The 1,153,433-nt window shown below is 40.9% G+C and overlaps 1 protein-coding gene and 1 long non-coding RNA gene across 19 annotated transcripts; one reads left to right on the top strand and one right to left on the bottom strand.

Moving 5' to 3' along the window:
• Positions 1 to 149,601: 149,601 nt before the first annotated feature.
• Positions 149,602 to 166,231, bottom strand: LOC309369483. The gene is made up of 3 exons (XR_014168170.1): positions 166,122 to 166,231; positions 154,907 to 155,111; positions 149,602 to 149,680 (listed from the first exon to the last, which is right to left on the bottom strand). It is a non-coding gene; the product is annotated as an uncharacterized lncRNA (long non-coding RNA).
• A 353,623-nt stretch (positions 166,232 to 519,854) lies between these two features.
• Positions 519,855 to 1,146,208, top strand: PCDH15 (protocadherin related 15; the record flags this gene model as incomplete). 18 transcript variants are annotated; one of them, XM_081912937.1, is made up of 42 exons in its annotated part: positions 519,859 to 522,287; positions 591,647 to 591,871; positions 686,314 to 686,392; positions 712,494 to 712,630; positions 739,729 to 739,762; positions 750,834 to 750,898; positions 850,843 to 850,961; positions 881,175 to 881,189; positions 882,177 to 882,242; positions 908,388 to 908,548; positions 912,019 to 912,174; positions 931,395 to 931,514; positions 935,008 to 935,118; positions 938,412 to 938,582; positions 955,398 to 955,506; positions 964,145 to 964,257; positions 972,793 to 972,999; positions 981,168 to 981,302; positions 982,873 to 983,022; positions 994,001 to 994,194; positions 997,340 to 997,472; positions 999,402 to 999,481; positions 1,004,016 to 1,004,109; positions 1,010,809 to 1,010,937; positions 1,021,651 to 1,021,956; positions 1,023,402 to 1,023,626; positions 1,035,219 to 1,035,335; positions 1,045,345 to 1,045,485; positions 1,050,473 to 1,050,585; positions 1,064,135 to 1,064,244; positions 1,064,357 to 1,064,497; positions 1,078,170 to 1,078,297; positions 1,091,886 to 1,092,101; positions 1,096,010 to 1,096,098; positions 1,105,766 to 1,105,942; positions 1,112,446 to 1,112,664; positions 1,117,783 to 1,117,893; positions 1,133,258 to 1,133,279; positions 1,134,807 to 1,134,845; positions 1,137,760 to 1,137,833; positions 1,139,405 to 1,139,516; positions 1,145,386 to 1,146,208. In XM_081912937.1, exons 7-42 carry the CDS (start codon positions 850,871 to 850,873, stop codon positions 1,145,935 to 1,145,937), a joined length of 5,127 nt encoding a protein of 1,708 aa, XP_081769063.1. In that variant the 5' UTR covers positions 519,859 to 522,287; positions 591,647 to 591,871; positions 686,314 to 686,392; positions 712,494 to 712,630; positions 739,729 to 739,762; positions 750,834 to 750,898; positions 850,843 to 850,870. The 18 variants fall into 18 exon arrangements, with proteins under 18 accessions (XP_081769065.1, XP_081769063.1, XP_081769056.1 ...); XM_081912930.1 differs by having other exon boundaries at positions 1,139,381 to 1,139,516; XM_081912940.1 differs by lacking the exon at positions 519,859 to 522,287 and adding an exon at positions 523,396 to 523,510 and having other exon boundaries at positions 1,139,381 to 1,139,516.
• Between the last annotated feature and the right edge of the window lie 7,225 nt (positions 1,146,209 to 1,153,433).

Here is a 1,153,433-nt window from a genome sequence, read left to right as displayed (position 1 = left end):
TTAATTGCACCTTAGTTGGCCAACTAGTGTCTCATCCAGACTTTCTTTTGTGCCACGTTTCTAGGCACAGGTCTTAGCTTCAAAGCTTCATGTCTAAGTGGGGTTTTATTTTTTGGTCCTGGCATTTTGCCAGGAAAACCTGTTTTACCGCTGAATTGGAGCAAATGGCAATCTTTTTCTACGGATTGCTGTTCACTTTGATTCAGTGAAGAAATGTGGGTTTTCTTGGGGAACATACTGAGACAAAAGTGTAACAAAACTGCTCAGACACAGAGCTTTACAGCACAGTCCTGGAAAGTGCAGCGCAAAAGGAAATCTGGATGAAAACTAAATTAATGTACTCAGGAATCCGAAAGCTCCTCTCTATAAATATGTGTGTGCAGCAGCTGTACTTTTAGACAGTCAGATAATCTCAACAGATTTAAACAACCAACCTGCTCACTCCTTTGTCCATTTAGTGTTGTAGTAAGGAAGAGAGATGAATAGATTTTCGAGTTTTGCTTTCGGAGAAGAAAATTATACAGAGTAGTAATGCTACATATATGCCTTCCTGCAACATTCTTATATATATATATTGCAGCAGTACATGGGAAGGCAAGAACAAGATAATATTAGAAATCCTTATATTACGAGTGCGTGACTTGAGATTTGTGTGTCAATGGCCTCTAATTCATGAATAGCTTCAGGTGATTGAGAAAATATACTCACCGAAGATTGTCATGCACAGTGTTCCTGATCACATCATAAACCATCTCGAAGAGGATCATCAGTCTGAACATTCCATTACAGAAATAACTTTTCCTAAATAAAAAAAAAGGAAGTCATTTGAGTGCTTAGAATCCGACTCCTCAGCCTTGAAGACATGAGTATTTTAAAGCTTAACCTTTAAGCTCAATTATCTGTTAAATGAAAAACAGTGATGTTCAGGAAGAGATATATGAAGAGAATGCCAACCCCCCTCCCAATAATAAAATAATTCTCTGACATTTTTATGCTTTCAGCATTGCATATCCTAAAATCTTCTCTCGGATTTCTTTAAGATCCAATGCTGAACACAGCAAGTTAAGGTTGCTAGTACATAAAACTCTTATTAAGAGACTTCTGTAACTGTAAGTTCTATAAAACTGGGCTGTTTATTTTATTGGCCCATGGTTGGTAGATTAATGTCTTGGGATTCTCCTAGGTGGTATCTGCTTGGGTGGTATCTGTACTTTGAGCAGAAGCCTAACTTATGCATGTTTATGGGCTTGGTGCAGGGGCGGAGGAAGGGGGTGCACTGGGGGCGGATCACCCCGGGTGTCACCACTGAGAGGGGTGACAAAATGCTGGGCGGCACTCACCACAGGGCCTGCAGCGTGCCCAAGCCACATGTCTCTCCTGAGAGTGATATGGTGGCTTGGGCACCCACAGGCTCTGCGCTGCCCCAAATGGTCTGCCCTCTGCCTCCCCCTCACCTGCAGGGTGGCTGAGTGGGAGGAGGCAGGCAGACTCCCTAAAGGCCCCGCAGAGTGTCATGCCCCAGCTCTCCCCACCCCCAATCGCCACTGGCTTTGTGCACTCAGTGGACTTGATGGGCTCCACTGCCATATTACAAATTACTTTTGCAAATCATCTCCACTCTGAAATAAGCTTCTTGTTGACATCTTCGTGTTTAAGAAGATTAAGTCTAAATATCCTAGCTTTTCTCCTAGGAGCTAAAGATGGCACATATGGTTCCCCCACCCCACCAACTTCACCATTTTATCATCCCACCATGTGAAGTACATTCGGCTAAGGTGAAAATGCTTGGCCCAAGATCCACCCATTGAGCTTCATGGCTGAGTGGGGATTTCAAGGCTGGGCCAAAAGTACTGCTCTAGTTTCCCAAAATACTCCCACTGCAAAAACAAAGATTGATTTTTCTATAGCTTTTCTAAGGAGGGGAGAAATGTCTCTGAAATTTTTAGGAGGGGTTGCCACTTACCATATTGGGTCTTGCCAGGAAATGCATCCAGTGGGAACATGTGGAGAGAGCCTTGTACCTGATCGTACTAGCCACACTTCCCAGAATGTCTTAGGAACAATGGATAGCATATGGATGGATAGCATATTGTTTTAACTGTGAGCTGCCTTGAGAATGCCATGAGGTACCAAAAAGCAAGCAAACCAGGTTGAAAGTCTATCTTCCATAACATTCAGCCAGATAGCAAGGAGACATCCATATGCAACTGGAAATAGTAAGATGTTAGGGAGCTATACATTTCTCTTCACCACTTAGCAGAGCATCAGAGATGGTGCATTCCAGATGACCAAACTACCTCAGCAAAAATTTCCTCCATTTTTATTATCTGGTCAAATGGAATTTTACCACCAAGCAGGTGCAGACATGTAGTAAAATTGTCATCTTTAACCATCCAGTTAATTGTCTTATTATCATGCAATTGCATAAACCAATGTGGGAAGTTACCATTTGGTGAATGAATGCCTGAAATTATGTGCAGATAAGTTAACTAAGGCATTTTGTGATGATCTCCAAAGTTTATTATTTGCATATTCCCTGATAAGTCTTTGCATCTTTAGTCAAATAAGCCTTTGAAATTGGTGAATATCAAGCATAGATATTCAGCACGCAGCATTAAGCTGGCTTTTGACAAATCTGCCATTTCAGTCTTAGTCCTGACATTGTGTTTAGGCTATGGTTTGCCAATATCCTGAGGTCCAGTATGGTGACAAAATGTAGTTTCCATTTATTTGCTTCTAGGCACTAGCCTGTCTTGGATGACATGCTAAATCACACCTTGGTTTGGCAAGACCTCACACTCCCTAAACAACAGAGTAATAACCTACCCTTTGTAAAGTATGCTAATTTGAAATTAGTTTGGGAGCATTGGACTATGTTGCAAGACTTGCTTACTAAACCCAAGCTGATATTTCAGGTGCATCCCCATAAAAACTAACGAACACTACTTGCACATATTAAACTGCACTGTCAGAGAGCAGGCTGTAGCCTAGCCTTGGAAGTGCTAGTCTTGAACGTGTGGGCGGTTTTCTACATGAGAGAAAGCACATCCCATCATTTAATGCCTCCACTTACACTTTGAAGTGGCTGCTGATTGCATCTTTTGTGCCTCTCAGTGTTATTTTGGTACATGTGAATTATAGTATGGGACTGGGAGCAGTCATCATCATCATCTTTAAACATCTCAGCTCTGGTCTCTGAGTTTGCTCCTAGTAATGCTTTCAGAACAATGAGAGACGCTGCCCTTTTTGAGTTTCTTGAGGCATTGTTAGGCTGCTTTTGTGGGAATTTGAACCTTGGTGGTGAATACCCACCGGGCTTGCTCGAGAAAGCAAAGAGATTCACGATGGGTTACTTACTAGGCTTCAGGTGAAAAGCCACACTCCAAGCAGCCAGTGCTCATATATTTTTACAAGGAAAGCAGATATTTTTTGCCCCCTTATAGCCTGACTTGGCCCAGGAGAAAGGATGTTAAAAGCTTGATTTCTTCCATCTCAACCCAAGAGGTTTCTTCAATGTTTATGTTAAGGATTCCCTTGGTTTTGCAAGAGTAAACCTGCTTCGGGTGTTTATATTTTATTAAGAACAGCCACCCCAACCCCTTTCAAGCATGCTTTATAAAAAGCACACATTTTCGTATTCGTTTTGCATCAGCAATGTTCTTTGCACACAAATGAGTGACTGGCTTGACAGTTTGGTGTTTCATTACGCAGAGCGGAACGTATTTTTTGACTCTGCTTTCCTTCTCACAGGCACAAATGGTAAAATACGAGCCATAAAAAGTAATTGAGTTAACCGTCTCTGTTTAGCATTTGGGCTTGGCAGCTCTGCCATTGCTGAAGGCAGGCCTTGTGGACACTGCACTGTAAAAGTTATTCCGAGGGCTCATTCTGTTACTGTGGCTTGTTTCCACTTCATTCAGTGGTGCAAAATTGAGATGCAGTTCAGATTTTTTAAATTCAGAATGTGGTTGCCCCTGAAAAACCACTGATTTATAGTTAGCTCTGATGCTCCACTGGAGTCTGGAACACTGCAAAAAGCAGTCACATGATGGAGGTGAGTGGAACAGCTGACCACAAGAAATCAGTTTGGCAGCTCCTATGTGTATATAATTAGTTCCTGGGTCAAAATCTACTTGAAGAGGGAAGGAGGAAGCCCATGTGGGTCTGGAGACAGAGAGGTAAGCGCACACACAATAAAACATTAAACATTAAAAAACTTCCATCTACGGGGCTACTTTCAGATGTCTTCCAAAGCTTGTATAGTTACATATCTCTTTGGCTTGGGAGTCACAAAACTTCACAGCCTCCAACATTTCTCCGATGAAAATAGGGATTTCTTAAGGAAAAGTGGGACATTCCAGGATCAAATCAGAAACTGAGATGGCTTCTGTAAATCCGGGACTGTCCCTGGAAAATAGGGACACTTGGAGGGTCTGTCTCTGTCTACTTTGCTTAAAATATTAAACCATTTGTAACGAATGTGTAATGAACAAGATGTGCAATTCCCAATCTTTTCAGGGCAGAAACCTACAACAGAATGTTCTACCATTTCATTTTCAGGCCTTTTCAGATGTTCCAGAAGCTTACTTTGTAAAATGAAATCCACAGTTCTTTTAAGAAGAAGCTGTTTCTGTTCTGTCACCTATGGTACTACTTGGCGAATACTGTTTGCGCTAAAGGTAAAGGTAAAGGTACCCCTGCCCGTACGGGCCAGTCTTGACAGACTCTGGGGTTGTGCGCCCATCTCACTTAAGAGGCCAGGGGCCAGCGCTGTCCGGAGACACTTCCGGGTCACATGGCCAGTGTGACATCGCTGCTCTGGCGAGCCAGAGCCGCACATGGAAACGCCGTTTACCTTCCCGCTGGTAAGCGGTCCCTATTTATCTACTTGCACCCGGAGGTGCTTTCGAACTGCTAGGTTGGCAGGCGCTGGGACCGAGCAGCGGGAGCGCACCCCGCAGCAGGGATTCGAACCGCCGACCTTTCGATCAGCAAGTCCTAGGCGCTGAGGCTTTAACCCACAGCGCCACCTGTGTCCCACTGTTTGCGCTAATAACTGCCTAAAAACAAATGTGTGTTTGCAATGCAAGAAGAGCCTGCTGGATCAGGCCAGTGGCTCATCTAGTCCAGCATCCTGTTTTCACAGTGGACAACGAGATGCCGCTGGGAAACCTGCAAGCTGGAGCCAAGCACAAAAGCACTTTCTTCTCCTGTGGTTTCCAGTTACTGTTATTCAGAAGGATTACTGCCCTAAACCATAGATACAAATCATGGCCACTTGAAGCCAAGATCATGTAAATTAAATTAATTACTTCCATTTGTATACATGATGGGTATATATGTGTGTGTTTAATATATAAAAAAGCAAATGACTGTACCTTAAGAATAGGTACTGACTGACTTCACTTGATTAAGAGATTCTGGCCTGGAAAATAATATATGATTATTAGAATTGTGGTTGCCTAGTAACACTTACTGAACATAAGCAGCTGTTACCAGCTTATCGAAGGTTTTTTCCTCTCACTTTCAGGCCTGAAGGAGAAGGGCTTTCTCTTATCAAGCAGTGGTTGACGGTTGGGGAAAATATGAAGCACCAGTTTTATGTACTTTGAAGAGCTTTGCTGCTGCCTGTTCCCATGGCCAACCATGGCTGAAGACTTCAGGCAACTGTGAGCTTCTTCTAGGATACAAAGAAGGGAAGGGTTGAATGACTGCCTAATAACGATGGAGTTCTTCTTCCTGGGAAACAGACATCAAGCCAAGGTATTGGGAACAAGGATAGGGGAATTCAGCTTCTTGCAGATGGTCGCATAGGACCTACTTTGTAAATACTAAGAGCTTCGATAGCCACCTTGGCAGCAATTGGTGCAGTGACTGTGTGACAGAATCTAATTAATGCTATCTAATCATTTATGGGAGAAGAAAATATCACCTAGGGTGCAACAGAGAGGGCCATCACAGGGTCTGCAAAGAGCCATTAAAAAGCAATAAACAAAGAAATAAATAATGAACATCTAGGAAATCATCCCCACCACCAATCCTTTTGATGCCAAATGTTTTTGGAAGACAAAACATGGTGTCACCCTAATAATAATTGATAGTCACAGTTATGGCTTTCCAGTAATGACTCATTCAGCAAATATCAGGGTTGTGGATATTAATTTGCCATCTATTGGATTGGTAGCTGGAGTTAAAACTGGATGTATATTCATTCCCTCCCCACACCCCAGTGATGGAACCATAACAGTCTGCATTATGTGGGTGTGGGGAATATAAAACACTTAAATTAAAGGTAATTATTACTGTGTGCATGCAGGCCACCTAATCTCCCTTGGGGGAAAATTAAGTGCCATAAGAATATACTAAACATGATTAACAACTGTGGGATCTGGGCTCACCATACTAAGCTGAAGACCTAAAACAGAGCATAATTAGCAAGAGCAAACTCTGGCAAACTCCCAAGAGTGTACTGTGCCATGACAGAAAAGATTTTGGAAAACATTAAGAGCAGCATATAAATTGGAATTGCAGACAGTGTTGGAAAGGAAATTGGATAAATATGGAGGCATAGTTTTATTTGCAAACAAATTGCTTTCCACTGGCCATAACACATCATTTGTCAGAGATCTTCAATTAAATAGTCAAAGTAACCAATGCAGTGTCCTGCATTTTTAGACATGAATCTGCATCCTCCCCCACTTATTCCTAAATCTATCTCCAACTGCAAGAATATCCAGATTAGGACATTCTTACCCTGGATTGCTGCAGTAACACCCTATCATGGGATGTGGGTGTGTTAGAATGATCTGCCTAAAGCCTTGCCTGGGTAAAGGAAGACAAGTGACTCAGTTGAGCTGTGAAATGAATTGGTGAGAGGATGAGACAGCTTGTTGCTCTCTAAGTGTCCGTACAGATGGGTGGACTCTCTGCTTGATCAGCTGCAACACCACAGAGTTCTAAGATATAGAAGCACATAAGAAGAGCCCTGCTGGATCAGGCCAAGGGCCCGTCCAATCCAGCAGCATCTTTTCTACAGCACCCAATGAGAAACCTACAGGGGTTCATAAAGGCAACAGTTCCCAATGGTCGCCCTCCAGAAACTGGCAATTAGTGGCTTATACAAACTCTGAAATGTTGAAGCTACATATAGCCATCACAATTAGTAGCCATTGATAGACTTATGTCCTAAAACTATAGCTGATCACCCTTTAAAGCCATCTTAGGTACTGGTGGCCATCTCTGCATCTTGTGACTGCATTATAGGGCATACCTATGAGCTGTGAATACAGTGGACGCTCAGGTTGCGAATGTGATGCTCAGGTTGCGAATGTGACGCTCAGGTTGCGCATTCGCAAGTGCTGAAACTTGGAAGTAACCCCGTTCCATTACTTCCGGGTTCAGCACGGTGCACAACCCAAAAACGTGCAAGCGGAAGTGTCTGTAACATGAGGTATGACTGTAATATAAAGTAGCCCTTCAGTGAGACAGACAGCTGCCTGATTGATCTTTATCATGGGTAGGCAAACTAAGGCCCAGGAGCTGGATGCGCCCCAATTGCCTTCTCAATCTGGCCCACGGATGGTCCAGGAATCAGCGTGTTTTTACATGAGTAGAATGTTCCCTTTTATTTAAAATGCATCTCTGAGTGATTTGTAGGGCATAGGAATTCGTTCATTTCCCCCCTAAAAAATATAGTCCAGCCCCCCACAAGGTCTGAAGGACAGTGGACCGCCCCGCTGCTGAAAAGTTTGCTGACCTCTGATCTTTATCATGATACCCACTTAACTGGGAGTAAAGCCCATTCACCATTGTGATGCTTAGGTGGGCTACATTGCAGTGAGGCAAGCCTATCTTGGTGTCTGTGAACCACCTCTAGCCAGTTCCGTATGGAAAATGGTGCTTCAGTACCAGATATGGCAATGTTGGTTCATATAGATTACTGCATTGTATGGTTATGAAAACTTAACTCTGATCTTGACACTGGTACATTAGTACAGGCTGTGATGTTAAAGTAGTGCAGACATATTTGTGAGCCATCCTGGCTACTTTCCTGCCTGTAGGGTAAGCACCAAAAATAGAAAAATGTTTCTCAAAATAGCCCAAAAGGTAATGGGTACAAGGCCCATGTGCTCAAAAGGACTTCAGCACAGTTCTACCTCTTTATGTGGTGTGTACAGTAAAAGGATGAAATCCAGGGTCAAAATTGAAAGCATTAAGGAAGACTATTCACCAGTGACCATGCTGTTCATGGTAAATAAATGTTAAGTGGTCCATTAGCTCATTCCCGCAGAGATTCAGCAGGTGTCTTGTTTTAAATGTTTGCTGAAAACTTAGGTTATGTTGTCAGGGTAATGTAGACACAAAGAAAAAAGCATGTATTTATAATTTTTAAGTGTTTTTTTATTGTTTGTATAGTTGCTGTAAACCTCTTTGACCTTTTTAAATGAAATTGTGATATTTAAGTACTTTTGTAAGTGAGTGAATGAATGAAATAAATAAGAATAAGAAATAGTTTCAGCAGAGAGTTGGAGTCATTGGAGTCACCAGTTTTTTTGGGAACTGGGGCACACTTGCAAAACTTAAAAAGTGTTGTGGGCTCCCCTCACGTGCCACACACTTGTCACTGATTTTTGAAGACACACCTGTTTGCAATGACATTCCCTTGATCCCTATGCTTGAGTTTCCTGTTTAAATTGCTGTGCTATTTTTATTTTATTGCATATTTTAATTATGGTTGTTGAATTTGGATGTTTGTGTAACTGTTTTTTATACTTTGCAAATAAAGCTTATTTTGGCATTACAGTGGTACCTCGGGTTAAGTACTTAATTCGTTCTGGAGGTCTGTACTTAACCTGAAACTGTTTCTAACCTGAAGAACCACTTTAGCTAATGGGGCCTCCTGCTGCCGCCGGCCGCCGGGGCACGATTTCTGTTCTTAGCCTGTAGCAAAGTTATTAACCTGAAGCACTATTTCTAGGTTAGCAGAGTGTGTAACCTGAAGCGTATGTAACCTGAAGCGTATGTAACCTGAAGTGTATGTAACCCAAGGTACCACTGTACACGGTATAACAACAACAACAAAGCAAATGCCACAACCTATTCAATCGCCAACAACAGAATGCTTCTTTCAAGCTTGGTTTCGGGGTGGTGGTGGAGGGGGAGGGAACCAATGGGGTCACATGACCCCTGGTGTACTTCATACAGCAGAAAGGTACTGTAGGCGAACTGACTGTCTGATAGTTGTCTAAAAGCTTCAAGAATGACCCAAACACCACTTAAGCAAACTTTATTTTTGCTGAATTAAAAACACAACCGATTTACTGAGTAAAATTGAGAAAGCTAAAATCCAAATTTAATACAAGGATGAAAGACTAAAGAAGTCTATGCAATTATTAAGAATTTGAATAATTTTGTCATGAATTACCCTTCAGTCAATGATTGTCTCTTTAATGGTGATCTCATTGACAAGAGTTCAGTTAATGCCACACAATGATATGCTCATGTTCTCATGAGTACACTTTCCTTAACAGGTGCATGAGGATGGAGGTCAGCGGGCAAAAACAGGAGAAGCAGTGACATTCTGTGCATATGAATTAATATGAGCTATTAGTTTTAAATGAAGTGGAAAAATGCTTGTGCAATCAGAAGACAGACACAGGTGACAGCCTTTAAATATTTACATCCTTGTCCAGTTTCATAGCTCATCTTCAGCCTATATTTGATTGTGGCATATATTTACAGGTACTTCTTGATAGAATTAGCTTGGTGCTTTAACTTAAATGCTCCAGGAATGAATACCCTAATTTTGTTAAATTCCAGTGTTTATTAGCTGTAAACATTTTCTGTGTCCTTAATTATAAGCATAATTTGTGATGTAGCCTTCACACTACTTTCATAAATTCCTTTGGTCAAGGTGGTGACAGATTTTCAGCATGAAGGAATTGTTTTTCTTGTGAATAGCTTCCCAAAATATATCTGTGTAATCTCAACATGCATACATGCTAGGACAGAGACATTATGATCAAGAAGACATTGTTGACTAGCATTTGAGACAGAGTGACGTTGGGCCAACCACTCTCAGTCTCTCTCACCCTACGTCACAGGGTTGAAGTGAGGATAAAACAGGGGGGAAGAAAACTATGTATGCCACCTTGAGCTCCTTGGAGGAAATAAATACATAAATAAATATTTTCCCCCATTCTTGTATTATCTTCCATTGGATGGGAGCAAATGCTGGTCTCTTTCCTATGCTATGATGATAACACCAGAATGCATGGCTTCCTACAAGGAAGCCTCATTGTAGCATCTCCCTGACAACAAATAAGAATAAGTCAAGTCAAGTCAAATAACATTTATTGGCATCACATAAGAACATTCAGAATACATTTAAAATAGATAGGCCAGTGCGATCATGTCGCCACCCCAATGGCACAGCAATCCGCCTCATCTCTGAGGGTTTCCAGCAAGGGCAGGATCCTGTAGCATACTTCGGTGACAAAAAATCAACTAGAAGAACTTAGCTACTGTCTTGGTGAGCTCCTGGTCTCTCCCCTGTAATAAGAAGTGCATAACCTCTGTCTCTGGTTTCCATGTTGGAATACATAATAAGAATAAGTGATATGCCAGTGTTGTACCTCCCAGAAAATGGTGCAATGCTGGTGTGGGGAGGAGCCTCCAAAGACTGGAGAGGAGTCACACTGCACAGATAATGTAAAACCTCTTTTAATTCTGTTAGGTTTGTTGTCTGAGAAGGTCTAAATCTGTGGAAAGTGGGGATGAACATATGGCCCCATTTCAAGTACTTTGATGATCTGTTGGAGCTAACTAAAGGTGGTGCTAATGAGGCTGGATCTTAAATGAGTTGAGGCACAACTACAGTGTAATGCCCTCCCCTGCCCCCCGGCCAATGCTGGCTCAAGACATTTTGTTACCTGAGGCAGAGAAGCAGACAGCACTTCTCCCTTCCCCAAGTCTAGGTGCATTGTATCTAAGGGCAGTTACATTATTTCGGCACCTGAGGCAGAAATTCCGACAAGCACAGCACCACTTTTCTGGCAGTAAAATATACAAGAATAATAAATTGAATATCTAACAATTTCCTTCCTGTCCTTTCATGACACTCAGAACTAGTTGTCTGTGGTGGCCATCTGACTTTGCCTGGTGTCAGAGCTGTCCCTGGTTCCTGTGTACAAACAGGTTCCATTCAAAAATGGCATACAGGTAAAACAAACCCCTTTCTTCAGCTGCAGTTCAAGTCAGCTTATTTTATTTTATTTTGCCACAATTTTCCTAGGAGAGATGATTCCCTGAGGTGGTTTCATGAAAAATGCAGTTCTTCCAGTTTCTTGGGAAGGGTTAGTAATATACTTAAGTACTCACATGCCCTTGGCTAGGCTTTATCTTCATTGGCAAGTGCATAAATTGAAGCAAATATTACCAGAGACGAAAATGAGCAGTGGATTAGTTGTATTTGAGCTACTAGTGGTTATTAGGACAGTATGCCCAGATCATGCAGATCTGAGGAACTTGTTTCAAAAATAGTACATTATTATTTTTCCCTTCTACCCGCAGAGCAGAGTTAACCAATAGATAAGTCTTGCAACTTTGCCTAGGGTGTGGTCATCACAACGGACTTTGTGTGTTGTATATATTAAAGGTAAAGGTAAAGGGACCCCTGCCCGTACGGGCCAGTCTTGACAGACTCTGGGGTTGTGCGCCCATCTCACTTAAGAGGCCAGGGGCCAGCGCTGTCCGGAGACACTTCCGGGTCACGTGGCCAGCGTGACATCGCTGCTCTGGCGAGCCAGAGCCGCACACGGAAACGCCATTTACCTTCCCGCTGGTAAGCGGTCCCTATTTATCTACTTGCACCCAAGGGTGCTTTCGAACTGCTAGGTTGGCAGGCGCTGGGACCGAGCAGCGGGAGCGCACCCCGCCGCAGGGATTCGAACCGCCGACCTTTCGATTGGCAAGTCCTAGGCGCTGAGGCTTTAACCCACAGCGCCACCTGCGTCCCGTTGTATATATTACCTCAGTATAACTCCTTGCACTCCCATTAATGAGTAAGAGCAAGGTTGTGTATATTAGAACTTGCCGGGTTGCTGAACTGAATGGTATTCACTGCCAGGGACTTTAGCATCCCTTTATATCCTACTTATAGTTTTCTCTGCAATTCACTGACCAGACTCTCCATTTAGAACCAGTATCCCTGATAAGCACTGCAATTAAAAAGTGCATACTTGAGCAAAAACTAATGCAAAGTCATTAAGGATATGTAAAAAGCAATATATCAGCATATTACCAAGCAGAGACTCTAACGATCCTCAGAGGAGATAAGAAGACCCAGGCCTCCTTAAAATCCTAGCATTAAGTTGTCTGGACATAGTGGACATAATTTTATATTTATTTCTTTAGAAAATAATAATAAGCAGTTTAATAATAACAAAATATCTAAGCAGTGTACATAAAATAATAGCAAACAATTATCAATAATCTACAGGGGAAATTGATTGTTTTTTTAAAAAATAAAAAACAACAACACAAGTATGCATAACTAAATTTTATGTCTGGGTAGGCCTGCTGAAGTGATTTTTTTTTTTTTGCAGGTTTCTAAAACCATTTGAAACCCACCACATTTTGAGTTCCCCATCATAGGTAGCCTTGTAAGCATGTTGAAATGAACATGTTTAGAAACCTCCTTTCAGGACTTGGCACCAAACAAAAGGCTGTTGCTAGAGGGGAGGGGGCTACAATGCACTGCTCCAGGCCATGAACATTAATAATAATAATAATAATAATAATAATAATAATAATAATAATAATAATTTATTTATACCCCACCCATCTGGCTGGGTTTCCCCAGCCACTCTGGTTGGCTCCCAACAGAATATTATTAATAATAAAAGTGATAAAAGATCAGCATTAAAAACTTCCCTAAACAGGGCTGCCTTCAGATGTCTTCTAAAAGTCAGATAGTTGTTTATTTCCTTGACATCTGATGGGAGGTTGTTCTGAAGGAAGGTTGTTGCTTTTACTACCATTGATTGTCTCAAAGTTTGGATTCTGTTTCTGGCCCCATGTAGCTAAGGATATTATTCCTATCATTTACGAATTGCTTCCTATGAAGCATCTCAATACAATGTCATAATAGAACAAAAACACACATAAAAACAATAGCAAAAACAAAAATCCCAGTTAGCTGCAAAGAGGGATGGTAAGAGGATTTCCTGGGCCAGGTGCCTGGATGCCTCTGGAGGTGGGAGCAGGTACTGCCTTTGTCACAGCTTACAGTGGGGAGAAATAATTCACAGAGTGGTGCAAACTTCAACCAGTTTTTAAGGAACAGACGAAGCCACATGATAAATAAAACATGCAGGCAGATGACTACGTATGCAAGGTGGCCGTGAGTATGTATAAGTAATTCCAGCAGCACTGCCTAATTAGCCCAGATAAGAGTGAAACCTCAGATCTTGAATTTTCCCATAAATATTTAAAAATTCTGCTCACTGAGGCAAGCACTGTCCTGGAAATAACTAAGCATCTCTCCTAATGCTGTGAAGTGGAGTTGTCAATAGCACCCATCTCCCAGCAATGATTAGCAGGAATAACATTCTCATTAGGAAAAGAAAGGGTTGCATTTGGATGCTTATTTCCCTGTGTGGGAGCTGAACACTACCGCTAATGTATTATTTGCTTATTGACTTACCCGTTAAACAATAGGTGGCTGGCAGTGTGTATTACAGCATAATTTGCGCCCCATGTAGGGGGAATGCTGGACCAAAATAATCTCTAGTGCAGGTTAGCACATTGCCCATCAAAGCACTAACATTCTGGGTGGGCTGAAATTCAAGGGGAATATTCCAAACAACACATTATTAGGGGCTCAGTTTACATATGAAGAGAGATACAGTATGTTTCTGCTGACAGTATATGAAGCAACAGCACCGGGGATTGAGATTTTGCTTATCAGCTTGCAAAGTAAACATCCTCTGTATGAGAAGAAGAAGACCTACAGCAGATTTGATAGTCTCTTGCAGAGACAAAGCTTTTCCCCAAGCCTGAGAGCAGCATTCAGTTGTGGACAACCTTCTGGAGGCCAGATATAATGAGTGGGCAAAAGGAGCAGTGCTGTATTCATTCCAGCTCCACACAAATGGGAGGTTGCCACAAATGCATCTCTCCACCCACCAGTGAAAGGCAGAGTGGTGTAGTGGCTAGAGTGTTGGACGAGGACATGGGAGACCAGGGTTTCTAGTACTGTGGCCCTATGATTTTAACACTGTGGTGCCTCTGGTTTCCAGTTAGTATAGTCACACCTTGGATCCTGAACGCCTTGTGAGTTGAACATTTTGGCTCCTGAATGCCGCAAACCTGGAAGTAAGTGTTCTGGTTTATGAATGATCTTTGGAATCTGAAGGTCTGATGTGGTTTCTGTGGCTTCCGATTGGCTGCAGGAGCTTCCTGCAGTCAATCGGAAGCCACACTATGGTTTCTGAATGTTTTGGAAGTTGAATGGACTTCTGGAAAGGATTCCATTCAACTTCTGAGGTATGACTGTATATGGATCCAGTTTAAGGGATTGTGAAAGTCCTCCATGGTCTGGGAACTACTTACAGAAAAGACTACCAGTTCTCTTACATCTCCCCCATGTCAATAGAGATTATATTTCATGTAGCTCTGTTGGTAGAGCATGAGACTCCTGCCCCACTTTGGGCAAAAGGTTCCTGGATTGCAGAGGGTTAGATTAGATGATCCTCATGGTCCATTCCATCTCTACAATTCTATGATTCTACTATCAGGATGACTTCTTTGGGGGTGCTTTTCTTGTGGCCTCCCAGAATGTGTTTAGTAGTAGATGACAGAAGCAATGAACAAGAAGGACTTTATGCTAGTTTCATAATAGGTAAAGGTACCCCTGCCCATCAGGGCCAGTCGTGACCGACTGTAGGGTTGCGCGCTCATCTCGCTCAAGAGGCCGGGAGCCGGCGCTGTCCGTAGACACTTCCGGGTCAAGTGGCCAGCGTGACGAAGCTGCATCTGGCGAGCCAGCACCGCACACGGAAACGCCGTTTACCTTCCTGCTAGAAAGCTGTACCTATTTATTTACTTGCACTTAGGGGTGCTTTCGAACTGCTAGGTGGGCAGGAGCTGGGACCGAACGACAGGAGCTCACCCCGCCGCGGGGATTCGAACTGCCGACCTTTTGATCAGCAAGTCCTAGGCTCTGTGGTTTAACCCACAGCACCACCCGCGTCCCAGTTTCATAATACTTCTTCTGTTTATTTTCTTTGAAAGATTTGTTCCTAATGTGCTCAGCTTTCTACTGTTTCTTTTCAGTGGGAACCTCCCTCTGCTAAGTTGCTTTTTATTTTTATTTTTTATTTTTAATAAGTAAGAAGACATATATTCATTTATTCATATGTGTATTTCAAGGCTCTCAAAGTGACTTACTGATCTGGTAACAGTACAATAAAACACAGTAACATTAAATCAAATCAGATGATGTTCAATTAAACAGTCAATAGCAGCATCCTTAACAGCAAAAATTATGCCTTATACACAACCACTTGAAATGCTGTTCCACTTTCACAGAGGAAAAGCTGGTTTGAGAGAGGAGCTTGGAGTTGGAGTTGCTTAACCCTTTCCCTACATGATGTTTTTTCCATGCAGTTTGTCAGATCTTGTGACATCACTCTGATCCCAAAATACAATGCCCTGGTTCTCATGTCACGGTAAGCCAAACTCCAGGGGTGTTGAACCTGTGGTCCTCTTGCTGGATTAGAACTTCCACCATCCCTGCCCTTTGGCCAATGCTGGCTGGGGCTGATGGGAGCTGGGATTCCTGCAATACCAGGAAGGGCAAAAGTTCCCTACCCTAGTCTTAGCAGAACTGTGAAAGTGTGCAGGCCCCTGGAGAGGTTCCCCAGTCCTTTTTGCTGCTGTACTATGCTACACTGAGTTAAGCCAATTAAACTCAACGGATATGACTTCTTGGTAGCTCTATATGGATTTGCACTGTAAATCTTATATACACTTCTGCTGTATTCAACCTGTATCCTGGATGCCCTTTCATTCTAGTAAACAAATCATAATGGTCAAAGATGCCCCAAGAAATCAATCTTTTAACATCCTTCTCTAATTTGCTGTTGTACCCTTCCCCCCCCCACAAAAAAGTCAGGGTCAGCACCCCCTGCCCCTCCCAAAAGGGACTGGGAACAATCTTCTCTTTTTCTTCTCTAATTGGGAGTAAATTTTCATCTTGGCAGAAGATCTTCCATGAAAATCTCATTAACATTAATAAGGATTGTGCATATAAGCCTCTGTTAAGGAAGGTGAAAATTTACCCCTTGCTTTCAACTGCGAGATTCAAATTGGTTCCTCTGCAGCCCAAGGTTATTTAATCTCAGCAAAAAAAAAAAGTATTAAAAAAATTGACATTCTAAATGTTGAGGAAAGCATTTCGAGTTACTCCCCCCCCCCATTCCTATTCAGAAAGTTATTTTCATTTTCGGTGTGGATTTCCTTTATGATAAAATACATTTTTAATTATTTTTAAAGACAATTTTGGTAGGCAAGAGCTGACAAATATCTGAATAAAATGTCCGTGCATAGAATACAGAGGGTGGCATCTCAGATTGTCATAGGCTTGTTTTCATTATCTGTAACAATTTCCCAAAAGGAGGAATGAGGGAGGGTTTTGCTACAAAACATCCTGTTGTTCAGAATCCAGGCTTCTGCATCTCATAAGACTGTCATTGATCCTTGGAGGAAGTTGAGCCTATGAGAGCCCTTTCATCACATTTAATTCTGTTATGAGCTAAAAAAAAAATCAAGTGACAATTGACAAAATTGTTCTTAGTTGGGTTAAAACAACACGCACACGCACACACATTTTTAAGCAGAGAAATCTTTTTAAAAGTAGTGCTTATTTTCCTAGTTTATAAACAGTAAATGTTGCCTCCAGATCTGTCAAACAGTAAAAGAAAGCAGAATCATTGAGCATTTAAAATGATATTTTTTTTTAACGCAATTGTCCTTCTTCCCTTACAGGAACTAATAAAAATCAGGCTGTCTGTTAAATCCTAGCACATATCCTGCATTCTCAAGAGGAGAACAAACTCAAGCAGCTGCCAGGATTATAAAGGCTCATCGGTTCTTATCCGATGGATAACTTGGACTTGCACTAGCATTACATACACTGGGGACCTGTACGGGTTTTTTTGGTTTTTTTACAAGGTTGGATTGTCTTTAAGCAAGGAATAGCAGAGACATTCCATTCTACCCTGCAGGAACAGAAATATGTTATATTTAATTGCTATGCTGAAAATACTGCAATGCTAAACATTTGTCCTACGTGTGTGTGCACATTCAAATATGCAGACCAAGATTCAAGTGTGGTATTCATAGATTACAGAACTCATCTTAATTCCAGTGTATATATTTTTAGATAGAACAATCTGCTATCTAAATCAGAGCTGGGGAACCTGAAGAACGTCAGCCCCAGCCAGCAAGGCCAATGGTTTGGGATAATGAAAGTTGTTGTCCAGCAATATCCAGAGGACCACAGGCTCTAAACTAGCCTGCACACACACACACACACACACCTGTTTCCAACAACCATTACCTGACACAACTCTGATGGTTTTTGTTAGTGATTATGATTCCGAATTAATGTATCCTGTAATCAGTTCCCATTGGGAAGTTCTGCTTCAAAGCTTTGGTGGAATGAATGGCAAATGTAAAGGTAAAGGACCCCTGGGTGGATAAGTCCGGTCAAAGGGGACTATGGGGTCGCGGCACTCATCTCGCTTTCAGGCTGAGGGAGCCAGCATTTGTCCACAGACAGCTTTCTAGGTCATGTGGCCAGCATGACTAAACCACTTCTGGCACAACGGGACACTGTGACGGAAACCAGAGAGTACAGAAACACCATTTACCTTCCCACTGCAGCGGTACCTATTTATCTATTTGCACTGGTGTGCTTTCAAACTGCTAGGCTGGCAGAAGCTGGGACAGAGCAATCGGAGCTCGCTCCGTCACGGGGATTCAAACCATCGGCCTTCCGGTCAGCAAACCGAAGAGGCTCGGTGGTTTAGACCACAGCACCACCCTGAAATGAATGGAATGTTTGTGGGAGGGCTGTGGCTCAGTGGTAGAGCATCTCAGCTTCAATATCTGTCATCTCCAGGTAGGAATAGAAAGCTCCCCTGCTTGATATCCTGGAGAGCCACTTGCCAATCAGTGTACACAGTACTGAGCCAACCTAGATAAATAGGTACTACTGTGGCGGGAAGGTAAACAGCATTTCTGTATGCTCTGGCTTCTATCACAGTGGTCCATGCACCAGAAGCGGTTTAGTCATGCTGGTCACATGACCCGGAAAGCTGTTTGCAGACAAACCCTGGCTCCCGCAGCCTGAAAGCAGAGATGAGCGCAGCACCCAAAAGTTGAATTTGACTGGATTCAACCGTCCAGGTGTACTTTACCTTTGCTGAGCTAGGTGAAGCGATGGTCTGACTTGATATATAGTGGCTTCCTATGTTCCTGTGAGCCCCCGTTAATTTAAATGTGGCTTGTGAGGTACCTTGCTTCAACTGGAGTATAGTTTCCAGAGAATATTTGCCCTCTAAAGAAACTTTGGCAGCACAGTAGCTCAAAATTGATTTACCTTTTCAAGCTAAGTATGAGAAGATATCATCTTTTGGATATTTTTAAAGGCCTCCATCTCTGTTCCTATTTTTCATTCATTTTCTCCGAGTTTCGTGAACTCACATCAATATCTCCTCTGAACTCTTGAGAGTTGTTTTTAGCTCTGTTTATATACCTTTCTCTCTCAATTCATTCTTCTCATCTCCCTTCATGCATCCCTTTCCATTTGACTGTCTTGACCCTGGACTGTCTGTTGCTTTTGGATCTTCAAGACTGTGGTTAATGTGCTGTTGGAAGCCTTGATCTTTCCACTTGTCATTCTGATCTCTCTAATCTTTTTATCCACTCAATCTTTCTCTTTACCATTCCGGGTCTCTTCAACTTGGCCCTCTCAGTAAGCACCAATGTTCATGAAAACCCACCTGAGCTCAAGCTTGATGAATTTTGCAACATTTATATTGAACAGTGAATCCAGTCCGACTTTGATTGCACAGTAGGATTTCCTGTGCTAACATGTCCATAATGCGATAACCTGAACACCTGTGTTTATGAAAGGCAACTGGAATGGGAGGCAATAATCCTGCTGCAAGTCACTAAGATTTTTCATTTCAGCAAGTTTGTCAGAAGTATTTGCCATCAGTCTCAGTGCCCCCTTCATTTATGTCTGACTGTCTTTTCATTTAGTAATACAGTGCTATCTTCAAATTTGTGCTGCGCTGCAAATCTCTTCCACATTTCCCCCAAACATTCTCCTGAGCGGTTTTAGCCCAGTGTACCTGAAGGAGCACCTCTGTCCCCATTGTTCAGCGTGGACACTGAGGTCCAGCTCCAAGGGCCTTCCGGTAGTTCCCTCATTGTGAGAAGTGAAGTTACAGGGAACTGGGCAGAGGGCCTTCCCAGTAGTAGAATGCCCTCCTGTCAGATGTCAAAGAAATATTATATGACCTTCTATAGACATCCGAAGGCAGCCCTGTATTGGGATGCTCTTAATGTGTTGTTGTTGTTGTTCCATGCTCAAAACCCTGCAATCCACTGAAATTCTAAATAAATCCTCAAGGGCCTTGAGAATAAGCTAGAAAAATGGAAACTTCTTTCACAGGAGAAGAAAACTTTTCAGAAATTGGACAATAAATTTCAGAACAGTACTAGTTCCTAACATCCCAATTCCAGTGACCCACTGGGCAAATCCAAAGCAATATGTATGTCAATATAAATGATCTTTTAAAATAAATGGAACATTCAGGGACAGCTTACTGGTGCTAGTTCTTCAGATCATATAACAATGATGTTGTTCTCACTTCTTGACTGCTAGTTGTAAAATGTCTCTGGTGATGGGGGAGGGAGGGATGTTGTGTGACATCACAGGCACTATCCAATCAGTGACATAACACAGCAAGGTTAGTTCCCATTTAGAATGAGCAGACTGAGAAGCTGCAAAATGGGTTCCTCAAGAGTTTCCCCCAGGGTATAAGAAAGGTACATTGGATTAAAGGCAGCTAAGGTATTTTCAGCCCTACTGCTCTACAGATGTTACATCCAGTTTCACCCTAAAGCAGCCATTTAAAACATAGGAACACTGTACACTGCTCTATAAAGTGAAGTAGATATTTTGTTATACTACCAATATTTTCTACACTCTGTGTTCTCTAGTGGTACTATTACATATGGGTTGGTTGTATACTTGTTTTTCTTCTTCTTGGTATCTGTGCAGTAAAACTCAAATACCCAGACTCAAGATTGTTATTGTTCTTAAAAAAAACCCAAAACAGATGCGAGCCTCATAACTTGCTCTTTTTTTGCCATTACTTCATCCCATGATCTCAGCCATTTCTGCTCTTTTCCAAAGATCACAGGTCTCTCATAGCCATGGCCTAAGGCCTCTTCGGCTCTTAACAATTTTCAGATTTCTCACACTCTGCTGAACTTCTCCTTTCAGCCTGTCCACATCCTTCTCGTGTTTATTTCTCCAGTATTAGTTCCCTTTGTCCAACTTTCAGACTCTTTTCTCTTAAAAACTGGTTTTATTTGGTTGTAAATATGAATGAAATAGAGCTTCTTTCCTTGCTGGCCACTTAACTGGAGACACTGTCTATTTGATGCAGTCTTATCTAGATCAGGTATCTTCAAGCTTTCCAGACCCAGGGCCTAATTTTAACAGAAGCATGCTTTTGGGGACCCAGTCCTTCATCTTTTATCATATATTTGCATGGTGGCAGTGCTCATGTTGTGACCCACCTTGGATCAGGCCACTAGTTGGTCCAGACCCACCAGTTGAAGACTAGTGTGCTAGTTGCTTCTGTACTATAATACCCCAGAGCTTACATACCTAATGAACTCTAGGCCAATTATTATTGTGTGCATTTGTAGCTTTGCTTTCTCATACATTTAAAGTGATTCTCAATATATGACTACTCAGAACTAAGTCCCATGGAGTTCAGTGTGTGCACACTTGAGAGAAGACATGACTCGGTCTCTTTCATGGGGAGGGGCTCTCATGGATCACATGAGCAGGAGTGCCCCTTAGGAGGGGATTCATCAGACTGTTATTGAAGTCTGCCTATGTCCTCTCCATCACTTTTGCAGCACCCATCTTCCATGCACAGTGGCTGGTTTGTTGTTGTTTTTTTGCTAGTGGCCCTTTCAGGGGGCTGGGTAGGAAATTTTGGGTGAGCCCAATTGGCCCTTGGGGCTTCTCTCTTTTGCCTCCTCCTCGCTGTAGAGTTATTTGATTTGCTCTTGATATATGTACTTATTTGGTATGTTTGGCATTCAGTGTAGGCAGGTAATGGAACCGAAGAACTTAATTGACAGGCATCCTGAGGAATTATAGGGTTTAAGTGCAATCTTGAGCCACCTTCCACAGCCTTCAGTGTGGGGGAATGGTCCTTGGGGTTTAGACCTGGCATGCACAGCTTAGTGAATGCAGGGCGGTGGGACCTGAGTGCCATGTTGGGTTCACATGCCCGAGACTCGCTTAGCAAGGAGGAAGAATTTTCTTCCAATCCCTAGCTGAGGAGCCACAGAATGTGATTGTTTACATGCCTAGTTGTTTATATGCTTCCTGAATTAATTCAAACCCACCTGCCCATACTTACATAATTTGGATATTGTTTGGCAGATCTTGTGTTGTTATATTTGAATAAATATGACAATTTCACCATTACTCTGTCTCTTGAGTCTTCTAGGATGTGTTGGCAACTGCACACACGTCAGGAGCTTGTGTGCTGCTAAGGTAATGTTGGGAAGTAGCTCCTACTTTGCATTGATAGTGACTTTAATAATGTCAAATTATAGGACCTCATTATCCCGTGAGCGATGATCTCAGGGGTAATTTACTTAAGGCTAAGTCCCGTTGTGTGACTACTCCTTTCTAGGAATGGATTACTAGGGGCAGACTTACCACCGGAAAGCGAGCATATCAATCATTAGCTTGTGTTAATGAGCATCTCTGCTAGTTGCTGTGCTCTTATTGACTACAACTGCTACAAGAAAGTCATTTATCAGGACAGGAAACATACCCTTTCAAAAAATAATGTATGCAGGCTTGTTGTATGTTTTGCCACGGTGAGAAACTAAAGTGTAATTATTGGTATGAGATCTATCACATCCCATAATTAAGTTCTGGAGAACTGTTTTCCCATTAATATACAGCTATGAATGAGGACCTTCATTACTTAGGGAAACTGCAGGTCAGATTAATCACTAATCATAAGTGCACTGGAAATGAATTTGACAATGCAGCCTGTTCATTTTTTGTGATATAATTTATCGTTTTAAATTCAACAAAAATTAGCAATTGCTATTCTGTTTCTGCAAACTCCCGTTAGAATAACTCTTTTTCAGAAGATTACAAAAAACACTCGCAAAACAAATGAAATATCTGTGTTGGCAAGTGACCCTCAAAGGGTTGCCAAGAAGCAACACGGCCCCTGAGCCAGAAAAGATTTATTGCCCTGGTCTACCTAGGCTGGTGGCGGTTGTCTATGGTTTTCAACAAGACCTTTTTCTAGCCCTACCTGGACATGCCAAGGGTTGAACAGAAGACCTTCTGCATGGTAAACCAATACTCTGCCACTGAGTTACATCCCTTGTCTAACTCAAGCATGATAGAGGATGTAGGTTTTTTGGGGGGAATCTCTTGGAACGTCAAAACTTTATTGCAAGAAATTCCACCCCTTCAAATATTATGATGAGCTGGATGGAAAGCCTTGTCTCTCCAAGAGAAGATTTCAAGTGCCGTCCAAGTGCCACTATTTAAGCAGGACGGTCATGGTTTTCCTACTGCTGCCATGCTTTCTGTCTTGCTCCCGGGGTACCCCAATTTCTCCCTGCCATCAAATGGGGGCCACGGAAACAGCCACTGGTGCATCTGGTTTAAGTATGATGGTACAGGAAACAGGCAGTTCTGCAGGAAACAGGCAGTTCTGCAGTCATACTGTTAAAAGGATATACTTTTTCTTCACATTTTCATTCTGGCAATAGGCCCGTAGCTAGATGAAGATGAAATTATATAGAAATACATATCAGTGGCTATACAAATACAGCAGTGGTTTTCATATATAGTAAAGCTATATATTAGATGACCTTTGAAGAAAGCAATTCTGATTGCTGAGGACTTTTTGTCATGGGTACAAAAGAAGCAAAGCAACAACCCAAACTGCATGATGATCGGTCACTGAAGACAATGGAAGAGGAAGTTGAATCAATATGAAATGGGAGTGACCTGCTCATTTGTTAGCAGGAAGAGGTGGGAAGGAATTTACATTCTTAATCAGTATGTGGGGAGGTAAGGGCAGCAAGGAGCTCTGTGAAAATTAATGACTTTTTTAAAAAAAGCAACAATTGCTCGGTTAACAGTGCAATAACAAAACTGGCTGGAAACTTCCTTATCTTGAGGGTTTGGTTTGTGACAGTGTGCTGAAAATAGCAATGAGGGCAGCAAGGAAAAGTGCAGCTTTTACAAAGGAGAGGAATGAAAACAAGGGATCAATGAGTACTTTGTGGAGCTTAACACAGGAGCACTTCATTAAGGTTAGCTAAGCAATCCAGATTGAAAGCAGATAGCTTTGGCCTATGGCTAGGAAGGCAGGTGGGCATAGAAATTTAAGTACACTCTGCTTTCTGCATGATAATTATTTTTGTACCTTACTCTGGGGATCTGGGCAATGGTTAATTCTCCCCTTCTGTTCTTCGTACTATGGAAAATGCTCCTTTCTTCACTTGATTAGCAAAGAAGAAGAAGCAGTTGGCACTAAATGTCACCTAAACTGAAACTTCAAAGTGAATTTGAAGATTCCTGCTTGGGGAGAAAAACTTCTAAGAAATGGAAAGGGAAGGCTTTATACTTTTAATAAAACTAGGGGGTTTCACACATCTCTTACCTAGGGATAATGCATGTGATTTGGAGGTTCACAACCCATTTTTGCAATTCTTGTTTCTTGACATCAGGCAAGTACTCTTTTAAAAAAAACCATTGCTTGCTAAAACCATTTTTGTTTAGGCAAGCCTACCAAGACATATAGAAACTGTCATATTTTTTTAAATCTGCCATTTAGCCCATCACTGATTTTAACTTTTTAAACGTTTGTAATGCTTGTTTTAAACTGCTTTTTACTGATAATTTTCTTGTTTTATTCTTTTTTGGAAAGCTTCTATGAGGTTTTATTGTAACCAAGCAGTATATAAATATGAAATAAATTTTAAAAATTAACCCCGGGAGCACGGCCTTGCTGTAAACTTATGGTTCTGATTGAGACTGGCAGTATTGCTGCAATAGGGCCTCAAGTCAATGGAGATATTCATTTTAAGTGGCAGTCAACTAAGAGCAAGCTTTTTCATTTCCTAGCTTCAGTCCAATTGTTGGGTGATGATGTGACAAAGGACAGCACAATTTCTCATCTGATCATAGTCACAAGTGATGATGACATTTTGTCAATTCAACTTATTAAACGATAAGGGATGTTATCACTATGATTAATGTAATGTCCCTCTTATGATGCATTAAACCTCCCAGACATCTGAGTAAAATTGTAGGCTTTCCATAGCAACTGTTGAAGTGCTCATCATTATGATGGCATGTGTTCATTTTATCCAGAGATATAGTCATATCTATAAGAGAAATGAATGTACAGTGGTACCTCGGGTTAAGTACTTAATTCGTTCCGGAGGTCCATTCTTAACCTGAAACTGTTCTTAACCTGAAACACCACTTTAGCTAATGGGGCCTCCTGCTGCCGCCGCGCTGCCGGAGCACGATTTCTGTTCTTATCCTGAAGCAAAGTTCTTAACCTGAAGCACTATTTCTGGGTCTGTAACCTGAAGCGTATGTAATCTGAAGCATATGTAACCCAAGGTACCACTGTATGTATTTATTTTTTGAAAATAGACCATTTCCCCTTGTTTAACCCCAAAGTGATTTCTATACAGCAAGCAAAGCAATGCCAATAAAATATGTGAGATTCCATTAACATCAAAGACAACAGCAATCTATACAATACAATTACAGAGTAGGAAGGCCTAATAGTGATCTAACATGGCTTCCATGGGCTGATGACACCACTGCAGATAAAGACACCATTGAGATAGGGCAAAGCCTGCTTCTATCCCTGACACCAACATAGCCAATGACTGGAGTCCACTGGACCCGGAATGTTTGATCAACTGCATCTTTTACAGAAATGAAGGATGCCTTTCACTTCTATGGGAGATCATTGCATTTGATGGTTGGGTTTCTTAAAATGTAAGCTGTTCACCTATTTAGATCAATAAATTAGCATAGCTGTTCACAAACAACAACAACAGCAACAAAGAATGAAAGGAGAGAAAACAATACATGCCGTCTTGGCCATACAGTGATCACTTAATTGATTTGATATCGCTTTAGCCAGCATTTTAATAAAATTCATATCGGGGTGGGGAAACTGTGAACTTCAAGACCTGAATCAACTCCAGCTTCCAATATTCCTTCCATTGGCCATCCTTGCCGGAGCTGATGGGAGTTGAAGTCCAACAACATCTGGACTCTGGACTCCAGGTGAGGTCTGACCAGAGCAGAATACAGTGGCATTATGCTATATCCCATGCATTGTAAGCCATTCTGCAATGTTCATATTGATTTTATTGATTTCCATTGTTGCGCAATGGACATTCTAGGGCAATTAGGTTGACAATAAGCTGTAGGTTTACTCATTAGATGTCTTCTTATTTACTATGCTTACCCATCAATCCATTGCCGTAGTAATAGAAAGCTCATTTTCCTATCCTCATCATTTATATTAAAATTTCTATTCCCCCCTTCATCTGAAGATCAAAGGACATCTTATAATATAAAAACACAAAAATACATACCATGATATCAAACAAATACAATAAACCCTCTGTCACAGTTAAAAGGCCATAGATTGTTTAATTAGCCAAAGGCTAATTTAAGCCAAAGATCCTGATCTGTAGCTCAGTCTACAGTGATGATCGTTAACCTGTGCTAAAAGGTTATCATTTTCACCTTCTGCCCTGTCTTCTCTCACAGGCTGAAAGCATAGGCACTGTTTATGGGCAAAACCTGCAAATGGCAATGGGGTAAAGAAAAGGAGCAAGCATCTGGCTGCTGGGACAGCATTGAACCATACGCTAAAAGATCACTGCAGTAAATTTACACAGTGCAATCTGGCGTATGTCTTCTTAGAAGAACTCAAGTAAGTTCAATAGCACTCACTCTCAAGTGTTTATAGGCCTGTAGCTTCAGACGTTTCCAACACATTCTCAAAATAAAATTAGCTACACGACCAATGAAACTGAAAGGGTTATTTGAGTGGAAGGGGAGAGCCTCAGTGAGTTAAAGAGCATATATGTATATAGCCCCAACAGCCCCATCCAGGCACAAGAAGAAGATAGCCTGAGATTTTTCAAAAGTTCAAAGATCTTAAAAGAAACACTAAGCAGGGGGTGGGGAGAAACTCCAAAACAACAACAACAACAACAACAACAACAACAACATATTGTTACGATATGGATGCAATCCAGCTGCAAACTGCTAGCTTGAAAACATCACATGATGGAATGTTGGGACTGTTCCGTGGGAAACAGAGGGACAGTCAATTCACAGGGCAATGCACTGTGTAATATGAGCTCTTCCTCTTGTTCTTGAACAGGAAGTACAGGAAGTGTTTGTCTCTCGACTGCTGGAGCTTGAAGAGAGCAGTCATGTTTTCTGTAATGCTGCAAAGACAGAAATAAAAGCATGTAAATACATTTCTGTCTATCTCCTTTTCCCTGCCGGGGGAGCAGGAGTGAGTGAGTGTGCTGTTCCCACACTGGGAAGGGTCGCTTATCGAGACCTAGCCTGGATCTTGCTGGGGAATGCAGCCAGTGAGGTCAAAGGAGACCAAGCCGGGTGCCTGGGAGTGTTGCCAGTTACTCCTGATATAGGTTTGATTTCCGACACATATAATATAATATTTATACCCCGCCCATCTGGCTGGGTTTCCCTAGCCACTCTGGGTGGCTTCCAACAAAATATTAAAATACAATAGTCCTTCAGATATTAAACATTTCCCTAAACATGACTGCCTTCAGATGTCTTCTAAAAGTCTGGAAGTTGTTTTTTCTTTTGACATCTGATGGGAGGGTGTACCACAGGGCGGGCGCCACTACTGAGAAGGCCCTCTGCCTGGTTCCCTATAGCTTTGCTTCTCTCAATGAGGGAACCGCCAGAAGGCCCTCGGCGCTGGACCTCAGTGTCCAGGCAGAATGATGGGGGTGGAGATGAAATCCTAGAATCATAGAATTGTAGAGTTGGAAGGGACCACAAGGCTCATCCTGCAATGCAGGAATCTTTTGCCCAAGGTGGGGCTCAAACCCATGACCCTCAGATTTAGAGTCTCATGCTCAACCAACTGAGCTATCCGGAATGGAGTTTCCTGTAACAGGACTTGGCTGGTTAGCACTCCGCACAGGAATAGTTTACACTGCAACATTTTGTTTCCTGTTCCAGTATACCAATGCAAAATTCAGTTGAATAGAGAAGGAAGCATGATATCTTACTAGGAACAGTCCTGCTGTAAGCAAAGGGTCCTGACTAATGTAAACTGTGTTGATTTCAATGGGGATTAGTTGTGACTATTTTAGCTGGATGGAGGCCAGTTCCATTGATAGGAAAACAACAGAGTCCCTTGATCTCTGTAAAACAGCTGGCAGGTTGAAGGAGCACTAATACGTACAAAAGGTTCTGTTGACTTGCTGTTATTTAGAAAATGCACCTGAATTCACTTCTGCATTTCTCCTTTTCAAAGAAGCTAATCCTCACCGAACACATAACACATTTGGGGAATGAACAATGGCATGGCTCATGAAAATCTAGACACAAAGAAGTTTTGTTTATGCAACAGGGAAAATAAGCTTCAACAAGGACACCTTTGTATGGTATTTTATAGAGCGGTCTCGTTGTGGGTCCAGCTGCAGTGAAGCTGCGGACACTGGGGCCAGGCAGGGTGAAGTTGCCATGGACGCAGTCCAACCATTTTTAGGATAAAACAGGCCACAACTTTGCACCGGTTTTTCCACAGGCATTGGGTGCACATCCAGTGTCAACTATCCCACAGCTTGTGACCTGCTGTAGATGCTGCAGCTGCCCTATTGACTCCAATTCCTCCCCAGTGAGGTTGCTGGCACTGAAAAGTGCCTTTGTTTCAACTCTTGACACTTAAAAGTGCCTTTGGTTTAGCACCACAGCAAAAGGGGGAGGGAGGAGGGGCAAATCCAGACCCCCAGTACCTGGATACACCACCACTTTGGCCTCTTTGGTGGTCATCAGACTTCCACTGCCACTTCTTACGAACACTTCTGTCACCTGCAAGGCCCAGCACATCGCTGCTGCCACTGCTGCTAATCTCCAGCTGTTTCAGAGGCTCCACACACCTCCGCCACCATCTCTGCTCCTTGGCTGATTCAAGGCCCAAGACTCCATCTTCCATCTTCACAATTTCTTCTGGGTTGCCAAATCCAGGCATAGGCAAACTCGGCTCTCCAGATCTTTTGGGACTACAACTCCCATCATCCCTGACCACTGGTTCTGTTAGCTAGGGATGATGGGAGTTGTAGTCCCAAAACAGCTGGAGGGCCGAGTTTGCCTATGCCTGACCAAATCTAACACTGACTGAGGCCAAATGTGTGGCACTTCTGGCTTATTTAGGCCACACACCCCAGCTTATCCACAATTGCTTGAAAATATGGGTGATCCCTGGCAGCCTAGCACAGCTGGTGCAGGGGGGTTTGATGCCCTCCTCTGGCCTGTGCCAACACCAGAAGTCTGTCCGTCATGTCTGTGCCAGGCCGCAATTGCTGCATCTTCACAGCAGCCGGTAAGCGGTCCCTCTTTTATGGTCATAAATGGAAAGTTCCTTGCCAGTGTTTCTGTGCTTTGTACATTTCATTCATTTGCTGTGTTCTTTGGAATACGTTCCCATGGCTCTTACAAATGTCAAGGAGAGTTTAGGATAAAGTTCAGTCAATTTAGGAGGGATTATGCTCACAGATCAGAAGTTGCTCTTTTTGTTGAGAGTTGCAAAATGGCTCCGCCACTTACGAGCACAATTGAAAATAACCCCAAGTTTATCCAGCCTAAGATGTGGCTGGTTAGTGGAAACTATTACATGAAGAGTCTTCCTCACTTCATAGGAAGTAGTTTTCCACTGAGTCATACCATTGCTCCATCGACCTCAGTATTGCCTACATGGACTGCCAACAGCTCTCTGGAATTTTAGAGAGGAATCTCTCCCAGCCTTACCTGGCAATGTTGGGATAGAACCTGAGACCTTTTGCTTGCAAAGCAAATGTCCTGTCACTGAGCATCACAACCCATCCCCTGCAGGGGCCCATGATTGCCCCTCTTTGCTCATTTTCTCCCAGCTGTGCATCCTCTGACAGATCAGACCCCAGCCTTATTTTATTTCATTTCATAAGATTTATATACCACTTGATTGCAATAAAAGCTCAAAGTGGTTTACAAAAAGAATCAAACAATTAAATTATCAGGAGGGAAAACAGTCTACAGACAACTACCTGGTATTTAAAACATTAAAAAATAATTAAAATAAATGATAAACTAAAGACCAGTTTAAAACATGTATCAACATTCTATACGTTCCAATTGGCTTGCCTAAACAAATATGCTGTTAACAGGTGCAAAAAGGGATACATTGAAGGCACCAACCTGATGAGTTCCAAAGTTTGGTGCTGCCACACTAAAAGATCAGCTCTTACAAATGCAGAATCAGTATTACATAGCACCTGTAATAGCACCAGTCCTGCAGCTTGAAGTGGTCACATTGGGTAAGGCAATCTTGCAAGTAAACTGACCCCAGGCTGTTAAGGGTTTTATAAACTAATAGTAACATCTTGAACTTGGTCCAGTAGCAGATTGGCAACTGGTGCAGGTGTCTGAGCAGAGGTGTTCTGTGCTAACAGGGTCTCACTCCAGCACCAACTGCAGCTTCTGGATCAAGAGCAAGGGAAGCTCCACATATAGCATAGACTCACAAAACCATAAAATCATAGACTTGTGGAGTTGGAAGGGACCCTAAGGATCATCAAGTCCCACCCCCTACAGTGTAGGAATATGCAAATGGGCATTGAACTTGCAACCTTGGTGTTATCAACACCATGCTTTACCCAACTAAGCCAATCTATTATTGAAGTAACCAATGCCTGAACTGCTATGGCCCAGCTTTTCTGGTCCAGCTTTTTCCTGTCCCGCCCTTCTGCAAAGGTGATCCATCAAAGCGACCAAGATCAATTCAGTTCCATGGCCAGATCCGAAATGAAATCATCCATGTCATCCGAGAATGCTTGCAGCAATTTCCCCTAGTATAAGGCATTTCTATACATTCGTTTCACTAATATAAGCAGTACTGTGCACTCCCTCCTAATATTCAGCTTTATTGCAAAAGATTTTGGACTGGAGAACTATGTCAAAGGATCTGGAGTTGTGCAACTTTCAAAGGTTAGCCTATTTTGCTTAATATATTGGATTGGAAAATACAAATTAGGTAAGTTTGTATTAAAATGCGACTCAAGCATACCCCTGTCCCAGCCTTAATAGAAATTGGCTGTAAGTTACCTTTAACCCCTTAGTAAGCACCACATAAAAGGGACACGGGTGGCGCTGTGGGTTAAACCACAGAGCCTAGGACTTGCCGATCAGAAGGTTGGCGGTTTGAATCCCCACGACGGGATGAGCTCCCGTTGCTAGGTCCCTGCTCCTGCCCACCTAGCAGTTCGAAAGCACGTCAAAGAGCAAGAAGATAAATAGGTACTGCTCCGGTGGGAAGGTAAACGGCATTTCTGTGCGCTGCTCTGGTTCACCAGAAGTGGCTTAGTCATGCTGGCCACATGACCCGGAAGCCGTACGCCGGCTCCCTTGGCCAATAAAGCAAAATGAGCGCCGCAACCCCAGAGTCAGTCACGACTGGACCTAATGGTCAGGGGTCCCTTTACATTTTCCTTTAAGCGCCACATGTTTAAAAACTGCATTAATTGAGTCAGTCCAACCTAGTAATTCCTCCCCAGTCTGCATCGTTTTCTGCACACATTCTAATACAGAGGGTAGTCAGCATGAATGAAGATGGCTGTGTTCAGAAATGCTGTCGTTATTGAAATACCTAGTTAAGACTCTTTGTAGTTGGAGCACACACAGGGCAGGGTGGATACAGGCATTGGGTTTCTTTTCCATTGCTAGAATGCACCCCCTCCTTTTTTTAAAAAAAAAAAGTTGTAAGTTTTAATTTTTCAATTAGAAAAAGCATTCTCACTTCAATCAATATCTGTCAGGAGTGGCCATTAAGAGAATATTATGTCTTGCTTGGGGCGGTGGTGGGATGCTCTTACAGATTAGGTCAGAAGATGAGCATTAACACTCTGCCTAAATGCGCTGCCTGTTTTTTTTATCCGCAGGTTTCTTCTTTTCAGAGGCACAGCTGCTGAATTACAGTGCTTGAACCCTTCAAGCAAAAGCTGGAATCGTGGCAGTCCATCACAGCACTGTAGCCCTGTGCCCTTGACCGCCCTTGGAGGCGCCTCCCCCTTTGCAGTTCAGAAGAGAGGGAAAGTGGGGACCCACATTGATTTAATGGCCCTTGGCTTACTTAACAACAAAATTGAAAGTGAAGGTAAGATAATTGCTTTAGTACTTAAGAGAAAGACTCACCCAACTTTGCAATTTAATCAGGTGGCCCTCCAGATGTTGCTGAACTGCAGCTCTGCAACTGCAAGCATTGGGCATGCTTGCTGGGGTGATGGCAGTTGCAGTTCAGCAACATCTGAAAGGCCAAACATTCCCCATTCCAGTTGATGGAACCAATGGTGAGGCTTTATAACAGGCAGGTCTATCCTATCAATCAAGCCAGCAGCTCCCAAGCCTCTCTCTCCCTGAAGTCAGACTTCTGAAGCTGAAATTCTGAAGTTTGGTGGGAGTCATAAAACCTGAAATGAATAAAGATAGAGCAGAAAGATGCTGTCCAGGTGTTATGTACTGAGTTGAATAGGATCCAAAATGCAGCAGTCTGATTGGTCCTAGAACAATAGGATCCAAAATGCAGCAGTCTGATTGGTCCTAGAACAATGCAGCCGTATGATTGGTCCGCAGGAGGCACCCAATGAAGCTCCAGGTGGAAGTGAATCCACAACCTGATTGGCCTACAGGAGAATCCTGGAATTAGCCAATCATGTGCAGCCTATTGTGTAAAAAATGTATATAAAGCAGATATTGTGGGGGAACTTCCCTTCCTCCTCACCACTATGAGCTGAATAAAGAGCATGAATTCCACTCTCGACTCCGAGTATATTTCACCAGGACTGAAGAGCTCTTGGCAAAGTATCCCCCACCCCAAATCCCCTGCTATACCAATTCACCAAGTCATGGACTTACCTGGCAGCCACAGTGGGCAGCTATAAGGTGTTATTTAACATTTCCTAGAGTGTATGATCTCCCACAATTTAAACAGTAGAACACATACAGGATTGCACTATAAATGAATTAACTGTTGGTGGAACACCAATGGAAAGCGTACTTAAATTTGTTTGCAGACAATCCATAGCTGAGGAAAGTGGTGTAGTTCACTGTAATTCTAGTTGACATTCCAAGGCCACATTCCTTGACCTGCCCCCTTGGACATTAAGCCCATTGAAATTACTTCTGAATAAACATGGTTTAGATCGGTCTGTGAAAAGACCCATGTAAATTAGCCTGAAATCAAAAGAGCAATAACCTAAGGCAGCAATCTAGCATTTACTGAGGTGAATGGTAAAACTTTCATTGATTGTAATGGAGCTGTTTCGCACACCAAGAACGGATATTGATTGCTTCAAAGCCCGTGAACCCTTTGTTAATTTTCAAAATGTCTGGAGCTGGGTTCTTAGGTCTGAAATCATTGGTACCCACTGAAGAAATCATGACCCAATTCCAGGATTGCTACTTCTTACTCCAGACACTGTTGGTTTCCTTCTAAATTCCAAATGAAGCAGACAATAAGGCAGCCTTAGCTCCTTCATGGCTTCTCCTGCTTATTTTCCCAGTTCTCATATTGTCCAGTCTGCTGTCACATCTACTGGTCTACAGTCAGTTGTCCAAATAGGAAAGGGTCATGGCTCAGTGGGACAATAACTGTTTTGCCTGCAAAAGGTCCCAGGTTCAATCCCTGACATCTCCAGGGCCAACAACAACAACAACAATTTATACACTAAAAGCAAGACCTTAGACTTAAAATAGAATGTATTCTGCAAATCCCAGGATCATTTGGGAGAGCCATGTCAGTTAATCTGATAAAAAGGGAAATAAGTTTGTAATGCATGTACATCCTCAGTGTCTGGTTTAGGGCTTTTATTGGGATCTTTGGAAATGTGCAGCTCTGTCTATCCAGTTCTGTTTTCCTTTGCTCTTACATGCTCTGCTGTGATAATTCAAGGCAAACTTGCTTAGTGTATGAGATATGACCAGAACTGTATTTGCAAATGCAGAGAAATATACTGATGAGTTATGGCATTCTCCCCCCCCCCCGTGACTTTTTTCCATGACCTTGTCCTGTAGTTTGCTTTGTGACCAATTTATTAGGCAAGCCAGGAAAATAGAACAAAATTTAATTTAAGCAGCAATGTTGGGCTGGTTCTCTGTGCTGATAGCAGAAATGGCCTGTTTTATGTTATTGTTGCAAGAATTTCTTGAGCTGTTTTCAGCATCTCATAGATTATTTGCAGAGAAGCATCTGGGTAATTTTCCATCTGCTATAAATGGCTCTGCAAAGATTCAGCATCCCAGGTCCTCCAGTTTCCTTAATTTATTTCCATTTTGTGTCTGTGAATCTGTGTATGCAATTCAGTTGTCTGGATCTGCTTAATTTGCTCCCTCCTTAGGAAAATAATATCTGACTGAACATTCCCTTTCAGGGTCATACATTAGATTAAGGAGTTGTATCTGGTGGAAATAAAACAGGATGCAAACTTAGGGTTCAACTAGCAGCTTCCCATTTTCAGGTCCATTGAATTCACTGGGGTACCAAATGCAATAGATTTGTTAAGCAGCATTGATCTGATTAGTGCTCAGCTGAGAGATCACTGGGAGCCATGTGCTCTAAAGGAAGAGTGGAGTATCATTATAACAATGTAGAATTTCTTTGGACACTCAAGGTTCTGCCATAGCTATTTTGAAAGAGGAAAATATCTCGGGCAACAATGTTTAGCTACCACCTGAAATTTTACACCTGCAAATGTCTGGCTGCCCCCAGGCAATATAAATGCCTCTTGTAAAGAATGGGATGTACAAATCCATGACTCTCTCTCTCTCTCTCTCCCCAACACACATACACGAGAGAGAGAGACAGACAGACAGACAGACAGACAGACATACACACACTGTGAGGAATTCAGTCTTGCACACTTTCAGTAGTTTTATCTGTACAAGCTTTGCATTGCAGCTTGCCAGATGAAACCATTCCCCCCCGCCTCTTCCCTGTGCTGTTCTGAGGTTTTCCTGACCGCCCCCCACCCGAGCCTATTTCAGGGGCTGTGGAGGGCATGCACTATAAAGAGAGAGGAAAATGTCCCATTGCCTTGCTTCCCATCTAGTGATGGGAAGTGAATACTGCCCCCGGTATGTGCTTACATACACCTGTATATTTACTTATTTATTGGTACCATGGCCATTGGCTGAAATGACTGAGAGCCAAATCAAACATTTCAGTGCCAGCTGCTGCATTCAAAGATGACACAACTTCTCACATAAGGAGAAGCAACCTGGTTGGATGTCTCATTCTATAGGGACTGTTCCATGCGTGCATTTTAAGGGCAGCTCATGAACCTATTTGAATATCCCATTGGGACACGGCCCCGTGCTTTAGATGTCCTCCTGACAGTATTAATTAGCTCCTCAAAGCGTTTCATGGGCGCAACTTCACAGAAATGAATGGCACTTGTACAAAAGTGCGCCAGCTGGAGATTCATGATGTTCCATTGCTTTCATTGTCAGATTAGCAGAGAGAAGCTTAAAATAGATTTTTTTTTTTCCTGGTTACAAGTTTGAGAAAGGCTGTGACCTTAAACACCCTGACTTGGAAGAAAGTTCCTTTAAGATTAAAGGCACTTAGAAACAAAAAAATGCATCGGTAATGAGTGTCTTCCTTTATAAATAAAAATGTAACAGGAAAGGATGGTGGCTTCATAACTGGGTGGAAGGTGAACAGGTGCTCAGTGTGTGGAAGGAGGAAGATGCAGGAGGTTACCATGGGATTGGTTTGTGTGCAACCGGGGGGGGGGGGGGTTGCACAAAGGGAGGTGGAAGAACCTATGGGCATGGGGTGAAAGTGAAAAGTGGGGCTGAAAATAAAAGAGGGAAGTGAGTTGGCAGGGTGAAAACTAGGCTTAGTGGTTCTATGGGGTGGGAAGAGGAAACTCTAGGGTGTTAGTGTGGGAGAATGGCTGAGGGTGGAGGTTGGCAAACAGGGTGAGCAGGAACACAGCCCCTCGTCATACTCTCTTTTTCTGTGACCACCTCAGCCAAGGCCTGGAAGCAAATATTCCTTCTTTGCTGAGAAAGCCCTGGGTATGTGAAACCGACAAGCACACCCTGACTCTGCTGTCCATGCCAGGTCTTTTCGTACTTCTGTTGAATAGGTTTCCATTTATTCTTCCTCGTGTTATTTTTCACACCAGTGTATTGTAATATGGAATATAAAACAGGGGGAAATCAATAAAGCTCTTTTTTTCCCCTTCAATGCCTCTCCACAAGGAAAAGTAGCTATTCATAAAGTGATGCTTCATTTGATGGAACCTGGAAACACTAAGGTATTCGACTATGAAAAAATGCAAGGGGAAACATATTGGTTAAAACAACCTAAATCTCTCTTTCTCTCTCTCTCCAACACACACACACACACTTTGAATCTTGTCCAGCTACTGCTGCTCCAGAAATAAATCTCGCTGTCATTATGGATAGTTCTTTGAAAACATTAAATAATCAGTGTACTGTGGTCATCTAAATGACATTATCTTAGGGATTTTGATGTAGGATGCAGAAACTCTCGCTCTTCTTGTATCTTTCAAACATATTAAAATTCCATTGCCTCTTGGGCATGATTCATATCGAATATTAATGATATTGACAATAATCTGTTATTGAAATAAGCCAGATATTTCAAAATGACCATGCACACACATTTTAAAGCCACATATCCCTCTTCTTGGCTTTAAGACAGCATGTAAGGGTCAATCAGGCTCTCTGGTGTCCCAGAGAATAGGTCTAAATGAACACCCACACATTTGATTGATTAGGTGGCAGATGGCAGGAGCAAGAAAGCTTATAGTGTAAGGATCACAATTTTCAGGGAAGGTAGCAATTATGAGCAAGGATAGGGACCACAAAATAGGAAGGGTATTTTCAGGGGTAAACCAAGGCCTCTCCGTGGGTGAGGGAAAATGTCCTAAGACAGAAGGGGTAACGATGAAGAGATGCATGTGTGCTGCTGTCTCCACAACCAGACCACATACATATTTGCACAGCGTCATTTTTGGATGTGATGGAAGACCGAATATTGTTACATATTGTGGTCACTTGATTTTCATTCGGAATGACAAGCTTGATGAAAGATTACCAAGTTTAGGGGTGGAGGGGAGAAATAGCAACAATATGGTTTCATTTTTCTTCCTCTGCAAACAAAGATGTGTCGCCGTGGTCTTTTTTTATAAAAAATATGACACGGCAAGAACTGTTGTTAAAAGTTGTTTCCTATTACTCCAGAGCCAGATTTCCAGCAAAGTAAGCACAGGTTGTAAGTAACAGGGCTATTTTATTTGGCAACTGTGTAAAGGTTATTAAAAAGTAGAGAGCAAATTAAAAAAGTTAATCTCTTTAGAGCTGGCTTAGGAGCATTAACAGCACCCCCTATAGCTAATCTTTGGTCACGCGATTAGTCTATAACAACAGAAGCTGTAAATCTTCTGCACTGCTGTTCACCTGGTTTGCCTTTCTCTTCAAGTAGCTGGGCTGTCACATCCTTTTCTGCAGGGGTGCTTGACTGGGGCAATAGCCATTTCTTTATCTATATAAACATTTCTGTCCTGACCTTCTAAGTGCACCGTTCACTATTCAGCACAGCTTTCGACAACTTGAAATTGCTATGTCATATTAAAACAATACATCGTACATTAAAGTACAATGGGTTGGAACCATGCAATCCTCCTCACATCTACTCAGAAGTTAGCCCTGTTGAATTCACCAAGTCTTATGCCCAGGAAAGTAGGGTAAGTACCACTGACTTTCATGGGTATGACTAAAATTGGATTCAACTTTTGCTTTTTGTAGGAAGACACCTACAATATTTGACAAAGAATTCTGCTTCTTGTGGTTTTCAGCAGCCAATGTAACTTGCTTAATCTTGTCTGACTGTCACCTTGTACATTTGCAGGCCTGTACAATGGACATGTTATCTCTTGAAATCTTGAAAGTCAAGCGTTTCCCTTCTCTTAAATATTAGGCTCTGTCGCTTGTCTTTTTGGTGCCTATTGAAGGTTCTTCTCTTTCAAGAAGCCTTTTGTATTGGAAGCATGCAAAAGCACCTTGTTTTCACAAGGAGGGAGATGGCGTCCAACAGGTTATCTTTTTAATGCCTTATTTAGGGAGTCTGGAACTTCTTAAATCTGTATGGGAGAATCACTGGAAGCAGGAGCCATCTATACTCCTGATACCAAGAAGTGATCAGTGTGCGTCGTGCAATCACAGTGATACGGGAACTTTATAGTGCTTGCAGCAGAAACAAAGACAAACTGCAAACTCAGTTTATTCTATGCAATAAGCAGTGGTGTACAGCGGTACCTCAGGTTACAGACGCTTCAGCTTACAGACTCTGCTAACTCAGAAATAGTACCTCAGGTTAAGAACTTTGCTTCAGGATGAGAACAGAAATCATGCAGCGGCGGTGCAGCGGCAGTGGGAGGCCCCATTAGCTAAAGTGGTGCTTCAGGTTGAGAACAGTTTCAGGTTAAGAACGGACCTCTGGAATGAATTAAGTTCTTAACCTGAGGTACCACTGTACATTGTACAATGCACAAAACAGTGTACAATGTACAATGCACAAAGCATTGTACAAGTATTCAGTGGTGGTGCTTCATGCTCTGTCACCGGGGGGCGGAGAGCAGGTGGGGGGCTGGTGCGCATCCTGGGGGCGCGCTGTGCCACCCGTAGGGGTGTGGAGCCCAGTGTGGGTGGGTGGGGGGTCAGCCACAATGACCACTGGGATTGTGCAGCCGGGGCCCCCCACGCACGCCTCTTCCTCTGCCAGTGCAAGTGTTAGAAAATTAGCATTCTCTATTTTTCTTGTATACTATGCACATTACATGATACATTGTACAGTTACATATACAAAAATCAATTTATTGATTTCAGGTTGACTTTTCCCCAAAATATTTGGAAATGACAGTTCATTCCTTTGTTTTTAGGCAAAAGTTCATCTAACTAAGCTACTGGAACATGAGGTTGTAAAAAAAGTTGTACCCTAGTGTACATTTCGCTGAGACCCTTTTCTGAGTCCCACGTATTATGCTTGTATAAAGATGGGTATACCCTATACAACCTTATGTGGCAGTTTTGAGCTTAGATTTTTTTTTTGGGGGGGGCAGCAATTACATCATGCAAATTTGAAGGAAAAGGAGGCAATGGACAAGAAACAGAACCATTTGGCTCTTGTATCCCTTATATGCCCTATATCACTGAAGCCAAAATGTTCATTTGGGACACTCTAGTTAAAAATGTCAAAATCTGATCTGATGTCAGCAAGTCACTTGACAGCAGATGTTATAACTAATTTAAAGGCACCTTTAAATGAGGGTGCCGTAAGGTTGTATCAATTTTTCATGCCAATGCACTTCAATGCGTTTAAATAGGCTTCACTCCCATTCACCCCCTGATTTATGTTTGGGAGGGGGAAAGGCTAACCTAAACTAGTAGTTAATATAAAGGTTAAAGAAGATACCACTAAAAAGACACAAATAGAAATAAACTCAGTAGACAAATCATTTGACATTTGAAAGGAGCGTTCATGCTCCCAGTTTTCAAGTTCCAATTTTCTGGTTCCCAGCACAGAGGGTTCAGTCTAATTGAATTTGCTTAGGGATTGGCAGATCTATCAATGTTGGTTTCTTCTCAGTTTCTCAGTTTCCCAGTCTTACATTTCCATTCTCCACATTTCCACATTAGTTTGAGAAACAGTTTGAGAAACAAGTCCTCATGAAATTTTTTTCTGCATTTTACATACGCATCTTTGTATGTACTTTCCCTTAATAGACACAATTTTACCATGCATAACACAAAACAAATTTACCTAGTATAGTGCAGTTTTATATTTTCACTGATGTATGCATTTTTATGCATACTTTAGTACAGTAGCACCTCGGCTTACGCTACCCTTGGGTAACATAAACTTCGGGTTGCGAAAGCGGCAAACCTGGAAGTATTTCGCCGCATGCGCATGCGCAGAAGTGGTCCCTCCGGTTGTGGAACCTTGGGATCTGACTGGAGCTCCGGAAAGGATTCTGTCCGCAACCGGAGGTACCACTGTATATGAATTTTTGTATACATTACACGGTTGGAGAAAGGCATTGCAAAATTCAGGGCAGTGCAAATTACAGAGGATGGCTGTCGTTTTTTATTGATTCCTGTATTGTTTCAGAAAGTGCAAATTTGAAATGGGAAGTGAATCAAATTTCTCCCCCACTCCTACATTTCCAGTGTTACCCTCCTTTTGCAAGTAGACTGCTCATGTGATCAGATGGTTGATTTGATCGCTAGAACCAACGACAGCCTAGAAGATCAGTGTGTCAGATTTGTGCCTGACCATTTGACCATCATTAAGTCAAATGTATCCAGTGGTATTTTCCCTCTTCCCTTCCCTACTGGTGCCTTTAACATATATTTATGGGGAACATTGGAAGCTGCCTTATACCGAAACTAATAGAATCATAGAACTGTAGGATTTGAAGGGACCATGACAGTCACCTAGTGCAATACAGGAATACTTTGCCCAACGTGGGGTTCAAACCCACAATCCCGAACCCTTGGTCCATCTTCCTTAGTATTATCTACACCTGACCTGGTTCTTTCCTAGCCCTGCCTGAAGTTGCAAGGAAATGAAGTGGGGATCTTTTGCATGCAAAGGATGTGTCTGATCACTGAGCTATGGCCTTCCCCTCATCAAAGTATAGTCACATGTAGGACTCAGACATCTATGTTTTTTTAGCAACGAACTACTAAAGCACTAACAAACATCCCCTTAATCGAAAAATATGCTTGTTAATGTGCTAGTTGTGTCTGTTTTATCTCAGCGTGCACTGACATAAACTATATGTTACTGTTCCTTGAGCGCTGCTTAGAGCAAAAAGGCCACGCAGCATGACACGTTTCATACATCAAATGGCAAAGGAATGACAAATCGACTTCATGATGAAATTAAATGTCACATAGGATTGGATCCAAAGGTTCTCTTCTTCATGCAGAATGCGCTTTCCACTCATGCACGAGTTGTTTCACACCTCTGACATCAGAGCGTGCAGGAGAAAATTAAAACTATGCCCAAAGATGGTTCTCTGCAGAAGCATAGTAATCGCTGTAGAACTTGCCTATTATATCACTGTGCAAGCTCTTCCCCCCACATTCTGGAATGTCAACACCCAGTAAATGGGTTGAAATATTAACTGAGAACATGAGAAGAGCTGGCTGGATCCAACCAATGGCCCATCTGGTCCTCACCGTGTCCTCAACATGGCCAACCAAATGCCTGTGGTAGCCAAACACATGACCACTTGCCCCTCCTGCAGTTTCCAGCAACTGGTATTCATAAGAATGATTTCTTCTGACCATAAAGGTAGAATATAGCCGTTGAAACATTTATCCTCCATTATATGCCTAGTCCTTTTCTGAAGCCATCAAAGTTGGTGGCCATCACTGCCTCTTGTGGAAGTAAGTTCCATAGTTTAACTTTGCACTGGGTGAAGAAGTCCTTTCTTTTGTCTTCCAACATTCAGCTTCATTGAGTGCCCATGAATTCTGGTATTACAAGAGAGGGAGGAAAACTTATTATCTATCCACTTCTTCCATGCCTTGCATAATTTTTCTACCATGTCTCTTCTTTCTCAGCTTTTCCCTGAACTAAAAAAGTCCCAAATACTGTGGCCTTTCCTTGTACTTGCTGAATCCCCTTGATCCATTTGGTTGCTCCTTTCTGGATCTTTTTTCAATTCTACAAGATGCTTTTTGAGGTCAGATGTCAGGTCTGGACTGAAAAGGAGAATGGTGGAGCCCCCCCAATTCTCCTGTAGCTTCCAGAGAAGAGGAAGGCAGTCTCCAATTACAGCAGGGCTTTGAGGAAGATAACAGCTCAGAGACAGGCCAACAGCAGAGTTATGAGGTGTTAGGAGAAGGAGGAGGGGAGGCAGAGTAGCTAGCTGACACGTCACCAGACAGCATAACCAACCTCCCTTCTTCCAAAACGTGGTGTTTGTTAAGGCCGCAAAAGCAAAGGGCACAGAGGCAGTTGTCCACAGGTGGACACTGTAGAGGCAGGTGTTGTTGTTAGAAGGGAAGGGGGGAGGAACTCAGTGCTAGCAACGCCATCATTGAGGAATGATTGTACTTCTTTGTCTTTCACCGTGATTGAATAAATCATAAGTAAGAACTTTCTTGTTTCCTCTCTGATTCTTGGTGCCATCGGGGGAGGGAGAGAATTCCTCATGCCTGACATAAGGTGACCAGAACTGTCCATAGTATTCCAAATGCTGCTGTACCATAATTTTTACAGCACCATCAGCAGTTTTATATCCAAGGATTAGTGTTAGACCCATATTTGAATTTTACTTCGAGACCCCCATGCTTAAGGACGTTTCAGTATTTTGCTTGGGAAACGCAGAATGCTTCTTAAAAATAATAATAATAATTCATGGGGATGTTTACAACGTTAATTATATATGGAACATTTCAGGCATCTGTTACCAAACAAATATCAGGAGGTAGTTAAGAATGGCTGATGAAGCAAATGTAAATGTAAGGCTAAGGAGAAGCCAGGCCTTGAATGAGAACAGGCTGGTTTATACCTTCTTCCATGCTGCAAAGAGATGCTGATCACGGAATGAGAAACTTTAATGAGGAAGTCAAGAGGCCTGACCTCAGACTCCACCATGATTATCAAGATTCTGCAAAGTCTTCAGGTTTTATCAGCTGCATTATTGTCCTTTGATTCTGATTAGAGAAAAGTTCATCACAGCCTAGACGAAGGGTAACACCTATTATTCCTTGCCTGAGAGATGCTCACTGTGACGCATATGGTTGAAGTCCTGAGACAAGGCAGCTTTAATTCTCTTTCATCGCAGCTGGATTTCATACTGATTAGCTATAAGATTTGCATGTATCATTTTTTTAACAAATCAAGCATATCTTCTGTGGTTCAGGTATTTCCATGAAAAGGAGGACCTCAGTCAAATCTTCACTGGGTCGAACAGATCTCAGGGAAAAGGTTTGATTGCTGTCTCATATATTCAAGACTGTAGAGGCAAAATTAACTATCAAAAAGCCAGTTCCACTGAGCTCAAAGCAAGAGAAAAGGAATCCAAAATACACAATACCTCAGTGGTACCTTGGTTTACGAACTCAATCCGTTCCGGAAGTCCGTTTTTAAACTAAAGAGTTCTTAAACCAAGGTGTGCTTTTCCATTGCAGCGGAGGACTCAATTTACAAATGGAACACACTCAACAGAAAGTGAAACATGTTCTTATTCCAAGGCAAAGCTCACAAACCAAAGCACCTACTTCCGGGTTTGCAGCCTTCTTAATCCAAGTTGTTCATAAACTAAGCTGTTTTTAATCCAAGGTACCTCTGTATTAGAACTAGGGATAGGGTCATCTGATAAATAAAGCATTGATCTAATGTAAGTGGATCTCTCCCACCCCCTTTATCCCTGTCTTGCCTCCAATTATACATGTTATTGTACATATAATACTATATTGAAATGTGCACACATTACTGTACTTATAAAATTATTCAACAACCCTGAAATCAATATTTGTTGCAAAATGTGACCTCAGCTTGAAGCTGTCTGGATGAATCAATGGGTTTTGACTTTTGAATTCAGCAGAACACTATTCTCTATGATAAATAGATCACCCAGATTTGAATTTGTTTAAAACTCTTCTATTTTATCTCTTTTCCCAGAGCAGATTTTTGTTTCTGTGGTCTTCTTTGCAGAGATCACCTCATTTTCATGTTTGTCTTTGCTATTGCATTAGTGCTTGAGTTGCCTATATAAAATGTGCTGCAGTTTTAATGGCATGAATCAATTGCCTTGAAACACATATTTAAATTTCTCTGTCCTTTGGAACAGATCACAATGGAATATGTATGACCAAATCAGAATTAGCAGGGAATCATTCCAGACTGTGTGAATTGCCATAACAGCTCAAAACAATTCATGCTTGTTTCCTTCAAATACCTCGAAGAAGATGTTTCTTTTTTTTTTTTTTGGTCAATGCATCTTGGTTTAGGTCAAGCTCATGCATCTTTTTAGAATTACAATTCAGTCCACTGTGTTTTAATTGTTTAAACAATTCTTTTGAAAAAACGCCCTTATCTTGAAACCGCTTGGCTCAAGCAACTCACATGAAATAGGACTAATTGCAACATGACCAGATGGTTTTCTTTATGCAAGATAATATTGGACACTGGCTGAAGAAAGAAATCCACTAAATGTTTTGCAGATGGATCACTGCAGCAAATGAATAGGGTCACATATGCAATGGAAAGCTAATTGGGGGAAACAACGATGCACGACTATGAAGCAAACAACTTTAATTAATAGCAGTCATGGAGCCAAAGCACTGTGAGTGGAAGGAAAAATACATTAGTGCTGCCGATCCATGAACTCTTACACAAGTGGTAGAAGAAGACTGTGCATGTCACAATGTTTCAGTATTAGAAACACAAGGTTGGATCCAGACCATCAGGGGAATTATTACCACTCTGATTTGTGGCACAGAGTTTGGATTCATCAAAGTTTGAATTGCATCCAACGTCCTGTCCATCAAGGTGGAAGGTGTTGGGCAGTTTTCCTTTCTGGATGGATCCAAAGGCCTTAGTGCCCAAATGACCCATTTTATGGGTTTCCATTGCTGGAATCACCACTGGTGGTAGCTCAAAGCTTCTGCCGCAGTGGAGTCCCCTTCACCAGCAGTGCATCCCAAGGAAGAGTTATGTTTCAGTGGTGGAGCATTTGCTTTGCATGCAGAAGAACCCAGCTTCAATATCCAGCTAAGGCTAGGAGAGGTGCCTGCCTGAAATTCTGGAGAGTCGCTGCCAGTCCGAATGTAGACAGCACTGGGCTAGATTGACCAATGGTCTGACTCGCTATGAGACAGCTTCCAATGTGCTAAACTTGGCCCTCTGGGACTATGCTCCATCTCAATCTTCCATCCATTAACATTGGGAGTTAGGACGTCCCTCTCAGTTGCATCAGGTCCCATTGAATGCAATTGGTCATATTCATCATGGCTTTAGTTCCCATTCATTTCAGTTTTGGCCCACGGAAGAAGCAGGCTAAACCTCCCCTTTTCCTGACCCTTCTACATGTTCCTTAAACCATTTTTTTAAAAATCTTTCCAAGAACCCCTTCCATTCTCTTCAAACCCACAAGCATCATATGCAACCTAAACCAACTTATTTCTGAACTCAAGTCAACTCTAAACTCTTTTTTCCATTACTGAGCACCAACCAGCCCTCACCTGCCTGCCTTCTTTCTTCGAACCAGTCCAGGGGTTAAAACTAATTGTCAGCTTTTGCTACAACAGCAGCAAGAATACTTATCGCAAAGCATTGGAAGACACAAGATTTACCCACCTGGGAAGAATGGCAGATGAAGTTGATGGACTACATGGAACTGGCGGAAATGACTGGCAGAATCCGAGACCAGGGAGAAGAGTCGGTGGAAGAAGATTGGAAAAAATTTAAAGACTATTTACAGAAACACTGTAAAATTAATGAATGTTAGAAGGATGCTGGAATGAAGTTATATGGCTTTAGCAGAAATGTTATAAAGAATTAAGTAAAAATAGATTGTCAATGGGCCAAAGGGGAAAAAGTAAGGTTAGATTGTGTTAAGATAAATTATAGGACAAAAACTGAGAAAGATGGAAAGGATTTGCTGAAATAGCTAACTGAACTAGAATACAAAAAAGGGAGGTGTGAGGAGGTCGTTGAAACAAGTAAATGAAAGATAAGATATGAAAATATTGCATGTGTTTTTAATTGTTTCTGTTTTTGTTTCTGTTTTGTTAAGATAAGTAGTGTGTTTTTTTCATGTATTGTCTTGTACTGTTTTGTTTTGTTTAACTTTTTCTTCTTCTTTTTGTAATCTATAAACTCTTAATAAATATTATTTTTTTAAAAACCACAACTAATTGTCAGCTTTCTCCTCATGAATGCCAGTGTTGACCTTGTAGCGGAAAGAAGGATGGGGACAAAACTGGAATTAGTTGGCTCTGCCTGACATTGACTCTGGCTTTACCAGGTTTTTTTTTATAATAAAAATTTATCAAGACTTTCCATAATACAATAAAAAACAAACCAATCTAAACCAAGAATAATAAACAAACTCTACTAGTTCTGGATGTTTTATTGCGTTTGATGTTTTAATTTACTAAAAGTCACCCAGAGTGGCTGGGGCTACCCAGTCAGGTGGGTAGCATGTAAATACATCATCATCATCATCATCATCATCATCATCATCATCATCCCCATCACCTACTGTTGGGCTCCTTGCTTTCTGCCCCACCAGTTTCAATGACCACCAGTTTCTGTGAACTAGGATTAAGTATTCTGGTGTCCTTTGTCCTACGGTTTCATTTGTTTGTCTCAGAAGTTAAAACTTTTTTCGGATGGTAGTAGTGGATCGGTAATGGCTAGTTATTATAAAATAGGAGTGGAGTTGGTATTCAGAAGCCGGTGCAGATGCAGGCATGTTAATTTTTTTAGTAATTAAAGCAAAACAGATGGTTTGTTTGCGGCATTTTATAATATTGCTCATTTTTATTTTGATTCATTAATGGTGGCCATAAAATGCTACAATGAAGCGCAGAAATCAAAAAGGCAAACATGGAAAGTCAATGATAAACAGTGCTTATATTACCCAACCCCATAAAAATTAACTAGTAAACATAGAAAACATAACTGTCAAATTATTTATAGAGCTTCCCTTTGCATAAATATTTTGGAACATTGGCAGTATATAACAGGTGCAGCTGTCAATAAGCCTGTGTGAATCAAGGCACTTAGAGATAAAAGGAAATCACTCAAGCTCAGAATGGTTAGCAGCAGAAAAATTGCAAAGGAAAGAAAGCGAGGGGCGAGCTCCTGAATGCATTTTCATTCCGGGTTGTGGTGTTTTTATCTCCTTTAAAATAGATGTGCTCTTTGCGCCCCCATTAAATAAATTACAAGATTACTTATCAACTTTATCTGCAATCCAGTTAAACGGAAGTTCAAGCATCTAAGATAGTGGAGTCCCATGGACTTCAGTGAATAACTAAGTCTCCTCATCCTATGGAACCCAAGCAGCTAATACTAGTCAAATATTGCCCAAGTGAACCACTGTCAAAAGCAGCTCCCCCCAACCTACCTTCCAGATGTTTTGAACTCCCATCAGCCTCAGATAGCAGGTGGTCCAAAACATATGGAGAACACCAGGTTGGCTTAGTTAGTTAATTAAATTTGTATACCACTCTTCATCCATAGTTGTCAGGGCAGCTCACAATATCAAAATATAAAATTTTAACAAACACAAAATACATAATAAAAACAAGAATGAAAACAAAGAACCCCCCACCCACAACGCAATTAAAAGGATTTGGCTATTAACCAGCCCAAGGCCTGGTTGAAGAGGAACGTTTTCACCTGGCACCAGTCGAACCACCCTAGGGAGAGCATACCACAAATGGGAGCCACTGCAGAAAAGGCCCATTCTCATGTTGCCACCCTCTAGACCTTTTGTGGAGGAGGCACACAAAGAAGGGCTTCAGATGATGATCTCAGGGTCTAGGTAAGTACATATGGAGAGAGTCAGTCCATGAGGAATTGCGGTCCTGAGTTTTTAAAGGCTATGTAGTTATCTTAATAAATGTAACATTTATTAAGGTATCTTGTTATTTAATAATAAGGTATCTTAATAAATGTGAACATTTCTAGAGGCAAATGGAGAAGAGTCAATATATCCTAGTAAGGCTGCATTGTTTCATTGACTACATTAATTGGCAGTGGAATTGTATATAGCAAGGTGTGGGTGATCTATACAGTGGTACCTTGGTTCTCAAATTGAAGCCATTCCGGAAGTCCGTTCCAAAACCAAAGCATTTAAAAACCAAGGCATGTTTTCCCATAGAAAGTAATGCAAAATGCATTAATATATTCCAGACTTTTAAAAGCAACCCATAAAACAGCAATTTAACATGAATTTTACTATCTAACGAGACCATTGATCCATTAAATGAAAGCAATAAACGATGTACTGCAGTCACACAATCAATCAATCAGTAGTTGAAGTGGGTTCCACACAGTCACAAAAACAAAACAAAAAAACTGTGAAAACAAAAACGCAAAATAAATAGCAAAGGCAGACAGTCCTCAGCGTAACACTCAAAATGGAAGTGTGGCACTCAAATCGGAAGCATAACACTCAAAATGGAGCACATTCGGCTTCCAGAAAAAGTTTGCAAACCAGAACACTTACTTCTGGGTTTGCAGTGTTTGGGTTCCAAGTTGTTTGAGTACCAAGGCATTTGAGAACCAAGGTACCACTGGACATGTAATTTAGCAGCAGACAGCTCACGGGGCTGTGCCACTCATCTGGCAATTTGACTGAATTGCCTACAGCATATTGAAAAAGAATAATACATTTTGCTGTTCAAAAGGTGATGGGGAAATGCAATGAAAAGTGCGGGGTGAATGACTAACAGGAAGATGTGTTAAAACCCTCCAAGCAAATCAGGATGGATGCTCCTTGTGATATGTCCACCCCGCAACAGATCAGGAGGAATATTCAACGAAGACCAAATATAATCTCATTTGTGCAAGAAAATAAGGAGGAATGCTGTAAATAGGATCTGGAGGATCCCTGAAATGGCTGGACTTGTTGACTCCTGTTTACTCTGCTCTGGGAAGCAGAGTGAAGTCTTGAAATATAATATATCTCCTCCATAACTTCTTTTTTCCCTGAGTTCAACTCGAGTGTATTCTGGGAGAATTTGCATAGCTATATCTCAATGATACTTCAGGACCTAGTCTATGCCATTTTATTACCACAGTTATGCAAAAAAGTGGGGGAGGAAGTATGATTTATTGAGCACTTCATCTGTAATTGTTATGGTGTAAATAGAGGGTTTATAATTGATTAGCTTTATCTTTGTGAGTTAAGGAATGGTGCCATAACACACAAGCAGCTGTATCCTTTAACAAGGGAAGATGAATGCCTTGTATAAAACAAACTATACTGTGTGATCTTCATACAACAGCAGAATTTAAAATGTTAAAAAAGTGCTAGTCAAAATGCTGACGATGTATAATGTTCTGTGGCGAACTGAAGCAACAGGCTTAGGCTACAAATACATTTATGTCTGCTCTTTGCTTCAAGGATAAATGCACTATCCAGTGCTAAGAAAATGATCTGTTTTAACCAATATTTTGCTAGGTTTTCATTGGTACAGGATCTTTACCGCCACTGATACTGTGAGGTTTAAGCAGCAAGGATATCTTTGCATTTATTGATCGGTAGGTGATGGGGGGGGGGAATTAATTCTCAATTTCTAAACCAAAATGTGAACTGAAACACAGCTGTCCTTTGAAATTTGCATTTCTTTGAATTTTGTGGTGTAGTTCTGTAGCCAAAAACACCATAAGCTGGGGGGGGGGGAGTGCATGCAAAGATGCATATATTTAGGAAAATAACATACAAAATGTGTTGTGATATGGAAAACTGCTTGTAAAATGGATATATTAAGCAAAAGTACATACAAAATGGAGTATGTAAAAATAAATGTACACTAATTTTGGTACAGACTTTTAAAATAAAAAATCACCAGCTTATGCAGAAAATAAGTGATCTGGATTTAAGACTGAAGTACTACGGGAAATCAAAATGGACAGATTTGTGCATCCCTGTTTGTGAATCTCAAATCCTCTGAATACAAAGCCAGGCTCTGATGGATTGAGTGGACAAGACCAAGAGTGGGTCCAATGGTCAAGAAGATGATTTCTGCATGTGCTGTATAGGGAGGTGAGGGGCAGTTGGGGCTTGTCAACCAGGGAAGACAGCCCATCTAGGAGAGGGGAAATGTTAAAACGTGTGTGTGTGTGTGTGTGTGTGTGTGTGTGTGTGTGTGTGTAGGGCCAGTGGGAGGAGGGAGAGGGAGAGAAAGTTCTATTGCCCAAGCTTGCACAATGACTTAACTTCTTCTCAATCCATTGTATTTGCTTTCTTCTCCTAATACTGGATCTTTCTGTAGACCGAAATCAGATGCAACCTTAAATTAAACCGAGTTAATGGTCCTTCAACAAAAGTACTCTTCTCTTTTCTCTCAGGAAGCTCATGCTTAATTAACGTTTTCTAAACACGTCTTCCTAAGCCTTGAATTAATGCTGCAAATGGCTATTCCATCCATTATTTTTGTTTCCCATTTCCCCCTGCTTTTGGTCATTTTCTACCTGATGTACTCTTGACCTTAAGATGCATTTGGGATTGTCCCATCTCAACAACTCTGCTACCTCCTTCTGCCGCACTTGCAAATCTAGTTTGACTGGTGAGTCCCACAGGAACAGAAATGTGTAACAGTGCAATCCTGTTTAGGTCTACTGAGTTCAATGGGATTACTCCCAGGTTTGTGTACATGGGATTGCAGCTTTAGTCAATAATCCAGTTCGGAATATCCACTATCTACCAAATGGTGAAATGTATTGTGGTTTGTTGGAGGAATGGCCTTCCTGACATTGTTAGACTTCAGCTCCCAAGAGCCCTCCTCATGTTCAGGAATGATGGAAGTTGTGGATCTCTAGATTTTGTTGGACTACAAGTTCAAGAAGGGTTTTTATAGGGTTATATCCTTTGCTTTGTGACGCGGGTGGTGCTGTGGGTTAAACCACAGAGCCTAGGACTTGCTGATCAGAAGGTCGGCGCTTCAAATCCCCTCAAAGGGGTGAGCTCCTGTTGCTCTGTCCCTGCTCCTGCCAACCTAGCAGTTCGAAAGCACGTCAAAGTGCAAGTAGATAAATAGGTACCGCTCTGGTTGGAAGGTTAACGGCGTTTCCGTGTGCTGCTCTGGTTCGCCAGAAGCAGCTTAGTCATGCTGGCCACATGACCCGGAAGCTGTATGCCTGCTCCCTCGGCCAATAAAGCGAGAAGAGATGAGTGCTGCAACCCCAGAGTCGGTCACGACTGGACCTAATGGTCAGGGGTCCTTTACCTTTACCTATCCTTAGCTCTGCAAATGGAAGGCAATCTCACACCATAGATTTCCCCCTTCCCTTCTGTAGCCCCTTTTGGAATAGTAGAGTCTGGGTCATACACACTGGGCAGAGATAATCGTCTGAATTTGGGCAAAAGAATTTGGTCCAAGATTCCCCCACCCAGTGTTGGATGATTCCACATAACACAACTATAAGGCTTGGTCGCTCTCCCTGACCCTCTGGAGAGGCTTTACAGGGGTCTGCAAGGGGAACGAGGGGAAGGAAAAGGTCTGCTGTGTGAGCTGCTTTCCAGTTGCACAACATTGAGTGCCACCCGCAGTCTTCTACGCTAATGTTTATGCAGCTGTTAATGAAGTAAAGCAATATTAACAGCTTCTGAGTATTAAGCTCCAGCGCTACCATTTGCTTAAATGCATCAGTTGAGCAACTGTCCCCCAGAAGAGTGTGTTTGCCCATGCTGCAAAGCAACAATGAGGATTATGCTTTGGTGCATGATTAATAGAAGACAACAAAACATTATTTTATTTAGCCATGAAAAATGGTATTCCAGGTGTTGCTGTCTATTAATAGCAGACTACAGTGGAGATTAATAATACATAGTAGCAGAAGGAGGAGGAAATTCAGAGTTGTTGCAGGACAACAGGAAATGGTAAATTAAGAGTATTTATTTAGCCAGGGATGTGATCGGGTTCTATATCTTGGATTTAACTTACAAGGCAACTTTGGAAAATGGAACTAAGAATGTACATCACCCAGATGCCCTGGATCCCCAGTCATAACAACATGTCAGAGAGTTTTACATCTCTGTAGCCAAAACTATTATTTTTCTGTCAAGCGTGGCTTCTTGCCACAAACAGGGGCTGGAAAATACAGACCACAGAGATGAAGTGTTTTGTTTTTAAGATGAATTTCAAGCACAGGCCCTGAGTATTTACAGCCCTCTGCTTTGTGCCTGCACACTTCCTTTTGCTGCTGTGTGCTACATTAGCAAACCTGCATTGTTTTGGAGGCCGTTTGTCATGACAAATTCAGCTCTCCTCCACCTCTTCCACACAGGCACATACACCCTTGGCTTGTTCATTGTTAAGCTTATGGTTTTTAAATATATTTTTCTGCTTATGACAGCATGACCTTAACTTTAACTAAATGGAGTGTTTTCGTCCATAGTAATAAGTGCCACCATTAATAAAAAGTAAATTCTGAATGGGAACTTTAGCTGAATAATTAACATAGAAGACCAACCTGCATTTTATGGGAAGATGCCCCTACAAATATACGGACGTTTAAAAGAAATATATTAATTTTACAGTTGGTGTTTTGTTTCAGGGATATCCTTAGAATTTTATTGGAAATGACAGGCAATGTTTGAGTTGTTAATCTTTTTTTAAAATGCTGGTCCCCCCCCCCCATTCTTATTTGAAAAGTTTCTGTTCTAATTTTCAAAATGTCCAACCTGCATTATCATTCAAGCATGAACTCCAGGGCAATGTACATAAAATATGAATAGATTTTTAAATTTTTTTAAAAAAAATGCTGTGCATATGCCATAATGTGTAAACGAGTCATTTGTGTGTATGGCATGTGGCAAATAAACATGACTGCACCACTTGAGTGGCAACCATTGAGTCAATATGCCTATTGAACATAAGTGTGCTTTTCCTGTCCCACAGTGCAATTAAACATAACACTTTGGTGAAGGTGCAAACGAGCCTAGCAAGCCACATCAAACTAGTTGGCATCTGTCTGTCTTGGGAAACAATGGGTGCTGCCACCTTTGAAACTCATAGAAGAGCTGGACTGTCAGGTCTACAGGCGGGCACTGAAGTTCAGATAAGAATTAAAGAGTGTCTGGCAGGTTTATAGCCATTTATTTGCAATAACACATGGAGAGAGGCATGGTGCCAACCCCTCTCAAGGAACCAGTTGTTCACTCTGAGTCTTCTCCCCTGCAACAGGAAGCACGCCAATTCTCTGTGCTCCCTCCCCTGTGCTTCCGTTGCTCCTTAACCCATTCGTACCTCCTAGTCCAAGAGGAGGGGGGCATCCCCCGCTCTCAAAAAAAAGAGCCCTCCAAACTCCTCCCCCCTCGTGGTTGCTCAGCAACTATGTCAGACCTGTCTATTTCCTCCTCCAACTGAGAGTCTCCTGAATTTACTGCTTTCTCTGCTGGGAACGTGACAGGAAGGAGGGGCAGCTATCCTCTTCCTCTTCTGACAAAGGCTGCTCTGTCTGTGCCTACCTTCCTTCCACTGCAGAGTCAGGGTAGCCTTCTGCACCCGATTCAGCCAAGCCCCTAACATGGATAGAGTATGATGCACCTATTACATTCTGCAGGTAAAGGTGCTCGCCTTTTCTTCCCTGCATGACATCTAGCTGCCTTAGATAACCAGCATAGCAAGCTGCCTTAGATAACCCACATCAGGCTATTGGATCTAACTCAGTATTGTCAACACTGACTGGCAACAGCTCTTTAGAATTCCAGAAAGGAGTCTTTTACAGCCCATCTGAAGCTGCCAGAGGTTGAACCTGCAAAGCATGTGCCTTACCACTGAGTTACAGCTCTAGATTCTCTTCTCAAAACTGGGCGTAATATTGTTGTCATTCAATAACATTGAGATTTTGGCCAGCATCTGATAGACACCTAGCCCAACTGCAGATTTTGCAGAGTTTCCTGCTACAGTCAGAAACCAGAGGTAGACAGATATCAATCAATCAATCAATCAATCAATCAATCAATTAAAAAATAATGTATGTGTCATGCATTGGCAATGGCATCTCCACAATGCTGCCCCCTGGTCTCTCCTGTACCAACCCACTTCAATCTCATCTGACGGCAGAGATACTGTTTCCTTAGGCCTGGTTAAAAACAAAGCCTGTAACATTAAGACAATGACCAAAGTTATTCAGAGTGCAATGAGCAAGAACAAGATGAGTGCTGAATTACACAAAGTACTGCTAGCACAATTTCTCTCCTCTCCAACCCCTGGCTGACTTTGAGAATTAGAAGGACTACTTCAGTTGTTGTTCGTATTGTAGGTTTTTTTTTGGCATATAAAAGGTGAAAGCTCTCCTTGAGTGTGGAGAAACATCAAAAGTGATGTGGAAGAGCAGACTGCTATTTCCTGAATCTTCAAGGCAGAACTTTAATTTCAGAGGCTGAATACAAGCCCTGTGGCTTTGAACAGAACAATAACTGAAACTGCAGAGCAGCCATCCTACCTGGGCTACAGAACCATTAAAGCACAGGGGAGATGAAGTATCTTCCCCTTGGAGCAACCCAAACCCCAATGCGAGTGGAGAGTGAAAAGCTTTCTGCAATTCCCCACCCCTCCTCTCACACTGAAGTACTTAAGCAGCAATAAGAACATCTTGCATGAAAGCCAGAGTCAGTTTATGGAATTTCCTCTCTTTCGATCTGAAATTACAACCAAAGAAGGCAGCTCCTTTCCGCTTATCACCATGGCTTATCACCTTTCCGCTTATCACAATGAACTTGCATTACTGAGCAAGTGCTTCTCTTGCCTTCCCCCATCCCATAAGCTCTGTGTCAGGTTTTTCCTTTCTTCCTCAAGAATAACATGAAGCTATAGCTCAGGAGTAGGGAACCTTTTCCAACATGAGAGCCACATTCCTTTGTGGGCAAGCTTCCAGGGGCCATATGCAAGCATTAGGTGGGGAATCCAAGGCCAAAGTGGATAGAGCTATGAAGATGGATGTTTATCTTTGTACAGTAGACATTTCTTCATACACTCTCACACCCTTCTCTGCCAACCATCCAGGGAAGCAAGAGGCATCTCAGGGCTCAAGGACACATTCCAGTCAAGGAGAGTGTGAAGCAAGACCACTAAGGTGTGTGGCTTGGGATGGGATATGGTCCGGGGAGAGGGGCGGAAAGAGAGTGCCAAATTTTGACTTCTTGTCCTGAGGTTATGCACTCCTGCTATAGCAAAACATGCACTGAAATACAGCTCAAAATAAGGTCTGGCATTATTAGAACATAAGAGCTTTGTTGGATCAGGCCAATGGTCCATCTTGTCCAACAATCTCACAGTGACCAACCTGATGTATTGAAAATCATAGAATCATAGAATCATAGAGTTGGAAGAGACCACAAGGGCCATCAAGTCCAACCCCCTGCCAAGCAGGAAACACCATCAGAGCACTCCTGACATATGGTTGTCAAGCCTCTGCTTAAAGACCTCCAAAGAAGGAGACTCCACCACACTCCTTGGAAGCAAATTCCACTGTCGAACAGCTCTTACTGTCAGGAAGTTCTTCCTAATGTTTAGGTGGAATCTTCTTTCTTGCAGTTTGGATCCATTGCTCCGTGTCCGCTTCTCTGGAGCAGCAGAAAACAACCTTTCTCCCTCCTCTATGTGACATCCTTTTATATATTTGAACATGGCTATCATATCACCCCTTAACCTCCTCTTCTCCAGGCTAAACATGCCCAGCTCCCTTAGCCGTTCCTCATAGGGCATCGTTTCCAGGCCTTTGACCATTTTGGTTGCCCTCCTCTGGACACGTTCCAGTTTGTCAGTGTCCTTCTTGAACTGTGGTGCCCAGAACTGGACACAGTACTCCAGGTGAGATCTGACCAGAGCAGAATACAGTGGCACTATTACTTCCCTTGATCTAGATGCTATACTCCTATTGATGCAGCCCAGAATTGCATTGGCTTTTTTAGCTGCCGCGTCACACTGTTGGCTCATGTCAAGTTTGTGGTCAACCAAGACTCCTAGATCCTTTTCACATGTACTACTCTCAAGCCAGGTGTCACCCATCTTGTATTTGTGCCTCTCATTTTTTTTGCCCAAGTGCAATACTTTACATTTCTCCCTGTTAAAATTCATCTTTGTTTTGGCCCAGTTGTCTAATCTGTCAAGGTCATTTTGAAGTGTGATCCTGTCCTCTGGGGTGTTAGCCACCCCTCCCAGTTTGGTGTCATCTTCAAATTTGATCAGGATGCCCTTGAGTCCATCATCCAAGTCGTTGATAAAGATGTTGAATAAGACCAGGCCCAAGACAGAACCCTGTGGCACCCCACTAGTCACTCTTCTCCAGGATGAAGAGGAACCATTGATGAGCACCCTTTGGGTTCGGTCAGTCAGCCAGTTACAAATCCACTGAGTGGTAACATGAGAAATCATGAGAAAGCAAATCTGGCCAAGGAGTGAACACTCAAAAGGGAGCTGTTACCTCAAAGGATCTCTGAAGAATGTACTATATTTCCATGTTAGCCTCACATGTAAAGTGTGGAGTTGCCCATATTTTAAAACCAGTGTTGTTGCTGTTTAAAAATTGGATGCTATCATTTACCAATTGTTTTGGCACATGCTGATTCTACTGGCATCAAGTTTGAGCAGGAAATAAGAGTAATTTCTGAGATGCTTTCCTGGGAATACGAGTGCCGCAGTAACTGCAGGAGTGATTGTGGTTTCATATCCGCCTACCTACCCCTGAACAGATTCACTTAGGATTCATGAAACTTCACCTTATCTTCTCCTCCTGGGAAGCCTAAGCAGTACCCACAAACTGCTTCTTCCATCTGTGCCCTTGGAAAGCAGAAAAAGGGCTCCTCAAACATCATGCTTTCCTTAGCTACTTGTTAGAGGTGAGGCAGTTTATAAAACAGAAGCTTGCATCTTTGCAATGGTTTTAGGATTTTCTACCTATTCAACAAACATAAAATGTAGCACAGAATATTTTTGTGATAATTGCACTCTCAGTGAGAGCTGATTCTCTGTTCATTCTTCTTCATACTGATGCTTTCACTGTATTCTGTGAACATTCCTTTGTACAGAGAGGCTGAGATCTGAAGAGACTTTTGAGTCCTCCCTTTCTATCTCCTGAATATCGAGGACCAACACAACTTTTGATGTGACATGAAGAGCTATAGCTGCACAGGAAGTCATGCTTCCTAACCATGAGTATGCACAAAGTGCTTTGTGGATGCTTTTGGACCTCTTTGAATCCAAATTCATTATTTCCTTCCTAAAGAGGCCTCAGAAGTTGGTTTGAACTTGGGACTAATTGAAAATAGGAAGCCACTTTATAATGTGTCAGTCCATTGGCCCTACCCAGTTCAATATTTGTCATGGACTGGCTAGATGCAGAGGAGTGGTGGGAGACACAAGCCGGGGAAATCCCCAGGGAACCCCCAAGGGAAAAAGCTCAGAGCCAGTGGATTAGTGGTGGGATGCCATTGAGTGGTCAGAGGGAGAAGGAATAGACTGGGTGGAGGAGGTGTTGGGAGCAGAAGAAGCAACAGGGCATAGCGAGCAGGAAGAGGCTGTGGTGGAGAGCAGTGCAGACTCAGAGGTTGGTGAGGAGGGGGATCTAGAGCAGTGTTTCCCAACCTTGTGCCTCCAGCTGTTTTTGGACTACAATTCCCATCATCCCTTGCCACTGGTCTTGCTAGTCAGGGATGATGGGAGTTGTAGTTCAAAAACAGCTGGAGGCACAAGGTTGGGAAACACTGATCTAGAGGCTAAGTGGAAGAAGACAGGAAATCTCCCCTCCTGCTGTGACTAGCTCTCCTCCCCCTGATCTCCCAGAACACATAGAGAGATGAAGAGGGTGGAGCAATGAGAGGCAAGCAGGCGAAGCCTTAGGCTGCTGGGGAAGGAACCGGTGTTTGGGTATGTGGGTGGGTGGGGGGAGCCTTAAAGAGTGAAGGAAAGGCAGGGGCCTTCAGTCCTTACAATTGGTTCATTGGGGCATGATCTCCTGGAAAGAGTTGCTGAGACTACTAGGCCTGAGCTGTGGTTGTTTCCTTGAATAAAGAATTAACTTCATAGGCCTCTGGTGATTAATTGTTTTATTGCAGGTTTTCAGGCAGGAAACTCACCCAGCCCTACCTGGAAATGCCAGGGATTGGAGCTGGGATCTTCTGCAAGAAAGCAGATGCTCCACCATTGAGCTATGGTCCCCCACAGTGCTAAGGTTATTGCAGGGCACCAATGGGATCTGTTCTGCTAATTGCAGAGCAGGAGGTGTGGTTTCTATCAGAATCATAGCTGAGGTAAGAATCAGTTTGAATAGGACGTGTCACCAGCCATATCTAGAATTCATTCTTATGCACTGTGGTGTAGCTAAGCCCTGCCACAGATATAAAGAAGTGGAAAAAGAAGAACAAAGCACCTTTCTGCCATGTTCGCTGCTGTGATGGGATGCAATGCCTTAAACTATGATTCCATCAAATTTCTGCCAGTTGATTTGTGGCCGTGTTCTCTGAAAATTTGTCCTTTGCAAGTTTTTCCCCCCTCTCTCTTTTTTGGAATACAATAAATAAAAAAAAGAGATAAGAACAAAGAGCCATAAGCCACTTTTCAAGTGATATGACAAAAGAAATGAAAGGGATACAAGCAGCATCTGGTGTGAACTGTTTTCAAAGTAAAACATTATTAACAAAGTTTCCCTCCCCTCACATAACTTCAATGATACAATTTGTTCATTGCTCCAGGAATGGTGTGTTCCCAGCAGAGTCTGGGTTAGAAATACAGTGTAACAAATAATGTGCAAAACCTGATTAAAATAACAAAAAGAAAGTAACAAGAGCTTGAAGCTTTTGGAAAGAAGGTCAGAGAATTCTCAAAGTGATCTCTATTATTATGGTCCAATACATAAGCAATGGAACTTGTTTGAGACCTTAAAAAAATTTCTCACTAAAATGGCAATTTTGGCCAGGAGGGTGGTAGTTGTTGGCGTCAAAAAGAATAACCAACATTATGTGTATTGTCCCTCAAATTCTTCTTGCAGGGTTCTTTAGGTAAAGGGACCCCTGACCGTTAGGTCCAGTCGTGGCCGACTCTGGGGTTGAGGCGCTCATCTTGCTTTATTGGCCGAGGGAGCCGGCGTACTGCTTCCGGGTCATGTGGCCAGCATGACTAAGCTGCTTCTGGCGAACCAGAGCAGCGCACAAAAATGCCGTTTACATTCCCACTGGAGTGGTACCTATTTATGTACTTGCACTTTGACGTGCTTTCGAACTCCTAGGTTGGCAGGAGTAGGGACTGAGCAACAGGAGCTCACCCCGTCGCGCGGTTTCAAAACGCCAACCTTCTGATTGGCAAGCCCTAGGCTCAGTGGTTTAGACCACAGTGCCACCCGCATCCCTTAGGGTTCTTTAGTAAGGTTCAATAACCTAATTAAGAGACCATAGTCAAGTTACAAACTTTCTAATGGTATTAGGGGGAATTTATTGTTCCCCAACATCCCAGAAACCATAGTTCTCAGCTACCCTGAAAGTACTATATGTGAGTACATATGCAGCAGCATTCATGGCTTCAGCCTCTCCTCTGCCCTTTTAAAATAATATTTTAATTCAGTAGAAAAGAAAGCATTGCTGTGTCTCAGATAAGTGAAAGGATATGGAAAAGGCCCCACTGGTCCCATTGATGCCTGTAATAGCAACTGAAGCCCCCAGGCTCTGGCACACACGCAACTCAGGGGTGCAACATCTGCTTTGTATGCAGAAGGTCCCAAGTTCAGTTCTTGCCATCTCCAGGTTCGGCTGGGAGAGACTCCCAACCTGGAACCCTGGAGAACCTCCGCCAGGCAGTGTAAACAATACTGACAAAGGTGGTCTCCCACAGCATAAAGTAGCCATTTTTTGCTGCTCCTACCTGTTCAGCATCAAAGGAATCAGTGTAGATCCATTTCTGATTGAAATGAGACCCAGGGTAGCCTAACCCACTATAGTCAGAAATGGATCAGCATGTGGCAGGCAATCCAAACCTGGGTTGAAAATCCAATCCCTGTGTAATTTGCTGCCACCTCTGATTCACATTTAAGCCCCAAAGGGCTCAGCATAAGATCCTGCTGCGAGTTATCCAGCACCGGAAGAACTGGGCTGTGGTCCAAAATGTCAAAAAGGCAACACACAGTGTAACGACATCATTAACTTCTGACACACGGCGTTGTTGATTGATGAGTGATCAACCACACTAAACACTATTACTGTGTATGCTCTTTCCTACGCTTGTTGTCCTCCATGTCCTGTGGACTGTCACGAAACATGTAATTTATGAAACTAAGAGGATGTGATAATGATTTTGGAATCACCATTAAACTGCAAATCTCTATGAGTGAGCCTCCAGGATTCTGCCGATACACATTTGAGGCAGCGTCCTTCAAAGGCTGAGGAGGATTGACTTGTAGATTGGAGCTATTTTCTAAAACCCAGGCAAAAGACTTCTGACAAGTCCTTTGAGTAAAATGCTACTCTAAACCATTGCCTTACATTGTAAAGCCGTCCTCTCTGAATGGTCCCCTACAACCCTCTAATCCTCGTATTTATTGCACCTGTATAAGGTTGACAGGGTTACTTCCTAAGGGGATAAGCCATTTTTCCTGCATTGAATGCTATCAGTCTTTATGAATGGAATCTAGCAGCATGCTATTTGATTCAGAGCCATGAACCTTGCTTCGCTGGAGGAAGAAAATGTTGCTAAAGCCCAGGGCATTCATAAAAGATATGTGGTGTAGACTACACTTGCAAGCATCCTAGCTTATCCCTCTCTCACCTAGAATAAATGCCTTTGTGGATATGGGAAATGCAACTGATAACATATTTGCAGCTGCTAGACCCTGCAGGACCTGTCAGGATGCTTGGTGGTTGGAGACACTGTAGGCAGATGCAACGTCTGCGGAAAGGTTAGCTGTAGAAGTGCTGAATCAGGATTGAGCTTTGTCTGTGGACCTCAGTCCTGAATGAGTATTCTTTTATAGGTTTTCTTTCTTTTTATGGATACTTCCTCTGTATGACAGACAAGACTTCATGCTTTTTCTGTCACGAAGATACAGTGAGGGGAGTTCGGTGCATGATGAATTTCTTCTGCTCATCAGCCAGCTAATGAAAGGGACATCCCCTCTGCCCATAAAGAAGATGGCAACCTGACCTGCTGGTGACCAAAACACTTCTCTCTGCTTCACCTGTCTTGCTCAACACTGTCTCCCTTCCTCTTGCTTCTCCTTTAAAATGCAGGCAAAATGTGGGGGGAAACTGCTCTACTTGCAAGAAGGGTTGGTAAAGTAAGTTGCCCTGGGAACTTACTAAGGACTGGATTCAAGTAACTAGTTGTACTAGCAGGAGCCTGTGGGACTTTCCCCCTTCCCTCCCCCAATTGTCTAGGGGGGGTGTCATGAGGGGAGGGGAGATGTTTGCCCTGACAAAACAATCAAATTAGTGTGGGGTTGAATTCCTCCATACATAAAAATGGGTTGGATATAGATATGGCTTGTGGAACCTTGATAGCATTAAGATTTGATGACTCTTGAGATGCTACCAGGTTGTTCAAAAGTAGTTTATGACATGCTATGACAGTTGGCTTAACAAAATCATCATCATCATCATCATCAAAAACAACAACAACCATCCTTCAGGTCAACCATCCATCCACATCATACTTCAGGTGTGCCTGAAGTAGCAATTGAAAAAAAATTCTTTTCCCCATCAGTCTTTTCAGTTCACCCTATTTCTACATCTGTTTGTGGTTTTTAAAATAACTGTTTTAAGAGAATTTGCACATTTCTCCTAATATTTATATGCAATTTGCTTGATACACACATTTTTGGTCAGAGAAGGACATCTCTAAATTCAGAGAAGTGCAAATTGAGAAGGGGTGGCAACATTTTAGTTCATGGAATGGACCCAGAAGCATGAATTGGGTCAGTTTGCATTAAAATGTAAACTTCTCATCCTTAGAACTTTGGTTATCCCTGAAGTAGATTTTTGGAACTTTACCTAATTTAAAACTGCAACCTTCAAACTGCTCACATCAATCTGATGGCAATGATTTTCTTGTTCCTGGCCAGGATTCCTGGTATGCATTTCTTGCCTGGTGGAAGTTCTTGATAGATTAGACTGTGGTTCAGTTGTTGCCATCTCACCCAGAGTAACTAAGAGCTCCCCACTTGAGGCTGGTTCATAAAGAGGGGAGGGTTAAAATGGTTCATGTTACCACATCCATGAACCCAAGCTGGATCTGCACCTCTTAGAATCAGAGGCAAGCATCAGAGCACTGATCTCTGCATATGGAGTGACTGCTTCTTTTCCAGTCTCCTTCAAAACAGCCAGCAAAGTACACTTCACAATAAAAAGAAGCCAGTTGGGTGCTGTATTTACATTTGTGTTTTTAAAAGTTCCACAGGCAGCATAACTTTTTCAGGATGGGTGAGCTATGGCTCTTCACTGGTGGGATCAAAGATACCCTTAAAAGAAATCCATGGGCACAGAAACATAAAAGTTCGGTATTACACGATTATAAATGAAGCAAAGAAAGGAAGCCTTTGAAAATCAAAGCGGAACTGTCTTCATGTCATCACATAAAAGAGCTTGTACACTTTCCCTTTAGATTCTCCCCTTCCTGCCCCCACTGAAGAGCAGCATCGCACAGACAAGTTTACTGATTTTCAAATGTGGTTTGAAGTTCAGCTGCTGAAAGTCAGCATTGCTGTATAAGGTGGCCTCTTTGCCCTTCTCACTGGCCCTGAGGCAAGAGAGATGTTCTCCACGGGGTGTTGCTCTACACTGAAATGGCATTCCGGTATTGTGTACTCTTTTGACCACCCTGGGGCAGTGCTCTACAGAGCATCCTTGAATCCCAGTCAACAAGAGGCCTCCGCGTGGAGCAAAGATAGGAGGCGATATTGCGGCACAAATCTAGTCGTTCACTGAAGTGTGTGAGGTTCTTTCTTTTAATATTAATAATAAATTAAAAGAAGCATTTAAAGAATGCCATAGATGGTTGCTGGATCCATTAAGGAAGCAGAACTGTTCTTCTAAGAGTTAACAAGAGTTTGATATATGCTGTGCCTGCTTGGAAATTGTTGCAACCTTGTCATGACACAGCGTTTGATAAGAACCCATTAAGTCTAAAGTGGTCTGAATGCATTGCCTCTCTTCTTCCTAGGAATCAACCTCCACAAACACTTCAGTCTCTGGTATAAGGCTCGGCTTCAGATCTGTTGAGGCCACCACAATCCTAAGCATAGGATCCTAGTGCATGCATGTCTAATTGGAAGCTATCTCAAAATAAAAATAAAATAAATAAATGACCATTTAAAGTGGTATCACAATGTTTTAATATAGGGTGCGAATGTGGCTGTCCATTTTCTGGACACGCCCCCTCTTAATAAAGCGTGTTCTCCTTCATGGAGAGCACGTGTTGCGGTGGGCGCCGCCAGGACACTCCAAAGTTGGGGGCGGGCTAACTGATCGTTGGCCACTGATGCAATTGGGGCTTCCCTTGTTGTTGGGAAGAAGTTAATGTTGCCATTTATTGAATGACAGCCAGAAATACTAAAACTCCTTGCACGAGGCTAGGGCTTCCTCTTTTCGCCCGTGCAGCGGATTGCCCGTCCCTCCCTCCCTAGAATAGGGTTGTTGGCTTTGACCTTGCTATGCCTGTCATGGGGTCGTCTGCTTTGGAGCGGGGGCCTGGTAGGAATTTTGTCCATCTGGCTGATTGGCTGGGACCATTTGGTTTTTGCCTACTGCGTAGCAAATCGTCACAACTTGTAAGGTTGCGGTTAGGCATTGGTATATGGTTTGGTTGGTTGAGGGGCATGGATTGGCTGTGCCTGCCCCTCTAATGCTGCAAGGGATTCCGTTAAAGGAATTGGGGACTAACTATTGCTTGTCCACTCTGTCAAGGGGGCTCGGGCCATAGCAATGAGCTCCTGGTTGCATTTGGGGTGAGGGCAGGTTCCCTGCTCCGCGTAACCCCCAAGTGTATTCCCCCATTCTGACTTTCGCATCGTGCGGAATGTCAGTCTGTCCCCCATGGTGGGGGCAGATAGTCGCAACCAATGCCTGGTTGCATTTGGGGTGAGGGCAGGTTCCCTGCTCCGCGTAACCCCCAAGTGTATTCCCCCATTCTGACTTTCGCATCGTGCGGAATGTCAGTCTGTCCCCCATGGTGGGGGCAGATAGTCGCAACCAATGCCTACGCAACCACTCACAAATTTGTATTTTAATAAAGTTGTGGCCAAAATTATTGCCAAAAATCTTAAACAAAAAATTCTGTGTGATGTGTGTTATTGGGGTGGACCTGGGGACCTCGACACGCAACTAAGAAAATGATGTCAGACTTTGAAAACCATATTTAACTAAGGGTACCTGAGAAAAATGTTCACCTTAAATGTCATTTTCTTTTCTGAGAATGGGGACGGGGGGGGGGGAGTATAAATTAGTCAATGTGCCTCAGTTTTCAACATCTTTTACTTTAAAGAATATTTATATGGTTTTTTTTTTTTAATGCCAGACTGAAGAATGAGATAATTTCATTTCCTTTGAATTACTTTTTTGGGATTGCCAAGTTAGCTTGTCTTCAGACTTTATCACAGCTTGTTAGCAAAGTTCATAAACTCAGTCAGCATTTGAAGTATATATCTAAATGACCTCAGTGCTGCAAATTTAATGGGAAATCATTTATTCCCCACTCTTCTTTTTAAAAATCACCATGTATTTTAGTGGTCATAAAAGAATAAACAGTGCACAAATTGGTCTGGAACTACAGAAAATTCTTCATAAAACATGGTCTACTTTACCTTCTGGCTGTGCTGGAACTGCTAATATGCATTTCTCCGGGAAAAGGAAGATAATTTTCTGAAATTGTTTTTTTTATGGAGAGAAACAATAAAGGTTACTATTATGCTAATTATACTTCATGTTCAGGCTTAGCTGAATGTGCAGCCCTATTCATTTGCTTAAATTGTATGATTTTATTGTATGATCCTGTCCTCCATTTTTTAAAAAGATGGAATAAACTAGGGCGGTTATATGTAAAGCCAAATGACTTTATCAAGGAAGGGTTTATACAATGCGGAAAGAACCTTTGACAGATGCATCCCAGCTGTATGACAGAATTGCATGCCCGATGGTAACAGCCAGCATGGCACCAATGTAGCTGTATTTTAAAAGCTGAAATCCTGGGGCTCTGGGAGGGGGATCTGGGTCCTAGCTTGATTCTAGCCTGCCTTTGATTCTAGCTTCATTGAATGCATTGATTGGGTTTTCCCCAACTTTTCCTTACCTGTGAAGCTCCCATTCCCCCATCCCAATTATTTCCTAAGTGTTGAGTGCTACACAACAAAAGTGGGACTGGGAAACAAATGTCCCCCATCTCTACACCCGGGGAGTCGGTCTCAATTTCTCATTTTTCCCAGCCTTAAATTCAGTTCTCCGTATTTCCATACCAGTTTGTAATTTTTGCTTTTTAAGAAAAGAAGTGCTTGGGAAATTTCATCAGCACTATAGCTTGAATTTTCCCTAATTGTACACATTTTTGTATGCAATTTTGTCTCATATACACTTTTTTTTGCAAAGCAATTTCCTGTAAGATGATGTGTGGTAAGAAGGATGTTGACCAGTTAGAACGTACGCAGAGGAGGGCGACCAAGGTGATCAGGGGTCTGGAAACCAAGCCTTATGAGGAATGGTTGAAGGAGCTGGGTATGTTTAGCCTCGAAAAGAGGAGACTGAGAGGAGACATGATAGCCATCTCCAAATGTCTTACGTGCTGTCACATGGTAGATGGAGCATGCTTGTTTTCTCCTGCTCTGGAGGGTAGGACTCAATGGCTTCAAGTTAAAAGAAAGGAGCTTCCGACTAAACATTCAGAAAAACTTTCTGACAGTAAGAGCTGTTCAGCAGTGGAACAGACTCCCACAAGAGGTGGTGGACTCTCCTCCCTTGGAGGTTTTTAAACAGAGATTGGGTGGCCATCTGTCATGGATGCTTTAGCCGAGATTCCTGCATTGCGGGGGGTTGTACTGGATATTATTACATTTCGAATCCAGATAGAACTGTATTCCATTTGTAAGATGTTATGTGTTTCATTCTCAGCTTTCAACCCCTTCCCCTGTATATCAGTGTTTCATCTCACAAAAACATGTATTTATTCCATATTGATTGCACTTTTATATTCTGTTCTAAATATTCAGCCTTCTACATCTCTGCTTCCAAGAAATTTAATACCTTGTACTTGCTGCATTTGAGTGTTCAGATTATATTCAATCTAATCCGAGTACTCGAATTTTGCTCCATTGCATGCAGCATATTGTAAGCTATTACTGAGGAAATAATCACTTCTGTGTTTACTTGTGCTACCAAAAACTAGTTAATAATCTTGCCAGCATTTTAGCATTTTAGGATACTGTGGATATTAATAGCCTAAAACTAAAGTCTGCTTTCTGCTCTGAGATTTTGCTGTAACTCTTCACGGAGAGAAACTGCATCATCAAACTTTAAAGGACAAAAGCCCATAAAACAATCTGTTAAAAGACAAGGAGCTGAGGCAGGAAAACCAGCTCTTTCACTTCGTTAAAAAAACCAGATCAAAGAGTTATTTGAATTGACACTTGCCATGCAATCTACAAAGAGCTGTGTTCCTTTTAACTCCTGACTTGTCACACTGCATAGGGTATGTCATGTCCAATTCGAATTTCAAGCTATATAGTCTTTCACACACACTGCTTTCTTGTTCTGTCTCTTATTGACTTTCATATACTTTTTACGGACAACGGGAGGAAAAGTAAAACCCTGCACTGCTCATCCTTTGCTTATTTGTTTGCTTGCGCATTTCTTTAGAGAGTATTTGCTTTGTGAAATGAGGAGTGAAAGGGATCGCTGTAAAATTATTCATTTCCAGCAGTTGATTACTGTGTATATATATCCCGTTTAGCAGTCCAGAACATCATGAAAAAGGAGATCTGGTGAAATGTTAGCCCACAAAACATTTTTGCTCTGTTAACAGAAGGACACACAAGAGGAGAAAATGTTTCTGAGTATATATGTACGTGTTATTTGTCATAAATGTATTCGCCAGCATTCAAAATAATATGGGTTATATCCGGTGAGGTCCACCTGGTTGCGCAGCAGAAATCCACTTCCTCAATAAGATTTCAAGTTTCTCTTCTCCCTCTGGCAGCCCCACACTCTGCTGCAGAGAGTCCCTGAACCCTTCAGAGCATTTTTTGCAATTATACCTCGTCCCCAGCAAAAAAAAGTTTGCTACATAAGCAGTATGTAAATTTGCACATTTGTATGTGATGCCTTAGCACTCTAAGAGTGAAGCTCTTACTGCTAGATAGTGCCACCTTTAATATGGAGTGTCTCTTGAGACTGCAGAGGGCGGCCATTTCTTGTTTTCTGTCTTTGGTGTACATGTCGCAGGGGGAAAATTCTTGCACTCATGCAGGGACCAAACTTTTTTCAAAGCTCTGGCACAATTGTGCTGTTGCCCCATGACAGTTAAGTATTCCCAGGTTCCAGAGTGACTCCACTAGTCCTCATTGCCCATTGCTTCTCCTGTATTTAGAATAACTAGTTCAGGCTGGGGCTTTTTCTGGGCAACAAACTATGACAGGCTCCACCTTCTGGCTCATACTTCTGCAATTACAGATGACCAACATTCTCCAAGGTCACTATTCAGCATCAACAGAGGCTGTTTGTAGTGTGGACAAATCAAATTTACATACATAATCTCTTGCATATGTAACCTGAAGTCATTGCTATTATTACAGGCTGTTTATTTTTCTTGATAGGCTAACTACATCTGAATTTTTCTCGCTCTCCCAAGTTTCATTTTGTGAGCTGTTGCTCAGCTCTGGCACCAGGGAGTCTTGTGGAATATTAATAGCGAGAAGTGTATTCATGGCATAAGCTTTTTGAGGACTTGAGTCCACTTCATCAGCTAGTGTTTAAGGTCCCACAAAATTCTCAGGCTTTTGCAGCACGAACAACAATCCAGGCTACCCCTCTGGAAATTGTTTGACTATAAATTTGCTGCAAAAGCACATTTCTCCTTTCTGCCTCTTCTGAATTTAATGTTGATAATTAACCTGAATGTTTTAATGGCTGTATTGTTTATCAAAGGAGAGATGTGCTTTTGTAGCAGGCCAGGGAATAAGAGAGGCTGAGTCAGCAGCCTCACAGGGGAAGCCTAAGCACTGGCAGCCTCCCAGCCACTGGCTGGAAACGCTGAATCAGGAGCCCTGATCTATTTGTCCCTTGAAGTCAGAGCAGCAAGACAGCTACTGACCTTGTGCTGACCTTTCATCATCAACTTTCACAACAGAATTTCAAATCTAGAGACAGCAAGTATGAAGGTCATTTGCTTTGATGTCCACATAATCTGAGAAAAGCGGTGGGTTTTTTTTGCTACAACCTCACGCTGTGATACTCAACTGAGTACTGTTATCTGAGTAGAGAATTTTAAATGAATTAATCATGTGTGTTTTAATTGATTATATGTAATCAATTGCAGTGTTGTCTGAGCAATTGTACGTATCCAAATTCTGAAATCTAATTGAGCCTAAGTAAGTCTTCTAATTGAGCCTAAGTAACCACAGAGCCTAGGTCGGAAGGTCGGCAGTTCAAATCCCCATGACGGAGTGAGATCCTGTTGCTCCGTCCTAGCTCCTGCCCACCTAGCAGTTCGAAAGCATGTCAAATGCAAGTAGATAAATAGGTACCGCTCCGGCGGGAAGGTAAACAGTGTTTCTGTGCGCTGCTCTGGTTTGCCAGAAGTGGCTTAGTCATGTTGGCCACATAACCCAGAAGCTGTCTGTGGACAAACGCCGGCTCCCTCAGCCTATAGAGCGAGATGAGCGAGCAACCCCAGAGTCATCCATGACTGGACCTAACGGTCAGGGGTACCTTTACCTTTACCTTTAAGTCAATATAGAAGAATATAAAATGTCCATTTCATGGACCAAAGAAGGAATGAAAGGAGACTGAGGAATGATACAGGCAAGTTCCAGAGAATTTCACAGGTCAAATACAAAAATGCCTGTTATGAAAATGGCTCCACCAGGAAAAGAAAGACTAGCATAAAAGTGACCACATGTGGGTGGCATTATTCACAGCTCTACCAGAGCATCAGATGCAAGGCTGATGTCACCTCAAACTCCTGGCATACATTGTTGAAGGCAGGAGAAATCAGAAACCATAAACCAGGCAAAGGCAAACTCCGACCCTCCAGATGTTCGGGACTACAATCCCCATCATCCCTGACCACTGGTCCTGTTAGCTAGGGATGATGGGAATTGAGTCCCAAACATCTAGAGGGCCAGAGTTTGCCTATGAGTGCTATACCTTGTCTGTGCAAAGGAGAAGGTTGCTTGCAATAGTTCGTCTACTGTGATGGAACCAGAAATAACGAACCTCTGGGTGATGCGGTACCTAATGGAGCATACCAAAGAAATATTTTCAAGTCATAAGAAACAGGCCTCAAGTGATGTACATGACTGATCTGAGCTCCGTACTGACTGCATCCATTGCCTCCTATGGTGTTAACCTTGCAAAAGATTCAAACCAAGAAAAGCATACATTGTACATAGCAACATGCGTTTCTTGGAGTCCTACACATATTTCCTTATGGCAAAGGGAAATTGCTTCTGTATCCTGACAGTCCCTCATTGTCTAAAATTGTCTCTCAGGTGACAAAAGAAAGCCAGGCCCCAAAAATCATATTACGTCATCTAAAGCCTGTACTTACTGATAATGTGGTCCAGGTAGCTCTACAGATAAGAAATGGCACCCCAAATGTTCACTGAAGCCCTGAATACATTCTATTATCCAAATATCTATTATTCACTGGAAGTCGCATCCCTTTTACTAGAAGTTCAATTTTTTTCTATATAAAAATGGTGTGACTTTCATATGAAATTGTGTACATTTAATATTAAATTATATAAACATCACAGGTTGGGGATACTGCTCAGAAATAAACACACTCCCTAAGTTCCTGTAGGAGAAGCATGTAGTAAAGAAGATGAAAGCACTCCTGAATATCTACATGAAATTTATTTAGGTGAATGTACTGTGTTCTTAGAAAGATCAAGCATTTACCTGATTATGTTAGATGTAGCAATTGCAAATCAAATCACTCCTGGGCACTTCAAGGAACCTTATCTAGCTGACCCCAAGTGAATCTGTGTACTCCCTGAGTGCATGAATGATAAGTCTCCAAACAGCTGAGCCTCTAATGATTGGAGTATCACAGACAGCAGCGGAGAGGTAATTTATGAGCCAATGGCACTGATATCTGAGGAAGAGCCTGTCTATGAAGAGATGGCCCATTTAAGTTGACAAAAGCTGAGGAAGGGGCATTTTCATGCGGAATTCCAATTGTTGAAGCAGTCCCCTTAAGGGGGAAGAGACCAGTTTACTGGCTGAAAGATTATGACAGCAAAGTGGTACTGGGGAACTTCTACTTTGAGGAATTGTGAATTGTGAAAGGGGAATGCCAAAGAAACAATTCTGGTCAAGTAGCAAGGGTTGCCTGAAAATTGTAATAACTGGGTAGACACCATGAACAGTATGAATGACAGGAGTTTTTACATCACACTTTCTTGCAACGACCTGTTTCCTCAAAACATAAAGTATGTATTTACACAACAACTAGCCAGGCCTCTGGCTAAAGGTAAACCAGTTGTGGGGATACTGTATCCTACTTCTCAATCCTTCCGTAAATCCAAAGCAATGGGTAATGATTGTGCCCCAAAACTATGTTGTTTTGGGAACAGAATTAGCGCACAATAATATCAGATGCTACTAGAAACAATTACTACAAACTGAGCTTGACAATGGCTATGAATAACTCATGACAGTTTGCTTTTCTGTAAGTTGCTTTAGAAACACAGACACAGAAACACAGACAAACACAAAACTTCAGGCAAAGTTGAGGCATCTTTAATATCCACAAATGACATAACTTTGTCTGAATTTTTTAAATAAACAAATTAGAAGATGCAATTACTCAGCATGAACAAATATAATATACTACTACAGCTAATTAGCCAAGTTTTAGGGTTTTAAAAAATATATTGCAGAGAAATTATATTGTTCTCAAAAATATATTCTTTGATATACTTTAAACCATTTTCTGAAGCAGATAAGAGGCTTGAGAGACTTTAGTCCCATCCAGCTTTTAACAGTAAAAACTTTCATGGATGTGCAGTAAAAATGACATTAGACCAGAACGAAAGAAAAAAGTAATAATTCATTCAAATAAGATGAGATTTTATAGGATGATTATTGCAACGATGTGGCCAATCTCACTTTTGAGATTGGAAAGAAACAGATGAAATTTTAATGTTGTATTGTGCTGACTGTGGGAAATGTTTGTGCCTCGTTCCCATTTATATTTATAATGCCTTAAATTATGATGGCAATTCTGCGTTGATAAGAAAATGCTTCAGCCACAAAATTATGCCCCCACCATCATATCAAAAGGAAATGAAAGTTAAATGGCAAAAAGCACCGCATTCCATAAAATCATTGTCAATAGAAACTACCTACCATTCAGCATGCCTAAAACTCATTGCCTTCAATGAGCTGTTGACCTATTGATGTGAATGGGAAGTATCATTTGGTTTCTCTTTCTGAAATGGTAGGTACCTTCCCATATGAACTCTCATACTATAATATTTTGATATGGCATTTTAAAAATTGTATTATTAGCTTTATTTTCATGCTGTTTGGATTGATGGTTATTAGTTGTCTTGAAGTCTTTTGGAGGAAAGGTGGAATAAAACTACTTCACATAGAATAAGTTGTTTGCTCAGCACTAGGGATGTCTTAGAATTCCAGCAAAAACAGAAACAGGAGTGGAAATTGCCACTGTCTCTTATTTGCCCCATGTCCAGAGTTGAAATCAATCCAGTAACAAAAATCGGTCTCTCCTATCGCTCTTGCTTTTAGTCTGCTGCCTGTCTGGTTACCCAACTGTTCCTTCCAGTTCAGCTTGCACATTCGTTAATTAACAGATGCTACAAAGCCACAGCTAACTAAGGAAACTCACTACTCTGTAAATGACTGGCATGGAATTTTGCACCCATGGAAATATGAAAGGAGCTTCCACTGTCTATAGGCTTTTGTACAAGGCAATGGTTTCGGTCTGATCCACAGTTCCTTGTGCACAAGGAGCAGACTGCATAACAGTACTGCACGGATATTGCTGTGGACAAGGATCTTTCTATCAAAGAGATCAAAAAGCACTGTCAGCTTTGATACTACTGTTGTCTGTGGTGGAAGAGAGGGAAGTGGATTCAGTTTCTTCTTGCCACTGGTATTTGGTCCGGTCAAAAGCTGATGATGCTGACATCTCTTTGGTTGGAAGGCTCAGTCTCTTTGGTTGGTGGGGTCCCACTTCTGTCCTAGCAAGGGAAAATATACCCATAGCCCTGGGTATAGCATTTAAGCGATACTTCGGAGTATCTATGTCCAGCTCAATGTGATTGTTTCTCTCTGGCTGTAATAGAAAAATCAAGGGCATTAATTTCAATCTTGTTCTTTTTTCTCCATCACAATTTTATAGATTCAAGAACAGAAGGCAGAACATTTGTTCTTTCAATATGCTTCCACCATACTGATTTTTTTTTAAAAAAAGAAAATTAAATCATAGGAATAATTCATTAATGCTACCCATCATTTTCATTCCAGCAGCAGGAAATATTTGCAGTCTCTGAGTACAAAAACCTGGTGCAGAACATCTTACACTATCTGTGCAGCTTAGCCATACGTTGTGTTTTGAAGTTAGGAGAGATTTTGATCGATTTGTCTGAAGTTATTTTCTTTTGCTCTCCAGCTCTGTCAAGAACTTTTGCAGTACATAACAAATGTTGTCAGTGTTGAATTGGGTTAGTTTTGTCATATATCCTTGGGCTGTTAGAGCTATTTGCATAAAATGTGATAAGTACTCAAAATAGAAAGCCAAAGCAAACTACTTTAAAAACACCACATGCTGTGTACAAACTTTTCTTCCCTGCAGAACCCTCATCTTTTAAGGAGTTTCTTTTGGAGGGAAAAGGAAACTTTATTGTTATTTCTGGAAATAACTCTTTTTCTCTCCTTTGAACCATCTTTATAAAACAAAACAGAAACCCACTCTGTTATCCAGAAGCCATGTGGCCCAGAGTTATCCTGACGACTTTTAAGAAACATCAGAGAATGTATTACATTTTACATTTATATCCTGCCAATTCTCCAGTGGGTCAGGAAAGGACATATGGGACACTCACATACAAACAAAAAAACAACAGACAGACAGACAGACAGACAGACAGACAAACAAACAAACAAACAAACAAACAAACAAACAAACAGAGAGCCTGTGTGGTGTAGTAGCTGTAGTTGGACTAAGACCATGGAGACCAAGGGTGGATCTACACACAGGAAAAAGCACTATAAATAAGTCAGAAAATAAATCATTATAACAAAGGGGGGGGGGGAGAGACCTATGGAAAAATGCTATAGAAAAGTTTTGTGCTCTCTGGTGCCATTTGGAGTTGCATGTTTATAATGCATTCAAATAGCTGTATTTTGACTAATGTAGCTGAGTCCCAGGGCTCAAATCTTCACTGAGTCACAGGGGCGACCTAGGGTCAGGTACAGTGCTACCTCGGTTTACGAACTTAATCCATTCTGGAAGTCCGTTCTTAAACCAAAGCCGTTCTTAAACTGAGGTACACTTTCCCGAATGAGGCCTCCTGTCACCGGTGCCCTTCCACCATTCGGCTTCCATTCTTAGACCGAGGTAAAGTTTGCAAACCCGGACACTACTTCCGGTTTTGCAGAGTTCGTAAACCGAATCGTTCATAAACAGGACTTTTCTTAAAACAAGGTACCACTGTACTGTCTCTGAAACACCTACCACACACTGTTCTTTTGAGTATAAAACACAGAGACAGGGATCATGTCTTGAGCTCCTTGGAGGAAAGGTGGATAACAACAACAACAACAACTCAGTTGTCCCTATGTGCCCCCAGAACAGCAGATGCAGGGAGGACAAGGGAGATCATATTATCAAGCAGTGACTTCCTTAGTGCAACATTGGATTCCTATTATTATTATTATATTTCATACCCACAAAGCAATTGGCATGCTGGATATTCAGGCCTTCCTATACAGCTATAAGCATTATTCCCCTGCTTTATAAACTGGGTCCATAATCCCCCTCAAGCTAGAAAACCCATGTTGAAGATAGTACGGAAAGTGACTCCAACACCCAATCAAATGTTCCCCTACTTTGCAGCTATCGAAGCTGCAATACCTCAAGCTCCAGTGACAATGATAAAATGGTGGTGGCCTACAGCTCCCATGGTATTAATTCTTTTCTGAGCTTATATTAATGCATAATATTTGCAGCTGTGAACAGCCTGGAATTCTCTTTGCTTTTAATTGGCACTGCAGTCACAAAAACTGGCTGATGTGAGGCCCATGCTCCTCTCAGAGCAGTTTATGACATTAAAATGTCAGTGCAGGAAAAGGAACAACAGAAATACATGAAATGCACATCATTAATAGCACACGTATTCCGAAGTAAGTTTTTGTAAGCCATTTCCCCTTAACAGAATGGATTTTTGAATGCTGTTTCGCTGACATACTCATTTTTATGCACAATGTTTTCTAATATATGGATTTTTGCAAGCACAGCTTGATTGGGGAAGTGCATCACAAATTTTGGGTAAGTTTACATTCTGAAGGATTAATGCATTTCAGTTCATGTATTGTTTTAGGAAATTGGTAGGAATTTGATAGACTTGCCTTTAAATGCAAATCAATGCGGGTGAGAAAGAAAATATTGGCTCCTTAATTTCTATGGGTCAGGCTGCTTTTCAAGGATCAGGAATGAGGCTACCAAAAAGCAAACCCAACAACACTAAGGGGTGTGTGCGTGCATTTCTCTGAGGCTCTGCCTTTAGGGCACAATTTGAATTAAGGTGAATTTAGGCTGTGGGTGATGTGCACTGTCGTAATTGATATTTGTGCCTCTTTCTGCGCTACTGCTTGCAGTTACATAGCTGTTCAAAATCCAGAGCAAATTAAAATGCACTTAGCAACTCCGTTGGATTCAGATTCAAAATAAGGGTATTGTAAGATTTAAATGAAGACAGAAGTGCCTGGTGTGCTCTGGTCCATGGGGTCATGAAGAGTTGGACACGACTAAAGGACTAAACAACAACAACAAGATTTAAATAAGCCCATGCTAAAGCAACTAAATTAGGCATCCGCAAACTCGGCCCTCCAGATGTTTTGGGACTACAATTCCCATCATCCCTGACCACTGGTCCTGTTAGCTAGGGATGATGGGATTTGTAGTCGCAAAACAGCTGGAGGGCCAAGTTTGGGGATGCCTGAACTAAATCTTCCATCTGGGATCCCTTTGCACTGTGCGGCTACTGAGATGCACTCCCTAATAAACACAATAAACATTTGTTCTTTTTTCCTGTAAATCTTTTGTCAGGCATTTAACTAAGTGTGGAAAATGGCCTGACACATATGCTCTAGCAATGATGCAAAAAAAGGGGGGCACATGTTTCAACCATTTCTACTAGTTTAGGATTTAGAGAAGCATAGTTCTTGGAATTATATATTCCTCTTTGCACATCTTTCGAGTGGCATCAGGGAAGCAGCTGTGCAGCAGCAACCAAGATAGCAACGGCCATGCCAAAAGTTTGCAGATTCTGGTTTGCACACTGCGGGATCATAGCTGTCAACTTTTCCCCTTTCTTGCTAGGAATCCAATTTGGAATAAGGGAATTTCCCTTAAAATGGGGAAACGTTGACAGCTATGTGCGGGATCATTACCGTATGAATATAGCACACACATTTGTAATGCCTATTCCTATCTGTGTAGTACACTCCTATGTTGGTTCACGGTACGTGTAAAGGTGGGGAATCCAGTCCACATTTTATTTTTTTCCCCAACTCACCAGGGTTATTTCTGGTTCAAGTTTTACACAGCGCTCTAGAGCAGTGGTTCCCAAATGTTTTCTCCACCAACCACTTGAAAATTGCTGAGGGTCATGGTGGACCATGTGATTATTTTTCTGCCTCTTGAGGACTTTATCATGTACTGTGCTGGATGATTTCTAATTGCATTTTTATTGGTGCTTTTATTTCTTGAATATTGTATTTTCTTGAATTATAATTTGAATTCAACCACACATCCACAGACACAGTTGGGACCACCTGAATGAAGCTCATGAATCACATTTTAGGAACTCTTGCTCTAGAGACCAGACCCTGAGGATGTTGGTTTCTGGTGGACTTTTCTCATGCCTAACGTTTGTTCGTTCTGTGTAAAGTATCTTTTGGTCATCATCTTTCATGCAAAGAGTACATTTTGCACTAATATGGGGAAATTCTAAGGCACATTGCCTCCTTACATAATCATAGCTCTGTTAACAATCATTTACAATATTTTTTAGTGGGATTTCCTATTTTTCTATTTTTAAATAACAACAGCAACATTGTTTTGATATTCTGCTGACATTAGCTTGTGAGGGAATTCGTTCAATATCAAGGAACACCTATTTTCTGCACACTGATCATTTGACACCAGAAAGGAAGGTAATCAACATTTGAAGCTGTAAGTGGTGTAATTGTTAATATATTTTCTGACCTCAGCAATGATTGCTTGCACTTCAAAGTAGACAAGTTAGGTATTTATTTGAAAGGTTATTTGTGCATCAAACTTCACAGAGTCTCGATGACATGAATTTAGTGTTAAAAGAAATGGAAAGGTTACAATCAATTAGAGCCATACAAGCTGACCTGAACTTCAAATTATCTCATTATTCATTTTGTGTGAGATTAATTTGTCTGATTCGGTATGGGCTGAGCCAGTTTGGATTATTCAAGATGTGTACCACAGTTCTTGGTGATCCACATAAGAGAATTACCATCAAAACTACAGCAAAAAGAAGGCTGAAGTAAAAGGTGGCAGCGTGATGAGAATTATAGCTCATTGTAGGGTGCGCTATAGTTCCCAGGAGTATAGCTCAGTTCCCCTGAAACCTCTTACACAGAAAGGGCTGTGATGACAATTATGAGGGTACTTATTTTGAACATTTGTATTCTGCTCTTCAGCCACAATGGCTCCCCAAAGAGCTTTTATTAAATAAATTAAAATAAGACAGCCCCTGTCCACAGGCTTAGGATCTAAAAACAAAACAAACAAGGAAAAAGGACAAGGAGGGAGGGAAGCAAAGCCAGGCGCCGATTCTTAAAAGATTAGCTCTTATAAAATGGCTTAGAAACAGTTCAGGGGCAGGAGGAGCCTTATGGACTTTTAGAAAAGCTGAGGGAATTATGAGTAGGGTGATTACATACTAAGAGGAAATGTAGATAGGATACAGACTTGTATAAGATTTGCATATGCTGATTCATATGCGTAGCTGCAAATTTAGAAAGAGCGATGAATTAAGTGGAACTACAATACATTTAACCATAGTAGTGAAGACTGTGACTAGGGCTGCATATACCATACATTCAAAACACATTTCACACACATGAGTTCCTCCAGTAGTTTGTAAAGGGTGCTGCGAATTATAGCTTATTAATGGGTACACTCCCAGGAGTCTTTGGGGAAAGTCATGTGCTCTAAATGTGTGGTGTGTGGGCAGCCTAGGCAGTCAGTGTGCCTGATCAGTCCGCTGTCCAGATTGGCAACTTCAAGGCCAAACCCTGTTCTCCATCTTTAAACTGGCCTTAATGCAGTTTAATGCTGTCCATTTAATGAGGTTATTAAGGAAAGCATATAGTTGGAAAACATGTATTTCACAAGCAAAAGGCTCTATAATGTGCCAAGTGGCCTTGGTGAACTGGGCAGTATAAAATACCTTTAGTAAGCGCAAAATGTGTCTCTGCTAGAAGCTGTGAACCATGGCAAGCCCTCTCTGAAGCATATGTAAGTTGCCTCCTTTCTATGGCTCCCAGCTGGATCACAATGTGGAAAAGACAGTGATACCATTCAAAAAACATCAAGGCCTACTCTGATCTCCTTTCCTCTGACCTCGTCAAAGTGGAGACCATGTGCAGAAAATAGTGAGAACTAAGAATCTCACAGCAGGCATTATGTATAAAAGCACTCAGAGTTTTGGCATCACCTGCTCACGGCTACTTGAAGAAGGCGGCAGAGGGCTGAGAGACATTTCAGATCCTGTGGATGAGCTCAGGCAGGAGAGAGAGAGGAACGAGGGGAGAGAGGGTGGGTGTGAGAGAGAATGGCTCCTACTGAGATTATGGATTGACACGGTAAATAGAAATTCTCTTTCACCATCCTTGCATTTCTATGATCACTTTTTGCAAACTCCTTTACAAATCTCTCAGCATCTGGGGTTGGATCGAATATAAGGAACTGTGGCAGTGGGTGGAGGAGAGCATCTTTTGCAGCAAGACAAAAGAAAATGACTGTTTACTGAATTTGTTGAGAGCTGACTGGCTCAGAATGTTTCAGTCACAAAATTAGAGTTTCTGTGCAGCATTTGCTACCTGCTCAAGTAATTGTGCTGGCTTTTAGCTTCGCCAATCTTCATCCACAATGGGGGAAGTTGGATACCGAATAACATGATACTGAAACAAATCCTGCTTTCCCCTCTCCAACCATTTTTTAGGGGAAATGATATATTATGTAGAGAAAGAAGCTGAGATAAACTACAGACTAGTCAGGGGTTGCCCCTGCCGCCTAGGCAACACCTGAGATTTCCCCCTTCTTTTTTCTTGGCCTACAGAATTCTGAGGCAGAGCTGGAATGGGCTTGCTTCATATGTTTTGACTCTGAAATTGTCTTGTATTGCATACCCTCCAACATTTCTCTGATGAAAATAGGGACATGCTAAGAAAAGAGGGACATTCCAGGATCAAATCAGAAACTGGGATGGCTTCTGTAAATCTGAGACTGTCCCTGGAAAATAGGGACATTTGAAGGGTCTGGTATTGGTGTACCATGCTTCTGAGTGCTTTAGAACAATGCAACGTGAACTTTATAGTCAGTTGTTTGGGTCACTGTCCATCTCATGCTGATTTTATTCTTTTCAAGGCAGAGTTCTGGCGCAATACACACACACACACACACTATCCATCTCAAGAACTCTTTTCAGCTGTGGCTTCTGAAAAGTCAGACTTCCTGCCCCCCCCCCAAAAAAACCCCTGCTTGTCAACTGGACAAAATAGGAAAAAGTTAATTCAAATTACATCCCGTAACACTGATGAAAGAGGAACATTAGAGATTTTGCGGAGGTTTTTTGTATTTTTATTGTTCTTATTTTAAATGGTACTTTCATGTTTCATCTGAGTGGACGCTGCAGTGAGATAAAACACATTCCAATTACTTGTAATAGGAAACTGAAATTACGTTCCTTAAGAGAAAATCCTGATAATGTAAAAAATGCAGGAGAATGAAAAACAGTTCATTACCCAATACTACAGAAACATTATACAGCGTTATATCTGGATTTTCTTAACAGTGATTCACTGTATCCCACTGTCCTTCTAAAACCATCTTGTCAAATGGAAGACCACAAAACCAGTGAAGAAAAATATGAAGTATGGAGTACCCTTTGTTTAGCCCATGTGTAGGAAACCTGTTGTCCGCCAAAAGACATTGGATTCAACCCATGTCAACTTGGCCAATGGGCAGCTGTAGTCCAAAGACATCTGGGTAGCCACAGGCACTTCACCCATGATTGAGCCATTCTAGCTGCACCAACAGAAATGTACTTCTTCTCATGATCAAAGGGCTTTTCCAGTTGGCATGACTCCTCAATTTCTCATATGGGGCACCAGCTCAATACACCTTCTGCCTCTGTATTTTGGCTGTACATTTCTTGGGTGTCCAGCAGTGAGGAGGGATGTTTCCAAAATTCTCCTCCTCTGAACTTCTCCCAGAATATTGGAGTGCTAAATTACTTGATTATATTTCCAAAGTAGAACCAATACATTAGGAATCCTTCAATATTCAGTTTACATTACATTTTATTCCAAATTTTGCACAGACTGCTGTTTGCTGCAGCTTTCAATTCCATCTGCTTATTTGTGCCTCTCCTCTCTTTACATTACTGATGCACACATTAATTGATAACACACTGGAAAAAGTATCCTTAATGTGATCGTGTTTGAAGTGCATTAATAAAATGTTGCAAAATAAAAAAGCTATATATAACAGCTGTATAGAGAATATTGTGTAAGGTGTGCTCTTGTACGTAAACTACTTGGGGTTGCCACAACCTTCCTTAACAGAAAACAGTTTCAAAATCATATTTGTGGCAAAGGATGTGGACATGTCCTTTGGTGCCTTCTCTGCGGTAAAAAACTAGTGTTCAATTTAACTTTGTTCTGGAAAAATAATTGATAGCTGTGGATGCACATGCACTCTCCAATTATATCCCTGAGGTGTGGGAACTAACAGATTGACAACAAAAATAGATTCTATGAGCTCTAATGGTGGCTAAGAGACATACTGTATATGATAAGGCTGGAAGGACAAATACCTACCACCTAAAGCTCATTGATCTGAAGATCTCGCTATCCATTCTGCATTTGAACATGCATTGGCTCATGGTCATCAATCTGAATCAGTCAGCTATTGGGCTGACTGCCCACATACATTCAAAGGTACTATTTTGGCAGCAGGTGAACTTAAATAAATCATAAGCATACATTTCAATTGGGATTGATGGAGTTTTCTTATAGCTAACGTCAGCTGGGTTTGTTAAAAAATCTCCCCCTTTTTTGTTATAAAAAAAATCCCCCTTATATATATATATGAGAAACAAAACTACATTTGTATGAGTTTATGTGAGGACTACTTTACACAGTCACAGCTGCTGCCCACTGGACTTGATAGGGCTACTAGGAGATACCAGGAGCATGGCCAAGTTGTCCTGGTTTTCTTGCCATCTTCCTCCTTGCAGAGATACTGTAGACACTTAACTATTGCCGTTGTACAAACATAGTTAGCAACTAACTACACTGAAAAGTGTCTTCCTTTGGTTCAGAAGGGGTCCCTTGCTGTCACAATTCCAGATGTGAATCTGTGCCACCATAACTGTACCTTACTCAGAGGCAAGCCCCACCGAATTACATGGAGATTGCTCCCTTATAAGTAGGTGCAGGAATTAAGCCTGAACTGATTAGTCTTGAAGGTGGAACACAAGACAGTTAATGAGGGACCCCATAGATTTCCAGAACCTGAGAGAAACAATTATTCCCCTTCTCTGTCTTCTTTACTTGTACATCTTTTTTACGGAATGAGGAATAAGATGGAAGGCTGTTAAGTGAACTGGGTGACTCACTTTGTGACCTTGGGCCAGTCACTGCCTCTCAGGCTAACCTACCTCACAGGGTTATCATGAGGATAACATGGGGAAAATGAGACTCATTAATGCCACCTTGAGCTCCTTGGAGGATAGGTGGAATGGATATGAACAGTGCCTGTTTGGGCAAAAGCAATGTTTGATTTGTCTTTGGTCAGTTAGAACTGGTGAAGGGGAACCAGAAATGAAAGGCTTGTATGCAGCTCTACCCAGAATTTTTCTACTTTCTTTCATGCTCTCCTGAAGGTACATTAAGGGGTGTGGGTGTGTTAAAATCCAGCAATATATTTTCTTTATTACCTTCTTTCTTATCAACATATCATTTCTAAATATGTTTATATCTGTATCCAAAGCTTCTCAGTATTCCAGCATATATATTCATAGGTTTTATTTTCCTTCAGTGGCCTTGACACCCCTCAGCTTGAAAACTCACGTTGCTGATTCAGGGATATTGTGCTTTGAGCATTTAGAAGTTTGTGCAATTGGACAGGATTATAAATAAGAAAACGGAGGGGAACAATATGCTAAGAAGCCTATTTTGCTTCAGGCTAAGTGACACTATTAAAAAGGTGAAATGTAAGGGCCGTATTGTATAAATATTCTTAAATAGTCTTTAATTTTTTTTTCAAAAAAACTTCTTGCAGAAAAACTCCTGTTGAACTGAGTCAGCTTTATGATAAGAAGGACAATGAGAAAATGTGCCCTAGCCAAGGAGAAATGTTTAATAGCCATTTGTCCTCATCTCAGTATATTTGCTGACTTGGACAATTCATACATGACAGCAATGGTGAGTTCTGAGAGAGCCACTGTTTTGAGCAAAATATCTTGCTTTCTCTTTGCTGATTACATCTGGAAGTCACCATGCTCACCTTTCAGGGTATATTGCTCAATATGCTCTGTCAGCATACAAAGAGAACATTTCACACTATGTTGTGACACCCACCCACACCCCGCACTTGCCGAGAGTTGTGCTATGCAGGGATCAAGCCCAGGTCCAGATATTGCAGAGATTCACCTAGGAAAACTGAGACCAAATTGCAAATCATACTCGCAAATGTTTATGCAAACTTATTTTGCAGTATCAATAACGGCTGTTTAGATTTTATAAGATCTTGTGAAATTTGCTAGAGCCAACTGGAAGCAATGTTCTGAACAGCCCAAGAAATCTCCAAATGGAGTGAGGGTCTTTTCAGTTTTGGCTTCCTATTTGTGGCATGCTCTCTCCAATAAGGTCTGCCTGGCGCCGTTACTAATATCTTGTAACCTTTTCCCAAGGCATTTGAAGCCTATTATGATGTTCGTTTTTGGCTGTTATTCATATGATTTGTTGCTGCCAAAGCTTTTGTAGCTGCTTTATTGCAGGTTGTTTGTGGATTCTTGGATTCTTGATGAGTTTTTTTAAAAAACCCATGAATTTACATTGTGTTCTTTTATATTCATCGCTTTATGCTCTTTAAAATGTTTATGTTGCTTGGAGTAGCAAGTGACTACGTGCAAGAAATAATGATAATATGAGTGATGGAGAGCTCGTACAGGAAGGTCTAGGCCTTGTCCTTCTGTGACATGGGCTCTTAAGAATGACAAGTTTCACCGTTCCTTCCTCCTGCTATTCCCTGTGCACAGGCAGGAGAGTTGTCAGGGCTTTAGCAGCCATCTGGCAGCAGGAGAGAAATACAAGCACCCCAATTACTTGCTCATTGCAATGCCAAAGGTAGTGGGAGTCATTGCTACTGATAGCCCCAAAATATAGGTGATTTCGATCTCCAGAGTGCATAGAAGAACTGAGATATAGGATGGTGTCCGAGGGCTTTTGCCACATAGGTAGAATTGCTATACCTCTGTGTCATTCAGCCATGCCTAGGTATAAATACAAATCAAGGGAAGAGCTGTAGCTCAGTGGTTAAAAATCTGACTCAAATTCTGGAAAGCTACTCTCAGTCAAATGGACATAAGACAACTTCCTAATATCTTGTGATCTGGAAATGTAAGGAGTTTAACCATGGTACATAGATAAAGAACAGTGATCCTCTATTTTTTTTATTCCAAAGCAAAACAGAAATGGAGGTGGGGGGATGTCTTACAAGTTTGTATGAGTTTACACATGCACACATCATGTGTCTGTGGAGAAGTTACCACCGTTCAGGTTTGTTGATAGAACTTTCCTCATCACAAGAGCTTTCAACAGAATTGGTTCCCAGAATGAGCTGCTTGTCATCTTACATTGAATCATTAAGTGATGGACATAGAATGTGTGTCAGAAGCCACCAAGGCATGAAGAGGGATACCTTGGTTCTATGCCCAGCCCTCTCATGTGGTGGGCACCCCAGAACCACAGGAAAATGGTTTCCCACAGGAGTGGTTCTGCCCACTGAGCCTGATCCTCAACAGGAAGTAACCCCCCTGCCCTGCCTAGGCTGTACCAGTGGGGAAGAAGAAGCATCCAAATGAGCAGAGTTGGGGGTGTGGGTGACCCAGCCCCAGGTTTGGAAGGCACATGTAATTAATCATTTCTTCCCCCATTAGCAGCACTTTTAGAAAGAAATGACAACAACTGCAGCTTTTGCTTTTAGGGATATCATTGCTTTCCCTTCCCCATCCCAATTTTTAGTTCAGCTTCTCAATTCAGGAAAGCCCCAGTGGTTGGTATCTGTAATGCCTCCATTTGGTACAACGCTTTGGATCAAGTGGAGATTATATTCTAAACTGGCTCTTATGGCCTGACATCTAAATTGCAGATCGCAAGGCAATTCTACAGTTGATTTACCTGTCACAGGTTCTTGGATTCTGAGTTGCACAGACCCAAACACCTTAATACTCTGCCATCCATACCACAATGTTAGAGATCAGTTCCCATTCATTTTTGATACGGACTATTTGAAGTAAATCATATAGAAAAGGACACTTTGCCTGGAAGTAAATGTGTGTGAAAACCTCTATAACTTTCTAATCTTAGTGATACCCTTCAGCATATTCTCTCCCCCACCCTCCTCCTTCTTCATGGAACACTTCCCATTTCTGTATACTGTGATATCTTCCGCGTTTGGCAATATTACTTAGTTTCTTGCTCAGCTGCACATGCATTTTCTCTCTCTCAAAACCCATTACCCTCTCCCCCCCACAATGGTATAATTATGACCTGGACTACACACACACACACACACAGTCATAAAATGTATTTGTAGCATGATGTGAAATTCTGCCAGGTTCCTTGCAGAATTACAAAAGATGGAAGTGTGTTACTTTAAAACATTTCTAACTCATAATTTCCATATTGCTCAACGCAGCCTACTAAAAACAACATAAAGCCCCTGACTAGTGGGACAGCCTATGGCCAATAAGGTCAAATGGGTGGGACCAAGGAGGTGATTTGGGTGGTAACAAGTTGTTCTAGTTTTCTTCCCATCCTCCCTTGCAAAGGCTTAGACACAAAAGGATTGCAGTTGTAGAAGTACTTAGTGCCTAACTAAACTGAAAAGTGTCTTTGGTTTAGAAGGGGGCCCTGCTGTCAAAATTTCTAGTGTAGGTTAATACCGCAATAACCAGGCATTACTCAGAAGTAAGTCCCACTAAATTCCATAGTGATTGCTCCCAGATAGGACTGAAACCTGAACTGATTATTCTTCAAGGTGCAACACAAAACTGTTAACTAGCCCCAACCCCAACTTTCAGCCCCATGGGAAAAAATTATTCCCCCACCCCAAATTATTTACTTCAATGCCTTCTTTCTCAAATGTAGTGGGATTTTTTTAAAAAAAAAACCCTGTAGGAGAACAGGGTTTAAATCACTCATCTATGAACAGGGCCAGCCTAAGACATTTTGGTACCTCATGTGAACCACAAATGGTAAACCACAAAAGGTGTCTCCCTAGGGAAGAAGGGGTAAGTGAAGATCTACATCACACTCTATATTTCCAGATAGAGTCTTCTTTGCAGACAGATGGTGTTCCCACACTTTCTCAAGCAACCCTTGCCATCACTGTACCAGTACAAGTCACACCATTCATTGCAAACTGTCATCAGATGGATATTATTGATGGTCCAAGAGACTCCTGATAGTCACACTTCTGTGTCTTATTTAGTTTTTCTGCTTATTTATCTTATGACGAAAATGATGTTTTCAACTTCCACAGGCGCTGAGAACTTCCTTCATTGCTGTTAAAGATAATGACTCTAAAGACCTGCTTTCTCTGACCAAGATTTGTTGGCTTTCAGAAAGCATTTAGGATACCGGGCCTTTTTATACTGAACACTAATATTTGATTGTTGCCTAAGACTTGGAAGCACTGGATGACGACAAGCTTTAAACTGAAGTGCCATAAGTCTGCAGTGGCTTGATAAGAAGCTCAACAGCTGAGAACCTTGCTAAGGTTCGTAAAACTGAAACACTGGAGAATAACAAATCCATTCGTTCCCACTTACAACACTTCATTTCTGAGCAAAGGCTATACCATACTTATAGGATTACAAAAAGCTCTAGATGCCATTTAAATTCCATGAAGATATTTCTTGCTGACCAAAAGTAGCATTTTAAAATGACTTTTTGGGGTGTGTGAATTGAATATATGAAACACCCTGCATAGGCATTTTGTGTGTGTATGTGCAGCAAACAACCAGTTCTCCTGGTAATTAAATCAAGTGATATCCTGCTCACTGCCATTTGAATGACAAGCCCACCTTTATGTAAAAAAATTGTCTGAGATGTAGATTATTACCAGCAAATAGATGCATTTGATCTTTTCTGTGATTCATCTGATGAGGGACTGTGACAGAAGTGTCTAATGCTTGCTTTTCAAGTGTGACATGTTTTCGCATGTGATAATAAAGTTATATTTATATCACTCATATCTTTTGGTTCCAGAGAGAGCCTATTTCTCTCAAGCATAATATCCTCATAGAAAGGGGATGGTTAGACAATTTGTACCTGATCTAAAAATACAAATGTAGCTATCAGGATAGATGTGGTGAAATGTATAATCGTAGCAAGATGCCCAGTAACTTACTTGTGCAATAATATTTTTTAGTTTTCATATAACAGTTAAGTGTGCTGAAAGGGCTTCATATTCAGTACATCCTATTTTACTTCTAGGGCACGTAGAGTAGCTGAAACAAATGAGACAATTAAGTCAATCTGATCCCAATAGCACGCGTGCTACCTTTTTGTGTGTCATATCACACAAATACATAAGTCTAGGTGAAAGTTGGAAGAATAAGTTTAGCGAAGGATTAAAAGCTGTTGAAATGATTGGTAGACGCAAGCATGCTGATCAGAAGAAGTGGCACAGCACTGGAATTATTAAACAACCTTCGGTATATAAGAGGATAACGTGCATACATTGCATTGGGAGTTGGATATCTGCTTGCAGAGATTAAGGTGGAGTAGGGGGAGAAACAGAAATATGCTACTTCTTTATATACAAGAAGAATTTCAGTTTATTTTCTAACAATATGTCCCTTCTGTCACATGGACAAGTGACTCACATAGACAGTGGATCTGGTCTCCCCTTGGCATGATACCTCAATGATCAGTCACATGCATTATGTGCAGCAGGACTCCCCCATGTTGTTTTCCAGGGACTGGTTCTGAGAGGCATCATGCCTCCAGGGGTTTATCCTGGAAGTAGCATAGATCCATCATGACTAGTAATCATACATCTTGCCCTCTGATACATTACATCAATTTAGTATAATGCCGTCCCATTTTAAATCAATATTAGGCTCTTTAAAATAAAATTGGCAGGACAATAAACTATTACCTTTATTAGCACCAACCATCGCTGCAGCAGTGTCACAGGCAAGTTGCAAGGATTAAAGGATATTTCTTTATTTCTTTAATGTATTGGTACTCTGCCATTCCTCCAGACTAGAACACCTAGCAACTTAATTCACAAAATACAAACCAAACAGTAATGTAGAACACAGAATAGAAGCAACACAAAGCCTAAGCTCCAGCCAGCATCAACATCACCAGGTTCCAAAGGCATGCAAAAAACAAAACAAAAAGGTATTTATTCATCTGTCACTATTTATAGCTAATGCTGAAGACTGTCCTATCTAAATCAGGAGAGGGTTCCGTAATGAGGTGTTACTACCAAGAATGCCCTGTCTGGTGTCTTTGTCTTGTCCTCCACACTGGTCAACAGGAACATGAACAGTGATTCTCCAGGAGATCTTAAGGATTGGAGGGATAGTCATCAGGAAATTTGTTCTGTTAAATTAGGACTGCCCAGTAAATCAGTTGTCCAATAGTTTACTATTGACTCATCACACTGAAGCCAAATTTAAAGTAAGAAATTTGAAAGGGGCCACTGAAGTATCTAACGTTGTAAAGGCGACTCTCAACTTACACTGGGGTTACATTCTGGGGATGGCGCATGAAGACAAAATGGCGTACAATCAAAACACATTGGATTCAATGGTGAGTGGGATTGCCAAGGTCTTTTTTCCCTGATGCCCACCCACTTTCCGCCTCCTCTTTGTTTAATTAATTTATTTATTTTGGCATGTAAAGCTGAATGCACACATGTTAAATGTCCATAAGTTGCCAGATATCTATACCAAAATTTTATTTTGTGGAAGTAAATCCGAATGGTTTCAGTGGAACTCATGGTTGCAGCTTGAGTTTGTTAGACTGCATCTAAATTTAAGCAAGCAGCTTCCCTTTTGTGCATGGGAGTGCAGACTGGAATCCACAAGCATGCTATCAAGTAATCTGCAATACAAGAGGACCAAACTAAAAGAAAATGCAGCAGTTCAAAGACATTGCAGAAGACTGGGATATCAAATTGAGGCATATGGTTTTCTAGCTCCCGTCCGGTTTCACTACTCTGATCTCTCATGCAGGCTCTGATACAAGAGGCCAAAATTCTACTGAAAGGCTGCAGAGTGCCAGGGAAGCATAACCTTAGAAACAGGATAGATTTCTAACAGAGCTTCAAAAATTAAACGTAGACTATTCTGTTCATGCACAAAGTCATTTAGGTGACAAGTGGAAACACAGAAAGGGCGAAACACAGAAAATATTCCATGTTCATAAATAATTGAAACACCTGAAGGCAAAATAGTCCTGTTTGCGGTAGATGAAATCTAATGAAAGCAGAAGGAATTAAAAACAAAAGAAGATGAAATGGGTGAAAAGAAGACAGAATACCCTGAATAATGTGTCCTAGATGCATTTCATTTTCACCTGGTCAGTTGGTTAGTATTTCTACACATTATTTTTGTAATTTACAGGATGCATGCAAAGCACGGCAGCAACCTTTCTCATTGCTCATTTCAGAATTGCTGCAGAGAAGCCGCCACATATATTCAGATAGTACCACTTTGTCAAAGCGCTAAAGACCACTGTGCAGGTTTGCAAAAGTGGGCAAAGTGAAAGTCTGATCAGACTGCACATCATGCTTTAAGCATCTCTGTTCTGCGCCTTACATAGGTCACAGTCATATCAGACATATAAAGCTCTTTAATACCACTTTAAACAGTCATGTCTTCCCCAAATAATTATGGAAGCTGAAGTTCATTAAGGGCACTCGGAGCTGTTAGGAGACATCTATTTCCCTCCAGGCAAACTCCAATTCCCAGAGTGCTCTGGAAGAGGGATTGGCCATTAAACTACTCTGAAAATCATAGCCCTGTGAGAGGAATAGGTGTTTCCCAACAGGTGTGCAAACCAGGCCATTGAGAGACATCATCCAATGGGGATTTGAATCTGGATCTCTGTGGTTTAAGCACAGCACTTTAAACTGCTATGCTACACCGACTGCACTTATTCTTTGTTGTATGGTAGTGGTTTTCTCAAAAATCAGTTCCAGAGTGTCCTGGCACCCAATCTGGGAATTACTGCTGTAAGCAATTGCCACAATTGGCCCAATAACGTATTGCCAATGCACACTTATGATTTAAGCAGTGCGTGGCTCTTCAGGGGAATGGTTTCAGTTTAGCCCGGCCAAAAATCTGGTTCAATCTGTATTTCTTTAGGTTGTAATTTCCTTCTGAGAAAGGGTGAGTCACTTAGATTGCAAAATCAATCTGTTCTCCATTTTACAATTGAGGATTAACTGCCTGCAGGGGTGCTGGTGAATGTTGTTCTGTTCTTCGCCACCTTTGGCAATTTCAGACTTCATGAGCCTTAGTAATGTGGACTAGTAAAAAAAGAAAGAAAGAAAAGCATGGGACATTAACCTCTAATAATATGCTTAAAAGCTTAGTTGCAAAGGGTAAATAATGCTGCCATGATAATTATACTATTATGATGGGGTCATGTAGGGGAGAAGTCAGCCTTTCATCTCCTTATTTCTTAATCTGAAAGCTGTATTTCCTTCTGTTCTTTTCCAAATGAAATGGCACAAAGTAGCATTTTTGAACTTTTAATGTAGATAAGAATATGCTTGGGATGAAAGATAATGTTGTGGAATGTCTGGGAGGCTTTAGAGTGTCAATAACCATGACATATAATTAAAGTAATTGAAAATGCCTTGTGTGTGTTCTGACGGAAAAGCAGTAAAAGATCTTTTAGAAGCAAGGTCCCATTGCAGCATCCGGGAAAACACTCAAGATATTTTAAAATCAATCTCTTTTATTTTTTAAACCTTCTCATGGTCTAAATCACCAAAAAGCCAATCCTGTATCAGCGCCTTTGGCGATTCCTATTGGGAGGAACTATCTAGGACAGTTTTCTGTGTGATCCCAGTTGTTCTGTCAAACACAACTGAAAGGCCATGCTCTATGAATGGTTAGAGTATGGCTGGCACTTATTCAGAAGGGGTCACTCTTGTCTTCTAGACAGATCCGGTACTAAACTGAATTCTTTCCAAATGCATCTGCATTTGCATCTTATCAAATGGCGATCTTGATCTGATTTGAATTTAACTGGAAAGAGTTGGTCCTTTAGTTGGGATGACAAATCATCCAAGTTTTAATCACAGGGTACATTTTGCTATCTGATTAATTGGAGGAGCTGACAACAAAGGCCACAGTCCTAGCCAACCTGGGAGTAAGCTCCACTTGATTCAGTGGGACTTACTTATGAGTAAACATGATTAGGCTTGCAGCCGAAATATGTGGAATTGTTGTCTCCAAAAAGAGGCTGCCCCTGTGTTGTGCACATACAAATATTGTCATCTGCCCTCCTCTTTCAGCTGAATTTGATGAAATAAGAAATGCTGGATGCTATCCGATACACACTTACCCAAGAGTAAGCTCTGTTTAACTCAATGGGACTGCCAAGTAGGCATGTTGCCCTGTTAAAAATGACTTCTCGGTCTAACTTAGTACATTCTACAAGGTCACCAGTGAACTTTGTGGTTGTGTGGCAATTTAAACTCAGAACCTTCTGGCTTTAATCCAGCACACTGCTCTGTGTTCATCTTCAGTACCATGGTAGTCACTTTCTCAGAATCAGTTCCAGTGTGCCTTGGCATCTAGTTTGGAAATTTCTGCTGTAAGTAGTCATCACAATTGGTCCAATAATGTATTGCCAATGTCCACCACAGGGAGAACCTATAGTTGTGTTCCTCCTGACAATAAGAACTATAAACCACAGAAGCAAAGAGTGGTTAGTTGACATACATAGGTGAGGAAACTGCTGTTGGTAGGCTCTCTCACCCCCAGGATAGCTTGGTCACCTATATCATTCAGCCATATCATAAGGATAATTTTAGTCCATAGCAGCTGCCTCAATCTTTCACGACACTGAAAAGCTTTGAACCCTTTTTGAAATCCCTGTGGTATGTTCCCGTAATAAGGACTATCACATGTTCCCAAAACTGAGGTAGAGGTTTAAAGAAGTAATTAAGTTGCTATGGGATTTGCTACCACAGCACAGATGACTTTAAAAGGGGATTTCTATATTCATGGAAGATAAGGTTATCTGCGAGTTCTAGTCATGATGATAACTCTACAGTCTCCATGATCAGAGGTAGCATTTCTTTGAATACCAGTCACTTGGGGGGATGAGAGGTGGAATAGCAGGAAAGGGAGCTATTGTACCCATGTTCTGCCTTGGCAAATTTCATATAAACCTTTGGCTGGCCTCTGTGGGAAGCAAGTTGTTGGACCAGATAGGCCTTTGGATTTGATCTAGCAGGCCTCTTCTGCCTATCGCGCTGCTCAGAAGGGACAGGACTTTACGAACTTCAGTCAGTGTTTGATTTGCTGTTCTGCTTGTCTGACACTTCTGTCTTAAAGATGGACTTGAAGAATACTGTGACACCCCTCTTTTTATATCACATTTGTCATGCTTTCCTTAGCCAGACGCTAAGACTGGAGAGATGTCATCAATCCATATTGTTTCCTCATGCTCCTAGATGTTTATGTATTCAGATGCAGAGAAGTGATTATAAGACACCCATATCCCATAAGTTATGAAGGGTACACATGTTTTTAAAGCACAGTTTCCCCTTCAAAGAACTCCTAAGTACCAATGATGCCCTAGTTTGCTAGTATTTTGAAGGTTAATGACCATGACAGAAAATGTAATTAGGGTATGAGAGGTCTCAGGTTTGGCAGCTTGCTAAAAAGATATCAAGTAGAAATTTGGGAAATAACTCTGTTGGATACCCTAGACAACCAATCAGAGTGAACTGTACTAAGCTAGATCAGGGGTGGGGAACCTGTGGTCCTCCATATGTTGTTGAATTACAACCCACCTCATCTTTGATCATTGGTTGTGTTGGCTAGGGCTGATAAGAGTTGGAGTTCAACAACTTCTGGTAGGTCTCAGGTTTCCCAAATTGTCAAAAGCTGTGTCCATACCATACATTTAAAGCACATTCTCACAGAATCATGGGACCTGTTGTTTATCCTTCCCAGAACTGCAGTTTCCAATATTTTAACAAACTACAGTTCCCCGGATTCTTTGGAGCGGTTGTTTTAAATATGTGGTGGTGTACATTTAATTGTGAAAAACCACCATTTATACAAATGGGGCATGTCTATGTTTGATTTAATCTATAAGCACTGTATGTATCTTAGTACAAGCTGTCATACAATGTGTCTACAGAACAGTTGGGGGAATTGAGGTGGATTTCCTAATTTGGCATATCTATTTTTTAAAATATACTGTGAAATGCCCTAACTCATCTACAAATTTCTTACAGCCTTTCCCAGTTGCAGGTTTACTGACATCGATATCAGCAGCTCAATATTATGAATAACACAGCTAATTGCGCTCTGAACATGTACTCATTAGATACGTACCAAAAAACAAAACTCATACTTGTGTATTTCTGGAGGCAAGAAACTAAATGCCAGTGAGATGGAGAGAGGAGATAAGGGAGAGGGTGGTTTAAACATTTGTGTTGGGGTTTTCTTTGTGTGTGGTTTTTTTTATTGGTGTTTTCATTTTTCAATTACAAACATTAACTCAATACATAGCTCAGCCAGGAGGCAAAGATAATATTACAACTGATATAATACTTGCTCGAGGACCTGCAGAAGTGCTGTAAAATACTAAGTTGTCATCTGCAACCAAAATGTAACAACTAAAGATTAAAATCATGAGAACACATTCCCGAGTAACTTGTAAATGGTTACATTGAAAAACATGGATTTTCTGGTTTCTGAGAGTGCATTAGCCGTCGTTCTGCTTTATTCACTTTCTCTGTGGCAAATTCTGTCTTCATATATGTAGTAATACTTGCTACGGACATGAATTTGCAAGGTGGGGAGGACCTTTATTCATTTATATTTCTTCCTAGGCTGACCTGCCCCATAATAGTACCAGCCTGAAGAAAGGGTTGTGATCTTTGGAAAGTCCCAAGGGTCCAAAGAGAGGCCTGGGACTTGAGAGTCCCCATCCCTGTTGTAGACCAACTCTGAAGTGCCATTGTAATTCTGAATAGAGGTGCAAACAAGAGAGCAGGAATAACGGGTGGGAGAAGCACCATCGCTTTAGGAAAGAAGAAGATGTGTTCTATTATTCTTTATTAAATTTCTTAGTCACTTTATCTTGCCCACCACAACCCAAAGTGACTTTCAACTATTACTGGGCGTTCCTTTGAGTTATGCCACAAGCTTTGCATCATAAACTCAATCCTTTTCTACTTGTGGTGGCAAAGCCCTGGATTATTATGCAAAGACAACACATTTCATCTGGCTTTTTCAGCCCTTTAACTGGAATCATTAGTTTTTGACCCCGTATATCATGGCACCAGGGCAGCTGCATACCTACCAGCTGCAGGTTTACGGCTATGACAACCTACAGATGTTTCAGGCAAGATTCCCTTTGGACTACTACAGCATCCCCTTCCACAGACAGACCGCCCTGCTTACTGGAAGAGGGACTTCATTAGTTAGATTAGCTAAAGAGAACTTTGCTGCAAATATTTATCTCCATTTCATAGCTAACACACATACAGACTCTCTTGTTGGTCTGCATTTTATTCCCTGATGGTATAGTGACCAGGATCTTTCACTGTTACTGGTAAAGAAAATATATTGGGGCAAGGACTATAGCTGAGTGACAGAGCACTTGCGTTGCATGCAGAAAATCCCTACAATTTCCATTTGAAATGATCAGGTCTCGGGGGTCTTAACCATCTGAAATCCTTCAGAGTTTGCTTCTAGTCAGAACATAGAGTACTATAGAGTACTATATTGATGCCCCAGTGATCTGACAATATAATGCAGCTTCAGAAGTATTTTAGCTGCATTTGTAGTGTCAGTCTATAAAACACCCCTTTTCAGTGTACTATCTGCTGTGCAATTTAGATTATCATCATCATCATCATCATCATCATCATCATCATCATCATTATTACTACAGCACTACAAAATTTTAGGCTCTGTCCCAACAGCATAGTTTCATGTGAAAATTCACTACCTCTATGAATGTGGTATATAACATCCCCAGCCCAACAAATAAAACAGAAATTGGAAGGAGGGGGAAAAGAAGAAAGGCTGTCTGAAGCAATTTTACAAGTGAATTCAATGTTGACACACTTCCTTTCAAAGGAATATTATGATGGATTCCAGATAAAGCGGCAAAAATGAAAAAACAACAAGGCATTTGGATGAATTTGCTTCTTTTGCCCAGATATAAACCTCCCAATGACAGCTGGGGTCTAGAAATCAGAAAGCAGATGACAGTCTGTGAATGAACTAGTGAGAAAAAATGCATGTTCGCCAAAACTGTAGCTGTTTTGCATCAAACTCAGCTGGCGTGACACATGAAGGCTTCACACACTGAGATTGCCTATTTAATAGGCCAAGATTTAATAGGTTGGGCCAGAATTCCTAGTGTCTCCTTTGATGGTGAAGCAGTTAACATCTTAAAGTATAAAGTAAGCATCCCCCTCCAACATTTCAAGCTTTCCTTGAGATGCTTCTAGCATGTTGCCCTAAGAGGAGCTTGAAGAAATAGTAGTGTTAATGTTCCATCTGGCTTGGTATGGGAATTCTCTTTTCAAGGGACTAGATGAGTAGGATACAAGAAAGTTGCTTTAAGGTATGTCAAAAGGCCTGCATATGCCTAATGGGATCTTTTGATTTTCCTTTTACCATTTCGAAACCCCAGGTCATCCTTCCTACATCAGAAACTCCTTTTGAATGTCCCCTCGGTAGCAAAGAGTTTACCATCTGGCATGAGATAATGCCGTCTGGCATATATAGCATTAGTTTTGCAGTTTGGGGTCTGTATTCCAGAATCCAGTGTTACAAATCTACAAACACAAGAACAAAAATGTGCAATAGCAATAAGAAAACTAATACAGCAGATTTATCATGAAAAACACACACACCAATTAAACAGATATAGACCAATACTGGTAGCACCCTGATATTCTGCTACACCATGCAGTAAGGAAGGAAACATTTGTTATTCAACCAGGAGTTGGGTCTGTGAAAAAACCTTGTTGAATTTTTGCTGCTCCTACTTGTTTTAAATTAACATTGATTTTCATTTGTTTAACCTTGTTTCCCATAGGCTGCAAAGAAACTCCATATTTTTTGTGCGTACAAATTGTTAGCTATAGACTAGGTAAATCTTTCAAAAGTTGGCCAGTTTTGCAAAGGAGCAAGAAATGTTCCAGAATTATCTCTTCTGTATGGCAATAAGGTACTGTGAAGCACCTCTTTGTGCACCATTTCATTGTATAAAAGTACAATAAATAAGGCTAGTTTCTACATATAGTGCAAGCTGGAGCTCTCAGGCGATATAACTACTTGGATCCTTTTTCACAATAAAGCCGCGGTATGTATATAGAGCAGGGTTTATAGTATTCCTGCTAGGCTGAGATTGGGGCTGTTTGCTGAATTGTAAAGCACCTTTTGCAACATCTATGATATTTTACAGAGGTCCACAGTTGGCCAACAATAGGGATTAATCTTCCCACTACAAGAAGGAAGACACTTATAAGATTATATACCCGGTAATTTGTAAGCAATGCTGCCTGAAAACCATAGAGGTTGCAACAACATGACCAAAACTGCAAAAATCAGATATGCTTCTAGATGGGAGAAGATGGCAGTTAAAAGTTAGTAATGAGATTCTGGAGCCAAGCTGTATTGCTTTGAAGTTGTAATGTCAACATTTTCCTGGTGGCTGTGTGAAAAGCCACATACTAAGTAAGGGCACAATTCAGCTGGTGAATAAGCTTTCCCCATTACTGCATCTGCATGCCAGGAAAATGTGTATCTGTTGCATTTATGTGTCTCGTAGCCAGTAGTGCTGTCAGGGCAAAGACTTGGGGAAAGACGTCCAGGGCTCCAGTCAGCAGAATGATCAGGGAAGCCCCTCAATGCAACAGAGGTGGCTTACCACATTTAGAAGTGCATGAAGTAATACATCTTCCCATCTAAAGAGCAAGCAAGCCTGCATAAGACCATCAAGTGCAGAGTTTAAAAATGCTTAAGTGCACCAATGCTTGTACTGCCACAAGCTGCCTCCACTGTTGTGGAGCATCTGAATACCAGATGTTTCACTTCACTGAAGTACACATAGAACCATCCTACTTTGGATCCACTGTTATATTCATGCCCTGCCCTACCTCCCACTGGTGGGTGGTGTTCATTGGGACTGGCAGGGTGGCTAACACTAGGTGAAGGCAGAGTCAGTAAGAGGCAGAGACAACTAATTCTACTTTGGTCTCCATCCTCTCCCTTCTGAGTTCTACAAGGGCAACACTGAGATGAAGGAGGAAGAAGCTGGCTGACCGTGGGCTTGTGGGAAGTAAGATTGCAGGCAGATGGGAGCTGGCTGAGGCCAGGCTGAGGCTAGAGGGATAGCACCCCATTTGCCCCAGTGGACCAGCTTCCACTGCTACCTTTTACAGTACTGGAAGTATTCTACAGTTGTTTGCATGCCCAGAATGTTAATACTCAAAATTCACCACAGGATCACTGCTGCCACCACTTCAACATTGCCACCACACACCTCCACATAATGGATCAGTCACCATTTTGAAAAATGCTGTTAATTTTGCTGTTGTTGTTGTTTAAAAATGCTCATTGCTTGTAGGAGGATATTGGACGACAAAGGCAAATAATCTTGCATAACACAGGCAAAGACGACATTAACATCCATGAAGAGATCACATCTCCTGCTCTGGAGGACTTGAACAGATGAATTCAAGTTACAAAAAAACCACACAATATTCTGATTAAACATCAGGAAGAACTTTCTTATGGTAAGAGCTGTTCGACAGCAGAACAGGCTCCCTTGGGAGGTTGTGGACTCTCCTTCATTGGAGGTTTTAATCAGAGGTTGGATGGCCACCTGTCATGGATGCTTCAGTTGAGATTCCTGCATTGTAGGGGGTTGGACTAGATGACCCATGGGATCATCTACAACTCTGTGATTCTATGATTCAAATAAACTTTGCTCGTTTCCTCTATTATAGGTGACACAGACCACCTCTTAGCTCTTAGCCTATATTGCTATAGTGCTTCAGTAAATATTGTCAAAACCAGTCTAATTCTCAAAGTAGGGATTTGTGCGTAAAAAGGAGGCAGCAGAGCAATTGCTCCATCGTGCATTTTAAATTATGTCAATACAATATTTTAAATGACACATTTATAAGGATATGAATTGCTGATCATCAAAATGATAAGAGGCATTAACATGATTGCTTAAAAAAAATCATGCTCCTATTGGAAGCTGCTATATTATAACTGACTCAGACAGTTAAACATCCTGTGGAAATGGAGACCACACCCAAACAAAGACGCCACAGTCTAAAGAACCACAGAACTACCTCCACAGCCGTGAGAGAGTTTTGAGTTTGTGTTTCTTCAGTCACTGATATTACAGGCCACATAATATTGCAAAGTCCTTGGGTGTTCTTTAATTTGTTCTTTGGATGCCAGCCATAGTTTTAAAAGCAAGAACAAAAGTCTAATGCAATGTGGGTGACACGCCACAGTCACTTTTGCTGAAATATTTACAAATCACATTTCTCTACCAGAGTGAGACCCAAGCTGCTTAAGGAATGCTGATTTATCAGTGATTTGTTGCTATGTTGGTTGTTGTTCGGGGGTGGGGGAAAGAGAAGTGAACACCTAGAGTGTGTACGAGCTTCGATGCTCTAACAAGCATGAGTGCATGTTCAGCCACATTATAACAAATGCATCTATTTGGTTCTTGTCTCATTTCCTTTGTTCCTGATGAAGGCTGATAGATCTTGTGGAGTGTTAACATCTATAATGAGCTTGTCTAATATGATAATAATAGCTTCAGAGGAACCAGTAGTGAGATCATTAGCAGCTCATTGTTTGTGGGGAATGTTAATGCGACTGTTGTATGTCTCTTGTTGGGGAAAATATGACAATCAGCAGTTTTTGACGTCCCCCAACTTTAACAACTGTAACTTGACTGTCTTATTTAATTCAGTATTACTGAGTGGCATAATGTTTAGACTGTTGAATCTTCTGTTGCAGTTCCACTGCTGCAGCTCATTATAAATGGGGATCCTTTTGCTCATGGGCCTAATGGATTCCTTTAAGAAAGGATGCCAGAAAAAAGTTTTTCAGTGGCAAGACTGCATAGCAGCATAGTTTGGGTTATTTTTCTTCCAAGGTGCATCACTTTGTAATTATCAATGCTAAATTTAATTTCTCCATTTGTTGCCAGTGAACCAAGTGCTGTGACATCCTTCTATAAATCTTTGTGATCTGCTTTAGGCTCAGCAATTTTCAGTATTTTTTTAACACCTGCAAAAGTTGCTACTGTACTATTCGCAGCCTTTCAGAGGCAAAAAAAAAAAAAATGCTTAAAGAGAAAACAGGACACAAAAAATATATAACGTGTCTTAAAAAGATATTTACATTGCCTCCCTTAGTAGTAAATGCTGGGAAGAGAAGTGATCCATACAAAATGTTGTTTTTGCCAGGAATATGTCAATATAGATAAGGGATGGAGGACTGCTTTAGGTTTCATCAGAGGAAGCAAAGAAACTGGAGGAGGAAAGGTTAATCCAGGCATAACCTTGCTTTTTGACACTTTCATGGCTGAATTTCAAAAAACAAAACAAAAAACGTTTTAAAGATGTATTTTAAGGCTATTTGTTAAATTACTTTCTTGTTTGCCCTTCAGTTATTGACCAACTGAATTTCACCATAGATGAAACAGCTTTTTCACACAGACAAAGACACACAAATGTATTTGCACCTTCGGCACGCTATGTAGTGCTTAGGGCCATTTTATTCTTTATAAGAGATATATGGGAACTGTGGTCCTTCAGTAATGATGTGAGTTATAGTGGGCCACCGGTTCCCCTGTCCTGATTTATAACAATAGCCATTCAGTGTGTAGGATCAGTAAGCAGTTCAGAGATATAGGTGGAGTTTGGGGAGAGAAAATGCCCCCAGCTGTCCCCAATGCTGTCAAAGGATGTTTTCCTGTGCATTACTAAATGTGTTGTCTGTTGAGGCTAGACCATTAAGGCATGTGGGGTCACTGCCCCACAAACCTCAGTCTTAATTCATCCAAGTCAATCTCATTTCTTATTTTCAGTCACTCTAGAGGGTAGGCCTGGCTTTTTGCTTTCCCCTTCCTGGTCTAAGTTTTGCCCTTGTACAAATCATCAGGGATGAAGACAGTGACTCAAATAGAATTAACTGGTTCCATCTGTCATTGGCTCCACCTACTGTCAGCCTTTGTGATTTCTACCCTACAGTCTAAATAGGCAACGTACACCAACCACTGTGTGCTGTTAAAGGTTTTCTACTGTGGTTTTGTTTGCATTACCTGTCTTCAAATGCTCAAGTACCAATTCTGATAATGTTTACATACCAGAGTTGATAGTTGAACATACCTATGCTTTGAACTCCTTCAGGCCAATATCCTTTAGTCCATGGCTGATTTTACAAGGCTTACTGATATCATATCATATCATATCATATCATATCATATCATATCATATCATCATATCATATCTATATTTGATTTTAGATTTGCTGAGAATCTCCTATGTTTGGACCTTATTCATGCCCATGTCCACAGTGTGGACTCTTTGAGCTATATTTTGTAGAACTAGGACTTGTGACAGGGCCTTCTTGATGGTGGCACCCTGCTGTGGAATATCCAACCCCCTCCCACCACAAGGTGACACTGGCACTGAGTAGTTTTCCATCCACACCACGTGAAAACATTCCTCTTTCTCCAGGCCTTTGGTGATAGAGCGTAATGTATGGAGCCACCGTGTTTGCCTTGGGAAGGAACAGGAAGCTGCCATCTACACAAGGCCTTAAAAGAGCCATGTAACTTTAGATCTCCTGTGTTTTTGCTGAATTAGTCCTTTTTTTCAAGAATTAAATTTGTAGAGGATCTTTGGAAGTTGCCTTATACCAAGTCAGACTACTGCTCTGTTGAGCTCAGTATTGTAAAAAATAACTGGCAGTGGCTCTTTAGGGTTTCAGATGGTTGGCATTTCCAGCTCTACCTGGAAATGCTGGGGATTGAACTTGAGACCTTCTGCCTGCAAATCAGATACTCTGCCAGTGAGCTATGCTCCTTTTCCCGAAGAAATGTATTTCTTCAGCCAAAGTACCTGTAGCTTCCAGAGTATCTTGTTCCAAAGTCATCTGGGTGAGGTCAGGTCAGCCAAACTAAGCAGCAATAAATCTAAAGCCTATTTCACCCACATTGCCAGGAAACAGGGATGGTAAGAATTCTAATTTCAAATAGTACTTCTTGTTTTTCTGGGGGTCTACTCTGAACAAAGGCCAGAGGCTCGTAGTACCTTCTTCTGCGACAGGGCATAAAGAGGCAGTGAATGCAAATCCACTGTCTATGCAACTGCTAAAAAATAAGTGTAAGCTAAAATATAGTAATTTATCCATCAATTACAAAGCAGGGCCATATTTCATCAACCTATCAAAGTTCTGCCCTCATCTCTCCACTGGAACCATTTCCATTTTGCTTCTAAGGCCAGAGTCACAACTCTCTTCCAGTATCAAACACAGCTACTGTATAGGACTCCTGGATTAATTCTGAACTTCTGCAGCCAAATGACAGGATGTCACTCCTGTGCTGTCAAGATCTGCTAGGGAGCTTCCAGTTGAAAACTGGTGACCCATATGGCCAGCCACTTAAGGCTACAGAATATGTATCATTATTTTATTGCTTTCAAAAAGAAATGAAGTTATTGGGTAGATTCTAATGGACTCTGGAGCACCTGAAGACAATCAGTCAGGTTGTGTATTCACAGCAGGGACCAGAGGAGGAAAGACCGCTGGGAGGACTGCAGAGAGAAAAAGCACCTGGATGCCTGGACACATCAGCACAACTGGATGCCCTCATCTGCCCCAGCTGCAACAAACCATGTCTCCTCTGTATTGGTCTCCACAGCCATGGCAGGTACTGGAACTGTCCAACGGTTTGACTTTACCTCTAAAGGCACACTCTTCCATTGCTTCACAAGACAGATGGATGCCAAACAACCAAATCATGAGTGTGGGTTGGGCCTCTGGAGTTCATGGGACTGTTTAGGTTTGGGCTAAAAGGCCTCTAGAGTTCAAGAACACAGAACTGCAGAAATGGTAAAACTGAGGGGATTTGCCTTTGTATCAAACTTATTTTATGTTAGCTTTTAATAAGCTGTGACAGGGCTTTGGGAACAAAGCATGACTAATAAAGGGGAAGGTAGAACACAAAACTTGAAATAAATTGTATGCATCTATGGTTCCCACTGGGCTCCTCGTTATGTGGGTTGCGAATTATCTCGAAGGGGAAAAATATATGATTCAGTGCAGATCTGATTGCTTTACTGTCAGCCATAGAATGGTTATTGGCAGGAAAACCGAAGACGGCTAGGAAAGCATTAATAAACCTGACATCCATAAACAACATCTGAAAATGCTAATGAAGATATTACACCCTTGACTGAAATATAGACAAATTGAGCTGTTCAGGCCTTTCCTATATGCTCATTTGTGCATGCTTTTCTTTTAGCTTGAATATTTTCCCTATTAGTTCTAACAGATGAATAATGCGTGGAATCCTGTGAATGTTGTAACATCAGCAGCATGTATTGTTTAATCAGTTCGGTGATCAGGTTAAATGAAAGCACGCGTGCTTCTATTATGTTTATATTTTTGATGCATTTTGGCAACCAACACCTGCTTTTATTCTGTAGAATTAGAAAACTACTTTTATAACCTATTTGTCAATATGAATAAGAGAACACTTTAAAAATAAAGAGATATGAGTTTGTGGCTTTCTCCCCCAAACCTAAATGTGGAGCTTGGGGCATTTTTAGCAGCGATGGAGGGAGGGGAGGGTCACAGCATATAGTGAATACTTTTCTTTTCACTTTACTGATGCCAACAAGCCTTCTTTCAAGCCTAGTCGGAGTTCAGGGGACAGTTTTAGTGGTGGGGAACTTCACTTGGGAAGAATTAACCATTTCCTCTCCAACTACACCCTTGAAAATGGCTGCCTGTGTTGCAGTCAGCCTCAAAAAAAGTCTTATATTGGCTTCAAAAAGAAGGGTGTCCCCCCCCCCCAAGGTAAATCTGCAGTGTATTGGGGACGGGTTAGGGGGAGGTGGTGATGCTGCTGCATTGACCAAATTGGGGATGGGAGGCCTCCAAGAACTGAATCCAGCCATATAGCCAGTACCTCATGCCTTGTCTCTGTTTCCTCCTAAAACTTGTGATGTCATCTCACATAGTATTTCCCACTCCACCCTCCATGGGGCAGCCAGTGGACTGACACTGGAATGTGGAAACATAGAGCAAAACATCACATGGTCATGTATCTGCTTTTACGTTTCCAGAGACGTATGGAGAAAATGTGCCTTGAGAACGGCCACATGTCTGTGTAATTTGGGCCTCTGCCTAGGGAAATCACTTGCATTTCCTTGCATATCTGAGGGATTTGCTGCCTGCCTATAGATCTGACAGCTGTCCTTCTGCTTTAACTATCAGTCATTTCTCAAGCCATGTGGGTCTGGACCTCTGCTATCTCTCAGTTACAGAAGGCCTCTATTATCTCTTACTTGAATATGGCATTTGGCAGTAGGGCACAGAGACCATGAATTTAGGTAGTAAAGGCCGGGATAGAGTGTGGACTGTAATTACCTGACTATCAGTAAGAAGATGCCTTTGTATGAGTGGATCGTGCCTACATGGTTCATGTCTGTGACCTTGTGCCATCATTCTACATTCAGCTTGTAGATTAGTATCAGCTCAGACACCTTCAGAGTCTATCATGCACTCTTTCTTTCATACAGCATGAATTCTGGTTTTAAACCCTTCTGCTAAGAGTTCACTGCACTTTGCATGGATTGGGTTTCCAGACTTGGACCACGGGGCAGTTCTTGGCTTGGGAATCCTTTCTGCATCTCTTGGTAGCACAGAAAAAAACACCACGTCGTTAAGTATAAGACATATTGTTAGAAATGTGCAAAGAATGATGGATTTTATTGCTCTGCCAATCCAGCCATGTTATAGCGGCAGTGTTTAATGTATTATTGATGTTCCGACCCATTATTTTTAATCCCACTGTAGACGGCGTACACGCAAACATGGGATGGTTGCAGAGCTGGAGCTTATTACCAAAGTGATATAATCTCTAAGAAGTCAATCTTGTCAGAGTGTCTACATGGCTAGGGTGGGTGCCCTTTGTTTCACATTGATCATTAAATATACATAAGACACTTGGTTCTCTACATGGGAGATAATGGAGGGAGTTTTAATTAGTTCTCAGTTCCATTCCCTGAGCTGTATTTTGAGCTTTTCCTCAGACCACCTCACAGTGGTAGCCATGGTAGCAGACATGTTAAGTCTTGGGGCATTTTTCAATTGGCTAGGTGATATTGCCTTTACAGCTTTAGGTGAGAAATTAATTACCAAGGCAGTATCACACTTTAATAAAACAAAGATGGGGCAATATGCGTAATTAACTCTCTCTCCAACTACTGTATGATGGCTTGCATTTTTTTTATTAAAAAATCTCAATCATTTCTTACTTATAAGTGGCAAAATATTTGCCTGATCTGGTTTCTATGTTAGGAAGGCTAAGTTGGTTGATCCTCAGTGTCATAGGAATAATGGGCCCCTCCTTTACCTGCTTAGATAAAGAATAGGATAAATTGGCTGCACAGCTTGAATTAAATTCCAGTAAGAAATCTGGTTGGTTTGCAACTGATTTGCACATTCATTCCTGTCACTTAATTTATTTGCACTTAATTGCACTACTTTATATCTGGGCCTGGTTAAAACATGAATGTACATAAATTGATTACTGTGTACTTGGTGACAGGCTGCTGAGTTTGTGACTTGACACTCTTAGATGGCATTGAGCTTGAGACCATGTGAGGTGATATGAACATTCTGTCTGTGATGGCACATTTAGACAGTTAAGTCATCCCGATAATAATCAGCTGCTGGACATGCATGTGTGAACCAGCTCTCGACAACTGATGGGTGGAAAACTTTGCACTGGCAAGAAGCAAATTGAAAGGAAGATTCTAAAATTCAGTGATTAAAAACCTGCCATTGTAAGAGCAAGCTTCACAAAGAAGACAACAAGCGCCTAGGAACTATAGCATCTCATTTACTGAAGTCACAAGACAATGCCACACAGACAGCTTATATTTCCAATTAACTCATGTCCTTTATAAGAAGTCCTGGGAAGGTTGAATTCAAGCCACTTTAAAAGGAAAATAAAGAGCTAGCCAGTGATCAAACACTGTATGGCAATAAGAGAAGCCATATGATAGAGGGGTGATATGATAGCCATGTTCAAATATATAAAAGGATGTCACATAGAGGAGGGAGAAAGGTTGTTTTCTGCTGCACCAGAGAAGCGGACACGGAGCAATGGATCCAAACTACAAGAAAGAAGATTCCACCTAAACATTAGGAAGAACTTCCTGACAGTAAGAGCTGTTTGACAGTGGAATTTGCTGCCAAGGAGTGTGGTGGAGTCTCCTTCTTTGGAGGTCTTTAAGCAGAGGCTTGACAACCATATGTCAGGAGTGCTCTGATGGTGTTTTCTGCTTGGCAGGGGGTTGGACTCGATGGCCCTTGTGGTCTCTTCCAACTCTATGATTCTATGAAGAAGGGAAGGGAAAACTGCACGTGGTTACATCAGCATAATGGAAACACTGAACTGTAGAGTTGGAAGGCACCCAGTGGTCATCTAGTCCAACGCTCTGCAATGCAGGAATCACAGCTCAATGAATATCAAGACCCCTTTGCATCATTTTTTCCAACCAGACACTGGAAACCTTGCCACTCTCTGTATGTGTTACATTTCTCCCAATTTAACAAAAGGGAAAGCCTTCTTGTACCAGCTAAATGACCACAGGCAAATAACCTGAAGGCTCACAAAGAAACATCCTCATTAAAACTAAACCAGCCTGAGTCCTGTTGTCTCCCCCATAGAAGACTGCCTGAGAACTCTGCCTATGCAGCCTTGCATTCTGGAATGAAGGAAAGGCAGTGTATAAATGTAGCAGATGAATAAACAAATTTAGGGTGTCATTGCTTCTCCCCTCCTCTTCCAGCTGCAAATACTGCTCCTTTAAAAAAAGATGAAGTTATGGTTAACAATAAAGCTTCCAGCTGCATAACAAGTTATGTAGAAGAAGAGTGTTTCGTTTCTTGACAGATTTGCAATGGCTGTTTTAGGGGATTGCAGGACTGGTCTTTGGTGCATAGCCCCGAAGGGCATAAATGAAGAAACTGATTCTAATTGGTCAAGTGGGAGAGTTGCTATATGTATACCTGAGTCAGACTTCATCCTCTATTGAACTAGCTGCACAAGCAAGAAAACATAAAAGTGGAAGCTTGCATTTTAAATTTATTCCTGAATTTTATCACAAAGGAGTGACCTGAAAGAGCATGGACAGAGATTCTAAGCTGTGCGGCTTATGAAGCCAGGGGAAGGCTCCAGAGGCCATGACAAATATGTTCATCTCTGATCTACGGCTGCTCTCCTGGGCTGAAATACAATACAAAATATTAATTAATCCTAAGAGATGAAGCTTGCCATGCTCATTAAAAACATGAGCATCAGGCAATATTGTGTCTGAATTAAGCATGTCTTAGACCAGTTCATTTCAACCAGATAATTAACGATTTTGGGCAGATATGCAAGAGTCATATTTGGTTGTATGCTTTTATAACATGACCGTCAGCGATGCTTATACAGAGATGGGGGAAATGACCCAGGTTGTCCATGGAAATGAGGTTCAGTGGATTCAGATTTTTGATTAGGAACGTCATCTACATTTCATCCCATTCCAGATTTCAGCCACCCACTAAAATTTTACCTTAGTATTATACCCCCTCACCCCCACCTCCATTGTAATAATTTTCTTTGACACCACAGCGGTGTTTTTGTTTATTTTTTTTGGGGGGGGAGAGGAAAATGTGCAGGACATGCAACACAAAATGGATTTTTCTGTGGAGAAACAAAAAAGTCAGAGTTCTCCACATGATTTCCAGCTTACTCTGCTGAGAAGCTATATCGTACACAATTTATGAATTTGATCGGCTCAGGCATTCACCTGGAAAAATCATTATCTTTATTTTTGGTTTACCTTGCATGAGGATTCCTAACCACTGGAACAATTGTCACCTGCATCACAATTGTTCCAATTGGAAAGAGGTTAGTAACAGACAAAAGGAGTAAGAAAGCTTGTGTTTTGTTTTCACTTTGAAGATGGACATCCACTTAACATTTCCAACCCTGATTTTGAGTGAATAACGCACCAGTTGCATACCTCCAACCAGAATGCATTAACAGAGGGTAGGATAGGATGTTGTAATAATTCCCCATGCTGAGAGGGTCTCTCCCCTCCAACAATCAAGTACTTTGAGTGTAATCCTATGTACATCTATTCTGAAGTACCTCTGAAGCACCTGTAAGTACCTGTAAGCTCAGTGAGGCTTACTTCCAGGTAAACGTGAATAAGACTTCAGCTTTCATTGTTCATCAGCCAACATTGCTGTTGTTTCTTCTTGAGAGTTCCATATTTGCTAATTGAAAAGTTGTGGGAGGTGGAGAGCTGATTATAAATAATCGTATTTACATGGGCTGCATACACTGTGAATTTAAACAGGCTGTTCAGATAACGTCCCCTCATTCACATCTTGGCATTCTGGTAGAAGGCATCAATGCTCCCGGCCTAAAAAAAATGTACCTGGAACTACACCGGAGTTGTCCTTCAGTGCATCACTTCTTGAAGAAAGTTTAAACACATTACTGGTCTAAAACGACCAATGGCCTGAAAGGCTTCTTCCAATATTAATTTAATTATATATCAACCACTCTCTTTTTTCTCTAAGCAGTTTGTTTACATGAGTGGCACCCCAGTGGTCTCCTATTCATGTAGCATACAGGGCTGGTCTGCTCAGTTTCAGTGGTAGAAATGTTCTATTTGCCCTTGTAGTTTTCTCTCGGTTGTGCACGGCATGGAGTTTCAGGAATAATGTCTTCTCTAGTAGCAGCTGGGTAGATTATTGTTCAAGTCAACAAATGGGCCACATAACGTATGTTTTTGCAGAAAATAGCCCACCTGACACATTGCTTCATCTTAGTCTGTGCCTCTAGACTTAATATCTGTTTTATGAAGAACCATCTTGTGTCCCTTGAAATTTCATATACTGCTGCCTATAAATCATAATAAAATGTTAAGCAATTAAAATATAATTAAAATCTACTGAAACGGTTTTGATGGAAAATGTGAGGCTTTTTGTATTGTAACAAAAGGCAATGGCTAGTAAAACATTGGGCTGAGAAGATAAATATCTGTATCCCCTGACAGAACCATATTCTCATTATGTTTCCATCATTAATCATATGTGAAGAAGTCTTTTCTGAGTTAATAAAATTGTTCAGGAGATACTTTGTCTGGAAATTGTAATAAATGTTTTGCAACGGTAGAGCTAATTTCATATGATATTCAGGCATTATGATAAACATCTTTTTAAAGGGTATTGCTAATTGCATAGCCTAAAATGTTTACAGTAAGGTCTAAAGAGTATTTACTTAGAAGTAAATACTTAGAAGTTCTATTGCTATTAGTACTTAAGTCTGGGATGGCATGCTAAACGATTTAAAACAAGTTCATCCACTTGATTAATAGAGGTATATTGGACTCCGAATATATTCTTTAGGCTAGCCCATTGGAATTTCTTTGACTTATTTTCTTTGAACTGGCAACCCCCATGCAATAAAGGGATTTCTTGACTCAGACGTGAATGAAGCAATCCTTGCTCACACGGGGGATGAACTGTTGGAGGAACTGGACTTGGAGGAAGGGTGTGGTGTAGTGGTAGACTCATAATCTGTGTCTCCACTCCTCCACATGCAGCTGCTGGGTGACCTTGGGCTAGTCACACTTCTTTGAAGTCTCTCAGCCCAGTCACCTCACAGAGTGTTTGTTGTGGGGGAGGAAGGGAAAGGAGAATGTTAGCCACTTTGAGACTCCTTCGGGTAATGATAAAGCAGGATATCAAATCCAAACTCTTCTTCTCTTCTTCATGAGCGTAGATCACCCCATGGTCTGAGATAAGGCAACAGGTGCAGGATCAGCCAGGCCAGTTGCTATGGTAATGCCCAGTACCCCTATATAAAGGGATACAGGTGGTGCTGTGGTCTAAACCACTGAGCTTCTTGGGCTTGCCAGTTGTAAGGTTGGCAGTTTGAATCCGTGCAACTGGGTGTGGTCCTGTTGCTTTGTCCCAGCTCCTGCCAACCTAGTAGTTCAAAGGCATACCAGCGCAAGTCGATAAATAGGTACCGCTGCAGCAGGAAAGTAAACAGCATTTCCTGCTGTCCAGCACTTGTCACGGAGTCCTGTGAATCAGAAGTGGTTTAGTCATGCTGGTCACATGACCCAGAAAAGCTGTCTGCAGACAAATGCTGACTCCCTCAGCCTGGAAGCGGAGATGAGCACCATACCCCATAGTCAAATTCAACTGATCTTAAAAATCCAGGGGTCCTTTACCTTTGCTTTTAACTTCACCTCTATATAAGTGATTAAGGCATGTCAGCTCATTAGCATCTGGGGTCTTGTGCTAACTGTGTTTGGGTCAGCCTTGAGAAGTGAGTCAGAGTCTGTGTTATGCCTTGAAGTGCTGGAGCAACAGAAATATTTTGTATTTGTGTCTATATCTGCAAAGCATACAAACTGTGTGTGTATCTATGTCCAGAACTGCATTACTGAAGCTTTTTCTTCTGCAGCAGTAAAATATTTTGGACCTTAAGCTATCCCTGTGTCATGGTTGGAACTAGGTGCAACTTTAGCCTCAGCTTCCCAACAGCTTCAACGGCATGTTTGAACCCATGTGTGTGTAGTGGAATGGATAAATGGGGGAAATAACCCTGGATAAAGTGATGGGAAGGCCATGAAGACTGCTCAAAAGAAGGCAAGGCTTTTTTTAAAGTGTTGTGAATAAATTCATATCACAAACCACTTGTGCAACTCCATTTTAGTTTTAAAATCCTTTTACCTTTCAGGGATGCTTGATATAGAGCTAATCCTTTTGCTTGAGAAATACAGGTCCAAGTACACTTAGGCGCACAGTTCCATAAATTTTTGGATCCTGGGCTTTTTTGTGTGACATTTGTTGGATTAATCAGCTTCCTGGATTATTCAACAACAACATCTTCTGATAAAGGTCAGTATAGTTTTGAAGCAGCATTATATTGAAGTATCTTTTAGGGTTGGCACTTATTTCTGTGTAAGATGTGAGTCTTTCAGAACTGCGTCATAGTTCCTGTGTTATAGTACCTGTGTCAACCGGTACAGTTTCCCCATCTCTAGGCTTCCATGCCTGGAAAGAGCTGACACTATTAAATCACTCTCTGCAGTGTAACTTTAAAGGCACACGGCAACCCTAGGGCCATTGAAAGGAGAGCATTTATAGCCTGGTTTTTAAAGGCTTGTCCGAGCAGAATGATAATAAGGAGGCTCAGTATTAGAGGTCAAATCTGGATCTAGTTCAGGCAAGGGATTCTGGACCAATTTCCACAAAACATTACTTCAAGGGAGGTTATCCAGACCCTCTGCAAAAAGAAAGGGGAGAAGAATTGAGCGCTGTTTGGAGAGGTATGGATTTTGAAGGATGGTTGTGTGTTGTTTCACATACAGTTTCATAAAGTGCAAACTAGGTTGTGTCACCTTTAAATGTGAACTAAACTGTCTTTCTCCTCCATTCTTACCCCATGCACACTGTTAACATACCCAGCATTTCATGCGTCCGTGGCCTGCAGGACATGATGAGTAGTTGCGAGCTTGACAGCTTTCATGAGAAATTATCCAGCATTAATGATGTGTTGATTGAGAACCTGCTGATAAGCTTCTGCGGACTCCCTTAATTCATTGAAACACAATTTAAATATAAATGCCCTGGAAGAAGAGAGAGTGAGATCAGGCCAGGTTTTGAGTAGTAAAATGATCAATCAACATATATTTTGATGTATGAGACGGACAGTATAATCTTATACATATTTACTTGGAAGTAAGCCACACTGTATTCCGTGGGATTTACTCCTGGGTAGGGATGGGGAAGAGATTGCTTAAGCTGACATTGGATCTGGTATTCTCTAGATACTGTTGGAATACAACTTCCATCAGTCCCAGCCAGTGGCGCAGCTTAATGCTCCGGCACAGGGGGTGGAGAGCAGGCGGGGGTGTGGCTGGTGCGTGTCCCAGGGTGCATGGTGTGTGTCCCAGGGGTGTGGCATGCCTCCTGCAGGGTTGTGGTGCCCAGTGCAGGGGGGCAGCCACAATGGCACCCCACCAGGATCATGGTGCTGGGGGTGGTGCGCTCCCCCTGCCCCCCTCTTCCTCTGCCAGTGGTCCCAGCAAGCATGACCAACAGTCACAGACAGTGATTTTCTTCTGGAAGAAAAAGGTGCTGGTACTATGCATCCTTGATTACCCCCAGAAAAAAAGCACTGGCCATAAATGATGGGCATTGAAGTCCAACAGTGTCTGGAATATGGTGCTGTAGTGTATGAGAGCTTCTTATATATTTCTTCTTTAATGCATAATCATTTTTCAAGAGATTGATGTGATAGTGCTGTATTTTGCCCCCCTCCCCCAATATCCAGATTCAACAATTTCAATTGTTATCCATTAACACTTGAGTATCCTTGTGTGTGCAGAATGGTAGATCATATTGGATTTCTGTGATGAAAGTGATTGTGGGTTTGGAAGAGCACAATTGGATCTCTCCTATCACGTCCTCTTGAAGTACAAAGAGGTATTACATTCCTGTAAAGTGTATGCTTGTAATACCTGTAAAGTGAAATTACCTGGAGAGAATTAATCTCTTGAACTGCAGACCTTCAGTGATATCTTTCCACAATTTCAACATTTTATTACGGTTGTAATCCTTGTATGCTGCTAATGTATCTGTTCATTTCTTAATCTTCCCACAACACTAATAAAGATATTACATTTTCTAATGTCCCAGAAGGACAAAAAAAATGTCCTAACCCATCTGACATTCTAAGCTGATTTTTATACTTCAAAGGAACATGAGACTCAAAGCTCTGGTAGGTCATGTACATGCTGAAATGATACATGAATACATGGGACTTAAATATCAGCTCATATTACTGTTCCTATTTGTAGCACAGATTTTTGGGGTGCGTGAGGGCAGGAAAGGGGAAAAGTTCCATTGTGGAAACATAAATCCTTGTATTAATGCAACGAACAAATGAATGGAGCCCATTTCTTCTGGGGGACATGGGGTGTGTGCCTTACAAACAGGAGGCAGGGAGAGGGCTTTGAGTAATAATGAACAATATGTGCTGGTGGGTTTCAGGATGACTTACCTACAAATAAGCATTTATTGTATTCCAGACTTTATAGGAAAAGCAAAAGAAGAATCATTTGGAGAACAATGCAAATCCTTTCCTGGATTTAAGGAGAAACGACAATACTTCTGGCACAAAACTGACAATAAATTTTGTTAGACATTATGTAATTAGTGTGGATGGAATAAGTCTTCTGTTGCCAAGGTGATAACAGTAGACCTGAATAAAAATATCTTGTTTTGTCTGCTTTTGCTAATACATTCTTAAGTACACTACTTGTTACTAGACGTTGCTAATGCTTTTCTTTTTTTTTTTATTTTTTTTTTTGCTCATATCTACCTTGAAGCTTTGCTTACTTGCTTTAGTGCCTTCAGCCTCACTGGATCTAAAATACTGAGATGATAACCTGGGTTTATTGTCCAGGAATGGACACTTCATTCCCAGGAACTGTCCTCAGTTATGATATTATGACAAAGATAGGAGGAGGCGGTAATAAAGCCACTCCTCAAGAAACTCTCCCTGAATTCAGAAAATCTTAGAGAATTACCAGTCAGCTGCCAATCTACCCTCCTTAAGCAAGGTTTTGGAGTGGGTGGTCACAGACCAGATTCAGGCACTGTTGGAGAAAAGTGATTTTTCTAGATTCATTTCAGTTGGGGTTTAGACCTGGTTATGGCACAGAAACTGCTTTGGTTGCACTGTATGATGGTGTCTGTCAGGTGAGTGACAGCGGAAATGTGTCCCTGTTAATACTCCTCAAACTCTCAGTGCCTTTCATACCATCAGTCATAGCATCCTTCTGGAAATTGGCTCCACCTCTTTGTGGGGATGAGTTGCGGGTGAGCCACCAAGCCTCCCCCCTCAGCGTGGCGGGCTGTGGTGGCACACAGCTCTCGTTCTCCTTTACATCTGCAGGTGTGGCAGTGGATCTGCTGGACCAATGTCTTGCCTTAGTAATGGACTAAATGAGAGTCAACAAACTGAAACTCAATCCAGATAAGACTGAGGCGCAGTTAGTGGACCATTCCCTAGACCAGATGGATAAAGATACATTTCCTCTGAAGGAGCAGGCATGTAGCTGGGGGTGGGGGTAATTCTGGATCCACTGCTGTAGCTTGAGGCTCAGGTGGCCTCATGAGACTCAGTGACTTCCATCAGCTTTGGCTGGTGGCCCAGCTATACCCTTATCTGGACAAGGATGTTGTCTATGCTCTGGTAGCCTCTAGATTAGATTATTTGAAACGTGTTGTGTGGGGGGCTGCCTCTGAAAGCAGTTCAAAAACTTCAGCTGGTGCAGAATTCAGTGGCCGAGTTGCTCACCGGAGCAAGATGATTTGATCATATAATGCCAATCCTTGCCCGACTGCACTGGTTGCCAATTAGACACACAGCTCTGCTTCTCCTTTACATCAGCAGGGTGGCAGCAGATGTGCTGGACCATTGTCTTGCCTTAGTAATGGACTGAACAAGTAATGGACTGGTTGCCAATTACTGCCTATGGAGTTAGGTCAGTGGCAGCAGCTTTCAGACAATTAACATAAACTAGCCATAAGTAAGACTGTGCATAGAAGTGAATTCTGTAGGACTTCAGCTTGTTAATTGCTGAGAAATCAAAGCAAGAACTGGAAAGAAACAGTTGATAAAGCAAAAGGAAGAGAACATAGAAGGATCATTTGGACACACTGGCTGGAAAATTCTTAAGAAAATCCATTTTATTTTGTTTTCCTTTAGAGATAATTGTAAGAGAAACTTAGGTTCAGGATCCCTCTATTGCATGACCTAATAAAACAATAGATTGAATAATATTAATGGAAGTTCAATATAATTATGCAGCAGAACAAGCAATTTAATTTTTAATAAAAAAACATTAAGAGGTTCACTAGCAACAGAACAGAGGCTCTCTTATCTTTAATTTCTAATTAATATTAATTTGAGGGTGAAGTTTCAATACAACCATTATCAAATAAGAATGTGCACATTCTTGAGTCTTTTCATCTTTATTTCATCAGTAACTTATCACTACAGGTGTATTAAGAAACATGAAAGGTTTCTTTCAGCTTGTCTTTTTAATAATCTCCTTGCTAATAAATAATCTCTGGAAGAGGGAGTCTATCAGAACCATCAGATACTGTGCACTGACAGGTGCATTATTAAGCCGCAAAGTTAGCCATTGTGTGTGTGTATTGAATGAGAAAAATACATTAAACAAAAAAACACATTTTAGCTTCAATTACTGAAAACAGTGGGGTATTTGGATTATTATGTGCTTGTCAATGATTATGCCAATCACTGGATTGCTTTACCCACATGCATGTTAATCAATTGATTTCTCATTGGTTAAAGTTGCCTAGAAATTTGGAATTCAGTAGCATCCATATGGTGATGGCACCCAGCTCTACCACTGCTGTGGATTAGATTCCAGGAAGGCTGCGGAGGTCCAAAATCAGTGTCTGACACCAGCAATGATTGGAAGCGGGCTGTCCTAATGAACCTTAATCCAATCAAGATGTTTGATGGCATAACTAGTCTAGCAAAAGGTATACCACCTGCTTTGGATGACACTCCACTTTCTGGTTTATTTTTTTTAAAAAAAACAGTTTTGCTGCTTGGGAAATTTCCCTGACCTGGTGCTTTTGTCCATCTTAGGGTGATATACCAGCTTCCCTGGGAGAGGAAGAGCTAGGCAACATCACACAACCCATTGGTTACATCCAAATTAGAGTGTTGCAATGAGCTTTTTGTGGAGCTGCCTTTGAGGAATGTTCAAAAACATCTCCTAAATTGAACCCAGATGTAGCTTCTAGAGGGCTGAAAATTGCAACCTTTCAAATCATGCATCTCTAGAATCATAGAATTGTAGAAGAAGAAGAAGAGTTTGGATTTGATATCCCGCTTTATCACTACCCTAAGGAGTCTCAAAGCGGCTAACAATCTCCTTTCCCTTCCTTCCCCACAACAAACACTCTGTGTGAGTGGGGCTGAGAGACTTTGAGGAAGTGTGACTAGCCCAAGGTCATCCAGCAGCTGCATGTGGAGGAGCGGAGACGCGAACCCGGTTCACCAGATTACGAGTCTACTGCTCTTAACCACTACACCACACTGGAGTTGTAGAGTTGGAAGAGACCATGAGGATCATCTAGTCTAGCACCCAGCAATGAAGGAATCTTTCGCCCAATGTGAGGCTCAAACCCACCACTCTGAGATTAAGAGTCTCATGCTCTAGCTTGTCTTCATTGGCTTCCAGTGTTTTCCTCACCTGAGATTCAATGATTTAAAGAAGTCATTTAAAAATAAAATTCCTGAGATTGTTTATTTTCTTGCACCCAACCCTCTTCCCGAAAAAGAAGGCAATTCTCTGAAGTTTTCTCTGAATATTCTCCACCATTTTTGTGGCGGTTGCTATTTACCCTACACAGAATGACACTAGACCTAGGGCATTGTGCCATTTATAAAACGGTGGACGAGCTGCCACAGAATTGCTCCTGTTGCCCAGATTAAAAATAAATAAAATGCACTGTAATATGTAAACAGGATGAAGTGGATTTATGAGTAACACAGATTAAAGTGACACAGACTAGAAACAATAGCCGGATTTATCCATCCCTATGCAAACCTGGCACAAAGTAGAAATCCCAATATAGATGACCCCATAAAAACTTCATTCATCAAATTTGAAGTAAATAAAACAATTGAAGAATCAAAAGTTCGGTAAAGGCAAAGGTTAAAAGGATTCCCTGAGAACTGATAATTTTGTGGAAGCTTCGGCTCTTAACTCATTATCAACACCTGCCCTTTTTCATGTCTTACAATTAAGCTTTTGTTTGAAACTAAAATGTAACAAGGTGTTGCCATAGGAACCACTGGTTCCATCTTAAAGGCCTTTGCTTTCCCTGGACCCTTTACCCTGTCTGAACTACTGTGGTGGCTTACCCAATGAACACCTCTTGAATGATTTCACTTTGACAATAACTGATCCTATGAACTCTAGACAATTGCAGGAAATCATTTTACAATATTGATGTGTTACTGGTCTCAAAATCTGTAAAAAACAGAAAACAGATAGTTGCTAAATGAGGTAATGCAGAAAATTGAATGAGAATTGAGATACTACCAGTGCATTTACAAGAATTGTGTGTGGGGGGGGGGGGAGGATAGAGAATTTAAATGCACTAAACCTTTTCTTTTAGAGCAGCCATAAAAATGAGAAGGCACCCAATCTGATTTGGGGCCCAATCCAGTGTTTCGGAGTGACCCTGATCTAATATTGGATGATCTGGGACTGAACTGACCCAGTTCCAGCCCTGGAACCTATTTTGGGGCTGCTTCAGAGTTTGAGGTTAAATCCTAATTAAACATCCAGCCGGGAAAAGGGAAAAATGGAGTATGCATCTCCTCCCACCCTTTTCCTTGCCACCAATCTACCACCACCCTGTTTGAAAGTCTCACAGACCTCTAAGTGGACCTCATCTGACCCAGGATGATCTGAGACTGCCTCAATCTGCTTCAGTTTAGTGTTCATCCAGATTTCCTTTAGTACCGCACTTCTAGCCACAAGTCCAGGGTTAAAGCTCTGTATTAGAGCAGTTGTCCCCTCCGCCCCGGTGCTTTCTCCAGGAAAACCCACATTTTACTACTGAATGAGAGCAAAGAGCAATTGGGTTTTCCTGCGCCTGGGAAGTGCAGTGTAAAAGGAAGTCTGGATGAGCCCTAAACCTCCAGGGCAAACCAACTCAGCCCGATACATTTCAGGATTTGGGACTTGGCTGGAGGCCAATGCACAACCCTCCTTCCAACAAGTTAGTATGAATCTCAACTAAGAAACTGATTGAAATTAATAAAGTAATGCATATGGATCACAAAAGAAGTTATAATACAAGCTAGAGAAAATGAGGCTAAGGGTTTCTTGCCACACCAGTATTATTAACTGGATGTATAGTCTAAAGAAAATCAGCACTGAAAATGGAAAAGCAAAATGTCCATTTAAACCTCCAGGCCCTGTAAACTGGAAGCCAGCACTTGAACAAAGAAAACTGCATCTTATCATTGGCAATCTGATAAGTCGAAAAGAAATAGACAAATTTAAAGTTAGTTCAGCTGAGTTGCCAATAGCAGCATTTATTTATTTAGATTTCAATCCTAATGGTCAATTAGGAATGTGTTTGTGTGCGTGCATGTGTGTGTGTGTAAGCAAGCAAGCACAATCTATGCATATTGATTGATTGAATAGGTAATAGCAGTTAAACACATATGAAGAAATTAGAGACAAAGTGGATGATTAGGAACTTTATTGGTGCAAGTATCTGGAGCAAGGCAATTACAGAAGCAATCTTTTCTGTCAACGAAGTTCACGAAAATATCAGCTAATAAAAAGTATGTGGTGTTTAAAATCTGCAATTTGCTATGAAACTGAATAGGTGGGAAATGTCATAATTAGCTGGGTGCAAGATTTGGGTCATCCTATAAATGTCAGGGTTGGGTAGAATATATTGCTGTATGGTAATAATTTCCTGTTGTATATTAATGTAAGCAGAAAAGGATACAAAATAATGTCCAGGTGGTGTATCAAATCTGCAAAAAAGTGTTTTAAAAAGTGGCATTTGTTATTTGTATTCTGAAAATATATACAAAGACAGTAGGGACATTTGATTATCTACACTTAATTATCTTAATGCTAAAAATACTGGCAAGCTATTAGTTTAACAATGTACAGAATTACTGGTATATTTTTAAATCTGTCAGGAGTTGCCACATGACAGAATCATGCCACATGACAGAAGCGGTTTAGTCATGCCACATGACCTGGACAGCTTTCTGTGGACAAACGCCGACTCCCTCGGCCTGAAGCAAGATGAGCACCACACTCCATAGTCGCCTTTGACTGGACTTAACTTTCCAGGGGTTATTTACCTTTACCTTTACTGAACTACAACACCCATTATCCATTGGCCAATGCTTGCTAGAGCTGATGGGAGTTGTAGTTCAGCAGCATCTGGGGGAGCCAAGGATTCCACACACATGTTCTACATGGTTGCAGCTTTGTCATACTTCTTCCTGTCATTCCCAATAGCAGCACAGCACAACAATATTGAAGCAATATTGAAGGCAGCCGATAGTGTTTATCCCTAGATGAGTTTTTATTCTGGAAGAGATGAATCAGCTTTCTCAGAAACCTTTGAGCTTTTATTGACCCCTATGCTTACCATTCCTAGGAGCTATTAAGAAGGATCTTATATATGATCACAGTAGCAAGGGTCTTATATGCCATATTTTGGAGAATGAGGAAATTCTCACATAAAAGAATGGGAAATCACATATGTGAATATCTCTTGTGGCCAAACCAACTTATTATGTATGCAAGAAGGCTTCCAGTGGTGCAGCAATAAAATTGCTAGCACATTTGTGAAGTTAAGCAGGGTCTGGAATGGTTTCAAATTGGATGGGGAACAGTGTGTAGAGATTGCTATTGCAGGAGGTTAGACTAGATGACTCTTGGGGTGCCTTCCAACTCTACAATTATATAACACAGACATAAATGTAATAAATTTAATGAGAATGGGTTACTTTTTAATAATCATTAATGAATACTCATCCATAAACATTGAACCATGTATCCAATTTACCATATTGCAAAGCAGCTGATGCGTATGTCTGAGATAAACAACTGTCTACATACAGTTTTATAACATGACATTTTTTCATTTCAATAAAAATGTTTATTAGGATTATTTCTAGGATCACAGGATGGCAGTTTTGCAGATGTGCCTTTTTAAACAACACACTATCTCCTTGCAGTGGAGATAGGTTGTTGTTCACATAGCCACAGTGAACAACAACCACACCTTTTTTTTAAAGGATTGTTTTCAACATGCCATGTTGTCATCCGTTCAGGGACTTGCACCCAGGCATCTTGATGTACGCTGCACCCTCTGCTATCATTTTGTCACTGGTATAAAAGAAGGAAAGTGTTTTGGGGGTGGGGTGGGGGGAGAATGCAAAAAGGCAGTTGTGAAAAGTAAAGATAAAAATGCAAAAGTTCAGTTTGAAAATATTATCCCGATAATTGCTAAGTGGTAATAGTACAAGAATAATCATGAGAAGTATAGCTCTTTAAAAACATTGGATGAAACCATAATGATTGGATTCCTCTTTTTTTTTGAAGGAAGGAAGGAAGGTAGTTAAATGAATTATAAACAATACACAAATGAGATACCTACAGAGAGCACAATTTCTGAAGAAACTTGGCTCTCGGGTCATTAAGGGAATAGGTACATTAATTACGTCTCCTAACGGTAAATAAAAGGAAATACTTTTCTGTTTGATGTAGATGTTACATGCTGTGTGTGATAATAATGCTACCTAAGATGTGAGGCTTCATTCCGGTTATGGCCATGACCAAGAGATGATTGGATCACAAAGATGCTTTGTTAGAATCCTGCTGCTCTAATCTTAACTGAAGACAGCAGTGTATGCTGTCATCATCCCACACTCATCCTTCCTCTGTATCTGTGTGGCTGAGCTGTGCAACGTTTCACCCTGTTTGTGAGCAGAGTAATTGGGGAAGGGAATAATTTCACTGAATTTCTCCAACAATTTCTCATAGGTGGGGTAACCATTAGCAATGGCTGTAGCACTGTTTCTTCTTTATCCCCTCTCCCTCCCTTTTTGTTGCTGCTACTCCTTCAAGTGGCAGCAACTGTGTTGACAACCTAGCCACCATGTTGTGCATCTCCCACAATGCCCTAGTTCTAGTGTTGTTCCAGGGAAAGAGGTGGTGCTGAAGGAGCTTTCACAACAGGATCGTACAGAATATTCAAGGAAAATTCTGCAAAGTGGCCCTTTTTCAGAGAGATGAGAAAGAGAAAGATCTCAGAAACCTTACCCAAAAAGAAAGGAAAAGCCAAATTTTGACTCAGCTGTACTATGTAGTGATCATCCTGTCTAGGATCCTATCTGTCAGGAACTACAGTGACAGATACAACTCTGTTAACCAAGAACATTCACAACTTTCTGATATGTGCCCCTAAGAAATCTTTCTTCCTCTTTTTCCTTTGGGGAAAACTTTGGGGTTCCCTTTTTAAAATGCTGTTAGTTGTTAGAAATGCCATTGTTCATGTTTTAGACACCTTGGAGCTTCTCTGGGCTCCTTTTGGAGGAACGGCTGGAAAGAAAGGTAATGAATGAATGAATAAATAGTCTGGAAATTAATTCCATTAGTAGATGTAGATGCATCTTGATCAGATAAAAACATTGATAAACAATGCAGCATTGAGTAGTGCACAGCCTGCCATTTAAAAGCCCACTAGCTGATAAGGTTCGTTTTGAATTGTAAATATGATAACTGAAGTTTTGTCTAGGCATTTATTTGGGTAGAAACAAACATGAAGGAAGGGGAAATTGGTAGCACACCCAAAGTAGAATCTGTTGGTTAATTCCACACAGTGTATGAAAACAAATGTTTAAGGAAGCTTTTAATGTTTAATAGACTATTGTATTTTCATATTTTATTGGAAGCTGCCCAGAGTGGCTGGGGAAACCCAGCCAGATGGGCAGGGTATTATTATTATTATTATTATTATTATTATTATTATTATTATTAATTTGCAAAGCAGACAGTTAAGTATAAACGATAGGTCTGCCACAATGCACAAAACAGAAGTTTGTATTCATATTTTTAAAACGTTTCATCTCTATACTTCCCTTTCTGCTAGTTATAACAAAATCCTCAAACAGAGAGAAATCTTAGAGGCGGGGGAACAGACCACTTCTGAAACCTATTTACAGTTCAACGTTATGGAAATGGGGCACTGAAGTGCAAGTTTTTCAGGAGCAAACATGGCTCTTAAATTGAATGCTGAAAATTGGATATATTTTTGTGATTAATGTATGCCTAGGAAAAGTAAGAAAGGGCGAGTATAAGAAAAAAAGCTGTTTGTACAAATCTGCATGCAAGAGAAAGACATTTGAGTGTACAAACAAGAAAGAATGGAAGAAGGAATGTTAATATGCAATGAATACATTTAGAAAATAATGACTGCTACTGTACTCTTAAACCCCAAGGCTTGAATGCAACAATTCCTACTATGAGTGGAATCCCCATTCGTTGAATAGAGGCTATGAACCAGAGGGGTCTGCTCTGATTTAGAATTTGACGACTTTCAGCAGAGTTCAGTTGCTCTTTGTCATGCTAAGAGTAATGTGTAGCCCAGCTCACAAAGGAACTCTGAAACTCCATGGAGATTATCCTGGTCGACTCACTTCTGTCCGCAAGTCATACACTACATTTCACCTGTGAATTAACAAGGTGTTCAGTTCTTAACTCTTTAAAATATTTATATTCTTGCCCTGGTATTAGAATAGTAAAATTTACAAGTCAGCTACAAAAAAAGAGAGAGATGTGGAGGGAGGGAGGAAGAGAGAAAGAATATAATTGTGTGTACCTTTTCCCTGGCAGTAAAACAATGAGCAGTACTGAAAACTTTACCCCTGACTGTTCTAATAAATAATGCACAATGGCCCTATCTGTTCAGAAAACTGCCAGGAAAGACTCCATAGCAATAAAGATAAATCTAATAAGTCCTAATTAAATTGCATAATTTAATGAGGATGAGAATAAGGGATTCCTAAAAGTCACTTCCCTATATGTCAGAAAGCATTCTAATCAAAATAAAGATGGAGAAAATGGAGAGTCAGCATAATAGAAGCCATAAGCTGATGATCAAGATAATGTTTAAATGAGGCAGATACAAAATACTAACTTGCTAAATATGGAATTAAGCAAAACATACTGGGGTGGATAGTTACTTAGCAGAACTCTTTGCATTTCCACCCCATTAAATACTTTTATAGTTGCTTAAAAGAAGGATAGGGAAAGAGAGATACCATTAGCAATTCCCTCAGTTACCCACTTTTACTGCCTCTGTGGCAGAAAAGTGGCATGTCCATTTCAATACAAGTAAATACCGGTAAACAAAATGCACCCACAACAGCCTGACCTGTTACAATAAGAACATGCAGTACTTTCTCTCCCTCTAACCATTTGAGTCAGTTCACACCTTCAGCTGCCAGCCGTCAAGTGTTGGGAATTCACATGCTGTCCATGCATGTGTGAATCACCTCCAAGTGAAGGGGGTTGGCAAAATACCCTAGGGGCATTGGCGGAGGAAGTGGAGTGCGGGCGGAGTGCACCACCCCCAGCAGCACATTCCCGGTGGGGTACCATCGCGGCTGCCCCTGCGCTGGGCACCACGCCCCTGGAGGCAATGTGCCACGCCCCCAAGACACACGTCACACCCCCAGGATACACGTCACACCCCTGTGGGCAGCGCGCCACACCCCCGGGATGCACGCCAGCCCCGCCCCATCTTCTCTCTGCCCCCCCCCCCGGTGCTAAAGCATGAAGCTCCACCACTGCTTAGGGGCAGTGCTTTTTTTTCTTTAACAAAAAATGTTTAGGAGTACTCTTATTTTCCTACTCATATTGAAATACTGCCCCTCAATGAGGCCAAACTTAGATTCACAAAATGTTTAGGGGTATGTGTACCCCTGCGTCCCCCCAGGAAAAAAAGCACTGCTTAGAGGAGAAGGTGTTTCACTGTGTGAAGCAGGGCTGAGAAACTTCAGGGCCGGGGGTGAGATGGGGCCCTCTAAGCCCCTCTTCTTTCTGGGTCTCCCCAGACCACATGCCTCATTCAGGTGCTTTTGTCTGACTTACATGTGTCCTTGGACTGTGGTAATGCCTTTTGCTTTTCTGGAAAGGCGTGCCTGTCTGTGTGTGTGTGTGTGTGTGTGTGTGCGCGCGCGCACGTCTGTCTTCTGCACAGCTAGAATGGAGTCTTCTTCACCATGGTCAATTGCTCCACTCACTTCTGCCTCTGTCCTTGAATGTGAACCCCTAGAAACCAGGCCACAAAGGAAAATGTCCCTTGGCTTGGAAAATGATCCGTGCCCCTGGTATAAAGTAATGTCACTTTCTAAGCTCAAATCTCCAAGACTTCAGTAGAAGCAGCAACGCTGTTGGCACTAATTGGGACTTAGAAAAGACCTTGGAAGCTAGTTCAAAAGACTCCGGATGGTATTGCTCTCCCCTCCCCGTTGTTAATAATTGTTTGCTTAGTGTTTCTGAAGCTTCTGAAAACTGAGACATGCACACATACCCTTTTGTTGTTGCCCCAGTTAAAACAAGGGATCCTTGGCACTTTCATCTGAAAAGCTTTACTTTTGCAGTGCATGAACATAAAATGGAGCTGCTGTCTCAGGAGTCCACGGCTTGCAATTCTTGCAGGAGTTACTTGATCAAGTCTTACCTCCTGCTATCAAGGTAGTGAGTCATGTAGAAGGCATCTGAGGCCAGATCATTCTCTTACTGTTTTTACATTGGCTGTGACTGGAGTTGTCCAGTCACAAGAGATTCAGATGCTATTTGTTACATTTCTATCCCGCAAGGAGCCCAAGGTGGCAGACAAGGTCCTGTTTCACATTTTATCATCACAACAACCCTGTGGAGTCGGGAGCTGAGAGTTGGATTTGGACATAGTAGTAACACAGGTAACTCCAGATTCATGATGATCTTTAATCATTGAATGTATTTATTTCTCAGAGTCCACACAAGCAGTTTTTCCTCACACATAGTTCTGGCATCCCGTTGTTAGTTCCTTTAAACTTTGTATCTGTGTTAGGTCCTTCTGAGTTCAATATAAAGTACATGCAAACCTGGCCTGTAGTTTCTTAAGCAACCAGCCAGAAAATCACTTAGAGCGCTCCCAGCAATGTTGAATTACTGTTTAAGGAGAGCAAATGAGATCGGAGCCCTGATCTCTCATCAGCTCCCCTCATGTGACATCATCATCCTGGGATTGGCTTAATCATTGCTATTTCAATAATACTCCCGTGCTCAGCAATTGAGACACTTCTTTCATTTGAGCCTTGGGTTTATTTAGAAATTGTTCTATTTAAATAGCAGTTCAGGGCTATTGGCAAGGCTGCACCCTGAGGAAAGCGGCTTTGGCTGAAACACATCAGCTCTGCTGATGAATGAAATGGGCTTGTTGAAGCAGTGAAATAAATGAGGCCGAAATAAAAGTGCATTGAATTTTGCACACACCCTGTAAACGTGCTAATATTAGCAGTAGGAAAGGGAGATGCTTGTATAGATTTATAAAGGCCCGCAGTGGCAAGTGCCCTAGTATAGCAGTCACTGGGAATACCACTGATACCAGTAGAACTGGAACAACACAGAGCAAGATAAATGGCAGGCATTATTTATAACTCACCCTTCCTCCAAGGCAGTGAAGGCAGAAGTGTGCAGCATAACATTCTCTTTACTCAGATGTAAGTCACCTTGAGTTCAATTGAGATTACCCTGTGGGGTTGTAGCCATGCAGTGCAGGCCAATACATGTTAACTCAGAAGAAAGTTCCATTATGCATAATGGGTTGTATCCAAAGTAGCACTAAGAGCATTCCATCAATGCCAGGATTTCTCCTTCTGCAATGGAACATTCTCTCCCCCCTGCCTGATGACTGCTAAATCTGTTCTGGGGTTCCCACAACCTTTCGGAGAAGATTTGGGGAGGCACAGTGCAAATGTGAGTCGGGGGGGGGGGGAGGTAGGAAAGTTCCACGATGGAAGCATAAATTTTTGCATTATAGGATGAATGTTATCCCAGGGGTCTTGCTCCAGTTCAAGGCGAGAGGCACAACAAACTTATGAGATAACTTGGAAATGGACCCTCGGAGAACTTGAACGTGGCTTTTCCATATTGTTCAATGTAGTAATAAACTCCAGAACAGAGCTGACATTTCGGAGATTTGTCTCAAGATTTTCTCAAATATTCTCCACCATTATCACAATGGCTTGGAGCTGACTGAAATGGAGTCAAAGCAGGACCCCTGAGAAGCAAGGGAGAAGCATCAGCATCAACATGCTTGGGGTATAGAGAGCACTGAACTAGACTAGCCAATGGTTTGATTCAGTACTAGGCAGTTTTTTATGTACACTCGAGTCATAGAATCATAGAATTGTAGAGGTGGAAGGGACCTCAAGGCTTATCTAGTCCAACCCCCTGCAATGCAGGAATCTTTCGCCCAATGTGGGATTCAAACAATGCTGAGATTAAGAGTTTAATTCTCTACCAAGCGAACTATCCCAGTCCTCCCTTTGTCACGAGAGCTACTTGATCTGCTTTGCTTGTTGTTATTAAGTGGGGATGTTTTCCTCAACCCAGCTCTTTCCCATTATGTTTTTTCTCATTGTAATGTCATTTCTTGGCCTCTTTTCTTTCCAATGCTTTCAAAGTCTCAACCGTCTATTAAAGCTATTCTTAGTCTTTTGTGATTTTGCCATTTCTCACAAATTCCCATTCTTTCTCTTGCAGAAACTTGTAGTGCCCCTTTTTAAATCTATTACCCGCACAGCCTTGTGCTGTGATTCTTTCAGTCTTCCCTGTAACACTGGAGGGTGGAGAGTAGGTTGCTCTGGTTTTCCACGTCTTCATCTTGCCTTCAGCTTTTGGTCCTTTCTTCTTGTTGTTCTTTCCCATTGTATGGCATTTCATTCAAGGTGAGTTCTCTGTCTGTTTTCAGTCTGAGTTGCGGTGCTTATCACTGCCAGGCTCTCCTGTTCTTTTCTGAGCTTGAAGGTGTCCAATTGTGCTGATGCTACAAGCTTCTGTAAGAAATGTCCAAAGATAGATTATGGTTATTCCTCCCCCTCCTACCCTCATGCATGTGTCCAGAGATAGTGCTACTGGTGTGACCAACCTTAGAACAGGCAAATCCCACTTGAAAGTTTGGGCTACCAATCGAAGACAGATGGTATCTGGTAGACCACTTGTTGGATTTGAGACTGGAAGATCTGGTTTTCAAAACCTAGTTCAGACCTGCGATTCACACTGTATCTTGGGCAAGTCATGCTTCTTCGGTCTTAGTACCCAAAAATGGTCACTGTGTGGTCAAGGAACATACTGATTAGCACTTTCCATATGAACAAGTGCTGGAGAAATGGTAGGTAACAGTGATAATTCTGGCAATTAAAATATGCACAGTACTTTTGTTGAAAGGTACACTGGTATCTCGTGATGCCGACTTGGTTGGCAGTGAGTCACTGGGTGTGTGAGATTATGGATTCTGTGAGAATACCACCCTATTAATCTCAAGGAGTTGCTGATCAGAGCAAAGACAGATGAAAGAGAAGCAAAATGCTGGTGGATGAATTGTACTAGCATTTCTCAGGAGGGTTCTGTAGAGAAAAAGCCCTCTTAGGGATATTCAAAGAGGACCAACTCTACATTTTGACCTTTCATTATTTTCAAAAGTATTTCTGGAAGATAAGGGAAATTATACAAGCAGTTCTACCCCATTTCCTCTGAAGGGATGAGGGAGGGGAAGCTGCAGGGTGGCTCAGGGTGTGCTCCTGTTCTGAATTGGTTAACCCAATTCAGTAAGATGGAATGATCCTCCCTCTCCTTCCCCTAAATCCTGTTCTGGGGGTTCTCTAGATCCCCCCAAAAGACATTTTCAGGGGCACAAGCGGAAGAGAAGGAAACCCCACTGCAAAAGTATAAGGTCTTGCCTGGGCATCCACTGCCAGGACTCATTAGCTGAATCCTGCACCCAGTTTCCAATGAAGGCTAAGAGCCATTTAAATATGATGGAATAAGTTGTAGCTCGATTACCCGCTCTAGTACCATACTCAACTTCTGTTTTGTTGTCCATCCTCTTTTCTCCCATTAACTGGAAACCTGAACTCTTATCTGATGCCACTTTTGAAGAGTAATTCAGAATGACACATTTCCACGGCTACATTATTGGCATTCCTCCAATTGCTTACGGGTCCCTTGGTTATGTGCTGTGCAACCGGGTGAAACATTGTTATCACCACCACTAATGATGTTGTGGTTTTATTTAGTCTAGCAATGCTGCTGCATTGAATAGACATCTCTGTTGAAATGAAATATTAGTTAATGTGCTCACTTCAGAAACCAGGACCTAAGAGGGCACTTAGGTAGACACTACCCGGGAAGAGCTTTAACTCAATAGTAGATTATATGCATTGAAAGCAAAAAGTCCCAGGCTCAATCTTGGAATCTTCAGGAAGGGCTGAGAAAGGTACCATCTGAAATCTTGACATTGCCAGTCAGCATATACCAGAGTTGGGAAACTTGTGCTCCTGAGCTTAATTCTTTGCAGCTCTTGGCTGAATTACATGAGTGGGGCAAGGAGAAAAGAAATTGGGGTTGACAGAAAGAGGAAGAAAAGTGGGGAATGAGTATAACAGACAGTAATGAGAGAAAGAGAGGGGGAACTCCTGCTGTTGACTATGGCCCTATCCACAGACCTCACCTACTACCAGAATGTGGCTTCTAACAGATTACCTACCAGGGAATGCAGCCCCTGAGGACCCCCCCCCCAAAAAAAACTGTTGCCAATGCTTGTTGTAAATCAGGTGTGAGGAATATTTGGCCCTCCAGGTGCTGCTGAACAAGAATTCCCATCATTCCAGGCCATTGGCCATGCTTCCCTAGGGAGCTGGCAGTAGTTGTAGCTCAGCAACATCTGGAGGGTCAAAGATTCTCCACACCTGTCATAGACAATACTGGGCTAGATGAACCAAAGGTCTAACTTGGCATAAGAAGACTCACTCTGTTCCCATGGCATGTAAAATCTAATTCAAGAAATTGAAGATTTCAAACATATCTATCTCTGGTGCTTTTGGCGATGGCTCCTCACCCACGCACTGTACACTAGGATCCCTCCCGATAAAATGTCTGACTGAAAGTCTGCCAGTTCAGTGGCTAGCATCATTAGGACAATGGTTTATCTCACACCAAACAAGCTCCTCTAGATGACTTACTCCACTTTGCTGCTGTTGCCTAGTAGCAGGGCAAGCTCAATGCATTTCGCTGCCTGAGGCAAAGGACAAGATGGTGCTATACAGAAGCCAGTTGGGTTGGTGGTCGAATCTTACTCCAATATTGGTGAAAGGAAAGTATCTTCCACTTCACTTGAGGGCAGCCAGCTAGTGCAGAGGGTACAGGGCAGGCCAGCTGCATGGTACTCACAACTCTGTCCCCTCCCCATCCCTCAGCATCTGTCATCTGAGGCAGATGCCTCACTCTGCCTCATCCTAGGGCCAGCCCTGACTAGTGGTCACAGCCTGTTTAATTTAGCCATTCTTCATGTTGGTGAGTTTTGAAGTTCTGAATCATGTGCAAGATGATTTGAGGAGGAAGAAGTAGGACCTGTGAGACAGAATGACAAAAATAGTAAAGCTGAAGAATTAGTTGACATATTATGTTTGATGTATTATACTAATAATGAATATGCTATTTAGCAGTGCCATAGGCAGCAGCCTACAATTTCACAGTCAGATACCAAAAGCCCAGAAAGAGAAACATGACGTTTATTTGGGGCTCTTTCAGCAGCTACAGCTGGAAAGGCTGAATCACTTTTCCCCTTGCTGATAAGTAAATAAACTTCCTTTGATCATTGGGCTTTCCTGTTCTTTTTTTCTGCCATTACCCCCCTACTGCTCCATTTCTACTGGTGGGTAATTGCCAATTTTAATGCAACCCCCACGGCTAGTATCTGTCATGCAAGTACTTTATTTACTTGAAATGCCTTTTGCTTATATATGTATATATGTATATAAATCAACATCTAGGAGAACTTATGAAGCCAAATAATATTTGATGTGGTTTGAACAAGATTTGACTTGAAAGAAAATCACCCAGTCTGAAACTCTTGCTTCACTAGCCTATCCTGTTAATGCAAAACCTTCTTAGTCAAAACTTTACTTACTGGTGTGTCAGTTAACAATATAACCCTACATCAGGGATGGGGAAATTGTGGTCCTCCAAATGTCATTGGTCAGCTGCCTTTTTAGCACCATGTTGGGGGAATGCAAATCACGCTGGCACATAATAAGCACATAAGCTTGCAATAAACTCAGTTCAAAAAGCAAGCAGAAGTTCATTTTCAGGGGCAAGAGAGCTTGCGTCAAAATGATTTTGTGTATTGGAAATTGGGTATACTCGCACTGCAGGCCCAATATTCGCAAACCATCACCATTCAAAAGAGAGATCATTAAAAAGAAAAAAGAAAAACAGTGGTAAAGAGAAGAGAAAACAACACAGCCTGCAAAGCAAATCTTTGCTCAGCCCTGGGATGAAGGATACCTCATGGAAAAGAGTATGGCTAATAAATTTAATGCAACAGTATGTTTTTTGTCAGTGTACCTTTTAATTGATTTTATCCTTCACGTTGTTGCACTCAAGAGGTGAAGGAAGGCTATAAAGCTAGCTGCTGGAATATATAAAACTATTTATACTGTATATAAAAGGGGCATTAGCATTAATATTTATTTTGCATCAGATCTTCTCTTCCTCCTGTATTGTCACCAAACAGCTTCCATTTGTTGCTTCCATTAATTAATTTCAGTTGCAAAAGTTCTTAGAAGTGTGACAGCTGGATTGTGGATGCTGAATTTGTGTACTTTTCCCTTTCCTTTCCTGTCTCCCCACTGTGTTCATTACCTACAATTGCTGCTGTGGCAGAAATTCACTTTGCTTTTCTTGTACCTGGAGTCTGACTGAGTCACTTAAAGGTTAGCTGAGATACCACTCAGGGACAGATAGTAAAAGAAGGCCTATGCAAACTGAGAGAATCGATAAATCAGCCCTCACAAACCAGAATCATTATTTGTCAAAAAGCAAGCAAACGAAAAAACACCCACAGACCTTTAATATGTTTCTTCAGAAAATTCATTTTATTTTTTAGGGCTCTGTGAAGTCAAGGTCCATACTCTGAGCCCTTGCAGTAAGATTGTTCAGGTCACCAAAGTCTCCATCGCAATGTGCAGTGACATTCAGATGTGCGAGACAACAAAGGTCTAAAAGTGATTAAAGGGGACAAAGGAATGGGATTTCCACTTACAAATGCATTTGGATGATTATCTGAGCAAAGCTCCCTTTCCTTCTTTCCAAATATCCCACTGACACATCATGGATCCCCCCTCCCTTCTTTGCCTCAGGTAGTGCTGTGTATTAAAATGACTGAGAAAGCAACCTTATATGATTTTATTTTCCTTGCCAGTCACAAGAAGAAATAATCTATTCTTGATGAAAAAGATAGTGCTCATTCCCTTGCTTACTGAATTTGGGGCAATCTCATGGTATGCTTGAAGTAGATTCTGAAGCCTGTGATACTCAAGCCAATGTAACTTTAAAATATTGACTAACAGTGTGGCCTTAACCATGTCTACTCAGAAGTATGGATCAATAATTCTGTCAATTTCAGTTCCCTCAATTTCTCATTTTTGCAACCTGAAATTCAGTCCTTCAGTTTGCATATTTACTTTTAATCTGTTAACAATTTAGCGTGAGATTCTCTTAATAAAGACATATTTGTATACAGCTTTGATTAATATACACGCATTTGCAAGAAATTTTAGCCAGTGTAGGACATTTTTACATGTTCTTTTCACTTGTGTGCATTCTCCTAATATTTGGTTTAGTGCAAAATTCAGAGAATCCTTGTGTTTCAGTTGAGGTTTGTTTGTTCGAGAAGTGAGAACTAGGTTGTTTCTCATTAAAATGCTGACTGAATCTCTCTTCAGAAGTAAGTTCTACTTAACTCAATGTGGCTTACTCTTAGGTAAGTGGACTTATGATTGCAGTCTAAGTTAGGAAGACCATTCCCACTGTTTCCTCAGTGTACACTAGTCCCAATTTCAATACTCATCAGAGTTCTATTGAACTGGCTAGATGTGTCTTTTGTTGTTTGTCACCCTTTATCTGTGGTTTACAGTTGTTATGTGTGACTTGTTGAACATATCTGCAGTTGGGTGAGAGAACAGATACTTGATGAATTTGATATTCATGGATTCAGATACAAACGGACTTAAACTTCACCTTCCAGTCCAGTGTGAGGATCTTTGTTCTTCCACCAGTTTTCATACTTCCCAAATGATCTCATGCAGTTATCCGCTGCAAAAAACATATCAAAATACATTTATAAAACACTATTTTAATACCAGGTTTTGGTTTCTTTTCTTTTCAAATGCAGATCATTGTGACTCATGGATGGTGCAGTCATGCAGTCGTTCACATTAGCATTGCTTGCTTAGATCTATTAATACACAAACACATTGATAATGGAACCCCTGGGTGGTTAAGTCCAGTCAAAGACGACTTTGGGGTTGCAGCGCTCATCTCTTTTTCAGGATGAGGGAACTGGCATTTGTCCACAGACAGCTTTCTGGGTCATGTTGCCAGCATGACCAAACTGCTTCAGTCACAACGGAACACTGTGACAGAAACCAGAGCTCATGGAAATGCTGTTTATCTTCCCGCTGCAGAGGTACCTATTTATCTACTTGCACTGGTGTGCTTTCAAACTGGTAGGTTGGCAGGAGCTGGGACAGGGCAGCGGGAGCTCACCCTGTCATGTGGATTCAAACTGCTGACCTTCCAACCAGCAAGCCCAAGAGGCTCAGTGGTTTAGACCACAGTGCAACCCACATAAACAAAGAGCTTGTCAGACTGCACAGAAACGTACAACCTTCAGAAAAGAGGTGAATTCCCAATGTTTATTTATATTAAGGATTGTGTTCAACGCCGTCATTCAGCTGCCAATGAGACTGCCATCTGTGGAATAAGGAAACCATTTCCATCAACTTCCCCTCTTCTCTGCAGAGACACTGAAAACAATTCCCTTCTTATTCCACTGATGGAAGCTTTACCGACAGGGAATGACACCACTGAATGTAACCCTACAACTTTATTTAATAAAAGGTGTATACCACTTGATTGGGGGGGGGGGAGAGCATTATTTATTCTCCTCTTCCTTCAAGGAATGCATGACAGTGTACAGTCCATTGTTTCCTTACAGCAACCCTGTGACATAAGTCAGGCAGAGATATAGTGACTAGTTCAAATGAACTTCACATGGGTTGGACCTCAGTCATAGTCCAGCATAAAGGTAAAGGTACCCCTGCCCATATGGGCCAGTTGTGTCCGACTCTAGGGTTGTGCGCCCATCTCACTTAAGAGGCCAGGGGCCAGCGCTGTCCGGAGACACTTCCGGGTCACGTGGCCAGCGTGACGAAGCTGCTGTGGCGAGCCAGCACCAGCGCAGCACACGGAAACGCCATTTACCTTCCCGCAATAAAGCGGTACCTATTTATCTACTTGCACTTAGGGGTGCTTTCAAACTGCTAGGTGGGCAGGAGCTGGGACCGAAAGATGGGAGCTCACCCTGCCGCGGGGATTCGAACCGCTGACCATATGATCGGCAAGTCCTAGGCGCTGAGGTTTTACCCACAGCGCCACCCGCATCCCCTGTAGTCCAGCATAGTCCACACTAAACCACACTGTTTGGCTTTTCATCAGTTCCACTTTCAAAACAAAGCCTGATAACCAAGAACTACAAAATCCAGAGAGATATTTTGATGCGGTGAATTTTGTAGACATCTTTGGGTACAGATAGACCTTTTTCAGTGTCAACTATACACATGTGGCATTCCAGTCACATAAGTGCATCTCCTTCCTTTTACAAAACAGGACAATATATGTAATGAAACCTAAGTAGACATCAGCTCTTGTTGTCTTCAGCTGGGATATTAATACTATTCACAAACCTTGCTGCTTTGGATTTTTCTTCCTTCTACGAATGGCTCTGACTTAGAAAAGCAAGTCCAAATGCAAAAAGGCAGGATGGATCCCTTCCTTGAGTGCTCTTGGGAGCGAAAGAAGGACAGCAATATTAATGCAGTGTTCTGTGCCTGTCTAACCAAATTTTGTGCTCAGTTACATGCCTGCCACTGAAATAAAAATCTAGCTCAGAGGATCTAAATAGGTTGGAATGGTTCCCAATACATTTTTTTTTAAGCCCCACATTATTTCTCTCTGCCTTGGCAAGCAATGTTGGAAGACAAACTTGAATGCAAAAGGGTTACCAAGATGACATCTGACCAAAGTGTCCGAACAATCTTTGTATTAACTGATTCCACAAGTTCAGAATACCCTTTGCCAAGCATTATGCTCTGGGCTTTTGTCTTTGGAATAGAAATGGAGAAGCTGTGGTCTCCAGATGTTGTTGGATGTCAACTCCCATCAGCCCCAGCCAATGATTAGGGGTGATGGGCCTGGAGTCTGGCAACATCTGGAGGGCCACAGCTTATTTGCTGGGAAAATTTGGAGCTAAACTGCAATAAGAAGTAGCTCATGGTAGGCATATGATGCCATTAGCCATTTACAACTCTTTAAGGACACTTCCATATGGCAGTTTAGGACCAGACTGGCATTATTGCAGGTGTATACAGCAACTTGTTCTTGACACAGTGATAGTGCATTAGTGGTGGATATATTCTGCTTTGGTTTGTTCTATAATGCCTCCCCAATGCTACTACATCATTGATGTCTGGAGGGGCTATAGAGTAAGAAAACTGCAGACGAAATAAACCAGAACATTTGTAGTTTTTAAAAAATGTGGATTTCAGCAGGAAATGCAATAGTTGGGGATGAAGCAGTGTGACTCCCCCAAAATACTTGCAAGCCTGAATAGTATTGGAGGCAGGATCACCTGTGACTGTGATAGTATTAGGAGCACAAATAATCATGAATGCACAATATAAAAAGATTATGGAGTGTTCTGCAGTGGCTATGCGATGCATTCCTCATCAAAATGCCATTTGATATTTCTCTCCCTGTTTAATCTGAATTTACCTTTTATTTTTTATTTTACTTCTTGTGTTTTCTGTGGAAATTGTAAACCCTGATTTAAAGGGAATGTGGAAGCTGCACAAAACCTGCATCAATGAAGAACACTGAGTCCAGTACCATAAAAGACAACAATTACTTTTCTCACTCCCCCACCTTCACCGAACTATCCTTCTGAGAATTAAATCCATCAGTTTCAATTAGATATATAAAAACCACCATCTCCATCAGAGTAATTTCTTGGGACTCAAAGTTTTTTCTTTCTCAATAAGTTATACTGCAACATTTCTCAATTTGCAAACCAGAGATAATTTATTATGTGTACACACACACACTTCATTATCAAAAAGACAAATGGTTTTATTTCTTTTTTTGCAGAATGGTAAGCAGAAATCATTTAGACTGGTGAGAAAAATGATGTCTGGAGGAGATTTAAACAAAACAACTTACATTGCAATCCTTTACATGCCTTTTCCAAAGTCCCATTTAGTTCAGGCAGGCTTGATCCCAGGTAACAGGGTATGGGATTCCAGGCTTAAGAGTGCTAAGAAAGGATCACAATCATTAAAAGGATAACAGTTTGCCATCAACACATCACCTGAACAATCGATCAGATTTCTACAAACTAACATTAATGCGCTATCTAGAAGTGCTAAAGAGCATATTAACCTTGGGAAGTAAACACTTATAATGGGGGGGGGAAGTATGTGGTGATGTGTTGGTTTTATGAATTGCAAGGAATATTCTCAGGAAAGCATCTTTTATGATGTTCAGTTAAATTATTCACTATGGGTAACTATTATTTTGCATTGCATAAACCAACCACTCAGGCATGAGATTGAAATCATGTTTGCAATAATTAAAAATATGTACATGGATTTGTGCTCGAGTATCCAAGATTAAACTGTACATTACAAGGACATAGTTATTTACCTGTTCTAGTAAGCTATGCCTAGGAGATAAGTAGATGCTTCCTACCACTCTGTATGCTTGTAACTTCCTTGTTTGCTTATGAAAATCGTGGGAAACACACAGTTCAATGGCACCTGCTTTGCATGCCAAGTCCTAGGTCCCATTCCTGGCACTGTCCATTAAAGGGCGCTCCTCTACATAAAAAATACCTCTGCTTGGAACCTTTGAAAGCTACTGCCTGGATAAATGAATATACTGTTTCTGACTCTGTATAGGAAGTTTCGTATATCCACATATTTTTCTTTCATTCATTGCTTGATTATGTATGAAGATGTACACGGATCCGATAAATTTTCCTGAACCTCAACTTTCTGAAATTCTAAAGCAATATCATCACTATAGTTCCACTTAAGGCTGTGCATAGTTCCCCACCCCATCCAGACCTGGGCTCCCGAATCAGGACCACTTGACCCAGGACAACACAATCCACTCCTGAAATATTTTGGGAATTGGACTGATCTTTAATAAGGACTGATCTTTTAAACATATGGATGAGAGGAGGCAGGGGAAGGAGGGACATTATCTACTTCCCCACCTCTCAAATGAAAACAAGGAGGTTCAATCCTGCAAGAGAAGTGGCATCCTGCTGCCCACAGAGGATTTAGTCCTGTGGAAGCACAACTTCTCAAGAACCTTCCCTCTTGCAAAGCAGCATTCTGCAGGATTGGACCCCTTGCTCTTGATCAGAAGGAAGGAAGGAGCACCCTACAGCCTGAAGGATTTAATTCTACACTGAGCAGCTGTTGGACAGAGGGTGCTGCACCCTCCGACTCACAGAACATAAACTTCTGCTCAACAGCTGGTGGTAGCCATCTATTCCCCCCACATAACTTGCGATACAAGTCTACTTAGATCCAGAGTAGACAACGTGGTGCCTTCCAGGTGTGTGGAACTCCAAAACCTATCATCTCCAACCAGCATGGCCAATGGCTAGGAATGATGGGAGTTCTAGTGCAAACATCTGGAGGACTACCCTTAACTTAGATGGCATTTTGTTTAGAATAGAAACACAGGACTATCAAATAATAGTGAAACTGCAATAGGTTTGTTATATATCACAACTATTCCAAATAGCCTAATCCATGTAGATGGTGCACTTGCAGGCAGGAATGGGTAAGGAATTTCATCGGGCAAATTCCTTCCTGAATTGGATCTGATCCACATCTCAAGGACCAATGTGCACAGTTTCCCACCAGATTTCACACACCTGTGAATTTTGTGGTGGAGTTCTTGACTTCAAAAAAAGAGCAAAAGAAAAATGCATATGAAATTGGTATTTTAGGATTGGATGCATTTAGAAATGAGTACTTAGAGAGAAAATTTGCATATGTATTTAAATATAAATTGTGTGAATTAAACAAAAATGCAGATTAATGTGGAAATTGGACAGAAAAGACTTAATGAATACATCTGCCCATCCCTTTGGGTAGCACACAAGAACAAATTTTAAAGACTAGTTGGTATCAATTAGGCAATTCCAGAGAAAGTAATTTGAAAACCTCAGCCTAACTCTCTAGTTTTACTCCCATCTGGGGACGTATACCCCAATTACTTCCCTGACACGCTGGATTTTATCCTTACGTCCATACTTTAATTATACAGATGGAAGCTTGATGAAGTAGAACAGTGATGTGCCAAAGGTCACTGCAGGAGAAGCAGAACAGAAGTTCCCCAAATGACAAAGTGAATTTCTCTTCACGCTGTAACGTTATTCACTGATTAATTATCGATCTCTTTTAAGTCACCTCTAGAACTTTCAAGTCTCAGTCAAGATCCTTATGTTGCATCTTGAGCACATTCATTCCTCTCCCTTCCTCTGTCTCTGCAAGAATGATGAGAAGCACCTTTCTGTTGCCTCCATACTCAGCATCTCAAACGGAATAACAAAACAATCCTACGGAGGTTGTAAGGGAAGCGAGATTCCTTGGAGGAGAAACTGCAAATTTATAAGCCCTGCCAGGGTGGAAAGTGTGGCGGAGTAGCTTGATCCACTCTCCCACAGATGGGTGTTTCCTAATTTTCCTCTGATTGACTGTAGTGTTGGGGTGGAGGTGAAGGGAAATTCATGCTGCCAGCTCCAGAGCTGTTGAAGGCATTTTTTCCTGCCAGGTTTAGGTGCTTGTAGGTATGGGTGATCAATTCAATTCAATTTGCATCCATACCTTCTGAAATAATGTGCAAGCTGAGACACAAGCCATCCTTCAAAACGTACACTTCTCTGCACTTTCACAACAAAATTCTTCAGCCAGGAAGTGTTTACGAAAAGTTACATCTGAGGTGTGCATACAGATGCATGAATTATTGGGGGGGGGGGGAATGCATCATATTGCAGAAAAGGGCTTTGCAAAGGCGTGTATATTGCATGCAAAATATGTCTACATTTGCAGACATCTACACTGAAATATTGACAAGGACATTTAAAAGAATAAGAATAATCACAAGCAAATGTGGAAATGTGGAAAACTTAGTTTGAAATTGGAAAAATGAGAAACCGAGAGAAACCAAAATTGACTGAGTCACCCATCTCCACATACGTAACTGTCAGGGGATTGAAAGGACTTTGTATTCCTGAAGGAACACAAGGCCAACTCTGATCAGCCCTGGCATGCCCCTTTTCAGCTGTACTGTCATCAGAACACTGATGGAGGAGGAGAAACATGGGTGGGGTCACTTTCTGCCGCCGCAATAAAAAAAGTCTCTGGCTGTGGAGCTTCTCCTCCTGACCACGGACTACCTCTCCCATGCCCTCTCCCAGGGAACTAAGAATGGGTTTGGTTTTCTTTCAACTGGTTTGATAAAACGGCTTGAATATTTCTGCATGGTCTCTTTGAAACCATCTGTGAAGGCGCATAACGTTGTCTTTGTTTGTGCATGAATGTAAATTAGAAGTAAAAGCCTCTCAATTTTCATTTCATTGAACTTGACTGAGTACGGCACTTACATTTTCGGCCCCTTGCTGCTGCTTTTAAAAATGTCTGTCGGTTCGTTGTACAGCATCGTAATTTCTGTTGCATGGGGAGCATTTTATGACGGCTGCGGTGTTCACAGTAGTATAAGCATGGCTTCTGGCAACACACATCCTACCCGAGTCACCATTAGGAGGATTCTAAAGATAAGGAGGGAAGAGGAAAGAGGAAAGCATTGCACACAAACATTTTAGCTTCACAGCTGGGGTAGATCAGTTCTAAACTATTAAAAACACCCAGAGAGAAAGAGAGAGAAAGTATATCTGCTTTTAAGTCATCACATTATGTACCAACTAAATCCCTTTCCTAATAACAAAACCCAGCAAAACAAATTGGTGAAAAAATAAGTTTGATCACCCTTGGTAATTTAATAAACCTTTGCGCAATTGATTTTAAACAGGACTCCCCGCTGACCAAGTTCTGTCTAAAAAATCAATGCTGAGATATAGTGTTTTGTTATTAAGACCACAGAGATCTTTTAAACTGTTGTTTGTAGGTTTTGAGTGTTGACTTCATAGAACGGCTTAATGGTATTTTTGAGGCTTAGTATTTCATACTGAAAATTATAGCATTCACATCAATCATTTACCTGATTCCCTTGCAGCCATCTTTAAATTATAGTTTGCTTTGATTGGAGCTGTGACTTCAGGAACACCATGGTGAATTCCATATATTTTGATGACTTGAAACTATGTGGATTAAAAAGCTAACCACCATTTCAAAAGTGCAGTTTCATTTTCACTACTGTACACCATCATCAATGGGTCATAGTCAACTAGGTTTTAGCCAGAGCAGATCTAGGGAAATTAATGACTAAGTAGGGTCCATTAATTCCAACAGGTCTACTCTGAGTAAAAATTAAATGATTACCACCCAAATATTATGCAGGGAGTCTCGCCTGGTGTCTTCATTATACATCTTTAGGTGCCAGGCGAAAACGTTCCTCTTCAACCTTGGGCTGATTAACATTCCATATCATTTTACATGCATTTATTGGGGGGGGGGAGGGTTAACCATATTTTGTTTTTTTATCCTGTACTTTTATGCTTTGAATCGCCTGAGATCTTCAGAAGAAGGGCGGTATAAAAATGTAATACATAAAATAATAATAATAATAATAATAATAATAATAACAACAACAATAATAATAATAAATTCACAGAATGATTTCTTATTTAGGTTCTTGATTCACATACACATCTGGCCATAAGAAAAGCCTGTCATAGCTTCAGGAAGGACTGGCAGGGCCCATCACAGGCCATGGAATATTGAGGGGATCATTGAAAATTTGGGGGGGGGGCCTTGATCCCCGGCTCCCTGCCCCCCAATGTCTCCTTGTTGTGGAGACTTATTATGCATCCAATGACAGTGATGGATCTAGTAGTCCCAGATTACATACCTTTTTCTTCAGAGGAACTAAACTCCAGAGCAACTTAACTGCCAAAACTTCATCTGGGAACCACCCACCAACACAGCCTGCGATTAAATCTCAGATTATTCACTCCCACTTTTCTTTCATCAAGACAACATAACCAGGTGCTCTTCCATTCAGACTCAGACCTTCATTTCAGCATGGTTACTTCTTCCTGAAAACAAAGTCTGGATCAATTTCACCCATATAAACTAAACAAAGCTGAGCCTCCCATGTCAACATTCAAATTTGGTAATAAAGGAGACAAACATGAAATGCAAGAAAATCCTTGTAGTAGTCCTCCTCCTCCTCCTCCTCCTCCTCCTCCTCCTTCTTCTTCTGCTGCTGCTGTGATCATTAATAGCCGAGTAAGATTGTCTTCCATGAAAACGGTCTTAACAGTGAGTCTGTAAGTAACTGTGGAGGCCAATTCTGGATCCATAAGTCCTTCCACTGTGGGGACATAGGTTTCTGGGCAGGAGTTGATCATGGTGAGGGTTTGCCAAACATGCCTTCCTCTTAGCACATTTCTACCTTTCGTCCTGAGTTTGAGCATCTTCAAGCCCATGACACCTTGGGTAAAGGCTGTTCTTCTACTGGAGCATTCCCAACTGTTGGTGTTTATACTACATTTTTTAAGATTTGCCTTGAGAGAGTCTTTAGACCTCTTTTGTCAACCACCAGCATTACGCTTTCCATTGTTAAGTTTGGATAGAGTAGTTGCTTTGATAGACGATAATCAGGCATCTGCACAACATGACCAGTCCAATGAAGTTGATGTTGAAGAAACATTGCTTCCACACTGGTGATCTTTGCTTCTTCCAGTATACTGGCAATAGTTTGCCTGTCTTCCCAAGTGATGTGTAAAAATTTTCAGAGACACCGTTGATGGAATCTTTCGAGGAGTTGGAGATGGCGTTTGTAAGTGTTCCACATTTCACAAGCATACAGTAAGGTTGGTAGTATAATAGCATTGTAAACAAGCATTTTGGTTTCCCTGTGAATGTCCCTCAAACACTCTGCACTTCAATCAGGAGAAAGCTGCACTTGCAGAGCAAGAGTGGAGTCCCCAAAATGGCTAAATGGCACCTAGTACACCTGCTTCTGGCAACACCTGCAGCCAAGCTGCTGCCGAACACATTGCTCTGATTTCCTTAGAACCACATCAGCGAGGCTCAGAGAGGGTTCTTGTTGTCTGGGCAGCTAACACAGACTTCACCCCCAGAAGCACACTCCATTGTCTCTCAAGACAGGTAGATGTCAACAACTAAGCACATGATCTTCCAGCATGCTTCATGTTCATGTTACACTCTGCTTTACCCAGTTGTGTGAACAATGGCATTTTCCACTGAAAAAAACCAGAGCAGGCCTGTTGTTGTTGTTTAGTCGTTTAGTTGTGTCCGACTCTTCGTGACCCCATGGACCAGAGAACGCCAGGCACCTCTGTCCTCCACTGCCTCCCGCAGTTTGGACAAACTCATGCTGGTAACCTCAAAAACACTATCCAACCATCGAGCAGGCCTGTACATAAAGCCAAAGGCAGTGTGTGTGTGGCTGGTGTCATATGGAGCATTCAGCTCAGTGGGTCACAAGTTGTGCAGGCTGACATGGAGAAAACAAGTAGGTGGATGCATGCAATATTATCATATCAGCTTATCTTAGATGTCACTCCACATAATGGTATGATACACACTGTGCTCCTCTGGGTTATTCACCTGTAGGCAAAAGAAATGATGACAGTAAATTGCTGCCAGCTCTTTTGAACCACATTGTAGTGTTCAGTTTATGATGTGATGCCCTTCTTGGAACCAAAGCCCGCAGAGTTCACACAGCTCTAGTTATGGCTTTAGGCAGAAATCATGCTAGGAGATCAAAGAGGGACAATGTGGTAATGTACCTTCAATGGCTATGATTTTGAGCAACAGATAATACTCTATCTTGAATCCCAGTCTCATCCTACGCGTCATGAATCTGTGTTTGCTCTTCTTCTTCTTTAAGTTTGTGTTGCATAACTGTGGAGGATTGAATAATGTGCCGTTCAGAGGCATTTGTCAGTCTTTAACATCTTGTTCATGGTTTCGCTCAGGTCCTCCTTTCCCCACACGAAGTAAATACTTTTTTGGGGGGGGAGGGGGAACAAATGTATTTGCTGGGTTTGATAAATAGTTCATCTTATGCTTGATTTATGCAGCTCTGCCTGACTACGCCGCATTCGGTGACTGATTCCCCACTAGCAGTTTCATTTGCCACATTTCCCTTTGTTCTTTATAAAACTAACTTTACAATAGTCTTCATTAATATGTTTTTGAAGATCTTTTTCTCAGCGGGGGGATAATTCTGCTCCCATTTTCCTTCTAATGCAAAAATATATCATGCTTTCTTATAAATAATATACTCTCCCCTTGATGTTTTGTCAACTGTTCTTATGCAGTCATTTAGAGAGCTGCCTGGGAGCAGGTTTCTGATAACTGCTTATAGTCAAGTAATGCCATTTACTTATACCATTGATAACATCTTTCCTCTTTGGTCTGTCATAGATGTCAGAGGGACATTCACGTTTCTTGAGTTTACAATCATAGTCACCTTATTTAATGAATGAGGAATTGTTTTGCTTCCCTTTTGGAGTGAGGGGTTTCCAAAACTGCTTGCAATAAGAAAAAAAGACCAAATTTCTCAAGGAATATGTGAGGTTCTTTTTCTTTGGTATAGAACCCAAGGCAACTTTCTCGTGTCAAAATAAGAGGCTGCAAGTAAGGTAAGGATAAGTTAAAGGCCCTGTGGATGATTAATTCCAGTCAAAGGTGACTATGGGGTTGCAGCGCTCATCTCACCTTTCAGGCCGAGGGAGCCAGCATTTGTCCACAGACAGCTTTCCAGGTTATGTGGCCAGCATGACCAAACCACTTCTGGTGCAATGGAACACCATGACGGAAACCAGAGCGCACGGAAACACTGCTTACCTTTCCGCCACAGTGGTACCTATTTATCTACTTGCACTGGTGCTTTCGAACTGCTAGGTTGGCAGGAGCTGGGACAGAGCAATGGGAGCTCACCCCATCGCACGCAGGGATTCGAACTGCCAAGCTTCTGATCGGCAAGCCCAAGAGGCTCAGTTAGGGACACTTGAGGAATTCAATCTTTGTGAAATCGTATATGAAATGACTTGATCTCCGCAGTACAAATATAACAAAGCAACCTGTGGTGCATGTTTTGAATGGACCTGCATACTTAAATACTTATTTGGAGAGGATTTGTAGCTTAATGCAGAAGCACGATCAGCAGTGGATGCAATGATAGAGCTGCACCATTCACCGGATGCGCATCTGGCTGAATCACTACAGCATCCTGGCGTGCAGAGGGGAAGGGGCATGACACACCTTGCAAATGGAGCCATAAAAGACCGCAGGAGGACAAGACGTGTCACGCCTCCCTTTAACTATGCATGGGAAATAAAGAGGACTGCCCTTATGTGCTCATGGCAGCTGCCACCTTTCCCCCCCACCCTATGGTGGCTGTAGCAATGGGTACACGGGGGCACCCATCAGTTCTTCCCCCCCCAGCAGTATTCAGGGGTTCTGCAAGTGACTATATACATGCATACAATGTGTGCAAAATGAATGTGTACATTCTCTCTTAATACTCGTTCAAAGCTACCGTTCACCTTGTAAAAATCTCACATCCACCAAAAGTGTACTATACTATGGCTGAGATCGAAAGTGTGACTTGAAGCTAGCTCAAGGGCTTGTGATCACCCTGTGCTGTTTCCCACTTTCTCTCCTTTGAATTAAAGACCCCCCATGATGCATCACAAATGGTTTTCAAGACTGTCCTTAGTTTCAAAAGCCGTTTGCCAGCACAGGTGTCTGGTATTTGAAAGAAAACTGACAGGCCTCTTGGATTACAGACTGCAGAATGCTTGGCACCTTTCATTCCCTAATTATTATTAGTGGGAATGAAACAAAATGTTGCAGTATAGCCTTGCCCCTAACAGATCTGCGTGCTCCCGTTCAGGATTTCAGCCAGCTTCATCCTCCTCCACAACACTATAGGTCGTAAAGAACTGGAACAGAATACCTCCCAGACCCTCCAAGTGTCCCTATTTTCCAGGGACGTCCCTGGTTTAGAAAGCCGTCCTGGTTTCTGATTTGATCCTGGAATGCCCCTCTTTTCCTTAAGGTGTCCCTATGTTCATTGGAGAGATGTTGGAGGGTATGGAGTTATTCAATCCCTGAGCCATCTGAAGGTAATCCTGTATAGGGAAGGTTTCAAAATGTTTTCTTATGTTATTTATATATGTTGGAAATTGCACAGCATGGCTGAGGCAACCCAGTAAGATGTGTGGTGTATAAGTAGTAAAATTATCACTGTCATCGGAGAAATGTTGGAGGGTATGACCTCCCCTTCAGAGATATTGTTTTCTAATTGATATGCAGCTACTGAGCATGTTCAGTCTTCACTGAGTTGTGCCCCCCCCCGAATTTTGCCTCCTTTCTTTGGTCTCCTTTTTAATCATCATCATCATCATCATAATTTGTGTTTCTGTCTCCATATCTCATATTTCACCCAAACGTGCTGATACCACCCTCTTGTTTCTCAGCAGCCCTGTTTTGACTCCAAGCCTGTTGGCACCCACCCACCTCAGTGTGGAATGATATATTGCAAAGTCATTATTCCATTGCCCTCCAAGTAAAATAGTTATGCATTGCCCTGATTTTGGGACAAAACAGCAACAGTTGCACAAATGCTGCAACTGTAACTATTCAGTATTGGGCAACTGTAGAGATGCACCCAAGCAACTTCCACTTGCAACAAATTTCAGTAGTCTTATCATATTTATTGATTTATTGATTTATGGGTGCTTCTCTCAAAATATGCCAGATGCTTGCAAGAATAGATATATCCAACTTTCACTTTACATAAAATGTAAAATGCCATAAAATGGGATGGCAACCTGGCATGTCTCTCTCCTGTCCTCCTGTCTGTTTATTACTGGTGCTACTGGGAGCTTCAAGCCTCTGCCCTGATTTCTGTGTTGTTGCAACACACATCCAGTGCCGGATTTACGTTTAAGCTAAACAAGCCATAGCTTAGGGCCCCACTCTCTTGGGAGCCCCCCAAAATATACTTCTTCTTAATTGTGTTTCACTATTAAAATACTTCTTAATTGTATTTCAGTTCAACAATTACTTTGATAAAATACATATTTTGTTATGTACAGATGGCTTTAAATACCTATTAGGTCCATAAATTACCATATAGCTTATATTAAACATGAAAAACAGAGACAATTGGTTGTTGACAAAGGACAGCTGGACATATAAAGGGGCCCATTACCTTCAGTAGCTTAGGGCCTCATCAAACCGAAATCCAACCCTGAACACATCCCCTTTGAGTCAGTGCTGTGGAAGCAACACACACTGGGTTCCCTGTGTCTCACCTCTCCCTCTCAGTAAGCAGCAGGAATAACTGACATGAGGAAACCAGGTGTTCAGTGCCTCCCCCCTCACCTGTGCCACTCCACCAACCATTGCTGGTAGGCTCTTTTGCTTGTTAATAATTTAAGAAAAGTTAGAAAAGTTGGGAGCCATGTTGATACTTCTGCTTATGGTGAGCCTCCTAGAAATATCTACAGAATTTGGGCTTCCTGAAGAAAACAGCTGCCTGAATTGAATTTGTTAGGGCCAAAAGCTGTAATTTCTGTATTGCTGGGAGTTGGGCCAGATGACCCTTTGAGTCCCTTCCAACTCCACAATAAACTCTACAATTCAACTCTATGATTCTATGAAATGTAGCATGAAAGTAAGTAATGCACAAGTCGGAGAATCCATCCTGATTGGGGACACTGAGCACCCATTCCCACACCCAAATAGTTCTAATCCAGTTGCTAAAAGAAACCCATGTATGCATGGAAGTGATTGAATTGTTCTGCCAAATCAATCGGACTGCATAGCTTTCCCCCTCTTTCATCACCTTATATTTGTCATCACACACTTTGTTTCAAGCTGTCAACGGCAATGGAAAAAACTGTCCTTGTTCATACCTACATCTCCTTCCCACCAGCCTCCCCATCGATGAACAGAGCATTATTGTTTCTAGCAAGTATTAAAGGTAAAGGTAAAGGAACCCTTGGCCATTAGGTCCAGTCGTGACCGACACTGGGGTTGTGGTGCTCATCTCGCTTTATTGAGTGAGCCGATGTATAGCTTCTGATGTACATGTGGCCAGCATGACTAAGCCGCTTCTGGCGAACCAGAGCAGCGCACGGAAACACCATTTTCCTTCCCGCTGGAGTGGTACCTATTTATCTACTTGCACTTTGACGTGCTTTCGAACTGCTAGGTTGGCAGGAGCAGGGACCGAGCAACGGGAGCTCACCCCATTGTGGGGATTCGAACCGCCAACTTTCTGATCAGCAAGCCCTAGGCTCTGTGGTTTAACCCACAGCACCCGTGTGCAAGTATTACACATGGACTAAACTTTGTGCGTCGGCACATGCACTGAGTTCTTCCGTCATCGGTACAGCAACTACAACCGAAATTATAATGAGATTCATGATTTTGCATAAACCCTAGGAGGCAATAACTTTGCCTTGTGACACCTGTCACCGGCGTACACACAGCACTAGTGTGGATCAATCTTTCCGTACCCCAGAGTCTTCACATTTATTTGCAAACTGTATAACACGGGCTAAACAAGGATTTCTCAGAAAGGGTTGGCTATCGTTCTTTTCTAGCTTTTTTTAAATTCGGCAGCATTACTTTTCACTGCTGATGACATTAAGATTTTACGTGAATGAGGCCTAATTCATTAAGGAACCACTTTTTACAATCTCATTGAAATGCAGATTTCTTGCAATAAAATAAACAAGGCTGTGGGGAAATATACATGTTTGAAATTGTATAATGTATAAAAGGAGGCTGTGCCAAGTAGTTGACTCTTGCCAGGATCCAAAGAGCTCCAGGTATGCATGGCTAGTACCTACCCAAGCACTTTCTTATATACACTGATGCTTCTACAGCCTCCATAACATCTTATGGGCCAGGGGAAGCAGGGTTCTCTCACTTTCTTATCATAAAATAATTAAAAGGTGGTTGAGTAGGGAATGTACTCGGGTGTACCCTCTCCCCCTTTTAATGCAGCCTTTCTTTCTGGTGATTGTCTGTGTCCAGTAGGCCTTTACAAGCCTCCAATTATTTCACAGAATAAGGTCTATCTTGAGGATTGCCTGCTGATTTCTGTAGAGTTCTGGTTTGTAGTTGTTTTATTTTTGCTTTGTCCAAGCAGAGCACTGTGTGTATTTTTTTAAAAGACATTTAAATGAAGGTTTTAACTTTTTTTTAAAAAAGAAAATCCTCTGCTTAACAACAACAACAACAACAACAACAACAACAACAACAGGCAACATTTAGGATAATCTTACCTTTTGCAAAGCCCATAGACCAAGAGAAAAACCGAGATACACAGGTTACATAGGAAAATGTAGAACTACACAAGGCAGAAAAGCACAATTGCAGAGTAACATGAGGCTTCAAAATACTCATTACTCATGAGTGATGAGCCAAGACATTAAATTAGAGGCTATTGCTGATCTGTTTGAGTTTAAGGTTATAAGATAAGGAAGACATTTGACAGCATTAGGTTCTTTCCATTAGGATCTCCTTGAAATTGGCCAAGCAAGCTTCTTCTCTACTGGGACAGCTCAGAGCATTATTGTGTAGGAAGGTTTTTTGTTTTTAAGGAAAAAGCCTTACTCCAGGTCCTTAAAATCTCACATTCTGGTTAACACAAGCACCCCAGAGTTTGCTTAACTGCTGAGCTGTGAGAGCTTATCTAAATGAAGCATATGCAATAGTACTTGCCACAGAGACACTGCCAAAAATAGGCCCCCCTACTGTAAGGACATACCTTTTGTCATGGAGTCTAATCTGTCTCTGACCCCACAGAAGACAAAGAGGAAATATGTGTATTTGTGAACATTCAGCAGGACTCTGAGGAACTGCCTTTTGAATTAGTTTCTCTGAATTTCTCTCCTTTCACTCTCATTCTTTGGAAGTTGGTAAATCCTCTCTGTTTCCACATGATGAATTTGGTTGGGCGTAGGAGCCAACTCTTAGGGGCCAAGGGGGCTTCGCCTCCCCCAATAAAATATTTGAGGGGGTCCCAAGTCCCGCCCTCAGGTTGGTGGGCATTGCCATTCAAATGGTGTGTGTGTGCACTTCATCATGTGATCAATTATCTGGGGTTACCTGGGCCCCCCAATATTTTATTCAAGTAGGCACCCCTTTGGTTGGGCATGGATTTTCTTCTTCATGGGGTTATTTTCAGACCAAGGAGCCCCGAGGGTACATTTTAACATTGAATGCCAATTTATATGTCTTTAAAAACAAAGTAAGCAAGCATTAACAAAAGAACCAATGAGCTAAGGAAAGTAGCTATATGATTGTCAGAGTCTTCTTTACCTAGAATATTAGCAGTTCTGGTAGAGGCAACCAGCAGTCTGGGAGCTCCATTTTATTGTCTCCTGTGCAAATGATGATGATGATGATGATGATGATGATTTATTTATTTATTTATACCCCACCCTCCCTGGCCAGAGCTGCCTCCATTATGTTCACTTCTTACAAGTGGGCTACAACAGTTTGTATATATTTGTATATATTAAAGCTAACCACACAGTTCCATTGAAGCCTATACCTTTGGAGGTCTTTAAGACAGGATGCCAGCAAACTCTCTAAATGATTTTTCTTGGAACTGAAACATTCTGATCTGCAGATAAACATGTTTGCTTTGTACTACCAGTGGCTGCCTCAACCTTCCACTTCCCACCCTTTCTGTAAGAGTTCTCCCTGATGGCTAACCTTATTTCCAGCATGTTTCAAAGAATCTTATGGTATGGTTGTGTGTTAGAGCCTTCAATGCTTCCTTCAGCTATCAGTAATGGCCCAGTAATTCCCCCTTTCAAGATGGTATGAAAGATACATATATGTATCTAAGTAGTGATGCAGATCCTAATTGGAGCTACATTTGCAGTTGACTTCTTTGCACAACAGCATGCAATGGTTTTGTTGCTACTTTTTCTGTTGTGTGTCTAACAATTTCAAACCAGCTTCCTATTCAGGACACTTATCTGCGGATATGCAGTTTTTGTACTGATATGGAAACTCTCAGATATTAGTGGCATCATTTGTCATCGCTTTAGTTGGTTTGCTCTGTGTTGCTTTGGGTTCTGCCACTTTTCCCGGTATGATCAACTGATATGCACAAATTAGATGTCCCAGCGTTGTTCCAATCTGTGTGTGACAGAAGGCAGCCTTGCACCGCATTTGCTTTTCTTTCTCCTTTCCTATTAGATCATGAAAAATTTTAAATGCAGCTTTTAATTGAAACATTACAGCACTGCAGATAGTGTCACTATACAATGCAGTTAATAACTTCCTCCAGGCAGTTCTGGGCACAGTCATTACCTGACCTGGAATTCAAAGTGGGGGGGAAAGTGACATTATTGGACAGGTGTGACGATATCTCCCTTCCGAGAACCTACTTTTACATTTTAGTATGGAGCAGAGCTCGCCTTAATATTTCATTGCTCACCACTGGAGAGGACTGTGCTGCATTCTTAACATCATTTGCTGGACACAGCTTGGCACAAATTGGATTTTAAGGAATGGCTGATGTCCATGAAATATTGAACAGAATTTAAGGGAACAAATATATATGGGCCCTCTCTCCTGAAATTCATGGCTTGGTAGACTGACGACTAGGCATCAAGTTATAGACGCTAAGGGTTGATCCCAGGGCTGGCCCCACCCCTACGTTGAGTGGCATTGTTGTTGAAGGCAACAAAAGTTAGAGGGGGTTGGGTGGGCAAGGGGCAGTTGCAAGGTTCTAGAGAGGATACAGCTGTGTGCACCATACATACTGCCCTGAGTCAGTGCTGATGTGCGATTCAACTGCTTGCTTGGTCAGTTTCAGTCCCTGAAATGGTGGGAAGGGGTGGCATCTGACTGAATCATACATTGCCCTTTGAATTTGGAGGTGCATGGAGCCAACCCCTGACTGCTACTACCCAGAGCTAGGCTGGATCACAAAGAGAGTAAGCAGCCTTTTTCCAAAGCTGGAAAAAGTGGCATCAGCTGGCGATCAGGCCCATATGTGAGAGAGCAAGTGGACTGGCAGACTGGCAAAAGCAACCCAGCACTCCTGCCAGTGCTCTCACAGCATTCAGATCTTGCCATTGCCTTGCCCATCCTCTTCCCACTAAGCAGCAGCAACAACACTGCCAGGGGGCTATAACTGTGACCACTAAGTGGGCTAATCTTGGTGCTGACCTACAGCTGCCACCCTGAACCCAGTCTCCTATTGTATTGAGAGCTGGAAGAATCAACAGGAGGTCCACGATGGGCAGTAACAGGAAATGACCTCACTGAGGGAGCCTCCAGCTAGACTAGTGGCAGGCTAGTCCTAGGAATAATGTCCACTCAACACTGCTTGTCCATGCTACACCTTATTTTAAGTAAGCTGATTTGAAATGTTGAAGTTTCTCCACCTGCAAAAACTGCTGGTTTAATTCTCAGGAGATATTGAGGCCTTTTACACCACCATACTTGGCATCCAGGCAGTACTAGCCTCTTGTCAGCCTCTTCACAGCCCCCCATTTGCCCTCCTTCTTCTGAGCAATAGTGACATTGTCACAGAGCACCAACCAGATCACATCCCTAAATTACAGGTAGAAGGAAAAGAGTAATTTAATAAAATAAAAAGTGGAAACCAAACAGCAGCCTAATAGTGTGAAAAAGATAAGCTTTGAGATGTCTTTTGAAGAAACATGTCGGGTTTCCCAAAAGCTCATTTTTGTGCCAAAAAGGTTCAATGGAAATCTTTTTAAGCATTTCTGCTTAAAATGAGGGTTTCATTTATTTCAGTAGGCATGTATAATTTCCAGGGTTGGCGTGAGTCATTTATGGATATGGCACAGCAAAGTGAAAAAGAGAAATTGGGCTCCTGGCCTAGCTGAATGAATCCACCCTCAAACATGCTATTCCCTAAGCTGATATCAAGGGTGACTAAAAAGAATCATGGAGTGATTACTCTATTACAGGGGAGAAAGTCAATTTTATTGGATATGTGTACTGCTCAGCCCACTGTGCTTAGAAATTCAAGCACAGAAAGAGAGCCTCTGAAGACAAGTCCTCTGAGACAATCATCAGAGAGCTGACAAAGCAATTTTATTTTCAGATAAACTACAAGTGATGTGAAATGAGTAAAGATGTATCATCTGTGGGGTGATGACTGATGAAGACAGACACATTTTAATATACCATTCTCAGTGGGAAAAGGGAAGTTGGGGGTGTGTGACTTCAGTGAAGTGTGTGCCAGGAATTTCGTCCATTCAGAATTTTAATGGGAGTGTTGGTAGTGCTTAATTTCTAGAGAAAGCGATGATAGGACTCACCTTTATCCGGAAACAAACACTTGGTGATCTGAAAGCCCTTCCCTAATATTTGATGAGTGGGAAAACTCTGTAGTTACTAAGTAGTAGAGGAGTTGCACTCTGTGTGTGGTCATAGACAAATACATCCATTCAAACCTTCTGTGTTCTGAGATTGAGTCTTGACACTGGGGGGAAAAGAAAAAGTCAGGACCAAGCTCCAGTGATCCCTGGCATAAACCCAGTGCCAAGTGCAGAAGTCAGTGATTGAATTGGTTTCAATGCTGGGTTGTTAATATCACCACCAACACTGGTCCATGTCTAATTGGAAAACATATTGTATCAATTTGCATACTTGATACACATAAGTTGTTTTTAGTCATTAGGAGGAATCTTGCATGACACTTGTATATTTACAATCTATGAAATTAGGGAAGCGAAAACTCATTTTACTAGGCAACATTATACTGGTGTTTGTCAACTGTTACCCAGTGTGAGAAAGTTGTTCATCATGTGAGTAATATAGGAATGGTGTGTATGTGTGGTATGAGCATAAGAGATTGTGTGTGTGTGTGTGTGTGCATGTTGCAGGAAGGGCCATAGCTGAATGAATGCAAAAGGTTCCAGGTTCAATCCCTGCCTTCTCCAGGTGGGATATGCCCTGCCTGAATCCCTGAAGAGCCACTGCCGGTCAGTGTAGACAATACTGAGGTAAATGGAACAATGGTCTGACTTGGTAGGAGGCAGCTTCATATGTTCCTGCTGTGAATGGGGAACTTTATGGGCAGCAGAATGGACACAATGAAGATATTGCACAAGGCATTCCCTGGGTGAAGCAACAGACAAAATTGTGCCTACTCACACCACTCTGCTCACAGAATGACTGGACTTGCAGTTAAATTTCACTCCAGTGAAATTATGAGGAAAATGTATTCTCTTCTTATTTGGCTGCACTACTAGTATCCTGATCTAGAACATTTACGCCAGAAAAGGCGCCACATCTCTGAAATAATACCATGTTTCCTAAAGCTACCCTGATGTAACTGTTGCATCTCCCCAGTCTCAAACCCACAGGCACTGCCATTCAAATAGCAAGGACCAGACTGAATGGATGTCTATTGTAATTACTGTATATGAACCATGAAGTCCCAGTCCAGCGTATGTCCACTGTGATTGCAACTCGGTGGTAGAACACACACTTTGCATGTAAAGATCCCAAGCTCAGCCCCTGACCACTCCTGGTGGTGCTGAGAAAACTGTCTTATCTGCAAACCTTGGAGAGCTTGGTGTAGCTAATACCAAACTAGACAGATCAGTGATTGTGATCCAGTGTAAGACTACCCTGCCACTAACTTTACTCTGATTGCGGTACTTTCTGTGAGACCCAGCCATGATTAACTTTAGCTGGAATAGAATCCTTTAAAAGTGATCAGTCCAAAGCATGAAAATACTTATAGATGAGTAAAATAAAGAGGTTGTACCTATGTCTAGGTTTTCTGGATATTCCAGGAAATTATATACAGCAATAAAAGAAGTGCTCAATGTCAGGGGCTGGACTGAGGAATGGTGGGAGCCACCACCTGTGACATTAACATATGAGAATCCTGGAGGTGAAATAGTTAAACAGGTTACCCAATCAGGACCCAAGGGGGTGGAGTCAGAGGGACTATAAAACCAGTTCTGGGAGGGGCAAAGGGAGGAGTTCGTTGGGACTTGGGTTGTTGGTTGGAGTGGGAATGAATTGGGATAGAGTTTGTGGGTAGGTTTAGCTAGTGTAGTGAAATAAGCTGGGTCAGGAATAGTTAGGGGCTAGGAAGACAAGTAAATATCTGAGAGGTGGTTTAGTGAGTGAGAGCAGGTAGCAGAAGTTATAGGTCTGGATAGGCACCCCATGATTGTAATTGACTGATACCGTTTGTGAAATCATATGCTTGTTAAACTGCAATAAATAAACAAAAGTTTATGTTCCAATTTAACCCTGACTGGTGGCAGCGAGAAATAATGTGGTGGCACAGGGATCAATAGACAGTGAAATGTCCAGGGACCCTGTGTGATCGCCCCCCCACCTTCCCCAGAAGAGGAGGACAGTATAGATTTAGAACAGTGGTTTGCAGAAGGGCATAGTGCAGATACTGCCAAGAGAAAAAGCTGGGAAATATTGGAGCAGCAGCAGCAGGAAGGGGAAGCACCAGAGGAGAGACAAATAACAGATTCAGTATCTCTTGAAAGCATTCCTGACCCCCCCTCCCAAAACCAAGAGAGTGAGAGTAGAGTAGCAGAACAGAAATCTGAGAGGCAGATAGCACTGACTAGCCAGCGCAGGGGTAACGTAGATTAGGAGGGACTGAAGGGGTGGGACTTTATTTGGAGCAATGCTATTATCTAAGAGAGACAACATTCCTTTGTCTCTCTGTGTGAATACTGAATAAATTATGTGGTAAGAACTCTTTTTGGTTATCTGCTTTTTGACTGCTAGCGGGGGGAGGGATCATAATTCCCTGAACCCAGAGTGAAGACACTCTGCTACGTGGATGGCTATTCTCTATGTACTTTGGGAAGAAGGAGAAAAATGAGTTCCATTTTGATTAATGGGATTTGCATTTGCATTTTATATATTTGAAATGCATATGCATTTATTTGTTATTGTTATTTACATGAGGATTGTATTTAAATGCTTCCTTTGAATTTGGAAGCTGCTCTTGAAGTTCATTGATGAAAAATACACTAATACACTCCCAGAAGGGTTTTTTATTTTGCAAGCTTTTGTTTTTATTTTTTTACCATCACCCTCTCAACTGCAGGGTGCTCTTTATGTTTAGAGGAGTTTAAAACAATAGGCACCTCTGTTGAGTGCTAAATAAGAAGACGCTCAATAAAAGATATGTATCTTGCTAATGATGGATTCTGTACTATGGAAGGAAGGAAGAGTTTAAAAATTGCTAACAAATATGATGAAAAATGACTTTTTTAAAAAAAATATATATAAGGGGAACAGGAATACCAGCTTCCAATAATGCTCCTCATAAAGAAAACTGTGACAGGTTTTTAATGTGATGGACATCCTTTTCTGCTGCCTGGTAATAATGACTTCTAGGAACAATGCTTCATGCTTTCATCTCTAGAAGTTAGTTCCATAATGGCCTGAGCTTCACATTTAACCTTTTTTAAGCTATGGAAACTGCCGGAAGAATATATATTTCCATAGTTGTTTGGAGTGTTGTTATTTGGAGGCCTAGAAAAGTGATACATGGTATCTTTTATGAAAGCTGGCATTTGTGGATCTAATTAATGGTCTACTCTTGTCTATATGTCATTTTAAACGCCAGTCATATTCAGGTATTTTTGGATGCCCTTTCTCCCTAAATATTTAGACAAATATTGTAAGCTAATAATATCTACACAAGGACAGCGAGGTAAAATATTGAGACAATGAGTAATAGAGAACGGGGGAGGAATTCAATTCAGTTTGCATTTAAAAGCAAATCTATTTGCACTTACTAAAAAAAATGTATGTTAGTCCTCACTCTGGGGAATGAACACAGTTTGGCATAGAAAGGTAGCTTGAAGATAATGATGGCTGGTGATGACAAGAGTAAAACACCATGAAAATATAGACAGGGCCGGTCCTATAACATTGCATTGGGGGGAATGTGCCTCAGGTGGTAGATCATAAGGTGTGGATCATTTCACCTCCATCCGTTACCCATGGGCCTGCTTACCACTATATTTCAGTCCCATCTGCATGCATTTTTGTACACATTACTGGGCTGCAGAACTGCGTCGCAAAATTCAGAGAAATGGAAATTTTGAAGGATTGCATGTTTCACTTTTGAATATTGTTTTGAAAAGTGCAAGTTAGCTCAGTATGCTTTTAAATGCTAGCTGAATGCCCAGCCCCAACCCCACAGAGTGATTCCGTGCACCCAGCTGAATGTTATCGCCGAAATATTTTTCAGATATTAGAAATGCTATGAGTTCCAGTTTCACTGCAAATTGCAAAGGGATTTGGAATTCATGCGGCAAATTTGCATGCATCTTGACCTCAGCGCAAATCCTAAAGAAAATTTAAAAGTGACATTGAATAGCTCTAAAATAAAGAATAACTATGGGAATAACCATGGCAGAGGCATCTCTACTATTTCTTCTTCATAACTTTCTTTGACAAAGGGGGCCTTCCTTGCTGGCTAATCCCAGCCCTGCCTCTTCCCTCCATCGCCGCAGGCCAAGTTCATCTTCACTCCAACACAACCACCCCCCTATGCAGCGTCTACTAAGGAGACAGCCGACATTCTTATCAATACGTTTTTCACTGAAGGGTGACTCAAAGCAAGTGGTATGAAAGAAGTTTCTGCTACAAGAGGGAGAAATGTAAGTGGAACCACTGGTAGGAAAGATTCATGTCATTTGAATGTCAGTGAATGGATACAGCAGGAGGCAGGCAGAGATTTTTCTTTTTAATCATTAAGATGCCATGAGCATTCCAGGGAAAGCAATATAGCAAAAGACAGCAGCAGGTTAGAGAAGTAGCTTATTGCTTCAATACAGTTTCTAAAAGTGAGGGGTATCGGGGGAGTTGACTATGGTTGCATGGTAGTAAAAAGAGGCTCTCTTCACAAAATCTCATTTTTATTACAATTGTTTTTATTATTACATCCATGCATGACCTTTTAGAAACTTTGGGATTTGAGGACTCAGACCCTCCTTCCATTTGGATGGGCGTTTCTAGATAAAGTCTGAGGACCTCTATGATAGATGCCATGTAGCTATGGAAATGTATTGATTGTTTTAGTACGCTATTTTGAATTTTTTTTAATACAATGTTCAAATATACTTCACATATTCCAAAATACCATTGACACAAAAATCAAGGACTGAAACTAAACATTTCTGAGCCCTTGCTCAAAAATATTAAGGTCTATTTGGTGAGGAAAATGGAAACTCTTATATTTCATACTGTTTTAGGTTTCATAGCTGACAAAAGTGCCTCTTGCTGTTGTTTAAAATATATCATTCTGTTATGTTAGATTCTCTATTCACAGAAAATTAAGAAAATATACCCCTGGGGTTAAAAACAAAATGCTAAAGTGAGGGATTTTTTTATTGAAAATGTAAGGAATGATGATTAGTTAGAGTGATGATTAGTTAAAGCAAAAACTTCCATTAAATACAGTGAAAGTATTTCTCTAGGCAAGTGTGATGATGCAGTTTTGGTGTCTCGTGCATTGCTATGGCAACAGAAAAATGGAAGAAAGGGGGGAACTGCCACCGGACATGTTGCAGCTGCAATCTTCTTCTGAAAGGATAGGTGGTGGTGGTGCAGAATATTCACAACATATTTTTTTGTCTGACAGGAACAACTGTCTTTACAGCAAAATACCATAAAGGTGTCTCAGAATATTGCAAAATTAGCTCACCTTTTAGCCTGCCTGTCACAAGAGAAGCATAAAGACATAATTTCACCCTGTCATTCGCGTATCAGAGCGTTGGCTTTTCTGTTCATTTTCTTGACTTCTTCAGCATCTCATCTACCCCAATTATTATACTCAGCACAAACTTGCTGCTAATCAGTACTTGTGAAAAACAATAGAGAGGAGGGTAAGAAGGCTTTCACCCTGGAAACTGAAGAGGAAGAAGACACAGGTAGATATTATAAATTGAAAAGGAGGCATCAGTGCATCCATGTGTCTGAAAGTACATTCAAGACACTTCAGAGTGCCAGGAGAGGGACTTTGAAAGAAGCCAGATTTAAATGGCTATTGTCGGAGACAAAACAGTTGAAAGACTGAACACCACAGTCCTAAAGATAAACATAGGTGATATGGTACACTGATAAGTGGGTACCAGCATTCCAACAACAGAATCATTGTGTGAGGCAAAAGGGAGAAAGCTAGCCCATCTTCTGGTCTGGTCAGTACAAAAGCCATATTGGTTGCATATGTTTCATAGGGATCCTGGCAGAAGAACGTTGACCTTCATAACCTGGCCCCAGGCTGAAATTAAATGGTGCAGTGGTCATGTGACTAGGGCCCATGCAGCCATCTTGTTACCTCCTTCTCTCTCCCCCCGCAACACCTAATAACAATTGAGTTTACATTATTGTGTTGTTAGTTTTCCATCTCTGCTCCACTTTATTGGCTGCTGTTTGGAGGCCTGGACAGACTATCAATGTAATGATGTCATGTTGCAAGCAGATGATGTCATATCACATTGTGGAAGGGAGGGGGAGGAGTGCTAGACTGTTCCATCCATACAGTCTTTGCAGCATCTAATTTCAGCCTTTTCTGTTGTGGAAGCCAGGCTCAGCCCATCTGCTAGAGTTTCAGCCACTATCCTTAATCTACTCGTTGTGCCAGTCAGCCAAAAAATGGGGCCTGTTGGTTTTTGCCTTTTGAAATGGCAATAAATGAAAATGACAGTAGTACCACTGAACCATTAAACTCACAAAACATACAATCAATCAAACATCATCAGAGGATAGTGAAGAGTCCCAATTTATCTCAGAAAAGCTATTTGAATTATGATGCACTATTCGTTGCAATCCACTTAGAGTGCCTATTAGAAAAGCAGGGCACCACCATTCATTCATTAATTCTACTTTTTATGATTTCCATTTATAGACTGCTTATTATCTGAAGAGTGGTTCCCATTTAGAACTGTATTGCTATGTAACTAGCCAGGTCTACATTCCCATTCATGTAAAATCCACAGTGTACAATCAGAGCACAAAAATAAGAGCAATGGGAGCTGAAATCCTATAATCATTTACCTGGGAGTAATCCCAGTGAGGCTTTTTTCCATGTAAATATGCATAGGATTTTGAAGTAAAACACTAAGAAACAATGAAGTAAGCATTTCAGCAAAGTAACCTTAACTCTGTGCTAAACTTTATCCACTGTGAGCTCAGAAATAGTCAAAACTTTATGCAGCATTAAAGGAACCTGAAATAAATAGGCAAATGCCACAAATCTGTGATGATTAAAGCAAAGCTACATTGTTCAAATTTGGTTTACGTTGGTTTTTTTCCATGCGAGTTAGCACACTCTTCTAAATATTTTACCATTTTCCTTCCTTCAGAATCTGTAAAAATAACCATTGATTTTAAAGGTGTCTGTCCAGCTCAATTTCTATCTTCCATCCCGTTTCAACTAGGAACTGAACAGAATCTAACTATAAAAGACAGTCAATTTTCTTTGCAGTAATCTTTAATATTTTTCATCAGCGTCTTGCTCCCCAGACAAGGTGTTAGTTTTCCAATCCAAACCCACTCATCAATGAACAGCTAACGAGATTAAAGTGTTGACTTTCAAAAGTAATCACAAATAATAGAATGTATCATACCACCAATAAAGCTGATATTAAGATGGACTGCAATCTGAAGTATCATTGTGCTAATGCACAAAAATATTTGTTCCCCAGCCAATAAAATGGTTTGGAAATGCATCCTAAGAGTCAGAATAAACCTCTCCACTGAAACAGATACTATGGGTTGTAGCCAATATTAAGTCTATTCAGATAGACCTACTATCAAAATAAGAACAGGACTCATATAGGTCCATTGATGTCAATGTGTTGGTTCTGAGTAGCTTGATACAACACGATGTACATTATAAGTAAAGAAATAATTACGAATGATATATCATAAATTAAATAAATATTAAAAATTGAGTAGTTGTTCAATCTAGATAGGCATTTTTTTTAATACAATGCCTCAAGCTAATGTAAAGATGCATTGCTACCCACTGGTAATCAGTCTCAGGAGTGGGTATTAAAATTGTTCACCATTATCTAAAAATTTTACCCATGCCAACATTTGAATTGAAAATACTTGGTGTTTATCAATGGGTTTTCCATGGAACAAAATTAGTTTTCTCTTAATAAGACAAAAGGAGCAGAAATGTCAATTACTATGACTTCATTTTCACTATTATTTTCCAATTACTTGAAGAAGCCTATTCATAGCTTAGAATGGTAAGAAGTGCAGAAGCCTTTCTTTGCAAACATTTAGAAGAATGCCCAGGGCACTATATGTAAAGCTTCACTAGCTGTTCCTAAAATTTGAATCCCGTAAAATGTAGCAGCGCTAAACAATTTATGAAGCACAAATTGCAGTGGTTATTGGCTTTTTCTCATTATGTTTTCAGTTGCTGTTAACGTTACTGGAAGTAAAATATTGATGCTTCCCTTTAAGCCTTAAAGACCTTTTCCTGAAGGATGGGGCTGTAGACTATAGTCCAAAGTGCCATGGTGGTCAAAAATGACTTGTGGCTCAACTTGAACCTTCCATTTTCACATCCTGAAAACCTACTTACCCTTTAACCTGCCAAAAGTAAGAGAATGATCTTATTTTGGTGGGCTCATCCCCAGCTCACACTGAAGCATTAGCAGTGCGGTCTTATACACATCTACTCAAAAACACATTTCAATGAGTTCAATAAGGCTTACACCATAGAAAGTTAGGCTTGCAGCCTCAGTGATCTGACTTTTTTCCAGGCCCTGTTGCATACTCTCCAACATGTCCCAGTGGAAGACCAAGACCAGTGTCTTCTGGGGCCATACTCCCGTGCGAGTCATGTGATCTGTGTGGGAGTATGGCACCCCAAAACACGTTATTTGGACACCGTGTTCTCACATGAGAGCATGCCAAAAATGGGATGCCCTGATTCAATAAATTTAATTGGGGCAGTTGAGGGATATGCTGCTGTACACCCTACTGTTGGTGGAAACAGAAGCAACCTTACCTACAACGTGTGGGGGACATTTAGCCCTCCAGTTGTTGCTGAATTACAAGTCCCATCACCCCAGCAAGCATGGCCAATGACCAGGAATGATGTGAGTTGCAGTTTAGCAAAATCTGGAGGACTAAAGGTTCCTCACACCTGGTCTAATGAAACACCTCCAATTGAGATGATGGAGGACCTCCCTTGAACTGAATGGATGTAGAACAGTGTAGCTCAGGAGTGGGGAAACTTTAGTCTTCTAGTTGTTGCTAAACTACAACTCCCATCAACCCCAACCATCATGGTCAATAGTTTGATGAGAGTTGCAATCCAACAACATCTGGAGGTTCTCCTCTCCTGATGCAACTCATGTGGAGAGGAACAGTGGCCCAGCATCAAGGCAACTGAGGGAAGGGAGAAACGAAGTTGTGATGGTTCTTGACAGAACGTCTCTACCCCGTTATCTAAACAAGAAGGAAAGGGAAGGGAAGTGTGAGCTGGAACAGGAATTTGTCTTCTTCTTTTCATGTCACCAAGGTCCTTCTAAACACTCAACAACAGTTTGCATTTGTGTGTGAAAGAAAGGAAGGGAGCTGACTGAAACCAGAAGCTTCCTCAGAAATGGCCTTCACCACATCAATAAATGATGAGCACAAGTCTGCTCTGCTTCTTTGAACTAGCTTTTTGAAAAAGGGCACGAGGGCATTTTGTTGCAAAGGTTCATGGTGGTTTCATGATGAATGTTTGTGCTGAGGACTCGGGGTGGGCATGCCATCTTTGAAAGCAGCTTTTTGTCTGGAGGTACCAAGGCTCTTGGGCTGCAATAGCGAATAATGTTCAGTAGCACTTAAAATGCCTAATATGTGCTTTATTAGCTCTTTGTACAGTTATGCTTGCCACTGCAGACTGGAAAATGGAATGGGAGTATGTACTTCAGAAAATGTTGAAAGCTCAAATTTTGGCTAGTAGGTTTCTTTATTAGGGACGGTATCAGAATCTATGTTGTTCAGACAAGCTCACTTGAATGGTCTTCCTCTGAGGCGCCCAAATAGCACCCACATTTCTAGAGGATTAGATGCTCCCATTCACAGAGTCACCTATTATGGCCACAATACAAGCTGTAGTGAGGCATTTTAATTTTTTTCCTCCATGCAAGTAGCATTGTCTGGAGAGATAGTGGGACTTGCCTCTCTGTTGCATCCCTTGACAGCTTCTCTCCCACCCCTGCACTGTCCATGGGGAAAATCTGCTATGTGATCAGGATTGCACCTCACAGGGTCCTTCCTTGTGGCAATTAAATGAGGGGGAGCACCATGTACTCCAAAATAGTCAGTGTGGCCCAGTGGCTAGCGTGTCAGATTAGGATCTGAGAGACCAGAGTTCTAATCCCCACTTGGCCATGAAGCTCTGTGGGTGACCTAGTGCTGATCACTGTCTCTCAGTCTAACCCACCTTACAGGATTTAAGGAAGAGGAGGACAACCATGTAAGTCACCTTGAGCTCCTTAGAAAAAAAGGTGAGCTATAAATGCAGTAAATAATTATAAAAAATGGTTAGTGGGGTGAACACAACTGTGCCCCCAAATGCAAGCAGGTGAGATGGATATTTAGTTGACATGGCACTAATCATTTCCTTATTCACTCTTCCTGTCACTACCCTACTCTCTTCAGAGCCAGACTCACACCACAGTTTAGTTCCTGAGTTGCACCTTTAATATTAACTAGGTGAAATGCTTCAGACTTCTTTAAGCATTTCTAGCCCCTGATCCAGCAGGTATGTAAGCTTGGTGTTGTTTTGGCTGCCTTTGACTGACACTGGGTTTGTGTGTGGAGGTCCCCAAGCCACCCCTCAAAATAATTCACAAATCACACGTAATTTTAGTTTAAGGTTTTTGGCACTATTTTGGCCACAACTTTATTAAAATCTGTGAGTGGTTGCTTAGGCGTTGGTTAATTCTGTCCGCCTGGGACAGAACTGACTATCCAAACTCCATCGGACGCCAGTGAAGGGAAAACAATGTTGGGGATCAGTTGAGCTGAGCGACAGTCCCTCACCGCTCACCCAACCAGCTCCCCAAGGCTTGCCGGCCGTAGTCCCATTTCAGGGATTGGACAAAATCATGGCAAGCCCCAGGATTCCAGCACCATTGGAGGGGCAGGCCCAGCCTAACCCGACCCCTCCACCACCAATCTTTATAACCAATGCCTAACCGCAACATTACAAGTTGTGATGAATTGCTAAGTAGTAGGCAAAAACCAGATGGTACCAGCCAATCAGCCAAATGGCAAAATTCCTACTAGGCCCCTGCCCCAAGGCAGACGACTCCATGACAGGCAAAGCAAGGTCAACCGGAACACAGGGTGATCCGATGCACATTGCGAAAGAGAAAGCGGAAGCAGTGAGCTCCAATATTTAAAGCCTAAGGTCCCACCCACCCAATTTGCTACATGCAATTTGCCCCAGCAACCCGGTCAGCCAATCATTGCGCCAGGCCATAACCATTAACCTGCCTGGCAACAGAGGGCCAGGCAGGTTAATGGCAACAGAGGGCTGGCGTGGGAGCCCCCACCGCAACCCGTGCTCTCATTTTAGGGAGAACACGCTTTATCCACCATAATTCAAAACCAGCATATTTAGAATCAGATCCAGAGGGTTGAGTTCCACGGGGCTTCCAAGCTACTGTTTTTCACAAGCTGCCCTATAACAATTGAAATAGATTTTAATCTTGCTTATTGCTTTTTCTCTTGTTTTAACAATGTTGTGGCTGCCAGTTTGTGTCCATGCGTGTGTTTAGTATTTGCATTTTAATTGCTTTATTCTTTTCGTAAACTGCCCTGGGAATATGACTGTAGGGTGGTATAAAAATACTTCAGCTAAATCGATAAATAATAAACTCTTCCCTCAAAATGGGGAGGGGGGAATTATGGACTTCAAGTGCAGCCTACGACAGAACAGGAGGCTTGTGTATATCTTTAGACTGCGGCTTTAATCTTTTTAAAACTGGCATGTCTCCTATGACTTCATTTACTACATAAATCTGCAGCTGTTGCTTTGGTTGTTCAGGCTCCCCCCTGTCCTCCTTCCTCTAATCCTTGCTTTATTATACTAACCTTGTGGTCTTTTTCTTTCCTGGGATATTGAACTCTTCATTCATTGACTCATGTCTATTTTCAATTACAGCCTTGCTGCGATATGACTCGAAAATAAAGGCACGTAAGGTCTGAATCCATAAGGTCTCGTAAATGCAACTTCTATCACAGACTGACTTTTCTAAATATGGCACTCGCAGGATGGGAATTTTCCCAAGGAGATAATCTGAAGCATGTGAGCTGAGTGCCTTTGTGCTGCCTTCTCTTTTGAGTCCTGATTGAATATAGTGACACTTGCATTCTGACATTCAGAAGAAAAGGCTGTCCAATTCTATAAAGGGTATGGTTTGTGCATGCTAGGGTCATTTATTTCTGGGGCTCATAGTTCTTAATCGTGATTGCACATCTTCCTTCTCAGTACACCAATTGGCAAGAATCTTGCCTTTACACTCCCTCCTCCTCCGAAAAAGCCAGCCTACCAGAAGATTGAGGGGCCTAATTTAACATTTCTCCTCTCTGCCACAGGGTCATTGGATGGTATTGGATACATTACTCCAGTACCCTATCAGACAAAAGGGTTAAATAAATAAATAAATAAATAAATAATTTATACCCTGCCCATCTGGTTGGGTTTCCCCAGCCACTCTGGGTGGCTCCAGTCACTCTGGACAGAAGTGAAATAATAGTCTAGTAGTACTTCAAAGGCTAACAAATGTATTACTACCTAAACTTGCATAGATTACCAACAATGAGCATCTGACTCTAGCCCAGGAAAACTTACACCAGATTCTCCTCCTGCTCCTGCTCTGTCTCCAAGGTTCTAAAACAGTTCCATTTATTGCACTACAACCCACTTTACAAAGTTGTTGTAAGGGTGAAAGATTATAAAACACAGTGGCATATTTAAAATGCTGTTATAAAACATTGGATGGTTCAAATGAGAACTCAATGTGCAGAGCATGGGAGCATGGAAGCATGGGAGCATGGGAGCATGGGAGCATGGGAGCATGGACTGCATCCTGCCTGAACATCCCACCCAGCTAAGTCTGTTACATCAGGCAACCACAGATTAGATGTGCTGAGGGGCCATATGAAAAGTCTGTTTGTGGGCCTGAATATGCTGGTTGTGTCCCAGATTCTATTTTCTTTTATTTTCCCCTCCCCATCGTGATTCCATGACCTCAGAGGTCACACCCCATGACTACCTAGCAGCTCCACCAGGTCTAGTGAGTACCAACCACCTTTGGAAGTAAATGTGTATAGGTTTACAACTGGGCAGCATAATCCTATGCAAATTTACTCACTGTGCTCAATGGGACCTTGCAAGTGTGTTCCCTTGCAAGTGTGTTTAGTAATGCAGTCATACAATGCAATCCTATGGGCATCTACTAAGAAGTAAGTCACCTTTGAGTTCAGTGAAGCTTACTTTCAGGAAAGGCTATTTTGAATTGCAGGCTCTGTCTAGCTAATTTTCAGTACTGAACTTTCGATCCTCTGAAAATGAATATTTCTGGAAGAGGCCAAATTTAGCTGTATCATTTGATGTCTTCTGCATTTAGACAAGTGTGTGAAGATATATAACACCATGACTTTAGAGACCAACAGATTAGGAGCTTCTACTCAAATGTTAATTACTTTTACAGATGGACAGCCATTAAGGAAGACCAGCTCTTTGATATCAAAGGACTAACTTTGAATATATGTGTGGCTGACCACTCACAAAAACTAAACCACTTTCACACACTTGAGCCTCAATATATTGGAACATCTTCAGTGCCTTTGATGTGGTAGATTAAATGAGCTCCCCCAAGTACTGTATCATTTCAAAATGAGTTTAATTTTAAGTTGTATATTAAAATGCAGGATCAGCACCCCTAGCCTACGGCACTGAAGCTACAGACCTTTTTCTATTTCTCTTGTGCCACACATTTCATAAATGTTCAAAGTATTTTTTCTTCTTATTAAGTGAAAAATGTCACCCCAAATCTTGCTACATTGGGAGGACCAATACATTAGAAATGTGGGGTGTAGATGGACTTATTAGACATCCTAAAAAACATATTTTAAGCCCTAGGGCAGCAATCTTCCAGGACCAGCATGCCAGTTGGTGTGTTTGTTTTTGTACAGAGAAAAAGTGGGCATCACAACAGGCGTGTCTCTTAATTTTTGTACAATTGGCAACATTCTAGCCATTCAAAAGTGAGAGCTTTCACAAGCATCTAGGCATGCCAGAGTCATCTTCACACTGCTGGATAACAGATTTGTTTAGTTTAGAAGACTGGCGCAAATTACTCATTTGTTTTTATTTCATGGTATATTTCACAACTTATTTTCAGACATGATCTTAGTTGTAATACTTGTATGTAATGACTCTAGAAAATGTGTGACTATGAAAAAGAAGTTTATTGAAAATCGATGTACATATGCACAAAGCCAATAAAAAAATTGGGGAGAGAGCCTAGGGGACTAGGCTACGCTCTTAAATGTTCCCTTGGCACCTCCTTCTCAAAACCCAGGAAGCTTCTTCCCAGCTTAGGGAGTGAGGCGCGATGCTCATGTGCGTGACGACACCACATACGTTGCCCCCTCCCAAGTTCCCACCTCACAAGTTGGTACCTCTGACCCTAACTGTTCCCCTAAACAAAATTTCACTGTACACCACTGGGGGAGAGTGATCCCTCCCACACCTTTCAGCCCAAATGGTCCTGTCAGATGGCAAGGGTGGTTACTCATGAGTAACCAGGCAGGACTCCAACCTGTCTTTTACAGGTTTTATTTAGGTGCAAACTATTTACAGTGCAGAACCCCATAGTTCATGTCTGCCTCAATCGCTAGCAGAATCCGGGAGTTCCTGTTTCCTGGACCTCCCCCAGCATAAAAGCCTCGTTATGCCCAGCCTTTTTCTTCCCTCTTTGCGCTTTAGACTTCTGCGCAGGGTGGGCAATGGAAGGAGCGTGCTTCCTTCCTGGCCGGCTTTGCCAGGAGTGGTGCGGAGGCTCCCACCAGATTCCTCTGGTCCTTTCACCTCTTTCCCACTGGAGGTGGGGTTTTCCTCATCACCGGGAGAGGAACTGCTTAGCAAGATTTTCGGAGGCTCCCTGTAGCACAACTGCCCCTCTGTTTCCCACCCCTGTTCTGAAGGCAGTTCCCTGACAGGTACAGTGTATGAAACGTTTCCTACATAATTCTGCTTATTGCATAAGATAGCCCTAATATATATATGCAGCTGGACTTTAGGAGGAAAACACTGTTTTGCCAATCTCATAACAACCAGTTGATGAATTGGCCTTGACTCTGTGACAACACTGCACATCAAGGGTAGAAGCATAACAGGAATCTGAGAAGAAGCACGCACAGGAACCATTGATGCAAGTAATAAAAGACATGCCCCCTTCTCTTGCCCTGATCCCTCAGTATAGTCTTCTTGTACATTTTGGTCTGCTGCATATACAAGCTGTCAGATGAAAATCCTTCAGTCCTAAGACCTTTGTGTTGGCAGCAATAAATATAACTGATTCCGATGCAAGTTCTGCTGTGCTGCAGGTAAATTATGGAAGCAGACAGGTTGTCCTCATTTATCCTGCATCATCGGAAGGCAAGGTGTATACAGAATGTCAATATGATTTGGCATTTGGGAATGGAAACATTTCCAGGAAGGGAAGAGCACTCCTGCGCTCACATATCCAGGTCCAGAAACACGTTGCTTCTATGTTGAGGCAGCAGTTGCCAAATCCAATGGTAACTTATTAGAGGAGAGGGGAGAGGAAAGACACATGCAACCAGAAATGGCAGAAAAATAACAGATACAGCATCCCTCTGTTACTTACCAATCAGGGACTGTGCTGCCACCAATGCCCACTTGTCATTCACAGAGGTAGCCAATAAGCTCACAACAATGGGGACATGCCTGAGAAACACTCCACTGTATAATCGCCCAATGAAGTATGCAAATCAATACAACTCCCACTCCAGCAGCCCCAGTGATCCAGCCAGGAATTCCCAGGCACCCTTCCAGACATGGGTTCAAGTCTCTTTCTCCTCACCACCACTGACTTGGAACTCCACACAAACAAAGGGGAGGGAGATCAGGACACGCATCCCCGTGTCCTGGCAGAGGACCAGCAGGAAGCAGTCAAAGCCTTCCTGGGACAGAGGTTCAAGACCCTTTTGTCAAAGAGAGGAGCCATGGCACACACTGATAGCATCCACCAGTGGCTCACTCTATAGGGAAGCAGGAAACAGGAATTTGAGCCCCATTAAGATGAAAGGAAGAAAATGCATACCCTTGCCTTTTGCATGCTGGAAAAATATATACCAGGGCAAAAAACTACAGCTCTCATCAGCCCAGCCAACATTACAAATGATCGGGGATTGTGGGAGTTTGCCCAATGACATCTGGAAGACTGGGCACCACACTGGCTACTCCTTAATTGAGTCACTCCCATGAATCTATTATCTAAGCACCTATCAAATTACATAGTGCTTCAGGACATAAACAGAGAGATAGGTCCCTGTCTCAAAGAAGCTTAACCATGGGGAGATAACAGAGGGAGAGAAGACCCCAAGATTGCTGAATTTCTTTTTCTCATGTCCAGATTGTTCTAAGATGCAGGCCTAGCAAAGAAACTTAAAGGGAATCTTAACTTCAGCCCTCACCCACTTAATGATTTTGCCAGCTATTAAGTGGGACTAACTCTTGAAAATCTTCATCTGTCTGATGCTGCAGAAGGAGGGCAGGGGAGAGTGGAAGCTGAATAAGAAAAGGATTTAGTCCATTTCCCTTTCACCATCTGTAAAAATATCAAAATCCCAGGCCCACTCACCTCCACACCTGGTGTTCTGCAGCCGATATTATATTGCACAGATCACTTTCCTTAATCTCAGCTCATTAAACACTGCATGCATCTCTTCAGCATCCCATCGAACATCTCTCTTGCAGTCCACAATTAGTCAGCAATCCCATAATAAAAGACACCACAATGGACATCTCTCAGAAAAACCCAGCTAAGGTTGCCATAGCAGCCTTTCCTCTGTGGGGCTGCCATCTGTGGATTTGAATGGGAAAAATTAGCTTTCCAGTAACTTCGTTGTTTTCCACTGAGTCTGTCTATGCAGTAAGATGGTATTAGAATTCTCTGTGGATGGTGGGTGGAAGAAAGTTCAGTAAAGTTTAATTTAACAAAACCTTTCTGAGCTCTGGCTGCAAACTATAAGGTTAATAATGTTTTTCCTGTTGAGACCATGTTGCTTTTCTACTTGCACGAAAACTGACAGTCATCTTTGAATGGAATTCGTTACAACAATCCCAGATTTCTGTATGTGCTGGACTCATCTTGTTTTGCATTCAGTCACTTTGTGTGATTATATATATATGTCTTCTGAATGCCATCCATTTTCCTATACACAGTATTAAGGTCATCTTTATCCAGCAGTCTGGTGTCTTTTGGAACAATGTGTTTGGGAAAGCAGTTCTATTCAAAAAGCTACTTCGGTGAAAATTTTATAGCGGGCATGTTTGCAAGTCCTAGCCATAAAAAGAGATTGAAATATAGCATCTAGTAGCAGCTCCCTTTTTCACCTATTTGTGTTAAAACAAAAACAAACAAACAAAAACCACCAATTTGATTTGTGCTATATAGTAGCCTGCCCAATCACGTTTTTTAGTTGTCACAAATACTCTCCTGTGTTTCCTGGCTGTGTTATCAATACATTCTCTACTTTCTACAAAAAGTTGTTCTTGCATACACCTTCCAGACTTAACTAATTTATTATGGTTTCACAGAGCAGAGTCTACTTCATCAGATACATAAAGGTGACAGATACATAATGGGTGTAAGAGCAGCCATGATCACATCTGAAATGGACCATGAGTAGAATCCATCAAACAGGGAGGAGTGAGACCTGTGCTGATGAAGAAAATGGGTGGATAACCAACACCTGGAGAGAATAGTAGGATAGCACCATGAATTCCTTATGCTCACATTGTAGCCATCTGCACAGGGGTATGATTAAAACAAAGCCTGGCTGTGCTTGCTGCAACCAACCATCTGTTAGTCAATCGATGACATGGTTTTGACAGGGAGTAAATATAAGTGCTTACCTTTCTATGTTTGGACGACCTGGCTTCACTGAGTTCTTTTCTTCTTAAGTTCATTGAAGTGATGTGAAGCAAAGGCTCTACTAGGGGGAGCAACTGAATGACCCTAGGAAACCGCAATATGGTGCCCATGAGACTATAGGTCACAAACAATATACAGTAAGATGAAGTTCTAAAGGTTCTTATAGTAAAGAAAGTTAAGAATGCTAGATGCATGTTTCAAAGACACTGAATTGCTGTGGACTGGGACTTCGGCTCAGAAAGTTGGGACACATATTAAGAGTGTCTCATTTGGAAAGGCTTGGAGTCCAGTTGGTATTTATTTATGACATCTGTATGCTTCCCCATAACACAAAGTTCTCTGGGTAACATATAAGAAAACAATGTAAACACAAATAAGACATCAAACTATAAAATCGAAGATAACATAAATACAACATAAACCAAGTCCAATTGCACCTCCAAAGTTAAAGTCCAGAGAGAGGCCCAGACATCATTTATTTAAAATAACTGAGTGAACAGAGAGGTCTTTATCTGGCACCAACCCCACAAAGAAGGCACCAAGGAAACATTTTGGGGTTTGCTGTTCTAGGGAGCATCATCACCGAAAAGGCCCTCATCTTTGTGGTTAACTGGTGAGATCACTTGGTTTACGGATGCAAAACGACCATGACTTTTCTTATGGCATTCTTTGGAGGAAGACGCAGCTCTTTCTATTACATTAAATTCTATTACATTTTTTAAAAAAATTGGCAAGTTTTTTAATTATAAAGGTAAGTGATATTTAAAGAGAGATTACGCTATAAAAGAGAGATGGTTCCAGTTAGCCCTCCATCAATTAAAAATAAATGTTAGGTTAATTAAGGACATTTCTCAGACTTATCACACTGGAATTGAAACAACAGGATGCATTAAAATTATGCTTTCCCCGCCTGCTTAGTTAATATAAATGCACTCCTCAGACATCCTCTGTGAAAATGAAGACTACCAAAAACATAATTCCTGGAATTCAGACAGAGTTGTAAGATTAAAACAACTCTGGCTCAAATCCATTCTCTTACCACAGCTGAAATCAATATTGCAGGACAAATAGTTCCTGCTATTAATAAAACATTGGACCACTTTTCAAACAATGCCACACAGCCCAACCTTATTCATATATTCTCAGGCATAAGCCCTTCTACACTCATTGAGGATTGCTCCCAGTTGACTATGAACAGGATTGGTGCCTTAACTATTTCTCTCTTTAATATACCATTCTTCGCTCCATAAGACACATTTTTTTCTTCCTAAAAAGTAAGGGGAAATGTCTGTGCGTCTTATGGAGCGATTGTGTGGTCCCTGGAGCCAAATTTCCCAGGGGCAAAAAGCAGATCATGCATTTTTTTATTTTATTTTTTGGAAGAGGGAAGTGGGTGCTGAAACAAAGTTGCTGATCGCAAGTGATCGGAAGCTAGATAAGGGACGCTAGCAATAAAAGAGGCTGCCTGGGAGGGGGGAGGTAAAGACAGCAAACTTGTCAGGAGAGGAGACAGGAAGACTAAATCAATGAGGAGAGAAATTAAAAGAAAAGGAGGAGCAAAAAACTGCTCAGGAGACAGTGGAGGAGTGCTCCATTGTGCTTTGGGACAATGGAGAAATCAAACTGTTGGAAGGTTACAGCGCCTGCTGTGTCTGTAGGGACTGATATGAGAGAGACATGTTTAGTTGCAAATTCAATATATAAATTAACAACAACAACAATTATGTGCATTTACCTGCAAGGTGATGGCTGTCAATGGATGCAGGGGGCAGAACTCAGGAGCTAAAGTAAATTTAGAAGGAGGTTCTAGTTTGCAAAGTTTATGAGAAATTGGACTGTGGAATCTGCTGACAATATTCAATGTACCTCTTTTTTTGTTACCCTGCGACTCTATTAGAAATCCTGTTCTCCTCAGGTCACTATATAAACAATTTCAGTAACTTTGTGGGTGGGTGGGAGCCTGAATAGCTGACAAGTCTCACTATCACTAGGATAGTTATATAATCAAATGTCTCAGGAGAGTCTTGTGTACAAAATGTAATAACGTCATACTGCTTTATATAAACTGAGGGCAGAAGTCAAGGAAGCAGAGAACAAAGTCATTACCACTCTTTCATCGTGGGACTCATAATTCAATTACCCTTATTCCCACCTTGTACTCCAAAAGATAGCAATTTCTTTAGATGAAACTGGCAAATGGAAAGGCTGGTGTAGTGTTCTATATATTTGCAAGTCCTCCTTTTTCACCTTTCCTTCCACATTACTTTCCCTTTTGTCTTCTTTCTTTGTTTTCCAGTTTCTAAAAATGTACATAACGAATAATCCCCATACAACCCCCCAAGAAACATTCCCATGCATATACAATGGAGTCAAACATTAAGTAGGTTTAGAAAGAGTTTAGAATTGATTGCATCAGTTATATGTTTTTTGTACTCTCCGTTGCTTTTCCACTTTTCAAACAATGAAAAATGACACTCTTGATAGTTTCAGAACATGAGTCAATTATTAGGGTTCTTAATTTTGATGAGTTTTAGATCCTGATCCCCAGTTTTGCAGCAATTGCAGTTTAGAGCTTTGGGTAGTAGTAGTGGTATCCAAAGGTAGACAAATCTGTCAATTTTGCTTTTTCTTGGGTTCTTGTTTTTCCAATTCTACACATTTTCACATTAATTTGATTTTTTTTTTTTAAAAAAAGAATCATTCATGGAAATTCTCCAGCATTTTGATGTGAATTTCTCCTGGCCTACTTTTTTTTTTTTTTTTGCATTTTGGTGTCACAAGTATCCTAGCATGAAGAAGCAGGGATGTAAGCCACCACTAACACCTCTTTCTTCCTCTCAATGATTCTCCCTGTTGTTTGCAGTCCCCCACTTCTAAATCTGCTCCAGAAAGTTGAGGGGCACTCCAGAGCTAATTTAGAGGGGTGAGGGAATCCCTGAAAATTGCTTCCTTCCTCAAAGGAAGACTTATTGTCAACTGAGCAATACCGCTGGATACCGTTGGATACAACTCAATATATTTTGCTAAAAATCAAGATGTAGGTAAGGGGGGAAACCACTGCATGTCCTAACAGCCCCATTCTGCAGAAAATACTACCACCCCTCCTGCTTGGCTCATTTCACAAATATTAGAAAGATGCAACTCATAGCTTTAGTTCAGATATAACACCTCAGACAGGGCAGTAACTGTTTCATTGTTTTATTTTGGGATAACTTCTGTGTTTTGGTTTTAACATCTTATGTAAAGAACTTTGGGATCATGTATCTTAAGTGGCATAAAAATGTAATTAACAGACCAGCACCTCATAATCTCCAAACAGCGGCCCAGCTTTTTCACCCAAAAATGGCTTGTGGAACATGATGGAGAATGCAGAACTTAGCCAAATAATGACACCACTTTGTTCTGCTTAGAAAGGCTCCATGTTAACAGCCTATCACCTGAACTTTAGCAACATCCCTACTAAGTATGGCTTATTGAACTCACCAGTGTGTTTTTTTCCTAGAAAAATAGGCACTGGTACTCCTCATGAAGTTGTTACAGTAAGTGCCACACTTTTTAGCAACAAAAAAGAGGTGCTGGTACTGCATATACTTGAGTACCCCCTGAAAAAAGCTCTGGTCCTCAACCTGATTAAGTTTCTGGAGATATGGATAAATCTTGGTTCAGCTTGCCTTCGGAAGGTGTGTCTAGAGCAGGGGTGGATAATCTCTTGCTCTCCAAAAACCATTGGATTATCCTCTTGGACCATTGGCCATGCAAGCTAGTGTTGATGGGAGCTGAAGTCTAAAAGCATCAGGGGGACCACAGGTTAGGCAGCCCAGGTATAAAGATATATAGCTGCAGGATCCACTTTTCATCTTGCTGTGTAGCAAGGTTCAAGAGGGAGGGATACGGGCTCATTGGATTGACAAGAGTTTTTACTGATTAAAAATTAACCACCATAATATCTACAGTAAACTATAAGTAATAGTTGCTTACAGTGTTTGTTTATAAGCAGATTGCATATTTATTAATAAAGTTCCTGCCCCTGCTTCAGAAATGAACTCATTAGATAGCTTTGTCAAGCCATTATCTCATGGGCTCTGTGCCTCTTATCTGCAATATGTGGGTAATAATCTACTTCATCAAGTTGTGAGGGTCACTGAGCTAATGCAGATGGACATCCAAATAGCACTATATGATTGCTAATTATTATGTGTTGTTTAACTGCGTCTGCAGTTCCCGTCCATTTTACTCCAGAGGTGTACTAGTAAAGACAGCAGGATAGCAGGCGATTGGACTAGATGGCCCCTAGCGTCCCTTCCAATTCCATGATTCTATGGCATTCCAAAATAAGAGCGACAATGTGCCGTAAGATCAATTTTATATGCATATACATGGCAATATGAATCATTAAATGTAACAGGCTCAAAATCTTTTATACTTTGCAAACTTAAGGGGAGAAAAACACACCTAAGGATTACTTTTTCATTCCCATTTCTAGGCTCTCTTTCAAATACAGTATCATCCTACTGGAATAATATTTGCAATTCCAAGATCTCTCTCTTTCTGATTGGTACAAGTAAGATCTCCCTGTATGCAAATGTTCAATTTTTCTTTTAGAAAAGATAGTGACTCTTTCAAGCTCTAATGTTCAGATAAGCTCAGTATTAAAATTGACTCTATTAGTCACATGTGTTTAAGGAGAAATAAATGAATGCTCTGTTATATTCCCCACCCCCCCAGTTTCCTCCACAGTTCTCTTTCTAGCCTTCCATTACTATACAGACTAGGCTTCCTCATTTCTTGAAGGCACTCTAATTTACTGAAGTATTTACTAAAGGTAAAAGGTAAAGGACCCCTGGATGGTTAAGTTCAAAGGCAACTATGGGATTGCGGTGCTCATCTCACTTTCAGGCCAAAGGAGCCGGCGTTTGTCTACAGACAGTTTTCCGGGTCATGTGGCCAGCATGTCTAAACCGCTTCTGGAGCAATGGAATTTACAACCCACTATTCTTTCTATGGTTTTAGCCATAGAAAGAGAGATGGCTTATCAGGAAGGAGAGGAGCAAGGTTTTACAGCCAATGCTCCATTTTGGCACTCCTATCAGTATGTTTACAGTATGTCCACCTTGTTCCCCTTCCCCCTCCTGATAAGCCATGCTGCTCAGAGGGATGGTCACATAAGTGCTGTTACTCCACTGACAGTTTCCACCAAAGTTCATACTTTCATACACCTCTGTTATGCCCCCATTATTTGCCTGTTTTCTCAACTAAGAGCTCATCCACACTTCTACTTGTTCCATACCTAGGAAGCATGGGTCCAGGTAGTTTTCCCCTTGTCCCATTCCTTCCCTAGGGAAAACTTGCTGTTTAGTTTTAAATCGGGGCAAATGTCAATGGCCGTTTGCTCTGAATGAGTGCTAAAGATCAGGTTTCCCCGGGAGAATGCGAAAAGGCAAGCAGAAGTCTGGATGAGCCCTAAGAAGATCCAAATTGTTGATCTAGACACCGCCAAACCTGCAGAACTATCAAGTTCAGCAAACAGATGGACTAAAATAGGTGACAAGAATGGGGGGTGGGGGACATAGCTCTGTACTCCTTTTGTGCAGGCTGCTTGGAATATTTCGGGGATTTACAGTGTCAAACTTGTGGGACTGTGGCATCATGGATGATGATAGCTTTATAGACAGCATCATAACACCAGCATAAATAGGGTGACATTTGCCTTTAGAAAAGAAGCATATCAGTCGTCAAGAACCCTAGATTAAGGATAGCACTCATGGCTTGAAACTGTTTTGAACTGGATACTACATTATCCCCTGGACCTTAAAGGTGTTTTTATTTGGGCTCCTATTCTTTTGCGATGGTTGGGAAGTGGGACAAAGGACAGTGAGCTTTTCTGAAACAGAATTAGGTTGTCTCCTGGAAAGGGGATCCAGTGGTACCTTGCGTTAAGAACTTAATTTGTTCCGGAGGTCTGTTCTTAACCTGAAACTGTTCTTAACCTGAAGCACCACTTTAGCTAATGGGGCCTCCCACTGCTGCGCCGCCAGAGCACGATTTCTGTTCTCATCCTGAAGCAAAGTTCTTAACCTAAAGCACTATTTCTGGGTTAGCAGAGTCTGTAACCTAAAGCGTATGTAACCTGAAGCATATGTAACCCGAGGTACCACTGTAGTGTAATATGGAACCAGTCAAACTCTGCTACCACAGGTTTTTCCTCCACCCTCCCAGTCTCCTGCCTCCCAGGTCTGCCAGTCTAGTGCTTCTCCACCATGCCACACTACTGCTGAAGCTTGTTGCCCATATCTGCCTGATAGGTTATTGTCTATCATATTATCCCCCCCCCCCATTTTTTTGCCTGAAAGCTTTATTTAATTGCTCATAAAATGGGGGTCCTTTCCCCTCCCCTATCTGAAATCTGGCAGCTCTGATTTTTTGGAAGAGTAGCAGAATGCTAGAACAATTTATGTCAATAAGATGGAAAATACCAAAGTTGCAGGCAGCAGAAGAGCTGCTGGGTCTTTAGCACAGAAATTAGGAGGCAACGAAAATGAATGAGAATAACGAAAATGTGACACCCCCCTTTTTATGACATTAAAATGATCCTAACAAAGGGATAATAGGACAAATGAAGGTTTTAACAATGATAATGACTCAAGTAACAAAGCCATGTTTTCTCCCATTGCACACCCCTAATTCTGAGGCTGAATCTTATTTGATATGTTAATCTTGAGTGAATAAATAAGGAGTCCCTTGGTGCTTGCTTCACAATTGCTATTCAGAATGCAGATTTCCACTTCTGTGCTGAAATGTCATTCTTCTAGCTAGAAGTCCTTTAGGAAAGTAAAAACTCTCCCAACAAAAGGAGAGAAAAGATTGGCAATTGAAGATAATAGAGGGATAAAGCATGCAAGGTTATGGGAAATAAAGTCTTTAAACTCAGATATGCAAAATGAGATGGCATATGCCTCTGCCAGCTAACACTGTCTTAACTGACACTGCTTTCTCCCCCTCCTTTCCATGAATCTTCTCCATCCAGTTCTTATTTCTGGTTTGAACAAAAAGGTTCAAAGGGAAACTCCAGCATGACGTTGATGAGCAGCTCATTAGCAAATATAGTGCTGTTGCATTTGGTCTTAATGAGAATAGCATTCACACCAAAAAAAGCAATAGGTGATTTAAGGTGTCAAGGTTATTTACCTTACAGTGCAGATTTACCACTAATGACTGGTTTATTTCTAGGTACCACTGGCAGCTAAATGGATGTTGAAATCATCTCTGTTTTGCCGGTCTAATTCTGTCACTTGTGGTTTCATTGCCTTTAGAGATCCACCGTGTACAGGTAGTTTGTTTTCTCATATGCACCCTTGTTAATCAGCTGGAACACATAAGCATCTGATGAAGCAGGTTTGAGCCAGTGTGGTGTGAGATCCAGTGTAATGTAATGGTTAGAGTTGTTAGCATCACTCTGTCTCATAAGACAATGGAGTGCACCTCTGCAGGTGAAGTCAAACTTCTGAAGAATCACAGTGCTTGTTGTGGCTGCTTAGAACCATAACTGTTGGCTCCTGCATTGTTTTTGTTGTATAAGCAGCACTGAAGTGACATCTCTGGGCGCAAGTCTGGGCAGTGTGTATGGAGGTCCTGGGCTGCCCAGATGACAAGACCCCCATCTTGGCCTCGCTGATGTAGTCCAAAGAAAAGCAGAGCAATTCATTTGGCACCAACTTGGCTGGATGAGTTGCTAGAAGGAGGTGTACAAAGCACCATCCTACTGTCTTAGAGACTCCACTCCACATTTGTTTACTCCTTAGGCCTTTTCTTTCTTCTCTCACCTGGTTTAACCACCAGTTGAAGTTGTTCCCAGGGTGTGGCCACTATCACATGCTGACAGCTTCTAGGAGCCACTGGCGAGAGCTGAGTGCAGGGTGGGGACCAAAGGTGGACAAACTACCCCCGAAGAAGCACAACGTGTCCCCCACCAAAGGTACTATTCCTCACCTAACACCCCCTACATCCTAATGGTTAGAGCGATGGACTAGAAACTAGAAGATCCAAGTTCAAATCCTCATTCAGCCATAAAGCTCACCAGGTGACCTTGGGCCAGTCATTCTCTCTCAGCTTAAACTACTCCACAGGTATGTAAAGGTAAAGGGACCCCTGACCATTAGGTCCAGTCATGGCCAACTCTGGGGTTGTGGCGCTCATCTCGCTTTATTGGCCGAGGGAGCTGACGTACAGCTTCCGGAGGTCATGTAGCCAGCATGACTAAGCCGCTTCTGGCGAACCAGAGCAGCTCACGGAAACGCCATTTACCTTCCCACCGGAGCGGTATTTATCTACTTGCACTTTGACGTGCTTTCGAACTGCTAGGTTGGCAGTCAGCTTAAACTACTTCACAGGTATGTAGTGAGGATTAAATGGGGGGGGGGTGAACCACATGCACCACCTTGAGCACCTTGGTGGAAAGGTAGGATTTAAATGTAATAAAAATCATTTCTGTATTAACACTTGTGCTACACCCCCAAAAGAAAAGAAAAGCCAGAGGATTTTTTTGTTTCTGTCTTACTGTGTCATTACAAATGATTGATAGATGACATTTTTGGTTCCTGTCTATCAGACCTTGTGGCCCCTTAGGTCATGATTATCCTGTCACAGATGAAAACATCCTTAGATTTTAAAACTCAGTTTAAATGAGCGGCATTAAAATGCTGTTCATCCAGATTTGTAAAGGCTGCCCAGGGGAGTGCTCCCCTGAGGTCTTGGGTGGGAGAAATGAGATGTGTCTGCTTGGTTTCAAATGTTGTCAGCTTCCTCACTTTAGGAATGCATGGGAAGTTGGAAGCCAAAGGGGTTCTGATTCCCATTAGGATTCTCATTTGCAAGACCTTTGAAATCTTTGAGTGTCAGATAGAAATTCCAAACTTTTTTAAAAATAGGAGAGAAATCCTTCTCCCATCCTACCAAGTGGAAATGTAAGCTGAGTGCGCCTTCCATTTACATAACAGAGAAAAATGTATATGCTGGGATTTTCTCTGTTGCTGACTTTCACTTGCCAGCCAACAAAGTAGCTCATTCTTCATTACTGAATGTCACCAAGTTTATCCTGTGTGACGAACCCAGTATAATTTATGGATTACATGAACATTCACCGAACAGAAGAGTTCTTATTAACTGAAGCCAGCTACTGCTGAGGAATGCAACATAGTTACTAGGCACAGAAGGGTGTCATCCTTAGCTGCAACTAACAATCAGAATGAGATTTTTTTAATTATTATTCCAAAAAGAAAAGAGGGTGGTGTTTGCACATTGATCTATCCCCTACCAAGCATTTATCTTCGCACCACGGCCTGTGGCAAATCGTCCTCTTTGTTGGAAAATCGAGGGGTTCATTGCTGTAAAAATAATCCTTTAAATCAGCATCCACATGTACATCTACCTGGGAGTGAGCTTACTTATCACAGTGGAACTTATTTCTAAGGAAGCATGCATAGGATCGCACTGTTAAGCAGCTGAAATTATTTCTTTTTCATGGATGCATGACTGACAGGGCAATTTCTAGCTGGAAAAGAGCCTACTTTTCCATTACGTTTTGGGCATTTTCAAGGAGCACGTACACAGTCTTTGGCATTTCTCTTTTGACAGTTGTGTTGAATGTGAGCAAAAACTATTTAGAGTGAAGACTCACTGTGCCTTCTGAATCAGTACTGCACTGCCTTCAGTGATGATGTTGCCCAGCAGCCAAGCATGATTAGCTAAATGGCATAAGGACATTTGTGCTTCCTGAATAGTCTTGGGTTACCCATTGGCACTGACTCATTAAGGAACATAGGAAGAAGACTTATTCTACTCCAGATTATTTATCCACCTTGTGCAGAGGTAGCCAGTGTGCTGCCCCCTAGATGCTGTTGGACTACAACTTCCATCAGCCCATGCCAGTATCGTGAAATGTTGGGGATGGTAGGAGTTGGAGTCTAAGAAGCTCTGGAGGGCATCACTTTGGCTGCCCCAGGCCAAACTCATCTTTGCCAACTCCAGTGCTTTTTTCTGGGGGGGGGGGGGAAACGCAGGCGTACTCATACCCCTGAACATTTTGTGAATCTAATGGAAGAAGAAACTTAAAAAAAGTAGTTTCTTCTCTAGCACAGTGAATCGTCAGTTTTGTTGAATAGCATGGTGAATGGTCAGTTCTCTTGTCACCCCTGATGATGGCCTCATTTCCTGTCACAGTGTTTCCTGAGTCTCAGAAGGAAGCGAGCTTTTAATGTGTGAAGTAGGAGTTGGAATCTAGCCTGGAATCGGGAAGATGTTAGTGCACACAACCTCATGCCAATGTGGAAGTTACTGCGAGCTGTCAGTTGTGTAATATGACGTAATGCAGGTTCTTTGTACTTTTGCCCATTTACTGTATTTATTTTCCCCAATTTGAACTATAAGATGGTGATTTTCTTGAGTCAAAATGAGAGTACCCCTAAACATTTTTTTAGGGGAAAAACACTGGCCAACTTGACTAGCAGCAGCTTTCTAGGGCCTATTGCATCATGTCCTACCTGTCTCCTGCTAAAAAGAAAAACAAAACAAAATAGCTGACCCATTAGGACCAAAGGGACACTGGTGCACCAACCTCAGCCACCATTCAATCTTCTTGCTTACAGCCAGTCCGAGGGGTCACCCTGCCTGCTGGCTTCCTCCTCCTCTGTAGTCTCAGTGTTGTCCTTGTAGAACTCACCAGGGAGGAAAATGGGGACAAAAACATCAGTCATTATCTCTGTCCCCACCTACTGTTGGGGCTCCTTGCCTTCCACCCCACCAGCCCCAACAGGCACCAGCTGCCACTGCAAAACAGGAGTTGTCAGGAATTAAACCTGGGATTTCTACGGGCAAGGCAGCTGCTCTGCTAATGAGCTCTGCTTCCCCCAAAGGAAGAAGAAGTACTTGCAGTCATTAAAAGATTGGTGCAGCAGAGAAAGGAAACAATAGCAGCAAACAGAAATGGATAATGGCAAACATTCTCACAAGGAAAATGGTCCTGTCTCCCGTGCACTATTTTCCAATGAAAATTGAAACAAGAGAGCACTTGGCACAGCCCTAGTAATTTTCCAAGGCTGCCAATTGTTGAGTGAGTGAATCCATTGATTTCTGATTAGAGAGCCCTTCATATAGAAATCTGTAGGAAACTAACCCAACTCCTCGTGATGCTGGAATGTCTATGTCACGTAATGGAAAAAGATCACATCACATTTTGTACAACATAAACGGTAGATATGTTAGGGCTGAGCTGGCTATAAAATAACATGAAACTAAGTAGTCTCATTAAATGTAGCAGTAGGGAACCGATTTAGAGAAAACTTGCACTCAGAAAACCTGCAACTGCCAAGCTGATACTTCAAAAACACACCATGTGTAAAGGGTAGGAACTCACATGCTTCAGGCACATCACAAAGCTTGAGGTTGCTACTGTTATGATGAAACAAACACATACTTTATTTGTTAGGCATTACATCTACAGGTACAAAGGTATGTGGACATTGCCAAATTAAGAGGGTGGCTGTAATTTGGTTTGCATATGGTTTTGGAAAGCATTAATCAGGCAGGCTGGCCTTTAAACACACCAAGTGGTTTGGCTTTTATTGACTGTTTCTGGAGTTTGTCCTTGTGTTGGGTGGTATTCTGCGTTCCAATTGATTTTGGATGAACACTTCTTGTATATTTGTATTTGTGTTGTAAATTTGTATTGTGTTTGGGGACGCTTTATTTTGTATTTTTGTGCTTTACTCTCTTGTAAATGGCTTTGAGACACCTTTCAGTTGTGTGAAGCAATCCATAAAATTAATAAACCAAATTGAAAAGAAACAGTATTGATCCTTCACACATACAAACCTGAAAATAGTCCCCTTGACTGAGAGCTCCCCAAGCACTGCATTGAAAACATGAAGCTCCTGCATAAATGGACTTCCCTGTTCACTGTAATGGAGAATGTAGTGTGACTCAAAAAAATGGGGAAGCCCCTGTAAGGTAGAAGATGCTCATTAGAAAAACCATAGTGCTCCCGAAACTGAAATAAATTACGTTCACAATAAGCCATGCTGCACTTTCTGCATGAAGCCCAAAACTGACAAATACAGCTGATATGAGTCACACAATACCTAGACCTCAGATGAGTAGCCAGGCTTGTTTCAAAACTCTTTTAACAACAACAACACACAATTGTTTGGGGGAGAGAAGCTCTTCCCCATTTCCCCAGCATAGAAAACACCACTCCACCAGTGGTAGCCCTATTAATCAAAGCTTGACAGGGCAATTGGGCTTTGTAAATGTGAACATTGGTAATTTTGTGCAAAACTTTCTGGGAATACAAACTGGGATTTTTGATTTGGGTATATGGCATCTCCTTTGTCGAAGAGAAAGCTGACCTGCTCTGATTAGGGGAAGAGGTGACTTTCCCTGTTTTCCCTTCCTTTGTTACATGTTTTGTTGCACTGATTTGACAACCCAGGTGACAGGCTGAAAAATTCAAAGCCTACTTTTCTGAATAATGTGATGGATTCATAGGGGCAAAAGTTAGTTGATTCCATATTTGCCTAATGCTCTCTGACAAGTTTGTCACTCTCATTCCAGCTGTTTTCTTTGGTGGCTATCCAAAATGCTCTTAGGCAAACTTAGTCTCGTTGACTACGTTCAGGGGACTTTAACCTCATGGAGCACATTCCAGATCGCATTGTTTGCACATGGATCTTCTCCAATTACAAATCTTTTCTAACAAGGCATAATAAATGTCCTTAGCTAGAGAGTCATTTTCTATGTGTTGGCCACCCGGAGTGCTACATCGCACTGCCAAATCGGAATCCCTTAACAGATAAGAGAGATTAAAGAAATGTTCAAATACTTTGCCAGAGTTAGTAGAATGGCATGTCCAGATCTTTTTTTTTTTTAAGTGTCTAAAACAGAAGCTTTTAATGCTCAACTCTGATTGGAAGTGACATCCTTTGTTCTGTAAGCCTTTGTTCCTAGTCCAATTATAAATTGTGTGGCTTGATTACCGCTGATAATGGTCATCTAATTAAAAAAATAAATCCAAGAGCTTCCATGCACACTGTAAGACCTGTAGCAGTCTCTTTCACAAGTTGCTAAGTAAAGTACCATTAGTTTGGGCAACACAGAAGAAGTTTTGAGCACAGCCAGTTAAATCTTAAGCACGAATGTGAAGCTATTGTGGTGTGGAGCCAGTGTGGTGTAGTGGTTAAGAGCGGTAGACTCGTAATCTGGTGAACCGGGTTCGCGTCTCCGCTCCTCCACATGCAGCTGCTGGGGCCACTCACACTTCTCTGAAGTCTCTCAACCCCACTCACCTCACAGAATGTTTGTTGTGGGGGAGGAAGGGAAAGGAGAATGTTAGCCGCTTTGAGACTCCTTTGGGTAGTGATAAAGCAGGATATTAAATCCAGACTCTTCTTCTGTGTTGCATGCTCACAGAGAGATGACTGCTCTGACTGCTTCCTGTAATGTTAGGTGCTAGTCTGGACTTTTTACGTGGTTTAGTTTTATGAATTGTGGCACCAGTAAAGCTGGCATAGCATAAAAGGTATCCCCTCATGAACTATCTGTGATTCTGGGACACCTGCTATCTCATATGTGAGCTAAAAGAACAGCAAACATCCACACCCTAATGGCTACAGAAAAGATCAGAGCACAAGTCCTCTGAGCAGAAACTGGATTTCAAACAGAGAAGACAATCCCACTTTTAGGATAAATTCAGGAGAAAGATAAGATGTAGTCTTCCACAAATTAGGACCGAGTCCTTCTTATTGCAAACATAACTCACAGGAACATAAACTAGGAAGAACAAGCGTGATTAAAAGGACATTGTGTCATGTTGTTCACTCACTAAGCAAGCCCCTGTTACATTGAAGTTAAATTCAAAGTATAAAAACTGGAGCTCACAGCTGCTATGGGAGCACAGCAGTTCCACTGTGCCTGGTAAGCTACTTCTGGTTGCTTCCAAAGCTTTCCTTGATGTCAAAATTCTGTTGGTCCTGGCTTATCCATTCAGTTAACCAGAGATGTAATGGGTCTTTGTATTAGCAAATGCCTTGCCATTTGGCACAATCTGAATATTTTCTGCGGCTTTATTTTTCCTTTTATCTTTGTTTCTTTTTTCCTGGTGTCCCCCCCCCCACACCTCTGCCAAGCATCATTGGATTGATAGCAGGAAGACTGGAGGGTTGCTTTCTTATTATTCCAGGAATATCGAACAATAACTATTGATATTGGTTTGTTTTTGTTTTTTCCATGCTGTATTTTGTGCTCTCATTTTGTATTTCTATGCCGTAAGCTGCCCTATGATCTTTGGCTGAGGGTCAGTATACAAAATTTATTATATTATATTGTAATAAATAATAATATGAATCAATCTCCCTCCATGGATGTTCCGCTTAATATACAAAATGGAAGACAACAGAATAATTAGAGTTTAAGATGATTGAAAAATGCTTCGCCTAGGGGGGAAATGCTGGCAATATTTTTTTTCTGTCTCTGGTGTAATCAAGAGCATCAGAGTCCAAGATCTTTGTCATAATGTATTTACACTTGTGGAGAGGCCTAGGCTTGGTTGGAGGGGAGGTTGTAGCCTCTGCCTGCCCCTTCATGGATAAGGGTATCCTGTTAAAAGGATCCAGGAGGAGTGGCTCCTGTCCGAAGCCCAGACAGGGGCTAACACTCCTCTAACAGGGACCGGTTTGGGGACACCCCAATTTGACGTAAATCATGGGGCACATTCCCCACTGGCTTTGCCCTTGGAAACACTCCCAGCAGACAGGCAGGATGCAATGACATGCACCATTGCTTACCACAATGCCTATGGCCAAACCTCACATCGGTAACCAATAAAGTTTTGGCCTTATTTGATCCCCAAACTAATAAGCTGTTTGTGGTCTAATTTTCACCTGAGGGGACAGGGTGGTCACGGGGCCTTGATACACAAATAAGCATGCATAGTCTATGCATACTCATCCTTTCCTGGTTCATAATCTTCCCAAGAGCCATTTTGAGGCACAAATATTTAAAACAGCTGGTTTAACTTTCTGGACTCTAAGCCATTATTCACGATACGCCATGATATAAAACAATGTTGAGGAAGAAAAGAGCAACATAATGTGTCTTGTTTATATCTCGTTAGAAAATAGCTCATTAATCCTAAAGGCCACTATGTTGTGTTCATTTATCACATGTTGTTTACTACAGTATGCATTTTCCCCCATTATGACCTTCTGGAGGAAACAACTTTGGCAGGACGGTTCCAAGTAAGTACATATAAAGAACCTTTGTTCATCTCAATAAGGATGTACATAATTCCTCCTTTAATGGTATACTGCCTTTCCGGTCAATAAGTTATCCAATCAATATGGTATCCAAAGTAGTAGGATTCCACTTTTTGTTTTCATATATAAGAATAATATACTGGAATGAATGCATACTGCTGATAACACACTTGAAAACTCTGGATGTCTCCACTCAGTAGCTTCATATACTCTGCAAGCTGCCCAAATGGGTGGGGTAATAATAATAATAATAATAATAATAGATGATAGAGAGATGGATAGATGATGATGATGATGATAGATAGATAGATAGATAGATAGATAGATAGATAGATAGATAGATATAGATAGGTGATAGATAGATATAGATAGATAGATATAGATAGATGATAGATAGATGATAGATAGATGATAGTTAGATAGATAGCAAATAATAAGGGGATAGAAACGAGCAGTAAGGGGCTCCACACTGAAGGTCCCATGCTGCTGAAAAACTCCAAGCATCAACCAATGAAGATGACCATCCAAGTAGGACAGGATCAACTGCAAAGCAGTTCTGCTCACTCCCAACTCAGATAGCCTCACCAGAAGGATACAGTGGTCAGTGTTATTGAAAGACAACAAGAGGTCAAGGAGGATTAACAGGGACACATTGCATCTGTCATCATATATGGCATCTAGCAGCATCATTTTTAGCATATGCACTGCCAGGGTGCAAAGATCCCCCCAGTGCCCCCCGAATGTAGCCCCCTAATTAACTCTTATTATGCATATGTCAGACACCACGCTTACGCCTTATCTCTTCTTTATGAAAGAAGGGAGGAAAAAGAAACAAACTCTTTTATTTGCTCATTTATTTACAATACACTTATACTTAAGTTTACAACACCACCACACTTAAACTAATTTATTTAGGCACCTACTTAGGAGAAACATCAGTCGTGTCAAAGGTGCCACTGACCCCGCTGCTGCAAAGCAGCTCAGTACAATACGTAACATAATATTTTGATGTAAGAGTTAATTTCGCATGCACGGTACCATTGAGAATGACAAGCGCTGTCGTTGAGTCTGACAAGTGCCGCCGCTCGTGCGGCGCATCTTTGGTAAATTAGCGCACCAAGTCAAAAGTCCTTTAGTGAAACAGTAGGTATACATTTTGGTGATACCTAGGTATGTAGTATGTATTTTGTTTTTCTAGCTTGATCAAAATTATTTATTATTTCATAACAGGTAGATAGTTAAGAGCTTAGGCGGCTTCAGCGGTGGGCACCTGGTGCCTCCCAGAATTCAGCGCCCGGGTGCCCCACATACCTTGCAGCCCTGGGTAAAGAAGGACAGGGCAACTAGGTCAGTTTTGGAGCCAAAGCCAGGCTGAAACCTCTATTGAAATGCATTTAGAAAATCAGTCTCCTCCAAGAAGGCCTGGATTTGGTCAATGACCAACCGCTCAAGGACCTTGCCCTAAAAGGGAGGTTGGCAACTGGCTGGTAATTACTTAGGTTCTCAAATGACAATGATCGTAAATCAAACGTACATTGGCTGCCATTTCAGGACACAGGTTGTTGTTGTTTTTTTAAAGTCTTCATGAAAATTTGGAATGTTTTTAGTGTGCAGTTCTCCTAATATACACATTTTGTATGCAATTTTGTCCATTTGTTTTCATTTTTGGAAACAATTTCCCCAAATACAACACCTTTTTTGGTTATATTCATGATTATATGCATTTTTACAAATTTTATTTGGTTGGAAAACTGCATTACAAAATTTGGACAACTGCAAATCTGGAAAGACAATTGTGTTGGTTTCTCTCTCTCTCTCGGGGGGGGGGGGGAATGTGAATTAATTCAGTTTGCATTAAAATGTGAATTAAATGAACTTATTCTCCCATTCGTAAGACACGTACACACGTACACAAACACACAAATGTAGCCAGACTCCTTCTAAACTCTCTGCCTGGCCCAATTTCAGCATAACTTTGTAAACAGCGATTGTGTCACGTCTATGTTTACTGAAATAATTTATATGTCTCTTGAACCATTTGAATAAATGAGATGGTACAGTGTGTAAAATTGAAGCAATCAATTAAATTTGGCCCACAATCTGCATAACTAATGCAAAACTTCTTCACCTAATTAATTTTTCTCATCCCTAGTTACTCTGCCTTATTTGTCTTTAAAATAAAATTGTTTGCTATCATTAATCACACAGAGAATGAAGGTCATACCTGCTGGTTTTTTTAAAGTCCAGGATAGCACATAAAGCAGCCATGGAGAGATGTGACAGGTTGTGTGGAAGTTTTATGGCACACACAGGGATGGAATCCCAAAGTGAACTTTTACTTAAGGATGCCGTTTACATCCAAGTCTCACTGTGGCCAGCAGCCATCTGATGTTTATAGAAGTACCAGTGGCAATTATAGAACCAAGTTGCGATTGCAGCTGGGGAACAAGGGCAACTCTCTCCAAACAGAGAAAATGCCAATAGAGTGGAAGATTCCAACTCCCGGGACGCACTTGCAGCCTTGATAAAAATAGATGAGAACTCAAGAACAGCCCTGCTGAGTCAGACCAAGGGGTAACCTAGTTCAGCATCTTGTTTCCCAAAGCAGCCAATGAGATGTCTCCAAGAAGCCTATAAACAGGGTGCAAAGGTAACAGCCCTCTTTTTATACCTTAATGCAGAGATTTGGTCTGCTAATGGGGAGGGGTGGGGTGGGGTTAGAGAGACAGACAGACAGACAGACAGTGTTTGCCACATGCTCCTGCTCTATGGGGTCTTCATAGGGGAGGCAATTTGACATTGGGGGAAGGTTCCTGAAGTACTAATACCATCAATGTGGGGGCTACTTTAGGATACTGTTAATTGGCCTGTTGGTAAGCTTCATGCTCACTTTGTTTGCTTTACATAAAATGAATTTATTTGATGAACCCTGAGTGTTACGTTGTAGTGAGATTTACACACACACACACACACACACACACTTATTTATTTTTGACAATTATTGTACTCCTCTGTTTGGACTGTTGATTTCCTCTTTGAGCACAAATTGTCTGTGGATAATTTGGCATATAAATAAACTGACAATGGCTACAAGCTAATGATACGGAGTGAAGATATTCCTCACCTTGCAATCCCAGGACCTCCTGCTGATTGATTTATTTTCGTGACCTTGAAGTCCTTAATGAAAAAGGAGAAGAATATCTATCTGCTTAATACAAATCAACATTTTATATAAGTCTCTACATTAATGTTCCCCATTCGATTTCCCCACTGCTAAAGGAAACATTCCCAAAGACTTCAGGCAGCCAGACTCAGGGATGGTGTTCTAATCTCTTAATAACTTTGGGGACTCTTTCCTAGTCTTATTCCAGATGGTGGGTGTCACCAAGGCAGACTTGGGGGCAGAGGTTCCAGGCCCTGTTCAGTCTGTCCCACGCACAGTGGGACTAGGCTGTCCCATGTGAAATAAGGGAGGTAAAACACATTACCATCTGAAGGGAAGAGTCCCCTTAAGACCATTCAGCTACATGTTTAAAATTACATAACTGACTGTTTTCCCCAATACAGTACCCCCTTTGCGAGAGGACAGCCAGAAACATACACAGCATTGCAACATAGATTCGTATATGATTTCATAATATAGAACATTTTAATTCTGATCCCCAGTCATTCCCAACATGACAGGGAAACTCTATGCCAGGGAGTTCAGCACCTATAACATGCATTGCAAAAAAGGAGGGATATTGAAACAAATAGATCATTTATCTGGCAAATTAAAGGATGAGTGTGGTGTGTAAAGGTAAAAAAGGTAAAGGACCCCTGGACGGTTAAGTCCTGTTAAAGGTGACTATGGGGTTGCGGCGCTCATCTTGCTTTCAGGCCGGGGGAGCTGGCATTTGTCCGCAGACAGTTTTCCAGGTCATATAGCCAGCATGACTAAACCACTTCTGGTGCAACAGAACACCGTGATGGAAGCCAGAGAGCACAGAAATGCTGTTTACCTTCCTGCCACAGCTGGACCTATTTATCTACTTGCACTGGTGTGCTCCCTAGTGTGGGGTGTATCTGTGCATGGTAGGGTTGTGCCTTTATGATTGTGTTTGTGGGTTAAGGGATTGTGATTTTGTCTGCCCCCCTCCTTTTGTTCTGGCTCAGAAATCTCAATGTTAAACTCCACAGGGAAAGCACTTTGAGTTTTCCATTCTTCTCAAAGAATGTTACTTGCACTGAAGAGAATTAGCTCTGTGTATATACAGCAGATCTCCCACTTGCACCATCAGGCAGATGCCTCCCATGAGACAAATGTGTTAAAATATAAGAGACTTCTCTAACAGGCATGCCTGAGTGAATAGGAACAGATTTACAGACAGTATGTTGCAAAGCAGGCATGGAGCTACATGAGGGAAATGATCATCACCAGAGTTTATCTATGTGAGAGGGTAGTTTTGTCACTCCCCTGGCTTCCTGAGTTTTTGGTGTTGCTCATATGGCTGCATTCACTAGAGAAAACTAGAGCCAGGTAAATGGTGCTGCCTAGATTCACCTTAAATCTTCATTCTTGGGATTTGGGTGAAGTGATCATTGATCAAATGACAGTGGAAAAATGAATGAAATGGTAAATACATAAGGAGTATTGAATTGTTTTAAAAATGCAAATATTAAAATAGCCTTAACATAAAATACAGAGAAACCACTTTTAGGCTGCAATCCTACGACCGCTTACTTGGGAGCAAGCCCCATTAAATACGGTTGGTTTTTTTTCTGAGTCAGTGTGTACAGGATTTCACAAGACTGATTCTGTTACAAGCGACACTGCAAGCTTTCTGTAGTGAGGATAATTAAAGATAATCTATGCATCACTCCTGCATTGCAGCAAAACAGAAATTTTGAAGATGGTGATAATGCTAAGGCATTTTCTGAAGCATTTTTTTTGGATAATAATCCCTGCAAGGGGGATCTAAATACTAACCATTCTCTGAATTTACAGCCTTAAGTAAACAGTGATATGATGTGCCACACTCAACCCAATCAACTGAGCTCTGTGGCACTTGAAAAGGCAGCATGATCCTTTATAGACTAGAGCCAATTTAAGTAGCTTTGTGATCACCTCAGAGTGCCCCCAAACAGATACAGTTAATCATTAAAAGTCACATTCTGTTCAGTTGTTTTGCTTCAGTATGTTACAGGTCTGATCCTAACTGGTATTGACTCTACAGTGGCCCTGCCTCATTTTTTTGGAGCCTGCAGGTTAAAAGTTTACATTAAAGACATATATTCCTTTGTGCAGCGAATAATGCAGAAATCAACTGGTTTTTGGTGCATCACTCTTGCAGTCAAGTTGGGTTTTCCAGGCCTTCACCCAGAGGTGACTTCTATCTCTTGTTTGGCACTGAAGTAGTGACAACTAACCCCTCCTGACAGTTGCCTTGCTTCTCAACCAGTCCTTTGAATGGCTTGCCCACTCTCTTAGGCGGCCAGTGTTGGGCCAAACTACAGCCCTGGATGCTACAAGGAGAAAGGAATGGGCATATGAGCCTGGAGTTGTAGGTGAGAAGTCAAATGACTACGTAACCTCTTAGTTCTGTGAAACATTTAAAGAGATCAGTACTAATTCAGAGGGAAGACCCCAAACCGTATGTATGGGGTTGTGTACCTCAGACCTGGGGGTCCTCTATGTCTCTCTCTTTGGCTATCTCTCTCCCATGCCTCACCACTCTGTGTCCCTGCTTTGGACTCTGAATGCTTTTGTCTCGATGGAATGTGTCTTTGAACTCTGAAGAGGCCTCTTGCATGTCTGGATGTAGGCTAGAGAGGGATGTGTGTGTGTGCATGTAGAAACAAGCCTATTATACAAACCTAACATACATCCAGGGCTCCACCTACTTTTGTCTCTGCATCTCACTTGCATATGGCCCCCCAGAATGCTGCACCGAAAGGAATGTGGCCCTCAGCCTGAAGAGGGATCCCCACTCCTGATATAAACAAAACAGGAGCTAAAACCCCAAGAAGGAAGGATTCAAACTATCCTTACAACCATAAAATTGTTTCTAAACTAGTTTTTCTACAGAAGCAACAAGATTTATTAGGCTGCCAGATAGCCATTTTAGATGTGATGTTGTGGTGGAGAGGAAAAGGAAGTCTGAAATAAATCTTGCGTTATCCCCACAAGCGCACGGACACCTTGCTGTGAGAGATGCACAGATATAATTTCATATCTGTTCCTGGGAACAGGAAGCACAAATTAACTGTGTGTCCTATTCCCCCTCATCACCATCAGCACCACGACCAGTGAAATGGCCCTGAGTTTGTTTTACTCTCGGTATTAAATGTATTCCTTGTCCTGTCTGATAGTGGAACATTTCTACAGGCACCTCTGCTATACCCCAGCTGGTTCTTCAGCCCTCTGCTTCTTGCTTTCCAATATCCACTGACTTGCACTACATACAGTTTAAGAGCAGAAAATGGCCCCAAGGCAGCTTTGTGCTATCTGAGGAATTGTGTTAGCTTCCGTGGAATATCAACTTTCTTTCTTTCTAAAGTAAGTCTATCACCTCTCTCTTCTAAACACTTGGGCTGTAAACTTCATAGAATGAACATTTCATAAGTCTGTTTCTCCCCCCTGTAGTCACAGTCTGTTCTTTTGTACTATGTTTTATAGTTTGTAAACACACACACACACACACACACACACACACACACACCTCCAACCCAATAGGTTGACATATCCTTTCAGCTGCTGTGATATAGGCACAGAATTGTGAGATTGCTGAGCCGATATCACGTGCTAGATGAAGGCAAAAACATTCATTTCTGTCCTTGAATCATTTAACATTTCCATTTTCTAGGGCCTCACACTACTTCGTAGTTAAATGTAGGTAGTTGTCAGCAAGCACACACTGCAGCTTTCTTGTGTTGTGATTCTATGCTTTTGTTTTCTATACTTCCATTAAGAAACTGGAGATGTCAAAGTGCTAGGGGCATACTGTACTTAAAAGAAAAATAAGGCTGAGCTCCTCAGTAATGACATAGATAAGATCACACAGTTAGGCAGCAATTCTAGAGACAAGGAATGTCTATGGCCCTCCACATTTTGCTCGACTACAACTCCCATCAGGCTAGACCAGGGGTAGTCGACCTTTTTATACCTACCGCCCACTAATGCATCTTTCTTGATGGTAAAATTTCCTTACCGCCCACCAGTGCTCGATGGAAGGAGGATTCAGCTTGTGCCGTAGAACCCCCCTACCGCCCACCTAGAATCCTGAAATGCCCACTAGTGGGTGGTAGGGACCAGGTTGACAACCCCTGGGCTAGACCATTGTGTATGTTCACTTGGGCTGTTGAGAGTTGGAGCTAACCATATTTGGAGATTCACAGGTTTCCCATCTCTGTTAACCACGCTTACCTTGTAATAAGCTCCACTGAGCTCAGTGGGGTTTGCATTTGAGAGGACATGTACTTATATGATTGTACTGTTATTTTTTATTTTGTTTTATGCATTGTTACAGTTTTATCCCACTATTACGCCAAGGTGTTCAAGGTGGCTATCTGGCTCCCAACCCTGTGAGGTTGGGCCAAGAGACAGTGAATGGGCAAGGGTCACAAAGTGAGCTTCATGACTGAGTCAGGATTGGAGCCCAGGTTTCCCAGGTCCTAGTCCAACACTCTAACCACTACACTGTTAGTAGCCTTGACCATTCTGAGATAGCTCCCAGAATGCTTCTGTTGTTGCATAAGTATGAATATTATTGGAGCTTTTACATCACTTTGTGATTTTTAAATATTACATGTGAAAAACAGAGTTGTTCCTTTTAAATTTTTGGAGACCTGATGCTCCTAATCAACAGGTCAGATAAATTAGGATGACTAAAGTTAACTAGAATTACCATTTGCACTTTATGGTGGGAAATCTTGAAAGTGTGCGTGGACTGGAAACGGATAAAACACAATATTAAAAGAACTAAAAATAAAGATAAAACTAGGCAGACATTTGAAATCTTTCACAGCAGTATTTTTTATGAAAGGGGAAATAAAGTAGGTAGATTAGCTTGCAGGCGGATAATAAAACAGGAAAACAGATGGCTGGAATGAGAAAGGATAAAGCAGGGGTTATGGTATAGCTCATTAACCACAGTTTGTAATTTGTTTGCAAATTTTTATGAGAATCCCTGTAACAAATAAAAGTCTGAATTGGGGGGGGGGGGGGAATAGCGAAAATTTAAGGACACTAGAACCAGTCCTATTAGAACAAATATAATACACAGGGGGGTCAGAAAACATTTTAGATTTTCAAAACCAGAACATGTGTTTACAGATTTCTTGCAGGTTCCATAAGGAGCTGAGGTGGTTGCGTTAGAATTGTCAAACCTAACAGCCTAATTGTGATTGATGCTCACAGTCCCTGTAAAGAACTGCACTAGTGCTTCAAGAAACAGCAGCCCCTCCCCAATCCGGTGGAAAATTACAACACTCATGGAATCTGATACATGATCTAAGCAGCAGCATAGCTGCACATAGAATAAAAGTAGCCATGTTGGCCTATAGGGGAAAAAAGTGAAGACCATATTACAGAAATACCATCATTAAGCCAGCCTAATGTATTAACTTGCTGGGAATCACAAAGGGGGAAAGCTTAGTCAAATAATGGAATGCCTTTTGTTCACATGAGTATCTTAGGAATAGTGGCAGACATGCTGCTACATATTAAAACCAAGCCTTGCTTTCAAGGAAGATGGAGCCTTTTTCATGCCTTCTGCAAGCCTAAATAAAAAGCTTGGCATCAGCTTTTTTTGTTTTATTTACACAGACATTGACAATGGAGCCAATACCGCTTGTTGATCAGTTTCCACATTGGCTGTGCCAAGCTGCTGTGTGCACATTAACTTCCATGTGCTGAAGAACTGTGTATTTTCTAGGAAATTGGCCCTGTCCTTGGTAACTACTATCATTAGTCACAACATGACCAGTCAGCCATCAACGAGTGCTGCTCTCCGAGCAAGGCCATTACCCCTATACTGGAAATCAAATTGGGAGGTGATAAGCTTATCATGAGCTGGCTATTGATGGATATTTGATACATGGGCATTCATTACAAAAAAAGGAAAGTCCATTCCTTTTCATTTTGTAATGTTAACTTTAAGGTGGAACTAGACCTTCAATAGACTTGTGTTTTTCTTTACCCTATTTAAAAAAGAAAATGGCATTGCCAAGATTGCATGGGGCAGAGAAAAGTGGACTAACTTAAGGTCTTACCTCTGCGCGTTTTCACTGCCCAAAATTAACGACCCAAATCTCCTTTCCTCTCTATGTACAGTTTACCTGTGCACATTTCCTTTAAGGCAGTTCTTTCACTCAGGTTGCAATCCTGCATCTCCACTTACCTTTAGGTTAGCCCCACTGTGCATGCTGGGGCTGACTTCTACACACAGGATTACACTGCAAAACAGTTTGCCTGGGCATCCAGCTGAGCAGGCAGACATGTCACCTTGTCACATTCTTCCCCACTATGGTGAGATGCATTGTATTTCTATTTTGATCCTAGCAATTGTTTCCAAATTAGCATTTTGTCCTCTTTTGGGGTGATGCACTTCCTCTTTGACGATGTGGAATTAGTTGCCCTTGTCTTAGCCTAAAACATCTTTCCTTACCCCACACTTACAAGTAATGTATGTAACTGTCCATATTCATTTCGGTTGGTTCAGGAATATCCAGACACTTGAATGTATTTAGGTATCTGTCAGCTATATAAAAAGGGTTGGGATTCTTTTTTTACCTGCATAAATTACTGTAGCAAATTTCTTACAGTAAATGTAATTGACTTGCTGAATATCATTCCAGTACTGGATCTGGGATTTCTTTGCATTTTCATTTCTTTTAAATATAATCTCATAAATTAACTGGGGGGTGGGGAGAGAATAATGAAATTTATCAACATTTCATATTAAGTATTACCAGAAATAGATAAAGGCAATAACAAGATGGAGCAATTGGGGAGCATAAGGGAAATGACAACTCGACATCTGGATTGGCTCTCAGTCTATTTTAAAACTCCATTATAACTCATCCATTGACATCAGAACTATCTACCCATCTGTCTTCTGTTCATAATGGGTTTTTCAAAACTAGATGGGACTAGAATTAAGGCTGACCCAAAATCCTTCCACAAGTTTCCAGAACATATTCTTCCCTTGTGAAAAAAGCAGGGGAGTCAATTTATTTCTGCTTTCTCGAGGTGGGAGAAAATTATCCATGCATTTGTATGGATGGCAACCTACCTTCCTGAGGATTCCTAGGATGTGTGGGGCCACCTGGAAGCTGTGGGGAGAGCCTGCTAGATTTCCCAGAATGCCTTGGGGGGTGCAATGCAAAGTGAATTGATATTGCTCCCAAGGCATTCCAGGAAGTCCAGGTGGCTGGAAGCTGTGGCAGGAGCCGTTCTCCCAAAAAGTTATGGAGAAATTCCTCCACCCCACAAAAAGAAAAAAACAAATCCAAAACTGTTTCAGGAGGGCTTCAGTTTGCCCTTCCTCCAAACAACGAGAAACTCAAAAAATAAATATAAATATGGCACGATTCTAACTTGAATACTCTCTATGACACATCACCAGTTGCTCTTCTTCATACAATGGGCAATCGCTAGCCACTGGCTTCTATAACAAAGTACATTTAATGATGAAATATTTTTTAATCAATGATTTCTCCTTCTACTCTGTTCATATTAAGATGGAGTCTGTACAGTGAGAACTAAAACAACTGACACTGCCCAGCTATTTGGCCATTAGCAACAATCTAAGTCCTCAGTTTACTTAATGACACTTATGGCAACTAGGAAAAATAGCACACATAGTAAAGCTACTGCAGTTTGTACTTTCCTTATCTTGATAGTAGTAAAAGAACTCTATTGCAAGCTTACAGGATCCAGTAATGAAATGAGAAATTCCTAGGAACATTGACATTACCAAAGCATATTGCAGTTCTGGAGAGAAGCCTGTACCAGATGCTTCAAAGAACAACAAAATGTTCCTAGACAATTGCACCATGATATATCAGGGGAAATCCCTCCTGCTCTCCAACCACTTGTACACATCTAACAGAAGCATTTTGTGTTGTAAAATGCATGTGTTTTATCTTACAGAGTTCCAGCTTCTTAGACTGTGATTCAGTTAGACTTCTCCCTCCTCTTCAGCAGCACTTAATTTTCCCTGGGAATTGAGGTACACGTAGCTGTGCTTGGATTTAGAATCTTAGTAAGATTGTTTAGATGCTTGGTAAGATTATTTATCTTAGAATTTAATGTGAGCATTACTTCTGGGGAGAAAGCATTGATCAGTCAATTGGTACAATCACTTAATTCATTTAGAACTGTTTAGATGTGGGTTTTTCATTGGCTTTTAAACAACACCATCCAGGGAAATAGCACTCAGTGCTGATGACAATCATTTAAACCAGAAGGCGACATTTTTAGGGATTCTCAGCTTTCTTTGAAGCTTAACAGTTCACAAAGCAGAATTTTCTCTGGAAGGCAATTTGGCCTAGTTCAAACATAATGATCCAGGTTTCATAAAACCATAGTTTATAAAGCTGGGAATGCCAGACTCACAGAATTGTAGAGTTGGAAGGGACCACAAGAGTAATCTATTCCAATCCCCTGCAATGCAGGAATCTCAGCTAAAGCATCAAAGATGACCATCCAACCTCTGCTTCAAAATCTCCAAGGAAGGAGAGGCTGCCACCTTCTGAGAGAATCTGTTCCACTGTCAAACAGCTTTTACCACCAGAGATTTCCCCCCTGATATTTAGTCAGAATCTCCTTTCTTGTAACTTGAATCCATTGGTTTGGGTCCTACCCTCTAAAGCAAAAGGAATAAGCTTGCTTTATCCTCCATGTGACAGCCCTATAGATGTTTGATGATAGCTATCATATCTCCTCATATCATATCATCTCCTTATCTTTTCCAAGCTAAGCATACCCAACTCCCTCAACTGTTCCTCATAAGGCTTGGTTTCCAGACCCTCTGTGATCCTGGTTGCCCTCCTCTGCACACATTCCAACATGTCAATACCCTTCTTAAATTGTGGCGGACCACCCCAGGTGTGGTCTGACCAAGATAGAATAGAGCAGTACTATTACTTCACTTGATTGGGACACTATATGTCTGTTGATACAGCCTAGAACAGGCATAGGCAAATTTGGCCCTCCAGATGTTTTGAGACTACAACTCCCCTCATCCCTAGCTAACAGGATCAGTGGTCAGGGATGATGGGAATTGTAGACTCAAAACATCTGGATGGCCGAGTTTGCCTATGCCTGGCCTAGAGCAGCATTAGCCTTTGCCCCCCTGCTGCTGCATCACACTCATGTTGAGCTATGACCCCTAGATCCTTTTCACATGTACTACAGTGGTACCTTGGGTTACAAACACTTCAGGTTACAGACTCCGCTAACCTGGAAGTAGTAACTTGGGTTAAGAACTTTACCTCAGTATGAGAACAGAAATCGCGCGGTGGTGGCGCGGCGGCAGTGGAAGGCCCCATTAGCTAAAGTGGTAACTCAGGTTAAGAACAGTTTCAGGTTAAGAATGGATATCCAGAACGAATTAAGTTCGTAACCAGAGGTACCACTGTACTGGCAAGCCAGGTGTTCCCCATCTTATATTTGTGCAGCTAGTTCTTCCGGCCTAGGTCTAGAACCTGACATTTGTCCCAAATGAGATTAATTCTACATTCAAAGTCATGAGTTTCATCCCACCAGGTCTCAGTAATGCCTATTAGGTTGTATTTCCTTTCCTGTTTTATTAGCTGAAATCCTGTTACATCCAGTCTCCTTTGCTCTTCACTCATTGTGTACTGATTTTGGGTTGCTGTTGCTTTTTAATCCTGGTTAAAGAAAACCATGTGATTTTGGTTTGAAACTTGAATGACTTACAGTGGAATCCTAGGAATGTCAACCTTGAAGGAAGCCCCATTGAAGTCAATGGGATTTATGCCCAGGTAGGCATGCTTAGGATTTTCTAGTCTTAAGGAAGGAAAGATTGGCATATAGGTATGGGAGATTAAATGCTTGGAGTACCTTAAAAGGCATTACTTCCAAACAGCACCTGTAAATGGGCTCCTGCAGAAGCACTATTCAGATTCTTCCTATTGACATGATTGTGAGAGACTACCTTGACAAGCTCAACTAATGTTCTCCTAATCATGTGAAGCTATATTTTTAGTTACTGGATAGCTTGCATTGTTGACAAGTTTCATTAGAAGCACAACTCAGATAACGCAACAGCAAAATCACCCTTCAGTATTGCCACTTGTTATACAATGTATTTAAAATTGCTACTAATTGAAGAGTTCCATAAACATTTCTCTTTCGAAATACAAAGATAATATGTTGAAAATGTTCCGCTGCAGTGGCAGGTCTCAGCTGAAGGGCCTCTCACTAAACATGCTTTTATACAACGGACAAATTCTTTCTTCCCCCTTCTCGCCCACAGCAATCAGATAGATCTCTCTCTCTACAATTGCAAACTTGTGACAGTGTTTCACACTGGGGTTGTGGATAGATCTAGAATATTAGTAAGCTAAGTGCTGAGCAAAAGTCTGTCCCTTTCCACTGAGTGGGTTTATTTACTTTTATTTAAAGCATTGCTATGCCTCCCTTTATCCGATGCATTCTGGGGTAGCAAGCATGCATAAATAATATTATTTATTTATTTATTTCAACAGTGCTGCTTAATCACAAGAAGACTAAAGATGTGTTAAAAATATAAAATCAGAATTCAGTTTAAAAGCCTGCTGGAATACTAATACAATGGTACCTCGGTTTATGAACTTAATCTGTTCCAGAAGTCCATTCTTAAACCAAAACCATTCTTAAACCGACTGACTGATGAGTTGCTCGAAAAATGGTAAAACAAGGATGTGGCGAAGGGAAGGCATGGGGAAGTCAATTTTTGTTGTTTGTTTTTGATGTTTGTGTTTGTTTTGTATTGTTATTAATATGTGTAAAAACTAATAAAAATATTTTTTTTAAAAAAAACCATTCTTAAACCCAGGCGCGCTTTCCCTAATGAGGCCTCCCACCGCCAGTGCCCTTCTACCATTTGGATTCCGTTCTTAGACCAAGGTAAAGTTCTCAAACCAAGAAACTATTTCCAGTTTTGCAGAGTTTGTAAACCAAATCGTTCTTAAACCAGACTGTACTTAAACCGAGGCATCACTGTAAAGGTATTCAGTAAGTGCAGGTAGTTCAACAGGGGAGGGGCTATTTGACCTCAGGCAGAAAAGAGTTCCATAAAACTGGGCCCACAATATAATAGCCATGCATCCAAGCCATGAACAGATGGGAAGATGGTGTGTAATGAAATGCAGTATGTTTAAGGGGGCATGTAGGAAAATCCAAGCCAGGAGAAATAGGAGCTAAGCAGAAAACAGAAAAAAGTGCATTGTGGACTTTTAGAGGATATTTACTGACACCTTTTCAGTTATCATAGGAGCTACTGGAAGGCACATTAGCACCCATGGGCTATTGGCAACCCCTGACTTAAAGTAAGTCCTCGTTTAGTCACAAATGGCAAACAATATCTACTGTTTTAGTATCTTAACAGCAGCAGAAAACTGCCCCCCTCCAATTGCAATATCTCTTCTATGGTCCTTTCTCTTTTCTGTGTTTGGTTCTTCTATGAAGTCCCCTAATTAGCCCAGAGTCTGCATCTTGAAGATACATTAAAGCTCAAAGATAGACCTTGCTCTAATTTTGCATTCTTCTTTAAACATTGCTTGATAAATCATTGCCCATCAGAGCTGTCTGTTTTAATTGCACTAATTGATTGCACCTGTAATACGTCCCTGTTACTTCTCAGTCTGCACTCAGATGATGATGTTGTTTTATAGCAGTGAAGTATTTCAAAAGGAAGGGCAGAAAATGGGAATGGTAGTTTAGCAAGATCTGGAGGGCCAAAGGTTTCCAATACCTGCCTGATGTTGTCAATGTCGGAATGTGCGTTCGACCGAGCTGATAAAGCTCATCTTCTGGCCGAGTCGCCCCCGACAATAATTAATGACCTGAGCCTCTGATAAGGCTCCAGGCACATCCCATTCAGCAGAGAATCCAAAACAGCAAATGGAAGTGATGAGATTTATGGATACATGCTATGCTTTATTTCTAAGCTACGCAGACAGCAAAGAAATATATATCCTCTCTTTATGAAAGCAGAGAGCAACTGAACCAAAAGAACAAAGGAACAGGAAAACCAGTATGTCACATCCGTCTCCCGTCTCCTGTGAGACTTCCAACAGTATGGAATGCGTGGAATGTAAACAGAGCTTTGTGACTCTAAGCAGCTGCTCAGTGGCAAACAGAAACTAACAGTCAAAACACCACCAATCATACATAAATGCAGAGTATCAGCATGCTTGGGAAACACCAAGGTTTGTGGAAGTGCAAAACATTGGGTGGGAGGGGAATCTAACACAGGAAAGACCTCCAAAATAGCCCAGTGGCTACTGAAATGGCCATGGAATGATGGCTAAAGGAGATGGGTGCAAGAGGAAGCTAGATTGCAGGTGGAATGGAAAAGAGAATCATGGAGGCAGGCATGGCTGGCTGAAACACTGTACCATAGCACTTCATATTCCAAGTTTTTGTTGCAGGTAGCACTTCCTTTTCTACCTTGTTCAGTGATAATTATTTTCAACTTTACTTGGCTTTTTTGTAGCCTTTTAGAATTGATGAAGTGGAGGTCATTTGAATCTTTAAAAATAATTTTTCCAGAAAGCCAATCATTACTTCTTTCATGCCCAACAACGAATCTAGAAGTTGTTTAGCAGCGAATAATATCTGTGCCCTTTGCAATATGTTCCTTAAGTCTTTAAATACTTCCACCCCCATGCAGTGCAAATTAATATGTGGAGATACACTTTCCCTTCCATAACTATATACTGCAAGGTGATGTATACCGGGACTCTTGGAATGGAGTGCTTTACAAAGTACATTTTCTTTCAACAGAATTTATTTTGAATAATACTTTTCTCCACTCTGCCATCTGTTTTCCACTTGTCAGGTCTCATTGGAAGCAAGCTATTCTCACAGCTTTGCTTACAGCTGTTTTGCACAGACATATTTATCAGAGGCTTTTTTATTAGGTTTCAACAAAGAAATGTTTGTACAAGATGGGATTAGCTGTCATATTTTAAAATGTGTTATAATAAAAAGTAATCCATTAAACGAAATATCTCAAAACCTTTTATACATCTTTTGCTTGGAATCTGATTCCCCACTGTGATCATAAAAATGGAATTATTTACTGGCACATTGGCATTTTTATCCTGCCTTATAGGTTCTTAATTATTTAAGTACTTAATGGTTTTTATCAAATTAAGCCATTGCAGAATTTTTGCAATGTTCTCGAAGCTACCAGCATGAGTTAGACCAAATTGCGGAAGGCAGTGGAAGACAGGAGTGCCTGGCGTGCTCTGGTCCATGGGGTCATGAAGAGTCGGACATAACTAAACGACAACAACAACAAGTGCTTTGCATATTTACTTAGCAGGAAGCATCACCATCATCATCGTCATCATATTTAGGGCTTTTTTCAGCTGGAACTCACTGGAACTGAGTTCCAGCATCTCTCAGGTAGATGCCATTGTCATTATAAGATAACAAGGGAGGCATTCATAGTGAGTTCCGGCACCTCTTTTTCTAGAAAAATAGCACAAATTTATATTTATTTATACCTTGCCTTTTCCCCTGAGAGGTCCTAATATGACTAAAGTGGCTCACTCCACATTGGAGAAATTAAATTCAGATTGGATTCAAAGGAGAATTCACCAAATTCACACTTTCTGAAACTAAAGGCAAACCAAAACACAGCCAATTTTCCAAGCAGTCCTCCAGCCAAGTAAACTGCACAAAACTGCATATACCTGTACAAAGTGTATATAAAAATGCACATATTATTGAAAACAATGTAGAAAAACACCTTGGTTTCAGTTTTCTTGCTTTGCAAAAAAAGTATTTGTTTGTTTGCTTGTCTGTCTGTCCTGCCAATGTAGTAAAAAACATATTGGTCAAGGGCCAATGTAGTAAAAACATATTCAAAATATTTTAAAGCAAAAGCATCTTAAAAAATTAAGAACATTATTACTACTACTACTACTACTATCACAAAAAGTTGTCCCTGACCGCTTGGAAATCATCAGGGATGTGCAGCTACTCTACTTTTACTAGGGTGATCACTGTTTTTGGAATATTCAATTAATTTACAAAAATACAAAAAGAACATAAGCAAGCAGCACAGGCACTCCTAGCAAACAGCAAACCTGACACCTTGCATCAGAAATGCAAACAGAGGTGCCCTTGTATTCCCAAATACTTTCATCCAGATCAGCTCTCCCCCTCCCACCTCACTGTCTGTCCCAACAATGCCTAGTTTGTTCATTTTTTTCCACACTCACCAGCCCTTAGGCTGCTGATGGAATGTTGCTTGCTTGGTTTGTAGCACTCGGGTGGCTTACAGTCCTTTGTCAAATTCCAGACTTTTACGATGTCTTGCCCGAGGGCAAAAGCAAAGTGATCAGTGCCCGCAGTAATCAGACAGCAGTGCCACAACACATAGGGATAGAATCTGCCTACTACACAGATTAGTATTTGTCCAGATTAAAGCTCAGTGTGTCCTCTAGATCTACAAGTGTTTCAGAATTAACATACACTCGCGCCATTCAAAATTAATGCTAGGTAAGATGAAGTGAAGTGATGAGGGTGGCGCTGTGGGTTAAAGCACAGAGCCTAGGGCTTGCCGATCAGAAGGTCGGTGGTTCGAATACCTGCAATGAGGTGAGCTCCCGTTGCTCGGTCCCTGCTCCTGCCAACCTAGCAGTTCGAAAGCACGTTAAAGTGCAAGTAGATAAATAGGTACCGCTCCAGCAGGAAGGTAAACAGTGTTTCCATGCACTGCTGTGGTTCGCCAGAAGCGGTTTAGTCATGCTGGCCACATGACCTGGAAGCTGTACACCCGCTCCCTCAGCCAATAAAGAGAGATGAGCGCTGCAACCCCAGAGTCGGTCATGACTGGACCTAATGGTCAGGGGTCCCTTTACCTTTACCTTTAAGATGAAATGAAAACTAGTTTGGAGCTGTTTCCCTTACTTCCTGCATGCCTGTGAACCTATTGGATGAACACACACATTGCAACATGGCCAGTCATTACCTGTACATATGTGTTGATCTCATCTGTAGACCCATTTACTATTATATTCAGTAGATCTTATACAATGTAAGCAGTGATAGATACTACTCACATGGAGTGCTGTCCAAAGCTTACTGATACAAGGCAAGATTCATCCTCCTATGTGCGCAGCTGGTAGGAGAATGAGGCTGCAATCCTATGAACATTTACTTGGAAACATGTGTCCCATGGAATTTAAGGGGGATTAGTACTCTTAGCACAATTCCGTGCATGTCTACTCAGTAGCAAGAACTATTAAATTCCATGAGATTTGTGCCTGCAACATGATGCTAGTATACCACATAGTTGAAGGGAATACTGTAAGGTAAAGAACCTGTTATTTCCATTTTACTTTAGCCTGGAATGTTCCTTTCACAAAAAGAACAATGGGGAAAATGGTGTGTGTGTGTGCGCGCGTGCACACGCATGCACACACACACACACTCCAGCCCAGTGCCTCTATTGGCCTCTAAAGTTGTACTGCTGGGTGTTGTTCAATTTAAAAACAATTAAAAACAAAATAAAATTTGCAATTTTATTGCAAATCTGCCAGGGGCCTCTAAGATACATTTGGCAAGGCACACTGGAAACCATCAAAAATTCCAATTGCTTCTGAGTGGCTACAACAACTTTGGGACATGGTTTCTCCAGAGAAACTGTGAAGATTTCAATAGCCTTAGTGGTATTTGTCGTGAAATGATTGGGCTTCCTGGCTTATTAGAATTAGAAATGCAAATAGTATTATTCATTTCTTTAGCGTTATAAAAAATATATGCAGTGACTTGGATCGTAAGTAGCACGGGCAAAAGGAAGCTTGCATAAAAAGGAAGCTTGACTTCCTTGTACCATCTTACGATACACACATCCCAGTACCTTGGTGTGGGAAAGGAGTTTAGTTCATATTTTAATGCAAACCTACCTAATTTGCATTTCCCAAAGCAATGCACAAAAGTATGATATGCTTAATTCCTGGATATGTATGTGTATGTGTGTGGGTGTGGGTGTTATTAATGAATTCAAATTCCACTCAGAGGCCGCAGGTAATTAAGAGCCAGACCTTCGGCTTTTAATTTATAGTAGCTTTGAGTGGGTGGGATGTTTTAATCCTGCCTTTTAAAAATAGGATTGAGTTTGTTAATTTTCTTTGTTTTCTTTTATGATATTTTAATGTATGTTGGTTTCTTTCATGCTAAAATATTGTAAATCACTTAGAGTTATGTTGTAAAAAAGTGGCGCTATATATATATATATATATATATATATATATATATATATATATGCTTTCGTAGATTTTCACGGGTACAGGAATGCAGGTTTTGGTGTCCTCGGGTGTCTTCCCGTGTAAAAGTTGGGGTGTCTAGGCGACGTTTCGACAGCTCTGTTCCAGTAACAAGAAGCCGAAAGCACCAGCCTGAAGATGACGAGTGAGACCTCGTCGAAACGTCGCCTAGACACCCCAACTTTTACACGGGAAGACACCCGAGGACACCAAAACCTGCATATATATATATATATATATATATATAACAAATGCAAGGACATGTCCTGGAAAAAGAGAGCATACGACAATCCTACAATGAAACTAATGTGCAAAGATAGCAATTCTGTTATCAGTTACATGTTTATACCATTGATAATTGAATCTGTTTCAGAATTGTATCTTTTATCAGATTCACTGTTCAGTGCTACTTCTAGATCCCTATACATATTCCAATTGCTAGTTTTGAAGTTCACTTTCTTTTGATGCTGGCTTTGCAAGACTTAACAAGCTAACTGTGGCTCACTGATCCAGTGCCACACCCTCCTTAAATGCTTTTGCTTGGCTGGAATATGTAAGGTTGCCATATTTCAAAAAGGGGAAACTAACCCCAAAATAGTGATTTTAAGCTGTTTTAGCTGCTTCTGTTGCTTCTTCCAATGCATTGCCATACATCTAGGTTTCCCCTGACATTTTGATGATTCGGCAAAATTCCCTCCTGACACCATTTTTATGCTCGAAAACCAGGGCATGGCAGGAATTTTCCTGACATATGGCGAGCCTAGGAATATGTCCTTGAACTGTAATAATGGCTCCTGTTGCCTAGTGTACAAAAAGCTACACCTGTTGCTCCAACTATTATTTTTTGCCTCCAGCACTATCATGCACCGCAATATGGAAGGAAATGAAGCTCTTCAGTGAAGAAAAGAAGAAGAAGAAGAAGAAGAAGAAGAAGAAGAAGAAGAAGAAGAAGAAGAAGAAGAAGAAGATTCTTTATCCCTCCTGTAATCCAATAGCAGCCGCAGTTTTCCATCCCAGGACTGGCCTAACTGGATGAATGATACTCAAGGTAGCATTGTATGTTCACATATGTGAGTTATAACAAGCTTGAAAGTGTTCTTTTCAGTTCTTAACAAAAACAAGGCCCGGCTCTGTCATTAGGTAGAGTGATACTATTCCTCAGGCAATATATGTTGAAGCGTTGTGGAAGTGGGCAGTAGCCTATTGCCATTCCTTCAAAGAAGTCTCTTAGCCATTCCTTTCCATTGAAGTATACAGAGTTGTGTGCATCACACTGTTCTGCACCCCCTGTGCTAGCTTGTGGTGTAGGGCTCCTTCTCCAGTATTTAAGAGCAAACTTCCAGTCTTGTCTGCTACTATGTGTGGAATGGAAGGAGACCGCCATCTTGTCCTCTGCCTGATGCAGCAAACTGACTTGGTTCGGCGCAACCCTGACAATTACTTCTGGTCAATGTCACTTCATTTGTGCCTCTCGTTCAGTATTCCCCATAACCTGGGACTTTCTAAATTTATCCTTTTCTGGAAGAGATGATTTCCCGGCAAGCCTGCCTTTCTCTCTGGCTTTAATGAGCAGTCTCTAACCTTCCTATGCTTACCAGCTGGATTCATTTTCTTTCAGCCCCTAGGTAAACTGAAATATGTCTCTGTGTTGCCCAGCCACACACAGCTGTTTCCAATTAAATGTTTAAAGCCACTCAGCCAATTAGGGGGAAAGAGGGCCTCTAAAGCAGATGCAGAAATATAGCATTTTATGGACCCATTCGTCCTGATGAGTCCTATTACCCAGCCAAACCTATATTTTAATAACTATCATTACATTTCTACTCAAAAATGATGAAACCAAGGGGGGGGGATGAATAATTTCTAAAAATTTAAATTATTTGGGCACTATCCAGCAAAAGTTAGGAACAGGGAAGTCCTACTGTTCTTAATGAGAGAAATTTGCACACATCCTTAACTTTCTGATTGACATCAATGGGACTTAAATTTGGTTGGATAGGGCCCCAAATGTTTTTAGTTTAAAGTAGGCCTTTGGGCATCCTGTTGCCACCAAATTTAATTATGGCTCTGTTTTCAGAAGACCTGCTTGGGTCATTGGTGGGGAAGACACAGGGTGGTATTCAACTACATTTTATGGCATTGCTATCACAATTCATGGCAAGGGACACCTATCTGTCTGTCTATGATTCCTCTTTGTTTCTGAGTAGGGAAAGTGGGAGATAGATCTAAGCTAGTGGCAGCTGACTGCTGTTCCCTACTGTAGACTCCCTCTGTCAAAGCTGTTAATGGAGAATGACCAAAAAACAACCAAGTTAGTCATAGTCTTAGAGATCCATGATTGTGGTCCTTTGTGTGGGTGGGTGTGTAGGCAGTTATTTGTGATTGGGGCAACATACAGGATTATATTAATATAAAACACAGCTTAGGGATTCCATGCGAAGATTGGAAGGTTGTGTTCTGGTTCTTATTATTACTATTATTATTAATCAAATTTATATACCACCCTATACCCATACTTCTCAGGGTGGTTCAAAGAATAATTGATCATGGCTTCTGCATCTGCAATGTTCTAAAAATCCTGTAAACTGGGATTAACCATGTGGCTAACCTCAGTTTGGCCCTTTGCTTGGATTCTCTCCCCCCCCCCCCTTGACAAAGCATTTTATGATGTAAGCCACTACTTGCAGACTGAAATGGTACAATCATTTTAACTGGTCTCGGCCAGTTTTGTTTTCTTGTTGTTCAAAAATCTTTTTCAGTCCAATCAAGTCACCTTGCTTCCCCAAGTGATCCAAGTCCCCATGTCCTCTGGAACCGTTCGTAAAAAGTAGGGATGTTGAGCTTTAGTCATCACTGGGAAGCCAGGGAGCTGTCCCCCTAACAGTGCTGAAAACTTAGAAATTAGTCAGTATATTATGTTTTAAGTCCTTGGCCCCTCCTATGCATTCTGGGTGGTTCTTGTTTCAAAAGAATAATCCAAATTATCTATACCAGTGCAAATCCACTGTTAATCTTCTATAGGAGTCAATGCTCGGAAGATCTCTGAAGAACTTGCACTACAAGAGTGAAGATAATAGATCTTCCAGTGGAAAATAAATCCCTCTGATTTAACCCTTCCCTCTTTTGTGCTTTCTCTAATCTACCCCCAATTTTCTATAAACCCTGCTATTAGATATAGGAGGGAAGATGCAGGATCTCCCCACCCTCCACCCCAACTTCAGATCACTGCATGAGGCTGTGAATTAGTCAAACAGAACCAGCAGGAGATATTAGCTATGAATCTTCACCATTGTATCTACTTTGTTCTCAAACTGAAAAGCTTTAAAAAGGCAAGTCCATACTGCTTTGGAGTATGTGCACTTTTAAAACTTAAAATGAATTTTAAAGTTATTTCTAATCTTTGGGAGTAATCCTTGGGAAGTATCACTGTATGACCCAGAGAGTTAGAACTGTATGCTGTGTAGTCTCCAGCAGCCCCTGATATAAATGTGAGTTAAAGTTACTTATTTCCCAGGATTTGTTGCAAGAACTACACAGTGGCACTGGTAAAGCACTGTGTAAGTTAATGAAATCGCTTTCCCAGGAACAAAATAAACTTTAGGACCTGAAACCCTATCCCAAGTTACTCATGTGTAAGTACTATTAAAGTTAATGGGACTAATTGATGTATAACTGATGGCAGGATTTCACCTTTTAAGAAGATACATTGAGTGTGTGTGTGTGGGTGTGTTTTAACAAGGGAGAACTGCAGTGTTGGGGGGGGAGGGGGCCATTTAGAGTGTCATGTGCAGAAGCAATATTTTAGTCAGTACTGGCTGGTGAATGCAGATAGGTCAAAACTGATCTTAAGACCTTTGCCTTGTACAACTGTTATCAATCTTGGCAGCTAACAAAGTTACTTCTTTAAATGACTAAGTTTATAACTCATAACTTGTGCTTAAATGCTTGTTTGACTTCACAGCACAGGAGATAAACAGTTATGCATTTCATAGGCATCCCAAATCATTGTTGTTATGACAGCTATAAATGTAGTTTGTTTATTTGCAAATCCCACTTATTGACAATCTCTCTGGGCTCTTGAATTGCCTTATATTCCAGTTCAGCTGCACTTCATTTTGCAACTCCCATCATCCTTCACTATTGGCCACACTGTCTGGGTCTGATGGGTGTTGGACTCCAGCAACATCTACCCACATTGCCTACTTTTGATCTAGTGAAATCTCGAGAAAGATTTGCTAGCAGCTACCTGGACATGAATTCTGCACTCAGCCATCCCTTTGTACATCTGCCAAGGGGGTAATGCCTAATTTATAGACTGCATGAACAATTGGACTAGATGATCCAAAGCACTGATTATAGAATCTTACTATCAATTTGTGCACATATACAACCACACAGGGAATTATAATGTGAATAAAGTGAAAGTGTTACTACCATTTCTGTGACTGTGGCTCCACTTTTTCTAGCTGCTCAGAGCTAGCTCAGAGCTAGGTAAAGGGACCCCTGACCATTAGGTCCAGTCGTGGCCAACTCTGGGGTTGCGGCGCTCATCTCGCTCTATTGGCCGAGGGAGCCAGCGTACAGCTTCTGGGTCATGTGGCCAGCATGACAAAGCCGCTTCTGGCAAACCAGAGCAGTGCACAGAAACGCCATTTACCTTCCCACTGGAGCGGTACCTATCTATCTACTTGCACTTTGACGTGCTTTTGAACTGCTAGGTTGGCAGGAGCAGGGACCAAACAACAGGAGCTCACCCCGTCGCAGGGATTTGAACCGCCAACCTTCTGATCAGCAAGTCCTAGGCCCTGTGGTTTAACCCACAGCGCCACCCGCATCCCGCATCTAGCTCAGAGCTAGAGGTATGCAAAAGTTCCCAGCTGCGATCCCCATCTGTGATCCCCATCATTTTAAAGCAGGCTTGGAAAAGAGTGCCCTCTGAAACTGTGGAAAATATCAGTCAAGTAGTTTGGATCGGAAGTTAAGTCAGCTTAAGGAAATTCATGGTTTCTCATCTCAGCGTCCTCCCTGCAGCTACCTGTTCACCACCCAAAGCCCCTCTGGTGGGTGGGTGCCCTTTCTGAAAAAAAATGTGGTGTGAGAGATGGGTGAAGAATCACCTGAGATCAATCTTGGACCCTAAGGTAAGTCAACTAGAGGAAGTTTATGGAAGAAATGTATCCTCCCTCCTGCAGCTCCAGACAACCCATCTCACATTAGTCAAGGGGATCCAGTGGACCCCCAAAGAAGCTTTTCAGGGGGTGCAGAGGGCTTCAGGGGAAAGAGGAACCAAGGAAGACCCTTCCATGAATATCCTCAAGTTAACTTATATTTGGGTCCAAGCTAGTGTAGACAGTACTGAGTGAGACTGACCAATGGTCCATAGGCAGATGCCTATATTTGTAGAAGGCTGAAGGAAGACCAGATACTACTAAAGATACCAGCTGGGGTGAGGGGTATATTTTAGCCTTTGTCAGCCTGCTGCTCTACAGATATTTTGGACTACAACTCCCATCAGCTGTGCTGGTTGGGTCTGATGAGAGTTGTAGTCAAAGCATCTGGAGTGGACCAGGTTGGCAAAGCCTGATGTAATTCCTTAAGAAAATTCTAATTGATGTGATGTGTGTGGAGACTGAACCAACTTTTTATGCTGCTTTTCTATCACGCTTATAATAAAATTCAGTCTAATGGAGGTTTTTTTTTTGGTAGTTAATGCCTGATTATATTCTCATTGGGAAATGACTAGAACAATTGGAGCTGGGAGTGTTATTAAAACACAATGGCTTTTCTTTCTGTCTCTTTTGGGTCCCCCCCCCATCATGTTTTCACAATTCAGTTACTCTTAAATGATCTTCTACTGACTTTCTAAATAATTAAAGTTCTGTAGCTGTCACTTTCCGCCACATAATGTGTTTTTTAAACCGGGTTGCTATGGCTCCTTTGTTGCCTTTTAGTATCTTGAGAGCTATTTCTTCCCTATTTTGCCTCAATATCTGCAACCAATGACTTATCAAAAGCAATTTGTATACTGCTAAGGAGTTCTGAGGTTGTCTGCGGATGTGCTGTTAGGTCACTTGCCATTGTCAGAGAGAAATTACTAAGGATGCAAATTAAAGCAGGCTTGCCATTTTAGCAGAAAATGTGACATAAATGCTGAAAGAGAGCCAAAGTGGATAGAAATGGACAAAAGGCTATGCTGCTGTGTTCTCTCATTTCTCCCCCAGGTAAATAATTGTTCCTGTCTTGTCCCTATTTTGCATCATTAAAATGTTGCTAGTGTGAATTCTATTTCTCTCCCCTTCAGGATTTTGCTTCCTCTTAAGGATCATGAGTTGTTTACAATGCGATGTATCCTACACATATCTTTTCAGAAGCAAAGCCAATTGAATTCAGTGTGGCAGACTCCCAGGTAGGTATGTACAGGATTGCAGCTCCAGTCTGGGGAGTTTTGCACCCACCCCATTTACTGAAAGAATGAATTACGGGAGTAATTGGGCTACCTCAGCTAATCTTGCCCCCACAGTATTATTATTATTATTATTATTATTATTATTATTATTATTATTATATTATTATTAATTATTATTATTATTATTATTATTATTAAAATTTGTATACTGCCCTTCATCTGTAGATTTCAGTTCACAATAGAAAATTATAATATTAAAAACACAAAATACAGAGTAAAAGTAAGAACAAAAGCAAACCAAAAAATCCCCTCCCACAACACATAGGGAAGGGTATTGGATGCCAATTACCCAAAGGCCTGGTTGAAGAGGAAATCTTCTCCTGCACCTAAAAGTGCTGCTGCGCAGAATAGAAATTCTTCCTCACTGTCCTCATGGTTGGCCAGAGTGAGAAAGAGATCACTTGGTTTTGTCCCTTCAGGACCAATCAGGGATTCTATTCACGTGAAGGAGTTTCACGTGGATACATCACTTATATCCTGCCTTTCACTATATGCCTCAAAGTGGCTTACAGACAAAGCAAAGCATACAACAACAAAATTAAACTTAGATTAAAACTTCAGAAAATAGAAACATTAGAATGACATTCATAGTGCAAAGGCCTCCTGAAATAAAACTATTTTAACCTGGTGTTGGAAAATTAGCAGTGGCATTGCCTGCCTGATTTCTAAAGGCAGGGAGTTCCCTAGATGTGTGCCCGCTATACTGAAAGCATGGCTCTGAATCACACATATGGTAAACACAGGGAATGGTTTGCTGTTAGACAGCAGCCTTCTGCAATTTCACCTAGCATCTCTTAACTGGAGATGGTTGGATTGTACCCTGGACTTTGTGCCTACAGGACATGTTGTCTACAAATACCAAATATTCCTATTCCTGTTGATTATATGTATCTCATTGTATGGTCTGGTGTTTTTAAGAAGCTGAGATCAGTGACAGTGAAGGACAGGAAGGGCTAAAAGTTTACTGCATGTATGTATGTATGTATGTATGTATGTATGTATGTATGTATTGTTGTGAACCAACAGGGCAAGGCTCTCATCTTCCTCCCCTAACAGTTCTCCCCCCACCAACACCCCCCAAGAGGCAGTTGGTTGGCTATAGGTGGAAACATAAAGGTGAACTAGACAGAGAGAGAAAAACACATCATAATTAAATAATTTTAAATATCCATTACAACAATGTCGAAAACATCAACAATAAAAATATTCTTATATAATTTGCTGCTGAATGTACACTAATATCAGGAAATAGGAAATAGGGATATGGGGACTCAGGCACCCCCTTCATCTTTCCATGTACTGGCATTGCATGTTTAGGATACATCCCTGCCAAATCTGACATGTTGTTCTGAATCATGGGTTTGAACCATATGCATGTTGTTAGCGACAATTAGCTTAACTGTGCGTCAGGTTTCCTATTGTAAAGCACAGACATCTACCCTTCCCAACATTTTAATGCTGATCTGAATAATTGTTTGTATTATTATCTGCAATTAGCTCAATTGTGCATCCAGCTGCCACTTTTTTTTAATTGCTCCAACAATTATAATCTAAAACTTGGTCCCCGTTTAGAACATTTATCTGCAAATATAAACCCATGCTTTTTTGCATCCAGCAGAATAGGAAAATCACACATATTCAAACCATCCCAACCATGGAGTGAACCTCACATGCTTACTCAGCCAGGGGGAAGTGTCACAGAGTGCTATGTTCCCATTTTGGATTTTCTGGGGTCTAGTAAAAGGGATAAAATTTTCATTTTTCTTAGATTGCTTTGTGCTACCTGCCATGTCAAGAAGAGGTTCTCTATGAAACTGATCACCACTCATGGGCTTTGGCCTTAAACCCCAGTTGGAGAATTGGAAGATTCCAACTTCCATCACGCCAAACCAAGATGGCCAATTGCCATGATATATTGTGTGTCACGGGCTGTTTTAACACACATACATACAGTATATCCTTCCTTACTCTACAGTGGTACCTTGGGTTAAGTACTTAATTCGTTCCGGAGGTTCGTACTTAACCTGAAACTGTTCTTAACCTGAAGCACCACTTTAGCTAATGGGGCCTCCCGCTGCTGCCGCACCGCTGGAGCCCAATTTCTGTTCTTATCCTGAAGCAACGTTCTTAACCTGAAGCACTATTTCTAGGTTAGCAGAGTGTGTAACCTGAAGCGTATGTAACCCGAGGTACCACTGTATATAGCAGTAGGTGAATAGCTGGTGAAAACAGCAACAACTTTCTCTCCACTGATTGAATGCAGTAAAAACCCCATAAGAATTAACCAATCATCTTAACCCCTTGATTTGCACATTTGCACCTATTTACTTCAGGAATGTTCCTCCACATTAGATCTTACTGGCTTAAAAAAAACATACCCCGCTATATTTTTCACACTAACAGAGAACACAGATATTCAGTGCTATGTCATCGAAACAACTAATTTGTTCCAAGCTGAGAAGGGAGGTCTGAAGGGGTATTCTGAGTGTGTTTATGTGACTGCACTGATAATCAGGGAAGATGCTAAAGGCATGCTTAGAATATTCCTTCAAACTTTTCGTCTCAATGTTAGAGGGTTTGAAGTAGGGCTGACACAAGTGTGGATGTTGAGAGAGGGTTCTCAAAGGACTCCTATGTTTATGCCTGCCAATGAACATCAGAGTAACTTTCTCCCACTGTTAGGTACAATACCATAATTGTTGACAAGTTTGTCACAGTGATAAGTACTGCTGCTTGAGTTAAAGAGTCGCAGCCCCATGTGCTAAATACTTCATGCAAATGTAGTTTATTTTTTCATAGTGTATAGCTTGAACCTTGCACACACAATGATGAGTTGTAAATTGGTTTGGGGCTCTTGGAGTCATAGTTGAAAGTTTGCTGAAAGCATCCACTCAGTGTTAAGAGTGAACAGGAAGGTGTTTGAAAATAAATGCACAAGTATAGTGGAATGATATGGTCACATATTGTATATAGTTTTGGAAGCCCCATCTGAGAAAGAAAAGGTGTAGTATAGGGGTTGGGGTAGAAAAGAGCAACTAAAATTATTAAGCTGTTTCCTTTGACGAAAGGCTAAAAGAGATTGGTATTTTCACCTCAGAAAAAAGGCAGTTACAGGTCTGTAAAATTATGAATGGTGTAAAGTGAGTGAAAGGATTCTTCCCCACTGCTCCACTCTTTAGTAATGCTAGATCTTGAGGTCATTTGGTGGAACTGATTAGCAGTAGGTTCAGGACTGAGAAAAAATGTACTGCATCACACAATGTACATGAAACAGGTGGAATCACTGTAACAGATGGCTTCTAGCTTAGTGGCTTTGAAAAAGAATTAGAACCGGACTCCATCAACGTGTCTATTAAGGGCTATTAGCCAGAATAGCTAAATGTTCAGTGGTTGTATGCCTCCCACAGGGATCTGAATGTTGGAATAGATAGGCCTCTGATCTGATCTAGCCGGGGTCTTCTTGCATTCTCCATTTAATACTGTATGCTATCTTTTAGGATATTTCCATTCCTCCTTAAAAAGGAAGCAGGCCGTTGTGTGTCACAAGCCTGCGTACTTCCTGCTCACAGGAAGTTTCCATTTTGTATATAGCTTTTGTTTTCCTGCTGATCTGTTGTCTAAGCTTGTTAACAGAGAACAACTTAAGGTTTCTGTACAGAGATTGCAATTGGGTTGAACCACAGGTACTACAGGTTACACGGAAAGGGGGAGGCTGTTAGGGTATTTCTGTTTCTCCTTAAAAAGGGAGCAGGCTGTTGTGTGTCACAAGCCTGCGTACTTCCTGCCAACAGGACGTTTCCGTTTTGTATATAGCTTTTGTTTTCTGTCTGTTGCCTCGACACGAAGGCAAGCAGTCATGTTTTTCCTTTGTTCTGACCAATCTTGACTAAAGTTGTAAATATGCTCTTCTGGGTGCATCTTCTGCTGAAAAGGGCCTGCACGGGTCCTGGAATGTGTCTGAGGCTCGTGTTGCTAATTGACTGATGCTGTTCTACGGGAGATCGATGGATCGTCTGGAGATATCGTGGAGGCCTGCCCGATGGCTAGTGGTCTTTGTCTCCCTGGCAGTATCCCAACACTGTCTGTATCCTCCAGAATGAAAACATAGCCCATAGTAAATATGTTAAAAGATAGGCCACAACTATATTATATTCCATATTTGATTTGTGAGGTGTGGTTTCCTAGCCTTCACTTTGGTAACGGTTGCTCCTACTTAAGTAGACTAAGTATGTTAGAAAAGGAAGAATAAGTATGAAATAGATTTATGGGCCCAATTAGTTGATTGCCAGGACTTGCATAGTGATAACAGGTGGGCAGCCCATGTGGGTTGGGAAGATAAGGATCGTGCCCATTGGCCAGATCCAGTTGCCCCTCCCTGAGTTTAAGCAGTTGTGCCTTATTTACACAGTGAAAAAGCCAAGGCTGAGTTAAACTAAAATATTTAATATATGCAAAGTGACATAGTTAGTTAAGCCCTACTCTACTGCCAAATTAGGAATGGAAGCAAAGGATTTGCCATTCTGTAGGAGCACAATCATTGAGCACACTGACACACAGACCCAAACAACATGCATACATACACAAAGTGTGTTGGAGAGGGCCAGTATATCTAAATGGCTCAGCTTGTGAGCTTTCCAATGTGATTGGCTCTTTGGGGAGGCTCAGAGCTGGACTAGACTGACTTTTCGTTTGATGCAGCAAGATAAATCTTCAGTTCTTTTTAATCATTATTTGAATTTCATTCCAGAATTCCTTCTGTCAAACAGATTTTTTAAAAAAACTTAAACTTGCCCTTGTGGATTGCAAACTGAGGAAGTCCTATAAACCCAAAGCCACATTTGAGAATCCCCTCATCTGCAGCCTAAATCCTTGGAACAGAGTGTTGTGGTCTTGTTTTGAAATGACCAGCATTGCCTCTATTATAGTTCAAACACACGTTCTGGTCAGAATTCAACTAAGTCATGCTCAGAGTAGGCCCACTGAGATCAATGAACTTAAGTCCATTGACTTCAATGAGTTGGCTCTGCATATTACTTAGTTGAATGCAACCCTCTATGGTTAGCGTTTATGTTCTTTAATAAACATCTGTATTCTGAATCTTTTCTTGTTTTCTTGATAGAAAATGTCCTTATCAGTGCCTAGCACATGGCAGCAAATAAGCAATGAACATCCTTAATTAAAGCACTGTCACTGTCAATGTTTTATGACATTCTGGGTCATCGTTATGTGTTCTCTTATTGAAATGGCAAGTGTTTAAAATCTCGTTTCCTTCATACTATCTTTAGAAAGCCAGTTTAACTTACTATGCTGAATGTCTATGACTGCTGAGAAAATAATTTTTCCAAAGGAATTAATATTGTCTAATCGTTTTATTGAAATTTCTCTTGAAAATATTTAGCATTTAGCATTCAACTTAGAATTATTTCAAACAAGAAAAAAAGAAAAACCTAATTTATAAGTAATGAAATAAACATACACAGTACAACTAGTCTCACATAGTCATAATGAAAGACACAGCTAGAACTGATTTTGCCACACCTAATAAAAACGAAGGTCATTTTTTGAGAATGCTAATATCATGGGAATGATGTCAGTGCAAACAATGCAATCTCAGTGTAATCCTAAAAACATAGACTCAAATAAGTTAAGTTCCATTGAGCTCCATAAATATGTGTGCCAAGAATTACAGCTTTAGTGATGTGTGAGCTGAGTAAAGTATTGAGGTTTCTTCGGGATTTCTTAGAAAAAGTTTGTGTCTTTTCCTTGACTCCCCCTTGCAACACACAATTTCTGAATTTCACATTTTTTAAAAAAATCAGTAACAAAGTAAACTATACACTGGTTCTTCTAGATAGGCGTTATCCTTAACATTACAGTGGTACCTCTAGTTACGAACTTAATTATTCTGGAGGTCTGTTCTTAACCTGAAGCTGTTCTTAACTAGAGGTGTGCTTTTGCTAATGGGGCCTCTTGCTGCCACTGTGTCGCCAGCACACGATTTCTGTTCTCATCCTGGGGCAAAGTTCTCAACTTGAGGTAACTCTTCCAAGTTACTGGTAGTGGAGTTTGTAACATGAAGCGTTTGTAACCTGAGGCGTTTGTAACTTGAGGTACCACTGTATCTTAATCATTAGCATTTGAAGCCTTGCAGAAATTATATTAATCTCATTTTCCTACTAATTTTGACTGTGCTCCAGTGTTCTGTTAAAATGTTTCAAGTTTTAATGGTGTACAAGCACAGTTAAAAACTGCAACATGGTGATTCAGAGAGCTTGCAGTAATGGCTGATTATCTTTTGGCTTCAATGTATTTGAATAATAAACAGTATTCCCACACAGCATCAAAGGTGACAGAACCTCAGCAGGTATCAGGAAATTTAGTGCTAGTGGACTCTTGTTGACTAAGCTTCAGATAATTAGAGCTGTGTGATATTCAGATATACCCACATGACTCACATTCTTTCTTTCTTCCTTCCTGAAACAGACAAAAACCCAACAACCTTTTTGGAGTACATGATTCTTACATGAGCAATCCATCAGTGATGATCCAAATACTGAGTGGTTGAAAACATCATTGTTGCACAATGTTCATGAAGCAACTTGAGACAATTGTATTGGGTGGCAGACACAGGGGAGTGGCAAACTGACCCCTCTCTGGCCCACTGTTTGCTTGCCTTATTGTCCACCCAGTCTAGTGCTGGCCATCTGCCCAGTGAAGTTCTCTACTGTGTCCACCACATCATTCCTGCCTCACTATAAGAAGGATCAAGGAGCATTCTGAGTGAGGAGGCTAGGACACTGTCTGTGGTACTGCCACAGTGGCTATAAATGTTGTTTAAACTTAAATAAAATATTTAAAGTACCTAATAATAATACTCCCCACCCCCAAGTTTAAAGAGCCTTTCTAGCTGCCATGGTAAACCACAAGGCTATTGTGGAAGTACTCTCTCAGCCACCTCAGCCAGAATGCCTTGTTTTTTACAAAGAAACTCTTTTGCCCTTCCAAGAACAAGGCAGGAAGGAGGCAGAGGTGGAGGAAAGCTGGCACTGCTAATGTGGTGGCAAAAGACAAAAAGTGGCCAATGAGGTAGAGCCAGAGGAGGACGAAGAGGATGTGTAGAGTTGGTGGTGATTCAGGTGGTGCATTCTCCTGTGCTGGCGCTGATGCTAACTTCCCCCCAGTTTAAGAAATTCACCATTACAAAATGCCAGTATTTGGGGGACTGGAATTGGAATTTGGGAATGGATTGGAATTAGTTGGTTGGCAATTAGCAAGCACTCCCTTCCTGCATCTCTGCTGCAGAACATGGAAGCAGGGTGTGCAATGCTCAGCACAGAAAGGCTTCTGTTTCCTCTGGCAAGACTTGTTGGATTATGCAGTAGGGGAGCAGATTTTTGCAGGAGGGAGGTACAAGATGGTAGAGGCTTAACAGCCTACTTGTTGTTTACCCACAACAAACTGATGGGCCCATGGCATTGTTTTGCTTCTGGCATTTTGCAGGAATTCCAACTGTATGAAGTCGTTGGTTGAACTACTTCTTGCCAAATGCCATCTTCAGGCATTTTATATCAGGCAGGTCACAATGTCTGAGAAATTAGCCAAATTAACATTCATGTACAAACAAAGGGCAGTGTTCTAGCACCCTGAAGTTGGCCTTGAAACTAGCTTCCCATCTTACATGTGCCACAACTCGTGGTAAATTAGTGAGTGAATTTGGCTCTTCAAAAAATGAATGTTTTATTTGTAATTTAAAACATAGTGTACATTTTTCTGACCTTCCTGCTAGCAAATATCTTACTTGACCATTAACTTGTACAGCTAGTTCTCTTGGCCAACTCTTTAGTTATTCAAAGTACCAATCTCTCAACAAAAGAATTGGACTTCGCAAAAATTCCCTCCTTAATAAAAGAAGCTGGTTTAATCATGTTTTGCCATAGACCAGCAAAATCCTACTTTTGCATTAAGCACAAGACAAAGAGGACAAATATTTCGACTACATGTAGGACAGTAAGTTGACCCCAACTGCTTCAGATCAATAAAGTACTTCATTTTTTTTAAAAAATATCCACCCTTTTCATTAATAGAATTATGAGGATATGTACATAATTCTGTACACATGGATCTGTACACTTGTAAAATCAACCCAAGTGTTTCGATTTCTTTTCATCCTTTCTTAATGCCTCCCTCCAATGGAGCCAAGAAAGTTGGAACAAGGAACAACCCTTCTATTATCCTTCTGGTTCTGACACTGGGTAGCCATACAGCTTGCTTGAGAATATCATTGAGGGCCATCAAACAAACTCTGTTCTTCAGAGGAAACACTTCCCATCACCCTTTGAGCTGCTGTTTACATGGATATTTATGCATATCCAAGATAAGGTGTGAATAATGAACTCCTGCTTTCACTGGAGATGTGAGTGTTTTCAGTTTGAAGTGTAAATGTGAATATTAACTCTGGCCTTGAGTTTATTTCCCTGGTCTTCCCTGTGTTCCCAGGCTCCTTGGCTGTTTGAGCCATGTGCCTGCTTGCTCGCTGATGCATTCCTCATGCCCTCGGGTGGTCTTGCACTTGACTTCCATAATAACAATCGGTCGGAATCATTTCCTGCTCTCGATGTAAGAAGTAACAAATGAATCTGGGCACTCCGTGTCTGCCCCCACCCCCACTACTGCAGGCTGAGAAAATAAGTAGCTCATGCAGTAAATTTGAAAATATTTGCAATGATCAGTTAGCATAGTTTCAGAGAAAGAATTTATACTTGGAGAGCTTTTACGGAATCAAATAATCCTCTGCAGTCTTTGGTGCTGTTTGACTTGGATAAAGTCCATGTTCTGTTTCTTTTGGTTTTTTAAATCTTTTCTAATATAGGATTTTAATATACATAGGATTTTAAAAGCCTTTCCTTGTCAGTCTTATGGTATCTTTCCAGTTTATAGTTTATCTCCCATTTTGATGCATTCTCTTTTAGCCACTTTTGGGTATAAAGTAGTCTACCTAAAATGTTGGTGGGCCCTCTTGTCAAATTTATTGTTTACCTCATAAAACAGTCTCTGCAGAGGCTGAAAGCAATAACATTTGACCTTAAGCTCATGACAGCTATAGGTAGTAAGTATAGCCTCCTTCCTTAGCATTTTTCTCTGTACGATCAATATTACCTGTCAGGGTTTCAGGGAGAGAAGGGCAGATGGGGGAGGAGACAGAGAGCGAGGGGGAAGAATCCCAGAGAGACGAGGAGGAGGATGACAATGACCAAAGGTCGTCCATGAGTCTGTCCAGTGAGTCAGAGGACTCCCAAAAGGGAGCCCCCCTGGTCAGACCAAGGGGAGCCCAAGGGGGAAGCAATCAGGAGCAGGGGAGCGAAGGGAGAGCCCCCAGTGGGAGTTGGAGATCGGGGCCGGTTTCTCCGCCGGAACGGAGTGAAGGGGGTGGAGTTACCAGTGTGTCAGAGGGAGCAGAGCAAGAAGGAGACAGGGGAAGGAGATCGGAGCAAGACGTTCTGCCGGAAGGGGCGGAGAGTAGCACCGGGAGCAGTGTAGCGGTCGAGAGGAAGGTCAGAAGCAACGTACGCGCGCCAAGTTCAAATGTGGAGGCGCGCGGAAGTGAGGAGAGCCCTGGGGAGGAGCCCGGCCCCAAAGCACGAAGGAGGGGGGAACAGGCGTCAGAGGATTCAGCCTCGGGCGAGTCCCGGCGGGAGGGAACCCAGGGGGGCAGAAAGACCCTGCGGAAGAGGAAGGAGAGGAAGAGGTGGTCCAGCACAAACCTCTTAAACTGGTGCAGGGGCGGCACGGATTCAGAGGGGACTTCAGCGATCTGATGTCACAGACGTAGAGCCACGGAGATGGAATGTAAAAGCAGCAATGCTCTTCAATAAAGACTTTTGTAAATAAACTGGATTGGACTTAGGTCTCTTGTGAGCTGGGACCAACGGGTGGCTCTGACATTACCTATATTGACTTCCAGGAATTCTCTTCTTCCCTCCTCCACCCCAAGTGTTCTTTATTTATCATCTCTGATTCATTAGGTACATAAAATCCCCCTTCTCTTCTCTCTCTGATTCTTTGATGCTCACATTCTCAGCAGGTACCCATATGAATGGTTTTCAGACCAGTAGGTTGTATCATTATCTTGAGCAGAATGGGATTTTAGCTCTGTGCAAGAATAGATGCTCTCCCTCAGCTGCCAGGTTTAAGGTAGTGAGGCATAAGGCTCAGCACTTCCTCCTGAGCTCAGCCAGACAGCACAGCAACAGCTTTGAATGCATAACCCCAAAGGGCCTTGCACTCTGCATTCCCTTTCAAGTGCAGCAATCTTTTGTAACACAAATTATAAGGTCACACCAGCTTTACCTCTAATGTTGTCATTTCAGGCTAGCTTTGCTAGGATTTATTTTTTCTTCTTCAGCACCGTATGCTTGTTCCAGCCTAGAAGTAGTTAACAAATAAGCCATTTGTACCTGAAGCAGAAAAACAGGCACAATGCCAGGCATTCATTTGACTTTGGAGGCATATTTTTCTCTTGCAAGGGGTGCAACAGTTTCAAAGATAGCTCAGAACCCTTCTAGGTGAAAAGCAGGGGGTCCGCTAGTTCAGTGCCATGCAATAACGTGGCTGATGATTGGCTAACAGCATGCAGTGCAGGCTGTGATGTCAGTGGCCATAGTGGCCAATCAGGAGCTGTGTCTTTGCATCAGGCTGACCTAGCAGCCCCTGCATCCTTGCTTCCACTTCAGAATGCCTACCAGAAAATGTTGTGATTCTCCCTTAGTTGATGCTCAGGGGTGGCAGCCTCACAGTTCTCAGTTCACCACCTCACTGCCCACTGCCGAGCAGTCATTGCTAATCACTTAAAGCAAATGAAAAGAGGCGACATGTTAGAAGGGTATAAAATGAAGCATGGCATGGAGAAAGTGCAGAGGGGAAAGTTTCATAACACTAAAACTCATGGACCTCCAGTGAAGCTGAATGTTGGAGAATTTAGGACAGACCAAAGAAAGTACTCCTTCATGAAGTGCATAGTTCAACTATGGGATTCCCTCCTACATGAGACAGTGCTGGCCATCAACTGGGGTGGTTTTGAAAGAGGATTAGACAAATTCATGGAGCTAAATGCTACTAGTGGCTACTAGTCACAGTGACAATGTTCTGTCTCCCTGACCAGAGGAAATATGTGTCTGTATATCAGCTGATGGAAACCATAAGAGTGCTCTTCTGCTTGGGTCTTGCTTGCAGGTTTCCCATGTGGTTGCCCATTGTGCAAATAGGATGCAGGACTGAATGGACCAAATATATTTGCACAGTGCCATTTTTCTAGAAAAAGAAGAGCCAGAACTCACCATGAACGCCTCCTTTGTTCTCTTATAATGGCAATGGCGCCCACCTGAGAGGTGCTAGAAGTGAGTTCCGGATAGCTCCAGCTGAAAAAGAAAAAGAAAAAAGCCCTGTATTTCCACTGGAAAATACAGAATGAGAATAAATTGAGGGAAAATCCTCTGTACCTTTAACCTTAACACTTATTTCTGTTTCTTATTTGTCTGTTCCTTATTTATGCTCTTTTTAATCCATGGTTTATGCTGTGAATCATTTTAATTACTTATTTTTGGTCATTTTACTATTTTAAATTGTATTTGTATGTTACCTCGGAGGCTATTTCTTAGCAGAAATGTGGCACAGAAGTATTTGAAATAAATAAATACCTTGCACTGTATTAAAAAAAGAGCGACTACCTATACATTTTTTAAAAAATGCATGTCAGGAAGAACATTTTGCTGGAACATTCTTTCTCTATGGCATGGCACGTTTTCTAGGTGTCGGAACCTTTTACTGTGGGCAAAAATTCAATCATACATTTCCCTACCCAAAGTCTGAAATGGTCTGAACTCTTTTCTCATGAATTGTCTCCAATGAAGCCAATGTATAACTGGAATGAGTTTTGCTCATGCAAGAGCATTTCCCCTCCCTCTCATCCCCCCAAGCCCTGCACAAATCTGCTTTTTTTGGGGGGAAGAACCCCCATTTCTCCAGAGAAATTGGGGTTGTGGGGGATGTGTAGGGAGAAGGAGGAGGGAAAGTTGAGTTGCATGAATTGGAAGTTGTTTCATTCACATAGTGACTTCATTGGATTCAACTCCATGTGATTTAACTGCATGTGTAAATTGGCTTCTGGTCTCAATTTGTGTATTTAACTACACCATGCTGACTCAATTCCCAGCTCAATTTCAGGATCAAGTGAAATGTCTATGGAACATGGAATGAATATATCATACAATTTTTCTTCTTCTTCTTCAGAAAAGGGCACTTCTGTGCTCTGTAATGAATTGGCAATAATGTGTGATTTTGGGGTAGTAGGTTTCGAAGATGCGAAGGTTAATGTAGTTCACAAAACATCCAAAGCACATTTTCCTCCTGGCAAACTGTGGGATCATTTAGGGGATTGTTTGTATTTAAGGCCGTGGACTTTCAGAATCATGCTCCTTAAGCTCTGTCCTCTGCGAGAGACAGGATAGGCAGCTAAAGCTGTTGGGGCTTTACCAACTGCTCACTGAAAAGCTCCAGAGCTTGACAAACATATTCCTCACCTAATTTATTTAACACCTTGGGACATAGATATGTACTTTTTGGCTTAGCAGAAATGTATTCCTGAACTCTTTGATTAGGTACAAAATTGCAGGCTGGTTTCTAAAATAAACAGGATGCTGGAAGGTTGAGGACGGTTGGTTTTTTCTGTGCACGGTGGAATTCTTCATTAGTCAGGAACTTGGCTGGTGTAGCCCTAGCTGGCCACTTGCTGTGTTAATGAGAAGGTTTGGATTGTATATATTCCCGTGTGCAACTGCTCTCTTTCCAACTTCCTCTTCGAAACAGAACAACACGCCTGTTTCTGCTTTACTTTTGTGAAATCAAAAGGCATTAATAAAGGTAGTTTATTGAGGTATAGTGATACACTGCCCCCCCTCAACCCCAACTCCCCAAATTGGCTATTTTGAAAGGGAATTCTGTAGATGGAAGAGAGGCAGAAGGGATCTGTTAGCTGAACTTGGGGTCATTTGCTATAGATTGGCAAGGTTTCTGATTCAAGGTAACAGCTTGAGATTGGTAAATAAATTGCAAAGACACACACACACTTGCCTTGGGTGGCCTTGTGCTAATTACTAATATCTCAGTCTGAACTTCCCACACCTGTAAAGTATGAGTATTAATTGGTTGCCTCTGGTTGCCCCAACACCTTTGTGTGGATCAGTGATCACATAGCGTTTAACTCTGTGCACAGATTGTCAAATATTTGACGTAATGCCCAAAATAGCTTTGCATAAATCAGGGGCATTGCTAGGTACATAAAAGACTTGGAGGACAGGCTCGTGACACAGATGTGAGAAAACTTGCATATGCTAATTCAGTGTTTCCCAACCGGTGTTCCGCGGCACACTAGTGTGCCGCGAGACGTTGCCTGGTGTGCCGCGGGGAAAATTCGAAAGATTTTTTTTTTTTGTAAAAGTCAAATTAGGTCCTAATCTATCCCTCGAGCGCCTCTTGTCCGTTATTGTGACGCATGAAGCGTGTTCCCGCCCACTCCCCACCCTCCCTTGCTTCTCTCTCTCTCTCTCTGTGGCGTTCTCCGCCGCTTCCTGCTGGGCATGCGCAGCTCGCCTTGCGCTTCCATTCCGGCCCCTCCTTCCCCCGACTACCCCGCCGCTCCGTTCCTTTCTCTTTCTCGCGTGTCAGAGAGCGGCGGCGCGAGCGCGGCGGTTCCCTCAGGGCTGACGGAGGGCTCGAGGAGGAAGAGGCAGGACGTGGAGGCAGAGAAAGCGGCGGCGGCCACCCCCCACCTCCGGCTCGAGGCCCGCGTAGAAAGCTGAGGGGGAGAGATAGATAGAGGTGGGCGGCGGCGGCAGCGGCGGCGACCACGACCAACCGCCACAGTAGTTGTAGCGGTGGCGACGGCGAGCAGGGACTCCCGCTCTCTCTCCGTCGTGTGTCTCTCTCTGTCTCTCTCTCTCTCCCGGGTCCGTCCGTTGAGTCTCCCACGCGCCTCGGCTACAAGATGAGCATCGAGATCCCGCCGGGTCTGACTGAGCTGCTGCAGGGCTACACGGTGGAGGTGCTGCGGCACCGGCCGCCGGACCTGCTGGCCTTCGCCGCCGAGTAGTTCGCCAAGCCGCGCTCTCCTTCCTGCCTCGCTTTGCTGCCTCCTCCCCCCCACCCCCAAAGCTTGGAGGTTCCCCTACACCGACCCGCAGGTTTGACCCCCTTCTCACACCTGTTCGCGCTCCTTGCACGGAATGGGGCGGATGGGGAGGAACGGGGCTCGCCGCTGCCTCCGCTCGCCCTCCCCCCCTCCGCCGGCGGTCCCGCGATTCTTGGCTTTTTGGCGGTTGGCACAGAAGGAAGGCAAGGGGGAGGGGAAAAAATTGAATCTTACACTTTCCTGCGTCCCTCCCGGCGTGACGCTGCGCACTGACGTCACGGGGCTGTAATGGTGGTGTGCCTCGATATTTTTTTCATGAAACAAGTGTGCCTTTGCCCAAAAAAGGTTGGGAAACACTGCCCTAGTGACATTGCCTCCAGAGTGAGTGCCCCCTTCATCATTTTTAGAATGAGCTTTTGTACCCTTTTGTATCCATGAAGAAGAATCCCTGGAAAAGAACAATATATTTTTTACCTTTTTCTTTTCCTTCTTCTATTACTACTACTACTACTATACTTTTTCAAGCAGTCCCCCCTAATGTAAGTGCAAATTTCAAAAGATGGCTTTGTTTCAGTTCAAATATTGTTTGGGGAGTGGCGAGTTAGGTAGTGAACTAAACTGAATTTATCTCTCATCCCTAATAACAACACTATCTACGGCCTAGCAGGACATGTCATAGTGAGATGGCATAATCCTTGAGTGTGGATTGTTGTCTTGAGAGGCAGTGGAGTGATAGAACAATTAGAGACAGTGCTGTGTTATGACAGTGTTAGAAAAGCTATGCATATTCTTCCACTCATGAGAAATAGTTGTGCCTTATCATGGGACAGGGAAAAGAAGGAACTTCTGTTGCAGCAAGAAATATTAGTTTCAGGACATTTTAGAACAACCTTTCTTTGGGGAAACATTTTGCATAGCTGTTTCTTTCAAGTGCCCAAACTTATTTAGTAAGTCCTATGGCTTTCCTTCTTCCCCCCACCAGTTGTGCTTTTCCTGGCTTTGAGGTATTTTGTCTTCCTCATCGTGGGATTAGAAAAAGAGGTGACAGGGTTGTGGTTGCGGCTTGAAGCCACCTGTCAGTGGATGAGAAGTACTTAATGATAAACAATCAGCACAAGGGATTTAGATCACAGCCACAGCATCTGAGTGCCTCCTGTTACAAATGTTCCTTTCCCATATAGTTTGGCATCGCCTTCTGGTGATTCCTGCCAGCAGAGTGCCTTTGAGTGGAATGTAGCAAAATATTTCTTTCAGCACAAGGACAGCACCACCGCCATGGAGTGCAATTCAAAGCAAATATGTAAAATGCAACCTGAACCCTGCAGGAAATAACCAAATAGAAAAAAGAAAACCCAAGAAAGAACAAGGATTCTCCCCACACACACCCCTGCGTGGTACACGGGGTTACTTAGTTTGTTTCTTCAAGAGGATATTTGAAGCAGTGGGCCTTATCCAATTTTCTACATTTGGCACAACAGGTAAGAAATAAACATTGAGGGCTATTAACACTATAGGCAATTTCCATTAGGATAGATGGGGAATTAGCCATATAATTCTCATTAATTTGAAAATGGAGTTGCACTGATGATCTTCATGTATTTAGCACAGGTGTTTATGTAATTGTCTTCTGCTCAAAGACAAAATTAGGCTGCTACATGCAGGAGGGGGGAATGGGAGAAGCCAGCAGTAAGGGCACTCCGTGAAAACTTTAGGAAGTTCATCTCAGGTTTGCTAGCAACAAAACAAATACCAAAGTTTTCGGCGAGGCTGATTTCTTTCGGCTGTGAACAATGAGCCAAAGTGGACCTTAAGCTTAGGCTTTTCGTGAATATCATAGTCCTGCTCAAAAGACTTAGGGCACAACACAAATTCCCTTTGCACTGGGGTGCTTGAATTGGGCAGAGGTGGTCCTCCAGCTTCTGCCAGTCTGTACTTACACAGGTAAAGGTAAAACTAGATTGGCAGGAGCTGGGACAGAGCAACAGGTGCTCACCCCATCGCGGGGATTCGAACCGCCAACCTTCCAAACAGCAAGCCCAAGAGCCCCAGTGGTTTAGACCACAGCGCCACCTGCATCCCTATTACACAAAATTACACAGGGATGCCAGCATCACTCCACTTGGAGCTCCCATTTCCACTGACCAAGCATGTGAGTAGAAATGGGAAGACCTGCCAGTCGCAGCCAATGGAAAGTTCTGGAACAGGTTGTCCTGTGGGTGGGGAGGGGCTGAGCTGGCTCAGGGTCCTGTGGGTTTTGATTCAGCCCCACTTCCATTACATGACAGCATCAGGCCCTGATGTCTGCCTTGGCTGGCATGTGCAGCAAGGCTGCATATGTAGCAGTACCCCTACCACTTCATTAAACCCCACAAGGCAGTAGCCAGAATTTGGATTGTGGCCATATCTGCTTTCAGTAACACGTAGTGTGAGAAGGCTCAACCTCCACAGGTTCAGAGAAGCCTGCGTACGCACATATTATAAATGTGTGTTGGCTCCCTCAATGCAGTCTGATGTCTGGAATCTCCAAGGCCCAGAACACATAAAGAGAGCCTCACCGTGCAATTCATATTAGGCTCTGCATTCAGATTCAATTAACCACGTCGAGGCTGAAGAACAAGCACATAGGTCATGTGTAAGTTCACTGATTGTAAAAATATCTTCTGAGCAGGGTTTTCGCTATTACATTTAATGGTTTAGTTTTCACTTAGGTCATCAAAAAAATGTTTGCACTTAGAAAATGCCCATTCTTTAAGAACATTGTCTTAAATACAGATAAGTATGATATAGCTACACATATAAAATTGTGTATAGAGAAGTAATTCCAATAGGATGCTTCCCTTATAACAAGGGAGATTATTCATTTCAAATGAGCAACCCTGAACTGTATTTCTCTGTTGCAATAGTTTTAAAGGGCCCCCTTTCTTGCTAAAACCTGCTAATTCAGTGCCTCCCTTGTTTCACCACAAAGCCCAGGTTATTTTAATGTTGCCAAATCCTGAGGTTTCACAGACTTTTGCCTAAGGAATTGTCTTTTGCTTCTAATATTTAGGCTATTTTGTTTTTAGGCAACCATACCTCTTAGGTTGAAAAACAAATTTTTGGATTGAGGGGTATTCTGAATTGCAATCTTTCATTGATTGATTCAGCAATTAAATTCCAATAATACTTAGCTTTCAGGCAAACTGTACATAGTTTTCTAAAGAAGATGGGGTGTGAGGGGGAGAGAATTAAGCCTGAAGTAATTATCTATTTTTGCATATTTCAATGCCAGAAAATCAGCTTTGGGACCTGTAACATTTTGCCTCTAAATCTACTCCGCTGAAGCTCTGTTGAGCTGTTTCTTTTCATTGCTTACTGAAGCCTGGTGTTATTGGACTCCCATCAGCCACAACCAACAAGGCTAGCATTCAGGGATAATAGGACTTGGAGTCAAACAACATCTGGAGGGCCACAGTCTCCTCACTCATGGGCTAGAGGCACAGTGTTCAATGCTTCCACTTATCTGAAGAATGAGAAGTCATGAGGCATAGCCAAGAGAATACTTGAGACTCTATCATCTATCTATCTATCTATCTATTTATCTATCTATCTATCTATCTATCATCTATCATCTATCATCATCTATCTATCATCTATCTATCTATCTATCTATCTATCTATCATCTATCATCTATCATCTATCATCTATCATCTATCATCTATATCTATCTATCTATCTATCTATCTATCTATCTATCTATCTATCTATCTATCTATCTATCTGCCTGTCTATCTATCTATCTATCTATCTATCTATCTATCTATCTATCTATCTATCTATATCTATCTATATCTATCATCATCATCTATCATCTATCTATCTATCTATCTATCTATCATCTATCTATCTATATCTATCTATCTATCATCTCTCTATCTATCATCTATCATCTATCATTTATGGAATATTTTATCTACAGATATGCAGGCAGATTTTACTGGAACCAAGCAAATGTCTTTAAAAAGGCAGCAAACCTGCTGATCTTACATCAGATTCCTGAGTGTTACTGTTTTGGTCTCCCAATCTCCAACTTAACTTTCCTTAAATTCAGCCCTCTGCCAGCTAAATCTAGATTGCACCATTGGCTACACACTACGTGTCTGGGCCCTTTTGATATAATGCTACACCTTGATTTGGCATTGTGTGTATGAGCTTGTACAACCTTTTGGCTCCCTCTTCCCCCCTGCTCTCTTCATGTCTGGCACATATGTAAGAAGGAAGCATCCACTCCCACTTTTTCACTAGGCCTAAACCTAAGTTAACTCTGGTAAGTTAATCAGCTATTTCAAATCACATTTTATGGTCCTCGTTTGTTCACTATCCATAGTTTAAAATAGCCACAGTTTACTGATTTCAAAGGGTAGTGCTTCTTTGTAATATTGATTGCATTCCTAATTAAAAGCTGAAAATAAATTTATTTATTAGGAGTATGCGTTGGCTGTGTGTACTTTCCAAGTTAATGTTTTCGCACACATATAATGAATACAGAGAAGTATGGAAAATTATGCCTTTTTACTTCCCTACTTACTGGATACCCATTCATAGTATTCAAGTATTCTCATGACAAGTGTTATTTCAGGGAGCTGAAGGCAGCTTTACAGAGCTATTCTTGCCCATTGTGTGCAAACTCCTCTCATTATCATCTCAGGACAGTTCTTTGCGGTGCTTCATAAAGCGACTTCACCAGAGATGGCAGCCCTGTTTAGGGAAGCTTTTAATGTTTGATGCATTACTGTATTATAATATTTTGTTGGAAGCCGCCCAGAGCGGCTGGGGAAGCCCAGCCAGATGGGTGGGGTATAAATAATAAATTATTATTATTACTATACTTATTATTATTATTATTATTATTATTATTATTATTATTATTACTACTACTACTACTACTACTTACTACTACAGAATAATGTATACATCACAGGCAACAATGCCTATATCACCAACTTTACATTTCTTAAAAATAGTGTCTGGCACAAGTGACAAAAGCTTTTAGTGAAATGCTAGCATGCACACAAACAGCTGTGGTGCTTTATAACTGAGATTTGGGGTCTGGATGTAAAATATTGTGTATTATTACTATTTTTTCTGGAAGATTTTCTCCCATGCTAGTTGAAGCAAATGGTGTAGTTATCTACCTCCTCACTAAAGTGGTACCCCTTCCCCAAAGTACCCAAATCTATTGATCCATGAATACTTTTTACGTACTAATTATACAAGATATTTTCTTGGCTGTTGCATAGATTAACCATGTTGAATTATCTACAGTTTATGTTCAGCACAGATAAATTGCAATAAAAGCCCATGCATGTGGGACCTCTGTACAATATCAGGATAAATTAGAAACAAAATGTTCATACCCACCTACAGAGACTGGGTTTATAGTTATCCAAGCTGAACTGAGTAAATGGAAGTTTGCTAGCACACATTGCTATTGGCTGCCTGAGATATGCAAAATTAAACATAAAATATACAAATTCAAAACTACCCCATTTTATTTTGTTGTCAAAGCAGAGGAAACTGACCAGCATGTCTTTAAATTGCAAAACAACTGCGTAGCACATTGCCCACAGCTTTAAATCTGCTCAACAGAAGTAATGGCCAAATAAAAACCTTTATACTGCCTTGTGCCATACAGAGCATTTGGCATTACTCGGTAATAAAGTTCTGGAAAGGTAGTGTAAACTGCCTAATAGGTGACAGCTGGTACCACCCATTGGGATTAAGAGAACAGCCATAACGGAAACAGACATAACAGGCAATGGAAATGAAGGCTTGCCTTATATAGCCCTCTCATAACAATAGATTGCTGCTGATAAGGTGACTTCTGGTCCAAGTGAGTTTCTAGAGTCAAAAAAGTGGGCAGCACCCAAAACCCATTAAGTCCAACCTCCTGTCTTGATGCAGAGCCATATATGTATTAGCCCCTCCATGATCTGCCCCCTGCAGTCAGTGATGCTGTGGCTGTCAGGAATGAGCCAGCTCCCAGTGAAGGTTTGCAGCAAACTGTAGAAAGCAGCCTCTCTGTTCCTGGCTGCTCTGATCTTAGTCAGACAGAGGAAAGCTGGCAGCTGCATAGTTTGGCTCTTCCTGAACTTGAAGTACAAGCTGATAAGATAGCGGAGCACAGGCTAGAATGCAGTCGAAGCTCGCTGGAAGCACAAACAGGTGGGAAAGAGTTACGAGACAGCTTCTCTGAGAATGGGGAAGAGGTTTGAGCTGACCCCTTCAGTCCGAGGCACCGGTGAATGGGAGGACTTCAAGATACGAAGGAAACCCAACGATGTAAGATTCGTAAGTTCAATTACTTCTGGTCATGCCCGAAGCAGGCATCAGAAAAGTCATCTTGATTAATGGAGCTGAAGGCTGTGTTAGGCCCGTCCGGAGCTATCTGTTTGTTTTTGCAATAAATCCAGCTTTTTAATTAGCTTCGCTTACTTTGTTATCAAGCTGGGAACCTGGACTCTTGACAGTGGCCCAGAGAGCAGATGCATCACAGAAGGACACCTTCTGTAAGAAAACTTCAAGAGTTTCAAGTGATTAAGGTAAGACAAGCCACCAGTCGCAGGCAAAAGTAATGCAGAATAAAATATCCATTGGCATCAATTAAAACGTAGCAGCTGCTCAGAGCCATAAGATAGCCACATCAATTGCTACAATTGGGAAATTTCTTAGTCCGCCCCCCCCTTCAGGGTTTAACCATATACATGTTGAAATCTGAAATGAACTCCCCATCCTCAGCTCATTTTGGACAATAGTATAACCAACCAATTTATTGTACAATATATTTATTATACACATAACCAAACAATTTATTTGCTTTGAAGACTTCAGTGGGTACAGGTGTATTCAAACAGGTTTAAATACAAAGGTATATTATTATTATTATTATTATTAAGCAGTTATTCTACAGAATTCTTGACAGAAGACAAACAAAATGTTCATAAACGGAGAGCAAAAGAGAGCAGCCCAACTTTAGCATTGCCTCGTGAGGAGGGTCTCTATTTTCATTCTTCACGCATTCTTTTCCCCTTTTCTTTGTGGGCTTGTTTATCATTCTAGATCATAAATTTTTTTGGGGGGGGGTTAAGTACATTCTGTGTTTTAGTATCCTGAGGTGGGTTTTTTAAGGTGCTTAAGAAATAATCAATATTGTTATTTATGCCCTTAAATTGCAGGCTCTTATATATTTTCCTGCACATGCTACATTTGCACTAACAGAGAATTCACATTAATCTTTTAACAAAGACCTCAGTTAAGACCCATTTGGGATTGCAGTACCTTCTGCCTAATAGCAACCTGTACAAGTCAGATTCATCTGTGGGGATTACCAGACCGATGCACTTGGGAAGTATTCTAAAAATGGCTTTATTGTGCACACAATTTTGACCACAAATCTTAAGAGTTATGCATTTTTTAAAAAATGAATTTGGTGTTGCAGAAATGTTTGAGAGGGTCAGACATTTGGACTGAATTGGACTGAACATGCAATTTGAACTAGGCTCTCTGAAATTCCCCAAATGAGTCTCTGCAGGCAGAGGGCTGTACTTTTATCCAAAGATGTCTCTCCAATCCATCAGGGTGTAGGAGATCGTTGTTGACAATTCCCCTTCTCTCTAAAGCCCCGCCCCATGCCTACCTCTCATGTTGTTATGAAGGGTTCCAAAACCATCTGAAGCAGATTTGTGGTGGTGTGAAGTAAAACTGATGAAAATCGGTCTCCTTCCCTTTCTTCTGATGAAAGCCTCTGGTGATCAAAGTGCTCTTGAATCAATGGAGGGGCACCACTGTATATTTGATCATTGTTTAGGACTGACCAGGTCAGTCTTCCTTTTTTTCAGGAAGACTTGCCTTAGATCCAGGACAAAGCACTGTTGAAATCCTGGAAAACCCAGACATATGGCAGCCCTAGAGCTAGTGAAAGATCAGGAACGATAGCTGTTTCCTCCATTTTCATTTGTTTGCCTGGGCTTTTTGATTCTCACTCAGATTGAACTTGACAGTTCTGCTTAATGCTTAATTTCTGAGCAATAGCTCTACTTGCCTCCTGGCTTTGCCCCATTGTTCTGTCCTTTGTTCATTGATTCTCCATCTTGCCTTCTCCATTGCTATTTGCCTTCTCCTCCCCCTGTTCTGACTTAATGAATTCTGCTGCCGGTTGTAAACCTCTTTTATTCATCTATGAGTGACATGCCAGTGGAAAATCCACCCACGTGGGCTGTTTCACCCACCTCCTTCCCCTTTTACCTTGAGTGGGAGTTTCTCTACTAAACCAGAAACTGAATATTGTGAAATTTATCTGTACACTTGTTGGATTAGAATAGTTTTGACTGCAGCATAGGTTTTATTCAGTAGCAACTACTGCTAAGCACATTCCACTGCTTTGCTGTGACATATCCTCTATTTTCATAGGCCAAACTGAGCCTAGGAAATCGAGTGAGGATACATCAACAAATATAAAGTGACATTTTCCCAGACATATTGAATTTTCTGTGTTTCGGCTCTCCACTTGTTTGTATTCTCCACTGAGGGTTCACATTTCTTGTGAATGTTTTGTTTTTACTTCAGCAGATGCCCCCTGGAAATGTTTAATCTAAAAAGAGCAAGCGGGTGTCCCATTTAATTTCCCTTTAATTAAAAATTATGTAAAATTAGTTTGGCCTACAGAATTCTTTGTGCCTAAGGAATGCTTTAATGATTTGCCCCAATAGTGAAGCTAACATGGACTATGGGAATGTTTTCGCTTTAGAGCCCCTAGCCACTGTAATTACAGTTAACACCACTTAATAACCTCACAGTGCAATCATCTACATCACTACATAGCAGAAAGTTCTATGGGGCTTTTCCCCAGCTAAGTGGATATAAAATAGCTGTGTGTGTGTGTGTGTGTGTGTGTGTGTGTGTGTGTAATATTGTTATCATATATTTCATGAACACTCATTCTGCCTCTTATCTTGTCAGGCAGTTCTACAACAACCAAAGCTTACCTGGAAAAGTGATAAGCCTTGGCAATCACAAAACTGTTTGATTACAAGGGGCTTTCAAAGAGCCCTGCACTCTGCACTGAAGTCCTGACAACTGGGGCTTCAAAGCACAGCATCACCTGACATGACTATGTCAGGTTGAGATTCCTGCATTGCAGGGGGTTGAATTTGATTACCCTTGGGGTCTCTTCCAACTCTACCATTCCGTTATTCTATTACTATTGCACCAAGTGATTGGCAGGTGAGCGGCACCACTAACCCATCAAATTTGGTCTACCAGGGGTGGAAGAGATAAAAATTTGGCCCTCTAGTCAGAAAATGTTCCCCACCCATGATTAAACATTTTGTAGCTGACTTGATTACATGAACTAATTTGCATAGATTTTGGTAAGATGAGGTAGAAACGCCTTCCCCTCAGTACGTTGTTCCTCATTGTAAATTGCATTCCACATCTCATAGTTTTTTCTTTAAAAAGAAAAAAAGAAAATAAACTTTCTCTGAATCTCTTCACTGGCTTTGTAAAGTTCCACCGCCTTGTATCTCTTGTTGCTGAGGGCTGATTCAGACATGCATATTCATCATTCAGATAGTTCATCTTCAAGTGATGATTTGCATGCAAATTTGCTGCAGCTTCTGCTTTTCTGACACCACACAATGCTTTGCAATGGAAATATTTCACACATTCAGGGCTGGTCTGCAAAGTACATTGTTTGCACCCTGGTCACTTAGTTGTGGGGATGACTGTCCCCCTTCTGTTATGTCTAGTAACAGTCACTATGTGATGGCTCTCCATCATGTGGACATTTTCTGCCACTTGAATTTTCCAACACTAGATACCCGAGGGATACCTAACGGAAAGAGTGAAATTGGTAAGGAACGTCTCCTTGCAATAGGAAAGTGTTATGTATTTACTGATATAGCAAGGGTTACCATAAGGAAAAAACAGGCCTATTTAGAGGAACCCAGGTGACAAACAAGTCAGGTAGGCAGCCATGGACCGCTACAGCTGAAATCTTACAGCCCTGGCTGTCAGTGGCATGGGGCATCCAGAAGCTAGGAGAGTCAGGGATCAGGTGGGAAACCCCATGAAAAGACTGAAATCTAACATACATCCTAATTAAGCATGAGCCCTGTTCCTTGAACTAATTCAAGACTGGTTCCAGGGCCGAATGAGTGGTCCTCAGGTTGGCTCAGAGTGGTTTAACCTGATTGGGGACTTCAGGGTTGGGGCCACAAGGTAGCCCTAACCATAATTCACCATAAAGATGTGGTCTGAGAATGGAAAAATGGAACATGTTACCCAGCTATTGGCAATGTATCATGATGTGATAAGTGAAACATCCATGTTTGAGCAGGGGTAGTCAACACAGTGTCCTCCAGATATTATGTAGTAGAACTCCCCTCCACCCCAGCCAGCATGGCCAATGACGAGGGACGATGAGAGTTACAGTCCATAACATCTGAAGTGTGTTTTGTTGGCTACCCCCCTTTTTGTAGAATAGGTAGATTGGTCTATAGTTTATATCCCTTAAACTGTAAGATTCAGTTTAATGGTTCTTTCCCCCAGAAATGGGAGATGCAACCAAAGTTCAGAAGGGGATGCTCAAAATAACAAACTCAAGGTCTTGTCTCCTGACCTCATTATGAGGCAAGCTATCATCATTGCAAGAGATCTTCTGTTAAGTGTTTTGCCTTTTGATGCTGGATTGAGCTTTCCCTACCTTTGGACTTCAATGTCTGGGGAAACCGTTGAAATTTTCAACTCTTGTTCATGATCAACAGAGAAAGCATAACCAATGAAAAGAAAGTAATCCATTCTCGACCAGAGGATGCCCTCCTGATTGTGTCATCATGCTTCATTGCCCTCAACTCATCTGATGTAACTTATATTACAATACAGATAGTTTGAAATTAGATGATGTGAAGGTTTCAAAGGTGGTGATAAGTTTGTTATGCCATTCTGAATACTGCAACAAGTCCTTTAAAACCTGCATTCAGAGTCAATGTAGTTGTTGCTACAATGACTAGCAAGTGGATGGTTTCCATAGTTGGTTTTCCCTACTCTCCATTTACCTTTATTATGGAGTTCAGGTAGGTAGCCATGTTGGTCTGACACAGTAGAAATATATATCCAGTAGCACCTTAGAGGCCAACTAAGTTTGTTCTTGGTATGAACTTTCGTGTGCATGTACACTTCTTCTGGACATTTTTAAAATAATTATTTCTCTTCAGTAGGATACTGACCAAGGTCAAATCCTGATAGGTGCATGCCCTCTGTGCATTTAGACAGCCTAAAAGTTATAAATATATTATATATATTGATTTTCCATATGTGATAATTTCATCCTGCAGCCTCTAACTGTGCTATTTTACTGATATGGAAATAAGCAACATCCTATTAAACAAAGAATATTAACTCTTGTGTTAGATGCTTTTGATGTAGGACAGTCTTCTAATATAAAATCAGGGACAGTGATGTCTCATGGCAATCAGCCTCTCATAAATATGTATAATATTTAGCATTTTAGGGAAGGAAGGTTGTGAGTTGATTCTAACAGGAAACATCCAAGAGTCACCTGTATTCTTTGTGGCTTTAAGTTCACACAGCTTTGTATATTTTACTCTTAGCAGACTCTCAGTTGTATAATTTGCATAATGATAGTTTATTCACAAAACAAATACCAAAAGCATAATGCCACTAAGTATTGAAGGCACTTCCTGAAAACATCTGGCCCTACAATTACAAGTACAACTAATGAGAGATCCAACATCACTGCAGGAAAATTATTGACGTATAATTATGAGAAGGCACTCATGGTGCCAGATGGCATTACTTAGAAGGTGTTCTCTTAGTGGCATGGAGCTACAGACAGAAGCCATTAAATGTGATTAAATGCATATAGGTGTCAGCAAGCTTTGCAGAGTGGCATGGGTCTTTTGGCTGGTGGTTTTACTCAACAGGGTCCCTTGCATTGGTGACATAAGCTAGCACAATGGACAAGGTGCAACAGAGGTCCAGGCAATAAGGTGGTGGTGGTGTTTTTTTGCAATGGAAATTGAGATGGTTTGGGGGTCAAGGACATTTAGGAAGTACATATGAAGAACATCCATGTGCAGATTCCACCCAGCTCTGTCTTTCTGCTTTGTTTGCATTGGGAGAGGTTTCAGAGGTGTAAGAGCAATGCTTAGAGGTGGTGGTAGGCTGGATGTGGGCCAATAAATTGAGGTTGAATTCTGAAATGACAGAGGTATTATGTGTCCTGAGTTCTCAATCCAGGAAATGGGTTGACAACCTGTCCTGGATGGAGTGAATACACTCCCCTATAAGGAGGATGTCCGTAGCTTGGAGGTGCTCCTTGATGTAAAACTGTCACTGGAGAGTCATGGCCATGGTGACTAGGACTGACCATTTTCCAGCTCCAGCCAGTTCACCAACTAAAGTTTATCTAAAGTTATATATGCCTGGAATGTATTTCTAAGGAAGGTGCCTACAGTCAGGTGATCTTGTGATCACATCATTCTGAAGTGGTACAGTTTAGAAAGAGGACTATCTCCTCAATGAGAATTTGTCAAGATTGTCATAATCAACTGTACGGCAGCTTCTCCCAGGAATGCAATGTGAAAATAAGAAGTAGGAGAACAGTACTAGGAGAAAAATGTGGACTGGGTGCACACCATACCTTTAAACAGTGCTTTTTCTGGGGGTACACAGGGGTATGTATACCCCTAAACATTTTTTGAATCTCTGTTTGGCTTCATTGAGGGGCAGTATTTCAATATGAGGAGGAAAATGAGAGTACCCCATATTTTTTTTTAGAAAAAAAGCACTGCCTTTAAGGCACATTCAAAGCAGAGAGAGAGAGAGAGAGAGAATCCTGAGAACTGTGGTTTGCTAAGGGTGCTGGGAATTGTTCTGTGAGGCATAAGTTGCAGTTCCTGGTGGGTGTGCTTTGTAGGTGCTTTAAACGTATGGTGTGTACATCTGTGGTTGATAACTGGGCCATTCACATTGATGGTGCCTGTACTTCTTGGCCTGTTGTTTAGATCCTCATAAGAACACAAGAAGAGCCTGCTGGATCAGGATCAGGCCATTGGGCCATCCCGTCTAATATCCTGTTCTCACAGTGGCCACCTAGATGCCTGTGGGAAACCCACAACCAGGACCCCCAAGCACAAGAGCGCTCTCCTCTCCTGTTTTCGCCCCAGCAACTGGTAGCTGCTGAAGAATCAGCCTGGAGATTAGCATAATCCCTGTGTGTTAGACACTCTGCCCAACATCCCAGAAACTCTGTCACAAAGCCTGTAAAGTCAAACTACATTAAGAATGCTTCAGGAAGTTGATCTTTGTGAATTCCGATGTGAAGCTACTTCAGCTGCACCTCCCAGAGCAATGTACAGATCAGTTATCCACTGACACCTGCAATTTCAAAATGTTCCAGTGCTGTTCTCAGCTGGGAAATGTATCAGAATCTATTTGAAAAGGCATATTTTGAGAGAACCTATATTTAATGTGGTATCCAGTTAGTATTGCTCTACCAGTGGTAGGCATCTGTCAGTAGAACAAAGTGGGAGGTATTTTTCAGTGAATGCTTTCCTACCTCTGCACCTCAACGTCTATATACACACACATGTGTTTTGAGAGGAAATAAACTTGTCTTTTCAGAGAAAACAATTTAACAAAGACATATTTGGAAGTGAATTTTAATTATGTCTTTTTTAATAATTTCAGATTAATGTGGTGGTGGAACAGAACAGGCTTATGAGCGAACACATGCAAAAGTGAGATAGACTCCAAATAGGGCGAGTTTTGCATCTCCAAGCTACCCACACAGTCAACACATAAGCTGTGGACTAGAGTTGCTGCTGCATCTTAGAATTTGTTCAGTTCAAATGGACTGCCTTGATCCGTTCCATAAATGAAGCAAATATAACTTCTACCAGAGTCACCAGTGCGCTTCTTTTCTAGGTGCCCCTGAAACAGTAATTCTTCACATAACCCTTTAGAGATACTTTTAAATATCCTGTGGTTCCAGCAGCTTTGTATATGAACAGCAGCCCCCAGGGATAAGCTCTGTCAGTTCAGAGGCTGGACTGATCAAGAGACTGATCCAAAATGCATTAGTTTCTGGGTGGGCTTGACCTGTGGAACAAAACACCACAGCTTGAATTCGCCACGGCATCAAACACTACCCCATGTTTAGAACATTTGGACGTATAATTTATCATATTGATTATGGCTGTTCTAATGTAGAAGAGCGTAAATAACTGAAAAGTCAAGAGAGAAGTGTTGAGCAATTTCTCATGTGTTTCACAGAGCGGCGACAGCTGAATTTAGAATGAAGTGTTGGCTGCTTATTATACTGATAGATATGGAGATAACCTCTGTTGGTGGCTCAGAAAAAGGTGTTTTAGACATGCATCCTTTACTGCATCATGGGAAAATCCCTAGGAGGATATATATAATAGTACAGTCCCTTTCAGTGAGGAAGAAATGTGAACTGTATCGCAGCAGAAAATATACTTGGGGACATTTTTTTGCAAGCCATTTTCTCTGATATAATACATGTTCCTTTCACTAGTATATGCACTTGTATGTTTACATTACCTTAATACATGTATCTGGTACACATCACCTAGCTGGAGAAGAACACTAGAGAATCTGTTTTCTGTGTTGGACAAATAATTTTATTTTCCTGCTCAATGTTACTAGATGCCAGAATTGCAGTATGAATAGTTTGCCAACTTGTTGCTCTTTGCTTTCTCTGCTCCTTTTAAAAATGCAATTGAATGAATCTTTCCCTTCTGATTCGGAAGACATAGTGCGATTGTTGAAAATTCTGAGCCCATCAAAATTTTTTAAATCCCACAATTAAAATGAAAAGGTTCAAATCCAAAGTAAAATATGTAAGCTTGGGTGCATATTGCTGTGTGTGTGTGTCCCTTCATGTTAAAGTGGCAAAATCCATTATACGTACTTGGGTTTTTAGAGCTTAAAGGTCTTAATATAGACTACAGAAGAAAGAGCTTAGTGAAAATCCTCTCTAAGTTTATGAGCATAGCGAGAACATAATTAAAGTTAACCATGAGAATAAAAGGTAGGAGAAACCAGTACAAAAATACTATACAATCCACCACTGAGTTATCTTGAGATAAATCCAAATGAAGATTGGCTTTTAACATTATTTTATTTAGAGCTGCATCTGCACCATATTATTAAACATCACCATTGATCCTTCCAAACTTCAATTGTTTTTAATGTTAACCCCATAAAATATTTAAATGGTGAGCAACTTCCACCATGAGTTGTCCCCCCCAGTTTGAACCAGCGGTGCTCCTCAGTAATGCCTCAGAAATTCCAACCAGTTTTGTCATACACAATCTGATACTCTTTAAAGAAACATCGGAAGCTGCCTTATATTGAGCCAGACCCTTAGTCAGTCTCAAGGTAAAGGAACCCTGGACGATTAAGTCCTGTCAAAGGCAACTATGAAGTTGCCACGCTCATCTCGCTTTCAGGCCGAGGGAGCTGGTGTTTGTCCACAGACAGCTTTCCTGTGGCCAGGATAACTAAACTGCTTCTGGTGCAACAGGACACCGTGACGAGTGCCAGAGCACACGGAAACTCCATTTACCTTCCCACCACAGTGGTACCTATTTATCTATTTGCACTGGCATGCTTTTGAACTGCTAGGTTAGCAGGAGCTGGGATGGAGCAATGGAAGCTCACCCCGTGGCGGGGATTCAAACCACTGACCTTCTGATTGGCAAGCCCAAGAGGCTCAGTGGTTTAGACCACATAGCCACCCGCGTCCGTAGCTCAATACTGCACACTGACTGGCAGAAACTCTCCAGGATTTCTTCCATTATTTAGCTGTCTTTCTAGGGGAGCCAGGCCACAGAGGAGTCATAAAGACACCTGTGCGTAATGTCTAGTTTGGACCCAAGAAGCTGACCTTAGGCTTATGGATAGGACAACAATCTGTATTACAATCAAATCAAATGACAACTGTTATTTGCCACACTCCCACCTTTAGACTCCTCTTTTACACAATATTTTATAGCTCATTACATTTGCTTATATAGCTAGGTTTAGTAATATGCACATTTATTGGCGGTATTAAAAGCCATGTTTAACAACTAACTCCCCCCCCCCCATCTTAAAATAATTTGAGAGAACCACAAACTCCATATGCTAATAGCAGCCAAAGGAAGGATTTTCCTTGCTGGAGTTGTCTTGTAAAGTTTGCAGATGATACTAGCACTACTCCTGAGTTCCTTTGATGCTAAAAATGGCTAGGTAATTTACTTTTCCTGTTGTCAACTCTGAAGAAATTAGATTAGGCATTCCCAGAATGAATGATGTGCATTTAAGACTTGCACAGCCAAGTCTTGGTGGCGTAAAATATGCTATGCCCAATATCTTTCTTAAAAAGCTTCCCAAACCTCAAGATTTCACATTGCACATCTGCACTCAGTAATGTAGTGAAGCTAAAGACCATGCATAATGTATCAATCTCATGGGGCTAGATGAGCAATGATATCTATTTGAACAAGTGTATGTACTGCAGAAGCATCCTTCAACACATTGGCTGGGTATGAGGAGATCTGAAAGTTATTGTGGGGGAATGTCTCATTGCCTGGAGGCTAATATTTATCTGCATTGAAAAAAGAAGAGGAATGCTCCAGTGTTCTATCAGAGGAATAGAATATTAGAAGGAAGCAACAATGTGTCGGCACAGCGGAGAATTCAGCCACCAGAAGCAAACCGAATGGGGAGGCAGTCCATATAAAAGCAGTGTTGTTGTTTTAAGAAGCTGAAGCTGTCTGCTACTTTTGTCTCTGTCTAACGCAATTGCCAATTAAAACCCAGAGTTAATATGAAACTCAGAGTTAATATGTGGCACTGAAGAGGCTTAGACTGTGAAGGGGGGGGATAAGAAAAGGCATTCATTACATTACATTACATTACATTAGAAACAAAACAACATCTAAGCAGATGTTGCTGTTATTATCATTACCATCATTGCCATTTATTTCATTTATTAATCGCATCCTACAAAGTACCTCAAAGCGATTTTACAACAGAGTACAATCATACAGCGGGTTTGCTTGCTTGCTTGGTTTTGTGGTTCAAAATTAGGTAGCACAAAAGGGAGAGAGGGGACGGTACAAATATATATAGAAGCATAGAATTATAGAGTTGGAAGGGACCACGTGGGTCATCTAGTCCAACCCCCGAAAATGCAGGGATCTTTTTGCCCAAAATGGGGCTTGAACCCACAACCCGGAGATTAAGAGTCATGCTCTGCCAGCTGAGCCATTCCTTATAAGTAATCTCATGTATGTACATTGGTACACTTATTAAATCACATTGACTTCAGTGGAATTTGCATTAAAATACTGTATCCATTTACCTGGGGGCATGTTCTGTTTCACTCAATGGAACTAACTTCTTTCAGCAGACATGTCTAGGGATTGCATTCCCAGGCTCCCTGTGTTCAGGACCGTAGTCTTTGCAACTCCCTTGCAATTGCATTGATTGAGAGCAGGCATGTCCAACTTTCAAGAGACTGAGATCTACTCCCACTGTTAAAAAAAAATGGCAATGATCTACTGGCCGTGATCTACCACAATTGTTGAGCTTTTTTTAGGGAGCCAAAGGGGGTGGTCCTGAGATCTACCACGGGATCTACCACGGGACACACACACACTCCCGTGATCTACCAGTAGATCACAATCTACCTGTTAGACATCCCTGGTCTAGAGAAGGTAGTTACTCATGATCCCACTTTTAGTACCGATTGTGCCTGCAGAGGTTTTGGGGTGATGATCATGCCTTGTTTTCACTTGGTGCTTGCCCCATTGTTTCCTGCCGAAATCTTGTGATTTTTTTATATCACAAATGTTCTGGATGGGCATCAAACTTGTTATCCCTTATTTATTATATGAGGAATATGGAGCTTGAGATACTTAACCTGCTACATGTCCTCACCTGCTTCTTTTAACATGAACAACAAAGGTGATGCTGTTGATTTTCCAGCTTAGTTTATCGTGTATTCTTCACTTTGTTTGAAAATCACACGGGGATTGTTTCTGTGCCAGCTTGGACTTTGCTTTTCCTATCTCAGGGACAATATTTGGCAAGGCTCAGTCTGAAACATCTGGGTCATTCAGCTGACCAGAATTTATCCTTCTTTTGAGTATATTGAAAAGATCATTATATATGCATGCACTCTTTATTTTATCAGGTACAAATTGACGTATTCAGCACCTCTTAGGCCAATGTTCATGTTGCAACAAAGCTATCCTTTGGCTTTCCAGCACCTACTAAAGACTTATTATTATTCCTACAGGCATTTTAACTGAATTATGTTATTATAGTTTTAACTGATTTTCCTTTCATTTATTTACTGTACACAGTTGTGATTAAGTGGTATCTAAGTTCTCAAAATAAATACAATAAAATTCACACAAGTTCATACTTTGTGCATCAAAAATGTACCCAAAATATGTCTAAAAATACATATAGAAATGCGTACTTTCTGAGAAAATGGTTGATAGCCAATGTAAGTCATTATCAGGGTACACTTTCAGCAGATGTTCTCTGAGTATTATTTGGTTGTATATCACTCAATATAGGTTTTAAAACATGTATTTAAAGGCATATCTAAATATTTCGTAGCAGGTTTTTTTTTAAAGAACACATCCAAAACCAACATGGACCAGAAACAAACAGATCCTTACATCTCTATGCAGATTCTTTTAATGTGTTGGAGGCAGCATTGCACCAGCAACTGGAGTCACTATGAGGTGTTTCCAATGCTAGTCCTACTCAGAGTAGACCTATTGAGGTTAATATACGCAACTAAATTAAGTTCATTAATTTCCATGGGCTTACTTTGCACAGAGCTCAGCTGGATACAACTTTAATGGGAATTTACACTTTTCTTCTTCTAGAAGGAATATGGAAAATATTCTTTGAACATTAGTTCATTTGGCAACTTCTCTAGGTTTAAAGTTGTTCTTTATGTGCCAAATTAGCAGACCTTAAAATACTGTCATTTAAAAAATGATTGAATGTGTCATTTAGATAATGTATTATTCAGCTTTTCCTCCCCACAAAATTATATATATATATATATATATATATATATATATATATATATATATATATACTTTATAAAGTTGAAAATGTTTAAAGAAGGATTTTGGTTTTGTTTGTGATTCTGCCAGGCTGGACCATCTGTCATTCTTCTCAGCTATCTCTCCATAGGGATAAGCAGATGAAAATGTCTACAGTGTTGGAAAAAATTGATTTTAAAAAAAAAAGTTTGTCAATTTTCAAACAAATTGATAGGGCTGGGTGATGCAAATACATTCTAACACCATTAACATATTGCATTTTTCTTCTTTAATGTGTAAGGGATCAGTGGAGATTGGATGTGCATGCACCTTTAAAATGTTTATTTACCTAAAAATGTATCTCCTGCTTTTTGACAAACTCTGGAGAATACTAGGAGAACTGTCTAGAAGTATAGTATAGTCCCTAAGCCTAGACCAGGCTTCCTCAACCTCCAGATGTTTTTGGCCTACAACTCCCATGATCCCTAGCTAGCAGGACCAGTGGTCAGGGATGATGGGAATTGTAGTCTCAAAACATCTGGAGGGCCGAGGTTGAGGAAGTCTGGCCTAGACTAACTAATCAAGAGAGGACGGACATTAAGAAGCAATACTTATGGTAGTCTTCCTCAGATACTCCTTCTGATGCCTGATTGTTCTGGGAAAAGATACAAAGACATAGGTGCATATATCAGAATAGAGTGAATTGCGCCTCCGGATAAAAAGTATACTGTAATTGAGTCATGGGTACCAAGGTCTGGGAAATACAGGCTGAGCATATTTTAGTCTGTTTGTGCCAAATAAATATTAAAGCGCGAAAGAGAGCCTAGTCTGACTATTAGATGCTGCAAAATCACTCAGAGTTATCCAACCTTTACCTGACAGCACATAAGCCTCATGGCTTAGTAAGTTTATGGAACTGGGTTGATTAATGCATTAATGCAGGAATGTCATATAACATTTAGGAAACTTCTCCTCCTCCTTTGTAAACTGTGAGTATCAATGTTTTCAGACTCACTATGGTGCCTGAAAATATAATAATGAAACAAAAATTATTCAACACTCAGAGGCCACGAAAGCTGGAAACACATATTGTATAAAGTGACATAATTTTCAATATGTTATAACGCAGAAAGTCATTTGTATTAGGATTAAAGAACAGAATTGCTCATTGATGAATGCTAAGTACCATCTTTTTCTCCTCATTTTCTCCCTGCATTTTTCTTATAATCTCCCCATGCAGTCTGAACTATCAATTCAAATGGCACTTTAAAAGACATTACAACCCAGATGTAAACACAGAAATAAATTAGTTGTAGGGCTGTGCTTTGGTTAATCATTTATTCACAAAGTTGTACCTAGAGTGATTGACGGGCGAGGTATGCATTATAAATTTATCTGGAGGACACTGAGGGGGAAAGTGCCCATTTTCTGTGACCTCAATACTCATTTGCAACTGTAAATCCCTAATTTATAATTTCTTCTGAAGCAAATGAAAATCCATCTGTTTTTCCCTTCTGCTTGCCAACACTGATGGGCAGTTCAGATGCTATCTGGTGTGACTTTGAGCAGATGCAGCAGGTGCAAAGCTTCATCTCTGCCAGAGTTTACCAGAGTTTCATCCGGGAATGTATGCTCAATAGAAGGCTGGTCCCTGGAGTTAAAGAATGTATGTATTTTTTAACAGCCTCTGGATACAAGATAATGCCATTCCCACATATTTAGGTTTTGGGTGAAGAAACTGCAGGCATACAGTACTATCCAAACAGTCTCTCCTTGGAAATCATACACCGAAGGCTCAGCCCTTCAATATCCCTGTGGTACCTCTGTGCACTTTGGGAAAGTCGGAGGTCAGAGAAATTACCATGGCAAAGCTATAGTTAACATGTTAGACATGGCAGCCCAAAATATTTGGAGGAGTGAAAAAGGACAAAGTAGGTTGGGGAGGCAAAAGATAGTGAAGAACGCACCTTCGTTGGTTAATGAACTCCTGGTTCTTAAATTGTATTCACAGTATGTGAACATTTTTTACAACCAGCCTTTTTCTCCTCTGAAACAGAATGACGTGGCTTAAGGCGCAGAATGGATATAGCAGGGTGTTATCAGATATGCAGCAAACACTGCCGTTAGTCTGTCTTTATGCTCCTGAACATGACAGGCATTAGCTGAAAACCACTTGCAGCACTCCAGATCAGAAGATCACTTGGGAATAATTAAGCAGGAGCAGTATTGCAAGCTTCAATGCTGTATCCAATTAGGTGGAAGGTAACTCCATTGAATGCAATAGAATTTACTTCTGAGTAGACATCAAAGGGATTGCACAGGCTCTAGGGATGGGCAAATTTGTCAGTTTGGTTGCTCTTGATTTCTCATTTTTCAAGCTGTAAGTGCATTTCTCCACATTTCTGCAGCAGTTTGCATTTTTTGAAAAAAGACTTCATGAAAATTCATCAGTATTTTAGTGCAAATATTTCCTAATATTCACATACTTTTGTGCAATTTTGATTGATGTGTACATTTTTGCAAGCAAACATCCTTAACATGATGCATTGTGCATATTATTTCCACTAATGGATGCATTTTTATGCACACTTTCCTCCAATATACCAATTTCTATAAACGTTGTTTGGTTGGGAAACTGCATCACAACATCCACATATGTCCAAATTTCAAAACAGAACTGTGAAATCAGTGAACTCAAGTTACTTAGAATCATAGAATTGTAGAGTTACTTGTGTAAATGGATTTCAGTGGGTCTACGCTGAGTATGACTAAGCTGGATATCACCCTTCATCAATTAATCTGCAATTCTAACTGCAGTTACCAGAGGTTGTAAGCTCCACTGAATAACTTCTGAGCACACATGACTGGGCTTGTAATGTAAGACACTCATACGTTCTGTGGCAGGTGTCACTGAGATGGTTGGGATGCCGCCATATACAACTGTTGAGTCACCATTTTTGATAATATAAAATCCAGCAGTTATATAGACATCTCCATCCTTAAGCAAAACAAACAGGTTCCTTGTGGTGGAGAGGAGCAAGTTTAAGTCTGCCCTGTCTGAAAGTGACTTATCCCCTTCCTTGTATTTGACCAACATTTAAAATCTCTAGAGAATCCCCTGGCATTCTGAACGCCTTTACTGCCATGTGCTGCTAGGCTAGCTTTGTATTAGCACTGCTTGACTGAGGGGATGCAGCTTCAAATGTTTTTAGAGTGTCTGTCATGTTGAGAGGTAGGGTGTAGCAAAAGTGGAGCACCGTAAAATGCTAAACCTTTCAAAGACTTCTCATTTCCAAGTACCACATGTGGAGCCTTTGTCCTTCAAGGATGAAAACAGCACCCCTGGGGACCAAAAAGCTGCTAGCGTGTGAGAAAAGAAAAAGTGTGCAACCAAGGTGAGAGGATACCAGAAAGATGACGATATATGAAAAGGGAAAGGGAAACAAGTCACATTTAGAAGAAGGGGAAACGCCACAGGTTGGTGGAAAGGTATGTGGTAATGTTCTTAGTCTTCAAATGCTGAAAAGTAAAGAGGCTATTCAAGTTGTGCTTCTGAGCAGAATATATCCTAAGATGAGATTAGTTCAGCTTGCCTGGTTCCTCACGGTTTTCTCACCCCACTCCACTTCAGAACAAAGGGGATTTATTGAAAAGGAAGGTCCTCCTTATGGTTGAACATAGTTTCAACCCTGTTGATTTGAACTGTCCACTTCCCTCAGGGGAGCAAAGCCTGTCATTCAAATACAGCCATTTATCCCTTTAGGGCAAGGCAGATGTACCAGGCAACCTTCATTGTTAACATAGGGAACATGTGAGAAATGCCTCATCTCTCACACAGGCTGTAAGGTTGCCATCCTAGCCATGTCTTCTCAGAAGTAAGTCCTGTTAACTTCATAGGGATGGAGGGTTGTTATTAGGTTGTTCTTATTTTTATTTAGATTATATTCTGTGTTTTTATATCGTGAAATTATCCTGTGAAATGCCCTGAGACCAGCAGGAACATGGCGGTATACAAATAATAATAATAATAATAATAATAATAATAATAATAATAATAGGCAAATCTGTAATGAATTTCTGCCCCAATGCCTACTCCCAGGTAAGTGGGGTTAGGGTTGCAATTTAACATATGTTTTTAGTGATATTGTCCAATTGAACCATCCAGGTGTATTTCTAAGCTGGGGCTTTGATAACTGTAAAAGTTCTCCCATGCACATAGGAAAGGATGATTGTGCTTTACTCATTTATTTATTAAAAGAGAACTCTTGAGCTGAGGACACTGCTGCTTTTTAGCTGATAAGTTTGGACCTATGGGAGATGGGGTGTTTGTAAGCTGCCCTCCAGCATGAGCAAAGGGAGCAAACTCTGCTGGAATAAAATAGGTATCAAACATTGAAATTTAGCCCAGGAGACTCACAGGTGCGGCATATGCAGGCACCTTCCTCAATATATTGGGGTAACTTCAAAGACAAATTCTCTGGTGGCTAAAGTGTGGCTTGTATTGTCAAAATCCCTGTGAAATACGATTAGATTATCCACTAAAGTATTTCAGCCTGAACTTTGGTCTTTCTTTGAGAAAGCCCTTTAGCAACAGAAGGAACCTCTGTTTCAAGGGGAAATGTAAACATTTACAAGTTTCTTTGTTAAAAAAAAGAATGCTAAATAGAAACTGTTAACTGCCTGAAGAAAATCACATTAAGGTGTGCCTGTGCATGTATATGCCTGAAAATATATTTATAGGAACAATAACAGCACCCTCCTTTTCCTTGGTCGCACTCATGTGAATTGTGTTTTTCTAATTTGTTTCTGCTACCACAGAGATGGCATGAGCTATACATCAGCAAGGGGTGGACTCTTTGCAGATGGTTTACCCCAATACATCATCCCAGCGGTGGCATGTTGATAATATAGGACGTGATCTCTCACATCAGGAGAGCACTATGGCACTAAAGAGATGCCACCTTTAATTATTTATTGCCCCCATTTATCATCCCTGTGTGTTGTCACCTGATTTGTGCAAACATGGCCCACTTGGACACAAGATATTTCACAGTACTTTGTACAGAACAGTGATGTGGACCTGCATGCTCATTATATACCTGGTGGCATGACACGCCACAGCTCCACAGTCCAGTCTCTCTTCTGGTGGTGAGCATGCAGGCTGTTAGGGATTAATCAGGATATATTGCCCTTACTCTAAACTGGGGGTGCTAGCCTTTGACTTTTCAGGTGTTGCTGAGCTACAACTCCCTTCATCCCTGATGGTCAGGGACTCCGAGCCTTGGCCATACTGTCTGGGACTGATGAGAGATATTGTTCAACAACATCTGGAGGGCTGCAGGTTGAACATCCCTGGCTCTATAGAATATAGCTATGGCTGTTAATACTATGTTCTATAGCAGGCACATCCAACTTCCAAGAGACTGCGGTCTACTCCCACGATAAATAAACTGGCAGTGATCTAACCATTGGATTGACCAGAGTTGTTGACCTTTTGGGGGGGAGGATGAGCCATGGTTGTTCAGCTTTTTTTTTCTTCTTCAGGATACTGCGATTGACCATGATCGACCACAGACACCGGTTGGACATGCCTGGTCTATATAAATACATTCTTTCTATGTATCGTCTCTTGGGCACTTGGGACAGATTGGGAATTTTACTGGTGTGCCATCCACATTAGTGTCTATCCGTTTTCCCTGCTAAGCTAATGAAGATAGGCTACATATGGTGTTGATGACTCTCAGGATTATTGCCCAAGGCTAGTTATGATGTCCTATATCAGTGGCTCAGCACTGTAGTGGACTGCATGAGGACCAATAAACCCCAAGAAGATGAAGGTACTGTAAGCTGGTGGTTCTTTTGCCTAGCTGAATGGTGTCCAGTCTATTCTGGAAGGGTCGTATTTGCCTTAAGGATTCATAGTGTGGACAATGGTTTTGGAGCTAGCATTGTCACTGGAGCCGCAGGCACCTTTTGCCATTTATACATATGCCCCTACCAGGACAGAGATAGTCTACCTACCATTATCCAGACTCTTACAACCTCCCATCTAGATTGCTGCAGTGCATTCTATATAGGGCTGCCTTTGAAAATGGTCCAGACACTTTATCTGATCCCAAAATAGAGCACCAAGACTGTTAACTGCAATTGGCCAATATGATAATATCACAACATAACGTTGCCATCTGCACTACCTGTCAGCCCATGTCTTTAAAATCCTAAATGTCTTTCACGTGTATGGGTTATTTTATATTTGCGATTTTAGAATGTTTATTGTACACTGCCCAGAAGACTTACACTATTAAGTGATATAGAAATGCAAGGAATACACACATACAGCTGCTAACATGCAACTAAAATAAGGCTATAGCCTTCTGTCTCTAAATATCTAGATGTGATGGTCTCTGCACATACAAGGTACAATGAGTCAGATCATTGGTTCATCTAGGCTTTGTTGTTGTTTAGTCGTTTAGTTGTGTCCAATTCTTCATGACCCAATGTTGTTTAGTCGTTTAGTTGTGTCCAACTCTTCATGACCCCAGAGCACGCCAGGCACCCCTGTCTTTCACTGCTTCCCGCAGTTTGGTCAAACACATGCTGGTAGCTTTGAGAACACTGTCCAACCATCTTGTCCTCTGTCGTCCCCTTTTCCTTGTGCCCTCCATCTTTCCCAACAGCAGGGTCTTTTCCAGGGAATCTTTTCTTCTCATGAGGTGGCCTCATCTAGGCTAGTACTAGGCAATTGGCAGAAGGCAGAGGCCTTACCTAGCCTTGGTAACTGAGATCTTCTGAGCAAGATATCAGGGAATGACCCTGCTTTGTACCTCTAGTGCTATATATTTCAGAGAATACATCCCTGGCAAATGCTATTCAGTATCTCTGAACATTAATATTATTTATTTAGGTTGTGAAACATCCCCCTCATTATATGCAAGCAGCACAGAACACAGTGCTGCACTGGAGGTCCCTGTTCAAACAGTGATCTACTCTAGCATCTTTGATAAAGTGACAAATTGTGATCTATTTGCATTTGTATTTCCCTCTGAATTTATTTCCGTTTCAGTCTTCATAAATCCGAACAATGCCTTCTAAAGTCTTGTTTCTCAGCAGGCATGATTGACACTTATTTAGTGCAGACTTCTAAAACAAGCATGACTCAGAGCCCCTGGGCGCATAGCGCATGGAGACATTGTTCTTTGCACAGTTGAAATACAGAAGAAGGAGGATGGCATAGAATAAACAAAGCCATTTCTCAATTTGTTTGGGTTAAGCCTAATGGATTGGTTTAAAGTACATTCAAATGCAGTGAGGCACAGTCAAAACAAAAGAAAAACCCACCAGAAGCCAATTAGAGCTGTTTCATGCCATCACTGGAAATGTGCTACCAGAAGTAAATTCTAGTTAAAGAGCTGCCACCCACATTTTCACTAAAGTGATACCCAGTGCCAAATTTGAGGTTTTCCCTTTGAGGAAAGCTCCAAGAATTTTAATAAGACTGGTGGAAATTCTGGCTATAAGCAAAATATTTTGGCACATGCAGAATTCAAAACAAAGGTGGAGATTCTCTTTTGCTTCTTCATTGCTGTCTAACAAATTAGATTAGTACATGCAGAAACCCAGAAGTGAACTCAAGGAGCAGCAAACTGCATGTGTGTGATTACAGTTAAGTGCAACCCTCATGTCTTCCTTGTGAAACATTTTCAGAATTTCAAGGTTTTTGCTTTTCCAATAATGCTAGCATGTTTTCTGGGAACCCTATTTGTTTACATAAATGTAGACCCACTGAATCAGGGATGGATAGACCCATCGATTCAGGTCCATCTGGGACTGGGACTGATGGATAGAGTAGTTCAAAACATGCAAGTCCCCTACAGTGGACAAATTCAAAGAGTCCAAAAGACTTGGATGTCACCATGGGAGTTAGCAGTAGTTCTGCTTGTCATTTTTAAAGCTCTTAACTCTCACACCCCCAGAGTAATCCGGTTGCCTATGTGAGCCAAACTGGAGTTGTGCAGCAAGAGACTCAAACCCACAAAGTAGACAACCATTCTTAAAAAAAACACACACACCAGAAAAGCAAACTGAACCAAGCTCAGCCCACCAAATCAAACACAACCCACCAAGCAACCACAACAATAGCCCATCTCCTTCTTTTCTCTTTCTCTTTCTTACCAAAATTAGAGGGACACACTAAAGGGGTTGTCTGAGGGTGGCACAGTGCCCACAGGCAGCATGTTGGGGACCCCAGCTCTAAGTACAGACTTACACATGAAAACTATTGTGCCCCACCACTTTGAGGACAATGGGCCACATGGCAAGTAGTTCCAACAAGACAAAGCTCTCCCAGTTGCAGCAGGGAGGTTCTTTGAAATCTTTAGTAAAGTTCGTTAAAAATCCAGCTACCTTAGGCTATTGAATAGATTCACTGGAAAATGGATATGAATTGTATAATGCAGTTCTGGTGAGATATTATACATATTTATGCCATAACAGAATGCACTCTCCTGGCTGATTTGCAGATGATGTGACCTCCATTCTGTTTTGTTGTGTTCCCTTTTAAACATTTCTCTACTGAGATTTTTCAGCGCTCATGACACTGAATTGCTTGCCAGGTGTGGATAATTACTGGCACCCTGATGAGATGAGGGAGCACCAGCTGTTCAGTGTTAAGAGCTCCAGCATCTTCTCCGAGAACAGTGGCTGAGCCCTCTAATAGTTTTCAGTGTTTACTCATCTTTCAGTTTCTTAAGACAGAGAGCCAACAATTGATTAACTCAGTTACTGATACTGTTGTAGAGGCACCAGGCAATGTTTGTTTGACTAAGTAAGCAGTAATGTACAACAGCAAGAGCAAAAACACTTCATAGTCTGTCTTTGACCTTGTAATTTCCATTTGATGGCTGCAGTGACACAGCAGTTTGTTCCATTTTCCTGACGTTTCCCCTAACTGTTAATTTCTGCATTGTATTTGAGGCTTCTCATGAAGTAAAAGACACTTCCGGGAAACTAATGGACTATAGTGCATGTTTAGAACTCATTTCCCTGTTATTTGATTCCAGAAAAAATCCATTTGCAGCCCCCTTAACCTGGAAAATTGTGGTAATATAGTGACAAAATCCAGGGCAGTATTCTGGCCAGAGGTGCCATCTTCAGAAGCACATTGAGGGGGCCCAACACAACATCCTGATGTTGCTCCATGTTCAGCTCAAACAATAAGAGGGCGGCTCCCTCAAAAAATTAAAACTGACAGATTCATCCATCCTTTCTACTCATGATAGAGCCTCCAACTCTTACCCCAAAAAGCCCCTTCATTGTTCCAGAAATTACTACAGTGTCATTGTGCACAAGGCAGATTTAGGGCCTTGTGATAGGTTCTGCCTCAAGGATGCTGCAAGGTGTCAAAACTATGACATAGTGAATTGAGCAGAACGGAAGGCAAGAGGGAAGGGGCAATGAACTTTGGCCTCACACAGGGTGCTGCTGAAATTTGAAATACCAAAGTCCACCCCAGTTGTGCATGTTTGGGGGATGTAAGAGCAATGCACAGCTACCTGGGACTTGCTTCTACCATGGACCTAAGGTCCTACCCTATTCTACACAGCGGGTGGCACCATGTACCCCACCCCACATTAAGCAATTCTGCAGCTTCAACTCTCAGTCCCTATGGATTTCTACATCTAAATGCTTGCTGGTCCATTAGGGTAAAGAGGGGCACTTCCCCTACCCACCTTGATTCCTCCAAGCCACCAGCTTTCTTACTTATGACCAGTCCAGGGGGTGGCCCTGGCTTTCCGCTTCCTTCTTCTTAATCTCAGCTTTGTCATTAGAGAACTCAGCAGGCAGGAGGATGAGGACCAAAAGCAGAACTACATGGTTCCACTTGTCATTGGCTGAAGCTCCATCTATTCTTGGTTTGCCTACCTGATGCCTTAGTGAGCACCAAACACCACTCATTTATTATATTTGGGCACAGGGCTGATCAGAAGTGTATTTAGAGGAGCACAACCAGTTCAGTTGCACTGGATGCAGAGCCTCAGGGTACTGCAAGGGCATCACAACTATGAAGTAGACTAGAAGATGAGATGCAGCAGGGCGATGAATGTTGGCATCACTGAAATTTGAGACCCCAAGGTCTGCCACTGGCTTCAGCCCTTAAGCCAACACACATACAAAGACCCCAATGGCTACACTTGATTCATATTCATTACTTCCTCTCTTTACATAAAGATTGCAATGTCAGAAAGCAGGGTGGGATGTCTAATGTATTTTGCATTTTCACAATCCAACAGCTGCCCAGCTATTTGAGTTCATCTTCACCTGCACCCAGAGTTAAATAGCTTTTGTTAAATTATCAGCTTTACAGAGTGACAAAGCCCCAGGTATAATTATGCTACAGGTAAGGTGTTAAAGCTGATTTTTTAAAAAACCACATTGCCCATGTGACATTCCTCTCCCCAGAATTTTATAGAACAAATACAGCATTCATCACAATTCATTTGTAATATTTTTATTGCACTGTACAGGGGTTTGTTTTCTCCCCTTTAAATACCTATTACTGTCACTCCATGGCTGTTGATGGTTCCAGTTTACATCTTGCTGCTTGGTTAATGGTGATGATTGGGGAACATTTGCAGCCCTTTATATTTCATTGCATTGTTAATCGATTCTGCTCAGATGGTTAACAGCTCTGTCACAGTAAAATGATGATATTCCTAAAATCCGATCTGGGACTAAATAGGATTGATCACAGACATGACAAAATGTAAATTCCTATTTGCATTCTGTAACAGGGAGTGCTGGGCTTGACCACAATAAATGGAACTAAGGCTTCCTTTAAAAACTTTCCTATTTTTAGGCTTATCTAAACATGGACGTGCCAGCTGTCCCGAAACCATTCTGATACAGACTGGGATAGGCAGCTTTTGTTGTCTTTGTTAACTATGCAACAAGCGGAAGATCAAGTGGCTAAGTTTTTTTGGGGGGGTTGCAGCATTGTGCTGTGGGGAGAAGCATCGTCTGTTGAGTTTCTGTTTGTGGTAAAAACTTTGGCTACTCTAGCTATTTTCCTGACCATCTCTAGACAGCAATTTAGGCCAAGGAAGTGATTCTAAACAGGCACACATAGGATTGCACAGTTCAAAGAGGCTGTAATCCTAGGCGTCTGCTCGCAAAATCTCTGTATAAAAATAAAAGAAGTAGGAGCAGCCCAGGTTTTACAAAGATTGGCAGCTGTAGCTGTGTAAAGACTTGCTTCTGCTTTCAGTGTTCACTGCAAGTATGTGTGGATGTAGAAAATAGATCTGGTGTCATAAATCTCTCTCAAAGATTTTGTCCTTTTATTTGTTATTCAGAGGGAGGTTGCCTGTTATTTTAGCAAAGTTGGCCTTTTTATTCTTTTCAGTTGGAATTTCTGCAGCTTTATTCTTACCAAGGAACCTAAAGAAACCTTCTTATCCCCAGTGGAGCACATAGGTTGTGGGCTTCAAGGTATCTTTATAAGAAAGTCTCTCCCCCCCCCACACTTTTTATATTTTTGGGGCACTTTCCTACTCACAACATATGGTTAAAAGCCCTCTTCCTCTCAAGCCTACTTCAGATGCTTTGAAGAAGGTGGAATTGGATTTGACTTAAGCGGCTAATGCTGTGTTTAATAAGCAGTGACAGTCAATTGACCCTGAGCCAGGAATTGTGAGAGAGCTTATTATTTTGGTAATTTTCCAATAATGCAGGAGGAACATTAGGCGTGACTTGGTGATCAGTATTTCCAATGAGAACCTTTCAGTGATGGAGTGCTATAATTTTTCTTTTTATCCTAACAGAGTGTGAGGAGTGGATTAATCTCCTCTACCAAGGTCTTCACTTAGTGAGCAGGTATGTGGCCAGAATTTCTTCTGGGTGAAGCAACAAGATGATTGTGAAAATCTGGCTTCTTGCCTCTTAATAATGATCCTATCCTACGCAAGATGTGCTAATTGTTTTGAGATTAATTCTGGTCACCCAGATATGGAAACATTTAAATTTAAAAACACATTGTGGAAGAGATGCTCAATTGGGGGACGCATTATAAGGTGCTTGGGGAGAAATTATTATTTAAGAGTTGGTTGGGGACTAAGAGAACTGGCTGATTATAGTGACTGTAGCTGAAATCCTATCCTCACTACTTGGGTTAAGTTTCATTGTGCTTAATGGAACTTACTTCTTGAATAGGATTGATTTATAAATCAGGAACGGGGAACCTGTGGCCCTCCAGATGTTGCTGGGTTCCAACTCCCATCAGCTCCAGCTAGCCTGGTCAATGGATAAGGATGCTGAAGGACAGCAATGACTATAAGGCCACAGGTCCCATCCCCCTCCATGGTGGTTTGTCATGATCTCAGCCCTAGACACAGCTACCCATGAGGAAGGATAGACAAAGCTGTTAATCTCTCAGTTTTACATTTTGCCTTCAGTTTGTCACATTTCTGCTGCAATATGTGGATTTTTTAATAAAAGCACTTTGCGAAAATTCACCAACATTTTAGCATTTAGTGCAAATTTCTCCTAATGTGCACATCTGCAAAAAGAATCAGGGAAAGTTTGCTGAATGGCTGGGTCAATAGTTTGATCCCATTTATTTCCAGGATAGATGAATCTGCCCATTTCTGATCTACATCACTTCTACTCATCTTCACGAACATGTGTGTTCTGCACCATTTCTGTATGAATCTGAAGTAGTAGTAGCAGCAGTAGTTGTTGTTTGTTGTTGTTTTAAAGAAAAGCCAACCCCATAATTCACAATTATATACCCACTTAAGTATTTGAAACATATTTCTATTCCACCTTTCATTGCCAAAAAGGAATCTGAGAGCCCCTGACAGTCATAAAACATCCAGACTTGGTAAAAACCGAACAAAATAAGCATCCAGAAGAACAATAAAGGCTTTCAAAGGACAAGATGGAGAGCCTGTGCACCACCCATCACCTCTGGCCAGTGGCAGTAACTACACAGAATACTCTTAGAACAATACACCAATCAGATCAGGTGGTATTACCTGGCCTGTTCACTGGTAAGAACAACCTGAAAACCTGTTCTTGCTCACCTCAGACCACTTTTGTTTCCCTCCCTCTCAACTCTGATTCACTACCTTCTACTGCAGAGAAGCCATGTTTTATGTCCATGCTCCATAATCTCCTCTGTAAGTCTTCCTTTGTATCAGAAATCTAGTTTCCATAGAATCACAAGGAGAGGGTGTACATGTGGAAACAAACAGCTGCACCATGCCACTAGGACTGTTTCCAAGATCATCATCCTGCTCCCCAATGTTTAAGGCACAGACATCTACACATGTAGACTTCTACTTGTGTAGGCTTCTACAGATGGAACCCCACACAATCAAGGGTACAGCTCCAATGGAAGCTATACTCATATAGGCCTAAGTGCACAGACTTCTGCCTCTCAGATGTTCAAGCTTATTGTGTGGATGTTGGGAGTGAGACTAGTAGCAGCACAAGTCCACTGACTACACATGGGGCCCAATTCATGTGATGAATGTATGAAGAGGGTTGATGTCTCAGTTCCATAGCAAGCCTTCATTCTGAGAGATATTAAGATGATGTGCAGCTATGGCCATCTGCTCAGAATCACTCCAGCCGTATTCAAGAGTTGCTACCGTATTATGTAGACGAATGATGACGCATACAGGATCACATACTGAACATAGTTCACTCTATATAGGCAGGGATTTCAGTTCAGGTGCTGCTTATCACTATTGCCTGTAGAGGGAAACCAAACCCTATGGTCAATTTCTCTGGAAAAAATACTTTGCTAATGTGGTTTAAAATATTTAGACAGGTTAAGCCCATGCTAGGTATTAGTATACAATGATAGATCCCAAGGGCTTGTGGAGATTAAAGGTTTGTTTCATGTAGAAGAGTCAGAATACTAATGCAACACAATGAAAACACACTCAGCTCTCCAAAGGATTACAGAGACTTTCAAAAGATTTCAATCTACAATGGGTTCCTAATTATTATTATAATGACTTTCTAGAAATATATCTTTCAAGTTCAGTGAGCTTCCCCCCCCCCTTTTGAAGCAAATATCTTTTGTTCAGAAAAATAAGATAAAGTGTCAAGAATTGTATCTTAAGATAATAATTTTAATTAACCTATGACTGATCTCATGGCCTGTAATTCACCTGAGGCACAATAGGGGTGACATTAGCTACATTAGTGATTGTTGTAAAAGCAGTTTTGTGCGTTGATAAGCAGGCAGGGGGCGGGTATCACTTTGCTTGTGATGGAAAGATTGTAAGCAAAGGAGGGACTTTTAGCTACCCCACTCCACATTGCTGTGCTTGTTTTTGCTCCTATTCAGTAGAGGACGCCTGAAGTTTAACTGTGGTGCACCCCTACTGATTATGTTAATTACAACCAAAAAGTGAAATTTGAGGAAACACAAAAATCATTTTGCTTTCACTTAAAATCCAATAGAATGTAACTGTATCCAAAGAAAGAGATTTCGGTACAGACTGGTGAAAAAAGAAATAAACAACTTTCTCACTTACTTTTTAGCATCTTTAATGCAGAGGAACCCTCATGCATGCCACGTGGAGAGCTTAGGGGGTGCTGCATGGTCATAAAGTAAGCCATGCTTCTTTTCTTAGTTCTTTCTTTAAAGTCATTTTGGTTATAGGTCTGGACAGTCCCTGAATCACCTGAACCCCAAATATTTATAATATGAAGTAGAAATTCCTAAACCCCACCCCATGTGACAGGGAAAAAAATGTAATTAGTTGCCCTGAGGTACATTTTCTTATTTTTTTGTTGCTTGCTAGCAGATACATCTTAGAACACATCTGTATGCTTCTGCAGCATTGGACAATTAATTATCTGCTTGTTATGCTGCCTGGCAAACTTTTGTTTGGCCACAAATGAAATCTGAGTATATAACAGATCATGAGATGGTTTGTACCTTTGTTCATCCTTCTGATGTAAATTAAAAAATAATAATTGTACATTTGTTTGTTTTCTTAGAATCTTCCTAAAGTCTGAGATAGATTTTAAGTATTTATTACTATCTGTATTGTTTTGGGGAGTGTTGGATTTCTTGTTACTGCTTCTTTGCCTGCTTTTATATATACCGGGTGTTTTTATTTTTGTATCCTTGCTCATTTGGAAAATGCTGAGCATTCCAAACGTTTTCCCAGCGTGGTTGGTGGAAGTTGTCCAGGAACATCTGGAGGCAAGCAGGTTGGAGGGAAGCCTGTCCAACTACTTCTGTCCCTTGAAACTCACTTCTTTGCATCAAGAAGGCATATTCTGAATTCATATAGAAAGTGGAACCTGAATCATAGAATTTGTTTCATAGATCATGAAGAAAGGTTGAGCATCACACTTACAAATCTGTAGCATGTGCAGTTCAGCTTCATGCATCCTCTAAATCAAGTATGTGTAATAATCAGGGTGGTTGTTTTTTGTCGCCGGAATTCTCCAGAATTAATTCCGGCATCTTTCAGGTGAGTTCCAGCACCTTTTCCCCCCTAGAAAAATAGTACTGGTAATAGTAGTAACAACAACAACAACAATGGTAAGAAACCCAATATTGTTTCAGCATAACTGCTGGCAGATGCTTTATTCTGCATATGATCTATTTGTATGTGGTTATCCATTCTGCAGAGATGCAGAGATTAATTCTGATGCTTTGTTCACAGGTATGGAAATATATATATATATTTTTTTTAAAAAGGCACAGTAAAAGCTCTAGCACAAACTTATGGCCTTGCCATAAGTAAACACTTTTCAATTTGAAACATGCTTTTTGGGAAAGACTCTAATGTACTTTATTAATTTGCATGTCATTAACAGCCTTGTTTTTCGTTTGGAAATTAGTGCTGCTTATTCAGAATTACAATATGTCATTATTGCTATATTTTAAGCACACACAGTAAGCTTCTCTAACAACTTCCAGCAGAACAAGCCATAATATCCGGTAAGTGGCAACTGCCACGAATGCAAAGAATGCACAAGTGTTAATGGCTTGTTAATGTCAAGGCTAAAACATATCAGGAGCAATTATGATGCAAATTTTTATGTGCAGCTGAAACCCATTTTGTGCATCTTTCTAAAAGACAAGCTCGTCATTTGATCTCTTAATGTATCTCTTCACAACCTGCTCAGACAAATCAGTAATTCCTAATAGACTTTTGTAACACTACTATTTATGATTCAGCAGTAGCTGGTTCTTTATACAGATGTAGTTAAGCAAAATACTGAACACTTTGCTGATAATGTTTAGTCCCAGAAACTCACAACCCACAAAAGGGAAGGAATTAGGAGTGCCATCATCCTGAATATTTGAATGTATACGCTTTGATTTTAATGACACTTTCCTTGTGCTTTTGAGATATTTTCCCCTGCCTTGTGCTTTGAGCTCAGAGCTCTGCCTGTGTTCTGAAGAGTTTACGACTTATTAACTCCTGCTATTGACATTTTAAGTATTCTTAAGGTATACAAAACTACCTGTTCTGCAGTTCTCAGATAAATGTATGAATTGGAAGCCCCGTTCCATGCCCAATAAACACAGGGTGACTTTGTCTAGCAGCACTCTGGCACATAGGTTGCAGCAAAATACTGGGCAAGGTTTTGCCCACTATCTTCTCTGTGTAATGGCCTCATGTGAAAAGGCTGTCCCATGAGCCCTTGCTGAAGAGGGAAGGGGAAAGCCTATATAACGGAGCTCACAGCCATTTTGCTTTGAGAGCTTTTCTCTCTCAACCTGATTTGAACTTGGTTGGGATTTTTTTCACCTTTCCCTCAGTGAAATTATGGCTTTCCTTTGTTCGGCGGAAGAACATTGTTTGTATGAAGGTGGAAATGGCATTGGGCAGCATCAAAATAGTATAAGGGGCCCCCAAAAGGGGCCTGAGGGGAGGATTTACCACAGCAAACCCAAGCGGGGGTTCAGTATCTGCCTGTCTAGAATCTGCACCCTGGTCCCCCAGTGAGACTTTGCTTGCTTGACTTGCACCACAGCATTGTTTGACACTGGCCAACTCCCATCATACAGATTTGGAGCAATCCAAACCCAGTGGATCCATTCCATCAACATGGCGTTGTGGAATGATGAACTGATTTGGGGGCCCAATGCCATGCCAATCCTTGTCCCTGCCTGCTGCTGTCAATAAAGATTTGGCCTGGTTTTATCCCATCGCCATTGTACAGTCTGGTTATTGTGCTGCTATAATTGGTCACATAATTGCCTGGGCAACATCCAAGATTTCACACTTTGATTTAAGTTATTTATCTAACAGGATTTATACACCATTTACAGGCACAATAACTCCCCAACAGTTTGATTTCATCCCCAAAGGCACAGTCTTCCGTTGTTTCCCAAGAAAGACAGATGCCAACCAATGCATGTGGTTTACATAAAATATTAAATATGCTGTAAAATTATTTTTTAAAATAGGTGTGAAGAAGTCAGGCAAAAACACAAACCAATAACCCCCCTCCCATCCATGTCCCCTCCTTTTGATCTTGTTTTTATTATGTATTTTGTGTTTTTACCTTGTATTTTTATGTTGTGAACTGCCCTGAGATCTACAGATGAAGGGCGATATATAAATTTAATAAATAATAATAGTAATGATAAATAAATAATAAAGTTACATATTAAAACAAACAAACAAACAAACAAGAACATTTCCAGCAGTACAAGGATGGTACCTGTCTAAAATCAATGGTCAGGGAGTTCCGAAGTGCATGTTCCTTGCAAGGGCAGAATGAAGGATATGTAGTCGGGGGAAAACATTATGTATAAAAGTGCCAGTTCTGCAGATTGAAGAGGTCAAGTGGGCATGTATGTCATAAGGGGGCATATGTTTCAGCACAGTTCTTGGCAGCTTATAACATGTCAAAGCACACGTTAAAATGTTTATTTTTCTGGGGAAACAAATGCATTCAGATACATATTTTGAGGGGGAAATGCACTATGGCAGAGCAACCCCATGGGAGTGGGAGAGGAAGAAGCTGTAGTGGTAGACTCTGCCTCATCTTGAGCCCTGTTGGGGGTAAGGTGGTGTGTGGCTCATCAGGTGAGCAGGAACTGGGTCACTACTGTGTATCAAGGGAGCTAAAATAGTCTTTACGAAACCTAAGATGTGAGAGGAAAAATAAAATCCAAAACAACCTTGGAGGGCAGGGGGACAGCTTCTTGTAAGATCCCACCTAATTTGCAAACATGTATGAGTAAAGGGGAAATGCCTTTGTCATTTTGATGACTATTTATGTTACGCTAATGCTTCTTGTTTTTTTTTAAAGGCACACAATTAATTGAGGATGATGCTTTAGTCAATGCAGCTAATAAATTGATCAAATGCTGCAGGCAGCCCTAGAAACAATATGCTCAATTTACTATCCTATTCTTTCTCATTCCTTGCCACCTAAAAAAGCCCCTGGGTGGGAGAGGGACTCCCAGACTCCCAGGCCCCACCTGTGGCATATCTCTTAGGGGTTCCAAAGTTGCAGGACAATTGTGTTCTGCTTGTCCTGGCAGCCTCAACTTGCTGTGTTCACCTCTGGGCTTCACAAGATCTCAGAGAAAGAGGAGACTCTGTTGTTGTCCCTAGCAGTTTTGAGGTTCTAAAGGTAAAGGTAAAGGTACCCCTGCCCGTACGGGCCAGTCTTGACAGACTCTAGGGTTGTGCGCTCATCTCACTCTAGAGGCCGGGAGCCAGCGCTGTCCGCAGACACTTCCGGGTCACGCGGCCAGCGTGACGAAGCTGCTCCAGCGAACCAGCACCAGAGCAGCACACGGAACGCCGTTTACCTTCCCGCTAGAAGCGGTACCTATTTATCTATTTGCACTTAATTGTGCTTTCGAACTGCTAGGTGGGCAGGAGCTGGGACCAAACGACGGGAGCTCACCCCGCTGCGGGGATTTGAACCGCCGACCATGCGATTGGCAAGTCCTAGGTGCTGAGGTTTTACCCACAGCACCACCCGTGTCCCCTTTTGAGGTTCTAAGTCCAGGCTAATAAACCCTCAGAGACTTCTACACAGGAAGAGGCCTTATTTTAAAGGGGCTGAAGTGTGGAATGGCTACATCCTGGCAGGTCTCATTTCCCTGTTTCAGTCTCACCAAGCTCATCCCCAGGACCAGAGGCTGAATGGAAATGTAGAAGCTGGCAGACATCCTGAAGAAAACACTCCCTGAACCCTAGTCATGAGGAAGTTTCCCTATTCTATGTGCTCAAATTCAACTGCAACACATGGCTAAGGGACCCCTGACTGTTAGGTCCAGTCACAGAAGACTCTGAGGTTGCGACGCTCATCTCGCTTTACTGGGTGAGGGAGCCGACGTACAGCTTCCAGGTCATGTGGCCAGCATGACTAAGCCGCTTCTGGCGAACCAGAGCAGCACACAGAAATGCCGTTTACCTTCCCGCCAGAGCGATACCTATTTATATACTTGCACTTTTTGTGTGTTTGTGCTTTTGAACTAGCAGTTGGCAGGAGCTGGGACCGAGCAATGGGAGCTCACCCCGTCGCGGGGATTCAAACCGCCAACCTTCTGAACGGCAAGCCCAAGAGACTCGGTGGTTTAGACCACAGCACCAACCGCATCCCAAAACACATGGCTAGTAAGTATTATTAATGTATTATTAATGATTAGATCATAATCCAAAATTTACAAATCATAAGCATCCACCTATAATGTATGTATAAGTCTATAAACAAGAAACAGCAAACATAATAAATTGCTATCAGGGAACACCACGACGAAGGCAGGATGACTTTCAATAGATAATGTCCAACAATATTGTAGTGGTGGGTGCTCTATTCTGTAAGTGGTCTGGGCTGAGGGCCCGGACAATAAGCTAGGCAGAGATGGAGCAGCAACACTAACTTTGAAGCTCCTCAACTGAAGCCTGGCCAGTGCCGAAACATCTAATCTAACAGTGCTCCCTGCTGGATGGCTTCCCCGCTATCCCAGGCTCCTGGTTTTTACTTGGGAGATAGCTTTTGCTAAGGCCGGTTATGTTGAGCTGCTTGGCAGCAACACAGGGATGAGACAGAGACACTTGAGGAGATGCACTCACATTAACAACGTGATGTGTGCCTTGGTGTATCCATAGATACTGCTGCAGCCTCCTAGCAGTGAATCCAGCAATTGTGTCAGCATATTTTGAAACCACTGTGATCATTGGAATTGCCTCCAGGTAGCTGTGGTTGTATCCATGGATACACTGGGTTGCACATTATTTTTCTCCATGGGAATGTGTTCCTAGGGATAGCTGTGAGTGTCATATGGAGAAGATATTTAGCCCCAAGATACTGACAGTAGCTGTGAAAGTTTGTTATTAAAGGATGGTTGGTTGGATGAATAAATCACTCAAATAAATGAATGTGGGGAAATGCCTTCTTTTGTCCAGTCGCAGGGCATCTGTGCTCTGCTTTCCTCATTCATCTAAAATATATGTCAAGTTTTTTTATTTATTACAAAAATCTTATTCTCTTCTGTATTAGCATTTTTTTTCTTTTTTTAAACTTAAAGGCCTCACCATTTTAATGAAAAGGCTCCCAGCAGAATTCTCTCATGCCCTAAATTCATTGTTTTGAAAAGATTTTACCATGTAGTTGACAAGCCAATTAAACCCAATAAATTTCCAAAGTCTGCTGAAATCCATGATGCTTTTTTCTTATCCTGCAGATCTTCAGAATTGTATTGCAGCTCAGACTCCCCGACAGTTATGAGTCGGCATTCTATGGCATTGTCATTTCAGAATCACCACTTTATTCTCCTGCACATCATTTCTTCAATTCCCTACATACTTCAATAGGCTGACTCACTTCCAGTTGTCACTTAAATGACGTCTCGACTGGCATTTCACTAAGCCCCTAATAAACTCTCTGCATTCCTGCTTCTGCTAAAGCCACATTCCCCCTTTGCAGTAAGACTCTGCTTGGACAGTTATTAAATTTGCTTCTTTGTGTTGTTTTATACTCCTCCTCTAGCTTGTTGCTTTTGGGTGTTCATCAAGAACTGGCCAGCAAAATAGTCTTGATGATGTTTCTTAAAAGGTAAAGGTAAAGGACCCCTGACAGTTAAGTCCAGTCGCGAACGACTCTGGGGTTGCGGCGCTTATCTCACTTTGCAGACCGAGGGAGCCGGTGTTTATCTGCAGACAGTTTTTCTGAGTCATGTGGCCAGCATGACTAAGCCACTTCTGGCGAACCAGAGCAGTGCGTGGAAATGCTGTTTACCTTCCCCCGGAGTGGTACCTATTTATCTACTTGAACTTGATGTGCTTTCGAACTACTAGATTGGCAGGAGCTGGGACCGAGCAACGGGAACTCACCCCGTCGCGGGGATTTGAACTGCCAACCTTCTGATTGGCAAGCCCTAGGCTCAGTAGTTTAGACCACAGCGCCCCCCCCCATGTCCCTGATATTTCTTACCGAGCAAGAATTCAGAGGAATATGGGGTGGGAGCTGTTGATTTACAGAGCAATCCTGTAGATTTGGAAGTCACTCCCACTGAGTTCAAATGAGACCTACTCCCAAGGAAGTAGATCTAGGAATGCAGCTTTGATAAGCCTGGTAATTCACGTTGTTCATGGTATATGCTTTGAGATTTTAATACTTCACTCACATTTTAACATTTATTTTAAAAGTTGTATCATCAGCTGCCTGAGGAGCTACTAGTCATACAGCAGCATGTAACTGTAGGTTATGAATAAAACAAAATGGTGTGGCTTGACAATGGAGGGCAGCACAGTGCACAAACATGGCAGGAGAACTAGATTGTCTCTGCTGGTGCATTGCACCACACTGACTTCCCGGCCACCTTGCCCCTCTCGGTAGGCAATAGTGATCTACTTACCTGGAAGCTAGCATAATGGCTTCACCCTAGACAGTGAGCCGCTTATGGACCAACAGCCAAAGATGTTGGGAGTTGTGGTTCAATCAACACCTAGAAGACGCCACATTGCAATAGGCTGACACAGGGGTAGCCAATCTGCAGTTTTCTGAGTAAAACTCCATTATATTCCAAGATCCGAGATGTGGCAAAAAAGAAAGCTATAATCCAACTAGTTGGGGAAGTTGGGATTAATTCTGTCACCTGCCCGAGGGGGGAGGGGGAGGACAGAATGCTGTGCCAGGTTATGACTGCTCATATTTTACATATTTGTCAAGGAAAGCTATTTCCCACACAGTTTACTCATGGTGCTCAGAAAGACTTACAGGAAGCTAAAAACCATTACAGAAAAAGTAGTATAGTTTATTGTATGTACTGTAGAATAAAATGACAGACAACTGCAGCAGACGAAAATAACTTTTAGAAACATGGATCAGTTCACTAAACCCCCCCAAAACAAACAAAAGTCCTCATCAGTCCAGAGGTCAAATGCCTCCTGAAACAAAAATGTCTTAGCCAGGCGACAGAGAGGCCATTACAGAGGGGAACAAATGAACTTCTCTTGGCAGGGAGCGCAAGCCACAGAGAAGACTTTTCTCCCCTGCATCCCAATGAATTGTGCCTCTCCTACTGCTGAGATGTGAAGAAGATCCTCCCGTCAAGATCTTAAAAGAGCTGTCAGGCATCTATGGAGGGAGATGGTCCTTTCCATTGAAATTAGTGGGTGTAACGCTTAAGCATGTTGAAGTCCCTCCACAAAATTGCATTGAATGTCTTCAATGCAGTCATTCAAGAGCAGCATCAGCACCTGAATCCCAATTCTCAGGCGCCTGCCCTGAGCCGGCCTATTCTGACTTGGCACAGGGATGGAGAACCTCAGGACTGGGAACTAAATAAAGCATTTTGTCTGGCCTTTGGGACTCTACATAGGCACACCCTGCACAGGTGGATTGCCTGCATGCAATGTCTTTCAGTCGTGACAGTTACACACACTTGCCAGGACAGAGGATGGAGAGATGGGTTCTTGTGCAGAAACGTGTCACTGTGTGTGACCAGAATCTAACCTACTGTACAAATGCCTGAGAAAATTCCCTATTTCAACTCAGGTGCATTGTGGGAAAGTAAAAGAGTGGCTAGACTGAGCTGCCCGTTGTTGGTTGCTATGCTGCTGCTACTGTTCCGTGCCATTGCCAGGTGTGATGAAGGCTGGCATTAAACCTATACAGTGGTACCTCAGGTTACATACACTTCAGGTTACATATGCTTCAGGTTACAGACTCCACTAACCCACAAATAATACCTTGGGTTAAGAACTTTTCTTCAAGATGAAAACAGAAATCACGTGGCAGCAGCGCAGCAGCAGCAGCGGGAGGCCCCATTAGCTAAAGTGGTGCTTCAGGTTAAGAACAGTTTCAGGTTAAGAATGGACCTCTGGAATAAATTAAGTACGTAACCAGAGGTACTACTGCAGCTAAAGAATGGTAAATCCAGGGTTGGCTTAAGACAGACATGGCCAAACTTGGCCCTCCAGATGTTTTGGGACTACAACTCCCATCATCCCTAGCTAACAGGACCAGTGGTCAGGGATGATGGGAATTGTAGTCTCAAAACATCTGGAGGGCCAAGTTTAGACATGCCTGGCTCAAGACCTCTAGTGTCCACCTCTTCCCTCTCCTCCTTTCTATTTTTGAGCATTCTTTCTCTAGGTAACATTACAAAAAGTTTGCTTGCCCTTCTGCCACGTGTTAGCTCTTCTGATTTAAGAAGTTTGCGTTAAACAATTCAACAATTTTGCAGGTTAAAGTAAGTGAATCTAAGAGTATCCAATTAATTACTTTGAGTGTAAGTTAATCTTTAAGAACAGTTTATGCAAATTGTTTCTACAACTTTCATTATATAACGGCAGATCGTTGAAGCAGAAGTCATTTTATTCACAAGTTACATTTACATAAGCGTCCAATCCCTCAGCTGTTAATGCTTGGCTTGCAATCAATATGTTGAAATTCTTTCTACATGTAATCCATTAATTTTTAACTTCACCACCTCAGGCTACCGTTGCCTTGAGGTGCCATTGCTACTTTGCCTATAATTGCAAAAACTTTTCTTTTCTTTTCTTGATGGCAAATCCTAAAGCTGCAGGATGCCTAGATCTGCTACAGCAAACTTCCGATAATTAAATACAGTGAAATATTAATGATTTTAGTTTTGCATTCACCCCTACTGCATCAAATGAAAGCATAATAAATTTTAATTGTTCAATAAACAATCCTGTTAAGCACATAAAAACCACAAAACAAACAATACCTTTTGGCATATTTGCTAATTTTTTGCATCTGGGTATCATCTCATTTATTAATTACACATCTCACTATGAAATGTGTGATCATTATTTCCAGTAATGCTATTAATTGTTAACTATACTTCCAGGGCTTGCTTGATTCGGCATGATTTCATTCTTCCATTTCTAAACAGGTTTGTCCTGTAGCACAGTTTTGATTTTGACACAGCAATCCATGCAGCTTCTCCTGACCTGGCTGGCCCTCTTTTCTTTCGTTGCTAAGCTACATCTCTGGTCCCCAAATGAGTCATAACTCACCAGAGGAACATAAGAGTCAAGGGTGGTTTAAGAGATGACATCAGTCAACACTGGAGTACAGCCAGGGCAACATGAAAGGCTAACCAGATACATAAGAGTAAAATAAGGCAGGCAGCTAATAGTTTTGCACAGAACTGGAGTTTATTCATTGACTACAGGACTGGCGCTTGCAGGGATAGGGGACAACCAAGTGGCACACTGTCCCATGGCTCAAATTGTCGGAGGCACTCAATGGCCACCCTCTTCTCCACTGCCACAACCAACTGCTTTGGGCGGCAAACAAGTGCTGCTGCTGCAGTGGCAAAGCCTAGCAATTCAGAAGGAAGTGATACAGCTGTCTGGTTGACTGCAGTGGGGTAATGCAGTTGCCTGATTAGATGCACTTCGGATAAGGGCCTCTTCACCCTTCTCTGCCATGGTGCAGTGGTGAGGTGACTGTTCTCTCTTCACTGAAGCAATAAAAGGGGAGCTTCACAGATCAGCTGAGGAAATCTGGTGGAATCTGCTCTTCTCTCCCCCATTCCATGGTGGGTTCAATTTCTCCCATCCTAAGACAGTCCCCCACTCTCTCTCTCCCTCTCTCTCTCTCACACACACACACACTATATATAATGGTGCTAATTGGAAGAAAGTGTGATTCCTGGCTGTTCTCTCAAAGGATGAACCAACATTTTAGATTTTAAAAATCCAAAATGTTCCTGTTATAAAAATACTTTCTGTCTCGTCAAAAGTTTTGTGCCTAACCTTTATATGATGATTTAGCCTTTTCAGACACAATCCAGTTTTGTCTCTTCCCATCTTTCTCCCCCCAAGAACTTTACTCTGGGTTTTTTTGGAAAACTATTTAGTACTGTTCCAGTTATAAAAATACTTGCTGTCTTGCTGAAAGTGGTGCGCCTAACCTTTATATGATGATTTAGCCTTTTCAGACACAATCCAGTTTTGTCTCTTCCCATCCCCCGCCACCGCCACCCAAGAATGTAAAAAGTTCACTGGAGCTTACCTTTCTTTTCTGTTCAGTCAATGAATGAACTTTACAAATTCCAGAAAGACCCTTCTAATGATACCAAGTGCTTGGAAAACTGCAGTACGTGGTTCCTGTTGTTGCTCTCGCAATCAACACAATGTGCAGTGTCACTGCACAAATCTCTGGAGCTGATTCTCTGTTGATTCCTGGATCAGTGCAGGTCATGCTGGAAAAAAGAGAAGACTGTTGTAGTCTTTAGAAATGTTGCAATACTCAAAAACGAAACAGATTAGGGTTTATTTATTTATTTGTATGGGTGGGACACATACATAATGAAAGAACATAACATGAGCTTGCTAGATCAGTGGCCAATGAGATGCCTGTAGGAAACTCACAAGAAGGACAACAACATGTCCGCCTGTGATTCCCATTAACTGATATTCAGAGGCATACTGCCTCTTGACAGTGGAGGTAGAAAATAGCCACCATGACTAGTAGTCATTGATAGCCTCATCCCCCATGAATTTGTCCAATTCTCTTTTAAAGCAATTCAAGTTGGTAGCCATCACTGCCTCCTTTGGGTTGGGGGGAGTTCCATTATTTAAATATGTGTTGAACAGAGAAGCTCTTTATTTTATCTGGCTTATTAATTGCTTTTGCAAAACAAGGCTAAATAATCAGTCACCCTCATTTAGTGGCTCCTTGAAGGTGCAGGAGATCTGATGTGCACGTGGTGCTCCCCTGTTCACAACACTTTCCCCATTTACTTCAGAGATGGGTATCTATCAATATGTGCAGATTCTTAGAAGAAGAAAATGCATTGCCTGTGATCTTTAATCAGGCCATTGAATTCATGTATATGCTCCTTTAAAGATAGCCAGCTCTCTATAGGCCAAATCACCAACTTCACCTTATTATAACAGGTAAACGACACACATCTATCATATTTTTTTTGGCAGAACTGTCCTAGTAAGTGCAAAACCAGTCATAGTGGAAGGAACACTTTTTGTCAGTATTTCTTCATTATTATTATAGATCACCTGTCACTTAGATCTTGTGCTCAATAACACTGTGATTGCTGAACTTGACACCAGAGAAAAATCTGCCTGTGCAGTGGACTTCATAATAGGAAATGAACTCCTTTTTCTATTCTGAGATCATGCTCCTGATCTTTCCCGTTATTTACCCTGACATTTTACAAGCTAGTAGATTCAAAATTCTGGCTGAAACCAGCCCTTTAAGAATAAACTCACCAACTGTATCCTTATTCCTCTTGGTGGTAAAAGGTAAAGGGACCCCTGACCATTAAGTCCAGTCGTGACTCTGGGGTTGAGGCGCTCATCTCGCTTTATTGGCCAAGGGAGCCGGTGTACAGCTTCCGGGTCATGTGGCCAGCATGACCAAGCAGCTTCTGGCAAACCAGAGCAGCGCACGGAAATGCCGTTTACCTTCCCGCCGGAGCAGTACCTATTTATCTACTTGCACTTTGACGTGCTTTCGAACTGCTAGGTTGGCAGGAGCAGGGACCAAGCAACGGAAGCTCACCCGGTCGCGGGGATTTGAACTGCCGACCTTCTGATCGGCAAGTCCTAGGCTCTGTGGTTTAACCCACAGCGCCACTCACATCCCCCTCTTGGTAGTGCTAGGAAAACTTGCTTGGAACAGGGCTGAGGACCTATGAGCTCTCTGGATGTTGTTGGACTTCCACACCTATCATCCACATTCAGCACAGGGACAATGGGAGTTGTAATAAAACAATATATCTGGAGGACCAAAGGTTTTCTACCACTTTCTTTCTACGATTTGTCTGAATGTGTTGAACTGAAAAATGAAAAAAGTACAAGTGACACCAAAGGGATTTTCCTACTAAGTAAACATATTAGAGAATGGGGTGATAGGAACATGATAAGCTCATACCATCTCTGAATTAAACAACTGGCATTTAATAACATAAGTTGCATGGAAGAAAGTCAGCACTGGCTCTATGCAGGGATTTTTATACATTTGACATTCTGCAGTTACCCCTGATTGTGGCATGCCCAATTTGAGAGATTTTGCATGTTGCCTTATTATCTACACTGGCAGAAGAACTTTGGTCATTTGCATCATTTGCATTTTGGCATTCCAATCACTGTCAAATCCTGTACTTGGATTCAGCCAGTGCCTGTACCGCAGCCGTGCTCTCATTACACTTGACAGCATGAAAGACTTTTGACAGATGCACAAATGCTGTGAAAAATATGTCCCCGGGTCAATAGTGTATAGATATCAGTCCCCTTCCATTTCTCTAACAGTATTCAATTTTGGCAAAGAAAGGAAGTCAAAGTAATTTCTGCTAATAATCCCCATAGTTACAAAGCTACTAGAGGCCTCAATTTGCTTCCTCCAACATGGTGGTGGAGAACTTCCTTCAGTGAGGGACTCAGCCTTATTGGAGAACTGAAGATGAAGAGCACAACCCTCTAAACTCTTACCTAGTTGGATTTCCCTTGCTTCATGCCTAAGAAAAATCTGATGCCTCAGCCTGGGTAGTACTACCGTATAGTTAAGAACATAAGAAAAGTCCTGGTGGATCAGACCAAATGCCCTTCTAGTGCCACAACCCATTTTCCACAGTGGCCAATCACATGCCTCTGGGAAACCCAGAAGCAGGACATGAGGATATTAGCTGTCTCCTACTCATATACTCCCACAACTGGTAAATTCAGGAGCATGCATCTCTGAACCTGGAGGTAGGAAATGCCCTCTGAGCAGGGGTGGATATCACAGATACAACCCATTGGATTTTGGGGATAGCTCAGTAATGTTCACTTGGACAGAGTCCTGTGTGATAAACAACAGAATGCTTATGGGTCTACTTTGACCCATACTAACATTAGTATTAAACTGTTTACTGGCTCATTCATAAAACCATTGCTGAGGTTGAAAAAACATGTAGGGTGGTATTCAGCTAATGTATCTCAGCACAAGGATTTACACATGTGTAATGGAATTTCTCCCTTTCTTACCGCCATGTATGGTCTACCCCCACCCCCACCCCATTGGAATCTAGAAGGCAGGGAGAACAGAACAAATTTAGAGGGTGGGGGTGAAGGGAAGTACAAATCCATGCATTGACAGGATGCGTTCCTTTACAGTACATTGGATACAACCCATATTCTTAATACAAGTTTCTTTACCTTTTTTTCTGAAAGCAAGTGTTTTCCTAGGAGAAGACAACATTTTAAAGAGAAATGCTTCCCACAGCAGCATCCCATTTTCACCGGCTCTAGAGCAGAAACCAAAATACCACAGAAGTGAAATCTGCAAAGAGTTCTGCGTCCAGCATCGGCCCCTTGCTTTCCTAGGACCTTAGCGTGTACACACACTTCCCAGGTGTTTGCCCAGCCACACAAATGAAGAAAGGCAAACTTTTGCAAAGGTTAAAGTAAATGCCTTGTGAGCATTCCACATTTCACTGAAACCAATGGCAAGCCCTTCTTTGATTTGAATGGTTCCGGATTACACCTATTGGATTTAATATGCATCAACAATAGCAGAGTTGATAGGATTAGAGTTATTCAATAAAAAGGGATCAACAGGAGCGGGTCTGATAGGATTAAAGCAGTTCAGTTATTATTATTATTATTATTTTTTAAAAACCATACACACACAACCCACAAACATTTACAGCAGAGCCTCTGCTAATTGGCAGGCTTGATGAAGCCAATAACTTGTCAGGCAACAGGCTTTCAAATGAACAGGTGTTTAGTACTGAAAGGCGATTAGTTCTGACCATATTAAGTAGCAGAACTTACCCCAAAGAGCTAATTTGAACAGCTGATTCACACTGTGTCCTATTAAGTGCCAGACCATCTGATTTGCACCGAGCAGCTGAATGAGGGCAGCATGTATCTCCAGGTGATTATTCAGGCTGCAATCCTATGCACATCTACCTGGCAGTAAGTCCCATAGAACTTAATAGGGCTTAATTTTTGCATAGGATTGCACTGTCAGTTTCATTCTCCTAAACCAGGGTTCTGCAACATATATTTTATTACATTTCCCAATAAACTACTAAAGTTAGTGGAGCAGGTACGTTAATATTTATATTCCATGCCACTTTGTTGTCTAATAATTTTGCTGCATCGAATTAGATTATAGTTCTGCCTCCATGACTCCCAGTGGGGAAAGGCATCATCAGTGCCACTGTGAAAGAAGCATCTTTGCCAGTCCTACTCCCATCTATGAATGATGTCTTAGGTGATACCCTACCCCTGGTAGGCAAGGTAAATTTTGACTATTTCAGATATCAGATGCAACAAAGGGGCAAAATCAAGCAGATGGCCCACTGCAACCAGCGTTATTTCAGCCTTAATAATTCAAGCAGGGATGTTCATCTAGGTTCCTGCACAACTGGGATGGAGTTAGAAATGGAGACAGACAGTGCTTTTTCTGGGGGGGGGGGGATGCAAGGGTACACATAACCCTAAACATTTTGTGAATCTAAGTTTGGCCTCATTGAGGGGCAGTATTTCAATATTAGTAGGAAAATGAGAGTACCCCTAAACATTTTTTTAGGGGGGGGCACTGGAGACAGCTATTTGCTATTGCACATCTAACAAGTTTAGTAAATGAAGAACTCTCCAGTCACTGGTTTTTTAAAAATAGATAGATAGATAGATAGATAGATAGATAGATAGATAGATAGATAGATAGATAATGATGATAGATAGATAGATAGATGATAGATAGATAGATAGATAGATAGATAGATAGATAGATAGATATAGATAGATAGATAGAGATGATAGATAGATAGATAGATGATAGATAGATAGATGCCCAATGTCCCCCTATTTTTTATTTTTATTTTTTATTTTATTGCATGAGCACTTGGCTTTTATGGACCCACTGAACTGAAGCTGTGTGCTGCTACACATGGCACGTTGGTTCATTGTGATATGTTTGTGTGTGGTATGGTGCTACATATTTCCACCTGATGATTTGTGTGCGAGTGAGCAAGAGAGAGAGATGAGCTGCTGTGAATTTGCTTGTTCACCACTTGGCTTCCTTCCACTCAGAGGCAGAGATAGCAGCTCCGGCTCCAGGAGCAGCACACATGCTGTGCACCCCAGAAGTGTCCCAGGAGTGTCCCAGGAGAGTGTCCCAGGAGGGTTCTGCCTGCGGCAAACGTCCCAGAGGGTGAGCCGCCCAGGGGGGCGGAGTGAGCAGCCCATGGCGGGCTGCTTCTTGGGGGGGGAGGGAGCTGCACTTCTTTGCCATCAGCCTTCCTCCCTTCCCTCTTCCTTTCGACAGCTTGGGGGAGGCTCCCCCCCAGGAAGCAGCCCAGGAGCAGGGGGCAATGGCGCACTGCCCACACGCGACTCCCAAGCCTCCCCAGTGCTGTCAAAACTAAGGGGGAAGGGGGGAAGACAGCTTCTCCCCTTCCCCCTGATGGCTCCGGGTAGGCTTGGGAGTCATGGATGGGCGGCGTGCCAAATGTCACCCCCTCAGTATTGACACCCGGGGCAACCCACCCCCACTGCCCCCTTCCTCTGTTCCAGCTTCCACTCATGAGCAGCTCACCATATCTTTTGATATCATTGCTATGCTCACTTGATTTGCAGGCGGTGATAACAATGACGGCATTCCAGGGTCACTGTAAGCCTCTCTGTTTGAATGTGGTGGGCATATGAAACTACCGACACTTGTGTAACACTTATATAACACCATAACTTATTTCTTGTGCACCATTCAGACAATTATATCATCAACACTTTCTTAAAGCAACTTCACATGGTGTGAGGTTTTGTTTTTGTTTTTAAACCCAACCTGAGACTTTGTCAGCTGTGATGTCTCATTATACACTATAAAGAATCAATAAAACTGTCATGCTCTGAAGTTTCCCTACTGTTATTGTTAATAAAGACTATCAGAAACAATGACAGCTACTTGCGTCCTTTTCCATCTCAAGTGTGAAGACAATGGTGACAAGCCTGGCAAGGAAGCAGGGCAATAACATTCATTTTAGGTGCCACCCTCATTCTTTCCTTCTTTATTGCCCTAAGCTGAAGTGTGTGGGGAGGGAGAAATGAGTGACTGCTAAAGTTATTGTAAGGGAGAATGGAACCTTCAATTTTGAATTGCTGAACTTCCCCATGCAGTTATTGAAACATGTAATGCAACTGAATGAAATATATACCATCTTGTGTTCAGAAAGCTGGAGGAGTTGCCTAAAATATCTAAGCTTTGGGTGATGCTATGAAAGGTTCCAAACACTTGGGATGATTCAGAATATGGTAGAAAAGGAGACGCGTTAGCTAATAGCTCTTCTCATTCTGTCAATCAGAATAAATGGAAGCAATATACCGTACTTCATAAAATGCTTTAATGGTGCATAGCTACTCAAAAGAAAATCACATTGATTTCAATTATCTTTACTCTCAGATAGGAGTAGGTGAAGCTGTCGATTTTTTGTGTTTCAGTTGCTCACGTTTCCACTCTCAATTTCAGCTCTCTACATTTCCACATCTTTTGTTTTTTTTAATCAAATGGTCTTCATGAAAATTACATTTTGGTATGCTTCCCCTGCCCCCATATATGTACATTTTTGCCGTTGCCCTTTTGCCACAGATGATCTGACAGCAGAGGAAGAACAAATGGAGCATGGGATGGGGATACTGCAGATCAGAGTAGGCTTTGAACCTGTTAGATCCAAGGCGATCATTCTATAAACATCAACAGGGTCAGAGGGTAGCAAAATGCACCCAATTCTGGGGTTGGCAAATGTCCTTTCCTTCTAACCAGCCCTCCTCTTCTGGCCTGGTGAGTGTGTAGGGATTTGGATCTGGTGACTCTGCCACCACCAATTTTCTCTGCCACCCTACCGCCGTGGGATTGTTCTCTTAGCCTTTTGGGCACATAGTCAACCGTTTTAGAAAGACGTGTGGAAATTTGTAAAACTGTGACCTAGCCATTCATCCATCAGCTCGAGTTAAATCAGAATAAGAAATTTAATTAAATCTGCTTGCAGTGACACTTGTAATTAAATAGATGGAATTCTGCATGTACTCAACCCCCAAGAGCTTTTGCTACACATTTCTTAAGACCTATTCAATGGATTTTAACCCAAAGAGAAAGCAGCGTTGCCCATACCCCTCCTCCCCTGTCTCTCCTCGCCTGCTAACAGTTGACTACTCACATAAAGAATGTTAGCTAAATGTGAGTTGTTATCGCCACAAATAATAAGAGTTGGAATAGACACTCCTTGATGTATGCTGTCAAGGCTTTATGATACACTTTTCACATCCCTCTTTTGAAATAGCCCTAGTGCTTTGTAGCTGAGAGATTTAAAAATGAAAATTGTTGTTGTGGCATTGTGAAGATCAGCTTGCATCAGGCAAAGGGAGAGAGGGCTGGTGGGAGATGTAGGAGGTGCCATCAGACATCTTATTTCCCTTACCCTCACCCCCGTTGGGCCCGTAAGATGTTTGCAAACATACATGACTGGACATGAATGTGAACAATCTTCACTGCCTATAGCCAAATGCCACAGTAGTCCAGAATTAAAATAATTCTCAGTGTCAACGGTGCCCACCACTTGGGGACATGGAAACATGATTTTACATGTTATGATGTAAGAACTTACTGTGAGAATGCAGATTCCTGTAGCGAATATAAAGCCCTCCCCACAGCTTCAATGAATTGCTTTGAAAACAATACAATTTTACAAGGCCACATTTCCTTTCTGAGTTTAAGAAATTGCATCTAATTAGCTCTACCAACATCTAATAAGGAGGTAGAGCTATGTGTTAAATTATATAGAAAAACCCTGTTCCTAAGTCATTCTGACTTCTTTATAGTGTAAACTCATTAATATTAAACTCCCAATGTTCTCACAATTTTGGAGTGAATAATCACTGTCTTAATGACGTTCCCGCTTGCTTCCCAGCAGTATATTCCATTATTTCAAACTGATGGTAAAATTAACTCTCCCCCCGCCCATTTGATCAAAAGAATGAAAACATTATTGAACCCTAGTGATGGAGCATTACAGGACTGTAAAACACACACAAGTCTACAAGAGCTCTAAAAACATTTGTAATTTTCAATGAAAAATCATAGTGGTGCTGATGAGCATTTGTAGGCTGCAAACCAAAATGTAGGCTGCAAACCAAAACTCTTTGCATATGAAAAAATGAAGAGAGAGAAATAGCAAACAATCTGAACTATGCCCAAACTGAAATGGCTGACCCAAGTCACCATTCCTGCTGAAATGGCTGACCCAAGTCACCAATACTGCTTTGTGGTTTCCCATTCAGACTCTTTTCTTCAAGATAAGTCAACACCCAGAATTCTGAGACATTTCTGGTGAAATGTTCCACAGACCATTTCCTACTTTCATTCAAGCACAACTTCTTGCTGAAATATTTCCTTTTTATGGTTCAGTTCGCTTCTCACACACCTTCTGGCACAAGGGCAGGGCAGGTATTTTTAAGATTTGAACCACTAAGACTGCACTAACAGTAGCTGATGGTTCAAGGCCCACAACAAAATGTTGCAGTGTATCTTCCTGGTGTTTCCCCCCCTCCACAACATTCCCCCGCCCCAAACTGGCACCCAAACAGTCTGTGGCAACTGAGCATGCCCGATCTTCTTGAGCTGTGGAAGACGATAGTGTTTGGGAGGGGGCTGCTGCCTTTGAATTTTTCTGGAAAGTCGACAAACCTTGGCATTTCCCTCAGGATGCTGACACCTCCCCCTTTGTTTCTCAGCAGCTCCATTTCTATCAGCGCTCGACACCTGTGTTTGCTGTTAGCAGGAATAGCAATAGCTATGCGCAAGAAGTACTGAATTTTCTGCATTAATCCTTAAACTGCCCTCTTCCCACTTCTTCCTTGGAACATCATCCCCTCCATGTCCTTGAGAGCCCTTGTCCCTTGTAACCTGTCTCATGGTAGGCTCTGAAAAGAATGCAACATTTTCCATGGCCTTTTCCTATTTCCATGACCTTTAAAGGATTTACTGTCCTTTAACCTTATGAAAGTGTGAGGATATCAGGCAGTTAAAATGCTTGTGTTGCCGTATATGTTTAAAGGGCTTATGTCTTCTTCTTTTTCAGCATTTGAGACGGATAAAGTGCTTAGGCTGCCTTCAGGCATTTGATTTTAACAAATAGAGGCTTCAGTCTTGAAAGGAAGCTCAACATCGCCACAGGGGGCTGCCTGTTTACAGTTTATTACAGGATCACAGGGTAGGAATTGAAATGCAAAGCCCATGTTAATGCAGTATTAAAAAATGAAACCATAAGGAACTGCCAACAATTTCATTCAGGAAACGCAAAAGAAAAAAGTATTGTAGCTACCGTCCTAATTTTGTAAGATTGCCCATTGCTAAGACACTGGGAAGATTTTATATTCACCGTTAAAACGTGAAGCCGTAATTGAATGCTGTGCAGAAAATGGAGTTTGCTGTAGAAAGTGAACTTCAGTTGTACTCTAAGTCATCCCAGAGGACTCAGCAGTTAGTTTTGCTTCCTCATATATTCTTTTCTTACTAAGGGTTATGAGAATTAAGCATAGATGGGGTTAAGGGATGAAGAGTTAGAAATATATGGCCTGCTTCAACTAATGAGTTCCGAAGAGGAAGGAGAAGTGCCTGGCACTCACTAAAGAGATCTCGTTTCCTCCCCGGCAGTTTTCTTATAAGGAAAGCTTGGGGAGAAATGTTTCCATTTCCCCCCAGACACTGTCTGCAGCATTTCTTCAACACTTGAACCTCTGGGGGCCCAAAGCCCTTTGGAGGTTTCCACATTAATTCGGGGTTCAAATGCTGAATTTATCCAAAACAACTTTGGGGTTATTGATGTAGGATTCATCAAAATATTTGCTTATCCCCAGCCATAAATAATTGAAAAACATATTAGCTGTCCTTCATTGACCCTCATGATGTTTGTCCAGACATGCTGCGGGGCATCCCTTTAAAGCTTCAGAGCCTGCAATCACACATACCTGTTTTTAAATCTAGCTGGGAGGGAATGAAGTCACTTTTTAATGGACAAACTAGAGCCTCTTCCTGAAACAACATTTACACCCGAATCCAATGCATGCTAATTATCTATCTATCATCTATCTATCTATCTATCTATCTATCTATCTATCTATCTATCATCTATCTATCTATCATCTATCTATCTATATCTATCTATCATCTATCTATCTATCTATCTATCTATCTATCTATCTATCTATCTATCTATCATCTATCTATCTATCTATCTATCTATCTATCTATCTATCTATCTATCATCTATCTATCATCTATCTATCTATCTATCTATCTATCTATCTATCTATCATCTATCTATATCTATCTATCTATCATCTATCTATCTATCTATCATCTATCTATCTATCGCTATTGATAAAAAACCCAAAGCAGTTTACAATCATACATCTATACAGTGGTACCTCAGGTTAAGTACTTAATTCGTTCCGGAGGTCTGTTCTTAACCTGAAACTGTTCTTAACCTGAAGCACCACTTCAGCTAATGGGGTCTCCTGCTGTCGCCGTGCTGCCGGAGCACGATTTCTGTTCTCATCCTGAAGCAAAGTTCTTAACCTGAAGCACTATTTCTGGCTTAGCAGAGTCTGTAACCTGAAGCGTATGTAACCTGAGGTACCACTGTACAATGAAAGCTTACATATATACAATGAAACAACAGTTAGCTTTTCCACTAACTATTACAGAAGTATATTTTCTTAAGTGCCTGCATAAGCTTGGCAGTATATAAAAGTTTTCAGCAGACATTTAAAGGGTTGTTTTTTTTTAAAAAAAGGGCACCACCTGAATTTCTGTTGGCACAACATTCCACACTACTGGGCTGATGGCTTGGTTTCTTGCTTCTGTCCAAGGAGCCTTGCCAAGTTGGAGGATAACCAGTGATTTTCCTGCAGATGATCTCAGTGACGGAGCTAGGATATACAGGTTCAGGTGGACCAATGAGAAAATAAATCCTGTTAGATTCAATAGGATTCATTCTCAAATAGGTCTGACTAGGACTGAAGTGTTTGGTACTTGTGTCCAGTTGACTGAAGATCAAGCTTGCCAAGGCCAGCAGTGGATTACAGTATCTGAGGGCATTCATTTGTAACCAGGAGTCCTAGCTGGACATTTGAACTAGCATACTTGACTCTCATTGTTCCTCTGTGATCTGTGCATATGTTTCCACAAACCTGACAAAAGCATCCAGAGACAAACTGAAGCAAAGCAAAAAGGAATGAACTTTGCTGAACAATGCTGAGTACACTGGTGGAAAATCATTCTGCACTAACAAAATGAGTCCAGATTTGGGTCTATTGAAGAGCAACAAATGAGCCCAGCACAAGCTATCTGTACTAAGAATTTGAAAAGAATACAAAGGCCTGCTGCTGAAGTGTTGCCAGGAGATTTTTGTTTGTTTGTTTGTTTTACAGACGCCGTGTTTTGCAGACAGATGTGCAAACAGTTTAGATTACATTAACATGGTGCTCTGCTAGATTTCTGAATTTGATTTATGACGTTCTGGCCTTTGGGCTAGATTGGAGTTGCTCTGTGCATTCGCAGGGCCCAAAGTAATCTTAAAACAGATTCACTTCTGGGAAATGTAAAGGATCAAGTAAGGAACCCCAAAATATCTGTGGGAAGGTTCAGGTCACATGCTATTCTTACAGCTGATTCAGCAACACATCGCAAAGCATTAACAACGAAGAAGAGAATCAATACACAAAGCTTTGAATATAACATATGGAAATGTAGTGAAGTAAATAAATCGATAATGCAACTAATCTGAATAAACGGATTTTTTTTTTCAAAGAGAGTCCTTGATATAGCTGATCACATGCTGCTGGCTGTGTGTATAAGTTAATGGGGCAAATGGTTGAATAGCATGCTTTACATTGGTTGCAATTTGACATTGTGCTGCCTTGTAATGCTCTCTGGCTTTATATTGATATTATGTTTATGGATATGGCTAGTTTGTTTATGTATTTGTGGGTTGTTTGTTTTGAACGCCAATCCTTTCACATTGTTTTTATTGCACATATTGTGTTTCTGTATTTATGCATTTTTATGTATCACAGGCTGCTTTGAGATCTCCAGATCTCAGTAGCCTGTAAATGAAATCTATAAAGTTCAATGAAGCTTTGTTGTTGTTGTTTAGTCGTTTAGTCGTGTCCGACTCTTCGTGACCTCATGGACCAGAGCATGCCAGGCACTCCTGTCTGTTTGGTCAGACTCATGTTTGTAGATTCGAGCACACTGTCCAAACATCTGTCCACTGTCCAACTGTCCTCTGTCGTCCCCTTCTCCTTGTGCCCTCCATCTTTCCCAACATCAGGGTCTTTTCCAGGGAGTCAATGGGGCTTACTTTCAGGGAAATGAGTAAAGGAGTGCAGACTTAGGATGGATTAAGAATTTAAGAACATAAAGCTGGTACTGGAGGGATCAGGCCAAGGGCTCTTCTCATCTAGCATCCTGTTCTCACAGGGCTGGTCAGATGTCTGTGGGAAGCCTGAAAGGACCTTGGCACACCATCATTCTTGCTACTTGTGATTCCCAGCAACTGGAATTCCGAGGGATGATGCCTCTGATTCATCTGGATGCGTTCGGAAAGGGTGGAATGTAGTACAGAGACTCTTCCCTCCAAATGGTTGAAATCAATTGTTTTCCCTCTTTGCCTGGATGACTACTGTCTCACGTTTTACAGAATGGTTACATGTGACCATTATTACTGTTGTTTTGTGGTTTGTATTCTGTTTCCTGGCTTTTGCTATGTGCTACAGCTTTTGTTTTTCAAATTTCAGTAAACCGTTGGGTGCCTTGCCAGTGACACAAAACAAGGACATGGTATTGGAGAGTATGAGCTTTTTCCCCTCCACAGTTCCTTACTGTTTTTTGTGGCTGCAGCCACCTGGCCTGGAGGTTCTATTCCCAGTGCTGGGTTGTTGATGGTTTATTTATTATTATTTTTTAAGGAAGGCTGGAATCAAGCACAGTAGACTCTCTGGAACACATGGAATCCGGCATTTCCTCCTCTAAGGCTGGATGCTTACATGGGCCCTGTGTTAACAGAAAGGTGATCCTGACAATATGGTGGCATGTGTCCCATTCCTTGGTTGACTGAAAATACAAAGATTCTTCTGCATTATAAGCTGATAATTGAGAATTAAATTTTTTGGCTAAGAAGATAAACAAATGAAAAATATCAGCAATCACATTCATGGACCCAGGAGAGAGAAAATTGTTACAATATTCAAATCAGTGTTCACAGAAACCATTTTTGAAAATGTATGTTGCTTTGTTTGCCTTCCCTCAAGTACATGCTTATTGCGCAAATTACATTTTCCTCTCCCCGCTATGTTTGTACCAAATAACAATTCAGCATCTTCCTACTGTGAAAAATCAGGTTGATTTAATACAAAACAATAGCACGTCTTTGTACATTAAGGCCTGTGGTTTCATTTCTGAAGATATAATTATCAGGCACCTTTTTGGGACATACTGTTGCTCGTGAGGGGGGGGGGACCCTCTTTCAAGTAGGCATTTGTCAAATCAAACAGTTACCACTGAAAAAACAAGACTCAATCCTTTCGGTGCAGAATCCAGGATTTGTCTTTCATTAACACATCCATAGTACATGTGTTACTTTGTTGAACAAATCAATTGCATGACATGGAAATTTGATCCTGTGGGTCTCTATCAACTCCAGCAGCATAAGGAAGAGGTTACAAAATATTTAAAGGCAGTGCAAGTAAAACTGCATTATAAGCTCATTAGCACAATAAGACATTCACAACACAACATGTGCAATTCTTTGATAAGTACACAAAGAACCCTACCCCCAATGCACCAGTAGAAAAATTTGGCAGAGAGCACCATTGTGGTCCATCAAAAAGTTAGGGGGAAAGGTAGGTTTTTACTTGGCACTGAAAGGTTATCCACACAAAAATCTGTTTCCCAGTTCCAGAATTCAAGAAATCATTTTGTCCTTAATATGGCAGTAACACTTAGTAGCACTAGTTATGTTAAGGTTAGGTCTTTACACTATCAAGGCTTATGGTTTACCAAGGTGCTGCTGCTGATGGTGCTGCTGCTTATTTAAAGTTTTTGGACTTTTCCTTAATGTTTCCTGAATGTTCATGCTAGCTGTGATCTACTAAGCATAATACAAAATTCCAAGGTAATAGTAGACGAGGTGGCACCTTCCATATGTTGTTGGACTACATCTCTTATCATCAGCTATGCACAAGATTTTGGTCCCACTGCTCATCCATTAGAAAAACAACCCACCTGGAATGTAAACGTAGTTAGGCAGTTCCGGGGGGGGGGGTGTTAGCATTTCAAAATTCAACACTTGAATTCAATTGTTTGATATATTGGTCAGAGTTATGTTGTAGCCTCAAACCTGTTGGCCAATTTAGACTGAGGCCAAGAGTGTTTTCCCAATGGGAGCTCTGATGTGATGAAAGATATCCACAATGAAGAGATTACTTCCAAGATACTAAAGATGCTGTGTGATATCCAACTTTACTCATACCCATTGAAATCAATGGACTTCAGTAAATTGTATGATTTCAATGGAACTATTCTGATGTGACTTTGTTGAACATCATGACTTATGTCTGAGGAATTGTTAGTATTAGGCTAAATAAAAACATATGCTTAGTGCCTTTTTGTTTATTAGAGTTAAAGAAGAAGGTTATAATTCTTCCCATTTAACTTACCCAATAGCAGTTCTGGTGTATTTTTTAAAGCCTAAAAATAATAATTGCTGCATGTATTCCCCCCCCCCATGGTCATTTTTCCTGTTTCATTTACCCTATTCTGTATTTGCCCAAATATCTTCCAATTACGAGTTGGTTCGTATACAGAAAGTAACTAATGGCCTGTTCCTACCACTAAAATATACTGCCACTTATGTGGCCATACAATTAAAATAAAAGCTATAGCTCAGGCTTAAAATCTATGCAAATCTCTATGAACCTATTAAAGGAGAACTACATCATGGGACAAGCCAGTAGACTTAATAGGGAACAGTTTTTGGATGATAAAGCAGTTCAACATCCTTTAAAAATTACACTGGGTCCTTAAAAAACCCACAATCAGTAGTTTGAATGACTACAGACCAGTTGCACTGACTCCAATCATCATGAAGTGTTTTGAGAAACTGGTGCGCCGTCACATTATTTCCTGTCTTCCATCAACTTTTGACAACTATCAGTTTGCATACAGGGCAAATAGATCCACAGAAGACGCTATCACCACCACTCTCCATGCTGCTCTGTCCCATCTGGAGCAGCCGGGGAGTTATGTGAGGCTGCTGTTTGTGGATTTTAGCTCTGCTTTTAACACTATCCTCCCCCATAGACTGGTGTCCAAGCTAGAGGCGATTGGACTCTCCAACTCCACCTGTCTCTGGGTTTTGGATTTTTTGTCAGAACGTTCTCAGAGGGTTAGAGTAGGGTCACATATGTCCACAGCCCTTAGCCTTAACACCGGCTCACCACAGGGTTGTGTGTTGAGTCCCCTGCTCTATACTCTCTATACGTATGACTGTACAGCCATCTATTCCAGCAACAAAATCATCAAGTTTGCTGATGACACTACGGTGGTGGGGCTCATTTCAGGAGGGGATGAGTCCGCCTATCGGGACGAGGTGGAGCGGCTCTGTGTTTGGTGTGGAGAGAACAATCTGGCTCTTAATACGGCTAAGACCAAGGAATTGGTGGTGGATTACAGGGGAAAAAAGGCGGACATTCAGCCCTTGTATATCAACGGGGAACGGGTGGAGAGGGTGGTGGAATTCAGGTTTTTGGGAGTGACTATCGATCAGGGCATGACTTGGAGCGCAAATACCACTGCTCTGGTGAAGAAGGCCCAGCAGAGAATTTATTTCCTCAGACTTTTAAAGAAGAACAATCTGAGTGAGAGACTGCTGGTGTCCTTTTATCGAGGCTCCATAGAGAGCATTCTCACATACTGTATTTGTGCTTGGTTCTCCAGTTGTACAGCTAGGGAGAGGAAGGTGCTCCAGAAGGTCATAACCACAGCCCAAAGGATTATTGGTCATCCTCTCCCATCTTTGGAAGAACTGTACGGTTCCCGTTGTCTTAGGAAAGCAAACAACATCCTGCAGGATTCATCTCACCCGGGATACAGTCTGTTTGCACTACTGCCTTCTGGCAGGAGATATAGAAACATCAAGTCAATGACAAATAGACTGAAAAATAGTTTCTATCCAAGAGCTGTGGCCTTTTTGAATGCTGTAACTCGATAGTGTGACCTGGGAGTTTGATGGGTGTGGGTGTGGGTGTGGCTGGAATGTGGTTTGTTTGGTTGTTGTTGTTGTTTTTTAAGGGATGGCATCCAATTTCGTTGCACTTGTGCAATGTTGCACTTGTGTAATGACAATAAAGAATCTATCTATCTATCTATCTATCTATCATCTATCTATCTATCTAAAGGGGAAGGGAAAGAGAAGCTTCCACTAGTGTATGATAATAGGAAAAAGAGTGGGGGTTTGTTGTTGTTCTGTTTTTCATTTATTTTAAAAATGCATAGACTACTTAATCAGCAAAATAGCTAAGTGGTGTACATATTAAAATAATTATCAATAAAACACAGAATAAATCAGCAACTTATTAGAAATAAATATACAGAAAATAAATTAAAACATCAGTTCAGCAAAACATTTAAAATTTATCAATATACCACAGATACAATCAGCAAAATGTTTTAAATGAATATACAGAATCTGTTGAGGCCTGCTGAAATAAATAAAAAAGATTTGTGCATGAGAGAGTTCTCAGAAACAAGTGCTATTTTCAGCAAGCATGTTATGTTTATTCCTCTTTTTCAGGCTGTATCTCTATTTGCATATGATTTAATAGGACTCTTGTTAAAATACACACACAGCCCATGAATGGATAAGGGATTTTTTTGCACAGAGGAGGATAAACTCGTGAAGGAGCTGTCCTTCTCCAGCCAAGAACTACCATTTTGATAAATGGACAACATTAATTCAATGTTTGCCCTTTATTTGTACTAGCACATTGCAACTTCCAGAATTAATTGTGGCCTCTCCACCAAGTAGCAGCGACCAGACTATTACTGCAGTTTCTTGGACTACAAGGAGTGGGAGTAAGGAGTCACACAAACAGCCCTTACAACCTAGTTTGGTGTTTTTGAGCATTGCCATCACAAGATAGCAAGAGGCCATGGTGAAGCAGTGGTGGTAATGGTCTGTGAGAGCCGCTTTTAACTGGGATATGATATTCACCTCAGTGAATTCCCCAAACATGCTGAGCAGAAGTTAAGCTACTCAGGGGCAAGCAACAAGCTAAGTGTTACCCTGAAGAAGATAGCTGAGGAAAAATTTGCATTATGATATATTCCGCATCGGATGTCTTGTTTGTTTACAATGCTTGCAAAAATTGATGTTACAAAATCAACAGAGGGAAAGCGTGCCAAACTGCCTGTAAATAATTCAAGCAGCTGGCAGAGTGCAGTTACATGGGGACTGTGAGCACTTAACATTTTGTTCCATTTTCTGTCATCTGCTTTAATATGGTTGTAGAGTCTCGCCGCCTTTTAAAATATGGATCTCCCAGGGTTGCCAATTCGTATTCTTCTTTATCACACATTTTATTTATCCTACAGTGAGGGAAGAGCTGGAGGGTCATTTTAAAGCAGGTTCTCATGTAGGACAAATAATGGTAGGGGTGTGGGTGTGTAGAATTGCGCAGCCAAACTTTATCCATGTTTTCAGTGGGAACTAGCATCCACAGGCTTTCTGCCAATTTGGCTTGCAGGCCTAAAGGCACATATGGGATAAAAAGAAAGGAAGGCACATGAGGTCATTATCCAAGAAGTCCACAAGGGACCAATGTGTCCTGTAGAACATCTGACTGCTCTTGGCTATTTCCATCATATGTGTTGGGCAGAGGCGATATGAGCTCAGTGACAAATTGTTTTAGCTGTTTTCACTTGGCTTCTTCTCAGGTGGCTTCAGGATGCTGATCAAATCATCCAGACGGTTGCAGTTCTGGAAACAGGACATCTGACTCAAGTTGTGCTCCAAGCAACACTTCCATTAATGAAAAGAAGCCAAAACTTGAAGTTGTGCCCATAAATCAATGGCTGAATTTGCTGCTGTTGCTTCTGCTGCTGCTCAGGATAATTTACCAAATTGATAGATAAAGTGATCAGGTGTGTTGTGCTAGCCCATTCTTTTTTCAACATTTCATTTCTCTTGCTGAAGCTTTCCAAGTCCAGGTTCTGTGCCATGGTAGCTTAGGCATCCCAAAGCAGTTAAGGACAAGTGATTGTGCCCAAACCCACCAAGCAGATTCATTAGATGAAACACTGGAATAAGGGCTATATTTCTTAATATAACCAACTTGGAGGATTTGCAAACTTTACTAACCAAACTGACCAAATTCAGCAATCATGGGTAGGTGAGGATTTTGACTAATCCTGCTAGGGAGGAACCCTTCCAGACCCCTGGGCATCTGATACAGCTTTGTTTTAAACAGAAAAGCAGAGGACTCAAAATAGTGAAGTAGAGAGAACACAGAGCAACTCAGAAGAAGAATCTTAAAAGGCACACAGATGCAAGTATAAGGCAAATACTGTGTGCCATGCACATCCCTGTATGTACACAAACATGCACACATACCTATATCTAGTATACTATATATCTTATCAATGTAATCTATTTCATATGTAACTTGATCTATTTCTCCACACTAACGATATTGATGATATGCTTCATGGCATCAAAGGAAGACTAAAGAAAATAGCACTTCATTAAAAAATATTTGCTTACAATCACTTTGCTCCCTTACAGCTGTAATGTTTAATTATAAACTCTTAAATGCAGTATCTTCATTTTTATGTGCATTTCCATTAAGAGACTCAAAATCAGAAAGACTCATGAAGGTCAAATTCCAAAAATGCAGTAGACACACACATCAAGAAGTTTTAGCCTGCCACAGTTTCTTGGGGCAAGTTCCCACATTTAAGAATTTGTTTGCCCTTAACACTTGTACATTTTTACTGAGAGAACCACTGGTGTAAAAGCAGCAAATGTGAAAGGGCTGTAGTTTAGTGTTGGAGCACATGCTTTGTATGCAGAAGTTCCCAGGCACCTCCAGAAAGAGTTGGGGAAGATTCCTGTCTGAGATCCCTTACCAGTCAGTGTGTCCCAGGCATGGGGAATCAGTTGTCCTCCAATGCTTTCAGACTCCAGATCCCAATAGCCTCATCCAACATGTCCACAGATCAGATTCCTCATTCTTCATGTAGGCAGTTGCTGAGAAAGATGGAACAATAGTTTGATTCATTATACAGCAGTTTCATATGCTCAACTGCAGTATAAAGTGTGACAAAGCTATTAGGACAGCCCCACATTTCACGCAATAATTCTGTTTGGTGTCAGTACTGGAACACCAGGAAATAATGGTCTAACAATGGCATACCTGTGACAGCCAAGTAGCTAAATAGGTACCACAGCAGTGGTAGGATAACGGCATTTCCATGTGATCTGGCTTCTGTCAGTGTTCCGTTGCGCCAGAAGCAGTTTAGTCATGCTGGCCACATGACCCAGAAAGTTGTCTGTGGACAAACACTGGCTCCCTCAGCCTGAAAGCGAGATGAGCGCAGCAACCCCATAATTGTCTTTGACTGGACTTAACCATCCAGCGTCCTTTACATATTTTTTTACATTACACCTGCAGCATCCACAATTGTCACAGAGTGGAGCCACTCTGAGTTGAGAACCTAGCATCTTGAGTTACAGCGTGCATAAGAGAGTCTCCAACCTGAGATCAAACTCCCTTGACGTGCTAAGGGCTTGTTGACAACACATTATCTACCTGACGTGATGGAAACATTTGCCTTGTAAATGAACCTGTCTGCCATGTAAGCTTAGCTTTAAGCTACTTTAATTCACTGAACCTTTCATTTCCCCCCACCTTATTTCTGCCTGAAGAAAAGACCAAGAGCTTTGCATTCTATTTCATCAGCTGGCAGTTCCAGTCTTCCAAGGCAGTTATTATTATAAGCTTACTAATGACAAAATGAGGGATTTGCAAACATATTGACAGATCTGTGGAAAACAGAAGCGGTGGCAAGCAGCACCATGTGGTGGAGATAGCACAGGTGAATGTTTACCAAATAGATATTCATATGGCAGGGACTTGCAAAAGGGCCTTCTATTTATTGCTGCTGTTGCATTTCAATCGTACCAATTTCAAGTTTTTTTCTTTGTAGAAAGACAGCTTATAGAGGCAAGAATGTTATCTTCATCGTGGAGATGCAGAACCATCCAGCAACACATTTTTCATCATTGCTAGAGCTCTACGAACAGTTGAGGCTTTTCACAAAAGGTTTCTTTCTTGGGAAGGGAAACACAATTTCCACATGGGGGAATTCACAAATATACCCAAGCTTTAATTTCTCTTTCTCTTGCATCTCTCCTCTCCCATAAATCTCTTCAGATGTTTTTGTCATCTTCTCCTTTTCCTTCTGAAACCTTGACATAATTTTTTGGGTGGAAAGTCTGCAACAACCAAAGCAGGATGTTTATAGATTCCATGTTTTCTTTATGGTACAAATCAATCATATTGATATGTTTGCATATACAGCTTCCACCTTGAATAAATTAATACACATACCCTGCAATAAGAAGCAACAACATGCAAATGTGCATTGCGATTCATATTTTCATGAGAAAATTGTTACCATGGCAAATGCTTTGTGTGTGAAATGCTGCAAATTCAACAGAGATGCCCAGAGAAGCATAATGTTGTCGACTGTCTGATTCTCAAATATAGGGTTTCCTATTGAATTTATTACTATAGCTTTCAGGATGAAATGTAAATGACATTTTAAATTCTGAAAAGAATTATTATGCAAGCAGTCACTTCAAAAAAAGAGAACAACTTTCCAATCATTCTAGGCTTAGGCTGGAAAAAGTGAGATTTTTGTCATGTTAAAATGAGCAATTTTATGGTGTGTAAAGATTAAAAAGTAATAAGAATGGTTTTAATTCTGAGGGTTTTGGTTTCTGATTTGTTTAAATGAGGCCTATTCATTCTTTCCCACTCCACTTTTTCAGTTCATGTCACAACTTAGGCCCATCTCCATATCTGACCTTCCAAGTATACAGATTGTCATACTTAAAGTAGACCCATTGAAATTAAGTTAATCGTGTCCACTTATTTCAATTGGTCTACATGAATATGACTCATATTAGATATAACCCAGAGACTCTGGCATGAGACTCTTCATCTCAAGGTTGTGGATTTGAGCCTCATGTTGCGTGAAAGATTCCTGCATTGCAGACAGCTGGGCTAGATGACTCTCATGGTCCCTTCCAACTCTACCATTTTATTATTCTCTGATTTTATGTGTTTCCATGCATGTAGGCATGCAGTTCTATATAGATGATCTTGTATGGTGATGAATGCAAATGTGTATGTTCTCCAAACACTTGCCCCTAAATCCACTTGAATAGCTTTGATATACCCAATCCTAGGGCTTGCCAAACAGAAGGTTGGTGGTTCGAATCCCCGTGATGGGGTGAGCTCCCGTTGCTTGGTCCCAGCTCCTGCCCACCTAGTTCAAAAGCACGTCAAAGTGCAAGCAGATAAATAGGTACCACTCCAGAGGGAAGGTAAACAGCGTTTCCGTGTGCTGCTCTGGTTCGCCAGAAAGCAGCTTAGTTATGCTGGCCACATGACCTGGAAGCGGTACACCGGCTCCCTTGGCCAGTAAAGTGAAATGAGCTCCGCAACCCCAGAGTTGTCCGCGACTGGACATAATGGTCAGGGGTCCCTTTACCTTTACCTTTACCCAATCTTAGAAGTGAAAAGTCAACAGACTGATTGCTTCCTTGCACTTCAGTGCTATAAACTCACACAATTCAGACCAAACTTGATTAAAAATCCACACACTTTCTTAGCATAATGATGACTTTTTTTGGACTTCACCAGCCAAAACCTCTGGGAATGGAAAGTTGCTGATCCTCCAAGATACATTGAAGTTGCATCTTGTCTTTTAACTAGGAGAGAGAAAGCAGAGGAAGAAACTACAAATACAGATCAAAAGGTTGATATCAGCATTTTTTAATGACCTAGTTCCTGTACCATAGCCAATAGTTTTATATGAGGAATGATCAGCTGAAAGACTTCCGCTGGAAACAAAAATAGTTTCCATCATTTTATTCTGCCTGAAGCATTATGAATACAAGTGTTGGGTACAGTGTTGCACAACAGGACTTGTGTAAACTGGTGTATAGTCCTTTGGTCTAGTCATTTGTTCATAAATGTGATTTGGGGCTATATTTTTTAAAATGAAGTTACCTGTAGATATTGGCCGGGGTGTGGGTGTATCAACACCTTTCAGATTTCGGTCCAATATGTGATATTATTCTTTTAGCCTTCAGATCTGATTTGAATAACTTTGAATTATTATTTTTTAAATGTTAAGAACATTTTAAAAAACAAAGTAACTCCATCAGATTAAGTCCACACCGCTTTTAATCCTTCGGAAAGCAGGGTGGGTTACACTATTAAAATTCACTGATTGTAAACAAAGGATTGTGTGCCCCCCCATCTTCTGTTTGCAATCAGATTATGACAGACCCATTATTGTTTATGCACATTTTTTTTGCAGCATGTGTGCAAACATAAATGAATTGCTACGTGAGCTATGTTTAATTGGATCTGTAGCAGTCATTACATAGAAAAGTGTCTGGGAGAATGTGTGATTCAAAAGGGTTAAACTACCACAAGAATGTAGATATGAGAAGAGAATGGGAAAACAGAACATCTGTTGATTACAGTACATCAATGGATGTAAAACATGAAAACATTTTCCTCGTTTCTTCATGGATAAATATCAGGCAAATTTACAAAAAGTTTAGTGGCTTCAGTAAACTTTCCAAATTTATTTCTGGCCAATACAGTGGTACCTCGGGTTAAGAACTTAATTTGTTCTGGAGGCCCGTTCTTAACCTGAAACTGTTCTTAACCTGAAGCACCACTTTAGCTAATGGGGCCTCCTGCTGCCACCGCGCCGCCGCAGCACGATTTCTGTTCTCATCCTGAAGCAAAGTTCTTAACCCGAGGTACTATTTCTGGGTTAGGGGAGTCTGTAACCTGAAGCATATGTAACCTGAAGCGTATGTAACCTGAGGTACCACTATACTGGAAATTAGCGGGATGGTAACATTCAAGTCAGAATTGTGCTTTTGGCAAATTTCTGTCAAAGAGCTAATACAATTCATTTTACAGATAAACTCATAGTCTTACTATAGTAAATACGGTATGTGGGCTTTCTTAACACCAAGTCCTCTCAGATACTCACTTTTACATCAAGTGAGTTGCAGCTCAGCACGGCAAAGTGCAAATACGGTGTCAGGTAGAATCTAATATAATAATTTATTATTTATACCCCACCCATCTGGCTGGGTTTCCCCAGCCACTCTGGGCGGCTTCCAACAAAATCTTAAAATACAGTGGTCTGTTAAACATTAAAAGCTTCCCTAAACAGGACTCCCTTCAGATGTCGTCTAAAAGCCTGGTAGTTGTTCTTCTCTTTGACATCTGTATTGGCCTGTGTATGCACCATACATTTAAATCACTTTTAAAGCACATTGCTGCCCCCAAGGAATCATGAGAACTGCCATTTGTTAAATGTGCTGGGAATTGGCACTCTGTGATGGGTAAACTACAGTTCCCAGGATTCTTGCGGGGGCGGGGGAGTAATGTGCTCAAAATGTATGTGGTGTGTAGAGCCTTACTCTATTTTATCCTATTGGTCATAGTTGACATAGATTTTCCTCCCGCAGGAACAGGTAGAAAGACAGTATGATTCTCCATATTTTCAGAGTCTTTTTTGGTCTTCAGAGAAGCGAGGATTTCACTGAAGGGGTAAGTCTTTGAGCTAGGAGTTTCTGACAGCCAATATCTGAGTAGTGAATTAGAGTGATGCATGGCAAAACAGCATTATCATAGCTGCATTTTCAAAAATAGCAAGTCACTTAGCATTCTATCTAGGAGGATGATTTGGGGTTCTCCCCCTCCTAACTGCTGCTTTCTGTATCACCAAGGCTGTCTTCTTGACATTATCCTGGAGAAAGATGTCGTTGCAGAAATATCATCTTTTATTGGCTTAGCATCAGATTACAAACAAGGTCTTTATTTTTCTGAAGGTATCATTGGCTGACATCTGTCTGAAAGGCAAATTAGGCACAGGCTTGTGACAGAGGGAGACTCATTAATTGTAGCAGCCATTTTAGCCATGATTCATGGCATTAATGAGGGGGTGATAGCGGCTGCTCTAGAAAAGTTTATGAAGGGGCTGTGTCTCCCTTCATCTTCCTATCAATAGGGGCTTTCCACTCCACATTCATTCACTTCAGTTAACACATACATAATGGGGAGAAAATGCAGGAGGGCTCCTAGAGACAAATGTTATTTTTAGAGCTTAGTACTGGGTGGGGTGGGGAGGAATCAAACTGAAGAGCAAATCAGTCTACATTATGCAAAGCTTTGAACTATTCATTTTAGAGCCAGCAGCCTTCTCCTCCATTACAATAATTCAACATGTAAACAAATCTAGCACACTTTTTAAAAAATTTTTTAACCCAATATCATTTTTACATACTAAGTAGCTATTACTTAATCTTCAATGTTATTGGCAAGTAGTTTACATTTGTTTTCAACCAACTTGTATTATTATTATTATTAACCCAACAGGAAGAAGAGCTTGAATGTCCAAATTTGCATTTTATACCATACCATCATTTAGGATCCTGTTCATTGTGTCTGAAGCAAGGCAATTGATGAAAGTGTGTGGGAAAGGGAATATACATGTGAGGGGCTAGCCAGCTTCTGTTTTACTTTTATTTTGATCAAGAAATGGTGAGTTGCCTAATGTGTACACATTAAATGGTGGTTCTGCCTGTTCACCAAAGTACAATATTGCTGATTCATCCAATGTTAGTTGACTAGATTGATTACTAAACCAGACCAACATGTCAAACATTAATGCATAAAAATTTATTCACAGCTGACCTAGTTGTCTTTTTCAATAAATTCTAAATGTTCTGTATAGCAGACAAGATTCCACATTCTCCCCACCTCAGAAAGTTAAGGAACACAGTTAATGGGTTAATTCCATTCGTGAGGAAAGAGCTGCCTCATTCCTGAGATGCATCTGTCTGAATCTGGTGACTTCCTCATCAGGTTACTGGGTAGATTACTAGGCACACAACTTTGTGTTATAAAAGGGCTCAGATTACATGGGCCATGAGTTGTGATCAGGAAGGAGTGGATTGCTGCTGGACTGTGGAGTTATCAGAACACTTTGAGGGGAGCTCGACTGAAAAGAAGACTTGGAGAAGTGACAGAAAACAGAGAACTATAAGCTGCTGCACAACTCTGTGCAAATTGACTTAGAAATTGTGTGTGGCCTTTGTTCAGCAAGGTCTTGGAGTACAGAAACCCCCTCTGGGACCAGAGGGAGAAAAGCCTTTGTGTAACCAGTATATGATGTGTAAATATAGTGTTTTTCTTGCGTGTGCTAAGTAAAACAACTCGGCTGAAAACAACCTGTTTCTTGTTGGTGAGCTTAACTGCTTTCCTAAAGCTTCCACATTGCACACATACAGATAAAAATTTATAGGTTGAGGATAAACACAAACCCTAACAAATAATAACAATTTTATGGCTACAATCCTATACATGCTTGCTTGAGAGTATGTCCAACTGAACTCCGTAGAGTTTACTTCTGATTGGACATGTATCAGATTGCACTATTCTAACCAAATCCATTTACAGTGGTACCTCAGGTTACAGGTGCTTCAGGGTACAGACTCCCCTAACCCAGAAACCGTACCACGGGTTAAGAACTTTACTTCAGCATGAGAACAGAAATCGCGCAGCAGTGGCAGCGGGAGGCCCCATTAGCTAAAGTGGTACCTCAGGTTAAGAACAGTTTCAGGTTAAGAAGGGACTCCAGAACGAATTAAGTTCTTAACGCGAGGTACCACTGCTCCTCCAATGAAGTATCCTTAGGAATGCAATCTGTTCTTATTTACTGGTTCCTGTTAAAAAGTCTCCTATTTCTTAAAATACGAATGCAATGAATACGAATGCAATGAAAAATTCCAAGTGACAGCACATTTCCAAATACATTTATACATTAACTTATTGCCAAAGATCACAAAAAGATGTGACGCCAACGTATGATAACTGGAACTGTTGTTATTTGCTAATCCTCCAAAACAACCTTCATATTTTATAGGCTTTAAAAGGCCTTTATTGCAGTCATACAATTTAAAGATAATAATAATCAGTGATGTTTGTTTCCTGGACCATTGGTTTTGTTTCTTGGACTGTTGGTTTAGCTCATGGTATATAATAGAGTCTGTATAGTTAAAGCTATGGTTTTCCCAGTAGTGATGTATGGAAGTGAGAGCTGGACCATAAAGAAGGCTGATCGCCAAAGAATTGATGCTTTTGAATTGGAGGAGACGCTTGAGAGTCCAATGGACTGCAAGAAGATCAAACCTTATCCATTCTTAAGGAAATCAGCCCTGAGTGCTCTCTGGAAGGACAGATCCTGAAGCTGAGGCTCCAATACTTTGGCCACCTCATGAGAAGAGAAGACTCCCTGGAAAAGACCCTGATGTTGGGAAAGATGGAGAGCACAAGAAGGGGACGACAGAGGACAAGATGGCTGGACAGTGTTCTCGAAGCTACCAGCATGAGTCTGACCAAACTGTGGGAGGCAGTGGAAGACAGGAGTGCCTGGCGTGCTCTGGTCCATGGGGTCACGAAGAGTCGGACACGACTAAACGACTAAACAACAATATAATAGAGTCTACACGCAAACTGGTACAGTGTTTATTTTTCCTCAGTATTTTCTAGACATGTATGTGTTTACATTTATCAGAACCCCCTCTCCGTATTGCTAAGGCTTTAAGTGGCTTTGTAGCAGTTTCCCTGGCATCATTTTCTTTTCATATAAATGTCATGTTCATCATTTGTTATCTCTGTGAAAAACCTCTGCACTCCTCAAGGAACGGGAATGGACAGCAGCTGAAGAGGGACTCGAAGGACCATGTGAACCATTTGCCCTGTCAGAAATTTTGAGTCTTGAGCATAAGCTATTCACTGTCACTTCTATATCTACTCCTCCCTAATCTTTCTGTCTTAGAAACCCTCTTGCTCTCTCCATAATTTGTAAGCATCGCCAGTCACAAATGCCCTGCAGCAAACTCTTTCCCCTCACCCATTTCTTAAGTCTGAAGTGTGCCCCCAAGAAACAGGCAAGAGTTGAGCTAACAAGTGCAACTTCTCAACATGCCATTGTCCTTCCTAATCAACTCTATTATAGCCAAGATTTGACAGAATCATTTAACTTCCCGGGAGCTGGCCTGATTCCATGCGGATGTCCTGCTGCTCTCCCTCAAGCAGGAATCAATATGAGAAAGACACATTAATAATGAAAAATATTATTGGCATGGTGTTGTTTTGAGAAACTAACCTCCAGGCTGAACTCAGGTCATATATTAGTTAGAATATGCAAGAAATTTCTGAAACTCAGAGAGGCAGGAATGGGGATTGTTGGTGGTTTCTTTCAGGCATGGAGGTCATCCTGCACACATGTCACAAGCTAATTGAAATTTCTTGCTGAAGTGACGACTGCTCGCTTCTGTATTGCTGCATGCATGAGTTTCAGTCAGGAGAGGAAGACTGCACAATTCTGGTGTAATGAAAGGTTCTGGTGAGGTAGAAGAGTCCAGCTATTGGCTCCCTGGAGAGAAAACCCTATTAAGAGGAGCCTTAACAGACCATGGTGCCTTTGACTCCCCCTCCAGCTATTGCCCTTAAGTCCTGCTTTGTGAACCAAATGAGTAAAGCGGGCAAGGAAACTTCACTTCATCTGCCTCTCTCACTCACTCACCCTTCAGTACTCATGTATTCATCCCTGCAATATATTCTCTTTTTTAAAAAAAAATTGGACAACAGAACAAAAATAAAAATAAAACATTGAACAACAAAAATTTATTGAACAATGGTTGTCTTTTCATACCCCCCTTTGTAATTTTATAATTGCATTCATTGCACTCACTCTTAATTCTTGATTTTCCTTTTGACCTAATTATCAAAAGCTCCAACATATATTCTGACTGTTAATCATTGCTGCTATCCTAATTGGATTGCTTCTCTAGAGTTTTCTAGCTGCTACACCATGTCTTATTCCCTGCCCCCACCCTTTCTCCTGCCTCCACCCTGCAGATATGCAACGGATGGTATTAAACTAAGTTGTCCTCAGTGTAGACCCACTCAGATCATTGACCATTACCAAGTTAGGGCCTTTCATTCCAATATGTCTACTTTGAGTAAAACTTAGTTAACTACCACCCTAAATGTAGCAGCCTTCATTCCTTTTAGAATTATCCTTCCTTTCTTCTTATCTCTTTTTATGATCCCCTCCCCCCATTCTTCCCTATGAACTATTATAGATCATATTTAAGGACTCGGGGACAACCATACTATGTCCCAGGAAACAATATTACATGATATCCTAGCAGCATATTCAGGGACATCTTCTGGTTTCCCATGTTTAGGATGGGTTTCACACACACACACACAAGTTTGGAAAACACCAAACATTCCACTGGAGGGATGTTCAGATGAGCCTTAGTTCTAATATTGTCCAAATACAATAGCCATCATGTCCATTTCTTTGCATGTCCTCATGTTTTCCTTTCTCTGTTCCCAATACTGTCAACTCCATCTATCCCAGAGTGAAGTATATTTTATTCTTGTAAGCTGCTTTGAGACCTATATGGTAAAAAAAAAAAATAGAATAACAAAATAGCAAGCAAGGATAAGGAATAATATTCTGCAGTACTTTCTCAGTTCTTCTCTCCCCACTTCTCCACTCTGCCTCTGCTGCTTTCCTTGTGTCAAAACCAAATATGGTTTTTAGTAGACATTTGGGGCTTAAAGCTTGAAACTTCAGAAACATCTCTTCATACATGTTACCCCAATAGAACAGTGTTCCAGGTAACCAGGATGTTCTACCCAGAGCTTCAGAACTTAACATGTGACTGTAAGGGTAGTTTTATGTAGCATAAAGAAGAGGATTGACATGGTTTCAAATAACCACTGTGCATGACTCTGGCTACAGACATTCTTTTAGGATAGGCCCTACCTACCGCCACGGTTGGGTCACCTCAGGAAACCATTTTGTCACATTTCACCACTTTATGAGTGGTGAAGTCCTCTTCCTTCTAATTACCTCGGTTGACAGACCAGGCTATGTTGACTCTATGTTGACTCTGAACCCATTGCTAAAGCTAATTGCATGTGTGGATTCATTCTGATTTATTTCGTTGGTTGAACATAAGTAGAGTCCTGTTGGATCAGACAAGTGCCTAACAAATTCAGCATTCTGTTCTTACATGACTAACCAAATTGATGCCTGTAGGAAGCTAGGAAGCAAGACTTGTGCACAACTGCACCATCTTGCTTGGGATTCTCAGCAACTTTAGTATTCAGATGGTGCCTCCGAAGTAATATAGCCACCAGTGAACTTTAGTAACATTTAACTCTCAATAGTATCGGTTTTTTGAATGTGAGTAAAGCTTTTGTCCTGAAAATGAGCGTAAATGCCGGTAAATGGCTTTAAGCTTGTATTATATTTCTGTAATTGGTCTCAGTTTAAATGCTTGTTTTCTCCCAGAAACGTGTTCATTGTTCTCATAATGATGTGGTCATCTCCATTTTATTCTACATAAGCGGGTTATTCCCCAGCCCCATCTTCCCACTGATTGTAAATCCACTGGTAAAGACAGCTAATTCCCAGGAGAAGGGAAAGCCCTGGTGGTAGCAATGAAATGCTTATCATGTTCATTACTACCTGTGGTTTCACTGCTTAGACAAGAAAATATATCTAATCCTATAGGGATCTGGTTAAATTCCCATCCAGCTGCCACATCTGAAAGCGTGAAAATGCCTTTGCTGGCAGAAAAAAAAATAACAGCAGGAAGACTAAGAATTCATCTCCCTAGACATACAAAAATATTGCCAGTTATCTGATTGGTCAAATGGGTATTCTCTTGATGGAGAGTAAATTATATTATTTCTTGATTAAACATTGCATTTATTTTCCATTTATTCCCTCTTTGTAAGGCCTGAAGACTGCAGTGAGTCCAGAAGCTGAGATTTCAGAGAAGTTGGGCAGGAAACCGTCCAGATCAGGAAGTCTGTTAATAACATTCGGCCTGATGGGTCAAGTGGCATTCTGGGAAATGTGATGGGACTGCTCTGTTTTAACCCTGTGATGTAAGTTAGGCAGAAAAGGATAGGCTATCTGCAGTTATTCCAACTAGGCATGGTTCAAATGCTTTCATATTGCTTTGTGATTTGTTATCATACTTAACTGGCAAAGTTCTACATTAGAATATCTGTTCTAGGGGTGGGGAACCTGTAGTCCTCCTGCTGTTACTGGTCTCTAGCTTCCATCATCCCTGTCCATTGGTCATGCTTGCTGGGACTTAAGGGAATCAGAATCTAACAGTATCTGGAGGGCCACAAGTTTCCTACTGTCCTATGCTGCCTGGAGGGCAAACTCTGTGGTGACCCCTAAGCTGTAGAACTACCTTCTCACAGAAGTGAGTCTGGAAACTTCATTGTGCTACAGCTTTTAGTGAACGCTGAAGACACACTTACTTTTTTGACACAGTTTCATGACCCACCTTATTTCTCTAATTTTAAGTTGTTTTAAACTGTTTTTAATATTGTGTTTTAATTGTTGCAACCGGCCATTGGACCCTGAGGTAAATTTACCTTGGGGTAAATTGCAGGGGTGCCTACTTGAATAAAAATATTGTGGGGGCCCAGGTAAGTCCCCCCCATAATTGATCACATGACACAGTGCACTCACACTATTTGAATGGGAATGCCCATCAACTTTGTGGGGGCCCAACCCCCTCAAATATTTTATTGTGGGGGTCGAAGCCCCCACGGCCCCTAGGAGTTGGCTCCTATGGTAAACAGTAAGAATTGTAGTAAGAATAATGGTGGTGTTGGTGGTCAATCATCCTGTAATAAATAAACTAGCACACACAAGACTTTTTCTTTTTGTTATGGAAATACCAATAAGACATGAAAAATGATCAGGTTTTTCTTTGAACTAAGCTGGGGGAATCAATTTCATGTTCCTCCTTCTTGAATGTGCCACACTGAGCTTCTCAGTTGTTTGCATGAGGAAAGGGAGGAATTGATTTGATTTTGAAGAAACCTTGACATTTCTTTCATACTGAGATGGATGTCTAAGGGACTCATCTTGCCTCACAGAACTTACCCAGCTAGGTGGAGATAGAATTTTACAGTTCAAGTGCAAACTGAGAAGCATTTTGTGGATTTTATGGAAACAGTAACGGCATCATTGCTAGTGACCGTTGTAATGGAAAAGCTGCCTTGCTGCTTGAGAGACACTTTCGTGTGTTTAATTTTCTCCAATTTTCAAAGGTGATCATATTAATTCCAACACAATATAGAAAGTCACATTGAATCTGAGACAGGAATGCATTCAGCCCAGTTTAAGAAATCATCTTTGGTTCCACTTCAATTTCTGGAGGGAAACTAGAAGGTGACATCGAGATTTCAGGATATCACAAAATGGGAGAGAGCAATTGTGGAATACTCTCCCTCTGGAGTGCCATTCTGCAATTTGACTGCATTCCACACAGAGAGAATGTATGATATGGGGAATGTAAATTGAACATTTAATATGCATCAGAACTGACCATTGTGCATATTCAACATGCCTCATGGAGAATATGAAAATAATCCTTCAATATAGAGAAATTTGAACACATTTCCCAGTCAATACACATAACCTCAAACAGGCTTTGGGGAATGTGTATACATCAACTGAATTTTGTATATTTTCCAGCCATTATCTCCAACAGTCTTTCAGGAATGTGTGTGAATTTTTGTTGAATTTTGTACATTCTCTGGCTATTATGCAGTTCCCAACAGACCTTGGGGAATGTGCATATTTTGACGGCATTTTGTACATCCTTTGCACATATGCACATTCTCTGGTCAGTATGCACAGTATCCATGAAATATATCCCTTTTTAAAAAAATACTGTTCCGAAGTGTGCAATCTCCACTACTTAGATTGATATTGGTGCGTAAGATATCTTCCCACTGATCAGACAAGGAGGAAATTGGGGTGCTTCAGATAAAAACTATGCAGTCCCCTTTTCACCTGTCTTAGCCATTGCCTGGTCTGCTGAGCAGCACAAAAGGGATGGCAGGGAAAAGACCATTGTAAACCTTTCCTCTTTCTCCCAGAGTTATGAGGGAAATTGGCCCTCATGGTGCTATGATGCTTATGGAAAGGCTAAATAACAGCATGGAGTCAGCCATCATGGGAACTGCAGGGGAGGTTTAACCAGCTGAAAATGTGATACACAGCAGGGAGAAGAGAACTGGTAGATAAAGAGTGAAATATACCTCTGATGGTACCCACCACCATTCCTGGTGCAGTCAATAGCCAGCTGGAGCCTGAAAGGGGAAAACAACCATGCTCACTTTAGGCCACCAAGAGCCAAATAAAGCCGAACTTTGTTTCTGTAATGAACTTCAGATTGAGGGGTGCATGTTAGTTACATGTTTGAATGTTTCACAACAACAACAAGGAAAATTTTCCCCAGCCCACATAAAAAGGATGCATCAGGCAGAAAGCTAGGCTCTCCCAAGATTTTCTTTTTCTGTGTTCAGAGGTCTGCTTTGTTGTTGTTTTTCCAGGAGGGTACATTCAGACACTCAAGCTTCTCACTTATATCCCAGATATCACCTTGATTCTGCTGATTTGTAAAACTGGTCCTCAGCACTACTGAGTGGTGGTAGGGAAGTTATTGAAGAGGGACAGCAGGCCTTCAACAAATATCATTCGTATATATCCAGAAAGGGAATATTTGGCTAAGATTTTCATTGAAAATTGAGGTTGGATGTCTCCCAGTCCCCAGCCTTAGCCAGCTTGGTTTATTAGCCCTTTCTTTCATACATGGAGGCAGTCATCAAAATGTATACAACGAAAGATCTCTATTGTGAGAATAGCCACAGGGAAACAGGTGTGGGCTTTCATTCCAAGGAGATTGACTTGCCTTTTTATGTTTAAGACAAGTTTCAGCTGCTTTATCCTTTAACAGCCTTGCCTGCCTCATACACAACAGCAGATTCCCTATTTTGTTTTCATCACACTCTCTGACAACAGACAAGTTTCTTTAGGGTCACTAGATAAAAGCTTCCAATCTCCTGCTGTTTCTTGGAAATAGAAGTGCCTCCCCCATACCTGATCATTGAAGCAGCTCTGCAGGAGCATCTCTGGGCAAAATATACCAGACCTCTCTTTCAGTTTACCACTGTAACCTTGAGGAGACAACTTAACAATGAAGTACTCAAATAAGGGCTGAGTCCTACAGCCTCCACTGATAGGTTAACTGCTGGACACATGTGGCAGGAGCTGATGCAGTTATGTGTCTGCCAGTGCCATTGATGGTGAATGGAGATGGCTGCATAGATTGCCTTTCTGTTTCTGTAAACAACTGCAAGGGCTTAGAAAGCTATTCATGATTGTCAAAGCCAAGAATTTGGATACAATATTTCTTGCAATGTAGAACACATTCCTCTTACACTGTGATGAACTGCGATAACTGCATGCACTTCTGTTGAAAGCGTTTCACATATATAACCTCAGTAACCCTTCAAAACAATCTATTCAACACATGGATGAGTGTTACTGCATATCAGGGTTGGGGGGTGAGGAGGTCGAAAAGACTCAGAGGATGCAGAATGATGTAAAATATGCATGTGCTGATTTATAGGTATTGTTGAAAATTTAGGGGGAAACAACTATAATTTAAACAAAAACACAATACAGCTCTGCATAGTGGGGAAGACAGTGATGTTTTCTAGATAATAATAGTTTTATTTATTATATAAAACAAGGGCCTTGAAGTTGCCCATCAACAGTTAGCACCTGGATGGAAGACAGACCAGGCACACAGATTATGAAGCCCAGTTTTCAAATTACAGCAGAGGGAGTTCACTCATAAATAATTTTAGGAGGCTGTTGTGGTGGTAGTTTATTAAAACATATGCTAGAGTTAAGATGGGCACCAACACAGATATTGTCACATTACACTGAACATGTTTTCCTTCCACACAACTGCACCAGCTTCCATGTAGGAAAAAAGTAATGACCATTGGCTTGAAACGCAAGGCTAGTCTAAGGTCATCTCCAACATTCCTGCATTTGCTTACACATGGGCATATTCAGGATTGCTTCAGCTGACACATTTCACTTGCATCTCAATTCTCGGATAATAATTGGAGAAAAACCTATTGACAAGCTGGGCAAGTTCATCAGATCCAAACAAGAACCAATTGGGTTGAACTTGAATTGTCACCAGTCAAATAATGAAATATTTCAAAAAATGGATGGATTTTGCTACCAAACATGCACTAACACACACACACACACAATTGTGCCTGCACAAGTTGAACACGAACAGGTTAATGCAAAATTAACTGTATGATTTAAAGGCATTAATTGCAAACAATATGTTCAAACAACATTGGCCAAACATCTGCATTTGTTTTTTTTATCTAGTTTAAAAATACACAGAACAATAACTTGGTAAAATCCTGTCACTTAAAGTTTCCCCGTCAAACTTAGGAATTTGCATTAGATCAATGAATCTTTGAAAAAAGAGATCTGCCATCTGGTACATTTGCTAAAAGAGAGGAGGATAATTAAAACTCATCCTTACCAAATGTGACATGGGCCCCTAAACTCCTATTTTCATACAAATTTGCAAAACAGATGAGGAAAAACGTTGAGTCTTTTGATACATAGGTGCTGCTGAATGCAACTTCAAAGCAAGTTTTTCTGACAAGAAGGTGTTGGGGAAAAAATCATACACAGAAAATGGCTCTAAGTTGATTCTCCTTGTAGAATAAACCAAAGGCTCATTATCTTACAAACTCTTGTGCATACAATGTTCCAATCTGAAATATGGTAATTAGATCAAAACCATTTTTAAAAGGACTAGCACCAATTAGTTTTATTACTGGTATCAGAGAATCAAAACATAGCCCTATTTTCTCTGACAGCTCAGTAGAGTTGTCTGGGGATGCATAATAGGGGAAGCTCTTCCACAAAGGTTTTTCAGCATCCCACTATTATGACCATACCTGCACTTTATATTTAACTCTGTATCATACCAGTTTAAATAGCTAAAAGTAGAAAATTGCCCAGCTTTACTCTGTTGTGGTCCCCTTCAGGACAGACATGTGCGTCTGTAACTGACTCTGATATAGTCCATGAGATGGAGAATAATAGTAGCAGTAGTAGTAGTACAGCAGCATATGCTGCTAAATTCAGATTTAAGCAGCCCAATCTGCAGCACAGAAAAACCAAATTTTTGAAATGAGTTGTCAAGGTATTATTTAATAAGATGCTTCACCTAGAAATGTACAGTACAGAACTTTATTTGTTCTGGAGGTCCGTCCTTAATCAGAAACTGTTCTTAAGCTGAGGTACCACTTTAGCTAATGGGGCCTCCCGCTGCTGCTACCACAGTGCCGCAGCGCAATTTCTGTTCTCATCCTGAGGTAGAGTTCTTAACTCGAGGTACTATTTCTGGGTTAGCAGAGTCTGTAACCTGAAGCGTCTGTAACCCGAGGTACCGATGTATTCATTTCTTGAATGTATTTATTCAAGAAATATATTTAGTTAAGAAAAACAATGGGGGGTGTAGCAGAACAATCAAAGTTTCAGCTAGGCAACATGATGAACACAGAAATGTACTACATATTTATTTTGGCTTCAAAGGCTTGATGTGGGTAACAGCAGATACAGACCTGGAGATCTGCTTCTATTGAGTGTAAACAATGCTCAGCAAGATGAAGCAGTGGCCTGATTTGGTAGAAGGCAGATTTCCATGTTTTTGCTTCTCTCACTTTCTCATTAAATTCAGTTCTCCACATTTCTGCAGCAATTTGTGATTTTCAAAAATCCTCATGAAAACACCCCAGCATTTTAGTGTGCATTTTTGTGTAATATAACATTTTTGCAAGCAATTTATATTTTTATGCTATTTTCACTGTTGTATTTGTTTTATGCAGTTTCCCTCCATACATGCAATTTTAGAAAACTGAATTGCAAAATTCAGATTAATGTGAATTTCAAAGGATGGGTATGTTTCAGTTCTTATGCTGTTTCAGAAAGTGGAAATTTGATAGATTTGCTTTTAAATGCGAACTGAATTGAATTTATCTTCCATTCCTACTTGCAGGTACAATACAGGTAGTCCCTTGTTCCTGAAAAGCTTGATATCTAATTTCTAATTGGATAATTTCTAGTGGAAAACTGGGTCAATCACTTCACATTACAGATGGAGGTTTACACCTCTGGGGCCAGTCCAACCATTAGGCAAAATGATGCAGCCGCCTGAGACAAATGATGCCAAGAGACAGGGAAAAGCAGTGATGCGGAGTAGAGGAACAAAGCTGTATGTGCAGTGTGCTCTGCCCTCTCCTAAACTAGCCTGCAGACCTCAGGTACAAGTGTATGCTTTCCCATCCTCAGTGTTTAAGTAAGATTCCAGTCTGGTTGGCTTTTGTTCACAGAAAGGAAAGAGGGACCATATTGCCCTTTGCTCGGCCAGCAAAATGTCTTTGAACAGCCTTGCTCCCTGCAAATAGAAAGAAAACATGCCAGGGAGAAGGGTGGTATTAGATCTTTGCCCTGACTTCTAGTTTTCTGTGCAAGCATTTTGTGTGTGGAATGAGAAATATAATTTACCATAGATTTTCCTCACAAGGTAGAAGAAATCTGCTCTCACCAAGAGAAGATGCATTCAAACATATTATTCACCTCGTGAAATTAACATAGTGGGAAAATTGCTTCCATACATCATCTTGAAAATCAGTCCATAGCAAGCATGTGTGTGTGTGTGGAAGTGAGAAGAGTTATTCTATTTTTCTTCTTTTTTATTATAAAGAAAAAAACCCCAGCCAATCATATTGATTCACTATTTCAAAAAGTGTTCAATTGCACAGTTTAGAACACATTACTTTACTTCTTGTTCCATGCACCAGATGCAGACAACTCTGGTGCCAAATAAGGTGTCATTTTCTTAAAGAAATATAGAAAATTAATAGGGAGAACTGTTCTAAATACTATCAAAAGAACATTAATTTGACACAATGGAGAAGAAAACAAAACACAAATATTCCCCCTGAGCAGATGGTATTTAAGAAGTGGGTGTAGGGTCAGGAAGAGTTTTTAAAAATGTGTTGAATGTTGGGAAGTTAATATATTGTTCTTCACAAGTATATCTCCCTAATTTTTAATCTATTGACTTTTATGTGAAATACTATTGAAGTAATTCAGTCCCACTTCCCAAGCCTCCCCACCAAAAGAGCTGATGGGCAGGATTTAAATGGTGGGAATTTAAACCTTCCCCACACCCCTTCTGTTTTTTGTGGAGCCTTGCCTGAAGAAGGGTTCTGGAGCACTCAAAAGCTTGCCACTGTTTTGTTCCATTTTGGTTGGTCCGTAGAAAGTTATTGCCCGATTGCAAATTTTGGGGGGCCCCACCCTTTATGGACCAACACACCTATCTTTGTTTTTGTAACATCTTAATATTGCTTCAGATATCCCAGACAAATTTCTTTCTCCATTTCTCAGCTTACTGTTAGTTACTAAAAGCTTACTTTAAAAAAACAAAACACCTTCAGTACTTTTCAAAGATATTTAGGCTTTGATGTGTCTTTGAGGGAGAGAATTCTGTAGGAGCATCTCCTGAAAAGGCCACATGCCATTTAGAGGGGTTGTACATTATTGGTAAGAAGGCATTCTCTGGCAATCTTCACGGGTGCAATAGTTCAGAAAGAAGGAAGTGAACTCTTGTCAACCAACGGTCGGGGTGAGACTGTCTGACTGTCAATTTACTGCTGGGTATGGGAGAGACACAACAAAAGGCTTGTGGAGTTGTGAAGTTGACTTGTACTGAAACATGCTATTGGCCCATTTCTGTCTCCTCTGAGTGAGAACAATTTTCCACATTCTCTCACAGAGTTCTTTACCAGCTCTGCTTACCCAGTTCAGGGATGGGAAATATCAGGCCAGTGGGGAGACTGTATACCCCTCAACCATCCTGTTTTAAGCGGGACATCCCAGAATTACAGAAGCCATCCTGGCTTCTGATTGGATCCTGAAATCTCTCTCTCTCTCTTCTCTCTCTCTCTCTCTCTCTCTCTCTCTCTCTCTCTCTCTCTCTCTCTCTCTCTCTCTCTTGTTCCTGCATTGTGGCACATGTCAGCTAGCTTGCGCCAGAGCACCAGACTAAAAGACACTCTTTTTTTTGATCTCGTGGATCAACTGGCTCACACAAGAGCTCGGGACCCAAAAATGAGCATCCTGATTTTGATCTGTGGGATGTTGGAGGGTATGAGAATGAAGTGCTCTAGGTCTCTCTGCCAGGCCCTCAAAATTTTCCCCAGGCCACAATCCCTCCCCATGTCACTCCCTTTATAGAACTTCTTCACACCCTACTTGAGTATTTTTGCCTTGAACTGTAAGGGTGCCTCTTGACTTCCTGGCCAGAGGAGGGGGGTGGGGGTGGGGGTGGGCTGTAGAAATTAGCCAGCTAGACAAAGGTAAAGCTCATAATATGCACTGCCCCCACCAACTTCTTCCTGTGGTCTCTTCTATCGGCATATGGCTCCCTCGTCCACAACGGGAATACAGTTCATTGGCTGAGAAAGGTTCTCTAGCCTTGTTTTAAGTGGTTGTGTCAGGGGCTGAAATACACACGTTCTTCATGCAAAGCCTATGTTCTAATGGTTCACCACCATCTGTATTTTAAAGCTATTTTGAATGTAGAATATGCATGACATAACAGCCGAATTGCTCAGCTGTACCAAGTACATATTGAGACATTCCTTGCCAATTCCCTAATTTTTCTTTAAATTAATCTGAGCAATTATCTGAGCAACTGTCTAATTTTTCTTTGAATTGCATCTGAACTTTCCTCTATTGGTGACATCAATTAACTAGATTATCTGGATTTCTAAAATGCAATTTCTCTTTATGAATCAGTGATTACATATTTGATGATTTTCCATTGTCCGTTTAAACTTCAACATCTGTAGTAGAAGGATTCTACTTCAAAGGTATTCTTCCACTGAGTTTTGTCTTAATTCTGACTGACTCGTTTTCCTGTACTCAGGCTACTGATACTTTGTCTTATCAAGTTGGAGTTAATTGTACTTTGTGTTACCAAAGTCACTTAAATATATCAAATGAAGTCCAGTGAGAAAAGTTCTAATAACAGTTTACTGAGCAAACTGAAGAAAAACTGTGCATCATTTGAAGGGAATGGAACCGAGAACTTTTGTCATTCTTAGTTCAATATATGACAGGGAAACACTTATTCAAACATACAAAGAAAGTTCTCACAAAACAACAGAACCAATCAGAGCACATGTGCAGCTCGTACCACTTTTCCTGGTTGCCAAGCAATACCCCTCTGCCCCGCTCTTGGCTACTTGTCTTTAACACTAACAGAATTAACCCTTAACTTAAAAACTGCATGATCTTGCCTGTTGCAATTCCAGCACTTTGTACTCCACGCTTACTCCAAGGAATTCGGTACAGTCACTTGTAGACTGCAGAGCCATCCTAAACATGCTTACTCAAGAGTGGACCTCTCTAGTTCAGTGGGACTAGCTCCCTAATAAGTGTTGCAACCTTACCCTTACAGCAACTACAGAAGTTGGTTCAAACAGAATAATTTGTCTATGGCTGAGCTTCATGGGAATTTGAACCAGGGTTTCCTAAATACAAACTTAACACTAAGCACATCACCACTATCCAATAATCAGAGCCCTAACCTGAGACTGGGGAAGAGTTTACAAATGGGAAAACACTCTGTGAAACTTTGACTGTGGCTGTTTGGCCTCAGTCCAAAGCTCTTACCATCCCCACAGTCTTATTCTTGAAATGCATTGATAAAACAAAGAGCGAGAGGTCCAGGAGGTTGAAAAATCACCCAGATTAAATATGAGACTAAGCCTCTGTTTATTACTGCCCCACTTCTCGGAATTTCATGGAACTTCAGGATCCCTAACCTGTATGAGAGTTAAGAAAGAAATGAGATAATGACAGCTAGAATTGTTGAGGACCAGAATTAAATATGTGATGATCCAAGTCTCCATCATAAATGTTAATATGTCCCTTGAAAGCAATGTTGACAGCTAGATGCATTCAGAGTATTCTGTAGCCTATGATACTTCCCAATGTAGCACAGAGGTCTTCTACCTGCCCTGACTCCAATTATGCATTTCAGAAGCAATAAAGGATGTTTCTGTGTTTCTAGGCAACCATCCACCTGGTTCTCCACATTTCCTTCTGTCCCTTTCATGTGACAAGCTTCATGGTCACATAAAGCCAATCGTAATGTTACAACAGCAATGGTAGAATCAGCAGGAGTTCAAGGAAATAGCTTGGGCTTTGACGCAACCAAATTTCAAGTTCACCAAGGCAGGTGACATTCCTCAGAGCTATGGGGAGAACACGTGGAAAGGGGGAACAAAAACCTCCACTTCCTCCCGCATTTATGTCTCTGCAGAGAATATAAAACCTGAAAAATAAATATGGAGAAGGCTGAAATAAAATACTATATGTTTCCTTTAAGGACAAACATGGATGGTGAGATGTACAATCATTGTAAAATGCATTATATAGCTTCTGCAGCATGTAGAAACAGCTAAATATGCTCCCTTGATAACTGGATTTAGGGGCAAGAGTGAAGATTGTTGCCCACTGTTTTGGAGCATGAGTTTATAATAGGTACTAATACTGGGATCTGAAGCTGGAGCTTTCGGGACACTTGGCCAGTTGTATATTTGGCTTTCTTTGATAAACATGTAGCTAGATAATTGAACAGTGATCCTTCAGAATAAGAATACTTCCTGCCCCCAAGCCCAGCAAGTGAGGTTGGGGGAGCAATTTCAGCCATTCCTGGATAGAGAAAAAACTGCACAGTAATGTGTATGTGATGCTGGTTAGCGTGGACAGAACTAGCAGGACTGGATAAGCCTGAGTGGTTGGCTGGTTCTTGTCTCAGCCCAATTGGCCCTGGTTGGTAGAGTCACCTACTCTACACTGCTCCTGAAGGGCAATGAGTGGTGGTATAACTAACTAAATCAGCCTCACAAGTGTAGAACAATGCAGTGAGGCACCTTTACAAGGAAGGGAGATTCCTGAATGGACTGTGAGACCCAAGAGTGGGGAAAGGATCCATTTTGAGGCCCAACTGGAACACACATCCAAAGTCATGGGGCCTGGGTGTGGATAGTGAATTGGAAGGACCTCCATCAACCAAGAGGTGGGACCCAGGCAGGTTGTACCCAGGCTTTCCCTTAAACATACAGAGGAGGAGGAGGAGGTAGCAGCTGATTCTCACACAAATGGTCAGTTTTTTGCCCGGCAGATCTTTGCTCACTTAATAAAGGTATGATCCTCATTTATCTTGGGATTTGCCTCTTAATTCTGAATAGTGAGCACAATTAAAATGATTCCATAACAGGCCTTCCAGGAAAGGTATCAACGGTTTGCCTACTTCTTTATTTTTGAGACCCTAATACCAGATTAAAGGTAAATGTGTTTTCTGGTCTTTCAGAGGCAAAACAAAGTGAGCAATTTATAGGTTTTGGTTTGAAGTGTTTTGGAAAAACATTCCGAAGGGTTTCTACACCCCTGCCAATCATACGTCATAAGCTGTTTCAGGTTGTCAACTAGAATGCAAGCATCACTACTGCAATCAAGAGCACTTTAAGCGATGGCCATTGTAAAACCCCATTATGGGATTTCCCCTCAGTCATTATCTTTTTTCTTAAAGGCTTCTGGGCTACCATGTTTCTTTGAGGGATAATTTCCATCAGTCGGCCACATAATACAAAGCATAGCAGCAAAAATGTCAGACCGAATGAAGCTGGATAGAAGTTGGCTGAGAAGATTGCATACATTGTGAAGATAGAAGAGACTTCATATTGTGACAAACTAAGTCGTATATGCTATGGCTGATGGGGACCATGACATATATCTGTCCTAGTACTGCAGCTTGTTGATATCTCTCAAAGACAGTGTGGGATAGTGAATGGAGTGTCCGTTACAGCCAGGTTTAAATCCTTCCTCAGCTCACGGCACTATTTCACAGAACTGCTGTGAAGCCATAATGGAGTAATCCCATCTATGCCACTTGGGAGGTCCTAGATAATAGGTGGGATGCGCATATGACAGACAGATAAATCACAGTTGCTGGGTATTTAATAGATTATAAAGTATTATCAAAATTCCATTCACATGCCCCATGGCAGTTTAAAATACTAAAACTGACCAACGGTCCAAAATTAGAAATAGCAAAACACTCTCAGGCTGTCTGACGACTTCTCCCTGGCTTGGGCTTCTTCACTTCTGCCTTTTAACAGGGCACAGCTGGTTGCAAGGGACTGGCCACAGGGAAGGGATGGGCCAATCAGGGTTCTAACTGCAGTGCTCTAATGTTGCTTCAGTCTTAGACAGAGCCTTATACAGGAGCAGTGGTTCTATCTCAGTTGTCTATTTCTTCAGTTAAAGGAGCCAAAAGAGTGTAAGAATATCTGGTTGTACTGGGGCTTCTGTAATTGAGTCCTCCAAGCCAGAGGATGGCAGTGCAGGGACGCGGACTTATAAAAAATATTGGGGGGGCCCGGGAAAGCTCATGAATAATAAATAAGCTCATGAAAATGCAAATAAAGTGGCGCCGCCTCCTCGTGAGCGAATAGGGGAGAGCGTGCTGCGCCTATTAATCAGCTCCAAAGGAAATTGGGTGGAGCTTTTGCTCGGGAGGGAGGGCAGGAGGCATGCAGCCCGCCCCTCCCTGTGCATTTTGGGCTGGGGGAGGGGCGGCGATGGCGCTCTGCTGGAGGGGCGCTGGAGATTATTGGGGGGGCGGAGCCCCCCCAAACGAATTTTTGAGGGGGCTCGGGCCCCCTCAAGCCCCATGGAGTCGGCGCCTATGTGGCAGTGCAATGTTCTCAGGCTGGAGGGGGCCTTTTTCAGGCATGTTTCTGTGTGTGGCCCCTGTGTGTAATTCTCCTTCTGATTCAGAGTCCTTGATCTCACCCCTAAGGAAGGGGATTCTGATTCTAGGGTCACAGCACTTAGGTCACCTACACACTAGTCTCCACCCCTCTTGTTTCATCACTTGGTGCTCAACTATGTACCAGGGGACCATGACAGAGAGGAGCAACTATGCCTAAGGTCTCTGTTATCTCACTGTTCCACAGTAAGACTAGGGCTTCAACAGGAGAGCCAGAGCAATTGAGAATCCTTCAGGTTGCAGAAGTCTGTTGGGAGGCAGAACTTCTTAATCACCTGCCCCACTCCCAAGCCTACAGTGAGCTGGGGGAAGAGTGAGAGCCGCAGAGCTGCTTTGCTGTGGCTCGTCTGAGACCCAGCCAGAGAGGGAAGGGGTAGGGTGCTGCCAATTGGTGCAGCCGCACCATCTGCCTGCCCACCGGGGCTGCCAATTGGCATGGCTGCTCGGCTTGCAAGTCATTAGTTTGGGAGTCACGGGGGGGGGGGCTGAGAGGAGAGGAGTGGGCTGCCTCAGAGCGGGGAAGGGAGTGTGCCCTAATTCTCCTTCCCAGACACTCAGGCTGTGACACCCTCCAAAATCTGGTGCCCTCGTGCCCCGACTAACATCTATGGGTAAGACAAAGTGAGAGTTAGGTCGGGTGTTGGATGTGGCAGACCAACTTCCTTCAGTTCTCTTCTCTCACCACACCTCCCTTAAACACTGCTTGTTTGGGCCATTAGATCTATAAAGTCCAGTTGAAGCACTATAGAGGGATATTACTACTACTACTACAGAACAGAATCAAAAGAATTCCTTTTCTCCTTCCTGAATCCAGGGGTGCTCCTACACTCCTACCCAATCCTTGCCATGTTCTTCAGAAGGCCAAGGCGGTTGCCTTAATTTTAATCTTCAATCACTTTTCAAGCAGCGTGTGAAATACTTGAAATGCGAACATCATTCTAAGCTGTTCTGATAGATTCTTGGCAAGCAGATGTGTGGGGAGAAAAAGATCAAAACAGAATTCATAATGTGTTAAATTAACGGCATTGTTTGCTCCATTGTTTAGCACTAGTAGGGAACTTGGGAGGCCCTAGGAAGAACACCACAAGTCAATCATGCAGATTGGCTCTCCCCTGCCCCTTCCATGTAGCAGCCTTTCCCAATTTGCTGCTTTCCAGATGATTTGGACTATATCTCACATGAAACCCAGCAAGCGGAGGTGCAATGGCTGAGACTGGTGGGAACTGTAGTCAAAAACATTTGGAGGGTACCAAGTTAGAGAACACACACACACACACACACTATACAATCATACCTCTTGTTACATTCGGTTCAGGTTACGTCTTTTCAGATTGTGTCCTGCAGCAACCCGGGAGTACTGGAAAGGGTTCCTTCCGGGTTTCGCCACTCGCACATATGCAGATGCTCAAAATGACATCATGCGCATGCGCAGAAGCGGCAAATCATGACCTGTGCACGTGCAGACGTGCAGGTGCGGGTTGTGTTCTACTCATGTTGCGAATGGGGCTCGGGAACTGACCCCGTTTGCAACCAGAGGTACATTGTATACACACATACACATACACACACTATTACATTTATTGAGACCTGCATATACCAGGGTAGGTAATATGATAACATTCCAAATGTCATGGGACTCCAGTTCCCATCACCCCCAACCAGCATAGCCATTGGCCAATGGTTGGGGGTGATGTGAGGAACAGCTAAAGGACACCACATTGCCTATCCCTGCCATATGATATGAAACAAACCTTCCATAATATCACTCTTAGGCCTGTAGTTCAGTCACTTGGAGACCTCTTTGTATAAAGCGATTGACAAATGCAATACAAATAAATGGTGTGGGGTTTATAAATATACATAGAATTATTTCTAAATTTGCATCTGTACATATCAGTTAGGCTATGCCATTAAAAAACAACCACCTGTTTTGATTATGCATTTTCTCTCTTTTTTGGGGGGGGGGGTGTGCACAAGTAGCCACCCTACAAAGCCTCCATTTCTTCGCTTACTAACTTTGCTTACTAGCTGAACAGAACTATAAGGAAGTGATGATACAGATGAGGCAAGAAACAGGCACGTTTTCCAAGGATTTTGAGAGGGAAAGCAAAGTAGAGCAAAGCAGGTTGGGAAGGGATTTGCACATGTATCCCCCTGATATTTGCCACTAGCAGCCCATGGCTGCTTAGGGACCTCAATCTAAAATATTTGGACTCGGTTGATTGAAAGATCTACCCAACTATAAACCCCTCAAGTTTCAACTAGATATTTATATGTATAGGAAGATGTTGGCTTTGGATGCTTTATTCCCCAAATGTCTTTTTTGTTGTTGTTGCTGCTGCTGAAAGATATTCAGTTGCTAGATGGAAACAAAATAAAACAGACCTCATGGAGCTTCTGTTGAGGAAAAGTTACTAGAAGATTTTAGTCTCCTGCTGCTTCTAAGGAGTTGTAGCTTCCTTCCTATATATGGCCACTGATTGAGGATGCTCTTGCAGAATGCAGAACTTTAAAAGCAGCTTGTGGTCTTTGAAAGGAGCTTTCTTTAGGCTCATTAGATATCCTTTAAATGAATGCATAACCAGTGAACATGGCAAAGAAGCAAACAGATAAAGTGACGTCGACTTAGGAAACAAAACTCCTAGACTTTCCTTGTGTTCTTGTTTCTTGCTTTCCTTCCTGTTACAAACCACCAGATCACTTCAGTTGTGCTTTGCTGAATAGCTACTTTCATCTGTAATTTAGCTCTCAGTAAAATTACCTGTGAATATGTTCCCCCTTGAAATCAATGCAGCACAAGCAGCAATGCAATCCAATTTGATTAAACTGAGAAGCCCCACTGAGCTCAATGGGATTGATAAGTGTGTAGAGGATTGCACTCTGTGTTTAGCCATAGTCACTATCAAAGGAGAATATATACCACCAAAAGCAGGTATATCTTTAATAAGGGCAGTAGTAAAGTTTGTGTCAAGCAGCCCTTCGACTTAGAGATGAATTAATTAAATGTCTTAGAGGCCTATCCTGAATCATATTCTAGAGCCTCAATTCCTTCCTGTCTATAAACCACTTTTTCTTCTCTGCCACTTCTCTTTTCCTAAGATGCATTACTCATTGCATCTTCCTCCATCATGCAAGCCCAAAGTACCTTTCACACGCCTATCTGCCTCATTCCATTTTATCTTTAAGATACTCTGCTGCCATCAGCATTTAATTCACCAATGTATCCATTAAATTAGACACCAAATTTCTCATCCCCGGGGCTTACTCTGTGTTTTAAAATGCATCACAGTAATACCAGTTAAAATTCCCAATAAAGAAATTAAATCTAAAGACTGATTAAATTGTGTCCTATCTGCTTTAACCTAGCCAAATTAAAAAATGGCATTGCAGTGTTTCTGAAAACATACCAGCTCAAAGGCTAGTTTGGATCAACTGACCAATTAAAAGAATGCAATCTGGTCATTTATCAAGGGCAGTTGGTTAATCTTGAATGTTACCAGTAAATGTCAGAATCCTTAGAATTAAGAGAAATAGTAAAATCCACTGTCAGTCATTTACTGTATTATCTCTCTTGCTATGACTAGTGGCTAATGCAAACAAAGTATGTATGCATGTATGTATGTATGTATGTATGCATGCATGTATTATCTCTCTGTGTACACAGTGTATACATACTTCTCAGCATTCTTAAGCCAGAGAAGCCAGTAAGTTAGTCACAAGACAGCTGTGAGTTTTTTTTAGGTAACAAGGTTCTTGTTGCTTTCAGTGAGAGCTTTCCCCCCAACAAACATCAAGAAACATGAAAAGCTTTCCTTTGCATAAACTGAGCCAAGTTCACTTGGAATGGCTTCCCTCATGCATAGGATGTGAAGGTTTTTTCTTTCTATGGAAAGGAAGAGAAAATTATTATTTTCTCTACAGTATGAAAATATAGAGGAAAATCTTCATAAACTGACATACTGAAATTCTCCACTATCCTGTATTTCTAGTCTATATCCTTTCCAAATATAGAACACATAATCAAGCATCTCAGTGTTTTCTCACATGTGTGTCTAAATTTCCTTTCTTAAATACACCAACTATTTTTTAATAAAGACTAGTTAGAAGGAGCCATAAATTTAATTCAGTGTTGAGAGACAGAGAGAGTCTGAATGCAATGGCTTGATGTGTAGGGTAGACCACTCATTTTTCAACAATCTTGTCATCAGAAGAGGCCTTAAAAAATAATCTCATATTTTTGCCCATGTGTATGTCTTACTCTTCAAACAGCATCTACCCTGTCAAGAAAAAGTATACTTACAACATGGGAATTTTAGAGTTTGATGCCACTTCTGTGGACCAGTAGGGGGAGATCACAGTCTGCTATTACATTTAATTGCTCCCAACTCTGGTGGGCTAATTTTCTATCACTGGTGGTAGTATGGTAGCTATAAAATCTAAATATACACTTAATATATCTCTTAACCAATCTACAGTTTGTCTCAGTGCCAGAATTATTGTATTAAAGATCACTTAAAATGGATTTATCTATCTCGCTTGGAAGGAAGGTTATATGTTGTCCAACCCAATTTTCTCACTTGGCACAGATCGTTTTTGGCTATGCTGATCTCAGGGAATAAGAGATACATTGACTATCCCCTTCTGTTGAAGAAAAATATGCACCAGCTTCGTAGAAGTAGAGCAAACCTTTGGCATATTCAGGCTATAAAAGCCATATGGTTCCAAGCCATCCACAAATTGTATCTCTCTACATCACAATGAAACGTGTGGTGTGTAGGCCTGTGACATCAAGGCCTCCTTGGGCAGCATGACTTCACAAGTATACAGCTTCTCAGTACTAATAAAGATATGTTCTCATTGGTAAAGGTCACAGCCAGCTCAAGGTTTTTGTGGGTCCTGGACAACAGGTTTATCAGCAAACCCACTTTGGTACCATCCATTTTAACAGCTACTCCTTCTTCCTCTAACCACACCACATCCTTCTTTGACACTCCTACCATTTGACTCCTCCTCTTTATTGAACCACAGTCCTTCCCTCTTTAGCCCTGCCCATTTGGCCTTTCTCCTTTTCAGATACAAATCTTGAATAAAATGACCCTGCTTTAAAAATTAAAATGGTACAAACTTCTGAACTTCACTGGCTGGCCATTCTTTCGTAAAAGCAACAACCATGAAACTTCGCCCCATAAGACGCACCAGACCACAAGACGCACCTAGTTTTTGAAGGAGGAAAACAAGAAAAATCCCAGAAGCCAGAACAGCAAAAGCGATCGCTGCGCAGTGAAAGCAGCAATCCCTCTTGCTGTTCTGGCTTCTGGGATAGCTGCGCAGCCTGCATTCGCTCCATAAGATGCACACACATTTTCCCTTACTTTTTAGGAGGAAAAAAGTGAGTCTTATAGAGCAAAAAATACGGTAGATATCATTTACCTATAAGCAGAAACCATAACATCAATAACACAAAGCCAGAATAAATTAAATCTCTCTCTCTCTCCCCCCCACACAAACACACACACACGCAAATACAGTTAGAACTCCAGTTTCATATCACTGCACTGCAACAAACCTCCCTCCTGCAATCCTGTGCCCATTTACTCAGAGTAAGCCCCACTGAACTCAACCAATTCTGCAATTCTATTCTCACTTTTGTAGGCATACGCACAAGCGAACACAATAGTGTTTGCTTCTAAGTAGAAATGCATAAGGTTACATTGTCATTTTTCCATACCAACATTTCTCCAATGAAAATAGGGAAGTACCATTCTATAATGATAATTTTACTATTTATACCCCGCACATTTTACTAGGTTGCCCCAGACACTCGGGGCAGCTTCCAACAAATATAAAAATATAATAAAACATTAAACATTTAAAAAACTTATTTATACACAATTACCTCCAGACAGCTCAGGAATCGAATAACTCGATACTCTCCAACATTTCTCCAATGAAAATAGGGACATCCTAAGGAAAAGCAGGACACTGTGGGATCAAATCGGAAACTGGGATGGCTTCTCTAAATCAGGAACATCCCTGGAAAATAAGGACACTTGGAGGGTCTGGGATTCAGCTAGGTCTTCTTTCTGACATGCTATACTTCTAAGTGTGAGGAAGTTGCTCCTTTTTATTTGTATTGGAACTTCAAGGTAAAGTTGGAGTAGAGAGTTTTGGAAAGCAGGTTGGTAATAATAAAGGTATTTTCTGTGAGCCCCAAACAACTCCACCCCACCTCTTGGTAACTTTAAACTGTCTACAAAGCTGGGTTGATAGGATCAAAAGTCATCAAACTTTCACAAAAATGAAAGATCACAGCAACTGGGTAATTTTAATGAGAAAAGCCATATGAGCATAATCTTCATCTTATTGCCACTCCAAAACTTTCAAATTATAACAATTTTTTAAATGTTCCACTGGAGTCAGACTTTAAATTTTATTCTTACTATTGTATGATGAAGGAATCAATACAACCATGGAAGAACAAGCTATATTTCATTCAGCTTTCTACATCATTAAAACAACTGGTAGTTAATGTCTTGTTCAATAAACTGTAATGATGTGGTGGACAATGGTTTTTCAGATAATAGGGGCTTACTTGGAAGTGAATGCCATTGAACAAAGTGGGACATCCTTCTGAATAAATAGGCATAGGATTCTGCTGCATGATTAATTTACTGTGCCATTCATTTTAATAATGAAATAATGATAATAATAAATAATAATAATAAATAATAATAATAATAATAATAATAATAATAATAATAATAATAATAATAATAATAAACAAATTAGTGTTACAAGGATAGAGTGAGTAAACACTCTTATTAGTCAGCAAACAGGAAAAGGTAGTTCATACTGATTAAATATAACATTGTTTCTCAATGTATGTAACCCATGTATGCTGAGCTTCTTAAAATACAACACTTTACCACAACGTAAAGCTACAACAGTGACCATGATATTGCTGATCAGGTGCCAAAAGGAGGTCAAAGGCTAAGAAAGGCCACATTCACTGCACACATTTAAAGCAGTATCATACCATTTTCAACAGCCATGGCTTCACCCAGAGAATTCTGGGAGCTGCGGTTTGTTAAGGGTGCTCAGAGACAGTGTGGTGTAGTGGTTAAGAGCTGTAGACTCTGTGAACCGGGTTCGCGTCTCCATTCCTCCACATGCAGCTGCTGAGTGACCTTGGGCCAGTCACACTTCTCTGAAGTCTCTCAGCCTCACTCACCTCACAGAGTGTTTGTTGTGGGGGAGGAAGGGAAAGGAGAATGTTAGACACTTAGAGACTCCTTCGGGTAGTGATAAAGCAGGATATCAAATCCAAACTCTTCTTCACTTCTTAAGAGACCCCTATTTCCCTTGCCAGAGCTTTAATTCTCAGAGCAGTTCAACAATCAATCCTTCTTCACATGAAATTTTGGGAATTGCAGCTATGTGGGAGAAATTGGGGGGGGGGCTCTTCTAACAGCTCTCAACACCCTTAATAAACTGCAGACTTGCCAGGACTGTTTGAAATGGTGTCATAGTGCTTTAAACAAATTGTGTGAACACGGCTTGAGAGATAAAACATTAAGAGCAGAAAAGCAATGCAGGTCTTTGTTGTTGTTTTTCACCAGATGTTTGCAACTTAGCGACAGAGAGAGGGAACTGGGGTTTTTTTTATTACTGCTATTTAAAGTGGTCTCTGTTGCCTTTTCAAGAGCAAGAAGTGTTGTGGCAGTGGAAGACAAAGAGCTTCTTCGTAACCCAAAAGTTATGGCTTACCAAATACTAACATTCCCTTAACAGCTCCTCCGCTTGCCATCTTCAGAGCTTTCAGGAATAAGCCAGGGAAAAACACTGGGGAAACACATTGTTGTTTTGCTGCATTGGGGCACAATGCAAAAGGTATGCACAGCTGGCCCACTGGCTTGAACAGACATAGCTGCAGCAGTCGAAAACTTCCATGAGGTTCAGAGCTAACAGCTGGAAGTGCATAAAAATTGATAACTGAAATTAAGATGGGGGTGGGGTGAGGAACTAGCAACAACAACCACAACAACAACCCATACCTGACCTTGATCATAAGGTCCCAGAGGAAGTTAAAACAATGCAGAAGTACAATACTAAATTTGTTTAAAACAATTTATGGTCAGAAGAATAGGGTTAGTCCTAAAATGTCTGTCTGTCTGTCTGTCTGTCTGTCTGTCTCTCTCTCTCTCTCTCTCTCTCTCTCTCTCTCTCTCTCTCTCTCTGTGTGTGTGTGTGTGTGTGTAATACACATACATATATCAGGTGAGGGTAAAGAGGTGCATCTTCAATTTCAACTTTGTGTAGCTTCTACCTCTTTTGGAGAGGAAATTCCATGGCTTAAGGGCTGCCACAGATAATGCCCTCTCTCCAAGGCTATCATCCCCTGAACATCCAAAGGCAGTAAATTTAACAACTGAGACCCACCCCACCACAGATCTTAAAAACCCAAGAGGGTCTTTAGGAAAGGAAGTAATGTTCCAGACATTTTGGGTGAAAGTATTTTACAGTTTGGATAGAACTGACAGATCCATTCCTAGATTGCGTTAGAGAAATGCACAGGGAAGAGAAACCTCAAGTGCCTCAAATTTTCTGCTTCTGCACATCTCCACAACATCTAAATATTGGACTTGAATTAAGTCTAAATAATTATCCATATGTTTCAGATGAAGAACTGAGAGAATAATGCCTTGCCTAAGGCTGCCTACTAAGTTTATGGATAGAGTGGAATTTGAAACACGGTCTTTCTGGGCTCATAGCCTTAGTCACTCCTCAAGTTCTTTGTCAAATAAGGAAAAGGGGGAAATGGCGAGGTTTTGCAGAAGAGGTCAGATATTTCTGGTCCTTCTCTGTGTTTTTTTCAACCAAAGTGAATAGTGTGAAGGTATGAAAATGGTGAGAGAACTTTGGTTTACATCCAACAAAATCATTGCAGCTGTGGCACTCCTTTTGCTCATGCAATGGAACTCCCGCTGTGCTCCACCCCTGCATGCCACAAAATGTTCTGGAACATTTGAGAAGCCACCACCCACCAAAAACCCAAGCAGATTTAGGAGGCTGCAGATATTGAGGAAGTTCCATTGCGTGAGTGGAAGTCATTCCGCAAGCACAATGACTTTATTGGATATGACACATAATCTCTGTTATGGGAGACATATTTTTTAAAAAGTTGAAAGTGCTTACCCAAAGTTGGATTTTTATACAGTAGGAGGGGAGTGGGTACAAAAGAATAAAATAAAAGTCAATAGATAAATATAAGGCATTGCACATAGGCAGGCACAAGCAAGAACTAGGCGAGATTGTGTTTTTTAAAGAATCTCTTGCAAAAGGATAAATAGCTTTAGTGCCAATATTTTTGTGTGAGGCAAACACGGGAAAACTGCAAGTTCTACTTCTAAGCTAATAAAGACAGGATTTTGCTAGTCTCTGAGGCAGCTAGGCAGGAGATTGCAAACAAATACAGAAAGAAAGAAGCCTGCCAGAGTCAGACTTAAGACATCTGTCTTTTAAAATGCTGTTGTTAAAGCATTTAACTACAGTTCATTTTATGTGCTAGCTAAGCATAACTGTCGAAAACTCTGGTTCTCTCCGCCTGCTGCTTTCCCTTTCAAAAGGCCAGGAGAATGTTTGAAACACTAACTCTTCGGAACAGCCTCGGTAGCTACTGTTCCCGCAAAATCCTGCTTATTCTGTTGATTTATAACAAACGATGAAAAATACAGGGCAGCATTTGCCTAACAAACCCTGGTAGTGGAAGCTCTGCACAAGGGCTTCTGCTTGTGCAACAGAACTCCCCTCCCTCTTTCCTCTGCCCCCCTGAAATTGGTTCAGGGGGAATCAAGAGAACCTCAAGAATGGTGTGCATGGGAGGTTGGCGGGCGGGTAGTTCAAGGGGATGTGACTCTACATTCACCCAAATGCTGAATCAAAGGGCCAAACATACATCCAACTATCTATCGGTGTGTGGAGGGGGACAGTTTTGGGAATCACAGCACAGAGGAAGGAGAGCTTTATTCCTTCTCTTCCCAACCACGCCCCTTCTGAAAACCCCTACCATGTGGCCAATAGGTTTAAACTGGGGGCAGGCGGGGGGCACACTCCCATTAGAATCAGTAGGGGCCCTTTTGAATTCTTCTGTAGACTGTTTGAAAATTTCATGTATTAAGTGGCCTATAAGTAAGTCACATAAATAATAAACACACTCTTTTAGCTGTGCACAAGAAGGGGGTAATTTTCATGGGGAACCTGGAGAGAGAAGGGATATATCTCCCCTTTCTGTGTCCTGGGATCCTAACAAAGATCTGCCCCCCACTCCGTGCTGCACTTGAAATCAAAGAAAGTTTGCAATAAGCATAACTCAGTTATGTTTTGCTCTTCAGATTCCAGAGACAAATAGGCCTTGGTTTAATCTAGCAAGGCGGTTCTTGTGTTCTTATGCTATGGTGTGATGGAGACTGGCCCCATGATTAGGTAAGGTGAATCCCTTGCATTAGGCCACACCTGCCATCCCAGCTTCCTCTGTGAGCCCTAGTTATTCACCATCTCCTGAGAAAAACTCTGTTTTTCTCTTGCTCCTGGAGATGTCTGGCAAGAGAAATCATGGAAGCTTTTGCATAGAAAAGAAACGGTTCTTGCCTAAGGGCTTCTCAGTCTCATTGGATTGGGTAGAGAGAGTGCGGAGCTCTGTGTTTGAACAGGCTATTGGACTAGCATAAAGCCTGTCATTTAATGGTATATGGTTGGGTATGAAATGCTAATGGCCAGCCATCCTGAGACTATGAATATGCATTCGAACTTTCCAAGGTTATTTGCACTGATCATCCAGTGGAGATGAAGAAGCACAGCAAGGGCTCCTTGCTGCTGCTGGTAGCTCTCTTTCTCCTCCTCTCTTTTGCCACAGTCACACCATACATTGAAACGACTACAATACCATTTTAAACACTCCTGGCATCCCACAAAGGATTCTGGGAGCTGCAGAGTTAGGAAACCTTTATCCCCCTCCCGGAGTTACAGTTCCCAGAGTTCCCTGTGAAAAGGGATTGACTGTTAAACCACTCTGAGAATTGTAACTCTGTGAAGTTGTCTCCCTGCCCCCCACCCCTGCCAGCTGTGGTATTCAAGAAAGATTTAAAAACCCACTCATTCCAATGGCTTTTGGTGAGGTTTTTTTTTACTAGATATGTCACTATTTTTATTACTGTTTCATAATGATGGCTTTGGAAATGGCTTTCTACAATGTAATTTATAAATTACATCGACTTGGGGTTCTTTTTTCTTTCTTTTTAATTTGCACGGTTTTTATTATAATGTTGCATTGTTGTATTGATGTTGTTTGCTTATAAATATTTGAAAAAGACAAAGAAATATTTCGAGGTGAAACACATAGGGCAAATCTCATTCAGATCTTATTGAACCTAATTGATGGGTCTCTTGATGAGGTCAGAAGTGCACATCTCTGCCTTGAAGCACTAATCCTTTTTAACAGGCAAGACCAAAACTGGATCTGGGCTAGAGACATTAACTTTGTGTACTTTAACCTTTTCTTATCTTATTTCATTATTCAGAACTTGTGGTTCATCATAAATCAGTGAGCCCTGAAACTTTATACTCCTTGATAAGAATGATATGTAGAACCTCTCTGGTTTCTTAGTGGGATCTGTTATCATGGATTGCAATGGAGAAGTGAGTACAATACTGTTATGCATTTGTGAAGTGGGTCCCCTTAAACATGTCATGGGTTTGTGCCAGATCCTCCCCATAACTCTTGGATTTAGTAAAAGTTAGAATTATGCAAAGTTTAAACTTTGCCAAACACAGAAACCCCTGGATTTAGTTGTGCTAATGAGCCAAGTCAGCTCGGCAGAACTAACTGAATGGGCCATTAGCAGGAGACAAAGGCTGTCTTTTGAATCCAAAAGTCTGTAACCTGAAGCATATGTAACCCGAGGTACCACTGTATATACAACTTAGATGCAGGGATTGTAGAACATTCACATCCTATGAGGGTCTGGCTTCCCACTTAAGGACAGCAAAGTGGGAAGCCAGACCCTCATAGGATGTGAATGTTCTACAATCCCTGCATCTAAGTTGTATATACAGTGGTACCTCGGGTTACATACGCTTCAGGTTACAGACTCTGATAACCCAGAAATAGTATCTCAGGTTAAGAACTTTGCTTCAGGATGAGAACAGAAATCGTGCTCCGGCGACGTGATGGCAGCTGAAGGCGCCATTAGCCAAAGTGGTGCTTCAGGTTAAGAACAGTTTCAGGTTAAGAACAGACCTCCGGAACAAATTAAGTACTTAACCCGAGGTACCACTGTAAGTGTAAATAAAAGCATATATCATAAAGACAGCACAGTCTCTTTTGTGCCTCATTTTCCCAAAAGGGAATGTGTGCCTGTGGCCCCTTGAATCTTGCACTACTCATGGAGACTGGGGTGGCACCTAACACTACATTGGCAGAAGGTAATGTCCTCCTATTATTTGCTACCTTGCTAATCTGCTCTGGAGGAACAGCCACCACTTTCCCCTGCCTTGATGGCTCCAAAACTCAGAGGCTTCTCCCACAACCAGTTCTATGATTAAGCAGGAGTGGCTCACCTAGTGGGGTGCTGCCACCTCCATGATGTCTTGGCAGTAGAGTGCCTGCCACTTACCTAGAGAGAGAGAGAGAAGGGTGGGGGTGGGACAAGGTGGTAGTGAGGTCGAGGCTGCATGGATGCACCTTCAGAGCCAATTTGGCACTTCCATCGGCCCCCTCCTAACTCCTCCCCACTCTCTCCCAGTAAGATGTTGCAACCAAGGGGCTATTGCTGTGACTGCACTGCTCTTGGCAAGCCAGTATAATGAGTGTAAGGCATTCACATCAGGTGGTAGATGCTGGGGGTGGGGGTGATGAGCAGCAGAACTACGTTGAAAGGAAAGAGTTGTGTGGAACACACAGCCGGCCATTTGGCCTCCTAAGCCAGCCTGTTACCTTTAAAGCTGTAGAAGTCGCTGTCCCTCTTCCAGTGCTGAAAAACAATTCAGTCTGGTTAGTTTCTATAGATCAGGGATGTCCAACAGGTTGATCGTATTCAACTGGTCGATCCCCACAAGGTTCTGGTCGACCGCGGGCTCCTTTTCCTTTGTGATAGCATAATAGCATCTGGTGGCGCCCCCTCACCCTGTCCTCCATTTTTGCATGATCGCTGAAATGGAAGATGGAGTTTTCACTGTGAGGCAGATAATTTCCTTAGCGATCTGTTGTTGAGTTCCCTTTCCTCAAATTCGACATTTACCTCTCCGTAATAGGACATTCCTCCCTAAAAAAAAGCTCCACAACTTTGACCTGAACTCCCCCCTCCAGGACTTTCCTCCCTAAAAAAAGCTCAACACCTTTGGTCTGAACCCACCTTCCCGCCCCCCCAAAAAGAGGATTTTTTCTGTGAGTAGATTGCTGTCTCTTGGGAGTTGGATGTCCCTGCTATAGATAATGTGGTAGCTAATGTGGAATGGGGGGGGGCACCACTTTAACCTGCACCAATGTCTTGGATATGATGCAGGATGAATCCATTTCCCACAAGGGTTTATGAAACATAGGAACCTGCCTTATACTGAATCAGTTCATTGAGGGCTTCCGGCTGCTGCGATCTCAGTGCAAGCAGGGTTCTCACCGGGAGGGAGAACTCGAGCTATTTTGAAGGATTGGGGGCAACTCTAGGGCGCGGAGACCCCCCAAAACTCTCTTGAAGGGTGTTCAGAGAGTCTAGTCCCCGGCACGGCCAGAGAAAGACCAAACCGGCTGCCAGGTAACCTCGGAAGAGGCGAAGAGCGTGGGCGGAGAGGTCTAGCGGTCAAGGGGGAGCCATTACTCACCTTCAGATAGCGAAGCCCTGAGCTTGCAGGGAGAGCAGTACGCTCTCAGAACAAAGAACTCCGACTCTTGCAACTTTGTAATTAAGATAAAAAGAACAAGGAAGCCTCGGAGGGAGTAAAGAGAAACAAACGGAGTTTAGCTGATAGCCGAAATCAATTTAGACGCGGAAAGACGCCAGTGCGGGGAAAAGAGAAAGGGAGTCGCCTTAGCGGTTACGCTGTTTCCCTTTCTGTATTCCTCCCTCCAAACAAGCTGAATAGAAGGAAAAGTATGCTGGAGAGGAAGAGGGAAGAAAGGGGGCCAGAGACAAAGCATTAGGACTTGGCGTTTTTGGTGAACCGGAGGCTGTGAAGAGGAGAAGGGGTGTTTCTCTATCTTAGCGTCAGAATTCAGGAGAACGAAGCCGGAAGAGAAACCCCTGCCACCATTTGAGACTTTTTGTGCGTGAGTTTGTGAAAAGCAGAAAGAGGACAGTGATAATATCCATATTGGAGCTAATAAGCATACTGTTCTCCATCTCTTTTCCCTTGGTTGGAGACTAGGGTTTTTGAACTTCTGGGAGCTCCTGGGAACACTTTGGGAACACTTTGGGAATTGGCGTCAGTGCATATCGGTTTGACGGCCTCTTGTGTTAAAATGAAGTTGGTGTGATTTGAGACTGGCCTCCGCTCCACCTGCCCTTTTCCTTTTCTCCCCTCCTTCTTCTACTCATCACCCCCTATTTTAATACCCCCCCCCCGTATATCTACTATGGAACATGGACTAGCCTGATTGGAGGCGGGACAAACCCCCGACATTGGAGCATTCCGCCTTGAAGGAAGAGGACTGTACAGTAAGAACTTGACATCGATTCTATATATACAGACTTCGATACTGACTTTTGGGGAAATACATATATAAAGAATTGGGAATTCTGAACAGTAACACTAAAGAAAGAAAGAGGGTATTACAAAAACGGACAAAGCGGGCGGTATAAAGGAAATCATCTGAAACAAACTCAGGGGGCGAGAAATTATCGGGGACAAGGGGAGATAAAAGTGTATAAGTATTTAAGATGTCACATACAGGGAAAAAAGGAATGAATGGTGGGACCCCTGGGGATAGGAGGGGCTCTAAGCAAGAGGTAGACTTTAAGTCGGATATTTTGAAGATGTTTACAGAGATCAAACAAAGCCAAGCCAATTTAGAATATAAATTAGAGCAAGTGGATAACAGGATCGGGAAAATGGATAAAAAAATGGATGAGACTGTTAACGAACTTAAGGGCCAAATAAAAGAAATATTTAGGAGAACGCAGCTTACAGAGGAAGGGTTAAAGAAGACAAGGGTAGAATTAAAGGATATTAAGAGGGATAAAGAAAGGATTAAAACTGAAATGATGGACTTAAATAAGGCTCAGGAAGAGATGAAGGACATTATTGCGATGAATGAACTGAGGCAGAGGGAGGTTAATCTGAAATTTAGAGCTGTGTCAGAGACCCAAAATGAAAATATTAAAGAGAGATTGACAATGGAGTTAGCAGAATGGATGGGTTTACCAGTGGAGGAAATGGCCAATAATATACAAAATGCATTCAGAATGCGCGTTAACACAACAAGAGGAAGGAAACTTATAGGTGATTGTCTGATTACATTCAAGGATAAAGAAATGAGAAATAGGATCCTTCAAAGGAATAGAGAAAAGAGGTTGAATATAGATGGGAATTATATAATTATTTTTAAAGATGTCCCGATCAGACTACTCAAACGAAGAGATTACTATAAATCCTTGGCGCAGGTACTGAGAAGAAATAAGATCGAATTTAGATGGGAATTCCCGGAAGGGATATCATTTGTATATAGAGGTAAGAGACACAAGTTGTCAAGTCAAGAAGAAACCGGGAAGTTCTTGAGGAAGTACAAGGAACTTAAAGTGGAGGTAAATGGAACGGGGGCTGGAGGAGATGAGGGGGCCCCATCAGGAGAGTCAGGAGAAGGGGATGAGGAGGAGGAAGGAGGAAGTAGATTGGGCGAAGAGGCAGAGGAGGAAGCGGAGGACTCAGGGAACCCTTAAAGGAAAAGAGAATTCGAATAAAACTCAGGCGAAAACTTAACTTCTGAAGTGAAAGTTAAGCATCATGGGATTAAAAATCTGGAACTGGAATATTAATGGGATGAACGATAAAAATAAGAGGAATAAAATTGAGCAATATTTGAAAAAGAAAAATTTGGACATTATCTGTCTACAGGAAACGCACGTTGCTAGAAGGCATAGGAAAGTGTTAATTAACAAAAGGTTGGGAAAGGAATTTGAATCCTCAGATAAGGTAAAGAAAAGAGGTGTGGTACTGTATGTTAAAAATAATTTAGAAGCCAAAACAATATTTAAGGATGAAGAGGGGAGGATGATAGGGGTCAGTATTAACTGGCAAGGTGAAAAGCTGATGGTAGTGGGGCTATACGCCCCAAATGGTAGTAAAACGGAATTCTTTAAAAGATTAGAAGAGAAGTTGATGGAATTTGTGGATCAAAAAATAATTTTAATGGGGGATATGAACGGGGTTGTTTCACTAGAAATGGATAGACAAAGAGAAGGAACAAACAAAGAAGGAAAGTTACCAAAAACCTTCTTCTCCATGGTAGAAAATTGCAATCTGGTGGACATCTGGCGTCTCAGACACCCGCTTGACAAACAATTCACCTTTCATTCTGAGCCTAACCAATCGCTGTCGCGCATAGACCAGATATGGGTCTCAAAGGAACTGTGTCCAAGAGCTAAATTAATAGAAATAAGACCAAAAGTAATTTCAGATCACAGCCCAACAGAGCTGGAACTGGAAAGCCTAGAGACAAGAACCTTCAGATGGAGATTAAAAGACCACCTTTTAGATGATCAGAAAGTTGTGGAAAAGGCACAGAAAAAACTGATAGATTATTTTAAAGATAATGGTGATAAAGGAACAAAGGATAGCGTTGTCTGGGATGCGAGTAAGGCTGTAATAAGAGGGTTCTTTATCCAACAGAATGCAATCAAAAATAGGAATAGAGAGAAAAACAAAGAGGAAATTCTAAAACAGATAATGGTTAATGAACAAAAACTATCACAAAAACCAAATTGTCAAAAAACGAAGGAAAGAATTAAAATTCTACAAGCCCAGTTTGCTATAATAATAAATAGAGAGGTGGAGTGGAACATTAAAAAACTAAGGCAAAAAAATTTTGAATTTGCGAATAAATCAGGTAAATGGCTTGCCTGGCAAATAAAAAAAAGGAAGGAGCAAGGTGTAATTAATAAAATAACAGTGGAGGGAGTAGAAAGAACTGACCCCAAAGGAATTAAGAGCGAATTCCTCAGCTATTACAGGAATTTGTATAAAGATCAAGAGAAAGTTGGTTTAAGGAGGATAGAGAGATTCTTGAAGGATAAAAGGGTGCAAAAAATCTCAATAGAGGAAAAGCAACGTTTGAATACACCAATTGGAAATGAGGAAATAGAGGAGGCAATTAAAGATTTAAAGAGGGGTAAGGCACCAGGCCCTGACGGATTCACAGCCGGCTACTACAAAGAAATGAAATCTATTTTGGTGGGACCTCTAAAAACGATTATGAACAATATCTTAAAGAAAGGAGAAACCCCAGAGACCTGGAAAGAGGCATATATTACGTTTATCCCCAAACAGGATGCAGATCCAACCCAGGTTAAAAACTACAGACCAATTTCACTCCTGAACACAGATTATAAGATATTTGCAGGAATTCTGGCAAGAAGGCTGAAGATTTTGCTATCAGAAATTATTCACAGGGACCAGGCGGGATTCCTGCCAGGTCGGCAGATGAGAGATAACACAAGAAATATAATTAATATGCTAGAATACCTGTCTGTTAGGATTGACAAACAAGCTATAATGGTGTTTGTAGATGCCGAGAAGGCATTCGATAACGTGATATGGAACTTTATGTTGAAGAACTTAGAACACATGGATGTGGGTAACGATTTCTTTAATGGGGTAAAAGCAATATACACAGAGCAGAAGGCCAAATTGATCATAAACAATATGGTGACGGAGGAGATAAGGATACAGAAGGGAACAAGGCAAGGATGTCCGCTTTCCCCGTTACTATTTATAACTGTGTTAGAAGTCCTTATGAACTCAATAAGACAAAACGAGAATATAAAAGGAGTATCAGTAGGACAGAATGTTTATAAGACCAAAGCCTTCGCCGATGACTTAGTAATAATGACAGAAGAACCAGCAACGGCAATAGGGGAAATATTAAAGGAAATAGAACAATTTGGAGAAGTGGCAGGCTTTAAATTAAATAAGACAAAAACGAAAATGATAGGAAAAAACGTGGACCCAAAGATAATTGAAACAATCCAACAACAATCGCAGATAGAGATGGTCAAAAAAGTCAAATACCTCGGCATCTGGTTAACACCCAAAAACATAGACTTATTCAAAAATAATTATGAGCCGATGTGGAAGGAAATAAAGAAAGATTTAGAGAAATGGGGAGGGCTAAAATTGTCACTCTGGGGAAGGATTAATGTAATTAAGATGAATGTCTTATCAAGGTTGATGTTTCTATTCCAGACCATCCCTATAATTAAAGGGAGTCGAATCTTTAAGGAATGGCAAAGGATAGTCTCAAGATTCATATGGCAGGGCAAAAAACCCAGAATTCAGTTCAAATTACTGACAGACGTAAAGGAAAGAGGGGGCTTTGCCCTGCCGGATCTGAAACTGTACTATGAGGCATCATGCCTATGTTGGATAAAAGAATGGGTAAAATTGGTGAATACGGAGCTGCTCGACTTAGAGGGCTTCGATAATAGATTCGGCTGGCACGCGTATTTATGGAAGAACAAAAGGAAAGTACACAAGGGGTTTGCAAATCACATTTTTAGAGGGCCGCTTATCGAAGTTTGGGAAAGATATCAAAATTTGTTAGAGCCGAAAACACCACATTGGCTTTCACCTCTCGAAGTAATGAGTATAAAAACCATTAATATGAGAAGCAATTGGGCAACTTATGATCAGCTACTAACTAAGGTTGAAGGGAAATGGAAGCTAAAACCGTATGAGCAAACAAAGGAATATGTTTACGATTGGCTACATCACCATCAGGTGAACCAGATGTTTAGTAAAGATATCAAAGAAAGAGGTTATGCAGATAAAGACTCAAAATTCCAGACAGAAATAATAAATAATAAAGTGAAAATTATATCTAAGATATATAGGATGTTGTTGGACTGGAATTTAGGCGATGAGGAAGTCAAATCGGTGATGATCCATTGGTCTAGGGATATAGGTCATAGCATACAGTTTGAGGATTGGGAGAAACTTTGGAAGGAGGGGGTAAACTTTACGGCGTGTACTTCGATAAGGGAAAACGTCATGAAGATGTTTTATAGGTGGTACTTGACACCCATGAAATTATCAAAAATGTATAAGGTGGATAATAAGTGCTGGAGATGCAAAGACATAGAGGGCTCCTTCTACCATATGTGGTGGGAGTGCAGAAGGGTGAAACAATTTTGGGAGAAAGTACACACTGAATTGAAGAAGATATTAAAGTACACGTTCATAAAGAAACCAGAAATCTTTCTTCTAGGGATATTAGGACAAGAGATAAAAAAGGAAGATCGCAGATTGGTATACTATGCGGTTACGGCAGCAAGGGTAGTATTAGCCCAGAAGTGGAAACTACGGGAAACCCCAACGGTGGAGGAGTGGAGATCTAAGTTGTCGGATTACGCAGAGTTGGATAGATTAACAGGAAAAGTTAGATACATAAGAGACCAAGTGTTCACCAAAGATTGGGAAAAGTATGTAGATTATCTGGAATGTATTAGCGAAGGGCAAATAACGCTAAAGGGATTTAGAGACGCACTGTGAAAGACTAAGAGTTATTGTGCAAAGCAAATAGGAATTAGGAATCGGTATAATGACAATATAAGTAATGAAACGTGTAATTTTATTTATTGCTTCGAATGATTTATGGACAGGCTGAAGGAAGTCCCGTAAGAGACGACTATGTTATATGGATGATATGGAAATGATAATTGCTGTTTATTATTTTTAATTTTTTTCTTCTGTGTATTTTTTTTTTTTTTGTATTTGTGTGTTACCTTGTGTTCTTTTTGGAAATAACTAATAAAAAAGAATGAGAAAAAAAAAAATATATACTGAATCAGTTCATTGATCCACTTTGCCCAGTATTGTCGATTTTGACTTGCTATGGCTCTCCAGAGTTTCAGACAGAGATCTTTCCGTGCCCAATCTGCAGATGCTGCCAACTGAACTTGGGATCTTTTTTATGTCAGGCAGACGCTCTACCCTGAGCTGATCTTCATCCCATTCCTCGACTCTGTCAGGGACTGGATGTGCCGACAACAGTATCTACTACCTCAGCAAGTTGGAAAAAAGCAAAACCTCAATATAAGCATGAATGCAGCCAGATCTAAGAACTGGAAAGCAGAGTTGTGGGGAAGTGTGGCACGCAAACAAAGTGATTTGCACAATTTAAGAGAAATGCCCAGTGGCACAGCTAAGATTGCCAAGCACAGAAGGCTTGCCTGAGACACACCACACACTCAGTGTGCAAATTTTATCAGTATTTAACACTGAGAACTGCCCCCTTCTCCCAGATAGAAAAGGTCATTGACTACATTGCATATATTAATTCATTACAAACTTGAAAATGTTAATTGTCCCACTCATTAAGGAAAAGTGTAAGGGTGGAAATCCAAATGTCAATGAAAAAGCATTCAGGCCCATTCTAAATCTAGTGGAAATTCTCAATTCTATGAAAACTCTCTAACTCTCTCTTTTCCAAACTCCAGGACACATTTCACTTTTCGGCTTCCCCCAAGCTTTTGTTCTTGGACAAATGTTGGAAATACAATGGAAAGCATACAAAAGGTTATAGCACTCACCAATCAACCAGATACTGTCCATTTAGCTGGACACCCACAGAAGCCATTTTCCCTTTCATACCGTTCAGATGTCATAGAAAAATCCACAATACCCCATTTGCCACTAAAGTGCACTTTACTGTCGTTTCGAATTAGCCACGTTAGCAGCAAAGTAGGGAGTTGGGGGGAGGATAGAAAGATTTAAAAGTGATGTTCAGAAGCAGCACCTCTGGATAATTGGCCAAGGCACTTAAGGAACACTGGTGAAATTGGTGTCCTAAAGAGCTTGTTAAACTACCTTCTACCAATAAGTCAGAGCAATGTCAGAATATTCATTGCCATTGTGTCACTCTGCCGTTTTCATCCAGCAAACTAAATAGCCCCACAGCTTTGCCCTGCAGTTTCTTTGACAGGACTTTGTTTGCCAAGGTACATGGGGAGCATCACATTTCAGGCAACTGGTCCTGTAAAGAGCAAGTTCCTTTGCTTAGATGGAGTGGGTGCCCCAGTCCTGAATTCACATGGCCCTTTTATGCATGCAAGACTAAGTGTATCAGGCTTCCTCCGCTACAGCCAACTGAGCACTTTGCAGGATCTTTTCCATGTATCAGAAGCTGAGGACAGATTATTTGTGGCTCAATAATTTGAGCATGTGGAGTGCACATCACCCTGACCAGAGTGTTATCTTGTCTCCCTAGCTTTGCTCATGGAAGAGATCAGAGACAGCCAGCTCTATAGTACTACAGTCCCTCCATGGATTAGCTTCAGACTAACTAGAATGACCCAGGAAGCTGTCATAAGTCATAGGCAGGGCTTTTTTCAATCTGGAACTCACTGGAACTCAGTTCTGGTACCCTTCGGGTGGGTGCCATTGTCATTATAAGAGAGCAAGGGAGGTGTTCATAGTGAGTTCTGGCACCTCATCTTCTAGATGAATAGCACTAGTCATAAGAGTATTACTAGTGAAGAGGAGGAGGAGGAGGAGGAGGAGGAGGAGGAGGAGGAGGAGGAGGAGGAGGAGGAAGCAGCTATAAGTGTGGAATCAAGAAGGGTGCAGTCAAACTAGCTCAGTCAGTAGAGCATGAGAGACTTAATCTCAGAGTCATGGGTTTGAGTCCCATGCTGGGCAAAAGATTCCTGCATTGCAGGGGATTGCACTAAATGACCCTCATGATAGAGAAAGCATTGACCCCCTGCTAGTGAGGCTTGCTGACCTCCTGGTAAAGCAAAAAATCAATCTTCTCCTGTTAGGCAAAGACCAAAAAAGACCCGGATTATCGCCAGATTCTGTGCACAGATCTGTAGGCGCAGACTATCCCCCAATTAAATCTAGTTTGTTAAGAAAATTCCCAGTGAGAGATTTTACTTTCTTGGGCTCCATGATCACTGCAGATGGTGACAGCAGTCACGAAATTAAAAGACGCCTGCTTCTTGGAAGAAAAGCAATGACAAACATAGACAGCATCTTAAAAAGCAGAGACATCACCTCGCCAATAAAGGTCTGTATAGTTAAAGCTATGGTTTTCCCAGTAGTGATGTATGGAAGTGAGAGCTGGACCATAAAGAAGTCTGATCGCCGAAGAATTGATGTTTTTGAATTATGGTGCTGGAGGAGACTCTTGAGAGTCCCATGGACTGCAAGAAGATGAAATCAATCCATTCTTAAGGAAATCAGCCCTGAGTGCTCACTGGAAAGACAGATCCTGAAGCTGAGGCTCCAGTACTTTGGCCACCTCATGAGAAGAGAAGACTCCCTGGAAAAGACCCTGATGTTGGAAAAGATGGAGGGCACAAGGAGAAGGGGACAACAGAGGACGAGATGGTTGGACAGTGTTCTTGAAGCTACCAGCATGAGTTTGACCAAACTGTGGGAGGCAGTGGAAGACAGGAGTGCCTGGCGGGCTCTGGTCCATGGAGTCATGAAGAGTCGGACACAACTAAATGACTAAACAACAAAAAGTCTATCTTAAAGTTTTTATGTGTTCATATGCCTATCACATTTTTAATCTTAAAATCCATTGTTGTATATTGTTTTAAATGTTTGTTTTGCTATTGGGATTGTGGTTCCATTTGAGTTTCTCAAGCTGGTCTCTGACCATAATAAATTTCATGTCATGACCCTCATGGACCTTCAAACTCCATATTCTAGGATTCTATGAAAACACACACACACACTAAATCAATGATTCAATTAGGCTATCCCTAGACTTAACAGTTTTTGTAAGGGGGTGATCTCTCTAGATCAGGCATCCCCAAACTCGACCCTCCAGATGTTTTGGGACTACAATTCCCATCATCCCTGACCACTGGTCCTGTTAGCTAGGGATGATAGTTGGGGGTGTCTGCTCTAGATGGTTATTATTGCTTCAAAATGTGCAAGTCTGTACTGCTGCACTTGTGAGCCTTTTTGCCTCTTCTGCCCTGAATTTCTTTCCACAAAGTCCTGCCTGATGGTACCATTCCATTATGATGCTGATGCGAACACACTCTTTAAATATTTCAAACTGTGAAAGGTTTTAACAAAAAGAGGATTTTTGCTTGTCCAAATCAAACCTATGAAATATAAATTATAAATTATATATCATATATATATGAGAATTTACTTTGAAAATGCTTGGTTCTTCCTCCTGTCTGTATAAGAGGAGAGATGCTTTTGAGAGGCAGCTCATCCTGAATGTCATTACAATACATCCTGCCTTGCTGCAATGCATCAAAAACTGAGAAACATCTTTAATAAAAATTGCTACTTTTGGACAGCAGGATGAAGAACATCTAGGGGTTGTTTATTCTTTGAATCTGTGTTCATGAAACATGAAAGAAGAGGTTGATTAACAAAACAGAATTTCAGATGAAGTAATTAACACCTTTCTTTGCAAAGTCTAAATAAGAATAGGGATGGGGGGAAGATCCTTGAGGACTACAATATGAAGAACAGGAAAATAAGTTAAGGGAGTACAATGAGTACAAGTACCAACTGCAATCCTCATCAAATAAATGTTTGATCAATTTGAGGATCAAAGCTTATGTTAAAATAAAAAGAAAATAATAATATTGCCACATTTTTTAAAAAAATATATGATTGACATCCTTAAGAATCCAGCCTTTTTGTTGTTGTTTAATGTCATTTTACCTTGGGGAAGGATTTTTACCTCTGAGAACAAATTGATGCACTTTTTCCCTTTAATGCTGCTGTATTTATTTGCTGCATATAAACTATTTTAGGGAAGTGCTACATCAATGAAAAATGTGTCTTCATGACCACAAACTAGGTTCTGCAGATAGATCTTGCGTTTGCTTTGGTATATCCTGAAGTACCAGGTTCACCTGTACCAGGTTCTGAATGTTTATTACAAATATTTCAGGGGGGGGGAGCAAAACTGCATTGATTTCAGTGGATATAGGACCCTCAGATATATATGCTGTCTAACTGTACCTATTTGGCATGACACATTAGTGTCCCTTGTGTGAGACTAGTGGCACAGCAGCAGTAACATGGAGTTGCCATTATCAGTACCTGCTGCCCTCCATATATTTTGGATTACAACTCTAATAATAATAATAATAATTTATTACTTATACCCCACCCATCTGAGCAGCTTCCAACAGAATATAAGAAACAAAACGAACCATCAGACATAAAAACTACCCTAAACAGCCTTCAGATGTCTTCTAAGATAGTGGTTTATATCCTTGACATCTGATGGGAGGGCGTTCCACAGGGTGGGCGCCACAACTGAGAAGGCCCTCTGCCTGGTGCCCTGTAACTTCTTGCAATGAGGGAACCACTAGAAGGTTCTTGGATGGACCTCAGTGTCCGGGCTGAACAATGAGGGTGGAGACGCTCCTTCAGGTATACAGGACCCAAGCCATTTAGGGCTATAAAGCTCAGCACCACTAGTCACTGATCATGCAAGACATCTGGGTGGCACCATGTTAGGGAAGCCTGATTTACATTATTTCCTAATTCATTCGCTTAAATATTTATATGCCACCTATCTTTGGTCTAATGCAAAGCAGCTCACTAGTCAAGCAATATATAAAAACACAACACTGGAAAAAATGTTCATGAAAGCCTGCCTTCTCATAAAATCAAAACTAACAACAGAAGATGGTAGTAGCTTTAACATAGAGAAAAACAACTCAGACAGCTGGCATCAATGTGACACGCTATCCATTAACAGTCCTGGGGAATAAAAAGGCTTACACTTGTCACCTAAATGAAGCAAATGCTGACACCTCCCTACTTGTCAGAGATGTGATCACAGGTGGCTCTTTTTCAAGCTGTTGCAATCAGTGATAACTCAAATTGCGGTGGCTGCATCAACAGCCTCTGTGTTGCAGTTCCATTTACTCACAAACAGTCCCTTTCCAGAACTGTAGCAAATCGGAACTCAGCCGAAGTCTGCGCCATCAGAATTCTTAACCTTACCTGTCTTTTTGACAGCCTCTCACGGCTTAAGGGCCCATATATTATGTGCATATTGATGGGCTAGTTCCTATTATTTAAAATACTCTGTGCAGAAAGCCCCTATGGACACAGCCACAGAGAGGAAGCAACATCTGTTTTGGCGTGATCAGAATTACGATCAGCAACAGTGCTAGGAAGCTCCAGTGGTCAACATGTTTGCACTGATTTGAATGTTACTTCCCCCATGTGGCTGTGTTCATAGACACCCTGTGTGCAGGGTTGCAGAGCCTCTGAATTGGTTCAGTCTCTTTTAGGTACCTAATTCTGTTACTGCACACACTAAAAGTCAATTTTTCACCTTTATACATTATACTTTTACAGACCCTCTAAGTGTACCTATTTTCCAGGGATGTCCCTGATTTAGAGAAGCCATCCTGGTTTCTGATTTGATCCTGGAATGTCCCACTTTTCCTTAGGATGTCCCTATTTTTATTGGAAAAATGTTGGAGGATATGGCTGTCCACTCTGCTTCTACTATATGTGACAATATAAATAAATAAGAAATTAGGGAAATAGTGTTCATAAACACCAGAGAGCACTTGCATAGCAGTTTATAGGGAAGGAAAGTTGATGAAATTTTCCATGCTGCTGAAGAGAACAGAGGATGGAACCTGCTTGAAGAAAAGTCATCCCTTGAACAAAAAAATTTGGGATCAGTTTCTCACCTTACTCTGTTGGCAGAAGGAAGGAAGGAAGGATTCCTGGATGCCAAGATCCATGTTTGGGGCAAGTACTGTTCAGTGAGAGAACCCCAGCAGAGATTTAAAGTCACAAAATATGCTGTAAAGTGTGTAAATATAGGCTGTTAGACATCTGAAATATGCTCCTCCAAGTAAGTTCCAAAATGTGCCCTTCAAAAGTTTCTTTCCAAAGTTTCACTTTTCCTGTAGCATAGAAAAAGACCACATATTGGGTAAGTTAAAAAAATTGTTTCCTTACAAACTCTTAATAGGTCAGGTTTCTGTGCTTCAGAATTAAGCACGGCTTAATTACAAAGTGGTGAAAGTTCATAGATTATTAGTATAGGAACTCAAGAGAGGCTGGTGAAAGCCATGTGGTCTGAGCTGGAGCCTGAGATTCTCAGGTAGACTGAAGGAGAACAAGGTCTTGATTACCAAGGTGAGAGGAAATGGATATAAGTAAGCCCTTATGTATTAATTAAACTTAAGCATGTTGGTTATATGAAGCTGTTTATCCCATATGCTTTAAAAGGTGGAACTGTGTTCTCCTCTCTCCACCTTAGTTACACATAGTACTTGCATCAGCTTTACTGCTATGAACTGCCAATCTAGCAGCCGCAATACTATTGAGATATGTGGGGATAAATAAATGAATGGAGATCATTCCAACTCCAGCATGATTAACACAGCATAGCTTGGTTTTTCTGTGTCTAAGGGAATGAGTCATGTTTTTAAGACAGGGATGGCAAACTACTAAATATCTGAAATCCATTCTCTTCTCCAGCCAAAGTATATTTTACCAAACAATCTGACCCCCCTCAGAATAAAGAGATGAGTCACTTGACACTGGGGTAACTAGGCCGCAGCCTTAGTCATAGTGGAGTTTCTGAGGTAAAACATCACTGGATTATGAAGAGAATCCAAAGGAAGGATGCAAGAAGACTAGTCTAATTTCTCCAATGTGGCAGGTAGAAAGGGACCCTAATTTTAATACTTTGCCTGCCCTTTGCTAAGCCTAATTCTCCATATTCGTGTGCCCTGAACAAAACATCTTGTCACACTCTACAAATAGCCTGGCATTCAACACATCCCAGTCATTTTTGTTGTTGCTTCAATCGGCTCTTTGTTACATCTCTCTAATACTGAATAATGCAGCAGTCTCATGAGAAGAGCTCAGTGCACAGGTGATTTTCTTGAAAACGCTGTACTTCCTAGTTTTGAAATACACAATACCTCTGTTACCATAGTTATTTCATGCTGACTGTCTCTCAGTCAAGTTGCTCCTGGTACATGACATTGCAGGAGTTCATCCTGGAAATGAAATCATTAGGTGTTCCGGTTTCTCTCCCCAACTATCCATAGGCCATCCATTTTCATCACTGTTTTTGTACTGAGAACTGATTGATTCACACTGTGCCATACTCTGTTCTTGTTAAAATCCTTGGAACAAGAGCGACACACAAGCGTGCACTCACGCGCACACACATCCATCCCTGCTTTGTATAGTGGGAGAGAGACAATAGCCAGGTAGATCATTTTGAATTGTAACCATCCATATATTCTTTTTGCTGGCCATTCCTATCTTTCTTCCCTATGCTGCCGAGATTACAAAAGGAAGAATAAAAATGACCATTCTGTGAAATTATAGAACATTGAAAAGATTAAAGTAGCACAGTTTACTGTTATCTTTCAAAGAATATAGGAGGCTATAAAATCCTGCAACTTCATTCCGGCAAGAAAGATTGTAACAAGGACAGAAAAATAGCACAGCATAAATCCAATCTTGCAGCTATGATTGTAACAAGAGCGAGATATGGACAGGACAAATGTAATCCACTTTTGTGGCAGCTTGGAGATTGTAATCGTATGGTTAACATCTATAAAATTTTGGGTGGGATTCGTTTTTTCCAAGTCCTTACACAGGGCATAAACATGGAGGTGTGGAATAGAGGGGCTTATACTGTATGACTGAAGGCAACAGTGTGCAAGAGCACTGAATTTGTTTTCAGGTGTCTATACCTTGTGTTGTAGCAGTGGAGTCTGATATGTGAGTCAGAAATTCTAGGTAGCCTTAGGCACCACTGTTTCAGCCTCCAATCTGCAAAATGGGGATAATGACATTCGATTGCTATGTCTTTTATTTATTTATAATATTTACATGCTACCCTTAATCAAAATAGATTGCAGCACACTTTGCAAATACACACACACACAAAGTAAATAAGTCACAAGTATAAGTTAAGCCAGCAAAAAAGAAAAGAATATTTCAGCAAAACGAGTACATGAAGAGATCCGGAACACAGGCAGGCTGATATTTTCTACCAGCACTACCAGTTGCTAGGAATTACAAAGTGCTGTTGCACCCCCTGTCCAGATTGCAGGCTTGCCACAAGCATCTTGTTAGCCACTGTGAAGCATATCTGGGTCCCAAGCTGTTTTGGGCTTTGATGGTAAACACCAGTCCTTTGAATTGGCATATTGATGCTTAGCATTGTTGTCTGCCAGTCCCCGTGTCCTCCTATTCCCTTTCTCATTCTTTGTTCATATATTAATTGTACAAAGTCTTGCAAGTTCAACAGTCCTAATTCTGGAGAACACCACATTGGTTACCAGTAGTCTACTGCAAGAATCAATTACATGCATGCACACCAATTATTAGTTAAAGACTCTTAATACCTCTGGTCATGAAGGAGGATAGGTAGAGAAGAAGATTCCAAACAGTTGATCAGTGTTGGTCTGTAACTGGACTATAAGCTGTACATATGTACAGCCCTAAATGGTAGATCAGGTTAGAGAACTTCCCTCTAAGGAGATGCTTGCATGCAAAATTCCTTATCACTTATCATCAAGGAAAACATGTAGGGGATTTGCTTCCATGCATCTATCGCCTCCGGTTGGATCAAGATGAACAGAACTTCTGCCCAAGCATTTTGATAACCTGTTGAGATTTAGGTTGGTCATGTGTCCTACTTTACAGAGGACAGTCCATTATTTGAGGGCTATCAGAGGGAAGTTTTCTGTCTGAACGTCTCCATTATTCAAAGCGCTGTCTGGTTCAAGTCTGGTTTAATGATAAATAACCATAAGAAGTGAGAGCAAAGGCCTTGAAGGCACCTGTCAACAGTAAGCACCTACATAGCAGGCTGAGCAGGCACACATCACCTTGATCACAGGCTTCTCTATTGTGGCCAGACATATGCTATTTCTATTTAAATTAAAGTAATAATTTATAAATATGCATCTGCACATATCAATTAGCTCATGCGACTTTTATGCAGATATGTGTGCAAGATTACTCACTGCCTTCCCTCTGGTACAAGAGTTTTGTTTAGGCTCAGCATTCCCTCAGAGCCCCAGAAACCTCTGTCTTTTACTGAGGGGTAAGTCCAAGACTCTTCTCATCATAGGGCACCCACATGTAGCAAGTGCTGTGTTTGTCTGCCCCATTCTCATTACAGAACCCTTCTCAGAATTCTGCCCTGTATTTATGGTGTTAACTTCACACCTCTTATCTTTAACTTTCCCGCCTATATTGTAATCAGTTCTCTAGTAAAGGTAAAGGGACCCCTGACCATTAGGTCCAGTCGTGGCCGACTCTGGGGTTGCGGCGCTCATCTTGCTTTATTGGCTGAGGGAGCCGGCATACAGCTTCCGGGTTATGTGGCCAGCATGACTAAGCCGCTTCTGGTGAACCAGAGCAGCGCACGGAAACGCCGTTTACCTTCCCGCAAGAGCAGTACCTGTTTATCTACTTGCACTTTGACATGCTTTCGAACTGCTAGGTGGGCAGGAGCAGGGACAGAGCAACGGGAGCTAACCTCGTTGCAAGGATTCGAACTGCCGACCTTCTGATTGGCAAGTCCTAGGCTCTGTGGTTTAACCCACAGTGCCACCCACGTCCCAATCAGTTCTCCATTCAAGGTTAATTTATGGGTCTGGTATTCTACAGCATCCCCCTGCTTTTTGCCTTCAAAGTCAGTTGCTCTCAGTCTAGGTTGAGCCTTGGTTTCTCCTTCCTTCCCCCTGCCTCACCCTTCCCTTATATATTGGCAGGTGATTACAGGGCATGAGCACATAATCTGTCCTTTTCTTCTTCTTTTCTTTTTGAAATGCCTCAACAGCCACACTCAATAGCCATTAAAGCCACAATCCAGAAAATGAACATGAATGAGAACTTTAGAGATTTACTTCTGGGAGATTATGTAAAGGAGACCATATTAAAATAGGGTATTCACTCAGTCAGCACATGAAAAGTCTTTGCTGAATCGGCCCTATTAAAATGGAATGATATGTAAGTAAAGCTTACAGGATTTTAACATATAACTTTATTAAAAGTATACTATCTTTTAAAGAAATGTATGTAGACAATAACCCAGGAAAATATTTATACTGTTGCAAGACAAAAATAGTTTATTTCTCTCATTTATAATTTGTTTTCAGAAATAAAACTACATTAGGTTAGATTCAGAATATAATAAAGGATACTTTGTCATATGCTTAGCTGTGTATAATTATATTAGCAACTTCACTCTGTATGCTTGATTCAACAGTTTTCAAGAGCTTGTTAACCTTTCTGATTAGATTTGTGCTATCAATTATACTTAACAAGGAACTTTTTATCCCTCCTTTTTATTTTCCTTTCATTAACTCTATAATTTATTTTAGGTGCACTTGTAATGTTATGACCCTGGGCATGTATATAACACCCTGGAGGGATTTCAACATGGCTGGTTTTGTTCTTGTAAAGAAAGCATTTTGGTTCTTCTATCACAACAATGGATTTCATGGACAATGCTACCATTTGTGATGTTTACATTTAAATAATTCCTTTCTTTTTTAAAATTATGATGCATTGGATAGTATCCAGCTACATCATACTCAAAGCAGACCCATTGAAATGAATGGAATTCAAGGGGTCTACTCTCAGCATAACAATCATCCATTGTTATAATGGGTAAGTGTGTGTGGAAGGAAGGCTTTTAAATTTCAAAGTTTGCTGAGAAAGGGCTTTGATCACCTCTCTGTGTGATCCCTGTAGGTAACCACCATTACAGTTTAATTTTTGAAAACAAAAAACGAATCAGCAATAAGTTTGTGGGGTTTTTTGGCCAAGAGCAGGTTTTGCATCTACAGTGGTACCTCAGGTTACATACGCTTCAGGTTACATACGCTTCAGGTTACAGACTCCACTAACCCAGAAATAGTGCTTCAGGTTAAGAACTTTGCTTCAGGATGAGAACAGAAATAAGGCTCTGGCGGCACGGCTGCAGCAGGAGGCCCCATTAGCTAAAGTGGTGCTTCAGGTTAAGAACAGTTTCAGGTTAAGAATGGACCTCCGGAACAAATTAAGTACTTAACCCGAGGTACCACTGTACTACAATGGTGCTGAAGTGCAGCAATGTTAACAATACTTCTGCAGAGCTTTTTCAAGTGTTCATGTGAAATGATTTGTTGTAAATCTTATAACAGCCAGATAAGGTAAGTCAGTAACATTATCCCCCATATTGTAGGGGGAGGGAAGTGATGAGAGATCATGGCATGCCTAAAGCCTGGGTACATCTCAATCACTGTTCACCGTACATTTTGCTGGAACAGTGCTTGCAATATGATATCTCAGTAAACAGCAATACAACTGTATCATTTTAATTTCTCACGCATGTGTGAATTTTACATCTTAGGTCTGATCTTAACTAAACTCCCTGCAGCTATAAGCTAATAAACTGGAACAAAGCTCGTTTTCAAATATTCCTGGTGCAAGCAATCCAGATAATCTTATGCACTACAAAATCTGTAGCACAAAAAGAGCTGCATTATCCAGTCTGAGTACAAACAGATTTCCTCTGCCGTAGTTAGATAACCAGTCAAAGGAGAGATTGGAAGAAGATTGCTATGCTGCCGGCAGGCTGCTCTTTAGCAACAGCTGCTGCTTAGAAATTTGTGCAAAGAACTGCCCCACAGCAACTCTGAGTAAACTGACAGAGTTACTCAGAGCAATTCTGAGTAAACGTGGTACACAGGGTGGTTTAAAAGGCGAGGTTCTTTGTTCTAATGCTTGTGAAAAGTGTTGGGGACAGGACAAGCATTAACTGTGCATGATGTGCTATAATAATACTTTACAAAGATCCCCCCCCCAATCCAACAAGACTTCTATTATGGACAAAGTCACACATATGCAGTAGCTCTGATACATACATAGTTAGGATAAACACATAGTTCTGGTTAGAGCTAGGTATTGTCCTAGCTCTAGGGATTGTCCGCTGAGTTTGGATTACTTCTGGACTCCCTTGCTCACCTCCCCCAGCCAAAGTTCATTGACTCCAATTCAAGGCCCAGACCAACAATATTTGCTGATAAATGATATCATCAACCCACATCAGTGCACCCAGCAAGGAATGGAACTGCTAAGTTTTACTGCTAAGCTCCTGATTGAAAATTATTACGAGTTTTGAACCTGACGGCAGATCCTTACCTGTGCTCCATCCTGGTACATTGGATGCCTGACTGACACCACCACAATGAACTTAATTCATTCTGGAGGTCCGTTCTTAACCTGAAACTGTTCTTAACCTGAGGTACCACTTTAGCTAATAGGGCTCCCTGCTTCTGCCATCGCTGCGTGATTTCTGTTCTCATCCTGAAGCAAAGTTCTGAACCCAAGATACTATTTCTGGGCTAGCAGAGTCTGTAACCTGAAGCATCTGTAACCCGAGGTACCACTGTACCTTGAAGACTGCAGGTTCCTCATCTCTTTTCAACATGGTATTTATTATTTCACCTCACTGCTACTATTTAACAATCCCTGTGATTTCTCCCCTTTATTTTTCTTAAACATGCAAATTGTTATTGGATATAGGATTTGAGAATGAATGAATATGGAAAAAAAGGATGTAAAAGCCTAGATATCTCCAAAGTTCAGTCCTTTGTCCAACCTAAGTTCAGATCAAATATGTTTTGGAACAAATCTTCAGTTCATGGAGTGTTTCCCTCCCCAAAGTCTTCTGCTTGCCTCCAGAACTATTGACTTTATGTTAGGAACTATGACTCATTTCTCCCTTATCTGCTCCTTCTCTGGCCAAGGCCAACTGCTCTCATGGAAGCGGATCATGAAAATGAATAGTGGGATCCAAATGAAGGACGTGCATTTAGATAAATGTGCAAATTAGATAAAAGCTTTTAAAATGGGCTTTAACAGTTGCAAAATTAAACTACTATTATTCACTTCTAGCACTATCCCACCATAAACCTTTAAACCCTTTGCCTAAGCCTGGAATGAAATCTGCATTTTGTGATGAAGAGGCCCCGATGCAAAAATCAACGGCTTAGTCATTGATTATGTTCTTTTCTGAGCTGAAGTTCGTTTCCCAGCATCTATTTCTAGAAAAGTCATGGATCTTTCCTTTTGCCAGTCAGCTATCTTGATATTCCAGTAAACCTCTTCAGACATTCTGATTTATCTCCTGAATATATTATTTTTTGTTAATTAAGTGCCAGCTCCTCTAGGAAATCATGCCCCCTTTGCAGTACATGCTCTTTTCACAAGCAATGTTTTTGGATAGAAATATATTAAAAAGAATCAAAAGAACACTGGTATTAATAATAACAAAATTAGTTTGTGTGTGTGTGTGTTTATCTCCTAAGGATGGGGCAGATGCAAATCAGTTCACATTTAAAGATAGACCAAACTAACAATTTTGGAACAATATGCTACGTAAAGCACAAGCACTCTTCCAAATTCACATTTCTCCAAATTTTGCAGTGCTGTTCTCCAACCAAGTAAATACACAAATAATTTCTGCATAATATACTGCATAATTTCATAATAACATAGCAAAACAAAAATATAAATACAACCCCCCCCCCACATTTCATGCCTATAAATATATCAAGATTACTTAAACAACAATAGCAAAAATAACAAGGGAGCTTCACAGTTGCACTTTCATCCTCGAAACTGCCCTCCCATGATGGTGATCACCTGAAGTGGGAAGTCTACATGTCAAAAGCCCTAATTTTAAACACAAATGCCCCCTTTGGTCCTAAACCATAGCCAACTATCTCTTTTCCCTTGAGCTCCCTCATAACCCGCCTCAGCTGTCAAATTCTCTGAACCAGTTTCCCCCAAACAGGACTCCAAAAGGGGTTTTCCTCACTTAGATCAGAGGAAATTCCCCTGTCAATCATGCAAGATTCAGAATGACCTCAAACAACACATCAGTAGAGTCAATCATGCCACAATGCACAACCCCACAACACACACATCATCTACATAACAGTAAAATAATACTGCCTCCCAATATACAAATTTAAAATCCAATCCCATATAATTTTGCCACAATACTGAACTAAGCAATTATAAGCTTCAGTGGCATAACTAATATGGTGTCTGATAGCAAAGCTTAAACAGCGTGGTTTGAATTTTCAGCTGGGCTGTCAAAAAGGGATGAGTGGTTTCCTGGCAAACAGAAATATCACATTCCCCATATAGTTGGATATCTGAACTGCTTTTTTAAAAATGAAACAAATAAATAATAGTGGCTAGAACTGGGGAAAAAAATTAATTCTCATTTGAACCCTTCACTTTTACTCAGTCTAAACTAACCATACATGACAGTGGCCACAAAATGAATAAGGAGAAAAGGCTGGTGACATTCCATGAGTAACCTCCTTTATTATTAATGGCTGTGATTGTAGGATTTATCAAGAGATAATTGACCTTGTCAGTGTTAAGTCATTTCTGTTTTGCTTCAGGATGCTCTGACTCCTAAGATGATCAATTATTTCCTAGCTAAGCCAAAAAGACAGGCTTTTGGCTCAGTCGTAGAATGCTAAACACAAATAATCAAAACTCCGTGTGTGTCTCAGGTGGAAAGTCATTTTGAATAGCAAGTTGACTCTAGCAATGTAACTTCTGAATCTTTGACATAATCTCTCATGTCACAGCAGCCCGGCAGCAGCGCCTTCAAAATAGCTGTGTTGTAAGCGACCTCAACAGCCCTTAAATTCTTAGTTGGTGTGGGGAAAGAGGGATTGTTGTTTAGGATTATTTGGAATCCCACTGCAAAACATTGCTAGGCTTTCTCAGAATGCCTTATGCTTCTTTTGAATTTTCTCAGCTACAGTGGTACCTCGGGTTAAGAACTTACCGTAATTCGTTCTGGAGGTCCATTCTTAACCTGAAACTGTTCTTAACCTGAGGTACCATTTTAGCTAATGGGGCCTCCCGCTGCCGCCACATGATTTCTGTTCTCATCCTGAAGCAAATAGTACCTGAGGTACTATTTCTGGGTCAGCGGAGTCTGTAACCTGAAGCGTCTGTAACCTGAAGCCTCTGTAACCCAAAGTACCACTGTATTTCTTCTAAGCATTTCTTCTTGAAATTTCAACAAAGGTGAACTTTGTTGACAACTCTAGCCCTGATTTCAGCAACTTTGTTGAAATAATGAAAGAAAAAGATAGGTTGACCATAATGAAGTCTACAAACTCCTCTCTCTCTCTCTCTCTCTCTCTCTCTCTCACACACACACACACACACACACACACTCTTAATTATCCACTGGGAAGTATTTCAGGTAACTTGGTCCTAAGTTGTTCAGGGCTTTATATGTTCACAACAATACCTTGAACATGGCCCAGTAGCTGGTCGACAGCCAATGCAGTTCCCTCAGGACAGGTGTAATATATGCTCCACTCAACAATTTGGCTGCAGATTTCCGTACCAGCTGCAGCTTATGGACCAATCTCAAGGAATGCCTCACAGGGAACACATTGCAGTAGTCCAGCTGCAAGGTTACCATTGCATTAATCACAGTGCCCAAGCAATGGGGGATGGAGGTAATGAAATACAAATGCAATTAACAACTTACAAATGCAGTTAACAACTTACTCTCCAGGCCTGATTTCCAAACCCAACATCCAGTTCTGCTGAGGGGCAATGACAGCAGAGCTTGGCTAGCAATCTGCATTAATATTTTCTGTGGGGCCTGATATAGATCAGTATCTGTAGGTATGCCTTGGATGGGAGAGGCCTTATGCTTACTTATTTTTTTACTGTAGTCCATATTAAACAAGCAGGTTTATATCCATGCATCCATTACCGGATCAGAAATTGCATAAGCAAAAGTTTGTTCTGCATGTGGCTTTAATGGCTGATTCATTGCACCAGACACTTAGAGATGCACAGTTCCAAAACTGAACTGTGTTTCCTTTCGCTTCATTACAAGAAGAATCTGGAGTTTTCTAGTCTCCGAGCATGTGATCAGTGTTGCCAATGCTGATAGTGCCATCTGTTGGATGGCTAGACAGTTATAGATGAATGTACTCAGCAGTGCATAGGAAGCACATTGCCACTTACATGTATCTCAGGATTTGGGTCTCTACATTCTCATTGCTGAAAACCAAGCACTGCTCTGACAGCAAACATATACCACATAAAATACACCTTAAATTATGCACAGATGTCAGATTCAGCTAGGAAGAGTGTAGGCTGGGGAGAGAGAGAGAAAGAGAGGATAATATCCAGGTTTACAGATGTGTAAAATGTACTAGGGATTAAAATGCTCATCATGTGTTCCTGCAACCAGTGACTGTTGACATTAAGCACTGAGTGTGTGTTTTTAAAAAAATAACTTTTAGACACTGCTATGAGAGAACTACCATCTTTTCAGTGATCGGAATGCAAACAAGTTCCCTCCCTCCCATCCTTGCGACAGAGCATGGATTTTTCATTTTGATTGAGCTCTGGCAGATATGCAGAAGTTTCAGAGCTGGGTGGGAGAATTATATCAAGTGACAAATGCCAGTGTCAAAAAAATCTAACAAGCTGAGCCATGAAATAGACATTGATTGAATCTTTATCCTCTTTTTCCTAATATAAAAATGTAACATAAGCACAGATTACAATTCTGAATCCTTTACAGATTAAAGCAATTTGGGTGGTATGTTCTGCAATATCCAACACCCTGAATGTGAAATCAGAGGAGCTGGTGATATTTACATGCTAAAGACACCATCAACCTGAGGGAACCTGATTTCCAATATGCATGAGCCAGTGACAAGAGACCATGATGAAAATATTGTTTTCCCAGTTAGCATAGTGATAATCGATGACACAGTTCATGAAAGCTGTAAGGAAGAGAGAGAACATGCACAAAGTACTTTTCCTTTGCTCTTCCCTTCTTTTAATCTGTAAATTGTTGACATGCAGAACTTAACTTATTTAAAATGAAAATTTATACGATCCATGCTAGAATAATAGTTAGCATTTGTATAGTGTTTAAAGTAATTCACATACTATTTTTTTGTAATCTTCACAACAGAACTGTAAGATAGGTCAGTGTTATGATTATCATCATGTTGGACATGGAGAGATGGTGCTGAGGGGAGAGTGTTTTACCCCTCTTGAGCTCATAAACTGATATCCTGGTTTGTTTTTGATTCATAGGTTGCTCTCTTAGCTGCTACAGCACACCAGCTCTCAGCATATCTATCCTGAATTAACCTGGATTTCTGTGCTACTTAACGCTGTGATATTTTGCCAGAAGGACATAAGGGTGTTAAAACTCTAATTAATGTTCTCTGCTATTGCTCTCCCTAATGAAGCTTCCCTCTTAACTAAAATATGTAATATATCATGATAGTTGCATATTCTGTGTTTGTTTAGGAGTATCAAAGCACAAATCAGTTCACTGCTAGATTAGAGGAAGGATCCACATGGACTTAATTTCAGACAAGAGGAAGGAAAACTAGGCAGGTGTAATGAGGGGCAGAGATCAGAGGTGCTAATAGTTTCCCAGGGGAAAATTACGAGTTGGCAACTTCCCAGTGAAGTAGGCTTATGTATCAGTGGTTGAGTCATAGGATTCTGCAGGACCAGGAAGAAATTTAAGAAGCCTTATAGTGGCAGTTGAGTCTTTCTTGAGCAACAAGGGCTTCTAGGTGTGCTTCTGTATCCTTGATGGTGGCTTGGTCCCAACTACTAGTTCGCTCCTAACTCCTGTCCCCTGGTTTGCATTTAGGTTATTTCCAGAGCTAAATGTACCAAAAAGTATAATTTACGGTATCCCCAGGCTTCATCATGAAGCCAACTAGAAAAAGTGATGTTTCCTGTCTTCTCTCTCAGAACCATAAGAAAATAGTGTCTTTCTCTAATCCATTGCTTTCCGTTCCATTTTGTGATCATCACATACAGCACTGTTTCTCTTCCACCACAGTTCATCTTCTGCCAAAACTGATGTTATTTGTCCCACTGTCGGCTGTGGCAAAATCATGTAACTTAACATAATTTACACAATTATTTGAATAAATTACATTGCCATAGCAATTCCACCCGATACTTTACAGTACAGTACAGTACTTTACAGATACTTTCTGTGCAGAGGAAAGGGTTAACCTCCCCTTTCCACATGCCACAATTGTACCCCATTGAGACCCACTTTTCCACCATGTGAACCACCCTGTTCACTGAGATCTACCCCAGAGGTCTTTAGTGAAGCTGGGTCTTTTTCCAGGCTTTGGAACTTCCTCCCAACATCTCTTAAACCATTTTATTTTTTAAAAAAAGTGTATTTGGAGGCTTCTGAGCTGTTGCTTTGAGATCTTGAGATTTTCTAAACTGGTCTGGATCCTGTGATGGTTATTTATTTATTCATTTAATGTCTTAAACATTTTTGCTACCTGACTGTGAACACGATGAGGTGTTTCAATATAAGATGGTAGGATTGAGAGGCTTACACAAAGGAATCCATGTGAAGGTTAGTACTGTAAAAGAAATCATCACAAACTCTACAGTGAATAATTCTGAAGAAAACACGTACTCACACGGGTGCTAGGAAGATGGATTAATCCAAATATAGCATGCAGTAAGGTGCTGAATAACAGGATTGAATACAACAGCCATGAATCAGGGGGTGGGGGTGGGGGGAAATGCCTTTTAAAATTAAAATAAAAAGCTCTGCTAGATACATGTGCACAAGTTGTTGTTCTATTTTATTTTTATTTTGGAAGCAAGCCAAGTCAGAAAGCACCACATTTCTCAAAGATTCAGGTTTCAGGTAGTCTTAATTTTTGCATTTTCCAGAGTAGTAGAGCATGTCATAAAGGTGAGCCAGTAGGATTTTGAGTGGCGCACCTCAATTCTGGTTTCTGCTGGATTCACCAATCTGCCGACTGCCAACTTCAGAGATGCCCATATGCCTTGATGCCTCAGCAAGATAGTTTATCAAGGCATCAGAGAGCAGCACAAGCTGAGATAAGAGATGGCATGGCAGAGGAACAGTAGAAACGAAACATTCAACATGGAAAGCAAATATTAAACAAGGGTGTTTCATTGTTCGTTTATTTAATGTATTTGTACCGCTCTCTTCTGGCAAAAATAAATCCCAGAGCACCTTAAAGAGTAGACTAGGCTGAGGGGAAGGAATGACTACCTGGCTTCAGGGTTACAATCTAAAAGGACAAGGCACAGCAGGGAAATGGATTGCGGGGCAGGAGGGGAGTCAACACCCCCAGGTGCAATTTCTTAGTTACAAGTTCTTACAATTTCTTGTGGGCTTCCTGGAGGCAATTGATTAGCCACTGTGGTAAACAGGACTAGATTGGCCTTTGGTGTGATCCAGTAGTAAGGCTTTCCTTACAAACGTATGAAGAAGAAGAAGAAGAGTTTGGATTTGATATCCCGCTTTATCACTACCCTAAGCCTCTCACAAAGTGGCTAACAATCTCCTTTCCCTTCCTCCCCCACAACAAACATTCTGTGAGGTGAGTGGGGCTGAGAGGCTTCACAGAAGTGTGACTAGCCTAAGGTCACCCAGCAGCTGCATGTGGAGGAGCGGGGAATCGAACCTGGTTCACCAGATTACGAGTCTACCACTCTTAACCACTACACCACACTGGCGTATGTATGTTTGGAGAAATTTGCACTGATGCTAATGAATTTCCACAAACATGTTGAAATGGAGAAAAGACATTGTAGACTTTCTGGATCTTCTGTGGAACCTGTTGCCCCACCACTGTGGAAACAAAATGGAAGTAATCTATTTTTTCTTTGAGGGTGAAAAGGAAGTCAAGACTAAAAAATATGCAAGAACTTACTGGCTGGGAGTGTGCTGCTGTGCGGGGTGAAGAAGCCGTTTCACAGAGACAATATGTAAACTAGCACTAGGCTGGTGCTCAGCAGCCAGGTATTTTGAATCACTGTGAGTTTGTATTCAGTTTGTTATTTCATACATTTGCCTTATTTATTTGCTATTGTGTTTGTTATATGATTACAGGGATTGTAATCTCTGCTAAGATTTTTTCAGGTATTATTATTTGGAGTTGCTTTGAGCTCAGCGTGGTTTGAAAAGCGGAGTACTATTACATGAGAATATATATATATATATATATATATTTGCTTTCGTAGATTTTCACGGGTACAGGAATGCAGGTTTTGGTGTCCTCGGGTGTCTTCCCGTGTAAAAGTTGGGGTGTCTAGGCGACGTTTCGACGAGGTCTCACTCGTCATCTTCAGGCTGGTGCTTTCGGCTTCTTGTTACTGGAACAGAGCAGGATCTCAGTGTTTGAGTTCCTATAAATACTGTTGAGGGGGTGTGGTGTATAGCCTCCAATGTTCTGGGCAGAGAGGAAGTTCCCAGGCTAGTGTGCCTTTTCTTCTTTTGTTCCTTAATTACTTGAGGGATATCCTGAGTGATTTCTTGAGTGATATCCTGAGTACCACTTAGGTGGGTCATTAGGTGTGGATTAGTTGCTAAAGTCTTTGTGTCTTGACCTCTTGAACTTTGTGAAGAGTTTTTCTGAGAAGATGGCTGTACTGCACTTAGTTGTGCTCTGGCTTGGCTTCGTGTATAGGGGCGAGCTGTGGTTTTGTGGCTTGTGTCAGCCAGATCTGTGTAGGGATTGCAGGGGGGTGCAGCATCCGGAGGTGCCTCCATGGTTTGGCTACTGGATGGTGTCTGTAATTTATCTGTGGAGAGGGTCTGGGTTTGGGTCTGGTGTGGTTGATTGGTGATGGCGTTCTGTGTGCCTCTGGATCTGGTGTCAGTTTTTGTGGGGAGGGCTAATTTCCAGATGTCTGGCAAGCGGGATGTGTCGTCACGCTTGTTCATGTTGTGAGGGTGTTTCTCTATCTCGATGGCTTCCATGATTATTCTCTTGTGGTGATGTTCCATGTTAAAGAGCAATTTGGAATCTGCAAAATTAATTTCGTGTCCTGTTTCTTTCATGTGTTGGAAAAGAGAGGAAGTTTTTTCTTCTTTTTTGACGGCATTCTTGTGTTCTGCGATACGTGCATTTATTCGTCTGTTTGTTTGTCCAATGTACGTGGCTGGGCAGACTTTGCAGGGTATTTCATAGACCCCTTGGTTTTCCAACTGGATTTTATCCTTGGGGTTTCTGAGGATATTGGCTATTTTTTGGTTGGTGCAAAAGGCTGTTTTGATATTGTGTCAATCGCAAACCTGTACATGGAACACTTTGAAACCAATGCTTTAGACAAGTCAGAACACAAACCCAAACTTTGGCTCAGATATGTTGACGACACCTTTGTAATTTGGCCACACGGGAAGGAAAAACTGGATAGCTTCCTCACACATCTCAACAGCCTACACCCCAAAATACAATTCACTATGGAAATAGAAGCCAACAACCAACTTCCCTTCCTTGACGTCCTAATCTACAAAAAACCGGATGGCTCCCTAGGACACACTATCTACCGGAAAAAAACACACACCAACCGCTACTTACATGCACAATCACACCACCACCCTGCACAAATAAACTCCGTAGCCAAGACTCTCATCTCCAGAACCAAACGCCTGGCTGACAAAGACCACTTGACAACTGAGTTACAGAATCTCTCAAATGTGTTAATTGCCAATGGATACCAGCAAAACAGGGTTACGAAGCTAATCCAAAAAGAAACACCCCCCAAAAACCAAGACACAGAAGAAAACAATGGCATGGCCCTCCTTCCTTATATCAAGGGCACTACAGATAAAATTAGCAAAATCCTCCATAAACACAATATCAAAACAGCCTTTTGCACCAACCAAAAAATAGCCAATATCCTCAGAAACCCCAAGGATAAAATCCAGTTGGAAAACCAAGGGGTCTATGAAATACCCTGCAAAGTCTGCCCAGCCACGTACATTGGACAAACAAACAGACGAATAAATGCACGTATCGCAGAACACAAGAATGCCGTCAAAAAAGAAGAAAAAACTTCCTCTCTTTCCCAACACATGAAAGAAACAGGACACGAAATTAATTTTGCAGATTCCAAATTGCTCTTTAACATGGAACATCACCACAAGAGAATAATCATGGAAGCCATCGAGATAGAGAAACACCCTCACAACATGAACAAGCGTGACGACACATCCCGCTTGCCAGACATCTGGAAATTAGCCCTCCCCACAAAAACTGACACCAGATCCAGAGGCACACAGAACGCCATCACCAATCAACCACACCAGACCCAAACCCAGACCCTCTCCACAGATAAATTACAGACACCATCCAGTAGCCAAACCATGGAGGCACCTCCGGATGCTGCACCCCCCTGCAATCCCTACACAGATCTGGCTGACACAAGCCACAAAACCACAGCTCGCCCCTATACACGAAGCCAAGCCAGAGCACAACTAAGTGCAGTACAGCCATCTTCTCAGAAAAACTCTTCACAAAGTTCAAGAGGTCAAGACACAAAGACTTTAGCAACTAATCCACACCTAATGACCCACCTAAGTGGTACTCAGGATATCACTCAAGAAATCACTCAGGATATCCCTCAAGTAATTAAGGAACAAAAGAAGAAAAGGCACACTAGCCTGGGAACTTCCTCTCTGCCCAGAACATTGGAGGCTATACACCACACCCCCTCAACAGTATTTATAGGAACTCAAACACTGAGATCCTGCTCTGTTCCAGTAACAAGAAGCCGAAAGCACCAGCCTGAAGATGACGAGTGAGACCTCGTCGAAACGTCGCCTAGACACCCCAACTTTTACACGGGAAGACACCCGAGGACACCAAAACCTGCATATATATATATATATATATATATATATATATATATATATATGCTTTATATATATATATATACATACATATATATATATATATATATATATATATGCTTTCGTATATATGCTTTCGTAGATTTTCACGGGTACAGGAATGCAGGTTTTGGTGTCCTCGGGTGTCTTCCCGTGTAAAAGTTGGGGTGTCTATGCGACGTCTATGCGAAACACACACCAACCGCTACTTACATGCACAATCACACCACCACCCTGCACAAATAAACTCCGTAGCCAAGACTCTCATCTCCAGAACCAAACGCCTGGCTGACAAAGACCACTTGACAACTGAGTTACAGAATCTCTCAAATGTGTTAATTGCCAATGGATACCAGCAAAACAGGGTTACGAAGCTAATCCAAAAAGAAACACCCCCCAAAAACCAAGACACAGAAGAAAACAATGGCATGGCCCTCCTTCCTTATATCAAGGGCACTACAGATAAAATTAGCAAAATCCTCCATAAACACAATATCAAAACAGCCTTTTGCACCAACCAAAAAATAGCCAATATCCTCAGAAACCCCAAGGATAAAATCCAGTTGGAAAACCAAGGGGTCTATGAAATACCCTGCAAAGTCTGCCCAGCCACGTACATTGGACAAACAAACAGACGAATAAATGCACGTATCGCAGAACACAAGAATGCCGTCAAAAAAGAAGAAAAAACTTCCTCTCTTTTCCAACACATAAAAGAAACAGGACACGAAATTAATTTTGCAGATTCCAAATTGCTCTTTAACATGGAACATCACCACAAGAGAATAATCATGGAAGCCATCGAGATAGAGAAACACCCTCACAACATGAACAAGCGTGACGACACATCCCGCTTGCCAGACATCTGGAAATTAGCCCTCCCCACAAAAACTGACACCAGATCCAGAGGCACACAGAACGCCATCACCAATCAACCACACCAGACCCAAACCCAGACCCTCTCCACAGATAAATTACAGACGCCATCCAGTAGCCAAACCATGGTGGCACCTCCGGATGCTGCACCCCCCTGCAATCCCTACACAGATCTGGCTGACACAGGCCACAAAACCACAGCTCGCCCCTATACACGAAGCCAAGCCAGAGCACAACTAAGTGCAGTACAGCCATCTTCTCAGAAAAACTCTTCACAAAGTTCAAGAGGTCAAGACACAAAGACTTTAGCAACTAATCCACACCTAATGACCCACCTAAGTGGTACTCAGGATATCACTCAAGAAATCACTCAAGATATCCCTCAAGTAATTAAGGAACAAAAGAAGAAAAGGCACACTAGCCTGGGAACTTCCTCTCTGCCCAGAACATTGGAGGCTATACACCACACCCCCTCAACAGTATTTATAGGAACTAAAACACTGAGATCCTGCTCTGTTCCAGTAACAAGAACCCGAAAGCACCAGCCTGAAGATGACGAGTGAGACCTCGTCGAAACGTCGCATAGACACCCCAACTTTTACACGGGAAGACACCCGAGGACACCAAAACCTGCATATATATATATATATATATATATATATATATATATATATATATATATGAGAGAAACCAATGTATAGTGCAGGTGTGGCCTTCGTTATGGTAAATGCTGTTTCAGAGTCTTATATTGTAAAACAATTGTCTCCTAGTCAAAAATTACAATTTCTGTTAATTTTTTCACCTAGAACTTCCTCCTTGACAAACCTGCTTCTTAGTTTGCAAGTTTCCCCATCTCACATAATAAGCTTTGTACTGTGTGTCTTCTTCTCTATAATTGATTCATTGTCCATAGTTACATCAATATAAAGAACAAGGATGGCAGTTCAATTCATATTTGAAGCATTTACTTAAGTTCAGGTTTGCTTTTTGAAAGAAATGGCACTGAGAATCTTCTCATAGAGAAACATCCTCCAGCATTCATGTACAGTGTACAGAGGTCATGGCTAAATATGGAGAGAATTAGATGCTGAACTACTTAATTGAGGTGCTACACAGAAGGTCAACTAATCGTATTTTTACAGGTAGCAATTACTCCTTTTCTTTACAATGCAAGGAAACTGTAATTGCCAATTCCTTTCATAGATGCGTGGTAATGAAAGCTGAAATCCTACACATTCTACCACTTTGTAAGTCTCCTTGAACACAGCGGGACTTACTTCTGAGTAGACATACATAGGATTGTCCTGTGAAACAGCTCTCTTTTCAAGCACATGCTTAGAATTAAACTGTGGTTTCAAATTTCATAAAATAAACTGGCCTTGTTGCTTTAGTCCAGAGTTCAGTAAATCAACTTCATGAGCTGACTAACAGCAACAACAACAACAACAACAACAACAACAATTTATTATTTATACCCCACACATCTGGCTGGGTTTCCCAGCCACTCTGGGTGGCTCCCAACAGAATATTAAAAACACGATAAAACATAAAACATTAAAAACTTCCCTAAACAGGGCTGCCTTCAGATGTCTTCTAAAAGTCAGATAGTTGTTTATTTCCTTGACATCTGATGGGAGGGCCTTCCACACGGCAGACGCCACTACCAAGAAGGCCCTCTGCCTGGTTCCCCGTAACCTCATTTCTTGCAGTGAAGGAACCTCCAGAAGGCCCTCAGAGCTGGACCTCAGTGTCCAGGCTGAATGATAGGAGTATCCTTCAGGTATACTGGGCCAAGGCAATTTAAGGCTGTAAAGGTCAGCACCAACACTTTGAATTGTGCTTGGAAACATACTGGGAGCCAATGTACTGAGTGCAGCACTTACCTTGCATATATCTTGGGGAGCTTCCATGTAGATAGGAAAGCCATTACAGAGAGCAGAGCCCTATATTGATAGATGGAAACTTAGGGTTTCCCTAGTACCTCAGATCCAGTTTAACAACTCCCATTGCTTGGGAGCTGCAGAGTCATGGAAGTCTTCCTGTTGTCATCTGCTGCCACCCCCCCCCCTGGACCCCACCTGAAAATTGCTAAGTGGACAACATAATGATTCCTCTGCCTGTTGTAGCAATTGTCATGCACTGTGCTAGATGCTGTATGATTTTTATTTTTACAAACACACTGTAGGCCACCTGAATGAAGTTCACAAACCACCGGTAGTCCACAAATCACAGTTTGGCGACACCAGACCTATTTCAAGCATTTCAAGCTCTTCAATTCACAAAGGGGGGAAAGCCGTTCTCTGTCCCTCTGAGCCTCTCCTTGACCAGATCTGTGACCCCTGCTCTTCAGAGGCTGCTTATATTTTGAGCAATCCTTACTGAGGGTAGTGGGCTAACAAGAAGGCTCAGGTGTCCTAAGCATCCTTTTGTTCTTTAACTTATTTCAACACAGAGCACAACTCAACCCAGCATGCAAATGAGTGCAACATACTGGATTCAGATTTTGTCTGTACTTCCTGCCCGCCCCCCAAACCTGGTGGAGCATATTTGTTGCTCTGTAGCTTTACTCAGTACCAGCTGTTGGATCACAGAAAGAAATACACAGGTCCCATGTGTTAATATAGTTTATCATCCAGCTAGAGAAACAAATGCAGAAGCTTACTTCTATGTAGGTCTAGCCGTTTGCTGGATTAGATTTTTATTATTATTTTTTACTTACAGTGGTACCTCGGATTACATACGCTTCAGGTTTCATACGCTTCAGGTTACAGACTCCGCTAAAGAAATAGTGCTTCAGGATGAGAACAGAAATCATGCTCCGGTGGCGCGGCAGCAGCAGGAGGCCCCATTAGCTAAAATGGTGCTTCAGGTTAAGAACAGTTTCAGGTTAAGTACGGACCTCTGGAATGAATAAAGTACTTAACCTGAGGTACCACTGTACTAGAATACCACAATAATACAAATATAAATAATCTCTAATTTCTGAAATTACAGAGAGAGAGAGAGAGAGAGAGAGAGAGAGAGAGAGAGAGAGAGAGAGAGAGAAGAGAGCAATGCAAATGTAATAATTAAGAACAAAGATAAGGGTATCGAAAGCTACAAAAACCAAAAACCAAGAAACAGTGTACAAAAGTGCTTAAGCTGTAAAACATGATAAAAAAGCAACCCTGAAATAAATAAATAAATAGAAAATAAGATAAAATGTTCTGCATGTGTTCCATCGTAATAAAATTTCAGTAGGTAGAAAATAGCAATGGTTTAATGAGAAAGAACCAATGCACATATAACCTGTTGACTGCTACACATAACTGGTCACATGAATTGTCACTCACACAGGCGGTGAAACAGTGATTTCATGTGAACTCACCCTTTCCCATTAAATTACAAGCTAAGTCTCACTAGTTCAGGCATAGGTAAACTCAGCCCTCCAGATGTTTTGGGACTACAACTCCCATTATCCCTAGCTAACAGGACCAGTGGTCAGGGATGATGGGGACTGTAGTCCCAAAACATCTGGAGGGCTGAGTTTGCCTATGCCTGCATTAGTTCATACTTGAGACTTAATGTCAGTGCTTTTTTCTAAAAAAAAATTGTTTAGGGGCACTCTCATTTTGACTCAATAAAATCACCATTTTATAGTTCAAATTGGGGAAAATAAATACAGTAAATGGACAAAAGTACAAAGATTCACAAAATGTTTAGGGGTATGCGTACTCCTGTGTACCCCCCACCCCTAGAAAAAAGCACTGCTTAACATACCTTAAAATGTTCTGCAAACTTTCACAAGGGCTGGAAAATTTTAAAATAAAATAGTGTATCGTCCTAATATATACTGATATACAGGACCTTACGTCCTCCTTAGCACTTCTTTTTCTTCATCTTATCTACCTCTAGAGAAAGGAGCACATACATTAGCCTTTAATATTCTCCTCCACAATGCATGTGTAAGAAACGTCATTCATGCTGTCACATTCAGTGGCCCAGCATAAAGATTTTTCAATGACCTGACACTAATGTATCAGGCTGCAGTAGCCCACAGTAAAGAGAAGTCATGTTTAAAGGTAAAGGTAAAGGTACCCCTGCCCATACGGGCCAGTCTTGACAGACTCTGGGGTTGTGCGCCCATCTCACTTAAGAGGCCAGGGGCCAGCGCTGTCCGAAGACACTTCCGGGTCACGTGGCCAGCGTGACATCGCTGCTCTGGCGAGCCAGAGCCGCACACGGAAACGCCGTTTACCTTCCCGCTGGTAAGCAGTCCCTATTTATCTACTTGCACCCGGAGGTGCTTTCGAACTGCTAGGTTGGCAGGCGCTGGGACCGAGCAGCGGGAGCGCACCCCGCCGCAGGGATTCGAACCGCCGACCTTTCGATCGGCAAGTCCTAGGCGCTGAGGCTTTAACCCACAGCGCCACCTGCGTCCCCTGAAGTCATGTTTACCTTACAGCATATTTCCAAAGGTTTGACTCAGTGAATGTGTTTAAATCCGTAATAGGAACAGAATGTCCTCCAGTGAGTTTCCTTGTCTTTCTTGGCATATATAACAGCCCTGACAGACACACACAAAAGCAAGCAACACAAATGATGGCTGTCTAGAAAATATTTCTTTTCGTCTTGAAAGTAGACTCCCCTAGGATGTGGAAATGAGTGACAAAGCACAACTATGATTTTAGGATGCTTCTTATTATATGTATAATAATAAGCCTAAACAAATAACTTTAAAATGCTCCTTTTAAATCACATATGATGTTTACATTTTACGGGGTTTTATATGATCGACCCTGTTATCAGATGGTGATAGATAGATACTGCCTCTGGACCAGAAGGTCAAGAGCAGATTTCACCAAATGTATTTGCCAAAACAAGTGTTCATTGGAGGGGGGAATCAAGTTCAGAGCTGCATTTTAACATAGATGATCCCCAGCATACTGGACACTTATTTTGTGTGTGTGTGTGACAAATGTTTTGTCTGATCTGTTGAGTTGCTAGAGCAAACATAAGAACTGTATATGTGATATATTAATCCCTTTCAACCAGTAAATAACAGATTTTCCTTTTACTATTTAAAAAAGGAAACTGTCTAAAGAATCTTTTTCAAAAACCTATCCCTAGGGGAATTATAGAAGACAGAATATAATACACAGTGAACAATATCTTCCGCCTCTCTCTGGCCACAGATGCATAAACAGCAATTTACAGGTATTCCATCATTTCTCCCTTCTAAATGCTCTGTGGGCATAGTTTGGGATCTCATGCAGTTAACGCTTTCTTCATCATACCAACAAATATTTCAAAAACATAATCTGGAAGACCATGATAAGATTTAACATAATAATGAAATGATGAAAACAACACAGTTTGAAGATGTCATCTAAAAGGCTTATTAACAAAAGGCTTATTCCTGAATTTTGTTTTCAATACACTGTTTTGAAGCTATACAAGTAGCAACCTCAAGGATGTCAGGTTTCTATTCATACCGAACTATAAGAGTTTCACATTTATTCACCCAGCTTTGTACAGGCCTATTAGAAATTTGCTCCAACAGTATTTTTGGAGCAACCTTGTACCTGGTATATGCTGTAATTTAAACAAATACAGTGGTACCTCTGGTTATGAACTTAATTCGTTCTGGAGGTCCATTCTTAACCTGAAACTGTTCTTAACCTGAAGCACCACTTTAGCTAATGGGGCCTCCCGCTGCCACATGATTTCTGTTCTCATCCTGAAGCAAAGTTCTTAACCTGAGGTACTACTTCTAGGTTAGCGGAGTCTGTACCCTGAAGCATCTGTAACCTGAAGTGTCTGTAACCGGAGGTACCACTGAACAAAAGCAAGACAGTATGGACTCTGAACAATATTGAAGAAAACTCAACCTCAAACATCATTATGGCATGAGTGCCATGTGGTAGGCTCAAGAATTACCTCAGAAAGTTTCTAATTTGGCAACATTTGCCCAGCCCAGCACTTCTGTAGCACATACCACTTGATGGGTTTATTTTCCAAAAAAGATATTAAGTGCAGAGCGTACTGAATTCCTGCCTTGAGTGTGAGCAAAATTTACTATGCCCATAGTTAACTTACAGTTCCACATCTTATAGATTTCAAATATGATTTTTATTTAACTGAAATCCCGGATACTTACAATCTTTAACTTGTTCTATATCAATATTATCTACTTGTGCATTTATATGGCCTTGCAAACAAGTAAACTGAATTTTGGCATAGTTTAAAGTAAGAAGTTCATTTTTACAAAGTGATCCAAGGTCTCTAAGAATATCCTTTATACCTATAATAGTACAGGATACAAGGACCATGTGATCTGTATGAAGCAGTGCACACATGTCTCTCTGCATTCAGCCACATGCAGGCGAGCTACCATTGTCCCTTCAGCATCAGAATTAAGACACAACAGTAAATGACTTGAATGATGGGGCACAACTTTATTAATAATTTACATGCAACATTCTGAACTTACTTAGGTCACCCTCTCCAAGCAGATCTGTTAACCTTAGAACATATATACCTGATAACAAGGCGAGAGCTGAAAGCATCTCATTCCTGTGTGTGGCTTGTTTGTTTGTTTTTTTATTAGAAGGAAAACCCTCAGGACAAATGAAACCAGTTCTTCTGGCCAACCCATGTCACAGTGCAAGATGAGGGGAAAGAAAAGTCACATTTCAGCAGACAATTTAGGAACTGGTACTCAAAAAATTCCTTACTGTTTTGGTCAGAATAAGAATAGCAGGTTCACAGAGTGATCCTATGTATTATCACCTCAGAAGGAAGTCCCACTGAGTTCAAGGGGGCTTGCCCCACATACGTTTATATGCGATTGAAACCTAAGAATAGCAAATTCTCTGCAGCTGGCTGGGCTGAAATTCTTTGGAGAAGAGATGTGCCTCATTGACTGAGGCTTTGCCTTTTAAGGATGAAAATGTTGTTGAGATTTGGAAACCGTAGCTTATAGACTGGGAAGAAAAGAGATTACAAAGACTTTAATGGCCTTTAAAAAAAAGTTGAGTAAACACCATATGCAATTACTCTGTGGGGAAATGCAGCTTAATTAAAATAGAAAGTAATTCTATTAGCATATACACCTGCTGCTCATATGGTTCATTTCTTCCAAAAATAACTGAATTACTGAATAGAGATTGTTCTGTAGTTCACCTACTTAGAATGGCTGCTTCAGCATTTTGTCCTCTCCTCCCAGAGGTGATGCATTGTTCACTTAAAAATAGTTATACAACATGCAGATAGAGATCTGTTGGGACTTGGCCATCAACTGAAAGGGCACAGTTTATCTTTACTGTTTAAGACCAAAGCCCCAAATCCACAGCTTCATCGGTGGAAAAAAGCAATGCATACAAATTGCACTTTATATTCAGCACTGAAGCTAAACCACTAGACTCCTAGGCTCTTCCATCAGCAGATTCACAATGTGTGTGGTGTGGGGAGGATCTGGGATCACAGCATCTTGGGAGTAGTTATCAAAAGGAACCTCTCTAAAAACCAAAGGTAATTAAAAGCCTTTTAAGAGACTGAGCTAAATTAATGACTGAATACCCTAAAATACTCTCAGCTCTTTGCCCACAGGGATTGGCATATTCTTCTAAGACTTTCCTGTTGAGTGCTACACCATGGATTCTCTACAACAGCCTCTCCAACCTGCCACTCTCCAGATGTTTGGGGCTGCATCAGTCCTAACTAGCATGACCAGGGCTCAACGTTAATGGGAGTTGTAGTCCAGCAACATCTGGAAGCACCAGTTTGAGGACGGCTACAATTAGGTTTCATATTGCATAAGTTACTTAAAATCATCATCATCACAGTTTGAAGCACCAGACTCATCAATCCAGTAGGAGGAAGTGTCATCACTTCTACCTAAAGATCACCTTCCAAAGGCCTACGAAAAAGGTCATGTCTTGACCTGCTGACAAAAGGCACACAATGTTAGGGAGAGCATCCCACAGCTTTGAGAAGATCATAGCAAAAGTCCACTCACCTACCCCCACCACCCTGGAATATACTGGATGGTGACACAATGGTCAGGGCCTTCCCACCTGATCATAACACTCAGGCCAATCTGGAAGTAAGCAATCCTTCAGATATTTGGAACCCAAGTCCCTTAGGACTTTATACATCAGCGAAAACCCCTTAAATTGGGCCTGGGTGAAATTGGCAACCGGTGCAGATTGACCCCACCAAGTGGGAACAGTGGAAGTCCATGGAAATGGCCTCCTGCATAGACAGCAGATAAACGAATTCTAAATTACATCAAAACTATAAGGATTGTTTTGCCTCAATATTTATGCTGTGCAGAAATCAATTTCTAAAGATTGAGGTCCTAAGGAAAAGCGGGGCATTCCAGGATCAAATCAGAAACCAGGACAACTTCTGTAAATCTGGGACTGTCCCTGGAAAATAGGGACCTCTGAAGAGTCAAACTACAATAAACGTATATCCATCTACTAGGTTGCATCTGTGTGGCAATCCAAAGTTTCTTTTTCTTTTTCTGAGGAGTGGCCTAAATATTGTTTAAATAAGTATGTATATAAATGAGAGCTAGAAAACAGGATGCTACACTTCCTTGCAGTCACAAAATACTTTCAGCTTCATACTAGCACACAAAGCATCAAATTACAGTTAATCAAACTGAGACAGCTACATAGAGACTGCGTGCAGCCAATGCATTGTACTCCAAGAGCCTTTGTCAACCATGCTGGCTGGGGCTGATAGGAATTGTAGTCCAAAAATGTCTGGAGGACACCAGGTTACCAAAGGCTATATACTGCAGGAACACATAACAAGACTGCATTTGAGAAGCACTCTGAGGAACGGAATACGTATGGACACTGGGTAGGAAGTATGAAAAAGCTGTTGAGCCTGCCCTTTCTTCCTACGGAGTGTACTTTAGGCCACATCTGGTGGCCTGATTAGTGGCACAGCATTGAAAGCACCCGGGATGTATCTACACTGTGCTCTCACATTATTGATGAGTCTCATCACAAACTCAGAGGCCTCCCGTTGTTCAGCAAGAGTGAAGAACAGATGTATGTAAGTGTCTCTTTCCCTTGCTAGCACCTCATTGTCGAAGCCGCCACGTGTAGATAATGCCGGCATTAAGCACATTGGCGCGTTGCCCACTGCTGCCAACAAATCTGAACATGTCTGGATGGCAGTCATTGTGGCATCTGTGCAATTGCTAAGTAGCCCAGATCGCTGTTTTTGCAGTCGGGGAGGGGGGGCAGAGGAATTGAGTGTTTAAAATGTTGAATACTGTACATATCTTCCCCCCTTTTCATAATATAATAGAGAGATTCTTTTTAAATATTCCCTAAATTTAAAATAATACAATCCCCACAAGCAGGGTCCTTGTCATCAGGTGCTCACTAAAAATGCTTGGTTTTTCATGGGCGACCTCCAAACAGCAGACAGAATGTTATGGTGCTTATACAGTGGTCCCTCGGGTTAGGAACTTAATTCGTTCCGGAGGTCCGTTCTTAACCTGAAACTGTTCTTAACCTGAGGTACCACTTTAGCTAATGGAGCCTCCCGCTGCTGCCGCATGATTTCTGTTCTCATCCTAAAGCAAAGTTCTTAACCTGAGGTACTATTTCTGGGTTAGCAGAGTCTGTAACTGAAGCGTCTGTAACCTGAAGCATCTTTAACCCAAGGTACCACTGTTCCGTATAATAACAAATAATATCACAACTATATTTTCCCCCTCAGGTGTCATCCTTGAACCCCACATTCTAAAACTCCATTCATCCATCAGTTAGATATATCACTACCTGGTTTCACTGAGATCTTTCATCACAGTGCCGTCACAGCCACTGCTTGTTCCAGCAGTGAGTTCAACTTAGAATGTAAAAAGCACAGGGATTGTGATGTGATTTCTTCATATTCCACAGGAGGCTCCACGTATTTGCGTGCCTGTGTTGAAGATCGTATATTATATTAAGTATCCTGACAAGATACTTGCATGCCTATAAAGGTGCTCTGTGCCTCTTGGTTGTAATTTGGGAAGCGGCTCTGGCTTTTACAAGCATACAAACCTAACCTGCAGATCTACAACATGCTTTTGTAAACTGGGCTGAGATTTTTTTTTTTTTTGCGGTACTTTACCATTTAAAAGCAATCAAAAAGTAATCACAACTCTCTTCCACCCCCATAAAGAATTATTAGCAACATGTGCTGGATGCAGAAATAAGGGGTATGAGAGAGGGACTGGGGAGAAATTCACAAAGATTATAGGAGCCAAATGTAGCTATCTTTGAAAACGCACTTCTCTGAATTCTTTGGTGCAATATTCGAACCTCTCCAAACAAAAAAGGGGGGAAAACTGCATAGAAGAATGTGTATATTAGGGGAAAGTGTGCATATATGAGTGAAAATAATGTAAAAATGCATTAATGGTGATAAATTTCTTGCAAAAATACATGTATAAGGCAAAAGTGTATACAAAAAGTGGCATTATTTGGACAAATGTTCCCCCCAAAACATACACGTTTTTGTGTGGACTTTCTTGTGTATTTATCTATATAGATATAAATAGATATAGATATTAGAGACTGATGTAGAAATGGTGTGAACTGAACTTAAAAATAATAAATTAATATGGACATATTCAGACAATCTAGGAGAACTATCTTCACAAAAACTTGGATGCATACGATTCAGTACAAACAGTTCAAAGACATTCTGTACTGGGGTGCCATTTGAACGGTGGTTTCCCCAGCTCCTCAGGTGATTATTTATCAACCATGTGATTATTTATCAGGAGCTCCTGCTATTTTTTTTACTATTGTTTGTTGTTGTTGTTTAGTCGTTTAGTCGTGTCCGACTCTTCGTGACCCCATGGACCAGAGCACGCCAGGCACTTCTGTCCTCCACTGCCTCCCACAGTTTGATCAAACTCATGCAGGTAGCTTCAAGAACACCATCCAAACCATCTCGTCCTCTGTCGTCCCCTTCTCCTTGGGCCCTCCAGCTTTCCCAACATCAGGGTCTTTTCCAGGGAGTCTTCTCTTCTCATGAGGTGGCCAAAGTATTGGAGCCTCAGCTTCACGATCTGTCCTTCCACTGAGCACTCAGGGCTGATTTCCTTCAGAATGGATTGGTTTGATCTTCTTGCAGCCCATGGGACTCTCAAGAGTCTCCTCCAGCACCATAATTCAAAACCATCAATTCTTTGGTGATCAGCCTTCTTTATGGTCCAGCTCTCACTTCCATACATCACTACTGGGAAAAACATAGCTTTTACTATACGGACCTTTGTTGGCAAGGTGATATCTCTACTTTTTAAGATGCTGTCTAGGCTTGTCATTGCTTTTCTTCCAAGAAGCAGGCGTCTTTTAATTTCGTGACTGCTGTCACCATCTGCAGTGATCATGGAGCCCAAGAAAGTAAAATCTCTTACTGCCTCCATTTCTTCCCCTTCTATTTGCCAGGAGGTGATGGGACCAGTGGCCACGACCTTCGCTTTTTGGATGTTGAGCTTCAGACCATATTTTGCGCTCTCCTCTTTCACCCTCATTAAAAGGTTCTTTAATTCCTCCTCACTTTCTGCCATCAAGGTTGTGTCATCTGCATATCTGAGGTTGTTGATATTTCTTCTGGCAATCTTAATTCCGGCTTTGGATTCATCCAGCCCAGCCTTTAACATGATGAATTCTGCATATAAGTTAAATAAGCAGGGAGACAATATACAGCCTTGTCGTACTCCTTTCCCAATTTTGAACCAATCAGTTGTTCCATATCCAGTTCTAACTGTAGCTTCTTGTCCCACATAGAGATTTCTCAGGAGACAGATGAGGTGATCAGGCACTCCCATTTCTTTAAGAACTTGCCATAGTTTGCTGTGGTCGACACAGTCAAAGGCTTTTGCATAGTCAATGAAGCAGAAGTAGATGTCTTTCTGGAACTCTCTAGCTTTCTCCATAATCCAGCGCATGTTTGCAATTTGGCCTCTGGTTCCTCTGCCTCTTCTAAATCCAGCTTGCACTTCTGGGAGTTCTCGGTCCACATACTGCCTGAGCCTTCCTTGTAGAATTTTAAGCATAACCTTGCTAGTGTGTGAAATGAGTACAATTGTGCGGTAGTTGGAGCATTCTTTGGCACTTCCCTTCTTTGGGATTGGGATGTAGACTGATCTTCTCCAATCCTCTGGCCACTGCTGAGTTTTCCAAACTTGCTGGCATATTGAGTGTAGCACCTTAACAGCATCATCTTTTAAAACTTTAAATAGTTCAGCTGGAATACCATCACTTCCTCTGGCCTTGTTATTTGCAGTGCTTTCTAAGGCCCATTTGACTTCTCTCTCCAGGATGTCTGGCTCAAGGTCAGCAACCACACTACCTGGGGTGTACGAGACATCCATATCTTTATGGTATAATTCCTCTGTGTATTCTTGCCACCTCTTCTTGATGTCTTCTGCTTCTGTTAGGTCCTTACCACTTTTGTCCTTTATTATGGTAATCTTTGTACGAAATGTTCCTTTCATATTTCCAATTTTCTTGAACAGATCTCTGGTTCTTCCCATTCTGTTGTTTTCCTCTATTTCTTTGCATTGCTCGTTTAAGAAGGCCTTCTTGTCTCTCCTTGCTATTATTTGGAAATCTGCATTCAATTTCCTGTATCTTTCACTATCCCCCTCACATTTTGCTTGCTTTCTCTCCCCCACTATTTGTAAGGCCTTGTTGGACAGCCACTTTGCTTTCTTGCATTTCTTTTTCATTGGGATGGTGTTAGTTGCTGCCTCCTGTATAAGGTTGTGAGCCTCCACCCATAGTTCTTCAGGCACTCTGTCCAGCAAATCTAAATCCTTAAACCTATTCCTCACTTCCACTATGTATTCGTATGGGATTTGGTTTAGATTTGGGATTTGGTTTAGATTGTATCTTACCGGCCCAGTGGTTTTTCCTACTTTCAGTTTAAGCTTGAATTTTGCTATAAGAAGTTGATGATCTGAGCCACAGTCAGCTCCAGGTCTTGTTTTTGCTGACTGTATAGAGCTTCTCCATCTTTGGCTGCAGAGAATATAATCAATCGGATTTCGATGTTGCCCATCTGGTGATGTCCATGTGTAGAGTTGTCTCTTGTGTTGTTGGAAAAGCGTGTTTGTGATGACCAGCTTGTTCTCTTGACAGAACTCTATTAGCCTTTGCCCTGCTTTGTTTTGATCTCCAAGGCCAAACTTGCCAGTTGTTCCTTTTATCTCTTGACTCCCTACTTTAGCATTCCAATCCCCTATAATGAGAAGAACATCCTTCTTTGGTGTCATTTCTATAAGGTCTTGTAAGTCTTCATAGAACTGGTCAATTTCAGTTTCTTCAGCACCAGTAGTTGGTGCATAAACTTGGATTACTGTGATATTAAAAGGTCTGCCTTGGATTCATATCGAGATCATTCTATCATTTTTGAGATTGCATCCCAGTACAGCTTTCGCCACTCTTTTGTTGACTATGAGGGCCACTCCATTTCTTTTGCGGGTTTCTTGCCCACAGTAGTAGATATGATAGTCATCCGAATTGAATTTGCCCATTCCCGTCCATTTTAGTTCACTGATGCCCAGGATGTCAATATTTATTCTTGCCATCTCATTTTTGACCACATCCAACTTACCCAGGTTCATGGTTCTTACATTCCAGGTTCCTATGCAATATTTTTCTTTACAGCATTGGACTTTCCTTTCGCTTCCATGCATATCCGCAACTGAGCGTCCTTTCGGCTTTGGCCCAGCCGCTTCTTCAGCTCTGGATCTACTTGTACTTGTCCTCCACTCTTCCTGAGTAGCATGTTGGACACCTTCCGACCTGAGGGGCTCATCTTCCAGCGTCATAACTTTTATATGCCTGTTGTCTTTGTCCATGGAGTTTTCTTGGCAGGGATACTGGAGTGGCTTGCCGGTTCCTCCTCCAGGTGGATCACGTTTGGTCAAAACTCTCCACTATGACCTGTTCATCTTGGGTGCCCTGCTCGGCATAGTTCATAGCTTCTCTGAGTTATTCAAGCCCCGAAGGGGTTACTATTGTTACAAACATTTAAAATGCCCATCTTATGCATGTTCTCTCAGAAGTAAATCACATGGTTAAGTATGCATACAATTAGAGGTTGAATATATTTTATGCTAGATATGGATGACAAGCACACCAGTAAGAAGAACAAATATTCTTAAAATGTCCTTTGCTTGCTTGCTTGTTTGTTTGTTTACTATTTATTCTTAAGCTGGCCTTTAAATCTTACCAATAATCTTCCACACTCCTGAAATCTGAATTAGCATAATGGCACTCTATGGTGGCTGCAGGGCAGAAGGGCTGGCTTTTATATATCCTTTTTTTCAGAGCTATACTTAAGGTTGCTAACACCTTTTAAGAGATTATTTTACTTGGAAATGACAAATAACAGGTAACAAATAACATATTATGGCCTTACGGAAACAGCAAAAAATAGTGTCTGATAATTTTCATATAACCTAGATGAGCACAAGTGGTGTCCTACTGGACACCTTCTAGAACATTCTTCTGTTTTCCACAACTGTTTGTGTTTTCCCACAAGCAAGTCACAAATTGCTTATGTGAGAAAGAACATAGCCCAGTGTTTTTCTTTTTCATTTCCACCTCCTGTACACGCAAAGGTTAATTATATCTTTAGTTGTAATGCAGTTGCTTTGCACAAAGGCAGTCCTGCACAAAACAGCTGTTAAAATAAAAATAAAGGTACTGTGAACATCCCTTCAGCAACAACTGGCGAAAAGGGAATGCTGCAACTTTTCCTTTGAGCTGACAGAAACAAAAGGTCCTTTAGCTGTGCTCAGGCGATGATGAGATGGAAGTGGAACAATGGATGGCACCCAGGAAAACATCACCCCAAAAATACCTGCCACTGCAAAAAACAAAAAAACCACTTGTCAACACAAGGTGCTTCAGACTTGGTTAACAAGCCATATCATATTAGATTATTTCTTTTTACTGCATTAGCCATGGCTCAAATACGTCTATATTAAATTGTGGCAGGTAAATGTTTCCTATTGTCCTGGCATTCCAGAATGGAGAAACAGGCAGTGAAGGCCAGCAAGCATTTGCAGAGGGATGGCAATATGAGAATAGAATATATTGCCATCCCTCGTAGCACTCCCAGGTGAGAGCTACAAGACCAGATAGGTTTATCTTGGTGGGACAGGCAAGCCCGTTTGAAATATGTGTTGCCCATCCAAGTCCTATTGAAATAAATGAAACTTGCACCAGCGGAGTGCTTGACAATATCATCCACCGGAATCTTTGTCCCTTTCACAGATTACAGGCATCTGTCTATTGATATTCCTTCCCATGTGCTGTTATGTGTACTCTTGGCAATATAAATGATGCACGGAGCTCAGACTAGTGAGACAGATTACCACCCTGGGCTGGCTAGCTCCAGTCTGAATGCTTCTGGAGAGCAGGAGAGCATCCCAGCAAGTCTTTGCTTCCTAAAATGCTCATCCAGATTTTTTAATACTTTCTGTTGCTGTTGCCAGACACGAAGCAGGTGGTACATTATAATCCTTTATGTACAGAACAGAATACAACACACACACACACACACCACATAGAAATACTTGCTGTATTTTTAGTGTACAATGGTGGCAAACTGCTCTTACTATATTTGGATTTAATTCCTGGTGGCACAAAAAGAAAGAAGTGAATTCCACTCTAGCTTTGGCATTCTGACAACTGGAAGATACTATGCCAGCGTGTCCCCTTGTGGCTTCCCATGTAGAAAGAAATTACCAGTGGAGTTTTGCATTGAAGAAGAGGGATGGCATTTGTTGCATTCAACAATGGCAACAAAGCTCACCCGGAAGAATTGTTTTAGCGGCAGAGGCAATTTTTGTTTTATTTATTTTGCCAAAGTAATAAATGAGTGTGAGTTTTGTTTTTTTGTTGTAATTTATTTTTATTGGATAGGCATTATTTTGTACTATTTTTAAAATTGTATTTTTAGCATTTATTTATTTTTTGAGCTATTCGGAGAACTCTGTTGTTGGGTGGCCAATATAAATCCTGGGGATTGTATCAAACATTCTCTGTCCGCTAGTGCAAGGTCTCTTTTAATGTTGCACAGCAAAGGAATCCAGTGCAACAGTTTTTAAAAATTGTTATTTATTAAATTTCTATACTGCCCTTCATCAGAGGATCACAGGGCGGTTTACAACAGAAAAGCACAAAAAAACATACCATAGTAACACACAAAAACAGTGACCCACCCACCCACCAAATTAATATTTGGGAATTGTGTTATATATGGTGCTACAAAGTTACCAGCAAACTGCTTATGCATTCTCTTGCCCAACACATTCTGCTGAAGCAAAACATTTCACCAGCAGAATAGTTAAATGATGTTAATTTAGTGTTATACTGGATACAACCTTGTAATAATTATTCTCTTCTACTATTTGAAGAGATGCAACAGCTCATTCATTTATGTGTTAGGTTCTTTGTACAGTACAAGTAGCCTTTTAAAATAATTGGTGGCTAGTCTCAAGCAACAAGGTTCCAATTCCCCCCATGTTTATTGGTGCCATTGCCATATCATGTATGATTGCCCAAACTCAACTAAGGGATACTTGAGGAATTTAGTCTTTGTGAATCCTAATATAAACCGGCCTTTCAGACTAATATGTGGACCAGAGCTTACCAAACCATAGGGTTTTACACTTCCCAAATGTTGTGGCACAGTTCTTGGTTCAAAAAAACACATACCGAAGATGAAAATTTCATGTAGATTTTAAATTGCAGATTGATGCAGAAAGAGGATGGAATAGATTTAAGTTTAGACACATGAAAATTGCATGGAATGAGCACAAATAGACTCAGTTGTCCATTCCTACCAAGCTGTGGTCATGCCTTCAGGCTTACCCTTTTCTTCTGGGCTATAGACCAGTGATAGGGAACCAGTGACTGGACCACATCTCCCATCATGCCTTGCCATTGGTTATGCTGGTTGAGGCTGATGGGAGCTGGAAACCAACAACACCTCAAAGGGCACAGGTCTCCCAATCCTGCTCCAGTCCATTTTCTTACAATACTCCTCCTCACAAGAACTCCAAGTGTAGCAGGCAAACACCCACAAAAACTAAAACCATATTTCTTGCTTCCTTCATACTCTTTCATGGAAGATATATTTAAAAAGCAATCATTTTACAGAATAATAAGCAATTACTCTGTCATACCTTGATTATAATTTGTTATGATGTCCAGAGGTCACATAAAATTGTTTAAGAGGCTGGATTTTGTCCTGACTACAGGCCGCCGCCACTTAGCTGTCTACAATATAAGTGAATTTAACCTCATTGCTTCAGCGCAATAGTACTTAGAAATGAAAGAAATGAAATGTGAGGTCGCCAAAGAGGCACTTTAAATTATATCCTGTTATGGTCACCTCTGTGCACTGGGCCATATATCTGCAATTACTCTGTCTGTAGGTAAAAACACACACTCCCTCCTTGACACCCAAAGCTTACTGTTGTTGAAACTTTAGGGATTTGTTGCTGATTAGTAATCAGGGGGACAAATTAGCAGCTACACACAATGGGGGGAAAGCATAGGGACTAGGGAGAAAGGAAATGCTTCTTGCTTTAGCACACAATACAAAGTAGAAGGGTTATCGTCCTGTCTTTCCTGATCAGCTGTTTATTATTGTTGGGCTAGTGCATGTGGAAAAAATTGCTACAAAATGCTAATTTGTGTTTAAAGAAGTCAGACATCCTAAAGGCTTGATTTTTAGTAGCTTCATGAAGCTGCATTACTGGCTGTCACTAACCTGTGTGCTGACAGGATGTTTCTCAGTGAGGCAGGCAGCCACAGCAGGGGGCCATCGAATGTGGCCTTCATGTCATGCCTGAGTTTTGTGTCTTGGCCCACAGTTTATGCTTTGCTATTTTCCAGTCAACACACAGTTATCTCAACGAAGTTACATTATCAACTCAAACTATCCTTAAATGGTCACAACAGTCTAAATATTGTGGGTTCTGTTACAGGTATGTTATCCCCTGCACCCAAGGATTTGCTAGGATCTCTTCAAATTAAAAGGAACCCCAAAATAAAATATTTTGCAATTTTAAAGTTTGTTATTGTGCAAATTGGTACATACCATGCACAACTTCTCTTTCTCTGTGTTTAATAATAATAATAATAATAATAATAATAATAATAATAATAATATCATCACACTAGAGCAAACAATGCCTAAACATCTGATGAAAGCCTGATCCCATCAAACCTTCAGCTTGTACTGTGAAGAATTTGATCAGACTGTGGCCTTGGGCATACTGACTCTAAAGTAATTTTAAAGCTCTAGAATGTGAAGAAACTTTTTCAGCCTGACAGCCACATTGTATTCTGAGCAACCCTCTATGGACCATCTGTTAGTGGAGCCAGATGTAAAAGTTGGTAGAACAATTAATGTAAAATTTACTTTTGCCCAATAGGTTAGCTTTTACGCACCCTGTCTATCCTCCATTCAGGGAATAAAGAGGTATTATCAGTGTTCAAGGGCATACTCCAGCCCAGCAAAAATACTCAAGGAGGATGGGAAACAAGGTCTGATCCTGGTGGAACTTGAAGGCTGGCAGGTTTGGCTCCCAGGCTTGAGGTTTCCCATCCCTGCTTTAAATGTTGTGATATATATTTAACGATAAAATTGTTTATTTTATTCATCCTTCTTTATGTGGCATACTATTATTCTAATGTATGATGGATCAAATTCCTTAGCCACGGTTCCATAGCCATGGTTTCAAAAAAGAACACAAAACCACCCCATTTCATTAGAAGATTGCCTTGTTAGTTTCTTTCTTGGAAGGGTCTGCATGTTCTGAAATGCAGTTTTGTATATGCTAACAAAGGACTTAATGGTGCAAATGCTGCAGCTGTAACAGCAAACCAAATGTCATCGATCTACCTTTATGGTAGCACCATAGGTTATGCATAACCCTTGGTGTCTGCTAATAGACGTCCATGTTTGACAGCATAAACCTTAAAAGCAGATTTTATCATACAAGCTGCCAACTTCCTGCACTATGCGAAGCACAGCCTGACATAATATAAATAACACTGTGTGGTGACCCTATGATAAAAATAACATTTGTAAAGGAAGAGGCATGCATTCAGCCCCTGGATTTCATCAGCAACAAAACGTTGCAACGCCCATAGCTTTCTTACTGGCAGAATATAATACAGACCACAGTGAATCCTTTCCGTGTGGCAAATTAAATGCAGTCTGGTATAAATTATTTACATTTAAATCACTTTTTAAATATTAAATGTCACAAGACTCATAATATTTTCTCTGGAGAGCTAACAGTTTTCAGAGCTTGACAGAGACAAATAGTCCCAAACAACTGCCAATCCAAAATTTTTGCATTTAAGCTGATTTTAATACTGAGTTTAGGACCAGTTTAGCTTCCATTCAGGTGATTTTAGGGCTTTTCTTATTCATCAGAGCCATCGTTGTGAAATAGACCTTTCAAGTCCTGCTTCAAAGGAAATAGCCCAATCATCCACAATGCATTCATTAAAGGAGGAAGTCATATTCCTCCTCTGCTTTTAAGCAACCTGCCTTTAAATCTAGAAGCACCTCCAAAAACCTATGTTCCTTCCAGGTGAGAATAAAGTAAATAAAGAATAAAGTAAAAGGCAGTTATTTTCATTCTGAACTGTATTCATCACAATCAGGACTGTTTCTGACCTGCTGCAGCTCAGTTTCCATCAAATACTGGTTTGTTTGGTTTTTTTTGTCTCACTGTCAGCTATTTAATGTAGGTTACATAACTTCAGTGACTAGTTACATAACTCACATAACTTAGACTCATTTCAAGGCAAAGCAAATGCCGTAACACTATTTTAAGGAGTCATTAGTTACATATAATTTGTGGACTTAAAATAACAAAAATTGATAGTATTTAATTGACTGATTTCCATTCCTGAGTGCAGACAACCATGTGAACTGCAGCAATTTTATAGATTTCCTCTACTTTCTAGGGAAGCGTATCCTCAACCAGAACAGGTTGCCTTCCCACCTCTTGGACTTGAGACCTCAGAATGCAGAACACAACTGTGTTTTCAATATCAGCGTCAGCTTCAATTTATTGATCAATATGCAGCCCATTACCACATGGTGATGGAGGTTGGTAAGGGGATGGAGATCAATGCACAAGAACTAGAGCAGCAGGACCCATCAGAGCCAGAGGGTCCAGTCCCCACAAACAAAGTGAGCTCTGGTGCATAGGGAACAGTGAGAGAGGCACTTTAGGCGGCTGAGGCAGGCAAGGCCTCACAGCCTAGCTCGTTAGCTAGCCAGGTGGGTCTCATTAGCTCTGGCAGCAGGTGAGAGATTTCTCAGTTGGAGTAGGCTTGGAACAGGTGAGGGTCACTTGCCTCGTCAAGCCCAGATGCAAAGTCCAAAGGGAAGCAGAGCTGAGGTGCTGTGTCTGCTCCACTGCCCATGTTGCTGGACTTTGGCTTAGATGCTCTTAGACGTCTATAGGACTGTTCTTCAGGCTTGACTCTGGACTGTATTCTGACTGCTGGGCTTCAGACATGTCTACTTGGATTAACCCTGGACTACGTTTCCTGTCCTTTGGCCTTTGGACTTCGTTTGTGTGGCTTGACCCTGGACTTCAGACATTGGCATACTGACTTGCTGCAAGGTAGGCCAGAGGTTCAGGAGAAAGCCTGACTGAAATCGCATGTTGTTCTCTATCCTTTGAAATCACTGTCCCATGCTAAATGGGGAAGCTGGGAAGCTTGGTGTGTTGTTGCACTGCAATTCCCACCAGCCCCAGCCAGCACAACTGATTACTAGGGGTGACAAGAGATGTACAGTGGTATCTCAGGTTAAGAACTTAATTCGTTCCGGAGGTCCGTACTTAACCTGAAACTGTTCTTAACCTGAAGCACCACATTAGCTAATAGGGCCTCCTGCTGCCGCCGCGCCGCCGGAGCACAATTTCTGTTCTCATCCTGAAGCAAAGTTCTTAACCTGAAGCACTATTTCTGGGTTAGCGGAGTCTGTAACCTGAAGCGTATGTAACCTGAAGCGTATGTAACCTGAGGTACCACTGTACTTCAAAGACATCTGGAGGTCAGGGGTTCCCCATGCCTTTCTTATACAATCTGCTGGAAAAGACACCGCCTTCTGTTTGCATAGGTTGTAATATGAAGCAGAAACTGATGTTAGAGGGGCAAAAGTCTATCCACCTGCAGTAGACCTTCATACCTCAAGGTTGAGCTCTGGCGGGTGGAGTGTTAAGCCTAGCCATAGTTTACCCACCAGCCCTTCTTCACCATTCTTGCTGTGTCCTGATTTGCACATTGACAGTGTTCATGGGTTTGCTGTATCAAACATACCTGGAACCTGGCATTTATTTGTAAGTGGTTCTCGGATAGTTGGACTATTTGATCAAGAAAATATAGTATCCCTTTTATTCCCTAGCAGCAAGAAAATGAACCATAGATTTTTAACAATCTGAGCCATAATCCCTTTCCCGCAGCAATGCTTTTCGTATATAAATATTTAATAAGTGCAATGTATATTACTCTAAACATTACACCACTGGAAGGGTAAGCTTGCAATACAAAAACATCTTATTTGCCTGTAACAAGCCATTTATTTATCTTGGCTTTGCTGTTTTGCTCTTCTCCAACTCTCTTCTCAGTCTTAGGAAAAATCTTGTGATTACTGTTTGACAGCGAGAAATATCAGGAGCTCCAACTGAGCAGCTCTTGGTTTTTCCCTGGCAGCCAGTAAAACCCCTGCATTATGCAAAATGTCTGCGGCAGGTAAGCTTACAATTACACAAGAATTCATGAGGTAAAATCTAGCCTTCCCAAGAGACGCTAATAGCTTTCCCAAGAACCACCACCAGCAGTAGAAACTATCCTACAAAAGGGCCACTTCACTTGCTGAGTTCAATCCAGAAAAAGTTCAGTGTGGATTAAGCCACACCAAGAAAAATGGAATGGGAGCAATCCTAACCTACAGACACAGCCCAGCTGGGTTTACCACAGCCCTACCACACACCGGGGTTTGGAGGTGGGGATAGATGGAGAGACAGGCAGATGGCTGCACCAGCCTCAAGCTCGTTCCACGATTAGGCCAACACTGGGCCTGGTACTATCACACAGTGGCAGCAGAGCCAGAGCAGGATTCAGTGGGTTGAAGGCCAGCTTTCTCTCTCATACACACTACCCAGAAAGCCCCATTTAGGAACTTGTCTTCTGTCTGCCTCTATCAGGGATCTCGCCAAACCTGCATGTTCAGCAGCTAGCAGGGGCTGGTAGAGGCCAGCAGGATTGGTTAGATTGGTCTCTGCCAACCAGCTCAGCACAAAAGGGGGTTGTACTGCTCTACCCATCAGTACATTCAGTTTAGAGAATCAGGTTTTTATTGTTTGTAGCCAGTGGCAATTGCGGCGATTTGATTTAGTTGGGGGCCATTGATGTTGTTGGGTAGCAGTCTAGAAATGTATAATGTGAATGTGACAAACATGTATGCGGATCTGTATCTAAGCTCCCTTGTTGAGAGACCACGTTTGGCCACAGCAGCCCCTTGCACTATGTGATGGCATGCAGCACCGGAGGTGGTAGACATGATTCACCACAGGATGCTCAAAGTGGTACAGCTGTGCCCTGCTATATGCAGATAAAGTTGCCCTCATCTCCTTTATGCAGGTAAGGCTCCGATTCCTATTAAAAATATGTGAGCCTCCCGCAAAGAGGAACATCTAAAAGTAAATTATAAGAAAACCAAAGTTATGGGTTTTGGCAAGAGGACATAGATCAAGTCCACAGTTTCTAATATTCAAAGATCCATTTAAATAAATGTCTGCATGGGAAAGGGCACAAATTAGCAATAAAACTTGCTACCTTTCAGTTAGTCCAGGTTGTTCCAAATTTCTCTAAAGGCAGGGGAGAAAGCTACACAACGTTAATATTCAGATCTGTGTTGGCAAGCTTATTTGCTTAGTTGCTGCTTTCTCCAGATGCCCATGCTGGCAAACCATTTGGAAGTCCCAGAAAAACCATAAGCAACTGATTTGGTATTATCTCCAAAGTCCTAACATCATCCAACTCCACAGTTCTGCACCACACAGAGTTCTTGCAACCAGAAAGCAATGTCGCTGCAGGTCTGTGGCACCACCTCGCCTTGTATCTGCAAGGTCACAGGCTACCCAGCACTGCTCTAACCTTTTTATCTACTGTTAGTTCTGCTTTCCTAAATGTTGCTCATTGCTATGCCTTCATGTGTTGCCTTTAAAACACTGAAAGGCCTAAGGAGGACAGTTTCGCACAAAACAAATGAGCAGAATTGTGCCTGCCCATTTTGCCTCATTTCATGGGTTCTACAAAGGCCAGAGCTATAATGAAAAAGAAAAACTATGGATAAAAGATCTGACTCTGGAGCTTATTATGGTTTATCTGGGGGACACAACTGCCTCCCCCTCCCACACAGGCATCCATATATGCTGGCAGCTGCCTTGTTATAGACAACAGTAGAAACGGACCTTTCTTCCACCAAGGCATAAAGAGTTCATTCTGCATTGGTCTAGGCCACAAACAAATGGGGCAAACCACTACCTTCTTGTCGTTATTTTTTATTAATTTTTTTGTGCTGCAAAACAAACAAATAAGAAAGGAAAAGTACATAAAGGACCTCCATTTTCAAGTCAGAGTGTCTTTCACAGTTTGCTTTCCTTTGGTATGAGACACTATTGTTATAGACGTTGGCGGGGGGAGAGGAGAGGGGAGAGAGATGGAGGGATAATGATGTTTTCTTTGTGCAGGGATTTTTGTGTCACTGTCGTGTGGGTGGGTGGGTCCTTTATTTATATGGGTTTTTAAAAATTTATTTTGATTTTCAATGTGAGAGACTGGAAAGTCCAGAGCTTAGTTGGTTGCAGTATGGTTTGCTTATATGTGAGCAGGGGGCGTGCAGTTGTTGAATCAGATTAGCCATATTGATTTTTATGCTGTTGGGAGGGTGTGTGTGAAGTCTAATTCTTTTGGATATCAGTACTGCAGGAAATCTCCAAAATATCAAAACAGGCAGTGGAAGCAACTCCAGAACTAGCCCTATTAAATATCTTTCAGGGCAGCAATGGAGTAATGTCAAGGAATTTATAAATCACTTAATCTCAGCAGCTAGAAATATCATAACTAGACACTGGAAGGATCTATCAGGAGTGTACACAGACCACTAGTACCAATATGTATGGGAAACATGCCTACTAGAAAAATTAACAAAGTTAAACTAGCTCAGGCTAGTGAAACAGGTTTTTGCCATGAAGAACCCGGCTCAACAGTGTAAAAGCCTGGTGCTAAAATAGCCTATCTGCAAATGTGTCAAACTCCAGGATAGCAAAAGGGTGTACTCTGAAAGAGAGTATGTGGTAGACCCCATAAATGGAATGATGAAAATCATTCAACGTATCACTACGTCTTGTGCTGGCTCTGCTTTATCAAGATGGAGCATGTACAACAAAGGTTCTTTCAGGAATTTATTTACACCTTGCCTATTGAGGAAAGCTTCTTATGCTCGATGAAATGAATCTGTTAGAGCCAGCTGTTGAAAGGAATAGACTGCAGTGCAAATGTTTCATTTGCCATAGTCTTTGAAGTATAATTTGTTACAGTTTTTAATGAAAAAATATTTTTTGCAAATGCCAGCGTTAGCCATACAAATGATAAATGGGAAGCTGTTTTCTTTCCCCTATATAGAAACCTTTTGGAAATTTTGTTAGGTCTGTGCCCTTGTTCTCTGCATTCCAATTAATAAAAAGAGAAATGTCTCTTATTACGCTCCATGCCCCATGCCTTAGGTCTTGGGGCGTTCTAATTCCCTAGGAAAGGTATGAGAAATATTGCTTCAGATGGTATCAGGTGCACAAGCAAATGAGACACTTTAGATTCAACCTGGCTAGCATTTCCAGCACTCATATATACACTTGCTGCAAGTCAAAGGTACTCAGCCATGTCTTTTATTTGGAATGTGGTGCATTTATCAGCAGTCAGCACACTATTCTTCACAGGGTTCCCCCCGCCCTCCCCCAGGAATAAGTACAGCAGTTAGGGAAGGAGAAGCACAATGAAAGCCCAACCAGATAGAATGACACTATTAGATAATGCTCCACAATTGTACCTAGGCGCAGACTGTTCAGTCTGTGGAATTGTACAAATATAATAACCAAGGACCTTTATCATTATATAACTGTCATAAATATAAAATACACCCGGGAAATTGACGCCGGTCACTCAAGGGCCAATCAAATGATTGGACTGAGGTTATAAATCAAATGTAATGTCTCATAGTTACAAACACATGGATGGTACAAACACATGCTGTTAAGAACCATCTCACCCTATTCTGCCCATCCCCTGCAGTCCGTTGGAAAGCAGCCTCTGCGTTTCCCACTTCCTGCTCATGTCTAGATAGTGGAAACCATCTGGGTTCTCTGAAATGGAATCAAGCTTGTGGAATTCTGTGTCCCACGTAATTTGCCTTAGTTTCCACAGCTGATTGCATACGTTTTGTTTGCCTTGCCTAATTTTTGGTATCTTCCAGTTGTACTGGTTTTGCTCCATTGTGCTTTCATTTTATTAATATTCCATAATGAGATGTTGTTTTTGGTACTGATTCTGCTTTGAGTGCTCTGTGAGTGGTAAGGCGGGGAAACCACTGACATTATTATTACTATTAATATTGACTGATAATGAATCCCACAACATCTTAAATCGAAACTGAGTCACTCTTTGAATATATCTGTCCTGCAGACATAAACGAGTTGGATTCATAATCCTCCAATTCTGTGAGAGGCTAGAAAACCCAGGAGGTGTGGGGAGATAGACATATATAAAAAGAGAACTCCCAGTGGAACCACGGTGATTGCTCAGGAGTTGCGATCCCTCCTGGCCTTGCAATTAATAGGACATATGTGCATATCGTGAACCTGAATGCTAGTTCAGCCAGCCTTAGAAAAGCCCAGCTAGATCAGGCCAAAAACCTATGTAGTTCAGTATCCTCTTCACACAGTGACTAACCAGATGCCTCTGGGAAGCCTGCAAGCAAGACCTGAGGGTAACTACTCACCATAGCTGTCAACTTACAGTTTTGAAAATAAGGGACCAGCAGCCTTGAAAATAAGGGACCAGCAGCCAAAATAAGGGACCTGCGGCCTCACCTGTTCCAGGCACTCCAGTCTTCCTGTCCTCCTGCAGTCTGGTCAAACTCATGCTGGTAGCTTCGAGAACACTGTTCAACCAACTTTGTAACCAGAGGTTCAACTGAATAGAATCTGAATCACATGCACCACAAGGCCTATGCAGCCTCAACTTAAGATGGCTCCCCGGCCTGGCTTTGCACTGCAAAGTTTGCAGCAGCACCTGCAACAAAATGGCGTCCAGCATTCAAAAAACCCCTTAGCTTACATTAACTAGCCACACACAAGGCATGCAAGCTCCACCCCCCAGTCATTCTTAGACTTCTTATTGGGTGAGCAACACAGCCAAGCAACACAGTTGGAGCCTCCCTCCTCCCTGGCCGGCAAGGAGGGAGGGAGAGGAGCTGCTTCCTTTGAAATTTAAGGGACATCATTTGAGGGACATTTAAGGGACATCCATCAATAAGGGACAGCAGCAGGACATGGCGCTGGAATAAGGGACTGTCCCTTCAAATAAGGGACACTTGACAGCTATGCTACTCACATGTGATACCAAGCAACTGGTTAGCAGAAGAATACAGTCTCTGATGGTGGAGACTGAACACATGCATCATCGCTAGTAGCTACTGATAACTTTCTCCTCCATGACTGTGTCTCATCCTTCTTTAAAGCTATCCAAGTTTGTGCACATCATGACACCTTGGGGGAGCTGTTTTATCCATTTCCCCCCTTTTTAAAAAGTAAACACTAGAAATATTGGAGTTAATCCTATACAATAGGAGTAAGTCCCATTAAGTTCATTGAGGCTTACTTCTGAGTAAATATGCTTAGGATTGTGTAGCAAGGGTGTCTCAGCCATAAAAAAGAGGCCAAAATATGAAGAGATGCAAGCATATTGTAAAGACAATCGATAGGATGAATTATATATACAGGAGCTGGGCAGAATGGCACTCTAGTTAGAATGCAGCTCCCAAAGTACTATAAAACATGTATCAGTCTAAGATCATTGGACATGTTCCAGCCAAAGTTATTCCCTTTAAAGTGCCATTGACTTCAAACTGGAGAGTTTTACGCATTAGTTTAAGAAAACTGTTTAACTTTGGCCATGCCGTGCCAATTATTTAGAAAAGTTGAGATGTTTCAGAACTCATTAATATCCGTTCTTAAGCCTCTTCAATGAGGCATCCCACTGAGTTCAGTGGATCCTCAGTTTGCACAGGGACTCCGTCTTAGTAATTTAATATCATTGCATTTGAAGAAAATCAAAGAAAATGGCAAATGTCATAAAAGTCTGATCTGACCCAAAATGACCCAGACACTAAAATAGCCCAGTGAAATTGATCTATATTGCCCACATGGGTTTTGTTTTGTTTGTTTTAATGACATCCTTTATTTGTGTAAACATTTGGTGTTTAAGTCTGCTGTGCTATAGCAAGGCCTATCACGGTACAAGGATACAGACACAATCACAGCTATTCTGTGTATCTCCCTCTACCCTAGTGTCTGAGATGCAGTGGACATAACAGGACCTTATCTGTAATGGAACTCCCTAACAGCATAAGAAATGTCATGCTGGGTCAAAGGCCCATCTAGATGGCCAAAGGCCCATCTAATCTAGTATTGTCTTCTCATAGAGGCCATACAAATGCCTATGGGAAGTCTACATGCAGGACCTGAGTGCAACAGCACTCAATGGCCTCCTAAGGGGACCTGGCTGACTTCATAGAATCACAGAATTGTAGAGTTGGGAGGGATCCCAAGGGTCATCTAGCACAACCCCATGCAATGCAGAAATTTCAGTTGCATGTTCAGACCCAGAGACCTCCCCCCTAAATACACACACACACACTTGACTCGAATTTTAGTTTGGTTTTTGGCAGAATTTAGGCCACAACTTTATTGATTACAGAAGGTAAGTGGTTGCCTAGGCTCTGGTTCGACTAGTTCCCTTGCAGGCAGCGCTGACCCAGGGCACCAGCATAGGTTAGCCAAGGGTGAACACCTGGGGAGGTGAAAAGCCAGGAACAGACTATGTTCACCACCCAGATGCCCCCCTGGACTCAGGTATGGGCACAACCCCCTCTCACGGGTTGACCAAACCACTTGAGTCCCTGGATTCTTTAATAGAATACCCTTCACATAGGGATGGCGAGAGTGTTCTCCCATCACTATCACCTGAACCAGAGCCTGTCCACAACCTTACAAGTTGTGACGATTTGCTATGCAGCAGGCGAAACCCAAATGGCAGCAGCCAATCAGCCAAGTGGGGAAATTCCTGCCGTGCCCCTGTCCCAACGACAGACAACACACGATGGCATAGCAATGTCAAGTGCACAGCCCTAAATAGGTGGGCGGGTGTTCCAAATGAACAAGCCAAAATAGGAAGCTCTGGGTCACGTGCATGGGTATAAATAGGTCCTTCGATCTGTTTGGACTGCGCCCCATTGGTCAGATTGAACCCAACATCGAGGGACCTACCAATCGGGTGTTGTGGCTAACAAATCAAACCCACCCACAACACAGCGGTTCAGTCTCCAGGTCTCACCGCAACACATGCCCTCTTTTAGGGAGGACACAATCTACAGCTTCATTATTGCTCTCTTTACTTCCCAATGCTCCAGCACTGTTCAGGAAAGAGCTGCTTCTCAGTGGCAGAGCATCTGCTGTGCATTCAGAAGATCCCAGATTCAATCCCCAGCATCTCCAAGTAGAACTGGGACTGTCTGCTGTCTAAAACCACTAAGAGCCTCTGCCAGCCAGTGTAAACAAAACTGAGCTAGATGAATCAATGCTCTGGTTCAGAGTAATGCAGCTGCCTATATTCCCCAACTTCTGGCAGGTAGCAAAATTTTGATTACTTCAGAAGACTTTTGATGAAAACACTGGCTGAGTGATTTATTGTTGCCCATACAACTCTGTTCTCCTATTCATTTGTTTTACTTTGTGTGGGGTTTTTTTTTGTTTTTCAGCTGCTTTTTGAGGGTTTTAGGTAGGATATGTCCGTGTATATAACACTGAATATTAAAACCTTGTGATTTCAGATCCTAATTAGGTTTGTAGTTTATAATTTACTTTTGTTATTAAAAATATCCACCAAGCCATGCCTTAGTCATCATTGGCCCTGCATTTGCTTTGTTGATATTGATATTATTGTCTGTGCTGTAGATTTAGTTTCCTTCTGATTTTAAGTATAGGTATACTTCCTTTTTAGGGATGCGGGCGGTGCTGTGTGGGTTAAACCACAGATAGGGCTAGGGCTTGCCGATCGGAAGGTCGGTGGTTTGAATCCCCGCGACGGGGTGAGCTCCCGTTGCTCGATCTCTGCTCCTGCCCACCTAGCAGTTCGAAAGCACGTCAAAGTACAAGTAGATAAATAGGTACAGCTCTGGCGGGAAGGTAAACGGTGTTTCCGTGTGCTGCTCTGGTTCGCCAGAAGCAGCTTAGTCATGCTGGCCACATGACCCAGAAGCTGTACGCTGGTTCCCTTGGCCAATAAAGTGAGATGAGTGCCACAACCCCAGAGTTGGTCATGACTGGACCTAATGGTCAGGGGCCCCTTTACCTTTACCTTATACTTCCTTTTACCGATACTACTGTACACGTTTATGCTCTGTTATTTGTCCAGTGGTGGGAATTGTTTTCAAAAATTATTTACAAATGAAAAGCTTAAAACTAAACCCCAAAAAACAGAAATTTTTGAGAGTTCATCACACAATGTTGGCTAAAAACACTCAGAGGGGTCTTTCTGTAGCAGCCATTTTTAGTGACTTGTCAATCCCTTTTCTTTATACCAGGACTGGGCACCTATTTTGCATCTAATGGCTGCATTCAACAATTGATGGCTGGTCAGAGGTTGCATGTCAGTGGGCATGACTAAAGCTGCCCTCCCCGCTCTCATGTATAAGCTTGGGAGGGGAATTAAAATCAGTTCAAATTCAAAAGCAAACTTATGTAATTCAGTTTCTGAAACTGAAACAAATTTTGCAATGCAGTTCTCCAGCCAAAAAAAAAAAAAAAAATTCCTTCCAGTAGCACCTTAAAGACCAACTAAGTTGCTAAGGTGCTACTGGAAGGAATTTTTTTTGTTTTGTTTTGACTATGGCAGACCAACACGGCTACCTACCTGTTCTCCAGCCAGTTAGTGTGTTCAAAAATGCATATACTGGGGCAAAGTGTGCACGTCAATGAATATATTAGTGGAATTAACATACAAAAATCTTTATATTAGAGGAAATTATTTTGCAAAATATGTATACAGGGGGAAATTGCATCCAAAAATGTGTATAGTAGGAGAAATTTTAACAAAGGGGCCAATGAATTTTCAGAAGGAATACACAAACACACACACACACACACACACACACCCTGATCAAGAAATGAGAATAATTCAAGATTGGAAAAATGAACAAATGAAATAAACCAAAATTGGCATGCTTGCCCATCCCTGTTCTTGTGTAATTTAAATGGGGAGAGTGTCACATGAGAGTATCCCTCCCTGTGTGACACCTTCCATATCAGAATCACCCATGTGTGGCCAATTTTGCCACCCTTACGCCATATTTTGCATTTAAGGTGTATATATAATACTAATCCAGATTCATGTATGACATCATGTACTTGCAGTTCATTCAGAAATGTACACACGACTCCACGGAGTGGTATAACCGCTCCATGGAAACAGATATGAGAAGCTGATTACATGAATAAAGAATTTGCTTGGTGTGACCCTAGATACAGCCATGTCCTACAAATTATTCACTTGAGTACAATGACACATTTTCATCCACCACATTTACATTAATCACAGCTGATAAATGCTGCTGGTATCGAGGGATGCACCACATCAGATGTTGCTTCCTCCACATCGGTTCAACCTTGGAGATGGCTGGGCCGCTCAGCATGGAGCAATTTGTAAATGTCTAAGCTAGCTGCATGTTTCCAAACAGTTACAGTGTGTGTGTGTGTGTGTGTGTGTGTGTGTGTGTGTGTGTGTGTGTTCTTTGGTTAGTGGAGATGGATTGCTAAATCAGAGCTCCAGCAAGCACACAGGAATTTCTTGAATTAAGACATAAACAGCCACAGTTTTGAAATACAGATAAATGCACTCATCTTATTCTTTGAATAATTTCCCTCAAGGTTACCAGCTAGCACTCTGCAATTTTTATGATTCTGGTTTGCAAGCTGTTCATGTGGATGATTTATTTGTGTTTTTTTATTATAAAAAAATAGTTTATTCTTTGAGACTTGCCCCCAGGGGCTAGGAGTTGAATAAACACAGACACACAGAATATTAGAGCAAATATATATATATATATCCAAATATGTGAATTTCTTTGTGGTCTTTTTGATCTAAAGTTTGGTTACAATCTCAATAATCAGTATGTCCCTCGTGGCCGAAGAACCAGAAACCTTACTACACCGTAACCCAGGGCCTGTTGTATTAAGGGTTGGCTAGACAATAGGATGGAGAGAGAATAATAAATGAGATATAAAGTCATTTTGGAGATGTCTAACAGAAACTCCTAACTTAGAAGTAATTGAAAGTAAATCACTAGAAGTTACAATTACTAGATAGTAAGAATGGTCTTATTCAATGGATTAAGGTCCATATACCCCAGCTTTCTATTTGACTGTCAGGCCAGTGTGCAACCTTTGGTCGTCAAGATGTTGTTGAACCACTTGCATCAGCCCTAGCAAGCATGGCCAATGGCCAGAGATGATGGGAGTTGTAGTTCAGCAGCATTTGGGGAGCCAAAGGTCCCTCATACATACTCTTGAACCAAAAATATTAGGTGTGAAAGTGCCATTCAATGTTACTTACTCACAGAATTAAGGGAGGGTGTCTTCTTCTGTAGCACACAGTTTGGTTGACTTGCTTGAGTAATCTGGAGCTGTTTCCATTATGAGCATCTTCCCACAATCTACAGAAAGTGTACCTTAAAATGTGAGCAGCAGATGAATGGATTGTCTTCCCTTTTTGATGGATGGTGGGGCCTTTCCATTCTTTCTAGATCTCTGCCCATGGGAAACACAAGGGAACATATTTCTTAGTATATGTGCATAGGACTGGAATATTCCTCCCTCTGTTTCACACATAATATACAGGCAAAGCTGCGTTTTCAATTGAGTGCATTCTCAAAAAGGAACTGAAGCCAAAAGCTGTTGTAATGCTATGCCAAAGACTTAGCTCCATTGGTTGCTTCCTAGCAAATATGTTATATGTATTTAAATTGACATCCTAGAAGGCCTCTCAAGAAACATCTGAGTTTAGGTCTGCGTGTGTCCTTAAGTTGATCTTGATACGGTTCACCTCAAAAGTTTATGGTTTCAAATTTCAAATTACCCAAAGTGACTGTCTGGTCCATGAATCGCTGCCTGCAAAAGCTTTAATATGCATTCACTGTTTGTAAATTGAAAACCCTTGAAGTTGATCTTTTCGCCATCAAATGCAGGGAATGAAGCATTCAGTGAAACAATGGCAATTTTAAAATGTGGAGCCCTTTGAAGGTTTAAACCTGATAATATTTACATAAATAGCTATGCAAATACAACACTGCAGAGATTGCAGCTCTTACATTATTCAGATTATCAGCTCTCAAAAGGCATTATCTCTGCAAATCCCTGCAATCAGAAAGAATACAAATGACATCCCAAGCAAAGAGCCTGAGAGTGGTCAGGGGATCGTGGCAGAGGATTGCGATATTTACAAGATCTTTCCCACAAACATTAAGATAGCACTAGACATTATCCCAAGTACTGGGTTGCTAATGAAATCAGTGGTCCCATGTCTACTTTCTCCATTGTCTTCCATACTGTGCAGTGTTGCCATGTGTGACATATCGAGGCCTTTTTGTGCATTTTTCCATCTCTGCCGCCTATATATGAGGGCAGGGAAACACAAAGTGGGTGGCATAATATTATCACGCTTGCTTGGAATATGTCTCTCTATACATTCAATATTACTTTTCCATGTTCATGAAATAAGCCCTTCCAGAGCATGAATAGTTCGTGGGAGGGACAGAGATTTAGGTTGAATGTGCCAGAGAAATTATTTCCTACTGTGACCCTGGTTCTGTTTTTTTCCTTTGGAGGACAGGCTGCTGTCTCTCTGGTAGAGCTGACCCAGAAATGAGCTCATTCGTGAAAATCCAAAGGGGTGCAGCATGTACCCTTGTAAGATATTTTGGAAGCCAGAGAGGAGTGAACAGAGGTTTTCTAGAAACTGAGTTTAATCAAGAAAATATAGCGAAAAGGCAACTTAGCAATTAGCTACTTAAGGCTGGCCCAGAAATGAGAGGGTGAAGGGTTAGGATTGCCAAGGAAGCTGTAAGGCAATTGCTTTGGCTTCTGGGGGGAAAGGCAAAGGCTGACAAAATAGATATAGGGCAATGCCATTCTTTCATTATGGTCTGTCCTGGGATAAAAACAACAACTTGGGAATGGGGCCAAATGTAGTCCTCCAAGCTTCTCTGTCTGATCCCCTGCTCTTTCCTCAGATGACAACCTCTCCCCAGCCACACCCAAATTCCCCAGGTTACGCCCCTCACCAGGCCTGCTTTGCATCTTCCTTGAGTGTTCTTGCCTGGGTGGAACGTGTCCTTGGAAACTCACAATGTACCTCGCCTGCCTGGATGTTTATCACAGAGACTGTATAAGCAAGTGCATGCCACATTTGTTGCTCTACCCACTTTCACCTCTGGCCCCACCCACTGCTGACACATGGGCCACATTCAGAAAGGAAGTTGCATGTGGAATGTGGCTTTTAAAAAAGATGCTCATCACTCCTGATCAGCCCAATACACAATTGGGGGAGCAGGGGTCCTTAGCATTAACAGAAATCCCTCCTCCACCAAAGGACAAAAGGTATTTCCTCTGGTTGCAGAAAGACTGTATGGGGCAGCGTCCAGTGGAATTGCAGCACTCAAAGCAAGGATTTCACACCAAGCCAGACTGTTTTTCTTGAATCACCTGGCATTCCGCAACTCAAAGATGCAAGGATGAGTTCCCAGCCAGGAACTCCGAAAGCAGAATGTCTTCTGGCATCACATTCAGAGCGGCAGACTAACTCCATCCAAGGATCCAAAGCCATTTATGAATTTGGCTGAAAAAGAACACACACAAAAGTAGAATGATACAAAAGTATGGGATACAAAAGATAAGATAAGACACACAGACCTTTCTGCATTTGTTGTTGTTTAGTCATTTAGTCGTGCCCAATTCTTCATGACCCCATGGACCAGAGCACGCCAGGCACTCCTGTCTTCCACTGCCTCCCGCAGTTTGGTCAAACTCATGCTGATAGCTTCGAGAACACTGTCCAACCATCTCGTCCTCTGCCGTCCCCTTCTCCTTGTGCCCTCCATCTTTCCCAACATCAGGGTATTTTCCAGGGAGTCTTTTCTTCTCACGAGTTGGCCAAAGTATTGGAGCCTCAGCTTCACAATCTGTCCTTCCAGTGAGCACCCAGGGCTGATTTCCTTAAGACTGGATAGGTTTGATCTTCTTGCAGTCCATAGGATTCTCAAGAGTCTCCTCTAGCACCATAATTCAAAACCTTTCTGGATACAAAACCCAATCAGATTGGCATTCAACTCTTACTTCAGCACTGACAAAAGGATAGCGTCCTTCAACACACTGAAGGTAGGGAGGGAAGTGCAGGGAAAACGGTGGAGAATTTGCTTCCACCCCACTGCATAACATTCACTGCCTGGGATAGCTGCCTTACTCTCCCTAGTGGTAGCGCTGACCTGAAAAAAAAGAGAAAATTAATGAGAAGTACTTGAAAGTCCTATAGAAATGTTGCAGATGATGTGTAAACACATGAAATGGACTGGATGGAAAGAGAGCAGAGGTGGGGAACAGCCATGAATTCTCCAAAACTAGCATATTTTGAATAAATCAGTCATGGCCCCAGTAGTCTTGGATACGTAAAGCTTCAGCACTGGTGTATCAATGCTGTTATATGTGATAAACTAGATTAAGACAAACATCCTTTATGATAAACAGTGAGTCACTGGCCCAGTGGTCCATTGCTCTCAAGTGGGGAGAGCTATATTGAGCTTTGAGCCTTTAGCAATTTAATGTAATGGAAATACTTGCTCAGCCTCTTGCGATCGACGCTCCCTTGGCATTTTAAGACTCCTAACTATTTCATTTGTGCACTCCAACACTGTTTGCAAAGCAGAGGTTTGGATAGTTCGGCCTTAAATTCTTCAGTTAGTAAAACCCACAGAGGACTGCAGAAGGCACTAGTTGAATTTTAAAATTTTGGCAGCTGCAATTCAACTGGCATCAATTTAACGGTCATGCAGATTGGCAAGAACAATCTAAATCTCTCATGTGCCGCAGGGCTTTGAACTTGAATGATACTTTAAGGGGGAAAATGTTCAACCAAGCTTAGGAATAACTCAAAGCACAGAACAGGTTTGTATTTGTTTTTTTTTTAAAGCAAATCAGCTGTGATTTTTTTTGTGTGTTAGAGAAAATTCAAGATCAAAGCACAGATGTTGTGCCAAATGCACTGCAGAACCCATATGATATTTGTAATGCTTGCTCATGACTGGTCACCTTGCTATGAGAAACGGGTGGTATTAGAAGCTGTGCTACGGTTTACATATAAATTGAGCAGGTCAGTGGAACCTGTGGCCCTCCAAATATTGTTGGATGATGACACCCATCATCCCTGACAATTGACCATGCCATCTGGGGATGATGAGAGTGGGACTCCAACCGTATCTGGAAAGCCCAGGTCACCTGTCCCTAACAAGGTAGGGAGCTAGAAGGAACTGAGAATTCCAAAGAAAAGTTCAGTATCAAGAAAGGCAGTTGTAAGCAGAACACTCTTGCACTGCCATTTTGTGTGTCCCATCATGTGCACGTAAACTCAAAAGGCTAAGTTTTCTTGGGGAGGGTGAGCTGGTAAAGATCTATCAGACTAGGGTCCTAAAACGTACAAGGAACTTCTATGAATAAATGAGATTCAAATCTCTGCTCTCATATTTTTGTTGAGCTGTAAACTGGATTAAAATGTTACACCAGAAGGAGTAGGGCTTGGCAGCACACCTCTGATTCCTCTAACTTGTTTACTTTCATGTGAATATTATATGCACCCAAATAGGTGGTATACCTCTGAATTTGGATGCTGGGCATCGCGAGCAAGAAGGGTGCTTTTGCCCTTGGGTCCTGCATGCAGACCTCCCTATGTACTTGGTTGGCCACTGTAAGAACAGGATGCTGGACAAGATGGGCCTTGGGCTGGTTACATTAGGACTCATTATAAGGTACATGAAAACCACCCTTCCAGGACTACCCTATTCTTTTTTGAGTCTTTGTAATTAAAGGCTATGAGTGCCTTGGAATCCCTCAACTGGAGGAATCACACGAGTTCTTCACCAACCTCTTGTGTGTACTTCATGAGTTTTTCCGGCAGACACTCCTGCCTTGGGGATGGCCTCCTGCTGTTAACCTCTAAAATTCTGTTTCTGCTTCCTCTCTTAATAAAATTTTGTTTATGGAAGTTGTGTGATTTCGTCTCTGTCATATTAGGACAACTCAGTACCTTGACTAAACAAACCAAAGTTTCTCATGCTGTACTTCTTTGTATTTTGGTAAGCATGCTAGTAACTGGCCCTCTCTACTAGGGAGAGACCCGCCTGCCCACTTGAAGAACAGTTCCTGGGTCCCAAGGGGAAATGTTTCCCTAGCACACGAGCTAAATCTCACCTTCACCAGTAATTTATTCCTTGTCTATACAGGTGTATATAGAGACATGTGTCCTAAGCAATTGTGCTAACACACACGATAGGATCTAAAGAATGATTTCTTGTTATATTGGGTCTGGCTATTCAACTTGAACTTAACGTACATTTATATAAAAATACAGGAGTGAAATTTAATTAAATATTGTAGCTTTGATTGCTCTTTGAAACATGTTTCTCATGAGGTTCTCTACATTTCTGATATGTAATACAATTTATTAATATATTTCATTGTGTTTCATTAGAGTCTAAATTGTATGAAGCCATAACTATTATGCAAATGCACATTTTAAAACTTTGTTCTCTTTCTATGATTTTCCCTTGGAAAGGATGTATTATCTTTATAGTGCCAATAAATTCAGCAAACCATTACATACTGTAGTACTACAAAGAAATATGTCCTTTTGTTTAACTAAATGTCAGTCTCTTACTAGAAATCTTTTAACGAGGAGACTGAGCAATGTATAAAGGAATGGCAACATGGAAAAGGGATAGTTGGAGTTGTAATGTTCTAAGAAAGTAAATTAAGCATCATATTTTCAGTTCATAAAAGAATTCTATGCACCTTAGCTATTCAAGTACACTGAGCATTAATGGGCCATTAATTTGCTCTGAAGAGTTTCCATCAAAACATATGGAGGAAATTTTCATTCACATTACCTTCCAGCATCCACACCTCTTGGTATACTCCATATTTTAATCTCCCTGCTTTTTAAAAACAATATTGCTTGTGTCTGCCCTATGGGATTGGGTTGGGAACAGGTGTTGAATGGCTTTAAAAGAGCCTGTATAAAAACAAATATATGAGTATGGATTAATAGATCTATTCGATAAAAAGACAGAGGTGTCTGAATATTGTTTAGGTTGAACATTCTCTTTCTAAAAGTATAGGTCTGTTTTCCAGGCTTTAATGTGTTTATTTGTACTTTCCAGCTACTTCACTTGGACTGTGTATCTTATGAGTAAGAATCGGGAAGAAATTTCATTCATTTCTCACTGAAAGGTGAACTTACCTAATTTGCTGTTCCTCCAAACTATAGGTGTCCTTCAAAATCCACACATCTCTGAATCAATGTGTACAAAAAAATGTATACAGGAAGGGTTCTTTTTTAATGAAACAAACAAACCAAATTAATATGGTGAACTTAAGATGGGGGAAATGAGAAACTGAGTGAAACCCAGCCCATCCTTGGTTATGAGGACTACTGTGACTCTGAGCCCTATTTTACACTCAGTTTTACAAATATTTTTAGCTTGCAGCAGCAGTAACAATCCTTAATCATCTAGGTCACATTTACCTGACAAGTTCAGCAAGAGATTCATTACAAAATACATCAGTTTTGATTGTCTGGCTTTCAGAAGCTGTAGGCTGTGTCACCTTCTATGTTGAGCTAACTTTTTGCAGCATCAGTAAAGAGTCAATCAGCTCTTCCACATGCTTGCATATTGTGCATTCAATGTGAGCTTTCAGAGTTCAGATTTTGCTAATTTTTCCAACACATGCATCAATTTTCATGTTAGAATAAGTCTCAAACCAGCAGCTCTCTGTGGTTCAGTTGCATAAGGATGGTGCTGTGTGCGCACCCTGGGCTTTACCACACAATTGGCAGCCTTATACCCACCTAGTCCAGCATCCTGCTTGCATACTGGTCCACCAGATCCTGTGGGAAACCCACAAACAGCACCTGAGCTCAAGAGCATTCTCCCCTCCTGCGGTTTTCAGGAACTCATATTCAGAAGTATTACTGCTTCCAGCTATAGAGGTAAAATTCACATTTGTTGCTTTCTCCACTTATGCCTCTGGCCCATCCACCAATGACATGTGGCTTCCAGAAAGTTGCTCAGAAGAGAATGTGGTCCTCAGGTTCAAAAATTTTGCCCAATCTTGCCTTAGAATATATGCTGTAACAAGAGCTCTTCCCCCAGCCTTCATTTATTTTGCATATTGTATTTTAGATGCAAATCTACTCCAGACTTTATTAAGGACACAGGAAATATAGATTTCCCACACCCGTAAGATTTAATGATTAATGTCATTTAAAGACTTTGGACAAGCATTTCCATCACAGTTGGGCAGGATGAGACGGCTCAGTGTACTTCAGAAGCCACATGTGAGTGACAGAATGCCATTAAAATAAAATGATACATTTTTCACTACCACCATTTCCGATCAAGAGCTCTCTATTCTGTTTATGGATTCGTATAAAAGGATGATGAAAGAAATGTGGAAAAATCACTTGGCATCTGCCATAGATGCTGTGCTGTTTCGGCCCACTAAGCGTTGGGAGCATTTAACAATCTGGTGACTGCAGTATACCTGTACTCTGAGGTGGAGCAATCTGTCAAATTGCGCAGGAAATTTTTTTGGGGGGGGGGAATTGACACAGCTGTGTTTGGGATCCATGCCACAATTTCAGTCAGCATCAAGACAACATAAGGTTAAAGCCTCGTTTCCTATAGATAAAATTGTCCATCACAATCTGTTTATGTGCTCAACTTTGTACTCCACAGCTCTACTTTAGACAAAGAAAAAGAACACAGCTTTATTTACACCCAGGGAACCATACCAATAGCTCATTTACTCATTTACACACAGATATAATCTGATCACAGTCATTCCAAGGAAGAACATTTATGTCCTCAGCTTGTTGGGAAATGTGGGCATGGTCCTGTCAGTACCTAGAACGGTTGCTTTTGCTTTCTTTTCATTTCCATGACAAATTGGTCATTATCCTCTCAGTTGTGGGGACGCCTGGCAGTCTGCCTGAGCCATCCTTTCTACACCATGGCAGAATTCAGGCACAGCATTAGTAGCCCATGTGTTTAATGTTGAATATTTGCCTAAGTATTTGGCATAAATAGCTGTGCAGCTCCTGTAATGTGATTCCGTCCACAGCTGCCTAGGCAAAGCTGGTCTCCCTTATTCTCCCTGGACTTTCTAACATCATTTATAGGAGCTGTTCCAATAGTAATATTTAACATTTCCATTCATAAAGGACGCTTACACGGTCGAATATTCTTTTCTTACCAAGGATATCCTTGCTCCTCATCTAACAAGATTGCCTTAATTTTAGCCTTGTAAATGTGTACTGTCAGAATGCATTTCATCTCCCCGGGATGCTGCTGCTAGCTCTGCTTCTATCTTCTCCTGCACCTGCATAAATCCTTCTTCTTCTTTGATCTGTGCCCTCCTAAGTAAAAATTGCTCAGAGGCCAGCTCGCAAAATCTGGTGTCAGATTAAATGTTAAGGTCACAGCATTCTATTTGAAAGCCATTTGTATTGATTTTATTGTTCTGTTGCTCAGTTTTAAGACACCGCATGACCTTTCCTCCTGTCGCCTTGGCTTCTATCTGTGTGAGCTCTATGTCCATGCCATCCCATTTGAAACAAATGATACCTGCTGTTAGGATGCCATCCCTTTTGTACCTCAGCTCCCATTTTTTTAAAAAATGAAATTGCTCTCTTTAATGTCATCTGTATTTCCCAATGGTTGTTGTACTATATTCTCCCAGCGGATTCACATGAATTGATCACAATTATCACTTTAGAACGGGGCAGGGAACCTCTTCCAGCCCAAAGTTGAATTCCATTGTTGACAGCGTGCTAGGCTGGGTGGCAACATATACAAAAGTATAGTAGGTGGCATTCTATCTGTGCTATATATAAAAACATGTACATGAATGAGCACACACGCAAACTCAGGCATAGGCAAACTCGGCCCTCCAGATGTTTTGGGACAACAATTCCCACCATTCCTGACCACTGCCCCTGTTAGCTAGGGATGATGGGAGTTGTAGTCCCAAAACATCTGGAGGGCCGAGTTTGCCTATGCCTGCACAAACCCAACAACAACAGGGAGGAATTCAACTTCCTGCTAAGATTATCATTCTATCAGGGAAAGCAAGATGGAACAATTTCCTATCTCCTCCCATGTTGCCATTCTACATCTCTAACACATGCAGTCCCTCCTGCCACAGAAGAAAGAGGTCTTTCATGTTTAGAATTTATAGGCACCTGGGGCATGAACTGGAGCGAGACGTGTATGTGAAAGTGTGATGTGCGCAACTAGTAGGGCATGGCAGTAAAGCTCATACAATGGTCAGCGAGGCACAGACACCAAATTCAAATTCACATTGTCATGCACGCATGCTTCTAGAGCGGCTGGAAAGCGGCTCTCCAAAGCCACCCTAAAACCTTCACACATGGCTACTTTTTCAGTGAAAAATACTTATCCCAGGAAATGAGAAAATAACGAGGAAAGAAATCAAAACTGACAAATGTTCAGCTCAGATCTAATTTATACTAATTTATATTCTACGGTGGGAGTTAACAGCATTTTTAAAAACTAGCACATAAAAATATACCATACAAAACAGATACAAACCAAGTCGTGGTTGCTTATCTCAACTAGCATTTTCTCGGAAATGCATCAATTCCTATTCTATAGCTTCCATCATTTTATCTGTTCTTCCTTCCATATATGCATGTGGACTTGGTTGCCATACGTATAAAGTACCGGGAGCCTTAACCAGGTACTCTGGCAGCATGACCCAGGCACCTTATATTCTGTGCCACAGGGCTAGTCTGCTGATGAAAGGCAGTTGCTGACCTAGTCTCTGCTCTGTCTCAGCATCAGAGTAGACCAGAGGTTGGTAGTGTATCTACCAGATCAGCTGAGGGAAGGACCCAAAGTGTCAACAGTGCTCCACCCAGCAGAGGTGGATTTAGGGGAGCATGACTGGTTCGCCCGCATTGGGCGCCGAGCCAAGAGAATGCCACAGAGGGAACTGCAACAATGACAAGACGAGAGGCAGGAAGGCACTGAACATTGGCATCACATAAGGCACCAATGAAATTTAAGAGCCCAGAGTCCGATACTGCACCCAGTCCTATGAGACCTATGGCTCTGACCCAGCTTTGCAATCTGAACTGTTTTCAGACTCTCTGTCCCTGTTCATCCATATGCTTGTGTACGTCCAAACTCAACAACTTGCCAAGTAGGTACTTGCTAGCCAACAGATTGCTGAATCAGGCGTTCTCGGAAGAAACCACAGCAACCAGAATTAGGTATCTCATCCAGGGGTCAGCAAACCTTTCCAGCAAGGGGCTAGTCAACTGCCCCTCAGACCTTGTGGGGGGCCGAACTATATATTTTTTTGGGGGGGGGGGGAATGAATGAATTCCTATGCCCCACAAATAACCCAGAGGTGCATTTTAAATAAAAGGACACATTCTACTCATGTAAAAGCATGATGGTTCCCGGACCATCCGCGGGCCAGATTTAGAAGGTGATTGGGCCATATCCGGCCCCCGGTTCTTAGTTTGCCTACCCATGTCATAGTCCCTAGGTACACAGGGGTGTTGGGAAGGGGCTGGTATTGCAAGCCATCAAAATATGTCCTATTCTGTTAGGGATGGGCAAATCTGTCCATTTTGATTTCTTTCCATTTCTCATTTGTTCCAATCTTACCTTCAATTCACCACATTTCTGCATTTTCCTCCCTTAGAGGTCTGATGTAAAATTGGCAACATTTTAGTGTGTAATTCTAATATACACATGTTGGTATGCAATTATATTTAATTTTAAAAAACAACTCTCCCTGATATAATGTAGTTCCCTATGACATTTTCACCAATGCATGCAGTTGTGTACACATTTTTGCTGTGCAAAATTTGGAAAAGTGTGAATTTCAAAGGATAGGTATAATAAGTTCGTTATTACTAATAATAATTAGTCTGTTTACTGTTTCAGGAAGTGTGAATGAGGTAGGTTTACAGTAAAATGTGAACTAAACTGAATTTCTGTCACATCATATCCTATCATGATTTCTCTCATAGTAAATATTCTGATAATAACAAAGGATATATTTCTGCAGCGTGGCCATTATTTTATTGCTCAGTACAATCCACCATCAAACTAATTAAGTCCCCCACCCTCTTGTTGGCTTTCATAATAAGTTGCCTAAACTTCACTTCTTATTTTCTATTAATGCATATATTTAGAAAGACCAAAAATAAAATAAAGGTCAATGACTGATGTCAGATTCTGGAATAAAAATAATACTGCACCACCCATTATCATGGGGACTATTGAGGACTTTGTAATTCATGGAGCAAAATCAAAGGCAAATTAATCAGACCCATTCATAATGAAGTAGTAATTAGAGCTTGAGACATTTCATACTGATACAATGAATAAAGAAAGAACAACATGCATTCTTTTCTGTGTTCGGAACAGTGCTTGTTTAAGGGTGCCAGAACTCTGGCAGCAAGACCCAGGGGGTAGAGATGGGTGAGCAGCAGACTTCTTTTCTGGAAAATCAGCTTGGCACCCTGAGCAGGCACTTTTCAGCCCTTGAAAACTCCCGAGGGATTTCCAAGCATTGAAAGTGCCCACTCAAACGTGCCCAATTCCCTATGCTGACTTCTTAGTTGACTCTCACTTCTGCGAGAATAAATGCAACGAAAAGCAGAGGGCTTCTTCAAAGAGGGGGTATTTAAACTTCTGTAAAAGATGTTGCCTGCATCCTTTTTGACTGGATTTAATCCCCATGATCCCCAGCAGAAAACAACAACATCTGGAGGTACTATTATGCAGGCAGCATCTTCACAACTTTCAAGAGGGGAGGTCCAAGACGTCTCTCCTGTCATCAAGGGAGCCTTCAAGAAGTGGCTCACCAGGGTGTAACTATGATGTTAGCTTCTTGGTATAAGGGTCCCTGTTGCTTACTGAAAAGGAGACAGGGAGGGGTGAAGCCATGGGAGGTCATCATGGTGCAAACACGTCAAATAATAATAATAATAATAATAATTTATTATTTATACCCCGCCCATCTGGCTGCGTTTCCCCAGCCACTCTGGGCGGCTCCCAATCAGTATTAAAAACAATACAGCATTACATATTAAAAACATCCCTAAACAGGGCTGCCTTAAGATGTCTTCTGAACGTCAGGTAATTCTTTATCTCTTTGACATCTGATGGGAGGGCGTTCCACAGGGCGGGCGCCACTACCGAGAAGGCCCTCTGTCTGGTTCCCTGTAACCTCACTTCTCGCAATGAGGGAACCGCCAGAAGGCCCTCGGCGCTGGATCTCAGTGTCCGGGCTGAACGATGGGGGTGGAGACGCTCCTTCAGGTATACAGGACCGAGGCCGTTTAGGGCTTTAAAGGTCAGCACCAACACTTTGAATTGTGCTCGGAAACGTACTGGGAGCCAATGCAAAGGAGCCAATCTGGCCCTCCTGCCAGTGCATTTGCACTGCACCAACTTCCCTGCCTTGTGGGAAGCAGTTAATGTCCCAGTAACAATATACTGGGATTGATCAGAACTGAGATGTCTGCTGAAGGTGGAATTTGTTCACCTAGATTATGCCCATTAACATTTGAACAATGGTGCTCACCTAGTCAGATGTCCCTACTTTGAACGTTTGCCCCATCCCTGATGCCGTTCTATCTCTCTCTCCTGAAAAATGGGAGTGCTCATCAGAAGTTAACAGTATAGTCATCATCAGAGGTAGATAGTACTGCAGCCACCAATTCAGCATGGAATCAGGTACAAAAGGACTTTTGCCTTACACTACCAAGCCGTTAATTCTGACTTGGCTTCTAAGTGTGAGTTTTCAGATAGGTCATCCTGGCCACCCAGCTTGCTGCTGCACTTCTAGCCTTACAGTCTGTAACATAAACACTTCGTTTTTATGTATATAGGTCAGTCTCCAACTAGCTTAAGGGTATCCTGTATTTTGAAAAAACAAAAATAAAAAACAGATGCCTTGGCTTTTAAAATGGAATCTAACACTTCCACAATACTCATGCTCAAATTAATTTCCTCCCCCCACCACCCCTGCCTCCATCTTCCAGCTTATTAGGGCTGGTGAGGAAAATCACTATTTAACTGCATTTAAAATGTTGACAATTAAATCACTTCTCATTCATAAAAAGCACATCTTGACCCAGAAACATTTTTTTACAGTCTTTCCCTATCATACCAATATAACTCAATATGCATTTCATCTTTCCCAGAGAGGATAAAACATTCTTATGGGCAGTATTGTTTATATGGGGAAATAAAATTTTCAAATATATCTTTTATCAAGGGTAGTGTCAGCAATGAGAAAAATATCTCCTTCACTCACACACGAAGACTTATTTTGAATCTATGGTGTTTGTTTTAATGGAGTCTTTAGCTGTGGCTCTCTGGTTTTATGTATACTTCAGGGCCTGTTTTCTGTAGAGAGGATTTACCATTTTCTCAGACAGCAGATGTGACGTACTTTAGGGCTGATCTATTCAGTCCTAGGAATTGTATGACGCAGCCTTACTGGGGCAGCACCACTTAGAATACAACTGGGAAATTATGTGTTTGAACATTTTCCTTTGTAAACATCTCCTGGCATGCAGAGATGTAGCTTGTCAAGAAGGCTATGAACAAACCCTTCTCCCAGATATTACTTTCTTTCATGTCATAAGTTTTCTAAAGAGCGGAGCACTCAGATATTTGTTGTTGTTTAGTGGTATCTGATTCTTCGTGACCCCATGGACCAGAGCACGCCAGGCACTCCTGCCTCCTGTAGTTTGGTCAAACTCATGCAGGTAGCTTCGAGAACACTGTCCAGCCATTTCCCCCTCTGTCGTCCCCTTCTCCTTGTGCCCTCCATCTTTCCCAACATCAGGGTCTTTTCCAGGGAGTCTTCTCTTCTCATGAGGTGGCCAAAGTATTGGAGACTCAGCTTCACAATCTGTCCTTCCAGTGAGCACTCCGGGCTGATTTCCTTCAGAATGGATAGGTTTGATCTTCTTGCAGTCCATGGGACTCTCAGGAGTCTCCTCCAGCACCATAATTCAAAAGCATCAATTCTTCGGCGATCAGCCTTCTTTATGGTCCAGCTCTCACTTCCATACATCACTACTGGAAAAACCATAGCTTCAACTATACAGACCTTTGTTGGCAAGGTGATGTCTCTACTTCTTAAGATGCTGTCAAGGTTTGTCATTGCTTTTCTCCCAAGAAGCAGGCGTCTTTTAATTTTATGACTGCTGTCACCATCTGCAGTGATCATGGAGCCTCCATTTCTTCCCCTTCTATTTGCCAGGAGGTGATGGGCCCAGTGGCCACAATCTTAGGTTTTTTTATGTTGCTGTCTGAAAGTACTATATGGTTGCATTAAATACATTAATTGGTGTGAATATATGGCAATATTTTGGCGTTTCCATGTGCTGCTCTGGTTCACCAGAAGCGGCTTTGTCATGCTGGCCACATGACCCGGAAGCTGTACGCCGGCTCCCTCAGCCAATAAAGTGAGATGAGTGCCGCAACCCCAGAGTCGGCCACACCTGACCTAATGGTCAGGGGTCCCTTTACCTTTACGGCAATGTTTACTTTTACAAAACATATAAGATTGCAAAAAGAAGCTGCAATCAGCAACACAGAAAGGGCATCTAGTGTAAGGGTACTTAGGCCTTTCTCTCCCAGCAATTTTCCCCTGTCAAAATCCTCTGTCCAATAAAATTTTCTCCCTGCAAGTGAAAAGATATAGGGACATGATTCTCTTAGCCCAGAAATCAAGAAACACGCAAACAGCTGTGATCTACATAGGGTGCTTAACAGGAGCACTCTGAAGAATGCTCTGTAGCCACAGCTTTGGACATGAGAGGGAGGGACTGAATAGTAACATGACAACACATCTTGCTATTCCTGAAATATGGGGGCGAATCCGTTGTTGCGTTGAATCCGTTGTTGACAGAGTGAATGTGGCTGCCAAATCAGGGCTCACGAGATTCATAATATTGCCCCTATTTAAATTGAGTTACTTACTATGGAAATATTCATGGAAATATTTTCATAATGTCCCTCTTTTGAAGATAAATATTATAGTAAAAAGGTGATACTTTCAATTCAATTTTACTGCAATTCTAAGGGCTAAAATAGATGTTACACCAAGCAAGATCCAGCCTGCTGGGCTTTTTATGAAAAGTAGCCATGGAAAGCTCTTCGCAGAGTTGTAGAATGACAGAGGCTGCTTGATCCTTTCCCTTCTGGTTATTTTCCTACTCCTCATATCTTTTTTTCCCATACCCTGTTCTTCCATCAGACATAGTCTTCTGTGATTCAGGTACACTTCTAAATCAATGGTTTATTCATTCATAATTATTCACACAATCAGAAGGTTTCTCCCTCTTGCTTTTGAACCAACTAGGCCATAACATTGCATTTAATAATGCTTACTTTGGAGTGCCAAGTGCCAAGATCTGAATGGCTTTTTAAGCAAATTTGCATCACATCCTTTTTTTTATTAAGGGAAGATAACTGGATTTACCTTTTCCATTTATCCTCCCATTCTGGGGTTTTTAAAAATTTATTTATTTACAACAGAGGGAACAGAAATGGAAATGCATTGTGAAACTTTCAAAGGAGAAGACATTTGTATGCGGTATGCCTAATACAATTTCATGTAATGACCTTCACAAAGAAAAGGAAACTGACGGGAGCCAGTAAACATGGAAATTCAGTGTTGCAGAAGCACTTTGATCAGTAGAATAAACAGTCTTCCTCCCCCCCCCTTTTAAGCTCCCCAGAATAATTTTAGGAACATGCTATAAATAGGGTGTTGCATAGCATAATGGCAAAGTTTGTAATTTGTTGACACTTCCTTGGTGTTAAGGTCTTGGCAATATGAAGACTTGCCATGGAGTCACATGACCTGGACAGCTCCTTAAGCAGACATAGGCAAACTCAGTCCTCCAGATGTTTTTTGGACTACAACTCCCATGATCCCTAGCTAACAGGACCAGTGGTCAGGGATGATGGGAGTTGTAGTCCCAAAACATCTGGAGGGGCGAGTTTGCTTATGCCTGTCCTTAAGCATTTAGTTTCAGTTCTAGCAGAAGGTCTTAGACTTAGAGGCTCCTGTGACTAAAGGTCTTTCTCTTAAACTATTCCTCATTTCTCCAGAGTTGCCTGCATGTCCATAGGGAATAATTTGCCAATTGTCTCTTGTAAAGTATGCCATCATATGCACCCTTCTCCCAACTAAGAGGTTGTCTGCCCATCACAAAAAAAGGATAATGATACAATCCCTTCTCGCTGTTACGAAGAAAATATTATCACGTTTGACTGTAGCCACGACATGATGTTTGAGTTTCATCAGAACAAATATTATGGTGGATTATTATATTTGACCTTTTAACTTCTCATTCAACTTCCTCTTCTTTTGTAACCAATGAAAATTCAAAGCTGACAAATTACTGCTCGGTTTTAATAACAATTCGCTTAAATGCCTATCACTCCTTCTATGCTGGCTTTCAAGGGGGAAATATATAATTTGTGTGCACTGCCATGAATTTAGAATGTAGAAGTGTGAATGTTCAGAAAGCTAATATTTAAGTGCTCGTGCAAGTGAGCTGTTTCCAGTGGAAAAAGTGAGACAAATTTAGCTGCTGTGGTACATGACCCTCTAATTAATTATACTTTCCTTATACAAGGATCTGTTTCCCAGAATTCAGGTGAGGTTTCAAGCTGAATATTTTATTTCCAAGGGTGTGCATACAGCAGAGTGAAGGATTGCTCTTCCTTCAGAAGGACTAATATCCTGGGGAACATATAGCCTGTGCAATGGAGAGGTGAAAAATGACTCTTTCCTTTCTTAGATGAATTCAGTAGCTAGAATTCTGTGGTGGGTTCTGCTGCCCAAGGAGACACTTTGAGCTTATGTTTATTGAACAGCAGCTGAGCCTCACCGAAACCCAGGGTCAAAGGTCAAATCACAATTTTTTAAAGTGTTGCCAGGATTCATCCTGGAACCTTTGTTCATTTATTTGGGTCAGATATTGCTGCCATGGTACCTCCTGCATCATTTTCCTGGGTCCTATTTTTCATCTTCCTCTGTTGATGAAAGAAGCTGTTTCATTTGGCTTTTCAGTAGATGGTGAAGAAGAAGCTGAGGACCAGAAAGAATGGGATGGCAGATGCAATTGTGGTCACCTATCCACATTCCATATGCATTGTTGAAGGTAAAGATGAGGTCTCTGGGTTGCAACCTGACAATTTATTGGTATATGACTATCAGGTTTCTACTGAGATAGGGAGATTCATTGTTGAGGGATTCTTTTGTAAAACTACATTTTAAAAATGCCATCCATTATCATTAGGACCAAAATCACAGCTGAGGAACGAACCATGCCAATCTGTATACATGCATGTTTAATTTATTTTCTGACTCAGAGTATAGTGGAAGATAGATGAAGCCTCCTTCCTCTCTTACACCCTGCTAGACAAGAGTGGTCTTGCTGCCTTTAGCTTTAAGGAATCACACTAAAGGTATTTCTCTATTTTCTGTCAGACTAGTCTGTTGAAATTGCTATGCCTCTTGAAATTATTTCATGAATTTGCATGAATTATGAAACCCCTGTTAGCAGAAACTCCCCATCGCTGGTTTTCACATTCTCTGCCTCTTTGCAATATTGAATGGCACTGCTCCCTGGGTTCAGCAAAAATCCTTTGTCAATTGTGATACTTTTCACTATTAAACGGTGGCTGTTGTTCCAGGAAGTTCTTTGTTCTCACTTCCTAATGGCTACCAAAAGGGTATTTGTGGCTGCAGCTGTATCCCTGCAGAGCTAGCCATCCAAAGAAATATGTGCTCAGTAATATAGGATTCAATGAACTGGTGTGCCTAGTTTTCAAAAATATTTTGGCTGAAGATGAAGGACAGATTACAAATTTATAAAATAATAGGTTTAATCCCTCTTAGCTTCTAGTCTGTAAATTCCTTATAACCTAATGAAGCTATTTGCCACTTCTTTCTTCTAAGGAATTCTTCTAAAACATCTTGGATTTGGGCCTATTGGTCAAATGGTATCTTTTCAATGTACTTCATGGGTGAACTGGGCATTGAATCTGGGTATCTCATGCTCAAACCCTAACCCTAATCACTCTACCACCCTAGGCCTCCACCGCTATTGTCATAACCTTTCTTTTCCTCTTTTTCCCCTTATGGTTAAGCTACATTATTAATTGTAGTGTTGTAAAGTTGATAAAGTCAGTTCCCTATTCGGTGCATTTGCGTCCTGTTTAGCTTGCTCAGTAAACGGTCAATTAATGATCCATCGCTTTCCTGAAAGAATGGATTAAAGAAGGATGCTCAATATTGCAATCTCGGCGGACTACCTATTGCTGCTACATTATGCACTCAATCAGAACCTTGTCTTCAATCCCTTAGTCTTAAACCATGGAAATGGGCAGAAAAGTGCTATATATTCACGTCTTTGGAATCGTCTCAGACTTGAAATTGAGGTCCGTAGATGGCAGGAAAAAAATAGCCTTGTTTTGAGAGATAATAATAATAATAATAATACCCCATCCATCTGGCTGGGTTTCCCCAGCCACTCTGGGCAGCTTCCAACAGAATATTAAAAACATGATAAAACATCGAACATTAGAAACTTCCCTAAACAGAGTTGCCTTCAGATGTCGTCTGAAAGTCAGATAGTTGTTTATTTCCTTGACATCTGATGGGAGGGCCTTCTACAGGGTGGTTTCCACTACCAAGAAGGCCCTCTTCTCAAGGTACATCATGTGGAGAACTAGACTGGACAAATGGCCACAGTTCAGTGGGTGGGTATAGCCAATGGAGGCTGGGCCATTAGAGCAAATGTGCCACTGTCAGGCTGCTTTCGGTCAACCCCTACAACCAAGGGGTGGAACTGCCTGTCAGTTTCTTTCCCGCTAGTCTCAGCATTGCCTTGTAGACCTCAACGGGGAGGAGGGTGGGCATAAAGCTATAATTAATTGTCTGTGTCTATCATTGGTTCTGTCGCTGCCTATCTGGCTCTCCTTATTGTCTAGTTCCCTGCCTTCTATCTATCATTCCACACATGATTGCATGCAAAAGGTCTCTCTTGCAATCTAGAAATGCTTCATTATGAGGTATCTCACATTTAGAATGTCATATACCAAGGCAAGCCTGTGTTTCATGCTAAAAGCTAAGAGATGATCCAAGGACAACGGGACCTGTAGCTGCAGAGAGTGCAGGTTCAGAGCCTTAAATAGCATGCTGGTCTGCCCCCTCTCCTTGGACCCTCAGACCCACATGTCTTCAGACCCCCTTTGAGAGGAAGAGATTGCCTTGAGCCTCTTTCTGTGGAAGGAGAGCTTTTGAGGCAAATCAGCCCCTGCCGAAAGCAGGGATGTAATTTTTTAGAACAAGCATTTTTCTTTTTCAAAATTAAGTGCAGACTTATTTGAAATGAGATCAATAAGAAGAGGTGAACAATAGATTTTTAAGTGAGTTAAATATAGTAAAGATACAACCTTTGAAGACAATGCAGAAGAGTGATTGGAAGGGGAAAGCATGCAGCATTGTGGCTGTGCTGGTATTTTTTCAACTCTCTAAAGAGCTGCTGCTATTCTTACACTTGGTTTAGTAACTAACGCTGCAGCAGAACAGTCTAGTGTTAATGTAGAGCAGCCTTTCCAACATGGTACTTTCCAGATGTTTTGGACTCCCATTATCCCTGACCATTGCCCATGCTGACTAGGAATGATGGGAGTTTCAGTCCAAAACATCAGGGCATCAGGCTGGGGAAAGTCTATGTATAGGATAGCTGACAGAGCCCAAAGCTTTGCTTTAACTCACTGCTAGGAATCTCTGCTTTCATTTCATGCAGGCTTACAGCAAGAACTACTTTGGCCACAAACCTGTGTACACTTTCTTGGGAGTAAGTCACACTAAACACAGTGGGGCTATGCGCAGACATGCATAGGATTGCACTACTAACATACATTGCTTTTAAAATGTGGCTCCATTAACTCATTTTAGTCTGCCTGGGATTACCTGGTTGTTTGAGACGCTTGCCACAGGGCCTCGCCAGAAACTCTGATTGTGTCTAACAACACATGTAAGCTTGTAGTTCATCATACATCCATTCAGACAACAAGTTCTCTCTGTGTAAAGTCACACTCTTTTGATGGAAAAATGCAGCTGGGCTTGAAAAAGCTCATCACAACTAATACATATGAATTGGCAGGATTTACTAACATTATTACAGGGGAATGATCAGTAATGAAATTAAAACAGAAGGGGTGGTATTTGACTATGTTTTACTCAGATAAGACCCAATGATGGTCCTGATTTAGTCATGTTCACTAATTTTAATGGGTCTGCGCTGGGTAAAGCTTTGTTGCATACCACCTCATGATTAGTGTCAGGGACGGGTGCCAGAAGCAGGTCAGTAATAACTTACACAGTGTCAATGTGAAGTCAACCCTTTATTCAAAAAACAAACAAACAGCTCAGGTAGATCTTGCCCCAACGAGGCAGTTGTTAGGACTGAAGGTCTCTGCCTTCCCATAGTTGCCTAAGCTTCCTCCTCTCCAGAGTCCTTCCGAAGCAATCTTAAACTGCATTGTCTTGCCTTTCTTTGTTCTGCCTTCTTCATACCTCTTCTGGTCCTGTGAGACCAGGGTGGAGGGGAGCTGGTCACAACAGGAGAGGGAGACCTCCCCCCCTGGCTTCTTCAGCTGCCTGCCTGATCTCTGCTTTTTGGCCACCTCCTCCCCAGGCTCTGAGTCTGAACTGCCCTCTGCCATACCCTCTTCCTGCTCACTAAACCCTGTTATACCTCTTCCGACACCACCTCCTCCCAGTCCGCTCCCTCTGACCACTCATCATCATTTCATGACCAATCCCCTGGCTGTGAGCCTTCTTTCCATGGGAGTCCCCCAACCGGTGCCTTACACCGCTCCTCTGCACCCAACCAGTGTGTGACAACTAGCAGGACCTGTAAAAAGAAGGTCACTGAAATATACTCAGAGTCGAGTGTGAATTTCATACTCTTTATTCAGCTCATAGTAGCAATGAATGAAACTTTCCCCAAAACTTCTAGCTATATATACATTATTTACACAATGGGCCATGCGTGATTGGCTAATTCCGGGCTGCCAATTAGGTCACTGATTCACTTCCACCTGGAGCTGGATTGGATGGCTCCTGCGGACCAATCAGACTGCTGCATTCTGGATTCTATTGTTCTAGGATTCAGCTCAGTACATAAGTCACATTCATAATACTGGTAGTGCCTGATTTCCAAGACCAGACCCATCCTTTTATTTCCAGGGCTGAGTCACAATCTCCTCAATGTTTGAAAGATAGACATCTTCTCTTCACACTGCATATATCTGTTGCGGTAAGCATCAATGAATACCACAGTACATGTTGATAGATTCTTCTTGGGTTGTTCACATCTGAAGCTCTTTCAGAACAAGGAATTTGTACCATGCTGTTTGTAGCTTGGAACCTGCTGCATCCAGTTAAAACAGTATGGGAATGCTGTTTGCAGAATAGGAATGTTAGCCTGGAAAAAGGCTTAGTGACAGCAGCTAGCGCATTTAAAAATAAAGAAACAGATTCACACAATAGGGAAGGCAAGATGTTCTTTCTAGTATAGCGTCGGAAATGGTGGAAGAGAGAGTGCATACATTAGTGGGAATCTATGAAATTAAATAAGACACTGAAGTAATGGTGTCAACAGTCAGGTCAGCTGTGGCGCATAATTTCTGAAAGACGGTGTGTGGGGATGAAAGGTCTTCCCACAATAGTATTACAAAACATACTTCAGTGCATGCATTTGTCTACAAGAACTGCAAGTCGAGAGACAACCAAGCCTTTACTGCTGTGTGATAGTTAACTTACACAATATATACAGACACAGGGCTCTTTTAAGTACCACACAAAGTAAGTGATCCTTATATCTATCAAAATATATAAACTCTCTCCAAGAAACTGGTATGGCCTACCTCGAGATAGAGGTTAAAAGTGTTGCTTTTCATGCTTTCCCATCTCATTTACAAGAGAAGGTTGAAAGGAAAGAGATGTCGATGCAACAAACCACCTTATCAGGGAAAATGTGTGCAGCTAAAGACTGAATTATCGGAGTAAAAGATCTGGCCATTGTGACACATACCTTTGTTACCTCTTGGTTAGATTACCATAACATGCTCCACATGGGGCTGCCTTTGAAAAGTGTTACGAAACCACAGCTGATTCACAATGCTTCAGCAGGGCTATGGAGCAGGACTAGGTCTTCAGAGAATCCGCAACTCCCTTATTACGACGACTCAACTACATTAGTAAAAAAAAACTTTATAAATGTCTTGTAATACTGCGACCCCAGATGGCGCTGTAGAGCTGAAATCAGAACTCTGTGAAATTTTTCATTGTGAGCTTTAAAACAGGTTTTTTCCAGGGCATTTTCAGAGTATTTTTATAACTGTGTAGAAGCTGCCCAGCTTCACTGACTTCCTCTGCTGGGCACAAATCGAAGTGGTGGTTTTCACCTTTAAAGCCCTAAACAGCTTGAGACTAGGTTATTTGAAGTATTATATTCTCTGCTATAAACCTGCTTGGGCATTAAGGTATTTGGGCTAGGTCAGCTTCCATATCGCAAATATATCAGAGGTACATCTTGCGCGTATGTGACAGATACTTCTCTGGCTGCACCCAGGCTCTGGAAGTTGCTTCCTAGGAAGGCCCCTCTTGATACAGCTTTGATGCTCTTCCACTAATATCAGAAAATGTTTTTCTGGTTTTGTTTGTTTTTAGGTTAGCCATATTTATCCATTCATGTCTTTATCTGCTCATCTGACATGTTCTGATGTACTGTGCAGAAAGGTGGGTCATAACTTTATCATTTACAGTTTCAATTCCATGCAGTTAGTGGGATGTGAACCCACTGAACGAAGTAGGACTTGCTTCAAAATAAGCATGCATTGGGTTGGGCTGCACAGCTCACAGAGATGATAGATTGAACAAAAGTGTATTATCAAGTAAGACTGGAAAGCCCTGTACACCAAACAGACTAGAAAAAGAAGCTGACACTGAAAAGTGTTGTCCATTACATTTTTAGTTCTGTAACCTAGAGGACACTTTTGTATTTTTACAAAATGGCTGTGTCCTGCACCAACAATCTATAAGATTATAAATCTCCCAAAGGAAGGATGCCCTTCCTTCTGAGGTTAGGTGAGTGTCTAACAAAGAAGGAACTTTTCCTGTGGTTGTACTCTGTCTAACTCCTTCTCGAGGGAGATGTGCCTGGCATCTTCCTTCCTAGCTTCTAGACACAAGGAACTATTCACCCAGGATTTTGGAGCAAAATTGCCTGGGTTTTGTTCCTCACTATAGCCGACAGCTTGCCATGGTGCATCAACAGCTGGACTTACTTAGTGGCATATTTTATTTGAATTATTTATTTGAAATATTTATTCTATATACGGTCTCCTTTTTCATATCTTTTTATTATATTAGAATCATGAGGAACATGTAGGCAATCATTTGTTTGATGTGGGATAGATAGTTGTCCAATGTTTGCTTGAAGTCCTGTGTTGTCCAGCATCCCTTTAGGCAACTAAGTCCAGTCTTGTTATAAACAGACATTGTGTTCATAAGGCTGAGAAGCCTGTGGTCCTAGATGTATTATTAGGCTCTGACACCCATCAGTCTCAACCAGAATTGCCAATAGTCAGGAATTATAGAATTATAGTCCAGAAACATCGGGGGGGGGTATGAGTATAAGTGTTCCCTCTCTTACTGTTCAGAAAACCTGCTGTGTATGAAGCAACTCACAGAAGTAAACCAACAAATTCAATATTACATACAGTTGTACCTCAGGTTAAGAACTTAATTTGTTCTGGAGGTCTGTTCTTAACCTAAAACTGTTCTTAACCTGAGATACCACTTTAGCTAATGGAGCCTCCCGCTGCCGCCACTGCACGATTTCTGTTCTCATCCTGAAGCAAAGTTCTTAACCCAAGGTACTATTTCTGGGTTAGCGGAGTCTGTAACCTGAAGCGTATGTAACCCGAGGTACCACTGTATCTGTGACTGTCATATTTCCTGCTTGTTACCTAAATATACTCAAATTCGTAAGCATTCCCAAATGCAACTAATTTCAGACAGCGATATTTGACATTTTGTCATTTCATTGCTGGAGGGCAGGATAACCAAACGCCTTGAAGATCCTCTGGACGTTTTCATTAGTGCCACTTGTAGCATGTGCATTGGTGCAAAGGCTTGCTGCTTTTGTTTGTTGCCTGTTTCATTTTCCTTGTCGTGTGTGACTATTGCTGATTCAGGAGAGAATTCAGAAGAAAGAAAATTAAATATTCACTGCTCAAGCCAGTGCATATGTTACATTTGCATTTGAAACCCACTGGTGGCAGAGTAGATGTAAACTTCTGGATCCTGACAGCAGTCTGTTAGCACAAGTGAAGAAGGTTAAGGCCAATCTCAGTGAAGGTGCCATGGCCCCACAATGCTATCAAAATACCTCATACCCCAGCCTGAAGAGACATCTGCTGTGAGAAGTGTGAATCAGTGCTGTTTAACAGCACAATGTCATTGTGTGCAGCTGAGTACACTTTCCCCTTCTGGGCACTCTAAAGTGGGTGAACTGGCCACAGTTTCCTGAATATATTTACAAAGCTCCAAACCCTTAGCCTCAAAGAATGCCTCTAGGCGCTCACCACCAAAAAGCACAGAAAGTGGAGATATGTGACATGCGTGTCTGCTTCTCTTGTTTGTGCAAAGTGAGATTCACAGATCTCACCCTGCCGGGGTCTTCTGTAGCTTGCAGTTTTTGCCATGGGTGAGAAGCATGAACCTCATTCTGAACATTTAGAGCACAACTGGAAGAGCAAGTCAACAGGTGAATTGCTGATGACTCTGCCACAGCTATGCAAGCAAAGACTAATAGCGATTATGCACTCTGCATGATTCCTGGGAATTCCTCTAAGAGGGTGCCAGGAAAGGAGGCGGGAGATGACCAGGTGGGAACGTTTGTTTCCTGTTATTAAATCCATATTCTGGACATAGAAATTAATCCTGTTACAGCAGATCAGCCCCTTTGAGGAGGACATGTTCATGCTGACTGTTCTCTCCAGTGAAAACAGATGGCTCCTTCACAAATAGTTTTTTTTTTTGTTTTATTTAAGTCAATTGCTGTATAATTTGGGTAGCTTATTAGCATTTTCCCACACACAGTGGGAATTCTCCCCGCCCAGAATTTGCTACACAACAAGTACAATTCATTGTTCCTCATTTGTTACACATTGTCCTCACTTATTTCCTCAGTGTTTCATTTACACCACATGGGTATCAAATGATCTGAGCTCCAAAAATATATATGGCACAATGCGTCCCCACTGCAGCATGTTGAAGTCCCATTGATTTCTCTTGGGAAATTTAAGTGCTGTAATGGTCTCCCATTGAAATCAATGTAGGTATAAACATGCTTAAGCTTTTGCTGGAACCTGTTTGTAATGGTCTATGTCAGGTGACACTTTTTCATAAAGAGCATCCATTGTAACTTTAGAAAGTTATAGGTATTGGTTATTGGTACTTATTGATTGCTTTTTTAAAAATAAAAGGAAAACAAAACAACATCCTTCTTCTCCCCCCCCAACAATTTTCTGAGTCTGCTTCATTTTGTATATTTTAGTTATTAATTTAGAAACTGGGCTCTGACACATTTTACAGCTAATGCCAAGAACAGTGATCTGTTGCTTTATTACAAAAAACACAACAAGAAAACTTGAGCAAAATGTAAGGATTTGGGAGTTTCACTGATTTCAAAGGCAACTTCCATTGAGGTCAATGAGGTTTTAAGTGGCTGGATTTCAGTTGGATTCAGGCGTTTTTGCTTCATTTTTCCTGTTCCAGTTTTGGTACAAGCAGATAAGCATCCAGATTTCCTTTTTTTTTAATGGGAGGGTATTCAGACTATTACACCAATGTTCCTCAAACTCTGGGCCCGATTTCAAGCTAACTATGCCCTCTGGGTTCCTTCCACAAGCATCACCAACCATTTCTTTTTTGGGGGGAGGGGGATAACAGATGAAAACATGTTTTCACTTATGTGCACTGATATCCCCACCTTACAATTTTCTTACAAAGACACACAGCCCTTAGCTCCTCTCCTGTTTCCCCACAACTTCAGCTAAGGATTGAACTACAAACAGCATTTAATGTGCATATGCATTTCACATTGTTGTTTCTTAACTGACTGTGTAAAAAGTAAGGGGAATGGGGAACACTATGTGTGAGAACACAGCTTTCCCCCCATGCACCATAGTCCTGCCAAAAATCACTCCCTCTATGAAATGGCTTTTGATCCCAGGAGGGGCACTCAAGCTAATAGTATTAGGAGGGGGAAAGAGCATCATGCAACTAACTAAAGGTATAATTACCTGCTGGCTGTAGATTACGATCCTGATCATGTTCAGCCCTTCCCCTCTGGCTGCTATGGAAGGGACAAAAACTGTTCTTGTTATAATCTCACACCCATTTAACATGGCAGACTTGATGCAGCATGTATGTAAGACCAGAAGCAATGTCTGTGTGTGTGTGTACACAAATATCTGCCAGTGTTTAAGGGTGTGCACATGAAAACTGCAGGAAGCACAGCTGTGTACCCACAGCATACACAAATGCCATGCAAAGTGTGGAGCTGTACTTATTCATTGCTGAAGTGATGCATTTTGCAGAAATTTATTGAATCTGCGGCAAGACCTGTGCGACTAGGAGCAGCGGCAAGTGGGATGTAATTGATTCTCTAAACTCTTGACTCTCACAGCTGATCCATCAGAGTCAAGAATTACAGTAAGATTAAGTGTTTGGTGGGAGAACAAGACTCCATCCTGAGATAACCAAAGCTCATTAAATATTATAGCAAACAGATGTGGAGTCGTTGATTTCACAGAGAGTTAAGAAAAGAGATAATCATTTTTATGTTCTTGAGTATTCCTCAGGAGTGTTTTGCCTCTCGTAATTTAGGAAACTATCTGGTGTGCTTTGCTGATTTCCTTCCTTTCCTGCTCCTTTTATCACTCTGAGAACTTAAATGAAACTAACTAGGTCAAATCTAGCCTCATCTCTTTTAGCCTCACTTTTCCAGCATTTAATTGGCCAGCGAGTATTATTTTCAGTGTGTTGGGGAAAGTAGAATCTACTGTCTGCAGAAGATTCTGCTTCTCTCCACTTCACACGGCTTTAAAAGCATAGAAGTTGATGCGCTTTTAACTGTCAACATTTGCTTTTCGCGCAGTCCATAATGTGCTCTGCTACCATCCCAATTCTTGGCATAGGGCCTCTGAAGCCGTTATTTTAAGAATCTCTCCGTGGACTTGGAATTAAATAATTGAGACATGAGGCTGAGTTACTCAATGGACTCAATGTTCAAAGAGCATAAAATCTGGCTTTGCAAAATTATCTAGCTTAACCTAGAAAAGAAGATGCAAGATTCGTCAGTTTTACTTAGCACTTTTTAAAGTGCATGTCACATTTTCGTAAAGGATGAAACAGTACAGATTTATTTTTGGTCATTGGAAGAAATATAAATCAGCAAGGGCAAAAATATGCTCAGAAACCCAACTCCTTATGAAAATTTTGTCAAATATAACAACATCAGTTCTGGTTTCTTCTTGACTCCCTAGCACAACATCACAATCACATTTAGAACACAGAATTGGGATAGATTAGATCCAAACAACGTGTTACGTTGGTCACACTTATTTTAGAAGCTTTGTCAGAGCTGGCTTCTGTTGTTTTGAAGGAAAAGTAGCTGTATGGACCTTCCAACTGGAATGTGCTTCAGTCTGGATCAGGGGCCTTAGCCAGCTTCCCACTGAGAGGAACTCCTGGTCCTGCCCACAGGTATTATTTGCCCCCTGCAAGGGCTGCTTACTGCAAATAGCAACAACTCTGCCAATCAAATTCCAAACATCCTTTTGTCTCATGCACACCAATTATTATTAAAGTTTGAAAGAAAATGTAATAAGGTTAATATCCAATATCTTTTTATCAAAGATAATAAAACTAATCTAAATAAAAACAGAAACCAAAAGGGAGGAAAAAAGAGAAGAGAGAAAGGAAGGAAGGAAGGAAGCAAAAAAGAGAGAACTTCTGATTCTTCATCTGTCTGCTATATATAGAAAATTATTCAAAACACGCCCTGATATTATTATCAAAGGACACCATATAGTTTTTTTTAAAAGAAATACATAAAGACATTTTGAATATTACTTTATCCTCAGTGTGTGATATCTTTACAGAATAACTTTCTAGGATTTCTCCATCCCGATGGCTTTCAAAACCTCCAAGCGCCACACTTGTATTATTTCCTAGCAATGCAATAGCGTGGCAGCAGGAGTCATGCTGAGATTGCTCTGATACTGAACAGTTCACATTGCTTGAAGCTAGGAAAGAAGACTTTGGCTCTGCCTTTTTCACACTTCCCATGGGTTTCTTAACTGGCTCTTTATGCCTGATTCCTGGCCAGACAGAAAAGGCTGGAGCTTTAGCTACTACACAGAGGCAATGTTGCCTTTGTTCCTTCTAACAAGGTATTTTCAGGTCCTTATAGGTGGTTAACGAAAAGGAGCCTTTGTTTCTCGCTTGTTATTTTTAAGCACTGGGGCTATCTCCTTTTTTGTATTCAAAAGAAGAAAAATACAATTGACATAATGTCAGTGAAGGTACTGTGTATGCACATTTAGAGTGTGACAGCTCATCTATTCAAACTCAAATTAGATTTCTCCTCTGATTGTTTCAGTAAAGACAAAATGTAAAGCAATTCTGCTGGTTAAAATGGAGAGTGCTATTTTTAAAAGGTCAGATTAACTTTATTTTAGTGTTTGGAGCAGCCAAAAGCATTTCTTATTCCACTCACAGTAAGATCATATTCAAAAGTCCTTTTTTTAAGGGGAATAGTTCATAAGTGAATTGTGGTTGGAAAAGGGTAAGTTACAACTTTAGGAAATCTTGTTTAGAGGTCAGCGTTTCGAAAGAGTGATCGTGTGAACTCACTTTGTTGTCATGAGGTTTATGCCATGAACATTTAAATGCAGAACTCAAAAATGGTAGCAAAATTGAGTTCTGGGTTCTGACTGTATTGTGCTGACACAAGCAATGGCATAAATAGAAACGTGAAGTTATTTTCCTTCTTAATACCATAGAATTGGGTTCAAAGCTTCTGATACTGAATAGATTAAAAAAAAAAACCCTTGATATGGGCTAGGGATGGCAGGAAAAGTTGATTCAGTTTGCATTTAAACACTTTTAAAAAAACAATATGTGAATTAAAATATAGCCTTACCAAAAAAATTTAAAAAACAAACGTACTTCTCTGAATTTTGCAATGCAGTTCTCCAGCCAAATAATGTGTACAGAAGCATGTGTACTTAGGTAAATGCATGCATAAAATACATAGTAATCCTAATGTACAAATTGCACTATATTACAGAAAATTGCTTACAAAATGTGCGTATTAGTGAAAATTGCATACAAAAATATGTTTATTAGGAGAAATTCATACTGTAATGCTGATGAATTTCTAGGGAATGGAAAATTAAGAAATTTATAGAACCAAAATTAAGAGATTTGTCCATTCCAGGTTGAAACTCACTACTTAGCGCCATTTGTGTAATATTAGTAAGGTTCCTGAATGCCTCTCATGATGTGGTGATATTTTGAAAGAAGCAGGTTTCGAGGTGGCCTAAGTTGGCAGAGTCACTGAATTTATTTTACTGGTTGAGAGAGTATGAAGAAGTGGTATTGCTTTGAAATAAACAAAGAAACCTGTACAGTGGTACTTCGGGTTACATACACTTCAGGTTACAGACGCTTCAAGTTACAGACGCTTCAGGTTACAGACTCCGCTAACCCAGAAATAGTACCTTGGGTTAAGAACTTTGCTTCAGGATGAGAACAGAAATCATGCTCCGGCAGCGCAGTGGCAGCGGGAGGCCCCATTAGCTAAAGTGGTGCTTCAGGTTAAGAACAGTTTCAGGTTAAGAACAGACCTCCAGAACGAATTAAGTACTTAACCCGAGGTACCACTGTATATCGTTTGGTTTGGCAGTTATGTGGTTAATTTGCTTCCTGGAGCCAACCTTGTCTGGCAGGTAAACACTTTAGGAGATGAAGGTAAAATATGGATTGAAGGTGGTCTGGTCAGTAGAGTGGATTAAGGCAAAAGTCAACCTTTTTTTGTCTGGTATGTTTATGGATTAAAGTGTAGCTCAGGGAGATAGATAGGGAGCTGCTTGCAGGAGATCAGAAGGACACACAGGAAGATCAGAAGAACTCAAGCTTGGTGCAGGAGGAAGGAAAGTGGGCTGCTAACTGACATAATATCATAAGAATTCTAACTGAGACAATCTTGCTTAGCAGAATTTCACCAAGTAAGAAATAGTTAGACGGGAAGAGCCGGACATGTTTAATTTGCCTTTTCCCATTAGTATTTTGCTCTTAGGGATTGATTGGTGTGCAGGTAACAGTTCAGATGTTAAACCCGTTTTCCTAAGAATACCCTCTCTCTTTTTAAAGTAAACTTTCAAATTAGGTTCACAAAGCCTGTGGTCTCTTTTTTGGTGGTTTTGCCTACCTGATGCTTAAGAGCCAAACTTCAGTGTGGTCTTGAGGAGAGCTAGAGGGGAGCTTAGGTTGTTTGGAGGAGCCAGCCAGGGAGAATGAAAAAATCCATCTGGTGGTAACAAAGAGGTCAAGGGGAAGAGAAGCACAAATGAGAGTGGGCACCCATAGCAAGACGAAAGGAAGGGATTCAATTGTGTCAATTGCGCTTAGGCAGAATGAAGGAGGTAAGATATTCTAGTTTACTTAAAGCTCTGGTTTTCCTAATTAAGGAGGAACCTCACCCAGGAAGAGATGGAAGGTGAGCTCAGAACATTTTATACCTTTTTGAAAGTCTGACAGTTACTAGAACAGCTCTCTGACTTTCAATGTGTCATTGAAAAGCAAAAGCAAAAAGCATTGGGAATACAAATGTCAAAATGTCAATGAAAATGTTGTTCTCTATCAGTTCCTTTTCCTTGAGAACAAGGGAAGTTTATATCGAAGCATCCTGTCTTAGGATAATCTTCCACTAAGGCCTTTCATTAACAGATCTGTTATGGAAGATAGGTTTGAAGCCTTTGCAAAATTTGTGGTAGTTGTCATATCCTCACAGTACACAAGGTTCCCCACAGAGTGTGATTGAGCCCCAATGGGGATTGCCCTGGAAAATGTGGCTTAGTTGCTTCTGAAGCTACACAGGATCTTCAGTGTTATCAACCTATCACATCATTTATGATGTTTTCTGCTGAAATTAATCAAAAGAACTTGTGGGGAGTCTCAGTCTGTTTGCAAGGGTTTGTGTTGAAACTGTCTTGATGTGTAGAAGTTCGCAGAAAGAGAGAATGTCAAGTAATATCTTAGTGGATGATTAGTCACAGAAGAGAAAACAAATTATAAGAAATGCTGAGTGGCTGAACTACATCACACAGTCAGGCCACCATCCTTTACTAGGGACTTGTCTCCAAAGGCACTCAGTAGGACACCTTTCCAAGTAAATATATATGAGCTCAGAATGTAAAAATTCCAAAATCACCATCATCATTAGCATGTGTATACATGTGTGCATCTATGACTTGTTTGGTGTATCTTCTATATATACAACTTGGTCTAAATAGCATCCCTACTCACCTGGTGTGTGTGTGTGGTTAACGCTATCAATGTTTAATTGTTTTATAATGACTTTCCCCCAATGCTTTCAGCTTCTCTTATTTTTATCTGTAAGCCGCCTTGAGGGGGGGGAAAGGGGGCAAAGATAGGGCATAAATAAAAAAAGAATAAAAATAATTATGATTATTATATTCTGAGAAAGCATAATTTGGAGAGTATATACTTCTAATGAAATACTATTTCACTTATTAGATACTATCATTTTAGATATATTAATTTTAAAGTGCTAATCACCCTATTTGTGTGGAATCAGTAAGGAATATTATTTGATAATATTAATCAACCACACAGGGTACTTGTTGGTTAGCAAAATACCTTTTAGACACCATATTGTTCAGTATGGGGACTTATGTTTTGCTTTAGAGTATGGGTAGCCCAGTTCCCATGATCAGCAGGAGCTTCAGGGAAAATCACAAACAACTTACATCCCATCACCACAGCTGGAGAGTACAAGCCCCCCAAAGGAATGTTCTCATTGCCAGGATGTCCTCACCTCTCATGAATGAATGAGGATAGCCCTCCCTCACCTGGTGCTCTCCTGAGGTTTTGGACACCAATTCACATCAGTCCCAGCCAGGGCAGCCAATAGTCAGGAATGTAGGGAGCAATAGTCCAATATATCTGGAGAGCACCAGAAGGAAGCTGAGCTACCATATCTCATGGTTCAAGAGGCCTTGCTTCAGAAAAGCATAGCTGAATATCTGCCCCAACTCAATCTCACAATTGCAGAACACTGTCATCTATTTATAATATTCTTTCTTTTCTTTTACTAACATCGCCTTTTGCCTTTTCTTGTTCAAAGAATTCTATAGTCCTGTGCAAAAATGCTTCTTGCATAATTAGAAACCATGTAAGAGGAGAACTTGGGTGGCTCCACCTCCTCTCAGTTGCCCAGTCCCATGGTGAACTGCACGTTGGAGGACAAAGGTCTATAGTAGCAGACAGGGGAGACAGTTTCCTGTACCCATGGTGGCTCACCAGACAATTTAGAACTCTGTGGAGGGTCCTGAATTTTGGGCACCTCCACAACTACAGCCAGGACTACTGTGGACATTTCTCCTAAAATATGTGGAGGAATGCAGGGCTGGTCTTGGCAATGCAGCTGATGGGCAGTGCAGACTAAGATGTCCCTTGCCTGCAGACTTAACGCATGAGGAGGAGGAGAACTGAACAGAGCTTTTTCACACAGCACAAAGTTAAAATGTGGGATTTGCTATCAGAAGAAGTAGTGATAGTCGCCGACATGGATTGGTGAAGAGAATTGGACAAATTCATTCTGGATAACTCTATCAGGTGCTATGAACTCTGGTGGCTGTGTGTTCTACCTCCACAGTTGGAGGCAGTATGCTTCTAAATAGCAACCACTGGAAACTGCAGGAAGGGCAAGTGTTGCTTGTACTCAGGTCCTGCTTGCAGAGTTTGCCACAGGCAGCTTGTTGGCCATTGCAAGAACAGTATCCTGGACCAGAAGAGCCACTGGCCTGAACCAGCAAGCTCTCTTTATGTACTTACATGCTTCTGAAACGTGCATATGATGGCACTCAAGAAAGTCAGAATGACAAATCTACTGTTGCTATTCTTCTCTGCCCTGCAGGAAATGCAGGTGGTGGCCACTGACTGTTCTGCTGCCAGCATGAGGATCTGAAGTGGGAAGGTAAGAGGAGGGTTATATTTAGAATTATTGTTTTCTTTCTTCTCCCCATTGTTTCTTTTAAAGGCAAAAGTAGGAAATTGCTGACTAGACTATTTAAAAGTATTCATATATATCTATATGTATGTGAGTACAGAAGAGTGTGTTTTTTAAAAAACTAGGTATGTCTTAAGTAAAGTTCTTTTTTCAAATATTGATAAAACAGCACAGCTTTTCATTCAGTTGACAGGCCTCTGCCAGGCACCTGAGATTTCCAGAATATCCATAATGAGATAACAGAAAAGGAAGAAATATCTACAAACCAGGACTTCTTAGAACAGGCAGCCACTTGTATTGGCAAACTGACAGGCAACTCTATTCAGTTTACCTTCAAGTTTCCGGAGTCGTTTAAAAAAAAAAAAAACTCCTGCTATTTTCTTTTCAGTGTGAAATCTCTAGTATTTTCAGGGTATGTAACAGGGTTGTGTGTTCCCATTAGCACCAGGCCCGAACAGTCCTTAAAAGGGGCCATATAAACTTCACATGCCAAGATTATATCATGACATACCAATTAAATTGGGATTTTGTTTTTTTAAAACCTTTTCCCTTTTTTGTAGTTCTTTACATATTTAAATAAAAAGGGGAAAGGGGAAAATATTAAATCATGGCATACCAAATATTTTGAACACCTGGAACTGGGCTGGACACTTTTTCTTAATATGCTGCTCAATCTATTATTTCAGCTGTAGCCATGCTATAGAGCCTCATTCCAATCTCCAGTCCTCCAGTTGTTGGACTCCATCAGGGGGTTGTGGTCACACAATATCTAGAAGGCCACAGATTTGCTCCCCCTATATTACAGCTACCAAATACATTCTATTTCTGTATGCCATGGAATGAGGTTTCTCATAACATGAGATTGATGGCAACATTGTTTCTGTGGTAGACACACTACAAATGGTGCTTGATCCATGTACAGTGGTACCTCGGGTTAAGTACTTAATTCGTTCCGGAGGTCCGTACTTAACCTGAAATTGTTCTTAACCTGAAGCACCACTTTAGCTAATGGGGCTCCTGCTGCTGCCACGCCACCAAAGCACAATTTCTGTTCTCATCATGAAGCAAAGTTCTTAAACTGAAGCACTATTTCTGGGTTAGCGGAGTCTGTAACCTGAAGCATATGTAACCTGAAGCGTATGTAACCCGAGGTACCACTGTATTGCGATTCTTGGTCATATTATGCTCCTTACTCTCATATAACTCTTCTTCCCTAGTCCTAAGAGAGTAAGTTTAATAAGTACCGGTAGTATAGTGGCCCTCCTAGCTTCCCATATCAGGAACTACCTGAGTACACACTATAACTTTAAAGCACATTTTCCCCTCAAATAATTCTGGACACTCTGGTTTGCTCCTCATGGAGCACAATCCCAGCAGTTCTTAACAAACTACAGCACCCAGAATTCTTTGATGGTGGCAGGATATGTGTGCTTTGAATGTGCTTTACAAGCACACAGCCACATGTGTTTTTCACTTCAGTCCTGCATTTTTCCATGTAGCAGCCTTAATTATAAGGGACACAGGTGGTGCTGTGGTCTAAACCTCAGAGCCTAGGGCTTGCCGATCAGAAGGTCAGCGGTTCGAATCCCCGCAACGGGGTGAGCTCCCGTTACTCAGTCCCTGCTCCTGCCAACCTAGCAGTTTGAAAGCACGTCAAAGTGCAAGTAGATAAATAGGTACCGCTCTGGCGGGAAGGTAAATGGTGTTTCCGTGTGCTGCTCTGGTTCACCAGAAGTGGCTTAGTCATGCTGGCCACATGACCCAGAAGCTGTATGCCGGCTCCCTCAGCCAATAAAGCGAGATGAGAGCCACAACCCCAGAGTCGGCCACGACTGGACCTAATGGTCAGGGGTCCGTTTACCTTTACCTAAATGATATATAAATGGTTGAAATGAAATACTGAAATAAATTATCAGAGAACTGGTTCTGGTAAGCTGCACAGGTATACTTTTCCTTGGGGAAGTGGAAGTGGAAACATACCTGAGGAGTGAACTAAAATACAAGTACTATTCTCAGTATGCTAAAGACTATACAGTTATAGTGTGTGCATGGGTGGGTGGGTGGAGAGATGGAGAGATACAGATACAGAGCAAAGCACCCTTTGAAAAACAATTACACAGCTGAAAGCAAAAAAAATATAAGTTTTAGAATACTTAAATCCAATCCGTTCACCTTCACTATATCTCAGCATTTAAAAGGACTGTATCATTCTTTTTATAACAGCCTTTTATTTCTTTGTGAAAGTAAGGCCCAAATTACTTTGTGAGTATTGATCTTATGGTACATAGAAGGGAGCATTTAATTTGATATTTAATTTGTTTCTTCATTGTAACCAACACAGTCTACTTCCATTGGATGATTGATTTAAACACTCAGGCTAAAAAGCTGTGTCCCATAATACTACTTATTTTATTGTAAAGAAAACATGTCTTTAGCTGTGTATCATCGTAGTATAACACGTCTCTTTCCTTGTATTTAAGAACAGCTTTGCACACACACAAAAGTGCAGAGAAACATGCTTAAAAACAGACTTGTGCTGTAATGACAGGACCCAAGGCATGCTTCATTAGAAGCCATTCCCACTGGTTTCAGTGGCCTTACTTCTCGCAAAGTGTGCATAGAATTGCAGTCTAGCAGTACATTCTTTACATGTTGACTCAGAAAGAAATTTCACTGCATTCAGTGGAATTTACTCCCTACCGCAACCCCAGAGTTGTTCATGACTGGACCTAACAGTCAGGGGTCCCTTTACCTTTACCATTAAGAATGTTTAAGGTGTGGGGAAAGTCAGTTTTATTAATCAGAAGCCAATGCACAACAAGTGGTTGTCAGCTGATGAGAGCATTCAGCAGGGAGAAAGTTTGGAAAGGGAGACAGGCAGGGCTGTCTTAAGCATATGCAGCACTAGGGTGCAAAGATCCACCCGTCGTAAACCCCCCCCCCCGGTTGCCCAGTCCCAGGCGTGCAGGAAGGCAGAGCCAGCCGGCCACCTCAGCGTCTCACTGGCTCAGTACACCCCAAACTCGTGGCGCAGGGCTGCCCACAGCAAAAGAGCCTGCCACAGCGCTCCAACCGATGGGCGGGCTCTTCCCCGGACTCAACTCTCAGGTCCCGGACTGTCGGCCTGGCGCCCCAGAGAGCCTGGCGTCCAGGTGCCCCGCACACCTAGAGCCTATGGGTAAGACGGTCCTGGGGACTGGCATGGTTCTGAGGAAGAGAACTGGCATTCACAAGTACACAAAATTGTCCCCCTTTCACCTAAAATGTTAGATGGCATGTATATACCGTAATTTGTGTTACTGTCCAGGTCCACAACACTATTTTCAAATCTTAGAAATTAGAAACATTTTTATTTTTGGGGGGTATATAAAGTAGGAAGAGCAGGCTATGCTATGGTAGATCCCATCAGGAAAGAATCTGGAATTTTGCTGGACACGTATCTCATTCATCTGGAAGTTTGAAGCCTGGGCAACTTCCTCATTCTCCTTGCCTGGTTCAGATCTAGATTTGGTGTTCCACATGGTTCAGAACTATTGTTTATCTACATTTCTGTACCATGCTTCAGAGGTGTAGACGCTCTGAGGCCTGTTACCACCACCACCACCACTGCTTCCACACAAGGAAGATAGTAAAGCAAATCCTTTCCTCCTCTATTTGATCAGGGGTAGGCGGTGATCAGGGCCAGTTCAGCCATTAGATGGGGAGGCCTCTGCCTCAGACAATGGAAGGCCCTAAGGGGGCACCTCTGTGGGTTCCTTTCCTGCCCTGAGGCACCAGCATCGGTGCCAATTCCAGGTGAGATCTTGCTGAAATTGCTCAAAATCCTTGCAGAACATTTGGGATATCACCTGAAATCAGCACTGATGCCGTCAGTGGAGGCAATGGGACAGGTGGTACAGTTGGTGGCAGCGGTGGCAGAGCAAGGCAGCATTTCCCATTTTGCAGCAAGCGGCAAAATAGGATGTGTTGCCCCTTGGTGGTGATAGCAACAGTGCACTGTGTCTTACCAAGCCTGGTGAAGTCCTGCTTGCCAACAAGTGACTTTACTGTACTAAACCCAAGCTTAGCAAGGAGCATCTGTTGACACCATAGCCACTCTGAGGTAAGGCTGCCATACGTCCGGAGTTTCCTGGACATTACCAGGATTTCAAAGGTGGAAGCGACGTCGGGGGGGGGGGTGGATTTTTGAAAGGTGGTGCTTTTTCCTGGATCTTTGACAAGCCATTAGAAAAACTGTGGGGCTTTGGGTGTTTTTGAAGGGCCGGCGGGAGCTCAACAACTATCAAGGTATGGCAACTCTACTCTGAATAGTGCAACAGGAGTGATAGCACAACAGCTATTGTTAAGTAGATGCCCAGACCTGGAATTCAGATGCAGTTTGATTATTATTATCATTATTAGCCTATGTGTGCCAGACTTCAGTGCAAGTATATAGTAAAGAGCAATTGCAAAATAGGACCCTCTGAAAAAATTCAGTAAATAAGACAGGGCAAGTGCAAACAAAAGTATTGCCCAGAGTTGTGTGCGTATTACTGAGCAGTTCTTTTTTAAAAAAGAAAAAGGCCCACAGCATATTCAAGTGAGCTCTTTCCAGTCCCCAAATCTAGGTCCTTCTAGAACCCACTAAAACTAGCAGAGATGCCAAATGCAAATTTTGGTTTCCTTTGCTCTGCCTGCAGCATCACTAGTGCTGGTGAGTAGGCCTGTATTTTGGAAAAAAGAACAGCTTGCTAGTAGGAAGTTGGCTTGGCACCAGAAGACTCTCTTCCTGAGTCTTTTCTCTCCGAAAATATTATTGAAAGGGGAGAAATCAATGGTAGTGTTAAGGAAAAATTTAAAGTGTTGTTTTCTCAAGCTTAAAGCAAAAAATAAAAAAACACAATCTTTCTTATATTTTTCCCAAGTTCCCCCTGCATCTGTAAATTGGTGACTGCCATTTGCTGTGGGCTCTATTAAATGGGGAAAGACCCCCTACTATGGTATTTTTCTCTGCTCTGCCACAATTTTTGCCTTCTGCAGAGACATTAGGTAGGGTTGCCATGTTTCAAAACGTAACATTCCTGAGTTGTTGAGCTTTCTTTAGGAACACCCCAAAATTGTTGAGCTTTCTTACAGAAACCTCCCCCCAAAATAGTGATTTTAAGCTCCTGGAGCTGTTTCCGCTGCTTTTTCCAGCGTGTTGCCGACACCGGTTTTTCACCCAAAAACCAGGACATCTAGAGGCCCACAATAGGTCTCTAATAGTTAAAGCTGCAGTCCTAGATGTATTTACATGGGGGTTAACTTCTGAGTAGGCATTATTAGATTGCACTTTAAATATTTGGTTTCAGAGCAGTCCACATAGCTATACATGCACACACGTGCCATTGCTCTTCTGCTTTTCTAACCACCCCAGCACAATTCACTGTTTTGACTAATTCTGTCCCAGCATTTAATGAATATGTATTGCAGAAGCAGGGAGATGATCAGAGTCGCACCCTCCCCATCCTCAGCTTCCATGCACACTCAGCAGCCTTAAACGTATGGAGGTCAGTGATAGGGCCAGCAGGAGTGATCTACATGCTCATAATGGACTAGATGAATGAATAGGGCTGTAGGAAATAGGATAGCTCTGCTAGACTTCTAATGCCAATATGATATACACTGCATTGACCCACAAATCCCTAGCATGAAGCAGCAGCAGAATGCGTGGACACAGAATTGCATGCAAAAATCTTTGCATATTGCAGAAGAGCGGCACTGAACTGAGGAACCCCAGAAGGCATCATCAATTTAAAGGGGGTGGGATTCAAAAGATTGGAACTGTTGCTTTAACCAACAGTGGGAACCCTCAAGGAAACAAAGAACAACTGCTGCAGAGAAACAGAGTAAAAACCCAATCTTTTGGATGAGATTTCCAGGGTAATCCTATGCATCTGAAGTAGGTTTCACAAGGCATCCAAGATATATGCAGCTTTGAACTTCGGTGCCTACCACTGTCACTTGCCCTCCCTATTTGGTACTGATGCAAACAACAACAACCTTAACTATCACTTCCTGTGCTGCTAATCTAGATCCTTGCATATTTTAACTGGGTGATTTATCTGGCCCAGCCTGGAGATAATCCAAGTATAGATGGCCAGCCTCTCTTGATTTGGAAGGCTAACTTCTTCTTTACACAGTAGTCTGTGGCCTAGCTGAGGGGTCAGCTTTGTAGTACGTTTGGCACCGTTGGAGATCAGAAAGAGATTCAATATTTGCACTCAGGCATGCCATGACATATGGTGGACTGGGCAGGAAACTACAAAGCACATCTGCCTGGTGAGCACTTCCCTTTGCTGCCACTGCCATTGAGGAGAAATAGAGCCAAGAGCCATGGCAATTGGACATTAGCCCAGGTTTATCTGACACCATGGACTGCACCTGACATTCAGATGATAGATAGCTTAGAGAAGAGGCTTGCTTCTCTTGCCTGAGGAATACTCTCGGACCAAATTGATAACATTATTCAGAAATAATTTTTCCCTGTGCCAGGTTGTTCTTTACAGGATCTGTCAGTGTGAGGCCCATATCATCAACTTATAAATCTGATTTATTTGTTTATTATGAACCACTTTGAGAACAATTATGGTTGAGAAGAGGTATATAAATTTTGTAATAAATATAAATATGCACATTGACATTTACATTCACTCACAGAGAGCTTCCCTGGATCCCACCCCTCCTCCTGACGAAATTACACTGGAAATAAGTCATTCTGTCATAGTCAGTGTAATCGTTTGTGGACCATGCTTCGTTGTGGTGAGTGTGCAGTATCCGTGACAGTTTCCCCAGTTAGCAAACATGCCCATGCACTCAAAAATCAGGCTAGAGGGTGCCTGATTTGCATACTAGTTTCAAGTCGAAAACACAGGTGCAGCATTCTAGGATGGGATATATGTTTCTTACATCATGAATGCAATTTTCATAGGCCCATCCAGGAGAAGAAAAATGTGCATAGGGACATCTGGCTAATAATTAAACCCTTAGAGGTTTAATTCTTTCCCCGCCCCCACCCAATGCAGATAATCTTCTTGATAAAGTATTCATTCCTTAGGGGAATGAATTATTCTTTCTTTTTATTTAGTTCATTTGGCTAGCATTCACAGAAACAGCTCTGTCTTCTATTGCGTGTGTTGTTCCACCACCTCAGTGATATTCATTGAAATCTCATTTCACAAGAACCACCAGTGTTCTGTAAAGTGATGGGGTGTGTGTGTGTGTGTGTGTGTGTGTGTGTGTGTGTGTTGTAAGGAACCAAGTCCTTAAAAAAGCACGCACACACACCTTTCTCTGTTGTGCTAGCAAAATGGTACATACAGAGTTTAAATCAAGCAATTTATTCTTCTCTTCCTAACACCAGCCACAATTTTAACAATGACAATAATTTCCTGGATGGCTAGGAGGAAATGATCAAAGGTTCAGCAGCTCTTTTAAAAGTATCAGACCCACAGTTGGTGAAGCAGTTGTACCCCCCAGCCCCCAATTTGGGTTACCAGTATGGACCAATGCCAGGAATGAGCCATGGAGAAAGCAGTGGGTGACCTTAAGTAAGTCACTCTTTCTCAAACTAACTTACCTAAAAATGAGATAAAATGGGAAGCACAGCCCTATTGGGCTTTAAACTGTTGCCTGTTCTTCCCAAACCACTTAATTGAAAGGGGAAAGCTGCAGCTCAGCAATGACTTAGAAGTGATGCTGCCCTTTGAAAAATGTTTTCTTTTGTTTAGTATCCAATCTGAGTCCTGTGCAAATCACAAGTCTGGAGTTGGTACCACATGGTGAATCTCAGTTGGTTTCTAATAAAGGTAAAAAGCTTCAAAAGCAATCACTCAGTTCTTATCTATCTTTCCCCCAAACCATTTTGAACTTCTGCAATGTACAGCTATGGACCTTAACCTTTCCCAGGGACCGATCTGTTATATAGTCTTGAACACACCTAATGATACTTGGAATATTTCATCAGATTACTCACATGCTATTTTCCCCTGCACAATTTATCATGTTTACTATGAAATGTGTATTGTGCCAGATACACCATTACACAATCTCTCTGGTGTAATATACGCACTATTCCAGTCAACATCACTCATGAAAAGGGGTTTTATTTTTATTTATTTTTTCCTCTGGTAGCTCTTAACAGCTTTAGGAACAGAGAAACTTAAAGCCGCTTCTCAGCAGGGATGTCTATATGAATGAAGAAGAAGAAAAATCTCCAGGGAAATGATGGTGAAGGCTTCATTGACTGAATAATGTAATACTAGGCAAAACACCAGAAAATATGCTGCACAAATTGGAAACTACCCCAGGTAATCAAATGATAAGAGGAAAGCCTGCATCCCATCATTCATTCTGGTTAATAAGATACATTCCCCGCCCCCTGCACAAGATGATAGCATTTAAAATCCAGCTTAAAAATAGAACTTCCAGAGCAATTATGTCATTAGTTTAATGAAATTACTGTAGCTATTTCTCACTGTTGAGCAACCACAAGCAGAGCAGGTTAGCATTGTGAAGTCCTGATTAGTCTGTTTTTTCGTCTTTGGAGAGAATTCCATTGATTTCCATGGGCAACTCTCACTTCCATCCCTGGTGGCATTTAAAAATAGCTTCTCAGCATGAACCGCAGAAGTGACCTAACCAGAAAGTAAGATGGTTGAACTGTTTTACACGTTTTTAGATGCCCTCAATGCTTTTAAACACCTGTAGAGGTTTTTTACTTGTTTCTCAAATGTTAACAAGTTTTGTTTTTCATAGTGTGGCTTTGTTTTTAATAGTATTGTCTTATCACTTTAGTGCTTGCCACTCTGAGATAGAAATTTAATAAGCATATAAAATAAAATTATATCCTGCAGCTCCAGTCCCTCTATTCTATTTCCCCTCCCACCCAATTGTCAGAATACTTTCTCAGTATTCCATTTCTCCCTCCCTTCCAGTCAACGAAGACTCCACCCCTTCTAAGTCATTCAACACCACTGAGATGATGCTATTTTTTGTGTTCTTCCTAAGTTCTCCCCCCCCCCCCCGATTTTTTATTGTTTCCATTTGTGCATACATTGGAGTTAACTCCTGGTCTAGAAATACATGCCTCTTGTTTAGTTTCGGCTTCACAAAATTGTATGACTATATAGATTATGGTGGGGATGAATCTAAAACAGCACTTCTTAAAGTGTAGGGCACAGCACTGCACCAGATGGGCTGTTCTATCCCTGGCCACCTTTATGTCCCTCACTTCACAGTGTCTTGACAAATGCTGGCTAGTTTTTCATGGAGTGAGGTGCGGGGAGAAAACAAAGAGACTGAGCTTTAAGGGGGAAGAACAAACATAGGAAGTTGCCTTATATCAAGTCAGATCACTGATCCATCTAGCTCAGTAATCTCAATACTGAGTTGCGGTGTTTGTTCAGGGTTTCAGTCAGGGACCATTTCAAGTTCTACCTAGAGATCCTAGGGATTAAATGTGGGATGTTTCTGCTTGTAATACAGCAACCCTGCCACTCAGACACCCCGTTTCCTGCCATTTTATACATGTCTTCATCTCACACAACTTGTTTGTGGCTGTCCTTGCCTGTCCTGGTGCCATTGCGACTTTGTGACTGGTTCTACCCCGTCCCACCGCCATTTTGTGACCTGCTCTGCCCCTTGCCTCTGTTTTTAGTCATTTTTAGCCCTGTCAGGAAAGCTACTTGAGAACTTCTGGTCTAAAAGCTTCCCACAATGCAATTCTGCACAGCAGAATTGATGTAGGTCTGCCACTGGTTTCTTGACAGAGGGTTTTCTCATTGAAAAGCTGCACAACAGGCAAATAATTCAACATTTGTTTAAAATAAGGACTTGTTACATTTCTGTGGACCATCTGGATTTTTTTGGAGCAGGCCATCTTTGTCAGGAAAATGTTGGCAATGCTAACCATAAAGAAGAGAGTCATAGTCTCATGCAACATCTCTTAAATGCACTTTGAAGTGTAACATATATTATGGTTTGCATGCTTTGTTCAAGTTAATTCAAAGTTGACCCAAGAGGACTTAAGTTTCCCTCAGGCAGTAGAGAAAAATACACACACACAAACAAAATCATGTACCCCTGGTAAGAATTCACTTTCTGTAAACTCATACTTTTATTTAACTTGTTTTCCTCTGGTTTTTGCTCATCTGAGGTTAATTTTTCCACAGCCCCAGGGGCTATGTTTTGGGTTGTTTTGAAAGCCGTCAGATAATCTTTTCTTTCCCCCCTCAGAGTATTCTGAACTGCATGCTTCTCTCCAGGCCTTCTCACCATTGCTTGGTGATTTGAGGACAGGTTTTTGTATAAACAGTGGGGCTGGCTGGTGTCCAGTCATTCCATTTCTAAGTTTTCACTGTGAAGTAGATGTAGACATAAGCAGGTAAACATCCAATTCCTTACTGATATTGTCATTTACTGTCTCCTCGTGACTGAATGTTGCCTTACACAAACGGAACTGGACAAATCTTTACTTCAAACTGAATGACGTGTTCTGATCAGGGTGACCTATTTGTATCTGTATCACCACTAATATTGGCTAGCATTGGTAAGTTGTCAGACATCATTGTCTGGCTCAGCCCAAGCCAAACAGAAAACAATTAAACAAAACAACAACTGTGATTGAGGATAAAATTGCATAGAAATCCCTGTGCACTTTTCTTGTACAGATTTCTAATTGTATAGAATCTGTTCAGATACATACTTTTCAATTGAAAGAAAGGTATTTAAATTAACAAATCCCAGGTCCTCAAATTCCACAGACACATTTTTGTACCCTAGAGCAAAGCTCATAGACATACATGTATTATTTAAGAGTAGCACTGAATTGTGAAACAGACTAACCAATTGGGCCAGTTAATTTTCTAGGTGTTCTATCTTGGACAATGGAGCCCTAGGTCACATACACACCTACATTTAAAACACTATTATACAATTTTTGACAGTCAGGGAGAATCCGGGGAATTGCAGTTTGTTAAGAGTGCTGGGAATCATGGCTCTGTGGGGATCCTTAACAAACCATGGTTTCCAGGACCCTTTAGTGGAAGCCATGACTACTGAAGTAGTAAAAGAGTGCTTTAAATGCATGATGTGGATGTGCCCTTAGAATTCATCATCTGGTTGGTGAATTTGAATAACATTTTTTGTAGAGATGGTGTGGGGAAGGACTATCGTTGGATTATTCATATTAAATCAGTCAATTAATCAGTCATTCAAGTGCTTGTTGAAATGTGAGGGTGGAGGTGAATCCAGGAATGTTACAGAATTTTAATTACATGGCCAAACTACCATAGGCAGACCAGTTGAGTTTCAGTGTTCAGGAAGGAAGGAAGGAAGGAAGGAAGGAAGGAAGGAAGGAAGGAAGGAAGGAAGGAAAAGGATCCTGGGCTGCATCATCACTCCTTCTAATAGTGAACTCAAACAATGAGTGCCAATAGCTGTGTTGGCAATGCAGGTCCATTGGAAAGCAATGAAGAGGATGAGGAACATGAAGAATTGCAAAATAGCAGCAAACATTTAAAAACAATCCTAAGTAGGGGGATCTTTCAGAATGTTCATGCGCAGTAGCTATGGGATATTGACTATCAACAGGGAAATGGAGAACAGGGAGTTGGCTGGTCTTCTTGGAGGAACAGTTGATTAGAACCCTGTACAGGAGGCAGGGCATATTGCAACATTGTGCTTCAGGTCCCACTTGCTCAGTGATACAGAAGTAAATGGAAATTCTCAGCTGCACTTAGTCACCAGAAAGCTTTCACCATTCCTTTAGCTGCACTGAAGAAGATCCAACTACCGCCCCATAGCTCACACTATGCTGCTTAAGTGAATTGCAAATATTGTAGAGAGACTTTATCTTTCCATATGTCTGTTGAAGGTTCATAGCACTACTAGCACAAAGACAAAGGAGATAAATGGGCTCTGAATGAATGCACACCTAGAGTTTCATCAAAAATCAGTTAATTATTATGCATTATGAGAATGGAGATAAGGAGGTGTAAATTAAATTGAAATGAAGAAGTCTCGCTTGAGATCTCACCTAATACGCAAAGCTTGCAGAACCTCTGGCCTACTTTACCAGTTCTTTTTCAAAAGTAGCAATCTTAATACACTGTGTTTTGGTTGCTAGCAAGTATCTGTGTTTATAATACTGGAATTATTTGTCAGCAATATTGGTTTGAGTGGCACCAAGACTGTTCTGGCAACTATTATCTCAACATTTTCATACCACAGTACATTCTAAGAATATATATATAATATTTCAGAACTTGAAGAATGGGATGTGTTACGAAGATGGGGGGAAATGTGCAGATGTGTGACACCTAAATGTGAAAAGTACTTTCCAAGAGATAGAAAAATATATATTGTGACATTCAGGTTTTCAGAAATCATTTTATCAGCTCTGACATCAAACTCCATTGAAGTGGCTAATTCATTTGGGTTCCTCATTGCTATACCATGCTGAATGCTTTGTTCATTTAATATCAACATGTGTACATCATTTTACTATCAGATGATGGAGGATATGAGTATTCAGGAGCTTTAAAAAACCAGATTTCTGTTTCTTCACATTGGCCTTTTTGAAACAATATGTTTCCTCACTTTATTTATTTATTTAATCAATCTCTATACCGCCCTTCACCCAAGGATCACAGGGCAGTTTATAATATAAAAACACAAAAATGCATAGCATAGTAACAAACAAAAACAATACCCCCAACCCCCCTTTTTTTAATTAACCAAAAGCCTGAAACACAAAGATATGTAATGAAGGAGCCAGGTGAGCTTCCCTGGGGAGAGCATTCCACAAACCGGGAGCCATGGCAGAGATGGCCTGTTCTTATGTTGCTTCCCTCTGGACCTCTCATGGAGGAGGCACATGAATAAGGGCCTCAAATGATGATTGCAGAGTCTGAGTCAGTTCATATGGGGAGACATGGTCTTTGAGGTAGCTTTGCTTGATCTCTGGAGCTTTTCTTTCATATTTTTGATGGCTCCCACTTTTTGAGGAGGAGGAGGAGGAGGAAGAAGAAGAAGAAATAATAATTGTGTTTATTTAACCTACAGTCATTCCTTTAAGTGATTTGCACCAAAAGGCAACAGCAAGTTACCAAACAAAAACAAAAAACAAAAGTCAGATCATAATAATTGGAGGCCAGATTAACCTTGCACTGACCAGAAAGCAGAGAAAGTATCTGTTTCCTGTGCAACCAGAAGTTCTTGGCATTATTTTTGATCATTCTCCAGTGGTTGGCTGGTTTATATGACACAGGGGCAGGTACAATAATATAGGCTATTTCCACCCCTCTGAGGTCTGAAAAGGCCATGATTCACCAGTCCCCTTCCTTTCACATCCAGAACATCTCTCCACCTAGGAGCAAGGAACTGTTAATGACACTGGGATAGGCACAATTTTTACTCTGGCATCTCAGGAGAAAAAGATGGCGTGAAAGAGTCCCATCCTTCCAATATAAACAAATTAACTGCCAGCTGTATGGGGGGGGTAGCCCAAAGTTCCAGCCATGGTTTCACTTTTTTCTCTGACCAGTTGGCCATCAACCCCACACAGCCAGACTGCTCACTGTAACTCACAAAAAGCATCTTTTGCTAGATACAAAAGAGTATAGGGGTCCTACACCTTTAATAATTGTGCAAAATAGAGAATGTCTATAGATGTAGCTTGTCGTGCAACGATTCAAGGTGCAGGAGCCCTGACTTCCTTTCATCTGACCACCCTGCTTCTCACATGCCTTTAAAAGCCCGTCTGCAAAAGCCCATATTTATCATAAAATATAGCTTATTTCCTACAGAACTTACCAGTGCTTGCAGGTGGCTGAATTTCTCTTAATATTTTATTTAGCAGTTCAAACTTTTTCAACACATGCTCTTTAAATATGTGAAGGTAAGGACCCAGCTGCATATACAAAAATGCTTTAATTCCCCTGTGTTTTCTATAAGCAGGCCAACTGGTCTGAGCCTTGTATATCATCAACCACCTGGTATGAGCCACGTATCTGATTTCTTTAATTGCACTGAAATCATTTATACCAACTAATGCCACATTATAGCAATGTAATTTAATTTGGAGCTGTTCATTATACTTCTATTACCTTCCAGAATTGGGCCTCTTCCAGAGAGTGACCCAGGAGTAGCTGGTTACACATTTCCTGGAGTGATAAATATGCACCTCCACACAGTGCAATGCCAGCTTTTTTGAAGAAGAGACCTCTGGCATAATTATATTTCTTGGCTACTGCCTGTGTTGGGTTCAAAATAATAATTGTTTCTTCTTAGGCTTTTCAACCCTAGATCCTAACTTCTGCTTTAATCTTAATTAATAACACAGCACTGATTATGTTATGTTCTTCCAACAGAAAGAATATTTAAGTGGAAGCCCATCCAAATTTATAAAGTACAAATACTACAAGCAAAAAGCAAAACGAAAGTCAAGGTGATTTATAAACATTCCCCTGTGACAGTAATTTTTTTAAAAAACAGCACAGTCCTTTATTTTTGCAAAACGGCATGCTTCCCCCCCACCCCAAACAATCTTTTGTTTGTTCTTGCAAAAATCCATTCTGTCATTGCCCTAGAACTATTTATTGCAAGGTTTTGCAATTAATCAACAGTAGGCATTGTAAAAAAATAAATAAAAGTATTTATAGCTGAAATTATAAATGTCAAGCATTCTGTTATGCAAACTTTGTCTAGGCTTCTTTCCCAGGAACATTAAAGTGATTAGGGTAAAGGATGTTTATTAAAAACTCAGCAGGTTGCCTTTGCCTTTTAATGTTATTTATAGAAATCATTAGGTCATGTATGATGCCAGGAGGTGCAGACAACATAATTAGGAACAAGGAATGGCCACAATCCCGTGAACATCCAGCGCTTCAAAGTCCATAGAATTCTTCTACTGAAATAATAATAATAAATAATAATAAATTTTATTTATATCCCGCCCTCCCCAGCCGAAGCTGGGCTCAGGGTGGCTAACAACAGTTAGCAGTGTGTGTGACTTAAAACTGTTTCACTTTGGCAATATCATGCCCATTTCCTATAGAATTCATCCTTGTAGTCCTCAGCCTTTTATTACTTTATTTATAACATTTTTAGCCCACCTCATATAATGCAGTTTTCTGGGGAGCTTATGGTAATATATCTGTAGAGTGGAAATTATGCTTCTGCTTGGCTCCTTTTCAACCTGTCTCTGTAGCTGTGCCTTTAGCAGAAGGTTGATGAGCAACTTACTGGAAAATTCCACTTGTTCATTTATGCACAGTGCCTTGTTATTAAGGCAGAAGGGTGGGGAAATTTTGGTCATTTTGGCAACCCTAGGCTTTTAATTTTCTAACACACATCAGTCTTTCTACCTATCACCACTGTCTCTCATGAGAAGATGCAAATGAGGGCACATATCCTGCACCTCTAATAAGTGTGCAGAAATAGAGTTGGTTGTGCAGGCTTGAGATAAGCTAAAACTCTTAGGAGTCTCTGTTCCACACAGCCCATGAAGAAAAAGACCTTCATCCTCCTTTATTAGTAGATCACTGTCTGCCTTGGTTCAGCCATGACTTGGTACTACAGTGTTTCCTGGGTTTAAGAACAGCTTGGATTAAGAACGCTGCAAACCCAGAAGTAGGTGTTTTGGTTTGTGAACTTTGAGCATAAATTGAGGTCCCCACTGCTATGGGAAAGCACGCCTTGCTTTAAGAACACTTTGGTTTGTATGGTCAGGTTGCAGGACATTAGATATCTCCTAGAAGACAGCTTTATCTGGAAAAAAAGGAAGCTTTTTATCCCTCCTATTCAAACTATCCTTATGACTCTCCATCGCTCTCTGTTGCCTCCACACCATTCTTGCCATACACATTGCCTGTGCTGGCAATTGGTTGGGATGGGTGGGAATATGAGGCCGCCTGGTTTAAGGGGATCAAGTTCCTCAGAGGATGCTGATTCTGGGGGTCCCAATTCAGAGTCTGCGGTTCAGGAGGCTGCTGGTTCTGAGACCTGGACCTGGGTTCAGCATAATTAGCCTTCCACATTAGCTGGCTAGTTGTCCCCTTTTGTTCCATCAGGGTTACATGATCCTGTGCTGCTGCTTCTCTTCTCCCTTCTGCCTTCATAAGCTCTCTTTTAAATTAAATAACTTCTCCTTAGCAGAAAACATAGTTTGCTGCTGCATAAAAACTGGAAATCAATGGTTTGTGCTTATCTTCCAAACTATGGCTGCAAACCACAGTTTGAAGCTGGTGTGTGATCCTGATTGGGAAGAAGCACAACAATTACTGTGGTTTTATGGTTCTGATATAACTGCAAATTACCGCTTGCATTAAGGATGAAGTAACTAATCAAAGCGTGAAAGGAGTGGGGGATGCAAATGAGCACAATACTTGTTTGCAGTTCACCATTGATGTGAAGCAACTCTCTGTCTTTCACTAAAAAATGTGGTCATGATGTCACTGCTGGAACACACTTTAGTTCAGAATATGAATCACTTTGGGTTGCTGAAACTCCCCACCAGGATCATACTTCTGTTGTGATAAATGGTATGCACTTAAGACCCATTCATTTCCTTTCAATGGAACAATCATATACTGGATTGGCTTACTGGATCTCTTTATTCAGCATTATTAAAGAATATTTAAATTTTAAAAGATAATCTTCATAACAATAGAGATTATTCTTTTTTTAAAAAAAATCTATTTATTACATTTCTTTTGCATCTGATAAACTAGAATTTGCCTATCAGATATCACCCCACTGTAAATTCTAAGATACCATACCTGCTAGAGCCTTACTTGCCTACCCTTTTGGAATAGGTTTCATTTGAAAAGGGGATAAGATAGTTGGGTGCTAAGCACCCTTGAGATAGAGTGCCTGAAGTCAGTCAGGTAGTTTGAAAATGTGGAACTTTAATTTACAGAATTCATTACAGTTAGTCAGCTCCTACAATCTGTTCTCAGTTCCCAGGAGGTTGTCTAGACTTCACCCTTCCTAGGCTTTCTATTCTGGTAAACTGACGCACGCAGTGGGTTGCCGCTGTTGGAAGCAGGATAGATACCAAGAGTGAGCTCTCTCAATATGTTTATGGTAACTGGAGGTGATGGAAGCTGGTACCCTGTCATTAAATGACTCAGCAGTCCTTACAAGTGCCTTAGCAGGATGTGGCAAAAAAATAATAAACTGCAAAAAAGCAGTACCCTACCAAAAGCACCCGGCATGCACTAACAATTTCAGTCATTGAGATCTGAATGCCATTTATGTTGCTCTTTCACCATAATCTGTGATAGCCACTCAAGCATATGCAATCATATCCTGTGCTGCCAAAAAATTAGATAACTCCTCCCAAGTGCCCACTATTATCTAAATTGCTCCAGAGTGCTCTAGGAGGAATCTGTATTCACAGAAGGGGGCAGCTGAAGTGTTGATAAGTGCTCAGTAGGATGAATGCTTTCACACCTTCTGCTGTGAGAAGCTGCACCAACAAGAGTAACATTTTTACCAGGTTCAGTTTCTGGTTCTTGGAGGCGGTACTTTAGACCTATGCACACACAAACGTGGCAATAAGACCCACAGAATTCAGTGGTCTTGGGACTGCACAAAAGGAAAATCGTTTCTGTCTCAAGTTGGTCAAATTATTTTCACTGCACTTGTTTGCTTGTTTTTAAGAAGGTACAACATCCACACTGTCCGGTAAGAATTTAACAGGGCATTACAAGATCTATGATATTTCTTGTGAAAAGAGGCACATTTTTATAAGGCAAATGATGCAATGACTTGAATGTGTGCCAGGGGGAAAAGCCACTTTTAAAAGCTGGTGAAAAGCACTGTTAACAAATGCATCTGGGTGGCCTACTCAACTTTTGGTTTTTCAAGAGTCTCAGGTCCTTGAGTCTTTATGCAAGGTTTCTTCTAAGGGAAGTGATATCATGTCTTCTTACAACATCCACATTATATGGGTCAAAAGGTAACAATGCTACTGAGATTCCTTGCTACTTTGAAACTATCACAAACAACTATTTGATTGCTAGAAAACTATCTACATGTGATTTACTTTGTTTCAGCTGAAGATCACAGCAGTTTATTCACACTACTACTACATGTACTACTACTAATTTTGTTGTTGTTGTTGTTTAGTCGTTTAGTCATGTCTGACTCTTCGTGACCCATGGACCAGAGCACGCCAGGCACTCCTGTCTTCCACTGCCTCCCGCAGTTTGGTCAAACTCATGTTGGTAGCTTCGAGAACACTATCCAACCATCTCGTCCCCTTCTCCTTGTGCCCTCAATCATTCCCAATATTGGGGTCTTTTCCAGGGAGCCTTCTCTTCTCATGAGGTGGTCAAGTACAATAACTACTAGTAATAATAATAATAATTTTATTATTTGTACCCCAACCACACTCTGGGTGGCTTCCAACATATATAAAAACATAATAAAACACTATACATTAAAAAGGTTCCCTAAATAATAATAGTGTTTTTATTATTATAGTGTATTTAACTCTGTGGGTGGTATTTATCCAACTCAAGAATATTTATTGATTGAAAAAGTAATGAGTACTTTAGCTTCCTGAAAATAAATCTTGAAAGCTTCACTGATTACATGCTTCCTACTTTAATTGCTTTTATCTCTGAAGCTAAGAATACTGTAAGTTAAATATGCTGAAACTTATTGACCAACCAAGTCCCCCAAAAAGCTATCAATTAGGTGACTGGTTTCATTTATGTAATGCTAATCTCTGGTTACATTTCAAATATGACTTATTCTGACAATGCCCGTGAGGATGCTAACATACTGAAAATCTATCAATATTCGAGGATTAACAATGCAATGAACCATAATGGGCAATTTAAAATTGGCCATAACTATTTTCCTTATCACATTCAGGTAAAGCAACCCCTTCATGGCGGCTTAAATCTGCCAACTTTCAGGCAGAGCCATACATAGGCTTTTGTCTTTGGAACCTTTAATGTAATGTAACTATGGCTGCTATATTTCCTGCCAGAACTGAATACAAACTGCAGGCCTAGTCACTCTTTCAGAGAGGATGAAGCCTGCAAAATTTCAGAACAGGACAAAATTTCAGAAAGGACAGACTTTGCTATTTTGGGTTTGGAAGATAGGAATAATGTTCCCTCCCCTAGTTTTTTGTCATTCGGAAATGGAAAAGGGGCCCCTGAGTAATAAACAAATAGGCTGGGTGGCCATCACACTAGGGGATTTTAACTTTGTTATAAAAACTAGGGAAATCACAGTTTTTCTTGCTGTGCCCCACACTTTGTGGAAGTATCTTCCATGAAGCAGAGAGGAAGAGAGCTATGATTTTTAATTGTTTGTCAAGGGTGGGAGATCAATTGCAAAAGAAGCAGGCCACCCCAAAAGTCTATCTCCACCTTTTGCATGCTTTCACAGCCAAAATGGGGAATGACAACCCATGTGAAGAACAGCTCTGTTTATTTACGTCAACATCACTGCCACACATCATCCTGATTGAAGTGGCCTCTAAAAATAATTCACTGGGTTTAAGAGTAATCACTGTGATTGGAGTGGCCTCAGGAAATAATTCCCCTGTTCACCATCCCACCACCTCCCCTTCTGAGCTGAGGGTGTTTCCCTCCGTCAACTAAGCTTTGTTTCTCAGAAAATAAAAGGGGAAGAAGGATTTAATATTTTGGAAAAAGTGAAGCCACAGAGTGGCTGAGGTGCAAAGGAGGTCCTTGATACACAACGGGGTGCTTTGTTTAACAGTGCGATCCCAGTTGGGAACATGAGTTTATGAATTACTCCAATTCACCATGTTATTTGGAGTATACATAGTGCTGATGCATACCATACCCATAGCCTATAAGCCACCACAAATATCTAGGAATTCCCACCAATGCACTCTTCATTTGCTATTTGCATGAAAGTGCATCATGCAATTATTGGAGAGCTGGGCCCCACTCCTGCCCCTTGCATCAAGCATGTTGTCTACCTTTGCTTCTAGCTAGTTACACAATTCTAGTTCTCCCTCCTAATTATATGCACTAACTGCATTGAAGAAAACAAACTTACAGCAAACATTTTAAAGGCAAATTTACATATTTCCACAGCAAGTTTACCTTCAATAAAACAGCTAATTAATTGAATTTTTCAGTTATCACAAATGACAATAGACTGACATGAATTGTTGATTTAGTCAAGGTTGCAAATATTAACTACAAGAATCTTGATTAGTCATGTATTCACAAGTGACAGTGAGAAGTTAATAAATGCACAGATATATAATCAATTCCTTATTTTTAATCATCATAAAATGTTTAAAAATGTGAAATATTACCTAGTGTAAAGCCTTCCTAATGAGACTTTGCAATCAACAGTGGATTGACAGTGGCCTGATGTAGGAGATCTTCCATAACTAGTGTTATCTCTATGGAATCCCTAGTTAAAACTTCTCAGGTTAGTATAGCAGGGAAGAAGGACCTCTGTTGGAGAGCTTTGAGAGAAGTTTAGACTGATGGCTTCAGTTGAATCCAAAACTGAATCTTAACCTTCACAGAGATGCAGAAAAGTTAGGTTAACACAGAGACCCTATAAGTCAAGGCTGTTCGGATTTTTCTTTTCATGAAATTTATGGGACTCTTACTTTCTTCACATGTGTTTTTGCCCCATTATTATTAAAGGAACTCACACTGAAGCTCTCACATTTTATTTATTGATCCTGATGTCTAATGCATAAAGTAAGTCACCTCTGGGCACACGCTGCCTTTTTCATCAATTAAAAATGCCACGTGTGTTGCCCAAAGCTGCCAAACCATCTCTGCTGAGAGCACCCACTCTATTATTCTATGAAGACACAGATTTCCATCTCTTTAGAATTAGGCCATCCATATTTCAATTTCAATTAATCTAAGTTTGTTTTTTAGGTTTCCAAGCCACATTTTCCTGATAGGTTAATTCTTTTACCCTATCATCATCATCAGGTGCAGTTTATGCAGGGAAATGTCTCTGAACTATGAAAAAAAACATTTAGGAACCAATTTACACAGGTTCCTCCACATTTTTTATTCTATATGTAGAAGAGTGTCTAAAACTTGTGTCACACTACGTGTTTGTACAATTAGTTGTTAAATGTGTCTGTTTTTGCACTAAGCAGTATATGTAGCAGCAGCAGCAGCAACAACAACAACACATGCCCAATTTATAGGTCACCCCCTCCTGTAATACATGACCCAAAGGCCCATTCATAGCAGAAAGTATGATAATGATTCAGAAAGCAATTTCTTCAAGTCACTTTTAAAACATAAGAGAATCCTCTGCAGAACAGCTAGATCAACCAAAAATAGCTAATTGTGCAAGCCAGTTAGGTTGGATTTGGCTTATATTCTTACCTTTCCTTTGTGTATTTGTGATGTGTGTGTTTTTATAATAGAATAGGTAGAACAGAAACTGAAATACCTTTATTTTTAAAATATATGAATTCATTCTGATTATTCAGTGATCCTTGCCACAGCTCTGATGCCTAAGGTCACCTGGACTAATTCTTGCTCTTCTTCTGTTGCTGAGTTTGCCCTGTCAGTCGGCTGGAATGAAGTTTGGCTTCTTAACTCACAAGAAAGAGCCCCTGTCATTCTTCCTGGGTAGGAGCAGCACAAAAATCCTGTCCATTGTTGCTTCTCATGGCCACCAACATAGGGCAGACCACCCGCCTCCATCCCAATGCACAGAGGGACCATTGACCCAGCAGGAGATGAAATTCAACTTGTGCCATTTTCTTTTCTCTCTGGCGCTCTCTTTATTTTTCTGCTGCTTGGCTCGCCCTGCCTGTTCACTTTGACAGTATGCAATCACCAGCTGAAGCACAGCAGGGGCCAAACTCCACTGAATGAATCACTCAGGGATCAGAGGCTTTCAGCAGCAGCACCATCCTGCTTTGAGATCTCTCTCTCTCTCCCTTCATCACTTCCTGAGTTTTTAGTGGAAAATGATAGGGTGGAGAAGCTGAAACTGTTGGTATGTCAGGAGAAAGAACAGCAAAAGAGGATGAGAGGGACAGAGCAAGCAACCCAGTTGCTGAGGTCAACTTTCTACAAAGAGCACTGATTGGCTGTTGTCACACAGTTCAGGTTTTAATTCCTGCAACGCGCCTTGTTTGGGGCTGCTCAGAAACTGCAGCTTATGCAGAATGCCGCAGCAAAAGTACTGGTCCAAGCTCTCCCCCTTGCATGCAATTAATCTGAGGGATTTCAACCGGCCAGTTTTCAACTGTGTAAGGTTGAAATAGATAAAGGTAAAGGGACCCCTGACCATTAGGTCCAGTCGTGACCGACTCTGGGGTTGCGGCATTCATCTCGCTTTATTGGCCGAGGAAGCCAGCCTACAGCTCCCGGGTCATGTGGCCAGCATGACTAAGCCGCTTCTGGTGAACCAGAGCAGCACACGGAAACACTGTTTACCTTCCTGCTGGAGCGGTACCTATTTATCTACTTGCACTTTGACATGCTTTCAAACTGCTAGGTTGGCAGGAGCAGGGACCGAGCAACAGCAGCTCATCCCGTCACGGGGATTCGAACCTTCTGATTGGCAAGTCCTAGGCTCTGTGGTTTAACCCACAGCAGTTGAAATAGGACAAGTTAATTGTGTGGAGGATGCAGTCCTACTGTTCAACACTTCCCTATTGCGCCTCTGACTGCCTCCATGCTGCACACACTTCTCTTTGTGAGATGTTAAATCAAAGATGTGTGCATGTTGCATCCCAGTATACCTGTGATTTCCTTGTTTCTTGGCATTATTTTCCTACTGGGCCTGTCCCTTCTGTTAAAAACCTACCCCTGTTGTATCCAAGATTCCTGGGGCTTTAGTCTTGACTAATGGTATCAATGGAAACATTTGCCATTTTTCGAAGACTTCTACTTCTAGCCTCTGTTGCAGCAGCAGCTTATGCAGTCTCAACAGCCCTTTCTAGAGTAAGATCACAGTCTTCCAAGAGCCTTTTTAAAAGTCTACCATGAACCATCTCTAGCACCCAACACTATCTGATCTCTAATTAATTACCCCAAAGGTGCATGTCTGATTTGCCAGTTTAAGGTCAGTAAGGAATTCTTCTGCTGATTTTGCTTCACTCTGAGGTGAAACTAATAACTTTCATGTCATTGCTCTTGGGTATGCAATATTCTTCAAATAACTACTGTTCTTGTATGGCATGGAAGATGTCTACTGCCCATAGCTGTCAAGTGTCCCTTATTTGAAGGGACAGTCCCTTATTCCAGCGCCATGTCCCACTGCTGTCCCTTAATGATGGATGTCCCTTAAATGTCCCTTAAATGATGTCCCTTAAATTTCAAAGGAAGCAGCTCCTCTCCCTCCCTGCCTGCTGGCCAGGGAGGAGGGAGGCTCCAACTGTGTTGCTTGGCTGTGTTGCTCACCCAATAAGAAGTCTAAGAATGACTGGGGGGTGGAGCTTGCATGCCTTGTGTGTGGCTAGTTAATGCAAGCTGAGGGGTGTTTTGAATGCTGGATGCCATTTTGTTGCACGTGCTGCTGCAAACTTTGCAGTGCAAAGCCAGGCCGGGGAGCCATCTTAAGTTGAGGCTGCATAGGCCTTGTGGTGCATGTGATTCAGATTCTATTCAGTTGAACCTCTGGTTACAAAGTTGGTTGGACAGTGTTCTTGAAGCTAACAGCATGAGTTTGACCAGACTGCAGGAAGACTGGAGTGCCTGGAACAGGTGATGGCTGCAGGTCCCTTATTTTCAAGGCTGCTAGTCCCTTATTTGCAAATCTGTAAGTTGACAGCTATGCTACTGCCTCATGCTATGTGCAAAGATGGCTACCTTTTGAGGATCTTCTTTTTCATCCAGTCCTGTCGAAGATGAAGTCTTGTTTAAACCCGTTCCAAGATTCTGCTGTATTGCCACTGAGTTTTGAATCCCTTGAGGCCTTGAGCTGTTCCATCTTTTAGTCTCGATTTTCTGCCCCTTACTTTTCTTGTTGATCCCACTCCTGGTACCATGTAATGTTCTCTGTTTGATGATGAGCAGATCAAAGGAGCAGAACAAGAAATAGTTTTATTAAAGAGCTAGGTATAGCAAGTCTTCTCTTCTTCAACTACTTTCCAGCTCTGCCTCCAGCTAGGGACTAACCTCCTAAACTAGTTATGGTAGGTGCCCTTAAACCTATAGTCACATTGATCCTAACACACCCTTTTTGAGTAGAAAAGTAGCATATAAATTTTAATATGAATATAAATAAAAAGTGGGTACATGAATAGACTCACATCGTATCTTCCTGATCAAAAGAAACAAAAACCATGAATGGTGGCTGAATAAAATGGCAGACAGAACAAGCCTAGTAACTTTAGGCTTGTTCACACATTGCACTAAAAACTGATTTAAGTCCATTCTGCACATGTACAAGTGTTTGTGTGAAAGAGCATACACTTGTTGATTTGTTCAGCCCAACTGTTGTATACATAGGTACACAGACTGCATCCCTGTTAAACATTATAGCTCAACTATTTGTATTTATTAATTAAATTTGCATACCGCCCTCCATCCGAAGATGGTGGTGGTTTACAAAATACATAACAGAAATGCAAACCAGTAACTCACAAACTCATTTAAAAGGCCATATCTTTATTAAATTTGTATACAGACTTTACACTCATTGAGAGTAACATGTGAACACACTTCTCGTTGGATCTAATTGTTAAAATCGTTTTGTATGAGTGGGACAAGGTATATGAAACTCCTTGATTTCTGACTACCATGGTGCAGTTGAACCTCTAATTGTTAATATTAGGCTAATATTAGGTGAATGGAGGGAAGCTTAGGGAAGCTTCGCCAACACAAACCTATACATGCTTAAGTCCCATTGAGTACAATGGAATTTACTTCTGAGTAAAAATGCATAGGATTGTGCTGCATGGTTATTACTTTAAGCATGCTGCTGCCTTGTAACTGAGTGTGACACACCACTGCACAGATTTGCATATTATGTGTATTTTGTCCAAAGACTATTACCGAAATATGTCGTAAGCCACTTGCAGTCTTTTCCAATGGATTCTGAGGATGCATTTTGTTCATATGCCTGCTCCAGGAAGCTTCCTGCTGTTATGAATAAGCTGTCAACACATGGTCTGAACAAGTCACTAGGTCTACAGAATGAGTGTGGATTAAATTAGGTAGCATTGTAATTGCACGTCTCTTCATTTTTGATATTGTGATAAAGTATGATGATCAAGCTTTGAGATAGTATTTGCCCAGAGGAAAAAAGCGAGTGCGTTGGCTTTCATTTTGTAAATAATTTGTATTTGGAAGGCTCTTTTTGTTTGTACATAAATATGTTAATGTTGGCTAAATTATCATTTTTATGATATTTCCTCTGCCAATTAGTCTTAAGGAGGGGAGCTTAATTTTGTAAAAGTTATATAATTATTCAAGTATGGGTTATCGTATATTAGGAAAAGTGATTTGTATATATTACCTGGAACCTTATCTAAATTGAGAAAATACTGTTGCTTTTTTTGGAAATATCATTGTTTATGCTTCAAGTTCTGTTGTGCAGGCCTGGCATCAGCACCTGGGAAGCTGCACCAGGCAGCTGAATCTAGCCTCCATATTAATTTCCCACAGTGTTCAAGGGGTAGAGAACCTTTCAAAATGTCAGTGCTGAACATATTGGGATGGCAGGGAGAGAAAGAGGTCATCACCACTAATCCTGACCTCCACAGCTACTATGCATATCACAGAATTGTAGGGCTCTGTCGAGACTGCCTACTGAAAGTGCAAATATTGAGAGTGGGGACAACAGTCCCTATCCACGGTCCCTCGACACACTCCAAAGCCTAGGCATTGGAGTGCAGAGAACATGTGTTCAAACTATTTCCATCTACTTGAGAAAAGCAGATCAGTATTCACTAAACCCAAGTCCCTTGCTCAGGCAAGCTGCATCACTTCCCATAGATATAAGAGAGGTGATGACTGAGGAGCTACTTAGCTCAGTGGGTTAGCGCACACAACCTAACCCTTTCTCAAAAGGGTTAATTCCTGCTAAGTGATGCCATATGTATCTAAGGCTGTCTGCCAGGGTTTTTCCAGAAACTTCATGAATATTGTAGAGGTGCCTTTAACCTCCATGATTAAAGGCCAAAACGGGGAGGGGTGGGTACCAAGTTATAGCACAGGCAGTGAAAATGGAGGCTGAAAAGAGCAAGAATCCAGTACTGCATGCTAATCTTCCCAACAGAGAAGCTTCTTGTTCCTCCATCATTTTCTTCAAGTTTCTTCTCAAATGTTTAACATTATTTAATTAGTGTTTTTCTTCTCCTTTCCACTGGGTCATGCTAATATCAAGAACGTGTGATAACATCGCTTTTGTGTTTTGTACAGTACTACTATATTTTCTCAGCTTTATTAGGTTATTCCTATTTCATCTTCAATCTTGCACATGTTAATTAACTCTCAGCCCAGTCTCAAGCTGAAGTGTAAGGATATACTTCAAATCCTGTAGCTAGGAAATGCTTTAATCAGAAGGTTAATCAACTAACGCTTTAGCTGCTCAATTGGTGGGGCCAATTCTTTTTTCTTTCTTTACAAAGTTGTTATTGTACTTCACCAAATCTTAACCTATTTCAGTATTTGTAGGAATGGATTCCAAATATCATTGAATTTGTCCATAGCAAGTCTGCATATATATGCAAGTTGTTCATATGTGGCAAGTCTTCAATCCAATCACAGAAAGGAGCTGCATTTTTATTTTTCCAATTGATCAGTATCAGTCTTTTTGCTGTGATAAGGGCACAGAGTGTCCACTCGTATTGTCCTTTTGTAAGGTTCCATGTGCAGGGCATATAATTCAAAAGGATATTTTGCTCTGTGCATGTAAGGTTCCTCCGTACAGTTTTGTTGATAATTTCAGTTACCTTCTGTCAAAAATCTTTCAATATAGGACAATGGAAAAACATATGTTTTAGAGAAGCATTATCCTTATTGCATCTCCAACAGTCAAATACCTCAGATAGCCCTTTTAAAAACAAACATAATGGGGTCCAGTATATTCTAAATATTATTTTTTGTTGTATGAGCCAAAATTTAAGGTCCAGAGACACCCTTGTTATAGCACTTAAAACAGTTTCCCACTGCATGGTCAAAATTGAGATCTCTAATTCTTTATTCCAATCCTCCCTCAGTACCTGTATATAAAATTGGTTTGCTAGTAACAAAGATTTATATATGTTGATTGCCGGGTTTTTTGTTGCGTAAGAATCAATCAACCCCTTCAATATCTCTGGGGTCTCTGAGGCTGTAAAAGCTGCTGGTCCGTAGATGGTAGTTAGCAAGTGTTTTATCTGGAGATATTGCCACTGAGCATTTGTAGGTAATCTGTAGTTGTCTCTTAAAATGGAATATGTATAAAATTCATCCTCCTCATTTATCAGCTGTTCTAATGTTAATATGCTCAAATTGGCAGGGCCAATTCTAATCAGTTAGTTCGGTTAGCTAACTTACTTGCTTCTTTCTTCAGGGTGCATAGAAGTGCACAGTGCAATTTTTGTGTTGGTAGTTTCAACAGTCATGATTTGAGGTAAAGAATCATAGAAGGGCCTCCATGTTGACTGAATAAGATGAATATAATCATAATCATAATCATTCATGATTTATACCCCGCCCATCTGGCTGAGTTTCCCCAGCCACTCTGGGCGGCTTCCAACAAAGCATTAAAATACAATAATTCATCAGATATTAAAAGCTTCCCTAAACAGGGCTGCCTTCAGATGTCTTTTAAAAGTAGGATAGTTGCTTATTCCTTGACATCTGATGGGAGGGCGTTCCACAGGGCAGACACCACTACCAAGGAGGCCCTCTGCCTGGTTCCCTGCAACCTCACTTCTGTCAGTGAGGGAACCACCAGGAGGCCACCGGAGCTGGACCTCAGTGGCCAGGCTGAATGATGGGGGTGGAGACGCTTCTTCAGGTATATGAAAGCCTCCTTATGGATCCAAACATGGCATATAAATCAGGTGTTGGTAATGAATGCTTACTGCTGAAGGAGAGCAGCTGTTGCAGACTGGCACGGCTGCAGCAGTGGGGTGGTCTTTGGTGCAGCTGGGGGGGATCACTTCCTCCTCCACTGGCCACACTGGCCGCCGGGGCTCACCTGCAGCTGCAGTTAATTGTGGGTGAACTAGGGGGCGTGGTTTAGGAAGTGGACCAGAAGAGAAACGTCTTCCTCTGGCCTGCTCCCTGGCTATAAAAGCGACCCACCCTGGGTGACATCTGTAATCAAGAAAGTTGTGGCCTGTTTAAATCCCAAGTGGTTATCCTGTGTTTATTGCAACTTCACCATGCCTTGGCCCACTACCCATGGCTTCACTGCTTCTGCAACCTGCAAACTCCAACTCCCATAATCTCTCACCATTGGCAATTCTTACTGGGTTGGCACAGCATGTGACAGTCCAAAGGTTCCCCACACCTGATAGTGAACTTTAGCCAGCTCACTTTGCTGTCTGAGATGAAGCAGCAAATGTACATCCCTATAAGTCAAAACAGGGACACAGGTGGCGCTGTGGGTTAAAGCCTCAGTGCCTAGGACTTGCCGATCGAAAGGTCGGCGGTTCGAATCCCTGCGGCGGGGTGCGCTCCCGCTGCTCGGTCCCAGCGCCTGCCAACCTAGCAGTTCGAAAGCACCTCCGGGTGCAAGTAGATAAATAGGGACCGCTTTCTAGCGGGAAGGTAAACGGCGTTTCCGTGTGCAGCTCTGGCTCGCCAGAGCAGCAATGTCACGCTGGCCACGTGACCCGGAAGTGTCTCCGGACAGCGCTGGCCCCTGGCCTCTTGAGTGAGATGGCCGCACAACCCCAGAGTCTGTCAAGACTGGCCCGTACGGGCAGGGGTACCTTTACCTTTACCTTATAAGTCAAAATGTATACTTAAGGGCCAGTCAAATTGTTTTGGCACATAAGGCAGAAAATCCCACATGCACATCTCTCCGTCCCTGTCAGTAAAACTAGAATAATAATACATTAAATAACAAACACTTCCCCACCCTTTTATTACACCCCAAATCAGTTGCCTTAGGCAGCCAAATCACTCTGACTAAGGCTAGAGGAGGCTCTGTAAGGTTTTAATAAGCTCCCTTTATCACCTACAGATAACACTAAATTTGTTGTACTTTTGCAGGGGAGTAGACTGTACAAAACTCTTCCTTTTGAAGCAATTGCAGAAGGAGGAGGAGAACAGAGTGAGAGCTGGTAAAGACATATAAAATATTATAAATCCAGTGAATGGCAAAGTAACTTTGCTAACCCATAACCTCATTTCCTTTCTGTTGGGCATAAAAATAAGGAAGAGTTCTCATCTCATTTTCGGTTGTCTGAAAGTGAAACAAATTCTGTTTCTCCCCCCCCTCTCCACCTCCCCTCCAGTCAGATTTAGCTCTGCATTTCTATAATATATTTCCACAGTAGTCCCTGAGGTTTATTTTATTAAATAGAATTTTCCCAATGTTTGACCTTGAATTCAGGACTTGCGTTTTCAAAATAGCATTGGTCTGGTAATCCTATTCCATACAAAATGCAGTCAAAATAAATCCAGAATCTCTCTGAATGACAAAATAAAGGAAGAAATGCACACCGCAGGAGGCATAACTTAAGAACCAAAATACACTTTAGACATTTTGCATGCATAACAAGATGTAGTGCCCAAATCAAGCTGCTAGCTGTCAAATTATTATTAATCCATTATACACAGACAGCACATTTGATTCTATGTGAAAAAGAAAGGAAAGGAAAGTCTCCATCCCAAGGAGTTTACAAGTTAAGTCTGTCAATAGAAGTCTATTTAGGGTTCTGTGCTGCCATACCACTTAGCCCTTGGGGAACACTGCTTACAGGCCTCCTAAGGGCAAGGCGGATATTGCATTTATATCAATGCAAGTGGAATTTTCAGCAAAATATTGGCGTGTGTCCTAACCTGCTTATAGGAGTCTCCTGTTCATGATTCTTCAAGCAGGACATTCTACTGCCCTCCCCCCTCACAGTTTTCTGTTTTTCTTTTCCAATGGACACCCATCATTTCATTGCTACTGAGCATGTTCAGTCCTCATTGGGCTATATTTTCAGGGGATGATTTTTTAAAGGTTTACAGAGCCTAGGGCTTGCTGATCAGAAGGTCAGCGGTTTGAATCCCCATGACGGGGAGATCTCCCATTGCTCGGTCCCTGCCCCTGCCAACCTAGCAGTTCGAAAGCACATCACATCAAAGTGCAAGTAGATAAATAGGTACCGCTCCAGCGGAAGCTAAACGGCATTTCCGTGCATTGCTCTGATTCGCCAGAAGTGGCTTACTCATGCTGGCCACATGACCCAGAAGCTGTACGCCGGCTCCCTCAGCCAGTAAAGCGAGATGAGTGCCGCAACCCCAGAGTCGTCCATGACTGGACCTAATGGTCAGGGGTCCCTTTACCCTTTATTACTATTACTATTACTGTTATTGCTGGTGCTATTATTACTTCTGCATCCTTTGAGGTTCCCCTACACACAATGGTAAATCCCCATTGTTTCTCAGTGTGTCTGTCCTGCTGGCACTCACAACCTTATAGAGGGAAGAGGTTAAAGATTGATTGACAAGACAGAGACCCCAGGACTAGTTAAATCATCTCTGTGGAGTATTCTTCCCAATGGAACTATGGCCCTCTTAAAGATATTCAAGCTGTTTTTCTGAGAAGTATTATTCCATCATTAGACTCACAGCTTGTGGGTTGTTTGGAGGCTTCAAGCAGTGAAAGCAGAGGATTATCGCAAGCATCCTCTGGGTGTGCCAAATTACCTTTACTCTGGGCTTTCACATGGAACAGTAGATGAAGGTGCTGTCCAAATAGCTTTTGAAGTAGCTACTCACTACTTCCACCTCGCCTGTATACATAGAGGCAGATGGAAAGAGGTAGGTGGTTCTGAATGTGGCCAGCAACAGCAGAGAGATGTTTTGTAGCAGGGTGGAAATAAAAGGCCTTGGGTGGAGAGGAAGGATTAATGCTGCTCTGAAAACTAATACTACCAGTAAGGGATGCTTGAGAAATTTGATACCTGTGTATTCTGACGCAAGCAAACAGATCTACAGCTCCTACCCTGATGTGCAGATTTAAATGTATTATCATTTGGATTTTGTACTTCTCTGAATTTTATGATATAGTTTTCAGCTTTAAAATGCATTGCATATATATTTTAGGATCAAATGTATTATTTATTATTGGGTTATTAATTTTATTTTTTACCCATCCTTCACCAGAAGATAGATCCCAAGATGGGCTGCAACAATATAAAAATACAATATTAAAATCTCTCAAAAGCACACAGAGAGAGGGACACTGCAGTCATTATCTCTCTCCACACCCTATTTATATGTATTTAAATGTGAATTTTCATGCATTTTTTAATTTTAAAAAAATCAGATTTTTGTGGACATAGGACAGAAAGGACATATGAATGAGTACATGTAGACATGCATCAGAAATAGATGGGTTGGTTAATCCATAGTATCAATCTCGGTGATTGGTTCCCCTCACCCCTACATTTATTAACCATAACAGAGCAATACTAACTACAGGAAGCCAGCATAACTTGCAGTGACATAATGTAGGTTGGTGTAATTTATCCCTGTTCCAGACTCCATTCAGGCGCCTCTTGGCGGGGCTTTCGATGGCTGAGTCAGCAGGTGAAAATAGGCCTGAGTTTTAAGGATTAGGCCCTAGGTCACATGACCAAGCTAACAGATTTTAGAATAGGTGTAAGTTTCTCCTTGTCCCATCCTACCCCACCACTGCCTCAGAACAATTTTAAAAGATTTTTAAGGTAGCTTAAGGTCTACCAGGCTGAGCCAAAACAAATTCAGTCTGACAGATCGTGGGTTGGATTGTGCTGCAAGTATTTCCTTAAAATTTACTCCCTCTTGTGAACGGCTGACCTTCTGGAAATGTCTGGAAGCAAGAAACAATATCCTTAGTCAGGGATTCCAGAGGAGAGAAGATTTTGTCTTGACCGCTGCAACTCTGGTTATGACTTTTTGACTTTTTGACCTTCATGAAGCCAGCTACACAAGTTCTCTCCTTGGTATTTAATAGCAGCCTGTTTTCAAATTCAAATGATAGAGTTACATATCAGACCTACCTTCCCATCATGCACAGAATGGCATTGTACAAATTTATAACATCAGGGGAAAGAATGGTATGCACATTTCTTTTTTTATGACAGAGTGAAAATATTTGTTTATAGCTAAATTTTCATTAGCATATATATATATATATATATATATATATATATATATATATATATATATATATGCAGGTTTTGGTGTCCTCGGGTGTCTTCCCGTGTAAAAGTTGGGGTGTCTAGGCGACGTTTCGACGAGGTCTCACTCGTCATCTTCAGGCTGGTGCTTTCGGCTTCTTGTTACTGGAACAGAGCAGGATCTCAGTGTTTGAGTTCCTATAAATACTGTTGAGGGGGTGTGGTGTATAGCCTCCAATGTTCTGGGCAGAGAGGAAGTTCCCAGGCTAGTGTGCCTTTTCTTCTTTTGTTCCTTAATTACTTGAGGGATATCTTGAGTGATTTCTTGAGTGATATCCTGAGTACCACTTAGGTGGGTCATTAGGTGTGGATTAGTTGCTAAAGTCTTTGTGTCTTGACCTCTTGAACTTTGTGAAGAGTTGTGAGAAGCAATTTACACAAAGAAGAACAGAAAGCACTCACCAACCTGAGGAAAGACAACAACATAATCATTCTCCCAGCAGACAAAGGTAATGCCACTGTTGTGATGAACACATCGGACTACCAAGCAAAACTATCAAATCTACTCCAAGATCCTACCTACCAACCTATAAAAACAGATCCCACCACCTATCTGGAAAAAACCACCAAATCCAAAATAAAAGCCTCTCCTATCAGTGAAGAAATCCAGCTAAGAATCATCCCCAGAGAAAAATCATCCAGATGCCCCAAACTCTACGGCCTCCCCAAGATACACAAAGAAGGAACACCACTCAGACCAATAGTCAGCTCCATAGGCTCACCTCTACAAAATCTCGCTAAATTTCTCGCCAAGCAACTTCAGCCCTATGCAGAATCCATCTCTTCACACGTTCCAAACTCCTTCCAGTTCATAGAAACAATAAAGAAGCAAAACCTACATCCTAATGACCTACTTGTGAGCTTCGATGTTGTATCTCTCTTCACACAAGTGCCCATTAATGAAGCCTTGACAGCCATTCAAAACAAATACAATCCCCCCGAATACATCTTGGACCTGACCAACCACTGCCTAACCAACACGTACTTCATCCACAATGGACAAAGATACAAACAGATAGAAGGAGCACCTATGGGATCACCCCTCTCACCGGTCATCGCAAACCTGTACATGGAACACTTTGAAACCAATGCTTTAGACAAGTCAGAACACAAACCCAAACTTTGGCTCAGATATGTTGACGACACCTTTGTAATTTGGCCACACGGGAAGGAAAAACTGGATAGCTTCCTCACACATCTCAACAGCCTACACCCCAAAATACAATTCACTATGGAAATAGAAGCCAACAACCAACTTCCCTTCCTTGACGTCCTAATCTACAAAAAACCTGATGGCTCCCTAGGACACACTATCTACCGGAAAAAAAACACACACCAACCGCTACTTACATGCACAATCACACCACCACCCTGCACAAATAAACTCCGTAGCCAAGACTCTCATCTCCAAAACCAAACGCCTGGCTGACAAAGACCACTTGACAACTGAGTTACAGAATCTCTCAAATGTGTTAATTGCCAATGGATACCAGCAAAACAGGGTTACGAAGCTAATCCAAAAAGAAACACCCCCCAAAAACCAAGACACAGAAGAAAACAATGGCATGGCCCTCCTTCCTTATATCAAGGGCACTACAGATAAAATTAGCAAAATCCTCCATAAACACAATATCAAAACAGCCTTTTGCACCAACCAAAAAATAGCCAATATCCTCAGAAACCCCAAGGATAAAATCCAGTTGGAAAACCAAGGGGTCTATGAAATACCCTGCAAAGTCTGCCCAGCCACGTACATTGGACAAACAAACAGACGAATAAATGCACGTATCGCAGAACACAAGAATGCCGTCAAAAAAGAAGAAAAAACTTCCTCTCTTTTCCAACACATGAAAGAAACAGGACACGAAATTAATTTTGCAGATTCCAAATTGCTCTTTAACATGGAACATCACCACAAGAGAATAATCATGGAAGCCATCGAGATAGAGAAACACCCTCACAACATGAACAAGCGTGACGACACATCCCGCTTGCCAGACATCTGGAAATTAGCCCTCCCCACAAAAACTGACACCAGATCCAGAGGCACACAGAACGCCATCACCAATCAACCACACCAGACCCAAACCCAGACCCTCTCCACAGATAAATTACAGACACCATCCAGTAGCCAAACCATGGTGGCACCTCCGGATGCTGCACCCCCCTGCAATCCCTACACAGATCTGGCTGACACAGGCCACAAAACCACAGCTCGCCCCTATACACGAAGCCAAGCCAGAGCACAACTAAGTGCAGTACAGCCATCTTCTCATAAAAACTCTTCACAAAGTTCAAGAGGTCAAGACACAAAGACTTTAGCAACTAATCCACACCTAATGACCCACCTAAGTGGTACTCAGGATATCACTCAAGAAATCACTCAAGATATCCCTCAAGTAATTAAGGAACAAAAGAAGAAAAGGCACACTAGCCTGGGAACTTCCTCTCTGCCCAGAACATTGGAGGCTATACACCACACCCCCTCAACAGTATTTATAGGAACTCAAACACTGAGATCCTGCTCTGTTCCAGTAACAAGAAGCCGAAAGCACCAGCCTGAAGATGACGAGTGAGACCTCGTCGAAACGTCGCCTAGACACCCCAACTTTTACACGGGAAGACACCCGAGGACACCAAAACCTGCATTCCTGTACCCGTGAAAATCTACGAAAGCATATATATATATATATATATATATATATATATATATATATATATCATCAGAGAGGCAAGAGTTGAAATGAAAAATCCACCTTAAAGTTCTCCTGCACATGGGCCACTGAAATAGGTTTAAAGTAGGTAGTGTGTACACAGGTCTCCATAGTGGAAGAATTTTGATACAGATAAACCTCAAGCATCAATCAAAACTTTCTCTCTTACACACACAGGCTGCATTGGCCTATTGTTCTCCCTTCTGGGATGATGCAGAACCCAGCCAGTTGAAGTGAGAAAAGGTCCATCCATCTGTCTCTATGGCAACAGGGCACCTGGACAAGTACATGGCTAGCTAAGGTGATTATCTTCCAAGGAAAGTGGTCTGACAGATCTCCTCATACATACTCTAACTTCACATACAATGGGTCTGAAGGGGACCCTTTGGAATCATCCAGATTGACTCCCAAACCTATAGTAAAACAGGTCATTTGAGCTCATCTGACAAACCTAATAGTTTTGTCTGCTTCTAGTAGATTACATCCATTCTAGACTGGAGCTCTTTCTTAGTGCTCTACCAAAGAAAGTGCTCTTTCTTAGGTAGGCCCACCAGAACTTGCATTTTAACAGCCATCATCTGTGATCCCGGTTGGTTGACAAGATGTCGCCAGGGTGAATTTAACCTTAGGGGCTCTCTTCATACACTGCCAATTTTATATTACAGTGATATTATAATTTTATATTCACTATGGCTATTGTGCTGCTGTTGTACTGAAACTGTTTATTTTTCTGTTAACTGCTTTGAGCGCAGTGTTTTTGTGGTATATAAATAAACTGACTATGACTAAATAAAGGTGCCAAGCAGAAAGCTACCAATCCTGGTTATCTGTGGGATGAAATACATTTTACCATCCAAGGAATGGAATGTTATAAGAGCATCATAGGGCAGGCATTCTCAAACCGAGGTCCATGAGCTGGACTCAGCTGGTGTGTCTGCGAAGAACAGTGGGAGCAGTGGCTGTGAATTTTCCACCATTCTAGCCCACCAGGGAGAGGAGCTCAGGGAAGACCAAAAGTGACAGGGGGAGGAGGCACTTGAAAGAAGTGGAGAGGATAAGGAGTCAGAAAGACATACCGAGAGGCACGTCCATTGCATTAAACATTTGCATTGATTTCTAACTGTTACTGCTTCTTTTGCTTCATAGATATGGTACCTATGGAATTCAAACTGTAATACCATAAAATACATACAAAGTGTAAGAAATAAAAGAAGCACTAAAGATAAAATTTAAAAGCATACAGCGTCTAGCACAGCACATTTCAATTGCTACAACAGACAGAAAAATCATTAAGTCGTCCACGAAGACCTTCAGCAAGTTTCAGGTGGTTGGAGGGAAGGGATACGGGAACCATTGGCATAGAGCATTTTTTGTTGGTTGTGCCCTCACAGGCTATATATTTTCTTTTCGCGGGGGTCGGGGGTAAGCACAGAGAAGAAGGTGTGCAGGGAGGAAGAGTATTTAGAGCAATGTCTTAATCACAGCAATGGCAATAATACCTGGAATTGACTTCTGGACATTTGAATCCAATATACATAATAAAAATGTATTCCAAAGGTCATAGGATGTCATTTATTATATAAGACTGTCCTGTGGGCATTTAAAATAATCTGTTTTCTTCAATTTCTATCTTAAACGTTAATGGCCATTGCATTTTTGTTTCGATAATGTCATCATTATACCGTGGCCAGCAAGTGTTCCACGCACTTCCCATTCAGTATCTCAGCTCCCTTACAGTTTAAGCCAGAATGATTATCCCCATATTGTTGATGGGAAATTGAGGCTGTGAAAAATCTTGCTAGGGAATTCAAAGCACCCATGCTTAGCCTGTGTTCTGTCCTAGCTCTACCTATCCATCTTGCAAAAGCATGTTGTAGCTTGGCATGCAAAGAATAAAGGGCCTGTGTTCCTTTTAAGATCAAATATAATATTATGATACTAGTATTCCTTAATAAGCTGTCCAAATATGAGCCCAGAAATTAATCTCAAGAGAGCAAAATAAGAAACAACCCTGGCCTCTGCTTCCATGTCAAAGTAGTTACTGTTGTGTGCTTTGTAGTTCTTTAATTCCCACAAAAGATGACAAAACTACAGGCTTGTTAACATGTAACATTCTGGAGATGACAGCAGTTCCCGGCCCCCTCAAACAGAATCACAGCTTGCCCTAGGCTTAGGAATGGCAGCAGCTCCAGCCCGTCTTGCCGTAATGGACTCTTGGGGCTGGCTAGAGAGCTATGAAGTTTCTCATTTTGGAGGAGAAATCTGTTATATAATAGCACCACTGGCCAGATGTAACAAAAGTGATAAGTTCTGACTGAGTTGTTTATATCTAAGGGCTATTCACAAGACGAAGCTGAGATGTGGACTCAGTGGCTCAGCTGAGCGCTGAAGCTCTTTATTTTACAATGTGGTCACATGCCCTCCTTCTTGAAGCCTATCCCATAAGGAATTGTACTACTACAAAGCTTTGAAGACTGGTGAGCAATGGATGAAGCGCGAGTTCAGTTGTGAGTCCAACACAGGCCAAAATCGGTTGTGCAACTGCTCAAGCATATATGCTATTAAAACATACACACATTTTGCCCTCTGACACTGGTCAGTCGGTTTGCTAATTTTGTCTCTCAGCAAGAGCTTATACTACAGTTGTCAGTTTTTACGGTTCCATAGACAGCATCAGAATTTAAGTACTCTTCCCAGGATCCAAAGGAATAAAGTAAAATCTCAGCATGTGGAGCCAGAATCATGGCAAAAACTATTGTTTTCTTTACTTGAGAGTATTTCTTATGTGCTCAACTCTTAGCATGTTTAACATGCTCCAGAATTTAAGTACTGGAGAAAACTTACTTCTTCCACTGATCTGCCATACTCTGAGCCTCAGAAAACCTGGCAAATGAATGCTTGAACTGGCTATGAGTATAGATGTATTCCCACATGTCTGCTGATCATAGGGCTGCGTGAATAGGCTATACTGTACATGTGTGAATACAGTGGATTTCTATTAGAACCCACTTGAAAATAATATTTCAATGTTGGCAACAGCATAGCTACATACAGCATGTTCAAAATGATCACACCATACAATCCACATTATCTTTGTAGGTACTGAAAGCTGGCAATGCACATGTCTCTCTACACAGGACTGCTGCCACCAACACATGGCGCCAGCATCTTCCTTTCACATAAAACTGAATCTCACTTGACCATTAGTATTGGCTAGCACTGGTTCTTAAAAACAACAACAACCCGCCTTAAAAGAAAACTCATTATCCAGCAATTTATGAGAAAAGGCATTTGAAAATTATGAATGGGGTAAATGGGATCCAGGATTTTGTTGTACAGTGGTACCTCAGGTTAAGTACCTAATTCGTTCCGGAGGTCCATTCTTAACCTGAAACTGTTCGTAACCTGAAGCACCACTTTAGCTAATGGGGCCTCCTGCTGCTGCCACACCGCCGGAGCCCGATTTCTGTTCTTATCCTGAAGCAAAGTTCTTAACCCAGAAGCACTGTTTCTGGGTTAGCAGAGTCTGTAACCTGAAGAGTATGTAACCCGAGGTACCACTGTACATACCTTACTTTGAAGATAACCAAAGGAGTGTTTTTGAGTGTCCTTTCTTTCATTCTACAAATCATCTCTCGAATCATCTGCACTCTGAAGCCTTCCTAGGTGCTTTCTTTCCTGAAACCCCCACGATGTCCCCAACTGAGTTTTATAGTAAGCATGGGGAGATGGCAGGCCTACTGCTGCAACTTGACAACTGTTTATTGGCTTTTTGCGAGTAAAAAAAGGGCTAGACTTCTTTTTAAAAACCAGTACAAAGGTTTTTCTTAAGATATGAATAAGAACCTAACTTTGAAACAAAATTAGTAGCTGCAACAAATCTCATACATTCAGTAGCCTTACCCTCTAGCTTCCCATGTTTCAATTAAAAGTTCAGGTAAAGATGTCATGAGGTAACTACTTCCATAAGGCTTTCTCAGGTCAGAAAGTGGAGGCACCTGAGGAGACTACAGAGCACTGGAGAAAAGGCTAATGAGGGGGGGAAACCATACACAACACCCACAGGCACCTCACAATGATAAAGTATGTGTTAAAAACCTCCACCCACCAACATTATAAAGAAATTCTTAAGTACCCTGAAAAAGCAACAGGGGAAAAAAATGGAAGCCCCTTTCACAGGGAAAGTAAACATTTAAGATGGGAGGAGAGTTTTTGGCACAGCAGTTAACAGCACACATTTTTGAATAACCAATGAGAAAATGTGATATTTCTATCACTTTTGTTGCAACTGGCTTACCACCATTTCATGGCAAGTCTTGAGGAGATTTCACCCCTCCCATACCCAAGAATCTCCTGATGATCTCCTGATGATCTCTACTGACTCTCCAGAGAGGAGGAGGCGTGTTCTGCTATCTACTTATTCTGCCCCAGCACCACATCAAAGTGTGTGTGAGAGAGAGTCAGTCAGTCAGTGTATCGGAGAGAGAGAGAGTGTTAGAGATCGTGTCTAAAGATAAGGTTACTGCTAAGAGCAGCTGTAGACTCTCAGTGTAGCATTGATTTATGCTTAGAATATTCAGCTCTGTATATAGTTTTGTATCATAGTTGTAGTTACAGAATAAAAGAAAGATATTCTACAGAGCTGCTCTCCGAGTGGTTTATACTCTGCAAGACTCTGCAAAACTCTGCTGCGCAATGACTGTATTATTGAGACAGTGAATCCGGTGCTCTCAGCTCTAAGCTGTGAGTCCACAGCACTGTGACCTGTTCCTGTGAGAAAGGTGGTCTCTGGCAGTGCTACCCAGCTCGCCTAGCCCAGTCGGGGTTGAGGTGCATGAGTCCAGTTGGTGCACTGGCTCAAGGGCGATGCTGACGAGTCTTATGTTGTGCTCCAGGTGTGGCACTCAGGAGGAGCAATCTGATCCATCCAATGGGCATCATTTTCATGCCAGAGCTTGATCTAGCTTGTGTCCTAAGAGCCAATCAGTGGGCTTGGCAGTCTCCCAGGGGGTGGGCTTCCCTGTAGCAAGAGTGCAGGCTTGATTCAAGTTAGGTTTTAGAACGGACACAACATCTTGGTTGGACAAGATCCATGGCTTGTGAGGGGACTCTCATAGGAGTGGTGGCAGTTGAAGGCTTCAGCCCTAGCTGGGGGGGGGGCAGGACCAGTCACTATGATCCTAGGTTTCAGGCTGGACCCACATAAGGGGCTGGGATCCACTCCTGGTTGCCCAACATGTGGACTGGAGCAGGGCATCAGAAAACAGATGGGCTTCCCCATCATTGGATCCTTGCACTGTGCCACACCAAAACATTGACACAGTGTGACACATGAAGTTGTGGCCGTGTTTAGCCCACACTCCTGCTGTGATGTGGCTTCACTGCTCCCAGAGGATGTGCTTGATTGACACAATGCTGAGGCACCATGTTGAGAGAGTGGCTACTAGATTCATACCACTCGCAGAAAGCCTGTCTTGCTGCAATGGACTTGGCGTCGGAAGCTCTTGCACTAACTGTGGCTGGTTCCTGTGCTGTAAAACTGAAAATAAAGTACCTATGTGAGAGTCTAGTGAAAGCTCATTGTTCCTGCTGGGGCATGTGGGGGGTTTCCACTTTGTCAAAGATGACCTCCAGGAATTAATTTAAAGGTCCAATGCTTCACAGTTAACTCACTGCCAGGGATGGAGTTGGGGACTGACTCATAATTCAGACGAAGAAGGGGTTTAAGTAGAATAATTCTGAAATAAAATCTCCTCATAAGCCCCAAACTGTGATGCTCTCATTATTAAGAATTTTGGAGAGGGGGGGGAGTCTACAGTCAACAAATTGGATTAAGGCTATGTAGTCCTTGCCTGCATAGGTGAGGTAAATGAAAAAGAATCAAAGCAGCAGACTATAAATTTCTGGAGTGATAGTAATAAGAGTTCTTCAGACTTCGGAGGGATGCTGGAAGAGTGCACTTAAAGAGGAATTAAGCACTTCAGGAAGTGAGCAGATACATAAGAATTTTTTAAGAGGAAGCATTCCCCCCACCTCGCTCTCGAAGACTTGCTGCTCTCATGTCATACAGAAGCCCCAGATAAGTGGGATGCACTCAGTCTAGAATAAACTTTTGCATTTTCCATAGGTGTGTGTTAAAGTAGGTTTCAGAGTTTATTATGGGAGAAATCTTGAGTTCCTCTGAATCTGACAAGAGACTCTTCAGTGAGAAGATCAGTGATGAAATACATGCTTTCCTGATCTAAAAGACAGTTGAGTAGGCCTGCAGTGTGTAGTCAGGGGTGAATGTTGAGTGTGTTCTGCAGCACATCCTTGGCACACACAGAGATTTGTTAAGGCAATCCAACAGGTCAGGCCTATGTGACCTGGTGTTGTATCATAGAATATGAACCCAGCAGACACTTCAGCATGGGAAAGTGAGTCGTCAAATTGGAAAAAATCTGCAAAACATTGATCTCATATGTGTGTCTGGATGGCACCTCCTCCTGGCAAGTCCCGCACCAAGCTGGTCCAAACGTATTGCTCTGCTTTCCTTTGGACCACGTCAACAAGGGTGGGGGAAATGGCTTGTAGTCTGGGCAGCCCAGTATCTCCATATAAACTTCCCAGGCTTGCTCCCCAACGAGGTCACTTTGGTGCTGCTCCCCTAGTGGTTTGACTTCACCCCCAGAGGGGCACTCCATTGACAGATGCAACAACATTCTATGCCTAAGAACCTCATGTTCTCACAGTTGACGCCACATTAGTGACTTGCTGGGAATATGTAAGATTTTCCTTTTAAAGTGTTCTTGCATTGGAATTTTGGCCCACCACGCTGCTGCTGTTGTGTCTCTCTGTGCAGAAAGATCATCCAGTTTACTGGCAACTTTCTTAAGTTCAGAAAATGAGGTTGGCTTAATGTACTGCCAGCTAGACCCTAAGTCAGGGTGGTCCAATGTGCGGCCCTCGAATGTCCTTGTTGAGGTTTTGAAAAACATCTAGCAGGGGTTCAAATATTTAAAAGGAGCACTGGAAGACTTAATTTACCCTTGCACTCTGCTGTGGTCCTAACATTCCCCTTTCCACACGACCAACCACCACGCCTCACCTTGGGAGAGGAGGGTGCCCTTAGGGAAGTGATGCTGACTGTCTCTCCTAGGTGTAAATATAGCTTCACATCATTTATTGACTGTTTTTGCTCATTCACATCTTGTGCTGTAAATGTTACGCCTGAGCAGTTGTAGCTTTTTAAAGAGAAAATTAACACATATCAAGTCCCATCAAGCTCTCCAAACATTCACTCTGATAACGTCTTATCAAAATAATCATAATTAGAATAGGAATTTTGTTACAGAACCCCCTTAAACTCCTGCTGTGCTTCAGCGCTTGATATTTCTGCACTGTTACAAATGCAAGGAAATATACTGTTATATAAGAATACAAAGACACGCACACATACAACCTGATGAAGGAGTTCACAGCATTAACACTCTAAGAAGGTCTTGCTTCTCCCATAGCCACAGCCTTGGATCACAGCAGAGATCAGGAATGGCTCTGTCTCCTAGCTGCCCAGCCTGATTCTTTTCTTCTCTCTTCCATCTCCCTTAATGTCACTCTCAACTCTGGCCTTTTATTTTTGTCTTTCCAACTATCAGACAGTTGAGGGAAGAGGGCCATCCATTTGCCCTCTGGCACAAAGCCACTCCTTTTGTTACCTTAACAACCCATATTTAGTGGCCCATTACCAGCCTGGCTATTCCAAGAATTTGAATGGGAACCTACAGCTTCTCTCTCTCCCCCCCAAACTCATAACAATATCATGGTTGCTGCCGCTATTGTTGTTGTTGTTGTTGTCATTCCTTTGCAATACAATATACTTTTGATTAATAGACCATGGTATATGCAAACTGTATAGAAAGTTAAAATGACGAATCAGAATTTGGAAGATTGGAGCTATTACAAATCTGCACAGTGAATGACTTGGAACTATTTTCTGAATTGGCAATGAGATTGCATTATTATTCCCTCTCCAGTGTGTTACAATCAAGAAGAAAAAATCCTTGTTTCACCAGCCCAGTCCTTAAAGTGCTGCACACTGAGAATTTGTTCGTGTGAGAAGACAATACTTCTTTTCTGACCACTTTGAAGGACCTCTTTTGGAAATGTTCACTTATTTTGTGGTTTTAGTTATATTTTAAAGTTATGTGGTTTATTTATTATTGTTGCTGTTCATTACTCTGTGCTCCAGATTGGATAATAGACAGGATATAAAACTATGAGAGAGAGAGAGATTAAATTGCTCTTTCCTTCCCTCAGAAAGGAGTGCATGTATAATGTTATGAATTGGGGGGAGGGATATGCTGTATGCCTGAGACCTTTCCAATTCCTGGATCCAAGACGGATTCAATACCTGGAATAGCCAGGCTAGCATGCTGTTGAGGTAATGTCCCTCTAAGTATGGGCCATTATGGTAACAAAGAAAGTGGCTGTGTGCCAGATGCCAAGTGTGTGGGCCCCTTTCCCTCAACTCACTGGTAGTTAGAAAGACAAAGGTCAGAGCTGAGAGTTGAGTTTGTGTGGTAGAAGCAAGCCTGAAGGCTGGGCAGCTGGGAGACAGAACCGTGCCGGTTTTCTGCTGGAATCCAAGGATATGGGAGAAGCAAGATGCTCTTGGAGTGCTGATGCTGTGAGCTGCTTCATTGTAGGCTCAGGTTGTATATATGTGTATATAAACCATATATCCTAGAGACACCATAGTCTCCGCTGCCCCAAGGAAACACAAATCCTGGGTAAGTGCCTGGATCCCCTGGAATCTGACCCTGCTTGGAGATTGGGATGGCATGCAACTATCTCTCTCTCAGTGTCGGTGTGTCATGCCCAACACATTTTGATGAAGACTTTCCTTAGGGGCAGGAGAATTCAATTTCATCACTTTGCATCAGTATTGTGTCCTTTTTTTTTTTTTACTTGTTCAAGGACTTCACTCCCTTCATTGTTCAATTGGATACAACTTCCCAAACTGCTGGCAACTGATGTCGAATGGTGATAACAAGTGAGGGCAATCCTCTTTCCTACTTGTACTGTGGCATCTGGTGTTCTATTCTGTTCCTTCTGTGACTATAGCAGAAATTGTGATGGTATCATTCTTTAAAACGAGGAAAGTGACATAACATTGTTCAGAACTAAGAGCTACATTGCCAGATATTGGTGTGATTGACTTAAACACCTAATGTAGAAAAGCTTTGCCACTCATGAATTAGATCCAATACGTATTAATACTTCATTGCAATTAAGATGGCAAACTGCAGCCACTAATATAACTGAAGCAAAAGTCTAAGAGCATTTCGATCTTCTAAAGCAGCATTACCACTGACATTGTGAATTTTCAAGATTTATACAGTGGACGAAAAAGCCACATACATCAGAATGCACATTTGAATTAAAAATGTTCTGTTCCACTATCTAGAATCTAGAGGCATGTCGACACTATGAACCTGAATCAGTTTAACTTTTAAATATCCTGGGAATTTTAGTTTAGTGAGGGCACAGAGAATGGTCCATTAGAGATTCCTATGGCCACAGCGAGTTTTTCCTCACGGAGATATGTAAGGAAAAAATGAGTTTAAATGTTCTTCCCATCCCCTTAAGAGTCCCTTTTTTCTGCTTCTGATCAAAGATATCAACTTGACCTCAGAATCTTTCTCTGCATGCACAGAGTGAACCAGGATAAATAAGTCACTGTCTTAGTCTAAACAGGGATTCCTCCCCCTCCCTAATAGTCAAATTTCAATATCAGACACATGATTACATTCAATAACATGCTGTACAGTGAAACAAGAAGCATTGCTTTAACAGCAGTGCTCGAAAGGCACTGCTGTCTTGAAGTTTGATCTTGAATACATCCAATCCAACTGTACTCTGTGCATCTGGCTCCTCATCCCCTCTCTCCTAAAACTGAAATGTGCAAATGGCAATCCTCCAATCTTTCTGTCCATAAACAGGTTAGAAAACTGTGAGGTGTCTTGTTTTGCATGCGGCTCTAATAAAATGTTCACATGTTGATGATATGTCTCTCATCTGATAAAATAAGGTAATAAAATGATTGATGTACTTGTTTAGGAATTAATTGTTGGTGTGGCTTTAATAGGGATATTGGAGAATTCCAACACAAACAGCTACGGGATTGGATATAGCTACTGTTTGCTTATTCATCCCATGTCCAGAATTGAAATCATTCCAGCAAATACAATTGATTATTTGCTGCTTCTGCTGTTGTTGCCACTTCAAAAATGATACATAATATCCACCTCACTTCCATTTTCATTGCAATGCATGGAATAATGGAATGACAATGTAATTTCCGTAATTTAAGAAATGTACGTAATTGATCACATACATTACATACGTTACATGGTTTCTCTACAGTGGATAGCAAAACAAATAGAACTGCAGCTGAACAGAAACACTGCTGCAAACTGCTGCATTCAATAAATACAGGGCACAATGGGAAATGAAACATGAATTGCCATTTAATTCTTTAGAATGTTGCAAAGAACAGCTGAATGAAACAATCATTTCGATCAGTGGCATGTATAATCCATGGGAATTTCTACCTTACACAAAATTGGTTTCACATATGCTTTTCATTGCTAGTGATGTTACTGTTCTGCCATTGGGCATAATTATGTCGAAAAACCTGAATCTACTTAAAACCACTTAAATAATCAGAGCTGCACAATGCATTTGTGCCCTGGCTTATTAAACAGACTCTCTTACTGCAATTCTTCAAAAGCTCTATATTCAAAATTCCTCTCAGAAAAGCACTTTGTTCTCATGTAGCATCACAAGTGGACAGAGACTGAATCAATCATTTACAGAATGCATATATTTATTTTAGGTAAATAACCATTATTAATGTTACACAATTGCTCTTATCCATGATTTATTTTCTTATGTAGCAGGATCCCTTTGGCTCAGAATAGCTAAATATGATGGCCGCAGTACTATTATTATTATTTATTTCTGACACTTTTCTGACTTAGTACAGGATTAATGAATGCAGTACAAGCAAATTGAACGCAGACAGGATAATGCATATATTGTAATTTTGTAAAGAAAATCTGCGCAATTAGTGGGAAGAGATATATATTGCATACTGTCAGTATAGATTGCCCAAATGTGAAATAGCAACAAACTACATGATTATTATTATTTTTTAAAAAAAGAAAGCATTTCAGTTTGTAACAAATGTCAAGCTACTAGGCCACACATCATATTCTTTAGCCCTTGTGGAAACCATTTTTCCTAATCATAGGATTTATTTTCCACCTTTAGGATTAGCAGTGCCTCACTCTTGCAGAAACACATGATGATGATGATAGTTTTTAACTCTTCTTTTATCCACTGGACTACGGAGTGGATAAAGGCACCTAAAAACATTGCAAAGACAAAACAAAATTTGCTGTTCAAACTCTATTCCTCATTCCTAATGACAGGCATTTCATATTCTGAAATATTGCTTATTATTTCATTTGAAATCTTGGAAACAAGGAACTTACCCATATGGTGACTTAAAATATTAATAGTGAAGAAGATCTGTATGTCTGCCAATTCTCTCTCTGAGTATCAATTTTCTTCTTGATTTGTGAAGGCTGCAGGTCTTCTGTAGCTGTCTAATATTGCTATAAAGACTTTCTGTCCTACATATCAATAAATTAGTATTTCCTCCATTCCCAAGAAAGAGTCATCTTTTTGGACAAAGTCCACGGGATGGATCACACATCCTTTTCTGCTTCCAGTCAGTGGTAGCCACTTTAAGTCTGTAGCAGCCAAAACAAGAAAGAGACTTGTGGTCCCTAAAAGATTATGCACACACAGACGTCATATTTACTTCGATTGGACTTACTTCCAGGTAAGTGTGTATAGGACTACAACCTTATTGTGACATAAGGATTCATGGACCACAGCGGGGGTGGGGAACCTCTTGCCCATGGGCCAATCTTGACTCACCAGGAATTACAGTTTGGCCTACAAGACCCTTTCCCCTCCAAAAAAACACACCCATCCATCAATCAGCTAACATCACCCCAATGCATTAAAGACCAAGGGAATTGGTTTTATCTCATCAGGCACATGAGTTGTTATTCCATACCCTTCAACATGTTCAATTCCCATATTGATGCACATGTTTTCCCAGCCGTGCTCCTGCACAAGTCAAGTGACCTACATGAGATCATGGAATCCCAAAAGAAGTGTTTTGGGGAGGATGAGATCTTGACACAAAATTTTGCAAGATCACAGCATCCAAAATGGCCTACGTGCTCTCACGGGGGGAAAAGGGATGTCCCAGTTTTTCCAGGACATGTGCATGATAGGTTATCCTAGTTATCCTAATCCTAATCAGGAAATTAATTTGTTATGCTTATTTGGATGAGGATCTGTCTTCTTTCCCATGGTTTGCCTTGGACTTAAATAGCAGAATATATTTGCTAGTTGCTTCTCCAGTCGACTTGCTGTTTGACCTGATCCAACTGCATGTGCTTTGTTATGTTCTTACCTTGTGCCTGTAGACCATAATCTTGAAATGAAATGTTAATGAACCCCATTGCGCATCACCATGTGGTTTAGGCCCTGTGTTTTAGGAGGCATCTTGACACTTTTCTCACCATGCCGGTTGCAGAAATAGCTATACAAAGGGCAGTGGATAAATTATGGTTGTTTGGAAGCTTTGCACGATTACAGGTGCTGCCTGCTTCTGAAAATGCATTCTTGACACTTTCAACTTTCACTGACAGGTTTATCAAAATGATGTTATGGGAGATTAGAGAGAATCCATTTTGTGGGTAGTAATTAATGAAAAAGACTCTCTGGTAGCTTTTTCTTTTTGTATTTAGCAGTACAAAAGCATTGCATGCCTTTAATAAATGCTTTCCTTAACAGATGTTCTTAGTACCACAATAGGTTGCTTAAATATTCTCTGTCATCAAGCAAATAACTTTTGTATAGATGTCTTCCATTAACACATGCATTAGCATATCAAACACTTACATTCTGGAATTTGATGTAAACGAGTCTACACTAAACAACTCATTAGTTACACAGACGCTTAATTGTGCTGGGTATTTAAAAAAAGAAAAAGGAAGGAAGTATAAGTTTGCAATCTTTCATGAGTAGGTGGGCAAACGGACGCTGCAAACGGACGCTAAGAGCATCTAGTTATACTTTGAGTATGAGGAGAGTGATTGTGTAATTTTATACAAATATACAGTCTCATTTTTTCATGGAAATTTTGGAGAACACATTGGTCAGGAAGCTAGAAAAGAACTTTATTGTGCCTGTTAAGAGAAGATCAGAGCAGCAACATCAAACTCTCATCTCTACCAAGATTTAGGATGACAAGATCCAAAACCGGACAAGTTGCTGGTGTTTTAGCAGGTGAAACTTGGCCACCTTAACCCAGATACAAATAAGTGCCACCAAGTGTTTTAACTCTAGGTAACTCACAACTTAAGCACATTTAACTTGTGTGCATTAAGCTATACACAATTGGCAAAAATAAAAAGAACAATAACAATTAAAAGGGAGCAAAAAGGTGGTGGGTATCCAGGAAAATAGAATCTGGCAGTCCCACCAGCTACTGAACCCAATGTGTTTTGATTATACTTTATTTTGGTTTTACATGCTATCCCCAAAATGTAATCCCCTCTTAAACTGAGAACTACCTATATAATATTATCCACAGATGCCACAGTCTAGCAAGAGAGATCTGTGAATGGATGAAAGGCTCCAGACATGTTGCTGACATGGATGGAGAAGCTCATCTTGATACAAATCACACACACATTGTTCATCCAGACCCAGATGGCTAGATACAACTTTTGAAGCAGGTAGGGCTTTGTTTCCACAGCTTTGTTGTTAGCATCTTTCTGTCTCAAGAGACAATGGAGTGCACCTCTAGGGGTGAAGTCAAACCACTGCATTAGCAGCACTGAAGTGAACTCCCCAGGGCAGTGTGTATGGGGGTCCTGGGCTGCCCAGACTACAAGACCTCCCCCCTGGCTCAGTGATATGGTCAAAGGAAAAGCAGGGCAATATGTTGGGCACTGGCTTGGCTGCAGGAGTTGCTGGAAGGAGGCATACAAAATGCCATCCAACCATATTAGGGACTCCACTTTATGGAGGGCTTACTTAGCTTTTCTTCTCCCAAATATATTTTGCAAGGCAGGAGAGATTCAGGACCAGAGTTCTCCTAGATGGGCTACCTTCCCAGGTTGACAAGCCCCATCTGCCCCCTGCTTCCCTCTATAACATGTTCAGAAACAGCTTTCTTGACTCCATGAAGTGAGCCAAGGTTGTCGTCTTCTTCTTCTTCTTCTTCTTCTTCTTCTTCTTCTTCTTCTTCTTCTTCTTCTTCTCTGAAGTACAAGTTCTTAAATGAATTATTTTTGCCTGAATGAGAGTGGAAGGGGAGGATGTTCACCGGGGAGGATGTTTTCCCCATTCACATTTTTCATTGCTGCCACTGCATGTTCAGTTCTCACTGCCGCTGCTGCCTGTCATATGTTCTTCTTTCGATTCCTTCCTCAATAGACAAGAAGCATTTCTTCTAACCCTCACTTCTGAAGGTGTTTGTCCTGATGTCAAGTCAGAGTGAGGACATGAGTGGGAATAAATGCTTTCCACCACTACTCTCCCTTGCATTCAGCGTCAGGATGGAACCCATTGGAGTGGGGGAAGAAGAAGGAGGGACATTTTCAGTCTGGTGATGAATGAAAGACAGTTGGGGTGGGAGGGGGAACATAGTTCAGCATCAGTGGAGAGAGTGAACGATGCTGGAACAATCTTCACCCCTGTTCACCCTTTCACCCTCCCCCCATAAAACACTAAAATAGCTCCCCAGCTTCACAGTCTGCATATTAGGTGGCAAACCTGGGGAGGGGATTGCTGTGGACTGTCACCTAAGGTCTATTATATAATTTTGTTTTCAGGAGAAAGAAATATTAAGCATCTTTAGCACTACAGAATGCACTGATATTCTCGTTCTTCTGCTAGAGAACCATGTCCTCCTTGAAGTGTTTACAATTTATAGCAAACAGAGCATTGATCTGCAAAAGCCAATTACAGTTCCTGAATTAGCAAAAGTGCACATATCAAAGGAGTGCATATTCTGTTTAGTGACTTTCCATTGTTCATCTGTGGACCTTGCTCTTACTTCCGTTACAGGCTGTTAGTACCAAACATTCATTACAGTCGCAGAACCCTTTGGCGGCTAATTCCTAGCTCAGTCGAAAGGCACTAAGTTCACATCAGGTCTGCTTCTGTATACCTCAGTGAAGCAGAGAATGAACTCAAAATTAATTGCTACCCCAGCCATCAAATTTTATGATATCTATACTTGAACACAGAGGTGAGACTGCTTCAGGCTCCAAAGCTCTATTTTAGGCCATTACAGAAATTGAGGTGTATACACATATAATTTTTAAAAATGGCTCTATGAAAGGTTTATTTCTTTATAAACATATGATTTTTATACATCACAAAGGTCTTAAGATAACTGGGTGCTTCATAAGCAGAAAGCAATTTAGGCGATCCCTGGTCCATATTTTTTAAGAATTCTAAATTAAAATATTGTGCAAGCCCGTTCAAAGACTTCTGATTTCTGCCTATTTCTTTCCCTTCTATATCTAGGAGTCAGAAGTCTTTGAATGCACTTGCATCACAGCATTTTAATTTAGAATTCCTCCATTAAAATTCATTTAGGATTTGGGCCAGGGATCTCTGGATTCTTCTATTAAGAATCCAGTTCTTAATTTGCATCATGTTTTGGCTGCATTTAGGCTCTGAGCAGATGAGGGAATCCTTCCTTGCAGTTTGAGAGCAGCTTCAATATAACACTGCATCATAGGGAAAATAATTATTTGCCTTTAGGAATAAATCTTGGAAACTGCTTTCTGCAAGTTTCATTAATTTCTCTGCTTGGGATGCAGCGGAAAGCATGTATTTAGGCTGCTTGCCTATTCCATTTGACTCATTCGCCTTGTGTCAAATTTGTATTGACTTTTTCTGTATTGACTGTTTAGCGGTGGTGGTGGTGGGAACCAAACACAATCCAAATTGCTGCATCGTTATCATCAGAGAAGAGAGCTGAACTGAAATGTTATTAGCAAGGTAACCAATCCTGTCTGGGTAAAATGCCCCCTTTGACACCTATCCAATAATAAACATTATCTAATAGCTGCACTTGCAGGAAATACAGACCCTGTGTACACAGAAGAAAAGGTGCAGCAAAATGTCATTCTAGTTGGTGCAGAAAACAGTTTCATAAGAAATAACCTATAGATCCAATGGCTCTTCCTTAGATATTCCCACAGAATATCTCAAAGCAATTTCACAGTAATAAAATCAACAATAAAAAGGATTCAAAACAAGTTCTTTCATACAAACAGTTAAAAATCTGGAGCAGGAACAATCCCAGAAGATGGCTGACCAGCCTCTGCTTGGAGACCTCCAGAAAAGGAGAGACCACCACTTCCTCAGGAAATTGGTTTCGTTCTCAAACTGCTCACACTGTCAAAACATTTCACCTAATGTTCAACTGAAATGATGCCTTCTTGTAACTTAAACCCATCTCTTCTAGTCCTGTGGCATGTGGCCATAAGGGTGCTTCCGGATGTGGGACGAGCGCTCTTCAGGTGCGCAAGGCACCTGCATGACTTTGCTGTCATCAAAATGCCAGCCCATATTTCCCAACCAATTTAATCTGGAAGGGACACCGAGGATCATCTAGTCCAGCCCCCTGCAATGCAGGAATATGCAGCTGTCCCATATGAGGACTGAACCTGCAACCTTGGCTTTATCAGACCACTCTCTAACCAACTGAACTATCGAGGAGGAAGAGTGCTATCACGTCCTGTCCCACCCCCTTCTCTAAACATACCCTGTTCTCCTGCCAACCTAGTAGTTCGAAAGCTTACATCAAAGTGCAAGTAGATAAATAGGTTCTGCTCCAGCGGGAAGGTAAACGGCGTTTCCGTGCGCTGCTCTAGTTCATCAGAAGCGGTTTAGTCATGCTGGCCACATGACCCGGAAGCTGTACGCTGGCTCCCTAAGCCAATAAAGCGAGATGAGCGCCGCAACCCCAGAGTCGGTCACGACTGGACCTAATGGTCAGGGGTCCCTTTACCTTTACTATATATTCAATTAATAATAATAATAATAATAATAATAATAATAATAATAATAATAATAAAATTTACTGAGCACTGACCACCTTTATTATCCCCTACACACACACACACCAGGCTGTATTTCCTAAGTCCTTCACCCTGCCTTAAACTCCTTGGTTGAAAGGCTAGTTAAAAGGGAACTATACTCTCAGCAGAAGTGCTATATATATTCATATCTATATGTGTGAAGCGCTGCATTTTAAAAAGCAGCATTTGCCCCAATCGGCTTTGGCCAGCAGTTCTCCATACAACTGATTGGCCAATCTCCAATTGACAGGGAAGAAGCATGCATTATCTATTTCTTTTTTAACACAAACTGCAAGTGCTCGTTTACCAAGATCAGTTCTTAAAAGACTATTTGCATTTTTTTTTAGAATAGATAATGTTTCATTTAATCTATACACATTACAGAATTAGTTCGGATTCAGGGGACAGATATTCTGAATTGTACATTTTAGAGGGAAAACTGCATTAAAAATTCACCAGTAGCAGCAGAGAGAGGAAAGGAAAGTCAGCGCTCTGTGCAATGGCTTTTCTCCTGTCATAATCCTTTGAAAAGCTCAACAATAATTAGTAGTTTGTCCAATTGCAGCTGCTTTGGAACCTTCTCTTGGTTTGTCAGATCTGTTATTTGGGCACCATCCAAACTGCTGGATTGTGGGGATTGCTTGACAGATGAATTTTTCCCCCTGTCAAAGAATAGCATGCAAGCCAAGTCTTGGAACAAAAACAAAACACAACAAGAAACAAAAACCCACACCCAATAATTGACAAGAAAATAATCATAGTGTGCAGACATTGCAATTGCAAAGACTTGTCACTCTGGATAACCTATTCTGGTTAAGGAAGCCTTAGGAGAGGTACAACAAGGGCAAAACCTTTGGAATTCAAATAATAACTCTATGGGATTGTTGTCATTTTTGCTCTAGACTTCTGAAATTTCTCATATAAATTGTACATCCTGTGTTTAGCACAATTTGGAAAGTATGTGGAGCTGTCGTATGCCACTTAAGCAGTCTAATATTATGCAGCGAAATTCGGAGATGGTTAGGCAGGACCAGAATGCAATGCAATTTCTTGGAGTACATGGTTGCATCCTTAAATCCCACCGATTACAAAGGGGCTTATGTTTCATCTGAATTTTGCCATTTTGTTGCTAAAGGAATTGTATGGAGAGTGATCTTGTTAGAATGTCCTTATTCGTAATTTCCTGTCTGTTGGGAATAGCTTAATTACCTGTTTATCATACGATACCCCTAGCTTAGTGAACACTGCAAGAAGCAAAGTTACAGGGAACCAGACAGAAAGCCTTCTCAGTAGTGGCGCCCTCCCTGTGGAATACCCTCCCATTAGATGTCAAGGAAATAAACAACTATCTGACTTTTAGAAGACATCTGAAGGCAGCCCTGTTTAGGGAAGTTTTTAATGTCTGATGTTTTATTGTATTTTTAATATTCTGTTGGAAGCCAGATAGGCAGGGATGTGTGTGTGTGTGTGTGTTTTTGTGTGAGTGATCACTAACCCACTAACAAGCAGCAGAGGGTGGGGAAAAACCAAGCACAACCCAGTCTCAAGGCCAGTTTGCAATAAAGATTAACATTCTTGCTCGGTCCTGAAACAAACAGCTAGTCTTGCCCTGCAGAATGGAGGCTATGATTTTAGGCTTCTGGTCCTAGCTATTATAGCCTACTTTCTCACTGACCATCTGACATCAGGAATCACAAGACAGAGAAACCAGTAGGAGAACACTTCAATCTCCCAGGACATTCTATACAAGTTCTCAAAGTAGCTGTCATATTACAAAAGAATTTCAGAAATAGACCAGAAAGAGAAGTTGCTGAATTACTACCAAACTTAAAACCATGGAGAGACCTGCTCTGAATAGAGACAATAGATTATTATCTCATTATACATGATAAAGCTATTTTTGGCCATCTCATCCCTTGCTTTTTCCTGTAAGACCAATTGCAGTCATTAACAGTCGTTAACAGGTCTACCATACCTATCAGCCAATCACCCATTCCCACCACCCTTCTAGGGAATACCCCTCCCCACCCTCTTCTGAAGAATACCCCTCCCCACCCTCTCACTATATATATATATAGGTCTGGTGACTTCTGTTTCAGTGTATCTGAAGAAGTGTGCATGCACACGAAACCTCATACCAAGAACAAACTTAGTTGGTCTCTAAGATGCTACTGGACATTTTTTTAAAAAAATCTCACTGACCAAGGAGCAAAAGGCTGCTGTAGCCAGCTGCTGATACTGCTCTCATCTTCTCCCTCCTCAATACAAGCATGACCTATGAAAATGCCACTGCTAACTGCTAATAACAAGGCCAGTGGAAGTGATGATATTCCAGATGAACTATTTAAAATTTTAAACAATGATGCTGTTAAGGTGCTACACTCAATATGCCAGCAAATTTGGAAAACTCAGCAGTGGCCAGAGGATTGGAGAAGATCAGTCTACATCCCAATCAGAAAGAAGGGAAGTGCCAAAGAATGCTCCAACTACCGCACAATTGCACTCATTTCACACGCTAGCAAGGTTATGCTTAAAATTCTACAAAGCAGGCTTAAGCAGTATGTGGACTGTGAACTCCCAGAAGTGCAAGCTGGATTTTGAAGGGGCAGAGGAACCAGAGACCAAATTGCAAACATGCGCTGGATTATGGAGAAAGCTAGAGAGTTCCAGAAACACATCTACTTCTGCTTCATTGACTATGCAAAAGCCTTTGACTGTGTCGACCACAGCAAACTATGGCAAGTTCTTAAAGAAATGGGAGTGCCTGATCACCTCATCTGTCTCCTGAGAAATCTCTATGTGGTACAAGAAGCTACAGTTAGAACTGGATATGGAGCAACTGATTGGTTCAAAATTGGGAAAGGAGTACGGCAAAGCTGTATCTTGTCTCCCTGTTTATTTAACTTATATGCAGTATTCATCATGCGAAAGGCTGGGCTGGATGAATCCCAAGCTGGAATTAAGATCGCCGGAAGAAACATCAACAACCTCAGATATGCAGATGACACAACCTTGATGGCAGAAAGTGAGGAGGAATTAAAGAACCTTTTAATGAGGGTGAAAGAGGAGAGCACAAAATATGGTCTGAATCTCAACATCAAAAAAACGAAGATCATGGCCACTGGGCCCATCACCTCCTGGCAAATAGAAGTCGAAGAAATGGAGGCAGTGAGAGATTTTACTTTCTTGGGCTCCATGATCACTGCAGATGGTGACAGCAGTCACGAAATTAAAAGACGCCTGCTCCTTGGGAGAAAGGTGATGGCAAACCTAGACAGCATCTTAAAAAGCGGAGACATCACCTTGCCAACAAAGGTCCGTATAGTTAAAGCCATGGTTTCCCCAGTAGTGATGTATGGAAGCGAGAGCTGAACCATAAAGAAGGCTGATCGCCAAATAATTGATGCTTTTGAATTATGGTGCTGGAGGAGACTCTTGAGAGTCCCATGGACTGCAAGAAGATCAAACGCATCCATTCTTAAGGTAATTAGCTCTGAGTGCTCACTGGAAGGACAGATTGTGAAGCTGAGGCTCCAATACTTTGGCCACCTCATGAGAAGAGAAGACTCCCTGGAAAAGACCCTGATGTTGGGAAAGATAGAGGACACAAGGAGAAGGGGACAACAGAGGACAAGATGGTTGGACAGTGTCATCGAAGCTACAAATATGAGTCTGACCAAACTGCGGGAGGCAGTAGAAGACAGGAGTGCCTGGCGTGCTCTGGTCCATGGTGTCACAAAGAGTCAGACACGACTAAACGACTAAACAACAACAACAAAAATGAGGACCAGCAAAAGTAAGGTGGAGGCTTTGCCTTGGAGGACCAGAGGGGTGCCATATTAACAATGCAATTCTATGCATGTCTACTCAGAAGGAAATCTGATTGAATAAGGTGTGCATAGTAACAACAGTTTCGATGATGTGCAGTTCTCTTTATTACAAAAACATGTAGTTGTGCCCAAGGCCACAAAGTATATTGCAAAATGTCTATTAGCAGAAATGCCAGATTTTTTAAAAAAAATAAAAATACATGCTTGAAATAGGTATTATTTATATTATTACTAATATTATGAATATTAATATTAATTAATCTGCTTCCACGCGTATGTCTCAAGGCAATATGCAACCAGCTAAAAACACAGTTTAGAACAACACAGAAAACAGCAGATATATTTAAAGAATACTAAGTGGACACCCACGGCAGTGACCCATCAGAGCAAGAATGTCTTCAATTGTTTCCAGAAAGTGCAGTTTGTGGGCACCTGCCATAACTCAGTAGGAATGCCATGCTGAAAGCCCTGCTCCGAGTTACTGTGGAGCAGGTTGTTGAGATTTTTGGAACTTGCCAGTGAAACTGTCCCACAGCCTGCAGTGACCTCCTGGTTATATAAGGGATAAAGCAGTTGCTCAAGTAAGGTATGGCTGAGTTTTAAATCTCCTCCAAGAAGCATAGCTGCAGGATTCAAGCCAGCTGTGATTAAGAGTTTAAGAATGTAAACTGCTGTGAGTGTGAAAAACAGCTGTGACTAAATGTCAAAAGATCTTAGTCTAATCCTGATGTGAAGACAGCCCATCTATCCATTTTGGCTCTCCCGTAATCATGGGAGAGCTCATCTCCAGCAGTTACCAGCTGAACAGCCAAATGATAAAATATAGCCTGCATAATTAGCTGACATACATCAATTTCATCAACTGAGTGGCAGTGATAAAACATGTTTGGTTTTAAAGTGATCCTTATGTCAGCCACACAGTTTGAGTACCATGTAGATATGGCAAAATTATTATTTTAAAAATGGTGCAAATTGGCAATAAATGTACCTTTTAAATTTAATTTATACCATTTTTTATTTTGTTTAATAAAATATTGTTTTAGGAAAATCAAAATCCTAGGTTTGTTTAATTCCATGTGGTTAGTTTGCACATAGTGACTGGGTTAATGTGCCCATTTCATTTTTTTAAATGCAGTATGCAATCTTATTTATTTTCAATAATGAGCACTCTTGCTGAGTTTCATAGACCTCCAAACATGAGGGATGGTGTTAGAGAAACATAAATATCCTCTGTGCCATTTCCTGCCATGCTGTGCATTCCTAACAGCCACTCTTTCTCTCAGTACTTTTCAGAAATAAGTTAGATGTGGGAAAGATTTATATTCACCACAGCTGACATCTGGAAAGTACAACCTGGGAATATCTAGTCAAATATGATATGTTGCTATTGACATTATACTAGCACTCCAAAGTTCTAATTAGGGCTAAGCTCCAGAAAAGCTTGTTCTTGCCCAGAAGCTTTCATTTTAACAATAGGTGATATCCAACTGAGGTGTCCCAATTGGGCAGCAGACTTCCACTTCTGCAAATGGGACTTGCCCTTCCTTCTCTCTATCCTGCAGCCCCCATACACCCAAAATCTTCTATAGAGGGTTGTGAGACCCTCAAGAGCAGATTGAGGGGCATGGGGTAGTGAAGAGACTGCTGGAGGAAGGGGAATCCTGGAACAACTGCAGGCAGGATGTTGTTGTTGTTTAGTCGTTTAGTCGTGTCCGACTCTTCATGAACCCATGGACCAGAGAATGCCAGGCATTCCTGTCTTCCACTTCCTCCCACAGTTTAGTCAAACTCATGCTGGTAGCTTCGAGAACACTATCCAATCATCTCATCCTCTGTTGTCCCCTTCTCCTTGTGCCCTCCATCTTTCCCTTCTCCTTGTGCCCTCCATCTTTCCCAACATCAGGGTCTTTTCCAGGGAGTCTTCTCTTCTCATGAGGTGGCCAAAGTATTGGAGCCTCAGTTTCACAATCTGTCCTTCCAATGAGCACTCAGGGCTGATTTCCTTAAGAATGGATAGGTTTGTTCTTCTTGCAGTCCATGGGACTCCCAAGAGTCTCCTCCAGCACCATAATTCAAAAGCATCACTTCTTTGGCGATCAGCCTTCTTTATGGTCCAGCTCTCACTTCCATACATTCCATAGAAGGGGAAGAAATGGAGGCAGTGAGAGATTTTACTTTCTTGGGCTCCATGATCAACTGCAGATGGTGACAGCAGCCACAAAATTAAAAGACGCCTGCTTCTTGGGAGAAAAGCAATGAGAAACCTAGACAGCATCTTAAAAAGCAGAGACATCACCTTGCTAACAAAGGTCCGTATAGTTAAAGCCATGGTTTCCCCAGTAGTGATGTATGGAATGTATGTATGCAGGCAGGATGTTAGCTATTGCCAAACTAAATTTATCTACTTTGACTAAAACTATGGGGTTGTTTTTTTAAAAAAAGAGTGTGCATCATTTCATAAAGTACACAGTTGAGGGGAGGGGGGGAACTAATGGACATTTTGTCATTTTATTTTCAAAAAAGTAAAGTAAACCTCCTTGAAATCTACGCTGGCCTTTGTGTACCATTCAGGAGGAAACTGGAAATGATTCCTTTTGTTACACCATCCAAGTGTAACCATTAGATTACAATCCAAAGATTCTAAGACAATGTTGTTTTCTCTTTATTGACTTTTCCTGAACGAATTCACTTGTCTGCCACATACAATTCTCTCTTTTTTCAGCATTTGTAACAGAGGCTTATTATTAAAACATTTCTGTCATGGTACACCCCCCTCTCCCGCAAATATATTTGTTCTAGCTATTTCTGTCTTGGGACATTTACCCCTCCGCCCATGAAATATATTGTTTCCAGCTATTTTAATATTATCTGCTTCAACTGGACAGTCTAAGGCACACCCACAGCTCACTGAGGCTGCAAATGGGAAAGCCAAGTCCATTACTAGGAGGGTGAGGCCTTCAAAATGCAAAATATCTGAAAAGGTCAGAATAATTCTATGCATCACTGTAATTCAGCAAGCGCTGGGGACATTAGTATTCTCCCACCTTACACCAAGGTAAAATTCAAAGGAAGCGAGAATGCAGTGCTACTTTCTCAAACTTTAAAATAGAATAAAGAAGATGGGGGGAGAGCAGTAATTTTATCTTATCTATAGCTAGCAGAAGAACACAGGAATCTGAGCTTTATTTGACATAGTATTATGTCAGTAAGTAAATGTATTTGTTTGATGTATTGGGCATATAGTAAAGATCACAGTCAAATGACCAACACTGAACAAAAACATGGTGGGGGGGGAATACAATTACAATTCCAGGGCAAGATGTGTCCTCACATGAGATGCACCACCTTTGGGTAGAGGGATCTCCATAAGGCAAAATAACACCCTGTTTTACCTTCTCCTACCTTGGCAAGCTCAGAGGTAGCATGTGGAATCATAGGGCATCATAGGGAATGTGAGGTCTCTGCATCCCTCACATAAGTCCTTCCCCCCACTCTCTTCCTGCATCTTGTTACAAGAATTCTGGAATAGACATACAGAAACCAGGCATAAATCTTTTTGTTGTAATCATGTCCTTGCATGTACACTGAAGTGTGGAGAGAAATACGCCCGCATTGACCCCTCTGTAGATCCTTCCACACAGAGCTACTGCAGTCTCATATGGGGAAAGATTATGCCATCCTGTTTAAACTGAAAACTTAATATTGAAAGTAAAACAAACTAATAAAGCCATTTTGATTTGAAAAGATTAGCCATTGCTATAGCTGCCAAGTCAAGAGCATCCCAGACCCTGAAATTCCAGGCTTCCCCTTGGGGAGTGGGGGTCAGGGACGTCACTAAGCAAGACACATGAAGCATTAGCCACAGTCTCTGAGAGCATGCCATTCAAATGAAAAACACAAAGTCTAAAAATGAGAATACCTGGAGACTACAGGCCGGCCCTGTGGGGTTGGCAACCCTAGTCAGTACTGATCATCTTAGAACATCCCGTTCAGGAATAAATAAGATTTGCAAAGTTGATAATAACTAAAGACAGACTGAGGTGACAGGACCACTGCCTAGGCCAGGCATAGGCAAACTCTGGCTCTCCAGATGTTTGGGACTACAGTTCCCATCATCCCTAGCTAACAGGACCAGTGGTCAGGAATGGTGGGGATTGTAGTCCCAAACATCTGGAGGGCCAGAGTTTGCCTATGCCTGGCCTAGGCCAATGGGAAACTATTAATGTGAAAACCTACCACCACCACCGAAAATTATTTCACCGTTGGATATAAATGGCCTACTTCCACTAAGGAAGGGACTTAGGAAAGAGCCTTGATCAAAGATCTTAAGACGGTTAGCGAAAGGCTTCAGAGGTGTGGATGAAAAACTATGGAAAGAAAGAACAAATTATTCCTTATAAGATAGGAATAATAATTTAATAAAAGAGTTCAAGCATTGCTCACAAAGTTTTTCCTTGACAAATTAGAAGCACTGCAGTGGACTTTGGAAGGTACCTCTTGCAGTTGACTGCTCCTATAATTATCAGCAGGGCAGGGCACTTGTGCTCAGAAGATATGCCTCTAGCGAGGAGGGTTTGAAAAGCAAGGCTGTTTATTGGTCCCATTCATTTTCAATTTCTACATTAATAGTAAAGGTAAAGGTATCCCTGCCCGTACGGGCCAGTTGTGACCGACTCTAGGGTTGCGCGCTCATCTCGCTCAAGAGGCCGGGAGCCGGTGCCATCCAAAGACACTTCCGGGTCATGTGGCCAGCGTGACGAAGCTGCAACTGGCGAGCCAGCACCAGTGCCGCACACGGAAACGCCGTTTACCTTCCTGCTATAAAGCGGTACCTATTTATCTACTTGCACTTAAGAGTGCTTTCGAACTGCTGGGTGGGCAGGAGCTGGGACCGGACAATGGGAGCTCACCCCGCCACGGGGATTCAAACTGCCGACCTTATGATCAGCAAGTCCTAGGCACTGAGGTTTTAGCCACAGCGCCACCCGCGTCCCCAAACATTAATAGTACTGCAGAACAATTAAATGATCCAGTTTTATTCCATCATGAAGCATAAAACATCTGTTCTTTTTGAGAGGAGGCTGATCTTATTGGTTGCCGGAGAGGGGCATGCTAGCCTAGGTTTGAAACTTTAGATATTTTGGTTAATGGCCAACTATGCTTGAAAAAATCATACAGTGGTACCTCAGGTTAAGTACTTAATCCGTTCCAGAGGTCCGTACTTAACCTGAAACTTTTCTTAGCCTGAAGACCACTTTAGCTAATGGGGCCTCCTGCTGCTGCCATGCCAACGGAGCACGATTTCTATTCTCATCCTGAAGCAAAGTTCTTAACCTGAAGCACTATTTCTGGGTTAGCGGAGTCTGTAACCTGAAGCATATGTAACCTGAAGCGTATGTAACCTGAGGTACCACTGTATATCGAACGTAAAGTTAATAGATGCCTGAGTGACATAGACTATTCTGAAGTTATCCCTACAGGAAGGGACTAATTTAGTTATCCTGACTATTAAGGTTCTGTGGAGACTGTCTTAAAGCAGCAAAGTATGGCCCATGGACTGTCTTACCTGAAGATGCCAGGGACTGAACCTGGGACCTTCTGAATACTACCGAGTTACAGCCTATTTTCCATTTTAATTATTCACATCCCTTGAGATTTCTTAAAACTCTGGTTTGTCTCCTGTATTGTACACCAGTTGCAATATAAGAGGTACATGTTCCTTCCTTGAAGGAAAGAATTTAAAATGTTAATTCTTTATGGTGACAACTGCAAAATCATCTGGGGAATCAATATAATGTACTTTTTTTTCAGAACAGCTACTCATGACTGGGCCTTGTAGTCCAAGAAGTTAATGCTGCGGTGTAATTTATCACCAGGTCTTGCTAGATCAATAGACAAGAGCCAGAGCAAAAAAAGAGAATCAAAGATAAGATCTTTAAGATCTTTAAATTTGCTGCCATTTAGATCTGGCAAAAATTCAAAATACAGGTTTCTTGTGATGGTACTATCATTACAAGATTGATCGTTTCCCACAATGGTATTAATTTGAACTCACTCGCGCATCCATCCTTGAGAAAATCTTTCCCCGGATTAAGTTTCCAAACTGTGCCCTCAGCATTCTTAAACTGGATATATAGGAACATAGCCAATGAGTTTATTTGTATCTGTAGAGAAAATCATGTAGTAGAGCTTGCTCATTGTCCATTTCACTGCCCACTGTACCGACGACAGAGAGGAAGAAGTGTGTGATTTCACTACCAAATTAGAAGAGTTGGACAACAGTCTCATTTTTTCTCAAGCACAGAGGGGGTAGGCAAAATGCAAGATTTTGTGTATTATAGTTGCCAGTTCCCATGAGACTGAAGAGCTGAAGGACAGAACACTCTGGTCCTTGCCATCAACCATGGGACCTAGGGCTACTGGGAAGCTACTTTCAGTGACGCCTTGAATGAACCTGATGGCAAGGGGGTATGGGTGGATCCAGGCATGTGGATGCCAAAAGCAATGCTAAGTTTAAGAGGCCCCCTGTAGCATTGCCAAAATACATGTCTTTTTCTAGCACAAAAGACAGTGAAAATAGAAAAGCTAAAGTTTCACATAGAGGAAGATGAAACTAAAATCCACCAATCTAACCGAAGCATGTACATTGCAGTAGGTCTATTTGTTTATTTTTAACCAATTATGTAAAACTTGTAATTTGTTTTGTTGTTGCTGCTGTTGTTCAGGGGCCCCTCACAATCTGAGGCCCCAAACTGTAGCTTACTTAGCTTGTGCATGAATTCAGCACTGCAAGGGAGAGACCAATCTGGCTCCAGTCATTGTCTAAAGAAGGAGCAGCTGAAGGGCAGGTTATTCCCCACCTTGCTGGAAGGAACACTCTGCTCCAGTTGCCAGAAGCCTGGGGACTACAGAAGCAAGGGAAAGCGTTTCTCTGGCTCATTCCATCAGCCAAAGCAAGGAACAAGAGCTACCGACTGACATTCAAGCAAGAACACCAGCACGAGAAGATCAGCAAGGACCAATTGGAATATAAATGCTTATGGCTCAGCACTTTGTTCTGGCCTTAAAGAGCTGGTCTCCCTTCTCTTTCTCTTCCCTCCACTCTCATTCTCTTCTTTTGTGTTTTCCTGCCTTTTTAGTTGTAAGCTCAGTGGCATAGAATAATAATAATAATAATAATAATAATAATAATAATAATAATATGAGAAGTAACTGTCTGTAAAGCAAGATAAAATTATAGTAAACAACCAATTACCTGGTCTTCTATAACTTACTTATTTTGCTTATCTGCTAATGGAAGGAAACATGTATGTCATTTGCAGGAGGGTGCCTAAGGCAGCTGAGAATCTTAGAACCAAAATGGTGGGAGAGATGGTTGTTTCCTGCTTTGGTGATAAATGCACAGAACTGGTAGTTTTAAAGGTATTTTACTTCTGTGCATAAGCATCTCATCCCAGAATGAATTGTGATGCAATAGAAGACTTGACTGGCAAAACATCTTTGTATCCATTTTCATCAGAACAGACAGCTGTAAGTGACATGAGTGCTTAGAACAGATTCTTTAGTCTTGACAACAACAAGAGTTCCCAGTGGATAGTAAGCAGTGTATTTAAGTTGGATGGTTTAAATTGTTTATTTTTAACATATTGTATGAGAGGCTTGGGAAAGAGGAATTAGGAAGATGCCTGGCAGATGTAAAGAAGGAAAAAAGAAGACTGCCTTCTCTTATATCTGCTTCAATATTTTAATCTGGGAAGCTAATTCCTGTAAACCAGAGGCTGAAATGGCTAGTTATGGTATGTAACTGTTTGTGGCATGCATAGTAGGTTTCTAAAGCATTTGTACAGGCTGGTCTCTTGTGTGGCATGCCTAATTTCTTTGACAAGACAGGTCTCGGCTCACACATTTTGTCTACTGAGATTGGAGAGGTATTTTCATAGCTCTCATGTAATTCTAAGTGCAAAGGTCTTCTGCTACCATTTTGTGAACACTGCTGTAACATTATAGTTGTATCATTCCCCAGAGCTGAAGCATATAGTGGTATATTCTATATTTTTGAAAGAGCAGCCAATGGAATCCCCCTGCAACAAATCTATCCCTCCCCTTTCAAGTAAGGACTATAGCTCACTGTCAAAGCATCGGCTCTGCATGCAGAGGGTTGCTGGTGATTCAATTCCTGGCATTTCCATAGGGATAGGACAGGGAATGCCAGTTTCTGGGAATCACAAATGGGAAGATTGCTGTTGCTCAGGTTCTGTTTTCAGGCTTGCCACAGGTGTCTTGTTGGCCATTGTGAGAACAGGATGCTGGACTGGAATTTCTTTTGTTCCTCCCTCTACAACCTTGGAGCTTCTGACAGTCAGTGCAGACAATACTGAGCTAGTTGGACCAATGGTCTATCTTGGTATAAGGCACTTTCCTTTGTTTCGAAATACAGTTACCTCATTCCATCCCTGTTAATTGCTGACAAATATAGTGTTGTTCTATGTGGGACTCTGAAGAATTATCTCACAATAATCTCTGTGGGACTCTGAAGAATTATCTCACAAGAACAATGGTTGGTTCTTGCTTCTAGGTTAGACTCGTGGAGGGCTACACTTTAATTTTGTCGTTAAAACTTTTCTATCTTTGCTGTATTTCATTGAAACAATACAGGAACTCTCAGTTGATTGTATGGGACTGATAGCATGAAATATATTACTGACTGTGTTTGGGTTGTTTTAATTAAAGATTTAGTATGGTGGTAGCTCACAGTTTTCACAATATAGGACATAACTAGTATGAATGAATTTTTTTTCTTGTCTTGTCTTGTTAACATGAAAATGTTATTTTAGAAAATGCAGACCCTCCAAGTGTCCCTATTTTCCAGGGATGTCCCTGATTTAGAGAAGCTGTCCTGGTTTCTGATTTAATCCCAGAATGCCCCACTTTTCCTTAGGATGTCCCCTATTTTCATTAGAGAAATGTTGAAATGTATGGAGTTATCCAACCCCCCAAGTTATCTGAAGGCAATCTTGTACAGGGATTTTAAATATATATATTTAATGTTTTATTATTATATATGTTGGAAGCTGCTCAGAGTGGCTGGGGCAACCCAGTAAGATGTGTAAATAGTAAATAGTAAAAGTATCATTATGGAATGGGGCATCCCTATTTTCATCGGAGAAACGTTGGAGGGTATGAAAACATTATTAAGGTGCCTTCTTTTTTAGATAATTGAAAAATAAATGCATTCATTTAATGGCAACAAAATGCTCCTTTCACTAGAATTCCCCAATATTTCCATAGTACTGTAACAGAGAATGTTTAAATAATTTAATTCTTAGCTTACTCACTGCGCTGATACGTGATGAGGAGCAGTTAAGGTGGCTTATCCGAAGGAATAGAGTTAACAGGATTTGTCCTGCAAATTGCATCATGTTTTTAGTTCAAAGAGACAAGTCACATATATTTACTTCGATAATGTTTCTAGGAAGGTTTAAACAACATTAACTTTATAGGAAATCTATAAAAGTCAGTCATTTGTTTTTATTTATTTATTGCATGGGCCTCCCAGGTCATCTTCCATCCAAGCTGTGAGCCAGGTAAAAACCTGCTTAGCTTTAACAAACATCTTCAAAGATGCTGGGTTCATCTGGCTATTTTCTGGAGCCAAAGCAAACAAAACATAGCTGATATTTAGGACGGAATGGATTCCGTCTATGGCAATGCACTGTGAGTCCTGCATTTCCCAAGTCTGAAAAGGCTTATCAAGGAACCGGGCATGGGAACCCAAATTCATACTGACAGCAACTGTGTTGGTAAATTGTACAGGAGAGGGAACATTTGCCTGTACATGAGTGGGAAGTGAAGGGTGGATTTACATATCCCTTCATGTCAAGGTTTCCCCCCACTGTAACATTATCCTCAAGGAAATAGATTTACCTTTCCCTGTCTAAGATCTGGCAGAAAAGCATATGGGTGGAAACACAGTTGTCTGTGAAGAGCAAGGACTTCTTGCACGCGAATTTCTGCAGTTCATTCTTATTCTAAATAATAAATAAGAAGAAACTGCAGTCATTCACATATATGAGTGAAAACAAAGTGATGCACTGATCTGAGAGCACTATTGGGATGGGACTGCGTCTTCCCCTGGTGACATCTGCCCTTGCAAATGAAACCTTCTTAACTCCCTGTAGCCTCCACCTCAGCCCTGTTATTGGTCTTGCTCCTATGTGGCAGGATATTGTGGCTAGGACTGATTCTGCATGTGACCCTCCACTGCGTCATGTGTCATTCACATCATATCAAGAAGAGGGGCAGTTCTGAACAGATGCCTGGAAGCTATTTGGGGATGAATGAAGGAAAACCAGTTGAAGTCAATGTCTGTCACAATGGAAGATCTGTGCACCAGGAAATCCATTCATATGAAGGAGGCCATCTTGCTCTGGAGGGCATTGCACTCCCCTGGAAGAGTCAAGAACATAGTCTTGGAGTCCTCCTCGGCTCAATGCTGTTGATGGACGTGTGGGTGGCATCAGCGGCCAGGAGTGTTCTTTACAAGTTTCAGTAGTTTGTCAGCTGCATCCCTATACCTATACCCTGACTAGATTAGTGTAATGCACTTTGTGTGGGGCTGCCTTTAAAAATGCTTCAGAAATTTTCAGTGGTGATGAATCCAACAGGAAGAATGTAGGAGCCCAATGCTAAAAAGGTTTTACGCCTAGCCTGCGCTGCTGGCTGCTGATTTGTTTCTGAGGTCTATTTCAAGTGCTGGGCTTGGAGTTTGAAGCCCTAAGCGCTTTGGGATGCAGTTAGCTGAAGGACTGCCTGCATTTGTATGAGCCTATCTGAGTGATAATATCAGCACTACCCTTGCTGGTACCTTTCCCAGGAAAATCAGAGGCTCACTATGTCAGGTTCCTATTGGAAGACCGGACAAATGCTATAACATTAGTAGTGGCAAAGTTTTATCGGTGGTTGCAAGAACAAATGATCCCTATATTCTGAACAAAATGCTTGTTTAACCTGGAGGTAGGTTGTATGAATTGTGTATTGCTTTGTAATGATTTGTTGGGTCTCTGGACCGTAATAAAGATTGATGATGATGATGATATCAGCTTGTTGTCCATTGTTAAGAACGGCTAAGCTGATGGGTACCGGGGGCAAGTTCTTTTCAGTGGTGGGCCATATTTATGGAACTTGATCCCTATGAAGTATGCATGGTTCTGTCATTAGGGACGTTTAAAAGAACCCTTAAGATTTTTTAAACACTTTTTATTAATTGCTGCTCAATTCAAAGGAATGCAATTGTGCATTTTAAACGGTTGTATTTATATGTTTTATTACTATTTTCTATCAGCCACTTTGTGAGGGTGTTTATCCTGCACCTTTTAGTACAGAAAATGACTGGATAGCTTAGTGCGGATGTTTCAACTGGCAAAGCCTATGTTTGTAGACCTTGACTACAGGAGATGGGAAACTGCCAAACCAGAATTCATTTCTTAGCTGTGTGTTCACATTGTGGGGACAAGTGTGTGGTGATCCAGATTAAAGGAAGGGTCAGGTAACCATGTGACCTCAGGGACATGACCCTACTGCCCATTTAATCATGTGAAGTCTATTCACACATTTAGGTGCCATATCAGGTGTGGCTAATATTTTCTTATCTGAGAGCCACATTCACCTTTGGCCAACTCCTTGGGGGGCCACATGCTAGTGGTGATGAGTGCAGCCAACTATAATTGTGGCCACCTTCACTCTTGCACACACATCCAGGACACACATGTAGGCACGTAGCCCCACCATCTCAAGTTGATCTGTGCAGAAAGCTGAGGAAAAATATTGTCTCTGCACAATGGATGATAACCTGGGAAGGGGAAAATTTGTAGGCCCATCAGGTTGCTGTGTTAGATGGAGAGATTTAAGCCTTTCCATGTGCCCCAGTGCTGTGGCAACTTACTTTTTTCTTTCTTTTTGCCAGTCACCGAAATGGAATTGGGCTTGGAGTGCCAGGAAAAGTGAACTTGAGGGGACTGGATGTTAACCAACCATGTATGCTTTAAATCAGTAGCATAGATATGATAAAAGCAGTTCTCAGAACATAAGCATTCTTGTGATAATGTATTTTAAAGGAACAAGTCTCACCCACCCCACATAAAGGATAAGCACACCAAATGCCACTGACATATCTAATTACCCTCCCAATTAAAATCCATAAGCCTGGGTGAATAGGAATGTTTTTGCCTGGTGCCTAAAATTGTACAGTGGTGACACCAGAACATGTAAAAGCTCCATTCTTTTTTCCACTCACCCAGCAAAATTTCACATCAATTCTTTCATTACAGTGTTTCTTTAGGAATGGTACGTAAGGTTCTAAATTTATTAGGTCGATACTGATTACCTTGTTCCTGCCTTTGATTTCTGAGAAGTGAAATGTGTGAAAAACTGGATTAGCCAGGTTATCCTCCCTCCTTTCTTTGAAAATTAGTTCATTTTGCCTCTTCATCTGCAACTGAATCAAGATGAAAAGTTCATTTCCTTAAATGGGACATAGTCTCAGAATACAAAATTCTGAGACCATTCAGTCAATAGACATGTTCCCATTCACAATTTTCTTCTTGTGTGCTGAAGCAATTTATTTTCCTTTCATAAGTTTTAGCTGTTTCATACATTATGTGGAGCTGCAGATGGGCATGGCTTGAAAAGGCTTCATTATTTTATGCAAATACAATTGTCATAATGGCTCGATACTAAACAACATACAAAAGAAAAGTTAGAACTCTAAAGATTTGTGCTCTTTGAGACATTCTTTTAACAGTGACATTTGTTGTACTGGAGATGATCTTAGAAGCAGGGGTGGAAGCTGCCTTATTATTCAAGCAAAGTACTCTAGGAAGGAACAGTCTAAACAAAACACTTGAAGGAAGCTAACCTGCAATCATTAAAATGTGCTTCTGAATTAATACAAATAAAATACATTATTATTAAAAGTAGTTTTATCATGCTCTCCAGACAAAGGCTTTCAGAGCAGCTTACAGATCATTAAAAGGGGGGGGAGAGACCATTTCCAAGTTCAAGCTTAAAGACATGACACAAAAGGCAAATGGATTGAGAGGGAAGAGGAGAAAAACTCAGGTATAGGTCTTTAGTTCCCTCGTCACTGTGTAACTTGGATTTTTGTTTTGGGTTTTTTGGATAGTGGTATTTCCCCCCCCTATCATAAGTTCTAAGCCCATTAAGAACTGCACAATTGTCAGAGAAAGCAGCAGTAAGAGTCATGCCAAAGGGGTTAAAAATGAAGAAAGCAGATTGGATATGAATGCTGATTCTCACTTAGACCCAAGAGAAGGTGAACTGGGAGTAAGAAATATTGAGCTTTTTTTTTTTTGCCAGCTGCACTACATAACATGTGTGTGTGCCTGTGTGAACATAATATTTTTACTACTGTGTCTGCATTGTTCCAAACGTTTATGTAAAAAAACATCTTTACTTTGCTAACTCCCCACTGCAATCTCATTAACAACACACACACAAACACCACATAAAAAGCTTCTAATTGTCTTCTGGGGTGTTTCCTCTTGTGCCGCTTCAAACCTGCAGTTTCTGCTGAAGGGGGGAAATTGAGCTGGGATCAACATTTATGATGGAAATTGGACCGAACGGCTGTATGTTGTCTCTCTGGCCCAGCTCTGCCTGAAGCTACTGTTCTTCCCATCCGCTGTTCACTAATTGCATAACACCTGGGCCTTGTTAATAATATTAAGAGGTTCATTCTATAGACTCTTCAAAGAGATAAGGACTCTGCATTAACATCGCTAGCATTGTCTCAGGAAACAATGGAAGAGTGCACCATCGGTGATAAATTCAAACCATTGGAGAGTTGCCAGTTGTGGCTGTAGAGGCCAATAGGGGAGAGTCATGCATTATTGCAGGTAGGGCAGTTGAAGGCATCCAGTTTAGATGCTACATGTGCATCATGGTGTTTCTTCTCTCAGTGCTCCTCCCAGCGGTCATTTCTCCTGTGGTCACTGCTGTGGATACAAGACATGACTGTCTGTCTCCAGGCACTGTGATAGTCTGCAAGAGATCCCCATCTTGCCATCCTTCATGTCACATTTGCAGACATCGTCATGACGCTGAGTTGATTTGCCAACAGGCCTAGTGTCTAAAGCCAGTTCCCTATAGAGCACGTCCTTGGATATCCTGCCATCTTCCATTCTGTGGACATGGCTAAACCAGCGTAGATGCCACAATTATCTCTGTGCCGTGAAAAGAGGGTGTTGCAGTTGTCTGCCACAGCTGCAATAACCTTTTTTTAAAAAGGTGGGAAGAGGAGGACAAGCTTCTGAAACACAAGTCCCTTGATCCTGACATACATGATTATTTTCTCCTGCCCTTGAAAACTATTATTTCTCTTCCCCTCCAGCTCCCAAATGTCTCCAAAAAAGTTTCAAATTGGGGTTTTCAGCACAGCTCCAAGTCATACCTTCCAAAATAAAAGTGACAGTTCTCCAAGAAAAGGGGACTGCTTTTAAAATTCTCAGAATCTTCTTTCCAAATCAGCAAATTCTGTGGGTCGATACACTTCCAAACATAGAGTCACTAGTTACTGTAGTTGTTCGGCTCTCCTGCTTATACATTTTAACAAGATTAGCAGTGGAAGCGAATTCTTTTGAAAGAGATGAAAGATAGCAGATAGACAAAGTATCTGGGAGAAGTCACCTACCATATGAAATTGGTGTTCACACAGCTTTTACTAGCTGATCAAAGGCTTGATTTCCATTATGACCTGCAGCTCATCTCAGCCTCAAGGGTCTTTCAGACTTCATCTGCCTTTAAGGCAAAACCCAAAAACGTCAGAGATTTGGTGGCCTGATTCGTACCTGCCAGCAGATACATATTTAGCAGAGAGCTGCTCTACATTTCCCCCACTTGAGCGCTGCAGACAAATGCTTTGAAATCCCTGAAAAGTGCAACATTTTCATTGTCAAATATTTATGAAGAGATTAAGGTTTACATGCATCTTTCCCTAAAACGTTTCTTATTAACATAACATCCAGTTTCTTTCAGCAAACCAACAGCCGCTGTTCTTGTAAATTTACACACTGATAGTCCAAATGTTGTTCTTAGATCCATTTCACTCTCAGACACCATCAAGTGTAGAAAGTCGAAGTCAGGTTCGAAGGTCTTCTCCTTTCTTTCCTGGGATCTAAATCTTGCTGAATATGGATTTGCTAACCACAGTACATGTGTTTCAGTTCTCGGTTCTCAGTGCTCTTAAACCTTCATAAAACACAGCTATCATAAAACATAAAATTTCAGATGCTTTCAGATTACAAGTTGTTTTATATCTGAGATGCAGGCAGATCATTTTTGCTCTTGTACACAACAGCCTTAACTCTTAAACATGACCCTGTCTTTACCCTTGTTAACAAGCCTCTATCAATGCAATTTCAATTTGTGAGTGTTTTGGAGTGGGCAGCCACAGCCGTTGTCATGCAAGCTCAAGTGTTTGGTTGCCACTCTTTTTGTTTGGGGCTTGCAACTGTTGTTGTGGGAATTAAAAATGGGACAAAGGATAATTCTGGCAAAAAGATGGAGCTCTTGGCATGCAAGAGGCAGATGCAGGCCCCGGAGCATGTTGTGGGTGAGCTATAGAGGCGAAATAAAAAAATTAACACTCAAAAAGGTTTATTTTTCTCCTCCCCTCAAAAAAAGAGCTTTTGTCACCCCTACCCCCCAAAAAAATCTGTCATTTTCAATAATAATAATAATAAAATAATCTTTTCTTTCTTTCTTTTTTTAAAGATCACTTCAGGGAGTACCCCACAATGATCCCATGACGCTGAAAGTATTTTAGCTGTCCCCCAAGCAACATCCCATTTTTTCTTCTTATTTAAATTAACAGTCTGCTCATGTATGGGATTTTGTGCCTCCACTCCACCCAAGACAGAGGAGGACCTATTTTTTAAATATATATATATATATATAGTTCATATTTTAAAAATGAAATTACAGGACCCACTTTTTGCACTTTGGCCACACACAGGCTAATAAACTCTTGGTTCAAAAAACGTTAGCCACCCCAGTTTATGGATGGATTAAGCCATATTCTACACATACTGTACATCTGAAAGCAGGGGTTTTTAGGGGATTGGTGGTTGGCGGAGATAGCTTACTATTAAGTGTTTGATATGAGCACACAGTATTCTGATCAAAGAGAAAAAGAATATTTCCAATCTTTGGGTAATTCAGTTGGTCATTAGAAACATTCACTGATTTGTCTTGGGAAACAAGGTAGGTCTAGCTGTTGATTTTTGATACACTAAGCATAGGAATTTGAATAATAGTCAATCAACTTTTACTCAGAACAGGCCCACTGAAATTAATAGATCTAAATTAGTCATGGTCATAAATTTCAATGTGTCTGCTCCAAGTAAAGGTTCGTTTAATACAACCTCGGGATGTAGAATCCATCTTGACAAGAACTATCAATACCGAATTTCAGTGCATGAAATGATCAGCAAGGACTTGATGGTTGCTGAGGCCACTGAATGTTTGTTTCTCAAGGATGGGATAAGTGGGCTGGAAATGAGGTCCAGTTGTATACAGTGGTACCTCGGGTTACATATGCTTCAGGTTACATACGCTTCAGGTTACAGACTCCGCTAACCCAGAAAGAGTGCTTTAGGTTAAGAACTTTGCTTCAGGATGAGAACAGAAATTGTGCTCCGGCAGTGTGGCGGCAGCAGGAGGCCCCATTAGCTAAAGTGGTGCTTCAGGTTAAGAACAGTTTCTGGTTAAGAACGGACCTTCGGAATGAATTTAGTACTTAACCCGAGGTACCACTGTATTGGATGTGGTTGTGAGACCCTACAAGTTAGATTGTGCAAGAAAAATGGATCAAACCATCAGTGGGGTTATTGTTAATCAGCTAGACACAGTAAGAGCTTTTATGAAGTACTATCTAGAGCAGTGTTTCCCAACCGGTGTTCCGCGGCACACTAGTGTGCCGCGAGACGTTGCCTGGTGTGCCGTGGGAGGGAGGCGGGCGAGTCGGGCGGCGGGAGCGCAAGGCTTGCGGGCGGCAGCACGGAGCACGGGGCGACCTTCGGAGGCCGCCCCGTGCTCCGCGCTGGTGTTGGCCAGCCTTGCACACCCGGGGGATCTCCCCCCAGGAGCGCAAGGCTTGCGGGCGGCAGCTGGCAGCGCGGAGCACGGGGCGCCCTTCGGAGGACGCCCCGTGCTCCGCGCTTGTGTCGGCAAGCCTTGCGCACCCGCGGGATCTCCCCCCGAGAGCGCAAGGCTTGCGGGCGGCAGCTGGCAGCGCGGAGCACGGGGCGCCCTTTGGAGGACGCCCTGTGCTCCGCGCTGGTGTCGGCAAGCCTTGCGCACCCGGGGGATCTCCCCCCGAGAGCGCAAGGCTTGCGGGCGGCAGCTGGCAGCGCGGAGCACGGGGCGCTCTTTGCCTGGTGTGCCGTGGGAGGGAGGCGGGCGAGGCGGGCGGCGGGAGCGCAAGGCTTGCGGGCGGCAGCACGGAGCACGGGGCGCCCTTCGGAGGCCGCCCCGTGCTCCGCGCTGGTGTTGGCAAGCCTTGCGCACCCGGGGGATCTCCCTCCAGGAGCGCAAGGCTTGCGGGCGGCAGCTGGCAGCGCGGAGCACGGGGCGCCCTTTGGAGGACGCCCCGTGCTCCGCGCTGGTGTTGGCCAGCCTTGCGCCCCCGGGGGATCTCCCCCCCAAGAGCGCAAGGCTTGCGGGCGGCAGCTGGCAGCGCGGAGCACGGGGCGCCCTTTGGAGGACGCCCCGTGCTCCGTGCTGGTGTCGGCAAGCCTTGCGCACCCGGGGGATCTCCCCCCGAGAGCGCAAGGCTTGCGGGCGGCAGCTGGCAGTGCGGAGCATGGGGCGCCCTTTGGAGGATGCCCCGTGCTCCGCGCTGGTGTTGGCCAGCCTTGCGCCCCCGGGGGATCTCCCCCCCGAGAGCGCAAGGCTTGCGGGCGGCAGCTGGCAGCGTGGAGCACGGGGCGCCCTTCGGAGGATGCCCCGTGCTCCGCGCTCGTGTTGGCAAGCCTTGCGCACCCGGGGGCGCGTGGGGCGCCCTGAAACAGAGGGTTCCCCATGCTGCGGACTGTAGCCTGCCGCCCGACGCGCGGGGCGCCCTGAAGCAGAGCGCCCCTCGCGCCAGGCAGACATGGGCCAGCCCCACAAGCTCGGGGGACAGCGGGGAGGCACAGCACCGCCATCCCACTGTTCCCCGGCCTGGTTTTGGGGGGGGGAAATAAAGGGAAAAAATTTTCCTTTATTTCCCCCCCCCAAAAAAGTAGGTGCGTCCTATTTCATAATAAAGTAATTATAAAATACTTTCTTTGTGTTTATTTGATGCCTATTAAAGAGAGTTACTTTATATATAGTCAATATAGGCACACAGTTAATTTTTAAAACATTTTCTAATGGTGGTGTGCCTCGAGATTTTTTTCATGAAACAAGTGTGCCTTTGCCCAAAAAAGGTTGGGAAACACTGATCTAGAGCACAGCTTTCCAAACTGTGTGTCGCGACATGCTAGTGTGTAGGAGTATCTTGCGAACGTTCCCTGTTCTCCTCCTGGGGCTGGAAAGGGGTTAGTTTAATCTCCGGTTTGCTAGTAAAACTGAATTACTGTGTCATGAAATGCTGCATGTCTAAAGTGTGTCACCAAAAGGAAAAGTTTAGAAAGCTCCGATCTATGAAGCACTATTTGTTTAGGTATAAATATATTCCTTTATACAAGGAATATGGTAGCTGGGATGTGGTCAGGAAGATTTTAGTTAGGCTTGGCTGATACCTTCCTATAGCAGAAGAACCGGTGTGGGCATGGAAAAAACCACATACAGTGGTACCTCTGGTTACGTACTTAATTCGTTCCGGAGGTCTGTTCTTAACCCGAAACTGTTCTTAACCCTATAGCACCACTTTAGCTAATGGGGCTTCCTGCTGCCGCTGCCGCCGCCGCGTGATTTCTGTTCTCATCCTGAAGCAAAGTTCTTAACCCGAGGTACTATTTCTGGGTTAGCAGAGTCTGTAACCTGAAGCATCTGTAACCTGAAGCGTATGTAACCCAAGGTACCACTGTAGTTGTTAAGAATATTGGAATCTCCAATGGGCAAGCTGCCTCACACTTCCAAGTGGAATAGATGCCTTTATCAGGTTTACTTTCAAAATTTGCTAAATTATGCTGGTGCGACATTGCAGCTGACTGCCCATGCTAATCTTCCTTATCATCTCAGGATGAAAGCCTACAACCAACCTCATCCACACAGGTATTAAGAGCTAGCATCTTCTGCTGTGTTCCTTTAATGAAGTCCTGGCCTGTTTTAATCCCAGCTATTAGTGACTGTCTCTAATAGAGTTCCTTTCCTTTGAGAAGGTTACATTTACACTTCTAAGAACATGAGAAGAGCCCTGCTGGATGAAACCTAAGGCCTATCTAATCCAGCTTTCTGTTCCCACAGTAGCCAACCAGAAGCCTATGCAAAACTTGCAAGCAGGACATATAGCCTTCTCTCACTCATGCCCCCAGGAACTGGAATTCAGAGGTGTGCTGCCTGTGATACTGGAGTTCTGTTTTTATTAATAGTATAGGCTTTTGTAGACAGACAAGGGCTTGGAAATTCAGATTTATATTTTTACCTACCAGTATGCAACATCATTCGGGGGGGATAAAAAGGCCCTTTTGACAATATTTTGATAACTGCCTGTCAAGTTAAGGGTCTTTGGAGAGAAAAGACTCAGAAAAGCAACAGAGACCAAACTCTGTGTTTCCAAATAAAAGATGCAAGCACTTTGCAGCCTTATCTGTGGGAGGCCTGGAAAGACCTCAGGGTTGTTATATAAAAGTGTGGTTGTTGTTTTTTTGTTTATTTATATGCAGCACTTTCGGGGCTATTCCCCCAAACATAATAATATAATCAAAACACTATAAATGCAGTTTGAAAACAATCCTAAATTAGCAAAGGTGGCAGCAGTAATAGTTAGAAAGGTTGTGCAAAGATTAAAAAAACAATGTAAGAAGAGTGATATTTTGCAACATAGTTCTTTAGCAGAAGAGTTAAAGGAGAGCTGCATTTTGCAACATAGTTCTTTATTTAAAATCTGCATTACAGAGGTCATGCACATCTCTGAGGAGAGAAGGTTCCCCTGTCAGGCAGTTATACATGCTGCTCAGTGAATAGCTATACCATAAAGGGCTGCTTGTCTCTTTTGACTTCATACTTAGTATTTTATTAAACTTAGCAGAACTAATGCCATAACCATAATCATAACTCAGTCCTAGGGCAGGATGCTAATGGAGACAGGGAAGAGGAAAGAGAGAACTACGAAAAGACTCCACAATCTCATGAAAAATTACTTGGGAGAAAGTTCCGCATCTTAAATGAATATCATGGTCTTGGAGCAATTATGCATAAGATCAAGTTGTGTGACAAAAATGGTATTTATTGGTCCACTACCAAGCTAAGTATTGAGTCAGAGTAAGTTCCATGGTCTACTGCAAAACATTTTTTTTTAAGTGTAAGCCCGAACAATATGCTAAAACCCCTCTGGGGATTTTAAGGTGTTTGACAGGAATGTTCAAATTGCCCCTTTATTTCCGGGGAAGGAGAAGCAACTCTCCAGAATACCCATTACAGTGGTACCTTGGGTTAAGTACTTAATTCATTCTGGAGGTCTGTTCTTAACCTGAAACTGTTCTTAACCTGAAGCACCACTTTAGCTAATGGGGCCTCCTGCTGCCGCCACACTGCCGGAGCACAATTTCTGTTCTCATCCTGAAGCAAAATTCTTAACCTGAAGCACTATTTCTGGGTTAGGGGAGTCTGTAACCTGAAGCGTATGTAACCCGAGGTACCACTGTACTGGAAACTGCAGGAGGGGAGAGTCTTCTTATGCTTGGCTCCTGCTTGTGCCCAGCCAATGTTCTAGACTGGAAATAAACCAGTTCAATTATATTGGCCCTAACATTTTGACTACCTACACCTTTTTTAAAAAGGCATTTACAGTGTTAAGCTCATGACAATTAAAATTAGATGCAGCAATAAAAAAAGACCCAAAGAACATAAACACATGCCTCCTTGTGGATTAAATCAAACTGGATTGTGCCTTCCATTTTGCAAACACATAACTGCAGTCCCCATTTTGACAGAAAACATTGCCACATATGCACACATGGCTATGGAGGTGGGTATTCTGCATAGCATTTTGAAGGAGCTAGAATGGAACAGTCTGTTGTTTGAGGTTAAGGGTTTATTAAGGCCCCCCAATGCAATCTTCATACCATGCAAAAGAAAGATGTGTTTCTCATTGCTTTTAGGGTTATGCGTATGCAGCCCTAGATGCTGCAATTGTGCATTGTTGGATCAGGGCTGGTGTGTGTGTGTGTGTGTGTGTGTGTGTGTGTGTGTGTGTGTGTGATGGGAGGACATTCAACATACAGCTGGATAGTAAACAGCAAACACATATTTGGTACAGGGAAAAATGCAGGGCTGGTCTCAGGGAAATTCTATCCAGGCATTTCACATTTTTTAAAATCAAGGTATGGTAAAAGTTTGCCAACAATTCCATTCCTATAGGTAGGGGATAGTTTCCAAGCTGTAAGAAATAGAGACATTCCATACTTCAATATAACATCTCTATTATTAATTTTAAGCCCATTGTGGGTTACTATATAAAGCAACTCAAAGTCAGATGCTTGCTGCCTGCTAGATTCAGAACTTGGATTCAGCTCAAGCTGTCAGGCTTCTAGTGATCATGAGAGAATGTGTGATGGAGAGAGGCTGCCAAATTCTTATGCCCCCCCCCCATTAGCTGTGCACCTTGCATGTTTTTATACCCCACTCCTAAGCAAATTGATATGGACCTTTTTATTTATTTTATATTATAAAAACACAATTGAAATCAGTAGAATCAAGTAAGTGGGTTTAGGGTTGCAGCATCATTTATTCACATTGGCTGTTATTCAACTAGGTTTTCTAAAGACTTGACCGACTGAAATTAATGGACTTACAATTAAAAATAACATTTGGAGAAAAAGTGTATTCTAAGTTTTATAGTAGTACCACATCCACAGCTAAGGAAAAGTTCTTAAATTTGGCAAAATGTTTAGTTGATATTTTTGCACGTCTAGTTATACCGGGTCCCCTCATTACCAACTTCAAATAAGTGCTGTATTTTTCACTCTATAAGACGCACCAGACCACAAGACGCACCTACCGTAGTTTTTGGAGGAGGAAAACAAGAAAAAAAATATTCTGAATCTCAGAAGCCAGAACAGCAACAGGGATCGCTACGCAGTGAAAGCAGCAATCCCTCTTGCTGTTCTGGCTTCTGGGATAGCTGCGCAGCCTGCATTCGCTCCATAAGACGCACACACATTTCCCCTTACTTTTTAGGAGGGAAAAAGTGAGTCTTATAGAGCAAAAAATACGGTACTGCAAAAATGAACATTCTATCTCTTTCCAACACTTCAATATCTCAGAATGTATTCAATATGTTGACTTTGGATAAATTGCATTCCCAAAGCATACTTTGTGTCGTATCAACTTTTTGCAAAAGAAAGAAAAAGAAAAGGGAAGGGAAAAAGAAAAGAATAATTAAAACATCTGTGCTCCTTGAAACCAGAAAGCCTGACATGCATTTGGATTACCATTATGAGAGGCATTTTCCCCAAGGTCTTCCTTTATAGTCAAGTTCAGCTCAGCTCCATGTGAGCCAAATGATTTCATTTGGGCTTTCAGCACCCAGTTCAACTATCTTCACATCCAAATAAGAAAAAATGAGAGGAACAGTCTAAGTGTACATAAGGCTTTTATATGATTACTGTTGCTAAGGAAACTAGTCCCTTGTCATCCATGTGGTAAATGCAGCTATCATTTTAGCATGAAAAAAAAGACAGAGAAGCAGTGTTATTGGTGACAACTGTAACAATGTTGAAAAATATATTTGAGCAGATCATTAAACTCATCAGCAGATGCTCTCTCTTTTTAATTTGGAGCATACACAGTCTCAGCTTACTCTGAAAAGTGTCTCTCTAGAACCATTTAAAACCCAATTAAAATGTTTCAAGGAGGCATGTGCAGCACTTTGTACAGGACTGTACCACCTAGGGACAGATGTAGAGAATAACATATTTGAAGGGAAAACCTTGGCTAGGCCAGAGGACGATTGCCACAGCTGATTCATGTATGCTGAAGGAAAGAACCAGTTGGGGAAGGGAGTGACTGCTCATTGCAGAAGAGATTATAACCCTAGCTTAACTTAATAGTGGTAGAAACAAAGAAGGACATTAGGAGGGGGTGCAGGAAAATGGAGGGAAGAGGGGGGTCTAATAGAGCGCCAGAAAATGTGTGTTAATCTGGGAAGTGGGGTGCGAATAAAATCTCATTCAGGGGCATCCATCACTCAACAAACAGAATTCATTGAGGAAGAATTAAAAATTACATATTTTCCTTGAAAAGTTTAAGGTCTTTACTAGATCTTTACCAGATCTTTGCCATTCAAAAGTGGGCAAATTTTTATGATTTCTACACCTGACACATATTTACCCAAAGGAAACAACTTCTCAAATGGAGTGAAAGTGGATGCTAACCAAATGTTTTAAAATGCAGGAGCCAACTCCTGGGGGCTGAGGTCCCTTTGTCCCCCCCCTAAAAATATTTGAAGGTTCACCCACCCAAAGTTAATAGGCATTGCCATTCAAATGCTGTGCATGTGCCGCATCTTGTGGCCGATTATACAGGGCAGGGCTTACCTGCACCACCCTCAAATTTTATTCAGGTTGGTACCCCAGTGTAGGGTGTATCAATCGGCTCTCAGGAAGAAGCAAAAAGGTGGAAAGTATGAAACTACAGTGGTACCTCAGGTTAAGTACTTAATTCATTCTGGAGGTCCATTCTTAAACTGAAACTGTTCTTAACCTGAAGCACCACTTTAGCTAATGGGGCCTCCTGCTGCTGCCGCGCTGCCGGAGCACAAGTGGTGCTTCAGGTTAAGAACAGTTTCAGGTTGAGAACGGACCTCCAGAACAAATTAAGTTCTTAACCCGAGGTACCACTCTCTCTCTGTGTGTGTGTGTGTGTGTGTGTATGAATGACCTAAGAAGGGTCTTTCAAATCTTTGCCTTATTTGGGGTGCATAGAAAGGATATTATTTACACTCCTCAAATACATTCAGGTTTCATTAGATATCTTTGAATGCAATGAAGAGGTTGTTGTTTTTTTGGTAGGTTCTTTCTGATTTCCCTGTGTGAGATAAAAGACCTACATTAAGAATTCTTGACTTTACCAATATACTGTTCCTGTATCTATATAAAAACTTTGAAAGAAACAGATGATTGTTTCTGTAGTGCATACCCAGGATCTTTTTATAGATGGTTTTATCTGCCTCTTTGGAAACACAGTGAAAACTAATTTTGAAAGGCATTATCTTCTAGTTCAAAAGTCTAAGAGTTATGAAATTATGTTTTCTGGTGGCAGAAGCTAAGCCCTTGGCTCTTAACCTTCTTTGAAAATATAGTTGATGCATTATTTATTTATTGCGATTTCTGTTTTCCTGATGGTAACTTCAAAAAAATAATTCTCTCCCCCCCCCCTATCTTATATAGATGTTCCATATGGACTGATCAGATGCTAAAGAAATAGCACAATGCCTTTTTTAAAAAAACCAAAGATTAAACTGCCCCTTTAGCATGCAGTGTGTTGAGCTGTTTGCATCCTTAATGGGTTAATTTTTTTCTCAATTAATGCATTGTTTTGGCTTCAACTACCTCCTGAAGCTCTCTTTTCAGGTCATTTAACACAACTTGGTCAGAGATACCTGGGTCTATCACTTGGGACTGACATCACCCTCAAGGATTGAAATTTCAGTGCTTCTTCCTTTCAGAAGTGCTCTGCTAGGATTTATCTTGAGAGAACCTAAAATATGTCATGGGTGAATATACATCGCATAGTAAGAAAATAGCAGCCTCCTGGGTTATACCACTGAGACATCTAGCCTACCGTCCGGTTTCTCACACTGACCAACCCTCCAGCATTTTCTGGCAAGATGTTCAAAGCAATGCTGTGTCTGACCTAACAGAATGAGAGGAAATTAGAAGAGAACAAAACATGCCCCATATTGTGAGAGCTTTTCTGTAGCCTGTCTGTTATAGATAGTTCATGTCGGAAATAAAATATGAAATATGTGTTTGCTGCTTCTTTCGCAGCCCCTTGAATGTCTTCATCAATTAGTTGCAAGACAAAGAATTGTGATGTCACACAAGAATCTGATTGATGCAATAATTTAAGTTAGGGCATTGGACAGTTACCATATTTATTGGAGAACCTGGAGGCTCAGATCTCACCTATTCTGTAAGTGCACTCCCTCTGCACATACCCTTTTGTGTTTGAGGGGGCCAAGAGGGGAACAGATGAGATGTATTTTGCTCTATAGCTGCCACTTGCTGAGTGAAAAACAAACCTAGAGAATGTATTCCCTGACCATTCAATAGAGACGAAAGAATAAATAAAGTCAAGGTACTAAATGAGCATTGATTTGACAGTATGCACGGTGTCTGTTTTTCAGTGTTGTGAGGTCACATATGACTATTTGGTTATTATTATATATTCTATAGGCAACAAATTAAACTTTGTAAAGTTTTAAAACACTTTAATATCTATGCTATAAAATTACGTGTTCATTTAGTACTTTGACTTCATTTTTTGCCATTTGCTGAGTCCAGCTTAATCTGCAATAAATGTATTAGTTGAAGTTGCCACAAGATTCTTGGTTTTTTCTAGTTATTTAGCTTGTTTAGTCTATAGAATTATGAATAAAAAAATTCCCTTTCTGAAATATCTCTGGATTAACTACATGGTTCTTAGGTTCCTTTCAGCTATGGACCTTTATTATTTATTAAATAATAAATGATATTATTTATTTATTTATTTAGTTAGTTAGTTCGTTACTTAGTTATTTATAATTTATTTATTAATAATAGTTGCTGAGATGAACACCAGCACAAAGTTTAAGCTAGCAACATTTGAGGGATAAGTTGTTAAAGAATAATTATAAATAATTTATTGCAGATCAAAATAGAAACACAATTTGCTAAGCTGCACATCTTTCAGTTCTAGAGAGGTTACTTGGTGGAATTCATCCAGAGCAGAGAGATGCTAACATTACCAGTACAGAAGCACACACTTTTTAATAGTTTTGAAACCAGTACCAGGGCTAATGTGACTTTTCAAAAGTATCCCATGGTGAGATAAGTGTAAATATAACAATAGAATGTTCCTGAATGTGCTTAAAAATGAGCTCCTGCTAGTGACCTGCTATTATTGATTTGTCAAATGGAAAAGAGGGGAGTGGAAAGATATATTTTTCTGTGTCAATCTGCTCTGAAAGTTCTTATAGTCTAAACAGCTGCTAAATATGTACTGTCATCTTCAAATACACCTTCCCATCAAAGCCAAGTGAAGCCACACTACATGGCATACAGACTGGCATAAAGTTCTCAAGATTGAACGAAATTGATAAATGTTCCATAAATGATAGGCACATCCAGCACTCTAAAACGCACAACCTTAACAAAAGGAATTGGAATTTTACGGGGCACAATCTGCCATGGCCTTTTTCTGTGTGAAGACTTTTTAAAGGAATTGAGAAAGTGTCAGATGGGTTGTTTACCACCCTAGATCTTAGTAACTGTCAGCTGTAAAATCCTTGAGCCTTGCTGGCAGTTTTCTCTACCTTACCCTCAACCTTTCAGAATTGTATGTGTGAAAATCTTCATTCTCGTCAAAGCAGAAAGGAAGAAATAGGTGGTTTGTGCTTTTAGAAGGCTTCTACAGAGGGTAATTTGAGGGACAGCTAGTGCTTATGGCAAGATGCTCAGTAATACAGTATCATGGCAGATGAAGAGTTCCAAGAACCATATTGACATACGGTAATAACAAGATTGTGGGATTAAGCCCCAAGACATCAAAAGGGCCATAGCTCATCAGCAGAGTGTAAGCTTTGTAGAAGTTACAAAGTTCTATCCCTGGCATCTCAGATAACAGAACTGGGGAAATACTTTTGTTGGATACCTTGGAGAGATGTTGCAAGTTAGAACAGACAGTGCTGAGCAAGACACAGAATAAGGCTGCTTCATAATTCTGACAAAGAATAAACCTGCTTCATTTGTTTATCATAGGAGCATACTCCTCAAGGCATCCATACAGCCTTTTATCAAGAATTAGCCTGCCATCCTAAGGTAGGGGGGGGCAAGGAAGGAAGCAAAGGCAGTTCAACGACCTTAACCTATGCCCTGCCAGGCTATGACCAGCAGGTTGTAAGGGAGTGTTCTTGCATTCCTCTGGTCTTTTGGAGTGGGGAGGGTTGGGGAATCCCTTGTTGAGAACAAGGGAGAAATGATACAAGGAAAAGGTCTGCACCAGATTTGGAACTAACATAAACTTCTCCCAGGTTTAGGGGCATGTAAGAGATGAAGAAAGCATGGATCCTTCAGATCCAAGCTCTCACCCATTCCATCCCAGCATGACACCAACCTGTCTCCTTTTTGCCCAACCAGTGTCAGATCTCTCTCAGATGCTTTTGTGGTGCAGAGAAGGCACCCAACCTCTGGTCCTTCTCTCTGGTGTCAAGAGTGCTCTCTTTGAGTTTGGAGGGGGAAATCTGACTAATCCCATGGCCCTTGGGATATCTTTCCCAGGCCAAACAACTGCAGTCTTAGAATGGCTTATTCCAGGTAGCGTATTATTTTTCCAAAAACAAAACTTTCTATACATGTAGCTGCTTTAAATAAACTTTGTGTTGGTCCTTGCCTGTGTGCACACACGAGCGAGCACACACACACACACACACACACACACAGAGAGAGAGAGAGAGAGAGAGAGAGAGGAGAGAGAGAGAGAGAGAGAGAGAGAGAGAGAGAGAGAGAGAGAGAGAGAGAGAGAGAGAGAGAGAGAACTGGGCTTTTATTTATTTTAAGTGTTGTGTTTTCCCACAGCTAATATGTAACACATGCCATGGTAAAGCTGCAATCCGCAAACTACCTTGTAATTATTTGTAACAAACATGCTTATTAGGGAAATAAATCTGCATGTCAAAGACTACGGTGACTTTTGTAAACAGTGGAGATGTGGGGGAAAAAATATCCACTTAAAATATATCATAGTTAGGAAGAAAAGCTGCTATATCATGCTAAGTTAAATCACGTATCCAAAACAGATAAAAACTAGCTTGAATATATAATTAGTAAGTGCTAGAGAGAACATGAATTAAAGTACTGCAATCTAAATTGCCATCTAAAATGATAACAGTTTGTGATTAATATCTTGTTTTCTTAAGGTCAAACAGAGAATAAATATCTGTTCTAGGGATAAAACATGTACCACTTACAAAAGAAGTCTAAATCCATAGTTCTGTCTAATCTGATTTATTAGGTAAAGCTGAGCTCTTTAATGAACTTTTAAAACAGTAATTTAACAAAGTGCTTATGGACAATGTTAAAGCGGTGTGTTGTTTTATGAATACCAGCTTTCCATATTTGGATTTTACTCATGTTTACTTAAGCAGACCTTTCAGTTTTTAAAATATATTTTTCAAAAATCACCCAGCTCAAAGGTCTAAACAAACAGTGCAGCTTTTAGCAGATCAGAGTATTTAGTCTCAGAAAATGAAAGAAATAAGAAGAAGAAGAAGAAGAAGAAGAAGAAGAAGAAGAAGAAGAAGAAGAAGAAGAAGAAGAGTAGTAGTAGTAGTAGTAGTAGTAGTTTGGATTTGATATCCCGCTTTATCACTACCCAAAGGAGTCTCAAAGCGGCTAACATTCTCCTTTCCCTTCCTCCCCCACAACAAACACTCTGTGAGGTGAGTGGGGCTGAGAAACTTCAGAGAAGTGTGACTGGCCCAAGGTCACCCAGCAGCTTCATGTGGAGGAGCGGGGATGCAAACCCCGTTCACCAGATTACGAGACTATTGCTCTTAACCACTACACCATGGCTACATGGCTTGCCTGAGGATATCTGGCAGGTAGGAGGAGTGTTGCAGAATAACTGCCCCCCCCAGCACCAGTTTTGTTGCTACTTACCAATAAGATGTAGAGGTGAGGCAGTGCAGTTGTAGAGGTGAGTGGGAGCACTGGATTGGCTCTGCCAGTGCACCTTGCTGCTGCCTTGCCCTGCCCTGCCCCAACCCAGTATGCAACAGTGGCAGTGACCACTCCTCAATGGTCACTCCTGCTATCTAGTGAGCTTGTGGTTGACAACTGAGTATACCTGTTGCTACTATTGCAGGGATAAAGAACCTCAGGACCTCCAGATGTGGTTAGACTACAGCTCCCATCAGCTTAGCATGGTCAATGGTTAGGGATAATTAGAAATGTAGTTCAATAACAACTGGAAGGCCACATGTTTCCCATCCCTCTAACCATACTTTGCACAAAAAAGTTCAGACATGTTCTTGGATAGATAATATCTTTATTTCACATAACAGCAGATTTTGTTCTGCTACATCTGTTTTTTCTTTCTTTTTTTAATCTTAAAAGAGCTCTTTACAATCCAAATGGAGGTAGAGAATGGAACAGGCCTTACTTAAATGTTATGTGCAACTAATTTCTGAAAGGGTTTGTGCCCATGAGCTTAAAAGCTTTACAGTCTGTAACTAAATCATTGCTGCTCATTCACAATCTAAATGTTGATAACACAGTCTTTTCCTAATGTGGATTGCTAGCAACATTTGACTCTACCAATCTGTTAGAGATTCTTGTAACATACAAAAGTTTATGAAATTTCCAAAGCTATCAGTCAGTCTAATATCAGGTGTTGTTTCTTCTGCGCTTAACATGAATCCATAAAACATCCTTCTCACTCTATGGGTTTCAGTGTTTGGGAAGTGATGTAGCTTCTCTGCCTGCTCTGCAAAAGTCTCCTGAACTCTGACCTTTTGGCTGTATCCTCATAAAATGTTCTCAAAGCCATGATTGACCTGCAGCTGAAAATGCGAAAAACAATATTCTGTAAAAGCTGCTGCCCTGGCACATTTTTGCGGCCATCTCTTAAAACCAGGCACCAATAAATGTAGGCTGGAGTTTACAGGCTCATTAAGGAGTCAGCAGTGGAGCGAGTGCTTTTATATCAACCTATATTTTTATGCCTGAAGCCATGGTATAATTGTGAAGGTTTTCTTTTGGCTACAAGAAATTTCCATGAGAACACATCCCTTAGAATTCACCAGGGGTCATCATACACCAGGCAAAAGTACTCTCAGAACACTGCAGCCTACTCTTACTAACACAGGATTGCCAAAATGTGACCTTTATTTCATTGTACTCATTCGTTAGCATGGCATTTGACACCATTACATAATTGTACAGAGTTTATATTCAAATAGAACAGCATTTGTATTGGTGTTTTTTTTCTTGTCAGCAGTATTTCTAGTGTGTCTACTCAGAGGGTTTTTTACAAAAAAAATGTTCAGATGAACTATAGGTTTTTTGGGTGGATGGGTGGGTGGGTGCAAATAGACTTCTTCTATGCTTTAATCAACAACTGTAGTAACTACCCTAAATGTCTCCTGTGTGCAATTAACTGAGTTTGGAAGGAAAATATAGAAAGCCTGTCTTCAAATCATGGTATGTTTTCCTTGGTTTTCTACTATCCATGGTGCTGAAGCTTTAATTATGAAAACTCCCAATTACTCTGTATTACAGAATATTAATGGAAAACACAGAATACAATTTGATATTGTGAAATACAGCAGCATATAAGAATTAGCTTTATTATTTTCAGAATAATAACAGTCTTTTGCAAAATTTTTGTGTATTTTCAGAATAATAAAATGCATTTTATAAAAGTCAAGCTAGATTCCACTTCTAAAAGAAGCTACAGTAACTACATTCTTCATCCAAGTTCCAAATAACTTCTTTAGCAATGAAATTATATATTATTTTTTTACACGTAGGTGTTACAGCAGTTAGGAACTACAGCTATTTCATTATGATGTTTCAACTTCAACGGCTTTTGCTACCATTGACCATGGTATCCTTTTGGAGCAGCTGTACTCTGGTAACCTCTAGGTTAGATTACTGCAACACATTATTCATCAGGCTGCTTCTGCAGACACTTTGGAAACTTCAGCTAGCACAGAATTCAGTGGCCAGGTTGTTCACCGGGGCAAAACAGTTTAAGTATATTACATTGATCCTGGTCTGACTGCACTGGCTATCAATTAGTTCTTGGGCCCAATTCAAAATGCTGGTTTTGACCTATAAGCCTTAAACAGTTCAGGACCACAATACTTCAAGAACTGCCTCCCTCCATTTGAACACACCCAGACCCTGAGATCATTCTCTGGGGCCCTTCTGTGTGTGATTCCTCCACAAGAGGTTTGGAGTGTGGCAACATGAGAACGGGTCTTTTCTGCAGTGGCTCCTCATTTGTGGAATGCTCTCCACAGGGAAGCTAACCTGGCACATTTCTTACGAATCTTTAGACATTAGGTGAAAACATTGCTCTTTAACCAGGTCTTTGGCTGATTGACATCTAATGACCTTTTAAATGTGTTGTGGAAGAGAGGACTATTGTGTTGTCTTTGTTGTTATTTTTATTATGTATTTTGTAATTTCATGTTGTGAACCACCCTGAGATCTATGGGTGTAAGGTAAAGGTAAAGGGACCCCTGACCATTAGGTCCAGTCGTGGCCGACTTTGGGGTTGTGGCGCTCATCTCACTTTATTGGCCGAGGGAGCCGGCGTACAGCTTCCGGGTCATGTGGCCAGCATGACTAAGCTGCTTCTGGTGAACCAGAGTAGTGCACGGAAACGCCATTTACCTTCCTGCCTGAGTGGTACCTATTTATCTACTTGCACTTTGATGTGCTTTCGAACTGCTAGGTTGGCAGGAGCTAGGGCCGAGCAATGGGAGCTGACCCTGTCACAGGGATTCGAACCGCCGACCTTCTGATTGGCAAGTCCTAGGCTCTGTGGTTTAACCCACAATGCCACCCGGTCCCCAGTTCTATGGGTGTAGGGCAGCATATAAATAACAACAACAACAAATCCAGTCACATTATTATTATTATTATTATTATTATTATTATTATTATTATCAGGCCCCTTATCATTTCATTGAAATCCATTGGCACATTTTATGTGAGCTTGTGTTTGAGTCTCACATTGTATGTGTGGGGTGGAATGGGGGCTTTGACACAGATTAGCTGAGCAGGTGTGATAGCTCAGAATGTTCAGTGGCTCAGAGAACATTGCAGTTTGCATTCAAGCTTCTGTGAGGGAAGGAAAAGTTGCCAGCTGGCTGAGATTAAATGTTGATACACACAGGGATTGGTGGAAGACTAGCAAGGAGTGTAAGGCAGATGGGAAAATAATGGAGGACACCAGAGGATGAAAGCTGAAGGAAAGGTGAGGGTTTCCAGTGCTCTAAGAAAGAAGAATCTGAAGGAAAGATCAGTAGATCATGGGGGAGGGGGGGAGGCAAAATGAGACTGGCAAAGTTACAATCAGAGAAATTTAGAGTGCTTAAGCTGAGAGGGCTATAGATGGGGAAGTAGAAGAAAAATAAAAAGTCCAGGGAGGCTGGACAAAAGATGGAAAAGTTAAAGGCAGTGGAAGGAATTAAGTTGTGGCCTGTTTATACCAAAGATATGTCACCCTACAAAGGGGATCTGGAAATACTTCGGTCCTCTTTAGCCAAATAAAGACAGCAACATCATGGAAGGAGTTCACATTTATTGCAGACTGCAGTAAGAGTAAATGATCCAGAGGAATTCTCCAAATTCTGGACCCCAAATACAAAATTCAAGACACTTTTATAACATTTTCTTTACATGCTTAGCTCGTGAACAATCCCTTTCAGCAACATGATTGGATAAGAAAATGTGTGGACAGCTTGTGGACTCCTCGTGTTTACTTCTAATTGGTTCACAAAAAAGCACGCTCCTGTCTACTGGCTGTACCATGGAAATAGATATAGTTCTGACAAAGTTTATAAATTCATGATTCTTCTATCTCGTGCAAAATGTTGCATTTATGTTACATGAAGCGGTCAGTTTGGAGCATCTAGTCTCTTCAAGGCCACTTCGCATTTCTGGTATGTGAAGCTGATAAGCGAGCCCCTGCAAAAAGACAGGTTGAGCATGAAGAATATATGCTTAGCTAGTTATATACTTTTATGCAGGACAATGGCACAGATACATTGTGGTTGTGACTGGGAACATGTTTATGCAGGCTCAACACTTAGCAGGCTGTATGCTCAGAAATGCCTGCCTGCTGTGTTGACCCCAGTGGCTCTCAGGTCATGACATTCACCTGTGTCCCAGGTAATGACACTCAGGTATCAGATATGGGAAGGGAAAAGGCAGTTTGCAATCAGAGAGGGAAATAAGGACGCAGCCATTTATTTGTCAATGATTTTAATGTTCTCAGGTTTCTATAACACTTTTGAGAGCTTCCTTCCCATAAAAGGCAAGCCTAGTATTGAAATATTTCCAGTGCAGGCTTTCACTTTAGTTTTTTGTTACACACTATGAATCACAATTATAGAAAATGCATGTTATTATTTCCCCACAGATAAGGGGTGGGGTTCGTTGGAATGCAAGCAATAGGTGTGAGTTTGGTTTGTTGTGGGGCAGTTTTGGGGGAAAAAAGAAACGAAACAAAATTTTGTGAAGAAGGTTTTTGGGATAACTTAGCAGGCTATTGTGTGGTATACTGCAAAGTGATCTTTTATGCATGGTATTTGAAGCTGAAAACACAGGCTTTCATTGAGCAAAGTTATTGTAGAAAATATTGCATTGCCACAGTCTGTTCAATGTGTGTCAACCAAAAGAATGGGGTTTCTATTGATACTGCACTGTTGCTAAGCATGATCACTACAATATTTTACTATTACCATATGCACTTTGGTTGTCATTGTTGTTGCTATATTCATGCCAGGACACCTGTACTTGAATAAATGCATAAAAGACAGATATTCCAATAGGCAATATGATTTTATCACCCTTTACATATCTGGTGTGTACATATAAAAATAAGTTTTCTAACAGAAGACATTTCATGAAGTGCTCTTGTTATCTGATGATCTTGTAATTACTTCCATCATATAATAATAAAATACTAAACAGAGCTTTAAGACATTAACTAAATAAATTGCAGCATTCAAAAACCAAAAGTAATAATTTACCCTAAATTTTATGACATGACAGTAATTTAAATATTTCAGTGCATTCAAATGTTCAATTAATAATGCTCTTAAGCTTTATTTTGCAGTTCTACTCGCTGAGCTGATTTAATATCACTGAACAATCTGTTGCAGAAGGAAATTAATATTTGAGCAATTAAACCATTACCTTTCAAATAGCAATGAGTGCTAAAAAAATAATTCTATGTTAGTGGTGAAGTTTTCTGAATTCTTATTACATGAAGAGCTATGATAAGTCATTCTCCTCGTTCACAGAAACTCAACAAACTCCAGTTTTTTGGATTTTTTTAATAATGTCTATTTGGGATATTCTTCAAACGTAGCTGAGTCACTGCCACATGAGAGCCATTTTGTGTGTGTGATGTGATCCCACAGACGATGCAGTGTATTGGACAACTAGCACTCTCTTTTCAAGAGGGAACACCAAGTGCAAGAGCACTCTTCTTCTTTTCTGTGATTTCCAGCAACGGGTAGTCAGAAGCATACAGCCTCTGACCACAAAGAGCATCAAGGCTAGTAATTACCAATAGCCTTTACCAACCCAGCGGCATCACAGCTTGACACAAGAAAGCCGTCTGCTTAATTGATTTTGCAATTTATAAACACAAATTTTCAACAAACCCATGATCATGGTTTATGATTTATTAAATTCCTATATCACCCTTCATCCAAAGATCACAGGGCAGTTTACAATATAAAAATGCATATAATAATAACAAACAAAACCAATATCCCCACCACAGCTTAAAAGGCCATAGATTGTTTAATGAGCCAAATACCTGAAAGAAGAATGTTTCTGCTCGGTTCCTAAAGATATGTAAGAAAGGTGCCAAGCGAGCCTCCCTATTGAACTATGTGCAAAAGGTTCATACAACTCATTACCGGACCATCAGCTATCTAGGTCCACCTTAACCCACTGTTTTTTTCTTTATCCTTTTGCAGTGTCTCACATCCATCTTTGGAGACACATCTCTTCAACCTCTCTCCATCACTCTCCCTTGTTTGCTCCTTATATCCACATAAGCCCTACTGTTAGTTTTAGATTGTCTACCCATCACATAGTGGTTGTCTTTTAAAAATAAAGCATACTAACATTTCTTTGTTTCATTGCCCTGAATCCCTTCTTTTAACTTCATGGCCCTTTCCACTACATCCATAACTTTCAATCTCTGACATATTCAATTATTAGTTTTTCTACATCTTAATGATATTCCCAACATTGTGCATTCCATGACTTCTTGTTATTCTTAAGCTGCTTGGGTTTTTCTGTGTCATGCTCCCTGCTCCATATCACAAATAATATGCACATATTGAACACTGTAACATTCAAGCCTATGGAAATATTTTTATTTTTCATTATAGAGTTTTCCAAAGGCTGCCCACAGTTGTTTTATTCTCTTCTTCATTTCCGTTCTTTGATTTTCTATTCCTAGCATGATTTTCTTTGGTCATAAATATTTGTCTACTTATTTTATTGCTTTATTTTCTAATTGTATTTAATTCTTTTCTTTAAAAACTACCTTTGACTTGGCTATATTCATCTTCAGTCCTACCAACATTTCTTGTAGTTCTTATTGACTTCTGACTTTTACTATATCATCTGCATTTCATTGATTTAGATATCTTCTGTTGACATTGATTCCTTTTTCTGACCATTCCAGCTTTTTATACACATTTTCCAAGGTAAGTATAAATAGCTTAGGTGATAAGCGATCTCCTTGCTGTATGCCTCTTTCTAAGGGTTTTAGATTTGTCTTTACATGGAGATATGTTGCTGTCGCCTCATCTGCCATTCTTGCAGTAGATGGTTGTATCAGCTGTCAATTCTACAGTTTTGTAACGCTCATTGTACAGCCCAAGTTTCAATACTGTCAAATGTTTCTTTCATAATTGAGTAATCCAATGTATATAGGAATTTTATGTTCATTACATTTTTCTATCAGTATTTTCATAGGTAAAGGATCTCCTATGGAATATCCTTTTCTAAACCCTGCCTGTTCACTAGCTTGATCCAGTTTCTTAGTTAAGCACTTAGTAAATATTTTGGTTAGGAGTTTGTACATATGCAACAAGAGGTTTATTGGTCATTAATTCTCATGGGTTTTTTTCTTATCACCTTCTTTGAATAATAGCACCATCCATTGGTTTGCTGACTGCAAATTCAGGTGCTTGGGGTGGAATGTAGGGTGGGATGAATACTTAGGAAAAGATGGTCAGAGCTGTCTCTGTGTCATTGGTAAGGTTGGAGGGCAATTCCAACAAGCCCTTGTTGTGAGGACTCTCTAAGTTCAAGTCAGCAGTCTATAAGAACTTTGTGGTAGAGGAGATGTGATCTTCTGACCCAGATCATTAGCTACTCTGATCTGGATCAGTTTGTGCAGGGGGCAGGGGGTGCTGGCTGCCCTGCTGTTGGTGCCAAGAGAGCAAGAACCTGAGCAGACATCAATTATGGAATGACAGAATATGTTCCTGTGTTTCAAAGTAAAAAAATTATAACCTAAGAGGAAGCCTGCTGAATCAAATCAAAGGCCCATTTAGCCCAGCATCCTATTTTCATAGGTGCCTATGGGAAGCTGCGCTAGCAGGGAATGAGTGTACTGGCCTCACTTCTTAGTAGACATGCATAGGGCTGTGTTGTTATTCCTTTAAAATATTGTTCCAGAAATAGTTACAATGACACTTGAAAAGAACAGGCAGAAATCCAAAGAGATGTTCTAAAAGTGGTCAAGGACTTGTGCATGCCTTGTGGGACTTTAGAACTTCCCCACCTTTAACTACAGATCCCCTGTGCCCATTCACAAACTGTTTCTGAAACTCATCCCATTTTCAAAAACAGACCACCATATGGCATATAGCACCACTGTTTGGGAAACAAACCCAAAGCCGGCTGGCTTTTGGATCTTGGCCACAATGTCTATTAGATTTTGATGAGTGCTACAGAGGTTCATTTTTATTGGTAGAATAGGGTTGTCAACTTTAATCAGCTCCTGATTCGTTAAAAGTTGAACAGCAGTTTGATCTGCAGGTGAAATTGTTTATCTCTACACCATGAATAAGCTTAATTTTCTGATTTCTGTAGATCAAACTGCTGCTAAAGGCACCAGAGCACACTTTTTTCCTGGTCAGTTGTCAACCCGATTTGTAAATATTCATCTTAAGCTTTACCAAAACATTCAAACTACAGGAGCACCTTGAATCTTATAGGGAAATAATTACAACAGGATATATACAATGTTATTGATGTATTCAATATGCTTCCCCCCACTGCTGTATAATATATTCTACAGCACAGGATTTCTTCCTCGTGTTTCCCAAAGAAAAAACCCAAAACTCACCAATTTATTTCAAATAAATCACAGAGCATGTGCAAAGTAATTTCAGTGTATTGGTTTCTATCAATTAAACTTAACGCTTAAATCTATTACAGTATAGATTGTGTTAAGAATTCTCATTACTGCACTGAATCTGATAGAAATTAAACAATTCGCTCATTACCTTGACAGTGGCTTATGATATAATTACTGCATTAAGGAGAAAATTGTGAATAATTCAACAAAGAAAGAGCAGGTAATTTATTTGCTAGGAAAACTTTTTATGCTTCTTGTCTTGTGAGCTTGGCCCCCAAGGAACATCTGCTTAATTCAATTCATGTGTGCAACAACTGGGAGAGGTGTCATGCAGATAAAGCGGCTACCAAGAGCGGAAGAAGAGACCTATCAGAATTGGCAGCTGTTTTGGAAATATACCGTACTTTCATACACCACAATGATCCTGGCCCAGTCAAAGATTGAAAGTGATTTTGAACCAGGTAGTCAGGGTAGCAGGGCTAACATGCATGCATCCACATATCCACTCTAATTTCAAATCATAGCCCACATGAAAGCTAAATGGGGAAGGTCTTTATAATTACCGTACTTTTCTGTCTATAAGATGACACCATGGATAGGATGACCCCTATTTTGGGAGACTCAGATTTAAGAAAATGGGGGGACATGGTTGAGATTTTTTTTAGGGGGATTGCCAAAAATCACACCCCCACACACGTCGCTAAATCCACCTCCCATCTGTCCAATTGCTGGCAGAAACTGCCAATTGCCTGCCCAACTGCCAGAGCATCAGCCAATCAACACCACCCATTGACACGGTAACCATGCACAATAGCCACTGCACAATAGCCACTGACAGCCTCGACAGCAACCAATCAAGCGTCCAACCTATGCACTACCGACAAGCCTCCTATTTCAGTTTAATATATTTTAGCATATTAATGCATAGATAAGCATGCCTTTGACAAGCAAGTTACTCAGTTGTATATTTTATATATATATATATATATATATATGCAGGTTTTGGTGTCCTCGGGTGTCTTCCCGTGTAAAAGTTGGGGTGTCTAGGCGACGTTTCGACGAGGTCTCACTCGTCATCTTCAGGCTGGTGCTTTCGGCTTCTTGTTACTGGAACAGAGCAGGATCTCAGTGTTTGAGTTCCTATAAATACTGTTGAGGGGGTGTGGTGTATAGCCTCCAATGTTCTGGGCAGAGAGGAAGTTCCCAGGCTAGTGTGCGTCGCCTAGACACCCCAACGTCGCCTAGACACCCCAACTTTTACACGGGAAGACACCCGAGGACACCAAAACCTGCATTCCTGTACCCGTGAAAATCTACGAAAGCAAATATATATATATATATATATATATATATATATATGCAGGTTTTGGTGTCCTCGGGTGTCTTCCCGTGTAAAAGTTGGGGTGTCTAGGCGACGTTTCGACGAGGTCTCACTCGTCATCTTCAGGCTGGTGCTTTCGGCTTCTTGTTACTGGAACAGAGCAGGATCTCAGTGTTTGAGTTCCTATAAATACTGTTGAGGGGGTGTGGTGTATAGCCTCCAATGTTCTGGGCAGAGAGGAAGTTCCCAGGCTAGTGTGCCTTTTCTTCTTTTGTTCCTTAATTACAAAGACTTTAGCAACTAATCCACACCTAATGACCCACCTAAGTGGTACTCAGGATATCACTCAAGAAATCACTCAAGATATCCCTCAAGTAATTAAGGAACAAAAGAAGAAAAGGCACACTAGCCTGGGAACTTCCTCTCTGCCCAGAACATTGGAGGCTATACACCACACCCCCTCAACAGTATTTATAGGAACTCAAACACTGAGATCCTGCTCTGTTCCAGTAACAAGAAGCCGAAAGCACCAGCCTGAAGATGACGAGTGAGACCTCGTCGAAACGTCGCCTAGACACCCCAACTTTTACACGGGAAGACACCCGAGGACACCAAAACCTGCATTCCTGTACCCGTGAAAATCTACGAAAGCATATATATATATATATATATATATATATATATATATATATATATCAGTAACATTTCTAAGTACCAGTTGGGCTCTACCTTTTGCTTATCAAAATCCTGGATCTTTAAGAAAAGTACATTAGGTCAAGAAATCTGGACTTCCCCTGGTAATTGTAGGTGTGCAAATGCTCAGCCTGTTGGATTCCACCTTATTTTGCAGCTGCTGGGGGGTGGGGGAGTCCTGCCAGAAAAAAAGACAACACCTAAAATACAATATGCCAGGTACTGAAGGAATGTATGAAAATATCCATGTGCACATTTGATTTTTAACACGCAAGCAAACAGCTGAGAGAACCTGGAACAGCAGAGAGGCAGAAACCACCCAGGATAGTGATTTTAATGAAAGCAACAACAAAAAGTCTTATCAAGGTGTTAAAAGTGCAGGTTGGTTTTTGTTGGCTGGTTTGTTTGGCTAAAGGTGAAGGCTAATATATAAAACAGAGGTATCGCTTTCTCCGTGTGGTCTTTTGAAAAGCTTCATTCTGTTAATGGCTTTTATAAGTGGGAATAAGAGCTGGAAGCAGACTCTCCGGTTTCAGCTGCAGTACAACAAACATCCAAACAGAGAAGGGGGCACAATCTCCCTGCACTTGACAACATAGATTTTATTTCATATAGCTGGCAGCTGCAAACCAAAAGGAACTAGGCAGGGACTGTAAAAAAAATCCTCTATCCCACCTCAAGTTCTCTCCTTTCCAAATTGGTAATTGGGTGTGGAATAGTGAGTTACTGGATATTACAGTAGTAGAATATGTTTTGAAAGGACAATTAATGTAAAAGACAAGTTGCTGTAGGAATTGGGCAAGTTCCTGCATTTTGTTAATGAGCACATTCTTTGTGATTATGTACAAGTTGAATGGATATGTGGAGGCAGCTCCTGTGTGATCAGGTACATATAAAGTATTGAAGAAGAAACAAAGTTTTTTAAAACAACAACAACAACGAAACCAATAGACCAATAGACATATACTTAATACTGGAGATGTTGCTCCTTTGCCTTCAACTGCAGCCTGAAACATAACAATTCAGGAGGCTAGAATTTCCCTTTCCCTTATTTTTATTTATTTAAAAGCCTGCCCTTCATCACTGCAGTTACCATGTTATACAGCTGCAAATAAATGTGTTATAAAGTGCAATATACAAATGTGACACTAGATGGCAACAGCAAGCTATGCAAAATTCAATGTATTTTTCAAAACTTTTTTTTAAAAAAGCATTTTCATAGTGTTTTTAATATGTGTGTAGATTCCACCCTAGTTAACAATGAAGTATAAACTGAATAACTAATGCTACTCATTGTAGGGGACATAACCAAACATTTATGTTACCTGTTCCAGAAATATTAAGGCTATAACCCTCTGCTCTTTCATTTGGAAGTAACTCTGACTGGATGTAGGAGAACTTAATTCTGAATAAATATATTTATTGTCAGGTTATATAGATAAAATGGGTATTGAAGCCATAGCTTCCAAGGCTGATTAGTAACTCATCCAAGTAAGTCTCAGGACTGGTTCAGAAGATGGCAACCAGAAACATGGATACAATCCTGCAAACCTCCTTGAAAATAAAGCTGCTTCCTCTTGGCCTTTCAAATGTGGGGGGGGGGGGTATTGTTTTTTTATTATTAGGTTATACATGTTGTGTTTTTTGTTGTAAATTACCCTGTGATCTTCAGATAAAGGATGGTTCATAAATTTAATAAATAATAAGAATTTGGTGATATTTTCATATGCCTATGTTTACTTTTTCTGTAAATATGCATAGGAACAAGATACACAGAAAGGAAGTTACAACCATCTAGAAATAATATGAAGGCAAGGAGAAAATATGCACGTCTAACAGCCACTACGCCATCTCCAGGATCACTTTGTAATTGCTGGACAAACTACTGCCATGGAGAAGACTTGCCCACAGCATTATTTATGAAGGCAAGTCCTAACAGAAACTTAGCCAAGAGAGAAGACTCATGCAGACAAACTGGAGGTAAGTCAGGCATCATCAATTGTTCAGTTCCATTATCTACTTAATATGCACTTCTGCACTCCTGCTTGACCTGTTGGTGTTTTTCTGAACAATTTTGTATTATTCTGTTGCTTTTTGGAATGTAATAGCTCACTACTGCTTTGGAATAAATGCAGATGTCTTTTAGTTTTTATGTATGTGACCATGTTGCTTAATAGTGGAACATGGGGATTGAATCTGAGACATTCTGGATGCAAAACAGGTGCTTTTCCATCCTGCTGTAGGTCTTTCCTCGGTATCGTTGTGTTGTGTTGTTTGTCTTTGAAGAACGAATGGCATATAATATAAATAAATAAACAAACTGCAGCTGACTGAAACTTAGTCTCTAATTCCCAAGGTAACCTAACAGGATATGATATTAGAAATACATTCATGAGAAAGTCAGATTGATGTGTAAAAACGAAATAATCAAAGGTGGCAGTGCATGCCAATACAAATGGGAAAAATGAACCCAGAAAGACAAGTATGCAGGGGGATGGAGAGAGAGAGAGGGAGAGAGAGAGAGAGAGAGAGAGAGAGAGAGAGAGAGAGAGAGAGAGAGAGAGAGAGAGAAGTGTCCTTGGGAGAGAACAAATCTAATCAAGGGAGATGGTGAAAGAATTCAAAAACAGGGAACAAAGTGATCAATCACACTGACATGCAGGGAAGCTGACTTTAAGTGACTCAAAGAAATATATTTAAAAATAAAGCTAATGTTTGTAAGCAATTCCATTGGGCATGCATTTTAATAGCATTCCTTCAAAACAGAGTCTTTTGAGATTGGCATGTACCCAGGATATGCTATCCTTTCCAATGCCAAGCTTGGATTCTAGTGGTAAGTGACAGCAACCCAGATGGTAATAAGTCATGCAAACTTTTCACAGTAAATCTATTTCTAACACCTGGCCAGTGGCTATGATAGATGGTGGGTTTTTTGCTAGATGCTTTCCCTTCAGACACTCCACCTTGTATTTTACAATCAAACAAGGGCAGGGGTAGGGGACCTGCCACCCTCCAGATGTTGTGGCTACAACTCCCATCATCTCTGACAATAAGCTAGGCAGGCTGGGGCTGATTGGAATTGGAAAGATCACACCTGGACAAATGTGACCAGGTGCAAAGAAGAACAGAGTTCCTGTGTCCCTAGCCTCCTTTGCATGTGGTTAGCCTAAATACAGCTGTATAAAACAGGTGAAGAAGAGGTGGGATGAAAGGGCTAGACCTGATATTTGTTTTATTTCATAAAAATTTATACACCACTTGACTGTAAAAAAACAAAAAACAAACAAACTCAGGGTGGTTTAAAAGCCTCAAAGCAGTTATGGAGCAAATGGACATGGGTTTAGTGCAATTCCATGTTTATTCATTCATGCTATTTCTGGGCACTCTGTAACAGACATTTTCTTGGTAAGCAGATAGGTTAGCAGGTTAAGAACTCTACCTTTTTGTGTAAAATGTTTACTGTACTTCTCCAGTATCTTCAGTTTCTCAGTTTAGCAGGTGAACTTTCCCCCAGAACCTGGCATAGAGATATGATTCTACCAGGTTAATTCTGTGTTCCAGGTACATGCATTGCAACCTTTTCTTCATAGACACCGTTGAAGACACAAGCTGGTGCCTTAATGGCAAACATAGTATAAGATGAGGTTCTCCAAAATTTTCAATATAAGCCCAGAGTGCTTGAAAGGTACTGCTAGCCAATACACTATGTGTATTATATAATGCATCTAAAGCTAAAATGTGTGGGACAACTTGCAATGTGACAAACTTAGGTTTAATCCTACTGGCTGCTTAACCTGTATAGCAAATATCTATCTATCTATCTATCTATCTATCTATCTATCTATCTATCTGTCAGGGAACTGCCATCAGGTCAGAGGCGAGAGGGGGAAGGGCAGTTGTGTTATAGGGAACCACGCTCCTCCTCTGGAGAGGAGGAAAGCCCCGCCTCCAGTGGAGAGGAGGTGGTGAGAACAGGGGGTGCAAGGGAGAGCCTCAACACCGAGGCGGAGCAAGCCGGAGAGGAGGGAAGGACCCCTTTGCCAGCGCCCAGTCTGCGCAGTAGGGAGGAGAAGGCTGGGGGTCACGCGACTGTTATGCTGGGGGAGGTACAAGAACCGCCCACTCTCAGATTCTGTGAACGAGTGAGCCAGACATGAACTTGCAACGCTCTTCGCTGTAAATAGTTTGCACTAATAATAAAGCCTGGAGTCCAGGTTGGAGTCTTGCCTGTTTGCTCTCGAGCAACCACACCACACCTGACACTATCTATCTATCTATCTATCTATCTATCTATCTATCTATCTATCTATCTATCATCTATCTATCTGTAAAACTTCTTAGTACCAGTTGCCAAAAACCACAGGAGGGAAAAGTGCTCTTGTGCTTGAATCCTATTGTGGGTTTCCCACAGGCCTTTGGTTGACCATTGTGGTAGCAGAATGCCAGACCAGATTGGCCATTGGCCTGAGCCAGTAGGCTCTTCTTATGTCACTATGTTCCAAATAATCTAAATTTGAAGTGAAGTAGAAAGGTAACGGTCAGAGTAAAGGAAAGGGTAGCAGAAGGAGATGTTCAAAATGCAGAAAGGGAATCTAGAGATGTAATCCTTTCTCAGTTCTGGGCAAGTATCCACTAATGGGATGGAGACTAAATTGAAAGTGGTGTGATAGTGTTCTTTAGCAAGGACATTCATCCCACTGTCATATCTGGACAAGCGGGCTTTGTACAAATTTAAAGTGCTTAAAGCAAAGCAAAACAAAACAAAACAAGAGACAACTGTGGACAAAAATAAATGAACATCATCCTTCACAACCTAGTGCTCTTCAGCTATTTTGATTACAACTCCCATCAGTCCCAACCAGTATGGCTAAAGGTCAGGGATGATGGGTGTTGCAGCCCAAAACATCTGGAAGGTGCCAGGTTGGGGAAGACAGATGCATACCATGGAAAACGATGGGTCTATCATGCTACCTCCAGATCTTAAACTATATGTAGTCTCTATAAGTACCCATCTGCCTAGTTGGGACAATTACTTTCACAAGCGAGGACCTGAAGGGTGCTATGACCCTTCTGACAGCTTGGCTGTGAAATATCTTTGGTATTTCAGCTTTTCAGTCTCCTGCCCTTTGGGCTTTCCATTTTGGAAGGATGAAAAAGTGGGGAGCACTGGGAAGAAGTATCAGTTGTCCACTCCATGTGAAGCCAGAGTTTCCAAGATGGAGGAAAGGCTAAGCCTGGGCCAACCACTTCACTCCAGAGCACTCTTCTCTTGACTGCTCCTCTTCCTCTAGTAACTTCTGGTGATGCTGCAAACTGAAAAACTCTTGGAATGCCCAGGAGCAGCACCCTTCCTATAGCACCTGCCATAGGTTCACTTCCCTGAGCAGCCATTCTTTGGAAACTTCCTGGTTTCTGGGGTCCATTGCATGGAGCCATCGCCTGGGACGAGAATCTCCGAAGAGGATATCATATGAGCCGATGACAGCTCTCTCCCTTCGCTGTTCTTGGCATGAGGTTGGCGTACTCGCGAGCCAGTTTTTTTTTTTGGGGGGGGGGGAGTGCCATCAGCAGCCCACGCCAAAGCAAGAGCCCCATGCCAAGCGATCCCTCCGAGGCACCCCTGCGCCCTTGCATCAGAGCACGTGTGCGAGGCGTACGCGTGCGAGAGAATCTGAAAAAGAGCCCGCCTTGCCGCTCGTGGCCACACTGCCGCTTTGGCAAGGCTTCGCCTCTCCTTCCGAGGCAGCGCCGGCGACGTCCGTCTCACTCCGGGGAGCGTGAAACAGCCGAGGAGGAGGAGGACGGCGTGTCCAAACCCCTCTTGACAGCGCGCCATGAATCTTCTCCGAGCTTCCCTGCCCACCTGATCTGAAGCCGACCGGCCATCCCTCACTCCTGAGGAACGACGCCGCCGTCGTCTTGCCGCCTTCCTCCTCCGCCTGCGCCAGCGAGAGGGAGCGAGCCCAGAGCCCCGCCGCCGCCGCCGCCCGCTCGGCTGAAGAAGGGCTGCTGCAACCTGCTGCCTCCTCGCGGCTTCCTCCAGTTCTCCCTCCCTCCGCGCTCTTCTCTTTCCTCTGCTGCTGCTGCTGCTGCAGGAGGAGAGCGAAAACTGGCCGGTCTCCCCTGACCCCCAGCCACCCCCTCGATTTACCGTGTCGAGGCGACCCCGCGCTTCTCTCAGGATTTGGCAGGCGCCTCCTCCGTCGCTCGTCCTCGCTCAGCGAAGCTCCCTTTGCCCTGGATGGTGGGAGGGGACACCTTTCCCCTCGCCGGGAGGCTCGGCCAAGAAGCGCCTCTTCGCGCGGAGCACTCGCGGCGCTTCCTCGAGCGCGCGGGGCGCGTGCTCAGTCTCTCCCCCGACATCCCGCCCTCTCTGCCTTAAACGTTACGTCCTCACCCCCCTTTTTTTTTACCTCAAAGTTTTTATTATTATTATTATCTCCCGCTACTCTTCTTCCCCCACCTCGCTCTCCCTTCTCAAAGACTCCTGTTTCCGGGCAGAAGAAGAGCGAGCCTGCAGCCCGGGCGAAGCGTCGTCGTCGTCGCCCTCTTCCTGTGGAGAGATGCCCGCGGACTGACTGAGGGAAGGAGCGCGGGGGGCAAAGCGGCTTCCCTCAGCCCAGGTGGCGCCCAAGCGAGGCGGGCGGGCGGAGGGAGGGAGAAGCGCGAGGACGGAGGGCGTCGCGGAAGAAGACGTCGCTTCGCCTCGCATTGGCAGCGAGAGGAGCAGCTTCTGAGGGGAAGCGCCGCCGGCCGCCCGAGCGGGCAGGGGATTATCCGCCGGCTGTGCTGAGGTGGCTTCTGCTGAGGTAAGAACAACCCCGCTCCGCGCGTCCAGGTGGAGGCAGAAGACGGCCGCGTCTCCTTGAAGCGCTCCTTTTGGGCTGCTCGTCCTCTTGCTCTCGCGTTGCTGCAGTGTCCGTTGGCGATGCCGGAAAGTTGCCGTCGGTGGGCTTCGGTGAGGATGGGATGGGAGGGTGGAGGGGGGGAGTAGGATCCAAGTTGCGTTTCCCTCTCGCTTCCCTCGCGTGCCGAAGAAGCCGAGCCAGGCCCTGCGCTGCCAAGGCAACTGTTGTCACTGAGCCGAGAAAGGGGGGGGGGTGCCTGAAGGTCATCCAGCCCAACCCCTCGATGAAGCCGCGCAGGCAGAAATCGCCCCGTGTCGTGCAATAAAATGAGGACAGCATTTTTCAGGATGGGTAGTGTGTGACGTGAGGCGCAGGGTGCCAGATATGGGTGCGAAAGGGTTGGTAGCTGGAATGCTCTCCCTTCCCTCCCCCCCCCCCCCATTTCAAGCTGTTGCAACAGCACCTTCTGCTAGTAAAAGTTTTCCCTTCCTTTCTGCATGTAGCACGGCGGCGTGTCTCATTCGGCCAGAAGCTTCGCCCGTGGTGAGAGCTTTTTGCCCACCATGGCTTCCATTCCTCACGCCAACATTTAACCTTTTAACATGTAAGATGTGAGATAGCTCAGTCGGTAGGGCGTGAGACTCTTCGTCCCAGGGTGGTGGGCTCCAGAGATTCCTGCATTGCAGGGGGTTGGGCTAGATGACCCTGGTGGTCCCCTTCCAGCTCATGATTCCTTAGTGGAGGAGGGAGCAAAATGTAATGAATGTAATGAAAGGCAAATCTCACTCCCCCCCTCCTCCAGTTTATTCTGAGGCGATCGTCCTCAAATAGAAACCCTTAAAGTTACTCAAGATGCTTACTAGGCATCTTCAGCGGAGTGGAGTAAGTTCTGAGTAGGTAAAGAAGCAAAGAGCCATGATGAAATTAGAGAGAGGCGTGACTTTCCCTATTTCTGTGGCTGATGGGCATTGAGAGTTGAGGGAGAGCGAGCACCGTTCTCGCGCTGTTCTTCCTGAATCTGAGACGAAACACCATTTCTGCTAAAGCAAATACTAGGGGAGAGAAGCATTGCCCTGGCGTGGTGATCGTCGCCTGTTTCCCAAGCAAAAAGTTGCGCCGGGTAGGATGTGAAGGCGAAGGGAGCTGCTCCTGCTGCGCCTGTGTGCTTTGCTTATCTGCATATGGTAATAATCGGTCAGAGAGAGAGAGAGAGAGAAATGAACCCGTTAGTATTCTGTTCTTGTAAGACTTGGCGCGGGAGACATAGGCTTCTGTTACATTTCATTTCCGATCTCGTTGGTGGGAGTGGAATAATGCTGGCTGCCTTCTCTGCTGTCTCGCACGTGCCTTCTTCCCCCTCAGATTCGGTGTAAAGGCAGAGAGAGAGGGGGGGGGAGAGGGAGAGAGGGAGAGAGCGCGCACCCCACCCGGTTTTGGCTCCGCTCCTGTTTGCCTATGGACCAGTAAGCAGTGAGTGGAAGCAAGCCTTTCTCGGGGATGGGAGGCAGCATGCATTCTGCCAGAACTACAGAAGCACCAGCAGCCTGCTTGTTCTGTAGCTGGAAGTCCCGGCAGATGACCCCACACTCTCCAGGATATTTGCAGAACGCACACTGTTTACTCCCCGCCCTCCCCTGTTAGAATTGTGTGGTTTTGGCACTACAGGTGATGTTTCTAGCTGGCGAGATCCATCATTTAGATTTTCCCAGAGCAGCAGAGCTTTTTTGTCTTGGTGGATGTTTAATAGCAAAGCGGAGGGAGAGAGCGCAGCACTTTAAAGATGGGGTGGATCAGCACATAATATATCAGTAAAGCAATTTTGCTCTGAAATGGGAGACGGCTCCTCAACTGGGTCAGAGGTTTAATGAGATCTGTTGTGTTAACTATAGCAAAGGGTTTCATATTTATGCAGCCCAACCGTGTGCATGTTTACTCAGAAGTAAGTCCCAGTGAAATCTATGGGACTAGTACCCAAATAAGTGTGCATAAGGTTACTGCTGCTAGTGTTTGAATGCTGGAGATTCATTATTTGTTTTATTTTGTAACATTTCCACTCCACTCTTCTACTAGGAAGCTCAGTGCCATGTTGCTAACGAACAAAGTTTATTGATTTTTAAAGTGCAAAACTCAGGCCAGGAACTCAAATAGATGTTGATTTATTAAAAATGTCATTTAATAATTGGAGGTATATGAAGAAATCCATTCCTTATTATTCTGCTGAGGTGCTCATTTCCACTTGGAATAAAAACATAATCTGACAGTTTTTATTCTGCATTTTGATATTTCCATGGAGGACATGCCATGTTGAATAACAACTTTGACAAAAACACGGCCAGTCTGATGGGGCAGATGATTAATGTTTCTTTTAACTCAGGCAAGAAGCTTGTAGCAAAATTATCATGTTATAAAAATCTAGTATCAAATTTTGTATTGATTAATCAAGCAACTTGACTAGATATTTAGTTAACTAAGCCTCTTCTGCCAACAACTGTACTCAAAGAGGAAAATGCTGTGAGAATGGTTCTCTTCAATTTGCATACTGTGTAGCTCTCCTGGCTGCAGCAATAGCTTGCAGTATATTGGAAAGAAGAATCACTGGCAACAACAGAGTAAAATATGATGGAATGGCAAGTCTCCCAACAATGCTTGGTTGGTGTTCACACTGTCAGGGTCTGTGATTTGTGCATGTAATTCCACATGTTGAATGCAATTTTTAAACTTTCTTTATATTTTGAATTTATAGATAAAATTCTCCACAATGTGAGATTCCAGAATAGAAACAAACAAAAAAATGAATGGGGGAGAATGTGGTTTAAAAGATTGCATGGTGTATTATATAAATACGGAAACTGGACTTTAGTTAGCAGATATTATCGCTTGTATCTTGTGTTTGTGTTGGAAGCCCCACTTATGCCACCCTCTGGAAGACATGGTGACTAACTCCCAATTTATTTGAATAAAGTACCTAACCTTGCAAGTACTTAAAATATTGAAATGGCATGATATCTGAAGTGGTTCCTGCAAATGTGATTTTTTTTGCATAGCACAAATTACTTCTCCCTCTCTTTTTGCTTAGGGTTATGCCATTGTCAGTAAGGTTTTCCGTTCTACTTTAATGTACTTTCAAGTGGCACATCTTTCCTAGTAGCAACAGTATTCAAGGAGGGTGGGGAGTCTCTTGACAGTGCAAATAATTATATGTGCAATGAGATTCAAGAGCATGTTTGCAGTTGTTTGTAGTATATGGGTACTTACAAGTAATGCATTTGCTTTCTTTAATAGAAATAGCTCCTCGGAGCTATTTATCTTCTCATGCTCTTACTTTCCCTTTCCCAACATTGTTAACTGCTATAAAAAGAAATGGAGTTGTGTCACTTAAAGCATTATTGATATGGAAAGTTAACAGGTATATCACGGCAGTACAACACAATCTAGTGTTCCACTTGTCTTTTTTGCTGATAGCGCTGCTTTAGTTCTGTTTTGCTTCCTGTGTGGATCAAGGGAAAGCATCTTGCTAGTTTCTCTGAGTGCAGTAGGAAGGATGCCTGTCTGTGGAGAGAGAAGGGATGTGTGCTAACAATGGTTCCTATTGGTTTTCAGCAGCAGTAGATGGCCTTGTTTCTTCCCTGCCTGTGCTTCCACTGGGTGTTTGCTTGCCACATTATTCTCCTTAAGTTGTTTATTTTCAGGACTGTCTTGATGGAAGAGGTAATGGCTGCACAAATGCTAAACACTTCCAAGGGAGATGGTTGTTTTTGAATCTGTCTTCATTCCATGTTTGATCTTGCTCTCTAGCTGTGTCCCTGCATAGAAATGAGAACTGAACCAACAATGCTAATGACTGACCAAAGGTACTTGTACCTGTGCTTCTCGTTCTTTACCCCAATGCTTGACTGCACTGAGTTAGCTCCTTGTTGAAGCCTTTGTCACCCTACTGAATGGCAGTAAGTTTGTGGGCTGCCAGGTTAGAAGCATTTATTGGATGAAGAAATGGCTAGTGGTAACTCTGGGGTGTGAGCTTCTCCTTCTCTAGACTTGATGGTCCCTTCGTCCATTGTGCCAGAGCAGTGAGCACAATATAACAAGGTTATGAAAGATAATGCCAAGGTTGCAGGTTTGATCCCTATAAGCGACAGGTGCGTATTCCTGCTTTGCATGGGTTTGAGCTAGATGATCCTCAGGGTCCCTTCCAACCCTGAAATTCTATAGGTCTATGCAGGATCATAGTCTATTTAGGCTGAGAGACCTAGTCTGAATTTTTTGATAATGGCATGTATGTGCTTATTCCACACTTTTTTCATGCAGATAAATTTGCTTGCCAGGTGTTAAGGGCACCTGGACCTCTAGCCAGCAGGGTGCTTCATCATGTGCAGGCCCCTTTGCTTAAGTTCTCTTTTACATTGAAATACATGTCTGCCAAAAAACTTGGAGTGAGCAGCATCTTATCTAATTTTCCCTGGGATATCACATCTCTCCAAGAGCATTTTTCACATGCCAGATGACTTGGGGAACTGCAGTAGGTTGGTGGCTGGCAGCAACAAATCAAGGGATGGCTAAGACAGCACTTAGAATGTGGCAGTTGAAACATCTGAATGAAGACTTGTTGGGGTGGGGCAAATGAACACTCTTGCTCGCTGGTGCCTCTTGTTTCTGCCACCAGAGGTTGAGAAAGATGATTTGCTACAGCCCAGTAAGGAGCTCCTAGTTTATGAGGGACATGTGTCTGTGTGCTGCTACAGCCATTTCCAGTCTGGGATTTATTTCCTCTGGGATCCACCATGGTCCAGTGATTCAGCAGTTCAAACAACTGAAAACAGCGGAAACCGGTATACATTTTTGCTCTTCCCAAGTAACTCTTGTCTGTTTTATTATATTATATAACTATTATAAGGCTGTGTTGAGAACTTGTGTTAGTAGTCAGTGTTAAAATGCCCTCATTGACAAACAAACAAGTGGATCCCTACATTCACATATCTGTTTTGGGTGTCTTGATAAGCTTGCCTACTTCTTAAATGCTTATTATTCAAAGACTTGTAATCAAAATTTCCTAATCAGATGCTCAAAAGCCAATTTAAAACCATTCCTCAAAGGTGTACATAACTTGCTAGCATTGCAGTTTTATATGTGATATGTTAATCTGCCGGGGGGGGGGGGAGCCCTGAATGGTACAGAACTCTCCACTATAGTAGCAATAGGTTGGTGGTGATATAATTAAAAGTTTGTCAAACTGGAACAGGAATGTGATGTGCAGGTTTGTTTGAAGCTGTTTATCACAGACTGACCATTCATATATTTCAATATGCTCTAAAATTCTTCTCTGTACTTGGCAGTAAGCCAATATGATTGACAAATCTATAAAATGCTTTGGCAATGGCATGAGAACTACAGGTGAAACTTGGAAAATTAGAATATCATGGAAAAGTTCATTTATTTCAGTAATTCAACTTGAAAGGTGAAACTAATATATGAGATAGACTCATGACATGCAAAGTGAGATATGTCAAGCCTTTATTTGTTATAATTGTGATGATCATGGCGTACAGCTGATGAAAACCCCAAATTAACAATCTCAGAAAATTAGAATATTAAATGAAATCAGCAAAACAAGGACTGCAAACAGAGCAACATTGGACCTCTGAGAAGTAGAAGCATGCATACGTACTCAGTACTTGACACTGCTGTGGTGTTATGGTACTTGGCACTGCTGAGGTGTTATGGAAGACCAGGAAGCTTCAATAGCAGCCTTCAGCTCTTCTGCATTGCTTGGTCTCGTGTCTCTCACCTTTCTCTTGGCAATGCCCCATAGATTCTCTATGGGATTCAGGTCAGGCAAGTTTGCTGGCCAATCAAGCACATTAATCCCATGGGCATTGAACCAGGTTTTGGTACTTATGGCAGTGTGGGCAGGTGCCAAAGTCCTGCTGGAAAATGAAGTCAGCATCCCCATAAAGCTCGTCTGTGGAAGGAAGCATGAAGTGCTCCAAAAAGTCCTGGTAGACGGCTGCGTTGACCATGGAGTTAATGAAGCACAGTGGACCAACATCAACTGATGACATGGCTCCTCAAATCAACACAGACTGTGGAAACGTCACACTGGACTTCAAACATCTGACATTGTGTGCCTCCCCATTCTTCCACCAGACTCTGGGTCCTTGGTTTCCAAATGAGATGCAAAAGCTACTCTCATCAGAAAAGAGATTTGGGGAGTTATATCTCATATACTGTATTAGTTTCACCTTTTAAGTTGAATTACTGAAATAAATGAACGTGTCCACGATATTCTAATTTTCCGAGTTTCACCTGTAGTCCTGCAAAACCACAACACTCAACACATAGAATGATGTGAATCAGCCCTGATTGAAACTTGGGAAAGCATATAAAAATGCTTTCTTAGCAAGAAAAGAGGTGGGCTCTCTACTGATACTGCATCAATCATGTTGCTATATTGATCTTTAAAAGAAAACAACAACAACACACTGAACAGTTTATTATTTGTGAGGAAGCTCATGGTTATAGATGAAGGAAGGTGACTATCAAGCTTGGAATGTACTAAGCAATAAGAGTATTTTTAGCACCCTTTACCACCAGTATGACACGCATTTGGAATTTAGAGGCAGGGCTTCCTACTGAGAAGATATAGTCTTAACATGAAGGCATTGCCTCTATTTTATTCAGAGCCAGGCTATATGGTAGAATCACTGTCACCCTGAAAAAGCTGTTGAGCATTCTGGTTGCTATACTGACTGAGTTGTGGTCTAGACTAGAACATCCAGAGGGCACTAAGTTGAGGGATGCTGCTGTAAGCAGAAGCTACTATGGAACATGTTCCGTAACTCCTATGGAAAATTAGCAAGAGAGAGAAAAGCAGAGATAAACAACAGGTGCAGAAAGACAGTTTGTTCCCTTCAGGCATGATCCCCTTCAGTTTCCTCTGGCAGTAGGGGCTGTAATTGTCAACAAAGAAAGCCAGGTTGCACTTGCATCTTGGATATAATGTAACTTGGTCTCCAGAAAGCATTGATGATGGGCGAGCAGTGTTGGAATAATAGAGTCTTTGCCTAACATAATATGAAGATGCACAGATCTTTTACTGTAACTTTATAGTTGGCTAGCTTTTTCTCAAGCAACACAGTTATGGTTTGTATTTGGTAAAGCATGAAAGCATTTCAGAATGCAGTGACTCAAGAAGGAATAAGGGCCTTTCAAAGATCAGGTCATATCTCACCTATCTATAGATATCCCAAAGAAAGGCAATCAAAATTCACAAATAAAAACATACACCCTCATTAGTTGTGGTGTATGTGTATCAAGAGAGGGTAATTTTCTTATTAACAGACAAAAATTAATTGCATAGCATAAGTTTTTATTTTTTAATAAAAGCCCTGAACTCATCAGATGTTTCATTATTGAGTTTTAATGGGAAAGAAAGTACATAATGATTTTGTTCTTTCTCTGAACACTGGGACCTTTAGAAATAAGACACTATGGCTTGAAGCATTACAATGTAAAATTTGCCCATCTTCTAGCCATAAGGCATTTTTTTTAAAAAAAGTGATGCTCAAACAGCTTTTGCATTTCCCACATCTATAATTTAGATTGCTGTTGTCTAGAATACACATCTGGTTTGAGAATGTCTATCTTCCTCTTTCTATTCTGCATTGCCATGCATGTATAACAAGTGTCAGATCCCAAAATAAAAGGAATTTTTAGTGTCACCTGAAAATGACCCAAGTTTTGATCATGAAAACATCTTGCATGCATGTGCACACTCAGTAACTTGAGTTAAATGCAAGTATTCATTCTGTCTGCCTCAAGCAGATAACATTTCAGTAGCTCTTGCTGCCAGCTCAGAAAATGCTTTCAGATTAACATGTTTTGGGGGTTGGTGGGAAGTCTATTCTACTGCAGTAGTTTGAACTCAGACACTACAGTGCTGCAGTGGCACATGATCCAATTGGATGGATAGGAAATAGTCTGAGAAAACTCAGAAAACTTCTTCAGAAGTTGCTGCCCACTTGCACTTGGTTGCCTGTATCATTTGACTCTGAGGGCAGATGAGTTCATTTAGTAAATTTTCTCCAAGTGATTCCATAGGAGACGCCTGGGAGAGAAAGCATCAGTTGAGCCTTTAAACTTGTGACAAAAGCCCCAGCATTCTATATTTTATGGGAATTAAAGTCAGATGTACCAGAATTTTATAAATATACTATAACACACCCTTCTTCTGGGCACTGCTTGTGTTCATATTTCATTTTATCTCTTTGCAGTTGGAAAGCATGTTGTATCAGAAGATACATGTTTAAGAAAAGAACCACCTACCAATAATAAAGCCACAAAATAAATGTAATTGAATATATCTGACTCAGGTTTATTTACTGGCACATCTAAAAATGTGAATAAACATACTATGCTAGACATCAAACCTAAGTACAGGAAAATTATATTATGACAGCTTAAGTGTCATCTGCCTGACAAGGAAAAGCAAAATGCTTTACTGTGTTCATTGTGCACAAGGAGAGAAAAGCACTGTGTTTATAAACTAAAATTTTAAAAAACAAATACAGTATTTTTTCTAGAAGAGTTTGCAGCTGTGTTGGAGACAATGTGTTCTAAAAGTAATACACCATGGATTTGCAAATGTAGACCTCTGTCTGTCTGTCTGTCTGTCTGTCTGTCTGTCTCTCTCTCCCCCTCTAACACCCACCCACACCAACCTGAGTACATTAAATGCATGGTGATTAGTACTCTCCTTGCCTTGTTCCTTCACAAACTCATCACAATAGTGATATGTTATGATTTATTGATGCACACATGGGTTTCATCATATCTGAATTGTGTGAGCTTTAGCTTTCAAGATCAAATAGTAAAGGTCACAAATAAAAAAAAGTTAGCATTTACGCTTACTTCTGTAACATGTAGGTTTTGTGATAACAAAACCATTGCAATGGCATGATTTTGGCAAGAAAAGATACGTGGATGACCCAAAGCTGCATAAACTAGCAAAGCTTCATCTACATCAATATTCTAATAGTAAAGTTGCCCGGGTTAGTAATTTACTTGGGAGGGATATTTTTCATATGGGCAAATTTGAGTTCCCCCCTAACTTTGCAATCATCAGCCCCCTGACAACTATCTATATATGATACATGTTGCTGCATCCTAGCTAAGCAGAAGTTAAACAGATCAGTGCCTGAATAGAATATAACCTGGAAACAATGTATCTTTCAGAATATTGTTCTACAGTTGCGAAAGTGATACAAATGGTGATACAAAAAAGTGAGCAAATAAACACATGCTACTGTGTGGCTTTCTAAAATATTTAAACATTTCTTTCCCTTTTTTGGTACAGTATACTGTTTTGCTCTACTGTGACACCATAGCAGTAGCAATTAAATGTGGAGCTTTTTAAACTAGAGCAAGAAGTTATACAACAGCTCAAACTTTTCTGGGGACTATTATACCACGAGACATGTACAAACAAATCTAACATAGGACTGTGCACAGTAGTAATTGCTGCAGTAACTACAGCAATAATAGCCTGTGCAAATGCATTATGACTTCCATACAGATCAAAATTGGTATGGCAAACTTCTTGTGTATCAATAAACAAGAATTGTTTTCAGGCCACTTATATAGAAGCTTAACTTTCTTTTCTTTCAGTATAAGTGCTTTGAGGGGAAGAGGTAGAAGCAAGAATAGAATCATAGAATTGTAGAGCTGGGATTTAAGAAACCACTTCTAGTTCTAAGCACTGCCAAGAATCCTTGGCGCCCCATTCTGTTTCCCCAAGTTTTTAAACATCTACATAAAATGTACATTTACATAAAATGGGAGAGATGTTCTGGGATTTGGAGTACAATTTCACCAGTATGTAAAAAACACCCCACATTATGTTTCCTTTCTGTCATATTTTGGAAAAGCTGTTGAGGTTCTGACCCCGTGCTGGAGGTTAGTAATGGATTGACATTTAATCCTGGCAAGACAGGAGCCCATGTTGGATGTAATAGCACATCCATTAATCATTCAGGTTGGCAGTCTGGGTGTGCTTCCTGTGACAAGGAACTGTTTTGTCCAGCTTAGGTGGGTATGCCAGCTGTTTCCATTCCTAAAGAAGTCAGATTTGGCTGTTGTGTCACATGCCTTTAGTTATATTGTGGTTAGACTACTGCAGTCCTCTCAACACTTTTGAAAAGTGTCTGAAAGCTCCAGCTTGCCCAGGATCCATTCAGTGGTCAGATAGATGACTGGTGCTGATGATCAGGTGCATATAACTCTTATATCAACAGCTTTATTGGTTTCAGATTCATTTTCAGGACCAATTCATAGTTCTTGCTATGATCTTTAAAGCCCTAAATGGTTTGGGGTGAGGCTTCCTTAAGAACCACCTTCTCATATGAGCCTGTCTGCTCATCTGAGATACCATCTACCACATTCCTCCAACATCCAAGTTGTATTTGCTTGGAGTATAATAGTGCCTTCTCTGTTACTGTGTCTTAGCTTTATAATTCCATATCTAGGGAGGAATGTGTCACCCCTCTTTGATACCGTTCTGTTGCTGTTCAAGAAATCAGCTGGTATTCAGTTTTTATTCTCCCTGGCATATTATTCTGAATCAAGTTTATTTAGCATTTTCATCTTTGTTGGTATTTTTTTAATCTCGTGTTGATGTTGTACGATATATTGATTATTTCTAATACGAACGCACGCTAAAATACATCCAGGAATGTGATTTATGTTGCTGCAAGATTATGATTAAATGTTTCCAGTAGAAAACTTGCATACAGAAAGCTCTGCGCTTGTCTCTAAAACAGCTATACTGGAATTGCAGAAAAACTTTGAGACAAGTGCAAAGGACTAGATTCTTTCTTGATTTTAATTTCCTACTGCTACCTCTCTGTGAGGAGCCCAGTTGCTTTGGTCTAATGAGGAATAAAACCTAATTCCCTGTGCTATAATATTGATTTATTGATTTTTTTTGCCTTAGTGTTGCTTTCATTACACTGTCCTTCACCTCTTGTTTCAAGTAGTGTGTTTGCTGCCAATGCATCAAAATGGACTAAACAAGAGATACTGGAAATATAATGGGTTATCCTCTCAGGAGCTGTTATTCAAGATCATGTGCTTCCCCTTTGTTTCCCTCATGTATACCAAATCTTGGTACCATGTGTCTTCAGAGAGTTGCTGCAGTCATCCTGGCAACAAGCATATTTGAGACAAGTTCATTACCCACAACTCAAAGATGTACAAGCTCGCCCCATGTCATACAGAGATGGAGAAATAATTATGTTATTATTCTTGCACACATGCATTATGCCACACACACACACACACACTGCAGTGGAAAATTGGTGGTTTTAAGCACTGATAAACAATATGAATTTCAAAATATGTATATATCTATGTAAGTGAAAGAGTGACTGTCTATCCCCTTGTGCTCAGACTGAGTATTTAATAGCCCCCCCCCCTTTATTGCTTCTAAAAAAATGTGCATTTGCACTTGATACTCTCTACGTTGCATTTTATATTTATGGAACTAGAATTCCTTATGTGAAGGCCCAGCTAGTTTCATTTAGGAGTTTGTAGTGTTGCCATTCAGTTGTTAAACTCCAGATGATGTTGGACTACAACACTGTGCATTTGTCAGGGTTGATGGTAATTGTAGTCCAAAAACATCTAGAGGGCACTAGATTGATAAAGGCCATGATATATTATCAGTAGACTTTACTGGCTGCTTTGAATGCATCCTTGTTGCCTAACATGCATATATCTTCTGTGCTTACTGTATTCTCATAATATATACATTGCTTTGCATATAATTATTGTTCTTAATTAAAAAGCTCTTGGGCACCTTTCTAGAATATTAAGTCAAAGAGAGAGTGACATTCTGAAGGCAGAAGTACCGGAAAAGAATTCAGATCAGAAAAATGCAGCACAGTGACAAAGAAATTAAGCACAGTTTCAAGAAGTCAAATATCTTGTTAGGTCTGGCTGATAATCAATAAGCACTTTCAGAAATGGTGCTATAGACTGCTCTCTTTCAAGAAATTTGCTGTCTTAAAAATAAATTACTCTCACAGAGTGGAAATTAATTTTATACTGACTCTTCAAGGTATACAAAGTAGAAGTCAAATTTGCCTTTTTAACTTTCTCATTAACTGCAGTGGGGCTTGCTTGGGGGGATTGGCCCTTAGAGAGTATCCATGGCTGACCGTAGATTACAGAAGCTGCCACTGTAATTGATCTGTGCTTAGGTTACATTTGATAAGTGCTTGCTTCTGAAGTGCTCAATCAGGTAACTAGAGACTTAAAAAACACACACAACTTTTTAGAACAGGAAAGTCAGCAAATAGTGCAGGCTACTTTTTGCTAACCTGCTGTTCTTCTGCTGAAATATGTCTGGTTCCAGTAGCATTGTCTTTCCCTTGGATGTATTAATTGCTTTTCTATTATGCATAGTCTTGCTGTCTATACAGGGCTGTGGTATAGAAGCATTATTACCTAAATGAGGTGGAAACTTGAAGACTTGATGCTTACAGCATTTCAGGACTGTCATAGACTCACATGAATCCATAAATGATTAGGAGGCCCTCTCATCTACAGAGACGGGCATTCCCTTGTCACTCAGGGCTATCTCATCTATTAGTGACCAGAGGACATGGGGTTGCTTGGCACATAAAATGGTTTCAATAGGGGACCTCAGCAATTCAGAACTCATTGCCTGTTCTTATACCTACAAACCCAGGTGTGCTCCAACCATGTGATATTATCTTCATTTCCTGGAGTTTAGTGTCAAATGAGTTACATTAATTTTAATTTTTTAAAAGATTTTGTATTATATTGTATCATATTCTTGTGAGAACAAGATGCTGGACTACGAAAGATGTGCCTTTCCCTTACATTCTGAATTTCAGGGTAGATGTGTGGTAGCTGACTTTTTTTTTCTTCTCAGAGCACTTCTCTGCAACAATGGGAAAGCCTTCCATTGTGGGAAACTGCTACATGCATTCACCCTCTATGTCAGTCCACCCCACATATGATCCCCAATACATTTTTTCAATGAGTAATGAAACCTTTTGCATGGAGACAAGTGCATGCTGTTCTAAGTGTACACCTTATCAAAGCTGTGCACCCAAGAAACACTCTCACAAATATTCTACAAGAAATATTGGTTTATTACATGTAAAGAGGAAACAGCCTCAATGGCTTGGGCCAAACACAACTTGGAGGCTATCTTTTGCCTATGCCCCAGCTCAGTCTCTTGACAATTGACTAAAGGCCTCAATTTATCCATGATGTTGTTGTATCAAGTGGGTGTAAAAAGAGGTTTTTGTAGTTGCAACTTTCATAATTAGCTGGCAGGGCAGAATGTTTTCCCAATTCGGAGGTCATTGCTGGTGTTGGACAGGGAGAGGTAGCAGAGAGGAGAGGCATCTGTGATGTGGAGCAGGGACAATGGAGGGAATGTTGGATTGGCGCAGTGCAGGCACAGCAGTGGATCAAACCACACCACTGCTTTGTCCCCCTTCCCCTCTCAGTTACCAGCAGTGACCTGTTGGGAAGTCAGGTAAGCAATGCCACTTCACCCCACTCTGCCGGCCACTACTGGCTGCTGCTTTTTAGGATCTGCCAACTGTTGGAGAAACGTGGGTTGAAATGTGGAAGAGAATATGAAAATAAATAAAAAAGTTTTATTTTATTCTTCCACTAATGAGAATATGCTGCAGTTCAACACATCATGGATGGTTATTTCCCCAGTACCAACCTCAGATTTTTAGTCCTTGCTTTCACAAAGGCCCAGAGTGTGCTTAGAACTTTGCAGGACTGGAAATGAATATATTTTGAATTGTTTTGGGATTGTGTGAAACTGCCTTAGTGATGTGGCTGAGTATACTTTGTCTCGTTATTCAATATCCTCAGAACACTGAAAAGAGAATATTTGTCACAAGAATTACGGAGGTTAATAAAATAAACATGGATATTAATTATGTAGTCATGCATTGAAGATTTGTGCTACAAATCTCCATAAAATCGGATATGAGAAAGGGAGACATGAGTTAAAAATACACTTGATTTTCTGTCTCCAGAGTTATTGCAATGGAAATCATGTACTGCAAGGCTGCTTTAGTGCTGCTGACATGATCTTCATTTGGATAGATTTGTATCCCATTTAAGTGTTTTTCTCATGGGAAATGGTGATCTAAAATGTCAAGAGTTTGTTTGAGCAGTATATTTTTATAGTGTGTTGAGTATGTCTTCTGCATATATTCCAGGTATCAGAAATACATATTGAGGTTAGTAACAAGACAAGCTGTTTCCTTATCATATTACTGCTATCAGGGAACTATATTGATTGTCCTAATTTGTAATTATCTTCCTTAAAATATATAATGTCTCCACTGAACTGAATTTGCTGTTTGAATAAGAAAATATAATAATGGTGCTGTAGTTCTGGCTTGATAAAGCTGGTAAAATTGAAGGCAGATCTGCAAGTAAAAGTTGTGAATGATAGCCTGCAAATACACGAATGGCCTTTGCACAGGCTTATGTTAGTAAGGTTCGTGTTAGTTAGGTAAATATTAATGTTTTAGCCCAAAGCACCTTTAATTTCCAACCTCAGTTTAGACCAGCTCAGACATGTAAATATGCATTTACCTGATCACCTGTGGTGCCTAAAAAAATATTCCATGCAATTGGGCACAGAATCTTAGTCTCTTGTCTCTTTTGGGGCACTGCTAATGTGACACATCTAATGAACACTGGTACGTGTTGGCTTTCAGCCATTTATGTTGAGTTTTTGGTTGTAAAACTGTAGCTTTTTGTTTTAAAGGCTTTCAGGCATAGGCAAATCATTTTTTTTAATAATATTTATTAGGCATTTCCAATTATAACAATATAAAAAAAACAAAACATCCCAATTTAAAATCTTATTTTCCATAACATCTTTTCCAAGACTTCCCCTCCCCTCCCCCTCTTGTATTCCAATTCTTACAAATAAGTTCAGCAATTTCTTATCCCTAATTTTAAACTTATTGTCATTAACCCAATTTAAAAATATTTGCCCACCTCCTAAAATCGACTTAATCCCTTCCACGCGTTCTCCCCTTTAATATACATGATAAATTAAAATGTAATAAGATAAAATATAGTTTTACACCCTTTGGATTCCAAATTACCCTCCCCCTTTCTCCGGTTGCGTCTCCAATATTTCTCAAATCTGATGTCTTCCTGGAGCTCCCACATTTATTTAAACCATAGTCCTTTACCAGTCATCTTTAATTTTATATATCCAATCTTGGAAGGAGTCTATCTCAAAAAGGCCCATTTTTTCCATCCAGACTTTTATATACTTGGGAGTAAAAACTCCAATTTTACTTCTTTATACTTTTTCAAGTCTGGATGTCCCAAATGTTCCCGCTTCCAACTTTGTCCAGTTGTCGATTGTTCTTGTTGTTCTTGTTGATTTCTCTCCTCTTTCCCCCCCTTTTCTTTTCCTGTTTTCCTGCACAGATGTTCCAATTCCAAAAGTCTCTAAATTCCTCTGCAAAGGCTCTGTTATTCAGGAACCAAACATGATGCCAAGTCCCTTCCATTCTTCAATAGATAAGTCTATTGTCTGCTTTACATGTATAAGCCTCTGTAGCCAAAATAATGTTCCATTTCTGCAGTTTCCCAGGAGATAAAGAGTTCTGTTCAAATTCAATGCTGACAACTTGTAATATCCCTCAGCTCCTCTAGGTGAATTGCAATAACTCAGTTCCCTTCCAGATCATGACCACCAGTCATAGTAACTTAATATTCCTTGTTTTAAGCATTTTAAATCCAATTTATAACAAATGTAACCGGCAAAGTCCTCGCAACAAAGTTCTTTTTGTTCTTCTGCTTTGACAGCTCTTTGACAGCTGTCAAAACCTCTCCTTGTCTTCTCCGGGCGCTCTAACAAAGACGCTCCCAGGTTCCGTGGGGGGGTTGCTTTTTGATTCAATTCCACTATTCTCCTCCAGCTCAGTCTTATAATTTTCCATCACGAAATTTAATAACTTTATCAAAATAGGGTTGCGCTCGATCTTAGATGTTAAGTCCTTTACTTTAGCTCCTCTACAACAGGGGGGGGGGGCTGACTTCCTTTTTACGCCCTCCCCGCTCGTTCCAAATTTTTTATAAATTTATCACCCTTTTTAGTCCAAGTTCCAATTACTCACGGGTTGTACTTTGAATCCGAATTTCCAATAGAAGAAGTCAGCGCTCTCCGTCGAATGGCATGCGGCTTCGCTCGGCAGGGGAAGCGGAGTACTCAAAGCACCACCACCCCCCGCCACCCGTTCCGTAGCCTTTAAAAAGGCTCCTTCGCGGGTCGAGGGGGGGCTTAAAAGGTGCCAGCCGAGTCACCATGTCCATGGGTTTCAGCGCCCATGGTTTTTGAGGGTCCCCGCGTCGCCGGCGCGGGAGGACCCAACCCCTGCCGAGCAGGCTCCCTCCGGAGCTCGGAGGGAGTCCGCCATTCGGCGATGGCGCCAACCCGGAAGTCCAGGCATAGGCAAATCAAAAGTTCACAGGAAGGTTAAAAGTACAAGGGGATGTTTTGCTCAGGATATCGTGTGCAGAACAGACATACATACATCTTGGGAACCTAGCAACTGAAGGGAAATGGAAACTTAACCAAGACTCTCCTTTCCTCCTGACTGGCTTAAAAGTTGGGAGGAGAAGTAAAAATATTGAATATGAGTCCAGCTAGAAAATGGGTTAGGTCATTAGAAATTTGTGATGTCAATAAACATGAAGAGCTGTGTGTAGAATTGCCTCCCCTTATATGTGGATAATCAAGCTTCCATTTACCACTGCTGATTCACCAAGTGTATGTGTGTGTTCCTGTTTAACTTCTATTCCCACCATCATACTAATAATTCAAAATATTCTAACTGATGGGATCATATATCCATACGATGTTGTTTACCAACACTTTAAATGATATCCTAGCTGCTGTGGAAATTTAGATGTGATATAGAGCGAGTCACAAACACTTTATAAATTTATTAACTATAAAGCTTTTCTTATATGCAACACACTCATCTTATTTTTATGATGGAGCTTGCTATATATGTGTGTGTGTGTTTGTGTGTGTGTACTATAACTGTAATTAAAGGTTCTCCCCTAGACACACCATAATAATACATATTGCATTATGTAACTGTTCTTGTGATTCTAAAAACTCTATATTTATAACATGCAAAAAAGGTAAAATTTAAAGTTGAGTTGAAAACATTCCCTCAAATAGCCACATGTAATATACTGACCCAAAAGCATCTTTGCAGAAATATTATGGAAAACTGCAGCACATTTTTGTAGGAAAACAGTTCTACAGGCTTCTACAGCACTTACTCCTATGCAGCCCCAAGATACTGGTTTTCTTGTTGCTGCCACTATTTGTTTTAAGCTGCTTTTATTAAAATGCGCAAATATGTGTGGGGAGACAGTCCAAAAGCACTTTACAAAATCTTAAGAACCTTGGAATGCTAGTTTGCCTAATTGGACTGAAATGTTATGAGAATTCATTTGGGAATTTTGGTTAATTCCATGACAAGAATACCTCTTGATACTTCATAATTTTTAATTAGGGCAACAGGGGATTTCAAAAAGAATGTTTTGAATTTCACACATTGGGTAAAATATATTGTGTGTCAAATGTAAAATACTTCTGAAAGCAAGATATTTTGTCGAGTTTATTGTTTCTGTTCATTGCTGTTTTACTCTTTAAAAAAAGAGTACCAGTTAATAATATATGCAGGGTTATGATATGTAAGTCAATGAGAATACTTATGAATTATTGGGATACATCTGTTTCCCTACATTTTTAAGGTCTTACTAAAGCCAATTTACAAAACAGTACAGTATTTCTATTTTCATCTGTAATGTAAAAAGTATCCATTTGTTTATGGAAGTTTCCTAGGCAATTATATTTGCAAATAGAGTAAAAGGGTTCTGAAATATGTTACCTGTTCCAAAAGCAGAGCTGTTTGGCAAATCTCTTATCCTTGGCAGCAAATTTAATTCACATAAATTAAATAGTTTTTTTAAAAAATTGCAACTTGTTAGAACTTGCACACAGAGCAGAACAAAAGGGTTTTATAACTTTAAGGCAAAATGTATATTCATTAAAAAAAAAAAACTTCTAACACACAGGAACATGATCTGATTGTATCAACTTTTTAAACTTGACCTACTTTGTGGGAGCAGCTCTCAGAGTGAGTCAGGGTGTGGAGACACTTCCACTTCCTGCATTTTGTAACATTTCCAGATATAACTATAATGCTCACTGTTGGGAAGCCTGTTAACTAGTGCAGGCATAGGTAAACTCGGCCCTCCAGGTGTTTTGGGACTACAACTCCCATGATCCCTAGCTAACAGGACCAGTGGTCAGGGATGACCACTAGTATAATTGTGGATTGTTTTGTTGGGTGCAGGCTAGCGAAAAAGAATTAATGTATCCTTGTGCTGTAGGGTGGATACCTGCCAGCTATTTAAAATAAAAATGAAAAAGATATGGATTCCTTTTTCTGACCTAGCTTAAAAGTTTCTGTTACTACTTCTTGACCTCTTGTGAAAGCAGCAGGGTGGATTGATTTAGATCTCATTTCCCTCTTGTATTTCTTAAACAATGGTGCAAATTGGATCATGAACCATGTCACTTCCAGCAAAACAGAGTATTATTTACATGGTGGGGAACCTGCAGCCCGCCTGATGTTTTTGAGCTTCAACTCCCGTCAGGCACCAGCATGGACATTGGCCAGGATTTATGAGAGTTGTAGTCCAGTGATACATGGAAGCACCACAGGTTCACCATCCGTGATGTACACACACAAACACACACACAACCCTTTAGAACACATTCGGAACACATTCTTTCTCTTAAAGAAGTCTCTGACATTGCAGTTCACCCCCTGTGTTTTGAATGTGATTCAAAGCTATAGTGCATACAACAACCTATGTTTCATTCTTGCAGCCGCCCCGACACTGAGGTCCAGCTCTGAGGGCCTTCTGGTGGTTCCCTCACTGTGAGAAGAGAGGTTACAGGGAACCAGGCAGAGGGCCTTCTCGGCAGTGGTGCCTGCCCTGTGGAACACCCTCCCGTCAGATGTCAAGGAAATAAACAACTATCTGACTTTTAGAAGACATCTAAAGGCACCTCTGTTTAGAGTAGTTTTCAATGTTTGATGTTTTATCATGTTTTTAATATTCTGTTGGGAGCCACCCAGAGTTGGCTGGGGAATCCCAGCCAGATGGGCGGGGTAATCATCATCATCATCATCATCATCATCATCATCATCTTGCATCTCTTTGTTGCACTGTATACATTTTACATTTCTTTCCCTTTTATTTAACCTACAAGGGGAATGTATTAAAAATATTTCCAAATAGGTTCTTTGTTAGGACTAAGCACCCATAACAATTTGTTAGGTCAAGGTCTCAATCTAGTTTCGAGTTGGAAGACTCTTATTAACTTCTATGCAGCTTACTCCCTGTCAAGTGGGTGTAGGATTTCAGCCCAGATAAGGGAACATGGGAATAGGCATAATGGACAACTGTTGCATTCACTTCTTCCTAGGGTTGCTTCTTCATGCTTCACACTTTCCCTGAACCAGTCCTACCCACACAAAAACAGCAAACAAATGTAGAAAGGCTATGGTTTAAAGTTTTTTACATCCTTTTTAAAACAAAAACATCTGGGTGTATTATTTTTGTAAGAAATAATCATTTTTTATCTACTCTGAAAAGTGGGTAAAAAAAAAGCAAGCAAAACAGATGTCTGACTATTAGTCTTAATTCAAGTTTCATTTTGATTGATGGAGCAGAAGCATTCAAGGGGTTTCATATTGCTTTGAAGTGTGGATTCGATAGGAAACATACAGTACTGGGTATCTGTTGTTTATTCAACTGTTAAGTAGCAAATTGAAAAGTTTAAACCTAGCGGGTTTTTAATTCTGCTTGTGAGACCTTAGAAAAGAGCTGTCTATCACCTTGTGTGTGTTTCTTTTTTAATTTGCAGGCCAGCTGTGAAAGTTACAGAAATTGCAGTGTAGCTGACCAAAACAAAACAAAAAACACAACACATTGTGCAATATACCTTAAGTTACACATACAGAGACCCTGTATTCACCAATGTGGGTGCATTGTAGATGTAAGATTGGTGATAGTTCTGAGTTTTGACTGTTGCAGTACCACTGAATTCCCTGGGTATGATATATTTTTGTTTGTTTCTGTCATTGTTGCTAGGTAAAGATTTGACATTAGTCTCTGTATACTGCTTTGAATTAGACTTGGACTATTATGCATTCGCTTGATGTTTTACTTTCTGCCATTAAATAGATGGATTTATATAGGCAAAGTTAGAATGAAATGGTATTTTCTTCTTCAAAACCTTAGCACTAGAGAGAGAGAGCAATCCCAGTGAAAGACAATCTGTTTCTCAGTCGAGGCACCTATCTCCTCTCTCCCCCTCTTTTTATGCCTTTTTGTAATTCAGCTCTGGTTTTTCTGCTTTGCTACGCTCAAGGAGGAAAAAACAGAGACAAGAGGAAACGTGCATTGGTCAGGTACCGAAATTAGGTTTGGTAGAATGGATGAGGATAAAAGAGATTTCGAATCTACAGTTAGAGGGCAGAATGTAAAAAACTAGCAGTTGTGATAACATGCAGGTTGCACGTCTATAAATTTTAATAGTCTGATTTTATTATTAGTTGTAGCTATAAATTATTTATACAACTATTTTTTCTGATTGATTATTTAAGAAATCACGATGATATTTTAAAATATTAGTCTACCTAAGCAACTTAAGGTAGCAAGAAGGAATAAAATCCTAAAGTCATATAGCCATAGCAACAATTTATATTTATTGCTCTATAATAAATGTTGAGTTTTCAATCAATTATGATACTCATTTTTAAAGTGAATATCTCATTTAAATACATTTTCTTGGAAAATGGTGCATGATTCCCAGAGTTCACTCATACAGACCATAGTTTACAATGTAAAGAACTTTCACTTCTATTCCATCCCCTTCTTTTTTCTTTATTTCGTGTCAAATCCAACCCGCCTCTACTGTGTAACAGTAACAGTGTACTGGAAACCCTAAAATAAACATGAATGTAGAATGTGATTAATCAAGTAAATTCAACAGAGCAGTCTTGACTCCCTCTTTTGGATATGATCAGAAACAAAGCTCTATTAGATTTCTCATGTCCACATGTCACCTTCCTGTGCAAAAAGTACCATATCTACATAGGCTGCAGTTCTTTGCATGGTAGCATGGGTGCTACAAGCTTTAATTGTATCTTATTTTGCAGGAACCTAGAAGACATGCCATGACCCCCCAGATATACATAGTTTTTAAGTGTGCGAGGAACATTACATAGTTTCTCAAAAGAGAGGTGCTGGGACTAAAGATTCCCAGTAACATTTTGCTGGTTAGAATATCCCATCTTGCCAATCAAACGTGTAGGAGCAGCTTCTAAAAACAAAGTAGTGAGGAAGATGCACTGTGCATGCTTAGATACACTCTAATTTACTAAATGACTTGCACTTAGGGGTGCATTCATGTGGAAAACCAATCTGGGCCCTGATGAGCCTTTGTTCATATTGATGAGTGGGAAGAAGTAAGCAGAAAGGACTCAAAAGTATAAACATCTGGGTTACCCTTGCCAGGGGAGCTAGGCTAGGATTAGAGTTGGCTTGGGTTAGAACTCCCTGACCACTGTAACTATATGTGGAGAGAGCAACTTGGAATGCAAAAATGCCAATCTGATCTCTTTTTTAAATGTGTATTAGGTCTGGGTAACCTTTGGCCTTCCAGATGTTACTGAACTATAACTCCCATCAACCCCAGCAAGCACAGCCAATGGCTAGGAAGGATGGGAGCTGTAGTTCACCAGCATATGGTAGGCCAAAGGTTCCCCACACCAGGTAGACATGCATTGTTTTGCATCAAATAATAATGTAAGGTTTATTGATTGGCATATTACAACTCTGAAAGTATGAGGTATGCTGGGAAACACCAATTCAATGCTGACAATTCAAGATATGAATGCAGGAAAATCGATTTATATTTTCCCCCCATTTCCTGAGCACTGCTAAGTGCAGACATATAAGTGTTCATGTGTTTTGGTGTGTTTGGACTTTCATAATATTTGAATGAGACCTGCAGCATTGCTATGCGACTGAAGTAAATTGCAGGCGTTCACTGTAACATCCTCGCTTAGTGGGTTTCTATTTAATCGGGGGATAGTAATTAAAATGGTAGGGGAATAAAGCACCCACTATCTTAAGGGTAGTGTACTTCATTTTGTCTATCCTTTGTACATGTTGTGAATTCTAACTGAACATTTATTGATTTCTGTTTTGTTTAGGGTACTTGCTGCAATGAAAATAACTTCTATCGGTATAGCTAACTGTTCTGCAGGAGTCTGAATGTTGGAAGAAATGTGTTTTCTTCACATTCTGTAAGTTTGGTGCTTCACCCCCTTCTTCTTTGAACAGTAATGTACAATCACCTTTCACAATAGGAATCAAAACAACCTACAAACGTTGTTGTTGTTATTATTATTAGTCTCGACACTTTCAACTGAAATAATAATAATAAAGAAGCTTGCAGGTTATTTTGATTCCTGTTGTGTAAGGTGATTGTGCATTACTGTTCATTTTGTTTAAAGCTGTTTTTTATAACTGTTCCATTACACAGGCTCAAAGTGCCCTGCTTATTTGTCACTATAGCTTCAAATGAATTGGACTGCTTTTGACTGCTTATAAAGTGACTATGAGAAAATTTAATAGGGTGGATGATTGAATTCTGAAATACGTGAATTAGGTTATAATAATCTACAACATTTAGTCTAGATTAGCTACAAAGAATCTTGTCGAAATGACTGGGGAAAAATGATTTTTGTGCAGTAGCTCTGTCAGATAGTCAGTTTTAAAGAGTCTTAATAAAACAACGCCAAACAGGTTTTGAATGCTATTTTTCTGATTCAAAATATTTTGTGGCTTAACTTTCCATATCAGATTTTACATCTCAAGATGCTGTTTCTCTTGTATCCATTCTTCCACAGATTATTTGGAGGTGCGTTTTTCGCTTACATTTCAATCTTTGGGGCTACTTTTATTCCAGTTTCTATGGGCAACATCAATTGTTTGCATGGTGATCAGTGTCAGGGGTGAGGAAAAAAGCAGTTGATGATTGCTCCAAAGAGTTTACAAATCTAAAATTCAAAATGGGAAGAGGGAGGCAATGGATGACGACGAAGCGAGTGTAGGTTTTAAGTAGTGTGACACAAAATTTGTATTCCTTCCAGTAGCACCTTAAAGACCAACTAAGTTAGTTCTTGGTATGAGCTTTCGTGTGCATGCACACTTCTTCAGATATCTGAAGAAGTTGGTATCTGAAGAAGTGTGCATGCACACGAAAGCTCATACCAAGAACTCACTTAGTTGGTCTTTAAGGTGCTACTGGAAGGAATTTTTTTTGTTTTGACTATGGCAGACCAACACAGCTACCTATCTGTAACAAAATATGTATGTTGAGAGTGACAAGCAATTTTGCTTGAAGAATTGTAGGCAGAGCTGAGAGGACTGAAGCCAGGGAGGAAAAGGTTGTTGTAGTCCAGGTGGGGCATGACCAAATGATGAGAGGAAAGGACATATTTTTACAGTGTTTTACCAGAAGACACAACAGTGGCTTAGTTACGAGCTGATTATGTACTGTAAAAGAGAGTGAGAAAACTAATTCAAAGCCAGGGTTTCTTACCTGATCCTAGTGGGGATAGTGACCTCTCAATGGATATGAAGAGAGTACAAGTGAGCGGAAGACTTGGGGTGAAACATAAGAAGTTCCATTTTGAACAAGAAAACATTGTAAATTGCAATGTTCTTAACAGAAGTATCTGATAGGCAGCTGGAGACCAATGCTTGCACAAGGAGAAACAGAGCTTCATGCTATCAGCATATAGGTGGTTCTGAAAATGATTTGATTTGATGTCACCTAGGACCAGCGTAGAGAGAGTATGGCAGAGGACTGGGCACAGATTCCTTGGGAAACCTCAACAAAAGGAAAGTAGGGGAAGTGCTCCCCATTGGAAAATGTTAAATTAGTTATTTCAACAGTGAAAGTCCCAAAAGATTGTCTCACCCAGTTCATATACCTAGTTGATCCCTGAGCTCTGCAAGTGAGGGCATTCTGCATAGACTACCTTATCAGAAGGTCCATTCTGTACAATATAGGAAATGGGCCTTTAGTGTTGTGGCACCTACCCTTTGAAATTCCTTCCCCTTATATATTAGGCAGGAGTCATCTTAGTTGTCTTTTCAGCACATACTGATGACTTTCCTCTTCCAACAAGGCTTTTGGAATTGTACTGGCATTATTTCAAAGTTTTTTTTTAAAGATACTTAAAATATATTTTATTATTTTATCAGTTGACATCAGCTGCCCTGGGCTCCTTTAGGAGGGTAGGTGTTGTATAGCATGCATGCATAAATAAATAAATAAATAGATAAATAAATAAATAAATAGCTAGCTAGCAGTGGCAAGTTGCAAGATATTGATGAAGGAGCTAAGTACAATCACTGTGAGGAATATTTATCTTGTTTACCTGCATGGACACTGTTCAGGTACTATATCAGTAATGTAAAATGCACCAATATCTTCAGTGGAATTTTAAACCTTTTGGAGATGGTCCCCAAGTCACACAGGATGCCTTCATGTGAGAATTAAAAGACCTGTGGTTTACTCAGTGTCATCTTTACGGGAAAAGATACACCTATGCTTTAGGTGTATCTTCTTCTTCTCCTTTTTCCTCCTCCTCCTTCTTCTTTTTCTTCTTCTCCTCCCCCCCCTCTCTGGTTCAAAAAGAGAATTGAAGAAGAATATATTAAGAGTATTATTGATAGCATCTTTGATTTATAAAGCATAGTGAGATGGTTCATCTTATACACATGGAGAGAAGATACAAATTAATAAATAGATGGCACACATATATCAGCTTGTAATGGCACTTCAGATTAATTTCAGCCTGAATTAATATTTCAGATTTATCTCCAGTTCTTTGATGGCATTGCCTAAGTTTATTGGACACTAACATGTTGCATTCATTGGTAACAAAAATAAGAGGTATGTATCACTTATTTAATGTAATGTATTTAGCATGGCACAGAATGAGAGATCTATCTTTCCTATGGCAGTATCCCAGGTACTAGGGGTGCTGGGAAATGTCATTTATCTGAGTACCCCTAGTACTAGGGAGCGAGAGTTCAAGGCGGAGGAAGACTTTTTCTTCTAGAGTAGCAGTAGACATTATAGAAGATATATGGACCTTGTCCCAATTATTTTGTGTTCCACCCAGTGGTGTTGGATAGTCATGGAAACACTGCAGAGTGTTTCAGATACAGAGTTTCCAAGTTCCTTATACTTCACACCAGGCTTCCTCAAACTCTGCCCTACAGATGTTTTTGGCCTACAACTCCCATCATCCCTACCTAGCAGGACCAGTGGTCAGGGATGATGGGAACTGTAGTCTCAAAACATCTGGAGGGTCGAGTTTGAGGAAGCCTGCTCCACACCATACACTCTTCCCACATTTTTAATGTTCTCTTTTTATTACTTATTCCCAGCTAAATCGGGGGCATTCTACTAGTGTAGATCAAAATAATGTGAAACAATGTGTTGTACATGGAATACCTGCATGTACATTTCAGCATACATGAAGGTTTTTGCATCAATTGGGGGGAGGGGATAGATTTTATTTTATGGTTTAGAATTGCTGAGGAAAAAACATATGGGGGGGCACCAAAATCTTTTCAGTGCTTAGACCTCTAAAGCAGTGTTTCCCAACCTTGTGCCTCCAGCTGTTTTTGAACTACAATTCCCATCATCCCTGACCACTGGTCTTGCTAGCTAGGGATGATGGGAGTTGTAGGCCAAAAACATCTGGAGGCACAAGGTTGGGAAACACTGCTCTAAAGGACCTATCTGGCCCTGTGTGAAATGGATATGATGGAACAAATGGCACATCAACTGAGTGATAAACTCATTGAGTAATGCACATGCATGTACTATTTTGCTAATGGTCAATTGACTAACTTTTGAAACTACTCTTTAGTTTACTTTTTTAGTTGATGTCTTCATTTGCTCGAGACTGGTTGTTTTCGGAAGCCAAACCTATCACAACTATAGTAGTGGCACACTAGATTTTACTTCTCTTGTGGCACACTAGATTTTACTTCTCTTGTAGGCTCTGTCAGCTTCTACTAATGCTGAGTTGTTCTGTTTCATGAAGTGCACTGCTTGGCTTTCAGCTTAATTCTGTGACTTGCAATGCAGGAATTATTGCTTTTCCATGTACAAACAAAGCTGCAAAGCATTCTAAATAGCCTGCTGCTGCTCAGGCTTTATAGTAGACATTTGCTTGTGGTTTAGAGATGGACTGTAAAAAGTGGACAGGTCAGTGCAGGTTTTTGTCCAATGGGATCCTGATGCTTGCATTTCTGGTGCCAGTTTTGATTGTTTTTGTTATATCGTTTTTAAAACCTGTGGATTGTTAGTTGCCACAGATTGACTTTTACAGAAATGGTGGAATAGACTGTTTAAGATAACAGCTTCTTTCCAGGAAAAAAATACCCCTGAATCTAAGACATAGAAATCTGTTCAAAAACTTCTCCAAGTCACACTTTTTCTTTTTTTCAGAAATGCTTGATGGTTAGTTTACATTTGTTTTTCCCCTCTCTCTATTGTTTGGTTTATTTTCAACAACCACTCCTCAGTCAAATGCACCAATCCTTGGGTCCCAACTAACTGGGAATTCCCATTTGTACCATTGCTTGGAAGCACACAGAGGGAGGGAGCCCAGTCTTGTACAGCACACAGTTGGTGGCTTTCTGGGCCCAGGTGCTGTCCAGCTGTGCTGGGGTCAGATTTTATACTGTGAGCCAGGCAGTTGCAGTTAGGACAAGAGAATAAACCCAAGAAAGAAATTTCTACCTCTGGTCTACACCTGGATTGTTGGGAGCTGGAGTCAGGAGTAGGTCAGCAATAAAAAAAAATATACTGATGTCAGTGAAGTTAACTCTTTATTCAAAGAAACCAAAACAGTGCAGGCCTAGTGATCACAGCAACTCTTTCCAGTAGTTCTTGCCCCAGTGAGGCAGTTGTGAGGACTCCCTGGATTCTTCAGCAGCATTCCTCATCTTTGTCTCCTCCCCACCATCCTCTCCAACCTCTGATTCTAGACTGCTCTCTGCCCCAGCCTCTTCCTGCTCACTAAACGCTGTTACCTCTTCAGCTTCTGACACTTCCTCCCAGTCTGCTTCCTCTTCTCCCTCTGACAACTCATCGTCATCCCATCACCAATCCCAGGCTCTGACCCTTCTTCCCTTTGGGGTTCCCCAGCTGGTGCCTTCCACCACTCCTATGCGTCTAGTCAGTCCATTACTGTGAATGGGAGGACCTACCTGTGGCTTCAGCACTGCTGTTACTGACTTCATCACACACCCTCTATCCTTTATCATGTGGTAACATTGCTATGGACAAAGGATAGCTGCTGGTTGACAGGGCTGTGGAATTCACTCCCCTGGAAGTCAAATTACTACAATGCTTGTGAGTTTCTGTTGCCTCATCAAAACATATCTGTTCTTCCATGCCTTTGGATGAGCTGGTTTTGCTTAGTTTTAGCAGGTAGGTTTTGCTGTGATTTACTGCTCTCTTTTTTTAATTGAGAAGGTTTAACTTTGTTTTATTATATTAGTATTTTATTTATGACATGCATACTGTATTTGTATTTAGATATTTTTTGGGTAAATGCCCTGGGATTGCAATATGATAAGGACAATTTAGAAATCTGATAAATAAATATTTTTTCAAACATCCTAGTAGGCTATTTCCCCCACTCAACTCAGTCCCCCCCCCAATACCCCATATAGCTGAAGATTCACACTTTGGTTTGCGTGTCCATTCTGGTCTCAATAATTAAAAATTGTGAAAGAAGCCAACAGGCTTAGTCTTCCCTTCCATAGTAATTGTCCATATTATTCAAGGGGAATTGCTTTATAAATAAGTAGTATAGCAAGGATCAAAGAAGTGTTTTTGCTTTGTGCTTAGAAAGAGATTACTTCTGACAAGCAAAATGACACATTCTCATCTTCCTATGCTGCTGAGTAAAATCTAAAGATATCCTCAAGTGTGCTGGAGAGCTCTTTTAAAGAGAAAAAAAGAATTGCAATTTTGCCTACCCCTGAATCCTTGTTTCCCTGTAAAAGGTAATGTTACTGTCAGCTTGTTAGACTCCCTGGATTCCAGACAAATGTGCTCCACAGTTTGTGTATGTCAGCATGTTGTCAGCCAGCAGCTGTGAATTGAATTTACACAGCCTCGCTTGCATATCACCTTTCAGTGTGAATTCATGCAAGAATAGACATTTAAAAGTCCTTCCTCCATTGTAACGTTATGGCTTTCCTTTGTCAGGAGAGCCAGCTTGCTTAGAGTTTGGCAGGTAACACAATGCTTTTGTGTGCTTTGTTTTGTTGGTGTTGTGAAGCAAGATGCTACTGATAAAGCACACTAACAAGATCAGAAGAAATTTTCAGATCTTACTGTTAACTTTAATAAACACTTTTTCCCTCCAGCTGTGATTTCTGTACTGTAGATAACTCTCTGATGGAATTAATCTATCAACTTCGTGAATGGCTTGGAGAAAGGGACTGAGGAACTTTGTGTGGTTCACTTAAACCTTACATGATGCCTAACACGTTTGAAACAAATATGCAAACACATTCTTAAAGAACATTGTCAATATAGGTCCACATCAAGCATTTGCAATAATGACTGGAGTTTAAGAGTTTGTAACATTATGCACGGCATGGGAAAGTGGATAAAGAAACATTTTGCTCTCCCTCTCAGAACCCTAGTACTAGTGGATGCCCAATGAAGCTGAATGCTGAAGGATTTAGATGAAAGAAAGTGCTTCTTCATGAAGTGCCCAAACTGTGGAACTTGCACCCACAGGAGGCCATGGTGAACATCAACCTAAATGGCTTTAAGAGAGGATTGGACAAATTCATGGCAGAGAGGGCTGTCAATAGCTACTGCTGGCTACTAGCCATGATAGCTACACTCTGCCTTCTGAATACCAGTTGTTGGAAACCAAAGGATGGGAGAGGGCTCTTGCACTTGAATCCTACTTGTGGGTTTCCCACAGGCATCTGGTTGGACACTGAGAATAGGATGCTGGACTAGTTATGCTATTGGCCTCATCCAGCAGGATCTTCTTATATTCTGTACCCCCCCTTAAAAACAAAACAAAACACACACATATTGAGGGAAAAGGGAAAAAGTTTTTCTGTTTCATTTTCTCCCCAAGGTATTCACATCTCTTAATTATCCTCTCCCAAATCACTCTCTTTTCTTTGTGTTCAGAACATGAAGTGTACAGAGGGACAGTAGTAGCATGGATGGTTTATTACACTCTCAGACCAATAGTAGTGGTAATTTTCAACTTCCAGTGGTACTGCTTAGAAAAGTGAAGAACCGCAGCCTTCGGAAATTGGATGAACAAGAGTAGCTAAAGCATGTGTTTATTTTACAAGATTGTTTAAACTCAGTAGAGCAGGGATTCGGTTGTTTTGTTTAGCATCATTCTCCATGAACAAAGCAAAGTTACATTTGTCTCAGGTGTTGGAATCATTTGGCAGCCTCCTTGGACATGACAATAGTCCTTTCCTCCCAAAAGGTGGGGGCAGCAGACACAAGGATTATTTTTGTTATTCATATGTTGCTGTACTTACCAAGGTGTTTTGTGTGTTTGTTTTTGCAACATTGCCCTTTTGTGAACTTCATATTACTTTGTAATACACATAGGTGTCTCCACCCCCAGTTTCTTTAAGGGGTCATCCACACTTCCACTTGTCCTGTGCCTAAAAAACATGGGTCTGTGTAGTTTTCCATTTGCAGCACTGCTTTTCCCAGGAAGACCTGCTCTTTACTGGAACAAACATCAATCCAAAACCCAACTGATGTTTGCTCTGATTCAGTGGTAAATATCGGGTTTCCCCAAGGGGGAAGCAGCAAGACAAGCTGAAGTGTGGACAAACCTGAAGTCTGTAAAATGACTATAGTTTTCAGGAAAATTGTGATCACGCCTTAACAGTTATTGCATTCTGAGAACATATCTTGAGTAGAATCTGATACATCATTCATCCCAATAATTCATATTCAAACTTAGAACGATCTATGTTCTGCCTTAAGGATGAAGTGCTTGTCAAATCACAACCAAGATACAAAGGCTCTGCAATCTCTGCTGTTCATGTAGGAAGTTTCCCAAGGACTCAGGGAAAAGGAACAGCTTCCTTTCAGGCTGTGAGTACCATTGTGTACTTCAGAGCTCCCTCCACAACAACATTAGAGGCCCCCCACATGCATACTTGGGCTTCAGAGTGGAATGATTATGTTTTTCAAATCATCTCATACTAGATAATTTCTTAAGCATAGGTTAGACAGCTTCATTTCAAACTATATTTTGCCGTAAAACTGACATGTTCCATAATTAGCCAAGCGGGAACTGATTGCTTCAGTGACTATTTATACCCCAACAGAAAAGAAAAGTAAGGCCCTTTTTTATTGACATGATTGAGAAGCCAACGAAGTGGAGCAAGGGGGAAGATGGGTGGGAAAGATGGCCATATTATGCTATCCTGTGTCGTTTAAGCTGCAATAGAACAAGTATGTCAGTGTGTCAGTTTGAAATAGCAAATAAACTATAATAATGGGTTTGTTGTGGACATGTAACATAGGATAGATGTGGCCTCTCTGTGTTGTAATTAACCATATGATGGCTTCATATTATAAAGCACCCATCAAAATAGACCTTGAACAAACTGACCATTCGTTTGAGAAGTGTAAGAAGTCCCATTGGCTGAATGTGACACTAAACTGCAGTACCTTCTTACCTCAAACATGTGTACTTTCTCATACTTCTGGTTTTAATTTAACTATAGTTTCCCACGGTTTCCAGACTTGAAGTCACAGAGAAAAGGCCACATGGAGGATATAAACAGCAAGTCCTTTAGTATAAAATAGTTTATTACGGGAACAAAGCAAACAGCAGGTTGCAATTATAATGCAGCGCTGAATCTAAAACTGCTCACTTCATGAGACCTGATTCAGCAGTTCCTGGTATGGCAAGCCAGAAGAGACAACACACTACACCGTGTTTAGCTTAAGCTATGGTTGATGAAAAATCCAGGATCATAAATCATTGGTTGATCCTAGCTTCTTTTAGCTAAACATAATTTGACCTAACCAGAGTTTTACAAGCTAGGGCACAACTGGGAAATGTAGTTTAAAAGCAGAAACAAAATATCAGCTTTCACAATGACACACACTACAGACTTTCTCTTGGATTTTGGTTGGAGAGAAGAAAATAATGAGAAATACTTTGCTTTTTCCTGGTCCAACAAACGGAGGAATGTGGCAGGTGTAATTTGAGCAGCATGTGGCAGCATTCTGCTCATTAGTGGTAAGCCATAGCTTCCACCCTCCCTAACTATGGCTTACTGTGATGCGCTAACCAGGTTACTATATGATACATTGATATCATTTCAAATGTTTCAGCTATATTTAATATTTAATATGGTCAATTGGATTTTTTAAAGCCACCTACAGGCTTTTGTCAAGTATAAAATCCTATTTCTTATGCACCACATAAATGTATCATTGGCTGTTTGATCTGAAACTACTTACATTCTAATCCTGAATTCATTATGTAGAACAATGTTTTGTTAGTCAATGGGTGTTACTTCCTAGCCTCCATATGAACATGGTGTCAGTGCCTTAATAACTGAGCTATTTTTATTCTGTAATAATCAGTCGTTGATAATGAAGAGCCAAGCAGTTCTCACATTTGAATAATTAACTTTTAATGAAATTATGTGATAAGCTTTTAAAATAAAACTGTTGGTCTTAGACTTTGATAGAGAATTAATCAGTTGACAAAATAAATCCCTCAATTAATTTTTTTTTTTTTGTAATTGCTGGCCATTAGTTAGCCTGAAACATTACCTAATTTGTACTACTGATAAAGTAGTGTTGTTACACCATTTCCTTGTTCTTGCTTAGGCAGTCTTAGTCTTGCTCATCTCTTTGGTAGTGGAGTAGAATATTGTGAGGAAACGAAATAGCTAACAAAAGATGAATCCAAATTGCAATTACATATCAGCATACCATTTTCTTCCCCATTATTCTAAGAATGGCATATCTATGGTGCAAATTTAAATCTGTTTGGTACCGCATTAAGAAGTTTAATTCATTTTCTTATCAAGTTCTGAGCCAATTTCATGCCAAAGCACAAATTTAGAGATTAACCTCAGTGGTGCCTGGAGTTCTCTTGATAAGAGTACTGATTTCAGTGTTTGGCTCTTAACTTAGTGTGGGATAAAGCCGCCTTACCTAGTGAGGCTTAGGTTAATTAGCATCTCAAAGTTCAGTTCATAGGATAGAACTTAGTGCATACACTAGCATGGGTCTCAAAGTGACTTAAATGTTTTTGTCTTATAGTAGCTTCTGGGTAACAGCAGATAGCTCAACCCAACCTGTATGGTATTTTTTTTTTTAAAGAAGCTATCAATGGTTTTGGTCCAGATTTTAAAACATTTATTAACTTGTTTGAGCTGTGGAAAGGCAGCTTAGAATACCCATTAAAACAGATTCAAAATCAACTGTTCACCTTCATCCAGACCAATGTTGCTTCCAGGCATTGATTCAGAAGTTAAATGGCCTCCTTGGTATGAGAAGATGGAACAGAGAGATAGAGCTGAGTATATTCGACATGCAATACTTATGACACTTCAACACAAATCTCTGGGTTATTTCTGCCAGTGGTTTAATGAAGATATTAAGAAGAACAGAACCCTGTTGAAACACATAGGCCAGGCATAGGCAAACTCGGCCCTCCAGATGTTTTGGAACGACAAGTCCCATCATCCCTGACCATTGGGCCTGTTAGCTAGGGATGATGGGAGTTGTAGTCCCAAAACATCTGGAGGGCTGAGTTTGCCTATGCCTGACATAGGCCATTCACCAAGATGCTCAGAACATTTCAAGACCAATTATCAAGAAAATGGAGCCATTGCCATTCCATGCCTCTTAAGCTCAGTCCACACAACTGATTCAAAAGAATACCATACTTGATATGAGATTCAGAATGCTTCCTTTTAATTAAAGTCCAATAGAATAAACCCATTCTTATATTCTTCCTTGAACTTCATTGTAGATGTTAAAAAAGATCAAGATGCAGACATAACTTTTTTTATAAAAGCAACTTTGGGACTGTCTCAAACCTTACAGAAGTTACCTGAATTCTGTTTGTGTTTTGTCTTTTTTCCATAATTTGATAACAGCTCTTGCCAGTACCATCACATAAACACATTTTACAGAATGATCTATGACTGCTTGCTATGAAGTTTATCTTAGCTAAATGATTGCTGGCATATACTGACGACTAATCCTTTAAAATTTTGATAGCTTCCTGAACCCATCTCAGCTTAATTAGGTAGCTTGACTCTACTGTGCTTCAAACACAGCCATGATAACTTCAGTAACATTGAAGTGCTTGTTCAAAATATGTCTTGTAATGAATGTTCTGTTATGTATCTAAGTATACAAGAGAAGCAATTTGTTGCCTTGATTTCCTTCACTGCGCATGTAATGAGCATTTGCTTTTTTTTTAAGTTAGGGCAAGGTTTAAGTGAGGAGTTCTATTTGAATCAATTTCAGATATTGCAGATTATCATAAACACTTGAAGTTGCCTTAGTATATTAACAATGATAAATACCTCATAAAAATACAGCTACAGACCATTTTGGTAACTCTAATTGCCACAGCCCAGTTTAATGTTTTTGTTTATTTACACATAATTGTGATTGGGTAGGAGGATTCTTAGTATGACTTATATGAGATTTAAAGCAAATGCAAAAGTTGTTGTCAGCATCATATATGATGGTTGAATCTGGCAATTCCTTCATGTTGAAAACATGAGGCTCCAGAAGCTTAATGACTTTGTTATATGTTGATAATGGGCTTGGGGTGGATCTGCATACAGGAAAAAAGCACTATCAATAAGTCAGAAATTAAATCATTGTAACAAAAGAAAAGAAAAAGCGCTATGAAAAATTGCTTAGAATTTTTTCTTACTCTCTGGTATTGTATTGCATGTTTATAGCACATTCAAAATGGTGTTTCCTTACTAATGTTACTGAGTCCATCGTCTGGATTACCATCTAATCACCTTTACTGAGTGTTAAATTTACCTTAAAGTTAGGCCTGGTTTCCAGTGGCTTCTTAAAAAAAGAAACATAGATATTTTCAATAACAGTTACACATTCTCCTAAGGGAGGGGGAAGTCAAATTCAATTAATTCAATTAAAGTTCTAGAATACAGAATAACAAAAAATCATAATGACTTTTTAGTTGTTCTCTCTAACAGAAGAGCCGTATCATTCATCTAAAGCATATCCATGAAAGCAAATGGATTCCTCCAAGAAACCCTGGAAACTGTAGTTCCTCACTTATTGAGCTACAATCTTCACCACCTTTAACAAACGGTTGCCAGGATTCTTTGCAGGGAGGCATGCACTTTCAATGTATGGTGTGGTTCGGCCCTCAGTATGGAAGTTCTGTTTGATCCACATACTGAAAAATTGGGCCCATACTATGGCATAGTATGTTTCAGGCTTCACATGGGCCAAAACAATCTACACTTGATGGACAGTTTTACCCATTAATAAATTAATGGTCCCAATGCTGCCTACACCAATGGTTCAAGAAAATTTTGTTAGGATGGTGGTCTATAGATCCATAAAAATAAAAAAGCCTTAAGATTAAGCCTAATAATAATAATAATAATAATAATAATAATAATATAATATAATAATAATAATTTATTTATACCCCGCCCCTCTGGCTGGGTTTAAAAGTATTAAAAGCTTCCCTAAACAGGGCTGCCTTCCGATGTCTTCTAAAAGTCAGATAGTTGTTTATTTCATTGACATCTGAGGGGAGTGCGTTCCACAGGGCGCCGAGAAGGCCCTTTGCCTGGTTCCCTGTAACTTCGCTTCTCACAGTGAGGGAACCGCCGGAAGGCCTTTGGCACTGGACCTCAGTGTTCCGGCAGAATGATGGGGGTGGAGGCACTCCTTCAGGTATACTGGGCCGATATTGCCATTACCACTGAAAAGGCTTTATGTGGGATAGACTTAAGATCTTTTGGGAAAATGTCTAGAATCTAAAGTATTGGGGTTTGAGGAATAGTCATAATGTTACTTTTTGAAAAGATGTTGCTTTCGTAGAGGCATTTTGAGATAACAACCATGAAATGTTTACTGAATGCAACATTTATTTGAGGCTGTACTGAAAACCTTTTGTGACTTGACTGGAGTTAAGTGCTAGTACAAAAGAACTATAAGTTAGAATCCATCATTTTCTCATGGAATTGGGGGGGGGGGCAAACCCACTTATCCCAAAGGAACTTATCCACTGACATTCCTAACTCCACTTATTTCATTACATTTTATTTCATTTATGAATCTCCTTCTGTGAAACATCTTGAAGTGATTAACAACAAAAACAGAAATCCAATAAAGATAAGACTCTCTACTAAAAGGGCTAGCTGAAAAAGAAATGTCTTGCAAGGGTTCTGAAAAGATAATGGAAATGGTGCTTATATAATACATGATAGTAGGCAGTTCCAGGGAGTAGGTGCCTTCACACTAAAGACTTGATTCCTACTTCATATGGAATGGACCTCTTCATGAGATTGCATTTACAGGAGATCCTCTTCTGAAGAGTTCAGTGATTGGTTGGCTATACAATGGCTAAGATGATCTTTTAGGGGGCATCTAAGAGAAACCGGGGGGGGGGCACATTAGACCCCCAGCTCTGAGGCTTCCCGTTCTTGCAGTAGATGTATAAAATTATTTTCTTGGGTGGCTGAACTTTACAAAACACAAGGAATATATACCCACCTCAGTTCAGGAATGTTCTGGACTTCTATGCATGGCATATGATATAAATTTGTTCACATATGCTACAGATAACATATATAACCAGTCAAGTACTTTCATTGTTCAAAGTGAAGTATCACCTTATCTGTTTTTTGTGATGTGAAACTATCTTGCCAAAATAACTGAGCAAATGTATCATTTGAAGCCTTTCTATAAACTAATTTGTTCCATACTATTAATTGGAATAGAAAGGAATGTCATGTGCAGAAAAACAGATTGCGATTAATGTGATTGCTTATGCTTCATTTTCAAATGCTAGTTTGAGTGGCAGGTTTTACTCTTCTCATTCTGCAAGCAATGCAAACATAGGTTTTGGAAAACTGGTTCAAGAGAGGGTAAAAAATTAATATTACCCTTGACTGGATTTTAGTGTGTCAAAATTTGTTATGCATATGATTTATAGTAAGTGGATTTACACAGAACGCAAAAGGGGGGAAAAGATGTTGCCTATCTACTACTTTGATATTAATAAGTTTCTAGTAAGATCTTTGAGAAGAACAATGTGACATTTTCATTCAGAAATATGAATAAATTACTTTCTTTTTTATTTCCTATGTAGGCATTTTCCAGTGCCATAAATGTATATTTTTCAAGGTAGTTTTATTAATGTTTTAATATGTGGCTTGTATAATCTTCTGAAAATGGTTCTGTTTGAGCATATGTCTAAAGGACAGCATGAATGTTAAGTTTTGGATATCATCTTCCAGAAATACCATATCACTATACAATATAATTAATCATTTCTCAGCCTACAACATGGAGCCTTCAGATGTTGTTGGACTACAACTCCCATCACCCCCAACAAAGATGGCTAATGGGCAGGGATAATAGGAATTATGACACAACAACATCTGGAGCATACATTGGTACCACAGGTTACAGACACTTCAGGTTACAGAGTCTGCTAAGCCAGAAATATTACCTCGGGTTAAGAACTTTGCTTCAGGATGAGTACAGAAATCATGTGCTGGCAGCGGGAGCCCCATTAGCTAAAGTGGTGCTTCAGGTTAAGAACAGTTTCAGGTTAATAACAGACCTCAAGAATGAATTAAGTTCTTAACCCGAGGTACCTCTGTACTATGTTGGCTACCTGTGACCTAAGGGGAATTTATTTATTTGTTTTCATTATTTTAAAAGCTTATATCCTCTCAAGGCAGCCAGCAAGTCATAGTACCAAAACAATACTTTCATTGTGAACCCCCCTGAGATCTTTTGAAATATAAATCAAATAAATAAATGAAAATTCGAAACAATTCACACTCTAAACCTAGTAATAAAACTCGCAAATACTAAACAACAACAAGGACCCAAAATAATCATTCTAAGGTCTTTTTGAGAATTGGCACATACAGTACATTAATTCTCTAAGTTTGCTCAGAAACTTGTATGCCAAACAGAATATATTAGAACTTGCCGGGATAACTGCTTTGAAAAACATTTTTTAAAGTAGGTAGGTAGGTAGGGTGGGTGGTGGCAAATTAAGCTAGTTGTTCTTCTGATTGTTCATTTTTCTTTAATCTGTTGAAGGAACCTTGTTAAAAGAAGCATTCCAGATTCTTTACAATACAAAAGTATTAATAAATATGCAGCATATAAAAATAAAAGAATACTAACTTGCAATAATTTCCCAGAGGCATATTCAGGAATCCATGCAAACATTTAATGTATATAATAAAGATTTAGCATCCTTCTGCATACTTCAGCATCTTTAAAGCTACATAAAGCCAATACTAATCCAATCTACTTCATCATCTCCATCCTAGAAATGTGATACTCCCCGAGTCAAAGTCTTGAAATAGTAATTTGTCCTGCAACAGCCGAAGTATGAAATAAGAAATCCTGAACAAGTTAGATCACAGAACCATTTGGCTTTTAGAGCTGCATGCATAGTCACCAGCATATTTGCATATAATCTTTTTCACATTCATCAGCTAATTACTGAATTTGTGCACTGACATATAGATAATCTAATGAAGGTTCCAATTCACACAGATCCAGTCCAGCCTGGCTCAATGTCTCACTGTCAATCTCTGGAGCTCCCTGGCTCTGTGGGTTTTCCTGGTTTGCTCTTACCTGCCCTCTCTGAGCATGTGAGCAGGGACAAGAATTTGGGCACAGAGGGCAAATCAATTGGGCAATGGTGAGGAATGAGGAAGAGGCAGAACAAGTCACTATGTGGGTCAGGGGCGCGTCCCTTTGAAGATGTCTTGCTCAGCTTCTGCCTCCCCCATGAAACCACCACTAAATGATGGTATTGCATGTTCAGGAACGGATGACTCCTCACACTCTTGCAACTCAGTTGTAAGAAGGCCATTTTAACAGTATGAAAACACAGGATAATCCGTGCCTCCAGTGAGCAATTCAGTTGCTGTATAATTTTGCTAAATAGGATAAAGCATTTAATTTTTTAAGAAAATTCAGTGTCAGTAACTGCAGCTTCTAATAAAATTGTTATTAGCTATAGCTTTAGTGCAACAAAGGCTGGGATATGCAGCTAAATCCCAGTTCAGTGTAATACAGATTAATGGGTTAGATTTGAGGATGACATTTTACAAAGCAAAGAAATCAAGGCACAATTATAGTTCATCAAATAGTCTTCTATGCTCTTCAATGAAGGCCTAATCCTATGGGCATTTGTGTGTGTGTAAAAACAGTTGCTCCAAGTAGATATTTTGTAATTTAAATAGTCATGAAGGTTATTTCAATAAGGTTGACAAGCCACTGATTAGTAATATTAGACACATAACTGTAGGTTGTTTTTTTTAAAGTAGTATCATATTTTACTATTAATCATAGTCCATAGCATTTGTCATTTTAAACTCATTCACAACAGTGCAGACAGAAATGCCAAATAATAACCTTTTTTATCACACATATTTAATGTATGGCCTTTCAGTAATGTCATGAAATGGCAGTTTATTGTTTCCTGCATTTTGTGGAAACACTAGCGGTAATTGATAATACTTTGAGCAACGGGCAAAAGTATAATTCAGGACTACATTAGTAAAGAAACAATTTGAATGCGCTATAAACATGCAACTCCAGATGGCACCAGAGAGCAGGAAAAAATTACACACATTTTCCCATAGTTGTTTTTTTGGGTTTTTTTGTTTTGTTATTACGATCTAATTTCTGACTTATTTATAGCTGGGTCCCCCCCTCCCCATGTGTAGATCCACCCTTAGTTTATCAGGTGAAAAATGTCACTTTAACTGTCTAGTAAGCTGGTGGGTATTGGTTCTAAACATAAAGTAAATGTTAAATAATGTTACAATGATACCAACTGGTAAAATATTATAATAATAATTTAAGTGTGCAAAGTACAGCAACCATGCTAATTAGCCATTCTTACTACTTTGAATGGTCTTCTAGAATTGTGTTATGGATCATAGAATTGTAGAGGTTTTTTTTTAAAGAAAAGCCCCAAAGTTGTTGAAAAGTTGGGGGGGGAATGAAATGATTTTCCCGTTATTTTGCCAACAATCTAGGACAAACTGCTGCTTTTCAGAACCCCCCCCCCGGATGTCTCTTCTTCCATTGAAAAACTGGTAATGTCCAAGAAAACCCGGATGTATAGCAACCCTACCCTGAGGATCATCTAGTCCAACCCCTCAATGTAAGAATATGCAACTGCCTATACAGGGATTGAACCTGCAACCTTGGCATTATCAGCACCATACTCTAACCAACTGAGCTATCAATCTTATCTCACTGGACCATTCCCAGATCCTTGCCAGTATTAAATAATGTCCTGTGTAACAGCAGGATATTCCATGCCAGGTTGAATGATGAAATGGAATGACAGGGCAGTTTGGGATGAAGAATTTGGAAGTTGTTTGGATAGGATGGCATCTGCAGCTTTTCCTTTACTGTATTAGTGTGCTTTCAAATTCATTTGCCTGGCTTCTTGAAAAACACATTCCTTAATTGTAGATTTAATTCCAGACACCTGTCTGTATTCTTTCATCAACTGATACACTGCTAAGGCAAGTAAGTACAGTAATCTATAATATGTTAGGTACTATCAAATAAGGCTCCATACAGCTTAGGGCCAGTTTACTTGAGAGACTGCCTTATCGCTTATATATCCATTAGGGAACTGTGAACAACAGGAGAGCTTTTCACACAAGTTCCAAAGATTGCTCCACAGTAGCTTGCAGAAGAGCTTTTAGTGTGGTCAACATTTGCTCCATCAATAGATATAGAAAAAGCTTCTAGCTGCTATAATTTTCCTTTTTAAGTAGTAGTTTAAAGTTTGCAGTCCTAAAGAGGCCTGGAAATGCCCTCTTTTCAGCCCACATGGTTATTAAATCATGCTTTTCCTTCCCCAGCTACTACTGACATGGGCTGCATCTTTTTCATTTTATACAATCCCATTTCTAGAGCCCCTGGAAGTACCAGGAGGGTGGGCGTCGAATGGTGGCAGGGAACAATATCCAAGAACTACTAGATATGACAAAAGCAGATAACATGGCATCACCTGCATGATGATACCTCTCCACATTTTTTAAACAGATCAATTACTCTATTCCAAGTTCCCATCTTCTTTGTTCCCAAACCCAGAGGGTCCACCCCATGCATCCTGCACATTGACCGAGACATCAGAGTACCGGTACATACCTTCAGTGGCGCTTCGGCTGCTGCAGTGCTCCTTGCAACACACATGTTTTTGTAGTATGGGTGACCCATATAGAAAGTCTGTCTATTCCTATCAGTTGATGGTGACTTCAAGCCTGCTAGGATCTGCTACAGGGCTTAAAGTAAGCAATGATTAGCTAAGCCAATGGCCTTCCAGTACAAATCCTGCTCTACATTTACTGTGCAAACTATAATGATGATCATTTTGCTAGCATAATAAAAGTGAGCATGCTTAGCTGGAATACTGTGTATTGTATTGTGTATTGTGTTGGGAAGACAAATATTATCCACGAGGCTTGAAGGTGCATGGATACAAAAAAGGAACCTTTAGTTTTTGTGAGAGTGAAGACAATAGTGGAAAATGGCAATAGATCCCATTCTGTTACAGAGCATAATGATTTGCCAGGTTCCTGAAGTCTGCCCTTGTCACTAATGGAACAAAAAAAGCTGAACCTATTGAAAGGAATAATTCTCATACAGTCTCTGGAACATCTGAGCTGTGTGGGATAAAAAGATGAGAAGGGATGACTGCCTGCTAACCTGAGCAATCTTCTGTTGCCTATGAAAACTGTTGCCAGCACAAACACGAACAAAGCATTTTGGCTGGCAACGCACATGGAGACTGATTTTATTTTTCTGCCAGATGCCAGTGACTGAGACAGTGTGAACGATGCTTTGATTTCCACAATGAATAGTAGGGTGTATTTGGGGTTGGCAAGTACAAATCTGAGGGAAATCTGCCCAAAAGAGAAAGCACTTGCACTTGGAACCATGAATTTTGTAAAAGAAAACATGAAAGAAAGAGGAAAAAAATAAGGTGACAGTCATGTGAAGTTTGCAGACAGTTGATGCTTATTTTTGCCCAACCCTTTATACTAAAAAGCACTGCAAATGCATGCTATATTTTACATAGGACAAGCCTAAATTCTTTCAACAGGATGGCGCTGAAAATGCCCATAGGGTAGTATATAAGACTTGAAGGAAGAAGATATCTACCTCTCCACCTGCTGTATGCCCTCTGGAGACATACCCCAATGAGCAGGAGAGAAGGTAGGCTCAATTCTGAAAGAATGAGTCCCTAAACCAGCTAAAACCCTCCAGTTCACCACCTCAAATTGATACGTAGTCAGCGGTGACCCACTTGCATGAAAAATTCTCCCGGCCAGAACCCCTAAGTGCCACATGGGCTCTTAATGCAAGAACTGGGCATATTTCAGAAGAAACCCTTCACCTAACCATCTTTCCTTTCCTTCTCTGATCTGTATTGGACCAACAAAATAGTAATAACCACTCTTCTTCCACAAAAGAAAGGCCTTCCTTCCTCCACCATCTTCAAGCAGAAGTGGCTTTTTAACCCACTTCCGCTTCTTCTGCAAATATGCTTTTGCCTGGACCGCTTTGGCTGCAGGATGGTAGGAGGAATATTTTGCTCAGAGACCTCTCAAACCTGGAACTAGCTCTTGCCATTAAATGGCCTGACTCTGTACATCTTCATATTATACAATATGCTTTTAATTTGGTTATTTTAACATGCATTATCTGTTGCTGAAGTCTAAGTATTTAAGGAATACTGAAATGAGCAGCTATTTAGTAACAGTAATAATAATAATAATAATAATAATCCTTATGATTTTGGCAGTATATATATTTATTGTGTTATAATTTCACTAATTTAAATAGTAATCATGAAATCATGTTTCATTAGCTTGAGGTTTTACCTCCCTCTACTGGTTAATATCAGCAGCTCTAGACAGTGATATGGTAAAATAAATAAGGATGGCATTTGCATAAAAAGGAGATATCTAGGTTTGCAGTTACTTTTAGACAATCTCAGCTCTCTCTCTCTCTCTCTCTCTCTCTCTCTCTCTCTCTCTCTCTCTCTCTCTCTCTCTCTCACACACACACACACACACGGATGAGATGGAAGGAGGAACCTCTTAAGCTATTCAGAAAGTGTCCCTTAACATTCACAATTGGTCCATAGGATACATTGTGAAAGATAAGAGAAAAAGTATGCACATGGCATGAGTGTGTGCTGTTGAATTGTACCACCAGACACTGCCAGCTACCAAAAATATTAAATACTCAGAACTGTGCATTTAGATGCTTTTAAAGCTACATAAATAAAACCATCTTGTTCCTGATCTTACATTGATTTTAGTTCAAAGAAAGGTGTAAAGAGATAAAAATCACTTTATATTGACCAGTTACCTTGCCAAGCTTGTATTTACACACACAACAGCTACACATTCTTCAAGCTGAAATTACCATACAATTATCATCTGTCCTGAGGCCAATCACAATTGCCTCAAGGCTTAAGTATGTTGCACATTTTGTCTAGCAGCTGAACTGATCTTCATGCAGGCTTTCAAAATTGCACAGTTCTCACTGCAACAGCAGATATCCTAGCACAGATATTTGTGTGCAGGCAGAGCAGTGCAGATCAGCTCACGTTCTTTACAAGTGCTTTAAATTGGCACTAATCTATGGTAAAAGCCTAATGCATATAAGCCATGGTCTCGCTGTTATGCTTAAGAAAATACAGTTGTACCTCTTTTTAGCAATATTTCTCCCCATATAGAGTAAATATTGTTGGCTAAAAGCATACTCTGGATATTTAGCTTGAAAGTACAATTTCTCATGTTTTAGCTGGAGGTGATTACATTTCAAGTGAGTGCAAATTTCTTAACTGGAGCCCTACAAACAGGAATTGGAAAGACAGAATCTGAAATAATTTGGCAACTGTCGCTTTCTCTCATTTACAGGTATATATCTCAGACACTGGGTAGTAATTAGCCTTAGATTGAAATCCTAGGCATGTCTACTCAGAAGTAAGACCTTTGGCTTACTCCCGAGTAACTGGGTATTAGATTATAGCCTTATGTTTTAAAAGTAAATTGTTGCTTGGGGGGACATATATTTGGTTCAAAATTTTGTTGGCTTTTAAACATCCTTGCTGCTTCATAATTGTCATATACTTAATTCTTCACTGATGAGAAAACCCACCTGCTTGCTTTCAATGGCAATTTAAAAAATTGGAACGATTGTAGTGGAAAACCATTTTAAGAAGGCACGGATGATCAGAAGTCATGTCAAAGCCTTTTACAATTTAAATAGTCCTTTCTAAAAACTCAAGAGCAAAAATCAAACAAGGCAAGGCAAGAGCAACAAAAATCAAATGAACAGCGCATTTCACTAAGACGTCAAGATAATTTAACTATGTTCTAGTTTAAGTCTGGGAAATCTGTGGCCCCTCAGATCCAGCTCTTATCAGGCCCTTCCAGCTAATGGTCAGGGTGTTGTGATTTGTGTAGTCCAGAAACTTCTGGAGGGTAACAGGTTTCCTACACCTACCATAGTATGTCTAAAGGTCTGCAGGTATGATTTGGTTGGTTATTTCAAAGCATCACTGGTGATCTTAGGGAATTAAAAAATTTCTAGACTTCATAGTTTTTTGCATTACATTTATTACTTATTTCAGAATGTGGTAAGCACCAGCAGTGCAAATCACTTCAGCGTTCCATGCAAGTGTACCTCCTGACCATGTCTACACCTCTCTCAGCAAATTATCTCCTGGGTTTTTCTTTCCCTACACAATACATCCTTCTGGCTGGCTTTTCATCACCTGCTTTCTCCTCCTACATTCCATTTTCCAGTTCTCCTTTCCCAAGCCCAGCTTTTAAAAAATTATTTGTTGGCATCCATCTGTCTCGGGAGACGATGGAAGAGAGTGCCTTTGGGGATGAGGTCAAACTGTTGGAATGTTGCAGCACCTTCTGTGGCTGTAGAGACTGATGTGAGAGAGATATGTTTTGTTGCAGCTAGGGCAGATAAAGGTGCTGCTGCTGCAGATGCACCATGGCGTTTCTTCCCTCTGTGCTCCACCCAGTGGTCATTTCTCTTCTGGTCACTGCTATAGATACTGTTTCCAGGCACTGCAGTCATCCGTAGATGTCAAACACAAAATACATAATAAAAACAAGAATGAGAGCAAACCAAACCAATAACCCCCTGCTCACAAACAAATGTTTTCAGATTGATTTCATCATCATGAGTTCTTCCCCACCCCTGCTGCTCCATAAGATGCAAGCAATAGTAAACAGATTATTCAAATTGAAACTATGTGAATCATGCACAAGCTTCTGAGAAAAGAGGAAGCTTTCAACCACTTCTCGATTGAAAGTTGGATTGACAATTGGAGTCAGTGACTCATGCATCTGCTTCAGATTCTTACCAATCAGTGCACAAGTAGCCTGGGGCCAGTGCTCGAATTAAAGGACACCTGGATTCCTTCCAAGAAATCATGACCCATTTCTACCTACTATTCTTAAGAGAGGCTCATCACTCTCCCTCTCCATAATTCACAAACTGAGTATTCCCACCCTCTGTGTCTTCCCCTCTGGCATAAAGAGCTTTCCAGAGAGTGGTATGTCATTCTATAGGAAGCAGATACTAGGTGTCTTTGATGAGTATTTAGTGCAAAGCAGCATTAATGTGCGTTAAAAACTCTAAATAATCAAAAGGACATTACTCTCAGCATTGGTTTAGCTTAGCCAATCTTACATCATAGAATCAATAAGAATACTCTGCCGCAACCAGGCAGCATTAATTTCATGAAATCTGGTGATTTCAATCTTACAGCCTTTAGTTCTGTCCACAAGTATTGCTCTTATGTAACTTTCCCTGGAATTATTTGGGATTCTGGAGAACTAGAATTCTGTATCCATTTACAGTTGAATAATAACTCCTGTCTTTATATTTTATTTTAACTTTACAACTGGAGTGGGAGACCAGGAGCTGAAAATGGCAAGCTTGAAAAGTGCATTGCCCAAATCTTGTTTACTTCTGAGAGAGAAGGAACCATAGAAGCAACTTCTGAAACTTCTGATCAGATTAAAATTATGCCACTGCTCACACCAGCTGGATAAAAATAGATGCAACCTGTTTTTTATTATTATTATTCCATTATTGCACTTATATTGGATCTGGAGTTTCAATATGTCAGCCCCTGAGCCTTTTCAAACCTCAGAAAAAGATTTATGTGACATTTCTTTCCACCTGCTGTGTGCAACTACTTGGTTTATAATCTGATTGTTTAAAAAAGAAAAGAAAAGAAAAAGAAAAGCTGTTTCCTCCCTCCCTTTAAAGGGGAATGAGAAATTTCACTGCAGCCCCCCCATATAATACCTGACATAACAATGATAACAACTTCATTCAGTTTAAATATCTTTGATATTGATATTCAAGGGTGGTGAAATGTGATACCGGTACTTGCCATGCTTCTTAAGAGCAGGTTCTAAGCTGGAAAGAAGTACAGGGCTGAATGTTCCTCCTGCAACTTTTGCACTTTATGTAATCGCACACAAAAATATTATTCCACTTTCAAGGAGTGAACTAAATCCTCTGAAAGTCTATTTTGGGAGGTTGACTTATCTCAGTTTAGACAAGGTATTCAAGGTATTTTTGCATTAAAAACTTTTTGCCTCCACTCCACTGGCTTTGGTGTATTGTGGCCTGGTCATAGCTGTCAACTTTTCCCTTTTCTTGTGAGGAATCCTATTCAGAATAAGGGAATCTCCCTTAAAAAATGGGAAACGTTGACAGCTATGGGGCTGGTATCCTTGAGATTAGATTACTGCAATGTGTTGAAGACAGTTCAGAAACTGCAGCTGGAACAAAATGTGACAGGACTCACTAATCTGAACATTCAACATACACTTGCTGCCATTTTGTTTCTTGGCCAATTCAAATTGCTGGTTTGACTGTTAAAACCTTATATATCTTAGAACTCCAATACCTTATGTGATGTCTCTCCCCATACCAACCTACCTGGTCTGTGAGATCAACAACTGAGCCCTTCTCTGTGTGCCACATCTGAGATATTCAGAGGATAGTAACAAGAGAACGGGCCTCTTTAGTGGTAGCCCCTTCAGGGAAGCTCGTTGTTGTTGTTTAGTCGTTTAGTCGTGTCCGACTTTTCGTGACCCCATGGACCAGAGCACACCAGGCACTTCTGTCCTCCACTGCCAACCACAGTTTGATCAAACTCATGCTGGTAGCTTCAAGAACACCATCCAACCATCTCATCCTCTGTCGCCCCCTTCTCCTTGTGCCCTCCATCTTTCCCAACATCAGGGTCTTTTCCAGGGAGTCTTCTCTTCTCATGAGGTGGCCAAAGTATTGGAGCCTCAGCTTCACGATCTGTCCTTTCAGTGAGCACTCAGGGCTGATTTCCTTCAGAATGGATATGTTTGATCTTCTTGCAGTCCATGGGACTCTCAAGAGTCTCCTCCAGCACCATAATTCAAAAGCATCAATTCTTCGGCGATCAGCCTTCTTTATGGTCCCGCTCTCACTTCCATACATCACTATGGAAAACCATAGCTTTTACTATACGGACCTTTGTTGGCAAGGTGATGTCTCTACTTTTTAAGATGCTGTCTAGGTTTGTCATTGCTTTTCTCCCAAGAAGCAGGCGTCTATTAATTTTGTGACTGCTGTCACCATCTGCAGTGATCATGGAGCCCAAGAAAGTAAAATCTCTCACTGCCTCCATTTCTTCCCCTTTGCCATGAGGTGATGGGACCAGGGGCCATGATCTTCGTTTTTTGATGTTGAGCTTCAGACCATATTTTAATTCCTCCTCACTTTCTGCCATCAAGGTTGTGTCATCTGCATATCTGAAGCTGTTGATATTTCTTCCGGCAATCTTAATTCCGGCTTTGGATTCATCCAGCCCAGCCTTTCGCATGATGAATTCTGCATATAAGTTAAATAAGCAGGGAGACAATATACAGCCTCGTCGTACTCCTTTCCCAATTGTGAACCAATCAGTTGTTCCATATCCAGTTCTAACTGTAGCTTCTTGTCCCACATAGAGATCTCTCAGGAGACAGATGGGGTGATCAGGCACTCCCATTTCTTTAAGAACTTGCCATAGTTTGCTGTGGTCGACACAGTCAAAGGCTTTTGCATAGTCAATGAAGCAGAAGTAGATGTCTTTCTGGAACTCTCTAGCTTTCTCCATAATCCAGCGCATGTTTGCAATTTGGTCTCTGGTTCCTCTGCCTCTTCTAAATCCAGCTTGCACTTCTGGGAGTTCTCAGTCCACATACTGCTTGAGCCTTCCTTGTAGAATTTTAAGCATAACCTTGCTAGCGTGTGAAATGAGTGCAATTGTGCGGTAGTTGAAGCATTCTTTGGCACTGCCCTTCTTTGGGATTGGGATGTAGACTGATCTTCTCCAATCCTCTGGCCACTGCTGAGTTTTCCAAACTTGCTGGCATATTGAGTGTAGCACCTTAACAGCATCATCTTTTAAAATTTTAAATAGTCCAGCTGGAATACCATCATTTTCACTGGCCTTGTTATTTGCAGTGCTTTCTAAGGCCCATTTGACTTCCCTCTCCAGGATGTCTGGCTCAAGGTCAGCAACCACACTACCTGGGGTGTACGAGACATCCATTTCTTTCTGGTATAATTCCTCTGTGTATTCTTGCCACCTCTTCTTGATGTCTTCTGCTTCTGTTAGGTCCTTATCACTTTTGTCCTTTATTATGGTAATCTTTGTACGAAATGTTCCTTTCATATTTCCGATTTTCTTGAACAGATCTCTGGTTCTTCCCATTCTGTTGTTTTCCTCTATTTCTTTGCATTGCTCGTTTAAGAAGTCCTTCTTGTCTCTCCTTGCTATTCTTTGGAAATCTGCATTCAATTTCCTGTATCTTTCACTATCTCCCTCGCATTTTGCTTGCCTTCTCTCCCCCGCTATTTGTAAGGCCTTGTTGGACAGCCACTTTGCTTTCTTGCATTCCTTTTCATTGGGATGGTTTTCGTTGCTGCCTCCTGTATAATGTTGCGAGCCTCCACCCATAGTTCTTCAGGCACTCTGTCCAGCAAATCTAAATCCTTAAACCTATTCCTCACTTCCACTGTGTATTTATTAGGGATTTGGTTTAGATTTGGGATTTGGTTTAGATTGTATCTTACCGGCCCAGTGGTTTTTCCTACTTTCTTCAGTTTAAGCTTGAATTTTGCTATAAGAAGCTGATGATCTGAGCCACAGTCAGCTCCAGGTCTTGTTTTTGCTTCTCCATCTTTGGCTGTATAGAGCTTCTCCATCTTTGGCTGCAGAGAATATAATCAATCTGATTTCGATGTTGCCCATCTGGTGATGTCCATGTGTAGAGTCGTCTCTTGTGTTGTTGGAAAAGCGTGTTTGTGATGACCAGCTTGTTCTCTTGACAGAACTCTGTTAGCCTTTGCCCTGCTTCGTTTTGATCTCCAAGGCCAAACTTGCCCGTTGTTCCTTTTATCTCTTGATTCCCTACTTTAGCATTCCAATCCCCTATAATGAGAAGAACATCCTTCTTTGTTGTCACTTCTATAAGGTCTTGTAAGTCTTCATAGAACTGGTCAATTTCAGTTTCTTCAGCACCAGTAGTTGGTGCATAAACTTGGATTACTGTGATGTTAAAAGGTCTGCCTTGGATCCGTATCGAGATCATTCTATCATTTTTGAGATTGCATCCCAGTACAGCTTTTGCCACTCTTTTGTTGACTATGAGGGCCACTCCATTTCTTTTACGGGTTTCTTGCCCACAGTAGTAGATATGATAGTCATCCGAACTAAATTCGCCCATTCCCGTCCATTTTAGTTCACTGATGCGCAGGATGTCAATATTTATTCTTGCCATCTCATTTTTGACCACATCCAACTTACCCAGGTTCATGGTTCTTACATTCCGGGTTCCTATGCAATATTTTTCTTTATAGCATTGGACTTTCTTTTCGATTCCATGCATATCCGCAACTGAGTGTCCTTTCGGCTTTGGCCCAGCCGCTTCATCAGCTCTGGATCTACTTGTACTTGTCCTCTACTCTTCCCCAGTAGCATGTTGGACACCTTCCGACCTGAGGGGCTCATCTTCCAGCGTCATAACTTTTATATGCCTGTTGTCTTTGTCCATGGAGTTTTCTTGGCAGGGATACTGGAGTGGCTTGCTGGTTCCTCCTCCAGGTGGATCACGTTTGGTCAAAACTCTCCACTATGACCTGTCCATCTTGGGTGCCCTGCTCGGCATAGTTCATAGCTTTTCTGAGTTATTCAAGCCCCTTCGCCATGGCAAGGCAGTGATCCATGAAGGGGATGCTCAGGGAAGCTCACCGGGCACTAATTTGTCATCTTTCTGATGCTAGGTGAAAACTTTTTTTATTCTCCTGGCATTTGTACAGCATTGGTGGTCAGGATTTAAATGACTAGAGGTGTCTGTCCTCTGTGCAGGGAGACACAGTTTTGTAGGGAGACACAGTTTTGTAGGGACACAGTTTTGTGCTATTTTATATTACCCTTTCCTCCTTTGGATGAAGACCTAGCAATGTATATTGCAAAATGCCTCCAGATATGTAAAGCAATAAACCAGTTAACTTAATAAGGAGATAAATTGCATGCTTTTGGTATTTTTAGAACCTATTGTGCCAGTGTTTAGGGCCCCCACTCTGTTTATGAGCCCCTCAACTTTTTAAAAACTAGTGAAGTGCTTTTGTTTATTAAAAAACAGAAGGAATAAGTTTCCATAAAGCTAGTGAGTCAATAAAAATACTCCTTTAACACTGCAAAAATGAACAGTGATGGAAGGTTTCTAGTATAGTTGGAGATTGTATACTAATAAAAAATATTTGTAAGATAAAATATACCTAGATGGTTTATGTGCCAGTAATTTCAGAAACAAAAGAGCCATACAATCAGATACTTGTAATAGAACAATTTATAGAAAACAGAGTATCAGCTGGCATGTGGGTATTTGCCCACTTACTTTCCCTCTTCTGAAAATTAAGGTGCTTGCTCAACTCAAGGTGGTTAACGTATAAATGCTGGTTTTCCCAAGGGTTTTTGCCTTTGTGAGTTCACATAGTTTCACCTTTGAGAGCTTCACTTGCATGGTGTTCATCTCTTTATAGGGTTGCCAACTCTTACATCAACAAAATATAAATATATAGCAGTCTGGAAGATAAGGTAGCCACAGTTGCTCCTGTTTTGCAACCTGGGCTATCAGCTACTGCTCAGCAAGCCTTCCAAGTGCCAGTTCACTTTCCAAAGGGATGCTATGCAAATGCTCACTGGCGGAGGAAGAGGAGTGAGGGGGGAGCGCACCACACCCGACAGCGTGATCCCAGTGGGGTGCCATCATGGCTGCCCCCCCCGCACTGGGCAGCACACCCCCGGGGCGCATGCCAGCCCTGCCCCGCCTGATCTCCGTCCCCCTCCCACCCCCCGGTGCTGGAGCATGAAGCTCCGCCACTGCAAATGCTGACTGTATTTTATTGGTTAGTTACTCTTCTGTGGTAGACTTTGCTAGTGGCATGAATGAATGTTCCCACTTTGTATTATCCCTTTACTCTTGATTAGCACCTTCCTTCCTTCCTATACATTATGTGGGTACTTCGGTATGCGCCCTAGGATAAAAGCTTTAAAAAGTGTGTCTCCTTTGGAGGTAGCTTTTTAAAAAATAAAATAAAATGGAGAATTGCATTTTATACAAACATTCAAGGTCCAGTCAACATTCAAAAAATGCCATCCTCCATAATAGAGCTCCGTGTTGACAGTGTTGTTCATCATAACCAGTGATAGTAACTCAGTTTACGCCACACAGAGGAGCAAATTTTGGTTACATGTCAGGGGGCAAAATACTTCTACAAAATGCTGTCCATTCAGTCATGGGTTATGAAGACTGCACATGAGAGGTAAAATTAATGCAATGGAGATAAAAGGCTATCGATAGTATTTCTAATTAAATGGTTAATGCATACTATTTCTCTGTCATTTTTATATTGCAATATTATCCTTTTTGATTTGTCCTTAATTAGGGTTGTGAAACAAAGGGAGACGTTCAATAAACCATTTGACTGCCTTTCTAAAACAATTATTGGATAGATAGAGATGGGATTTCAGCGTTCACACAATACATTTAAAATCATACAGTGTAAAAGAGTGAAAGAGAAACAGCTCTTTTCGTTTTAGCTGCGGTCGACTACCATTGTCTATTGTCTGTTATCCTTGGGGAAAATGCTGCTGTGTAGTACCTAACCACTGCTGAAAGCATGCTGGTACAAAGAGCTAAAACTGTGACTTCTTTGCTCTTACCCTGCTACTCCTGGTTCTGTGCTATGTTGAGCTAAGCCTTAGAACATTCAAGTTTCAGTAAACTGTACAACTGACTAAGTTACCCAAGGGAAGCCTGGCCATCTCTGTAACTCCTCTAAGAGGTAAGGAAACTGTTTACCTCACCTCAGCCATATCAAGTGCTTGTTGTGTGCTCTAGCAGTAAGCTTTTCCATTTAATTGAAGTTGTACCCATATTCAGCCCCAGGTTCGCTTTCTATCTCTGAATGCTGCAAAGTTTGTCAGACAGTCTGCCAAAATCATGGCAGTCATGCCTTGGCAGTCCCTGGAAATGCCATAACAATCAAATTGTCCCATTGTTCCCTAAACTATGAAGAGTAATAATATTATTTTGTAACTGAATAAAATGCCATTTTTCATCTAGATGCCAGTTGAGTTTGTCCTGCTTTGATGTGCTCTTATTGGTCTAGTGCTATGGTGGAAGATCATTGTTCTCAGCTTTTGAAATCTCTGTTCCATTTTGATACGTTAAACAGTGTAGCTACCACCTTTCAGTTGTAATGGAAATCAGTTCCCAATGGGTGTTAGTGTTGCTGAGTAGCCTGCACTCTCTGGTAGAAATGTGCTATGAAATCTGTCTTCTTAGGGCAGTGCAGGCAGTCCCCACCCCCCACCCGGACAGGGCGCTGAGCCAAGGGGGTGCAAAATAGTGCACTTGAGAGCATGCGCAGAATGATAGATGTTGCGGGGAAGGTACTATAACAAGCTGTGTTCCAAAAGGAATAGTAAAATAAGTAAATAAATATTTTGGGGTCAATTTTGTCCTCACTCAGGGCACCATATTCCCAAAGTCTGCCTCCTGGTCACATATTATTTTCTGGTTTGCTAAAATATATGTAAAATATATCTTATTCACCATTACTATTTAGTATTGACTGTTTATATACCTGGCTTTTGCATGCATGTCCTAATAAAGTACTTGTAATATAACTGCTACAGATTTACAGAATTTTTGCAACAGCGCCCTCAAATAGACAATAAAAGAAATAAATGAGTTTTTAAAAAACTATTCTTCGGTAATAATTTAGTTTCTTTGCGTTGTATAGCCACCACAAATCTTTTAAAACAGAGAGAAATAACAAACTTTAAGTGACCCCTGGAACATTCCATAGTACAGTTGACTACCTATAGCTTATGCCCCACATCATTCCAGTATGTTCATTATCCCCCACCAATATTTGTTTTTTGGTATCAGTATAATGCAAAAAGTAGGATAGTATTAAGGTTGCCTCTTATAACTTCTGCTTGTGAACCATGGCATGACTCTATTGCTTTCCTTGTTTTCCCTGAAAATCCATGGCTCTTATTTGTGTTGATAAAATGCCCCTGCTGTGAACAAAGCTGGCGGTAGTATTTCATGGTCTTGTGTCTCTACAGCAGCTTTGTGGGCTTCAAACACTGAAAACAAACAGTAGAATTATTGCTGCCTAGTGTCCCATGGTTTTATTTATGACAACCTGTTGTTCCTTGTGAATAGAACCTACAATATTACCACAGGATCTCTTTACAGTGGTTGGGGGTAGTTCAATATTTTCTTGCACTGTGTATTTTAAGTTTTTAAGAACAACATCTAAAGCTCTTGCCCAAAATAAGTAGTTGAACACCAGCTATAAATTGATCTCTTATATATCCATTGCCTGGGAAGGATTCTTTAAACCCACATCTTTGATCAATTCATACTTCTGGTGTTTACAGCTTTGGTGGCTAAGAGAATATTGTTTTTTAAGGCCATGGAATGTGAGTAATTACTATGTGTGTTTTTAGGTACAGTGCTTGGATTAAAACTATCTAGAACAAATAGATCGCACACACACACACACACACACACACACACACGAGGCTGAGACAGAAAATGCTCCCAAGTAAAAATAGGTATCAAAATCTACAATCCTGACCCCCATGCTTTTGAGAGTAAGCCCCATTGAGTTCAGTAGGACTTTTGAGTAGACATGGGTCTCATTCACACTTCCACTTGTACCATGCCTAGAAAGAAGAGTTTTCCACTTGACCCAATCTTTCCTTCACTCCACTCCTTTCCCAGGGAAAACACATTCTTTAGGTTTAAATCGGAACAAATAGTAATCCACAGAAAACCTGAATGTGTTCCAATTGAGCGATAAAAAACCTTTTTGATTTTGTTCTGGGGGAAAGTAGCAGTAAAAGAGGAAGTGTGGGTAAGCCCCATGATTCGTGTATCCTTAATGTATCATTTAGTGTCTTCTTTAAATCTGCAACCTGGGTAGCAGACCGATTGCTGTGTGGCCCTTGCCCTGGGGTTGAAGCATACAAGCACTTATCATACATCACTACTTTGAGAGTTCTCACAAACTATTATAGTTGCAACTAGGCTCTATGGTGTACTGAGCTGAGAGAATCATGCCCTCACAGCTGCTCAGATAACTGAAAAAGAGTGGGGTGTGTATTAATGCTGGTAATGCTGGAAAGCTGTGACCATGTGTAGTGAGTATTTATAGCATTTATATTATCTCCCTTTTCTTCCAAGTAATTTAACACAAGATATTATCTGATTTTTATCTCTCTTCTATCCCTAGAGGGATTGCACTGTTGACTGATGGTGACATTTACCCCTTTAACATATCAAGATCCTTAGTTGTTAAGAGTGCAAGAGAGATAGACTGCTTGTGTGTGTGGGGGGGGGGGATTGTTGATAAGAGAAATAGTTTTTTGTGCTTGATACTGCTGCACTCAACTTAGTTCCTCTTTCCTTCTGCATCATCGGTTCCTTTCAGGGGCAGGCAGATCTGTCAATTTTGATTTCTCATATATTTCTAAACTTAAATTTGTTTCTCCACATTTCTACATCTGTTTGTATTTTTTTTTAAGTTTCCCTGTTTCAGCCCAGGTTTGTGTGCAGTGGTACCTTGGGTTACAGACGCTTCACGTTACAGATGCTTCAGATTACAGACTCCCCTAACCCAGAAATAGTACCTCGGGTTAAGAACTTTGCTTCAGGATGAGAACAGGAATCACACGGCGGCAGCGGGAGGCCCCATTAGCTAAAGTGGTACCTCAGGTTAAGAACAGTTTCGGGTTAAGAACAGACCTCCAGAACCAATTAAGTTCTTAACCCAAGGCACTACTGTACTGAGTCTGTTGACTCCTGATCAAAACTGTAAAGCAAAAACAGCAAGCCCAACAGCCTGTATCCTCTGTAATAACTGGCACCTTCTCTGTCACGTGAAAGCTTTCAGTGGTTGTAACACAGGTAAGAATATAAACTCAGCTCAACTCTCATCGTAGAGTGACCAAGTTTGCCAGTTACTGGTATTTGGAAAAGAACTAAATATATTGCAAGGACAACATTTTCCAATGTTTAGTCCACTGACTCCCCCTCCCCACTTGATTTCTGTGCAATCATTTTTTCACAAGCAGTTAACTACCAGGAAAGCACTTGCTGATTCTGACCCCTCTCTCCCATCTGCTACTTCCACTTTTGCAAGGGAAGGGAATCTGGACACCTGAGCCCACGAGAAAGAGGGGCAACCTTCTTTTGCTGAACTATTTTGGACTTTCCTTTCCATTTTGCCCTCCATGTGTTACAAAGCAAAAAACATTACGGATGAGAGGGCAAGCTGTGATACGACTTTTTAGTAAGGGCTCCATGTTTCCTATAAAATCTAGCTCTGTCATTTGGGTCTAAAAAGTTGAGTGAAGTGACCTTAGCAATTTATTTTAAATAACAAAATTCTATTATGTGAAATCAGATCTGTTTTTGTTCTTTTTGTATGTGAACAAGTGTGAGTAATTTAAAAACCAATCTGCTCAGTACAGTACATGCTGTTTAATAGTCTTTCCTCCTTGTCAGCTGTTTTTGTATTAATGATTCACATCTGTTCTTTGTAAATTAGTTATTATGTGAATGCCTCAGTGTCTGCCTTGGTTATTTTAACAGAGTAAAATGCATAGATTAAAATGATGGGGCAGATTTATTAAAATTTTAACAGACCAAACTGGTGTGTCTTATGAAAAGCAAGTAATAGTATTGGCACCTTAATTTCTGTAGGCTAAAAATAACCTCTAAATTAGATTACTGGAATGCATTATAGCTGGCACTGCCTTTGAAGACAGTTTGGAAACTGCAGTTGGTGTAGCAGTGGTAATATGATCAGAACACATCCAATTTTGGCACAGTTGCATTGGCTACTGATTAGGGTTGCTATACGTCTGGATTTCCCCACACATTACTGGGATTTCAAAGGCGGAATTGATGTCTGGGGGGGAATTTCCAAAAGGCATTGCTTTGTCCTGGATCTTAGGCAGTCAACTGAAAAATTGTGGATTTTTTGTAGTTTTTGTAAACCCACTACTTTGGTTTTTACTTTTTGAAATATGGCAACCATACTACTGTTTAGTTTCTGGGCCCACATCAATGTGCTGGTTTTGACCTATAAAGCCTTAATGTGGCTTAAGACACAATACCTCAAAGACTGTCTCTTTCACATGAACTAACCTGGACACCAGCTGAGGCTCTTCTCTACATGCCCCCTCTAAGGGAGATGAAGAAGGTGGTGACACAAGAACTGGCCTTCACAGTGGTGGCACCCTGTTTGAACCTACCCTCCGTAGGTTCCCATTTGTAGAATTCTCTCCATAGGCAGTAGCAGACTTTGGGCTCTCAAATTTCAGTGCCAACCTGTGCAATGGCAAAATTCAGCTAGCCCCTTCTTTTGCACTCTGTTCTACAGCATTATTGTTGGGCCCCCTGCAGCCCGGTACCCAGTGTGGCCACCCTGGTCGTGTTGCCCTAAAGCCACCTCTACCTTAGGAAGGCACAGCTGGTGCCATCACTATGTGTTTTGCGGGCCAGTTAAAAACATTTCTGTTCAGCCAGGCCGTTGGAGCTTAACTGTCTGCGTATTTTTTGTGAAATGGGGTCCAGTTGGACTTGCTGCTTTATGCATATTATTGTATTTTAGGTTGTTTTCTTAGCCTTGTTTTTATATCTGTTTTTAGTGTTCATAAGTTGCTTTGAGTTCTTTTTTTCTTTTTCTTTTGCCAGGGTGGGTAGCAAATAATAATAATAACTGAATAGTAAATACAGAGAAGCACCATGTATAATATTGTTCTGAATTATTTTTCATAAAGGATATATGTTCTGTAACTGGAAAAAAGACACTTTTCTTGCTCTGATGCTCAATCCTTAGATACCTTTTCTCTAGGTCTGATGATTTATGAAGAATTCTAGGGCCAAGCTATAGCCTCACTATGGGTAATTTCCTTAAATGTCTCCTTGTTGCTACTACAGTTCTTCTTCATTTTGATCCACATAGGATTGAGTTTTCTCATTAGCTGTTTTTAGCTATTTCCATTTCTGAGTCTTCCATCATGCTATGCTGCCAAGTCTTTCCCAGACTAACTTCAATATATCATTGCACAAATGCTTTCATGAAAACAACCCATGCATACTCGTGTGTGTGTGTGTGTGTGTGTGTGTGTGTCTGTGCGGCCTCAATTATGTCCCATGAAATAGAATGTGGTTTCTTTATGTTTTATGCTTATATTCCAACAAGCAACACTATCAGTGTTTTTCTGTTCTGAGTTTTCTTTTAACCTGACCTGACATTAGGATTTGAAAAATTCAGTTGCTGTTTCTCAGTTTCCTTTGAGACCAGTCCCTGGAATCCCATCTGAAGCATAGTGATGTTTTCCACAAGAATAGCAGATATTATAAACCCACTGGATGTTTTGTGGGTCCTCCTTAGTAAAAAATATTTGCAAATGGACACAACATGCTGTCAGTTGTTTCTTTATTGAAACTATACAAGCCTGATTGTACAGTTTGTTTGTTTGTTTGTTTGTTTGTTTGTTTGTTTTACAGTTTTTTGATAAACTAAGATTATGTTTGTATTTTAAAATTTATATCCAGTTGCACTCTGCACCAGTATAGGGGTTCACCAAACAATGTGTGTATTTTCAGCAGCCAAGTACAGTGGTACCTCAGGTTAAGAACTTAATTCGTTCTGGAGGTCCGTTCTTAATCTGAAACTGTTCTTAACCTGAGGTACCACTTTAGCTAATGGGGCCTTCCACTGCCGCTGTGCCGCCGGAGCACAATTTCTGAAGCAAAGTTCTTAACTGAGGTACTATTTCTGGGTCAGCGGAGTCTGTAACCTGAAGCGTCTGTAACCCAAGGTGCCACTGTAATGTATTTAAGCCAATTATCTGCTATATCAAGTCTCTCAGCCCCACTCACCTCACAGAGTGTTTGTTGTGGGGGAGGAAGGGAAAGGAGATTGTTAGCCGTTTTGAGACTCCTTAAAGGGAGTAAAGGCGGGATATCAAATCCAAACTCTTCTTCTTCTTCATTGACAGAAATATTTTTGAGTTTATTCACAGTATAATATCTTTGGAGACAGAGAAACATTTAAGTGTCATCTGGTAGTTCCTAAAGTTGGAGAGGGAAGATGGTGTTTCTTAGCGTGTTTTCTGTTGAGGTCAGGAAAGGTATACAGAGGTTACACATTTAACCAATGTTCCTGCCTCACATCAATCAAGTTCCTTTTTATAAAATTATGATTGCTGTAGTAACTTAGACTTTTGAAGTGCTGCAGCGAAAAACACACATGTTTGTCCTCAAGTGCTAAAACATAAGCTCATAAGTAGATCCATACATGCAACTGGCTGGGATGACACTGATAAGCTGGAAGTTTTCATGATCTATTCTTTTTCTCTCACCTATAGCTCCTGTTTCTTAAACAATATTGTGATTCGACCCTGTGTAACACATTGTGTATGAATGAGCATACATTTTAATACATAATAAATCATACATAACAAATACACTTTTAATATTCACTGTAATCCTAAATCCATCTCCAGTAAGAATCTCAGAACCCTTGTGTTTATATATGTCTATAAAATGCACAATGACAAATGGAAATGAGTGCAGAAACAGTGGATCTCCAGTAATTTTACATTTTTAGACTGCTCCTATGCCAATGCTGTTAAAGCATTTCACAATCTAAATTGCATACAATCTAACAGAAACAATACAGAAGGAAAGGAGGATATTGATGGAGGAGGAAAACAAGGAACTGCATCAGGTGCCTGTTCTTACATAAGTTGCATAATGGTTATAACGGCCAGGTGGGTTGTATAGACAGGATGAGAGTCTTAGAAGGAGAGAAGCCCAGTGGTACTTGGTCTAATCTGTGCCAATGCTGTATCAGCTTTCAACATTGTCCCATCATTAAAGAAGTATGCAATATGGAAAGTAAAATGTAAAGATGCAGATTGTTGTTGTTGTTTTTTTAAAAAAACCATTAATATCAAATATATGGAATTGTTTGATTTATAGTTATGTGGTTCAGTAGAAGCCTTGGAGTTACATGTGTGTTGGGGAAATGTTTCATTTTTAAAACAGGTGTTCATATATTGGCACAATGCACACATGTAGGCTAAAAAGTGCGGAACGGGTCTGTTGTCAAGAAAGAGAGGGATAAGTGATGTTGTCGACATTAGTTTCAAGCTGCTGTGTCAAGCTTAATGGTCAGATGGGATGTTCTTGCAAGGCTCAGCTGATTTTGGTATCTCAACCATGTCCAGCTTAGTTGTTTCCCTTTTCTCTTTTTGGCAGCCCCGCTCTGCTTTGCTAATGCTTGTGTTACAAAAATAGAATACAATATTGGGAGCAAAGTCGGGGAAAATATTTCAAATCCTTGTCTTGATTTTTGGCTTTTGTTTTTCAAAGTCAATTATTGTTGATGAATATAGAAGGGCAATGTTTAATGCCCTTAAAATATATATACATCTTTGCATTTGGCTATTCCTGGTAGCAGGAGAGGTTACCAGATGGTCCATGCCTTTTAAAAACAGGGAAATTGTGACATGAGGATATTTTGCCAATATTATTCTTAACCCTCTATAAACCATTTGTGATTGGCAATAAGGAGAAGAACAATGTTCCTGTATAATGGAGACAACTTTATTTAAATCTACAGATGGTACTAACTTGGCTTTCCATGCCAAAATTGCCCTCTGGGCACCAGCTCATTCGTGAGCACCTTGACTAATAAAAAGTCATGTGCAAGTCCCCATGATTCTCAAAAGGCAGGCCCTAACCTTGCAATTGCTCCAGTTTTGCTGGGTGAACCCAGCCCAGGTGACCCTGTTTTCAATTGCCTCCCCTTCTTTGGGTACACACTGCCCTAATGCCCCATGTTATGCACCTTAGGGCAGGCACTTCCTTTCATCCAGTATGGATGGTAACATTTCCACCTCCCACACAATTCTACCTGCCATATAATTGCAGCAAGTTATCTGTGCAGAGCATAGGTGACCACTTTATCCTGCTAAGACTGATACCACGCAGGTCCCTCCCAAACTAATCTGGATGATACAAAAGATATTGTTCCATTGTATCCTTGAGTGACCCTAAATGGAAGGGATAGGTGAGTTGCACTGTCCATCTGGCCGAACAGAACTGAAGCCAATCCTTGTGTTCAGGACATTATATAGGGCCCTCCAAAATCTCACCACCTGTGAAATCAAAAAATTCTGGATCTCACCCTATTTTGGTTCAGTGGGCTCTCACAATGATGCAGAGCCTTCCAACCATTTTGAGAGACCTTTTGGGTGCATCATCTATGGGCAGCACATAACCCTATTGCAGCGGTACCTCTGGTTACGTACTTAATTCATTCCGGAGGTCCGTTCTTAACCTGAAACTGTTCTTAACCTGAAGCACCACTTTAGCTAATGGGGCCTCCAACTGCTGCTGCACCGCTGCACGATTTCTGTTCTCATCCTGAAGCAAAGTTCTTAACCCCAGGTACTATTTCTGGGTTAGCGGAGTCTGTAACCTGAAGCGTATGTAACCTGAAGTGTATGCAACCCGAGGTACCACTGTATATGAAATCAAGGGTTGAAAGCTGCAGACTTAAGAACCTTGCCGGCTTGTGTAAAAGCCAGGATTTAGTCCCACAGTTGTAAAGGTAACTTCATCTCCTGACAACTAAGAATAGGTTTTTGCATGGCTTGCTTAATGTTCTGAATTGTTATGCAAGTTGCTATTTATGGATGCATAAATAAATTATATTTATTATAATTATTTATTATAATTATGCATATATGTGCAAATGTGAGGAGGGCATTTCTTTTGTATGTTGTGATGATTATTCAGGTTTGAGAAACAGATGTTTTAAGAGGCAAATAACCCCCAAGTTGCAGTTGTTTAAACAGTATTTTCCTCATAGCTGTGTTCACTTGCTACACTGAGATTTGCCATCTTGACAAGCCTGCTTTTGGAAGAAATCATAAAAGAAAAATACACAAATGCCGCTCAATTTACACACACAAATCTGAGGAAAAAATGGTAAAATGCTAAGTTACAGATCCCAAACATTTACAACTGTTCTTTCAGTTACCAGGATTTTTCAATTTGTACTATGGCCTGCTTGTGACAATTATTTTTGCTGATTTTTAATAGAGACTTCAGATTTAAGCTGTATATATTGAATTTCTAGTCAGCTACTGCGTCAGGTTGCCATTAATATTGGAACAATCCACCTCTAGATATCAAAATCCTGTCATCTGTACAATGGTACATCTTTGATCGTTGTGACAACTGTCTGGGACTGGGTGAGGCAAGGCTGCCTGTTGTGTGTACACATGTACTGGTGGCTGCTTCTGTGGGTGTGGCCACAGACCTTAAAGGACTTGGTTCCACATGTTTCAGTGTATTCTGCTGATGAAGGCTGGTGTGGTAAGGCAGCTACAACTTATAAAACAGCTATCAGGTTACCTTCCTTATTCATCCTAACAACAATGCTTCTGTCAAGAGGTTTATCAACCTGCCTTTGCTCTGCCAGAATAGCAATGCTATCTGTCGTACATTCTTTAAGTGGAAGTGGTTCAATAGCTGAACCTGCTGCTTCTTTAGGATGACTTTTCACTTCTCAGGTAATTGGATTCACTTAGAGACATTTTGATGTTCAGCTTATATGTTCTTCTGATCAATTTTAGACCATAATTGGAAGGACACATCTTTCGACAGCACTAATAATTCCTGGTGCTGAGTTTTTCTAGCTAGTTTTTTAAAATTATTATTATATCTTAAGAGTGGAGTTCTAATGTACAAGCACATTGTAGATATACTTGAAATGTACTGGGTGTGCCACCTATTAGTGGAGTTTGCTTATTGGTTAATCTTAAATTTGTTTACATAGGCACTATACTTATTTCTTTAATCTTGTTTTACGACTGTGCTATCCTGTATGACATCCAAGCAATTCAGTATGTCTGGCTGTGCACACTCGGAGTATACTCTATAAGAAACATCATCATCATCATCATCATTATTATTCCTATTTTTATTATGGCTATCTACATGTGTAAGTTGAACATCCTTTGCTTTTCCTCGGGGGTGTTGGTATAAAGTTGGAAACTCCTGAATAAAACCACAGTCAAAGTAAAGCTTACAAACATCAGAAAAGCATGGATCCAAGATTTATGGGCCTTCATGATTCCCACCCCCATAGTTTTAAAACAGGATGGCCATTAAAAATCAACCAACATATCACATAACATATCTATGGGCATAAATGTTAACTGCCCTGTAGTTTTCAGGGGGGTCTCCCTGAAAAATTATGAGAATGTGTGCCTTGGATCCATGTTTCTGCACTATGGCAGCACTGAAAAGTACCAGATGGCAATGGTGACAGTAAATATGTGTGAAGTGGTAGGAGACTTAGAGATGTCATGGGCACTGGGAGGAGCTTTCTGTTGGTTTCTGCTTCCTTCACTGTGCAGCGAAATGCTAGTCACAAGGCATTGTTTACATTCCACAGTCAGCGTGCTGTTGGGTTTCCCACGGGAAGAGGAGACTGGATGTGACGTACACTGGTTTCCTGTTTTTCACACTTCTCTCGGTGCTTCCGAAGAGAGAGGATGCTTCTCTGCTCTCACAGAGGCAAAATGCATTTCTGTAATCTATCAGCTTTGAAGTGTAAATAAAGTAATCTAAAGTATGTGGCACGTACTCCTCATCCTTCTGCTGTGCACAGGACTCTGCAAAAACAACATTTTTGGTTATGGGCTCCGGAAGTCGAATCGGGCTCCTGGCAAAGGAACAAAGGAGCAAAGGATCGGAACAACGGCAGAGGGACGGATTGGACAGTAGCTGCTCTGCGCGTCAAGTTGATTGATGAGAGCTTTGTGCTCATGCTCCGGGCAGCCTGCCAGCTCCTAATTAATGGCTTTAAGGCTGGACTTTGAACTTTTAAGGCCGTTTGCCACGGCACCAGGCAAAGGCTTCTTAGGCTTGGGGGAAACCGAAAGTGTTTTTGAACTTGCCTTTGGAATGAGGTTTGAAGCAGCAGTGACGCAGCTTGATTTAAAGCAGCAGAGATGACACAGAAGGCTAATGCGAGAGTCATGATGGCCCTTCAGGATGCTTGTGGGATTCCTAAGCTCAATAAGAAGAACTACGCGGACTGGGTTCTCTATGCAGAGGCTATTCTGCGGAAAGAGGGTCTGTTTGAGGTGATTACAGACAACCCCCCAGCTCCAATTACAGATGAATGGAAAGCTAAAGATTCCAAAGCGAGGGGAACTCTTACATTGATAGTATCCCCAGAAGAGCTCTGTCTGTTGCGTGATAAGACCTCAGCCAGAGAAATTTGGGACGCTTTGAGAGAAGCTCACTTGAGGACAGAAGCTGGGTCCACTATGTTTTACTATACTAGGCTGCATAGTATGGCTCTTGCTGAAGGTGGAGATGTTCGTACACATCTGATGGAGATGCAGAATCTGAGACATGAGCTGCAACAGAGAGGACTCACCTTTCCAGAGGCTGTGTATTCCTTCATGATACTACATTCTTTGGGTTCAAGTTGGGAGTCTGTTGCCACTCAGATTGCTGTACAACCAACTGCTCAGCTGACAGTGGACTATGTTACTGCCGTGATTCTGAATGAAGCAGACCGCCGGGGTGCTAGCTGCATGGGTAAGGGGGAGTCTTCACAGACGTCATCCCAGAGTGCAGTGGAACCACCAGATGGCGCCAAAGCTTTGAAGGCAGTGAAATGCTACTCGTGTGCATGTCTAGGCCATATGAAGAGGGAATGCAGATATCCCAGGGCCAAGACAGAGCAGCACAGCGAAAGCTCATCGCGTGGAAAAGGCCAAAGCAGAGGCAAAGGTCCAGTGTCCAGGACAACGCAGCACAAGGCAATGGTCTCACGCTTCACTCCAAAGGTTGCAAAGGTCCAGAAGATGTCTAGATCTTTCTTCGTTGTTGATTCAGCAGCGACCCACCACATGTGCAACGATAAGCGACTGTTTGTGTCTTTTACACCGCAGGAAGGTGCAATTCACCAGGCAGATGACCACACGATCCCCACTCAAGGCTACGGAACTGTTGTTCTTCACAGTTTGGACTTATCGATACAAGATGTACTTTATGTACCAGATGCCAAACATAATCTACTCAGTGTTGCGCAGCTGAATGAACGGAACATTGACGTTTCCTTCAAGAACAAGAAGTGCACCATCACAAAGAAAAACGATTATGTATTGCATGCTGAATATGTTGATCGTTTGTTTGTTTTGTATTTTGATGATGTTGTGCAGGATGAAACTTGTTGCATTGCAGGTTCTAACAAAAGTTTGCATGCAGAATGTATTCATGATTTTCACCGGAAATTTGGTCATTTGCATTTTGAGGCAGTATCTAAAGTGCCTGCCTTGGTTGAAGGTATGACTATTACACCCTGCAGGTACCACATGAAGTGCAAAGCATGCACAGCAAACAAGGTGAAAATGGCTGCGAAAGGTAAGGTGTCTAGTAGGCAAGCTACAGAACCATACCAGGTTGTTCATGCTGATTTGGTTGGACCACTATCACCCTCTTTGGGTGGAAATAGGTACTTCATGGTTCTCATTGATGCATTTTCCAGGTATATTTATGTGTACAATCTCAAGCAGAAATCAGAGGCTTTTCCTAGGTTCAAGGAATTCTGTGCTTGGTTGGAAAATGTGCATGGTAAGAAGATTAAGACTTTTTTCACTGATCGCGGGGGGGAATTCACTTCTCAGCAGTTTGAAGCTTTTCTGACTGAGAAAGGAATTCAACACGATTTGTCTAGTCCTCGCTCGCCATGGCAGAATGGACTTTGCGAGAGGGCAAATCAGACATTGCTTCAAGGGTTGAAAACCTTGCTGCATGATGCAAATCTTCCAGAGAGTTATTGGGCCGAATCTCTCTCGTGTTTTGTTTACAGTTATAATCGCAGGTTATCTTCAGCGATTGGTTGTACCCCCTATGAGAAGATGTTTGGCAAGAAGCCATATATCAAACACATGAGAATTTTTGGTTCTGACATGTGGGTTCACTCACCACAAAGCTCCAAGTTAGACAAGCGTGGATTGCATGGTATCTTTCTAGGTTATCAGAAAGGTTCTTACAGAATAATGATGTCTGACTCTAAGACAATTAAGCTCACAAGAAGTGTTGAGTACAATGCAAAGTGGGGGGAGAATGTGGGAATTTTCCAATGTTATCCTGATGACCGTGATGAGACTGAAGATAAGCAAAAGCAGCCGCAACAACCCACACCCACTGATGAAGGTTCTGACTCTGAGTCTGAAACTGAATCGGATGATTCAGAGGATTTCAAGAGTGCGAAAGCCTCTATGCGACCCTCTGAAAGCTCTGATCAAGAATTGGAAGAACCATTGTTCACAATAGGTCACTTTTCTCCTAAGAAGGAAGAGGAAAGTGTTGAAGACTTAAGGCTAATTCGCAGGTCACAAAGAGCCACAAAAGGCAGACCTCCAAAGAGATTTGCTGATGAATTTGCTAAGACAGCAGTAGCAGCTGTTAAAAGCTCCAAGAAGGTATTTGAACCTTCAAGTTTCCAAGAAATCCAGGATTTGGATTCAAAGGAAGCTGAGCCATGGTTAAATGCCATGAAGGCTGAGCTTGATTCCTTAGAAAGGAACAAAACATGGGAGCTTGTTCCAGTAGTTCCAGGAATGAAACTGCTTGGAAGCAAATGGGTCTTCAAAGCGAAGACAGATCAAAATGGCAAGGTAGTCAGACACAAGGCCAGATTGGTAGCCAGAGGTTTTGCACAGGTACCAGGTGAAGACTATCACGAGACCTACTCACCCACAGTGAGGTATGAGAGCATTAGGCTTATGCTCAAGCTAGCTGCAGAGGAGAATCTACACGTTAGTCACCATGATGTGAATACAGCTTTTCTGTACGGATCTCTAGGTGAATCTCTTTATATGCTTCCACCTGATGGCGTACAGGTAAAACAGGGATTTGTTTGTGCTCTGAAGAAGTCCCTTTATGGTCTCAAACAAAGTGCACGGTGTTGGCACACAAAGCTCACTGAAGTATTGTTTTCTCTAGGTTTTCAGCAAGGGAAAGCTGATCCATGTGTATTTGTCAAAGAGTAGGGGCAAAAGAAGATGTATTGCTTGTTTTATGTTGATGATATTTTATTCTTTTGGGAAGATGTCACAATGTACAATAACGCCCTAGCTCAACTGAAAGAGCACTTTGACATGAAAGATCTTGGTGAGGTAAACAACTACCTATCTCTGGAAATAGAGAGAGATCAAGATGGTAACATTCTAGTACACCAGTCAAGGAAAATTGCTGATGTGTTAAGCAAACTAAACCTGATGGATGCTAACCCTGTAGACACACCGATGACGACAGGTTATCAGGTAGAAGACACTGAAGAAGCATTTTCTGACACTACACTGTACAGAAGTGTGCTAGGCAAGCTAAACTTCATTGCCAGATGTTCAAGACCTGACATTGCTGTTAGCTGTAATTTGCTAAGCAGACAAGTCAACAATCCTAGTGTTAAGGATTGGAAAGCTCTGAAACGCATAGCGCGCTATTTGAAAGGCACTATGTATTACAGACTAGGATTTAACAATCAGAAGTCTGGTGGTCTTGAGATATTTGCAGATGCAAGTTTTGGAAGTGACACTACAGACAGGAAAAGTACATCTGGAGTTTGCTATATGTACAATCAGGGTCTATTTGATTGGTCATGCAAGAAGCAAACAACAGTTAGCTTAAGTACTTGTGAAGCTGAACTGAATGCACTGTCTTATTCACTTAAGGATTGTGAATGGTTGTTACAATTGTGCAAAGACATGAAAATTCCTGTCAAATGTCCAATCCAGGTTTACCAGGACAACAAAGCATCTTTGGCTTTGCTGAATTCTGAAGGTTGTAAGCAAAGCACGAAGCACTTGCAATTGAAATTGCAACATGTTAGGGAATGTATTCAGAAGGGACTCGTAACGGTGTCCTATATGCCAGGTAATGAAATTCCTGCTGATGTATTGTCCAAGATTGTATCAAGGGATCAACACTGTACCTATGTGCAGAAGTTGGGTTTGTACTGATATTGTACGAACACGCTGCCCAGTGATGTTCACAGAAAGGGGGAGGATGTTGGTTTCTGCTTCCTTCACTGTGCAGCGAAATGCTAGTCACAAGGCATTGTTTACATTCCACAGTCAGCGTGCTGTTGGGTTTCCCACAGGAAGCGGAGACTGGATGTGACGTACACTGGTTTCCTGTTTTTCACACTTCTCTCGGTGCTTCCGAAGAGAGACGATGCTTCTCTGCTCTCGCAGAGGCAAAATGCATTTCTGTAATCTATCAGCTTTAAAGTGTAAATAAAGTAATCTAAAGTATGTGGCACGTACTCCTCATCCTTCTGCTGTGCACAGGACTCTGCAAAAACAACACTTTCAAGGGTAGTGTTGCACTTATAAAGTTCCATGTTCTGAACTCTGGGAGAAGTTTTCAATATAGTTCTTTAACCTTGTTGGTCACTCTCCCCCCCCCCCCAACGGTTTACACAATTTTAAACATTTCTTTGCAAATGTGGAAGTTTTCAAACATCTGTTTTGTCTCATAATTTGAGAGCAGCAGTGATTTTGAGAAATTCTTCTTTGCATCTTGTTGCCCTCACTTTTTTTGTTTTCTTGTTAGAGGACCACTTGGAAAGGGCAGTCCAGCAACTCATCTGTGTTAGGAGATAAATTCAATGATTGCTCTTTTTCTAACAACAACAACAACAACAATAATTTTTATTTATATCCCGCCCTTCCTCAGCCAAAGCCGGGCTCAGAGCGGCTAACAACAGTAAAATAATAGATACTACTTTCTTCCTTGTATAGCCTCTTTCTTTCTTTCTTTCTTTCTTTCTTTCTTTCTTTCTTTCTTTCTTTCTTTCTTTCTTTCTTTTACACTATGATGTAACTGTAATATTTATTCTTGTTCACCTTTGCCTTTCTTGGTCATATTTATGGAATGGTGCCAGAGTACTTGGAAGAAGGTTATTTCAATGGCAATGTAGCTAGGAATTAGTTTTAAAAACATTTTTATAGTTTTAAAAGCATTTTTAAAATAGCTTTCGACTTTCTTTTTTGCCACTGCTATATCTGTAAGAGCTTTGAAGGTTGTGTGTAATCACAATCCATTTTGTTTCCACTTATTTCATATTTGCAATACAGCTTTCCTAACACTTAACTATGTGGACCATCCTAGGTAATGCGAATGCTCTGATTACACTGTTTTATACACATGTACTTGTTAACAGAAAGCCTGGGAATGTTCTTCACAAGAATGACATTTTTTTTATTTTAAAAAATGAAGAATTGCATGCATTTAGGGATGTAATAGACCCCAGAGAATACTAGTACTAGTACCAAAATTGGATGCTTCTGTGGATGGTGTCAGTATATTGCTTAGTTTAGCTGGCCATTACACACACACACACACACACACACACACACACACACACGGCAAATGCAATGCATACAAATAAAATAAATAAATATAGCCACAAAGTAGCACAGGACTTAGTTGTATCTGGATGGAGTCAGAAAATTCTTTCAGCTGTCTTGTTTAAAACTCCAATTTTTGGACATAGAGAGACAGAAGACTGTCCAATATTTTACAGTGTGGTGTAATTACCACATCTGAGTGATGTATGAAAATTGTGTGATGTGCAAAGGAAGACTGTGGATATCTATTGGAGGTGTATCTCCTAAATGAACCAAAACCTCCCGATTCCCAACTTTGAGAAGTGGGGGTGGGGGTGGGAATTAGTCTGCTGCAATTGTAGTATCTGAAATAGGAGGCAAAATGTGCAGGTACCTATTCTTTTCTTTGTGTGAGAGAAACTAGCCTGCACCACTCCCCCCCTACACTCCCCAGCCCCATGTAAAGAATATTGCAAGACAACTATGGTTATAGTACTGGCCCAAATTAGGCATCTTCCTGACTTGAAGCAATCACCAGCTGATACGCTGCTTAAAATCTTGCATTAGTAGAGCAATCTCATCTTATGCATTGAGGTTTCCTTTATCCTGTTGCTTTTTGGCTGAAAAGGATTCTTCTTTTCACAGGCACTATCCTTTGTTGGTTTGCTCTAAATGTGTTTGCTGCTGTCAAGTGACAGGAGATATGCTATGAAGACGGGGCTCTAAGAAGCAAGCAGAAGTCTTTTTAGTAGTTCACATATACGAAGGTGATAAAATAAAGAATTAGCAACCCAGGATACAACATCTTTTCCTCATAGGAAACTCTTGTACAAAGAAGGAAATATAGCTGTCACCACCTAAGAGTAAAACGTGAGTTTTTGGATTTTTAGTTGCATTTTAAGCATTGATTAATTGCAGTTTTGTATGTATGAAATATATCTGGGGGTTTCTACTTGCTGAAATTTTAATGAATGTGTGAATCTTCTTTACCTTCCTACTTTTGCCAAATCTCTTTCTCTTTCTCTCTCTCTCTCTCTCTCTCTCTCTCTCTCTCTCTCTCCCTTTCTCTTTTGGTACAAATAATATAAGGTTATTTGTAGTGCTTTACAATTGGGATCCACAATTCTTGGCTGGTCTAGCTGCAGGAATGGGGGTTGGCAGGGCAGGCCCAAGACTTTTTGCACCTCAGGCACACCACAAAATGGTGCAGGCCTCCCCACCAGGGAAGAAGCGGTCCGTGAAAATCTACACCAGAAACACAAGTGGGAAGACAAAAGCAGTGCCTCCTATTGGCCAAGACGGCACATTAGAGGCAGCATTGGGGGTGGGGCTCCAATCAGGTCTCCAAGGAATGCATCACAGCTTTTGCTTCCAACTCTGCAGTGGGCACTGCATTCCATAGAAGCCGGATCTGCTGCCTCTGTGGATCCTGCTGTCTGAGGCAGTTGCTTCATCTTGCCTCATTGATGGGCCAGCCCTGGGGGTTGCGGTACTTGCTGATTTAGCTACTCAATAGCTAAGGTGTTCTGGGTACTTCTCAATGCAGTGGCTATGTGTACCTGCTTAGATAATCCCTACCCACCTCTGTGGTTCCAAACATGGGTTGCAAGGCTCATGTCTTGTCACTTTTGCCAAAGTGGATGCTATGATGCCTGTTTTAAAACTCATGTAACTCTCATGTGCATATCTGCAAGCAGAGCTATAACCTGAAGCACTTGCTGGTGTGTGTAAAATAGACACCGTACATCAAATCCTTATAGAAATGATAATAATTTCATATTGGTTCACATGTTCAGCTGCAAATTTTTGAGCACCGGATGATCAGCTTTTGGGACAATGGGCTGAATCAAGGGTGGGGAACCTTCCTCAGTCTGAGGGAAGAATTCCCTTCTGGGTAATCTGGGGTTACATGTCAGTGGTGGTGGTGGGTGCAAAATTAGGCAGAGAAGTCATGTGACTCTTACCATTGTACGAAAGGCTACATTCCAGCCATGCAGAAGTCAGACTGGTATGCAAGAGGCTTGGTCACAGCTCCATGAGCACAGCAAAATGCAAAAGCAGTCAGGGAGAAGGTGGAGCAGAGCCTGTCAGAGGTTTGTCATCTGGAGGCAGTCCGAAGAGTTAGATAGGGAGTCCTGAAGTTCCCCACCTCAGACAGGCACCTAATGATGAGGAACATCCATCTCAAATATGTTTCCAGTCCTTGTTCAATGATAACATGGAAATAATGAGCTTTGAGGTGTATTGCTGTGATAATATGTGCCCTGGCGCAAGGCAACTGAGAGTAGTTTTGTTCCCAGCTTCATTCAGCTACAAACAGCTTTATTCCGCAGTACCTAGAAATTTGGTCAATTGCAATCAAATATAAGACAGGGCACTTCCAGGAAAGCAGGAGAAATATGCAGAATCTGAAGAATAAATAACTGAGGTATGAACATTGTTTACTAGCTTTAAGAATGATAGTAAAAAGAGTGGAGCATATCAAAAGCACAGATTGGAGAGAAATGAGTGGTCCAGCACAGGATCTCTGCGAAAAGGAATTATTACCTTTCTTCCTCACTTCTCATCCACATGACATTTTCTTGCTCTTCAAAACACTATATGTGTATTAATGTGTTTAATTGCAGTGAGCAAACTTGGGTGGAATCTACACACATATAAACACTGTTCTGAAAGTGCTTTTTTAAAAAAGTGTTTTTAAAAATGCGTTGAATTTTCCGTAAGGTTCACCATCTCCATCTAGTGTCACATTGTATATTGAACTTAAAACACACTTAAATATAGCTGAATCCTAGCTTCCTGTGGATTAAATATGATCATAGAAGCTTTCCAGAATCTGAGACAGTTTGATGTAGATGTATGAATTTTAATTTGGTAAAAGAATTAAATTAAGTAATTGTCCCCTTGGTTTTCTCAGTAGTACCTAGTATTGAACTTTTAATGCTACCATAAAACTTAGTGCAATTATTTTTAACACAGCAGATTGCCATATTGACATGAATTTTCCTTTTCGTTCTGACCTCATGTACATTCTGACCTGTCTGCTTTTTCACCTTCTTTGGCAAGAGCTAATATTTAATGGAGACCATAAAAAGAATTCAGATTGGCAATTTCTTGTCACAGAATAAATTGATAAAATTAATTTTAAGAAAGCCAATTTTTGAATATATTTCTTATTCTAGTTAGTCTTTGCAATTGCGTTCTCTGTCATAGAAAAGAAGCATTAGGAGATTAGAGAATGGGCAAAGAGCTTTTTTAAATGTGCTGTATGCTTTAATAAAATCATAGCAAACTGAATGTTGACTTTAATGACAATGGTATGGTAGCACTCTTTCACTGCTCCCCTTGCCCTTGCTATTTAAATATAAAATTATGAAGCTGTTTACAATGAGTAGTTTGATTATGAATTTGATTAGTATTATTCAGCTACAGACTGTTGAGAAAACTTAAGTATGCTTATAGTAGTATTCAACACAGGCATGCCTCTGCTATATTAGCCCATGGATCTGTGAACAATAGAGCTGAAATCATGAAGCCCAGTTAGTTCTAATCACCGGTATGTAGACAAGAAGCTTATCACTGCCCTTAGTGCCGTGAATTGATGGGTTTGTGGCATGTTTTAAAATTAAGAATGAACAATAATAATAATAGGGAATGAGTCACCTCTCTGAAGTGAGTCCAAAGGGACGTTTCTCATCTCTAGATACTACTTTTACTTTAGTGTTTTCAAATGAATGTTGGTTTCATTTGGAGTCTAGGTAGGCAACTGCATTCATGATCCTACATGACATCTTCAAAGCAGATAGACATGAACAATTAATTACAGGATTGCCATTCTTACGTAAATGGCAATTCCTTTGGGTATGGTAGAGTAGACACATTAAGCTGCTCTAGATACAAAGGTCATGGAGGCATAAGACCAAAAGACGTGTGTGGGTTAAAACAGCAAGGTAGGCAGAGTTGGCATGGCACTGTGGCATGGATCTGTTTTCCACTTTGAACTTCCAGTGTCCTGTTCAAACAAAACCCGTCCCAGAATGTTTGATGAGGAGTTAGCCTGCTTTTCACGGAGAGAAAGACAAAAACCTCACAACCACGACCAATAAGTCATTGACAGTAAAATTTCTTTCTGGCCCTAAAAACCAGAAGCCTCTTAAAGCCTAAACTGAGGGAGGATGGGGTGAGGAAGCTGGATGAGGGAAAGTCTGATTTTGGCATATGGCAAAGGCTTTCAAATGGCTTTTGCTTCACCCCTTTCCCTCTGATCTTGCAAGGCCTCATGAAAGCAGGTGAGGTATTGCAAGATTCAAGAGAAGATTGGGTCTCCCTCTGTGTTGTAGCTCCTCAACACAAATTGGTCCCCGGTATGCAGGAGTGCACAGAACGATGAGTTGTTGGGATTTTTGTGCCTTCAATCTGTTAAAACATAGATTTGCTTTTAGTATTATTGGATAGAGCTCTTTTGATAGTTGATTAAAAGGAATTACTTGCCATTTACGTAAGTGGCAGGACTATCTTGACTGACCATTCAATATTATGTGGGCCTTCCCTTGCAGACTGTTATTGGACAAATCTTATTTTTAAGTTGTGACAAATTTAAGAAGTGACAACTGTGGTGTACATGCAAACAGGAGAAATATAATAAAGTTGAATCATACAGATTTCTCTTCTTAAATTGCCTTGATTATCTGAATATTTCAGATGTCTCATAAGATCATGTGACTTATTAAGGTCATTTTTCATTGGATAGGAATATATATATATATCGTGTATTTTCTATGGGCATATTAACACTCACAAACTAGTAATTATGAAATAAAAGTAGTTATTTTTGTTTTTGTTTAGAGATTCATATCCTGCCATTCAACATGTTGCTAGTAGCACCAGAAAGAACTAGAGTAATCTTACAAAACAATATTAAATCCAAGAATAATTTGGGGAATTATTTATTTATTTGTTCTCCAAAACCTGCCTGATGGAGGGATCTGGGCAACTTGGAAGAGTGTCACAATTTGTCTCTTTTTTTAATTGGTCCTAAATAGGGCATATATATTTGGATAGGAAACAGGGTTTGAATAGTTTTTTAATTTTAAATCCTATTCTCATAAGAAAAGGAATAACTCTGTCTTCTCACAATGATCATTTTATATTATTTATTGGTAAAATTAGTGTATCTGGAAATTGAATAATACTTCTTTGCCTTCTGTTATTTCCTCTCTCTGTTGAGAAGTAAGCTGTTATACCTTTCTTCTATGGAAGTTTACTGTATGTGGAACAAGATGTCAGGCATAATTAGAGAAAATGACATTGTGCAGCCCAGTAGAGAATATCCATCTTTCAGAAACTTCAGAACTGGTCCTCTCTTTTAGACAGCTCAACATTATCACTTGTTCTCCAGACCACAGCTGACAGACTTTGCTCATATCACAGAAAGTTCAGACCTCATTGGCTCACTGTCTTTGTGCTGCAAGAACAAGAGTTTTATACCACATGAGCGACGACATTTTGGCTTCTGTGGATTTTTTCTCTCCCACCCACTCGTTTTTAATATATCTTTTTATTGTAAGCATATGAATGAGTCAATCTGATGGCAATCTCATCTCGTCCAAGTAAATTTATCATAATCAAAAGGGAATATTTTAAAACTTTATGTGGTTATTTTAATAATGAATTTAATTGCCACATTGCATATAAATTTGTGAATTTAGAACACTCTAAATTAATCTCTATTGCATAAATCATCAAATGTAATTTTTAATTGTTACAGTAATGCTCCTGCATTAATTTGTTTTCTTGCATTGAAAACATTATGTGGTTCTCCTAGCATTGAGAAATAAGGATGGTGTTCAGTATGCCGGTTGTGATAACTTTTTCTTTCTTGTGACAATCACTGTAAAGCGGATTGTAAGTAGGTTTCCTCCTTCACAGGAAACACAGTAATCAAAGAAGGAAAGATGGGGGAATGTAAAAGCATCAGGAGCAGGGGGGGGGGTTCATTTGGAACTCACCAAACACTGCTGAATTAAAACCAGGGTTCCTTTTCAATCAGGAATATTACAATGGAGGACTGGGGGGTGGGAGTCAATATGGCATGCATTCTTTCACATAGGTGTCACATGAGGTTATGAGTCAAGCATTAGCTTGATTACACAGCCCACATTCTGATGTTTGGGGGAAGGGGCTGTTTTTTAAAAAGTCTCAGTGCGAGACTCACGCTTCTACTTCTATGGAACCCATAGGTGTTACTTTATACACAATATGCCTGCATTGTGCCTTTGTTACTTTTAACATTTTTGTCTGAAGAGATTTAACAGGTATCAGCATGTGGGACTGACTGAGAAATAAGCAAATGAATAACTTTTAATTTAATTTTTTTGTTAAATGCATTCATAATCCACCTTTTAGGATAAAACTTCCCAAGGTGGCTTTGAACACTATATGGATAATATATAATACATACTAGACATACAACAATGAACATTAAAACACTCTGATCAGTAATTAATTGTGCTTAGTTGCTATTGCAAGACACCCATGCAGGTAAGCGGTGATTAAGCTGTTTTGAAACCACAAGACAAAGGTGATATAGAGAGAACTACATAGGATGAGCTGTTGCTTGCCTTCAAGTTATGTTCTGCCTCTTCTGTTGCTTATATCTCTTATACAAGAAGGTGCTATTAGTGCTGTCATGTGGATCATACTGGAGAGGATCTCTTACCTGCCCCCCCCCCCGCTTATAGTCTTGCATACACCCATTACTGAGAAAATCATGTTGTAATTCAAACAGCAAAGTAATCTTAAATTAGTTCTCTATTTTGTTTTTTCCTTGGCGTTGTTGTTATCCACCATTATCCATCAACATACCTACTTTTCTGTTATGTTAGTTATACTTCTTATACAAGGAAGTGCCATTAGCTCTGCTGCATGCATCATCCTGTATACAATGTGTCTCAATGTTTTCCCGCTCTTTGTATTGCACAAGCCTATTACCAAGAAAGGTAAGATATACTTCAAAGGAGCAAAGTAGTCTTAGCAATGTCAGGGAATAATGAAATACACAGCTTATTTTATTATCTGTCATCAAGAGGGCTGCAAGATATATCCGTACACCATAACCATAGCGTTGTCCCCCCTCTCCAAAAAAAGCCCTCAGTTTAGTACACACATCACTCAGTTGTGGGAATTCATTTACAATTCCTTTGCATTGATTTTTGCCTTAGTATTGACATTGGACTCTTAAGTTTATGGTTTTATCCTCTGTGGGCCACATATAACTCTGACAGCTCAAACACACATACACAGAGATACAACTAGAGTTGGCTGGAAGCTATTCGGTGTCATATATTCATACATATGTGTGCTTGTGTTTAGTAACTTTCGGTTTGAGGTCTTTGATTTCCTTCTTCTGTAGACATGTCCGCAAAGCCAGAATGAGATGTTTTATAAAGACTTGAAAAGCATATTATTTACCAGCTATTATTTGCCTATCCATGCATTACTTCTGTCTAGAACCAGACAGAAAGCATTCATTATTTACAGGAAGAGAAAACCAAAAAGTAGAAAATTAAACCTTTAAAGGAAGGGGGTTGTAGCTTAAGCTCAAATGTGAGATATGCTGAGAAGCAAAATGATGTGTGTGTGTGTGTTTAGTGTGTATACATACACATGCCTGTCTTCCCCAAGCTATTGCCAGAGTTCAAACTCATACATTTCAGATACCTACATTGCTATGTAGCACATTAAATCCCCGAGATTATTCTCACCCACTCTTCCTTTCTCCTATGAAGCAATATTCACTCAGTGGGTTAAATTTGTGATTTGTAGTTACTGAAAACCCTAGTTAATGAAAAGCGTTCACAACATCGGCTTTTGGAGTGCTGAGGATAATGTGTCCCCTGGAAGGCAGCTTTTTAAAGCCTTTCAATAAAGAATTAAAATCTGGCCAATGGGGAAGCAAACACCACAACATATTGGCCAGCTGTTTGAATGGGAAACTATAAGGGAATGGGAAAACTAGAGCATGTGGGGCAGTCATATATGTTAAGCGTGTATTTGCATCAGTCATATGTACAAAGGCCTTACTCTTACACAGAATGGAGTGTATTGACCGACCTTTCCTTGCTCGGTTGCCTTAAGCAGTTACCCTCCCCCCACTCTAGCTCCAGTACTGGAAATGAGCTGTGGTAGAAACAAACTGCTATAGAATGCAGTTATGTTTCAGGTGAAGGGTGCAGGTTTCCCCTCCCCGCAAAACACACAAAACCATGCACTTTTTGTTTGTTTGTTCAGAGAGTACAGTCCATTACTGCGTTATATGTGGAGGGGACAAACTCATAGCATATATTAAACACTTATTAAATATACAGAAAGTCGGACCGTTCACCATTTAGAACAGTACAGTGCTACCTCGGGTTACATACGCTTCAGGTTATATATGCTTCAGGTTACAGACTACGCTAACCCAGAGTGCTTCAGGTTAGGAATTTTGCTTCAGGATAAGAACAGAAATCGTGTTCTGACGGCGCGTGGCGGCAGCAGGAGGCCCCATTAGCTAAAGTGGTGCTTCAGCTTAAGAACAGTTTCAGGTTAAGAACGGACCTCCAGAAAGAATTAAGTACTTAACCCGAGGTACCACTGTATTGTCTACTCTTCTTGGCAGGGACTCTAAACTGGCCAACCCCCCTGCAATAGGTTACCTTGCCTCAGGTGACCTTGCCCCTTCCCTGTGGGAAATTCCTATCAGAGTCTCTTTCAGGTCATGGAGGGTTAGAGCAAGCTCACCCCTGCTAATGACAGAAGTGCTACTTGACACATCCACGCCCGAGTAAATTTCCCTGATAGAAGCTTTGACATAGGCAATGTGACGTTTTCATTTTTCCATGCTCTGCTTAGTAGGTTCCTTTGCATGCTCTCTTCAACTGATTTGGTTTCATTATCCTGTTCTTAGGTAATCAAAATTTTATATCCATTCTGATGATTTGTATCTTCTGAAGTGATTTTCCAGATTTTCTCATCAGGATGAAGTAGTGCCTGTCCTGTCTTATGATATCCTTTATAGCCTGTCAAGTGTTCTACAAGGCATGCTAGTGGAGGTGTACATATGTAGTGGTGATGGTATGCATGACTGTGCAAGCCACTGTTTGAAGTCAAACCATTGCATTGGGTTGTTATGCATCTTGCACAATGTGATAACAAACTAAATTAATCAAATCTGTTGCAAATCTTACTTTTTTATTTTTCTTTTAAAAAGGATCCACAGTGATTAGGGCACAGGTGACATACAGCTTTTAATTCCTCTCTGAAACTGTAGGTGAAAGGTGAAGGAAAACTGGAAAGTTAAACCATCTGATGATAACTTTAAGTGCTGAATTATTGTATTATTTGTTACAAAGCATCAATTACTGTCGTATGTTTGTAGATCCAATGGCCAAGATCTGAAGCACTATTTAAGGCCCAGCAAAGCTATTGTTTTATTTTTGTTTATTTGAAGAGGTGGCACAATTCCAGATCACAATCCATTTTTGAAACTTGCCAAAGAGCATTTTGATATATGCCATGGCTGCTGCTGCTGCTGCCTATAGGAAATTGAAGTTGTGCAGTTCATTGGATCCTAACTAATGCATTAATTGCTGCAGCATGTTATCTGTATATTCAAGTGGAAGTTCTGTTGTTATTTTGCAGGAAGGGCTTTCTTGTAATTTGAATCCATTTGGTTTGTGTCCCATTCTTTGGCGCATCAGAAAGCAAGCTTGCTCTGCCTTCTGTGTGAGAGTCCTTCAGCTATTTGAAGATAGCTATCATACCAACTTTCAGTCTTCTCTTTGCCAGGCTAAAATACCCAATTCCCAGCTTATATTGTAGGGACACAGGTGGCGCTGTGGGTTAAAGCCTCAGCGCCTAGGACTTGCTGATCGAAAGGTCAGCGGTTCGAATCCCTGTGGCGGGGTGCGCTCCCGCTGCTCGGTCCCAGCGCCTGCCAACCTAGCAGTTCGAAAGCACCTCCGGGTGCAAGTAGATAAATAGGGACCGCTTACCAGTGGGAAGGTAAACGGCATTTCCGTGTGCAGCTCTGGCTCGCCAGAGCAGCGATGTCACACTGGCCATGTGACCCGGAAGTGTCTCCGGACAGCGCTGGCCCCTGGCCTCTTAAGTGAGATGGGCGCACAACCCCAGAGTCTGTCAAGACTGGCCCGTACGGGCAGGGGTACCTTTACCTTTACCTTATCATACCACCTTTCAGTCTTCTCTTTGCCAGGCTAAAATACCCAATTCCCAGCTTATATTGTATTAGTCATATTTGTTCATGTTTGTGATTCTTATGATAAACTTGCAATATGATGTGTTTCTGATGTGGTGTTTTCTTTTTGCAATGTTCTTCTTAACATTAGTGTTATAGACCATGAGGTGATAATGAAAAACCTATAGTCATCAATTATATTGGGATAATTTATTGTAAAGAAAGTAAGATCCATAGGCTTGGATCTGAATATCTACCTGAATGATCAGAAGCACTTTTACTTGTACACAGGGTAGTCTAGCACCAATTTCCCTCTTGACTACTTGCTACCTAGAAAGCACAGGAGATGCAGCCTGTGGAGAATTGGTGATAATCGCCCTGCAGCAGGAATGTCACTTCTACAGGGTTTGTTAATAGATGAATAACTTACTAAGAATGTTGATCCGCACTTCTCTCCACACGCACCCCCCCCCCAATGCTGCAAGTAGGTCTCCTAAAGCAAATAATTTGTGGGAGCTTGTGAAAATAAAATATGTTTTGAATAATAATTTCAAAATACTGTACACAAGCATCAAACATGATGCATTTCCTGCCTCAAAGCTCCACCCGCAAGAGCTCCTTCAATTGTAATAACATCTCTAAAGGAGCTTGAAATGTAAGTTGCCTAGCGACAGATTTCACAAAAGAACAGTTTGCAGTTCTGTTTGTAAGGAAAAACAGTAAACAAGTCTTCAAGACCCACAATTTGTTCAAAAATTATTATAGTGAAAGTCCAGAATCTAGGAAGAGAAGATAACCTCTAAAGATTTCACCTGCCTGGAAATACTCCATATCTACTGGGGTTGGGTGGGTGAGACATCATATTTTATTTCTCCTAAAGATGTCCTGCTTCAGCTGGATTAATAGCCATTATTTCCAAAGCCCTATCATCCAACCCTCCTGATTTTAAAATAGTGTATGCATTTTGTTTTTGTTTCTTGCTTTCTATGTAGGTGCATTGGTAACTGACTTATCCCAATTAGACCATTGACCATTTACCTAAGTATTCGCTATCATTTCTGGTTGTTGTTGTTGTTTAGTCGTTTAGTTGTATCCGACTCTTCGTGACCCCATGGACCAGAGCACGCCAAGCACTCCTGTCTTCCACTGCCTCCTGCAGTTTGGTCAGACTCATGTTTGTAGCTTTGAGAACACTGTCCAACCATCGCGTCCTCTGTCATCCCCTTCTCCTTGTGGCCTCAATCTTTCCCAACATTAGGGTCTTTTCCAGGGAGTCTTCTCTTCTCATGAGGGGGCCAAAGTATTGGAGCCTCAGCTTCACGATCTGTCCTTCCAGTGAGCACTCAGGGCTGATTTCCTTCAGAATGGATATGTTTGATCTTCTTGCAGTCCATGGGACTCTCAAGAGTCTCCTCCAGCACCATAATTCAAAAGCATCAATTCTTCGGTGATCAGCCTTCTTTATGGTCCAGCTCTCACTTCCATACATCACTACTGGGAAAACCATGCCATTTCTGGTAGTGGTTCTCTAAAGTTTTAGACTTCCAGTCCTGCCTAGAGAAGCTATGATTGAATCTGAGGTCTTAAGCATCCAAAGCATGTGCTCTGTCACTGAGCTGCAGCTCTCTGCTTATGCCAGCTAAAGCTCAAGTCCAGAGTGCAGGTATCTGGAGGTTCACAATATTAATATACATATTTTATACGGTTGCCATTATTTTTCCCCCTTTTGCTTAAAGTTGTTGTTCAGCAACTTTGTGGTTCAAGGAAATTTGCCAAAATCTACACTTTTGACATAAGTTGCCATTTCCCCAGACATTACAGCAATTTCCACCCAGACACTGTTTCCAACAGCCTAATCCTGTATATGTCTGGGAAACTTCAGACGTATGGCAACCCTAATATACAGTGGTACCTCGGGTAACATACGCTTCAGGTTACAGAGTCCGCTAACCCAGAAATATTACCTCAGGTTAAGAACTTTGCTTCAGGATGAGAACAGAAATCGTGCAGTGGCGGCGTGGTAGCAGCAGGAGGTCCCATTAGCTAAAGTGGTGCTTCAGGTTAAGAACAGTTTCAGGTTAAGTACGGACTTCTGGAACGAATTAAGTACTTAACCTGAGGTACCACTGTACTTTTGGTGATTCCAAAATTTACCTTAGTTTATCACATAAGGCAAACACAGAAATGGGCATAGTTTATTCTTTCAGGTATAATCATGACAGGAAGGCAATATTCAATTTAATTCGATACAAAATGCTTTACAAGTCCTAGATTCTTACCTATATGGATCATTTCATGTTCCAGCCCTAGTAATAGATAAAGAAGTTAAAAGAGTCACCTTGGTGACAACCTCTCTGCTAACCAATTCTATGATAAATCTCTAGAATAGCTATGTAGCTTTACAGGTACAGACAACTGGAGTTCCTCATTTATATAGGGATTTTGTTCTGAGGCACCATGCGCATCAGCCCTCCCTACCCCCTTCCATAGCCGAAAACAGGGTTTGCATCAGTCATTGCATGGGACTCAAACACGTGCAAATGGGGAGTTGTGTGTACATAACAGACTCAGCAAATGCTGAAGTCATTTGCAGGCAGATGGGATGAAGGAGCTGCCATCTGTGAGGTTCAGTGGTAAATGTAACTTTAGGTCTCGCCTGGCTCCTGCTAAGGCCCGCACGGCGACAAGTCTATTATGGGGTTGCAGACCAACTATTCACAGAGAAATTGGATGTTGAACTATACAGACACTTCAGAAAAGTTGAGAGTTACCATTCAGAACATTGTATGCAGCATATAATAGCTCTTAGATTTAAGTAGCTCTAATGGCTTTAATGATGAACAGCCTTTTTTCAACAAGCCATGATGTGTTGGCCAAAAAGATCAGTGAAGATGTACTAAGATGAAGCTGTTGCTGCTGCTTAAATGTACTCTAATGAACATCTTATGAGGTGGAAGCTCATCAGTAAACCAGACCTGGAGACTACTATGACATCCGTGACCTTACCCAATTATGTTTTTAATGCTGCAAGTTAATCTCAATGGAATTTATATGTAAAGGCTAATATAGGGAGAAATAATTACAGTTCTTAAGCTGTGGCTATTAAAGTGAACAACTGTAAAGAATACAGCCCAGATAGCAGGCCTCAGATTTATGTTTTAACCTGCTTTTGAAGTTTATAGTATTTTGCAAAAAAAATAAAAATCTTTATATATATAAAGCAGAGAGATAAAATTATGGCACATTATTCCCATTTAGTAATTTTCACATGAATGGTACATCCTTTGCTGCACTGGGTATGGAAGATCTGTCAAGCTAGTTCTCAGTCCGGAATAAAACAAAAAGAAAGGATTGCACTTAGGTCCTGTCCTATCCTACCCTACCCTACGCTACCCTACCAGGTATCTTATTTATTATAAGAAATATTAGATAGCAATCCCAATCAGGATAGAGACAATGACATTTGGCGGTGGCTGGGATAGGGGGAGATTTTAGCTTTTTATCTCTAAGCTGTGGTCCCATTGAAATCCATTCTGCAAAGCATCCACTTGGGTTTACAGAGGGATATCTGTACCATAGTGGGGTGGGGAGTTTACCTCTTTCACACACACACAGTCCCATTTCTGCCCCCCCCCCAGTCCACAATGCTTTTTTAAAAAAAATAAATGTGAAGAACCAAACTACAAATTTAACATGATGTGTAGCTTGGCCTTAGTTGCTTCAGCTAAGTGCTGTATTGCAAAACTCTGATAAAGTATCAGTTTGCTTCACCTTTTAGTAAGAGCACTATGCTTTGAAAATCAACCTAATGCTGTAAAAACTGTTGCATTCCTTTACAAAGCGTTTGCATAAAATATCAGTACATCATTTTAATGTCTACAAGCTGTAAGGTGAAATACATATTTTCCCTATGATGCACTTGCTTCAGTTTTTTTGTGTTCATGTGAAAAGATTGGGGTGGTGGGGGTGGGATTCTATACCCCATAGTGCTGTGAAGTGCAAAAATAGATATGGTGGGGGGGTGGGGGTGGGATTAGCCTTGGCATCTCTTGGTACATCACTTTCTTCTTTGAATCTTCACCAAGAATGCTTAGTCACCAAGGACCTTAACAATTAAAAGAGCAAATTAAGAAACTGCGTAAAAGCCAAAAATCTAACTATATCTATATTCTGTCCCCAGAACTCTCTAGAAAATGATCTTTGAGTACTAAGTACCTAATCAAAACACTCTGAATGCAAGATGCCATTGTTTACAGAACATTCTCAGACTGAGCTTTGATAGTTAGTGAACTGAGCATATCTCATCTAAATATTTGATTCAGGCAGTGAAATTGCATCCATGGTCACTTTTTAAATTGTTGTAATCATTAACGTAGTTTCATTGTGCCTGTGGACTTGATTTCATCGTTCTGTTTCACAGCTGCAGTGCATTACTCCGATGTGTTATTTCCATCTAAAAACTCAGCAATGGGTGTTGTCCTTGAGGAGCTACTTGATTTCCACGGAGGATAAGTTGTGGTGTGTGCTGAATAAATACTATCCCAAATTTAATTGGAAATGTTTGTGATTTTGTTCCACATCTGAGCCATATTGTGCTATTTTGGGAGTTAGTGCACTGTTTAGATTCCCTATGGCAATGTGCTTGGTTGGGATTCAAATGACTGTGCATTTGAAAAGCATGGTGGCTTTTCCTGCTGACTTACTGCTGCAGTCTCCATTACCCTCCCCACAAAGAAACCCCAGACCCACTTCTGAAGGTAAGAGTACTCTTTAGAATGGTGTGTAATGCAGCTGGGAGGGTGTGTTGTCCATAAAGTGTCTTCTACTTGTACACTGGGCTGTTTTGATCCTGGCCAATAATCTTTGAAGGTACTTTTTGCATTGTTTTAATAGCTACCATTTTAAAAATTTGTTCAACAACTAGACATTTAACTTATTGAAGTGTACTTTTAAATACATTTTCTCCATCAAAGCAGTAACTGAAATGTATTTGGGACATCTCTTGCTTCACAAATTAGAACAGCACGAGAACTAATATCAGTGGGTTTCAAATTATTTTAAAGGGATATTTCACTAGTAATCTGGCCATCAACTATATTGAATTATGGCTAGTACACAGTTAAGGATGTTGATCAGTTTGTAGTATGTAACTGAGGATCAGTGAGATAGTTTTAATATGTCTGCAGAACTGTAGTATTGCAGACCTTTCAGTCTACTTTTCTGGTCTGCCAAAAATTTTAATATGAATTTGAAAGTAGTCTTGAATCCTTGACTCTGTTGGGCATTGCACTATAAAATTCTGCATGGCTACGCTCTATTTTAGCTGAAGCATAAAATTCAGAAGTACAGTACTTTTCAAAACTAAAGTTTAAGGTCTCTTTCTGCAAGAGTTTGATCAAGTACTGGCATAATAGTTTGAGACATTTTATGATGGGCTAGAATCTAATTTTAGATCTTTTGTGTATAACAATTTCAGTCCCTGTCTTGTGTGCTTCAAGGCTCATTCTAGCTAAACCAACTGAGAAAAACCTGTGCAAAAATCCAGTAATTGTAGGGTATTTTCTGGTCTATATAAAACAACAATAGTGCAGGCCCTCTGCACTGTGAAACTAATCTTGCTTCATTATTCAGCATAAAGTGCAGCACCGGGGCATAAGCCAGAGGGGACAATGCCCCAAATCTTTTCTGCACTTTGCTGGATGTCTGATGGATGCCTCCTGCTGCTGCCACCCATCAACTGCTGTCTATCCTGCTGCTGAGCCTGTGAGAGTGGAAAGTGATTCACTGTCATATTCAGCTGCTGAGTAGAGCTAGGCAAAAGTACTTAAAGACACCTATCAGCTGTGCAGTGGCTGGGAAGCCAGGAAGCTTGGAGCTACCTGCCAGCCCAGCACGTTGTACTGAGAAATGTCTATTTGATGAGCAGCCATTTCTTCTTCTATACCACTCATGCCCCTTGAAGCAGAAATTTGTTTTCAAGGGGTGGGGCATTTGATGTTTCAATTTGCAGCATGCATTAGCTTGTGTCACTTATAAAGAAGAAACAAATAGGCCACCACTTGCCAGTCGCCTTGTTTCATAGTAAGGATGTGTCAGTAGCAAACATTTCCTTTGCCAGTATAATTCTGGGGTGTATATTTCTCTGTATCTCATTCTGTGTCCCTGCATTAGTTAGGTGTGTGTATTGTTGTGAGTTTGGGGGATCGGTTTGCATGGTCCTGCGTAAGGGTTAATAGATATCAATAGGTTGATAGAGGAATCTCTTGCTGAACTATGCATGGCTTTCGCTGGGCACCTTCATCAGCAATAACCAAAGAAGTTGCCCTGTGCCATATATCAGATGGGTGGGCCTTTCCCGCTTTTCTCTTTCTATGCACTCTCCATCTCTTCCACACTGCCCAGTCCTTGTTCCAAACATCCCCTCCCTCCTGATTTCCAACCCCCAAACCTTTGTCTTTCTCCATGCCCTTTCGCCTTTCCTCCTTCATAATCTTCCTCTACTTAACCTTCTTCCTTGTCCCCTTCCCTCTACCTCCTCTATTACACTCTCAGCCCTCCCATCTCCTGCCCAGCATTTTGACACTCCTCCCAAACAGAATTATGCACCATTTTTAAAATGTAATTTATGATGTGTGATTGATGGGTGTAATTAACTGAATAGCAGCTGATTCAATTTTGGAGCAGAATCCAGGTGGGAATTTAATTGAGGGTTGTTTCCTGAGACAATACTGGCTTGCTTTTGGATTAGTGTCCTTTCCATTTTTGTGCATTTTTCACGCCTCTTCACAGCTATAGTAAATTAATTGTAACAGAAGTAGAACTATTGGTCTTGGGTGACCCAAGAGTGGGAGGCAAATTCATTGACAAATTTTATTTGGGATAAATTAGATGGAGAAATTAATTGGCTAGCCTTGCCATGTGCGAAATGGGTGTGATTTTTAAAGTCACTAGTAATGCTCATGGGAAGTACTGTGCGCCAGCATACTTTGTGGTATGTCCCAAGAAACTGTAGATTAGAATAATGTGCATTGGAGCTAAAAACTGCATCTTAATTGATTCCAGAAGAGTAGCTTTGTGTTTAGTCTACTGCAAGGAGAACAACAAATAGTCCTGTTACAATGAACTTCTAAACATTTATTGTAACACGAGCTTTTGTAGGAAATGCAATATTTGCAAGTTGACCTGGTTCATCTAGGACACATGGCCCAGTTGAGAGCTATGTTCCGTCACGGCTAAAAAGGCACAGGGTACTTGCTGGAATTGGGTGAAGCCATTCAACATTTCTCCAATGAAAACAGGGATGTCCTATTTCTTTATTATTATTATTATTATTATTATTATTATCATCATCACTATTCTTAATAATACCCCACCCATCTGACTGGGTTACCCCAGCCACTCTGGGTGGCTTCCAGCATATTTAAAAACACAACAAAACATTACACATTAAGACAAACCTTGCCTTGAGATGTCTTCTAATGGTTGCATAGTTACTTCTCTCCTTGGCTCAGGGGATTGCATAACTCCATACCCTCCAACATTTCTCTGATGAAAATAGGGACGTCCTACAGAAAAGTGGGACATTCTGGGATCAAATTAGAAACTGGAATGGTTTCTGTAAATCCAGAACTGTCGCTGGAAAATAGGGACACTTGAAGAATCTGAGCTTATAGTAAACAGAATCAAAGACCATCCTGATTCAGTTCTTACCTGGCTACCTAGGTTTAAGCAAGTCTGCTCAAAAAAAGATGCACTAGATTTTTTTTGTTTATTTATATGCTGCTTTTCCAGACAAAGACTGTACAAAGTGGCTCACAAACAATAAAAAACCTGCAAGGATAAGGAAATAAATACTATTAAAAATGAAAATAAAACAGAATAATGAAGTTAAAAACAAAATTGAAATGCCAGTAGCATAATAGAATTCCAGCTTCCATCCACCAAGAGGGACAAAAAATTACTCTAGGGAACGGCATTCAAAACTAGTAAGAGATTTGGGCCTTCGGAAAAGCTTGGAGTGGACACATCAAGAGGGTTGAGATCTCAGTGTGCAGTGAAGATTGTATGAGTTCAGGCAGTCTAGATTTGATGGAGTTAGTCTAATAAGTATTATTGTGGGCAATAGTATGCAGAAGTTTGTTTATGTATTTTTAGTACAATAGACCAATACAGGTGCTATTCTGGAAAGCAAGAGGAAGTAATTTCTTTCTGACTTTTAAGTGTACTGTATACTCATAGGGACACGGGTGGCACTGTGGGTTAAACCACAGAGCCTAGGACTTGCTGATCAGAAGGTCAGCGGTTCGAATCCCAGCGACGGAGTGAGCTCTCATTGCTCAGTCCCTGCTCCTGCCAACCTAGCAGTTCGAAAGCACGTCAAAGTGCAAGTAGATAAATAGGTATCACTCTGGTGGGAAGGTAAACGGCGTTTCCGTGCACTGCTCTGGTTCACCAGAAGTGGCTTGGTCATGCTGGCCACATGACCCGGAAGCTGTATGCCGGCTCTCTGGGCCAATAAAATGAGATGAGTGCCACAACTCCAAAGTCGGCCATGACTGGACCTAATGGTCAGGGACCCCTTTAACTTTTAATACTCATAGGAGAAGCCTACCAATTTGTTCTGTGTCAGCTGTGGAGAAAAATACCCAGGATAAAAGTGCTGTTTTAGAAAAAATAATTTTTATCAAGTAAAGAGTTGTCACTTCTGCTTGTTTTGAAACTGCATAGAAAGAGGGAGGGGAAGCACCTTCAAAAGCAAGAAAGAAAATAAGGATGAATGAACAGAAAGAAATGAACCCTGATAAGATTGGGAAATCAGGTAGCTTCAGTAAGCATTGCTGTGAGTGCACAAAATGAGGTTGGAGATCACAGGATGCACACCTATAGACTTTTGCTTGTGGCATATTTTTAATCTGGATTGTGTTGCCAGTACCTTCTGACCACTGGGTTTTGCCTCTCTGTTTCTGGACCCCCCCCCAACCAGTTGCAGTTTTACAGCAGAGCCCCTATTCTTATCTGTTAAAATGTTGGGCAACATGTTATTCTAATATATTCACAATATTTTGTATGCAGTGGGTTCCCCGCCCCCCCCCCTCAACAAAGGCTTTAGCTTTTTGTTTGTCTTTTATCTATTTTGATCACTGGGGGAAATAAGAGTTTTCATTTTGTATTGGGGTTAATGAAGGGTGTTGTGATGAAATATGCATTCTTTTGTACTTTGGTTTATTTACATTTGTTCTGTGGGCATTACACTATTTATGATCATCTTCATTATAGACTTCCTTCCCCCAGGTTTTTGTGAAATGGCTTCATAGGGAAGTACATTGTTAGTATCCCTTTAGTCATTTTTTCCCTGTTCTGCTTGCTTTTGGAATATCTAATGCAGTATGAAAAACATACTTATAGGGAAGATAAATGAGTTAAAGGAAGAGGAGGTGAGATAGCCAAAGGTTCATAATAAATTCATTTATCATACATCTGTCATCTTTGTGTAATGGCATAGCCAAAGGATAGCAATGTTTTCATTTCTTTGGGGTCACTCTGTTTTCCAGATAGTAGTTTGAAGGCCAGAACAGTGTGTTACCACACACAATTTCACCTCCTCACAAGTTGTCAGCCATAATCTTACAATAAAAGCTTCACATTTATGGAACACGTTTCTTCAGGCATAGCCTTAACCCCACATACAGAATAAATAGCAGAGATGTAACATTCAACATCTCCTTTATGAAAACATGTATTATTAATTTATTTCAAGTATTTCCAATGCTGGCAGGTACTTAGTGACAGAGCTTTTTCAGTGGTGGCTCCACATCATCATCTGTGCAGGTCCATCCTAGTGCAGGGCATTAAGAATAAGGACCCAGATTATGAACTGTGTTGTTGGAAATGGGGAATTAGCCAGTGGATCTCTTATGCACTGTGTCAAGTATTGGTATTGAACTATTGGTATTGAAGTATTGGTTTCACATGGGAAAACACTTAATCTTATCTTTGTATAAATGAACAGCTGTGGGCAAGCCCAGAATGAGAGGTCAGCATTTTTAAACATTTGCCAGGGTCCACTGCTAACTGAAAGCACCTAAACCAGGTGTGAACAAATCAGTGCTTCTCTTCTCACATTCTCTGTGAGGCTATGCACTGCAGAGTGCTTTCTCGCAAAGCAAAGTTTCATGGACATGAATAAGAATAAGAATGTGGCTAAACACAAAAGGGTCAACCACCATCACCCTTTGTAAGTTGAGGCATAAAATAAGCTATTTTATACGCACACTGTAAGAGACTTCCCTATTATCTATGATTGGAGTATAGTTTTGAACATCTTCTTTGTGCTTCTTTCTGTAAGTGAACTCATTTTCAATGACTCCTGCAGCCCTATTAGATGTTTAGAACAGATGATCCACAAGTTGAAAAGCGATAGGGAAGTCCCTGATAAAAATACTGAATTGACCAAAACTCAATAGGCAGCCTTCTCCAAGCCACTATTATTTAAGTTTGACCACTGCAGGCAATTGCACACAAGAACACAAACACAATATATGGTAGTAATAGTGCTAATCCACTTTACAGGTAAATTTTAAATGCTCCTGAAAACATATATGTGAAGAGCTTTAATAACCTTTTTAAATGTGCCATTTGAAACACTACTCCCCCCCCTTTTTCAGTTACTAATGCTGTTCTCTAAAGTGTGTTCATTTGAATAATCCAGTGAATACTCCTCCATAACTCTTCACATCAAAACATATTGCTTTGTCAACAGATATATAATTATTATAATTATAATATAATAATAACGCCTTTGATATTGGGGTCTACAGTAGTGTTTTCAGGGTGGAGGGGCAAGTAGTATCTTGAAAACTGCTAAATTGCATGAAGAAGGAGGAGGAGGAGGAGAGTTTGGACTTGATATCCCACCTTTCACTCCCCTTAAGGAGTCTCAAAGTGGCTAACAATCTCCTTTGCCTTCCTCTCCCTCAACAAACGCTGTGTGAGGTGTGTGAGGCCGAGAGACTTCAGAGAAGTGTGACTAGCCCAAGGTCACCCAGCAGCTGCATGTGGAGGAGCGGGGAATCAAACCTGGTTCACCAGATTGCGAGTCCACTGCTCTTAACCACTACACCATGCTGGCATGATACTGTTTGCTGCCATTGTTTTCTGATGCTGTTGCTTCCGCAGCATCCCCCCCCCCTCCTTATAATTACTGTCACTTCTTTTTTCTCATGAAAGAGTTATGTTGAGTGATCTCAGTCAAGTGAACTAGGATGCATATCACAACACTATGCCACTAAGCAGGTCTGGTCACATGACAGTGCCACATTAGTTAGGGTTCCTCAAGGCAATTCAGAATGAAGGCAGTGGTTTCTGGATTGGTTAACCCTTTTACAGCAGTCTTAAGAGTGGGGTGGGGGGAAACAACAAGAGAAGTGTTTTTCAACAACTTTGAAATTGCTCACTAATGCCACCCCAGATTTAGCTCAGCTCTGCTTTAACATTGCTTTAAATTCTTTGCTGCTGAAACATCAAGTGTTGTCTGAAGATGGTTTATCCCCTTATATTTCAGTATACACAGCTTGGAAAGCTTTGTTGGGGAAAAAAGTTCACCATCTCACATTGCTTTTTGAATTATGTCTCATAAGAGCCATTACTGCCAGAGATAAAATGAAAGGAATATGTTGGGGAGTGGGGGGGGGGGTCTGCAGCATACCAGAGGCATGAGAAAGATAACTGAACACCTATTATTAAGTGTCTCCACCTGAGACAGGCATTACAAAAGTTGTTAAAACAGGGTTGCCATATTTCAAAAACTGAAATTCCAGACAGAAAAGTTGTTGAGGTTTCTTTTGCAAAATCACATGGAAATTAGCAACCCACTATGCAATCAACTTTCATAAAGTTACCACAGGATATTTTATTTTAGCTTCTTCACTATCCCCTACCTGTTTTTTGTTCATATCTGTGCTTTCTAACCCTAATGGAATGGCAGGAAGAGGCTAAACGATAAGGCTCTTTAATCAGCATCTTATGCCTGTACTATACTTCAAATAGTGATTGAGAACAACATACTGATCTAAACTGCTAAAATTGGGAAATTAATTTCAATGAAATAACCGAAAGAACCCATCCAGATAACAGTTTTGCCACTTTATCTTTAATACGGAAAAACAGCAACATTGTTTTATTGACTTTGGAAGCACAAAGTGAATGTGCTCATTGTGAACACAGATTTCTCTACCTGAAGATCCTGGTAGAGTAGGTCTTTTTTGTATACAACTCTATTGAGTCTCATAAAATCCAATGTTTTGTTTCTTTTCCCATCTCCTATCATCAGCTGTAACCCTGAAAGAGGCTGTAATAGACTATAAAGTTATTCTTTCTCCAAAGACATGGGTAAAATAATCCTGTATGACAAGACTAAATGCATGTTTATAGTATGTTTAATGAAACAGAGTTGCCTTAAGTAGATCTTTGGGCCTAACTCATAAATGCACACTTAGAATACCATATTTTGTTATAAATATAAAGCTAGCCATGCAGAGCACTGCTGAGAAAATTCACCTTGCAGTGATTTCTCTCTCTTTTTGCTACTTTTAACTGTATGTATTAAAGGGATTTATTAGGTGTTTCTGAGGGATATCCCAAAGCAATATTTTTGTTTACATGGCACAAACTAGGAACAAATAGAAATAAACTTTGTACAAGTCTCGGAAATATGGCTATTATGAGAAGCTCAAAGGCTTCCCTTCAGAGATCACTTGCAGGCTAAAACTTGTAAGAAACCAGAGTTTGCCAAAGATGGCGTTTTTCTCCAGTTCTTGCTGCAAAAGTATCAAAAGCCACTTAGCAAAGGTAAAGGGGCCCCTGACTGTTAAGTCCAGTCGTGGCTGACTCTGGGGTTGCAGTACTCATCTCGCTTTATTGGCTGAGGGAGCCGGCGTATAGCTTCCAGGTCATGTGGCCAGCATGACTAAGCCGCTTCTGGCGAACCAGAGCAGCGCACGGAAATGCCATTTACCTTCCCGCTGGAGCGGTACCTATTTATCTTACACTTTGATGTGCTTTTGAACTGCTAGGTTGGCAGGAGCAGGGACCAAGCAACAGGAGCTCACCCTGTCACACGGATTCGAACTGCTGACCTTCTGATTGGCAAGCCCTAGGCTCTCTGGTTTAACCTACAGCACCACCCGCGTCCCAACTCCACTTAGCAAACAAAGATGTAAAACGTACTGGCTCAGAGAGGTGAGACGTGTGCGGGTGTTCATTGCATCAGGTGATACTTTCATGCAGTTTCACTGCCCACTGTTGGAGACAGTATGCCTCTGAATGCCAGTTGCTCAGAGAGCTGTTGTACTCCTGCTTTTGGTCTTCTGATAAACATCTGGTTGGTTACTGTGAGAACAGGAAGCTGGAACTGATGGGCAATTGGCCTGATCCAGCAGGTTCTTCTTACATTTTTATGTAACATGCACGGTGTAGATCAGGCTTCCTCAACCTCAGCCCTCCAGATGTTTTGAGACTACAATTCCCAGCATCCCTGACCACTGGTCCTGCTAGCTAGGGATCATGGGAGTTGTAAGCCAAAAACATCTGGAGGGCCGAGGTTGAGGAAGCCTGGTGTAGATTTACTCCTATGAGTATGAACTAAGTAATAATACTTAGAAAACAAAACACATTGCTTTTTGAAGTTTCATAATAATATCCCCAGGAAGGCACCATTGGCCTACTCCATCTTAGGAACACTACCTAAACTTGGATTGGAAACCATATCCGCAAAAAAGAAGTGCGCAACGGAATGTTGCATGTACAGTTCCCTCAATGGCTGGCTTTGTAAAACAAAGATAATATTTTAGTGATCAGTCTTCCAGGAAGGAAAATGGTTGGTTGGACTACCCCTTTCCCAGCGTGGCAGGTAATTGGTGGGATCTAAAAATATTAAGTAAGAGGTTTTTGTGAGTGTAACTACACACACACACACACACACACACACACACACACACTGCATACTCCATTGGACTGTACTGTAATTTGTCTTGAATGTGGCATTGTCTTTTTAAAATAAAAACCAGCCACAGCATCCCACAGAAAATAATAAACCATTTCAATTTTCTCTAGCAGATGCAATGAATTCAGAAACAGAGGTGCACATTGAAATTTTGTCTTTTTTATCTACTTCTTAATTTAACACACTCAAATGATCTTAAAGAGACTTGCTTCTAAAATTGAATGCATTATAGCATCCATCTCTACCTTAATTAAGGTTAGAGTGAGCTGGTTTCATAATACCTGGGTTGCAACTCTTTTATTTTTCACCAGTGGAGTAGTTAATAGAGCTATTCAGGGTCCATAGCCTTACAGACATAACAGACTAATATATCTGAGAAATTCTAGAATGTTGGTGCAGTGCGAGTAAGCTTACATGCAGGAACACCTCATAAAAACCATGTACTTAATTGTAAGTTCAAATATATACTGTGACTTTATACATTCAGAAAAGCTGTCTTAAAAAAAATACCGGTAATTGCAGTCTTTTTAAAATGAAGAAAGATTAAAAAACTTTAGGATTAAAATAAAACGGGGGTTCATTTTTTCATTTTCAGACAGCAGGCAAAAAACCCCTATGATTTCTTTCTGTATAATGGATTTTCTGTGTAAAACTCTGTTATGCAGATGATATGCTGCCAAATTTTCATAAAGCAAAGATAATTGGGTTTGGCTGGATAGTTTCAAGATTAATTTAATTCCTTTGTAGTAGGATGTGAGGACTGTGTGGCCAGCACGATGACATGAGATGTAAGGGCTTAGTTTTGCTCCCCAAATAAAGGGAACTCATTTTGATAACTTCTTCATCTATTAATCCAAAATGGAAATAGGTAGTTTATAAGTAAATTCTTCTAAAGTTTAAGTGAAGAATTGCCATCAACTCCCTTTATGTTTTATATTTAATACTGGTGCTTTTATAAACAGGATTTGCTTTAGCAGGAAATTTGGCACATTCAGCATGTTTGCCTACTGATTGCTCTGCTAATAAATGCAAATTCCTTTAATAAAAAAAACCAAGTGGCCAGTGCCAATTTGCCAAATGGAAAAAACTCCTACCAGGCCCCCTAGGCAACCAGGGCGACCAACCATAGGTCCATAGGAAGGTCAGGTGCAGAAAGCATGACTAAAGGGAGGGTGGGAGGGTGACCCGATGGAGATCCCGGCAGCGCATTGAGGGAAGGAGCTGCCGCGGCTGTGTTTAAACGGCTAAAACCCCTCCCCCAAGCCAGCCGCCGATAGGCAGGCTTACTGGGGCGTGGCAGCGGTGACGTGGAGTAGGGGCCGGAACGCCCCCTGCTCGGCGTGGGAACGGTTCCTGATCACAACGTCTCCCCTCTGTGAGGAGGAGAGGATTATTTAGCTAAAAAAAATCCATATATTTTTATAGAGGCGTAAATTAATTTTTTAACAACTTCCTCAGATCATTATAAATATCAACCTATATATAGGAAACATTTCACTTCTATATCAACAAAATATTGTTATAAAATATAATAACATCAGTACACTTAAACCATTTAAAACAAACAAACCACCCCCTGTTTGGAATGTAGAAGAAACAAGATGTATCTCATGACCTTACAAGCAGAAATGTGTTGGAGGAAGTGAGGAGTTTGCTCTCAAGGAAGGTGAATCTTAGAGAACACCAATAGACAATTCACATAAGAGTCTCTCACCCGTTGGGCCATCCCCATTGTGTAAGATACAATTAAGCTTCTTACGGTATAAGAAACAGCAAAGGTCTCTGAGTGGGTGGAAATATTTCAAGCACCTCTCTTTGAAAGCAGGAAAATATAAAGTTCCAGTTAAAGTCACCTAGAGAATAGCCTTGTTCAGAGAATGAGTCCCATCATGTCTTGGGCTCTCATGCTTTTCCTTCCTCCTCAAGTGTCATGGGAAGAAGAACTCTGAAAGCTTTCGCTTTTTAGATTAATCACAAACTTCTTGTGTTGTCCAAACCAAGAAGACTCTGGTTAATTTGAAGTGCAGTGTCAGCTTCAAATAGGGACATTGGAGAATTCTGCCAAAAACGGAAGTAGGAGCAAATGATGTTTGCTTATTTGCCCCATGCCAGAATGAAAATCAATCCAGCAAATACTATCAGTGTTGTTTTCAATCTACAAATGATATGTACGGTGTGGGTAAAGGACTCCTGGGTGGTTAAATGCAGTCAAAGGTGACTATGGGGTGTGGCACTTATCTCACTTTTCAGGCTAACAGAGCTGGTATTTGTCCACAGAAAGCTTTCCGGGTCATGCGGGCAACATGACTAAACCACTTCTGGTGCAACGGGACACCGTGATGAGTACCAGAGCACATGGAAATGCCATTTACCTTCCCACCATAGCGTCACCTATTATCTGCTTGCTCTGGTATGCTTTCAAACTGCTAGGCAGAAGCTGGGACAGAGCTCACCCCATCGCAAGGATTCGAACCGCCAACCTTCCAGTTGGCAAGCCCAAGAGGCACAGTGGTTTAGACCCCAGTGCCTCCCACTGTGATATGTAACAATGCAAAATTGATGTTGGCAGTTCTGCCCCAATTTGCATTGTGCTATGTTTGGATTGTGATGAAAAGCATAACAATAACATAAATAATTATGTAATTAATTACATAACATTTTGCCACAGTGGGCAGTGAGACAAATAACACAGTTTTGGTTGGACGCTGAACTGCAGCAGAGTGGAAACAGAATGAGTAGAATGGAAATGGATGCCTTCTTACATATTTAGCTTCAAACTGTAGCTTATGAAGCTGCTATAGCAATTTTTGATTAAGCTGGCATGCTAAAATGTGGCCAGTCTAAAACAGAAGTAAAAGTTTTGATCTCCTTGATGCTGGGCTGGAGGAAGAGCTGGGAAGAGAAGTATATGAGTCCAAGGCTGAGGTTAAGAATGCTGATAAACCATAATTTAGCATTAGATCTGAATACAGCTACTTAGTGTCTTGTTTGGTATATGGAATGAAGAGAGAATGGCATTCTTTTTTGAATATAGAGAAGTAGGCCGAATGGGAGCGTAGTGTAAAGCAAAACCTTTATTTTTCCATGTCGTACTTGCTACAGCCAGTCAAGCTTTTGTTTGAAGAATATATGGAGCAGAATTTGGCACCTTGTTCAAATATTTCAGTACTCACAGCTATTGAGAATAACGGGGGCATAAATCAAGAGCAGACCATCATTGTTCATGTTCTAATTATGAATATCATGATTTGTCATCATATGATGGACACCAGACAATATATAGCAGACAGTTTGTTCTTACAAGGTGACAATCATGCAGTTCTAAAGCTATGACCAGATGGCAGCTTCTTCTTTCTGTAGTATTAAATTAGAAGCAAGGGAGAAGGGTTACCTCAAGGAGATGCCCCGACTACTGAACATATTTTGAGCTATAGTCATTTTCCAGGATTCCATCATCAAGAAGCAAATGGGCACAATCCATGTCTGGTTTGTGAGTGTTATGTGTATTGATTCAGCTTGATTGACACCCACAAAACTCTTAAAATATTTTGCACATAATAAAATCTACAAAGGTTAAAAAAAAATAAAGGACCCCTGGACAGTTAAGTCCAGTCAAAGGTGACTATGGGGTTGCGGCGCTCATCTCGCTTTCAGGCCTATACAATCTACCACTGAATTAACCTGAGATAAATCCAAATAAAGATTGGCTTTTAACATTCTTTTATTTCATTTAAAATATTTAAATGGTGAGCAACTTCCAGCATGAGTTTGAACCCGCGGAGCTCATCAGTAATGCCTCAGTAACTCCAACCTGTTTTGTCATACACAATCTGATACTCTTTAAAGAAACATCAGAAGCTGCCTTATATTGAGCCAGACCCTTAGTCAGTTTCAGTAAAGGTAAAGGTAAAGGAACCCTGGACAGTTAGGTTAAAGGCGACTAAGGAGTTACCACACTCATCTCGATTTCAGGCCGAGGGAGCTGGTGTTTGTGCACAGACAGCTTCCTGTGGCCAGGATAACTAAACTGCGTCTAGTGCAACGGAACATCATGACGCATGCCAGAGCGCACAGAAATTCTGTTTACCTTCCCACCACAGCAATACCTATTTATCTACTTGCACTGGCATGCTTTCAAACTGCTAGGTTGGCAGAAGCTGAGACAGAGCAACAGGAGCTCACTCCATCGTGGGAATTTGAACCGCCAACCTTCCGATTGGCAAGCCCAAGAGGCTCAGCAGTTTAGAGAATACAAAAATAAAATCCAAGCAACAGCATAAAATTGTACATCTCCAAAACTAAATGTTTCCAAGTAACAACCTCTAAATAAGACCATCGCCATCCCAGACTAGACAGAATGGGCCACAGAAGCAGGGACCCAATTCATGCAGGTCACCCCACCCCCATGTTCTGTGCTTTGTATCCTATCAGTATCTGAGGTTCTGTTGCATTTTATGCCACTGACTGAGCTGTGCTGAAGAGGTCCAAGAAAATCATGATGCCAACAATCTGGAATGCCTTATTCAGGGAAGCTTGCCTGACCCAATGATTTTTCACTGTGTGATAAAGTTCTTCTGGGAAGCTTTAGTGGTGGCTGATTCTGGGTAGGATATTTTGCAGCTGCACATATGAAGTTCTGCAGATTGACCCCCCCCCATTTTGTTTTTTGTTTTTGCTGCTTTTCTGATTGATGTACCCTGAGGCATAGTTCAGTTGGTAGAGCATGAGACTCTTAAGGTTGTCCCACCTTGGGGAAAATATTCCTGCATTGCAGGGGGGTTGGAATAAATCAGGCATAGGCAAACTCCGGCCTCCAGATGTTTATGACTACAATTCCCATCATCCCTGACCACTGGTCCTGTTAGCTAGGGATGATGGGAATTGTAGTCCCAAACATCTGGAGGGCCGGAGTTTGCCTATGCCTTGACTAGATGATTGTCATGATCTCTTCTAACTCTGATGATCCAAGCTTCAAGCTTCAGTATTGGTAGCCTATCAAGAAGGTGAAAGAGAGTCATGATTTCTCAAAAAGTAAATAAATGGCCGCACTGGTCCGCACTGGTCTCAAAGTGATAATGAAGTCTTTTCTCAGCTTAGAATTACAGTAACTAACAAAGAAAATATGATTCATCATCTCCATCCATTATTTAATGGCATGTCAGGATGTATTTGCTAGCAAAATCACCCAAGAGGTCATCTAGAATGATAACCAAAAACCCAGATTCTTAGCATCTGCAGCTGCTAGTGTGTGATATAGTTTGTGAGCACAGCAATTTTCTATGAATACTTAAAATCTAGGAGGAAAGCAGTGAAGGCAGTTTCATTAACCATGACTATGGAGTGAAAATCTGATGCCAAACTTGCTGTCAAAATGATGTAAATGAGCCAATTTATTTTTCATTACCTAATTACAGTACTCTGGCCAAAGAAAAAGGAGAGATTTGGAGTTAAAGTATAACGAGGAAGAAGGGAATGAGAAGCGACCAGGCTGGGATGTTTTTGTTTAGTTTCTTACCATGCAGTAAGTGTTGGTTGATGTATAATCTATAATTTCAAAATATGTGGTTTTCAATTACTAGATTGGGTTCTTGGACAAAGCACTACAATGCACATGCTAATTATAAAAAAAAGGTGTTCTCTTTTTTTGTGAGGCACTAGTGAATCCCCCCATTAATATGAGACTTCAACATGTAATGCAAATTATATATTTCACTGTTGTGCTTTAAAGTTATTTGAAGCAGGTAAAATGCTGTTGTCCCTTTGCCAACATAGAGATTATTGTTTAAGCTGAACTACCGCAAATCATACGTAACTGCAGTACTCACTAAATACAAATTAAGGACTAGTGGGTGGAGGGCAGTATAAAAACTGCCATTAGTCACAGCTCATATTTTCAAACATTATGCCTAGTGTAATCATGCACTTTTCTCCTCAAAGTGTGCCTTGAATTGCTACACAATTTGGAAATCAGAGGTGGAGCAAGGCATTCTGGGGCCTGAGGCAGAAAGCCAAATTGCCCCTCATGTTGTTTCTGTGTGTGTTCACACACACACACATGCATGCATACAGTACATACTGTATAATTGATAAAATGCTGCTCTTTCAAGGTACTCCAGACGTCCTCATTTTTCTGTCGGCAGGGACAGGGCTGATGGAAATTAATAAGTGGATGTCATAGGACGTACACCGTTCTGCTGAATGCTGCAGAGCAACAATTGGTTCAGTCTTCTCTGGGAAACCATTAGAAGACATCACCCAGGGCAAAGAGGCAAAATCTTGCTATCTTAATTAAACTTTTGGCGGTTGCTGGACTGCTTTGCCAGGCTACCCCAAAAGATAGCTTCAGGCAACTGAAGTGCCTAAGCCATACGAGGGAAGCACTGGTGTGCTAAAGCTCAGGCATATAACGGTTCAAATATTCTGGAAAACATTACCCCATTTTTTCCTTGTACAAAATGTAATTTAAGCTGATGTAAAAATATGGCAAAATTGCAGTGCAGCTCTAGTTTTAATACAGCAAATTATTTTTGGCATGCAATGCTTGTGTGGTTTATTTTGAGTTCCTATAATGCTGCAGCTATTTTTTGATGTATATTGTTTGTCCAGAATTTGGTAACAACAAATGTCAAGAGAAGAGGATCTGTTGCAGGAGGTGGAACAATATAAAACACTTCTGAATAGTTTCCCCATATATAATTGACGGTTTGTTTCTATCTATTTTGATGAAATTGGCCTGGATGTATGAAATAATCAGGAATTTTTAAAATGTTGAATGTGCTATAAAGAGTGCAAGTCCCTTCCCTCTGTAAAACAAACGAACAAACAAAGAAACCAACCCTCTTTAATACAAAGAAAACAACTGCAGTTTTCTTGGTACGTATAAAAAGTTGTTTTTCCTGTTTCAGAAACGTTAATCACCTGCTAATAGCAAACATGTGATTGAATGTCTCGCAATTAGAATCCAGAAAAGGGCTATAAAAATAATGTACTGGTTTCTACATATTCACAGGTGTGTGTGTGTATACACAAATAGACTGACATGTGCCTGCAAACCTCCAAGATCTGTGGAATGTTTATGTCAATTCAGCACCACAGAAAGATAAAATTGTCACCACATTGGATATGGAATTTCTAAGCTCACATTAAACATGGGAACTCCTGTCATTACTGCTGTTTTTGCTTATGCTGCTACCAGGTCATAGCTACACTAAGATTCCTCCATGTTTATTTGCTAAGTATGGATACCACACACCATGACACCTGAAGAGGAGCATTCTTCAAGCATCTCAGCTCTTCTGAGCAGAATTGAGGGAAAACGCTGTCTCTCAAGCAGCCCCCCCCCGCCCACCTTGGTTCTGCTTGTACTTCCTGCTCCTTAACACAGGGTAGAGAATGTATGTGGGATAAAAGGAAGCAAAGAGCTCCAGATGATGGGAAGAGCATCTTTTCCCACACTTGCAAGCTGGATTGAAATGGGTCCAGATGATCTGCTCCCTTCAAGTGTGCCTGAAAGTAGACCGCCAAGACTCTCTCAAGCACCTTGCTCAAAAGGGGGCTATTGGTGCCTTGGCAATAGTTAATCACTTCTTGCTCCAGGAAGGTCCTCTTGAGAAAGAGATGCACTTTTCTTAAGTGCCAGTAGCAACTCCTCCCCCACAACAAGGCAACCACCATACCCATGACTCAATGTGGTATAGGGAACTGATGGGGGTGAGGAGAGAGAGGTTGTGAAGCTTTCTTTCCAAAATCTTTCTTCAGTTATTTTGGTCTGATTATATACTTCTTTCAGTAGATGCCATGCACTAAGTGGATGAGATATCACTGATGTTTCAATGCAGTTGTAGTGTTATGTTGGCTTTGGCAGACTGTGTTACTTAACTCTTCCACGTTAGATATTCGGGGAAGGTATGTGTATCTTTTGAAGTACCGCCCTGAGCATTGGGAACAGGGAGACTAAGGTACAGCCCTTGGCAAGCCTGTGTGCAGTGTTCTTCAGCCTAGAGCAAGCTGCCCATGTGCACCTTTAACATGATTCAGCATACTAAGAAGTACTGGGTGTGCATTAAAATGAATCTTGCTGCCCGTGCTGGCAGCCAGTGTTCAGCTTTTCATTGACTGGGAGATTCCATGTCATTTCTCCTGTGGTTGCCACATAATTGGAAGTCTGTGTAACTAGGTCCAAATGCTTAGTTCTTAAATAGTTCTTTAATAGTTCTTAAAATGAGCCCTATCATATTTGTGTGCGTTCCTTTTATTTTGAATGAGAGGACATATATATTCCTTTGCTGCTGTTCTTAAATTTTAAACTCTGCTATAATCCAGGATGCTCGTTGGAGGACTGACAATTTCTTTTCTTTTTAAACTGTGTCAAACTATTGAGCTCTTTCCTTCCTTTCTCATCCTTCTGCCAATTATTGGAGAGATTATGCATTAAGTTAATAACAGAAGAAGAAGAAGAAGAAGAAGAAGAAGAAGAAGAAGAAGAAGAAGAAGAAGAAGAAGAAGAAGAAATAAAGACAGTAGAATTGGACAGAAAATCCATCAGAATATATGCATCATATTTTGGTGATTTATGTCTTGCTAAACAAACCTTGAGCAGGTGGTCAAACAAGCACAGGGAAGGGAGTAGTTTATTTCAACCATAGGCAAAGTTGTACATGTCAGTGCTTTAAAGAAATTGAGAAATTAGGGCAGGGATATTGCCTTTCTAATATGATAGATTCGCAAATTAGTAGTCTCCTCATTAAACTACCACAGTGGCTTCTCAATTGGTCTTGAGTGATTTTAAAAAATGTGTCAGTAGTACTCCAGACTGATTCCTCTTAGCTGAGAGCAGCTTGTATTTGATTAATCAGTAAATACTGCTCGTTTTCTGATGCTGCAACATGAAAGAAAATAATGTAGTGGCCAGTAGCAGAATAAAAAAAGATTAAAAGCACCAAATTAGGGTCTGAAATAGTTTTGGGTTTTGTTTTTTTTAAAAAGGGAAAATATTGTTGCAATTTTCTCTGTAAAAGCTCTACGTAGTTCATTAGTCAGTGTAGCTATATTCTACTGTTGTAAGTTTTCAAGGGAGATATATGTGCTAGGAACTAGGAGCAATGCTTGTGGACATGTTTGTGGACGTGTATACTTAGATGTATGCAGAACTGCATGTACAGCTAGGTTCTGTTCTCTGATGTTTCACCCTACAACCAGGGCTGCATTCACAAGCCCATTCTGTCAAATGGCAAAACAGCCCTGCAGTTGTCTGCTTCGTTCTAGAACCAAGGGCCTGAAGGAATAGTTCTAAATCATGTGTTTACTTTTTATGAAGGCACCCCCATCCCTACTGGGACATTTAGAATAATAATAATAATAATAATAATAATAATAATAATAATAATAATAATAATTTATTTATACCCTGCCCATCTGACTGGGTTTCCCGAGTCACTCTGGGCAGCTTCCAACAAAATACTAAAATATAATAGTCTGTTAAACATTAAAAGCTTCCCTAAACAGCGCTGCCTTCAGGTGTCTTCTAGAAGTCTGCCTGGTTCCCTGTAACTTGGCTTCTCGCAGTGAGGGAGCCGCCAGAAGGCTCTCGGCACTGGACCTCAGTGTCCGGGTAGGACGATGGGCATGGAGACGCTCCTTCAGGTATACTGGACCGGGGCTTTAAAGGTCAGCACCAACACTATGAATTGTGCTCGGAAACATACTGGGAGCCAATGTAGGTCTTTCATGACCGGTGTTATGTGGTCTCAGCAGCCGCTCCCAGTCACCAGTCTAGCTGCATTCTGGATTAGTTGTAGTTTTCAAAGGTAGCCCCACATAGAGTGCATTGCAGTAGTACAAGCAAGAAATAACCAGAGCATGCACCAGTCTGGCGAGACAGTCTGTGGGCAGGTAGGGTCTCAGCCTGTGTACCAGATAGAGCTGATAAACAGCTGCCCTGGACATAGAATTGACCTGTGCCTCCATGGACAGCTGTGAGTCCAAAATGCCTCTGAGGCTGTGCATCTGGTCCTTCAGGGGCACAGTTACCCCATTTAGGATTAGGGATGCCTCTACACCTGCCCGCCTCCTGTCCCCCCAAAACAGTACTTCTGTCTTGTCAGGATTCAACCTCAATCTGTTAGCCGCCATCCATCCTCCAACCACCTCCAGACACATGCCTCCAGTATAGAGTAGGCATCTGGCTAGTTGTAGAGAATAATGCTAAATTGTCCATTGTGAATAGCTGCTTATAAACATTCAAGAGCAATTGTGTTCCAGAAAGCTTGATTTCTGTAGTTTTTCAGTCATCTGTGTCTTTGCAAACAGATAGCATGGATGTACTTTGGTCTTGAGAAATGCCAGAATTAAGATTCAGTTCAGTACTTGTCCACTTATTTCCCCAGGTGCCTTTACCATTCAAAATGCCTTTTTTATCAATAGGTACTAAATATATTAGTTGTGAATAACCTTTTTTAAAAAAATTGAAAGATCCATCCTTCATTATCATCTGGGACTTCAATTTATGGCATTATTAGTCTAAACTTAAATTAAATTTCCTCATCCACTTCTGGAAAAAAATAGTGCAGGTCAGAGCAATTCCCTTGAAAGACACACTGTGATAAAGCATCCATATTTTAACAGGTTTCCTAGTTAGCTTGATGCTTTACATCTACAAATTCACAAAATATATGCTTTTTGAAATCATTAACACTAAACTCTAAATATTTTAAACAAGACATAATACTTTTCTCTAGTAATTACATCGTGCTTCATGAAGAAATATATAGTCAAATTGATGGATGACAATCTACCACATTTCAACTTCCTTCAATAACTGCGCTGAAGATTTTCCTGTTTTCAGGTAGCAGTATTAAAGGGATCCTAAGAGACATTTGATTGATGTTTTAGGGTCAAGCAATAATAAGCAGGGATGTTGCCCAATTTTGCGAGTACCTGTTTCAGAATATGGATTTCTGTAACTTGCAATATAAACTGCTGTTTTCCCCAGAAGTCACTGTGCTGCTCAGAAAATAAAACTTTAAGTGTTGCGAAGGTGCAGACTGTAAATCCTGGACACTAAGTGCAGTTCAGGCAGAGCTAATTAAATGCAGATTTGCACCTGACAATATGGAAGGTCTAGAGAGAAAATGTGTCTCTTGGTCACACCATAATCAGAAATAGTTAATAAAATATACACTAGAGATAATGCATAAGGAACCTTGCAGGGGGAACTATACACGATGTGTAGCCCTTATAGTCCGACTCAGACGCTGTTGGATTCTAGAACCCATCATTCCCAGCCAGAATGGCCAATAGTCAAGGATGTTGGGTGCTGTACTATCTGGAAGATACCACATTGGCTATTCTTGCATAGGTTGTTTTTAGATTGAAACATTTTCAAACGTTTAGGCAAGCAAGTGAAGAAACCGAACAGTTCCTTTGTCACAATGCATCATTGCTTCTTGGTTGTTCTCACAGTTCCCTGGAGTCTTTTAAAGTTCCCTTTGTAGCTCAGCACTCTCTGAGCTGTAATTAGCATCCATGTCTTGAACAACAACAACAAAAAGTAGATTAAAGTTTAAGGCAATATGCTACACTGAAACCAGGCATTAGAATTGGTGCAGAACACTTTGTGTGGTGGGGATTATTATTCAACAAAAGGTGTATGGACATAAGAAAAGCCTGCTGGAACAGTCCAGTGTGGAGCCAGTGTGGTGTAGTGGTTAAGAGCGGTGGACTCGTAATCTGGTGAACTGGGTTCACTTCCCTGCTACTCCACATGTAGCTGCTGGGTGACCTTGGGCCAGTCACACTTCTCTGAAGTCTCTCAGCCCCACTCACCTCACAGAGTGTTTGTTGTGGGGGAGGAAGGGAAAGGAGACTGTTAGCCGCTTTGAGACTCTTTAGGGTAGTGATAAAGTGGGATATCAAATCCAAACGCCACTGATTCTTCTTCTTCTTCTTCTTCTTCTTCTTCTTCTTCGACTGATCTAGTCCAGCATCCTGTTCTCACAACCAGATGCCAGTGGAAGATGTAGGATCAGAGCACAAGAGCACTCTCCCCTGTGGTTTCCATCTGCTTACTGCCTCCAGCTGTTGCCTCTCCTCTATTAATTAACCCTCTTTTAATTCTCTTTAAATCATTAGCTATCACTGCCTCCTGTGGGAGCAAGTTCCATAGTTTAACAATGTGCAGTGTCAAGTACTTTCTTTGATCTGTCCTGAATGGCTGCTTACCCTTTTTTGGAGTGGTGGTGGTGGCTCCTTGTGAGACTGCTGCCATCCCCAGGAGCCCAGGTCTCATGAGGTCAGCTGTCTGTTAAAATCCATCCTGGCGGCCACATTGCAAGGTGGGATTGCTCACCAAAAGCACCAGGAGTCCCCTTAGCAGGCAGAGTCTTGCTGGCGGACCTTGAGTTGGAAGTTTCCACTCCTCCCCACTGGTATGCTACCCTTTCTATATGGCTCCAAATGCCCCAGCTGCAACAATACATGTCTCTCCTGCAGCAGTCTCTACAGCCACAGTAGGCGCTGCAACCTTCCAGCAGTTTGACCTCACCCCCAAAGGTATACCCCTTTATTGTCTCCCTAGACAGACAGATGCCAAGACACAAAGCCATTGAGAGTAGTCATTGGGCATTTGGAGTAAAGTGTATTTAATATGCTGATGACACATAGCTCTGTAACATCTGAATCAGGAGTGTTTCTGGACCTTGGCAAGATGGAGGCCCTGTGGGTGAGTGGTTCCTGTGCATATAAGATAAACCAGTTACCTTTTCTGGGTGGGGTTGCACTCCCTCTGAAGGAACAGGTACATGATCCATGGATGCTCATAGATGCTCATAGATCCAGGTTTGTCACTTTGTCAGTGGCTAGGAGTGCCTTTTACCTGCTTGCATTGATGTCACCATTCCTGTACTGAAACAGCTTGGCCACTGTGGTCCTGGCATTGATTACTGCAATACACTATGTGGGTTTCCCTTGGGCTTAACCTGGAAACTGCAGCTAGTGTAGATTTTAGCAGCTAGATTGTGGATGGAGGGATTCCAATGACACCATGTAATACTTCTGCTGAGGAAGCTGCACTGGCTGTGCAGCTACTGGAAGCAATTCAAGGTTTTCCTTTTAGCATTAAAAGTCCTAAGCAACGTTGGAACAGGCTGCCCAAGGAACTGCCTTGCCAAATATACCCCTACCCTACCCAGCAACTGCGTTCGTCAGATGGGTACCACATTCCACAGAGGTGCATTTAGTTCATAGTAGAAACCAGGATTTCAGTGTTGCTGAAATCAGTTGGCACTGAAATTAGATAGGAGCCTAGCATCTTGATGTTTAGAGTGCTAATGAAGACATTATTGTGGCTTTCCCTGAGGTATGTGTGACCCAGGCATTTCATACAATATTAAACACACGGTTGTTTCCAGAATTTGAATTTTATCTTCCTGCTAACCTCTTCAATAGATTTGGTTGTGAAGCACTTTATAAATCTGTAAAATAAACAGGCATAACAAACAGCAGTGGGAAACAGACATGTGCTTACCGGTTGGAAGAATTTATTCCAGCCAATAGCAACAAAACCTCTGGCATCCATAGCAAGCCAAAAAAGTTTATTAGGACAGAAAAGAACAGTTGGTTAGGATAATGCTATACAGCAAAGTAGCACAACAAATTAAATATAATTGCAGTTTCTTGCCAAACTATATTTTAAGGATCTGGTGATTACTTGCGAGTATTCATAATTCCTTATTGTGTTAGTATTAATTTTAAAAGACTAAATTATGATTTCTCCTGCCTTTCATAAGCTGGTTTCTAGCCTAACTGGACTGGTGGGACAGCTTACCAGCCAGGAAAAAAGACTAATCTAGGCATCTGAGAAATAGATTAATTCCTGGCTTATTGATTAGTGGACATAATTTGAGAGCCTAAATGACAACACTATCACAATTTATTTCACCTGTTATTCCATCACTAAAAGTAATTACAGGTTACATCAGAAATCTGAAACAAGGGACATTATAGAAAGCCATTTCCCTTTCCCGGGGAAATGGAGTTGCAGGCTGGTCATAACCTTGCCCCATGCACAGGGGACATGGCTAGCCCCCCCCCCCGTGTCATAAGTAGACCCCTGCTGTGTCACTCCTTAGGCCAACCAACCCGGTTGGCCAAGAGGGGTGGCTTGCTCCATTTAAGCAGCCCACAGTCAGGAACTCTCCCCTTTTCTGGTTCCCAGCCAATACCGCTCACATTCTGTAACCAATAAAGTTGTGGCCTTTTTTAGCCCATTAACCTAAATACTGGTGTTGGGTGTCTTTATTCCAACAATGGGGGAGGGTTCGGGACCTTACCACGTGACAGCAACATAAATAAAACACAGCACAGTTGACATTAAAACTGTCAGAAACCACACAGCATGTTTGACAGAAGTAGAAGGAAGAGGAGGAGGAGGAGGAGGAGGAGGAGGAGGAGGAGGAGGAGGAGGAGGAGGAAACTTAACAGGTCACCCAGTTCATCCAAACACAGCCATCCTAACCCCTTGGTTACTATTTCTTCAGTAACTGGATAAGACTGATTCAGAAGAGAGTAGAATAATTCACAGTGATTCACTGAGATAAGCCATACTGTATATCATCATTATTTTTCTATCAGTAACACAGGGACATTCATGGGTGACCTCTTTCAGATTATCTTGCATTCAGTCTTTAAAAAGAGGGGCTAATGGTTAATTTTGATGAAACAGTTCTCATGAATAAGTGAAAATAATCAAAGAGTAAAGGTCATAGGATAGGTTACAGTAGATTAACTATAGATTGCTGTGTACAAGATTGGACTGGAGTAGATTGTGATGATACTGGGGCATACTGGGGCCAGGGGAAGCAAGTTTTTAAAACTGTATTAAAAACCTAGAGCCAACTAAAACTAACATTTGTTCCTCCATGTGTACATATGATGTCCACATCTACACAGCAGTTTTCTATAAATTTTTACTGTTTAAAGTACTGCCTTGATAGAAACAGCAAAGCAGATTGCATAATCAGTAATCTTTCCTCTGTGATCTTTTTGGTTGCAATTTTTCCTGATACTCTCCCCCTGCAACAAGATACAGTAAGGGACAACTGTCATGTGAATGGAATGGATAAAGCAACCTTGTTTGGTAACATACATTTCACCAAACCATTAAGTAAGAAACTGGTACATTCTTCTGATATACTGTATATCTTAAGACTCAACAATACAATCTGTGTATGAATTGTAAGTGACTCACAGGAATCAGCTGTAAAATCAGCATGGAAATCGTGAACTCAGCCCAAAGGTCTTTGGAATATAAAGGTCAATTTTATCTAGCCTCTTAAATGATAAGATCAGACAGGCTTAGTGGACATCTATAATTTTTATTATTAAAGTTGCTTCAAGTATTTCAGAGTGTCTAAAGTATATTTTAGCCTATCTTGTCTTTGACAGTGGCTTCAGTTTAACATAGCAAAAATAACCCTGTGAGTTTGTTCTGAACGTTTCCCTCTCTTGGTCAATCTGTCTTCTCTACTACTGCATAAAAATAGCCAAGTGCTTGGAATATTTGCTCCAGAGTCATAGAGAACACCATCTATTTGTATAGGGTAGCCACATTTCAACCTAGAAATTTGCTGTCCTAAAACCTCAGAGAACGTGGGAGATGAAGCAGTTCCAGTTTTGCCTGCCTTTTCCTTCTCCAGTCCTTTTGACTGTCCCATTCCCTGGGCTGTTTGTCAAGGCACCTAGGGAAATATGGGACATAATGAACAGCGAAAGCATTGCTTTCCACTTCTGTAGTTTTCAAAGGGAAGGGTGATCCTAGGTAACAGAATTATAGAGTTGGAAAGGACCACAAGGGTCAACCCCAGTCCAACCCCCTGCGATGCAATAATTTTTGGCCCAACATGGGGCTCAAACCCACGACCAGCAGCTATTCATGCAGGTTACAATCTACTAATGTTGTGTGAAGCCATGTTTATTCTTACTGGAAGTTGAAGAAGACTTTTGACTCTCTCTCTCTTTTTAGCAGCCATCTTTATTTTTTATTTTTTTAATGCTATGTAATCATAACATCATAGTGATCAAAAATGATACTTGTTTCTTTCTCCTAAATGTGGAGCTTTGTGTAGTCCGTGTACTGTGAAGTCAACTTTCTGTAAAATTAGAGGAAATTCAGATAATTCTAAAACGTATAAAGAGAATGCTTTATCTTTTCATTTCGGCAATAAATATAACGTGGAACATTTTATTCAGCATGGAATACAGGAGACATATTAACTGAAGACTGTTCAGTCATAATCAGGAAATTAAAAGATCCCTTGTAAAGATTTCACTTGTTCTTATTTTTATAAAGAGAAACTGATACATGAAGGATGAGGGGGGAAACTTAATATCAAATATGAATCTTATCTCAGCCACAGCTATTTATGTAGCCAAATTGTGCCCGAATAAAGTTTCATGGCTTGTAGTAATTTTGTTGCTATGATACAACTGAATAGAATTTAAATTATTTCTTTCTAAAGTTTTCTGCTCTGCAGACTTTTGCTTGTTTGTGTGTTTGTGTAAATGAACTATGAAGCAACATAGTAAATTATGTTTCAAACAGGGCTAAAGAGTTGAAAGTAAATGATCAGCTCAGTTGACCAGAGCGTGGTGCTGATAACACCAAGGTTGCAGGTTCGATCCCTGCATGGGGCAGCTGCATATTCCTGCATTGCAGGGGGTTGGACTAGGTGATCCTCAGGGTCCCTTCCAACTCTATGATTCTTTGTCACTTAGAAGTAGGAAAGAATTTTGAAGTCAAATAACATTTAAAGAGACAAATACAAAAGAGATGAGTGTCTTTCCAAAATAATAATATTATTATTTTTTAATGCGATACAAAAAGAAGCCAACCAAATATTTAAAGAAAGAAATAGCTGCATGGGAGACAAGAAATGGAACAATGAGTATGCATTTAAAAAGAGAATGTTTGCTGAACAAAGAGACCCACAAATAGAATAGAGTGGTAAATAAATAAATAAATAAATAAATAAATAAATAAATAAATAATAAAAGAAGTTTAAACTTAATTCTAAGCAATATTAAGGAAGCATAAAAGAGGGGTAGCATGGGTAAAATGTAATACAGTGGTACCTCGGTTTACAAACTTAATCCATTCCGGAAGTCCGTTCTTAAACCGAAACTGTTCTTAAACCAAGGCGCACTTTCCATAATGAGACCTCCCGCCACCGGTGCCCTCCCACTGTTTGGATTCCGTTCTTAGACCAAGGTAAAGTTCGCAAATTGGGACACTACTTCCAAATCCTTTGTAAACAAATCCTTCGTACACAGGGTTGTTCTTAAATCGAGGTTCCACTGTAATAGAAAAATAAAAAATGAAATGAATGGAGGGTTGAGAATAGACTCACACATTTAAGCTGGGAGACGGAAAGGCTGGTGAAGAAAGTAGTCAAAGTAAAAGAGAATGAAAGCAGTCAGTAGATAACAGACTATTTTTTTCCTGTGCTCAATTAGTGTACAGATGAATAGGTGAGGTGGGGAGTTGGGCTCATGCTTACTGGCCCTGTTCTTGTCATTAATGTGTTTCAGGCCCCATCTGGTTTTGCTCTCACCTTTAGTTTTTGTCCTTGCCATCTCTTTAAATTCTTCTATTCAATATCATAAAATGTTGCTCCATTAGATTGAGTACGGGGAGATTGAAACAGGCTGCAGAATGGGTATAAAGGTGGCGCACTCCATCCATCACAGAAGACCCTTGTGCTCCAAGTGACATTTGTTGGAGGTAGTCTTCCTTCTTCCCACAAGCAGTTTTGCCCCTGCAGCCTGTTTCTCTGATACTTCCCCTGCCCCTCACTTAGCAGCCAGTGATCTGGAAGGCTTGCAAGCAGTCTCTGATTGTCAAATGCAGGCTAGGTTTGTCTAAAATCAGTTTTGCTTAGAAATAAACTGAGCAATTTGCTGATTGTTGGAGCTTGGGGGGGGGGTGTTGAAGAGAGAAATGAAGGATCAGCTTATTTCTGAGTTATCTGATTCAAGGTAATTCTCTCTAAGATTGGAGCCCTCCCCTTCCTTTGGTATAAGTGTTCTCAACAAAAAGAGAGGAGAGAGAACTTGATGCAATAGAGATTTCAGATAACTTTAGAGACCTAGATAGATAGTATAGTTGGAACTTGAGTGGGCGCCCAAAGTTACAAAACTCTGAGATATGTTTATGTGGCTGTCACATATTGGCCCAAAGTCTAAAGTGATTCTTGAGGGTCTGTGTGCTTTGGGAATGGCCCAAGATAGATGTCAGACTAAAAAGTTGTGTACCAGACACCAACAAACAAAACGTGTTGTTGTTCATCCTACTTGTGTAGCATTGTTTTGTTGTTCTTTAGTTGTCTTAGTCATGTTCCACTCTCCGTGACCTCATGAACCAGAGCATGCCTTGGAAACTCTCACTTTCTTCTCAAAGCTTCTCCTTTTTTATGTCCATGGAGTTTTCTTGGCAAAATACTGGAGTGGTTTACCAGTTCCTTTTCCAGGTGGATCACATTTAGTCTAAACCTTCGGCTATGACCTGTCCGTCTTAGGTGGCCCTTCATGGCAGTGCTCATAGCTTCTTGGAGTTATTCAAGTCCCTTCGCCATGACAAGGTAGTGATCCATGAAGGGGTTGAGTAGCATACATACCTTATAAAAACAATATATCCAGAAGAGGAAATCTTAATACTGCCTTTTGTAAATATTTCAGAAGTGTTATACAGAATTTTGCACTGTGCAAGTCTTTTAAGAATTGGGAGTGGGGTGTAGAACACAGTTTAAACAATTGCATCTGTGATGGCTGTGACTGTATGAAGTGGTACTTTGAAAATGCCTGCTCTTGAATAATGCTCAATGTGATTTGATGAAGCTATCATTATGTGCCTTCATAGGGAATGTTCAGCAGCCAGCTTTTACAATGACTTGTAAGAAGAACTTGTTAAAACAAAATTTATCTCCCCCCCCCCTTTTCACACAGTGTCAGATTACATGAAATAATACTTCTGAATATAAATATTGATGTACAATTGCTACTACAGAATTATTATATCTTCAAATCCATGTGCCCATGATGATGTTCTGATTGTTTGCTTATGCTTTGTTTAATGTATGTGATTAGGCACATCCGAAGGAAAAGTGGGACACCTTGTGGGACTTAGTCATTTCGTGTTCCTGCTTTTTTATCATGTCCCTGTGATTTAAATCCTTCTTGTTTCTTCCACCCACAGTCCTTTGGTTCTGGAGCGGACAAGTCCAGTCTGTTTCTCTAGCTCCTAAATGAGTTTTCTTTAGCTTTCTTTTGTATCTGTAGTTTGGCTGACAGCTCATCCCAAGGTGCTAAGACTTCTGCTGCTGTCTGCCTCTCTCCCTCTCTTGTCAGTTTAAAGCTGGGGGTTTTTAAAGCCCATTCCTTACAGGGAGAAAAAATTGTTGTCCTGTTTCTCCATTCTTCAGTTCATCTTCATCTTGATTACAGTGAGCTGCTGTTTCCCCTCTATTTCAGGACCTCTGAGAACTCTCTGTTCAACTTTGTCTTGTGCTGACAAGAGTTTGCTCTGCATTCTGCTGTCTGTGGAGCAAAAACAGTCTTTGATCCTGTCTCTAGGATTGAACAGGACAGTGGCAATCTATGCAGGGGTTAACTAAGGAGTTTCTTATTTATTTAGTGTTCATTTTTGCTATTAAGGATGCCTTTTCATGTGTGCTCAGGAAAAACTGCAGCCACTATTTTTTGTAGCTCTTATGCTGTTAATCATACATTGTGGGTTGTGTGTCCTTTTCTGCATGCTGAGTATCTTCACGGAGCAAAGCCACCATAGCTTTAATCTATTGCTAAAATGTCTGTGATTCTTCAAAGACTGAAGGCCTTTCCAGTTTGGACCTATTTGTATAGAGACAACCTTGATTCAGCAAATGCTCTCAATACAGTGCAGCTCCTATAATGCATTAGAGGAGACAGAATCCTGGTTTTCATTCTTTTCTTCCTGGCAACATTTTGTCGTGGAAGATTGCTGTACACAGCAGCAATGTGATGCCAGTTGAATGGATTTCCTGCATAATAAGGCATGATAGACATGGGGAAACAGTTTTGCTAATAAAGACTTTAAAAAAAACACCAAAAACCAAGAAGCCAGGATTGAAAAGGCAACGAAGATAAAATCCTCTGAGTGGGGAAATAATACTTGTTTATCATCTTCCCAGGGGTAACTGTTCATTACAGGCTAATGGGATTAAATGTCACAGGTACTGCTGCATTTGTCATCTACAGCGTAAGATGTTCTTTGGCATATCTGACAGACACATAACAGGTTTTAGGACACCCTAGCACAGGTGGGCTGCTATTACTGCCATAAAGAGACTGTCAGGAACAGAAGCATAAACAGATGAGGACGTATTTCCTAAGCTCACCATAGTGATTTCATTTTGTGTGACTTTTATCGACATCAGCCAACAGTGGCTGGAGCAGATAGTGCTATTTCAGTTTCTATAGTCCAGGGGTGACCAACTCTCAAGAGACCACGATCTACTTTCAGAATTAAAAACTGGCAGTGATCTACCTCCATTGCGGGAGGGGGCGCCAGTTGAGCTTTTTTTAGGGAGGAGTAAGGCCCCGCTTTTTGGGGGGTGTTACAAAAAAGGCTTTGGGGGGAAGTTCCATGGGGGGGGGTTAAATGCAAGGGACAAAGGGGTAAAGTCACTCACAAAAAGATCGCTATGGATCAAAACAGCAGCACAGAGAAAGCTCCATGTTCCAGAGATCATACAACAATGGAAGGAGGGGCAAGGGGGCGGGGCAGGAGTCAGAGATCGACCGTGATCTACCAAAACCTCACAGGGATCTACCAGTAGATCGTGAATGACCTGTTGGACATCCCTGCTATAGTCCTTTTAAGTTGGATGGTTATGTTTCAAATTGTCTTGGCCATTTGGTAAATAAAAAGGTGAGGTAAAATGATTGGTATAGATCCCCCTCCCAGTTAAAATGTATAGTGGGATTATTTGTATATATGTGTCACATTTTGAATGTAATAATAATAATACAATATGGTTTTTCCTGTCCGCTTTAATGTGTCAGTGTTAGCTGCTTCTCCCCAGACATTGGTAAGGCTGTCAAAGTATGTGGCTTCAGATAAAACACAGGGCAAGCTATTTTGGCAAAAGGTGGACATATTGGTAACTGTCCAAGAATAATAATAAAAATAAAGAACTGGACAAGCCAGGAAGCAGATGGTGTAAGGAGGCCAGCAGGGCAGCCTAGTAGATGAAGAGAATTCAATAATGAACAGCAGCAGACTGGAAATTCTTTTAATTCTAAGTGTGCCTCTTTTGCAATGGATTCCATTTGTTGGATCTCAGGGTTCCGGTTCCTTCCCCTGATCTACTTTGATTTAGAAGACATCTGAAGGCAGCCCTGTTTAGGGACATTTTAAATGTTTGATGTTTTATCGTGTTTTTAATATTCTGTTGGGAGCTACCCAGAGTGGCTGGGGAAACCCAGCCAGATGAGCAGGGTATAAATAATAAATTGTTGTTGTCGTTGTGACTCTTCAGGATACCAGAGAGTGTTCTTTCCCATTACCCCTAGTGATGCTGGGTACTAAAGCCTCATGCAAACCATGTGCCCTAGCATTAAGCTGCTGACAGGTAAGCTTGCCATGGCATCATCAAAGCAAATCAGCTACTTTAGCTCAGGCACAGTTCCAATGGGGACATATTGCCTTTATACTGACTGCCCATTGCCAAATGTGCCTTAGCAAGAGGGAATTATTTGGGGAGGCTGATAATCGCCTTAGGATTTAGCATTGAAGCTTGTCAACTCCTGTGTTCATGTGCAAGGCTGTTCATTGGGGCAGAGAAACATGGCATTTCCCGACTTGGTTAAATGCAACGCTTTGTATGTAAGTGAAAGGAAAATAGGTCTCCTGGTGGAATTATACAGTGCTTTTTTTCATGGGGTACTCAAGGGTATAAGTACCAACACCTCTTTTTTGTTGTTGTTAAAAAGTGTAGAACTCACTCCATGGTGAATACCAGCACCTATTTTTCTAGAAGAAAAAAGCACTGTTTATATGTATGTTTGAATGTATTCCTGACTTCCTACGCATCCAGAAATTGCCATCCACCTGAAACATAAAACACTCGTTTGTTTTATTGGGTTATAACAAACATTAAATGTGCTTTCTGCTTGCATACTAAGCTATATTTCAATTGCCTTATTTGTGTGGAATTTGCAAGTTTGCTATTGGTAATATAAGCAAATGATACAACCCAGGATTGTGTTTGGAGTTCTCCCACCTGCTGGTTTACGAACATGGAGGCTGTTACATGAAGTGTATATGAGGCTATGGTGTGAATTGTTAGTTATAAATCACCTCAGTACTCCTTGTGAATTGCTCCAGTGAATGAATGTAAGTTTTACCCTTCCAGGCTTACTATAATTAATCTCAAATATGGGTTTGTTCTGAAAGAAAATTAAACGCATCCACACTGCACTTGAAGTAAGGACCTTGATGTAGTGTTAATCAATAACAGTGCCTCTTCCATGACGATGGGGGCGTAATTCACCAGATGATACAGTAGAAGCAGCTTGTCACTTTAGTGACTGACAAAGAGAAGTTGATAAATAGGCTAAGTTTCACTGGTTGGAAGAATGCCTCTTGTGAAGAATCCCCAGTTTCTGCTCCCTTTTAAGTGTTACAAATAATTATTTATTTTGAGGTTACTTACAAAAAATGGATAGTGTCTTGCATGAACACTAGATCCCAACGTGGTGACTAAATTTTAAGTGAAGCCGTATCTTCAACTGAATAAGGGCTGAGGGGGGAATAATAATTGGGCACACCCACAAGGGACTTTTTCAACAGCTGCATTGCCTGAGAAGCTTTGGGAGAGCTCTGTCTTTCAATACCACACAGTTGCTTACTAACAGTTCACTGGCCGTGTGTGTGTGTGCATGCAGAGTGAGAAGCTGAAGAGAAAGTAGCTAAGGACAAGATCAGGAAATGGAAGATAAATAGGCCTGTATCTCAGCTTGGGAGAAAGTGACTGAGAAGCATAATAAAGTATGTCATAAAGCTTACCCTTTGGATTGGGTGGGTGGGTGAAGTCGCATGTGGATGATTTGGCACCTGGACTCCCAGTTGCCTATCCAAGTGCCTTTATATGGAACCTGCAGTTCAGGGTATGTCATGCATGACAGAAGAAAAATAAGAGAGTGAAATAATGAAGTATTGGGTTTTTAAAAATAGATGTCAATCTCCCAGAGATGAAAAATGCCAACAGTGTTCCTCCTCTCATACATTTACAACTATCCATGGTTCTTCTCTCCAGGTGAGATTTATTATTCTTCATTGATTGCCTCATTCCGTTGAAGGACATTTCTGGCAATAAAGTAGTAGATCTGCTGCACCTATCATGATGTGTCAAAGATCTGTCAGGTTGATGACTTTTTGAACTTTGCTGTTTCAGAAAACCTTTCTGACCATTACAAGCAGAATTCGACATTTTCAAGATGAAAATCAATCTTTATAACATGAAGTTTCAGAATCCAGTCTTTTGTAGTGATTTCAAAAACCACACATATAGAGTGAAGTTTGGAAAGGGATGTGAAATGAAAACCTTATGAGTATTTTCTTGTGTTTTTAAGCTTAGGAAATTAAAGTTTACTGCTGCTATGACTACAAAGATTATTCTTATCCCTGTATTGTCTGAAAAACTAGTATATTTTTATACTGTACTGTCTCCAGCATAATTTTAGAGTTGCATTTCTGCTCCTCCTTTTCAGCATACTTTTAAGACAAATAGCACTGTGTTAATGTTTAAGCTGGGAAGTCTGAAGGACTGAGTTCTCCCTTTTTTCAACCTGACCTTATGCGGTGCTTGCCATGGAAGTCTTTGTCAATGGAGATACTAGTGTGGGTAACTAAGTGCCTAAGATCAAGTCCACAACTGAAGGAAAATACATATTTCAGAACTTAAGGAAAGGTATCATAGATTGCATTTGTACCGAATGTGCAATCTCAAAGGTCTGAATGAAGCCTAAAATAAATATCCAGATAGAGCTTTGTTTCTTAACTTCAGTGTCAAGTTGTGAACAGTGATGACCCTTAGTAAGCATTAACTCTTTTTAAAAAATGCTTTGCTTCTACATATGCTAACAGAAATGAAATAGCATATTTGTGGACAAGCTTGCCTTGGGTTATTGATAATGAAAGACTTGAGCTCTATTTCTTACATTTTGGACTCAGCTATACAGCTGCAAATATAACATTTTAAGTGTGTTTTAAGTGCATCATACAAATGTGACATTAGGTGGCTATGGTTAACTAATAGCAAATTCCACATATTTTTCAAAACATTTTTAAAAAGCATTTTCACAGCATTATTTTATATTTGTGTAGATCCCACCTATACTGATAAAGCCCCAAATACCCTGAGCCCGACATTGTATAGAGAGTGTTTTATTTCATAGTAATGTTGCTCCCGGGACGTGGGTGGCGCTGTGGGTTAAAGCCTCAGTGCCTAGGGCTTGCCGATCGAAAGATCGGCGGTTCGAATCCCCGCGGCGGGGTGCGCTCCCGCTGCTCGGTCCCAGCGCCTGCCAACCTAGCAGTTCGAAAGCACCCCCGGGTGCAAGTAGATAAATAGGGACCGCTTTCTAGCGGGAAGGTAAACGGCGTTTCCGTGTGCAGCTCTGGCTCGCCAGAGCAGCGATGTCACGCTGGCCGCGTGACCCGGAAGTGTCTTCGGACAGCGCTGGCCCCTGGCCTCTTGAGTGAGATGGGCGCACAACCCCAGAGTCTGTCAAGACTGGCCCGTACGGGAAGGGGTACCTTTACCTTTAATGTTGCTCCCATGCTGATACAGATTCCATTTCATCCAGTAGCAAATCAGCAACCAGTATAGGTCTTTGAGCACAGGTGTTAGATGTAGGCTGTGGTCCTAAGCACTTTGGAAAAGGCTGATCTAGAGCATACCACTGGGCTTACCCACACTGGAGTAAAAAGTCAGTGTCATTCTGTGGTTGTCAGTTAAATCTACGTACCTTCTGTGGTTCTTAAAAACGAAGGAGATAAAATTACCTTGAAGTGCTGTCTCCAGTTTATCTTTTGGAGTTGAAGGGGAGATGTTTTGATGAAGTAAAGAATTTAGGAACTCTCCCCCCCCCCTACATTACTTGTATTGTTTTAACCTGTGTAGAGAGAAGTAAGTAAAGAGCACTCCATTTGCACATTTGTTGTTTGCACTTGTCTCAGCATGTAGTGGCATTACTAATGTTAGCAATACAAAGAAACCATCTGAAGCTGCAAGAACAAAGGTCTTAACAGAGAACGGTTCCACGTAAAGATCAGCGTTTTCTGCATGATGGGACAAACAAAATTAAGATGAAGGATAATATTATTTGGCCTCAGAAAATACGGTGTTCAAACAGAACTCATTTTATAATTCCACTCCAGTTTTCAAGCACATCTTTTAAAAACAAATATTTGTTTTGGAATGTCACAGTGGCAGTGCTTAATGGGCTGAACACAATATGTGTTAATGGAGTGTACCTTGAAATGGATTTCTTGATTGAGGTGTCTTGAGAATGGAAAGAGTTAGGCTGCATTTGCTGCGGCATGCTTTATTTTATTGTGGCAAAGGAAGTTGTCGGTCCCACTTAAATGGAAATGTAGGGCTTTTAGCAAAGGGTAGGGACAGGACAGTTCTTTTGTTTTGTTCAAATCTTTATGATGGCACAATTAGTTTATGGCTGATTTCTTTCAAATTTCATATAGCGTGTTCTCCCTAACAGAGAGCACGTGTTGCGGTTGGGGAAACAGGCCACCCTGCAGTGACTAGGCAAATTTGGTGAGGAACCCAAGCCTTTAAGTGGTTAACTTTGGGTTGCTGGGGAGTTTTGATTGTTGCCAATTTGGAGGAGGGGTCAGAGTCTTTAAATACAGGGGCCAGACGTAGGACGTCCTCTTGGCCATTTTTGCACCGGATCATTTGGAGCACTTGGACAATCTTCTCATTGTCTGGTTACATTTCTTTATTTCTTTATTTCCCCTTTCTTTTTAATCCTCTCTAGTCCCTTAAATAATTTAATTCCCCCCTTTTCCTGTTCTATTTCCCACCCCACCCCTTACCCTGCCCTGTGGGAAGATTCTCCCTGTATCTGTGGCTTGCCTTTCCCAATAGGGAAAGAGCCCCCGTTAGGGGCTTTCTTTCGCAAAAGGTTTCCCCCATTTCTCTCGTTGAAATTGTGGGGCTAGTCAGGGCTGTTCCAGCTTAGCTGGAATCACTTTCGTTTATAGTATCCCCGAAGGTTGGCTTTAATTTGAGTGTGTGCAGCGCTGTTGGCCAAATTTTAAGCTAGCCTTGGGTGGGAGCACTAATTTGGCTTCCTTTAATATTGCTATGAGACTAAGATTTTCAAGAGCAGAAACAGGGAGGCCTATTCGGCCTGCACATTAACTTCCAAGCCTAAGTCTGCTACAGGTAGCAGTTAATTGTTAAGTCTCTGTAACGTGACTCATTCTCGCTATAGGAATGTATCTGCTTGCAGGCCCAGTTGCTCCTAATGTATATCTGAGGCAGACGGCCCCAGAGGCTCTCTGCCTCCAAGGATTAGAGCACTCTGTATATGCTCTTGAACTATGCCATTTCTGAACAAGTTTATTTTCTTTAAGTTTGTTTTGCCCTGATAGTGGTGAATGCCATTTTAGAGACGAGCCATTGTGGCTTAGTGGCTAAAGTGTAAGACTAGGACCTGGGAGACAGGGTTCATAACCCCCTCTTAGCCATTGTTATAACAAAACAAAACTAACTGCTCCTTTTAGGCTATTCTGTTGCTGGGTAGTTCTGCCCATTTGTGATAAAAGAACTTTGGGTTTTCTTGAAGGGGTGCTTCCTTCTAAAAGGGCAAGCTGTGGGCTACCTCAACTCTCCTATTTCACTGGAAACAATTATGCCTGGCCTAGCAGGTGATCCTAGGGCTTTGTCCTAGAATTTGATGGCCTGGAAGCGTTTCCGGCCTGAATAGTGTCCTTATGTGGTCTATAAGCATTGGTTTCACTGGGTCAGCGCATAGTGCCGGTAATGCCCAGGTTGCAGGATTGGTCCCTGTATGGGACAGCTGCATGCTCCCCCATTGCTCTACCTGGACACCTAGGTCCTTTTGGTGTTTACCTCACTGCGAGGGATGTAACGGGCGCCACGTTTGCAATATGCAAGTGGGAGAAAGCACCTTTGCGTGCCCGCATTGCAGTTTGTTCTGTGCGTTGCAGGGCACAGCGCTGCACGGGCTGCAATTGCATTGCATTGCGTGAGAGATTTGCAGTTGCATTGCACAGGGGTGTGTGCATTGCACAGAGAGTGTATTGTTGCATTGCACAGGGGTGTGTTGTTGCATTGCACGGAGTGTGTTGTTGCATCATACGGAAGGTGCGGTTGCATTGCACAGAGAGTGTGTGTGTGCATTGCGCGGAGTGTGTAGTTGCATTGCACGGAATTTGTGTGCATTGCATGGAGGGTGTAGTTGCATTGCACAGAGTCTGTTTTTTGCATTGCACAGAGTGTGTGTGCATTGCACAGAGTGCGTAGTTGCATTGCACAGAGGGTTTGTGTGTGCATTGCACGGAGTGTGTAGTTGCATTGAACGGAGGGTGTGTGCAGTGCACAGAGTGTGTAGTTGCATTGCACAGAGCGTGTTTTTTGCATTGCACGGAGTGTGTAGTTGCATTGAACGGAGTATGTAGTTGCATTGCACGGAGGGTTTGTGTGTGCAGTGCACGGAGTGTGTAGTTGCATTGCACAGAGCATGTTTTTTGCATTGCACGGAGTGTGTAGTTGCATTGAACAGAGTATGTAGTTGCATTGCACGGAGGGTTTGTGTGTGCATTGCACGGAGTGTGCAGTTGCATTGCACAGAGCGTGTTTTTTGCATTGCACAGAGTGTGTGTCGGAAAAGGAAGCTGGCTCGGCGGCAGCTTTGTCAGGACTTCTTTAGGGGTTCTGGCCAGCGTCGGCCCTGTAAATTTGCATATCATGATGGCAGCACAAGATGCCCCCTGCCCAAGCGGGGGCTGGAAGCTGGCAAGCAATAGCTCAATACCTTTTGCCCTTATTCCCATTTTATTTAGGGATCCAGTGGATATCGTTGCTAAAACAAACCACTTGCCTATGGAGAAGCTGTCTGCCTTGAAGAAAGTTATTTTGTAATACTTCCTCTGGGCCACTTAATTAATCTTCCCACTAGGCCAAGCTGCCTGCGGCCTGAGGTGCCCTTACCTTTGTGTATGCCTACCAAGTGTGGTGAAGGCAGATATCAGGCGATGGTAGCAATTCCTGAATGGATGCAATAGTAGTTCGTCATGGCAGGATACCTTGAACCTGCACAAGGATTTTCAGGTTCATGCTGGTGCTGCTGGATCTTTGCCCTTTGGTTTTATTTCAAGGGCCGCTGGTGTGCAAAGCTATGGCCTCAAGCCCGGTGTGATGAGGCAATCATGTGACATAACTTTTCTTGAGTTTTCCCCATTGTAGTAGCAGTTCACATGTGGCCCGAGGAGTTCAGTGACCATCGGATCTGCTTTTGGTCTGATAACCAGGTAGTGGTGAGCGTCTTGGCAAAACAGTCCTCACGCTCCAGCAGATTCTCCGCCCCTCCGCTCACGCTTTCGGACTGCGCCGCTTAAGGTTTAATATTGTGCTTTCCTCTCTCCAAATTACGGGATCCTCTAATGATGTTGCTGTCACTCTATCCCATTTTCAGATGAAGTGCTTCAGATCTCAGCTGTTGCCAGACTTTTCCAGACCACCTGTGGCATTTTGACAACAATTAGTATTTACAGAGAGCAGCAGCTTCCATTTCCCCTTCTGCTTTTAGCTCTTATGGGATGGCCTGGATGGATTTCTTAGCCTTAAGCTGGCAGTCCTCGGCCATTCAGATGAATTGGCCCCTATCATCTGAGCAGATCCTGCAGTATTTGGTCCACCTGCTGCAGATTGGGCGTGCTGTTATAACTATCAGAATTCAGTCCGCTGCAATATCTGTTACACTGAAGCTTAATTTTCAGAGACCCTTGTATAAAGTTTATAGTGCGCAGGGCCTTGGAAGGTTGGAATAGGCTCCAACCTCATAGGACAGCGGGCAGGAAGTTTGTCAATTTTACCTATGTAGTATCTGCAACAAGTTAAAACTTGTCTGCTGGTTAAAGATCAAGGCGAGATTCCTTTCAGTAGTCCATTGCATTTTCGCACTGAGGGTTAGGAAAATGGTTGTTGGTGCCAGCATGGGGCTGAGAGTCTGGAGGCTTATTGCTTCAGGACTTTTCCTTATCCTTTGGAGCTTGTCTTTAGAATCGGGAACTCAAAAACAGACTTAGTGGGCAGGAGTGCCACAATCAGGGTTCCCGCCACAAGTGAGGAGGGCCCTTGCCTGGTTATGGATAACATAATATTTGGCTTTTCATTCCCTGGGGGCTGGCCCGCTCCTAGTGCATGAAAATGGGTTCCCGTTAGCCAGGCATCAATGTGCTTACGTCATGCACCAGTTATCACAGCCTGCGGCTTGCTTACCGCTGAACACGCCTCATTCCTTCCGAATAGGACTGCTGCAAGGGCCGCACACTGGGGTCCTTGTCAGTAGACAGGATTGTGAATACGGGTCATTGGAAGTCTGACGCTGACAAGGGTTATATCAAGAAGTGTCAAATGATGTCTGTGCTGATGCTTGTCTGTTATTTCCTTTTTTCATAGGAGCAGCTGTGCACATTTGGGTCACAGCATCGTACACTAGGCTGACAAGCATGTTGACGAGTTTGGAATGGGGCGCCATCTCAGTCTTCCTGCCCATGTGAACATTTACTGGATGTCCAGATGGGGAATGCTTTGGGAGGAGATCCTTCCTTTGGTGTGGTCGAGTGTGACCTGTGCAGGTCCTCCCGCAGTGCTGGTGGTACAGCTGGGCGAGAATATTTGCTGTCTTCCTCCAGCATAAGTTTGCATTCCTGCATGCAAGAGGACTTGGATTGAGTTGATGGCAGCTCTCCCTGGACTCAAAATAATTTAAGGCATTGGTTCAAGGTGGTCTGGAGGGGGGGGGTTGGAGCACCTATCCCCTCCAATGCGCAAAGATATTCCATTAAGGGAATCCAAGGATTCGCTATGCTTTTGTCGACCCTTTTCGAGGGGTAGGGCCACACAAGAGTCCCTGGGAGCATTTGGGGGTGAGCTTGAGTCTGATCCTGTTTCATTGCTCCCCCACACTGTTTATTTTTACTGACGATATGGTGGGGCCCAGTCATCGGTGCTGCCCTGCTAAGGTCAGGTGCAGCTAGTCGGGAACCAATGCCTAGACAAACTACCACTGAGCAGGCCAGAAAGCATGTTAATAAGGTGGTAGACAATAGAATAAAATAAAGTAAATATAATAAAATAAAATAACAAATAAAATAAAATAGGCCCTTGCTTTAGGTGGTTCTGTAATATTGCACCCTGCTATTTTCTTCAAGGCTGTTGCCCTCTTTAGGGCAGATGGGGTGCATCTTTCCCCTAAGGGGAACGACGCCTGGCGGGATGCGATTGCCTTGGGATTATTTGCTTCCCCACAATGTTTGCTGGTACTGACGATATGGTGGGGCCCAGTCATCAGTGCTGCCCTGCTGAGGTCAGGTGCTGCTAGTCGTGAACCAATGGGGCCTCTGCTAAGGCATGAGAATGGTTTGCCCCTGTCAAGACACCAGTTTGCAAAGGTGATGCGTAAGGCGATTCTGGCTTGTGGCGGCACAGCACAAGGTTTCGCCCCCCATTCTTTTAGGATAGGGGCTGCCACGACAGCTGCCCACTGGGGCTTGTCAGCTGCCAGAATAAAGGATTTGGGTCGCTGGAAATCAAATGCGTTCAAAGGTTATGTTCGCTGACAATTGGTATCTTACACTGCTTTTATTTTATACTTTTATTAGGTTTAGCGGTGGTCCGCATTTGGATGGTGGGGCACAGTATCGTCCATTGGGCTGGCGTCGCAGCACAGCAATCTGGATGGGGTCCAGATCTCGGTCTTCCTCCACACGTTCAGTTGTCCTGGCTGTCCAGACGAGGAATGCGCTGGTCAGAGTTCCTGCCAAGTATCCGGAGGCAGTTGCTCCTGGAGGGACCGCCAGCTGCTATTGTGGTGCAGCTGGGCGAGAACGACATAGTGACCATGGACTGCTCGTCACTACGTGCTGCAATTTTGGGTGACCTGGAGACGCTGCGGGCAATGGTGCCAACAGCGAGAATCTTTTGGTCAAAGCTCTTGCAACGCTGCGTTTGGAGGGGCAGTCGTTGCCCGGCCGCCACTGAAAGGGCCAGAAAACGCATCAATGCTGCGGTGGTCAAAAAGGTTTTGGAGCTGGGTGGTGATGTGATTTCCCACCCCAAGATTCTTTTTCAGAGGCCATCCTTTTTTCCCCCCAGTGCTGATGGTGTGCACCTTTCTGCTTCAGGGAATGAGGCTTGGATTGGTGCGGTGGTGACCAAGCTGAGGTCTTGGTTGAGGCTGTGAGTGGTTTGGCGGTGAGCTGAGGGCTCCATGGCGGTTAGGCATTGGTTAAATTGGTGCTTGGAGGGGTAAGTGCCTATCCCTCCAAATGATGCGAAGGGAATTCCGTTAAAGGAATCCAGGGGCTTGCCATTCTTTTCGTCCTTGTCCCCGGAGTCGGACTTGGGCCGTGCAAGCCCCACCGGAACATGAGGGTGAGAAGTGTTAGTCTGATTCCCAGCTTCATTTCTCACCCAATACTTGTTTCCCACGCTGGCTTCCGCTGGAATCCGGAAGGGCCAGCTCTGTCCCTGAGGGCATGGACAGATAGTCAACCAATGCCTAAGCAACCACTCACATTTTTTGTATTTTAATAAAGTTGTGGCCAAAATTATGCCAAAAACCTTAAACAAAAAAAATCATGTGTGAAGTGTGAATTTTTTGGTGGGTGGCATTGTGGGACTCAACACGCAAAGCGTGTTCTCCCTAACAGAGAGCACGTGTTGCGGTTGGGGAAACAGGCCACCCTGCAGTGACTAGGCAAATTTGGTGAGGAACCCAAGCCTTTAAGTGGTTAACTTTGGGTTGCTGGGGAGTTTTGATTGTTGCCAATTTGGAGGAGGGGTCAGAGTCTTTAAATACAGGGGCCAGACGTAGGACGTCCTCTTGGCCATTTTTGCACCGGATCACCCGCCCTCCCTCCCTTTTATAGGGTGGTTTTTTCATATCGCTTGACCTTGCTATGCCTGTCATGGGGTCGTTCGCCTTGGTGCGGGGGCCTGGTAGGAATTTTGCCATCTGGCTGATTGGCTGGTGCCATTTGGTTTTTGCCTACTGCGTAGCAAATCGTCACAACTTGTAAGGTTGGCGGTTAGGCATTGGTTAAATTGGTGCTTGGAGGGGTAAGTGCCTATCCCTCCAAATGATGCGAAGGGAATTCCGTTAAAGGAATCCAGGGGCTTGCCATTCTTTTCGTCCTTGTCCCCGGAGTCGGACTTGGGCCGTGCAAGCCCCACCGGAACATGAGGGTGAGAAGTGTTAGTCTGATTCCCAGCTTCATTTCTCACCCAATACTTGTTTCCCACGCTGGCTTCCGCTGGAATCCGGAAGGGCCAGCTCTGTCCCTGAGGGCATGGACAGATAGTCAACCAATGCCTAAGCAACCACTCACATTTTTTGTATTTTAATAAAGTTGTGGCCAAAATTATGCCAAAAACCTTAAACAAAAAAAATCATGTGTGAAGTGTGAATTTTTTGGTGGGTGGCATTGTGGGACTCAACACGCAAATGGAAAGCAGCCACATTTAGTTCCTTTCTCCCAGGTCAAAACTGCAGCATATATATTTGGCACAGTGGCAAATGGTAGCTGTCATGAATCCCATGGAGGTGTCAGGAGTTCAGTGCACTCGAGTAGGACCCTGGCAGAGACACATGCCAGACTGGCTTGTTCTCTCCCTCCTGGTCGATCGTTCGGGAGCTTCAAGAGCTTTCTTCTGCCCGAACATCACAGCAACCGATGCCAACCAACACTGGCACACTTAGGGATCCACAGAGTCTTTGAAACTTGAGTGACAGACCTCAGCAACTCAGCATTTTGGCTAATCTACTTTATTTACATATAAACACACATGGAGCACTGCAACATGGCTCCTCTCTCTCTAGCATCAGACAGCAAAAAGAAAAAACAAAGGACAATAGTCCCACTTCATGGAACACAGTAACACAAACATCCTGTCTCCATCACTTCCCACTCTGTGGAGTCAAAGCATATACCGTCATGTGATAGACAACAATCCCATGACTGCAATCATGGAGAAGGAATTCTAGCATCAGGTATCTCTCTTTCCCATCTTCTTCTGAACTCCAGGCACTGGGAAGGATGGAAGGAAAAACAAAGAGAAATGATTTCCAGTTTTTGATGTACTAAACACGATAGAGGAGAACTTTCTTTCTCCCCTGTCACCGCTGCTACAGAAAAGTCCTTTCTCATGCTCCTGCTGCAATAGCAGCAAATAGGTGGGAGCGAGAGTGAGAAGTTTTCCAAGTGAAAGGCAAAGATTTCCTTGGGAGTGGGGGAGAAACTCAATTCAGTTCACATTTAAAGGTGAACCTACATATTTTGCACTTTCAGAAACCTGGTGTCAACAATAACACAACCATCAATAAAAAAATACAATGCTTTTCCAAATTTTGCAATTCATATACCATAAAAATGCAAATAGTAGTGAAAACAACATACTAAAATGCATTACATTATTATTAGGTAAAATATTGGGGGGGGGATATGTATGGTATTAATCACTCACACATCTGTGGGTGCCATTTGTGGACTGGCGCGCTGCACCCACGTTGCCCCTTGAGACATGCCAGATTGGCTAGAGCTGGCCAGCCTTCCTGGCACTTCGGACCATTGGGGGACACATATTCAAACGTGCCAATTCACGGCATTGCCGGGGGCAGGGCCTGGTGAGCGGACCGAGAAGGAGTAGAAAACATTCACTCTAAACTGCTGATGAATTATCCAAATCACCTACTTCTTAGGAGGAGTGGCCAGAGAAAGTATGGGACGCTGCATTGTCAGAACACCTGACATATAAATGGAGATACCTTAATGGTTCATCGGAAATGGGCCCTTTTTACTTTCTATGGTATACATTTCTCTCCTATGCTAACTCAACTGAACAGTCTACCAAACCCCTTGATCTGCAGACAAGTATGTGGAGAGGTTTTACTGAGAACTGAATTGACCCATCTTTTTATTCTCATATGCAACAATTGAATGCGGCACTATATTTTCAGTAGTTTATTGGAGGTTTTTAACCCCTCCTCTGTATCTGTGTTTTATTTTTCTACTTTTACATCTATTTTTATTTGCCGTATCCATAATTTTTATTGTATTCTGTATGTGTTTATGCCAATAAGCTTTTAATTAATTTTAAAATGAATTAACCTGATAACTGTTTTAAAAAGAAACTGGTGTGAAGAACTGAACCTAAGACTCGAAAAATTAGAATCTGTGAAATCCGAACTGACAGATTTACCTATCCCTAACTTGCTCCATATTTAAGGTGAAAATGTCAGGTGGCCAAGGCTTCTTCTCTTTAGAACCAAGGAATTATGAGCTTTGGGAAGATGACTCAGAATTTGTTAGTGCTGTTATACTAAAAACCAAGCATGCCCTAGGGCATAAAACCATCCAGGGTGGGGACCCGCATACATATATCCCCATCAACAGGCAAGTGAAACTATCAGCTTTTGGTTTACAGCAGCCCTTGATTTATGACTTGCAGAATTAAAGTCGCTACAGTGCCCACTCTAAATGGAAGCACAGCTAATAACCCTAAGGATAATTACATACTTTTGTAACAGCCAAAAATACTGCTTTGAAAGAAAGAGCAGTAACATGTAGGCTAAAAGAAACGCCACAATCTAGAAAAGCACAAGGAAAATTGCAAAACGTTCTTGGTGACTGCATTTTCAATGAAGGAAATAATCCATTTTTTTACTATGTATTATGCCCATTGAAATAAAAGAATAAAGACACCTGCAAGCAAATGCAACTTTTTTAACCCCCCCCCCCCTGCAAGGGCAAGGGAAATCGGGGAATGGTTAACTAAATAATGCTAATGGGAGGGAAGTTTTCCACTAGCTGCACCCTCCAAAGCTTCTACAGAAGGTTAAGGATCGTCCGGCATCTTGAACAATTTGAGGTGGCGCACAGGTGACTGCTGAGTGTCATGGTGGGAATCATCCCAAATTGGGTGGATCCTAAGCAGTTATCTTAAGAAAGTTCACTGAATGAAAGTTTCCCATCCCTTCCTCCTCCACAATGTGCCCCTATCCGACATTGTTTAACAGGGTCTCCTGATCTTCCCATAGGGTTTTTAGTGGCTATATTGCATGTGACTTCAAGGGAGGTAACCTACCTTAAATTCAAAGTCTGTATTTGTATTAATGGGGTAGTTCTAAATTAATCAGTTGGGTTTATGTATATTATACAGGCTTTTTATTTCCGTATAGAGCATATGCTTGGAGTTGCCCTTCCTTTCAAGTTGAAAAGCACACTCTCCTGGTGTTTGCACATACTACCTAAACATCTTTAGGGAGAAGTCATCCATACAGTTATGCAGTGGTACTTTGGTTTATGAACTTAATCTATTCCAGAAGTCTGTTCTTAAACTAAAGCGTTCTTAAACCAAGGCATGCTTTCCCATAGCAGGCGGGGGACTCAATGTACAAATGGAACACACTCGACGGGAAGCGGAACATGTTCTGATTCCAAGGCAAATTTCACAAACCAAAACACCTATTTCCGGGTTTGCAGCATTCATAATCCAAGTTGTTCATAAACTAAGCTGTTCTTAAACCAAGGTTTTTGTTTAGTCGTCTTAGTCGTGTTCGACTCTCCATGACCCCATGAACCAGAGCATGCCTTGGAAACTCTCACTTTCTTCTCAGAGCTTCTCCTTTTTTTATGTCCATGGAGTTTTCTTGGCAAAATACTGGAGTGGTTTGCCAGTTGCTTCTCCAGGTGGATCACATTTAGTCTAAACTCTTGGCTATGACCTGTCCATCTTAGGTGGCCCTTCACGGCATAGCTCATAGCTTCTCTGAGTTATTCAAGCCCCTTCACCATGAAGGGGTAAACCAAGGTACTACTGTACATAAAAAGGCTTCCACAAGAGTTGGAAACCTGCAAGATTGGGGGTCCCATGGAAGCATTTGCACATACAGCTGTATGTCTGAAGAACCCTTCCAACAGATGTGTACATCATGCTAGTAGAGGGGACTTTGATTGTATGGGGCTACTCAGCGTGGTTTTGCTCTCATATGGCTCTGCCCAGGAACTAAAATGCTCAGTTGGTGCTCTAGCTGTTTATGAATGATTGTTGCAATCTGTTGAGATATTCTAACCGGTTTCACTAAGGCAGGTAATTCATATAATGTTTAGTTTATCTTTGTGTCTGTATCTGTGTTTTTTGTTTTATATACATTTCTTGTTATTGGTAGTGATGAGTCTTGACTATCTGTAATAAAACCTGCTATTTTTAAAATTTGTGCTTCTAAATTGACCTGCTTTTCGCTATTTTACTAATAAGGCTACAGCCACATTCCTTCTTCAGTCTTTCTTCATTTTCCCCATGTAGGGTTTTGGATTTCCATCTTTCAGTTATTCCTTTTATCAGTGCTGAGACTGGTTGGCATAATTCTTCACTGATCAGCCTTCATCACTGCTTGGAGAATTGGATAGTCCATTGTCCTGAAGTAGTTTCAGCATTCTGTTGCAGATTTTTGCAGAGTTCACATATGCATGTGTATTGTCTACTTCCTTCAGAGCTTTAGATGTATAGCCCTTCCAATATGGCATTTGGATGATGCATTCTGAACTTTGTCATGATTGTGCAGGTTAATCCATCAAGCACATTGAAACCAGCATCAGACCACTTAATTAAATCCACTGAGTGTAATCCACAGGACTGCCTAGGTGTAAAATGCATTAATTTTATTCTTGGCTGTAAGCTCAGCTTTCAGTACTATAAGGAGTCTCTGACTGTGCATACTTGGCATTCTATTCTAAAATCAGTGGAGACTGAGTACTTGTTCTTTTCTCAGTTGTCTATGCAGAGGGTGAGATTCACCTAAGGAGTCATGTCAGCTGAGCTCTATGCAAGGACTTCCACTTCCACAGTGGGGCTTTCCTCACCTCTCCTCACCAGACACAGATGGTTGACTTTAATGAGCAGAGGCGTATCTAGGACCCCTTGGACCCATGGCAAGCAGTTGTATCAGCATCCCCTCATAGGAAAAAAACACTTTACCACATACCTTTGTTTCAAAGTGCAGGAAGGATGATAAATGTTTTACTGAACAATACTTCTAGGTTTTGTGTGTACTTAAAAAAAAACATTTCTACTAGCAATACTGAATTTTATCCCTTCCATCTGCTTTCTTATTTTGTGCCTTTTGATTGACGTACTGATGTCTTCTGATATATCTTTTATTACAATTTCATTGATACTACTACTTCTAGTGGCTATGATAGAAAGCTATGCAGTATTTTCATTAAGCCTTTAGACCAGATCTCTCTCTAGTAGGGTTTTATTTCTTCTTCTTTTCTTGTGGATTCTTTGGTTGTATATTTGTTACTTTCTTCATATATAAATATATACAAGGTATCACCTTTATGTTAGCAAACTTGAATTCATTGACAATACTAAAGGATTACAGCAATCATAAATGATTTTCTGGAATATTCAGAGATGTTGGGGAGTGGGGGACAGGATGTTGACACACTGGAGTAAAACTCTCCACGGTTTCACTTTTATTTGCTGGATTTCCATTCCAGAGTGGCCAATGACATTTGTAGGACATCATATTCACTACTGATGCCAACCAGACATACAAGAGGTCCAAAGAGTAGTCTCCCAAAGCTATCTTCTGGTACCAACCCTGTATATAGGAGTGAAACTATTATTGTGCTCCTGATACACAGTTTGAATCAACTTAATCAAAAATACAAACACTGCAAACCTTATGTTATGAGATGCCAAAATGGAGTCCCACCTTCTTCTTTCTAAGAAAACAAATAGTTTTAGTCATTTCCCCCCAGTATTCCCAATTGTTATATTTCCAGTGGTGCACTTTTTCTGCTATGCCTTTTGTAGCTACTTTTTAATGATTGCAAAATTTTCAGTCTGCTGCAGTCTCATACTATTTACCTAACAATGATAAAATGCATAGATATATATTTAAAACATTGCTGCAAACTTGACTGCAGCTTCTATTCCACTTTCATGTCCATGTGATGCACAAAACCATCTGCTGGGATTTTCCAGATCAATATTTACTTTTTGAGGAGGTGACTTGTAGTCCAGGAAACATTTTGTGCAGCCATACAATCCTTCATATTATTGCCAGCAGAGTTAAAATGTGTAAAAATGTCAATGTTACACTTCATTTGGAGCTTCTGAAACTAGATTTACTTACTTACTTACTTACTTACTTACTTACTTACTTACTTACTTACAGTATTTGTATACTTCCCACTAACTGATGTTCTCTGAAATTCTAAATGCTGGTTTTTGCACTCCCAACCCAGTGGGTGTTACTAAATTATTAAATGTAATTTAGTATGAGGAAAAGCAATAGCTGTTTTACAGTCTGGATCTTTAATGTGTAATTCATATTTTTAAATTCCTACTTTTAATCAGCTGCTCACTTAAGAAAAAAAATATCTCTGAAATTTGGAAAGCCTGTACACTTGTAGTCAAACTGAGCAATCTGCAAATCTTTACATATATGTTCATCTTGCAATATGAATTTTGATTAGTCCCATGATTAGTTTCATGACTTCAATCAACTTCATGCACATTAAAATGAAAATTCTATCTTACCAAACTATTAAGTCTTTCGCGCAACGTTTTGTTTATATAAATGCCGAGTTCTATTTTAATAGCACATAATCAAAATTCAGTTTTTAAATCTGTTATGAATTCACTGTGTGTAAGTTTTCATTAGTTCGTGATGGGGAGAAAACCCTAAATTACTCTCATAGAAAGTGTTTAAAGGACAAAATTATATTTGAATATTTTTTTCATGCATCTGATTAGGGTTATGATTCTAATTTTGTAATATTATAAGGTTAAAGAAAAACTTTTACAGGTCATTGCTTCTCTGACATTGTTATCATGGAATGCAAAAACCTATTTCCTCATGCAGTGCTGAAATAGATAGTGTTTATAATATTTCTAATGAAATAAAATGGTTAGCCAATTTAATCCTTGGTTTCCCTCCCCTGCTACCCCCAACACCATTGATTGAAAATGCTATTACTCCATTATGGAAATCTAGCTCAGCATCCTCAAAATAGCATTTCAGTGTGTGGATAAACTTGTAAATTATTCATACTCTTTCTTTAGGCCAGATTCCATGGCCTTTAATTGATTAAAATGTACTCTGCCTTCAAATAAATAAATAAGAAATACCCGATGCTATTCAAATTTCACAAAACAATTTGCATTTGTGTGACTTATTGATTCATCATTTTATAAATTGCAAGCATCATTGATTCTACCCTTGGGCTTAATGGAGAGCAATGTGGAAGGGAAATAGCTCCTCTCTACAACTTTGTTCAGCAATTGAGGTATCTGGTCTCATACCACAAGATTTTTAACTTCCTGTTCTTGGATCACCATTGTTTTTTGCTGAAATGTACCAGTACTTTAGTTGACCAGACATATAGTGCTAGCAGTGATATGGAGACAATCAAAGGCATTTCACATACCTCACATGAACTTGAGAGAATTTTACAGCTAACTCACATCAGAGCATCAGGGAATTTGTGGGAACTGCAGCACCATTCACCAGTAAAATCAATGGGGGTTTAGAATACGCACCTGATGTTAAAATATTTTAACCTGATGTTAAAATATGGCGTTGATTCCCATACGAATTAATTGGAAGGGGGGAAAGTCTATTACCTGCAGTATGAATCTTGGTTATATTATTTATAATTTAATTGTATGTTCTTAAGACAGTGGTAAAGGGATGCGGGTGGATCTGTCGTCTAACCCACAGAGCCTAGGGCTTGCCAATCAGAAGGTTGGCAGTTCGAATCCCCGCGATGGGGTGAGCTCCCATTGTTCAGTCCCAGCTCCTGCCCACCTAGTAGTTCAAAAGCATGTCAAGTGCAAGTAGATAAATAGGTACCGCTCTGGAGGGAAGGTAAATGGTGTTTCCGTGCACTGCTCTGGTTCACCAGAAGTGGCTTAGTCATGCTGGCCACATGACCCGAAAGCTGTCTGCAGACAAACGCCGGCTCCCTTGGCCTATAGAGCGAGATGAGCACACAACCCCAGAGTCGTCCGCAACTGGACCTAACACTCAGGGGTACCTTTACCTTTAAGACAGTGGTAGACTAGATTTAATCTTCAACAGATTTTGTAAGCACATTACAGGAGGTTTATTAATGCCAACAGTAAACTAATGCATTTTGTTTGATCCAGTCCCTAATTAGGTTTTGTTTCTACCTGAGCAGCTCAGATTATATTTTTAAGCTAAGTGTCAAACAGAATGGCACTTAATTTTATTTTGTGATGCTATGTTTACATTCAATTTCTTCTATACAATACAACAAAATGTTTTGCCCTTATATATAATTTCCAAATGAGTGCAATTGAGCAAACATCCCAGTAAGAATCTACTTTCCATTCAATTGCTTAAAACAAGAAAGAAGGGATGTTATTCTACTCTTAGAGTTACTACAATACTGCACCTTTCAGTGGTTATTTTCAGAGCTGAAGAAGCAGAAACAGTTTTACTCCACTCTTCAGAGCATGGACAACTGATACTGGACTATCCTGGTTCAGTAATGGCTATAGCTAGCCTAAACAGGGCAAAAGGCACCTGAGTTGTAAGGAATTAGTCTGAGAATTCACTTTTAACCCTTTTTTAACACAGTGAAGACTTTCATACTCACCAGAACTTCATCAGGGACTTACAGGGAACCAGGCAGAGGGCCTTCTCGGTAGTGGCGCCCTCCCTGTGGAATGCCCTCCCACCAGATGTCAAAGAGAACAACAACTACCAGACTTTTAGAAGACATCTGAAGGCAGCCCTGTTTAGGGATGCTTTTAATGTTTGATGTATCTCAGTATTTTAATATTCTTTTGGAAGCCGCCTAGAGTGGCTGGGGAGGCCCAGCCAGATGGGCGGGGTATAAATAATAAATTATTATATTATTATTATTATCATTGCCCTGAATACTGAGTGCCAAGTTGCAATATATGAAATTAATCCTGTTCTGTACCTAACAGCAAGCTTTTTGTTAGGCTCCATTAAAATGTAGATCTCAAAAACTTATCAATACATACTGTACTTGTAAAATCATAGACAGCATGAACGTAATAGTACAAGACATTTTCAGAACATAGAAATACAAACCTATAATGTTAGAATGGATCAATCATGCAAGATGTAGCTCTGCAATAATTTAATTTAAAGCCAGTTTTGGTTTTATTAACTTTTGCTTAAAAACCAAGGACAAAATAGAAAATATTCCCTAAGTAATAATGAGAGTTCCGTAGCTTTAACATTTTGAAGGATGTACCCCAGCATGTTATCAATCAAGACCTCTGCTAAAAAGCCAGCACTTTTCACAGAAAGGGTGAAGTGTGTGTGTAGAAGCAGCAAATAGAGAAAATTTACTGTTCCTACTCTTCCTAGAGTGGTGGAAACATCAAGATAGCAATAGTGACATGTGTCAAGTAAAACAGCATAAACCAGAGTCATCTTACCAAACTGCCACAATTTTCTCAACTTTTCTCATCTCCAACTAATCATTATCTTGAGGCTTCCAGTTCTTTTACTCTTGGATGAACTGTTGGAGGGAGTGGGAATAAGTGGCAAGGAGAGGAGGTAGCTTCTATTAATATAACCAAATGACTAAAAAGTGTGGCAGTACAAAGAAGCAGGTGGCGTTGTGGGTTAAACCACAGAGCCTAGGACTTGCCGATCAGAAGGTCAGCAGTTTGAATCCCCGTGACGGGGTGAGCTCCCGTTGCTTGGTCCCTGCTCCTGCCAACCTAGCAGTTTGAAAGCAGGTCAAAGTGCAAGTATATAAATAGGTACCGTTCTGGCGGGAAGGTAAACGGCTTATCCGTGCGCTGCTCTGGTTCGCCAGAAGCGGCTTAGTCATGCTGACCACATGACCTGGAAGCTGTACGATGGCTCCCTCAGCCAATAAAGCGAGATGAGTGCTGCAACCCCAGAGTTGGCCACGACTGGACCTAATGGTCAGGGGACCCTTTACCTTTTACAAAGACAAGGCGTCTTTGTATGTGTGCAGGATCAAAGAGTGCAGTGGAACTGGATACTCAGCATGTGAAAGGGATCTCTCCCACTGCCATCTCTATCTCAGCTGTGCTATCTCTTTCCTTGGTTCTTGTTCATCCTTCCACCCAGCACAAGCACATCTCTTTTTTGAAAAGCCAAGATAGAAAAAAGGTTTGTGCATGGACTTTACTTGTTATAGTTTTTGTCAATAATGGGGAAATAATGTCCTCCTTGCAAACCTGATGGCATTCTAGAACTACTAAAACACAAGTAGTCTTCAGTTTATTGTACATTGTACCACAAAGCAGAATGCACCCTAAATATCTATCATCTGAACACATTTTGCCCTCCAAAGTAAACTCATTTTAATGCCCCTACACTGTATGACCTTTTTGTAGCATAAATGAAGTCATAAAAGTAATGTGACCTTTTGGAAGTTATTAGATTATAATGAAGCACTTGTGTTATAGAAATGTCCCTGGGTTGCTGCTTCATTTTGCAATAAAAATATGGTATAGAAGTAATATAATCTGCATTCTTAGTGCACTTCAATTTGTTGCATTTTTTACAGCATTGTTTATTTTATTAGACTATAAACAGCCCATTTTCTGTTGTGAGGTTAAAAACTTTGGGTGCAATTTTATGGATATATTCATTTAGTCATTTACCATCAGAGGTCAATTTGGCAACAGTTCCAACTCTATAAAATGAAAGGATTTTTTATTTTATTTTTTTACAAGCATTTTTGAGGGCAGAAATCTGGAAGAAGCTTAGTGGTTTGTCCACGAGTTGACGATAAGGTCAGTTATATATTTATAGGACGTGGTCATTTGTACAGACAATTCTTTATAGATGGTCTTCTAAATAGTTGCTCATCCGTGACAAGTAAGAACTTCTTCCAAGTTACCAAGTAAATAAACTTTTTATAGAGAAAGCTAGATTCCTCCCCAAACACACACATCACTCATTTAAGGCTGTCAGTATGGAACTGGCATAAATACAAGTGAGCAATTAGACTGAGTTTTGTGCATGGGGTGTTTAAATCTATTTGCACAGATATAGACACATACAACAGAAGAGGTGACATACATGGTGCAGATTAAAAATATAAGAACACAACAAAAGGCTGCTGGATCTGACCAGTGTCCCATATAGTCCAGCACCTTGCTCTTGTAGTGGGCAACCAGATACAACCAGATGCAGGTGGGAAACCTGCAACTGGACTTGAACAAAGGAGGGCTTTCCCCTCCTGTGGTTTCCAGCAACTGGTATTCAGAAACATTACTGCTTCCGACCTCCTTTGACATTCTAAAAAAAAAAAAAATTCACTCCATGAATGCCTCTGCAGCCAGATTCTGATGGCTGGTCCAGAAGCTCCTCAGAGTTAGAGTTCAGATTAGGAGAAAACTGAGGAGGCAGACCTCAGGAAGTGGGGCCTCCAGTGGCTACCCAGCCCTGTTGTAAAACTCAGGCAGTTGCTCCAAGACCTTGAGGAGACAACTTGGATGGTTGACTTCAGCAGCTATCTATGGTATTAAACCCACACCTGGGTTTTCTTCCAAGGTGCTTTGGCCTCCCTGCCCTGACTAGGAAACAAGGAACTTCTATACTTCCCTTGCTTGAGCCATCTCTTCTCCTCACTGGCAAGAATTCCCACGGAACATGACATAATCCCTGCTGTTCTTCTAAATATTGGGAGGAGAGCATGAAGGATGGGTTAAGTTTTGCATGGATCTGGGGTTCGGTTCAGTGGTTCCTTCACATGCTATCTGGAGCACTGGCGGTGGAAGAGAAGTGTGGGGCAAGTGCACTGCCCCTGGCAGCTTAATCCCGGTGGGGTGCCATGGCGGTTCCCCCCACCCACGCTGGGCTCCACGCCCCCCAGGCATGGCACCATGCCCCCAGGACATGTGCCATGCCCCCGCCTGCTCTCCGCCCCCCCAGTGCGCAGCGTGAAGCTCCGTCACTGATCTGGGGTCTTTGACCATTGTCTGATCTTTCCATGTGGTAAAGTCTTCCCTAGCCACTACTAAAGTGGAACAATGACTTCACTGACTTTCTGGAGAAATTATTAGATTATGAAATAGAGCTCATTTGGTCAAGTTCCCCCCCCCCCAAACTTAACTTTAATTTTCATGTAATGATTGCTTTCCGTTTTGTTAATAGTTAGTGTCAGGGAACTGCCATCGGAGCCAAGAGTGGAGGTAAGGCTCCCTAGTGATGCAGGAGAAGGGCCCAGTAGGGAGAGAGGGAACACTTCCCCTGAGGAAGGAAATCAGCATTACACCAGGAAGAAAGGGGAGCAGGGAAGGACTTCGGAGAGATGGCTCCAAGACTCTTCCACAGAGACCAGCGGGGAGAGCCCAGGACCTCCACTGGCCACACCCACTCTGCGCAGAAAACTTCCGCACAGGGAGGCTAGGCAGAGACTTGGTGTCAAAGAGGTTTTATGCTGGAAGATGTTCAGGAAACGCCCACTGACGGATTCTGCCAGTGACTGACACAGCCACGGAGAAAGGGCTGTCTAGCCAGGGAAAGGTTTAGCCAGACAACGTTGCCTACAGCAGCGGCCACTTACGCACGAGCAACCCCAATTCCCTTTACAGTTAGCAATGTTAAAACTTAAATAAAACTTATTCAATGAAAAATAAAAATGGAGAAATCCCCATGTGAATTGTTAGTTAATAGTAACACTTTTAAGTGTTTTCCCATTTTATGCAAATGTTTCTAAGCTGAAGACAAAATGATGTTTTCGTTTGTTATTGTTGCAATATCAGAACCACTAGGGAAAACAAAAACTCCTGAGGAGTTTTCGCCCTTTCTAAATGACACTACATTATAAATACGTAATTGTCAAACATAATCAAATATCTTCATAGTGTAGTTTTAGAAGCTGATTATGTGTGTGTGTGCGTGCACACACACACTATATTATATAGACAAGTTAGAAAAACTAGGACAGAATTTTATCTCAGCTGAGACCAGGAAGAAAAAAGGGACACTTAAATCATCGTTGTCAATTATTTGAAAAGCGAGATGAAGCAGATTGGGTAATGGAAAATGTCTTAAGACATAAGAGACATTCAATCTCTAGTGGCTAATTTCTTATAATCTGTGATTTTATAAGGTGATTTTCCAAAGTATGAGTATCTTTGAGAAAACTGAATGTTAATCATTTTAGCTTAGAATTTTACAGTGCTCCCACTCACAGGGCTTCAAGACATCCATATTAAAGTGCTTGACATTCAGCAAAGCTTTTCGACGTAAAGGTCTAAACTGTGTTTGTGTTCAGTGTTGCAAGAGCTTGCTGAGTTAAAGAATGCATAAGTTAAAAGAATTCATTCTTTCACCTTCATTGGCAGGGAGTCCTTCTAAATTCAAGATAGGAAAGGATGTTGGGCTAAAATCTATCTTGCCCCCCCATTTCCCAAAAATACTATTGCTCTGCAAAACCCTGCACACTGGTTTTTTTGTGGCTTTCTTAGAGGTGGGAGAGAAATTTGTTGCATTTTTTTTAGAGGAGGTTGCCACTTACATTAGTGGGTTACACCAAGAAGTGTGGCAGTGCAAAGTTGTTCAAAGAGCAACATTTCACTTTTACTGGCAATGCTATCCAGAATGCCTTGGGGCCAATGTGATATGGCACAGCATGGCTTTGCTCCCATGCCATTCCAAGAAGTGTGAATGATAGGAAGTGTTGGGGAAAGTCTTGCACCACGGTGTGCAGTGTGAGACTTTTCCTTTTAAAAAAACTTATAATGCATGTGCAAATCCTCTCCTATTTTTATTTTTGGATAATTTTATTTCCTTCCCTCATAATCTTCTAGGAGGGTTTTGTTTTGCTGACTTCAGGCAGGAGTTCTTTTGGCAGACACCAACTCTGTGTTACAAAGATGTCTGCAAACATGACATGAAGGTTGGCAACATCAACCCCTCCATGCGGAAATCCCTTGCTGATGGCCGCAGTGCCGGGAGACAGGCAATCAGGTCACAGATGCATAGCAGTGACCAGAGGTGGAATGACCTCAGCTTGGAGGAGCGCAAACAGAATAAATGCCACCGTGCATCAGCACAACAGGATGCCTTCATCTGCCCCAGCTGCAACAAAACATGTCTCTCCTGTATTGGTCTCTACAGCCACAGCAGGCGCTGTAACCTTCCAACAGTTTGATTTCACCCCCAAATGCTCACTCCTCCATTGTTTCCCTAAACGGATAGATGCAAACAACATTTGTGTTGTACCCACCCAATGAATAGCTGAAATAAGGGGGGGGCATAGTTGGGGTCATGATTACCATTTCATGTAAGTCATGTGCCCCTCCTGCCCAAATCAGTATTTCTTTCATCACCACATCTTATATTCCATGGCTGAGAGCTGCTCAACTTAAGCCATGCTGTATGACTGCATATCAGCTAGCTGTGGGAGTCCTTCCAACCTCTTTAACCAGACATACCTGCCCCAGGAGGCACCACCTAACTTGCTTGATGAGTTCCAAACACTAGGAGAAAGAGCAAAAATGTAATCAGAACCCTAGAGTCTGTGGCACAATCCGTTTTGAGTTAAATGACTGTAAAAGTTCACATATTCTTTAATGCTTGAGAGAGCTGCTTAGATGATATTATTAAAACACACAAAGCAGTTTCCTCAAGAGGTCAGCCTTGTCAGCCCTTGCTGTTTACTCACATGACTAGCAGTGGCCAGGGAGTAAAGAAATGTCACATGAGTCAAGCCCTTAATCACTGGAGAAACTGAAAGAGCAGATTATGTATTCACTGAAGTGCTTTCATTTTAATGGAGTATTAGAGTTATTTGTGGATTTGTTTGCCCTAAGTTACTAGATGTCAATTTTAGAAGCAAGGAGGCGGAATCTATCTTGAAGGATATTTTTGGTGGTTTTTGCAATGAATCTAGGCAGTGGTGTTTTGGTAGAAAATATTATGCCAGTTCTCTTTATCTTTATAAAATTGCCATGTGTGATAGTACAAAATGGCTGCCATGGGCAGCAAAGAAAAGGGGTAACAATAGTCTGCACCGTTAAGTACTGTCACACACACACACACACACACACACACACAGAGAGAGAGAGAGAGAGAGAGAGAGAGAGAGCACTGAGTCTGTGGCTGTTGGGAATTGTAGTTCAAAACTTCTGTAGGGTACCAAGTTGGGGAGGGGGACATAGAGAAACAAGAAGATAACCATTTGAATCTGTTCTCTGAACCAAAAGTAATAGATAGATAGATAGATAGATAGATAGATAGATAGAGTGTATACATATACGTCTGTGTGTGTGTGTGTGTGTGCGCGTGCGTGTGTGTGTGTGTGTGTGTGTGCGCAAAGATGCAAAGCCCTGTGCCCTGCAACTTTTCTGTTTCAATTGTTAAGAACAGCTGAGTAAAAACAAAATGAGAGAACAGCTTAGCATACTACAGAATTGCTAGTCTCAGTTTAGAAGAAATTATTTTCTTGAAGTACAAGTACAAGTTCTCATTCTTATCTAATGGGATTTTGCACTGTTGCTTGTCTAATATAATTTTTCACCTATGCATCTTAGTACAAAATATGGGAATCCATGTTTTAAGCAGCATATTTGGAAGCAAAGTGGGGGGGGGGTTAATCAATTGTTATATAACACACAAATGTTACATAAGAATATATCAGGAATAGCTTTCACTTTTTGTAGGATTCAAAAGTGTTTCAAGAATCTTCCAGCCTAATGTGAAAATTTCACCCTCAGCTTTAATGATAGCTCTCATGATTAGGAGACACTTGCTAGAGCTGTGATAAGGATATTCCTAAATTAAAGAGGTTATTTGAAAATTGTGGTGTCACTGTGATGAGACAGTCTCTTTGTGTAGCTATATGAGCTACATCTTATCTATTTTAAGAAGGACTGAAGACAACACCACTAAGCTGTGTTTCTCCTATCCTGATACTTCCTGTGTTGCAGCAGAGCACATCTGCCTCCCAAAGATAAATATTTTCTGTTATATTTGCTTTTTTATTTTTCCTGATGATTTGTAAATGCAAGGCATGTGTCACAAAATGCTGGTTTGGTCTGTTTAAGATTTCACAGTATCTCAGCACAGTTAGTGGTAGCTTTTAGTACTGCTCCATATGAATCTGTACTGAATATTCTCCAATTTTGAATTTGGGATAGAAACTCTTATTTTGGTGAGATATCTCTCCCTCTCTCTCTCTCTCTCTCTCTCTCTCTCTCTCTCTCTCTCTCTCTCTCTCTCTCTCTCTCTGTCTCTCTCCTGCCCGCCTTTTAAAAGATAGCTTGGTTTTACTGTCTCCCTGCCCCAGCCACTGCCTTTCACCTGCTTCTTCAATTCCTCCCATACCAACCATCTTACCTGCTACTTCCACCCTCATGCATGGATAAAATGCCTTGTGTGGTGCTGGGGGTGAAGTAGCGATCTCTCTTGATCCACCTGGTGTTTCTAAAGGAAGATGAGGAGGTTCCTCTTAGTGGCAAAGTGGAGCACAGCCCTGCCAAGATTCTGAACCCCAAACCTCAAAAGCCATGATCCAGTCTTTGCCCTGAAACCCACAATAATATCAATTTCCAGTGACTAGGAGGCTTCTGTCTAGCTTTATGCTGCATTTAAATCACCCTCTTCCTTATTTATTCAACCCTGTTAACTCTAATGAACCATGCAGCCCAGTTTCCTTGTTAATGTTCTGCATCCTCCTTCTACTGCGGTTTAAAATTATCAATGATAATATACAAAAGTCAATACTCATAGTTTCGTTCTTTACTCAGGGTGATAATTGATCAATTTCTCAGGTAGGCTCTATGCAATTGAAGTTTTGATTTTCTGTAGTTTCTGGAAGTGATTACAGACCCAGATAGTAAAAACTGGGCTTGTGGCCAGATTTTTTTTAAAAGTTCTTATTAAGTGTTAACTGCTTCCTGTTTGTTTATGTCTGAGAAGTACAAAGAGGGAATTTACCTTTGTACTTTCAGTAGAAGCTTTTGGTTGAAAAGAGCAGTAGCTTCCTTCTCTTTTTCAACAGCCGTGTGAAATTTCATTTTGAATTTCAGTTTACAGACATTTCTCAAGTGTTGACTATACAAATACATATCACGCAAATTTTTATTTTTTTTAAAAAATTGGTTACATAATTACACCTGCTTAGACCAAAGAGAGTATTGTGAAATTTGTGGGTTACTGTTGTACAAGGACACTGGAAATAGATTCACCCCTCCTGTATCTTTATTTATTTTACACATTAAGTATGCAGTGTTTTGATTCCCAAATCCCCCAGAATGGTTTACAACAAATTAAAGAAGAAAAACAATGCAATAGTGCTAAGGCCAGAGCAGAGAATGATCACAGCATTAAAACTGCCAATATTATAATGTCATTGCAGGCTTAGTCGCAGTGCTGCCCACCCTGAGTCAGTGTCTATGTGTAATATATGATTAATTAACTCAGGCAGACATCGATCTGGATTTAAAATGGCCACAACTTTATTGCTTACAGATGTAGGTGGAATTTTGGCTCAGGCATATCCATTCCAGCTTCATGCTGGAGGACTGGAATCGCTGCGGGAATGTGCCAGGATTATGCCCCCCCCCCCAAGACATCAGTCTACTGAGTTGCGCTCCAAGGCCCCCAAGCCCATCCCCAAGTAAATAACTTCACACTGACACATAATTTTAGTTTAAGTTTTTGGGCAAAATTTAGGCCAGAACTTTATTGATTACAGCAAAGTAAGTGGTATTAGTTTAGGCATTGGCAACCGGCTATAACTGACTCCTGCCTCTCTGGCAGGTAGTCTGGAAGAACTTCCTGACAGTAAGAGCTGTTCAACAGTGGAATTTGCTGCCAAGGAGTGTGGTGGAGTCTCCTTCTTTGGAGGTCTTTAAGTAGAGGCTTGACAACCATATGTCAGGAGTGCTCTGATGGTGTTTCCTGCTTGGCAGGGGGTTGGACTCGATGGCCCTTGTGGTCTCTTCCAACTCTATGATGCTATGGTAAACACCAAATGAGGGAGCAACATTGAAAAAAAACCAACCAAAGCTCACCTTGGGGTTCCTGTAGTCCTGGTATGGCCCTAGCCCCTCAAGTGGACTTCGGACAAGATCCAGGACCCCCAGATTCCTTTAGCGGAATACCCTTATTTATGGAGGGGCATGATGGCTACACCTCCCCTCCCACAACCTCACTAAGCCAATGCCTAACCACCAAACCTTACAAAGTTGTGACGATTGCTAAGGGGGTAGGTGAAAACCAAGTAGCCAGTGCCAATTTGCCAAATGGGAAACATTCCTATGCTGCCCCTGTTCCAAAACAGGCGACCAACCAATATCTGAAGCAAGGCCACAGTAGCAACACCAACAAATAGGGACAGGAGGGTGGGTGTTCGGCAGTGTGAAGCAAGTGCCTCAGCCACGTCGCGCTGCCGCTTTAAGGGGCCCCCCAATCATGCCACTTCCATCGGATTGGCTCAAACGGCCTGGTGTGATTGTGGGGCCCCACAGACAAGGCCTGGGGCATGCCGTAACCCTACAACCCAGTGGGGGGTGTCTCAGGGGCCCATGCACAACCAGGACCCTCATTAAGGAGAATCCCATTTAGCTGTCGTAAGGCCGCTGCTGGAAGCCCTATGGCCTGACTGCACTGAGGCGGGACAGTGCCACCAGCTTTTATGCCTCACTGGCTATGATGAGGAGAAGCATGCAGCCAATGCCCTTTTAGCCTGTGAGGTACACCCTGCAGGGGTGACTGTTGATTGGCCCATTTGAGATGCAGCAGGTGGCAGGAACTTGAGCCAGATGTCCAGGCAAACAGCATGAACATTCTGATTCGGTTAAGCATGAGTTATAACTTATTTTCTGTTATGTATGTGGAAATAACCTAGAATAACTGTTGGGTTACATGATCAACATGTTCATATGGCATATCGGGTGTGACGATTTAATGTTCAAATGCACTACTCAGTTTTTTAATAAAACAACTACAAAAATAGAGAGAATGTTCTAGCCTAACTTATTTCTGATATACAAAGAAATTATGTATTTCCATGTAGTGTTTATTTCATAGGGGAGCATTCAGATATTCAATACTACCTCTACCAAATTACCAAACGCATCTAGTAAGTCAGCAGCGTTGCTAAAAGTGGAACTCATTTAGCAATTATTAGCGAAAGATGAAGTCTCTTGCTATGAGGCACTGCTTTTCATACAAAAATCAAAAGCATCAGACAACTCCACTGGGATGCTTACACATTTCTCTTTAAAGAACCCAGCATTTTAAAAATAAGAAATAAGAAATGCCACTGATTGTCTTTCTGTTGCTATTTTTTTTTATTGGTACTATTGGGTCCTTTCAACGCTTTGAGAGAAATGAAACAAAATCCAATTGAATGGCAATTTTTAACAGATTTCCTAAGAGACCCACACAATAAGCATACTGGCTGTAGTCAAATTATTTGTAATTAGGTTACCCTAGGGAAGGAGACAATTGTAGCTTTCTTACAGCTCCCTGAGCAACTTGAAAAGATATTGAAGCATTTAATGGTTTATTAGTCATAAAGAAAGGAAACTTGTTTTACTTTTGACTACTGAGTGTTTTTTTCTATAAAGGTTATTAAAGTTGTCTTAATGCATTATTGCAAAAAGAAGCAAGGACAAAATCCAGTTGGAACACTAGAATAAGAATGGCTTTATGAATGACTGAATTGCAGGCGCTGATCTTTCACATTTTTCAATAATGCTGTCTCTGGACACTTCTGTCATTAAGCCTGCTATAAAAGGAGCTGGTAAACAAGTTGTGCTTGTTAACTTCAAGTTGATGAAATTTCTATTGCCAAGTGCCCCAGACTCACGCCCATTAAAAAGTGCAAGAGGTATGTCTTTGACCACTTGCCCTTTTCTACCCTGAATATAGGCACTACTTAGATATCCGCAAGCAGCTTGGGTTAATTAGAAGTGCTAACTACAGAAGCCATCAGATTGAGAACTGACCTCTGTTCCTCTCTTCTCTTCTTTTCATCTTATCTTTACATTGTGTTTTTCTTATTTCTTTATTTCTATTTCTCCAGACTTGCCCCTTTACTTCCTGTTAATTTTTCCACTCAGCTTTACTTCCTATTAATTTTTTCCACTCAGTAAGTCCAGTTGAACTCAGTAGAACTTGTATCTGAGTATACACTAACAGAATTCTGTTGTCAGTCAACAAAACATATTGGACAACAAATAAAAAAATAAGGTGGCTGTATTATGAAAACGCAGCTACTTTCAAAAGAAATCATTAAAAATATGTACTGATTTATATGAAAATTTACAAATGTTGAGCTACAGATTAAAATTCAGTGCAGAAAAAGAAGTGCCAAATTCTGTGCATCATGATGTTGACAAGTCGACATAATAATTTCCACTCTCCTGTAACAATGGAAAGCATACATCAAAGTGATTTGTCTTTCTGTGCCAGGTAGTAGGTGTCTTGTATTTATTTATTTATGTAGAGTTGTCTGTGGTTGTTGTTACTTTTTTTTCCAAACAGCTTGATTTACATCCAAGATACTAAAAGAATACAGTGCAGATGCTGAGTATAATGTGCTTCTGGCACTCATCAGAAAGCAGACTATTGCCTTTGTTTTGTGGGATCCACCTCTTTTCTCAAACTTGGGTCTCTAGCTGTTGTTGTACTACAACTCTCATCATCCCTGACTAATGGTCCTGCTTGCTACGGAAGATGGGAGCTGTAGTCCAACAACAACTGGTGACCAAAGTTTGAGAAACACTGTCTTCTCCTTTAAGGCTCTTGGCTCCTCAGCTGGTGAGCATGTGTAGTCAGAATCAGGAGATATAGTGAAGTTGAGACTTTGTTGGAACAAGTGATCAACTTCAGCTGACCTATCCAGGGTCTTGAAAGCACTGCATCTGAACTACTCTTGCTTATTAATTATTTTCTGGCTTTTCTGACTCTGGCATTTTGGGCATTCATGCACTGCGTCTTGGATCTGTATCACACATTGGAGCTTACCAGTTCCTGCTTGACTCATCTGCTGAAGAGTGCTAGCTTTACCATCTGTATGTTCCAGTATTTTGGAACATAGCAGCTTGGGCTTGTTTGGAAGAAAACATGACTGACTTGAAGTTTTGTGCAGGCAATAAATGTAAGTATGACAAAATGCATCTCTGGCATTCCATCAGTAAAACAACAACAACAACACATATGTATATTTCTGGATTAAGATTCTTTGCATTGTCAAGATTTTGATAGTTATTTCTTTTCATAGAAGCAGTTTTTCCATCCTCGCTTTCCGTAATATAGTCTCTTTGTGTAGATTTGCAGCCATCTTCCCTCCACACCCCGTATTGACCCCAGCCACTCAAGTAAGAGCCAAGAAAGCAGGCAATGCTTTCCCCAGCAAGCAAGTGTCCCCTTGCTCACAACCCAACTTAGCAAAGCAAAGGTGTACCACTGCATAAATGGACTGGTCCACTCCAGAAAAAAACAATGGTTTTATCTTCTTGCTTCCTCAACCAAGGGACCATTTGAAGAGTTCCTCCCCTGTTCTCTGCCTCACTGTTAAGCATCAAAATAAAATGAATGTTTCACTCCCTCTACCTCCACATCCCTGCAAACTGGGGAGGGAATTGCCTTCACAGTCTCTGAAAGAGCTGCACCCCTATGAAGAATGCATGGTTCTGATTTGCTTGGGGTGGGTGATCATAGTGATTTTTATGACTGGCAAAGGAGATGAGATGGAAATGTATCAATATGGCTGTGGGTTACAGAACTGGACAATGGCTTTGGAAGTTTTGAGGGTGCGTGTCAGAATCTTGGCAGGGCTATGCCACACTTTCCCCATAAGAAGGGCCTCCCCTGCCATACCATAGTTCAACTGTGTGCTGTATGAAGAAGTCTGTCTTTTTGTCTGTCCTGAATGTTACAACATTCAGCTAGTTTGGATGGCCCTCAGTTCTAGCATTTTGAGATTCGGAGATAATCGTCTCTCTAAGTCTTGCATTTTCAACTTCTACCAGCCACTGTTAGCTGAATTTGGAAGAGAAAAGTGAAGACAAGTCGCCTTGCATTTTCTCACTGCATTGTACAGTAGCTAGCATCCTAATCTTTTCATCTGACAAGTGTAAAACAACAAACTGGAGAAAAGCTTTATACAGAACAGAAAAAAACATGGCTAAGTTTATACAAATATTTGACAAGTCATTTTGCGCTCTCTCTATAGGGTTATATGCTGGAAATCTTTTAAATTGGTAAGAATCAGAAAATTGTTTACTGGCGCTGATACTTTGTGGCTGTCAGAATTTGGAAAGCATGAGCCCAATAAAATATAATAAAAAACCCCAAGAAAATATATTATGAAAGCATGCCAGGCATTCCTGTGTTTGTTCATAGCTTCTTCTCTTGTATCTTTGAGCTTTTTTGGGCACTATTCTTGTGCTGTTCTTCAGGAATAGAATTAATTTCAATATTGGCAGAGATTATTCAATTCTTGAGTCTAATTTTATTCTTCTTAAATTTGTAGACAACAGTTTAAACATACTTCAGTGCTTCATAAATTCAGTTCCTATATCATTGGTCTGGAAAAACACCGGGCATTTTCATTTTGAAATTTCAGGAATGTCATCAGGAGGCAAATGAGTTTATGTAGTAAACAAGTCTATAGTGTGTATGCCTATCAAAACCTTAAGACCTTCTTCTGGTGCCCTGGTATGAGTGTCCTGCCAAATGAAGTGATGTGAGTGGCTACTAGGGAGAGGGGCAGTGTGACATTCACTTCTCCAGAGGGAATAGCTTCTGCAGAGAAGCTCATTTGGCACCTTCTCTGATTTCTTGATTTTTTTAAAAATGCTGTAATTGACCCCACCTGACGAATTTTTTATTCACTCAGGCTTTTTAATTATAATTTAAATCCAAGCTGGTTTATGCTATTTTTTCCCCACACCAAATATATTTTGGGTATTGTGTGCGGGTGTGGGTGTGTGGGTGTGAGTGTCTTGTATTGTTCTTCGTATATTTTAATTACATTTTGTAGAAATATTTATTGGTTTGTAAGCCACTCAGGGAATAATTATCTGTTGGTGGCTATATAAATATGTTCTTGTGGTTGGTTACCTGTGTCCCTGTTTGGATATTAGTTTCCCCACCTTTTTAGGATTCTCCCCACAAATTACTAGGAGCTAGCTTTTGATTCATATACTCCCCCCCCCAATACTTTCTCTCTATTTTTAAAAGAGGTAGATCCTATCAATTGTTAAATGACCATAATGTCAAATAACATAGCTCAACAATTTACCTCTGTGCTAGCCTGGAGAGCAAAGGAAGGTGTATGTGCACTGGTGCAAACCCAAAAAAAATTGCTACTGATCTCTGCTTGATAAAAATCCTGAAGTAGGAAGAACAGAAGGAGAAACAGTAGCAATAAGAGCCATTAACATTTTGTCACAGTGAGCTTTCCTGTTACTAAAACAAAACGAAAATTCTCAGTTTATAAAAGAGAGAACGTATGTCACAAAGGAAGAGGCAAAGGGGGGTGGTATAAATAGATTAGCAGAAGGTGTTCTATGTTGCACCGTAATTAGAATTACAAAATCGTAGAGTTTGAAGGGACCACAAGGGTAATCTGGTTCAACCCCCTGCAATGTATGGATCTTCTGCCCAACTTGGGCAACATATGTAAATCTGCCACCTGATATAATCAAGGAATATGCAAGGTGGACTGTGCAAGGAGTATATGATTAGAGAGAGAACATATGTCATTGTAGAACCTGCAAATTGCACAGCCAAATAGAATAGATGGTATTGTAAACAGGACGGCATAATAATTATACTCCATCACTGATTGACTAGGATCATGAAGTGACTATCCTCGGTCTCAGATGCCTTAATTTGCCTTCAGCCACACTGATCATAGCAAAACATGGTAACATAGCACCATGATATCATCTTATTCACTATGTGATTTTATTGAGGGCAATTAAAGTAAAGCATTGATGCTTTTGAATTATGGTGCTGGGGGAGATTCTTGAGAGTCCCATGGACTGCAAGAAGATCAAACCTATCCATTCTTAAGGAAATCAGCCCTGAGTGCTCACTGGAAGGACAGATCCCGAAGCTGAGACTCCATACTTTGGCCACCGCATGAGAAGAGAAGACTCCTTGGAAAAGACCCTGATGTTGGGAAAGATGGAGGGCACAAGGAGAAGGGATGACAGAGGACGAGATGGTTGGGCAGTGTTCTTGAAGCTACCAGCATAAGTTTGACCAAACTGCGGGAGACAGTGGAAGGCAGGAGTGTTTGGCCGCTCTGGTCCATGGGGTCATGAAGACATGACTAAACAAAACAGCAAAGCATTGTCCTTACTGTATATGGCCAAGTGCTCTTGATTCTTTTTAAAGCAATAAGTGAAAAGGGAGTAGTGCTTTTTACTGTGAATGCCTTTTCACTTTGGCTGTAGCATTGGGGTGTATTTGACCTAGTTTTCTGTGTGTGGTTTAACATGTTGCGGACTATAAAACATAAAGCACCAGCTGTGACAAGCACTTCCAAACTTACTGCAGTAGAGTTGAAGGTTTGTCAGGTTTCAAGTGCCAATGGGGGAAACATGTGTCATGTACTGTAGGTATACAACCTCTGGTTGTCATTTCAAGGTATTTAGAATATGGTTTGAAATGCCAGAATTAGGTCTAGGTAAAAGGGATCCATTGATTCTTTGAGTTACAGTTGCCAACGTGCATGATTTATAATTGCTTGATTATAACTTTATTTGAGGGCCATGACTACTAGGTGTGTCAGTTTGGAAGGGCAGTTTATTCATACTGCAATACATTATCCCATTATAGCCTGCTTCTTTGGTGGTCCATCTGGGTTTGCCGTTATCAAGCTGAACGGGGTAATTTGCTTCCAAACCTTCTTAACAGTGTACACCTTACCATTAAGTTCAATGAGACTTACTGTCAGGTAAGGAAATATAAGATTGCCACTTAAGTGTTCAGAAACTGCAGTTCTCAATAATAGAATGCCAGGGAGCAGTCCTTTTTCTGTGAGGAAAACAATAATTTGGCCTTTGGAGTTAAAGTCCTGTCGTAAATGGGGGGGGGGATGTCTCATAGTTGAAGGCAAAATGAACTGTTGGGTGTGGAGAACAATGCACAGGACCAAAGAACAGGAGAGACTGTGTGCTATAGGCACAAAGCAGAGATGGAGTCGGGAGACAAGGGCCAGTTGGCCAAGAGTCGGGTGGTGCAGAATAGGCAGAGAGATGCAGAGCAGGAGATCGAGAAACAATGGGTGGTATTTGGAAGGAAATGACAAAAGAAGGGATCAAGGAGAAAGAGGCTGTTAGAAACCCTGTGCTGTTTATTTTATTTTTATTTCACTTAGCAAAATGTGTATACCGCTTATGTGTAAACGAAACCTATAACACATAATATAAAGCAAAAAAAAAGTCAATAGAATGAATGTTAAAAAAAAATTCCGTAAGTAAATGAATAAAGCAAACCATTGCAATTATAACATTCTAAGCTAAAATTACAGATTAAAATATGCATCAGCTTTACATGCCTGGGTAGGCCTTCCTAAACAGGAAAGATTTATGCATCTGCCAAAAATAATACAGCAAAGCTGCCTTCCTAATGAGCAGGGAGTTCTAGAGTGAAGGAGTCTTACAAGTGAGAAATGAACATTATGTGGCACTTGTATAAGGGCCACTACCACAGACCAAAATACATGGTCCTTCCATTGCTAGGGAGAGCAGAGACTGTAAGACTGTGTGATGGGGATGCAAGGAGACATAGGTTTGTCAAGTTTATGCCCCAAAAAGGTTTTTATGCCTTTAAGAGTCTAATAAACTGAAGAGCTATTCCAGGTGCCAGCAAAGAGACCCACTAATCCTAAATTTGTAGTAAAGACCCATATATGCAGCCAGGGCATATATTGATCTGAAGTAGCCAGGCTGCAAGCTTCTAGTTCATATTCTAAAGCGATAAAAGATGCATATTTAAAGCTAACCCACTTAGCATCATGAATCTGTTGCACTTGGACACCCAGGGGGATGAAAATCCTGTGGCTTAAACCTTCCAATTAATGTTGGCTCTTCTTTTCACATTATGCATTGTTTATGTTTGGGGTTTGCACAGAAACAGTTTCTCAGCAGCAAGTGCTGAGAATGACAATAGAATTATTAAATATCAATATGTTGCTCTTCCTCTGCAGAACAGTATTGAAACCGCACATTGAGAAGGAGGATGTAACTGGATGAAGTCAAAATCCTTTGATACTTTTTTTAAAAAATCCATAGATGCTGAGAGAGTTTCTTTCCACTGAGTGTTCGGAGTGGACATTAGCACTGTCAGATACTGCTCTTAACAAATAACAAGCACTGAGCCTGCAGAATGAAGTTTTAACTTTAATGAAATCTGGCATCTCATTCTAGAGCATATAGAATCAGCAAAAAAAGTGTTAATTAAGAATAGATGTGAATAACCTGGTGCCCTCCAAATGTTGATCTACAACACCCATCAGCCCCAACCAGCATGACCAACAGTGAAGGATGATGGGAAGTGTAGTCCAATAACATCTGGAGGATGACAGGTTCCCCATCCCTAATTTAGAAGGGATGTATACATGGAATCCTGTATACATGGAATGTACCTGAGTAGTTATCATCCCTGCCTGTTTCATTTCCTACCTTATTAATATAAAAATACAAATGTGAAAATCTCTGGAGTTTTGTCCCGTCCTCCGAATGGATTTTTAACTGTAATAGATGAATACAAGCAAAAATACAACCACAAGTACAAAAAGGAAATTAATAATAAAAATGGCAGTTTTAAGTAAAATGATTATACTTCTCAGGGCAACTTATTAATACTACTACTATATTAGTATCCCGACTTGTTCTCAGACTGGGACTCAAGGGAGTTCGTGCAGATTCAACAACAAGCATACAATATGGAAGGCTAAAAGCATATAATATTAAAAAAAGTAATTAAGCTTTGCCAGACATTTCTTCCCAAGCAAGCAAGTGAAACATAAACCTTCTTGCCCCCTGAGCCATGAGAGGGTATCACTAGTGGTGGTGACATGCTCACTAGGGCTTAGTTTCCAATAAAAGCCTGAAAGCAAGTCTTTTGACTACCTCCTCCTCATCCATAGTGGTGGAGCAACTCCCCGGGGAGGAAAGTTGCAACATTTCAGAGCAATTTATTTGGGAAAAATTGTGAGAAAGGTGTGTGTGGTAGAAGTATATGGAATTGTGCATGGTGTGAAGAAAGTGGATAGGATTTTTTTATCCCTCAACCTTCTTTAAGTAAATAAAAATGATCAATGCAGGCACTGTTCTTGTAAGCATATGAAAGTGATACATTTCTGACTTCAGTGTGCTCTCCATTCTGCATACATGGCAGAAGCCTACATTTGGACTCAGGTCGCTGGGGGGGAGTGGCTAAAAGTTTTAAAAACCCATCACTTTTTAATTTTCCCCCCAAATAAAATATAAAGGTAAAGGGACCCCACACCATTAGGTCCACTTGTGGACGACTCTGGGGTTGCGGTGCTCATCTCGCTTTATTGACTGAGGGAGCCGGTGTACAGCTTCCAGGTCATGTGGACAGCTGGTCATGTGGCGAACCAGAGCAGAGCACGGAAATGCCGTTTACCTTCCCACTGGAGCAGTACCTATTTATCTACTTGCACGTTGACATGCTTTTGAACTGCTAGGTTGGCAGGAGCAGGGACCGAGCAACGGGAGCTCACCCCGTCGCAGGGATTCGAACCTCCGACCTTCTGATCAGCAAGCCCTAGGCTCTATGGTTTAACCCAGTATATTCCCTTCCTATTGTTCAATCTAAAACTTCATAAGGGGGGCAGGGACACGAAAGAAGTGAACCAGGAGAAAGGAACTCTGATGGGATAGGGAAATGGGGAGAGATTTGGGAAATATTGGCGACTGCATAAAATGAGGTTGTAGCCCATAGGCTGCAGGATGCCCACCTGTGCATTTTAAGTTTGTTCCAGAACCAAGGAAATCAGACAGAGTAGTGACAGATAATCTTAGTGTACAATATGCCTAGCTGGATGGTGCCACTCTGAAGCAGTTTCAAGTTGCCTCCAGTCTCAGTTTCTATGAAAGGCTAGACACTACATACATTCTTTGTCTGTGTTTCTGCTGTTGTTCCTGCCTCTGCTGCTACTGTTAAGTAGTATATTTTGCCTGCACGTACCTGGAGTGAAGGACGCGGGTGGTGCTGTAGGTTAAACCACAGAGCCTAGGACTTGCCGATCAGAAGGTCGGCGGTTCGAATCCCCGCGACGGGATGAGCTCCCATTGCTCAGTCCCTGCTCCTGCCAACCTAGCAGTTCGAAAGCATGTCAAAGTTCAAGTAGATAAATAGGTACCGCTCCGGTGGGAAGGTAAACGGCATTTAATAAAGAAGGTTCAGGATCTGCATAAAGTCATAACAAATGACTATGAGTTTGGAATTTGCACAGATAATTCTATATGCATTTACAATTTATAAATAGCATGTCACACTAATGCAGCACTGCAAACGTATACAACCCCAATGTGTTCTGTGGTGCAAAATGTTATAGTTTACTAGTTTACATACTGTATTAGGTGACAGAATTTAACAGGAGGTGCTGCAGTGAAAATGTAGTGCCCCCTAGTGGACAAGCACTGCTTCTGTAGTAATCCTATTCTCTTGTAACATTTCTGTGTCAAGATTTGTGCCCCATCTGTAAACGGAACTGATTTCAGAATAACTATGTTCTGTAATTTAAAATATGTATATCTAAAAAAAATGCTTTCCATTATTAGATCTTGACATTTTACTTTATGCAAACTAAGCCATTTATATACATAAATAGCAGAAATAAAATAGTTTTTTTTCTTTTGAATATGAAGTCTAGCTTCAAGTATGTATTTTATTTAATCGTTTAAGCTCTGCAAAGCTTGAACTATGCAGAATAATAAAATCTTGATTTCACAAGCTTAGATTCTTTAGCAAACATAAGCCACAGAACAGTGCTCTAAATTGTGTTAACTTGCATCTTTCTCATTGAACTGAAAGCCCACTGCAGTGTGTGTTTTTTATCCACAGAGGACCAACTTAACGAACTGACGAATGCATATGGTTAAAACAAAAGAAGAATCACAAGTGTTTCCAGACAGGAGTTTATTGTGGATTCAGTGCTGTTAATGCACACATTTCTTTTTTTTGCAGCATCCATAATGTTGCCATCAACATGCCAGTCTGGACCTTTTTCCATTTTCCATCTAATCTGAATTTCCCCTTATCAAGGGAAATTGAATAAGTAAAAATAACTGTTGTACATCTACCTGAATTGCTCTAAATGTGCATCTAAGCCTTGGCTCCCATTTGTCTGAGGCAGGCTTCCACAAACTCGGCCCTCCAGAGGTTTTTGGCCTTTAGCTCCCATGATCCCTAGCTAGCAGGACCAGTGGTCAGGGATGGCGGGAACTGTAGTCTCAAAACATCTGGAGAGCCGAGTCTGGGGAAGCCTGGTCTGAGGCTTCATTTGTCTGTTTAAGAAATATATATTCTTGATAAGGATTCTGCCAAGCACAGAATATATTAATAGCTGCTGCAGCCCCTTGAAGAGCTAATTAAGACATCAAACTGGGCTATTTGTAAAAATGGGGTTTTTTTCTGTTTGGCTATAATCATTTTTTCTGTGAATAAGATGGCAAACCTTTTTTTTTTTTACAACTGAAAAGAAATACTACATCCCGACATTGTGGGATATCCTCATGGCTGCATCTAAAATATGGCTTTCAGAGCATTTGACCTTTCTTAATCTCAGGGTAATACTTCACATTACTGAAGACATGCTGTGCCTACCAAAAATGCCATCCTTGTCAAGGTCTCCAAACTCTCATTCAGTAGCAGTGACAGATTCACAGAACATTATCCTATTGTGCACACCTCACCAGTGGTAGCTAGTGATCTGAAGCCTAGGAGGAAGGAGGCACATGATGGTACCCTGTCACAGAGTTAAATGGTTTACTACACCATGGAGATAAAAGGAAGAATCAACAGAGAAATGCTCTTTTTGATGACAGCTCTCTGTTTCTTACAGTGGGCAGTTCTTGCTTCAGTAGACTTCAGACTCTTGTTTGTGCAATGTCACCAGCAAGATGATTAAGTTTGCTCATTGGCTTTACTTGTTGCTTATGATCCCTTTTATGTTCCATTCCTAGTTAGATTATAATAATACTTGAAAAGGGGGGGGGGGAATCAGAAGAAGGATACTAAAGTAATGTGCAGCAGTAATTGGAATATTAGTTTGTAAGCAACCTCAGGAAATCATGTAGAATCTGAATTAAGTGTGCTGTTGAGCAGGATAATCCTTTCTTAATCAGCACTCAAGAGGAATACATAGTTTCTAAACCTGTAAAATAAATTCCAGTGAGAACATTTTTTTAAAAAAAACACACGATTCTGGCTGAAGGCAGCCTATGGGATGAAATGAATTATGATGAATACTATATCAAAGTAACATGAGGAAAATGTTAGGTGTCTTTCTAACCTCTACCCATTGCCCATGCAAACTTGGGGTGCCATCCAGTGATGGTCGCCCACTTACGCAATGGCATATTAGGTTTATCTTCCTCCTCCTCCAACCTCTGTACATACCCCAAAGTTGTTCTGTTAGGGTTGGATTACCAGACTGGTAGCAAAAGAAGCAGGAAGCTGTGGGAAGAGGAAATGGTGCAGATAAAAAGGCTGTGTCCTCAAAAAACCACTATGGTTGTGGTGGGAACATTCACCCCTTAGAAGACAGCCTTGCCCTATGGGTTTTCTGCAGGGAAATATTTTACCACCGCCAGGGCTTTTTTGCAGAGCAGACTCTACATGGCGCCCTTGCAGCCATAATTGGGATTTTAAAAGAAGGGAAAGAGGAGGTTGGGGTAGGAGGCCATCTAGGGGCAATAGAATGGCTCCCGCAGATCTGGCTGAAGAAGATGAATCCTTTGAATTCATGCCAAAAAGACAAAGCTACAAAAAGAATCTTAGGTTTTTGAAATCTTTATTGGTCCTGTCCAATCTCAGCAATGAGAAAACAATACAGAAAATAAGAGTGATATGAGTAGAAAATGCATACTTGTACCTGTAAATAGCTTTGTCTTGCTGTGATAGTAGTCTTTAATGTCCCTTTTTATTTCTGCACTGTGTTAAAAAATATATTTGTATGTGTTCAGGAATCTGCGCGGTGACCCTCTGCTTGCAGATTTGATCTGCTGCTCTTTATTCACCTTCAGGCATGCCTCAAGGGTTCTTGTGCCATATGTATGTATTAAAACAATCAGACTTTAGTGGCTGACAAAACCTGGGTTGTTGAAATGTTGTCAGGTCATGTTTTAAACCCAAGCCCTTTCAAGGTCTCCTGGGGAAATAGGCATCATTTGCTCTTCCTCTCTCTCTCTTTAAACTGCTTTGGCTTCCCTCCCAGCCACTGTCAGTGGAAGAACCAACCAAATAAGCTTCATGCCTGCATGCTTCAGTAAAGTCAGATTAATGTTCTTCTAGATAGCATGGTCAAACCAACTGACCTTTGCCAGCTTGTTTGCATCAAGGTGAATTATTAATTACAAAGCTCGTTGAGGGATTTTCTATATGAACCTTTTGCTGCTGTTTGAGACAATCTATTCAGGCAGATAAATAGGTTGGCATGAAAATATTGAAATAAGGGGATGGCATGGAAATAGGTATTGGGACGCAGGTGGCGCTGTGGGTTAAAGCCTCAGCGCCTAGGACTTGCCAATCGAAAGGTCGGCGGTTCGAATCCCTGCGGTGGGGTGCGCTCCCGCTGCTCGGTCCTAGCGCCTGCCAACCTAGCAGTTCGAAAGCACCTCCGGGTGCAAGTAGATAAATAGGGACCGCTTACCAGCGGGAAGGTAAACGGCGTTTCCGTGTGCGGCTCTGGCTCGCCAGAGCAGCGATGTCACGCTGGCCACGTGACCCGGAAGTGTCTCCGGACAGCGCTGGCCCCTGGCCTCTTAAGTGAGATGGGCGCACAACCCCAGAGTCTGTCAAGACTGGCCCGTACGGGCAGGGGTACCTTTACCTTTACCTTTATGGAAATAGGTATCATCATCATTTTCTATTTCAAACAGATGCAAAACTTAAGATGTCACAACTGTAATATTTTTGTGGGTTGCTTGCGCTTCCATTCACTTTAACTTCCAGCCATTGCTGCAGCATTTTCATATTTGTGTGCCTATCTTAGCAAGTTCTCAAGACTCTCAGTTTCTGTCATTCTGTAACACACTAGAAACTGTTCTGTAGTAGTTTGCTGCTGAAACTCATTGGCACAGTTTAGCAATTTTAGATTCTGCACCATCTTTAGATAGTATTGGGCATTACTTCACGTATTTGAAAATGTGGAAAGTCAGCCATACTACCTTGGTGGTCTTCTTTCTCACTCTGCTGAGTGGGACTTTGGACTTCTGTCCCAAGTGTTGCCCTGACAGCATCACTGCTAAAACTGTGAGAGATCTGCATTCAAGCCTAAGTATGCTAGTTAGTATATGAAGGGGTTAAGGACAACAGAGTTCTAATTAGTAGAGAGGATCAGTGAGGTCATGTCCTGTCTTCTCATAGGAGGAAGGAAGTAACACTTGTTTCCTGTCCCCCCCTCTCTCTCTCTTTCTTTCTCATGCTACATGCAGAGGAGGCAGACATGCCTCAATTTAGCTCCCAGTCTCAGACATTTGTCTGCGATTGCCTTTGCTGAACTTCAGCTAAGTATTTTACCTGCATTATCTTATTGCTGTTGCCATAAGGAAAATGCACAACTGTGAACTCAATTAAGTAAGTAAATCATTTTTAAACTTACTTCAGAGTGTGGTCTGCTTCACTGCGTGAGGGTTGATGGGTTCAACTGAAGAGGGGATTGGTTCAGCTGCTCCATTATGAGACTCAATGATCTGCTACTGGGACTCTTTGTGTGCTAGCCACATGACTTTTTTTATTAAAACCAAAAAACAAAACAGGTACCAGCCATTTTTTGCTTTGTTCATTAACCCACACATGTAGGTCTGTGGAGGATTAAATATAATTAATATATCTTCATACTAATTCACATCAAAAACTATAACTGGCTGTTGTACCACTATATGCATTTTTTAAGTTACCTAGAAGACAATGTATCAGTTTTCTTCTGTTGTTCCTATGAATCTGAAAAGAAAGGGAGTCTTAAGCAGTATGAGTTATTATGCCCTCTTGCAGAAGAAAGACCCTTTTGAAAGAAAGGGAGGATCCATCTGTTTTCATTTCTGTTTCAATATTAAGAAAAATTATGGCAGAAACCTTTATGCTCCCTTGCTTCTCATATGCGGTTATGGCATAGCCGCTGCATCTTATGTGCATGCACAAATACTGTGGGTTACCTGCTGGAGAAGGACTAACCACTCAGTTTCATGATTAGGTAGAAGGTTCTGCCTCCCCTATATTGTTTATCAATAATTTTATATTATTTCCCAAATGAATGAATGGCAAAATATGGAAGAAAGTAAATGGGTGCATTTGAGGACAAAAGATCACTATCTGCCCATTTTTCTCTCTTCTCCCCTAGCTGCATAATGTCTCTGAAAACAGTGTCTCGTACCAAATGCAAACGAACTGCGAAAAAGACTATGAATTGGAGGTGGGGATCAGCATTTACTGTCAGAAAGTCTAATCAGAATCTACTTTCCTGTTATCTGAATCCAATGGTTTGGGTCCTACCCTCTGAAGAAGCAAAAAACAAGCTTGTTCCATCTTCCATGTGACAGCCTTTTAGATATTTGAAGATGACTATCATACCACTTTTCAGTCTATTCTTTTCCATGCTAAACATACTCAACTCCCTCAATTGTTCCTTGTAAACCTGGCTTCCAGACATCTTGGTCACCCTAATATGAACACTTTCCAGCTTTTCAATATCCTTCATAAACTGTGGCACCCAGAACTGGACCAACTGGTGGTACTGTTACTTCCCTTGATTGGGACACTATACTTTTGTTAATGCAGCCTAGAATTGCATTAGCTTTTTTTGCTGCTGCATCACACCATTGACTCATGTTCAGCTTGTGGTCTACTAACATCCCCCTAGATTTTACATGACTTTTCTATGGCCAACTATCAGTGAAGTGAAAAACGTGTCACTTCAATCATTGCAATAGAAATTAAGGGAAATACTGTCATGGAATAATCATGTGCTCAGCCTAATATTGGTTTTATGGAGCTGAAGTGTATAAGCAATAAAGAATGTTCATCAAAAGGAAAGGAGAATGGTTGCGGTCCTGTACCTACTGTCTTGGGGCTAAGTCCCATTGAATTCAGTGAAACCTGCTTCTGAATAGATATGTGTAGGATTGTGCTATTAATTGCCTTAAGAGTGACAACTTTTGAGAAGTATTAAATATATTCAAAGAAGATAAGTTGACAAGTTAAGGCTATCCCTTGCCTATTCAATTCCTGAATGCATTTTTCAACCTTTGTGAAGTGAACCATCTTTCAGCATAATTATTTTTTCATCTACTATATAAAATAGCAAAGGCTTCCAATGCAAAGTGGGAAAGGTGATAGCTGTTGAATTACTGAAAAAAATCTTCAATATTAAGCATTTGAAAATGACTAGATTTTTTTATTGTCAGATAGAGGCCTTGATATGGAAAGGGATTTCAGTGAATTAAGTACTGTAGAGGTTTTTAATCTGTTACAGTGAAATGTCACTTTGGCATAGCATGTGTCCTACCTTTTATTTTTATTTTTTTATTATTTATTTAAAAATCCTTTGGTACTATATCATGATCACCTAGACGAGTTCCAATCTGAAGAAACCTGGATTAATAGGATAGTTTGTATGAGGGCTCATTTGTTTTGCTGTAGATAGTAATCAATAATGAGAACCCTGGGAGTATTTCTGGAATCATTTTATTGTAAGTGAAGCTGTGTTGAAAATTAATGAATGTAGGGCACCTTGTTACTTTGGAATGCCCTGTTAAACTGGCTTTGAAACTAAGTGCTTACTGAGTCATGTTATTAACTTGTATAATTCCAGTTAAAACTGAGTTTTGTTGCATTGTGATATTCTGAAGGATAAAAAAGAAAATCTTAATAAAAAATATATTTACAAGTGGAGAATTATATTTGTATTTGTATATTATATTGTAAAAATTCCCTTCCCTCTTCCATCACTCAACCTCCTATGTTTTCCCCATGCAACCATCTGTCTATATCATATATGCATACTCTCAGATATACCGTACCTGAAGAACGTAGGATCCCTCCCCCCTCCATTCTCCTAATCCCAATCCTTTACTCAGATCTCCCCTTTCACCTCCCCTTTCCCTTTTATCATTTGTGGACATTCAGCAGCAGGTAAGCAATCCACTGTGGGGTGCCCAAGTGGAAAAACCATTGAACCATGAATTGCTAACACTTTGGTCCCTGGACCAATAACAGGAGATTGTGTTGGGCTAGCAACAACAAGCACAGGCTGCATGACCACCCTCATGTCAGCTCTGGGTGTAATCTCCTGTGCACTTTGGGGGGGGGATCACCTTAACACCCAGTGACAGGAGAGGGCTTGGCCGACTTCAGAAAAAAGTATTTGGATGTTGTTTTTGGCAAGTATTTGGGCAATGGCAGCTAACAATAGCAGATAGCCTTCTGCGCTGTCTCTCTGAGTTTAGCATAGTAAGGTAAAGGTAAAGGTAAAGGGACTCCTGACCATTAGGTCCAGTCGTGGCCGACTCTGGGGTTGCGGCACTCATCTCGCTTTATTGGCTAAGGGAGCCGGCATACAGCTTCCAGGTCATGTGGCCAGCATGACTAAGCCGCTTCTGGCGAACCAGAGCAGTGCACGGATAAGCTGTTTACCTTCCTGCTGGAGTGGTACCTATTTATCTACTTGCACTTTGACGTGCTTTCAAACTGCTAAGTTGGCAGGAGCAGGGACCAAGCAACGGGAGCTCACTCCGTCACGGGGATTCGAACCCCCGACCTTCTGATCGGCAATTCCTAGGCCCTGTGGTTTAACCCACAGCCCCACCCGCGTCCCAGGTGTCCACAAAATCTGCATTCTATATCTCTTCAAGGCTTATTGTAGGACAGATAAACCTTTCGAGTGATTCACTGTCCAATACTGCTAATGATACTTCATTGTATTCTGACTGTGCTGTGAGTTCCCTGCTCACTTTAATCCTCTAACTTGAACAGCTGTGGATTTTTTTTTAGATTTGTGGTGTTATTGTTGTTTTTTAATGTAGATGAAATCTGCAACACTGCTTTTTGCCTCAAGGCACTTCCTTGAAACATACATAGCTGTATACCTGTAGTGTTTTGTCTATTTGTGCACCTAAGGGCCTTAAAAATATTTCCTTTTCTATTATTCCTCTGTTCTTTTGCCCAACTATGGGAAAGTCCATGGGAAAGACTTAATTCTGTTTTGCTGGAGTTGGTACAGCCTCTTTTTATCTTGCTTAGAGCGCATTCAAGATTTTTCAGCAAGTGCCTTTTCCTCCTTCTGCATGAATGATGCACAAATACACCCTACTACTAATAAACCTCTGTGAAGAAACCAACCTTGGAGACTGTACGTCCATACATAAAGTTAACCTTTTAATGTCCTGCAGGGTGGGGTACAGAAGCCAAAGTTACATATTGACAGAAGTGAGTTAAAATGTTTCAGTTCACAGGATTTGACCCAGCATAGAGCAAAGATCTAGACACCAGACAGTCAAGTTGTATTGCCACACAGCCTGCATGTGGGAAGAACATTACAAGCAGATTGAGGGGCCTCTCGTAATGGGGTGGGGACATGGAGTTTATGAATCACAGTTTCACTAGTGATATAGACAGACAGACAGGAGAAGCTAATGGGGTGATTCACAGAGAGGTTTTTCAAGATGATATTGCTCAGTAATTGCCCATTCTGAGTCAATAAGAACAAATGTCATGGGCTGAACCTGTAGGTAATAAACTTTCATTTTAAGTTGCCAAGGACATATGTTGATCTTTATTTGTGAATCAGCATAACAGAATGAATCTTGAGCATTGGAAAGAACACTGCCTGTTAATACATCACTAAATTAAATTACCATGTGTGGAATCTCTATGTTAATTCCACAATGAACTGATTTCAGAGATGGAGCTCCTTAGGGTTATGTTATGTTGTTATGTTATAATTTCATTCTTTGTAATTGATTATATCCTACTTTTCAAATATTTTTTTCAGAGCATGTGGAAAGTGGTACATTTTAGTGGTATGCTTACAGAACCATTTCCTTCTCTTTTTTCAATATTCTTCATCAGGTCTTATCTTAATATATTTAACTGACATTAAGGCTGGATAAATGCAACACTTTCTTATAAGATTGTGGAGACTGAGCATATATTTTTGCCCCTAAAAAGCACTTCTTGAGAAAGTGGTTTCATTCTGAAAATAAACACTCATTGCAGATATAACCTTAGTATTTGTGAGCTGCTTGGGTCTTCATTGGATAAATTTATTCAATAGCTGGTGGCACTGAATTTTAAGGAGAGCTCCTTAGAAGCACAAATGCTCTTACCACACAGAAAGGAAAGTGTATTTGGCACATTTCACAGCTGATTAGCAGATTCTGCAGCAGACCTTGCTACGTGGTCCGCAGGTACACATAAGCACATTTCTCTTTTATTGTGGGGACATTTGACTTTAGGTTCTTATATTGCTGAAATTATTGTCTGTAAAACTAACAAAAAATGTTTCCAAGCAAATAAAATTTTAGATACTGTGACCTGGTGTTTGGTTCTGCTAAATATTGAGCATATGCGCAGAATCTTGATTTACTTCTGGGGATAATGAATTATTTGTGTTACATATGAACTCATTGTGTTTATGAATTATGGCAACATCACCGCTTGCAATATATAATGAAACAGGTCCTTTTATATTGGTGAAGAAAGTCAGAATAGAGCTCTGCCTTGAGAGGCAACCACGTAAAGGCATGTTGCCACCCACTCAATAAGACAGTATGTGCAATTGGGCTATATACTGGCTAATTTGCATGGACCCTAATGGACAAAATATGAATGACATTTGAACAATACCAAGGATGTTTAGGGCATATATCAAGTATTCCTATTTTACAAGTGCAAGAATCTGGACTTTACAGGGTTTTGTACAATATTCATGTAAATATTAACATTAAATATTAAATATTACTATAGTTTTATAAATAGCTTAGGGAGGGAAAGAAATCCACTTTTGGGTAGTCACTGAGGAATACTTAGCTGCTTCACATTTATCTTGATCTTTTTTATTATATATATATTTTAAAGAACTAGAATAAAATACTGTTCCTACAGCTTCTTTGTTCATTGTCTTACTTGAATAAAAAATCCAGAAAGGCTCCTGTCAAAAATTTATTGTAATTACTTTAAATACTGGACACACATATACATATGTTGTGGATAAAAGCACCATATTGTAACAGTAAAGTGAAATAAATATATTAAATAACTCAACCATAAGAAGGAAGTGTTGTTGCTTTTGCGCCAGTTTTCAGTATGTAGACTCGGATTAGAAGGAGGCCCTCTTTTTATTACAGTTGGCAAGTGTCACAAAAATTATATACGATCAAATAAATTATCGTTAAGACTGTTCTGTGTTTGCTACTGCATGCATTTATAACATAACACCATTTTGCCACCATTTTTTTTAAATGATTTTTTTATCTACAGGTTTCCAACAATGGTGAACAAACTACAGAATGCCATATTGCAGTGAAGCTCAACCCAACATCATGACTCCAGAGTCTTGGTGAGGAAATGTTTCAGAAACTTGAATCTTTTTGTTTATTTAACGTCAGAGAGCATATGTTACATTTTGCACAAAGAGTTAAATGAATATGTTTTTATTTATATTCATAATCCTTGCACTTACTGAGAGACAAATGGGATGTCATGTGGCAGTCACAGGTTATGCACACATCTGTCCACTTCTTAAAATGGAAGGGTAGTTAGGGTTTTTCAAAAAACTTCTATATGGGTGACTTGAGACAAACCTTTCCACGCCTCTGTCTTACTCATTGCTCAAATGATGAACCACGTTTGTTTTCAGGCCGATTGATTTCTCGCAACTGAGCCAGGTTGGCAGAAACATGCTAAGTCACAGCATAAAACATATCATAAGTCAAAGGGAGGTAAAGGGAGCTCAGTTTCCTTCCCTCAAAGTCCATATGGATATATCAGTGTTAAATATTATAGCCCAATCTCACCTGACCACTTCAATAGGAATTAGCAGGTACAGTGGTGCCCCGCAAGACGAATGCCTCGTAAAACAAAAAACGCGCAAGACGAAAGGGTTTTTTGGTTTTTGCGTTGCTTCGCAAGACGAATTTCCCTATGGTCTTGCGAGTTTGTTCCCTTTTTTCCTAAAGCCGCTTGAAGAGGCGCAGTTGCGACGGACCGTGCTTCGCAAGACGAAAAACATCGCAAGACGAAAAGACTCGCAGAACGAATTAATTTCGTCTTGCGAGGCACCACTGTACACTGGGACATGAGCAGCCAGTATGGCTGGTCCTTCTTGTGTCCAGTTTGTTCCTTGTCCCAGTCTATTATCAAACATTTTTTTTTTAAAGCGCCAAACAAACCCTGTCGATTAATCTTCTGGTGCTTAAACTGAGTGAACCTGCATACAGTGGTACCTCAGGTTACAGACGCTTCAGGTTACTGACGCTTCAGGTTACAGACTCCGCTAACTCAGAAATAGTACCTCGGGTTAAGAACTTTGCTTCAGGATGAGAACAGAAATTGTGTGGTGGCAGCGGGAGGCCCCATTAGCTAAAGTGGTACCTCACGTTAAGAACGGACCTCCAGAATGAATTAAATTCTTAACCCGAGGTACCGCTGTATTTCCAAAACTTTAATATAGGCATAGAGAAAGGGATGACAGTGTTCTTTTTAATCTCAGCTGCTCTGAAGGCTGCTTCAAATATTTAAAGTAAATGGGAAGAGGAGGCTCAAATTTTAGTCACACTTGTGCTAGCGGCTCACAGGCAAAGGGGGAAATGATCATCATCATATCCCACTGTGTTTCATCAAGGAATCCAAAGCCATCACCCATCCAAGCATTGAGCAGCAGACCTAGAAGTGCTTAGCTTCAGCAAGGTAGTGCCTTCAGACCATGCCATGGGACAACATGAATTTTCCTCCAATAGGAGATACACACTTTGTTCTTGTACTGGGAAATGCAAATCCTTCCCTTCCCTTTTGCATCAGATTAGACCCAGATGTAATCGGTTGAAGACTCTCCTTCCTTGAAGCTTTGTAATCAGAGGTTGATGGCCACCTGTCATGTATGATCTTGTTGAGATTTCTGCATTGCAAGGGCTTGGACTAGATGACTTCCGGGGTCCCTTCTAACTCTACAATTCTATGATGCTATGATAAATATGAGTTACAATTGCTCCCTCTATCGCTGATTCCTTTTGAACTAAACTGAATAGCTTCTATTGGGCTTTTGCTGCTTCTTGTGATTGCCTGTAGTGATTGAGATGAATGAAGGAACAGTTTTTCTTATCTTCCATTAAAGCTTTAGTTGATGGTATCCAAAATAGAATACTAAATTAATGGTAAAAACTCTCACACACCTCACCCAATATACACCAATCCAGTGTTTGTGGCTGGAGACAGGATCATTTATTTGGTCCATGAAGATTTCTCAGCAGATATTTAATTATTCTCTAAAATGTAAAAGAGTGCCAGAGCTTCGCTTGGCACAATTATGCTATCAGGAACAATGAACATTTAGTCCATTGATGGATAAATCCTGGTATCAAAATATGACATATTTATTTCAGAAATTTGACAACCTACGCAATTATTTTTTTCCCCAAAGGGATATTGCTTTAGCCAAGAAAGATTTTAAATTGTGTTGAAATGATGTGTTTATGCAGGAAAATTTTGCATCTCTTTATATAAATATAAACCAGACCCAGGGGATTGCTTATTTAAAATTAGTACACTTTGTTTGATGAAGGAACCCACTCTTGCTTGGTTGCTATTAACGCCTTCTACATTTCTTGATATTAGCAAAGATACCATACAATCTAGTTTCTACCACTGGTCAATAGGTCAGAAAATAGGTTTCCTGTAAGGATATTAATACAGGCATCCCCACATTTACATATTTTTGGATACAGTATTTTTTGCATGGATTGAAGAGAGAGTGGCAGAGAGGGTATTTAAGGGGCATTTACAGGGTGCTCCCACTTTATGCGATTTTTACAGGGTGCTCCCCGCTTTATGCGTTTAGGGGCCCAGAACACAACACTCCTTAAGTGGGAGCCCCAGTATACTGGGGCACAAGCCAAAGTTTACATTGCAAATGTGAAATATCACAGAATTGATTGTCTCTATTTCCTCTATTTCCTCAATTTTATTTTTGTATATTTAATTACGGACAGCAGTTACCTACAGCAGTTATATATATAAAAGAAAGAGACAATTATGCATTGTAGCCCTAGCTTATATTTTAAAACGAGCTTTTTAGTTACATGTAAAATCTGTTTTGTACATTTTTGGAAGAAAAATATCACATGTTAGAAAAAGGAATGTTTTGTTTGTTGTTAAGAAGGCTGCCGGAGGGCAATCTGGTTATCCTATAGGCACAACTGACAAGTGTGCTCAGTTGCTGGGAATTTGCACAGGGACTTTTCTTATTTGCCCAAATTACATTTTAGAGGGCAATTTATTACGTCTAGACCACTTGAATGCGTATTGATAAGTTCTGCTTAATATTGCACACTTGAGAGCCTTACTCTACATCATAAGTTACTTCCTGCTGTTACACTTAACTTAAGTCAAAGCTTTACTAAAGGATGAGGGTCGGGTGGCTGTCAGAATATCTTGCTTTTAATAGCTGCTGACTATCATTTAAACAACAACTCTATCTTTCATAGCTGATCTGTGCTTGATGTTTTACCCACCAAGTTGGCAAGTAATAGTTATAGTTTATCTAGAGACCATTTCCACCAGTTCATCCCACACTCCCAACATTTCACTGCACCCTGAGGTGGCCAAAAAGCCAGAGCAAGCCCTGGCTGGAGTATTTATGAATTTTGCGGAATTTCTTAGGGGACAAATTGAATGTATTAACTGTGAGAGGACGCAGAAGGCTTGGCCCCTAACTTAATGGTGCCCCAAATAAATATTTGGCTTTCTCCTACACAAGTGAATAGTTGCCATTCTATCCTGTAGGGGACATAGTGTTGCAGTTGGGGACACAAAGAGTAATTTAGTCCAACCCTCTACGATGCAGGAATCTTTTGCCCAACGTAGGGCTTGAACCCAGGACCAGGGAGATTAAGAGTCTCACGCTGTACTGACTGAGCTATCCACAATGCATATCCAGTGCTTCCCTATGTGTGTGTTCATTCATTTGTGTACTTGTGCACATGCACGCACACCTGCACACAGACACACATGGCACCAGTGGCGAAGCTTCATGCTCCGGCACGGGGGGAGGAAAGAAGGTGGGGGCAGGGCTGGCACGCATCGTGGGGCAGCCACGATGGCACCCTGCCCGGATCGCGCTGCTGGAGGTGGTGTGCTCCCCCGCACTCCTCTTCCTCTGCCAGTGCATGGCACACCAAAGCAGGTTGAATTAAGCACAATTGCAATGAACATTTCAGGGAGGGGAAGGAGTGTTTATCTTGACCTCTCTAGGGGCCATTATTTGCTTCAGAGGAATGTGGGGTTAGTGACAGTTTTGGCCCCTTCCTAAACTGATGGCAAGAGAAATAGGAAAACACAATGGACCAAGGTTTTGCCCAGTTATCTTCTCTGTGTGATGGACTCATGGGAAAAGCTGTCCCATGAGCCTTTGCTGCAAAGAGTAGGGGAAAGCCTATATAAGGCTGCTTTCCTTGGAGCTCACAGCCATTTTGCTTTGAGAGCTTATCAGGTTAGAACCTTCACTGAGCAATTTTGGGTCGCTGGGTGACAGGGCCGGAAAGTATCTTTTCCTCTCTCAACCTGATTGGCACTTGGTTGGGTCCCCCCCACCTTCCCCCTCAGTAAACATATGGTTTTCCATTGTTAGGTGGAAGAACATCGTATGAGGTTAGAAATGGCAGGATCAACATAGTATAGGGGGCCGCCATAAGGGGCCTGAGGGGAGGATTGAGAAACCCAAGCATGGGTTTGGTATCTGCCTAGTTGGAATCTGCACCCTGGTCCCCCAGTGAGACCTTGCTTGCTTGACTTGCACCACAGCACGGTTCGACACTGGCCAACTCCTGCTGTTCAGGTTTGGAGTGATCCAAACCCAGCGGATCCATTCCATCAGCATGGTGCTTGTGGAATGCTGAACTGATTTTGGGACCCAATGCCTTTCCAACCCTTGCCCCGCCTGCTGCTGTCAGTAAAGACTTGGCCTGATTTTATCCCATCACCGTTGTACAGTCTGGTTATTTTGCTGCTCTCATGGGTCACATAATGCGCTTGCCTGGGCAAGTGAATTCTTATTATATCTGTATACTTAGTGATACTAAATGAGTGACCTTCAAATATTAACACCAAACATTAATATTAACAAACAAATATTAACACCTGTATCATAAATATCTGTAACAATGATCAGTGTTGTCACTCTTTTCAAAAGCAGATAGTAGCTAGGTGCCAGTACCCCTTGTTTAAAATTCATCCCAGCATTTTGTTACATGGGTTTACTTCGTCGGGAGTCAACATAGCTGTGTTGAACTTTTAACATCTTAAAGTCAGGAAGAGTGTTCTTAATACTGGCAGTTTGTTTGATCAATGCCATGATATATAATGGGAGTTCTGTTTTTGTCACTTTAACAGAAAAATGTTTTAGGAGCTCCATCACTGGGTGCCAATTTAACACCGGGTTTTGGCAGTGCTCTAAAAGTGCCAATGTAATTTATAAGATGACCTGCCTGTGTGGAAAGCAGTACTTAGACAAAGCTTCAAGCAGTTTGAGAAAATGTTTTAATCTTGTGCTTGTTCAACCGGAACAAAAGAAGTTTGAATGCCTGCCTGCTCCTGCACTGTATCTAACAACCTGGTCCTGTAGATTGGCTTTAGCTGAAATGATGCAAATAGTAGCTTGCTCTGTTGCAGCTGAAGTACAATCCCATGCACAGAATATCTGGATATTTTCTGATGTTTTCTTGATTAAATGTGAGCAGGTTCGCACTACCTTCTGTGGTTCCTATGGGTCGCAGAAGACCTACAGATAGAGCAGAATGAGATGATGATGATGAGGGAAAGGGAAAGGGGACAGAAGGAACTCCCAACGGAACTAAAACAGTCAAGCTTGTGAAACAGAATCAGAAAAAGCACATGATTTTACGTTAGCAGTGCTTCTGAGGTTAGATTCCTGCAGCAAGCCAAGCTGTCAGTTGTACTTCAGCAGGTTTTCAAACAAAATAATATTCTTGTGCCCCCAAGGAAGATTTCATCTGCACTTTATTGGGCAATTGACATGTTTATTAACATTCCTTATTCCTTATTTCTGGCACTGTTTGTGTGACTAGCCTCTGTTTTTGTTACTGCACTGGCTGTGGTGCTTCCCTCTTCTTTCTTCTGCTTCAACAAACCATAGTTTGCTGGGCTGGGGATGTTATATCTGAAACCCCTATTGATTCCCCCGCCTCTGCCCAGTGTTAGAGTCATGACACCTTTAGTATTAACAAACACATTACAGTGGTACCTCCGGTTGCGGACGGGATCCTACCAACGTGTTACTAATAACTTTTCTCCTTCTCCATTTTATTTAAAAACAAGAAGCCTTGTTAGCGATTTTTAAGAGAGAAATACTTCCATATAGCTTAAGTTAAATTTCACACTTGAAAATTTCAACACAGAATCAAAACTTTTAAGCCAATAAACTACTCATAAAATCAGTAGTGAGTCTTCCCAAACAAGGCTTTATTGGTATCAGGCAATAAAATTAGTACCAGCAGTCGGGATTTTGGAGAATACTGGTAAAAATGGGAGCAGAAATTGCTGGTGTTCACTGCTTCACTGGATGTCAGAAAAATCCAGTGCATATGATTGGCATTAATTATGTAAATTATGTAACCTACATAATTATGTAACTTACATAATTTTGCCACTGTGCACATTGAGACAAATAAAGCTTTTGGTGGAGGATGAACTGCTATGAAAAGGAAAGGAAACCATGCTGCATGAAACAAACATAGGATGGAATGGGAAGCAATGTTTTCTTAGCTCCCTAATCAGCATTCCTGGGAGTGATACATCCATTGGATCCAGATATATGTTGCACAACCAGAAAAGTACATGCACTTGCACAACATACCCCACTGAATTCCTCTGTATTTCCTGCTCTGTAGTACCCTGTGCCATAACCCATGCTTGTTCCAAAGGATTTGTTGATCCTTAATTATAATCTCAGATAGGTATGACCTGTAAAGTCAGTCTCTGTGGCACAGAGCTATAGATTCCACAGGCAGTAACAACACTCTCCAACATGCTAAAGAGGAAAATCAGGATTCACGTCTTTTGGTGCTGTGCTCCCACGGAAACTAGCTAACTCACAAGAGAGCACAGCCACCCAAAATGGGTGTCTTTTGAGGCCGCACTCTTGTGGGAGCCAGAACAGCACATCCCGGGATCCAATCAGAAACCAGGTTGGCTTTTGTAATTCTGGGATGGCCTACACAATTTGGGTAAGTGGCTGCGACACACTTGACCAGGGAAGGAAGTTTTCATCTCCTGCTTGAACTACTGCAGTGTGCTCTACGTTGGGCTACCTTTGAAGGTGACCCGGAAACTGCAACTAATCCAGAATGCGGCAGCTAGACTGGTGACTGGGAGTGGCCGCCGGGACTGCATAACACCAGTCCTGAGAGATCTGCATTGTTCCCATTATGTTTCCGAGCACAATTCAAAGTGTTGGTGCTGACCTTTAAAGCCCTAAACAGCCTCGGTCCTGTATACCTGAAGGAGCGTCTCCACCCCCATCATTCAGCCCGGACACTGAGATCCAGCGCCAAGGGCCTTATGGCGGTTCCCTCATTGCGAGAAGTGAGGTTACAGGGAACCAGGCCTTCTCGGTAGTGGCGCCCGCCCTGTGGCACGCCCTCCCTTCAGATGTGAAGGAAATAAGCAGCTTTCTTATCTTTAAAAGACATCTGAAGGCAGCCCTGTTTAGGGAAGTTTTTAATATTTAATGCTGTATTGTTTTTAACACTCGATTGGAATCCACCCAGAGTGGCTGGGGAAACTCAGCCAGATGGGCGGGGTATAAATAATGAATTATTATTATTATTATTATTATTATTATTATTATTATTATTATTATTAATAATAATTTTATTTATTAATGGGCATGACAGTGGCAGGGTCATTCCTATTGGGAATGGAGACTCAAAGTTCCATAATGAAAAATGATTGTATTCAACACAATTTATGCTGGGAGAAGTTTGGGCTTGTGGTCCCAGGCCTTCCTTACAGGGATGGATTATCAAATAGGGAGCCTTCATGACCTTCCCTGTCACCACAGATTAGTGGCAGATTCCTCTGCAAGGGAAGGAGATAGCAGAATAGACACTATGGCGGGAGTTTATCAAGACTGTTCAGTGTATCCACAGAGTGTTGAACAGAGTAGCCTGTAAAAGCAAACCCAAAGTTTCTTGCAGCATTCCTAAAACTTACATCATTTCGCCATAGTGCTAATTTTCATTGTAATAGTCCACTTCCTTGCTTTCTCTTCTGTATTAACATTGTACATTCAAATCAATGATGCAAGAGAGGTTCAAAAGAGAATTTAAACCTCACTATGAAAATATCATTATTAAGTAGTTTCTAGCTAGTCAATTAAATACACATCTGTTAATGTGAATATGGTCTTGGACACAATTGCCTGGATCAGCTTCTGGAAGGTTTTGCTCAAGCGTGCCTTGAAATTAAACAGCTGTCAGTCTACAGATCTGCACATTTTTCAACTTATTTGAAAGAAAGTAGTGTGAGAATCAATTTTTGCTGTGCTCACTCTCTCAAAGAATTTCCCCCTTCATTTTTCAGTACATTTCACAGGTACAAATATATATATGCTTCCATAAATTGCTTCCTTACATTGGTTCAGGCAGTACACCCAGTAAGTAGCTATCTTTGAAAAACACAGAACACCTCCCCTCCCACCCCAAATTATGGAATTCAGGAGTGCTTCTACATTTCAGCCTTGCAAAAATAACTCTTCAAAATCCTAAAATGATATATTTCCATGAGATGGAGTAGTCCACCCAGTTTATTGTGTACTGTGACAGCATTGCAACCATATATTTGAAAGTGCTGTGCGGTTTCGATTTTTCAAGGAAACAAATATCAGTTCCTCTGACATGTTTTCATTGGAAAGCTGAGTCAGTTACTTCTTAAGATCTGCCCTATCTGTCTTACTACTGATAATGTTGTATCATGTTACATTGAGTTTACTCAAGATATTACACACAGACAAAAAAAAATCAAACAGGAGAATGGTTGTCCTTGAAAGATGATTTCTAACTGTTTAAGAACTCTCATCTGAAAAGCTTGAAAAGTTGTAAGATCCAGTTAAGGATAAGGTACAGGCCCTTTGCTTCTTCCTTAAGATGTTTTACAGAATATTATAACTGTACAGGATTCAATCTTTATTGCTAAGCTAAGCATTAGCAACACACCAGAAATAAATAGCAATGAAATAATGTCATTTGAAAACCTAGGTTTTCTAGGTATTTGGTGGTTTTGCTTTTAAAAGAAACAACCATGGTTCATTTTTTGGTTTTAACAGTTGATATCCTTAACTGTTGCTATTTCAGCCACTTTGGCAAATGTGGCATTAATACCTGGCAACATGGATTTTACCTGTTTCCTGACACTGAAGCTCAAAAGTTGACATTTTAGGTGTGTGGCAAGCACATGTTTTGCATAAAGGTAAAGGGACCCCTGACCATTAGGTCCAGTTGTGGCTGACTCTGGGGTTGCGGCGCTCATCTCGCTTTATTGGCCGAGGGAGACAGCGTACAGCTTCCGGGTCATGTGGCCAGCATGACTAAGTCTCTTCTGGCGAACCTGAGCAGCAAACGGAAACGGCGTTTACCTTCCCGCCGGAGCAGTACCTATTTATCTACTTGCTTTTTGTCAGGCTTTCAAACTACTATGTGGGCAGGAGCTGGGACCAAGCAATGGGAGCTCACTAGGTTGTGGTGATTCAAACCGCTGACCTTCTGATCGACAAACCCTAGGCTCTGTGGTTTAGACCACAGCGCCACCCATGTCCCTTATTCAACAAATTTAACATTTTTGTGGGGGGGGATGTTTGTCATTTCAATGAACAAGTAAGTTTAGATACTTGTCACCATTTTCACCTGCCCATCTTCTAGCCAGCTCTGGCTGCCGAGCACTTGTCTCCCTGTTCTCTTCCTTTCACAGAGATAATGACTTCTGCACTTCTGCTCCTTTCTACCACCTCTTCTCTTGTTCACCAGCCTGTTTGCTAGCAAGATAAGCAAGTAGGCGTTAGCAACAGGAATGGCTATAGACTCACTCCAGAGAAGACCCAATGAGAGCACCTTGTCCAAGCCCCTTCTTCCCAAACAGTGAATCAGTTTGAAAATAAGCAGACCTGCAATTTATTGTGTAAGCTACTTTATTTCAAGACATAGATAGCCTCTTGTTTTCTAGTCAGACATGGCTGATGTTATTTTTTTCACCCTTCTCTTTTAGGATTTAGTTTACATCAATGAGATTTCCATTTGATCTTATTTTTTTCTTCTGTGCCAGAGGCTAATCAGTTAATATTTTATTGTGACTTAGTCCACTCGGAATAAATTTAGCTGTCCTTTGCTGCACTTCTAAGAATTGTTGTAACATTGTTTTGATCTTTGCAGTTTTTCCGGTAGACAGTTTCATTATTTAACTGATCACATTCTCATCTGAAAGAAGACATCAGCAGTTCAGATGGTAGTTCAAATGGTTTGGGAAATCTTGAGTAATATGCATCTTAAATATGGAATAGGTATTTTATTTTAGTTTTAGTTTTTCCACTACTTTCTCAGGGGGAGGGGGGGAATTAGTTTCCTTCCCAGATGCCTGTGAGCAGCAATAACACAGACTCTTACTAGTTTTGAAGCAAAGATTAAAATTAGAGCAAAGCTAAGATGTCAGCTGTTTGGCTTCCCTGTTACTACAGTGGTACCTCGGGTTACATACGCTTCAGGTTACATACACTTCAGATTACAGGCTCCGCTAACCCAGAAATAGTACCTCGGGTTAAGAACTTTGCTTCAGGATGAGAACAGAAATCGTGCTCTGGCGGTGTGGCGGCAGGAGGAGGCCCCATTAGCTAAAGTGGTGCTTCAGGTTAAGAACGGGCCTCCGGAACGAATTAAGTACTTAACCTGAGGTACCACTGTATATGCCAAGAGGTGGGCATTTTGATGACTAGGGAAGATTTTTTTGAAGGGGTGAAAGTATCTTTTTTGTTTCCCCAAATGTCCCAGAATTATATTGTGTTCTAATGGCTTGCCTAAAACAGCCTGGAGGGCCAAATGGGGAGGACTGAAGGGACAGATTAAGCCAATGGCCAGACTGTTCCCACCAATTCTTTGGAGCAATACAACACCTGGGGCACTCTGGGAAGATGAGGGTGGCTGTCAGCCACTGGCATCAAAGAGTTCTGCTACCCTGGCAGTTAAAGAGGCAGCAAGGGCAAAAGAGAGGGAGAGAGAAGCAGTTTCCTGGCACCTATCAGGAAGTCCCCTTGACTTTGTTCCAGTTTTGCCCCACCTTCTAGTTTTGTCTTATTCAACTAGGACATGTCTGAAACCCTTCAGAGCATCTGTCAGCCATGATACACAGTACTGAGCTAAGTGGACCAATTGCTTGTCTCAGTATAAGGTAACTTCATAGTGATTCACATTACACAAAGTTCGTCGCAAAGGTGGCTTTTTCTTTTCTTTTCTTTTTAGCCTTAAAATTAAAATTACCATATATTGTTCTGACAAATCCATCCAAGCCACTCTGAGCCCCTATCCATCAGAGAGTCTTGGCTATTTAAAACTGCCACAACTGTCTATTTATGTTTTCATTGTGTTAATAAAACCGATAGCTCTAGTAGCATTAATATACGATGAAAACATTTAAAAATCCAAGAAAATTATTTCAGCCTGAGGGATCAGAACAATTTATGTCGAACTTGTCAGGCTACTGGAGCAAACTAAATGAGTCATCAGGAAATAATTTAGGTTTGTTTCATATAGCACTGAAGTATTTTTATGAACATTTAATCATGTATTCCAAGAGGCAGCGGCAAAGGCCTTTCCTTTATAATAATTAATTGAGGGTGGTGTAACACACATATCCAAATGATCTGTTGTGTATTCATTCTGGACTAGGTAGCATAAGTTGATATATTTTCCAATAGATCAGAGGAGGGAAACTTCTGGCCCAAGGGACAGATTAGACCCGGGAGGGGTCCTAATTTGATACTCAAGGCCGTTCTCTGCAGAACATGCTCACTAGCCCCTCACATGATATTATATGTGATAACAGATGTGGGGCAGTTAAATTTATAGCTAGAAAGTAACAATAAGGAGCATCGTTCTGCCCGGACACTGAGGTCCAGCTCCAAGGGCCTTCTGGCGGTTCCCTCACTGCGAGAGGCCAAGTTACAGGGAACCAGGCAGAGGGCCTTCTCGGTAGTGGCGCCCGCCCTGTGGAATGCCCTCCCATCAGATGTCAAAGCGATAAACAACTACCTGACATTCAGAAGACATCTGAAGGCAGCCCTGTTTAGGGAAGTTTTTAATATGTGACATTTTAGTGTATTGTTCATCTCTGTTGGAAGCCGCCCAGAGTGGCTGGGGAAACCCAGCCAGATGGGCGGGGTACAAATAATAAATTATTATTATTATTATTATAAAAGTGCACTCCCAATTGCATTCCCTCCAATGTGACACGATTTTCCAGGTTCGAAATCCCATGCAAGATCACAGACCTGGGAAAAGTGGTTTTTCAGACATGGTGCCCCAAAACCTGGAGAACCCAAAAACACTTTATCGGGGGTGAGATCTTGGCACAAAACTTTGTGAGAACAAGTAGTCACCGTACTCTCACAGAACCCCCCCCCCCAAGGATATCCTCCTCCTCCTTTTCAAAGCCATTGACAGGTATGCAATTGCTCCTTATCAAGCGAGGCTTGCTGTCGGTGCGGATAAACTGATCGACAGCGAGCATGGATGAGAACAAGCCTTGCAAAGGATTGGCTGCACTAGAGAGTTCCCAGTTTAGAACAGTGCAGCCAATTCCTTCCCCGTGTAGAGCTTGCTGTAAGCTCAAATCAGCAGCCCAGTGTTTACAAAAGGCCACATGGGGAAATGCTTGTGCCAGCATAGGTAACAGCATTTGCATTTCTTTTCAAAATGAAATATGATATATACATTCTTTTCATTCAATAATAATAAAAAAGCCACCTCATTACGTGGGATGGGCAGATGGCAGCACCTAAGCCATTACACAGTAACCTTTTTGTTCACCTCCCAGGAGTCCCAGTACTAGAACAGGAAGGCACAATCACGTTTTCCAGAAATATTGGAGACAGCCATCTCATTCGCAATATGGCAGGCTGCTTCCACTGCATTTTAGTTGGGCACCTGGGGAGCTGTTGTTGGAATCTGGATATTGGACTATGTGGACCCTTCATTTGATTTTGTATTCATATGAGCCTTGAAGCTAAAACCCATTTTCAGAAAATAAACCGTCATATGACATTTGATCAAAACATTGATCAAAGATTGGGGGGGTATCACTTTATCATTGTCAGGTTTGAATAAACAAACTATTAAAACAAATTCCTCTTTTCTGTTCTTTTAAGAAAATAATAAACTAAGATTACAATTGTTCGAATAAAAAAAGTTTGATCCAGGCAAACTTTAGTATGTTCAAGGCTTATTGAATTCAATAGGTTAGTGTGCCGTAAAGTTTTCCCCAGTAAAGATAATTCTAAAATTATATTTGAAATGGAATTTGAAATTGCTTAACTTTGGGTTCATTTTGCAGAAAGGATCCAGCTATTGGTTGAGACTATCTAAATAAAGACTGATATGAAACCATGCAACACGTGTGGTCTTAACAATCATGCCCATTTAGGAGCTACTAATGATACATGTTTTTATGTACATGTTTAAAATATTAAAATGCATCACCTTTTTTTATTTTATCTAGTCACATGCTAGGATATTATAAAGAATAAAGAGAAAAAGACATGTATAGAACTGTTCTAAATACTGTATCTTTGGATTATGGACAAGAGCATCCCACTCAAAGGTTTGGGGCTGGTAGCAGTATTTAAAAGTACTGTATTCTGAATTAAGAATATAAATCACAGCTACCGCTCACGTTAAAAAGAGGAAATGTGTACAGTTAGAGTGAATTGTGAAGAACCATCTAGGTAGTATGAATTCCAAAAGTTTTTAATACAATTATTAACACTTCCAGTCACGTTCTCCTTTGGGAATACTCTCAAGGAAACAGGTTGTGGGGGAACCCATGCTTAAAGGAGAATGAAACACTCAAGAAGATATTTCAGTAGCCAAGGCCAAGCTAGAAGAGTTTGAAATCAAGCTGTTGCAGTCTATACAGAATTGTTTGAACTGATGACTTCTCAAGCACCTGGCACCTTAATGGCAAATGCTATGAAATAAATATTTACTGGAATGTAAAGAACAATATATTATGTGGACAAATAAAGTAGTTTGTTAACAAAACTGGATTTATCAAAACTAGATTCTGCACCAGAAAAGAAATTATTTCACAGTTAAAATGATATATAGCCACCTGCTACCTTTCAGAGGATTTACTCTTTGGTTATGAACAAAACTGTTTTATGTCCTATTGCTAAATATATTTTCTCTCTTTGCAAACGAATATTTAAGAAAATAGTATCAGTCTGAGTCTAAAGTTTTAAAGCCTGTAAATCAATATATGTGGCAAATTGGAGATCCAAGAAAAGCCCTGGGCCTAAATAAATCCATCATATGTTCTGGGAGATTATATTTTAGTGTACACACATATACTGTGTCTTGGAATACCCAGACTGACCAAGAAAAAAAAGCTTTGGAAGGGTTAGTCAGTCACATCTTGATTTATTGGGCAACAAAATTGGCCATAAAACTACCTTTTACAGTGCTCAAGAGACCAAAGCATATAGATGTCATATTGAGTAATAACATCAGGATAATACCAAGGTCTTCAGTTGGTTTGCAGTTTTCATATGGATAAAACCAGATACAAGACACTTAATACCAAAAAAAAACAAACCCAGGACATATTCTTCAAATATTAAAGCACCTTGAAAGATTAATGTTCTTCCAAATAAGGCCCCAGTTATATGAAATAGGAGATCTGAGAGTAACCAAAATACTTATTTTATTTTTTCTTTTCAAATGCAGCAATGTGTTTTTGTTTCATCATGCAAATATTGTCAGGAAACTTAATTCATGAGTATTTCTATCATGTCCCTGTTTGTATGATGGATGATACCTAACAATTCCCAAGTAGGAAATTCTCTTGTTAACTCTCACGTGTGCCAGAAACCCTGGGCTGCCCATCTGACAACTGCAGAGAGGGCTACAAGTTTCATAAGAAGCGAGATTCTTAAACTGACTTTAAACCATGAGCTACTTCTACCTACCTTGCACCAACCTCCTGATCATATGCCATGGCAAGCCAGAGTATGGCTTACTAGCATCCTGGATGACAGCTGTCAGGTTTGGCTCAGCATGGGGGGGCCGCTAGGGGCGCATTGGAAGATGGCCGACAATACCATCTCTCTGGCTCACACGAGGTAATTAAGAGGCTAATATGGGAGTAATTAGCCTCCCTAGTTTTCCCAGGGGGAATGGGAAAACTGCTTCGTCTGCGGTTGCCTATAAATCACCTCCGAGTTCAAAAGAAGGAGGGGGTGTGGGCATTAGATGGATAGCACTCATGTGAGTTTTTTGCTCTCCCGAACACTACTTCTGATTGCGACCTGGTTGCAGGAGCTCAAAATAAATAATTAGAGAGGAGCAAATGCACATATTTCGAGTTAAGAAAGGGAGTATTGATTGCTAACTAAATCGACCTCTGTGAAGCTGAGCGACGGGTTGGACTGAACAGGAAAATATATCAAAGAAGACTACATCAAAGATGTCGGTATGTCGGAACGGGGCGGAAAGAGGGAGAACTTTTCTTTTTTTCTCTATGTGATTACCTAACAACCGCCCCCCCCCTAAGAAGAACCGTTGCAATAACCGATAACAAGTGAGACGGAATAATGAACTGTGTGGAAATGAATCATTAACTAAAGGCTTTGCTTTGTGGAAGATCTGGAAAGGAAATGGAAGGCTTTTGGGATGACGCAGTTCTAAAAGAGAACCGCCATGACAAGACAGGCTCTGTTGCAGGATTGACAGTCAAGAGAGGGAGGAAGCCACGGCTTTGTTATCATATTTGACTCTGTGTTTGATCTAGCAGAACCCCCTGAAAAGATTGATGTCGTAGCAACAGGTCTGTGAAAGCTAATGAGCAGACGCTAAGACTGTATTCTATGGAAATGTTGAAATGGTGTCTGCCGTTTGAATATGACTTTTGGATTAATGTGAAAATCCACACAGGACTATAACAACGTTTGTTTCAACTCGCTTGTGGAGACTTTCAGAGGTTATAAAGAAAGGGAAAAAATATGATAACAAGAAAACTGAAAGATGATTTGTAAAGGAAAACAACAAAGAGATGAATGGACAGAACTGTGAACATCAAAGCAGCAGAAATAAGAGATGATTGGACCCCTTTCTGAGCTCGAAGCATGGGTACCCCCAACAAAAAAATAAATTTTGGTTTTGTAATTTGGAACTAATGTGATTTGATTGGTTTGTTAATAAAAATTATCTTTAAAAAAAGGGGTTGGCTCAGCATGTCCTCCAAACATGGGATCAAAGTCAAGGTCTCTTCTCCTCAACCATGAGCTGTAGCCATGGGATAAAGCTTCACTAGCAACCCTGGTTAAGCTAGAGAACCCTATCCCAGGTTCAGGCATGCTGAGCCAGAACATTAGCTTAATGTTGTGGCTTGGTCCTGGCCAGGACTCCTGATTGTAGCCTGCCTGCACATTGGCCAATCACAGGCAGGCTACTGTGCAGTGCCAAAACTTTCACATTTGTAACCAACACAGTTGTGGCCTTATTGACACAATGTACTCTTTGTCCTGTCTGGTTATTTCATTGCAATGAAGTCACAGGGCTATGGCATGCAATGGGATGTTCCATGGTATATATGAAGGGTTGCATGCATAGCCTGCTTGATACTGGTTTCTCTGGAGAATGGGAGCGGGTGTTTATATATATATATATATGCACCAAAAGCCATGTTAGCAAAATCAGTAAGTAAAATCCTCCTTCAGATAAATAAATATAATACTGAATCAGGTATTATTCCTGGTTACCACTAGCAAAAAAATCCATCCTCTTTAATTGACTTTGCACTGTTGTATAAATAATATACCACAACAGTTTTAGGAATGCTTTGGGGCATTTTGTGGTGCTTTCTGTTGATAATGTGTATAGCTGTAAATCGAGGTCCTCTTCCGAAGCAAGAAACTCATTTACAAATATTTAGTGTTTATTTTTCTCCTGCTTAGTTGAATAGTAATTACTTGCGACTTGTATAATAGAAACATTTAATTTGTATACTCTGACTTATGGCACATACTTATTAAGGTGAGAGACAGCTTGGAGGATAACATCTTGTGACTTGGCTCTTATATTTCATATTCAATTGACAGTTCTTTCCACGTTTATGTGTCTGCAATAAATAAATCATAACAATTTTTTCCTCAGTGGAATCTTGGTGCAAAGTCAATCATCCAAAGAGAAGTGGAAAAACAAGTGCATCATCCACAGAGACGACCATCAATGGAAGCGCTAATAGAATTGCATGGCTTTTGATAGAATTCCAGCCTGATATTGACAGGTGATCCCGTACATGGGGGCATATATAGCTCCAGGCTTCTGTTATCATTATGTAAAGTTCTTGTTCTTTACACTCTTTGTGCTATTTCCTTGGAGACATGGTTTCAGATACAAAGTATTTTGTCAGAGTCTTATAATTATGAATTGAGCAGACTGAATCTCCCAGCTGTTGCAACTAACAGCAGCATTTAATTTGACAGTGAAGTCAGGGGTATTTTCTGCTTCTTGAATCTCAGCCAGCATTCATTATTAATTAGTATGAAATTTGAGAAGCATGTTGTTAATACACTCCTGCAACCGGTACAGTTTTAAGGGTACAGTCTGGGTGTGACACTGACTTGTTTAAGTACTTCATCACTCTGTGTCCCTGAAAGGTCACTTTGTTCTGGCCCAATGTTCTGCAGATCCTTCTGTTTCCTGTTCCACTGCAGCCCTGTGCACCACATTCAGCATTGTTTAAACCCTCTGATTTTTATTTTTATTTATTTTGGTGGAAGGGATGTAGGGGGTTAAGTGGATGGAGTTCAGCAATTGCCAAGAACTGATAAAACAATATATATACCAAAAAAACTTTAATACATTTATGTTCCTTAGTAATACCAATGGGTGATGCAAACTTTCTTGTTTCAAGACTTTTATTAGTGATTGCACAAAGTACATAGGCCACTCAGATAGACATGGGGAAGTTACAAGATATAATCACTCCCTGTGCTTATCTGTTTCCATATACCACACCTGTTGTAGAATACATCAATGTGTGTTGAGACTTGTACCCTTCATGGAAAAATGAATGCCTCTGCTTCGGATTGCACACTCTGTAGTCCAGTATAAAGGCTGCAACCATCAAGTGGCAATTCAGAAGCTCACATTAGCTGAGCAGAGTTCCATTCACACTAATCTGGTTCCAAGCATGAGTGTTCAAACACAGAGAGACATTATTCTGCAGCATCAGGTGGTGGGTTGCATGTGTGAATGAGCTATAACAGGACATGAGAAACTAACATCACTTCAAAACCACCCCATTAAAAAAAATAAAAAAAAAATATGGAAGAGATTAAAAGAAATGAGTTCTACACTGCAAGCTATTTTAGGAAAAATTTAAAACAATGTGAAGACAATAACATTGGCTGCTTTTGTTGAGCTATTTCTTTTCTTCCTTTTCAATCTGATATGGAGTACTGTGATATCTCACTCTCTTTTTGCTGGGTAGAGGTGCACATTTTTCCTTTTTCTCTTTTACAAAAATGGATAAGAGAACATATACTATATCATATGAACATCTCTGAATTTTTAAGAAAGTTCAAGTGAGTGGCAATATTGCTGCATGTCCTGCACATGGATGTCATTGAGCTTATCCTTATTTCAACCTAAATCAGATTTGTTAACGTTTTCAGCAGTTACTAGGGGTGTGAATTGGCTCTGTGTGAGAGTTGGATAAAGTGGCAAACTGAGGTGATTTGGGGATGTGCCCCTCTCTAAATGTTGAAGCATGGTGTCAGTTACACACACCTAAGACAGGGACCTCCGGAAAGCCTTGCGTTACTTTGCTTCTATGCTCTTCTGTACCATATAGCTCAACCTTACATTTCCCTATATATATGTTTTCCTATGTTTCTCTATGTCCAAAGTGAGGCTGTTCAAAATGTCACCTGCAGAGCATTGAAGAAATATGGATGATTCTTCATTAAGGTGTAGCAATGGATTACTTTTTTAAAGAAGTTAAAAACTTAAATTGGCTTTTTAAAAACCCCATGTTTTTCTGCTTTAAGCAAAGCAGCAACAATTAGAGCACTTCAGAACTCTATAGACAGCCATTCTAGACAGCTTCACATTGTACACTTGGTTGGATACCTTTAATGGTGTATCAGGAAGCCTGTAAATGTGTAAATGCCTAGGTCTGTAAGGGCTGGCAGAGGAAACAAACAGCTACCAAAAGGAAACTCCACACCTTACTTAATATTTGTTTTGTTTACAGATATGCAGACAGGAAGTCTTGCAGTAGGTACTGAATTCTCAAAGCATTTTGCGTAGCCTTCAACCTTTCTGTTTTTTGACTGTTTGGCTCTCCCAACAAAACAGACAAAGACACATTGTAGAGCACTGATCTGATATGTTCCCTTGCCAGTCAATTGCCATTCGTTAAAAAGCCACAACTGTTAAAGGATCTACAGATCCCCTGATCTCTAGATCCAACTGTATGCCACAGGCAAAACCACAATGATAAACCTAGTCACAGTAATAAGATGGTCAAACTTTCAACAGCATAATCGGCCACAGGCTGTCTTCTCTTATGTTAGCATTTAATTAAATATGTCTGTAATATGGATGAAACTGAAATTGGAAACCAGGAAAAGTGTAGTTTCTTATTACCTGTTCCTTTTCATCCTGCACTTCGCTTTCCTGATGTTGCCTGGCAGGGTATCACATTTGCACTCACTTTCCCCTTCTGAATGGGATTTATTCTCTGTATATTTGTATGAAGCATCTCACAAATACACAGAACTGTTAAATCTACCTCTTTTTATTATTAAGAGAATGTTGTTTAGAGGGCAGAGCACAATGACCAGTTGGGTATGTAAGAAGTAAGACAGTCTTTTAGGCATCCTGGCCCCAAGCTGTATAAGGTTTCAGAAACCAGGACCAGCATCTTGACCTTAGCTTAGTAGCTAATTGGAGGCCAGGGCAAGTCTTACATTTTCTGCACAAAGTTGGTTTATGCTAGTGGAACAGGGGAATAATGAAAAACCTCATAAAGTGAGGTTAAAACAGAGCAAATGGATCTGCACAAGTATATGTGACTGGTAGCTTCAACATCAGCTTCCTCAGGCAAGCACACTGAAGTATCACTGAAGAAAGGCAAAATTTAACACAATTATTTCTGTCCATCTTGCCTCCCTGTTCTCCATTATCACTTATCCAATTTCATTGGTTTTATAATCAGTGTTCTTGAAGCTACAAACATGAGTCTGACCAAACTGCGGGAGGCAGTGGAAGACAGGAGTGCCTGGCGTGCTCTGGTCCATGGGGTCACGAAGAGTTGGACACGACTAAACAACGACACAACAACATAATCTAATCCTGGTTCCTGTGCAAAAGAGAGAAAAGGAGAGTAGAAATCGTAAAGAGACTCCCAACTCCTTTGTTGCACCGAGTATAATTTCCCCCCTTATATTGCCCTGTTTGCAACTTGAGAATTCATAAGAAAGGATAGCGGGAAAAGCTAGGAACAGTGCATAGTAAAGATGCATTAATGCAATAAAATACATTAAGGGCCACCATCTTTGTCATTCTTTGTCCTCATCACAGCCATTTTATGCATTTCTGGCTCCCTAGCAGTTTGTCATTTTCATAAGTTATCCATTTAAGTATCATTAAGTGATTATTAGAGATTTCACTGTATTTTGCAATTACTTGGCTTAGAGCCCAAACTCCAATAATTCATAATGGTAAGCTTTAAAAAGGAGGCAAACATTAAAGGCACCAAAATTCTTCTCCAAATTAAATTTGACTCTGAGTTGAAGAATTCTTCCTTTTCTCCCATGCACACACTTAGGTCACTGATAAATTGGTAGAAGTGTCTCCTTCCCATCTTTCTCAGGTTTGCTGGCACTTGGCCCATTATTGCAGCTATATTCTAGTAACTAGAGGATATATTCTAGTAACATGCTGTCACCACGAAAAGCAGCAACTGATATGTAAGGGTGCTTGAGAGCTCGTGAAGGTTGGAAATTCACAGGGAGCTGCAGGTGCAAGATTACATCTCCATTGTGAATGAGTGACATGTTTCAAAACATCAACTTCAGACATCAGAAACAAAGAAATATCTGAAATTAATAAATATTTTGTAACATTAAATGCCCAACACAAAAGGCATCGTAAAAAAACCAAACACCCTGAAGCCCACAAACTGCAAGCCAGCAAAAAATTCATTTTAACTATATGACATTTGGAATAGAAGAAGGCCAGAACTGATGAGACCAGCTGCACCTCTTTTGGAAGGGAATTCCATTTAAGGAATTTGGTTTGGATTGTAACTGGACTCAGTAATTCTCAAGCTGTGTGCTGACTATTTAAGGAAGCTATTGGATTTACAGGATCTAGTTCAAATCTCTCTCTCTCCCTCTCTCTCTCCCTCCCTCCCTCCCATCACTACTTAGTATACCTTATCAAAAAGGTAAAGGTAAAAGGACCCCTGACCATTAGGTCCAGTTGTGACCGACTCTGGGGTTGCGGCACTCATCTCGCTTTATTGGCCGAGTGAGCCAGCGTACAGCTTCCGGGTGATGTGGCCCGCATGACTAAGCCGCTTCTGGAGCAGCGCACGGAAACGGTGTTTACCTTCCCGCTGGAGCGGTACCTATTTATCTACTTGCATTTTGACATGCTTTCGAACTGCTAGGTTGGCAGGATCTGGGACTGAGCAACGGGAGCTCACCCCGTTGCGGGGATTCAAACCGCCGACCTTCTGATTGGCAAGTCCTAGGCTCTGTGGTTTAACCCACAGTGCCACCCGCATCCCTACCTTATCATACTTGTATGATAATTTGAAATTCATCAATAGAGTTTTGTTCTTGCACAGTTCCTCTGAGATCCTATTAACTGGGGTCCACTTTGCCCAAAACATACTTGGCTTGTTGCTTTGAGAAAATTTACTTTAAGACATCGCTTCTTTCTGTAGAAATGAAAGTTGAAAATACCATCTGACCATTTGTGTATTTCATTCTAGACACTAATAACTTTTTGACAGAAATAAAAAAAAATAGAAAATTAAAAATTCCTTCCAGTAGCACCTTAGAGACCAACTAAGTGAGTTATTGGTATGAGCTTTTGTGTACATGCACACTTCTTCAGATACACTGAAACAGAAGTCACCAGACCCTTATATATAGTGAGAGAGGCTGGGGAGGGGTATTACTCAGAAGGGTGGTGGGAATGGGTGATTGGCTGATAGGTGTGGTAAACGACTGTTAACGACTGCAATTGGTCTTACAGGAAAAAGCAAGGGGTGAGATGGCTAAAAGTAGCTTTATCATGTATAATGAGGTAAGAATCCAATGTTTCTATTCAGACCAGGTCTCTCCATGGTTTTAAGTTTGGTAATAAGTTGCAATTCAGCAACTTCTCTTTCCAGTCTATTTCTGTAGTTCTTTTGTAGTAAGACAGCTACTTTGAGATCTTGTATAGAATGTCCTGGGAGATTGAAGTTTTCTCCTACTGGTTTCTCTGTCTTGTGATACCTGATATCAGATTTATGTCCATTTATCCTTTGGCGTAGGGTTTGGCCTGTTTGTCCAATATAGAGAGCTGTTGGCATTTGATGGCATACACAATGTTAGAAGATGAGCAATTGAATAGTCCTGAGATGGTATGTTTCATGTTGTTGGGGCCAGTAATGGTGTTGTCTGGGTGTATGTGGCAGCAAAGTTGGCATCTGGGTTTATTGCAGGCTCTGCTACCAGTGTCCATGTTAAGTCTGCTTGTTGTATTATTGTGGGTGAGGAGTTAAGATTGGGTGGCTGTCTGTAGGCAATGAAAGGTCTTCCTCCCAGAGCTTGAGAAAGAGAACTGCCATTGTCTAGGAGAGGTTGTAGATCTCTGATGATGCGTTGAACTGTTTTAACTTGGGAGCTGTATGTGATTACTAGTGGTGTTCTGTTATTTTCTTTTTGGGGTGTGTCGTGCAGCAATTTTTTTGACAGAAGTTGAAGAGACAGTGTGTATAGAATCCTTGTGGAATAACTCATTCTCTGAATTTCTAAAGATAGCTGTGGCAAGTCTGACTTGTCAAGACTGGCATATTCAGACACTTACGGAAGCATTCCTAAAGGCTCGTGAAGAACCCACTTCACTTAAGCCTGCTGCCTGCCTGTGAGAGTACCAACAGCTACTTGCACATCTCAGGGACAGATAGATCATCACATTAAAGGCATGCTAAGGGAAACTAGCATAGTTTTTTACCATCCCCTTCATGGATGATTAATAATCCTTGCTATTGCAGGATGTGAGCAGGCATGGGATAAAATGAGGTGTTCTATTGGTGTTTTCTTAGTTTAGGCAGGTGTTCCATGTTTTGTTTTTTTGGAGGAGGAGGAAGATGGAGCCCTATTTCTATGAGAGTGAAGAGAACTCTATTTGGCTCTTATTTTGCATATGTGAGGGACATATGTGAGCCCAAAAGATGGAATAGTAATGCCCAGTTTAACTAGAAATGAGAGGAGGCAGTCTCATTTGGTTCCATCCACTTGTACTCTTGTTTCTGATAATTCTTTATAGGTTATCATATCAAAAGCTCAGCCGGTTAGAGCATGGCACTGAGAACATCAAGGATTGCAGGTTTGATCTCTGTATGGGACAGCTGCATATTCCTGCATTGTAGGGGGTTGGACCAGATGATCCTCAGGTTCCCTTCTATAGGACCAGTGGTGGACTTTGAGCTCTCAAATTTCAGCGGTGCTAAAATTTGGCACCCTCCCACATCTCTCTCATTACATTACCCACAGCATTTTCATGGTGCAGCTCTACCAGTCAGCAACCTTAAAACCTTCTATGACAAGACATCCATTTATACTTTATATATACGGAGCACTACATCTGCATAGGTATTTCAAAATAAAGTTTGTACCACCTACTTTTGTTCTTGCAAATTATAACCACAGGGTATTATGCTTTAAATGGATAAGTTATCTCCTAATTACACATTATTACCAACATCTTATCCTAAATCATGATAATCTACATCATTAACATTGTTAAATAATAACCCCATTAATGGTCTTAGGAGACTAATTGCATCCAGTTGTTGGTGATGATGCCTTTATGCTTAAGTATGAATACTTTTAGATATAAGATACTCATTAGCATTGATTAAACAATGCTGATGCAAATAACTGCCAGAACTATATAAGCCCCAAAGCAGCATTTGTTGCTTTCAAACAGTGTTCAGCAAGACCTAACTAAAATGTTAATGAAAGCAGATTACATCTTAAGGGGAAGGGGGAAAACTTGTATGAATTAGTTGTTTTTTCCTTATCTTTTCCCAGCATATGGTTTACCTTCTGTACTGGAGAGGCGGCTAATTTATAAATGGGAGTCAAATGGGTCTGGTGGGCTACCATTGGACTTGGAAGGTAGTAGTTCTGGGACCCAAATTAATAGGGATGATACAGGAGTTGTACTGGACCATAAATACATTAATAAATATACATTTTTATTGTCACATTAATTAACATTGTAATTACAAGCCAAATGTCCATATAATTTAGTTTCCCAGCTGGTCATCACATCCTTTTGGTGACATGCTAGCACTGCAAGAGGAACCATTATATTTAGCTGTGATCGTCAACATCTTTGCACATTTCCTGTATGTTGAGAATGCCATATAATTTTGTAAAGATTTGGAGTGGGACATTTCTCTACAAAATGTGAGGGAAAGTTTCTAAAAGAGACCTTTCCAAATGTTAGCAGAAGAAAAAAGTGTCTTTTGTTTAGTCTCCAAAAGGCAACCATCTGACTCAGCCTGGGACTCGAGATCCAGAAAAATATAGGAAAACAGATGATAGTGCAGGACTGGTTTGTGTCTGCTTTCCTGCCTTTGGAGTGATGGCCAGCAAACTCAGGTTGATGAGCTGCTTGTGTGAAGAAGCCAAAGAAAACTACACCAGGAACACTCATTCTGCATTTTCTGATGGCATATATGAGTCATCATTTGATGCCGTAGTCACTGGATGAGCATACATGTGAAAACCCTTAGTGTGGAATAGTCCAGTATTAAAAGAGTGCAGTTTTTAACTTCAATGAAATGTTTCAGTGAAAGATGCTCTGAAATGCTATGTGTATGAGAGAGGGAGACGGAAGGAAGGAAGGAATCATTGCTAGTATAAAACAGTTGCCCCCACCATTCCTCAAAACAGTATTTTTCTTTAATCCAAACATAGCTATTCTCTGCCTCCATAGTCAGAGGCAGTGATGCTTCTGAATACCAGTAGCTAATAATCACAGGTCCTCCTTATGGATTTTCCACAAAAATATGATTGGCCACAGTGCGAACAGTATGCTGGACCACGTGGGCCATTGGCTTGATCCAGCAGAGTCTTCTTATGTTCTCAGATTTTTTATATCTGCATTTTCCCAATAACTATTTTTTAATAAACCATGTAGCATACTTTTCTTTCAGTCCATGTTTTTCACAAGCAGGGCTTTTTTCAGCCATAACTCTCCCTAACTCAGTTCTGGCACCTTTCAGTGGACGCCATTACCATTATAAGAGAACAAGGGAGGCATTCATGGTGAGTTCCGGCACCTCTTTTTCCTATAAAAATAGCACTGTTCATGAGATTTCTGCATTGCAAGAGGTTGAACTATGTGCCTCTCAGGTTCCTTGCAACTCTACAGTTTTATGATTCTGTGATAACATTCTGTTCCTTCATGTGTCCACATTTGTCAGTGATTGCATGCTTACAGGAGAAGCACATGTTTTCTTCTTGAATCAAGAGGACAGCTAGAATGAGAGAGAGGGAAATCCCACTGGACTTTAGATGTGTCTTTCTTTAATTTCCATTTACTGTAGTTCTCTGTAGAGATATTATTTGTTGTTATCTGTATCTGTATCTTCTTCAGTTCTTCCCAAATTTATTTCCCCTTCAATTTGCAGTTGTACCCAAGCCCATGTACTTATGAACTATCTTTTAAAGTCCCTTAAATGATCTTCATGAGATTTTTAGTTTGTATGGCTTGCAATTTGTTGCCAAAGGTCTTCTGTTGTTGGAATAATGAACTTCATGTAGGGCAAGCTCAGTACTTTTTCAGACAACACTTCGTGTTATTGTTCCATTACTTTATGCCATCAACCAGTTTCTCTACGAATAATACAGTGTTTTATCATTCCAGGAACTGTGCCTTCAGAGGAATAAGCAGCTTTTGGGCCTCTTCAACAGAAATGGACCTAAGGCTTATTCACGACCTCACCAAGTTATCTTCTTATATTGACAACTGCACCAACATTGAAAAATGGGTGTGAACTAAGGGTAATTTTAATTGTCATTTTTAATGCCTTAGTTGTAAGGCTGCATGCTGTTTCCAAAGTGAACTAATGCAATGACACATGTCACAAATGCAATAAACAATAAATATATATGGTCTTGGTGGCTAAGAGTACCTCTTTCCCGCTATGGTTGGTTCAAATCACCAACTGGGATGTCCAAATCACTAAGGTGATTTGGAAACTTCAGTTGGCAGTCACCTGATTACTGAGTGGGAATCCATTTCGATTATACACAACTTTTTCATTTCATTTCACTTTTAATTTGTATACCGTCTTTCTATAATACTATACACAAGGCAGTTTACAGTGACAAAATATACAACAAAGAACACACACCATATAATAATCTTATCCAATACAAAACATAACTTTAAAATGGAATGACATATCAAATAAAGTAATATTCAGTAATCTATTAGAATATGAGTACAATACAATTAACACTCAAATAATAAATAAACAAATTTACTCTTCACAATTACAATAAATAATTGCTAAACTATGATCCATAAAGGTAACTGCAAGTCACAACGCAAATCACAATGAATAAAATACCACAATACATACAAAAACATGTAAAAGGATCAAATTGAGAAACAAAGACAAACAATTTATATAATTTAAAAAAAATGAAAATCCCTGAATTCCACTTCTCCCTTCTAAATGAACAACAATGACAAAAAGCACTTCCCACCACCCTGGTGAAGTTTATTCTATTTTCTCATGTCCAGAAATAATTTCATGGAGAATAAGACTATCAGTATCTAGTGTTCAGTCTCCACTGCCGGAAGTACTGTGCCTCTGAAGACCATTTGCTGGGAACCACAAGTGGGGATTGTACTGTTGCCCTCATGTTCTGGTTGCAGACATAGGGCTGGCTTCTGTGAGAACAGGATGCTGGACTAGATGAGCATATGGTTTGATCCAGCAGAGCCCTTTTTATGATTTTACAATAGTATACAAATTTGTTATATTAAATGTTATTGTTCGTGCAGTAGAGATGCATGATTCTACATATTCTTTCTTAGAAAGTTGTGAACATAATATTCTGTTATCTTTCATTCCCCTGTGTGTCCCACCCAATTTTTTCTAGTCTAAACTTTGCAAGAACGTTTTCACTTGTCCTCATATATTACTTTAATGATACTTCCCTCTTGATTGCAGGATTTGTCAATGACAAAACATTGACTGACAAATAGTTTTGTATATTTATGCAGACATAGTAAGGCAGTATCTAATAACAGCAAACATCTATACATGTAGTGCTTATCAAAGATGTGATTTAGGATATTGATTGGATGGAAATTTCATTTCCCTCTAATGATTATGATTTATTAGTTAAAGGCATCAGGTTTTTTTCCTAGCCCTAAAACATTTGCTATTTAAAGAGAAATTGCTCTTTAAGGTTTTGTAAAGCTCTCAAATGGGTTGTGTCCACTGAGTCCAATGGAACAATGATTTTTTATAGTTACTACTTACTGCCTTAGTGGCTGGCAGGTAATTACATATCATCAAGGAGGAGGTTGCTCAAGGTTCATGTGTCCTATAATTCTTCACTATCTTTCCCATGCAGACATTTGCCCTAGAGGATATCAAAAATTTTATGGTGTTTCCTCTGTAAAGATTCAACCACTGCAAGTGAGTTATGTGCTCATTTCTGCAAAGCAGAATGAACAACACTAATGTGATTTTAGACGGCAGATTCATTTTCAGAATGATGATGATGTGTCCTTATCTTTTAGAAGTTCCTTCTGTGCAAATCTGAGGCAGATGAGAAATCATTCAAATTGCATTTCAGAATTTAACTTTGAAACAAATGTCATCTGTAGTATATCTGCTTTTTAAAGAAGACTGCAATGGGCATCCCTTACTACAGCTTAGATGCTCCACAGTTTCATGGCATGTGGTGCTGAGTATAGCTTGGAGTGTAGAAGTGGCCTCCTTGTAGACCCCACCTTCAAGGCATGCAAAACTTTAACTTGACTGAATTAACCTACATCACAGTTGATGTTCAGGTTGTCTTTGCAACATCCCCAGGGGAAGATATAACTGAGGTTAAAAAAGATAAAGGTACCCCTGACCGTTAGGTCTAGTCGCGGATGACTCTGGGGTTGTGCTTTCATCTTGTTCTATAGGCCAAGAGAGCCGGCGTCTGTCCGTAGACAGCTTCTGGGTCATGTGGCCAGCATGACCTAGCTGCTTCTGGCGAACCAGAGCAGTGCACAGAAACACGGTTTACATTCCGCCGGAGCAGTACCTATTTATCTACTTGCACTTTGACATGCTTTCGAGCTGCTAGATGGGCAGGAGCAGGGACCGACTAATGGGAGCTCACCCCGTCGCGCGGATTTGAACCATGAACCTTCTGATCGGCAAGCCCTAGGCTCTGTGGTTTACACCACAATGCCACCTGCATCCCCCTATAACTGAGGTTAGTGAAGCCATATTTATGAAGCAAGGGCAAGGTCTTAGATACAGCAAAACTTTTCATCTAGCAGGTCTGGAAAAGGGTACAAGGACAATAATTGAAAAGCTGGGTTTGTTTTTCTCATCGACGGGGGTCCTTCCTTACCCAAATTTTTAGAAAGCTATGAAAATAAGTAACAATAGCATCCAAGAAGGGTTCTTATTAAGAATGGTAGTCACTGTTAGCTCAGTTTGAGTTGAACTGTCGTCATTCCTGTCACTGGGAAAGCCACAATAACTCTCTTAGATGCAGTGTCGTGCAGTTGGCAGGATATGACCTGCTCATGTGCTTCCAGTAGGCAACCTGTTGGTTCTTCTGTGAGCAGAACACTGGATTAGATTTTCATGTTCTAATCTCCTTGGGGGGGCAGGATTGACCTAGTTCTTGTAGATAGATGATAGATAGATGATAGATAGATGATAGATAGATAGATGATAGATAGATAGATAGATAGATAGATAGATAGATAGATAGATAGCTAGCATCGTGTACTTTGCTGACAGTATAGTCATTTTAACAATTATTAATTAATTAAAATTATATCATGCTCTTCCCCCACAGAGGAGCCTAGGGCAGCAAACAATAAGTGATGAAACAAGAAATATATATTTTCTTTTTAAAAAATTCCAATACAGATGCAGATTTGGAAACATCTCAGATTAAAAAGCTTGTTGAGAGAGGAAGATCTTCAGTAGGTGCTGAAGTGACAACAGGGACAGTCTTAGTGAGTTCAAACAATTAGGAATACTGTTGGGGTAAGCACAACTGAGACAGTGATTGTCCTACTGTGTGAGAGAGTATTCATATCATTATTTTATGATGATATTTTATTATCATTGTGTGAGTAAAGTTTGGCCAATTTAGGCATTCTGAAATATGAAATGCTTTGAAGATTCCATTACATATAAATTCATTATATGAGTAGTTTTAAAAACTGACCTACTTTTCTCTTTGTTTTCAATCTGAATGGAGGGAAATGCAATTGAAGTGAAAGCTTACTGGAGATTGCTGGTTTTGATTTTATATCTTAAATGGTGATATAATTTTGATAAATTATGTATCCTCTTTTCGGCAGAAATCTAGGACAGGAAGTGGCAAACTATGCCAGGTATTAAAGCCCATGAGGAATGTGCACAAACTGGGTACAAAGCTTTCTGTAGCATGAACCATTAAAAATAATGAAGTGAGGCATTTGGGGACTATAAACAAGCTCACATAGGATTTCAAAGGTCATTCAGAGGGCCATCTGATTTGTCTGAACAAGACTACCCCAAAAATACAAAGTATTGATAACAGTATCTAGGCTTCTCCACCCTCATCCCTGCTATCCACATGTTGTTCTTTGACAGAATTGTTGATTAGGAAATGCATACAATACATTTGAATTGAATTACCCATAACTTGATTGATTGGTCTTATGGAAAGTACTGGGCACAATGGAGAAGTGTGACCTCCCAGCTTGCTCCTTCCTTTTGCTTTGGTTAGAAAGTGTGAAACTGGGCTTATCCTGTTGTGCCTCTGGCCCTTTCAAACTCCATCTCGGGCAAATCAGATTGTTCCAATCCTTATACTTCTTTCCATATAACATGACAATTTCATCTGCTGAGGCATTTTATCAACATGTGATGACTGTGCTAGTCTTTGTGTATATAAACTGATGCATTAAAAAATAAACTGTGAAGACTTTTGGAAAGCTTTATTTCGTTTCATTTTAGGTGCCATCTCAAGGTACCATTTCAAACACTTTGTTGGTTAGAAGAGTGACAAAAACAGCATAAAAAGTAGTAAAATTAATTAACATTACTCCCAATATTCTTCTGTGAATTTTGACTCCCTATTACCATAAACCACCTTCATGGATCACTGCCTTGCCGTGGCGAAGGGGCTTGAATAACTCAGAGAAGCTATGAGCTACGCCGTGCAGGGCCACCCAAGATGGACAGGTCATAATGGAGAGTTTTGACCAAACGTGATCCACCTGGAGCAGGAACCAGCAAGCCACTCCAGTATCCCTGCCAAAAAAAATCCATGGAAAAAGACAACAGGCATATAAAAGTTATGACGCTGGAAGATGAGCCCCTCAGGTCAGAAGGTGTCCAACATGCTACTGAGGAAGAGCGGAGGACAAGTACAAACAGATTCAGAGCTGATGAAGTGGCTGGGCCAAAGCCGAAAGGATGCTCAGTTGCGGATATGCCTGGAAGCGAAAGGAAAGTCCAATGCTATAAAGAAAAAATATTGCATAGGAACCTGGAATGTAAGAACCATGAACCTTGGTAAGTTGGATGTGGTAAAAAATGAGATGGCAAGAATACCGTAAATATTGACATCCTGGGCATCAGTGAACTAAAATGGATGGGCATGGACGAATTCAGTTTGGATGACCATCATATCTACTACTGTGGGCAAGAATTCCGTAAAAGCAATGGATTGGCCCTCATAGTCAAGAAAAGAGTGGTGAAAGCTGTACTGGGATGCAATCTCAAAAATGATAGAATGATCTCAATACAAATTCAAGGCAGACCTTTTAATATCACAGTAATCCAAGTTTATGCACCAACTACTGGTGCTGAAGAAACTGAAACTGACCAATTCTATGAAGACTTACAACACCTTATAGAAATGACACCAAAGAAGGATGTTCTTCTCATTATAGGGGATTGGAATGCTAAAGTAGGGAATCAAGAGATAAATGAGACAAAACAAGCTGATCATCACAAACTCTTTCCCAACAACACAAGAGACGATTCTACACATAGACATCACCAGATGGGCAGCATCGAAATCAGATTGATGATATTCTCTGCAGCCAAAGATGGAGAAGCTCTATACAGTCAGCAAAAACAAGACCTGGAGATGACTGGAGTTCCAGAAAGACATCTACTTCTACTTCATTGACTATGCAAAAGCCTTTGACTGTGTCGACCACAGCAAACACCCCAGAGGACAGGATCACATTTCAAAATGACCTTGACAGATTGGAGAACTGGGCCAAAACAAACAAGATGAATTTTAACAGGGAGAAATGTAAAGTATTGCACTTGGGCAAAAAAATGAGAGGCACAAATACAAGATGGGTGACACCTGGCTTGAGAGCAGTACATGTGAAAAGGATCTAGGAGTCTTGGTTGACCACAAATTTGACATGAGCCAACAGTGTGATGCGGCAGCTAAAAAAGCCAATGCAATTCTGGTCTGCATCAATAGGAGTATATCATCTAGATCAAGGGAAGTAATAGTGCCACTGTATTCTGCTCTGGTCAGACCTCACCTGGAGTACTGTGTCCAGTTCTGGGCACCACAGTTCAAGAAGGACACTGACAAACTGGAACGTGTCCAGAGGAGGGCAACCAAAATGGTCAAAGGCCTGGAAACGATGTCACATAGAGGAGGGAGAAAGGTTGTTTTCTGCTGCTCCAGAGAAGCAGACACGGAGCAATGGTTCCAAACTACAAGAAAGAAGATTCCACCTAAACATTAGGAAGAACTTCCTGACAGTAAGAGCTGTTCGACAGTGGAATTTGCTGCCAAGGAGTGTGGTGGAGTCTCCTTCTTTGGCGGTCCTTAAGCAGAGGCTTGACAACCATATGTCAGGAGTGCTCTGATGGTGTTTCCTGCGTGGCAGGGGGTTGGACTCGATGGCCCTTGTGGTCTCTTCCAACTCTATGATTCTATGAAACTATGGCAAGTTCTTAAAGAAATGGGAGTGTATGATCACCTCACCTGTCTCCTGAGAAATATCTATGTGGGACAAGAAGCTATAGTTAGAACTGGATATGGAACAACTGATTGGTTCAAAATTGGGAAAGGAGTACGACAAGGCTGTATATTGTCTCCCTGCTTATTTAACTTATATGCAGAATTCATAATGCGAAAGGCTGGGCTGGATGAATCCCAAGCCGGAATTAAGATTCCCAGAAGAAATATCAACAACCTCAGGGATGCAGATGACACAACCTTGATGGCAGAAAGTGAGGAGGAATTAAAGAATCTTTTAATGAGGGTGAAAGAGGAGAGCACAAAATATGGTCTGAAGCTCAATATCAAAAAAACTAAGATCATGGCCACTGGGCCCATCACCTCCTGGCAAATAGAAGGGGAAGAAATGGAGGCAGTGAGATATTTTACTTTCTTGGGCTCCATGATCACTGCAGATGGTGACAGCAGTCACAAAATTAAAAGACGCCTCCTTCTTGGAAGAAAAGCAATGACAAACCTAGACAGCATCTTAAAAAGCAAAGACATCACCTTGCCAACAAAGGTCTGTATAGTTAAAACTATGGTTTTCCCAGTAGTGATGTATGGAAGTGAGAGCTGGACCATAAAGAAGGCTGATCGCTGAAGAATTGATGCTTTTGAATTATGGTGCTGGAGGAGACTCTTGAGAGTCCCATGTACTGCAAGAAGAACAAATCTATCCATTATAGTGCCCTGAGTGCTCACTGGAAGGACAGATCGTGAAGCTGAGGCTCCAATACTTTGGCCACCTCATGAGAAGAGAAGACTCCCTGGAAAAGACCCTGATGTTGGGAAAGATGGAGGGCACAAGGAGAAGGGGACAACAGAGGACGAGATGGTTGGACAGTGTTCTCGAAGCTACCAGCATGAGTTAGACCAAACTGCGGGAGGCAGTGGAAGACAGGCAGCCTGGCGTGCTCTGGTCCATGGGGTCACGAAGAGTCGGACACGACTAAACGACTAAACAACAACAACAACATTACATTAATTGAGATGAAACATAGGTGCCATAGCAGTTCATGTTCCAAAACCACATTCCATTTTACAAAGTTCCCATTGACTTCACTGACTGTGTCATACAGAATAGATAGATGCTTTTTCCTAAATATATTGCGGGTGTACGATGAGGTCATCAGATTTGACCTCACAATGCCTTTTAAGTTGTAAACGTTAGCAGAAAATACATAATTCAGGCATCTACAACTGTCTGACGGTGTTCTACTACATTATTTATATAAAGATCTAATGCCCATTAATCCTTATCGTGCACAATGACTGTACATCTATCTCCTTAGTGCAAAGTTGTGTTCAGCACTTCCACAGTGAAGTAATCGGTTTAGAATGTATATTTACAGGCTGAATATGCCAATTAAGAAGCAGGAAACTTAACATTTATATGCTTTTACATCTCATTCTTCTTGAAGGGCATTCTGATTTAAGCTAATGAAGATAAAGTACTTCCCTCTCTCATCTGATTCACAATCAGTTTTGTTTGTTAAAGCAGAAATTGGAAGTTAGAAAAAGTGTAAAGGATTAAAGTTTATTGCTTTAGCTTCAATGAGAATGTTATCAGAGCATAAAACAGGCAGATAATATTGTCTTCCCCCCACAGTTTCAATAAAGCAAATTTAGTGTTTTAAGTTAAGAGTTTTTTAACTTCGAAGGTCCTTATTTCACAGAGTTGACCAAAATTAGAGTACCAGGTTGAGCTATCACAGACAAAAAAAATAAAAATCCAGGGTTAGTAAAATAATCAGGTCAAATAAGTGTTTACAGTGCAGGTTTTGAGATTTCAAATTACACAGTAATATCCTATGACTGGATAGGTAAAAAAAAGTTTTTAAAAGGAAAAAATGTGGGGTTTTGTGGGGGGGTTACAGAAGCATGGTACTATGTCACATTTGTCTGTCTGCAGATTGCTTCAATCATAAGGGAGTGGAGAAAGCAATTGCAAACTTAATTAGGTTCAAGCTTTGCTGTATGAAAGTGTATTGAAATACTTAGACATGCTAGAATGAAGAAGCAGTGGGCTTTATTCCATCTTAACAGATAATGACTGTGATTTCTAAGACTTTGACTCAGTGCAGACAGAAAACTGGATCCCTAAAACTGAAGTTTATAAAATGGGCCCCAGCTTCCAGAATATCCTTCCCACCTCATCAGTCCTCCCCTCTCTGTACAAATTCCCCTTCCTTTGTTAGCCTTAACCATGGTGTCTCATTGTGCTTGAACCAGTCCTAATAATGATTAAGGCTAAACAGAATCAAGGATTGTAAGCTCACACCAAACCCTTGCCTTCTTTCCTGGCTAAATGGATGCAATTCTTGCTAAGCCTTATCCATCGTTAGCCTTGGTGCACATACAACACTGGGCAATGACTAATGCACACAAGGCAATGATGGAATTTGCACAAGATTGAAGAAGAGATAGGAGAAGGATCTTTGCTTTATTGAGACAATTTAAAATGACTGGTTTGCAGGGAACCAGCATTATGTTTGCATGGGACACATACTTCCAGTCCCGGTAGTCTTCAGCATCATTGCTCCACTCCAGACACATAATCTGAGACCTGCTCTACGAGAGATATCTGAAAAGCTATGAGCATTCATTAATTTCATTGTCATTTAAAGGTAAGAGTTAGTGATGGGCATGTTCTCAGAAGCTCCTCTTGGATTAATCTGGAAATTGCCCAAGATCTTCACGTCAAAATAATTAAAAAATCAGGTTTGAGAAGCCAAGCAAGCAGCAACAATTGGAGGAGTGCCTTGGCTTCCACTGTGTTTGGCACTGTGTTCCTGTGCACCAGTTTCCCATGGCATGGGGAAAAGCCAATTGGCAACACTTGGAGGAGTACCAGAGCATGACAGGCCAGGCCAGAAGGCGACTATTCCCCTTTGGACAGGGGTGAAAATAATGGAACAGGCCTTGCCTGCCTTTTTCATAAGTCGGTGTGAGTGGTTGGAGGTCTAACATTAAAATCACTTTGATTTATATCATTGATATGTCAAAATGATCATGTTTTGTTTATCCTACAACAACCATTCAGTGTTGTGTTAAATTCTTGGAAAGAACCATATCTCAGACTGTTTCTTACCATCCCATGAAAGATAGACCATTGGGGTCTTTCTGTGGGAGGCAATCTCTAAACAGGCAGCAGTGAACAGAATGGCAGTTAAGCCCTTATGTCTAAACGGAGAGTCTGGATTGTCATCTAGTGAAAGAAGGGCCAGAGCAGGGTTTGGGTTCAGTGGTTAATCAATAACATTAGAAACTGTTAAAAATGCTTTGCCCAAGCCTACTAAGCTCCCACAATAAATGTATGAGGTCCCCTCCTATTGCCACCAGCATTGGGATGTTGCAGAGGTGACACAAGAGAGCTTGACTGGATTCCAGTGCCAGTGAAACACTACCTTCATAAGAGGTTTCACCCATACTTTAAACAGGCATGTTTACCTGTTGTTATGCCTAGGTCATTTACCCATGCCTGGTGCAAGCCATTTGCATTTCCTACCTTGTAGTCTAACATCAATTTACACTGATTCTGACCAGTGGCTCTTCAGCATTTCTGAAAGTGGACTTTCCTGGTGGGACATTCCTATCCCTAACTGCAGATGCTGGGGCTTAAACATGGGACATTTTGCATGCAAAGCAGATGCTATGTCACTGAGCTACAGCTTGGGGCTGTTGGTTTTCCTTTCTGAGGACCAATAAGGGATAAGCCCATCTCCTACCTACACCTTGAATTCAGCCCTTGAATGGGGCTAAAGGTGCTTCCGTAGGGAGAGAAAAAAATGGAAGGGTTCACTCTAAGGAAACTTTTCTTCTATGTAGTGTAAGAGTGCTCTGTCCCTCCATTTCATTGCATAGGAAAAATAGGCAATTGATCACCCACTATGATTTTAATATGAGCTGGAAAATAATTCAGGTGTTTCTAAGCCTCACCTCTCTTCAGAAGCAGGCTTTAACGAGTTCCCAAAGTTCTTTTCCAAATGTGGCTTGGGAGAACTTCTCTGGTAGACTCAGCAAGAATATTTGGGGCCTAAAGGATATTTTCTGCAGAGGTTTCTTTTCTTTTCTTTTTAAGGCTGGTCTGACATTACAGCAAACCATTTACCTCAGAAGCATTTGCAGAAGGCAAAGTGCCACACTTGGTTTTAAAATTGCACTTTAGTTTGTTCCAGCCAAGCTAAATACACCTTCACCGTGACATTATGGGCAAGCTGTGCATTACAAGTAGGGAACCAAGTATATCGTAGATAAAAAAATAAATAAATCCATGTAATGACCATTTATTTTTTCCATTATTCTTTCCACACGTGTCCTACCTCTTATATCCAATGACAGTCAGAATCTGAGAAATACTAAAATGAATATATTATAACACAAGAAATATGCATTATTACAGGGGCGAATTTATGGCAGTGCCAGTTTGCCTGCACAGGAACCAAATGGAGGGGAGGAGAGGGGAGTGGTGAGATTGGTTCCTTCACTCAGTAGGTGGACTGAGAGGTAGGACTATCCCCACCCCATGTCCCTCTCTTATGCATGGTAACAGTAAGGCAGGTAGTGAGACTGGAAGCCAATGGTGAATGATTTTTGTTAGGAGTGGACAGCTTTCTCTCTTTTTTGGAGAAAAGAGGAGGCAATTTCTAAACTTTGAATTTTTCTTTATGCTTGAGAAAGATGGACAGAAAATCCAAAGAGCTCCCTCTGACTTTCTTTGTGAATTTTTTTTCCTGGGAGGGAGAATCAAGCTGGGGGGAAGGAGAGGAAAAATGGAGAGGATAGGAGAAGACATGGGGAGAAGAAGGGAGTGCCAGCCACCTGTTGCACCATCTGGGGGAGGGGCATAAAATTTTGGCCTCTCACGGGATGCCATGTTACCAAATTCCACCCCTGCTTATTATAATCTTCCTGTGAGTAAATGTAAATAATGTTGACCAGATCATAGCTCTCAGATTCTTAAGGAAGAATTTGTTCTATGCAGAATTTGTTTTCTGAAATTTAAGAGATTAAGAAGGGAAAATGTATTGTTACAGCAAAATGTTCTCCATAGGGGTTGTTTAGCAGATTATTTCTGAGTAACAACACTATAGATTTCAGCTACAAGAGCCATCAAAACACAACTGTAAAGACCTGCCTGAAGGGCAGCTTTCTATAGTTACCACAGGGAAAAAAGAATTGCTTTATGTAGATCAATTTAGTGTCTTCTAAACACTGTATGTTGAATGTTGGGTCTCTTCTGATGATTCTAGTTACAGAGTCTAGAGTATAATTGTGCCTGAGGTCTAGTCATCATTGAGATGGTAGTCCATTTTCTGGGCTCCTGAGAACGCTGGTGGATACTCATGTGGTTGAATGCTAGTTTGTACAAAAATTACCTCTAGCATTCTCCCTCACATTTGGTTTTCTGTCTGCAAGGATTTAGATGAACCAATTGGCTGTCTCGATTTAAGGCAGCTTCATGTATTGTTTCTAATTACTAGATCTGGCAAGAGTAAGAAGAAGAAAAAAAACATTGACTTGGGATAGATGGGATCGGTGTCATATGACAATTGGAAAAAAACTTCCTATAAATGTAATTTTCTTTGCGGTGCTATATCATATGATCAGGCTTTACTAATGCAGATTACATCAACTGGCACAGCAGGATCTTTCCTTTTATTTCTTTGTTTGAACATCTGGCAGACTCAGGTTCTTGCAACCAGCAATTTATACATAGTTTGTTCAAAACAGGTTAAATACATAATACATTTACAGATATTTTCTTCTTCAGAGACTCTGGAATTTCATGAAATGTAGTAACATTATTTCACTGGCACATTGTGCTGTGGCATATTTGAGAAATGTCCTCATAATAATTCACCAGGAAGTGGTGAAAAATTACAGAGATCCTGAAGAAACAAGTAAAGAAAATAAATCAGCAATTTGATGCATGCTTGCTTGAGAATACCTCCCAATGCACAAAGTATGACTTATTTCTAAGGAAACATTCATTGGACTTGGCTGTACAAATGTTATGCCAGAGCAAGCCTTATTTAAATCATTAAAGCAAAACTGGACAGTTTGGAGTCAATGAAAATTGTATTCTTGAATAACTAGAAAACATAATATGATTATAATTAAAATAGTCTTTCAGAGAAAGTTTGTGAAAATGCTAGCTGTTTAATGCCTTTTGTTGTGCATAATATTATCTACAACAAGTATGCAGGGAAATAGAAGGGTGTTACAATCAATGACAGACATAAGACCAATCAGCAAAACCTGTTCCATTTCAAGCAGTGGAATAAAGAATTAGAGATGCGGAACAAATCTGACAGTACAGGATGATATATGAGATTGTGCTCCATAGAAAACTTAATTTGTTTTATCTCTTTTTATCTTTTCTTACTTTTTTGCATAGTGTAAATATTGTAAAAAGTAATGAAATTTTAGTTTTACTAATGAGTTTTTTCCTGACCACTTCACAGGTAAATTATCCAGAGTGACGAGCAGCACATGAAATACAGAGCTATAACAATATATTCCAAGATCAAATGATTTTTGGCTTAAGAAAAGGCCCTTAGAAACACATTCATACACCAAAGAGCATGAAAATTGTACATTAAGGCCCCTGTCTTAACTTCTAGGCTATGTAATATGTATAGATCTTAAATAGCTTCATATATTATGATCATTCGCAACTTAAATTCCATGTGTTAGGAAACATTTTGCTGTCCTCTTCCAATCCCTGTCTGTTCCTGTTAAAAAGTGAGCTATAATGCAACGAAATCAAGCATGGCTCTGTCTCTCTTGTTGCTGCCTGCTTCTAGCCCAGCTCTCTCACATGACTCTGGCGATTAACCTTCTCACTACCAGCCATGTGAGGAAGGGGGCCTACCCATTTCCCCTCTGGCACAGAGAAACTTCCTTTAATATACTAATGACTATACTTGTGCTGGTACTTAGGTGGCAAGTAGACCCTTCCCTGGCTAATTCAACAATGGGATCCTCCATTAGATTTTAACGCTTGCTGTTTCCAGGGAATTAGAAGGAACTGTCCCCCGCTCCCAAATTCACAACAATATATTCTTTTTCTTCTAGATGGATGACTGTAAAAGTAGTGTCATCTCCTCCTTAACATAGCTGTCAACTGTCCCTTATTTGGTGGGAAAGTCCCTTATCCCAGCGCTGTGTCCCGCTGCTGTCCCTTATTGATGATGTCCCTTAAATTTCCTGGGTTTCAAAGGAAGCAGCTCCTCTCCCTCCCTCCCTCCCAGCCAGGGAGGAGGGAGCTCCAACTGTGTTGCTTGGCTGTGTTCCTCACCCAATAAGGAATCTAAGAATGACTGGGGGGTGGAGCTTGCATGCCTTGTGCCAATCAAATCGGCCGCGTTGCCTGGGGACTAGCCTTTGCTCAGCGCTTCCCAGCAGAGAGGTGACGGTGGTTTTCCTTGCTGCATCCCCTTTGCCAGGTTGCTGTGCTGTGGGAACCACTGCTTGAGGCTTCGTTTGGCTGCTGGCTGGGCTTTCTGCCTTTGGCTTGGAGGGGCTCAGAAGTTGAACATACCTGTGCTGGGAAAATCCCTTATTTTGGCTGCTGATCCCTTATTTTTGAGGCTGCTGGTCCCTTATTTTCAAATCTGTAAGTTGACAGCTATGTTCCTTAATAGCCTGCCTACTCTTTTAAAATGAACAGGTGAGGCTCTTCTCTGCATCCTGACAGTGGTGAAGGTGTGACTGGCTGGGATGCAGATTCTGGGATGCAGAATCTGTGACCATGGCTATATTTAAAACTCTCTGCCTCATGCTTTCAACTGCCTAGTCAATACAAGTTCTGGCAAGTATATGGCATGCAGCGTTGGTGCATCTTTAGCAGACTGACCTCTTGTTTTAGGTTGTTTTTATATATAGCTCCTGCCTCTAGCAATTAATGGTTTGCTGTCTTGCTAATGTTTTGTGAATGGATTTTTGTAGTTGTCTTTTGCGTTGTTTGCTGCCCTGAGAATTGTGAGAAGGGCAGGATATAAATCTGCTGAAATATATTGATAAACAACCATTGCATTTCCGGGCTTGAGGGGTTAGTAGAAATGAGATTCAATCCCCTGAATCTAAGACTGTAAACACATTTACTGGTTTAAAGCACAGCAAGGTTATTCTTCTTCTCAATTCAGATCAAAGCTGATTTGGGATAAATGTATCAAAATGCAGTATTTTTTAAGATAGGCAGGATAGGTCCAGGATAGATATGAGTTGTGGCTAATATGGGTGGATCATTTCCCAAGTCAGTGGTGGGAGTTCACTGGATGCAGAGTGAACAGGAATCTGCACACAGCCCAAGACACTGTCAATCAACTTAAATTTTGCTTTCTGTCCTGCTAATGAAGCGCCACTCTGTTTTGAATTATTTAGCTGAGAGAGCGATAGATTTGTCGGTTTTAGTATACCAGATATGCCGGTTTGGATCTTGAAGTCATCTTCTCCAGGGGATTGAATCTCATTCCCTGAAGGGATCTTGATGCCCTTCTCCAGATGTCTACATCAAATTAGGTATGATGAGTAGTTGTAAGAAAGAAGAACTTTTATGTTTGTGTAAAGTCTCCCTATAGAAGCTAGCCTGATACCCATGTTATGAACCATTAAGCAAAAGTTGGAGACCTTGGCATTTCTCAGAGTTTTCAATATTAAACCCTTTGAGTAGTTTTCATATCGTTTGGATATTCTTGTACTTTTAAAATCCATGACAATTAGGTGCTGCTCTGAGCTCTGTTAAATTGGTTTTATTTTCTGCTACTAGTTTTCTGCTGTATTAGTTTTGATGGTTTTATAGTCTTGTTTTAATTTTTATTGGATACTACCCAGAAAACCTATGTTGTCATAATATCATTGAAAGATAGAAAGACAGATAAATATGCTCAATAAAAACGTATTTTAATTTACCATTTGCTATCTACAAATACACCTGAGCTATTCCCACTTTTGCTTCATAAAATTTATATATCAGTTGATTGTAGAAAAAAAACTTCAAAGCTGGGTAAACATTTTCAGTTGGGATGGTATTTGGACTTTTATGAAACACATTCTGATAGGTTTCACAACTTTTTCCTTGAGTAGCTCCATTACATAAGATGGGTTGTTGTTTTTTTGCTTGAATGGCCATAAAGTTGCATTACTGATCTAATTTCATTCTACCATGTAATTGTTTTACTGAGTGATGTTCTGGGGTTACTTTAGAGTTCAGTTACTAAATTAAATCCATTTAGTTATTAATTACCATTATAATAGAATACAATTAATATAAAAATAAATGTTTTAAACTGTTACTACAATGAAGAACTACAAAATTTAATGGAGTAATATTAAGTCACAGAATAATGAGAACCAGCACTAATGGGAATGATTACAAATGTGAATAACAGTTATGTCTAAACTAATCATAGAAGCTAGAATATATGATATTCTTTTGCTGAGTTTCTTTTGCAGAGTCTTGAATAGTAAAAATTCCCATAACTTACATAATTGATCATGATTCCTCCACCCCTATTTGCATTTTGTTTCCTTTGCAATGAAGTGAATGTGTTAGAATAACATAATGACAATGTAATTTATGTAATTAATTATGTAAGTTACGAAAATTATGTAATTTAGCTACAGAAAGATAAATAGTGTAGTTGTTGGCAGTAGAGAGACTGTTGTGAAATTGACACATTGCTGCATGTAACAAACACAGGGTGAAATGCAAACAGTGCTTTCTTACATCCCTAAAAGTAACATATATAATTCTAAAACTATCACCTCTGTCCTTGCAAGATCATTTATCTCTGCAACAAAGGTATAAAATAACATTTTCTCTCTTTTAGGAGGTGGGATACTTTAAGTGAAATACACAAAACTCAATTTAAATACACCCCAAAATCCTGTGAACCAATTTTAGCTTAAATGTTTGTTTCTGCAGTATGGACACTTTCAGAGTCTGCTACTGTTAGTCAGAGTGTTACAACTGTGATTGGATGCATATTGAACATAGAAAGTAGGAGAGTCTCTAAGGTAATAGATTTTTAAAGGTAAAGGTAAAGGAACCCCTGACCATTAGGTCCAGTCGTGACCGACTCTGGAGTTGTGGCGCTCATCTCACTTTATTGGCCAAGGGAGCCGGCGTACAGCTTCTGGGTCATGTGGCCAGCATGACTAAGCCGCTTCTGGCGAACCAGAGCAGCGCACGGAAACACTGTTTACCTTCCCGCTGGAGTGATACCTATTTATCTACTTGCACTTTGACGTGCTTTCGAACTGCCGACCTTCTGATCGGCAAGTCCTAGGCTCTGTGGTTTAACCCAGAGCCCCACCCACGTCCAATAGATCTTTAGACACATGCAAAACTAGGGAACCCATCAAAATTCACCCATACAGCCAAGACTGAATATTGCACAGACACAGGCAGAATGAATTATGCCAGGGGTTGAGCAGCAGTTAGGTGTAAATAATGGCATTTTGGACTGGAGTGCTGAAAAACCAGCTGTGGGTCTAGAGATTAGCTGATCCAGCCCTTTGCAATAGCTGGGAAACTGCAGTATAGTTTTTATTTATCATGTTCCTTAGTGGATAATAAATTGGCATGGGGGTGGGAATTGTTTTGGTGCTTATTGTGATCAAATAATTATCTTAATACTTTTGGACCTTTGGTCAAGAAGCTTATCTTCTTCACCCATCATTCCATTGAAGTTTTTACGCTCAGCTATTGTGTTATGTAAAAATATATCCATGTAATACTGCTAGTATGGAAACTTTATTATTATTATTTATTCATAAGGTTTATAGATGGACAAACGTTAGAAAATATCATTGCAATATACAACAATAAAAATGAAGGTAAAAACAGGTGAAAACAGTTTCCAAAAGAAATATGATTCTGCCCATGAGTCAACTCATCCTTTTGGGAAAGCCTGTAGGTTTATTTGTTTGTTTGTATCTAATGAAATGTGTTTTATGTTGGAGCCTGGAACTTCAGTGGGTAGTGTGATCCCCAAGGCAAGTGCCATGAAATGCTCAAAGAACACATGTCAGGAAGCTAGACAAGAAGTTCATTATATAACCAAAACAAGAGACTCCTGGCTCCACCCAAATACAGTAAGGTCCATTGCCACTAAACCTAGTGACTAAACTAGATGACACTGCCTCTGCAATAGAGTTCCTAGTGACTAAACTAGATGACACTGCCTCTGCAATAGAGTTCCAATCAGCCACACTGATTGATTAAAAACCTTTGATTAACTAAAAAGTTGGCTTTTTGTTGAGCATTCACCAAATGTATACGATTACTCACCAAGCGTTATTTAACTGGGTGACAGCTCAAGTAAAATGAAATAGTAAAAGTGCTTTGCTTTAGGATTTTGGAACTTATGCCACAGTTTTATGGTTACAGGAATATATTTCAGTGGAGAGGGAGAAAGAACACTTGGTTTCTTCTTAATCCTCCCTTTGAGCATGTAATTATCTGCTGCTGTTTACAGCATAGGGGAAGAAATGGTTAATTTCATGTCATATAGCAAAATACAGTGTCAGTTCATTCAAAATAGTTGTTTCTGTTTTTAAAGCAGAAAATTAGTCTGTCAATTTAACAAGCTGCAATCAGTTTTAATCTAGCAAAATCAAAGGCACAATCAAGAAAATTTACGCACTAATCTAGGGCAAAACACTTTTGGCTAGGAAGTCGTTGTTTACTTCAGTTGAAAATAATGTATAAATAAATATTTTGATGACTTAGACAAAATTATTCGTCTTATTTTCAAAACTATCAAAAATCTAGAACATTTGTTGATGTTGAAATAGCTATATTTGCTGGGCTGAATATATCCAGACATCTATATCTACAAAGCCTTTCCTCCTCCCAGGAGGGAAGGGGTTGTGATCGGGAGATGATTCTCGCGTCATGCAGGGGGCGCTCCGCCCCCTGCTTCAACTCCAGGACTGGCCCCACGCCCCTCCCCAGTTGGGCACCCAATAGGGAAGCTCAACGGGGGTGTGGCTTGCTGCTCAAAAGCAGCCGCGCCAGCGATCCCCACCATTGCACACACATTTTCTTCGAGTCACCCACCCTCCACTCCCTTAAGATTAGCTGTTCCTGAGACTTTGCTATGGACCTCTGGTTGGTCGCCCTGTTTAACCAGGGGGCCTGGTAGGAGTTTTTTCCAATTGGCTAAATTGGCCCGGCCTCTTGGTTTTTTTCGCCTACCTCGTAGCAACTGTCACAACTTTCGTGGTATTTGGCGGTTAGGCATTGGAATGTGTTGTTGGTGTTTCGGGTGGCAAGGTGTGGCCATCGCCTTCCCCGACAATTTTGGGTATTCCGCTAAAGGAATCCGGCGGTCGTGGATCCTGTCCGATGCCCGTGTGGTGGGGGGCCATGGCACGACCCTCGGTGACATCAGGAAGAGAGCCTATAGTTGGATTAGCATCAACAGGCTTCCCCTATTGGTGGTTAACCCCTCCTCAGACTCACCCCTCTACAAGTGGGTGGAGTCTAATGTTCCGTGGTCCAGTGCCTAAGCCAATACCTTCTCACATGCTGTAAACAATAAAGTTGTGGCCTTTACCTTACCCATTAACCTTACATTCTTTGTCCACGTGTCTCTATTCCCGAAGCGGGGATCGGGTCCTCGAATCACAAACACTTAAGTAAAGGTTTAGAAGAAGGCTAAACTCAGATATGGTGTGTATAATATCAGATTAGTCTATAAAATCCAAATGTAGAAATATATCCAATAAGCAGTAAATTTTAATGTGCTTCGACAGTTCCTATTTTGTAATTTAATATTGATTGGTCATTAAATGAATGCTTAGGAAAAAAATTAATAGGCATGTAAGATATTAATGTACTTGTCAGCTACCATGGTTAATTCAATATTTCTTCAGTGATATATACATCATCTAGAGTCATAATGAGACATCAGTTTTGTTAGAGGTTTTTGGTCAGTTGCTACTGAACAGTTTTACAGTATATCAGCTGAGACATTTGCTGTGTTAAATGTATTATACATTGCTATCTAACAGAGCCATTCAAGCTCCTTTTGACATACGTGGTGAGGTGGATTGGGTGTCCAGATCTGATGTACCTCCAGCTGCAGAGTGAGAAACCCATGTAACAACAGTAGTGTAGAGCTCTCTTTTCCACCTGCTGAAAATGCAGGTGGTAATGCCGCGAGTGGGATCACCATCACTAGGAGCCAGCAGAAATGGACTTTTCTAGGGCTGATTGTATCAGGCTCAGTAGGGCAGATGACTGCATTGGACCCCAAAGAAAGCTGATCACTGTTCCAGTTTCAGTCTTGCACAGCAATCTGCCTGCCTCCACCTTCCGTGGAGGTGGAGAGGGATGCACTCCATTAAAACCCACTGGGCTTGCAGGCGGGTTGAGAGTAGGATTGCTCCCTAAAATTCCTACATTTGGTAATGCACTACTCGCTTTTTCACATGACATAATACAATACTCTATAATGATCTGATATATGTAACTTGACCAGTTATTCACTCATTTAGATGTTTCCTGCTTGCCCTGCAAGCCAAAGTCCTTGGATAAAAATTGAATCAAACGAGTGCAATGAGGGCAGAGGTGGACTTTGGGCTCTCTCAGTACCCTGTGTGACGCTAAAAGTCAGCATCCCCTGTCTCTTGCATTCTCTTCTACAGCATTGTTGTGGCACCCAATGTGGCCAAACCAGTCGCGCTTCTCTAAAGCCGCCTCTGACACAGGGTTCAGCTTGCAGCTTGCATCTACTAAGAGAGCAAAATGCTCTACCATGGGAAGAACAATCTGCAACCATCACCCATGCCCGCTATTCTAAAGTTAGCCAAAATCTTCCACTTTGATGGGCTTGTGGGTTGGGGCTCTGTGACTAAACTCTGCATCGTGTACTTTCAGACATTAAGAGAATCCACTGTGCCCTGCTGCCCAGGCTTGATAAAGCTCCTTAGAAATGAAGAATGTGCAGCAAGTTACATGGTTTTACAAGTTTTACGTGCACAAATATTCAGTTTAAAAAGTTTAAACCTAGCCACACTTGAAAAATGCAGGCTTTTCACAGGCTTTCCCATCATTCAAAACAAAAGCATCTCAGAGGCATTGATGTTAAATTTCTTTAATAAAAGCAGCTTACATGCTGTCTTCAAAATTAAAACAAAGGCAAAAATACTGCTGCGTTTCCCCACTTTTTTTGGTCTGTTTTATATTTCCTTGTCTTTGTCTCCTGAAACATGGTGTGCTTCACTTATGTGAATACATTTTATAGTTGGAGAGAGAACTTATATTACAGGGTTGTCAGTTCAAATTCTGAAAAATATATCAGGGTAACAAATATAAGCATGCATGACTTTAGGGAAGAGAGTTTTCCCACAGTTTCTTTTTTCCATAGGGTGCCTTTCATTATAATGAAACTAATATTTTTATTACATCTCCTGTCTCTAGTATTGATGATACTAGAGTTAAACCTAAAAGGACTCTGAAGACGAATAGCTTGCTCCTGTGATATTGAACTCTACAACTGGAGCACATGGCATAGGGCTTCAGGCTTCCAAACTCTATAGACCAATGTTTAAAAACAGGAAAGCAATGCACACTAGAGACTCTAGTCTCAGAGTGATTCAGGAGAGGGCTCCCAGCAGCCAGTGTGGAGAGCTATTTAAACCTGCTATAGCTTACTCTCCCTTCCCATGGGTCCTTGCCCTAACACCCTGCACCTAGCATGAAGCCATTGTCCATAAGAGCCCTGCTGGATAGGAACAAAGGTCCATTTAGGCCAGTATCTTTTTCTCACAGTGACAAATAATGTGCCTGAGGGAAGCTTGCAAGTAGACCCTGAGCACCACAGCAATCTCCCTAGCAATTGTGCTCCCTCTGAAACTGGAGCATCATCCCTCTGAATTGAGCATCATATTGCAATTGGGATAATTACCCAGTTATCTTTACTGCCCTAGTGAAAGTGTGATTTTAGATTAAGCAACAACATTTGCCTAATTTAGGGATATAATCCAATTGGACCCTTTCACTCACAAAGGGCTATTCATTCAGTGGATGCATCCAAGAACTGGAGAGTAGGAGGTGATATTTTTTACTGATGTCACATACTACTCCATTCTGTAGGGAGCCTCAAGTCTCTGGAGCTCATCTTCATGGTGTGCTGGGGAGACAGAGAACCGGCAAAAATGGCATCCCCTTCTCTGATCTGCAGGAGCAGAAGCCCTCCTGTGAGGTCAAGGGCACCCATTACATTTCAACCAATATTTATAATGTATCCTGTGCTTTTCAAGGTGTTAAGTGTTTGCCAGCTTTAGGTGTCCTGGAAGAAAGAGGCTACTGTGGATTATCATTGCTAACTGGTTAAATTTCAAGCCCCACACCATCAGAAATGCATGCTCAGAAATTGACATTTACTTCAATTGTCTTGTTTTGACAATGCTGAAATTTGCTTAATTAGATTGACTTCACTTAATTCATTTAGCTAGTTTTCTGGAGTCAATGCAGCCTAAACAAATTAAGCAAAGTCTAATTAAACTATCTGAACCTAGATTCTTTTTTTCTTCAACGTCTTCGGTTTGTTTGTTGTTTTTGTTTGCTTCTGTTTTGTATTTTGCTGATTGCAGCTTGTTGTCGCACATGGCAGCAAGGAGAACCTGGCAACATACCAAATGTTAGAATATGCACAAATTGTTTGAGAAATTTTGAAAACATATAGTCTAGAAATAGCATATATTCAATGCAAACTGTCAAAATAATAAGAACATGTTCAAGAACAATTTGCCAGAATTAAGAAGTACTCCTTTATATCTCTAGTTAAAAATTCATAATTTTTGGGTTTGGGCATTCCGGTTTGGGGAAATGTAATATTTGTTTGTTTGTTTACTTATTCATATTCCACTGGTAGTAAATATGGCCTACTCTGAAATAGAAAGTTTCATCCCGTCTCTGGGTGTGTTTTCCTCCATAGCTTGCTGAGAACAAGCTGGAACCTTAGTTTTGTTTGTGTAATAAGTCCTAGCTGCTATGCTGAGCTGTTGTTCTGTTGTTCACCAACAAATACAACTGTTGAAGTTATCCTCACTCCTGCTGCTTCCTGGTATTAGAGCAGGCTTTCCCTACACAGTGAGCACTCTTTCCAAACCCATGGATTACCACACCACCCTTTCCTAAAGGAGCTCAGTGCAGTGTGCAAGGTTCTCTCTCCACCCTATTTTATATTCACACAAAAACCCCTGAGGTAAATTATGCCAAGTTTCACAGCAGAGTGGGGATTTTGACCTGGGCTAAACATACCAAGTATTAAGGACTCTTGCTTGCTATTGTTAAGAATGGAGATACATTTTACGGTATATATTTTTATTTTCTACTGTGGGATAAAATATTTGGGAGAAAAATGTAAGTGAAATATTCAGTAAAACCAAAGCTAGGATGAAGTCTTATATAGTCCATTTTAATAAAACTGAATTAACAACTGCAGCCGTTCTGGGATGTGTGTGTGTGTGTGTGTGTGTCAATATATATCAGCATTTAAGGGGGAAAAAATACATTTTTCCCCTTGGTGCCTGTAATGGCTGAGTTGTTTGCTTTGGATTTTTTATCTTTCAAACTGATTGCCAGAAATGTCAACATCCTTCAGGAACAAAAACAGTTATTTCCCACAATTCATTTTCTGAGAGCTGGTCTACCATTTGGGAATAGCCACTCAGGTAATCATACATTAGTAGTAGTAGTAGTAGTAGTAATTATTATTATTATTATTATTATTATTATTATTATTATTATTATTATTATTTATATCCCTCCCTCCCCAGCCGAAGCCAGGCTCAGAGCGGCTAACATCAAATGTATAACACATTAACATAAAATCAATCAATTAAAATACATCTTCAAATCAGATCAGGATCAGAATAAAATCCAATCAGATGGCAACCCACAGATTAGGGTTGGGGACTTTAAATGCCCACCTGTTTATGCTGAACTTATATGGGCCTGTGAGAAAAATTGGGAGGCCACTTTCATGCAAGTTCTTATGAAAGGGGAGAGTGAGTCAGACTGAACCCTGACCGAAGTCCTGGCAGAACAGCTCTGTCTTGCAGGCCCTGCGGAAAGATGTCAAGTCCTGCAGGGCCCTAGTCTCTTGTGACAGAGCGTTCCACAGATTGGAGCCACAGCCGAAAAAGCCCTGGCTCTAGTTGAGGCCAGCCTAACCTTTCTGTGGCCTGGGACCTTCAGAATGTTTTTATTTGAAGACCGTAAGTTCCTCTGTGGGACGTACCAGGAGAGGCGGTCCCGTAGGTACAAGGGTCCTAGGCCGTATAGGGCTTTAAAGGTTAAAACCAGCACCTTAAACCTGATCCTGTACCCCACCGGGAGCCAGTGTAGCTGGTATAGCACCGGGTGAATGTGATCTTGCAGTGAGGACCCCGTAAGGAGTCTCGCCGCGGCATTCTGCACCCGCTGGAGTTTCTGGGTCAGTCTCAAGGGCAGCCCTACGTAGAGCAAGTTACAATAATCCAGTCTGGAGGTGACCTTCACGTGGATCACAGTGGCTAGGTCAGGGCGAGAGAGTTAAGGAGCCAACTGCTTAGCTTGGTGGAGATTAAAAAAATGCTGCCTTTGTTGTAGCTGCAATCTGCGCCTCCATGGAAAGGATGGTGCTGGCACTAATTGCACCCCGCAAGAGATGGGAGTTGCCCCCCCAATCCCATATCGTCCCTTCCCAGCCAGAGGACTTCTGTCTTCGAAGGATTTAACTTCAACTGGCTCCCATGTAACCATCCAGCCACAGCTTTTTAGTCTATTTTGTTCTATATCTGTGTTTTGTCCATTTTTGTTTTTTTTAAAAAAATGCAACTTATTGGTGTGGGGCTTGTTGCATCATTCTAGGTGAACAATCTGACAATGGGGGGCATAGGTTAAACCCAATCACAATGTTCTCCAGATTACTCATTTCATGGTGTTAATAAGATATTGTATTTATGGTACTTATTTTAAGTAATTCTAAATCACCATTAATTCAGGCTTGTGAACCACCCTGTGATCTAAAAAGTTCAAAAATTGAGTACAGTGCCTGCAAATATAGCTCATTTGAAAATGAATTTATACCTAAGCACAAAACCACACTGAACACAGTGTGGCTTGAGAGCAGTACATGTGAAAAGGATCTAGGAGTCTTGGTTGACCACAAACTTGACATGAGCCAACAGTGTGACGCGGCAGCTAAAAAAGCCAATGCAATTCTGGGTCGCATCAATAGGAGTATAGCATCTAGATCAAGGGAAGTAATAGTGCCACTGTATTCTGCTCTTCCAGAGGAGGGCAACCAAAATGGTCAAAGGCCTGGAAACGATGCCTTATGAGGAACGGCTAAAGGAGCTGGGCATGTTTAGCCTGGAGAAGAGGAGGCTAAGGGGTGATATGATAGCCATGTTCAAATATATAAAAGGATGTCACATAGAGGAGGGAGAAAGGTTGTTTTCTGTTGCTCCAGAGAAGTGGACACGGAGCAATGGTTCCAAACTACAAGAAAGAAGATTCCACCTAAACATTAGGAAGAACTTCCTGATAGTAAGAGCTGTTCGACAGTGGAATTTGCTGCCAAGGAGTGTGGTGGAGTCTCCTTCTTTGGAGGTCCTTAAGCAGAGGCTTGACAACCATATGTCAGGAGTGCTCTGATGGTGTTTCCTGCTTGGCAGGGGGTTGGACTCGATGGCCCTTGTGGTCTCTTCCAACTCTATGATTCTATGATTCAGTGAAATTTATTCCATTTCAAACACCCACAGGGTGGGGCTGTAAACAGAAAATCAGGAGTCTCCTGAGTGTCAGAGCTGACACTGCCATAAAAAGTAGTTTTAGTTGAAATGGCTGGTTAACCAATTATCACTAAGTGATTCTGTAGAGCAGTTTTCTCTTTGTTGCAATCAATGTGAAAGAATCTATATGATATTGTACCTGTAGCTTAATGACAGTAATGTTTGACTGAATGGATTGCATAATGCAATAAATGACTCCAGTGACTCCAATTAAAAGCCACGACTGTGACGGCCTTGTCATTTTGTTGGCAAGATAGGAGTAACAAATCAATTCATACTTACCTCACATGAACATCAGAATTATTCAGTTAATTTCAGTGCACAAGCACTGAAAAGAATTGTGAAAATTCAGTCCAATCAGGACAGAACGTTTTCAAAATAAAGTATCTGTTGCAATAACCTTCAAACTTTCCAGACCTGGGAACCAACTTTAACTGAAGCAAGCACTGGGGACCCATTCTCACATTATTTTAATCAAATGTTTGTATAGTTGTAGTTGAAGCCCACACTAGATCAGACCATGACGCATTAGTGGGTTGTGACCCACCAGGTGAAGACAAATGAGTTACCTTCTAAACAGCAAGAGGGGTACTAAGGTGGTATCTTGACATCATTGAATAACTCTGTTTATTGTTGTTCACTGTCATGTGACACCAGAACAAGAGGCAGAAACTTGGACAGTCAGTAGCAAGTGTGTCTGGAACTCTGTATGGTAGCATATATGTGCACATAGACTTCCTATGCGCTAAACACAATTCTTAATTGTGTGTACATTTGTTCTGTTGAGATCTTCTGCAAATGTGTGGCAGGAGAGCTGCATTCGATGAGCACATGTTGCAAGCAGGAATGCCTTTATTCTTTAAGAGTCATTTGAAAATGCTGCAGTGGTTCCATCCTTCCAGCATCCCAAGACTTTGTCAATTATGTAAATACTGTTAATTTGTTTGGAGGGATTGTAATATTTCTAATCATATTCTGTGGTAGTATAAGAAGATTCCTGCTGGATCAGACCAAAGGCCCATCTAGTACCTCTGCTTATGTTCACTTCCGGTTATGTATCCTTCGAGATATGCATGCAGCAAACCTGGAAGTATTTTTCCGGGTTTCGCCCCATGCGCATGCACAGAAACACTAAACCGCACCGTGCACATGCACCTAAATGGCACCTCCAAATACACCCACCTCGGGATCCGAATGGAGTTCCCGAACAGATCCTGTGCACAATCGGAGGTACCACTGTATAGAATTTTGTTCAGCCAAGGATTCTCTTACCACATTTTGAAGTTAGTGATCATATAAAAGGCCACCCTTCTCATAAGGTCCAGAGTCTAAAATACCCAAGATGAACATTGTGGCCTTTGTGACATCCTGGTTTAATGATAAAAACAGCTATTGCAGAGCACACATCGCAAGCAGAACTCTTGCATCACCTCAGACACAATACTTTTCAGCGGAGATATTTCATACATGTGCATGCAAATGTGAATTAGTTTTGAATGCTATCAGGAATTAGCTGTATTATTGGCATACTCCAGGGTGTTTTTTGTAATGGGATGAAGGAAGAGACAAATTCAATCTGGATGTAAATTCTCTTTTTTAATATGACTAAACAATATTGAAGAAATGCAAATGTATGAACTGCAGATGTGAATACATTTTGTCCTAAGAGATTTGTAAGGAAGTAAAAGCCCTGAAGGGCTGAAACTGCTTCTGAGTTTTATGCATGTTGTGTATATCTTTGTGTCTGATGCATTAATCTTGCATTAGTTGTCTGGATCCTTAATTGACAAATGCTTGCTTAGAATATGCAGACTGTCTGAAGGAATGCCTCGAGCATCATCTCCATATTATTTATCTTATTAAAGCATCCACTATGTGGGTGTAAAATATCTTCCAAGACATTATATTTATTTATTTATTTAGCAAACCAATTCTGGCCCTAGGAGACAGAGTAAAACTTTACTGTAATAAACTGTAAACAGTGGTAGTAATAAGCAGATTTATATATATTTTAGCTAGTACATAAAAATGTAAACAAAAGACTTAAAAACACATGTATTTCTTGTTTTCAGGCCATCAGAGCTCTGGTGAAGAAATGCAAATAAGGTACAGTTTATTTTCTTTTAATATAGAAATGCTATAGGCAAAGTTAAATTTTACAATATGTTTTCCCAATTCCCCCAAATTAATCATTTTATGGGTTTTTTAATGGCACAGTGTAGAAATAACTATTATATGCTCATTGTACCTCATTTTCTTGGCTGATTCCTGCACTGTCCCTAATGGTCTATTTTCTATACATGTTTGACCTTTATATGTCACATTTTTATTTAAGTTGCATGTATGTAGATTCGAGGGATTTGTAAGGATTGTGGTACAAATGAATGCTGAATATGAATCTTTAGATGAATGATAAAACCTACATTATTTAAACACACAGCTTTTCGTTGCGGTGGAGTGCAGGGAAGTTCAGGTCCTGAAGGGTTTTTAAAAATTCAGTGAGTGAAATGGATATAGACACCTCAAGGGGAACTTCAGTTCAGTGTTCTTAATTCTACCTGTTTAGTTACTTTGGCAGTGTCTACACATAACACTAAGCCAAACCATAACGTAGTATGAAGGTGTGCACCCCTGGGTCCAAGGCTATCCAGAGCTAAGAATAAAGAGCTGGTGAAAGAGCCATTTTTTGGAAAGAGTATTTTTCTATAATATTTGTTTAGTTAGTTAGTTTTACTGCCCTTCATCCAAAGATATCAGAGCGGTTCACAGCATAAAAATGCAAAATAAAAACTCAAAATACATAATAAAACAAGAACAAACAAAACCAATAATCCCCTCTCCCATAATTTACCGTATTTTTTGCTCTATAAGACTCACTTTTTCCCTCCTAAAAAGTAAGGGGAAATGTGTGCGCGTCTTATGGAGCGAATGCAGGCTGCGCAGCTATTCCAGAAGCCACAACAGTAAGAAAGATTGCTGCTTTCGCTGCACAGCGATCCCTCTTGTGTTCTGGCTTCTGAGATTCAGAACATTTTTTTTCTTGTTTTCCTCCTCCAAAAACTAGGTGCGTCTTGTGGTCTGGTGCATCTTAGAGAGCGAAAAATACGGTATGTTGATGAACAAGAAAGCAAATCTGTGAGAGAACTTAGGCATTTTGCACCACACAAACGTCAGTGTTAGACACAGTTTACACTAAAGAAAAGCAGTGCCTTTTACTAGCCTTGTCAGATTCGCCACTGTAGTCCATGCTTTGATAACTCCAAGGCTGGATTACTGCTGTGTGAGACTGCCTTTGGGCCTGGTTCGGAAACTCCAGCCAATGTGGCAGCCAGATTGCTGATCACCGACAATATTTGACACCGTTATTAAAACATCTGTACTGGCTTTACATTTACTACTGAGCCATGTTCAAGGTCCTAGTTTAATTTACAAAGCCCCGAACAAGTTAGGTCCAGGGTGTCTTAGGTTGCCTAAAGCCTTGTATCCCAGCTTGATCACTGAGATTGTCTGCAGGCGTGTTGTTAGTCATTTTCTCAGTTGGTTAGGCTCATTTATCTGCAACAAGACAACAAGCCTTTAGTGACATTGGCATGTCTTGTGGAATTCTCTGCCAATAAAGAATCAGCAGGTGCCTCCTGTTTCAACCTTTAAACACCTACTGAAAATGCTTCCAATCCATCAGGTTTATACAAACAATTAAGAATACATGTTTTTAACTGAGCTCTGATTTTAAATATTTGGACGGTTTTTTTAATCATATGTATAACTGTTGTAAACCACTCTTTCCTTTGGATGAAGTGATTGCTAGATACTTTGTAATATTTGAGTTTATTTATGAGCATACAAATTGGCCACAGATTGAAGCAGACAGCTTAACCAAGGCAGTCCAACTTTTCATACTAAGTGGGCCACAAGAATACTTTGGCATGGAACCTGCAGGCCACACACTTGTTGTGTGGGAGCAGGGAAGAAGGCAAAAATTTGATGCCCCTTACCCCCTGCCCTTGTGCTGCCTTCCAAAGCCAGCTAAGTGAAGCACCAGACTTGGGAAGGAGGCACAAAGCTCTGGCAGGGTCCTAAAGTCCTCCAACTTCCTTCCCTAAGCTGGGAAAGCACCAACTAGGCTCTGGGAACGAGGAAGGAGGCCTCTGGGACCCTGTCAGAGCCTTCACGCTTCTTTCCCAAAGCCCAGTGTTAAGTTGTGGGTGAACATATCAGACGACACAGCGATTCTTCAAACAGCTCTTGTTTATTCACAGGCCAGAACAGAACTGAACTGAAGGGTTCAGCCAGCCTGCTTATATAGAGCTCCACTAGAACGCAACAGTAACCATTTTCTGTAACTATCCAATCACTGAACGTCACTTTCGATCCTTTATTTGCATATGTGGACCTGAACTATCTACAGTATCCCCTTGCTGGCCCAGGGTGAGAACTTCAGTATATAACACCCAGCACCACATTTAGGGAAGGAAGCACAAGGGCTGCTGTGGGTGGTCAGATGTTGCTGAGGGCTGCCAAAAAGGCATCAAGGGCTTCATTTGGCCCTTGGGCTGTGTGCTGAACTGCCCTGGCTTAAACACACCAATAGCAAAATCCACTACCCCAGATCTGATTTCCAGAGAGTCAGCTGCAAAAATACAGGGTGTGTGTCCTACCTCTAGCAGGAGAATCACACAGTTAAGATTGTGTTGTTGTGCAGTCTTGCCTTTTGCCCAATCAGCCAGTTATATTATCCTTTCCCCATTCAGTCAGAAAGCTCGTGCTTTCTGGGCAATGGTAACGCTAGGATTCTCTCTCTTGTTGTAATGGCTGCATCAGGGAATCACACTGTTTGCTTCCTCCCTTAAGATGACATCACTGATCATACCATGGCAAGGGGGGCAGTGTCAATGCTACAAGTGGTCTCTGCTCAGAGTGATGGATGCACTCAGCATGGTTATTTAATTTCTCTTAATGCCCCATTATTTGGAAATCACTGTTTGGAATGGGCTTGGACGTAGGAAATCTCAGCTCACTTCTCCAGTTCACTAGGAAGCATATTGGATGGCCTTGAGCCAGTCACTATCCCTTAGCTTAACCAGCTCACAGAATGGGTAGGAGACTAAGATGTTACTCTGACTTCACTGAAGGATAAATGGACTTTGAATGCAAGAAATAAGAAAGGTTGAAGGAAGAGATAAAAAGAGGCAGCTAAAGCCAATACCAAATGCTGTGTCCTTTAAAGATTAGCACTTTTAAACAACACTTTCTAAAAATCAATTTAACAACAACACAGACAATGCATTATTCAAACCCATAAACAAACACACTTATAAGTCCATTGCATTTGGCAGGGAAGCCTTTATGTAAACTTTACTAAGTGGGAATTAAAGTAATCCAGTCTGTGGGGTATTTTAAAGTTTAGTGCCATGACTTCAGTAAATGCTTTACCCTTTAGTTCTCATACCTCTTTAAGAAATAATTTGTTTTATTCTGCTTTAATTTGAACATTTGTTTCCTTTCCCATTTTTAATTTTATTCTCACTGTAGAATGCAGAGGACGTCAGAGACTTATCTCTCCTTCATAAACGGTCATAGCTCAAACTATTAGTGCAGGAGAAAAGTGTGGAATTATATAAAAAAAATCCACTTTAAGACAAAAAAAGATTAATCCCATAAGCTGTTCAATCAAGTATTAATGAAATATTTCCATTATTTCCAAATGAGTTCATTTTAACCACATATTTCAGAGGTTCTTGGCAATCTCTTGCCTTGTTCCATTGGTTTAATGCCAACATTGCTGACATAGGGATGCCAGAAAGAAGACAGAAAAACTGGATGTGATAATGACATAATGCACCCTTTCCTGACATAGAATCATAGAATTGTAGAGTGGGAAGAGACCACAAGAGTCATCTAGTCCAACCCCTTGCAGTACAGGAATTTTTGCTCAATGTGGGGCTCGAACCCCTGACCCTGAGATTAAGAGTCTCATGCTCTACCAACTGAGCTATCAGTCCAAGTCCTAGATGTTGTCTGCTCAACATATGAAGCGTACATATATTCACATACTTCACTATTATTTCACTGGAAGGATCTAATTTGCAGGTACCTCTATTTGACTGCTCCCACATGTAAAAAATATTGTGCTTGCTTAAATACCAACATGCATACAAAACACTTGTGCATCAAGAGCTATGCTAGGCTAGATCCCACTGAGTTAAAGAAAGAGGTGAAACAACACAGCCTACCAAACAACCTATCAGAAGAACAATTTATTTTGCAATCACTTTTTTAAATAAAATAACAATTTATGTACTAATAGAAAACTCAAATGCTATATAGTGAAAGGGGGGGTACTGTGAAACAAGAGGGAGGTACCAACATGTACCACAAAAAAATATCCAATGAAGACTTTGCATTCTCAGTAGCCACAAAATGAAGAATTCCTTAGATAGGGATTGCCTATTAGTTCAACCTGCACAGATTGTGCATTGTTTCTATTAGCAATCTTCATGAACCCTCTATCTGCCATTACTTTCTGCCATTGTTTTCACTCATCCTTAGATAACTTCTAGATTTTTTTTTATTTCATAGAAAGAGTGATTTGTTCATACAAGTTACATTGCTTAGATGTCGACTTTTAATTTAGCAGACTTCAAATTTCATTTAAGAAAACGTAGAAGAGGCAGTGACACACTGCTTCGCAAATGTGTTAGGAAGACAGAATATTTTAGAACGATCAGAGCACTGTTTATTTAGAGACCTCTTTGCTCTCTTAAACAGGTTGTTTAAGGAATGTTACTGTGCATTTATATGTGTTACTCCAGGGACAAGGAAGCTATAATAGGTGTTAAGATGAAGCCAATATGCTGTATTAAAAAACAGAGAGAGAAATCAGCTCACATCTGGGCAGTGTGAAATTATTTGCTGCTTTGGCTTCCTATTACAGAGTCATAGAATTAGAAGGGACCTTGAAAGTCATTTAGTCCAGCACCCTACAATGCAGAAATCTCAACCAAAGCATCCCTAACAGATGGCCATCCAACCTCTGCTTAAAAACCTCCAAGGAAGGAGACACCACCACATTCCAAGGGAGTCCATTCCACTGTCTAACAGCTCTTCCCATCAGAAAGTTCTTACTGAAATTTAGTTGGAATCTCCTTTTATGGAACTTGAATCCATTGATTCTGGTCTTAGCCTCAGGAGCAGGAGAAAACAAGCTTGCTCCATCTTCCATGTGACAGCCTTTTAGATATTCAAAGATGGCTATCCAATCTCCTCTCAGTTTTCTCTTTACCAGGCTAAACATACCCATTTCCCTCAACCATTCCTCATACATCCTGGTTTCCAAAACCTTGATCATCTCGGTCGTCTTCCTGTGCACATGTTCCAGCTTGTTAATATCCTTCTTCAATTGTGGTGCCCAGAAGTGGGCACAGTACTCCAGGTCTGAACTGACCAAGGTAGAATAAAATATTACTTTTAATGAACCAAACACTACAGTGGTACCTCGGGTTACAAACTTACCGTATTTTTCGCTCCATAAGACACACTTTTTTCCTCCTAAAAAGTAAGGGGAAATTTCGGTGCGTCTTATGGAGCGAATGCCTACAGATGGTGGGGGGATTCTGCCTCAGTTGTGAGCAGAGGATCCATGGTTCCCCTTCCTTTCCTCCTCCGTGGCTCGCTTTGAAGCAGCAAAGCAGGAGAGGAGCTGCTTACATGGGTGTAAGCGGCTCCTGTCCGGTTGGCTGCTTTAAAGGAACTGTGCTCTCTTTCCCTCCTTCCTCCCTGCTCAGCTTGCTGAAAAGCAGCAAAGCTTTTCAGCGAGCTGAGCTGGGGAGGAGGGAGAGAAGGAGAGCCTGCTCACTTTAAAGGAGCAAAGCAGGAGAGGAGAGGAGCTGCTTACACGGGTGTAAGTGGCTCCTGTCCAGTTGGCTGCTTTAAAGTGAGTGTGCTCTCTTTCCCTCCCTCCTCCCCAGATCAGCTTGGTGAAAAGCTCCTTCTCCACACACCCCAGATGTTCTCCTTGTCCCTTCAGTGTTTTGCCTTCCTTCCCCACTTAAAATGTGGTTACAAAGCATGGATCCACATGGATCCTCAGGATGTTTGCATTGAGCTACCCCAAACTCACCGTCAAATCACATGTCTGTGGCCACAGCATGAACCACAAAAATTATACATCCACTGTTTTGTTCAGAATATTTTTTTCTTGTTTTCCTCTAAAAACTAGGTGCGTCTTATGGAGTGAAAAATAGGGTGATTTGTTCCGGAGGTCCGTTCTTAACCCAAAACCATTCTTAACCTGAGGCGTGCTTTCACTAATGGGGGCCTACTGATGCCACTGTGCCACCTGCGCACAATTTCCGTTATCATCCTGGGGCAAAGTTCACAACCTGAGGTACTACTTCCGGGTTAGCGGAGTTTGTAACCCAAAGTGTTTGTAACCCAAGGTACCACTGTACCTCTGATGCAGCCTAGAATAGCATTAGCTTTTTTTGTTTTGTTAAACTGCTGCATCACACTGTGGACTCATGTTAAGCTTGTGGTCTATTAAGACCCTTAGATCCTTTTCACATCTACCGCTGGCAAGGGTTTCTTACATCTATCACATTTTAGTCCAAATAGCATTTTTATATTAACATCAATCAGGCTAATGTACAGTCGTACCTTGGATCTTGAGCACCATGGTACTCAAACGTTTGGCACCCAAACGCCATAAACCCAGAAGTAAGTGTTCCAGTTTGTGAACATTCAATGGAACCTGAACGTCCAATAGGGCTTCTGTGGCTTCTGATAGGCTGCAGGAGCTTCCTGCAGCCAATCAAAAGTCATGCTTTGGTTTCTGAATGTTTTGGAAGTTGAACGGACTTCCAGAATGGATTCCGTTCGACTTCCAGGGTACGGCTGTACATCCATTAAGATCATCTCAAGAGAGACAAAGCTGATGTAACTGTACACAACCAGGAGCCTTCCTGTATGGGGGCAAGGAATAGGAAAATATTGTCTATTGTGGAGCTTGTTTAGGGAGGAAATTATGGTGTAGAAGGCAGTCCTATTATTTGAGTTCTTTCCAAATGCCAACTTTCCTTAAAATGGCATATTATCCAGATAATTATATTGATTCTGGAACAACTGAGATCATTATAGGCTCTGAGGTTTAGCAGATTTACATCAAGGAAGAATAATGTCAGAATAGGAATTTGTTTTGATCATTTTGTTTTAAAGTGAGAATAATTAAAAAAGCAAGTCATGCTCTAATTCCCTTGTCTTAAATTGCACTCTCTGAAATTGTTTAATTTTTTTATATGAGCATAGCTGCTCCTTGTCTATTCTTGATCACCGTTGTTAATGAGAATAAAAGATCAAGAGCATGAACTGTGTACTGTTTCACGTGAGCATTTTCCCAAACAAGCTGGCTTAAATATGTTTGAGTGTTCTCATTAGCTTCCTGATAATGATGGTAGCCTTGTGGATACTTCCAGAGTGCTGGTGATTGCACATCATTTTTTAAAACTCTATGTTGATCTTGTGACTTTCACCCAGCATGGGGAAAACAAAATAAAAATTCAACTGCTGGAGCCGTTCTTCCTGCTGTGATTATTTTAGGAGGAAGAACTGAATCCACATTGAACTTTACATTTTCATGGCTCTAATATTACTTCATCTGAATGTTGCAACCTCAACCTCTTTGAGTATTGTTGGGTATTCAAGTGGTTCAATGTGCTATTTGAATATAAACAAACTTGATGATAATGATGATGGGAAGCACTTACAATTTATTTCAGTGGGATTTGCTTCCAAGTTTTAAAAAAAATTACTGTGTAATATTTGGAGAATAGCTCCAGTTTCAAAATGTAGGGTGCAAGGTGTTCTCATTAACCAACATTTAGCACCTTTGCCGATTCCTTAGGTTTTGTTCTGTGTGGAATGCATGTGACAACAGGGAATATATGACAACAAAGAATTTCACATTGTACAAATCAGTTTAATAATACTGCTTTCTGGGATTTCATACCAGAGTACTTCCCAGCCCTACCTGAAGATTCCAGGGATTGAACCTGAGATCCTTTTACTCAGTAGGCCCTGGGGCAGAACATTATACAGTTGGGGTGCCATGATAATGAATGCCATATGTCACACCCACTTCATTGCTAAGATGGAGAAGGAACTCTGATGAAGATCTTTATTAATGCCTGGAAAGATTCATATTGGAACACGTGGTAGAGTAGCATCGTTTACTGACTGGGCAGATCACAAACTTCTGCTCCAGTTTCTCTTTTTGATACAGCTCCAGAATCCTATCCTTTCAGAACTCTGCATGCAACAAAGATACATTTAACATGCAATGAGTGTAAGGAGGGGAAGAGTTCTTCACACTCTGCACAATTAGCCTGTAAAAAAATATTTTCACAGAGTAGCATCTTATGTGCCAGGTGCCTGGGACTGGATTCCTTTTTTTTTCCAGGGGGTGAGAATAAGGACTCTGAATAAGAAAGGACATTGCATGTAGCTCCGCACCCAGAAGCATGTCCCCAAGAGAAGCCCAATGGTTACTAGGGCACTTCCGCCCCAGATATGTTGCATTGTCATCTTGTGACTTGGAATGCAATAAGGGACTCCCTTGCTGTGGTGGAGTAAAAGATTGCTGGAGCAGCTACACTTTACAAGTAATTGGAGACACCTTTTTCCCCCCTTAGTAAAGGCAGACCTTACAACTGAGCTAGAACTACTGATTCCAAATGAGGCTCACCCTAAAGCTGACTGTTGCTGAAGCGGTATTAGGGCATTTTCCTGCTGAGCCCTACGTAAGGACTTGCCTCATAAGGGCCAGCCCTGCCATGATCTGAGGCTAGCCTGTTGGCTCAGACACCAGATTGGTGGGGTGATGAATTGTGCCCCCTCCCCAGCTGCTCACTGCTGCCTCCACTGAATATTTGACCTGAAACAATTTGCCACTTGTGTTCATCTCCTGGCTACTTACCTACCCAATACTGCAGGCTGCCCTAGCTACAAGGATGCTGGCACCCTATGGAGCAATGTGAACAAAACCTGTGTTATCCAGGTACACATGAAAGGATTGGTGTTGTCATCTTAGGAATTGCCCTGGGCATCTGGTTAGTCATGGTTAGATAAAAAAAAAAGTTGAGCTCCATGTACTATTGGTCTAATGTGGCATGACATTACTCATGTTCCCTTTAAGACATTAAAAATGCCTAAGGGTTTAGGATTAAAAAGTGGATTCCCCCGCCACCCACCTTATAAATTTTGAAACTCCTCACAGTTTCAGAATGTAATTGCCATGATGTCTTGGAAGCTGTTGTATGATAAATACAAGAGCTTGTGGAGTGACTTAGTTGTTTTTAAGATCTAGGCCATTGTAGATAAAATCATTTGTTAGCATTTTGCAGCCTCCCTATATAATTTGCATTCATTATGGTCCCTAAAGAATTGCAGATCCTCAAAAAAGGATACCTTTCAAAAGTAATGTGTTGATGTTTACATAGGCCATGTATATAACATTTCACAAAGTAACATAAATACAGAAGACAGCTTCCCCCTCCCTGCAAGAGATGGAAGCCTGTAATATAATAATGATTGGGGGTGGGGGTGGCATTTATGTGCAAATGCAGTTAGATACCCTTAGGCTATGTTTTGTTTGGGGCGTGTTTCAAATTTCCAAAGAGGAAAATAGCTTACATGTCATTGAGTGTCTTCAATAATTTCCATACAGATACTTCTTTTAAAATTGGTTTCTGCATCCATAAGAGTATGGAGCATATGATATTGATGTGGTGCAAGAAAGGATTGGGGAGAAATCAAATTAGAAATGATACACATACCTTTGGGAAATATGCAATCAATAAAGCTTTGCACGTAAAACTATGATGTAATATTTTATTTGCATCTGCACTCTGAATGAATGAAAGTGTCTTCTATTCTGTCTTAAAGAATAAAAAAAAAACTTTTCCCCACTAGTTTCAGGATAATTTGCCTCAGAGTATGTGAAATGACTCCCAAAGAAGAAAAATTAAAGCAGCACACACACATTTGTTTTCTTCATTTTATAATAAATTTTGTGTTTTTTTCCAGTGAAAACTATAACAGGCCATATTCTTTGTAATCAAACTATCCTTTCTCTGAAATACAGCCCAATTCTATTTATGCCTACTCAGAAATAGATAACAGTGATGTTCTCTTGAGTGAGCCTTGACAGGAACTTTGAGGACTCATTAAAGCCTGCCGCAAAGAAAGAAAGACAAGTTTCAAATGCCCCCTAATTTTTCTCCAACATAGACTGAAACCTTATCTAGAGAGGAATCCATAGTTTTGCACATGTAGAATTTTCCCTATAACCCATACAGGTTTAATGTAGTTCAGTATCTCTGTTAGCCTGACCTCAGCAGGGATAGTCAAAGACACCCTGTAGGTCTTCATGGAGGAGGATGACCTCCTCCCCACTCTAGGCTTTCTGCTGTAAAGCATCCTTTTCATAGGGATTTATGAAGCCTCAGATTGGTTGGGGAATATTATCTAATCTTTTCCAATTCTTTTTTTTGGGGGAAGAACTCAACTCAAGTTATTTCCAGGTTAAGTTGAGGGTTCTTTTTGAAGCTTAACCATCTGTACTCAGAAGTGTTCCTTTAATTTAATAGGATTATTTATTCCTAAGTAACTGACGCTGGTGTTGGGAAAGATTGAGGGCACAAGGAGAAGGGGACGACAGAGGATGAGATGGTTGGACAGTGTTCTCGAAGCTACCAACATGAGTTTGACTAAAGTGCGGGAGGCAGTGGAAGACAGGAGTGCCTGGCGTGCTCTGGTCCATGGGGTCACAAAGAGTCGGACATGACTAAACGACTAAACAACAACTGTGCATAGTATTGCAGCCTTAATCTACCCAAAAGGGGAATGATGTTACTCGCATGGAAGCCTTCATCTACTTAGTCTACAGCATGTATTGTTATTAGATAATGAACTTATCTTATTAGTGCAACTAGAAAGTATGTGCCTAAGTAATATTGTAACCAGTTCAGACTAGGATTCAATGATCAGCAAAGATCCTATAGAGGCTACACATTAACTTGGGGGGGGGGTGCAGCCTAATCCTTTGCAGAACTATTTCACTATCTGTTGATGGGAATAATTTTTGTATATTTTCATTTATCTCTTTTTGCTTTTTTCCCTCCAGAATGCATCCAGTTGCAATGAAACAACATACTCTTCTGGGAAATGAAGTGACCCTAAAGAGTTCAGGTACATTTCTTTTCTTACCAAAAACACATAATTAAAAAACAACAACCAATGTTTGCTACATAAAACATAACCTGAAATGCAGGTATCATACAATTTATTTGTTTACTTGTTTTTAAATATTTATATTTTATTGAAATTTTTCAGTATAGAAATGCAGTGAAGGGAATGAAAAGGAAACCCAAAAACAAAATCATTGCTTAAAACTATAATACAATATATATTATTACCGTATTTTTCGCCCTATAGGACGCACTTTTCCCCCTCCAAAAATGAAGGGGAAATGTGTGTGCGTCCTATGGTGCGAATGCAGGCTTTCGCTGAAGCCTGGAGAGCGGGTGCGCACCGACACCTCTCGCTCTCCAGGCTCCAGGAAGCTATCCGCAAGTCTTGCATAACCCGGGGAACTCCCCCCGGGCGGCAAGGCTTGCGGGCGGCAGACATCCGCAGTGCCGGACAGACATCTGCAGTGTGGGGAGCCCTGCAGGAGTTCCCCGCAGGGCTCCCCACACTGCGGATAGCAGCCTGCCACCCGGCGGGTGGCGCACCCTGAAGCAGAGCGCCCCGTGCGCCAGACAGACATCCGCAGCATGGGGAGCCCTGCAGGATTTCCCCGCAGGGCTCCCCACGCTGTGGATAGCAGCCTGCCGCCCAGCGTGCGTGGCGCCCTGAAGCAGAGCGCCCCGCACGCTGGACAGACATCGGCCAGCCCCACAAGCTCGGGGGACAGTGGGGAGGTGCAGCGCCGCCATCCCACTGTTCCCCGACCTGGTTTTGGGGGGGAAATAAAGAATTTCCCCCCCTTTATTCCCCCCCACAAAAAAGTAGGTGCGTCCTATGGGATGGAGCGTCCTATGGGACGAAAAATATGGTATAAGGCAATATATGTATATTGGGTATATAAGTAATACAGATATTTTGACGAGAGTACTCTGGTTTCTCTTCATATTGTATAAATCTTTCACATTTTATGATTTACTTATTTTTTAAAAGAAAACAAGAAATATAAAGCCAGTTTGAATATTTGAATAAAATGAAATATTTTACATGCTAGGGCTGTAATCCTGTGCACACTCACAGTGGTGAAAATCCCACTGAACGCAGTGGGACTTGTGAGTAAACATTCACAATATTGCATTGTTAATTTGCAATATTGCAAATTATGCAATATTGCATATTGGTTCAAGGGCAGTATTCATCCTATAGAAGCAGTAAAAATGTGTGTGTGCCTGTAAGTAAAAACAAAAAAAATTCCTTCCAGTAGCACCTTAAAGACCAACTAAGTTAGTTCTTGGTATGAGCTTTCGTGTGCATGCACACTTCTTCCTGAAGAAGTGTGCATGCACACGAAAGCTCATACCAAGAACTAACTTAGTTGGTCTTTAAGGTGCTACTGGAAGGAATTTTTTTTGTTTTGACTATGGCAGACCAACACGGCTACCTATCTGTGCCTGTAAGTAAGTTCATGATGTGATTGATTGTGTGCCCAGGTGCCATGAGCCCACCACCCCACACTGTGTATGAGATTGAATGACCACTTGTGACAAAATCCCTTTTGGTTCAAATTGGTCATCTCAGTACCTGAGGTTCGTTTTGATAATGCCAGATTGGTGAATGCATGATTGCTCACTATATCTTTTGTGCTGGATTTTCTGTTATACTGCAAAGTGTCCTTTCTGATATCCACAGCATGGAGTTAGTCTTGTGCAACTATTTTTGAAGAAGTGAAATGGCTATTTCTAGTATTAAATTAGGGGCTAACTATACATTACTGTAAACATGCCACTTAAAGCAACATCAGGGATTTTTGTAAAAAAATATTAAAAACAAGTTTAGGAAGCAACTGGGTTTTGGGGGGTTTTTGTTTTCAAATTTCAATTTTCCATGCAGAATAGCTCCTTCCCCCCTCCCTTTCAGGATTGTAGTGGAAAGGGGGTAAATCCCCTCTTCCTGATCCTCTTCAGGAGACCTGAACTTGGTTGACTCTAATCACACATTTAAAGTAAGGTTAAGTTATAGCCTTAGGGTTTTTTTTGCATGTGACACTTAAAACATCACATGGAAGCATGCTTGTGGGTTTTTTTTAATTCACAGCCAATCTAGGGCTGATATTTGAATTACAGACTAGCAAATTCAAAAACCAGTTTAAATCTTCTATGGATGTTTTAAGCAACACACGTTGCTGCTAAATAAAATAAAATAGCTTTTTCCCATTCTCAAACAAATCTGCCAGTCCATCTTCCTTCTTTTTACTACGCTTTCACTTGTCCCTCCCCCTGAAAAAATGCATATGAGGAATATCTCATTCTAACTTAAATGTTCAAATAAGCTGTAACAAGCTTATTCATTATTAGCACTGACAAACTTCAGCTGGTTTCAAACAGGATAAAATACTATTTAAATGCGGCCAGTCAGTCACCAACATCTCTTTGCATCAGGTTGCTGACAGGTCCCTGTGTTATAGTTCAAATTTAGTTGGGAGGAAACAGGTTGAAGGGAAAGCAAAGCCAAAGATATTATGATGAGTAATCCACTGTAGTTTCATATATATAGTAGTCTTAATTTCCTTTGGGACAAGGACAAAAGGGGCTATAGGGTGAAGAAGCAAAATAATAAAACATGTTAACATGAGAAATGCAGGCTAGCTTTTGGATGTGAGGTTGTTCACTGTGTATTAAAAGTGCACTGTGATTTGTGTGCCCTGGCTGGCTTCTTGGTGTTCTATTTTCTTTTATTCACTGCCCTCTAGAGGTATTAACAATATAACAACAACTGCCAGCTGCCATTTGCTGTTTGCTATTATTTAGCAGGTAGATCTTTGCTCTATGCACCTCTCCAACCCCCCCCCCCCCAAAATGAACTTTTCCGTCATTTTAATCCCTCTCCGTCCTTTCAGATAAATTCACAATTCCCGGATAAAATGGATACCATCCATTTTAAACAGCCGTGTGCACTAAAGTGCTTATTCCTATAACTGTGTGTTCATAAGCAATTTATGTGCTGGCTTTGCTGAAAAGGTCCATTAGTCATCACACTTGAGGGATGTAAAAATGTTGGAGTTATCAGCTTCTCTCAGCCCCACTCCCCGCTCCCCCTTGCCATTTAAACCCAGCTATTATGTCTCCATACCATTGTGATTTGACTCATTTGCAGATTGTAGAAAAAGAGGTCAAACTCTCAGTGTCGTCTTTCTAGAGAGAACTGAGTGGGAAGCAGCATGCAGTCCCCCCCCTCTTTTTCTTTAATTTCCTTCTGTGCTTCAGTTAACTCTCGACTTCATCTAACTCTGCCAGATAATGCTGTACGACTATCAGCCTCTCAGCTTCTCTGCTGCTCCTTTCTCTGACCCCGGACATGGAAAAAAGTAGTATCAAAGGATGGGGCTTCACCCCTTGAATTCTGGCTCTGGTTTTCAGCACTTGTTGAAAGCATGTGTATGCACAGCCTTTCAGCTTTCCTTACCTGACACAACCTGGGGGGAAAAAGCCTCTCTGATGGCATTTCCCCGGAAATAAGCAGCCTGGTGTTGAAACCACAATGTATGCTCTGCATACTTATTAGGGGATTCCAGTGTTTTTTCCTCACCTACATGTGGAGCATGAAGTGTGTATTATCCTTAGGTGAGAAAAAAAAATAAGAAGAAGAATTCAATAAGCCTATCCTTGTCAGAAGATGTGCCATATTTTCTAGTCAAACGGTGCAAACAATTCTGCTTGAACAGTAAATTTCTCAGTGGTAATCACATAATGTTCCATATCAGTATATTTTAGCTACAGCATACTCCTTGAAATGTTGCTTTATAGCTTTCAACATCATTTTTCGTTTTGGCCATGGCTGTTAACACAAGACGGGTCATTGCATGCTGCTGCTTCTGCTACCCAAGCAGGGTAACAATCAGGGCACTCTTCACAGAATGAGTTTCTATTATAGGTATGGACATTGGGGCTTTGCGTTATCTTTGCAACTATCTGTTAATTTAGCACAGCCTAAGATGATCTAAGGGGCGCGGGTGGCGCTCTGGGTTAAACCACAGAGCCTAGGGCTTGCCGATCAGAAGGTCGGCGGTTCGAATCCCCACGACGGGGTGAGCTCCCGTTGCTCGGTCCCAGCACCTGCCAACCTAGCAGTTCAAAAGCACATCAAAATGCAAGTAGATGAATAGGTACCGCTCTGGCGGGAAGGTAAACTGTGTTTCCGTGCACTGCTCTGGTTCACCAGAAGTGGCTTAGTCATGCTGGCCACATGACCCAGAAGCTGTACGCCGGCTCTCTCGGCCAAGAAAGCGAGATGAGCGCCACAACCCCACGACTGGACCTAATGGTCAGGGGTCCCTTTACCTTTACCTTTTTAAGCTGATCTTATGGGGCCAGAGGAGAGATTGTAGTACCAGTAAATGGCGTTTCCTTGCGCTCTGGCTTCTGTCATGGTGTCCTGTTGCGCCAGAAGCGGTTTAGTCATGCTGGCCACATGACCTGGAAAGCTGCCTGTGGACAAACGCTTGAAAGCGAGATGAGTGCCGCAACCCCATAGTCGCCTTTGACTGGACTTAACCATCCAGGGTCCTTTACCTTTTTTTTTACCTGTAGTACCAGACTCACAGCTATCAAAGTTCAGTCCCTTCAGAACCTAAACTGTTTTCTGTCACCCAGCTCCAAACTCTGGTTGCTCAGCAATCCTTTAGCATATTCAGAGCCTGTTTAGTATTTCAGAGATTAAACTTCATCACATTAAGACTGTGGCGGGCTGGAAGGGGGGATACATTTAACATGCTGATACTTCACATAGTATTAATATTTGTGAAAAGTCTGGCATTAATCAAATTGCCAAGTAGGTGTCATGGACTGGCTGAATATAGAGGAATGGTAGGAGGAACCAGCCGGGAAACCCCCATAGGAACCCCCAGGGGGATAAGGCTGAGAGCCAGGGGATTGGTAGTGACCAGAGGGAGAAGACTGGGGGGAGGAGATGTCAGAATCTGGAGGGGCAACAGGGTTTAGGGAGCAGTAAGAGTCTATGGCAGAGTGCAGAGTTGCAACCAGCTCACCTCCCTGTCTTGGTCTCTGAGAATAAAAAGAGCAGAACAGAAATTAGTTGTTCACAGATGCACATTAGTTGTACACATACGCAGTTTGAGACTATGTAGGAAAAAATTAAAATTGGATTTACAACTGAGCCCAAAATTAATGGTTGGCAATATGGGGGGGGGAGGCAAAGAAATTGGGAAAAGACTGAAATTCTGAGATATTATAAAAGAACTTAAAAAGAAAAAAAAGCTTCAAACATTTGTCAGTAAATTATATTCTGTGAAATTTGAACAGCACTATTTTGTTGTCAAGTTATTTGGGTGTGATCCTTATTTGACATCTGATACTGTTTCTAGGAAATGACCACCCACTATGTTTGTAGGAAAACCGATAATTCCCAAGGAATGACAAGGCTTTAGATCCTTAAATACCAATGAACTGGTATCTCCTGGGTCAATTGACTCTTTCTTGTCAAGAACAAAAGTGAATAGTACTGAAATAGATATATTCCTCAGGATCAGTTAGAGAACCCCTTCTCTATAGGAACAGATGTTACACACATATAAGTAGAAATTAAATTGTTGGCCCTTATGGGAGAGATCAGCAAATCCACTTGCATGTCTTTCCTTGACCTTGAGGCCCATAAGTTTCCTCAGGACTGGGAAAGGAAGAGAAATACCAGCTATGGCTTATTGCCACCCACTTTTTCTGTTGTGTATGTATTTTGCTCTGTTGCTAGTGTGGTAGTCTTTGTTCTCTTCTCTGGAATTGAACACATTCAATGAAGAGCAGGCTATAAATTTTCTTCTTCTTCTACTACTACTACTACTTATTATTTCTATTTCTACAATGGAATAAGCCTTTGATTTTCAGAATAAGTCACATGCAAAAATTACTATTTGTAATTTGTTGCTGTGTTAGTTCTGTGAAGGACATGGTGTGCAGTGATCAATTCATACAGAAAAATTTGAGGAGCTCAGTTTTTGCACCTGTAAAACACAAAATAACAGGTGAAAGCAAAGGTTCCCCAGACACTTTTACTGGAAAACATTTCCTCTGGCGACTCTGGGGGCAGTCTGCAAGGTCATCCAGTTTTGAAACTATATAATCTTTTTATGTTGTTGTTTTTAGCTCTGTTTCAGTAGATTTTATTTCTTCATCCTGGGGAGAGAGAAATATATTTCACAGAATGCTTTGCACCTAATGATAATCTGTGCAGGCAAATCTATATAACATACCATCCGCTTTTATTACTGAGCTCTGCATGCTTTCCCAGGATATGTCAAAGAAAGTTTAGGTCAAGAGGTATCATTTTAAAAACTGCCAAATCCATTAAACATTGCTGTGCATTTTTTATCTGTTTAGTGAGACTGCTTAGTGACTTCAAATACTTACATGGCTTTTGCAATATTGTTTTGATATATTTTGGGAAGGGGAAACAATCAATAAATTGTCATGGGCACTCTTTTTGCTTTATTGGTTTAAACACAGCCCGCCTGGCTCACTTTTAATGCAAACAAAGTAATGTTCTGTGGTGCAAATATGTACCATGAGGGGTAGCTACCACCTTTTTCCACTGTTGTCGTGACAACTGAAGCTAATCTCTAAACGTTTAAGGGCAAGGTGAAGAAATTGGTTGGAAGATGCAAGAGATCTTCAACTGAGTATTCGGAATCTGTCTAATCAGCAAGCTTTTTTCTCTGAAACAATTGTGTGGATACAATTTCCAAAGGCCTCTTTAACTGTTCACATGTCCAAAACCAGTAGGCATTCATCCAACATGGGGTTGTTCTCAATGTGGAGACATCATTTAGCTATAATGAATTGTTGCTGTTGATTAAGATATTCTTGGTGAATTTGTCTAGTTAACCCTTTAAAGCCATGTGTGCTAGTAACTAGGGGCTTATTTGGGCATCCTGGCTTCCATAAGGTTTGCAGAGTGCAATAAAATACTTAGAAATCAGTGTCCATTTTTGTTGTTGCTGGGGTCAGGAACTTAAATCCACTTATAATGTGCCATAGACGGCTATGGCAGTGAAGTCTGGCTGCATGGCCATCACCAAGACCATTATACTGGACCCTACTAGCTGCTGTGATTTATAAAGACCCATCAGACTTTCCAGTAATCAAAGTCGTAATGCTTATGTTTGACTATGCAATCTACACCAAATTAAAGAGATACTTCAAATTACTGTGCATGGAGAGCTGAAGGTGTAAAGGGCTCATTAAAAATATTTCTTTTCCCATTGGAAATAATCTTTACAGAAAATTTGCAGTTGCAAGGACGGTGCTGGAGTTGAAGGCACTGAAGATGGAGGTTACACAATGAAATGCTGGAGTTGAAGGCAGTGAAGATGGAGGTTACACAATGAAATGGGGATGGAAAATATGCAGAGATTATAAGACTAAAGTTACTGGCTGATAAATATTTACTCAAATTAATAACATGTAAATTTAAAAAGAGGCATTTAAAGAGAACAAGAGCATAGCAGCAACGACATGCACATTTTTATTGTTTGAAATTGTTATCGCCTGCAGTTTCATAAAAATATATCAAGGTGGTATGCAACATAAGCATCAACAGAAACATCAACAAATACTGATTGGTTAAAAAGGGGGGACTGTCTTAAAAGCCTGTTTAAATGGTTCAGTTTTCAGAAGATGTCTGAATGAAAGCAAAGGTTCCTGCCAAACCTTTACTGGTAAGGGTCAATTGAACTTGATTGGTGTGTGGGACAACCACTCATCACAGGACCTCAGTGATGAAGGTGGAGCAAAATGGACCAGGCAGTCCTTAGGCCCAAGTTGTTTGGGGCTTTGTGAAACAGCACAAACTTGGCCCAGTAGCAGGTATGCAACCAGTGAAGCTCTATCAGCAATGGGGTAACATGTTGCCAGTAACTTGGTGCTATGAAGTATCTGGCTGCTGCATTCTGCAATAGATGCAGCTAGTTATAGCTTTTACTAAACTAGTGTACCAGAAAGTTTGCAGTAGAATTTTTATAAAAGCGAACTGAATAAATGAGACCCTCACACATAAGTGCACCCTTTTCCTCTATCCTCTGGCACTGCCACAAGGAGGAAATTCTCAACTTTTACTTCCATTTTCTTCCTAAAGGTAACTTTAAACAGCTTTGATATCAAAACTCCATCTCTCCTCCACCCCAGCCTCCATTGCAGCCTGAGGCTGTGTGCTCCTGGAAAGCTTTGTGTAAATCCTTACTCCCACAGAGCCCAGGAGCAAAGACTAAAGGCAGCTCCCTTTCTAAATTGAGATTTGTAACCAAATACCTGTGCCACCTGATCAAAGGTTAAACACTCATGTGTTAGCTAGCAGAAAACAACAATAGTTACTTATCAACCCACGAGTTCAGTGGCCACTTTAGGGTTGCCATATTCTGAAGAGCAAAAAAGAGGACACATTTACTGACTTTTACTTTTAACTATGGATCGCTTTGATGACTCTCATTTTGCATACCCATGAAAAAGAAGGCGTATCCTGGAAAAAGAGGACATATGGCAGTTCTACTCTGGTGGAATTTCTCCATGCTAAAGCCTGCAGTAATACACATTTCAGCATTCCCCATTTCAGTGTCAATTAAACAATTATACTAACAGGCTGGAACAGCTAGACTTCTAAGTAAGATGTGGGGAGTCTGTCTTACTTACAATGGAAGCTTGACCCTCAGTCCCCTGCCAGACACTGTCTTTAGGCTGCTCTCCTAAATCCCAATGGGTGGGGTCAAAGAGAAATTACCTACATTCTAGGTTTACCCAGCCATCTTTCTCCAAAGTGAAACATACCGTATTTTTTGCACCATAACACTCACTTTTTTCCTCCTAGAAAGTAAGAGGAAATGTCTGCGTGTTATGGAGGGAATGCCTATGGATGGCGGGGGGATCTGCTGCAGTCATGAGCAGAGGATCCATGGTTCCCCTTCCTTCCCTCCTCCGTGGCTCGCTTTGAAACAGCAAAGCGGGATAAGAGCTGCTGAGTGGGGAGGAGAGAGGGACAGAGAGCCTGCTTCTTTAAAGGAGCAAAGCTCCTTCTTTAAAGGAGTAAGCGGCTCCTGTCCGGTTAGTTCCTTTAAAGCAAGCAGGCTCTCTGTCCCTCTCTCCTCCCCACTCAGCTCGCTACATATCAAAGTTTTTCAGCTCGCTAAGCTGGGGATGAGCGGGGAGGAGGGAGAAAAGCAGAGCCTTCTTGCTTTAAAGGAGCAAAGCGGGAGAGGAGAGGAGCCTTCTCCCCTTAAACCCCTCTTCTGCATTATTAGCAGCATCCTTCTCCACATACCCCACGCGTGCTCCTTGTCCCTTGAGTACTTTTCCTTCCCTCCCCACTTAAAACGTGGTTACAAAGCACGGATCCACATGGATCCTCAGGATTTTTGCACTGGGTCACTCCAAATTCACCATCAGATCACATAGCATGTCCATGACTACATCTTGCACCAAAAAAATCACGCACCCACTGTTGCCTGGAGCCACAGTGGTGCAAAAACGTGGTTACAAAGCATGGATCCATATGGATCCTCAGGATTTTTGCATTGGGCTACTCCAAACTCACTGTCAGATCACATGTATGTGGCCACAGCATGAACCACAAAAATCATACATACACTTTCGTTTAGATTTTTTTTTTCTTGTTTTCCTCCTCTAAAAACTATGTGCGTGTTATGGTCGGGTGCGTGTTATAGAGCGAAAAATACGGTAGGTATCCTGAAATAAAGCCGCACTTTCTGCAGACCAGGTGTAAGTGAGCGATTTCTTCAACCCTTTACTCAGACATGGGCCCATGGAAGATATGAAACACCCCTCTTTTGATGTGCTCCTTACCCTGGGCATTCCAGGTGGTCACTATAGAAACTTTGTAACTAACAACAGGTGCATTTTGATGCAGCTCCAGCATGCTGCCACTGCTGGTTTTTAAGCCGGGTTCACATGACATTAGCCATGATCTGCCTGTATCCTGTAGAGAAATATTCCTCTTCAATGCTCTTTTTCTCAAGCCAGCTTCCGTGCTATGCAAAAACAGAAGCTATGGTTCCATTGTGGTGTGAACAATTCCGGTGGCTTTTGCCCATGCATATAGATGGCATGTGTGCACACAGATGAGAGCTTCACTGAATTGGAGTTTTGATGCAGGGAAAGAAATCATTGGATCAAGACATCCCTGCCCCTGCTTTGATGTGAACAGCAGTGGAAGAAAGTGCCTTGGAAAAACAGTTGGGGGAAACAACCTCACAACTTTTCAAGCTGCTTTTCAGTGGATTTCAGTTTGTATGAATACTCTCCAAAAGTGATATCTAATCTATTTGTGGTGTTGTGGTGTGCTAATGAACTATTGAATTGGTAAAGGTAAAAGTAAAGGTAAAGGTACCCCTGACGGTTAGGTCCAGTCGTGGATGACTCTGGAGTTGCACGCTCATCTCACTTTACTGGCTGAGGGAGCCGGCATTTGTCATCAGACAGCTTCCAGGTCATGTGGCCAGCATGACTAAGCCGCTTCTGGCGAACCAGAGCAGAGCACGGAAACGCCGTTTACCTTCCCGCCGGAGCGGTACCTATTTATCTACCTGCACCTTGACATGCTTTAAAACTGCTAGGTTGGCAGGAGCTGGGACCAGACAACGGGAGCTCACCCCATCGCAGGGATTCAAACTGCTGACCTTCCGATTGGCAAGCCTTAGGCTCTGTGGTTTAGACCACAGCGCCACCTGCGTGAATTGGTATTGGACAGCAAATATGTTTTTTTTGTAACAGCTGTTAGTTTCACACATAGTTTTTTGATGTTTTTTTATTTCTTTACTCAATATTAAATTCAGAGGAAATGTGGCAAAAATTCCTCTCCCACGGAAGCAAAAAGATTGACAACCAGAGCATCCTTGGATATACTGTCAGATCTATTTGCTCTGCAGTTGGAGTGAAATAATAAAAATGCAAGGGATTCAGCATTCATTTAAAATCTAATTCAGGCATATGTAGAAATGTAATTTTTCTAGTGTTAACAGACTTATTTTTGTGGCTTGCAGCATTTTTAAATGACAAAATTATTCACCTCACTGATCTGGGTTTCCTCTTTCTTTGAAATCCCTGCAACAGTAAATCAGGTAGATTAACTAGGGATAAACCACAAAGAACATCTTCCCAATATATAGGTGCATACAATGTTTGAAAAAGCCCGAAAAGATGTTCAGAAATCTTTAATCAACCTCAGAAAAGTTTACTGTAGCAACAACAAAAAAACAACACTATGCTTTTCCTTACTTTAGTGCTCAGTAATTGTGTGATAAAATAGACTTGAAAATGATGGAAATGTTACTGGTGGTATTAGCATTTTTAAAATGTTTCACTGTGTTCTTGTGGATATGCTCAATGAGGAAGCAACTGCAAAGGAACCAATAAGCAAAGTAATAAAACACACACCTGCTAATTCTCAATTACCAATATGACTTCTATATATAGACAGGGATCTTTCCATTCATTAAAGGATTCTGGTCCAACAGAAAATCCTGCTAGTGGGAGGAGGGAGGCAGTTTTCCTGATTTGCCCTCCAGTCTCCCGCCCAACACTATTCCAGAAGGTGATTTAACATCCCAGAACAGATTCTGTGGGAATGACCCAAGAGGGAAGGGGAAATAAGTGAAAGTTACCTTCCTGCTTCCACCAGTAGGTGTGTTCCATGACCAGAATTTTGCTTGCTAATTTATTTCTTTAATGCTTGTATACCACCCTTTCATATAAAAGGACCACACTGGTGTACAACAGATACATGTACAGTGAAAACCACATAAAAATCTAAACTGCAGCCCACTAACTATAACATAATTTAAAAATTATTATTTAATTGTCTGGATCAGGCTGGCAGCATAGAAAAGAACACTGGGCTTGAGTCTCATGTTGGGCGAAAGATTCCTGCACGTCAGAGGGTTGGCCTAGAAGACCCTTGTGGTCCCTTCTGACACTCTAAGAGCATGCATTTTCTCAGAGAAGGATAGATAGATAGATGATAGATGATAGATAGATAGATAGATAGATGATAGATAGATACATGATAGATAGATAGATAGATGATAGATAGATAGATAGATAGATAGATAGATAGATAGATAGATAGATGATAGATAGATAGATGATAGATAGATGATAGATAGATAGATAGATAGATAGATAGATAGATAGATAGATAGATGATAGATAGATAGATAGATGATAGATAGATAGATAGATGATAGATAGATAGATAGATAGATAGATAGATAGATAGATAGATAGATAGATAGATAGATGATAGATAGATAGATAGATAGATGATAGATGATAGATAGATAGATAGATTAGATAGATAGATAGATAGATAGATAGATAGATAGATAGATGATAGCTAATAGTATTGTTATGCAGTGCCAGTTATTTTGCTGCCTGAGGCTCAGTGTAAGTGGTGCCTTCCATTTCTAAGGCCAACACATTAAAAAGCATTGCTGCATCATTGGAAAGGGAATTCCCACCTTCATCAGTCCCCATTCATGGTTTGCCTAAAGCAAGAACCAATTACTAACAACAACCACCAACACCGGTGGGGTGGCATTCAGTAGATCCATCGAAATTAATGAATGTGACTCAGGTCCATTAATTTCAGTGGTTCTACTCTGAATACTTGGTGGAATAACAACTCATGTCTCTTGTTTTGCTTCCCTCTAATATGTGTGATGCTGTGCTGGTTTTGGAATTTCTTGCCGTTTAAGGAAGATGGGAGCACACGACAACACTGCACATTTATAACCCACAGACTTTAAGCACCTAGCACTTACCAAGGAAACTCACGGCAGCACATATTAGATTATGAAGCAGTTTCATTCCCATCCATTTTGTAGCTCAGCCCAGAGCTTCTTAGTTACAGACTGCCATCAGACACTGCCTTCTCTGGATCTAATCTCATTCTTTTAGTCTTCACAAAACACAAATCAAGTATTCTCACCGCATTGTGGGCTGTGGAAACGTCAGTCCAATATATTTCAGTTCTGTCCTCCCCAGTTTTTGCCCTGGGGGCCGTTTGCAGGGAACCTGAAAAGAGGAAGCTAGTGTCAGTGGCAGAGATGAAGGGTGATGATCAATCCATGTAAAGTAAAAGCAGACTTTTTGCCAGGGAGGGGCAGAAGGCATGGTCTGTTTTATTAGCAAAGCCCTGCTAAATGTGCAGATTGTGGAAGCATGTACCTTGTTATTGGCTCACTAAGTATGTTGTCTGCTTCTCTTTCCCACTGCTGTTTTCGAGCACCTCTGACCCTGGCACTGCCAGGCCCCATCAAAAATAATGAAGCTTGACAAATGCAGCTTTAAATCTTAGGGCTTTTCTCCTCCAGCCTACTATGCTTCTCCTGCTTGCCTGTTGTTGTCATCATTAGGCATCTGATACAAACTAAAGTGGTGGTTAGATTTGATTTACAAAATGGAAAAAAAATCAGTTTAATTATCAGTATATAAATTTGTAATATGGCATTGAGGCTCCCCCCCAAAACACACACACACACACACACACACACAACCCAACACATTCACTGGCTGGGGATGAGGTTGTGCTCTTATCTAGAAGTAATGACAGACATAATACAAAAAAAGAGAGAGCAGAGATGTGAATACATTTTTTTTTTCTGCTATGCTTGCCATCAATGGGAATGTCATATATTTATCCAGCTATATGCATGACTGGTGCCAGAAATATTGATGCTAACTCAAAACTTTTTATTTATTTATTTATTTGATTCTGCTTATTTGTTTAAATTGTTTTTCAAACTCTAAACAAGAGAGTCCTTAGCAGATGCTCTCTGAGAGCTGGATATGTATTTTAAGGCAGTATCTAGGTTCGCATTATTCAAAACGTTTTGTTATCCTAAAAAAAAATATTGGTAAATTGCTAAGTGAACTACCTACTCTTGTCCTACTGAGAAAGTATTCCAGAGTAGAATCAAACACTCATTGAATCTGAAAGATTTCCTTTTGCATCTGAATGTGAGACAACAGGACATTTTTGGCTCAGTTTTACTATGTCTGAAAAAGAAACTATCTGCTTATCATAGAATTCTTTAGATAAGCAAATGTTGTGTGGTAGGGGAAATAAATGAAGTTTTATTTGGGTCACTATAGATTAAAGGTAAGGTGAACATTTGCTTTAAGCTCTTTCTAAGTTTATGGGACTATTTAAGACCTGGCGGAATAAGATTATCCACTGTTCAGGTAAGCATTCATCACACCCCATAATCCTTTTAATTAGTGCCTTAAACTTTCAGACCTCTATACAAAATGCAGCTGTTATTTTTCCCTATGTTTAAGCTTTGTTTGTTTAAAAAACCTTATTTTTACGACTAAACAACCAGGGATACTGCAGTAATCCACCAATTTTCATTTCTGACATTGATATTGTAGCTCCACTGAGTGGGCAAGTATCTGTTTAGTTTAGTTTTCATAAAGGTGATAAAAACAATTATTTATAAGTTTTCTGGATGCATAAACTCATGTCAACACTCCTCGGAGAAACCAATTATTTGTGCCTGGGTGCTTTGCACAAACTGGCAGATTTGTGTGCAAAGGACACAAAGAACAGATATCACTGATGCTGAGAAGCCTTACTCTAACTCTATAGTATGATTAGAAAAAGTTATTTCACCATGGAAATGGATTCCACTTCAAGCTTGTCAGTTTCTTTGGTGTTGTTTGCAGCTTTTGCAACAAGTCTTGATAGTACATAGTGTGTTCTGTCTTACATCTTGCATTTCTTTGGAGAGTTGTACATGGAGGGGGCAGAGAGCACAGTCACTGCCAACATTCCACCCCCCTCACCTCTTCACCTCTCCACCAAGGCTATATATATATATATATATATATATATTTCTTCAGAGTAGAACTTAAATAGAGGTTCGAAGCTTTGGGGTGGAGGCAGTTTGTCTGTTTCATCATTTCTTTCAGCCTTTCACAGGGGGTTGAGTAAATAAACCAATAACAATGGGTTTTCCAGGGCGTAGAGGATGGAGAGACTTTTCTTTTTTTTTGAGAAAACGCATTTCCTTTTTTTTGGGGGGGGGGGAAATAAAGGCATGTGTAAAACTTGTTCAGAAACCGCAAAATTCTGTTGTGTTTCCTGGAATATCTGGCATTGTTAGTGGAATTTCAAGCACCGCACCATCAGTTCAGCTGAGAGATCAGTTCCTTTTGACTTGTCCTTCCCCAAATCTGTTTTCATCACAAATGATCTTTGTACCTTTAAGAAATGGTGTCTGTTTGCTTCCCACCCACCCCTATCCTTTTTATTTTATGTTAAAGGGGGTTTTTTTTGCTTTCTTTTTTTTTTAGATTGTAAGTATAAGGACTCCCTTCTAAGCTGAAGAGGGAGCAGAATGTTTTAAATAAATAAATAAATGAGTTTTTGTACAGATCTGATACTATGGCTGGGATGATAAAGGCAGCCTGCTGCACAGTGACCTTGAAGGAGAGACACCACATGGAATTTCCCCTCCCATGTCTTGCTTCTAAGACACCATTGGGGGTCATGGAAATGGCAGATAGATGATATCAGAATCCTCAGTGAGAGGCAGGGAAGAGCTTGCTGAATGAAAGACTGGGAGAGGAAAGGAAAGCTCCCAGGTGAGAGCTAGGAGGCTCTGTCATTTTGTGTGTGTGGCTTGGATTAAAAACTACTTTCAGCAGAGAGAAGATTCAGTAATGGTGCAACTGCTGTTGTTGTTGTTGTTGTTGTTGTTGTATTTTGGGGACCCTGGTGCCAATTTTCTCCTCCCTTATCTCCTTTGCTGTTGCTCTTACAATAATATGTATTTTCTGAGAATCTGTATTCAATTATAACTTTCTTATTATTATAATTATGTTTCTATAATTGTTTTGCCCCATAAGCAGTTATGAAAGTTTTTCCTTAAAGCAATAAGATAAAAGAAACAAATCTAAATAAAATCAAAAACAGAAAAAGGGAGCTCTTACGTAAATCTTGTCACCCGCAGAAAGTGTGGAGCCTCCCACCTCTCATCTGGGAGCTTTCCTTTCTTCTCCCAGTCTCTCACCTTGGAAGATCTTCACTTCCCTGCTTCTCACTCAACATAGTGCTTATATATAACTTGTTTTTATTTTTATATTGTATAGCTATTATGTCATTTATTGACATTTGTGTTGTGTTGTGTTGCAAACTGCCCTGTGGTTTTTTGATGAAGGGTGGCATATAATTTCTTTTTTTTAGTATCAATAATAATAAAATAATTATAATTATAATTATAATAAATAAAATAAAACAAGTTTTACACATCTTCAAACAACTCTCAATTAGATAATCTAGACATGAATTTAAACACTTCATATCACTGGCTTTACAGACATTTTAATGGATAGCTACCATTGCACAAAACATTGGAAAAGTTTGGCAATTCAGTTGCATTTAAATTAGCATGCGGAATCGAGATCATGAAGAAAAATTCTGTGTCACACAAATAACAACAACAAAAAGTGGGGAGGTGATTGAATGCCTTCCTAAAATGATTGGAATGTAGGTTGGGCCAGTTAAGAACTAAGAGAAGAATAGATATTCAGCTCTTGCCCATGTTAGGAAATGCATCCTTGATATCAGTTTCACCATTGTGTCAGTAAGAGTTCTGCTACGAAAATAAACACCAGTGACTTCTGCACGTGATGAAATGCATTTGCAAGAGTTTATCCATTGCATCCCTTTTAGTAGTCTATGAAAACATCCCCAAGAGATTACCATTCATTTCTCACTGCACTTAAATGTGGTACTGAGTCATATTGTTGGAAATGGAAGTTATTTGCTCACATGAACATCTTTTTTCCTGGGCTCTCTAGATCTGGAAGCCTTCAGAAATGTTTGGATGGGTTATTCATAAGCCTCCCCTGTTTCCTCAGTGGGAGTCTTCCTTCTGCTACATCAGAGAGCCTGTTAACCACCTCTTTTTTCTGTGGGGTGGAATGAAGTAGAGAATACCTTAATTCTGTCCAGAGGCAAGCAGAACTCTAAAAGCTGATGGTAGCATCGGGGGGCCGGCCAAGACGGATCACAAATTTAATGAAAAGCTTAATAAAACATGTGAACAGAAAAGGCAATAGGAAAAAGTTTGTCAGCATAGTCTATACATATTAAGTGGCCTATAACATTGAAATAAACTGTAGGAAGGAAGGCAGGCCTGAAAGATGCTTAAGTTAGGTTTCAAGGGACTTCAGCAAGTTACATCAAGTGAACAAAAATGATGAGAAGGACAAAACTAAAAAGGGCTGTGTTGATTGTAATGGAAATTAGATATTACAAGTTTGATTTGGAATTTATGAATTTTAACACAGAAGAAAATAAGAGATAAATGGGAGTTATTAAATAGCAGTCAAATGGAAAGAGTTAAAAAAATATCCACAGTATCATTATGGATATACCTTGGGGAAGAGGCATATCTCAGTGGGATAGCATATGCCCCCAAGTCCGTCCCTGGAAACATGAGGTGGGACTGGGAAAAACTCCTGCAGGAAACCCTAGAGTGTCATTGGCAGTAGACAATTCTGAACTAGATGGACCAAAGGGCTGACTTAGTATAAGGCACCTTTCTATAGAAAGATAAATTATACCTTAGAACTTGAGGTGGGTATCTTACAAACTGAACTGTGGAACCATAAGTCATATCAGTACATAATGAGTGCCGTATTTTTCGCTCTATAAGACGCACCTTTTCCCCTTCAAAAATTAAGGGGAAATGTGTGTGCATCTTATGTAGCAAATGCAAGCTCCTTGGCTTCAGTGATAGCAACGCGAAGCCTTCGAAGTGCAGTGGGAGAGCTTCCCCCGCGCTCGGGAGGCTTCGCGTTGCTTTCGCTGAAGCCGCCTGAAGCCCCCGGAGCGCAGTGGGAACTTGGTGATGTACATGCAAATATAGACTGAGCAGAATATCACACAGCTTGATCGAGTCAGGTTCGAGCTGCATTTATTCTAGGAAAATGGGTTTAGCAGTAAAATATTCTGTAAACATTCGGCATAAAACTGTATCATCACCCCATGCATCATCAACATGCAATTTTGGGTGTTCTGTTGTGAAAAATGATCATATTGGACTGGAATAAGGCTGGGCCTACCCAAATTGTGAGCAAACAAAATAAATGCAACCCATCAGCAACCTCCAGGCTAGGCTAGAAGCCAATGTAAAATTACCCTTCAGATGTACCAACTGTACCAACTGTACAAGTACCAACTTGTACTTTCTTCTTCTTTCTACTTTCTTGAAAGTACCAACTGTACTTTCTTCTTTCCTTCATAGCACAAAGATAGCACTGAAAGTTGTCAAATGCTTTACTGGGGGATGAATGTTCCTGCAACACTCTCTCTCTCTCTCTCTCTCTCTCTCTCTCTCTCTCTCTCTCTCTCTCTCTCGTGTGTGTGTTTGTGTTTTATGTAGCCTAGCTTTTGCCTCCACATCCACCTGCTGGTTCACCACTGTCATCTTTGAAGTTCTCCTCCAGGTGCCTTTGCCGTCTGAACTGTAATAGATGGCAATCAGGGAGAGAAGGGCTTTTCTCTGTTTTTAGCTGTTCTTATTTTTTTATCTGTAAGCCACCTTGAGTAAGGGAAAAAGTTGGGTATAAATATAAACGTAAATATATATATACACGTAAATATATAATGTAAAGGGTTTCCCTCTGCTTCTTTCCCCAGGGTTTTAGCCTGAATCCAGTGTTGATGTCACCAGGTGTATTTACTATCTGGTCTAAACCACTGAGCCTCTTGGGCTTGCCGATCAGAAGGTCGGCGGTTTGAATCCCCTCGACGGGGTGTGCTCCCATTGCCCTGTCCCAGCTCCTGTCAACCTAGCAGTTTGAAAGCACACCAGTCCAAGTAGATAAATAGGTACTGCTGTGGCAGGAAGCTAAACGGTGTTTCCGTGCACTCTGGTTTCCGTCACAGTGTCCCGTTGTGCCAGAAGCAGTTTAGTCATGCTGGCTACATGACCCAGAAAGCTGTCTGTGGACACACACCAGCCCTCTTGACCTGAAAGCGAGATGAGTGCCGCAACCCCAGAGTCACCTTTGACTGGACTTAACCATCCAAGGGTCCTTTACCTCTTACCTTTACTATCCGGTGGGTTTTCACTTTGTGTTGCAATCCTTTTTAGCATTAAAAGTTGTTTTTTATTAACTGTAGTTCCTCTATTGTATGTTAAGATCTGGTTGTAAATGTTCTGGATCTTTTAAAAAATAAATAAATGAAGAAATAAGTTTTAAACAAACATATGCTCAAAAAGAATTCTTACAGAATGTAGATTGGGATAAATAGCTAAGTGATATCATGAAGTGAGCAGTGTTTTTGGCATGCTGATCATTAGTTCAACATATGCTCTGGCATATCGCAAACATGTGGTGAGGGTTTAACTCTCTGTCTTGTAGCCTAATCCAGATTTCATAGGTTTAAGCTCAAATGCAGTAAAGTGCAGGCTCTTGGCATGCATACGCACCTTCACGCGACACTTTACAGTAATCAGAAAAATAATAATTCTGCAGTGGTTTCAGCATCCAAGGTTGGGTGTTTCATTGCACCGTTCTCAGCTCTTCATCTAAATCTATGCAAAATCAAACCACTTCAATTTTGCCTTGTCTTGATATCTATTTGAAGCCTTTTTATTTCCTCTGGTGTTTTTAATTTGTTGCTAGTTTTAGTCTGTTTGATCTTTGTTACATGTTCTGTGTTGTTGTTTTGTTGCACGAAACTTTGAATCTATTTTTAAAGTATTTTGTAAATTGCTCTAAGAATTCTATTACATTAATTGGAAATGCAATTAAATGAGCAATTAGGTATTATAGGTATTCTACAGTCACACAGTTTTTGAAATAAGTGGAAACAATTTCAGGGGTTTTTTGTTTCGTGTGAGCCCCAAAGATGGGGGAGGTTAGAAATTGAAATAAATGAACATTACTCATCTAAAGCATATCAGATCAATTTGAACCACCAAGCATAAAATTTAGTGGTAAGTGAAAATCATTTCCCCCTATACCACCCTTAAGTAATAATGCACACATTTTGCCATAATAAACACAGCAGTTGGCATTCAGCACCAAATGCTTATGTTTGAAAATAAATGGTAATAGTCTGGTCTGCAGGTCTGATGGCAACAGATTGATTTGATTGTTAGACTTATTCATTAATATATGCTGTACTAGTGTTTGTCACACAATCCGTGTACCTTAAAGTCTGATGCCAATTATTTACACTGCCAAGTTGTCAGTTGGCAGCCTGCTTTTACTTGTGCAATTTTCCCTGAAGACTATGAACCAAATGATGCACAACGAACGGAAGACATGTTTTATTTAGAATGATTATTTCAGGTGTTTCTCTTTGAAAATGATTCTCTGTGAAGCTGTACTGTAGGCATGACAGTTGCATATATGTGAATGGAAGTTGGTTCTCTTGTTTTGTTCTGATGAAAGGTTCTGTTCTCGAGCCAGTTGGTGTATTTGTCACATAACGTTTCTCCCCAGAATGCTGTTGCTCTAGAGAGGATCTCCAGAAATTGCCTGCCACTGGTATAAAGGCCTTGCAATGGATAACAATTGCAAGTCCACTGATCACTTGTTTTCACATTAACATTTATTTAATTTGAGTTGCCTCTCTTCAACGTTCAAGTATACTTCCAATAAAGAAAAAATAAAAGACGATTTCATCCCCACCCTAACAAAATCACAGAGAGTAATCAAATATAAATGGTGCACTCCCAGCAGCAGTAGGCTTTACATCTTCCCTGAAGATCAATACAGGTTTGAACTCATTTGATGAGACTGTTTGATAACTTTGAAGCAGTACTGGGGAACACCCTGCACTTTGCCACTGATGTCCACCTCTTACATAGTGTAGACACATAAAGCAGGTCCTGTTGTTATTACTATTACAGTCGTACCTTGGAAGTCAAACGGAATCCATTCCGGAAGTACATACGACTTCCAACACGTTCAGAAACCAAAGTGTGGCTTCTGATTGGCTGTGGACATTTGGCTTCCAAAAATAGTTTGCAAACTGGAACAGTCACTTCTGGGTTTGCGGCGTTCAGGAGCCAAAAGGTTTGAGAACTAAGCTGTCCTAAAACCAAGGAACAACTGTATTTATTAAATTTGTATACCATCCTCCTTCCATAGATCTCAGAGCGGTTCACAATATAAAATTCAATATAAAAACACAAAATGCATGATGGAACAAAAACACACACAGGAATAAACCTCCTGATCTCCTCCCATAAACACATTTAAATGGGATATAAGATATTAATCAGCCAAAGGACAGACAGACAGCTTACAGCAACAGTAATAAAGGGTCTTCCCAGCAACGTGTCCTCCTTGCACCATTCCAACACAGATTAGGTTCTAGCCAAGGAACAGGGACCAAGGCAAACTTGCTACAAACACCAGAGTATTTAAACTTTATATTGTGCTGAGTCACTCTCTGACTGACTCACTCACAAGTTTGCTGGCTCACACTTAACCAGCTGCCGGTGTAAAAGAAGCACACCTATGTTAAACCTTTCTTGTCCTTTTTGTCTGCATGCCTAACATGCACTAACATAAAAGTCCTCTTATTTCCCCCATATTGTCGTTGCCCTAAATTCATTGTCTCAGTGGATACAGAAAGTGTAAGCACTTGCAATAAGAATGCCAAGTCTTATAATTTATTGAATTGAACAGCATGCATTTGTTTATGGAGAGAGAGAACCAAGTTTTCTGCCAAGAATAAATTAGTTTTATGTTGAAACTATAGCCCTCTGCTGAACTATAGGAATTGTTTATGCAAAAGTTCCTGATCTCCATATAATTAATTATTTTATTGATTTCTATGGTTCTCCTTAATTTACTTCAAAGAGGATAATAACTGTATTACCCTAATCCACATCAGCAAGAAATCAAAAGTTAAGAGCAGTTTCATTTGTGATCATGTTGCAGGAGGAGGATTGAACCAAATGAATTTATTTCAAAAGTTGCTTTTTTCATGGTAGCAGTCATAAAATTCAAACTAATTTGTATTTTTTGTGTGCAGTAGATTCTTTTTTTAAAAAAAAATCAACTTACAAAGGAATAAAAAGAATTGATGAAATTATAGCACACCATATTAGGAGTTATATAAGCCACAGTATATAACACGATACAATGAATATAATTTTATTCTGATTCGTTTGTAATGGAACATAAATACTGAAATACAAATCAAATTTGCTCTGTAACTTGTGTGAATAACTAAAAGAATGAATTTGTAGTTTCTGTTGACTATGTCTGGACCAATTTCATAAGCTGATGGCACAAATGAAAAAGACAAATATCACTCCTGTCAAACTGCATGAGCTGTATACTTCACAGCACAGCACAATTTAACCTATTCTTCTGGCAAATAACCTGACCAAAAGGTTTACTTTTCACACTGCAAAAACTGAAACTCCTGAATGTCACTTGCAAAGGACAGGAAGCTTCATAAATAGGAGCAAATAGAAAGAATGGCTGGTTTCAAGAGAGCTCCTCTCTGCAAAAAAGCTCACTTCCATCCCTCATACATATCAATATTCATTTTCCTCTCTCTCATCTCTTTTTCAGAGAATTTGAACTGCTGGAAAAAAAATCCCTTGCAAATAAAGGTGACTTTCCCCCCCTTTAATATACCCTGCTACTAACATTCACCCAAGCAGGTGGTTATCCTCCAAAGCAAAATATAAAGTGCAAACCAGCCCTATATCAGTGTTTTGTCTTCAACTGTAGGCAGCAGTGTGCATGGAAATCTCCATTAACATGTATGGAAAAGGGGGGGAACATAGTTATATGTAAAGCATAGAAATTATTGAGTAGGGAAATCACTCTTCCATACAAATTCAATCTGTTCTGCAACTACTGATAATACCAGAGTACTGTCTCCTTTCTTTCAGGTCATCCTAGTCAGAGTGCACTAAAGCAAACCCATAGTCATGCCCATGTAGATTTGTAACACTTCTATTTACCAGTCTATCTGACATGCAGTTAGCTGACCCCATTGATGATTATCTAGTCTAACTTCATGTTTTCCAAAATGACAGACAGATTCTTCCAGGAAGCCCACCATCAGAATGTGAAAACAACAGTGCTCTACAGGGCTGGTCAATACGGTGCACTCCAGATGTTGTTGGCTGTAAGTCCTGGAAGACCTGCCCCCTGCCTTGCAGGCCCTTTCCACTCAGCCTGGGAGGGCACTGTCTAGACTGACTCCAGCTACAAAAGCTGAGACTTCTGAACAGATTCTTGGGCTGGTGTATTTTTTTGTGAGGGATTGTTGGCAGGGTTATTGCTGTTGCTGCTGGGTTTTATTTTTTGGGTGTCTTTATTATAGAACTTCTTGTGATTTATATGAAAATTGTTCAGTTTGATTGTGTATTTTTTAATGCTTTATTAATTGTTTATGACTACTTTTGTTATGTTGCAGTTGTGTATTCTTTCCATGTTGTAAGTGGCCTTGAGCATGGTTTGAGCTATGGAAAGGTGGCATACAAGTAAAATTATGCATCAACCCCCAAACAGCACGGCCTATAATCAGGGCTGATGGAAGCTCAAGTCCAGAACAACTGGAAGACATAAGAGTTGTGGAAGGCTGCTCTAACATATGTGATTGAAAATGCTGCTCCCTGTTAGTTCCCCAATTGTGGAATGCCCACCCCTGTGAGGAACATCTGGTGCCAAATTTATTTTTTATTTCAGTGCCACACTAAGACCTGGTTGCTCTCTCAGGCATTTATTATGTAGCTGAATATTTCATTCTGAGAGAACAAGTCACTCTATTGTTGTAAGGGGTTGTGTGTGTGTGTGTGTATGTGTGTGTGCGCGCGTGCGCACGGACGCATGCGCTTTCATCTCTTCTGATTGCTAATGAAATCATTGTTACTAATTGAATTTTTTGTGTACTCTGCCCTGAGTTCAATATGATATACAGTGGTACCTCGGGTTAAGAACTTAATTTGTTCCAGTGGTCTGTTCTTAATCTGAAACTGTTCTTAACCTGAAGCACCACTTTAGCTAATGGGGCCTCCCGCTGCCACCACACTGCCACCACACGATTTCTGTTCTCATCCTGAAGCAAAGTTCTTAAACTGAGGTACTATTTCTGGGTTAACGGAGTCTGTAACCTGAAGCGTATGTAACCCGAGGTACCACTATAGATGATATAGATAGATGATAGATAGATAGATAGATAGATAGATAGATAGATAGATAGATGATAGATAGATGACTACCCAGCACATTTTCGGGGGTCATATGCGTGATCTCTTGCTATGTCTGACTTTATTGCATATTGGCTTTGGTAGATTTATTTTTCCATCAGCATCATTGTACTTCATAGAAAAGAAACTGTCATATCCTCAAAGGGAAGAGAAAAGCCCAACAACAAACCTATTTTCCAATAGGAGGAAGTCAACGTTCATTCTTTCTACATCACCATTGAATCTTTGATTTGTGTACACAGTCGTCCATAAAATAGCATTATAGAAGGAAATGCGATGGGTTCCAAGAAGTGAATAGCAAAGCTATATGCAAAGGTAATCAGCAGTAAGTAATATATTCTTTGCCATCAAAACACCAGTCACAGAAGCTTCTGCTTATGCAAGCAGGAACTTATCTCTCTGATGGCAATGGTGATTGCCTTCCCAAAGGAAGGTGCAAGATATTACAGAATGAAAGTTAACATATTTTATGGATAGTAAGCGTTGCAAGATGAGTTCAATTGAGCAGTTACCCTTCAGACTTAGGAAAACAAAGATTATTGAAACATTTCAGTGTTAAATTGTGATTCCAAAATGAAGTTATTAGAGAGCAAATGAGCTGTATTTGTGGCATGTGGATTTTGATTAAAATTCTTAAACTATATTAATTAAATACTGTGATGACATAACTGAAAAGCCTTGCCTTGGCGGAAGAGACACCAGGCCTCAATGCAGCAAAACTGGTGGTCACAGGATTAAAAATAACTCTTGGCGTTGGTAAAATCAAATCAGATATCTGTTATAGTACCAAACCAGCATGATGTAAATGAAAAATCAATTGAAAACATTAAATCATTTTTTTCCAAATTTTACTCACATTGCATTTACATTATTTTTTTTAAAACCCCAATCGGCTATTTGTGATTTGCAGAAATAAGACACCCAATTCAATAATTCAAGGATTTCCTTAAATCTAACATCAATTTTGATCTAATTTCTACATGACAGACTCTGTACAATAAGACATGTGTGACAGACTCAACTTCTCTAGTCTCACAAGGATTGAAAAGGATACCATTGAATTCTTCCTTGCAATACTACAGAAGATAAAACATTGAATCTCTGTCATAATGTTAAGTCTCTAAAGGCTTGCCCACACTTTCCTTTTGCCTTGCATCTTCTAGGCACAGGTCCACATTTTTCCGTTCTGTGTCTGATTGCTTCCCACCCCCGCCACTTTCTCCAGGAAAATCTGATCTTTATGGCTGAATCGGAGCAAATTACAATTTAGATTTGCAGGAGATTTCTATTTGCTCTGATTCAGTGGTAAAGAGTGGGTTTTCTTGGGGAAAGCGGCAGAGCAAAAAGAAAGCAAAACTGCTCAAACAGGGAGCTTTAAAACACAGACCTGTGGCTTGAAATACGGAGCAAAGGTAAGCACTGATGAATCCTAACAAGAAATATCTCAATCTCAAACCTTTATTGGCATATAGACAAAATTCTGAAAGGTTCAGTACAATAAAATCCCTCAGCAAAATAGGCAGCAAGGAATATTTCATATTTCTACATATATATTTTTTCATTTTCATTTCTTAATTGGTATTCATATCTATAAATAAATATATTACTTCCTACAGACTGCATGCTTTAAAGTCTACATCCATAGCTCTCTGAACAATTTTTTTCTGTTTAGCCCTCATCATTGGGACCGGGGGCAGGGAGGCAGATCTAGTATATATCTTAGGCCTAAGCAATTTCATCCATGCAGAAACATAATTTTTTTTTACATAGGTGACTGAAGAACCCTGTGATCTGAAAACAATATAGTCAAATCCAAAAGTTCAAGGCACTCAGACAGAATCTTTCTATAAATCACTTTTGAGTTACTTTTGTAAAAACAAATAATAATAATTAGTACTACTGTATAATGAATAATAATAATATACTACCAAGGTCACTACAAAATGAATAAAAGCAGAGGTCTTTCATACCCTTTACACACTACTCTCGTGGTTAAAATTGAATCACAAAAGTGTCACGCTTGTCTGCCTGCATTTCAGCTTGGCTATAAAAATTCCAGATTGAAAACAGAAGTCTCCTATCAATGACCAATGTCTCCAACCCTGCCCATAACATATTCATTTCAAAAAGCCTTTGGATTTGAGTGCTTTCTGCAAGATGGGACAAGTGGAAACCATGATCTATGGCTGATTGGCCTGATCTCATGCCAATTTGTTCATCTTCCAGAATGTTTACTTCATCCATTCCAAAACTTGATTCCATAAAAGCCTAGCATAATTTTTGCCAATTACAGAAATAAGACTAATTGAACATAACAGGATATGCTGACCCATTGGATCAGATTGATTATTGAAAATCTTGTTAATTACTGTCAAGGTCATGGCACCAAGGGAATTGGCATCTCAATAGTGAGTTCTACACAGAGACACATATGCAAGCACACCATATTTACTGTTCAGAAGTGGGGTGGGGTACCTGTGGACATCCAAATATTGTTGGCTTTTAACTCCAGTAAGCCCCGTGGGCTAATGGTAAGGGATTATGGGAACTGTAGTCCAGCATTGTCTAGAATGTCAAAGGTTTTCCATCATTGTTTCAGATTGACTCACAATATAAGTTGGATAGAAGTTGGTGCTGTTGTATCTTAAGTTTCTGTCTCATTGATTTAAGTTGTAGGTAGACACAACCTTTATTAGTTGTCCTTCATATACAGCTTGTGTATGTGTAGCAGACATAACATCTAGACTTGTTGTAAAGTAAGGTAGAGTTAGAAGGTACCAAACTGCAAATTTGAAACACATTAGAGAAATAGTCCCACTCTATTCTGCCTTGGCTAGTCCACACCTGGAATACTGTGTCCAGTTCTGGGCACCACAATTTAAGAAGGATCTTGACAAGCTGGAATGTGTTCAGGAGAGTGAGACCAAGATGATAAAGGGTGTGGAAACAATGTCTTACGAGGAACAGTGAAGGGAGTTGGGTATGTTTAGCCTGGTGAAGAGGAGACTGAGAGGAGATGCCCCTCAGAATCCCTTTCAACTTTGCAATTCTGAAAACAAGTGTTCTACCACTAAACTAGAGTCCCTTCCCTATCTTCTGGATGCCTGGCAGTATTTTTCTGGCATGCTTAAAATAGGGGTGTGCATGGCCCCCTAAATCCACCTTGTATCCATAGCTGTCCTTTTTGAAAAATGTCCTCAGTCTACTTTCTTTTGTGATTCAGGTAACAAGCTGTACTCTATAAAACAAAGCTCTGTATTCCCCTTAAGGGAAATCTAAAATCTAAAAAATGCTGTAATCCTTTTCCCTTAAGGCAGAAGCTGGTGAAATTTGCAGGCACGTGAGAGCTATAATGCACAGGAGAAAATGGAAAGTGGAAAATATAAAACAGACAGTGAAGCATAAGCCTTTGTGTATGTTTTCATCTGATTTGTGGCACATAGTTGACATCACAACTCTTGACAACAAGGGATTTGTTCCCAGTACAAGGCAGTTGCAAACTTATAGTTAAAAACAGCCATGTCTTATGAGAGCTCTTATCACACAAACAGCTTCTCCAGATAGATGTTTTGTAATATAATTTTATTAATTACTGCAGCATAGAAATATTTCCTTTGCATCTTGTTAATAAATTACTATCCAATTTGAACTGATAGAGAAAGGATGTGGAAATATCTTAAATAAACCTCAATAATTCCCAAAGTATAAGTTTCATACCACATTTTTGCAGAGTACTATAAGTTAAGTATACATCATGTAAATTGCATATTGCTCAGCTGATGTTTTGGGGAGCCTGCTTTTTCAGGTTCCTATTGTTATTCATTTTGATGTGCAATATCAGTAGCCTTGATTTCATTGCATTTTGCTGATTTGTTTATCTGTAGATTAATAAGACTAAAGACATCAGCTCATTGTCCATTTCATCAATTGAGAGCTTCATTGGCAAGAGTGTCTAATAAACATTAACTTAACTCATCCAGATTCCACACCTTACCAGTCACTGCTTTGCTGATGATAGACATTCCACTTCAGCAGGCATTTTTTTCAATGTCCATGACATTAACTTATTAATACTGATAAACATTTTAATTTATGTAGTGGACTACCTTCAGCCAGATGTTGAAGTAGTTTTACTAAAGCAGAGTTTTAGCTACCTTCCAAAACTCAGTGAAGAGAGAAACTGAGACCTATTGAGACTCAAATAGATCAACTGTTTATAGGTGTAATTAAATGAGAGTTTATTTTCCCTACATTCATTCTTCAATTCGTCAAGGACAGTTTGAAGAATTGGCCTATTTATTCTTTTTATACCATCTAGGATCTTAGAGTGGCATACATTATCCCATTTTATTAGAGCGGCATACATTATCCCAATAAGTTGAGAGATAAGTGACTAGCCCAAGGTCAAACAGTGAGCTTCTTAGTGGATGAGTGCAGATATGTATGTGTTCAAAGACCAACATTCACTGTACCTTACTGTCTTCCTCCTGTATATCTAAATTTTGATTAAAAAGGTTGGCAGAAAATGTCCCTAAGAATGTCTCATTAGTGTTGCCTAAATTCCCTTTCCTTCCCTCAGAATTGCGTAGGTGTATCTCCCATGTAGGAATGTCCAAATTTACCATGAATAGTCACTTTTATGAAAATTCAGTAGCAACACTAGTTCCACATTATATCAGCTTTGCCCAGTGCACAGTGGGTTTGTTCATGTAGTGTTGACAAGAATCAGCCACCACACAGAAAATTGTCCTGCACTGGTGTCTTTGTGGGTCCTATTAGGAATGCATGAAATTTTGCTCATCTTAAATTTTTGCTTCTCCCCAAATTTCCAGGATATTTTCCTTATCCAGGAACCTTCAAATGCACTTTGAAGTATTGGGAAGCAGATGACTCTTACAGGATATGTTTTATTTCAGTCCGATGGCCTATTTGTCCTAAGCATTATATATGCCTCTCTTTTTACCTCCAACAGTTCGTTTCAGTGCATTTGTGCACCTCAAGAGAGAGGTAAAAGGAATGTAGGATAAAAGAGTATCTGATTAACATACACTCTTCAGGGAAATCTTGGACCATCCTAACACAGCTCTCATGCCTAACTTATCTGTATGACATAAAAGGCAGCGTGATGGAGGGGACTCCTTCCTCTCTCTGCCTTTTTTTTTAATGAATCGTTTTTGTTTTAATTTTAGTACCCACTGGACTTGAATTGACATGAAAAAAATGAAATTGGGGAAACTTAAAAGTCTTCAAAGAGGGTTTTTTGTGGATATTTTTGGTTTCCATTAACTTTGAGTCTATCTTCCTACATTGTTTCTCCTGAGGCATGACAGCTTCTTGACTCTTTACCAAACTTTCATGTAACAGTGCATGTTTTGTTATTTTTAAAAAAAGAAAAAGTGTTTGGCAAGAGAATAACCAAAAAGTATTAAGCAAAATACAGGAAACTTGCTTATTTAACAAATGCACTTGAACCTTTAGGCACGTTGCCCCAAAAATAAATATAAATAATTAAAAATTATGCAAAAATGAGAGACACATGGGGGGGATAAGGAAATGGTGTGAAAATAGCATGCGTGGGGGGAAAAGGGGAAGAGGCAGTTCGAGACAGTGATTGGAAAAGGCCTGAGAGTTTTGCAGAGGGATTTGGAGAGCCAACAGATGGGGTTGGAATGCAGAGGAGGTGGTTGACAGAGATTCAGACGGAAGAATGACCCTAAAATGCAGGGCATGATGATGATGATGATCAGCTGCTGAGAAACCAAAAAAGTGGAGGGTGATTACCACGCTGGAAGTTGACTGTCCTGGACTGCTTGAGATGTGGTATGTCTGTGTGCTGTGGCATACAGATTTGGCTGGAACAAGCGCAACATCTGTGTCATCAAGGTTTTTGAGAAGGAGAACTGTGGGGCTGTAGTAGCAAGTGCCCCACTAACAGCATGTGACCAGCTGGGAGTGGGATAAGGCTTAGGTGGAGACAGAAAAGGCACTGAACTTGTGGCAGGGAGACATGAACTGGAAGTGTGTTCCTGTGGATGGCAGCATCTTGCACCAAAAGGCTCTGAGCCTCCATGACCACTTCAGACCTTCCAACACAGATGAGGACCAGCCTGCCAAGGAATTTAAAACCAGCCCAGCTTGGCTTAACAGCTTTAAGACCTGCTTCAACCTGAAGAACGTCTGGACAGCAGGGGAGGCTGTATCTGCCGACAAAGAGTCTGCAAAAATGTATCCTGTGCAATTAAAGTGGCTGCTGGATGACAAGGCGTATCTTCATGAACAAATCTCCAGTGCAGACGAGACATGGTTTTTCTGGAAGAAAATGCCTAAGCGGACATAAATTGACACAGATGAAAAGCAAGCCCCTGGCTTCAAAGCTGCAAAGGACTGAGTGACTGTGCTGCTCTGCAGCAATGCGGTTAGAGAGTAGCAAGCCAGACTTGCTGTCCGGGTCTCAAAATCCCTGTGGCCCAAAAGGCAATGACAAGAATCTGCATCATGTGTTTTTGCACAAAGGCCTGGGTGACTTCTTTATCATTTCTGGTCTGGTTCCACAACTGCTTATTTCCAAAGGTGAGGCATTACCTCAAGGAGAAACAACTGAAGTTTAAAGTGATGCTGCTTGTGGACAATGCTCACGAGCATTCTGAGGAACTCCACTTTGCATGCAGCGAGGTAGAGGCTATCTTCCTCCCTCTGCCCCCACAATATGACCTTCCTCATCCAGCCTTTGGATCAAGGTGTGGTTTGCTACTTTAAGTCTGTTTAAACGAAGCTCACTGTGCTTCATCCCGGGGGGTCCCGGGGGGCTACCGTGCGGCATGGGCTGAGTCCAGTCCAAGGTCGAGGGTGTGGTATGGAGGCTGTCTGTCAAGGCTGAAGCGGGGTCCAAGGCAAGGAGTCGGGTGTGTTCAGGAACTCTGGCAGAAGAGCAGGACAGGGTGCCAGCAGGAACAGGTTACCAACAATGTTGCTCTCGCAACCTGCGACTGGGCTGGCTGGCTTTTATCTGCCCTGAGGCATAGGGCAGTCCTGGTCCACAGGTGACTCGCCTCTCCTGGCCTGGAGGCGAGCACTCCTCCTGCGAGAACTTAGTTCCCTCCGCCTCTCTGCCCTGAGCCTCTGCAGCTCAGGAGAGGCTGGAGGGTTACTGGACCCAGAGGCAACCTCACCTTCCCCTGATGGGAGTGGAGCACCTGCAGGCAATGGGTCCTTGGTCACCTCTGGAGCCAGAGCAGATTCAGGCTGGTGTCTGCTCCTGAGGATCCGGCACAGATTAGGGCCCTTCAGGTTCAAGCCCCAGCCCCGGCTCAGCTGGTTCTGGAGGCAGGGACTCCTGTGCAGGCTGGGATTCCTCAGGTTAAACCTCTGAATCCGATTCCCAGGCCATCACACTCACTTTATCCTGGATGATCAACGCAATGGATGCTGATACAGGTCTTGACCTCACAGCATGCTGGAAATCTTTCAACATTGCCCAGTGCGTCACTTCCAGTGGATGCAATCAAGCGTGGAGCAGTGAATGAACACTGTTGGAACTTGTGGAAGGAATGTGTGCACAATTTCAAGGGATTCCCAAGCATTGCCATTGAGATGAAGGACATTGTGCAGATGACTAGGCAAGTGGGTAGTGATGGCTTTGTTGACCTCATCCAGAAAGAAGTGGAAGAGCTAATTGAGGGCCAGCAGGTATTGACTGTTGAAGAGCTGGAGGAAGTGGTCAGATCAAGTTGAGAATGAGAAGATGAGGATGGTGAGCATGAGCCAGCAAGCCATAAAATATGCAAATGATCTGATTGCAGAGCTTGATTGCTCCATGGACCGCCGCCTCAAGATTATCCGTGGGATTACAGACACACTGAAACTCTTAAATGTTTGACGAGATCAAAAGGCAACAGTAGCAGTTGTGAATCACCATGTTCATCAGAAATAAATAATAATAATAATAATAATAATAATAATAATAATAATAATAATAATTTTTATTTATACCCCGCCCTCCCCAGCTAAGGCCGGGCTCAGAGCGGCTTACAAGCAATAAAGAAACAAGTCGAATGATTACAACTTAGAAACAAAATTAAAATACAACATTAAAATATTGAAACATTAAAATATTAAAATGTAGCCTCATCGTAGGAGGAGAAGGAAAAGAAAAAAGAAAGGGAGGGAGGGAGGGAATCAAATTGGCTCCAAGCCAAAGGCCAGGTGGAACAACTCTGTCTTACAGGCCCTGCGGAAAGAAATCAGATCCTGCAGGGCCCTGGTCTCATGAGGCAGAGAGTTCCACCAGGCCGGAGCCAGAGTTGAAAAGGCCCTGGCTCTGGTTGAAGCCAATCTAACTTCCTTAGGGCCCGGGACCACTAGGGTGTTGCTATTTATGGACCTTGAGGCTCTCCGTGGGGCATACCGGGAGAGGCGGTCCTGTAGGTACCAGCAGATGATGTGCCCATGCAGTCCACCTCTGGATCTGAACCACAGCCAAGCACTTCTTCTGGCTACTGGTCAATTCCCCTGGTCCTCATATCATAGAATCATGGAGCTGTAGAGTTAGAATGGATCCCAATGGTCATCCTATAATGCAGGAATCCTGCCCACAGCCATTCCAGGGTGGGCTGAAACCACCAACCTTCTGTTTAACAGCCAGATGCACTGAAGCATCATCCAGTGAGGGAGACATAGTGTGTGGAATCATAGAACTGTAGAGTTGGAAGGGACCACAAGGGTCATCTAGTCCAACCCCTGCAATGCTGGAATCCTTTGCCCAACATGGGGCCCGAACCCACAACCCTGAGATTAAGAGTCTCACACTCTACCAACTGAGCTAGGAAGACTGAGAGCTGCTGTTGTCCCTCACTGTGTTTTAAACTTTTCTAGCCCCCCGCCCAGTTTTCTAGGGGGTGCTCTGGTGTTACATTATTTTGCTCGTATGTGTGATGACCAGGACCATAACCCCTGTGTAAGTGAGCTGCATGCACACACTCAAGCTTTATTTATTTTAACCTCACTTTCACATTAAACGTTAAGGGATATATCTATCACCCAATGCACAAGGCGTCACATTTACAAGCTGTGTAACCACAACCCCTCACCCCAACAAAATATTTTTATCATTGTTTGCATTGTCATATTTGTTTGTCTTGTCAGTGAACATGGTAAAGGGAATAAAAAGTTTATTTTTTAAAATAAGAGCGTTGCTTAAGGCGCTTGGAGTGGGAATTCAAGCTTCTTTGCTGACTTGCAAGCTAAGGTGTGAGTGAGCAGAATAATGCAGTGTGCCTTTTTTAACCTCATGGTAATCTTCTTCAGTCACATGCAGATTTAAACCCTTCAGGGATAGGAAGATTTGTACTGCTTCAAGTATAGATCTTTTCCTGGTGGGGGAAAAATGCTAAAAGTCATTTGCAGTTGTGAAGTGAGGTCTTTTTGTTTTTTGTTTTTTTTAGCTGCCCCATATGATAAAACTGTAATTACAGTATTTTCAAAGGTACAAATGCTTAGGCCTGGAAGACTGCTCCCCCACAAACAAACAAAACCAAAGAACAAACAGAGCATGGGCGCAATTTTATAAATATATCCTCCATCCAAAAAAGAGGAAACACATCAAATAAGGGGACACCAGATTTGCATAAAACGTGCCCATGCTGATTTATATGCATAGATGCAAAGTTAGAAATTTTCACAGTAATGTAAATAGCAATTTAATACATCTCACCATGGATGGAAGTTGTGCCTTCTGTCAGGTGCTAACTGCTGATGGACAGCTTCAAGGCCCTGATCTTCCTTCTTATGGCCGTTTATCTGTCCTGTCTTCTGTAAATTAGGACTTATGCCCACCATAAATTTATGCCAAACACCCAGATCAAAAAGTCTGGAAAGTTTCCCCAGAGACTGTTCAGTCATTTTAGGCCTCCCTAATGATCGTTAATCTGGAAGTATGCTCAAGAATGGGAGCCACTTGGCCACCCACAAAGGTGCAATCCACCACTATTAAAATCTATAGCAGTTGTATCATCAATATATAGTGGAGATGATGTGTTCTATTCATGTAGTGTCTAAGACTACATGCTTAGGCTTTTGTAGGATGTTAGCAATAGCGTCCCACTACGTGCATTTAAAGAGGTGGGCATGACTCCATAGTTTTCGCTTCTGTAATTTTTAAAGATGTGCTGTGATTCTTAACTGCTCTTTTAATTGTCTTGGAATTGATTGCGTTTTAATTGCATTGTGCCCAGCTCTAAAATAATATGATAAGCAGTGGGTCAAAATATGCTTATTAATTAAGTAATGTGGAAGCTTGTTGCTGCATGAGATTCATACTGGGTAACTCAAATTGTTTCAACACCCAGATTCTGTCTTTTATGTAATACAGAATCCTAAAGGCTAAAAACTTTGAGGAGTGTTCACTTTATCTAATAATAATAATAATAGAAATGCTTTGCCTAGGCAATGATAGAATGAAATGTAATTTCTCAGCCCAGTGAGATATGCAGTTACTCCAACATCATCTGATTTTGCTTTGTTTTCTAATTGTATTAAATAACACAGTGAGTGCTTCTTTAAGCAGTTGGGCTTTAGGACCCAGCACTGCTTAGAGAGTTCCTCTTTTAATCTTGTGTGATTTGCCTTTGAAGAGGGAAGTGGCTAAGAGACAGTGGGCTTTAAGTTCTTCTTACCATACCTATGTGTCAACAACAGGACTATCAAATTCATGCCTTCTTTATCCAGAGTGGAGTTCATGTGAGGATCCACTCAGTGCCAATGCTTCAGCCAAGACTGCCATTGTTTCACGTGTGGAAATTAATCCAGGTTAGAAATAACTTCAGTTGAGTTTTCTTTTATATGTTTGAGATCTCAGCTTATTGGGTTTTCTTCTTCTTCTTCTTCTTCTTCTTCTTCTTCTTCTTCTTCTTCTTCTTCTTCTTCTTCTTCGTTAGTCCAGCAAAAATAGAATGAATTAAAACTTTATTTGACTTCTGGATTAATTTTACTCCTAGCTGTAATAATTTCCTAAGTACTTTTGCTGCTCTGACCTATTAAACTTGAGGATAGTATTGACGTTGGCTTCTCAGAAGTTCATTTCAAATGGTTCAAAACCTTCCGAGAAAATAAAATTCATTATAGTACAGTAGTGTATTATGCAAACCTCTGGAATATATTTGAAAGTCCAACAGTTAATTTATGAATAATAATCAGGTATCTGAATGGTTTAAAATAGTGGGTAAACATAAGGATTATTTTAAAAACAGTTTGAACATATTATCCATTTCTCCCCTTTCCTCCCATTGCTTCCTTTTACCAATAAATACTCAATAGGGTCTTTCTTCATAAGAGTTTTATTAAAAGAGTCTTGGGATTCAAAGGTCTTGAAACAGCATATGCATGTAGGCTTTTGCAATTTGACCTCAAGTTCAAATTCAGATTAAGGATGAGAGGAATAAAAGCTTACTTTCATAAATGTGCTTTCATTCCAGGTGGATGTTTACTATGGTATAATTATTCATAAACTCAGTTGCTGTTGGTATTCATAATAACAATATTAGCATAGCAACAGCAGTGTGTGTGACATTTTACAGAATACAAGAGGGCAGGTCCCTGCCCCAAGAAGCTTACAATCTAAAATTCAACACAGAAGAAGCAACAAAGGAAGAGAAAAAGTGGAGACAGGAATCTGTGATTGTTTCAGGGGGTTGTGCCAAAAACCTAATAAAAGCAGGTGAGTTTTGAGGAGGGATCCAAAAGAAGTAAAAATGGACAGAATCTCAACACACATTCTGGAAGGTAGTTCCAAACATACATGGCAGCAAGCTTGAAAATGAAGGGTCTTTTAAGGAAGCAGCAGATCTTTGGAAGAAGGTGGAACTGGAGGAGTAAAGGTCATAGAAGGGGATGTGTCAGGAGATAAGCTGGGCAGGGAAGCTCCTGGATCCAGAATCCAGAGCAGATTGACAACAGCAGTGAATGATGTTGGTATCCGACGGTTCATCCAGATTTCCCCTTGTTTCACACTTTACAGGCACAGGTCTGTATACAAGCATTTTTGTTTCTGTTTTGTCCCTCTGCTTTCCCTGGGAAAACCTGCTGTTAACTGCAGAATTGGAACTTGGTTCTTGGGTTTTCTGCAAACTGCTGTTTGTTCCCATTCAGCAGTAAACATTGGGTTTCTCTGGGGAAAGTGGTGGGACGAAAAAGAAAAATAGCCCTGCTCAGACATGGGCTTTAAAACATGGGAAGCGTGGTGCAAAAGGAAGTCTGGATGAGCCCATAAAGGGTCCAATCTGAGACAATGGGAGGAAAGAGAAGAGGCAATACCAATAGCCTAGGTGATAGTTTCCGGTAAAGGAGGAGACTTGTCAGCATCTTGCTTGAGATTGTGTGATTCACTGGCCTTTGAATCTTACAATGTACTTGAAGTACATTGTTGCCTTTCTGTTTCCAAACTTGCCAGATCTGAGCTGATTCAGCTTTGTCTCTTGTCCTGCTATTGCAACGCCTTCTACCCAGAACAGATCCTGAAAAGGCTCTGAGCCATATTCCCGAAGTGCACTATAATCAGATAGCGCAGGGTGCAGCAGCTTTTATATTTTCCATATCTAAAGCAGCTCCAAGAGACTCACAGACTCTGGCAACATTATATGATATTGTTGGAGTAAAGATAGCAAACATATTGTATGTCTTTGTAAACGTATGTCCCTTAATATTGCATCTCCGTAAATATTGAGTGGTGATCTGAGATCAGTCCATTATTCCCCCATATTTCTTCCATATTTCCATTCCTGCTATAGATCATTTTCCTATACCACTCGTAGGTTTTTCTGCCTAGCATAATTAAATGTCTTGTAGTAGGGATAGGGTACAATATCATAGTGATCATGATCAGTGGTGTCTTTATCACATACTGAAATAAGCATTGTAATGGGAATGATACTTTTTTTATATATGTAGAAATGAACCTGTCAGCTTAGGAACACCAAAAAAGGTTGCTGACACTTTAGTAGCCCAAACTAGAGCCAGGGCCAGATGAGCTGGAACAGAAACAGCCCACCAACAGCAGCATCAATTACAGAAAACTAATGATTTGGCACTTGACCAAACTGCTGTTTACTGTTAGTATAAGACATAAGGTTTAGATTATATGGAATGCCTCCATGCATGTTTCCACAGGCAGTAGCTGGTTCCAAAAGCAGACCAGCAAAAATAACTTTAGAGTCTCTGGCCAGAGTTTCTCACTCATATGGTCCCAGCTCAGATGAATTGGGTTGAACGTAAACAGCTTTTATAATCTTCTTCACAGCTGTATGTAAAATGTAGATGATTGTTCATATCAATTTAGAGCACTATAACTTTATAAGGCATGGGAGCGATGTGGTCTATAAAAAGCAATTTGTCCATACCAATGCAATTAGTTGTCATTGTGTTCCAGCAACAAAGATGTATTCTAATAAAATGCTGGTGTTCAAAGCACCAGTTTAACAAAGCAGTTTTTTCCCCCTGTAGGTATACTGAAACTCTTAAAAGCACTGAAAGGGAGAGGAAAAAAACAGCTATTTATGTTGGGGAAACCAACCTGTGCTGGCAAAATGCTAACATGAAATTGCAAATGCAACAGAAACTTCCATTTGTTTAATAGTCAATTACTACTGTCCCTGGATTTGTGAATATGGGATTTAGATTAAGACCTCATGGTGAACAGATGGACTGATTGCAGGGCTCTGAACAATATGTCCTACTGCTTCCCCGCTCCTTGTTTTCTGAGTTATAATCAAGTTTCCTTACACCCTGCCACTCAGCAACAATAACAGTGGAAGTAATGCTAGCAGAGTCCCTTCAGATATGCATCTTTTCCGCAATGCCCTTATGTAGATAGAGCTTATTTTTCCAATCCCCCACCCCATGCTGTTCTTAGAATCATACCACATGGAGCTGATTGTAACAGGGCATTTGCGGTTCCTGGTATCTGTATACCCACTGGAATGTTGTAGCCTTTTTACGAATCCCCAGGGATTACCGTAATAAGTCTGTCAGCATTTTCTAACACATCCCACTTTCAGAGATTTATAACTGCATCTCAGCCTCACAGCACCTTAACTCCATGAACATAATATGAACTTCTAACCAATTTAAACCAACCTAGAATAAAACTCAGCACAAACTAAACCCTAAATAAGTCTAGCAACAGCAATTAAATGTTCACAGTACTGCAGGAAAAGTCAGGAAGTATTTAACAATACTCCATGGAAAGGTACCCCCCCCCCCAATATATTTCTATCCCCAGCAGTGCTTATATCAACATTGGGGGTGGGGAGCAACTAGTGTGTAATTATACAGATCTGGTGGTTGTCAGTTTTTAAAGCAAGAAGAAATGGGATTTCAGTTAACAGGTGAATTGTGCTATATATAGAAGAAGGAGGCTGTTGGTGTTAGGAGGAATTCAGCACTGCTTGAAGGCATCAGTAGCCCATTTAACTCACCCCTGGCTTGGAGGCCACTTTCCAACTCTCATCCATCTCCCCAATAAGGGAGTAAATTATTCCAACTTCCCAGGTATAATGACCCCCCTCCTTCTCTCCTGTAGGTTCTCCCAACTTCCCCAGAGCCAATTGTGGGGAATGCACAGTGGAGGGGGGGGGGAGTCCCATTGTGCAAGTGGAAGACTTGCTGGCACGGCTTAATAATTGAATCCTGCCCATGATGATGGTGATGATGATGATGATGATGATTGCTGTTAGTATATTGAGGAACACAGACTCTATAGTTGCACTAAATATATTTTGAAAGTTTCCAACTCCCTACATCAACCTTTGGTAAAGGGGTTGTTAGAACTTTCAGTCACAACTTTACAGGGAAAAATAGCTCGCCATGAGAATGGTATTTTTGGTAACCTTGCTTTTTCCTCTAATATTTCTCCAACCTTCCTTTGTGCTTTTAACCCCAGACAGTGTTTTTAAAACAATAAGGGAGAATTAGAGACCCTTTAATATTGCCATATCTGGCATCTTTATTGTAGCATTTTATAAACGCTTTGCAGATACCGGTTTTAGATTTAGGACTGACATATACAATTCTATGATTCTGAGAGCCTGTCCAGAAAAAAAAATGATTTAAAACTAATATACAAAGTGGCCTTAAATTTGAAAAAAAATAATAATGATATGATTTGATACATGTTTGAGGAGTAAACATCAAACAACTAAACAGAATAGCTACGAAGTTCACAAAAGTAAATTCACTTGAATTCGCAAATTTATTTAGAACTGTGGCTATAAATACGGGGCTTATATAGATATTCATCAGAGGTAGGTCTAGCAGAAGAGTAAGTCAACCGTGATTTTGCAAGCCTGGTCTCTTGTAACATGCAAATTGACTTAAGATGGCAGGGGTGAATGCTTCTGTTCTGCCACCAATTTTGCTCTACAGTGCAACCACTTTTTGTTATCTACTCTAATGCCCTTCATCATCTGTGATGTTCTCCAGTAGGATTCTGTCACGGGTTTGTTTCATTGCGTTATTTGTGGGAGACTAAAACAAATAACAGGCCAACCCAGTTTGTATTCTCTCCACTATGAACAGATTGTTGTTGGAGCCAGGGTGCTTCCAGACACTCAATATTTTGTGGGAGGAATTCAAGAGCATACCAGAAATTTAGGTAACCCAAGTGGTGGGGTGGGGAACTCATAGGCCAATCTCGGGCCAAAATACCATTAAGAAAAATTAAACTTGCCAAATGGAAGGAGGTGACATCAGCTGATAGGCACAGTGCCAGAGTTTGGTTCTGCTTTAGCTGCATTATCTCATCAGCTGATGAGCAGGGGTTAAATCCTGCTCAGTTGGTTGTCCCTGCTGAGAACAGGGACATGTAGCCAAAGCTCAGTGCTTTGTCTTAATATCCTGCTGCAAACAGCCCCATGCTGCTCTTTAAACCTGCAGTTTTGGATGTTACAAAAGCAGCTTGGTGTTGCTTGCAAATGCGTTTTAAAACAGCCTCTGAAAGCGGTCCAGTGGTGCACTTTGAAGTCCTGACATCAGGTGATTTTTCTTGCCTGCTAGCCAGAAGAAGCTACCTTAGTTCAATAAATACAGAATACAAATACTTATTATAACAAATCCACTTAAAACAATAACATACCTTTAGCAGTTAGGAAAGTGATGGGCAAATGCACTGAAAAGTGTGGGATGAAGGAATGATTGGGGAGAAGATATATAAATGCCCCACAAGCAAATCAGGATGAATGTTTCTTGTCACACAACTACCCTGAAAATGAATCAAATGAGTGTTCAATAAAGACTGAGCATAGTCTATCTTTTGTATAAGCAAGTCAGAATGAACTATTAATTAACTATTAATGAACTTTTTCAGGTGCATATACCATGGGGTACATGTAATGTTGTAAATAGTAATAGTGCACATAGCCATCATGTCCCACCATGCATTGAGAATTACCATTTTAGTGAGTGTGTAAACTGTTCCACTGACTTGAAATTTAGAAGGCCAGGTAAAATGGAGAAGTTTTAAATATCAAAAGTCCAATACATATGCTATAGAGAGAGCATCTGTCTTTCTCATCCACCATAAAGCCTGGGAGAGGCACCAGGCAATTACTTAGGGAGCTCTGCAATACTTGCTAGCAGCATGGAATAAATTCAACACAAACTGGACACCATATTAGGGGAAAGGTCAATTCCATTAAAATAGAATTGCATATTCAAAATTGGAGTTATTTGGTTACTGCTTACTTAACAAGAGTCAAATCAGCAGGCTATAGTTAAAGGATCAATTTTATTTTGAAAGTACCTGAAAACATACAGCCTTCCTCATTATTTTGACATCATTTCCCAAGTTACATTTAAGAGCTGGTGAAAGTATGATTTGTAGTTTGTATTCAATAGCATCATTAAAACTGTATATCTACCCAAAATGTGTGTGAGAGAGTGAGTGGCTATTCCCTCTTCTATTCTACTCAGCCTAATCTTAATAAACTTACTTGGCTTTTATGAAGTTGCATGAAATCACACTGAATGGGGGACACAGCCTGGAGTTTTGTCCTGATCTGTAGGCCCATGTGGTATGGTGCAGGGGTACCGAAGGAAGAAGTCGAAAATGACAGAATGGCCAATTTTAGTGCGTTATTAAAGAAAGGTGTAAACTTACAACACAGCCTTCAGAGCCCTGCTGCCTTTATAGACTTGGGACAGATACTGAAGCAGCAAGCAGTCATCATGACTTGTCCGAACCCAGGAAACAAATAGCAATTACTTATATGGAAGCAAACTGTGTAAGCTGGCATCAGTAGTCCATTTCATTCACCCCTGGCTTAGAGGCCACTTTCCAACTCTCATCCATCACCCCAATAAGGAAGTAGCTGGCACCCAACCAGTGTGAGACACCTTCTCCCTCCTGACTAGCTGAGCCTCCCAAGCCCACAGATAAACAGCATCAAAGGAAGCCAATCAACATATATCAAAGCAGATGAATAAACTTATGTGAGTTCATTCTTGCAGTAGCTAACCATTAGTCCCGGGGTTATATTGACTGTCAAGATACAGGCTTTCTGGAACATTTTCAGCATTTGGTTCTACACAAGTATGTTAAGATGTGCACTAAGACTTGTGGGGTTCCAAATTATAGAGTGTATCATTCCTATCTACTTTCCCAACAAAATAAGACACTGCTATATGCTCCAAGGACTAGAGGCAGATTAGTTATTTCAGAGATTTGAAGAAGGGTGTTAGAGAATGGGCATTTATTGACTGTGGCATGTAGACTTCAAAACCCTGGAAACCTGTTTCTCCACACACAGCAATGGGACAAAAGAAATGAGTATGTGTACCATTGGTGATGTTGCATCTGTTGTTCCAATTTCTGCTCTGAAGACTGACTTCAGTCTTGTTCACGGGAAAGGCAAGGGGATGTGATGTTATTAGTCTTAAATATATATTGGAAAACGGTCTAATCACAGATAGTACAATTAAATTTGCAGAACACTGCAATCCTTTAGCCACTTACCCAAGTACAAGCCTCACTGAACTTGGACTTATTTCTGAGTAGGCTATATATATAATAGACTAGACTATATATATAATAGACTATGTATGCACTGTATACAGCTTTATTTTAGCTGTATTGTGCTGAAAATGAATGTGAGGGCATGACAGAAACGTAGGATCACTGTAATGTGGTGTTAGTATTGTATCTGTGTGTTTTAAGTCAGTTGTCCAAACTTAGCTTCAATAATAATATGACAAAGTGGCATTATGCAAACTGCTGTTTGAAACCAAGATGCTCCTCAGATTCCATTAATTTCAAAGGTACAGCAACATACATCAGCATGAGGTGACTGCATAATAGGAGAGAGAAGAAGGCATGGAAATGGGGGTGATCTGTGCGCAAGGTAGAGTTGAGAAAAGTAAAGAGGAAGGTGGAGGGGGAAAGGGAGTGGAGGTGAAAATGGACGTGGCCAAGGGGACATAGGGAATGGGGTTGAAGATGAAAGCAGAGACATGAAAAGGTCTAAATAATAGGAGAGGACAGTGGCTCCATAACTGGGCAGAAGGTGAAAGGGGTGCTGCTTGGTTGCATTGTGTGGGTCTGTAAAGATGCAAGTTCATTGTTTGTGCCCAAGGGAGTGACAGAAGGCATGGGGAGAAGGTGAAAATGGGGAGGCAGGATAGAAGAAAGAAGTCTGGTTGGGGAGATGAACAGTGAGCTTAGTAGTTGCACAGGGTGGGGTGTGAAGGGAAGCTCATGGTAGTTCATTTGTGTGGGCTAGGAGGGGTTGGTGAGTAGAGTAATCAGGGATGCAGGCCCTAGTATGTTCACTAGATTCTCTCTGTGTCTCTGTCTCTGTCTCTCTCCCCAGTTAAAATTTCATACTCCCTTCCCAAGGATCAAGGATTCCTGGTGACTTTGGGAGGCAGCAGAAAGTGAAGGCAACTCAATTTCTCTCTCAAATAGGCATAGGGAAGGATTAGGGAATGTGTAATCTAGTCTGGCCATTGTATGATCTTATAACCACACAATGCTGAAGAGTGTTACAGGAAGGTTCCTTAAATCGAAAATGGATGTGCATTCTGGATGCATATACAGTGGTACCTCAGGTTAAGAACTTAATTCATTCTGGAGGTTCGTTCTTAACCTGAAACTGTTCTTAACCTGAGGTACCACTTTAGCTAATGGGGCTTCCTACTGGTGCCGCTGCACCGCCGCGGCGCAATTTCTGTTCTCATCCTGAAGCAAAGTTCTTAACCTGAGGTACTATTTATGGGTTAGCGGAGTCTGTAACCTGAAGTGTCTCTAACCTGAAGTACCACTGTATATAAAATGCATTGATGAAAATTACTAATTAAGATTTTAGGCAAAAATATTTTCACTGCTAGTTTAGAAAAAAGCAAAAAGAGCAATATCTTTTACTCCTCTTTATTTGTTTACCTAATAGATTAAACATAAGGTGGACTTAAGTATCCACTCCTCTAGTGCTGAGAGGCTTTAAACAGATTATTCCTTTCTGGTCAAATGATACATTGTAAATGATGGTAAGCTGCTGTACTCCTTTGTTGCTAATGAAGTGGGAAAAGCAAACAAAGAGCCCCTGGCAAAGGTTGATTGGACACACAGTATATTCAAGGAGCTAGCCCTGATTATCAGTGGAATATCAATTTGTCTTAGGGCTGCAGCACCTGCTACTAATTGCTGGTGAGAGCTCAGTGGTCACTGTATAGTTTACCCCACTCAGCTCATGTGGTGTGTGTGTGTGTGTGTGTGTGTGTGTGTGTGTGTGTGTCCAGTAGCTGCTGAGAGCAGGACAGCTAATTGCTATTGCTTTAATGCCAGTGAATCAGTGTGCTGAGCTAATAGCTGCAGATAGAGGGCACACTAATTCCTGCTTGGAGTGTATGGCTAGTTACTTGTGATGACTAAAGCGGCTGGAGTGCATAGCAGAACGTGGAAAATGTTTTTTGTGGCTTTCTGATATGAGAAGGTATTTTTTTTTACCAAAATTTTTTTTGATGTTGTTCAGGCTATGATTGTGATGAATATTTCTCATGCAAAGAGATTGCTGCGGTTCTGCACTTCACCTTGTTTACCTTGAAAAGAGAAAAAGGAAACCTCGTTCTTATGTGCGAGACACTCACTGTAAACAGGCTTAGCAGGAACAGAAACTTAATGCACAACCCAGCGTTGGCTAAGCATGAAACTTTCAGCTATTCAGTAAGTTGCTTTTCCCCACTTTAAACTGGCATTGATGGTAAACTACCTGAAGAGTGGAGATTCTCTCAAAGAGCGAAGTAATGTATCTAGCTTATGAATCATCTGCTTTGAGGTTTATAGCTGGAAGCCGGCAGTAATGAAGTGGTACTACTAACCATTTATTTTAGATGTTCAGTAGCTTCTCTCACCCGAGAAACTGTCTTCTGCATATTAACTTCTGTAGCATGCCTGCTTTTACTTGTTGTGTTTTGCTTCTTAAAATTCCTGTCTGTTGACAATTGCAGTGTAAGGCAGTATATGCTTGCAATTTTCTAGTGTGGTGTTGAAAGCAAGTTACCTTAATTATGGATTTGACTGTTCTGTGTTTTGTTTTTTGTCTGATGGAAATAGTTGAGAGGGCTGTTATCCAGAAAGAAGGGGCTGCATTTTACTTGTTGTCTAATGAGGCACCATTTGATCCATATATTAAGTTAATTGGAAAGCTGTTCAGAGAAAATATATGAGGTTGGTTTATTCATTGCAGCAATAAGCCCTTTGCATGAATATAAAATAGCTGAAGTAATAACTTCTTTGCAGAGTTCGTGTGTTTTACTTGTGGAACGTCAGCATACAATTTCCTAAACATGTGCACAGTTTTACTTTATATACACCCCAAAATGTGTCCAGCTATGGTGTGAAATTCAGTGTGCTTAACAGATATCCACATTATTCTGACAATCACTGTTGTTATTTTTGTTTATTATTATTAAGAGATATAACACTCGGCTAATTGGGTCATTCTTAGAAAATACTGTAGATCTTGCAAGTTTAAGTCTGCACCCATACTTTTCTGATTCTCACAGACAGCTAATTGTTAGAGCTGGTAAACGAATTTGGCAGGAGGTGAAGTTGATGCTTCTTCTGATAACAAAATAACAATTAATTTACACACTAGGGAGCTTTTTCAGCATTAACTGTGGCTAGCCTAACGGTATAGGGGAAAACCCCAACTTTCTATGTTACTTCCAGTTACTCAGGTCTAGTTATGGGTTCTCTCTCTCTCTCTCTCTCTCTCTCTCTCTCTCTCTCTCTCTCTCTCTCTCTCATGTTTGAAAGGGTTGTCTTATAGCTGATAAAGTGTTATTTGATGCTTCTATCCGGTTGTGGTGTTACTCTTGTTTCAGCAATATAATCTACCTAGGTTGGAGTCAGAGCCCTATGAAATAAGAGTGCAGTTTAGACAGCGTACTGTTCGGCTTAAAGACAAAGCACCTCTCTCTTTGCTGATGCAGTGATGTGCTTAGGGCTGGAATGTTAGCTTCAATCACTTTGCCTCACCAGTTATCCTTGAATGGTAAGCGTGCAGGCTGTAGCAAACTCTGGAATTTCCTCTGTGCTTTATAGTTATCTACTTGTCTTAAATCACTGGTTGGAATAATTGCATTGTCATCTCATGTCATCTTAGCTCAGGTGCAAGAGCTTTGCCTGGGGAGCAGTCGCCTGTAAAAATAGTGGCATTGAAGTTCTTAATAATATTTGAAAAGTGTTTTTTTTTATATTGGATTATTGATTTACCCATGTGTGTCTCTGGTATGTTTGTTGAAAATATTAGGTAGTGTTCAGTGCTGAATTAGTAGTCAGGATTAAGCAATAAGTTTGTGAACTATACAATAAAGGATACATTGATCCGTCAGTTAGAAGTGTTAGAGCCAAGTGCCAACAGGTGAGCAGATCTGACCATGTGAGAAGAGTTTAGGAGCAAACTCTAGATCAGGCATCCCCAAACTCAGCCCTCCAGATGTTTTGGGAGTACAATTCCTATCATCCCTAGCTAACAGGACCAGTGGTCAGGGATGATGGGAATTGTAGTCCCAAAACTGCTGGAGGGCCGAGTTTGGGGATGCCTGCTCTAGATGGATAGCCATGTTAGTTTGTTGCAGCAAAAGTTACAAAGATTCCTGTGGCAGCTTAAAAACAATTTTATTGTGGAACAAATGTATCCATAGTTGAGGAAGGAATATGTGTGAGTACTTAAAGTTTAGTATGTTATCAGTAGTCCAATGCATTTATGATTTCACACTTTGTGCAATATCACAATACAGATTCAAGCTATCCTAGACCTAATTGCCCATCTCTGCCTAAAGAGGCAGTTGCAGTTGCAGAACTAGTAGTTTTTATTCACAATTAACTAATCATGAATAAATGCTACCTCTTGATTCTGTAACCTGAATCACTAATGGACTAGAATCCCCTTACAATACTTAAAGACACATTCTCAAGATCATATAACAAAGGCTAGTGTATACACTTTAACCTAGCTCTCACTTCTCCCACTTCTATAACAAAACAGATTCAAACTCAGTAAAACATGATTTTTCTAATAATTTCACTGCACATTTATATCCTCAACATTACGTTAAATTCTGTTCCAGTTTAAATTTAAGTTTTTAATACATTATTACATTTATATTCCACTTTTCAACCAATAGTTTTCACAACTAAAATGGAAAAAACTTCATTATAATTATTTGAAAACCAATAACTAAAAGTTATCACTTCTGCTTCCCAAATCTGTCTTACATGTGTCCTATACTCCAGTTTCACTACCAAGATACTGTGAGAAAATTATTTTCCGTGAATGCTCTTTGCTTTCTAACCCTTGTGTAGTGATCTTGTGAATTCAAGTAGAAAAAGGAGAGCAAAACTGGAATTGAGGTCTCCGCCATGCAAGATGAGACCTCACATCCTGCATTGTTAAAATAAGATATTCACACTTCACTGAATTATTTCTGCCAATGCTGTATTTCCTTGCAATGCATAACAATGAGGGGGGGGGGTGGTTGAAGAATGCATTTGCTTTGGTGCATTCTTGTGTTCGTTTTGTGCCAGTTTCTTCTTGCCATCCAAATTGTGATCAAAAGTCGATACATTATGCCGTCCTGTGGAAATCAAGTGCACTATGCAGAAGTAAAGTTACATTTTTAAGTGATCCCCTTGTATCATCCTGTCCAAATGGCAGGAACTTCCATGACTCTTCTGTTCCTCCAGAGGCAAATATAAGTTCAGAGATTACAGTTCCCTTGCTCCCAAGGACCAGAAACCTATGTGCTATGAACTAGTTCAGGGCATGCACCCCAGGGCTGTGTGGGGAGGGGACTTTCTATACTTCCTTTCCTTGTTCAGGATTTAGAAACCACAAAATGTTAATATAAAAAATTGGAAATGCTTTGGGGCATTAAAAAAATGGAAATGCTTTTCAATAATTATTAGCCCAGTGTATATACTGTGATTAGTTTTCCAAGCAAACCCTACATGTATGGTGTGAAGCTCTGAAGAGAACAGCTGCTCCTAACTTGGTTGTTGAAATTTAAACATGCCTTCAGCATGTGGTAATTGATGGAAATCAGGATGCTCATCTGATTTGGACTGCCAGAAATAAAATGGCTATGTTGTACTCAGGTACTGCAAAAGGGGAATTCAGGGTGTGACATTAGAGGCCACAACTGAAATTTCACCATACATGTTACAAATTGTCAACAAAAATGGCAGCATCCTAGCAAGCTTCCATATTGCTAGTGGCTGCAGATGTATAATGGGTTTTTGTTTTTTTACTTATGAAATTTTCTGGAGTAATTAAATGTTTTTTATTAAAGTGTAGGCTGAAATTTTGATAAGGTGAAGTTGTGTGGACACAATATATATTTAAAAAATCATCAATGCATGAGCAATGCTAGTTCCACAATAAAATCCAGACTTTGAGAATCCTAAGGATAGATTCTCACAATGATGTGAATTCTGCTACACAATTTTCCTTTGAGCTGAAAATTTCAGAAAGTTTGCAATAATTCCCCTCTGAGGAGTCTATTCATGTGTTAAATGTTGCTAACCCTTTTATACGTTTATCTTCTCAATGAGTGGATCTACTTGCAAGTGTTGTGTAATATCAGACAAAGGAACCTATCTACTTCTGTGTGCCCAGAGTACTCCTTACTGAGAAATCTTTTTTGAGGAAGTTGAATTGTAGGATTCTTATATTGCTCAGCTAAGTAGCACAACTTAATGTGCAACAGAGTGGTGAAGCTAATATATGAACTGGCTCTTTAAAAGTTACAAAAACTCCACTGTGAATTGGTTTATTGTGTTTAGCAAGCTGTAGAAATTCTTCATGTGTCAAAATTTTATAAAACTAAACTTTAATCTTAAAATAACTTGATGTATGAACATTTGCTTTTAAAAGACCTCATTATCTAATAATATTATCTAGAGAAAACTAATGCCTTAGTGTCTACAGGCAGTATCATTTATCGATTTCCATCTGTTCATAGTTATTCAAGTATATGATTGTTCCAGCGGGTTTTAAATTAACATAAATCATTTAGCCAGTGCTGTAACAACTTTACTAGCTTGGCTGATCTAATTATTTTATTATCCATTTGCATTGTGGTTGTGTTTAGTAACTTCGGAAACAAATTGTTCCCTATTTGAAGTTTGCTCCAGTTCATAACTTGTATATTGTTAATCTTGGCTACTGATTGCACAAGATAACGATGTTTTTAATTATCTCAACCTTCTGTGGGCAAATGATCCCTTGGCCACAATCCAGAGCCCTCTTGGGCTCCGGTGCTCACATAATGCTCAGCACAAGCACAGACTGCCCTCCTCACTGGATTCCCTGACTTTGAAAGGAATGGAGCACCCCTTGCTTGTACAGAGGTTCAAGAGGTTTATCCTGCTGAAGTTGCATTTAGCAGTAGAGCCAGTGTGGTGTATAGAGCATTGGACTGGTATTAGAGAGCTGCTTTCAAATCCCTACTCCATCATGAAGCTCACTAGCTGATCTTGCACTGGCCACTGTCTGTCAACCTAGCCCTACATCACATAGTTGTTTTAAGAGCAGGGAAGAACTATGTGTGGCAATCTCAGCTCCTTGGTGGAAGGCCAGGATTGAAAAGTATACATAAACAAACAAGATAGTGTGAACGTAAGCAGTCCATGATGAATGGCAAACTTGCATCTATAAGGGGCTTTAGCCTGTGATGCTTAGGAGGGCTTCAAGCAGCTTCATTGTGAGATATTTGTATGTGTTTGCTGGTTAGTGGAGGATTCGGATTTATTTATTTACTTATTGCATGGCACATTGAATGGTGCTTTTTGAGCATTTGTAGTTACAACCCAAAACCCAAATTCTGTGTGGATGTTGCAGTAGCTATTCCCTCAGTGTTGAAAAGGGCAGCATACAAAGGCCTTTTATATGGCTACCCACACTTAAAGAAGTTGTATGACTTGGCCTCAGTAGTATATAACTCCTTTGTTGTATACTTCATTTGTTATTGAAACTGCATTTCCCCGAGTTCCATTTTCTTCACTAACACCAATGTATCATGTAGGAAACATAATCATTCAGCAAATGTAGTAAGAAAAGCCATCTAGAGATAAATTCAATGGGAAACCCACTGCAGTGGCCTTTTGCTTGTGACTGCAGTTCACTTGAACGTTATGGCTTCCATGTTCTTCCTTCTTGGGATGAAAAATACATCCTATAAGTTGCCATTCTAGCACATTCTAAAATAAATTTGCTTCTTGTCTTCTGAACGAATCCTTCTGGCAGTCCTTTGAGTTGTTGAAAGGATAATCTCTTAAGTTAAGGTGGTGAGTAGGGTTAGGCAGAATAGTGTTTGCTCAGGATGAAAGAAACACACTCAGAATTGAATTGTCAATTAGAAGTGACTTCCCACTGGATATGAATGTTCTATTGCCGAGAGATGTGTGATTTCTATTATTTAGAAGTTTCTTTCATTTCTGTATTCAGTGAAAGGAAAGCTTGAGCATGGCCAGTAGAATTAATAACAGCTTCCTGTGTAAAGGAAGACAGCCATGTACTTAATGAAGTGCATCATTCTAATAGCAAGTCCTCCTAATGAATGCTTTCCCTGTTGTTTTAGAAAGGAGCCAGAGTGACACTTCTCTGATTCTGGATCACTGAATCCGTATGGAAGCACAGTTTCTTTGTCTGAGAAGAGTCTCCTTTAATTTTATTTTAACATTCAGGATGCAAGTTTATTACTTACTTTACATTTCACATTTGGTGTGCTAGTGCAGGGTGTTACATTTTTAGCCATATAATTATTTGCTATTACAGTCAAAACTTGATGAGATCATATCAACTAATAGCTCAATGGAAGAAAAACATAACCCTCACTAAAGATGCCTGGAATAATGATAAAAGCATCAAGATTTGATACATTTGTTTTTCAGTGTTTATTTCCTGTGTACTTTTTTTAACAAAAAACATTTATGATAACAGCTGATGTAAGTATGTTAATGGCTACAGAATAATATCTCCTTGAAATATGAACAAATGAGTTTCAAATTAAGTGCAAAATGATATGCACTCACATAGTCCACATGATGTACTCTGAAGTGGTTGAAATTGCCAGGAAAATAAATCTTGGGGCTGGTAGTAGAAAAGGTAAATTCACTCTTAGGAAAGGTTTTGTAAATAATACATGGGTAAATTAATTGCAATATTATTTTATGACTTTAAAAAAATTTCAAGCTCATATAGAAGGTGATGGACCCTCCCAGCTCTCATCCTTTCCTTCCTTTCCTTCCTTTCTTCTCCCATTCTCTCACCCTGAGAGGTCTTTCCTTCCCTGTGTCTCTCACCCAAGTCCTTCCACCATCCATCCACCACCTTCATGTGTTTGTAATCCTTTGACCCCAAAATGGACCAAAGAAGAGAACACAAAGGAAGACAAAAAATATACAGTATACAGAAAAAATGCAGAATATCCGTCTGTTAGTTACATAGAGAAATAATTCCAAACATTTACTGTAGAATGACATCCAGATTATCTACTTTCTGTTAGGCAATATTTCCCCAATCTTGCAACCTGAATGTTTCAGATTAATTCATTTTTCTTTTCAGTCCAAACGGGGTTCTCTAATTATTGTTATTAGCTCAACCATTTCACCCTCCTGTTCTCACAATCATTTATCTATATTATTCTCCGACGTCTCTGCATCCTCTTTGATCCCACTTTCCATTTCATTCTTCTCTGGTCTGCTTTCATTCTCCATTTCATCAGTCTTGGATCTAATCAGTTTTATTTGCTCATCAAACATTTGTCGAAGGGTGCCAACAGCGAGTGGAATGCCCAGCAATCTACTTGTCTTTCTGAATGTTCTTGATCTTATTAACAATTCCGTCTCACTTTATCACCCATCTCCACTTTAAGATCTTCACATCATCCTCTTTTCAAATCACATTCCTTTCCTATGGAGGAAAAATGAAGTGGCAAAGTTACTTTCAATTTCCAAGCAATACTTTTATTGAGAAAACAGAGAATTAAAAATGAAAAAGATAAAAATTCTTAGCACTCAGAACTCTCACCAGGGCTCTTATGTGGCTTTTAGGCAAAATGTTGATGTTTCTGCTCATGCGTCATTCACCCACATCAGCTTCTCAGTCTTCAGTGGTAGAAAATGGCTTTTTCAGAGCATCAGAGGTTAATTCTCTCTTCACTCTTCTCTCCAGAGTGATTTTGATAGCCAAGATCAGGCATAGGCAAACTCGGCCCTCCAGATGTTTTGGGACTACAACTCCCATCCTCCCTAGCTAACAGAAGCAGTGGTCAGGGATGGTGGGAGTTGTAGTCCCAAAACATCTGGAGGGCCGAGTTTGCCTATGCCTGGCCAAGATTTATGCCTGGGTATCATCAGTCTCCACATCATTATCTCCATCAGCAGCCTGACGACAAAAGACATTCAATCTACCATGTTCCTCCCCTGAAAGCATGTGATTTTAAAAGACTTAAAAGGTGGGATGTGCTGGGTTTTACAGTATTCTTAGATCTGGAGTTTGTGATGTTAAAAAACCTCCACATATTTTTTCTTACGAAGATTGTAAAAAAGGGGAACAAAGTATAAGTCACATGGTGTTTATCAGATGAAATATCGCCCTTACACAAATCAGTCCTGTATTGAATTTGAATGCTCTCTTATATTTACATTTACTTAGTGACCTATAGTTTTAGCTTTTAGTACACTTTGCTAATAACACATTTATTTTTTAGTATATTTTGATGTTGAAGAAGTGCTGAAGATTAGAATCCCTTTTTGGGCTTATATTCAGACAGTCAGCTAGCTGTTGCACTTACTAAGATTCTTCTTAGTTGCCTTCTAAGTTAAACACTTTTATTCATTTACTAATTGGATGAACAACATCTAATCAAAGAGACAAGACCTTCTAAAGGCTGAAAAAGAAGCATAGTGGCTTCAGCTTACCTATTGGTTAGGGCCTGTTAAGTTTACTGTATACTGGGAAATACACTGGGAAATTGATACCTACATTGACTTCCACATATTGAAGTAGAATGAAATGGACATCCATTTCCCACCTTACACATTCTGGTCATACATTTCCCTATACAAAGAAGCTAATATATAGCAAACATAAGTCTGGGATTCCCTGCCACCATTTCACCACTGTAAATGGAGAGAGGCAGTTTGGAGGAGAGAAGTGGCAAGGTATGATATGCTTAACCCTTCCTGCACCACTATATTACTGAAAGGCTACTGATAGTCATTTTTCTTTTATATGTGGTTTCTAGGTGATTTGACTGCATCAAATGGAGAAAAATAATTAGCAACTTCTCTGCTATTTCACAAGTCTTGCCACTTTGGCTTGGTTCTGTATCTGTTTGCCACTAGACCAGGGATGGCTTTTTTTTTTTAGGCTGGAGACAGCACTGATCTAGGGCTGACCTTTAACCAGGGTTGGGGAGAATATAAAAGTAGATGTGGTCAATGTGTAAAAGTGGGTGTGGTGAGAACTGCAGTCCACAATGTTGCTTTCCAAAATGCAACCCCTGGGACCAGTCTTTAAATTTAATAATTATACCCTTTTGAATTAGTAAATGGACAAATGTGTAGGTGCTTGGGGGACCACCAATTTCTTTTTAGACATAATGGACCCATGTAAGCAGTCAATTAAAGTAATGAGAGGGGTTGCAATAAAGCCACAATAAACCCATGAGGGGCTGGATAAAGCCTTCAGGTTCCCCTACCCAACTAGTTCCATTTTGTCATCTTGAAGAATCATATACAGTAGTTGCATCAGCGTCAACTTTCATGCATTTCATGTAAGTGAACGTAGCAAAATCAGGGTGTTGGAATTTACTTTTAGATGTGAGTTAGTGCTGCATCTAAGCATACTTGCAGTTTGTGGAAATTGGGTCACTTTATAGCTTTATAGGTTGGCTGATGATTACTTTCTCAGTTTTGTTTTTGTTTTTAAAGTGGATTATGTTGCTTTCCTCCAGACATCAGTTCTGGGACCTGGGTGAAAGAATTCCTGTGTGTGGTGCCATAGGCATCCTTCCTGATTAGCTGCAGGTAATGTAGGTACAAAGGATGCTGGATAGCACATTACCCGCTACAACAGTAAAAGAAAATGTGGGGGGAAAGAACTCTTGGCCACCTCACAAAACCATAAAGTAAGTTTTGTAGGAAATACAGTACCATTGTTTTTAACATTACATTTGTTAATAATGGCGGCACTTAAGATGATCTTAAAATGATGTACTTAATATACCTAGCTAGGCATGTGTGTGTGTGTGTGTGTGTGTGTGTGTACATATATGCACACACAGGCACACACACACACACACACACACCATATGTCATAGACATTAATCTATTGGGTTTTAATTGGATTTTCTCCCTAAAGTCTGGTCACATCATCTTCACAACGGGGAGGTTGTACTTTTCGCATTTATAAAAACCCACTCCACTGTGATTTGTATGGCAAGATTATATTTAAAATGATTGTGCTCAGTTGTCACATGCATTGAGCCAAACTTCTCATTATTGGCAGTTTTCGTCCTTCCCTCGCAAATTTTAAAGTCCACTGTGAGCGTTTCAACAGCTCATTTGGTGTAGTTCTATGAGAGGTGGTGCTCTTCAAATGGATTTGCAATTCTTCTGTACATGTACATGGCATATGGAGGGAAATGTAAGGACTCGGCAATCCCCTGCGTGACATACCATCACTGCCACTCTGGTCATCTGCCAACCTGCTGGCTGCTACTGGTGTCTGTCTAGCTGGGAGGAAGCCAGGCAGCACTTCTGAGCTGCCACTGTGGGTGAGACTGGCACCACATGGAGGTGTTGTTCCAAGCCCTGTTTGGACAGGATGAGACAGGCAGGCAGACAAACCCTCACAGTCTTTTAATTTAAACACATACACACATGTCCTACATACATAGCCATGCATGTACCTCATGTTCAGTTATTATAAAACCACAGGTGCAGCACTCCGTTGTTGGCTACCCTGACCAGGAGGGACTGGATTCCATTGTTTTTGCTTGACTGCAAGGAATGGATGAATCTTGTCAATTTCAGTTTTTCTGAGTTTCTTCTTAGTTCTCCACATTTTTCAGCAATTTGTGATTTTTGTATTTTTTTAAAAAAATCCTCACAAGTGTTTGTTAGTATTTTAGTGAGAATTTCTCGTAATAGACACATTTTGGGGGGGGCAAGCTGTCTTTCCTAATATAATGCATGTTGGTATTTTATGAATTCCTGCAAACTTTCTTCTGATATGAGCACTTTTGTACATATTGTTTGACTGGAAAATTTGGAGAAGTGCAGATTTTGAAGAGTACTTGATTTTCAGTTCAGAAAGAGTGCAAATTGGGGACTTTCCCATTATAGCGCAAACAAAGTGGATTCCCACAGTCCCCATCCCCATTGACTGTTCACTACTACTTCCCACTTCTACTCCTTTTCTCCATTGGGGGGGCATTCTTCAATGTTCTCTCTCCTTCTTCCACCAGCCTTTTCATCAGGGGTCTCTGAGGCCTGCTTGACCAACCTCTCCAGGTGCCTCTGTCCCATATCTGCCATATGACAGAAGAACAGGGCCAAGAGTATAGTCTTTATTCACTTTCCCTTTTCATGGGAGAAACATATAAAGTGTGCTTTAGCTGCATCTCATTTCAGCTACTGTAACATGTTCTACAAAAGGCTTCATTTTGTATATCAAAAGTTTGTACAGCATGTGCTTTCTTATAGCTATACCCTGGTTAGCAGTCTGGCTGCCGAATTCTGAACCAGTGAAGTTTCCATACCCCCTTCGAGGAGCATAATGGCCCTGGCTATGGCCTATAAATCCCTAAACATCTTGGGGCCAGACTACCTAAAATATAGCCACCTTCTATTCAAGTTTCCCTGGGCTTTTATGTCTGTGGGAGAGGCTCTCTGTGGTGTTCAACAAACATCAGAGGAACATTTGATGGGATCTGAAGATCTGGAACTCCTTGCCAGGGGAAGTCTGGTTTGCCCCTTTTCTGGTGACCTTCTGTTGACAACAAAACACCTGAGCTGTATGTGGTATGTTCCAGGTTCAATCCCTGGCATCTCCAGGTAGGGCTGGGAGAGATTCCCACCTGACGCCCTGGAGACCCACTCTGAGTCAATGTAGACAGTACTGAGCCTGATGGACCTATGGTGTAATTAAGTAGAAGACAGCTTCCTATGTTACTGAGACAGGTGTTTGGCATTCCAGGTTGACTTGTTTTATTGCCACAGTGAGTGTAGTAATCTATTTTAATAGACCGGGATTTTATTGGATGTGTCTTATGTGTTCTATTTTTATGATGCTGTTGGTTATTGTTTTGTATTGATCCCTGTTAGCTGCCTTGGACACCATCTGATGGAAAGGTGGTGTTTAAATTAAACTAAATGACATAAATATAACTATATATTTAATTCAATGAAATAAAAGGCTGTAACTCAGTGTTTACCTGATTTACATGACTGTTGACATATTTTTTGGTGCTTAAGGCAGAAGAGAAAATGGTGCCCACCACCACTCCGGTTGTACATAAGACTGGCCAACTGTAGACAGAAACTCCCACGAGTGCCCTCCCTGGGAGTAGAAATACAATCCGTGTAAATAAGATAGCAATCAGTTGTTGTTTCATGAAGCTGCCTAAAGCCCAGGTCTTGAAATTCTATATGGAATGAATAATACCACAATGTAAATAGCATTTCGCTTGTGTTAGTTAAGTCTCTCTGATTTGTGTTTATGTATAGCGTGAATCACTGGCACATTATGTTGCAATTAATATATCCTCTCCTGCCCTTTAACACACATATAAAGGTGAAACAGGCCACAGTGATCAGAGAAAAATATGTTTAAAAGATTGTGCAACTGTTCAATTTATGAGGGGTTAGTCAAAACACAGCTCACGTGAGGACAGCCTCAGATGGGTCTCTTTCTTGGTTGGTAGGCCCATCTGTTGGGAAGAAGCAAGGGGGCAACAGTGATTTCCCAAGCATTGGGAAAATACAGTACCTGGATTTTTTTAGTAGTCCCCCCCCCCACTGCATCTGTCTCTTTTCTTTCTAATTTGTAAGCACTTGTGTCAAAAAAAAAATTCACTGATGGTCAGAGATGTGTGTGGAGAAATTACTAGTAAGGATAAGTTGCAGCCTCTGTTCATTTACAACATTTTAACCGTTTTCTGTATGAATGTGGTTGAAACTCTCATGCCCTCCCTTTCAATGATACATTGAATGTATCCATTCTTCTTTATCCTTTCTGACTTGATGCGGCTATTAGAGTTAGGCTGACCGATTCTACTGAGGTTCAAAGGTCTGGCTCAATCTTGCTTTTCAAGCAGTAGAAGTGGGAAAGCTTAGATTAGATCAAGGTTAGCATGGCTGAGTGACACTTGGATTTAAAAGAATTTTTTTTTTTTTTTACTGTTACAGAAAGCTTAAAAACCAAAGACTGTTTCAGATATTCCCGGGAAAAAGTAATTTATTTTGAGTTTGTGGCATTTCAAAGATCACAGATTTGTTATTCACTGGCACATCCAGCTGAAGCTACACAAGAGGAGCAAGAAAGGAGCTCTTTGATCTCATAGTACTCTGAGTTTATTTGGCTTGCTTGTTTTTACAGTTTATTGGGCAGAACTGCCTCTTCTTTTTTGCCCTGAAAAACCATGGTTTCTTCTCCAATCTATCTTGAATCAGTTGCCCATTAATTACCGAACTCAGTAATTTTCGGAGGGTAGGATAATTCTTGTGTTTCACTGTGTACAAAGAATGCAAAAGATAATATAATGCACTTTCATCATGGTTTCTAGGTGAGAAGGCAGGTACATTTTCATTTTCAGGGCATTTCCAGCCTCGGTTCCAAAAACAACCATCATGATAAGTTAAGGCTAGCTTAGAAGACTACCCATGAAAGTGCCCTGTGGTTAGGTTCCATACAGATATCTACTCACCAGGTTATTCTCTAGGCTTCCTGGCTGCTTGCCACCCCCCTGTAATTTTCCTGCAGTGCTCTACAATTTCTGGATGTTCTGGGGCATTGCGGAAATATTCAAAATGATGAGTGGCTTCTTAGCTGCTGCCACCATAATCCCACAGCCAAGAGACCAAGCAGGTGGGAGAGCCAAACAGCAGCACTGGTGGGCCCTGCCTGAACATGTGGTCTTTGGCAGCTGGCTGAGGGTGCTGGATGCTGTTGCCAGCCCTCTAAGAAACTTTAGTGACTGAACAGAATAGACCGTGGAGATGTTTGAGAAGAGACTCTGCTCTCCATGATATTGGGGATATATATATATATATATATATATATGCTTTCGTAGATTTTCACGGGTACAGGAATGCAGGTTTTGGTGTCCTCGGGTGTCTTCCCGTGTAAAAGTTGGGGTGTCTAGGCGACGTTTCGACGAGGTCTCACTCGTCATCTTCAGGCTGGTGCTTTCGGCTTCTTGTTACTGGAACAGAGCAGGATCTCAGTGTTTGAGTTCCTATAAATACTGTTGAGGGGGTGTGGTGTATAGCCTCCAATGTTCTGGGCAGAGAGGAAGTTCCCAGGCTAGTGTGCCTTTTCTTCTTTTGTTCCTTAATTACTTGAGGGATATCTTGAGTGATTTCTTGAGTGATATCCTGAGTACCACTTAGGTGGGTCATTAGGTGTGGATTAGTTGCTAAAGAAACAGGACACGAAATTAATTTTGCAGATTCCAAATTGCTCTTTAACATGGAACATCACCACAAGAGAATAATCATGGAAGCCATCGAGATAGAGAAACACCCTCACAACATGAACAAGCGTGACGACACATCCCGCTTGCCAGACATCTGGAAATTAGCCCTCCCCACAAAAACTGACACCAGATCCAGAGGCACACAGAACGCTATCACCAATCAACCACACCAGACCCAAACCCAGACCCTCTCCACAGATAAATTACAGACACCATCCAGTAGCCAAACCATGGTGGCACCTCCGGATGCTGCACCCCCCTGCAATCCCTACACAGATCTGGCTGACACAGGCCACAAAACCACAGCTCGCCCCTATACACGAAGCCAAGCCAGAGCACAACTAAGTGCAGTACAGCCATCTTCTCAGAAAAACTCTTCACAAAGTTCAAGAGGTCAAGACACAAAGACTTTAGCAACTAATCCACACCTAATGACCCACCTAAGTGGTACTCAGGATATCACTCAAGAAATCACTCAAGATATCCCTCAAGTAATTAAGGAACAAAAGAAGAAAAGGCACACTAGCCTGGGAACTTCCTCTCTGCCCAGAACATTGGAGGCTATACACCACACCCCCTCAACAGTATTTATAGGAACTCAAACACTGAGATTCTGCTCTGTTCCAGTAACAAGAAGCCGAAAGCACCAGCCTGAAGATGACGAGTGAGACCTCGTCGAAACGTCGCCTAGACACCCCAACTTTTACACGGGAAGACACCCGAGGACACCAAAACCTGCATATATATATATATATATATATATATATATATATATATATATATATATATATAGCTACTCCTACACTCAAGCTTCTGACTGTGGTTCTGTGTTTGACAAATCACAAACAAGCTTCTGAATTCACAGCTGGACACAATCCAGTGGGCATTGGGTAAAGAGCTACCCAGCAGTTCAGATCTCTGGAAGGAGCTTAGTTGGATTAGGACATGGAAATATTTGATCACAATTGTCTTTTCTTCGGAAATCTGTTTCTCTGCCTGTTCCTTTCTCCTTCTCTGCCTTGTACTGTGGCAACAACCTTGTTTCTATCCCTCTTATTGTGGTACATTTAGAATTATTTTTGAGCAGGCAATAGGAAGTCAACAAGCTGTAATCCATCATAAGAGGTTAACATTAATTGAGATAAATATAAGAATGTATTTGCTTTTGAGTCACTGTAGTTGTAGAATAGTATATGATGAGTGGCTAATACAGTTGTTCCCTGTGTGTGTTTGTTGATATAATGAGAATAGGACACTCCATCAACTTGAACTTCCAAAGTGAGACTTCGTTTATGTGTGTTGTGTACGCTCCCTGTTTGTTCAGGATGAATTTGTGAGATGAGGAAAGACATTTTCCAGAAGTGCAGTCATGTTTCTCTCTCGTAGCAAACACAACAAAGAGCCTTTGCAGCATGCTGAAGGCATCAGCGTTTGTGGACCACAATCCACTGCATAAGAGGCATGAATTCTAATCCTAAATGACAAGCATGTGCACTCAGTGGGGATGTAGAGGAGTGAGGTCAGAGGGAAATGAAATGCAAACTGAGCAGAAAGTGACAATTACCTGAAACCAATTAACAAGGCAGTGATCAACTGATAAGACAGTTGTTTAAAAGGTAAACAAAACTTATTTTCTGTTTTAGCTACAGGTAATAACTGAAATACGGTACATGAACATAAAATTTGTCCACAAGCATTTGTGTACATGCTTAATTCTTTGAATGGGGAAGTTGCCTTTTAACATGCAGATGTTGGCACTTGCACTGGGGTTGTGAGTAGGAGTTTCCAAACAGACCCTATAGAAGTTCTTGCACCAGTGCCAGTCAGATTAAAACCAAGAGCTAATACTAGAGCTGGCTACTGCACTCTTTCTTGGCTTAGAGCTAGGTCCATGTGCTGGTACTGGTTTTCCCCTCCTAAGTCAATTCATGGTGCTAGTAATGACCTTTGTTGTACTAAGTGGTTTGCAGCCAGGTTATCTGAAGGACTGTCTACACCCACGAAACCCACCCAGCCTTTTGGATTGGCACTGGAGGGTAGATCACTGGTCTGCAAGTGACAGTTGTTACATTGACAAGTATCAGGGGAATGATATTGTCTACGGTGACCCTCATCTTTGGAATACCTTCCTTGGGAAAATATGTGTGTATGTTTGCCAAATATAAGTGTCTTCCTTTGTTGGCCTAAAGTCTGTAATGCCTTAGGTAATGCCAATAACTTGTTTGGACTCTGTATAAGTAACTTTTTAATCTGCTGCAATTTTTCATGTTTTATTCTAGGTTTTTTTATTCATATACAGTGGATACTCGGGTTGTGAACGTGATCCGTGCGGGATGCATGTTCGCAACCTGCAGTGTTCACAACCCACAGTGGCGCGTCTGCGCACACGCGGGGTGCAATTTGGTGCTTCTGCACATGCGCAAGGCATGATTTAGCGCTTTTGTGCATGTGCGACCCCCAAAACCCAGAAGTAACCCATTCCAGTACTTCTGGGTTTCGGTGGGTCCGTAACCCGAAAAAACGCAACCTGAAGCATCTGTAACCTGAGGAATGACTGTATATGAAAATATATGTGTCAAATGGGTATGAGTTCATCACTAGAAAAAATCAAAATTGTTCTAACACTGGCTGTGTTTGGACGCCATACAAAATTATGGATTAGTGAGGCATAAACAAACCTAGCCCCCCTCCCTGATTTACATGGTCCCCTCCTTCCCTCACCTTCTCCAGTTTAAGCACAATGGTTTGATTTGCCACAGATTGGCATATTATCCAAACTGTGGTAAATATTCACTTTGATACTTTCAAACCAACGAACTACAAACTGTAGCAAGCTCGTTAAAACTAACTATAGCTAAGGTTAGCCATAATTATGAATTTGAATGTCACATCAAGTTTTGATTAAGCAGAAGCAGAAGTTTCTCAACTCCTTCTCCTGTTTATAGGGAAGGTGAGAGACACATATGAATCTGGGAGTAGGGTAGGCTCATTCACATTCAGCAAGGCATAGTCTGCCATAACATCTGAATGCAGCCAGTATCTCCATTAATGTGATTAATATTAAGCCCTTGTCCTTAATTTGCTGAATCAACTGAAATTCCTAGTTCTCTAAAGTATTATGACATTTACTGATAAAGGACAAATAGCCTCTTTGCAAATAAAATTCATGCTTTGAGATGGTGGTACTTGCTGAAAATTTCTTTTTCCCTGGTGTCTTTTTTCTGCTTGAAGTGAATATGCAACATTAAGGCATTCTCTGCTTAGATGTGTGTATAATGTGCTATGTGTTAGATATTGATTTATAATGCCAGTTGTGATTAAATTATTCTAGTTAATCTTGTTATTCTACAGAGTCAGAATATTAGCATTGCACACAAAATGGTGAATAGCACAATGGTTGCATTTTAACTTCTTGACTGCAGTTCACTCACTGTTGGCTGAAACCATTATTCTCCATATGTGCTCCAACCATATGCTGGTTTTCAGAATATATCCAAACAGATTGCTAGATAATACATCTGCTGTGCTAATATAAACTATTTTGATGACTTGCTGAAGTGTGAGAATTTTACAGGGTGATAGATGATAAAGTACTGAGGCTTTTGGTCTCATTTTAGAAGCGTGTCCAACTGAAACATGAACTTAAATAAGGCATGTTACAGATTGTAGTTGTTTCAGACTTGGTGCTCATAATTTGGTGCTCTAATATTATAAAGCTTGCTCAAGAGACAAATGAGAATTGGCTGCAGCTTTTTAAATGAATGGATTAATTTTTTTGGCATTAAAGATAGATATGAGTAACAGTACAATCCTAGGTATGTCTATTCAGAAATAAGCCACACTTGGTGCAATAAGGCTTACTCCTAGATAAGAGAATACAGGAGTGCAGCCGAAGAGGAGCTATAGCTGTCCTCCTCTGTGGAACTTTTTCCTTTACATATCTAACACCAAACTTCAGTAAGCTGTGCTTGATATTGACTTCTGATTTCCAGGTATTCTAGATGGCATGTCGATCATAAACATTAACTATTTGTTGCATAATGCATGATACATGAAACATTAATCACAAAAAGTAGATGGGATTGTATTTTCATCCTTGGTGTAATAAATGTTGAGAGAACTTCAAATACAGGAGATGGTCACATCGGTGCTAATGTTTAGGAATAAATTCCCCATTATGTTTAATCTATGTTTCCATCCTGATTGATGATAGCAATACATAAATTTTGGCTATCAGATTTACTCCAGAGATAAAAGTGAGCTGGGGATAAACCTCTGATTCTCTGAAAAAAGCCGGTTTCTATGCTGGGAGACAGAAACTGTCAGCTCCTAAGGGTGAGCAACGTATGAGTGGAGGAATCAGCATTTTGCCCCAAAGTCACATAAGGCCCCTGATGGACGCAGGGTCTGCAAAAGCCTCCCTTTCTTAGTTATCTCTGATATAGCTGTAATTTACAACTGAGAAAGGTTTCTCTGTCTGTCAGTGGGATTTTTGCATTCAGTGTATGAGCTACTTTCAGATTTTAAGAAGAAGGGAAAGGAATTTTATCATTAAAGAGCTGAAGGAAGAACAAAAAGTATGCGCTTTGTTTGAGCCAAGAAAGATTTAAATGAACTAGGGAGTTAGTTCTGAGTGCTAAGGATTTTTATTTTCTTTATTTTTAATTCTCTATTTTATCAATGTAAATGTTGCCTTTAAATTTAAAGTAACTTTGCCCCTTCATACTTCCTTCATGGGAAAGAAATGTGTTGTGATAAGAGAACACTGTGGAGATCTTAAGGTGGAGGTGGGAGATATAATGGGACTGAATTGTTAATAAGATAAAGAACATTCAGAATAACAAATATATTGCTGGGCATTCCATTGACTATTGGCACCCTTCAGCAAATGTTTGATGAGGAAATAAAATTGATTAGATCTAAGATTGATGAAATGGAGAATGAAAATGGACCAGAGAAGAATGAAATGGAAATCAAAATCAAAGAGGACAAGAGACCTTGGAGAATAATATGAATAAACTATTGTCAGAACAGGAGGGTGAAATGGTAGCGTTAGAGGCAACAGATGGTGAAATGGGAAAGTCCTTCACACAGGTGTTTAGAAGAATGTAACAGCAAAATGGTGGAATTGTGATATTGGAGAAGTGTAATGAAGCCAAGAATGGAGAGATTAAGAGACATCCTGAGCTAGCAGAGATAGTGCTGAGAGAGAAAGGACTCTGTGTACAACTTGGAGTGACTTCAGAGGGAAAAGCTATCAAACCTTTGGTGCTTTTCAAGGAAGAAGCATAAATGGAACGGCTATTTTTTTTTTTAATCAGGTTGGAAAACCATGACAAATACAACAGGAAATAGGGATGGAAGAATGGGAATGGATGCAAATTAATGAATACATAACAAATGAACTATGAAATATTATTTTAATATATGGTCACTGCGGAGATTCTCTTGTATGGAGAAAGATGGAAAGATTCATTATTTTTTAATATGGAGGAATGGTTGTTGAGGTTATTTAATAACAATAATTAGAGAGTGCCTTTTGGACTTTTTGTGGAAAAAGGAAAAGGAACTAATCTGAGATATTCCGGTTGAGAGATTGGGAAAATATTGCCTAACAGAAAGTAGAGCAGATGGATGTCATTCTAGAGTGAATGTTTGGAATAATTTCTTTATGTAACTGTCAGGTGGAAATCAGAAGTCCTTTGAATTTTCTTTCTTTCTTTCTTTCTTTCTTTCTTTCTTTCTTTCTTTCTTTCTTTCTTTCTTTCTTTCTTTCTTGGTGTTCTCTTCTCTTAGCTGGTTTTGGGGTCCAGGATTACACACGCATGTAGGTAGTGAAAGTTGGTTGAAGGACCAGAGTGAGAGGCAGGGAAGGCCTTCCAAGGTAAGAGACTGGGAAAAGAAAGGAAAACTCTCATGTGACAGGTGGGAGGGTCCACTACTTTCTGTGTGAGACAAGGGTTAAGAGCTACCTTTGACAGAGGACTCTGTGTTTTCTTTTCCCCTCTGTTATTTGAGAAATGCCACCATTGTTGCATTCAAGAGGTTATCAGCATCTCCAATGGACTCCTGGGTGGAAGGATAACCCCAGCTCTATGGAGACATTTAACTCAGAAATGGTGTTTGTCTGCCTACTTGTAGTAGAAAGGATTAAACTCCTGATCATTAAAGAGATATTAACATCTGTATAAAGTTACAGCCATGCTACCGTATGTTATCATTAACTGAATTGTATGTGCAGTAGCTAGACTGTGTCATCAACCTCACAAGAAACACAAGAGATCCCAGCAGCTAACAGTTGGAACAGATTAGAAAATGCCAGCTGGGAGTGTGGGGAAGTAGCTGGGAGTGTGGGGAAGTAGTTATAAAAACTGAACCATGAAAGGTGGTTTAATACAGCCCAGATATTTACATATAAATGTTGAGGTTTACCAAGTGGTACCCAACTCTGTTCTATGGAGGATCAAACAGATAAGATGTAATATTCCTTCCTGAAGAGCACAAAGATGAATATAATAAATTGGCAGATGTCTTTTCAGACCCATTTCATGGGTGGGTGGGGGAATTTCTTATGTGTGGGCTGCATTTTAAAGTTAAGGACCTGCAGATTCCATAGACAACTTTATCATGTCTTTAGACACACTGGTAAAGTCTTGCAAGTATGTTATCCTCAAAGATGACCTTCTCAGGGTCTGTCTTGTAGTAGGTCTTTATTATGATAAGCTGTCACAGAGATTACAAGTGCTTCAGAAAGCTATTACACAAACTTGTCATTCTAAGTTGGTCAAGCATCAGCACAGTGAAACTATAAGTGTTCTCAAGTATACTTGGAGATAACTGATTTATATGCTATATGCATATTGCAGAGAGAAGACGACAGAAAGTAAATGACAGCCTATATATAATAAAGAGCAAGTGGTCTTAACAACTTTACTTTCAACAACGTAAATTAAAAATCAGTTTAGGAGATCTACTAAAAAGACATTTATAGGCCGAGGGAGCTGGCGTTTATCCGCAGACAGCTTCCGGGTCATGTGGTCAGCATGACTAAGCCACTTCTGGTGAACCAGAGCAGTGCACGGAAACACCATTTACCTTCCCGCTGGAGCGATACCTATTTATCTACTCGCACTTTGACGTGCTTTCGAACTGCTAGGTGGGAAGGAGCTGGGACCGAGCAACGGGAGCTCACCCCTTCGCGGGGATTTGAACCGCTGACCTTCCGATCGGCAAGCCCTAGGCTCTGTGGTTTAGATCACAGCGCCACCTGCATCCCCTTGTCAGAGAAATGGTGTGCCAAAAATATAAAAAATGAGCATCAAGGCTGAGCCATAGGAAGTTGTCAGAATATGACTCAGGAAACAGCAGTGGTCACTGGAGGGTCAAGAATAGAAAGAACATATCAGAGTTGATGAATGAGTGCAACCTGGAACTAAAGTTTTGAACCTGGACCCAGAGTTTTCCCAACAATTTCCCATGAATAAATATGAAAAGAAATTGCACTCAAAAATTATAAAAGCGGAGTGATAATTATGGTGAAATTCTCATAGGCCAAGTGGACGGATTTAGTTGTGTACACCTTATTTTGAGGTAGCTGAGGAATGTTTGCAAATGCCCTTCCTTTCATTCGGCAATTCATCTGAGCCGTGGTGAACTCTGCAATCTTCTTGGGTGCCCACATTTCAAATAAAGCCTGGGAGGAGGGAGCCACAAGGAAACAGAAAATACCAGAGTAATTGGGAGGGCTAATCACTAGTGCAGGCAAAGTTCAGCCATTCTAAACCTGAAGGCTTTATAGCTGTTACCACGCAGAGGGGGGTTATGGCCATCTTGGTTGAGTGGAGCCAGCCCAGAGCCTAAGAATATTCTACTGCTCAGGTAGGTGCTCCAAATAACACTTCTAATGGGCAGCTGACTACAGAGCTGAGGAATGTTACCAATAGTCCCAGTGGCTCCTGGCAGTAGATTACTTATGAAATAGCCTAATAAATGTAAGTTGGTGGAGAAGTTGAATTGGTAATCGCTTCTCGAGAAGTTGAATTGGTAGAACAAGTCATAGCCTCCTCCTGATCTAATCAACAGATGCTCAATTACTTTTTTAAAAAAGCAGTCTGGGAACAGCAGCTACAGCTGTGGATTTACACTGCAAGTAACATAGAAGTCAGATTCCTTCAATGAAAAGGCTGACCATGCTGTCAAGATTTTGCAACCTTTTAAAGCAAAAATGACTTTCAGCTTATCACAAGCAATCTATACTGTCTGCAGTGATTGTGAAGCAGAACAAGCATCTCAGACCTACTAAAAAAATGATGATGTGCACACAGCCCTCGAGTATCAGTAAAATCCAACAGAACTGCTGTCAGTGGATCTTTGCAGCATTGGAAACTCTTGCTGCTAATTTGACTCTAAAGCTTCTGGACAAACAATAATTTAGCTGGAGAGAGAAACTGATAAAAGGTAACCAAGCAATCAAGACAAGCAAGCATTCCTGATGCTAAAGCACAAAGAACTGTTTAAGCTTGTGCAGAACGCTCTTGCCTGAATGGAGCAAGAACATCTATGTCATATTCCTCTACAGGCACCTCCAGTTATGCAGGAAGAATTCGAGAGCATACCAGAACTTTAGGTTTTTGCAATTAAAGTACTCTTCTTGCCCTGCCACAACAAATCCACAAGACTTGTTGCAGTTAATAAAGAGATGGGGAAATGCATTGAAAAGTGTGGGATGGAGGGATAACGAACAGAAAGAACATATAAACACCATTTAAGCAAATCAGGATGAAAGCAGGAGAAGTGCTTGTTTTATAAGCCCTCTGTAAACAAATCAGAACACATACTCAATAAAGACAGGATGTAATCTAGCATCCCTGGAAACTTTCTGCAAGCAAACCAGGATGAATGCTCAATAAACAGGTGATCTGGAGATGTCGTCCTTTATCATACTACATTGGGACATGCTTCAATTTATCCAGAGTTATTTGTTTGGATACCATCATCTAAAGGGGAAAGCATTTCTTTTTGCCAGACAGAATAAATCTCCCCTCTCCTCCTGTGTGATGTTCTAGTGCATTTTTTGACATCTCCAAGCCAATTTGGCGGGGGGGGGGGGCATGGGAAGGAAGGAGAGGAGGGAAAGTCCTATCTCACAAGCAGAAGTCATGCACAGGGCTTCAGCTCACAGAGTTCATTTGTTGAGTCCTTCTCATTATTATATCCCACCTTTCTTCTAATGAGTGAGATAGGGCTAAGGATCAGGGAGAGCACAGATGGGTCTGATGGAAGGGAATTCTGTTCCAGATTGGATTATATATTTAGAGTTGGAGAAGAATTTGCATCCATAATCTTTGCTTCTTATCTGACATGAGCATTATAAGCTCTGGGACTTGTACTTCCTACCTTGAAAATATGAGTCTCGCTGACATCACTACTTAATAGAGCCAGACCTGTCTCAGCTCAGTTAATAATACCATAAGTAAAGCAAGAACGGAGTGCTCTTCTGTGCCAGCTCTGAAATACTAGCTCTCAGCCTTTTGCTCTGGAACTACAGCAGATTAAGCTGTTAGATGTAAGTATAGTTTGACAATAGTAAGTTCATTCCCCTCCTCACTCTCCATTTCAGGTTGTTTTGCTTCCTTGCCTTTCTCTCTTAAGACCTCTGTCCTGGTTTGCTTCTAGCTTGCAATCAGAAAATTGGTCTTCGTTTTTATATCTGGAGTTCAGAGCAAAAAATTGGCAGGATCTTTTTGAATATAGACTTTGAAGCTTCCCCTTTTGATCAAGTAATACTTGCTTTGTGTTGATTTTTAGCAGGTACGTTATAGAAATATTGCTGTAAATGATGCAAGGAGAAGTAAGCCTAAGAAGAAAGAAAGAAGGGAAAATGGTAATAAAGAGGGACAGGAAATAAAATGGTCTGACAGCCATGAGTGTGCATACATACACACACACAGAGAGAGAGAGTGTACACACACACAGATGCCTCAGGGCATATAGGAAGAAGAAAAGATGAAGAAGGAAACCAGCGGGAGACTAGAAAATTATAGAGAAGAAAACATAAAAGAAAACACAGTCAAGGTTCTGTAAGGAGAAATGTGACACACAGACAAAATATTTTACTTGGAAACTTCTACAGATCTAGGCATTCCAGAAGTAGCATGGTTGCTGTATTAAAGAGATGCAAATACTTTTGATCTTTGAAATCATCTGATATAAAATCAGAAGTTATAGAAATTATTTATATGACTGAGTTATGTGAATACAGAAGGAATACTTAGCATTTATTATTGTTCACTCCCTTCCCCCTCTCTTTCTCTTTTATTTCCAAGTGCTTCTACAACAACCGTGTGAAGCAGCCCAGTATCATAATGATCATCACCATCCATACATTGCTGGGAAGGGGCTGAATGTATTCAGGAATTCTCATCACACAGCTTTACACTCTTAGTCAACAACCCCAGCTCTTCATAATCTTGTTCCTTCTAAACCTCTCTGCTATAATTAAATGCCTTATCCAATGATACGGCAAATCAGAATCTGAGTAAAAGTTAGGACTACATCCTTTCCTAGGGTGGCCACTTAGGCATTGCCTCAAAAGAGAAAACATATCACCAAAAAGGAGAGCAAAACAGGAAATAGATTTACATTAAATTTGCATGTGCTAATGTATAGATGCAAAATTTACAACAACTACTATAATTTAAATAGAAATACAACAAATCTCAGCATAGTGGGGAAGGCTGTGGCTAAGTGACCTGAGTGCGGGCTCAGCATGCTATCCATCTGCTAATTGATAATGGGCAATTTCAATGTTTTCCCCTCCTTAGGGTTCTTCATCTTTAAAGTGTACTTAGACCAGATACTCTTTCAAACAGAGTATTGTCTACTGTATTTTAGCTAGAACACGTGACTGCCTCATATTGGTGCTTTGCAGCTATAATTCACCAGGGCCTCATATGCTTCTAAGCTGACTTTAGAAAGCATTTCCATTGGAATCACTAAACTATTATTTTTGTTTGTGCACATTTTTAAATCTCTCATTATTTCTAGTGTTTTACAGTTACTGGGGATTCTTGGTGCATCCCAAGAAGCTTTCCACTTTCTCATTCATTTCTACAAGCAGAATTCATGGTGAATTGAAGCTAACAGGGCAAATGAATGGGAATAATTCCACTGTGTTGCAATAGAGGCCTAACACAAGAATTATTCACAGGCAATTTTGTTAGTGCCACCATTAGTTTGATTAAAAAGAACAAAATAATTCTGGTTAGTCATGTAGGCTTGACTCTTCTCTCTTGGGCTACATAATATGGCTATTGAGCCAACTTATATAGTGTACTTATTTCTTCATCTTGCTTATGATGCATTGGGGTATCGCACTTTACAGTGGCCCAGTTGATACTTCCTCATTATGGATTCTACTATCCTCCTTCACTAATCATGTTAATGAAGTAAACACCTTCCAGGAAAAGAAATCAATATAATTCAATGAAGAAATTATTTAGATTTCCTGTTACTTAGTCCTCCATTTGTCTTTTATATTATTGCTTTGAATCACTTGATGCCTAAGAAAATACACTTGGCTCTTTAGCTAGGAGTTTCTTATTGCCTATGCCAGTATACTTAATAAAACACAGTGTTTTTTATTGATCAAAAGTGTAAATAGGTTATTGCTTTGTTGAAAAGAGATGGCCAGTGTGACTGCACTGCAAACGTATTAACTTGCTGCACATTTGTGAGTTTTTGCTCAGTTGGTTAGAGCATGGTGTTGATAATGCCAAGGTTGCTCGTTCAATCCCCATATGGGACAGCTGAATATTCTTGCATTGCAGGGGGTTGGACTAAATGATCCTCAGGGTCCCTTTCAACTCTATAACTCTTTGACACCTGCCCTCCCACCAGATGTCAAAGAAATAAACAGCTATCTGACTTTTAGAAGACATCCGAAGGCAGCCCTGTTTAGAGAAGCTTTTAATATTTGAGGAATATTTTAATATTTTGCTGAAAAATGCTCAGAGTGTCTAGGGAAACCCAGCCATATGGGCAGGGTATAAATAATAAATTATTATTATTATTATTATTATTATTATTATTATTATTATTATTATTGATTCTTTGACTCTTTCGCTCTTCAGAAAGGAAGCAGCTCAATTTGGACAGAGGGAAAGATTATGGGCTGAGGAGATGAGGGTTCATGCTTGACCATGAATCTCAATGAGTGTCTCTCAGTCTAACACTCTAGTGCTATTGTGAAGATAAAATGAAATCTCTCCCAGCCTAGAACTAAGTTATATCAAACCATGATAAGCAATTTCAAGACGTTCGAGCAGAAGTTGCCCCTATTCCACAGAGGGGAAAGATTATATTCACTACATCCCTGTTATACCTCTCTCTTATTCCCAGTTTCATCTACTTTCTCTAACTACAAACAGCTGAAATGGTGGCACTTTTTTGTTCTTGAGATGGTGACTCTTTCTTTGAATGCTCTGAGGTGTCACTTACATGTTACATTGCAGGCGACCATCTATTGAAAAATAAAATCAAGGCTGGGTTGAACCAGCTGGGTGGTGAGGAATGATTCTGCCATGTGCCAGAACATTTTAATGTTAGCCAACACACCATGGCTTTACCATCTTGGCTTAATATCTGAACATACCTTATGTTCATTGGAAATTCTTTCCCTCCCTTTGTCCTCAAGATAATGTTTAATTGGGGATGTGGCTGGGACCACCAGGGTCCCAGAATCAAGAGCCTTTGGCTCTGTGTGCTGCTGCCCCTGAGCTACTGGGTGGAGTATATTGTAGGATAGTGATATATTCCTGGGCTCTGTACTAACCCTGTCCAGTTAGCTGGCCACAGTCCTAGACTAGGCCCACAGTTATCTCAACATTTCTGCCCAATATGATCTAGTACTGTCTTTTGACGTTCCAATCACTTCTGGGCTAGCATAGATTAGATCCTGCAGGGAGTGGGTAGTGCTGTGGTCTAAACCACTGAGCCTCTTGGGCTTGCCGATCGGAAGGTCAGCAGTTCGAATCTGTGTGACAGTGGTGAGCTCTCGTTGCTCTGCTGCAGCTTCTGCCAACCTAGCAGTTCAAAAGCACACCAGTGCAAGCAGATAAATAGGTACCGCTGTGGTGGGAAGGTAAATAATGTTTCTGTGCACTCTGGCTTCCATCTCAGTTTCCCGTTGTGCCAGAAGCGGTTTAGTCATGATGGCCACATGACCCGCAAAGCTGTCTGTGGACAAACACTGGCTCCCTTGACCTGAAGCGAGATGAGCACCACACCCCATAGTCGCCTTTGACTGGACTTAACTGTCCGGGGTCATTTTTACCTTTAGATTAGTTCCATGTAAAATGTCTTCTTCCCAATTCATCTGGATCTGGAGGAGAATATTTACTATGTGAGATGACCTTCCAACTTGCTTTCCCCAAAGCCAAGAAGCAGCAAGTGTCAAGGGGCAGGGTAACTTCAAGAACCTTCTGTATTCAAAAATAGCAGACACTAACCTGCTTATTTTATTGATCTAGAAATTTTATCGACCACTTGATCAAAATGTTACCAAAATGTTTGGGCTTACAGAGAGACTAACACACCCTAACTGGTTCTAGCTGTAAATATACACCCACTTTATTACAATCCAGGTCTTTCCCCAAAGAGACAGATCATACATGCTACATACCATGAACACCCTCAACTAGTCCCATTTTCCAACAATATTCTCACTATTGAAATCCATTCATTCTCTACAGTAGCATTTTCAGCTTTTAACGCTGCCCTCCCATGTTGTATCTCTGGTCTCTTACAAACAGGTTGACACAGTCTTGTTTTTGCTATTACTACTACTATTATTCAGCCTTCCGGTACTTTGGTTTCAACAGTGTGGTGTGTGAACTCTCATTGCCCTTTCTGGTATCCTGGGAGGATAGATTTTTGGCTTTTTCTATATAGTACACCCATTGTTTTGATAGAAATACTTACATTGTCCTCTGCTTACTCTGCCTACAGAGACACATTGTTTGTGTGCATGCACACACACGTGTACACACTGCTTTAAATCCCTGTTAGTGAATACTGGGTTGCCCAGGTGTACATTTGCCCTCACTGAAACTGCATTCCTAAATGCAGCCCTCTATAGTGAATTGCAATCTGAATTTGAGCATCAAACCATTATTCTTTAAACTATATAGCTTATGTTTCTTGGTTATGTCACAATGTGATGTAATTTGGAGTGTGATGTATTATAAAAGGCTTTTTGTTTTTGTTTTTTTGCTTTTGCAAGTTCACAATTGTCTATGTGCACTACTAATTGGGATATAATGTGATTTTTTTGTTTAAAAAGTGTGTTCCAATCACATCCTTGTGTGAGTTTGTAAACATAAGTTCTTGAAAGCTAAACTTTCTGTTCATATATTTCCCACCCACTCCTGGCATTGGTCCAAAAGCCTAATTAGTTTGTGTGAGGAACTACATAATTGGCCCGAAGGCATCTTTAAATACTTTACTTCATTTAGTGATTTCTCAGCGTCAGAGGGATAGATTAGGACACCCACTTAGTATGTAGCATTAAACTATTGCAGAATAACTACCTGAATCTTATACTGTATCTGGGATGTAACCAAAGGTTCAGGTTGCTGTTGTTGTAAAAAGCAATAATAGAGTTATGAATTAATGTATTAAGGTTAGGAAAGAAAAGGATGGGGGGGTGCTTTGGGGGCTGATGGGACCAGAAAATGAACTATTTATATATTTTCTGGGAACAACTCGGTTCATTCCTGGGTCATTCCAACACACACCCAGAGAATTTCGTTTATATATTGATCTGATATGTGATAGTGGATTTTCTGCCATTTAGGAGTGCCTGTTGGTTTCCACTTGACTCCATTTTCTGTTGGATCTGCTTATATATTTATTTATAAGGTAGATATTACAAAGGCACCTTGAGTCATTGGAGCTCTCTCATCTAAAGGAAGCAAGACACAGTACTGCTGCCGCATGAACATTTCAACACTTGGGGGAAATTCCCAAGCAGTTCAAGATGAGCTTGAAAGAGAAAATTTATTATGAAATTGTTTTCCTAGAAATTTCATTCCAGCTCCAAAAGAGGCAGGATACTTTGATTTGCATAGTGTTTGTTTATATGCGGTTTAATGGCAAAATATGTAGTTTACTAGTAAAAAAGGAAACACACAAGCATTAAAATACAAACACCCACAATTAAAATGCACAATAAAGCAATCCCATTAAGCTATAAAGATCCATAATAAAACAATCCCATTAATTAAAACTGAGTTGGGTGAAGAGACCAATGGCATGCCTACATAACCAGGTGCCTCTTCAGAGTTAATTGACACATCAGGGTACCTCAGAAATAAGTACGCCCTTTGTTGAATATTAGTAATAAGCTGTCATTTAATTTCCCTTGCAAAGTAATACATTTTATCAATCAATAAAATAGCCCCACTTTCCCATTAAACCAACTACAAGTGGTTTAGGCATTTATTATTGTGACCAAGTGACACAGCATTAATAAGAAATAATGTGTTCATTTTTCTTTGCGTTCAGAGGCTGATGTTGCTATATTCCCTTTCTTTATGCTGCCATATAGTACGGATGTTTTCCTACAACATCAAACAGTTACATATGTCTGATGATGAAAGTGTTGAGTGGCAATTAAAGCAGAAACCTGTAAGTTTGAATTTATCAGTTCTTGCATTGACTCTTGATGTTTTGCCACCAGAGCTCTGGCAAATCGCTTTCTGGTTTCCTTTTTAGAAAAATGCAAAGCAGTGTACACATAATTAGCTCTCTGATGAAGAAACAGGCGGTGTTATGAAAATGAACCACCTTGTAGGAGGAATTTATATTAGTCAAAGATACTGATCTCTTGAAATGAAATAGGCCATAAAATAACAAAGAACAAATAAGGCTGGCACTATGCTTTCTAGAGTATTTTGAAGTTTTCAGTGCCCAAAACAAATCAGTTTCTTGATATGAAAACAAATTCGAACAAGTGTCTATTCAGCATAGCTTGTTTGGGTGGGGAGAAAGAAACAAGAGGTGGGGAACCAGATGGCAGCAACAAATGAAGAGAGTACTTTGCAGTAAACAGGTGTGAACATCTGCTGAGATCTTTTAATGTTTATCTCTGTCAGTCTTGAAGACTGAAAATCTGAATTAAAAGCATTTTAAAATTTTGTCAGCTATCATCTACTTCTGATCATCCCAACATCTGTTTTCTTTTTAAGGAGGTGCTTGCCTACTGTTCCATGTGGCTGACAGGCAGCAGAACAAAACAAATAGCTCCTTGGGTGGATCCTTCACATCTTCCTCTACCATGCCCCCACCCCATTCCTAAAACTCATCTATTGCCAGAGCAACTGCCCACTGTTTGCTTCATGAGGCCTAGAGGTCAGGAAAGCAAAGAAGAGGCAGATGGGCTCTGGCACTTCTTCTCCCTGATTTTCCAAAACCCCTCCATCAGGAAAAAAAACACACCCTTCTGCCCTCCCCACTCCCCCATTTTTAAAAATGCACCCTTCCATGGCCAGCAAAGGGAAGGGAAGGCAAGCAGGCCACAAGACTTCTTAGTTTCTCCCCCACCCCCACATTTTCAAAAAATTATTCCATGGGCAGCCAAAGTACAGGACCATGAAAGTCATTCAAACATCCAAAGGGGTGGCAACTATCCTGCCTCTCCCTCCATCTTTGTCCCACCACAACTGCTCTGGCCAATATTTGCCTCCAGAAGGGGAGGAGTTAACATCATAGCCAATTGGAGTTGAAAGTGGATGGGCCCTTCCAACTAAAGCAAATGTCCTGTGCAACAGAGCCAGAAGAAGCATTTTACTAGTGTCTCTGCTTGTGTTCGTGTTGCAACCCCCAGCTTAAAAGGATGCCTGCACATTATGTTTTATAACTTTCTTTGTAGAATAGCTACAGACATTCTTTTACAAAATGAAAACTGCGGCCCTCCAGATGTTTTGGAACTACAATTCCCATCATCCCTAGCTAACAGGGCCAGTGGTCCGGGATTATGGGAATTGTAGTCTCAAAACATCTGGCGGGCCGAAGTTTGCCTATGCCTACCCTGGGCATAAGGATTCCTATTGCCTGGTGCTAAAAGAACTCTCTTATTAATCGCAGGTGTGACTTCACTCAATGGCCAAAAAGACTGACAGGTGGGAGGAACCAGACTGGCTCATTTAGCAGAAATTGCTTAAAAGGGTATCTGCATACTATGCTTCATAACTTTCTTTTTAGAAGTTCTAGACAGTTTATTTTAAAACAAAAAGGGGGGGAAAGTAACAGAGTCTGGTGCCCCTGTTTAGATTTACAAATGAAGGTGACTCCCAACTTAGTGGACCAGCTTCCATTGACTTTCACTGGAGGAATTAGGAGGAATGAAGAGTGGGAACAGTACAACAAACTAAAATACTAAAATTCAACAATGGCAACTCATTCTTCATAGTCATATTTCAAATATATCCTCTCAGTTAACAAAGTATATTATTAACTTGGGATCCCTTGGCCACAGGAGGTCCTAATTCTGCACACACTGCACATACCCTCCCCCCACCCGATCCAGGCAGAGTCATGTATCTCAGCACTTTATAGTTGTCCTTTTCTGTGAGGTGAAGTAGGTTAGGCTGAGAAATGGTGACTAGGCTGAGATCATGCAGAGAGCTTCATGGGTGAGTGAGGATTTGAATCTGGATGTTCCCAGGGGTAGTCTGACGTTCTAACTCAATCTTCACCAAGCTGGTATCCTCCAAGCATTTTTGGACTACAACTCCTCTCAGCCCCAGTCTGTATGGCCAGTAGCTGGAGATGATGGGAATTGTATTCCAAAACCTTTGAAGGATACCAGGAAGGTGAGGCTGCTCTAACCCCCTACACTGCTCGGATCGATTTTAAGGTGATTTCTTAGCATACAGCATTAAAATACTGAAAAGCTTACAACAGTTTATGCTGTTTTTAAGGGCATTTATCAAGGAATTCAACTTTGCTCCTAAATCAAAATCAGACTGGCAAAGGGCTGTTTGGGGATTTACTCGAGCTTTGCCATTTTTATTATTCTAACTTATTAGTTTGGGGCCTGGTTGAAGACACTTTTGTACCTGAGGCAAAAAAAATCCAAATTATATTCCCCCCCAGCAATAAAGGCATTAAATAACTGACATTTTAAAAACAAAAACTTCATTTCTAACCATGTCAGAAATCTGCAACCTGAGGTGGTGCCTCATGTAGAGACATCTCTGTATGTTTATTGATTGCCTAAGAAATATATCATCTTGGACAGTATTTGCATATTTTCTCAAGTCTTGAGGCTGTCATATAAGACAGACTATAGCTGTGCAACCATTTGTTTCCCTGCTGCCTTCATTAAAAATAAATGTTTTCTTTGTTCAAGTTTACAATGAATATAACATGTCAGTTCTGATCTGGGCAGGTGGGGTGTGGGGAGCTCATCTTATGAGCATGGCTAATCGGGACCTTTTGCATTGCTCTTTGATGATCACTTACTGTGGTATTATTGCAGTCCTAAAAGTGCCCAGGGCAGAAAGAGCTTTGGAGCTACCATGCTAAGTAAACTGCCTCATTTCTTCTTCTTTTTTATTGCTATCTTTTGATTCAAAGGATTTGCTTAATTCATTTATTCATACAGATTTTTTTATGCTGCATTCTACCTTACTCTCGAGGCAGTGAACAATAATTTAAACAGCAACGATATTAAAATCACCACACAGAATAAAATACTGCACTGCTGATAAGTCGGGTACAGTTTAAGTAAGAAAAACAAAACAAAAAAGCCTGGAATTAAGCACCAGCAAAGTACTGGAACATAGTAGATATCAATATGTGAGCTTGCCTAAGCTGAGAAGGGAGATGATGTTCCACAACATGGGTGCCATCTCATAGAAAGCTCTCCCTCTGGTTGCCACCAACTGAGCTTCCAGATATTGCAATGCAGCCAAGGGGTCATCATCAGTTGATTGTAACCATCATTCAGAGCAGTAAGGGGAAAGTTGCTACTTTGAGCACCCTGGCCCCAAGTCGTTTATGGCTGTATAGGTGAATTCCAAAAATGTTAAACCTGGACCTTTAAGAATGGTAGAATACACACTCAATAGGAGACCCTATAAAGCGGTCCAGCTGCTGTGTTTTGCACTTCCTTCAGCTTCTGGACCAACCATACATAGAGCACACCAAACACATTGGGTGGTATTCAGCTATGTTTTTTACTCAGAGTAGACCCATTAAAATGAATGAACCTAATTCGGCATGTACTCCAGTTTCAGCGAGTCTGCTCTGAATAAAACCTTGTTGAACGCTGCTCATTATAGTAGCCCAGTCTTGAATTTGCACTGGATAAGGCACAGTAGCATGGCTATTTTTGTTCAGAATTGGGCACAGTTGATCTACTCAGCAAAGCTGGTAAAAGGCACTCTGAGACACTGCAGCTGTTTGACCTTCTTGTGACAATGGTTGCTTACCCAGTCTCTGGGTGGGAGTGGGTGTGGTCTCTCGCAGAAGGGCCGCAGCTCCACAGAGTAAAAGGCTTCTATTGTGTGCTGGTCTGTTGGGGAATTTTGCAGCTGGCTGCAAGGGAGGGCAGGATAGCCTGCCATTCACAAGCTTCAAATTAGCCAATCGTTGGCCAGAGGGGGAGGTGCTTTGGTTACCCTAGTTAGGCAATGGGTGAAATCCTTTAGTCTAATATACACATGCAGTGATGTATTGGGGGATAATGAAGAAGTGCAGGTCCAGATTTGTTTTTACATATCATGCCAGGATAATTGATGGGCTCTCCTTGTTCTGGCAAGTGAATGAGGTGAACCTTTAAGTTCCTTTGAGATAGATTAGCATAGGGGGAATAAGAAAATGTGGAAAATAATTAAGCAGGGGCTAAATACTACAGGGACACGGGTGGCGCTGTGGGTTAAACCACAGAGCCTAGGACTTGCCGATCAGAAGGCTGGCGGTTCGAATCCCTGCGATGGGGTGAGCTCCCATTGCTCGGTCCCTGCTCCTGCCCACCTAGCAGTTCGAAAGCACATCAAAGTGCAAGTAGATAAATAGGTACCACTCTGGCTTAGTCATGCTGGCCACATGACCCGGAAGCTGTACGCCGGCTCCCTCGGCCAATAAAGCGAGATGAGCACCGAAACCCCAGAGTCGTCCGCGACTGGACCTAATGGTCAGGGGTTCCTTTACCTTTACCTAAATACTAATTTCCTTTTCTTTGATAGTGTTCCCATTTCACACTGGGTGTTTGAACAGTAGCACTTCATCACAGTACGCTTTGTATTTCTCATAAAGTTATTTTTTTCCTTTTAGTTGGCTGAACATGCTTGCTTTAGCAAACATCCATGTTTGCTGAATGCAGATGCAGACATGATTAAATTGGTTAAAAGGGTGAGGGTGTATCTAAGCGATAAGCATTGTAAAAGGCTTTCCCTATGAATTTTTCAGGACCTGTGCCTTCCTCCCTCTCTTTTCTCTGAGGGTGTGGGTGGCAGTTCAGACTTTTGCCACCTACTACAAAATTTGTTGATCTGGCACTGAATGAGGTATAGGGAGGCAATAGAAATTGGTCAATTTGGAAGTCTAGATTGTGGATGTGGAATTGCTCAAGAGCATATTTTGATTCAATTATTTAAAAAGCAACTCGTGTACATAACATGCTGGACTAGGTTAATTTTCTCAAGTGAAAATGTGTTTGCGCAGTTTTCAAAAAGCTATGCATTTTACAGAAATAACTAGTGGACTGTTCTGAGATATTGTGCAATAAGCATTTGGAATTCAAACTATCCACAATAAAATCTGCATGAAAAGAACTGTTATTCTATACACAAACCATTAAATTGTGTTCATTTGTTTTCCACATGTAATGTTAGTTTTATATATTCAAATCAATTGGGATTGCACGCTTTTCCAGGAGCTATATGCCGCATTTAATCTCATCTCACCACAGAAAATGTTATCATGTGCCACTCTTGGAAAAACTAGGCTCACTTGGTAGTCAGGCCCAATAGCAGCTATTGATGACAGTCGTTGCAATCATAGGCCTTGACCATTTGCTAAACTTATGTTTTTGGCAAAAGGTGATGTTTGGCCTTGTCTATTATCTTGCCTCAGGCTGATGTTTGAACACAGAAAGGAACACTGAAATATTTACATTGAATGCTACAAGGTGTTTAATTTCGCTTTCCTTACTGTTCTCGACTAGAATAAATTCATTTATTTATTTCAGCACATGAAAGTGGGAGGGGGGGGATGTGGTCCTAGGCAAACTAGATTGGGCATAGGAAGAACCTTAATGTTGGCATTTGTTGGTGGCCCTTAATGTTGGCATTTGTTTGTTGCCTGGTGTGTACCTAATCAAGATGTAATCTAAAAACGTGAAATTTTGGTTGTTAGTAAAGGTAACAATGAATACAGAACAGATATCCCAGGTAGCATCTGGTTGGTCACTATGAAAAGCATTGTGCTGAGATAGAGGGACCTTTGGTTTGTACAAATGGGTTCTTCCATAGGAGCCAGTTCCTAGGGGCCGAGGGATCGCCTGCATACACACACACCCCAAATATTTTTTGGTCTGAAGGGTGGCAACACGAGAATGACCCTTCTCTGCAGTGGCTCCCCATCTGTGGAATGCTCTCCTCAGGGAAGTTTGCCTGCCGCCTTCATTATACACCGTTAGGCACCAGGTAATAATGTTCCTTTAAAACCAGGCTTTTGGTTTGGTTTGATTGACATCCTATGCCCTTTTAAAATTTGGGGTATTTTGGGGGGGGGGAGTTATTGGGATGTTGTTTTTATTTTGATATGTTTTTATTTTGTTATGTGAACCGCCCTGAGACCTCCAGGTACAGGGCGGTATATAAATTCAATAAATTGTTGTTGTTGTTACTGTTGTTGTTGTTAGAGGGCCCCGGGGCCCCCCAAGGTTGATTGACATTGCTGTTCAAATAATGTATACGTGTTGCATCATGTGACTGATTATGCAGGGTGGGGCTTACCTGCCCCCCCCATATTTTTTCAAGTTGGCACAACAGTGGGCTCTTCGTATGTTCTTGCTTGACTCATGTGTGTGTAGCTGAGGCTTTATTTTTCAAGATATTTGGACATAGGAACAGGACACGTATGGATCAGGATTGTAAATATCATATTGGTGCACCTGTTATCTTAAACCTCTCCTTAACATGGTTTCAGATTCACACAGTTGAGAGGAATGGGGAAGGGGGGGATATAAGTGTGGAAAAAGTTGGTATGCAGAATTAAGTTTTTTAAGAAAATGTTTTTCCTTAATGCTGGTATATTAGAATGCTGGTATATCACTCTGTGTCTTCTACAACTACCACTTGGGAAATTCCCTTTTCCCCATCTTGAACCACAAATAGCTTTTTCCACTTATATTAAAGGCCAAGTACTTCAGACTTGCCTCAAGTTGCTGAAAATTGTTCCAGTACATTATTGTCCTTTTGTTTTTATAGTTTTTTTTAAAAAATAAAAACACTGGACTGGATAATGACAACGTTAATCAATAATTATTAATTACCCTAATTAATTGTACCATTGATGAGCAAGGCGTGCACTTCATCAGTTCTCTATGAAACCATAGAAGCAAATCATAACATTTTTGTGAAAGACACAAAACCTAGCGGTGTTTTAATGCCTAGGCTTTTATGTAATAGAAGATGCTGGGCTCCATCAGACTTCTAGCTTTATGCCCAGCAGCAAGTTGGGTAATGAAGCACTAATAACATTGTAATGTATCATTGAAGAGCCACACAACTGTGGACAGAGAGCAATTCCTCCCCTACCACTTTTACACATTCATAAAGTGAAATCATACTTTTTGTTATTAAATTAAACCAGATCATTAAGCCTCTAATTAAGGTATCAATTGCACCATCATTTTCTTGCCCACATTTATTGATTTTCCCTCCTGTGAAATTCCAGGCTCCAGTGGTTATGCTGGATATTACCAATGTAACAGATGTTTAATTTTTGCTTTAAAAAAACCAAAAAAACCAGCCTCCAGTATTGAGGATGTAAAATGTAGTGGCCCAAGCAATTGACCAGAAATTGAAATTCCAAGGCAGGAACCATTAGCAGCAACTAAGGATTTGGTTAAACTGTGTTTCAGCCAAGGTACAATGTTTCATCAGCACTGTAGTTTTCTCTTTATGTGCCATATGTCTTGCTTTGCAAATGTGGCTCTGTTTAAAATGCAGTTGCAAAGAACACCTGTGGGGTGGGATGTGTTTCTGTCATATGTTCATACACAGAAATCTAGATGAGTGAAAGAACGATATAATTCAAGGACCGCATGTTGCCCTATTCATAGCCTTCAGCTGGAATACCAGGAATTAGGTGTAGGATAATCCAAACCATTCATAAAAAATAGCCACATAATGTAAACTGCATACAGCCAAAGTATATACATTAGCTCAGGTCTGGTTAATGATATATTAACAGGGTGCTCCACTGTACTTAATGATTTGCTACTTCTGCATGGATAATTACAAACAAATTAATGATTCTTCTTCAGAAATATCAGGAATGGTTCTCACAAGAACCCTAAAAATGCTCCCATGTGGTCAGAAGCCTCTGGCTAGTTATACCAGCTATTGGCGCTTGTAATTAAAAGTGTTACAGTTGACCAGAGAGACACTCATTACACCTTCCTCGCTGTGATGATGCTCATCTGCTGTCTCCCTCACTTTCTGGTGGCATGGAGATTTTTATATCATCAAAAGGCATAAAAAGAGCACTGCTTCTTCTGGTGCTGCAAGAAAAACCCTCTGGGCACGAGGATGTCATCTGGGCATGTGGGAGGTTTTCTCTTTTCTAGGCATTCTGTACGAATCCCCTCTGTTCTTCTTGACTTCTTGATTTGTTGTTTCCTCTGTAATTGTTAGAGTTAATTACACTAATTACACTTTTCAGGAGTTAGGAATCTCCTGAATTAAGCCGCTTAGTCTCCCATGTGCTCTGTTCAACCAGCACCTAAGGCTGCTTCACGTGCCGAGCTTCATAATGCATGGCTGTAAATCAGGGGTCAGCAAACTTTTTCAGAAGGAAAAAGTCCCTCAGAGCTTGTGGGGGGCTGGATTTTATGGGGGGGGGATGAACAAATTCCTATGCCCTACATGCATTTTAAATAAAAGGACACATTCTACTTGTGTAAAAACACGCTGATTCTCGGACCGTCTGTGGGCTGGATTTAGAAGGTGATTGGGCCAGATGTGGCCCCTGGGCCTTAGTTTGCCTACCCATGCTGTAAATCAAGTCGATGTAGGAGAATTCTCTGCTGCTGCTGAATCCAAATGCTCCCCCCTTTTTTTTACTGATAGCAGGCTTTTTGAGCCAGTGGGGATGCTGTCAGTGGAATGGAGAGAAGGGCTATTTTTTTGCTTATTCTTCTCCCCCTGCAGCTTCCCCCACCCATATGTCCACACTCTTCTGAAATGTCCCCCAACCCTTTGGAGGAGAGGTTTTTTTTTTCGGGAGAGGGGTGGGTGTGTTGGTCTAAAGTAAAGTTTATGAATTTCCAAAAAAAAAAAAAAACCCCTTCACTGTTCCACTGACAGAAGGCCCTGCTGGATCACAGAGTGTTTCTTCATCTGAGGAACACCACTGGATACAAACCACTGCATCTGAAATAATTTAAGTGGTTTTTGTTACTGAGTTTGTGATAGTTGTGTGTAAATGATTTCAGGACCACCTGATTGTCCATTTGGATCTTGTGGAGCCTGTATGGGTTTGAAGGACTAGGTGAGTGAGTACATTCAAAAGTAAGGATACTTGGTGTTCTGCAAGTGAAATTTACTAGCCTGTTCAAAAAGGCACATGTCTGTATCCTTAGGCTACAGTGTTACACATATTTTGGAGTAAGCACCTTCAAACACAGTGGGTTTTCCTTCTGATTGAACATGTTTAGGAATGGGCCATTTATCTGGTGCAGAATTGACCCATTTCAGCTCTTAAAAGACACGCAGGAGTATTAGGGAAAAGATAGAGAATTCCTGTTAGAGTGTGACTTGTGGATCACATGTGACGTGTTCAACTGTTTACCTACCTGATGGAAACAAAGATATTTTACAGGTGACTTAAAAGAAGTTGTGGTATTCACATCATGGCTGCTATTGACAGATGATATCCTGTTTGATTAAAGTGTTGAGCATGAGGTGGTGATGATTCTTCTTGAGATAACCTTTTCATCATATGCTGGTAAGGTAATATAAATGGTCACCCTAATGGTTCCTAGTGAATCCATTTATTGACAAGCATTATGTGGTGCATTGGAGGCTGAGGCAGCTGTGAATATGTTGTTTTTCTGATAGACGGTGGAAATGTATCCAAGTCTGTCTAACAAGAAAACACATATAGAGACACATTTGCATGATAACATAGAGCACTTTTGATTTCACTCACAGGAACTGTCCATTCTTAAAGGTAAAGGTAAAGGTAAAGGCACCCCTGCCCGTACGGGCCAGTCTTGCCAGACTCTGGGGTTGTGCGCCCATCTCACTCAAGAGGCCAGGGGCCAGCGCTGTCCGGAGACACTTCCGGGTCACGTGGCCAGCGTGACATCGCTGCTCTGGCGAGCCAGAGCTGCACACGGAAACGCCGTTTACCTTCCCGCTGGTAAGCGGTCCCTATTTATCTACTTGCACCCGGAGGTGCTTTCGAACTGCTAGGTCGGCAGGCGCTGGGACCGAGCAGCGGGAGCGCACCCCGCCGCAGGGATTCGAACCGCCGACCTTTCGATCGGCAAGTCCTAGGCGCTGAGGCTTTAACCCACAGCGCCACCTGCGTCCATTCTTATTTCCATCTTTATACATGACCTGGCAACTTACAGATGTTAGTAGCTTCCATGTTCTCCAAATCATATTTCAGAGTGTAAAAGCTCAAGGAAATGGTTGTGTTACATGCGATGTTCAGAATGACTTAAAGCATCCTTGTGCTATTTGTAGTTAATTTAAGCTAAGAAGCAGCAGCAGAAGAAGTATATGTTCTTGCATATGTATCACACCTGGAGGAAATGCAGGCAAACAATCTTATGCATGTTTACTCAGAAATAAGTTCAGTGGGGCTTATTCCCAGGAATTTATGCATAGGATTGCAGCCTTAAGCATCATTTTGAAACTAATATAAGACATAAATAATTCTAGTTCATACTTTATGTTCTCCAAGTTCCTGTGACTGGTAAAAGCTTCTCCAACATATTAAACATATCAATTCTAAATGCATATGGGATTTATTGTGACTCTGGGGTTTTTTATCTCTGTTTTCTTTTTAATATGATATTTTTTAATTCTTAAGACCTCACATAACTTTTAAAATATGCACCGTAATGTGGGTTTTCATTTAGGCTTGCAATTTAAATAAATAAATGTAGAAAAGCAACAGAATTCCAAAGTGTGCCCTACCTTAGCAAATCACAACGTGGGTGTTCTTGACATGTCTGTCTGGATCTTTATCAGCAATAAATAAATAAATAAATAAATTCGCTTATGTCCTATAATACCTGCTGGCAAAAGATATCATATGCTGGTTTTTTAATGGTGTTTGTTCCCCTAAAATCGATTAAACCTGGAGTGGTGTTAGCACAATGGCAACAGGAAATTAATGAAATTCCTAATCTGCTTTATGCACCTTAAATATCCCCTTCCCATTCATCATAAATATATAGAGTACTTGCTGCCTTGTTTCCCCTGCAGCACAGACTGGATTGGACAGTAACAAATTGGGAGATTAGGTTTTTATATATATAAAGACTTTTGCTGTTTTGCTGTTTCTTGATAAGAACTGCGTGCAATAAAATCCTTCCAAAACATGCCTCTTATCAACACTGATCTCATTAGCTTAGATGTAAACTTGATTCCTGTCATCTAGGATTCTGCGTCTCCCCTCCCCATGGAGGAAAGCGTGTTTTTTGAATTAGTAGCAGCAACAGGCTGCTCTATAGGCTTCGGAGGTGGGATCAGCAAAACTAGAGCTTAAAACAAGGCAATATCTGCTTCACTTTTATTGAACTCACCACCTTCCCTTTCTACACACGTATCAATATCAAGAGAATAAAAATACTGACTTCTTAAATGGAGATAGTATGAACAGTTGTGGTTTTTTGAGATTATTTACAAACAGCAACAAGGTCTAGTGTAGCTTTCCTTTTAAATGGAGCACTTGCTGCTAGCTCAAAGCGAAGCTGGTTTAGTAGTCAGAACACCTGGCAACAATTGCATTTGTATTGAGAAATGTATTGTTTTGAGTTTGGGGAAGTAAGCTGTAGGCTAAGACCCTCCTAATGCCTAACACACACACACCCTAATTCCTGGATCAAGCACAGATTCAATTGCTGGAATAGCCAGGCCAGCTTGGTAATGACCCACTAAGCATGGCCTGAAGGTGAGAAGGGGTGTGGCTCTGGGCTGGAGAACACTTGAGTACCCCCACACACACACACACACCTCAACTGTTTGTTAGAAAGAAAAAAGGCTAGAATACAGTGGTACCTTGGGTTAAGAACTTACCGGAAATTCGTTCCGGAGGTCCGTTCTTAACCTGAAACTTTTCTTAACTTGAGGTACCACTTTAGCTAATGGGGCCTCCCGCTGCCGCCATACCACTGTAGAGAGTGGAGTGATGTGAACCAGAAGCGTCAGTCTGGAAAGGCAGAGAGACTGTCATGTTTGATTTCTGTTTTAATCCAATGCTGCATCTATAGGGGAGGAATACCCTTTTAGGGATGTTAATGCTGTGAACCCCTCCACCATAGGCTCAGGTTGTATGTAAGTGTAAACAAACCATATACAATGGTACCTCGGGTTACATACACTTCAGGTTACATACGCTTCAGGTTACAGACTCCGCTAACCCAGAAATATTAGCTCAGGTTAATAACTTTGCGGTGGTGCAGCGGCAGCAGCAGGCCCCATTAGCTAAAGTGGTGCTTCAGGTTAAGAACAGTTTCAGGTTAAGAACGGACCTCCAGAACGAATTAAGTTCTTAACCCAAGGTACCACAGTATCATAAAGACTCTGCTGTGCCTCATCTTCAAAAGGAAACATGAACACTGAGAAAGCACCTTGTTGTTTAGTCGTTTAGTCGTGTCTGACTCTTCGTGACCCTATGGCTCAGAGCACGCCAGGCACTCCTGTCTTCCCCTGCCTCCCGCAGTTTGGTCAGACTCATGTTTGTAGCTTCGAGTCTGACCAAACTGTGGGAGACAGTGGAAGACAGGAGAAAGCACCTAGAACCCCTGGAATCTCACACTGCTCGGAGACTGGGGTGGTGTACAACAGTTTTTATGGTGTTGTTTAAAATGGTCTCTGTTAGTAACTTCTGGTGAATATTTTAAGAGATGCATATAGAAAGACACATTTAGAGACAGGTTCTCCAGTTCAAAGCTGCAAATAGGCTTTAAAATTCAAAACTTTGGTTGTCATGATGGCCATAAAGTTCTGACCAGCCCCTTGCAAGGTGGTCTCAGCAAAAACTACCAGATCGACACCAGATTTCTTCAGCTCAGGGTGTTCTGCAGGAATTCCTGATTTTATTTCCACAACAACCCCGTGAAGCAGGAATGCTGAAGCATAGTGGCTTGCCCAAAACCATGAATTATAATTATCTATATAATTATAATTATCTACCAGGCCACAAGATTATTTCAATACATCTTGCAATTTCAGCTATCATTGATTGTAGGATGCTCCCTTGCAAAAGTCAGTGAAAAAGTTCAAACACTTAAGTTTTTTATAGGGTTTTACATTTGCAGACAATGATTCATTAGAGCCTATAGGACATAGTATTTTCTGTAATTACCTTTTACAACCCTTGGACAAAATAACTATATTGGTTTACTTGCCTCTAAGAAAAACCCCTCCCTTTCTACAGTTGTCACTGAAATTATATTCTATTCTGTCTCTAGGGTGACATTTCCAATTTTCTCTTTGGGAAGAACCCCCTATGTGATAGTTTGTGTGTGCTGCTTCCACGGAAAGGTGGTTGCTTGTCATTGCAATCATTTATCTGTCTTGTGAGTAAAACACCCAACTTAACCAAATAAATAATGTCACTGAAGAGGAAATCCCTCCTAGAAAAATCTTTGTATCTTATTTGGAATGCAGGTCTGTGTGGTGTTTCTGAATTGGTAATACAGCTATGCTTATGAGTTCTTTATTATCCAGGGCATGGGTAGGCAAACTAAGGCCTGGGGGCCGGATCCGGCCTAATCGCCTTCTAAGTCCCACCTGTGGACAGTCTGGGAATCAGCATGTTTTTACATTAGTAGAATGCTTCCTTTTATTTAAAATGCATCTCTGGGTTATTTGTGGGGCATAGGAATTCTTTCATTTCCCCCCTTCAAAATATAGTCTATGTCCGCTCCCCAAGGTCTGAGGGATAGTGGACCGGCCCCCTGCTGAAAAAGTTTGCTGGTCCCTGATTCAGGGTGTCACCCACTACATTTCTCCCCAATTTACTTGCATACAGAGGACAGGAGAAGGAGAGTAAGCATTTGGGTGGGTTTCTATAAACCGGATTATGCTGCAGCTCCTCTCTGAAAGCTTATCCTAAAGTCTGTTTAGCAATTTTGGGGAAGCATTGCTACTAAGATGTTGTCAGCGACTAGGTTTTGGTCTGGAGGCTAGGGCAGAATTGAGACTGGTGCTGCTCAGGCCCTCAAGGCATCCAGGCCTTTGAGAGATGGATGGTAGTAGACAAAGAGAGACTTACAGGATGTTGCTCCTTTTAGAAAGAGAACTGTATGAGTGCAATCTTTTTTTATAATAAGAACAAAACCACCCTGAAGTCTAAGGACAGGTGGAAACTTCATCAGTTTAGTACAGCATGTGTCCTCAAGATAGGGTGACATTGTGCTCCCTGTGGATAAGAGAAACTACACAGTGTGAAGCCTGAACTACTGCCCTAGAGGAAGATATACATCACTGCTTTCAGATGACTTATGCCTGCAAGGCAGCTCTTTCCCAATGCTTGTGTCTCAGGCCTTGCTTCTCTGTAATTTCCCATTATCCTTTGATAATAGAACTCTGATTCTCTCAAGCTTTTTTCTAGCTACATTACTCTGCCAATTGCATGGATGTAACCCAAAGAGCCACCCCGATTCTCACATTTAGCACTGCTGTAACTTTCAATTAAAATGTGCGCTATTAAGCTCTTAAGGTTCATTAAGGAGAAACTGAATTAAATTTTACATCTTATTGACACTACTACTGCTATCACCTTGAATTGAAAGGCCTAGCAAAATGGCAGCCTTCTGTTCATTTTGCCTGCATAATGGAAAATTGCAATGATTATGTTGAACTTGGCAATTAATATAGTGGATTTTGATTTATCATCTAGTACATTATCTTGAGGAAATGAAGTCAGATATTGTAGGCCTCCACTTCTATCCACTTATTACTTATGAAAATGAATTTTAAGGCTGCAAGACTTTCTCCAACTTTCTTGTGAGTAAACCCCTTTAAACGCAATAAAACTTAATGGTAATCCTATACATGTCTCCTCAGAAGTAAGTCCAGTGGGCCTTACTCCTAGGTAAGTTGATAGGGGATTGCACCCACAATTTTGACTAGACATCTATAGGATTGTGCAGTTACAATGGTTTTACAGAATGATAGAGGGTGAATATAGCCAAATAAATGCGGGGGGTGGGGTGGACACTGAAACTACTTTCATAAAATCTATTCAAGTTATCTCCCTTTTAGTATGCCTCATTTGTATGGTACTAAAGATTACCAAGTGGGAGTATTAATAGAGCTAATATGGAGGCATTTGTATCCTGTAGGGCAGATGATTCTTGTCAGCCTGGGAAGGTAGCCCGGGAGAAAGAAAACTCTGATCCTAAGCCTCTTCTGCCTTATGGCTGTATTCATTCATGAGAAAGCCTTCGGGAGTAAACCCATTACCTTGTGGGCCATCTTCAGGAGATGCTTATTACACTTTACATCCATGTAGCACTAAACCATGGTTTACTTTTACAACTGAACATGGCCATTGTAATAAAAAGGCAGTGTTTAACAGCACTGTTGCAAATGGGCTTAGCTTGATGCACTCAGGATAAAGCCCTGAATTGTTACTGCAGAGCATCGCTCTCAAACCATAAAGTGAACCATCCTAGAAAGGTGCCCTCAATTACTTGAAGAAGCTACAATATTTTCCTTACCAATTCCAGTGTGTGTCTTCCTTGATTTAAGAGTTAAAGTGAAATCCCATTCCTTTCCAATCAGGACAATATAGAAGAAAATGTGTCTTACTGTTTGGGTTCACTTTCAGAGTGGAAAGGAAGGCAGATAACTATTCAGTCTGCAATGCCAAATACACTTACTAGGGGACTTGCTTCTAAGTAAATGTGCATAGGATTGTGTGCCAATCACTTGCTAAAAGTAAGATTTTCTGTACAAGCAAGTATGTATTTGGGAAACACTTTTTGAGTGGTATAATTAGTTTGCACATGGAAATTGCATGTATCTGGTTTTATTTGTTAATGTGTGTGAGGAAAAGTTGAATTTCACATATAAGAATACACCAGGTTTAATTGTTCACTTGCCCACATTCAAGGAGATTTGGAAGTTTAAATCTCATCAGTTGTTCACATAGCTAACTTCTGAGAAAGTTTACTGTTTGTAATTGGGTGTGTTTTGAGAGTGTTAATGGAAGGGGAAAAACAGCACCAGGATGCAGTCTGATCCTTCTGTTAGCCTAAAATGGCATATCTTTTGATACAGCTGAGCTTTGTTATCATATCATTATAGGATTGGGAGGTGCCAAGGGTTATCTAGTCCATCCCTCTGCAGTGCAGGAATCTCAGCTAAATAATCCCTGACAGATGGCAACCCAACATCTGTTTAAAAACCTCCAGTGAAGGAGAGTTCACCACCATCCAAGGTAGTCCTTTGCATTGCCAAACAGCTCTTACTGTGAGCTGTCATCCTTAAGTTGGTTCTGAAATTATTTCCCATTCCTTTCTGTGTGCAAAATGGGTGGAGGACTTGATTACAAAGATCCAGCTCCAGGATCAATAAATCTTGGCTACAAGTCAAACCAATAATTTACTTGCATGGATAATCATTCGTCTGGTTCTCACTAAGGTGGCAAAACATAGACTGTGACATTTCAAAAATCAGGTCGAAATTAACACATGACTGAATGCTTCCACGGGTTAGAACAAAAATTAAAAAACAGAATAACTTTTCAAATAGGAAACTAGTATGTCACTAAGACTACTAGGCTAGAACATTCCCCTGACACCTACGGTAGTTTTCTATATGCAGGGAGCTGCTGTATTTGCATGGAGTAGAATGTGATAATGCAATTTAGTCTGTGCAGCTTGTCTTTAGGTGTAGTCTGAAGTGAGAAAGCCTAGGCATAAGTTTTCACCTTAGTGAGAACTTGTAATAATTACAGCTGCAATCATGAAAATTACATCTGGGAAACTGTGGTTATATCCATGGATCCTCTCATACACACAGAGAGAGGGGGGGAGAGACATTATGTATGTATGAATGAATGATTGTGCAAGAACCAGACAAATTAGACTTTCAGTGTTCTGGTCTCAACTCAGCATGCTGACTTAGTTTCAAAGATGTGTATTTCCAGCGACTGATTTTGGCTCTTAAAATTTCAGTGGTGCCCTGTGTGGTGCTTAAATCCCCCCCCCCCCCGTTGTTCATCATTGTTGCAAGACCCCTGCAACACCCTCTCGATTCAGCACCAAGTGCATGTAAACCAGCCATTCTCCCCTAAATCTGCCTGTGTTTCTGAAGTATTTAGGGGGGTAGCCTTAAACAAATGCTGCCTACTCATTTGAAAGTGATGCTTCTCAAACATCATGTAGAAATTTGTATGTGATCAGCAGCACATATAAATATATTGATGTAGAATTCTGAAACCATTTCAAATTATTTGTATTCCTTAAAAATGAAATTTCAAAATAAAACAGGAAAGGAAAACAAATCACTACATTTATTGTATTATGCAAAAAAAATGTGTTCTCACAATGGATTAAAGAGAATAAGTATATAACAGTTGGGAAGTGAAATGGGGAGGTTTATATATGAAAACATTATTAAGAAGAAGGTCAAACCAACAGAAAGCCCTCTTTTTAATTAGCAACATCTTGCATTGTCTTCATTGCCCTGCTATATGTCTTCCCATGGGTGACGTGTTTTTATCAGCCCTTGAATAACTGCTTTCAGCTTTTAACACATTTGGCAATATGTACAACAGGTGATCATTTTTAGAATGTGAGCTGAGTTTGAGGACGTTTTATTCATGGACTCAAAAGTATTCAGAATACATCATAGAACACAGATCCAAACATACTTGTGCATATTTATGATTCATGGCTACTTTCAATTAAAATGCCATGAATTAATTGTTCTAAGAATCACATCTTTTACAAGCCTTGTGGGGGATGAAATCAACCATTCCAAATTAATTTTATCAACTCAACAAAGCACAATTGACTGTTTAAACTTTACTTAAATACAGTCCCTTGTTCAAAATAAACAATTCAGACTAAGGCTGGAATTCAATATCCACTACTTTGGAGTACACCCTGTTAACTTTAATGGGACTTACTTCTGAGTAATGCATAGGATTGCATTGTTAATCTCTAAAAATAGCATATGAATGTGTATGTAAAATGATTTGCTAGTGCATTTTAAATGGCATAAGCCTTGAGTCATACCTTCAGAGAAAGTATATGGTATAGTCATTACTATATATGATATTTTTCAGTTGTATTATATGAAAGAAAACATCTCAAAGCAATTTAACAAGTACAGGCAGGCAGGTTTCAACCTAGGTACATGTGAAAGAGGCTGAAGGAAGCCCTTCCTTCTTGATGAGATATTTTCCTATTCCAAAGTGGTTCGGTCTTAAGGAGGACTAAACCATGCTCTTTGAATCTACTCCTAAATAGCCAACCTTTCCTAGCAGAATTCATTTATTCATTCATTTACTTACATTGATAATGAGAGTTCTCTGGGTGGCTCACAAAACAAAACACCATTCCCAACTATTCCTATGGAATTAGGATTTCTCCGTCCAGAAGAATGGCCTTAGTTCAGATCAGGTATCCTCTTTGTAATGCTGACAGCAACAAATACACAGGCACACATTCTGAAAATCACTTCAACAAACTACTGTGATCCTTTGGGGAATTAATTTATTCCTAGGCTTGTGAAATTGTTGACCCATTTCTAGAGGCATCAGAGGGAATATGGGATATTGCATACTGTCTCATCTGCTGAACCTGTTCGCAACATAGCCAATTAATCTCCCTTCTGCTGAAATAAATAAATTAGAATGCCTTATTGTTAGAAGTAGCTGTTTCTCTCCCCAGCCCCAAGCATAGTTGGCCTTTAATGCTGTAGTTTATATGAGAACAAGACAGGATGGCCAAACTGTGTCTCAAGGTCAAGAAACCGAGAATAGGAAGAGAAATAAATGAAGCATGCACGCCAAGGGGAAACACACTTGGACTCAAGGAGAGGAAGGTGGCAATAATGCAGTCCATGGTGTCCAAAACATAGATTCCCCAGCATCTTCACCTGGGCTGAAGGATGGAAGGGTGAATTGACAGTGGAATTGAGAAGGCAGCAAGAAGAGACTTACAGATAGAGAGAAACTACATTGTGAGTGGATATGTAAGGAGGGTGGAGATGGGTGTTTTGGGGGGTGCAAATGCATAGGACTGGTCTGCAATATTTGGCAGCAGACATGGATCTGGAAACCCCAGCTGCTACTTCACTGCAAAGTGGTGGAAATGCTGGGAAGATTCGTTTGAGAGAATTTGTGTGCGCGCATGTGTTTAACACTTCACTAACAACTCCCCCCAATCAGATTTTCTCCATTTGATGCAGCACATTACTTTCATTGAGACCTGAGCACCCTAAATCCCTTCTAGGAGTTCGCTCCAATCCTCTGGTGCAGGTTTGGAAAATGTGAGGATCACCCAGTCTTGGGGGGAAAGTGGAGACAGAAGAAAAGTTTCATAGTGCAAGCATAAATCCCTGCACTAAAGAATAAACACATTGAATACCTCTCATAGAATTGAAGGAGGACTTCTAAGCCACCCAGTCCATCCCCTATTCATTGTATGAAAACTAGGGCTAAAGCATCTCTAACTGATGGCTGACCTGACTCTGCTCCAAGAGTTTCAAGGCGGGAGAACCCACCAGTTTAGATAATTGATTACACAAGCTGCTTTTACTGTCAAGAGGTTTCCCCAAATGTTTAACCAAAATCTGCTCTCCTGTCATTTTCACTCATTGCTTCTATTCCCCTGTCCCTTTGGGACAGCAGCAAATATTTTCTCTTTCCATGTCAAAGTCCTTCGGGTATTTGTAGAGCGCTATCACATTAAACCCTCTGTCTTCTCTTCCCCAGGCTCGGTATACCCAAATCCTTCAACCTTTCATCACCGATTTTGTTTTATCTGTATACTTTTTCTGAGGTGTTTTTCTTTTTCTTCAAAGCTTTCCATTTTTTGCATTGAAATGTTTTCTCCTTGAAACAGTGTTGTGTTACTGTCTTGCCCACTTTTCACTTCCTTGCATTATCCTCTGTCTATCCCCGCTCGGTGTGTCCTCTCTCTCTCTCTCTCTCTCTCTCTCTCTCTCTCTCTCTCTCTCTCTCACACACACACACACACACACACACACACACACACCATCCCCAAGCATCTGATGTGCCACTTTAGGAGCTCTTGGAATGTATTTTTTTATTTTTATTAATTTCCTTGCACACACTTCTCGGGACAATGTACAGAAAGTAATAAAAGCAACTAAATAGCAGCTTAAAACAATACAAAAAATAGGAGCAGATAAAAACCAATGCCAAGTAGACACCCATGGCAAAGACTTATCCATTAATTGTAGTAAGTGCTATGGCATTCAAAAGCCCCTTGATTATTATTATTTTTTGAAAGGTGGTTGGTTATATGTGTTAAAAGAACAAGAATAGTTGATACATTTTGTATTCGTGAAAGAGGGTGGATTGTGGTTTTCCATACAATAAAGTGACTTATCAGGGTATCGGCTCCGACATCCAGTTTTGTCAGCCCTTTATTCATTATTCTGCAACTATCTTTGAAAAGAATTCTAGCTTTTACTTCAAATATATCATATTTGTTGGCTTCCCTTCTAACTGATGTCATATATCTATTTGCTGAATTTGCTCAAAACATATAGTCAATTGAAACAACTGCTTTCTCTCCCTGAATACCATACAAATCATAAGTTGAAAAATCAAGAGCAATTCCTCAGTGCCTCAAGTTTTGATAGATGTGCTTGCCTGTTCCTACTTTTCGTGAAAATGCCACCTACCCCCGTTAAAGGCAAGCCTATTTTCTCTTGACTGCAATGAATATAAAGAGGTGATGAAAGATGCAGAGAGGAGCTTTAATGTCTTGACATGATACCATTGTTTGTGATGTAAATAACTGCCAGAGACGACACTGCAAATGCACAGATAAGAAAAGTTGACTTCTGGAAGTAAAATGATAGCAGTGACTTTAATGATTTGAGAATGAAGGCAGAACAGATTGTTTTGATGTTGAGCTGAGGGTAGGAAAGGAGGAATCTGACTCAGAAAGCGGGGTGTGTGTGTGTGTGCGCGGGGGGGGGTGGGAGAGAATGTTGCTTATGTGACCATAATACAAAATATAATCATGGAACAGTGACAGTGAGTAAATACGCTAGATTTGGCAGTTTAAAGAGCTAACCCTGTATTGTTTCACACTGTACTTCTATAAATAATGCATCAAACTTACTTTAATATGGGCCTTTATCATGTTATTCATTTTGGTCCTTGCTACTTTCTTATTTACTCCATGCTTAAAAAATGGACTCTTGTCAGCATCCTTTGGCATTTTCTTCTGGTTCCTAATTTAAATGTGCTATTAAATGTGGTGGGTATTTTTTATTAGTTCATTCATCCTCTTCCTACAATTAGTTATTTCATAGGTGCTGCCATTATAAGAAAAACACTCAATACTTAGCATTTATAACATGCTTAATATACATTATCTCAATTTCCAGAGGGGTAGATGCACTAATCTCTTGCAGCAAAACCAACAAAAAGTGTGTGGCACCACACACACCAATATATGTATTACAGCACTACAGACAGAGTTTGGGATCCCAACTGCATATGTTGTGTGAGCCAACACAAAGCAGTCACATATCTAAAGGTATAAATGAACACCCCCTTCATGGATCACTGCCTTGCTGTGGCGAAGGGGCTTGAATAACTCAGAGAAACTATGAGCTATGCCGTGCAGGGCCACCCAAGATGGACAGGTCATAGTGGAGAGTTTTGGCCAAACGTGATCCACCTGGAGCAGGAACCGGCAAGCCAATCCAGTATCCCTGCCAAGAAAACTCCATGGACAAAGACAACAGACATATAAAAGTTATGACACTGGAAGATGAGCCCCTCAGGTCGGAAGGCGTCCAACAGCGGCTGGGCCAAAGCCCATATGCCTGGAAGCGAAAGGAAAGTCCAATGCTGTAAAGAAAAATATTGCATAGGAACCTGGAATGTAAGAACCATGAACCTTGGTAAGTTGGATGTGGTAAAAAATGAGATGGCAAGAATAAATATTGACATCCTGGGCATCAGTGAACTAAAATGGATGGGAATGGGCGAATTCAGTTTGGATGACCATCATATCTACTACTGTGGGCAAGAATCCAGTAAAAGAAATGGAGTGGCCCTCATAGTCAACAAAAGAGTGGTGAAAGCTATACTGGGATGCAATCTCAAAAATGATAGAATGATCTCGATACGAATCCAAGGCAGACCTTTTAACATCACAGTAATCCAAGTTTATGCACCAACCACTGGTGCTGAAGAAACTGAAATTGACCAATTCTATGAAGACTTACAACACCTTATAGAAATGACACCAAAGAAGGATGTTCTTCTCATTATAGGGGATTGGAATGGGAGTAAAAAGTTAAAAGGAACAACTGGCAAGTTTGGCCTTGGAGATCAAAACGAAGCAGGGCAGAGGTTAATAGAGTTCTGCCAAGAGAACAAGCTGGTCATCACAAACACTCTTTTCCAACAACACAAGAGACGACTCTACACATGGACATCACCAGATGGGCAGCATCGAAATCAGATTGATTATATTCTCTGCAGCCAAAGATGGAGAAGCTCTATACAGTCAGCAAAAACAATACCTGGAGCTGACTGTGGCTCAGATCATCAGCTTATTATAGCAAAATTCAAGCTTAAACTGAAGAAAGGAGGAAAATCCACTGGGCCGGTAAAATACAATCTAAGTCAAATCCCTTATGAATACACAGTGGAAGTGAGGAACAGGTTTAAGGATTTAGATTTGGTGGACAGAGTGCCTGAAGAACTATGGATGGAGGCACGTAACATTATACAGGAGGCAGCAACTAAAACCATCCCAATGAAAAGGAAATGCATGAAAGCAAAGTGGCTGTCCAATGAGGCCTTACAAACAGTGGGAGAGAGAAGGCAAGCAAAATGCGAGGGACATAGTGAAAGATACAGATACTTAAACGAGCAATGCAAAGAAATAGAGGAAAACAATAAAATGGGAAAAACCAGAGATCTGTTCAAGAAAATTGGAGATATGAAAGGAACATTTCATACAAAGATTACCATAATAAAAGACAAAAGTGGTAAGGACCTAACAGAAGCAGAATACATCAAGAAGAGGTGGCAAGAATACAGAGAGGAACTATACCAGAAAGAAATGGATGTCTCGTATACCCCAGTTAGTGTGGTTGCTGACCTTGAACCAGACATCCTGGAGAGTGAAGTCAAATGGGCCTTAGAAAGCACTGCTAACAACAAGGCCAGCGGAAGTGATGATATTCCAGCTGAACTATTTAAAATTTTAAAGATGGTGCTGTTAAGGTGCTACACTCAATATGCCAGCAAATTTGGAAAACTCAGCAGTGGCCAGAGGATTGGAGAAGATCAGTCTACATCCCAATCCCAAAGAAGGGCAGTGCCAAAGAATGCTCCAACTACTGCACAATTGCAATCATTTCACATGTTAGCAAGGTTATGCTTAAAATTCTACAAGGCAGGCTTAAGCAGTATGTGGACTGAGAACTCCCAGAAGTGCAAGCAGAAGAACCAGAGACCAAATTGCAAACATGCGCTGGATTATGGAGAAAGCTAGAGAGTTCCAGAAAGACATCTACTTCTGCTTCATTGACTATGCAAAAGCCTTTGACTGTGTCGACCATAGCAAACTATGGCAAGTTCTTAAAGAAATGGGAGTGCCTGATGACCACATCTGTCTCCTGAGAAATCTCTATGTGGGACAAGAAGCTACAGTTAGAACTGGATATGGAACAACTGATTGGTTCAAAATTGGGAAAGGAGTACAGCAAGGCTGTATATTGTCTCCCTGCTTATTTAACTTATATGCAGAATTCATCATGTGAAAGGCTGGGCTGGATGAATCCGAAGCCGGAATTAAGATTGCCGGAAGAAACATCAACAACCTCAGATATGCAGATGACACAACCTTGATGGCAGAAAGTGAAGAGGAATTAAAGAACCTTTTAATGAGGGTGAAAGAGGAGAGCGCAAAATATGGTATGAAGCTCAACATCCAAAAAACGAAGATCATGGCCACTGAGCCCATCACCTCCTGGCAAATAGAAGGGGAAGAAATGGAGGCAGTGAGAGATTTTACTTTCTTGGGCTCTCTGATTACTGCAGACGCCTGCTCCTTGGGAGAAAGGCGATGGCAAACCTAGACAGCATCTTAAAAAGCAGAGACATCAGCTTGCCAACAAAGGTCCGTATAGTTAAAGCCATGGTTTTCCCAGTAGTGATGTATGGAAGTGAGAGCTGGACCACAAAGAAGGCTGATCGCCGAAGAATCGATGCTTTTGAACTATGGTGCTGGAGGAGACTCTTGAGAGTCCCATGGACTGCAAGAAGATCAAAAGCATCCATTCTTAAGGAAATTAGCCCTGAGTGCTCACTGGAAGGACAGATCGTGAAGCTGAGGCTCCAATACTTTGGCCACCTCATGAGAAGAGAAGACTCCCTGGAAAAGACTCTGTTGTTGGGAAAGATTGAGGGCACAAGGAGAAGGGGACAACAGAGGACGAGATGGTTGGACACTGTTCTCGAAGCTACAAACATGAGTCTGACCAAACTGCAGGAGGCAGTGGAAGACAGAAGTGCCTGGCGTGCTCTGGTCCATGGGGTCACAAAGAGTCAGACACGACTAAGTGACTAAACAAGAACAACATAAATGAACACACATTTATACATACTATGTTGCATTTATATGTTTAGCAGCCATTCAATTTTACAACTAAGTACGGTAACACAGAGGCAAATCAATAAATGACTGGCTCAAGATCAGTCAGTCAATCAATCCAGAGCACAGAATTCTTAAGCAGAAGTAACAGCTAGTTATAAAATATCTCTTTAATATTAAGGGGAAGGTGGGAGAGATAGAAGGGCATGTTTGCTGGTTTCCTGAAAATCCAGATGATTAAAGTGTTGGATTTTTCACAGGACAGGGATTTAAAAGTGTGGCATCCCTGGCTGAGATTGTACAGTCATAGGTCATGTTTGTCTGAATTTGCAGTTTAGCTCCCCTGGACAAACTATGAGACATAAGCCATAAGACAATCCTTGGTTACAGCTCATGGTTAAAAAGGTAAAGGTACCCCTGCCCGTACGGGCCAGTCGTGTCTGACTCTAGGGTTGTGCGCCCATCTCACTTAAGAGGCCGGGGGCCAGCACTGTCCGGAGACACTTCCAGGTCATGTGGCCAGCATGACGAAGCTGCTCTGGCGAGCCAGCACCAGCGCAGCACACGGAAACGCCATTAAACTTCCCGCTATAAAGCGGTACCTATTTATCTACTTGCACTTAGGGGTGCTTTCGAACTGCTAGGTGGGCAGGAGCTGGGACCGAAAGACGGGAGCTCACCCCGCCACGGGGATTCGAACCGCCGACCAGAGACTAAAAGGCACAACAAAAATCATACAATAATTACTTTCTACAAAGTACAAAAGAGATATGACAAATGTCACTATTATTCCTAATGTTACTGTAGCAAAAATAAACAACTATGAGTTCCACAAAGTAGTATGCTGAGATGGGAACAAAACATAATTCATTTCCTTATTCACATGCATTGCAAATACAAACTACTCAGATATAAAACTATCCCTCTTCTTTACTCCTCCTAGCCTATTTTATTTTGTGTACTTTTGAGCCAAAGCAGTATCCCGAAACATAGAAGATATATGATGGTGTCCATGTGAATCTTTCAAACAAGCAGTTTTTTTCAGCTGAATTTACACAAACAGGTTTTAAAATCGATTTTTCTTCTTCTTTTACTTCCTTCTAGATCTGCCTTGATTGAAGTGTGACATAAAATGTTACAGCGGCTTTGCTTCTCAAAATGGTTAGCGATAGGGATTGCAGTTTCTGCTGTCTTCATGGATTCTTTGGCCCAGAATGATGATGGTAAGTGTTTTTCTGTGTGCTGCATAATTCTGGAAAAAACACACACCCTGTACTTGATTTCATAAATATATAATTCATAAAGCAAGTTCTCCCACATCTTCAAAGGACCACCCTATGTCTGCTTTGGCTAAAGTGCTGGGTAAAAGATAGAGCCCACAAATTCTGTGACTATATGATAATCTCAGACCTCCTAGAATTACAGCTGCAGACTCATTACAGAGCAATTAACAAACGCTCAGCTTTGTACACCCCATAGTTTTTTGGTTGGGTCACCAGTGTAGACAGAAAGATAATAATAATAATAATAATAATAATAATAATAATAATAATAATAATAATAATAATTATTATTATTATTATTATTATTATTATTAATTTGTACCCCGCCCATCTGACTGGGTTTCCCCAGCCACTCTGGGCGGCTTCCATAGAAACCAAAAAAACACTAAAATATCATACATTAAAAACTTCCCTGAACAGGGCTGCCTTAAGATGTCTTCTGAATGTCAGGTAGTTGTTTATCGTTTTGACATCTGATGTGAGGGCGTTCCACAGGGCAGGCGCCACTACCGAAAAGGCCCTCTGCCTGGTTCCCTGTAGCTTTGCTTCTCGCAATGAGGGAACCGCCAGAAGGCCCTCGGCGCTGGACCTCAGCGTCCGGGCAGAACGATGGGGGTGGAGACGCTCCTTCAGGTATACTGGGCCGAGGCCGTTTAGGGCTTTAAAGGTCAACACCAGCACTTTGAATTGTGCTCGGAAATGTACTGGGAGCCAATGTAAGATAAATTAAGATGGCATGTTTTGGCATATGGTGAACATATGGTTTGAAAGTTTTCAGTAGCAATTGTGATGCCAAGTTGGAATGAACCTATACAGTTACGGACAATTCTGCATGCGACTCTTCTTGCTATTCAACACTGCTATTTCTTCCCCTTGGCTGGACATTTATTTGTTATTGGATTTGCCTACTTACATCCAAAATGGTGTGATATAGCAAGGTGGCACCAACATGAGAAAATCCCAAATGGTATAAACCAAATGTGGGAAGTCATATGTTTTGCATCAGAACTGTAGAACCAATTCTCTCAGAACCAATGATTCTGCTTGATGGAAAGTTTATGGAAGCTCATTCAGACTAAACATTAGGAGAAATGTCTTACTGATAAGAACTGTTTGACAGGCTAGTACATAAAGTAGTGGGCTGCCCTTTACTAGAGATAGGTAAGCTGAGTCTGGATGGCCATCAGTCAGGGATGCTGCAGTTGCAGACTGCATTGAGCAGTAGATCATCCTACCTGACCTTCAAGGTTCAGCTCTATGAGTCAGAGAAAAAAAAATTCCCCTCCAGAAAGACCAATCAGCTCTGCGGGCATGTGTATCCTCTTCTTTTGAAAACATTCTAAGATCATTTCCAGTTTTCAGGTAAAAATAGCAAACGTTAGCATGTGAACATTATTTATGATGTTATTTAACTGAAAGAAAATTAGCTCAGTAAAAATAAAACATAGAGCCTATAATCCATATATTATTCTATAGATCATGATTAGCATGCACACAACTGTGTTTTACTGAACTAACTATAATACACCATATCTTCGATGTGAGTTTTAATAAGTATCTAGATGTTTTCATCTGATATTCTGTCAAAATTTCTTGTCAGTGCCTTTTCTTACTTTTTCTGTTGGTCCAATTGTAGAGCAGTGGTTCTAGGAAAGTGTAGTGAAATTGCAATAGCAGCCACATTACCTGTTTCATATTATGAATTTTCCTGGGATTTTGGTCTCCTTGTTACATGGTTACAGAATATTTGCACCTCCCTCATTTCAGGATTGATATGGAAATAAACATATATTGTGGGCTATGGGTCATTTTCTACTTATAAGGTTGTGCTGGAAGCATTTCATGTGATAACTAAGTATTGATGAGTTGTTTGTTTTCATAGTATTTGGAACAGGTTACGTAATGAGTTGAATGAGTCCTTCAAAGGTCACAGATTCTTGCTTTTCATTTGATTGTGAAAGACCAAATACTGAAAAATTCACTCATAATGGAACTGTTTGTGAACAAATAGAAATATCAGAAGATTAATTTTAAAAGTATTCTACATTTCAAATAGATGCCACTTAGAAACTGAATGCTGGTTAATATTAACCATTTAGTTTGATTTGCTAACTTGCAGATGTTCCAGTCTCTGTCTAGTAGCCTAGAACATTAAGTTATACAGGAATCTATAGCCTGATATTATTGAGATCTTGAGCAAATGTCTAAATATTCAGAGCCAACAATATTCAGGAGGGTCACACTCAAAACTTCTAATTTCTTCAGCCTGCCTTCCGTACCCAGAAGGCACCAATATAACCCAGAAATTAAGTTCCTCTCCAGTACAAACTGACAAGTAGTTGTGGCTCACATGGTAAACTTTGCTGCTGCTTTTGCTTAAATCACTAGGAGGTAGAGAAAGTTGGTTTTAGGAGGCTCCTCTTTAGTCGGCAGTGCTATAACTGTTTCAAGAGCCCCAGGTTCATATTTAGCCTGTTGCTTTGCATTGTATCACTTTGCTATGGGAAAGTGTGTTTTTCATTTTTGTTTTTTAAATTATTTTAGCTGGGTTGGTAGTGGGAGGGGGTTATGCTGTTATTTGCCATGGATCATTATTACTTTGTTATATGCAATGGTGGTTTGAAAAGTAACCACTATTAGTTGTTCATGCTGTGCATCAAAGGACTGCTGCTACTTTCCATAACACTCTTGTATGTTTATACAACTATATTTAGACCAGCCCTTCCTTATAAGCAGCAACTGTCATCTGTCTTGTCTGTTTTCATCAGCAGAGCTGAAAAGCTCAGAAGCTGCTGAACCAATTTGTTTTCAACCAGTATGGTGGGAGGTACTTAGGGTATTTAGCTTTGCAACAGTTCCTCAAGATCCGTGGAAATCTAATTCCTGACCCTACTGTTTGATCTGCCCTGATGTCACAGACCATCTTAACTATCACCTGCCTGGTTTAATACTGATAGTCAGCTGCTGAGGCTATCTGTGTCATCAGAACAGCTAGTTTCAGTGGAGCCAAAAGGGACATACGTAAAGTAGAGCCAGGCTGAAAATCTTTTTCAACCACTGATTGGGTGACAGCACCTGAAACATGACACTTGCGAAAAGTCATGGGGAAGTGAGAAGTTTATCTGGATTTTTCAGGGTGGCGTTGCTGCTTACCTTACTAAACCAAGGGTTTTGCTTTCTTTTCTTGCTTTCTTAACTAAAAATGTCTCATGCCACTCAAAGTAGTACAAGGCTTTTTCTGCAACTTCCTGCTGGCCACAAGTCCAGGGATGCCTTGGGAGCAACACCACAGCACATCACATCATTTCCAATGCATTATCAGCAGTGTGGTCAGTGTGTAACAGTAGGAGCTTCCTGCTGGGTGCACTTCTTGGCAATAATGTAAGCGGCATAAACATCTTGAAAATTGCTCCCTCCACCCTCCAAGAAAGCCACAGAAAACTGGCTGCTGATTTTGGAGGGGGAATATACTTGTCAGAAATGGGGTATGTGTAATTTCAACTCAGGCTTATGGTAAGACCTCCTGTAGCATCAAAATGGGCAGAAAGAAGAAATGTTAAGGAGAGCATCTTTTGAGAGAACAAATATACAGTAAATCATACTGAAACTAGGATGGATGGGATTGCTTCACTCACTGAAACTGTTACGATATTTTGGAAATAGATACAATGCTGAGTTGGAGCCAGGCATTTCCTTCCATTGATGGAAAATATCTTTTCGTTTGATCCAGTGGAAAGGGAATTTTTGCTGATTCTCCTCTCACCCTGTAGCCTGATGCACTGTGTTGCCAGCTGACCGAAACAGTGTGAAAAGCTGGTGCTGGGCATTGAAGAGGAGGGACGAGTCAGCAAAGGTTCCTTCCAGCAGCAGCAGTAGCAGTGTCCCCTGAACAGAACTCGAGAGTGTCCCTTTGAAAGAACTCTGCTCTGGGGATTCTCAAAAAGTGGATAGTGTAATGGATGGAGCTGGGATGTAAGGGTTAAGGTGGTCCTTAAGGTATCCTGGAACAAAAAATTGTTCAAGAGTTTGTATGCACAAGAGCCTTGAAACTGACCCTGAAGCATATGGGCAGCCAGTACATATGATTTAGCAGAGATCCTCTGTGCTTTCAGCCGTCACCTGCTTTCATCAGTGAGCAATTCAGTCACTGCATTCTTCATTAGCTGAAGCTTCTAAATCAGGACCAAGGACAGCCCCTACACCATGTGTATTGCAGTAATACAGTACAGTCTTGAGGGTTCCAATGCATGGCCTGCAGTGACCAGGCTATCCACATGTGATCACAGATGACAAAATAGGCTATGGATATGCCCAGGAAGCTCTGCAAACCTGCTCCTTTCCAGAACAGGTGATTGTCTTATCTTCCAGACACAACAACTACCTATGGACAAGAGCCTCTTATCTCCCCAACAGTCAAACTGAATTTATTGGTCTTCTTCTGATCCACCACTGCATTCATGCGCTGAACAGCCATTACAGAGAAACTGAACTGTTGTCATCAATGTACTGGTGACACCAAGCTCCAAAACTAATGACTTCTGTCAGGAGCTTAATATAGATGTTGAATAGTCTGGGAACATAATAGTGCCAGGTCAAAAGAACGTTTCCCCAGTGCTACTCTCTGGATTTGCCCACACAAGTAGAAATGGAGCCACTGTAGTACAGTGCCTCTGAATCTCATGCCATGGTATCCAGGATAATACCATGATCAATGGTATCAAAGGCCACTGAGAGATTATGTGTAACAGAGTTGCACTCCCTCTGTTTCTCTGTCAATAAAGGTAATCCATTGTGCAACTAAATCCACGTCCAATTTGAAAATGAATCTCAACTATTGTTTATCTGCATTTGGAAAGTGCAGATAAAAAAGAAAGAAAGTGCAAGATGTATTTATTAGTCTAATGTATACTAAAAGATACTCAATTCATTCATCTTTTATATGGTAACTAATTATTCTTAGCAATATGATCTCTGAATCGCTTTCTCTCCCCTCCATCCCCCCAGCTTGTGGGCAGCATGACATCTGTTGCAAGAGATAATATCTCGGTTTAAATTGTCTGTCTTGCAATTTGGAGAGGCTTTGTGGTTTGCTAGGTTTGCAATTGAATTTCCTTGTAGGCAAAAGTTATTTTAATCTGAAAAGTCATTGGTAGGAGTTTATACACATAGAAACAACTATTCTAGTCTGCGATAAGTGCTCTACTTTTATCTGTTTTAGTATAGAAGTTCTGAAACTCTGTTATGCATATTTCCCTCTCTATTTTGTTTAAATATAAGCCTTGTCCAGTACAAATGAGAAAATGCATTTTCTGAGATCCATATTAATTGTTTTCTGAGATCTACATCAATCTGAATAGTCAATGCACATAATCTTCACAGTGCAAAAATCCCCTAAACTGGCCAGTTAAATTATGACTTTTTAAAGTCAGCAAAATCTTCTGCTTCTAGTCTAGAAAACCATGTGAGCTTTTGGAACTCAAGAGAATAGCGAAAGTTTGCTGTTCAGAATACAAGGCTTGATGTGCACACAGCACAAACTGCTGACCTGGAAGAATCTCTGGACCACAGTCTAAAAGCCTAAATGATGGAAGTCTGCATGTAGAATGGGCTTCTAGATGCCTTCTGTTTTCTGGAAGCAGCCTTCTCACTAGACATGCAGTAGCCCAGCTCCAATGCATTGTTCTTATAATTGACTCTAAGGACATTTTCACCCATGTGTTATTGAGCCTCCCTTTTACTATTTGGTTACATGTGTGAATGTTGCTAATGGTGGATTAAAAATGGAAGGGAACTTAAAAAAAAAATATGAAATTTCTTTCCAGCAAATGTAGGTTTTATGTTTGTATCACAGATGCAAGAATACGAAAAGTAATGTTAGTGTAATGTTTAAAAAACTAAAATTCCTCTGTCTTTGTCTTTTATTGGAGTAGTTTGATGCCTTAGTGTTCAATGACCATGATGTGTTATTTGCTGTGTAGGCTAAAGCACGTGAAATGTTGGAATGGTAACATTTGTGTGTTTCCTTAGCTTCCTTACTGTCGCAGTTTCTGAAAACAAAGGTCTCAGCTTGTTACTTTTAAAAGCCTAATTAAAACCCCCCTTTTGTTGTATTGCTATTTGCATTTCCTTGCATAGTCTTCTCTCTGTTGATTAAAAAAAAGTAGATTTGACCAGCACTACTGATCTAATCAGGTTGGCAGGCTCTGAATTTCACAAAGCTCCCTTATTTGCAAACCAAAACTTGTTTCTGTACTCTTACCTACACAGCTGGTCTAATAAAATCTCTCATCTGCTTTTCATTGGGACCATCAAAGCAACCCCTCTTGTAACTTCTTTCTCTGTACCAGCAGAGGAATTAAACAAATGGCCAGCTCTGTTGTTCAGCTGGTTATATGCACAACAAGGCACTAAAGATCAAGAGAGAAACACACAAAATTACAGATTTGCTACAGGCATAAAATCAGGGTAAGCTCCATACAAAGTAACAGATGGCCAAGGTTTATATGTTTGACACATCCGATTGCCTTATGCTACTCTTGTTTAATCAGGGGTATTTAGGACCAGCATTGAAGGCACTGGAAAGCGTAGTTTGCCATGTCTAGAAGTGTAATAGCACTGCTGTTTTCCTTGCTGTGTATCCTTTACAAGGTCATATTTTCTGTCGGTCAGTATAACAAGCCAGTGCGTTAAACTCTGCATTAATGAAATAAAAGAGAGAAAAGACATCCCTTTAGCAGATACTAAAAACAGCCATACCAGCTGGCAGCGACAGGGTCATCCAAATATTATGAGGAAAAATATCAGACTGCACAGAGTTACTTAAGGCAGAGTTCTTTGTCATATTCAAAAGTCCAATTCAGATAACACTAAAAAAATTCCTTCCAGTAGCACCTTAAAGACCAACTAAGTCAGTTCTTGGTATGAGCTTTCGTGTGCATGCACACTTCTTAAGATACACTGAAACAGAAGTTTCCAGACCCTTCTATATAGTGAGAAGGTGGGGAGGGGTATTACTCAGAAGGGTGGTGGGAATGGGTGATTGGCAGATAGCTGTGATGAGCCTGTCTGCCAATCACCCATTCCCACCACCCTTCTGAGTAATACCCCTCCCCACCTTCTCACTATATAGAAGGGTCTGGAAACTTCTGTTTCAGTGTATCTGAAGAAGTGTGCATGCACACGAAAGCTCATACCAAGAACTGACTTAGTTGGTCTTTAAGGTGCTACTGGAAGGAATTTGTTTTTGTTTTGACTATGGCAGACCAACACGGCTACCTATCTGTAATCAGATAACACTATTAGTGAGAATCCTATAATTATGTTATACCATTGCAGTTAGTTCCTCAACCCCAAGGGGGCTTTGGGTTTTCAAACACCACCTATGAGTGCATGGCATACCATAGTGTTACAGGTTTGCAGGGGGGGGGGGCAAGGAACCCCTAAAAATTCTGGGTGCCAGGTTCAACACATAATTTATGAAATTGATCAATGGATTTATGAAGCCCTAAAAATTAAGTCAAGCCAGCTTCTTCAGGAGATTGACTGATAAAGGTGCCATCAAATAACAAAACAGGTGTTGTCAGACATTACTCTGACATTCAGTGTCAGACAAGAAAGGGAGTGGAGTGTGTGTAAGTTAGCAAAAGACAATAGAGTTGGGAGGCTGGGTTACAGGAGGTGTGATGCCACCATGGGAAAACAAGTCTCCTTTTTCTGTGTGAGTCTTGGGTTGTGGTTAAGCAATGGTTTTGGGGAAGAAGAAGGGTGGAGCCAGATGCCATGCAGACTGAGAGATAGACAAGTTGTGTAGAGGAGACACAGAGGTGGCCTTTGAATGCAATACTGTGCTGCTGTGGGGAGCAGGCCCCTCTTCAGATGTGATACTCAGAACCCTCTCTCCATCCAGACCCAGGTTTAAATATATTTAAAGAAGCCATATTTTACAAAGACACAACAATCTCTACTTTGCTTCATTTGCCGCAAAGAAAGCACAAACCCTGGTTAAGTGTCAAGGCCCCTGGAATCTTGCACCACTCAGAAGAGATTGGGGTGGCCAGAAACAGTATTGTCCCTTGTACAGTAGTGGATGGTGGCTCAGGAGCTGCCAGCAGGCAGTGTGTGGAGCCACCAGGTAGAGGACATGGGTGGGACATGGGTTCCCCCCACCCACACAGCTCTCTTACACACACTATCTCCAATGCAGAGACTCACTTCCCCCACCCCTCATTTCTCCATGTTAGAGTGGGGAGATCTCATTGCACACCTCCCCACTCCCAGTTGCCCAGCTGATTCGAACCAAAAACAGCTGAGGAGAGCTAGAACTCTCCTTAGCTATTCCTAGTCGCAATAAACTGGGGAGTCTGAGATCATATTACCATTCATATTATGTGCCTCCCCCCTTTGCCTAGTTAATTGGTGGTGGGAAGAGCTAAGGAGTTTCTCAGTTGTTGCTTTAATCAGCTGCCTAGGCAGCAAAGCAGTAAGAATCAACTGGCATTGGGGAGTGGGGCTATGGCAAACACTGAATTTAGCTAAGGGCTGCATGTGGTCCATGAGCCATGGTTTGTGGCATGAGAAAACATTAAAAATGATTGCTATAATAGGGACCAGGGGACTACAGTTTAGGAGGGAGAACATGTCAAAACTGTGCTTATATATGATTTCTTTTATAAAAGCAATCGGCGTCAGAGAATCAGAGAATGTAGTTTGGTTTTATGTTGTTGCGGGGGGGGGGGAGAGACATCTTGTGACAACTTCTGCTATTTCCAAGTTCATTCATTTGAATTTGGTTTGAATTTGGACATAAGGTTATCTAGGTTGAAATATCTGCTTGGCTGCTATTCGTTTATTTTTCTTTCATGTGGTAGATTTTGATCTCACTTCTCAGACACACATATCCCAAAGCAGTTCACATCAATCAAAAATTCAGGACGGTGCTGCTGGTATGCAATGCCCATAAATGAATATGAGAACAGGCCCTGCTTTCAGGCTTACAGGCTAAAAAGACAAAACATACAAAGGAAGTGGAATGAAGAGAAAAGGTTTAGGGGAGGGACAGCGCCAGACTGGAGTGTTGGACTGTAAACAGGCATTTATACATTTATATTTATGAATTATTTATCCAAGGTGGGCCCATGGGATGCCGTTCATCTCTTAAATCCAGCTGATTTGATTAAACATTCTTCCACCTAGTTTTCAAGATAATGAATGGAACTGTAGCAGTCATATAAAGCAAATACTGTTGCCCTGCATTCACAAAGAGGTCATATTTTTGCATGTTAACAGGTGGCTAATTCTTTGAAAAATACAGAGACCAAGAATTAAAGAGGTCCTTTGTAATACATTTTCCTTTGAGGTGGACATATCAGCATATGGTTCCATGCCACCCCACTGAAACCGTGAGATTCCAGCAGTCCCAGATGCTTACCCAGGGCTTATGTCAGACCCTCCAAGTTTCTCTATTTTCCAGGGATGTCCCTGATTTAGAGAAGCCGTCCCAGTTTCTGATTTGATCCTGGAATGCCCCACTTTTCCTTAGGATGTCCCTATTTTCATTGGGGAAATGTTAGAGGGTATGGAGTTATTCAATCCCTGAGCCATCTGAAGCTAATCCTGTATAGGGAAGGTTTCAAAATGTTTTACTATGTTTTTATATATGTTGGAAATTGCCCAGAGTGGCTGAGGCAACCCATTTTTTCCCCCCTTCCAGTAGCACCTTAAAGACCAACTAAGTTAGTTCTTGGTATGAGCTTTCGTGTGCATGCACACTTCTTCAGAGGCAACCCAGTAAGATATGTGAGATATAAATAGTAAAATTATCATTATGGAGTGGGATGTCCCTGTTTTCATCAGAGAAATGTTGGAGGGTATGTCATGTTTCCTTTTCAAAATGAGGATCAACGGAGATTGGAGGGTCTTTAGGATATAAAGGTGGTTGTTTGCTTACAAAAGCATACAACCTGAGCCTTTGATGGAGGAGTTTACAGCATCAACATCCCCAAAGGAGTTGTTCCTCCCAAAGCTGTAGCCTTGGATTCAAACAGACATTGAACATTACTCTCTGTCTCTCTCTCTCTCCAGCTTGCTGCTTTACTTCCCTGTCACATCAGTGCAAAACTCCACTCTCAGCTCTAAACTTTGTCCTTTTGTCCTTTTTGCTATCTGTGAGTTGAGGAAGGGGCCCCACCCATTTGCTGTCTCCCACAAAAGTCCCTTGATTCCCTTTAATGGTTCATCCCCCAGGCTATCACCTCATGAGGAAGCTAGCTTGACTTGATTAGATTGTAACACTTGCCAGATCCAGGGACTAGAGGGGTCAGGCACCCAGCTTACCACTCCAAACTCATCACAATATACATGTGGTGCTGCTTATACGCTGTTTATGAAACATTACATTTTCATATGTTAATAATTCCTAGGACTCACAGTCAAACAAATATATAACTATATATAGATATAGATATAAATAAATTGTTGTGAGTTTGGGGGATTTCTTGGGGAAATGAGAGAGCATGAGAAAGGAAGTTGCTTTGTACCAGAGACCATCATAATGGGAGTTTTTTGGAAGCTGAAATTTAATTCCTTTTATAAAAAATAAATTGCAGAACTCTCTTACACTCCCAAGGCATCCCTTATTCCCTGGACCATTCCTGGCAAGCGGGCAGGCGGTGGGGGTGGGGTTGATGTCTGTCTCCACTGAACCCCAGGGAGCAGCCATATTTCCCCCCAGGTATGCCCTTGGAAAGAATGTTTTTTTGTTCCAACGGGTATTCTTTTCCAAAATGTCATGGTGCCACAGCTTAGCTTATTTAAAGTTAAAGAAAGCGGGGGGTGGGGAGGATAGGAATGCCAGCTTAAACAATAGTAAGTACTCCAAGTGAAAGGCCTGCAATTTTTGCCCCACCCCAAAGTCCCCAATATTCTTCCACCCCCAGAGGTACTGCAGAACTACCCCCCATTTGTCATGGAGAGCAAACGTCATGTGAACTGGGCAGTAGGGAGATTTATATAGGCATTGTTTTGCACTTATGGCTCTCAAAAGTGGCTTCATGAAACAGACGCAGGTAAGATATCCCAGAGCAAACAAGTTGATAATAAAAAATGAGTAAATAATCCAAACGAAGAATCACAGAACAAACCATTTCAATAATAAATGGAATATTCAAGCCCTAACAATTCATTATATGAGAATAAACACTGTAACACATTAAATAAGATGTCACAGTTCAGAGATGGGCTGCTGGCAGGTTGATCAACAGCCGTTGCTTATGATGCCTTGAACCTCCTTGGTGATTTGTTTTGTTCCACTTGGCCTTTTTATGTCTGCTTTCTCTCTAGGATCCTGTCCTAGCTGTCTTCCCCTTCCCTCTCTATTTGCCCTCATTTGGTTTTTCACTGACCAACTATGCCACCCATGGTCCTCAGATAGAATGTTAGAATTCCTATCTTCCAAATATGACGTTCTCTATCTATACTTCCTCTTTTGTGTTTGATTAGCCAGAAAGCTATAAACAAACACCCCCCATGATATGTTAGCAGAACTTGCTCAAGCAAAATAGCAGCTCCCCCCTTTGTTTAAGTCTTAAGCATTTAAAAATAAATAAATAAAATGCTGGGCCCCTGGAGGTGTACAATTACTGCTCTATGCCTCTATGCACACTGGTGCCATTAGCTTAACAGATAAAATTGTAGATTGAAGGAGCAGTTTAGTTCCGCAGCATCCCTAAGGCAAGCTCCCATATCTCACTGATTAGCTTCATTCAATTATGTTTTCTTAATTGTTCATGTGCTAAAGCTCATTAAATGGGGGAAAATATTGCTTACATGCAGGTTGTGCTCTTGATCGCAGGGGGGGGGGAAAGCCCCCAAACCTATGGACTTAGGAACGCTGGAGGATTTTCATTACTGCATTATTGATTGATTGCAAATTCCTCCATATACTGATCTACACATTTCAGACTAGCATGAGGATTGGAACATTGCTGTCCTCCAGAGTTCACAATTTTTTATAATGCTTGTAGCACAGCTCTCAGCAGTTTAAATGTATCAAAATACACATTGAAAACATGAATTCGGGGGTGGGTGGGGGTGGGACACACACATTTAAATATGTGTTAAAACATATTTCGGGCTTGTATTTTTTTTAAAGGCAGATGAATGTCAAAATGTTTGGACTATTAATGTTTGATTAATGTTTGGTCTATTCGTTTTGAACAGGTTATTTCATAATTCGTATGAAATACACAGGATTCTGGAGATAGAGAAGTAGTCCCAAGCACAGCATGGGCAATAGCTTAAGACAGTGCTTTTCAGTGGCTCCCTTGACCAACCACATTCTTTATGCAGCTCCCCAGGCAATTGTTAACCAGACAATTCCTTAGCAGTACAGCTCTGGTGCAGCTCTCTAATCTAGATGTGACCTCATTTCCTTAGCAGTACAAGCTTTACTTTCAGAGCCTCCCTTAAAAATCATATAATTTGTAAGCTTTGGTAGTTCAATGAAGAATAATATGTAAACAAAATCTCCCATCTATCAACAAAACCCATTAAAGATAATAAAATAAACCATCTTTGACTGATTAATGTCCATTACTGGTGGTGGTGGTGGGGAATCAAGCTGTTAAGATACAAGGAATATATAGCTGTCTTGGTTACATTTGCTAAATAAATCATTTGCCACATGATGCTGCTAGCTAAAGATTGCATGCAATTTTCATTTAATATTTAAGTGGAAGAAGCGTTAACCTCAGGGAGATAATGAGTTAAGCATCTTAGCAATTAAACAATATATTGTTGCACGCCACCCCAATCTCTGAGTAGTGTGAGGCTGCACGGGTTCCAGCTGCTTTCGGTTTCCTTGGAATAAGGGAGAGCGGAGACTGTGGTGTCTTTATGATACATGGTTCACCTACACATATATACAACCTGAGCTTATGATGGAGGGACTCACAGAATCAAAACTCCAGAAGATTTTGTTTCTCCCGTAACCACAGCCTTGGATTCAGACATAAATCAAGCATGTCTCTCACTCTCTGGCTTCTGCCAGCAGCCTGATTGGAGCCCAGCTTGTGGGCCCCCTTCCTACCAGGAAGTACATTTTAGCTTCTAAAAGAACTCCCATTTTGTTGGTCTCAGGAGCTCAACAGGCAATCTCCTTGTCTGCTTGCACTTAATGAAAGATCTTGGGAGAATGTCAGAGCATGAGCAGGATATGAGGCCAGGCCTGAGGAGCACCTGAGTTCATTGCATGGCTGGGGATCTTGTTGAAGCTATATAGGACCAGAGCTGGATTGTTTTAAACAACACTCTTTAAGCAAACCACACTCCTTTGGCCCCTTCATAGCATTATGAAGCCTTAAGGTAAGAGTCCCCTGAATTTCCCATTTCCCCACCCATTTTGAGGACAATTTCTTTTCATCCCTCCTTTCTTGTGAATGGTCATGTTGCAAAGGGGATAAAATATCAACATAGCACTAGTGTGCACTGGTTCAATTGGGAGGGGGCAACTGTGCAAACCTTTGGCAGAATTATTTTGCATGTAGCCAGTTATATCTGTGGGTACATATTGATTTGTTTGCTTTGTTTTGAGAGGTCAGTGTGCATTTTTCTGCTCCAGCCTGACAGCCTGACTGGTTTCCTAGCCAGTGTGGCACATCTACTTGCTCTCCATTGTAAGATCCCATGCCATTCACACATTCTGTCCCATACCAGTCAGTTGGATGCTGGAGCTGCATGTTTCTCTTGCACCAAAGAAGCCTTTCAAATATGCTCAGAGACATGTTTTACTAAGGAAATGAGGAATAATGAATCCCTGAGTGTATGAGTAATGTTTGCTGTTATTGCCTAAGCTTTCAATCTTCAGGTGGGTGATTTCCCCTCCCCCTTTGAATCCTCATGGAATGTAAGCTTCTCCACAATTGCATAATTTATATACTTTTACTTTTATATATCTCCATACATTTCTCCATTATTCTTTGCACCTATATTAAGGGTGCTCCTGCCCACCTAGCAGTTCGAAAGCACATCAAAGTGCAAGTAGATAAATAGGTACCCTCCGGCGGGAAGGTAAATGGCATTTCCGTGCGCTGCTCTGGTTCACCAGAAGCGGCTTAGTCATGCTGGCCACATGACCCGGAAGCTGTACGCTGGCTCCCTTGGCCAGTAAAGCGGGATGAGCGCTGCAACCCCAGAGTCGTTCACGACTGGACATAATGGTCAGGGGTCCCTTTACCTTTATATTAAGGGTAAGAGTACATTAACATCATGCCAGTCACACATAAGTTGTGTAGAGGAGTGGGGGCTTTGTGTTTCCAAAAATCAAAGAGAAGCAAATAAAGTAATAAAAGGACACCACCAATTCATTGAAATAATATGAGGTACTTTTAAATGAAAAGATGGCTCCTGATATCCCACTGGCTTACTGTTCCAGGATAAGATAGTACCTGAGGTTCTTCCACTGCAACACGTACTGATGGATACAAAATTCATAAGCACCTTTACTCATGCCAGATGGGAATGTGTGCTGTATCTGATGGATTATCTCTGTGTCAGGTGTTCTGCATATTAACTAGCTAATGGAAGAAATTAAGAAGATGGGGCACCATAGCAATGCAGCATTTTGGCAAAAATGATAACTAATTAGCAAGATTTTCATGGTGAATGCACAAAAGTAGATTTGCAAGTAATTGCTTTGTAAAGAAGGTCACGGTCCAAAATGCCCCATTGGCAAGCAAATAGTAAAGTTTGCTTTGTTTGTTTTGTAATAATGGCACTAGCTCATTTTATGTGTTTGCCTGAGCAAAGTTTTTAAAAGAAAATTTTTAAAACAGCTTTATAAATGTAGGTTCAGGTAATTATTGCCAATTGTCTTGCTCCACTTATACCTGAGTTCCCATTATGTTGTCCTACTCCTTGTTCTTTTGGAGCTGAACTTCTCCCCATGATGCTTTTCACTGTTTACTCCATGTACCTTCTCCTCACCTTACTACCAAACTGCTCATCCAACACCCTGTGGGTACCAGAAGAAAGCAAAATATGGGACAAACAGCGATAATTAGCACTATGCTGTGTCACATTGCTGGAGACTGAGTGGGGATAGTTCTTCCTGCCTGCCTTAGAGCTCATAGCTGCAATTCCTGTATTCCTGTAAATCAGCAGATACAAATTTGTGATGTCTCCCCTACACTTGTAGTACGTCTCTTTTTGAATGACCTCCCTTACTTAAGAGGTGGTTGGTGTGTGTGGATGATTATGAACACTTATCCTGTCCTCATTTGCAGAGTTCAACCACTAATGTTATTGGATTGCATCACAGTTTCTTGTAAAGGGGGGGGAGGAGAACCACTATTTGTAATTAACTCAGGAAAATAATTGTCCAGAATGACTTGATTAAGAAAAAAAGCCATTTGCTTGTGTGTGGTGGACTGAAAAACCCTAAGTCTATGCCAGATACTAAAGCAAACACCCCAGAAAAGCTTCAGGGAGAAGAAGCTTTACGTGTTGACTCTGTAGGATTGTTTTTCGTGCCCCTTCCTTCCTCAGGCAAAGTGTGTGCTGAATGGTAGAGAGCACTGCAAATTTACTTGCAAATATGCTTAGAACACCGAAGAGACAGCAGTCAATAGCAGATTTTGTTAAAGTAGAATTTGCCACCACAGTAGAGTGATGGGGTGGAGTGTTCATTAAATTCAGATTCAGTTTGTGGCCAAAAAATAATTCTGAACAGGTTGATTTGCAAAGGTTTTGTCAACTGATGAAGAAGCAATGTGGATTTATACTGACATTAAGTTGTTTTCAGTTAAACTTTTGTTTCTCATCTACTCATGGCTGAACATTAAAGATTCCTCCTAAAGACAAGGAATCTGCACCCCAGGTCCCAGAGGGCCAACAACAAATGCTTCACTGCCTGCATTCTTGTCTCTAGAAATGTCTAATACTGCTACTCCCAGTAAGACTGAACCTATTAATCAGCAGGGAAGCTGTATCTATTCTTTTGAATCTTTCAGAATACAGTTTGGGGACATAATCATTGCAAGCTGCATATACCCCTCATTTAAGGGGCTTCAAAGGGCTGTATCCCTTCCATCCTTTGGGGTCATCATCTTTGCAGCTGGATGCTCTACAGATCCTGGCTATTCTTGAAATTAAAACATCACTTCTAGTATATGGTGGGTTTTCCTCTCAGTTTTTGCAAGACAAGGTAATTTTGTGGGAGTGTTCTCTCATGGTCATGTGAAAGGTTATCAATACCAGACCATATTGTCCGTTGTGGTTTAATGCGAGACCTCTTTCTCCAGACTACTTTGCCACATAATATTGAGTTATAAACATTGTCACCATTAATTGATTAATCGAATCGAGGCAGTGTACAATAAAAGCAGCAAAGCAGCACTCATGGCAGCTGGGAAAACCTGTCAGAACAAAAATGTCTTCGATTGCTTCTAGACACCACAGATCGTGGGCATCTGTAACAGGAATTCTATTCCACAAAACAATGGCAGTCACACTAAAAGCCCTACTCTGAGTTAACTGTGGAGTAGGCTTCTGAGAATCTTGGAACTTGCAAGAGAAACATTTCCACAAACTGCAGCAATCTACTGACAGACAAGGAGTCTCTCAAGTAACCTAGTACTGAGCTATATCGAGCCTTATATATTGGTATCAACACCTTGAACTTGGCCTGGTAGCATATTGGCAGCCAGTGCAAATCTCAGATGAAGGATGTTACATGCTGAAGGAAATTTGCCCCCATAAGCAGCCTAGCCACCATGTTCTGCACCAGCTGCAGCCTCACATACAGCACATTGCAGTCCTCCAACCAATGTACGGACAAGTGTGGTCAGGCTATCAAGATCCAGGAATGGCTGTAATTGTCTTGCCGACCAAAGCTGAATCACTGCTTTCCTAAGACTGCAGTCCTGCATACAGTTGGTATAGAACTCAGTAAGGCTTTCTTTTGCATTGACGTGCATAGAATCTCTTGACGTGCATAGAATTTCACCGTGGGTTATAACCAGTAAGATAATGTTTATAAGACAAATGAAGTAGTTGTTTATTATAAGAAACATTTGCTATTAACCTCTTGTGTCTTAAAAATTACAGTACTTGTGGATCCCTAATGAGAGTACTTAATTTCACTTACTTTAAGGGTATCTGTCATTTAAAAATGAGCCCCTTTTCCAAATTACGGTGTACTTAATTTAATTGGTGAATACAGTAGCTCTTAGTTTATGAGGCTATTCTCACATTAAATTTTAGAATGCCTGTCAAGGTAACATGATGGCATATACCAATAAAACTTCCATGAATAAATTACTTGAAAAAAAATAAGCATTTTATTTCCTTTACATTTAATGCGGAAGATATGCCCTTTGGGCTGTGTTCAGTAATTACAGCTACACAGATTTTCAAACGACATTTTTGTATTATACAGTGTTTATATTAGTAAACAAGCGACAGTGTTTCCTCTTGAAATGAGTGCTAATTTCAAAGTTTCTTTAATCCCATTGCTGTGAATGGCAGCTATTCACTTAGGTTGGAGGAAACATAAAGATGGTGTTCAAGATTTCTGTTGGGGAAGGGGATAATCCTGCCCCTGGCACCCAAAATACCTTGTGTGTGAGCTTTGCTTCTTGACAGCATCCAATTGCAGATAAGAATCCATTGCCATTTGTAGAGCCTTGTCCTTCTATCAACAGAGCCATATCCTGCATTCCACTGCCTGGTTATGTTGGAATGCAACACAGATGTAGGACATTTCAGATGATCCATCATGTGTGTTGAATGTGAATGGGGCTGTGTGGACTGGCACTGCTGTGAGCATGTCCAGCAGCCACAAACCCAGCATCTGCATGCTTGGATGTCACACAGAGCTCCTTCAAATGAGGATGGGCCCCAGTCAAATCAAGGTTTCCCTTCCACTGTGAGTAGCTCTGCTTGCATACATAGCTACACATGTGAATCTTCTTCACCTGCTGGCTGAACATGTGGATATCCATTAGAATGACTAGCATGTTCCCTGACACCCCCTTACATGTTCTTTTAATGCATAGGGGCATTTGATGCCCCATTCCTGCATATATATATATAATATTTGTATGTTTTTTTTTTACCAGTTAAATGAAAAAGGGATATTCAATGACAACGACTACTTTCAGGAGGTGATTTACTGGCCTCTCCCCTTGGTACTTAGCTTGTTCAAACCACTTAAGGAGAATTATAATTCTTTCGAACAAAACTGTTTTGCTTGAGAGTGAGAAAATGCTTCATTCAGATGATTCTCAAGGAATGAGCTTCCATTTGCTAATGGTTACTGAAAGAAGAGGTCACACACTTCACATTTGTTTCCTTTATTTGTTTTTCTAGAACACAGCAAGCCGAGGGTTTAGCCTTTGCTTTGTTAAGAAAGAAAAGCAACATTGTCGTCAGAGTCAACAATTAGCATTTGGCCAACTTTTCGCAAGAACCTTTTATTCCGTGCCATCTCTCCTTCTGAATCTTTGAGCTACAGTTTTCCAAATGCTGCTTAATTAGCCGCCTAATTTACAGTCTGAACCATAGCCCAGAAACCAAGTGTAGTTTACAAGTATACTATAAGGGTGCTCGATGAATACAGTTTAAAGTTCACTGTCATTCCTTCCAGGGACTTTACAATTGAATCTCTCTGCAGGAAGAGCTGGAAATAGACTGAAAGCCCCTCTTATGCTATTTTCAATACAGATGAATTATACTACAATTTAGCTAATGTAAAGAGCTATGGCAAGCTTATCCTAATTTGCACAGCTGTAGTTCTGAATTCACTTACACAGGAAACGAAACAGGGCAATTTCCCCTTAACACTGGGTTGCTTAGATACTCAAATGACTTAGATGTATGGCTCTTTGCAGCTCTTTATTAGGAACTTGTACTGCAGCTTGTCAGGTTTTTAAAAAAGTGTTTTAAAGGGGAGTGGGGTGAAATGTTTAACCTAGTCTTTTTCAGACAATTTGGAATTATGTTCTGCCCTTGAGGTTATATAATCCGATGTAAAGCCATTTATTTGCTTTTTAAAAAAATAAAGAAGAAACATTATGGAGGTTTTTCTTTCTTTCTTTCTTTTTCTATTTCCAACAAGCAAAGACTGTCTGTCTATCTATCTATCTATCTATCTATCTATCTATCTATCTATCTATCTATCTATCTATCTATCATCTATCTTTCTAATCTATTTATTTATTTATTTTGTATATCGCCCTTAATCCATAGATCTCAGTGCAGCTAATAGCATAAAAATACAAGATAATGCCCCAATATGCCCCACGGAGGAACTTAAGGTCCATAAATAGCAACACCCTAGAGGTCCCGGGCCCTAAGGAAGTCAGATTAGCCTCAACCAGAGCCACGACCTTTTCAACTCTGGCTCCGGCCTGGTGGAATGCTCTGTCTCATGAGACCAGGGCCCTGCAGGATCTGATTTTTTTCCTCAGGGCCTCTAAGGCAGAGTTGTTCCGCCTGGCCTTTGGCTTGCAATCAATTTGATTCCCTCCCCCTCTTTCTTTTTTCCTTTCTCCTTCTGTGTTGGAAATCCTATTTGGGGACTTCCCTCGCTTTTTTCTGGCCCATGTAGGACCAGTCTGGATGGTTAGCCTTGGTTAGACTTGACATTTTCATCCCCCCCCCCCAACAAGTTTTTCATTGAGTTTCCACTGAAATGAGGCTGTAGTTTAATGTTTTAATGTTGTATTTTAATCTTGTTTTTAAGCTGTATTTCAATCAATTGTTTTTATATTTGGTGTTAGCCGCACTGAGCCCGGTCTTGGCTGGGGAGGGTGGGGTATAAATAATTTATTATTATTATTATTAAACATATAATAAAAACAATAATCTGACATTGACATGTGATTATTGTGCAATTGGTTCAATGGGGGGAGCAAATTCATAATAGTTGACATTTAAGTCTCTTCCAATGTAAACCCAGTGCAAGTTTTTTTAGTTTCACATGAGATACTTGCATAGCTTTCTGTTCCCAAACAAGATTTTTCCTTGTTTACATGGAGGCAAAACATATCAGCCACAAGATGATACACTTTCTGTTAGTGCTAAATATTGTGTGATACTGCACACTTGAAACAGTTAGAGCAATAGAACCCAAAACCCAGAAGAGCTTACCATAGAGACATTTCTTTTCCTTCCAGTTATGAAGGAGAAAGATCATGTTACTCTAACTGGGTAGAGCTTGGCCCTATGAGATACGTAGTACATCATTTGGAATGAAACACTCCATGCTTGCAGAACGCCTCTGGCCTCCTTACCTTATTTCTGGCTTCACTGCAGTGGCTATAGTTCCATCTTCCAGCTATAAGAGCAAACATCAGTCATTGCCAAGGGTAGAATTGATTCAAGTACAGTCTCTCTTCCTAGCTTTCCTTGGAATTGTGTTGCTAAGAGCCAGTAGGCTATAATGTTTTTGGAATGCTTGTTTATTGACACATGATTTCCAGTTTGATTAATGCTGGGGGAAATGGCATGAGATCACGATGCCACAGAGAACTGTAGCCCAGATTTTCATTTTTAAGAATGATGTTCATTGTGTGTCTGTTATGTAAGACAATCGATCACAAGGGATAATTGGGACAATAAAATGTGTGTGTGTGTGTTTAAAAATGCAACGTATGTCTAACATTTTATTCATTGTCCGCAATTTAAATTGCAGGAATACCTTAAAAGGAAGTGAAATGTTTCCCCTCCCGCTCAAAAAATGCAAGAGAATACTTGATTTTTGTATTGTACAAAGGGTCATTTCCTTTATTACTTCTGCAGCATTTGGCAAAATGTTTTGCTTTATCTGCATTGTTACCCTGTGGCTATAAAATCGAGAATCACAATGGATTTGGCATATTTTACTTATCAGTAAACTGGAAAAATAAACTGTGTGTCCTGTCATACACATCACACATCAAGGAAAATGAGTAGTAGTAGAAGAAGAAGAGTTTGGATTTGATATTCCGCCTTTCATTCCCTTTAAGGAGTCTCAAAGCGGCTAACAATCTCCTTTCCCTTCCTCCCCCACAACAAACACTCTGTGAGGTGAGTGGGGCTGATAGACTTCAGAGAAGTGTGACTGGCCCAAGGTCACCCAGCAGCTGCAGGTGGAGGAGCGGAGACACGAACCCGGTTCCCCAGATTACGAGACTACCGCTCTTAACCACTACACCACACTGCTATATTGCTTTAACTGGTGTGTGTGTGTGTGTGTGTGCCTGTCTGTTTACATTAAACTCTACTCCAACATTCCCCAACCTTGTGACCTTCAGATGCTTTCTTCCCTGTTCCATTGGCCATGCTGCCTGGAACTGATAGGCGTTGTAGTCCAACAACATCTGGAGGGCACCAGCTTGGGGAAAGCTGGTCTGTTTGGATATTGGGTGTTCTCTGCTAGTTTCTGTCTTCCCAGGCTCATGTGTTTTTAATTCGCTGAAATTTCAGATTATGTTGTGATGTTGTCTTCACACTTGCATTCACTTGCTTTCTAGAACATTTAATTTAAAGTGTTAACAGCAATTGAAAATATAGTCATGGGTTATTTCATTTAATTAATACAATTTTTTTCAAAGAGTGAGAATTTTTGAATGTTAATGACAGGCACACATTTCAGTGTTGCTGATTATGTCAACAAGTTCAAATGCATTTTTTTGTTTGTTTATATTATCCCCTAACTTAAAGTTGCCTATGTGCTTTTTGCAAGCATGTCATTGCACCTTGTTTTAAGGATCATTCATTCATAAAGCACAATCGACCATTGTGGGGCTGTGGCTAATGTACAAAGATAATTATTTCACAGAATTAGGAAGCAATCCTGTGCGCAAGACCTTTAAAATAGTGTTCTCTGCTGAGTTGCCAGGTCCCAGGACTGAACTCTAGGGGCTTAGGATCCAGCCTGCCGCCCTTCTCTGGTCCTGCCCCCAGAATGCCCTGAAACCAGGTTGAGCAAGTTACGCCAGTCTATCTTTGGCTGAGCTGGGGTCGTGGAATTAACACTGGCTGAGTGAGTTATCTGTTGCATCCTAAACTATGCATCCCAGAGCCATAAGATTGCAATCTAAGAAAGTGCAGAATGAAGGTCAGGTCTGGCATAACTTCTAGTATTAGAGAATTCTTGATCCATCTGAGGCATCAGAATGCCATGAGCTGGCAGGACACCAAGGAAGGGGAAGGAGATTCCAGCAAGGGATGTAGCCATGATTGGTACACACTGGGGCAAGCTGAAGATGGTGAAGGGGAGGTTGGGGACATAGGATGCACTCAGTGGACATGAGAGGATGTTGAAGGGGCAGCCAAAAGTACATGGGAGCCAGGGGAAGTGGACACATCACTAGAAATGGAAGTGCCCCCTTCTCTGGAACACAACAGGCTCAGTGGTGCTGTGAACAGTGGGAAGTGCACTTTAAGAGACTGAGACAGGCAGGAGAACACAGTCCAGCTTACTAGTTGATCAGGTGAAGATAATGGGACTCATTAGGTCCAGGAGGAGGTTTGTTTTCACTCAGATTGATTGAGCTCAGGGCAGGTGATGGCCATATGCTTCATTAAGGGTCCTGGAACCTGGCAACTCAGCAGAGCAACAGCCACACAGCTGAAGCAAGTTTTGGTGTGTTAAATAAGATGGGAGGGAAAAAGAGAGAAGCAAGGCAGAGTCTCTGTCTGCTCGACCGCCTATCAAAAGGCAGAGGTAAGCAAACTGGCTATACTTCAGTTCTTTTATACAAGGGTAGGCCATTATGTTCCATCAGCCACTAGGGTATTTAATACAACATCTGTCTCTCAGCTCCTCTACACCTCAAACATCTTGTTCAATGGCTCATTCCCCATGTTTGATGGGTTCCAGGCAAAGTTTCTCTGGTCCCTTTTACAGGTTTCAAATTGTGTTCCAAATGCAATTCTATTTTTAGAGACAGGTGAATGCCCTCTCTCAACAAAAGCATGGCAGGCTGCCCTGAAATACTGGTATAAGATCTCAGTCTTTGGCCTAGGGAAGGGGTTATATCCACACCTAAACAACGAGTAGTTTATCAGTTCATGGATGAACTTTGTCTGCTCAGTCTTCACCATTGGTGGGTCACGGCTTGACTATTTTGGGAATGCCACCAGACTGTTTCGGGAATGCAATATTGGGACTGACCCTAGGACTCCAACTCTGGATCTTTGTCAGAGATGGGAACCTGGCTTTACAGTTTGACTTTGAACCTTTCTCATTGCATTCGACATGAACCTGTATTTGATAATAGGATTGCCTGACTCTTCTCTAACGTTGCCTTTGAGACTGTGGTCAGTACAACTTTTAGCTTAGTGCACATGGCAAGTGGCAAGCAGCATAGTCTATCAAGATTTACCTCAGAGTATGCCAGGCTTCAGGACACAAAGGTTCATTATGATAATCTGCTAAACCACTGTCTTTAGTGCAAAAAGGTAAATAAAGAAATTTATGAACATTTTGTGCTCAAGATGGCTTTTCAGAATTGGTGTTGATTTTAAAGTATCCAAGATGGAGATGGCACCATGCCAAATCAGGAGGCACAAAAAAAATAATGGAGGTATCGCTGAATTTCCTTCCTAGGGCCACCCCTACAGTAGAAGCTAGAGTAACATGTTGGCATTTGCTGGGCTGCAGTATTGAGAAGTGGAATAGCTGGCATATTGAGTGGCTGCTGATTAGATAGCTGCAGCTTAATTTTTGCTTTCTGAGTCCCATCTTGTGAAGATGGAGATGCCCCCCCTGGGGGGGGGAGGCAGAGGATCAAGCTACAAACAAGATCAGACTGTATTGAAGGAAAACGCAACTGGCACAAATGAATTGAGGGAGGATTGGCATTTGGAAATAATAGAGAAAAATTAATGTTTGGAAGAACTTGTTTTTGAGAGGATGGGAACACATTTTGTTCTACTGAGTCTGTCTATTTCAATATTGTTATGCTAGAATGGTAGAATCATAGAGTTGGAGTGGACCCCATGAATCATCTAGTTCATTTTCCTTCAATGCAGGAATGGGCATCCATAGGGGGATTAAACCAGTGACCCTGGTATTATCAGTGCCACGTTGTAACCAACTCGGTGTGTGTCTGTGTGTTCATGTATAAGAGGTCACTTTCACATAAATATACATGAGTGTTAAATTAGGATTTGGCAGGCACATTTACGGTAAATATTTTACACCTCTGATGAAATATATTTGAGGATGTGTTTGAGCATAATCGCAATCTGCTGTCTTTCTTGGGTCAAGTAATTGGCAGTATGCCAATTACTTTAATTGTGCTACTTCTTTGACACTTAAAATTGACGCTTTCTGTTGAGCCACAGTTCACTTTTTATTAACAACATAAAAATGGAAACAATGAGGAACAGTAAGAAAATGTATACATTCCCAAGTGTAGAGTTGTTTGTTACGGCATGCATAATTACTGAAAATCCAATTGAATGAGTTGAAGTCCCCTACAGACCATTCGTGCACAACATGAGGAAGGTTGGCGGGGCGTGTTCCCTGCCCCCCTCTATTAATAGAGCGTTTGCATGTTCTGGCAAACATCTGAACACACATATATACTGTTCTAGGAATGTGTCTCTTTTTAAAACTATACAATTTGGTGCCTCTTGTCACTTTCAATAAGATCTCCTAGGAGAATGGAACGGAAATAATGGTAACAAATGGTGGGGGGGGGGGAGAGGTAGTTTTCATTCACTTCTCCCATTCATTTATCTATTTTCATTTGTTTCTCGTATAAATTAATTAGAAACTAACAGAACTGCCTTTGCTTAAATTTTCTTTAGTTTCAGAAATGCAATAGGCATGCCTTGGAGATTACAATGAAATAAATATAGTAAGCAGAAGGAGACATCTAGGGCACGTCCAACGTCAGTCCTCAGAAACCTCAAGTTGTTATCACGGCCCACTGGTGCTGATGCCTGTTGTGGATTTGGCCCATACGTTTATCCCAGCTCATTTTTATTATTATTACTTTCTGTAGGGCCACCACTTTAAGTACCCCTCCCCAATGCTCTGCAAGAATGCTGCACCAGAGCATTATTGCAGGAAATTTACATGATTGGTGGCTACAGCTGCCTACTGCAGACTGTGGTTCTTCTACCACTACCAGTCTGGCCCCTGTGACTGCACAGTCTTTCGTATTATCATTCACTTGTAGGGTTGTGGTTTTTGGTTTTGTTTGTTTGGATGGTTTTTTTGCATCATAATCCTTCGTTCTAGAAAATTTAACATCAACATGTTGTGAGGAAGATCTAGGCTGGTGTCACTGAGCAGGTATTGGGTTTAGATATGGAAACCTCAGGTTGTAATTCTTACTTGGTCACACAGTTAGGTAGGCATGGTCACAGTACTCTTTCTCAGATGGTGAAAGTGAAGTTAAAACATGCACTTCACTTTGAGGTCCTTGGTGATGGGATAGAAAATTTTTAAAATAGCATTTATTCGTCTTTGTTTTTATTTCTTAAACAGGAAATGAAATTATAGAGTGGGAAGAAAATATGCATCTTTTTTCACATAGAGGCATCACAAGACTAAGGTGGTAGCTGTGCTTTCAAAATGTGTGTGGTTTTTATTATTATTATTCCTGACACTCTTTTCAGCACAAGCAGAGAAAGCGTGCATGAGAAAGAGATACTATATCAGTATATATGTCCAGTGTTCACTGACTTGAAAAAATCTAATTTTTAAAAAGCCCAGTTCTTGAACATGGAGTGCATCTTGTTGAACTAAAGGATGTAGCAACAAATATATATCAAAAACTGCTTTGTAAATAGATATCCTTGAATTCTCCAAGGTATGAAAATAAAAGCTGTGATATGCAAGCAGCATAAGTGCAAGGCATGAGCTGAATTGTCTCAGTATTTTAAGCAGCATCACAGATATAAAGATAAAAATGCTTCTTGAGGATTGCTACTGTTCATGTATGATGTGCATTTTAATTAAGAAGATGCATGTCATCTGCAATTTGTCATCTATATTGATTTTTTTTCCTGCCTGGCAATATTTGCAAGCTGATGTAAATTCAGTATTCTCTCATCATTGTTTTGTGACTCCCTTCTTGCACTCCTTTTACTGCCTTCTTGTCCAAGGTTTCCAGCTTGAGCAAAGAATCTCATTAGTAACAAAGATTTAATGCCGGAGATAGTTAAAATCTAATGTTTGTGCAGAATCCTTCTGTGTGTTGGTCTCATGTAAACATGCCCCTAGTGACATGTACCGTATTTTTTGCACCATAGGACGCACTTTTTCCCTCCTAAAAAGTAAGGGAAAATGTGTGTGCGTCCTATGGAGCGAATTCAGGGGGGGGGAGGCAGGCGGGGAAAGCCTGCAAGAGCCACACACAAGCTCCGTGCGCTCTTGTGGGCTTTTTCACAGGAGGGAGAAGGGACTGACTGGCCAGGAGAAGCCACGATCTCTTTAAAGGGGTTGCGCGGCTTCTGCGGGCTTCTGCGAGAGATGAGGGAATTCCCTCACCTCCCGCAAAAGGAGGAAGAAGGTCTGAGAGAATCGCACCGGCGGACTTCCGGGTTGGCGCCATCGCCGAATGGCGGACTCCCTCCGAGCTCCGGAGGGAGCCTGCTCGGCAGGGGCTGGGTCCCGCTGCGCCGGCGACGCGGGGACCCTCAGAAACCATGGGCGCAGATGCCCATGGACCTGGTGACTCGGCAGGCACCGTTTGCGCCCCCCGACCCGCGAAAGAGCCTTTTTAAAGGCTACGGAGCGGGGGATGGGGGGTGGCGTGGTGCTATGAGTCCTCCGCTTCCCCTGCCGAGCGAAGCCGCATGCCATTTGATGGAGAGCGCTGACTTCTTCCATTGAAAATTTGGACTAAAAACAACAACCTGTGAGTAATTGGGAAATTTGAGTTAAAAGGAACTAATTTTTTAAAATTCGGAATGAGTGGGGGAGATGCAAAGAGGAAGTCCGTCTCCCCCCTGTTGTAGAGGATTTAAAGCAAGGACCTGACAACTAAGATCGAGAGAAGGGTCTGTTTTTTATTGATAAAAGTTATTAATTTCACGATGGAAAATTACAAGATTGTGCTGGAGGAGAAAAGTGGATTGTTTGAGCTAAAGTGCAACCCCCCCCCCCGGGAACCGGGAGAGATCCATGAGAGAGCCTGGTGAGGAGATATAAAGATTTTGACAGCTGTCAAAGTAGCTGTCAAAGTTGGAGAATAAAAAGAGAACTTTGTTATTAGGACTTTGCCGGTTAGATTCATTACAATGTGGATATAAATTGTTGAAAACAAGGGACAATAAGTTAGTTTGACTTTTGGGTGTGATCTGGAATGGAAACTAAGTTACCATAATCCCTCTAGAGGGGACTTTGGGACACTACAAGAATTGTTGTAAGTGGAAAAATACTCATGGATTTGAATAGGACTTTTTATCTCCTGGGAAAGCTGCAAAAATGAAACATTATTTTGTCTACAGAGGTCTCTACACTAAAGGAGACAATAGATATATCTATTGAAGAACGGAAGGGACATGACGCAAGTTTTTGTTCCTGAACAAATAAAGCCTCTGTAGAGGAACTAGAAGATTTTGGAATTAGAATGTTTTTGCAGCGGAACAGGAATAGAAACCTGAGGAAAGTGAGGAAAGAGAACAACAAGAAGTGGACAGAGCTGGAAGTGGGAGCATTTGGGACATTCAGATTTAAAAGGATTAAGAAACAAAATTTGAGTTTTATTCGTAAATATAGAGATCTGGATGAAAGAAAAAATGGACCTTCTTGAGATAGAGTTCTTCCAAAGACTGGGTGTTTGAAACTAAAGATTACTAAAAAGACGGCAAAGACTACCAAAAAGACGGCAAAGTGAAGCTGACTGAGATCTGGACATGGTGTGGAGTCTACAGGCTGACAACAGATAGATTGATGGACATTGGGGATCGAAACCGGGAAAGGGGGGAGAGAAATTCGGAATCCAAAGGGTATAAAATTATATTATGTTCTTTATTTTCTTATTTCATTCTGTCCTGTGTATTAAAGAGGGGAATTCGTGGAAGGGAACAGGGATCGATCTTAGAGGAAAAAATATTTTTAAGTTGAAGGATGGTGGAATATAAAGGGAAAATGGTTATATAAGATGAACTAATCTGAATATTGGGTCAATGATAACAATGATAATAAGCTTAAAATTTAGGGTAAAAACTTGTGGAATTAATTTAATGGAATTGGAATACAAGAGGGGGTGGGGTGGGGAAGTCCTGGAAAGATGTCAATGAAAGTAAGGCTGAAATGTAAATGTCTTTTTTTCTTTTTTTCTTTTATATTTTTTATTTTTCTGGAAACTTCAATAAATATTATTAAAAAAGAGAGAGAGAGAATCGCACAGGCTGCCTGCAGCCTGTCCGCTGCTCCCAAAGCTGGGGGGGGGGGGAATCATATTTTTTCCCTTGATTTCCCCCTCTGAAAACTAGGTGCGCCCTATGGTCAGGTGCACCCTATGGTGCGAAAAATACGGCAATTGTAAAAGAGAACTATAGTTTAACCTGGATATCTGGGATTTGTAATATTAGCAGGCAGGGACATCTATTTTCATATGGCGTCACTTTTGCATAAATTGATTCATAAGTCCATTCATTCGCATTTCTACGTCATTCTGCAGTAACTGATGAAGACCAAAATAAACATTTCTGTATGCATTTGAAAATAAAATATGTACATTTTGGTTTGATTTGCTTGTCTTCTTAAGCCGATTACTGTATATTCAAAGGTGTGTGAAAATCAAAGAATGTTATACTAACCTTGGAAGGGCAAATCGGGTTGGTTGCTTTATAACATGGACTGACTGAAGGAAGGTCCCTAATACTCAATCTATGATGGAAAATTTGAATAGAAGTGAATTTTACTTCTGCAAACTATGCATTTAGAAAAATGGGTTTGGTGTGTAAGGAAATTAGCAGACATATTCATGGAATAGGGCTTTTCTGTTTCCTTCTTCCTGTGACTTTGAAGAGTCTGCTAGTCCTGCCTTTCACTAAGCTAATCTTGTCCAACCTGTTGCCCTCTGGATGCTTCTGACTACAACTCCCTTGGGCTCAAGCCAGTATGGTCAAAGCTGGCTGTGTTTGATGGGATTTGTTGTTTAAACAGCTGATGGGCACCAGGTTGGGATGGGTTGCACTGACTGGGTCAATAGGGATTTGACCAAGCAGTGTCAAGATGGACTGACTTCCTCCTGTCACTTGTAGTATTATTTTATCCTTTCGTCAAATGGAAATTAAATGGGCATTTCCATTTTGTCAGTTTCGAAATAATGTAGAGTTCAGATATTAAAGTCTGGATAAACCTTAATAGATGATGTGAAGTTTCATATTCTTCATTAACTTGGTTAATGCTTGCATAGTTTTAATTCAATGTTTAATTGTTTTTTAATGATTTCCCCTATCTTTATAGCTGTTCTTATTTTATCTGTAAGCTGTGCTGAACCCCGTCAGGGAAAAATGTGGGGTATAAATTTACAATAACTATATATCTTCACTTCCTTACAATTCTATGATTCTTTAAAGTTGTAAGGGTCCCTTGGGGTCATCTACTCCAGTCCTTTACAATGCAGGAATCTCAGCTGAATCATACAGATCATGAGATGGTCACCCATCCCCTCTCTTTAAAAGAACAAATTAGATTTTCCTTCTGCTGCCCATTGCTCTGAAAACATCCAACACTTTTACTTGTTCTTTTATGAATATCAGGTTACCTCTTGCCCTCTTCAGTGTAGAGGTTTGCAGATTCTCTCACACAGAGCCTCGAGCTCAGCAAATACTATTCACTTCAGTTGGGAGGGAAACTCTACCGCAGTTGCCTGTCCACAGAGTTGAATGGAAAGGGCATTGCATGAATGCAAGAAGCTGCTGAATCAGAATGAATGATTATTTCATCTATTGTAGGCTGTGGATGGTTTCTGTATGAAATATTACACACTGCAATTACCGTGTTTGTTAAGATTGTCCTGGGCTCTTAACAGCAACTTCTCTGCTACACTGCGGTGAATAATATACATATATTTCCTCAAACCTCTTGTACTGATTTATGTGTCTTTAAAACTTTCTCTACAAACCACAGCAAAATCTTACTTATTTTCTTTCATTATTCTGCTCTGCTTCCACTGATGACTCTTAACTTCCTTCCAGACTGGCAATATGAGGGTAAGATAGCAAACAGTAACTTCCTGAAAATTGCTTGTCTGTTTTTACTCTGTTTAGAACTTTATTGAAATTCTGTTCAGTCACTCTAATTAGAGACTTGTGTTGCAATTAAATTTCAATTATGTTTGTTTCTGTTGTGAAGCTTTAATTATAATTTATTCCTTTTAATCATTATTTTGTGTTATTCTTTTGGGTTAAATTACCATCACATTATCACTGTCCTGATTTCTGTTTAGCACAAGGACTTCTGTTTAACACAACACACAATTTTAAAAGTAGCAAGTGAAAGGTACTGTTTTGTGATGTGACAAAGACTTGGTGTTTGTGTACATGACATAATTTTTTAGCAAGTAGATGCTAGCATCCTAGTAAAACGATACAGATGATGGCCTGGTTTGCATGTAAGGTGAAGCCATGGTTTATAAACTATGGATTGTATGCAACAAAGTCATTATTTGAGTGGAACAACTTATTCTTGTGCAACAGAACTTCTACTCCCTCTCCCCTGGAAACCCCCCCCCCATATCTACTATGGGGTTCCTTACAGCCTCTGGAGCAGATTTGGGGTTTTTTGGTGGGGCATGGGGACAGGAGAGAGTGGGGAAATTCTGTTGTTCTGCTTATGCAATGACTCCATGGATTAATTTGGTCATCTGAACCCAGCCCAGCACCCTAACCTTGAACAAACCACTAAAAACCACAATCCATTGTTGTTTTGCAAATCTTGGTTTATGTTAACCATTGCATAGTGTTACATGTAAACCCAGTCCTCGTCTGAAAGCTGTTAAAGTCAGGTACAAGAGCCTATGCTAAAACCTTGCTAAGAAAAACCATTATGTTACAAGGAGTTCACTTAATTAAGAGCTAGGTAAAATCTGGGTAAGTACTTTGGAAACTGGTCGTTCCTATTGCAGATTTATGACAAAGATTTTTCCACCATCATCATACTCTGCGATTTGATGTAACTTTTTATTTTCATATTTGTAGACTGCAAGTTGGCCAGGGCAGGTCCTCCAGCAACAATAGTTCCAATTGATGAAGAGAGTCGGAATGGTGAGTACGCATCAGATGCTAATAATGGGTGGAAATCAATGCCATGCAAATATGATTGTTCCCCTCTTCCCTCAAATGCTGTTGTGGGAGTTCCCTGAACCTTCCAGAGTAGATGTGGAGGAGACACAGGGGGGAGTAGAGGGACTTTCCACTAGTGCACCAGGTTAGCTGAATACGGCCTCATGCAGTTCGTTTTATTTTTCAGTCTTCAGTGAGCACTATTTTAAAAGTTGGTGATAACAATTCACATCAACTTTTCACTGCAAAAATATTGTTGTTTTTCTGGTTCAAATAATTAATATCTTTCTCCAATATAAATTATTTTTCTGGTACATCCAGTAAGTTTCCAGGGGTCAGTTTTGACCAGCAATTTATCTCTGCCTTAGAGAATCCAGGGTAAAAACTAAAAAATCTCAGGGGTAAGGGGCCAGAATCAATTGAAAAGCTATTTTGTGAATACCTTGAGAGGTTTTGCCATTTGCTCTGTTGTCCCACCACCACAACCATCAGATTCCAGACTATAGACAGGTGTGTCTTTACTTGACTGGCCAAGGCATATCTCTGCATAGTCAGTTCTCACAAGGCTCCATCCCTGATCTATCTAGCACTACCTCCTAACTCCAAGTCTATATATCAGGCTTCCTCAACCTTGGCCCTCCAGATGTTTTTGGCCTACAACTCCCATGATCCCTAGGTAGCAGTACCAGTGGTCAGGGATGATGGGAATTGTAGTCTCAAAACATTTGGAGGGCCGAGGTTGAGGAAGCCTGCTATATATCCTATGGTCTGGAGGGAGAGGATGATGATAATGATGATAATTACCATCATTTCCCACACCTGGAATTTTTTAATTTTTTTTTTGAAGAAGAAGGTGGTATGAAGCCTACTTCTTCCTGAAACAAGTGTTCAAATTTCCCTACCCTTGCAAATTAACTGAAGTGGCCTTTTCCACCAACTTTCCTCTGAAGGGTGGTGAAACAAGCAGCATACACCACTGCCTTTTAAACAACATTCTGAACTCCATTACCTTGTAGCAATATGAGTAGTGAGGAGTGGGGACTACTGAAAGATTTATTGTGATGCTTAGTAAGTTGTGGGTCTATGTGTATGCTAATATTTACGATTAACTCACTCCTTGTGGTGGCATCCTGGAAGTGATACAACATGATGCAGTGTGTTCATTTGTACCAAACTTTGAAAGCCAATTATTTGGCTTCAGATTGCCTGGGCAGGCTATGGAGTCCCTAATAGCTAAAAGAGCTGGAAGTTTAATCTCATTTTGCCCCAAGGAGTTTAAGATCCAGTGCTGTTTGATGCTTCTGTGTGGTGTGAACTATTGCTGAAGCCTCTGGCGGCATGGCTTTTAACAATACACCGTTCTTTCTTCCTGTCTCTATCTTCTTGTGCACTTGTCCACGAAAGTCATGAAAGGCTAGACGAGAAGGAAATGAAATTGCACAGATAGCTTTGCCTTGACTGACAACAGCTGCACCAGAAAGCCACAGCTCTCTCTCACACACACACATATATCCGTACACTTTTTTTTAAGCATATTGTACTACAAAATGAGAGTTGGCACAAAAAGCAACAAGAGTGCATCTGTTATTAAATAAGCACCATTGTGTTTGCTAACCAAAGTAAAATATAATTTGCTGCTGCTTGCTTCAAGTCAAATTTATGATTTCATCTCTCATATTCATTAATGCTGTAGTAAAGGTATTTGCCATAAGCACTTTCCATCTGGTGAATGCAAATATACTAAATGTTAATGAAGATATTTCTGTCTGAATGGTGTTCCTTTCACCCAGAGTGTAGTTGGTTTTTTCTTTCCTTATTGCTGCCAAAAAGCAGTCATTTATTGCAATTATCTCTTTTTGCTTAAGGATCATGCCAGTGTGTTGTCAGTTATTGGCACATAAGAAGGGTTGTGTAGGTTTGTAATGCTGTTTTTTATATTAAAAAAAGGTCCCCATGTTTCGTTTAAAGAAGATGCAAAAGAAAACAGACATTTGCAAATACTTTGGATGTAAAATAAATGCTGAAATGTACTTGCGTTTCTTATCTGAATGAATCATAGCCGTCTGCTTCCCTAATGAGATAGAATGCTGTTTTAAAAGTGCTGGATATGTCTCAGAAACAAACTCCAGGTGAAGTACACACACCTGCAGTGTGCCACTTGAGACTGCATCCATGGTTATTATGTGATAGTCCCATTTATTCTAATGGAATTTTTTTCATATGCTTTGTTACAGATACTGATGGGTGAGGTTCATATTTTATATTTAGAGTCTACACATTTGGAGTGCCCACACACCAACTCTGTGCAGAAATTTTGATAAATGCAGAGAACGTGGAGGCAGGGCTAGTAACCATCAGCCTAATTCCCCCCACCCAGCTTGTCTACAGCAGGGAGATAATTGGATATGGGCAGCTTAAGCCTTATTGAAGTACTTGTTCTTTTGTTGTTGTTGTTTAGTCGTTTAGTCGTGTCTGACACTTCGTGACCCTATGGGCCAGAGCATGCCAGGCACTCTTGTCTTCTAGAATGGGTGGTGGTGGCTGGGAAGCTCCAATGCTAGCCAGGGATCACTGCCAGCCACCACCAACACTCCTACTGAAGCAAATAAATACTTAAAACAGGAGCCCAAAGTTTCAACAGAGTAGCAATACAAAGAAGGCACATTAAAGAAGAAAGGTCTAATGTCACGTAATATGCATTCCTGAAATGAATGGTGCTTCTGAGCTTTCTCAGAAATGTACCTTGGTGCTGCAAAGGGTAGGATTAATAATTATCTAAATGCTCAGGAAACAGAATCGGGAAACAGAAAAACAGAAATTGTGTGGTCTGTAGTCAACATTTGCAGCTGGAGAGCAAAGTTTGGGATCACCTTCCTTTCCCCTTTAAAATTCCATTTTTTTATTATTAAAAGTCATGAACTGATTATGAGGATAGGAAGGTGCATTGCAGATATCACAAGCATTAGCTGTATTGACCCAACTTTAACTCAGAACAGACACATTGAAATAAATGGGCCTTAGTTAGTCCTGACTATTTCCCCCTCCCCCAGGGGTTTGAGTAACAGTTAGCTGACTACAACCCTGTGTTTGCTTCGCGCCCCCCCCCCCCATTCATGCTGAACTACCTTAAGTCTCCACAGAAGCTCTGGAGGAAAGTGGAAAGCCTCAGGCTGGGAGCGGTGAATATAGCCATTCAGACCTATCTATTTGGGCCTCAGGACTCTCCTTCAGCCATCCCACCATCTCCCACCACACCCTTCACTGGCCTGACTGAGTGTTTTAGCCTGGCCAGAACGTGATAATGCTTCCTGTCTTCTGCATGGTGAAGTGTGCATGGAAACCACTGACTTCCACATAACTGGAATAAGTGTACAAAGGAAAAAGTCACATACACTATTCTCAACACTTTTGTCTCTGCCCCATTCACTACCGGAATGCTAACCCCAGAAGACTACCCATCAAGTTGAAAAAATTTCCCCAGTCCAACTCTAGAGGGGAAAATGTAAATTTCTTTGGCGAGTCACAGCATAACTATCAACTTAAAATAGTATGTTTATCTTCACCCTGAAACAATCAGATAAACATTTCGAAATGCAGTCTTTTCAGCTACTTTAAAGTGGCATTTATGTCAACTCTTTTTCTATAAGATAAAATAAACTTGGCAAATGCTTTTCTCGCTTAAGTTACTTGAGCAAAAACATATAAGCAAGAAAAAATGGGCAAACTGCTAAAATGGTTTTGTTGGTTTAATTTCATTGGGTTGCCATATTTCAAAAAGTAAAAACCAGGACAACCCGAAAGTTGTTGAGTTCTTCCCACCTTTGGAACTCTGGTAATGTCTGGGAAAATCCAGATGTATGACAGCCTTAAATTTCAATCAGTTGACATAATCATGTGAACAATTTATCCTACTTCCCTACAACTGTTAAGTCTTCCTACAGTGTATTCAACATACAGTATGGGAAATTAATTACGTGTTTCTAATTCCCCCCCTTTACTCCTCCCCTTAAAAAAATAATTAATTAAGGTACCTGTGGTGGGATAATGAGCTGCTTGTGCGTAAAGCTTAGTCCCTCAGAGTTTGGCAAAATCAGCAAACCTCTGTCTCTAACGGAGCCCCTTAAGCATGGCTCCGTCAGTCGCTGGCAGAATCCGACAGTGGGCGTTTACGGAATCTACTCCAGCATAAAAGCTCCTTGACGGAAACGCGTCGTCTGGACTCTCGGCGCGACAGTTTCCGGCGAGGAGTGGGAGTGCCTATGGGAGGACCTGAAACTTCTCCGCTGTTATCGCTGGAAGACTCCCTGAGCCATTCCTCCGTCTCTCTCTCTTTCTGATCTCCCACTCTCCCCCTGCTGGTGCCTTCCTCCGCTGCTGAGTCTCTCATGACTTCTGAGAGCCCCTCCTCCTCCTGCCTCTCCGATGGCAGTTCCCTGACAGTACCTTACATCCAAACTGGGGAACTGTGACTTAAGGTCTAAGTACAAATTGGGATGTAAAAGCAGGTTCAAGCATGTACATTTAAATAGCTGATGTTACAGCATAAGGTTTCCATATGTTGCAGGCTCTCTATGGAATGAAACCCCCAAAGCAAGGTGATAGCAAATGGCCAAACTGCGTTTCCTGATCTTACACTGTCACAGAGGATAAAATATTGGTTCAGAAATTAATGTACTTTCCATACTGTGAGCAGGTACCAGGGGCTCTTCTCAATGTTCTACCTGAGGCACCTGAAGAGTTTGTGATTCCCTGATTGCTACCATATTGCAGGGGAGCCAGGAGGGCAGTGCCAACCATTCTACCTGAGACTGCAAAAGCAAATCAGTGTTAATTCATGTTAACTAACATAAGACAACCATGTGCCTTTTGCAGTACCTTGTTGTAAATCACTTTGCTGTGCTTGTTGTTTATTAATTCATTCAATCACTTGGACTAAGATTACCAGATGTCCCTGTTTCCCGGGGACAGTCCCCGGATTTACAAATCAGTCCCCATACAAAATCCATTGAAGTTGAAAAGTGCCCCCGGATTCATTGAAAAAAATCTGGTAACCTTAATTTGGACTGCAAGTCTGGGAGCAAGGAAGCCTAATAGGAATGAGATGGAATGATTGCTAACTGGCTATTTGATATTCATCAAAAATGTTCTAGCTTCAATGATCACAACTTAAGTCTCAGGAGCAATGTCTCAACTGGCTGAAGGCTGAATTTGGAAGGTTCTCTTAAAGCATCATTTTCTTACCACAAACATTAGGGGAGTGGAGAGGATTTAAAGCTAAGTTAAGTAGTAGGGTGATGCTTGTGATCTAGTGAACTAGCAGTTCAGATGGATAAGATTACTCATACAATTCTGCCAAGCCCTCAAGTATCTAGTAAAAGAAAAAGAAAAACTTTGTCCCATTATGGTTTAGGGGTTGAATGGCATAACACTGGAGCAGCTTTCAAGCATGCCTTTAAAAATATTGGAACAGAATCCAAACAACCTGAACATCTTATCTGTAAACTCATACAAGCTACTTCTTGTTTTGCATTAGAAAACATTTATAAGCTTCAAAGCATGTTCCTTACTTTCTCTTGAAGGCAATAGACACAAATGCATTATTCATAAATAAGTCAGTAAAGACTTCAACTATTTATATGATAATTGATGGTAGCAGTAAGAATATGAGAATATAAATAGTCCTCAGCACAAATAAATGCCTTTTCTGCAGGTGTGCTACCAGACTTATTGTTTATGTCAGAGATATTTCAAGATTGTGATACTTTTGGGAAGGAGGAGGTAGCGTGATATTTCAACTTTACTGTGTGCTAGTCAGTCAAAGTAGGCCAAATGAAATGTAATACATTGAGATATATCCCTTTACAGATTTATAAATATATCACTTTTTGAAACAGGTGTTTTTATATACATACTTCCGAAGTTTTGTCATGTACTAGGGAAATTAATTCTCTATCTTTACAAACTTTTTTCCTTTAGCAAGATCATACATTAGACAGCATTTGGAATCCCTTTGTTTTGCTCAAAGTAGATGAGTGTGCAAAGTAGATTTATATGATGGTTTTCTGTAGTAAGGTTCCAGATGTCCGACTTTATAGAAGAGCAATTGTCAGGAAACTATGAGGGATGGGAAAATAATTGATTCTTTCTGGGGAACCTATGTCCTTTCATCTGAAAAAGAGACATCAAATTGCCAACTGCCCTTGGAAACAACAGTAAGAAAATGACTACCTAAAAGATATTGAGGCAGCAGCAGCAAGTAGAGCAACTAACCAATCAGCTCCTCTGTCCATTCACCTGTCTGTATGCTGAGAGGTTCCTAGCTTTATATACTAATTGAAGGGCAGCTGAAGGATTAGCAACACTTACAGTTCTGACTGACAGGAAGCTTAAAATAAAGAGATTCTGCCCCAAGAAAGAATGACAATAGAGTGTATGCAAAGGGAAAGAATGGTAGGGAATAAAATTTGGCTGGCATAAATCCACACCATCACCGGCAGCTCTTCCTGATGGACATATTCCACTACATAGTCCCAGCATTTGGTTGACATCTTCCTAAGATGTCCATGGTAATGGGATGTAGCTGAACATGTGGAATGAAAAGATGGGGACACAGGGCTGAGGTAAGGGAGGAGAAGTGGCCAAGTGAAAGAAGGAGGGTGCCATCTGGAAAAGGAAGCTAGAAGGACTAACTCATCCATTAATCAATGGCCCCTTATTATAATCACTGTAGCATACATATTCCCACCATTTGGTGGACATCTGCCAGTGTTTATGACAATGTCAGACTTTACTTAATTTTTAGTTGGATTATACTATTGACCCAATTAAGAGAAAACTGTTACATATTAAAAATTGCAATCATTGTATATATGCTATTATATTGTAAATAGTTTTGGGATGCTTTATGGGAAGCAATTCACAAATGAAAATAAATAAATAACAGCAACAAGCAGTGCACAAGGAAGAAGTAGAATTCCCTTGATACCAATATGACTGTGTTATACAGCAATGTATAATTGGCAGCGGTACTGCTGTTTCAAAACTGGCGCAATCTGTGAAACTGGATGCCAGATGCCAGATACTTTCTAAATAAATATAGTATACATACTCCCCATACATACTCACCCACAATATTTCCCAACCCTACAACTATCACCACACCACCCAGCCACAAGAATTAGCTGGCCATCCTTGGGTATGCAGTGTGTCAAGCTTGTATATCTGTATATATCTTATGCTGAATTGCAAGATGTAATTTTGCATTGCTTGTGTGTATTGCAAATCCTTTGTTATAACTTCAAAAAGCCCTATAATAATTCAGAATATAAAATGTTTTGCTGTTTGCACTGCCAGAGGTTAACTTGATTTTCATTTAATAGCCTTGATACAAAAAATAGAAGAATTTACAAACTCTAAATAAATTGTTTCCTTTTATCAATCTTTTGCTCCCTCTACACACAAAACCACCTGCTAGTCGTTAGCTGTAACTAACATAAGACTCTAGCTTTTGGCAGACATCCTTGAGTTCTTTTAGTTATGATGAAGAAGTGAACTGTCTGTTGGCTAAAAAGAACAACCTTTTGATTTGATTAGGAATGTTGGGTAACTGGCACAGCTGCCTTTGGTGTCTACAACTTGAATGGAAAGTAGGCAAAGGGGTGCCAGTAACCATTTAATATGTGCTTTTTCTTTCCAATATTATATCTTCTAAAATAAGGGCTCTGTTCTTCAATAGTTCATCAGTTTGCTTTATTAACTCCATATCTCCTTTTACACTTCTTTGAAATATCCAGATAATACAACTGTTTCCTCCTGCTGTAATTAGTGCCTCTGATGGTTTCTCTATATTTTAAAATAAGAAAGGTGCCCACTATCTTTCATCATATCCTCTTTAACTCCTAATAATTTTTCCTGCTTTGTATCACCACATGCACCGGATATGTATTTATACAAAAGACCTGAAGAAACAGAAGAAATTATCTAACAGGCAGACAATAGCTTACTCTTTCTTTCCAATTATTTTACTTCTCTCCACCCCCCAAGATATGTCAAGCTCAGTATTCTCAATTGTGAACTGATTTATTCTCCCAAGTATTCCTCTTCTTAATTTCACTCACAATATTACATTACCTTCCACCCTGTTGAACAGACAGGAATCCTCGGCTTTAATCTTTCATGCTTTCCTCTTCTTTGCTCCCCAGTCACCAAAGCTGTCCCCCTTTCTCCATCCCATCAACTTTTTACTCAGGATCTTGCTCTAGGGATCTCCTGTCTTAACTGCTATAACCTTTTGACTTCTTTTGCCTCCTCTCAGTAATCTCAGCTCTGTCTAGAACTTGGCTACCAAACCCATCCACAAATTCCTACTAGGGATAGGGGAGAAAATCAATTTCAGTTCACATTTAAAGGCAAACCTACTTAATACTCTCTCTCTCTCTCCAAAACAATGTGCAAATTGAAATGAAGCCATCCTTTGAAATCCATACTTCTCTGAATTTTGTAATGTGGCCCTCCAGTCGAATAATATGTACAAAAATTAATATACTATGGTAAAATGTGCATATAAAAGGATATATTAATGCAAATAACATGAAAACCCATGATTTGCAAAATAGATATTACAAATGTGTGTTTTAGGAGAAATTTGCACTAACCACTGATGAATTTTCATGCAAACTTTTTAATTATTATTTAAATCACAAACTGATGTGGAAATGTGGAGAAACTCAATTTAAGATTGGGGGAGAAATGAGAAAAACAGAAACTAAAATCGACAGATTGGCCCATCTTCAATCCCTACACAAATGAAGGAATTTCCATTCTTACACAAATGTAGAATTGGAAGGGATCCAAGCTACCACAGCTGTTCTTCCCCATCACATCCTGTTGTCATCACAATGTACCTCTGTCCATAACTTTTACCCTCCAGTTCTGTGACTCTGAATCCCACGAAGGTCTCTGTCTTAAAACAGCACCCTTTCTTCCTCAATGTCTCTTACAGTAGAAGAACATCTTTGTGGTGCCACATCACCCTTCTAGCAAACCCCTTTCTAGTAACCCATCTCTATCATCAAGGTTTTTTGGCTTAAATCCTAAGTCCTCATCCTTACCTCAAATGAAGCCTAAGCACATTTAACTGCCTCTTTCTAGGTTCATTTCTGGTTGCCCTTGTCATTCCTGAGGGAAGCAATGCACTCCCAAGGCATCAGTGCATATGTGGAGGAGGAGTGGGATCTTGGTGGCACACCTGATTTATATACATATAGGCTATGTATAAAGGGAACCGGGTGGTGCTGTGGTCTAAACCACAGAGCCTAGGGCTTGCCGATTGGAAGGTTGGCAGTTCGAATCCCCACAACGGGGTGAGCTCCCATTGCTTGGTCCCAGGTCCTGCCAACCTAGCACTTCGAAAGCACGTCAAAGTGCAAGTAGATAAATAGGAACCACTCCGGTGGGAAGGTAAACAGTGTTTCCGTGCTCTTCTCTGGTTCGCCAGAAGCTGCTTAGTCATGCTGGCCTCATGACCTGGAAAAACTGTCTGCAGACAAACGTCGGCTCCCTTGGCCTATAGAGCAAGATGAGCGCCACAACCCCAGAGTCGTTCACAACTGGACTTAACTGTCAGGGGTCCTTTACTTTTTTTTTTAGGCTCGGTACAAAGGTGTCAGGAATGAGCCAGCTCAAAGCGAAGGTTTGCAGCCAACTGCAGAAAGCAGCCAAGAACAGGGAGGCTTTGATGTTAGTCGGGCAGGAGAGAGCCAGCAGCTGCAGACTTTGGCTCTTCCTGATCTTGATGAGCCAGATGATAAGGCAGTAGCTGAGAGCAGGCTAGAACACAGCCAAAGCTCCCCAGAAACACAATCAGGCATGAACAAACCCCTCTCAGACCCGAAAGAGGTTGGAGCAGAGGTTGGGGTGAAATCTCATTCTCCCCCATTTCATCCAACCATTTCAAGAATCTTAAACATAACTGCAATTTACATATACACTCCAAAAGCTGTTCTCTGCTTACAACCTCTGTTAACACATCTGCAGGTATCTCTCTCCCCCTTTATCTAAGACACTTTTATCACATCATTAAACAGTCATTGCAACACTCTGTGTTCATTAGGAAAGAGTTAAATCATAAACCTCAATCTGTAGTTCACACAAATCGGAAGCAAAACAAGAGACATCAGGGTCATAAGTTCAATATCTGTGGTGATGCCAGAAGAACTCTTCAGAAGGGTCAGCTTGAGTAATGGTGCCAGAGGCTTCATTAGAGCTGTCTGGAGCTATCTGTTTTTGCAATAAATCCTCCTTTTTAATTATCTACACTTACTGTGTTATCAAGCTGGGAACCTGACAAAAGGTCCCCCTCTCCCCATCACAACCTTCTGGTTTCTTTCTTTCTCTCACACATTGCAAAGCCTCACTGTGTGTTTGTGATATTTGTAACAGAAGGGTTATACAAGGAAACTTGAGAATGTACCGTATTTTTCGCCTTATAGGACACACCGTCCCATAAGGCGCACCTAGTTTTTTTTGGGGGGGGGAATAAAGGGGGGGAAATTATTTTTCCCCCAGGCACGGGGCTGGGGAAGCCCAAGCTTCCCCCAACCCCAGCCCCCAGAACAGGCAACTCTCCGCAAGCCGTGGGAGCCTGGTGCCGGGCTCCCGTGCCTTGCGGAGAGCTACCTGAAGCCCCGGCACGACTGCTCAGCGCGCCGGGGCTTCGGGATAAGAGGCAGCTTTGCGCAAGCCGGGGGAGCCCTCCTGCGGCTTGCGCACAGCTACCCGAAGCCCTGGTGCGACTGCTCAGTGCACCGGGGCTTCGGGATAAGAGGCATCTCTCCGCAAGCTGGGGGGGGGCTCCCGCGGCTTGCGCACAGCTACCCGAAGCCTCGGTGCGACTGCTCAGCGCACCGGGGCTTCGGGATAAGAGGCATCTCTGCGCAAGCTGGGGGAGGGCTCCCGCGGCTTGCGCACAACTACCCGAAGCCTGGGCGCGATTGCTCAGCACGCCCGGGCTTCGGGGTGCAGGCAGCTCTGCGCAAGCCGGGGGAGCCCGGGGGGAACTCCCCCGGGCTCCCAAGGCTTGCAGATAGCTTCCTGAAGCCTGGAGAGGGAGAGGGGTCAGTGCGCACCGACCCCTCTCGCTCTCCAGGCTTCAGCGAAAGCCTGCATTTGCCCCATAGGACGCACACACATTTCCCCTTCATTTTTGGAGGGGAAAAAGTGCATCCTATAGGGCAAAAAATACGGTAATCCTTTCTCTGCTAGACATTTTCCTCTGAAAACTCCTTCCACAGATGGTCTTACTTCTACCAGTGTTGCAGACTTGTAAACAGAGGCCTGGTATCACCTGAGGTTTTATTACATGCATTTGTAGCACGCAATGTTGCTCTCGGGGTCAGCTTTACTGTGAGGTAATCTCCTCAGGTGGTAGATGCTGTGGGTTGCTGTCAGTGCTACCTGACTGACAAGGCACTGCAGCACTACTCTGTTGTCCTTAGGTACGGTGAATGTATGGTGGAGGATTTAACTGGCAGTCCAGTCAGCTTCTGCACATGGAACGAGGGAGGGCTGCATCTTGTTCTTTGCCTCAGGCAGCAAAATGTCTTGGGCTAACCCAGGTTGTTTGTGCCTGGCAGTGACTGTGAATAGATAAGCAGCTGTGCAGCCACACATTTCTGTCCATGTTGTGCATTATACATGAGCAAGTAAGTGGAGAGTGTTATTTCTGTCTGGCATGAAACATATTGTGTGTTAAAATATACTAGTCAGATCAAAGAGATTGCAGTTGCAGACACCAAAGGGAAACTCAGATTTGTGGTTTCTGTGATGATTCCGCCACGCCAAAGAAAAAGAAAATTCTAAAAACACAAAGAACACTCAGATAACTCTAAAGGAAAGGCAATTATTCCGGCATAACTTTCTCTTTTTATATTTCATTTTAACTGATTTATAAAGAGATAACAAGGATTCTTAAATTTAAAACAACAAAATGTCGCAAAATAGCTATATATCAAATAAGTTTTAAAGATAAAGGAATACAGAAAATGAAAAAAAAAAATGAAATGGAAAAAATAAGAGATTTTGAATAGGGCCAAATGTTCCACATCATTTTAGGATTTGGCAATAATATGGAAGTGTTTACTCAAGTTATTAGGAGAATGGGGGAGGTTGTCTAGTTCCATATTAATGTGATAATTATCATAGCAGCTGTTAGGAAATATAGAATGAACATTTTATATGTACAATAATTTTGTAGTCTATTAAATTCAGCATCTGAGGCCCATTATTGCTGGCTGGAGACTTTCTGTTCAGTGTTTCAGCCATTCTTTTGAGGATATTTTACACATAGCCCCTGAGCATGTTTAGACCTTACTGGGTTGGGGGGGGCAACTGGCTCCCTTAGGGGCCCTTCCAGGGTGGGTGGGTCTGAATACGTTTGCTATTAATATACTCACAGCAATAATGTGGAGTGTTTCTGTGTAGCCAGCCATTTCCTTTCCAGTCATTTGGCATTTCATGGCTGCTGAGCATGCCCATTGCAGGGGATTGGATTGGATGACCCTTGTGGTCCCTTCCAACTTTACAGTTCTATGTTTCTATGATTTGATGGGTTCACCTAGTGTTGTGCTGAAAAATTTGTCCTGATTTTTCTTTGTTTGTTTAACCACCTTCCATCAATTAATAAGATTAATGACTCTTAAAAATTATGAAAGGGAAGAGAAAATTTTGGTGAAATTCTCATGGTTGTGGTGCAAAGCTTTATTGTGCTCATCTTACTTTCAAAGAGGTGTCCTTTCTTTCACTCTACGAATCATCTTTTTCCACGGTCTGCACTCTGCAGACAGCCATGCATAATCTCTAGGACTGAGAAGCCTTCACATGAAATTGTCAGCATGTTAAAACAGTCCTCATTGCTAAAAGATCCCCAGCAGTCAGGTTTAATGCTGAGAATCAAAGATTATGAAATGATGCACCAAGAAACAGATATGCCATTAGATGTTAAATTAATTCCTAAGAGGAGAGTAGCACACTAATGAGCTAGATTCAAAACAAATCAGTTCTTCATATTAAAGTTCAATTCATTAATTAATATTTCTGTGTGTAAATAAAAATACCACTCATATTGGAGCTAAAAGGTAATGTATTAATGTGCCAATTTTTTTAGTTGACTTGCTCATAATGAAAACCATTATATTAATTTTCATGGTCTTAATGCCTGCTGTGTAGTTATTGATGCCCTGTGATCCATGATTAGATTTAGCTGCTGCATCCATTATTTTTATTGGTTTATAATCTCTGTTTACAATTTTCATAAATTTGGCTGTTGCTGCTATCAGCGGAGAGCTTGATTGTTGTGCCCACAAACGGACTAAATATGAATTCAATTGAAAAAGAGAATATTGTTGACCTTTTTATTTCTTTACCCATTTTATTACTTACCTTTTCCTTTTCTCAAGGAAAGAAAGCCTTTGGAAATATGAAAGTCATCAGTCATAAACCCATGTACATTTGTAAGAATGCCCCACAGTTTTCAGTTAGAGCATCATGCAAAGATGTCTGTGGAGAGGGATATTAAACATCTTGAGATGCAGAGTACTGTTCCTATGCCACATACACAACTGCCCAACAACAGATCAGCAAAATCCATCATGACTCTTTGACTTCATACACAACATACATTTAAAGTACATGACTCCCTCTCAGAGAATCCTGGGTACTGTAGTTAATTAAGGATGCTGAAAACACCGTAGGGGAAACTACACTTTCCATTATTCTTTGGGGGGAAGCCATGTGCTTTCAATGTATGTTGTATATGCAGCAGAGGATAACAACAACAACAAAAACAACAACAATAATAATTTTTATTTATACCCCACCCTCCCCAGCCAAGGATCGGGCTCAGAGCGGCTTACAAGCAATAATAAAAACAAGTTGAATGATTACAACTTAAAAACAAAATTAAAATACAATATTATAATATTGAAACATTAAAATATTAAAATGTAGCCTCATTGCAAGAGGAGAAGGAAAAGAAAAAAGAAAGAGAGGGAGGGAATCAAATTGGCTCCAAGCCAAAGGCCAGGCGGATCAACTCCGTCTTACAGGCCCTACGGAAAGAAATCAGATCCTGCAGGGCCCTGGTCTCATGAGGCAGAGCATTCCACCAGGCTGGAGCCAGAGTTGAAAAGGCCCTGGCTCTGGTTGAAGCTAATCTAACTTCCTTAGGGCCTGGGACTACTAGGGTGTTGCTATTTATGGATATTTATGGGTACCAGGACTGAGAGATCCAGAGCGAGGGCCCAACCCGACCCAAGCTGCAGCTTCACTACCAGGAGGGGGGAAATGACCTAAATTCTAGATCAAAGCAAACAAAAAGAGTTGTTTTATATTCCATTTTCTGTGCTAAGATATCTAACAGAAGAGCCTGAGGAGCTGGAAGACACTTCTAAAAGTTTCCTGCAGGTCTTTTGGGCAATTTTCCTTGTGAAATATTCTATCTACAAAAACATATTCAAGTATACTTTGGGAAAGAACTCTCCTCACTTATCCTTCTAAGTTATATTAAAAACAGCACCTGCAACCAATCTTCAGTGACGTGTGCACAGACCTTCAGATTTTGTATACAGTACCAATAACTCTGGCAGAAGCTGAAAAAAGTTTAAGCAAATTAGCACTCATCAGAAATTACATGGGGGGCAGCAACTAGTTAAGCCAGTTGGTATTTTGAGTGTTGCATTACAACACTGTTTGGCATCCTGAGTGTTGCATGACAAGAGATATTGACTTGGAGAAGATAATGCATGATTCTTGGATACCTTGATCAGGACCCAAAACCCATTTTGCAGGCTAGATGTTATATTAGGAAAATTGCAAAGAAAAGGTGGATATTTGGAGGCATTGTAGAGAAACCCCAGTGTGGACTATGTTATAATCTGAGAAATGTAGAAAATGTAATTTCACAATTAAAAAAAAAAATTCTTTCGTCACTCGTGTTTGTGTGGAATCAGGTAGTGGGATTATTTGGGAAGGAACTCTGATCCCTCTCAGAGAAATTCAGAGAATGGTGACAAGGAAGAGAGGTCCTTTTAGGTTGAAGAGCCTTGCTTATGGAATGTTACGCCCACCTGGCAATAAGATTGCTATCTTTTTGGTGCCAGGATAATACTTCCATCTGCTTACTGGTATGTGCTGGACTTCGTATAATTATTGATTTCTAACAGGCTTTAGTTATTGTACATATATTGTGCTAACACTTATTGTGTTAACAGGATGTGTTTTTCTATTATATGTATAAAGTGTATAAATTGTAGATGTTTTGTTTTAAATTTGGTATAATTATATTTTTGTAAAGATATACTTAGTCTTTTTTGAGAGATGATGAAGATAATAGCAATACTTTGCAATATTCATAGCGTTGGGCTCTGCTTTTAGCCGAAAAATTGTGCATTTATTTAATCTTCAGTTCTTTGCCTAGCTGTTTCCTTTTATTTTTATGTTATTTAAAATACTTACAGTGCCATATTTTACAAATATCAAAGCAGTGTACAACAATAAAAGCAAGCATATTAAAAATTCATAAAAATACAATAAAACAATAAAGGGTGAATCACTGGGTAAATAACTATTTAGAAATCACTAATGAATTATAAATATAAATAACGTTGGAAAGCATGGAATGGGCTCCTTTAAGATTTTAAGAAATAATCATTACATTTTGGCCTAAAGTTTCTCCATTTTGTGTAATTGGCAAAGGGCCATATGATTGTTCCCAATTAACTTGGGGAAAATGAGATTAACATCACAATTTTAGCCATTTCTATTCCAGAGTTAATCCTATTGAATTCAGTGGGACCTAATGCCACATAAATGGGGTTAGGATGGGAGCTGGGGTTACATTTTTTTATAGAATCGGGATGAGACATAGAGATGAAGCTCATTTGGACCCATTTTGTTCATTATTACTCATCCCATACTTGCTTGAAATCCAATAGCTAGTCTTCTGAATAAGAGAACCAAAAGGTACAGATGTTCACTTATCTGGATAATGAAAGAAGAAATGGGAAAGCAATCATGATTTTCCAAGGGCATATTTTAAACTGAGTTGCAGTCTGAAATACAAGGTGGATCAGCTTAGTAATCTCTTTCTAAATTACCTATATAAACAATGTTCCTTGGTGAAACAGAACGAAGAGGAGGCTGTGGTCATTCTGACAAGCTACATAAAATATCCACTTATAAAATGTTATGTGCTTGTAGTCTGCTTTCCAAAACAGTTGTTCAGATACTGATTGTTCTCTGCCCGCATGTTATTCTAGCTGCATTGAGCTGTTGTCTGTTTTGAAGGACTTGGATTTGTCTTGAACAAATTTGTCTTACATTAAAGAGGACATGAGAAGATAAGGCCCCTTGAGATAAGGATTGCAAATCTGACTTTTATATAGTGTTACCTTGGAAAAGAATGTTTTGGGGATGCATGGGGGAAATGTTAATTCTTTCCAGGACGAAGTTACTTTCTCAGCAATATTCTTCTAAGGCTGTCTCAGATTTTCATCACTTCTAAAATATTTACAAAACAAAACAAAACTAATTACATTTTTTTTGTTCTGCAAAAAATAAATAAATCAACAAAGTTGAATTCCAGATGCCTTTTTGATGGATTCCACAAATGGATTTACAGATGATAGTTATTGTTACAAAATAATAATAATGATAATGCATACATTGCACAGAGCAATACCTTGCACTGGACTGTATCTCCTTTCCAGAATTTGCTATGGGGAAAAAAATCTAAAATCAACAAATTAAAGGGGGGGAATAGAATGATGGAAAAATAAGTAGGAAATTAAAAGTGTATCTCATTAGTTTGCATCTAGGCAGGCTGCAATCTTAACCGCACTTAGAATTGCATTGCTATGCATGCTTAGAGTAGAATCATTCACATGAACAGCCCTATTGATTTCAGTGGGTCTACACTAAGCAAGACCAGGTCTGGCTCCAATCCCATGTATTCAGTAATGATTGATGATTTCAGTACAATATGGTTACTAAATCACCCTGTAAAATATTTGAGTATTGTATGTGATATCATAATAAAAAGTAAATACGGTACATCAAATAGAGTAAACTTTCTTGAAGCTGGTTTTTTTCCTCTCTCTCTCCAGAGGACCTTCGTGAAGAGAGTTCTCTTAGGAATTATTAACCTGAACAGTGCCAAAGTTCACTACAAACTGTTTACTATGCTTGTCACTGGAGTTTTGGCTAGTTGAATTCAGGAATAAAGTGTCACTATTTCCTGATGATAATGGACTATATTTCTCTCTCTCAGTATATATTTATTTCTGATCCAAGAGTTGAAATTCTTTCTATGCCTCCTTGTGCATGTTCTTGCCTCATCAGACCAAAAGTAAATTACTGAATAGACAATAATATAGAACAGAAGTGAGGAGTTCATTAAGAAGAAGCTTGGCATATATAAGATTTTGAGGTAACACAACTGTGAAAGTATACATCACTGAAACTGGGGTGGAATACATACACAATAGTTATTCACACCAACCAGTCCACTTGCTTTCCTGTTCATGTTAATACTAGGATTATGCTGGTTATCCAAATGCAGTTACAGTTTTAAAATGGTGTAAAGTGTCTCCCTTAAAAAGAAAATAGGGATGCTGGTCTTTTGTTTTCAGACCATATTTTATTAAACTGCTAACTATTACTTTTCAAATACAGCAAATTCCTATATCTTTCTGAACATCAGCTGCAGCCCAAACAAGCCCCAAACATTCATATATTTGCACCCAAAACTAGTGACCAAATACAAAAGCACAACTACAGTGACTGAAACTATTTGCCTTTCCTCCTTGAGGAGAGAGTTGGAGGGTGAAATCAAAGGGAAATCTTTCAGGCAGAATACAAGATTCTACTCAGCTTCATGAATAAAACTGAGTTGGGCTTTCATGGCAATAGGACTGCAGTGTGCTGACAGCTGAGCATAAAAAGTTATTTGTACGATAGCTCAGCCAGTTTATTATCTCTCCCTCCAACCCAGTAAGATTTCGGATTGATCAAACTCTTTTCTTCTTTTCCCCCCTTACATATTGATATTTTTATATCATTTGGGTTTCAATGGTTGTGTTCTTCACTGAGATGGAATGGGAGCTTCTAGAGAAACCAGAGAAACCATGGACAGGGTGTTTGTTTGTTTGTTTGTTTGAGCAGGCAGTTAAATCACAGAGCCTAGGACTTGACTTGCTGATCAGAAGGTCGGCGGTTCCAATCCCCAGGACGGGGTGAGCTCCCATTGCTCGGTCCCTGCTCCTGTCAACCTAGCAGTTCTAAAGCACATCAAAGTGCAAGTAGCTAAATAGGTACCGCTCTAGCGGGAAGATAAATGGCGTTTCTGTTCATTACTCTGGTTTGCCAGAACTGGCTTAGTCATGCTGGCCACATGACTTGGAAGCTGTACGCCGGCTCCCTTGGCCAATAAAGCGAGATGAGCGCCGCAACCCCAGAGTCATCCGTGACTGGACCTAATGGTCAGGGGTCCCTTTACCTTTACTGAGGCAGCAGCAAGGTAGTAGAATGAATTCAATCAATTCAAGTTACAGATAACATTTGCCCTGTTTTGAAGCTTCCTACAAGTAGAAAACCAGCACAGCAAGGAACATGCCAGATCAGTTCATTTCCATTCATTGTGCTAGTGTGTGTTTCTTAAAAATATTTCCGTTCAGGTGTTTGTTTTTATGTGAGGGAACATTAAAGAGGCACAATCCTATGCAGAAAATCCTATTGTGTGTAATGTTAGGAAACGAGTGTTCTCATTTCCCAGAGCATGTTCTGTTAGTGAGATCTGTACTCTAATAATGTATTTGGTTTTTTGTTGCATATTCAAATATAAGCTAACAGTCAAATTTACTTTGAATTTGAACCACTTTTGTAAACCTAAAATCAAATAACAAGGTGCTTTTACAACAAAATGAGATAGGCACTTTTCTAACCTTTTCTCCATATGACTTATTCTAGATGACAATCAAATCTGGCTGATGGAAGCAGCTGTCAAATAAGTGATTCTGTGGGTGGGGGATGTTGTACCAGCTTATGCACCAGCAGGGTGACACAGTCTGTTACTTTGCTGCTACTATAGAAATAAAAATGTAGCAATAGCTCTGCATGCTATGCTATTTCTGTTATGCATCAGATACATGAGAACTGGGACATTTGCAGTTCATCCTTACCTAGCAGTTATATGGGCTATGAAGAGCTTTGGGAGGGGGATATAATCACATGAAATTTTGACAGCATCTGTCACTTTCCTTCTGTATGATGTAGACAGGGAATTCTTCTGAATTCTTTTCCCCATATTTAGACTTAGCTGAGCTGAGCTGATGGTTATAAGCAGTGCTTTTTTTCCTGGGGGGGGGGGGACACAGTGGTATGCATACCCCTAAACATTTTGTGAATCTAAGTTGGGCCTCATTGAAGGGCAGTATTTCAATATGAGTAGGAAAAAAGCACTGGTTATAAGAAAGAAAGAGTGTGTATAAAATCTGGTGGTTTAAGGCAATCAGAATCAGTAAATGGGGCCCAGATAAGAGTCAGTAAACTCAAATATTTCTGTAACACTTAGAGGCTTGATTTTTAATGATCTTACAGCTGAAGAATCATTACAAGACTTTCCCCCTATGCTGTTGCTACCTTGGAGACTTCTGACTGTAACAAATACAATGGTATTCTGTATCTGTTTTTGGTATGAAAGAAAGAGCTGTCCATAGATGCTACTCTTATCTTTAAAATGTCACTTGACATAACAATGGCAAGGTCCATCAGCAGGCACAAACTTGGGCCTCAAAGCTTGGGGAGTTGTCTAAGGACAGGTGAAAATCTTGAGTCTTCACACCGTTTAAAAGCACTTCCTCTCCTCTTCTCCCCATTCAAATGCTTTGTACACTGCATAGCAAATGTGTGCAGACTCCCTTGACACATCTCACTATTCTTATTCAGGTGTTTGAATCAAGTAGGAATCACCAGGTTTGAAACACTGCTTTAGGGATAAAGTATCTGGAGGCAGTGGCTGTATTTGGACAACATGATAAACTGTGTGGGGTGCAAGAGACACAGGCTTTCCTAGACTCATTCCCATCATAATCAACCAACTAAGGTTTCTCATGATGAGAACAAGTCTAGGCAGGCCTCGGACTCTTGCACGCTCCCTTCTCCTTCCCTGGCACAGCCATTAGGAGTAGAGTCCACTCTATTATTATTATTATTATTATTATTATTATTATTATTATTATTCACTACAGACTAGGATTACTCAAGAACCCTGAAATGTGGTTAAACTTAACCATGGTCTGATCTTACAAATGGCTTCATAATCCATGGGTGGAAGCTGGCTCGTTTCAAACAAACCATTCATCAAAGCAGTTTTTAGCCAAGCTTAACCACGATTTGTCATGCTCAAATGACATCAGTAACAGTTAATAATAAAAAAGTCATGATTAAGAGTTACAATAACCCTTGTGTTTTGGTGTGTGTTGATCTCATTTTAGTTTACTCCTGCTTTTTAAAACTTTAATAACTTATTTTAACAATTTTGTTGATAATTATCCTTGTAAACTGATTCAAGGTTTGTTAGGATCAAGTGGTATTTAAATTCTCCTCTGCTCTTCCATCATCGCCATGAGGAAGCGATTGGAAGCTTCTGATTTAGCATGCCAACTGAGCTGAGATCTAATCTGTGGTAAATCTTACTATGATTTGATGAACAAGCCAGCTGAATCACTTACAGTTAGAAGTTGGCTTGTTTCAATAAGCCATCATTAAGATTAACCATAGTTTGTACAAATTTGGATGTTGCAATCAGTTGCTATTAATCTAAAATAGAAATGAAAGCTTCAAAGCTCCTCCTTGTATTTGAGCCAGAAGACTAGATGCAGCACAGAGGGCCCATATTTTGCTTAGGCTCATTCCTAACACGATAAAGTAATGATTTATCATGACTTCCATATGCAGTCAATGCACATTAGTGTGAAATTCTGCTGGGCAATTTAGTACCTCTTTCTGCTGACTCATTAGGATGCTACAATAGGGAAAGATGGTGCTAAATCAGAAGGCCATTTATTGAATCCTGTCATTTGCACTTATTGTCGTGGGGGTGTAGCTGGATGTCACTGGGGCTGATAGGAGTCCAACAACATCTGAAGGCCAACAGGTTGCTCAGCCCTGTTCTAGATTCCTGTAGCAGCCTTCACAGGAACATCAAACCCATGTCACCTTGGAAAATCCAAACTAGCTTAGTTAACTTAGCCATTTCTTCATTTAATAACTCCTAAATAAATTTGCAGCTATAGCAGGCTAAATGGACAGGCCTCCAGTGTCAAAGTCTGTTTGTGATTAAGAACCACATTGTATAGCAAGTAACAATACAGGAACCATAACACTGGACTGAAAACCTGTTCTTCCTATCATGCCTATTTTTTCCCCATTCCCCAAAGGCCTGACATTTCTTGTGATGCTCATAAATCAGTTTGTCTAAAAAATTTTTTTCTCTTTGCCCTTTATATGAAAATAGAGACTTTGGGTAAAAAGGCAGAGAAGCTGTATTCTATGTGCAAATGTTGACTGAAAACTCAGCAGTTGGTGGGGTGGGGGAAACCACTGAGACAAGTTCTTCAATATTATTTAACCTCAAATGCAGTGCTTGAGAGGGTATGGTGTTCTCCTCTCATGGCAATCCAGAACCACAAAAAGCATAAATGGAACATGAATTAAAATTAATGTTTCCTGATTTGAAATTTAGAAATGATTGGTAAATAGCTTTCAGAGCCATGCACAAATTTAATCATATGGTACTAAGAAGATGCTTTAATTTCACTCAATTTCATCAGATCAGATTGCACAAAAATAACCTATTTGTGAAGTTAACCCCAGTCACATCCCGCTTAATCTCCTTAAAATATGTCAAGGAAAATCCATATGATTGAATTAAATGAGCAATATTCAGAAACCAAGAATCTGATTTCACATTCATTACAGTTGTTTGCTTTAGTAGGTAAAGTCTAGGTGCAATGAAAAAAGGGAAGATCTAAAATGATCACTCTATGAAGGAAAACTATCAAATCCCATAGTCCTCCTGACAAAGTTTTTATGAAATCTGGTTTCCTGAAATTCTCCTTTAAAAGAACAAACCATTCTCCTTAGTCTCAGTTTGAGATATTCCCGTTATTCAAGAATAGTTCCATAAATGAAATAAGAAGGAAGGTCACGGCAATGCTGTGAAATTGGAGTTCACATTGCTTTGAGTCTTTCAGGTAACCCCAAATCCTGTCTTAACATATAGTGTCAAAGCAAGGTTGGAACCCCTCCTCCTCCTTCCTCCATCATGAGTGCCATTTCTTCCAGTTCATCAGAAACCACATAGTTTGTCATTGCATCTAAACCAGCAAACCATGGTTGTGCTATTCTTCCAAATCAAAGCACATTCAGCAAAGTGCATTGAGTAAATCATATACTGTATACGTAGGGATTGCAGACCCTCCCACTTTTTTCTGGGGGTGGAAAATAGAAAATCTTTTAAAATCCAGGCCTTCTGACTCTTCCATCCAACTCTCCTGCAGAGTGGAGAGCCTCAGCCTTAGTACAGAGAGGCTGGATAGGGATAATATTTCTTGACTTTTGTTTCTGCATGTATGTGGGGGGGGGGGAGAGTTTTTCATGTCACACTGAAGCTCTGAACAGCAGGCTGTTTCAGATCCAAAAAGCCATAAAACAACAACTCTAAAACACACTCAAGCTGGCTTTGCAGCCATTCCATGCTGAATAGCGCACCAGGTGTAGAAACCATATATGCAACCTTTGTACTATGTTCTCTACAGAAGGCAGTTGACCTTTTACGCTAAGTGGGAAATCATTTGTGAAATCCCAATTACTTGGTTCTAAGTAGGTGAATGCCACGCGTTAACCCTGCTTTAGAAAGGGAGCACATTACGTGTATAGGGAGAAATTGCTGTCCTTTTTTGTACAAGAATCTTATTCCCCAAAGTAGAAAATTACAAAAGCAACTGGTGCAACACAGGTAAAATGAGAGATGCAACTTACTTTATCATAGCAGATCCTCAAAATGTTTGCTTTTTAAAACTGCTGTAAAGTTTTTGGGGATTTTGTTCAAGCATAAAGGACAATGGGCAATTGACCTTCCCAGAATCATATCAGAGAGCTCTGCATTGTGTGTGTGTGTGTGTGTGTGTGTGTGTGTGTGTGTGTGCTACCATCTGGATGCAAAATTGCCAAGATTGTAGGGAGAATTCAGATGTCTTGCAGGATTTTTGTTAGGATGCAAAACCAGGTTGGCCTTGAGCAAGTCTCTTTTCAGCTATCCTCAGTTGTTGAAATGGGAAAACAAGATCCCCAAAGCTTATCCTTTAGTCTCCTGTGGTTTGGTATGGAAACAGCTACTTCTTCTAAACCGTTCCTGCAGTCCTTTGGTGAGACAGCCCCAGCAGGGATTTAAAATTACAAAACATGCATCAAAGCAAAATGTGGAAATATAGGATGTTAGACCTTTAAACTATCCCCTTATATGCTGTTTCCAAAGGTCCCCCTCTTCCCTTAACTTTTAGTAAGTTAAAAAATGTTTTATTCACAAATTATTCAAAGAGTAGATTCATGTGCTTTTCTATACAGCAGCAAGAAAAGACAGGCGGCATAACTTGGGTACCAAAATAGTAAGATGTATCTAAATTATTTGCACAGAAACACAAAGAAGGCTTGCTTAAGCCATGCGGTCTAAGCTTGGAGCATCCAGCCTAGATCTCTTTATTGGTAGGGCTCACATGGCAGGACAGCTTACTCTATGGCCTTAACACCTTCGTGCATTAATTAGAGTTAAGCATGTTGTTTATATGAGGCTGATTTATTCCACATAAAGAGCCCTCTGCTTGTTTCCTGGCCTGTGTAGAATTGAATCAATAGGTGAAGCCAATGCTGTGGCCTTTCACCTCTTGACTGGTTCCAAGGATAGCTTCTGTTAGAAATAAGTTCCCAACTAGGGATTCAGATGTATTGTAAAGAAGAATGCACACTGTGTATCTGAGAATATGTATCCTTCCACACAAGTGCACAGGCTGAAGTCAGTGTAGAAAATGTCATTCCATGCTGCATCAAAATCTTATCTGCTCCTTTCAGATGTATTGCCAGTAGGTTATCGAGTTGGCATTTTCGCCTAAGGACAAAAGCAGGCTCTAAGCACCTAAGAAGGAGGATCAGCTTTCTGAAGAAATAAAGTAGGGTATTTAGCAAAAGCCAACATATGGATAATATATGTTGTTCATAAGTTCATAAGTATAATAAAACAGTCATTTGGATCAAGGACTGTTTCTAAAATGTATAATTAAGCGAGAAGAGTATAATATGATTAACTCCTGTGTATCATTAATAATAAAAAATGAAACCTGCTATAATGAAAGACATCAAAGATTATAATCCTGCATGATAGTGTTAGAAGTCAGAACCAAATAGATGTGGCATTAAGCACATCATTAGAAAAATATAGCAAGTTTTTTTGGGTTGTTTTTTTAAGCATGCATCCCACCTCCAGGAACATTTTCAATACATTTTATCCACACTCAGATATAGGAGTAGCTTTATCAGGATGACTTTTGTTAAGGTTACATGTGGAGAAGTAAGGTTTAAATGTCTCATCTCTTTGCATATGGTGGTCCTGATGAAATCCATATACCCTGCTCTTGCTTTCTAAATAAGTAAGTAAATCCTGATATGGTTTAATGCATTGAATGTCACATATCTTTTGGTCCTCAGTGGTTAAGTTTGTACTTCAGCTGTAAATCATCTGCTCCACTAGATTAATAAGCTGCCTAGATGTTGCTTGAATGAAGGTAGGGGACTTAATGAAATCCAAAAGCCCTGTAATGGGACTCCTTTCAATTTTAGCCCAATGGTGTCCCCTATTAGTCTTCTAAAAGCAGGTTTAAAGGTTTGTTGTCACAACAGATAAGGGAACCAAACACTTCCTTCTTCCCCTCCTCCTGTAATTCAAGCACTCCAAATACTAGGCTTTCTGGTACAGTGCTCTCTGTGTGTCTTATCAAAGCTCTGCCTGAGCTCTACTGAATCATCAATGGTTATAAAGTATTTATATCTGAGGTTTAATGGTTTGGAAACATCATTTCATGATTTAGTGTATTTTATATTGTTGTTTTATTTGGCCATTCATTATAAACTGCCCCGGGGTCCTAAGGACTGGGAAACAGTTTAGAAATGAAGGTTTCGGTAGAAATAATGGGCATGCTCCACTTGTTAAAAGCAATGGAAAACATGTGCAAGCCAAGAGACCAGATTTCATGGCTAGTGCTTCATGGTATTTGTGACTTTGGACCTATGTCTCAAAGCAATACCCCGGTGTATAGTGTGCGTGACGACAACATATGAGCAATCTTGCTGATGCTAAGTAAGTCTGAGTCTGGTCAGTGCCTGGATAGTTGATGACATGGGAACCACATGTATGATATCAGAGGTGCCAAGTTGCATGCAAGATTGAGGGGGCATGTCGTGCATGTGACATCATCAGGAGGAGGCTGAGTGCGGAATCTGGCATGGCTTCAATGGCCAGCAGGTCCTCTCTCATGCTGAGGAGGAGCCGGCCATGCTCTGCTCTACCCTCGGCCTCCTCTGACACTTCAACACTGAGGGGGTCTGGCCCCCTGCCAACAGATATGGAGGGGGCAAAGACAGCTCGGCTCCATAGAGTCGGCACTCCTATATGGCATATAAATGTAGGAAAATAAAAAGGAATAAATCTTATTCAGCCTAATGCCATAGTCATGAAACAAATAGTTCCCTCCCTCCCACCCTTCCATTCCTATCCAGTAAGAAAACTTAATTCTGATCAATGTAATATATGTGGTTCTGTTGTGGTTGTTCTTTTTCTCCCTTTGTTTGCTTATAGCTTTACGTAATGCATCTCACTTGTCAATATTTTGAACAGCTGTAGTCATAATTTGTGAATGTGGCACATAGCAATTGTCTGACATATGAGGAAACTCGTTACTGCCTTTTGAAAACCTGCATTGCACTTATGTAACGCAAAACCTGTCATCACTGTTTGTGTTTCAGGCACAATATTGGTAGACAATATGTTGATCAAAGGTACAGCAAGAGGACCTGATCCCACCATTGAACTGACATTAAAGGACAACGTAGACTACTGGGTTATCTTAGATCCTATCAACCAGAGGCTTTATCTAAACAGTACTGGACGAATTCTCGACCGAGATGTAAGTTGGTGTCTCTTCTTCCCCCTCGCTCCAATTTCTGTTTTGTATTAAAAGCTGCTGATTTCAGTGGAAAAATAAGCATTTTCACAACTAATAAAGGTGGGAAATGTGAAATGTTTGTTTACTCAGTGTAAGTCTCATTCAGCCCAGCTCCATATGCTTCAGATTGCAGCCTAAGGATGTTTGTTAGTATATTTTATAGTTCTTTGGATGTTCTATCCAAAATAGTGGCAGGGTTTTTTTAAGGACATTTTGCATCTGTATGTTGATCTATATTCATACTGATGCAAGGCTGTGTGTATTTTTTGGTTCAAGCATACAAACCAGAGCAGTTTGAATAACAACCCTTGGCACTCCATGTTGCTGAACCACAGCTCCTGTCACCCCTGTTGATTGACTATGCTGGTAGGGGCTGATAGGAGTTGGAGTCCACAAACATCTGGAGAGCCACAGGCAGGCCATCCCTGATCTAAAGGCTGCACCAGGTAAACCAGAAGTGATGGGATTTCAAACAATAAATATGATATATGATTAACACTCTATAATCCAGACCTACTGTGAGCCCCAAACTCAGCACAACTCATTAGACATATATTGAAGACCACAAGGAGTTTGATATGCCTCCTAGTCTTGCTCTCTACTGCAGACATAGAAAAGGGAACAGTCTATTACTTGACAAACTGGGTGGTAGCGATGCTTGGCTTGCCCAAAATAAAATAAAATGATCTTGGTAGAATCAGCACAGCTGCGTTGGACTCCTAGAGCAGGCAGTTAAACCCAATTTGTTTGCATGATGTATAACCCATGATGTGCAATGTTTGCTGCTTGTTTCTGGGAGGTTTCTGTGGGAATCTTTAATGCAACACCTTTTGCTATTTGAACATAGGATTACATTAAAACTTGTTCCACTTCAGTAGTAACCTGGAAAAGACCCAGTTTCTTCCTTACAAATAGAACCAGTGTTAACTGCAGTAGATATTTGTCTTGGTGTTCTAGGAATGGGTTTACAGGATAGAGATAGATGATAGATAGATAGATAGATAGATAGATAGATAGATAGATAGATAGATAGATAGATAGATAGATGATAGATAGATAGACAGATAGATGATGATAGATAGATAGATGATAGATAGATAGATAGATAGATGATAGATAGATAGATAGATAGATAGATAGATAGATAGATAGATAGATAGATGATAGATAGATATGGATAATGTGTTCATATCAGCTTACCTATATGCACATTGATGCAGCCTAGAAATAAATAAAACTAGGCACTTATCCACAGCAGTGCTCTACGTCTTCAATAAATTTATCTTATTTTGTGGGTATGTGTGTTTTAAGGTTCCTTTAGCAGTTAAGGGATAAAAAAGAATCTGCTGGCAGTTCAGCCTAGTCGATTTCAGCACTCTACCATCTTGTTAGGGGAAATGGCTATAAATTAGAAGCTGGAGTGGGCATGCATTTTTCCCTACCAGCAGGCTGTCCTGCCCTCACCAATTATGATGTAAAATGAAGCCTCACACGTTTTCATGCTTCCTCCCTCTCCCCATCTATGGGATTCACAAAAGAGACAATCTTCCTGAATTATATAATGCTATTGTGAGATGAATATTTGTGAACTCCTCGTTTCTTTAGGCAAAAGAACTTATTTAGATTCAGAATGTATCTTTTTTAGTCTGCTGTGTGCTAGTAAGTGGGCAGATATATTCAGTTGATTTAGCCAGCTGACAACGTAGTCCATACAATTTGCTTTTCTGCAGAAGCAGCTATGATTTGAATGTGCACACTGTAGGCGGAGTGCCTACTGAGTAAGCCAAGAGGTTTTCTTCCCTCTGGCCAAGCCTGCAGCCTCTTTCTGCTGCCAATCACTTTCTTCATTTCTTTACACTTTCTTCAGATTTTGGGGCTCCAGGGCATACACCATATTCTTGGGTGCATCTGATCTGGTGAAGCCCTGAAGCAACTAAGTTTTGAAGTTAACAGCCAAACACCTGGTCCTTTCTTTTATTAACTTACTTTCAAATGGTGGTTTTTAAAAGACAGGTTTATAAGGATTCCAGTGTTCATTTTCAATTCAGGAGCGAATTTGTGCATTTTTGTTTGATTTCAACACATTGAGCTCCTTATTCAGAGAGAGAGAGAGCAAACATCTTCACTGTGTTTAAAGAAGCATTTGGGCAGGATTAAATGAAGTGGAATTAAGTGATCATACAAGAAGGAAATCTTCAGTCAATATGTAATGTTTTGCTTTAAAGAGTGTAATATAATAGGACGGGCCCTCTTACAAATTTGGTAACTGGTTAAATAATAGGAAGGTGAAAACAGGTGTAAATTGGTGGTTTTCACAAAACAGGAAAATAAGAAGCGGGGTCCCCCACTGATGCTATTGGGACCTGCACTATTTAATTTTCATAAAAGTTATGGAGTCAAGGAAGAGCAGTAAGAGAGCCAATTTATGGATTACACCAAATTGTTTTGGGTGGTGACCAAGCTGCAAAGGAGTTCTGAAAGGAGTGTCAGATTGGGATAATGGGCAAAAGCGGCTAATGAGATTCTGTATAAGCAATGATAGTAATCCACCAGCCCCTAAATGCCAACTTCACTTCTCCACTTGTGGAATCTGAATTGACTGTGACTAAAGCCTTAGGAATGCTTAGCTCACATGTTTCGCAATGATGTGTTCAATGGGGAGTGGAACTGTTCTCTTTACCCCACCACTGACGTCTCATCAGCTTTCTTCAACAACTGTGGGTTGCATGAAGCTGCTTGTAAAGGAATTGCATTGCATGGGACCCTGGCCCCATTGAAGAGTTTTGTGTGACCAGGTGTCCTGATCGCACGAGACCCTTACATGTGAGCAAGGGTTCCTTCACAGACGCTTACTTGCGACATGTGTTTGCTTAAGGAAGCTGATGTGTTGTTGGGGCAGGGCTCAAAAGACTAAAAACAGGCGCAGAGGAAGCTGTCTTGTACTTATTTGAACCATTGGTCCATCTAACTCACTATAATCTACACCAGGGTTTTCCAAACTTGGGTCTCCAGCTGCTTTTGGACTATCATTCCCATCATTCCTGACCATGGGTCCTGCTAGCTTAGGGATGATGGGAGTTGTAGTACAAAATAGCTGGAGACCAAAGTTTGGGAAACCCTGATCTACACCATGGTAAGCCAATGTGATGCCCTCAAGTTGTTATGGAACTGTAACTCTCAGGACCCCCAGCCTTTGTGGCCAGTAGGTAAAGTCCAATAACTCACGGACAACCCCAGGTTCTCTTTCCCCAACTTAGGCTTCAGTTCTGATACCAGTTACTTGGAGTTGAGTCCCGCTGAACTCAATAGGACTTAGCTTCTGAGTAGATTTGATTAGGGTTGCACTTCTATTTTATATGAAACAGAAATCTCCACACATCCAGGTGCTTTGTAGAAGTAACTATGCATTTATTTTTCTCCCTTCTTTACAGCCACCAATGTCCATTCAGTCTATTGTGGTTCAAGTCCAGTGCATTAACCGAAAAGTAGGAACTGTCATCTATCACGAAGTTCGGATTGTAGTGAGGGACAGAAATGATAACTCTCCCCAGTTTCAGCAGCAGCAGTACTATGTAGCAGTCAATGAGGTCAGTTTTAGTATTGGTATTGTTACCATTTTTTTTCCTAACTACTCATGTACTTTTTGATATCGTCTCATCAATGCTAGCTACAGTACTAAAACACTTAATGTTGATTTGCTTTTGGGTTTTCCAGTTGATTTTGACCCTTTTGTGTGTTTATATTAAGAACTTGCCTTGAATCACTTGAGAGAAAATCATACTTGTATTAATTAAACAAACCCAACCCATTCAGGGTGGTATTACAAACAAGGGCTGGGTGCATATGCGTAAGCAAAGGAGACACAAACTATTTTAGCATACTGCCATAAGAAGTTCACACACACATTCCGAACATTCTTTCATAACAGAAATGGTATAATACTATGAAAAGGAATGACTAAGCACAACCTTAATTTTCAGTTTTAAAGAGTTATCTCTTGACAATATTCCTCACCCCTGGTGTTCTTTATTCCTCACTTCAATGGCAATTTTAGCACAATGATCTACTTTCTGGCAATTCCAATATTTGCATTTTCCATTCATTTAGTTTTATTCTGTATCAACCAGTTCCAAGTTAGGACCTTATTGCTGGATTAGTTTGCAGACAAGAAACAAAGGCAGACAATGATCTTTGGGTCTAATTTTAGTCATAGCCTTTTAAGTTAATAAGCTTTTATTGACTTAAAATTAGCTTTTGGCTCTGTATGTTTCCCGATTGTCTTTGGAGTAAACTAGAGCGGTACCATCTAGATAGAAAACCATTGGTTTTGATCTGTGTCCTGTATGCTGAACTTGTAATAATTATGGTCATCTTTCTGTGGAGATTGTGTCTTCTCATACAGTTAGGCAAGGATGTGTCCTTGCCTTCATTATTTTGAATTTGTAACTGGTAAATTTCTCCTCATTTTTGGAATTAATATCTTCTCATCCTCCTAAGATATGTATTGCATGCAGACGATGCAGTTTTAATTTTGAAGACATAGTTGGGTAATAAATGTTTTCTTTTGGGGTTTAATTATTTTTTAATTGAAATTCTTAACCATTAACCATCCAAAATCCAGAATTATAATATTTTCTAATAATATATTTCTTTGGGTCCCGCATAGTCATATGTTCAATCAAGTTGGTTTACAGAAATACCTTGAGCATTTGGTGTCTCCAATCTGCCAACTTGAGAACTCAGAGAAAAACTGAAGGGGCCATGGTGAAGCAGAATGTGAATACAGTTACCCAATTTTTCTCAACAAAGGGTGGAAAATTTGTTGCACCCTTGTGGACTCTACTTCATTGGAGGTTTTAAAGCAGAGATTGGATAGCCACCTGTCGTGGATGCTTTAGTTGAGATTCCATACTGTAATTTCCCCATTTTATTTTTGCCACTTGAAAACAACAAATCCAACTGTGACCCATCAAAATAAGCATTTCCAGATACTTAACCTGTTCAGTCTATTGAACTGTTGAATGTGTGTACACTGGGCTTATGGGTAAAGTTCATTCTGTTTAAAAGACTTTGGGACCAATCTAATAAAGGCTCCAAAGAGCAATGCCCCACCCTGCTCCAATTTATACCACCCCATAGGTAGAATCAAGCTGGAATTCAAAGGGACTTTGCTTGGATCTCAATCAGCTTGCAATAAATCCAACTCTAAAATTATTTTCTATCACTAGCTAGAATTGGAACCCACCAGTCCAAAATAATTTTATATAGATGTCAGGTGACATGAAATCCTCATCTGATCTTTTCTTGCTGCTCTTCTCCAGATCTTCCTGGAATACCATTTAGCCATGTCAGATAGGTCAACAATGATGGCAATTCTTGAAAATATGATCCAGTACAACAGAATAGTTCAATACTTTAGACCAATTTTATGCTAAATGCATTGATTTCCTCCTTTAATAAGTTTCCAAAAATGAGCTGAATCTTCCCCTCCAGCTGCTCTATTAATTTCCTCCTGCACCTGTCTGATATATATCACTCCCTTTCTATATAGATTTCTTTTCATTCCTACATCGCTGAGCCCAAATCCAAAACAATTAAAACATTTTTTAGCACTGCTTGATTTTAAGAACTGTTATTTCAAAGCATTTAATGTTCATTATTCTGTACATAGGTTTATTGCCTTTTAAGTGGCACAAATTATTGTAAACACCATTATTGTTGTTCCAAATTTCTTCTTAATGTAAAAGTTTATTGGCTCTTCTTGCATCTTGAAGCTTTATAATTATTTGCTATTGTTTTGAGTTGAAATATTTTTGAGCTGTTTAGAGCACTGGGGTGGGTAGGTTTAACATTCAAACAACTGCACAAACATTTCCCCCTATAATTGATTTTGTTAAGTGCCTATAAGTTCGATATAATTATAGACTACATTTGTTGTGGTTTATTTACAGCAATTGTAATCCACAGTCCTCAGACTTTTGCATTTAGCAATGCTTTAAATTAATATCAGGCATGATCAGTTCTCAGCTTTGTGTGTGTGTGTGTGTGTGTGTGTGTGTATTTTGCCCTGGTGACTTTCTTTAGTATGAGAAAGGTTGCATCCACAGGAAGAATGTGCATGCTTAAATTTTTAATTTTTTATAAAGGACCACCTTATACTGGGCTGTGTGGGTATGGACTGAGTGGAAGCATCCGTCCCTCTACTCAATTCTGCCAGCTTAGCCAACCTCTTGCAGGCTGCCACCAATGGAGTGAAACAAGACAGAGCTTCACCTCCATCAACACAGAGCTTCCCTTTTCACCCTCTTAATGGCAGACAGAAGGCCCTTCAGTGGTATCCCCCATTGCCGAGCCCAGTGGAAATTCCCCCAAACAGGGTGTTCTGCAGACAGAGTGGGGCTGAGCTGACCCAGGATCTGCTAGATCACAAGCTGCTTGCAGAGCTGGCACTACTATTTGTATGGATTGTGGAGGCTTTTCAGGGTAACAGCTGGATTTTTGCACTTTTAAGTGATGTGATAGAACCCAGTTCTTTCACATAAGACAATGATCATGCCTTTGTATTCCTCCTTCAATTGGCCAAATGGTGATTAGCTTCCTCTGTTGACTTCTCCTCTGCAGGCATCTGTGGCTTGTGGCTTGTGGCTGGTTCAGTATAAATCTTTCATAAGTTCTGTTACTTGATCAGGCGCGGCTATTAAGAGTGTCTTTGAGTTGCTGTTGAAAAGTCACACGAAATGGCAAGCAGCCTTGTGATAAATCAGTAGCATAATTAATTGTGTGGTTTAATTAGCTGAAATTAAGGATTGTAAAAACTAGCTTATGGTCTGCAGCAGTAAAAACTTTCAAACTGTCTCCTTCTGCTTGCTTGCTTGCTTGCTTGCTTGCTTGCACACCCACCCATCCCTCTTTTGGTATAGCCGTCTGTTGAAAGAAAAGATCTCTCAATAACATGCTCCATAGGTTTGAGAAACACTTTATAGCCTTGGAGGAAATTAGGACAAGAAAATAAATTGGTGATTTCAGTAAATGACCCCTTTCCTTGCTAATCAAGGTGCAGTTCTTACAAACTTTGGAGGTTTCAGATGTTACTGAATTTCACAACTAACCTAAATCCTCGGAGGAGCTGCTGTTTGACTTGTACAGCTGCTGAGCTTACGAATTCAGAGCTCTAGTGTTTTGGATAGGCTTAATTATAAGGCAGAGATTTGAAACTTGTGGTCTTCCATGTGTTGTTGGACTCCATCTTTCACCATTCCTAACCATTGACCATTGCACATGTTGAATTCAATTTGCACAACAATGCTGTCCTGCCACCTCTTCTCCACTGCAGCCCCTGTGCCTTCAGTAAGCCTCTTGTGTGCACCAGGGACCTGCAGGAAAGGACTGGGACATGGCATGCTGAGAGGCTGCAGTGAGGGGAGGGGAGAGATCAGATGCAGCCAGTTTCTGCAAATCAGAGCTATGCCAGCACAAGCTATCTCCGCCTCATTTTTACTTATTTCTTCATCCCTCAGGCTTTCTGTGGGTGCAGAAGGCTACAGTGGGGAGGAAAGAGCCAGACAACCGATTTTGCCTCTAGCCTCACCCACTATTAGCATGTAGCCTCTGGAAGGCTACCCAGAAGAGGATGCAGTCCTTGGGCTGAAGAAAGTTCCCCACTCCTCAGCAATGATGCCATTGGCATAAACAGCCCGACAACATAGCCTTTCCCTGTCTGATCATTGACATTCCCAATGAGCAGTGTTGGAGAATATAATTTTAACTAAAAGCCTGTGATAACCACGATACCTGAAATTTAATCAGGCTACATACGTACCGAATATGAGCAAAGGTGTCTCTTCTTTTCTCATACCTCCAACCCATGGTTGCATCTTTATATATTAACTGGCATATTGCCATATGCCTATTATATTACAGTATATGTTGTGTATTTCACATTGTTTTAACCTACACAGATCAATTGTATTTCCAATGTTATTATTAAACTCTTTCCTGTTCCTGTTTTGCTGAATTCCTTCTACTATTGCTTAGAAGATCTATTAGAAGATCTTTATTTAAGACAACGAAACCTTCTGTTTTCCAGACTCTATTTTTCCTCACATGGTTTGAGATTCCTTACTTCTGCTCCTCTTACAAGAGCTTGAGTATTTGCAAATACTGAAAAAAGGCAAGTGAAGACTAGAATTTTTATTTATTTGCTTTTTTTTAGTATATGAAATTATAACCCCTTGAGAGATGAAGTTTTAAAATCCCATATAGAATATTCTCTCCCATTTGTTTTGCACTTTGAAATTCTGTGCTATTGCGCAGTGGAGCTGAGAGGAATATTTTAGGTGCTAAAGGTTGCGTGTGCTATAGGATTTGAAGGCACACAAGAAGGCACCATCATGCTGAGACTAAGTAGCTCTGGCCAGTGCCTGGATAAGTGACAGCCTGGTAGCAACAAGTATCATGCCTAGGATTACCACATCTGCTCTTCCTGCTCGCCAACCCTGTCATACACCCATCTCCCCCAACACCTCACCAACAGCTCCTCCCTTTACACCTCACTTACTCCCTTGCCTATCGCATCACATCTCAGCTCAACCACTCCCCTCATAGCTCTTCTCAACTCCTTTCAAAGGAGGGGAAGGTGCTTCAGAAAGTTTCTAAAGTGCTTCCTCCCACCTTTAAACTTCACTGCACCTGTATATAATGGAAGGAGAGATGCTTCACCACTCTCCCCCTCTTTTCAGCTATTCGTCTGGGATGTGTGCCACCCTGTTGTCATGCTTCAGGTCACGTGGCCTCCTACTGGTAGCCATGTGAACTACAGTAGGATAACAACCTTACATTTCAATGTACATAGGAAGAAATGCTGGTTTCATTTTGCTGCACTTTCTCTCGCTCTTGTTTTCTAAGCCATATCCATTGTGTTGGTGAATAATCAGTCCCTGTTTGCTTCCCCACCCATGGTGGGGTACTTCTGAATGGTTGAAACTACAGCAACCTAATACTGTTGTTGCCTGGTAAAAGTTAATAATATTAGAGACTGATAATCTATCTCTACATTTGTCTTATTGTATTGCTTATGACTTTACTCTATAATATGGGCATTTCTTGTGAGTTTTATAATTCCATATAAACTTGATAATTTGTGACTGAGTTTTGTTCAGCAACTGCCATGCCAGGTAGTGTAAGGAAAATAAATGGTATTGTATGCAGTACCTTCATATTATCATTGCAGCCATTCCCAGACATGATGTGTGTGGTGTGTGTGTGTGTGTGTGTGTGTAAAATGGAATCAAAATGCACATCGCTGACACAAGCAACTGAGATAAAACTAAACTGCAAAGTTTCTGGGGACACAGAACAGTCACACCCAGTCTGAATGGGAAAGAGTTGAAGGAAAGCAATGGAAATGATAAATAGTTCAGAAGCATGTCACATGAGGAAAAGTCAAAGGCACTTGGTTTGTTTAGCTAAGAGAAAAAGAAGATTAAGGTGAGAGTGGATAGCAATAGCTTACATTGATATGCTTTAAATAGTCCATTGGTTCATTGGTTCTTTTGTAGTTGCAAGAATTTTATTATGATGAGGTAGCTCTGAAGGTCAATGAATCCATTACTGGCCTGTACAGTCATAAATCTTAGTATGCCTCAATGCCAACCTTAACAGACCATGGTGTGTTTTGGGGTAATAACTACTGGGAGAAATTACTGCAAAATTTACTGATCTTCCATTTTGAGAGAAACCATTTTGTTGATGTAGTATTTAGCTCTTATTCTAAGGGCAAGATTGCAGTCTTGTTTAAGAATATTCAGATCCAGTTATTCTGTTAGTTACAAGAGTTTAATGTGTTGGGTTTTTTGCCTTGCTTTGAGGATAGTAAGAAGATAGTAGCTGTCCTTTAGTTGTTTTTTTTGGATAACATTTCCCCCCTATTTTTGGAAGATAGTTCTTAGGTATAGTTTGACCCCTTTGTTGGAAGTATTGTCCGTACTGTAGTAAGATGTGAACTTGGAAATTATAGTTCAAAGTGAGTTTCTTCCACTTCCAGTGTAATTATTCTCCCCACCCCACCTTGGTGTTTAAATCACTAATCTCAGTTGGTATGTACAGCATCAGAAGCATATTGATGTGTGATAATTACCTGTAAATTGTATTTTGCTTCGCTATGAAGGTCCTCAGTAACATCATATTATTATTATTATTATTATTATTATTATTATTATTATTATTATTATTATTATTGCCTTAATAAGGCTTAATAGGCCATGAAAGTAATGAATGCATCTCATGGAAATTAGATTAATTTAATACATAAATTACTGAAGTGGATTTCTGAAGCTTATGTGTTCCAAATGTAGATAAGGTTCTCTTTTATTTACAAAGCTTCCGCTTTTCCCAGGGATATAAGAAAGTCTTGTTGTTCATTGGCAGCAATAAACTTTTGTAGTTTGTCTTTTAAAAAGAGCCACTTAGACAGTTTGCAGTAGTTTCTCTGGCTGTCCTCCCCCTTTTATTTGGGAACCTTCAGCTGACATAGATGAGCAACAATGTAGGTGCTTCTTATTGCAGGCTGTCATATTAAAAAGATGTCATGATAAAAAGATACCTGCAACTTACATACAGATTATTCTTCTTGTAAAGCTATACAAGCAACTTTCCTCTTATGACATCCTGAGATCTGGCAAGTGGATACAGTCTGTGTTATCATAAAGCACCAATGCTGCAGCAAGCAAAGGCTCAAGCAAAGGCTCAGTCAGCTGCTTGTGGCTGGAAAGCCAAACAGGATGTTTGTGACTGTTGCCATGGGAACAAAGGGGCAGTCCATTCTGTACTGAGCACCGGATGTTAGCTCAGAGTGTGTGTCATATGACCCGTACTGGAAGTACATGGGTGGAGTTTATTCTTACTGCTGTGGAGTGCAGACATGTTTCTCTGTACTGATATAAGAGACAGAAATAAAAGATGCAAATAGATTTCTGTCTGCTTCTTTCCCCTCCCTGGGGGACACCAAAGGGGAGAGAGGAAGAAGGGTATGTTCCTCTCACACATCTGAGAAGAATCGCCGAGACCTCGGCTGCTTATCAGCAGAGTGGAGCAGCGGGGAGGTCGCCAAGGAATTCTGCCGGTGCCTACGCTGTGGCACATACCTCTGACCCAGGCAGAAATCCAACAGTCTGATGCTTGAATGATGAAGAACTGGAGGCACTGTGGGTTAAACCACAGAGGCTAGGACTTGCCGATCAGAAGGTTGGTGGTTTGAATCCCCTCGACGGGGTGCGCTCCTGTTGCTCAGTCCATGCTCCTGCCAACCTAGCAGTTCCAAAGCACGTAAAAGTGCAAGTAGATAAATAGGTACCGCTCCACCGGGAAGGTAAACGGCGTTTCCGTGCGCTGCTCTGGTTCGCCAGAAGCGGCTTAGTCATGCTGGCCACATGACCCGGAAGCTGTACAGTGGCTCCCTCGGCCAATAAAGCAAGATGAGCGCCGCAACCACAGAGTCGGCCACGACTGGACCTAATGGTCAGGGGTCCCTTTACCTTTACCTTGAGAACTTTACCTTGGTCTAAGAATGGAATTCGAATGGTGGAAGGGGACCGGCAGTGGGAGGTTTATTTAGGGAAAGCGCCCCTCGGTCTAAGAACGGTTTTGGTTTAAGAACAGACTTCTGGAATGGATTAAGTTTGTAAACCGGGGTACCACTGTACAATATATAATACAATATTCACCATAATAGAGTTTTCCACTTCACCACTTCGTTCCTCTGTGGATTCCAGTAAATTTGGATTAGAGGTTTTCAAACAAAAAGTTCCAGGTTCAATCCCAGGAATCTCCAGGCAAGTCTGAGAGTGATTTCTGTCTAAAACCCTGAAGAAGAGTGGTCATCAGTCAGTGAAGACAGTACTGAACTAGATAGACTAACAGATTGACTCTGAATAAGACATGCCATGGGTTTCTATTTTAAATGTGTACTGCCAAAATTTTCCAAGGTGTTCTAAATTTAATATATCTCAGATATAATGATGGAAAGTCCCTTATTGAGCACAATTAAAGCAAATGCACCCAGTATTAAACACTCAGGCATCTGATGCAATGACATGGTGGAAGGCATCTCATTTTACTGTGCCCAGTTGGTTGATGTTCCATTCCCTCTCTTTCTAGATAATAGGAAAGTTTTTATTGTTTCGAATACTGGAATCTGTCCCTCGATGTGTTAATTTGGCTGACAAGTTTGGTTTGACCTTTTAAAATATTTGACTGAGTTGCAAACCATTCATTCATATTCACATTTCTTATTTTGCTCCCAGTGATGAGTAGAGAGGGACTCTAGGTTCTTCAAACGAACACACACAGAGGTGGAATTTGTTTTGTTATTTTGTTTTTACATAGCCTTGCTTAATATTCTTTACCCAGGGAAAGGGGCAATAGTTCACAAGGTATTTCGCAGTATACAGTCAGAAGGAAATTGGCAGGAAGGCAATTTGGTGTGACAAAGGATGTCATAAGAACATTCCGTATATCTATAGCACTATGTCAGTTATGTCATCTCAGAACTGAGTACCTAATCATGGAATTTGTTTATTATAGTGTACAGTAAGGCATGAAATAATTGATGCCACACAGCTACATGTTGCTTTAAAAATGTTGGATGTTATACAATAATCCCAGATGTGAATTACTGGCATAACTAGTCTAATTTAGTTTCTAGTATATAGTGGATGTTAGAAGAGAGAGCCAGCATGGTTTAGTGGTTAAGAGCAGTGGACTCATAATCTGGCAAACCGAGTTCGCTTCCCCACAAGCAGCTGTTGGGTGACCTTGGGCCAGTCACACTTCTCTGAAGTCTCTCAGCCTCACTCACCTCACAGAGTGTTTGTTGTGGGGGAGGAAGGGAAAGGAGATTGTTAGCCGCTTTGAGACTCCTTAAGGGGAGTGAAAGGTGGGACATCAAATCCAAACTCCTCCTCCTCCTCCTCCTCCTCCTCCTCTTCTTCCCATAACCACCTACAACTGAATCAGTTTGCTCTTCTATTCCCATGCTGCACCATTGCTCAGAAGTAAATTGCACCACTGCTCAGAAGTAAATTTTGTTTTCAATGGGACTTTGTTCCACATAGGTGTTCCTAGGATTGTCTCCCAAAGTGCTGAACTGTGTTTTTAAGTTGCTTTAACCATCTTAGCTGTCCTTCATTTTCCCTGCACTGAACGTAAGGGTTCACAATTCTAATGAACTGTGTAGAAGGCTTGCTTCTGCATCTGCATACAGATAGTGCACAAGCTTGGGTGCATCGGTAATGAGGATTCTACATGCCTTATGTTGTAGTTGGATGTGGTCTCCCAGCCCATGCATTAGTCTTCTGCACACTTGACTGGGAAGATTCGGCTACAGAAACCTGTTTCTACAGACAGATTGTATTTGCTAAATCAGGATGGTAGTGTTGGTATTTTTAAAAAAGATCAGCATGCAATGCAGCTTTGAGTATGAATATAATTTATCCCCACCTTTCCACTGAAATAACTCAAGGCAGTAAAAACACATAAATAAAAATAATTAAAGCTCCGGGAAGTTAAGACAAAACACTAAAGAGGCAAAATGGCAGCTAGTTAAAACATCAGAGTAGTATAAAATTACATGAGATTTTTATTTTTTTAAAGGGCCTGCCTAAACAAAGCTGTCTTAACCAACTAATAACATCTAAAAAATGAAGGTTCCAGATGAAGCCCCAGTGGTCAGCGGTGGCCCAGAAAGGCCCTCTAACACTTTGCAGCCACTCTTGCTTCATCCCATTTTGTCACACAGAGAAGGGCCTCTTCACTGGGTCTTAGGAAACAGGTATTCCTTAAGATTTCCAGGATTTGGACCATGCAGGGGTTTATGGGTGGTGACCAGCCCTTTGAATCAGTCTCAGAAATGTTTTGCTAAACAAGAGCACCTGTTCTGAAACGTATGCAATATGCTTTCACCAGCATTTTAGACCAATGCAAGGTTCTGAAGGTTATTCAAAGGCAGCCCCATATACAGCCTTATGAAGTGAATGTGGCAGGATTTGCCCTTTCCAGCTTCATATATGACATCAAGCTCTCCCAGGTTTCAGACAGGAACAAACTTGGGAACTCTTGCAAGAAAAGAAGTTGCTCATCCATGCACCCCATGCTTTCCCATTTTCATGTGGGCAGTCACACCAGCAGCTGCTGGCATGATTTGGGCTGTAGAGCTTCAAGAGATCTCCCTGTTCAAAGTTCTTTATTTGGTTTCACAGAAGGGCTATATAATTTCATGTGGGTTTTAGAAAAAGTCTAAGAAAACAGCTTAGCCTAAATGAGACAGCTACAGGGTAAAAGGCTTAAGGAATGTAGCCTTGATGCATATTTTCAGTCCCTGAAAACTCTACGACCGAAAATGAGGGGCATATGGGCTGAACTCTTTAAAAAACTTGTCTGACTAGTAAATCATTGCTTAGAGAAGGCAGTGCTAGCAATCACACCAGCACGCCAGTGTTATACTAGCATTTCAGGAAGGCATAATTGGTATACGCTTCAACATAGGGACACCCCATTCCATAATGAAAATATTACTGTTTATAGCCCATGCATCTTACTGGGTTGCCCTGGCAGCTTCCAACATATATAAAAACATAATAAAACATTAAACATAAAAAAACCCATCCCTGTATAGGATAACTCCATACTCTCCAACATTTCTCCAATGAAAATAGGGATGTCCTAAGGAAAAGCGAGACATTCTGGAATCAAATCCTTAACCGGGATGGCTTCTCCAAATCGGGGACATGCCCGGAAAATAAGGACACTTGGAGGGTCTGCATCGGTTCTAAGGTTTTGTTTTAACTGATATCATTCAGTAATTTTTACTAATTAACAAGGTAACTAGGCTTCAGAAGAGCTGACATATTATATGGAAGATTCCAACAGACAAAATTTTGCTAACCTATAGCTGATGAGCAGTCTCTTCCTTGGATGCCTCTGGTGTAATTTCCCCCTCCCCTCATACTGATGATGTGATTTTTCTAACATGCACTTAAAGAGAGTGCTATTGTACAACTTTAGTTTGTCCACCTAGCAATTTTCTTTTTCCCTTGGTGGTAGGTTTGCAGTTAAAGGCCTTCTCTGGTCCCTCAGAGTATTATAGATGGGACTGGTAAATTACTTACTACTATCACACCTGACAGTTCCTGAAAGAATATTTAACCTTTCCAGTTCTGTCATCTTGATGGCACTAACTATATAACTCATTGCTACCAAGCCTTCTTGTGCATTTGTTCCAGAGAAAGAGGGAGGCGGCTTTTCTCATGTCCTAAAAGGCCATAAGAGGAAATGCCTACTTAATGCACACATAGGATGTGTTTTGTTGGGTTTTGGAACCTTGACTGCAGCCTCTAAATTATTATTTGAAGTATCTTTATCTGCAGTTTGGGTCTCAACACTAATCCCTTGGCCGTGTGTTCCACAGGCTAGCTAGATGCACATTATCCATTTAAAGCACATGACTTTGCTCAAAGAATCCTAGGAAATGCGGTTTGTTAAGTATGCTGGGAATTGTAGCTGTGTGAGGGGGCAAATCTGGGATTCTTTGGGGGAAGCAATGTGATTTAAAAGTGCTTTGAATTATTTTATTTCTCAGGGAGTTTCACAGGACTCAATCAAGCACACAAATTCACATAATGTAGATGTGCAGAAGGAATATTTTAATTGAGACTTGCCCATGTGAAAAGGAGGTGGGGGTTGAAAGCTATTCATGCTGTACATCTCCTGATTCAGACAATCAGACTTCTACAAAGATTGGCTGTGCTTGGTAGTCCACACTCTTTCTAGTAGCCAGCAGGGCTTTGCTTTCTTGCTTCCTGATCCACAGATCTTTTAAACAAGCGTTGCCTGAAACACACTGGACTGCTTTGAGAATAAAATCTATATTTTTTCAGCATCTTGACATACGTTCTCTCTTGTCCTGGGGTTCATTTTGGATGCTTTCCGTTCACTGCATATCCTTTGCTGCTGGTTGCCAAGATTAAATTTCTGATTGCACCAACACTCATATTTTTATAACCTTGAGGAGAGTTTTTTTTTAAAAAAAGATGTTTTAAACATTTTGAATTAAGTAAGGGAAGACTGCTACCTCAAATCAGCATTCTGAAAATGCCACCTGTTATTGAGACATACTGTGATGACTTACCTTACACCATTCCTCATTGATCAAGCAATGACCTTCATGAATAAATGCACCATTGTTATAGCACTACCACAAACAGAATATTCATTATCACCGGATGTACTGTTAAGTCAAACACTATACTTTTCAATGGAGTGCTTTCATGGCATTTGGTTGAAGGTCAGCATATGCTGGTAACTGAATGACGAAAGATCACAAGCATGGGCATGAACGAGCTTACTGAATGTTTCAAACCACAATTGTAGGAAAGCCGTTCCATTGCATCTGCATCACATTCTTTAACAAAATCACAGTTCTATGGAGAGCTTTTTAAATGATGGGAATAAAAACAATAGACTAGGTTCTGTATTGTTGGGGGTGATAGACATAGGCGTGACATGTGTAAAACTGTATTTTCCAAGAAAAACCAAATATTTTGTTTTGAGTGCTGGAAATCGAGCTTGCCCTGAAACTTGAAGTGCATCTTTGAGGGGGGAAATTAGTTGGATGCCCCCATAACTACTGAAACAGGTGCATTCTTTATTTATTTTTGCAAGCATCACATCCGTGCTCTGCTGATTTTATCTGTAAATTTTCATCTAAGCCATCCTAATTTTGCCATCTGTGCTTCTTTGGGGCTTGTGTGAGGACTTATCACCTCCAGGGTAGAAAGAGGCTGCTCCTCTTTAGAATGTCAGTCTTTTACATTTACAGTTTCCTCCCGGATGGCATAACTTTTTTTCAGTCCCTGGTGGAGGGATTGTATTCCAGCTATGGGTGAGCAAGAGCCAAAGTGAATGGATGAAATGGTTTTGATCAGGCATGGGTCCCTTGAACACAAGTAGATTGGTGAATCTATTCCATCCCATGTCTGGGTGGATATTTTTAAAGAAAAAAATAATTTAAAACACTTTAGAAATCCACATGTTTTCAACAGGTTTGAAACAAACAGCTTTTGAATGAACATTTATGAGGTCCAAAAGAGGTTACATCATATTTCTTTTCTTTTACATAAAAGAACCTGTTGAAAATGTCTGAGTAAATACGCCCTGGAAGTGGCAGTCCATTGTTGCATGTCCCCTCCCTTCCCTTCCCTTCCCTTCCCTTCCCTGTACAGTATATGACTACCAGGGACTTTGTGGGTGGAGCTGAAAACTTGGAGCAAAAAGCTCCTGGACGCATTGGTACATTGTGATATATTACACCTTCTCAGGTAATCATACAGAGAAAAAGACATTGCAAGCAGCTAGAAGGCAGGAAAGAAAGAAAGAAAGAAAGAAAGAAAGAAAGAAAGAAAGAAAGAAAGAAAGAAAGCCCACTTCATACAAATTTAATTCATAACTAGCTGCGTTCTGGAAAGGTCTGTAGACACATGATCCAATCCACATGTCTACATTCTGTTCTGGGCATGATATGTCAGATGCAGACTGGATAGGTTTGCTCCAAATTTTTCATTGTACTGAAATCCTTCCCTGTCTCCAGGTATGTCTACCATATTTGCATAGTTCAAGAACACAAAAAAACCTAAGGTTGCCGTATTTCAAAAAGTGAAAATCTGAACACAGAAGTTGTTGAGCTTCTTTTATAAGACCTCTTTTTAAAAATGCATTTTTGATCTATTTTTAAGGGAATTCGCCAAAATCTACACTTTCATCATAGGTTGCCATATGTCTGGATTGCCCCAGTTGTTTCAGCAAATTCCGCCCAGAAACTTTTTGCAGTGACTGAATCCTGGCTATGTTTTCTAGGAAATTCCAGACGTATGGCAACCCAACAAAACCACCTAACTGATGTAAGCGATTTTAAGCTATTGACAAACTTACCTAAATTTGATTGTATTATTTGTATTTTATATACAGGGAATGCTTATTGGAGTAGCAATATAATGGTGATTGTTGGCTATATGCATTTTTAGAAACTGAAAAATAAAGTTAAGAAGGAAATGCAAACACACACACATGCACACAACCAGGCAAAAGGACTTCAGGTGTGTGTGGAGCAGGGCAAATGAGGGGTGTGGCGTAGTAAGAGTCCCAATAACCAAATAGAGAAGCCTGTCCCCTGAATTTCAGATTCTCTAATCCCTGATCTACTCTTAGCAGCAAGTTTCTGCCATTCAGAAGGGCACTGTTTTGATACAAAAAACAAAATCCAAGTAGCATGGTTATCTATCTGGTAAGGAGCTGCTATCATTAGCCTTTTGGTACACCTTGTTCCAATATTTGACTGATTTCCATAGGATCCAGAACCTGCTTGAGGTAGAGAATTCAGACTATATGGACCAATAGTCCTTAATAGTAAAATAATTATCCATTTTTACAGATCTGGTATTTTTATCTTCAACTGACATCAGTATCTAAAATCCTTCTGAAACTCTCCTGCATCCAATATTTAAACCAAGGAGTTTTGTGTACTGATCATACAATATTTACTGCCATGGGGAGAAAATTATGAAAGCAATTACTTAGAAATGGGGAGAGACATAGTCAACTTGTCTCTCTGTGTTTTGTTTACCCAAAACAGATAGTGTGCGTTTTTTCCTTCTGCCAAAGGCCAGTGGCAAGCAAATAACATTCTCTAATAAAATATTCTCTAAGTGTAAGCAATGACTACTAGCTTCTTGAAAAATAAGCCACGCATCATATTCATATCTCTCCGAAAGGCTCTCTACAAGCAAACTGATTCTGTTATTAAGCTATATTTTTGTTTGTTCTGAAAATAGTGGTTGGGAGCATAACTTGTCCAAGGAACAATATCAGCTTTCAAAATCATAGCAGTATAGCATCCTCCATAAATATGGGAGGGTTTTTAGTGATTTTTGTGTGGGTGTTTTTAAACTGAGACAGAGTGTGACTGAGTTAAGTAATCCAATAAACTTCGTGGCCCAAACAAGCCAGCATTTGAATCCAAGTCTTCCAAGTGCAAACAGCCTAAATCCTGGCTCTCATATGCAGGCAATTATTTCATAATTGTATCTGCCAGATACATTTTTGTGGGGTGCGTGGTTGTTTAATCCCCTTTGAAACAAAATCAGTAAAAATACAAACTGCTTTTTTAAAAAAAATCCAAGAAGTGTGATAAATGGGAAAAAAGCATTTGAAAAATATGTGTACATGTTGCTGTGGGTTGTGTTCATCAGTTGCTGCAATAAGTTATATTTTTATAGTCTTCAGTGAGCCATTTATAATTTAAATAAAAATAAATCTAAGCCATGTATCTTTTCTCTCTACCCACGAATTTGATTAATTGCTGTATTGGCACACAACATGCTTTCCATATGGTACAGTAATTTACTGTTTTTAACTAATACCATATTAATTAAAATTATTAACCCAGGTCACCCTGAAATCCATGGCAACAGAAGAGATGCAATATAACTAAAATCTCTTGATTAACAGAGAGGCCATCCAGGAAAAACACTATGGTGCTCTTGTGCAGTCCCCATTCATTTCATTGACACACAAGCAGTTCAGCATTTTGGTGAGTTGTGAACACTTGCGCTTCCTTTCCCCTCGGCCAGGATCCAAGTGCCAACCCCACCCTCCACCACCTGAGGGATGCTCCCATTGTTGCCAATGGGTAACAGGATGTCGGCAAGGTCTAAAGAGCTAAAGCCCTCCCTGCTCACTTTGGTCCTGGTCCTATTCATGTTTTTGTGGTACTTTTTATAAGGGCATTTATTGTTTAAATGCAACCATGTAAAGTTTGACCCTCGGGGAGAACTGTACCCCAGTGGTAAAAAAAAACTCCCATTATCTGAAATCCTGGAGAGCTGCTGCTGGGTAGTATTGGTGGTTGTAGTGATAATAACAATAATAACAACAACAACAACAACAACAACAACAACAACAACAATATAGACAGTAGTAAGCTGGATGGCCAATGGTCTGAATCAGTATAATGCATCTTCCTATATTCCAGTGTTCATTGGACTTCTTCACCAAATGGTTCTGATTGATACTAAGCTTTGCCATTCATTTTCTGAGGAACATATTTCTAGAATATCAAGAGTTGTGCCGTAATGCTCTAGATAACTCCTGCAGTGCTACACTAGTGAAGAAAGAACCAGCAGTTGTTCCCATCAGAAGACAGGGTGTCATGTTTTGCTTCTGGAAGTTGTAAAAACTATTCTCACAAGTGTATGTTGTGTGACGGAGATGAAACAGATTTTTGATGTAGGAATGGCACCAACATTGAAGTGTGGGCTTGATATTTCATTAAGTTTGAAAAATTGCAGATTTTGAAAAACTGGAATGAGAGAGAGTATGGGCAATTGAATTTCAGTGGTAGAATTTTGAAATCAATTTTAGAATGTTTATATCTGGCAAATGCGTACAGAATGATGAAGTCTTGTTAACGTTCTAATGACCATAGTTCTGAATAAGCATAGTGCTACATGCCACTCCAATCTCTGAGCGGTCTGAGATTCCAGGGGTACCAGGCATGCTTATCAGGATCTTTATTTCCTTTTGGAACAGTGAGGCACAGCAGAGTCTGTGGTGTCTTTATTGTATATGGGTTATTTACAAATATATGCAACCTGTGTCTAGATGGAGAGAGTGCAGACTATTCATATCCCAAGAGGGTCCTGTTCTTCCCATTGCTGCAGCCTTAGATTCCAAGAGACCCCACACATCATGTCTAACCTCTGAAGATTGCCCACCTTGTGTTCTTGCCTATCTTCCCCGGCTTGCATAAGTGACACATTTCCTGTTTGCTTACCTCATCATCTTTGGCCTTCTTAGGGGGTTAATCGGTGAGCCATTCCAGTGGGTATCTCTTGATGGTTCTTCTGCCAGGTGGTTTCCGGGACATGGAAAAACTGGTTTAAACTCCAACTCCTACTAGACCCAGGAATTTAGGGGTTTCCTTAGATTCTAATCCTTTACCAAATCCAGATATTTTGCGGGTCTTCCCCTTCCCCCAATTTTTAATACAGTGGTACCTCTGGTTACGTACTTAATTCGTTCCGGAGGTCCGTTCTTAACCTGAAACTGTTATTAACCTGAAGCACCACTTTAGCTAATGGGGCCTCCCGCTGCTGCCGCTTCGCCAGAGCACGATTTCTGTTCTCATCCTGAAGCAAAGTTCTTAACCCGAGGTACTATTTATGGGTTAGTGGAGTCTGTAACCTGAAGCGTATGTAACCCGAGATACCACTGTACTACATCTATATGGGAACTGATTGAATACTTGTGACTTGGTGGTTAAGCGATAAACCAAGACAATACTTGAAAAAGAAGGAGGAAAAGAAGATAGGCATAATCTTCTGCAGAATTGTATAGCATTGCTCCACGAGGTTCTGAAACCCATACACGTATAGTTTGAATAGCACAGGGATCAGCATGAGTAGCATTTACATGTGGATTCTGAATCTTAGAAGTGCCTAATAAGTCTTCCCCTCATCCTTGCAACTTGCAGTAACTTCAGTGTGGAAGCGACTAAAATTTTGGTAGGAAGTAGAGCTCCACAGTGCTAAAAATTATTCAGACAAACACCAAAACATCATATATTTCTCTCAAAATGATATCTGGCATGTGAACAAGAGAAGTCGAAGGTAACAACGAGACTGCCTTTACAATCCTGTATGCACTTACCAGGGGGATTGAGCCCCACTGAACACGGTGGTAGTAACTTTGATGTACGTGTGGATGTGATTGTGTTGTGAAAGCCTGCAGTGTAATTTTTGCATTTCTCTGTTCCCTGAAATGGTATAAAGTGCCATGGTGTGCAATTTCCTCTTGCTCATCTGAGCCAGTATACCTCACGCTGGACAGTGCTGCTTGCCTCTGCTCCTCTCAACCAGTCAGTAGCATTCTGCAGCCTTATAATTGCCTCTCCTCATTTGTAACTAGCCTCACTCAATCACATACCTGTATTTCTTTAATTTTAGAGTGCAAACCATTCATGGACTGCAGTGTGTGATTAAGCCTATTGACACTTCCAGACAGCCTGTTTATTGAGTATTCATCCTGATTTGCAGGGAGATGAGGTGGTGTTGGCTATTTAACAAACATCCCATTTTATTGGTTTGTGGGGAGGTCAGATGATGTTGCATCCTTCGGTTTCCAGTGCATTTTCCTGTCACTTAATTGCAAAAAAAGGGTCAAAACTTTTGAGGAAGTTGGTTTGTTGCACAAGAGCTCTCAGTCAACTAATTGCACAATGTGAATTTGCCAGTATGAGATTGAACACTACCTAAAAATACCAGCACTCGATGTGTCCTTAGCCTCCCTATTTTCTCTTGAGGGTTTTTTTTTTTTAAAGGAACATTGAACTGGGAGTAGGGATAATGGGTGGGATTAGCTGAATGAGCCCCATCAGTGGAAGCTCTGCGCAAGGACTTCCGCTTGCACAGTGCAGCTTTCTTCCCCTCTCCTCCCTTCTGTTCTCCCACTCCTCCAAAATTGGCTCTTTGGCATCAGGAGAACCTCCAGAACACCATGCAGGAAAAGGAGAGGGAGATTGTTCCATCTGGCAAGCTGAAATGCTTGTGCACACAATACATTCATCCAGTAACATTGTCCGACAGGGTAGCATTGCCAGCACATCATTGAACTACATTTTTACTTGAAACCATTACTTGGATTTCTTCTTCTTCTTCTGTCTTTCAAGGGTTCCTAAGTGTGCACATCATTTTTGTTGTTGCAGTTGACACCAGTTGGAACTACCATCTTTACAGGATTCTCTGGAAACAATGGTGCCACAGACATAGATGATGGTCCCAATGGACAGATAGAGTACGTCATCCAGTACAATCCCAGCGACCCAGTATGTGAAATTCTTATTTGTCATGGAGATAGCATCCTGGGGAGGGATGAACTGGACTTTGCTTTGCATGTGGGATTTGGGAAAGGGATTTGTATCACACATAGATTTATGAGCCCAAAAGCATTTCTTCAAGAAACCTGGCATTATTATTTTTTTAAGCTATTTGAGAGTGATTCTTTTTGACGGGGGCAGAGGGAGATGTTTTAATCATACACATGTAGAACAGATTATGCATACAAGTAAAACCTGACAAAAAAATGTGTGAAAGTTCTTTAGAGAGAATGTGCCATTAAAAAACCAAAACACTTCCTTGATTCTGCTGGTGGAGTTCTAGAATCCCATGTGCTGCTTCTTCCCACACTTATGCCCCTGCTGGATGTTCAAGAACCAGTCCTGAAGGTGTAAATACAACTGAATGCATAATGCTCAGCTCATATCAATTCCCCGGAAAAATAGGTCATGGCAACTGGAACTACTTGTGTAGGCAATTCTGTGTGTCGACCCAAGAAGGGCATATGAGTATAGAACTTTATCCTCCATTATGCCACATGTATAATGTACTTTTAGGATGACGTGGGAGGGCACTACATGTAGAATGCTTAGTGTGAACTAGAGTCATGAATGTTGGCCACTCATATGATCCATCCACTGTGAACAAGGGGTGGGATTCAGTGAGTGGGGCTCACTGATGTAGCCATTTTACATACTCAGGTCCCAACTCACTAAAGGATCTACTTGTGTAGGGGAGGACTGTGTGATCTCCCCAGTTCCACTGGTGATGATTGAACTTTTAACATGATCTGTGTGAACTGGTCCTAAGTGAGCCAAAGGTCAAGTATAGCATAGAGTTATGGTATTAATAAAATGGCACTTTCATTTGCAGCACTAAATATAAAACATAGTAGTACATCTACTTATCAGTGCATTTTATATCATTCTTAAAACTGGGCTTTGCATTCTGTTCTTTTTTAACTTACAAAAATTTCAAATCAGTGAGTTTATGTAAGTTTAATTCAGATGCATTTAGTCGATAAGATTTTTAAAAAGGTTTCCTAGTGGGCAGGTCGAAATAGTGTCATGATATTTTAGACTGCCCATTTTTGGAGGAAATATTTTACTGCAGAATTAAACACAATTTTATACACAGAAAACTTTTTACTTGTGATATATCTCTAAAATACTTCATTTTAGACACCATGAGCTTTTTTAAAAAAACACACACACACGTTTGGATTATTATTGCTATGCAAAGGCTTTAAATTATCAGTGGCAGTAAGACTATAATAATAAAACTCAGGTTAAAATAAGTACATTTTGATGAGAACAGGAGGAATGATTGCTATCATTTGTAGGTTGCTTATTATTCCAAGGTAATAGTAGAGACTCCATTGTGATTGAGATCATACAAAAAGCTGAGATGTGAATGGTTTGTATTCTAGAAAGTTATAGAATCAGTGTTCAAGAAAATTGATCAGGAGAATGATTGGCACACCTTTTGTTGGATTAAAATAATTACACTCACTGTTACTGCACTATTAGGCAAAAGCATGGGAAAACAATGTGTTGTGTTGCTCCATGAAACTTTGCCAAGGGTGTTGGGGGAGATGGAGAAAATACTGATATGCAAGGCTTAATATTCAGCAAAAGATGGACCTAGTTCTCACAAGCTGCGGATGATGTTGGTAAGCCCGTGTCTTGCTAAAGTATGCCATTTCGGACTGCCCATGCAGGCTCATGAGATGGAATGTTCCCCTTGCTACGTTTAAAAAGAGGTTATTATATGTAGACTATTAGTATGTCAAAGTGAAGGCTATGTGCATAGAATATATTTTAAAATGAAAGAGAATTAAATCAGCTGCAGGCTAAAGTGGATCTGCCCAAACATAGGTTTACAAGTTGTTGTTTTTTGCTTTAAAAAATCCTTGCTTTTCAATATTTCTTCTATCTCCCAAACATCTTTGGTCTTTAGAAAAAAATGACATTCACTGCAGATGTTTATTCGTTGTTATAGGCTTGATATGGTGAAGAAGTGATATGGTCACATCTCCACAACAGGCAAATTATGACACCGGCACTCTTTTTTGTCTTAGCTATGAAGGAAGTAGCTTCAAACAGAGTAGCTTCCATATCTGTAGGTGGAGTGTCCACAACATACATTAGATCTGTAGCACTCTGTGCCCCCACACACTTATGCTCCATCGTGTAAAGTCTCCCATCACTTGCAGATATCTGAATCAGTACATAGCAGTTCGATGAATTCTTGGCTATATAAATGATTCATTCTGGTTTAAATTTAACTGGTATCAGTGCTCAAAAGTAACTTGATCACAATTACCATATCTTGTAATGATTTTAGGTTGCACAACCTTTTAGGCAAATTACAAACTGAAGTGCTGTGCTCCTGGTGAGCACTTTCAGCAGGGCAATGTGGTCATTTCACGGCTTCACCGAAAGTCAATTGAGCTTATACACTTGTCTGGTGTTTTTTTAAAAGCATAGAAATGTCACAGTGGGGTGAGAAATCATTCCTAAGATCCTCCCATGGTTACCTCTTTGTATAAATGCACCCCCATGAAGAAGAATAAAGATAAAGCCATGGGAGAAGGCCTGTTGATTTGCCTAAAAGCTTGTGTTAATTCTTCAATAAAGGAAAGTCCAGAATTTTACCTCTACTTCATCAGACTGCAGTTTTATGCAAATTATGTACAAGTGTGTGTGACAGGGTGTTTTGACACATGCTGGCCCCTCATTCAAGGACCCATCTGCATGGGGAGAAGTCCCCTCCCTGGGTCCATTTATGCAAGCTTCCAACCACAGGTGATTGTGGTTGTGAGGGCCACATAACCACAGGAAATTTACAGCAAGAATAGTGCTGATTTTACAGTACTTCTGGGCCCATTAAGAAATCAGGCAACCCATTTGCCTTGGTTTCAACAGTCACCAGAAGCACACAAATGCAGCCTGGTCATGTGAACAGGTTCCAAATCTCCAAGAACCTCATGGTTGGTTGTGTCAGTTTTAGGTCCCATTTGCCATCACATCACTTGCTCTCCTTTGCTTCAACCAGAAACTGGGAGATATACAATGTCAGTTATATTCAGAGTAGACCCACCGGAATCAATGGACTTGTATTTACTAATTTCAGTGGGTCTACTTTGCATCATCCAGTTGGATATCATCATTTGTTCCTATCTAGCCTGAAATGTTTTAATTAGGCTTTTATTGTTGAAAAAATGTTCTTTTTCCTTGGTGGCATTTTTTTCTTTCTTTAATTGGAATAAATGTGACTTCACACTGTCATTATGCCAAGGGTCTTTCTTCTGTGGAAATTCATTAGGTCTATGGGGAAGGATGTGAGAGCAAAGTGAACTGATTGCTCACTGAAGAAAAGGAAGTGTTGTTGTCAGTTGCCACTGATGGGTCTTCCTAATTTGATTACATCATTTTTTCCCCTGTGACCTATATTTCTCTTTTCTTCATTTAATTTTGGCAGACTTCAAATCGAACTTTTGATATTCCTCTTACACTGTCTGGAGCAGTAGTTTTGCGTGAGAGGCTAAATTACGAAGAAAAAACACGCTATTTTGTCATTGTCCAAGCCAATGTGAGTATGACTGACTTGTAATTTTTGGTGTCCATTGCGAATATAACTGTTTTTAAGGGAGAATAGAAACTGTATCTTCATATTTTATATGATGGGCATTTAAATTGTCATTATCAGCACATGACTTTTTTTAATTCAAGAGGGCATTCACCCCATGAAAATCCATCATTTGATTCATGCAGCATTGTATTTGAATGAACCATTGTAGATTAAATGCTTCAAGCAGACCTTGCATTTTACTGTAAGTCAGCAAATTATTTTGCAATCCTCAAGTGATCATCATCTGTTGATGAGATATCAAATGACTTGAATGCATGAGAATCAGCCCTATGTTTCTGCTGCCATGTAACACAATCTTTCACATATTTACTGGTTATAAAGGTGTTGGTGTTCAGTTGCAAAATAGAGCCTTTTTAGTCTGGGAAGGTATAGAATGATGCATTGTAGTGTCAATGAGTTTTACTGTTCTGTTGCAGCTAGCAATACTAATTTGCTGTGAAATTAATTTAATGGCTGCAGTTTAACTGCATCCTTCAGCTCTGAAATGCAACCTTTTGAAGATGCTTTTTCTTTCACCTCAAGTTGTGTATATCAAATAGAGGTGTGTGTGAAGCATTTTCCTGACATGTTATGTAACAGATATTTCAAGCTGAGAAATAAAGTGATGCCTACATTGTACAGAGTATACCAGCTGGAAAGCTTTACTTGGAATCAGCTTTACTATTGATGTTGTCTTTGCAACCAGAGCTGGCAAAGTTTCCATTCATTGCAGAATTCTGCAAGTTACTTGCATAATTATAAATCCACTTAAAAGGAGTCCTGAATTCCAGCCATTCTTGTGCCATATTTCATTGAGGGTGCTTCCAGACAACTCGTTTATTGAGCAGTCATCCTAAAAGGTTTGCTAGGAGGTTATAATGACATTTTGTCAAAGCAAGTGTGCCATGGACTAGCTGGATGCAGAGGGGTCATGGGAGGTATTAGCCAGGTGACCTCCAAGGGAAGAAGTCTCAGAGCCTGGGGGATGGTGGTGAGACAACAATGAATGGTTAGAGGTAAAGGGAGCAGACTGGGAAGAGGTGTCAGAAGCAGAATAGGTGAATAGGGTTTTGTGAACAGGAAGAATCTGCAGCAGAGCACAGTTCAGACTCTGAGGCAGAAGCAGGGATACTTCTGAACCACTTCTGAGTTCTTGCCTAAACATCAGTGTAACTGCCCTTGTTATTGTTTCTTAATGTGCTCAACATTCAAGGAGTTCAAGCTAGGTAATTTTAGATCCTGGACTCCATAGCCTTTTGGGGGACCCCACTTTAGACTCCCATGTCTGTTCCTTCAGTTATTTCTCTTCTTCCTGCCAACACTGCCTTTCTGTGCTTTCTAATTGCTTTTACATTCCTGATACAATAGAACAAAACGAAGAAACAAAAAGTTTCCATCCCTGGTTTTGAAAAATGCTCCCCTCTGAGTATGTGAAGTTTTTTTTCCCATTTTAAACTTCCTTAAATCATAATGCCATAATGATTATTATAGGACTAAGATGATGTTTGCTTCTACTATTCTGATGCAAAACACATTCATTTGCGAATAAGCACTATTGTAAAAAACAGTAATGTACTTTTAAAGTAAAGACAACAACAAAATGAGCACCTGTAACTATGTATAATCCCTGATGGCTACCAGCTGTCTTTTGAATGTTTTCTCAAAAGATGAAGGCAAAGAAAAGAAGATGCTGGAGTGATCAAAGTGATGCTTCAGTGAGTCCAAGCATCCCTACGCCACCTTAGGTGCTGATGCTGGACCTGTTTGCTGCTTTCTCCATTATCAGTTACTCTCTGGGTAGCCATTTCAGGACTCCCTGGGTAGCGTGATCATGGACTTCAGTCTCAAGTTCCAGTCTTAGCTGCATATTGCCCTTGTTGCAAAACTTCTCTTCTTCTTTACTTGCTTCCACCTGATTTCCTTCCTTCCTTTCAGATCTTGACACAACTTTGCCTCTTCTGGGTGCAATGTAATCCTGCCACCATTTTCTCCCCCTTCTTGCACAGTATCAGCCTTCTCTTTCCACCAAGCTCCTGGGTTTATCATCTAAGATTGCAAATTCAAACTTTCCCCAAGACCACATCTCCAATATCAGTTTTTAATTTATTTTCCTGGAGACATTGCACTTTCTATTTAGTTGACCAGCTCAACAAATGTACATATAGTAATATAGTGGGTTGTATCCTGCTAAGCAGATTGCCTTGTCCTTAACAGTTTGATCACCAAAAGCAAGGCATTAGCAATGTTCTACCCCAGACCCCCCATCATGAAATGGCTGAAAAGCAGGAATGGAATGTGAATACAAAATTAAAAATCTTTGTGATGTGATAATGTTGCTACCGTTTTGAATAAGAATAGTCTGACTTAATACTTTTTCTACAGACTACTTTATTCCTACTAGAAAAGCAACAAAGAGAATTTATGAATTCTTCTGTCAGTAAGCAGAATATATAGAACACATACTGGTGTGCTGTGCTGATAAGTGATTCTATAATTAAAACCATACAACTTTCTCATTGGAGATAGAGGGGATTAAAATCCTTTGTTGTGATGTGTGGAAAAACAATGCTTATCAGTTCCAAATTTGCCAGAAAGAAAATTTTATCACATAATCTGTTTCCCCAAATCTTGCTAGATGGGAGGGGGGCTTCCATTTGAATGTTTTCTCCCTCACACACATGGCTAATATCAGATTTCTTTGCTGATATTGGATAACTTGCTTTACTTCTGAGACAAGCCCCATGACCCAAAAACAGCACAAAAGAAGTGTGATGATTTGGAGTCCAAGGAAGGAGAAAGGGTTTGAGGAAAATAATTTCTGTAGAAAAGAAAGATGTGTCATGGAATAGAGGTATAAAGGAAGGTCAAAAATGGGGGTGTTGGGAGGAAGGGAAGAAGATACATAGAAAAGGACAGAGCAAGGAAAGAGAGGATGGTAGGGTACAAAATATGATACTAAGATATAAAATAGTGAAATCAAGGAAGTGGGAACAAGGCTACCTAAAGCATATTTGCCTCTTGAGATAAAAAAAGGCTGATAAGCTCACTCACTCACTCACTCTCACATACATAACCACTCTTGGTTAGTAGTGGTCCCAGATTAGAGTTTTGTGGGGTCAGGGAGTGCAATGTTCACTTCCACCTGTCTTTGCAACATGTTTACAGCTTGCAGTTTTGATTTTCACATTATTATATGCAGTGATACCAAGACAAACAACTTTTATTGTCGGGTTAAATCCTTATTTTCTCCACAGGACCGAGCTCAAAACCTTATGGAAAGAAGAACAAGTACAACCACCCTTACTGTTGATGTCCTTGATGGGGATGACCTTGGACCAATGTTCCTTCCATGCGTATTAGTTGTTAACACTCGGGATTGTCGGCCGCTCATTTACCAGGCTAGCTTGCCAGAGCTCACGGACCCTGTAAGTACAAGAAGGGACTTTTTCCCCCTCTCCCTTTCTTTTATTTTCATTCATTCATTCTCTGCCTATGTTCAGGTCAATCACTCTCTTGTGTAGCATGATTCTCTGCCCAGCAAGCCAAACACAATCCAACAAGCATATATTGTGGCCTGTCAGGTGCTTGAACATCCTTTTGTTCTTGCAGGTCCATGAAGATTTCAAAAACTGACACCCCATCCAAAAGTGCTACGGCACACTGCAGTTGGTCCTGAAAAAGTCTTCTATTCAAGTTAACAAAATGGTTTATTTTCAAGTCTAACTTCAGCATGGGAACATTTTTTGTTTTTTTGTTAACACATAGGGAATGGAAGATTAATCTGGCTCTAATAGAAGGCTTTTTTGAACCCTAGGGACTACATTTGGCTCATGTGCTGGAAATTCTCCACCCCTGCTGTAGCAGAACATTGCTGGCAGAGTAGCAGAATCACTATTTTGTACCAGAGTTCAAGCAGAACAAGCACTCGTGCCACACCAAATGAGGGCTTGTTTTCATTTTACTTTTTGTACTTTGTATGTGTATATATCTGTATCTACACAGAGACACGTACTTGAGCACAATATGTATTTATTCTCCATCAGGTATTACAAACTGCTGCGAGTACCATTTCTCTTTCAGAATAATCTCTGAAATGGCGTTCCTTTCTTGACTAACATTTCAAGGGTATTTCTTCTTCTTAAGAGATGTCTGATTCCACATGTGCCTTCCCCCTAGACTCAGCAAACTATGGATGTGTAATGAGATATGTGTGCTCAAGTCCAAAAACAAACTAACTAAGAATTGGTCATGAGTCACCGGATACCTCTGGGCTTGTCAACATATATCCAGTATTATCTTCATCATGAACAACGTATCCTGGTCTTTGGCTGATGCTTTTGTATTCGGAGCCATTGCGGGTTCATCTGGGCACAAGACTAGTCACCTTACCATTAAGGCAGGCATGGATTGCTGATTATTTATTTACCATAGTAAACAGAGGTAGAAAAAGACTAAGGCCCTTAGTCAATTATTATCAGTGCTATTTTTCTAGAAAAAGAGGTGCTGCAACTCACCATGAATGCCTCCCTTGTTTTCTTATAATGGCAATGGTTCCCACTTGAGAGGTGCTGGAACTGAGTTACAGTGAGTTCTGGCTGAAAGAAGTCCTGATCTTTCTTTCTTTCTTTCTTTCTTTCTTTCTTTCTTTCTTTCTTGCCTTTCATCTGCCCTTCATCACTATTTCAGGTGGTTAGAGTGAGATGGAACACAAAATTATGTTGTAATCATTCACAATGTATTGACCTCCAAATTCTGTATTGGTTCACTTTCCTGCAATACTTTCCCTTTTGGTTCTTACTTTATTCTACCTAGCAAAAGGGTGGTGGTGGAGTTCAGCATTCCAAATGTCACATATTTATATTGTCACCTATACAGTAGCTTTTCCATTTATGGATGCTGGCAATTTTTAAACATGGGATGTCACACCAAATTAACCAGAATATTGCATTTTTAAGTTTTAAATGTAGCATTTAAGAAGGTCTTTTTTGGTCTGTGTCTGTAGCACAATTATTTTCAGTCATTGTTGTTGTTTTTGGTTATGTTGTTGTTGTAGTTAAAGCAGCCTGTGATGTAAAAAATAGAGAGAAAGAGATTACATCTGTAATGCAATTATTTCTTCTGGTAGCATTAAACAGCATGATACATTGGAAACATACAAAGTCTCAACAAAGGAACATTTTTTTATTTTACATGTGACTGAGGAGATTAAGGTGGCTGGCATAATTTAATGGACTCTGTTGAGGAGAACACTATTTGTTTAAACATGTGCTTTATTCATGACTTCCAGGAGCCAGCTGTTAATAATGCCTCTGTGAGAAACCATTGTCTTCTGAATATTAGTTTTAGGCCTATACAATGTTTTGCTTTGATTTGTAATATTCCACGAAGCCGCTTTTGGGATTTGGCTGGCCTTTTTTTATGGTCTAAATTGCCCCCAAACTGCCAGTTTTGTAAAGGAAGTTTTCCCAAGGGTGTTGAAGGAGCTATATTATTTGCTCCTTGTCAAGAATACAGATGTTAACACAAGCATTTATAACAGAAATAGCTACCCTGCGAGTCGAAAGGCTGGATGGTTAACAACTGGTTTTGGGATGCACAGGGGGCTAAAGGTGAAGCAGGTACTCGAGGAAGTCGTAATGGATGTGGCGGACTCGTGTCATTTCGGCAACACCAATATTTTTGCCTCCCTACCCTGCTATAACACTGATGGTATAATGTGTACTTAAGGTTGTAAGAACATCAATATTAATGGTGTTGAGCAGCTGTGATGTATTGTGACAGCTCAGTAATAGAACAGAAATCGGAGTGTTGCCTGCTTTCAGCCAACAAATGTGTAGTTTAAAGGGAAAATTCTAAGCATCTGAGCCAGCGTTTAATACGAGGCTGTTATCCATCAAATCAATGTGCCCCTAAATGACAGCAAGCTTAAAACACAATTGCATAGTTTTAAAATCAGAAGGGCGATTGATAGGTGTCTCGGAGACAGTAATTAAGATTTTTTGTTAATCGGTAAAGAAAGAGCACTTTCCCAGTGGACAGCAAAAAGTTTCATTTGTACCCCTCCTTTCATCCTTTCTCAAGTGAGTGTACATGAGAAAGGGCTGCAGATCTGTGGCAGACTGCATGCTTTGGATGCAAAAGGTCCCAGGTTCTTTTATGTCACTCTGACACTTGCATATCTGCATTTTATTTTGTTTGTTTATGATTTCTCTCCCACTTGACTACATGTACATGTTGAACATAACTTGCATTAGTAAGTGATACAGTTTCCCTAATGTAATTGTAAACTGAAAAGATTTCGGAACCTACTTCTTGGATGTGTCTGGAAACAAGACCAGAAGTGTGAGCCGTATGTGGTGTGGGTAACTCTACACCATTTGTAAACAGCTCTCTATATGAAGCAGCTGTAATTGTGTTTCTTTTTGCTTTGCCCAAGCCTCCCTCCAGTCTTTGTGTAATTTCTTATTCCTTGTGTTTGATCTTCAAAGAGAATATTTCATAGCAATTTCTATTCTGCATTACAGAAACAAATAACTGATGTCATTTTAAAAAGATGTATATTTTGTATGTATGTAGGTATTTATTTATTTTTCTATTTTTCCTTGAATAATGCGGTTCCATTTATGTACATAGACATATGCTGTAGAGAACAGAAACTGGGTGTTTGGGTGGGTCTGGAGATGGTGTTTTGACAGATACTCAGTTATTCTCTTTTCTGACCAACTACCCAGTGTTTCAAGCTTATCAAAAGCTTATCAACAGCCCTTTAGGAGTGAACTCCCACCTCAACACACAACACACACACAAACACAAATTAACAGCAGAACTAAAACACAGGATCAAAATCCATCCTACGCCATAGCCATAAGGTGTGTTCAGGCATGTTTCCCTGCCCCCATCTCTGTCTCTCACACACACACGTGCTAGGGTGTGACCAACTTAGCCCAGAATGACAGAATGCACCCCAAATAAATATGGCTGTCTGTTTTTGAATCATTGCCAAGTTCAAAGAGTTATTGTCATGCTAAAGTTCATTGGTTCCACTTAGCGGCATTGCTGCTGCTTTGTCCTTTACCATTTTTCATTTTGACTGCATGATTTGTTTTCAAAATGTTTTTAATCAGACATTTTCTGCAAGAAAAACGTCACAACCAACATTGTAGACAATGCATTTCAGGGCAATCTGTGATATCTGTGTATGTCAGAACGGATGTATTCTTTGTATAAATCTCTCCCTTCTCACCAAACTGAAGGTCATGAAGCCGACACATACACAAGGGCTTGCCAGCAACTCATTGTTTGTTTTGGCACTTAGTATAAAGCAGGGTTTTTCCAAATGACTTCTGCAAATATTATCTTAGAGAAAACACAATTCATCAAGGTTCTGCATGAACAAAGGAAAAGCTATTTTGTCTTGAAGTTCTAATGTCCTTCATGTGGCACATTTGATAAACCTGAGAACCACCACACAGAAGACTGCACTTTGTAGCTAGGGAATGTGATGAATGCCAATATGATCAATGCCACCCAGGCCAGGAAACACTGGCTTGGGATTTTTAAAAAGTGATATCTCAAGGCTTTTCTCTCTCTCTCTCTTTTTTTTTTTTTTGCAACTTACCGTTCTTCAGAGACAACTATGAAATTTCCACATGCTAAAACCAATGCATGCTACTGTGAATAATAAAACATACCTTGACTAATACTCAGGAGACAAATTTTAAGACTTAATTTCTTTCACATTTCTGTGTTTCTTGGACAGATTCAACAACATTTTTTGCTTCCCACAGTCAATCCTCTTTTTGGTGGCACCAGCAGTGCCACCATTATCCTCCTAATCTCTTCTGCCATCGCCTATTCTTCCTCCTGCTTCTCTCTCTCTTAGTCCAATTCTTAATGTATCCCAATGTGCCTTTTGTACACAGAATATTATGTTTGTAGATGGAGCTGGTAGCTGTGAAAGAATGGTTATCCAGTCTTGTTTCCGTCTCTTTCACCACTGTGTGTGTGTGTGTGTGTGTGTGTGTGTGTATCCAAGGGCACCTGAGACCTAAATCAACCCCTCTGCACCCTAATTGTGCCAATCCCAATGCCTATGATTACTTGCTTGCTTCTGGTTCCTATTACATGAGCCTAAAACTGTATTTCACGCATGGAGGAGACAGGAGAAAACAGTTTTTCTGAACTGATTGAGAGGTCTATAACAAACCTGGTTTCACATTTTGATAATGAAGAAACTTCAAGATTCAAGTTTTAGAACAGGATATACATTGTCATAAAGAGACTAGGTAGTATCCAACTAAGTTATACTCAGAGTTAGACCCATTGAAATCAATGGACATATAAGAGTCAAGATCTACACTGTGGCTTAGTACAGGTGTGAAGAACCTTGGACCTCCAGGTGTTGCTAAACTACAGCTCCCATCATCCTGGGACATTGGTCATGCTTGCTGGGGCTGATGTGAATTATAATTCAGCATCCTGAACTTAATCAGATATAACCTAGTGTTTCTTTTCTAAGGTTTTTAGGCTTCTGTTCCACCCCCACCCCTCTAATCTTTCTTGAAACCACTGGGCAGAAAATACTTCTTAATGTTATTCTTGTGTGACAAATTCCATCCTTTCTCAATCATCTCCTAAAGTATTTTTCACATTGATGCTGTTTTGCTCTTAGAAACAAAACACATTAACGCTTTGGGGGGTGAAATAAAAACTTTTCTAAAACTGTACACTATTCTGAAGGCAAAATAAATCCCTGGAAAATAACATCTCCCCTGTGAAATCTCAGAAGTGACACTAACAATTTCAAGAGCACAAGGTCAAATAAAACCTTTGTTTTTGTGACAGTGGTGGTGAAATTGAAGTATTTGTTTTCATGATACAACTAGTTGACTGTGCAGCTATAGTAAAGGCCTTTCCTTAACTATATAGAGAATTCTCTATAGCCTAGCATATATAGAACAGAAAAGAAACCCCAAACTGTGCAAGGAACTTCAAAGAAAGCTTCAAAGTCATCTCTGTGCTCTCTAGTTATAGGTCTAGACTGCGTAGACCTCCACATCTTACAAAGCCTTTCACTGTTCCTTTGTAGCAGCAGTTCAAACTTCTTATAGTCCTTTCCCATTTATGAAGGCCTCTCTGGCAGAGCAAACAATAATTTATTTTTATTTCAAGATTGTATGGCAATGCTGGTTCCAGTTTAGAAACATTTAGACACCTTAGTTCAGGATGACCATGTTCCCTCCCTCAGACTGGCATCACTGGGCACCTGCTGAAGCCCACATCACGAGGAAGCCCTTTGCTGACCTCTGGAGGCTCCCAGGGGAAGAATTGTGCTTTCTCCCACGCCTATGTGCCAGTTGTAATGAATAAATAGGGAACTTCCTGGCATCTAAACCAGGTGCCTCCCTGGAGTAATGTGGGGTTAGTGAGTTGTTTAGCACAGTGAAAGTATAAGAAGCCTAGGCAGGCTATGTAATCTCCATTCATCCAACTGATGAGCAGAAATTAAAGATGGCAGTGAGATTGGCATGAGATTGGGTACTTAAATGGGAAGAAGGGGAAAGTCTTTGCAAGTCTCCTCCCTCTTCCTTCCTCAGCTTCCACTCTAAAGCAAAGTTAGAGTTGTGTTTGGTTTGCCATGTGACAGAGAAGGTAGAACGAGACGAGGTTTTATTTTCCAAGGAAAGGCAGAGCACTGTCAAGCAAAGGCAACTAACTACAAATGCTTAGCAAAAACACTCTCAGAAACAGCCTTCACTTCCTCTAAGGGCTGCTTTGCAAGTCTCCCTACATTCCTCTTTTAAACCCACATTGGGTTTAAAGGGGGATCACAGGAAGTTCTTCAAAGCAGGTGAAGCAATCTTGACACCTGGATGGCCCCGCCTACCTGTCAATCATGTGATATTGATGTCATGGGGTTGACAAGAGAGTGCCCCCCCATCTATCAACTTTATCCCGAGAGGCTGGCCCTGAGAACCATCCTGGCCCCTGAACTAAAATGTTTCCCCATCCCTGCTTTGCCAAATTTACTTTACCAAAAGGGATGGAAGAAAAATTGTGCAAATGGCATGTTCATGGGACCAGAATGCAATTGTTTGAAATGATTTTTAAAGGTAAATAGCAGGTTCAGGGCATCTGATCCAGATCAGAAACCTGGCATAGGAAGGTATTGAGGGGGTAGAGGTAAGAAGCCTTAACTCCTTGTCCTCTTCTGTTATTCTAATCTAATTTGTTGGGTTCCACTCTTATTACCTGCACTTGAAGAAAAGCTTCCATTTATGCCACAATATATGAAATCAAAGAGCATACTCCTTTGCTTTCTCCAAAAACCTTGACACTTCAAGACTGCCCCTGAATTGATGGTGTTAATTAGATTATAATCTCTCATCCTAAACAAGTTCTTGTCAGATAATAAATTTAAATGCTAATGGAGTTGATGCATGTGTGCTTACTATCTTTAAAAAGACATTTGGTAGGTGGTGAAATATTAGATACAATTTAGTCCTGTCACCTCATCTCAGCCACAATCAGAACTTTAGGGATGGAATTAGACTCTTAATATTATTATTCATGTTTGCTCACTTGCGGCCATTTAGAAACAGTCTATCTTCCCATTAGGAAGTTGTAACTGTTTTGTTGTCATTGGGCTGACTATGAACAATTTGTCATTTTTGTGAGAGCCACTGATATATATTTTTTTACAATTTGTGGGCAAAAGCTGAAATCATTAGATGGGGTAGAGAAGAAAGCCAATTGCAGTTTCAGGTACTTACTCCTAAGGGTTTTATTTTGCTTTGTTTAATTGCAGCTGGGGATTTATTAACTATGGCATGTTTACGGTGTAGTGCTATGGATGTTTTCTCAGAAATTGTTCCACTTGACTAAGTGTTGCATCTTTAGTAGCTTTAGATGCGTGACAAACTGACATTCACCTTTTGGGTGGAAACTACTTCAACAGCTGTAAGAAGCTATTTCACTGAGATATAAAGCCATCCTTGTAATTTAAATATTTTCTTATTTATTTTTCTTGACTCCCCCCCCCCCAATATTTTAAAGATGGTTTCAGTTTACCACAACATGGGAACAGAGAGTCATCAGCAATATAAATACAAAGTGATTTATATACAAAGTGAAGGGGAATGTTAAGTCTTCAACAGATTTACAGCAAGACTTGCCAGGTACTAGATATTACAACTTAATGAAAACCGCCATTTCATATTAATGGCATTTAAATGAGATGCCTCTTTCAGCAGCATCAAAACAGAAAGGTTTGATGAGCTCCTGATTATGTGGTAGTTTAGGCTTAAGGCTTCATGCACTGTTTCAGAATGATTTCCCCCCTTTCTCATCCTTTTTTATTCTATTATTTTTATTTTTTACCTTTTGATGAATTGTCTGTCCTCCATGTGCAATCTCCTGATAAGTGGTGTTTTTCAGTAAATGTCACTGAAAACAAGTGAAGCGAAGGTTAAAAATTATGAAGATGTGAATTTACAGATAATTAATTTTTATCTGCATAGGGCTGCACAAAGAATGACAAGGCTAATTAAAAGAAATTGGCACTAATTTTAATATGGAAATACACGAAGCTTAGGAGTGGAGGGGTTTGTGATTCCCTCCTGGCAGATGTGCAAGCATTTATTTTACCTACACAGCTTTCCGGCTGTGGAAGGGTCTGTTTTATATGTGTGCTTTGCAAACGGTTCAGTTTTTAACCTGAAATTACATTAAAATGGCTATTTTACATAATGAAGTCTAAGTGTATCTTCTAACATTTAAAATGTGATGGAGGTTAAATAACTTGAGACTTTCAAAAGCAATCATCTTTCCTTCAAAATTTCTTTCTAAAAAGAAAAAGTTGTATACTTCAAAAAAAATTATACCTTAAAACTTAAAACTTGGAAAATTTGTTGTATTAGTCCTCTGTTCTGGGGGAGAGGTGAGGGGGGGGGAAAACCAGTTGTTAATGTTATATTAGGTTTACATCCTGTTGTTTAAACACTTAAAACTTATATGGCAGTCATAGAGGTGGCATCATTGTCAGTGGTGAGGATGATCAGGAACTGAAGCTCACATATGTGAGGCATTTAGGGGCAGTAATGCAGGAAGCGACAAGACAAAGAGGGAGGGCAAGTAGACCTGGCAGGACTCCTATACACATGCAGCCCCCCAGGGTGCAAGCCTGCTGGTTGCATGCGGAGTCTGCTTTACTATTCTGTTCTGTGCAGAGAACATACTGACTAGGCAGCCTATAGAAGTACTGAACCTCTCTACATTGGGGGAGGGGGGCAACATAGCATTTCCTTCCCCTGCCCCCCTCCTGATCATATAGGGTTTTAAAAACTTTTAAGTCACATCATCCCATCCCAGAAATTGATTTGGTGCTGGATCCTGATTGGGTATTCTCCAGGTCAGCTATTGCGGAGTAAAGGGGGTTATGCACAGCCCTAGAAACTAACAAATCATATTACCCACTTATAAATCTCAGTATGTAAATAGACCTCCTTTCTCCCACATACTGCTGCTCTTTCAGCCGAAATGACAGCTCTCCAGCATTTATCCAAATAAGGACTCTGTACAATTTCCAGTATTGATTAAGCCCCTGTAGGTACCACTGATGATTGCTGCAATGGAATCCCTCTGCAAAATCTTTTCTGTGACAGATTTAGGCTTGCTAAAAAGTTGACATCAAATTCCCCCTTTTTTTGCAAAAAATCAAACTTATTAAAAAATCAGGAGAAGAGGAAATTATTGTCTTTAATTATTTTGATCTAGTGATATGCATTCATATACTTTCATCATTAAATGTCATTTTTCACCATATGGAGATTCTGAAATGACATTTAGATCAGGTAGTTTACGATGCCTTATCAACATGCTTCACTTCTAAAAGATTTCTCATCTTTGTCACAGTGCTGCCACTTGTGGAGATAATCATAATTCTACTTGCCAAGCTATCCTGTTAGACTGCAAACTGATTGTTCATTAAAGGTTCAGGAAAGATGCTGTCTCCCTGTATTATTGTCACAACATGAAGTGCTTGGTGTATGTTGGGGGTACAATTAACCACCCCCAAATCTGACCAATGTTGGCTTGCCTGAAGTAAGCGCTAAACACAAATGTATGGATCACACCAAAAGAAATTGCCACATTGGAACTATAAAACAGAAAACACAGAAATAGGGGAAAGCATGAATGCAGATTTCCATGTCATTACTAGCAGATACGAATAGATTAGCAGAAATATACATTTTTCCAGCCAACTGATATCCCACTTGTTCCAGTTTGATACAAAGGGAGAAAATCACATGTGCATTGTCTTCTACCATGAACTAAACAGATCCGAGTGAAGAATTTTATAGGTTTCCTTCCAGCCACCAAGGGCAGACCGGGGCTCTGAAAGGGAGTGCCAGGAACCTAGCAAGGATCTATAAATTAAAGGCTGCAGTTCTGTAAAGGAGATAGAAGATATAATCTATACTGCTGAGCACCAGGAAAGGTATTACCCTCAGTTTATACCAAGCCTAACCTAGAGATTTTAAACTGCTTGCCAAAGCTAGGAACTGAATCAGCAGTTCCGAGAAAGTACATTGTAGCTTATTAGAAAGAGCTGTAACTATGAAATAAAATAATGTGCACAGTTATTTTTTATTGTAAATGCCTCTTGCAGTGGCCTCTGAGTGGGATCTTGACAGCATCAGTCAGGGAAGGGAATATGACCCTCCCCCCCCCCCCATGATCCCTCTGGAAATCCCCACAAATTGCCATTTGTATTGGGAGGGAAACTCCCATTGGTGTGAATGGAAATATCCTTCCTGATACAAATAACAGATTTGGCAGGGGACAAGTGATTGGTTTTTGCTGGGACCATTTCAAGAGAAAAGGGGGGTCAATCCTTCCTCCCCATGCAACATAATTCTAATGCCACGGTAGCTATTTAAAATGTATAAACATCAACATAAGAAGAGCTCTGCTAGATCAAGCCAATGACTCATCTAGCCCCACTTTGGGGGTTGGACTTGATAGCCTTTGTGGTCCCTTCCAACTCTACAATTATTTGATCCTGTGATTCTGGTCCAGCACCCTATTTTCACTGTGCTGGCCAGCCAGATGCATATACAAAAACCACAAGCAGAGCTGCGTGTAATAGTGTTCTGCACAACGGGGAGGCCTCAACTGGCATTCAGAGGCATAGCATCTCTGACCATAGGCATAGTGACTTAATAGGCATTGTAAGCCATGATGGCTGTGTTTTCCTTCTACTGTCAGAGGCACCATGCCTCTGAATGCCTATTAATTGCTTTTACATAATGGACGTCACATGTAATTTGGCTCTAGTAATTTCTCTCTGTGTGATGTGGATAAGTTCAAAGGAATGGCATGTTTATTATCCTGTAGGATCATGGTGCTGCCTGTGGATCAAAGGCCCTAAGCATTTGGAGTGTGATGGGGAAGAAAAAGAGGATTTGAGGGTAAAGCTCGTCCGGTTTCAAGAGAGCAATATGCCATGCTTCACAAGCTTTAGTAGTAGCCTGTCAAGTAAATTATTTTGCATCCTCCTCAGAATTCCCCATTTACTTCCATCTTCAGAAAAGCCCATGTATGGCACTGCTATACCATGCACAGTCCTTGTGAAGGGCAGGAAGAATGTCAGGCAGGGGCAGATGTGTTTTCGCCACTTTGCATGCCAGGGTAAGGTAACCTGGGAAGTGCTGCCCACTGAGCCAAGCCAAACATTGCAACAAGAAATGGACGGTAAGGGTTGTCTAAGGCAAAACAAATGAAGTTGCCATGGCTGTCATAGGCTTCTCAATGCCTGCCTTAGCTGCTACAACCTAAGCATGGGTGATGCAAAATCTCTTTCTTTTCTCATTTATTTATAGGCTTGTGTGTAGGCATTTGAACTCCTAATCATTAGCATAAATAATTAAAGTAAATCTGTTTCTTATAACCTACTTTATAATGTCAATGGCATTTCATGAGGTGAATTCTGAGCAAAGAGCTTGTCTGCATGCCTGCATTATTTATTGTTAGCTGAGGAGTTAGCCTGCTGTCAGTTACAATGACAAGGGCATTACTGGGTATGGAAGTTTCTTCTTTACAATTCAGCATTTGATCCATATACTAGGGTTCTCTCCCTCACTATTAAGCGCATAGGCTATAGTATTATCAGCATCCAAAAGAAGTTATAGCTTCTTGGCAACTAGATCTCACTGAGAGGGGCATACAAGGGGTGAAAGTGTACCAGGTCCCATGTCATCAGGAACCCAGACTCTTAGCTTTCATTAAAAAAAAAGCTCTTCAGAAAGTTATAAAACAAATTCTGGAGACTACTCCAAAGGCTTTGGCACTTCACAGACAGCCCCACTGCTAGGGTGTCTTAATCACTTCATCACTACTGCTAGGCAATCAGAAGAAGGAATGTTAACCACCCCCTCCTGAGACTTGGGAGCGGGCCCTCCCAGAGGTGCAGAGAAATCAGGTGAACTTGGGTGCAGGAAGATACTGAGCTATGTTTGTTTAAACTCCTCATGTTCACATTACTTCATTCACTCCCCAAATGGGCTGCTTTTACGGAATAAAATACCATTGGGCAGCTTCGGTAGGTTTTCTAAATTGGTGGGCATTGCTGCCTCAAATGGGAGTTTATTGCATAGTTTATCTATGTGCTATGTGGTATATATTTATATCTTGCTTTTCCTGCCAAGAACACAAGGTTGTATACATGTTTCTCCTCTGCTTTTATATTTGCAACTAGATAAACTGGGGGTGCAGGTGGCGCTGAGCCTTGGGCTTGCCGATCAAAAGGTTGGTGGCTCGAATCCCCACACTGCGGTGAGCTCCTGTTGCTCGGTCCCAGCTCCTGCCAACCTAGCAGTTCAAAAGCACATCAAAGTGCAAGTAGATTAATAGATACCACTCTGTCTGGAATGTAAACGGTGTTTCCGTGTGCTGCTCTGGTGTTGGTGTTCCATTGTGCCAGAAGCGGCTTAGTCATGCTGGCCACATGACCCAGAAAAACTGTCTACGGACGAACGCTGGATCCCTCAGCCTATAAAGTGAGATGAGCGCCGCAACCCCAGAGTCGTTTGCGACTGGACTTGACTGTCAGGGGTACCTTTACCTTTTTAAACTGGGCTTAGTTAATATATGTACATAAACAGTAGAAAAAGATAGAGGGGGTGGAGCAGTGTTAGCAGGATGGAGAGGGTCCCAATCCACATACAGTGTACTGGGCCCAGGAAATTCTCTTGGCATCTATGTCCTTGAATAACGGTCCTGCACCTAAATATAGCAATAGCATTTTAGACAGAGGTCAATAGGAATACTTTTTTAAAAAAAAAGAAAGAAAGAAAAAGAAAAGGTAACATTGACTAACAGCAATATCGTGATTCCTTTTGTAGTAGTGCAGCCTGTGCTTGTTTATTGGTGCAAAAATTATCTGATGTTAATTAACATACTTTCTTATGTTGAAACTTTTTGGACACAATCCAGCCAATGTTAAGCACTTCTAAATGTCATCAATTTCACTTGCTTAGATCTCTCATGCCGCTACCAATGCTGAAGTGCTTAACATTGTCTGGAATGTATCTTTCTGTTTGCAGTGATACAAATACACACACACACACACACAAACTTGTTTACTTTTAAAATATTCATTTAAAAAAAACAATGTAGCACATAGTAGTTTTTTAAATGGCAAAAGGATGTGGGATCATCTTTAAGGATGGTCCTGGTTGTGGGCAGGCCCCCAGGCCGGTTCCTCCCTTCCCTGGCATGGGCGGAATAATGCTGTTATGCCAGGGTGGCACCATGATCACCCCGGCTTCTTGGCCAATCCCTTTTGTGTGGGGTGATCATGGGGGGATATAAAAGTGGCAGCGTGACGCGTGGCAGGCACCTGATTCACGCTGCCGAACATCCGCCCACCCACCCTTTATTTTTTAGGTCCTCTGGCCTTGCTTTGGACTTTGGTTGGTCGCCTGTCTTGGGAATTTTTCCATTTGGCAGATTGGCACTGGCCACTTGGTTTTCGCCTACCTCTTAGCAATCATCACAACTTTGTAAGGTTTGGCGGTTAGGCATTGACTCATTGATTTTTGGGGGAAGGGAGGTCAGCCATTGCCTGCCCCTCCATTGACCAAGGGTATTCCGTTAAAGGAATCCAGGGCCTGGATCCTGTCCCAAGTTCGCTTGAGGGGCTAGGGCCATGCCAGGCCTCTGGGGACACCGAGGAGAGCTACAGGTGGGTTCCCCCGATGTGGCTTCCTCTTTGGGTGGTTTACACTTACTGACTTCCTGCAAAGGGGGCAGGAGTCCAATATAGTCCTTTGCCAATGCCTAAGCCAATACCGCTCACATTTCTGTAATTAATAAAGCTGTGGCCTAAAATTTTCCCAATAAGCCTAAACCAAAATTCTGTGTCAGTGTGAATTTTATTCTAACGAGGGGATGGTTTGGGGGCCTTGCCATGCAAGTCAGCGAATGACTGATTTTTCACTGGTAGGACTTGGAATTATATCTCCAGTTCACAGGAAACTCACAAATCTTGACAGCTGCAACAGACTCCTTATGCACCAGAGGCCCTTGAAGCTGCTGCAGTTGAGATCCGTCTTATACACTGCATTATTCATACAAATGCACATATCTGGGAGACTACCATAAATGTGCAAAAAGCAGCTTAATGCCATATATAAACAGGGCCAAACTGGAAAGCCTAGTGAACATTTTTTTTTACTGCACAGTTGTTACTTGGCAAAATGCAATGTTACAAAGTGTGTAAAAATACAAAGTGGTGTAACAACACCAACAGCGTATTGTATTTAGTAGCTCCGTTCAGTGTTCCTATTTGGTTAACCAAAAAAGTTTTAATTAGTTTCAGCAGTAAATACCTCAAAGAACATGAAACCCACTGCACCAGCCATTTTTGTGGGCACAGGTTTTGTTTTGTTCTGTTTCCCCTATGCAAGTCGTTGGAGACAGCGGGGGGGGGGTGATGCAAGAACTGCCTAGGGGCTCCATGCCCATAGCAGCAGGTACTTTGAAGGCCACATGGAGCCTTTGATAACTGCCCCAATGAATGTCATGAACACATTCAAACCAATGAAGACAAGTGACTAGATTTTTAATTCTTTATTAGTGAAGCACTCGGCTACATCAGCTCCTAACATTCAAATGATAGACAACACTTCCTGCTAACTAGCTGTCCAAGGAACCTATGACTGCAGACGTGTCCCCCATCTCAGACAGTTGGAGCAACAGTGTAGCCCTGCCACCCTGCCTTCTTAAGCCCCCTTGTCTGACATGGTGCTCTTAAGCACCCAACAGCTCCAGCTGCTCCCACCACTTCAAGCCCCTCCTGGAGCAAGGAGACAGCAGAGGACTCCAAATACTATTTCTGGGAGCACCACAGGCTCTCCAAACCCAGAGACCTCCTGAAGCTCTTCTCCTGCCTCATCTCCTTCTCACTACCTCTAGCTGCCTGGTCTCTTCCTGCTGACTCCCCACTTCCAACACCAGCAGCACAGAACCCTACAAATCACTGGTCCCTTGCCCTGAATCATTCTCCCCACCTGCCTCCGTTGCCCACAAATTCCCCCACTCCTTTGGGCTCCTGTCCATCCCTGGCATCAAAGCCCAGAAGCAGGTTCAAAGCTTCTAGAACACCTGCTTCACTTTAAACCACTTTGCCGCAGTTGGTTTGGGAGGACGTCTTTGTCAAAAGCGGGTGAATGCCGCTACTGTTCTGTTTTAGATTCCTGCTAAATACTACATTTAAGGGGAAATCATGAATGATCTTTAATAAAAGATATCAAATCCTCCAGTAAAATTTAAATCTAACATTGTTGTGATAGGAAGTTGAAGTCTGCTAAGTTATAGCATATGTGTTCCAAAGTGGCACCTCTAAATAAGCACTTCACTGTTTATCTTCCTGTCATATTATATGACAAGTATATAATGCCAAACTCAGAAACCTGCTATTTAAAATGGTTTGGTTTCCCCACATTCCATTTCTGAAATTTATGACTCATTTTCCATACATGCTTTGAATCACACCAAGCTATTCTTGAAGGGGTATGTGTGTGCGCATAAAACCCATGGGTTTTAAATCTTTTTTAAGGCAGTTCCTTTATGCGGCTGTACTGCTGCATTTTGACAGTAGCCTATATGTATTGCAACAGTGGGATTATAGTTAAAATGACTTCAGATTTAAAGCCTCTTTTTTTTAATCTCTCCAATGTACCACCTGTTAAAGTAGAATGGGAGAAGTTTAGCCATAAATCAATCACATGCATAAAGAAAAGTCCTATCTGTCTGTAGGTGGCTCATGCCCCAGGCTATTTTTAATGTAGATTTAAGAACTGATGAAATATGTACAAGCAAATGATGGTGATGATCTGTATTCATACAGTTTTTTAAAGGTTGTCACTCTCAATGAAATCTGTTCTTATCTGTGCCGCCGTTCAGTGCAGTATTAAAACTGTTGTGGATACATTGAAGTTGGTTGAAAACTAGAAAATGGCATCAGTCTCTTTGATAAAATTGGAAGATTAGCCAATTTCTTACAGTCTAAAATACCTGCAGTCTAAAAATGGGTAAAACTTTCAAAAGGGAGGACAATGAAGTACGTAATGCCAGAGTTGTGGTACTAATCAGTTTTCTCAAATCAAATGGAAACCAATAGGAATGAAATTGCAGAAACTTCCCAGGAATGTGAAACCCATCAGAGCACTGGGGTGGAGGAGTAGATGGCATACCTTTGCACTCTCAGCTGATGTAAGCAAGATCTGTGTCCTTATTCCAAACTTCAGATGCCTCAAACACAGATCTTGCTAGTAGTATCTCTCCTTCGAGAACTGATGTTGGGGCAAAAGACTTGCTATGTGAGAGTATTGAACTGCCTCCTCCTATACTCAATTTGCATGATTGTATATAAACTCAAACACTCCAGGAACACCTTAAGTCTCTTTACCAAAGTGAACAAAACCCAGATAAGTGGTGACTGCATATCCAATTGTGAACCAATAGAACATTTCCTGTTAGTTTCAATTGTTCTAGATTGTGCCTAAAATGTAGGTTTAAAAGTATTGCAAAATGATATGCTTGTGCAACTATATGCCATCTGTCTACCAATAGGGCATTATTTTATAGGGATTTGATACACGAGTTAACCTTAGTTACTATTAAGTAGAACCCACTTTGTAAATATTCTGTTATAATGTGTTTAACTTTCATTCCAGGCACGTGTGAACCCAATCAACGTCACGCCAACTATACAAGCTATAGATCAGGACCGAAACATCCAGCCTCCTTCAGATCGGCCAGGGATCCTCTATTCCATCTTAGTTGGTTGGTATTTGATTACCTCACTATCTTTTACAATCAAACACTGTATTATCAGCAGGCAGGCAAAGATTAAGTGGGGCGCAGAAACCTAATAACAGATTCATGCTGTGTCTGGTGTGATAGCTGCTATTGTTCTAGGCAAGTGTTTTACTGTGCGGTTTCTTCTTGTGGTTGTTTATTCCAAATTGGATTGCTGCTGTTTGAAGATTTAGCTTTCTTTTGGAAGGGTTTTGTTTTTGCCTCAGAATAATGAAGCAATTACATTAGATGAATCCAATGAAATGCTTGTCCATATACATAGATTTTGCTGCTAGACTATGTTGGGCTGATAAAAGAAAAATAAGAGGCGTAACAACAACAAAACCCCCTTATGTTAGATTCTTTGGTTGCCATGATTTTTTTGGGGGGGGCATAGGAAAAGTAGCTCATGAATAGTTCATAGGGTTAAGGGAATGATAGTAGCTCAGCCATAAAGCTCAGAAGTCCTAAGTTCACTCCCTGGAATTTCCAGTGAAAGGGCTGGTTAGAGATGATGGAAAAGACTTTAACTTGAGCCCCTGTAGAGCTGAGGTCAGTCACAGTAGGCAATATTGGGCTAGATCAGACATGGGAACCTGTCACCCTTCAAATGCTGTGGGACTCCAACTACCATCAGCCATAGCCAGTATGAGCAGTGTTTAAGACTTATGGGGTTTACAGCTCAAAAGCATCTGGAGAGCCACACATTCCCCAGCCCTGGGCTAGATGGACAAATAGCCTATGTCCTTGTGTTCCTCAGTTCCTCGTCCTCCATTTTAATCTTTTCCCCGTTACTGTGGATAGCCAGTTATTGCTGTTTCTTCATCGGTGCACTGCTGGAGGTGCTACAATTTCAGTGGGTGGCACTGTGGGTTAAAGCACAGAGCCTAGGGTTTGCCGATCAGAAGGTTGGTGGTTCAAATCCCCTCGACAGTGTGAGCTCCCGTTGCTCGGTCCCTGCTCCTGCCAACCAATCAGTTCGAAAGCACGTCAAAGTGCAAGTAGATAAATAGGTACCGCTCCGGCATGAAGGTAAACTGCATTTCCTTGTGCTGCTCTGGTTCGCCAGAAGTGGCTTAGTTATGCTGGCCACATGACCTGGAAGCTGTACACCGGCTCCCTCGGCCAATAAAGCGAGATGAGCGCTGCAACCCCAGAGTCGTTCACGACTGGACCTAACGGTCAGGGGTACCTTTACCTTTACCTGTACCTCAGATGTTCCATTGCAATGGAATAATTAGAGAAGCATCAGTATTTGCACTGATGCAAATTTAGCTGCTCAAGGGCATAAGTTGGTCATTCACAAGACCACCTGCAGCATTGAGCATCATGTCATGTGTGGATGTGATGTTGCCCCAAAGACTTGATGCAGTAAGGAGAGATGGGAAGGCTAAGTTAAAGAATGCTGCTTCAGCTTCTGTGGCAGAAGCCTCTGCAGCAGTGTAAAACTGGGCTGTCGGGTAAGTTTGAAACAAAGATAAACTACTAAATTGCATAGAGCTTATTCATGCTTGAACTGTCCAGTAACTGGGACATAGTGATTAACCTGAGGTATAATAGGATTCTGGTATGTGTGTAGGAGCTGAGACTATCACATATAAAGATATTCCATTTGGAATTAAAGGTGGGTCATTTAATTATAGCAAAGCAAGGATTCTAAAGCAGGGTGGAATAATTTGAATGAAGGCGGTTTAAATGAATAATAGAAATCAAGACTTAAATAACCGGGTTGGCGGTGGGGAACTGATTTGAATAATTGATTTAAATCAGGTTTTCCATGTTATACACTGTCTGTTTTCTGAACAAACTGTCTATTTTCTGGACAAACATGAGTACTAATTAGTTCCAATTAAAGCATATTGGTTTGCAATTAAATAAAGGCTTTATGATACTGAGGAGTGTGAGATATTTATCATGCTATCTTATGTCTTTTGTACTATCTTTTGAGTGTATATGTGTTTGTGTGAGAGAGAGAGCCTTTGTGCACACACACATAATTGCATGATGTCTTTTGGATGCTCTCTGTTCACATCAAAGAACATTAAGCAAGACCAATTGCCTGATGTGCCAATCATCCTAGACTGGACATACGCTATTTGATTGGAAGAGTCATGAATCTTCATAATTTGGAAACTGAGCAGTTTACAGTGCTCAGGTAGTTAGAGGGCATAAAGCAGGGAAGATGAACCCGTGGACCTCCAGCTATTGCTCCCAACAATGGCTGTATTTGCTGGGACTCATGGAAGCTAGAGTCCCAAAACCTCTGGAGGGTGACAGGTCCCCCAAGTGTGGAATAAATATTACTCAGGTGGGTTCAGTAGTTACTCCTAATGAGGTACAGGACGGAGTATCCTGGAACTTAAGACCTATGGTGTTTTTGGAGTTCCTTGCTTCCTGTAGGAAACCCATACTGATAAATACAAAAATACCGTATTTATTCCATCTCATTTATAATCCTCGATCTCAAAAAATGATATATATTTCCCCAGTGAACATACAGGAACAAAACCAGTCTACAGTGGTACATACGCTTCAGGTTACAGACTCCGCTAACCCAGAAAAAAAAAAAATATTGCTTCAGGTTAAGAACTTTGCTTCAGGATGAGAACAGAAATTGTGCTCTGGCAGTGCGGCAGCAGCAGTAGGAGGTCCCATTAGCTAAAGTAGTGCTTCAGGTTAAGAACAGTTTCAGGTTAAGTACGGACCTCCGGAATGAATTAAGTACTTAACCTGAGGTACCACTGTATTTGCCGTGTTTCATTTAAAATAATAATAATCACAGATTCCGTTTTTGAAACTAAGTTTGTATTAAATTCAGATTTCAGTTTAAATAAGCTTTTTATATAAAAAAGAGACTGTATCATGAATTTTTAAAGAATCCAATTTAAATTTTAAAAATCAAATTTGAAAGTCACCCTTTTCTTACCCTGTCCTGAAAACTCTTGCTGTAGAGATTTTTGCTTTTCCTTTGACTTTTCTTCTTTTTCTTGTCTGTAAGATTGGATGCTACCATCTACAACATAATAAACAGTACACCGAGACACATTGATACAGTTCACCCAAATATTTAATTCTTATTGGTTGTATTGTCCAAAGTTTTCAAAACAAGGTTTTCCAAAATTATGCAGTAAAACTAGTATTTTTAGGCAATCAGCTATATTAAGGCTGGATTCCTATGCAGGGTCTCTGCTGATGGGGCTTGATAGCTGAATCTCTTCTCCTAGGGTTGAATCCTATTCAAAAGCAGCAGCAACAGATTTCCACTTCTGCAGCACCCCCTCTGTTTCCTCTTCCCCACCCCTCCAAATCTTCCCCAGAGGGTTCCCCCAACTCAACAGGGAGCTATAGGGGAAAGGAGAGGAAGGGAAATCTCCATCCTGCTACTGCAAGTCTCTCGTGCTGATGGAACAGGTGTGTTGGATACTGCCTATACCTACTAAAGAGCCAGTGGGAATCATGGTCATGATCCTTTGATGCCCTCAGAGAACCAGTCCATTCTAGTGCAAGTCGAAAGGCAGCAGAAGTAGTAAAGAAGTGGAAATAACTGAATGAAGGTAACCAAGGGCAATCAAGCACCATTTCACTGGTGACTTGGAAGAAATGTTTTATTAGGTTTAATTTCCTCACCAGGTTGTGTGTCTGGTGAGGTAGGTTTCATATCTACCTGGCTGAATCAGGGTGCTTTGTTAATTACTGTATACAAAAATGGCTGCTCCTCTCAACATCTAGCCAACCTGGGTACTTCGGGATGTTGTTGGACTCTAATTTCCATCAGCCTGACCTAGCATGGCCAATGGTGAGGAATGATGGGAGATGTAGTCCAACATTATCAGTAGGGTACCTACCATATTGGCATTGCCTGAGCTAGCACTTGGTTTTGCAACTTTCAAGAACTGGTCAAGTGTGGATTCCTGTAACAGGGACTCATTGTGAGCTTAGGAGAAGCCCAGAAATCCCACTTTGAGGAATACTTTGGTTGTGAAAGTCTTTGCAAAGACATGGCTGTCTTGAATTGTTCAGAGGCCATGTCCCAATACTCCGGCCTCCAACTGAATATAATGCCAGCCAGTAACTCTTTGCCATCTCCCACAGTGTGCTCTCTTCCAAAGCAAAAGAAAAAATGAATCCTGGTTGTTCTGTCAATGTGCTACAAACCATAAGCCTTCCAAGATTTGCTAGTAGGTGCTATGTTGTAATCCCAAACTACTGTTTTTCATAGAGAGTTCTGTTTTTATCAGCTGAAGTGGCATTTCAGCAGCACTTCCTTTTATCAGAGCATTCCAATAGGTGTCTGAGCCCTAGGAGATGATCATTTAAAATGTGGAGAAGATTACAACCCCTCTTATCCTTACTGAGCAATTTACGTAATTGCACGCCTAAGCGATTCAAGTACATTTTTGTGATCTCTTTCATCTTCCTTGCCGCATATCCAGTTGCCCTGTAAAAACTAACTTTCTTTCTTTCTTTCCTTCCTTCTTTCCTTCTTTCTTTCCTTCTTTCCTCATACATTTCTGCTTATTAGTTAAGCCCCTGTTGCTGTTCGGATGTCTCATATCCTGATTGCTATAATATCATAGTCTGTCATATTTTGCTAAGAATAACAAGAAAATGGAGATGAGGAGACAGTTCATTATGCCACAGCTGCATTTGTAGAGCAGGAACATTTCAGGCTTCTCAGTCCATTTGATGTACTAATTATGGTTGGCTTGGTGCGTGTTCGCATTTCATCTAGCGTACGGCTGGTTCAGAAACTGGAAAATCCCCCGTGCAGAGAAGCCCCATGGAGGAAATAGCATCTGTGCCCAGCTGTGCCCATTGTTACAACTGCCAATTCTCCAGAGCAATTTGCATGGGTGCAGCGGCAAATGTTTCCGGCCATCACTCTTTCCTGTGTTGTCATTGGGAAATGGCACCAGTTGAGTTTGTGGTGTGTGTGTGTGTGTGTGCGTGTGTGTGTTTAAAGGATTTTTTAACATGAATAAATTATGGATGGAGCATGACAAAGCATTAACGAAGATAAGGAAAAACAATTGTTTGTGGTGGAGGGGGAGAAGTATCAATTTTTTCAAAAATATCAATAACAGGTTCAAATAATTGTGATTAACATTAATAATAATAATAATAATAATAATAATAATAATAATAATAATAATTATACCCTGGCTTTTCCAATGACAAGGCAGCTTGCAGATTAAAAATTAGAACAGCTAAAATATAGGGCAAAAACAATGATCGAAACACATTTAAATATTGATAGAATTAAAAGTGTAGAGATAAATCTATGAAAACCATACGAATAATTAAAATAAAAACAGCACGGCACCAGCCCTTTCATTAAAAGCAGTCCATTCCCCAAAGGCTGTTGGAACAAGAAAGTCTTCTCCTGCTGGTGGAAAGACAACAAGGGGAGTCTAACTTCTCTAGGGATGTTAGCTAGCGATGATGGGAGTTGTAGTCCCAAAACATCTGGAGGGCTGAGTTTGCCTATGCCTGCTTTAACCACTACTCCACACTGACTACAACTACTAGCAGGCACCTTTTCCTTATGAAAAGAAAGATGCTCTTTGGGGCCCGAGTTTGGGAATCTCAGTCTCAAGGGACTCTTGACTGACAGACTCAGGCTTGGACACAGGGACTAGGTTCATATTCAGCATCTCCACAGCTTACATGTTCTTCCCGATATAGCTGGTTTCTTTCCTACTGTTTCAGAGTCCTTGGCTGCTCTCAGAGCTGAAAAATGGAAGAGTGGGCAAAACCAAGCAAAGGGAGGTTGCATGAATAGAACTCCCAGTTCGCTCCTCTAACTCTGTATGCAATCTATTATTTGTTTCTGATTTAAATCTGTCTATCTCTCTTTCTGTCTGTAAATACTGGTGGAAATACTGGTACTCATAGACTGTTTAATTCCAGCAATTTGATTACATCGTACAGCTTCATCATTTATAAACTAATGTTTTCTAATGATCAATCCCTTCTCTGTGCCATAACTTAACATTGCCAAGGTGACAAGCTAGATTGAAACTGTAGGGGGATATAGATTGAGCATTTTTCAAAACACAATTCTATAGTGAATAGTCAGCAATTAAATTAACCTTTATTTTAATTTTAAACTGTTTTAAAACAATTTTAAACTGTTAGACTTATCCATACAAAATTGAATAATTCAATCCCACCTTATCTAAGAAGTTAACTGTACTCAGAAATAGCCAGTACTTATGAAGGACTATTTCAGATGCTATTTCCTTTCCATACTTGTATCCTTAGAACTGCTCTGCATAACAGATTTTCTAGCATTACAACAGTCGGCCTTATTCTTGTCTGAATTTTAGCCACCAGACATACAGAACAATTGACTTACTGCTTTCGAGTATGCAATAGAATACAGCTGCTCTATTCCTTTTTCCATTTATTTAATTTCTACAATAGCTTGATAGTTTCCATTCACATAAAGGCATGGCTTTCATGCCACATTCTGACAAAGACAATCAGGACTCATTTTAGCATACAATGTGAATTTCTCTAGGCTCTTTTCAAGGTTAGTCATCTCCACTGTCGGCAGTTCTGCAGAAAGAGAGAGGGGTATGGGGAGGGAGAGAGAGAAGATTGAGTGGCAAATCTCCTACGGGATGAGAATTTCCTAACAGAGCCCACACTTCCTGTAAGCTTTGGTGGATACTGTAGTGTTTTCCAGCTGAAAACACACAATTTACAATAACATCCATTTATTTCGCTTCTCATTATAGTAGCACTAACAAAGGCCAGCATTACCAATCATTGTATTGTTCATACTTTCAGCATATACATCCCTGTACCCCTCACTCCATTCTGTGCTAGCTTTGCATTCAGCTACAACCATGAGTTATTGGTTTATTAACATACCGCATCATGCACTTTTTCATAGGCTTTCGTTCCCTATGTGCATAGTAAGAAGCACAATTCCAAAAGAAGTTTGAATGTACTGATGCTGCACAGAGATACTTTTCTGCCTGTTTTTTCCCACATGTTCAGACCAGAGCCCACAATAGGTCTTGAATGTGTGATGTGAGGGTTTCAGGCAAGGAGTTAACCTCTGACTACTACTCAGCTTTCACCCAAGAAATAAATTGCAGAGAAATCAGCTATACCAGCCAAGGTATCCATTTTACAATTATAAGCCCATGTAATTATAGGCCAACAGTGATTCTATTCACTGTTCCCTATAAGAGCTTCTACATAAGGCCTGCTGCAGCTCTGAACTACTAGGAGACCTACTCTGCTCTTCCTGACTACAGAATCAAGAGCTGGAACTGATGCTGTAGGTACATCATGTCAGAAGCACTGCTTTAGTATTCTTCCTTCTGGGGAGATCTAAAAGTCCATCTGGATAGAGCCTGTGCCTCCTCCAGGGGTGTTGTGAAGGAACAGAATGTATGTCTAGCTGAATTCAGGAGGGCTATTTGGTGTCCCTAAAACTAAGTGCATCCAAAAGCGTTTATCAGAATGGTGTTTCACTTACCAACCCTAGGAAATGTTTTGCAGTTTGATGCAGCCTGCAATACGTTTCATTACCGATCAAATCTCAGCAATCTATACTATCATTTTGCAACTAGAAAAGAAGATCCTCTTTCTGAAATGGAATCACTCTGTATGGAAGACCCTAAAGACAGCGATGAAGATAATTCGCTCTTTCCCCCTCTCTTATTTTTGTGTGCAATGGATAGAGACATTCATCTGCTCTGTGCATGGGTGAGCTCTATACACAGATCTCCAGCACAGCAAGGGGTATAATTGTTAAAACGCCTAAGTGCGGATGCGCTGGGAGAGATGGGGTACGCTGCTGTAAAGTAATGCTTCTAAGAAATTGTTCTAGAAAATTGTTTCCTGCAGGAAAGAAGTAAGATTGTGTGAAAGTTCTCTCTCTTGTTACATTGCAAATAGATGTCATCTTTATTCTTGTTTGCATTCAGAGTTGTTATTCCATCCCTCCCCTTGAACAAAAAAAGTATGTATGCATGGAGTAATAACATTTTCCTGCACTTTTCTTGTGTGCAATTTTACAGCTTTTGGAAATGCCATACATATTCTATGTTGTAAGGAGTAAGAATGTTTCAGGAACGTTGGGAGGAATTACAGGGGGGAAGGACTGTAGTGCAGTAAAGGAGCACATGTTTTGCATGCAGAAGTTCCCCAGATCAAGGCCCAGAATCTCCAAGTAGGACTGGGAAAGACTGCTGAAACCCTTGAAAGCCACTGCCAGTTGCTGTAGACCTTACAAGTTGATGTGGAACAATGGCTTGATTCCATATAATGGAGCTTCCGATGGCTTGATATAAAAGCTGCTGATCAAGTGTTCTCCACTTCAAATATTAGCATGCTGGCATTTCTACTCATCTCTTTTATGAAAAAATAAAGTCTCTTGAGGCACCCCAAACCTATTAAACATGGTGATCAAGGTCAAAAAGAAAGAAGGGTTTCTTATACACAGCTCTATCGAATATTCACACTATGGTATTTCTTTCGTTTTTTGTTTTTAATTATTCCTTTATTGATTATTTGAGTTAATATATATTTAAAATAAAGTTGTGATTTTCCATGCTGATCCTTTTTCTCAATTATCTGTTCAAACCTCGCTGTCTTTTTGCAGGGACTCCTGAGGATTATTCACAGTATTTCAGTATGAATGCGACAACTGCTGTCCTCAGCCTCCTAAAGCCAATAAACAGGGATTTGCACCAGAAATTTGATTTGGTTATTAAGGTAATTTCAACTGAATTCTCATTTCCATGTGTTTGTACATTACTAAGTAGCAGTGTCCATGGAGAATGTGAGGATTCCTTATACAAAAAGGGGAACCGTCAACTTATAAGCAAAGATTCTTCTAGCAGTAAGGTGTAAGTTAAATTCAATGCCATGTTAGAAGTAACTGATCTATATCATTGTAATTGCTTTGACAATAATGTTGCATGGGAGAAAACACACTGAACTTGGCATCCAGCAAACATTTGCTGGCATTTAGTTTCACTTCATTACGTTCAGTGAACCTTCTGTCCCAAATCGGTCTTCTCCATTATGATGTTTTGGATTAAAATTCTCATGATTCCTGACCATTGGCCATGCTGGCTGGGACTGGAGTTGCAGTCCAAAATATTTGGATGGCACCAGGTTAGGGAAGGCTGCCCAATGTTTATGCATGTTAACTCAGAAGCAAGTCCCTCTGAGATCAATTTTACTTGTAGCCCGAGTAAATATGTACAGGATTACCAAAATCAAAATGAACTTTTGCTGGATTGCGCCTGAAATATTTGTTACAAAATGTAATTTTTACAACTACCTTTATATATTGCAATAAATTTTACTGACCATAATTCAATACAAAGTTAGGCATTATTAAACCATTCAAAGGACTTCCCCACACCTATCGTTAGTCTCTTGTGGCTACCATGTTTTGATTTTCTGTCTTGAGGAGCTGTGTTTTTCGGAGAAAATACAAACCCCAAGCTTTGTCTGAGACATGCCTGAATATATTTTTTTCTTTGACATTTATAGATTTGATTTCATGTGGAGGACTGTGTGGGATTTTAAAACTCAATATTTTAAGTAACAAGCTAGAAGTGAAAATTGCTTCATTCATTCCGTAGAGAGGCTTAGCTTGCAATTCTGTATATCCTTAGTTGGGAGTTAGTTACTCTGAATTCAATAAGACTTATTCTGAGTCGACATACATATGATTGCAGCTTCAGGCAGCCATTTCTCCCAGTAGATAGCACTTTTTCTGTTGCCACTTCACCATGGGCTCTGAGCGCTTGTCAGAGAATCCAGCATACCCTAGATATTCATGCTTCATGAAAAGACCCTGAAATCACAGTTGCTGACAAAATGGAAGTTAAACAGTTCATTGTAACTTGGGATTTCCCCCTGCAGACAGCCATGAAGAATCTCATTCTGAATGTAGTGGGGACAGTTCTTACCTGTGTCCACTCTGAGGCTGCAGTCCTATGGTCCCTGGGAGGATATCCTAGAGGCCATGGGATGTTTTTATCTCCCTCTCCAACAAGAGGGAGGGGAGAGGGTACACAGTATATTCTGTCAAACCCATATAAGCTTCAAGGGACACCAAGTATATACTGTCTGTATCAATGGTTTTATGCTGTTTAAGGTGATGATTACCATTTGAGTATGGTAAATATATGCTCTCTCTCTGCTCTCTCTCTCTCTCTCTCTCTCTCTCTCTCTCTCTCTCTCTCTCTCTCTCTTCATGTGTATATACATATACAACCATATTAAGAAATGTGACAGCTATTGATGCCACTAATTATAGGGAATTTATTGAACAATTCATTTCCATGCCTTAGTTGTTAGACTACTTCTCTTATTTGAATGCTTCAGGTGTGCATAGACATTAGTTAAGACAAATGCTTTCACACATTTGAGTGCTCGGACCCACATTCACAAATACCTGTTAGTTTTTACTGGAAAAAAATAACTGGGGATTGGTGCTAAGTAACTCTATAACAATCTTTAAAAGAAAGAAAAAACCCACCAATTTCCCATGGCCACATTGTAGTACCTTAATAACTGGCTATATTATTAATGGAAATTTTTACAGGCATTATTAGATTCGAATTACCATGGTTGGTGAGTAGTTGAGTGGATAATAAGCAAGGGTATCAATCTGTAAGACTAATAATATGCCACATGCTTGAATAGTATCATTTAGCACAACAGTGTCGAAAGTTCCATTAAGCTGGCAAGATGTGGCAAATTTGCTTATCTGGGCTTGTGTTTTGTAGTGTGTAACTCAACAAAATATCTCTCTTTATATCTGAAAGCAAACCTATTCATAAAGCCAAGTAACACCAACATTAATAAGTTTTCCGTACAAATTTTAATGATACCCTCAAAAAAAAATTTTTTACATCTGTTTCCATCTTAAAGTCTTTGTCCTTATCTTGGGGAAAGATTCTACCCTACTTCCATTACAAGTTGTTCCCTTGAATTTATACTTCATGTGATAAATTATTTTGGATGAATTTTCTGTTATATTTTTGTGAACCTCTGCTGTAGTATTCAGTGAATGAATAGTGCTACAATTGTGCTGAAAAGTTGGGAATTATACATACTAACAGATAGCTCAATTAACTGAGTGCCAATCCTTATATAGGCCAAATAGTACCATAATTTGGTGGAAGACCAAAGGTTTGCAGAAGAGTCTGTGTGTGTGTGTGTGTGTGTGTGTGTGTGTGAGAGAGAGAGAGAGAGAGAGAGAGAGAGAGAGAGAGAAATGGTCTGGCAAATTTTGAGCATACCAAGAGGTCATGGAATGCTGACTGATTGTTGGATGGGATAGAGGTAAGGAATAATGGAGTGGAGTATCCTGAAAGGAAGAAGGTGTCAACCAGCTGGTAATGACTGGAGTATACTGCAACATTTTGTTGCAGATCCCACTTGTATTATTCTTAAGATAGTATAGAATCATTCTGAGCCTTCTGTGAAGGATCAATTGACCATAACTCAATGATTTTTTTTTTTTGAGAATTATTCTCTGTGTACAATACTTGGTGGCTCTAAGTAGTTTGACTGGTTCCTTGCCTTGTCGGGTTGGTGACAGGTTAAATATCACCTGTACCCCCTGAGCACTTTTCTCTTCTAAAACCGCTTTCCTGAAAAAATCTAGTAAAGGGGTGACACTTCACAGGACCAGCCCTGCCATTAGGCAAAGTGAGGTTGCTAACAGGCAGTTGATCTATTCTAGGGTATCATGAAAGGTTAGGAAATTGTTAGCTCCTTAATTTAGTTTATTTTTTTACTCTTGCACAGAGTAGTGCCTGTATGCTTCTCTGTCATATATACCAAAATAACCTGGCCAGCTTTGGGGACTGTGCACCTTGACTTGTTCTGTCTCGGACAGGAAAATGCCTTGGGCCAGCCTGGGATGATGGATAGCCTGTGTGGAACACAGTGTGAAAGCTGCTCTATCACTGCAGCCCTGAGCCTAAGTAGGAGAAACATGTTTCTTCAGCTGAATCAGCCCATGAATGCATGATGCCATGTACTAACACATCAGTGTGGGAGCATGAAAAACTCCCAGGCTATTAGCATAGAGCAAAAACCACAACACAGAATGAAAAAGCCATACTGAACTAGCATCTTGTTTTATAATAAAGGCTTACATAGATTGGTGAAAATTTTGCTTCTGTGTTGCAGCCAACAAATTTCAAAACATGATAAGAGTTTTCATTACAATCCTGATTAACAGTGTGTGTGTGTGTGTGTGTGTGTGTGTGTGTGTGTACTGTGCTTTGCTTTGCTTTGCTTTGCTTTGATAATCCATGATTATTATGTGGGGCTGGGAAGGGAAAAGGCAGTGAATTGTTTTTAGCTCCTTTCCCTTTGCAGCTTTAGGTCTGTTAGGGACTCCTGAACTTCGTTAGTAACAATGACCCCTACTTAATTGCACTGGCTACCTAATTAAGGTTGGATTTGGTTGAGTGGCGAGTGAGGTAAACTGAAGGAACAGGTGCAAAGAACCGCTTTGCAAAGGAGGGGACCCTGCCTACTTATTGTGAAAGATACAAAGGCAGAATCATTAGATTGGAAAGGATACTTTGCTTTACATTGTCTCTATTGCTTGTGTTTTAAGGCTTCCAAATTTCCTTAATCAGATTGATTAATCTGACCTCTGATTATTATTGTTAATTTGTACAGAGCCATCTCTGCACAGAGTCCAAGAGAGCAATTAGCTGCCCAAAGGAGCTTACAGTGTAGAGTTCAACACAGGGAAGATAACACAGGAAGGGTCCAAGAACTGGAGGCAGTGATAAACTAGGCAAAAAGAATATGCATTTGACATATGCTCTTGCTTGATTGCAAGCTTAGTTTCAGTAAGACATGAGAACTAGTGGGGTTTGCCCAGCCCAAAGGCTTGACAGAAAAGTTGGGTTTTGAAGAGGGATTTGATGGAAGTAGGAGAGGTGTCCTCGTGCAGAAGTTCTGGGAGGCACTTCTGAGCATGTTAGGCAGCAAAAGAGAGAGACGGTTTGAGCACATGCTAGCTTTTATATATCTGCAACGAATTTGACCTATAACAACAACAACAACAACAACTTATATCCTGCCCATCTGGCTGGGTTTCCCCAGCCACTCTGGGCACTTCCGACAAGAGATTAAAAATACGTTAAAACATCAGTCATTAAAAACTTCCCTAAACAGGGCTGCCTTCAGATGTCTTCTAAATGTCAGGTAGATTAGCACTGTGGGTAAAGATATGTGCTAAGTACTTAGAATACTCAGAAATTGCCATAGTAGAACTATTGGCATATAGGCTGGCTTAGAGAGGAAAGGCCCCCTAATGAACAGTTCTTACATCTTGTCGCCCTTAAATATGCTCAGGATATATATAGATATATTATATTCAGCATTAGTTGACCCTTCTGTCAGCATTTGATCTTATTAGTATAGGCAGAAAGGTATAAATTCAGCCAGATGAATATTGATTGGAGACTTTTTGTTTCTCATCAAAGCACAAAACTTCCTTCAAGGTCAGGCTTGAAGAGCAATAAAAGCCTTCCACCCTGATCTCAGGAGGCATTTGGCAAGGATAACTTTTGGCTCAAATTTTATTTTCAAATTCTTTATAAATATTACATAGCTTCTGATTTGTTGAATAATCAGTTATTTCCTTTCACTTTCCTAGACAAGAAAATGTATCTTTTTGTTATTTGCAGTTCTGTGTTGATCTCCAGTAGGTCTGAACTGGTCCTTAAAACGTTTCAGTGCATTCCTTAGTTGTGAACATTTAGTTTTTTAAAAAACCAAGCAGATACTTCTCTACTGTAGTGTCCTCCATTAGCAACCTGGGTATTTACTGAGCGGCAATTTGATAGGAAATATTCAGTTAGCCAACAGATCAGAAATGAAATGGGTATTTTCAAACAAAACAGTAAATAAATGCAGAATTCTGAGTACAGCTGATGCAATGTCTTCGTTTTGGAGAAGCAAAAGTAGACGTGGTTTTCCCAGCTCTCACTAACCTGAAAGCAAAGACTAAACCCAACTTCTTCAGACCATGTCTTTGGTTAGACTGGCCATGTCTCTTTCCTTACCAAAAGCAGCCATGGGCAGTCCCAGTCTCAGTTAAAGCAACACCATGATGGGATCCCAAACAGGATTAGGACCACTGTTTTCCTACTGGAAATTGACACCCCCATCTCACATCTGCTACTTGTCCCCCTGAAATGTGCACCATCTCTCCTCCACTGCAGTTTTGGTGTTATATTATTCAAGTTACAGCAACAGCCAAGGCGACCTTTTTTCATCTTTGCCGCATCAAGCAGTTGGTCCCTTACGTTTCCCGCCCCGACCTGGCCACAGTGATCCATGCGACGGTCATCTCCAGGCTTGACTACTGTAATTCGCTCTACGCGGGGCTGCCCTTGAAGCTGTCCCAGAAACTCCAGCGGGTACAGAATGCTGCAGTGAGGCTCCTCACGGGGTCTCTGCCATGGGAGCATATTCACCCAGTGCTTTTCAAGCTGCACTGGCTCCTGGTGGAGTACAGGGTCAGATTTAAGGTGCTGCTTTTGACCTTTAAAGCCCTTCACGGCCTAGGACCCTCGTACCTATGGGACCGCCTCTCCTGGTATGCCCCACGGAGAGTCTCAAGGTCTATAAATAACAACACCCTAGTGGTCTCACGCCCTAAGGAAGTTAGATTGGCTTCAACCAGAGCCAAGGCCTTTTCAACTCTGGCTCCGGCCTGGTGGAACTCTCTGCCTCATGAGACCAGGGCCCTGCAGGGTCTGATTTCTTTCCGCAGGGCCTGTAAGACAGAGTTGTTCCGCCTGGCCTTTGGCTTGGAGCCAATTTGATTCCCTCCCTCCCTCTCTTTCTTTTTTCTTTTCCTTCTCCTCCTGCGATGAGGCTACATTTTAATATTTTAATGTTCCTTTATTTTAATGTTGTATTTTATTTTTGTTTTTAAGTTGTAATCATTCATCTTGTTTTTATTGTTGCTTGTAAGCCGCTCTGAGCCCAGCCTTGGCTGGGGAGGGCGGGGTATAAATAAAAAATTATTATTATTATTATTAAATGTCCTTTTTCCTTTATAATTACTTGACAGTTACCTGTTCCTTGTGGCCATGCTGGTGTTTAAAATGTTGTACAAATAAGGAGAGGTATAGAAGCACATCATTCTGTGTACAGTGGTATCACAGGTTACATACGCTTCAGGTTACATGCGCTTCAGGTTACAGACTCTGCTAACCCAGAAATAGTGCTTCAGGTTAAGAACTTTGCTTCAGGATGAGAACAGAAATCGTGCTTCAGCGGCACAGCGGCAAGAGGAGGCCCCATTAGCTAAAGTGGTGCTTCAGGTTAAAAACAGTTTCAGGTTAAGTACGCACCTCCAGAACAAATTAAGTACTTAACCTGAGGTACCACTGTATTGCATAATTTCTTGTCCTGATCTTGCACCTCTGTTGGCCAAAATGTCCAGGAACTTCAAACAAATCAAGGTTGGGGAATCTATGGCCCTCCAGATATTGTTGGACTCCCACTGCCATCTTCCCCAGGCAGCATTGGCAAAATTGAGGGTGATGAGAGTTAATTATATGGAAGCTTAAAGGCAAATACAACTAAAATGCTATACAGTTTCCTATTCCTGGCACATTGATTGAAGGAGATCTCAGTTTACTTTTTTTTAAGCAAAACAAAAAAACCCATAAGCCTTTGCTGCTGTTGATGCAAGAGAACAACATGATTATGTCATTCCTGCCCTCTGTACGATAAAGTCAGCCCTTAGTATTGTGTCCAGATAATTTTGCCCTCCTATAGCACAGGGAAAGGGAGATGTTTGGATCAGCACTGAATTTGGGCAGCAAGAAAAGAAAATATATATTTAACATAGGTGTCTGTGTATGCATGTGTTTGTGCGCATGCACGCATGCACGTACCCCCCCCCATATTAAATACTTGAACAATCTCATCTCATGAAAGTGACAGATTCATTACACTGATTATTTGTGGTTAAATGATCTCTAGTAGGGGAGGAATTGAGTGTAATCAATTTTCCTCTAAGTATGTTTCTGATTGACACAGATTTTTTGAAACCTGGCCATCCTATCTGCCTCCCCACCCCCACCCTCCTTCTCTCGGTGTGTGCATAGATGTAGTGGTGAGGAAATAGGAAGAGTTCAAAAATACCATATCAGCATTTTCTACCTATTTCTGACACAGCTGGTGTTTAATTGGAGTAGACTTTGATATTTAGAATTAATGCTTATCCTTTAAAATGAACGAGGTGGTGTTTTTTACTACATAATTTAGAATGTGCAGCAGTGATGCAGTCAGTAATTTTTTCCTTACTTGCCAAGGAGATATTTATTATTTGATGGGTGATGCTGAGATTTATAGTGATAGGATGGAATCCTAAATAGGCTATGAAGTTTCTGGCATCCATCCCAGCCCCCAAGATCCAATTAGGCCTGGTCTCAATCTTTAATTGGGCACTTTTTGACTTGCCCCTTCGACTGTGCTCGACACACGACGGTCAGTGTTGCTGCCCTCTATTTCCCTAACGCACCAAGATAGGACAATAGGTGCTGCATTTAAGGCGGCGGGGGGGGGGAATGAACGAATTCCTATGCCCCACAAATAACCCAGAGATGCATTTTAAATAAAAGCACACAACATTCTACTCGAGTAAAAACACTAGGCAGGCCCCACAAATAACCCAGAGATGCATTTTAAATAAAAGGACACATTCTACTCATGTAAAAACACAGTGATTCCCGGACCATCCGCGGGCGGGATTGAGAAGGCTATTGGGCCGCATCCGGCCACGGGCCTTAGTTTGCCTACCCCTGCTAGAGCTGGGGCCTGAAAGTGAAGGGGACCGGGCAAGGGTATAGAAGCCCTGTTCCACAAGCACACGCCTGATCACACTACATGGGATCTTTCTTGGGGCTTCAAAATGACAATGACCTCTGGAATATGGTGTCTTACGCACAGTCCTTCCTTGAGTGCAATGCTTAATATTATTTGGTTATTTATTTATAAGAATAAATGATTTTGCCAGTCATGGTTATTTAACAATTTGTTATTACTGTGTGTGGGGTGGCTGGTTGGTTGGTTTTTAACATTTGTAATAATGTTTTTGGAAGCTGGCTTGCAAGGGCCTCCTAAAAGACATCTTACGAATGTTTTTAATGAATAAATAAATTCTGTTCGAGTTAATAGCCCTACTTGGATGGGGGCTGACTTTACCAGTAACAAACACACTTTTTGCTTTTGTAGGCAGAACAAGACAATGGTCATCCTCTTCCAGCATTTGCCAATCTACATATTGAAGTTCTAGATGAAAACAATCAGAAGCCTTACTTCACAGAAGCAGCGTACGAGGGCTTTATTTTAGAGTCCTCCCCTGTGGGTACAACGATCTCAGATAACCAGAACTTGACGTCTCCACTGCAGATCATAGCTTTGGATAACGATGTAGAAGAGGTTTGTGTTTTGCATTGTTAAAACATTCAAGTGTGCTCCGTGAAATGCCATATTTGTCCATAAACGCTGGATGATTTCATAAATAGATTTTTAATAACCCGATTGCACCAAGGTTTACCAGTGTAACTGCTGCATGTGACACACACAAAATGTGGGTTAAAATAAATATCAGAATTTTTGGAAACAGTCCTCAACAGATTACTTTCCCACAGTACAAAGACTGTTTCAGGCTAATCTCTTGTTTCTGTGATCCATTAAAAAGCAGTGAAATATTTTCTCTAGTGGTTTTTGCAACTGAAGTGATTCAATTCCAGGCTAGAATGGCAATAATGTACTTGAAGGGGCTCTGATTCAGAGTTTTTTCTGATTAGTTCAGGCCATTAGACAAATTCAGGCAGGAATGGCGAACAAAGTTTAACAATAAGGCTTGATTAACCATTAGGGTGGTTAGCTAAGGAAGTTCCATCCATAGTAGTAAAAAGATACGTTTTTGCCATTTAAAGGTAAAGGTAAAGGTACCCCTGCCCGTACGGGCCAGTCTTGCCAGACTCTGGGGTTGTGCGCCCATCTCACTCAAGAGGCCAGGGGCCAGCGCTGTCCGAAGACACTTCCGGGTCACGTGGCCAGCGTGACATCGCTGCTCTGGCGAGCCAGAGCTGCACACGGAAACGCTGTTTACCTTCCCGCTAGAAAGCGGTCCCTATTTATCTACTTGCACCCGAGGTTGCTTTCGAACTGCTAGGTTGGCAGGCGCTGGGACCGAGCAGCGGGAGCGCACCCCGCCGCAGGGATTCGAACCGCCAACCTTTCGATCGGCAAGCCCTAGGCGCTGAGGCTTTTACCCAAAGCGCCACCCGCGTCCCTTTTTTGCCATTTAGAAGGAAACAAAACATTGTGTAGAAGGCAGATCGTAATATTCTTCATGATAAAGTCTAAAGTGATACTGTGGATAAACCTGGATGCTTTTCACAGATACTGTGGATGCAGCTTCACAGATTGTCACCGCCCAATCATAGCATAGGCAGAATGGCTAGATGCAGAGGACAGGACAGGACCCCGGTATTTTCAAGGGTTCTACAGAGGGCATACACCTTATAATGTAGTAGTTAGAAAAGCTACTCTTCTCATGTTTTACCCCATAGATTGGTCTCCACCAGGCCTCCACTCTTCTCTGTCTTGTTCAAGCCTCTTGAGGTCAGCATATGTCTCCTCCCCTTTCTCATATTTAGTTTATTTTATGCAGCCATAGCTAGATGCCTTCCTGTTCTACCAGTCACCCTTCAATTATATCTTTGACAAGTTCCCCGTTTATTTATTTATCTATTTTAGAAAGCGCTCTATTGTACTGGATTGCCTGCCTCTCAGTAGTGAAAAGCCACGCCTGCTGGATTCCCCTATATCCTCCTTTACATCTAACTAGGCCAATCTAACACGAACTAGCATACATAAGGATCAATTCTGAAAATGTGTAAAATAACAGGTGGTTTATGAGTGACTTTTTTATATAAGCAAATTGCATAACCCATGCTGAAATGAAGCCTTAGGAATTTTTGAAGGAGTGAAGAAAATGAGATGGTTATGCTTTGACTTTCATTTGGGATAAATGCAGGGTGAGATGTGTTTCAAAAGCAGCATGTGGTGCTTGGTAAGGAATGGGTTGCTATCCAGAAAGGCAGGAGAGATCATAGCACAAGCAGATATTTCATGACTTACTGAAGGGTTTTAATATAAAAATGTGATGGGCATGTTCCAGCCAAAAGTGGGCACTTTCAAGTCCAATAGATTTGAGTGAGAGAATTAAAGATGAGTTTAAATTTTGCCCATTGACATGAGAATTTCTAGATACTTAAAAGATTCAGGGCACAAGTTCATGAGACAAATTCACACATAGTAGATGCACATAGAGCAAATCATATTTGTGATGCAAATTTAGATAGACTTTCAGAAGGAAAAACAAAAATCCAGCTTTAGTTACTCTGAGCTGCAGGATGAAAACAGGTTATTCTGGACATGATACATTAATTTCCCACTAGGCAAATTAAGAGGTTAGGTGGGTGGAGTCTTACTGGCACTGTTCTTTTGCAGCATCTCCCAGTGAGTAAATTGTTTTTCAAGTTTAAAAAACAGAGTAGGGACAGGATCCACTTCAAAAGGCTTGGGGCTTAGGCCTAAGTGCCACCTGATGACAGTGCTGTTCCTTGCTGAAATCTATAGGACTAGGATCATGCCTCACTTTTTTATGGTGTTTTTCTTCATACCATCACAATCTTCCAGAACCTTGAAAGTTGTTGCTGCAGTTCCTATAAGTGTCTGGTGCATGATCTTCAAATATACATGCACACAGCATGTGGAGCAACTCTCTTGATGGATGCATTATTTACTGGCTGCTGGCATCTGATGACCATGCCATACAATGTGGTCCTAAGGTGGAGACATGTGGGAATAGGCAGCGGGGATGACTTCCAAAAAGCCTTGTTTCCTCTTGTCTCATTTTACCCAGGTTTCCACCCTACTGCTCATTTTGAAACTGGAAGGGGGTTTTGTAGCTCAGCATAGCCTGTCAGTATATTGAATCTATATAGTACTGAAGACACCAAATTCGCTGACCCATGTTGCCAGGATAAGTGGGTGGGGAGGAAGAGAGAGAAAAAATGTGTTTCACTGATGGCATTAGACACCTAAGAACATAGAAAGCTACCTAATACTGAGTCAGACCAATGGTCCATCCAGCTCAGTATTATCTAATTTGTACAGTTCTGTTTGAATGTTGTAACTTGCCCTGGGACCATAGAGTAAAGTGCAGGATGGTGGTGATAATGTTAATACATTGACTGGTTTTCAGAACCTCTCCCAGTCCTGCCTGAATATGCCAGGAATTGAACTTGTGACCTTCTGCATGCAAAGTTCTATCACTGAGCAGCACTTCCTCCTGGTTGCTCAGTCTGGGATGTTGATAAATTTATAATTATTCCTGGAATTTTTGGTAGGGACCACTTCAGGAGTAAGAAGAGGCGGTGGCCAAGTTCTGTTACCAGCTGCATCCTTGGAAAGAGAAGAAACCTCCTTTCCAACCTCACCAGCAGTTCAGATGGCTGTCACTCGCTCCAGTATTTTAGGAGCCTGTGACTATTGGATTCCTAGATTTTGCATCCCTGACTAGTTTCCAGAAGCAATACAGGAGCATTAGAACTCTGCAGAACTTGCATTAGCTTGTTGGACTTTTAGAAGGATTAAAAGAAAGTGAGGCTTTGGGGGCCATGAAGCTTTTAAATAGGTCATCAGACTATATAAATAAATGCTCATATGTCAAAACAGGTATCTCTGTGACTAGATAGACTCAATGGCAGCACAGGGAAAAGGAAGGGGGAATAGAATGAGCTGCTTAAGTAATTTTTCAAGAATATTTTCAGTCAAGTTTTTTAAAGTGTCAACTTTGTCAACTAACATCACTGTAATCTCATTTACATATTATCAAAAATATTTAATTCAAAATTAAAACACGGTAAATTTGTTTTCCTGCATTAAATCAAAAACAGAAATAAAGATTCAATGCTAATTTAATTCCCTGTAGACGAACCCCTGGGGTGTAACAATTTGATTTCTGCATGTGAGAACATGAGCATCTGAAGATTTGGTAAAATTAATGAACATGCATTTTCCCTCTTGAATCGAAAGACAGAAGTTAGTGTTAATTGTGTGGAGTTCACAAGCTCAGACATGGAATTAGTGTAGAACATTAAGTATTCATTTTAGCATGAGACTTCTGCATTAGCTTCAAGCTCAACATTAACTCTGTAGCAGAATGTCTAGATGAGGCCTGTGAAACTTGAGATCCACAAAGTGATTTATGCTCTTGAGCTATCTATGTTATCCTACCCAGAAGGCTGATCTACAATAGAAGGAAATTATAAATGCAAACAACAACAGCTGGCATAATGCAGGCTCCAAAGTCAGTAAAGCAACATGGCATATTATGGTTTAAGACAGTGTGAAAGGGATTATAAACCTTGTCATGTGACTCAGGGAAACTAACATAGACAGCGAGTCAGTATGGTCCCTCTGGCACAGTTCAACTGACCCTGAAAAAATGCTCTGTCCCTTTCAGGGAGAGAGAGATTTCCCATGGAAGCCAATTATAACCTCTATTGGTTGTACCTTACCTCTAATACCATAGTTTGTAATCCCATGTGTGTGGCAAAGATTGTCCTTCTGGGCCATCATTTGCAATATTTTTCACAGTTGCCAAATTGAACTGGGAAACCATTCTGGATTTGGAGTTTCTTAGCAGATTACTGGCAAAAAACAAAATTTGTGATGGAGATGTTGAAATCCATTGCCAAGGTGATTCAGGAAAGAATCTTTTGAACTTCTGTTCACTAAACTGAAACCTATTGTTGTGTTTGCATCCATTTAGTTCCCTGGAGGTTGGGGTGGTTCACATACAGCTCAGAGCAGAATACTACTATTTAGCCTATATTCAGTCCCTTATGTATTCTCAAAGGTTACTGCAGACCTTAGAGCTCACCTCAACCCCTTTATTTGGCTTTGCATCCACATCTAACTAGACGATATTCTAAGAAGACATTTCTGTCCCACCCATAATTACTCCAAGATATGCACTATATGGATTTCCACAGCCCCCTTGTCATTAGGCATTAAACAAACTTCAGGGCAGAAGCTACATCCTCCTCAAACACCACAGAGCCGGTGCCGATTCTCCATACCCTGTAGTATTGTTTCTCCCCACAAGGCAAGACTACACCTCCCTCCTAGTCTGTGGCAAGGGGCAGTGAGCATCCTCAGCATCTTGTGCTGCTACTCTGCTATGGTGCTTCTAAATGTATGGTGCAGCTCCCAATATGCAAAGTTATGAGCAGGGCCTCTTCCCAGGAGACAGAGTTACCCTGAGGACTAACAAGGCTTTCTGATGAAATACCCAGAGTCAATTCAGCTCTGTCTATGCTCCTTGCTTTGCCCTGGCTGGAGACAAAGGCAAGATGAATTCTGGCTTTACCCCTGCTTTCCCCCCACAGGTTGCAAGACCTTGGGTGAATCAGTATAGTGGGACTTTATCCAATATCCAAATTCATAGCTCCTGCTGTTTAGTACAAATAACATCTGCATATTATAGGAAATGAACACAGTGGTGTCAGGTTCCTGTGGCCAACAACAAAATCCACCCTTAGCCTCTACTTTTGTTCAAAAGCTTTATCTTCATAAACACAGTGTTTTCTGAGGAATAACCAACACTGGTTTTCCATAAGAGAAGATGTTGGGGAACCCCAGTGTACCTGTATAAATGTTATTTAGGAATTCTAATTTCCCCAGCTAACAACTTACCAGTCAGGTAGCTTTCTCTTTTTTTACTTCTACTTCCTCCTTCTACCCTTTTAACCTTCTTAAGAGATGGTGCAGAAATATTTCTTCTGTTTCCTGCAAATCACAACATGTGTGTGTGATCTAACAGTGCGAGCATTGTTAACTTCAGAAGAGAGAATGCACATGAGTTTGTGACTCCCCTTTCATGAATAGGGAAATATCAATGGTGATTATAAAGGGAAAGTGTTTTGAGTGTTAGATTCGGTCTAAATTTGTAATCTTTACAAAGGAAAGAAGATCTTGATAGTGCTTTTGTTTGGTGGTCCATTGTTTTTACATGTCTTATTTCAATAGCTTTTTAAAGTGGTTCCAGGCATTATATAAGTTTACTGCTTACACTTATTTTATTTTCTATTTGCTTCATTTTGTTTTTTAGGTCCCACCAGGTGCCATTCCTGTAGGTATTTTTAGATGTTTGTGTGGGTGTGTTAACTCCTTCCTACTCATTGACTTCACTTTTTCTCACCTTTCTTCCTGTATAAAAAAACAAAACAAAAAAATTGACCTGTCTTTTGCTGAATATACTTTTTCAAAACACTAATTTTGGAAGAAAAGAAAAACCTATTTGATAGCAGCATTCCTTTCTCTGTTTCCATACCTCATCTGAAGATCAGAACTGTGATTATCTCTTCTGAAGATGCGGCAGCCACATCATGTTCAAAGCTACCATCTCTCTTCCTTACTCCCTTTTCACCCATTGCGCACTGTCCTTTATTTCTCCTACTTCTTGTCTGCACACAGCAGTGCTACTGACATAAGACAGAATGCAGAACATTGGGGAAAGAGATGCATCACATGTGAAAAAGATCCTTAGTACTTTCCCTGTTTCTCTTTTCCTATTCCTGTCAGTTGCAGTGATGCTGTTAATACTTCTTGGAACACGAGCGACCACCTGTAGAAACTTCCTTTTGAAATATCTTACAAGTCTTCGATATTTCAATTAGCTGGTAAAAGGAAAGTGTGTCACATTAATGGGTGTTTACAAGGTTTTTATAATACATATTTGCTTAGCAAATAAATGTTATTGCAGTACTTGAAGAAAAATTATATGGAAACTTTTGAAAATGGGAAGTCCTGATGTTGTTCTGTCAGAAAATTGGTGTGTGGAATGAGACCTTTATTACTCTTCTTAGCTGGCTTGCTGCCTAGGAGTCTGATGACTTTCAGTTATCACAGCATACTCCACAATAGCATCTCACAAATACTATTCACAACAGCGTTGCAAAAATACAGTTTCACGGGATTTGACCTGGGGAGCACATTATTTGGCTGCCGTTGTGGCACATGGTGCTGCCTTGTTTATTCAGAAATGTAACATTTCCACTAATCCCAAAACTGTAACAAATTAGATGAAGGGGAAAACCCACCACCTCCTCACAGCTCGGGCCATGCTTTATATATATATATATATATATATATATATATATATATATATATATATAATTTCATCTTCTGGGCTCTTTGGTCACAGTGTTCAAATATGTATTGCAGAGTACACTTTGCAGAGGAAAGTATTGTAGGTTGAGAGTATTTGTGGTGTGTTGGATCCATTCTTAAAGTTGACCCAGTAAGTTACTAATGACTCACTTGAGTCTCATTGATTTCAGTGGATCTCACTCTAAGCCTGGATCCAACCCAGCATTTAAAAACAGTTCCATAGAGGGACACCAGCTCCTGGGAGCTGAGCAGTTTTGGGCCCCCTCAATATCTTTTGGGAGGTGGCTAGGGCTGCCCAGTGTTGAGGGGGTGGAGGAGGCTGAGTGCGGAACAGCTCCAGCAGCTAGCTCTTTCTCCTCCTGCTGCTTCAGAGGGGAAGAAGGGTAGAAGCAGTTGGAGGAGGCGCCGCCAGCCATTGAAGCCATGTAGCCACTGTGTTCCGCTCTGCCCCCAGCTTCTCTCGACATCCTGATATCACATGTGTGATTTTGACCCTGCAATCGCCCTTGCAAGCTGGCACCTCTGGTTCTATATGAATGAAAGCAAAGAGCTCCATCGCATTGAAAACTTAGCCATTTTTAATGCCTTCTACCATTTTTTAAACCAAGGGAATCCTCTTATTTCCCAGTGATGTGGGCCCTTTTTTCTGATACAGAAAACAAAAGATCCTTCACTCTGATTCTTTCTAAATGGCTTGCTTTGTGGCACAAATGGAGATCTTCAGCCCTTTGTTCTATGACACACAAGCTACAGCCTCACACCAGTTGCCAACATGTCAAAGCTATTGTGCTTCCCAATTACGTTAAGCATACTGGCAGCTTTCTCAAGACCTTCAATGGAAGCAGATGCTTTGAATCATAAATTATCATCTTCCCATTGGCGTGTTGAAATCTGCATTGTAAGAACGGCTGTTTTTAGCAAATATGTTATCAGCGAATGGTATAATGCTTTCGCTATGGACTGCGGTTTTGTTCATCTGGCAGGTGGCTGGAGTCTTCACCCTCCCACTGCTTTTTAAAAGTTTGATCTCGAAATAATTGCTAAAATGCCCAATTGCCAAAAGACGGTTATGATCAGAGCTCAAATTATTTGGGAAAAGGCTGATGGCTTTTCAATGGCACTTCTGGTTAAAAGGAAAACAGTGCAGTGGGGATAAGGACTGCCTCCCCCAGCACCTCCCTCCAATTCAATAAGAGATTGTAATTCCGGCAATTTAGGTAAACTGTATTGCATTTCCTCCCAAATGTCATTGTCTGTCTAGATACATAGTACTATAAATAAAACAGCCTGCATGCATATTGTTACTAGACCTTTGAGAATGTAATAACCATTCTCTTCATTTCTCTTTCAAGACAAAGGACCCCCTGCTCCATATTTTTCTAAACGACTACAACACGTTTTTCACTGTGACTCAGACTGGCATAACTCGCTACCTCACCTTGCTTCAACCAGTTGACAGGGAGCTCCAACAGCTGTACACCTTTTCGGTAAGCAAAGTTCAGTTGCTGATTTATTGTTGGAGAACAAGTAGGATATTTTTGCCGGATATGTCAAATTGGCATAAATTTTAAGAAAGCTGTTTCACAAAATCAGAGAATTGGAAGAAGTTTTGTAGGCAGTGATGTCGAACCCTCCTGTTGTGTGCAGGAAATCCATAACAAGAGCAGCTGTCCCCCCTCTGCTTTAAGACCTGCAGCAATGGGGAGCCCACCCATCCACCCTACATAATTCAGTTCATTATTAAACTGCTTTTACAGCTACAAAGTTTCTCCTTCTGTTCAATCAATCTGCCCTCTGGTAACTTCAACCCATTGGATCAAATCCCAGCCTGTTGAGCAGCAGTGATCAAGTCTTTGCCCTCTTGAGTAGGATAGGCTTTCAGGTATTTGAGAGAGTCGTTGTGTGTCCCACTCAGTCTTGTCTTCTCCAGGATAAACATACCAAGTTCTTTCAACCTTTCCTCTTTGGACTTGGCTTTCCGTACTGCTGACCATCTTTGTTACATTCCTTGTTAAGCATATAGATACAAAGTTATATCTGGTGCCTTGTACTTTCACAAGAGGTACAGTGGTACCTCAGGTTACATATGCTTCAAGTTACATACGCTTTAGGTTACAGACTCTGCTAACCCAGAAATAATGCTTCAGGTTAAGAACTCTGCTTCAGGCTGAGAACAGAAATCATGCTCCAGTGGCACGGCAGCAGCAGGAGGCCCCATTAGCTAAAGTGGTGCTTCAGGTTAAGAACAGTTTCAGGTTAAGAACAGACCTCCGGAACGAATTAAGTACTTAACCTGAGGTACCACTGTAGGGTCTTTTCGTAGACTTCAAATCTCCTGTGAGACATGCTGCCTTCATGTGCACAGTGTGGTACATTAGTGTACTGTGTGGTGGTAGTGTGGGCATCACCTGACTCCCGACAGCTGAGTCACTGCTTTGAGGAGGTCAGGTGATCACCACTGTCCCATCACACATCTTCTGTGACTGTAGACTCTGCTGATTGGTTCTGCCTATAATGAGATCATTTGTTATAAGCAAATGAACAACGACTGTTACTGAAGGTGTTACAGGCTTGCAAGTCATAATTTGGAGCATGAAACCCAGATGATAGTTAATCATTTTAATAGCTTACTTATTCCTTTTGCTTCATCTTTACATTATCGGGAGCAATTTCACACATATTATGCAGGGCAAACCAAGTTTGCAAGTGAGTATTTGCTGACAGGGATCGGCAGTCATTCCTAGCTCCCTAAGCAACACCCTTCTTTTCAATTTACACCTTTAGATCTACAGCTTTAAAAAGGTAATGTGTGAATAGATCTAAAGGAGAATAAAAAGGAAGTAGCTCACCAATTAAAATAAAACATTTCCCCCATGATTCTCTTGGATATAATTCTTCACCTGGAAAATGTTTTGAAATGGGATTTTAAAGTGATTACAGGAACTGCTCTAATCAGTATACTGAGGTTGTGTGCATGATGTGCTAAAGCTCAGTTTCAGTTATACTTGAATTATTATGTTCATTTAATTGTATTTTTTCTCATGTCTGTTTTTGAAGATGATAGCTTCTGATGGTGTGCAAGAAAGCCCCCCAGTCACAGTCAATATTGTTGTGATTGACGCAAATGATAACTCTCCAACCTTCTCCAACATATCATATAACGTCAAGATTTACACAGACATGAGGCCTGGAGAAAGCGTTATCAAGGTACATTTGTTTTTTCAGCATGTTCTTGAACAAAGCCTATAGTGGAACATATTAAATGTAAATAAAAAATGTTCAGGAGGAAGGATCCTGATCTTCACCCGCAGAGCTACTGTTATAGGGCAGTATACAAAATAAATAGAGAGAGAGGGGGAGAGATGATGTTAGATAGACAGATAGATAGTAAAGTAAAGTAAGCATGAGACGGAAATCCAGACAGTCTTTAATTTCAATCATTTCAACTTGCCTTGTGAAAGATGTGTTAGGAAGGAAAATCGGAAGAGTCAAAAATGTAAAGAATGCATTCTCATTTTTCAGTGTGAAAATAAGTAATACTCATTTTCCACAAAATCTGTAGTGGGAGGAAATATTTTCTTGCTATTGTTTCTGACACCACTGGTGGCCTCTGTAGAGGGAAAATCAGTACATAACACCTTTCAGAGGCTTGTATTGAATACTGTTTTAGACAATTGAGGACTTATTTGTTTTGGGGGTTTGTTTTTGTTTTGGCTTTGTGAGACTTTACCTTGAGATTTGGGCTTTGTATATAGCTTTAGTGCTATTCTTCAATTCAGCTCTTGCAGAAGTTGATCCTTAATACATTTTCTCCTGAGCTGTAGATTTTTTAAATCACTGCTTACTACAATTATATATTCATGTGAGTAAAGAGATTCAGACTGGCAATTTTGTTGCATTGTAATTGGACAGCTAATTGTTTTAAGATACCAGTTCTGGTTTCTTCTTATTATCTTCATTTACCATAGATTAGCTCTCTAATCCTGTTGATTATTTTCTTATTGCTGCCATTCAAATAAATGAAAATTAGCCATTGCTTCCAAATGAGTTTAATCCCAAAACCACCACATTTGCTTTGGGATGGCAATTAGATTGGCTAATAGGGTCACTCTAGTTGAAGCAACATACAGATTTCCCCCCCTCAATATTCCTAGAAAAGGTGCAGAATGTGGCATGCAAAACGATGAGTTACAATGCTTGGGGCAGTTTAGGAAAATTATCAAATAAGACATGATAGAGGTGTGTATCTTATGTGTGATATGGAGAAAAATGCTAAAACTCAGGGTTCTCTAATGAAGCTGAATTGAACAGACAAAAATGAAAGACTGCTTCACACATCATGTACTTAAAAGTATGGAATTCACTGCCATGAGATGTGGTGGTGACCACCAACTTACCGTAGAAGGCTTTAAAAGGTGAATAGACAAATTAATGGAGTGTGAGGCTATCAGTGATGGCTGTGTTCCAGCTCCTGTATCTAAGGTACCATGCTTCTAAATACCAGTTGTTAAAGGAGAGTGAAATTGCCCTCACCCTGTTTACAGACTTTCCATAGCATCTGACTGGCCAATGTGAGAACAGTATGCTGGACTAGATAGGCCTTTGGTTTAATCCAGCAAGGCTCTGCTTATGTTCCAATGAGAGCCAGTGTGGTGTAGTGGTTAAGAGCGGTAGACTCATAATCTGGGGAACCGGGTTCACATCTCTGCTCCTCCACATGCAGCTGCTGGGTGACCTTGGGTGACCTTGGGCCACTCACCTCACAGAGTGTATGTTGTGGGGGAGGAAGGGAAAGGAGAATGTTAGCCGCTTTGAGACTCCTTCGGGTAGTGATAAAGCGGGATATCAAATCCAAACTACTCTTCTTCTTCTTCTCTATATGCACACACGTGTTGCAAACAGGACTCTTAAATTCTCTCTGCTTCTTTGTTACTTTATTCTGTACTACTGTTCCTTTAACTTTAGATTGCATGCTTCAGGAGCAACAGTATTAACTTTACCATCAGCGTTTTGTCAGCATGATTCAGGAACCTTAGGCTGTGGACAGACAAAAACTTATTGTAATGATTAATAATGGAGTTATATATTAATAACTTTTCAGAGTGGAGAGCCAGTGTGGTGTTGTTGGGTTAGAGGGTTGGACTAGGCCTGTGGAGAAGCATGTGCAAATCCCCACTCTGCCATGGTTAACTTGACCCAGTTACTCTCTCTCTGTCTAACATAACTCACAGTGAGGTTGTGAGGATAAAATGGGCAAGAACTGTGTGTGCTGCCTTGAGATCCTTTGAGGAAAGACAGGATATAAATGTAATGTACTGCAATTAATTCACTGCAGCAACAGAACTTGGCTGGAAATGGTATTATGAAGCCATCTTGGCCAATTCCGTACACATTCATTGTTGCTGTTCCACCATCGTCCCTTGCCAAAACTGATTTTGCAACATGTTTTTTAAGCATGTCAGCAATACCTGGGAAAAGCAGAGACTAACTCGCATTGATCAGCACTGCTGCAATATATGTATGCATATTTATCTTTCATATGCAGCTTATTTACCACAACACAGAAGGTGATGAATAAAGCACAATGTGCCCATAGCAGTTTTTTAAATATGGCCAATTACATTTGCATATTGATTGTTTATATCAATATCAGTGTAGTCTCACATAGGGCTTACTTCTCAATAATCCGACAACTTTTTCAAGAATGTATCACTGTTTTTTAAAACTCATTTTTCTTTGAATGGTGTGCACTCCCCATATCTACCACCTATGTGTATCTTAAATATAACAGCAAACCAAATTGCTCCCTTGACAAAAGCTATGGGCTCCCTTGATGTTGGCATGGGGAGTAACCACATGATCTGGATGACCCACAATATCAGAAGGGCGTGTTCAACTTTAAAAATGCATGAGTGGAACAACTTCCCCTGGAGCATATACCACAGATCAGGAGGTACCTTGGGGGTCAAGAGGACCCCAGCATGGTTAACAAGTAGACTCAAAGCAGCTATTAGAGGCGAGAAGGCTTCCTTTAAAGATGGTGGTGACAGACCAGAAAGAAGTTATTGGGGTCATAGTAGATGGCTTGATGAAAATGTCAACCCAGTGTGCAGTAGCTGTGAAAAGAAGCAAATTCAATGCTAGTGATCCTTAGGAAAGGAATTAAAAATAAAACTATCAATATCATAAAGCTGTTATACAAGTCTATGGTGTGACCGCATTTGGAATACTATGTACAGTGCTTATCGTCTCACCACAAAAATAATATTTTAGAGTTGGAAAAGCTCAGTCCAGATAAGAATGAGGCATTGTTAGTGGGTAGTTCCCTAGACCAGGTGGCTGGGAGGCCACACTCTCTGTGAAGGAACAGGTAAACAGCGTGAAGGTACTTCTGGATCCCTTACTGTCGCTTTAGGCTCAGGTGGCCTCGGTAGCACGGAGGCCACTTAGAGTGTTTGTAGTAAGATTCTAGCCATGAACTTTCTGATTCATATTTCAGTTGCTTAGCTACTCGTTTTACATCTAGATGGTGTCCAACTGAATAATTTTCTTACCTTAATTTATTTATAAATATATACACTCTTGACTCATATAAAACATCAAGGTGATATGGAACAATATCTGCAAGTACAACAAAACATGAAATACACAAAAAGTATGTTGTGGCTTGAGGCACCATGCACTTTTTATGAAGAGTCACAATTGGCCATAGAGGGCATATTGGGAGTTGCCTAGCAACTACTCATGATTCTTTGCTATTCTGTCCCATTTCATAATGAATATCCCCGACTTTAGCCAGCATGTAGCCACTTATAATGTAACGATAGAGACCATAGCTTTTGCTTCAGATTAAAGGGCATGGTAGAATAGCAGCTTCTCCCCCACAACTCTGATCCCCTGGTGAGCTGACTTGCAACACCAGAATTCACTCAAAGAAGCACCTGGAAACCACGAGGAAGGCAAGGGAGGCTTCCTGGAGTAAGGAGTCACCTGGGAATCTTCCATAGGCTTGGTAACTTAACAATACATATTTTATTACCCTTTGCATTAAATGAATTTGTTTCTATATAAGGCACACATACGCAAATGCCACTGTGTATGTACCAGAGTGATCAAATCAAAAAGTGAAATCATTTTGAGTACCCACTGTGATCTCATATCAAGCATGTACTTGTGCAACAATTGATTCATTCTGTTCATGGGGTATTTGATCTCATAAATGAGGAGAGACCAAATCATTCCCTCATCAGGATGTATCACCTTTGGAGGTTTTCATTATTAGCAGCTGAAAATTGTGGTTGACTTTTATTAGAGTACTGTGAATGTGTCTGAGATAAAAGTCAAGGGCCACTGTGTCTTTTTAGTTGCCTCCTCTTAAACTGAAGAGGGAGAGGCCATGTGGTCAGTAAGGTGGAGTTAAGTACCTCCTCTACAGAAATAATTTTCAGTTTTCTGAGCTGATCAGTTGTCAAGAGGTCAGAAGTGCAGATTGTTCAGCTGACTGACCTAATGGAAGAGAAAGGGGTGACTTTGCCATGAGAATATTGAGGAAAGGGATTCACTTGTGAGGTCTGACTGTGAATGAAAAGCAAAGGCTTTTGTATAAAATGCAAATACATAGAGCTATACTGTTATCAACAACAGTAATCTGAGAAAAAAGGTGTGTGTTCACAGCTGGCACTGAAATGAAGGGATTGCTCTGATTTTACCATTTGGTTTTGACCATGAAACTTGTCATAGGTAGGTAGATAGAAGGGCTGGTGTCAGTGTCCTCTGTTATTGATGATGACACAGGCTGAAAGGTGGAAGGGCCATAGCTCTGTCGTAGATCATGTGCCTTGCATGCAGAAGGTGTCAGCTTCAATCCCTGGCATCTCCAGGTAAAACTGGGAGTGACTGTTCTCTGAAGCCCTAGAGAACCACTGTCAATCTGTGTAGACGATACTGAGCTAGATGGACCAGTACACTGACTCAATGTAAGGCAGCTTCCTATGTTCCTAGGTGATTTGCCTAAGGCTATGTTCACTGAGTCCTCAGCTGAGCTGAGAATTAAACCACATGTTCTTTACTGCTTAACTATATCTCATCTCACCTCTTCCCAGCTTATAACCATCCTGTACAGGTGATGACAATCCCCTTCCTCTCTTCTTTAGATTTTAGCTTTCTCATTTGCCATACCTTTACCTTGCTTTTTTCTGCTGCCAAACCCATTGAGTCTCCAAGGAATCTGTGTGGACCGCTTGGAAAAGTGATGAAACCATCCCAGCAGTGAATGCTGGGCTCAGGGTGTGGCAGCAGACTCTTGGAGAAAAGAGCTGCGTATTCACCCCTGAAAATAGCCTATTGAATGACCTCAGGAGTGAAGGAGTATGCTGTCCCACTGTCAGAAATGCAGTAAGATTAAAGTGTTCTATGTGGAATAGAGATGCAAAGGTGAAGGATTTGAAGTGGCGGTCCTGCCAGTGTAACTTCATGGCCACAGCTTCACTGCTACTGCCACTGCCACCATCCCAAGCCCTATCCAGGAAGGCAGCTCTGCCCTACCACAAGCATCACTTACTTCTCAGTAAAATATATCTGGCCAGCCCTGAAAATGTACTTATAGCAATGATGACTGCAGTGAGCTTAAATATCCTGTTTTTATATTTTTCAAAAGTTTGTAGTTCTGCTATCTGGATTGAATTTCAAAATATGCATTCCCATTACAGTTAGAGTATAAATCTGCTTTGGGCTTTTGGACTGCTATAAAGAGTAGTTGATTCAGGTAAGAAATTATTAATTTGATATGTGTTAAACGCACTTGTTTTGGCAGATCTCCATTTACCTCAAATTAAAACATTCTTCAAGGACGAATGACATTTAGGATTGCAATGCTTATAACCTACCTGGCAAGATAGCGCACATGAAACCTTTAATCTAGGCTATATTCACACCATTTGTCTAAAGCACACATTAACAGAATCTGGAGAGCTATAGTTTGTTAATGGTTCTGCGAATTGTAGCTCTGAGATCTGCTGCTTAGCAAACTACAGTTCCCGGGATTCTTTGGGGGGTACCATGGCTGCTAAAGTGGCACAAGAGTACTTTAAATGTATGGTGTGGATGTCATCCTAGTATTTAAATACTAATTCCTTTTAAACTGTTGGTTTCTTGAGTTTGGGGGCTTGATGGTGGAAGGATTTTGGATCAGATGAGATGTCTGATTTTATTGTATATGAAATTGTAAGATTTAGGAATTTGGCTACTATCCCAAAACACTGACTCCAAGCACAGAGGAACATGCCTCCAAATAAACACGTAAAGGATTGGGCTTCACATCTCTTAATTAAGAAACATACAATTTTAATTGGAGGGTTGTATATCAGTCATAATCACACAGATCTTAATATACATCCTTGGAAATTATGCAGTTCTACTCTGTTGATTTGCCTCCTAATTGCTGTATAATCTTATAAGGACCCTTGCCTCCTTCGAGTGATAATCAGCTGCGATAGCTTCAAAAGGAAAATGGCCCAGGTCAGTCATGATTAGACTGTGAAACCAGATACTCCAATAAAAAGAAGTAGGTTAGAAAAAGAGCCCTGACCTCAGTGCGTTTGTGCAGTTAGACAATAATTCATGATGAAAGGCTCCTTCTATTTGCTAATTGAGTTGCATTACTGAGATAGTAAAACATTTAATTTGAGTGGCATATAGTTGTCTTACAAAAATGACAGTTCCTATTCCAGTATGCTATCTGGCGTGTGTGTAATTTGTCAGATGCATTGGCCTTAAAGCTTTTTAAGATAAATGTTTGGAAAACATTAGGGTTGGATTAATCAATGGCGTTTGCCATGTGCAGAGCTGGCTACAGGATTTTAAGGATCATTGGACAATGCACCAGTGCCCTACTTTATCTGGAAGAAGTGGTATGTGCAAACTGACTTTTCCTTTACACTTCCTCTGTCCATCTTTGGTGCTCCATGGAAAGTCAGGGTGTTGGGACTGTTGGCGTGGTGGGCCTTTTGCCTGTCTTGAAGCCACCACAGATGTTTCTCCTTTTGCCCAACTGACTACCCAGTGAGGTACATCCTCAACATCTCTCTCCATTTGTTTACATTTTGAATAACTTATTGAATTTGGACCCATTTCGTGAGTTTGTCATTTAGGATTATTTTGCACACGTGGCTTTGCTCACAGTCCCACACACAGCTTGCTGACTGATTACGGATGCAAATCTTCCTGCAAATAATAACTATAAAAATTTAACACATCACTGGCCACACAGAGCCAGCTTTACAAGCGAAGGTGAACTTTTTTCAGTTTGATTTATCTCCAAAGTGGATTTCTGAGTAAACAGCCTGTGACAAGCACCTTCTGAACCTAGTGCCCCAAGCAGTCACTGGGTCTGCTAAACTCAGCCCTGCCTGACCTCAAAACCCCAATCACTGGCTTTCCATATTTGAAATTGTTGGCTCTTTCCCATGTGGAATGGAAGAACGAGTGCACACAATCAATGACGGAGTTCAGGGAAGAAGTAGGTGGGTTTGATTTACTCATTGATTGGTTACAGCCAATTGAATCCTGGGTTCTTCCCTTTCTCCCTCTTACCTTAACAGTAACCTTTGCAACTGCAATTTTGAAACTTGTGCGGTTCAGTGCTTTCACAGTCCTCAGGATATGGAGATAATTATTTTCTCCTTATCCATCCCCTGTGCCTGACCTCTGTCTGGAGAAGGAGTTAAAATGGATTCATCTTTCTTGAAGTGAGAATGGATCCTGAGATCCTGTGTATTATAAATACTTCCCTGCCACCTCATATGTCCTTGGATGTATCTGATTTTCTGCCACAACTCCTCTGACTTTTCTACCCTTCTACCGCCTCACCTTGTTTCACACCACCTCCTTCTTTACTTCCATTTTTTATTTTTTTAAAAATAATTCTGTTCTTAGACCAAGGTAAAGTTCGCAAACTAGGACACTACTTCTGGTTTTGCAGAGTTCGTAAACCGAATAATTTGTAAACAGGACTGTTCTTAAACCGAGGTACCACTGTTAATTGTAGGCTTCAGGTCTATGGTCAGCATGCAGTTGGAAATAAAATAAAATGAAATGGAAGACACCAAAACAATGTCAGGTAGAATTTGCCTTTCTCTTATGTACTTACATTTTCCGAAAGCAAATCTGTGAAGGAGATATGCAATAGTCATGCTAGAAGTTATTTTCCAAGTGTGGGGAAAGAGTTGCATCTGTGTATAACGTTCATTCGGGAATTGTTTTGTAGTGCTTAAAGATCTCTCAGTGCTTTTTTTAAAAAAAATATGCTTGTGGCTAAGGATGATTTTTTATGAATCAAAGTTAGAAATGACTAGCTGGGAGGGAATAGGCTAAAAGCTGAATTATTATGCACGAATGTAGCTTTTTTCAAGATTTGGTTATAATTACTTGATTTGACTATCTGGTGACACACCTCCATGGAACTTTCAATGTCATTTTCCCAAACTTTCATATCCAGCTTTTTAAACTGTAGCTCTTGGTAAATGGATTACATTCTGAGGCTGAGAACAAACAAAACTACCATATTCAGTGGGCTGGCTGAGTTTTGCTTATTAATCCAGAGGTGTCAGCTGCAGTGCCACATGGTAATTGTCATAACACTGTAGGAGTAGCTGGAGTAAATTTATGTTAATTGTGTATGACTTTGGGGAAGTGGATTTGTTTGCCTGGAACACTATTTCCATGTGTGGTGGTGGTTGGAAGGCAAAGCCATTTGGAACACGACAACTGCAGGTTTCAGTTTAGATCAGCAGGAAGTAATCACATTAGGCATTTGGGAGTCAGACCAATTTGCCTGAACTTTTAGTTCATGACAGACTGGAGTCAGAGTGTCTTATTAGCTTTTCCAAATCTTGGTGGAAAACATCACTGGTTGAAAAGGGTTTTGTCCCACTAAACTAATCCTTGTTCAAAATGATTGCAACAGATCAGAACTGGCATCCCAATAAAGCAACATGGCATTGTTAAGGCACAATGCTATGAAGGTTTCTTATAGCTTCCTATTTGCATAATGAGAATCACGTCTTTGCCTCAGCATTAACAGAACATATTTATCATTGTCAGCTTGTGAGCACTGCACATTTTAAATGGAACAAAATTGCTGCTACTGCATGAAGAAGATATATAGGAAGAGCAGAGTGGATCCCTTTTTCAGTCTCTTTTAGATGTTAATCCCCCCCATCCCAAAACACCTAAACTATGGAGTCTATCAGCCAAAACCACCTGCAATTTGAATTTCCAAAATCATAGAGTGCTGTGACAGTTCTTTGACTTTAATTCTCCCTTTCAGGCATCTTTTTACCCCCAAAATGTTATTCAGATGACTTAGCATTTCAAAGCACTTTCATTTGTAAATTTAATTAACCTTGTTAATTTATGTATTTGTGTATTCTACCAGTTTCCCTTTTCGTGTTGTCGCACTAAAACTTGGCTGAGCTCCAAGTATGTAATTAAATGGTTAGGACTTGCATTTTGTGTGAAGCTCTTATTTATCTTTTCCCCAACCCCTTTACTGCTGATCTAGAGAAGGTTATTATAACACTTTTTAAAGCTGTCATCAACCTTTATTAGGGACATTCGTTTATGAGGTCAACAACTATGAGCAGTTTTGCAGGGAAATTTCTAAATGATTAAAGGAATATATGAATTGAGAGATTTCCTTTTCAGCAATAAAAATGAAACAAATAGTTGACTTCAGTGCTTTAACACTCTGCGGATCTATTCAAGTGGTAAAAATCCATTCTAATGGTGTGATACAATTATATAGTTAAGCTGTGGGATTCTCTCCCACAATATGTGATGTCCATCAACTTGCATAGCTTTAAAGCAGCCAGTGTGGTGTAGTGTTTCAGAGTGCCTGTGAGACCAGGCATCAAATCACCATTCATCCATTAAGCCAACTGAGTGACTCTGAACCAGTCAACCAAACCTACCTCACAGGGTTGTTGTGGGGGGGGGTTGCATTGTACTGCTTACATTCAGTGCACAAAGGGGGCTGTGTGTCTCTCCCTTCCTGTGTTATCTGCAAGGAAAAGGCGACGGCTGCTGTTGCTCACACAGTGTGGGGCTCACTAAACCTTGTACACTTGGCCAGTATGTAGAAATACCTATCGGAGATCTAAGTAAATGGGATTATGTAATAGTTTTTCAAGAAGCTGGTTATGATAGGAACAAACAGACAGACAAACGTGAACTGAAGAGCCCAGTTTGGAACCAAACTCAACAAGTCGTGTCATACATACAGTCTTCTTACTCAAAGGAGGACTTATTGGACAGCTCCTGTGTCAGTCATAAAGCCACCTACCCTTCTCACCAGGCCTGTGAATAATGCTAACAATCATTGTATTAGTTATGGGGCCACCTCCTTTCCCCGTGCTTTGTTGAAGGAGTGTGTGTGTTTTAAGGGGGGTGTTTTAAAAAAGTGCCTGCCAAGCACATCTGTAATTTGATAATTATACCAGTTGCTTTGAAAATGAAATAAAAAGCAGACATCCTGCATGAAGCATGAGGAGTGTTCAGAAAGAAGCCGTCAGGAATAGATTGATATGCTGTATATATGTCTCAATTCAGGAATAAAGGCAGGTGAAAGCACAGCTCGCTGTCAGCAAACAGCCTTTCTATTTTCAAGTACATCAGTATGCAGCCTGATAGATCAGTATTTTTGTAGGTGTCATGTCTCTGTCTGGTTCAGAACTGAAATTAGAGAGGCTCAGAAGTGGAAGAGAAGGGTGAAACTGACTCCCTTCTGCACAGTTTTAGAGATAGGTGTACAACAATAATGGACTGTGTGGTGGGATGGAGGTTCTTTGATGACCTCCCAGCAGATGGCCTCCCAACTGTTTACTGTGAGGGGAAAGGTCAGTGTGGCGCAAATGCACCCATGGAGCTAATCCACCCACCACACCAGCACCAAAAGATGTTCTGGAACATCTTGGGTTAAGTGATCTGCTGCTGCTGCTGTTCATGCTTTCTATAATGTAGTTTATGCTTCATCCTATATCACAGGGTGTCCATATTTGATTCATGATTGTTTGATGCCTCACACAGAAAATAATCTCTTTATTTTGACAGCAATTGAAATTGGGTTTCCTGTCATTCAAGCAGCAACCCTAAGGGGAAACAAAAATTTAATTCTAATTTTCAATTGCAGCTCACTGCCATGGATGCCGATGAAGGTTCAAATGGGCGGATCACATATGAAATCCTGGCTGGAGATCCGGGAGACTTTGTGATCAATGAGCAAACGGGCCTTATCACTATTGCTCCAGGAATTGAATTGGTGGTAGGACGTTCCTATGCCCTCACTGTCAAAGCATCTGACAGTGCTCCTCTTGCACAGAGAAGGTAATTAATATTATAATTAAATATTTTTCTCCATAGCTGAGAAATTAACCTTTCTGCACTATAATGAGTAGAAGGTGTAAAGGATCAGTCATCAAAGAAACATGACGCCTGTGATTTGGTTTCTTTAGAAAAGGCACTTCAGTCGGTTGTTTGCTAAGCATGCTATTCAAAAGAAGCCTTTATATCTGAACTGTTGAGGCTCATTCATGAAATTAGTATATATCCAGCACACAGATATATGCACCGTAATATGTTGATTGGGCATTAGTAGTAGTAGCATTAGTAGTAGCAGTAGCATTATTATAGTAAATTCTAGTATGTTTAAGTTTGCTCCATCCATATTTGTAGTGTGTGCTTGTTTAAGAAACTGAGAATGAGAGAAAGGAGGAGAGAAAGCAAAGCAATGAAGGCAAAAGTAGTTGTCTGTTCTGTAAATTGTCAACTATCATGCAAAGGTAGTATATCCAAATGTCCTGGAATGAAAGGATCGCTGAGCTGGAGGTAACCTTTTATCCAGATGATACAATCTTATAGTGTGCCTCAGCTCAATTTGGAGCACAAATTGCAAGCTGTGCAAACACCGGACAAGCAATGAAATACACTCCATGGAAACCTACATTTGCACTAGCAAAGTCATTCAGTTTCTAATCTCCTACTTGTTAGATCTGGGAAGCGTAGAGTAGAAAGAGGCGATTTTCTCATACCAACTTGGCAGAAGCAAAACAAAACAAAGGTTGATTTTAACTCACAGAACACTTCAGGTTTGAATAGAATAGCTGAGGGCCCTTAAGCCTGATTTGCATGTCATAATTTGCAGGTGTTTCCCCACTTTAAATGTGACAGTGTATATACCTGAGGGGAGACATTCCACATAACAGAGCAACTTTAAGTGAGGTCAGATCCATTTTGAAATTAAATGAAATTTCATTGTCAGCCCAATCCATTCTGGAATGTGTATTACATGTTTCTGGGAATGTATATGCCAAGGCTACCACTGTGTTGGCAAAAAGATATAAATTGGCCATCTTAGCACCACAAAAGTTCAGAAAAGCAAAGCTGGAGAAACAAATAGAGACCAGTTAAGGAAGTGTGGCTACTCAGTTGTAAGACAAATAAAAAGAAAACACAACAGACTAAAACAGATACTCCTAAACCTTTCCATGCCCTGTTTGGGTGACACTTCGCTCCCGCCCTTCACTTCTCCATGCAGTGTGAGAGGCAGGAGAGGGACTTTCTCTCCTCCTGGTTTGAATGTTACCTTTCAGATTTAGGAAGAACCAGGTGAGACAAAGAACCATTCTAAATACCATCAGGCATAGATGTGAAATATCACCAAAATAGCCCCTAAGTGGGCAAAACCAAGCTATTCACTCTATGGAGAACGTCTTCACTCTTTAATTGCAACTGTAGGGATGTTTGGTCATTAGTCCTCCACAGGTATGGCTTATGTGTGGAGGCAGGAGTAGAACTGTGGATGTCACCACCTTCAACAGCCACCAGAAAGGAGAGCCAAGATACGTAAGCCATTGACCTGATTGGGTGGAGAACTGAGGTACGTACAAGGATATATACATAGGCTATCCTTTCTGATGGTCCACTGAATGTGTTAACGTTGGTGGCAGAGCCAGTGGACATAGGGAATGGGACTCACAAATGCAGGCCCATCTCCCCGTCCATGTGTCCAGTATACAGTATTTACTAAAAGCTATCATCTGTTCAGACCTACAGTTGCATTTAAATGTGAAGAACTCTGCATTATCATTGGAAAATAGTGGTATATAGGCTCAAAATCCACAGGCATTTAAACTTTTAACTCAGCTTATTTTGATGTTGTTGTTGCTGCTGCTGTTCCCAGTCATTTAATATTGTTGCCATCACATTTTCTAATGTATCATTGCAAATGCAAGGGCCAGAAGATTTAAATGAAAGTCATTGCCCTCCGGGTTCTATAATAAATTCATAGACTATGACAAATTCACTGAGTGTGGTACACACGTCCTTCAGGCTTTACTTTTTCCATCCCTGCATTTATAAGACTATACTTTATCTGTTTTGTTTTTTGTTGATGCCATTTAAGAAGCAAATTTCAATATTCAGCATAGCACTCTAAGGCATTGTGTCACCCATACTATTCTTTTGTAGCCTTAAGAAAATATTCATGGTTTTCTTTAAAAACAAAACAAAAGTGTTTCCACCAAGTTGGTCAGATGAAAGGAATTTCAAGTCACCTTTTTCCCCCTATCACCCCAGAGATCTAAATAGCTTATTTATTTATGCATAATTAATAGCTTCTTAATCTTTTAGATCTATAGGGACACAGGTGGTATTGTGGCTGTGGTTAAACCACAGAGCCTAGGACTTGCTGATCAGAAGGTCAGCGGTTCGAATCCCCATGACGGGGTGAGCTCCTGTTGCTCAGTCCCTGCTCCTGCCAACCTAGCAGTTCGAAAGCACGTCAAAGTGCAAGTAGGTACTGCTCTGGCGGGAAGGTAAACGGCATTGCTCTGCTCTGGCGGGAAGGTAAACGGCATTTCCATGCACTGCTCTGGTTCGCCAGAAGCAGCTTAGTCATGCTGGCCACATGACCTGGAAGCTGTACGCAGGCTCCCTTGGCCAGTAAAGTGAGATGAGCGCCGCAACCCCAGAGTCAGTCACGACTGGACCTAATGGTCAGGGGTCCCTTTACCATTTTAATCCTTAGATCAGTTAGATGTTTATTCACCCCATCCAAAAGAAAAAAGAAAAGAAAAACCATGAAGTGAAATCAACTAAAGTGGCCAGTATAAAAAGGAAATAATTTTTGAATATTCTTTATAATGATTATGATTAAAATTATTTTTATCCTTCCTTTTTCCTAGTCCAGGACTCAAGGTAGCTTACACAGATAAAGCAGAGCAAGCTAAAAACATAGAAAATACAATGATTAAAATGTAATTAAACACTAATCTTTCTGCCCTGTTAACACCTTGTGTCAGATGCATCAGATGCAAAGAATTGCAGGGATGCAACCCAAAGGTTCAGAAGAAATGTTGAGTGCTTATTGCCAAAGTGTGCAGTGTGGTGTAAAGATTTTTCCAATAATAATGATGATGATGATGATGATGATGATTTTGACTGGGTTTTGTTTGTTCCATTGTCTTTGCAGGAGCTCCATCACTACTGTTTACATTGAGGTTCTTCCTCCAAATAATCAGAGCCCACCCCGCTTTCCCCAGCAGATGTACAGTCTTGAACTTAGTGAGGCCATGAGAATTGGTGCCATTTTGCTAAATTTGCAGGTACAGAATGCTTCAATGTAAGCATATACAGAACTCTTTCTGCTTATGGATGTGATGGTCTTGATCCTAGCTACTTGCTGTTTTCAGGGTCTGTTCTGGACAAATACTACTTTATAGCGTGGGGGTGGCGGCGTAGGGAATCTGTGGCCCTACAAGTGATGGTCTTCAACTCCCATCAGCCCCAGACAATGCAGCTAATGGTTAGGGTTATGGGAGTTGTACTCCAACAATGGCTGCAGGGTCACAAGTTCCCCATCATTGCTTTGTAACATGGGTTTCCCAAACTTGGGTCTCCAGCTGTTTTTTGACTATGATTCCCATCACGCCTAGCTAGCAGGACCAGTGGTCAGGAATGATGGGAATTGTAGTCCAAAACAGCTGGAGACCGAGTTTGGGACCCTACTCTATAGTATGGGTTTTCTGCTGCCATTTAACCCTTTTCTTATTGGTTTGCCTGCTGAGAAACCTCTGCATGTACATCTCAGGCACTTCTGAGGTGCATGTTCACTTCACGTAAAGTGTTGGTTGGGCTTCTTGGATCTCATTGTTTCCCATCATGGATTTGAAAGTGCCTCCTGGAACAGAGCCAGCAGTCTCCTTTGGCTCCATTTTGTAGCGGACAACAGTGATGGACTAGTGGACTTTTAGAGTAGCTTACCCATCATTATAGATATTTTTTCATTGCGGAATCCTTGCTAAACCTCTGAAAATTGTTGCTCTAATTTGTCTTAAATGAAATTCATTCATTCAACATAACAGCTTTTGTCATACAGATGTTTAGGATCTTCATTTGCAGCTGTTTAAAGGTGTGAAATGTTAATACGTATGCAATAGTAGATAATGTTACACAGTGTTTTTAAGCTTCCAGCTCCATAATAGTAATACGTATGAGGTGTACTTTTATAATTTTACAGAGATTTGACACCTGAAATTAAAAAATAAGTGTGGTCGTTTGGGGGGTGGGGAGAACCACTGTGTTCTTATTTATTTGTTGTTGTTTTTAAAAACTGTGGAACCAAAACATTTCTTTTTTATACTTAGAAATACAGCCAAAGTTAAGCACTGCTCTATCACATTGATTTAAATGGGTGATAGTTAAGCACATGCTTAACTTCAGAACTGGATTGTGTATTATATTCTTAAATCAGATACAACTGCCCCCCCCTTTAGATAGCCTCTCTAAGAGGTATTGATGGTATTGAAAGATGCCAAGAGGTCAGGGAGGATTAACAGGGACGTATTGCTTCGTCTCTCTCCCAGCAGAAGTAATTATATAAGGCAACCAGGGCAGTTTTTGTGCCAAAGACAGGCCAAAACCCTAATTGAAATGGATCTAGAAAATCAGTCTTCAATACCACCTGGATCTGTTTTATTAATGTTATTGTCTAATAATCTCTTCATTCTTTTCAAACTGATTATTGTCCAGTATAATTTTTAATACTGCATATTTTAAGAAGGGCCCAAATAGGTGCAATATTTAAATGGAGCAATCCTATTTGTTTTAAGGAATGCAGTAATAAATAATCCCTACTGAGTTATTTTGAAAATTAGCTGGAGAATTTACTGCCCGCCGAAAACCTCTTTATTACCTCTCGTTCTGTCAGTCATTGTTGATTAAAGCTTAAGTATGCAAATACTCTAATTTCCTGAAATTCCAATAAGCAATTACCATGCTTATGAGAGCACACTCTCCATGAAGCCAAAATGCAGACACTCTCTAGAGGGGGACAAACACATACAATCAGTTGATCTAGAGTTAAAGCTGTCAAATGTTTAATTGTTATGAATGAGTTGATTAGCATTTAAAATGTGTTGCCCATCACTACTCAGGATTTGTTCTTTGTTTTTGTTTTTTAAAAAATTCCTAATAAAAAAAAGAAGCCATTGCAATCTGTAACATGTCACTTTTTCTCTGTTGTTCTTCTGAAGGCAACTGACCGAGAGGGTGACCCCATAACATACGTCATACAGAATGGAGATCCTCAGCAAGTATTTAACCTTTCTCGAACGTAAGTAGAATAACCCTTATGGCTGAATTTTCAACTTCCCAGCCCAAATGAATATGCAGATTGTGTGCAAATAACACAGCTTCTAATCGGAGGTATTCAGCTGTTTGAATTTGAGCTCTCAGACACTAATGGGAGCTCTGTGAATGGTACTGAACTTTGAAATTGTACACCCGAGACCATTTATTTATTTTAAATGTTTGACTAGGTAAAACCCACTGAGATGGAAACTTCCATTATATGAGTGACCTGGGATTAATTAGAAGCCTTTAGACTTGCCAGGTTTCTCCTAATGACAGTGACTTTTTTTTTTTTACTTACCATTTCTTGTCTGGAAAAATGAAATGTACTTTAATGAAAAGGAAGACCTTTTGGGCCCATTGTCTGAATTCAGCACCAGACATTCCAGGCATTACTAACTGAGAAAGCTTTTAGCATTCTTCCTAAATGGATGCCACCTTAATTAGTGAAAAGAAAAGCCCTGGAACACTGAAAGCATATGTACCAGAAATAGTGAAAACCTTTCCTTTAAGGGCCTGTCATTTGCAAAGCTATTATTTGCTTGAATATTAATTGCAGTAAATGGAGAAAGAAGGATATATTGAGGGAAGGTTTCCCCCTCTCAGAAATTAGGAAAAGAGCAAGCAAGGGTCTTATCATTATGTTCTCAAAGCTCATGTACTAAGACATTTGTTCACCAGTGTGAATGCGGATATAAGCAACATACTAAAAACAGAGGATGCTGCAATAATCTAGGAACTTTTCCATTCCTCAGGTTGATGGTATGCTTCTGCCACTGCAGATTATTATCCTGAACCTGTTTTCTGTTATTTCTATGCAATTTACTTTCCATTGTAGGGGAAAATATATACCGTATTTTTCGCCCTATAGGACGCACCATCCCATAAGGCGCACCTAGTTTTTTGGGGGGGGGGATAAAGGGGGGGAAATTATTTTTTTCTCCAGGCGCGGGGCGGGGGAAGCCCGAGCTTCCCCCGACACCAGCCCCCAGAACAGGCAACTATCCGCAAGCCGTGGGAGCCCGGCGCTGGGCTCCCACGGCTTGCGGAGAGCTGCGCAAAGCTCGAAGCCTGGGCGCGCTGAGCTCAGCGCGCCCAGGCCTCAGCATGCAGGCAACTCTCCACAAGCCACGGGAGCCCAGCGCCGGCTCCCGCGCCTTGCGGACAGCTGTGCGAAACCTGCATTCATCCCATAGGACGCACACACATTTCCCCTTCATTTTTGGAGGGGGGAAAGTGTGTCCTATAGGGCGAAAAATATGGTATACATATTGGGGTCTGGCTGTGGAAACTGTTGCACCAGGTAGCTGGCAGTTTGCAAATGCATAAACCATCAAAAGTTGAGAGCAGCATCTACTTTTGAATGAGACTGGGCTGAAAATGCCTCTCACTTAACTGGCAAAAAAGATTTCTTTGAGAGATAAAGGAGCTGCTCCTGACAGCATTTCTCATTGGCAAAATAGTCCAGTAGGAATTACCCAGGGGTATTTTGTTTTTGACTTCCTTTACAAAAGGAAAGATGTCTGCCTCCATGGCCAGCTTATTTTTTTTACTAGTTATTTTAAAAATGAGTGACTGTAGCTTTCTGTCTCATATCTATCATGGGAAACGCTTTCTCTGAAAAATGCTAGAAATTTCTCTCTCTGCAACTTCAGAAAATTTACCAAAATGCCATCCCCTCTCCACCCCTCCACCCCCGCCCCCCAAATGTCTGAGCCAACTAACTTCCAGCTAGCACTACTTTATAATATGCTTTTCTGTGTGCACTCATTAAAAGTTACAAAAGGCATTCATATTTCCAGGTTATTCCAATGAAAGTAATGGGCAATATTTGCATTTGAATACATACAGTAGTTATTCATGCAGTCCCTAGAAGCAAGTATAGTAGAGATGCTCTGTAGAGCATCCATGTTCAGAACATGCAGTATAATATTATGACAGGTTCTCTCTAGTGAGCTGTAAGAAAACAGAAGTACTCCATTTCTGCTATGAACCAACATAACTACTTAATCCATTTTATTTATTTAACAAAATCTCTAAGCAGCTTGATTGTAATGAAACCTCTAAGTGTTTTGTTTATATTTTACATGAAATAATTTTAATGCCAATCAAAACAAGTCATTAAAAACTTTAAAGAAATCAGTAAGGCAGTAAGGCATGAAGGGGCTTGACTGAACAAAAATGTTTGAAGCAGGTGCTGAAAAGCTACCAGAGAAGTGGCAGGACTAAAATCAGGAACAGGAACCAAACATCTAGGTCTTCCCTGATATCATGCTCAGCCCCTCCGATCCAGCTGCACCTTCCCCTGCCCACTACTACTGATATTGGGGGCACATCTTCACAACTTCCTGCTTCCTTGCCTACCTAGGCACATTGCAGCACCATCATATGGCATCACTACATGCAATTGGGAAATTAAGTTCATCGATTATATACTAAGGCCTAGTAGTAGGAGCATCGTGCACTGTCAGGCCAAAGGTAATAACCACTATAACACGCTGTTTCCTCTGTCTCCCTCAGAAGAAAACCTACCAAACCAAACTTTGTGAGAGCACAATCTTTTACCTTGGATAAGGGTCACAGGCCTGTCTGTCACCCACAGTACCTGGCCTATGGGGTGGGGCAAGGGGAAATCATCAGTCAATATATGGGACCCCCTTGATGTGGCCATTTCAAGGGTGACCTATGGCAGAGTCTATACTGAGGCAGGCTCTGGAGGCACACTCACACCCAGCTCTATCTACTCAGCCAGGAATCAAACAATACCCCACACTGCAATCAGCCCCTGCAATCAGGCAGGTATCTTACAGGACAAACAAACTGCTGTAGTAAAAAAAACAAAAAACCCACCCACTCTTATTGGCTAGGAAAAGGAGACCAGGTAGGGGTAGGATAGGACCCAGCAGACCTTCCCTGATTAGTCCTCCTGTAGGTCTAATATTGCAACTCTGGTACAGTGGTACCTCAGTTTACGAACTTAATCCATTCCGGAAATCCGTTCTTAAACCAAAACCATTCTTAAACCGAGGCACGCTTTCCCTAATGAGGCCTCCCACCGCCAGTGCCCTTCCACTGTTCAGATTCCATTCTTAGAGCGAGGTAAAGTTCTCAAATCAAGACACTTATTTTGGTTTTGCGGAGTTTGTAAACCTAATCGTTCATAAACCAGACTGTTCTTAAACTGAGGTACCACTGTATTACTGATTAATTAACTAGCACCTAATTAACAGCAAAAAATAGAAATAAAATATAAACACAGCACTGATCTTCTCATTTCAAGGCTTCTTCTGATTTCAGAATAAAAGAGTTTTAAAATGCACTGTTGGTAATCTAGGGCCAGTGCTCCCTTTAGGAGACGGGAGCTGATGTCAGAAGAGCCAGATCATGTTGTAGGAGCCTACATGGCATCTCCATTGCACTTTGATGTTCCTGGGACAGAAGGGCATGTCTATGTTATGTATGCAAACTTTTAGAATTAGAAGAAACTTGGTGGTGAAATGATGCTGCAGCATATACATGCCTTAGAACTGACTGATGTAGAGCAGTTTGTCTCTGCTTCCAGTGAACTCAGATGACCTTAGGATAATGGGAGCCATTGAATTCAGAACAGGAATGGAGAGAAACAAAATACTTAATTCTAGTATTTGGATGCCACAACCAATCACTTCTCAGATGATCAAGCAGATCGGAGAGGCTTGAAATACAATCCTATGTCCAGGGGCATCCTTTAAAAGCTAAAATGAAGTTGGAAGTAACTGGACATGCTCTCCACCTCCAAAGGCCATTGTGGCATGGCACATCAGTGTCAGATAGCTCTTAAAGAACCAATTACGGTTTTCCCATGCTGTGCCAGTTTCTCATATCTTCTGCAGATAGGGGTCGAGCAAAATGGAAATATGGGAATAGGGAAACCCTTTCCCCACGTATAGCACCATGTGGAAATGTCTGCTAGCCAGTAATACAAATAACTCAGTATGTAGCTGCACAGAGAAAGTGGATTGTTCACACCCATTGTCTGCTGTGAACCTTTTGCCTGAAAAGTTGATCATGAATTCAGATTTCTATTGTGACTGGTTGTGTGTGAAAGCCACAATTGTTTTGCTGCTTATATTGCCAAATTAGGTAAGCTATAAGGAAAGTATATAGTTTACTCACAATGGTATAATAAAGATGTCCCTGAATTGAGAGTTCTGATCTTCTGCATCAGCAGAAGTTAATGAAAAAAACATACTTGCCTTGTAACTTCCTCCGTGAGAATAGTTTTGGTCTATTCCTAGCACTTAGCGGTTTGTGGTTTGTTTTATTTTTTAATGTGAAAACAAAGTAGAAAGTACTTGTCTGCAGTTTTTACAGAGGAAAACTTGGATGTTTTTTTTTAAAAAAATCACTTTTTGCTTTGCTTTGGATCACAATGAGAAGTATTCACTAATGCAACCAACCCAGCGGCATATAAACAGTGCTTGTCAATTTTCAGGAGCCATATTTTGATGTAACATACATGTTTGTTTTATTGCTAGATCCGGACTTCTAGCCTTAGGAAAGCCTTTAGACAGAGAAAGCACCGATCGCTACATTTTGATTGTTACAGCCTCAGATGGCCGACCAGATGGGGTAGGTTTCTTGTAGAAATATAAAAACAAGTTTCTGAGACCTGAACAACTGGGCACTGAGAGCAGCGCAGCCAAAACAGGGCAAGTCTTTGTTAAACTGTCTATAACCCTCAGTAATTTCCCTTTATTTTGGGAGGTTTTGTGCCAATGCCTCCAATGTGCTGTTTTGGAAATAGAGCTGCAACTGAAATGATTTGTGTCACATCCTCTGACCTCCCATTGTTTTTTTTTATGGCCAGTACAGACACTGCAACTGCGAGGGACATCCCATGGGGGGACATCTTATGGCTGTTCCAGCTCCCTGAGGCCAGGACACTGCCCAAGTCTCTCACATATCATTTTTGAACATTTTCCTTTGCACTCGTAACCTGAGATACTTGTTGTGCCATATAAAAACATTTTGCCAGAATCTCTACAGAGACTTTGCACATGGCAGATATAGTTGGTTCAATTTCCCCCCTAGCACTGGGGAAATCATTTTGAAAATGTTGTGTGACAAATCATAAGGAAAACTGTATCAAATGTTTTCTTCCACTAGCTATGGTATAGAGAACATTTTTTTACAAATTAGGTTAGCTCTTGAGATGTTAGGAGGTTTTGTTTTCTTACATTATTTGTTATCAATGATGATGTAATTGACTGCTAGTGACAAGTGATCTTTCTTAATACTAAGAGGTAATCTTCCATTTACTGCCTAATACTACATTTCTCTTAAATGACGTCAACATATCCTGGATAGTAGTCTTTCTTTGGATCATGGTTCCACTTCTTCCTGAAATGTGCTAGTAGTTCATACTTGCTACTGTAAATGAAGCATCGTTTTGGGGAATTGAACTGTTGCTTATAATGTAAGATTTTGGTAGTGTTTATAGTGCTAAAATTAAATAATGAAAGCATTTATGAGCAATGAGTTGCTAGTAAACCGATACTATTCTCTTAACAGTGAAATTCATGTGCTGTGTTTAGATACAAGTGTCCATAAGGAGGCAAGCTTAGAGAGGAATTATATATTATGAATGACAGAGGACTGCCATAAAAACATGGCAATGTTGTGTCTTGTTCTCCTCTTGAAAATCAAGGGATACTCAATACACGATATTATGTTTCCCTATCTCACAAAGCTGCAGCCAGTGGAGTGGACCCAGGGAGGATTACAGCATGATAATGTCACACAATGCTGCTGTTTTGAAAGTACGCTTGTGTCTGCCATAACATTTCATTCTGCACTTTGGAGACTACAGGCTGGCTCACATGTGTAATATTGCAAAGGTTCTATGCCACCCCCAATCTCTGCTGAGAAGTAGCAAGATTCCATGGGAGTTCTAGGCACTCACTCAGGGTCATGCTTCTGCAGGGAATTAAGATGTGGCAGAGACTGTCTTTAAGACATATGGTTTATATTGCACATATTTACACCAGAAGCTTTCAAGGTAGGGAATGCAGAGTTTACAGCATTCACAATTCAAGGGGGTCTTGTTTCCCCAGCAGTGCATCACTGGCTTTCCAAGGCATCCTAAACTTAATCTCTGTGCCTCTGTCCCAGCCTGCCAAGATGGTTTTCTGACCTTCAGCTCCCACATGGTGTTCTACCTATTCGCTGTTACTCCTTCTACCTATACCCTGTTACTGAATGCAATTGTGAGAAAATGTGATAGCTCTTTCCATGCTGTAAGATCTATGATGTCTTATCACACATTGAATTCATCACTTGGTAAAGGATGCCTGGGCAAACCAGCCTCAGGCAAAGCTTCTTGGCTGACAAATGGCACAATCCTTTACCTAAACCTTTCATCCTTAGCCTTGAAATGTTATTTTTTCTCCACTGGCTCTATGATCCCAATCTACCAAATCCCTGTTCTGTGCCTGTCTGTGGAAAGCCCATAAGGAAGATTATTTTGATGTCTTTTTTTCTCTCTCTATCTTTGGGAAGATACTCCCCAGGGTGGGAGTGGGGATTGGAATACCAAACAACTCAAGTAAGGATTTTGTCAAGTAAGCAATGAGCAACAGGCTAGATTCTGTCCTGTTGTTCATTGAACTTTCCTGCAAAGTCCATGTAGATTTCACATTTTTATTTCATTATTTTCTTGTGGATATTCTTGTGGAAAGGAAAATGCTACATGAGAAAAACAAAAATAAACATATCATACAGTATATGCATCTTCCATCTAGGGACTTTGCATGCCTTCTCTGTTTAGTGCACAAAGAGTTTTCTCTAATGAAGATATAACTCAAGGGGTGGGGTGGGGGAATCTGTCCAAGGTGCAACCTTCCGTATATTAGCACTTGGATTTTAGTACTTTTACCTTTATTTCATTTTAAACAGAATGTTTGGTGAGCAGAAAAAAAATATGCAAATTTCTAAGACTTGCAGTTGCATTTATAGGAGCATCAGCAAGACTGTAATGAGGTACAGTATGGGAGCTCCTGCTTCAGTTGCTTCATCTTGGCTAGTTAACTGTCACTGTAGTTACACCTTTTCATGGGAAAGGTCACATTTGCATCTTTGCTTCTAATTACTGCACTCTATTTTCAGCCTGTAGCTCCAATACATAAAGTAAAAGAGGAATGTATTGAGCTTTCCATCAGTAGGATGTAGCATCCAAGTGTGCATGTTCAGGATATTCCCTTTCTTAACCCCCCTGGAATCTCATATTGCTTGGAGATTGGAGTAATGGTATAGTAGGACAGTCTGTTGTTGTTGTTTAGTCGTTTAGTCGTGTCTGACTCTACGTGACCCCATGGACCAGAGTACTCCAGGCACTCCTGTTTTCCACTGCCTCCCGCAGTTTCGTCAAATTCATGTTGGTAGTTTCAAGAACATTGTCCAACCATCTCGTCCTCTGTAATCCCCTTCTCCTTGTGCCCTCAGTCTTTCCCAACATCAGGGTCTTTTCCAGGGAGTCTTCTCTTCTCATGGGGTGGCCAAAGTATTGGAGCCTCAGCTTCACGAAATGTCCTTCCAGTGAGCACTCAGGGCTGATTTCCTTAAGAATGGATAGGTTTGATCTTCTTGCAGTCCATGGGACTCTCAATAGTCTCCTCCAGCACCATAATTCAAAGGCATCAATTCTTCGGCGATCACCCTTCTTTATGGTCCATCTCTCACTTCCATACATCACTACTGGGAAAACCATAGCTTTAACTATACAGACCTTTGTCGGCAAGGTGATGTCTCTGGTTTTTAAGATGCTGTCTAGGTTTGTCATCGCTTTTCTCCCAAGAAGCAGGCGTCTTTTAATTAGCTAGTGGCTCTGAAAGGGAATGCAGATCCCCATCTTTACTTCAAAAGATGATCCCGTTCATTCAGTGGGGTCCAAATGAGCACTGTTGTGCAGATGTAGATACACATCCAAGTGTGCATGTTTGGAAACCTTATGCATGGCAGATCTCCCTTGCTTGATCAGGGTATCATTTATACAAGGCTATCAGTGTATGTAGACAAAGGTGCTATATATTCATAGCTTATTTTATACTCTCATAAAGGTAAAGGTAAAGGTACCCCTGCCCGTACGGGCCAGTCTTGACAGACTCTGGGGTTGTGCGCCCATCTCACTTAAGAGGCCAGGGGCCAGCGTTGTCTGGAGACACTTCCGGGTCACGTGGCCAGCGTGACATTGCTGCTCTGGCGAGCCAGAGCCGCACACGGAAACGCCGTTTACCTTCCCGCTGGTAAGCGGTCCCTATTTATCTACTTGCACCCGGAGGTGCTTTCAAACTGCTAGGTTGGCAGGCGCTGGGACCGAGCAGCGGGAGCGCACCCCGCCGCAGGGATTCGAACCGCCGACCTTTCGATCGGCAAGTCCTAGGCGCTGAGGCTTTAACCCACAGCGCCACCTGCGTCCCTTTATACTCTCATAGCTGAACATTTTAGGCTTTGCCTAAAATTTCCCCTCCCAGTTTTCAGGTAATTTCTTTTCTGTGACTCAGATGCTATTTATTTATTTTTTTTCATGCATAATCTTTATTGTTTACAAAATCAAAGTAAAAAGCAAATTATTACATTTCTTTACATTATCTTTGAAATGGTGACTTCCTTCAGTCTTACCACAAATCGTCCTTGTTCATAATAAACATTATTTCTGCATTCCTTTGTTTGTAATGCCATTAATCTATCTCGTTTATGCATTTCCTTTGAACATTACCCTTTATCTTTTACAGAGCATCTTTAAAACCCACCAGAGTTATCTGATCCTCTGTTAGACTTTCCAGATATCTTGTAAAACTTTCCCAATCTTTGATAAACCTCTGATCTTTGATGTATCTAATTTTTCCTGTCAACCTATCCAATTCCACATAATCTAGAAGTTTTGATCGCCATTCCTCCAGTGTCGGTATAGCCTCTAATTTCCAGTTTTTCGCTATTAGGACCCTTGCTGCCGTTGTTGCATATTGAAACAGCTTGTGATCTTTCTTCTTAATCTCTCTACCTACCAGACCCAGCAGGAACGCCTCCGGTCTTTTACCAAAAGTATATTTTAGCATTTTCTTCATTTCATTGTAAATGCTCTCCCAAAACCCTTTAACCTTTTGGCATTCCCACCACATGTGGTAGAAAGTCCCCTCCTTTTCTCTGCACTTCCAGCATTTGTTATCGGATCCGTACATTTTAGCTAATTTTACAGGGGTTAGATACCAGCGATAAAACATTTTCATTAAGTTCTCCTTTAATAATACACAGGCCGTAAATTTGAGATGTTGGTTCCAGAGTTTCTCCCACTCTTCAAAATAAATATTACGACCGAGATCTCTGGCCCAATGTGTCATTACTGCCTTAACTTCCTCGTCCACTAGATTCCATTCCAGTAATATTTTATACATTTTGGACAAAATTTTTGTATTGTTCTCCAAAATCTCGGTTTGGAATTTAGATTTCTTATCCGCATATCCTTTCTCTTTTACATCTTTCCTGAACATTCCGTGTATCTGATGGTAATGCAGCCAATCAAACACATGGGACTTAACCTGGTCATACGGCCTCAATTTCCACTTCCCTTCCTCCTTCGTTAATAGTTGTTCATAGGTTGCCCACTTGGTTCTCTTATCGCTCTTTTTAACCGACATGACTTCTAGTGGTGACAGCCATTGTGGTGTTTTAAGTTCTAAGACATCTTTATACCTTTCCCACACTTCCATCAGAGGGCCCCTAAAAATGTGGTTCCCAAAATCTTTATGTACTTTCTTCTTCCCATGCCACAGATAAGCGTGCCACCCGAATCGATTGTCATGGCCTTCCAAGTCTAACACTTCCACCTCTTCTAATTTTATCCAGGCTTTAACCCAGCACAGGCATGATGCCTCAAAGTATATTTTCAAATCTGGCAGGGCAAAGCCTCCCCTCTCTTTAGAATCCGTTAATAGTTTAAATTTTATTCTCGGTTTCCTCCCCTGCCAGATAAATTTGGAAATCTCCCTGTGCCAGGTTTTGAATATCTTTATGCCTTTAATCACCGGGATGGTCTGGAAATAAAATAGCAGTCTTGGAAGTACCGACATTTTGATCGTGGCTATTCTCCCCCAGAATGACAGTTTGAGTCTACCCCACATTTCTATATCCTTTTTAACTCCTTTCCATGCTGTTTCGTAGTTGTTTTTGAATAAGTCTATGTTCTTTGACGTTACCCATATACCCAAATATTTCACTTTCTTAGTCACTTCTATTTCTGTTTCTCTTTGTAGTTCCTCAATTTTATCTGCTAGCATGTTTTTAGTTATTATTTTTGTTTTCTTTTTATTCAATTTGAAGCCTGCTACTTCCCCATATTGATCGAACTCCGTCAGAACTTCTTTTATTGAATCGAGTGGGTCTTCCATTGTTACGACCAAGTCGTCCGCAAAAGCCTTAGTCTTGTATTCGTGTTGGCCAACTCTGATTCCTTTGATTTCTTTGTTGTCTCTAATTGAGTTTAATAATACCTCTAATATCATTATAAATAATAGTGGGGACAGCGGGCACCCCTGTCTTGTACCAGATGCTATTTAAATCCATACATTCGCTTAATATTCATTTTAATGGCACATAATTCTATCATTTTACATTTCAATAGCAATAGCACATTGCAAAAGCATCCTGTTTATTGTCTTCTTCCCTTGGGGAAAAAAAAAGCTCATGTTCATCCAATTGCTCTGTTACTGGGATATTTTACTTGCACATGCACAATTACAGCCTTTGTTGAACTTTTAAATGATAACATAATTTATCCACAAAACAGTTTTTGAGTCTTGTCTTCTGCCACTGCAGTTGGGTAGGAGAGCTGGAAAAAAAATCTCATCTGGCAACCAACACGCCCCTTTGGTTTCCGATAGTACACGGGTAGACAAGTCTAAAAAGCCTGGGACACATCTGACAACCAATGCACCCCTTTGGTCTCAGATTACTTTTGATACTGTCAAAAATAATCTACAGTGCACACTTTGGATGTGTGTGGATTATAAATGTATCAGCTCTCCTACCCTATTAACGCAGTACCTTCTAAGTATCACCAGGTATAATGTAATTGTGATAATCCAACTCTGTAGCATTCATTTGTATAATGGTTTTAGATAGTTTAGGGTTTTGTATGGTTTCTAATTTGCTTATATTCTTATGGATGTTTCCCTTATGGTGAATAGTGGAATACAAATTTCAATAATAAGCACTAAGTATCCTCCTGTAAGGTAAAAACATCTGCTTCATAATTTTATTTCCTTTTTCTTGCAGACATCAACTGCTACAGTGAATGTGGTTGTAACAGATGTAAATGACAATGGGCCAGTCTTTGATCCTTTTCTGCCTAAGAACCTTACAGTACTAGAAGAGGAAGCCAATGCATTTGTTGGTCAAGTGAGGGTAAGTCTGTTGCTAGCAAAGGTGAACATACTGATTTGAAATTGTCTCTAAGTGAATTAAAGCTGCCAGGTAGTCCAGTGGATGACGCCAATTTATGAAGTTGGTTTTAACTACATTTTCGTTTTAAAAATGAACTTAAACATATCTCAGTAGATATAATTTGCAAATGACCCCTCCCTGCCTCCCAACCCACCATGAGGCAAAATCCATGCATGAACTGTTGGGAATGTGAAATGCAGTGTTGCAAAAGGGACACATGGATACTAAACCCTTCCTGTCCACAGCTTTCCTTAGTATCTGGGCAACTGTTCCCCATGAAACCATCTTCAAACCTCTCCTGTATTGCTCTCATAGTACTTGGGTAGAAATGAAATATGTTACCCATGTTTCCCTCTAAAATTCTTTTCTGGCCCACATTGTGATTAAGGCTGCAGTCCTAAACACTAAAGTGTAAGCCCTATTCAATGTAGTGGGATTTCCTTTGGAGTAAACATGTGATGTTAGAACCACTTCACTTTTTGCAGAAAAATAGGAGGTACCAGTTTGATGGAGCCTTCGTTTCTCATCTGTGGAAAGATGCCTTCCACAAATGTGCAAATCCAGTTTTGGAATATTAAGTAAGAAATGTGAAAACAGTGTTCATAAAATATTCCAGAACAAAACTTGAAGTGAGCCTACACTGTTTGAAACTGGGATAAAATTGTGGCTGGTGGATTTTTTTACATTCTGTAGGATATAGTCATGTCATTTTAGAGTGGCAATAAGCATATTTTTCAATCTGTTTTGTGTTCTGTCAGGATGCTGTCAGTGTATCATTTCAAACAACAAAATGCAACTCATTCCTTAGCTTGGGTAGTAGAATAGAATAGAATCAGTCCTCCAACACATCTCTACCTTCTGTGTCATTGTAATTTTTAAATCATGCAAAGTGCTGTCTTCACTGAAGCCAGAATTGTCATCTAGTAGTAAATATGGAAATAACAAGAAAAGTGTTGGCAAAACTTTTCTCTTCTCTTCTCTTCTCTTCTCTTCTCTTCTCTTCTTCTCTTCTCTTCTCTTCTCTTTCTTTCAAGAAGCTTTAGAGTAGTTTGTTTCCCAGCCAGTTTAATTGAGCCATACACTTAGCTGTGCACAAAGAAAAGATAAATAACAATGCAAATAAAAAACTGCCTTAATTTGAAAATGTTAGTTGCAATTTGAGTTTGACTCCTTCAGTTGCTTTGTAGATCTAACAAACAAAGAGTAGACATCATGATTTGTAACTCATGTAGCATGAAAAGCTTTAACATTGTCAAAAGGAACTGAAGTCTATAGTCTTACTGAGAATTGGGTCCTCACCCACCCCAACCTCCACATGTCCAAGTGTTCTGTTGCAGACAGCTGAATATGCATAAGCTCCCCAATGCATCTAAATGCAAGATGTGTCTCTTCCATGAAGGGATCTGTCCATACAGAAGACTATGCATGTTTGTATTTACATCCACAGGTTCTGTGCAAGCAGGACACTTGAAGGTAGGGTAGTGATGAATTACTCTTTAATTAGTATTCAGTTCTCTGCAGGGCACGAGACTTTAATGACTGGCTCTATTAAAGAAAATTAAGAAAAAGGAACAAAAAGAATGCAGTAATTAAAACCAGCATGACTGGGGGCATAAATTATTAATTCCCCACTAATTGTTCAAATGAACTGAGCAGTTAAATGGAAATACATCATTTATCTGCTACTCATGCTGAACAGGAAGCAATAAAGGGAACAGAAAGGAGGAAGCTTTTAATTAAAGGAACAGTAGTCTTTTGTTCAGGAGCCTCAGCAGAGCCTTGCCAGTGCACACCTGACAGTTTAAAACAACAACAACAGCACACCACAAGTCAGTCTGAAGAAATACGAGACAACTCAGAAAACTGGAATGGAACTATTGTTAGCAGAGTGTTAAACAGGTCTTTCCCACCTGAATGTAGATATCCTTGCTTGAGTTTTTCTTTTGAGCATGCTGCTGAAACCGAAACAAGAGAATTTCCGACTGCATAGTTCCTTGGAAACTCCAAGCTACATCAATAAACCTCATTGCATATTCAGAGCCAATAGAAAGTGTTAATATCCTATGAAGTAAAAGAGCTCACAGCTGGTATTCTTGTAGGTGGTGGCATAGGAAAAACCCCTGCTGGGAATGGGGGAAGGCAAAGAAGATTAAAAGAAGAAAAACTAAAAAGGACAAGTCTCAAAGTGTTGTGGATGCATTTCATATCCTTTAAACTCCACACAGTACTTACTTGACTGTGGAAATTGGAGTTGTACCAGATTCCCCACTGTTCTTTTAATTTTATCATTGGGATCCCCCAAAGTCAATTTTTGAATGCAATTCCTTTTCTTCTTTTTAGAAGGCCACTGTGAAGCAGAAAGATTTGAGAGTTCAAATGCATGAAACTGACAGTGAAGTTCAACCATATCAAACCACTTTTCTTATAGCTATTGACTTATCTTCTGTAGAACATTAAAATATTTTGATCAAAAATTATATCCGAGATGTCTTGCGAGATCATATTTTAATATTTACAACTAATCCATTTTTAAGAAACATGAGTGTGGATCACACAATTCCCTGGGTTCTAAGCAACCATTTATATTGCTGGTGGGAAAGGGGACATAGTGATGCTGGAGATGCCCAGTACATTTCAAAACTATGTTGAATTTGAGATTCTTAGGACTGGAAATAAGAAATACTATTATTTCAGTTCCAGTTCCAGTTTACAGAGCTCTTTATTCTCAATCACGTTAACAATTTGTCCTAAGTCCATTCAGTAACAGCAGTGACTAGGCTGTGACCCACAAGACTCTGCTCTCAGTCTTGATGAGACCTTCTCTGAACACAGGAGGGGGAGGATCCTGTGGTGGGCATTTGTGTGGGACCTGATACCCTGTACCAAAACCAGAGCTGCTTCCCCAGAAAACGCCTTGTCCAAAGGAAGGGGCCACAATACTGGGCTTCCTTACTTCCTGGTGGTGGTTTCCCATCTCAGCCCTGGACCATTCCCATCATCACAGTGATTTGAAGTAATGTGGCAATGGCTGGTCTGGGCTGATGCTTCATCTCCTCCTTCTTGGTCCTATTATTTATTCTTTGAATATGCATGATCTATTTTATGCTAACATTGCGTGGCTCGTCTGTCTTCTTTGGCCATATTCCACTGGGTAGCATTTCATCTTCAGCTTAAATAATCTAAAACTAATGCTACTGGTCCACCATTCTCCTTTGAGTCAAAGAACTCCAATATTTAAACCCAGATTCCTTTTTGTTTCTGATTGTGACCGTGTCTACATCAGTACAGGCAAGAACAGAAAGAAAAGATAGTCGCCAACAGAATAATACAAGAAAATCTGTGGCTCATAATGTCTAAAAATTAGAATGATTGGAAATTGACCAGACTCCTCTATCTTCTTCCAGTTCACGATCCTTTCCTATTGTGATGTGAGAGAAATGACCACAGTCCTCCTCTATTCTTTATTCTGTATTGGGAAGGAAGAACCTTTGCCCAAATGCCAGATCCCCTTGTGGCTTACCTTCTGGAGACCACATGCCAGCAATGATGGGACTAACACAAAGTAGATAGGACTGTGCACTTCTCACACACATCATATACACACACCTTTTCATACATTCTCTCTCTGTTTTCAAGTCTTAATTGCTGGATATGTGTATGATCTTCATGGAGATCACAGTGCATAGACACTCTTTTGTTTCCAGCTGCAGTCCACAAAGATCCTCCCCACCCCCCATTGTGACAATTAGGCTTAAAAACAGTGCACCATTAAGGCTGGCAGGAGCTTTTCTTTCCCCAAGACTAAGTACTGCATAGGGAGTGATTTTTGGTGGTGGCACCTGCAGTGCATGGGAGACTCAACCCTTCTCTTTTCAGCTGTGATCCCTTCCAGGAAAATGACACCCCATGGTTAATGGGAGCTTCCAGTTACAGCCAATTGAAGGCTTCCCTCACCAGCTTAATTGCTGCCTGGGAAAATTTGGAATGTGTGTGTTGTGGATGGCTAACCACTGTGGCAATTAAGCTTTAGAAACGTCCACTGGCACCAGTGTAAGCTGCTTCAATTTTATTTTTAATCAATCCTGTTTGCTGTGTGGAGTGGGTGGGACAAAGTGGGGAGATGCTGGGGCCAACATTCAGTCCCTTGGCTGAAAATTCCCAACCACTTTCCATACAGTAACCTTGGGAAAGCTACCAGGCTTGTCTGCTTACACTCTCCTTCCACACACCGCTTCCTAAGTTCTTTGGTTCTTTTATTATCCTGCAACAGTTTATCACATCATAAGGGCTGGGTAATAAATATATAATTGTAACCTGCAGGTGACCTTTCTATTTATGCCTTAATTCAATAATACTCTTTGACCACCTTTGGAGAGAGAAGCCTTAATTTCTGAACTGGGCATCAAACTCACAGAGGGATTGGGGGGTGATATTGTGTAAAGGGGGGGAATAAAATAGCAGTGTAGAGTACAGAGTACACTCTCTGGCTTTGAAATGTTGACCAAATAAACTGAATTTATAAGAAAATTACAGCATATTCCCTAATGTTCTATGAAATTGAACTATTACTTCCTAGGCAGGGATCATCCCGTTCCTTGGTTATTTTTCTTAATGTCACAGTGGGAGTCCTTGAAGGGGGAAGAGAGGAGAATAGATTATGTCGGAATTAACTTCCTGAATTATTCATAATTACAAAGTTTGAAATATTTTCCATTTTTAAGAAGCTACTTCACACAATGGGGCACAGCATGTTACATATTCTGCTCTGACATGTGAAATGTAAAAATGCCTACATCCCTTTGCACTGAATCTCTTTCTCAATTAAGAATCCATTGGCAAGTTTAATCTTTGGGAAATAAATAGAAATGGCTAAGAGCTAAGTGCTCCCTTTTGGTATCCTAATCCTTCCCTAGCAGGGGGTTTTCAGAAAGGCACTCCAGAAAGAGGTACTGTAGGTGTCATGTAGACAAAGGACGCAATACCAAGTTAAAATGCATTTAAATCCCAGTGAAACTATTGGGACTTAAAAGCACAATAAAGTTCTTACATGCTTATGCTTAGGTACGTTAATGTGAAGGTTCTAAGAATTGGAATATACAACTTTACATGGATTTTGGAGGGTTCTTATGTTATTTTAGGTGGTTTAGTTTATCAAGCTACACCTTAAAATAACCACCTGTGATATCTTTTCAAAACTAATTTATGTGAGTGCTTTGCTGAGAAGTACATATTTTTCTGAGTGCCAATTTTCCTTTGGTGATGGAGGAAAAAATGTTTCTGTAGTGGAAAATCTAAGTTTCCCTCCACCCCAACCCCCCCTTATTTCTAAGATAATTCTCACTTAGATGAGCTTAGTTATGCTGCATTCTGTGGCATAGGGGTTAGAGTGTTGGACTAGGACCTGGGAGATCAAGGTTCAAATCCCTGTTTGGCCAAAAAGCTCACTGGGTGACCTTGAGGCAGTCACTCACTCTCAGCCTAACCTATCACACAGGGTTGTTGTAAGGGATAAAATGGGGAGGAGGGGAACCATGTATGCCTTAGAGGAATGGTGGGATATAAATCTAATAAATAATAATTAAATTATGATCTTCCCATTCAGATGTGCTTTTTTCCACTAGTTGAAAGGTTTCATTAAATATTTAATTCCACATCACTATTTAAAAATCTGCAGCTTTGATCAAATGGCTTTAAAAGAAAAGCTAATTAAACAGAAAACTGGGTAAGTGCCTGATTCATTGAGTCCTCCTGTTGACACAGGGATTTCTTCAAGGAAAGTCCAGTTTAAGGAAACATCACCAGCACTTTAGAGAACATGATTTCTGTACAACGCACTAGTTTGCAGTTGGCCGTTACTCTGGATCCAGTAATTTTTACAGTACCATGCATCATCAGAATTTTGTGGGTGATTTATGTTAGCATGATGAAAATTGCCTGGTCCTTGCTACATGAGCGACATTTCAAAAAGATAAGTGCAGCAGTGGATGTGTAGCTTTCTGCACCTGCAGTTCTCTGGACTGGGCTTCTTGGTTTAACTGAGGAATGTAAGTGTTATTCTTGTAATTCCTGTGAATAGGTTTGAGTTCTATATTTTAAACTTTGTGGAAGAACTAAATGTCATTCCATCAGCCTTTAGGGCAAAACAGATAATGTTTAGAATGGAGTCAGTTATTCCAATTAGGATAATGGAGAAGGTGCAGACTGTAGGACAGTGGCAATTTAATGTTAGTATTTGGTTGTCAGCATCATGGAAATGACTAGTTGGCACACATTCAGGTTCCTGTTAAAATATGTGGTCACACACATGTCTGGTTTACAACTATACAGTTGTACCTTGGAAGTCAAACGGAGTCCATTCCAGAAGTCCGTTCAACTTCCAAAACATTCAGAAATCAAAATGCAGCTTCTGATTGGCTGTAGGAAGCTCCTGCAGCCAACTGGAAGCCACAGAAGCCCTGTCAGACATTCGGGTTCAGAAGGACGATCACAAACCGGAGCACTCACTTCCGGGTTTGCGGCGTTTTGGAGCCAAAACGTCCGAGTACCAAGGTGTTCAGGATTCAAGGTACGACTGTATAGAAATAGCAGACTTCAATCTATAATTCTAATTATATATTATTGCTATTTATTAAATTTCTATCCCGCCCTTCATCCAAGGATTACGGCAGTTTGCAAGATAAAAACACAAAAATATACCATAATAAAAAATAAAAACTATACCCCATGCACCCACCCACAGTTTAAAAGTCCATAGATTGTTAAATTAGTCAAAGGTGTGGGAGAAAGGGAATTTTTTGCCTGGCATCTAAAGATATGTAATAAAGGAGCCAGGCAAGCCTCACCAAGGAGTGCATTCCACAAATGCTCTAAACTAATAAACCTGAAATTTTTTTTCCTGCATTCAAACTTCCTGGCACATTTTTGCTCCAAATGTTAAATTCCAGAGCTTTAAGAAAGGAGAACTTCAGTAAATTTTCAGAATCATACTGCTGCATCTCTCTAGGTATCTCTGTTTGCTTAGTATCTGCTTAGTGTAAGGTCATTTTATTTTAAATTTTTGTGCTTTGCTGCAGTTTGTTTTTCATGCTGTGAAAATTCCACATGCCTTGCCTCTGAATCCAAGGTATTACATTATGTACATTACAAAGAATGGTAGTCAAATAGATCAGGCAGTAGCAAATACTGTAGAAACTTCAAAAGAACTGGCTTGTGTTACAATTCTGATTGTGTATAATGAAAGTACAGCCCCAACAGCACATATCATCACCCTCTTCCTTTGTTATAGTCATTGACAAGATGCAGCTGTTGGCAGAGAATAAATTTAAGTTTTTGCTTCTAGAAAAAAAGGGGAGAGAACCCTAATTCATATTTATGCAGAGTTTCATTCTAAACAGACAATGCATTGATTCAGCATTGAATATAAACAAGCCCGCCTCCAGATAGGTGTAGACAAACATTAGCAGCATTTATCTGTTCTCTTATGTGAGAATTCTATGGATAGATATTAACTTAATGATACTGCTCTGTAGCCATTATGGACAGCAGCCTTCGAAATCTGCCTGCATTGATGGTGTATGATCTCAATCTGTCTTTCATGCTCAATGTCATGGATCTCTTCTCATCTTTTACATATAATGCTGCTCCTCCTCCCTTCCTGTTTAATCTACTCCTTTTGAATAGTTTATACCCTTCAATTTCTACATTCCATTCATGAGTCTCATCCCACCAGGTTTCAGTAATGTCTGTTAGGTCATATTTGTCTTCCTGTATTAAGAACTCAATTTCTTCTTGCTTGATTCCCATACACTGTGCATTAATATAGAGACAACTTAAACCCTAAGTTATCCTTCCACACACAGCTGCCTCCGTCCCTCTCCAAAGGGAGTCACATACCACTACCAGATGTCTCTTCCTTTTCTTGGGAGTGGCAGGAATTGTTCTGTGAACTGTTTCTTCCTTCTATTGCCACCCCAGTGTGTTCTGAGGCCTAAAACTACTGTTTCTTCCATGGCCGAAAATCAGTGTCCAAGGTGATCGCATGGAATAAATTTTACAGTGGCCTGCTTTTTTATGTCATGTTCTTCCGGGGAGTCATCTCCTGCATTGTCAATCTCCCTTCCCCCTAGGGGCACCCCACCTGCATTCTGTTCCAGGACAGCCCACTCTGGTCTACCAAGAATTTCCTCATCTTGCCCAATAGCGCCAAGGATTGAACCATTGAACCTGGGAGCTTCTGCAAGTAAAACAGATGCTTTACCACTATGGCATTTCCCAACTGTTATGTTCCTATATTTTTATCTCCTCCCTTGAGCATGAGTCTTGATTTTCTTTCTTTCAGCTAATTCGGGATATGTAGTGTAGTAATTGGGTCATAGGCTTTTTCGAAACCTTCATTTACTTTTATAGGCTTCTCACAAAGGCTTATTGGAGCAAAAATTGCTCTGAACTTTTCAAGTGAAGAAAATGGCAATAATAATAATACTTTTGGTGTGTGGTGGTGGTGTTCTTTTAACAAATGAAAATTCTCTTGTTACTTGGGGGCATTTCTGCTTTCTGCTCCCCTGATAAATTAAGAGCTACATGTTTATACAACTTAACTTGGCTGTTGAATTTTAGACAGCGATAAATCTTTTTTAATTTACTATTGTCTTAATGGGTGTTGGTTGTAATCCAGTTAGCAGCTGTTTAATTGCTTTCATGTGGCCCTTGTTTAAAGCAAATCTATCTGAGCGCACACATTGGCTCCGTGGATTAAGGCTTTGAAGATATAGTGTTCTGTCACTACTCCCTCAGCTAAAATCCCCACAATGCATTCTGTCTTTAAAAAAGAAAAAAAATATTTTGCAACAAGGTTTTAAAAAAATGTTTTTAATTTGTACTCTCTATGACTAGCTACCGTTAGCAACTTTTATTGCAAAACTCGGGTGCAGCCAGTCTTGGGAGGTCTGGCCTAGATTTCCAATCGAACTGTGCATCACAAACATATTTACCCAGTAGCAGCTGGCAGGGCTGAGTGGTTGGAACTATGTTGCTCTCCCAGCATCCCAACACCACACCTTGCTGCGGGTTATCAAGAGGTAGAGGTGCAAGGAAGGGAGCTTGACATGTGCAGCCACAGTGCTGAGATCGTGAAATTCTCTCTGGCCCTGAGACTGTACTGAGCCAAATGGCCTTCCCCCCTCCTTCCCTGTCTCCCCCTTCAGAAATGGCAACAGCACATGGTGTTTTGAAGCCAAGAGAACACATTTCCCCATCTGTGAAATGAGAATAACAGAGACCCGCCATATTATATACACTTTTATGACAAGACCCTGCTTATATGTGTTGCTACCATATCCAAATACCTACTAGGATTGCTATTTTTTGCCCCTGATGGCCGGTTATTCTTAAGGCGGGCAGAAATCTAATAGATGTTGGATGGAGAAGCAGATAGTCTAGTAGTAAATGTTGCACCTGCTGAATGTGTGTCTAAAATGGTAATCTTGGGGCACAGATCCTATTCCTCTAGCAGCAGCCTATCAGGCAAAAATGTAACCTGTGCAGCATATGCTACTATTGTACCTGAGCCCCCAATCCCAGTGAAAGCAGTTTCTTTCAACTCTCTAAACATTAACACTAATACTGCAGACACCACATTAGGCACCACATAGGTGTTGTTCGCAGGGATGTGTTAACCTGAGACACAAATAAAGCTGAAACCACCAGTGTTTATTGTGTTGATGTAGTACAAAAGAGAAACAAGTGTGTGATTTTTATTAACCATTTTAATTAACTTTTAATTGATTTCCATGAAGATAAATGGTTTCATTATTATGCCTCCCACTGAGCACCATGGCAGGATATTAAATGTCTTTGGAAACTTCCTGACAGTAGTGCTGATAACCAGGGACTTTTATGTTATGTAACAACTTGTGAGGTGCTATCTGCAGTCTCTAAGAAAATTGCACAAACGAAAATACCTTACTCAAGCAGGCATTCCCTTCTCTTATGCAACCAAGTTACTTGTGCCTTGATTTATTCAAGGTAAAGAGAAGTGGAGGTGTGGTGTCACATCTGCTGATATTCTGAGTTCTGTTCCTCTTCTATGGTTCTAATGGAGTAATGTAGCAGGGCTGGCTGTGGGTCCAAGTAGGACTAGCAGCAAGTGACCGAAGGAACAGAGTCGAGGATTTCATTCACCCTGGCAACTAGTAACACTCAGCAGAAAGTGGAAGCAGGCAGAGTTTCTTTCTTTACATTGTAGATATAATTCAAGAGATTTGGGGAAAAGTGTTGACTTTAAGGAAATGGGTCTGAATGGAGTATTGTACCGGCTACTGTTTATTTATCCTTACTGCTTAACTATTTGTTACAGGTGTGGACTTCCTAGCCTTCTTCTTAATTCTTGGTCCCTACTTGAATTTAGCATCCCTGCATCCAGTTTTAGAGCAACCCCAGGCAGCTATGTAGGCTTATTTTTGTACCTTCCCACGACCTTCAGGGACCTTGATTTTTGGAAGCTGGATTTCTGTCAAGGAGGTTTGGATTAGTGGCCCTGGATGCCCATGCTTTCTTAGGGTTGTGGGGCTATGAATCTGATATCAAAGAATCTGAATTCCTTCCATTAGCCTGCAAAGGGTCTATTTGTGCTACAAACTCCTGATTTCATGTTTCTTCCCCTCCCTTATCTTTTAGGCTACTGACCCAGATGCTGGAGTAAATGGTCAAGTCCGTTACAGTTTGGCAAACTTCAACAATCTTTTCCGCATAACATCCAATGGCAGTATTTACACTTCAGTGAAGCTAAATAGAGAAAACAGGGACTATTATGAACTCATTGTTGAAGCAACAGATGGAGCTGTGGATGCCCGCCGTACAACGTTAACTCTGGGAATCAAAGTTCTGGATATTGATGACAACAGCCCTGTTTTCACGAATGCCTCATATACAGTGACTATTCCTGAAAACCTGCCCCCGGGCACCGTCTTTCTACGTTTAGAGGTAAGAGAGCCATGAGTTCCCTGAATATTTTCTGTGAAGAAGAATATATCTTAATCGTATTGCATCAAAACCAGTCCACCTAGTTGGCTATCTCTTAAGAGTAAAAAATTTAAATTAGTTGAGAGAGTAGGGAACAAAAAATAAAACTTCTAATCATTTATTTCTGGGATTTATATTAAGTTTTTAACCTACAAAAGGCAGTCTATAACACTGGCAGTCTTCATAATAAATTAATTAAAAGAAAGATCATCAATATTTGAAATTAGATTAATACTAAAATATCTTGAGGCACCATTAGATCTTCTTTCCCACCCCAAAATGGTACTTTAAAAAATTGAATTCCTGAATTATGACTCCTTATTAATCTCAGCATCTCTTTGAATTTAATGAAGTCTTCTTAATAGAATCTAACTCCTTTCTTATGGTACAGATACAGTAAACTACAGGAAAAGGGAACCTGTGGCCCTCCAAACACTGTTGAATTTCAACTTACCCACAGCCCCCAACAACATGTCTAATTCTTAGAATGACACAATCCAGAAACAGCTGGAGGATCCCTACCCCTGATTGCACCTTGAAGACTTCTTGAAATTCAGCAACTTATTTTAGCTTGCTTACTATTTTCATGATTGTAAAGCAAAACTTTTTTACCAGCAAGAGAAAGCATATGCATTATAATTGCGGGGTCTGAAGGTACTCCTGGATTTCTTCAAGATGTGCGCAAACCCATTTGTCCAAAGGAGAAAGAAGATCTTGGTGTGCAAAGAAATTCACATGTGGTCATTAAATGGATGAGGAAGCTGTTGCAGCCAGTAGAGATCTATATGCATCTTCAGATTCTTGCAGTACAAACAGGTTGCTTGTAATCCAGTGCAAGATGCTTCCTCCTACCTCCTATCCCATTTTTCATGCCAAGTCACAAAACTGAAAGGGGGGAGGGATGCAGTGGCCTTATAAACACAGGGCAAAATAGCTGACCCCCTCCTATATAGCTGCACAGTGAACAATTGCAATATGGTTCAGTGGCATAGGAGTAATTTAATTCTCAGGTTCCTGGGGAGGGAAGAAAGCACTATAGGCATATCAGCCTCCTATTCCAGGTAAAGGACAATGCACACCAAGGTGGGTGGGGTAGAGAAAAGAGCTCCTTCTGTCTCTATGTCTGTCTCTGTGGGGCTGTGTTTTCATGGAGGTATTGTGCCTACAGTCCGGAGTTCAGAAGGACAGAAGTGCCTGTGTTAAGATTTATTGGATCCAATATATTGTGTTAATTGATTTTTTTATATTTTTTTTAGGAAAAGACAATTTGGGGAAATGTAATTACTCAGATTAAACTAAGCAATAATAATTTTTGGCCTCCAAAGTGGCGGTGGTGGTGTTTTTAAATGAAATCTGTGTATACTGCCTTTGCTGGAAGCCAAAATAATGTTCTTTATGTCTTCTAGGCTAAGGATATTGACCTTGGAGCCAATATTACCTATGGAATACGAACCCGGGAAGCGTTGCAGTATTTCTCATTGAACAGATTTAACGGGGACCTGTCACTTATAAAGTCCTTGGATTTTGAGTCATTTCCTGACCCAGATGCAGCATTCACTTTTTTAGTGGAAGCCTTCGATATTGGTGGAACAATGCCTCCAGGCCTTGCTACTGTCACTGTAAGAATAAGGGTAAGAGTTAAAAAATTCCTATCTTCTAACTTAATTAGCTGTATGGTACCATTAAACAGAGACCCAAATGTATTTTTGCAGAAGCAGAGGCACCCAAGAGAAAACCTCTTCTTTTCCCTACAGTTTTATAATGTTCATTCTCTTTCATTTGCATATATCTGCAGACGCTATAGCAGGAACTTGTTCACATTTAAAATGTACAGTACTAACAAATATAATTGCTTTGCAAATGTACGTAATTACAGAGCTATGCCTTGGCTCCTAGATTTGTGAGTTACAAAATTAGATTGGTGAATCCTTTAAATTCCCCCAAAGATTGAAATAAACACTCAACAGAATTGTTTGCCAAAGTAGCAACATCTATATTTCAGTTTAAGTTCGCATAAACCCATAGTTTTATGAGCCTCGCTTATGGATCAACTGCTTGTACATGCTGCATTAGAATTTCAATTTCTGCTGTCACAAGCTCCAGCTTTCCAAAAGAAATGGCCGTGTGAAAGCTGCTTTTTCATTATAAATATTTCTTTGTTCATAATTTAGTGCGGGATCTTGTTACTTTATTCTTCCTGCTTTTTAAAGACATTAAATTATTAAGTGTACAATCAATACATTTTAAGTGTAATGGTAGCAATGTAAATTGTGAACATGACCCAAACACATGCTTGAAATGTATGCTCTTCAAGGGATTGTGATTGGCTGCTGTTCGTTGCTAAATGCACATTGGTGGCCCATTCCACATTTTCTTGGAATGGGGAATGACCCAGTAGTGGCACACATGGGGCTTACTGGATGGCCTGCAGCAGGACAGTGAAGATGTGTTTATCTGAAAGGGGCAGTGTTTTAGCATCTTTCATCTCTGCAGAAGATACAGTGGTACCTCGGGTTAAGAACTTAATTCGTTCTGGAGGTCCGTTCTTAACCTGAAACTGTTCATAACCTGAAGCACCACTTTAGCTAATGGGGCCTCCCGCTGCCGCCGCGCCACCAGAGCACGATTTCTGTTCTTATCCTGAAGCAAAGTTCTTAACCCGAGGTACTATTTCTGGGTTAGCAGAGTCTGTAACCTGAAATATCTGTAACCCGAGGTACCACTGTACAAGCTTGATTTATTTCTTTTTCATTTGTTCAGTGGTTTTAATCTAAACTATTGGTAGCTGGGTTCAGTTTGTCAATCTTCTTGCTGTGGAATGTTTCAACTAAATGGTGGTAAACGCCTGAAGTAACCACAGAAGAGTGAATATTATCTCAGCCAGAATATTAACCTAGTCCGATGCCAGAGTATTTTACATACTCTGTACAATAGGAACATTAAACTGTTCCACATGTGAATAGTACCAGACATACCTCTCTCTCTCTCTCTCTCTCTCTCTCTCTCTCTCTCTCTCTCACACACACACACACACACACACACACACACACACACACACTGTTTTCAGACATTCAAAAGAAAGCGTAAGGGCTCAAACGGCGTATGGTGTTTCAGGAGCACACACCAGCCCTGCCCCCCAATATCACTATCTGTTCTTTTTTGTACAGTGAGCAAAAAACTCTGCGGCAAGAATCTAACTGCTATCAGCTGAACACAGTTAGAATTGCCCCTTCAGTTGGGAACACTGATTGTATAGGATTCCTGAGTTCAGGAAGGATTCTGACCACATTCAATGGGCCTTGTTGGGGAACATACAGATCTGAAGTAGAGCCAGGGTATTAGAGGCAGGGCTTGTTTGAACAAGGCACACACCTTATTTTTATGCTTCTTATTTTTCATCATTTAGCACACTTTATCCTGTGCATCATTTAGCACAGATTACTCTTCCTTTCCCGTATGTTCTGTTCACTGATCATACTTTACCTCCTTTCCCATCTTCATTTTGGGCCATTTAATGGTCTTCTGAGCAGTGAGCCTTCCCCCCCTATATCTTCTGTTGTACATGAGACACTGTTGCTGTTGGTTAGGATTATGTTGCTATTAATGAATTATATCCTATTAGGTATCCAACTCAGAGTAGACTCATTGAAATCAACGTGGCATGCCTATTGACTTCTCTGGTTGTACTCTGACATAGTTATATACAGTGCAAAAAAACCCACCTCTCTAGTATCTGAGCTGAGACAATTTGTATTTTCATTTGTGGATTTTTTAATTCTCTCTCTTTAATTTTTTTATTTATTTTGAGCATCATTTGAATGCATACTATTGTTCTCACATATTTTCATGCGACCTCTATTAATGTACATATTGGTGTGTGCAAAAACCTATCTCTCAGGACCAGTAAGTGACTGAATTGTCTTAAAAAGAGTCCTTAACAATACACCCAGTTTGGGCGTACATATCTCAGCTTATTAAGCCAAGACGTGCACTAGCTTTGTGCAAGCAAGTTCTGCCTTCATGCCACCCCTTCTTGGCGTGCCATGATCAAAAGCTTCCTGGGTTAAATAACCATGGTTTCCTGTAATATCTGAACAAAGAAACTACGGGGCAGTACCTTGTAAACATAGTATTCTGGTTACATAGTAACAGAAAACTATGCTTAGTTAAGTAGTCTACAATTGTGCTGCATGAGGAGCAATGAGAGAGTCCTAGTGGGGCAAGGTTTGTGCATACGAACAAAGCCAATGTTTTTTATCAAATGAAAACATTGGCTGTTGGCACCTTAGAGACACTGTAGATAAAAACGTTTCCCCAAAAAAGATTAAAGTAAAATATTGCTTGCTATTAAACTAAAACATTGCTTGCTATTAAAAGTAATATATTGCTTGCTATTAGCAGTTGTATTTAGTGTTTGCGGTCATAATTTGTCTTTGTAGTTGTACTAAGACAACAGGATGTGGTTGTTGGGAAACGTTATTATGTAGCTTTCTTTAGAAATTATTGTTCTGACATTTGTGTACATTCCAGACCACACTTGTCTGATTTTTACTTTGTAACGTTGTACAAATGAACATGGAAGGTGTTCAGAGAAGGGCAACCAGGATGATCAAGGGCATGGAAACAAAGCCTTGTGAGCAACGGTTGAAGTAGCTGGATATGTTTAGCCTAGATATGAGGAAACTAAGAGGAGGTATGATAACCATCTTCAAATATCTCAAGGGCTATTACATGGAAGATGAGCAAGCTTGTTTTCTCCTGGTCCAGAAGGTATGACCCAAACCAATGAAATCAAGCTACAATAAAGGAGTTTCTGACTAAATATCAGGAAGAACTGTTTGATGGACTTCCTCAGAAGGTGGAAGACTTCTTCCTTGGAGGTTTTAAAGCAGAGGTTGACTGGCCACCTGTCATGTATGCTTTATTTGAGATTCCTGCATTGCAAGAGGATGAACTAGATGACTCTCGGGATCCCTTCCAACTCTACAATTCTATGTTTCTATAAAAGTCATTTTCAGGCATCTTTGCAGTAGTCAGAGTCTTGACATCAACTCGAACTAGAATCTAGTGCATATAGCATGACGGAACAGCTGAAAGCCATGTCGAGATGTTGTCATGTGATGAACCACATGTAAGTTCATCTCAATGCACCAATTGAATTGTCCCCCCCCCCTCCCCATGTCACTACATATCTGGATTAGAAAAAGCTACCTAGTCTGGATGATGATCCACTACACATGGACTTCTCATCACATGGTGGCAAAAGCCATGTAGATTGACTTAAAGTAGTGGTGTGGCAGTTGTCACATGGGCCCTAAACAATATTTGTCAAGGCATGGCTTGCTAAACTTGTGAGGGATATGGAAAAGATTATCTGATTGCTTCACCATGAGCACAGATCCTCTACTACTTTGTGCCAGCTCCTGAGGTGCATGAGGCAACTTCCAGATCAATCTCTTAAAGCTGGATGGTGGATGTAGAAATATAACATGGTACAACCCTCTTGGGGAGGGTGCACTTAGACTATAGGTGGGGGTATCCATTTCTGACTGCTCCCACAAGGGAGAATGCTTATAATGGATGGATGGATGGATGGATGGATGGATGGATGGATGGATGGATGGATGTGTGGATGTGTGGGTGTGTGTATTCTTTATTCTGTTTTTATTTGGAGAAAAGGAATGCACTGGCACACTGGGCAGTATGTGTAATAAGAAGCTTGAACAGATACCAGACTCCTGAACTTCACTTCGGTGTTTAATTGTCTGCCTGCCTTTTATTGCCTCATATACTTCATTGTGAACATTATCCCTTAATTTAAATAATTAGCTTCTTTAGGCTTGCAGAACATTAAATATGAAAAAGAGGCCGTTGTGCCATGTTAACAACATTACTGCAATTAGTTTAAGGTCTGTTTAGTTTAAAGAGAAAGAATAAGAGAAAGTGGCCATTTTCGACTGTCATAAGAAAAGTAGCCAAGACTTGCGAGGAGAATCCCAAAAAGTTTTCTTAAAGGACAAGGCAAAGTCATCCACCCTCGCAATACTCAGTCACTAACTTGCTATAGGTTTTGCATGAAAATCTTGGGGAAGGGCCATAACTCAGTGGTAGAGCACATACTCTGCGTGCAGAAGTTCAGTCCCCAGCATCTCTAAATGGAACTGGGAAAATCTGCTGTTTGAAACCCTGGAGAGCCAGGGCCGTCTAGTCAATGCAAAGCTAGATGGACCAAAGGTCTTACATGACATAGCAGCTGCTTCAGTTCAGCCCAGCAGACATTGTGTTTTGGTGGCAGTGAAAGGGTTACTGGAAGTTTCAAAATGGAGGGAGGGGACACACACACCCCTTTCTGCACCTGAACAAATGTGAGAGTAGTTCCTCAGGCTGCAGGCATGCAGGGAAAAGGAATAGGTTTGGACTCAGGCCATTGAAAACAGTGGTGAGGGAGTGGAGCATGACAGTGAGTCAGACAGACTGATAATATGTAATGGAATTATATGGTCATCTGGTCATCAGTCATTACTCCAACAAAAAACAGGGCTGAGGTTAAAAAATATATCATTTTCCTAATGACGCCATTTGAAGAAAATCTGGGTTTCTCCTAGCAGTAGCATTGTTACACTTCTCCTAGCAAATCTCGGCTCTCATTGCAGTGGTCACTTGGTATTAGTGAATCCTGCCATGTTGACTTGAATCACTTTGCAATCAGTTCTTTGGTTCACTGTAAACTCCTCACTGCTTCATCTCCATTATTTCTGATACGATTCTGCTGTAGATTCAGTATTACCAATAATTGTTGCAGACAGTTCCACTGACAACAAAATTATAAGTGGCGTTAACTGAAATGACTTAGCAGCAGCAGGAGTGGCCCATGATCATCTTCTGTGTGAAAAATAAATACTCCCTTCCTGTACTTTGTCCTGAAAATTTGTATCATTAGAAAAGTATGCAAGACCTGAATCTTTGAAGCTGAATGTATGCACTGTTCTCCTTTTCTAGAATAAAAATGCAGCAATGTTTGATGCAGCAGAAGTAATGTTTAGAATCTGACTTGACCAGGGCAATGTGGGCCGAGAAATGACTCATTTCTTCGTTTTTCCAATGCCAGCTCCAGGTGGGCATGGCTGAGGACACTGAAGACTGGCCCTTTGGAAGATCTGTGGAGTTTTGGATCCCACATATTCAAAACTGCTGACCCCGCCCCCTTCACTAAACACATCTTTTCAGCTACTGACAGCAATAGCTCCCTTCCTTCCCAGGCTCTGCTTTCTCCTTCCTACTAACAGAAAGGCCATTGGAAAAGTACTATTGCTTCAGGCTAACTCCCTCCAGGCATCTATAGTGTGGGGTCAAGATCACACTTTCATTTATTTAAGGAATATTTGTGAAACATTTGTTGCTGTTTTTCATGGCCCATTATACAATAAAGTGTATATATTCCGATTATCTCATACATATATATGTGCCTATATTTTGTATGAGAAGCTTGTCTTTTTAAGGACATCCAAGAGAACTGAATCATTTAAGCTGAAGGTATACACTGTTCTCCTTTTGTATAAAAAAAACCTAGTACTGCCACTAAAATATTCAATACACCAGATGTCATGTTTTGAATCTGAATTGACAGGGACCATGTTGGCTGAGAAATAACTCCCAAATATTTGAAATGATTTCCCCATTCAATTATTTAGTGATCTGAAACACATATATATTTCTTATATTCATTTGTAAATATAAATACTTTGGCTTTATCATAGTTGATTGCCACCCATTCTGCCTTATAACCTAAACATTTATTCATAAGTGTTTTAAGTTCGGCCCAGGATTGTGAGAGTAATGCAACAGCATATGCATATAATGAAAGTGAGATTCACATACTTGATTGGCTAGATAAACTGACTTCTGGAACATGTAATTTGGGAGAGGGAATCATTCTAATATCAGTTAAACAAAGGAGGGTTAGCTAGCATTCCCATGCCTTCCTGCACATGTCCTTGTTTTTGTAATCGGAGCAGGCAGCAAAAAAAGAGGGTTACATCAAGCTCTTGGGTTTTATCAAACTGTGTGGGTTTGACTGAAGAAAATATGAGTACGTTCTAGAACAGGCATAGGCAAACTCGGACCTCCAGATGTTTGGGACTACAATTCCCATCATCCCTGACCACTGGTCCTGTTAGCTAGGGATCTTGGGAGTTGTAGTCCCAAAACATCTGGAGAGCCGAGTTTGCCTATGCCTGTTCTAGAATCAAGTTCTGCTAATTGATACAAAATAGAAATGAAAACAAGTTATGTGTTCCAGTAATGTGTAACTAGAAAATAGATCTTAGTTACAAATAGATCTTAATTGCATTAGTTCATTTATCATTCAGTTCCCTCAATCATTCCTTTTACCACTGATATCAACAGGAGATCCACACAGTCTTCTTTTATCTGTAGGTTCCATGTTTTCCTCCCAAACAGCATGAACTTTGCAGGCATTTCACTATCTCCCAGGGCATCAGACCTGTCAAAATGTAAGCAGTTTGGGCAAAGCCTCCTCATAGGCCATCCTGTAACTTTCAGTTCAAAAACCAGCTGCAAATCTCCTGATTGTAACTTCTCTATGTGTAATCCTATTGGCATGTTTCCACCCACTACTTCAATCCAGCCTAATTTCAGACAGATTGAGGAAAGGGAAATGGCATACATAGCCTAAATGCTATCATACCTAAATTTTGTGATTGTGTATACTTTCACTGCTTCCCTCCCTTTATTTCCCAAGCCCCAGTAATCTTTCTTTGACATCTCCTGGCTTGTTATTTTCACTGCTCTTTCTCAACTGCTTCTCACAGTGACATTTCTGTGAACAGCACACAGCATCCTGGCCCGTGTTATCAATGCAAAACACTGCCTTCAGTGCAAAGCAGTTAAAACAAGTTTTATTCATTCACATGTTTCTCTGTATGTGCTTTAGAAATGATTAACCAAATGGCAGTTCATTTCTTTAATTTTTCATTCATTTCTAAAACAAATGCAAACTAGAAATGTGAGCGTAACAGGTGAAATGGGCTATGTTTTCATAATCTAGTTGATTTACAGGTTGAATTGTACACCATAATCTAATTTATCTTCATCTTGTATAACAGAACTTTAGCTTTCAGTGAGCCTCTTATTTGCCATTATTGGCTAGTGATTTTGTTATCTCTTCTAATTGCTTGCAGCCCCTCCAAGCACTATTTCCCTGCAGACCTCCCTAAAATGAATGGAGGAAGCAAGAGACCAGGCTAAGCAGGCAGTAAAAAGTTGGCCAGTTTTCAGTACCCTCGCATTCTTTCTCCATGTCTCTAGAATGCATGTCCCAGTGTGTCCTTCACTGACCTTGTGTTTGTTTGTTTACTATATTTGTTTCCTCTTTTGCAAAGTCAGTGTCAACCTCTTAGACTCTTAAATATAATAGAGCTGATTTGTCAGTTCACATCTTGATGGAAGGGTGTTGGCAGATCTTGCCAGAGCCAAGATGACAGAGATGGCTTCCGGAAATCTTGTCTATCAGTCTTTATTTTTACTGTGGCATAATTCTAAGGCTAGCAAAACAGAGTTCATAATGTGCAGTCAGAATTCATGACAATCTTCACATATACCTTACTTAAGTATGAAATCTCAGAAGAAAAGCATGCATTTTGTCTTCTGCTTTCAGGCTGTATCTACTGCAATATGAAACAACATTTGGATTTTAATCAACAGAAACAATATGCAGATCACTATTAATATTTTGCATGGCAATATTTGATTTTGTACTATGAACTAGCATCAGTCTGTTTAAATGATAGGGAAGTAGTAACCCCCTGAGAATGTTTACAACAGGTATAGCTCTAGGGTTCTTCTGTGGGTAGTCATCCTAATCAACGAAAGAGATAACTGAAAGTGATTATATTTAGGTAAAGATAAAGGTAAACAGACCCCTGACCATTAGGTGCAGTCGCAGATGCCTCTGGAGTTGCGGCTCTCATCTCACTTTATTGGCCGAGGGAGCCGGCGTACAGAGTGTGCTGTCAAGGCCGTCTCATCTGCAAATGGCATCTCTCGGATAAGGACCCACCACACTTTTGTCTTGGTGTGGAGACATGCCAGGTTGAAGGCAAATGAGATAAAAAAGGCCCCAATTCCTAGCAATGGCAGATATTCTCCAACCGTAATGCATTCTTCTCCATGCAGTTGTGCATAAGTAACTTTACTTGAGGACATAAAAGCTGTATGACCAAATCTCCCTGCTACTTTTAAAATGTCTTAATTCTTTACAATGTATTTATATTGATTGATTCATCTGACATATTGATTCATCTGACATATGCAGGCTAGAGAGAATTTTTTTCTTCTCTTTTTCCTTTTGTGGGATAACAAAGCCTTCCTTAAAAAAAAAATTGCAGGCTGGACACTCACAACTTTTCATTCATGGAAAATAGCTGCTCTTTTAAAACTATCATTTTACCTAATTTTGATTGTTCACGTATACTTTCAAAGGAAGTGTGCCCTTTCCCTCTAGCTAAATTACTATCATATCCAACTTGTCCACTCCCTTAATAGATTTCTCCAAATATTATTTCAGTAACTTTTTTTTACAAACAGTGAACTTTACAAGGGATTAAGAACAAAGCTTGTATATCAGCAAAATCATGGGGTAGAGTTCTCCTTGAACTTCACTACATAAAGCTAAAGGTTTAGAGTTGAATTTTTGAATGTCTGTTGAAGAACATTCTGTGTTGCTAATTGTGCAACTTTCACCTCACCAAATATTCATGTGTTGACTGACTCAGTAGAAAAAATGAGTTTTTAGGTCAAAAACTTCTTGTCTTTCAGCATTTTAGCTAGGGCTGCGATAAGTCCTGATTTTCCTGGAACCAGCCTTTGAAAATTGCATCCTGGATAATTTTTCAGAAATCAGCAACGGGGGTTAAATCATGTCAAAAATGCCTTTAAAAATGATTGTAGCTTTACTAAAAAAAAAATCTCAAAAACTTTGGTTCCCCTACAAAGAAAACCTCAACAACTGTGTCCCGATTTTCACTTTTGCAGATATGGCGACCCTAATTTTAGGCAACTTTGCATTCATACTTTTATTTGCTCCTGATTTGTTTACCTTAGAAATATAAATAAGGCCTTCCAGTCATTTCACATAGAAGAGGATGTTCTGAAACATTCTTATCAGAGGATGTTCTACATCATTTCTCTTTTTGGCATATCTATTTATAGTTGCTGATTTCCTAACACAAAGGACATAAGGACATGCAGAAGATGAACACAAATGTTTAGGCGTTCTGAATTTGTCATCTATTATCGGGAAACAGTACAGACACAATAAAGGGACATAGCAATATCTGACAGGGCTGAATATGATGTTTGCTTGAAATAATCCCTTGTTTTACATGTTCTTGAACAAATAGGAAAAAACCCCACATTTTGGGGGGCGCGCGATCAGTGTACTGAAAAATATTGGCACTATTTTTCATACATTACAGTTAAGCAAGTATTTCCTACACAGATTATATCCATAAAGAGAAATGTTTGGTATGAAATAACTGCAATTTAAGCAATAGCCTACACACTATCTCCATCTTTTATCTTCAGTTCCTCCAACTTCTTGGGCTATTCAGATTGCACCTTTGTAGTGTAGAGGTAGAGTTCCCAAATTGTGGTCCATGGGTACTTCATTTAGGTGGCCTACAACATGACTATAAAAAGACAATTGAAAAATAATTCAGCAACTAGCACAGTATATTACAATTGCTACAAAAGGCAGAAAACTTGTTAGGTGGTCCACCAAGACCCTCATGTGGTCTGTCAGGGGCAAGGGAAATCTGGAGCCACTGGTGTAGAGGCCATCATGTGGATAAGCATATGAACCTTACTTGATCTGCAGAATATGTTTGTCAGCTGGAAAAAGCTTTTCCCCAGGCAACATCCAAACAGGCATGTGGTCTTTCCTTCACTTAGCATGTTGAACCTGACAAAAAAAAATCTTCTCCCCCATCTACTTAATTTTCTAAGCTTGACCAGATTCAAACTTCGCCAATGATAAGTGGGAGAAAGTAGGTGATAGGCAAAACAAAAAGGGGAAAAAATGCATGGAACTCTATCTGCCCTCCCCAAACAAACATGAACTAGAAATGCAGACACAGAGCGTGCGCGCACACACACACACACAGAGAGAGAGAGAGAGAGAGAGAGAGAGAGAGAGAGAGAGCGCTTGGTGGCATTGGTGATTACTTGGACTGGTTGTTGCATTGATAGCTTTTCTTGTGCTGGATGAGCAGCACATCCAACCACAACAGCTCTATTCACATGCTGAGTGAATACATGGGGATCACACTCAGGAGTAGCTATACCTTCAGGGTTTATGTGAAAGGGCCCTGCCACACACATAGACCCACTATACCCAGTCGAGAACTCTGGCCAATATGGGTTACAAATCCAGTGCAAGCAGATTCCCTTAAACTGGGTTGGTTGTTTTTTTCCTGGTTGATTGCTGCCTCTTCCTGCATGCATGGGAGAGTAGTAACGTTAGTTTCAACATGTGAGTGGAACCTACAAAAACTGGCACCATGGGAGCATGGTTAAAGTCCCCCCATAGGATACATAGGTCATGCATTAATGATGATCCTGAAAGTTAAGGTACCATATTTCGTATCAGAGTTTGTTATTGCCAGTGTATTTGATTGATCACAGTTTCTACAAAACCCTGGATTTGATCCAATTTATTTTACATCACGTTTTGTTAAAAATAAAAAGAGCCCCCCTCTCAAACCTGTTGGGTCACTCCAAACCTCTGAAACTAATTTCATAAGAGATTACAAGATGAAAGCTACCTATCAGTAGTTATTTTAAAAATAAAAAAGTGATATGCTATTTCTCAAGATGCTACTCTAGATGCATTTTCACAGCTTACAAGAATTTGCTCAGTCCCTGGAAATCTCATTTATTGAAATGACAATTGTTCTGATGAAGCAGATCTACTCAATGTCAATTCTTTACACATTTACATTGCATGGAAAATTTTGCATCCTCCTCTTGAGTACCAGTCTTGTGCGCAGATAAGTAACACAATTGAGGAGCCAGAAGGCCTGACAGTAGTAAATGAATTGGATAAAGAGAAGAAGCTGAGCAGAGCCTAGTTTGAAAGACCTATTGTGAATGTGTCCATAATTTCATTTCAGCTTCAGCAGTAAATTCTTAATTATGTTTTGCAGGATATGAACGATTACTCCCCAGTATTTAGCAAACCTCTGTACAGGGGCATGGTTGCTCCTGATGCAATCAAGGGCACGGTTATAACAACAGTTGAAGCTGAGGATCTGGACCCTCCGGTAAGGAAAACAATTTTTTTTTCTTAATACCCTGCACCCAGGAGAGATTTCTTTAAAAGCCGCATAAGTGCCCTTAATCCTCTGAACAACATAAGTGATTACTATGATTTATTTTTATTTATTTTAACCCAGCAGTGGCTCCTATGCATTTTTATGCCAGCCTATCCTCTGGCTTGAGCACTTCAATTATTGTTCTCAAGACGGATAAAGCCATAATGCAGAGTTCTTTTTTACTTCTCCCCAGCTCCCCAATGCCTCCTCCCTCCCTGCTCCGCTTTCTTTTTTTATGGAACAATTTATATGTGAAATCCTTATCAGGGTTTAGTGTGTTGATGATAAACAGGAAAACGCAAGGGGTGGGCCTGCATTTGGAACAGCTTTCTGGCTCCAACAGAAAACAAAGCAAAACTTTTGAAGGGCTGTTATTTCCTTGATTTGCTGTTATTGTAAGCCTCCAAGCATGAAAAGTGTTGTGTGTGTGTGTGTGAAGAAATAAAACACTGCATTAAAAAATCCTTTTGTTAATATAATGTAAGAATATAGCAGCGCAGATTTGTTGGAATCAGTTTTCCCAGCAGCATCTGGGTTTCAGTCTGGCATTCGATTGACAGAGTTGTATTATATCCCATGGGTCAACTCTGATTTGTTGGTCAAAGCACTGATCTTAGAATCATAGAATTGCAGAGCCGGAAGTGGTTATGAGGGTTATCTAGTCCGACCCCCTGCAATGCAGGAATCTTTTTGCCCTGCGTAGGACTCAAACCAATGACCATGAAATCAAAAATCTCATGCTCTACCGACTCAGCTATCTCACGTTCTAGGGAGCTTAAAGGGAAAAGCTCAGTAGTTGTCAGACTGGTCAACATTCACAGGGAATATGCATGTATTCCCAGTCTGTCACTAGTGGGAACATGACAGTCCCATGCAGTGCTTTTTTTTCTAAAAGAAAAATGTTTTGGGGTACTCTCATTTTCCTACTCATATTGAAATACTGCCCCTCAATGAGGCCAAACTTAGATTCACAAAATGTTTAGGGGTATACGTACTCCTGTGTCCCCCCAGAAAAAAGCACTGGTCCCGTGTTATAGGTGCCTTGGGCAAATTTCATGTAGGAACAATCCCTGCCTCTGGGGGTGGGGGACTTTCTGCAAAATAGTTACTTTCCCCCACTGGTCAGAATCTAGTTGTTTTCTCCTAGTAGATTGTATCTCTGCAGTCTTCAGTAATCTCCTTCTAACTATGGACAGTGACCACAACATTATTCCAGGTTACGCAAATGGTTGAAAATGTTGGCAGAGGATGGGAAAGAGAGACTCCCCTCTACTCTCCCTAAACATCTTGTTACCAAAGCCAGCAGATAATGCTGTTTTTAAAAGGGATGAGTGTTTTGGGGTTTTGTAGCACTAGCCTTTTTTGGATTTAAGGGATTTCCTGAGATCTAATCCATAGAGGAATTGAAGTTTATCTCATCACAGGAGCCTGTTTGTAGAAGGGCTCTGCATGATCAACACCATGTTTAATGTAGGTATTAGGATACAGCAGTGATTTATCTTGACTAGCATTTCTGTACAGGGACCGCGAAAAGTGCTACTGTGGCAGTAAGTTAAAAGAAGCCGCAAAACAGTCGTGAAAATGTTAATTTTCCTCTTTGCTATGAAATCCTAGCTTTTGGCAGAGGGTTGTGGACATCTTCAGCATTCCACTGAATACTTAATCAAACATGTCTCTAAATGGGCTTTAGAGCTGGCAGTTGGAAGAAGCCATTTATGCTATCTAGTAATTTTTCGTTGGCAAAGTGCCTTGAGCTGACATTTGTCCCATCAGTTTGAGAATAAGTGAACTTGCCCATTATTATTGTGCTTGTCCCTCCTGTATCTTCTCTACCTCCCTTCACATTAAATTCTAGCATAGTCAGAGTGGCATTTTTTATTGTCTTTAGAGGAAGATGGTGGTGGGCGGGCGGGGGAGTGCTTATTTACTGCAGTGAGCATAATGCCACTGAAGGACACCAAGTAATTGTAGCCAATCTTATCAAAACCTGCTAAGCTTCAAAATAGTCATTCAATAGCAGTCTATTAGCAGGGGGCGAAATAGAGCCATTAGGACAACCAAGGAGAGTGTGTATAATTTTCTAGCTTTATTTATAAGTAAATAAGCCTGGAGATGAGGTGTTAAGGGAGCCTCGTGGATACTTTATTTACACATTCCTGCTGGCAAAGCAGGAAAAATACTTTCCCTTTCCCCTTTTTCATACCATATTGATGAGTACGATTTTGGAGTCTGCAGGGAAACACAAATGATAAAGATCAGATAGTTTCCTCAATTATAGCTATAGAGCAAGGGTTAGGAACTTCTGGCCTATGAGCCTGGGATAGGTCCCAAGAAGGCCCACAAGGCCATTTCACACAAACCATAACCACTTCCCATGTTCCAGATATCAGGTGTGGGGCAGGTAATGATGTAGCTACAAAGGAAGAATTGGGAACTTAAAGTGAGCATCTGATTATTCCTTTCCTTGCTGTTAGCAGTAACGGCACCAGGATAATATTTGACAGGGACCACAGAAGGAGCAAAGCATATTTATAGGTGAGTGAGAAAGAAAACTAACAGCGTATGTGAATGACAGGTGAACAGAAATGAGGGGCAGGTTGGTGGGACAAGCTCCTTGTTGGCACTTGCCCACCTGTCTATGTTTTCATCTGCTTCCCTATATCTGTTTTATTTTCTTTGAGAATTTTTGGTGGGGGTTGATTTTCATTATATATTGTATTTTTAAACAATGTTTTGTCTGTAAACCATGCACGGAATAATTATTGATGGCCAGTTACATAATTTCCATTGTTAGGCTTTTAAAAATGCAATATAAAAGTTAAGATTCCAAACTGCTCAAAATCCAGTATTACAATATAAACCACGCTAAGAATTAAAAGTTAATGATCTTGTGAAAACTGCAATAAGAAGTGCAAAAGCCAAGTAATCAGAAACAAGCGTAAAATAAAGAAAGGAGGCTGATCAAATTCATTTATAATCTAGATAATTAAAACCAAAGTAGCAGGCAAAATACATTAACATGAAGGAATAAACTTTCGTAAGTGCTTGGTCATCTAGTGAGGCAGTTAGGAACATCTCAAGGCAAAGAGTTTCCAAACCTACACCACTCACCAGAAACAACTTTCATACTCATTCCCAGTAAGAGAGAGAGACCACCCAGTCTAAAGGAGAGTGAAGTTATTCCCACATGTTTAAAATAGCCCTGGCCGTTGCCTTTGCTGTCCACCTAAAGCAGTGACACCCAAATGAAACTAAGACATTCACACTTCAGAGAGAAAGAGAAGCATGCATTTCTGATGTGGATTTCCAGTTTTTAGTTGTGGTTTGCAGGGAGCCTTCATCACGAAGGCCCCTTCCCCAACATCCTCTTCTCTCATGTATGGATCTACCCCTCTCTTACATTGTTGCTGTCAACCATGGTTTAGTAATACAGTGGTACCTCAGGTTAAGTACTTAATTCATTCCGGAGGTTCGTACTTAACCTGAAACTGTTCTTAACTTGAAGCACCACTTTAGCTAATGGGGCCTCCTACTGCTTCCGCGCCGCTGGAGCCCGATTTCTGTTATCATCCTGAAGCAAAGTTCTTAACCTGAAGCACTATTTCTGGGTTAGCGGAGTCTTTAACCTGAAGTGTATGTAACGTGAAGCGTATGTAACCTGAGGTACCACTATACATTTGAACTGACACTAGACCCCTGAACCAATATTTGTGAACCCGCTTCAAACCCTTATTGTGGACTCTGGTTTTTTTTAGTGTTGCTTAGATTTGGCAAGGTACAGATGTAATGCTACTCTATGGTTTAAGTCTGACCAGTTAAGGGAAAGGACATTTTTGCAGTGTAGGTTCTTTGGGTCGATTCCTCATTTACAAACCAGTGCTTTGAACTGAGGTACCGCTCTGGCGGGAAGGTAAACAGCGTTTCAGTGCACTGCTCTGGTTAGCCAGAAGCGGCTTAATCATGCTGGCCACATGACCCGGAAGCCGTACGCTGGCTCCCTCGGCCAGTAAAGCGCGATGAGCACCGCATCCGTGACTGGACCTAATGGTCAGGGGTCCCTTTACCTTTTACTATTAAGTCTGTGCTGGGCTGCTCACTGTTCCATAGACACTATAGCTTGGGTGTAGGGGGGCGTGTATGGATACAATTCCTTTTGTGACACACTAACCACACATTTTTATTGTAATGCTTGTGGCATTTCCATTTTTAATGCTTTGGAAGTTGAAGCTTTGAAGCCCTGATCTTTGATGTTTATGCAAGGAAGTAAATCCTATGGAGTTCAATGGAGCCAATTGCCATTTAAGAACACATAACATCATGCTGTTAGTTAATATAAAGATTCTTAATCTGGCAGCACTCACCCCTTGAAAGCATTTGTGGAGGATGATAGTGGTAGCCTTTTTTATGTGCTAAAGCACATCAAGGCAATGCATAGCTTATGTCTTTTGCTTAGCATAGGATATAACACCTCTCCTGGTATAAATGTGCTCCAACCCAGGGTTCTAAAATGTTTGATGTTCACAACACAAGCAAGCATGCTTTCTGAATGACTTGAAGCAACATAAACAGATAATGAATGTGACAGATAATGAAAGCAAGTTTATTAAAATAAAATAAAAAATCCGTGTTAAATCTTCCTTTGATGATCTTTGTCAATCAATTGCAACTTTGCCAATAACTAGAATATCCTGGTGTTGTTGTTTTCTAAAATGATGGAAGAAAAGTAGCTTCCTCAGAAATAATGATCTCATGCCAGCTTTATGAATTCAATAACTAATTACCTAATGTGCTGATGCTTAATGATAATTGTAGGTTTTAGTCATTGGAACAGAGTGTGATTGTTGCTATTCTGAACCACATTATCTGGGTTTGAGTAATTTCTTGCTAATTATATTTTGTAAAAACATTATTAAATCAGGTTTCCGCCTGACATTAAGAATATAATCGTCTTAGTGCCTTCTGATCTCATTGGAATACCTTATGTTTGAATGATCTAAAAATTACCTATTCCAGTAATATATGATTTCTTAAATTCTGGTACATTAGAAGCCCTTTTTAGGTGTTCACAAAATGTACATGTGCTCACCCTACCCTCAGTATGCCTGTGTATTCGGGTTCCACCCCATCTCTCCTGACATGTAAAAGTATGCAGTAAAATGTTAACTGCTGAGGAAGAACCAGTGGTTGAGCACCCAGCATGCATGCAGTGGGTCCCAGGTTCAGTCCCTGGTATATCCAGGCAAAGCTGGGAGGGACCACTTCCTGAAACCCTGGATAGCTGTTGCCATTCAGTGTAGACAATTCTGAACTAGATGGGCCAGTGGTCTGACTCTAGGCAGCTTCCTACGTTTTCTCTCAGACCTTCATATTCAATGCACAAAGAGAAGAAGTACCAGCAGTAATAAACCAATGAGAGAACAAATGGCCTCTTTGGAATGCCCTGTAGGAAGCCATCATGTGCCTTCTATTGAAATGTTGTATCATTTCTGCAAGCTGAGCCAGAGCCTGCAAAATGTTAATCAGACCCATCTTCCAAATACTTTTGGGGGTTGCAATTCACCACAAGGAACTGATCAGAGTTCTGAAGGCTCATCACATTAACTCTGGAATTGTTAGAAGAGAGAACAAGTTGCTTTCCATGTCTCCTGATCTGTCTCTTTTCTCTTCTATATATGCGGTAGAATTTCAATATATGGAATTACTGCCATTCTTTGAGTTGCCTTTCTCAATTTACACCCATGCGGAATGGAAAGTCATATATAGTTTGATTTCAGAGCCTCCCGTTAAGCAGCATTGGATGGTAGTTCTCTTTCCCCTTCCTGGAAATGGCATGTTTAGGATGTAATTTATTTTCTTCTGAGGCTGCAGTATCACCGACAAGGTTTGATATAGTGAACTTTAACATGTAAGTCTAGAAAAAAACCATAGTGCATTGATTTAGTTTACCTTGTCTGTGATACAGAATTCAGGCAGCTGATTTGCAGAAGGCTTATATGAATCAACCATATAATAAGCAAACTTGCAGAAGCCAAGTCAAGTGGGAAGACTTGGTGAATAGTCATCATACCTCATTATGGCATGCAGGAGCCATCTCATGAAGCAGAATCTCTTCTCCGTGAAAGAAAACACAGCTAAATTTGTACTCCGTGAAAGAAAACACAGCTAAATTTGTACTCTCTGTGGCCAGTGTTCTTTTGATGTTTTTGTAAAAAAAGAAGAAAAGCTCAACAACAATAAACAAGGTCTCCATAACAGAAGGAAATTGCTCAAGTAAAATTTACAGTAATTGATCTGCCTAGTATTGCCTCTGTCCACCACTGACATAAGGTCCTCAGAACGTTGCCCAGAAGGTAAATGAGGTCCTATAGAATGACATAGAAAAGCCACACATAGAGGATGGAAACCACTGAAAAGCAAAACAACCACACACAAAGACATATGTGTTGCATAGCTTGCATATACAGTTGCTTCAGCAGCTCCTGTCTCTAGGACATATTGTTTATGAACTTACAGTAATTAACACACATACCTAAAAATCCTTGTAATCAGTTTTGTATTCTGATTTACAGGAGATGGCATGGGGGGGAGACTCTGCAAAATTGTTAAACATTTGTCTTTCTATTAGCTCCTCTTGCTACTAATAATTTTAGTATGTTTTTGACGGTGTGTGCAGAATTAATCAAATCCCGGGGCTTTACCCTTCTGATGGGACAATAATTCCAATCTGCTTCTCTGAGGATTTCTTGATGACAGCAAAAAAATTCCCTGGTGGCTGCAGTTTCTGACTGACCTCGAAGCATCTGGCACCTCACATGGTGACAAGAGAATGCGATGTCAGGAATGGCGTGTTATGTTTTAGTGAGGACAGGATATGACAGTGATGAGGTAGCACACGTTATAATAGCTATTCCTGTGAGGATTTTGTAAATAATAAGATGAAAAGTGATACAAAAAACCCCTCTCAACACTAATTTTCCATATGGAATGTAAGCAGCATATGTGGGGCCCATAAGTGTCAGTGGTGCTAAACAAACAACTCTGAAACTGAAGCGTTTGTATGAAAATCTGGTTCTAGATGTGACTGAGGAGAAAGTGAGTTTCATGGAACCATTCATCACCCATGAACTTGTAGGGGCTTTCAGGGAGACTGTGAGAAGTTTCTAAACTTGCCAGGGGAGTACCATGTAGGTCAGGGGTTCCCAAACTGTGGTCTGCAAGTCTCATAAACCACATCTATGAGCTTCATACAGGTGGTCCACAAGATGTCTATAAAAATGCAATTAAGAATCATACAGTATCTCTAGCATCTACAATGGCTACAACAGGCCAAAAAAATCATTAAGTGATCCACCAAGAACCTAGAGCACTTTTCAAGTGATCCGTGGGTTGGTGGGGGAGTTTGCGAACCACTGGTGGAGATACAATGCAAGAGAGTGTTCCTGTCATTCTTTTGAAAAAGGGTTTCTGCCTTTCATGCACAAGTGAACTTCTATAAGCAGGAGCAGCCTGGTGGCTTTCCACACTGAGGATAACCCAGTGGGAACAACACTGTGCCATGGCATAGCATTTAATAAAATAAAACGTTGCGTGTCCCAACTCAGCTGTGATTGTTCTACAAATATTGGATCTGCATATGACTTTTAAAACTCGTTCCAGGCCCTTCCAGTGTGCCAGCTTTATGATACCTATTCCCTATAGATCCCATACCTGGCTAAATGGTTGTGTATTCTCCAAATGTGTACTTCAGCATTCTCTGTTATGGCACGAAGGGGGCACATTCCTCTGACTGCTTTCAGCAAAATGGTTTGGACTTGGCCCTCCCAATCGCCTTTCTCTGTTTCACCTCCATGATGTGAATTAATGCCTGTGTTGTATTGGGGGGGGATATAAAGCACCCTGAAATCAAAACAGGGATGAAGTGTCTGTGACCTTCCAGGTGTTGTTGGACTAGGTAAAGGTAAAGGGACCCCTGACCATTAGGTCCAGTCCTGGCTGACTCTGGGGTTGCGGCGCTCATCTCGCTTTATTAGCCAAGGGAGCCGGCGTACAGTTTCCAGGTCATGTGGCCAGCATGACTAAGCCGCTTCTGGCGAACCAGAGCAGCACACGGAAACGCCGTTTACCTTCCCGTTGGAGTGGTACCTATTTATCTACTTGCACTTTGAAGTGCTTTCGTACTGCTAGGTTGGCAGGAGCAGGGACTGAGCAACGGGAGCTCACCCCGCTGTGGGGATTCGAACTGCTGACCTGATTGGCAAGTCCTAGGCTCTGTGGTTTAACCCACAGCACCACCCGTGTCCCTGATGTTGTTGGACTACAACCCCCATAATCCCTGGCTATTGGCAGTGCTGGCTTTGGCTGATGGAAGTCCAGCAGCATCTTGAGAGCTATAGGTTCTCTGTCCCTAAAATAAAGCAATAAATAAATCAGTGAATTGGCTGGTTGGTTGGTGGTCATGCTCTATATGATTCACTTCCAAAATTCACGATCAGTTTTGCAAAAGAAACAAAAGGTTGTCTTATTACCTAAATGCAACCAGATTCCATTTAAATGTCTACATCTTTCTTAATAACACAAAACATCAAATACCAATTTTCACTGACGTTTTCATTAACATGATTGGTTGCCACAAGCTGCGTTTACTAATATGATGCAAAATAGTTTTGTTGTTATTGATCACATATTCATTGATGCTTGCCATCTCATAACCATCAATAAGTATAACAATGAATTTACTCACAGGGAAAACAGCACAGGGATAATAAAGATTGAAAACAACTAAACCAGTTGCTTACTTACAAAGGGAAAAGTAGAAAATTGCATCAGTAAAGGTTTTGCTTCACGATCCAACTGACACCTCAGCTGAATAACACGAACGCCGGCCCTGGCCTGGTGGAACGCTCTGTCACAAGAGACCAGGGCCCTGCGGGATTTGACATCTTTCCACAAGGCCTGAAAGTTGGAGCTGTTCTGCCAGGCCTTTGGTTGGGGTTCAGTCTGACTCCCCTTTCCCCCACAAGAACTTGCATGAAAGTGGCCTCCCAACTTTTTCTCACAGGCTCATATAAGATCAGCATAAACAGTTGGGCCTGGTGAGCATTTAAGGTCCCCAACCCTAATCTGTGGCTTACCATCTGACTGGATTTTACTCTGATCCTGATCTGATTTCAGGATGTATTTTAATTGATTGCCTGATTTTATGTTAATGTGTTAAACATTTGATGTTAGCTGCTCTGAGCCCGGTTTTTGCCGGGGAGGGCGGGGTATAAATAAAAAGTATTATTATTATTATTGAACATATTAGTGATAGGCAAACCTTCCCATTGCATGGAATAGGCATTGGCATGGACTCCCAGTTTTCCTGCATAATGTGAGTTTCGTACTGCTACCATTAGAATCCAAAGGGAGTTAAATTTAATTCACCACTTGCCACTCTTTGTTTTAGAAAATACCTCTAGTATTTGCCTTATTATCTCAAGCCCCCCCCATAGCATACTGCAGACCACAGTATAACATTAGTACAAGTGGTACATTCAACTTAAGAATTATGAATATAATGAGATACATTAATTACAGGTGTTGCATAGTTTCAGACTTAAAAAGCTCTTTTGCTTGGACCAGAATATTTCAAAATGGACTGAAAGTGTAATTCCGTTCTAGTATCAGAAGCCTTGATAATTTTTGACGAGGTGACTTCCCCCATGATTTTTGTGTTGTAAATGGGTCTCCAAAGTAACATCCCTTTGTCGTGAGATCAGTAACCAATGTGCTAAATGTTTTTCCCCTCTGTGGCCCTGGCTCTTCCTTGTCAGTGGGCAGGTTGCTGTTGATCCTGTAGTTTTGACTGTTTTTTCCCCCCCCAAATGCCAACATAATAATATTGGGTTGTGTTTTAACATTTAGGTTTTCTTTTCCAGCCCATGCCGTATACAATAACCAACGTGTGTTTTTCTTATAGGGGACACCAGCAAGTTGGGTGAGATATAAAGTGGATGTGGTCCAGTTCCCTTACAGTGCAAGTATCTTTGATGTCGAAGAAGATTCTGGACGTGTGGTTACTCGTGTGAACCTTAATGAAGAGCCCAGTACATTATTTAAGGTAATAACATCCACATATGCACTTTAATATGTTTTTGCACTGGAGTGGCTATCCCCCAGCCTGAGGGCTCCATCACACTACCTAGCATTTTTTTCTGGTCTTCCACAATCCCACTGAATGGACGCAAAAAGAAAGACAAATTAAATCAGAGCCAGTGCTGGGTTTTCACTAGGGATAAGCAATCACAGATTCTGCTGCAGTGTCTCCAAGCTGCTCAGTTTGAAACAATCTTCAATTAAATCAGAGGGATCTACACTCAGGCAAATATGTATAAAATGAGGAAGGGGGTGCCTGCAGTTCTTATTCTTATTCTCTTTTACTTTTCCTTGTTATCAAAGCTTTGTACTGACAGTTGCTGGTTGAGGAGATCCATTAAGTTAATTAATGTTTGCAACTCCGTTTGCATTTGTCTGTTAGGATTTCAGTTGATGCTGCAGCTTTAAAAGCTCAGATTATAATGCATCATTTTACAGAAAATCGAATTCAGTGTAATTTGCGGGATGAGTGTATATATATATATATGTGTGCTTTCGTAGATTTTCACGGGTACAGGAATGCAGGTTTTGGTGTCCTCGGGTGTCTTCCCGTGTAAAAGTTGGGGTGTCTAGGCGACGTTTCGACGAGGTCTCACTCGTCATCTTCAGGCTGGTGCTTTCGGCTTCTTGTTACTGGAACAGAGCAGGATCTCAGTGTTTGAGTTCTTATAAATACTGTTGAGGGGGTGTGGTGTATAGCCTCCAATGTTCTGGGCAGAGAGGAAGTTCCCAGGCTAGTGTGCCTTTTCTTCTTTTGTTCCTTAATTACTTGAGGGATATCCTGAGTGATTTCTTGAGTGATATCCTGAGTACCACTTAGGTGGGTCATTAGGTGTGGATTAGTTGCTAAAGTCTTTGTGTCTTGACCTCTTGAACTTTGTGAAGAGTTTTTCTGAGAAGATGGCTATACTGCACTTAGTTGTGCTCTGGCTTGGCTTCGTGTATAGGGGCGAGCTGTGGTTTTGTGGCTTGTGTCAGCCAGATCTGTGTAGGGATTGCAGGGGGGTGCAGCATCCGGAGGTGCCTCCATGGTTTGGCTACTGGATGGTGTCTGTAATTTATCTGTGGAGAGGGTCTGGGTTTGGGTCTGGTGTGGTTGATTGGTGATGGCGTTCTGTGTGCCTCTGGATCTGGTGTCAGTTTTTGTGGGGAGGGCTAATTTCCAGATGTCTGGCAAGCGGGATGTGTCGTCACGCTTGTTCATGTTGTGAGGGTGTTTCTCTATCTCGATGGCTTCCATGATTATTCTCTTGTGGTGATGTTCCATGTTAAAGAGCAATTTGGAATCTGCAAAATTAATTTCGTGTCCTGTTTCTTTCATGTGTTGGAAAAGAGAGGAAGTTTTTTCTTCTTTTTTGACGGCATTCTTGTGTTCTGCGATACGTGCATTTATTCGTCTGTTTGTTTGTCCAATGTACGTGGCTGGGCAGACTTTGCAGGGTATTTCATAGACCCCTTGGTTTTCCAACTGGATTTTATCCTTGGGGTTTCTGAGGATATTGGCTATTTTTTGGTTGGTGCAAAAGGCTGTTTTGATATTGTGTTTATGGAGGATTTTGCTAATTTTATCTAATCCACACCTAATGACCCACCTAAGTGGTACTCAGGATATCACTCAAGAAATCACTCAGGATATCCCTCAAGTAATTAAGGAACAAAAGAAGAAAAGGCACACTAGCCTGGGAACTTCCTCTCTGCCCAGAACATTGGAGGCTATACACCACACCCCCTCAACAGTATTTATAAGAACTCAAACACTGAGATCCTGCTCTGTTCCAGTAACAAGAAGCCGAAAGCACCAGCCTGAAGATGACGAGTGAGACCTCGTCGAAACGTCGCCTAGACACCCCAACTTTTACACGGGAAGACACCCGAGGACACCAAAACCTGCATATATATGTGTATATATACGCCTGGCTGACAAAGACCACTTGACAACTGAGTTACAGAATCTCTCAAATGTGTTAATTGCCAATGGATACCAGCAAAACAGGGTTACGAAGCTAATCCAAAAAGAAACACCCCCCAAAAACCAAGACACAGAAGAAAACAATGGCATGGCCCTCCTGCCTTATATCAAGGGCACTACAGATAAAATTAGCAAAATCCTCCATAAACACAATATCAAAACAGCCTTTTGCAACACATGAAAGAAACAGGACACGAAATTAATTTTGCAGATTCCAAATTGCTCTTTAACATGGAACATCACCACAAGAGAATAATCATGGAAGCCATCGAGATAGAGAAACACCCTCACAACATGAACAAGCGTGACGACACATCCCGCTTGCCAGACATCTGGAAATTAGCCCTCCCCACAAAAACTGACACCAGATCCAGAGGCACACAGAACGCCATCACCAATCAACCACACCAGACCCAAACCCAGACCCTCTCCACAGATAAATTACAGACACCATCCAGTAGCCAAACCATGGAGGCACCTCCGGATGCTGCACCCCCCTGCAATCCCTACACAGATCTGGCTGACACAGGCCACAAAACCACAGCTCGCCCCTATACACGAAGCCAAGCCAGAGCACAACTAAGTGCAGTACAGCCATCTTCTCAGAAAAACTCTTCACAAAGTTCAAGAGGTCAAGACACAAAGACTTTAGCAAGAAATCCCTCAAGTAATTAAGGAACAAAAGAAGAAAAGGCACACTAGCCTGGGAACTTCCTCTCTGCCCAGAACATTGGAGGCTATACACCACACCCCCTCAACAGTATTTATAGGAACTAAAACACTGAGATCCTGCTCTGTTCCAGTAACAAGAAGCCGAAAGCACCAGCCTGAAGATGACGAGTGAGACCTCGTCGAAACGTCGCATAGACACCCCAACTTTTACACGGGAAGACACCCGAGGACACCAAAACCTGCATTCCTGTACCCGTGAAAATCTACGAAAGCAAATATATATATATATATATATATATATATATATATATATATATATATATATATTCCCTGAAGAAAATACTAGTTCAAGTTATGATAATTAATTATTCTTCTCTGATATGTTGGGTTAAAGCAGTTCCTTTTTAATCACACATTTTCTTAATTGAAAAACATGCCAGCAACCCCCAAAAAGGTATCTCAATGAGTCTGTGTACTTTAACCCACTCATCTGTCTTCTTGAAAAACACCATCTGCTTGCCATGGTTTTCTAGCTTATTTGCTTATATGTGTGTGTGAAACTATGACATAAAGTGAAGTCGCTTCATTTTTTATAAGTAGAAGGAATGTGTTTAATGGGTTTTAGGCATCTTGATACCTCTGCTTCAGGAAAATGTTGCCATGAATAATCCATTAAATTATTCTGGGACCATCAAAGATTGCAGACGTGTACCTTTCAATAATTTAAGTTCCAATCCTAAATATTCTTACTAGGGAGTAAATATCCACAGGATTGTATGCTTAGTAGGAAGTAAATAGGCGTAGGATTGTACTGCACATTAGTTCTAAAATAAAATTTTGAGAAGACAGAATGATACTAATGTTAAATCTCTTCATCATTTGCATCTATGTAAAAAACACTAGAAACCAAGTTTTGAGATACAATAATGCCAGTATAATTTACACACATTATCTTGTTATCCTAGTATTTGCTGTCTGCAGTGATTCAAATAATTGTGCTCAGGAAGTAGTGAATGTAAAATTGAATGCTTTGCTTCAAAAATGTAATAGACTACAACAGATTTTGCATAAGCTCTTTTACACAGAGCTTCCTTGCCCACAAGAGCTTCTCATTCCATGCCAGTGAAGACTGCAGATCTGCTGCCTCCATTACAATGAATTGGGTAGCCTATATCAACTATAGTGTATATATGTATATTGTATATGCCATGGTTTTATTCTGTATTTTATGCTACGAAACACCCTGAGATCTTTGGATGAAGGGCAGTATACAAATTCAATGAATGAATGAATGAATGAATGAATGAATGAATAATATGCAACAACAAAGCACACATCTGGAATGGAGCAAAAGCTGTTGGTTTCTGGATTCTCTGTTTGGAAATTTATGAACTAGTATTTATTTATTTACTTATTTCCCTGAGCTTTCTAGAGTTGTTTTGAGGTTCAAACACCTGTGGTGAAAGATCCAAATAACTTTTAGGGAATTGAAAATCTTTTCAGTAAGACTAGCGAAACTTCCCTGGGGACTGCAGCACACCCCTAATTAAAGTCCTTCCACTTTTTCTTTTCTTTTTTGCATAATATACTTTAATATTTCACTGTGGTTCAGAATATTTATAGGATTAAGCTTTAGGGTTAAAGAGTTAGAATTGCACTTTGGGTTCCAAACAGGCTTTTAAAAAAACTTTTGTTTTGTTTGTTTGTCTTGCTACTCATTTTTTATTTCAATGTTATTTTTGCCTTTAAACAAAAGTGAGTAAGTTCATTAAAAAAAAATCAAATGCTGCAAATCTGACAGCAAAAGAAATTCAGAGTGCTTTGCAGTGATGCAGTCACCTGAGCACATCATCATCACACCTAAAGAGTTGGCTAGTCTGTGCAGAAACAACAAAAGGAAATGGACTCACTGGCAGGATTTGAATAAACTTTCACAACTTTATTGAATTTAAACATAGAGGATGATAATGTAACAACATTCAATAGTATATATACATGTAGAATATAACAATGTAACAAACCAGAAGGGGAAGTTGAGGGAAGTCAGGTGGGGAGGGAGAGGATTGTAAATGTAATGGTAAGGTAGGATTGGATAATGGTATGTGATATTTGATATTTGCAATTACAAAATCTCAATAAAAATATTAAAGATAATAATAATAAAATTGGCTAGTCCGTGATGAAGGAATTAAGAGTTTTCTGGAGACCTGCAAAGCTTGTAGCTGGCTACTTCTACCAGAAGCCAAATGGCATGTAATATGACTGTGTGTAAGACTGGAATTGATCTTCACTATGTTTGTGTGCTTGATAGCTCGTGGTCATTGCCTATGATGATGGGGATCCTGTGAAGTTCAACACCACCACTGTAGAAATTTCAGTATTGCAACCCTCAGTAATTCCAAGGTTTACCCAGGATGAATACAGGTATAGTATGTCTCCCATTTCTACCATTACATGTGGGATAATGGTTAGAGTGTTGGACTATGACCTGGGAGAGGATGGAGCTCACTGGGCGACCTTGGGCCAGGCACCATCTCTTAGCCTAACCACAGGGTTGCTGTGACAATGAAATGGGGGGAGGAGAGCCATGCATATCACCTTGAAATCCTTGGAAGATAAAGGCGGTATGTAAATGTAAGGAATAAATATTTAAAATATCATCAATATTGCTAAAGGGAAATGTGAGGGGAGGAGAAAGAAACTATTATTTGAACTCTGTCATTATGTAGGCTGTGAAAAGTATAATGTAATCAGGAAGCAAAGTTAGCACCAAGAAATAAACAGCGATTTCCTTGTCAGGCATGTGGATTGTATCCAACTTAAGTCATATAGCAGACCCATTGAAACAAATGAATTTAGCTAACTTAAACCCACTGGGTCTACTCTGCCTATGGCTCAGCTGGACACAGTCTTGTGTAGTTAAATGTTATACGTTAATGACAACTACCTGTGTCTCGTTCATCTGGCTGGTTTTATTTAATTGGTTGCATTCATTCTTCAGTTCACTGATGGACAGTTACACAGATATGAAGGGCTTATAATTGGATTATGTACCCTTTTATGGCTCCCCTTAATGTATAGAAAGGATCATAGAATTGTAGAGTTGGGAGGGACCTAGAGGATCATTTTGTCCAACCCTCTGCAATGCAGGAATATGTAGCTCTCCCATATGGCAATCGAACCTGCAAACTTGGTGTTATCAGCACCATGCTGTAACCAGCTGAGCTACCCAGACATTCCATGACATCAAAGGTCCAATGTCTGCTTATGCTGAGACTCCAGGTCCACCTCAGATCTCTTACCACAAAACTAGAGCTGCTAAACTGAAGTGATTGCATTGTTCTCTTATTTACCATGAAACCATTCAAAAATGTAATGGCATTATTTTCATAGCCACTTCATTTATATACCACTTTGCCATGTATGTTATGCTCAAAACATCTAGAACAAAGCATAACCAGAACAATTATGCAACGAGAGGGACATAATTCTGGGATAGTTAATAGGATGTGTCAGAGCAAGCAGAGAAATAAAATGATTTGTTGATTGAAGCTAAAGCATGTGAGGAGTAGAGTTGTTATGCTAGGTTGCAGGGAATTATAAGAAAGATCCCTATTGTGCTGTATTGTTAATTCTGAATATAGCTGCTTTTCCATTGATCCATTTTTCATATACCTGCATGGCTTGTATGGCATTGGACACTTATTTGCCTATGATTCTAGCTATGTGAATCACTGGCAAATAAGTTACACAATTTACACAGGAACTGGTAGGCATGGACACATCAGCAGGCTATGTACAGCATTTGGATAATTGGGTGCTTTAACAAAGAAGATGAGTTCATTAAATGATGTGCTCTGCTGCTTATGGATTCATTCAGAATTTGACAGTGGCATGTTTTTAGCATCGCTGTGACTGTAATCTGTACATGTGCAAAATTAATTTGAAGTTAAAAAAAAGGAATCTTTCTGGGGGAAAGGAACGCAGAAGTCCTTCTAACTCTTTCTAGCATTATAAAATGTGCAAAGGCCAGATGTGAAATTAAAGCTAAAGCAGAAATAGTTAAATTAATATCTGGTTGTGTGTGTGTGTGTGTTTAGAAATGGCATCCTCTTGTGATTAATTACCCTTTTTAAAAAAGTAAAAGATCAAAGGTACCTTGGATTTTTGTTAATTAATGCATATCTTGTCCTCTTACACAACTAGAAAGTCATAGTTAATAGCCATGGACTGCAATTGTAGGCAATAAATTGCTAGCTAAAGAGTGCAATCAATAGCTATTAAGTATTGCCTGTGGGCACATTTAACAGGTGTTCAAGCATTTTATGTCAAGTAAAGGAAAATAGTCACATCTTTCAAATGCATTGAAACAGCAAAGTAAACCCTAGGCTCCATTTTGGGAAATTGGTCTGTTGTTAAGGAACACTAACTTTCTGTTAAGGGCTTTATTTCTTGCAGAAAAAGTGAAATACCAAAGGTCACAGTGTTCAGTTGATGTTGTTGCAACATGACCTTTCTTTCTATAAGCATGATCCAGTGCACAGATTTCTAATTCACAAGAATGATCTTGACTGACCAGAATGTTCTCCTCTCTGCTCTGTTTCTATTTCCAGGCATGTGCCATATAGGGTAAGATAAAACTGTGACTGAGAAATTAGTTGTACATAACAGTTAAGGAGACAGTTTGAGTGAAGACAGATGTTAACCTTTCAAAAGGAGAGAAGCACTTTGCTTTTACTATCCTTAAAGTGTGTGTGTGTGTGTGTGTGTGTGTGTGTGTGTGTTCTGCTGTCAGTTCTGTCTGTGCAGTTTTGTAAACAGTTTGAAATCTTACTAAATTTCCTTCTGCAATGTAAAGTGTGAGTGTTTATACACAGAAACGTGTATGTGCCTATTTAAACAATATTTTAAAGTTAATCAACCTACTTGGCACACAATGGAGTGGACAAGATTGACTTCCTCAGCATGGGAAGCGAATTGTTATTTCACCATTCATCTTGCCTGCATGTACATCTGTGGTATAAACTATGAAGCTGTGTTCACACCACAGCTAAAAAAATGCAGTAAACATTGTCAGCCTTGACAATGTAGCAGCCAGACAGCAATCCATGCTTTCTAAAGAAGATGGTTTTGTAAATACTAGACCCTTGTCTTGCCTATGTATAAAGGTAGCCTTGATGTCAGTATCCTAAGAGAGCTCGTGTATTTTTCTCTTGCTGGTTAAGGTTTCCTCTGGATAAGCACCACGGTGGTTCAAGAAAAGCTAGTTTTGCATTAAACACTAATGTTATTTATTAACCCAACAGCTTAACTATGCTTTCTTATTTATTACCAAGAAACCATGATCCTTGTTTAACTGTGGATTGTATTACGTTTGAACCCAGCACCCTTACTTAATCATCATTTGTATGGCCATCCCACCACAGACACAAACCATGGCGGTGAAACAAACCAAAGTTTTGAGAAACAAACCATGGCTTGCTTGATTTATCTGTGATACAATTCATGGTTAACTCATAGTTCAACAAACCATGGCTTAGCACTGTGTGAGAACCAAGCCAATATCTTTCCAGCCATTTCATCTCTTTCCTGTTCATTTTCTGTATGGGCCCCACTTGAGTATAATGATCCCAAGAACATCTTTTGCTCTCACAAACCAAAGCATTTTCACTAGCAGGACTTTCTCTTTAGAATGCTCAAAAAGGCACAACAAATCAAAGTATTCTTCCTTAGAGGATTCTGTACAATAATACTTCTTTTCTCCTCCTTCTTTCAAAGTCAAATAACTGAATCTCAGGACACCTCCCTAAGGGAGTTTAATACAGAAGACATGAGGCATGTAATCATAGCAAGATTCTGCATCAACTGCTACAGTAAAGGAAGACTTTCTTCTGACCTTCACAAAGAAGTTTTTAAAAAGTTTTTTCAGCTCTTACTATTATCAAAAGAAATGAAGGGGCTGCTGAATAAATTCTTAATGGCAAACATCCCCCAGCAAAATCATTTTTAACAAATACAGTCATACCTCGGTTTACAGCCGCTTCAGGTTGCGTTTTTTTGGGTTACGGACCGCCGCAATCCGGAAATACTGGAAGGGGTTACTTCTGGGTTTCAGCGGTTGCACATGCTCAGAAGCGCCAGATCGCAACACGTGCGTGCACAGACGTGCAGACGCAGGTTGTGAATGCTGCGAGTTGCAAACGTGCATCCCACACAGATCACGTTTGCAACCTGAGTGTTCACTGTAGTATAAATTTATCATAAAAATTTAAGAATTCTTACACCTTCATTTTTCTTTCTTTCTTTTCTTAGTTATTTATTTAGCAGCACATCCCACCTTTTCACTGTCTTTCGGCGTACAGAATAACCTTTCCATATCTAATTCATCTTGGCAACTATGCTGCAATACTTGATTGTTAAAGAGCTATTTAAAGAGTGCAGTTTGAACCCCTATTCTTTTGATACTGAATAATTCCTGACAAAAATATTGACTTCTAGCTTTCATTTTGAATCCTTGCAAGGACTACACAAGGATGCATTGCACCTGATGACATTAAGTCCATCAGAATGAAGTTTGACATTTATCTTTAAGGATAATAGGCCATGTCAGTGGTTCATTGTAATAATACCTAAACTCCCTTGTCATCTTTTTTTTGAGGTAAATATCACTGAAAAGGTCAAAACTTCATGAACCAATATGACAAATGTAAGGAGGGGGCATAGGAAAAGACACACAATCCCACTGAACATACCTTGCAAATAATATTGCACAGAAGAAAAAGAAACAGTTTAAATTGGCCTTCTGGAAGCAGTGAATGTTGGCAGCTCAGCCTATTGCAGATGTTTTACTGACGTGGTACAGCACACACAAGCACAAAGGCATGCAAAGGTGAAATGCTATAAATTAAAATATGTCAGCTAAACTTTACAGAGCTCTAAAACAGAATGATTTTATTCTCTGGTGCTCAGTGGAACAGAGAGTGAACATTAGGACCACTTTTCTTCTTAGATTCATGAATGGAAGTCACTGCAGTGTGGCTCTTTACCACACTAGGAAAGGAATATCCAAAGCCCCAGACCGCAGGAGAGAGGTCTGTTCCTCTTCTGTGCTTGTGGGTCCCCAATTTACAATCATCTGATAAGTGGGAAATGCTTGAAGTTACATATATCCTGTCTCCATACCTGTGACCAGCAGATCACATGCATTCATTGCCAAATGCAACATCCAGCTTCAAATAGCACCCATCTCAGAGGAGTACACATTTGCACTCCTGACATTCCTGCAGAGTCTGTTATTTAAGAGCTTGATGGGCAGGGCGTGGAAACTGTTGGGACAACTTTGTTGTTTCCATCCAGGTCTGAACATCTTGGTTGATGCCTGAATTTCTGAATTGTGACTCTTGAACTGTGGCCATTGCCAAGCCTATATATGCCTGGATAAAGATCTTCTGTTACACATAAGAGCCTCTGTTGGCATATGTTGGGCATGAGACATGACAGCGTGTTATAATGTACACATTCTTCATACTTAGGGGGGTTGGAAGGGGACTATGACTGAAAGAGACAGGTTCCTACTACCACTTTTTTATAAAAAAGCAAATATATTCTTAAGAAAGCCAAGACATGTTTGTGAGTTGAGGCCCCGTCCCCCACTTTCTGATGAAATAAGACACATGGACACCAGTATTTTACGTTAATGGGCTAAAAATGGCCACAACTTTATTGGTTACAGAATGTGAGTAGTATTGGCTTAGGGCCTAGACACTGGATCTGAACAGACTATACTTGACTCCTGCCCACCCTGCAGGAAGTCATACAAGGGTTAACAACCTGTAGGGGGAACATGTTGGTGGAAATCAACTGGAAACTCCCCTAGAGTCATCGAAGGGTCGTGCCATGGCCCTAGCCACCACCTGGGCTTCAGACAGGAACCATGACCACCGGATTCCTTTAATGGAATACCCTTCACGGGGATGGGTAGGTGATGGCCACAACCTCCCCTTCAACACACAATGCATTTTCCAATGCCTAACCACCAAACCTTACAAAGTTGTGGCGATTTGCTACGAGGTAGGCAAAAAAAAAACAAGTGGCTGGTGCCAATCTGCCAAGTGGAAAAAAATTCTACCAGGCCCCTTCAACAGGTGACCAACCGAGGTCCATAGTAAGGTCAGGTGTTGAATGCATGAGAATAGAGGGAGGTGCAGGAAACAAACAGGCTGAGCCATGGTCCTGTGTTTGCTTAAGAGCAGCAAACCACGCCCCCTAGCCAGCCGCATTGGCTGGCAGGAAGCGAGACCCACTCACAACCCCTCCCCTCGGCGATGCTGAGGAGCTGGGCAACCTTAGGAGCAGGGCCATTGTCGAGTTGCTGCTCGGCATTCAAGGAAAAATCAGTCTCACACCTTAGTAGGTTCCGAAATATGGCTGCCCCTAGGGCTCATGCAGCACAGCTTTTATTGTGTGAAATCAGAAAGATACAAAGTACAAGCCAAGCAATTTGTTCTAGCAAGCAGATAAGAACCTTCGCACTAGACCATGCGAGCATCAGGCCATGCCACGTTAGCCAATCATATAGAACAGCACGAGCTGTTCACGCGCTGTTCATGCTCCAAGGATGCTTCTAGCTATGAAATCACCCTGTAACAATAAGAACTTTGCTCATGCTCTCATGTACAAGCAATCATTTTCCCACATATCCCCTTTTTTTGTTTATATTATTAGAGGAAAAGAGGGACCATTAGTCCAAATCGTACACTTCATTGCCTAAGCGTCTACACTTTGCAACATAAATTCCTCTTGTAACCCCTGTGGTGGGCCGTGGTCGGTACCACCATGCAGTGCATTGGGAAATCAAAGAGGGTATGCATTGAATGCAACAACACACCATAATGAAGCCAGCAATACATGCAATTACAATCAATAATATTTTTCTTAACCATAATCCATTAGGTAACCAAGAAGACAACCACTCCCATGGATCAAAACCTTCAGGTGGATTCAAAGGATTATGGGCTATCATTTGTTCCATATGATCAATAGTAGCAGAGATATTGGTCGATTGATCAGTTATATACATGCAGCAATGAGAATGAATTAAGGCACAAATTCCACCTTTAGAAGCAAGGATCACATCTAAAGCATAATGATGTTGAAGAACTACATTTCTTATTTCTGATATTTTTTTGTTAATCATTTTTAAAGCCAAAATGGTGGAATTAAACAAATTTTCTGTCCAGTTTGCCAATTTATGCAAATCACGGTAATTCATGGCTGCACCTAAAGAAGGCAGAAGGGACCTAGAGATGGCCGTCCCTGTATATTGAGAAATAGGTGATAGTACTTCCCTTTTGTTACGCAAACGGACCGCTGGGAGCTTATCTATTTTATATACCAAGGGTACTACTATACCTAACGTGCAGGTACCAGAAAAGGCAGAGGGGATTTCTTTGTAGGCACGTGTGCCACAAAGTAACCATAAATCAGATTGAAGTAAACATGCAGTTCTGCTGCTCTTTCTCATCCAGTCGAACCAAACATAAAAGTCTCTACACGCAGCTTGTTGTTCATAGGTCATGTAAGTTGTGACATTATTAATTAAAACCTTTGGTCTGCCACTCATGGTTGTAACATTAAGAAAACAAGAAGATCCATTAATGTATTCATGTGTCCAATTACAATATGGATAATGACCTAAAATTTTTTTGCTATTGTGATTAAAATGAAAACAATAAGGAGCTAATTCTACAAGCGATAGAAATACAGGAGGTAAACTTATGCGATTGTCCTTCATATTATTGCTAATCTTATATGAAGCATTTATAGGAATACCATGTAATAGAATGCCAGATCTTTTTGATTGAGGAGGGATATGCATACACATCCAACAATCAGAAAGGTTAAGCATAGAAGCAAAATGATTAATGTCTCTAACGTAAGTATTGTTAGTCCAAATCTGATGATAAAGTTCAGGCCTCCTGGCCTTCTGCAAAAAAGCAGCACGACGAAAGCGGCGTTTTACAAAGTTCACGGAGAGGCTCCATCCGTGTGAAGTGGAATTGTGGGGCCACTCAGGACGATGCCATATTGGTTGCTCGGGGGGGCAATAAGGGTGAGAATGGTAAATTATTCCAATAGCTGTTTCCGAGCAACCTGCGTGATATTTCGTGGCTCGATTATTGGCATGTAAAAACCACAAACCAGGAGAAGCCACACAGCCATTCCTGCAGATACAGGAGCCCATTTGCTGTAAATAGGCCTCATGTACTGCTCCGTGCATTGCTGAGCCAAAAATCCAAACCCAACGAAACGTGGTGACACAGATGGGATGGTCGCTATTGGGGGGCAAAACCCAAGCGATGCCGGTCTGACGAGGGCATCCTTCAAAGCCAGGTTCATTTCCCAGACAAGAGGCGGCAAAACTGTAACGATAAGTGGTAGAAACGGTGGCTTCCCAGGGGGAAGGGGGGCCAACGCGATAGGGTTGAAGATGGCCTTTCAACGTGCCAGGAAACACTGGAACCGCTGTGGAAGGTGACGTAATCCAGGGCACATCAATATGGCGATGTCTCCAACTGCAATGTGGGTTGAGGTCAGGTGAGAGGTCATCACCGGCAAACAGCGTAAAATACGGTTTCAAGGTGCTGGTGTCTCCTTGGGCGAAGACGAGGCAACAGAAGAGCGCCAAGGTCGAACGCAAGAAATCAAAGAAGTTGGACCCTTCCACTGTGGATCTGGAAGCAACCTGTATGACACTAAAGGACGCTGCAATATTTCTTCCTTCCAGAAATGAAGTTCAGCAGGCGTAAAATTCCTGTTGCCAAATAACCAGGGTGACCAATATGTGATCTAAGATGTGCTTCAGAAAATTGACAAGTCCTGGCCTGTATCAAAGATGGGGCACTTTGTGCTGGAGTGACATTGCTGTGCGGTAGATCTGCACTGCGCACGAAAATGGTCCACTTTGCCACATCCAAAGCAGGTTTTATCCTTTGCAGGATTTTTGGACACGGTGGAGGACAGAGCCGTGGCTAGCAGGCAAGCTTTATACGTCTCAGTCCCCACTGACTGGCAGGCTTTAAGCACATCTGCAATGGCTATATTTGGCGTTGTCATCAAAGGGCGCAGCGCTTGCTTACAGTCCTCATTTGCATTATCAAACGCAAGCTGGTGTACGATCACTTCTTGGGCTGCTACGTCTTGAACTTGCCGCTTAAGAGTGTTATTCAAGCGATTGACAAATTGTCCATAAGGCTCTGTAGGGCCCTGTCTGATGCTGCCACCGCGCTCATTCTTGTCATCAGGAACAGAGGACAAAGCTTCTTGGGCAGCAGCGGTGGTGGCTGCCCAATACATAGGATCAAGGGCCAACTGTTGGGCAATAGTAAGAAAATTGCCTCCTCCCGTCAGCCCATCAAGAACATCAGTTTGGTTCAGCATGATGGGGGCTGGGGGTGCAGGGCCATTGTCCTTGACAGAAGAATACAGTTCCTTTATGAATCTCAAATCAAACTGTTCGTGCCGGGCTGGGCCTCCCCCTGGGGGGGCAGGAGCAATCACAGGAAAAAGATTAGGAGTTGTAGAATCAAAAGCTAGCAACGGAGCAGCGGCGCGAAGGGATTCTTGAAGTGGGGTGGAAGCGGTGCCAAATGCCTTGGGCGGAGGAGGTGGAGGAGCGGGGGGTGCTGCAGAATTTGAAGAATGCAGGGGAGTGACAGGAGGAGCCGAAGGGAAAATGTCCGGCGGTTTAGGAGGTAGGTTTGAGGCAGGCAAAGCGGGAGCTGGGAGGGCGGGCGAAGAAGCTGTTGCGGCAGCCAGAAGAATGTTTGAAGGAGTTAAGCACGACATAGCTTTGTAGACGTTACACCAGGCATGCAAAACCTTGACATCAATCTGAGGATGATTTTGAAAGAAGTGTCCAATTTTTTTCCAATCGTCTAACTCCCAATTTCCGTCCTGGGGGAACCAGGGACAGTGAGTGTCCAGGGCTATTATAAGGGACTTAAGGTCAGCTTTCTGAACAGCAAGGTTGTTACTGGCCAAAAGGAATTTAAGGTCTTTAAAAATTTTTTTCTGTGGTGCAGAGAGAGACTTTCCCATGATTGCAAGAGTTGCAAAAAGAGCAGGGAGCACTTACCGGAGGGATCCTTAGGAGGATGAGGGAGGCGCCTTTTGCCCTGTCCGGGCGGAGATAAGTGCTGATAAGTTCGTAACGTAGTCCAGAATCACATTCACACGGGAGCTCTCACCGGGGATCCACTACGTGGATGAACGACGCGTCTGCAGCCCTGCCGGGCGAGGTGAGGCTGAACGTTGTAAAACAGCATGAAGTCCGAAAGAAATCACACGGGAGCACTCACCAGGGATCCACTACGTGGATGAACGACGTGTTGGTGAGTGCTGAATAATGAAAAACAACGTGAAGTCCGAAGGCAGTCACACGGGGCACCAATTGTCGAGTTGCTGCTCGGCATTCAAGGAAAAATCAGTCTCACACCTTAGTAGGTTCCGAAATATGGCTGCCCCTAGGGCTCATGCAGCACAGCTTTTATTGTGTGAAATCAGAAAGATACAAAGTACAAGCCAAGCAATTTGTTCTAGCAAGCAGATAAGAACCTTCGCACTAGACCATGCGAGCATCAGGCCATGCCACGTTAGCCAATCATATAGAACAGCACGAGCTGTTCACGCGCTGTTCATGCTCCAAGGATGCTTCTAGCTATGAAATCACCCTGTAACAATAAGAACTTTGCTCATGCTCTCATGTACAAGCAATCATTTTCCCACAGGCCACCTGCACAGGCCCACTGTCCCTTTGTAGAAATGGAGCCCCTCTGTGCAATTAATGCAAGATTCTGGCTTAATAATTGACCTTTACAGAAACAGGAAAAGCACTTGAGGTAAAATACACAGGACAAACACAGCCACATATTAGCTTTTATCCTTTTTACCCATTCAGTTCCATATGTTTCGACAGAAGTTTCTTAAGGGACTAACAGTATGTTTTCATTGAAGTGATGTATTGTTCTTTGAACCTGATTGCATTAGTTAACTCAAGGAAGTTAAATCGATAAGGCACAATTACTATAAGGTTACAAAGAACATGAATTTTGGTGTTTCTCTATTCACTTCCTTCAAATTCTCCATATTGAATGCAAAAGCACCTTCCTAATTGATATTGATTTCTCAATCCATAGAATTCAGCAATGTCAGAACAGGAGTTACAGAGATGTTACTAAAAAAAGAAAGTGCTAAAAACAGGTTAGGATCAAAAGAAGGGTTTTTACACGCACTCCCCCAAAAATCCATTTTGAATTTTTAAAGACTTCATCTTAGAAAAGTGGACATGGAAGGAATCTAGCCTGCAGGTCTTGAAAATAACAAGGTAGAAAATTGTTTGTACTGTATTTGAGTTTGTCAAACGTACCTTGCTCACCAATTACATCAATAACGTATTGTTATCATTACTTGAATTTTGGTGTCATGCAGACCAATGCAGATGCCAGATAAATGAGAAAAGTTTAATTGAAAACTAGTTCAATCTGTTGGATTACAATTAAATTTATGATTCTTATCCTGTCATCCATAACTTCACTATAGTGTCTGCTATCAGATTTCAGTCTGCACCCAACTGCAGCCCAAATGCTTCTATATGGGAAAATCAGTCACAAAATAATTCTGTGGCTCTGCATTTCCAAATATCTTACTAAGCATTAAGTAGCAAACATTTCTGCTGTTCTTTAATGAAAAGCATGTCACTCCAACTTGGAATTCAAATGTGAAAATTTTACTGTATTTTTCGCTCTAAAAGACACACTTTTCCCCTCCTAAAAAGTAAGGGGAAATGTGTGTGCGTCTTATGGAGCGAATGCAGGCTGTGCAGCTATCCCTGAAGCCAGGAGAGCAAGAGGGATCGGTGCGCACCGATCCCTCTTGCTCTCCTGGCTTCAGGGATAGCCGCGCAAAGCCTCTTCAGGGCAATGGGAAGAACGCTCCCCTTCCCCTGAAGAGGCTTGGCACAGCTATCCCTGAAGCCGTGGAAAGGCGCTGCGCAGAGAGGGAGAGAATTTTTTTTTTCTTGTTCTCCTCCTCTAAAACTAGGTGCGTCTTATGGTTGGGTGCATCTTATGGAGCGAAAAATACGGTACCTTTTTTAGGTGCACTACTAGTAAAGGCTGTAGCTCTTTTCACACATTAATTGTGTACATGGCAAGCAAGGATACAAAAGATAGAAAAGGGCAACCCAGTCAATCAATGGGGATAGAGCAAATACCCTATGAAAAAGGTTACAATGCAGGGTACTCACTTGACCTCTGTTTGCTTTGCATGGCTCCTGCTTACCAGGAGGTAAAGGGGGATTAGGCAGAGGCTAGCAAGGTGCAAACACACCAGCAGAAGCCCAATATTCAAAGGAAGGATGACTGAGTTGGTGTTAACATGCTTACGGAAGCAGAATGGATCCCTGTATCCCTGTTGGAGGAGCACACTTTATCCTGGATATAATCACAAGGAGACTCTGCTCTTAAGAAAATAAAAGGCTGTGTTTATTGCAGGAAGTACATATTGAAAGCAAAGGTCCTAGTTCTAACTAAGGTGGAGATGTGAAGACCCATGCATGCTCTTTCATCTCAGCAAGAGACACAACAAAGTTGTCTCCTCTCCCAAGGAAAGGCTGAAGAAGGAAATGAGGCCAACAACTCTGAGAGTATTGGTCTAAGGGAAGATCAATAGGTCTAGGAAGGTTCCTCTCTATCTAGCCTTCCCATGCAAGTATATCAGCGTACGGTGAAATTTCACCCCAACATACTGAAGCTGAGTTAGAGTACTGGAGTTATCTTAGAGCCAATTCTCTCTTTATATTTTGTATTTTGGTATGAATAGATAACTAAATACAGAAGATGTGGGTTTCCCTGCATATAGCCTGCATAGACACATACATGCAGAATTAGATGTGTGTCTATTTTGAAAAATCCAGTCTTTCCCATAATTGTTTCTAATTTTATATTTGCATGCACACACCCTACATTCTGGATATGCATACATATTGTCATCAGATGTACGATCTGAGTATAAAAAGTAAAATGAAAATCGGTTCTAAGATGCATCAAACAAGAGCAATGGGATAATCCATCCATGCTTGTCATGGACATTTACAGAATGATCAGGGCTCATATTTGACCTGATTTGAAAAGATTCATATAGCCCTTAGGCCTACGATGTCCTGCAAAATGGAGAAAGGTAAATTGATTTCAGCATTTTCCTTTCCTTTCAAACTGATCTTACTGAATAATGGCTTCATGTTAAAAGGTGCAGGGAACAGCATTTTATTGCCAAGCACATTTATTTGTGACTGCTGCTTGACAGCAGAGACATTTTAGAGAGAAGCTTCTCAGGGCGTGCGTCTCCATTGCATGGCCCTTTTGCAAAGACAATAACTAGCAACTACATTATTCTTTCTAGCTCAGCCTTAGTCCTGAGCTTACTTCTTTCGGCAAGTTTATCCAGCCTCTTTTGTGCAGAAATCTTTTGTGCAGAGGACAGGAGTAATCATAGATGTGCTTAAAGCATTTAATCAATGGCATAGATTGCCCACCAACATTTTCTGCAATAAGGCTGGGGGGGATCTTATATGGCTGTGAGAATATTGGAATTCCTTCTACAAGCAATCAGGCAGACCCATGTGGGAAAGGGATTAAAATGTTTACATATTCACTTGTAGCAGGAAATTTAGGCAGCAATCATGCCACTGTTCTAATGTTTGATTCAAGCCATTATTGTTGCTTTATTCTGTATGCTTAATTTTTTCTTTATTTCATGTCAGGCAACCGCTGGAATTACATGATCCTAGTCATACATAGCTTCCAGTTTCTTCTTGTCTCCCAGTCAAGGAGAAAAAATCTTGTATATATTATTTCAGTAGAGCACTGAGAACGTGACAATAAGAAAAAGCAATCTGTTTTGCCCAATTTTGCAGGCCCCCTCCTGTGAGTGAAGGCGCACCCAAAGGAACTCACGTTGTTGTTGTAACTGCTGCTGCTTTGAATCAGACGATTATCTATTCCATTGTTTCAGGAAATGAAGACGGTAAGTAATACTGTCCCAGGTGGTCTAGTACGATACATGAATAAAAAGTACTTTTAAGGGAGAGGGGAGGGAACAAATGTCACTAATTTTTCTTTTCTTTGCTGCATTCCAGATGTGTTTGCTATTAATAACAGAACAGGTGTCATCTCCGTCAAAAACCCACTGGATTATGAAACTGTGAAAAGCTATTTACTTCGAGTGCAAGCAGACTCACTACAAGTGGTCCGCTCCAATTTACCTGTGCCATCCAAAAGCAAGTTACTTTCACCTTTTTATTATTTCTTTGTGCATTTGGATATTTGAGCAAAAAGGTCATGTTGCTCTCCCCCTCACTGCCTCCCCCACCACTGATGCTACACACATTACCTTAAGAATTAATCTGCTATTTTTTTACGTTGTTAGTTAATTCCTTCATGTGTTAAATTTGCCTAGCAGTTTCAGATATAGTAGTACAAAGAGAGCCTCAAGCCACTGCAACTTAATTCTATTGTAAGAATATCTAGGACTCTTACTGATTTGGCTCTTACTGTGTGCTAACAATATATGCCGTGTGTTGTTTGAAAATGTAATGACTGAATACTGCTGTCCTGGTGCATCACCAACAGCTCTCTTTTGCACTGCCAGTCATTTCATCCCTGCCCAGCCTTCTCCACATATCAGTCTTTCTGAAGATTCATCACAGTTTGGTAAGACCATCACTACTACCACTGTCAGGGTGACACAGAATGCCTCTCTTCCATGGAGTTGTAGTAGCATATGGCCAATAAAAGGCTATACAGCTATATACATGAGCAGTGGTGCCTGCTACCCATTGGGGTTGGTAGGTTGGAAGGCAGGGAGGCCAACAGTAGGTGGAGCCAGAGCCCCCTTGCCCTCATCCTCTTCCCTGCTGAGTTCTACAAGGCTAATGCTGAGACTAAAGAGGCTGACAGCTTCATCCTCTTGTCTGGTTGTAATTAAGAAGGTGGATGGGGTGTGGCCTAGAGCTCTAGTTGGTGGGGCAGTGTCCTATCCATTCTAATGGACCAGCCTCCGCTGCTCATAAAGGATGTGCGCGCACACACACACACAATATTCTGTTTCCTATCTTTCATTTTAAAGGAAACACTTATGTGTTTCATACATTCTCCTGTACCAATTTACACTCAGCTTCTGAAACCTGAAGCAATCTTGAGTTAGCAACTTTTCTAAAAGTTTCTTAGTACAAGAAACAAGTATTTAAATGAAAAGTGTGAATCATAATTAAAACTGGAAGATTTGGTCAGATAATATAGCAATAAGTTCTGCATGAATACTTTATGAAAGAGTGTCTCCTGGTATGCAGTCAGCAAAGAATGGAAGTCTTTTAAACTTTTCAATGAGCATAATTAAATGTTCATGAAGCTAAATAAGAACAATACATTAATTGGTATCTTAAATTGATTAAAATTTATGGCCATTTAATTTATGAATATCTACTTGCTTCATCCCAATTAATTAAAGTTAATGGATTTAAGTAATAGAACAAGGAGATCATCTTCAAGTTTTAATTTGGTTGGATGGGCTTACTCTGTTCTTCTACAGCAGTGGGGTGGAATGCGTAGCCCTCAATATATTACTGGACTCTAAACTCCAGTCGGCTACAATCAGCATGACGAGTGGTCAGAGATGATGGGTGTTGTAGTCCAGCAGCATCTGAAGGGTCGCAGGTTATACAGAGGAAATAATGCACATTTCTGCTTTTCTGAAAACATTTACCTCTCTGTAGACACACTTTTCTGTGTGGTTTTCCTTTTTCTTTTGGTGTATTTTAAATACAAGTCTAAGTTGTGATATGAAATGTTTTCTGGTGCCACATCTGCCTTCCAGACTACAGAAGTGAACTGAAATCAAATCTTGGAATTATACATTTTCTGTGGCAGAATGGGGTAACTATTGACATGGTGGACTATTGCTCCATTATAAGGACGTCATGCAATTAACTGAAGGGGCCACAGTTCAATAGGAGAGCACACGTTTTCTATGCAAAAGGTTCCAGACATCTTTAAGTGGGGCTGGAGAAGACCTTTGGCTGAAGCTCTGGACAGTTGCTGCCAGTAGATAATGCTGAGGTAGATGGGGACTGGTGGCCTGCCTCAGTACATGGCAGTTTTGTAGGTCCCTGAAAAGTGGCAAAAAAGATTGTTCCGTTTCAGAGCAATGATGTTTCCATCATAAGATATGCTGCTAGTTGGATAGGGATGTAGGGGGAAACTCTAAGGGGCACAGCATGTCTCATAAGCAATTGTTTGAATTAATCCAGCCTTCCCATTTGTCTCTGAGTCATAATAACCATGAACCAAAATACTGGGAGTCACGGCAACATGTCTTCTGAGAACATCAAAACACTTGGCTAATCAGACTTCCAAATAATAATGAATTGCAGGGCAATTAAAATAAATTTTGTGATGAAGACAACTTGAATTTTATTGATTCCATTTTATGTTTTTGCTTCAGGGCATATCCTTGTAATGTTTCTCATTTTCATAGGCAGTATGCCAGAAATGATCCCAAAGACTGATGTGAGTGAGTGCACCTCTTATTAAAATTAGCATTCACAGAAAATATCACTCATCACACACAGCTGCTAGCTCTTCCATAGCAAAGAAAGTCTGTGTTATTTCCTTGTGTGTCCCTGAAAGGCCCCAGTGGTTAAATAGCTTAAGATTCCTCCAACCCACAGAGCTGAGTTTAGAAAATGGAAGGCCATTTTTTAATATATAAAAAATCTCTATTATCAAAAACATATTTTAATTAAGTAAAGCACTATTTTGAAGTATTTTTTCCTTATTCAGCCACTTTTAGAAAGTAAAACAATAACAGTATTCTTTCAGTCAGTGGCTGTCTGCCAAAACAGCCTCAGCTCTGCACTTTTAGTAGGGAAAAATCCCTCAGCTTCAATATTTCTTTTCCATTCCAATACCTCTTTATCAGTAAAATGATAACAGCACCATCTATATGCATTTTATGGTTCTATTTTTTGTTTTATAGTTTCCATTGTTCTGCTACCTTTTGTTTTCCAGTACTGTTTCAGATTGTGAACATGGCTTCTTGAGGCTATTTATTCCCAGAGGCTCAATGTTAAAAATTAGTACATATTGATTATAAAGTATGGCTCCCTTAAACAAACACTTGTTGGGTCCATGGGGTGTTTGTCACTTTCATTTCTTCATTCACCAGAGTCAAGATGAATGCAATATTCTTGACAACTATGAAGCATGTAAATACCATACTTTAAAGATGATGTGATGTTTGTGAACCGTCCACCAGCCCTGTTTCACTTTCTTTCATTTCCCCACCTATTTTAGAAATTCATATATGGTTGTTGAATGATCGGCAGAGTTTATCATCATATGACCTAAGTTCCATTCTTGATGTGTCTTTACAGAAGCTGTCAAAAGTGTATGACACAAGAGTTCTCCTTATCATATATAAATAGCTGCTTCTTTCATATATATATATATATATATATATATATATATATATATATATATATGATGGATGTACCTAAATGCTAATGATCTTCCAGACAAGATCAGAAGACAAATCTTGACGCACTTATAATTCATCTAGAGTTGGTAATTGGAAGAAGAGAAAAAACAACAGCATATGGCGGAGATGGCACCACTGACAGGCAAAGGAGAAGAACAAACTTTAGGTGCTAGAAATATGGTTCATTCCAGGCCTGCCATGTTTTGGGGTGAAATCCATCTTCAAGGGCATGTTTCTACCAGCAGCTGCAATGGATGGATTCTACAGTCACTGCATTAACCCTTGCATTTGAGAATTCCTGCTGGACACATGCGCCTGAGGAAGAATGGGAAGAAGACTCTTGAAACCTATCACTTCTACAGAAGTTGACCACAAACATCTTACCCCACTTAAAATGTTGAGCCCGCAAATGAAAAGAATTTGAGACAGAAAGCAAAAATCAGTAATTTTGAAGGGGAAAAGTTAGAAGTCCACCTTAAAACAATGGTGGTAGGCCACTGAGAGTAGTGGGCAGGGCCAAAGACACCACTCATCTTCTCTCCATTAAGTTCCTCACCACCCAGCACTGCTTCCTTCTATTTTTAATAAGAGAGAAGCTGTGTGGCATGGAGATAGGGTGAAGCATCTCTCTCACACACACTGCAGATATCCATCCATGCAACATACCAAAAAGGGGTGCCTTTTGGAAGTGTGGATCCAGTTGGATCTGTGCTTTGAAAGCGCAATGCTAGATACTACAACATGTGAGTGTCACTTTAAGAGAATGCACCTGGCACTTACTCATAATAAATAATATAAGATACACTCACCTGAGGGGAAAGAAAGAGCATTGCAGTGAAGTGGAATGGAGAATTTCAGGAAGCCAAAGCAATGTGTGAAGGAGAAGCTTGGAAAGCAAAAGAAGAACAAAGAGATCTAAGAGGATAGAAGAAAAGTGTGACAAGATAATATATTTTTGTAAGCATTATACCTTACTAAAGCCATGGCATGTGGGAAATATTATTATTATAGTCACAGTCAGGTGTTTTCGTTCCAGAAAGGCCTAACAGAGAATCTAGTACCTTACGGCTTAGTAATGTAATCTGATTCACACCAGTGGGGCTCTATCCTACTGGTAGATCACAGTGTTGTCCCATATTCTAGAGAGTCAAAACTGAGGGGTTTTGTCGCATATTTTCTCATATTTAATTCTTACAGTACCCAAAAAATAAGGTGGCTGTTTATATTTCAACTCAGTTCTCATGACCCCTCAGGTATAATGCTTGACGGTTGCTTATTGTACAACTGCTGACAGTAGTTGTCACAGTTTATTATCTTTTCTTGAATTATCACTCCTGTTACATATGACACCCAACTTTAGCAGGCTTTGGCAGAGATTCAGTGGAAGAAGCCTCCAGGCTGTTCTAGTGTCACTCTGAAAATGGTCATGGATACAAATAGATGGCTGAAAAATAAGTCCTCAAAGATAAAGGTGTTGCCAGTTGGCAGATGATGCCTAGTGGAAACTTCATCTTCGGTAAATGTTACCTTTGATCACTATCTTCTTTTTGCTGTTGTGTCAGCTGTAGACTACGAGGTTGTTTATAGCTATAGGATGTTTACAGAGAGAATGCATCTTCTCTTCTGTTTTATCACCTCAAAGAGCAATTGCCATGCTCAAGAACTAAGCAATAGAGGTGATGAGTATTTCTCAGGTGGATAATCATATTGCGAAAAAAGGTGTTTAGTTTCCCTACCACCACTTTTAAGTTGAAATGAGGCAGCTTTACTGTTTAGTACCATTTAAGAAATGTGTGCTGTTTTAAAGTTTCTATTTCATGTGTGTGTGTGTGTGTGTGTGTGTGTGTGTGTGTGTGTGTGTGTGCTGTTTCAAAGTTTCTATTTCATAGATAGATAGATGATAGATAGATAGATAGATAGATAGATAGATAGATAGATAGATGATAGATAGATAGATAGATAGATAGATAGATAGATAGATAGATAGATGATAGATAGATAGATAGATAGATAGATAGATAGATAGATAGATAGATAGATGATAGATTAGATAGATTTATGTTGGGTACAGGTAAAGGTAAAAGATAAAGGACTCCTGGATGGCTAAGTCCAGTCAAATTTGACTATGGGGTGCGGCACTCATCTGCACTTTCAGGCCGAGGGAGCCGACATTTGTTGGCAGACAGCTTTCTGGGGCATATGGCCAGCATGACTAAACCGCTTCTGGCACAATGGAACACCATAACGGAAGCCAGAGTGCATGGAAAAGCTGTTTACCTTCCCACCACAGCAGAAGCTATTTATCTACTCGTGCCACTGTGGGGAACCTGCAATCCTGCCATCAGTGTTATTAGACTAAAGCTCCCATCATCCCTGACTGTTAGCCATGCCAATTAGGGCTGATGGGAGTTGTAGTCTAACAACTTGAGGCACACTTTCCCCACCCACCCCACTTTAAATGAAGAGATGTGATGAAAAAGCTATGCTACTTCCTAAGATTATGTGTAGCAATTTGCATTTGCAGGACATCTGGAATATTTTATTCATGTGTATGAGAACTACATATATCACCCCACTAAGCAGCAGCAGGGCTCAATAGCAGGAGTTCACCATACAACATTAGTGGAAGCCAGTTTATAATTCCTTGTTGGTACCTATTCTGCATTAAAAACACCCCGCTCACACAAGTATCTTTCTGCCTGCTGCTCTGTGGAGTGAGTGGGCAGCTGGACCTTGTGAGAGAAGGGGAGAGGGAAAAGTAGAAGGCAGTATCCTTCCTTGGGCCCTCCATCCGCTCACAGACACAGAAAGCCTTGGGGTTAGTTTAAAAGGGGCACAATACAGAGATTAAAGTCTTTATTCTCTACCACACTTGCTTTTAGAGCTAGGGAGCCTGCTCTTATTCAGAGCAGATGCTTCAGGGACAAAACAGCTCAGCTAATAATGAGGTAGAATCCAACTCCACCCTTTGAGTTGTATATCTGCAAGATCCCCACCAGTCTTTTAACCATGAGTTTAAAAACTCTTGCTTTTGCTGCAACAGACTGACCTGGCTATCTTTCTGGAAAGCCTTCATCAGTTTAACTAAGACCTTAAGTCAAGTTTATTTTTTCTCCAGCTAATTTAGTTCTGTTATGTAGCTGTGCCAAACTTCAGTTGTCTGCAACTTGTAGGAGGCATGGAAATAGCTGAGTGTGGCAATATCTTATCACGTGACAGATTTAAGAACATAAGGGAAGCCCAATCAGGTCAATGGCTCATCTAGTCCAGCATCCTGTTCTCACAGTGGCCAACCAAATGCCTATGGGAAGGCAACGAGTAGGACCTTAGCACAACAGCAAACTCTCCACCTGTGATTCCCAGTACCTGCTATTCAGAGGCTTACTGTCCCCAGCACTGGAGGCAGAGCATAGACATTGTGACCAGTATCCATTAGTAGCCTTACCCTCCATTAATTTGTCTAATCCTCTTTTCAAGCTATCCAAGTTAGTGGCCATCGCTACTTTAACTATATAACATCAGAAGAAGTAGGAATAAGACATAGGTTGGCAGTAGCCACATGTTTTAAGGTAATATGTAGTTTTCCAACAGTATCAGAAGTAAAAATGCTTGTGCATCACATTTTTGAAGGAAAACCTTCAGAGCAGATTTGGGGAGAGGGAGTGCAGGGGTTGTAGGGAGGGGGAGAGAAGGTGATCTGCCTTTTGCTGCTTCTGGCAAGACATTCAATATCACCCATTAACATGTTGTAGCTCTTGTTTATTAAATTGTACTACATTGTAATTATTTTGCACTCCCTTTATTTTGTCAAAATGGTCCATGTATTGAAGTTTAGTTATAGATAAATGTATTTACATTTACCAGATTAAACTAGTGATTGATTGTTTAAAAGGCAGGCAACTGATGAACTGAAATAACAGGTAAGATTTGTCATTAAATTACTGTGATGTACGTGGCTGAAGCCAGGTTTTTAAGCCAGAAATTGAGCTTAGCAATAGATGGGTTTATTTTACCTGCCAATATGCAAGAACATCCTGGCAGATCATTAAGGGCAGAACTGCATAAATTGTTACTGATGCCCATCCAATTTATATTGCTCACCCACAGTTTAATTAAAGCGGCCTTTGTAATAGAAATAACTGTCTACTTTTAACCTACTGTGGAAAAGAACAGGTGCTCCATTCTTTTTCTGCTGAGCATTCCTCTGAGGGAGGAGCAACCAAAAGTAGTGTTCACCTAATGCCATGGAGCTTGGTAAATATTTCATATAAATATAAGACTGAGGGCTTGGGCAAGACAGTAGGTTAATGAACCCACAGTGACTGCAAATTTTATTTAATGTTCAGTGGCCAAGTGGCCAAGCACTTGATTCCTGTCTGTGGGTACCAGTAATTTCTGAATAACTAGGAAATATCTGGGTGGTCCTGAAAGGGGACATGCCTCCCCTTTCTCCACCTCTAGCTAAGCATGGATGTATTCTAGGTCTCTCTGTGAAAATAAACAACAGAATTGCAGATTGAGTCATAGAATGAGTCCAACTAGGAGAGATCTGGGGAGAAAGAGCTTTAGAGGCTCTGTAATCTAGTAGCATTTTGGGGTGCTCACTGCCTCCTTCTGGAGATCTGATGTTGGCAGTAAATCTGGAGTTTTGGTGTGTATCCACCTTTCCTTCACTCAGCTGTTACAAGATACCATAGGCCTCCAGTAAGGATGGAGGAGATAATTTATTCAGTTTGCATTCAAATATGCATGTACCAAACTCTCAGTTTCCTAAACAATGCGCAAGCTGAAGCAGAGCCACCTTTCAAAACATTTCTCCAAATTTTGCAATGCTGTTCTCCAGCCAAGTAATGTGTGCATAAATGCATATACTAGGATAAAGTGTGCATAAAATGCACGTTAGTTAAAAGAGCATACCAAGGAAATTTGTTTTGCAAAAATGTGCATATTAGGCAAAATTACCTACAAAAAAATTGTCAGCTTTAGGAGAAATTTGCCCTAAAATGCTGATCAATTTTCATGAGCACTTTTAAAGCACAGAAATGTGGAGAACTGAGCTTAAGCTTGGAAAAATGAGAAACTGGAATTGACAGATTTGTCTGTCTGTCATCTCCAGTCACCTCCCTTCTCAGGGAAACCAAATATAGGTAGGCACTGCACCCCTGAAATTTATCACCATGAAGAGAAATAAGGTGTGAATAATGAAGTATAAAACTATTCTTGATATATTACAATATTGCCTGTTTAAAACCTATCATTGTCCTTTCTGAGCATCACCTTTATCTAGTGCAAAACGCCTCTAACTTGGAAGCATTCACCATGCTTTTTTTTTTCTTTTAAAAAGAGAAAAAGATCAGATATAGTGAAGAAGGAATGAGCTGTGGGTAAAGCAAGTCAAGAGCTAGTGCAGCAGAGTGTCTAAGATTCTGAGTTGGGAAATCTCTGGTTGTAATCTCACCTCAGTTGTGAATTACATGTCTCTCAGTCTCCACTCCTCTGCAGGATAATAGTACCAGCATGTATTTCAAGCTGTTATAGTGAGTTCTGAGATGAGATAATGTATGTAAAGTACTTTGAATATTTTGAAGTCCCAAATAAAAGTTAAATATTTATTATTGCTTTTGCCATTACATGGGTTGGATCTAAGGAACTGTGAGCAGAAGGAGAAAATATATTACTGCCGTTATGTGAACTCTTGAATAAGTGCTAGTCTCACAGTGATGAGAAATATAGTGGAGAAAGAAAATTCATGTGATAGCAAATAAACTTCAGTGGACCATTTAAAAACACATCATGAAAAGAGTTTTGTGAGTGGAAGAAATCTAGGTTTGGCCTCACTTTACCCACACAGCATGTTTCCACTTAATCAGAAACAGCCCTTACTGAAGAGGAAGACATTTTCCACTAGCAAAATAGCACTCTTGGTTTTAAGCCAATGTTTCTAGAGTAGCCGGTAAAATAATGCGGGATTGTAGAGGGCAATAAGGGAGAGTTTGCAGTTTCTTCATTTCTAGGGTTTGCATAGTTTCTGTATTGAAAGGAAAGCCCAATATTTAAAACATAAATTCAGGTGTTCCCCCTCACATGATTAATGATTGCATGTGAGAGTATAAATATGGGCCTCATGCACTGATCCCACACTGATTCCAAGCTGTTGTCTATCAGCTTCACCTCTCTGCCATTAATGTGTTAAGAGATGTATCTATAGGGGAGAGATTCCTATTCACAGGTAGACTCCCACCAAGATGTAGAACCCTGAAGTGAGTCTCCCATTCTGCTTCCACACAACGATTGCTTTAGGGATAACTCATGGAGGGGCTAAAGCTTCCATGCTGGAAAACAAAACAAAACAAAATCCTGGGGAAGTGGGGCAGGATTATGCTAGCTTACTTCCTCCATATGTCTCAATAATTTTAGAATAGCACCTGCTCCTATGTGCATACACTGTACCCTTCACCTCCCTAACCTCATGCTGGATTCCATTTCATAGTTGAGAGTGACACAAAAGTCTGTTGTAAATTAGACTTGATACATAGATTAGATGTGTTTATGTCACACATGGTGTTTTTGCAGTTGCCTCCACTATCAAAACAAATACATTCCTCTTGCATATATCTGCTTGTGTGAAGAATGAGATCTGGGATTCTAACATCTGCTAGCCCAGACTGGAAGGCAAACCAATGGCTATATTTTGACATATCAATTCTTCCATTATAGTCAGCTGCTGGTTGCTTGGGAGCTTCTTAGCAGGAAAGAGTTAAATAATGAGTGACTCACAGATGCTGTGCTCTCAAGCTGCCAAACCAATGAAATATATGCCATGTATAAAAATGAACTGATGAGCTGAAATGAAGGTGTTAATGAAATTAAATGTCATCGAAGTTAAAGCTGGAAGGTAGATTGATTTATGTAGATAAATAACTATATGGACTAAAGGCTTTAATAGTTTAATGTCAGAAATTAGAAGACACAGAAATAACAGAATAATTTTAATTATGCAGAGGAAGGGATTACTTGACATTTGAATAAATATATTGAGCTAAGTAGACCAGTAGTGTTGAAAACACTTCTTGTATGCTCCAGTTTCAGCTTTCTTTCTATGACCTGGAAGTACTGAAAGCTACCAAACCAAGGTCTGCCAGTTGCCTTTCACGGTAACATTTTAGCTAGCTTAGCTTAAAAAGAAGAAGTTGAAAGTGGATTTAATTCTCTCTCAACTTTTAACAGAAAACATAAATGGAAGTTATAATGCAGCTTGCTTATTATTTCCTGTTGCAGAACATGACATACGGTAAATGTTCAGCGACGTGACCTGATCGGCCATTTGTATTTGACTTGGGTCATGTCTGGCTAAGTTTTGAAAGGGCTTCTCAGTTGGTAGAGCATGAGACTCTTAATCTCAGGGGTTCAAGCCCCACAATGGGTGAAAGATTCTTGCATTGCAGGAGGTTGAAATAGATGATAGTTATGGTCCCTTCATTTCAACTCTACAATTCTGTGATTCTAGCAGAGCCCCTTTTGTGATGGTACTTACTGTTCCAAAGTACCATCACTCCTGTTTTTCCCTGCCTGTGGGAGCCATTATGTGCTAGCAGCCCACAGTATACTTATCAAAAAATGAGTCCAGCCACCTTTTACCAAAAAAGGCATTGATTCTAGCAATACATAGTGCACCAGGCAGGGAAGGCGGAGATGCTCTAAACATTTATTTTGTAATGTGGGTTCTACTCACAGAAATATCACACTTTATTTTCCTTTAAGAAAGTCTTTTCCTACTGCCCTTTCGCCCTCCTATTCCTTCTAATAAGCCTCTAGAACACAAACAACAGAGTTGTGGTAATACTGCTCTCCCTTGATTGATAGTTATAAGGATTGCTGAGGTAGTATGTGGCAAGTCATTAGAAAACCTCTAAAACAGTATTGTTGTTGTTATAGTAAAATAAAAATTGTCCTTTATACCTTGTTTAAAAATTGGAAGCATCTTGGTGATTACGCAAATATCAGTGGGGAGCACAACTGCAAATAGGGTTTTTAAAAAAATACATTTATCCCATTTTTCTTCAAAGGAACTCAAGGCACCATCCTCAATTTATATTCACAAGAACCTTGTGAGGTAGGTTAGACTGAGTATCAGGCTCAAGGTTACCCAGTAAGTTCCATTATGCTACATTGGTTCTTGTGAAAGTGCAGAGGTGTGCTCTGTTGGTGTGCCACAATCTCCCCCCTCCCCTCCCCGTTTACTTTCAAATCAAGAACAGCAAGCATTATTGAATAAATCTTTAATTTACATTTTAAATATATTATGCAAATTTCTGCTGTCCAGCAAACATGGAACTTAAATTAATCTTTCCTCCTGGAGTAGTCTGCCAATAACTAGCAATTTACAAGCTCTGCAAATCTGGAACATTTATATAGATTATAATTGTGCAAAATACTCTTTCACTCAGGAGTTAACTGAAGTAAAGGAACTGCTGAGAACAATTCACTGCTGTAGTTCTAAACTAGCAGAGAAATTTTAGCCACTGCTGAAGGCTGGGAGATGGGAGTTCTGATGGAGCCAAGAGATCCCCAGTATGCCCATAGAAAGATCCATAGGTGTAGATTTACGACTGGCAATAGGAGCTGAAATAGCATGTGTCAGAAGCAGCCTTGGATGCTCTGAATCCAAAGTCCATTCATTCCTGCAGTAGGCCTACAAAACAGGCCCCCAAATTATACCAGCCTAGAGCTACCAAAGGTATTTTCCATTACATTGGTGTCAATAGGTAGGGAAACAGTCACAAAGAAATAAATTGCAGGGAGGGAAGGGTGCAACTGTCTGCAACAGAAAATTCTAGAAGCATCACCTTGTGGTGATTTAAAACAAGACCTGTAGACATCAACAAAGAAATTGAATAATTGGATATTCTGCTGAGGTATCACCAGTTCCATGTTCATCTTCTCATGCATATAAAGCATGAGATTCCATTTTCTTATGAAGTTACATTTTTCCCAATCGTTGGACTTTAAAAGATGTCATATTGTTGACACCTTGGCCAATATAGGAAGTGGTTTCTGTTCCAGATACAGCTATGGAACTCTTTTCAATAAGGTACTCAAAAAGAAAAGAGACCAAAATAATCAGGGTGACGGATATGAAGAAAACATGCCCCATATATAGCAGTATAAAACAGCCATAACTTGCCGTCATGGAAAAGAATCAACTCTGAAAGGAAATCATTTCTCACTGGCAAATGGGATTTCTTTCAGCAAACTGACTTTTCACTTTTTTCGACAATGTGTCAACTTCTTTGATTATGGAGTCTGAAACTGATGTGGGGTTTTTTTGTGTGCGTGGGTTTTTTTTTAGATTACTATGTACTTTTCATATTGATGTTCAGGCTTTGTGCTCTTGTGGCCCAAGGTTACCAGAAAGAAAGTTCTTTCAAATCTAAAATCTATTATTTGGCTGCGATGAGTTTGGTATCCATTTTATTAGTACGATTACTCATATTCAGTTCACACTGGGAACCGAATTGTAGTTACAAATACAAGGCTAGATTTCATTTGATTAGATGCCTCAGTCTTATCCACTGATGATGATAGAGTTCGTAGCCATATCGTTCAACCTGCTACCTTGCTATATTTTGAGGCAAAATTTCCCATTCCTAAGAGATTCCTACCAAGACTTTCATATGACAGAGAGTCATAAATACATGCTGTGACTAGTCCCACATCAATCTCTTTGCTTTGTCTCGCTAAACACAAACCCCACAAATCCTACCTCCTTGTTTCTTCTTCCACTCAATAATGGCTTCACCTTTACCACTTTGCTACCCTGCCCTCACTCCTTGTTGTGAAATGGTCTCTGTGTGATTAACAACCCAACCATGTAAAATTCTAGTCTGTTTTCAGAATGAACTGCAGTCACTGCAATATCAGTGTCCTGTCACGACTGCTGGCTCATTTTGGAGGAAAGGTGGGGTATACATTTAATAAATAATAATCATGTGCCACATCAGTAAAATATTGTGGCCCTTGAAGTATGGATCTGTGCAATTACAGCAGGCAATAACTACCATGACCATGCTCATATGCGGGGCAGTGATACCACCCAAAGTCATTCTGGAGCTAAAGAAAAGGACAAAGGAACACTTCACCTACATGCCGTTGTGGGTATCATAGCAGCTACAACTTCAAAACTCCATGCAGTTGAGGAATGGAGTTGCATAGGCCAGCAAGTCTCACACAGAATACCATTTTAGCAACGTCGGCAGCAAGCCACTCTATGCAATGTGCACAGTGTACCTTAAGATCAGGGCATTAATGCTACAAATTAATTTCCTTCCATTATGTGTCTCTTTTCAGAAATGCTGATAACTTAAAAGCACTCAGTGTGTAGCCAAATTCTTCTAATTCCTTGTGTTTTATTTTAGGTAATACTGCCAAGGTGTTCATTGAAGTACAGGATGAAAATGACCATGCTCCTGTCTTCACAAGAAAGCAATACATAGGAGGCGTGTCTGAAGATGCTAGAATGTTTGCTTCCGTGATGAAAGTGAAGGTGAGAATTAAGCAAGCACATGGCTGAGGTCCAGAGTCCTGTATCTTGGATGTCTAAATATTATATGTTCATTTGGATGTCCTCAAAAGGTGCAACTATGTAAAGCAAATCCACCTGCCTATTCTAACACTTAGCTTTGAGTCTATCAGAATGCAAAGATGCCATTTGGTATGTATACAAATATTTTGTTATTTATGGGTTTTAAGGTTTGCTTGTGAAAAGAAATTTCAGAACTGATTCAATATATAATTATTTATAATTCCTAAATAATGAATTATAGATATTCATTTATACTTACTATAATAATACATTATTATAGTATTATTATAGTATAGTATAATTAATACCATAATAATACTTTTTAAAGGCATGCATATATGTCAGTCCTGATAGTCCATGCATATGCGCAGAGAGGAGGTGCTAGGGTTTTGGTACTGGCATGAGATTCTAACTGGTGGGCATGGGCTAGCCCATGGGAAATTGCAGCTCCAATGCAGCAGCGGCTGCCACTACTGTTACATTGACTTGTCCTTTCTTATAGTTCCACATAGAAGCACTTGCCCTGGTGTCTTTCGTGGCAGCGGTGAGATAGGCACCAGAGGCATGGCAAAGAGTTTGAACAGCTGTCCCCAGTCTAGGAGCTTTTCTTTCCACCATCTTGTGATCCCTGAAGGAAAAGCACTTTTCAGATACCATTACTGAATCATAAAATTAAAATAAGACTTTAATCCAAGCATCTACACTTGCATGTTAACACCATCAAAATCAGTAAGAGTTGATTCAGAGAAGATGGCATGGATCCCAAGAACCATGAATGCAGTTAATTTCATGGAAAGGGATTTTCTTATCCCTGACTCCCCTCCTTCTCCCTTTACAGCCATCTTTACCCTTGAAAAGCCTCTCCAGAGAGTTGAGAATATCACAGGGGATATTGGGGAAGGGGGTGGGTCCGAATTGGGCAGAGGTCCTTTCCACTAAGGCAGTTATCTAAAAATATTTTTTTACTATTTTTCTATACATACAAAAGCATAAAATTACCCTAAAATCAGATTCACTACTTGATGTTCGTATACATTTTAAAAACTTGTATACCAGGGTGTTGCATTTGAAGGGAGTAGGGGGAAAGATAATGGGGAAAGTACCATATAAGCAAGTATGTTTATGAAGAGATTACATGTGACTAGAATACACTTATGTGTGTCCTTATCTATCTTCCTCATCTTGCATTTTGTGCAGTCAACATGGGGAAGAATCTAAATTGCTGACAGGTTTGTTGAAAAGTGTCCATGGATGCCTGGCCTACCAAGAATTCTCTTATTTGGACCTGATTTAGGGAGCTAGAAATCTAATGGAGAATGACAGCAGTTTATTAAAGAGGCCCATTATTTTCCCTCAAGGTAGTTCTTCATAATGTTAACTCAGAGGTATTATGGTTAGGTTAAGATTTAGAGGAGGGGGAAAAAGTAAGCTCTCATCATTCATATTTTCTCACCGTCTCTGACAGTAGCAGCAGGAGACAGGAGGCCTATTGGGAGGAAATCTACATCCAGGAAAGCAAACCCTGAAATCAGAAAGGCTAAGCAGGAATCATTATAGCTTAAGAAGTGGACAGAGGATATTAGGAGTACTTGATTATCCATAAATGTGCTACAGAAATGTACAATCACTGGACTGACTATAGTCAGAAGAATAAAAGTGCTTGTATCACAGAGAATTAAACTACTGTTGTAATTTCTATTTACAGCCAGTCTGTAGTTATAATAAGTTGCAATAAGGAAACCCATCAGTTCCGTCCTCTTGGTCACCAATGTAAAAAGAATGAAGGCATTTCTTATCCACAGAAATGTGTTCCGTTAACAAGAGATGGTTGAGCCAACTTTGGCTGAATTCGATTGCAGCCCTATACATGATTCAGTTCAGTGGAACTTACATCTGAGTAGACATGCATAGAATTGCACTATTCATTAGTAAAAGCCCAGCTATCATCTCATACGTCACAAAGGTGGGCATCTTACTATAGTGGGTTTTGTTTCTTTGTTTGTTTTATTTTAGATTTATGACTGCTTCTTTCTGTATCTAACTGTCACCCAACTTTCTTTTTAACCCTAAAATAATTACATTTATTATGACCACGTCATGCCTCTGATGTTGGCCATTGTATCATGTACTGCTTTATACCATTTAATACCAGTTGCTGAGTACCACAAGTGAGAAGAGCATTATTACACACAGGTCCTGCTTGTGGGATACCCATAGGCATTTAGTTGGCCACTGTGAGTACAAAATGCTGGATTAGGTGAGCCTCTTAGGTTCTGTCTAATTTTTGACCTCTTACATCTGACCTTCCACATTTTGCCTTATAGACTTTCACAGAATTTAGCACTCTAATCCTAAATTTGTTTACGAAAAGAATAAACCCTTCTGAGCTCAGTGAGACTCACTTTTGAATAACCATTCTTAAAATTGCAAGTAAATAATCCAAAATATAGGTTGACTTTATTCCATCCCAGAAGCCATTATATTAAAAAGAGAGAGAGATTTTGACTCAACCATTGAAACAGCAATCACAAAACAACCTTAACTGCATGTATATTCCATGTTTATACAAAAAATCATCATACACATCCATTATGTAGGGGAAAGAAAATCGATTTACTTGATCCGTGAAGTGCATTTTCCAAGTTGATTGACTTTTACCCCTTCCAAACAGTAAGTCTTTTAGAATGAACATTACTGTAAATGAAAGTTGTATCTGTACCTTTTCCAAAGAATTGTCTGTCTAGATAGGCAGCAAGAAAGTACAGATCAACTAAATCTGCAAGTTACATAAAATCATGAAATGAATAACAACCCTGCAGTTTATTTCTCCTTCACTATTGCATAACATTACAAGGCAGCAAATGAAAAGAAAGCAAAATGTAACTATAAAATACCCTGCCATGTTTATGTGTCTAGACATAAGTTAAGTTTTATGTAACTAGACTACAAAAATAGTGTTCTCAGAAATGAAAAAGGACATTCCTGGCTTTAAATTTCTTTAAAGTTCTACATTGTAATTTAGGATTCTGAATTTCATAATTGTCCTCATTAAATTGGAGAAAGCAGTATGCTTAAAATCTAGTCAAGCTTTTTCAACTAATGTCACTTTGACCCTGAAGTTTAAAAATTGCATTAGTACCAGTATCAAAGAAATTCATTGCATACTTATAGTTAGTTTTGAAGATGCTTGCATTTGAATGTAAAAGCAAGTCATGCCATTGTAAATTTAACATCAAAGATCATTAAATGTGCACGCTTTAAAATAAGATGTAAGGGGAAAGGTACTTGATCTTTTAATGTGCAAGAGGGATGCTCCAAAACTTTGCTGACGTATGGATGTTTCCTTCTTATTGCCATTACTACGAGTTTCTCAGCAGTAAAACAGCAGGCCATTGACAATGATAAATCTAAGCAAAAAACCGAATACAACCAATTAGGAAATATAGGCATTGCCACAAATTTGTGGGGAGTTTTAACTCTTCCAAAGCTTGCATATAGTGCATTCTGAATAGAGCTGTTAACCCTCCGTTGGGCTATTTATTCATTTAGGGAAAATAAATGATAAAATACAGTTAGTTTGGAAGTGCCTTCTGTTGAATTTCTGCAGATGAATTTTATTTAATTGATGAAAGTTAGATCACAAATTTTGAAGTAATTATTTGTACTGATTAAGATTTGCCTTCCATAATTATTATTTTTTAAATCATACTTCACAACAGGTAAAACATCTCTGCATTCAAACATAGAAACATAGCAAGTAAAAGTATTCACAGATACGGCAATCATCACTAGTATTTTATCAGGGTAACGGAGGCACAGGAGCCATTTTTACAGTATTGTTAGCCTGGGTAATGAGACTCTGTGTAGCACTGGATATTCAGATCTGTAGGAATGTAGCATACTGAGTTAAATGCCTATTTCCAAAATGCCTGTCTCTTGTTGCATGGCTATTTTACTTCAAGTTAAAAAGTTGCAAGAACTTCTTTATTCTTGCAGTAGGCAGTATTATGATGAATGCACAAGGGAGATCTGCTGAGTAAGAAGGTATCATTTTTACATTGTCTGTTTTCTAGTAGATTTGTACTTTGGAGACTCACGAAAGTATATATAAAAAAAGCCAAACTGAGATCAAGAAACCCAGAATTAAAGGGGACTGGGAAGGAACAATACAGAGCGAGGTGACACACTGAAGAAGTAAAACCATTAATAATGAAGGGCGGTACGAAAGACAAATGGAGGCTGTAGCTGCCTTACCTGAGAAAAGGAATGAGGGTGCATTGTGTGATTCATGGCCCTTGCTGGGAATTTTAGGGGCAAAAGATGGATTGGGTTTAAGAAAAATGTCCAGTATATAGAGTGGCAACTGGCAAAAAAAAAAAAAGCAGGGGGAAAAGAATGCTTGGAGACAAAAAATATTCTGGAAGAAATTGTAGCAGCTTGGAACAAAAGCAGCTGAACGTGTGGGACAAGTATCCAACAAGTAATAGAATTCCTATGCAGACAAGCCAAAGCTCAAACAGGACACAGCAGTAGAGAGTATTGCCATTGGTAAAAGACAAAAGGTCAGGTTTCTGCCAGCCATGAATTAGTCAACCTGGACACTTCTTACTGCCTTCCTGAAAAGCCCCAAGTCACCAGACCAGATACCATCATCAGCTCTACAGTTCCAGCTTGCAAAGCCAAATTCCAGAGGGGAAATCACAAAGACACAAGGCTCCTCCAAACCACCTTTCTGTTGAGCATTTATGATTATTTGTCTTCATGATGCTTTTCAGGTAAAGGTAAAGGGACCCCTGATCATTAGGTCCAGTCATGGCCGACTCTGGGGTTGCAGCGCTCATCTCGCTTTATTGGCCGAGGGAGCCGGCGTACAGCCAGCATGACTAAGCCGCTTCTGGCGAACCAGAGCAGCGCACAGAAACACTGTTTACCTTCCTGCCAGAGCGGTACCTATTTATCTACTTGCAGTTTGATGTGCTTTCGAACTGCTAGGTGGGCAGGAGCAGGGACTGAGCAACGGGAGCTCACCCCATCACGGGGATTCGAACCGCTAACCTTCTGATCAGCAAGTCCTAGGCTCTGTGGTTTAACCCACAGCGCCACCCGTGTCCCTGCTTTTCAGGTAGTCATATGCAATTCTGCTTTCACTGAATAAATTTTAATTGAAAAGCACTATAAAATGTTCCGAATCAATTTCTTGCATTTTTCTTTTGTATTTAGTTACCCCTCTATCACTCAGCTTGGAGTAAAAAGTTTGGGTCTTATTGGTATGGAATGCATTTCATGTTTTAAAGTGTGTAATTTATACAAAGTTAAACAGACAAGCTCTTTAGGCTTGTGCACACTTCAAGTCAGTATAAACAATTTTCACTATAATTAGTGTCACTTTAATAGTCCTGGATGATTTAGTTATTGTAGTTATTAAGTTTTCGGGTAGCAATTTATGTGCATCATATCAAATGTGCCACAGCTGCATGCTTGTAAATTGACCTTCACTTGCCACAGATGTGTGTGTGTCTGTTTTGTCACAAATTCATGAAAAATGACTTCAGTCTGATGAGCAATAATCTAAGTAGAAATTAATCCCTGAAGTTTTTAATCCTAAAAATTGTTATATAGCCTTAATGTCTGTGCAATAATTGTAGGCTCCTAATTGTCACATATAAATATAATAATGAACCAGAAATACAGCTCTTTGTATGGCATTATTTAATCTCTCCTGCTAAATATTATTTGAACTAAGCAAAGAAACAAAAATCATCAACAAGTGCAGTTAAATTAAAATGGAACAAAAATAAAACAGGGGGGTTGTTATGTTTGAGTATAAAATGAAAGTAGATCTGTTATGTCCTTGCTGTGCATTTTAGTGGCGCAAATTTGACCACAGGTCTAATACTGATTATTCAGTTTATTTTTTTATAAAGAAATCAAAGGGAAGAAGTGAAAACAATGCCTTAGGAAAATCTTCTTTGTACAAAATAAAAATAAAAATGGGAAGGCTCATAGGAGCCAACTCCTGGGAGCTATGGGAGTTGACAGACATTTCCACTCAAATAGTGTGTGTGCACTGCGTCATGTGATCAGTTATGTGGGGCGGGGCTTACCTGGGCCCCCACAATATTTTATTCAAGTTGGCACCCCTTGGAAGGCTACAGAAACTACCTTGTTCAAAATTCTTAAAATAATTTCACAAGCAGTATAAATAGTTGTGAAATATATTTTGCCTTCGTAATCTGAATCTGAAATTATCAGTAATTATTGGGGAGGGGTGAATTTGTAAGAAACTCTGCAGGCAGTTGTCTTCTTCATCACAAGCAATATTATGGCTTCTTGGATATCATAAAGGTATTGGAGACCCCATACCCCTCAGAGAGGTACAGTTTCCAGAGTGGTTTAACAATCAATCCCTCTTCCTAGAGAACTCTGAGAATTGTAACTCTCTCGTGGGGGAATATAATATATTGATCAGGAGAGAGAGAGAGAGAGAGAGGAACATTTTCCAGCCAGAAGGCCAGATCTTAATCTCCCCACCCCTGGCAGGCCAAATCTGATTGTCAGGATTGGAAGCACACTGCTGGGGCTGTTTGAAAGCCCTTTTGCAAACAGCTCTGCAATCCAGAGGTTCAAAGCGCAGATTTTAGCATTAGTTTCAAATGGAAACTGTTTGCCAGTCCTGGAGCAAAGCGTACTTCCAGCACCCATCAGCACCTTGCTTCAGCAAAGAAAAAATTGGGATGTCACCTTAAGCTCCTGATAGCTCCTTTGAAGTCCTGTTGTTGCCTGCCTCATGCCTGGTATCCTGTGTGATGACAAGTGTAGGACCCATAGGTGTGACTTACCCAGATACAGACTTGCAGGCCAAGTGGGGAGGCCTAGTGGCCAGGGTGCCCCACCCTGATATTGAGATAGAGATTTGCTATAAAAAGTCAGTCATCAACAGAACGAGTTGCTTTAGAATTGTATCTATCTATTCTTGACAACCTTCGTTATAATTCCATTTCTTTAGAAATTTCACATTAGAACAGCTGTTCCTTTTTTACTATCATTCTAAGGCCAAATGTTACACCATGCATTTTTGTGGTGAATAAGTAAATTAAATATAAACTAGCAATAATTGCAGCTATTAATCTATGGGATTTGAAGCCTGAGATTTACTTAATATGATATGATTTTAGTGCTTTGCATATCAATTGTGTTTTCACATACCTTTTGTTTCCCTCCACATTATTTAGTCCTATCTCTTCACTCTTCTCAACGCCTTAATTTTGCTCTAAAAAGAATAATTAACACATGTTATCTTGTGGGTGATTAATTAAAGGAGTGAGCTTTCAGTTCAATACTGTTGTCATGTTGCTTCACTGCTTTCCTGAGCGTTAACATCTGGTTATAACATGGCATACTGGCATTGTTTAATTTTTGCCCAGTTTTTTTTATATATATCATTTCTCCTGACCTCACGAGGTGTAACAGGAAACCAAAATATGTTCTTTATATTATTCCATTTTTACTTTGAAAAAAAGGCACTAGTTTTCTCAAACCTAGGGCTGCCATATTTCAAAAAGGGGAAATCTGGACACAAAAGTTATCAAGGTGTTGGGTTTGGGTTTGGTTTTTTTTGCAAAATCTCAACAACAAAAAATGAAGTTTTTAAGCCAAGTCCACATTTCCCTGGACATTAAAGAGATTTCCTCCCGGGGGCGCTGTTTCCAATGGATGGCAGCCCTAGTCAAACCGTATCCCTGGCAACTCTAAGGTTCCAATTTGAGACTTATCAGTAGCCTTGGGTTCATCTTATGCCCTTGCACAGGTGAGGAGCAGGCCTGATTGTACTAGGATTGTGGTGGTAGCTTGCAAGTGGTGGTGTGTGGACAGTGGTTGAGCTGCATCATGGCCAGAGAAGGAGCCAGTCAGTGGCAGCAGTGGGCTCTAAGGGCAGGGAGAACACCAGAAGGATAAATGGGTTTCCTTCTGCACCATAAATGTGGATTTGATTCTGGGGCTTTGGGATTGCTGTCACCGGTCTCCCCACTCTCCCTCCGTATATTAGATGGTTTTAATTATTGTTATGGACAGGTGTTGCCAATATGTATCACACACACACACACACACACAAACACAGATGGAAAGTAAGCCATGGGACTAGCTGTGCATGAAAATGCAAAAGTCTACGGTCTCCCCAATTTGGTATAATAAGCAAATTGCAGCAGAGGAATGGGTAGCAGGGCATAGATGTGACCAAATGTAGTCACGTGTATTTCCATTTTGTTATAATTTGGAGTGAAAGTAGCAGTGGCTGAACAAAAAGGCAGTATTGTTTTAAAAGAGAGGAATTCCAGGATATAGTAGAAATACCACATTTTGAACTTTGAGCTAAGCTTCTAAGACACTTTTAAGAAGCTATAGCTTCATGAAATTCTTTCTGATTTTGCAATAAAAATGATATCAAAAAGTTAAGGGGTGATACAGTTTGTCTATGTCACTTTAGTAATGCATTGCACAATTATTTTGCTTTTATGGAGTCTGTGAGGACTACTGTACTGACCCATCACCCTACCTTCTCTGTGGACTCAGCAAAATGTTGCTCAGGGCCTGAAGACTGCTGAAAATTTATCATTTTATTAGCAGTGACGGCCATCAGTTGCTAACCATTTCTTTTTCTCCTTTTAAGAAAGCAAGCTTAAGTCAAACTAGCTACTTAAAGCAAGGAGGGGGACGGATAAACTCTCATCAGTCCTTTTGTGCATTGCAGCCTTCCTCACAGGGTCATTCTTAATTTTAGTTCTAATATACTGAAGGGGCTCATAAAACGGATAGGCTTTCCTAGTCAACATTAGCTCCACTAAAGCAGATGGCAAATTCAGATGTTTCCAATCACAGTTTCCGGCAAAATATAATAGCTTTTAAAACAAGATCACTTTTCTCCCTGCAGGAACTGACAGCTTGATGTATATTTTCAGTTTTAAAAGCTACATCGCTGTCCCAGTATTTGTAACACTTTGACATTAGTGCCTTGTCTCACACATATAGTTGTGAGTAAATTTGTTCCCACATTTAGATGTTATTTATACTCTTCTTTTTGCCTTGCTTTGACCCCAGTTCAAATACCACTTGTTTCCATCATTGTATTGTGACTATCTTGGTTGTCCTGATAGGTGGTTTTCCGGCTATAAATTCCCGATAACTTTTTCTTCTTTTGAGTAATCTTATTGATCTACAAGGATGACTCATCTACAAGTGTATGTCCTCCAAGAGCAAAAACTAAACACATCCTTGTAAGCTTCCATGCTAATACAGTATATGTCTTTTACAACAAGTGTCTGGATGGTATTTACTACTTTCAAATTCTGAGTTCCACATGCTCACCTTGTTTCAACTCTGCTGAGATTAGGTTTCTCCCACCCCTGCATTATAAAGAGAACATTGGAACCTGCTGTATTTGCAGGTTGAAAATAGGAGTAGCATTGGAGACGTACTTTGTGTTCTTGGATGTTTGCTTCACTGAGACATGATTCAGGCAGCCACATAAAGGTTTCTGGCCATGTAGGATTGGGTAATGGCAACATGGGGCCCTAAAACATCAGTGGCTTAAAGCCCAAGTACATAGAGACAGTTCCACATTATATGTTTTATGTGCATTTATATTAGGGGTGTGTCCAACGTTCAAGAGACTGCGTTCTACTCCCACTACTCAACCATGATCGACCAAGGACACCCCCCCCCCCGCCCAGATCGACCTGTAGATCGTGATCAAACTGTTGAACTATAAGATTCAGTTCAGACCCCAATTTGGCACATCAGAAAACAGTCCAAAGCACTTGGGAGGTTGCCCAGTTCATCTTGGGGTCTAAGTCCTGATCTACTTTGGCAAAGCAAGCAAGCAAACAAGGCTTTGTCTCCCCTCCTCACCCACTGGAATTTACTATTGGGACATCTTTAAAAAGCTATAACTTTTCTCCCTTTTGGTAGAAGTAGATGAATGTTGCAGGCATACTAGCCCCTCAGGAACAGATTAAGCCTGCCAAATAAGTCCAGGGGTATTACAGTGGATACATTAGAAGTTATTGTGTGTGTTTTTAAATGAAATGTCTATAACTTCCCCCTCCCAGCAGAATTGCATAAAATTTGTAGGCATAGTAGTCCTTCCTTGTAAGATGAATCCTGCCAAATTTCAAAAGTATAGCTGCTTTGTTTTTCTGACAAGGGCAGCATTCACTGTTTTGTGGTTGATGATTCTTTCCTAATCTAGTGTTTTGTGGGCAATTGGCCCTTCTCCCAGCCATGCTGTTTAATATACCTTAGTCTTTCCCTTATACAAAGGCTAGCATCGCTAGGTTCACTTTTATCAGACACTTGTCTGTAGTTGGGGAGAGGGGTCATATGGCTATGGGACGTTGACATTTTTAAACACAAACCCAGCCAATATCTATGTAACCTTCCCAATTCCTAAGCATGGCTGAAGAAGTGGGTGACAGGATCACATGCTCCTCTCCTCTGGCCTCTTCCCTTTCTGACATAAATTCACCTCACCCTCTCCCTTGCCACTGAAAACTTTGGATATCAGTTCCCACCTTAGCAATGCCTAATAATTACCAGGATTTGAAATTAACCAATAAAAAAAAGATGGGGATCATTTCATCAGCACCAGCCCCTTTTTGTTAGCCTACACATGGTGTTGTTTGTTTCAGTTGATAACCCACACAGCCTGGTTGCACATATGGATTAGTTTTACAACAGTCTGTATTTTGGAAGATGCATTGCAGGGCAAAAAACAGCAGAAACAGAAGCACATTCCATCTATGCTTCGGTCCACTGCCACTTCTCTTTCATCTTGACAATTCGGTGATTAGGTCCTGATTGATTGCATCTCTATGCAAACAGTGTTAGTAGATCGGTTTTCATTATTTGGAACACTTGGTTAAAGATGCCATATCTTCAAGAGATAATTGCCGATGAATTGAGTTAATCTAACGACAGTGGCTGCAATCCAGAATGTTCCATTAGGCCATTTGTCAGCACTTCTGCACATGTGGTAAATGGGCACACTCCCCCCCCCCCCGGTTGAAACTCTTCATGCTGTGTCAAAGGCTGTTCCTGAAGTTCATCCAAGTTTTGCAAGCAGTTTATTGAATGATGCGGAGGCTGGAAAGTTATCAAACATGCTTTAAAATGTCTGTATGGTGTGTTTTTTTGAGCAGCTGGCCACTAAAGGTTGATGGAAGGCATACCTCGGGAGGAGGAAGTTCCGACCTGGGGTGTCACTACTGAAAAAGCCATCTCCTTTGTCATAAGAAACGCCACCTGTGATAGAGGTGGTGCTTCAAAAAGGTCATTGGTAAATGATTATTTGTATGTGGCAGGCTGATCTGGGAGGAGATTTTCCTTCAACTAATATGCTAGATGGGACTGATGGGACTTGTAGTCCAAATCTTGGGAAGGTCCTAGGTTGGCGAAAGCTGATTTAAATTCTAGTTAGTATACAAATCAGAATCTGAAATCCTGATTTGATACTGGTTTGTTCTTGCTAGCTAGAGTTCAAACAAACCACAGTTCCCAGAGTTTAGATATAGTGGGGAAATATTGCTTGTTTAAGATTAGAAGTGGAAGCTTTCGATTTATTCTTCTCAATTACAAAAGAAGAGGAGAGAGGAGGCTTACCAGAGCTCATTCACCTAATGAGAGACCATGGGCTGTACAGAGCACCCCTGATCCACCCTATGGCTATAATCCAATGGTTTTCAATCAGGCTAGTCCACCCTGGGACAACCCAAGGACCGTCCAGCCCTCCACAGATACAGTTCAAAATTAATTTGGTGATGGGGCTAATGCTTAATTAAGGTTTTAAAAAAAACCAAGTAAACATACAACTGGCAGTGGGCCAGAGAATGGAGACATGTCTCCTCCCCATTATAGGAGGAGGGGAATCAATTCTGCAGGGTGTTCCATTACAAGAGGCTTCTTTCCCACCCCCACCCCCTTCTCACCCAAGCATTTCCCTTCATAGATGTGAACAGGAAGCCTATGATGAAGCTTTAGAAGGATTTGGTATTTTAAGCACCTTTAAAACATGCCTCAGTTTAGCTATAAATTTGCACCCGAAAGATAATGCCGCTCCTTATTTTGACAGTTGAGGTGAAGTCTGACACAGAGGACATATAATATTTCTCAACATTCATTCATAAAAGAATTGTGAAAACATCTGCGTATTTATGTCTGCCACATAAACAAAAGAAAATATATAATACTATTAAGATCAACTGTAGTCCTTTCTCTTTTCTGACAGGCATATCACTACCCTTGAGGCGTCATGTATCTTCCCTTAATGAAGTGACAAAAATATTTACCTTCAGGACAAATTATAGGGCTAACAAGCTCCCTTCCCTTGTGCTAAAAAGGACTTGTGCTTGTTATGTCATTGGCTGAGCTTAGGGTTGCTCTGGTGGTCCCGAAACAGATAAACATTATTTATTTATTTTTACTAACGTTTAAAGATGTATTAGAAAACACATGAGAAAAACAAATTGCAGACAAAACACACGATCATTTTTTAATAAATTGACTCTTTATTTGTGTTCAATATTTCTTTTACTAGAGTGGACAGTAGTCTTCATGTCAATCTTTTAAACAATTTTGAAACAAATGTTTCAAACAGATTTTGTATCTGTATATGGTTTTAATTGTATCAGTGTTTAATTATTTTCACATAATTCCCCCCCCCCGGTCTGTATTTAGTGGTTCTTGTTTTTATCTGTAAGCTGCCTTGGGTCCCATCAGGGGGAAAGTGGGACCCAAGGATTCCCCCTCATAATGATAGCGTATGCAATAAAAGCATCAAACCTGTTTGTTTCCTTAATAGTGGTTACCATAACTTTTCTTAAAAAATCTGTGCGAGTCAAACGGATGCTCTAGCCAAAACCCTTCATATCCTATTAATTTAAATGGGAGGGATTTAAGTGCCCTGAACAAAATACCCCACTGAATATTAAGCAGACCCATTGAAAGGAATGGACCGAAATTAATCAGGGCCGTTAATTTCAATGACTCTACCCTGAGTTCATTGAAGATGGCCCAAAAATTATTCTGCTTTCCCCCACATCCTTGATGCTACTTTTGTGAGTCTGAATGAGAGTCGGGGAACCTCAGGCCTTAGAAGTGTGATGATGCCTTTTCTTTGCCTGCATGGAAGATGAAGTGTGTGTTTGTGTGCCTGAAATATAGCCTACTACTCACATCCATTGTTCTGTCCACTTTTCCCTCTGGCCCCAACCACCACTGAAGTGCATTCTCCAGAAGGTTGTCCACAAGGGAATGCAGCTCTTGGGCTGGCTGAAACAGGTTCTCCACCCCTAGCCTAAATTTTTCTGGAAGCCATGAAGCTACTAAAAATTAAATTCTGATATTACAAATGCAGAAAGCAGTCAAACTGATTATCATAATGCCCATGAGATTAGTTTCTGTATTGATTACAGAGGCCGCAGTGCTTCTCAGTATACATAATTGTCTCAGTAATTACTCTTCCTTCTTTCTCCCCCTTCTTTTTTGAACCTATCAGGCAAATGATAAAGATACGGGCAACTACAGTGCAATGCAGTACAGACTCATCATCCCTCCAATCAAGGATGGCAAGGAAGGTTTTGTGATCGAACCTTATACAGGGCTGATCAAAACTGCTATGCTCTTCAAAAACATGCGGCGATCGTATTTCAAGTTTCAGGTCATTGCTACAGACAACTATGGAAAGGGGCTGAGCAATAAATCAGATGTACTTGTAAGTATGCATTTGGGGGCTTATTCTTGCTGCAAAGTTTATTGTAGACGACGTTGTGCTACAGGCATCCACCCTCCTTGTAGTTTTTTTGTTATTCTGACTGCATATGATGAGGATACAATAGCTGGTGTTGTCAGGCCTTCCTAAGTAGCCCATCAGTGGGTCTTTAAATCTCCTGTTCCTGTTGCCTGCCTGGGACTGAAGGGGACTGACTTCCACAAATCTGCTTATCAGGTTGCCAAAGACTAGTGCCCTAGTGAATCCTATGTACAACACCCACTATCATATTAGTTCCCTGTCCAAAGTTTGTTTGCGAGTTGTGGAGGATTGCATTCAACTTTGAAACATTTGACCTGAGGCCTTCCTCGCCCTGTTTCCCCAATTCTCTGTAAAGCATTGAGAAGTCTTGGGCAGTCTAGTAGGGTCTCTGTCCTCAAGCGCAGAGGAAACATGTGCCCAGTCCCTTCTTTCAACTTTCAAAGACAACTCGCCAACATTACCCACAAGGGGTTAGAGCAGAAGCAAGAATCATAGAGTGTGAAGGTCACTGCTTTGTGGTAGTTTCATTGTGCATCCAGCCATGGCAAAAGGGAGCAACTGAGTCATGCAAAGATGTCATTTCACTCATCTTCATTCCACTCACTGGCAAGCTGGATCCAGCCTTGAGATTTTGAAGCTGATATTTCACTGTCTGAGATGTGTCCAAGGCTGAAGTTGGTGGCACAAAGTACTATGTTGGTCAGACTCAAATTGCAGCACTCAGAGGAAGCACTCAAGGAGGAAGGGGAGCGTAGCCCCTGCTACTTAGTTCAGAACTATTTTGCATCAAATAATCTCATATCACTTGGGCTTTCTGGCAGGCAGAAGCTCCTCTTGTTTTCTCCAAAGCTTCCACTTCTGCCAAAGAACATGAGATAACCAGCTTCCTCCCACACCAAACTTTCTGCATCCCTTTTGCTATTCAAGAGTAGGAAAAGGTATAGTAGCTGTTGGGAAACACTGAGACCAACACCTCTCCCCCACTGCAGCGACGTCCAGGATGCTTCATCACTCTTGTGTCCCATCGCGCTGATGTGACCCATATCCAAGGACATGAGTACACAACACCAGCAGAGTCCAAACAGAAGCTGAGCCTTGAGGTGTGACATCTAAGCCTAATTTATTATGTACAAAATCAAACATAACAGAACAAAGAAGACATGGCTCCCCTCTCTCTTTCTTCCACGGAGAGAAGGGGAAAAACAAAAGCAATACAGAATGGAACAGTGTATCTGAACATCCGTTCCCCATGACATCCAACACTGTGGAATGTAAACACAGACCCGTGACAACAACAATCACACATCTGCAACACGGAGGAATGAAATTCCCAACAGTGGCAACCATAAATAATCAAACCTTGTGGACCCCTGTTCCTTCTATTTTGCAGATCTACACAGCATTTATTCCTTATTACAAACCTCTTTGTGGTGCAAATGGGAATATGTTGAGCACAAGTGTTTATGTGGTGCAAATGGGAATATGTAGAGCACAAGTGTTTATGGGAATATGTAGAGCACAAGTGTTTATTATTTGCTTTAAAAAACAAATTGAAATAGAATGCATGATCATCCAGTGTTAAGAAATGTCTTTAGGATTTATTTTTCAATACAGTAGATGATACTACTTCTAATTACCAAAGCCACTACTATGATTTCCAATATTGCTCACTACTATGATTTCCAGTATTGCTCAATGGAGGGGTACCTGGCCACTGAATGGAAAGGTTGTTTTCTTAAATCTATAAAGACTTAGATAATACCATCTTTTAAAAACAAACAAACAAGAGTTGTCCTTTTTAAAACACAGCATGTTGAGAATGACTAATACACCAACCCTTCACTGCTTTAGAGTTTCATTTAGTGGATTACACTAAAGTTTGCATTTGAGTTTAATAGCATTTGGATGATTTGCACATGTATCTGCATATAATTATCTAGTACTTCTGCATATCATTTGCAGTGTTACCTTTTTATCAAACTCTTATGCCAGGTATGTGGTACTTATGAAGTTCTCTCAGTGTGCAGATGGTGAAGCAACTGATTTTCAAGCAGAAGGGCCATAGCTGAGTGGGAAAACTCATGATTAGAATGCAGAAGATTCCAGGTTTGATCCCCAGCATCTCCAAGTAGGGCTGTAAAGACATATGCCTGAAATCCTGAAGAGCAACTGTCTGTGTCGAATCATAGAGCTTGAAGGGGCCTTGTAAGCCAATCGGCATCTCAGTGTAGGAAATCCAGAGCTAGAACATTCTCAACAGCAATTCTCCCAGCCCTCTCCCAGTGCATTTAGCATAAAGCTCTGAATGGGGATTCTAACCCCATCACTTTGAAGGTTAGAATCCTCCCCACATTCAGAAACACTGCAGGTTCCTTATCCAAAGGGGATTTTTTACTGAATTCAGCTAAAGTTAATTGCCCCTGCATCCCCATCACAGCTGAGCCACTGACTTTATTTTGAATGCTTGAAAGTTTATAGTTCCCTAAGATGTGCACATGTATGGTATGTATGTTTGCAAACACATTGTTTCTGCCCTTTACATGCTTATGTACATAGCCATGACCGAAAGATGGAACTTCCTGTATTGTAGATTATATGCTTTGCATTATATTTGTATGCAAAACTGATTGATTTATCACTGAATGGACATTTGTTGGTAGTACTGTAGGCCCTTTATGATCTGTCTGCTGTGCCATTAATACTGTTTACCCTTAACTGCCCTGGCTAGTTTGCAAACACTAGAGGAGAGAATTCTCTCATATTTCTTTTCTCAGTTCAGCAACTTGATTGCTTCCCTTTCACATACAGGCCAGCAGAGAAAAACAAGGCTCTGTGTGATAGAGGAAGAGAGAAGTTTGCCCTGCTTGCTTGGAGTTTTCTCTGCTTGTCCATTTGAAAAAATCATTCAAGCTGTTTTCCTTCCCTCCTGTCATCTTTGAAACCAACGCTGTACCACTTTTGATAAGGAAAGAAAAAACTACACACAGCTTGATCGCTCTTTCAATGTACATGTGGCTAAACTCTCACTATGATTGCTTTGTCTCACATATAGGGGACAAAATATGAGCTGAGATTTCCTATCACTGTTTGCCTTGCTGTTAACAGATTGTCTTTGCTGTTCTGAGAAACAGAGCTCGAGGGGAGACAGTTACTAGTTTTGTCTCCAGAAAGAAAGAGAAAAGCACTATCTTTGATACCTTTGTGCTTCAGAACCTTTACGCACAGTTAGCTTCTCAGGTGTAATTTGGAGAATTAATTTACATATACAGTGGTACTTCGTGTTATGTACTTAATCCATTCCAGAGGTCCGTTCATAACTGGAAACTGCTCATAACATGAGGCGCTCTTTCTCTAATGGCACCTCCTGCTGTTGCTGTGCCGCTGGAGCGCGACTTCCGCTCGCATCCCGGGGCAAAGGTTGCAACAAGGGGCATCTACTTCCGTAACCCACAGCATTTGTAAGGGGGATGGTATGTAACACGAGGTACCACTGTAAGTGGGGACAGTGTTGCAAATAGGATAGCCATGTGCCCTTCTTTATAAATGACAGTCCACGTTTTGTTGAAAGCGACCTTGCCCAGTCAACAGTCTTTCCCGCTGTGGTGAGAGGTGTATTGTATTTCTATTCGTATTATGGTAACTAAATTTGTAGCTATATGTATTAATAAGCATATGTACTCCCCCCCCCCCAATTCTGTTTCTTCTTAGCCTTTTCTTTAGTGATACATTTCCTCTCAGTGTTTCTCTATCCCTACTCCACATCAAAGGTGCTTACTGGTGCAGGTGGAGAATCTCACCTTGCTCCCGTTCTCATTCTGAGATAATGTATGTTTTGCAAGCTCAAGTGTATCTTTCTTGTCTGTTTCCAGGTCTCTGTAGTCAACCAGTTGGACATGCAAGTCATTGTCTCCAATGTTCCTCCTACTCTTGTGGAACAAAGCAAGGATCAGCTTATAGGGTAATGAAATGTGTTCATTGTCTAAACGTCTTATAGAGTCAAACCCTGGAAAGTACCAGTGGTTAAAATGTTACTGTTCAATCTTTCCTGAAACATCAGTGCAATAGGCAATATAAAGCTTAGAAAGAAGGGAGAAACCGAGGGAGAAGATCTAAGGCACAACATTTTGAGTTTCACTTTTGCTATTTTTGGAAAGCACTTCCATTTGGGTGTGCTTTTGAATGCCTCGCTGACATTTCATTTGTTTTGGTCCATCCATTTCAGCTTGCCAGGTGGAACAATCTCTCCTCTTTCCCCACCCCCACTGTTCTATGGATTTCCCCAATTCCCCATCCTCCAAGCCTCCAGGGAGGGGTTCAAATATACCCCCAAGGCGGTATATAAATTCAATAAATAAATAATAAATAAATAAAACACTGAGGGAGGAGAGAGGGCAGAAAGCCCCCCCAGCACTAGCAGAAGACCACTCTACTAGCAGGAGTCATAAGTTGAATCTGACCCTTGGTACAGATTTTGTTTTTAAATCACTGCCATTTAATGAGGAAACGGGATGAAATGGATTTAGGAATAAGCACGTGCAAAATTGACATGGATGAGAAATAGATTGAGGCATCCATCCCTACTTGGAAGGGAATCAGAAAAGGTAGCAAGTACACCAGGAAATTCCACATATATCCTCACCTTGCTGACTCTGTGAAAGAAATTCCACAATCCAGTCTTTTCAGTCAATTAATTACATTTATATAAATGTGGTTATTATCAAAATCTCTCAAGACATTTTTTTTTTGGAAGCACTGAAGGCAATGTAAGATTACCATACTTAAAATTTTCTTCTTTAACAAAAAAAGCACTCCTTGTTAAAAACCATCTTCCATTTTTATTCCTTCCCTATTATAGTAGCACATCAGAACAAAATGAACCTCAAACAAATTAAAGAAATGTGCTCTTAACCCACAGTTCCCACCTATTGAAATTGATCCTCAGTGATAAATAAAGTGCAGGTTTTTTTAATTAATGCAGTGATTATACCAACAACAACTTGTAGCTCTACTTAAAGGTATTAGGATTTTATTATTTATTTCTATGCCAAGAATAATTTTATTCATTCTTCAACAAAGCAACAATAAATTAGACCACAAGGAGAACAATTACTTCTGGTTAACATCTCTGATGAAATCAAGGAGACTACTCTTTAGCTTATTTACCATAAAAGCACTGGTGATCATTTCCCATTTCAATGCAGATATGTTGTTTTGGCTGTGAGACCAAATATCTTTTAATTTTAGAAAGCATCTCATTCTGGCTATTGTTCTGTTACTATAACAGGATGCATACAATAGTCCTTCCCTTCTTCTCCACAATCCATCTTTTAACAGCTTACTATTTTAAAATGTTTATTCATTAAAAAAATTGAGTTGTGTGACAGTGCCATGCTTTCTAGGGGTCCCGCGACAATGGATCAAAATAATATTGTGTAATAAAATGGGGTTATTAAAATTGTTGGTTGGTAAAATCAAAAGCGTATTATTAAACATGGGCGTAGCCAGTCATATGCAGAGATATCTGTGCTGCTTATCACGAACTGTGTCACAAGAGAGCCCACACTCACCTGGCACTCCAGGAAGAAAGCACAACAGCAACACAGGTGTGGTGTTAACAGCTTTAAGTGCTGTGCTTTCAGTACTCAGGAATTACCATGTCCCTCAGCAAGGGAAATGCAAAGGTGATTACATGAAGACTGTGTGTACAACAAATGAGTAACAGAAATTCATTCATCTCTCACAAAACTGAAATGCCCGTGGTCTCAGCACAGTGGGCCTAATCCAAGCATACACAACTGAAATAGCAAGTTGTTAGCAGATTGACTTATGCTTAATTTACATGTGCACACATATCTTAGCATAAGTGTTTACAACGATGGGGATCTTTAATCTGGAGGCAGTGGTTTCATTCTAGTGGTTATTGCACCATGTCACTGCTGCTTGAGAAATGTCAATACCTGCCTTGCCTGCTTGGAGGAGTTAGCAAGAGTCCATAAATATCTAATTACATGTGTTTAAATGCTTATGTACAAAAAATGGCAGATAATTAATAAAATGGCCTTGCGGCTTGAGATGTCACTACAAAATTTGAAAACATCAAGATGTTATTTTAACTAAGAAAAGGGTGCATATTTATGCATACTTGCTCCTAAACTATGCATTTTTATATGTCACCTTCATGGTTGCAGAACTGTGTTGGAAAGTTAGGAGAAGTATTTTGCTACACATAATGTTTTGAGAACTGCAAATTAGGTAACCAAAATTAACTCCTCTCCATCCCAACCAAAGGGGTGAATTAGAAGTGGAGTACAAAATGGCTCAGTTACCCCACTTGGCTCAAAAGGTCACCAGAATTAAATTTACGTTTGCAGCTATGTTTGCAGAAGCCTGTAGATATGTTAGTGTCTTCATCTTGGCTGTTCAGGCTAATGTAAATATTGCTGGCAACTCAGAAATCCATTTTTGTGTTTGTGCCTGGGCATTTATAAGCAAGAAATATTTTCCCAATTATGGACTGACCTTCCTCCCCCTTCTCTCTGCATTACGTCTAAAGGTATGTTTATAACAAAAAATGAAAATACACAATTTCAACATTTGGGAGTTAAAATTAGGTATTATGGCTGCCTGTGACTTTTACAATGAGCTACGGTGCTGTATGCTATGACATTTCATAAGGCTTTACAATATCTATTTTGGAATGAAGAATTAATATCTTCAAATCCTTATCTGACATACGTATGCTCAGCCTTTGATCCTCCACTGGGATTCCTGGATTCTAGACAGCATGGTGAAGATCTTGAAGCAAATCTCAATATACAGTGTTAGGGCTTTGTTGGGTCTATTATAATAATCTCTCTGTAAATTTCAGTTTTCAGTGCAGTGTGTGGGGGGGAATCAGTATAATGAAACATTAATACTTCCATTTGTCTTTTCATTTTGGAAAAATGAATTAATAGCTGTAGCTCTGTTGGAGGAAGAGTCTGTACTTTTAACTGTATCGTTAAGATCAGGATCCTTCTGCCAAATTTTGTGGACCCCACATTCACATCCAATGGTGCAGCAGAATTCAGTGCATGAATTGAAATGACAGTACAGCACATATGTGCCAAACTTTTAAGGGGCTGGTGTCCCTTATGCCTCCCCGCCCGCCTGGTGATTTTCTTATGGGGGCCCAGTCCCCTTAATATTTCCCCCCGTCTGCCTGTTTTTCCACCTCCCTCTCTCCTTCCCTCAGTTTGCTGCCTCTGTTTCTGGCTTGTCTCCAGGAGGAACAAGAGGGATGCAGCAGTAGCCATGGGCATAGGCAAGTTTATGGCATGTGCATGTCCTGGTTCCACGTCCCTCTTTCTCCTGCTCACTCGTTTGCTCCATACCTGTGGCTTGGTATTGAGCAGCCCTGCAGGAAAGCATGGCCAGGCAGGTGAGCCAGTGGAGACGGCGTCCTCCAATGGCAGGGATAGTGGCCCCTTTGGGGGACATCCCCCAAACTACTACAGCCTGAGCATTGATGAGCACACCTGGCCAGCGGGCAGCAGCACACATTGGAGAGGTGGGAGCATGGTTGGGGGAAGGCAGCTGACCGAGGGAAGGAGGGAGAAAGGAAGGCAGCCACCACCACCACCAACCGCCTGTACTCACTGCACTGAACTGGGCGTGCGCCGACGTGACCCCTGGCTGAGAAGTAGTGCAGCACAATGAGGAGGCAGCAGCAGGTGGCGAGGCGAGGTAGTGGGGGGCAGGGCAGGGCAAGATGGGCCTGCCCCCCAACGTTTTGTTCAAGAAGGCCAATTTAACTGACAGAGCCATTTTTTGCAACCTGTTGCTGCTACTCTGGCATACTGCATGGCCAGCCTCTCCCGACCTGTTAGTTGCAGGAAGAGTTAAAGCTGTTTGTGTTGTTGCTGGCAAATTCCACAAGGAAGAGTAGCAATAATGTGGGTTGTTGAATTAAAGGAGGGAGAAGTTGAAGGAAGGAACTCTGTGTGGTTCTGGGGGTCCTGTGATATGGAGGTAAGCGAGAGAGCACTGTGGGGTATAGAGAGGAAAGGGGGTGGCTGAGAAAATGAACTGGAGGTTTAACAGAATACAGGTGTTCAGTAGTTATAAAGAGAGAGGACATGATATGTACTATAGGCTGAAAAAAGTGGTTAATCTATGCAAGTGAAGAGTGAAAAAGGAAGCTTGACAAATGACTGTTGAAAAGTTAAAATGGTAACAGAAATCACCTCCTGCAGTTAATGTAGCTATGTGGACCTCCTGAGGTAATAAAAATCTGAAGATGACACTCATAGTGATTTGAGTTGCGCACCCCTGCTTTAAAGTGTAGAACTGCATGCATGAGGAAGAGGATGTTTATGCAGGGTGGAGAGAGGAACAGAATGTCTGCCTCCCTGGGGAGAAGCAGCCCCCTGAGGTTTGGTTAAGTACAAAGGAGGAGGGAGAGAGAAAGAAGCAAGCTGAGGGGAGAGAAATGTAGAGGGTGCCGTGCCTCTGAAAGCTGCTCTGCTAGCTGCAGAAATAAGAGATGTTGATACAAAAACAGAAGCAAAGGCAGCATGCAGAGCTGATCTCCTGGAAAGCATTGCTGTATAATTGTAATGCAAAAATGGAGGAAACAACTGAAGGAAAGGGCAATAAATAAGTACAGCTTTATTCATTTTCCTACAGACGAATGTGGGGCAGGGGGTGGGCATTGAAAATCCATTACATTCCAAAAGTTAGGTAAAGAAAAATAGCAATAGCTGAGTGCCTGGTTTAGGTAACACAGAGAGTTAATTGGCTTTGCACTGTGTTCTCCACAAGTGGATTGGGAAAAATGGGTAGAAGACAACAAATCCTTTCTTGTTTTTCAAGCCAGTGTGGCACCTATGAGCAAACATGAACTCATAGAAGTGGCCTTCTATGTAGGTGGGATGCTTTTAATGTATTTCTTTTTCCTCTTTTTTTAAAATATATTTATGTGGGGTTGCCCTGGTCAAAATAAAGTGAGTAAAATAATAATAATAATAATAATAATAATAATAATAATAATAATAATAATAATAATAATAATGGCTTTCCCTGTCATTCTCTATTTTGGAGGAAGAGTCACAGCTGGATAGGGAAGGGTTAACTAGTATGTCTCCAGCTGTGGCCCCTACACACACACACACACACACACACACACACTTAAAATGTTCCCCTTGAGTTAGTTAGGCTTGTGTGAACCTCTTTTTTAAAAGCCTAATATTTATAGGGATGTGATCTTTTTGAAAATTGCAGCTGGGCATTAAAATAAATTCTTGCACTCTGAGAAAGATTATTATTCATTCAATTTATATCCTACCCTTCCTCCTAAAGAACCCCAGGGAAGTACCCCTTCCCCCACCCCAAAAAAATAGTGTTGAAAAAAACCACTCGCAGGAGTGTGTGCATGTGTGTGGTTGTGATGCCTTGTGTGCATATGTGTGTTTGCCACGTGTGCATGATTGTGGCACATGTAGCAGTGTGGGTGGGTGGGTGGGTGGGTGTGGGTGTGGTGCCATGTCCAAGACAGTTTTTCTCATGTGCAGATGTGCCCACACACACATCCTGCTTTAGATGTTTTTGCGCTACAACAGGACCAATATTGCCTAAACTTGATGGTCCCCAAAATAATTTTTGGACAAAAATAAGTGCATAGATATGCTACTCTATACTGGAAACAGTGCAGTTGTGGTTGGTAGAGTTTCATCATATTTCCCATATATATTTATGCAATTTTTGAGATTTCGGGGTGCTTCACATACCTTATCTCTGTGATCTTTTACAATCCATGTTAACCTCTGCTTCTCTTTGTGTGGCCATCATGACTATGTTCTGCCTGCACTGTTGGATGCCTCTGAATGCCACTTTCTGGGATACATAAGTGAGAGATTGTTGTTCTCAAGTCCTACTTTCAGGCTTCCCCTGGGCATCTGGTTTGCCATTGTGAGAATATTGGACTAGTTGGGCCACCATCCTGATCCAGCAGAGCTCTTCTTATCTTTTTTCTTCTTCTCATCTCTTATTCTTGTTGAGTTCAGCAGCAACAGCACACAAGCAAGGCTTTCACACTAAAAAACCAACAACACATAGTCTTCATCAAGACGCTGCTTTTCATTCTATTCAATATTTATAGAATAACCAAACTGGGAGGATTTTGCATTATTTCTAGAGCCATGTGCATTATTTCTAGAGCCATGTGTATTTTTCAAACAAACAAAAATGTACAACATCATTGCCTTAGTTTTCTTAACACTCATGTAGACATTTCAGGTGTTGGGTTTTTTTAAAGGAAAAAATCATTAATATTCACCTTCCATCACTATCACATTTCAGCAGCTCCTAAATTGCTGAACAGAATAGCTGTTTGCTACATTATTACAATGTTTGAAGTTCATGCAGTCATTCCTGTAACTCATGTAAATCCCCTTTTCATTAGATGCAGCATGTAGCAAATGCCCACAGAGATACTATTCTGAAATGTATATATGCCTTTGTCTATAATGAATATGAAAAGCACTGCTTTTGTTAGTAGTTTCTTTCTGTCAGGTTAAATTTCAGAGGAAACAGGACAGAGGCATACTGTTCATTGGATCAGTTTGAAAACAATTCATTGATCTGTATATTGAAATTTTCAGTAGTGAGGTTTGTACCCAAGATGATTGCATGGTTAGAATAATCAGTGTCAAGCCCTTTTAAAACAATAAATGAAATTCAGAGAATATTGTGAGGAACAGCACATATTGATCTGAACTAGATTAGTTTTCTGCCATTCCTAGTATTATGCTGCTGCAGTTTTGCTTATCTTGTCCTTAGAGTAGTTTATATATTTTGTCATAGCAAACATTTTGGAGTACTAAAAGACACTTCTTTCCAGTGCAGAATGGATGCATGAACCATGAGGATTACCCTTCTCAGAGTTTCTAGATTAGAACTGAGAAAGGAAAGATGGGGAAGTTGCAATCTTTAAGAGGCCCAAGAGAGATTCCTAGTGTTGCTTAAATTGTGGGCAAGGCTCTTACACGTTTCTTGGACAAGAGAACCTGGGACTCCCATCTTAAAGTGGGGATATAAATATAATGGTTGTTCTTTGAAGTATCCCCAAGTAGGGATGTACAAAGGTACCTCCATCTGTTCATTCACACTTCGATCCAGTATTTTCTGTTATTGGTTTATTTTACACAAGTCTTCTGTTACATCATTTGCTGATGTAGAAATACATTTATTTATTTATTTATTTATTTATTTATTTATTTATTTATTTATTTTGCTAATATTGTAGCGCACAATAGACATGCATATATCAGTCATCAGCATTTACAAACCAGTTAACTTCCCTATGGGTTCCCTTTAAAAATTAATGAATCTAATCCTAACCATATCTACTCAGACATGCATCCCATTGAATTCAACTGGGCTTACTCCAGGATGAGGCAAGCTAGAACGGAAGGCTTGTGTCCTTGATTCAGTAGTAATTTATTCCTGTTTCATTTCCCTCGCTCGGATATCGGGGAAGGACAGTTTTGCATCCTGTTGAAATTTTTTGCTCTTTGTGTTTTGGTTTGTGTGAATTACTGTGGGCATAATAAATATTTTACAGGCATGTTCCTTTGGTCATTGTAATGCCACTTGTAAAATCCAACATTTTATTTCATAAATGAGTATTTTATGCAGAAGATGGTTGTGTGTATGCATTTGCTGAAGTAATGCTCAAGCTAGTCTATGTTCTAAATATTTGTAGTAAACAGAGTTTTGTGTTTGACAGCTAGAAATCCTTAGATTTTAACTGAGGAGCACAGATAAAATCAACAGGGGACAACAGGTCACTTATTTCCATGTGAAAAGAACAATCATGAATGATGCACTCTATTTTTAAAAGGTTACAATCATTCAATGATACTTCTGAATAGACATGGTTAGAATTGTCTATAGACTGCCTCTAGAAACAAACAGCTTTGTTGCATATAAAATTAGCAAACAACACTTCAGGAAAAAGAAAAGCAGTGAGGCCCCTGTTGGGACAGCACCAATTATACATCAATGAATATGTAAATAACATAAATTACAAGGCAATTTACATATCTCTTTACAATGCTGCATTAAAAAAAACACACACCTTTCATCATATAAAAAAACTGAGGTGAAAAACCTTCATAACAAGAGTCCATGTGATGATGGGGGTTGGGGATTGAATGGGTGAGTACAAGGAAATCTGCTTTATAGGCCAAAAGATTCCTCAGAGAATCCAAAGACGAACATAGCAAAACATTGAACAGTAACAAACCACTCGACTCCAAGACCTGTTAGTCAACTGTATAAAGAACATAAAATGTCTGCACCCTGTAGAAGAGGTGGCTAACTTTTTACCCTCCAGATATTGTTGGACTTTAACAGGCATAGGCAAACCTGGCCCTCCAGACTACAATTCGCATCATCCCTGACCACTGGCCCTGTTAGCTAGGGATCATGAGAGTTGTAGTCCCAAAACATCTGGAGGGCTGAGTTGCCTATGCCTGAACTAGAACTCCCATCATCCCTGATTATTTGCCACCCTGGTCAGACGTTGGAGTCCACGACATATCGAGGGCCAAAAGCCCTGCTCTTTGGATCCAAAAAAGGGATAAAGAAAAAAATGGTTGGAAAATAGTATCAAGAAGGAAAAGATGTGCCTCTCATTAATGGTTCAGAATGCACTTAACCCCATTCAGGCTGGCTTAAGCACTGAAAAAGGTCGGTATTTCATCATCATGAAATCCAGAATATAGGCATTGTTTTAGCCTCTCCCCCCCCCCCCATTTGAATCCTCTTGACTTGATTTTTACTGTTTTGGTTTAATTTACAGTTCTTTTGAGTTTGCTATACTGTTTAAATTTTCCACTGCATTGTTGTTGTTTTTTTGCTTTGAACCCCCTTTAAGAAGAGCATTTAGATATGTATCAGTGCAGAGGCCTATTTCTGTGGATAGATCTCACCTGCTAGATTCAGGACAATTTTGAACTGTGTTTTCTATGTCCCTGATACAGTGCATATTTGTGCAGCTACATTGCTTAAGCTATCTTGCAACAGTTTTGTCAGTTTCTATATAATGCCTGTGGTTTAACTGCAGGCCTAGTTTTTGCTTGTTTGTTTTATCATCCTGTGGTAAACCTGTCAGCTCCATACCCTGATTGCAAAGCTTACTATATTTCTTGAGGAATACTAGATACACTGCTACCTGCTATGTTATGTCATCTTGTATGTATCAATGAAATATTCTACTGCAACTCATCGTGGGCATATTTTGTGTGAGAAAGAATTTATTAGCCTTCTATGAAGAGGTGAAACTGACTCCTATATAATGCTAACAGTTTTATTTGGAAAATACCATTGGAATTTCCCCAAAGCCATTTAAAACTCAAATGCTATCATAAATACACATTAGTAGTGTTATGGGCACAATGCTGGTGAGAGCTGCTTCTTTGTTGCTACAGTTTTCCTTAGGAGTTCTGCACTTAAAAATAGATGGGTTTTAGGGTCTATGTGTTTTTTACCATTGAGCTTCTGTCTTTGTCTCTGTCTCTGTCTATCTGGAATGAACATGTCAATTAGTCACAGAAGATGTTTCTATTGCATTCCGTTATCAGGATTTTGGAACGCTATATTCAAGACCAGATTCCTGGCGCAAGGGTTGTGGTAGAATCCATTGGTGCTCGCAGATATGGAGATGGCTATTCAGAAGAAGACTATTCAAAATCCGATCTTATGGTCTACGCAATTGACCCTCAAACAAACCGTGCTATAATGAGGAACGAGCTTTTCAAGTATGTATTCCATCATGTCATTGTAGCATTATCTCTGTGGTCAGCACTGTGAATATCGGGTTGGCAGAATGGTTATTTTAGTTACTGACTTGACCACATTGCTTAGCAAAATTAATACCCCTCTCTCCTTTTGCACCACACTGTGATTTCATGCGCACCATTATGTACCTATAAGCTGTTGATATATGTATATAATACTTATAGCCACGTTCCACATAAGGCTCATTGGAAAGTTTTGAGTACCCATGTAATGCTGCTGTCTCATACAACACATTAGGATTTGAAACTAGATTTATCTTGACTCAGTGTCATTTCAAGGTTGCCCTTCCAGTGCAGCTGTAGAAATATATATTTCCCATTCTCTACCTAGGTTTTGGGCAGGGGAAAGAAGCATATATCTAGTTTTTCCCACCAGAAACAGAAAGGTTGCTCTGTTTGGGTTTTTTACAGATAGACTAGATGCTAGGGCTCAGAATGAGGAAGAACATAGGCTTAGTTCTCTCAAGCAGCTGAGCATTATTGAGGCTTCGTGGGATTACAGCGCACAAAGGAGACTGAGTCATGCTTCCTGAACCTATCCTCCTCTCTCATGTCCTCACCACTCAATCTGCACACCTCTTACCTATTATAAAGATAACGTCTGCAGCAGGAAGCCTACCATAAGGAGATTGGCTCCATATGTGATTTAGAATCCTGGACAATATAAACCATGAGACAATGAGGACACAACAGAAGGGGAGAGACAGAAACTGCAACAGCACTCTCTCCTTTTTCATAACTATAATCACATGGGAGGGAACACTCAAACAGGACTCTGAAGGTGAACTGAACCTGTATCTGGATCACTGGTAGAGGCTCTCATGACAGAATGCTCTTCTGTATAAAGCATTCTCTGTAACTAGAAAACTAGAAGTCAGGGAGAAAAACTTAGCCTGGCCAGTGGGAAAGCCATTTTTTCTCCTCAATAATGCCCTAAATGAAGTACAATATTTTACTAATAAACACATTTCTGTCTGCAGTTTTGATCAACGTATACATTTTCTCCTAATATAATGCAGTTTGTATGCTATTTTCACTAATATATACTCATTTATTCACACATTTCTTCTAATATTTGCATTTTTGTAAACATTGGTTGGAGAACTGCATTGCAAAGGACAGAACGAATTTTGTTCTCAGTTTGCATACCATTTTGGAAAGTGTAAAATTGGCTTCAAATATGAACTGAATTGAATTTCTCTCCTCTCCACCCCACGAATACTCCTATTCACAAACTTTGTCTGGGATCTTCAGCAGTTGTATGAATGACGCAGTCAGCAAGCTAAGGACATTTGCTGCAATGAGTGTGCATGTGTTGGTTCATTCATTTGTGAAGAATGCTATTTTTCATCTATATTCCCAAACCTATTTCATCTGTTGCCTTATATTTGTGGAAAGTGAGAGATCATTATTCTTTCTCCAAACCCCCTCTGGTGCCTGCTGCTGCTTTGCATATATTTTATTGTACCTCTTCTCCCCGAAGGAGAGTCAGGTCACAGTGCTCCATGATGGAATGAGGCAATCTGTCAGTCATATGTCCATGAAGCAAATACCTATGGGCTGCCTTATGAATTGTGATTCGTTAGAGGAATCTTATTCTCCTGAGTCCCAAATCTTGTGTGGATAAATTATAGCACAAGTGAGATAGAAAAGCATGTAGCTGTTAAGAAGAGGTATAGTGAATAGGCTCATCATAGGTGGTGTGAGTTAGAAATAGCCACAGAAAAAGAGGAGAAAATTAATTTATAGACTAATATTATATTAAGGTAAAGGTGAAGGTACCCCTGCTCTTACGGGCCAGTCTTGACAGACTCTAGGGTTGTGCGCTCATCTCACTCTAGAGGCCGGGAGCCAGCGCTGTCCGCAGACACTTCCGGGTCACGTGGGCAGCGTGACGAAGCTGCTCTGGCGAGCCAGAGCAGCACACGGAAACGCCGTTTACCTTCCCACTAGTAAGCGGTCCCTATTTATCTACTTGCACTCGGGGGTGCTTTTGAACTGCTAGGTTGGCAGGCGCTGGGACTGAGCAGCGGGAGCGCACCCCGCCGCGGGGATTCGAACCGCCGACCATGCGATCGGAAGTCCTCGGCGCTGAGGTTTTACCCACAGCACCACCCGCGTCCCTAATATTATATTAACAGGTAGCAAATATATAGCCTGACAGTGGTAAAGGTTTGAACATTCAGAACAAAACAAGAAAACATAATATTTATTCTGTAGTTTCAAACCTCTTGATTGGTTCCCCCTTTCACATGCAGATATACATACACACTCAAAAAAGAAGGGCTGGATTCAGTCATCAGTTGCATTCACACAGCTATCACTTAAGACAAGATAGTTATTTGCACTCATGGTGAGATGTCTTAATCTGCATTTTCTCAGTTCTGTGTTTATATGCAGGAATATTATCCCTGTGCAAATTTGTCCCACATTGTAGTATTTCAGTTTCTAGTCATTCTTTTATCCCGCTATGTCCTCTTTTTATGTCCTAAAAGTCATAGTTAATCATGCACTCAACAGGATATTTTATTAGAATCGCTCTTTGGTTTCAATTTATTCAATGGAATGAAGACAATTTCTGAAATACGGGGGTTCAATGATCCTGTGAAGCTTGCCTAGAGATCTGCTAGTTTACAGATCTCACTGCCTTTCTAGTAAGCTATGTAACAAACAGCCTCAAAATGGGTGTTTTGTTTTATTTTATGATAGTAGAATATCTTTCTTAGGCCTAAGCCCAGGAGCCAGGCTGGTACTCTTCCCTGGCTCAAGACATTTTCCTTGACACATACACAAAGCCCACTTGCATCATGCTTCTGTAGACGGGTCAGTCAGCTGATATAGTCCTTTAAATCGGCTACCTACATGGCTGCAGAACAGTCTCCTGATTAATTCTTCCTCTCATAATATGGAGCCAGGAAAAGACCCTTAGTTTTTGTTTCGTTTTTTGTAGTTTCTGGTGTGTTGTTTCTGGCATGTTAGTTTGATAACTATTCTGCAAGGATGATCCACAAGATCACAACCACCACACAACTTCTGGTGCTCCAGAAAGCTTCACCAGTGCAGCTGCTCCTGTCACAATCTATACCTGGAAATGGAAACACCTTTGTCGCACACATTACGCAGTTGTTCTTTTAAGCTTCGTATGCACAAATTGTATAAATCACCGGTGATACTTCAGCAGTTGGACCAACTCTTTTTTTAACACCTACCGCCACTGGCTGGCAACTCTACTTTCCTTTTGGACTACGAGAGGCTATTCCATATGACTTCTGTCAGTCTTCTGTGACTTCCTCTTCTTAGCTGCATAACTATAACTGAACAACTAAGAATAAACAAGCCAGGAACTAATAAACTGACTATACAGCTACATCTTCTTCTTATTGTGAATCAGAACACCCAAAGAGCTGCAGCACCCAATAGCCTAGATGTTTTACTCTGAAGTAAATGTACACAGGATCACAGCACATATTAAAAAAGAACTGTTTCTATACCTTCAGCACTAACAGCAGCCTCAGCTTTGCGTAATTTTTAGAGATTTAGCATCTTGTGTTAATTGGTTGTTCTCTCCAACCCTCTACCCCCCTCCCCCAAGACAGGTCTGAGGAATCATCTTGTATCATTTTTCCTTCATTTAATATACAGACTTTGTACTAAAGAAGGTTAACATGAAAAAAAAGTGAAGAAAGTGTGTGGTTTCTTGTTTTGAACAGCTACCGATTAACACTGGCTTAGAAGCAACCTAATTAAACAATTTTCTTATGCTTGCACAGTCAGCCTTTTTCCCCATTCTTCAAAAGCTTTATAAAATTTAAATCAGCAAAATCCTAGGGAATACTACCTTGGCTTTGGGGTAGAGGTGAATGAGTGTCAGCTTAGCAAAGTAAAGGGGGGAAATGAAGTGAGAGTTTCAATCTGAAGCATTAACATGTTTTAGCTTGTGGCTGGGAACCTCCAGAGGTTTGGTTCAGATAAGCTCAGATTCTTATCCTAATCTCCAAAGCTACTCCAACTGCTACTTTCCATCACCTAATCCTGCTGTAAGAAGCTTTGAAGGGGATTCTGTGACCTTTCTTACCCAGCAGATCCTGCAGGGGGATCTTAGAGATGGCTTTCATTGTCCTTTGGAAGAGTAAGCTGGGTTCTTCAGACACCTGTTTTTTCTTCTTTCCATGCCTCATGACCTGATTCAAGGAATGTCCTTCAGGGAATGGAGAACAGCAGAAAGAATGTGTTTTGGGCGAGAGAGAATGGAGAGAGGTAAATAAAGGACACAAGCCCTGTGTTGTATCTCTCTCCTCCCTTCATGGGCTCTTATATCCTCCCATATTTCCTGGTTCTCAGCAAAGCATGGTTTATGCAACCCACTTTTGTCTGCAGACCAGAACTGGAGATCACAATTTTTAAAAAATATTGACTATGCAAACAATAGTTTGCTCACTGTGGACAAAATGTGGCTGTATGACAGTAAAGAGAAACTTAGATGTGACTATGCAGGTGTCCTGTTCTTACCAAGAGAGGAGTGAGGGGGCTCAGTTTCATAATATACTTGGGGCAGGACAGCTGTCTAGCAAGATCAAAAAAAACCCCAATGCTTATGGCAGCATTTCTGAAAAAAGCAAGACAGCTGTCTAGTCACATCAGGAGACTTGAGCTGGTCTGTTGTAGCAGTCAGGCAGCAAGTTTTAAATAGCCATAGTCAATATATTTCCATTTTTTTTACAAACATATATGTGCTTAAAGCAATTCCATAATCCAGAGAACATATTCATGTTTCTTCTTCTTCCCAAGCTGGGTTTAGGGATGGGACTCCTCAGGCTGACAGGTATACACTGTGTCTTCTGATCTGAACATTAATTCATAAAGTTGGCTATGATTCCCTATTTCAGTATATCAACAGTCTATAGTCACTGGATATTAGGTGATTGTTTCACTTCTCATTAATTGAAGTGCTCACACAGAATGAACCTGCATAATTTTATCTGGTATTCTTGGCTGCAACTCCACATACTTGGAAGGAAGTTCCATTGATTTCACTGACATTTTCTTCCAGTTAAGTGTGCAAAGTCTTGCGATCAATTATATAATTGCAGTTTTGAACTGAGTGCTGACTTGAGAGTGTCCTGAAGATGCATATGAAGTTATTTTCCAAAGTAACTCCAGTTGTGTGCTACATTGCAATTCCATTACTAGTACCAGGAAAAGGTCACTGTTAGGTACCAAATATTAGGTGCCTGCATTATCTTCTACAAACACGAGAGACAGAGAGAGTTTCTCAAGCAATCTGTCTTCGTGAAAATATGTGACTTTAAAAAATAAAAAAGGTCCCCTGTCTCATTTTGTACAGTATGCCAGATTTCATCTGGAGTGGAATATGCACAGTTGAGCTATAAAAACCTTAAAATAGAGGTTTGTAGAGAAATTGCTTACAGAATTTTTAGGAGAGGCAGTGTTACATCTCCCAAAAGTATACTGCCAGCCAAGCAAAATTCCTTCACGTTCTTCATCAGTACAAATGACATCTAGCATACACGAGCATCACCTAGTGTGCAGTGAGAGGCTTTCTTCTTGCCTTACACTTGAATGTGCAGCTAGTCTAATGGGGTTGTATTCAACTATGCCCTACACAGAGTACACCCACTGAAATAAATGAACCTAAGTTAGTTATGTCCATTAACTTCAATGGGCCCATGGTATAGTTCAGAAAGAACGTTGGGAACACTGAGTCTCTGCCCATTGGCAGAACAGCATCTACACCTTGCAATGCATTCTTGTTTTTATGTGGTCTTTTGGGCACTTGCTATTATGATCATGTTTGCATTGTATTGGTGTTGTTCGATCCCCTTTGGTTCTTTTCGGGGGTCATTGTGTCTTGGCTCCATTTTACTCCTCCCCCTTTGCCCCCAATGCTGTTCAGCCCAATTAACAATGACAATGTAGGTTTGTTGTGATATCATGATGCTATGTCTGATGCAATGTCATTGCAAATGTCACCCCTCTAAAGAGCAATCCGGTGGGTCACTACAACCCAGGCAGTGAGCCAAGCAAGACATCCCACCATGGCAGTGAGATCGCATGTGGTTCAGAGAAGGCAAAGAAGGAAGAGGAAACTGTCCTCCCCATGCACTAAAAAATCATTATCAGGAAACAAAAGGGCACTGGGGGGGAATCAGAATGTTCATATTCCCCCCCACACACACCAATAAATACTTTTCTGTTTTCTTGCCAATAATCATTTATCTGTGTCTAATATGCTAATATTGGAGTAAATATTAAATAATGTCCCGTGCAGCCCTAGATAGGAATAGAATAGCCTTCTCAAGCATGGTGCCCTTGAGATGTTTTGGACTAAAGCTCCCACTACAAAACATCTGGAGGAGGCATCAGTTTGGAGAAGAGACATGGCAGCTTGATCTTGCCTGTTTTACTTGCTATTATCTTTTCTTTATTTCATTTTAATATTCAAGATTTCTGGATGGCAAACTCCTGGATATCAATAAAGAATTCCAGCCGTACCTTGGGCAAGGAGGACGTATTTTGGAGATCCGCACTCCAGATGTGGTGGCCAATGTCAAGAAGCAGGCCCAAGCCGTAGGCTACACAGAAGGGGCCTTGCTGGCTCTGGCTGTCATCATCATCCTTTGCTGCATGCCTGCTATTTTAATAGTTATGGTCAGCTACAAACAGTAAGTATGCCAGCACTCTGTTTACATCAAAGATGAAGGACTGGGCTGTGCTTGGTGGCAGGTTTCATACTTTTGGTCACATTTCCAGCATGCACATTTGAGGAGCCCTTCCCTTTTAGGCTCCAGGTTCCACTGTGTCTCTTCCTCACCAAGAGCATTTACAGGAAAAACTCAAGGCTCTACCATCCTCGGAAACAGAGGCTCACCATTTGGGGGCAAGGCCCAGGACTAAAAGGTAGAAGATATACGTCACAAATAAGGTTCCAGGTTTGTTCCCAAGACTTTAGAAGAACTAACAATTCAGCCAAATGAGCTATGGGTTTCTTTTCAGCATACATCAGCTGCCTGTAGGTACCAAACCTTCTCCATTTCTTCTCATACAACCTGATCACCCTTTCATCATGTTCTGAAAAAGGCCTCTCACTTTCTGGTATGCTTCAAGGGATCATTGGTGCAGCAATCCAGTTTTTTTCCAGGTTCTGCAACATAGATTTTCTGCACCCCCTCCATCTTTCAGATTACTTCCATCCTGTGAGTTCTAAATTTCTCAGTGTGATCCCTCCGAGGGAGTTGCAGGAGGTCAAAATGAGCCATTTCAGTGGTGGTTCCCTGCTTGTAGAATGCTCCTATGCCCTTTTAAAATGTGGGGTTTTTGGGGGAGAGGTTATTGGGTTTTTATTTTGATTATATATTTTGTGGTTTTATATTTTAATTTTGTTCTGTGAACTTCCCCAAGACCTCCGGGTATAGAGTGGTATATGAATTCAATAAATAATAATAACAATAATTTTAGACACCAGGCAAAAAATGTTTCCTTTTACCCAGGCTTTTGGCCCTTAATTTGGAGTGTTTTAGGTGTTTGTTGTTGTTAGTATTGTGGTTACTATTATTTATTAAATCTATATACCACCCTTCAACAGAGGATCATAGGAAGGTTTACAATATAAAAACACAAGAATACATACCATAGGTAAAGGGACCCCATACCATTAGGTCCAGTCATGACCGACTCTGGGGTTGCGGCGCTCATCTCGCTTTATTGGCCGAGGGAGCCAGAGTACAGCTTCCAGGTCATGTGGCCAGCATGACTAAGCCGCTTTTGGCGAACCAGAGCAGCACACGGAAACGCCGTTTACCTTCCCGCCAGAGTGGTACCTTTTTATCTACTTGTACTTTAATGTGCTTTCGAACTGCTAGGTTGGCAGGAGCAGGGACCGAGCAACAGGAGCTCACCTCATCGCAGGGATTCAAACTGCCGACTTTCTGATCGGCAAGTCCTAGTCTCTGTGGTTTAACCAACAGCGCCACTCGCGTCCCTTAATACATACCATAGTAACAACCAAAAGCAATAACTCTCTCCCACCACCAGCACATTTAAAAGGCCATAGATCGTTTAATTAGCCAAAGGCCAGGGGGCAGGATATTAGGGATCCAGACATGCTTCCCTGGAAAAAGCATTCCACAACCAGGGAGCCACTGTGGAAAAGGCCAATTTTCGTGTTGCCGCCCTCCAGACCTCTTTTAATGGAGTAGGATGTGTTCAACCTGCTTTTTGCATGTGTGGATGCATTCTTAAGTTTTTGATTTATTTTGGCTTTTATACTTGGCTTTAACGTTTGTATTTTGAACTATTTTGTTGTATTACAAAGTTTGTCAGTTGCTTCATGCCTCTTTTGTGAAAGAGCAACTAATAAAATTTAGTAAGATTAATAAGGATATGAATAAGAATACCTTGATAGTTTTTAAAGCCATATTCAATAGTACTCCTGTGTACATGTCACCTGTGATCTGTACTAAAATAATAAGGAAATATGTGTATTTTCCTCTTCTCCTAAGGTTTTGCTATGCTTTAATCACCATATATCAAAGCTAGCAAAATAACTATTCAAGTTAATGCAAGAATTAAAGCCAAATGAACATAACTGTCATCGTTGGTGCACATAAAATGGAAACATTAAGAATTGCTTTATATTAAAATTGTGTGTGTGTCATAGCTACATTTTTCAATACTTTCCAGGCCACTGATCAGCTCAATGAATTAATTTTTGCAGATTGTAAAAAAGCACAGTAAAGTTAAATGAATTTTACACTACTTGTTTTCCAGGGTGAAATAACAGTGTTGCAGCACTGCTCAGTGCCTCCTTGTATAGTTTGCAAATAACCCAAAAAATTATTGCTGCTCATTTCTATTAGGTGGCACCTCTGAAATTTTGGTATCCTGTACTGAAGAATAAATCAGTGGTGAACCACAAATTATGAATTAATGAAAGTAGAGTGGCACATTTTAAATGGACCTCAAAATGGAGAACAGCCTTGCTATTACCGTATTTTTTGCACCATAACACTCACTTTTTTCCTCCTAAAAAGTACGGGGAAATGTCTGTGCGTGTTATGGAAGGAATGCCTACGGGTGGCATGCCTACGGATTTTCCTCCTCTAAAAACTACATGCGTGTTATGGTCGGGTGCGTGTTATAGAGCGAAAAATACGGTATTTTTAATTTCCTTTATATTATATCTATAATTTGAATTCAGAAAGTAATTGTAAGACTTATTTTTTCATCTCCTAACATTTGAAAGCAGCAACTCTAGTTGGAATTGCTGTTTTAATCACTGGGTTTTTTTGTTTTTTAAAAAAACAAAAAACAATACCAAACAATCAAAACATTCCAAATACCACATTGAGAGAGACAAAATACATAAGTGACCCACACGTCCCCATTACACACTGGAAATAATAAATCTATAAATGCCAAACATATAGGATTGATTACAGCAACAGATTTGTGAAGTTAACCACAGCCATCTTTAAACCTTAGAGATGATCAGTGACATGATAGCTAAATGAAGAAAATCCAGAATATCAATATAAAGTTCAGAATAACTACACTTGATCTTAGCCAAAAGGCCGAGAATAACATAACTTTACAGAACAAAAGTGAATGTGTTTTAGGTTCTTCTTGTGAGGAATTAATGACAGAAATTAAGATAGATCAGCTATAAAATGTATCACTGATAATGTTGACTCTAACTACTCTGCAATGTTGTGCTAGTTTGTTTAAAGGTGCTGTCTTCCAAACCTATCGTGCCAGTTTTTCATAGTTAACAAGTGATCACTTCTCCATGAGACTGCAATCTCCATCTGGGCTGCTTTCAATAAATTTATTATTAACGACTTAAACAAAACATTGGCTTTTGTAGACTGTCTTTAGCCAGTGAAATTCTTAATGCATTATTTTAAAAACAAACAAACCTTAAGTAATAAATTGACAACTGCAAAGCATGACCCATTCCCTGCTGGAAATTCCATAGGACCACTTGAAGACCTTTGCATGCCTTCTTAGCCCTAAGCCCAGTGCACCAGTAAACTATTTGCTTGCACACCACAATAAATGGAACTATGGCTTCATAGGACTACATGAACATAGAAGCTCCCAGAGAGGAGCTTACAGCCACTTTGCTCTTCCACAATCCTTAGCTGAGTGTGCCATGGCAGTCAAGCCAAGGTTCTACTTAGTGTGTCATCTAAATCTACAGTTGGGGTTAAGCTCTTTCTTCCTTAACCACAAACAGTGGCCAATTTACATGTGATTGTTTTAAAGGAAAAAAGCTTGTGATTGTTTTAAAGGAAAATGGTGGTTCTTCTCTTATGATGGTGTTTTGTCATGTGTGGTTTTCCTGGGGATAGTAAAATGCTTAATTTAATTTGCATTGCCTGATCAGTGATGCCTGTTTAGTTTATTAATTGATTCCTTAAGACTCTAGTACTATACACATTTACTTGGGAGTAAATCCCATTGAAATCAACAGGGTCTACTTCTGAGCAGACCTTTATATGATTGCACTGTTAACTGACTAACCCATTAATGTTTTAGCCCTAATGTGATTTGTACAGTTAAATTTAATACCTTATGAAATTTATTAGATTTCACGATGTGAATTATTTTTACTAAGTGAAACTCACAACTTTTGTTCTCTGTTTTATCACTCTGCATAACAAAACAGATTTAAAGAGTAAGTATTTATTTTTGGCCTTGTTTCAAATTCATTACATAGGATAAATAAATATCACTGGGGATTGTGGCCTGAAGAGAGGGAGGGTGGCCGAGGAAAATTCCCAAGGGCCAGATGGAAAGAACTTGAGGGATACATTCTGCCCCCAGATTTTCCACCCCTTGGCTATTGCATGTTGAAAGCAGAGATCATATTGAAATACGGGTCTCTATATGCCACTTTTAATATTAGCTGAAGTATTCCTACGGAAAGCAATAAAGTTAAACTATGAAAATGGCATATATCAGAGTATGCCTAGATTTTAAAAGAGACAGGATAATTATGTAGCCTGTATAGTGTAAGATAAGAGTTATCAAGATAGATAGATGATATAGATGATAGATAGATGATAGATAGATAGATAGATAGATAGATAGATAGATAGATAGATGATAGATAGATAGATAGATAGATAGATAGATAGATAGATGATAGATAGATAGATGATAGATGATAGATGACAGATGATAGATGTGTTGTACTGCATGGTGTGTTTGTGTGTGTAAAGGAAGTACACTTTCTTAAAAACTGCTGAATCTTGAACATGGCTAGGAATGACAGAGGAAAGAATAGTATAATCGCCTTAAGAATAAATCCCGGTGTATTTTCCTAACAGAGACTAATCAATACATGGATTGTTAGGTCAGCAGTAACACACTGAGATAATCTGGTTTTATCTGCTCTGTAACACAAATGCAGCATCTTTTCTTAAATTTACTTGGAAATGAGCTCCATTGAAAACATCATTCGCTTTCATGTTTAGGTATCTCAGATATCCATTTTCAAGAGTGAGAGGTGATATTTAAAACTCTTTCAGAACTCTCACTAAAGGATATTTTATCATAACTTGAGTTGCATACAGTATGTCAGAAGCAAATAAAATCAAGTCAGGAGCCAGATTTTATTCTGCCATGTGGTGCATTCAAATTCTCTTCTTAGTATTGTCACCAATCACGAGGTGAAAAACTGCAACAAATATCCCTTTGGGGGCTGTTGCGGCTGATGTGTTCTTGGTGGGAGACCATGTGTGACACTCTCCATTTCCTTTCCATGTGACTCACCAAAGGAGACAAGCAGAATGTGCAAAGACAGCTCGAATCCAGATGGCCTTACCAGCTGGCAAACCAGCAAGCACTCCTGCGCATAATCTCTATGAAGAACTCGGCGACAGCACCATGTAAGTCCTCATGATGTTTGCGGTTTAAAATACTAGCAATTCAAAGTATAGTTCTGATGCTTCGGAGATTACAGTTGACAATGTTGCGTAATTTCAAGAACAGAGAAGAATTAACAAGCCACTCACCTTCCAGACAGCCAAATATCAGTGGTGGGCAGAGCCAAAGGCAAAAATGGCCAAACCAACAGATGTAACCCTTACCTTTTTACAGTGCTTTTTGTTTCTAGAAAAATAGGTGCCAGTACTCACCATGATGTGGTTACTGTAAATGCCACACTTTTTAACAACAACAACAAAGTGATGCTGGTACTGTGTACCCTTGAGTGCCCCCCGAATGAAAGAAAAGGCACTGCTTTTGTACCATAGGCAACAGGCTAGCCATGTAAAAGACAGGTTTCTGTGTTCCCCACCCACACTTTTCCCCACCCAAGCAAACAAGAGATGTTATCCCAATTTGGTAACACATCACAGAACAGGATCAATGAAAGACATGATATTATATATGAAAATGTGGTTTATAAATATTTAAACAAGAAATAAATGTGACCTGGGGAAGGTCCTGAGGGTGCATAGAGATCCATGGAGGGCCACATTCAGTCCCTGAAGTTGAGGTTGTAAAATGGCTTGGTCATAGCAATGTTGGTCAATTCAGCATTGATCATTTCTGGAATGCATTTGAGGCCCAAGGTTACTCTGATTATACTGTCAACTTGGTAAGAGATGCTATTACACCAAACAATGCACATTTTTGCCCTTGTTATTCTAGTAAGTCTTATAATCTAGTACATGTAAACGTCTTTATGATGCCCCCCTTTTTTTTACATAGGGAGAATGTTTTTGTTTGCTCGTTTGTTTAAATACAAGGCAATTATGGGAAGGATATGTTTGCTCAGGGTTACTGATGCCAGTTGCATCCAGGAAAAATCTATCTCAAATAGCATCATATACCGGTAATTTTCTCCAAAGCATTTTTTAAAAAAACCACTTTAACAACATGTTTGACAACAGCGTATCATTTCAGAAATAGTTTACAGCTTTTAAATGCTGGGTGTGATCCAGCATTCACTATCATCAATAGAGAGTTGGCTGTAGAAGCCTCCATGTGTGGGCATACCTGGGCAGCAAGCCATGCCTTGGCAATATCATTTTTTGCTACAATACCTTTTTTTTCATGATCCGCAGCTTATTGGGTCTGGGCTACCCCTTCTGTGCAGATTATTCCTGCTTAGAGCATGTGGGCAAAGCCAAGCTATGGTGGGAAGATTGCCCAGGCAGATCCTGTGCCAATAAGGGGTTGTTGCACCAATTTCTAGGAGTCACCACATCCTCGGACAATTGGAATGGGGGGAGATTGATAGCCCATGAGCTTTGTGGGTCCTAGCATTTCTCACTGGTCGCTGTATCCCAAGTGACGTGCCAGTTAAACTGACTTTCAGGTATCAGCAAGAGTCAAGGGTTGGTTGTCAAGACCCAGGGAAGTTGCCAGCCTAGGATAGAAAGATAAAAAGTGTGGTCAGAGCCAGGTCAAGTTCTAGGGAAGGGAGCTCAGGATCTGAGGGAGCAGAGCCAGTGATGTCATCAGAGTGGAAACAAAACAAGTTAAATCTGGAGGAAGCAAAATATGTCACAGCACCAGGATTCTGTACTGCTGCCTTCACTGAAACGCTACTCACACTATGAAGCTGGTTCTGACACCAGGGTTTTATGGCGTAGAGTCAATCCACCATGGAGTCAGCTGTAAATGATGGAAGTGATATTCAAGCAGGCTGGTATTTCAACCAGAAAATTGCATTCTTGACATACAAAACTTGGAACGTCTAGCTTGCCCAGGAATTAGTGCACGGGTGATGCAGGAGGTAATCTTCCATTATTTACTATGTGGCCAGATGAGTCCATGGCCCTGTAAGGGATGTGATGCCATCCACCTGTACCACAGCATAGGAAGCTCTCTCCTTCTAATGGGTTGTGATTGTAGCTATATACATCAGAACTTCCTGACCACCCCCATACCTCATGCAGAAGTTCTGGATAGTGCTCAACAAAAAATTTAAGAAAAGTGTGCGGTCACCAGGCTTAGGGTCTGTACATTTATGAATAGCACATGTGAATAAATTAATCTGTTGTTCTTTTTCAAGAGAGTGTGTGTATGTGTTTTATTAACTTCTGCATTAAAGTGGAAATTGTACGAAAGGTTATCATCACTATCATCACTGTCACTTGCCCAGAAAATGTCATTACTTATGACATTTCATAACATTTCAGCCTGTTTAGTCCTTAAAAATTATTGAGTGCAAAATCCCAGTAATGAGGGAGGGAGAGTTTCAAGAGGGAGGACAAGGTTGTCACAGGGGGTGAGGAACATGGTATGCATGTACAGAAGTTCTAATGTCCAGATAAAGATCGGATAGAGCTCAAAATCCAAAGAGTCCAAAATCCAGTCCAGCACTCTATGCAGCACTGGGAGCCAATTATGAAGATGGCAGTGGAATGAGGTTGTTTTTAGAAATGGGACTTACTTCAGGAAGCCTGCTGTGCCCAGAGAAGTTACTGAGAGACTTTGTGGATTAAGAACGTCTTGCTTTGCTTAACTGTGTTGTATTTAAACCTCATCGGTGAAATTGTTTTTGTGCAAAACAATAACTTGTATCGCTTCAATAAGTTCTTCAACATGAAATTGAAGTGCCAATGCTTCTGTGATCTCTCCAAATTTAAATGATAGGTGCTCTGAAGAGGACATCTGCTTCTAATTGCTTTTCTGATTTTCCCCGTATCACTCATTCTACTTGTTTTCTCTTGTTTTCTCATTGTTGGCTTTGGATTTACTCATAATATACACAACTATATACATGAACTAACATTTCATTTCATTTCATGTCTCATTTCTTCCTTTTCCTCTGTCTTTGGACACATAGGCATCAGTAAGTAAACTCAAACCATTGCGGGTAATATTGTAGCAGATGGGGAAAGTAGTTGATTTTTGTTACTGAGAATTGCAATTATTTCCTAGTAATGTAGTACCTGGAAGACATTTATTTCTAAATCATTCAATGTACTGCGTTCCAAAGGGTAGTAGGGCTAAGGAACTGAAAGCATTGTCATTGCACTGGGTGAGAAGACATTTCTGGTGAGTAGATTCTATCCCCTTCAGCTTGTTGGCACCTCTAAAATTTAGAGGCTGTAACCTGAAAACGTGCATTTACTGGAAGGCTCATTAACGCCAATGGGACTGATCGCTATTGAGCAGCTTAAGCTTTGCAATCATCAAATCACCAAAGCGTAGCATTTTCATTTCACCATGTCTGCAGTTAGGCTAAGCCAAAATGGATTTGAGTTATAGGGAGCATAGAGCATAGCCTGCCAACCACTGCTCCTGAAAGCGCCTTGTTAGTGAAGTGAGCAGAGCTTGCACAGGAGTATCGCTTAGTGGGTTGACTCATTTAAATACAATTTCCATTTGCTCTTGCAAGGAGACCACATGGCACAACTGCCATGGTGATGCCGCTGAGAAGTGACTCATCCCACACTAACCCCATAATCTTACAACTACTCACCATATCAACAGAGCAATAGACTCCTGATCCCACTAGGAATATGGAGCATATGCACAGCATGTTACCATAAATCCATGATGTTTCAGATAGAACAGGGATTAACAGCTGTTTTGGTGACCATAAGGACTGTTCTAGCCCATTTGCAACGCAAACCTCCCAGTCCAGACCCTTATGTTTACAATAATGCACAACCGAGTTCTTATTCATATAGGTGCCCCTATGCATATCGACTCAAGGGGCAGCTCTCAACATGAAGCTGTCTCCACCATTCAGATGAATGATAAAGCCCTTTCTGTGGCTGAGTCCATGTGTACTTCAGGTCTCTGAAGCCAAAAGAAAGCACTAGACTGGGAACTTCCCTCACAATCTACTGTCCTGTCATTTTTATTTCTTTGATCCCCACTTACTATAAGCAAGAACCTAGACACCATGTGCACTCCTTGAAATAGATCTCATACACAATGCCTCTTTGTCATGGCTTTTGAGCTTTCAGGAGAAAATTCAGATTTATAAAAAAGCATTAGCTTTTGAAAGGCATTTGTTTAAATTAAGAAGATCAAAGTTTACCTTATTTGCCTTCCCTTGGTAAGAGAAGTGAACCACTTCCCTTAGTAAATAAATAAATGTCTTGTGTTTGTAGCTTAATTACATATAGATTAATTACATGTAGCTCTAGATTCTTAGATATCCTTAGAAAGCTTTAGACGTCACTGTTTTTTGTTCACAGCATTCAGATTATATTTTCTCATTCAAATCAATGTCCATGCATGCTTCCTTACCTGTGATTATTTTCTTTCTTTCAAGTCTTTTTCTTCTCTATCAATTTCAACAAAGCAGGGGGAAAAAGTCAGTCTTCGAAGAAGGGGACCGTCAGAGGGCTATAAGCAGCTTTGCCTCTCGTGCTATTGAGGCCCACAAGCAATCTAATATCAATGGAACATTGAACAATAACTTCCCCAAGTCTGCAAGTAATGTTACGCTTTTGTCTGATGAGAACCCATTGACAACTCAGAACCCTCTGTACATGGAGGGTGCGATCCAGGGTTCTTCTTATTCTGGGGTCCTGCCAGAGAGAAAAGATTTTCTGTCCCCCTTTTCTCCCAGAAAGTTAGCCTTGAAAAATTCTCTGTTGGGATGGCCTTTGGGAAGCATTCATCGGGCGTGGACTCTACCAACTCGTCTTCCCAGAAGACAACTTTCTGATGCTTTGAGTAGGGCAGTCATTATGGACCCAGTTCAGTGGGAGCAGGAGAGAATCAGGGCAGAGAAGGAAAGGGCAGGGATTCAGCACCGCAGAGCCGACGTTGGCAGCCCAGTCTTTAAAAAGATAATTGGCACAAAGATATCAGTCAAAGAGAAAGCAAGGCAGTTTGAACAACAGGCCCTGCAGGAAATGAAACAAGTGAGATCCCGAGATATGAAAAGTTTGCGTTCACCGACACATAGCAGCTGCACTCAGGATGGAGAGAGCTCACTTGAGTTGTCTACCGAAAGCCTCCTTCCATCTCCTGTCCATCTCTCGCCTTCTTTTTCCTCCCTTAGTCCTTACTCTGAGGTGGTTGAACTCGACACGTCTACTATACCTTCTGTGATCATAACTCACCATGATGCTCCCGAACATTTGTCCCCTCCACCAACTCACAAGCCCATTCCTCCTTCCTTTAGGATCAAAATTCCTGCTCGCCAAAATCTTTTACCCTATCAGTCTACTGTGGAAGCAGTGGAAATCATTCCTGATCCACCCAAAACCCCTCCGCCGCCGCCACCGCCTCCATCTCCCCTCCCCCCACCACCAGCTCCTCCCCCGTTGCCACTTCCATTTCCTTCCCCTCCTCCCAGCCTTTCCTTATCATCTTCTTCATCTACTCTAAGCACTCAGCTCCTCTCCCCTGCAAAACACACCAAGTCACCCTCCAAACAAGAAGTGGTCTGCATCCCTGATTTACCTGACCCTCCTCGCCGGGAGCTGAAGGGGATTCTTAAAAACATCCAGAACTTAGCAGATATTGAAAAATCTGTGGCCAATATGTATAGTCAAATAGACAAAAACCACATCTTACCTAAGCACATCGCCAAGCTGAGGCCAGTTGCGACGCCAGAACCACCAAGTACACAAACGGTGACTGAGACTGAGCACAGCCAGCAGAATGGAAACTTGAGCTGCATAGTGGAGGAACTTGAAAAAAGATTCCCATCGCAGTCCACTGCATTATGACAACCCTGTGTATGTTGCCTGATGTATAACCTGGTACCATCGCAAACCTGTTGCCCAGGACCCCAGCATCCACAGAACTGCTTTGTCATCATCACTGAGAGTTTCTCTTCTCTTTCTCCGCTGTTTCTTCCTGACTTTGCAAACCTGCAAATCCATAATAACACCCTTCTTCAGCTGGTCCAGATGGATTAATTTTATGATGCTTATTTCCCTATGGGAGTGCTGTCCTTATCTACTTTTTCAAAAAGTACTGCTTTTATTTCTTAGGTGGAGGAGGAGGCATTCCAGAACTAAAATCAGCGGACTGGAAGCACATGTTAGCTCAGATGCAATGCTAAATGGGGAGGTTTTTGTTTATCGGGGAGGGGGCATCCTTCTGTCAAAAGCATTTGTATCAACAAGCAAAGCAACTACCCTGCAATGCAAAGAGGGGTTGTGGTGTCTTATTGCTTTCACGTTAAAATGTTCACCAGGGGAGAGCTCTTAACTTTTCACTGTAAGGTGTTGGATGTCACTGGAAAGCAAGAGATAGCAAGCAAAACAGACTCAGCAAAAAAAAGTGGGGGGGAGGAGGAAAGCTGAAGTTATTACAATAACGTATCATCTTGTTCTGTAGATTGGAGAGGATGGCAGGCTTGTCATGTTGATAAAGGTTTTCTGATTTGTCGTTCCACCTTCTCTTCCTTCTTTCTGTAATCCACAGCATGCCTTTCATTACTTTTTCATATACTGACACTGCATATTCTAAGACTTCACGTTTGTAATTTATTTTGTGTAAAAAGCATTTTATAAAAAAAGAAAGAAAATATTCCTATTAAAACACAGAGTTTCCCCATTCTGCATGCTACATTGCTCAGCATATTTCTTTCACAAAGTCCCCCTCCCCCAATTTCATCAAATCTTATAAAGTAATTTGAATCATTATTACAAAAAGAGGGATTTATAAGTGTGCAGGTTTTTTGGTGGGGTAGATTTTGCAGGCATTTGGCTTGAAGTACTCCAAATGAAACCTATTTCTTAAATGATAATTTTATTAAATTGGGTAGCTGGCTCTCTGAATACATGACAAGCTAGAAGAAGAAAAAAGGCTAAAGGCCAAAATAGATGGAGAAGCTAGAGCTATATAGGCAAATATCTGCCATTCTGTGGTAAAAAGCAGAGGGAGGGGCAGGGAATTATTTGGATCATGGGAATAGCACTGGGGAGATGGAGATTGAATATTTCCCCTCAAAACAGCTTTTAGCTATAGAGTGGGGGGAAGAGAGGTGTCTATACTGCACCAGACTAGCTTGCAGAGGAAAGTGGACTTCAGAAGCAGTTTTTCATAAAATGCAGAGGTCCGTCAACCTGAGCCAGGTGTAAAATAGTGATTGGCAGTGGAAGGGGGCAATTCTCTTAAAAATAAGGAATAAGGAATAAGGAATAAGGAGCCTCTGATCATATTCACAGACCAGGGATTTGTTTTCAGTATCAAGAATGAGCTCACAGGTCTGCAATACACAAAATCCACTTGGTTTTCCCCCTCAGCTTTCTTCATTTCAGTAGCCTAGTTTTTTTTTAGAAGAGGGGGGGGCAATTTTTAAATTGTTGCTAGTCTTGAACAATTAGTGAGTCAGAAACCCTTGGTTATCTACGGAAACTCTCCAATGTCCTACCTTCTGTCCATCTAGGGCAGGGGTCAGCAACCTTTTTCAGCTGTGGGCCGGTCCACCGTCCCTCAGACCATGTGGTAGACCAGACTATATTTTGGAAAAAATAATGAACGAATTCCTATGCCCCACAAATAACCCAGAGATGCATTTTAAATAAAAGGACACATTCCACTCATGTAAAAAGATGCTGATTCCTGGACCGTCTGCAGGCTGGATTGAGAAGGCGATTGGGCTGCATCAGGCCCATGGGCCTTAGGTTGCCTACCACTGATCTAGGGCATAGGAAACAGGGTGACTTCCATCAGAGAAAGCATTGATTCCCCTCTTCAACACCATAGCAAAAGAGTCTCACTCTGGATATTCTTTCCATGAAAGAAAATGACAGTGGGTGATTTAATCGCAGATCTTTGCTGTTGTACCCTGATTAGGATGTGAGTTCATCTCATCACATCTTTCCTCTTTCCCCTTCAAATCAGAATAATTATATTAAAACTAATATTTAAGAGAAGTGTTAATGAACAGTGTCAAAAGAAAGCATGTATTTGGAGCGAACTTTAAAAGCTTAAAGCCAGTTTGTTGGGCTAATATTATCAGTCATGCACAGACAAGTAATTACAAGGGTACTTTAGTTAAAGGTCTAAAAATATGCCGCTTTTCTTCACCGTCTGGCTTTTTCTCCAGTGGCTCTTGGGACAAGTATGGATGGCTCAATCAAAAATTGCTGAAGGTAGATTCTGTTTTGTCCCAGAGCCAAGCGCTGCAAACTTCATCACTTGAGTTCTGCTGACACATTAGAAAATGCTTTGTGCTTAATAAAGTCTCCTATTCAAGGTGGAGTTTATTTCAGGTCCAGCATATGTCATCAGTAGCAATAATAGCCAGCTATGTAGTGAGTACAGTAATCAATTCATTTTCTTTTCTTGCTACAACAGAAGTTTAACATTTTTGAGCACTCTTGAGTATAGCACGACTTCAGGAACAGCAGGAACTCCTGAAATAAGAGGTTTCTAAATCTGTAAGTTTCAATTTGCTTCATTCTGTTATTTCAGAATGGCACTGAAATTGAACGAAATGCTGCAGTGCTGCATAACTAGCTAAATTTTCAAGCCTTATCAACATACTGTAACATGCTGCCATACAGTTTTCGAGTTCCTTTAAGTAATGGAAAGTTTAGGGCAGCCTTTAAAGCAGGGGTGAGAAACTTGTGGCCCCCCAAAAGACACATGAAAGCATAAGAGCCCCGCTGGCCCATTTAGTCCGGCATCCCGTTCCCACAGTAGCCAACCAGATGTGTAGGGGAAGCCACCAAGCAGGGCATGAGCAGCACAGAACTCTCCCACTTACGTTACCCATCAACTGGTATTCAGAAACATACTATCTCCTATACTTCTATACTAGACGGGGCCCTCTTGCTAGTTCCACCACCCTCCTAAAACTTTTGGTTAGGGGGAGTGGCCCAGGAGAGGGCATTATCCGTGGCATCCCCTAAGCTGTAGGACTCCATCTCCATAGAGATGCATCTGACAAGTTCCTTATACAGTGGTACCTTGGTTTTCGAATGTAATCCATTCCGGAAGACCGTTTGACTTCCAAAACATTCGAAAACCAAGCCGCAAAGGGCGGACTGCAAATTCAATAGAGAAAATTGGGGGGGGGGGGGACTCAGCGGAAGCCATTTGATTTCCGAGGTGCATTCGAAAACGGACGCATTTACTTCTGGGTTTTCGGCGTTTGAAAACCAAAGCGTTTGACTTCCGAGACGTTCAAAAACCAAGGTACCACTGTACAGCTTTTGGCAAATGCTGAAGATTCACCTCTTTACTCTGTCACAACCCACCCTGGGACCTTAGGGTGAAGGGTGGGGAATATATCAAAATAGTGGTGGTGATATACTGAAGGGGTTTGCTGTCAGATTCCAGTTCACGTCAGCTTCATGCTAGTTAGTAGCCAGGGAGGAACTGTTTCCATAAGCCTCTGTAGGGCTACGGGTTTCCTATTCCTGCTTCTCGTGATCAGTTTGCCTTGATGCGGTGCCCCCTGGGAAATTATCATGTTGCTGTATATCAGGGGTAGGGAACCTGGGGCCCTACAGATGTTATTGGACAACAACTCCCATAATTCCTCATCATTGTCTGTGTCAGCTGGGGCTGATGAGAGTTGGGAGCTCAACATCATTCACAGGTTCCTCACCTTGGCTGTGTACAAATTAACCTGTTATTAGGAGGGTGCATCAGCAAGCACACAGGCAGAGTGCCTCCCATAGTCAAGTCCTTGTGCATAATTTAAAGCAAAAATCAAAATAATCTTCGTTTTTACTTTTCATGTTAGACCAGACTTTTTTTCCAGCCCTTGTGAAAATGTGTGGATTACATGTACCTGTCTGTGAGCAAGTAAGCCTCATGAAGTTCCAGCAGGCTTATTGCTGTTATTTAGTCGTTCGACACTTCGTGACCCCATGGACCAGAGCACGCCAGGCTTACTCCAAGGCAAATGGATATAGGATTGCAGCCTCAATTACTGTCATTCAGGTTAAACCTGAAGATGGAGCCTTACATCATGTTGAGGTCCTTAAAAACAGTTTCCATATGCTATGACGTGTGTAGTATGTTTAGATTCCATTACACTTCCTACTTTGAACAAAGCTAGTCATGTGGGTTTGAAGGGCTGATATGGGCAGACCAGAGAGGGCACGCGAAATCTATTACTGAAGAACGTATTTTTCAAAGCACTAAATTATTCAGAACCAAATGGCCATTGCCTTTCAAAATTAGTTTCTAGTGGATCTCATCAAGAGGATAATGAATCTCTAATCATGTGTGACCTTCCGTATGCAAGTGGGTCAGCCAGTACACAAGAAGCCTGTTTACAAAGGTTTCTTTAGTTCAGCCAAAGTTTAGACTAATCTCCTGGGTGAAATGAATGCTGTCATTCTAAAGAATGCTTTTTAGGGCCATAAATGGTGTCTTTATTCCAACATAAATTATTTTGTTTGGGATGGGATGCCATTTACCTATGTTTCAGGTAGACCCATAACCACCCCACTTCTTTTCAGGTGGACATAATTAAGGCCACATAGACACCATAAATTTAAAGCAATGTGATCCCATGAACAGTCATGAGTTTCCCCCAAGAATTCTGGAAACAGTTGTTTGTTTTGGGTGCTGAGAGTTGTTAGGAGACCCCGCTTTTCCTCCCAGAATTACAGTTAGAACTCTAAGCACTCAAAAAAAATAGCTGACAGAATTCTTCAGAGGAAGACCTGGTGCTTTAAATGTATGGTGTGGATGTGGCTTCTGGCTGGCCTACTCTTCTTTTCCGCTTGTTTTGAAACCATCCTGGTTTTTTTTTCCTTCCCCATACTTCCTATTTTAGCATTTTCTGCCATTTGTAAAGGGAAAATCTATGAACTTTTTTGGTGCCTCCAATGTCTTTTAAAACAGGAGGGAAAGAAATTGCACCACGAGAAGATCTCCTACTGCACATATCTGCATCATGTAACATAAAGTGTCTGAAGCCATTGGGAAGACCAGTGTCCTCTGTGCTAGATATCTTGTTAGAAGTTGGCCATTTTTAGCCTTGAGGGCCATACACACCTGAAGTTTGGCGTTTTGAGGCCCCTTGAAAATTCAGTGCAGCTGACACTGCTCTGAGTGGCTCTGAAGCACTATTTGATCAGAGACCAGAGAGGGACTCTGAAAAACTATATTCTGTTTACAGCAAGGATAGAATGGAACTGATTAAAGAGAAACAAGTGATCCTTCCATGAGCTATTTGAAAAGAGCCTGTGTATTTATCATTTACAGAGATAGGCAGTATCTTTGAAGCTTTAAGTAGTAAAACCTTTATCTCAGGAGCCAAAAGTTGCAAGAAAGCATGTTCTAATTCTACATTCTGTTTACTACCTTTGATTTTGATCTATCATTTGGGTTTCATACAAGATAACAACTAAAATATGTTTAGAGTAAGGCAAATACACATAGGAATCTATCCATCCAGTAACTGGAGTTGACAAATTGTAACTCCTTTAAATCTGTATCACCAAAAAATTGCAGGACAGTATGCAAACAATTGTGCAAATTATGTTTCTTGTATCCAGAAGTGGTGTATATGTACAGCAAGTGTTCTGACATCTGCTGCTGTTTGGACATGATTATATATCATTATTTGTTCTTTGAGATTTAAGAGATTTTTGCTCAGCTACTAGTATTCATTGAATAGTAATCCAGAAATGTTGACAGTTTGCAGGAGATAGGTCTATGGTTTTCCTTCAAGCCACTAGAATTACAATTAGCTTTCACATTTAGCCCAAACCATAAATGCATTTTCAAGTTTTTTCATCTTCGTAACAATAATGATTAGAAATGTGCCTTACTTTTAAGAAAGAAAGATTGAAAACCAAAGTTATCAGGAATTCAAAATTATCTAAAAGATCATTGGTTGTACATACTGAGTGCAACTTAAGAGACTGGTAAATGTGGTGGTGGGATTTCTAGTAACGACTGCATGTGTATAAGAAATATAATGTATATTGATTCTTCTCCAGTTTTCCTTTAATACATAGGGCAATAGCATGGCAACCATTGCCAAAACATTTTGAGATCTGTTTTATAAAAATAAGAGAGAAAGAAAAGTATTATTTCGGTTTTATTATGAACAGTTTGCAGGTTAATACATAACTATTATGTAATGTTTTGTTATGAACAGTTTTATTTGACACTATATCAGTTCCTCAGCTCCTGATGTTGCTAAACTCCAGCTTCAGTCAGGTCCAGCCAGCCTGCTCAGTGATCAGGGATGATGAGAACTGTAGTCCAACTACATCTGGAGGCCTGCAGCTTCCCCATCCCTGAATTAAAGCAATAGTGTTTCTTATTTTGCTTGCAACTTTGGATCACAGAAGTGTGTGCTCAGAGACGATTAGCTTCTTCCTTCTAGTGGCGGCTCTTTAAAACATCCTCTGAAGATTGAACCATCTAGAACATGATCATTGAGGCTTGGGAAGCTGCGACCTGGCCAGCTGAAGAAGTATTATTGCCAGTCTCTATGTAAACATAGAAGTGCTTTTGAGAATTGCCACTTGGGATCTGAGCCATCTTGGTTTTGGAGACAGTGGGTGGAGTTGCACATTCTATTGCCACCGTGTGCCTTAAAACCCTGACCACAACCTCATTTCTGCAAAGTTGCATTCATAGGGAATAACAATGAGGACAAGGAAGTGGGTGGCAAGGTCTTTTCTTCCCACCCAGTGACTCGTCACATCTTGGGTTTCAGGTCCATATTGCCATTGTGAGGATATACTGTACCTGAAACCTTATCCGGTGGGTTTTCAGGAGGAAATCAGTAGGTGGGAGAAGGCTTAAGCTGCCCTTCTCCTGCCTGCTGCTTCTCCCTATAAATTATGGCCTCTCAAACAACTCCCCCCCCCCACAACTTTCAGATCTATGTTTCTATTGGTCAGGAACGTCAACTGGGGTGGGAGTGGTTGTGTGAAGGTGTTTCTGTGGAATAATGAAAAAGGGAAAGTTAAGCTCCCCTGCTGCTCTCTGCCATTTTTGCTCTTCAGGTTTCCTCCTTTCAGTGGCACTTTGCTAAGAAGCAGCAGGCAGCCAGAGTTTTAACCATGAGGTAGCAATGGAACATGCCATACAAAAGAATAAAGCAATACTGCTTAGGTAGACTTTGAAAAGTCATTGATAATCCAAGCGATAAATCTCCATTTTAGATGTTCATTACTTTCCTATCAAATGGACTACAGCAATAATTTACCTCTGATAATCCAATACACAAGCTGAATGCTAATAGAAAAGCTTTGCAGATGGTAATATTAAAAATTAAATGTGATCCTCCAGACTCTTCTTTATTTTCCCCCTAGGTGTCATTAAATTCTTTCCCTCATCTGCTGTCTCTCTACTAGTTTAGCCTTAATATAATTGTGAGCATGTCTGCTTCAAGATAAAAAAATGTAAGTCCTAAACAGAACATGAAGAGATCAGTCCAGAGGAACTTAAGTGCTCTTAAAACTGACTAAAACCAGTTGTCCATAAGCATGCAATTAAACGCCTAATCTGGCAATCAATGCACAGTTACTGGGGGGCTGAGTCCCCTTGAATTTAGTGGGATATGTCGTGAGAAAATGTTAAGTCTTCAAAACTGCACCCTGGAAATGGATGGTCTCCCTTTGGCAGCTAGATCAAGCATACAACACAGCAGCTGCCCATTTCACCTTCTGCCCTTCTCCTGCCACATCCACTCTGCAGCACATTTTGAATCCAGCTTTCTACAATGGGAAGCATGGGGTGGAACAAAGGTATCAGAGAAAATGGGTAGGGGAAGCCACAGCTACTTGCATTCCAATTGGTAAATCCAATTGTGTTTTTTTCCCAAGTAACGGTGTATGGGATCGTTGTCTGCCTAGCAAGTCATTTAAAGATTCTGTCTGTGTACACACCAAACATTTAAAGCACATCCCACACACTAAAGAATCCTAGGAAATGTACTGTACTCCTCACAGAGTTATAGTTTCCTGGAACCCTTAACAAACTACAGTTCCCCATTCAGTGGGTTGCAATCTTTCCCTTCTACTGATGGAAGGTGGAATGGGGAAGAAAAGGAATTCCAGATGAAAGACTTCTGTCAACAGAAGCATTGGATGCGACCCAATAGCCAGTGAAGCAATGTGACACTGTTGCTCTCCTGGCTTCTCAACATAGCAGCTGACTGGCACTTCCCGGGAAGGAGGGGGGGTGCTTGGTCCATGGTGGCAGAGCCAGTCTGCCACTCCTGCCACCACAAGGCCAGGTTCCTTGCACCTCACCCCCTCCACAGTAACCCATTGTGTTGGGAAGCCAGGAGAGTGATGGTGTCCCACCAGGGCCACCTCAGCAGCCGCTACTGACCTGTAGCTCCACCATCCAAACTCCCAAGCTGCTTTGAAATTTCTCCTGGTTGGCTCCAGCTTGGAGTAGGTCCATTGAAATCAGTGAGACCTAATTTAGTCATGACTAACTTGTAGAGCCATTAATGTGCCTACTCTAAGTAAGCTAATTCTGGGTCCAACCCTCCATTGGCTTTAAGCTATTCAGTACTGTGATACATGAGATGCTACCAGGAAACTTATTTCTGAGGGGCAGATCCTGTTTTTCAGTATGTTCCATTCCAACCACAGTTCCATCTGAACTACAGATTTGATGGAAGATCTTCCTAGATGTGTCTTGACTTTCTGAAGGGACCCTATGGAAGGTTCCAAGAGCAGTAGATACAAGGGGAAGGCTTTTGAATATCTGACATGTGGCCAGCAGCTTTTAACTACAAATAGATTTCCACCTTTGCTTCTATGTGTTCCGAGGGGGGGGGGGAGAGAGTTATGCATATCTCCTTGGGAGATCTAGGATTAGGATATGGTATCCAGCCCATGTCAAATGAACCTTGCCTTCCTTGGTCAATTTTGGGTTCTCATTTTTATTATTCTGTTGGCAGTAATAATCAAAAGAAACCCGCAGTAATCCAGTACTTAAGATATTTGTGGCCTATTTTCATACTGTTGCCATCATTATCTGTTTTTTTGTATCTTGATCATTATTTCCAATGCATTTGCCAAGAGCCACCTTCATGTTAATGCCTTTGATGCCCTTTTTAAACAAAGGTGAAACAAAGAAAATGTGATTGCCTCCCACAGTCATGGGTCAAATTAAGTCTCAAGGACCTTCTAGACTGGGAACCTGAAGCACAGCAAGGAGAAGTCCTCATAAGGATGCAACATAATCTATAAGCCATGTTATTTGTTTTAGGGTAGTTCTACAGAATTCAATGGGATGTACTGTGAGGCCCATAATGTTCTATTGCAAAGTCTTTACATTTTGAAGAAAATGATATTGGTAAAATGGATATTAATATTTACAACTTGAATAGCTGGATTAATGTCCTATTTTTCTTGTGCTTAATTTCAGGCGTGGATATGCACAGCAAGAGGTAAGACACACCCTATATTTTAGGAAGAAGTTACCATTTACATTTCTTTTCTTCAGCATAGCTTGGATAATTTTTGCATTTTATATTATTTGACTCACTGAACATTTAAACTGCATTATCAATGAGAGTTGAGGATCTGCAGAGCTGCAAGTGGCGTCCACTCAGGGATTTCCAAATACAGCACACCTGGCATCTCCTCGGTACCTGTTTTGTGAAATGCCTTTCCAAATTCTGTAATTATATTTTTAAAAAGTAGTTTTTGCATGAATGCTTGCCTAGTGTCTGAGCATTAGAAGTTGGAGCGTTTCATGAATAGGGCCTGCACAAAGCATTGTGCATAAGAATATATGAAAGCCTCTCTCCCATTTGTTGTTCAAAACCCAGTTGGACTGGCAGTTGTGAGATAAATGAGCTCAGGGAGCTAGAACCAGAACTTGCCAGAACAGTGTGCTGGCACCTCTCAGCTGGGCCCCAGAAGTGGGAGGAGAGACCTGACCCGCCTCAGCAAAGTCCCCCTGCACGTCTGGCTCGCAAGGAGACCCTCCTGAGAGCACAAAGATGAAATCCCTTACAGACTCCAGAGAGGGTGTCCTCATGAGCTGGATGTACATCTGGGCTTTATTGAGGCTCTTCAGCCCCTCAGCTAACAGCTGATATATGGGAAATCCATATGATATGTGAGCTGGAGTGGCATGGGCAGGGGGCTTGTTAAGTTGCTCAGCTGAGGCATGGAAAGGCGCCCTTCGCCTCAGTTGAGCACCCTCAACAAACCTCTGGCTGGTGAGAAGACCCTCTTTGGGCTCAGGTGGGTATTCTAAGGGAGGTACATTCTGGCACCTTTTTCGCTAGAAAAAAAGCACTGGCTAGAACTGCTACAATAAACATTTTCTACTTGAGAACAGATTTCCCAGATCAAAATACACATTTAGCTTCAGTTATATATAGATAGACGACACCAAAGTATGTTAATTGTAACTTTTCCCTCCAGAAATAACTCTTCATGTGAGTTTTGAAGAGGAAATCTGTAAATTATACATGTGGCCCTGTCTGGTCTTTGACCACAATAAAGACTGATTGATTGATTGATTGATTGATTGATTGATTGATTGATTGATTGTTACATGTGGTCACTCTTCAAAACTAACTCAGGACTCAGGAATCTGTTCAGAATAAGTATAAATGTCTTGGAAGAAGATGACAATATTGACAACTGTAGGAACCAGTTCCCTAGAGTAAAGAACATCTATGGCCTGTTGGGACCTTTGCCAAATCACAGGGCAGTGAAGCTGAATTTAATACATGTGGATCTGAAGTGGCTTTGCCCTTTTGCCTTGAGAAAATCCATCATTAGAGTAGAACTAAATTAGCTCTGAGCAATATTTTGGCCATTAGAGTCATAAGCAAAACTACTGTTGTCGTGCTGGTTTAAAGGTTACCTCATAACCCTTCAACCTCAAAATAAATTACTTGCATTTTCTGTTATATCTTTCTCATCAACCTGTTTCTGTTTCCAATTTTCTTTGTCAGCAACAGCAATTGCTGAGGCCGTCCCTTCTCAGACCAGAGGTACAATTTTCTCACTTTCTTCTAGAACTTTGGGAGCACTCATATAGAATACCTTCTGACACACAATTATACATTTGGCACTTCCTTATCATTAACACTGAAGGAGAAAACAAGTTTTTAAATTTGTTTTTCAGTGTATTTATCCTGACAAGTTATTTGGCAATACTGTGATATTTTCATGCACCTGAGCCTGCTGACTTCAGTTGTGTGATTTTAAAGTTGACATATTTCTATAGCTTCTCTGCTGTTACTCAAACTGTCCCAAGATCCTTTTTGTCCCAAATAACTCAATTAACTGCAGTGTTATAAGCTATACTCAAGAAGCTGAATGATAATTACAAGCACCCTTTATGCTCTAATAATCTTAAGAACTTTCATTAGCAGCATGAACGATACCCTCAATTCTTTGTAAAGTATGTTGATAAGTGATTGTGCTTTAGTTATGAAATGCAAGACTTGGTTTAGAGGTTCAGGCCATAGTATCATCCTCCACGTGAGGAAAGCCAGAATTATATCTTGCACAAGGCAATGCAGAACACATAAAAGCAGAAGGAAGAAGGCAGCCCTTGATCTAGTAGTGATTTGCAGAAGACTGGCAAGGATTTTTGACTCTCAATTATTTAACAATGGCAAAAACAAAATGCCTTTCTCACTGCTGGAATAAATATATCCTGGGGATAAACCAGGAGGAAGAATTTTTTGTGTAGAAGGATTCTAGTATTCCAAAAAAAACTTTCTGACCTAAAATTCTTTAATTTTACATGTATGCCTTTTGCACCAAATTTTGGCTAGTAGACTTTGAGGTTCTAGTAAAAATGCCAACATAGATCCCTCAAGCTTGAAGTTTGCACATCTCGACATACTCACATTCTCACATGCTTGATCCTTCTTTGGGTTTCAAAAGGAAGAGGGACCATGTCTTGGAAGCAAGTGGTGCATGCATCATATGTATTTATGCCAACTCAACAATCCACGTGGTGTCAGATTTGCACATCTTCAAGGCTTGATCCTGGGCTCCCCAACCATGAAAAAGATGTTACTTCAGTACAGGCCCAACTGCTTTTAGCAGAATGAACTAGGATACCAGCCATAGATACTGCCCAGCAGAGCACGTTGTAACAACTCATGGCTATTATAGTGAAACAATATGGATGTGATTCAGGAGATATTAATGTCATGAGCTGTATCAGCCTTTTCCCCCCTGTTGGTATGTCCTTTGGTAATCCATGATGATTGCTTGTTGTTCTTGCTGCAACGTAAGCTGTGCATGATTGACCATAACATCCCTCCAAGCAAGTTTGATAGAGAGTTTTGTTACTGCCTCCCCATATTTAATGTCTCCAACTGTTAAAATTTGTTTCAAAGAAAAACACTCTACTTCACACTATTTTTATAAGTTTAGTTTCCAAGCAACTTGAAATATGTCTGCTTAGCTCAGGAGTGGGGGACTGGTGGCCCCCCTACTCCTCCAGATGTTGTTGGACTCGAACCCTCATTAGCTGCAGCCAGCATCATTGATGGTCAGGGAGTTGTAGTCAAACAATGTCTGACTGCAGATTCTCTTACCCCTTCCTTAGATGCATGTAAAATACTTGCAGTGACTATTCATTACTAACGATCAATGTTAGGATATTTATCATCATAACTTAAAACAAACACTACTGTGAACAGGCACTGTGTTTTACATTGACTAAGCTTTAGCATGGGACGCGGGTGGCGCTGTGGGTAAAAGCCTCAGTGCCTAGGACTTGCCGATCGAAAGGTTGGCGGTTCGAATCCCCGCGGCGGGGTGCGCTCCCGTTGCTCGGTCCCAGCGCCTGCCAACCTAGCAGTTCGAAAGCACCCCGGGGTGCAAGTAGATAAATAGGGACCGCTTACTGGCGGGAAGGTAAACGCCGTTCCCGTGTGCTGCGCTGGCTCGCCAGATGCAGCTTTGTCACGCTGGCCACGTGACCCGGAAGTGTCTCCGGACAGCGCTGGCCCCCGGCCTCTTAAGTGAGATGGGTGCACAACCCTAGAGTCAGACACGACTGGCCCGTATGGACAGGGGTACCTTTACCTTTACCTTTTTAAGCTTTAGGATAATTATCACCATGGCGTTTCATTTCATTTCTCTCAGACTGCTAACTTCCCCCTGACCTCTTTACACTCCTACCAGAGAACACAGGAGAACACTTCATGCAACTGTTGAAGTGCATTCTTGTTCAGACAAATGCATGTATTCATGACTTACAATGGTTTATCCAAGTACACTATAGTGAATAAAAATAAAGAAATTGTACAATAATTATTTAACAACTGTATGGTAGTTGTGTAATTTATATCATGGGAATAAGAGTACTGAGAATGAATTCTCCCTCTTTGGCTCAAGAGTATGTTTTTAGCAGTGATATAAAACGAAGTTGGGGGCAGGAAAGCAAAACTTGACATTTATTTTATTTTTTTTAGAAATATGATACCACATTCAGGATGATCCCATCATGTCAGAGAAAATAGTTTGTAAAGAAAGTACAATAACAAAATATTGTTCTTTCAGCTTTAGTCAGATTCTGTCAACTGGATCCTCTTGAAAGTTGAAATAGACGTAGGCATATTCCAAAAATGTGTCTGAAGCTCCCATTGCCCTTGCCTCAGCCCCACTGCTGGCTGAGAATTCTGAAGAGCACCACAGAAGAATATTTTATGTCTCCCACATCTGAGCACTGGCACTAAAGGGAGAAAAACCCCTGGGATTATTATTTGTATTATTATTCCAGTGCCAAAGGTTGAGGATAAAAAGGACCCAGCAACTTTTATCTTTTTGTCTGTGCTCATACCCTTCTCACACATGAACTCAGGGCTCTTTAAGATCTATGGGTTTGTGTATTCCTACTGAGCTTTCTTTTTCTCTTTTTCTTGGTATTGTGACAAACAGGAACTTTCTATGGAATCTGGAATTGATCCTGGCCAAGAGTACTATGGGCAAGATTACTACAGTTATGAACATGGGTATTATTCATTCTGCATTTTCTATACCACTTCACAACTTTACATGCTAACCAGAGCAAGAATCGAATGGAATGCTTTAGGCATGGCCAAGCAGTTTTTACACTAGATTTCTTTACACTAGATTTATTTGTCGCTGCTTCCAAGGACAGGGCCAAGTACAGTATAAAATAGTATTCTAGTCTCCCATTGTGACAAGAGATGGGGGAGAAATTTGATTCAGTTCACCGTTAAAGTCAAACCAGCCTAAGCTGTGTTTTCCAAAACAATTGGCTGAAACACAACAATACTTCGAAATCTGCACTTCTCTGAATTTTGAAATGTTGTTCTCTGGATAATTAATATGTTCAGTAATGCATATGCAAGGCAAAGTGCATATATTGATGCAGATAATATAGAAAAACACATTATATTAGTGGAAATTGCTTCGCAAAATGTATATTAAGAAAGATTGCATACAACAATGTGTATTTTAGGAGAAGTTTGCATTAAAGTTTGCCAGTCTGGGCTCCTTCAAGAGGAAGGGCAAAATATAAATTTAATGGATGGATGGATGGATGGATAGATAGATGATAGATAGATAGATAGATAGATAGATAGATGATAGATAGATAGATAGATAGATAGATAGATAGATAGATAGATGATAGATAGATGATAGATGATAGATAGATAGATAGATAGATTAGATAGATAGATGATAGATAGATAGATAGATAGATAGATAGATAGATAGATAGATAGATGATAGATAGATAGATAGATAGATATAGATGATAGATAGATAGATGATAGATAGATAGATAGATGATAGATAGATAGATAGATGATAGAGATAGATAGATATAGATAGATAGATAGATGATAGATAGATAGATGATAGATAGATAGATAGATAGATAGATAGATAGATAGATGATAGATAGATAGATAGATAGATAGATAGATAGATAGATAGATAGATAGATGATATATTGATATAGATAGATGATAGATAGCTGCTTAATTTTCACGAGAACCTCTTTTTAAAAAAATGCAAACTGATGTGAAAATGAAAAGAACTGAACTTGTAAACAGAATAACAGGAAACCAAGAGAAACCAAAATTGACTGATTCACCCATCCTTTGTTGTGACTGACAGTAGTGTCAGAGTGATGGCTACATTACCTACACATGTGTATCTTCCGTGGGCTTCATAGCAGTTTTGTTGTGACCCCCCCCCCTGACATTTTCCCCTAGTTCCTCAAAATAGCTGTACAAGAATAAGACTGAGGTAGGAAAACAAAAGGGCAATTTTTTATTTTAAAAAATTGTATGTATATGTGTGTGTGTGTGTCCCTCTTTCCTCACTGCCACCAGGAAGATACCATATATAAGATACAGTTTGCTATAAAACTATAGGAGGCCAAAGGCAGGTGACAAGAGTACTCACTTTTTTAAAAAAAGGAATCAAGCAAGCTAAGGATGAGTGCTCTTGCATGTATTTGTGAGTATACACAACCAACATGGATACAAACATAGAGGATGTCTGTACCTGGCTTTTCCCCCAGGTACGAATTGCCTCAATACGGAAGTCGTCGCCGATTGCTGTCTCCTTCTGGAATGTATGATGAGTATGGCGAAGTGGTCGTGGAAAGCGATGGCGGCTACTATTATAGCCCACAGGGACCTACAGCAGAAGCAGACGTAGGTTTATTCGTTTATTTATTTTTTCCAGTTCCAAATGTATTGACCTTTTGCAAATATATCAAAGCTCCTAACAGGACATGTGGACATTTGGTAAACAATTTTTCGGTTCTGACAGGGTCAGCGTCAATTCTGAGGTAAGCGAATGGAAGGACATTTGTGGAAGGAAAGCTTTGCATTCACTTCTTCTCCTCCAAAGCCACTTGCCCTTCTAATAAACTTATCTGGGGTGACTTCCTAATCACTGTGGCATGGAAGTGAGGCTGCTGAGGGAGGTGGCAGCTGCTCCAAGCCAAGCAGATTTCTGTCCAAACACAGCCAAGCAGTGTTCTCCACCCCAGACCGCATTGTGTTACCATCTTCAGTATTTGAATTTTTGTGAATCAAAAATTTGAGTTGTGGGAAAGAGTGATAGCATAGTACAGGGTTTCCCAAATGTGGGTCTCCAGCTGTTTTGGGACTACAACTCCAAGACCGGTGGTCAGGGTAGATGGAAATTGTAGTCCAAAAACAGCCCTGCCATAGTAGATATGTTTTAAAATATATCTTATAATTATACGTGGCAGCCTATGCATGGGTGCCGGCTCCTTGGGGCCAAGGCACTTTGGAGGCCCCCCCATGTTTTTTGTGAGGGTGCTGGGCCCCCTCAATGTTCAGAGGGCGTTCAGCTCTGCCCCTGGCTCATTGCAACGTTGCATGATGTCACGCTTGTGACTTCAGGACATCACGAGAAGGCACACGTGTGATGTCAGGACGTCACGTCAGCCCCCCCCCCCAATCATCTTGAGAAGCTGGTGCTTATGAGAATACAGTGAGTGAAGGGTCATATGTCTCTTATCTTCACCTTCCATATCCCACTTGTCAAGTGGATGACATAGACCAGGGTGGAGAAAACCTGTGGATTGGTCATGCCATGACCATTGGCCATGCCAACTGGGGCTGATGGGAGTTGGAATCCAACAGCATCTGGAAAGCTACATTTCCCTGGCCCTGATTTAGAGCTCCCTCTGCTGTCGCCTGCCTCTGGGATAGTAGACAGATGTAGAGCAGGGGTCAGCAAACATTTTCAGCAGGGGGCCAGTCCACTGTCCCTCAGACCTTGGGGGGGGGGCAGACTATATTTTGGAAAAAAATATGAACGAATTCCTATGCCCCACAAATAACCCAGAGATGCATTTTAAATAAAAGGACACATTCTACTCATTGAAAAACACGCTGATTCCTGGCACTATTTAGAAGGTGATTGGGCCGGATCCAGCCCCCCGGGCCTTAGTTTGCCTACCCATGATGTAGAGGATTGAGAGGAAGGAAGTGTACTCTCTGCATCTTCAGAGACATTCCTCCTTGTGGGCACTATAAAACTGAGACCAATCTTGTAGCATGACCAAAGCCCTAATAATATGTTATCAAGCCTGATCTGCTGCTGAAAAATAGCAACCTTGTCCTTGGACTCCACCCCACAGAAGTAAACTATGCAAATGCTGGTCACCAAAATCATGTCAGCAAGAGCACGTCGTTATTTACTGTACTGCGGCTGGTATTGGTGAGTGGTTAGTAAACGCACAATCTAGGCAATTCACACGATCTGTCGTGTACATTGCAGCTGCAATCTGGTGACAAGCTGTACAGCATCTGTAATATATGCCTAGAACTGAACTGAAATATCTCAGAAGGCATTTTCCTGAGAAAATGCCTGAAATGTTTCTTTTTTGCAGTATTTTATTCGCAGTATTCTTTGGTGGAAGCTGCCATCCCAGCCCCCAGGGGCCTCAGGGGAACTCTAGTTCTGGAGCATTGCAAGGATGCAAAAGGGTGGCCAGGAAATACCTTAGGGGAAAAAAGGGGGAGTGTCTGTGCCTCCGCCAATAAATATGATAGAGAAATTCAAGAGGCCACTTGTTTAGGGCTCTAGATGGTTCTATATGGCGGAGCAGAGGGGGAAAGAGAGAGTTTTAAAACGGTTTCTTTGACATCTATTCATTTTCAGCGCTGCAGCATCATCTAGTGGCTAAAGTGATAAAGTGCATTTTATTACAATTGTGGTTTTAAATTATCATATAACTAGTGCATATCTAAAAGCCTTTGGTACAGGCAACAATCAAAAAGGTCTGGTGTAAACATATGCAGAAGTTTCAAGTTACTGTGCCATAGAATTGTCTTCTGCCTCCACTGCAAGCCGTACGGAGATCTCCCGCCCCCGCCCCCCAAAAAAAGACTTGGCCTATGACTTTCACAACTACTTTAGTTTCATTGTTCCTTAGATATTACCAGTGGTGATGTTAAAAACAAGTCTAATCCATGTACTTATTTTGCTTCTTCCCCTCTCCCTTGCAATTAACTTTTCATTTCTTCCTGCCGCAAAGCATTTTAGGGCAACATGTTTTCAAGCCAGCCAGCTTTCTAAAATTATAACTAAGCTCCATTTCTTATGATTTGCAGAGGACAAGTCCTGGTGCAGTTGTTCCCAGAAGAGCTGTAAGTCAGAGGCCAGGGCCTCCAGTAGCTATTAGTGCAGTAGGTGACGTGGCGGCTATAAAGTCAGGCCCCAGCCAGGGAAGGAAGAAACTCAAAGCAGTGATGCAGCTGAGCCGAATAGCAGTTAGTGCCCCCAAGCCAGGAACCACCACAGAGGCAACACCATCTCCTTGGAAGAAGGCAAAGATCTTCCCAATGATGCTGCAGAAAGTGAAAGGGAAAGATGCAGATTACGCAGAGCTGGAGGCAGCAGCTCGCCAAGCGGAAGGAGAAGACAGCATGGTTATCAAGGGAAGCTATTTCCAGAAATCAGCTGGTGACGTGATATCGACAAAGAAGGTTGGCCGTGCCTTGAAGCGCACCTCCAAGAAACTCCGCGAGCGTGGCACATCAGAGGAAGTGAGTGAATCGGACTCGAAGTCAGGGATTTCAATCAGCGTCACGGCGGAAAGCGAGTCTGAAGTGAGCGACTACGGCAGGAAGAAAAGGAGAAGGACGTCGTCGTCTTCAAGTGAGTCGTCGTCGTCTGCAAGCAGCACCTCTGCCTCTGATAAAGACTACTTGACAGTGACGCTAGACCAAGACGAAACCACTGAAAGCACAGTGGACTCTGATGAAGAGCATTCAGATTCATCCGGGTCCAGTTCAAGTAGCAGCAGCTCCGAAGACGAAACCTCCGATTCTCAGAGCAAAGCGTCCGAAGATACAGAGTCCAAGATGTCATCATCGTTGCAGAGCTCCGTCAGCAGCGAAGTTACTGCCAGGACAAAAAAAAGCAGGAGCTCCAAGTCCAGTCTCAAGAACCGGTCATCTACAGGAGGAAGTGAATTAGATGACACCATAGAAGAACTATCAGAAGAAGAAGAAGAGCCACCATCAGCTATAGAAGAGGAGTCAGATGACATTGAAACCTCTAGTAAACAGAGAGGGGGCAGTGATGACGAAATTGACCCAGAGGAGGACAGTGAGGCAGAGAGAGGTACTAGCAAGAGCTCAGCGACTCCAACAGATTCTGAAGATGTCCCCAAAAGGGAGAGGATTCGGAAGAAAGGGCCCACAAGGATTGCAGATACTGCTGAGTCAGAAAATCCCAGTGACTCTACATCTTTTTAGAACACAGGAGGTGGAACAAGAGGTAGACAGTGTGCAGTGAGGTGTGGTTTTGGTTTGCTGTGCTCTCTCTGTGTTGCTTTTTTAGGAGGGAGGGAGCATTATGCAAGTCTCAGACACAGTTTGGGAACCAGCCAGTAGCCAGCCTGCCACTCTCTTCCATTAAAAAAAATGTTTTGCAGAAGAGTTAAGGGCTCCTAGCTGAACAGCTTCATGAACTTGAATACACACTAATAGGACTGCACAGGGGCTAAAATAATAAGAATAATTAAAAACAGGATGGCTTGTCCAGATTACAACAACCTTGACAACAAAACTTTTATTACTGATTGATTGATGGGTTGGTTGATTGATTGATCAGGTTGAGTCCAGACGTGATTCTTGATTTCTCAGCATTTCCTGATCCTTAGTAGAAGGCAAACTCCTGTGAATGGGGTTGTGTTTGAAGTGGTGTGAGCTGCTATGAACATTCTTCCTCTGGTGCTTGTGCTGTGAGATGGTTCATTTACTCAGAAAAGCTGAAGCTGCAGTAATCAAGCAAACAGCCAGCGTGTGTGAATTAGCGGTTTCTTTAAATATTGGGGGAGAGGGGTAGATATGTCTATTTCTACCACTGTGTGATTTGCATTTTCTAAAGATGTCTCTGTGCCTTAGAAATCAAATTGCTATATTATATATATATATATATAAACCTTTTCACTGAAGAACTATTTGCATAAATTCTATGCCTACCCAAATTGCTTATAGCTAGTTTCGTTATTTAGCATGGAAACTACTTATTAACTAGATAGATTATTTTTCATTAAATTTACATGGTTAGTGCTCAGATTGGGAGGCCAATTATGAAGATAATTAATAATTATATTGAATCTGTTGCAATTATATTTGGCTGGTTTATTCCAAAGTTTTGGTTTGTGTACTGTAATTCGATTAATGTAAACGAGCAAATCCTTACACGCATTGGATTTTCATGCTAGCGAGACATCATGTGGGGATAAGCATGGTTTCATGTGGTATTCCCCATCCCCTTTAATTGCAACATCCACATGGTTACACTTGCTTCAGAAACTAAGATTGTCAAGCTGTAAAATACCACTGCTTTCGTGCAGTGATCTCCTTGAAGCAGAAATGTCAAGTGCTCTTCATGAGCTGATATTACAATACAATATTTCAAGTGATTAATTCTAGGAGGAAGTGATAATGATTTTCCAAATATGTACCCTATTGGCATATTGTACATACCCTGTTGATCTCTAAGGCTAGTTCATCTATCTGCTTGTGTTTATGGTGTGAAAACTTTGGGAGTTTGGTTATGTCTGACAGAGACAGTTATCATGAATATAACTCTATGTAAGTTCAGTATCTGATCATGGAGGTAAGCATATCAAGAGATAAGATGTCATTTGTAATCTACTGCCTCAGCTGAATGTATTTCAGAGAGAACTAAACCTCAGGCTTTCAGAGAGAGTCCCAGGAAAAGTCACCCATATTTTCTGCAGCTTGGGCTCACTGGTTGGCTTATGGGGTCAAACGGATCAGCCTGAAGATGACATCACACCATTTCCTGGGAAGATACCTCAGTGTGTTTCATTTCCCAAGTCTTTCCAATATAGAGAATCCACTCCTGCCAACACTAATAGAAATGCAAAACCAAGCATGTTAACTTGAAAACACCTTCAGTTCATTATACAAATGGTGTCAGGGAACAGAGATTCTAGAGCAGCCTTCCCCAACTCCTAATCTTGTTGGACTGCAACTCCCATCAACCCCACCTAACACAGCCAATATTCAAGCATGATGGGAGTTGTAGTCCAGTGACGTCTGGGGGGGAACTAGACAAAGGCAGTTCAGAAGTGCTTTGTAATCACTGGCCACCACAGAAATCAAAATCTAGATTCTACTTGCTTCCTCCCTTCCAGGTCATGAATAAAGTGTTTTCCTGCATGTGTCCAGTGAGAGATGAGAGATGTTTATAAGACTTGTTGCTTCACACATTCCTCCCCCCTCTGTTTTATTATAGATATTAATGTAAATAGCCTCTACTTCATTTCTGAAACAAAAATATCCATATTGAGGCATTCCTTGTTTTAATCTCAATACACAGTGGTTAACAAGTCATTCAGCATATTTTAGTGCAGTTACCGTAAATTGATTTTTTAAAAGGAAATTGTTCACTTACCTAATTTTGTTTTCTAGTGGAAGCAACGGAGCTGCCAGTGCTATGCATTAAAAAAAACCTACACTATAAAATAATTGATTTCTCTCTCTCTTTGTCATCACTCAGTGGGCGAGGAAAAAAAGGATCAAGCTGGTTGTTGATCCCGAGTATGAGACCAGCTCCACTGGAGAGGACAGTGCCCCAGAAAGCCAGAGGAATCGTCTCAGCAACCCCAACATTCAAACCAATATCAACGGGAACATCTACATTGCCCAAAATGGCTCGGTTATTCGAACCCGGCGCAGTTGCCTCTCAAACAATTTAAAGGTCACATCCCCTGTGAGGCTGGGGAAACATTTCAAGAAACTTGATAAGTTGGCAGTGACACACGAGGAGAACGTCCCACTCAACACGTTTTCAACGGGGGCATCATCTAGTGACAAACTGAACACAAGACCGTGTAGTGTTTCCTTTGCATCCTCCGCTATAGACGCTGATAACACAGGAACAAAGTCAGGGGGCAACAGGTTGAAAAGCACAGAAGAGCAGGAGTCCATTGTTGACAACGAGGATGTCAAGGAGCCTTTGGAATTACCCAGCGATCACACGCAGTCAGACGACGACGAACTGTGGATGGGTCCGTGGAACAACCTTCACATACCAATGACAAAACTGTGACCTCTCTTTTTCATTTTAATTTTTACTCCCATTTATAACAAAAAGTAGGCTTTTTATCGTCACCGAGGAAAACCGTATGAACTTTGTTATCGTGCACATAAGTTGTATACTTTGAACAAAATGCTTTAAAGTAAAAAGGGGGTGAGGGGTGGGGGGAAAATCCAGAGAATTTGCACTCACATTTGTACCAATTAATTGTTCTTCCCAACAACTCTTTTTGACAGGCTCCGAATTCACTGAACAAATATCATTAAAATGGACTAGTCTTGTTGGCTCTGGAGTTATTGTTTAATAATCATCAAACCGCTACTTAAATGCACAGAAATTGATTGATCACGTTGATTGTAGCTGAGAAGGCAACCATCACACACTTGTTTGATGTGTCGGTAAAGCACATAGAAGCTTTAACCACCAGTCACTGCTGTTTCAGATTTTACCCTGCTGATAATCCTACACCCCTGATCTAAATTATTTTCAGGCTGTGAATTGGCCGCTCATGGATGATAAATTCAGTGATTATACACTGCATAAAGGTGGCCTGTGTTGTGCGACCCCTTCTTGTGAAGGTTGAGCTTTTATTTGAATGAAACAAACTATGAAGAAAATCACTAGCTGCCTTGGGAAACAGGTTTTATTTTTATTTTATTTTTTTAAAAAATGTGCCTTATTTCTAATAAGAATGTATCCAACAATGTAGCAATTTGCTCTCACTATGTCTTCCTCAAAAAATTAGAAGAGCCATTGACCAGTATGCTCCCTCCCTCCAAATGACTTAAATCAAATATTGTTTGAAACTAGCATGTTGACTCTCTGAAGATCCTTTTCATGTCTTAGATAACTTATGCAGCTCATCTCTGTATCCCTTCTGATCTGTAACATCTTTTACACACTATGGGCAGCAGTATTAGATAATGTACATGTACTCAAAGTTCTTCCATTCATCATTCCAGGTGCGTTTCTCCACTTATTATCGCTATTGTTAATGCTAAAGTTTGCACAGGAAGCTCCCGTTACAGGTCACTTCACATGACAGAGTTGGTGTGATGGGAATGAAGGTTGAGGTTTGCTTCACACTGTCAGCGCATAGTTCATTTGCAGGAATCCTAAAAGGCTGAGTGGTGCCAAGTTAGCAATCAGTATGGGGAGCCAGAAAGCCAATGAGCTCCAGAACCTTCCAGTCTCTTTGCATGACGCACCATTGGGCAGATCCACACCTTACACTTAAAAGCTCGTCCAACACATGTTTACTGCACACATGTTTCCCCCAAAGAGTCCTAGGAACTGTAGTTTCCCCCTCACTGAGTTATCATTCCCAGACATCTTAACAAACTACAGTTCCCAGGATTCTTGGGGAAAACGTGTGCAGTAGATGTATATTGGATGTGCTTAAAATGGGTGGTGTGGGTCAGCGCTTACTTGTCTGTGTGTCTGACATGTCTGGTTCTGCCCTGGTCCCATTACTTAGCTTCACCCGGGGGGGGGGGGTCAATATTTTTTTTTCAAAAAGAAAAATAAAAAGTTAACAAGCCTACTGACTGGTGGATGTACTCAATGTGACTTGACTTTTTTTTTTTAGCCGAGCAGATTCTTGAGCAATTTTATGATACCATCGGCACATACAAAAAAAAACATGCACAGATCTATTCAACTTGAATTCTTGAAAGTGTCCGCCCAGTTTAGATATGTGATGTGACCCTTAAGAAGCTACTTCTTCCTGAGGTCCTGCTTCATCATCTTGTTGAAATGAAGCCTTGCTTCTAAATAGACCACTTTGCAAATGGGCATACGGAGACTTTAGCGTGTTAGAAGTGGACCAAGTGTATCAAACTGATCACCATAATGCACTCTCTCATTTAACTGCTTTGGATGCTGCAGGCTATAGCCAATGGTGTTGTTGCCTTAATGGAAAACTCTTCTGCTTGCACCTAATTGTCACTGACCCCCCTCTACCTACTCCAGAATTCCACATATCCCTTTCTGTTAAAGAGAGTCTCCCTATCTCTCTCTCTCTCTCTCTCTCTCTCTCTCTCTCTCACACACACACACACACACACACACACACACACAAATAAAAACGCACTCATCAGATAGCAGTTCCGGCACCTCTCAGGTGGGCACCATTGTCATTATAAGAGAACATGGGACATATTTATGGTGAGTTCCGGCACCTCTTTTTCTAGAAAAATAGCACTGAATAACACATTTATAAAGAAGGGGGAAAGTTAGAGAAAGTGGGGGACACCCAACAGCTCACATTAAAAAACACACAGCTTTAGCTCAGTCTTTAGGAACAGCTTTTCAGGAAGCAAAAGTAGTTGGAAATTAACTTGCGAAGCAAAGCACCCATTGGATACAACCTATCACATTTACAGCACAACATGCTGCACAATACAGCTGGTGGACAGTCTTAAAAATATATCCCATTCACAAGAGCTGTTAAATATGCAAAGGGAACAATCCAGATCTCATGGCATTATAAATTAGAAACATTTCTAATTATTTCTAGGTTAAATCAGCATAACTTTGCTAAAGCCAATGGAGCTTTGTAAATTTACAACTGCTGGGGAGCTTCCATAATGGAATTCTTAAGCTATAAAACTGTTCTAAGTGAAACATGAATCAGGCCCCTGGTATCAGCAATATACTCATTATATAATGCAATAACCTTTGTAGATGCATAGAATGGAAGATTAAAGATGGTGCAAAATCATTTACAGCAGGGATGTTGGTGATAATTAATCTTGAGGGTTTTTTTTAAAAGAAATATCTATCTTTTCTGGTAAAGCTGTTTCCCTTCTCATGCATCCGTTTTTGTTTGTGTCTACAGCTTTTATGATTAATCAATAATTTCTTTACCTTATGGCAACAGCGGCCAGAATTAAAATGAGAATGACGCAGGCACTTGAATGATGTCAAGAGACACAGAAGGTAATCAGGCGATGAACTCAGATCCATTTATTTTCAGCTACAGCTTGTCTTTGGGCTAAAGAATGCAAGACAGATTCCAGGCCAAAAGGATTCCACCACGAATTCCACAAGGCCAATGAACACTGAACCTTTAATAAGCTTAGCATACATAAAAATGACCTGTCAGGGACAAAAAGGTCTGGGCACATCAAAGAAATGTTTGTTTGCATAAAGTTAAACCATGATATATTACCCCGGGGGAAAACTGGTTATAATGATATTTTGACATTTCCCTTACAGCTCTGGCCTGCTTTGCTGGAGCCCAATCAAATGTGACTGCTATACTGAGCCAGTGATCCCCCTTTCACACTTTTAAGAGGGTATTTCTGCATACAACCCATATAATTAGATTGGCAGAAAAGGTCTGCAGATTAACTTGTGCTTGCATAACACGTTGCACATGTGGAAACACTCATTTGAGTGATGCAACATCCTCCCAAACACATTATTACCCACATCTTAATGCAGCAGCAGTAGCAGCATCAAGGCAGAGCAGTAATTTTTTTTGCTAGATTCAATCCAGCACCTGTGCAACCTAAGAAGGGGGAAAGCCTTTATCCTTGACCAGTCCTGTGACCATTTGTGTGAGTTTTAATCCAGGGCTTAATTTAAGCCCAGATCTACCAGAGCTTTGCTTTAAAATCTCCTGAACAGGTGAAGCAATAATAAATGCCTTGCATTCAGGTGAGAGGGCATTCAAACAAGGGAAGAACCACCCTTCACTCTTTCAGTTCCACTGCCCACTTCATGGCCAATATTTCATGTAAATTCCACAACAAAAATAAGACATTTCATTAAGCAAACAAACAAACCTAAATATAGGTACTACTTGTGTCCCATTAAATTGGCTAGGGAACTGAATCTGCCCCACAGCCAGAACTAGAACTGAGCCACCCTCCCTGAGCTACTATTAACAGCTGGGCAGGGACATCCACCTGAATCACCCACCAGGTGATTCAACTTGAATAATCAGGAGCACATTCTAAGTGCACTCCTCTTTCTTCCCTTGCAGCCCCAGCTTTAATTTAAGCAAGGACTGCAAAGGAATGTATCGGGCTCCTGAATTCTAGTGGTGTTTTGCACCACAGCAGATACCATTTCTTCAGCCTCTTTCACCCAGCACCTCCACTGGACTTTATCTTCACCCCACGGCTTGCAGATTTGGTAATGTACTCCTTCTCTGTTGTTTCTTGTCTGGCTTTGAATGTGCCTCCTCCATGATTTAGTCTTCTTTAGCAAAGGGTCCACAAATACATTTACCAGGTTGCCACTGGTGATCTGTACCTCTCCACCCCCACCTTGTAATAGCAATGAACGACCAACCTTCCCAACTGTGGAGGAAAGCAGAGGTTTATTCTCTCCAGCCCAGTTGTGCAGTGTCTTGAGCTCCGTGTAAGGTCTCATGATTCTGATTACCTTCCCTAAAGGCAGGACAGGGCCAAGGTGAAAACTGTTGGAAAATTACATTCTGCCTTAAGGAGCAGACATGGGATTGTTACGTGTCTGTTTACATTCCAGCACAGCTTGCTGGGAACTTCCATTCTGTGTATAGCTTTTGCTTCTGCCAGTTATGAAGGCCAGCCAAGATTGGTTGGCCACTACCACCACCTTGGTTCCATTTTGTCTTCAACTCTTATCAAGAGAGATGTGCTTTTGATGTGGAGATTATGTTCCTATGTTTCCGCAGGGGGGCTGTGTACCATCTTCTGATGAGACTGAAAATTGTGGGGAAAGGAAACCCATTTACAGCCCCTCCAACTGAGTTTTCTTGGATGTCTGAAGTTATAATGATATCCATCGTAAACCCACTCTTAATCAAGCATTTAGGTCACTATTACTGCCTCATTGAACATATTTTGATGGAGTACTGAAACTGGGATAAAGGATACAGATTGGAAAGAATTATATTTTGTATTCAGAGCATAGAATGGTAAAGGAATATGCACAGAACTGTGTGCCTCATGTGCATTTTAGAGCACAAAATAATGAAGCAGAAGCTTGTGGAGAGCTTTGGCAAAGATATATGAGGGCTGCTCCCACAAAGCAACAGTCTGTTAATTACTGATCAGTGTGATAAAGTGTGTTTGAGTTCTGTCCTGCAAACAGCACAGCATCCTTCTCTACAGGTGTAAGTTAATCTCATCCCTTAAGCATCATGAATTATGATTTATTGAATTTTTTTTAAAAAAAACACTTGCTAGTATTAGTGAATCTGAGGCATTATTGCATTTTTAAAAGTGTAGACATTTTGGAATCAGTATTTCTGAGAGGACATGATTTTAAAATGGGGTCTATGCTTTGTTGGCAGCATAAAGAATAGATGTCATTTGTTTTGGTTGCTGTTTTAGATTGAGCAGAACACAGAGTTTTGCACGTATACACAAAACTTGCCTACTGGTAAAGCACACCAGCTTTTTTTATCAGGAGGTGCCATATAGAACTCTGGCAGAAAGCACTTTCCCTGCTCCGTTCAAACTTCTTAACACCATCAGGAATCTTCTTCAGAGTGAGGGTAATGATTCCTACCCTCTCTTTAATTTGTCTTTGTGATGCTGTGGTCAAGACTGGCCGCATGATCATGTTTTCATGTCACCTCCGTGATCTCTGATTAGTTAAGATTGCCTCAGAATAATGCTATTGTTTTAAAAAAACAAATTGACATTTCCTTATTGGGGAGAGGAACAGCGGCAAAGAGGCACAAGGAAATTAAGCCCCTTCTTCCCATCCCAGCTTCTGTGGATGAATTTTTTTTTTTAACATCACTCTTTTGTAAAGCTTTCATCACAATAAGCCTGCAACTTACACACATTTAACTTGTGCATATTCAGCTTTGCATGCTTGTGAAAAAATAAAAAATTAAAAGAGGGTGGAAAGGGAGTGGACATACAAGAAAAAATGATTTGGCAATCCCACCTGCCATTGAACCCAATATGTTTTCACTATACCCAATTTTTGTTTTAGGCATGATCTTCAGAACGGAACTCCTGTGTAAGTTGCAGGCTTACTATGTTTGTTTGTTTAATTGTTTTTATTTAGTATTTTCTTGGGTTGCAAAAGTACATACATTGTCTCTATTTTCAGATCATAAAGATTGTATACAGTATAAGGTTGGGGGAGAAGAGAGATGGGGGAAGACGGGGTAGTAAACTCTCATTCTTTTAAATCGTGTGTGTACAAGGTTTTTGTGTCAGTGTCACATGGGTAGGTTCTCTTTCTACTGATTTATTAGTTTCCATTGGCGGTGAGAGAGATTGGGGGGCCCAGGGCATTGTTGATTGCCTTCAGTTGACTGCAGTGGGTTTTGGTTGTATGTGAGAGGGGGAAGGGTTCTTGGTCAAGTTAGCCATATCAATTCATATGCTGTCAGTGCATTCTTGTTGTGCTGTGTGCGTAATAAAAGGGAGCCACACCAGAGTGAAGGCGTCCTCTTTTGTTTGTCCCTGTGCTAGTTTCAATCTGTTGGTTAGCATTTCTAGTAAGGCTGTTTCCCATACAGTTTGGTATCATGTTCACTCCTGACAGGTCCCTCCAGTGTCTAGCTATGGTGTTCCTGGCTGAAGAGATGAGCTCTTCATAGTGTGAGTGCACATTATTGTTTTGGAAAATATTCATTAGGGCCAGTTCTGGGGGTGGCTTCTAATACAGTCATGCCTCGTGTTGCGTTTGCTTCAGGATACGTTTTTTCAGGTTGTGTCCTGCGGCGACCTGGAAATACCGGAAAGGGTTACTTCCGGGTTAAGCCGATTGCGCATTCGCAGAGGCGCAAAATGACATTGTGCACAGAAGCGGCGAATCACGACCCGCACATGCACAGATGTGCAGACGCAGGTTGCATTCTGCTCATGTTGCGAACGGGCCTCTGGAACAGATCCCATTTGCAACCAGAGGTACCACTCTACCTGTTTAGTTATTTCTTGTTGGACTGATGTCCCAAATGGTTGGATTTGTGGGCAATCTCACCACAAGTGGAAGTATGTGCCTGCAGAGGAGCAATCTCTCCAGCATTTTGCTGACTCGACTCTGTTTGAAAAAAAAAATCACTTTAATGGTTGTCAGTAGAATTAAATGCTGCAGTAGGGGTGTCAATGGCACCACCTACCCATGTTACTTTGGCAGCATGGGAACCACTACAGCTCAGCCCTGTCCCACGTGAGAAGCCCTGGCATGGCTTCTCTCCATGCCATCATCACCCATCTTGGATATCGGCCAGTGCTGGCACAATACAGAGTCGTGTTGTGAATTCTCCTTTTGTGATTCAAGAGCACAAATATAAGGATTCTGCCAGAGTCATCCCCCCCCCATGAACCTAACATGAAAATGGTGTGCAGGTGGCAGCTGTGGTGATGACATAGTAACTATATTTTACCATAGGAAACAACATCTGAAATGGCAGGAGAGACTTTGATTGCCCTTCCCTCCTGTTCCTACCACACATTGTACAAGCTTTGCTGCCAAAGCCAATTACGCTCTGCTGGCTGCGCTTGTTTCTGTAGATTGATACATCCAAGACACCTGGACTCTTTTCTTAC

The sequence above is a fragment of the Podarcis melisellensis genome (genome assembly GCF_964234715.1).
Source record: "Podarcis melisellensis genome assembly, chromosome: 5".
NCBI classification, from domain to species: Eukaryota; Metazoa; Chordata; class Lepidosauria; order Squamata; family Lacertidae; genus Podarcis; species Podarcis melisellensis.
This window is presented reverse-complemented; position numbering and strand designations above follow the sequence as displayed.